Source organism: Lissotriton vulgaris, chromosome 11 (genome assembly GCF_964263255.1).
Source record: "Lissotriton vulgaris chromosome 11, aLisVul1.2, whole genome shotgun sequence".
NCBI classification, from domain to species: Eukaryota; Metazoa; Chordata; class Amphibia; order Caudata; family Salamandridae; genus Lissotriton; species Lissotriton vulgaris.
In genome coordinates, this window is record NC_141699.1 from 840822313 (window position 1) to 841658428 (window position 836116).

An 836116-nucleotide genomic window follows, 5' to 3' on the forward strand; every position below is an offset into this window, starting at 1 on the left:
CCGACGACACCCTGCTTCTTTCTAAAACTCGGAGCGGGTTGCAGTCAGCCCTGAACAGGTTTGCAGAGTTCTGTAAGATAAATGACTTGCAGATCAACGTAGACAAAACCAAATTTATGGTCTTTAGTAATAAAACCCCAATCAAAAGCTCAGTTAGTCTGAACGGTGTTTTAATCGAACAGGTCAAGGTTATGACGTATTTGGGTGTGACCCTTGATTACCAACTCAGCTGGAAACCCCAGTTGGAGGCACTAAATCTCAAATTTGTCCGCCTTACGTGTTGTCTATTGCATGAACAGAAGAAATCCTTGACTAAACGTATTACCACAGCATTAAAAATATATGAAGTCAAGGTCAATGCAGCTACCCTCTACGGAGCAGACATATGGGGCTACAAGGATTTGTCAGTTTTGACCACAGCCCAGAATAGGTTCCTGCGGAACTTGGTAGGGCTTCCCCAATCCACACCCATCAAACCATTGTTATTAGACCTAGGTTGCAGACCCTTAGATGAGATGGCACAGTTTCGATTAGTGGCACTTTGGCGACGGCTTTGGACGACTCCAGAGCTTAGCCTCTTTGCTCGCGAGTTGGATGAGGTTAAATCATTGTGGAGTGCCCATAGAATCCCCTGGCTCAGGGAAGTCAAACATGTTTTGTATGCAATGGGCCTTCCTGAGCTGTGGATAAATCCCAAGTGTTCCAGCTTCCCCCCAAAACAAGATTTTAAAAGATCTATTCTGGGCCTCGATAAAATCTATTGTGGTTACCCATTCTTCGGACACGAACCTAACGGGGCTTTTTTTAAGACACAAATTGACACCTTCCCTTGAGCCTTATTGGGACCTGATATGTAAAACCCTGGATCGGAAACTGTACCATTAGTTTCGCGTAGGTACACTCCCCATTAATTCTTTTACTTCAAAGTGGGCGAAGAATGTAAGCAATAAATGTCTCTGGTGACCGGATCATGTAGAAAGTATTGGCCATTTGTTCTTTGCCTGCCCAGCTTATCGAGCCCCACGACTCAAATGGCAGAAACCTTTATGCAGAAGTTTGGATTGTGGGGGATATCTTGTAGCCCTGCAGAAGTTTCGTAATATTAGATCTGAGCTTTTTGTGATCGGTGTGGCTAAATTCCTGGGTTGGGCGTGGCTGATCCGTATCAAGAAATTGAACACTTACCTAAATCAATTGTCATGATATGAAGTACATGCCGTATGCTCACAATTTTTTTAAATACTATGGGACATGTTTGCAGTTTTTTAACATATTTTATGTATTGTATGTTGTCTTTTATGAATTTTATTTCGAAATAAAGACATAATGAACTGAACTGAGTTGCACTGTGCTCTCAGGGTCAACCTCTGGCTACCTACAGCTGGAGGTTGGGTCCCTTTGGTTGGACTACTGGAGGGACAGGTCAGGTTTGGGGCCACTGGGTCCCAGGTTTGCTTGTGCCCACTAGATTCCATCTGGGGGAGGTTCCTACCCATGGGTAAGGGAGATCCCTCAGAGGTTTGAGGAATTTTCACCTGGCTAGGGCTATTAGAATGGGTGCCCCTAATCTGCTGATGGGGGGGGGTCCTCTGGACAGGGGGTCCTTTGGGGTCCACTGGACTCCCTGACCTCTACAGCCCTGGGCTGACTGAGGCAGGGTAGAGAGGGGCAGGTTACCTGCTCCAGACTGGGTTCCACCTTGGAGGGGTCCACTGACATCAGGGACTCTGTCAGGCCAGGCCTGGCTACCCCTGGGGCAGTTCATTCACAAGGGGTAGGGTCAGTTCCCTGAGGAGGCTGACCCTCACCTAATGTCTGGTGGGAGGGAGACTTTTCTTTCTCCCTAATGCTCTCTGTCTGTGTGGAGTGATCCATAGTTTCAGGCTACACAACACAAACATTTGTTTGGGTTTGGGCTGTGACCATCACAGCCCTACTAACTTTTTCGGGAAGGCATATTTTTTTGGAATGGGCCTGTTGCTCTACCTCAGCCCAGGCTGAGATCTCAGGCTCATTGCCCAGTAAACAATCTACAGGCAAGTTTGTAGACACTGCCACTCTCTTTGGGCCATTGACACCTCGCCAGCTGAGATTTACTACTGCCATGGCATGATATTTCTGCACTCGATCAATATTGGTCACCTGGTATGTGAAGGCAGGTAAAAGCTGTTCTGCGGGGACTAGTCTCTCAGTCAGCCATGAAGCGCATGCTTGGTGCACGAAGGAAAGAACTACTATTCCCATGAGGCAATGGTCAGAGGCGCGTGTGATGTCAGCGCGTCTCTGTTCAAGTCTGTTGCCGGAAATCAGCATGGTGCCGTTGATTCTGAGACCGCCGCTGTGTGAGGACTGGTAGGGGTGCTTGCACCACCATTTCTCTTTCCTTTTGGAGGGTAGATGCTTCCTGCATATCCCCATTGTGCTTTGGATATTAACTTTCGTTCTTTGATGTTGTAGTTGCAGTCCCGTTGCGGGATTGCTGTTTGTAATCGCATTCAACTGGCGTTCTCATGCTATATGCTGGGGGTGTTTGCTGCACTTACTAAATTAAAGACGCAGTCCCATTGATGGAACCGATTTTCAGGTTCTTGCTGGACTGCTTGATGTTATTAGAACTTACTACCTGTGGACAGCTTTGGGCTCAAAAGCTGCTATACAACCTTCTGAATTGTAAGAAGGTAACCCGATTTATTATGGGTGCGTATCCCAAGTGAGACATATTCTAGTAGTGCTTACGAGGTTACTTATCCATGAACCATTGATATTTACGCACTATTTACTTTTCATGACTGAAAAGGAAGTCAAACGTGGGGAAAGGAATTCCCAGCAATTTGTTTGCATCCTGTTATGATTGCACAGCATTTGGTTAGGAGCACAACTTGTGTTCTTTTATGATTGGATACTCCTATGGTGAAAAATAACTGGTAGATCTGGGTTATAATGCTGAAGCAATGATGGTATTATAACTATCCTTATTTATTTATATCATGCAGCAGGGGTTGGTTGAGCTTCCGCCTGGCCAGCTCCATACACCTTCCCCCCGTTAAAGAGATCTTTATCAAACCATATGGTATGTTTGGAGACAGCTACATGAATTCAGTGTTTATGGAACTGTAGGAAATTGGTACTAATATTGTGTTACTCTCATAGGTTACTATTGGCTGCATTCCTCTGGAATCCTAGCTGCCAAGCATTGTTCCGTTATTTTCCTTTACAGGTATTGCTATTTCCTAAACACTGCTAGATATTATGAAACTATGTAGATCGAAGAATGTCTATGATAGCTGTAGTGTATGTTTTTATCTCATAGTGCCTTGTTCTTGTTACAGGTCTCCCTCCCTGCTGTCCCCATACTTTCCTTCCCTCGCCTGATCACTCCATAGTGTCTGTTGTTCTACTCAGACCGTGGGGCTGCTGGGAGGTGGAACCCATTTAAGCATCGTACGATTCTGAGGATTCAAGGACCTGACACCTGTTGTAGATTTATCTTTTGATTTATCCCTACCTTTCTCTTGAGGTTTGGTAGGATCTTTCTTCTGGTCACCACTCTGATTTTTAGGCTTAACCCTGGTTCTGACCCATTTGTCTGCCTTCTTACCCAATTCTTGGGGAGAGGACAGATCAGAGTCCACCAGGTGCTGGCGTAGAAACTGGTTTTGACAATTATTATGGATCTGCTCCCTCATAATCAAATTATACAATCCTGCATAGTCATGTAATTTGCTGCCCAGTAACCATCCCTCCAGAGCCTTAGTAGCACAATCTACAAAATCAGTCCAGTCCTGAGTCTGTGTCTTCTGGGTCTCCCTGAACAGCAACCTGTACTGCTCAGTGGTTAAGCCAAACCCATCTATCAGAGCACTTTTCAGGATATTGTAGTTGTCAGCATCCTGTTCACTAACTGTCAGGAGCTTATCTGTGTCTTTGTCTGCAAAGGAGAGCCACACAATTGCTGCTCACTGCTCCTTGGGGACCTTCTGCACCTTGCAGGCCCTTTCCAAAGCAGTTATCCACTTGTGGATATCATCCCCACTCTTGTAGGGAGGGACAATTTTGCTCAGGTTTTTATGGTCATAAGACCTTTCCGTAACTCTAGGAATTGTGCTGCCAGCAGTGGGTTCTAACCAACACAATTTTTTCTCTCTTTCAAGAGCCAGGGTCTCTTTTGCAATGGCAACTTCTTGCCTCTTGATCCTAAGCTTGACTTCCTTCATCCTAGCTTTGTGGTCTCTTCTCTGAGGGGACGTCATTCTCCCTAGAGCTGAGGCACTGTACCCTACTGAGGAATCAAAATGCTCAGAACCACTCGAGAGTGATCTGTGCCTTCTGTTTCCTGGGTTAGGCCTACTGGGGTGAGTGGAGGGGGGCCTAACTTGGCCCTCTCCACCTCCAAATAGTCCTAGGTTGCCCAAGTGAGCTTCATCAGTTGCATCCTGGTCATCATCCTCATCAAATGCCACTGGATCATCTTCAGTGGTATTCTCCTCTGCTGAGAGATGCCCCCCTCTCTACTACCATGGTTACCTGGGTCTGATGCATTCTCTACATCATGAGCCACTAAAAGATCTACCAGGTAGTTAAAGGTTGGACTCTGTCCTTGTATTAACTTTCTGACTGCACACAAGCTTCTCAGCTCATTAAAAGTGAATGAGTCATACTTAGAAGGTGCCCTGGGAGGGTCAACTTCTGGCAGAGGCCCACTAGGCCCTGCATCCAAGGACAATTTCTAGTGAGGTATGGTGTGTGCACCTACCTACACTAAATGTTTTCCTACTAGAACCTTTCTAGGAGTTGTAGTCAGGGTGTGCTAAGCCCTTCTTACCTACTTCAAAAAGGGGGTGGGGTCGCACACCACTCACTCACCAGCGGGATCGCCCCTAAGGACTGTGGTCAGTGTAGTTAAGTATTCTGCGATGTATCCATCTTCGCCATCCCTGGACACGTGTTTCGGGGTATTAACCCCTCATCAGCAGGGAATAGGCCATCTTCTTATCTTCTGGGGTTGCCGGTGGCTGCCAAATATTGCCAGGTCTAGTACCACACGGGCGCGCGGGTGCGGGGTCCCAGGCTCGTCAGCCCTTCTTACCTACAACATGTAAGTTCAGTAGAACTTATGTATTATAAGAACTTGATTTATATGTACCTACAGGTACCTTAATGTGATCTTTCAAATGATATCTTAAGATCATATGGTAAAACAACAGCAAGCTCTTATCCCATCCGCTGCACACCAATGTGAGAAGTTAGCCTGGCATATGGGGTCCACTATTCTAGTCGGCACCTTGCACCAGTCTAATCGACCCTTATTGGTGGTGGTTGTAAAGTCAACCTTATAGACAAGCTATCCTAGTGGTAGCATGGACCAGCAGTCATAGGCTAAGATTTCAGAGAGCATCTAAAGCAAGCTGTTTTACAAATTATAATCCCTTGAATACCAAATGAAAGGACACCACACAAAGTATATATCAAATATATATGTATTTATTCCTAACACAACCCCTCTGCACTCTTTATGAGGTCAGAGGTAAAAGTACGTCACAAGTTACTTAATTAGCATATGATACGTTGCACAAATACAGTTTTGCCCTAGGGGCCTCACAAACCATATACTAAGAAAGTAGTATAAGAACCACAACTGAAACAGAGAATAGGCCTAGGGCCTAGGGAATCACTGGGGCTACACTAAACAACCCAGGGTTAGGAAATAGGAGTCCCACGGGAAGCGTGTGCAGTGTCTAAACTCAAACGTGGATTACCATTGATTTATAATGGCGAACGAATAAGTTACAAAGTTACTGTTTTAGGGCACTTCCGGATGGACTACGACAAAACCCCTTTAGACTAGGACACTTTGAGAGTAAAGACCCACGGGAGCACCGGAGTACTTGTGTTACCTCACCCAGGGAACCCGGGTGCATAGGTGCCTTTTGGTGTCGGGTTCCGTCGTCGTTTTCTATGGAGAGCTGCAAAGAAGTGCTGCAGGCGACCAGAGGAAAAGTGTCCGGGTGGATCCAAGGGTGGATCTAAGATGTGAAGAACCTGAAAGCAGAGGTCACAGAGTCTGGGTCACTAGCCAGTGACCAGGAAAGAACCTAGAAAGAACCAGGCGATGTTGGGCGATTTCAGGTATAGAAGTGAAGCTTGTCTCTGCAGCCACAAGGTCCAGGAGGTGTCAACGACAACCAGGAGCTGGATTCAAGCTGTACCACAAAGGATCTAGTTGACTGCGGTGTTGGTATCCGGATTGGACCCAACAAGCCTTGACAAACGCAACCCACGCAGGAAGTGAAGATTGGCTTTGGTGCAAACCAGCAAGGTCTGTGGCACTTCTCCTTTGCAAGGAAGCTGGAGCAAGCCTGGAGCAACCAGAAAAGCAATTTGGTTTCAAAGGAATGTCTTCAGGGGGCTCACTAGCCAATGGGCTAGCAACTGGGAAGACACATTGAGCTGAAATGCAAGAGCGGGCCCCACGCGGCACTCGTGGAGTGTGGAGAGCTGAGCTTCGGTGCAAATGGTGCTCGGTTCTGGGGCTTCTCGTACCGCAATACACAACTGCGAGTTACCTCAGGAGTCGATGCAGTTATGTCCAGGGTGTCCAGTCCCACGTCTCTCGTGTCCGCCACGGGTCTCAGCTTTGCTGTGGGTGTGGGTCGGAGTCAGAGAAGTCTCAAAGTCCAGTACCTGTGTCGCTAAGTTTTCGGGTTCCGGCGGGAGCATCAACGAACAAAGCAAACTGGCAAGTTACTGCTGGTGCCTGTTTGCACAGGGTGGTCACTCCTTGACCACAAGGGAGATGTCTTCAGTCTTCTAGTCAGAATAGAATGTCGAAGGTCCAAGAGTTCTGTATCAAAATTTCGTGCCAGTATAATCTAAAGTCCTGGGTACACAATTCCCATACTTATACTGGGCTAAGGGGCTGGATTACCTGCTAGGTCCCTCCTACGGGTGGATCTGGGAAGGGGGTGGTTACACCCCTTTCCCTTTGTCCAGTTTCATGCCAGAGCCGGGCTGGAGTGCCCCAGCAACTGGTTTGAACCGGGCTATGCATGGGGCACCTTGTGTGCCCCAGGCAGTGTCTCAAAAAGCATCTGCTAATGCAGCCCACTCTGTCCCAATACACATCTGCCTGTCTGGGGAGGTGCTGGCACATCCCTTCACAGGAAACCTATTGTCCAGGCCTCCAGTTTCGTCCAGCAGCAGGAGGTCAGACTTGTGTCTATGGCAGCAGCATCCATTTTGTGATGCTGGGGCTCTGTTTAACTTTAACTGGGTAAAGCAGTACTGACATGTCTTCTCCCTCTAGAAGGGTAGAATGCTAACCCCGCCACCGGAAATGGTGGGGTGGTAGGATTCCGAAGTGTTTGACACCTTACATGACATGTTTTGATAAAGCCAAACCAAAGTTAGCATTAACCACGAGGATAATAATGCACTTAAGAGTATATGGATTGCTTTATCATAGAACAGCTATAAGGAGATGGTTCCGAAAGCTGCAGATGGGCTCAGCTCATGCTAGGGCGCCCTCTCACATAAAACCAAGCACTCTGCCTCCAGGATTGTCGAGGCCTACCATAGGAGTGACTTATAGGTGTATATGTGTCTATATATATAGGTAGATATAGGTATACTATATCTGAGTAAGGGGTGATAACACCACCTTACCCAAGCTGAGTAATCAGCCCGTGGTGTCAGTTTAGAGGGCCAGCCAGGGGTGGGATAATACATGCTGCAGCCCCTGGTAGGCCTTGGGTGCACCTATGCCCTTGGTACCTATGGTACACTATACATGGGCTCACAGACAGAGGTGACCTAATATCCAATTTGGTATGTACCTAAAGTACATGGAGTCCATTTTATAGAGAGAGCAGATAGCCTGGGGCCCTGAATAGCAGGATCCCAAGCCCTCTAAGTAGAAAACCAGCAAAACACCAGGCAGAATGTTGGGGTAACCATATAGTCAGAAATCCACCTTCCTATCCTACAGAAGTCTGGAGGCCCATAGAAATGAATGGGGAACACCAGAGACTTGCCTGGACACTCGCCATCGGGCGAAGCCGTGAGGGGAACGGCGGAGGCAGACAGACAGACGCTGGACCGGACACTGGGGAACTACAATCCCCAGCAGCCTGTGGGGCGGAAGCGCGCTCGTGACGAGCCGAGAGCGCCCGGAGGCGCCTGCAAAAGGCTGACCCCCCTGGAGCCCAAGGGGGAACACCAGAGACTTGCCTGGACACTCGCCATCGGGCGAAGCCGTGAGGGGAACGGCGGAGGCAGACAGACAGACGCCGGACCGGACACCGGGGAACTACAATTCCCAGCAGCCTGTGGGGCGGAAGCGCGCTCGTGATGCGCCGAGAGTGCCCGGAGGCGCCTGCAAAAGGTTGACCCCCCGGGAGCCCAGGGGGGAACACCAGAGACTTGCCTGGACACTCGCCATCGGGCGAAGCCGTGAGGGGAACGGCGGAGGCAGACAGACAGACGCCGGACCGGACACCGGGGAACTACAATCCCCAGCAGCCTGTGGGGCGGAAGCGCGCTCGTGACGCGCCGAGAGTGCCCGGAGGCGCCTGCAAAAGGCTGACCCCCCCGGGAGCCCAGGGGGGAACACCAGAGACTTGCCTGGACACTCGCCATCAGGCGAAGCCGTGAGGGGAACGGCGGAGGCAGACAGACAGACGCCGGACCGGACACCGGGGAACTACAATCCCCAGCAGCCTGTGGGGCGGAAGCGCGCTCGTGATGCGCCGAGAGCGCCCGGAGGCGCCTGCAAAAGGCTGATCCCCCGGGAGCCCAGGGGGGAACACCAGAGACTTGCCTGGACACTCGCCATCGGGCGAAGCCGTGAGGGGAACGGCGGAGGCAGACAGACAGACGCTGGACCGGACACCGGGGAACTACAATCCCCAGCAGCCTGTGGGGCCGAAACACGCTTGTGACGCGCCGAGAGCGCCCGGAGGCACCTGCAAAAGGCTGACCCCCCGGGAGCCCAGGGGGGAACACCAGAGACTTGCCTGGACACTCGCCATCGGGCGAAGCCGTGAGGGGAACGGCGGAGGCAGACAGACAGATGCCAGACCGGACACCGGGGAACTACAATCCCCAGCAGCCTGTGGGGCGGAAGCGCGCTCCTGACGCGCCGAGAGCGCCCGGAGGCGCCTGCAAAAGGCTGACACCCCCTCTCGCCCCGCGAGTTGCGCGCGGGAGAAGCCCGGGACAAGGGCGGGACCGTCTGTGGCCGTCAGGGGCCAGAAGAGGACGGGCCGGGCCCCCCCTCCAACCACCAGGAGGAAGATGGGCAAAAGGAAAAAGGTAGGCTCTAAAGACGATGCAGGGTCAAAAGCCAAACACCCCAGACACTCTGAATCAATAATCTCTTATTTAACCTCAGCAGTGGGGGCCCTGTCTAAAGAAATTGCACTATTGAGAAAGAACTGGGCCTGAACACTGACGAGTTAGACCCAGCCCTGAGTTCCGACCCCAACAGGGAGATACCCTTGGTTCCAAATGTTATTATCGCCAACCGGGCTGTGACCCCACCACCCACCGCACAACCATCTCCTTCAGATACCTCGATTGCCCATTTACCTACATCCCCCACACCCACTGCGACCTCACAAAGAGCACACAAGAGGAAAAAAACACTAAGCTCGCTTTGAAGGCCTAATAGAGACTTGGCAAATACCATTAGACTGGACGCTCGCACGAAGGGCCAAATTGAGAAACTTATTGAGGACCTTTTTATTGAGCGCTTGGAACCTGCATTGGTATCTGTAGCTAAGGATATTGTGGACACACTCAACACGTGCGTAGCAGGGCTTCTCTCTAAATGTGAAAAAATTGACCAGCTATTGAGACAACATAGTGGGGATAAGGGAGGCCTGCACAAACCGGGTGTTACATCTACTAATCCGTCTACAGCTGACAATCCCAATCCAACTTCCAGTCAGGTCACCAGTGAGGGTGGGGCCACTAGCTTACTGGGGAAGCCAAGCGTACGGGACAAGCCTCTGAACCCCAGGACGGAGAAAATGCATGCCACAGCCGGGATAGGTTCAATATTAGACATCCCCATCACCCTGGTTACAGCCTGGAGTTGCCTCCTGATGCTGCTCCTTTGGTGGCCATCTTCACTGGAGTCCCCCCAGTAAAAGAGGGGGATAGGGAGTCCACTGCTGACTTGTTGAACTTAGCTAGTCAGTGGTGCAATGAGTTTAGCTCAGGTGATGCTAATATAGCTAGTGCAATTACTATGGTAAGGAGGGTACGATGGGTGGGGCGACGCCCAAAGAACATTCCCGGGGACTGTGTGGTGGTGAATTTTAAGAATAAGAATTGTGCGGAAAGATTATTCTGGGATGGTTCAGATCTAACTAATAAAGGCATCAGACCCCTTCCCCTGGGGTTTTTTTACCCCCCACCGGGTGTTTTGAGACAAGCACCCACACATTTCCAACATCACACAAGACCGAGCAATACAAGTAATTTAACATACCAGGCTAGAATGACTGCTCAGCGGTCTTTAGCGCAGAGCTCAACCAGGATGGGGGACATTGAATCAATGGACTTACTTTCAGCCTCCCCGATAAATGTGCAACCTAGGGGCGAGATACATCATAGTAACAGGTTTTCACCCTTTTTTGAGAAGAGGTGGATCTGCTTCTTACGCTTGATGTAGAAGCGTTATATACTAACATTCCCCAAGCAGCCACACTTGAAGCTGTGGAATCCGCCCTTATGCGGCAGGATTGGCCCTCGCCTACCCCCATATCCTTCATCATGGCCTGTGCAAGCATAGCTTTGACGGAAAACTTCTTCCAATATGGCTCTCAGCTGTACCACCAGATCAGAGGTACCTCTATGGGTTCGACTTTCGCTCCCAGTATAGCTTGCATTTACATGGCGGCCTTTGAGAACCAGTTCATCTATCCCGACTCCAACCCCTTCAGACAACATCTCACACTATGTCGTCGGTACATCGACGACATTCTAATACTATGGAGGGGTGACCGAGAAAGTTGCAACCAGTTTTGCACTTGGATTAACCTACAGAATCCCTACTTGAAATTCACTGGGACCATATCAGAGACAGCTTTGCCCTTCCTTGACCTCACGATACGGCTGGGACCAGCCGGACTGAGCACTACTCTGTTCCGGAAGGAGACTGACAGAAACAGCCTCCTCCTGTTTAATAGCCACCACCCTAGAGCACTACGTGAAAACCTCCCCTTCGGTCAATTCTTGAGGATACGTAGAAACTGCTCCTCAAGGGATGACTATAGACAGGAAGCCAACGCCCTACAAGGTAAACTCCTTGACAGAGGATACCCCACCCAATTGATACGAGACTCAAATAAGCGAGCCCTCAATAATCATAGGGAGGCACTTCTTGATGTACATCAAAAAGAACAGGACAACCTGATAACATGCGTGACCAGTTTCACTAGGAACTCTAATTTCATTAAGAAAACAGTGAATAAACACTGGGGCATCCTCAACTCAGGGGGGACTGATTTACCCAAGCCAAGGTTTGCATTTAAACGGACAACGAACCTTAAAGACTCCCTGATACACACACGCCCCAAGAAATCAGCTGGTACTGGACAACGGACACTATGGGATCTCCCACCCGTTGTTGGACACTACCCTTGTGGAGGCTGTGCTGTCTGTCCTCAATCTTTACAGTGCAAAGAAATTACGTTAACAGACTCTTTCACTTGGAAACTGAATAAGCATACCAACTGTAATAGCTCCAAGTGTGTCTATCTCCTTATCTGCCCTTGTGGAAAATTCTATGCAGGTATGACTATGAGACAGGTTAAATTGAGAATAACGGAGCATAAAAGTAACATACGGTGCTCCAAGACTCACACGAGACTCTATGAACACTACCAACAATATAATCACCCTGCTGACAGCATCCAATGGTTAGTGCTTGAGTCCCAACCAGCCATGTCCAGACAAGCTTTGTTCAGGCTTGAACAAAGATGGGTTCACCGTCTCCAGCTAGACACAATAGGGCTAAATGACGCTATTCCCTGGGCGAGTGTCTCTAGATAAAGACAACTCCACTACCCCTATACCCCACCTGCCCTAGTAACACACTCAAGGTACTTCTGTCATGTCATACACCCCTGACCAGTAGTTTAGTACAACTAGTAAACCAGCTTTGTACTGTCACTTTCATCTTAAAGCACTCTGGACCCTATCCACAGAGGACCTTCAGTTTAACACCCCATGGTCCCACAGGGGTTAGCCGCGTTGTCCTGGCGGCTCACAGTCAATAGAGGCACAGACTTACACGATGTGTATATTAACACACAAGATGCACCAATACCCGCACCTTTAGTTAATCTTGGTTACATTATGTCCATTAATCCACACACTCTTTCCCGTGTTGCCGTCCCGGGGCATATTACACCCACATGTCAGAGATATCCCTCCCCCAACAACCTTTGTTACACAGCGGACCCACGGGGATTTTGCTACATTGCCCCGGTGGTCCACAGTCGATGCAGGCACAGATTGACACCCTCCTTCTACCATCACGCAATTTACGTAAATAACCGCACCTTCTCATACCTTGGGCCAATTGAGTGCTGTATAGATGCACTCCTTTCTAAGCCGCCGGCTCGGTTTTGTTTGACACCTGACTGTCTATGTCATGACTCTCGGTGTATGCAAGAACCCCCCGACTGCCGATTTTTAGTGCCACTCCCAACATGGCCACAATTCAGCGCCGCTCTGTTCTACAATCCTTCCCACTTGTCTAGATAGGGTGCTGCGCATGCGCGTGACGTACAGCAGTCGCGCCACCGCCAGACCAGCACTGACGTCAGCGGCCAACTCCTTACAAGACGGCGGACTCTAGCAGAATACCTCCACCAGCTGCTCCGCACCCTGACCAGGTGCCGCGAGCGTGAGGGGTAGGTGTTCCGCCGTGCCAGTGTTCCCTTCGAGGTAAGCCCCGAACATGACCATCATGTCTTCGGTTTTTAGTTGTCAGGAGCGTAGCTGTCGCTCACATTATCGGGCGAAAGTTTCCTGTTTGTTGATTACCTTTTTGCACGGTAGCCTTCCATGAGGTTCCGCTTGTCATATTACACACACAATATTTTACCCTACTTGGCTACTCACTCGCCCTGTCCTCTGCACGCCTGGTCTTTCACTGCATGTAGACTGGGCAGCTCCTTGATAGACCCTTAGCCTGCCTGGGGCCCCGCTATTCGTATCTTTCATACGAGATATATGAATTTATGACCCACCGGGCCTTGTACTCACCTGGCTTACATCCCGCCCGACCTTTCTCTGAAGGTAACTAGGGCAGCACTCCGCCTTCCTGTGCGCCCCCTATGATATGAGATTGGACGATGATTAGACCTATCACTGGATTTATACCACATGAGGCCATATCTAGTGGGGAGCACCCCGCCCACAGTCTCTCCTTGCCTGCATTGATTGTGATTTGCTGCCGTGACAATACAACACTTGACGCTCCTCTTGGGGCCTATATTACAGCGGCTTAGGGCACCATTATTGGCGTGTACTTGACATGTTTGGGGTAATCAGTCATCAATTCCTTACATCCTATAGGTGAACTGTACCTTATAACGCTGGCCTCACGGGAGCATGCTGCGAGGCCCCATTTTAATCCATTTAGGGTAAGAACATGACTATTGTTGCGTGCTGCTTCTGTTCCCTAGGTATTGGGTGTGACCTTTTTAAGCTTCGGCACAATACCACAGTTTTGTCCTAGACACACAATGGCAACCCTCCAAGTGTGATATTCGGGTGGTGTGTGTCATAGAAGGGACGTTGCATCCACATTTCTGGTTCAATGATTTTTTCCCTTCCACACTACCCCCTGCACTCCTTACAGTGTGGAGTTTGTGTCACCAGAGTCACGCTGCACGAATTGAGCATTGAGTCACTATGTTGTAACTGACTTGAACTGTTCTTTCTGTTTTATTAATTTTTTCCTCCTACCTCTAGGTCGCCTAAATAGAGCAGGACCCCTTGGCCCTCTTCTCCTCCGACCCAGTGAGGTTGTATTCTCTTTCTTCATAGAGATTGAGTATTGAGTTCACATTTTGTTTTTGTTTTTGTTCTTGTGTAGTACTTCTTTTGAGGTCCTGACGAATCGCCTCTCGGCGAGAAACATGTTGACCATACTAGGGGGTTGAGTTATTGTTCTGTATATCTTTACGGTCTCTAAACTCCCCTCCCACCCCTTTTAACTAAGGAATCAGCCACGTTATTAAAGTTGAAAGTGGACTGCTTACCTTTTTTATTACTTTCACTCACTATTACACTGACTACACCCTTCTTCATCCTCACCTACACCAACCATCGGCAAGGAACAAAAGAACCCCGCCAAAAGAGTACCTTCGGGGACTCCGTCAGACATTGCAGCGCCGGTCTGACGAGGGGCAGTGAGTCGATGATGACACCGGACACCCTCTAGTAAGGGTGTGTTTCACGCCTATTACTTTGGGTGTGTGAGGCTCTCTAAGTTCCGACAAGGGAACCCTTTAGTGATATCCACGGTATTGCCAATACCTACTCCTTGCTCCACACTGTTACACGCTCCCTGGGGAACTTTGTACTCTGCTGTTAGGTTTTCACCCTTATCACAGATGGAATCCAACGACTGACTGGGCCAGGTAGCTGTAAGTGTGGGGAGGGAAAGAGGATGCCTTATAACTCCAACAGACCCATTCAAGTTTTTAAGTTGGAATGTGGCGGGCATTAGATCTAAAAGTGATGATCCCATCTGGCTCCAATTTATAAAAAGTTTTGACATCCTGGCATTTCAGGAAACTTGGGATGCAGACCCTAGCTTTAATTTGGATGGCTTCCAAAGCTCCTCTACCCCTGCGATTAGAGGGACCATGGGAAGATCTAAGGGTGGCTTACTTTTTCTTGTATCCTTAGACATTGCTGGGTCATTTAGAAAATGTCATATTGAGTCAAATAATTTTCTCATCCTGGAGTGGTCCTGGTCTAATAAGAAATATATGTTGATAAACTTGTATAATGCTATGGATGGTCTTGAACATTTTAACATTTTAGAACAATTTTTGTCAATATATAAAGTCAATCACTCTCATTCGTTAGAAATGTTTCTCATGGGGGATTTTAACATACACCCTTGCAAATGGGATTGTTATGGGGATGACCTAGACGGGCAACTTTACAGCAAGGTACCTCATTTTGAACATGGTAAGAGGGGAGAGGATCTGGAAGCTTTGCTCTCCAGTATGAATCAATGAGAATGCTCCTACCTTCATAGGTAGGGGGGTCAACTCTGTTATTGACTACATTTTTGTGTCACCCCCTTTGCTGACCATATTATTAGCCTATAGAGTAGTGATATCACCATTTAGTGATCACAACCCTCTTGTCTTAGAATTGGATATAAGCGCCAAGATTACCACCAGGGCACTGGGAAGGGAAGTACCACGAGCCATCTCCACAAAGGATCAAGGCAGACGGTTAAAATGGGACAAAATTATACCTGAGGCCTTCTTTGTAGATTTGACGGCCACAACTGAATCCCATATGGGCATCTGCCTAGATGATAATGTTGTGGGAGAGGGAACGATAACCTCCTTCTCAGCCATTTGTAAACAAATAGCAGCTAATCTAAACAAGGGGAGGGGGTCACACCAGAAGAAAGCCCATAGATGGTTCGACAGCGCCTGCTCTAAAGCACATGAGGCCCTCCTTGAGGCGCTTAAAAGCAGCCCGAGAGATAAAATTTTGGTTTCCACTCTCCGTAAGGAATACAAATTGGCAATTTCGCAGCGGAAACTGAAAATCAAAGAGGATGCATGGAATAGCCTACAGGAGGTTGATGTGTTAAGGGATAGCAGGAAGTTCTGGGCCATAATCAATCAGCCATTCTTTGCGGATAGCGACAGCCCAGACACTGATTGTGTAATTGCGGACGATGTTTGGCTTGGGCATTTTAAGAACATTTATGGTGACTTGGATATGCCTGATCTAACATGCGTACCCCCAATCATCAGCTGTCCCAGTTCTCCCATCAAATTCGAACCACAAGAAGTAGAAAGGGCAATCCGTGCTACTTCCAAAAATAAGGCACCAGGCCCGGATGGGGTGCCTGCAGATCTTTTTATTATGTATCCTCATTTCTGGGCTAAAATCCTAACTAATGTTTTTAATGCTGCAGCACTGGTGGGTTTCCCCCCATCCTGGGGCTCTTCAATTATCGTGCCCATTTTCAAAAAGGGAAGCCGTGGGGACCCCGCCTGCTATAGGCCAATCTCCCTGTTGGATTCTTCCGTTAAAATCATGGGAAGAGTTATTCTACAGAAACTGGGAGATTGGCTGGACGGTGGGGGGTTCCTCTCAAATCTCCAGTACGGTTTTAGGGAGCACAGGGGCACCATGGACCAGTGTCTTAATCTTTATCTTCTGATCAACAAGTACACAGTGGCAAAGGAAGGCTTCCTATATCTGGGGTTCATGGATTTATCATCAGCCTTTGATATGGCGAACCGATCAAAATTGTGGTGTATCATGTTAGATATGGGTCTAGACGCTCCCCTTGTCTATTTTCAAGCCTCACTCCATCAGGACCTAGTAGCGGCAGTCAGGGTCACACAGGACGGCAGGTGCACGGACCAGTTTAGATCTAGACGGGGAGTCAGACAAGGCTGCATTCTGGCTCCCCTTCTTTTCACGATCTATATAAATGGCCTGGAAAAATCTTTAGCTAAGGCTGGTGCGGACATCCCTAGTGCAGGTGGAACGGGTATCCCGGTCCTCCTGTACGCTGATGATGCCGTACTCATCGCCCGTACAGGTCTGGGTCTACAAAGGCTGTTGGACAGCTTTGGAAAATTTATGGAAGCCCTTGACCTCAAAATCAATAGTAAAAAATACCATGTCATGATTGCAGGGGCCGGCAGGAAGCCCAGGAATGTCAATACCTTTAGATGCCTGGGTGCGGAAGTTGCAAGGGTCCCAGTCTTTACGTACCTGGGGGTATTATTCGATGAGAAAGGTAATTGGGGTCCCCAGATGAAGCACAAAAGTAACATAGTGGCTAGATCCACCACAGGGCTTCTCAATTTTGCTAAAAGACTGGGAGCGAGACCCATGGAACCCATGCTCAAAATCTATAAGGCTAAGTGCTGGGCCATTGCGTCCTATGGGGCATCGATTTGGGGATATGCCAATGTGGATAAAATTCAATTGGTAGAAAATAAGTTTTTTAGATCACTGCTGGCGGTACCACATTCATCGTCAACCATGGCAGTACACTGTGAACTAGGAATGGGATATATCACAGACCATCTTAAGGCAGCGCCATTGATTTGCTGGGCTAAGACATGGCTGAATGAGGACATTACCCTTAATCATCTCATCCTTAAAGACTGTCTGGCTCTTGACAAGGCACTTAGCATCCCATGGCTGGCATACGTTAGAGCTGCGCGTGTCAGGCTGGGACGTCTGGACGTGTTTTCCACCCCAGAGGGTATCAAGAAAGAGGACTTGGGATGGATTAAGCAGAACTACCGAATCATGGCTGAGGCAGATAGGGAGGAGATAGAACTTAAAAAATCCGGAGTAAGATGTATTTATGCTCTGCAGTCCTCGCCCCACATAGAACCCTACCTCAGGATTGTAACAAAGCCATACCATCGCTTCTTGCTTACAAGGTTTAGATTTAACCTTATTCATCTTGTGTTGGGAGATCAACAACATTGGGGTAAGCCAGCTGATTCTCCACCATGTTCTTGCAACAACTTCTCGACACAAGACACTCTTCACCTTATTATGTTTTTTGACAAATTTGCGGTGGCACGAAATAAATTCTTGTTGCCCATATTACGAGAAGCGGGTTTCTTGCAGGTGAGGCCTGCACTACTGTATTTGCAACTATTGAACAGCGTGCGAGTTATCTTTAGCGTAGCTAGTTTTTTGGTGGCTGCTGCCAGAGTTAAAAACAAAAGAACCCTGCAGATAAATTGATCTAAACCACTTCCCCATAATCATGGAACAGAAATTTTTATAAATTTTATGCTGTTTTAATAGTGGTTTTTAATTACAATAGGAGATATTTTGTATTAATTATCACCCCATGAACGTTGTAATATATAATTTGTATATAATTGAATGTATGTACATAGATGCTTGTTTTTAAATGTATACATATATTTTTGCTCTGTATGTATGTATTGTTGCTTCTTTTATGATTTTAATTAATCGAATAAAGAGTTTTTGACTGACTGACTGACTGAATGGGAAGCCATTCAGTATTACCGATTCGGTAAATACCGAATCGGTAATAGTGGGAACATTTTCAAGAGTGGCAAGGTGGCACATTGACACCCTGTTGCACCCCTTAATAGTGCATGGGTGCACATGTGGCACACATACATGCCATTTGGGCATGCATGTTTGCCACATTGCACTGTTGTAAAAGCAAAATAATTGCTTTTTCTAAGGTTTTTGATATTTACCACCAACTTGTAGTTGGTGGTAAATAACTAATCCTTAACTCGGAAATGCACTAACTTGAGTGCTCCCTACATTACGGATTCGGTAATTTACCGAATCGGTATGTTAAGAATTCTGTAATTTACCAAATCCTTAAATTACGGATTCGGTAAAATACCGAATCCAGGAATCATGCCACCTACATCTCAAAAGCCAAATACCGGTCGGTAACGGCCGAAATTCGGTAATTTCGGCTGTTACCGACCGGTATTGGGCGACCTACATCTGGCCCTAAGTCCCTACTCAACCTACAGAACTATAAACTCATACTTTTCAGCTATATCTACGGGACATCTACCATTAGCTAATCATTGTATTTTGGACATCTTCTTATTGCTAAACGTTTAACAGGCATCAGAATCGCTTCTCCACTTGGTCCTAAATAGGCATACTCTTGGGATATGTATTTAGTATTACAATGCCATACATTTGAGCTGTTTAACAAATAATTATCTAGGAAACAGTTATCTGCAGAACTCTCTGTCTTACTTTATTTTCTTGTAAACAAGTTTCTGATATGAGTTTTAGATTTTAGAGGTGGGAGTTTTACCCCTTTTACATTTCAAAACCAACTAAATGTGCAACAAAAAAAATCAATTACCTTGCTTTTCCATGAGAGAAACATTATGTGTAGTTCATTGCTTAACATATGAATTTATCACTGAGGAGTTCAGAAACTCTTCTTCTGTTCAATTATTAATCTAATGTGTTCATCCTTGGGCTCCAGTTTCATCTTCCACATTCGCTACATGGTCAAAATGGATCCTTTTGAAACTTGGTATTGATACCTCTATTTTTGGAGATGATTCAGCCAGAAGAGCACATCTTTTATTAAAAAAGGATGTTTAGAAGATATCATTTGCATGTCTGATTGGTCTTCAAACTCTGGACCCGATTCATAGACATAAACTTAGATGTTTGGTCCAAGTTTAGATGAAATGTATAAGTTTATTCATTTGGGAATTCACAAAGGACAATTGAGACTACTATCTTTATGTCCGCACTCGGGGCAGAGATCCGGCCAGAGTGTGGATATAAAGATAGTTCTCGTAAATGCCCTATGTGAATTCCCAAAGTTGTAAACGTATACGTTTGGTTTAAGTTTAGACCAGACATCTAAGTTTACCTTTGTGAATCGGCCCTCAATGTTTTATTAATAAACCAGTAGGTAATCCCTTTCCTTGCGTGCTAATAAGCTTTAAACTTGTATAATCTGTAGCCTCCGGTCCTAACACAAAATAGAAACTTTTATAGCATTCATAAACAAGAATGTTCTATTAAGGACATGGAGGAGAAGACTATCCCAACTGTGTTGCATATTTGTGATATTCAATTTAATGAAATGTTGAAATGTGAATACCTGGTTTTACCCTTACTAACTTAAAAAATATATAATAATAATAAGTAATGTAATTTTTCCTAGTTTCAGAACAAAATCAAGAATAATTCTCAGATTTTTAACATTCAAATGACATTGTAACCCTGCACAAAGAAGAGGGAGATTCTGATTGGTCATGAGGATTTATAATGACTACTCAATGCTGATTGGTTATCCTAATTTGCTTTGTTGGGATTTATAGTTTCTTTAAAACTCATGGGTACTGTAGTGAAAGACCTGGCACCTTGGCGTGAGTCTCCCTTCCACTTTTTGCTGATGTGCCTCAGATGTTTTTGCTGGTGTTCGATGCTCAGGGCACTGCCAATCCGTGCCGCAGTGCAAGGGCTCCCAATGTAAAGTGTATGTACAATTGATTTCCACGATTGGATTATTTGGTTTACTATCAGTCCCCAGTAAAGTGCACGAGGCGTGTAGATACAAATGTCGCTAGTGGGCCTGCAGCGCTGGTTGCGCCACCCACAGAAGCGGCCTCGTAAGAAATGTCTCGGGTCCGCCATTGCTGACCCCGCGTACAGTCCCGCACTGTCACGCTGACTGTGCAAGTGCCCACACTTGCCAGTCCCAGATCCTTCCCTCACCTTCATATCAGTCACACCTATGGTAGGCCTACGGGCAGGGTGCATTGTAAGCGTAAGGTAGGACAGGCCTAGAGTGTGGCATGTCCTAGTAGTGAATTACCGCCTCTCTCGTTCTTCACTATTGAAGGGCTACCGGTTCTCTTAGGCCAGATGAGCTGTCGGAGCTATTAACACGCTATAGTCCCAGCAGGCTCAGGGAACACGGCAGCAGGTCGAGTTTAGTATGCCTGAACTCAGAATAATAAAATACTTCCTTTAGTAAGGTTTATTTTAATATCCTGTGTTTGCAAATGCTACTTTTAGAAAGTTAACCTTTGCTCGCCTAACTGTTCAGCCCGCCTCTGCCAGGATGTGTATCTGCTGTCTGGGTTTGTGTGAGTGACAGGGCTGAGAGATTCCCGGGGGATAGTCGGGTGCTCAGGAGGGTGAATGAGATGCATACACCAGGATGGGTGGGCGGAGTAGTCCTTGACTCTGAATAGGGTTGTGCTCCACCACCACAATGCTGGCTCCACCTCCTGTGGAGCGTCTGATGTCTCTGCCCTGCACCCTGAAAGAAGACGGCAGCGTCCTGTCAACAAAGTACTTCAGAACCAGGTTGAACCAGGCTCAGGCCCCCTGGCCTGCAAAGACAAAAGAAATGCAGTATAAATATAGGAGCTCCGCTCCTTACAAATCAGATCCAGTTTTGACCACGACGAACCTCTGCCTGACTAGAAGGACCAAGAGAAGCTGAAGGACGGAAACCCGTCTGTATCCTGTAAGACTGGCCTGCAGTGGTGCCTTGCTGAGAACGGAGAGGAAAGGACCAGATAGGACTTTGTAGACTTTTGCCTGAAACGATCTCCAAGGCTTGATCGAGAGCTTGCCCCCTAAACGGAACCCCAGGATCATTGGGTTCTATCTGCTTGTGCCCGTTTGCTGTTGGGCCTCAGTTCTTATTCCCTCACCAGAGTTGTGACTCTGGTGCCTTCGCCCTCTCCCAGGTCGTGACAGCTCGGAGCTTGGTCGCCCCGCCGTAGAGAGTCCCGCTCATTCCTGAGCCGCTCTCCGCTTCAGTGCCGGGCCGCCTGCTCTCCTGTCACCTCGCCGCAAACGGAGCAAGCTTCGCACCTCTCATCTTCTCCAGCCGGAATCTGCACGGAGAGCATCTCATAGCCTCAGACGGTCCGTACGTCATAACGTACCCAACTGTCTCGCTTTGCGCTCCTGCATACCAAGGCTTGTGCCGCACCTCAAGAAAGACCTCCCTGTACCGTGGTATCGGTAACCTGGTGCTGCACCCGTCTGCCCGAGAACTTGACGCCCCTCACAGATCCACGAGTCAGACCCAGCGTGCTAAGAAGTAGTATGCCCTGCAGGCCTGAACGGCGCCTCGCCCCGTGAGTTGTACCGATCCCGGATCGCCGCAACCCTCCACAGTCTAGCTCCTCCACCTCGCTCCTCGAGGGGGATTGGGCCGGAGAGATCCTCTGGAGAATCGTCGGCCTCGTTCGGGGTCCGCCCTCACAAGTAGCCACGCCTGAAACGCCTCGGACTTCCACCAGCAAGGTACACTTGAACTCCGTCTCAAGTTCATATCGGATCCAGGGTCCAGAACGTTCTTATGTCCCTGTCATCGTACCATGCTAACCAACGAACATTGAAAGACTAAGTTTGCCTATTGTAATCTGGTGACCTCGATTTACTAAACGTTATTATGGTCTTGTGATAATCCTGCTTGAATCTATCTTTTATATAGAGTATACGTATTTTTGATACAGCCATACGACTGGTGTCCATTTGTGGTGGGTCAGTGGGTTTACTGTGTGTAATCATGAATGCCTAACTTACTATCGCCCTGAGGATTAGCCTTGTCTGCTCGCGCCACACTACCTAGAGGGTGAGCAGGGGTTATTCAAAGGAGTAGTTCCCTTGCCCTGACGTGGAGCTGAGGGTCCTTGCTTGTCACAAGTGCATACCTGTGCCAACCAGAGACCTCCGATTCTAACATTGGTACCAGCTGGGAGGATTTCAGATTTGCATTCATGATTCATATACAGTGAATTACTGAGCACCACGTAGTGAGAGCTGACCAATAACGCGACCAGATTACAGTCTCGCTGAGAGATCTCCAATCTCCTAAACTATGCCTGGTTCACTTCCCTCAAGAGCACTCACTGTTATCTCTGGAATCGACGATGTTGACTGGGACGGGCTGGAAAAGTGCAAAGCCGAGCACTTGAGAGTCCTGTGCGAAAAGTTCTGAGTTTCGCAAGCCAACTGCAGAACCCGAGCCCAGCGCATCACGGCACTGAGAGCCTGGAAAGAGTCCAGAGAGCCAGAAAATCAGGTGGTAGTCGATCAACCCGATAGCCTCATCGAGGCCTGGGAGGCCCGTCGGCCGAAGAGCAGGCAGACAGGGCCGCAACCAGAGCGCATGAAGTGGAGATGGCCAGATTGAAAGGTCAGATGGCCATGGAGGAAAAAAGGCTCCAGCTGGAGCACGAGATATGCCTCAAAGAATTGGAGCTGAAAGCAAAGAGCTTGGACGTAGCTCCTGGTGGCAGCACAACGCCAGCCCAGGTAGAGTCAAGGGTCTACGTACCGAAGGATGTGGTGAAAGAGTATTTCAAAGGAGATGACATAGGGCAGTGGTTCCGAGCCTACGAGGTAGCCATGTCTTCCCACCGGGTCCCTGAGAAGGATTGGGGAGTGGGGTTGTGGGGACGGTTCCTGACCGAGGGGCGGGATACCCTGCTAGATCTTCCTCCTGAAGAGTCAGTCTGCTACCCACACAAGAAAGATGCCCTGATGAATCGGTTTGGGTTAACGCCTGTAATGTACCGGCAACGGTTTAGAAAGTGTGTGAAGATTCAAGGGGGTACGTATGTGGAGTATGTGACCTTTTTCTGCAGAGCGCTGGATGGTTGGGTGAAGGGCAGTAAGGTAAATGATTTTCAAGGGCTGTTTTCACCTGATCGATAGCAAGCTGTCCAACCCGAGGAAGCTTGCTGAGGAAGCGGACCGCTGGGTCAGCACCAGGGTCTACAAAGGTCTATTGGGAGCCTCAGCCAAATGTGGGCAGGGTCCCCAGCAGAAGAGTGGGGGGAACAAGGGAAAACAGAAAGGGTTCCACAAAGGCCCCCAAAGTAATCCCCAAGGGAACCAAGGGAAAGGTTCTCAGCCTCCTCCACCCCCGAAATAAACCGGGGCCCGACAGGTAAACCTGTTCCAAAGGGGCCCATCACCTGCTTTAGGTGTGGCGACCTGGGTCATGTTGCCTCTGACCCTAAATGTCGCTTGTTTTCAAAACCCACAGCCACTGGTGCTCCACCCCGGCAACTAGCTAATGTTAACTTTGGGGAGGAAGTAGCATTCCCAATGGGTGGGGATCCCGTCCAGATGACCCTAGTCTCGCTAGGAGACAGCGAGATGGTCCCAGAGAACTACCTACCTAGTAACACTAAGAAATATGGGCAGGCAGTGACCATCAATGGTAAGAAAGTGGAGGCTCTTCGAGATACAGGAGCCAGCGTGACTGCAGTGAGGCAGCACCTGGCGTCTCATGAGCAGGTAGTACTGCACGCCTACTGCAAAGTTGTTAATGCTGACAATTCTGAGAGCCAGTGTCCGATAGCTCAGGTTCCCTTTGAGTGAGGGGGTCTCAGGTACCCTTCAAGTTGTTGTGAGGACCTCCATGCCTGTAGATTGTCTGCTAGGGAACGATTTGGAGAACTCCCCTTGGGAAAAGGTGGATAAAATGACCCATCCGCGGATGGTGGGTCTACCCGACTGGGCGTGCGTGACCACGAGGTCCATGGCAGGCAGTAGGGGTGTCGAAGAGGTCCTGGAGCCTGAGGTAGAGGCCCAGGAACCGGCCTTAGAGAGGAGGCACCAGGGGCGCGGACAGCCGGTCCCCGAAGTTCCCATGGCCCAGGAAGAGGCAGACCTCGAGGGGGATGCCCTGGAACCTACCGGGGAACAGATCACCGAACTGGGAGACTTGCCTGAGCTGACCCATTGGCAGCAAGAAGGGGGTCCCTCCAGGGAAGAATTCTGTCAGGAGCAGAAAACGTGCCCTTCTCTCGCAGGTATGCGGCAGCAGGCTGCAGACCAGGCCAATGGTGTTCGGCCCGGAAAACACTTGGTCTACTGGGAGAATGATCTCCTGTACTCAGAGCCTAAGGCTGCTGAACCTGGGTCAGCCCATGTGTTGGTGGTACCCCAGAAGTTCAGGGCCTTCCTACTGGGTTTGGCTCACGATGTGCCCTTAGCAGGACATCTGGGGATGGACAAGACCTATGACAGGCTTGTCACCCACTTTTACTGGCCCCAGATGCACCGGAGCTCAGATGCTCACTGCAGAACTGGCCAGACTTGCCAGGCAAGTGGTAAGTGTGGGGGGAAGAACAAGGCTCCCCTCCAACCATTCCCCGTCGTCAGTACTCCATTCCAGCGAGTGGGAATTGACATTGTGGGGCCTCTGGACCCAAAGACAGCCATGGGCAACAGGTTTATCCTGGTCTTGGTGGACCATGCCACCCGGTACCCTGAAGCCATCCCTCTGAGGACAGTGACGGCCCCCGTGGTTTGACGAGCACTGATGGGAATTTTCTCTCGAGTAGGATTCCCTCTAGAGGTGGTGTCTGACAGGGGCACCAACTTCATATCAAAATATATGAAGTCCCTTTGGCAAGAGTGTGGTGTAACGTACAAGTTCACCACCCCTTACCACCCCCAAGGAAACGGGTTGGTTGAGAGATTCAACCGAACCCTGAAAGGCATGATTATGGGCCTAGAAGGACCAATGAGGCTTAAGTGGGATGTCCTCTTACCATGTCTGCTGTTTGCGTACCGAGAGGTGCCACAGAAGTCGCTCGGGTTCAGTCCCTTCGAGCTTCTGTACGGTCACCCGGTGCGAGGACCTCTGAGTCTGGTTAGGGAAGGCTGGGAGCAATCTCCCAGGAAACCTCCCCCGAATGTATATAGCTACATGCTGGACTTCCGAAACCAGACCAGGCGATTCAGGCAACTTGCTGAGGCAAACCTGGAAGCCAGCCAGGAGGAGATGAAGCGGTGGTACGACCAGAATGCCACTCTGGTAGAGCTTCAACCTGGACAAAAGGTGTGGGTCTTGGCCCCAGTGGAGCCCTGTGCACTTCAGGATAAGTGGACGGGTCCATTTGAGGTTGTGGAGCGCAAGAGTCCTGTCACCTACCTGGTGAACTTGCAAACTCCCAGGAACCCTTTGAGGGTCCTACATGTTAACCGCCTTAAGCCCCGCTTGGAGAGGTCCGAAGTGGGCATGCTGTTGGCAACCGATGATGGGATGGAGGAGGAGACCAAGCCTCTTCCGGACCTCTTGGTGGCCTCCGAGCGAGATGGGTCAGTGGATGGAGTTAATCTCTCACTCTCCCTGACCCCTGAGCAGCAGAGTGATTGCCGCCAGCTGCTGGGGCAATTCTCTGACTTGTTCTCCCTGGTTCCTGGTGTCACGGATTGGTGCTTCCATGATGTGGACACGGGAGACAGCTTACCGGTGAAGCATAAGGCTTACCGCGTGACTGGCAGGGTATGAGCTTGCATCAAGGAGGAAGTCTCAAAGATGTTTGCTCTTGGGGTGAATGAGTCCTCCAGCAGTCCTTAGGCCAGCCCAGTGGTCTTGGTCCCGAAGGCTGCGACGCCGGGAGCCACACCCGAACTCCGGTTCTGTGTGGACTATCGAGGACTCAATTCGGTCACGAAGACTGACGCGCACCCCATCCCCAGAGCTGATGAGCTCATTGATCGGTTGGGAGCTGCTCGGTACCTCAGTACGTATGATTTTACGTCTGGGTACTTGCATATTGCCTTAAGCGAAGGGGCCAAAGAGAGGTCAGCGTTTTCAAACCCATATGGGCACTACCAATTCCGGGTCATGCCCTTCAGGATGTAAAATGCCCCTGCCACCTTCCAGAGGTTGGTCAACCAGGTGTTGGCCGGACTGGACGCGTTCAGTGCCGCCTACCTGGACGACATCGCAGTGTTCAGCGGAACGTGGAAGGAACACTTGCGGCACCTTTGGGAAGTGTTGGTGGCTCTGCGCAAGGCAGGCCTCACGATCAAGGCAAGCAAGTGCCAGATCGGGCAGGGTTCAGTGGTGTATTTGGGACACCAAGTTGGGAGCGGCCAGGTGACGCCCCTTCATCCCAAAGTTCAGACCATCCTGGCTTGGGAAGCCCCCAAGACCCAAATGGAGGTGACGGCCTTCCTCGGACTCACCGGGTATTACAGGAGGTTCGTCAAGGGATATGGCACCATCGTTGCCCCCTTGACAGAGCTGACTTAAAAAAAACAGCCTCGGAAAGTGATCTGGACCGACGCCTGTCAGGAAGCATTCGACACCCTGAAGAAGGCCATGCGCACGGCGCCCGTTCTCCTGGCTCCTGATTTCTCCAAAGAGTTCTTAGTGCAAACAGACGCTTCAGAGCATGGGATAGGGGCTGTCCTTTCACAGATGACTGAGGAGGGTTGGGATCACCCTGTGGCCTTCATCAGTCGAAGGTTACTTCCACGGGAACAGAAGTGGAGTGCAATTGAGCGAGAAGCTTTTGCTGTGGTCTGGGCCCTAAAGAAGCTAAGACCCTACTTGTTTGGGTCTCACTTCTGGGTTCAGACGGACCACAGGCCCCTCAGATGGTTGATGCAAATGAGGGGTGAGAACCCGAAACTGTTGAGGTTGTCCATTTCTCTACAGAGTATGGACTTTACGGTGGAACACCACCCTGGTATAGACCACGCCAACGCTGACGGTCTGTCAAGGTTTTTCCGCCTTAGTGATGAGGAACTCCCTGGGGTAGGGTAGTTCTCCTCACCTTTCAGCTGGAGGGGACACGTGTTAGACCTGGCACCTTGGCGTGAGTCTCCCTTCCACTTTTTGCTGATGTGCCACAGATGTTTTTGCTGGTGTTCGATGCTCACGGCACTGCGCCATGGCCAATCCGTGCCGCAGTGCAAGTTCTCCCAATGTAAAATGTATGTACAATTGATTTACAATTGATTTCCATGATTGGATTATTTGGTTTACTATCAGTCCCCAGTAAAGTTCATGAGGCATGCCGGGCGTGTAGATACAAATGACGCTAGTGGGCCTGCAGCGCTGGTTGCGCCACCCACAGAAGCGGCCTTGTAAGATATGTCTTGGGTCCGCCATTGCTGACCCCGCGTCCCAGAACCTTCCCTCACCTTCATATTAGTCACCCCTATAGTAGGCCTACGGGCAGGGTGCATTGTAAGCGTAAGGTAGGACAGGCCTAGAGTGTGGCATGTCCTAGTAGTGAATTTCTGCCTCTCTCGTTCTTCACTATTGAAGGGCTACCGGTTCTCTTAGGCCAGATGAGCTGTCGGAGCTGTTACACGCTATAGTCCCGGCAGGCTCAGGGAACACGGTAGCAGGTCGAGTTTAGTATGCCTGAACTCAGAATAATAAAATACTTCCTTTATTAGGGTTTATTTTAATATCCTGTGTTTGCAAATGCTACTTTTAGAAAGTTAGCCTTTGCTCGCCTAACTGTTCAGGCCGCCTCTGCCAGGATGTGTATCTGCTGTCTGGGTTTGTGTGAGTGACAGGGCTGGGAGATTCCCAGGGGATAGCCGGGTGCTCAGGAGGGTGAATGAGATGCTTACACCAGGATGGGTGGGCGGAGTAGTCCTTGACTCTGAATAGGGTTGTGCTCCACCACCACAATGCTGGCTCCACCTCCTGCGGAGCGTCTGATGTCTCTGCCCTGCACCCTGAAAGAAGACGGCAGCGTCCTGTCAACAAAGTACTTCAGAACCGGGTTGAACCAGGCTCAGGCCCCCTGGCCTGCAAAGACAAAGGAAATGCAGTATATAGGAGCTCAGCTCCTTACAAATCAGATCCAGTTTTGACCACGAGATCCTCTGCCTGACTAGAAGGACCAAGAGAAGCTGAAGGATGGAAACCAGTCTGTATCCTGTAGGACTGGCCAGCAGTGGTGCCTTGCTGAGAACGGAGAGGAAAGGACCAGATAGGACTTTGTAGACTTGTGCCTGAAACAATCTCCAAGGGCTTGATCGAGAGCTTGCCCCCTGAACGGAACCCCAGGACAATTGGGTTCTATCTGCTTGTGCCCGTTTGCTGTTGGGCCTCAGTTCTTATTCCCTCGCCAGAGTTGTGACTCGGGTGCCTTCGCCCCCTCCCAGGTCGTGACAGCTAAGAGCTTGGTCGCCCCGCCTTAGAGAGTCCCGCTCATTCCTGAGCCACTCTCCGCTTCAGTGCCGGGCCGCCTGCTCTCCTGTCACCTCGCCGCTTACGGAGCGAGCTTCGCACCTCTCATCTTCTCCAGACGGAATCTGCACGGAGAGCATCTGATAGCCTCGGACGGTCCGTACGTCGTAACGTACCCGACTGTCTCGCTTTGCGCTCCTGCATACCAAGGCTCGTGCCGCACCTCAAGAAAGGCCTCCCTGTACCGTGGTACCGGAAGCCTGGTACTGCATCCGTCTGCCCGAGAACTTGACGCCCCTCACAGATCCACGAGTCAGACCCAGCGTGCTAAGAAGAAGTACACCCCGCAGGCCTGAACGGCGCCTCGCCCCGTGAGCTGTACCGATCCCAGATCGCCGCAACCCTCCACAGTCTAGCTCCTCCACCTCCATCCTCGAGGGGGATTGAGCCGCAGAGATCCTCTGGAGAACCGTCGACCTCGTTCGGGGTCCGCCCTCACAAGTAGCCACGCCTGAAACGCCTCGGACTTCCACCAGCAAGGTACACTTGAACTCCGTCTCGAGTTCATATCGGATCCAGGGTCCGCAACGTTCTTATGTCCCTGTCATCGTACCTTGCTAACCAACGAACATTGAAAGGCTAAGTTTGCCTATTGTAATCTGGTGACCATGATTTACTAAACATTATTCTGGTCTTGTAATAATCCTGCTTGAATCTATCTTTTATATAAAGTATACGTATTTATGATACAACCATACAACTGGTGTCCATTTGTGGTGGGTCAGTGGGTTTACTGTGTGTAATCATGAATGCTTAACTTACTATCGCCCTGAGGATTAGCCTTGTCTGCTCGCGCCACACTACCTAGAGGGTGAGCAGGGGTTATTCAAAGGAGTAGTTCCCTTGCCCTGACATGGAGCTAAGGGTCCTTGCTTGTCACAAGTGCATACCTGTGCCAACCAGAGACCTCCGGTTCTAACATGTAGTCTTTCCATGATTACAGTTGTATTTCCTATATGATTAATCTGGCTGCTGAGAATTAATAGAGCAGTGGAGACTGCATTATCTTTGCCTCTGTAGCCTTAATAGAATGTTTGGTATCTTGGTTGTGAGCTAGTTAACATGAAGATTGCATGACTGTAGGAAACTGTCTCTCTATAAACTATACCAAAGTAAGGTATTGTTATATTTCATATAGGTACCCCAATATAGGTTCAGGTAGCAACCTAACCTTTCACCTATATTCTTCCCTACCATTACACTACATAACGGTTCATGGGACTGACCATTTACTTAGTTACGGTACTGCTTACAGGATGTGGGATTTTCCCTGTAAATTAACCTCATCCATTATGCATGAGGATCCTTGGAAACTGTGCATGACTACCATCTCCTGCATAATAACTATGTATAAGGGTCATTCCTTCTGCCATCCTAAGTCGACATGACACAGCAAGGTAGAACCCTGGAGGGTACCACTTTGGGTATATAAACATCATATCTTTGCTGAAGCAGGAAGAGGAGAAAAGGACTTCCATGCTGACACACTGACGTGAGACACTGAGGTTCCTGCACGCAGACACTCCAGCTCGCAGTGGTCTAACATCCCTTGTGGGGTGTCCAGCTTGAGACCAAGACAGGGTCCCATAGTTTCTCACTTCAGGTAATGAGTTTGACTGTATCCTAGAGGGATTCTTGGCTCTACACGTACATACATGCTAGGTACACTGAGGTACATCTAGTTAGGGTCACATCGTAGGAGTGAACATTATTACTGTCATGTATTTAAATACCTGCCTGTATTAATTGTTTTGGCACTACCATCTTTTATTCTGTTGGTGCTTATAATCATTTATATCTGTTTCTGTCTTATGGTTGTTTCAGCACACCTATTTTACAATAGAATGACGCTGGTTAAAAAAAATGCTTATTTAAAACGTCCCCACCGTTTATTCTGTGTATCTCTCCGAGACAAAGTGACCATGAGTGACTGAGAGAAAAGTACTGCACTGTTTCCACGATCCCTGATGGGACAGAGTTGTAATGTTTGATAGTTGCCAAGAACTATTCTCTCCTTGGTAAGAGGAGTTTACAGTGGTGCTGTGAGCTAGCTGGGATACAGGGAAACATATTAAACACACAAAAGGGGAGAGGGCCAAATCGTTTATACTCCAATACCCCGAACCCCCTAAAAGGACTATGATCACATACGCAATGGGTATAAAGAGTTCACCAACATAAGCAAGGTAAATTCCCAATTTAGAAAAAACTGCCCTCACTCACATACCGAAGTATGTGACATGCTTCATCATAGGGCCTGCTACAAACGCCCTGGTGTAGCCACATCCAGGGCGGAGCATTAGGGAGGGGAAAAAAATAATAAATTTCCACGTTACAAGACGTACAACATAATACGTAAATACGTACAACGAGGGGGCGTGGCTTGGCCAGCGGACATGGCGGTCGTGTAGAGCCGGAGCTCCGACCAGCCGATAATCATCCTGCTTACTATATCCTGCCCCTGGTCAACACTCTATGTTCCCTGCAGTTGGGCCAGTCCCTAACATCCGGACACTTGAATTCTGCGGCCGGAGCCGCCCGCACCGTGTTTTCAGGCGGTGCGACGTCCCGGAGGGTGACTGCGGTGTGGTGCGGCCCTTGGAGCCGGGGCCTTGGTTTCTGGACCATCCCACCGGGTGAGAGGGGCCGCGCAGAGAGTCACTGGGGAGCCAGCTCCGAGTGCTGCCGGAGCTTCGTCCAAGAAAAACAGTGGCGGCCCCCGCCCCCCCCCCCCCGGGCCTGGGAGGAGCGGCCCCCGCAGGGTCGCGCTGCTGGTGGCGGGCCTGGCGGGGAGAGCTGATAGGCGTGGCTGCCATCTTGCCGCAAAGGGCACCTTCATCGGCGCTGGAGGGCGGTGCTGCCCGGACGGGGGCTGATCTGGGGCCCGGCGAGAGACTGCAGCAGATCAAGGTTAGAGTGGGACCCGGAGGGTGGACAGGGGGTAGTGGAGCCGCGCAGCCATTCGGGGGTCGTGTCGGGCCCCGAGCGCACCCCTGCCTCTGCCCTGCACGGCGGCTGCCGCGGTGCCAGTGAGACCCAGGCTCAGTTAGGAGGGGGGCGGGACCGGCGCCTACTGGCCGCGGCGGAGGGCTGCCGGGGTTGACAGGGCCCTGCTACATTTCGGGGGTCAGATCGGACCCCGGGGCCTGAGAGGACTGTGCAGTGGGACCCCCTCTCCCCTCCCCCCGGCAAGAGCCTAGGGACTTTGCATCGCTTCTTGGACATATTGGGGCGCTGGCTGGGGGGCGAAGCTACTGCTGAAAGACTCTAGTTAGTGCATCCTTCCTGGGACTGACGCCTTGTTGCAGGATATCTGGTCACAGGAGTTAGCGGCTGAGGGGTTTGGGCTGTGGCCGGCTGGTGCGGGCCCCTCTCCCCCACAACACCATGACACGGGCGGCAGTGGCAATCAGGGCAAACAGGGCCCCATCGATAAGTTCACCGAGGCCACGGGCGCCAAAGGGACGCAACCCCCGGTGCCGGATAATGCTGCCCTCTTGGCCGCGATCACGCAGTCCAGGGATGTCCTGGACGCCAAGATTGGGGCAGTGGGCTCTGACGTTATGCTCCTTCGGCAGGACCTGCGAAACGCCGTGGAACGCATAACTGGTGCGGAGACGTACATATCGGCCGTGGAAGACGACATGACTACCCTAAAGAAGAGGGTTGTGGCCCTCGAGAGGACACAAAACGGCCTGGTGGCGAGAGCGGAGGAGGCAGAGGGACGCGCCAGGCGCAGTAATCTTCGCTTCCTTGGGTTTCCAGAGGACTGCGAACAGGGCAATGCTGAGCGCTTCCTAACACAATGGCTGGAGGGGTGGATGCCGGCTGATGCCCTCTCGCGCTGCTTCGTCGTTAAAAGGGCCCATCGGGCTTTGACGCAGAAGCCCCCGGTGGGAGAACGTCCTCGTCCCATGATCGCTCAATTGCTGAACTACACCGACAGGGACGCTATCCTGAAACAGGCGAGATTGAAGGGTCAGCTCATGTTCGAGAACTCTCAGATCCTTATTTTCCCGGACTACACGAAATTGGTGCAGCAGCAGCGACAGTCCTTCACTGCGGCCAAGGCCCGTCTTCGGGGCCTGAAGTTACCCTATGCCTTACTATACCCGGCTCGGTTGCGGGTTATCTTCCAGTCCCGTACCTTCTTCTTCGACACCCCGGAGGCCGTGTTTCAGTGGACAGATGAGACAGTCAGGGTGCGGGTCAATACGGCAAAGGGCGGTGAGTCCGACTCCTCGACCCGGGGCCCCCCGAGTGGGGGTCCTGACGATCAGCGTAGGCGCCGGGCCGTTCCCGCTCGCACCGCAGCCCAAAACCAAGATCCAACACAAGCAATGACAAGAATTCGCAGGAAGCTACTGCTGAAGTGCCTTGACTGTGGGGGGGGTGAATGAGATACTTGCTCACTTGCTTGACAGTTCTTTTTGACCAGGGCGCTATAGCTTGGCTGGAGGCCACGCTTTCTCAGAGTTGGGAAGGGGTCACAGCCTAATTTGACATGGGTTGTGCTGAGGGGATCCATTGGAAGGGGTGCTCCCTGGCTCCCCGTTGGGGCCGGGACCACTCCCTGACCACGACAGGTGCTTCCACGTTTGGGAGGTGCGGGGTGGGGGTTAGGGGGTCGGGGGGGGGCTTTGTTGGGGATTGGGCCTGTTCTAGTTCAGGGGAGGGGTTTGTGTGTGCTGTGCTGCATCCGATCCGTGGTGAGTGCTGCTGTTGGTACCTGTGGAACGACATGCTTGAATTATAAGCCGCTGCCTAAATGTCTTCGAATGCTGGGGGCTCTCGGTTAGATCCCTGTGGGACACGCATACTGAGCTGGAATGTGCGGGGTATGCTAGATAAGGTGAAGAGAGGGGCTGTGTTTGCGTGGGCCAAAAGTAGGGGAACTGACATACTGCTCCTGCAGGAAACCCATCTGTTGGGTACAAAGGCGCTCTGACTCCAGCGTAATGGCTTTACGCAGATATTCCATGCAGGCTTCACGAGGGGGTCGCGGGGTGTGGCAGTTCTGATCCATCGGAAAGTTCCCTTCACACATAGACGCACATGGCTAGACGCGCAGGGCAGGTATGTGATTGTACAGGGCGAGATTGGTGGTGAGATGGTTGTTCTTGGTAGCGTGTATGCGCCTCCCCCACTGCAATGGGACCTAGTGGAGAAGCTGATGTCCCTATGGGTGGATATGCCAACAGTGTTATCGATTGTGGGGGGAGACTGGAACGACGTTATGGATGTCTCATGGGAAAGATGGCGGGGCGCTGCAGGCGAGGTGGCGGGGAGGGAGGGGCAAGTGTCTCGGTTGAGGGCAATGGTTACAGGGCTGGACTGGATTGACTCCTGGAGGTACAAGCGAGGGTCGCGTAGGGACTTCACATACTTCTCTGCTGCGCGAGACTCGTTTTCGCGCCTGGACTATTTCCTCCCGCGGGCGATGGCCGGTAGGCTCCTGTCGGCAGATATCTTGCCACGGGCGCTCTCTGATCATTCTCCGATCTCCGTACTGGTCAGCACTGGGCGCACTAGGCAGCCATTCAGGTGGCGCCTGTCGCCCTGGCAGTTAACACAGCCCTCCTATCGCGCCCACGTTACTTGTGAACTTGCGCACTTTCTGTCCGTCAACGTGGGCTCAGTGACATCCCCGGCGGTCCTGTGGGAGGCCATGAAACCCACCATGAGAGCAGTTGACATTTCATGGTGCTCGGCAGCGCGGAGGGAGAAGCGTAGGGAACTGGTGCGGCGGGAGGCGGACTTGGAGCGCAGGGGTCGGGGGGAAGATGACGAACGGATAAGACGTCAGCTGGTTTTGGCGCAACAACAGTATACTTCGGTATTGTTGAATGAGGCCCGCCAGGTTTGGCTGGCCACACAGAGCCGCATATACCAATGGGGCGATAAATCGTGTAAAATGCTCCACCGCCTGTGCCAGGGCATTATGCATGCACAGCCACTGCCCCAGATAGTCGCCCCCGAGGGGGAGCCGCTGTTGGAGCCCAAAGCGATAGCGGGTAGCTTTGCCTCCTACTACGAGACCCTGTATGCGTCTCGGGAGTGCCTGGATGCCGTCATGGTACAGCGCTTCATAGACGATCTTCCGCCTCTGGCCGTTTCGGATGAGGTCCGCGATGTACTTGACCGGCCTCTGACGGATGAAGAGCTGGGCACTGCCCTGGGTGAGCTTAACCCGGGCAAGGCACCGGGCCCGAATGGGTTCCCGTGTGAATTTTTTAGACACTACGCGACGCTGTTGACACCCCATTTCCGGCCGGTTATCGAGGAGGCACGTGAGAGGGGGGTGCTGCCCCCGGACTGGAGACATGCGGAGGTTGTAATTTTCCTGAAGCCGGGGCACCCCCCTGAGAGACACGAGTCCTACAGACCTATTTCGTTGCTCAATACCGAGGCCAAGATTTTGGCGAAAGCCCTCGCCAACAGGCTCAAGCCCTACATCACGGACTTGGTCCATCCGGACCAGGCCGGCTTTATGCCCCAGCGGGCCACTCGCCATAACATCAGGCGAGCTCAGGTTGCGATCTCGGCTTGGCGGGGTCTGGGAGAGCGGGCTGCGTTGCTGCTGGCGGACATGGATAGGGCGTTCGACTCTTTGAGCTGGACATATCTGTTTGCTCTCTTGGGTCGCCTGAATCTGGGTCCCCGATTCTTAGCATACATACGGCTCCTCTACACGGACCTGACGGCAGCGGTGCGTGTTGGCGGTGGCATTTCTCGTTCTTTCAGTATCCGGCGGGGAACCAGGCAGGGGTGTCCCCTCTCCCCGTACCTCTTTGCGCTCGCAATGGAACCCCTCGCGGCGTGGGTGCGGATCGATGCCCAGCTAAGGGGGCTTTCAGTGGTCATCTGGTGTGGCGGATAGAATAGCCCTATACGCCGACGACGTGTTATTCTTTCTCACTAACCTGGAACGCTCGGGGCCTCGCATTATGCGGATCCTGCAAATTTTTGGAGAAACGTCGGGGCTATATATGAACCCTGGGAAGTCCACACTCTGGACTCTAGGAGGTCCGCAGCCACTGGGTGAGTGGGCCGATGGGCTGCAGGTGACGGTAGACGGCGTGAAATACCTCGGGGTGTACCTCACAGAAGACGCTTCCGTAGCCCTGGAGCGCAATATCACCCCGGTCTGGGAACGAACACGTGAAGATCTTAAGGCATGGGCCAGGATGCCGCTTTCCATTCAGGGCAGATCGGCCATCTTTAAGATGGTCGCGCTCCCACGCCTACTGTATCAATTACAGAATCATCCGGTGTTGGTCCCACACGCCTGGTTCCGACACCTGAATGCGGCATTGAGTGGCTTTTTGTGGGAAGGTGGCATGATACGAGTCGCGTTGCGGACTTGCTTCCGTTCCACATATGAAGGGGGCCTGGCCACGTCTGACCTGTTGTCATACTATCAAGCATCCCACCTACTGGTACTCAATGATTGGTGGTACGTGGGCAGGGGCGATCCCGCTTATGCGGTGGAACGTTTCCTCATGGGTTCTGCTACCTACACACATTATTGTATTCGGCGGCGCTTCGGAGATCTCTGCCGTCTGCCACGCGGGTGGTCTTTCAGATCTGGCGGCAGGCCCTGCGCAGGGTGGGCTGGTGGAATGTCCTGACCCTAGAAACCCCATTGTGGCAGAATGGACGACTGCCTCAACTAGCGGCCCTGGTGGGCTTTCGACAGAGGGAGGCGATAGGCATCTCCACCCTGGGTGACGTCATGTCTGGGGGAGTGCTCAAGTCCTTTGCCATGTTGCGGGAGGAGTTTGAAATGCCACATGCCCAATTTTACAAGTACCTCCAATTCCGGCATGCTCTGACCCCGTATATCCAGGGAGTGGAGGATGTACCAGACTTTAGTCCCATTGAGGCCAAGGTCTTCATGGGGGAGCTGCCGGACAAAAAGATTTCCCGCATATACCAGACCCTTGTGCGCCACAGCGCCAGAGACCTTGCCCACCTCAGGACCCAGTGGGAGCGGGATGTTGGGGAGCTTGAAGAGGAAGATTGGGTGGAGGCCCTGGAAGGGCCCAGGGGAGCAGCCATTTCCACACGCTTGCGATTAATACAATTCAGGTACCTTCACCGTACATATTTTACTAGACAGCATCTGTGGAGAGCGGGACTGATTGCTTCCCCGAATTGTCTTAGGTGCAACACTGAGCTGGGGACGCTGATACATACAGTGTGGGGCTGTGGGTCGCTTCGGCGGTTTTGGGACAGAGTGTTTCAGTGTTTGAATGAAGTACTGGCTTGGGAGCTGCAGAGGACCCCAAATTGGCTCTTCTTCATGTTCTGGCAGGGGTTGGGGGCAACCGGTACAAGCGTCATCTACTACTGTTGGGACTGACATTGGCAAAAAGAGACATTGCGAGATCCTGGAAGGTGCCTCGTGCCCCTTCCTTCCTAGCATGGCAGAATGGAATGGACTTTTGTATGGGCCTGGAACAGCCAGTGTTTGTCGCACGGGGGTGCCCTCTCAAGCACTATAGAATTTGGAAGCGGTGGGCAGACTATCGGGGCTTGGACTTAGACCCGCCACCGGAGGAGGATGATGTACAATTAATCTGACAGTCTCATAACCTGTGTATTGGCGAACATTGCAACACGCATGGCACGACACGGTCGGAGTAGGCAGCAGCACGCATGGGAGGGAGGGAGGAGTTGGGGGGGCGGGAAAGGGCGGGGGGGCTTGTTTCTGCACAACTAGGCATTTTCTTTGTTTGATTATTTTACTGTTTGCTCGCCCGTACAAAATGTTTGCATGTTGCAGTCCTTGATCATTTGCCCTAGTAATTGTCTCTGGAGATCAGAGAATTACTTGATGTATTTTTACCATGCAACTAATAAAATCTGTTGTGAAAAAAAAAATACGTACAACGAGTAACATACATAAGTGATACCATGTGTGGAGGAACACCTCGTGGATCTGATGTGCGACAAAAATTAGTGCAGTAAGGACGTGTGTTAAAACTGATTAGGGGTGCCAAAAGAAAGAAATAATTATTAGAACCAATTATGGTACCCTTATACCCATTGTGTATGTGATCATACAGGGAAACATACCTGATGGGGGTGTCAGTGTGAAAAGTTGGCCTGGCATATGCTGTCCACTATTCTAGTTGGCACCTTGCACCAGTCCAAATGACCCTTATTGATGGTAGGTTTAAGACAACCTTTATAAAAAGCTATCCTAGTGGTAGCTGTGGAGAGCAGCCTTCAGGCTAAGTCTTGAAGGTATATAAAGCAGCTTGTTTTACCAGTCTATAATCCCTTGAATAATCAAATGAAAGGAAAACCACACCAGGTATTTATCAAATATATTTGTATTCTAAACACAACCCCTCTAGTCTCCTAATGAGGCTAGAAGTAAAAGTACAATACAAGAACTTAAATAGCACACAGTAAGTTAGCACAGTATACGTTTTGCCCTAGGGGCCTCACAAACCATATACTTAGAAAGTGGTATAAGTACCGCCCTAAGCCTAGAGACAAGGCCTAGGGCCTGTAGAACCGCTGGGGCAACTAGGACCCACCCAAGGTAGGAACCCAGGAGACCCACGGGGGATGCGTGCAGTGTCTAAACACAGCTGCAAATCACTATTGGCTTCTATGGGGGAAATTAAAGTTACAAGTTTAGAGTTTAAGGATACTTAGGAGTGGACTACGGTAAAACCCTTTCAGTACTGGACACTTCGAGAGTCAAGATCCACGGGAGCACCGAAGTACTCGTGTTACCTCACCCAGGGAAGCGGGTGCATAGGTGTCTTTTCGTGTCGGGTTTCGTCGTCGTTTCCAATGGAGAGCTGCGAAGAAGTGCTGCAGGCAACCAGAGGAAAAGTGTCTGGATGGATCCAAGGGTGGATCGGAGATCTGAAGAACCTGAAAGCAGAGCGGGCAGAGTCTGGGTCACTAGCCAGTGACCAGGATGGCGAGGAGAAGATGGCAGCCGATGTCAGGTGGTTTCAAGTAATGCAGGTGAAGCTTGACTCTTCAGCCACGAGGACCAGGAGACGTCGACAAAAACCAGGAGCTGGATTCACGCTGTCCCATGAAGGATGTTGAATGCTGCAGCATCGGTATCCGGATTGGACCCAACGAGCCTTGGCAACAGCAACCCACGCAATACAAGATTGGTTTCGGAGCAGACCAGCAAGGTCTGAGGGACTCACCCTTTGGAGGGGAGTCAGGACACATCTGGAGCAATCAGGGAAGCCCAAGAAACAATGTATTGTCCTTCGAGGGGACCCACCAGTCGACAGACTAGGGATCGCAGAGGAGCCTCGAGCTGAAATGCTGAAAACAGGCCCATGGAACACTCGTGGAGTGTAGGCTCACAATCTTCAATGCAAAATGTGCTCAGGGGTTGGACTACAAGTAGCCCAATGCACAAGTTCTGGACAGCTCGGGAAGTCAATGCACAAGCAAATGTGCAGGATGTCCAGGAGTTCCAGTCCCACGTCTCTCGTGATAGCTACAGGTCTCAGCTTCGCTGGGGACTCGTGTCAGCCTCGGAGATGTCTGGAAGTCCATGTCCTATGTCGTAGATTCTTTGGGATCCGGTGGGAGCCTCAAAAATGCAGACCAGCAAGATGCTTCTTTGGTGCCTGTTTGAACAGGGAAGTCACTCCTTGACCCCAAGGGAGATTTATTCCATCTTCCAGTCGATATGGAATGTCGAAGGTCCAAGATTTATGTTTCAGAGTTTCGTCCAGGGTAATCTAAAGTCCTAGAGACTGGGTTCCTATACTTATACCAAGTTTAGGTGTTGGACTAACTCTAGGGTCCCACCTATGGGAAGACCTGGGGAGGGGGTGGTTACACCCCTTCCCCTTTGTCCAGTTTCTCGCCAGAGCTGGGGCTGAGGGCCCCAGCAACTGGTTTGAATGGGGAAATGCACAGGGACACCTTTTGTGCCCCAGGCACTGTCCAAAAAGCATTCTCTGAATGCAACCCACCCTGCCCCATTACACTAAAGCCTGTCTGGGGGGGTGCTGGCACCTCCTTGGACAGGAAATATGTAGTATCCTGCATATTATACTGAAAGGTGTTTTACCAGCCCTGCTCTGCCAGTGCCTGTGCTCTGACCCATTAGAATGTTGGAGTCTGATGATGCCTCAGAATGTTGGGACTGAGTGAGGCAGTGACAGTTGGTCATGGGCTGAGCAGCTGACAGGCAGCTCTTGGTGGGGCTCTGATCTACCACTTATCAACATGAAGTCCTGTACCTTACAACCTGTTGTCTTTATAAATAAAGCATCCTGAATTACAACCTTCCTGAGTGGACCTCCTTCACTACATATTTTGGCGACGTGGTGACGAACCTACAGCTACAAGCGGATCTAAAGTACCTGGCGAACACAGGTGGACCTGGAGATGGCGCAAATAAAGAAACTAGAGTAGAAACAACCACAATTTACAGAAGAGGAGGTATCCACAAGAAGGTAAAATTGCTAAGAAGAAAATAGCGTTTTTTTTACACAGTAGAATGAAGGCAACTACATGGAAGAAACTAGAAGTACAAAGAAAAGACAAAGAAGACAACAAGAAACAAGTAAGCACAAAGCACTACGCCTTTAAGCCCCACCAGTGGCCTCACCATCGGCCGGCCTTAGCCAAGGCGTGCTGTGCATATCTACATTAAGTACTTTTTGACTTTGGCATTACCATCTTAGTCAGCTACACTGCCATGTGCTTTCTACAACTTACAGACATCTGGTTGTTTCATCTTGATTTTAAAAGAAGCGGTAAGATGTGGCTGCTGAACGATATGCCTTTTTACTAAATAAAGCTGTGTGCTCCTCAGCACTTGCTCCCTGCAATGTGTGATCTTGTGCACCTTTTGATGACTTTTGAATGGGGTTGCACTAGTGTGGCAGCTGTGATGTTTCACATCATATTTCTGTGGTGGCATCAACTACTGCGTAAAGGCTACAACCTTTGCCACATTCATCATGCCTTCATCTACAGTGTTCCTGATATCGCCAAGAGGCTTTTCTGCTTTAAATCAGCGTGGGACAACGTTGAAGGTAACTGATATATTAAACACTTTTCAAGTGTATTTTACTATAAAGGAATTCCCTCTACTGTTTCTACGGTGTTCAAAGAGTGGTTCGTGAAGATCAAATTAACACGATCTAGCCACAACCTAGAATCCACGCAGTAAGAAGCACTGCTTTCATTGATAAAAAAAAAGAGAGAAAAAAAAACAGATTGAAAGACTTCCTTGTCAAGATGACATTCCCTTGGAAGTAGAAACAGGCTTGTATATTTTCTTTTGAATACTATGAATTAGCGCTTGACCTTTTCTTCGTGAATTTGTAAACAGCTATCTGTGCTACCAACATTTATTTAACATAAATAGTCTTTGCGCTAATGAAGGCAAACAAACTGTGAATTATGAAGGGAATGCTGAACATTGCTTAGACGAGTATTGTCTCTGTTACATTCTTCCTTTACCGGAAAGGAATGTGGAACATTTTATTACTCAGAAAGTTGACATTTTGGCACAGAGACGCTACGCTGTTTGTTATTGGGCATACTGTTGCACTTATAACTTTGCCGGACTCGTGTTAAATTGGTTTCTTGTTGAACAACTCTGTCCTGCTATATTCATACTAGCGCGAGGCAGTAATTGACATCTTTGTCAAACTTCATATGTGTTTCCAAGAGTTCAGCTGTACGTGTGCTAAAGAGATTAAGTGGAAGACAGTAATTGGAGCTTGTGACGAGCAGCTGTACAACAAAGGAAAATCACCTCAGTCACGGAGTCTTTTACTGTTAAAACGTCGAACTGTGGCAGTTTACTGGTGCGCACATCTCACCTCAGAATGGATGCTTGGAAGCGCGCAAATTATCTCTTCTTCAACTGCCTTTCATCGCGCACGAGAACCCTCTGTGACGTTATAGAATGGGTGTCTGGCAGAGCGACATGGTTTAGCGCCCTAGCCTGCCCCGAGCCACCCAGCACTGCGTCATGGACGTCCTGCATGTCATCTCGTGATCCCGGTGTCCAGAAGCTTGCAGGCTCTGTAAATTTACTGTGCTTCCTTTAGGCCCTTCCCTTAACTGTCAAACATAGATTAAATGTGGGAGTGAAAACTGGGAAATTCCCGGGGGCGGTGCTTTACTTCTCATACTCTGCGGAGGATGGTCTGGACAAATGTGTTAGACAGGAGTTCGAGGTAAGAGAAGCATAAACAGAATTAATGGGACCCTCTATCAGCCGATATATGACTGTTTGGAATGCGTCACAATTGTAAAGTATTTGCGACCTGTGCTGGAAAAACGAGGAATACAACATTTTGTTTTCATGTTTATGTGAAAGTGCTCACATTTTCTCTCTACTGGCATGCATCTGCGCGTTAGTTTTGTGTTTAAGAGGTAGAACAGTAATTTATTTGAACCTTCGTGTGATTTTTGTACACTTATGGCAACTGTTACTTAGCAACATCCTTAACAACACTGCCACCTTGTGGATTTTTGAAACAATTTGTGTGGCTGATTTTTTTTTAAGTAACAATTCGACATCAAGATTTAGTTTTCATTTGCAATTCCCGATTAAGAAAAGGTTTGGAAACAAATGTGAGATGGGTCATGTTACAGCATATAGTTTAATGGTGATGTTCATCAGCACTTATAAGTAAATCTCAGAACAAGGAGCACAAAATCCGGTGTTGGCACAGACAAAATAAAAGACTAGTAGCGCAACTGGAAATATAGGAAGTGCCACAGAACAGGTAAAAGACAAGAAATACAACTGGAAATTTAAAAGTGTTTTTGACAATGACTTGGAAGAGTATGACAAGCGAGATGTATATATAATGGGACTCAAACCCAAATACACTGAAGTTAAAGGACTGGTCAGTACAGAGAGTGGCTAAGGCTAATCCAAGGTATTGCAGATCCAGGAGGGGACAAGTGTCCTGGAAGTGGTCACAAGTGGAAGTGGGCGTATGCTCCACTGCCACGACCGTATGTCTCGAGACCTAGACGGAGTCTCCCGTGGTCTAAGGAGACAAAAGTTCTTTAAAGCAGGAATAGTTCTCTGAGAGGAAAGAGAACAAAGGAGAAACGACAAAGCAAATTCCAGGACCGGCAGAACCAAGATGGAATGGAGTGGACAGAAAAATGTCCCAGGACTGGAATGGGACAAAGGTCCCAGAATTTAACCGGGAGAGGACAAAGAACGTCCCAGGACCGGTGGAGGACAACAGTTCCAGTACCACGACAGAAAGTTGTGACTAGGTGGTTCTTTGAACCGGGATAAGTGTTCTGTGTTTACAACCAGACTTTTAGCCCACAGTACTGAGACAGGTTGTCTAAAAGAGGAATGAAATTCAAAAAATGTTTTAAAAATTGTTTAGTGAAATATGATGGCACATTAGTTTACATTGAAAAATCATAGCTATGGGTTATAGCCCCATTAGCTTCCACAAAAATAAGAAAACTTGCTATGCATTCTTTGCATCTTTATGTATGTCTAAAGATATTTCCCTACATAGGGATGGGAATGGGTATTAGCCCCATTAGCCAACAAATATGTGCCTGTTCACATTATTTTACCCTACACAGGGATGGGAATGGGTTCTAGCCCCATCTGCCCATATACATACCTACACAGGCCATTCACGGTTTTCACCCACACTAAGGGCACAGGTACATACTGTCTTTACCCTCACACAGGGATGGGAATGGGTATTAGCCCCATTAGCCCACACATATGTGCCTGTTCACATTATTTTTACCCTATAAAGGGATGGGAATGGGTTATAGCCCCATTTGCCCATATACATTTGCCTACATAGGTTACAATGTTTACCCTACAAAGGGATGGGAATGGGTTATAGCCCCATTTGCCCATATACATTTGCCTACATAGGTTACAATTTTACCCTATAAAGGGATGGGAATGGGTTATAGCCCCATTTGCCCATATACATTTGCCTACATAGGTAACATACAAATTTTAGCCTTACAAGGGCACTGTAGCTAGGGTCACAGCCCTTCCTATTTTTACACGAGTATCCTCACACAGGGAACAGTGTTATGGGTTACAGTCCCATGTATATTTACATTTTACCCTCACATAGGGCTTATTATGGGTCACAGTCCCATTTTCATTTTACCCTCACACAGGGCTTATTATGGGTAACAGTGCCATTTACATTTTCACCCTCACACAGGGCTTATTATGGGTTACAGTCCCATTTACATTTACATTTTTACCCTTACACAGGGCGTATGATGGGTCATAGTCCCATTTGAATTTTCACTCTCACACAGGGTGTGTTATGGGTTACATTCCCATTTACATTTACATGGTCACCCTACATAGGGCTTCACATGGGTTTCAGTCCCATTTACAATGCTCCTCACATTCTTGCAGAGGAGTAGAGGACGGTCATGGTTGTAGTCCCTCTGACTGTTATTGTCTATTTACATTTTGTAATTTTGCTGTTTTAAATAACGCAATACTACATTTACGTCGTATTTATTATGTTTATTGGAAACAGAGGGAAGTTGTAGTCATACTGTATGTATCTACTTTGCCTTTTCTCTGTTTTTCTATTCGTCCAGCTTTCCTCGTGGTGTCATTCTCTTTGTCATCCCTGGTTTCTGGATCTACACTTCTTGTTGTCGTCTTTTATCTCCAGCCTTCTTTTGTTCCTCTTTTGATTATTTTCTTTCCTGTTCTGGAGGAAACCTGTTACCCCACTTTCATGTGTCTGTGTGTAGGCTGGTGTTCATTCTCCGTTGTGCCTTGTACTCTCTTCTCTTCCTCCTCCTCATTTTCTTCCACCCGTCTCTTCACGCTGCTTTGCTTACACCTATCTTTGTCGTTGTTTCTGTTTCCTCTGCTATTCTTCCTTGTTATCTCCTCCTTGGTTCTCTCTCGCCAGTTGTTATTCACGTAGTGGTTTAATGCTTCTGTTTGAACGAAAGGGGATATGTAGTATCCTGCATATTATACTGCAAGGTGTTTTACCAGCCCTGCTCTGCCAGTGCCTGTGCTCTGACTCATTAGAATGTTGGAGTCTGATGATGCCTCAGAATGTTGGGACTGAGTGAGGCAGTGACAGTTGGACATGGGCTGAGCAGCTGACAGGCAGCTCCTGGTGGGGCTCTGATCTACCACTTATCAACATGAAGTCCTGTACCTTACAACCTGTTGTCTTTATAAATAAAGCATCCTGAATTACAACCTTCCTGAGTGGACCTCCTTCCCTACAAAATCTATTGTCCAGGCCTCCCCTGCCGGAGTTTCGTCCAACAGCAGGAGGTCAGACTTGTGTTTGGCAGCAGCATCCATTTTGTGATGCTGGGGCTCTTTTAAACTATTACCGGGAAAGTAAGTGTGTACATGTCTTCTCCCTCTAGAAGGGTGGAGTGCTACCCCCGCTGCCAGAACTGGCGAGGGGGGGTAGTATTCGAAAGTGTTTGACACTAAACGCAAACATTTTTGATAAACCCAAACCAAAGTTAGCATTAACCACGAGGATTATAATGCACTTAAGAGTATATGGTATGGCTATATCACAGAACAGCTATAAGGAAGGATTCTGAAAGCTGCAGAGGGGCTCAGCCCATGCTAGGGCACCCTCTCACACAAAACCAAGCACTCTGCCTTCAGGATTGTCAAGGCCTGCCATAGGAGTGATGTATAGGTTCATATGTGTCTGTTTTAAAAGGTATATCTCAGTAAGGGATGCTTACACCACCTTACCCAGGCTGCAAGTGGAGACCAGTGGTGCCATTTTGGAAGGCTTCCCTTGGGTGGCATAATACTTGCTTCAGCCCATGCTAGGCCTCTGGGGTACCTATGCCCTTGGTACCTAACGTACCATATTCTAGGGACTCACAAGGGTAACCCACTAATCAATCTGGAGTGTACCTAAGGTACATGTAATCAGTTCAGTTCAGTTCATAAATCTTTATTCAAATTCCAAGGATTCATATAAGCACATACACAAATTAACAGTAGTATTATAAAATCCTTATTAAAATTTGAGATCAAGTAGGCATCAAAGGAATTTTACAAATTACTAGACAAATTACTAGCAGAGAAAAGTCAAGGACTATCCATCATTTTGCGTGCTCGGACAGCGATTCTCAGGAAAGTGCTAGTGCGAAAAATTATAAATTATTTCTTCATTGTCCAAAGAAAGCAGCAATTGATGGGATTCCCCCATAGTAATCAGTCTGTGTTTTTTAAAAAGGGGAGTTAAAAAACATTTTACATATTTTAAATAGTATATACAAGCAAAGAAAAAGTGCAAATCAGTTTGTGCGCCCACCCCATCGCAGGGGCATCTTATATTTTCAAGAGTGGGTCGATAGCCTAGAGGAAAACCTAACAAGAATCTTACGTTCCTGCCCTCAATCAAAATAAAAGGCTTCTTCCCCAATTTACCATTGGCAGGGTAAGATATAATAATAGGGGGTACCATTATAATTCCCTGCCCATGTAGGTAAGGACTGTAGTTTTCTTAGATTCTTCCCTGACCCTTTCTGTATTGTAAAGTGCGTAGAGTGCTTTCTTCAGGTCATTCTTGTGTACTAAATCGGCTCTGTTTGGGTCTAAAAAGAGGCTACCTTTATCAATACTGCACAAACTTTTATAGACCCCCGAGTGTCCATTCCTCTTTCGCACTTGAGACAGTCAGTTATGATTTCTTGAGTTAGAGTGGCACATTTATTCCTCCAAACTGAGTGCCAGAATAACGCGGGTCGGGCACTAATAAAATCACATATGAAATGTAAGTTTAATTCCTTATGGCAAATATACTGAGAAGTAGAAATTGGCGCACCTAGCACCCCTGTCTGACTCCCCTTCCTACCTTAATTGGGTCTGATAACTCCCCTCCCATACCTATCCTTACTTGCGCCTTAAGATCAGTATGTAAAAATGCTAAAAATAGACCAATGGTTGGTCCAAGTCATAATTCAACAGCATAGACCAAAGTTTGGACCTGTTAACTAAATCAAAAGCAGATGATAGGTCCATAAACGCTAAATAAATAGGACAAGAGCGGGCGGTATTGTATTTATTAATAACCAGATTAAGGTTCAAACACTGTTCTACTGTACCAACCCTGCTTCTAAAGCCCAGTTGACAAGGGGATAAAATGCCACTTTCCTCTGTCCAGTCTAAAATCCTATTGTAAATAACACGGCCCAAGATCTTTAGGGTGTTGTCAAGCAAGGAGATCGGTCTGTAGTTGATTGGTTCCGATCTATCCCACTTTTTGTATATTGGGACAATAACACTCGTCGCCCATGTATCAGGCATGGGTGCTTGGGGTAAATTGTTTAAAACATTTAAAAGGACTGGGGCCCATAATTCTGGTTTCCACTTTATAATGTCTATAGGCAACCCGTCAGGACCAGGAGCTTTGTTACCAAGGCTCTGTGCAATCGCCTCTTCTACCTCCACCAATGTTATCTGTAGGCCACATGGATGACCCTGCACACAGTGATCTAAGCCGTATGATGGCATGACGTAGATTTTAGAAAAGTGATTCTCCCATGAGCTACTGGTAATAGTACAGCTGACAGGTGTTAATTGTTGGCCCATGTTGCGTAGACCTCTGACTGCGGACCAAAATGAGTTGCCATTCTTCCCCCCAGCTGTTTCTGAAAGGGCTTCCCCGCGTTCGCTCAGGAGAGTGCCCTTCCGCTCATTTATTGCGGTTTTATAGACTTTCCTAGCTACGCTAATGTCTGCCCTGCATCTAGGTTTGGCGGTTAAAGTCATATGCAGTCTCCTGTTGGCCTCTGAGCAATTGTGGTCAAACCATCTTGGTTCTTTCCCACCCTGGCGAAGTGGCACTGACAAAAGGGATCTAATCACCGAACAGAGTTTGGTAAAGTCTTTGATTACACTGGAACGGGAGGCTCTGATTGATAAGCATGAGGTGATTGAATTTCCCCTCTGCTGCTTGAGGAAAAGAGCAAGTGTAAGCAGCTGGAACGCAAATGGAGACTGAACTATGATCCTTTAGCCAAATTGGCTTACAAAACTGCCCTGAATAAATTTCACAAACTTAAACGCTCTTCAATGAGAGTTTACTTTTCCAATCTTATTCAACAGGCGCAGAATTCCTCTAAAACTCTTTTCTCCATTGTGAAAGACTTCGTAAACCCCCCTGCTTCGAAATCCCTTTGTACCCCCACTCTAGATCTCTGCAATGGATTGTCTGATTACTTTCAGGAGAAGATAGTTAAACTCTACTCCTCCTTTGCAGAGACGACTCCTAATCACCCTGAAGATCGTTCCTGCTCCCTCTCCTGCTCTTTCAATTCCTTTAGTGAGCTAACTCCAGATCTTGCGTTAGTTTTGCTACGCAACGTTAAGTCTGGTTCCCCCCTGGACCCAGTCCCGGCCAAAGTCATGGGCATTCTTGCCCCGATTCTAGTGAACCTGTTTCTTTCCATCTGGAATGCCTCTCTGTCGCGCGGCCAGTTCCCCTCAGTGTGGAAACAGGACAGGCTTGTCCCCATACTGAAAAAACCTGGTGCCGACCCTTTATTATTTAGCAACTATCGGCCTATATCGCTTTTGCCCAAACCTGCCAAGATTCTGGAGAAAGTGGTACAGAAACAGTTGGCACTGTATCTAGAGTCAAACCAGCTGTTACACGACTCCCAGTCCGGCTTTAGAACCGGCTATAGTACTAAGACAGCGCTGCTTGAAGTCTCAGAAATCATCAGGGAATCAGTGGATAGGGGCGAGGAGGCCATGCTGGTCCTCCTCGACCTATCCGCTGCTTTTGATACTGTTTCCCATAAAATACTTACCTCCCGCTTACAACAGCTAGGGGTCGGTGGGACAGTGCTGGCCTGGATCACTTCTTTCCTGTCTAGTCGTTCTCAAAGGGTTACGATGCACCCATTTGAATCCGAGGACAAACCCCTCCTGTGCGGAGTGCCCCAGGGCTCTGCTTTGAGCCCTTTATTGTTTAATGCTTATGTGGCTCCTCTTGCCAAGGTAGTTGAGTCCTGGGGTGTCAGGGTGGTCTCCTATGCTGACGATACTCAGCTTATCTTTTCCTTTCGAGACCATTCTGACTCCCTCTTTTCCAACTTTAGAAACTGCCTTGGCAACATCTGCACCTGGATGTCAGCCAATCATCTTGCCCTCAACACCGACAAAACGGAGGTTCTTTTTTTCAGCAAGAAATCCCCCCCCCTGCAATCCTTTGGTGGCCTACCGTTTTGAATCCTCCACCCACTCCCGTTCAGGCAGCCCGCAACCTTGGCTTCACTTTTGATAACTCTTTGTCCGGAAGTGCCCAAGTCAACAAAGTGGTAGGGGCCTGTTTCTCCAAATTACGTATGATCAGGAAAATCTTCCCCTTCCTCCCTCAATCATCACGCAAAACTGTGGTCCAGGCACTCATCACCACCCATCTAGACTATGCTAACAGTCTATATGCAGGTGCCCCCTTATACCTTATCGACCGCCTGCAAATAGTTCATGCTATTCATGGAATTGGCCCGCTCTATCTGAGAAAGCGTCTCAAAATCTCTGCTTCAGTTAGACATCTGAGATCCAACAGCCTTCGTCTTCTGATGATACCAAGATTCAGGCTTCCTCGGAGTGGCGGCAGATCTTTCACCGTCACTGCCGCCAAGCTCTGGAACAGCCTCCCCCTTGATCTCAGGTTTTGCGAATCTGAGCCAGCCTTTCGACGCAAACTCAAGACCTGGTTGTTCACTAAGCGTTAGGGCTTGGTATTATCTGATTCTTACACTCTCCTAGTCCCTCTGTGGGATATGATTCTGGTTACTCTTTATGGAGACAATCATGTAATCCTAGCACCGGGACACCTCCGCCGGAGGTAGCTGTGCGCTCTACAAGCTTCATAAATAAATAAATAAATAAAGTCCAGTGCCCATCTAACAAAGTCTCGGTTATTAAGCTACTGTTCACCCCCCTCCACTTTAGTCTTAATTTATCTGTCGATGGGGTTATGTCCCTCGCCCCTTGAGAAATAGCATACACGGGGCGGGGTGCTAGTCTTAGTACCGCTGTAAGTGGGTTATGGTCCCCAAAATCTGTTACGGGAACCTCTGTGGCCAGAAGGCAATTTGCGAGGCAGGGGGAAACAAAAATAAAGTCAATAGTTGAAGCGCTATCCCTTCCTCTAAACGTCGGTGCCCGCTGATTTGTAGAAGATAAACCTAAGTCCATTACATTGGTAAGAATATGTTCACTAAGGAAAGTATCTAGTTCCAGCCCCCTCTGCACAGCTGGGTCTGCATGCCGTGTGCCTATACCTCGAAGATCTGTTGGAAGCTTAGCATTAAAATCCCCCCCCCCCAAAAAAAGAATCCCCATACCCTAGCCTGAGCCTTGAACTTTCTTTATTTTGAAATAATTTTAAAAAGTGCAATGAAATTCCTATTTGGGACAGAATAGAAATCATTGTTATAAAAATTTATTAAGTAAAATGGGACATGTTGTTTGTATTCTAATATTTGTATGTTGGGACTATTTGTAGGTATTATCTTAAAGCTCCCTCCTGAAACTATACTAATCCCAATGAATAGACCCCCAACTGCACGGCAAAAATTTGGCTGAGGTGCTACTAAACTGAAACAGTGGAAGCCTTCTATATGCAGATCGTGTGTGGCCCATGTTTCCTGGAACATTATTATGTCTTGAGAACTTGAGAAGATATTATGCATAGCCAATCTATGTCAGCTAGTCTTGATTCAAGGCCAGCAACATTCCAGCTCAAGATTCTAAGATCAGAGTCGTTTTTACTTCTATTACTATTATGAGCAGCCTTGATTATTCTCCCACCGCCGGTTAGCGCATGTCCAGTGCCACCGTCTACCTGTCCCTTATAATCAGCGGGGGTTGTTAGCTGCACATTACTCAAATCCAGGGCTTCCTGTTCCTTACATATAGTAATTGGTCGAATGGCTGATGTATCCCTCAATATATTAACATTTGCCAACCTGTCTGGCAGTCAGTCCTGTGCATCCAGGTTGGAAAAAGCCATATCAAACCGATTATAAATTGGCACATTGAACTCATACCTCATACCTCCCCTGATTATGTGCAATAGCTGGGGGTTCTCGTCTGTACACAGGCAACAACGAAGGGTTCCGATAAAAGAAACCCAGTGGTAGAATTGGTATCTCTTCCCTGCCCATATGCCTTGTCCCTGCTCTTTCTAAAATGATTTGTGCTAATTCTGGAGACCCAAAATTCAATACTATGCAGTCACCCCTGCTAATTTTGTTTGATGTCCCTATCCAGGGTACCCTTCTAACCATTTTGAAATCCTGAAACAGTCAGCTACCTAGCCCCTTCTTAGTGTCCAAGAAGTGGAGTGCCCTATTTCTTAGTGAACTCCAATGCTCCTCAGAATTAGGGGCTATTGGTGGCACATTTGAGAGCACGACGACATAGGGTGTACATTCCGGGGGTAAATTAAGATGTCCCTTACTATGAGCGGTTTGAGCAATAGTTGAACCGCCCTCATTCAAACCCCTGCGATTTCCCCCACTTATTTCTCCTCCTCTACCAATAGGATTACATGGAGCTGAATTTGTACTGGTAGTGTGTAGTGGGCGCGGCGTGCCCGGGATTCGCCCCGGCACGCCCGCACACGTCCCGCGCCACTGGAGGCGCCGCGATCTTTTAAGCGCCTCCGGGCGCTTAATGATGAGGTGTGGTATGCGCGACCCTCAGGAGCACTGGGAGCTGCATTCCGTGGCCGTCACTCTCGGTGGAACCGGTGGTGCTTCAATGAGGCTGGAGCAGGGCTTGAAGCAGTACAAAAGTCCCCAGTTCAGAGCCCCCAACAGTGGCAGCTATGGGCAGGCACAAAGTAGAAGAAAGTCCAGCGCCGCGGAGGCGCCGCAATCTTTTAAGCGCCTCCGGGCGCTTAATGATAACGTGTGGTATGCGCGACCCTCAGGCGCACTGAGAGCTGTAGTCCGTGGCCGTCACTCTCAGCGGAACCGGCGGTGCTTCAATGAGGCTGGAGCAGGGCTTGAAGCAGTACAAAAGTCCCCAGCACAGAGCCCCCAACAGTGGCAGGTAAGGGCAGGCACAAAGTGGAAGAAATTCCCGCGCCGCAGGAGGTGCCGCGATCTTTTAAGCGCCTCCGGGCGCTTAATGATGACGTGTGGTATGCGTGACCCTTAGGTGCACTGGGAGCTGTAGTCCGTGGCCGGCACTCTCGGCGGAACCGGCGGTGCTTCAATGAGGCTGGAGCAGGGCTTGAAGCAGTACAAAAGTCCCCAGCACAGAGCCCCCAACAGTAGCAGGTAAGGGCAGGCACAAAGTAGAAGAAAGTCCTGATTATCAGGGCCACAGCCAGGCTAAAGTCGATAAACCAGTGAAACACAGCAAAAAGTGGGGGAAACCATAGTAAGCAGATCCTACTCTCCTACAGTCTGGAATCAGTCTGGAAACCAATCCCAGAGTCTATATTGTCTAAACACGCAGATCTTATATAGGATTATAGGAACTACACAACATGGTACCACCAACGTTGGTTTTGTACTTATTTAACGGTCAAATCTGAGTAGTTCAGTCATGCTATTCTCAGAGACCCCTCCTCACATTTCCCCTGAGATGTATGGAGTGGAAAGGGAACAATCCGTAACTGCTGAGTAGGCATAGCCTATGTATTAGCTGTAGGTATATCAAGCTTGCAGGACAAACAGTTCCTATTGTGCATAAAACCTTATCTCAGTTTCCTTGAAACTTCTTCTTTTTCAAAATAATGGCTGACGAATAAGCATGGGCGGAAAATCCGTTTCGCTCGCGGATTTTGCGGATTTTCGGTAAATTCGCAATCCGCGAGATTCGCGAATCTCCCGCAAAATCCGCAAATCCGCGAGCAGCGGATTTTATGGCTTGCTCGCACTGTTCGCGTGAGTTCGCGGCTTCCCAGTACAACTTCGCGCCCCGCGAATAAGCGCAAAATTACAGAAATACGATCTTAGCAAAACTGAAACTACTTACCAGGTTCAAAAGTTCAGGCTCATCATTAGTAGCCATTTCCTGTAGTGCTTCCTGAGGGGCCCCTCCAGAGTTCAGTTGCCAGTTGCAACTATTATGTGACCCTGCTCTGAACCTCAGAATAGTTACACATATGCCACAAAGGTCCTGAATTACAGCTAAGGGAGACAAGCAGGAGCCAGGCTGGAAGTTCAAATCCATTAATCAGCCCCTAATTCATTATTGTCAGTTGGGGCAGGGCAGGTGTTGTAACTAATTTTGCAACAATGAAAGCACTTAGCAAGTGCAAAAGATCACTAATCAGGAAGCACTAAGGAAGCAGGTGCCAGCTAAAAAAATATTCTGTGACACATTAATCAGCCCCAAATTAATTCAGGTCACTTGAGGCAGTTGCCACAATAATGTACACTGACTGGACAACCAGAGGGTGCTGTGATGAAACAGAGGGTGGCATGAGTAGTCAGAGAGTGGCAGTGGTGACAGAGAGTGGCAGTGATGAAGAAGAGTGTCCCAAACAGGCTGGACACGTAGAAACAACAAGTTCGCGAAACTTGCGACCCGACAGGTAAGTTTGCGTTTTGCGAAATTGTACAAAACCCTCGCGAACTGGCAGAAACCCGCGCGAACACACAAAAAAAAAATCCGCAAATTCGCGAGAATTCGCGGATTTTGCGGATTGCGAGTTCGCAAATCCGCAAAATTCGCGAACGCGAGATTCGCAAAATTCGCCCATGCTTACTGACGAAGACGCCGCTGCGCCAGCACAATGTGCTGCAGCTAGGAAAGAAGAACAGAGAGGGTTCATCAACATTTGAGAAAATGTTAGTACTGCCTTTCTCTAAAACTACCAGACTATGGAGTCACAACTAGGGGATGGACAGTAACATTTGTGATTGAGGCACATGAATCATATAAAACAGAGGTATTCTATTCATGGGTTAAATTTTCACAAGCAGATGCTGATTTAAATCCATTTCATTCTTACTCTTAATATGAAACACCAGACAAATACTGTCTGTATGAGGACATTGAGATACCGCTAACCTACCATCAACACATATACCTATTTAAAGGCGCCCTCGCACACACAAAAGAAAAAGCGAGACTCGGTCCAAGCGAAGAGAGGGAGTGACTTGGCCTGTCCTAGCGGCCTACACACCACATCTAGACATTGACACAATTGTCAGTAGCAGACTTACGTCCACTTAATAAAGAAATAATAAAAGTTTACAGAAACCTGACACAGTTTATGATGAGAACACTCACACTTCAGCCAGCAAGGGCTGCACAAGCAGGACAAATCCAAGGATCTACAACTAAAATAACAGCACAATCGCTACACACCGTTATTAGTAAAATGCCCACTAAACCTGAACAAATGCCATTCTGGACAGCTAAAAAATAACACAGTTCGAGGCAGTATTTCCACACACTAGCCCTCAAGAAAAACACAGAATGCTAACAATCTGCTTGCCAATGGGGATAGCTCCCGAGATAGAGGATTGTACCTGTTTGGGTACAGTTTTCGCTGCCATATATACCAGAGCTCATGGTATCCCTTCATTAGCAATAATACCAGATATATTAAGACAAATATAGAATGAGTATGGAGCAGAACCTGCTCGGAACTTAGGGATGAAATATTGGGTAGTTTTGCCCATGTATCAGCTATTATATGACCAAATATAAAAGGGGAGGCAGCAGCAGTGGCAATACGTAAACTCCTGAGGGATTTCACTCATTTACAACAGGAGTGTAAATTACCTAAAATTATTGAAGACACCTCTGCTGAATTAGGTAGAGACAATTTGGAAGCTAGAGCAAGAAAACCTGAACTCATGGGTGGTCCTGAAAAGGAGAACACCAAGCAATCACCTGATTGTTCCAAGAATAAATGTGCCAATAAAAAAACAAAAGAATAGAGAGATTAGATCACAATCCAGGGGTTGGTCTCCTCAACAGGAACCCTCCAAAAAGAGGTACAACCTTAACCCTATCCATGCTGATGACGGAACCGCTCCGTCATCAGCCGCGGTGGTGCTGTGCTGATGACGGAGCGGTTCCGTCATGGCCTGGCCGCCGCGCCTGTGCGGCGCTGATTTCGTGCCTGCGCGGCGCGTTCTACTAAGCGGGCGGGGCCATGATGGAACCGCTCCGTCATGAGCACAGCTCAACCGCGGCTGGTAACGGAGCGGTTCCGTCACCAGCATGCGCCCGCCGCGCGGCCCCCCCCACCCCCTTAGCGCTGCGGAGGAATAGCCACAGCAGCGATATGGTTAAGAGTCTTGATAACATAAAACAAGCATTGGAAATGCAATAGGGCTCGCATTAGGAAAGTTTGAGCTATTGGTCTTATAAATGAATTTTTTTTATGTATGTGTTATTTTTTAAAATAGCTAAATTAATAGCTTTGTCATTTACAATGCCAATAGTTATAACTTATGCAAATGTGACACCTATAGCATTTGTAATGCAACATGTTTTGTATTTACATGACTTAGATGTATTGATATTACAAATAACAATGGCTTTTATTTTTTTTTAAATAATTAATACTTAAATAATTTATTTAATTTGTAATGGCAATAGCTTAAACTTTTGTAAATAACTTTTGTGAAGATTATGTTCAGTGTTTTTTATTGTGACGAAAATCCAAGAACAGAATTGATATATTAACATCTTTTTGTGATTTGTAATAAAGCGTGAAAGCTTGAAAACAGCTTGAAACATTGAAAGAACATATTTGAACCAGTGATGCTGTGGTTGCGCTGAGTGATGATGTGGTTGCACTGAGTGATGCTGTGGTTACGCTGAGTGATGCTGTGGTTACGCTGAGTGATGCTGTGGTTGCGCTGAGTGATGCTGTGGTTGCGCTGCGTGATGCTGTGGTTGCGCTAAGTGATGCTGTAGTTGCGCTGAGTGGTGCTGTGGTGCTGCTGAGTAGTGCTGTGGTGGTGCTGAGTGATGCTGTGGTGATGCTGTGGTGGTGCTGAGTGATACTGGGGTGGTGCTGAGTGATGCTGGGGTGGTGCTGAGTGATGCTGGGGTGGTGCTGCTGAGTGGTGCTGTGGTGGTCTGAGTGATGCTGTGGTGGTGCTGCGTGATGCTGCGGTGGTGCTGAATGATGCTGAGGTTGCGCTGAGTGATGCTGGGGTTGTGCTGAGTGATGCTGTGGTTGCGCTGAGTGCATGCTGTGGTTGCGCTGAGGGATGCTGTGGTGGTGCTGAGTGATAATGTGGTGTTGCTGAGTGGTGCTGTGGTGGTGCTGAGTGATGCTGTGGTGGTGCTGTGGTGGTGCTGAGTGATACTGGGGAGGTGCTGAGTGATGCTGGGGTGGTGCTGAGTGATGCTGGGGTGGTGCTGAGTGGTGCTGTGGTGGTGCTGAGTGATGCTGTGGTTGTGCTGAGTGATGCTTTGGTGGTGCTGAGTGATGCTGTGGTTGCGCTGAGTGATGCTGTGGTTGCGCTGAGTGATGCTGTGGTTGCGATGAGTGATGCTGTGGTGGCGCTGAGTGATGCTGGGGCGGTGCTGAGTGATAATGTGGTGGTGCTGAGTGATAATGTGGTGTTGCTGAGTGATGCTGGGGTAGCGCTGAGTGATGATGTGGTGATCATGAATGGTGCTGTGGTGGTGCTGAGTGATGCTGGGGTGAAGCTGAGTGATGATGTGGTGATGGTGAGTGGTGCTGAGTGATGCTGGGGTGGTGCTGAGTGATGCTGTGGTGGCGATGAGTAATGCTGTGGCATTCAGGGATGCTGTAGTGGCTCATAGTGATGTTGTGGTGCCCCTGAGTGATGCTGTGGTGGTGCTGAGGGGAGCGGGACGAGAGGAGAGAGGTAAGAGGGTAGAGAGTAGATAGGAGAAGAGAGGTGAGACAGAATAAGAGAGGGGAGAGAGGAGAGTAAGGAGAGGGGAGAGTGAGGAGAGGGGAGAGTAAGGAGAGGGTTAGAGGTCGAGCCCTAAAAAGCTTGCATTCTCCAGCACGGGCGTCATTGTTGCAAGTGAATGACGTAATGTTAAAATAAAAAAGCACCCCGTCTCATCCCACCGATCCATTGGCATGCATCGAAAGCCGGGGACGAGGAGGGCTCCGCTTACAGATATGACACGTTATGTTCTTTGCCACACTGAGAAAACGAGCTCGCTCTTCCCACTTTCAGTTGTATTCTGCGAAATAGAGGTGGAAAACGAGCTTGCGCAGCTGCCTCTTTGTGCGTCTCACATGGGCGATTCACTCTCTTACCGGGGGACTGTCTCTATTGCATTCAGGCTCACACAATAAAATGTTACGTGAAATCAATTTAACACAAAGGACTTAAGAAGTTTCTCCTCCACCAGCTAACAACTTGCTCCCCGCCCCAACACACATTACCAGTGAAAGAGCGAAGCTTGAAAATTTTCCTATAATGAAATTCACCGGAGCGTAAACCACAGTGAGCAGTGAAAAGTGAGACATGGCACAGAGATCAAATCAAAAAGCTAATTAAATTCATAAAGGTTTCTCAAAGTGCGACCTACCAGCATAGCCTCCCATGCTAATATTTCTCCCTCGAAGGGCGTAATAAACGGGCAGCCTTTCATGCACGTTGTTTTCACAAAAAGCTTATTAAATTCAGTAAGGCTTCTCAGAGGGCGACCTACCAGCATAGCCTCCCATGCTAATATTTCTCCCTCAAAGGGCGTAATAAACGGGCAGCCTTTCATGCGCGTTGTTTTCACAAAAAGCTAATTAAATTCAGTAAGGCTTCTCAAAGGGCGACCTACCAGCATAGCCTCCCATGCTAATATTTCTCCCTCGAAGGACGTAATAAACGGGCAGCCTTTCATGCGCGTTGTTTTCACAATGTGATCGTCCAGCAAAATCTGAGAGGGAAGACAATAGGGGACAGAGAGAGATCAGATGCGTGGATTACACTGCAGAATGGAAGGCAAGGTCGAGATAAAAAATAAGAGATTCGTTAAGACCACCGAGGGCCTAGATGAGAAGCCAAAGAGCAAAACGGATTGAACCTTATTACCTCTAGCCACAGAGAAATCCCCCCGAGAGTTGGATGTAATTTGAAAAGGGCAGGGAAGGAATTCCTGCGCACTATTAGCGCTCTGTGGTTTAAGGGTGCATGTCTGTGAGATGCCAGGTCTAATTAGTTTTATTGACTGTGTAATCCAGAGATAGATAGATAAGCAGGGAGCAAAGACAGGCCGATAAGACAGCGCTGCAAACTTGAATCCACGTTGAAAAGAAGAAAAACAAGTTAAAAAACAAAACAAGCATCAGATAGCATAAAAGGAGACACGGCCTGGCGGCCGTGAAACTGAAAGTATGGCCGGCCGGCCGTGAATAAATAGGGGATGAGAAATGCGCTGGGAGGAGAAATGCAGAGCGCACGCTGAGAAGCTTGTGGGAGGGAGGCTAGGCTGCCTTTGATGTGGTAATGCGAGGCAGGCAGGCATGCTGGTGGCATTGTGCACACGCTTATTAGGGCTTGCGCTTGCGCAATGACCTAAAAAGCGCACATGCACTGCATGGAATTGCCAGTGGTTAAACTCTGGATAAGCCACTATAGAGCTTCGCCAGCTATGCGCAAGCGCATCAGCAGGCGAGCCCTAAAAACCTGACCGGTATCAGGACATTGATACACGTTCCACTCGTTCCTTTCAGGGTTCATCAAAAAACTCAGAGAGGGGAGGACGGTCACAGAGTTCAGTGGATCCCCAGAGGCTTACAGAGGCCTAAATAGATAACACTAAAAGCTCTACGTGTGGTAGTGTGGTCAAGCAGTTAGGCTTATCAGAGGGCTGCATTAAGCATTTGTTGTTCACACTCAGGCAAGAAATGATTATACACACTCAAAGACTGAATCCAAGACCAATTGTTTCGTATAAAGAATATTACTTTCTTATTTTATTTTAGAACCAAGAGGAACTCAGTTGCAGGTAAGTAACAGTTTGCAGGATAATAATGATTTTCAATTGTAGGAAGAAATGGTTTGCGAAACAGTAAAGATGCTTTACAGTAATAGAAACACTTTTGTATGGTCAATCAGTAATAGTAGAACTTAGCAATTGTAAAAGATAGACTTTTAAATGCAGAAGGTGAAATGCAATATACTTATATGGGAGGAAATCAGTTATATGCATTAACAGGTAAGTACACAATGTACTCTTCCAGTCTTCGGCGGTTTTGAGCAACTCTGGGTAAGGTTCAATCTAAGGTAGGTACTGCACACCTGTGCCAATGTTAGTCAATAGAGATTAGGGGCACCCGCAGGAGGTGCTGGTTATAGGTAGGTACTCGTGGTTTCAGGGCACAAGCCCCGGGGGTTAAGGAAAGCACAGGGGGACCACATCTACACCATCAGCAGCACAGGAGTAGTCGGGTGCATGGTGCAAATCAGCATCGGGTGCGCAATGCGTTCCAAATGAGGAATCTCTGACACACAAAGAGGCTGCATACTCAGACTAGAAGGCTGGATGAAGCTGACCACCAGCTGGAGAAGTAAGTTGGGACAGCTGAGAAGACCTGGGCACTGTTGTGTGGGCTCCCCAAGGTTGGGGTCTGAGGATGAAAGAGTTTCCTTTTGGTGTCAATTTATTGACCGGAGATGGTCCTGGTCACCGGGACCCTTTAGAGGCTGCAGGTGATTTTGTGTGGTCCAGGTAAGGTGAGCCACTGATGGAATCATGGTCTGGATTGCTGGGGTGACGTCAAAAGATAGGTGAGCCACTCAGACTCAGTCCTTAGGCAACGGGTGCAGAGTGGGCAAGGGTCACGGATCTGCCTGGATCTACAGTTTCTGAAGTTGGAGTTTTCTGGATAGGGCTACTGTCCTCTGGAGATCTGGTCTTTGTTGAAGAGAGGCTGTCTATCTGGGGTTCTTGGGAGTTGCTGGCCACGGGACAGGCATCGTCTTCTTTGCAGGCTCTTCAGCTGGAGACAGGACGGCAGGGCTGGTGCCAAGGCCTTTGTCATTTTCAGCTTTTGTGCACGGCGTCTTCTTCATCCTTCTTCGTTGTAGGTTGCAGGAATGTGAGGATAAAGGTTCAGGGGTGCCCTAAATACTGAATTTTGAGGCATTACAGGTACTTGCAGACGGTAGCCAATGTGCTACTTGCCTTTGAGGGTGGCTATACCCTTTGTATGCCCCCTCCTTTTAGGGAGTGGGCATCCTCTAACCTGATTGGCTAAGATCCTTCCATTCAAGATGGATGTTTTTCTAATGAGTGGGGTGACTTTAGGGGTGGACCTGGCAGAGAGGGGACCCACCCATCTTCTGACTACTAATTTTCCTGCCGACCTTGCCACCAAAAGTAGGGCTTGGTCATTGAGGTAGTCATCTCAACTAGCTGGAGAGGCCCTACTTATAGAGCAGGAAGCCTTTGAAGCTCATCGTCCTGAATGCTGCTCCTGCTTGGTGTGAAGCACCTCCATGCCAAGCAGGCGTTTTTCCAGACTCACAATAGCAGAATGACTACCATCTCAGAGGGTCAGAAAAATGTTGGTGTGTGGCAGGCTGGTGCAGACCAGTCAGTTGGACACGTGGAAGTTGGTCTTTTTTCAGGAGGTATCTCAAAGATGCCCTCTGAGTTAATTTTGTAATAAATCCAACACTGGCCAATGTGGGTTTATTATACTTAGGAGCTTGATACCAAACTCCTTAGCATTCAGTAAAGCCTTTCTGTCGTGATGTCAGTAGCATAAAACCAAGAAAGCCACTAACCTCAGAGGTCTGCCAGTAGGGACGAAGGCGCGTACAGAGCTCCCCTCCTCCCCTGGGCGAAACCACAAGAAGAGGACTACAACCACTACTGCGCAAGGAAGCACTCTGGGGAAAAAGAGAAGTGGATAAAACAATAAAGGCTGCGGTCTCAGAGGGGTCTTCCAGACTACTTCAGGTATAGAGGTCTGCCCAACGTCAGATAAGATTCCTCATGGGAAACTATACACAAAGGGAACAGCAAGGAAACAGGGATTAGGGAGAAGGACTGGGAGAACCATTCATACCACATACATACTGTTACTAAAGAAGCCACCACTCACTTGACAATGCTGCAATAGCTTTGTGGTGCTTAGGGCCAAAGATATAGAGTTCTTCACAAGGAAGCACAAACGTATGAGACAGAAGGGACCACTTGTCCTTTTGTTTCTATAGGAAAGATGAAATGTTGTTAGCTTCACAGCACGTTTCAGGTGGCGTGTGGAGCCCAGGAGCGCTGTGATAGACACAGCGTAAGTCACAAAATTAAACTCAGCTCCCAACTCACTGTTGGAATTCACAGCGAGGGAGCGCCGATAAATATCACCAGGAAAACAGCCCAATGAATATGAAGGCTACGAGAAGCAAAGGAAAATGTCTCAGGCACGGGAGGGCACTCCTGCTCAGCACTCCCCGACGACAGCTCACCACAATACCTCAGAGAGAGAGCCGGAGTCCAAAATACCAGTGCAGGTCCCCAGGTAGCTGCTGGGAATGAAACAGAGTACTGGCTTCACAATAGGCTCTAACAGCGGGCGGGAAATAGCAAGGCTCCTTTTCCGACACTGCATAGCCTCGGAGAATAAGAACAAAGAGCGCCCGACCTCCAGCGGGGAACACCATCCGCTAGCGCTGTGATGGGAAATTCTAGGAAGTTTGTCAAGCCCCGTCCCGAGGAAGGGGAGGGGCTTTATAGCCATTGGTGAAGAGGCAGTGCCTGATCCAGTTATAAAGACAATGTCCCATGGCCTTCTGGGACATGTAGTTTCTTGTGCGCTTCTTGCCCCTTAGTGGCACCCTTTTCACTGCAGGCAGAAACATGCGCAAGCAATCAGAGGGGTTTGGAGGGAAGATAAACCATAACCCCCATACCCCTGTTCCTGGTCCAGGATCGCGGCACCATTGTGGAGCTGTGGAGTTCGTAATGACAGACTCCCAGCCCATGTACTCAATATGGTTTAACTGCACATAGAATGTCTAAGAATGGACTTTACACACTGTAGGGGAATAATGCTCATGCAGCTATGCCCTCACCTGTGGTACAGTGCACCCTGCCTTAGGGCTGTAAGGCTTTATTAGAGGGGTGACTTACCTGTGCCACAGGCAGTATTTGTGGGCATGGCACACAGGTATGTGTGCCATTTCGACTTAGGTTTTGTCTGCACCCAAACAAACAGTCTGCAATGGTAGAGTATTTGTGTTAGGTGAGGGGGTCTCTGACAGTGGCACAACACAGGCTGCATCCGTAAGAGGCCCTCTCTGGTCACAAGTTTCTTGGTACAATTGGTACCTTTTACAAGGGAGTTATATGTGGCCCAGCGGTGTGCCAATTGTGGAAATAAAGGTACAGTTTTGGGAAAGAACACAGGCCCTGGCAACCTGATTTGAAGGGACTCAGGGCACATTCAAAGTGCATCAGAAATCCAGCAAAAAGTGAGGGTTACTGCAACAGAATACCACTTTCCTACAATGACTTAAAGCATTCTGAGAATGAGTAACGTATTAGAATGGTAGAAGGGTTTGGTATGTGTTTGTGAGTACGTAAGTTGCTGGCTGTTCTGGTGGATGAAATGTCAAGTTGAGCGAGCATCTCCATTATGTTGGGAAGCGGATACTTATCTGCAACTAAAAGGAATTCCCCAACCCGGCTGCCATGGAAAACAACATCACACCCTGACAGGAGCTGTGCAACAAGCTTGCCCACTTCTTCCAGGACAAGATTGCAACTATATACAGAATCTTCAAACCCCAACCCACACCTCACCTACGGGCTTCCTTGACAGATACGCCACCACCTTAACCATCATAAACCACACACTGACCATCTAGAACATCCTCTCCACCCATGACACCACTTCCACCTGGAAATCAATCCGCTCAGGAGCTCCCACAGACCCAGGCCCACACCACATCTTCAACCTCGTAAACCAAAGGATCGGCCAGGAACTCACCACTTTACTCAATAGCTCTATCACCACCACACCATTTCCCGACACCTGGAAACAAGCTGGAGTCTGACCACTACTCATAAAACCCTCAGCCAACCCCAGCCTTTTCAAGAACTACCGCCAATTTCCCTGCTCCCATTCCCAGCAAAGGTACTGGAAAAGATTATTAACAATCAATTCATGACACACCTGGAGCAGAACCAGCTACTCGATGCCTTCTTATCCGGTTTCAGCAGCAATCACAGCACCAAAACTGCCCTGATCGAAGCCATCGATGACATCCGAATTCTCCTCAACCTAAGCCGAACTTCAGCTTTGATCCTCCTCGACCTCTCGGCAGCCTTCAACACTGTATCCCACCACACACTTATCAAACGATTCCAAGACATTGGCATTCAAGGTGAGACGCTCAGATGGATCACCTCCTTTCTCACCAGAAAACCCAGAAGATCCACCTCTCACTTTTCACCTCACAACCCAAAGACATTTCCTGCAGAAATGTCCTACACAGACAACACCCAACTCATCCTATCACTTATTGACAACCCCACCACCACCAAAACCAACTTCTACGGATGCATGACAAACGTCGACGACTGGATGAAGAACAACTGCCTGCAGCTGAACACAGAGAAGATGGAAGTACTGTTCTTTGGCAACACATGGAACGACTTCTGGTGGCCAACAGATCTAGGACCTGCACCCACAACCTTCAACCACGCCAGAAACATGGGAATCATCATTGAAACAAGCTCTCAATGAAATCACAGATCAACGCCATCTCCCCTGCCTGCTTCCTCAGTCTGCACATGCTACGTATGATCTTCAAGTGGCTTACCCTACACACAAGACACACCGTGACACAAGCCCTCATGACCAGCCAACTGGACTATGGCAATGCCCTCAACGTAGGAATCACCGCAATTTTCTGCAGAGACTTCAGACCATCAGGATGCCGCTTCTAGACTCATCCTCAGCCTTCCCTGATAAACCCAAATAAACCCAAATCACACCACACCTCACAAAACTCAACTGGCTCCCCGTACAGAAGAGATACTAATTCAATCTACTGACCCATGCACACAAGGCTCTACACAACCAAGGATTCAAAAATGGACCCCCATACATTAACCACCTCCTGAACTTCCACCAAGCATTTAGCAGACCCATCTTCACCTCCATTTCACCTGCCAATTCTCCCTGCATCTATGGAGCAGAAGTGGAGGACGCTCCTTTCCCCACATTGCAGTGTAGACCTGCAATAGCCTCCCCAAGCACCTCACTTCCATTAATTTAAGTGGCCTTCAAGACCTGGCTTTTTTAATAAGCCTCCAGGTCTGCAAGCACCTTGGATACCCTATCAGGTGATTGACTGTGCTGTATAAATCATTATTGATTGATTGATTTATTGATTGTTAGGTCTGACCCCAAAGCCCTGAAGGATGTCTTTTTCAAGAACCTGCAAATGGGCCGTCACCCTGCAGGACTACCATTTTAAGGTTGAGTACTTCCTGGGGATGAAAAACATTGTTGCTGACTTGCTTTGCATTTATTGTCGGTGCAGTTGAATACTGAAGCCAAAGTAGAAGATGACACGTGGGACTTGGAAGAATTTAGAGTGTGTGCAGTCACTTAATGTGTTTTCAGTGAAGAAGAATGGAAGGATCTGTTGTTGAAGGATGAGGTGCTACAGTAGGTGATCAAACTTGTCACCCAGGGCTGGTGTGCAAAAAGAAAAGTGGGTGAAGAAGTTCATAAATACTGGAATGTGAGAGAGGAGCTGTCTGTGAGTGATAGTTTACTCTGAAGAGGCATGAAACTGGTCCCCCCTGTTCTGATCAGGGAGATACATTCATTTAGGACATCAAAGTCACCAACAGATTTTAAAAACCAAACAAGGATTAGGCTATATTTTTGGTTGCCTGGTATTGATGTGCAGGTGTTAAGCATTGTGAGAGACTGTTTGGAGCATAGTACAACAATAAAATGTGCAAGACTAGGGTATAGCCTAAGGTTATGAGGGAAACTCCGGTGAGGGTTTGGCAAGAGGTGGCCATAGATATTTTGGGGCCCGTCACTAGCAATTCTGGTCATTCATATGTACTAGTTTTAATATATTCTAGGTTTTCATGATGGCCAGAGTAATACATTACTCAATGCAGGGAAACAAACAAAAGTCATCAGGTTTCTTGACAACACTTTTAGTGGAGAAGAACGTCCGGGTGCATTTTAACAGAAAATATAGATTTGTCTTCAGAACTCTGTTTTTGCATTTTATTGTAATGATTTCTACCTCAAAAAATATTTGAGTAAATTGTATTTGTTCTTTCATATTTGTATTGTTAAAATTTAGTTTGCCTATTGGTTTACAGAAATATCGGGGGTAGGATCTGTGGAATCTTGGTTGTGAGCCTGTTACCATGCAGATTGCATGACGTAAAGTATTGTAAGAATGAGAGCTGTATTAGAATGGTAAAGGGCTTTTGAATGTGTTAGCGAGTCAGATAGCTGCTGGCTGTCCTGGTACATGGGACGTTTCCTATGTACCGCAGTACAGCATTAAAACTTCTTTTTCGTACGCTATTTGTGTGGTGTCCGGCTTCTTTGAGGAACTAAAAATTCTTGCTTGCGAAGGATGTATGACGTTACAACGCATACTTTCACAATGCATACCATTACAACAAAACTTTTACAATGCAGGATCCATTACAACGCATTCCATTACAACGGAGCTGCTATTACAACGCATGCCATTGCAACGTAAGTATGGGTAAGTATCATTTTTTTTGTTTTAATTATTGGGAATGTAATAGTAGTGGAGGTTGCTACTCCCGTACCCATTCTCTGGTCCGATCATTTCCTGGTGCCCTTTTCAATCTATATCCCGGGAATCAGAACACCGGAACAGGTAGTACTACATCACCCCAGGCGGAGATGGGCTAACTTTTCCCAAGATAAATTCAATGAGGCACTCATGAGGGAAGGTGACCCAGGGGGCGAGGATGCAGAGACAGCCAATAAGAATCTGAACAAGTGCATCGTGGCTGCCTTAGATCAGGTTGCCCCGCTTGCCCCGGCTAGATCAGAGGGACGTGCCCTGAAATCGGCACCTTGGTACACAGACGAGGTGCGTATGGCTAAGAGCGCATGTAAGCGCGCAGAAAGACAGTGGAGACTAGATTATGCCGCTCAATCCAGGATGAACTATCTTGCAAGCAGGCGTAACTATCACAGACTGATTAGAAAGGCCAAAAAGCTGTATTTTAACACTAGGATTAAGGAGGCAGAAAATTCCTCGAAGGAACTGTTTTTAATTTATAAATCTCTTTCGCTCGGAAAGCCCGCAGCAGTCCCTGAGGAATTTTGCACGGTGGATAGCTGCAACCGAGTAGCAGAGTTCTTTGCCAATAAAGTGGCCACTATCTACTCGGCCTTTCCTAGTCAAACCATCATTCCCGCTAAGACTGCAGAGGACGGTGGGGTAAGGGTGGGACATAAGATGTTAACTGAATTTGTTACACCACCCACTGAAAATCCTATTCAGATCTGTGGCTCGATAAAATCAGGCTCCCCGAAAGATCCTACCACCCCTAGGCGGTTGCTGGGCAGTCTACCCACTTTAGAGCCATACATTCGACATCTTTTGAACACCTCTTTTAGGACTCGCTCTGTCCCTGAGGCCTGGAAGCAAGCGGTAGTCCTTCCGCTACAAAAGAAGCCCAATATTAGCTATGATAGGCTGGACAACCTTCGCCCTATTTCTCTTTTGCCATACATGGCAAAGGTTGCTGAGAAAATCGCAAACCTTCAACTAATGCGCTTTGTAGAGGAAGCCTCCTTGCTTCATGACTCGCAGTTTGGATTCCGTCCGCGGCATTCAACAGAGTCAGCATTGCTGATGGCAGTTGAATCTTTACGGCAAGGAGTGGATGAGGGCCAAACTATGGCTCTGATCCTCTTGGACCTAAGCGCAGCATTCGACACTGTAGCTCATTCCATCTTGCTACAGTGTCTGAGGGATGGTGGAGTATCAGGGGCTGCGCTTGGGTGGATCCAGTCTTTCCTGACAGGCAGATGCTTCCAGGTCCGCCAGGGAGAGTGTTACTCTAGGGAGATTGGGCTGGGACAGGGTGTGCCGCAAGGCTCGTCCCTGAGCCCGACCCTGTTCAATCTGTATGTCTCCCCGCTGGCGGCCATAGTGGAAAGCTATGGCCTGCGTCTGGTGTCCTACGCCGACGACACGCAGCTGGTCATCTCCCTTTCGCGCGCGCCCGGTTTGGGGGCGGACAATTTCAGAGCTTGCATGCAAGAACTGGCAGCCTGAATGTCCGCCAACTGCCTGAAACTTAATGGCAGTAAAACCGAGGTGCTCGTGGTGGGGGGATGTCCGTCTGTGTGGACGTCGGCGTGGTGGCCATCCTGCCTCGGAGAGACACCGGTTCCCTGCCAGGAAGCCAGGAATCTTGGGATGTGGCTAGATACCAACCGTGCCTTTGAATCCCAGATTGGTCGTGTGGTGGGGACATGCTTTGGAGTCCTAAGAACTCTGAGAAAGGTCTTGGATTTCCTGCCCACTTCCGCTCGTCGGACGCTGGTGCATGCCTTAGTCACCTCACGCCTAGATTACGGCAATTTGCTGTATCTGGGGGCCACGGGAAAGGCTCTCAATCGCCTATAGGTACTGCAAAATGCTGCCGCTCGCCTTATCTTGAGGCTCCCAAGAAGATCTTCCTCTAGGGCAGCACTTCAGGCTCTGCACTGGCTGCCTGTGAGGAGTAGGGTGGAATTCAAAGCCCTTGCCACGTGTCACCGGATTCTGGGTGGCAAAGCCCCTGCCCCGCTTCAGAGTCTGGTGACCAGGTATGAGCCCACAAGGACTCTGCGCTCCTCCTGTAGAGGCCTCCTGAAAATTCCTAGAATTAGGAAAGCGCGTATGGGGGGAAGGTCGTTCAGATTCCTGGCACCGAAGCACTGGAATGACCTTCCGTCTGAGATACGCCTGGAGTCATCAGAATCCGTGTTTAGAAGGAAACTTAAGACCTACCTACTCAGACGGTAGCCGGTTGCGCTTGCTGTTAACTGCTTACCCCACTTTTATAGCGCGGGGACACGCCTGTAGGCGTACACCAGGCGCTTTACAAATGCCCTTAATAATAATAATAATAATAATAGTGTAAGTGTTGGATAGTGTAGTGGTTAAAATTACTATTCTAACTCCAGGGGGCCTAATAGTAGGGTAAGTGTTGGATAGTGTAGGGGTTAAAATTACTATTCTAACTCCAGGGGGCGTAATTGTAGGGTAAGTGTTGGATGGTGTAGGGTTAAAATTTAATTAAATATGTACCCATACTTACGTTGTAATGGCATGCGTTGTAATAGCAGCAGCGTTGTAATTGTTTCTCTGTGTTTTTTCCTAAGGTAATGACAAATCAGTAAAATTATCATGACAACAAATCTGCAAAAAAATGAAAGACAAGCATTGAATTGATATTAAACTATCTTTCGGAGTAGATTAATTTGGAGTGAATGTGGTGAGTCATAAGCCTGAACGAGAAATCTAAGTCTGTGGAGAGCATTTTTGATTGTCAACTTCATTTGAAACAATATTGAACCCCTGGGGAGTCAGTTTATCATGATCTTTGTGCTTGTGAAATATTGGCTGAATTCGTCAGTCTCTATTTGTCATGCATTTTCTAAAAGGATTGCTGTTATTCATTTTAACTGCTGTTATTCATTTTGCATTCAGTCTGAAAGTGATTGTATATTCCTTATTTTCTAGTTCTTTAAAGTGGAAACTAATTTGATGTATCCTGAAATGTCGGTTTAATGGCACTTTGACGACTATGCAGTTGTGTTATGAAGGTTTTCACGTTCTAATCGTTGATTCAACTAGTTCTTAAAAACAAAAAATGAGCGGATAGGATTGAATAACATAGGTAACCCGCAATGATGCCACAAGATAATATGTCGGGCTATGTAGGCTCTAAACTGTCAATGCAAAGCAGTGAAAATGGTAGGTAATTTTTGAGTCTACATCTAAAGAATAATGCCCAGATAAAATCATATTTAATAATTTGCTAGAATAAAAATGAACCAAGGTACAAATCTGCTTTGCAATTAAACACATTAAGGAATGCACTTTTAGGTTTGCTATAATCTATAAAACAAACATATGAAGTTAATGTCATGGATGACATATGAAGTCGATGACTATTATTCGAAATACATTGAGAAAATGTAACATTGTACTTGAGGTCTGTGATCTTACTGTTTAAAGCACTCTGAGGTGCCTTGACTACACCAGTCCCACAAAAACAAATGATAAATATATTTCGAAGTAGAACATATGAAAATATTATTTTAGATGCCCTTTGTACTCTTTGTACAGTGCATTATGTTTTACATGGAAAGGGGTTGTCCAGCATATAAACAACTAGTTAAATAAACGAGGGATACATGGTAGTCAATGGTAAAAACTGACCTTGCCTGCTGGAAGTATGTTTTGTAAATAGATTTAAATCAATTTGCTTGTTTCGTGCTCGTGTAGTTTTTGAGGAGCCTGGAATCTCTGACTGTTTGGACCCTGCTGGGAAGTTGCCGCATGAGAGGTGAAGCTGAGCCAGGGGAAAAGCTGCTGATCTTGAGGACGGGACTGCGAGGCCCACCAGGCTGTGCGCGGAACACCTGGCACACCTGCTGCCTCTTCCCGTGACTCCTCCCCTCTGCCACCGCCCTTGATAACTCCTCGCGGCCCCCGCTTCGCGGGAGCCGCTCGTTGAGGAGCTTGGAATCTCTGATTGTTTGGACCCTGCTGGGAAGTTGCCGCATGAGAGGTGAAGCTGAGCCAGGGGAAAAGCTGCTGATCTTGAGGACGGGACTGCGAGGCCCACCAGGCTGTGCGCGGAACACCTGGCACACCTGCCGCCTCTTCCTGTGACTCCTCCCCTTATCCATCTTCCCGTATAAGACCTGGTGCTGCAACGCGTGAGCGGGACGCGTGTGCGGGACATATCCCGGGACAAAGCCCGGACTAAGGGCGGACCCTCTGAGACCCTCAGAGAACGGAAGAGACTGGACTGGGCACGTTCCTTTGACCTACAGGTACTGATCGCCTTTGAAATCGTCTATTAACAGGTCTAAATTGTTTGCTTTATTGGACTATCCTTTACAAATGTCTTCTATAAACACAGAACAGCCCGTGCCTGATAAACAGGGTGTACTGTTAAATAGAACTCTTGATAACTACTTTACAAAATCCTCCCCTGACATCACAAAGGAAACTGTCTTGGCGGAGCGGCAGGCGGAACGCCGCCGTTCCGTGGAAAGTATAAAGAACAGGTCAGTTTCACTGGCATCGCTTCCCGTTATTAGTACTACCGACACTGACACTGATTTAATAGCTAATGAGTCGGTATATATATTGGATAGCCAGCCTTTGGAAGTGAGTGAGACTACGCCCACATCAAATACCTCCCCAAAGACGGACACAAATGGTTTATCCGCAACTACTCACACAAGCATTCCAAGTATATTGAAGGAAAATGCTCTGCCTTCAGCGAAAATACCCCGCAATAGGGCAAAAAAAACGATACCCTTGTCAAAAAACTATGGACCACCGCCGAATAAAAAACGGCGGAAAAGGGGGGATTCGCTACAACCCAAGTTGAGTTGCTCTGATTTCGGGAAAAAGGTTAACACTACTGTTAAAAAAATGAGTACTTTACAAGCAGCCATAGAGGGGACCGAAACCTCATCTTCATCCTTACCAAATTTGCCCGCAGACAAAGAGGACAGTATGGACACTAGTGTGGTTGTTAACGTGCCCAATGAGGATAAGGGCCATGTCACATTACTTAACATAGAGGGTCTAATCAAATCTTACTCAGCATCTATTCTGGAGAGGTTGATGGAAGTAGAATGTAGACTGTGTAAAATTGAGTATGCATTGGGAAGTAAGGATGTTGTAACTAACACTAGCTTAAATAAGGCAACTAGCTTAGTACCAAATAATGCATCACAAAATACATTAATACCATCTCAACCACCCTTAACTGTCCCTATTTCTATTCCTTCTTCAAAAGCATTTACCTCTAAGCCCACGGGGAACACGGTGACAGTGATTGCCCAACACAATCCACCCCCTAAACCGACCCAACAAAAAACTCGAGACCAGCCATCGGCTAATGCTGCAAATAAAATCACTGATAACACGGCTAATACACTCTTGGGGAAACCGACAAGGGAGGTGGGGGACACCAGGCATACCTGGGTGAAACCTAGAAGGACTCCTTTGCCTGAACTCCCGCCAGAGGCAGTACCCTATGTGGTCGTCCTAATAGGGGTGCCTGTGCTGGAGCAAAACAAAAGGGAGGGGTTCGCCCAATTGAAGAACAAGATTATGCATTGGCTGAGTCTATACAGGCCAATTGCAAATCATATTAATGGTGAAATTGTCCATGTTCGACGTCTCCAATGGTTGGGGGGTAGACCCAAAGACATCGATGGCGACGTGGTGGTCGTGAACTTTAGGGACCCAAATGCTGTCCAATTTATACTAAACTGGCAGACAGGTAGCTCTAACCATACCATAATCCCTAGACCATTAACGTACTTTTACCCAAGGTCAGTGGTGTTTCTACCCCAGCACCACCCACCACAGTATATAACCCAAACCCAGTCAATTAACCATTCCATTGCCCAAAATGTTGGGAGCAGCCAATATGCTCTGTACCCTCCGACTTCACAGAATGCCAGGAATTTGCAATATGTTCTCTGCCCTGTGACAGCCCCAGATTCCATTGGATGGAACTATGCACCAGTTAGAACACATAACTCCCAGAACAGAAGGATGGATCACCTAAAACCCTTCACACCTCAGAGACTTCAAATAGATTCGATATTTTTAGCGGTCTAGATGACTGCGACTGATGTTTCTTGAGCTGGGGGGGTGAGGGAAGAGGATCAAGGAGTCCTACTGCTATGGGTGTTGTTAACGAACCTGATGTATTGGTGAACTCTGAGCCTTCTTTATTGGACAAAACTGTAACTTATGACATAAACACCCCAGGAGAGTGCAGTATTAAACAAAAAGAATTGGTAGTACCCACAAGCATTTTGAGCAAAATGCCATCTCTAGAGGAAATATCCTTGGTAACAAAATCTGTGGTTCCCATTAGTTATGAAGAGATACCAAGGGTTTTCCCCAAGATGCCATCTGCACTTGGGGTGCCGGTAAAATTGGTTTGCTGGAACATAGCTGGAATTGCAAAAAACCTGAGGGACCCGGAGTGGGCTAGCTTTATAGAATCTTTTGATTTCTGTTTGTTACAGGAAACCTGGGCAGCGGATACACCACACAGGGTAGGTTATAAGACCTATGGAATTGGTGCGATCCCCTCCAGAAGCGGAAGGCCGTCGGGGGACTTTTGATTTGGGTGAAAATAAAACTAAGGGTTAATATTGAGGTGGTAGATACAAACTCCGTAGATATACTAGCATTAAAAGTTACAACTTGCAATGGGAAGAAATTATTTTTAATAAACATCTACAATAGGCCTTCACCCTCTTCAAAAGAATCACCAACCCTCTCTAAACTAGATTGTTTCCTGAGTGGATTGGACCTCAGGGAGGATTTTGTTATCCTGGCTGGTGATCTAAATTGTAATTTTGAGCCAGTTTTGGGCCTTAGTGAAACTTTTGATGAGAAAGACCAGGCGAATAAAATCCCTATCTTGGAGAACATTAAATCGGTTAAATGTTCAACCTTTGTTCTCCAGTTGACTAAATTATGCACGGAGTATTTTCTTAGGGCTTGCAACGGACAGCTACCATCCGACAGCTCGAAGAAACCAACCTTCAGTAGGAACAACTACAAAAGCAACTTAGATTTTGTGATCGCCTCCATACCCCTTTGGTCGCATCTTTTGGACCTCGACGTAATGGAGAGGCTCGAAAGCGATCATTTTCCCTTAAACTTGACATTATATGCTTCACTGTTTAACGATTTAGTTCAACCATTCCCACTTGAGGAAAGCAGTGGTGATAATATCGAAATCCATATTAGTAACAATAGGAGATCACTCAAATGGCCTTTTATATTGGATCACAGTGACATCCTCAGTGAAATATATTCACTTTTTGCTGGGACACTTGGACCCTACTTAGGTCTAACACCCGAGGAGGAAACTAAAACCTCTTTTTTGACAATACATCAGAAATTTTTTGCTGACCTAAAATTACTAGTTACCAAAATGCCCAAAAAAACCAGCAAAAGATCCAGAATCTGTCCCATAGCAAGCCATGGTTTGATAGATCCTGTAGAGAGTCAAAAAGGGAACTATTAATGGCGATCAAGTCTAAGTCGCCCTTAGATATCCAAAAAGCAAGGAATAATTATAAGTCTGTTCACAGGGCCTCTAAAATAGCATGGGAGGAAGACAAATGGGCTGAACTGCTGCTAGCCGCCAGGTCGCGCGATAATGTGGCCTTCTGGAGGCTAGTAGCAAATGGGAACCATGTAGGTAGGGTGGTTAAGGATGTTTTTCTGGATGAGCAAACCTGGGTTACCCATTTCACAAATTTATATAAAAAATATGATGATCCCCATATGGATACGAATGCTGCAAGCTATGAAACACCAGCAGATTACCTTGTCTTTACTTTAGGGGAAACAGAGTTGGCAATAAGCCAAATAAAATCCGGCAAAGCACCAGGTCTTGACAAGATTCCGGGGGACTTATACAAGCACGATTTAAAAGTATGGGCACCATATATCAATTATTTGTGCAATAAACTATCCCGCACCTTAGAATTTCCTGAAAGTTGGAAGGGAGCTGAAATTGTTTTAATATTTAAAAAAGGAGATAGGATGGACCCCTGCAACTATCGGCCAATCAGCTTAATGGATATCCTCCAGAAAATCTACTCACGACACATTTTATTACGTGTGAGTGATTGGTTGGAGGAAAACACATTTTTAACCAAATTCCAAGCTGGGTTCAGATCAAAAGTCAGCACGATAGATCAGATTTTTAGATTTTGCTGCCTTTACTGGAAGTACGTAAAGATTAAAAGGGGCCATTTATATGTTGCTTTTGTTGATTTAAGGGCAGCATTTGATTTAGTGCCACGCAATCTTTTATGGAAAACCCTGAGTGCAGCAGGTCTGCCAAATAATCTAGTAGTTCAGATCAAAGAGTTACATGAAGGGAACTTTGTGAGAATTAGATGGGGTCCAAATGGCGAATTAACCCAAAAAATTCCAATCGAACGTGGAGTTCGCCAGGGTTGCGTTCTGGCCCCTACGCTCTTTTCCCTTTTTGTGAACGACATCCCCTCATACCTAGAGGGATGTAATAACGACTCCCCTAAACTGAACGGCGAAAGGGTAACATCCTTATTATTTGCCGACGACACTATCTTGATTTCCCAAACAAAAAATGGCCTACAGACACTATTGAACACTTTCAGTGATTATTGTAGTCAAAAGGGGCTGGAGATTAATGGGAAAAAGACAAAATGTATGGCCCTAAATCCGACTAAACCTGACAAGGGCTGCTTAGCATTGAAAGGAGTAAAGTTGGAATCGGTGCCCCATTTTTCATATCTAGGGGTGACATTAGATTCCAACTTCACTTGGAAAGCCCAAATGGAAAAAAGCAAACTGATATTTGCCCAGAATGTAAAACCAATTCTCAGGGAACAAAGCCTGAGCACTAGTAAAGCGGTGTCTCCAGTGATGGAATTATTTGAATTTAAAGTCCAACCATCAGTCCTTTATGGCGCAGAAATATGGGGGCCTGGGTCCAAGGATACCTTCAGTGTCCTAGATAATAATTTTATGCGAAGTCTGGTAAGGGTCCCGAGAGGCACCCCACTAGTACCTTTGCAATTGGACCTAAACTTTAAAAGAACTGATCATCAAGTCCTGATCCGACCTTTAATGCTATGGGTTAGATTATGGCATGTTCCAGAACTCCAAGACTATAGAGACGGGTTAAAAGAAATCATGGCGCTTGACAGTCTGAAAGCTATCCCATGGCTTAGGCACGTTAAAGATTGGTTCAGCAATATAGGTCTGAAACATTTTTGGGAGAACCCCGAGCAGTTACCCCCCAACCCCAAATTAATTTTAAAAAGGGCCTTTTGGACCTTTATAGCAAATAGGACTGCAAGTATCACAACTAGTGGGACTTTAGTTTCAAATTTCTTAAATTTTAAGGACGAACCACTTTATGAGACCTTTATGGATGAAATAGAGCCCCCACTTGGAGTGGAGAAGTGTGGCTCAGGGGTTAGAGGCGGCAGACCCGGACGCTGAGATCGGCCCTGGACCAGGGTTCAATTCCCCGCCTCGGCGGGTCTTGGACTCAATAATTCCACGGACTTGATAATTCTCGCTCCAGTGCCTTCTTGACTCACGGGTTCACGCTCTGTGACTCTGGGCAATAGCTTGCTTAATCTCCACAACGGCCCCTCGCGGCGGGATGCCTGGCTTTCACCTTGTGGATACCCTGCTGGGGTTATCTCACAGGGGAATACCAGGACGGGTTCCCTAAGCAAGCGCCGGGAAACCCACTGCGGGTAGCTGTGCGCTATATAAGCTCAAATACATTTATAAATACATTTACTTGTCAAAACATTATTTTTAAAACTTAGATATGGAAACCTTTTAATAAAAACAACCTTGGCACGTTGGGCTAGAAATTGCGACCCATCGTCCTCAACAATGGACGAAATTTGTTCTATGTGTGAACATAACCAGATAGAAAACGAGCAACATATCCTCCTTTTCTGCCCCTTGTACGCTCAGGCCAGAAAAAGATGGATTAAACCAATATGTCTATTGTTAGGTCTGAGTTCATGTTCACAGGCTTTGAGAATTCTAACAACAAATACATCCCAACAGATAACATTTAGTGTTAGCAGATTTTTACTTTCTATCTTCTTCCAAAGGAAAAAAACGGGGCATCAATTGTAATTGAGTTTTCTTTTTTGGGCTTGAATTGATTTGCTTACTGGAACTAGCGTGGTGGTCCATCCTAGGATTTTATGATTGTTTTGTTGTGCTCCAATTGTCTTCCAACATGAATTGCACTGTTCTAACTAATGATTTTAATATCTTAAGCAGAATGTTCATTTTTAATTCATTGAACTGTAATGTATGCATTGTTCTTTTATGGCATCAAGCCGAAATAAAGAATTTTGAAATGAAATTAAATGAAATGAAATAAACGAGGGATACATGGTAGTCAATGGTAAAAACTGACCTTGCCTGCTGGAAGTATGTTTTGTAAATAGATTTAAATCAATTTGCTTGTTTCGTGCTCGTGTAGTTTTTAACCAAATTCAAAGCAAAAGAGAGGCTACTTCAACCTACTAGCCCTCTTTACACCAGTAAAGAGGTGGCTGGAGAAGGGGGATGGGCAGTTCTTTCTGCATTCAAAGAGATCATAGATTCCCCCTTTCTGTATGTTTGTACAATGAATGCTGATGTTTTCAAGCACACTGTGAGGCCGCGCTGCAAGTGTATGCACTGGTGCAATGATTGCCTGGTGACTCACAGTCACAAGGTAATACAATGACTCAGCTAGCAATAAAGTTTTCACTTCACTTTAGGACCCTGATTATGGGCTAAGTCAGACCTTCGTTAATAATGGGGACAAACCCTTATCCACCATCTGGCTTAGGAGGAAACATGGGACTCAATGGTCCATTTCTAAAAATAGAAGAATGACACTATCCAGGTGTGTCCACCGAGACTTGTTGAATGCTGTAATGATTTATGTATGCAATAAAAAGGCGTGGTTTAGTATTTTCCAGTCTGGTGCAGATTGAGGGTAATGAATAAGAAGAGCTTGCTAATAACGAGTTTGATGATATTACCTGGCACCTTTTTCCATTGTTACTCAGGTATTGTGTTTTTTACGTGTTTTTGCCCAGACTTTTTGCTCTGAAGTACAATGGCAGCACGATATCTTCCTGCACGGACTGTGCTCTTTGAGAAGGAGCGCAATGGCGTCACGTATCGAGTTCCGGCCCTCCTGTACTTGCCTTGCTCTGCCACCTTTCTGGCCTTTGCTGAAGAGAGACTGAGTGCTGATGATGCCCATGCCAACCTACTGGTGATGCGCCAAGGGTCCTTCTACAAGACCTACGTAGAAGTAAGCAAAGCTTGAGATAGAGTCAGGAAAGAAGAAGAAATGAACTATTAGCAATGTGGAAAAGTAAAAAATTAGGGCGTACGTAGGATGGAAGTGTCTTGCCTCAATTATTGAGCTTTCCTGCAAACATGTTACTAGTGGGAAATGGAATATCTTTGGCATGGAACAAACTGTACTTATTTTGTACATAACTGTTAAAGGAAAAAAAAAAGTCTATATATATATATATTTTTTTTTATTTCTCTCTTTCTCTTATATATGTACATTGTCATGTCTTCCCTATTAATTGATGAATAAAATAATTTTAAAAAAAAAGGAAGTGTCTTGCCTCACACACTGAACATTTCCAATCCAATCCAATCCAAAAATTCTTTATTTCGGCCATTTAGGCCATAAAAGATGCATAAAAGACATACATACATTTAAAATTCAGACATATAAAATGCATACAGAGAACAAGTAGCAGCATTTGATAACATTTAAAGTGCATAAACGGAACAAGCAACAACATTTCATATCATTGGGAATGGAATAGACAAAATGTGATAGAAAACGTTGTCAGCGGGAGCCAGAGATTACAATGACACAGTGGTGTAGGCATACATCCTATGGTGGTTTTGCCTTAATCAACTTGGACCTAATGCGCCACATGGCCAAAAGATATTTTGCGACTGCGAAAACAATGTGGGGGGAGGAATCAGTTTTCAGTATTCTGAAAGATGTTACACAGTTCCTTATTGCCATATTCCTACATAGGGGCACAAGCCAATATTTCCTCGGTGACTTGTAGGAAGGGCAGAAAAACAGAACATGAATTTCCTCCTCATCTCAGGAATTACAGCCAGGGCATATTTTGTCCCCTCCATTGGTCCGTTTGCTAGTAAAGGATTTGATGGGTAGGGGGCCAAACCGCCACTGTATAAATAGCTTCCTTGCCATAATCGGGTAAATAAAATCCATAAAGGTTTCAAACTTATAAGAATTTTTGGATTCAGTAAAACGATGAGTTAGAGTGCCGGTGCGGGGTGCAATCACATGGGAGGCAAGATTTTGTTCCTTGTAATCTTCCACAAGTCTTTTCCGGGGGACCATATTACAGCCTGTTTCCGGGGCCTCCCACAGCTCGTTAAAGCCGAGCCGGAACAGTTCTTGCTTGACAAAGGATAGCCAAGGGATCTTATCACTGTGATTTAAATTCATAACATGCACAAGAGCTTGCCTATAGTGTCTGAGCTCATTTGTAGTAGTAGTAAAAGCTTTTATTCGACATTTTTTGTCATAAAGCCAACACACATATAATACACATACTTATCGTTAAAAAAAAAAAATTAGTTACAATGAATAAGACTTTACAAACATTCATATTATGCAAAAGAACGCTGATCGGTGCAAAATACAATTCTGGGCAAGTTCGTTAGTCGTGAGTTTTAAGGGGAATATACATACCAGGGTTTTTTTTCCTTTTTTACTAGACCAATTCAATTTTTAAGAACAGTTATATACAATTATAATTATAAATAGTTAAAAAGCCAGAAGATAAAATCAATTAATCCTACAATGACATTCCAAGCTTCTTTCTAATTATACAAACACCATGGAGAAACCTACTCAGACCAAATACTATTAGCCTACTGTTCGAGGATCTAAATATACGTTCTGCCTCTTTGTATGAACGTATCCCCAGATTTTTACACAGAGGTATGATCCATTTTTTTCGAGATGAAACATACAATGGACAAAAAAAGAGGATATGAGCCTCATCTTCTTTTAGTTTTAAGTCGCAAGAAGTACAATAAGGATCTTTACTTTCACCTCCCCACCCGCAAGAATTCGATTTAATCTGTAAAACCCCATACCTGAATTTGAGGAAGACAGATTTGGCCAGGGGTGGCTCGATTTCGTCCATAAAAGGTTCAAAGGAGGGGTGATCCTTAAATTGCAAAAATGTGGACGTTAATTGTCCGGTGGCACGTTCATATACGTGATTGTTCACATAATTCCAGTAGGCAGATTTTACTTGGTTCTTACAGCTATTAGGCGAAGTAATAGATACAGCTGGTGTTTCCCAGAAATGTGATAGACCTATTTCTATAAACCAGTAAGATACATGTCTCAGCCACTTGATTGTGTTAAAAGAATCCAACTCCCTGATTTCCAGTAAGCCTGCTCTATAGTTAGCTAGTTCCGGGGTAGACCATAATCGCACCCAGTAGAGCAATGGTCGCAACTGGCATAAAAATTCGGTGCGCTTTACATCAATATCTAGGTAGACCGACACTAATGGTGTTCTTAGGGGCAGTCTTAATAAGCGTCTAAAAAACTTATTTTCTTCGACGTCAAATGTTTTTTTGGAGTGAGGCCCCCAGATCTCGGCCCCATACAAGGCAGCGGATTGAGCTTTTGCTTTGAACACGTCAATCGCAGGAGTTATAGCTTTAGATGTACTCCCACCATGAATCTTTAAAATGGGGAGTGAATTCTGTGTAAGTGTTAACCTGCTTTTGTCGAGTTGGTTGGTCCAAGACATTCTACTATCCAGCCTAATGCCCAGATAGTCAAAAGAATCCACATACTCGAGTTTATTATTATTTAGGGCCAGATTCTTCCTAAAATATTTGGAGGGATTAATTGCCATATATTTCGTTTTGGATGAATTAATTTCTAACCCCTTCATTACACAATAGCTGTTAAATTTGTTTATTAAGTTTTGCAGGCCTTTGGGAGTTTGGGATATAAGGATGGTGTCATCCGCAAATAGTAGTGCTGTGACTGCCTCATTGCACAATTTGGGTGAATCATGGTTGCATTGAGCTAAGTAGTGGGGAATATCATTTACAAACAATGAAAAGAGGGTTGGGGCTAATACGCACCCTTGTCTCACCCCTCTTTTCACTGGAATGGATCGGGTAAGTTCTCCATTTCTACCCCACCTTACTTTAGCAAAGTTATCTGTATGCAGTTTTATGAGATTAACCAACAATTCATCTGGGACACCCATCTTCTTTAAACATTCCCATAATAAGTGGCGGGGAACAAGATCAAACGCTGAGCGTAGGTCCATAAATGCGACATATATGCTACTCTTCTTTATATTAACATATTTCCAGCATATACACATAAACCTATACACTTGATCCACAGTGCTAGTCTTGGATCTAAACCCCGCTTGATATTTGGAGAGGATTTCAGAATCATCAATCCATATTAAAAGCCGATTTAAAATGTGTCTGGCAAAGATTTTCTGTAAAATATCGATTAAACTAATCGGTCTATAATTACCCGGGTTGTAGCGATCCCCTTTTTTAAAGATAGTTATTATTTCTGCCCCTTTCCACGTTTCAGGGATCGGGGTACCTAGTAAAATTGAATTGCACAAATAATTTATATAAGGGCACCATACCTCAATATTATGGGTGAATAGATCACCAGGTAATTTGTCCGGACCTGGAGCTTTTCCTGCCTTTACTGCTTTTATTGCACAAAGAGTTTCATTGGTACTAAATTGCACTGGATTAATGCACTGGGTAAAAAACCCGGAGTCATTATATTCGCCGGGGGACCCTGCTTGATCATACAAACCCACAAAATGGTCAAACCAGACCTTTTCGTCCAGAAAGAAATCCCTATTGGAACAGCCTTTTTTGTTGTTTTTGGCTATTAAATTCCAGAAAGTACATTGATCATGTCTCCTGGCGGCACTCAAAAGGTCTTCCCAGATTCGATCATCCCATTCCCTTTTTGCATTATGCATAAGGATTTTGTAAGCTTTTCTACAATCTCTAACCCTCAACTGGTCTTTGGATTTCACGGCAATAATTAAGTTGGATTTGGCTAGATGACACTGTTTGTTGTACCAAGGCGTCTCTAGTTCCAGATGCCTGTTTACATTTACTTTTTTATTTGTACAACTTTTACTCAGGAGGGGAGTTAGTGATTCCACTAGGTGGTAATGCATTTTCAAAACCTCGTGGGATCCCAGCTTTAGATTTTCATACTGGGGGACGATATCTGAGAAAATGTTATAAATTCCCATGAGTGTCTCTTCTTTTAATAGGATGTGGGGCCATTTAATTGCCTTTCTATTGTTGGAAACAACAACCTCAGCTACCCCACTCTCACTTTCCATCCTGCAATCTTGGGCCATTTGTTGTCCAAAGTCTGTGCCAGAATCTTAAAGGTTTGGATTCAAGGTCCTCCCTAATGGACGGTAAACCCAAATCTAGGCGTAAGGGAAACAGAGGAGTTGCAGTTGGGAGGGCCAAAAGACGCCTCAGAAAGTTGTTTTCAACACGCACCAACTCATTTGCAGCTTGATGTCCCCATAGTTCACTACCGTAAAGTGCAGCTGATTTCGCTTGTGTTTTGTACATCTCAACTGCGGGAGCTATGGGTTTGTAGGTTGAGGTGTTCGTAACCCTTAAGATAGCCCCAGAGAGTTGAGAAAGCCTTATTCGCGAACTTGAGATCTGTGGTCCCCAGGTGTAGGGTTACGCCCAGGTACTGAAATGTTTAAACCCTCTCCAATACTGTGGAATTTAGGGATGGGTTAGGTCTGGTTGTGGGAGAGGGGTTAAAAATCATGAATTTGGTCTTGCCTGTGTTGATCTCAAGGCCATGCTGCCTGCAGAAAAGACCAAATCTGTCTAGGATTCGCTGAATTCCCATAGGGGATTTGGAGAGCAGGAGGGTGTCATCAGCAAACATAATTGTCGGCACCCTCCTGCCAGCCAAAACCGGGGCGTCATTGTCCCTAACGTTAACTAAGTGTGTGATAACACTATTCACGTAGAGACAAAAGAGAGTAGGGGCAAGGACGCATCCCTGCCTAACCCCCCTGGAAACAGGAAACCTTTTTGACAAAACTCCACCCCGCCCACATCGTACCTGGGCAAAATTGCCCTGATGGAGTCTTATTATGGCCTGTAGTAGGTTAGTGGGCACTCCCATCTCCTTCAGGACCTCCCAGAGTTTTTTTCGTGGTACCAAGTCAAATGCTGACTTCAGGTCTACGAACACCATGTACAATCTCCCTCCCTCAATGCTCACCGATTTCCAAAAAAGGAGGACGAGGCGGAAGATTTGATCCATGGTGGACATATTTTTCCTGAAGCCAGCCTGGAGGGGGCTTAAGATTTCATTTTCCTCCATCCAGTCCAGGAGTTGGTCCAGTAGAAGTCGGGAATAAAGCTTTTGGGGGACATCTATGAGGCTAATCGGCCTGTAGTTGGATGGGAGCAGAGAGCAGCCCTTCTTGAAGATTGGGACTATCTCTGCCCCCAACCAAGTACAGGGGATCGCCATTCCACAAGCAATTGAATTGAAAAGAATATGAAGGTAAGGCGCCCAGATCTCTGGTTGGGACCTAAAAAGGTCACCTGGTAATTTATCAAGGCCCGGGGCCTTTCCCAACGCAAGACCATCAATTGCACTGACCACTTCCCCTAGCATGAACTCCAAGGTGTCTCCAGGAAGGGATAGGAGTGCTGCAACAACGCCATCAGTATTCTCTAGGGTATCTGCATAAAGTTTGCTGAAGTGATCTTCCCATATATGTGCTGCAATATTGGGTTCAACTGCAACTTTGGGTTCCCCTGAGCCAGTAGTGACTAGTGACCAGAATCTTCTTAAGTCCTTGGTTGTTAGGGCTGCTGAAAGATCTTGCCATCTATCCCAGTCCCAGTCTGACCTCGCACGGGCCATTGTGGCCTTATACTGGCGCCGCAGGTCGGCCACCCTGGTCCGGGCGACACCATCTTTGACTGCGGTGATAAGGTCAGATTTGGCCTTTCTGCATTCGGAGTTGTACCAGGAGGAGGTTCTGGTCTTTTGCTTGGGCTTTGGCACCTCAGGGTAGAGAACCTCACCTAGAGCTCCCACTAGGTCTTCATGAATAAGAGCTAGAGTTTTATGAAAATCCTGGGGACTGGATTGACTAACTAGTTCACCCAGGGCCTCGAATTTAGGCAGCACCAGATCGTAGATTTTCCCAATATTTTCTTCTGACTTGGAAAATTTCTGCCATCTCACCCTACGCCTATTGGAGGTTAATACCAGATTACCCCGATCATCTCTATCCTCAAGTGGTAGTGATCCGGGATATGCTGGGAGATGGGCCAGGGAAAGTAGGAGAGCATTGTGGTCACTATCTGTGCGGGGGATTATTTTAAAATCCTCTACCTTTGGCCAGAGACTGGTATCTACAAAGATGTAGTCTAGTCGTGACTCATGATTTTTCCTATTAAATGTACATTTTGAGGGGGTGTCTGAGGGTGTACGTCCATTGCAAGCTCTTAGCACAAAATTAAGGGTCAGTGACATAATTTGGACCGCAAGTGGAGACCAGGATCTGGGGTGGGGCGATTGACACACTGGAATGCCCCAGAAGTCGTCTTCTGCCGTAAGGGCCCCTTCCCTCAAGCCCTCCAGGGGCTCGAAGTGGCAGTTAAAATCTCCACCCATTACCACCTTGTAGTCAGTCGGCAACTGACCCAGAAAGGACGCAAGATCTTCTAGTGTGGTGGACTCCGCCGTTGGGCCAACTGGGCGGGAATATACGTTTATGATTGCCAGTTTGGGGGTGCCCGGCCAATTCAGTACAACACACTGAATGTCTTGAGAGGACGTGGCTATGGTTTCCGCTGTGCAACCAATATGACACGCTATCCACACCGCCAGACCACCCGAGGGCCTCCCCTTGCCATTCCAGGTAGCCTGAATTTCAAATGTTGCGTAGCCAATTTTGAGCGCGGGTTCCCTCGCCCATGTCTCTTGAAAGAGACAGATATCACTATTTGTTATTAGGGAGTCCCAGTCTTCAGTGTGTATTTTATTGGCAATGCCTGCAACATTCCATGACAGTACCCTCAGGGCTCTAGAAGCAGTATGCAATGTAGGTCCCTGGATCCCTGTAATATCACTACCACTGCTTACATGCGAGATAGAAATCCCAGGTGGAGGAGATGGACTGTAGTTAGATGTGACTGAAAGGATTTGAGTCGTGCCGTGGGAATCACTTGGCATCTGAGGAGGGGAGTTTGCACCAGGTAAATAAGATTTGACAACTTGTACGCTTAACCCCCTCTCTAGAGCAGGAAGACTAGGGGAGGTACCCAGGCATCAATCACAGGAGTCCAAGCCGTAAAAAGCTTTGAATCTATTGCTAACTTCCAAGGGTGTGAAAGGAAGCAGATGATCCATCCCCCCTGTTTCAAGAGGATAGTCCGACCTCCTAGGGTTGGTACCATAGCCCCTTTGCGGGATGGATTCCCACCCATATGCATTCTTTGGGACCATGGGACCAGGCTGCGGGGGGAAGTAATGATTGTTTTGTTTTGGACCTAGGGTACCTGTCAGGGCCATAGGAGGCCAGGGGCATGACAGGGGAGCTACTAGGGCTCTGGGATAGAAGTAAGTAAGGTCGCACGGCATGATTGATTTGCCTAGGTTCCCTGGCATCCAGCTCAGAATGTGCCTAACAGCTTCTGGATCCCTGAAGTTGATCACAATCAAGTCGCCCTCAATGTCTTTCTCCCGCCCCCCCCCAGCCAGGGGAGTCGACGCACGTGCACAATGTCCCCATTCACATTACCTGGGAGAGGCCTATTCTTAGACAGCCAATACATGGTTTTATTTTTAAGCTGCTGTGGACCTTCTCGCTTGTCAGGGTCAAGGGTGGGGACACCCGTAAGCACCACTACATAGGGTAGTGCTTCCGGAGGAAGTTCAACCTGAGCAGTTCTACGTTTTGCTACTCTACTTAGGGAATCCCTCTCTCCAGCCGGCCGCGATGGTCTTGCAGCTGTACTGTTTCCACCCTTCGGGATGGCGCCATCCGTTTGCATGGCAAGTCGGGAGGGAATGGTAGAGGTTGTAATCCCTTGGGGATTACGGGTCACTATTTTAGTAGGAGCATTGGACTTAGGGAATAAGGCCGTTATGGTGGTAGTGGATGTTGTATGAGCCGCCTTGGCTGAGGTAGGTTTTAGGGTATTGGGTAAACCAACCGCAGCCAATGCTGGATTAGGAATGGGAGGGGCCTTCTGCTTGTCCAGCTTGTTGAGAATAGCCTGTTCCAAGTTCCCCAGCCGTTGTTCAATAGCCAATAATCTGTCTACAATAGGAGAAGTGAGCGTCCTGAGCATTTGCTCAAGAAGCTCCAGGGTGGGGGCGATCGGCTGAGTGTCCTCGGTGTTGGCACTTGTGGGGGTAGTGGCAATTGTAAGTGGTGGTGTTTCTTGTGTAGTCACTAAAGTGATTACGGGTCTTGTATCCACTGTTGGTTTAGGGGCAGAAGCTACACTCCCCCCTTTCCCCTTGCCGAATTCAGAGTGGCTAATTTTGCCCTTTTGAATAGAACCCCCCTTCCTCCTTCTCTTATTGGGCGGTGGACCATGAACTTTCGGGACCTCTATCTTCCTCGGTTGATTTTTGGCGGTGATTTTACCAGTATGGAGGGTAGCTGGTGTAACTTCCTGACCTACGTCAGAATTACAGGATAGAGAGGGAGCGATAGTAGGGGGGCTAACTAGGGCCCTAGGTGAGGGTGGTGTGGGAGAAGTGTCCCTTAAAAGTTCTGGAATTCCCTGGGTTGCGAAAGGGTCCTCAGTAATAGGGGCCACCCCTGAGCTAGATGTTATGATATGCGGGGATGATGTCAAGGAGAGTCCAGCCTTATAACCCTCGATGGAACGACGGCGCTCCACCCTTCTCTCCACTAGGGCTTCTTCCCTTTCGATTTCTGAAGTAGATTTCTTGAAGTAATTATCTAATGTGCCCTTGGGGAGGTTTCCCCCCGCGATCCCAGGTGAAGCAGTATCCATATTGGCAGGGGTTTACACAACTATGGGGCTTAAGCAAGAATATCTGTTCAGAACCAGAAGGTACTTCAGAGAGCTTTGGTCCTAGGAATTATAGAGAAAAGAGAAAGGAGAAAAAACGACCTAACCAAGCAATGGTAGTGAAACAATAACTAGCACAGAATGATAAAGTCAGCGACGCGGTGCAACGCTCAGGGAAAATGACAATACTGTTATATACGTAGGGAACTCAGGTCTAGGGGAAACACAATGGGAATGAAAGAGACGGGGCCCAGCCCAGCCTCTCCAGCCACCTAACGGCCACACAACAGCCCGCTCTTTGCCCGGTCTTCGCGCGCGATTCCGTCCGCGCGCGTCCCGAGTACGCGTCCGGAAGCTGGGCTAAGTAGGAGGAGGAGGGGGGCGGGAAGAGGCACCAGGTGCGCATGATTACCTGGCGCAAGCACCTCTGGGCCTCGCAGTCCCGCTCCCGCTGGCTGCCTCGACTCCCTCAGCAGATGGTAAAACCCTGGAGTGAAGCACACGGGCTCAGGCAGAGTTCCGTTATCCCCAGGCACAGTCAATCCAGCAACGGTGGAGCACACGGGCTCAGAGTTCAAGGGTCCCAGTGGGGAGATGGGTAGCGGTAGAAAGGGCTCACCTCCACGCTTCAGGCAACAAACAAGACTGCGAGCGGCTCCCGCGAAGCGGGGGCCGCGAGTCGTTAAATGCTTACAAGGAGGAGGGGGCGGGAAGAGGCACCAGGTGTGCGCAATTACCTAGCGCAAGCACCTCTGGGCCTCGCAGTCCCGCTCCCGCTGGCTGCCTCGACTCCCTCAACAGATGGTAAAACCCTGGAGTGGAGCACACAGGCTCAGGCAGAGTTCCGTTATCCCCAGGCACAGTCAATCCAGCAACGGTGGAGCACACGGGCTCAGAGTTCAAGGGTCCCAGTGGGGAGATGGGTAGCAGTAGAAAGGGCTCACCTCCACGCTTCAGGCAACAAACACGAATGCGAGCGGCTCCCGCGAAGCGGGAGCCGCGAGTCGTTAAATGCTTACAGGGAGGAGGGGGCGGGAAGAGGCACCAGGTGCGCGCGATTACCTGGCGCAAGCACCTCTTGGCCTCGCAGTCCCGCTCCCGCTGGCTGCCTCGACTCCCTCAGCAGATGGTAAAACCCTGGAGTGGAGCACACGGGCTCAGGCAGAGTTCCGTTATCCCCATGCACAGTCAATCCAGCAACGGTGGAGCACACGGGCTCAGAGTTCAAGGGTCCCAGTGGGGAGATGGGTAGCAGTAGAAAGGGCTCACCTCCACGCTTCAGGCAACAAACACGACTGCGAGCGACACTGAACATTTCACCCTCAGACACTACTTCAGCTACGCCCTTACATGTTTAAGCCCAGTGAAAGAACAAAGGCAACAAGTAATTTACTACAGAATTAGATACCTGGTAGTATTTGTGCTTCCAAAAATAAGCAGAATAGCTGTGAAAATGTAGCCATGGGTGGTTATCACTTGCTTGCACAAGCAGTAAATTGAAGCTCTGCTTTAGATAGTGCCAGGATTTGACTAACCTTGCGCACATGAATAAACGGAAGCAATGTTCTTTTCCATCCAGTAACTGCATTCTAGAACATGAGAGCCAGTGGTAGAAGCAGGGACAGGGGAATGGGCGAAGAGAGAAAACAGAGGCACTTTGCTTTTTCACTTCTGGGGTCAAGGTAGGCTCTAAGTTGTAGTGGATCTGTACATGGCAAAGGTACACCTCAAATAATTTGCCTTTGGAACACCCCACATAACAGTAAATATGAATAATATACCTTAGTCATATCACTTAATAATCAACTCTCAGGGCCGATTCACAAAGGTAAACTGAGACGAAAGTCCAGATTTATGACTTTCGGTATTCACAAAGGGCATTTACGAGTAGGAAAGTTAGACTTTTGTCTCAGTTTAACTTAATCCGAAAACTTAAGTTAAACTTAGACAAAAGTCTAACGTTACTACTCGTAAATACCCTTTGTGTGTACCGAAAGTTGTAAAGTTAGTCTTTCGTCTCAATTTACTGTTGTGAATCGGGCCCTCGGTGTTTTGACCAAGTACTGGAAAAACTGAAAACTAAACATAAAGGGAAATAAATATCTTGCTAGATATACTTAAGTACATTCTCCCTATGATGAAATAATAACCCCAGGCTGTGTCACTATATTCTGCTTTGTAAAGATGGATGTAGTTTAGCCTTCAATGCTGTTGACTGAACACATTAGCATCATTTGTTTCCCTACATTTAGCAATACATCTGCATACAGCAATTTTTAATGTATTTGTTTGATGTATTCTGACTTTTTTAATTCAATAATATGTAATGCTATATATATATATATATATATATATATATATATATATATATATATATATATATATATATATATATATATATATATATATTACCTACTGGCGGTCGCCAGTAGGTATATATAGTTAGGATTTTTTCTCTATGGGACTTTTGAAAATTCTATGTCTAATAACTTTGGCGTTTGTGGACGTAATCGGCTGAAATTTTCAGGAAAATGGCACATCTTGTTTCTGAGCAGCCCCTGAAAATTTGGGGGGGTTTCGTCAAGGGGGGGCCGAGAAAAAAGGGGGGTCCCAAAACGCATTTTTCCCATTCATTTTTCCATAGGGCGGTTGGCCTCACTTTTAGCTCGAACGGCTGAATGGATTTGCACGAAACTTGGCAAAATTGTAGGGACTGTTAACCAGATGTGCCTTTGCTAGGTCTCAATATATGTGCTCTAGTGGATTTTGAGAAATTAAGGTTTTAAAAAACAGATATATCTGTGACAGCGTCCCGGGTAGCGCTCCGGTTCGCGTACTTTTCGCGTAACGGAACTTTGCGAAGCGAAGCTGATTGGCACTCCGGTGTCTGTCAACATTCTAAACAGTCCGGAACGGCCGCCATCTTGTCTCTCGGTAGGATCGAGAGACAAGAGGAGGAGAAAAACGAAGGGGGAATTAAATGAAAGGGGGAAAGGTAGACCCCTCTTGACCCCCTAGGAATGATGTTGGGGTTATTAAAGGGTCCCGTGGGGCAAATTAAAAAAATTTGATTTTTCGCGGTAGAAGCGCTTCCCGGTTTGCGAACAGGTAGCGAAACGGGAATTCGCCATTTTGTGTTTCGTTTCAATTAAATTACAAGATGGAGGAAAAACAATGTGGGAAATGGGTATAAGGGGGTACGGGAGACGTATCCTGACCCCCTATGTTTTCTGAGGGTGGCTGAGGATGCTCATATATGTTGATACATGTCTTCCAGCGGCTGCGCGTGAGCGGATTATTTTTTTTTTGCTGCGTGACGTCTGTTAACGTTTGATTCGAAGGAAATCAGGAAGTGTTGACCGCCATTTTGTCACTGCAAGTAAATATATTGTTAAAAATAATTCTTATAAATTAATCCGTATTGATAAACATTGTCTGCGCCATCTTGCCTTTTTTCCAATGCCACACTTTTGTCGTGCACAGCAGCCATTTTAGATGCCTTGACCAGACCCACTCTCTGCACGCCGCCGATCCTCAGCACGGCTCCCCACCCTCGCAAGCATCTCCCCCACGCACTGGTCACCCACGCTCTCTCTCTCATGCATGGGCCATAAACCTCCCCCCATCTGCGCTGCTCTTCCCTGAGAATCACACCCCGTGCCCGCCCTTTCACCCTATTCACTACCGCACCCTCTGACACTCCTCTTCCTCTGTGTCCGATTGTCCAGGCCGGTCCCAGGCTACCACCTAGACCTGCGGATGTATTTTATGGTCCCAACTGTAAAGAATCATCACCCCTCTTCAAAGGAGTTACAGTAGATCAAGGCCCCGACTCCATGAGATCCGTCACACCACACGCGTTCCTACTATCTGATAACGATCCTGTATTGTGATTGGGGAGGGGATTCTCACTGTAAGGGTGTGTGGGACCGAGCCTGAAGGGATGCCTTTCTGTACATCTGAGATGCATTCCCTTGTGTTTCGGCAATGGTAGTCTGTTCATTACATAGATCGCCCGAGGGCGGTAGTACAGACCGCGCGTAGGAAAGGGTCAAAAGCCAGGGGTATAGGAGTATGTAACAAGCGAGCCATTTAATTGAAAAAACTAAACGGGACAAACGGCTGCAGGATCAGTGAAGGTTGATTTTTTAATTGAAAGTATAATAGGATCAGTTACAATAAAATCGTCCATACGCACACCATGGGCGAGTATCATGGGTAACATTATTTCGAAGCTTTATTAATACAATAATCAATAATGAAAAATCGACATTAATAGGGTTGTCCGTATTCCCAGTCAGTACCCTTCCCCACCCGCCATGTGCACAAAGACCGCATACATCCCCCATAACGTCAAGGCTAAGTAACTAGAACATCATAAGGAGTTGCAAGTAGCTCCCATACTGGCGCCATTTTGGTCGAGGCAAGGCAGGTCCAGAGTATAGTTCAATGTCTCAAATAAGTAGCGGCAGGACCAGAATCCCTTTCGGCAGTTCTGGCTTCGTCATTACGAGCACTAGAAAACAAGACATTCTGGGCAATACCACCATTGACGCAGCTCTTTATGCTACAAGATGGTGTCTTCCATTCAGAAAATATTGTTGGTAGCATTTTGAAAGGAAAGATAAACGGACGTTCTCCTAGTGAGTCTCACATTGTTACATTTATGAAGAATGTTTGAGAGTAGTATGTTGAAAATCTGAAGCCATTGTTCTACAAACTCTCAACCAGCCTTGGATGGAAAAATCCTGAAGAATGTACAAACTGAAAACTAGTTTTTGTCTGCATAGCATCAGCAGCAACACTTGAGTCAGCTTTGTGTGAAGCCGCCATCTTGATTCAATCATTAGCGTCCCCCTGCACACATTCAGGGACCTGGTCGTGTCTTCAGGTCAAACGGATTGTGGGACAAGATGCAGAAAGGAAAAGGAAAAAAGTTCCGCCGGACCCCGTGAGCCGGCCGCCTATGTCGGGGACGATCTTAGGCCACACCAGGGCAACAAGACTTGGGGAGGGGGCAGGAGCCAAGCACCCCCTCCCAGTCCGCGTCACCACACCGTATGTTGAAAATCTGAAGCCATCGTTCTACAAACTCTCAACCAGCCTTGGATGGAAAAATTCTGAAGAATGTACAAACTGAAAACCAGTTTTTGTCTGCATAGCATCAGCAGCAACACTTGAGTCAGCTTTGTGTGAAGCCGCCATCTTGCTTCAATCAATACCGTCCCCTTGCACACATTCAGGGACCAGGCCGCAGGACGTGTCTTCAGGTCAAACGGATTGTGGGACAAGGTCCAGAATGGAAGAGTCACCAAAAGGCAAAAAGTTCCGCCGGACCCCGGGAGCCGGCCGCCTATGTCGGGGGCGATCTCAGGCCACACTAGGGCAACGAGACTTGGGGAGGGGGCAGGAGACAAGCGCCCCCTCCCAGTCCGCGCCACCACACCGCCTCTCGGGGGCCTCTGTCAAGCTCTTCAGGGAGGCAACGCAGGCAGCGGGTCTTCAGATCAGTGGCTCTCACCGGCAAGGCTCCCCTCCGTCAGCAGCAATCGTTGGCGCTGTGGTTGCGGCCAGAGGCTCCGCCTAGTCAACGCCCCGGCCTCTCCATGTTGTAGGCCGCAAGAGTGGGCGCAACTCAGCTGGCCGAGCGAGACTTGGGGAGGGGGCAGGAGCCAAGCGCCCCCTCCCAGTCACTTTCTTTGCCATGGGACCTCCTTGGCTGTTCAGGTAAAAACCTCCCTGTCCCTTGCTCCTCTTCCTCTTCTTCCTCCTCTTGTTGTAGGATGATCTGAGGAGGTGGTCCTCTCTTCCTAGGAGGAGGTGGTGGTGGTGGGGATGCTCCAGTTGAAGCTACAACACTTGCTATTGCTAAGTGATGAAAAAAGGTCTTCCTCTCACAAAGATGAAAGTCAGAGTGATGAAATAAGGAGGGGTTTTCATCATTTGGGAAAAAAATAGTTCTAAACCAATGAAAAGTGTTATTTTTAGGTCACATGACCTAGCCTTACATAATTAGGAACCCAAAAGTGAAATGAACCAATGAAAAGTTTTATTAACAAGTCACATGACCTGTTATGCTTACGTTACGCGCTCCGCTCCGCGCCGCGCCCCGGATCACTTCCGGGTGTGCTAACGCGGCGCGTCATATGATGCATTACGCGACAACGTAGGTCCAGAATATAGTCAAAATGTCTTAACCAACCAGCGGTCGGAACACAACCCCTTTCAGCAGTCCAAAAAGTTCTGTTAAATGACAACAGAAGGGAAAGGCAACAAGAACCATCAGTCAAAGAGGGGAGGGCAAGTTCTTCTCTACCGGGTCACGTTGGGGCTCCACCGAAACTGATCGAACTGGTAGTCTACAGTGTTTCTGGATGTTTCAGACTGAAGCTGGCGTCATCATGAGAGCACCCCGTGGCTACGTCGTGGCCATTCCGCGAGCAATCATGGCAGTCGCTCCCCACCGGAAGTCTGCGGGAGTCAGGGGCCCCGGTGACTTTTGTAGAATCTTCAAGGCTGGGGGGACGCTTTTGGGAATGGGGCCCATGCCCTAGCAGTCAAGCGTCTGAGTTCCAGCGTTGCCCAGAGCCATCCTTGCAGGCCAGGCCCAAGTCTGTGGAGCCGACCGCCATTTCGTGAGCTCCGTGGCAGCCGCCTGTCGCTGTACCGCAAGATTGGGTGCAATTCCGTTGGATGGCGGGTGAGACGCTGTAATAGCAAGAGCAGGCGCAATTCAGATGGCCGAGCGAGGCACTGTGTCGCAAGAGCGGGCGCAAGTCAGCTGGTCGAGTGAAGCGCTGGGGTGTAGCTGAGAAACCTCCACCTGGGGAGGTGGGGGAGGCTCGTTCGCGCCGCCTCTCCCTTCTAGTGCACCCCACGCCGTCTCCTGGCGCAGGTATATGTGATGGTCGGATCACGGTACCGCAGGACGTGTCTTCAGGTTAAACGGATTGTGGGACAAGGTGTGGAGCAGGCGCAATTCAGCTGGCCGAGGGAGGCACTGTTCCGCAAGAGCGGGCGCAAGTCAGCTGATCGAGTGAAGCGCCCGGGTGTAGCTGAGAAACCTCCACCTGGGGAGGTGGGGGAGGCTCGTTCGCGCCGCCTCTCCCTTCTAGTGCACCCCACGCCATCTCCTGGCGCAGGAATATGTGATGGTCGGACTAGGGCACCACAGGACGTGTCTTCTGGTCGAACGGATTGTGGGACAAGGTCCAGAATGGAAGAGTCACCAAAAGGCAAAAAGTTCCGCTTCACCCAGGGAGCCGGCCGCCTATGTCGGGGGCAATCTTAGGCCACACCAGGGCAACAAGACTTGGGGAGGGGGCAGGAGCAAAGCGCCCCCCCCCCCAGTCTGCGTCACCACACCGTATGTTGAAAATCTGAAGCCATCGTAATAGTTATTTAATAAAACGTTTTACCCTGTTACTTGTTGATTTTGAGCCCCAAATACAAAGGCTTGTTTGGATCGATGTTGCAGCAGGCTGCCATGTAAATAGTTATTTAATAAAACGTTTTACCCTGTTACTTTGCTGGTGTGTTGTATATATTTATAATATTTGCATAGGGTTTGTCGTTATTTTGGGTGGTGTGGGCGGCGGAGTTGAGCTGTCTTGCAGCCATCATGGTCTCTAGCTCAGTTCCTCTCACGAGTTTCGTATTTCTCATGAGGGGTTGTTCATAATGTTTCTATTTTAGCGAGGTCAAAAAGAGATCCATTAGTGGCCTACTGATTTTGCTTGATTCCTTTTGTTGTTTCTAACGATTTTTCACTATCTGCAAAGACTAAACAGAGTATTGCGACTCTGTGCTTGTTTGTAAATAGAGAATGAACCAAAGAGAACCAATTCCAAAACAGTAAATGTTTGGATAACAATCAATCAAATGGAGAGGGAAGCAGGCACGACGGATTACAACGGGGGCAAAGGCCTGCGTTACCTACCCTTCACTATCTGCAAAGACAGAATACTCCTAAAAGAAAAGAGGGGGGGAGGGGGCAGCGTTCAAAGCACATCAGCGTGCATAGACACGCAAATGTTTTTACCTACCACGTACTTGACATTTTAAAGCTTTTGATATTTGCTATTAAAAAACCATTGAAATTCACTGAAAAAACCATAGGTTATAGACCATATATAGTTAGGAATTAGCATTTACAAAACCTTGAAAATTCACTGAAAAAACCATGGGTTATAGACCATATATAGTTAGGAATTAGCATTTACAAAACCTTATTTTACTCACACAAAACCATTGAAATTTGCATATATAGTTAGTTGCACTAACTATATATCGCACACCCGCAATCCACTGCTGATGATGTCACATATTACATCATTCATGACATGGTCAGTGACATCACTGATGACATCACTGATGGCATCTCAAATTACATCACTGCTGACATCACTGATTACATCATCCAGTGACTGTATGTTTCTGTAAAGTTAAAATATGTCTTACATATTGAAGAATGAGTGGATGTATAAGTGTCTGGATGAAGGATTTAGTAGGTGCATGACTGACTGTATGAGTGAGTGATTAAATGTGTCTCACTGAGTGCATGGGCTAGTGACTAAACTGTCTTAATTTGTGCATCATTATGTCTGTTGTTCTGTAAACTGCTGCATGTGTTGATCAGTAGCTATATGAGTAACTATATGGGTTATTGATTGGTTGCCCAAGTATTTGTATGGGAGACTGAGTGTGTGTGTGGGTGGCTGGGAGGTGTATGACTCTGTGCTTAGATGTGTGAGCAGTTGATTCACTAGATGTATGGGTTCAAAAGTGCATGCGGAAACAGCTGCATGGGCGGTTGACTGTGTGTATGAGTGTATTGGTGAGTGAATGGGCAAGTCATTTTCAGAAAAGTGAAATGCTCAGGGACTCACTGTAGTTCTTACTGATGGCACCACAAAGACCAACAGGCCACGCGGGTGGCCACGCCCACTCCGGGCGGGGGAAGGATATAATGAAGGTGGAGCTGTAATACCGCCGTAAGCATTGAGCTGATGGAAAGCCCTTATCCTAAGAAGCGCGTTGGATGGACTTTTGATTCACTGTGCGGCATCACACCGCTTTGCCTGTCTTCGCCCATCAAATAAAAGCTTCATGAACACTTACCTGTTGAGGGCCTCTCACTACAGGCAAACTTTGGTATTTGATGTGATGCAGCACCGCCTGAGCCGCGAGAAGAGACCCGCTGTGCCTCGGTGCAGTCCCGTCAAGGCGTCAACTGTCGTTTCGACATTGGGAAAGGGTAATAGCTGATGGAAGATGCTAACGGCTTGTAAAGCGACGGATTTGCTCTCACAACCCACTTGGGCAAGTCATTTTCAGAAAAGTGAAATGCTAGGCGACTCACTGTAGTTCTTACTGATGGCACCACAAAGACCAAAAGGACACGCGGGTGGCCACGCCCACTCCGGGCGGGGGAAGGATAAAATGAAGGTGGAGCTGTAATACCGCTGTAAGCATTGAGCTGATGGAAAGCCCTTATCCTAAGAAGCGCGTTGGATGGACTTTTGATTCACTGTGCGGCATCACACCGCTTTGCCTGTCTTCGCCCATCAAATAAAAGCTTCATGAACACTTACCTGTTAAGGGTCTCTCACTGCAGGCAAACTTTGGTTGTTTGATGTGATGCGGCACCGCCTGAGCCGCGAGAAGAGACCCGCTGTGCCTCGGTGCAGTCCGGTCAAGGCGTCAACTGTCGTTTCGACATTTGGAACGGGTAATAGCTGATGGAAGATGCTAACGGCTTGTAAAGCGACGGATTTGCTCTCACAACCCACTTGGGCAAGTCATTTTCAGAAAAGTGAAATGCTAGGCGACTCACTGTAGTTCTTACTGATGGCACCACAAAGACCAAAAGGACACGCGGGTGGCCACGCCCACTCCGGGCGGGGGAAGGATAAAATGAAGGTGGAGCTGTAATACCGCCGTAAGCATTGAGCTGATGGAAAGCCCTTATCCTAAGAAGAAGTGCCTTTCATGCACGAAACGCGTCGGATGGACTTTTAATTCACTGTGCGGCATCACTCCGCTTTGCATGTCTTGGCCCATCAAATAAAAGCTTCATGAACACTTACCTGTTGAGGGCCTCTCACTACAGGCAAACTTTGGTTGTTTGATGTGATGCAGCACCGCCTGAGCCGCGAGAAGAGCCCCATTGTGCATCGGTGCAGTCCCGTCAAGGCGCCAACTGGCGTTTCGACATTGGGAACGGGTACTAGCTGATGGAATATGCTAACGGCTTGTAAAGCGACGGATTTGCTCTCACAACCCACTTGGGCAAGTCATTTTCAGAAAAGTGAAATGCTCGGCGACTCACTGTAGTTCTTACTGATGGCACCACAAAGACCAACAGGCCACGCGGGTGGCCACGCCCACTCCGGGCGGGGGAAGGATATAATGAAGGTGGAGCTGTAATACCGCAGTAAGCATTGAACTGATGGAAAGCCCTTATCCTAAGAAGAAGTGCCTTTCAGGCACGAAAAGCGTCGGATGGACTTTTAATTCACTGTGCGGCATCACGCCGCTTTGCCTGTCTTCGCTCATCAAATAAAAGCTTCATGAACACTTACCTGTCGAGGGCCTCTCACTGCAGGCAAACTTTGGTTGTTTGATGTGATGCGGCACCGCCTGAGCCGCGAGAAGAGCCCCACTGTGCCTTGGTGCAGTCCCGTCAAGGCGTCAACTGGCGTTTCGACATTGGGAACGAATACTAGCTGATGGAAGATGCTAACGGCTTGTAAAGCGACGGGTTTGCTCTCACAACCCACTTGGGCAAGTCATTTTCAGAAAAGTGAAATGCTCGGCGACTCACTGTAGTTCTTACTGATGGCACCACATAGACCAACAGGCCACACGGGTGGCCACTCCCCCTCTGGGCGGGGGAAGGATGTAATGAAGGTGGAGCTGGTATACCGCCGTAAGCATTGAGCTGATGGAAAGCCCTTATCCTAAGAAGAAGTACCTTTCAGGCACGAAACGCGTCAGATGGACTTTTAATTCACTGTGCGGCATCACGCCGCTTTGCCTGTTTCGCCCATCAAATCAAAGCTTCATGAACACTTACCTGTCGAGGGCCTCTCACTGCAGGCAAACTTTGGTTGTTTGATTGATATATATATATATATATATATTACCTACTGGCGGTCGCCAGTAGGTATATATAGTTAGGATTTTTTCTCTATGGGACTTTTGAAAATTCTATGTCTAATAACTTTGGCGTTTGTGGACGGAATCGGCAGAAATTTTCAGGAAAATGGCACATTTTGTTTCTGAGCAGCCCCTTAAAAAATGTGGGGGGGTTTCGTCAAGGGGGGGCGAGAAAAAGGGGGGTCCCAAAACGCGTTTTTCCCATTCATTTTTCCATAGGGCGTTTGGCCTCACTTTTAGCTCGAACGGCTAAATGGATTTGCACGAAACTTGGCAAAATTGTAGGGACTGTTAGCCCGATGTGCCTTTGCTAGGTCTCAATATATGTGCTCCAGTGGATTTTGAGAAATTAACGTTTTAAAAAACAGATATATCTGTGACAGCGTCCCGGGTAGCGCTCCGGTTGGCGAACTTTTCGCGTAACGGAACTTTGCAAAGCGAAGCTGATTGGCTCTCCGGTGGCTGTCAACATTCTTAACAGTCCGGAACGGCCGCCATCTTGTCTCTCGGTAGGTTCGAGAGACAAGAGGAGGAGAAAAGCGAAGGGGGAATTTAATGAAAGGGGGCAAGGTAGACCCTTCTTGACCCCCTAGGAATGATGTTGGGGTTATTAAAAGGTCCCGTGGGGCAAATAAAAAAAATTTGATTTTTTGCGGCAGAAGCGCTTTCCGGTTCGCGAACCGGGTAGCGAACCGGGACGCGAAACGGTAATTTGCCATTTTGTGTTTCGTTTTAATTAAATTACAAGATGGAGGAAAAACAATGTGAGAAATGGGTATAAGGGGGTATGGGAGACGTATCCTGACCCCCTATGTTTTCTGAGGGTGGCTGAGGATGCTCATATATGTTGATACATGTCTTCCAGCGGCTGCGCGTGAGCGTTTTTGTTTTTTTTTTGCTGCGTGACGTCTGTTAACGTTCGATTCGAAGGAAATCAGGAAGTGTTGACCGCCATTTTGACACTGAGAGTAAATATATTGGTAAAAATAATTGTTATAAATTAATCCGTATTGATAAACATTGTCTGCGCCATCTTGCTTTTTTTCCAATGCCACACTTTTGTCGTGCACGGCAGACATTTTAGATGCCTTGACCAGACCCACTCTCTGCACGCCGCCGATCCTCAGCATGGCTCCCCACCCTCGCAAGCATCTCCCCCACGCACTGGTCACCCCCACTCTCTTTCTCATGCATGGGCCATAAACCTCCCCCCCATCTGCGCTGCTCTTCCCTGAGAATCACACCCTGTGCCCGCCCAACACCTCCCTTTCACCCTATTCACTACCGCACCCTCTGACACTCCTCTTCCTCTGTGTCTGATTGTGCAGGCCGGTCCCAGGCTATCACCTAGCCCTGTGGATATAGTTTATGGCCCCAACTGTAAAGAATCACCCCTCTTCAAAGGAGTTACAGTAGATCAAGGCCCCCACCCCATGAGATCCGTCACACCACACGCGTTCCTACTATCTGATAACGATCCTGTATTGTGATTGGGGAGGGGATTCTCACTGTGAGGGTGTGTGGGACCGAGCCTGAAGCGGAAGATTCCAGGGATGCCTTTTTGTTCATCAAAGTCTTCACAATTATGTGTCACATTAAAAATATATAGCACTCCAACAAAGTAGTAGGATTATAACACTTTAATTACTTATAAATATATACAACGCTCCAACAAAGTAAACACGTAAAAAAAAATTTTTTTAAACAAAGCAACAATGGGCTGCTGTGAGGTGGCGTCAGTAGCGGTCTGTTGTGCGAATAGTCCGAAGGCAGCACAACGCGCTGAGATCTGGACGGCACCCAGGTGATGTCCTTTACTTGCCGCACTGGTCTTGGCATTCTACAATGCTGCGCCAAAAAACGGCGTGGGGCGCCCCGGGGGGGGGGGGGGGGGGAGGCGGCGTGAACGGGCCTCCCCAGGTTGAGGCTCCTCTGCTGCAGTAGGGTGCCCCTTTACCGTTTCAGTTGACATTCAGCGGTTTTCCGCCCGCTTCTGCTGCACTCTGCCTCATCCGCCATTCAGCTGTTTACCACCCGCTCTTGCGGCTACAGCGTCTCGCCCACCATCCAGTTGAGTTGCGCCCGCTCTTGCGGCTACAGCGTCTCGCCCACCATCCAGTTGAATTGCGCCCACTCTTGCGGTGCAGCGATAGGTGGCTGCCACAGGACTCTTAAAATGGCGGCCGGCTCTTCGGATTTGGGCCTGGTCCACTAAAATGGCCCTGGGACACATTTGAACTCGGACATTTGCCTGCTAGGGCTTGGGCCCCATTCTCGAAAGCGTCCCCTCAGCCTTGAAGAGTCTACAAAAGTCATCGGGGCTCCCGACTCCCGCAGGCTTCCGGTGGGGAGCGGCTGCCATGATTGCTTGCGGAATGGCCATGACGGAGCTACGAGATGGTGGTGCTCTCATGCTGACGCCAGCTTCAGTCTGAAACATCCAGAAACACTGTAGACTATCAATTCGATGACTTCCGGTGGAGCCCCAACGTGACCCGGTAGGGAAGAACTTGCCCTCCCCTCTTTTGACTGATGGTTCTTGTTGCCTGTCCCCTCTGTTGTCATATAACGGAACCTTTTTGGACTGCCGAGTGAGAAAAAAAAAGGTGGGGCTTTCATCATTTGGGAAAAAAATGTTTCAATCCAATGAAAAGTGTTATTTTTAGGTCATATGATCAAGCCTTCCATCATTAGGAAACCAAAAGTAAAATGAACCAATAAAAAGTTTTATAAACAAGTCACATGACCTGTTATGCGGCTTTGGGCTATAAAAAGCCTACAAAATCCGTTGGCCTGTGAGGCGGCGTCAGTAGCGGACCGATGTGCGAATAGGCCGAATGCAGTGTGGCCATCCTACAATGCTGCGCCGAAAGATGGCGTGGGGTGCCCAGGGGGGGGGGGGAGGCAGCGCAAATGGGCCTCTCCTGCCTCCCCAGGTGGAGGCACCTCATCTGCAGTGGGGCGCCTCTTAGCGTTTCCCTCGCCGTCCAGCTGAGTTGCGCCCGCACTTGCTGCTACAGTAGGCCGAAGGCAGCACAACGCGCCGAGATCCGGATGGCACCGAGGTGGTGTCCAGCAAGTTTCACTGGTGTGGCCATCCTACGATGCTGCGCCGAAAGACGGCGTGGGGTGCCCGGGGTGGGGGGGAGGTGGCGCAAACGGGCCTCTCCCACCTCCCCAGGTGGAGGCACCTCATCTGCAGTGGGGCGCCACTTAGCGTTTCATTCGCCTTCCAGCTGAGTTCCGCCCGCTCTTGCGGCACAGTGCCTCACCCTCCATCCAGCTGAGTTCCGCCCGCTCTTGCGGTACAGCGTCTCGCCCGCCATCCAGCTGAGTTCCGCCCGCTCTTGCGGTACAGTGACTCGAACGCCCCAAGATCCGGATGGCACCGAGGTGGTGTCCAGCAAGTTTCACTGGTGTGGCCATCCTACAATGCTGCGCCGAAAGACGGCGTGGGGTGCCCAGGGGGGGGAGGCGGCGCAAACAGGTCTCTCCCGCCTCCCCAGGTGGAGGCACCTCATCTGCAGTGGGGCGCCTCCTAGCGTTTCACTCACCTTCCAGCTGAGTTCCGCCCGCTCTTGCGGCACAGTGCCTCACCCTCCATCCAGCTGAGTTCCGCCCGCTCTTGCGGTACAGTGACTCACCCGCTATCCAGCTGAATTGCGCCCACTCTTGCGGTGCAGCGATAGCCGGCTGCAACAGGACTCTCAAAATGGTGGCCAGCTCTTTGGATTTGGGCCTGGTCCACTAAAATAGCCCTGGGACACCTTGGAACTCGGACGCTTGCCTGCTAGGGCATGGGCCCCATTCACGAAAGCGTCCCCTCTTTTGACTGATTGTTCTTGTTGCCTATATCTTCTGTTGTCATTTAACGGAACCTTTTTGGACTGCCAAAAGGGGTTCTGGTCCGACCGCTGGTTGGTGGAGACATTTTGACTATATCCTGGACCTGCCCGGCCTTGCCCAAAATGGCGCCGGTATAAATGGGACTCGTAACTCCTTGTTGTGTACTGGTTGCCCAACCTTGATATCACGAGATACGTATGCAGTTTTGAAGCACATGGCGGGTGGGGACGAGTAATGATTGAACATTTGGACATCCCTATTGATATTAAGTTCTGATGTGTTATTGATTACTGTACTATTGAAAGTTCGAATTAACGTCACCCATGGTACTTGCCCGCAAATGTATATCTAGATAATTTTATTGTAACTGGCTCTGTCGTACTTTATTTATAAAATGTACGTCCACCGATTCCGCAACTGTTAGACACCTTAGTTCTTGCAACCTAATGGGTCGCCCATTACGTTCATCTACAGTGTAAATGTCCCCTCATCAGATACGATTCCAGTTTGCTCTGTGGCCGGCCCACGTGGTTATAGGCCCGTATTTGTATACTGACATTTTCACAATAAATGTTTTTAAAACAAAACATGGTAGTAGTTCCTAGATTGGTAAAGTTTTGAATAATAGCCACTGTTTTTGAATTAGTAAAAGGCAAGTGAAATAAAGCAGCCCGATTACATGACGGTTAAAAGGTATAATACGCAGGAACGCAGTAAAGATAAATGGTCAAGGGTTGTTGTGTTTTCCACTCCTGCAACATAAAGTGATCGATAAGAATCCGATATTCATGCCTATCAGCGACTAAGACAGCAGGCCGAGCCTCTTTTGTTCAACGGCTCCCTCATGGGACGAAGTAACGCCCTTTTTCTCGAAATAGGAATATTTTACTTGCAGGACAGTTGTAAATTTCCCGGGAAAATACATTACCCTGGAGCATTGTTAGTGATAAACTGTAAATGCATCTGGGTCCTTTGCTTTACAAGTCAGAGTGAGAAAAAAAAAGGTGGGGCTTTCATCATTTGGGAAAAAAAAATGTTCGAAAGCAATGAAAAGTGTTATTTTTAGGTCATATGACCAAGCCTTTCATCATTAGAATAACAAAAGTAAAATGAACCAATGAAAAGTTTTATTAACAAGTCACATGACCTGTTATACTTACGTTACGCGCTGCGCGCCGCGCTTTGGATTGTTTCCTGGAAGCTGCGCCTCGCGCACCGGAGCCCTTCCGGGTGCGCTAAAGCGGCGCGTCATATGCCGCATTACGCGACAACGCAGGTCCAGAATATAGTCAAAATGTCTCAACCAACCAGCGGTCGGAACACAACCCCTTTCAGCAGTCCAAAAAGTTCTGTTAAATGACAAGAGAAGGGACAGGCAACAAGAACGATCAGTCAAAGAGGGGAGGGCAAGTTCTTCTCTACCGGGTCACGTTGGGGCTCCACCGGAACTGATCGAATTGGTAGTCTACAGTGTTTCTGGATGTTTCAGACTGAAGCTGGCGTCAGCATGAGAGCACCACCATCTCGTGGCTACGTCATGGCCATTCCGCGAGCAATCATGGCAGTCGCTCCCCACCGGAAGTCTACGGGAGTCAGGGGTCCCGGTGACTGTTGTAGAATCTTCAAGGCTGAGGGGACTCTTTTGGGAATGGGGCCCATGCCCTAGCAGTCAAGCGTCCGAGTTCCACAGTTGCCCAGAGCCATCTTTGCAGGCCAGGCCCAAGTCTGTGGAGCCGACCGCCATTTCGTGAGCTCCGTAGCAGCCGCCTGTCACTGTACCGCAAGATTGGGTGCAATTCCGTTGGATGGCGGGTGAGACGCTGTAATAGCAAGAGCAGGGGCAAATCAGCTGGCCGAGCGAGGCACTGTGTCGCAAGAGCGGGCGCAAGTCAGCTGGTCGAGTGAAGGGCTGGGGTGTAGCTGAGAAACCTCCACCTATGGAGGTGGGGGAGGTTCGTTCCTGCCGCCTCTCCCTTCTACTGCACCCCACGCCGTCTCCTGGCGCAGGTATATGTGATGGTCGGACCAGGGCACCGCAGGACGTGTCTTCAGGTCAAACGGATTGTGGGACAAGGTGTGGAGCAGGCGCAATTATCTCGGGGGCCTCCGTCAAGTGGTTGAGGGAGGCACCGCATCACATTGTTTTCCAATGCACTCAGGTCCACAATCAGCCCCCATTTACTTTGAGAATAGTGAAGCTGCATCAGGTGCAAATAAGCTTCAGACAGTGTTACAAGCGCTGCTCGGAACCCTTAACTATGGCACCCAACATCCAGGACTTATGCCATTTGTGCAAGGCAGTGACATCGAAGCATCTCAGTGACCAAGCAACATACCATATCCAGAGTCCTTCCCACAACCTCTGCCTTCTTTCTTACCTAGTTATTGTTCTTTCCTCCCACTCCAGGCTTTTAGTCTGTGGATGGAAAACCATGAACCTACACTCACCTATGAAAATCTTACTATTGATGGTTTATTTTGAGCCCAAAATACAAAGGCTTGTTTGGATCGATGTTGCAGCAGGCTGCCATGTAAATAGTTATTTAATAAAACATTTTACCCTGTTACTTTGCGGGTGTGTTGTATATATTTATAATATTTGCATAGTGTTTGTCGTTATTTTGGGTGGGGTGGGCGGGGGAGCCGAGCTGTCTTGTAGCCATCATGGTGTTGTGCTCAGTTCCTCTCACTAGTTTCGTATTTGTCATCAGGGGTTGTTAATAATGTTTCTATTTTAGCGAGGTCAAAAAGAGATCCCATTAGTGGCCTACTGATTTTGCTTGATTCCTTTTGTTTTTTTAACGATTTTTCACTATCTGCAAAGACTAAACAGAGTATTGCGACTTTGTGCTTGTTTGTAAATAGAGAATGAACCAAAGAGAACCAATTCCAAAACAATAAATGCTAGGATAACAATCAATCAAATGGAGAGGGAAGCAGGCACGACGGATTACAACGGGGGCAAAGGCCTGTGTTACCTACCCTTCACTATCTGCAAAGAGAGAATACTCCTAAAAGAAAAGAGGAGGAGGGGGGGTAGGGGGGCAGCGTTCAAAGCACATCAGCGTGCATAAATACGAAAATGTTTTTACCTACCACGTACTTGACATTTTACAGCTTTTGATATTTGCTATTAAAAAGCCATTGAAATTCACTGAAAAAAACATAGGTTATAGACCATATATAGTTAGGAATTAGCATTTACAAAACCTTGAAAATTCACTGAAAAAACCATAGGTTATAGACCATATATAGTTAGGGATTAGCATTTACAAAACCTTAATTTACTCGCACAAAACCATTGAAATTCGCATATATAGTTAGTTGCACTAACTATATATCGCGCACCAGCAATCCACTGCTGATGATGTCACATATTACATCATTCATGACATGGTCAGTGACATCACTGATGACATCACTGATGACATCTCAAATGACATCACTGATGACATCACTGATGACAACACCCAGTGACTGTATGTTTCTGTAAAGTTAAAATATGTCTTACATATTGAAGAATGAGTGGATGTATAAGTGTCTGGATGAAGGATTTAGTAGGTGCATGACTGACTGTATGAATGAGTGATTTAATGTGTCTCACTGAGTGCATGGGTTAGTGACTAAACTGTCTTAATTTGTGCATCATTATGTCTGTTGTTCTGTAAACTGCTGCATGTGTTGATCAGTAGCTATATGAGTAACTATATGGGTTATTGATTGGTTGCCCAAGTATTTGTATGGGAGACTGAGTGTGTGTGTGGGTGGCTGGGAGGTGTGTGACTCTGTGCATAGATGTGTGAGTAGTTGATTCACTATATGTATGGGTTCAAAAGTGGATGTGGAAACAGCTGTATGGGCGGTTGACTGTCTGCATGAGTGTATTGGTGAGTGAATGGATTTCTCAGTGCTACATGTCAAAGTAAGTACATATGTAAAACACAGTACATGTGAGAGTTGACATATATAAATAACATAAGAGCCAGTGAATGTGTGAGTGGCTGTATGGATCATTGTGAACATGTATCAGGGATTGTATAAAAGAGTAAATATGTGTTAGTATATGTTTGAATAAGTAAGGTGTGTATAACTGTATAGTTGAGAAAATGGAGGTGTGATTGATTCTTTGCATGACTGACTAGGTGTCTGAGTAACTCCATGGATAAGTGACAGTCTGTGAGTGTCTGTTTACACTGATTGTATATAAGGTTATATTACAGACTGAAGATGTTCATTGTATTATCACATAAATGATATCATCAGTGATGTGATCAGTGATATCATTTGAGATGTCATCAGTGATGTCATCAGTGATGTCATTTGAGATGTCATCAGTGATGTCATCAGTGATGTCACTGACCATGTCATGAATGATGTAATATGTGACATCATCAGCAGTGGATTGCTGGTTCGCGATATATAGTTAGTGCAACTAACTATATATGCAAATTTCAATGGTTTTGTGCGAGTAAATTAAGGTTTTGTAAATGCTAATCCCTAACTATATATGGTCTATAACCTATGGTTTTTTCAGTGAATATATATATATATATTCACTGAAAAAACCATAGGTTTCACACCAGTTATAGTTAGCTGGAAATTTTACTGATATAAAACCATTGAAATTCCCACGTTATAGTTAGATGGACTCACTATAACTTGCGCGTGCAATGCACTGCTGATGATGTCTTATTAAGCCAGTTAACCAATCAATTTTTAAAAACCATCCATTTAGACACTTATTTAAACATTTATTCTTCCATCAACTTTTACATATACATATATAAAATATATTTATTTTTCAGAAAGACACACATTCACTGGATGGTGTCATCAGTGATGTCATGAGTGATGTCACTCACCATGTCATGAGTGATGTAATATGTGATGTCATCAGCAGTGCATTGCACGCGCAAGTTATAGTGAGTCCGTCTAACTATAACGTGGGAATTTCAATGGTTTTATATCAGTAAAATTTCCAGCTAACTATAACTGGTGTGAAACCTATGGTTTTTTCAGTGAATTTAATAGGTTTTTTAAATGCTAATTCCTAACTATAACTGGTGTGAAACCTATGGTTTTTTCAGTGAATTTCATAGGTTTTTTAAATGCTAATTCCTAACTATAACTGGTGTGAAACCTATGGTTTTTTCAGTGAATTTCATAGGTTTTTTAAATGCTAATTCCTTTGTATATCGAGTTTCTAACCTTTTTTTTTTTTACAATTTGCTGTTTTTTTGTAAGTATTCATTTTTTTTATATAATTTGTTTCTTTTGCGCTCTGGGTGCGCGCTCCGGGAAGCTTTCAGCTAAGCTCTCCTGTAAGCTTCTCCGAGAGCTCATCTGAAAGCGCACCCAGAGCGCAACTGTCGTTCGTGAAAAAAAAATATGAATGAAAAGTTAATAATAATGCAAAACATTTCGTACCATACAAATAAAATTTGTTTTTTTTAATATGGAAAATGATTATTCATTTCTATAAAAGATTGATGACGTCACTTCGGCGCGCAACGTAAGTGCCCTCGGAAGCGCCTACGTGCGCGGCGCCTAAACGCACGCAAAAGCGCCTACGATCGCGCCACGTTTGCGCCCCGGAAGCGCCTACGATCGCGCTGCGTAAACGCACCCGGAAGTGCACCGGAGCGCGCAGCGTAAACGCGTCGGGTCATGTGACCCTAAAATAACACTTTTCATTGGTTGCTAACAGTTTTTTTTTACAATGAATGAAATCCCCACCCATTTCCTTCACTTCTTCTTTCACTTTTGTGACTGAAAGACCTGCCTTTTTTGCTGCTCCATATTCCTGGATTCATCATGGCTGCCAGACCATCCAGCAGTGAAGATGACTCCAATGATTTCATTGATGAAGAGCCTCCTCAGCCGAAGGTCAAAGAACATTTCATCTGGAAATTTTTTAAGTTTCCAGCAGACCAGAAGAAGGTGAATGCACCAAAAGTAGAGTGCAGGATCTGCAAACAGGTCCTGTCACGGGGTAACCCCCAAAAAAAATACTCTTTTGGCAACTTCACCATGATTCGCCATGTGGAGAGGAGGCACCCCCAGAATTTTGCCCGGGAAAGTGTCAGGGCTCTGGCACAAGAGGTTCCCAGAGATGGGGCCTCTACATCAACAGGAGGAGCAACTTCTTCTGGAAGAGAACAATCACAGGGGCAGGTAGCAAACATTCAACCTGCATTTAACCATGGGGTCGTCAGATGCAGATACTGCAATCAACTCCTCACCTATGGGGAGCAAAGTGTCCTGCTCATGGTTCGGGCATTGGAGAACCATCACTGCCCTTCCCACCCCTAATTTTTTTCTTTTCTTTTTGCTCCTGTTGAGCAGTTTCTATTCCCTGTTTTTGTTCCTGTTCAGTTAAAAGAAGAAAACCAAAAGTTCTTTTCAGAACTACCTCCAATTCTCATCAAAGAGCTATAATCTTAAAAAATGAAGAGTAAGTGAAATATAGTGCATTGATAATTGAAAGGAGAATGAGTAAGAAAGAACAGAAAGGTATGAGAGGTGAAAGGAAGTGAAGTAGGAGGAATGAAAGAAGGTGAGTGTTAGAAAAGAAAGTTATGACACAGTGAATAAACTGGAGGCCTCATTTCTGAAAAGTGACGCATCGCTACGTGAAAACAGCGATGCGTCACTTTTCTGGACGCACTCCTTATGACATTCCAGATATGTCATATTTAATATATGACTAATCAATTCGCAAGGAGTTACAGATATGTCAGTATTTCTGACATATCTGTAAACACAAAAGTAACGCATTGCAGGAGTGCGTCACAAAAGTGACGCAACTCCAGTAATGTGTCCTTTCACATGGAAAAAGCACCATGTGAAAGGTTTGCTTTGAAGCAGGCGCAAGATTTTGGCGCAACTGCATCCTAAAAGTGACGCACTGCGTCATTATTACCAAGCTTTTTGCAAGGAACACCCCCTCTGCATGCATTATACCTGACACTATTTTTTAAAAAGTGACGCATCTAGGTACATGGGTCACTTTTTAAAACTCTGCGCCATATTGTATCTGCATCAGGTATAATGTATGCAGAGGGGGCAATCCCTCGCAAAAAGCTTGGTAATAACGACGTACTGAAATCTATGAGATTTCTCTGCGTCACTTTTAGGATGCTGTTGCGTCAAAATCTTGCGCCGGCCTCGCATCACTTTTATGTTTACAGATATGTCAGAAATACTGACGTATCTGTAACTCCTTGCAACATGATTCGTCATACATTAAATATGACACATCTGGAATGTCATAAGGACTGTGGACAGAAAAGTGACGCATCACACCAGCAGTGTAATAAAATGTGCCTCGTTGCACTATATTTAAAGGATGCAACAGCATCCTAAAAGTGACGCAGTGAAATCTCAAACATTTCACTGCGTCGCTATTACAAAGCTTTTAGTGGGGGAACACCCCCTCTGCATGCATTATACCTCACGCAGATATAATGTGGCGCTTGATTTTAAAAAGTGACCCATCTACCTAGATACCTCACTTTTTAAATATAACGCAACGAGGCACATTTTTTTACACCACTGGTGCGATGCGTCACTTTTCTGTGCGCACTCCTTATGACATTCCAAGTAACGCATTGCTGGAGTGCGTCACAAAAGTGACGCAACTCCAGTAATGTGTCCTTTCAAATGTGGAAAGCAGCATGTGAAAGGTCTTGCCTCAGTCTAACACCTGCTGTAAAGCAGGCACAAGATTTTGACGCAACAGCATCCTAAAACTGACGCAGTGAAATCTCAAAGATTTCACTGCGTCGCTATTACAAAGCTTTTTGCGGGAGAACACCCCCTCTGCATGCATTATACCTGACGCTATTTTTAAAAAGTGACGCATCTAGGTACATGGGTCACTTTTTAAAACTCTGCGCCACATTATATCTGCGTCAGGTATAATGTATGCAAAGGGGGCATTCCCCCGCAAAAAGCTTGGTAATAACGACGTACTGAAATCTATAAGATTTCTCTGCGTCACTTTTAGGATGCTGTTGCGTCAAAATCTTGCACCTGCCTCGCATCACTTTTATGTTTACAGATATGTCAGAAATACTGACGTATCTGTAACTCCTTGCAACATGATTCGTCATACATTAAATATGACACATCTGGAATGTCATAAGGAGTGCGCACAGAAAAGTGACGCATAACACCAGCAGTGTAATAAAATGTACCTCGTTGCACTATATTTAAAAAGTGACGCATCTAGATAGATGCGTCACTTTTTAAATATTGCATAACAATGCGCATTTTTTTACACCGCTGGTGCGTCACAAAAATTGACGCACAGGAAGCGCAAAACTAACAGCGCAAGGCCTTCATAAATATGGTCCTGGATTTTCCCCGTGCTTCGCCGGTGCGCGTACCATGCGCTTCCCCCGCGCAAAACGAAAAAAAATTTTTAATGCCCTGCAGGACCCTATTTTAGTCCCTACATCAAACCTAGGGGGTCAGAGGGGGTCTACTCTTCCCCCTTATGGTCATTTGCCCCTTTTTTTTTCAAACCCCTTGTGTCTCGATTTTACCGAGACACAAGATGGCGGCCGCTCCGCACTGTTTAGAATGTTTACAGACAACTGAGAGCCAATCAGCTTCCTGCGCGCAAGTCGCGTGTCGCGCCTGGAGCGCACTCCGGTGCGCGCACGGGAGAGCGCCTATAGATATATATATTTTTTTGAACCTAAATTACTCAAAATCCACTGGAGCACATATCTTGAGACATAGCAAAGGCACATCGGGCTACCAGTCCCTACAATTTTGCCAAGTTTCGTGGAAATCCATTCAGCCGTTCGGGCTAAAAGTGAAATCGACCGCCCTATGGAAATTAACATGGGGAAAACGCGTTTTGGGACCCCCCTTTTATCTCGGCCCCCGCTTAACGTATCCCCCCCAAACTTTCAGGGAAGGACCGGAACCCCGCGAGGCCATTTTCAGGAAATTTTCAGGCAGATTCGTCAACCGGCGCCAAAGTTATTCCAAATAGAATTTTGAGATTTAACATTGAAAAAAATCCTAACTATAACTACCTACTGGCGACCGCCAGTAGGTAATATATATATATATATATATATATATATATATATATATATATATATATATATATATATATATATATTACCTACTGACGGTCGCCAGTAGGTATATATATTTAGGATTTTTTCTCTATGTAACTTTTGAAAATTCTATGTCTAATAACTTTGGCGTTTGTGGACGGAATCAGCTGAAATATTCAGGGAAATGGCACATTTTGTTTCTGAGCAGCCCCTGAAAATTTGGGGGGGTTTCGTCAAGGGGGGGGGGAGAAAAAAGGGGGGTCCCAAAACGCGTTTTTAACATTGAGTTTTCCATAGGGCGTTTGGCCTCACTTTTAGCTCGAACGGCTGAATGGATTTGCACGAAACTTGGCAAAATTGTAGGGACTGTTAGCCCGATGTGCCTTTGCTGGGTCTCAATATATGTGCTCCAGTGGATTTTGTGAAATTAACGTTTAAAAAAACAGATATATCAGTGACAGCGTCCCGGATAGCACTCCAGATCGCGTACTTTTCGCGTAACGGAGCTTTGCGAAGCGAAGCTGATTGGCTCTCCGGTGTCTGTCAACATTCTAAACAGTCCGGTGCGGCCGCCATCTTGTCTCTCGGTAGGATCGAGAGACAAGAAGAGGAGAAAAACGAAGGGCGAATTTAATGAAAGGGGGCAAGGTAGACCCTTCTTGACCCCCTAGGAATGATGTTGGGGTTATTAAAGGGTCCCGTGGGGCAATCAAAAAAATTTGATTTTTTGCGGAAGAAGCGCTTTCCGGTTCGCGAATCGGGACGCGAAACGGGAATTCGCCATTTTGTGTTTCGTTTTAATTAAATTACAAGATGGAGGAAAAACAATGTGAGAAATGGGTATAAGGGGGTACGGGAGACGTATCCTGACCCCCTATGTTTTCTGAGGGTGGCTGAGGATGCTCATATATGTTGATACTTGTCTTCCAGCGGCTGCGCGTGAGCGTTTTTTTGTTTTTGCTGCGTGACGTCTGTTAATGTTTGATTCGAAGGAAATCAGGAAGTGTTGACCGCCATTTTGACACTGCGAGTAAATATATTGTTAAAAATAATTGTTATAAATTAATTCGTATTGATAAACATTGTCTGCGCCATCTTGCTTTTTTTCCAATGCCACACTTTTGTCGTGCACCGCAGCCATTTTAGATGCCTTGACCAGACCCACTCTCTGAATGCCGCCGATCCTCAGCATGGCTCCCCACCCTCGCAAGCATCTCCCCCACGCACTGGTCACCCCCGCTCTCTGTCTTATGCATGGGCCATAAACCTCCCCCCATCTGCGCTGCTCTTCCCTGAGAATCACACCATGTGCCCGCCCGACACCACCCTTTCACCCTATTCACTACCGCACCCTCTGACACTCCTCTTCCTCTGTGTCTGATTGTCCAGGCCGGTCCCAGGCTATCACCTAGCCCTGCGGATGTAGTTTATGGCCCCAACTGTAAAGAATCACCCCTCTTCAAAGGAGTTACAGTAGATCAAGGCCCCCACCCCATGAGATCCGTCACACCACACGCGTTCCTACTATCTGATAACGATCCTGTATTGTGATTGGGGAGGGGATTCTCACTGTAAGGGTGTGTGGGACCGAGCCTGAAGCGGAAGATTCCAGGGATGCCATTTTGTACATCAAAGTCTTCACAATTATGTGTCACATTAAAAATATATAGCACTCCAACAAAGTAGTAGGATTATAACACTTTAATAACTTATAAATATATAGATTGCAACAAAAACAGTAAACACCTTAAAATTTTTTTATTAAAACAGAAGCAACAATGGTCAGTAGCGGTCTGTTGTGCGAATAGTTCCAAGGCAGCACAACGTGCTGAGTTCTGGTCGGCACCCAGGTGAAGAACCATCCCTTCTTTAAACCTCATGGTGACCAACTATAGTTTATTCTCTATTTCGTTCCCTTGCCATAACAAAATAAAAGTCTTGGGTTATTTATGGAAGGGAAGACTTTTTCTTTCTTCAAATTTTTTTTTAAAAACAAAGGTTTAAGGATAGGCAACCCTTAATGTGCATGTTTTCCACAGAAATTTGTCTTTGAAAACTAGAGGCAATAAATAAGGCTGAAATCTGTATTTTGTTTTTGGATACACATGTTATTTGTGTCTGTGTATTCATTTTTATGCATGACTTTATATGGAATGGTTAAAATAACTTATGATGCAACTTAACAGGAAAGATCACAAACATTCCAATGAGTGCTATGTCCCAGGTTTTACATAAAGTAGTGTTTACCTAGAGTGGTGCTGTGTAGGACACTCTGAATGGAAATTAACCAAAACTATAACCATCTACTTCCAATATTATAACTTTTATGCCCAAATTACGCAAAGATTTAGATAATCTGCTAAAGGGGGGAGTCGCCATTTCTTTTGATAATTTATTCACCCATCCGTAGCCTCTCTAATCTCCATTACAATGTGTTTGTTGCTGTCGCTAGCTGATGAAAAAACTAAAGTGACAACTTCCTCATCCTTAATTTGTCTTTCTTTGTTCCTTAAGATGTCATCTGTGTCAACCTCTTCCGAGAATGTTGATGCGTTAGGGATTTCCTTGTGTTTCTTAATAGCATTGGTGTCTGCACACTTCTTTGTCAATTCTGTGAACATGACAGCTGCTTCATAGACAGACGATATCTTTGTTACATCATTAGTGTTAAGTGTGTCTGAAACTACAGTGCCCTTCTGTTTTACTTTCCTCAGACACTACAGAGTTTTGTGTGTTGTTCTTCTGAGCGACAATTATTCCAGAGGTTTCAGGTTCACTTGTTTTGTCCTGCAGTGAGTTAACAGCTTCAGAGACTTCATGTTTATTTGCTATTTCCTGCTGTGCATCAACTGCTTCAGAGACGTCAGCCTCATTTGTTATGTTTGACTATATCCTGGACGTGCCCGGCCGCGCCCAAAATGGCGCCGGTATAAATGGGACTCGTAACTCCTTGTTGTGCACTGGTTGCCCAACCCTGATATCACGAGATACGTATGCACCGTATGCGCCCCTGGGTGCCGCACTGGTTTTGGTATCCTACAATGCTGCTCCGAAAAACGGCGTGGGGCGCCCCGGGGGGGGGGGGGAGGTGGGGGTTGAGGCGGCGTGAACGGGCCTCCCCAGGTGGAGGCTCGTCTGTTGTAGTGGGGCGCCCCTTTAGCGTTTCACTTGCCATTCAGCGGTTTTCCGCCCGCTTTTGCTGCACTGTGCCTCGTCAGTAGCGGTCTGTTGTGCGAATAGTCCCAAGGCAGCAGAACGCGCTGAGATCTGGACGGCACCCAGGTGATGTCCAGTAAGTTGCCGCACTGGTTTTGGTATCCTACAATGCTGCTCCGAAAAACGGCGTGGGGCGCCCCGGGGGGGGGGGAGGCGGCGTGAATGGGCCTCCCAAGGTGGAGGCTCGTCTGCTGTAGTGGGGCGCCCCTTTACCGTTTCAGTTGCCATTCCGCCCGCTTTTGCTACACTGTGCCTCTTCCGCCATTCAGTTGTTTACCGCCCGCTCTTGCGGCTACAGCGTCTCGCTCACCAAGTAGTTGAGTTGCTCCCACTCTTGCGGTGCAGCGAGATGCGGCTGCCACAGGACTCTTAAAATGGCGGCCGGCTCTTCGGATTTAGGCCTGGTCCACTAAAATGGCCCTGGGACACCTTGGAACTCGGACGCTTGTCTGCTAGGGCTTGTGCTCCATTCTCGTAAGCGTCCCCTCAGCCTTGAAGATGCTACAAAAGTCTTGGGGGCCCCCGACTCCCGCAGGCTTCCGGTAGGGAGCGGCTGCCATGATTGCTTGCGGAATGGCCACGACGGAGCTACGAGATGGTGGTGCTCTCATGCTGACGCCAGCTTTAGTCTGAAACATCCAGAAACACTGTAGACTATCAATTCTATGAGTTCTGGTGGAGCCCCAACGTGACCTGGTAGGGAAGAACTTGCCCTCCCCTTTTTTGAGTGATGGTTCTTGTTGCCTGTCCCCTCTGTTGTCATCTAACGGAACCTTTTTTGATTGCTGAGTGAGAAAAAAAAAGGTGGGTCTTTCATCGTTTGGGAAAAAAAATGTTTTAATCTAATGAAAAGTGTTATAAACAAGTCACATGACCTGTTATGCGGCTTTGGGTTATAAAAAGCATACAAAACCCGTTGGCCCATGAGGCGGCATCAGTAGCGGACCGATGTGCGAATAGGCCGAAGGCAGCACAACGCGCCAAGATCCGGATGGCACCGAGGTGGTTCCCAGCAAGTTGCACTGGAGTGGCCATCCTACAATGCTGCGCCGAAAGACGGCGTGGGGTGCCCGGGGGGAGGCGGCGCAAACGGCCCTCTTCCGCCTCCCCAGGTGGAGGCACCTCATGTGCAGTGCGGCGCCCCTTAGCGTTTCACTCGCCTTCCAGCCGAGTTGCGCCCGCACTTGCTGCTACAGTAGGTCGAAGGCAGCACAACGCGCAGAAAAAAATAAATACATTAGCCTGGAACATTGTAAGTGATAAACTGTAAATGCATCTGGGTCCTTTGCTTTACAAGTCAGAGTGAGAAAAAAAAGGTGGGGCTTTCATCATTTGGGAAAAAGAAATGTTCGAAAGCAATGAAAAGCGTTATTTTTAGGTCATATAACCAAGCCTTTCATCATTAGAATAACAAAAGTAAAATGAACCAATGAAAAGTTTTATTAACAAGTCACATGACCTGTTATGCTTACGTTATGCACTGCGCTCCGCGCTCTGGATCGTTTCCGGGAAGCTGCGCCTTGCGCACCGGAGCACTTCCGGGTGCGCTAACGCGGCGCGTCATATGACGCATTTCGCGACAACGCAGGTCCAGAATATAGTCAAAATGTCTCCACCAACCAGCGGTCGGAACACAACCCCTTTTTACCTACCACGTACTTGACATTTTACAGCTTTTGATATTTGCTATTAAAAAAACATTGAAATTCACTGAAAAAACCATAGGTTATAGACCATATATAGTTAGGAATTAGCATTTACAAAACCTTGAAAATTCACTAAAAAAACCATAGGTTATAGACCATATATAGTTAGGGATTAGCATTTACAAAACCTTAATTTACTCGCACAAAACCATAGAAATTCGCATATATAGTTAGGTGCAATAACTATATATCGCGCACCCGCAATCCACTGCTGATGATGTCACATATTACATCATTCATGACATGGTCAGTGACATCACTGATGACATCACTGATGACATCTCATTTGACATTACTGATCACATCACTGATAATATCATTCATGTGATAATACGATGAACCTCTTCAGACTCTAATATAACCTTAGATACAATCAGTGTAAACAGACACTCACAGATTGTCACTCATCCATGGAGTTACTCACACATCTAGTCAGTCATGAAAAGAATCAATCACTCCTCCATTTCCTCAAGTATACAGTTATACACACCTTACTAATTCAAACATATTCTAACACATATTTACTCTCTTATACAATCTCTGCTCCTTGCCTGTGTGACTTCTTCTTGGGGGCAACCTTTGTGGAAAGAATTTAAGCGGCCGGTCCGGTCGCGAAGAGGTCCCGCCGCTTGTGAAGTGGTTCCTGAGTGCCAGAACACACTGACGCTCGTTGGAAGGCAGGGGGCCTTAATCGCAGGTACATATTGGCACGAATGCAGTTCTGTGAACAGGACTCTCACCTAACAAGGCTCGACATTTAACTGACATTTGGATTAGATTTCCACTGGGAGAAAACAAACACTGAGTCTGGGGGCATTAATTTGAGGACTACAAGTACCACAATGCCTGCGCCTATTTGGGCGGGACTCGTAATTTCAATAAAGCAGGTTCCGAAATCAATCCGCCTTGTGTCAGCATTGGCAGTGATCAAGAGCACATGAGATGCTCGAAACGCGTTTGGCTTTTGGGAAGCTTGCCACATGCTGCTACTCCTGCCGCCTGGGATCTTATGTGCGGTAAGCCTTGCCTGTGTGACTTCTTCTTGGGGGCAACCTTTGTGGAAAGAATTTAAGCGGCCGGCCCGGTCACGAAGAGGTCCCACCGCTTGTGAAGTGGTTCCTGAGTGCCAGAACACACTGATGCTCGTTGGAAGGCAGGGGGCCTTAATCGCAGGTACATATTGGCATGAATGCAGTTCTGTGAACAGGACTCTCACCTAACAAGGCTCGATATTTAACTGACATTTGGCTTGGATTTCCACTGGGAGAAAACGAACACTGAGTCTGGGGGCATTAATTTGAGGACTACAAGTGCCACAATGCCTGCGCCTATTTGGGCGGGACTCGTTATTTCAATAAAGCAGGTTCCGAAATCAATCCGCCTTGTGTCAGCATTGCCAGTGATCAAGAGCACATGAGATGCTCGAAACGCGTTTGGCTTTTGGGAAGCTTGCCACATGCTGCTACTCCTGCCGCCTGGGATCTTATGTGTGGTAACCCTTGCCTATGTGACTTCTTCTTGGGGGCAACCTTTGTGGAAAGAAATTAAGCGGCCAGCCCGGTCGCGAAGAGGTCCCGCCGCTTGTGAAGTGGTTCCTGAGTGCCAGAACACACTGACGCTCGTTGGAAGGCAGGGGGCCTTAATCGCACCGTACATATTGGCACGAATGCAGTTCTGTGAACAGGACTCTCACCTAACAAGGCTCGATATTTAACTGACATTTGGCTTGGATTTCCACTGGGAGAAAACGAACACTGAGTCTGGGGGCATTAATTTGAGGACTACAAGTACCACAATGCCTGCGCCTATTTGGGCGGGACTCGTTATTTCAATAAAGCAGGTTCCGAAATCAATCCGCCTTGTGTCAGCATTGCCAGTGATCAAGAGCACATGAGATGCTCGAAACGCGTTTGGCTTTTGGGAAGCTTGCCACATGCTGCTACTCCTGCCGCCTGGGATCTTATGTGCGGTAACCCTTGCCTGTGTGACTTCTTCTTGGGGGCAACCTTTGTGGAAAGAATTTAAGCGGCCGGCCCGGTCGCGAAGAGGTCCCGCCACTTGTGAAGTGGTTCCTGAGTGCCAGAACACACTGACGCTCGTTAGAAGGCAGGGGGCCTTAATCGCAGGTACATATTGGCACAAATGCAGTATTGTGAACAGGACTCTCACCTAACAAGGCTCGATATTTAACTGACATTTGGCTTGGATTTCCACTGGGAGAAAACAAACACTGAGTCTGGGGGCATTAATTTGAGGACTACAAGTACCACAATGCCTGCGCCTATTTGGGCGGGACTCGTTATTTCAATAAAGCAGGTTCCGAAATCAATCCGCCTTGTGTCAGCATTGCCAGTGATCAAGAGCACATGAGATGCTCGAAACGCGTTTAGCTTTTGGGAAGCTTGCTACATGCTGCTACTCCTGCCGCCTGGGATCTTATGTGCGGTAACCCTTGCCTGTGTGACTTCTTCTTGGGGGCAACCTTTGTGGAAAGAATTTAAGCTGCCGGCCCGGTCGCAAAGAGGTCCCGCCGCTTGCGAAGTGGTTCCTGAGTGCCAGAACACACTGACGCTCATTGGAAGGCAGGGGGCCTTAATCGCAGGTACATATTGGCACGAATGCTGTTCTGTGAACAGGACTCTCACCTAACAAGGCTCGATATTTAACTGACATTTGGCTTGGATTTCCACTGGGAGAAAACGAACACTGAGTCTGGGGGCGTTAATTTGAGGACTACGAATACCACAATGCCTGCGCCTATTTGGGCGGGCCTCGTTATTTCAATAAAGCAGGTTCCAAAATCAATCCGCCTTGTGTCAGCATTGCCAGTGATCAAGAGCACATGAGTTGCTCGAAACGCGTTTGGCTTTTGGGAAGCTTGCCACATGATGCTACTCCTGCCGCCTGGGATCTTATGTGCGGTAACCCTTGCCTGTGTGACTTCTTCTTGGGGGCAACCTTTGTGGAAAGAATTTAAGCGGCCGGCCCGGTCGCGACGAGGTCCCGCCGCTTGTGAAGTGGTTCCTGAGTGCCAGAACACACTGACGCTCGTTGGAAGGCAGGGGGCCTTAATCGCAGGTACATATTGGCACGAATGCAGTTCTGTGAACAGGACTCTCACCTAACAAGGCTCGATATTTAACTGACATTTGGCTTGGATTTCCAACTTTGATATTACTGATATCATACTAATATCGATATTAAGACTGTCGATATTACTTACCTTCGATATTTTGTCCCATCGATATTTAAACTTCGATATTTTTGTATATCGATATTTAAAAATCGATATTTTGTCTGTGTACCAAAATAAGGCATGACTGGATGCTCTGTAACTAAAAAGGCTGCTTCTTGCCGAGTGATCCACCCTTCTGTGAGTGCTTCTTCCACCATCTCAGTAATTGTTTTCTGCATGTCAGTAGTCGGATCTTCTCCTAGAGGGCAATACGCCTGTCTGTTGTTGAGTTGTCTCCGACACTCATTCCGATAGTCACTGGTATTCATCAGGACAATTGCTCCCCCCTTGTCTGCTGGTTTTATGGTAAGTTCTGTATTGGCAGACAGAGATTTCAAGGCATTTTGTTCAGCTTTTGAGAAGTTGAAAAAACTTTCTTCCTCTGTAGAGAATAGTGTTTCAATGTCCTTTTCTACAGCCTGTTCAAAAGTCAGAACTTGCACTGGTACCATATGTGGGCCAGGGTTAAAGGTGGACTTCTTCTTGAGACCAGTGTTGTTGTTTTCTGGGTCTGGTTCTTTCTGATCTGACTTAGAGAAGAAGAATTGCAAACGGACCTTGCGGAAGAATTTGGCCATTTCTACGTTTGTTTCAAAATGGTCATTTCTAACAGTGGGCACAAAGCCTAGCCCTCTGTTGAGGACCTTGTCCTCCATCGGGGTAGTAGTATATGAGCTCAAATTGTTGACGAGCTCGCCTCCACATTCACTTGGCCTGTTGTCTTGTTCTTCGTGTTATTGCTCCTCAGGTTCCTCGTTGAGGGTGTCGGGGGGCTTAAACGACGATATACCATGGTTTGCTCTTTAACCACTTTTTTCAGAGGATAGGAGTTACATATGAGTCACATTTTCTATGCATCTTTTTTATGTATCTTTTTGATGTACATATAGAGCAATGTGACCCTTTGTTTGGAATACCAGTCCTTTTTCACCTCAGAGTCTTTTTCTAATGCACCCCGATATACATCATCGATGAAATGATTCTGTTCAAATTAATTTTTACAGTCCAGTGATATGATTTTGTCATTCATCCTCACATTGCTCCTAAAATGACAAAAACAACAAATCTAAGGAGCGTTTGGTGGGCAGCACGGGCTAGGTCATCACCTCGCGCCCAATTATCAAAAATGCGCCGTGCAACACTTTGTAATTGTTATCTGATCAGACCCGAGCTACAGAGCGATAGCCCTTTATTTGGAGATATTTCATGGCTGTTCTGTTTACAAGAGTAGCCTAGTAACCACACAACAATACAAATGACGAATGAGCGGCTAGCGTCTCTTGACCACGTGATGGCAGAACCACCTATCAGGATTCAATATTAGTCTAAACACAACCGCTGAGTAACAGAAGCCCTGATTGGTCGACCCGGTCATGTGACCGCGGCCGACCAATCGTTTCTCAGGTTAAAAATACTTCCTCGTCTTTGCTCCGGCACCTCCCCAATCGGCTCAGATGGAGGTGTAGGAGTACCGACAGAGAGGTAAACCAAGCGCGAGCTTCCAGCCTTTCTCTTTTTCTAGATCATTTACGCGGGTAAATATCTTTCTAACACGAGCTGCTAGCCTTTTTCTTTTAAAAGCGAGATTACTTACGCTGGCATTTTTCTCGTTTATATAAACCGCTACTTTGACATCTATAACGCTGAGATTCTCATGTCTAAATGCCACGAGCAACACCTATGAGGGAGAATGGCGAAACTTGACGTGTTTACTATTAAGCAGGCAGATCCCCAAAAAGCCACACATCCCAGGATATATGAGACTATGCTGTAATCAAATCTTCAGTATAGCTCTATGATACATCTCTTAAAAGAACACCCATGATATATATAGCAGGGTCCACCATCTTCCCACCAGGGTCACCTTATAACACCAATGGACCCATACCACTGACATATGAGTAATTTCCTTGTAGGTGCCTTCCATGTGTTTTATTTTCCGTAGGACTGAGAGGCAATTACATACTTTGGTGTCTGTTTTTTGCTTCCATTACTAGAGCGGTGCTTCCCTCGTGTCCTGAGCGGTGGCCAGGCGGGGTGGAGACAGTTGCTCCAACTATAACGGTAAGATGGAGTGACTTAACAACATGAGAACATCATATTTATATGTCCACATGTGTAGTAAATGTGAGACCAATGTGTGATCAAATTATCAACAATGATTTATAGCTCAATGTGTAATACTTACATGATGCTAAGTCTATATGTATGTGGTCATTTTACATGTATCAGTCTGTGTTTTCCCTCTCTTTTTGTCTTGTTGTGACAAATATACCTTCTGCAAACAAAGGAATACACCTAAAACATCAGGTGATCTTTTTTCATGTTGCAGCAATGCGAACATTCAGTCACTGTTTTTATCTATCACTTCACTATTTGCAGTAGCATTAAAACATACACCGGTCCTGATGAAAGCAATGGACTCTATAGTCCCTAGTATATTGCTGAAACATGTTGACCATTTTGATATCAGAGTAGATATTTGTTAAATCTACCTATGCTGCTTTTTTAACATTGGCGGAGTGAGTATAGAACCTAATAAAGTTGTCTTATTTCTGCTCCCTCACCCAATTTTATATATTTTCACTCACTTTTTTCACACACCCTTTCTCACAGCACTGCAAATCAGTCACCCACTAACTAAATTGATGGGTAGTTTGTGACACTCTACCAACATTGCCCATCACCTGTCTCTTTTGAGGTTATACCAACTGACCCCCCTCTTTGAGCCAGTGGTGTACCAAGAAATTTTCGGTGGCCAACAGGAATGCCAAATGATGAAGGGCGGTTCCGTGTGGTGACTGATGGATATCCTGTGAGTGTTCACTGGTATCCACCAATATTCTTTATCACTGTTAGATGAGTTGACATTGTTCTGTTAGTTCAATGAACTACACATAGACCTTATAGACCCTCTGACACTTTTTGTTTTTCTGCACTTAGTTAGGGAATGTGTCTTTGTCTGGTCTTTAAAATCCCTCAGGCCCTCCTCCAACCTCTTTGTTCTTTCGTTTCAGAGCAGCTGCATAGCTGCGGGCATTTATAATAACTCTGCAAACATAATTTGCACAGTCTTACGCACGGTAGGACTTCGCAGCTCAGTAGTGTGTCTTATGGTATAAGACCTACGTAGGTACCTGTAGGTTTTTTGACAAACATGGCAGACAATCATGGTTTGGCGTTTGATGAAAATGATGTGCAGCGGGTTCTTAGTGAACAACCTAATCTTTTGGATTCCATACCAGCGGCTCCCAACAACAGTACAGATGATTGGGGCAAAATCCTAGGTCTAAAAAAATCACAGACTCGGACAGCTTTGCATGGGACTATCATGGCCCAATATCTCAGGAAGAACTGTGCACCTTCGGGTCTAATTGTGACAAATGCCCCGAGACTGTTCCTTAAGGATAAGGAATTCCTAAAAAACTGGTCCCTCATAGCCTGGAGATGTACCAGGGACTGGCTGATTTTAATTATACAGACATCACAGAGAATAGCGGACACTATCTTGATTGAGATTCAGGTCCTGGAATCCCAGATAAAAACAACTCTGACCAGTAAACTTTACAAACAAGGACAAGATGAAGCAAACAAGAGCAATCAGGACTTTAAAGATTTTACTCTATTTACCAAAATGGAGAAGTTCAAAAAGGACCTTGAGAAATTCAGTTTTGAGAAGGTGTACCCTTATACTAGTGACTCGTATGTACCGCCAGACTTTAATACAAAAAGTCGAAGGAATGAGTCATCTTACTGATCATCATCTTCCGAAGATAACTTGACGGACTCTGACTCCTCAAATCAAAGCAATCCCCAAAGGGGAGCTAGAGGCAAGAGGTACCAGAGGAACTGGAGAGGCAACCAAAATCAAAATCAATCATGGTGGCAACCAGGCCCATGGCAATTTGACAATCCTATGTTCCCACAACCTATGGGTCCCTTTCAACAACCAATGGGTCCCTTTCCACCACCGCATTTTGCTGGGAATTATGGTGGACAGCCGCCTTTTTTAGGGTTTGGCCATGGAAGACCCCGGGGACGCAGAAGAGGTCAACAACCCCAGGTGCACTTCAGCCCCCGACACCCTCAACGAGGAACTTGAGGAGCAATACATCGAAGAACAAGACAACAGGCCAAGTGAATGTGGAGGCGAGCTCGTCATCAATTTGAGCTCATATACTACTACCCCGTTGGAGGACAAGGTCCTCAACAGAGGGTTAGGCTTTGTGCCCACTGTTAGAAATGACCATTTTGAAACAAACGTAGAAATGGCCAAATTCTTCCGCAAGGTCCGTTTGCAATTCTTCTTCTCTGAATCAGATCAGAAAGAACCAGACCCAGAAAACAACAACACTGGTCTCAAGAAGAAGTCTACCTTTAACCCTGGCTCACATATGGTACCAGTGCAAGTTCTGACTTTTGAACAGGCTGTAGAAAAGGACATTGAAACACTATTCTCTACAGAGGAAGAAAGTTTTTTCAACTTCTCAAAAGCTGAACAAAATGCCTTGAAATCTCTGTCTGCCAATACAGAACTTACCATAAAACCGGCAGACAAGGGGGGAGCAATTGTCCTGATGAATACCAGTGACTATCGGAATGAGTGTCTGAGACAACTCAACAACAGACAGGTGTATTGCCCTCTAGGAGAAGATCCGACTACTGACATGCAGAAAACAATTACTGAGATGGTGGAAGAAGCACTCACAGAAGGGTGGATCACTCGGCAAGAAGCAGCCTTTTTGGTTACAGAGCATCCAGTCATGCCTTATTTTTATTGCCTTCCTAAGGTACATAAAACGCAGAGGCCACCACCAGGCCGCCCAATAATTTCAGGCATTGGGTCCATCTTGGAACCTCTTTCCACCTTTGTCGATCATTTCTTGCGCCCTATGGTGCAGGAAATGCCCACATATCTTAAGGACACAACAGACGTGCTACGCATTCTTCCGGATATACAGTTTGATGCAGACAATGACCATCTTGTATCGCTCGATGTAGAATCACTCTATACATCCATACCACAAGATGAGACTTTAGATGTCATCTCTCCTCTCTTGTCGGTTCGCGATCTAGATAGCATCACTCCTGTGAGCTTCATTATGGCCTGTGCCACTCTGGCCATGAAGAAGAATTTCTTCAAGTTTGAAGAGACTATCTACTTACAGACCTCCGGAACTAGCATGGGGAGCATTTTTGCTCCCAGCTTGGCAAACTTGTATGTACACCATTTTGAGCATGTCCTTATCGACACTAATCCATATGTTACCTGTATAAAGTTATGGAAACGGTATATCGATGATATACTGGTTGTGTGGCGAGGAACCCATGAGACACTTATGTCTTTTCTCAATTGGCTAAACAACAGGAACACTTTTCTTCGCTTCACAATAGAGGCAAGTAAAACTGAGATCGCTTTTTTAGACTTAAGGATCTTTTCTACATCTGAAGGCCTTCAGTCAGAATTATACAGAAAACCAATGGCGAAGAACTCCTTGCTATGTTTTGAAAGGCATCACCCTAAATCCCTCAGACAAAATTTACCCTATGGACAATTCCTGAGGGTACAGAGAAATTGCTCCACCAAAAAAAGCTTCTATAAACATGCAAAGGCTTTACAACACCAACTTCACAGTAGGAAATACCCTCCGAGACTGGTAAAACAATCTATGAAACGGGCAAGTAACAACAATAGACAAGCCCTGTTAGAACCTTCTGTGCCCAAAGCTGCATCAAACAGATTGACCTGTGTTACCACATTTGGGACACTATCCAACAAAATACAAAAGATAGTGAAAAAACATTGGTCCATATTAAACTCTGGACAAGGGAAAATCGAGCCACCTCTGTTTTCTTTCAAACGTGGCACTAACCTGAAAGATCGTATTGTTCACACCAGACCCCAGATGAAAATGCCAAGGGCTCTTGGTACCATCTGGGATCTTCCACCAGTAGTGGGGCATCATCCATGTGGATCATGTCAGGCTTGCCCACAAACCACCAGGTCTACTGAGATTGACATTGGCACAAATAGACCTTGGAGGCAAGTCAGATTCACCAACTGTAACAGCGAGAAATTGGTTTACCTGATTACCTGCCCATGTGGTCTACAGTATGTAGGAATGATAACTCGAAAAATAAAATTACGAATTTCAGAGCACAAAAGTACGATCCGTTGCAAGAGACAGGCAACCAAACTCACTACACACTTCCTTGAGAAACAACATGCTCCCACTGCTTTCTCATGGACTGTGCTCGAACAACCCTATATTCCTACCCATGTAACTGATCATACTAATTTCCTTCTCCGCAAAGAGCAGAAATGGGTGTTCAAATTGAAGACCAGTAAGAGTGGTTTAAACGACGATATACCATGGTCTGCTCTTTAACCACTTTTTTCAGAGGATAGGAGTTACATAATAGTCACATTTTCTATGCATCTTTTTTATGTATCTTTTTGATGTACATATAGAGCAATGTGACCCTTTGTTTGGAATACCAGTCCCTTTCCACCTCAGAGTCTCTTTCTAATGCACCCCGATATACATCATCGATGAAACGATTCTGTTCAAATTAATTTTTACAGTCCAGTGATATGATTTTGTCATTCATCCTCACGTTGCTCCTAAAATGACAAAAACAACAAATCTAAGGAGCGTTTGGTGGGCAGCACGCGCTAGGTCATCACCTCTCGCCCAATTATCAAAAATGCACAGTGCAACACTTTGTAATTGTTATCTGATCAGACCCGAGCTACAGAGCGATAGCCCTTTTTTTAGAGATATTTCATGGCTGTTCTGTTTACAAGAGTAGCCTTGTAACCACACAACAATACAAATGACGAATGAGCGGCTAGCGTCTCTTGACCACGTGATGGCAGAACCACCTATCAGGATTCAATATTAGCCTAAACACAACCGCTGAGTAACATTAGCCCTGATTGGACGACCGGGTCAGGTGACCGCGGCCAACCAATCGTTTCACAGGATAAAAATACTTCCTCGTCTTTGCTCCGGCCCCTCCCCAATTGGCTCAGATGGAGGTGTAGGAGTACGGACGGAGAGGTAAGCCAAACGCGAGCTTCCAGCCTTTCTCTTTTTCTAGATTATTTACGCGGGTAAATATCTTTCTAACGCGAGCTGCTAGCCTTTTTCTTTTAAAAGCGAGATTACTTATGCTGGCATTTTTCTCGGTTATATAAACCGCTACTTTGACATCTATAACACTGAGATTCTCATGTCTAAATGCCACGAGCAACACCTATGAGGGAGAATGGCGAAACTTGACGTGTTCACTATTAAGCAGGCAGATCCCCAAAAAGCCACACATCCCAGGATATATGAGACTATGCTGTAATCAAATCTTCCGTATAGCTCTATGATACATCTCTTAAAAGAACACCCATGATATATCTTGCAGGGTCCACCATCTTCCCACCAGGGTCACCTTATAACACCAATGGACCCATACCACTGACATATGAGTCATTTCCTTGTAGGTGCCTTCCATGTGTTTTATTTTCCGTAGGACTGAGAGGCAATTACATACTTTGGTGTCTGTTTTTTGCTTCCATTACTAGAGCGGTGCTTCCCTCGTGTCCTGAGCGGTGGCCAGGCGGGGTGGAGACAGTTGCTCCAACTATAACGGTAAGATGGAGTGACTTAACAACATGAGAACATCATATTTATATGTCCACATGTGTAGTAAATGTGAGACCAATGTGTGATCAAATTATCAACAATGATTTATAGCTCAATGTGTAATACTTACATGATGCTAAGTCTATATGTATGTGGTCATTTTACATGTATCAGTCTGTGTTTTCCCTCTCTTTTTGTCTTGTTGTGACAAATATACCTTCTGCAAACAAAGGAATACACCTAAAACATCAGGTGATCTTTTTTCATGTTGCAGCAATGCGAACATTCAGTCACTGTTTTTATCTATCACTTCACTATTTGCAGTAGCATTAAAACATACACCGGTCCTGATGAAAGCAATGGACTCTATAGTCCCTAGTATATTGCTGAAACATGTTGACCATTTTGATATCAGAGTAGATATTTGTTAAATCTACCTATGCTGCTTTTTTAACATTGGCGGAGTGAGTATAGAACCTAATAAAGTTGTCTTATTTCTGCTCCCTCACCCAATTTTATATATTTTCACTCACTTTTTTCACACACCCTTTCTCACAGCACTGCAAATCAGTCACCCACTAACTAAATTGATGGGTAGTTTGTGACACTCTACCAACATTGCCCATCACCTGTCTCTTTTGAGGTTATACCAACTGACCCCCCTCTTTGAGCCAGTGGTGTACCAAGAAATTTTCGGTGGCCAACAGGAATGCCAAATGATGAAGGGCGGTTCCGTGTGGTGACTGATGGATATCCTGTGAGTGTTCACTGGTATCCACCAATATTCTTTATCACTGTTAGATGAGTTGACATTGTTCTGTTAGTTCAATGAACTACACATAGACCTTATAGACCCTCTGACACTTTTTGTTTTTCTGCACTTAGTTAGGGAATGTGTCTTTGTCTGGTCTTTAAAATCCCTCAGGCCCTCCTCCAACCTCTTTGTTCTTTCGTTTCAGAGCAGCTGCATAGCTGCGGGCATTTATAATAACTCTGCAAACATAATTTGCACAGTCTTACGCACGGTAGGACTTCGCAGCTCAGTAGTGTGTCTTATGGTATAAGACCTACGTAGGTACCTGTAGGTTTTTTGACAAACATGGCAGACAATCATGGTTTGGCGTTTGATGAAAATGATGTGCAGCGGGTTCTTAGTGAACAACCTAATCTTTTGGATTCCATACCAGCGGCTCCCAACAACAGTACAGATGATTGGGGCAAAATCCTAGGTCTAAAAAAATCACAGACTCGGACAGCTTTGCATGGGACTATCATGGCCCAATATCTCAGGAAGAACTGTGCACCTTCGGGTCTAATTGTGACAAATGCCCCGAGACTGTTCCTTAAGGATAAGGAATTCCTAAAAAACTGGTCCCTCATAGCCTGGAGATGTACCAGGGACTGGCTGATTTTAATTATACAGACATCACAGAGAATAGCGGACACTATCTTGATTGAGATTCAGGTCCTGGAATCCCAGATAAAAACAACTCTGACCAGTAAACTTTACAAACAAGGACAAGATGAAGCAAACAAGAGCAATCAGGACTTTAAAGATTTTACTCTATTTACCAAAATGGAGAAGTTCAAAAAGGACCTTGAGAAATTCAGTTTTGAGAAGGTGTACCCTTATACTAGTGACTCGTATGTACCGCCAGACTTTAATACAAAAAGTCGAAGGAATGAGTCATCTTACTGATCATCATCTTCCGAAGATAACTTGACGGACTCTGACTCCTCAAATCAAAGCAATCCCCAAAGGGGAGCTAGAGGCAAGAGGTACCAGAGGAACTGGAGAGGCAACCAAAATCAAAATCAATCATGGTGGCAACCAGGCCCATGGCAATTTGACAATCCTATGTTCCCACAACCTATGGGTCCCTTTCAACAACCAATGGGTCCCTTTCCACCACCGCATTTTGCTGGGAATTATGGTGGACAGCCGCCTTTTTTAGGGTTTGGCCATGGAAGACCCCGGGGACGCAGAAGAGGTCAACAACCCCAGGTGCACTTCAGCCCCCGACACCCTCAACGAGGAACTTGAGGAGCAATACATCGAAGAACAAGACAACAGGCCAAGTGAATGTGGAGGCGAGCTCGTCATCAATTTGAGCTCATATACTACTACCCCGTTGGAGGACAAGGTCCTCAACAGAGGGTTAGGCTTTGTGCCCACTGTTAGAAATGACCATTTTGAAACAAACGTAGAAATGGCCAAATTCTTCCGCAAGGTCCGTTTGCAATTCTTCTTCTCTGAATCAGATCAGAAAGAACCAGACCCAGAAAACAACAACACTGGTCTCAAGAAGAAGTCTACCTTTAACCCTGGCTCACATATGGTACCAGTGCAAGTTCTGACTTTTGAACAGGCTGTAGAAAAGGACATTGAAACACTATTCTCTACAGAGGAAGAAAGTTTTTTCAACTTCTCAAAAGCTGAACAAAATGCCTTGAAATCTCTGTCTGCCAATACAGAACTTACCATAAAACCGGCAGACAAGGGGGGAGCAATTGTCCTGATGAATACCAGTGACTATCGGAATGAGTGTCTGAGACAACTCAACAACAGACAGGTGTATTGCCCTCTAGGAGAAGATCCGACTACTGACATGCAGAAAACAATTACTGAGATGGTGGAAGAAGCACTCACAGAAGGGTGGATCACTCGGCAAGAAGCAGCCTTTTTGGTTACAGAGCATCCAGTCATGCCTTATTTTTATTGCCTTCCTAAGGTACATAAAACGCAGAGGCCACCACCAGGCCGCCCAATAATTTCAGGCATTGGGTCCATCTTGGAACCTCTTTCCACCTTTGTCGATCATTTCTTGCGCCCTATGGTGCAGGAAATGCCCACATATCTTAAGGACACAACAGACGTGCTACGCATTCTTCCGGATATACAGTTTGATGCAGACAATGACCATCTTGTATCGCTCGATGTAGAATCACTCTATACATCCATACCACAAGATGAGACTTTAGATGTCATCTCTCCTCTCTTGTCGGTTCGCGATCTAGATAGCATCACTCCTGTGAGCTTCATTATGGCCTGTGCCACTCTGGCCATGAAGAAGAATTTCTTCAAGTTTGAAGAGACTATCTACTTACAGACCTCCGGAACTAGCATGGGGAGCATTTTTGCTCCCAGCTTGGCAAACTTGTATGTACACCATTTTGAGCATGTCCTTATCGACACTAATCCATATGTTACCTGTATAAAGTTATGGAAACGGTATATCGATGATATACTGGTTGTGTGGCGAGGAACCCATGAGACACTTATGTCTTTTCTCAATTGGCTAAACAACAGGAACACTTTTCTTCGCTTCACAATAGAGGCAAGTAAAACTGAGATCGCTTTTTTAGACTTAAGGATCTTTTCTACATCTGAAGGCCTTCAGTCAGAATTATACAGAAAACCAATGGCGAAGAACTCCTTGCTATGTTTTGAAAGGCATCACCCTAAATCCCTCAGACAAAATTTACCCTATGGACAATTCCTGAGGGTACAGAGAAATTGCTCCACCAAAAAAAGCTTCTATAAACATGCAAAGGCTTTACAACACCAACTTCACAGTAGGAAATACCCTCCGAGACTGGTAAAACAATCTATGAAACGGGCAAGTAACAACAATAGACAAGCCCTGTTAGAACCTTCTGTGCCCAAAGCTGCATCAAACAGATTGACCTGTGTTACCACATTTGGGACACTATCCAACAAAATACAAAAGATAGTGAAAAAACATTGGTCCATATTAAACTCTGGACAAGGGAAAATCGAGCCACCTCTGTTTTCTTTCAAACGTGGCACTAACCTGAAAGATCGTATTGTTCACACCAGACCCCAGATGAAAATGCCAAGGGCTCTTGGTACCATCTGGGATCTTCCACCAGTAGTGGGGCATCATCCATGTGGATCATGTCAGGCTTGCCCACAAACCACCAGGTCTACTGAGATTGACATTGGCACAAATAGACCTTGGAGGCAAGTCAGATTCACCAACTGTAACAGCGAGAAATTGGTTTACCTGATTACCTGCCCATGTGGTCTACAGTATGTAGGAATGATAACTCGAAAAATAAAATTACGAATTTCAGAGCACAAAAGTACGATCCGTTGCAAGAGACAGGCAACCAAACTCACTACACACTTCCTTGAGAAACAACATGCTCCCACTGCTTTCTCATGGACTGTGCTCGAACAACCCTATATTCCTACCCATGTAACTGATCATACTAATTTCCTTCTCCGCAAAGAGCAGAAATGGGTGTTCAAATTGAAGACCAGTAAGAGTGGTTTAAACGACGATATACCATGGTCTGCTCTTTAACCACTTTTTTCAGAGGATAGGAGTTACATAATAGTCACATTTTCTATGCATCTTTTTTATGTATCTTTTTGATGTACATATAGAGCAATGTGACCCTTTGTTTGGAATACCAGTCCCTTTCCACCTCAGAGTCTCTTTCTAATGCACCCCGATATACATCATCGATGAAACGATTCTGTTCAAATTAATTTTTACAGTCCAGTGATATGATTTTGTCATTCATCCTCACGTTGCTCCTAAAATGACAAAAACAACAAATCTAAGGAGCGTTTGGTGGGCAGCACGCGCTAGGTCATCACCTCTCGCCCAATTATCAAAAATGCACAGTGCAACACTTTGTAATTGTTATCTGATCAGACCCGAGCTACAGAGCGATAGCCCTTTTTTTAGAGATATTTCATGGCTGTTCTGTTTACAAGAGTAGCCTTGTAACCACACAACAATACAAATGACGAATGAGCGGCTAGCGTCTCTTGACCACGTGATGGCAGAACCACCTATCAGGATTCAATATTAGCCTAAACACAACCGCTGAGTAACATTAGCCCTGATTGGACGACCGGGTCAGGTGACCGCGGCCAACCAATCGTTTCACAGGATAAAAATACTTCCTCGTCTTTGCTCCGGCCCCTCCCCAATTGGCTCAGATGGAGGTGTAGGAGTACGGACGGAGAGGTAAGCCAAACGCGAGCTTCCAGCCTTTCTCTTTTTCTAGATTATTTACGCGGGTAAATATCTTTCTAACGCGAGCTGCTAGCCTTTTTCTTTTAAAAGCGAGATTACTTATGCTGGCATTTTTCTCGGTTATATAAACCGCTACTTTGACATCTATAACGCTGAGATTCTCATGTCTAAATGCCACGAGCAACACCTATGAGGGAGAATGGCGAAACTTGACGTGTTCACTATTAAGCAGGCAGATCCCCAAAAAGCCACACATCCCAGGATATATGAGACTATGCTGTAATCAAATCTTCCGTATAGCTCTATGATACATCTCTTAAAAGAACACCCATGATATATCTTGCAGGGTCCACCATCTTCCCACCAGGGTCACCTTATAACACCAATGGACCCATACCACTGACATATGAGTCATTTCCTTGTAGGTGCCTTCCATGTGTTTTATTTTCCATAGGACTGAGAGGCAATTACATACTTTGGTGTCTGTTTTTTGCTTCCATTACTAAAGCGGTGCTTCCCTTGTGTCCTGAGCCGTGGCCAGGCGGGGTGGAGCCAGTTGCTCCAACTATAACGGTAAGATGGAGTGACTTAACAACATGAGAATATCATATTTATATGTCCACATGTGTAGTAAATGTGAGACCAATGTGTGATCAAAATATCAACAATGATTTATAGCTCAATGTGTAATACTTACATGATGCTAAGTCTATATGTATGTGGTCATTTTACATGTATCAGTCTGTGTTTCCCTCTTTTTTTGTCTTGTAGTGACGAATATACCTTCTGCAAACAAAGGAGTACACCAAAAAAAAAGGTGATCTTTTTTCATGTTGCAGCAATGCGAACATTCAGTCACTGTTTTTATCTATCACTTCACTATTTGCAGTAGCATTAAAATATACACCGGTCCTGATGAAAGCAATGGACTCTATAGTCCCTAGTATATTGCTGAAACATGTTGACCATTTTGATATCAGAGTAGATATTTGTTAAATCTACCTATGCTGTTTTTTTAACATTGGCGGAGTGAGCATAGAACCTAATGAAGTTGTCTTATTTCTGCTCCCTCACCCAATTTTATATATTTTCACTCACTTTTTTCACACACCCTTTCTCACAGCACTGCAAATCAGTCACCCACTAACTAAATTGATGGGTAGTTTGTGACACTCTACCACCATTGGCCATCACCTGTCTCTTGGGAGGTTATACCAACTGACCCCCCTCTTTGAGCCAGTGGTGTACCAAGAAATTTTCGGTGGCCAACAGGAATGCCAAATGATGAGGGGCGGTTCCGTGTGGTGACTGGTGGATATCCTGTGAGTGTTCACTGGTATCCACCAATATTCTTTATCACTGTTAGATGAGTTGACACTGTTCTGTTATTTCAATGAACCACACATAGACCTTATAGACCCTCTGACACTTTTTGTTTTTCTGCACTTAGTTAGGGAATGTGTCTTTGTCTGGCCTTTAAAATCTCTCAGGCCCTCCTCCAACCTCTTTGTTCTTCTGATATAGAATTGACAATACCTTGAAACTTTGAAAGACAACCCCAAATCTGCAATCCCATAAAAACTCGTCTGACAATATACATGAGAAGTACACAAGCTATAACTCAGTATCCTGCGAAAGTCAAGAGAAATTGACATGTTCAATTATATGCAAGATACACAGTAGCAACTGTCAAGGGTTGTGTATGATAATAACGTGAACTGAGGAAGGAATTTCAATCAAAATGTCTTTATTAGTAAGCACTGCAAAACAGGCAGGCAAACAAGCCAGGCTGAGGAAGAAAACGGTTTGGATTCTTCAGAACACTGATGCAGATGTTTATTTCAATTTATCATTTCTGTAGTGTAAACAATGACAAAATACAAGATTTAAAGTGCACGTATTACAGACAAGTGCAAGCAACGCCATAAATAACACTGTATGTAGAATAAAAACAAACCATATCAGCAAGTACCTAATGATAATCTATACAAACTGTACTTGGTAAAGTAAAAGAAAAAGTGCAAGTACTTTCAAAGGGCAAAATTAAGCAATCACCAGGCCAGCAATATACATAAATCAAGCATGTTTTGCAAAACAATCCAACTTTCTTCTTGCATCAAGGTGAAAATACTTTCAAAGTGCATGGTAAAAAAAAAGTCCAGCAGTATGCAAAAATGAATCCAGGTTAGTCAAACAATTCCCCGCTTGGTGTGTGCATAAAGGCACATATATTTTCAAACCAACTGGTTAACAACAACTACAGCACATTCAATAATCAAACCAGTTTAAACTATCAATTCCCTTTTTGAAGGCTCAAATATGTCAAAGTGACTAGCATAACAGTAACAAGTACAGCAGATAGCAAAGCAGCATACATAAATCAAACCTATTTAGTCAGACTAATCCCCTTTGTTTGTGCATGAAGGCATAAATATTTCAAAGTGCCTGGTAAAGTAATAACAATTTAGCAGCATAAACATCAAACCCATCCAGTCAAACAATGCTCCTTTTATTTTTGTATTAAGGTGCAAATATTTAAACGTGAGTGATAAAAACAATAACAAGTTTAGCATCATAAACATTAAACAAGTTATGACAAAGTATGCCCCTTTAGTTTGGGCATAAAGATGGATAATATGTAAGGGACTGTCAAAACAATAACAAGTGAGTGCAGCAGCAAAATAAACAAAGCTGTTTACTCAAATAATGGCCCTTTTGTCTGTGCAAAAGAAAAGTGTCAAGGGGTGCATATATGTCAGGTTCAGTTAATCTGTATACATTTCTTCTTGCCTTCACAAACGCATGTTCAGAATACTGAGGTAGCCAAGCCTATATATAAGCGAACAATATTTAAAGTATGATATACTGGCAGAATACCATATTACTTAAGGCTTCCTCATGGGACTCCTCACAGGACAGATACATGAAGTAGGAACAGTTCTTGCTGGAGCCTGATGAAATGTATTGCAGAGTTTTAAGGGTGATACAGCAGAAAACAATAGTTAGAGTGAACACAAGGCTGAAGACTGCTGCTTACATCAGTAAGAGTGACTGGCAAATTAGACCGGTGGCTGAAGGCTACTACTGCTTGGTTCACTGAACTGGAGAGATGTACTTGACTGAAAGAATGTTTGCCTCTTGGCCTTTCTTTGTGCAAAGTCTTCTGCTAAAGCTTTCACATTTGTTTTTCTTGCTCGATTGCTCTCGATGCTTAAAGTTGCCAGCCCCGACAGCCTTTCCTGCGTCATTGTGCTTCGGAGATAGTTTTTGATTAATTTTAACTTTGAAAATGACCTTTCTGCACTGGCTACAGTAACTGGAATAGTTAGAAAAAGTTTCAGTGCTGTTGCAACATCCAAAACACTGGGCAGAATTGCATGGTTTCTCAAAAATAAAAGGTCAGCCAGATCCTTTATTGTGCCACCTGAGATAAGTTTTATTTGTTCTTTCAACACTGCCTTGAAAGCGATGAGTTGTTGTGGAAACTCTGGGGACAAGTCTTTTTCATAATCAGCTGCAAGGGTCATAGCTGCTTCAAACAACTCCTCCTCAGTAGCTCTGAGGATTTCTGAAGGCATCATGACATAGAAGCATTGGATTATGGTGTTCATACCAGCAAAACGACTTTTTATTTGATTTACAACAATGTCTATGTTAACATAAAACACAGATACCTTAAAATTTTCTTCAGGATTGCACAGCCTTTGGTCTTCACAGAGTTCATCGAAGTGCTTTTTTTTGCGCCGTGGTCGTTTTTGTGTAAAATGCAATTGAATTCCCCATGCAGTTGCAAGTAAACATGCTGAGCTTTTAACATTGTCAAACTGTTCTCTAAAATTGGAAAATGTATTCGCTGCACTACTTAACATATTTGATACTTGTAAAATGTCCAGATCTTTAGACTGAAGCAGTTTCGACACAATATTTATTGTCTCCAGCACTTTGGACTGTATTACAACCATTACCACAAACTCAAAAGTCTCCATGCACTTCCTAAGACCCTGAGCTTCTGCGCGCTCCTCAACCTTTTTAGACTGCAGTAAAATTGTAGTGAGTGCTTTCATGATGTCCATAAAATGATAGCGTAGAGCATGGAGAGCATCATGTCTGGATGCCCAACGTGTTGGACAGAGTCTCTTCAGTGTTGGCTTTGAATGAGTTGTGCTCTCTTTTGTAACCGTAAGAAGTTCCCACCGTTTGATGCTTTGGCTGAAAAATAAATACACTTTCTCTATAATATCATAAAATTCTTTAATTTCAGGAATGTACATGCATGCATCATTTAACACTAAATTGAGATTATGAGCAGCACAGTGTACATAGACAGCAGTGAGTTCTTTCTGCCATATTCTGGTTTGCACTCCACTATATATACCACTCATTGTGCTGGCACCATCATATCCCTGACCTCTACATTTATTAAGCATTAGGCTTTTGTCTTCTACAAGCTTTACAAGTTCTGTTGCTATCCCCTCAGCACTTTGGTCTGTAATTTTATAGAAACCAACAAAGCTTTCATTAATTTTGATTTCAGTTGGAATTTCCTCAGTGTTCAGGCACAGTGTCACATATCGGATGACCAGGCTTAATTGGTCTTCTTTTTTAATGTCCTGCGTTGTGTCGATTATAACGGAGTAAAATGGTGCATTTTTGATTTCACTTAATATCTCATTTTGCACTTTATTTGAAAGCATTTCAATCAGCTCATTTTGAATAGCAGGACTCAAGTATTTAACTCTACCCTCTTTTGTAATCAGATGGTTTAGAACAGGATCATATTTGGCCAAAAGTTCAATGACTGCCAGAAAGTTCCCACCATCTTTTTCTTTCAGTTTTTCTCTATGTCCTCTGAAAGGTAAATTGCAAGTTGACAACATAAGTGTAACATCAATGATCCTACTTAGAATTAGCGTCCAATAGTTCACCTGCTCTTTGTAGTCCGATTCCAGTTGTGTATCGATCGTCTCAAGCCGCTAAATGTGAGTGCGTCATTTCATGTTCTTTAATTTTTCGAGATATGCCTTGCCAATCTTTAATACCATTGCTTGCTGATAGGATAAAAGTTTTCTATCTCCAAAAAGCCAACAAGGTTCACAGTATGCACTGTCCATTTTTAAAGAGTAGCACAGCCACAGTCTTGGAGTCTTATCTCCACTCCTATTTTCCTTGTAGTAGTAGTTTGTGGAAAAGCACCTGTTTTTATTATCTCGTGAGAAGGGTCCTCTAGGCATGCATGGGCCACTTGCAAGGACAAACCTTCGTAACTCGGTATCATGCCAAGGTTTGTCTAAAAAGTTCCCTCTATCACTCGGGTACAAATCCGGGCAAAACTGGGTACTGCTTGATTCTACTTCTTCTAAGTCTAAATCCACATCCTTACTCATAAGGTCTTCAGTTTCTTCTTCAATGTTAGGCAATACTTCAGAAAGATGTAGCACATTTGAAGGTTCTTCACGTTCTTTTGATACATCTGGTGCACTTACAATTTCAGCACTTCCTTCACTTGTTTGTAATATTACACTCAGAGATTCGTCTGCTGATGGTGTATGCTCAGTCTCTGAGCTTCCTTCAGTCACTGGTAGCTGTGGCAATGCTGCTTTGTCTCCTGTTGATGAGGCAGCTGCATCGTCTTCCGGTAATGATGCACGAGATGATGATGCGTCATGATCACCTTGAGACCTAAACATAGAGTCAATTTTCATCAATTTGCCTTTAAACTCCTCTTGTTTTGATTTAATTTGCCGCTTTTGAGCACCGCTTAAATACTTTCTTGGCTGTTTGCTCATTTCTTTGATTAAAATGTAATTGTAGAAAGTCAATGTAGTAGTAGAGTCCACAAATATGAAGGTAGCAGTAAGAATATTTTGTGTACACCCCCAAGATTGCAATTGTAGGTTTGGTTCCACCAATACTGCCTAAAAGGAAGGGAAATACCAAGCATTATTATTAAACACTACGGTAGCTTAACCATAATAACTATTCATGTAGAGAGTTAAGTAAGGCCGGGATACTTGAAGGCAGGCACTGGCGGAATGAATGCAAGAAGGGGAGAGATACAAGAGAGGAGTTGGCCTAACGGCTGGGGTGGTCGACTCGACCTCGAATCTGGGGAACTGGGTCCGACTCTAGCCAATGATGCTGAACATCCTGTGCAAATCGCTTAATCTCCCTGTGCCTAACAAAAATGAATGTGTCCTCGTGTAACGCAACTGGTGCGATGTAAAGCGCTCTGATAGCAGATATCTTCGGGTCAAGTTCGTGCTATATAAAAAACTCAGTAAAATAGCAGAAAAAAAACAAGGAGGAAATAGCGGAAGGGATGGGATTGAGGAGGTAATCGCTCATCAGTTGGATGAGGATGGTGAGATCGAGCGAAGAATGCAGGAGTTGAAGGCAGATGCAAGAAGATATTAGCTGAATGGACGGCTGCAAGGTTTGTGTTTGTGTTTCTTCTGATGGCATGTTTATTTTTGACTTAAGCTTAGTGTGTGCCTTCACGGTGGGCTAGCCAGGGGCCGGGCAAATAAAATTATGGAAAATAAAGGAGGCGGCGCGGCCATCCAGTCAGGTGGGAACCCTTCACTCGTACTAGTCAGCACCATTCCCAAGGGCGGAGCATCTCCCACTCACCCACACAGGCAGCACCCGCCCCCAGTTAGGTAGCATCGGCTTCACTGCATAGATAGTACCACGCAAATGTGGACCTGCCAACAGCGCCCCCTCCAGCGACTGAGCCCCCCCTGGCCCCTGCAGACCGGGCAGCAGTATCCCATCGCCTAGGCAGCACCCTCCTCGGCTCACTCAGTCTGTGCTCGTCTCCCGGGGCTCCTTGTGTATACGGCTACTGCGCCGGAGCTGTCATTAATTGGCATCGCTCTATCTCCTCTCCTTGATGTCAGCACCACCCCTGCTGCTTGGCATCCTATACCTCAGCGCCCTTTGCCCAAGCCTTCCATTTTGCCCAAAAATGCCAAACTTATGGAGTCGGCTGTCCTATTTTTACACCTTGTTTCTGTGTTATGTGACTGCACCCCTTCCTCTCTTGCGGGGGTTCCTATGAGTAATAGAAGGCTGGTCCCTCACGCTCTGCGACTGGTATTTTGCTGTTTCTATCATTGCACCCGGATATATAATACAATACAAGAAGTAACATTAAACATACAACAGACCAGGACTGTTGGCTTTGAAAATGGTTGTTAGTTGCATAATATAAAAGTAGCATGAACTATGGGTTTGCCGTATACAGAATCGAAAACGCTTCCAATTTGAAATGATTAGACTGTGAAAGAACTAAAAGGAGTCTCTTTGAAGGGTGGTGCCACTGCCCGCTGCACAGATAATATTTTTTTCACCATGAGAGTGTACAAAAATAAAGAGCCCATTAGGGACAGTCTCAGCATCAGCTTTTTAGAACTACCGCCGGTGCTGAGCACAGGCAGGACTCGGCGACGGCCCACTTAAAACCCTGGCTATTTCCGAGTTCGCATTAAAGCTTAAGCAGAAATGATCTTTCCTCACCTCATCTCCTTGGAGTGTTAGTACGCGCTGCACTGCGCATTCAAGCTCATGTAATTAATACAGATCGATTAGAAGACTGAAGATTCTTTCTTTTAACGTCTATATCATGGAGTTCAATTCATCCGCAGTTCCAGACCACGTAGCCGTAGGTATGTACCGTAGTCTGCTCTCTGAGCGGTCCCTGCCCACAACATTCAGTAAACACCACAGGATTGCATTTGCCTGGGGTTTCTTTCATAGATCAGCCCAGGGAAACAGACCCAATGAGGTTAAGCAGGCACCGCAGTGACATGTGGCTAACATGAAAAACGCCCGCAACACATGCAGTGTGGCACCTGCAATAGCGTCCGTTGGGGTCAGAGATTTGTGATGGAGCTGCCGCCCCTAGTTACATGGGGAGGTGGTGCCAAGCATTGGAACTGTTGGAGAATGGCTGAGGACAATGAATTGCCGTAGCAGGAGGTGCTTGACCGTGAGGATCATGCCCAGGAGAGCACACAGCCAGAGGAGGCACCAAAAACAGGAGCAAAGTGCATCCTGAATGACAGGCTGAGCACCCGTACTCCTCACGCTGTGAGACCATTGCAACTAGGGATGCATTGCACCTGGGATCCTCTCATTGCGCAGGCTCAAAGGACATCACAATCCTGCTGAATGAGTGAGCACTAGTGCTTTAGTGCCGGCGGGCCCCAGAGAAGGACTGATGGATGCGGGCAGCGGTCTCCTGATTGCTGTGAAACACGGTGGCGGGGACTGGCTTTCTGACTGGAGACTCTCTCTTCCTAATTTGAGAGTGTTGCACAAGCTTTGGCACCTTTTCCTTAGCAACCTCCCTCGTTCCCCTACCTGGGCATTTGCATATAGCACTCACAAACAATATACGTGAGGGCAACCTCACAAGGCCACTGTCCTCCATTCGATCTCAAATGGGGTTCTGGAAGACATTATCAATATCTGTAATGGGTCAGATCGCCTTACTAAAAATGGAACGCGCTGACAGGGTAGATTTAATGCATGACCTCTTTCCTCAGCCAGGTTATTGTGCACGACCAGGATCGCAGTGCCGGGTTCCTGTACAGTGCAGCTCTTGGTTTGAAGAATGCATGGAAGCTGAAAGGTTAAACAGTTCACAGGCATGCAGCATGCTGCTTTTCCACCGAGAGCTCTCCGCCGCTGCCAGCACGGCAGTCCGAGGGCCGCTCGCTCTCCACTGACCCTTACTCGGGAGGTGTTCTTGGGAGGCCAACAATGAGTGATCCGCGTACCCCGGAGCCATTTGAAATGATCAGGACATCCACGTTAGGTACATTACATACAATAATTCTAAACGGGGATCATTTTCACAGTCAGTCCCCAAACTGAAAAGCTAGCATGGATAGCGCCATCTTAGGCCTTTATTGAGCACCACACTCCAAGGTGACACAGCGCAGTTTCCATCTCGCGGGTCCCTTCCTACCCTCTTAATATAACCAAAGCAAGGGTGAAAACGTAGCTGCAATTATGGACCACAACCAGTAAACGTCACTACTGTGCATTAGCGGGGCCTAAAGTAAAGGCTGCTATCCCAGGTGTGTTATCCTGCGTGTCTTTTTTATTCTCTGCATTGACTCCCTCGGGTAAAGGCTGTAAAGCAGCGTGGTGTCTGCATGTCATTCCTGTGTCCCTGGGGATCTGCGTGATGGTGCTGCTGATACGTTTTCAAATGATCCGTCCGTTCAGGTGTATTGGCCGGAAGTTAACAAGGAGGACACACCAAGAGAAAGCGTGCTTTTAAAGGTAGTGCCTCTCATTCGCGACTGACTTCCCAGAAAATAAAGAATTAAATTATAGCTGCCACATAATGCTTTGCGGTGTGGGCTCAAACTACCCAAAGTGCACCTGTGAGGTGCAGAGCGAATGACTGCTGCAAAAAGAAGCTGCAGAGAGTGTCTGAAAGCCATAAGCAAAGAGGCTTAAGTAGGGCAGTGGGGAGCACCTGCTGTCCAGCACATGGCACCCCTAGGTGAAGCAAGGGAGCCCTGGTCTCTAAGGCAAGCAGGGAGAATGACCACTCGACCGCCCACCCCACCCCACCCCCCATCCCCCACTTCACACTTCACTTGTTGCTCTCTCGGGGCCCTGCACACGGTGCACAGTCTCGACTCTCCCATATACTGCATCTGCATACACGCACGCACCCTAGTTTCCGGAGCCTCGGGGAAAACGGTTCCGTCCAGTCCCTGCCTACCTACAATACATTTGGCTAAAACATGTTTTCAAGTCAAGTACAAACATCTTATATTATTGCCTCATCATATCAAAAGTATGAATCATTTTCTTGACTTGTACAGTGTGTGCAAATGCAATTCGGAGGTGATGGCAAAAGAACCCCCCCTGGAGCCTGGAGGCAGCCAGCGCAGCAGCAGCCCCCGAGCCCCGGTGACGGACTTACTTCGGAGTTCGCCGGTTCGGACTGGAAAATCAGAGACTGGAGTAGTAGTCTGCACACACACACACTCGTCGAGTGAGCACTGAGTCCTGAGCGTGGGCGGGCGGGCCTGGCTTTCCCCTTTTTGTCTTCGACTTTGAATCGAAGTTCGTTGTTCAGTTCTCTGTCTTTCTTCTCTTCTTCACTTTCACTTATTCACACTATCTATGGCTGGCTATGCGACGTGCGTGCGTGCCCCGCCCTCCTGGGCCCTGGCCACACCTCAGTCACACCTGACCTTACTGCTTATTGGGCCGCCGACAGTGTTGTACCCCTGGGCCCGGGGCCCGATGCCTGGTATTGGTCATCACACACACCAGCAGCCCGCCCCCACACGGCACGCGCATACGCGGCGGCGGAACCAGGAATGGAAATGAAGGAAAGTCTACTCTGTCCCTCCCTGTCCACCTGCCGCCATTTCAGATTCAAATTCATTTGAGACCAGTGGCGGGTCAACGGCCAAGACTGTGGACAAGACAACAAGTAATAAATGCATTGGTCTGGTCAGATTGGTGCATTGCCACACTCCCCCCCCCCCACTTCACTTGTTGCTCTCTTGGGGGCCCTGCACACGGTGCACACAGTGACAGCACCATTTCAGACTACTCGGGACGGCCCGGCCCGCCCGCCGGCCGGGGCCCCGCCATTTTGAAGACTTCGCTCCAGTCCCATTGCAGTGTCCTGGCCGGGGCCCCGCCCGCACCATTTTCAAACACTCGCAGGGGCCCGCCGGGGGCCGCGGGCCCCGCCCCCCCCATTTCAAAAGTTGCACTGTGTCACTGTCGCAAGGGGCCCCCCCGGCTGGCCCGTGGCCCGCGACTTAGTGTATTCTATGACGTGAGTGAGGAGGGGGGCCCGGCCGGGGGCGCCCAGGAGCACGGGGCCCCCCCGCACTGCGGGGGTTGTGGGGGCCTGTGTTACGCCAGTGCACCAGTCTCGTGAAATATGCGGAATCTGCTCTTCAAAAGGTCAAATGTCCTCTCAATGCAATTTCTTGTGCGTATGTGCGCAGAATTGTAACGCCGTTGCTGTGGTGTTGCAGGGTTGAGGTATGGGGTCAGGAGGTACTCATGGAGAGCGTAGCCGCTGTCCCCTAAATGATAGGAGCAGAGGGTGAGTGCCTGTTCTACGCAGCTACATGATCTCATTGTACTATTTTGGGGCATGTGTACTTACCTAGTAGGTGTCCTTCCCCGAAGTCTCCCCTGGCCAGTCCTGTGTGGATGCCGCTGTGCCGGAATATGAAGGAGTCATGTGTGCTCCCCGGGTACTGTGCCACTATGTCCGTGATGAATGTCTTAGCATTGCACACTATCTGGATATTGAGGGAGTGGTAGGACTTGCGGTTGCGGTACATGTATTCCGTTTGTGCTGATGGGCAGATGTGGATGTGGGTACAGTCAATGCATCCTATTACATGTGGAAATTGTGCAACGATGTAAAATTGAAGCTTGGTCTCATTCAAGTCCTGTTGGCTGGTGGGGAATAAGATGTAGTGGTGTAGCCGGGTCAGCATAGCCTCCAGGAAACTCCTTAGGCAGCGGGACATGGTGGGCTGGGATATCCCCCCTGCAACAGCGACTATCCCCTGGAAGCTTCCGGAGGCCAGAAGGTGCAGGCTGCACAATACCTGGACATGTGTGGGCACGGCATTGGTCCTCCTTGTTGGGTGCTGCATCAGGGGGTCTAGGACCCGGATCAGCTTGATGATCATTGCCCCATTCAGGCGGTACTTAGCGTAAATTTGCTCCGCAGTTTGGCCCAGAAGGGTGACCCGCTGGCGGAATATCCGCTCCTGGATCCTACGTCCGTTCCATGCTGCTCGCTGTAGCCTTCGCCGCCTGACCACCATGTAGAGTCCTGGCATTGTGAGAGTCCTCATGCTCCAGCTGCATATCCGTAAGTGTGTTTGGTCAGGCCTGCACCTGTTGGTAGTTTGTTAAAGTTTTTCAAAAAAAAAAAAATGTCCTTACTGGTTCCCACCTGGTTTGGGTTCTCCTTAAATTGCGCGTCGCAAATAGCGATTTTTGGGTTTTTCGTATTTTGCGATTTTTCTTGAATAGCGATTGCGATTGTTTTGCGATGTCGCTAATAAATTCGCAGATTCCATGGTTTCTCGCAATTTCCGATTCGCTAATGGGCTTCTTCCAGGATTCTGCGAATTTATTTGCGAACTCGCAATTTTTCTTTAGCGAATTCGCTTTTTTTGAGATTTCACTATCATGAATTCCTTTTATTCAAATTGCGATCGCAATTGCTAATTCGCAGCTATTGCGATCACAATTTGGCTTCATGAATCATGTCCATTATGGTGCCTTTGGCATGTGTAGGTTTCTGGTACTGTTAGAGGATATTGCTATTGTTGGGAAGGGAATATACCCTGCAGGGTGTACATTAGTGATCCCCTGTCCTGAGTGCCTGATTGTGTAAGTCTAGTAACCTGTTGTGTTTAAATGTGGCTCAAGGATTACACTAATTTAGTGTGTGTGCAGAGGCATAGTCCTGCCTCTTGATAGGAGTGAAGTCCTGGATCTGCTCTGTGAGTTAGGCTGGTGTACCACGCATGCCCCCAATGTACTGACAGAGGGTGCCGCTCACTAGCCGCTTCGGTGTGTGGAAAAAGCTGTTGTTTCCTATCCTCAGCCCTGGGACACCCTTGAAAACATTACGGAAGGACTTCAACGGGAATGCCTACCTGTCTGTGCTTTGTGAGGACGGGCGCGGGACTGCGAGGTCCAGCATCCTCAGCGGCTTGAGATTCGCCGCAGCTGGAGCCTCTTCCCGCCCCGCCTCCCTGCTGCTCATTATGGCTCGCGGCCCCTGCTCCGTGGGAGCCGCTCGCTAGCCGCTTCGGTGTGTGGAAAAAGCTGTTGTTTCCTGCCCTCAGCCCTGGGACACCCTTGAAAACATTATGGAAGGACTTCAACTGGAATCCATACCTGTCTGCGCTTTGTGAGGACGGGCGCAGACTGCGAGGTCCAGCATCCCCAGCGGGTTGAGATTCGCCGCAGCTGGAGCCTCTTCCCGCCCCCGCCTCCTCCTACATAATCCCACCCATACCCGCGTATCGCGGGACGCGCGCGGGCTAAGCCCGGGCAAAGGGCGGGCCCTCTTAGGCCCTCAGAGGCCTGAGGAGCCCGGACCGGGCCCCCCTCTGAGTTGTCAACCCTTAGGGGAGGTAGGAAGGGCCTAGGGTCGGTGTAGCCATTCGTAGCTAGGTCACCGTTTTACATCAGCCAGCGTTGGTCCGTGTATCTTCTGTTAAGGCCTCATTAATTCACCTGGCATTGAGTAACTGTAATATAGAGCCCAAAGCTGATACAATGTCCTCACCAATACAAATTACATCATCTCCAGTAGGTGAGGGAGCTAAGCAAGGGACTCTAGACAATTACTTCATTAGAGCGGCAGTAAGAGCAGACAGAGTTAGTGCCCTAGCAGAACGACGGGCTGAGCAACGTTGATCGATTGAACTGATTAAGAACAAACGCTCTTCGCTAGGCCCGTCACAGCTTGCCCTGACTCCCCTCGCTAATACTAATAGTGTTAGAAATAACGTAGATGACCTCTCTGAAGTTGGCATTCCTCTACTGCTACAAGACATCATGTGGTGACGTGTCTTAGAGTGTCCTGCAATGTCATGGAATCTGCCCCCGTCAGATTCCATGACAGGCAGTTGCTCTCTGGCCACTTTGCCAATAATGAAAATGAACATGATCTTGCTTTGATTGATGTATTAGGGACCTTAGAGAAAAGAGGTGTGACTTTAAGGAAAGATAAATGCATCTTCAAGACAAAAGAAATCGAATATCTTGGGCATGTATTTTCTGAAGAAGGTATCAAGCCTAGACCAAGTCTTGTGAAAAGCATTGTAGATGCTCCTGCACCTCAGAATAGAGATCAGCTCTTGTCTTTCCTAGGGTTGTGTGAATTTTATGCCAAATTTATGCGTAATTTTGCAAGCATCCCAGAATGTTTTAAAGTTTTACTCAAGAAAGGAGAAAGATTTGTTTGGTCTGAGATATGTCAACAGACATTTGAACAAATTAAAAAAGATATCACTTCAGCACCAGCACTACAACCTTTTGTAGAGGGAAGGAAAACTTGTGTAACTGTTGATGCTTCTGAATACGGTTTAGGTGCTGTGTTAACTCAGTCTAAAGATAACCATGAAACCACTGTAGGTTTTGCTTCCAGAACATTGCGCCCTCCCGAACGGAAATATTCTGTTATAGAAAAAGAATTACTGGCATGTGTGTGGAGTGTGGAAAAATTTAGGGCTTATTTGTGGGGAAGACCATTTGTTCTAAGGACAGACCATCGCCCTTTAGTAGAAATTTTATCTGGGAAAAAGTTAAAACATACTACTGCACGTATAGCTAGGCTTTCAGCAAGACTTTTAGAGTTTTGTTTTTCTATAGAATACATACCAGGAGGGAAAAATTCGAGAGCTGATTGTCTCTCGAGACTACCCATTAGTGACTGTGACGAGTATGATTGGGAGTCAGAAATAGAGGAGTGCTTTATTGCTTTCATTGGTGATTCAAATATCTGCAGGGATGAGAGTGAATGGATTCAAGAGCTACAAAATGATTCTGTCTTGAAACAAGTCCTAAAAATGGTGGTCTCAGGTTGGCCAAAAGAAAAAAAACTTAGATGAGAAGTTACAAAGTTTTTGGAAAGTATCTGATGAATTATCATTAGAAGGCAATAAATGAATGCGTGGTGATAAGCTTATTCCACCCACCTGTTTCCATGAACAGATTATTAATTTAGCACATTCTGGCCATTTAGGTGCTACTTCTACTAAGAGGAAAATAAGAGACCATTTTTGGTGGCCTAAAATGGACCAAGAAATTGACCTGTATATACATGATTGTAGAAAATGCATGCTTAGTGACAAAGTATTAAAAACAGAAAAAGGTATTGATTGTCCCACTGTATGTCCTGAAAGAACTTGGCAGCGAGTTGGAGTAGATTTCCTGGGGCCATACCATATTTTACCTAATCACATGAGATATTTTATCGTTTTGATTGACCACCTTTCTAGATGGGTTGAAGTTAGAGGTGTAATGGAACCAACAACGAAAAATGTCATCAAATTCTTTAAGGATGTATTTGCAAGGGAAGGTATCCCAAGTGAAATACTCACTGACAATGGTGTACAGTTTATTTCTTGTGAGATGCAACTATTTTTAGAAAAATGCAACATCAAACACATCAAAACGCTGTTGTACAGTCCACAAAGCAATGGCAAAGTAGAACGTTTTAATAAGGTTTTAGTAGAATGTATTCAGTCTACTTTGAAATGTAACATGGATGTGGAATTGGCTCTTAAGGAGTTGATTTGGAGCTACAGAACAACACCCCACAGTGTCACAACCAAAACTCCGTTTGAGTTAATACGAAGAAGAAAAGCTAACACTGAATTATGTCCTTCTTGGATGTCTTCTGACTTTTACAAAAATGTGGACATCAGCAATGCATGGGAGGTAGCCAAATATAATTCAGATGTTTCCAGTGCAAAGAGAATTGTTCAAGATTCTAAAAAAACAAAACTTGAATTAGGAAATTGGGTACGGGTCAAAAATCCTTGTCTTGTTGGGAAAGGTTACTCTAAATTTAAAACACCATTGCAGATTGTAGATTTAAGAAGGAATGCTGCCAAGTTGTCTGATGGAAATTGGTGGAACATTTCTCGCTTAGCAATTGATCCTAGCTCCAGTTGCGTTAACTTCAAGCAATCTAATGACCACTTCAATATTAGTAATGGAAAAATTGAAGATGTAAGTGTGAGGAAAGGTTTGCGTACAAATTGTATGCCAAAAAAATTAGAAGATTTTGTTTGTGATTAATTGTTTTTTTTCCATTAGAAGAAAGGAAAAGCCAGTATTTGATCTATTGTTGAATTATTTGTAATATGGTTTTAGTTCTAGTACTTGTTATTGTCTTCCTGCTGTAATGTTGTTTATTCTTCTTTTCATTGAAAAAGGGGAGATGTGTGGTGACGTGTCTTAGAGTGTCCTGCGATGTCATGGAATCTGCCCCGTCAGATTCCATGACAGGCAGTTGGTCTCTGGCCCCATTTAGTCGAGACACAAAGCCGTGTCTCTTATCTCAATAAACTCGTGTATCCTCCTTCAAGTGTCTCCTGGTGTTATCTTCCACACATCACTCCTCCTCGTCCTGATACGATAAATGACTCGCCTATAAACCTCTTGTTAGTCTCAGGCACTAAGTCACCAGAGGCGGAAATCTTGGCAATTCTATCACCGCCACTGGTTGAGCCTATTAATAAACCCAATAAACCCCCGAAAAAAAGGCCCGATCGTATGGTCCTCCCCCTAAAAGAAGGAAAAGAGGGGCCAACTCTGCCCAGAAGAAATAATTAACCCAGTAGCTCGTGGTAATACTGCGACCCCTGTGTCAGTTACTCCAAATACCCCTGTACCACCTATAAAATCCCCTTCAGTTATACTGGATTCTACCGATACCGCCTTGTTGATTAGTATTGAGAAATTAGTAAGGTCTCTCATTTTACCTTTGGTCGAGAGATTACGACAAATAGGGCAACAACTAGGAAATTTAGAAAAAGTAATCACAGAATATAAAGAAGGAACTAACCCTGCTTTAGCTCCCGCAGCATTAACTAAAACCATCACGCTGCCCCCAAATCTTCCAGTCCAAAATTTAAAGAAAACCACTGATCAGACAACCCCCCAAAATTTAACACCATCATCTTCTAAAGTAGTGAGACCAAAGGGAAAAAATAGTGATAAGCTGGCACAGGAGGTCCTAAAGACAAATAACCTGGCAAATTCATCTAAACCCTCTAGTAAGGATATCCCTGTGAAGCCTACTGTCCCTTACAGGCCAAACATACAACTACCTCCAGAAGCAGTTCCACTAGTGGTAGTGCTCACCGGAGTGCCGGAACTGAGGGAAGGAAATGTTAACAAAAATGAAGACCAATTCCAACTAAAAATTAAAGTTATATTTTGGCTAAAGAAAAATCGCCCTCTTCCCCCTAATGTGAATGGTGAGATTCTTCAAGTCAGGCGCCTTTCTTGGTTAGGGCCTACCAAAAAGAACTTACGGGGGATGTCATCGTAATAAGCTTCAGAGACACAAAGGCAGTTAGTTACATCTAAGATTGGCCATCCCCCACTGATGGTAATTTGATTACCCCTCGCGATTTGACATATTTTTACCCCAGAAATTGGATAAGTCATCCAAACTCCAGGCCTCAGGAATATTATCACAACGATATTATTAGACCCCTATTACACTGTGACCATAATTATCCTGGGCCATATCTGGAGCCACGAGTACACCACTCCAGGCCTATTTTTCATCCTTACGATGCTCCCACTAGGTTTCAACCAAGGCAGCAAGTAGAACAGTATAGAAACATACCCAACTACCGGAACAATTTGACCCTACAGATAATCATTACTATCCTTTACAAATGAGAAATTTCTCTACTCAGGTGGGCAATTTTAGTTATCATCCACTACCCAGACCTTTATTTATTCCCATACAAAATCGCTTTAACATACTGTCAGGTTTAGATGACATTGAATGACCACTACTTATTCCAAATGTTGAGGATAATCCTGGTTTACCCCTGCCAGCTAACCCAGGAACACCCCAAAAGGTATGTCTAATGACTGAGAGTTGTGGTAGCCTTTCTTCTACTGGTGCTAGACCAATGAACAATATAGATACCATTCCACCTGTAGAATGTTTAAGGACCCTAATTCAGGACGATTCCTTACTAATACAGGAACATAATATGATAACACCAATCTCAACAAGTACTTTGACCCTTTCGATCCTTTTCTGGAATGTTGCGGGTCTTCGCACTAAAATTGACCAACCGACCTGGCTAGAATCAATCAGTCAACACAATATAGTATGCTGCCAGGAAACCTGGGCAGTCACTGCGAATTCATCTACAGGGTTCGTCCCTCACGTCCCTCACCTGCCGGTAGACCTAAGGGAGGGTTATCAATTTTTGTATCCAATACCCTTACATTTGAAAAAATGATAGAAATTTCCAACGATGAGAATTACCAGTTAATTAAATTCTCAGTAAACCGTGGGGATACATTCTTTTTATTAAACTTTTACAATAATCTTTTACCTCCTGATTTTGAGAAAGTTCTCAATAGGATATATTTGGTCTTAAATGAGCTAAGGATGAAATATTCTGCCCAGTTCTTTAAATTAATTTGTGGTGGCGATTTCAATATCGCTTTGTGTAATGATTATACCAATACAAATTGTGGAGTTGTAGATGAGGAGGGGGCTCCCATAACGCATTTTGCACACTCCAGTGTTGGGAGTATTTTAACTGAAAAACTATTTGCCCTAGGACTGGGGTTTGCGAACGAACTTGTTGAACCCCCAATTGATTTTTCCCCCACTTTTCATGGTAGGGGTTGTAACACTATAATTGATTTTATTTTGATATCCCTACCCATGAAGGAGGAAGTGATTACATTTAATACGGGTAATGACATTAGTAGTGATCATTTTTCTAATAGTGTTACCATCTCAGTTCCAACAGGGCGGCACCTGATAGGTAACCCAGGATTGTTAACCCAAAAAGCCTTGTCTATAGATAAAATCAATGGTTACTCTGTAAAGTGGGCTAGAGTTGACCCAGATGCCATTACATTGAATGTCGTTCACAAATCACTTCCCATGTTGGAAACATGTTTAAACCCTGACTCCTCTGCTGATGATATTCTAATTAATTTTATTAATATTACTAAAGTAATCAGTAAGGAGCTGCTCCGTAAACAAAAGCAGACTGGTTCTCAAGTTAACGGGTGGTTCAATTCGGAATGCCGCAGAGCCCTCTCTAAATTAAAGGAGGCACTGCACAAAACCGAGAGGAACCAGCAAGAAATCAGGAAGCTGAGACGGAATTATAACCTGGCAAAAAAAGAATGCAGAAAGGATAGGAAAAAAGATCTATGGGAAAAACTCCACGATAGTTGCAACAGAAAGGATGGTAAAATGTTCTGGAGAGTGGTTAACTCGCCCTTCTTAAAGGAAGGGAATAATGGACCGAGCTTAGAGGTAGCAAATAATGCAGACGGCTGGGTATCACATTTTTCAAAAATATTCTCAGCAATTGCTGGTGATTCAGTTCTAACCATAAATACCATCCCATATCCAATTGATTTATCTTTTAGCCTACAGGAAGCAATTGAGGCCTTGTCTTCGTCGAAATCAGGTAAAGCCCCGGGGCCTGATGGTGTACCGCTAGATATTTACACCCACACCCAGTAATTCTGGGCTCCGGTATTAACCAGGGTACTCGAAGCAGCCCTAAAAGGGGGTCTCGTAAAATCATGGTCAACCTCTATCCTGCTCCCCATTTTTAAGAAGGGCGATCGTAATAACCCGGCCTGCTACAGGCCCATTTCCCTCCTGGACTCTTTGGTAAAGTCGCGGGTCGGTTGATTCTAGACAGACTTCGGATCTGGTCAGAAGATAATCACATTCTGTCCGACCTGCAATATGGTTTCCGGGAGGGACTGGGAACAGTGGAGCAGGCCTTGAATCTCTCTCTCTTAATGGGGAAGTGTGTTCAGGCAAAGAAAGGCAACCTTCACCTGGTCTATGTGGATTTGACCGCAGCTTTTGACTGTGTTTCACACTCAAGGCTGTGGTTAATCCTAATAGAATTGGGTGTCGACCAGCCTATAATATGCTTTTTACGTGAGCTGTACAAGGGAGCAACGCCAGGGTCAGATTTGGAGTGAACGGGGAGCTTAGTCATCATTTCCCTGTTACAAAGGGGGTTAGACAGGGATGTGTACTGGCTCCCTTCTTATTTAATCTCTATACAAATGGGCTTGAGAAGGCCATGTTAGAAGGGAGCCAGGACTTACCTGCTATTGTCCGCCGCCCTATTCCCGCGTTACTCTATGCGGATGACGCGGTGATCATGGCGCGTACCCCAGTTCAACTCCAATTAAACTCTTACTGTAATTTTATGGCCTCATTGGATATTAAGGTTAATATCAAAAAAACTTTTGTTATGCACTTTGGGAAAAAGACATCCAAAAATAAACTGATATCTATTGAAGAATCTAGGTTGGAGTGCACTAAAACTACTTAGGCATACTATTTGATAGTGCTTCATCTTGGAAACCTGCAATTGCTAGCAGACATCTACTATTTTTCAGAGCTACTTCTGCCCTAATTACGTTTGCTCGAAAACTAGGGAAGCCCCCCCCAAAAAGAACTCCTTCAAATATACTATGCAAAGTGCCACAGCGTAGCTGTTTATGGCGCCGGGGTATGGGGCTATGTATCAGTTGATATTTTGCAGAGGGTGGAGAGCACTTTGATTTGTTATTTGTTGGACTACATAGCAGACTACATAAAACTTCAGCCTATTTTATTGTGGCACCGCATCTGGACAACAGAACAATGTTCTTTAACTCGTGCCTTAATCTTAGACTGTCTGGGCTTGCATAATTGGTCAAACATACTGTGGCTGTCTTTTGTACATGATACTTTCAGGGACTTGAATCTTTCTTTATATTTTAATGAGCCATTGCTTTTAACTGGAATCCCAAGAAAGTCTCTGAAACTAACGTGTCTGTCACATTTAAGAGACCTACGCTTAGCCCAAGAATTTAACAAAGCTTCGAATCGACACTTGTTAAGCATTCAATGTAACCAGGGTATCCAACCGTATCTAATGTATAGCTTGACCAACTATGAAAAATACATGTTGACACGGTTTAGATTTAACACTTTCTTCCGCCTGCTTACATTTCCGAAGAGACAAGATTGGTCTTCCTCTATCACTAGGTGTCCATGCGATGGTATCTCGGAACAATCTAATATTCATGTAGTACTGTTCTGCAAGCTCTATGACTTACCACACAAACGCTGGTTACTGCCAATTCTGTTGACCCAAGGCTTAAGGAGATGTCGACCGGCGTTCCTGGCTTTACAACACCTAGAAACTGTAACAACTGCCAAAAGTAATGCTATGTTTCTTAAAAATTGTTTTAAAATACGTTGTTCTTACGACCAACCTTAGTCCCAAAGTCGTATTATAAGATTTCGCTCTGGAGTTTTAAAAAATATATATATTCTTGCTTCTTGTACAGAAAATGTACCTTTAACCGACGGTACCCAATCCCTTATAATCTTCTTATTTTTCTCATCTGTAGATATAATAGTCTTTATCCAGCAATTGTGACGTAATTGTTTAATATTAATTTTAGCCTGTTTTATGTTAAGCACGATGAAACTGTATAATATGTTGATTGCTTTTATGATTTTATCTAGTTCTAAAATCGAATAAAGCTTTATACTACTACTGACAGAGGCCTACAGTCACTGTCATAGGTTTAGTACATAGAGTGGAGGTGGTAGTGTACCATGTATTGTGAATCCATAGCTGTGTCCAGACCTTTTCTTTTGTATCGCAGGATTGGAGGTCTGCAAGCCCACTTGCGTAATGTTCTACTTCTATGTGCTAACCCGGATCCTAGAGGTAACATCCACAGCATATGCTGTCCGTATTTGTACTATCCATATTAGTACATGTGCCCTGTGTGGTGCATCCACTGCATATATGAGTGAACCAGAGTAATTGAGATCTGTGGGATCTATTTTGGAGAACCCCTTTCCAGGTTTTGTTCACAAAATTACGGTGGGATTGTTCTCCCAGACAGGTGAAGTGTATTGCTGACATTCCCGAACCTGGAGGGTTCAGTTAGAAATTCAATTAGGCCTTTTGCTGAGAAGGGCCGCTCATTATTCTTCCTGTACCACTGCCATTTTAAGGCTTGTGAGGGAGCAGGGTGGGACTGCTATCTCTATTGCTCAAGGTGAAAGGGACCCAGTATGTGAGGTCAGGTTATAGTCTTTCCCTGGCTCACTCTTCAGTGTGGCTGATGATAGCTAAGTGCAGAAAGCTCACACCTCTTGTGTCTCTGTTGTGGGCACTCCATACTAGAGGTTACCCTGTGGTGAGGAGCATCACACGACACAAAGGTTGTGTGAAGGCAAAAGCCTAGAAAGGGCACTTGAAAGGAGAACAATCCTAAACTGGTTCTGAAAGTGAAGATAGTGGATCCACATGTTCTATCTGCTTTAACTATAAAAAAGTGGGATCCACTTGCTGTTCCAGTTCCAATTCTGTATGGCCAAGAAAGGAAATGCATTGTAGAGTACTCAGAGGGCTCCTGAGCAATCTGCCTGATAGCCAGCTTCCCAGAAGTAAGGGGCCATAGCGTCAGTCTAATACTCACTGGAAGAAGTCGTTCACCAGACATGAGATTGCAGGAACAGGCCTGCTAGCCCGCAAGGAAGAGTGACTATCCAGGAGAAGCCTGCCAGAGAAAAATAACAGGAGAGAAATATAATTGTATACCAGATGTCATCCAGTATCAGACTCTCTGTTCACGGTTCCCAGAGGGCAATGCATGAAGCGCCACTTGAACTGCACTGCTGTGACCAGAAAGAAGAACTGATTCACCTGTGCCATTGTGACCAGAATGAATCTCTGGCTTGACTTGCATCACAGTGACGAGAAGATGATTGCAGTTGAATTATACCACTGTGCCCAAAACAAAAGTGTTACCTTGTGTATGGGTATGGGGCGTGGTCTCACCATAAACATAGAACACCTGCACACCTGTTCTTAAGGTGATACAACATTTGCATGGACAGTGATCCTGCCTGCGAGCCCACTGCCTGCCAGCAACAACCTCACTGAAGATGTGATTGCAGTACTCATGCCCAGAATGAGCCTCATTCAAGTCACCAGTTTGTGCCTCTTTCCTGATGTTGGGCACTTGGTTGACAATGATGGAGACACTACGTGTTGAGCAGCCAAGCCCCACTCAGTGAAAACAAACACTTAACTGTAAGAGATTGAGCACACTTTCAATACAAAGGGGGTTAGTCTGCACATGAGCCTAATCACAATATACCTTTGTTCCTGAGGGTTGAGGGGGCAGAAACTCTTGGACCAGAAAGGGGGGGGAGTAACTAGGAGGAAGTAGTCGGTAAAGGCACAGCCAACATCAGTACAGAGGTCAGTAGGTTGCATCTTGCCAATTCTGTTCTTATAGTATTTAGCACTAGTGTATAATAAAGTATTTTTTCTAGTAAGTAAACCACAGTTTTGCAGACTCATAGTAAGAAAGACCCCAGGACATCACAGGCAAACAACCCTAAACCGCACAGTTGAGGCCCAGTAGCCCCCGTAATCCCATTGTCTCCTGAATAGGTACTGACATTTTAGCAAGACGAGAGACGGAGAGACAGTTAGAAGCTAGGTACCTTTAACATTGCATCAATGCAAGTAGAAATCTTTAAGGAAGCCATAGTCAGCTGGTTTGCAATATATTGCATGCATTCCTCAATCAATGTGTTACCACCTAAAGCAGCGGTTCCTAACCTTTTCACTTATGTGGACCCCCCACTGAATCACTTGTATAAGCCAGACACCACTGCCTAAACAATTTCAAGAATGTGAACCTCAAATAAAGTTCACAAAACTACAGAAACAAATATACGTCAAACCCTATGAAATATTTTCTTTAATGCATAAACAAAAATCTAAATTATCATTTTAATGGGAAGCGTGGAGCTTTTTAGAATTTGCGTTTATTTCTGAACCATACAGCTACATGCTATGTTCCACCATATTGCTTTCTCTTTTTTACCTTTAATGCATCCTCTCTTTGTGTGAAAGCATGTTAGTGCTTCAATTAAGGGAACTAACCATGTGTACTGCCGTTTGACATACCATAGTGCTTCTCTCCTGAATCAAACTAAGGATATCAACTTAACTTTTAGCCTCCAGTTTCAAATTTCTTAACATTTACAGAGCATTTTAAAGTGTTCAATGTAGCTTTCCTATATGTATACACTTTATCAATCCAAAGTCGAATTTAGTGCTGATGGTGCACCGTCTGGCAATCTTTGTTGACACCCCCACGATGCCCTTCTTTTCCATGGATTTTCCCACTACCACCCACCAATGGTGTCCCACATCTCTTAATAGCCCCTCTCTTGTACTCATTTTATAGAGCTACTTTTCCCAAAATAGGGTGTCTGAGTGTTTTATATCCAACACTCACACAGATCTTACAAAGACAATGATTCATACAAGTGTGAAATCAGTGTATAGGAAGTCAGGGCTACAGGGTGTATCATATCATCATATTGGTAGCCATTGAATGGTAAGAGTGCTTGGCCTAGGGGCACTAGAGAGCCTGCAGCAGGATGGCCACACATTATTGCTGCTTGACTGGGCGGGCCAAAATGTGTTCACCACTGAGAAAATAAGAAAATAGGACAAAGATGACCCTAAGAACATACTGACAGCAAGAAGGAAGCACGGTATAGCTGGACTCTCCTGTCTGCGAGAATAATTTCTGGACGTCGGCGAGGCTTAGACAAAATGATGGCCTCCATGAATCACTGGCAAATGTAAAGAAAGCAGTGGCAGACTGTTAAAGATTGCAGAGATCTGTTAGAATGAGCTGGAAGCCATTTTGTCCTTGGCAGCCATTTTAGTTAGCCCTGTGCTTGCCATGTGCTGTTTCCCTCTTCCAGAGCCTTGCACATGCTCAGAGGGGCACAGGTAGTAGAAGGCACCTGCTCTTATGTTATAACTGTCAGGCTATTCTTACTGATGGGCTCAGTTTGGTCTCTCCTTCCACTTTGTTGAGCAAGCAAATCTTGTATACCCATATTAGTCATTTTCCATGAAGGTACATGCCAGGACCTCCCCTTGGTTTTATGCTGACTAATGTAACCTAAGAATATATAAGGCCCCTATTTAATGTACTCCTTAGAATGCCTCCTACAGTTTCCTGGGGGTTCTGTGTGACATAGTCTCCCTCATCTGAGGTTAATAAATATGTTTTTTATATTACAGCTTATGAGTCAATCTCTTCTTTGTTGTTTTAAAAGGACTAGGTGTATCAGTGAGACCCCTGAGAAGGTTTCTATTTTCTTCAAGGCTGTGGTGGTGATAGACACTGCTTAGTGCAAATCTATGATAGGGGGGCTTAAGTATGGGACCGGACCCAGCATCGGACTGATGAGCCACATCTGTCAAAAAGAAGGCACTGATTCCAGTAGGTACGAGCAGGCGCAGCGGGACTTACCTGGGACTGACGAGTGGCCTGCAGACTGGGAGCTGCGTGCGAGCATCACTGTTTGTGAACATGGGTGGGCAGTGATCCAAAGCGGCCGCTTGCAGCGTGCTTCGCACATATTGCTGAAGGCCTTCTGCACAATCACTCCCAAGAGGTGAAGAATGTACTTGGGAGGTGCAAACATTGGTTTGTTATTTGTTCCCAGCACACAACCGGATATTTTAAAATTGAATAAAGATCTTTTTACGTTTTTCCGTAAAATCCGATTGAAAACGTTTATGTTTAATAATATTCCTTCAGAGCAAGACATAAACTACTCGGGCTGTAAGCCTCCATCCAGTTCCACACCATCTTTAGAGATGGTAGGGCCAGAAGTTGCAGTTTTTGAAAAAACGGTTATAAATGAAATTGAAAAAATTACTTAATATGTTCCGAAGGCAACCCCTAATCTGACAAACCCTGAAAGTCAAGCACTCAGAGATCTTCAGAGTAACAAATACATCACCATTAAGCAGTGTGATAAGCAGGTGGCATAGTGGTGATGGTTAGTGACAAATACTCTGAAAAAATTGATCTATGTTGTCAGTACCTGAACATTACCAGCATACACAGAGGACGGTTCTGACAGATCTAAAAACAAAAATAGAGATCAGCACAGCTAAAGCTTTCCAGAAGGCTACATCTACCAAAAGGAACTAGAATTCCCTAATAAAAACAACATAGTTATCCCTGTTCTATGTGGAGTCCCAAAAACGCATAAGAACACATTGGACCCACCCATGCAACCTATTGTTTCCTCTATTAACTCTTGTACTGAACCGCTCTCCCAATATGTGGACGCGTTCCTATGTCCCTTTACTAAACTCTATGACTCATACATAAAAGACACCGGACACATGATAGCCACCTTGGAACATAAACCCTTTAATTGCGAGACACTATGTATAGTAACACTGGACATAGAATCCTTATATACCGACACTGTCAGGTCGGCTCCCAGCAAATCCAATTTGGGCATTAGAAGGCAGACACAAGGTTTCTGTAATAAAGCTCGTCTGAAGTGCTTACCTTTGTCTTGGAGCGCTTTAGTGACTTTGCGTTCTTTAAACCAGCATTAAGATACAGTATTCGTCTAGCGGAAATTCAATATGGCCGCTGAGACGATTTTCGTTGGTTAGCGCTCTAGTGTTTTAACAATTGCACAGCTTCCCTGATTTGATGCGCAAGCGTTTTTCGCTCTGCGCACTTCAACCGGCATTTCAGAGTGAAAGGCAGCATCTTCCTTCAGCGCTGTCATATTAATTTCCACGAGGGATTTTTCCGCTCGTCAGTCTTCAGTTTTCCTGTTCCTGATTCCCCAGTACCGAGGTCTGTACTTAGAGAGAGTTATCTCGAAACGGAACTACAGGTATTTTGCGAAGAGACTATTTCGACTCGGCTGAGTCTTTCATGGTCTTGCAGAACTATTTTCTGACACAATTTGATTTTTCCTTGATGAAAAGCCTTGGCTCAGCGTTTCTCAGCACAGCAATAATATTGTACTTGGTATCAGGTGCAGTCATATGTTTATTTCTGATAGGCTATCTCGAGATGAACTGTCTAATATAGCATTCGAATTAGCCTTCAGCCCTTCTACAATTTTCCCTGGAGCTGTTGAGTTAGTTAGAATTTTCTTCCTCACAAACTACTTCGTACTTCAAGCAGTGGATACTTGGCGGCAACCTTCAAGTATGTAAAAATATATATATATATATATTTCGACTTACCTACTTATCCTGAGAAGCCAGCACAAGTTTCTTATCCATTCTGAGGAGAAGACTGACTAGACTTTAAAAGATTACATACCGAACTGTTGTGTAAAGAAAGTTCCTCATAGAGAGAAGCTAAAGCCTCATTAAACACAGGTAACCATACAGGTAACCATACATAGAGAGACATTGGGAGGGGTTGCCTGGAGAATTAGATCATAGTAGTAGTAAATAGGTGTATGCTATTGTCTTCAATCTTCAACAAAGCTTTATTCGAGGTTTATACTCATAAAAGCACAAACATACATTTAAAATACATCATTTTTAGAAAATTGTGTTTATCATTTCAGGTGTAGGAAGAATCCTCATTAGAAGATTCCAGAGAACAGAACACCGCTGAGGCAGTCTCTCTTTTCTTCCAATTCCCCTTTCCCCCTCCCCCCTCTTCGCTGCTAGTTGAATTTATTTCGACTGTAACGGAGTGGTGGAGCTGGGAAGATATTGTATGATCCCGTGGAAGCAAGGTTCAGGTACTCACCTGTTGACAGACATCCCCCAGGACCTAGCCATAGAGGCAGTGGCAACCCTATTGGCTAGAGTTCATGGGGAGAGACCTAACAATTTCATCTTGGAGTGTTTGGACATAGTGCTACAGAACATCTTTTTTGAATTTAAGGATAATCTTTACCAACAAATAAAAGTCACCAGTATAGGAGCTTTGTGTGCTCCTAGTGTAGCGAATGTCTATATGGGGAAATTCTAACTTAAACACATCTTCAACGAGGTAGCCCCATTCTTTGAGAATATAGATGTCTGGCATAGGTTTATTGATGATTTTTTTTATTTGGTCAGGAGAAGAGTCAGGCTGTACAGTTTATCGAGTGGCTCAACTGAAGTGACAGAAATCTTAAATTTACTGCGAAATATTCATCCGAAAAAGTAGAGTTTCTTGATATCTAGATCATGAGCGGAAAAGGCAGGATTGAGGTAAGCTTATATAGAAAACCTACATCAAAAAACAGTATTTTACAACACAGCAGCTTTCATCCCTCCTGTCAAAAAGACTCCTTTCCCTTTAGGACATTTTTGAAAATTAAATGTAACTGTACTAATATCCAAGACTTTATACCACAGGCAGAACAACTTCAAAAGAGACTACTCCTTAGAGCAGGGGTCTCCAAACCGGTCCTGGAGGGCCGGATCCATGCCAGATTTTTTGGATATCCCCATAGAGATACATGTAGGTATTTTAAAAATCTGGCATGGATCCGGCCCTCCAGGACCGGTTTGGAGACCCCTGCTTTAGAGGGTATCCCAAACGCCCGATCAGGCAATCAATGAAATGTCGATTTACAAAAGGGGGTGGTGATGAACAGAGTGTCTGAATTGAGCAGACCACTCTTACCCAGTCCAAAGATCAGGGCTTGATCCATCACCGTTATTTATCTCACTGCCCCATCCCAGCTCAGAACCTGGCTATATGCAAATCAGTCTGTCCCTGGCCCAGTGCATCATGGGAACAGGGCAGACTAAACTACCAAGCCAATTCTTTACCAGAAAGGAGACAAGCTACCGGGGACCGGTTTCTGGCATTTCAGCCTCTTCGGCCCGGCTTGCTTGAATCCTGATGGAGCAGTGAGAAAGGGACTCATGTCTGAGTATACCCTGCCACACCTATAGTGGCCAAAATCGATTTACAAAAGGGGGTGGTGATGAACAGAGTGTCTGAATTGAGCAGACCACTCTTACCCAGTCCAAAGATCAGGGCTTGATCCATCACCGTTATTTATCTCACTGCCCCATCCCAGCTCAGAACCTGGCTATATGCAAATCAGTCTGTCCCTGGCCCAGTGCATCATGGGAACAGGGCAGACTAAACTACCAAGCCAATTCTTTACCAGAAAGGAGACAAGCTACCGGGGACCGGTTTCTGGCATTTCAGCCTCTTCGGCCCGGCTTGCTTGAATCCTGATGGAGCAGTGAGAAAGGGACTCATGTCTGAGTATACCCTGCCACACCTATAGTGGCCAAAATCGATTTACAAAAGGGGGTGGTGATGAACAGAGTGTCTGAATTGAGCAGACCACTCTTACCCAGTCCAAAGATCAGGGCTTGATCCATCACCGTTATTTATCTCACTGCCCCATCCCAGCTCAGAACCTGGCTATATGCAAATCAGTCTGTCCCTGGCCCAGTGCATCATGGGAACAGGGCAGACTAAACTACCAAGCCAATTCTTTACCAGAAAGGAGACAAGCTACCGGGGACCGGTTTCTGGCATTTCAGCCTCTTCGGCCCGGCTTGCTTGAATCCTGATGGAGCAGTGAGAAAGGGACTCATGTCTGAGTATACCCTGCCACACCTATAGTGGCCAAAATCGGTAGCTTGTTTCCTTCCCAGTGTAAGAATTGGCTTTTGTAGTTTGGTTTGCCCTGTTCCCATCATGCACTGGGACAGGAACAGACTAATTTGCATACAGCCAGGTTCTGAAACTGGGATGGTGCAGTGAGCTAAAAAACGGTGTTGGATCTAGCCCTGATCTCTTGACTGGGTGAGAGCTTTCTGCTTAATTCAGAGACTCTGTCCCTCACCACCCCTTTTTGTAAATATTTTTGTCCACCCTAAGCGTGGAAGGGTATTCTCAGATGTGAGACCCTTGCTCATTGCACCATCAGGATTCAAGCAAACCGGGCCGAAGACGGCTGTAATGCCAGAAACCGGTCCCCGGGAGCTTGTTTCCTTCCCAGTGTAAGAATTGGCTTTTGTAGTTTGGTTTGCCCTGTTCCCATCATGCACTGGGACAGGAACAGACTAATTTGCATACAGCCAGGTTCTGAAACTGGGATGGTGCAGTGAGCTAAAAAACGGTGTTGGATCTAGCCCTGATCTCTTGACTGGGTGAGAGCTTTCTGCTTAATTCAGAGACTCTGTCCCTCACCACCCCTTTTTGTAAATATTTTTGTCCACCCTAAGCGTGGAAGGGTATTCTCAGATGTGAGACCCTTGCTCATTGCACCATCAGGATTCAAGCAAACCGGGCCGAAGACGGCTGTAATGCCAGAAACCGGTCCCCGGGAGCTTGTTTCCTTCCCAGTGTAAGAATTGGCTTTTGTAGTTTGGTTTGCCCTGTTCCCATCATGCACTGGGACAGGAACAGACTAATTTGCATACAGCCAGGTTCTGAAACTGGGATGGTGCAGTGAGCTAAAAAACGGTGTTGGATCTAGCCCTGATCTCTTGACTGGGTGAGAGCTTTCTGCTTAATTCAGAGACTCTGTCCCTCACCACCCCTTTTTGTAAATATTTTTGTCCACCCTAAGCGTGGAAGGGTATTCTCAGATGTGAGACCCTTGCTCATTGCACCATCAGGATTCAAGCAAACCGGGCCGAAGACGGCTGTAATGCCAGAAACCGGTCCCCGGGAGCTTGTTTCCTTCCCTGTGTAAGAATTGGCTTTTGTAGTTTGGTTTGCCCTGTTCCCATCATGCACTGGGACAGGAACAGACTAATTTGCATACAGCCAGGTTCTGAAACTGGGATGGTGCAGTGAGCTAAAAAACGGTGTTGGATCTAGCCCTGATCTCTTGACTGGGTGAGAGCTTTCTGCTTAATTCAGAGACTCTGTCCCTCACTACCCCTTTTTGTAAATCAATGAAATGTGCCAAATACTATAACAGAGACCGTTTGAACAGTTGTAGAGAAAAACAACAATTAGAAAGATTACTCTGTGTAGTTAATCCCTCCAGTCTCAATAACAAAATCCAACAAATTCTATATAGAAACTGGAAAATTGTCAACATTGATGAAGAAAATATGGCACTGAGGAAACCAATTGTGGCATACAGTAGGAACCCCAACTTGAGAGACAGGTTAGTACATAGCAGATCTAAACCAAAAAAGATGTGGGAGCAGAAAACAATTGATGGACTTCCTCCGATTCTAGGAAATCATAGGTGTGGGAATTGCCATGCCTGTCCAACAGCAATCACCACTCAAACATTGTCCTATGGTACCAAGTCAGGAAAACTAAAAAGCCACACCAACTGCAGGAGTAGTAACATAGTGTATCTGATTCTCTGCCCCTGTGGACTTGGATACATAGGAGAGACAAGGAGAGAATTCCATATAAGGTTGTCAGAACATAAGTCAGCCATTAGGATAAGATGCAAACCCGATGGTAAGACACTACATTGACAATAACCACAATGAGAGTGAGCTCAAATGGCTCATTCTGGAGAAAATTATCTTCAAACCAGGACATGACACTGAGAAAGTGAGGAAAGATAGGGAAACTTTTTGAATTTTTCACTGTGATACAGTGTGGAGAGGTCTGAATGTTATGTTATGTTATGTTATATGAATTTGTAGTTCGCGCAGATACTCAACAGAGTGTCCCGGCGCGAACCTGAAAAGGGGACCAGAACAGAGGCAAAGTTAAAAGAGAAAGGTTTTTAACTTTTTTTTAAAAGTCACAGGATCTTGAATGCCGCGCAGAGTTATCAGCAGGGCATTCCATGACAGAGCAGCTTTAAGGGCGAAGGAGCTCCCTCCTAGCCTTTGACGATTAAACCGAGAGATCTGAGCCAGGAGTTGCGGGAAAGAACGCAGCTGTCTCACAGGGACGTAAAAGTCGAACCTCTTCTGTAAGTATATAGGTACCAAGCCATGGAGAGCGCTGTGGGCAATATCAACATTTTGAATTTTATTTGCACCTCCACAGGCAACTAGTGCAGAGTTCGTAGATGAAAGCGCACACTGCTCCTGCTGGAAAGACCCAGCAGGAGTCTGGTAGCCGAGTTTTGAACTATCTGCAGTTTGTTCAAGAGGTAGCCTGGAATACCAGCGTATAGTGCATTGGTGTAATCTAGGCGGCAGAGGATCAGAGCGTGGACCATCATTTCCTTAGCAGATCTACAAAAGGAGAAACTTCCTCAGAGATTTCAGAATAACAAAGCAGGTTCCTGTTAGCCTCTTGACCTGGATCGAAAAGGTCAAGTTCTCCTAAAACCTCACCCCCAGATTCTTGGCATGGTTACCCTTGGAGCTAGGCAGGGGGAAACCCAGAGGCCACAGATTCTCTCTGAAGTTTTCAGGAAATTTGCCATACAGAAGGATCTCAGACTTCTCCTCATTGCACTTAAGCGGCACCTGAGCGAGCCAGTGAAAGACAGAGGACAGACAGTGTTGGACAGAGACAACAGTATCATCATCCCTGCCCAAGGAAAACGGAAGCTGGGTGTCATCAGCATAGGCTTTCACCTTAGCCCCTAATGTCTCTGCCAAGTAGACCAATGGGGTGACATAGATGTTAAAAAGAAGGGAGCTAAGGGACGACCCCTGCGGGACACCTGTAACCACTGGCTGGGGAGCAGAGCCACAGGGTGGCAGCTAGACCTGCTGCAACCGACCTTCCAAGAAGGACCTGATCCAGCCCCAGACAAACCCTGATATGCCAATCTCCAAGAGACGATCAAGAAGCAAGGAGTGGGGCACCCTATCGAATGCCGCCAACAGGTCCAGCATAACCAACGCCGCTCTACCGCCTGCATCCAGGCACACACAGATCATCTCTGACACCTCTAATAGTGCTGACTCCGTGCTATATGAAGCACAGAACTCAGATTGAGCTGGAAGGAGAAAACCTATAGCCTCGACATAATCGGTTAGTTGGTTAGTAACTACCTTCTCACACACCTTAGCCAGACTGGGCAGGAGCGAAATTGGTCGAGGGATCCAGGGAAGGCTTCTTTAGGATGGGGAGAAATGTAGCCAGTTTCCAGGTCGCCAAGACCAGAGCATCCTGCAGGGAGGTGTTAATGATCATATTGATTTCAGGGTTAATAATTTCCGCAGCTGAAGCCAGGAGTCTGGCAGTACAAGGGTCAGAAGGAGAACCCAAATTCAAACCTTTCAGTATTTTAAGGGTGCTGGGCAAATCTACTGGCAAGAAGTGTGACAAGGTATGAATAGGGCCAGCAAGAGAATGGGCAGAGGAGGGAACCGTGGGTGCAGTAACACAGGAGGAGAAAGCAGCTTGAATGGAGCTAATCTTGTCCTGAAAGAACTTTGCTAGAGTAGTACACCAAGGCACCGAGGCTGGTGCAGAACGTTCCTGAGCACTGGGGGACAAAAACTTTGCACAATGGTTAAAAATGTTGGGGAGTTATTATTAGCCTGGTCGATACGCGATGTCAAGTATAGGCCTTTGGCTGTGGCTATAGCAGCGTAGTAGCGCTTTTGTTTAGCTCTTAATGTGTATTTCACCAAGGTGCAGTAACTGCTAGAGCACCACGCCCTCTCAAATATCTTACACTCATGTTTCAGTATTTTAATCTCAGGTGAAAACCAAAGTTTAGAATGGGATTCCCTCATGAGCTTAGGCAAGCGCGGTGAGGAGATCATATGGATGGTTACATGAATGTTATCCTAGAATTAATGCCCTTTTTGAAAATGGGTCCTTGAAGTCTGTGAGACAGTGCATTATAGAAGAACTGTTTTATCATAGTGTAATATTTAGTAGCTCCACTCAGAACAGTAATACACATGATAGCTCCCCTATGTAACTCCTAGTCTGTGTAACTGCTAGGGATTAGAGAACAAGGGGTAACCCTGTGCCCCTCAGAGCCTGGGTATTATATGGTTAAACAAGAAAGTGGTTCTGTTGGGTAAAAACAAAATTACTTTTGGAACTGCTATAAAATGCACTCTAGGACGGATGCTCTCATATACACATTATTTTCAAAATAAATATTTTAACAAATAAAAGATAGGATTTTCTGATAGGCTGTGCTGTATCTATTTATCAGAATTAAGTCATTCAATGATGGTTATACAATACATGGGTCAATATAAGTGACAATGTGCAGTTTAGTGACAGTTGTGTTTTTTGTGCTCACAAGGTGAAAGATATATACAGTGTAGACAATATCATATTTACAAATATGTACAAGGGTTTCAGTGGCCAGCTAATTATTTTTGACCAAGGTTTCCTATTCTGCTTGTTGGAAGCCTGGCTGTGCTGGACCTCAAGATAAGCGTCGACGTTTCGGCCCTAAGGTGCCCCAGTCAGTAGTCACAAAGGGTCTTTTTCAAGACAGGGGTGAGAATGACAGTTCTGGAATCATGGCCGGAGCTTCTCAGCCTGATCCTGTAATGGCACAATGGCTCGTGTACCCGAAATCAATAATGAAGACGGTCCGGGACGGTGGTGCACTGACTCATCTGTCAATTCACAATGGAGTGCTCCCACTTACTTACAGGTCACTTTCTCTCCATGCAGCAAAAGAAAAGTGCGCAAACTCTCATGAAAAAATCTCAAACCCAATGAAGTAGAGAAGGGCAGTGAAACCCAAGTGTAAATGAACTGTCAGTGCATAATGTCTTTACAAGTGCCCGTTGAACCCCTGTGAGAATGTAACTTTATTAGGTGCTGTAAGCTTTCCCAATTAAAAATGGTTTTAATCAAACCATAATCAATTTTCTTAAGCCAACATGTTTTGTTGCAAAACAGTCATGCATCTTCTTCAGGGTTGTTTGGGTTCCAAATATAAACTTCATGCGAGATTCACATCAAACCAATTGGTTGCAGAGACTACTCATACCTGCAACCGTCTTTAGGTGAAACACGCATCATCCGATCATATGCCACAGGGTGATTGCCCAATGTCTAGTCCCATGGCGTCTGTAATAGGAGCATCACAGACGCCGACGAGACACATGCTGTAAATTATGGGTGAGATAGGAGACGTGTCTAACTTTAAGGATTGAACTAAAGTCCAACTACACATGATAAACAGAGTAAGCCAGTTTTGTTTTACCTATGTGTAAATAGACGATAATTTTTACATAGCTCTCACACTCAGCTATCCCTTAATATTCTTTACCTATAGGGTTGATTGCCAGCTGTCAGGTGTTCGTTGGTACTTGTGCTAAAAAACGGTTTCTTCAAGAAACAGGCTTTATTGTTGCAGGTACATTAGAGTCGCAATTGCCTGATCTCAATTCTTTCTTTATCTTTCCATTTCGGGGTTGAGGAACTTTTCTGTCACTCATTAATTTTCTTTCAAACCACTGTGCTATATTATCGCATGAATTTGCATGTAAGGGTATAGGTTCTTCTTCCTAATAACTTATATCCATTACCACTCCCACGGTCACTGCTTATTGTGCACTGTAAAAAATTACACATCCACATTTTCTGTTTCTAATCACGAATTGTGGTAGGAAAGAGGTATCTTGGCCCCACGGGTTGATCATGAAGCTCTAAATAGTTAAATGAAAGATTAACGCTTGCCGATACCTGCCAATCATATCCCGCAGATAACCTTTATGAGTTTGAGATTCTTTCATTACATCTTGGTCCTGAGAAAGGTGGCGTGGCCACTAAAACGCGTGTAGACCAATATTACCCCTGAGAAGTGGGCTGTGAGAGACAACTCTGTCAGAAGCTGTGTCTGTAGGCAACCACAAATATTGCTCTTTCAAATACAACATGGCACACCTCAGAGGGCTGAATCTCTAGTGATATGTATTTATAGTATGACTGTAGACAGAATGAGTGTGAGTGTGTGGTGAGAATGAACGAACTATAGGTTGCTGTGGGTTTAAGAATATTGATACCTAAAGTAATTAGGCTTGAGGAACTATTTGAAGAGATTATCACAGTATTGAATAAATGTATGTATTTTTGTACTTCCCCTATTTAAAATGTATACAAATAGACAAAAATAATGTAATATAAATTGGCAAAAAAAATTCTAACGCACAAAGCAAACATGTTAATAATGCAATAAAATATAGAACAAAACATTAGTTGTTCTAACCTTGGTGGTGTTGCATAATCTTGGTGGGCCTATTTGCATATTAGAACCTGTTCAGGTCTCACAGAAAGTAATATAGGTTAGTAAAGAGGTTTTTGTGCTAGCAAACAATGGTTGGGACACACAGGTGATATTGTGCAAGAGGGAACAGTTGTGGATCGAGTGCAGCAGACGTATGCCCGAAGCGCTGGGCGGATGCCGCTGATGTTGTTGAGGGCCATTTGACTCTTGTGCATGCAGAAACTTCACAACAGTATTATACAAGCTGAAATAAGAGTGAGACACAGCAGATAGAGAGCCTGGACCTGGTGGCCCTTGAAATATAATTGTGCTAGATGTGTGGGGGTGCGGCAGCAGATGAAAAGGGAGAACCAGCATTCAATTCTCCATCCCCATGTGAGTATAACACTGCCAGTAGTGAAAAACAGGCAAACCACTAAGCTAGGTGGGGGACTATTGCTTTCCATGTGCATCCTTTGTGGAAATACTGCTGCAGAGGTGCAGGGGAACCACCATAGAGAAGACAGAAAAGCAACAGTCAAAACTCACATTTGAGTCCCAGTGCGTAACGAAATCTCAATCTCAGACGGCATTGGACACCGAACAAGACCTGGAGACGGGGTGGTGCCAATCTGGAGAGCACCCTGCTGGCAATGCAGCACAGTTTGCAATCCATAGATAGTAATATAGATACCCTAAATCTGAGAATGTAACATATGACAGCAAAGCTGGATAAGCAGGCGACTTGAATTGCAGAAACAGAACAACGGATTGCTATAGCAGAGGTCAACTCGGGCACAGTACCCACCTTCTGATGGAATATGGAGAAGCTACTAGCTGTAATGCAAGCCAAGAATGAAGACCTGGAAGCCAGGTTTAGACGGAACAATCTCCGCATTACGGGGGTTCCCGAGTCCACCAATACAATCAGATTAGGGCTATATGTGGAATGCATTTTAAGAGACATGTTCCCCGCAGAACACTTCTTATCAGTGCTAGTTGTGGAACAGGCCTATAGATCATTGGCACCTAAACCAGAACCAGGGCCCCCGAGGCCCAGTATTGCTAAACTGCTGAATTATCAGGATCGGGACATGGCACTCAGTTGACACGAAAGAGGGGCGTCACGACTTATCAGGGTAGTGAAATTGCCCTATACCCGGATTTCATCATGGCTGTACAACAAGCACGGTGAGAATTCCAGCATGTCAAGAAGAAAATGCAGATTTTAAACATCCAATATGCCATGCTATATCCAGCTCACCTCAGTATCAAGCACAGAAGTAAAACGAAAATCTTCCTGTCACTCAAAGAAGCCATGGCGTTCATGAAGCAGTAAGAAAAAACAGACCTACTGCAGCGAACAGGCAATGATGTAGACAACAAGGGTTAAGCCTCCTGTTTGGAGGTTACCACTAATGAAGACATCATATGTAATAGCGGTGACTAGTTGGTGGGGAGGGAAAAAGACACAAAGTCCACATAGTGGAGAAGATACTGCTCTGTTAAGCAATACAAAAAATACTGATGGCTTGTTGCTAGACACACTGCCCATTAAGGAAAAGTATATTTCCTCTTGTAATAATACAGACATAGACATAAGTACAGGAACGCAGATGCAACAAATAGTGGCGGACTAAGACAATTGCATTACTGTACCATGAAACGGACTGTGAGATTTCCCAGACCCACACTTATTTCAAGGGGTGTGTTGGCTGCTATTGGCCCCCATAGACGTACCCCAAATGTTGGAAATTGTAATCAAGTATACCTGTGATCAGGTTGTAAGTTTGTTATGTAGTTCTATAATTGAAGTGTATTGTTCTAAAATGGGATTTTGTTGGCATGTTTGGGATGCTAAGATGAGAGGGACACAGGGTTCTTGTTTAGCCAGGGCAAAGTTACATTGTCGGACTATGCGGGGTCTTGTTAACGATGACGATCCCCACGCACACCCCACCACCATTTAAGTGGAGATTACAGCTATCCTCACTACTAGATCAAGTTTTCAGGGAAGGCGTGAGATTAGCAATTGTAGAATACTTTGATGTTCATATAGGGTTTGTGCAGAATATAGTAACTAAATGGGAAGCATTCAAAATTACAATACACAGGGCTTGTATAGGTTTCCAGGCTGGAGTTCTCAAATCCATACGTGGGTGACTCAAGAAGACTTGGAAAAGACATACAAGGCTACCCATAGGGAAGATATACTGGCAGAGATCAGAGGTAAGGTTACTGAGTATAGCGAAACAGCGGAGCAGGATGTGCAAAACATGTTGTGAAGATGGCAGGCCAGGGCTTTCGGGGGGGGGGGGAGGTGGGGCGAGCGTTGGGCACTAGAATAACTGGTCCGTGAGTAAGATCACAGATAGTGGAGGTGATATCTCAAAGTAGGCACTGTTAGTCATGATACACCAGGCATCCTAAACACGTTTGTAGAATATTACAAGTATAAATGCCTGGTAGTGATGGGCTGCCTGGAGAATTTTACAAAGAGCATGTTGACCTTTTAGAGCCCCATTAGCTTTGGATGTACTTGGAGGCCTATCAGCGAGGTTGTCTGGCTGACACCCTCTGGGAAGCCCTCATAATTACGTTATTGAAACCCGATAATCCATTGCAGGGATGCGACTTATATCGTTCACTGTCGCTCATAAATACAGACGCTAAGATTTTTGCTACGGCACTGGCCACTCGATTATGTCTGGTACTGCCCACTATGGTTCTACCAAACCGCTCTGAGGCCCCTGGACTTCACACTCTGGGAGATGTGTACAGGGATGGCAAATTCATAGACTCCACTGAGTTACAGGTAGACTGTACTATTTCCCTCATGCTCCTTTTCACATACAGTGGACTACGTGCAGCACTTCGCATGATATACCCACAATATTCAGGGGAGCTGAGGGCCCTGGGTGGGCTTCAATCGGCACTCATGACAACTAAGCAGTATTACTTACTCAAGCGCCTTTAAAATGCATCACAAATAGATACACAAACAATTGAAAAGGGCTCATGGCTAAGTGGAATGCTGACATTCCCATGCAAATAAACATGGACAAGTGGAAAATATGCTGTAACTTAACAGGGCAATTAATCGACAGCGAATGGTAACCTTAGAATTATACATTTCAAATACCTACACCAATTATATTACAAATCAGTACAGCTATATAGATTTGGATTTGGAGAGAAAGCAGAATACATTCAGTGTGGGGCACCAGAAGCAGACGTTATACATCTAGCGTGGTCATGCTATGTGATACAGGCTTATTGGGAGAAAATTACAAACACACTTACTGCAATGGTTAAGAAAAAAAAAATGCACTGCGCACACATGCCTGTTGGACTTGATCAAATCCATACAACTTGCCAACTGCAAGACAGTTGCTATAGGTGTATTACTGGCAAAAATGAGAATTTTTATCCCCTGGTGGGGGAAATTCACCTCAAGTTACGAACGCTGGAAACAGGATATGATATATTGTTGTGATCAACTAACATGTTATGCTGAAGAATTACCACAGGTTTCAAGACCCTGGGATGTGTGGACACCTTTTACTGAGTATTTGCTTGCCTGATCTGAGGAGTAATATGTACAGATGAAATTAATAATAAGAATTGAGGTATCAACTTGCTGTGCCCTCAATTTGTAGACAATTGAATTTATGAATTTATGCTTTGTACTTGTTTCCGGTCCAGTGAAGACATGGCTTGGCAGTTCGGGCTGGACTGTTCCCATGAGGCACAGGGTCAGACTGATTTGCATATGGCCATGTCTGAACTGGGGTGGCTGAGTGAGCTAAAGAATGGTGATGGATTAAACCCAGATCAGTTGACTGGGGGTGAGTGTTTGATTTGCTCAAAATCTCCGTCCATCATCCCCTTTTGTATCGCTTTGTTCGCCCTAAGTTGGCAGGGTATGCTCAGACGTGAGTCCCTTGCTCACTTGGCCACTGGATTCAAGATAGCCTTGCTGATGAGGATTATGAATCTGAAACCGATCCCAGGATGCTTGTTTCCGGTCCAGGGAAGACATGGCTTGGCAGTTCGGGCTGGACTGTTCCCATGAGGCACAGGGTCAGACTGATTTGCATATGGCCATGTCTGAACTGGGGTGGCTGAGTGAGCTAAAGAATGGTGATGGATTAAACCCAGATCAGTTGACTGGGGGTGAGTGTTTGATTTGCTCAAACGCTCCGTCCATCATCCCCTTTTGTATCTCTTTGTTCGCCCTAAATTGGCAGGGTATGCTCAGACGTGAGTCCCTTGCTCACTTGGCCGCTGGATTCAAGATAGCCTGGCTGATGAGGATTATGAATCCGAAACCGGTCCTAGGATGCTTGTTTCTGGTCCAGTGAAGACATGGCTTGGCAGTTCGGGCTGGACTGTTCCCATGAGGCACAGGGTCAGACTGATTTGCATATGGCCATGTCTGAACTGGTGTGGCTGAGTGAGCTAAAGAATGGTGATGCCCACGGGAGGCGGGTGCCCACGGGAGGTCCACGGGAGGCGGGTGAAGTGTCTAAACTCACACGTGGGTTACCATTGACTTATAATGGAGAATGAAGAAGTTACAAAGTTACTGTTTTAGGGCACTTTGAGAGTCAAGATCCACGATAGCACCGGAGTACTCGTGTTACCTCACCCAGGGAAGCTGGGTCCATAGGTGCCTTTTGGTGATGGGTTCTGTCGTCGTTTAGGGCACTTCCGGATGGACTACGACAAAACCCCTTTAGACTAGGACACATGACCTCCAGCAGTCCCCGGCTGACATCAATGGTGTCATGACGCAGAGGCATCAACAACTGTCCTCCAAAGTGGCACCAGTGAAGTTTCCAACTAGTTGGGGGCAATAGCAACCACCTTGGAGTCCATGGAGCAGAAGCAGGACTACCACTTTGACCTGCCACTGCAACATTGCTGCTGTGTTGCAAAACCACCAGAGCCTCCTCACTGCTGTGCTGCCTCATGTGTTGGCCTGGAAGAAGGCTGCTGCACCTGATGTATGTGTGCCTTCCTCTGCTGCTACATCTGCAACACCACCCTCATGGGAGACACTGCACACATAAGAGGAGGAAGATGTGGACGCTACCTCTTTCTGTTGTGTGATTTAGAGACCGTAAATAGGTTTTCCCGATTTATGCCCTTATGTAGGTACAATTCCCATTGACCTTATTTAGGCACAGAAATCCAGCCCTTATTTAGGCATTACCCTTGCAAACCAAATACAGGCATGGTCACCTACATCCGTCCATCCACGTCATAACGAGTTCTTGGAAAACCAGACTCTTAAGCCTTTAGGACTTCCCCTTGCTTGGATATTGATTTCTCTAAGAACTCTTTTATTATGCATGAGCATCTATTCCTTAGGGGTTCATTCATGATGTTCCTCTGCCCGACTTTTACGTTAATACTGGCATTCCTAAACACCTTCAAGGTATAAATATACCTTCACTTATCATGGCAAGCCACGGCACGGTACTGCTTGCTAGACTACGCGGCTCCGCACGGCAAGTTCGGAAGGAAGCAGAGTCCCCACCTGATGCACTGACCAGATGCTATCATCCTCCTCTCAGAGAATTCAGCTCCATTGTTTCTGACTCCCGTTGGGGGTGTTAGAGATTGAGACCCGAGAAAGAGATTCTAACCTCTCCAATTCTAAGGTATGGAGCAGACTAGAACCTAGAGGGACTTTTGGCAAATCTTGGCAACACCAACACTAAACCATAGCTAAACTGGACTATAGAAAACGCCACCTACTTCTTACCTCATACTACACTTAGGTTAGGTACACTGGGGTAGAACTAGCTAGAAGCACCAGATGAGTATTCATATTTTAGCTTGTGTTATTTATGTATGTATTTTTATGAATATATGTCATAGCTACAAACCATGCTATTGCATTATTATTTAATCTTCCTGCTAACGCTGTACGTATTATACTTTGCATTCTGTCTTACGATTGTAGCAGTTCATATCTCTTGCATGAGAAATAAGACTGTTCAATAAAACCTTATTTCTGTGCAACTCTGTAGAAACAAAGCATGCACGATTGACTGAGTGAAACTGTTCTCTATTGTTTCCACGATTCTGAGACTGTTCCGATTCTAAGGGAAACAAAGTTTTCATGTTTATGCGCTTGTCAGAAACAAATCCCTTCTCGTTTATTCGAGAAGTTTCTAGTGAACTCTGAGTTAGCTGGCACACACAAGTAATTAAGTTTAATGTACTCGATAGAGACATACTGACCTTAGTCCTATGTCAAATCTATAGTGTATATTATCCCAGTGCGCAGAGCCTATCGGGGATATAGGAACTACACTACATGGCGCCCAATGGTTTGGTAAGGCCCTAATTTAACGCTAGATACTGAAGTAAATCAGTCGTGCTTTTCTCAGAGACCCTCTAATCCTCTAATCATACTCCATAAGACGTCTGGAGTTTGTCAGAAGATTAAACTCCTCCTCCCTTTCTTCCAAAATACTCCAGTAATGTGCAGCAACCTCCTTTCCCTTGTATGGTTTTTCAAGTAAATTCCTCTCTAAGGAGCTATCTCCTCCAAATTAGATTTTTTTAATTATTTGAGAGCGCAGCCAGCTAGAAAGCTGACTATAAACAAACCAAGATAATGGTGAGGTTACCCTGTCTGAAAACTTTTCCCAATCAATGAGAGAGCCGTCTTCTACTAATTCTCCCCATCGTACGATTCCTGCTTCTTGTAGGACTGTTTTGACCGTCTGTGTGGAATGCGGTAAAAGCCCAGGAAAGTCCCAGATCGGTGCGTAATTAGAAAAGTATGCAATCCCTGACTTGGATTTAATTTGAGACCATTCTTTTATGGGGCAGTGTAATGTCTTCAGTCTGACTTTTAAAAAAAACTTCTGATGTCCAAATTTAAATAGGAATCCATCCGATGGAAGGTCTGAGCCCAGTAGCATGGCTTTGAACATATGGCCGTTAGAATTGTCTAGTGGGGACTTTAATAACATCCTGGAGTGGGTCAGGTGGAAGGCCCACGCATAGTATTCCAGGTCTGGCAAGGCAAGGCCTCCTTTTTCTCTTCTCCTTCTCAGTTTCTAGCCTAGATGATTTATAACACCAAACAAATGAGTTTATGATTTGTTGGGATTTTTTTAATTGGTTCGTGTCAAATAATAAAGGGATTGTGTTGAAGAGAAATGTATATTTCGGTAGAATGGACATTTTTACTAAACTGGTCCTTCCGTAGATGGTAAGAGGTAGAAAAGACCAAGACTTCATTAATGTTTTCGCTTCGCGTGAGATGCGATCTAGATTATTTTGGGCCAAAAGGTTGGGGTCCTTGGTAATTCTTATGCCCAGATAACGCATTGAAGTTTTTATTGGAAGCTGAATATTGGTGATGTTCCAAACCATTATCTCCATCTTACCTGGGTTTATTTCATAGCCTGAATGCTTTCCAAATTCCTCTGCGCCTTTGATTACGATAGGGAAGGCCTGTGTCGGGTCTGTAGTGTAAATAAGAATATCATCGGCATACATCCCGACGTTTTTATCCCACCCTGAAAATGAAAAGGGGGGAATATTGAGGTCTTCTCTTATGGAGTGAGCAAATGGCTCTAGATACATATCGAATAATAAGGGGGAGAGAGGGCACCCCTGTCTTGTTCCTCTTGAAATTTCAAAAGGGTTTGTGCGTGTACCGTTAATTAGCAAACTTGCCTTAGGGTTTTTATATAGTAAGCCTATCGTTCTGCGGAATTTAGGACCTATTTTAAACTTTGCCATTGCGGCGTTTAAGTAAGATCAATTTACTCTGTCGAATGCTTTTGTTGCATCGAGAGTCATGACTGCAAGAGGTAGAGCAAATGTTGAGGCAATGTCTATAGCTCCGACTAGGTCGTATGTTAAGTCGGCAAGTTGTCGGCCTCTTATGAACCCCTTTTGGTCCGAAATGTATGATATCTCCAATCTCGCTTCCCAAACGAGCAGCCAAAATTGACGAAAAGATCTTATAATCGTTGTTGAAAAGGGAGATTGGACGATATGAACCACAGTCCTTTGGGTCTTTATCTGGTTTTAGAATTAAGGCTATATTCGCTTCTCCCCAAGAACTAGGCGGTGTCTCTCCTTTTAATAATATGTCATTAAATAGCTTCGCTAGTGTTGGGGAAAGTGTGGAATTAAGGACCCCATATAATTCCCCTGGAATCCCGTCTGGTCCTGCGGCCTTCCCATGTTTTAGGCTCTTAATGACACTTTCAACTTCCCCCTGGGTTATATCCCTATCTAGGTTCTCGCTCTGATGCTCTTTTAGCTCAGGAAGGTTCATATTTTCCAGCCATTAATTTCTTTCCTCGATATTATTGATATTATCAGTTACTTCATCAGTGTAGATGTTATGAAAAAAGGTGCTGAAGGCTTCACCAATCTCTATATCGGTTTTCCTGCTATTTAATTCTCCATCTACTCTCACTTCTTTTATATGTTTCCTAACCTGGTCTGCTTTTATTTTCCAGGCTAGTAGCTTTCCTGCAGACTCACCATATTCGAAGTGGGAGAGTTTACTGGCCTGCCAACGTTTATTTAGTCTCTCCTGTAATAATGTTTCTAATTTGTCTTTTAGCTCTCTTTTCTCATCTAAGTTAGTGGAGGGTGCTTGATCTACTAAATCTAACCTTGCCAAGTCTTGCTCAATTGACTGTAGTTCTTCTCTATATTTCTTTTTCCTGTAAGAGGCCCTATTGGTGATACAACCCCTAATATACGCTTTCCACGTCTCCCACACACTACCCAAAGGGGAAGAGTCTAAATTCAGCTCTAAGAAAGCGGTGGTCTCAGATATAAGATATTCTCTTTCCGTTTCCTCTAATAATAGAGTACGGTCAAAAGACCATGAGACAAAGTTGTGTTTGCGATGTAAATGTAAATGTGTAAATGTATTGCGATTTATATAGCGCACGTATCACCCGAAGGCATCAAGGCGCTTGCCTTGGGAACCCGTCCTGGTATTCCCCTGTGAGATAACCCCAGCAGGGTATCCACAAGGTGAAAGCCAGGCATCCCGCCATGAGGGGCTGTAGTGGAGATTAAGCAAGCTATTGCCCAGAGTCGCAGAGTGTGAACCCATGAGTCGAGTAGGCACCGGAATGAGAATTATCGAGTCCATGGAATTTTTTAGCCCAAGACCCGCCGAGGCGGGGAATTGAACCCTGTTCCAGGACCGATCTCAGCTTCCGGGTCTGCCGCCTCTAACCCCTGAGCCACACTTCTCCACGATCTACTGTTAACGAAAAAATAATGGCAGAGTGGTCCGATAAGTGCGATGGTAAGTATGTAATGTTCCCTATCAAGTCTTTTAGAGAGAAACTGAATAAAGCATAATCGATTCGGGATTTATGCTTGTATTTATAGTTGTGGTAAGAGACCCCCAATGTATTCCCAGCTCTCTGTCTCCAGAAGTCTTTCAAACCCAAATTGGACATACAGCACAATAATGCATCTCTATATTTATTATGGATTATTGCCATAGAGCTAGGGGATTTATCCAGTTTAGGATCTACTACTAGATTAAAATCTCCCGACCATATTATTGAGTTGGTGATAGTTATCAGATGATTTTGTATTGTATTTATGTAAGAGGGGTCATCTTGGTTAGGTCCATAATAGACAAAGCTATGGGGTGGAGAGGGTGAACTCCAGGCAGAAGAGAAATGGATAGAGTCCTTTACGCTCCTCTATAAGATCATAAAGCCAGCCTGGCTGAGGCGCAATCAACTGTTCACATTGCATCGGGCGTATTATTCCCCTAAAAGACTTTCTAAGTTTCAACCGGGGAAATGTTGTAATAAATGTTTCCTGCCAGCTGCCTCAGATCTCCATATGTTCTGGGAATGCCCGAACATTACTAACTTTTGGCAGGAAGTAAAGACATCGCTTGAGTTAATCCTTAAAATCTCTATTCCCCTTTCTTGGTCCCTAGTAATATTTGGATGGTGTGTTAACATTAAAGGATTAGAAAGAGAGTTCCTATACTACGCCATACTATTAGCAAGAAGACAAATCTGTATAAATTGGATAAACATCAATCCACCCACTCATGCAGAGTGGTTGTCTTCACTTTACATGACATCAAAAGTAGATTTGGCAAGAACATGTAGTCCACGCACATTGAGATTTTGGAATTTCTTAATTGAGTGGAGACGGAACAGTTAGGATACCGGGGGTTTTTTTTTTCCCGGGTCCGATGATTAAGCCTCAGCCTCCATGTCCAACGGGAGGCACCCCAAGCCATGGCAGTATTGGACTTTCCACCCATATCGAGTTGGTACTGGAGCTAGATCGTGAGGGGCTCTATTTCTCAGCTTCGACACCAGACCAGCCTTCCAGGAAAACTTGATGGTACCTTAACAATGCTACTGGGTCCTGCTGTAGGAATGACCCTGGATCGGTAAAGTGGCTAAAAGAGGACAAAAAAAAAACGTCTGGAGTTGGTAAGGGATAATATCCGCCATAGCTGAGTAGTGCGAAAATCCTATGTATTAGCTGGTTGGTTTGTTCAACGTTGAAGGATACATTGTTCCAAAATATTGTGCACCTTATCTTTGTTCCCTTGAAACTTGCTCTGCAAATTTCATTAAACAATGTCGGATAGCGACAACAGCACCGGCAATGGTGGAGATGCGGCTGACCCAGTCGCACCAGCTTTTAATCTTACAGGTTTACTAGAAACTGACGAGGATGCTATAATCATCCCTCAAAATTTAAAGAGAGCCATTATTCTAAAACTTATAAAACATGGCCTAACACCAAGAGGTGGTAGAGCAGTTTTTGTGATAGAGGCACATGAATCTCACCAGATAGAAGTATACTACTCATGGATAGTATTCCCTGAATCAAAACTTGTGTTGGATAAGAGACAAGTAACAAAATGGCCACCTTTGATGACAACAGAGATGCCCTGTTTGATGATTTATTTAGTGAGAACCATGGAAAAAACCTAGGGAACCCTAAGCTGTTGACTAAGGAAGGTATGAGACAGAAGTTCATGAGATTAGAAAAAATAAAAAAATAGGAACTTTCCCGCTGGTGGGATGCGACTCTCTTGCACAAATACATTAGTAAAGAACAGGTACCAAGAGGATTGCGAGTTCTTATTTTCCCCTCGTTTGAGGATTTGGATAAAGGCCACCTCAAGGAGTGGGAACAACTGTTGTTACATTTCTCCGTGGGAATGATGGACATTCTTATAAGAGATGCTGAGTTAAAGCGGGAGAAGCTTCTCTGTGAAATTGCAGGTCTAGAGAAAGAAATACAGGAGATAAACTTACCTGATGTGGCAGAACAAAATTGGGCTATCTTAAAAGATGAGCTGCAGAAACATCAGATGTATCTGCGTGAAAAGAAATCCCAGAAAATTAAACGTGACGAACGGGATTTTAAAAATGGCAGGGTGTACACCTTTGCAAGAAAGTTTGATAACATCAAACCTTCCAATAATAGAGAAGGCTCAACCTGCACATCACAGTCAGCAGAGACAACAAGCATGTCTGACATATCCAGTATAAGTAGCACAACCAGTAACGAATTGGCCAAAACATCTAGTGGTGAGTCAGGTCTGGCCCCAGATCCCTTTTTTTTAGAATTACAAAGCTTCAGAAAGGGCAACAAGGCAGCTTTCAAAAAAGATATGAACCAAAAAGAACCAGAAGGGGCAAAAAAGAGCAGGAGCCAAAAGAAAAGGTGGGGGTCACAACAAGGTCAGGGACTCTCAATCAAAAGATGTGAAAGATGCTGTAATTATGGATACGTGTGACAAGATTAACATTGTCGATCTTTCTGATCATGTGTTGTCAAATGTGGAAATTAAAATACTAAGCAAGGACTCTTTTCTGTCTCAGTGCTACACCAGAATTTGCCTTATTTCATATCAGTTGTTTCAAATTTACTAGAAATGTAAACCGTTTAAATATTTTCAAGAGAAGCTACAAGAAACTGATAGGGGTATACGAATGAATGTAAATAATTGCAAGCCTTCTATTAAGGACATTAAAGATGTACACTTGATGTTGAGCTTGGATGATGGGGAGGAGGTGCCCAGCTTGGAATTGGTAGCTGTTGATTTAGATCTGAACACCTACACAGATGTAAACAGTGGATTTAGAGTAAAATCTAGATTTACACCACAGCTCTCAGGAGGAAACAACATTGATAGATTCCAACACAATGTTATGTTGGATCAATACAAATTGGAGGATAAATATCATATGAACCAGAGGTACAAAAGTCAAAACATCCCTATGGCAGAATGCAAGGCAGTGACAAATCTCAAGACTATGGACTCCCTTGTCATCTGAGAGGCTGACAAGGGAGGTAACATAGTATTGATGAATCATCGCGACTATGTCACAGAAATTGACAGACAACTTGGCGACACGAGTACTTATGCTAAGCTGAGTGGCAACCCTATTAATGATACCAAAGAGACAATACTCAACCATCTTAAATCTTGGAACGAACAATGTCTAATTTCAGACATGGAGATGAAATACCTATTTAACAATTTACCAACATATCCTTGCATTTATTGTTTACCTAAAGTGCACAACGGTGATCAATTTCCTCCAGGGAGACCCATTATAGCTGGCATTGGGTCCCCAACGGAAAAGATCTTAGAATACATTGATCTATTCCTCCAGCCTATGGTTACTAACTTGCCCTTGTTTATACAGGACACGGGGGACGTTCTCAATAAAATTGAGACGTGGAATGGGTACCTGGTCACTACTTGGTCACAATGGATGTATGCTCGTTATATATGAGCATGCCCTATGAAATGGGTTTAAAGGCAGTACATAATTTCTTAGATACGAGACCATTAGAAACCTATTAACAGTCGACAATGCTAATGTCAATGATCAAACTGGTTCTTAAAAATAAAATTTTCTTACACAATGGAGAGTTGTTCAGCCAAATAAGCGGTGTGGCCATGGGGGCGAAATTTTCTCCCTCAATGGCCAACCTATATATGGGATACTTTGAGCTGATACACATATGGTGCAAAGGACCGGTTCATCTATTGAATAACATACTATATCTCGGCAGATATATAGACAATATGTTAATGTTTTGGGCAGGATCCTTAGAGGAACTAAATCAGTTTTTTGAACATCTGAACGTCAATCCATTTAATTTAAGATTTACAAAAGAACAGAGCCTGTCTAGCATTAACTTTTTGGATATCACCATTGTGGTGAAGAATGATAAATTGCTTTCAGTAACTACAATAAACAAAAGAGTTGGAGAGAGGGTCCGAGGGAATTTTTAATGACCTAGGCACAGTTATAATCCCCCTTTAGACTATGGAAAACATAAAGAATAACTGTGGGTCTAGAAATGTAAAATGACTATGTGTGTGGAAATGGCTATGTGTAAGCTTAGAATATAAGCAAACTACTGGACAGATACCTATTGTGAGTAAGTGTCCATCAGTTACTTTTCCTGTACCACCCAATTCATCATATGGTCTACTTCACAGTAGGTAGTCCGGAACAACCAACTCCAAGATGTTATTGGGAGATGGTTGATATTGGTGAGGTAGTTTATAGCGTGGTTGCTAGATGTTGTTTGTAACTGAAAGCAGTGCAAACGTGATTAGTGAATGGTGATGAAAAAAAGGTGGTGTTTCTAGTAAAATTGGATTGTGAACGCAATATACCTTTATTCTGGAGCCGTGCACTTCCAACAATAAAAACAAATAGAGTACAAAGAAGTCAGATAGTTTTAACAAATAAATACTGACTGGGTTATCTGGTAGACATGTTTCTGCGGACGTTTAAAGGTCAACATTGGTACCTGCTGCTTCCTCAGGACCCATAATTAGTTGCTACTACTTATGTGATAGATAAAAAACAATTGTGAACAAAATGGTAAATGTCACCTGTTCACATCTACATTCCCTCCTGGTAGAGTAGAAGAATTCCAGATGTCGAGTTGCCATAACACACACACATAGACAGCAAGAACAAAAATAGGAAAACTTACCATCATTAATATGAATAACCACCATAATTCTTTTATTATTTTTTATCTATCACATAAGCAGTAGCAACTAATTATGGGTCCTGAGGAAGCGGCAGGTACCAATGTGGACCTTTAACCTCTTCGACGCTAATGACAAGGGTAACTAGTCATGAACTTTCCATTCATTTCAATGGAAAATGAATGTAAAATATTAATGGTGCTTAGCAGCGGAGGGGTTAAACGTCCGCAGAAACATGTCGACCAGATAACCCAGTCAGTATTTATTTCTTAAAACTATCTGACTTGTTTGCACTCTATTTGTTTTTATAGTTGGAAGTGCACGGCTCCAGAATAAAGGTATATTGTGTTCACTATCCAATTTTACTAGAAACACCACCTTTTTTTCATCACCATTCACTAATCACTTTTGCACTGCTTTCAGTCACAAACAAAATCTAGCTACCACGCTATAAACTACCTCACCAATATCAACCATCTCCCAATAACATCTTGGAGTTGGTTGTTCCGGACTACCTACTGTGAAGTAGACCATATGATGAATTGGGCGGTACAGGAAAAGTAACTGATGGACATTTACTCACAATAGGTATCTGTCCAGTAGGTTGCTTATATTCTAAGCTTACACACAGAAAGTGCCCACCCCATATCACAACTTAAGGCCATTCCTTATGGGGAGATGATACAAACCAAGAGGAACTGTAGTGATGAGGACAGATTGAATGACGAATTACTATTGGTAGAAAATAGATTTTTAGCAAGAGGCTATAAGAGGGATACTGTCTCCAAGGCCCGAAAACTGATTGAAAAGAAAAACAGGAATTCACTACTCAAACGAAAAAAGAAGAAAACCAGTTTGAATATAAATAAAATACGACTTATCACTCCATACAGCTCAGCAAGCACAGATCTGTATAGGATATTGAAAAAGCACTGGCACCTCCTAACCGAGGATACCAGTCTACATGACAAGATACGGGTAAAACCATCAATCACTTTTAGCGAAGGGAAGACACTGAGACAAGAACTATGCCCGAGTTACATTCCTCCCAAAAGACTAAACACATGGCTTTCAACAGCACCAAAGGGGTTCTACAAATGTGGAGGATGCAGTATCTGCTGTTTTGCAATGAATAAAACCGTCCAATTTCAGTACAACAGCTATAAAATACACAACATAAATCATTTTATTCATTGTAGTACCACTTTTACGATCTACTGCCTAAAATGTATATGTAACCAAATATATATAGACAGCACTATAAGGCCCCTAAAAGAGAGAATACAAGAACACATCCGAACCATACAAAACAACAACATGCAATATCCTTTTGCGGTACACTTTAATACAAAACATGCACATAAAGAACTGCATAGAATAGGATTTCATGGTATAGATGTCGCAGTGGAAGGTGCAAGAGTAGGCAATAGGATCGGAAAGTTGCGCCAAATGGATAGCAAATGGATTATCTCTCTTAGGGCGGTTGAACTGGGCGCCAATATAGACAAAGAGATTTTTGAATTCTTGTAAGTATATAGAAGGATTTGCCAAACAACATGTATATTCTCTGATGTCTGACATCATATACTAAGATTGCAAGATTCTGATAGGGAGATCATAAGATGCTTGTGATGATAACCAAGAGGGTAGATTCCTATCCAAATGAGTCGGTTGGTCAATATAATAAAATGATTGAATTTATCAAACAAATATGGAGAATGAGATTTCAAAGGACAATGATAGTTAAACAGTATGTCAAAGGGAGGGTTAGCTAGGCAACAGGGGGGGTAAGGGGGTATGCGCATAATATAAAATACAAGAATAAGCTGAAGATTTAGATGTGTACACACCTCGACATATAAAGGGTTAGAGCTATTATCAAGTAGGGTATAAAAGAATAGATTTTTGTCGTCGAAAAATTTGAAAAATCGTGAGCACATAATCATTCATGTCCACAACTACATAGACTATAATGTGTGTCATTAAGGTTGAGATGTTGTTTAAATATTGAATCATCAGATATGTTAATGCACCTGATATGCATACTTGCTTTTATTAACAGTGATGTATGGGTAGGTTAAATATAGATGTGAAATACGTAACAAATGGAAAGGGGTGACCACTCGGTCCCCCCGAACGTATGGTGGAGTACCCCGATCCCCCCGGGAAGCCATCTTGGGCGGGAGGCGAGTCTCGGCTGGTATGCCCGAAGCGGCGTAGCCGGGGCGCGCTTTGTTCCCGCCCTAGAGTGGGTTGTCCTAGACACTGAAGCCGCCAGCCATGCCCCCGGAGGCGGGCGGAGGCGGGTTTACGCCCGCCCGAAGAAGGATAAAAGGAGCAACAAGCCAGAGAAGCATCCTCTTGTTCCTGTGCTCTGAAGCTGCACCTCCCCGCTGCACGTGAGCTCGAGACGGAACGAAGAGCCAATTTTGAGCGTTGTAATTTTGTTCTTGTTCTTTCAGATATCTTCGTTGGAGAATGCCGGGCAAGAAGGTTGGAAAGCGGGTCGGTACCGATCAGATGCTCCGCATGCTCGTAAAGGACATGGCCGAGATGAAAAAGCAGATGGCGGCAATGAACGGGGTTGGAGGCCCGAAGAGAGTCGTAGGACCAGCATTGCCGGGAGTAGTCCCCAGCGGGAGAGGCAAGAGGTCCAAGAAGGGGACACCTGGGGGGGAGGCCCCGGTTCCCGATACTCCGGTAGAGGAGCCAATCCCGGTTCCGAAGGAGGGGCAACCGATCCCCGTTGTAGTCACCCCCGTGAACGGGGAAGATATGCCTCCTGAGTTGGCTGCACAACTGGCAGCGTGGTTGGGAAAAAATAGTGAGGGCACCACGGTGGACGACGCCAGGGCAGTAATGAGGCAATTGCGGGAATCTAGAGAGGCTGCGAAGGCACCATCTTCTGTTCCCCCACAGGTTCCGGTGGCTGAGACCGCAGCGGGCACGAGTTCGGCAGCGATTACAGCTCCTAGCTCAGGTAAGCGGCTACTGCCGATTGCGGGGAAGGGGTCTGTACCCTCACGAAGGGAGAAAGTGGCCCAGCATGTTCCACTCGAAGTTAAGGAAAAGATTTGGGCTGATATGTATGTGAACATGTTTTCTTTGCTTACCGACCATTACGAGATCGAACATGTGAAGGGCCAAAAAGAGCTTCTGCATCCGAGTGTTTGGCGCGCCAAAATGGCCGCCTTTAAGGTTGATGAGAACATAGGTAACTGGGGCAGGGCGTTTGGCATATTCACCTCAATTATGGGGGAGCGAAAGCCTGAGTTGTTGCCCGAGTTGCCCATATATCAGACACGTATCATGGAGTATTCTCAATCATACGAGGGCAATCAGTGGTTTTGCTATGACAATGTTTTTAGGAAGGCCAAAGAGCACGACCCAGCTCTGACCTGGGATTGTTATGACTCCATTTCTTGGCAAAAAAATGGAGAATTCAGGCATGTTAAAGGTACCATTGTCGGGGGGTAACGGGGGTGAGTCTTCCCGCCAATCCTCTGGGACACCCTTTCGGACGGGTGCAGGTAACGACCATCACTCGAAGTCGAGTGGCAGCGCAGGTAAAAAGGGGATTTGTTGGAATTTTAACAGGGGGAAATGTACAAGGCCCCAGGGGTCATGCAAGTTTAGACACGACTGTGGGGGGTGTGGACAGTCCTCCCATCCCGAGACCATGTGCAGAGCCAAAACGGGTGATAACGGTGGTAGGGGAAGCGCCAAACAGGTCTGAAATAGTCCGAGGGGCGTCTTTACCTACCCCGGTTGATACCATGGCAATGATTCCTTGGCTCAATGAATACCCGGATCATGTCTCCGCTGGGGTGTTGCGAGGCGGGTTTTCGTTTGGTTTCCGCATTCCAGTGGGGGATTTTCAGGGTAATACAAGTTGTAAGAACCAACTGTCGGTCCTGCAGCATATGGCGGTGGTACAGGTAAAGATTGGGAAAGAGGTGACTCGAGGGCGGGTTGCCGGTGCATTCGATTTACCACGGTTGCTAACTTTGTATGTTCCCCTTTAGGGGTGGTCCCTAAGAAGGACCCGGGGGAGTTTAGGCTAATACATAATTTGTCTGCCCCACGAGGTCTTTCCGTGAATGATGCGATAGACCCGGAAGTGTGTTCGGTGCGGTACGCATCTTTCGATGACGCCGTCGCCATGTTGAATCGCCTGGGGCCCGGGGCGCTGATGGCAAAATCAGACATCGAGTCAGCGTTCCGGTTGCTCCCGGTACACCCAGACGATCAGCGTCTCTTGGTTTCATGTTTCAGGGTCGCTATTATATGGATAAATGTATGCCGATGGGATGCTCCATATCTTGTGCTTATTTTGAAAAATTCAGTTGTTTCTGCAATGGGTATTCATGAGAAAGACGGGTTTTCAGCATGTTATGCATTATCTCGATGACTTTCTGTTCCTGGGGGCAGCCGGGGATCCAGAATGTGGACAGGCTTTAAAAGAATTTTGTGACTTAATGATTCATTTTGGTGTGCCACTGGCACCAGGTAAGACTGTGGGTCCCTCAACTTCACTCGAGTTTCTTGGGATAGAGCTGGATTCGGAGGAAGGTTGCTTTCGCTTACCCAAAGAAAAGGTGGTAAAATTCAGGGCCTCCCTTGAAACATGTATTCGAGAGACTAAGGTAAACTTGCATCAATTGCAGCAAACGGTGGGCCAGTTGAATTTTGCCCTTAGAGTAATCCCAATGGCCCGCCCCTTTTCCCGCTCGATAGCACAAGCCATGGTCGGTCTTAAGGAGGGACACCACCGCACGAGGCTCTCGGCAGAGATTCGCCAGGACATGCGCATTTGGTTGGCATTCCTGGCGGATTTCAATGGTCGAATTGTCTGGAACAAACCGGCGGTGTCCTCCGAGGAGCTGGGGCTGTGGACAGATTCGGCGGGGAGTATAGGTTTTGGCGCCATATTCGGTACGCAATGGTCGGCTCAAAAATGGCCGTCATGGTGGCACGAGTCCAGGCTGACGAGTAACATTGCTTTTCTCGAACTCTTCCCTATTTTGGTGGCCCTGAAAACATGGCCTGAGGGGTTTCGGGATCACTCTGTGGTGTTCTGGTCTGATAACATGACCGTGGTTGAGTGTATCAATAGTCAGGCAGCACGTTGCAAATGGATTCTGAGACTGTTCAAAGAAATTGTGTTATTGTGTATGCAGTTGAATGTGCTCTTTAGGGCAAGACATGTCCCGGGGGTACTGAACCAAGCGGCTGATGCGCTTTCTCGTTTCCGTATGCAGGCCTTCTGGGGTTTTCTGCCCGCAGCGGACGCGGTGGCGGCACCCTTTCCCGAAGCTCTCTGGTCTCTCGGTGCCCCGAACTACAAAACCTCGTGGGAGAGAGTTTAGCACCCAGGACAAGGAAGGCATACGAAGGGGCGTTCCGTTCCTATTGGTCCTTTTTGGGTTCTGCTAGGGGGGAACTTTGGGGCCAGGAAGAGCTTGTCGTAAAATTTTTGCTGTCTTTACATCAGGCAGGCAAGTCAGTAGCTACGGCCCAAAGGCATCGGGCCGCCATTTCCTTTATGGCGAGGGCTCATGGGATCCAGGACCCGACAGCGTCTTTTGTGGTGCAGAAAGCGCTACATGGGTGGCAACGCCTTGAGGGCCGCAGAGTAGATGAGAGGCACCCGATAGGTCTGGATAGGTTGGCCCTGTTATTATCCGTACTCCCTGCGACATGTTCATCTCAGTATGAGACAGTGTTATTCCGGGCCGCTTTTGCGTTAGCATTCCATGGGGCGATGCGGGTAAGCGAACTGGTGGCAAGGAACAGGCAGGATACGGTGGGGGGACTGTGCCGAGAGCACATTCAGGTTAAGGGGGAGACTATGATGGTCTCGTTTGTCAGGTCTAAGACCGATCAGGGTGCGAGCGGGGACTGCGTAGTCATACATCGGATTCCCGGATCTCCCATGTGCCCCGTTGTTTGCGTAGAGGAATATTTAGCGCAGAGGGCGGCATCATGGGGGGGGACCTTGTTGAGACACGCTGATGCCACCCCACTGACGAGGTTTCAGTTCCAGCGGGTGCTTGCAATGGCAATTTCGGCCGCGGGCTTGAACCCCGGCGAATTTGGGACCCATTCCTTTCGGATAGGGGCTGCTACAGAGGCTACAGCCAGGGGTCTGAGTGTGGAAAAAGTGAAACAATTGGGGCGTTGGTCCTCGAATTGTTACAAAAGGTATGTGCGGTTGCACATGTTGTGAAGCTGATAGCATGTACTCACGCTTCTTGTTTTTGTTTGGTTTACAGTTTCGCAAGCTTACGAGGCGGGGCGGACTGTGCAGTCGACCCGACACCTGGGAACCAGCGGTCAAAAATCACCGGCTGCGGAGAAAGTGGTGTGGGTCGTGGGCCACTCATACGTGAGGCGTGCCGCGGACGTATTCAAAGCAGGTGACATGATTCACGCAGCTGGGGAATACGGGTACAGGGTGACCTTCTACGGAAGGGGCGGGCTCTGTATTGACCAGTTTCAATCCTTTTTCGAGGGTTGGTTAGGGCGGACGAGGTCACCGCCATCTATAATCATAGTGCATCTTGGGGGCAATGATTTGGTGACCACTGGTAGACGACTTCTTCTCGAGGCGATCCTATCCACAGTAAGTTGGTTGGCGAGAAGGGTTCCAGGGTGCACAATTGCATGGTCCCATATGATTCCACGTAAGGTGTGGCGGGGGGCGAATTCGGTGTCTGCTATAAATCATTCGGTGAAGAAAGTGAACAACAAATTGGGTAGACTGTTCCATTCAAGTGCACTGCATTCCATTCCTCATGGTTGTATCAAGGGGGACAGTATGTACCTGGAGGATGGGGTTCATTTGTCCCGGGTGGGGAATGTGTTACTCATAGGAGACCTCGTAGCCTGGCTAAAGTGTTTACAGCATGACCTTTAGGTAGGAGTTTTGTGGGGGGTCCGGATAGCTGGTCAACTATCCGGCCTGTGGCGGTAAGGTCATGATCGGTGAGCAGTAATTGGAAGATCCCTATGGGGGGGGCGTCACCCATTACGGATGGGAGCGCCCGGGGGGAGGTGGCCATTGGCCCCTCAACGGGGAGGCGGTCCCTTCTAAGGATGGGACGCCGAAAGGAAAGGGAAGGCGGTCAAGGCCCCTCCCTGGATAGGAGGGGCTACGGGCCCCTCCTGGGAATTTCCCGGGGCCAGGACATCTGCGACGGCAGATGTGGTAAGTTGTGTGGGGTGGGGGGTCTACGCTACCTTCTAGACACCTCACACGAGTCCTCGGACGACCATAAATGGCGTCGAGTTAATTGGGGCCCCTGTCAAGACAAGGGAAATTGGTATGTGCACATGAGGTACAGCCCTCTGTGCGGTCGCCCCCTTCGCAAGTGAGGGGGTATTTCTGGTTTAGGGATCTGACACCGGTTACGACCTTGCCATTGGCCCTTAACGTTAGGATGTACAATTTCAAGTTAAGAATGTATTTGTAGGATGTTAGTTTTGGCTAGGAGAACCTTTGTATTAGAAATATGTTAAGGTTAGCCAAAACATCGTAATGTGGAAATGAAATTGTACATGATATGAAACTGTTAATTTAATGTTTTGATTTTGTTTCATATTTTAATAAATACGGCCGGGAGGGTAACTCCCTCCCGACTTCCAAAAGTTCAGAACTGTTTCCGGTTTCCTATCCTTGGGGATTGTGTTGAGAGGGGGTGGCGGGTATCTCAGCCATATGGAAAGGGGCGACCACTCGGTCCCCCCGAATGTATGGTGGAGTACCCCGATCCCCCCGGGAAGCCAACTTGGGCGGGAGGCGAGTCTCGGCTGGTATGCCTGAAGCGGCGTAGCCGGGGCGCGCTTTGTTCCCGCCCTAGAGTGGGTTGTCCTAGACACTGAAGCCGCCAGCCACGCCCCCGGAGGCGGGCGGAGGCGGGTTTACGCCCGCCCGAAGAAGGATAAAAGGAGCAACAAGCCAGAGAAGCATCCTCTTGTTCCTGTGCTCTGAAGCTGCACCTCCCCGCTGCACGTGAGCTCGAGACGGAACGAAGAGCCAATTTTGACCCACCCACCAGCCCCTGGAGACAGCAAGTGGTTTGAAATAAAGTTTTGGTGTGGTAACTCAATTTTTCTTACAGGTTGTTGTGATTAAAGTTTTTCAGTATGCAATAAAGTGGATAATTCCTTACAGTATATTTTTTCGAATAAAGTATTTGCACCAGTGTTGATCAGTGATGTTTCAGTAATCATACTTTGAGCATCTGTTGTCTTTTAGTTTTAGTCTTTCTAGTTTAATGTCGTATTTAATTTTCGGTCGGGCGGTAAGGTCATGATCGGTGAGCAGTAATTGGAAGATCCCTATGGGGGGGGGGCGTCACCCATTACGGATGGGAGCGCCCGGGGGGAGGTGGCCATTGGCCCCTCAACGGGGAGGCGGTCCCTTCTAAGGATGGGACGCCGAAAGGAAAGGGAAGGCGGTCAAGGCCCCTCCCTGGATAGGAGGGGCTACGGGCCCCTCCTGGGAATTTCCCGGGGCCAGGACATCTGCGACGGCAGATGTGGTAAGTTGTGTGGGGTGGGGAGGGGGGTCTACGCTACCTTCTAGACACCTCACACGAGTCCTCGGACGACCATAAATGGCGTCGAGTTAATTGGGGCCCCCGTCAAGACAAGGGAAATTGGTATGTGCACATGAGGTACAGCCCTCTGTGCGGTCGCCCCCTTCGCAAGTGAGGGGGTATTTCTGGTTTAGGGATCTGACACCGGTTACGACCTTGCCGTTGGCCCTTAACGTTAGGATGTACAATTTCAAGTTAAGAATGTATTTGTAGGATGTTAGTTTCGGCTAGGAGAACCTTTGTATTAGAAATATGTTAAGGTTAGCCAAAACATCGTAATGTGGAAATGAAATTGTACATGATATGAAACTGTTAATTTAATGTTTTGATTTTGTTTCATATTTTAATAAATACGTCCGGGAGGGTAACTCCCTCCCGACTTCCAAAAGTTCAGAACTGTTTCCGGTTTCCCATCCTTGGGGATTGTGTTGAGAGGGGGTGGCGGGTATCTCAGCCAAATGAATATATGAGGATAACCTCCTCAGTTCTGGTATAGAATATGTTGGGTAGATGGGACAGCCACCGGGTGTGGGTGCCGATATACTGTGCCATGCATCACCTGACTTTGAGGTGAAAGTGAATAACGCGCCACCATAGCCTTTGTCGACTGGTCCACAACCTTCTCTCCCGATCTGTTATGGTTTATGAACTCATGATAAATTAACGCTACCGTCATAATTTTAGATCTGGGCGAATCTGTAAGTATATGGGCGCACGGATACGGGAGGGAACAACAGATTACTCTGTACAAGGAGGATTTGTTGGTTTTAGAAGAAGGAGCAGTAACAAGGACATATATTACTTGTCCTGAGATGTGCAGTGAAGCTAGCGTAATATGGCCGCGGCATATTTGTCGTTTTCGGCATCTGGTGCAAGAATAGTCCTTCTTCACGCTCCACTGCAGGAAGTGATCGTGGATAAATATGCGCGAAGAAGAGGGGTAAGATGGAACCTGGGCACGCTTGCGTATCGGTCAGAGACACGCTTTGGGCTCTATGGTGAGTAAAACACAAGCGACAAAAGTTTTATGTTTGGTGGTGCTAAGGAGAACATGTGCTCCTAAGTTCTTAATAGCATAGTGTGCATATCGATTTAAACGCACAGTAGTGCAACTTGAAAAGCCTCACGTTTTAGTACATAGACCCTGAGGTTTGTAGCGACTAACATAGCATACAAACACGTGTGCAACTTAAAAAGCCTTGGTTTGTATTACATAGACCCAGAGGAGTGTAGCGATTATTTCAGTAGGTATCGGGTGTTAATAAATAATACACGAGAAATGAGAAGTATGAGAATTTCAAACAGTAACGCGTACTCTGGCATTAAATGAATCTAAACCAATATGTTATTAGGAGGGGTAATATAACCTCCGGTGGTTCACAAAAAGTAGTACTTGGGAGAATTTAGTGGAAAAGCGCATCGTGGACATAGAGGGAACGTATTGGACAATCTGGATAAACAGATATATATGGTGATGGCTTGCGATTGGATGTACATACACAGTTGAGAACCCTCATTAAATTTTTAGATATGTGAGGGTAGTAGAATTTTAAATATTCTATACACAAGGAAAAGTATATGAAAATTAGCGTCTCGGGGATGAACGTAGGATGTGTCACATACTGACTTCCGGGCTGATACAATGACTTTGCTTTTATCGCAGCTGGAACTTATCATGGCTCCATAATTGCAATGAATGAGGACGACTGTCACCTCTAATAGTTTGAAATCAGATTAAGAACTATACTGGATAGACTATTATCTAAGGTATGAGTTTGAGATGTGAGCGAACTATACTAGTTGTCTATGCGCTGTAAACGCTGCAAATAGAATTAAAATATTACTGCCTACTTTAGATAATATTACCATTTATCTCTATAGGGATTTCGAATGAAATTAGCGTCGGTAGATAGAGTGCTGTACATATTGGATTTCGTATGAGCTTTGTTTATAGATGTGATGTTTAGTGCACTGAGTTTCGTATTGAGCACTTGCACATGACGCTGTAGTTGTGGTTAATTTTCAAATCAGGGTCTATCCCATCACACCTTTGCTTCTTATAAAATGTTTTTCTCTGGACTCTCTCATTTATGTTTCGATGGAGCTAGGTCACTTGCATGGTCCATGTGTTGGCGGTCTCGCATGGTGGCTGTTCTTTCGGCATATTCGTGCGCCATGCGTTGCAACATAAATAAAGGCTGCTGCGCATGAGGCATGATAATAAGCATGATGATATCTATAGAGTAATCATTGGTGGATGTGTCACAGACGGTTTTACAAAGGATTGCATGAGGTGATTGTAACATCTAATAAGATGGATGGAATAATCATAATTAATTGTGCATTGGCAATAATATTATTGGAAAATAGACTGTAATTTATTCATTTATGTATGACTTACAGCCTTGAGAAAGCCCATAGGGGGCGAAACGTGCTTCGGCTGTGAAGAACTTTGTTTTAAAAGAAATAAAAACTGGAATCTGCCTACACTACGTGATTCCTTTGGATTAAGAAGTTTTGTTTGTGCGTGCGAATTGCACATGGATGAAAGAGACTATTTATGATGTGCAGTGACGTGATTCCTTTTGTTTATGGATGTGACACTCTGTAACACCTTTGGTGGGTGGATTGTCTTTGGTTAATGCTTAAGGAGGATAAGCATTTTCACATCAAAGTTGCACTCAAAAATTGGTATATGTTCATAACTATTGTTCTTGGATAACAAAGAGACAAGTGTTGATGTGCAGATCGAATATAGCAAATCCCTCCTTCTTTTTGTAAATGTGTATGTGAATATTTTGCTGATCTAGCACTCACTAATCTCAGTACTTAGAATATCAAATGGCTGTATAGAGATACAATTGCATTAGTGAATGTAAATTTGAAATTGCACTATTGGTTTGCAAATTGAAATTATTGAATTAACAAACCTTGTGTTGGATAAGAGACAAGTAACAAAATGGCCACCTTTGATGACAACAGAGATGCCCTGTTTGATGATTTATTTAGTGAGAACCCTGGAGAAAACCTAGCGAACCCTGTTATGTTATGTTATGTTAGGGATTGCTTGTATAGCGCCTATCACCGCCGGTCTCTAAGCGCTTAACCAGAAAGAACATAACACACTAATGACCCTAGAACCTCAGTTGTTTCACCTCCTATGATGTCATGAAGGCCTTTCTGAAAAGATAAGTTTTTAGTTTCTTTCTGAAAGGTAGAAGTTGCGATTCCGCTTTCAAGGTAGGTGGAAGCTCGTTCCACAGTTGTGGAAGGAGCACAGACAGGGCCCTGCCTCCTTTGGTCTTTAATTTGAACCTAGGTTGAAACAGGTTGGAGGTTGTTCCTGAGCGCAGTAGCCTCCCCGGAGTGAACCTCTTTAGACGTTGCTTAATGTACTCTGGGGCTTTCCCAAAGAGTGCCTTATGGGCCACACAGAGACATTTGAACTGCACTCGGAATTTCACTGGAAGCCAGTGCAGCTTCTGAAGCAGTGGGGTTACATGCGCGTTTCTAGGCAAAGAATGGATCAGCCTGACCGCATCGTTTTGTATTACCTGCAGCTTCCTCAACAGCTTCTGTGGTAGGCCTAGGTATAAGGCATTACCATAATCAAGTCTCGAAATGACTGTGGCGGATACGATCGATTGCAGGGTGGAGGCAGATAAGATGGGGACTAGCTTTCGCAATTGCCTCAACACACCTATGCAGGATCCTGCCACAGCAGAAACTTGAGGGGCCATTGAGAGGTCTGCATCGATCCTTAACCCCAAGCTTTTTACCACAGAGCCAGGAGACGGAGTGGTTCCTAGCTCGGGGGGGCCAGTACAGGTCACTCCAGGGATCCTCTTTGTTGCTAATCACCAGCACCTCCGTCTTATCAGCATTCACTTTCAACAGATTGTTAGTCATCCAGTTGACTGTGAATGAGAGCAGATTCCTCACTGAATCCTGGGCCTCTTTGGTGTTGTCCAGCCGGACTAAGAGCTGAGTATCATCTGCGTAATTAAAGATTTCGCAGTTCATACGCATAAGCTCCTCCACCAGTGGTTGTAGATAGATATTAAAAAGCAGGGGGGATAACGCCGACCCCTGGGGCACCCCCCAGGTCACGTCGCGGATCTCAGACAGTTGGTCTCCTAGCTGCACTCTCTGGGTTCGACCTGACAGGAAGGATTCTAGCCACTTTAGCACCTGGCCTGTGATCCCCAATTTTGCGACACGGTCCAGCAAGATGGTGTGGCTGACCGTGTCGAAAGCCGCCGATAAGTCTAATAGAATCAAGGCACAGGGCTGTTTGTTATCTGCCCTGACTCTCAACTCATCGGCGACCGAGGCCATGACCAATTCTGTGCTATGTTGGGGCCGGAACCCAGCCTGCCTGGTATGAAGGAGATGGTGTTCTTCCAGATGGCCGGCTAGAGTGCTGAGAACGTGCTTTTCTAGGATCTTGCTTAGAAAAGGCAGCTGCGAAATGGGCCTGTAATTTTTTAAGGCTGTCGTGTCTGTTCCTGCTTTCTTCAGAAGTGGGGAAACCCTGGCTTCTTTCATCTGAATCGGCAGATAGCCTGAGTTAAGTGAGTTATTCAGTAGACTCAGTACCTGAGGCTGAATACCTGGCAGAGCCATTTTAAAGATTCTGGGGGGACATGGATCTATGCTAGAGCCTGATTTAGTTTGAGCGACCAGTTGCGCTAAGCACTTGTCGTTAATGGGAGGGAAGCTATCCAAAGTCATGGATGGTACCTGAACATTCTGGCTAGGCAGCATGGTTGTGACTGTCCGTGCATTGATGTCAGTGATGATATCCTGTACCTTCTGAAGGAAGAAGGATTGAAAGGAGTCACCGTCAGGTTGGTCACCCACCCTAAGCTGTTGACTAAGGAAGGTATGAGACAGAAGTTCATGAGATTAGAAAAAGATAAAAAAACAGGAACTTTCCCAATGGTGGGATGCCACTGTCTTGCGCAAACACATTAGTAAAGAACAGGTACCAAGAGGATTGAGAGTTCTTATTTTCCCCTTGTTAGAACCGGAGGTCTCTGGTTGGCACAGGTATGCACTTGTGACAAGCAAGGACCCTCAGCTCCACGTCAGGGCAAGGGAACTACTCCTTTGAATAACCCATGCTCACCCTCTAGGTAGTGTGGCGCGAGCAAACAAGGCTAATCCTCAGGGCGATAGTAAGTTAAGCATTCATGATCACACACAGTAAACCCACTGACCCACCACAAATGGATACCAGTCATATGGTTGTATCAAAAATACGTATACTTTATATAAAAGATAGATTCAAGCAGGATTATCACAAGACCAGAATAACGTTTAGTAAATCAAGGTCACCAGATTACAATAGGCAACTTTAGTCTTTCAATATTCATTGGTTAGCAAGGTACGAGACAGGGAAAAAAGAACGTTGCGGACCCTGGATCCGATATGGACTCGAGACGGAGTTCAAGTGTACCTTGCTGGTGGAAGTCCGAGGCGAGTCAGGTGCGGCTACTTGTGAGGGCGGACCCCGAACGAGGCTGACGGTTCTCCAGAGGATCTCTCCGGCTCAATCCCCCTCGAGGAGCGAGGTGGAGGAGCTAGACTGTGGAAGGTTGCTGCGATCCGGGATCGGTACAGCTCACGGGGCGAGGTGCCGTTCAGGCCTGCGGGGCGTACTACTTCTTAGCACGCGGGGTCTGACTCGTGGATCTGTGAGGGGGGTCAAGTTCTCGGGCAGACGGGCGCAGCACCAGGCTTCCGGTACCACGGTACAGGGAGGCCTTTCTTGATGTACGGCACGAGCCTTGGTATGCAGGAGCGCAAAGCGAGACAGTCGGGTATGTTACGACGTACGGACCGTCCGAGGCTATGGAATGCTCTCTGTGCAGATTCCAGCCGGAGAAGATGAGAGGTGCGAAGCTCGCTCCGTAAGCGGCGAGGTGACAGGAGAGCAGGCGGCCCGGCACTGAAGCGGAGAGCGGCTCAGGGATGAGCGGGCTCTCTACGGCGGGGCGACCAGGCTCCGAGCTGTCACGACCTCGGAGAGGGCGAAGGCCCCCGAGTCACAACTCTGGTGAGGGAATAAGAACTGAGGCCCAACAGCAAACGGGCACAAGCAGATAGAACCCAATGGTCCTGGGGTTCCGTTCAGGGGCAAGCTCGCGATCAAGCCCTTGGAGATCGTTTCAGGCACAAGTCTACAAAGTCCTATCTGGTCCTTTCCTCTCCGTTCTCAGCAAGGCACCACTGCAGGCCAGTCTTACAGGATACAGACTGGTTTCCGTCCTTCAGCTTCTCTTGGTCCTTCTAGTCAGGCAGAGGTTCGTCGTGGTCAAAACTGGATCTGATTTGTAAGGAGTGGAGCTCCGATATTTATACTGCATTTCTTTTGTCTTTGCAGGCCAGGGGGCCTAAGCCTGGTTCAACCCGGTTCTGAAGTACTTTGTTGACAGGACCCTGCCGTCTTCTTTCAGGGTGCAGGGCAGAGACATCAGACGCTCCGCAGAAGGTGGAGCCAGCATTGTGGTGGTGGAGCACAACCCTATTCAGAGTCAAGGACTACTCCGCCCACCCATCCTGGTGTAAGCATCTCATTCACCCTCCTGAGCACCCGACTATCCCCCGGGAATCTCCCAGCCCTGTCACTCACACAAACCCAGACAGCAGATACACATACTGGCAGAGGCGGGCTGAACAGTTAGGCGAGCAAAGGCTAACTTTCTAAAAGTGCAAATACAACAGGTGATGGACCGAATGTGGATCAATGTCACACACTCACCCCAGTCCAAAGATCTGGGTCCAAATCCATCGTTTTTTTGCACTCCACACCACCCTGGGTTAGACAATGGTGATATGCAAATCAGCTCTGACCCTGTGCCCCATGGGAACAGTCCAGTCCGAACTACAAAAGCCATGTCCTTCCCAGAACGGAATCAAGCATCCGAGGACCGGACCGGTTTCGAGGTAACACCTCTCATCAGCCCGGCTAGCTTGACTCCAGTGGTGTGGAGTGCCTGGGACCCACGTCTGGGCATCCCCAGCGCACTTAGGGCGGAATATGCAAATACAACAGGTGATGGACCGAATGTGGATCAATGTCACACACTCACCCCAGTCCAAAGATCTGGGTCCAAATCCATCGTTTTTTTGCACTCCACACCACCCTGGGTTAGACAATGGCGATATGCAAATCAGCTCTGACCCTGTGCCCCATGGGAACAGTCCAGTCCGAACTACAAAAGCCATGTCCTTCCCAGAACGGAATCAAGCATCCGAGGACCGGACCGGTTTCGAGGTAACACCTCTCATCAGCCCGGCTAGCTTGACTCCAGTGGTGTGGAGTGCCTGGGACCCACGTCTGGGCATCCCCAGCGCACTTAGGGCGGAATATGCAAATACAACAGGTGATGGACCGAATGTGGATCAATGTCACACACTCACCCCAGTCCAAAGATCTGGGTCCAAATCCATCGTTTTTTTGCACTCCACACCACCCTGGGTTAGACAATGGCGATATGCAAATCAGCTCTGACCCTGTGCCCCATGGGAACAGTCCAGTCCGAACTACAAAAGCCATGTCCTTCCCAGAACGGAATCAAGCATCCGAGGACCGGACCGGTTTCGAGGTAACACCTCTCATCAGCCCGGCTAGCTTGACTCCAGTGGTGTGGAGTGCCTGGGACCCACGTCTGGGCATCCCCAGCGCACTTAGGGCGGAATATGCAAATACAACAGGTGATGGACCGAATGTGGATCAATGTCACACACTCACCCCAGTCCAAAGATCTGGGTCCAAATCCATCGTTTTTTTGCACTCCACACCACCCTGGGTTAGACAATGGCGATATGCAAATCAGCTCTGACCCTGTGCCCCATGGGAACAGTCCAGTCCGAACTACAAAAGCCATGTCCTTCCCAGAACGGAATCAAGCATCCGAGGACCGGACCGGTTTCGAGGTAACACCTCTCATCAGCCCGGCTAGCTTGACTCCAGTGGTGTGGAGTGCCTGGGACCCACGTCTGGGCATCCCCAGCGCACTTAGGGCGGAATATGCAAATACAACAGGTGATGGACCGAATGTGGATCAATGTCACACACTCACCCCAGTCCAAAGATCTGGGTCCAAATCCATCGTTTTTTTGCACTCCACACCACCCTGGATTAGACAATGGCGATATGCAAATCAGCTCTGACCCTGTGCCCCATGGGAACAGTCCAGTCCGAACTACAAAAGCCATGTCCTTCCCAGAACGGAATCAAGCATCCGAGGACCGGACCGGTTTCGAGGTAACACCTTCTGGGAAGGACATGGCTTTTGTAGTTCGGACTGGACTGTTCCCAAGGGGCAACAGGGTCAGAGCTGATTTGCATATCGCCATTGTCTAACCCAGGGTGGTGTGGAGTGCAAAAAAAACGATGGATTTGGGCCCAGATCTTTTGACTGGGGGAATGTGTGACATTGATCCACATTCGGTCCATCACTTGTTGTTTTTGCAACTTTCTAAAAGTAGCATTTGCAAACACAGGATATTAAAATAAACCTTACTAAAGGAAGTATTTTATTATTCTGAGTTCAGGCATACTAAACTCGACCTGCTACTGTGTTTCCTGAGCTTGCCGGGACTATAGTGTGTAATAGCTCTGACAGCTCATCTGGCCTAAGAGAACCGGTAGCCCTTCAATAGTGAAGAACGAGAGAGGCGGTAATTCACTACTAGGACATGCTACACTCTATGCCTGTCCTACCTTACGCTTACAATGCACCCTGCCCGTAGGCCTACCATAGGGGTGACTGATATGAAGGTAAGGGAAGGTTCTGGGACTGGCAAGTGTGGGCACTTGCACAGTCAGCGTGACAAGGCGGGACTGTACGCGGGGTCAGCAATGGCGGACCCGAGACATATCTTACGAGGCCGCTTCTGTGGGTGGCGCAACCAGCGCTGCAGGCCCACTAGCAGCATTTGTATCTACAAGCCCCAGCACGCCTCGTGCACTTTACTGGGGACTGATAATAAACCAAAAAAATCCAACCGTGGAAATCGATTGTACATACACTTTACATTGGGAGCACTTGCACAGCGGCATGGATTGGCCGTGGCGCAGTGCCCTGAGCATCGAACACCAGCAAAAACATCTGAGGCACATCAGCAAAAAGTGGAAGGGAGACTCAAGCCAAGGTGCCAGGTCTAACACGTGTCCCCTCCAGCTGAAAGGTGAGGAGAACTACCCTACCCCAGGGAGTTCCTCATCACTAAGGCGGAAAAACCTTGACAGACCGTCAGCGTTGGCGTGGTCTATGCCAGGGCGGTGTTCCACCGTAAAGTCCATACTCTGTAGAGAAATGGACCACCTCAACAGTTTCGGGTTCTCACCCCTCATTTGCATCAACCATCTGAGGGGCCTGTGGTCTGTCTGAACTCGGAAGTGAGACCCAAACCAGTAGGGTCTTGGCTTCTCAGGGCCCAGACCACAGCAAAAGCTTCTTGCTCAATCGCACTCCACTTCTGTTCCCGTGGAAGTAACATTCGACTGATGAAAGCCACAGGGTGATCCCAACCCTCCTCAGTCGTCTGTGAAAGGACAGCCCCTATCCCATGCTCTGAAGCGTCTGTCTGCACTAAGAACTCTTTGGAGAAAGCAGGAGCCAGGAGCACGGGCGCCGTGCACATGGCCTTCTTCAGGGTGTCGAATGCTTCCTGACAGGCGTCGGTCCAGATCACTTTCCGAGGCTGCTTCTTCAAAGTCAGCTCCATCAAGGGGGAAACGATGGTGCCGTATCCCTTGACGAACCTCCTGTAATACCCGGTGAGTCAGAGGAACGCCCTCACCTCCGTTTGGGTCTTGGGGGCTTCCCAAGCCAGGATGGTCTGAACTTTGGGCTGAAGAGGCACTACCTGGCCGCTCCCAACTTGGTGTCCCAAATACACCACTGAACCCTGCCCGATCTGGCACTTGCTTGCCTTGATCGTGAGGCCTGCCTTTTGCAGAGCCGCCAACACTTCCCAAAGGTGCCGCAAGTGTTCCTTCCACGTTCCGCTGAACACTGCGATGTCGTCCAGGTAGGCGGCACTGAACGCGTCCAGTCCGGCCAACACTTGGTTGACCAACCTCTGGAAGGTGGCAGGGCCATTTTACATCCCGAAGGGCATGACCCGGAATTGGTAGTGCCCATCTGGGGTTGAAAACGCTGACCTCTCTTTGGCTCCTTCGGTTAAGGCAATCTGCCAGTACCCAGATGTTAAATCAAACGTACTGAGGTACCGAGCAGCTCCCAACCGATCGATGAGCTCATCAGCTCTGGGGATGGGGTGCACGTCGGTCTTCGTGACCGAATTGAGACCTCGATAGTCCACACAGAACCGGATTTTGGGTGTGGCTCCCGGCGTCGCAGCCTTCGGGACCAAGACCACTGGGCTGGCCCAAGGACTGCTGGAGGACTCAATCACCCCAAGAGCAAACATCTTTGAGACTTCCTCCTTGATGCAAGCTCGTACCCTGTCAGTCACGCGGTAAGCCTTATGCTTCACCAGTAAGCTGTCTCCCGTGTCCACATCATGGACGCACCAATCTGTGACACCAGGAACCAGGGAGAACAAGTCAGAGAATTGCTCCAGCAGCTGGCGGCAATCACTCTGCTGCTCAGGGGTCAGGGAGGGTGAGAGGTTAACTCCATCCACTGACCCATCTCGCTCAGAGACCACCAAGAGATCCGGAAGAGGCTCGGTCTCCTCCTCCATCCCATCATCGGTTGCCAACAGCATGCCCACTTCGGACCTCTCCAAGTGGGGCTTAAGGCGGTTAACATGTAGGACCCTCAAAGGGTTCCTGGGAGTTTGCAAGTTCACCAGGTAGGTGACAGGACTCTTGCGCTCCACAACCTCAAAAGGACCCGTCCACTTATCCTGAAGTTCACAGGGCTCCACTGGGGCCAAGACCCACACCTTTTGTCCAGGTTGAAGCTCTACCAGAGTGGCATTCTGGTCGTACCACCACTTCATCTCCTCCTGGCTGGCTTCCAGGTTTGCCTCAGCAAGTTGCCTGAATCACCTGGTCTGGTTTCGGAAGGCCAGCATGTAGCTATATACATTCTGGGGAGGTTTCCTTGGAGATTGCTCCCAGCCTTCCCTAACCAGACTGAGAGGTCCTCGCACCGGGTGACCGTACAGAAGCTCGAAGGGACTGAACCCGAGCGACTACTGTGGCACTCTCGGTACGCAAACAGTAGACATGGTAAGAGGACTTCCCACGTACGCCTCATTGGTCCTTCTAGGCCCATAATCATGCCTTTCAGGGTTCGGTTGAATCTCTCAACCAACCCGTTTCCTTGGGGGTGGTAAGGGGTGGTGAACTTGTACGTTACACCACACTCTTGCCAAAGGGACTTCATATATTTCGATATGAAGTTGGTGCCCCTGTCAGACACCACCTCTAGAGGGAATCCTACTCGAGAGAAAATTCCCATCAGTGCTCGTCACACCACGGGGGCCGTCACTGTCCTCAGAGGGATGGCTTCAGGGTACCGGGTGGCATGGTCCACCAAGACCAGGATAAACCTGTTGCCCATGGCTGTCTTGGGGTCCAGAGGCCCCACAATGTCAATTCCCACTTACTGGAATGGGGTACTGATGACGGGGAATGGTTGGAGGGGAGCCTTGTTCTTCCCCCCAAACTTACCACTTGCCTGGCAAGTCTGGCAAGTTCTGCAGTGAGCATCTGAGCTCCGGTGCATCTGGGGCCAGTAAAAGTGGGTGACAAGCCTGTCATAGGTCTTGTCCATCCCCAGATATCCTGCTAAAGGCACATCATGAGCCAAACCCAGTAGGAAGGCCCTGAACTTCTGGGGTACCACCAGCACACGGGCTGACCCAGGTTCAGCAGCCTTAGGCTCTGAATACAGGAGAAACTTCTCCCAGTAGACCAAGTGTTTTCCGGGCCGAACGCCATCGGCCTGGTCTGCAGCCTGCTGCCGCATACCTGCGAGAGAAGAGCACGTTTTCTGCTCCTCACAGAATTCCTCCCTGGAGGGACCCCCTTCTTACTGCCAATGGGTCAGCTCAGGCAAGTCTCCCAGTTCGGCGATCTGTTCCCCGGTAGGCTCCAGGGCATCCCCCTCAAGGTCTGCATCCTCCTGGGCCGTGGGAACTTCGGTGACCGGCTGTCCGTGCCCCCGGTGCCTCCTCTCTAAGGCCGGTTCAGTGAATATATATATATATATATATATATATATATATATATATATATATATATATATATATATTACTATCAGGGCGATAGTAAGTTAAGCATTCATGATCACACACAGTAAACTCACTGACCCACCACAAATGGACACCAGTCGTATGGTTGTATCAAAAATACGTATACTTTATATAAAAGATAGATTCAAGAACGATTATCACAAGACCAGAATAATGTTTAGTAAATCGAGGTCACCAGATTACAATAGGCAACTTTAGTCTTTCAATGTTCGTTGGTTAACAAGGTACGATGACAGGGAAATAAGAAAGTTGCGGACCCTGGATCCGATATGGACTCGAGACGGAGTTCAAGTGTACCTTGCTGGTGGAAGTCCGAGGCGTGTCAGCTACTTGTGAGGGCGGACCCCGAACGAGGCTGACGGTTCTCCAGAGGATCTCTCCGGCTCAATCCCCCTCGAGGAGCGAGGTGGAGGAGCTAGACTGTGGAAGGTTGCTGCGATCCGGGATCGGTACAGCTCATGGGGCGAGGCGCCGTTCAGGCCTGCGGGCGTACTACTTCTTAGCACGCGGGGTCTGACTCGTGGATCTGTGAGGGGGGTCAAGTTCTCGGGCAGACGGGCGCAGCACCAGGCTTCCGGTACCACGGTACAGGGAGGCCTTTCTTGATGTACGGCACGAGCCTTGGTATGCAGGAGCGCAAAGCGAGACAGTCGGGTATGTTACGACGTACGGACCGTCCGAGGCTATGGAATGCTCTCCGTGCAGATTCCGGCTGGAGAAGATGAGAGGTGCGAAGCTCGCTCCGTAAGCGGCGAGGTGACAGGAGAGCAGGCGGCCCGGCACTGAAGCGGAGAGCGGCTCAGGGATGAGCGGGCTCTCTACGGCGGGGCGACCAGGCTCCGAGCTGTCATGACCTCGGAGAGGGCGAAGGCACCCGAGTCACAACACTGGCGAGGGAATAAGAACTGAGGCCCAACAGAAAACGGGCGCAAGCAGATAGAACCCAATGGTCCTGGGGTTCCGTTCAGGGGGCAAGCTCTCGATCAAGCCCTTGGAGCCCTTGGAGATCGTTTCAGGCACAAGTCTACAAAGTCCTATCTGGTCCTTTCCTCTCCGTTCTCAGCAAGGCACCACTGCAGGCCAGTCTTACAGGATACAGACTGGTTTCCGTTCTTCAGCTTCTCTTGGTCCTTCTAGTCAGGCAGAGGTCTGTCGTGGTCAAAACTGGATCAGATTTGTAAGGAGCGGAACTCCTATATTTATACTGCATTTCTTTTGTCTTTGCAGGCCAGGGGGCCTGAGCCTGGTTCAACCCGGTTCTGAAGTACTTTGTTGACAGGACGCTGCCGTCTTCTTTCAGGGTGCAGGGCAGAGACATCAGACGCTCCGCAGGAGGTGGAGCCAGCATTGTGGTGGTGGAGCACAATCCTATTCAGAGTCAAGGACTACTCCGCCCACCCATCCTGGTGTAAGCATCTCATTTACCCTCCTGAGCACCCGACTATCTCCTGGGAATCTCCCAGCCCTGTCACTCACACAAACCCAGACAGCAGATACACATCCTGGCAGAGGCGGGCTGAACAGTTAGGCGAGCAAAGGCTAACTTTCTAAAAGTAGCATTTGCAAACACAGGATATTAAAATAAACCTTACTAAAGGAAGTATTTTATTATTCTGAGTTCAGGCATACTAAACTCGACCTGCTACTGTGTTCCCTGAGCCTGCCAGGACTATAGCGTGTAATAGCTCGGACAGCTCATCTGGCCTAAGAGAACCGGTAGCCCTTCAATAGTGAAGCACGAGAGAGGCGGTAATTCACTACTAGGACATGCCACACTCTAGGCCTGTCCTACCTTACGCTTACAATGCACCCTGCCCGTAGGCCTACTTTAGGGGTGACTGATATGAAGGTGAGGGAAGGTTCTGGGACTGGCAAGTGTGGACAATTGCACAGTCAGCGTGACAGTGCGGGACTGTACGTGGGGTCAGCAATGGCGGACCCGAGACATATCTTACGAGGCCGCTTCTGTGGGTGACGCAACCAGCGCTGCAGGCCCACTAGCCGCATTTGTATCTACAAGCCCCGGCACGCCTCGTGCACTTTACTGGGGACTGATAGTAAACCAAATAATCCAATCGTGGAAATCAATTGTACATACACTTTACATTGAGAGCACTTACACTGCGGCACGGATTGGCCGTGGCGCAGTGCCCTGAGCATCGAACACCAGCAAAAACATCTGAGGCACATCAGAAAAAAGTGGAAGGGAGACTCACGCCAAGGTGCCAGGTCTAACACCCCTCATTTGAGGATTTGGATAAATGACACCTCAAGGAGTGGGAAAAACTGTTGTTACATTCCTCTATGAGAATGATGGACATTCTTCTAAGAGATGCTGAGTTAAAGCAGGAGAAGCCTCTCTGTGAAATTGCAAGTCTAGAGAAAGAAATACAGGAGATGAACTTACCTGATGTGGCAGAACGAAATTGGGCCTTCTTAAAAGATGAGCTGCAGAAACATCAGATGTGTCTGCGTGAAAAGAAATCCCAAAAAATTGAACGTGATGAACGGGATTATAAAAATAGCAGGGTGTACACCTTCGCAAGAAAGTTTGATAACATCAAATAATAGAGAAGGCTCAACTTGCACATCACAGTCAGCAGAGACAACAAGCATGTCTGACATATACAGTATAAGTAGCACAACCAGTAACGAATCAACCAAAACATCTAGTGGTGCGTCAGGTCTGGCCCCAGATCCCTTTTTTTTAGAATTACGACGCTTCAGAAAGGGCAACAAGGAAGCTTTCAAAAAAGATATGAACCAAAAAGAACGAGGAGGGGGAACAAAAGAGCAGGAGCCAAAAGAATAGGTGGGGGTCACAACAAGGTCAGGGACTCGCAATCAAAAGATGTGAAAGATGCTGTAATTATGGAAATGTGTGACAAGATTAACATTGTCAATCATTCTGATCATGTGTTGTCAAATGTGGAAATTAAAATACTAAGCAAAGGACTTGGTTTCTGTCCCAGTGCTACACTAGATTTTGCCTTATTTCATATCAGTTGTTTCAAATTTACTAGAAATTTAAAACTGTTTAAATACTTTCAAGACAATCTACAAGAAACTGATAGGGGTATACGAATGAATATCAATAATTGCAACCCTTCTATTAAGGACATTAAAGATGTACACTTGATGTTGAGCTTGGATGATGGGGAGGAGGTCCCCAGCTTCGAATCGGGAGCTGTTGATTTAGATCTGAACACCTACTCAGATATAAACAGTGGATTTAGAGTAAAATCTAGATTTACACCACAGCTCTCATGAGGAAACAACATTGATAGATTCCAACACAATGTTATGTTGTATCTATACAAATTGAAGGATAAATATCATATGAACCAGAGGTACAAAAGGCTAAACATCACTGTGGCAGAACGCAAGGCAGTGACAAATCTCAAGACTATGGACTCCCTTGTCATCCGAGAGGCTGACAAGGGAGGTAACATAGTATTGATGAATCATCGCGACTATGTCGCAGAAATTGACAGACAACTTGGCGACACGAGTACTTATGCTAAGCTGAGTGGCAACCCTAATAATGATACCAAAGGGACAATACTCAACCATCTTAAATCTTGGAACGAACAATGTCTAATTTCAGACATGGAGATGAAATACCTATTTAACAATTTGCCAACATATCCTTGCATTTATTATTTACCTAAAGTGCACAAAGGTGATCAATTTCCTCCAGGGAGACCCATTATAGCTGGCATTGGGTCTCCAACGGAAAAGATCTCAGAATACATTGATCTATTCCTCCAGCCTATGGTTACTAACTTGCCCTCGTTTATACAGGACACAGGGGCGTCCTCAATAAAATTGGCGACGTGGAATGGGTACCTGGTCACTACTTGGTCACAATGGATGTATGCTTGTTATATACGAGCATACCCTATGAAATGGGTCTAAAGGCAGTACATCATTTCTTAGATACGAGACCAATAGAAACCTATGAACACTCGACAATGCTAATGTCAATGATCGAACTGGTTCTTAAATGTGAAGTTTGCATGTGAAGTTTATAAGTGAATGAATGAATACATTACTAGTGTATGGTGAATGTGAAAGTGCAGAACTATAAGGAAGTGCTACAGAATAAATCTATAAGCAGTTTACCTATAGTATACTGTAGTACCTCCGAAACACTTGACTGTAACATATGCACATAAATATGATACAAGTCTCTGCTTCAATTTGCACTGCTGGTGAAACTGCCTGGATGAATTTGTATGTGTTAGGCGTGGATTTACAACTCCCTTGTGTCTCTTTTACAAAGATGTTGCGTCACTTTTGTGACGCATTGGTGGTGGAAAAGATGTGCCATGATATGTGGTATTTACCATGTGATGCATTTGGAAATTGCATCACATTATAAAGCCCTGCGCTACAAGGAGGTGATGTCACAGTATGCAATAAGTGGCATATCTCTGGGGATGTAGCACTTATTGTACATCTGCTGATTAGTGTTTTAAGTTTAAAAAAGCTTTATTGAAATAAATATACAATGTAAACAACAAATACCAAAGAAAAAAAAGTAGTAATAAGATTGAATGATATGTACAAAATATAACAATAAAGAGAAATGCCCCAAATGGAGCCCATATGCAGTACTAAGGGAAAAAGCTTTTTTGAAGATTTTCATTTTACAGGAGAGAAAAAAGAAGGGGAGAAGGAGAGAAGAAAGAATAGGAAAAAAAGAGGAGAAAGAAGAAGAGAAAAGAGGAAGGGAATAGTCAAGAAAATGGTTCATACATTTGGATAAAAATACATTAAGAAACATTATTAATATAAAAAAAGATGAAACAGAAGAGTAGGGTGCATAGGAAGGTATCTAAACTTGAGCAAATTGCCCCCTTTCCTTCCTACTCGTCTTACTCACCCGTCGATACGTTTCCTTGCCCCTACTCTTAAACACTCTAAGACACTCTCTTCATCTCTTTTCCGCTCTTTCCTATCGCAAGCTGAATTACATTCCCTTACTCCTACCTGGTATAATAAATCCCTTATACTTTCTAACAAAGCACTCTTTTGGAAGGAGTGGATTGATAAAGGTATTATGACTTATACACAAATATGCAAAGACAATGCACTTTTAAATTTTTCTCAGATTTGTGACACTTTCCATATTTCCAATGTACACTTTTCTCAATATCACGCTTTCCAACATCTTCTCACTGACTACATTTCACAACAATCTTCATTACCCATCTCTTCCCCAACTTTTTTTCTCCAATACTACTAGATCTAAAACTAAACTTGAACTGCTCTGGGAACAGGACCTAGCCCAGAAAGTTTCTTTTCAGTCATTGAATGCTATTTGGTCTAAAATACATACTGTTTCCCGTTCTGCTAGTACTACACAGACATGTTATTTTTTCTACAACAGACTTTTTTTTACACCTTCTGATTTATTGAAATTCAAATTACTTGAATCTTAAACATGTTGGTCCTGTTCTCATGATACTGCTGATTTCATGCACATGTTTTTTTTATTGTCCCCTTGTTAAATCTTTCTGGTTGAAAATTTGGTCACAGTTGAACAAAATTTTGAACACTTCATTTCCTTTTGAAATTGTACATATTTTCCTAGGTGGCTCTTCATCTATTTGGGAAGTTCATTGTAATTTTCGTGAATTTATAGACCTTGCTTTGGCGGTTTCTTTCCATGTTATTACCACTAACTGGAAAGACACTTCCAAATTATCTTATAATGCCTGGTGGAACTTGTTATGCCATCATCATAGACTTGATCGTGCCTTTGCCACCACGACCACTTTACTAATCAAAAGGGATTTAGTTTGGCTGCCGTTAACCGATTTTCTTTCTAGATCTGTTTAAAGTTTAGATACCTTCCTATGCTGATTAGTGTTTCAATGTAGTAAATGGATTCTTTTAGAACAGTTTATAGATAAACACATAGTGCTGTATGGTCACTACAATACTGAAACAGAAGTATGATAGTGTTTACTTGAAGGGTAAGAATACAGATTGGGGAATTGAAGGTATAAAAGAGAAGTTTGTCGGCGGATAGAACACTGGATGCATAGTGTGTAGGTGTTTGAAGCAGTTAATGCCCTAAGACACACTTTCACCATGAGTACTTGGGTAGTGGCTGAATGATTACAATTCTGCAAGGAGAGTGTAACGTCAAAGTGTATCCGTAATGTGTGCGCGCGTACGTGCAGAGGACGATTTACTGTACAATGGATGGTGCGATCCCTGTACGCGTACGGTACAAATACGGAAAAAAACAATGAAAAAGGAATTATATAGAATTTAATTTTAATATATTAAAAAAAATTATTAATAAAAAAATATTCTTGAATTTCGTTTTGTTATTATTTTACATTAAAAATATGAAATATTATTTGAGATGTCATCAGTGATGTCATCAGTGATGTCACTGACCATGTCATGAATGATGTAATATGTGACATCATCAGCAGTGGATTGCGGGTGCGCGATATATAGTTAGTGCAACTAACTATATATGGAATTTCAATGGTTTTGTGTGAGTAAAATAAGGTTTTGTAAATGCGAATTCCTAACTATATATGGTCTATAACCTATGGTTTTTTCAGTGAATATATATATATATATATATATATTCACTGAAAAAACCATATGTTTCACACACGGATTAGTTAGGAATTAGCACTTAAAAAACCATAGAAATTCACTGAAAAAACCATAGGTTTCACACGTTATAGTTAGCTGGACAGTTCACTCATACAAAACCATTGAAATTCCCCCGTTATAGTTAGTTCAGCTAACTATAACTCGCGCGCCTGCAATGCACTGCTGATGACGTCACATATTACATCACTCATGACATGGTCAGTGGCATCACTCATGACATCACTCATGACATTGACATCTCAAATGACATCGCTGATGACATCACTGATGACATCATCCTTGTGAAAGAGTGGCAGACCTCCTCTCAGCGTAATATAACCTTTGATACACACTCAAAAACAGAAACAAAATTTTTCAAAAAAATGGAGATACCAATACAGATACAAAAACCTATTTAACAATTCCACCATCTACACATCCACTCATTCACCAATAGTTCTATATAGTCACTCACACATGTACTCACTCATCATATGTACTCATACACCTATGCATCCTGTTACACACCAACACTCATCCATAGAGTTACTCACACACATACTCACACATGCAAATAAACTATTGAACATCCATTTATTTGCATACACAGCTGTACACACACCACTACACTTACTTTTATAGAAACGTAGACATACTTACTCTCTTAAACAATCACTTATAGAAACATATACTTATTTATTCAGGAATTCTTCCGATCTCTCACTCTCACATATAATCACTTATTTACATCAATACTCACATATAGTAGATTATAACATATGTAGTTACTCATAAGTACACTATTGAGACAGTCATTCACTCACTAACACACCCATACACACACTCATCCACCCATATAGTCCTGCACACATGCTTTCTTCAAAACACACACACACAGTGAGTCACTCATTCATGCATCTATGTGCTAAGTAATACCCTCCACCGAACCATACAGACACTCATACTGATACTCAAAAAACAACTAATAACCTATATAGACACTCATGTAGCTACTCACCAACCCATGCAGCCACTTATTCACAAAGTGTGAGACTGATACAGATATTTACATATTTAAACATTACTCCCTAACCCATGTAATCAGTCAGTTATACAATCAATTTTACAAAAAATCATCCATTTAGACACTTATATACCCATTTATTCTTCCATCGAAATTGAGATATACATATATAAAACAAATTTAAATTTCAGAAAGACACACATTCACTGGATTATGTCATTGCTGATGTCATGAGTGATGTCATTTGAGATGTCATCAGTGTTGTCATGAGTGATGTCACTGACCATGTCATGAGTGATGTAATATGTGACATCATCAGCAGTGCATTGCGGGCGCGCGAGTTATAGTTAGCTGAACTAACTATAACAGGGGAATTTCAATGGTTTTGTATGAGTGAAATGTCCAGCTAACTATAAAATGTGTGAAACCTATGGTTTTTTCAGTGAATTTCTATGGTTTTTTAAGTGCTAATTCCTAACTAATCCGTGTGTGAAACATATGGTTTTTTCAGTGAATATATATATATATATATATATATTCACTGAAAAAACCATAGGTTATAGACCATATATAGTTAGGAATTCGCATTTACAAAACCTTATTTTACTCACACAAAACCATTGAAATTCCATATATAGTTAGTTGCACTAACTATATATCGCGCACCCGCAATCCACTGCTGATGATGTCACATATTACATCATTCATGACATGGTCAGTGACATCACTGATGACATCACTGATGACATCTCAAATGACATCACTGATGACATCACTGATGACAACATCCAGTGACTGTATGTTTCTGTAAAGTTAAAATATGTCTTACATATTGAAGAATGAGTGGATGTATAAGTGTCTGGATGAAGGATTTAGTAGGTGCATAACTGACTGTATGAGTGAGTGATTAAATGTGTCTCACTGAGTGCATGGGTTAGTGACTAAACTGTCTTAATTTGTGCATCATTATGTCTGTTGTTCTGTAAACTGTTGCATGTGTTGATAAGTAGCTATATGAGTAACTATATGGGTTATTGATTGGTTGCCCAAGTATTTGTATGGGAGACTGAGTGTGTGTGTGGGTGGCTGGGAGGTGTATGACTCTGTGCATAGATGTGTGAGCAGTTGATTCACTAGATGTATGGTTTCAAAAGTGCATGTGGAAACAGCTGTATGGGCGGTTGACTGTGTGCATGAGTGTATTGGTGAGTGAATGGATATCTCAGTGCTACATGTCAAAGTAAGTACATATGTAAAACACAGTACATGTGAGAGTTGACATATATAAATAACTGTGCATAAGAGCCAGTGAATGTGTGAGTGGCTGTATGGATCATTGTGAACTTGTATCAGGGATTGTATAAGAGAGTAAATATGTGTTAGTATATGTTTGAATAAGTAAAGTTTGTATAACTGTATAGTTGAGGAAATGAAGGTGTGATTGATTATTTGCATGACTGACTAGGTGTGTGAGTAACTCCATGGATGAGTGACAGTGTGTGAGTGTCTGTTTACACTGATTGTATCTAAGGTTATATTAGAGTCTGAAGAGGTTCATCGTATTATCACATGCATGATATCATCAGTGATGTGATCAGTAATGTCAAATGAGATGTCATCAGTGATGTCATCAGTGATGTCATTTGAGATGTCATCAGTGATGTCATTTGAGATGTCATCAGTGATGTCATCAGTGATGTCACTGATCATGTCATGAATGATGTAATATGTGACATCATCAGCAGTGGATTGCGGGTGCGCGATATATAGTTAGTGCATCTAACTATATATGGAATTTCAATGGTTATGTGTGAGTAAAATAAGGTTTTGTAAATGCGAATTCCTAACTATATATGGTCTATAACCTATGGTTTTTTCAGTGAATTTTCAAGGTTTTGTAAATGCTAATTCCTAACTATATATGGTCTATAGCCTATGGTTTTTTCAGTGCATATATATATATACATACACATATAAACATATATCATCTGTATATCTATATAAATACAAACATAAATGCATGCGTACATATACTTATATGCATACAGATGCATGTTATTTACATGAAAGTTGAAAAAACACTAATAAAAGCAAAGCTAAAAAGCCACCTCATTACAAACAGAATGGCTTTAACTTAAACGAGGGCGAGATCTATTGCATTTTCAATGCTTGTTTACTTTGGTTCCATCAAGAAGGCATTCAGATGTGTCACACATTTGCCATAAATTCTGAATGTTAGCACTCTAGTTGCACATTAGATCACTGTAGTAAAGCTACTGCTCACCAGGGACGTCTGCTGCTGGTATTCAAAGTGCATGTTTCAGTCTGCATGTCAGAATTTTTTTAATGAAATAGAAGAGGATTTGAGAAGTCACTCAAAATGGTCCCTAATTTTTCTTTCTGAAGCACTAATCATACTTTCTATGGCAAAATTAACCCCCTCATGTTGTTCCTTTTTAAATTGAGTGTTTTCAGACTTACCACTTTATTCCAATCAAGATGGCTTCAGGTGTGCCATACCTTTGTAATAAGTAGGACTGTTAGCGCTCTAGTTGTTCTTTAGAACACTCTGGGACATTCTGTCATTGGGCTATACTTGGGCTACATCTGGGTGATATTTGGGCTACATTTGGGCTCTTTTGTCTCTGGTGGCCATTTTGGGAGACTGCATGTCAGAATTTTTTAATGAAATAGAAGAGGATTTGAAAAGTCACTCAAAATGTGCCCTAATTTTTCTTTCTGCAGCACTAATAATACCTTCTATTGCATAATATACCCCCTCATTTTGTTCCTTTTTAAATTAAATGTTTTAAGAGTTACCACTTTATTCCCAATACGATGGCTCCAGGTGTGCTATACCTTTGTAATAAGTAGGACTGTTAGCGCTCTAGTTGTTCTTTAGAACACTCTGGGACATTCTGTCATTGGGCTATACTTGGGCTACATCTGGGTGATATTTGGGCTACATTTGGGCTCTTTTGTCTCTGGTGGCCATTTTGGGAGACTGCATGTCAGAATGTTTTAATGAAATAGAAAAGGATTTGAGAAGTCACTCAAAATGTGCCCTAATTTTTCATTCTGCAGCACTAATCATACTTTCTATGGCAAAATATACCCCCTCATGTTGTTTCTTTTTAAATTAAATGTTTTAAGAGTTACCACTTTATTCCAATCAAGATGGCTTCAGGTGTGACATACTTTTGTCATAAGTAAGACTGTTAGCGCTCTAGTTGTTCTTTAGAACACTCTGGGACATTCTGTCATTGGGCTATACTTGGGGTACATCTGGGTGATATTTGGGCTACATTTAGGCTCTTTTGTCTCTGGTGGCCATCTTGGGAGACTGTATGTCAGAATTTTTTAATGAAATTGAAGAGGGTTTGAGAAGTCACTCAAAATGTGCCCTAATTTTTCTTTCTGCAGCACTAATCATAATTCATATGGCAAAATATACCCCCTCATTTTGTTCCTTTTTTAATTAAATGTTTTAAGAGTTACCACTTTATTCCCATCACGATGGCTCCAGGTTTGCTATACCTTTGTAATAAGTAGGACTGTTAGCGCTCTAGTTGTTCTTTAGAACACTCTGGGACATTCTGTCATTGGGCTATACTTGGGCTACATCTGGGTGATATTTGGGCTACATTTGGGCTCTTTTGTCTCTGGTGGCCATTTTGGGAGACTGCATGTCAGACTGTTTTAATGAAATAGAAAAGGATTTGAGAAGTCACTCAAAATGTGCCCTAATTTTTCATTCTGCAGCACTAATCATACTTTCTATGGCAAAATATACCCCCTCATGTTGTTTCTTTTTAAATTAAATGTTTTAAGAGTTACCACTTTATTCCTTTTTTTTTTAAAATCTTTTTATTCACAGAATTTTTTTTTTTAATTTTTTTCCCACCCTCTGGAGCACAGAGGGGGCATGGAGCAAATAATACAGAAAAGCAACATTGTCTACTCGTATGAGGTATACACCATATGTTTCAACTAAGGTAAAAAAGGAATCGTCTTCTTAACAACTAAATAAGACATCCCTCCATATTGGGGTGAGTTCCATCTACTTATACATGTAAATTACCTTCAATTACATACTTTACATATTATATTATAGACACAAACTCTACACACTAATACATGTTATATGCAGATTATATACATATACCATTCCTATACACACAAGTACATTTTATATACAAATTTTATACAGATCATTCTTCTTCCTTCCATTTCGTTATTATCCCCCATATTTCCAAGCCTATTTTCCTCAACCTTTTCCCTCTTCTGGAGTAGATCGCTTTTTCTAGATTGTATATACTCAACAGCCTGGCTAACCATTGTTGAAATGATGGAGCCATTTGGTCTAACCATGCAGTGGCAATACACAGTCTGTACACTGCCATAGCCACGAAAATGAAATATTTCCCTGTCTCAACACCATAATAAAGTGGAGTTACCACTTTATTCCAATCAAGATGGCTTCAGGTGTGCCATACCTTTGTAATAAGTAGGAGTGTTAGCGCTCTAGTTGTTCTTTAGAACACTCTGGGACATTCTGTCATTGGGCTATACTTGGGCTACATCTGGGTGATATTTGGGCTACATTTGGGCTCTTTTGTCTCTGGTGGACATTTTTGGGAGACTGCATGTCAGAATGTTTTAATGAAATAGAAAATGATTTGAGAAGTCACTCAAAATGTGCCCTAATTTTTCATTCTGCAGCACTAATCATACTTTCTATGGCAAAATATACCCCCTCATGTTGTTTCTTTTTAAATTAAATGTTTTAAGAGTTACCACTTTATTCCAATCAAGATGGCTTCAGGTGTGCCATACCTTTGTAATAAGTAGGACTGTTAGCGCTCTAGTTGTTCTTTAGAACACTCTGGGACATTCTGTCATTGGGCTATACTTGGGCTACATCTGGGTGATATTTGGGCTACATTTGGGCTCTTTTGTCTCTGGTGGCCATTTTGGGAGACTGCATGTCAGAATGTTTTAATGAAATAGAAAAGGATTTGAGAAGTCACTCAAAATGTGCCCTAATTTTTCATTCTGCAGCACTAATCATACTTTCTATGGCAAAATATACCCCCTCATGTTGTTTCTTTTTAAATTAAATGTTTTAAGAGTTACCACTTTATTCCAATCAAGATGGCTTCAGGTGTGCCATACCTTTGTAATAAGTAGGACTGTTAGCGCTCTAGTTGTTCTTTAGAACACTCTAGGAGGCTGCAGTAGAACACAAAGGAATCAACTGACAGTCTCTGTTCTTGTTGGATGTACATGTTTTACTGAGAATGTCAGACTTCATTTTCACATGACTGAGAAAGATAATGTGAATTTACAGAAAATATGCTTTCAGTTTAGCTTATAGATCCCCTTCCAAACCACTGTGGGAAAATCATGAGATATTAGTTTTCTTTCAAACAATATTCATGATATCACAGCAGAAGGTTTTTTCACATGGTAAAATCACCTTAGAACCCACCACAATTCCTAAAACGAGTATGGTACCATCAACAAATGATTTATAATGTAACTAAAGTCCTAAAACCCTCTATTAACTACAATGCTTTTTAATGAGGTGCTATCATGTATATTGGTCCCAAGATGGCTGCCAACACTTCTTGGATGAAGTGCTGACAGCCAATCAGATCAGATGTGTGGTTAGGCTCCGCCCAGATATATATCTTTTTTTTAACCTAAATTACTCAAAATCCACTGGAGCACATATATTGAGACCTATCAAAGGCACATCGGGCTAACAGTCCCTACAATTTTGCCAAGTTTCGTGCAAATCCATTCAGCCGTTCGAGCTAAAAGTGAGGCCAACCACCCTATGGAAATTAACATGGGAAAAAACGTGTTTTGGGACCCCCCTTTTTTCTCGGCCCCCCTTGATGAAACCCCCCCAAATTGTCAGGGGCTGCTCAGAAACAAAATGTTCCATTTTCCTGAAAATTTCAGCCAATTCCGTCCACAAACGCCAAAGTTATTAGACATAGAATTTTCAAAAATCCCATAGAGAAAAAATCCTAACTATATATACCTACTGGCGACCGCCAGTAGGTAAATATATATATATATATTACCTACTGGCGGTCGCCAGTAGGTATATATAGTTAGGATTTTTTCCCTATGGGATTTTTGATAATTCTATGTCTAATAACTTTGGCGTTTGTGGACGGAATTGGCTGAAATTTTCAGGAAAATTGAACATTTTGTTTCTGAGCAGCCCCTGGAAATTTGGGGGGGGGGGGTTTGTCAAGGGGGGGGCTGAGAAAAAAGGGGGGTCCCAAAACACGTTTTCCAATGTTAATTTCCATAGGGCGGTTGGCCTCACTTTTAGCCCGAACGGCTGAATGGATTTGCACGAAACTTGGCAAAATTGTAGGGACTGTTAGCCCGATGTGCCTTTGCTAGGTCTCAATATATGTGCTCCAGTGGATTTTGAGAAATTAACGTTCAAAAAAAGATATATATCTGTAAGCGCGGTCCGGGCAGCGCTCCGGTTCGCGTACTTGACGCGTAACGGAACTTCGCGAAGCGAAGCTGATTGGCTCTTCGGTGTCTGTCAACATTCTAAACAGTCCGGAGCGGCCGCAATCTTGTCTCTCGGTAGGATCGAGAGACAAGAGGGAGCCAAAACAAAGGGGGAAATGACCATAAGGGGGCATAGTAGATCCTCCCTGACCCCCTAGGTTTTATGTGGAGGTTTTAAAAGGGCCCCGCAGGGCAAAAAAAAAAAAAATGTTTTTTTTTTGCGTGGGAAGCGCCCGGTTCGCGAACCGGAAAGCGTTTTGGGGAGCGTACTATAAGGAAAAAAGAATGATAGAGTTTTTAAATACTGTATGTTAATTGATTGTTGGTTTTGTTGATTATTTTTTAATTTCTTTATTTTTTAAGCAATTATTTATTATTGTGATTCTATTTCAAAATTTAATAAACTTTCTAACATTTCACTGTCTGAAATGTCATTATTTTCATTGAACATAGTTTGTAATCTCTGAGGGTGTAAAATGTCCTCATTTTGAAGGAGGTCATCTACTGCTTGCACACATTGCAGTAGTTCTTGGTCCCAAGTTTCATCCATAAATTCTATATAATTTGGATCAATTATTTATTGGCTGCTCTCTTGCAGGTCAATTTGAAATGAAACTTTGTGTTCGCCTTCCATTTTGCCTGAAATTTGGATAAAAAAAATATATATTAGTAGAGATAGGGCACTGTTGGGATTAATTTTAGATAGGCAGTTTTTATCAGTGAATTTATCTTTGGGCAGTGTATAGTATCAGAGTGGAAGTAGGAATATAAAAAAGTGTATGTGATTTAACGTAAGTAAATTCATAATTATACAAGAGAAGCCTAACTCCATCCATAACTATAACAGAGAAGTCTATCTCAATCTATAACTACTACAGAGGGATAGTATATAACTATCAGAAAAAGTTTACCATATTAACTTATAGTGCACAATATACTTCAGTTAAAAAAAATAACAACTTACCTTTACAAAGAAGTTGAAGTGATTAGTGAAAATCCAATTGAAATGTACAACAAGAAGTAGTAGTCAAAATGGCTGTGTTTCCTTCTCTTCCTTTATATATATTCAGGTATATAACCAATCAAATGTCAGGTAATAAAAGTAGAAAATGAAAGTAACATTTTCATTGGTTGTCAATTCCAACACTTCAGATGTGTTTTGTGAAGTAATTTACCTCACGGTATTTAGAGAGGTCTACAGGCTAAATGGCTAAATGGAATTTCAATCAAATTTGTGAAAATGAAAGGGATTGGTATGTAGTATGAGCTAATCTATATTTGGTGAGAGTGTCTCCAGTCGTTTTTCTGTAAATTACTTTCCCACCTTTTTTGATGGACCGCTTCCCGGGGAGCGACCCAGTACGCGAACCTGAAGCGTTACGGGAGTCCACCATTTTGTGTTTCGGTCAAATTAAGATACAAGATGGAGGGCAAATAATGTTCAGAATGGGTAGAAGGGGGCACGGTAGACTTATCTTGACCCCCTAGGTTTTCTGAGGGTGGCTGAGGAGGCTTATATGTGCAAAAAAAACATTTTTTTATGAAATTCCGCGAGGTTAGCTTCCGGTTCGCGTACCGGGTAGCGCCCCGGGGAGTGTACTTTGTTGAAAATTAGTGAAAAAAGTTAGAAAAAAATAATAATTGTGAGTGATCAGATGTAGGGTAGCTCTGAGAAGAGCTTTTGGGATTATGGTACATTTAGGTACTTATAAGTAGGTACCAATGCACAGTCTTAAATTCAGAATGAAAATTCTGTTGCCCTCATCTGAGAAGTGAACTCCATCTCCTCTGTAGATATCTTGCATGTAGTAACGCAAGTTATTGTTGTACATGGAGCCCATTCCATGGTCTCTCATGTAAGCTGAAACAGATTTGTTTACATGCTTCCTCGACATTTTCAATTTGTGGGCAAAATTGGTTCGACCACCTCCATTTCTGTCTTTGGCATATATTTGAATATACCACGGCAGTTTGAGGAAAAAGTGCCATTAATTGCCCAAAGGTGTCCTTTAAAAGCATTTCCAGACCTACCCCAGTCAAAGTGCCCAAATCATTACCTCCACAGTGCACAATTAACAGGTCAGGTTTTGGCAAATGCATAAAGGTTTTCACCAATGGTATCAATTGGTGACATTTTAATCCTCTTTGGCCCAACCACTTAATTTCCACATCTTGTAAATTGAGGTTAGGTAAATTTCTGTTCTCAGCATACCTTTGAGCCCAGTAGATGTAACTATGTCCAACAATCCAGACATAAAACATGGTGAGACAAGGTTGTGCTGCAGTCAGATGAAGTGTGGTAATGAAAGGGCAGTTGAAACAGTAGGAGTTTGTAAAGAAAAAAAACTGTGGAGTTTCAGTGCTAATGATTCACTAGCAGTGATTGGTGGATTTCCATTTCTGAAAACAGAAAGTTAGGGTGCATGGATGTGTTCTTTGAAAGATGTAATTTGAATGGTCAAGGAAAAAACATTTAATGAAAGATTGCACTGGATACGCAGGTGCACTGAGAGTTCAGAGTTCAATTGAAACATTGTTGTGTGAACTTGCAAACATCAGAGGTCTTTCAGGAGGTAGTTGCTATGCAAAAAAGGCAGAGAGGGTTGAGGGGGGGAAGGGTTTTGATTTGAAAAAAGTGAGGGAAGAGTTTTGATTGGCTAACATGAGAGATATGTGTAATGAATATCAGCATTTCTGTGCTTTCTATAGCTGCAGCCTCTTGAGTGCATACTCTTTGTTCTGCTGAAGACAATTTGGTGTATTTCTGAGACTGTTTTGAAACTCAAAAAGTATTTGCCAAGGTGGGAAAAGATTTATTTAATTTAGATAGAGAATAGTATGATTTAAGGAGAAAATTATGAAGAAAGCTGTGTTTTTAAAATGTTGCTTTGTCTCAAGTGATATACAAATAGATTTTGTTTCTTTGAGAAATTGTAATTGCACATTCTGTGTAGATATCTTGCATGCAGTAACACAAGTTATTGTTGTACATGGAGCCCATTCCATGGTCTCTCATGTAAGCTGAAACAGATATGTTGTGTTTAAAAACGTTTTTTGAAATCAATTAAATTTCTGGATATGTACTGCTAGAGCTTCATAGGTTGTTTGGGCCATATTTATACGGCATGTGAGTGTCTATGATGTTATTTTTCCCATTTAAATTGAAGAGCTTTCTCCATGGGGCAAGTTTCTTGTAAATATGCTCCCACCTGTGCTTGGCAAATTTAGATTTTGATTCTGGGAGTTACATAGCCATGTTAAAAATGACGCAAAAATGGTGCAAGGGCAATCAAAAAACGCTTTCATGTGTCTTAAGGACATTTTAAGTCATTTCCTCTTGAATGTAGGTATACAATTGATTTATATGTTGTGTTTAAAAACGTTTTTTGAAATCAATTACATTTCTGGATATGTACTGCTAGAGCTTCATAGGTTGTTTGGGGCATATTTATAAGGCATTTGAGTGTGTATGATGTTATTTTTTCCGATTTAAATTAAAGAGCTTTCTCCGTGGGGCAAGTTTCTTGTAAATATGCTCCCACCTGTGCTTGGCAAATTTAGATTTAGATTTTTGGAGTTACATAGCCATGTTAATAGTGACCCAAAAATGGTGCAAGGGCAATCAAAAAACGCTTTCATGTGTCTTAAGGACATTTTAAGTCACTGAGGAAACACAGGTGAATTGAGGAAAAGAAACTCTACATTTTTCAATTACATCATCTGTGTTTCCTAAGTTTATGAATAACATTGTGCAGATGAAGTTTAGGTCTGTCCACGGACACAAAGAGATCTGGCCTTTGTTCAAGAGTGAAGTGGACATGACTTACTTCATTGGTAGGCCTTCACATGTATTATCTCCTCTGTATTCTTCAACAAGCGTAAATCTCATCTGCAATCGTGAGTAGGCCTCACCTCAAACAAACCTCTGGATAGGCCACACCTTATCGTCATCCTGAATCAATCATTTAAAATGTTAGGGACAGATTTATGATAGGTGTATGCCTGTTTTTTACCACTGTGCGTCACTTTTGTGACACAGTGGTGGTGCAAAAGATTTGCTATGTTAAATAATAAGTAGGGTGTTAAGTTTTTGATGACTGTTATTCATTTACTGTTTGGTAATAGTGGTTAATAACATTTTTTATTATATTTTACCACAGATTCAACTGCAGATCATTTCCAAATTTGAAAATGCCAACTAAGAATTGAATTAGAAAGGCTACAAAACGTCAAAGACAGCAGGTTCTTCTATTACTGCAGCAGTCCTCCACAAAAAAAACTTGTCAAGTCACCAAGAAAGCTCCGGGTAAGACCACGAAATCATTCATAAGAAATATTTGTAGTAAAAAAAGTATTTCTACAGAAAATGTTTCAGTCCAGAAAAAGAGAAGCAATTTAAACGGAGAGGAAAGACCAATCAAAAATGTTACTGCTAGAGCAAGAGATAACTCTGTGCATGATAGTAGAAGGAAACAACAGTTTAGGGACATTCGAAAACGAATGATCCGCAACAGGATAATAGTTAATTTGTTAAAAAATATTAAGAAAGGCCAACAGAAAGTGGCATTTTATAAAAAAAAGAAAAATGTAGAGAAAATTATTGATCAGGCTTTTGAAATTAAGCGAAAGTTATTTATTTTGGTAATCAATAGAATTAGGAAACTAAACAAGGTAATTTCTGATTTCAAATCAAATAGTAGATGGAAGAGAGTAGTTAATCGAAGTAATTTTTGTGAAGTTTTTTCCGGACAATGGATGCATAGTTCAAGTTGTGAGGCATTTTTTAATGAGGAGAGTTATTTCCAGGATAATGATTTGGTGCTTGCAGTTGACACCAGTGGTCGAGCTTATGAAGTGAAAGATGGTTGTCCAGTTGAAAAAGAAAAACTTGTGACAACAGAGACAGAAGAGGTGTTAGGTAATGAGGTTTTAGGGAGACGTCCTAAGGGACCAGTGTACACCTGGAAGTGTAGTTCTATTTGGAGTGTGCGACAGGATTCCATCAATTTGCTTTGTGATTTTGTACGGACATTTAATAAGAAAAGTTTGAAGCAGAAAATGAAGTTGTTGCAAGAATTAGATCCTTGCAGAGTGAGGGAAGCGACAGGTTTGCATGGTCATTCACTGGCTTGTCTTTCCAGGAGAGTATGCCAGAGTGTTTTTCATCATTTCAGGATGCTAGCAGTGCATCATAATAAAGTGAGGAAATTAGTGAGAATGTTGTATTATGCGAAGTCCAGCAATTATGCTTAAACAATTATGCGCTGCTCTTTTGCATGGTTCTGAAATAGATGTGAAGAATATTTGTGAAGAAATTGAGTTTTGTTACTTTGGAAGTAAAGATGAGAATGTTCAAATTGACCCAGAAGTAGAGGGTAATGTTGAAGATAATGTACAGGTTTCCAGTACAGATAATTTTCAAAAGGAAATTGACACGTTTCAGGTGAAATCAAGTGAGAGGCCTAATTTCACTTGTGTGTGTTGTTGACGCACTTATTATAAGAATCAGATTAAGTTAGTGGATTTATATGCAAAAAGTGAAAGGGAAAATAGTAGTGAATGGAAGGATTTCGCAACATACTTGATGGTAGAAAATTGTTTTGATTTGGGATCGGATCAACGTGTGTGTACTTATTGTTGTAACAAATTAAACCAAAACCAGATGCCTGCTGGGGCGGTTCATAATAATCTGGAATTGGTTGAGATTCCTTCTGAATTGAAGGATTTAAATACTTATGAATCTATTTTGATTCAAAGTATCCATCCCTTTCAGGCTATTGTAAGAATGGAGCCAAAGACAGGGAAGTTGCCTCCATCAGATTTACAGAGAGGATTAAAGGGAAGAGTTGTTTATTTGCCTCTAGATTTGAACAAAAACATTAACACAATTGGAGTAGAAAAAGTGGAAGAGGAACCTCTGGTTATCTTAGTTAATGGGGTTCTCACAAAGAATAAGAAAATATGGCAAGATTTAGTGGATGTTAGGAAAGTCAAAAAGGCAACATTGTATTTGAAAAAAAATAATAAGTACTATAAGAATGTATATGTTGCAGAAGAGGAAGTAAGTGATGAAGAGGATAGCGATTTGTGTGCTGGCAAAATTGAGAAAGTAGAAGCCTCTAAAAGTGAAGAAATATATGAACATTATAGTGTTCATCCTTTGCATTCCAAGGAAGTCATGGGGAATGCTATTGAATTGTTTCAAATGAAACAAGCCAAAGGGAGTCCCATTAGTGTTTGGGAGGAAAGTTTGGAAGCTCGGTGTTTCCCACAGCTATTTCCAACAGGTCAAGGAGGAAGATATGATGAGCGACCTCATCAAATTCCTGCTTCTTAATACCGGACTTTACGATTGTATGCAGAAGATCCTAGGTTTCGTCAATGCATTCCCTATTTGTTTCATCTCCTGTTTGAAAGCGATCTGTCTGGACTGTCATATGCAGTGAACCACATCTTGAAAAGTGGTATACAGATGCGAAACATCTCGGCAAGTGACTTTATGCATAAAGTCAATGTCCAAGACAGTATTTTGGATTCTCACCTAATTAATCTCATGGCGTGTCAGCGTGGTACTAATGAGTACTGGTACCGTCGTCATGGTGATTTAAAATGTATGCTGAGGAACTTAGGAACTCCGACATGGTTCCTCACTCTGAGCTGTGCCGAGTATAGCTGGGAAGACTTACTTGAATTTCTACGAGAGGCAAATGGAAACATTGAAAACATTGAATTCAAGACACCCGGAGAACTGTGTTCTTTGGATCCAGTGAATGTATGCAGGTACTTCAATCATAGATTTGAAGCTATGATGTCTTTCATCATGAATAAGAAGAATCCACCTCTTGGAGAGGTGTTGGATTTCTTCTGGAGAAAGGAGTACCAAGCAAGAGGTGCTCCTCATATACATATGCTGCTGTGGATCAAGGATGCACCTAAATTTGGAACAGATCCGGATGACTTAGTGATGAGTTTCATAGAACAGTATTCTACGTGTGCTGTTCCAAATGCAACGGAGAAGAAAAGCCTAAGAGAACAAGTTCTACGTTTCCAAAGCCATCGTTGTGGAAAGTACTGTCGTCGTAAATTCAGAAACAAGGACAAGTTCTACACCAAATGTCGTTTCAATTTTCCACGACCGGTGATTTCTAAAGGAAGAGGGAACAGTTTGATGTCTTCTCTGCGACATAATGTGACGAGGAAATCACCCAAAAATACATACAATTTGAAAAGGAACGAAGAGTCCAAGTACATAAACGACTACAACCCAGTGATTTTGTCCATGTGGAATGCTAACATGGATATACAGTTTGTGGCTGACAACTGTATGGCTGTGGCTCGGTATGTGACATCTTACATCACCAAAAAAGAAAAGACAGAATTGAAGGATATGTGGGAGGATATTTCCCATGAAAAGAGCCTCAGCAAGAAGTTGTACAGTTTCAGTCTGAAGATGTTGTCGCATCGAGAAATCGGAGCTTACGAATGTTCTGACCGGTTGTCTTCAGCAAGTCTTTATGCCAAATCGAGGAGTATTGTTTGGGCGAGTCTTGGTCTTGCTGCAACGCGTAATCGAGTTCTGAAACCTGTGCGGGAAATTGAGTATTTGGCGGAAAAGGAGCCAAACAGTACCGACATTTTGAAGACCAACATGTTGGATACATATTATCCAAATCGAAGCAGTCACCTTGAGAATGTTTGTTTGTATGAGGTTCTACAAAATTACATATTCAAGAGGAACATCAAAGAAGATATTGAGAAAGGAGTGTATGCTGTAATTGGAAGTGAGGGATGTCTGGTCAAGCAAAGAAAATGCCACTTGGTAAACCATCGAAAATTGAGTGGTGAATCTCCAGAAAAAAAGGAGTTTTTCTATTTAGCCCTTTTGCAACTTTTCAAGCCTTGGCGTGAAGAAGAGGAACTGCTTGGAGATTTCCTCTGTTACGAAGACTCTTTTACTGCCGCCAAGGAGACCATAGAATGTCCTGCTTTTCCCAAATATCAAGAAATGTTGACTTTGGAAATTGAGCAGGAAGCAACGATTGCAGCTGACATTGCCAGAGACATTTCTCAGGACAGTCAGAGTTCTGTTTCATTGAGTCAGGATCCACTAGGAGGACCTGTTATCGAAAATGAAGCTGCCACTGCTATGAATGAAGTGGAAAGAGCCATGGCACATGCTCAGGAGGATGCAGTTAACTTAGAAGACTTGGAAAAACAACTCAATGTTGAGCAGAGGAAAATATATGACGAAGTTACCAAGCAAATTGATCAAGGATTAAGTCATGACAAGAAAGAGTGCTCATGTACGTCGTTGAAGCCTGTCCGACTGTACGTGAGTGGAGAAGCGGGAACTGGAAAAAGTTTCCTCATTAAAGCAATTTCTTGTTATTTGCAGGAAAGGACTGAGTCATCGCTGTCTTGTGTTGTTACTGCTCCAACTGGACTGGCAGCACATAACATTAAAGATATTACTTTGCATCGTCTACTGATGCTGCCAGTGGAGCATGACAACAAATTACAATACCACAAGTTATCTGGAGATGCTTGTTGTGAAGTTTCAAGAGTCTTGAGGAAAATGAAACTTCTTATCATTGACGAAGTAAGCATGGTTTCCAATGTCATGCTTGCCTTTGTGCATTTGAGAATGCAAGAAGTTCTTAAAACTGAGTATGATGTGTTATTTGGTGGCAAACACATCATTGTTTTCGGAGATCTTCTGCAGCTGACACCAGTGAAAGGACAACCTGTGTTCAAAATGCTCACGCATGAAGATACCAGGAAGTGCCTAGGGAGCATTGGCAACGTCAATATATGGTTAAACTTCAATTATGCTGAACTGCATGAAAATATGCGTCAGGCGAAGGATGAAGATTACAAGAATATTCTACAAGATGTTAGAATTGGAAAAGTGACTGAGCATGGGAAAGAAGCTTTACATGCACGATTACTGTCAAATTTATATCCAGAGCAAGACGTTGTGCCTGAGAATATTTTTCAGAAAATTACTGAGAAGAAATCTGGAATATGTTTGATGCCAACTCTTGCAGAATGTGCCATCTTCAACAACAAAATGTTGCATTTAGAAAAGCAAGAGATTGTGACACTGGAAGCTATTGACAGAATAGAGCATATGGGATCAACAATTATTTTGTCTTTGAATTTGAAATCAAAATTGGATTCATTAGAGAAGACTATATCTAAAACTGCGGGTTTTGAAAAGACTTTGAATGTGTGTTTAAATTGCCGAATCATTTTGAGAAGGAATTTACATGTTGAAAGAGGTCTGGTAAATGGATCAATGGGTAATGTTGTTGATTTTGAGAAATACAGAAGTAGAGATGGAATAGAATTTTAAAAAATTAAATTTGATGGCATTGAAGAAGTACAGCTAATTGGTCTTTGTTCTGCTAGGTTTTTGCTTGTTAAAGACTTATATGTTCGCCGTAAGCAGTTTCCTGTTTGCTTGGCATATGCGGTGACAATCCATAAATCGCAAGGTTTAAGTGTAGATAGTGCATTGGTGAATATTGGCAGTTCTGTGTTCAAGGAGGGTATGGCATATGTGGCATTGTCACGAGTTAGAACTTTATCGGGATTGTACTTGATTGACTGTGATGTCACAAACATTTGTGCGGATCTAGATTGTGTTAAGGAATACAATAGGTTAAGAAGAGAGTATGCGCCACATTTGCCTCAATATCCTTTGTTTGAGAAACGTGTGGTAGGCCGGAAACGAAGAAATATCAGTAATAGTAGGGAGGTTGTAGCAAAAAGCCCAAAAGTCGATGAACCGAAAATTGTAAGCAGAAAGAAAATGGATTCTGTTGAAGATGTTGTTGGTTTTCAATTTGAAAACAGTTCTGGTGTCAACTGCTATGCTAATGTAGTTGTTAATGTTATCTTTTCACTAGAGACTTTAAAAGAACAGATTGTGATCAATTCGGAACAAAGTTTATGCTGTTTGTTGAATTCTGTGTTAGAGAAATGTAGCACTGATAGAACAAAAGTAGAAAGTGTGTCTGAAGTTCGTTATCTGTTAGACGAATGTTCAGGTCAAACAGAATTCTCTGAAAATATTCAGCAGGATTTTCAGGAGTTTTTAATGTATATGCTTGATGTATTGCAAGATGAGGGTGTAGATGTAGATCACCTGTTTGGGCTTTCTTATCAATGGCAGCATGACTGCGAGAACTGTAGTGTATCAAGTACTACTAGTGTAGACTCAGAAAGATTTATATATTTAACTTTGCCAGACAGTAAATCAGTGTCCTTTAATAAGCTAGTCAAATGAAGCTGATCACAACATGGAGTGTAGCCAATGTAAATCTGAAATGATGTCAACATTATTTATACGAAGATATGGCCAGTATGTCATTTTAATGTTCCAACGATGTAGGCCTGATGGAACAAAATTGACAACTTTAATAAAAAAATGTGTTGCTTCGCAGTTGTCAATATCAGGAAGGACTTTTGTAACTGCAGCAATTATCTATCATGACGGTCATTCAACAACATCAGGACATTACACAGCTTATTTAAAGTCTAGAAACGGCTGGTCATTCTGCAACGATTCTGTTATAACTTTAAAAAAAAAATTGCCGTATGTCCTTAAAAATTCTTACCTGGTGTTTTTAAAACCAAAATTTTAAGGAAAGAATCTCGGGATGTGCTCTGAGGAATTTCAAGAGGTTCATGGAGTAGAGGGAATGTAAGTCTGCAATGCTGTCTAGATTATTGGTGAAAACCTTTGGTTATAATGTCATTTTAAAAATCCAACTATATAAACCTGATGCAAGTAAGTCTGCTTCATAGTAAGCAGTATCAGTGTCATAGGAAAAGTAGAACATGAGTGAGCAAGAAGGGTAAGATATTAGTAGTCCAGGATTGTGAAAGTAATCTTAAATGTTTTCTTTCTGAAAGTTGCGAAAATAGAAAATGACGGGATTTGCTTACAAGAATTCCAAGAGTTGTAAATCGCTCTAACATGATTTGGCCATGTGGAAACATGTGGTAGAATATGAGAAGTCTTTTATCGTATGTAACATATTTTTCAAAACGATGGAGGTTTTCTTTCAGAAAGTGGCGGGCTGAAAATATTAATAGCACAACAGAGTGTAAGCTGTTCATAGGACATCCTTGGACGTCATGGAAAGTAAGTTAATTTTGAGGAGTTTTGAATTCAGATTTCTTATGTTGTATGGGTTTTTTAAACACAATCATTTTGATTGTGTTTTTTTTTCCCCGCTGTTACATGATGAATACCTTCAAGTCACTGATTTTAGTGAAATTTGATACATTCTGAGAACAGCAAAAATAAACCATTTAACATGTATAATTAATTTTCTACTTTTTGTACTTATGATATACATTTAGAAATGTGAGGTAGACATGGAGAAACTGAGACTTCTGTAAGTGTCAAAGTTAATGCATACACTGCTGCACTTCTGGGTACTGTTTCATATGCTGGACTACATCTGCACTATGAGATACCTAAGCAAAGGCAACACAGGTGATGTGATTGTGAAATGAGCAAAAGAAACTCCACGTTTTTCAATTACATCACCTGTGTTTCCTAAGTTTACGAATGACATTGTGCAGATGAAGTTTAGGTCTGTCCACGGACACAGAAGAGGTCTGGCCTTTGTTCAAGAGTGAAGTGGACATGATTTACTTCATTGGTAGGCCTTCACATGTATTATCTATTATTATTATGTATTATTTATTATTATAAATTTGATATGCAACCCTGAGTAGGCCTCACCTTAAACAAACCTTTGGAGAGGCCACACCTTATCGTCATCCTGAATCAATAATTTAACATGTTAGGGACAGATTTATGATAGGTGTATGCCTCTTTTGCGCCACTGTGCGTCACTTGTGTGACGCAGTCGCGGTGGAAAAGTTTAGCTATAAGGTGACAAAATTACAAATTGATGCATCTAGGCAGATGTGTCGTGCTGTAAAAAAACCATGTCACATGAAACCGATGCAGCAGTGATGCAAAAGATGCACCATGTTGCAAGATATGACTCACTTCATCTGCATCAAGATACTGTTAGTTTAAATTGTATATTTTTAGGACTGTGTAGGGGCATGGAGAAGCAGAGGCTTCTGTAAGTGTCAAAGTTGTTGAAAAACTGTTTGTCCTTCAATCTTTTCCCTTGTCTTTTCTAATTTTTAACAACATGTTTTAATATTTTTCAAATGTTTGTTCTCTCTTTCACAGATTGAAAGTATAAAAATGACAAATGACTAACTTAATGACAATTATAAGGTAAATGTTTTGTACTTTTTTTGTTATATTTCTATCACATTTAACTTCTATTAGTTCCACTGCTTCATTTCTTTAACCCTTACTTTCCTGCCTTTGCTACTTCCCTCATTCCTTTGTCTATTACTTAATTACTCTACTCCTTCCACTATTTTTCTCAGTCCCTCTCTACTCATACTTCTTCACTCTTGTTCACTCACTCTGTCTCTATTATTGTTACTGTTTCTGACTGATCAAAAAATTTGTTTTAAAAAAAGAACAGTAAGTATAAGGGAAGGAAACAGACAGTTATGTTAAAGAAAGACAGCTATAGGGAGTAAACTAGGAATACTGTTACCCGCAATCCACTGCTGATGATGTCACTGACCATGTCATGAATGATGTAATATGTGACATCATCAGCAGTGGATTGCGGGTAACAGTATCTCTAGTTTACTCCCTATAGCTGTCTTTCTTTTAACATAACTGTCTGTTTCCTTCCCTTATACTTACTGTTCTTTTTTTAAAAAAAAAATGTTTTGGTTCGCTCCCGGTTCGCGTACCGGAGAGCGAACCCGGAAGCGAACTAAGAGAAATAGAGGTTGGCAGAGTTCCAAATATTCTACCAATTTTTTTATAACGGGGAGGTAGTTCTGAAAAGAACTTTTTTTTTATTGTTTTTTTTTTGTTTGTTTTATTATTTTTCTGAACTTTTTTTTAGTTTTTTTGTATTTTCTGAACGTTTTTATATATTTTTTTGTTTTTTTTTGGGGGGGGGGACGAAAACGATTCATTGTAAAGGGCTCAACAGGAGCAACAAAAAAAAGATTTTATTCTCTGGGGCGTTTCTGGCAATCATGATTGTCAATCGCTCTGTTGATTAGAGTGATGCTACTTTCTCTGTAGCAAATAAACTGATTGCAACGCACGCACACTTGTTTGATTTCCCCGAACCTCATTTGTATATTTGGGACCATCTCCCTCGCCTCTGGTCCCGTCACTTCCTGTACTACTGATCTTCTGGCCATCGAAGGGGGATTATCTTGCTCGTCACGTAACTGCGCAGCACTGTAGTTGATAGGATGCCACCTACTCATGTGCCGATGCATTGTGTAGTTGCCGAAACTGTACTTCTTCTCGGTCCCTCTGGACAGTCTATCTTTACATATAAGGCAAGTTACGTACCGTGCATTGACTTTCTTTTGGCCCCGGGGAAATTAAAAAAATTGCCAAATATAGTTTTCTTTCCGATGATACCTCCTGGGCTCCTCATTCAAAAACTGACTCTCTTCCTGCTCTTCCTCCTCTTCCTGTTCTTCCTCTTCTTGCTGAATTATAACTTCAGCAGGTGGTCCTCTCTTCCTTGGATGTGGTGGAGGTGGTGGGGAAGAACCAGCTGAAGCTACTAATGAAGCCATTGGTCACTGATAACAAAGGGTCTTTCTCTCACCAAGATGAAAGTCAGAGTGAGGAAAGAAGGAGGGGTTTTCATCATTTGGGAAGAACAATAGTTCTAAACCAATGAAAAGTGTTAATTTTAGGTCACATGACCTAGTCTTACATCATTAGGAAACCAAAAGTGAAATGAACCAATGAAAAGTGTTATTACCAAGTCACATGACCTGCTGTGTTTACGTTACGCGCTTTGCGCCGCGTCCCGGTTCGCTTCCGGGTACGCTAACTTGGCGCGTCATATGACGTATCACGCGACAACGCGAAACGTCATGCTGACGCGACGCGTCACGATGTTGTTTTCTAACGCGACAGTTACGCAAACGGAACGTTTACCGGTTCGCGGACCGGGTCGCGGCTCCAAATTGAGCTAACGGGAAGCTAACCGGTTCGCGGACCGGGAGCGAAACAATAAAAATAATTTTAAAAAAATTGTATTAAAAACATGTAAAATATATTTTAAGATTTAAAGAAGAATACATTTTAAAGGTTTTGATCTTAGCTTTTAAAAAACCAATGAAATTCACTTAAAAAACCATAGGTTATAGAACATATATAGTTAGGAATTAGCATTTACAAAACCTTGAAAATTCACTGAAAAAACCATAGGTTATAGACCATATATAGTTAGGAATTAGCATTTACAAAACCTTATTTTACTCACACAAAACCATTGAAATTTCATATATAGTTAGTTGCACTAACTATATATCGCGCACCCGCAATCCACTGCTGATCATGTCACATATTACATCATTCATGACATGGTCAGTGACATCACTGATGACATCACTGATGACATCACTGATGACATCTCAAATGACATCACTGAAGACATCACTGATGACATCTCATTTGCCATTACTGATCACATCACTGATGACATCATTCATGTGATAATACGGTGAACCTCTTCAGACTCTAATATAATCTTAGAAAAACACTCAGAGTAAATAGACACTCACAGACTGTCACTCATCCATGGAGTTACTCACACACCTAGTCAGTCATGCAAAGAATCAATCACACTTCCATTTCCTCAACTATACAGTTATACACACTTTACTTATTCAAACATATACTAACACATATTTACTCTCTTATACAATCCCTGATACAAGTTCACAATGATCCATACAGCCACTCACACATTCACTGGCTCTTATGCACAGTTATTTATATATGTCAACTCTCACATGTACTGTGTTTTACATTTGTACTTACTTTGACATGTAGCACTGAGATATCATTCACTCACCAATACACTCATGCACACAGTTAACCACCTATACAGCTGTTTCCACGTGCAGTTTTGAACCCATACAACTAGTGAATCAACTGCTCACACATCTATGCACAGAGTCACACACCTCCCAGACACCCACACACACACACTCACTCTCCCATACAAATACTTGGGCAACCAATCAATAACCCATGTAGTTACTCATATAGCTACTGATCAACACATGCAGCAGTTTACAGAACAACAGATATAATGATGCACACATTAAGACAGTTTAGTCACTAACCCATGCACTCAGTGAGACACATTTAATCACTCACTCATACAGTCAGTCATGCACCTACTAAATCCTTCATCCAGACACTTATACATCCACTCATTCTTCAATATGTAAGACATATTTTAACTTTACAGAAACATACAAACACTGGATGATGTCATCAGTGATGTCATCAGTGATGTCACTGACCATGTCATGAATGATGTAATATGTGACATGATCAGCAGTGGATTGCGGGTGCGCGATATATAGTTAGTGCAACTAACTATATATGAAATTTCAATGGTTTTGTGTGAGTAAAATAAGGTTTTATAAATGCTAATTCCTAACTATATATGGTCTATAACCTATGGTTTTTTCAGTGAATATATATATATATATATATATATTCACTGAAAAAACCATAGGTTATAGACCATATATAGTTAGGAATTCGCATTTACAAAACCTTATTTTACTCACACAAAACCATTGAAATTCCATATATAGTTAGTTGCACTAACTATATATCGCGCACCCGCAATCTACTGCTGATGATGTCACATATTACATCATTCATGACATGGTCAGTGACATCACTGATGACATCACTGATGACATCTCAAATGACATCACTGATGACATCTCAAATGACATCACTGATGACATCACTGATGACATCTCATTTGACATTACTGATCACATCACTGATGATATCATTCATGTGATAATACGATGAACCTCTTCAGACTCTAATATAACCTTAGATACAATCAGTGTAAACAGACACTCACAGACTGTCACTCATCCATGGAGTTACTCACACACCTAGTCAGTCATGCAAAGAATCAATCACACCTCCATTTCCTCAACTATACAGTTATACAAACTTTACTTATTCAAACATATACTAACACATATTTACTCTCTTATACAATCCCTGATACAAGTTCACAATGATCCATACAGCCACTCACACATTCACTGGCTCTTATGCACAGTTATTTATATATGTCAACTCTCACATGTACTGTGTTTTACATATGTACTTACTTTGACATGTAGCACTGAGATATCCATTCACTCACCAATACACTCATGCACACAGTCAACCGCCCATACAGCTGTTTCCACATGCACTTTTGAAACCATACATCTAGTGAATCAACTGCTCACACATCTATGCACAGAGTCATACACCTCCCAGCCACCCACACACACACTCAGTCTCCCATACAAATACTTGGGCAACCAATCAATAACCCATATAGTTACTCATATAGCTACTTATCAACACATGCAACAGTTTACAGAACAACAGACATAATGATGCACAAATTAAGACAGTTTAGTCACTAGCCCATGCACTCAGTGAAACACATTTAATCACTCACTCATACAGTCAGTCATGCACCTACTAAATCCTTCATCCAGACACTTATACATCCACTCATTCTTCAATATGTAAGACATATTTTAACTTTACAGAAACATACAGTCACTGGATGTTGTCATCAGTGATGTCATCAGTGATGTCATTTGAGATGTCATCAGTGATGTCATCAGTGATGTCACTGACCATGTCATGAATGATGTAATATGTGACATCATCAGCAGTGGATTGCGGGTGCGCGATATATAGTTAGTGCAACTAACTATATATGGAATTTCAATGGTTTTGTGTGAGTAAAATAAGGTTTTGTAAATGCGAATTCCTAACTATATATGGTCTATAACCTATGGTTTTTTCAGTGAATTTTCAAGGTTTTGTAAATGCTAATTCCTAACTATATATGGTCTATAACCTATGGTTTTTTCAGTGAATTTTCAAGGTTTTGTAAATGCTAATTCCTAACTATGTATGGTCTATAGCCTATGGTTTTTTCAGTGAATATATATATATACATACATATATAAACATATATCATCTGTATATCTATATAAATACAAACATAAATGCATGCATACATATACTTATATGCATACAGATGCATGTTATTTACATGAAAGTTGAAAAAACACTAATAAAAGCAAAGCTAAAAAGCCACCTCATTACAAACAGAATGGCTTTAACTTAAACGAGGGCGAGATCTATTGCATTTTCAATGCTTGTTTACTTTGGTTCCATCAAGAAGGCATTAAGATGTGTCACACATTTGCCATAAATTCTGAATGTTAGCACTCTAGTTGCACATTAGATCACTGTGGTAAAGCTACTGCTCACCAGGGATGTCTGCTGCTGGTATTCAAAGTGCATGTTTCAGTCTGCATGTCAGAATTTTTTTAATGAAATAGAAGAGGATTTGAGAAGTCACTCAAAATGATCCCTAATTTTTCTTTCTGAAGCACTAATCATACTTTCTATTGCAAAATTAACCCCCTCATGTTGTTCCTTTTTAAATTGAGTGTTTTCAGACTTACCACTTCATTCCAATCAAGATGGCTTCTGGTGTGCCATACTTTTGTCATAAGTAAGACTGTTAGCGCTCTAGTTGTTCTTTAGAACACTCTGGGACATTCTGTCATTGGGCAATACTTGGGGTACATCTGGGTGATATTTGGGCTACATTTAGGCTCTTTTGTCTCTGGTGGCCATCTTGGGAGACTGTATGTCAGAATTTTTTAATGAAATTGAAGAGGGTTTGAGAAGTCACTCAAAATGTGCCCTAATTTTTCTTTCTGCAGCACTAATCATAATTCATATGGCAAAATATACGCCCTCATTTTGTCCCTTTTTAAATTAAATGTTTTAAGAGTTACCACTTTATTCCAATCAAGATGGCTTCAGGTGTGCCATACCTTTGTAATCAGTAGGACTGTTAGCGCTCTAGTTGTTCTTTAGAACACTCTGGGACATTCTGTCATTGGGCTATACTTGGGCTACATCTGGGTGATATTTGGGCTACATTTGGGCTCTTTTGTCTCTGGTGGCCATTTTGGGAGACTGCATGTCAGAATTTTTTAATGAAATAGAAGAGGATTTGAAAAGTCACTCAAAATGTGCCCTAATTTTTCTTTCTGCAGCACTAATAATACCTTCTATTGCATAATATACCCCCTCATTTTGTTCCTTTTTAAATTAAATGTTTTAAGAGTTACCACTTTATTCCCATCACAATGGCTCCAGGTGTGCTATACCTTTGTAATAAGTAGGACTGTTAGCGCTCTAGTTGTTCTTTAGAACACTCTGGGACATTCTGTCATTGGGCTATACTTGGGCTACATCTGGGTGATATTTGGGCTACATTTGGGCTCTTTTGTCTCTGGTGGCCATTTTGGGAGACTGCATGTCAGAATGTTTTAATGAAATAGAAAAGGATTTGAGAAGTCACTCAAAATGTGCCCTAATTTTTCATTCTGCAGCACTAATCATACTTTCTATGGCAAAATATACCCCATCATGTTGTTTCTTTTTAAATTAAATGTTTTAAGAGTTACCACTTTATTCCAATCAAGATGGCTTCAGGTGTGCCATACCTTTGTAATAAGTAGGACTGTTAGCGCTCTAGTTGTTCTTTAGAACACTCTAGGAGGCTGCAGTAGAACACAAAGGAATCAACTGACAGTCTCTGTCCTTGTTGGATGTACATGTTTTACTGAGAATGTCAGACTTCATTTTCACATGACTGAGAAAGATAATGTGAATTTACAGAAAATATGCTTTCAGTTTAGCTTATAGATCCCCTTCCAAACCACTGTGGGAAAATCAGGAGATATTAGTTTTCTTTCAAACAATATTCATGATATCACAGCAGAAGGTTTTTTCACATGGTAAAATCACCTTAGAACCCACCACAATTCCTAAAACGAGTATGGTACCATCAACAAATGATTTATAAAGTAACTAAAGTCCTAAAACCCTCTATTAACTACAATGCTTTTTAATGAGGTGCTATCATGTATATTGGTCCCAAGATGGCTGCCAACACTTCTTGGATGAAGTGCTGACAGCCAATCAGATCAGATGTGTGGTTAGGCTCCGCCCAGATATATATCTTTTTTTGAACCTAAATTACTCAAAATCCACTGGAGCACATATATTGAGACCTAGCAAAGGCACATCGGGCTAACAGTCCCTACAATTTTGCCAAGTTTCGTGCAAATCCATTCAGCCGTTCGAGCTAAAAGTGAGGCCAACTGCCCTATGGAAATTAACATGGGAAAAACGTGTTTTGGGACCCCCCTTTTTTCTCGGCCCCCCCTTAACAAAACCCCCCCAAATTGTCAGGGGCTGCTCAGAAACAAAATGTGCCATTTTCCTGAAAATTTCAGCCGATTCCGTCCACAAATGCCAAAGTTATTAGACATAGAATTTTCAAAAATCCCATAGAGAAAAAATCCTAACTATATATACCTACTGGCGACCGCCAGTAGGTAATATATATATATATATATATATATATATATATATATATATATATATATATATATATATTACCTACTGGCGATAGCCAGTAGGTATATATAGTTAGGATTTTTTCTCTATGGAACTTTTGAAAATTCTATGTCTAATAACTTTGGCGTTTGTGGACGGAATCGGCTGAAATTTTCAGGAAAATGGCACATTTTGTTTCTGAGCAGCCCCTGAAAATTTGGGGGGGGGGGTCGTAAAGGGGGGGCCGAGAAAAAAGGGGGGTCCCAAAACGCGTTTTTCCCATGTTAATTTCCATAGGGCGGTTGGCCTCACTTTTAGCCCGAACGGCTGAATGGATTTCCACCAAACTTGGCAAAATTGTAGGGACTGTTAGCCTGATGTGCCTTTGCTGGGTCTTAATATATGTGCTTCAGTGGATTTTGAGAAATTAACATTTAAAACAAGATATATATCTGTAACAGCGCTCCGGGCAGCGATCCGGTTAGCGAACTTTTCGCGTATCGGAACTTTGCGCGCAGAAAGCTGATTGGCTCTCCGGTGTCTGTCAACATTCTAAACAGTCCGGAGCGGCCGCCATCTTGTCTCTCGGTAGGAACGAGAGAGAAGAAGAGGTGAAAAACGAAAGGGGAATTTAATGAAAGGGGGCAAGGTATCCCCCTCTTGACCCCCTAGGAATGTTGTTGGGGTTATTAAAGGGTCCCGTGGGGAAAATAATAAAAAAAAATGATTTTTCACGGTAGAAGCGCTTCCCAGGCCGCGAACTGGGCCGCAAACTGGTAGCGAAACGGGAATTCGCCATTTTGTGCTTCGTTTTAATTGTTTAGAGACAAAAATTATCGCCGCACATCGGCCACAATGCATGAATATCGTTGAAAAGTCAGCGATATTCATGCATTATCCAGCAAATGCTCTTAGCCGTGTTATCCACCTTCCATTGGATAACATGGCTAAAAACTGCTCTGTGCGTGAGCTTTTTTTTTTTTTTTTTTTTTTTGCTGCGTGACGTTTGTTAACGTTCGATTCGATGGAAATCAGGAAGTGTTGACCACCATTTTGTCACTGCGAGTTAATATTTTGTTATAAATGAATCCTTATTGATAAACATTGTCTGCGTCATCTTGCGTTTTGTCCAATGCCACAATTTTGTCGTGCACAGCAGCCATTTTAGATGCCTTGACCAGGGCCACTTTCTGCACGCCGCCGATTCTCAGCATGGCTCCCCACCCTCGCACGCATCTCCCCCACGCAATGGTCACCCCCGCTCTCTCTCTCATGCATGGGCCATATACTTCCCCCCATCTGCGCTGCTCTTCTCTGAGAATCACACCCTGTGCCCGCCCGACACCTCCCTTTCACCCTATTCACTACCGCACCCTCTGACACTCCTCTTCCTCTGTGTCCGATTGTCCAGGCCGGACCTAGGCTATCACCTAGCCCTGCGAATGTAGTTTATGGCCCCAGCTGTAGAGTATCCAGACATGCCAACCCTCCCGATTCAGGCGTGAGACTACTGATTTCAGTGCTAGTCTTTCGCTTCTCGATTCCTGCAAGGAAAAACCCGGGGGCATATTACCAACAACTAGCGGTAATTTTTGTCTCTAACTTGTTTAGAGACAAAAATTATCGCCGCACATCGGCGAATTTTATCGCACATAAACCTTGCTATTAGCAAGGTTTATCGCAAATGCGATAAAAAACGGCCGCAATGCATGAATATCGTTGAAAAGTCAGCGATATTCATGCATTATCCAGCAAATGCTCTTAGCCATGTTATCCCACTTCCCATTGAACAAGCGCATGGTCTTTTAAAGATTTGTGAAGTACTCGGGGCGGCGGTGTGTGTGTGCCCTCTTTCAGGAGCGGGCGGGGGGGCACTGCCAGCAATTTGCAGGCCAGGCAGTGTTCAACACGTGCATCACCCTTTCTCTGCCTGCTATTGCGCTCCATGCTTCGGAAAGGTAAGAAAAAGACCGTGCATTTGAGTTTGAAATGTCCGATCTTGTAGCAGTACACTTGCAAAGCCCACACATGACAATAACCCGATTCAAGGCCCCATTCACCCGATTTTTAAAAAAAATATAGTACTCCAAGACAGTTACATTTTAAAACTTTATTAACATTTAAATATAACGAACGCAACAAAAACTGTAAATATATTTAACCATTTTTTGAAATTAACCAGAACTATAACGATAACAACAACAATAATATAACTTTTATGCCTAAATTACGCAAACATTTAGGTAATCTGCTAAAGGGGGGAGTCGCAATTTCTTTACAATAATCAATAATGAAAAATCCACATCAATAGGGTTGTCCGTTTTCTCGATGCAGCACTATAGTGCAATATACACAGCACCTGGGGTGTCAAGAGTGAACAGGTCTTTCTTTGTTCCTTAAGATGTTATCTCCGAGAATGCTGATGCATTGGTGTCTGTACACTTCTTTGTCAATTCTGTCAAGATGATAACCACTTGTGGGACACCCCCGCGCCGCACGGCCACCAGCTGCTGCGTGTGCCCCTTTGCCTGCCCTCTGCCTCGCTGCCGGCTGCCGGCTGACTCCGCTGTCGGTTGTTTTGGCCTTTTTTTGACCGTAATTTGTGCCTGTTTTTATTTTCTCTTTTTCTGTGCCCGTGTTAGCGTCTCATTTTGTATTGTATTTTTTATTGCTTTTCTGTTGCCGTGTCAGCGCTTTCCTTCCTGTTTGCCCGCCTACCTCGCCGTCCTCCGTCTTCGCTCCCCGCCACCACCGCAGACCCCGCCCCTTTTTTCCTTCTGTTCCCCCCCCCGCTCCCGCCTCCCAGCTGCTCCGCGCACTTCGCCTTATATGGCGACCGTGCGAACGCGCAGCCGCCACGCGCAGCGGGCGCACCGATTGTGCGCCGAAGGCGCGCCAACGGTAAGCCCGTCTGCGCCCGTCCGCGACCGGACCGCGCCCAGCGCCAGGACCCCTGGCCCCCGAAGACCCCGATCGACCCGCCTGACGTACTCCGCCGCCACCCTCATCGCACTCAACACCGGCCGACTCCCAGATTGCCACCAAGCCACACCACGACGCACCCACGGACCCTTCAGCTGCCACGCCTGCAAGTTCACCTGCATCCGGACCTGCCTCGCACCAGCACCCGCCAAATCGAACACCAGCAGCACCCACCTCAAGTGCATCCTGCTCAACACCCGCTCCGTCCACAGACACGCCATCGAACTCTGGAACCTCCTAGACGCCACAGCCCCTGACGTTGCCTTCCTCACGGAGACCTGGATGAACGCCTCTTCAGCTCCCGACATCGCCATCGCTATCCCAGAGGGCTACAAGATCGTCCGGAGGGACCGCAACGCCAACCAGATGGGAGGAGGCATCGCCATCATCCACAGGAACACCATCCGTCTCACGACCAGCACCGACAACACCCTGACCAGCGCCGAACACCTGCATTTCCAGATCCACACCAACCCGAACACCACCCTCAGAGGCACCCTGATCTACCGACCCCCTGGACCACGCACACAATTCAGCGAGGACATCGCCGACTTCGTCAGCCCGCATGCCCTCCCCTCCGCTGACTACATCCTCCTGGGAGACCTCAACTTCCATCTGGAGAACAACAACGACCGCAACACCAGCACCCTGCTCGACAACCTCGCCAATCTTGGACTCAAGCAGCTGGTGTCCACCCCCACCCACCTCGCCGGACACACACTCGACGCAGTCTTCTCTTCCAGCACAGACATCGACTTCAGCCACGCCACAGAGCTTCAATGGACGGACCACAGCTGCGTCCACTTCACCTTCAAGAGAACGACGACCCACCACCACCAGCAACAGGCCGCCGGCAGAAGCTGGAACAAGATCACAGCAGACCAGCTCGCCACCTCCCTGAGCCAGCACCCTCCTGCCAGCTCAGCGAACCCCAGCCAGGCCGCCGACAACCTCACGAAGTGGATCAGCATCTGCGCGGACGAGCTCGCCCCGCTGAGGACCCCGCCCAGCAGACCCGGCAGCAAGAGAGCCCCGTGGTTCACCGACGAACTCAAGAGCTCCAAGAAGAACTGCCGAGCCCTCGAGAAAGCCTGGAGAAGGGAACCTACACCGGACAACAGGACCTCCTTCAAGCTCGCCACCCGGAAGCACCACGAGCTGATCCGCGCCGCCAAGAAAACAGCATTCAAGGACCGGTTGGACAACAACGCACACAACTGCAAGGAACTCTTCAACATCGTTAAAGAGCTTTCCAACCCCAGCGCAGGAAACAACGACATCACCCCATCGCAAGACCTCTGCAACTCCCTCGCTTCATACTTCCACAACAAGATCGCGGACATACACAACAGTTTCAACAACCAACCAACGCACACCATGACCAATCAACCACCCCCCACCACCACCCTCCACGCCTGGACCCCGATCAGCACTGATGACACCATCCGCACGATGAACTCCATCCACTCCGGATCACCGACCGACCCCTGCCCTCACCACGTCTTCAACAAGGCCGACGCTGTCATCGCACCCCACCTGCGAGACATCATCAACACATCCTTCGACACCGCCACCTTCCCTGAGAGCTGGAAACACGCCGAACTCAGCGCTCTACTCAAGAAACCAACAGTGGACCCCACCGAACTCAAGAACTACCGCCCCATCTCGCTCCTCCCGTTTCCAGCCAAAGTCATCGAGAAGACCGTCAACAAGCAGATGGCCGCCTTCCTCGAGACGAACGGATCCCTCGACCCCTCACAGTCCGGCTTCCGAGCCAATCACAGCACCGAGACCGCCCTCATCGCCGCCACCGATGACATCCGAGCCCTGATGGACAATGGAGAAACAGCGGCCCTCATCCTCCTAGACCTCTCCGCGGCATTCGACACGGTCTGCCACCGCACCCTAGTACAGCGCCTCAGCAACATCGGAATCCAGGACAAGGCGCTGGAATGGATCATCTCCTTCCTTGACGGAAGAACACAGAGAGTCCGCCTACCACCGTACAAATCAGAGGCCTCCGAAGTCATCTGCGGCGTCCCTCAAGGATCATCTCTGAGCCCCACCCTCTTCAACGTCTACATGAGCCCCCTCGCGGCCATCGTACGCAAACACAACCTCAGCACAATCTCCTACGCCGACGACACCCAGCTGATCCTCTCCCTGACCAACGACCCCGCCTCCGCCAGAGCCAACCTGCACGAAGGGATGAAAGAGGTAGCCGAGTGGATGACGACCAGCCGCCTGAAACTGAACTCGGACAAGACGGAGGTCCTCATCCTGGGCTCCTCACCCTCTGCCTGGGACGACTCCTGGTGGCCTCCTGCCCTGGGCACCGCACCCAAACCGACAGACCATGCACGCAACCTGGGCTTCATCCTGGACTCCTCCCTCTCCATGACCAGGCAAGTCAACAACGTCTCCTCGGCGTGCTTCAACATCCTACGCATGCTACGGAAGATCTTCTGGTGGATCCCCACCGAGACCAGGAAGACCGTCACCCAGGCCCTCGTCACCAGCCGACTGGACTACGGCAACGCCCTCTACGCCGGTACCACCGCCAAGCTCCAGAAGAGACTCCAGCGGATCCAGAACGCCTCAGCCAGACTCATCCTCGACATCCCACGAACCAGCCACATCACCAGACATCTGAGAGACCTTCACTGGCTCCCCGTCAACAAAAGAATCACCTTCCGCCTCCTCACCCACGCACACAAAGCCCTACACGACCAAGGCCCGAGCTACCTCAACAGCCGGATCAACTTCTACGCTCCCAAACGCCACCTCCGATCAGCCAACCACGCCCTCGCCGCCGTCCCCCGCATCCGAAGAGCGACTACAGGAGGAAGGTCCTTCTCCTACCTGGCCGCCAAGACCTGGAACTCCCTCCCGACCGACCTGCGCCTGACCCAAGACCACCTCTCCTTCAGGAAGAAGCTGAAGACCTGGCTGTTCGAGCAGTAGCGGCACCCCCCCCCCAGCGCCTTGAGACCCTACGGGTATGTAGCGCGCTCTATAAGTGTCACTGATTGACTGATTGATTTATAAACAGACGATATCTTTGTTTAGTCATTAGTGTTAAGTGTGTCTGAAACTACAGTGCCCTTCTGTTTTTTTTTCTTCAGGCTCTACAGAGTTTTGTGTGTTGTTCTTTTGAGCGACAATTATTCCAGAGGTTTCAGGTTCACTTGTTTTGTCCTGCAGTGAGTTAACAGCTTTAGAGAGTTCATGTTTATTTGCTATGTCCTGCTGTTCGTCAACTGCTTCAGAGACGTCAGCCTCATTTTTTATGTTTCAGTAGATCCTGGACCTGGCCGGCCGCGCCCAAAATGGCGCCGGTGTAAATGGGACTCGTAACTGCTTGTTCTGTACTGGTTGCCCAACCTTGATATCACGAGATACATATGTAGTTTTGAAGCACATGGCGGAGGCTTGTCTGCTGTAGTGGGGCGCCCCTTTATCGTTTCAGTCGCCATTCCGCCCGCTTTTGCTACACTGTGCCTTTTCCGCCATTCAGCTGTTTAGCGCCCGCTCTTACGGCTACAGCGTCTCGCTCACCATGTAGTTGAGTTGCTCCCACTCTTGCGGTGCAGCGATAGGCGGCTGCCACAGGACTCTTAAAATGGCGGCCGGCTCTTCGGATTTGGGCCTGGTCCAGTAAAATGGCCCTGGGACACCTTGGAACTCGGACGCTTGTCTGCCAGGGCTTGGGTTCCATTCTCGAAAGCGTCCCCTCAGCCTTGAAGATTGTACAAAAGTCTTGGGGGCCCTCGACTCCCGCAGGCTTCCGGTGGGGAGCGGCTGCCATGATTGCTTGCGGAATGGCCACGACGGAGCTACGAGATGGTGGTGCTCTCATGGTGACGCCAGCTTCAGTCTGAAACATCCAGAAACAAGGTGGGGCTTTCATCGTTTGGGGAAAAAAAATGTTTTAATCCAATGAAAAGTGTTATTTTTAGGTCACATGACCTAGTCTTACATAATTAGGAAAAGAAAAGTAAAATGAACCAATGAAAAGTTTTATTAACAAGTCACATGACCTGTTATGCTTACGTTACGCGCTGCGCGGCGCGCTCTGGATCGTTTCCGGGAAGCTGCGCCTTGCGCACCGGAGCACTTCCGGGTGCGCTAACGCGTCGCGTCATATGACGCATTACGCGACAATGCAGGTGCAGAATATAGTCAAAATGTCTCCACCAGCCAGCGGTCGGAATACAACCGCTTTCAGTAGTCCAAAAAGTTCGGTCAAATCTTAAGAGCGGGAGCAACTCAACTACATGGTGAGCGAGACGTTGTAGTCGCAAGAGCGAGCGGTAAACAGCTGAATGGCGGAAGAGGCACAGAGTACCAAAAGCGGGCAGAATGGCAACTAAAACGGTAAAGGGGCGCCCCACGACAGCGTGTCTTCAGGTGAAACGGATTGTGGGACAAGGTCCAGAATGAAAGATTCTTCAAAAGGGAAAAAATTCCGCCGGACCCCGGGAGCCGGCCGCCTATGCCGGGGGCGATCTCAGGCCTCACCAGGGCAACACGACTTGGGGAGGGGGCAGGAGCCAAGCGCCCCCTCTCAGTCCGCGCCATCTCACCGCCCCTCGGGGGCCTCCGTCAAGCGGTTTAGGGAGGCACCGTATCACATTGTTTTCCAATGCAGTCAGGTCCACAAATGGACCCCACTTACTTTGAATAGTGAAGCTGCAGCAGGTGCAAATAAGGTTTAAACAGTGTTACAAGAGCTGCTTAGAACTGTGAAGTATGGCACTCTACAACCAGGACTTATGCCATGTATGTAAGGCAGTGACATGGAAGCAAGTCAGGGACAAAAAGCATGAACGAACATTCACGTATGAAAATCTTATTTGGAGAAGGGGTAGAATCCAAACGCCCCCTGCCAGTTCGCGCCACTACACCGTATGTGGAAAATCTGAAGCCATCATTCTACAAACTCTCAACGCTTGTTATCAGTGCATGAGTTTCATGCTCGATCGATTGAGCTAGCCGGATCGGGCAATAAAAAGTATAAAATAGTTATGTAAATAGTTATTTAATAAAATGTTTTACTCTGTTTCTTTGCTGGTGTGTTGTGTATATTTATAATATTTGCATAGGGTTTGCCGTTATTTTGGGCGGTGTGGGTGGCGGAGTCGAGCTGTTTTGCAGCCCTCATGGTGTGGAGCTCAGTTCATTTCACTATTTTCGTATTTCTCATGAAGGGTTATTCCTAATGTTTGTATTTTACCGAGGTCAAAAAGAGATCGAATTAGTGGTCTACTGATTTTGCTCGATTACTTTTATTTTTTTACACGATTTTTCACTATCTGCAAAGACTAAACAGAGTATTGCGACTTTGTGCTTGTTTGTAAATAGAGAATGATCCAAAGAGAACCAATTGTAAAACAGTAAATGCTTGGATAATAATCAATCAAATGGAGAGACAAGCAGGTACGACGGATTACAACAGGGGTAAAGGTCTGAGTTAACTACCGTTCACTATCTGCAAAGAGAGTACTACTAAGAGAAAAGAGGGGAGTGGGGGGGGGGCAGCGTTCAAAGCACATCAGCGTGCATAAACACGAAAACGTTTTTACCTATCACGTACTTGACATTTGACAGCTTTTGATATTTGCTATTAAAAAACCATTGAAATTCACAGAAAAAACCATAGGTTATACTCCATATATAGTTAGGAATTTGCATTTACAAAACCTTGAAAATTCAATGAAAAAACCATTGGTTGTAGGCCATATATAGTTAGGGATTTGCATTTAGAAAACCTTATTTTACTCGCATAAAACCATTGAAATTCCATATATAGTTATAAGCGCTAACTATATATCGTGCACCCGCAATCCACTGCTGATGATGTCACATATTACATCATTCATGACATGGTTAGTGACATCACTGATGACATCACTGATGACATCTCAAATGACATCACTGATGACATCACTGATAACATCTCATTTGACATGACTGATCACATCACTGATGATATTATTCATGTGATAATACCATGAACCTCTTCAGACTCTAATATAACCTTAGATACAATCAGTGTAAACAGACAGTTACTCATCCATGGAGTTACTCACACACCTAGTCAGTTATGCCAAAAATTAATCACACCTGCATTTTCTCAACTATACAGTTATACACACCTTACTTATTCAAACATATACTAACACATATTTACTTTACTCTCTTATACAATCTCTGATACATGTTCACAATGATCCATACAGCCACTCACACATTCACTAGCTCTTATGCACAGTTATTTATAGATGTCAACTCTCACATGTACTGTGTTTTACATATGTACTTAATTTGACATGTAGCACTGAGATATCCATTCACTCACTAATACACTCATGCACAGTCAACCGCCCATACAGCTGTTTCCACATGCAGTTTTGAATCTATACATATAGTGAATCAACTACTCACACATCTATGTACAGAGTCACACACCTCCCAGCCACCCATACACACACACTCAGTTTCCCATACAAATACTTGGACAACCAATCAATAACACATACAGTTACTCATATAGCTACTGATCAACATATGTAGCAGTTTGTAGAACAACAGATATAATGATGCACAAATTAAAACAGTTTAGTCACTAACCCATGCACTCAGTGAGACACATTTAATCACTCACTCAATCAGTCAGTCATGCACCTAGTAAATCCTTCATCCAGACACTTATACATGCACTCATTCTTCAATATGTAAAACATGTTTTAACTTTACAGTGATGTCATCAGTGATGTCATTTGAGATGTCATCAGTGATGTCATCAGTGATGTCACTAACCATGTCATGAATGATGTAATATGTGACATCATCAGCAGTGGATTGCGGGTGCGCGATATATAGTTAGCGCTTATAACTATATATGGAATTTCAATGGTTTTATGCGAGTAAAATAACGTTTTCTAAATGCAAATCCCTAACTATATATGGCCTACAACCAATGGTTTTTTCATTGAATATATATATATATATATATATATATATATATATATATATATATATATATATATATATATATATATATATATATATGTATATATATATATATATATATATATATATATATGTATATATATATATATATATATATATATATTTTCTCTCCCCAAATGCCGGTAAACAAGAACGGCTGTCACAGGGCGGTCCCGCCAGGCCACCGGCAGGCATGAAATGTGTATCCCAAGATTTTCTCCACGATTCAGGAAGAAATGCAGGACACCCAGAGCTTTTGTGAAGGTATTTTATTCACAGCAGACGGAAAAGGTCTCACGACGCGTTTCACCACTTAAGGCTTGATCACGCTCGCCTCAAATGTGCTGTCAGCCATATTTAAACCCACAACACCACGTGTAAGAGCATTCAATGCATCAAATGGACGGACATATTGTAATGGTGTGAACAAACAGAAATTGGTTCCAAAATTTCATTATAATGCATTTGAACAACCGTAAGTTTATTATTCATCGATGTTTATGATTAATAACCTATTTATATTGATTATTATACATTATAAAGTCCAAAAGAAAAAAATGGAAGATAAGTTAAAATCACCTTCATATTTCCTGATATAAATCTGTTCACATTGTTGGACAAGAATGACAACAAAAAACCAATCTTAACACAGAATAACGCAAAATAAGCGGCACTCCGCCGTTGAAATACAACACTTGCCGTGATTGGTCGCTTACATAAAAGCTGTATTACCATTGGTTACGTCGTTACCATGGCGCATGTAAACACCAAGAAGGATCTTACTATGCGGTAATATGACGTGGCGTTTCTGTCAAAAGTTGCATGTGTAGACATAAACGGGCTTAAACCAATATGTTGCTGGTCCGAGAAATAACACATGTTCAAAATTAGATATATAATATTTATGCATTACGCAGTACCGCCCAAGTGGGCATGCCAACATTAGTACCGCCCCAGTGGGCAAATGGGTGGAAGTCCAAGGACAGATGTGAGGTCAAGTCCCATAAGAATGTTAAAGCCATGTCCATCATAGTGTCACACAGTTCACAATGTCCTCAATCCGTCCGTTGTTATGCATTGAGTGAAATCTAAAACAATGGAAATTATAACATTAAAATAGAGTTGAAGACCTCTGACACATTCAATATTATCTAATACATTTATTCATGAAGATGTATTGCCAATTCTTCACTCGTGTTTAACCCTTTAGGACTGAGGCAATCGAAATCGACGATGTATTTTGATTCCAATTTTCTCAAAGACAGTTCTCTGTTACCTCCACGTATACCAAGATCTACTGTGTCAATGACCACCATGCGGACCAATTTCTCATTCTGCATGTGTTTCTCACAGAAATGTCTTGCTATGGGGTATTGCTTGTTGTTATTGTGGATTGCACGTAGATGTTCTAGAACCCTTTTCTTGGCTTCATGTTTGGTACTACCCACATACCACTTGTCACAAGGACAAATTAATACGTAGATGCTGTATGGTGTGTTACAGGTTAGATGTTTGCGTATAGTGAACTGTCTATTGGTGTTAGGTACCGTCAAAGACGTACAGTCGAAACTTTGTTTGCAAGCTTTACACTTACGACAACGCTTAAAGCCCCCTTCATGTCGATTATTGTCAGTAACCCTGGAAGTGACATAGTTGTGGCTTAACTCATTCTTCAGTGATCTCCCTTTCCGAAATGTAATCTGGGGATTATCACTCAAATGTTTTTTGAGATGCGTGTCGGTATGCAAGACATGCCAATGTTTTTTGAAGATGTTACGAATTTGGTTGGCTTGCCCTGAAAAGGTTGTGATGAATCTCACCTTTTGTTCATCTGATTCCACTACTCTGGGGTGCAACAATTCCTCTCTGTTTTTGTCCTCAACGCGTTCTTTGGCTCGAAGGATCATTTGTTTGGTATATCCTCGACAAAGAAATTGTTGGCACATGATCTTGCTCTCTTCTTCATAGGCTGCCTGAGTATTGCAATTCCTTTTCGCCCGGAGGAGTTCTCCGTAGGGAATACTGCAAACCAGATTTCTGGGGTGACAGCTGTTGGCATTTAATATGCTGTTACCCGCAGTTGGTTTGCGAAATAATCTGGTATTGAGTTGTCCATTGAGGACTTCTACCTTTATATCTAGAAATTCCACAGTTTCTTTACTGACGTTGCCCATGAGAGTTAGATTAAGAGTGTTACAGTTCAATTTGCCAATGAATTCGGACAGAGAAGTTTCGCTGCCACACCAAATGAAAAAAATGTCATCTATGTATCTAAGCCACAGGGCTACGTTGTCAAATTCCGCCATCTCCCGGACGACCTGCTCCTCCCACCATCCCATGTATAGATTAGCATAGGATGGCGCAAAGCAGGTCCCCATGGCTGTGCCCTGTGACTGTCGATACAAGATGTCGTTGAAAAAAAAGAAATTATTTTTTAGACAAAAGTCTATCATAGACATAATCATTTCCGAGTGTCTCAGATAGGATATTGATCGGGTTTTCAAAAAGTGTCTGACAGCCTCTAAGCCAGACTGATGTTGGATGCTGGTATATAGACTGTTGACATCTAGTGTGACCAGGATGTAATCTGCCTCCCAGTGTAGACCATTAATAGTTGTCAAAAAATGGGTTGTGTCCTTGATGTAAGACGGTAAGGCTAGCACATATGATCTTAGGTAATGATCGATGTATTTGGATGTATGCTCTAGGAGTGATCCAATTGAGGAGACAATGGGGCGACCAGGAGGTGTGGTGGGATTTTTGTGGAGCTTGGGAAGAAGGTACAATATAGGTGTCTTAGGATGGGCACAGTATAAATATTGAAATTCTTCTCTTTCTAACAGTCCCTTGTCCTGCCACTCAACCAATAATTCCCTGAAAGCTATATTAGATCTTGTCAGTTCATCACAATTAACTTTACAATAGCATTCAGTGTCACTCAATTGGCGTAATCCCTCTTTGAGGTATTCTTCCTTATCTAAAACCACCACATTTCCCCCCTTGTCACTCTGTCTGATAACAATGGTATCATCGTTTCTGAGGTTATCCAGAGCTATCGTTTGTTCCAATTTCAAATTTTTACTCTTCCAAGATGCCTTTTGGTAACGGATTTTCATCAGATCTTTTAAAACCCCTTTCTCAAAGATTTCAATGGCATCACATTGAATTGCTGGTAGAAAGATAGATTTAGGTTTAAATTTGGAACCAGGATTGACTCCAACATCCATCCCCCAAGTATCATAGTCCAAAATGTGGTTCCCAGCATCTGAGTTGGGGTCAATGATCTGTAACAATAAATATTATATATCTAATTTTGAACATGTGTTATTTCTCGGACCAGCAACATATTGGTTTAAGCCCGTTTACGTCTACACATGCAACTTTTGACAGAAACGCCACGTCATATTACCGCATAGTAAGATCCTTCTTGGTGTTTACATGCGCCATGGTAACGACGTAATCAATGGTAATACAGCTTTTATGTAAGCGACCAATCACGGCAAGTGTTGTATTTCAACGGCGGAGTGCCGCTTATTTTGCGTTATTCTGTGTTAAGATTGGTTTTTTGTTGTCATTCTTGTCCAACAATGTGAACAGATTTATATCAGGAAATATGAAGGTGATTTTAACTTATCTTCCATTTTTTTCTTTTGGACTTTATAATGTATAATAATCAATATAAATAGGTTATTAATCATAAACATCGATGAATAATGAACTTACGGTTGTTCAAATGCATTATAATGAAATTTTGGAACCAATTTCTGTTTGTTCACACCATTACAATATGTCCGTCCATTTGATGCATTGAATGCTCTTACACGTGGTGTTGTGGGTTTAAATATGGCTGACAGCACATTTGAGGCGAGCGTGATCAAGCCTTAAGTGGTGAAACGCGTCGTGAGACCTTTTCCGTCTGCTGTGAATAAAATACCTTCACAAAAGCTCTGGGTGTCCTGCATTTCTTCCTGAATCGTGGAGAAAATCTTGGGATACACATTTCATGCCTGCCGGTGGCCTGGCGGACCCGCCCTGTGACAGCCGTTCTTGTTTACCGGCATTTGGGGAGAGAAACTTTATGCAACAAGTTGGCTGACCCTGTTACCAGCGTGTGGATCGTGGAATTTGCGTATTTTTCGAAAGGCAATAAAATCCATTGAAGACACGAACACTGTACTACTATTGCCGATTGTTTGCCAACGCGTGGCGGGAAACGGAGAACGTGAGTAACACTCGTGATACGGGTGCAGCTCGCGGGTTCCAGATTACCAGAACGCGCTGCTTTCAATACTATACCGGCATAGTACGTTGGAACAGGCCGGGAGCATCTCTTTGTATCTACAGTGGGATTACCGACGCAAGGAGGTGCACAGAGCTTTTATTTGGATATTTTACCAAATCGAGCATGGCAGACGAATTGGATGCTCGTCGGAAGAAGACCGCTGACAAGCTATTCTTCACTGATTCCAAAACCAACAATGAGGAGAGACCTACCATTTCCAATATAGGGACCGAATTAAACCTACAATCGAAACTCAATAAACTGGAGAAGTTACATAAAAAAGAACTTGGCAAGTGGTGGGAAGCAGAGTCCCTACAACGATACATAGAGGTGAAACGGGTACCGAGGGGACTAAGAATATTTACTATCCCCACATACGAGGATCCAGATGCCGAAATGCTCCAGGAATGGTCGGACAATTCGGCATCCTGCTCAATGACGATGATGCGCATATTAGTGAAATATGCCTTAAAGGATAGAGCGAAAATCCTTGGGGAAATAGATGAACTAATGGTCGAAATTAGGGCGCTGATGTCAAAAGAGGCATTGGAGGAATTCCTCAACAAACTAACCACAAAAATGGGCAAACTTGAAGAGGAAATAACAGCTAAAAAGCAACGCAAGTTTATCCGTGATTATAAAGACTATGCATGTGGTCGGACTCTGACTTTCCAGAAAAAGTATGACCACCTATTTGACAAAAGCACTGGCTTAGCAATTCAAACAACGAGCCCAGCAAAAGAAGTGGTTGAGAGTGATGTCTCAGATGGGAACCTGTCGGATGCATCCAATACAGAGGGCAACCAAGATGTGACAATGGGGATAGCAAAAAACCCCAACTTTTTAATTCAGTTCCAGATGTTGAACAAAACTCGAGCAGAAACATATCAGGACACGACTCCGCAAAGGGGAAGAGGACGTGGCAACAGAGGCGGAATTACCGGAACAAGCAAGCCAAAAAGAGGAGGGCAAGGCGGAAACAAGGCTCCAATGGGAATGTCGACACGGAGCAAAAATCCGAAATGAATTTAACAGTCATCAACCTTTCCCAAAGAGTCCTGACACAGGTCGAAAAGAGCACCTTAGAGTTGGGACTCTCTTTTTGCCCTACTTCAAATATGAACTTTGCTGACACCCGGATAGACCTGTTCCTCTTCTCCAGAAAACTCAAGCTGAAGAAATGGTTTGAGACGAAACCCAGGACTGGGGAAACTGTGAGTACTGCAACCACTATAAGCAATCTTGATATGAGTGATTTAGAACTGTTACAGATCATTGACCCCAACTCAGATGCTGGGAACCACATTTTGGACTATGATACTTGGGGGATGGATGTTGGAGTCAATCCTGGTTCCAAATTTAAACCTAAATCTATCTTTCTACCAGCAATTCAATGTGATGCCATTGAAATCTTTGAGAAAGGGGTTTTAAAAGATCTGATGAAAATCCGTTACCAAAAGGCATCTTGGAAGAGTAAAAATTTGAAATTGGAACAAACGATAGCTCTGGATAACCTCAGAAACGATGATACCATTGTTATCAGACAGAGTGACAAGGGGGGAAATGTGGTGGTTTTAGATAAGGAAGAATACCTCAAAGAGGGATTACGCCAATTGAGTGACACTGAATGCTATTGTAAAGTTAATTGTGATGAACTGACAAGATCTAATATAGCTTTCAGGGAATTATTGGTTGAGTGGCAGGACAAGGGACTGTTAGAAAGAGAAGAATTTCAATATTTATACTGTGCCCATCCTAAGACACCTATATTGTACCTTCTTCCCAAGCTCCACAAAAATCCCACCACACCTCCTGGTCGCCCCATTGTCTCCTCAATTGGATCACTCCTAGAGCATACATCCAAATACATCGATCATTACCTAAGATCATATGTGCTAGCCTTACCGTCTTACATCAAGGACACAACCCATTTTTTGACAACTATTAATGGTCTACACTGGGAGGCAGATTACATCCTGGTCACACTAGATGTCAACATTCTATATACCAGCATCCAACATCAGTCTGGCTTAGAGGCTGTCAGACACTTTTTGAAAACCCGATCAATATCCTATCTGAGACACTCGGAAATGATTATGTCTATGATAGACTTTTGTCTAAAAAAGAATTTCTTTTTTTTCAACGACATCTTGTATCGACAGTCACAGGGCACAGCCATGGGGACCTGCTTTGCGCCATCCTATGCTAATCTATACATGGGATGGTGGGAGGAGCAGGTCGTCCGGGAGATGGCGGAATTTGACAACGTAGCCCTGTGGCTTAGATACATAGATGACATTTTTTTCATTTGGTGTGGCAGCGAAACTTCTCTGTCCGAATTCATTGGCAAATTGAACTGTAACACTCTTAATCTAACTCTCATGGGCAACTTCAGTAAAGAAACTGTGGAATTTCTAGATATAAAGGTAGAAGTCCTCAATGGACAACTCAATACCAGATTATTTCGCAAACCAACTGCGGGTAACAGCATATTAAATGCCAACAGCTGTCACCCCAGAAATCTGGTTTGCAGTATTCCCTACGGAGAACTCCTCCGGGCGAAAAGGAATTGCAATACTCAGGCAGCCTATGAAGAAGAGAGCAAGATCATGTGCCAACGTTTTCTTTGTCGAGGATATACCAAACAAATGATCCTTCGAGCCAAAGAACGCGTTGAGGACAAAAACAGAGAGGAATTGTTGCACCCCAGAGTAGTGGAATCAGATGAACAAAAGGTGAGATTCATCACAACCTTTTCAGGGCAAGCCAACCAAATTCGTAACATCTTCAAAAAACATTGGCATGTCTTGCATACCGACACGCATCTCAAAAAACATTTGAGTGATAATCCCCAGATTACATTTCGGAAAGGGAGATCACTGAAGAATGAGTTAAGCCACAACTATGTCACTTCCAGGGTTACTGACAATAATCGACATGAAGGGGGCTTTAAGCGTTGTCGTAAGTGTAAAGCTTGCAAACAAAGTTTCGACTGTACGTCTTTGACGGTACCTAACACCAATAGACAGTTCACTATACGCAAACATCTAACCTGTAACACACCATACAGCATCTACGTATTAATTTGTCCTTGTGACAAGTGGTATGTGGGTAGTACCAAACACGAAGCCAAGAAAAGGGTTCTAGAACATCTACGTGCAATCCACAATAACAACAAGCAATACCCCATAGCAAGACATTTCTGTGAGAAACACATGCAGAATGAGAAATTGGTCCGCATGGTGGTCATTGACACAGTAGATCTTGGTATACGTGGAGGTAACAGAGAACTGTCTTTGAGAAAATTGGAATCAAAATACATCGTCGATTTCGATTGCCTCAGTCCTAAAGGGTTAAACACGAGTGAAGAATTGGCAATACATCTTCATGAATAAATGTATTAGATAATATTGAATGTGTCAGAGGTCTTCAACTCTATTTTAATGTTATAATTTCCATTGTTTTAGATTTCACTCAATGCATAACAACGGACGGATTGAGGACATTGTGAACTGTGTGACACTATGATGGGCATGGCTTTAACATTCTTATGGGACTTGACCTCACATCTGTCCTTGGACTTCCACCCATTTGCCCACTGGGGCGGTACTAATGTTGGCATGCCCACTTGGGCGGTACTGCGTAATGCATAAATATTATATATCTAATTTTGAACATGTGTTATTTCTCGGACCAGCAACATATTGGTTTAAGCCCGTTTATGTCTACACATGCAACTTTTGACAGAAACGCCACGTCATATTACCGCATAGTAAGATCCTTCTTGGTGTTTACATGCGCCATGGTAACGACGTAACCAATGGTAATACAGCTTTTATGTAAGCGACCAATCACGGCAAGTGTTGTATTTCAACGGCGGAGTGCCGCTTATTTTGCGTTATTCTGTGTTAAGATTGGTTTTTTGTTGTCATTCTTGTCCAACAATGTGAACAGATTTATATCAGGAAATATGAAGGTGATTTTAACTTATCTTCCATTTTTTTCTTTTGGACTTTATAATGTATAATAATCAATATAAATAGGTTATTAATCATAAACATCGATGAATAATGAACTTACGGTTGTTCAAATGCATTATAATGAAATTTTGGAACCAATTTCTGTTTGTTCACACCATTACAATATGTCCGTCCATTTGATGCATTGAATGCTCTTACACGTGGTGTTGTGGGTTTAAATATGGCTGACAGCATATTTGAGGCGAGCGTGATCAAGCCTTAAGTGGTGAAACGCGTCGTGAGACCTTTTCCGTCTGCTGTGAATAAAATACCTTCACAAAAGCTCTGGGTGTCCTGCATTTCTTCCTGAATCGTGGAGAAAATCTTGGGATACATATATATATATATATATATTTATATTCACTGAAAAAACCATAGGTTATAGACCATATATAGTTAGGAATTTGCATTTACAAAACCTTATTTTACTCACACAAAACCATTGAAATTCCATATATAGTTAGTTGCACTAACTATATATCGCGCACCCGCAATCCACTGCTGATGATGTCACATATTACATCATTCATGACATGGTCAGTGACATAACTGATGACATCACTGATGACATCTCAAATGACATCACTGATGACATCACTGATGACAACATCCAGTGACTGTATGTTTCTGTAAAGTTAAAATATGTCTTACATATTGAAGAATGAGTGGATGTATAAGTGTCTGGGTGAAAGATTTAGTAGGTGCATGACTGACTGTATGAGTGAGTGATTAAATGCGTCTCACTGAGTGCATGGGTTAGTGACTAAACTGTCTTAATTTGTGCATCATTATGTCTGTTGTTCTGTAAACTGTTGCATGTGTTGATAAGTAGCTATATGAGTAACTATATGGGTTATTGATTGGTTGCCCAAGTATTTGTATGGGAGACTGAGTGTGTGTGTGGGTGGCTGGGAGGTGTATGACTCTGTGCATAGATGTGTGAGCAGTTGATTCACTAGATGTATGGTTTCAAAAGTGCATGTGGAAACAGCTGTATGGGCGGGTGACTGTGTGCATGAGTGTATTGGTGAGTGAATGGATATCTCAGTGCTACATGTCAAAGTAAGTACATATGTAAAACACAGTACATGTGAGAGTTGACATATATAAATAACTGTGCATAAGAGCCAGTGAATGTGTGAGTGGCTGTATGGATCATTGTGAACTTGTATCAGGGATTGTATAAGAGAGTAAATATGTGTTAGTATATGTTTGAATAAGTAAAGTTTGTATAACTGTATAATTGAGGAAATGGAGGTGTGATTGATTCTTTGCATGACTGACTAGGTGTGTGAGTAACTCCATGGATGAGTGACAGTCTGTGAGTGTCTGTTTACACTGATTGTATCTAAGGTTATATTAGAGTCCGAAGAGGTTCATCGTATTATCACATGAATGATATCATCAGTGATGTGATCAGTAATGTCAAATGAGATGTCATCAGTGATGTCATCAGTGATGTCATTTGAGATGTCATCAGTGATGTCATTTGAGATGTCATCAGTGATGTCATCAGTGATGTCACTAACCATGTCATGAATGATGTAATATGTGACATCATCAGCAGTGGATTGCGGGTGCGCGATATATAGTTAGTGCAACTAACTATATATGGAATTTCAATGGTTTTGTGTGAGTAAAATAAGGTTTTGTAAATGCGAATTCCTAACTATATATGGTCTATAACCTATGGTTTTTTCAGTGAATTTTCAAGGTTTTGTAAATGCTAATTCCTAACTATATATGGTCTATAACCTATGGTTTTTTCAGTGAATTTTCAAGGTTTTGTTAATGCTAATTCCTAACTATATATGGTCTATAGCCTATGGTTTTTTCAGTGAATATATATATATACATACATATATAAACATATATCATCTGTATATCTATATAAATACAAACATAAATGCATGCATACATATACTTATATGCATACAGATGCATGTTATTTACATGAAAGTTGAAAAAACACTAATAAAAGCAAAGCTAAAAAGCCACCTCATTACAAACAGAATGGCTTTAACTTAAACGAGGGCGAGATCTATTGCATTTTCAATGCTTGTTTACTTTGGTTCCATCAAGAAGGCATTCAGATGTGTCACACATTTGCCATAAATTCTGAATGTTAGCACTCTAGTTGCACATTAGATCACTGTAGTAAAGCTACTGCTCACCAGGGACGTCTGCTGCTGGTATTCAAAGTGCATGTTTCAGTCTGCATGTCAGAATTTTTTTAATGAAATAGAAGAGGATTTGAGAAGTCACTCAAAATGATCCCTAATTTTTCTTTCTGAAGCACTAATCATACTTTCTATGGCAAAATTAACCCCCTCGTGTTGTTCCTTTTTAAATTGAGTGTTTTCAGACTTACCACTTCATTCCAATCAAGATGGCTTCTGGTGTGCCATACTTTTGTCATAAGTAAGACTGTTAGCGCTCTAGTTCTTCTTTAGAACACTCTGGGACATTCTGTCATTGGGCTATACTTGGGGTACATCTGGGTGATATTTGGGCTACATTTAGGCTCTTTTGTCTCTGGTGGCCATCTTGGGAGACTGTATGTCAGAATTTTTTAATGAAATTGAAGAGGGTTTGAGAAGTCACTCAAAATGTGCCCTAATTTTTCTTTCTGCAGCACTAATCATAATTCATATGGCAAAATATACACCCTCATTTTGTTCCTTTTTAAATTAAATGTTTTAAGAGTTACCACTTTATTCCAATCAAGATGGCTTCAGGTGTGCCATACCTTTGTAATAAGTAGGACTGTTAGCGCTCTAGTTGTTCTTTAGAACACTCTGGGACATTCTGTCATTGGGCTATACTTGGGCTACATCTGGGTGATATTTGGGCTACATTTGGGCTCTTTTGTCTCTGGTGGCCATTTTGGGAGACTGCATGTCAGAATTTTTTAATGAAATAGAAGAGGATTTGAAAAGTCACTCAAAATGTGCCCTAATTTTTCTTTCTGCAGCACTAATAATACCTTCTATTGCATAATATACCCCCTCATTTTGTTCCTTTTTAAATTAAATGTTTTAAGAGTTACCACTTTATTCCCATCACAATGGCTCCAGGTGTGCTATACCTTTGTAATAAGTAGGACTGTTAGCGCTCTAGTTGTTCTTTAGAACACTCTGGGACATTCTGTCATTGGGCTATACTTGGGCTACATCTGGGTGATATTTGGGCTACATTTGGGCTCTTTTGTCTCTGGTGGCCATTTTGGGAGACTGCATGTCAGAATGTTTTAATGAAATAGAAAAGGATTTGAGAAGTCACTCAAAATGTGCCCTAATTTTTCATTCTGCAGCACTAATCATACTTTCTATGGCAAAATATACCCCCTCATGTTGTTTCTTTTTAAATTAAATGTTTTAAGAGTTACCACTTTATTCCAATCAAGATGGCTTCAGGTGTGCCATACCTTTGTAATAAGTAGGACTGTTAGCGCTCTAGTTGTTCTTTAGAACACTCGGGGACATTCTGTCATTGGGCTATACTTGGGCTACATCTGGGTGATATTTGGGCTACATTTGGGCTCTTTTGTGTCTGGCGGCCATTTTGGGAGACTGCATGTCAGAATGTTTTAATGAAATAGAAAAGGATTTGAGAAGTCACTCAAAATGTGCCCTAATTTTTCATTCTGCAGCACTAATCATACTTCTATAGCAAAATATACCCCCTCATGTTGTTTCTTTTTAAATTAAATGTTTTAAGAGTTACCACTTTATTCCAATCAAGATGGCTTCAGGTGTGCCATACCTTTGTAATAAGTAGGACTGTTAGCGCTCTAGTTGTTCTTTAGAACACTCTAGGAGGCTGCAGTAGAGCACAAAGGAATCAACTGACAGTCTCTGTCCTTGTTGGATGTACATGTTTTACTGAGAATGTCAGACTTCATTTTCACATGACTGAGAAAGATAATGTGAATTTACAGAAAATATGCTTTCAGTTTAGCTTATAGATCCCCTTCCAAACCACTGTGGGAAAATCATGAGATATTAGTTTTCTTTCAAACAATATTCATGATATCACAGCAGAAGGTTTTTTCACATGGTAAAATCACCTTAGAACCCACCACAATTCCTAAAACGAGTATGGTACCATCAACAAATGATTTATAATGTAACTAAAGTCCTAAAACCCTCTATTAACTACAATGCTTTTTAATGAGGTGCTATCATGTATATTGGTCCCAAGATGGCTGCCAACACTTCTTGGATGAAGTGCTGACAGCCAATCAGATCAGATGTGTGGTTAGGCTCCGCCCAGATATATATCTTTTTTTGAACCTAAATTACTCAAAATCCACTGGAGCACATATATTGAGACCTAGCAAAGGCACATCGGGCTAACAGTCCCTACAATTTTGCCAAGTTTCGTGCAAATCCATTCAGCCGTTCGAGCTAAAAGTGAGGCCAACCGCCCTATGGAAATTAACATGGGAAAAACGCGTTTGGGACCCCCATTTTTTCTCGGCCCCCCCTTGATGAAACCCCCCCAAATTGTCAGGTGCTGCTCAGAAACAAAATGTTCCATTTTCCTGAAAATTTCAGCCAATTCCGTCCACAAACGCCAAAGTTATTAGACATAGAATTTTCAAAAATCCCATAGAGAAAAAATCCTAACTATATATACCTACTGGCGACCGCCAGTAGGTAATATATATATATATATATATATATATATATATATATATATATATATATATATATATATATATATATATATATATATATATATATATATATATATACTACCTACTGGCGGTCGCCAGTAGGTATATATAGTTAGGATTTTTTCCCTATGGGATTTTTGAAAATTCTATGTCTAATACCTTTGGCGTTTGTGGACGGAATCAGCTGAAATTTTCAGGAAAATGGCACATTTTGTTTCTGAGCAGCCCCTGAAAATATGGGGGGGTTCGTCAAGGGGGGGCCGAGAAAAAAGGGGGGTCCCAAAACGCGTTTTTCCCATGTTAATTTCCATAGGGCGGTTGGCCTCACTTTTAGCCCGAACGGCTGAATGGATTAGCACGAAACTTGGCAAAATTGTAGGGACTGTTAGCCCGATGTGCCTTTGCTAGGTCTCAATATATGTGCTCCAGGGGATTTTGAGAAATTAACGTTCAAAAAAAGATATATATCTGTACCAGCGCTCCGGTTCGCGTACTTTTCGCGTAACGGAACTTTGCGATGCGAAGCTGATTGGCTCTCTGGTGTCTGTCAACATTCTAAACAGTCCGGTGCGGCCGCCATCTTGTCTCTCGGTAGGATCGAGAGACAAGAGGAGGCCAAAACAAAGGGGGAAATTACCATAAGGGGGCATAGTAGATCCTCGTTGACCCCCTAGGTTTTATGTGGAGGTTTTAAAAGGGCCCAGCAGGGCCAAAAAAAAAAAGTTTTTTTTTTTGCGTGGTGAGCGCCCAGTCCGCGAACCGGAAAGCGTTCTGGGCAGCGTACTATAAGGAAAAAAGAATGATAGACTTTTCAAATACTGTATGTTAATTGTTTGTTGTTTTTGTTGATTTTTTTTTATTTTCTTTATTTTTTAAGCATTTTTTTTTTATTTTGATTGTGTTTCATAATTTATTAAACTTTCTAACATTTCATTGTCAGAAATTTCATAATTGTCGTTGAATATATTTTGTAGTGTATGAGGGTGTAAAATGTCCTCATTTTTAAGCAGGTTATCCACTGCTTCCACACATTTTAGTAGTTCCTGGTCCCTACTTTCATCCATAAATTCATTTTGATTTTCATCAATGTTTCCTTGGCTGCTCTCTTGCAGTACAATTTTAAATTGAACTTGCTGCTCGCCTTCCATTTTGCCTGAAATTTGGATTAAAAAAATATATATTAGTAGAGATAGGGCACTGTTGGGATTAATTTTAGATAGGCAGTTTTTATCAGTGAATTTATCTTTTGGCAGTGTATAGTATCAGAGTGGAAGTAGGACTATAAAAAAGTGTATGTGATTTAACCAAGAGAAGCCTAACTCCATCCATAACTATAACAGAGAAGTCTATCTAAATCTATAACTACTACAGAGGGATAGTATATAACTATCAGAAAAAGTTTACCATATTAAGTTATAGTGCACAATATACTTCAGTTTTAAAAATAACAACTTTCCTTCACAAACAAGTTGAAGTGTTTAGTAACTATTCAAATGTAATGTACAACAAGAAGTAGCAGTCAAAATGGCTGTGTTTTCTTCTCTTCCTTTATATATATTCAGGTATATAACCAATCAAATATCAGGTAATAAAAGTAGAAAATGAAAGTAACATTTTCATCGGTTGTCAATTCCAACACTTCAGATGTGTTTTGTGAAGTAATTTACCTCACGGTATTTAGAGAGGTCTAAAGGCTTAATGGCCAAATGGAATTTCAATCAAATTTGTGAAAATGAAAGGGATTGGTATGTAGTATGAGCTAATCTATATTTGGTGAGAGTGTCTCCAGTCGTTTTTCTGTAAATTACTTTCCCACCTTTTTTGATGGACCGCTTCCCGGTATGCGTCCCGGTCCGCGAACCAGCAGCGTAACGGGAGTCCACCATTTTGTGTTTTGGTCGAATCAAGATACAAGATGGAGGGCAAATAATGTAAAGAATGGGTAGAAGGGGGCACGGTAGATGTATCTTGACCCCCTAGGTTTTCTGAGGGTGGCTGAGGAGGACCATATGTGCGGGAAAAAAACATTTTTTTTTGAAATTTTGCGCTGTTAGCTTCCAGTTCGCGTACCGGGTAGCGCTCTTTGAGCGTAGTTTGATGAAAATTAGAGAAAAAAGTTAGAGAAAAATAATAATTGTGAGTGATCAGATGTAGGGTAGCTCTGAGAAGAGCTTTTGGGTTTATGGTACATTTTGGTACTTATAAGTAGGTACCAATGCACAGTCTTAAATTCAAAATGAAAATTCTGTTGCCCTCATCTGAGAAGTGAACTCCATCTCCTCCGTAGATATCTTGCATGTAGTAACGCAAGTTATTGTTGTACATGGAGCCCATTCCATGGTCTCTCATGTAAGCTGAAACAGATTTGTTTACATGCTTCCTCGACTTCTCAATTTGTGGACAAAATTGGTTGGACCACATCCATTTCTGTCTTTGGCATATATTGGAATATACCAAGGCAGTTTGAGGGAAAAGTGCCATTAATTGCTCAAAGGTGTCCTTTAAAAGCATTTCCAGACCTACCCCAGTCAAAGTGCCCAAATCATTACCTCCACAGTGCACAATTAACATGTCAGGTTTTGGCAAATGCATAAAGGTTTTCACCAATGGTATCAATTGGTGACATTTTAATCCTCTTTGGCCCAACCACTTAATTTCCACATCTTGTAAATTGAGGTTAGGTAAATTTCTGTTCTCAGCATACCTTTGAGCCCAGTAGATGTAACTATGTCCAACAATCCAGACATTAAACATGGTGAGAGAAGGTTGGGCTGCAGTCAGATGAAGTGTGGTAATGAAAGGGCAGTTGAAACAGTAGGAGTTTGTAAAGAAAAAAAACTGTGGATTTCCAGTGCTAATGATTCATTAGCAGTGATTGGTGCATTTCCATTTCTGAAAACAGAAAGTTAGGGTGCATGGATGTGTTCTTTGAAAGATGTAATTTGAATGGTCAAGGAAAAAACATTTAATGAAAGATTGCACTGGATACGCAGGTGCACTGAGAGTTCAGAGTTCAATTGAAACATTGTTGTGTGAACTTGCAAACATGAGAGGTCTTTCAGGAGGTGGTTGCTAAGCAAAAAAAGGCAGAGAGGGCAGAGGGGGGAAGGGTTTTGATTTGAAAAAAATGAGGAAAGAGTTATGATTGGCTAATATGAGAGATATGTGTAATGAATATCTGCATTTCTGTGCTTTCTATAGCTGCAGCCTCTGGAGTGCATCCTCTTTGTTCTGCTGAAGACAATTTGGAGTATTTCTGAGACTGTTTTGAAACTCAAAAAGTATTTGCTAAGGTGAGAAAAGATTTATTTAATTTAGATAGAGAATAGTATGATTTAAGGAGAAAATGATGAAGAAAGCTGTGTTTTTAAAATGTGGCTTTGTCTCAAGTGATATACAAATAGATTTTGTTTCTTTGAGAAATTGTAATTGCATATTCGGTTTAGCATTCTGGCATGCAGTAACACAAGATATTGTTGTACATGGAGCCCATTCCATGGTCTCTCATGTAAGCTGAAACAGATATGTTGTGTTTAAAAACGATTTTTGAAAACAATTACATTTCTGGATATGTTCTGCTAGAGCTTCATAGGTTGTTTGGGCCATATTTATAAGGCATTTGAGTGTCTCTGATGTTATTGTTCCCATTTTAATTGAAGAGGTTTCTTTATGGGGCTAGTTTCTTGTAAATACGCTCCCACCTGTGCTTGGCAAATTTATATTTTGATTATGGGAGTTACATAGCCATGTTAAAAATGTCTCAAAAATGGTGCAAGCGCATTCAAAAAACGCTTTCATGTGTCTTAAGGACATTTTTAGTCATTTCCTCTTGAATGTAGGTATACAATTGATTTATATGCTGTGTTTAAAAACGATTTTTTGAAATCAATTATATTTCTGGATATGTACTGCTAGAGCTTCATAGGTTGTTTGGGTCATATTTATAAGGCATTTGAGTGTCTATGATGTTATTTTTCCCTTTTTAAATGGAAAGCGTTCTTCATGGGGCAAGTTTCTTGTAAATACGCTCCCACCTGTGCTTGGCAAATTTAGATTTTGATTATGGGAGTTACATAGCCATGTTAAAAATGTCCCAAAAATGGTGCAAGGGCATTCAAAAAAACGCTTTCATGTGTCTCAAGGACATTTTCAGTCATTTCATCTTGAATGTAGGTATACAATTAATTTATATGTTGTGTTCTAAAACTTTTTTTGAAATCAATTATATTTCTGGATATGTACTGCTAGAACTTCATAGGTTGTTTGGAGCATATTTAAAAGGCATTTGAGTGTCTATGATGTTATTTTTCCCATTTAAATTGAAGAGCTTTCTGCATGGGGCAAGTTTCTTGTAAATATGCTCCCACCTGTGCTTGGCAAATTTAGATTTTGATTATGGGAGTTACATAGCCATGTTAAAAATGACCCAAAAATGGTGCAAGGGCAATCAAAAAAACGCTTTCATGTGTATTAAGGACATTTTAAGTCAATGAGGAAACACAGGTGATGTAATTCTGAAATGAGGAAAAGAAACTCCACATTTTTCAATTACATCACTAGTGTTTCCTAAGTTTATGAATGACATTGTGTAGATGAAGTTTAGGTGTGACCACAGATTCAAAAGAGGTCTTCCCTTTGTTCAAGAGTGAAGTGGACATGGCTTACTTCATTGGTAGGCCTTCACATGTACTATCTCCTTTGTTTTCTTCAACAAGCAAAAATCTCATCTGCAACCGTGTGTTGGCCTCACCTCAAACAAACAAAACAGGTGATGGACCGAATGTGGATCAATGACACACATTCACCCCAGTCCAAAGATCTGGGCCCAAACAAACCTCTAGATAGGCCACACCTTGGGCCTCATTTAGGAAAAGTGACGCATCGCTGCGTGAAAACAGCGATGCATCACTTTTCACTGCGCACTCCTTGCGACACCAATTATGCGTCATATTTAATGTATGACGCATCATGTCGCAAGGACTTACAGATACGTCAGTATTTCTGACGCATCTGTAAGCGCAAAAGTGACGCATTGCTGGAGTGTGTCACAAAAGTGACGCATCTCCAGCAATGCGTCCTTTCACATGGGGAAAGCCCCATGTGAAAGGGCTTGCGTCAGCCTTACGCCTGCTGTGAGGCAGGCACAAGATTTTGACGCAACAGCATCCTAAAAGTGACGCAGTGAAATCTCATAGATTTCACTGCGTCACTATTACGAGGCTTTTTGCGGGGGAACGCCCCCTCTGCATACATTATACCTGACGCAGGTATAATGTGGCGCAGGGGTTTAAAAAGTGACGCATCTACCTAGATGCGTCACTTTTTAAATATGGCGCAACAAGGCGCATGTTTTACGCCCCAGATGCGTCACAAAAAGTGCTGCATCCGCAGCGCAAAACTGACGCAAGGCCTCATAAATGAGGCCCCTTATCGTCATCCTGAATCAATCATTTAAAATGTTAGGGAGAGATTTATGATAGGTGTATGCCTGTTTTGTACCACTGTGCGTCACTTTTGTGACGCAGTGGTGGTGCAAAAGATTTGCTATGTTAAATAATAAGTAGGGTGTTAAGTTTTTGATGACTGTTATTCATTTACTGTTTAGTAATAGTGGTTAGTAACATTTTTTATTATATTTTTCCACAGATTCAACTGCAGATCATTTCAAAATTTGAAAAATGCCAACTAAGAATCGAATTAGAAAGGCTAGAAAACGTCAAAGACAGCAGGATCATCTATTATTGCAGCAGTCCTCTCCCCAAAAAACTTGTGAAATCACAAAGAAAGCTCCGGGTAAGAGCACGAAATCAATCATAAGAAATATTTGTAGTAAAAAAAGTATTTCTACAAAAAATGTTTCAGTCCAGAAAAAGAGAAGCAATTTAAATGGAAAATAAAGACCAATCAAAAATGTTACTGTTAGAGCAAGAGATAACTTTGTGCATGATAGTAGAAGGAAACAACAGTTTAGGGACATTCGAAAACGAATGTTCTGCAACAGGATAATAGTTAATTTATTAAAAAATATTAAGAAAGGCCAACAGAAAGTGGCATTTTATAAGAAGAAGAAAAATGTAGAGAAAATTATTGATCATGCTTTCGAAATTAAGCGAAAGTTATTTATTTTGGTAATTAATAGAATTAGGAAACTAAACAAGGTAATTTCTGATTTCAAATCAAATAGTAGATGGAAGAGAGTAGTAAATCGTAGTAACTTTTGTGAAGTTTTTTCCGGAGAATGGATGCATAGTTCAAGTTGTGAGGCATTTTTTAATGAGGAGAGTTATTTTCAGGATAATGATTTGGTGTTTGCAGTTGACACCAGTGGTCGAGCTTATGAAGTGAAGGATGGTTGTCCAGTTGAAAAAGAAAAACTTGTGACAACAGAGACAGACGAGGTGTTAGGTAATGAGGTTTTAGGAAGACGTCCTAAGGGTCCTGTGTACATTTGGAAGTGTAGTTCTATTTGCAGTGTGCGACAGGATTCCATCAATTTGCTTTGTGATTTTGTACGGACATTTAATAAGAAAAGTTTGAAGCAGAAAATGAAGTTGTTGCAAGAATTAGATCCTTGCAGAGTGAGACAAATGACAGGTTTGCGTGGTCATTCACTGGCTTGTCTTTCCAGGAGAGTATGCCAGAGTGTTTTTCATCATTTCAGGATGCTAGCAGTGCATCATAATAAAGTCAGGAAAATAGTGAGAATGTTGTATCATGCTAAGAGTCCAGCAATTATGCTTAAACAATTATGTGCTGCTCTTTTGCATGGTTCTGAAATAGATGTCAAGAATATTTGTGAAGAAATTGAGTTTTGTTACTTTGGAAGTAAAGATGAGAATGTTCAAATTGACCCAGAAGTAGCGGGTAATGTTGAAGATAATGTACAGGTTTCCAGTACAGATAAATTTCAGAAGGAAATTGCCACGTTTCAGATGAAATCAAGTGAGAGGCCTAATTTCACTTGTGTGTTACAAGAATCAGATTAAGTTAGTGGATTTATATGCAAAAAGTGAAAGGGAAAATAATAGTGAATGGAAGGATTTTGCCACATACTTGATGGTAGAAAATTGTTTTGATTTGGGATCGGATCAACGTGTGTGTACTTATTGTTGTAACAAATTAAACCAAAACCAGATGCCTGCTAGGGCGGTTCATAATAATCTGGAATTGGTTGAGATTCCTTCTGAATTGAAGGATTTAAATACTTATGAATCTATTTTGATTCAAAGTATCCATCCCTTTCAGGCTATTGTAAGAATGGAGCCAAAGACAGGGAAGTTCCCTCCATCAGATTTACAGAGAGGATTAAAGGGAAGAGTTGTTTATTTGCCTCTAGATTTGAACAAAAACATTAACACAATTGGAGTAGAAAAAGTGGAAGAGGAACCTCTGGTTATCTTGGTTAATGGGGTTCCGACAAAGAATAAGAAAATATGGCAAGATTTAGTGGATGTTAGGAAAGTCAAAAAGGCAACATTGTATTTGAAGAAAAATAATAAGTACTATAAGAATGTATATGTTGCAGAAGAGGAAGTAAGTGACGAAGAGGATAGCGATTTGTGTGCTGGTCAAATTGAGAAAGTAGAGGCCTCTAAAAGTGAAGAAATATATGAACATTATAGTGTTCATCCTTTGCATTCCAAGGAAGACATGGGGAATGCTATTGAGTTGTTTCAAATGAAACAAGCCAAAGGGAGTCCCATTAGTGTTTGGGAGGAAAGTTTGGAAGCTCGGTGTTTCCCACAACTATTTCCAACAGGTCAAGGAGGAAGATATGATGAGCGACCTCATCAAAGTCCTGCGTCTGAATACCGGACTTTACGATTGTATGCAGAAGATCCTAGGTTTCGTCAATGCATTCCCTATTTGTTTCATCTCCTGTTTGAAAGCGATCTGTCTGGACTGTCATATGCAGTGAACCACATCTTAAAAAGTGGTATACAGATGCGAAACATCTCGGCAAGTGACTTTATGCATAAAGTCAATGTCCAAGACAGTATTTTGGATTCTCACCTAATTAATCTCATGGCGTGTCAGCGTGGTACTAATGAGTACTGGTACCGTCGTCATGGTGATTTAAAATGTATGCTGAGGAACTTAGGAACTCCAACATGGTTCCTGACTCTGAGCTGTGCCGAGTATGGCTGGGAAGACTTACTTGAATTTCTACGAGAGGCAAATGGAAATATTGAAAACATTGAATTCAAGACACCTGGAAAACTGTGTTCTTTGGATCCAGTGAATGTATGCAGGTACTTCAATCATAGATTTGAAGCTATGATGTCTTTCATCACAAATAAGAAGAATCCACCTCTTGGAGAGGTGTTGGATTTCTTCTGGAGAAAGGAGTACCAAGCAAGAGGTGCTCCTCATATACATATGTTGCTGTGGATCAAGGATGCACCTAAATTTGGAACAGATCCGGATGACTTAGTGATGAATTTCATAGAACAGTATTCTACGTGTGCTGTTCCAAACGCAATGGAGAAGAAAAGCCTAAGAGAACAAGTTCTACGTTTCCAAAGCCATCGTTGTGGAAAGTACTGTCGTCGTAAATTCAGAAACAAGGACAAGTTCTACACCAAATGTCGTTTCAACTTTCCACGACCGGTGATTTCTAGAGGAAGAGTGAACAGTTTGATGTCTTCTCTGCGACATAATGTGACGAGGAAATCACACAAAAATACATACAATTTGAAAAGGAACGAAGAGTCCAAGTACATCAACGACTACAACCCAGTGATTTTGTCCATGTGGAATGCTAACATGGATATACAGTTTGTGGCTGACAACTGTATGGCTGTGGCTCGGTATGTGACATCTTACATCACCAAAAAAGAAAAGACAGAATTGAAGGATATGTGGGAGGACATTTCCCATGAAAAGAGCCTCAGCAAGAAGTTGTACAGTTTCAGTCTGAAGATGTTGTCGCATCGAGAAATCGGAGCTTACGAATGTTCTGACCGGTTGTCTTCAGCAAGTCTCTATGCCAAATCCAGGAGTATCGTTTGGGCGAGTCTTGGTCTTGCTGCAACGCGAAATCGAGTTCTAAAACCTGTCCGGGAAATTGAGTATTTGGCGGAAAAGGAACCAAACAGTACCGACATTTTGAAGACTAACATGTTGGATACATATTATCCAAATCGAAGCAGTCACCTTGAGAATGTTTGTCTATATGAGGTTCTACAAAATTATATATTCAAGAGGAACATCAAAGAAGATATTGAGAAAGGAGTGTATGCTGTAATTGGAAGTGAGGGATGTCTGGTCAAGCAAAGAAAATGCCAATTAGTAAACCATCGAAAATTGAGTGGCGAATCTCCAGAAAAAAAGGAGTTTTTCTATTTAGCACTTTTGCAACTTTTCAAGCCTTGGCGTGCAGAAGAGGAACTGCTTGGAGATTTCCTCTGTTACGAAGACTCTTTCACTGCCGCTAAGGAGACCATAGAATGTCCTGCTTTTCCCAAATATCAAGAAATGTTGACTTTGGATATTGAGCAGGAAGCACCGATTGCAGCCGAGATTGCCAGAGACAGTTCTCAGGACAGTCAGAGTTCTGTTTCATTGAGTCAGGATCCACTAGGAGGGCCTATTATCGAAAATGAAGCTGCCACTGCTATGAATGAAGTGGAAAGAGCCATGGCACATGCTCAGGAGGATGCGGTTAACTTAGAAGACTTGGAAAAACAACTCAACGTTGAGCAGAGGAAAATATATGACGAAGTTACCAAGCAAATTGATCATGGATTAAGTCATGAGAAGAAAGAGTGCTCATGTACGTCGTTGAAGCCTGTCCGACTGTACGTGAGTGGAGAAGCGGGAACTGGAAAAAGTTTCCTTATTAAAGCAATTTCTTGTTATTTGCAGGAAAGGACTGAGTCATCGCTGTCTTGTGTTGTTACCGCTCCTACTGGACTGGCAGCACATAACATTAAAGGTATTACTTTGCATCGTCTACTGATGCTGCCAGTGGAGCATGACAACAAATTACAATACCACAAGTTATCTGGGGATGCTTGTTGTGAAGTTTCAAGAGTCTTGAGGAAAATGAAACTTCTTATCATTGATGAAGTAAGCATGGTTTCCAATGTCATGCTTGCCTTTGTGCATTTGAGAATGCAAGAAGTTCTTAAAAACTGAGTATGATGTGTTATTTGGTGGCAAACACATCATTGTTTTCGGAGATCTTCTGCAGCTGACACCAGTAAAAGGACAACCTGTGTTCAAAATACTCACGCATGAAGATACCAGGAAGTGCCTAGGGAGCATTGGCAACGTCAATATATGGTTAAACTTCAATTATGCTGAACTGCATGAAAATATGCGTCAGGCAAAGGATGAAGATTACAAGAATATTCTACAAGATATTAGAATTGGAAAAGTGACCGAGCATGGGAAAGAAGCTTTAAATGCACGATTACTGTCAAATTTATATCCAGAACAAGACGTTGTGCCTGAGAATATTTTTCAGAAAATTACTGAGAAGAAATCCGGAATATGTTTGATGCCAACTCTTGCAGAATGTGCCATTTTCAACAACAAAATGTTGAATTTAGAAAAGCAAGAGATTGTGAAACTTGAAGCTATTGACAGAATAGAGCATATGGGATCAACAATTATTTTGTCTGAGAATTTGAAATCAAAATTGGATTCATTAGAGAAGACTATATCTAAAACAGCGGGTTTTGAAAAGACTTTGAATGTGTGTTTAAATTGCCGAATCATTTTGAGAAGGAATTTACATGTTGAAAGAGGTCTGGTAAATGGATCAATGGGTAATGTTGTTGATTTTGAGAAATACAGAAGTAGAGATGGTATTGAATTTTTAAAAATTAAATTTGATGGCATTGAGGAAGTACAGCTAATTGGTCGTTGTTCTGCTAGGTTTTTGCTTGTTAAAGACTTATATGTTCGCCGTAAACAGTTTCCTGTTTGCTTGGCATATGCGGTGACAATCCATAAATCGCAAGGTTTAAGTGTAGATAGTGCATTGGTGAATATTGGCAGTTCTGTGTTCAAAGAGAGTATGGCATATGTGGCATTGTCACGAGTTAGAACTTTATCGGGATTGTACTTGATTGATTGTGATGTCACAAACATTTGTGCGGATCTAGATTGTGTTAAGGAATACAATAGGTAAAGAAGAGAGTATGCGCCACATTTGCCTCAATATCCTTTGTTTGAGAAACGTGTGGTAGGCCGTAAACGAAGAAATATCAGTAATAGTAGGGAGGTTGTAGCAAAAAGCCCAAAAGTCGATGAACCGAAAATTGTAAGCAGAAAGAAAACGGACTCTGTTGAAGATGTTGTCGGTTTTCAATTTGAAAACAGTTCTGGTGTCAACTGCTATGCAAATGTAGTGGTTAATGTTCTCTTTTCACTAGAGACTTTAAAAGAACAGATTGTGTTCAATTCGGAACAAAGTTTATGCTGTTTGTTGAATTCTGTGTTAGAGAAATGTAGCACTGATCGAACAAAAGTAGAAAGTGTGTCTGAAGTTCGTTATCTGTTAGATGAATGTTCAGGTCAAACAGACTTCTCTGAAAATAATCAGCAGGATTGTCAGGAGTTTTTAATGTATATGCTTGATGTATTGCAAGATGAGGGTGTAGATGTAGATCACCTGTTTGGGCTTTCTTATCAATGGCAGCATGACTGCGAGAACTGTATGGTATCAAGTACTACTAGTGTAGACTCAGAAAGATTTATATATTTAACTTTGCCAGACAGTAAATCAGTCTCCTTTAATAAGCTAGTAAAAGCAGCTGATCACAACATGGAGTGTAGCCAATCTAAATCTGAAATGATGTCAACATTATTTATACGAAGATATGGCCAGTATGTCATTTTAATGATCCAACGATGTAGGCCTGATGGATCAAAATTGACAACTTTAATAAAAAAAATGTGTTGCTTCGCAGTTGTCAATATCAGGAAGGACTTTTGTAACTGCAGCAATTATCTATCACAATGGTCCTTCAACAACATCAGGACATTACACAGCTTATTTAAAGTCTAGAAATGGCTGGTCATTCTGCAACGATTCTGTTGTAACTTTCAAAAAAAAATTGCCGTTTGACCTTAAAAATTCTTTCCTGGTGTTTTTAAAACCAACATTTTAAGGAAAGAATCTCGGGATTTGCTCTGAGGAATTGCAAAAGGTTCATGAAGTAGAGGGAATGTAAGTCTGCAATGCTGTCTAGATTATTGGTCCAAAACTTTAAATTATAATGTCATTTTAAAAATCCAACTATATAAACCTGATGCAAGTAAGTCTGCTTCATAGTAAGCAGTATCAGTGTCATAGGAAAAGTAGAACATGAGTGAGCAAGAAGGGTAAGATATTAGTAGTCCAGGATTGTGAAAGTAATCTTAAATGTTTTCTTTCTGAAAGTTGCGAAAATAGAAAATGACGGGATTTGATTACAAGAATTACAAGAGTTGTAAATCGCTCCAACATGATTTGGCCATGTGGAAACATGTGGTAGAATGTGAGAAATCTTTTATCGTATGTAACATATTTTTCAAAACGATGGAGGTTTTCTTTCAGAAAGTGGCGGGCTGAAAATATTAATAGCACAACAGAGTGTACGCTGTTCATAGGACATCCTTCGACGTTATGGAAAGTAAGTTAATTTTAAGGAGTTTTGAATTCAGATTTCTTATGTTGTATGGGTTTTTTAAACACAATCATTTTGATTGTGTTTTTTTTCCCCGCTGTTACATGATGAATACCTTCAAGTCACTGATTTAAGTGAAATTTGATACATTCTGAGAACAGCAAAAATAAACCATTTAACATGTATAAATAATGTTCTACTTTTTGTACTTATGATATACATTTAGAAATGTGAGGTAGATATAGAGAAACTGAGGCTTCTGTAAGTGTCAAAGTTAATGCTTACAGTGCTGCACTTCTGGGTACTGTTTTTTTTTTGAAAACTGAATAGGCCTCACCTCAAACAAACCTCTTGAAAGGACACATCTTATTTGCATCCTGAAACAATCATTTAAAATGTTAGACACAATTTTATGATGGCTTTACATCTCTTTTGCGCTGCTATTGCATCACTATTGTGAGACATCAGCAGTGCAAAAGATGCACCATGTTCCAAAATAGGCCTCACTTCATCAGCATCAATATACTGTTTGTTTAATATATATATCTTTAGGATTGTGTAGGGGACGTAGAGAAGCAGAGGCTTCTGTATATGTCAAAGTTGTTGAAAAACTGTTTGTTCTTGAACCTTTTCCCTTGTCTTTTCTAATTTTTAAATACATGTTTTAATATTTTTGAAATGTTTGTTCTCTCTTTCACAGATTGAAAGTATGAAAAAGAATTGAAAAAGTTAACAAGAATTATAAGGTAAATGTTTTCTACTCTTTTCGTTACATTTCAATCACATTCACCTACTTTAGGGCTTCAGACTATAGAGCTTTAAAAAAAGATTATTTAAATGTGCAAATTTGGAGCTGTGCCCGTGGGTTTTTGTTCAATACACAAGTGCATTGACGTAAAATGCGTGTGCACATTACCAAATCGCCGTCTGTTTCCTCAGGCGTACTCCTCCCACACCTTTGAAGTGAAGTTTAGCTTCACTATAAACGCCCCGGCTGCTTTACCTTCTCATTCTACTGTCCTCGCTTCGTCCCCTCTCCTGTCTGCCGTGTGCATTTCTCCTCTCCCCCCCCCTCACAGTAATGTCACTCACACACACAACGCCATTCACACACGCAACGCCATTCACACACGCAACGCCACTCACACACACAACGCTACTCACACACACAACGTCACTCACACACACTACGCCATTCACACATGCAATTCATCCACGCAATGCCACTAATCCACGCAATACCACTCATCCACGCAACACCAATAATCCACACAACGCCAATTATCCACGCAATGCCTCTCATCCACACAACGCCACTCATCCATTTGCAAAACCAAACGAACAAACTCTTCTATTGTGAAACCTATTGCATTTTCAATGCTTGATTCTTTCACTTCCTTATGTATTTTGTTTTCCACAATTATATCCTCTTCCTTCTTTTCTTAGGTAAATAAATCTATTAAACACCAATTCTGGTTTAGTCCCTATAGCTGTCTTTCTTTTTACATCACTCTCTGTTTTCTTCTCTTGTACTTACTCCTTTATTTTTTTTTTTTAAAAATTGGGGTTAGCTCCCGGTTCGCGTACCGGCGAGCGAACCGGAAAGCAAACTAAAAAAAAAACAGCTTGCCAGAGTGTTACACTTTCTAGCAATTTTTGTAAAAAGGGGAGGTAGTTCTGAAAAGAACTTTTTTTTTTTGTTTTATATTTTTTTTTTCTTTTTTGAACATTATTTGTTTTTTTTGTATTTTTTGAACACTTTTTTTTTTTTTTCAAAGGGAAAGAACAGAAAGAGGCATTGAAAATGGCTCAACAGGAGCAAAAAAAAAATTAAAACTTCTTGCGTTTGGAACATTGGTGTTTCTCGAAAGCCAGATTAATTAACTTCACACTCATGTTGGCGCATGAAATTAATGTTCCACAATATAAGCATGTCAGCTTCAGATGTACAATTTTTGTTTGTATATTTGGAACAGTTTCGTTTGCCTCTGCCACTGAGAGAGAGATATCAGAAGATGGTCGGGCCACCGAAGTTGGGGGGTTCTGTTGTAGTTCACGCATTTCTGCACGACTATAGTTGATTGGATGCCACCTCTGCATATGCCGGTGCATCGTGTGATTTCCAAAGCTGTATTTTTTATTAGTTCCCCTGGATAACTTCTCTTGGCAGATAAGGCACGTAGCATGGCGTGCATTGACTTTTTTTTCTCCTGGAGGAATGGAAAAAAATTGCCAGATAAAGCTTTCTTTCCGATGAGATACCCGGGGTAACTCTTGGACAAATCGTGGTCCCTCTTCTTCCTCTCCGTCTTCTTGTTCCTCTTCCTCCTCTATGTTTCCAATAAACTGTGCAGGTGGTCCTCTCTTCCTATTAGGAGATGGTGGTGGTGGTGGTGGGGGTGCAGAAGCTGAAGCTACTATTGAAGCCATCAGAGAAAATGATCAGGTCTTCCTTTCTCAAAGTTGAAAGTCAGAGTGAGAAAAAAGGTGGGGGCTTTCATCATTTGGGGAAAAAAATAGTTCTAAACCAATGAAAAGTGTTATTTTTAGGTCACATGACCTAGTCTTACATCATTAGGAAACCAAAAGTGAAATGAACCAATGAAAACTTTAATAAACAAGTCACATGACCTGTTCCGCTCACGTTACGCGGAGCGCGCCGCGCCTCGGATCGCTTCCGGTTCGCATTCCGGAGCACTTCCGGGAGCGCTAACGCGGCGCATCATAAGACGCATTACGCGACAACGTGATATGTCGCGTTTCCGCGACGCGTCACGATGTTGATTTCTGATGCGGTAGTTGCGTGAACGGAACGTTTACCGGTTAGCGGACCGGGTCGCGGCATCAAATTGAGCTAACGGAAAGCTTCCCGGTTCGCGAACAAGGAGCGAACCCCAAAAATATATTTTTTTTAAATAATCATAAACATATAAAATATAATTTGGGATATAAAGAAAAAGACATTTTACAGCTACAGATATTAGCTTTTTAAAAACCATTGAAATTCAATGAAAAAACCATAGGTTATAGACCATATATAGTTAGGAATTAGCATTTAGAAAACCATATTTTACTCACACAAAACCATTGAAATTTCATATATAGTTAGTTGCCCTAACTATATATCGCGCACCCGCAATCCACTGCTGATGATGTCACATATTACATCATTCATGACATGGTCAGTGACATCACTGATGACATCACTGATGACATCTCAAATGACATCACTGATGACATCACTGATGACAACACCCAGTGACTGTATGTTTCTGTAAAGTTAAAATATGTCTTACATATTGAAGAATGAGTGGATGTATAAGTGTCTGGATGAAGGATTTAGTAGGTGCATGACTGACTGTATGAGTGAGTGATTAAATGTGTCTCACTGAGTGCATGGGTTAGTGACTAAACTGTCTTAATTTGTTCATCATTATGTCTCCTGTTCTGTGAACTGCTGCATGTGTTGATCAGTAGCTATATGAGTAACTATATGGGTTATTGATTGGTTGCCCAAGTATTTGTATGGGAGACTGAGTGTGTGTGTGGGTGGCTGGGAGGTGTATGACTCTGTGCATAGATGTGTGAGCAGTTGATTCACTAGATGTGTGGGTTCAAAAGTGCATGTGGAATCAGCTGTATGGGCGGTTGACTGTGTGCATGAGTGTATTGGTGAGTGAATGGATATCCCAGTGCTACATGTCAAAGTAAGTACATATGTAAAACTCAGTACATGTGAGAGTTGACATATATAAATAACTGTGCATTAGAGCCAGTGAATGTGTGAGTGGCTGTATGGATCATTGTGAACTTTTATTAGGGATTATATAAGAGAGTAAATATGTGTTAGTATATGTTTGATTAAGTAAGGTGTGTATAACTGTATAGTTGAGGAAATGGAGGTGTGATTGATTCTTTGCATGACTGACTAGGTGTGTGAATAACTCCATGGATGAGTGACAGTCTGTGAGTGTCTGTTTACACTGAGTGTATCTAAGGTTATATTAGAGTCTGAAGAGGTTCATCGTATAATCACATGAATGATGTCATCAGTGATGTGATCAGTAATGTCAAATGAGATGTCATCAGTGATGTCATCAGTGATGTCATTTGAGATGTCATCAGTGATGTCATCAGTGATGTCACTGACCATGTCATGAATGATGTAATATGTGACATCATCAGCAGTGGATTGCGGGTGCGCGATATATAGTTAGGGCAACTAACTATATATGAAATTTCAATGGTTTTGTGTGAGTAAAATATGGTTTTCTAAATGCTAATTCCTAACTATATATGGTCTATAACCTATGGTTTTTTAATTGAATATATATATATATATATATATATATATATATATATATATATATATATATATATGTATATATATACACCTTAATTTACCCTTGTTGTTTTCACTTCCTGTGTGCTGCATTCTGAGGCACACATGACAGGAGCTACATGCAAGCAGTAAATGTTATTGGGCAGGAAAGTCTCCCTTCCTGCACAAGAACATCAATCATTCTATGTTGTCAATTTGCTACTTCTATGTGTACTACAGACAGCAGCACACATAGGAATGGTAAATCAGCATTATTGATTGTTTATGTGCAGGAAGGGACACCTTCGTGCACACAAAGTAATCATCCCTGCTATGCAGGCACAATTGCAAACTGATGCAACAGTGTCTGCGCTTGAGTTAAATGGCTACAGTTTGTGCCACTGCAAGGGTACACACAGTGGTGCATTGTATTATTGTGACTACGGCACATCCCTTCATGTTTTTTGATGACGCAACACAGTGCAGCAATATTACGGCAGTGCACACTGCACCATTTCATAGTAAATATGCCCTCCATGTTAACCATTATTGGTATGTCGATGTGTCACATAAGAAAAGTGACAGTATTGTACACTTACAAACTTGTCCGACAACTTCAAAGCCTATATAGTCCAGCAGATCTGACTCCCTACCAACCACATCCAATCAGCAATGTTTGAGTTGGGCCACGTTCCTGTCAACGTTAAATATGCGCAGCATTTGTTGCTGCACCCTCTCCCAACATTGCTTCCTCACAGCCAATGAGTAGCTGTGGAAAACACGACCCACACTGGCCACCCTCAGTGCTAGATAAAGGTTGTTGAGCCACAGGAATCCCCTAAATGCAACATCTGACATGCTACGCACCCTACCCATCCCAGGCATGATCTTAGATTAACAAATTTCAGCCAAAACTGAACCACTCTAAACACACAAAACTACGCCTAATATAAAATTCCCTAGTAGACACGCACCCGACAAGACACCCAACAAAACACGACAAATATGCAAAACAAGGCCTTTACAAACACATCAGGGACAGCGGATATGAACCAACACAACAGCTCAATATACACCAAAAATTCTCATGCACAATCCACACACAACCATTCAGCAGCACATACAGAAAAACTGTGACTTAAAGCAAAAATGAAAGTAACTCACCAGTTCTTGGTTTGCAGCATGCAGGACCAATTACATCACTTAATCCATTACTTCACTTCTGGGCGGATGCGTCGTGTTTTCAGCCTAAGTGTCATTCTTTTTGACACTAACAGTAAATACTTCAATTTCACACAAGGCCTAACAAGGCACAATGTGGTTTCTAGTATGCATGGACTGTGAAGTGTGATTTTTGGATGACGCTGTGGGTGGAAAAAAAATCACGCTTGATGGTCATGCGTCATATTTTTATGACGTAATTGGTCAAAAGTTTGGTTTTTGATGTATAGGAATGTGCAATGAATGTAATAATGTGCAGATATTGCAGTGTTAAATCTGTATAGTGGAGTGGACCTGTTTACAGGCTTTACATGTGTTTACTATCTGGATGGACAGTGAACATATGTGTGAGTTCATGCTGTTCAGGGATCATACTAAGCATAGTGCCCAAACACTGGGGCATATGTACAAGGAGATTGCACCGGATCCTCACTTTTACCGATGTTCCGTGGGGCAATGCCCTGCAGCATGTTTACAAAGTGGCGTTAAGCCAGTTTGCATTGCTTAACATCACTTAGTCAACATGGTTCCCAGGTATCTGCTTGAAAGGACCAAGCAATGGGTGTTGCTGTATGGGTTTCAATAATCTTGTACGCAACCCCAGATTTACAATGATGTGTAAATCTGAGGCAACGCAAAATAACTATTGCAATGCAAAAGCAGGCATTAGATTGGCGCAACGAGGAGACATAGTTAATATCTCCTTGTTTTTGCTATTTCTTTGTATGCTGCAATCTGCAGCACACACTGGAAGAGCAAGACACAATGACTGTTTTTATGCATGAAGGAACACCTTCCTGCACATAAACAATCATCCCTGCAATGCAGTCACCCATGCACTATGGAACAAGGGTGTCTGCTTTGGCACTCGGCATTGATTTTTTGCACCTGCGGTCGGTAAAACAGCGAGGTGTACTGTATTCTTGGAAACACTGTATATCCCTTAGTTCTGGACATAACGCAGCGCTGCATAATTTGCCACTGTCTTATTTCCTTATGCATATGCCCCATTGTGGTAGCACAAGGACACACCTTACCAGAGGTGTCCTGACTGACTGACTGACTGAAGGTATTTATAGAGCGCACTACTGCTGAGGCGTCTTGGCGCTGGGTGATGTAATTAAACATAATGGCCTACTTGTTCAGGTTTGGGAAAAGAGCCAAGTTTTGATTTCCTTACTGGAGACAGATCTGTTTCATAGAAGTCTCAGGTGTGTGGGCAGTGAGTTCCAGAGTTTGGATGCCAAGGAAGAAAAGCGTTTTCCTCCACACCTTACTCTCTTTATCTTTGAAAGTTGTACCAAGCCAAGGGAGGCAGACCTTATAGACTGTGATGGTACTTATCGGGAAAACAGACATTGCACAACCTTGGCCCCACCACCAAACAAGGCTTTATGCACCAGACATAACATCTTAAAATCAATACGTCGTCGCACTGGGAGCCAGTGAAGTTGTTTTATACTGGTCGATGTAGGGTGATGTTTGGCCAATTTGAGCAAGACTCTAGCTGCCGCGTTCTGAATTGACTAATGTTTAGCAAGTTGAGCAGTACCTGCTCCCAAATAAAGAGCATTACCATAGTCAATTGTGTCCTGTGTGCAAAATATGTCTTAGCAACCATTAACATTGTATTAGCTTCCCCAGGGGCACTGCACCCACATGTAGGGCAGCTTAGCCTACTGCCAAACAGCATAGTGTCCCACACTGAAGGCATCTGCCTGTGGGGATCTTTTGAAGTGTGCAGCAATTGGCAACACCCATCTGGGAGGAGACATATGGATAGGGCCATTAGAGTATTTTGAGTCTTTGCCATTTATAACTAAGGGCCATACCGCATAGGAAACACCATAACTACACTCTGCATCAAGGCGGTGTTGCTTGTGTATAGTAGTGGGTGTTCACATACAACATTCTTGCACTGGCAAAGTATAGTATGTAGGATTTGTATGTGTGATATGAGATCACCTAATAGATTTGACAAGTGTATACTGGTTTTGCTGTAGCATACTAGACTGTGGAGACACACACACACAGTCATTGCACACTATCTACGTTACCAAACCATGTTAATAATGACTGGCAATGGAGAACTATATGCTTCAGGTAGTTGGATGCAGACTATTTCATTTGTACCAGATGATGTTCAATGCTGTTTGTTACACATAGCTGCATACATTATCTGTGAGACAATTAGTAGCAGGACAAATATAAATATTTAGGTATTTACTGTGACTATGGAATCAAAATGCATGCACAGTGGCAGTGCTCAGACATTTATTTACAAATAGATTAACAAAAGTTGGTTTTTTATCATAGTTCTGAGAAGAAAATATTTATCATGTTGTCCCTCCGCCGTATTGCGTCAACTGGTGGTCCAGGTCGATGAGGCTCCTCGTCTTCCTCCTCCTCATTGCCTGCCATTTCCTGCTCCCCATTTTCATCAGCACATTGCACATTTTTCCTGACACATATATTGTCCAATATGCAGCACATCAATATAATTTACCTCACCATAGGTGAAATGTCCGCTCAAGGATGGACCTGGTGCTGCATGGGGCATGGTAGTAGATCCACTGGGCTCTATTTGTAGGTTCTTCAGAGGAGTCATGACCCACGGCAGCAGAGCATATCCTTGGTGCGCTGCAAAGAAAGAAGGTGTGGCATTAGTTAGGAGGAATATATGGCGTTACAATGCATGCAATTACAACACATGCTTTTACAACACAGTCTTTGTATCGCAACTACTATTACATTACATGACTTTACAATGCATGCCATTACACCGCAATTTTTAAAACTACCATTACAGAGCATTCCATTACAACGCATACCATTACAATGAATAATACTTTTAGGGTAACAGTAGGGTAAGTGTTGGACCGTGTAGGGGTAAAAATTATTAAGGTGCACATGCAACTGTGATTCTTTAATTGCAATTTTTAAAGAATCGCATTTAAAGATTCGCAAGTGTCTATGCATGTAGGAATCGCATAAGTATTTGCGATTCCAAAACATTCCCTAATTGTGACTCACAAATTGCGAGTTTGTGATTCCTTAAATGCAATCGCAGTTTAAGTAATCCAAATTTTGTGATTACTTAAATTTCTATTTTTGCACTTCGGAGGATGCATCCCAAAAGCAAAAATACCAGTCGCAAAGTGGCAGATTCTGAGAATCTGCCCGTTTGCAACCGTTTTTTTGTTGATGCATGGGGCCCTAAGTGTTGGATAGTGTAGGGGTAAAAATGACTATTCCCACTCCAGTGAGTGCAACAGTAGGGAAAGTGTTGGATAGTGCAGGTGTAAAAATTACTATTCCCATGTACCCCAAAACCCATACCCACCCAAATGCAAAAAAATATCTCCATTACTTACCTTATAATCCGTTGTAATGTAATGTAAATGTAAATGTAAATGTAAATGTAAAAAGGCTTTTATATAGCGCATACTATCACTCCAGGGAGCATCTTGGCGCTGTTGGTCACCCCAGAATAGAAAAGGGTGAGTAGGCTGGAACAACTCTAAGAGATCAAACATTACACCAAATCCTTACAGGCCGCGTCGGAGAGCGTAAAAACCCAGGTCTTTAGGGCTTTCCTAAACAGAGATTCTGTTGAAATTTGACGAAGTGCGGGAGGAAGTTTATTCCAGGCTCTAGAGCCTAAGACTGCAATGGATTTTCCACCTTTGGTCGCTAGTCTGAATTTTGGGACCACTACTAAGTTGAGGTGGGAAGATCTCAGGTTTCGGGATGGCAGATGTCGTTTAAAGTTGTTGGACAGATATCTAGGTCCTTTTGCATGATAGGCTCTAAAGGTGATAATCAAGATTTTAAACAACAAGCGCTTATGGATGGGGAGCCAGTGAAGGGCACAGAGTGCTGCAGAAGCCGATGATTTCCTGGGCCAGCCCAGGACAAGACGGGCGGCGGCATGCTGGACCATCTGCAACTTGTGGAGCACGGTCTTATTAGCTCCAGCATATAGACTGTTGCAGTAGTTCAGTCTTGATGTAATAAGTGCCACCGCCACCGTCTTTCTCGTGGACAAAGGAAGGAGATCGAAAAACTTCCTTAGCATTCGGATGGTACGTGTTGTAATGGCATGCGTTGTAGTGACATGCGTTGTAATGGCATGCATTGTAATGGCATGCATTGTAATGGCATGCGATGTAAAGCAGTTGAGTTGTAACAGTTGTGTTATAAAGGTAGGTCGTTGTAATGACTGTATTGTAATGGATGTTTCACGTTAAGAGTCATGACAAGGGTTGGCCCAGCATTAATTTTCAATCTGTTATATGTCCTGATTGACTCATACACCTGGATTACTGGAAAAGACGTGCTATGACATTGTCTGGCATACACACAAGTAGGAATTTGAAATGACTGACATTGTGCTGCACACACAGGTGTGCTGCCTGTGATTCAATTACTATAGTCATACTGGTGAGTGCCAATGCCATACAGGTGATGAGTTGTCACCAGTAAGGAGAGTCAGTTTGCCATTGAGTTGACATGTGTCTTGCATTAATCTGTTGTGTCTATTATTGGCTACTATTGCCACTCCTGAATGGATACCTTTCTGATTTGACAACATGTAACAGGAGCAGGTGATCTGGCATACTTCAGCCCCACATATTTTGCATTGAGAATTAGAGTACATTTTGTTCAATGTGTTCCGCCATGGGAAGTGTAGTGAGTGGATATCAATGTGGGACATGCTAGTTTACACATGGCAGTGCACAGTGTCCACTATGGTGACAGTAATCAAGGGGTTATAGATATGCTTCAATCTTTTGCTGTACAGTGCAACTGATAGACTAACTACACTACAGTGCCCCACTGCTTGTGGACAGTGTTGGCTATATCTTCCACAGGATTCAGTGTCCAAGGTTCTGTGGCTGGGCTATCAGATTCTGGTCAGCATTGCTCACAGACAGGCACATTATTTCTATGAGAACTGTATTGTTGACTGTCATGGGAGATGTAGTTTGTGCATGGGGCTGCATCTTGCTACACAGTCTGGCACCTTGGATGAATGTTGTGGTGGTTTGCCCCCAACAAATCGGTGTGCACATGATAGTGACTAGTGCCAACACCACCCCTTTGCAACATGGTGCACATTTGTCAGCTTAGTGTCCTCACATGACGTCATGCTTTAAGGGACACATTCCGGCACTAAAAACACACAATCAATGCAATTCCCTCCTTCCATATGTCATGCAGAATGCAGAACACATAGGAATTGGACATGACAAAGAGACGTGATTATGTATCGTCATTTCACCTCCCCTTGGGAGGCACTCCTTTGCACATTGACCCAGGGTCCCTGAACAGAGGTTGCGTGGAAATGTGTGAGATCTTCATTGGTGTTGGACAGGAAAGGCCACCACAAGGCCCATGGCAGACATCCTTAACTTAGGGTGCACAAATGCTGCAATTTGTTCCTGTTTGCTTTACTGCATAACAATGAGGCCATGCAATGTCATGCATACAGACTTTGCATGGCCATATTGACGGTATTTGGGGAGCTGCTCCACCAGAGCATCATGAATAGTGATAGCCCATCAGCACAGATCACTTATACATGTGGCCCACAGTGGTGTAGGCGGTCCCAAAATATGTGACTTGTAGGATTGTGCTGTGCAATGGGCTATGTAGTATGATGCAAGTATCTAGAACCACACAACTCCATATGCACGGTCGCATTCAACCCAAGAGTGATCTGTCACATATTCCTACATAATTGACTGCCATGTGGTCTGCCATGGGCTTGAGTTAACCAACCAGTAGGCCATCCCCATAGGTCCCATTCTGGAAGCGCTCATTGATGGCGGAATGCCGGAAGATAAATTAGTCATGAGCATTGCCAGGTTACTTCACCAGGATGCCCAGATGGCCCATGATTGCCAGCATGTTCATGGAATAGATGTGCCTCCTGTTGCCGAAGATGTGTTATGTTGCCACTGGAGGAATATGTTACACATATGTGCAGTCCATTGCGCCCAACACATGTGGGAATCCTGCAGTGGCATAAAAGCCTTGCTTGTTGTCCTGTTGTTACTGGGCTGTGTTGGGGAAGTAGAGGTAATGGGGCATGGGGCATACAGGATTGTGGGGAGGAACCTAGAGAAGGATGCCTGGGAATTCTCCTGCCACTCTGGCTGTGGTGGGTTGGAAAGTTCCAGACTCCAGCATGTGCAGGACAGTCAGTAGCAGGGCCTGTTAGTTGGGATGTTGGTGCAGCGCTGCGATGTTGACTGAAGCCTTGGCACAATCTGGTGCTGGAGGCCGACAATGGACTCTCTACTGACCATGTAATGGGGAATCACCTCCTCCTCCCTGAGGTCAATGAGTGTTATCCTCTGACAGTATGTCCACTCCCTATGCCTGCGCTGCCTCTCTGGCAGTGGTAGTGGTCTCCTTGGTGCTCTAAGCTGCAATAGTGGTAATTCCTTAGTGTAGTTGGGCTTGCCAAAGTGCTTTGGGTATGTTCTGTTTTTATACCAGTGTGCATGCGTTATTTTTAAGACCTGCTTTTTCTTTGCGGTAAATCTCTGACGCTAATGAGACTTAGATCCTTTTTTTAAAAAGTATCTCCATTTCCGAAAATCCTTGTACATATGTCAGCAACAGTTTTGTGATGGTTTTTCTGATTGAACACCTACCTTATCATTACCGAAAACTGCCTCAAAGCGCTGCGAGGCCCCAGGGCGGTTATGCGCTATACAAATGCAATTTTTCATTTCATTTCATCTGGTGTTTACAAAAATAGGTGCTAGCAGTGGAAAAGTGACCCTAAAGACTCAAGATACAGCTTCCCTGTCTATGCTCCCTGTTGCTTTGCTTGTGCCCGCCCACACACTGTTATTTCACATGCTAGAGTAGTCTCTCCCTGAGGGCTGCCACCGACGGAGCTGCTGCAATGGCTGCTGCACTGGCTGATTAGTTCCTCTGGGAGATGCACAGAGAGGGGGAGCTAGAGTTCTGAGATTTGATTGCAGATTCATGCCACCTGGGGGAAGAAGGCCGTGCTCTTTTTTATCCTCTCTGCTATTGCTATGCCATTACTTTGTTCTCTGATCTCTGCTCTGCTGTGCCCCGTTCTGGTGGGGAAATACTAAGAGAGCAAAACAGGGGGCTGCCAAATAATAGTTACCCTATTTTCCCTCTGTCTCCCCACTCCTGGCCTGTTTTTTTGTTGGGGGGGGGGGGTGTATGAAGGAGGAATCTGACTATATGGTTAGCCCCATTTTTTCCTGGTGGTTTGCTGGTTTTTGACTTAGGTGGACTGGGATCCTGCTATTCAGGGCCCCAGTCTATCTGCTTTCTCTCTAAAAGAGATTCCCTGTACATTAGGTACACTCCAGATGGGTTACTGGGTTACCCTTGTGAGTCCCTAGCATATGGCACCTTAGGTACCAACGGCATAGGTACCCCAGAGTTCAAGGGGCTGAAGCAGGTATTATGCCTTCCCTGGGAAGCCTTCCAAAATGGCACCACAGGTCTGCACTTGCAGCCTGGGTAAAGTGGTGTAAGCACCCCTTACTGAGATATAGTATACCTATATCTACCTTTTAAAACAGACACTTATAAACCTATAAGTCACTCCTTTGGCACCCTTGACAATCCTGAAGGCAGGGTGCTTGGTTTTGTGTGAGAGGGTGCCCTAGCATGAGCTGAGCCCCTCTGCAGCTTTCGGAATCCCTTCCTTATAGCTGTTCTGTGATATATCCATACCTTATACTCTTAAGTGCATTATAATCCTCGCGGTTAATGCTAACTTTTTAATGGCTTTATCTAAATATGTCTTGTTTGGTGTCAAATACTTTGGAATACTACCCTCCCCCCGCCAGTTCTGGCGGCGGGGGTAGCATTTCACCCTTCTAGAGGGAGAAGACATGTACACACTTACTTTCCTGGTAATAGTTTAAAAGAGCCCCAGCATCACAAAATGGATGCTGCTGCCACAGACACGAGTCTGACCTCCTGCTGCTGGACAAAACTCTGGCAGGGGAGGCCTGGACAATACGTTTCCTGTCCAGGGAGGTACCAGCACCTCCCCAGACAGGCTTTAGTGTTTTGGGGCAGGGTGGGTTGCATTCAGTGAATGCTTTTCAGACAGTGCCTGGGGCACACAAGGTGTCCCTGTGCATTTCCCAGTTCAAAACGGTTGCTGGGGCACTCAGCCCCAGCTCTGGCGTGAAACTGGACAAAGGGGAAGGGGTGTAACCACCCCCTCCCCAGGTCCTCCCATAGGTGGGACCCTAGAGGTAGTCCAATCCCTAAACTTAGTATAAGTATAGGAACCCAGTTCCTAGGACTTTAGATTACCCTGGACGAAATTCTGATACAGAAATCTTGGACCTTCAGCATGCCATATTGACTGGAAGACAGAAGAAATATCCCTTGGGTTCAAGGAGTGACTCCCCTGTTCAAACATGCACCAAAGAAGCATCTTGACGATCTTCATTTTCGAGCCTCCGGCCGCATCCAGAAGAATCTGCAACACAGGACATGGACTTCCAGACATCTCCGAGGCTGACACGATTCCCCAGCAAAGCTGAGACCTGTAGCTATCACGTGAGACGTGGAACCAGAACTCCTGGACATCCTGCACATTTGCTAGTGCATCAATTTCCTGAGCCTTTCCGAAGTTGTGCATTGGGCTACTTGTAGTCCAAGCCCAGAGCACCTTTTGCATCAAGGATTGTGGGCCTAGACTCCACGAGTGTTCCGTTGGCCCACTTTCAGCATTTCAGCTCGAGGCTCCTTCATGATCCCTAGTCTGTCGACTGGTGGATCCCCACAAAGGACAACCCTTTGTTTCTTGGGCTTCCCTGGTTGCTCCAGACGTGCCCTGACTCCTCTTCAAAGGGTGAGTCCCTCAGACCTTGCTGGTCTGCTCCGAAGCCAATCTTGTCATCTTATGTGGGTTGCTGTTGCCAAGACTTGTTGGGTCAAATCCGGATACCGACGCTGCAGCACTTGACATCCTTTATGGGACAGCTTGAATCCAGCTCCTGGTTGTCGTCGACACCTCCTGGTCCTCGTGGCTGAAGAGTCAAGGTTCACCTGCATCACTTGAAAGCACCCGATATCAGCTAGCATCTTCTCCTCGCCATCCTGGTCACTGGCTAGTGACCCAGACTCTGTCCCCTCTGCTTTCAGGTTCTTCATATCTCAGATCCACCCATGGATCCATCCGGACACTTTTTCCCTGGTCACCTGCAGCACTTCTTTGCAGCTCTCCATTGGAAACAACGACGAAACCCGACATGAAAAGACACCTATGCACCCGGCTTCCCTGGGTGAGGTAACACGAGTACTTCGGTGCTCCAGTGGGTCTTGACTCTCGAAGTGCCTAGTGCTAAAGGGGTTTTACGGTAGTCCACTCCTAAGTGTCCTTAAACTCTAAACTTGTAACTTTAATTTCCTCCATGGAAGTCAATGGTGATTCGCGGCTGTGTTTAGTCACTGCACGAGTCCCCCGTGGGTCTCCTGTGTCCCTACCTTGCGTGGTTCCTGGTTGCCCTAGCGGTTCTACAGGCCCTAGGCCTTGTCTCTATGCTTAGAGCGGTGCTTAAACCACTTTCTTAGTATATGGTTTGTGAGGCCCCTAGGGCAAAACGCATACTGTGCTTATTTACTGTGTGCTATTTAAGTTCTTGTAGTTTACTTTTACTTCTAGCCTCATAAAGAGACTAGAAGGGTGGTGTTTAGAATAAATACATATATATTTGATATATACCAGGTGTGGATCTCCTTTCATTGGATTATTCAAGGGATTATAGACTGGTAAAACAAGCTGCTTTACACTCCTTCAAGACTTAGCCTGAAGGCTGCTCTCCACAGCTACCACTAGGATAGCTTTCTATAAAGGTTGTCTTAAACCTCCCATCAATAAGGGTCATTTGGACTGGTGCAAGGTGCCCACTAGAATAGTGGACATCACATGCCAGGCCAACTTCTCACAGGGGGAGCTTTTTTGTTCTTTGGCATGTTACCTGTAGCTTTCCAGCCGCTCCCTTGTGCACAGGAGTTACTGACGTGGTCCAGTTCTACCAATCTACTAACCTTGCCATGTTGTGCCATATTCAAGGTTTACCTGAGCGTGTTGGCCGTCATTGTGTCTAACCCACTGTGGGCCTCAGGTGTACTACAGGACTGCTGGTGTCTTATGCAACGCTTGGCGAAAGAGTAACCCTGCTGAGCGACCCTGCTTCTTTATGATCCACCAGAGAGGGAGCGGAACTAAGGAGAAGCAAGGAGAAATTAGGCTTACTAGAAGGCCCAGGGGAGTCCTGGAGGTCTGGTCTCAAGCTGGGCCTGCTTAGTTGTTCGAACTATATAGTTTTCTCCTGAGATTTCTAGACTGTTTAAGCAGGCACCTGGAGGGACATCTGGACACAGGAACCCATAGTTACTGGACACCTGAACTTAGGATGCTGGTGGTGTATGGGTTTAGATGGCAGAGGGTCTCTGAGACCAGGGGAGGTAAGTGACTATCTTCGAACTGCAGTGCTTGAGTTACTTGGGTTGCTGTGATCAAAAATTTGGAGGAAGGAACTTCTTTTCATTTATTGACTTTCGCATCTGAGTCTGATGTACCCCAGCAAAGAGTGTTGAGTCCCTCCAGCATCCCTGTGTAGCAACTATGGGGAAAGACGAGGCCCTGGAGGTAGCATCAGGCCCTCCAACTGCAAAAAAGGGCCTCCGGTCAACAGGTGCAAACTAAGTTATGGACCGGATAGACAACATCTTGGAAGTGAATGGGATACTGGTCTCTCCAGTCGAGCAGAACTCTGAGCAGACTCCGGATGCCTCATTTAATCACCAGTCATATCAAGAAAACAAATCCCCCAAAAAGTGTTCCAGAGATGTTTTTAGAGGAAAAAGGCTGTTTCCTCGCTGCACAGTGATCCTATATTGGGCTCTCAACATTGGTCTAGTGTTTCTGGCCCACCACCTGAGGAGAATGCAGTGACTGTTGTAAACCCAGACATAATTTGCAAAAATAGGTATAATGTCCTGAACCCTCAGGTAGCAGCATAAATATTACAAATACGAGTGGAGGGAAGTAATTGATGCTGAATTGGTCGGGGTTTCACAGATTTAACAACGCTGATGGAGATGGTCGGAGGGCTTAGGGGCAAAGTTTTGGCTCTGAAACAGATAATAAAATCTGTAGAAGACAGAATAGCCAATTCAGAAGAGAGGGTCCAAACAATTGCTACATTTGCCTAGTCTCAGGGAGGTCTGGGTAGGCATGGGCGGAAAATCCGTTCCGCTCGCGGATTTTGCGGATTTTCGGGAAATCCGCAATCCGCGAGATTTGCGAATTTCCCGCAAAATCCGCAAATCCGCGAGCAGCGGATTTTGCTCGCACTGCTCGCAATGTTCGCGTGAGTTCGCGCCCCGCGAATAAGTGCAAAATTGCAGAAATACGATCTTAGCAAAACTGAAAGTAACTACTTACCAGGTTCAAAAGTTCAGGCACATCATTAGTAGCCATTTCCTGTAGTGCTTCCTGAGGGGCCCCTCCAGAGTTCAGTTGCCAGTTGAAACTATTATGTGACCCTGCTCTGAACCTCAGAATAGTTACACATATGCCACAAAGGTCCTGAATTACAGCTAAGGGAGACAAGCAGGAGCCAGGCTGGAAGTTAAAATCCATTAATCAGCCCCTAATTCATTATTGTCAGTTGGGGCAGGGCAGGTGTTGTAACTAATTTTGCAACAATGAAAGCACTTAGCAAGTGCAAAAGATCACTAATCAGGGCGCACTAAGGAAGCAGGTGCCAGCTAAAAAAATATTCTGTGACACATTAATCAGCCCCAAATTAATTCAGGTCACTTGAGGCAGGGAAGGTGTGCTTTGCTTTGCCGAAAATAATGTACACTGGACAACCAGAGGGTGTGGTGATGAAACAGAGGGTGGCATGGGTGGGCCAGAGGGTGGCATGAGTAGTCAGAGAGTGGCAGTGGTGACAGAGAGTGGCAGTGATGAAGAAGAGTGTCCCAAACAGGCTGGACACGTAGAAACAACAAGTTCGCAAAACTTGCGACCCGACAGGTAAGTTCGCAAATTGCGAAATTGTAAAAACCCTCGCGAACTGGCAGAAACACGGGCGAACACAAAAAAAAAAATCCGCAAATTCGCGGGAATTCGCGGATTTTGCGGATTGCGAATCCGCAAATCCGCAAAATTCGCGAACGCGAGATCCGCAAAATTCGCTCATGCTTAGGTCTGGGCCACCCAACCAGCTATGGTCCAAAACCCCCTCCCCTCCCCGCTCAACTCTCTTTCTAGGCACAGACTAGGCTCAGCCAGATCCCATAGCCCAGCATGCCTTTGCTCTCCACGGCCGCAAGATAAAACAGGCATCTGGCCCAGCTGTTAACTCTCTCTCACAAACTAGGATCCTCACGGGGCTGGATATGGTAGGGAGAGGATTGAGCAAGAAGAAGAAAATTGAGTAGTCCGGGGCCCTAGACCAGTACAAGGATGAAAGAGAGCCAAACAAGAGGAGGGAATAGGTACTTTTGGTTACCATGATAGATTCAATCATGCCCCCCCCCCGGGCCCTTTTACACAACAATGTTACAGAGCGGGCCCTGGGATCGCAAAACCGCATCGCCCTGTTTTTCATCAGCACAGGCCCAGTTCTTTCTAGACCATGTACCCAAGATAACCTCCAAGGAGCCAGGAGAGCGAGGATTTCCCGTCCAATAAAGTTACTCATTGGCTTAGATATGTGAAGGGATGCCTCTCTATTATCAGGAGTGACATCCTAAGAGGAGAGCACACTGAGACACATGAAAAGATTAATGATGTTGTAAGGGTAGTTCTGAAGGACTATGGGTTCATCGAAGGGTTACTATCTAAGGACGCCAAGAGGATTTGTAAAATTTCAACCCAATCCAGATCAGGTATAGGGATGTTCCTGGCATCCAGCAGGTCACTAGAAGTGAGTCACCCAACAATCTATTCCTTAGTGACTTGAGTGACATTGATTGACTGAATGTACCTTCTTCAGGGACTAACTCTGTATTTAGACATATTGCTAGTCATGAGGCTTGCAGTGAAGAAAATATGGGAAGCTCGAGTCTTGGGGCAAACCGCAAGGAGCATATTCAAGAGAAGTTAACAACCTGGTCCCCATGGTAAATGACAAAGGATAAGGACATGTTTTTACACACTAAACACTCAGGGGCCAACAAGTTGGAGGGGGGGCTTACCGAAAGTGGGATCATTTTAAAAGAGCTTGCTAAGAAACTAGAAAAGACTACATTCCATGGTCCTGCACAGATAGGCCCTGAGCAGAGGGAATTTTGATTAGGCCCAATCTACAAAAGACCACAATTCTTGCCATAATATTTTGACAAACAAACCTGCCAAATAAACACAAATGGTAGGCTTGCCAGGAATGTCCCCTGCTTTTGTTGTTAAATTTGTTTACCTAGACCACGCTATACGCCCAGGTGAGGCTGATGCCACCTCTGCTAGCAAATCTCTGCCCCTGATCATCATAGGATCACGGTATCCTAGCATTTCAACAAATATTGGCAGAAAAAAGGATTGTCATTAATCTCATGGAACCTGGCAGGGATTAGATCTAAACTTGCTGTTAATGACTGGCTGCTGTTTGTCGGGGGAAAGGATGTCTGTATTTTCCAAGAAACTTAAGCTGTAGAAAGGATATTTATAAATGGTTACGCCACTTCTAGAATGGAAGCGGCACCTCCAAATCAAACTGGGTGAGCAATGGGAGGATGAAACATTCTGGTGAAACATACCAGTACCTGTGCCCACTCACAGCTAAAGATTAACTCCCTAGATCTAATGGGAGTTCAGTTTAAGTTCCCCTCTGAGCTAACCATGGTACTGTTCAATGTGTATGTCAGGTCAGTTTTTGTTAGGGAAGATTCCCCTATTTTGTCCTTGCTGAACAATAGGATTGAGCTCTGTAAACAGCGAGCATAAATTGTGGTAGCAGGGGATTTCATTGTCTCTTTTGAACCTTCATCTTCTCTTAATGCATTGTTTGAAGAGGAGGCTGAGATATGGAATATACCAGGCTTGACTAGCAGACCTCAGCACTCTTTTTCTAGTGCTGCGATGCAAGTAACATGGATGATGGTTGGGCACAGAATCAGAGCTTGCAATGGACGGACCCAATCTGATCCTGATAGGATTTGGCCATTGATGAGTGAGATGGTAATCATGCCACCAACTTGACAGTGATCATAATCCATTACTTTTAACTCAAAGTGGAGACGCTCTCAACAGAGAGCTGGTTGGGTGTCCTACTGTAATGCCTGAACTAACACTAGCCAATATCTCAAGAAGGGTATTGTGGCCCTGAGTATTGCCTAATGATAAACTACACTTAGAAATGTATAAATAGCATGTGCACTTCTCTCCTTTCAAATGAAAGTTGGTAGCTTCTATTCCAATTTTAAATATTCAAAAACATTATTCTAGAGAATGATCTCACATTTTCCATAACGATTTGAAAAAACGAAGGCCCCTGCGTAGAAAGGTACACTAGTGGTACAATGCAGAATGCAGGGCTGCAAAATCACAGTTAATAGCAGCAATTAATGAATGAAATGGTTTTAATATTAGTGCGGCGCACTACAGCTACAATGGAACAAGATAAGGCTAAGAAGGAATGGGCATACAGGAATTGGGATGCCATGCTGCAGGCTGTTAGAATGTATGGCAACAAGGTGTTATGGCATATAATTTCCCATGGGAGCTAAGACACTGTCAATACAAATCTTTACTATATTGAACTTGAGAAATGGGTCCATCATTTTACAACATTATATTCAGAAGAAGCCATTCCATCCTTGCTACACTTCAAAAATCAGAATTGTGATGTCAGTGACAATACAAATACAATACCCGAATGATGCTGATCTAGCATTCAGTTTGGCTGACACATTAGCTGCCTAAAAGCAGCTAAAGCTTTGCGCCCGACCACATCCCAGGCGATTGGTACAAATCTGAACCCTCAATTTGGGAATTTTATGTCAATCCCCTATCCAACGCAATTGTGGCTGGGGGTAGGATCCCAGGCACATGGAGGGATACAAAGATAATTCCGGATTTTAGAAAAGGGGACACCTCCAGTCCATCCAACTATAGGCCAATCAGCCTGATTGATAATCTACAAAAAATATTTGCTAGGCAACTTCCTGAAGAGTTGCTATAATGGATGGACACTTATCAAATCCTGTCATTCTTCCAAGCAGGATTCCACACTAAAAAAAGCATGTCAGACCAAGTTTTTAGGTTCTCATTACTGTATTGGAAGTATGCTCTGATTTGTAATCAAAACTTTATATGGCTTTCATAGATCTGCATGTGGCCTTCAACTTAGAACCTCGAAGGCTTCTGTGGAAGGTGTTAATTGAAATGGGAACCCCGGTCAACCTGAATAATTTAATTTCAAGGCTGCACAAAAATAAATATGCTCAGGTATGATGGGGCAACCAAGGGGAATCAACAGAGCAAATTCTAATTTGTCTTGGGGGACGCAAAGGTTGCATTTTGGCTCCTACTCTGTTTACATTATATATAAATGATGTTGTTATGATTATTCCTTACTCATATCAAAAACCTGTATCTGTCTTCCAAATTTAATGAACAAGTTTCTGAACTTCTGAGTTTATAGGGGCCTGGTAATAAATGCATAAAAAACGAAATACATGATTTTTGGGAAAGGTCCCATTAGCAATAGTACTGTGACAGTGGCGGACGAACCTTTGGAAAGAGTTTACTGTTTCAGTTATCTGGGTGTCAAACTGACCGACAAGCTTAGTTGGGAACCGCAGCTTAGAAGAAACACCTTACTTCTGACACAGTCCTACCAAGTGTAACACATCAGGCGCGAGTCTAACGCATTTCAGTGTGGTGATCCACATCACCGCACTGAAATGCATTGTCACGCATAGCGCCTGGGCTGTCAAAGCCATTAGCGCTGCCAGCTAAATGCCTGCCTGCATAAATATTACTATGCTACACTATAGCTGCTGATGTGGCTGGCAGCGGGCCTTGGCGAGCATACGCTGCTTCCGCAGGTTTGCCGGCTACAGTTGCAGATTCATGGTATAAATAAGATAGATTCCCACCTTGCTGTCCCCAGTATTTCATAGGCAGCGCAGCGCCTCCTAATTTTCTGCGAGACTTCACTTTAAAATGATGTGCATAACAGCCCTCCTTCTAATTGCGTGAGTGTGAGTTTCATTCAGGACTTGATTCTGAGGAGGAGAAGGGCCTGGCGCCGCAGTAACCCTCGTGAGCGCAGGTAAAAATACAATCATACCTTTCTGTACAGTGAAAGCTCAAAGTACAGATGTGCACTGCCGGAGTCTCTGACTTTTGTTAGATCGCGCCGACCTAAAAACGTAAAATTATTGCTTCCCAATGATGCAGATTTTCTAGGGTACACATTTAGTTACTTCGGAGTACAGGGGCCCTGCGAGTGACGCGAGCCAGCAGCAGATGAATTTAGAAATGGGCCCCTGTCGTTCATGAGCTCCGCTCTCGCTGCTGGCACGATAATGAATCCTGCGGCTCGCTGCATTGCAAGTGACCAACTCTCAGCCGGTCTCACCATGGCCCGGCCGGCGGCGGAGTCACTTAGAACATCCGGACTGACTGCAGTTGCCGGAGGGGTTCCTTTGCGGCCCCAGAGCACTGGGGCCCCTGACTGTGAAGATGAGCCTGCCGCCGGCCCGTGCAAGCTTGATGCAGGCGGCCGGCCACCCCAGAAAGAGGGAAGCCAGGCAGCCGGCATCAAGTGAAATGCAGCTGCTCTCGAAACTGGCGCCACTGAATTTCAAGTAAGTGTGTGCCTAAACCTGCTCGGAGTCAGTGAGGGGCATAAAATAACAGTTGCTGCCAGTAATCAATTTGAAAATCTGTGTGCCCGACTTGCCTTCTGACCTCCTCCACCACGCACACACGAGTCACACCCACACTTGCAGTCACACACAAACTTGCACATAGCGGCCAGTCAGTGACACGCACACACAACATGCACAGCACCACACCTTTCTCAGGCGGTTGATGTAAGATGATCTAAACGTTCACTTGACACTGTTTGCTACTACCACTACACATGATCTATCATCTTCCACATAAGTGCCCTCTGGCTCGACGAGGGTGCCGGCCGTGCGTGCTGTGACTAAATGTGTGCTTCACAGGGCCTGAGGCTGCCTTGACCAAAATGCCCGAGGTGCGTGCTACTGCTCCAGTCTGCCCCCTTCCTTTTCACTTGACTTCACCCTGGCGAGCCTGGCCAACAGCTCAACTGTGCTTTACTTGGGTGATGATAGGAAATAAAATTCAGTGCTCCCAAGAGGATGGTAGGTGTCTCTCGAAGATAGTGCCCCTGTTTGTGAGGCAGCTGGTACGCGGATGTATACATGTGGTACATGAATGCTAGCTAAACTAAAGTGCGTAAAAAATACACCAGTTGGGGATGTGGCTTGGTGAGCCAGCATGGCAGACGTGCTGTAGACGAGCTCCGTCTGGCCCAACTATTATCCTTCGCATATCAATGTAAATGTAAATGTAGTATACTTGTAAAGCGCACAGCTGCCCCAGCAATGGGGCGTCCCAGAGCTGTATAACGCTGTGGAACCCTTCCTGGCTCTCCTTGTGAGATGCCCCTCCTGGGCACCCCCAAGGTGAAGCCAGGCATCCCAGTGTTGTTGGGGCCGTTGTGGAGATTAAGCAAGCTATTGCCCAGAGTTGCAGCGTGGGACCCATGATTAGAGTAGGCGCTGAGGCGAGAATTATCGAGTCCGCGGACATTGAGCCCAAGACCCTGCTGCGTCGGGACTTGAACCCTGGTCCTGGGCCTGATCTCTGCTTCAGAGTCTGCCACTCTAACCAGTGAGCCACACTTCTCCACTGCCTCCTGACTCCTGACTCCCGCAATACTTTGGCGTTCCCCGTTGCTTTCACATACCTTGTGCACTTGGCAGCACTGTCCCTGCGGTGTTTTGGGTGTCCGGAGGGCCTGGGACCGGAGCTCGGGGATCCCGGTGATGTGCGGCCCAGATGCAGCGTGCAGAGCAGGGGCCTACGGTTGAGAGACGGCACCGGACGGATGGATTCGCAGCGGCGGTTCTGCCGGGAGGGTCCCGGTGCTAGAGGGCCCAGCAAACGGCAGTCGGGGGGGGCGCATTGGCCCCCAGGAATTGCTAGAGCCAGCTCAGACAGAGCGCGGAGTGCCCTGGCGTGGATGCGGAAGCGGGACCGGTGATCGACGGAGGCCTAGGTGGCGGGAGCGGAGCGACGAGTCCGGGGGGGCAGACCCGACGGCCAGGAGTGGTGCGTGTCCCGGGACGCTGCGGGGGCCCCTGCAATGCCCTCCCCCCGCTCCAGATGATGACATGCCTGCGTGAGGGCCTTATTGTGTGAGCGACCACCCGGCCGGCCCGCTGCTCCGTGTATGAGGCCTGCTGTGTACCGGGAGACTGGGGGCCACAGTGGAGACACGTCCCACGCCGATGGGTGGCTGCTGCGGTTGGACTGTACACCCTCCTGGGGACTTGTTGGCGAGTGGCCTGATCTGGCTGGTTCCCTGGGGTCCCCGAGACGAGAGCAGAGTGGTGTGTGGGCTGGGGCACGGGCCTAATCCAGCGGCCTAGGTGGTTGGCCGGAGGCGGCCGACTTCATGGTCGAGGGCCCTGAGGAGAAGGAGGCCCCCCTGCTGAGCACTTCCTGTTGGCAGGGACTGGTGGCGCCGACTGTGGACTGGCTGGGCCTCTGGGGCGTTCGCGGAGCCTGTGGCAGCGACAGAGATCTGGAGATCACGGGGAGGCCTCCTTGGCGGAACCGGACCTGCTGTGGATCCGCAGAGATGAGCTTACACCCCACCGGTGAGGAGATTGCAGGGGGGCAGTCTGCTATTCGGAGGTCCCCCCCTGGTGTGGAAGGAACTCTTGCGGAGGGTCAGGCAAGGGGACTGCATCAGGTGGAGGTGTGGGGATTTTGGCCCGGCGGCGGAGGGACTGCGGACCCTGACTGGAGGAGCCTGCCGACCGATAACGGCCAGAGTTGACTTTGGGGGCTCTCTCCGTAACGTGAGCTTTAGTGGAGTAGGTTATTGGGACTTGGCCAGGTCTGGTGGGTACCAGGAGCCGTGACACAGGGCAGGGGTGGTGGTGGTACCACGACCCATGGGCCCATTGATAAATTTACTGGGCCTAGTGGAGCAGCTGGGGGACAGCAGGAACCCGGACCGGATAATGCAGCATTGATGGCGCCGATCATGCATTCCCGGGACATGTTACATGCTGAAATTGGCGCGGTGGGTGCGGACGTCACGCTCCTGCGGCAGGACTTGCGGAACGCTGTGTCTCGCATCACGGAGGCAGAGACTAGGATTTTGGGGGTGGAAGATGATGTCGCAGCCCTGAAGGGTCAAATAGCCAAGATGGAAAGCGTCCAAAAGGGTCTGGTGCTGCGGCGGAAGATGCAGAGGGACGAGCGCAACGCAATAACCTACGCTTTGTAGGCTTCCCGGAGCGGAGGGCTGCGAGAAGGGTGATATGGAGAAGTTCCTGCCTCAATGGCTGGAGAGCTGGCTCTCCCCCAACACTCTGTCCCGCGGCTTTGTGATAGAGCGGGTCCACCGGGCCCTGATCCAGGAACATCCTGTGGGGGCCCGGCCACGGCCAGTAATCGTGAAATTACTGAACTATCATGATCGCGACGTAATCCTGAAACAGGCCGGGGCTAAAGACCTCTGCTGTATGAGAACAGTGGCATTATGATTTTTCCAGATTACATACGCCTGGTGCAGCAGCAACGTCAATCGTTCCAGGCGGCCAAGGCCCGTCTCCGGGACCTCAAACTTCCATATGCCCTTCTGTTTCCTGCCCGGCTAAGGGTGGTGTTCCAGGCGCGCACACACTTTTTCGATACCCCGGAGGAGGTTTTTAAGTGGACCGATGAGACAGTGAGGGCGCAACCTCACACGCCGCCGGGGCTGGACTCTGACTCTTCTGTGAGTGAGGCCCAGTCAAAGTCTTCCAGGGGGTCTCGCCGGGAGGGGAACTGGTGATCCTGATCTCAACGGCGTTCTGCCTCCAGTGGGGCCGTGGCCCGTGGACCCCCGGCCTCTGGACACTAAGCAGCAGACCTATGACTTGTGCATTGGGTGTTTTTACTAATGTCTGCTGGCTCCTTCTAGAGGGCCTGTAGTTGTGTTTTGATTCCTTTTTGCGGGAGGGAAAGGTGATATGGGAGGTTCCCCCCTCTTCTTTGGTCTGGTACTGGGTGGGGGTGGGTTGTTGGGTGGGGATTCATTGGCAGGGGGACCTTGGGGCCCAAGTTGGGGGTCGAGAGCCCACCTGACCATGACAGGTACTTCAACTGTTTTGAGGTATTGTCGGGGGTGTGGGGGGTCAGTTGTCTGGGTGGATTTGTTCTGGTTGGGGTTGGATCGCACAGCCATGGGGGGTCCTATACATTCAGTCTATACATGCCCTTATGTCCTGGTATCCGTGAGATGAACGGAGCAGCTCCTGGATGACGCATTACACTGACAATGCCCTGGGTCCTCACAGTACCCTTCGCATACTTAGTTGAAATGTTCACGGGGTCTTAGACAAGATTAAGAGGGGAGCGATGCTGCGCCAAGTGAAACGAATTGGGCCAGACATACTCCTCCTACAGCAAACTCATTTACTGGGTACTAAAGCCCTGTGTTTGCAGCGATACGGATTCCAGCAGGTCTTTCATGCAGGCTTTGCGAGGGGGTCCAGGGGTGTGGCTATCCTCATACACAGTAGAATCCCCTTCACCCACACAAAACTATGGGTGGACACACAGGGAAGGTACCTGTTTGTTAGGGGTATGGTGGGGGGACCCCCTGGTCTTGAGTTGTGTTTATGTCCCGCCGCCATTGCAGTGGTCACTAATCGAGAAGCTGTACACGATCTGAGCGGAAATCCCAGATGTGCTTGCAGCGGTTGGGGGCGACTGGAATGATGTCCTGGATATTACCAAGGATAGGTTTAGGCCAGGGTTGGGGTATAAGTGTAGGTCATTCCACGAAACTGCGGGATATGGTGGTAGGTCTGGACTGGGTGGACGCGCGGAGGTATCTTCATGGGGAACAACGGGATTACACATTCCTTTCTGCTGTTTACAAATCCTTCTCCAGGCTGATTTATATTTTTGTAACTCGAACAGCGGCTGGATGAGTGGAGTCGGCAGCGATTCTCCCACAGGGCCTCTCTGATCACTCGCCGGTCTACGTGGAGATTTGGCTGGGCTGGGGGAGGCCACCATTCCGCTGGCGCTTATCGGTGTGGCACCTTCAGCAAGAGGACTATAGACGGCTGTAGGAGAGTAGGGTCTGCTATCCTATGGTCACCCCAAATTTTTGCTTTTTGCTTCACTGGTTTTCGACTTAATGTGGCTGTGGGCCTGCTAATCAGACCCACAGCCTGCTTTTCTCTCTCTAAATTCACATACATGTACTATAGGTACATAACCCAATTGGAGCTGGACACCTTGTCAGCCCCTGTACCATGCACTATAGGTGCTCAGGGCATAGGTGCCAACAAGGCCTACCAGGCGCTGCAGCATATCTTTTGCCACCCCTGGCTGGTACTTAAATCGACACAACTGGCTGATCACTCAGCTGGGGCAAGGTGGTGTAATCACCCCTAGCTTATATATAGTGCCTATGTCTAAACCTATATCTGGACACATATAAACCTATGAGTCACTCCTATGGCAGGCCTTATCAATCCTGGAGGCAGAGTGCATGGTTTTATGTGAGATGGTGCTCTAGCATGAGCTGAGCCTGTCTGCAGCTGTTGGGACCAATTCCCTAAGCTGTTCTGGGATAATGCCATACCATATACTCTTAAGTGCATTATAATCCATCGCGGTTATGTGCTAACTTTGGTTTGGCTTTATCAAAACATGTTGTGTAAGGTGTCATACGATTTGGAATACTATCCCCTCGACAGTCCTGTCGACGAGGATAGCATTCTACCCTTCTAGAGGGAAAATACATGTTACTTTACTAAAACGCGGTTAATCCTAACCAGAGCCTCAGCATCACAAAATGGATGCTGCTGCCACCGACACGAGTCTGACCTGCTGCTGACCGAAACTTGGCAGAGGAGGTCTGGACAAAGGGTTTCCTGTTGCAGGGAGGTGCTACACCTCCCCAGACAGGAGATAGTGTATTGGGGCAGGGAGGGCTGAAAGAAACTAGACAGTGCCTAGGGCGCACAAGGCTTCCCCTTGCATAATCCGGTCAAACCGGTTCTGGGGCACACCAGCCCCAGTCCCAGCACGACCCTGGACAAAGGGAAAGGGGTGTAACCACCCCCTTCCTGGGTCCCACCCATAGTAGGGACCTAGCAGGTAATCCAGCCCCCTAGATTGGTATAAGAATGGGAGCAGTGCCAACACACTCAGATTATCCTGACTGAAACTTATGAAATGAAACTCTGGACCCTTCGACATCCTACTCGACGTAGAAGACTGAAGAATCTCCCTTGTGGTCAAAGAGTGACCACCCTGTGCAAACAGGCACCATCCAGCACCTTGACGTTTGCTTTGTTGCAGTTCCCGCCGGAACTCGAGCAACAGAGATCAACAAGACCCAACGTGCCTGCCTTCTAACAGCCCGATCCACAGTCCCTGCAGAGCTGAGACCCGTGGAGGGGACCTGAAGCATGGGGCCCGCCATCTTGGAAAGACCACAAGGCACTGACCGTGCAGCTCCCGAGGCCCCCTCAGAGCTGTGTTTTGGGCTTTGAGAAGCCCCAGCCCTGAGCCACTCTTGCACCGAAGCTCACCCCTCTACACTCGACGAGTGCTGCGTGGGGCCCTTCTGCATCTTTTGGCTCAATGCATTGGTCCGGTCGCTTGCCCGTTGGCTAGCGGCCCCAGAACTGACGAACCTTGAAATCTAACTTGTGAGTCTGGTTGCTCCAGACTTGCCCTCACTCCCCTGAAAAGAAACACCCGCTCTGACCCTCCTGGTCCGAGTAAGAAGGGATCTTCAGAATGCTGCGTGGGTTGCGCTTGCCAAGGGTTGTTTGCTCCGATCAGGAAGCCGACACCGCCGACAGCGAGAGCCTTTGTGGGATAGCTCGTGATCCACTCCTGGACATCCTCGGTGCCCCAGAGTCCACGTGGCAGCGGAGACAAGCTTCATGACATCGACCTGATTGCGCCCGACATTGCCTGGTTCCTTCCTGGTTCCACCCTGGTCACTGCTGAGTGACCCAGACTTTGTCCCCTCTGCTTTCAAGTCATCTACTCAATCAATCAAAACCAACTTTATTCGGTTTTTCATAATTGTAGAAATACCATAAAAGTTCATAAAATACATTGTTTATACACTTTCTCAGTTAAAAATCAGTTACAATTTGATATTAGTTTTTACTGTACAATAAAAAACAGTTTACATAAAAATCACAATTCATAAAAAGTATGACCATGGCATGACGTACAGTTTTAACAATGATTTCATTTATTTATTTATTTATTTATTATTACATTTCTTAAGCGCTCAGCTACCCGTAGGTTTCCCGGCGCTGGGTATATAAAACAGTGTACCAGATGAGGAGGGAGTCAAATCAGTGAACTTACATATTAAAAAGCCAAGTCTTGATTCCCTTGCGGAAAGTAAGGAAGCACATTTCAGAACGCAAAGGGGGAGGTAAAGAGTTCCAAAGAGAGGGAGCCAGCAGAGAAAATGAGCGACCTCCCATTTTTGCTTTCTTGATGCGTGGTATCCTGAACTTATTCTGGGTGGAAGACCTAAGTGTGCGCGGTGGAAGATATTGCTGCACCAGAATAGATAAATAAGGAGGAGCTTTTCCGGTCAGGATTTTATGCATAAAACATAATGCTTTAAATTTGACCCTGCTCTCGATCCGCAGCCAGTGTAGATTACGCATGTGGGAAGAGGCTGAGGATCTGGCGGGTAGATTACAAATAAGGCGAACAGCCATATTTTGTACTACCTGGTACTTCTTAGTGACCTCCTTACAGGCACCCAGAAGTAGGATGTTACCATAGTCCAGGCGTGAGCTGACAAGAGCCTGGACCACAGATTTCAAGGTGTCAGCAGGCAGCATCCACGCGATTTTCCTAAGCCACCTGATGATGGTGGTACAGGTGGCAGAGACTTTCACGACGTGTTGCCTGAAAGACAATTGATTGTCCAGGAGGACCCCAAGGTTACGGGCAAAAGGAGTTGGAGTGGGAGAAGGGCCCATCTCCGGCGGCCAATGTTGTGGGCCCCAGAGCGAGATGTCAGAACCAAACAGAAGCAGTTCTGTTTTCTCCCCATTTAGTTTTAATTTGTGCTCCAACATCCATGCCGAAATCAGTTTAGTCCAGCTTGAAGAGAGGAGAAAGGGAGGTGCTTGTTGGTAGAGAGAGAGTAGATGACTTGAGTGTCATCAGCGTAGGAATAAATAGAGAGACCTGCCTGTTCCGCCAAAAAAGCAAGAGGTCTCACATATAAATTAAAAAAAAGAGGACTGAGAATAGAACCTTGTGGGACACCGTGATTAGAGGGAAAAGTAGAAGAGACAGAAGTAGAGGAAAAGACTTGAAACGTGCGATTAGATAAAAAATTAGAGATCCAGGCTAGGGCAGCACCATCGACACCCACCTCTCTCAGGGTGGACAACAAGATGGAATGGGAGACGGTATCGAATGCGGCACTCAGATCAAGCAAAATGAGTGCCACCGTCTCCCCGTTGTCCACTTTTTGCCTGATGGATTCTGACACACCAAGGAGAGTGGTTTCAGTCGAGAAGCCAGCCCTGAACCCGGATTGAGAGCCATGAAGAAAGCCCTCTAATGTGTAAAAAAGATGATTTTTCTTGTCAAAGGTTTAAGCGATGACGGATGCAAAATGTAAGGAAACACGCCATCGCTTTTGCTACTGTTTCATCTTCAAGGTACTGAAGCGCCAAATATTCTGGACGGCATTGGCGCAACCCCCAGTATCTCTATATGGGCAGTATCCAGCGCCTTTGTGGTATAGTGTAAAACTTGCAAAAATGAAATACATGTATGGTGGATTGTGCCGAAACAGAATCACAAGGGCATGGGAACGATTTTGATGTCCAATCATTTTGAGAGGGAAAATATACCATTCGATGAAACATATTGAGTCTGAAACGTGTCAACAACAATTTTTCAAACTGACTTAATCTGTACAACTAGTAAGGTTCAATAGAAAAAGCAGTCTGAACTAATAGACCCTGTTGCACAGAAGGTTTCCCTATCTCTTTTAGCAAGCGCACCTGCCCAGGTGTGCCAGGCATGCTTTCTTCAAATCTGCCTTTGAAATCTCTGCTATTGTTAATGGTTCAGCAAAAAAAAAATCATATCCTAGGTCTGTTAATAGAGCCTTAACATATGCTAGCCATTTTATCTTCCCACAGTGGTCGAGTGTCTTAATATCTTGCACAATTGATCTTGTTAGGTGACATTGTTCAGTTACCCAAATACAACGCCACAACATTACTGGTTGAGTTTTTATGGTATCTGATATGTGGTCTATCCCCAGCTCTAGGTGACACCCATATGTGGAGGAGCTCTTTGGTACTGCAAGTAGATATCTTATGAAGGAATTTTCAGTTTTTTGCAGTTCATCTACATTTGCAAGACCCCATAGCCCAGCCCCGTACGTGGCAGTACTGACACATTTTGCATTGTATATTTCAGTAATTCTAATGGAGGTCTCTTGCCCAATTTTTGTGCGAACGATTTTAGTGCTGAGGTTGCCCTTAAAAAAGCCAGCTTTCTTGCATTGATCGCTGCTTTCCACTTAAATTTTTCCTCAATTACAATTCCCAGATATGGATATGTTGCAGTCCTGTCTAGTACCTCCCCATTCACATGAATGCTTTTGATCTTTGCAGTTTTTTTCCCCACGAGCATTGTGTACATTTTTTTTACATTCAGGGTAAGGTTTAAACTTAACATAAAGGCACAGTATCTGTCTAGTGCTCGCAGCAACTCAACAGGAGTTCTTGCTAAGATAACCGCGTCGTCGGCATATAGCAGAGCTGGTATATGCCGACGACCGATTGTAGGGAGATCTTTGCTTCCCTCGGGCATAGCAATCTCTAGCCCATTTGTGTATAGAGTGAATAAGAAGGGGGCCAGCACACATCCCTGTCTGACCCCCTTTTCCACCCTGAAACTTTCTGTAAGTTGCCCCTTGGTCCCAAATCTTACTCTTCCCGTTGTTCCTGTGTATAATTCCCATAGGAAATCCACAATTGGGGGGTCCACACCCATATTTAAAATGATTTTCCACAGCTTCGAGTGTACTACACAGTCGAAGGCTGCGGGTAAATCAACAAACACCATATTCAGCGCACTCCCCTTGGCCTCCACGTATTTTCCTGCCAGCAGAGACAGGTTTAATGCTTGGTCTACTGTGCCTAGCCCCTCTCGAAACCCATATTGTATTGCAGAAATAAAGTTTTCACTAGTTGTCCACTCCTGGAGTCGGTCGAGAAGAATCCGACCTGCCATCTTCCCGAGCGAATCCAGGAGCGAAAAAGGTCGGTAGCAAGATGGGCTGTTTCGATCCCCTTTTTTAAATATAGGGACCAATATCGAGGTTGACCAAGATTCTATTAAACCCTCGTCTATAGTGGCGTTTAGAACGTTTGTCAATAGCGGAGACCAGAGATCAACGTCATATTTAAAAATATCCACTGGAACCCCGTCTGGGCCTGGAGCTTTACCTGATTTTGAGGATTTTATTGCGTTTACTACCGCGTCATGTGTAAATTGCAATGCTATTGGGTAGTTAACCTGGGTCAGGGGATCTAGATAATCCATACCCCGTAGGTTATCATTGCTAAAAACTTTGGAGAAATAGTTTACCCAATCTCTGTCACTGATCGCAACGTCTATGGATGGTAAATCTTCTCTGTCTATTAAAAAAGGAGATCTGACTATTTGCCAGAAGGCTGCGCTGTCTTTTAATTCTGAGCTTTTACTTAGTTGGTCCCATAAGTCAGCTTTTAGCTCCTTCTTTATTGTTTTTAGGGCTAGCGCGTATTCCTTTCTTAGTCTAACGACCTCCCCTCTATCTCTCTCTCCCCTTGTTAGAGCCTCCTTTAGCCGCGAATACGCTTTAGTGCAAGCCGGGCTGAACCAGCCCTTTTTTCCCTGACTTTTCCACTTCTGTGTTCTGGTGAGTTCTTTCTTTATGTTTTGACAAATGGTATTGTAACTAGCCAGACCCTTTTTGGGTTTTGTCCCGGGGTCAAGACAGTTTATTATATCTGTCTGGCTTTGCCTGACTATTTTTGCAGTAGTTATTCCCTGGTCGATTTTTCCCCATTTTAATGTGTAGCCATTGAAAGATCCTAGTTCCAGCTCTTGCTGGTCTAAAATGTTCATTACTTCGGGATCTTTATGAGCTTTTGATTCATATAAAGCGATGGTGTTTGGGAAATGATCGCTCAATGGGTTTGTTATTACTTCGAAGACTTCTATGTTTGGCCCCTTACATAATGATATCAGGACATAGTCTATCAGGCTTACTAGACCTCTGCCATTGAATGTTGGAACAAAGGCTACTGGGGGGGTCTTTATCTCGTTAGCAAAACCCAATTCCAATTCCATCATAGTTTCATTCATTTTTTCTCCCTCAATCGAATGGGAAAAATGTGTTATGCTATTACCATCATCCTCTTTAATCCCACAATTATCGGGGTTGTTTCTACATAGATGAAGGTTGAAATCACCACCCCATTATAATGTGCATGACTTCTTTATATACTTCGCTCAAAGATCTTGCAATACTGAGGAGATCTCTGACAAAAGATTGATTAAGTCACTTCCATTCGGATTGTTATAGAAATTTACTATTACATAGATCTCTTGTCTAGTTCTCTGTAGAACTATTAGCTGATAATTCTCTTCTAGTTTCAGAGGAAAGATATCCTCACAATGTAGAGTATTTGCAATGTACGTGATTAAACCACCCTTGCTTCATCCAGAAGCTGATTTCTTGGCTGCAGAAAAATAAGTCTTATACCCAGTTATGTGTATAGGATCAGTAGCCCAGGTCTCCTGGAGGCAGATAATGTTGCTCAGATTTATCTGAATCAGGTAGTTATTATTTGTCTGTTTTGCAGATAAACCTGCTATATTCCAGTATGTGAAATGTACTTGGGAGGTAGATGAATTAGGACTGGGCAGGGACGATGGAGCCATTAGGTTATTTATTGGCCTAGGTTTGATAGGGGCTATTGGTAATTTATCCGAATCGCCCGGCAGATGTTGCAAAGAAACAGTAGAAATATGTTTTCCAGGAGTAAGTATTATAATTTTATTCTCCGTAACTGGGTTTTTTCCTATTGGGAATTCTCCTATAGTTGATGTATGCACGTTTTCCCCTGTGGACAGGTCGTGATTCAGTCAATCATTATAGTCGAGCCCAGACAATGCACTGAATCTGTTGTGAGTGGGGATGCTGTAGGAGTTACCTGGTGCTGCAGCAACTTGACGTCAACGGACGTCTCTATGCTCATACTGAGGCGTTCTGGACAAGTAAGGATGAGGTATCGAATGTGGGTGGATTTGGCCCTGATGCCACTATGCTGGACCATTCGGGTAAGTAAATTGTGAGTTCTGATGAAGAAAAGGAGAATTAGTTTTAGTTGACAAGTATTGGTCCTGAAAAGGGATAATCTGATTGTTCTGATGAAGAAAAGGAGAATTAGTTTTAGTTGACAAGTATTGGTCATGGAAAGGAATAATCGGGTTGTTTATCATGATGGAATTGGAACTGATCAGGTGTCTATAAAAATAACCCAAAGGGAGAAGGGTGGTATTAAATTCCCAGGTAGAGGGGGAAGGAGCTCAAGCCAGAGTTTTTTCAGCCCATTGGGGATTTTTAAAAATTAACAGTTATACAATCCCCCTCGAACTTTTTCTTCAATGGGCCTATCCATCCAACTCTCTGGGTGTGTATACTCTCTCCAGACCCTCCCATTGGGAAATTGCAGTTAGCAATTAACCAATGTAGGATCTTGTTCTTTAATGAGGAAGTTGTTTCATCTTGATCGTTCCTAGGTTTGGGGACATTAACCAAAACCAACACATAGGCCCCGCATTCAGGCTGCAGACTGATGCGTGGAGGTATCTGCCTTGAGTTAGAAGGTACATCTTGGGTCAGCCGGGCCCTTTGAAAATTTGGAGCTGGGTCGCTAGTTTGGTTTAATGCCTTTCCTTTGCATTGGGAGATAGTTTGCGTCTTCCCTGGCTGTGTATTTGAGGTGTGACTATTCATGTCGCTGTTATGTGTAGAGCTGCTAGTTACTACTGGTTTGTTTGTAACAGTTTCTTTACATGAAGAAATAGTGGGTTTTGGTTTTGTAATAGTATCTGATGTTGGGGAAATCTTAGTTTTTGAGGACGTTGGTTTGCTAATACTTGTCTTGGAGCCTGGGTTAATTTGTAGGCCATCACTAGAAACTTTTTTATTGTGGGCAGTTAGTTCTTCTAACTGCTTTTCTATACGGACAAGCCTGGATTCTATCGGGGACAGAAAGATGCTATGGAGGTCGCCCATTCTTTCAAGCAGTCAGTCGTTTGCAATATTTGCATCGGGCTTGTCCACAGACGCGTGGGGGATCCCCTGAGAGTCTCCGCTTACTATCTCTATGGATGGACTTGTACATTTGCATTTAAGTGCATCATTGTGCCTTTCCTAGGTTGTCCTTGTTTTGCGATGCGTTTTCTAGCAGCAGGCGTGATAGAGTGAGCCGTGTGTTTAGTTTGCTTTCGGATTGCACCCTCTTGCCTGCCTCTTCGCTGTCTCTCGCTATATTAATAATAAAATAATAATAAAGGGGTTTATAAAGCGCCTGGTGACGCCATCCCGGCGTGTCCCCGCGCTGTGGAGAGAGCAGCAGGAGAAAGTGAAAGACCTATAGGGTATATAGGTGGGTTTTTAAAAGTTTCCTAAATATTTTCTCAGTCTCTGCTAGTCTGGTGTTCAGAGGGAGAGAGTTCCAATTTTTGGCCGCCAGCGCGCGAAAGGAGCGGCCTCCCATTCTGGCCTTATTTATCCGGGGGGCTTTAAGAAGACCAGTTCCCATAGAGCGAAGTGCTCTATTGGGCACGTAGGGGATGGCAAGATCCTTCAGGTATTCAGGGGCTTTCTGAGAGGTTATCCTGTAGCATATTAGGAGCGCTTTGAACAGGATCCTCTTATTTATAGGAAGCCAATGAAGAGCAGCCAAGGTGGGCTTGGAGGCTGCTCTTTTGGGTAGCCTGAGGACTAGCCGCGCTGCCGTGTTTTGGAGAACCTGCAGCCTTCTGATGTTCTTCTCTGTTGTCCCTAAAAGTAGCACATTACCGTAATCAATACGGGAGGTGACTAGAGCTTGGGTCATAGTGCGTCTGGCCTCTAAAGGAAGAAGGTCCAGAGTACGGTTTAAGGTCTTCTCACCCCAAAGCATTTCCCTACTACTTTATGGACGTGGCTGTCAAAGGAAAGCTTGGGATCAACCCAGACACCCAAGTTCTTTGCTTCCTTGCAAGGAGTAGGTAGAGGACCTAAACAAGGAGGCCACCAGTCCTGAGTCCAACTAGCCGTGTTTCCCCCTATCACAAGAACCTCTGTTTTAGAGCCATTGAGCTTCAGGCAGTGTTGGTTCATCCAGCCTGCAAGATCCTGCATGCAGGTTTTAAAGTTTGCGGCTGCTAAGGTGGGTGCCTGGGATAAGGAGATGAGGAGTTGGGTATCGTCGGCGTAAGATACTAATTTTATGCCGTACGATTGGACCACATCTGCCAGCGGGGCCATATAAAGGTTAAACAGGGTGGGGCTACCTTTTCTGGTGTGAGATCAATATGTAGTTCTGGGGTCCTTTCCAATTCCCTACTTGATTCTAGATCGGAGTCAATTAAGGGATTTGATGCTGATAGGTTAACCTCGTTAGGTATACTGTGGAGGTCAACTCAGATTTCGCGTATACAACCTGTGTGTGGATTTTTAGCGCTAACTGGGGTTCTTGCTGATGTAATGCTCCCAAGGGAGGATCGTTTAGCAATTGCTAGATCTTGCGAGACCCTGCGCTCAAGGAGCGAGATGCTATGTTCAATCGCCTCATTAGTCCTTGTTATGAAATTATCTATTGGTCCAATCACAGGTATCCCTCCAGCAGCTGTCTTACTTCGACTACCTCTGGTAGACATAATGGAGTAAGTAAAGTTGTCTAAGTTAAGACGAATGTTACAAGAACCCGGTAAGCAATGGGCGTTGTCGTACAGGTCCAACAACCTCCCGATATCCCCACAAAATGAAAGGAGTAACAAAACCTGAAAAATAGATCAACACAGTCGTTAAGGGTATGCACCCGACCCGATCTCTTCGACCTCGGAGGGCCTCAGAGGGCCCCCCTTTGCCCGGGCTTAGCCCCGGGCTCTCCCGTGCGCCTCCCGCGCTGCGGGAGAAGAGGATGAGTTTTAAGGGCGTGTAGCAGCCCGGAGGCGGAGCTAGCAGGGGGAGCAGGCCGGGTCACTCGGTCCACGCAGGGACTCCTGGATGAGTGAGTCCCTGCAACGCTTCACCCCCACAGCAACCGCTCTGCTCTGCGCAACAGGAACACCACGGCAATCCAAAGCGCCACGAAGCGGCACCCGGAAGCGGCACCCGGGAAGCAGGTGGGGCGAGGCGCAGGGACAACAAAAGTCAGCAGTAGTCTCGAACGCCCTTCGTCCTGAGGTAGGTGACCCTTTCCAAGCCTTCACGGTACTCCCAAGAGCGCCTGGTGGATGGGCGCTTTAAAGTGATTAGCTAATAACAAGAAAAATGCCCCCTCTCTCTATAGTTTTGGATGAAGACCAAATAAACAACTTAATTAAATCTGGTCTGGTACATTTATTTATACCTTTTACTTTTTTCTTTGTACAAAAGGACTTTCCAAAAAGATGGCAGGGAAAGGATACACAATACAAATGACAATTAACGTTATTCAACACTCTTAGACATGGCAATACTTTACAAACAATATTTCAACATTACATCCAACAAAAATCCACATCACAATACAACGGTGTCTGTAATACATAAATTAATTTAACAATCGAACTTATTGACACAAAAAAAGCCAATTGAATACAAGAGCAACACACGCATATATCAATTTTGCTTTAGATACAACTGGAGTGATTAGCAGCCCGGAGGCGGAGCTAGCAGGGGGAGCAGGCCGGGTCACTTGGGCCACGCAGGGACTCCTGGATGAGTGAGTCCCTGCAACGCTCCACCCCCACAGCAACCGCTCTGCTCTGCGCAACAGGAACCCCACTGCAATCCAAAGCGCCACAAAGCGGCACCTGCGAAGCGGCACCCGCGAAGCGGGTGCGGCGAGGCGCTGGGACAACAAAAGTCAGCAGTAATCTCGAACGCCCTTCGTCCTGAGGTAGGTGACCCTTTCCAAGCCTTCACGGTACTTTCAGGTCATCTACATCTTCGATCCACCCTTGGGTCACATCGGACACTTCTCTTCTCGACGCCTGCAGCATCTTCATCTCCAGGCATCGACCTGGGTGACGAAACCCGACACTACTTTGCACCCATGCACCCGCTTCCTGTGGGTGAGGTAACTCAGCAACGCCGGTGCTCCTGCACTGGTACACACCTCTAGTGTATGTGTCTAAAGTTTCGTCCTTCTAGGTCAGTCGGAAGGTTCCTTTAACAGTAACTTTGTAACTTTTACGCACCATTGACTTTGCATTGGTGCATGTGTGTGCTGTAAGCGCTGCACCCGATTCCCGCAGGCTTTTCCCGACTTTAGCATTGCTAGCTCCGACTGCTACCAGCGATTCCCTAGGCCCTAGGTCTAACCACTGTTCGAATAGTGATACTTATACCACTATTTTAGTGTATGGTTTGCGTGGCCCCTAGGCCTCATCCATAATTGTGCAACTTTTGTATGTTTAACTGTGCTTTTGTTTAAATGCTTGTGCTTCTATACTCATAAAGAGTATAGAGGATTATTCTAGTAATAAATACATATATGTTTATAATATATAACTTGTGTGGTGTCCTTTCATTTGATATTACAGGATTGTGATTGGTAAAACAGCTTGCTTAACACAACCTCTTGAGTTAAGCCTTTAAGGCTGCTTAGTCCATGCTACCCTTAGGATAGCTTGTCTATAAGGTTGACTTACAACCAGACACCATAATACCGATGCTGTCCCATCCCCTAAAGCCCTGCATCGCTGCAGGGCTTTAGGGGATGGGACAGCATCGGCATTTCGACTCTAGGGAATGTGATGCAGGGGACGCTTAAGTCCTTCCAGGATCTTAGGGAGGAGTTTGACTGATACAAGGTGCCCCCAGAATTGGAGACATCATATATCAGGCCAACTTCCCACAACGGCATATGCGTGAGGTGATTTCTGATTATCTTGCCGGGAATGTTGGTTCGGTCTCTAGTGCCGTGACGTTTTGGGAAGCCTTGAAACCTATGTTGCGGGGGGTGGATATTGCCTGGTGCGTAGCGGCGCGAAAAGGCGGCGGGCGGCTCGGGTGCACGCGGAAGCGGAGGTGGGAGAGTTGGAGCGCCAGGGACAATCGACCGGGGAGACTTGTGAGGTGAACCAGCTCCTACTGGCGCAACAGTCCTATGCGGCTCTCCGGCTCTCCTGAATGAGGCAAGGCAGGTGTGGTTAGCTACGCGCAGTAGAGTTTGCCAGTGGGGAGATAAGTCAAGCAAAATGCTACATCGGCTCTGTCAGGGGACCTTTCATGCGCAGAAGTTGCCGGGGATTCTGGATGGAGCAGGGGATCCGTTGACGGACACCGGGGAATTGGCGGAGAGCTTTGCCGCGTACTATGCGGATTTATACGCCCCACGGAAGTGCCTGCCGGACCATATGGTTGACAAATTCATAGCTGACTTGGCCCCCAGAGCAGTGTCGGATGAGGTGCGAGATAAGTTGGAACTCCCCCTGACAGATGAGGAACTAGGCACAGCCCTGGGTGAGCTGAACTCGGGGAAAGCCCCCGGTCCGAATGGTTTACCCTGCGAGTTTTTCAAGAAATACAACACGCAAATAGCCCCTCACTACCGGGCGGCGCTGGAGGAGTCCAGGGCCCGAGGCAGGCTCCCTCCGGATTGGAGGCATGCTGTGGTGGTAGTATTCCACAAGCCCAGAGCAGCACGCCTCCTATCGTCCGATTTCGCTCCTCAACGTGGAGGCCAAGGTTTTGGCCAAAGCGTTGGCCAATCGGCTTCTCCCCTATATTTCGGGGCTTATCCACCCGGACCAGGCCAGTTTCATGCCTCAAAGGGCGACCAGACTCAATATTGGATGGGCACATGTGGAGATGGAGGCTGTTAGGGGCACTGGGCAGCAGGCTGCATTTCTCTTTGCAGACATGGACAGAGCATTCGATTCATTAAGTTGGGTGTATCTGTTCTTGCTACTGCCGAGGCTTAATCTTGGACCTCACTTTCTGTCCTATCTGCGCCTTCTGTATATCGACCTAACGGCTTTGGTTCGAGTTGCGGGAGCAATCTCGTCTAAATTTCAGATTCAGCGTGGTACCCGGCAGGGGTGCCCCCTGTCGCCTTACTTATTTGCTTTGGCTATGGAGCCCTTGGCGGCGTGGGTGCGCATAGCTGCGCAGCTGAGTGGGTTTGAATGGGCGCAGGGCCCGTCAGACAGAATTGCGTTATACGCGGATGATGTCCTCTTCTTTCTTACAGACCTTAATAGATCAGGGCCACACCTTCTGCGGAACATGCAGATCTTTGGGGAGACATCGGGGCTCTATATGAACCCCCACGAGTCCACGTTGTGGGTACTGGGGGAGCGGACGCACGCAGTGGGTAATTGGGCCGCTCCGCTCCAGGTGGCGATAGGGGGCCTTAAATATTTGGGGGTCTTTCTGTCGGAGGTCCCACCGTGTCCTGGGAGCGGAATCTGTTGCCGGTCTGGGACCGTGTGTGAGCCGACCTCAAAACCTGGTTGCGTATGCCGCTTACCATAAATGGCAGGTGGGCGATTTTTAAAATGGTTGCGCTCCCCTGCCTGCTCTATCAACTGCAACATCACCCATATCCGATATCCCAGGGCTGGTTTAGTCAAGTGAACTCTACCTTGCCGCAGTTCCTATGGGGGGGAGGTGCGGTGCGCGTGGCACTGCGCGCATGTTTCCTTTCCACCTATTGTGGGGATCTAGCAACCTCGGATATCCTCTCCTACTATCAAGCCTCCCACCTATCAGTATTAAATGAGTGATGGTATGGTGACAGGAGTGACCCGGCATATGCCATGGAACGCTATTTGATGGGCTCTCATACGCTAAACACCATCCTTTACTCTGCATCACTGCCGAGTGCGCTGCCGGCGGCCACTCAGGTGGTGTTCCACATCTGGCAGAAGGCTTTGCGCTGGATGGGGTGGTGGAATACCCTGACGGCGGAGACCCCCCATGGCATAATGGGCGGTTTCCTGCCCTGGCATCGCTGCAGGGCTTTAGGGGATGGGACAGCATCGGCATTTCGACTCTAGGGAATGTGATGCAGGAGACGCTTAAGTCCTTCCAGGATCTTAGGGAGGAGTTTGAGATGCCCAGATCCCCACGCCCAGATCCCCATGCCAGCCTGGAGGGGTTGGAGACCCTCCCCGGGTTTAGCCCGCTGGAGGCGAAAGTGTTCATGGGGGATCTAGAGACTAAGAAAATATCCCGCATTTACCAGATGCTGGTTACACACAGTTCCCCTACGCTACAGAGGCTCAGGGAGCATTGGGAGGAAGACGTGGGCGAGCTGGAGGAGAAAGACTGGAGGGAGGCTCTGGCCGCTCCCCGGGGTGCTGCCATTGCTATGCGTCTTCGCCTTATCCAATTCAAATACTGCATAGAGTCTACTTTACGAGGGTTCGGCTCTGGCGGGCGGGACTGATTGCCTCACCTGACTGTCTCCATTGTAGCAGGGAGGACGGGACGTTCCTGCACACAGTCTGGAGCTGTGGAGCTCTTGGTCGTTTCTGGAGTGAGGTCCTGGCCTGTCTGTCTGAGGTGCTGGGGTGGGAGCTCCCTCATACACCACAGTTTGCCCTATTACATGTCATGGATGGGGTGGGGGGTAACCTATGTAAAAGACCCCTGATGTTGCTGGGCCTCACGACGGCCAAGAGAGACATAGCTAAGGGGTGGAAGGACCCACGAGCCCCGTCGCTGGCTGACTAAAAGAAGAGGGGACTAGATTTTTACATGGGGCTGGAGCAACCGATATTTGTGGCCAGGGGGTGCCCGCAGCTGCATTATAAAATTTGGAAGCGTTGGGCGGATTATAGGGGTGTGTGGCTGTAGCCCCTTATGGAGCAGGAGGATCTTCCCTGGGAGGGGTGAAGGGGCGAGTGCGTTGTTGCAGTGGGGCATGGAGCTAGGGAGACGGGTGGGCGTGCATATGTTTTATCTTTTGCACTGTATATTGCTTAATGTGACTGGGTTGGACCTGGAGCTGGTTGTGCGACTAAGGGGGTAGTGGTTGGGAAGGGGTATGGGGAGTTGGGGGGGATGGGGTCTGGGGTGGGAGGAATGGAGGAGGGGAGGTTGGTTAGGAGGGGTTGTTTATTTACTCGCAAATCTATACGTGTACAGTGAAAAGTCGATTGCCGTTGATGCTGTCATGTTTATGTTTGCAGCCGTCCCTGGGGTACAGAGCCCTGCATTACTTGTGCATTCTGATAATAAAATCTTTTTTTTTTTTTAAATACACCAGTTATTGGAGCATGTGGATGGAAAATAGAGCAGGTCGTTAATTTTGTATAATTACTAATTTGTGCTGATCGGCCTCAAATTGAACAGGCCATTCCATGAAGAACTTCGAAACAACTGTGTAAATGTTGAGAGAGACTGGTTTATAAAATTATAAACACTACAGCGCACTAGCTGTTGGATATGCATGAGACTTCTCTGTGCCTCAGCCTGAGGCCTAATGTGTTTCAGGAGCTTTACAGTAGTTTAAAGATTTTTTGGTTGGTCAAAGTTAATTTATTTGTATATGTTTTCCTTTCTTCATTGCTTGATTTTGCTCCCGAAAAAGTGTCACTCATTGTCGTTGAAATGTTACTCATAATCACACTGCAATTATGAAAATGTCACACATAGCAATATGAAACCTTGGCAGCTATGCTGACACAAAGATCCAAAGCAATACTCAGATTACATTAACAGACTGGGTCCAGAGCCAGATCCCCAGCTTTGGAGGTATATCAAGCCAAAGCACCGGGTGCTCCCCTCTTTGGTGTCGAAGTCTGGGGGATGCAGATACTCAGAAGTTAACAGTGGTGGAGAATACATTTATCAAATCACTTATCTGTGTTCCTTCAAGTACACCCCTTATTCCACTTTTCTTGGACTTTGGTAGGAAACATATTTCAGATATGGCAGCAGCTGCTTGCCCATAGAGGGCGCAAGAGCGTCGACCTACCAAGACTTCCCATCTCCAAGTAGCTGCTGACATGGTGTAACACTTTTTCATGAAAAAGATTTTTTGTTTCCACATTAAAGTGCAGCATCATGCCAGCAGCAAAGGGGGCTCCACTGTGTCTTTGAATTGCGCATGTGTCAGTCAGCAGCTTCTTCTGCCCACCTGACACATTTGCCATACATAGCCGACATAATGCACAAAATCAGGTGTTATGGGTAACTGGCGCTCATGTAATATATAACATACAAAAGTCTTATCTCTTCGAATTATGTGGCTGGTGCATCCAGGTGTAATAAGGGGTAACACCCACCCCCACTAATTTTCAACAGAAGTTGAAACGTCCAAGTAACAAAATGTCACCGGAGCACACAGATAATACAATGCAAAGTTGCAAAAGTAACAATTAAAATTCTTGACTCCTCAGTATTGTTGTGTAACAGAAAGGTCTTTTATTTCACAAAGTCCACTCCTTGCGCCAACGCGTTTCGCCTAAGTTCAAGACACCTACGGCTTCGTCAAGGCTGGAAATAATACAGAAAACTTATATTTGTAACCATTTCTTACAATTTAGGTTATTACAGCCAACCACCATATTTGACAGGCAGACCGTGTCAGGACTGTAAACCACCTAGGTGCCATATAATCATACATGCCACTGATCACAACTTAGACGTGAATCTGAACCTTAAAAATCAATTTATGAACAACACAGATTATAGTATTGAAACATTTATAAATCTAGGTGTCCGATGTTATTTCATAGACCCATGGTGTGACATCAAGTATTTTATTACGTACAACCCAAGTGCACGTGAAAGAAAACAAATGCATCAAATTGATGCCAATATCTTCACAACGTCAGGAATGTATCCTGAAATCCAAATGTTAAGAAATCTTAAGAATACCTGCCTGCATATTAAGGAGGCATATTGGGGTAGATAGAAATGAAGAAATGATTGGATAGTATAGCCTACCTTAACATGGGTCCCCTCCTATGTAAATATCGTAGTCTGTTCAGTGTCAAAAAATTGTATGATATCTTCTTGCTACTGTCTTCTGTTTGTAAATTATTCCTTCCCAAGAGTAAGTAAATCCGAATTAATGGCTCCATTCATAGTTATAGATGCCACACACAGAGTATGTATAGTCCGAGTGACTGTACTGGATATTACGGGGTTACAACCGCTTACCTCCAATCATAGAAGCTGGGTAAAGGAGGTCCAACAATTATAGTGGGTCCGATACCCTTAATGGCTTGTATCCCAAGGTCCGAAACGTAAGTCACCCTGCGAACCCAATTATGAACAAGAGTTAGCCAATCTCATCAGGGGTAAGAGGCTGATAGAGTTAATCTATATCTGCCAGTAGATCTTCTATCTAATTCTTACCGTGTTCGAATACGCTGCTCAATCCGCTGCGTCCTGCCCGTGTTCAGGCAAGCGTGCACGGCTTCCGTGTATGCGCCGCGTTATACAGAAAGAATAGAGGTAGAAACAGGACAAATCTCTCGTATCAGGATATATCCGCCATAATGGAATAACGCCATCAGCAAGGCTAGCGTTTATGCGTGAATCTCGATGAAGGACCGCATTAATGTACACCAGAGCGGTCGCCATATCATAGCGGAGCCGAGTATTGTATATAAACCGAATTTTCACGAATCAATTGGTAGAAATATGACCGTCTCAGTAAAGACAGGTCTTAGTGGTTTTGTACACAAGCTTATCTACGCATTGTTGTTAATTATCGGGGTTTGTAATGGAGCCACCAAAAATAGGAAAAATATACCCGGACATGCATTTGTGCTCGTACAATTCATGAACGACCATGTCCGTCGAAATTCATGGGGGGTGTCCTTAATAATCATACTGCAATACGTTTCATGGGAAATTATTTGAGAGTAAGGAAACCCGCGGATACAACAGACAGGGGTTGTAGTATTAAAGTAACCTCAGTCAATAAGATAATCTCGCAAGGCTTGGTATAGATATAAGCTATCCAAAGGGAGGCTGGGGACATGCATTATCAAATTAGTTGATTGTTGCATTTGGGTTGTACATAGCATCATAATACCAGTGTTGTTATATATTCACCTACAAGTATTATTTTCATGCAATTTATCTGTAAGAAAACAAGTGTATCATATATATGAACAGAATATCATTTCATAGTTCAGAGAAAATACATATCATCTTTGAAAGAGAGTCACCAGGTTGTGCATCATACCCTACTACAGATCCAATGACAACCTTACTGTGAATCGACGTAGAGCATTGTTCGATTATCTGTCCTCTGATTCCTATGTGAATGGGGATTTTTCTTCTCTTTACCCGTTATTGGTGTTTGTACTGGGGTATTATTTGATTGATTTAACGTGCCATTCGCCAAGTGTTGTTTCGCTGGCGCGTTATTGGCAGCCATTGGGCGTTTGACCTTTGGTATGTCTTTTGTGGGAGCTCTACTGACAGTGGTCGAAGTAGCAGCTGCTGATTTTGCCCCTGTTAGCGGTTTCTTATTATTATTAGCAGTTGATGTCCCTGGAGGGATTGTTGTGGTTATCCCCGCTCTTTGGTTAACACCCCCAGTGGAATTACAACCCCCATCCTGGTACCGGATGTTGTTAATTTTTGCAAAAGGCCCATGTTGATATTGACAGCTGATTCCAAAACGTCTATTTTAGCGGTCATTAACCTGGTTCTCTCTAGAACCGGGAGCAATAAGGTTTTAAACATTGCTTCCATCTTAGCCAACAGAACATCATCGCTGCTAAGACAGGTTGGGCAAGGGTTTGATGACCCAGAAGGGGCTAGTGAGGGACAATACACCATTGGGAGGTCTTGGTTGGTCTGGGAGTGGGAGGAACTCATCCTGTTGACAGGATCCATTTTGGGTTGTTTTTGTATCTTTTCCCCCTGTGGACTTGAGACATGTTTTCTTTTCCGGGAAATGGGGTTAGTGGTGTCTTGTTGTGGAATGGGCATAGTGGGTGAGGTGGGAACATTAGATTGTGAGGCGTCAGACGTGCTACATTCGTCATCCTCAATATTTTGGCTATCAGCTTCAAAGCTTGTCTGATTAGTATCGGAATTCAGTTCCCTATTTTCATTGGGCGTGGATATTGTAACTCCATCACCATCTACATGGACTATCGCTTCTGTCTCTGTGGTAGAAATACAGTTAAAAGCAGCGTTGGTTACAGGGCTTTTAACGCGTGCCAAGGCACCAATTGATGAGCGTTTCCCGGTAACTAAATCCAGGGACAATCTGTGTTCTACCATTTCTATCTCTTTTTCTAGTATTCCTGTAGCTCTGGTAATAAAAGCATCAAGAGGACCAGAGACAACACCCTTAGAAGTTTGTATATGCACTAGGCGCTGTTTACCAGATCTTAAAGCCATGTTTGGGGGATGATGTTAATGATACAAGATACGACTAAATGGGGTATAACAAAGTGTGGTTTTAACCAGAACTCTGGGCCCAACCCAACCTCGTCCGACCCCGGACGGCCACAGACGGTCCCGCCCTTGTCCCGGGCTTCTCCCGGCGCCCTCCAGCGCGCTCCCGCGCTGCGGAGGTGATGCCTCCTTTAAGTAGTCGTCCAATTACCTAGCGGATGGGCGGAGCCGGCAGGGAGAGCAGCCCAGCTGGTCCAAGGGCGCGCGGGGACTCCTGGTCCTCGGAGTCCCCGCAGTTGCTCGCAGCCCTGCCGGTTGGATGGAGATTGCCCCTTGTCAATGTCAGCAAACTTCTTCTGGCCGCGCTGCGGGACCCGCGAAGCGGGTCCGGCGAGGCGTAGCGGCGAGAGCGGGTCCTCTGAAGTGGCGGCAAAAGCAGGCTCCCTTGCAGGGGTTTAGCGGCGTCCTCTATCAGTGGAGCTAGGTGTGGAAGGAATCCACTGAATCCTCAATGCAAACCGCCTTTTCACTCTGAAGGCGGATGGGCGGAGCCGGCAGGGAGAGCAGCCCAGCTGGTCCAAGGGCGCGCGGGGACTCCTGGTCCTCGGAGTCCCCGCAGTTGCTCGCAGCCCTACCGGTTGGATGGAGATTGCCCCTTGTCAATGTCAGCAAACTTCTTCTGGCCGCGCTGCGGGACCCGCGAAGCGGGTCCGGCGAGGCGTAGCGGCGAGAGCGGGTCCTCTGAAGTGGCGGCAAAAGCAGGCTCCCTTGCAGGGGTTTAGCGACGTCCTCTATCAGTGGAGCTAGGTGTGGAAGGAATCAAATTAGCTGATTGTTGCATTTGGGTTGTACATAGCATCATAATATCAGTGTTGTTATATATTCACCTACAAGTATTATTTTCATGCAATATATCTGTAAGAAAACAAGTGTATCATATATATGAACAGAATATCATTTCATAGTTCAGAGAAAATACATATCATCTTTGAAAGAGAGTCACCAGGTTGTGCATCATACCCTACTACAGATCCAATGACAACCTTACTGTGAATCGACGTAGAGCATTGTTCAATTATGGTCTAATCCCCCAGAAACAATTGTAGCTCATGATCAAAATGTATGCCGTTATCCACGGCTTTTAAGCGCATGATCCATTTGGCTTCACATCTGCGTAATAGCAGTTCCCTATTCCCACCTCGTGGGTTAGGTTTGATTTGATCAATCCCAAAGAAAACAAAGCTTTTGCTTTCATTTTGTACTGGACAGTTATTGATGTGTTCCGCCGTGGGGTATCTTGCATCATTATGTTTTAATGCTCTCATATGTTCTCCCAAACGGTCTTTAAGCATTCTGATTGTGTTTCCTACATATATCTTAGAGCACTTACATTGAATGATATATACTACATATTTAGTGCTGCATGTAATATTTGTTAAAATATCATATTTTTTGCAGCCATCAATATGAAATTCTTTAGTTTTGTCCAATGCATATTTGCACATACCACAGTGGCCACATTTGTAAAAACCCTTGGAATATACATTTAACCACGTTTCTAGGGCTAAGGAGATTTCCTAAGGTTTGACCTCTGCGATATGTAATCTGGGGTTGCGAGCCAATGTGATCTTTCAGTGTCTTATCCATCATCACTACATGCCCGTGTTTATTCATGCTTGCTTTAAGTTTCATGCCCACAGGGTTATAATTGGTAATTAGCCTAATGGGTAGTATATTCTTGCCTGTTCCCTTCTTGGGTTTGAGGATTGATTCGCGTTTAGTATGCAAGGCTCTTTGTTTTGCTTTCTGTATATCTAACGGATGATAACCCCTACGTTGGAATCTACCCTCCATATCCTCTATACATTGTCTGAAACCTTGATCATCACTGCAGTTTCTTCTAGCACGGAGCATCTCCCCAGTGGGGATTGCTCTAATCTGATGTCGTGGGTGCACGCTCTTCGCATGTAGAATAGCATTACATGCTGTGGGTTTACGGTACATTCTACTCAAAATTCTATCTTCTTGTGTGTATAGTTCTACATCGAGAAACACTATATTAGATGTGCTATGATTAGTGGTGAATCTGATGTTCATTAGATTGCTGTTTAGGTACTCATAAAATTCAAGCAGAAGGGGTTCTGGGCCGGTCCAGATCATTAGGCAATCATCAATGCACCTGCCCCAATAGAGAATGTGTTCATTCCAGCGGCTTGCTTGTGTGCTCCAAATGAATGTTTCTTCCAGCCAGCCCATAAATATATTAGCGTAGGCTGGTGAAAATTTGGATTTCAGGGTACATTCCTGACGTTGTGAAGGTATTGGCATCAATTTGATGCATTTGTTTTCTTTCACGTGCACTTGGGTTGTACATAATAAAATACTTGATGGCACACCATGGGTCTATGAAATAACATCGGACACCGAGATTTATAAATGTTTCAATACTATAATCTGTATTGTTCATAAATTGATTTTTAAGGTTCAGATTCACGTCTAAGCTGTGATGAGTGGCATGTATGATTATATGGCACCTAGGTGGTTTACAGTCCTGACACGGTCTGCCTGTCAAATATGGTGGTTGGCTGTAATAACCAAAATTGTAAGAAATGGTTACAAATGTAAGTTTTCGGTATTTTTTCCAGCCTTGACGAAGCCGTAGGTGTCTTGAACCTAGGCGAAACGCGTTGGCGCAAGGAGTGGACTTTGTGAAATAAAAGACCTTTCTGTTACACAACAATACTGAGGAGTCAAGAATTTGAATTGTTACTTTTGCAACTTTGCATTGTATTATCTCTGTGCTCCGGTGACATTTTGTTACTTATACATAGCCGACATGAAGCACTTGCCTCGGGCAGTGCAGCATGTCTGCAAATGAGGCTACGGTGTGGCTTGTCACTCTTCATCCCCATATCCTATCAGAAGCTAGGATAAAGAAGGAGGGCCCTCCTCCAGCCCTATCCTTGCATCTGATAGAGCTACTGCACGTGTTCCAGGCCAGGACACGCTTCCTCTCGTAGATTTTGGCGTCGGTCTGTGGAAGACAGAAAGTCTGTTGGACAGAATCTCGGAGGAAAGATCGTGCGGAGGTCAACTGTCCAAAGGTAAAATCATATTAATAACATGTGTGTTTGTGTGCCTAATTCTGTGTTCATAGCTGTGTCAGTCTGTGTATCGCATCACTGTGAAAGCATGTGTGCAGTGCATGACTGTGTCTGTGAGTGGCAGTGTGCATGACTGTGACTGCCAGTGTGCATGATTGTGTGTGTGTAACCATAACTGCCAACGTCGGATCTGGGGATCGGTTTGAATCCGGCCGTCAGTTCAGCATCCTGTGATCTTGGGCAGATTACTCAATTCGCCCATTGCCTAAATGAATCCATCCAGTGCCTAAAAAAACAAACTTAGGGGTCGATTAGGATGGCGGACGGATTGCCTCCGCCGGCCTGGCGGGGGCAATCCGTCTGCCATTCTCCCTGAAATGACCCCCCGCCACATTAGGATGGCTGGGGGGTCTACGGCGGCTTATGGTTGCGGTGTCAGCGAGACACCGCCAACCATATTATGATGCCGGCGGTCCTATGCCTTTCCACAGCGGCATTGCCGCCGTGAAAAGGCATACAGTCTTTGCTTTGGGGGCCTGTTGCGGGCCCCCAGGGTGAAGAGGGGGGTGGGGGGTGCACATGCAGGTACCCCCCTGCGTTTCCAAGTACATCATGGCAGGCACCGCACGGTGCCTGTCATGTTGTGCTTTGAAACTCACAACATGCATTTTTAGCATTGCGGCGGCCGGTGCTTTCAGCACTGCCCGCCGCAATGTTAAAAATGCAGGATGCATATTAATTTGACGCACGGGACCTCTGCCCCTGTGGCGGATGATCCCTTCCTCCAACAGGATGGTGGATGGACAAAGTCTATCTGCCATCCTAATCGACCCCCAAGTCTTGTGTAAAGTCACTGGTGATCTCCTTTTCATCTCGAAAGGCAGAGTCCAAATTTGGGGGCCTCTGCTTTATAGCCACAGCTTGAGGATGATATAAAAATTTTAGATCTGGCTGGAACAGCACCTATTATATTTATACAATACAAAGGGTCGGACTTTGGCTCCACTAAGAGCTGTATATACCCTCACCTAGTGCAATTGGTGCTGTTGTAAGAATAAACACATGTGGGAAGTGGCCATTAAGTCACATATAAAAATGTGAGTGAAAGTGATTGTTCAGTTGCATAAGCGCTTCCAATCTCTGCAGATAAGGTAACTGAGGTACAGGATCACACAAAGAGCCTTTGGGCCATATGTAGGTAAGTTTTTTGCAATCGCAAACCCTGAGATTCGCAGAAAAGTGTGTGATGCGATGTAGATAAGTATTTTGCCACGCAAAATTGGTATTCGCAAAAATAGCTATTAGCAATTTTGCTTGTCATGGATTCTGCAAATAAAATTGCGAATTCGCAAGCTGCGTCCCAGTAATTGCGAAAATAGCAAAAGCGTCCTGCAAATTGCGAATTCGCAATTTGCTATGTAGGTAAAAATCGCAAATTGCGATTTTATGAGATTTGCTAATTTGCACTTCTCAAATACCACCAACTCAGAACAGGTGGTAACCAGCTGCAACCTATTTAAACAGGCCCACAATGCCAAAGTGGCTTCTCACAATGGCTGGCCTGTGTGTAATAGCCAGGAGGCTGCGTATCTGAGAGGCTGAAGAGAGAAGGAGACGCCAGGAGAGGATCTACCGAACACGCATCATCCTCATCCAGTGCACTGAGGAGGACATCCATATGAACTACAGGCTGCACCCAGAAAGTATCCTTGCATTGATAGAGGAGCTGACACCCATGCTGGAGCACCCCACATACTGGGCACACACCATTCCCACCCACATACAGGTGTTGTGCTCACTGCACCTCCTAGCGTCAGGGAGCTTTCAGGGGGTAATAGCCACAGCAGGAGAGGTCACCCAGAGTGCACTTTCGCACTTTTTTCATGCTTTCCTTAATGGTATGATGCAGAGGATGCATCACCACATCAAATTCCCAAACAGAGAGCAGGAACTTGACCTGACCAAACAAGACTTTTACCAAATAGCACAATTCCCCCCACGTGATTGGCTGCGTAGACGGAACACATGTCGCACTGTCCCCCCATCACACAATGAGTATGTGTTCAGAAACCGAAAATCATATCATTCTTTAAACATCCAGGTAGTCTGCAATGCTAAACATGTAATCACAGGTATAGTAGCAAAATTCCCAGGAAGCACTCATGATTCCTTCATTTTCCGACACTGTGGTTTACATCGCAGACTCACAAAAGGCGAGATTGGAGGGATACCTTCTAGGTAATTGCATGGCACACACAAACACTAGTATGAAATGTCTGAACTGGCAGTATATCACAAAACATCAACCTACTTTATCCCTGAAGGAGACAGTGCATATGCTGTGAGGGACTAAATCCTCAAACCCTACCTCAATCCAGCCACAGCAGCAGAGCGGAGGTACAACAGTGCCCACAGAGCCACAAGATCCACCATTGAGAGGACCTTCGGAATTCTCAAAAGCCATTTCCGGTGACTCCATAAGACTGGAGATACCCTACAGTACAGCCCGGAGACGTATTGCTAAATTGTGGTGGCCTGCGCAATACTACATAACAACGCTACCAAGAAAGGCAACCCAGTGGAGCTGACGGATGCAGACACATCAGATGAGGAGGATCCAGCTCCCCAACAGAGACGTGTAGGTGGAGCCGGGACAGCTGCCGGGTGCCTGAGACGTGATGACATCACACAGAACTACTTTTAGGTGAGAAATAAGAACACAATGCCAAATGATGATGTGAAGAAACTAGGTTTATTACCTTAACAGCAGGTTAACTAATGTCACACAGTGTGACTGTAAGTATGTTGATAGCCCATGTTATTGTCCTCACAGTGCCATCATAGTTGTGAGTCAATTAGTCCTTATGGCATGTGTTGCCTCACAAAATGCCATAGGTGCCTGCCACCCCTTCACCTCCGGTGTGCACGCCCTGTTGCTACTCCTTCTGGCTGCGCACTTACCTCACTGTTGTCTTCCCATGCTCTGGCCTGACGCCCACTCCGGCGCCTTTCAGCAGTGATTGTGGAGTCGGGGTGCTCCTGCTGGACTGGCCATCAGTGTCCAAGCTCCCTGGTGTTCCAATGCCACTGGTGACTACAGCACGCAGTTGATCTAGCGCATATGTAACCTGCACTAGGCCCCTAGAAACATCCTGGCAGCAGTGTGCCATCTCATGTTGCATTCTGATGCATCTCCGAGCTAGCATAGAGATTGCAGTAGATTGGCGGGTCACAGCCTTAGTGAAGTGGTCCAGGCGGGTGTGTAGGCAATGCTGTTCCCTGCGCCTGGCCAGCCTATCTCTTCTGTTCTCCCTCAAATTAGCCTCCGAAGCTTGTGCGATGGTAGTCACCCCAAGCCTCAGCTCTGACATGTGGCGGTTATGTTGTGCTAGTTGGCGCTGAATTGACATTATCCCTTTGCCTTGCAGGTGCTGTGCACGCAACATGCTGCCCTCCAGGCCTGTAAAGACCGAGTCTGTTCCCGAGGAGGCATTGCTAGTGGTGGCCCGTGCCCTGCGTCTTGCACCACTGCCGGTTGCAGTTGGTGCGTTGGATTGCTCTACCTTGGGACTGGGGTTGGAGCAGCCTGCGAGTCCTCATCAGCATCCGTTGACTCTGACTCCATTGGTTGTAGTGCTGGAACGAGTCTGCACCGTTTGGGTGCCGCTGATTTCTGTCCCTTGTTGCACCCTGCCCCTCCTGCCCTGCCCAGTCCTCATCTGTAGCTGTCTCCATCACTTCAGCCACTGTGTCCTGTGTTGTTGGTCCATCTGTAAAATAATAGCACACATGAGTTGTGTGTCAGGTTTTTTTTTTTAACATTAAAGTTCTTGATATTACTAATGACATGACTACTTGTCTATTCTGCACATTGCTAGTATGACTGTTCCCTATGTACCCTTTGTATGTGTCACAGGACCAAGTTTCAGTGCATGGGACTACATTTCCCATAATGCAATTCTGGGTGACCCAGAACACATGGACTGGATTTCTACTCATGCATGGGTGTTTGGGGCTGTGAGTGGGATGGGTATGTTTTGGGAATATTGGCATGCATCTTACCTTGTCTGGTGTCTCTATATTCTGAGCTGCCAAGATCAGCCACGCCCGTCACTGACTGAGGCATGTGTATGCCCTCCATCAACTCCTCCAGGGGCCTCGGTTCTGGTGCAGTTAAGGTCCCACCTCCAGTCGCCTTTGCCTCTGACAATCTGGTGGCCACCCTCTCCTTTGATCTCTGCCTCATGTCGTACCACCTCTTCCTTGAGTCCTCAGTGGAGCGGTGGGTTACGTCTATGGCATTGAATTTTTCTTGGATGTCACTCCAAATTTTCTTCTTCCTGTCTCAGGAACACGGAGTGAGCTTTTCCCAAACAGGAGGTCATGCTGCCTCACAACCTCCTCTGTCAACACCCCAAGCTCCCTCTCAGAGAACGTTTGCTTTCTCTTCCTGCTGTGTTCCTCTGCCTGCTTGTCCCCACCCTGGGAATACAATTCAGTTTCTATGTGATGCAGAGACAAAACCACACTCCCTTCTCACAGTCTCTCAGGCAGCAAATGAGTAAGGAACAGGTGCAGGCAATCAGGTGCAGCATGGGCAGTCACACTTCCTGGTTGTGATGTCATCATTCTGCACCTGAATTGCTTTTTTCCGTGTTTGCGATTCCTTAATAGCGAATTCGCTAATAAGGAATCGCTATTTGAATAATCACTCTTTACTTCTGCGATTTTTTTGGCAATCGCTTTTTTTTAGCAATTTTTTACCTACATCGCGTTTTGCATTTCCGAAAGTGCGATTCGCAGAAAATCGCATTTTCAGAATCGCAAAATGGAAATAACCTACATATGCCCCTTAGTGATTAACCTGGGATTCCTTACATGATATTTACCTTCTTGTTTTCTCAAATTTGCCCATAATACAGCATTTGCCAACACTTTATTTGAAATAAATTATCGGGTGTAGAATCCCCACAAACCCCTCCACAATGTTGGTCGGGCTTGCTCGCTTCACTCACCACATAAACACTCAGCCAAAATGTTACACCCTTCCTCTTTAAAATGTCACCACCAGCTGTATGGCACAATTAGGTACTTTAATGTTTTGGGAGCGCATTGAAGGATTTGATGAAGATCAATGGTGCCCTCAAGACCCTTTGGTTACAGTACATTTCAACATGGTGTAGGAGTATGGGACTAAGCAGAATCTGGGCTAGTCTGGAGAAAATCGGAAAGTCTGAAATTGCTGTACTCAAAAACAGGTATTGGGCCTTCCTGCGTGATCAACAACTAGCAATGGCCTCTTTAGGTCATCTGACTGATCAGTTCATTTAATTCAAACCTAGCACAAACTTTGAAGTTTTCTTTGATATAATTTCTCCCCCCCCCAGCCAAAAGTCTGCTTGTGAGAATTCGGTTGGGTAGCCTGCCACTAAGTTGGTTTTAAGCCAATGTTTGGGATACATGCTGTAAGATTGTACTCTAGCAAGAGGAAGAGTATATTACTCCCGTCTTAAAATTGAATTCCGATAGCTGGGGTTTGTGCAACTCTCTTTAATTATAATATAATGCTGTACGTCACTAAGCTAAGTAAGGATACATTAGTTCTCTGCCAGATTTTCACAGATGTAATATTAGAAGAATGCTGCTATACCTTTGGTAATACAACTGGTTTTTTTTATTAGATCTCTTAAACATGTGAGAATTGTTAATGGCCTTTTTTACCCACTTATATTTTATATTGTACACATTGTGTTTTAACTATAAACATGTTCTTGTATTTGCACGCTTGATGGTTTTTGGCAAACCAAATGAAGCTTATTCGATGACCCAGAGTTGCTCTAGCGTCACTTTGTAAATTTGGTACTAAAAAAGAAAAAATTGACGCTGTCACTGCCTTAGTTCCTTGTAAATATGCCCCTGTGTCTTGGACTCAGAAAGATAAGCCTATGCATTTGAGAGATCAGCGACTGGCAGTGTAACTCTATGTACTCAGATATGCGACAAATTGAAACTGACCTAAGGTTTTTCAACAAAACTGTTGCTTGCACAGCCTGCGTATGAGCGCAAACCTGTGCTAAATTCCTGCCTAAACCTCGTAATTGGCATGAAAACAGTAGAATTTGGCTAGAACCCTGTAGTTGTTTTTTTATTATAGAACCCTGTATCTGAACCACCATTGCTGTGTGTAGTATTTCATATTTCTGTGAGATAAAAGTGCTTCTCTTTTTACTAAAACTAACAATGGGTTATGGTGTCTGTTGTTTGAGTTCTGAATCTCTACCCACCTCACTATCTCCCTGAGAAGTCTTTGACTGCTTTCCCTCACTACCCTGATAATCAAGTGAGGAGGGATGTACCTGGCTCAGTTTGCAAAACAATATTAGGATGGACCTCAGGACACCAGAGGCAAAGGACCCCACTACCAGGGTTCAATGTGTTGATGGATGAAGGAATGAGACAGTGATTGACTACATAGATGAAATTATTGCATTACTAATTTTAATTAAATGGATTAATGTTTTTAGAAATGTATTTGTTTTTATGCTGGACGGCTTTTAATGTAATCATTTATTATATTGTGTTTTGGAACAAATTATTTTAATCCTGCTGCTATATTTTGTCATATATTGATTAATGATTTTTATATTTTATGTGCTTTATATGCTACAGATATAGAGCAAAATACAGAATTTTGACTGACTGACTACATGGATGGAAGAGTGAGTACATGGATGGATGACTAGATGAATTGGTAAATGCATGAGTGAATAAAGGCGTTAAGGGCAGTGTATGATGTCATAGCAGTGTGGGGGCAAGAGTAGGATGATGTGACGGGTGAAGTGAGGGTAGAAGTGTGGGAGATGGGGTTTTGTAAAATATCCATTTGAGTAGTGCAGATGGGCTGCAAGCAGCGCAGAGAAGCAGAGTTCCTGAACCATGGGGAAGCGCCCATGAACTTCCTAAAAGTTGGTGACTCAGGATGTTTGCATCTGACTAATAGCCTGGGGAGAGGATGAGCACAGACCTAGGTCTCAGGACACTTCCAAGCTCCCTGTCACTGTTCCTGCTATTCCACAGTGTGTGCTGCCAGCTCCTAAGAGGCGGAATAGTCAAGCTCCAGTGCCGATCAGCACCTTTAATGGCCTGCATTCAGCGCAGGAGGTACCCACTATCTGAACAGGAAATCTTGAAACCTTGCAAGGTGATGTGCTCTCGCATACGGATCGCACCAAAGCAAGGCACTAACATACCATAGACAAATCTAGAATGTCTAAAGCCTTTCTCCTGAATCAAAGACGTACAGTGCTGGTCACATGGGAAACAAAGCAAATTGGGAATACCGACAGAAAGATTGGTAAACGAATCTTCCTGTTTTCCCCATAAGTTTCTTTCCAATTTTATTTTTAAATTTAGTAAAAAAAATGCTAAAAAAGGAGAAAAGTGAAACATGATTCAAAAGGAAGCGATAAAGTCAAAGAATAAAGGGAACACATTCAAGATTAGTGAAGAGCTAAAGTAGGGAAAGGATAAAAAAACAAAAATCTATGAGTAAAATGTCACAACTTTGCAGGTATGACCATCTCACACTCATTGCAGTTTTTTTTTTACTTTCCACAGTGGGGAGACCTGAAGGCAATCGACACAGCCTTCCTGAAGAAACATCGCTCTATGAACCCATGTCCCCTTTACGATGAATTTACAGGCACTGTCTTCCTTTTTTTCATCGCTGTTCTGGGAAAGATTCCAGAGTCATACCAGATCGTCACCGGCCAAAATCTTGCACGATTGTGCTACGTAACCAGTAATGATCAGGGCAACAGTTGGAGTGCTGTCACAGACCTAACCAGGCAGGCCATTGGAGGCTCCATCAAAGGTACTATACGGGAAACCAGCAATAGGCATAAACAGGTTTGTCATGCACTCAGCAGGAGCTATTTTAGGCATGCAGCTGATAACATCTTTTTCTGTCATCACAGTAGTACCAGTCTGGCAGCGATGATAGGGCTACTGGTGTCACAATCCATATGCTCACAGTAGCTTTAAGAATCCCTTTATGACATATTATCACCAATCCCTTGGATTTTATAGGATGAGAAGCAGCACCACTGGTCCTAGACTGAGGACCTGAACATAGGAGTAAAGTAAATGTCATAGGATATGGTTAAGACAGTCCAGTTCCTCAAATGTAATACAATGTGGTCCAGGCTATGCCCACACCATCGGTGAAACTGGAGAATTAGGCTGCAGGATCTTATTCAGGGGTTCCTGAGGAGTTTCGGGTACTGAGCACATAGGGCCAGATGTAGGTAAATCTGAAATACAGATTTCTTAATAGCGAATTTTACCGACTCGCTATTAAGAAATCTGTATTTACTATGTAGGTAAAGATATGGTAAAAAATACTGAATTCTTAATATTCTTTATTACCGAATCGGTAATTGAGATTCGATAATAAGGAATACCTACCCATTCATTTCTATGGGCTTGGAGGCCATAGGAATGAATGTGAAGACATTCAGTATTAGCGATTCGGTATTACCGAATCGGTAATACCGGGAGGTATTTCAAGGGTGCCAGGGTGTCCAAAGGACACCCTGTTGCACCCCTGAAATGTGCATGTGTGCACATATGGTGCACATACATGCCCTAAGTGCATGGATATGTGCCACATGGCACAATTTACCGATTCCTTAAATGCAAGCACAATAAGGAATCGGTATTTACCGATTCCTTATTCAGCGATTCCTTACCTACATTAGGAATGGTTAAATACCGGTCGGTAATGCTGAAATTTACTGAATTTCGGCGTTACCGACCGGTATTTAGCCACCTACATCTGGCCCATATTGTATTAACCAGAGCCTTTTACACCACTGGCTAGGGGCTTAACCTTACTGTAAAACCCAAACCTGATCACCAAGTACACCCCATTAGCACTTGAACCTAAGAGTAGTGAAATTGAACAGTCCAAGGCATATTCAGGACAGACTCAGCACTCAACAGAAATCAGGTGACAATAATAACTCCAACCTGAACCTGACCTAAGCTCTGCAGCACATACTTTAGTTTTAGGCGATAAAAAGTACTTACATTTTACTGTACATAAGTGCACGAGTGGTTGCAGCGAAAGTGGTTGTGTGGAACTTACTGCTTGGATCTTGCTCACGACAATCTCAAACTTCCCTGCCAAACAAGCAGGTGCCCACCCTGCGTCGCAGTGGGCTGCTCCTCAGGCGTTCTTGGGCTTTTCTCAACACTTGGAGCTTTCTTGAAAATTCAACTGTCTTGACGGTCGCAGTTGTCACAGGGGTTTTGTTACTTCTTGGTGCTACACCACTGATGATATTTCTACTAGGGATGAATTCTCAGACATCTTCACCCACAGGTGAGAGAGATATATCTGGGCCTCTAGACCTCGCTGACATTCGTTTGGTCTAGGTCATGCCCTGTGTAATCATTTGAAGAAACAAAGGGAGTTAGGCCCCAGGGACGAAGTGCAGGCTTGGCCGTGTCATATAGTCAAGCAATAGGGGTAGGCCTGTACCTCAAATTCATTCAAAGCATTACAATTTTAGCTTTATATACAAGCACCTTACTTATTGTTTGTAACAGTATTTTATGTATACCTTTTCCTTTTTTATCATTAATTTGTATTCGTCATTAATTATTTCAGCATGAAAAAGACAAATATCAAAACATTTATATTGTACAATAAATAACTTTAAAACATATTACATTGACAAAAAAAATAAATTTCTGACATCATACATGACAATCCACATTTACATGAAAAGCAAAAAATGAGAACTACACCACTCAAATTGGTGGATGTACTAGGACTATGATCCTGAACTTCTTTACTGTCAAATCAGGTATCAGATAATACACAGGGAAAGTTTAAATTTGTAAGTTTTCAGGAAAGGGAATTTTTATCCTCAATTCACAAGATGGATTTTAATTTGTCAATCCTCTGTGTTTGAACGTATGCCGACGCGTTTCAAATCCTAGGCATTAAGTACTAGGATAATCATCAGGGCTTGTAAATTAAATCAGCTTTGGTGATTTCTGTAGTGGATAAATAACATGAAACAATTTAAGTTATTTATGGTGCCTTGCCTTCTCCTAGTTATTGTTCTCAGTATATTTACGTTCGTACCTGAGAAGAAATAATCATCATTTTATTTAGTTTATGAGCAGCCGCAACGGGCGATGTCTCTCTTATTTAACAGACTCGATCGTCTCTCACTTGCTGTTGCAGCAGGTTGTACCTATAGCATCCTACAAAAAATACAAACATCTCTGTGAAAAGTTGGCCTGGTATATGATGCTCACTAGTTCTAGTGATCACCTTGTACCATGCCAAGCAACCCTTATGATGATTGGTTGTAAGTCAACCTTATAGACCAGCTATCCTAGTAGCGTGGACAAAGCAGTCTTAGGCTAAACTCTGTAAAGGCATGTGAAGCAAGCTGTTTTACCATACACAATCCCCTTGAAAACCAAATGAAAGGACACCACACAGATATATATTGAAAATATATATATATTTATTTACTACAAAATCCCCTATACTCTTTATGAGCACAGAAGCAAATGCGTTAAAACAAAACACAGTTTACATATACAAAAGTTGCACAATATGGATGAGCCCTAGGGGCCACCTAAACCATACACTAAAATAGTGTTATAAGAACCACCTAGCTGAAAGGAAGTAGGCCTAGGGCCTGGGGAATCGCTGGAGCTGTTCGGGACTAACAGTGAAGAAGTCGGGAAAGGCCCGCGGTACTCGGGTGCAGTGCGGAAAGTGCACGCATATACCAAAGTGCGTAAAAGTTACAAAGTTAGTTATTAAGGAACCTTCAGAGTGACCTAGAAGAATGAAACTTTAGACACAGACACTAGAGGTGTGTACCAGTGTAGGAACACCGGCGTTGCTCAGTTACCTCACCCACAGGAAGCGGGTGCACAGGTGCGAAGTAGTGTTGGGTTTCGTCATGCAGGTCGATGGTGCTTGGAGCTGAAGATGCTGCAGGCGGCTCGATGTGAAGAGTTCCAGTGGACCCAAGGGTGGATCTGAAGTAGTGAAGACCTGAAAGCAGATGGGACAATGTTCAAAGTCACTAGCCAGTGACTACCGTGGAACCAGGATGGAACCAGGCGATGTCGGGTGCAAACAGGCGATTAATTGTAGCTTCTCTCTGCAGCCACGTGGACACGAAGAGGTCGAGGACGTCCAGGCGATGATCACAAGCTGTCCCACAAAGGCTCTAGCTGATGGCGGTGTCGGCAACTTGATCGAAGCAAACAGGCCTTGGCTAATGCAAGCCATGCAGGAAGTGGAAAAAGCTTATCACTCAGACCAGCAAGGCCAGAGCGGGTGCTCCTTTTTACAGGAGCGAGGGCAATTCTGGAGCAACCAGACCCGCAGTGTAGATTGTAGGTTTAATCGCCAAGATGGCCGCTGACCACGTGGCAAGTGGCCGGGATGGAGCATCAAGTGGCACGATGCAAAAGGGCCCCACGCAGATCATGGAGATGCTGGGGGGCTGATCTTCAGTGCAAGGGCTGCTCGGTTGTGGGGCTTCTCAAACCCCAAAGCACAGCATCGAGGGTGCCTTGGGTGCTGCGCATCTCAGGGGTCTTTCGAGATTTCCGGTCCCACGTCTCTCGGTGCCTCCACGGGTCCCATCTTTGCAGGGACTGTGGATCGGGCTGTGAGAAGTCTGGGAGTCTGGGTCTCGTCAGGCTCTGGGCTGGGGCTCCGGCAGGAGGCGGCGGCAAAGCAGACGTCGAGTTGCTGGATGGTGCCTGTGTTCACAGGGTGGCCACTCCTAGGCCACTAGGGAGATGCTCTTCAGTCTTCTGTGCAGCAGAATGTCTAAGTTCAGTCGTCTTCTTAGTTTCAAGTTGATTCAGGATGATCTGAGGTGCTATGGCACTGCTCCCACTCTTATTCCCAATCTGAGGGATGGATCACCTGCTAGGTCCCTCCTCTGGGTGGGACCGGGTAGGGGGGCGGTTACACCCCCTTTCCTTTGTCCAGCTCCTCACCAGGCCTGGGTCTGGAAAGTCCCAGGACCGGTTTGGACTAGCTTATGCACGAGGACACCTTGTTTGCCCCGGGCATGTCTGATTCTATTCAGCCCTGTCCTACCCAATACACAAAATCCTGTCTGGGGTGGTGCTCGCACCTCCCAGGGAAGGAAACCCTTTGTCCAAGCCTCCCTCGCTGGAAGGACTCCCAGCAGCAGGAGGTCAGACTTGTGTCTGTGGTGGCAGCATCCATTTTGTCATGCTGAGGCTCTTGTTAACTTTAACCGGAGTTAAGGCTATGTACATGTTGTGTCCCTCTAGAAGGGTGGAATGCTATCCCCGTCCACAAAACTGTTGAGGGGATAGTATTCCAAATCGTATGACACCTTACTCGACATGTTTTGATAAAGCCAAACCAAAGTTAGCATATAACCACGAGGATTATAATGCACTTAAAAGTATATGGTATGGCAATATCCCGGAAAAGCTAAGGGAGTTGTTCCCGACAGCTGCAGACAGGCTCAGCTCATGCTAGAGCACCATCTCACATGAAACCACGCACTCTGCCTCCAGGATTGCAGGGGCCTTCCATAGGAATGGCTTATAGGTTAGCATGTGTCCAGTTAAGGTTAGATATAGGGAAACTATATCTAAGTAAGAGGTGATTACACCAACTTACCCCAGCTGAGTGATCAGCCAGTTGTGTCAAATATTGAGGCCAGGCCAGGGGTGGCACAATACATGCTGCAGCCCCTGGTAGGCCTTGGCTACACCTATGCCCTGGGTACCTATGGTACACTGTTACAGGGGCCTATAAGGTGAACCAGTTCCAATTGTGTATGCACCTAAGGTACATGGAGTCCATTTTAAGGAGAGAGCAATTAGCCTGGGGCCCTGAATAGCAGGATCCCAGGCCAACTATGTCAAAAAACCAGCTAACCACCAGGCAAAACATTTGGGGGTAACCATAGTCAGATATCCACCTTCCTACACAACCCCCCCCCCCGCAAACGAAAGGAGATAAGGCTATCCTTGACCAGGTAAGCCTATATTGCCTAAGTGGCCATATAAGGAAGTACCAGCACTGGCTTGGTTACCCCCTGTCTCTTGGTCCACTGAGCAATCCCTCACCCTAAGGGTATCTGAGGGTCTCCACCATAGGGAATCTCTACCTGTGGTGTGTCTTTGCAAAGTTAAAGGCTGGTGTTGGGATGGAGTACTGAAGTGAGATTCCTCTGTAGGACTCAACTTCCTCCAATCACTCTCAACCATGTGTGCCTTTCTTTCTTTGACTGAGTTGCACTGTGGTCTCAGTTTCAACCTCTGGCTACCTAAAGCTGGAGGCTGGGTCCCTTTGTTTGGCTTACTGGAGGGACAGGTCAGGTTTGGGGTCTTGGGGTCCCAGGTTTGGCTGTGCCCAACAGAATCCATCTGTGGGAGGTCCCTAACTACTTTTAAAGGGGCTCCCTCAGGAGTTTTTAAAGTTTTCACCTCACTAGGGCTACTAGTTTCGGTGCCCCTAATCTGTTGATGGGGGTGCTTTATGTGACAGGGGGCCCTTTGGGGCGCACTGTCCTTCTTGTCCTCTTCAGCCCTGGGCTGACTAAAGCAAGGTAGAGAGGGACAGGTTACCTGCTCCAGACTGGGTCCCACCTGAGAAGGGTCCACTGACATCAGAGGCTCTGTCAGGCTAGGCCCAACCACCTCTGGGGCAGTTCCTTCATCAGGGCTAAGATCAGTTCCCTGAGGAGGCTGATCCTGTCCTAATGTCTGGTGAGGGGGAGATTTCTCTCCCTCCTCCATGCTCTCTGTTTGTGTGGAGTGATCCATCATTTCAGGCTTCACAACACAGGTATCAGTTTGAGTTGGGGCTGTGGCCATCACAGCCCCAACAACCTTTTCAGGAGGAGACTCAGTTTGGGTATGGGCTGTTACCATCACAGCCCTGCTAAACTTTTCAGGAGGGAAGTTAGCTAAATATGGGGCTGAGGTTTGTTCAGCCCAACCAACCTTTTCAGGAAGGACATCTTGGATTGGGGCTGTAGCCATTACAGCCCCACTAACCTTTCCATGGAGATTTACCATTCTAGAATGGGTTTGCTGTTCAACCTCAGCCCAGGCTGAGCTTTCCAAATCATTACCAAGTAGGCAATCTACAGGCAAGTTTGTTGACACTGCCACTCTCTTTGGGCCAGTGACACCTCCCCAGCTAAGATTGACTACTGCCATGGGATGTTTGGTTTCTATTCCATCAATGTTTGTCACCTGATATGTGGCATCAGGTAAAAGTTGCCTTGAGGGGACTAGACATTCAGCCATCATGGTGATGCTAGCCCCTGTGTCTCTGAAGGCCTCAACTTTCAAGCCATTGATGAGGGGCTCCTGTCTATACTTGCTCAAAGTGTTTGGGCAAGCAGTGAAATTGGCAAAGCCCATGCCAGTTTCATAGACAAGAGTATTTGAGGTAGGGGACCTGGTTAGGCCAGAATCCACCTGAGCTCCAAAAGTAAACCCACCCAAATTCTTGGGGGTGCTCCCACCAGCTGGGGGACCACCGCTAACAGTAACAGGAGGTGTTGGAGCTTTACCTGGAGGTATATTTTCCTTGTTACCATTCTTTGGACAACAGCTGTCTGTTTTCCAATGTCCAAGCTGTTTACAGGTATGGCAGTAAGGCTTTTTCTCTGTAGAGGAAGTGTTGGGGGGGCCACCCTTCCCATTGGAGTTTAGGGGCCCTGGGGAAGTCTTCTCTTTGGATTTTGCCCCCCCTTTCTCTTGAGGCTTGGTAGTCTCTTTTTTTTGGTCACCACCCTGGTTCTTAGGCCTGATCCTGGTTCTGACCCATTTGTCTGCCCTCTTACCCAATTCTTGTAGAGAGGTCAGATCAGAGTCAACCAGGGGCTGATGTAGAAGCTGATTTTGACAATTACTTAAGATTTGCTCTCTCATAATTAAATTATACAATGCTGTATAGTCAGTAACCTTACTTCCCCGCAACCAGCCCTCCAGAGCCTTAGTGGCACTTTCAACAAATTCAGACCAGTCCTGAGTCTGTGTCTTCTGGGTATCTCTGAACATTAACCTGTACTGTTCAGTGGTTAAGCCTAACCCATCAATCAGAGCACTCTTCAGGACCAGGTAGTTTCTAGAATCCCCATCACTAACTGTGAGGAGTCTGTCTCGGCCTCTACCTTCAAAAGAGAGCCACAAGATTGCTGCCCACTGCTCCTGAGGGATCTGCTGTATTCTGCAGGCTCTCTCAAGTGCAGTCATCCATTTGTGGATATCATCCCCAGCTTTGCACAATCTTACTCAGGTTTCTGGTCTCAAAAGACCTGTCTTTATCCTTAGGGATGGTGCTGCCACTAGTGGATCCTAATCCACTCTCTCTAGGCTGTCTTGCTCTAGCAAGTTTCTCTTGGGCCAGGGCAACTTCTAATTCTTGCTTCTGGATCCTAAGCTCAGCCTCTCTCATGTTGGCCTCATGTTCCCTTCTCTGAGGGCTAGTCATCCCCCTTCTGGAGTGACCACGAGAACCTCTAGAAGCCTGGGAGGTATTGGATTCACCTGAGTGATTCCTCCTCCTCCTATGCTTCTGGTTAAGTCCACTTGGGGGTCTGAGTGGGTTCCTCCCTGACTCAGTCCCAAATACACTTAAGTTAGCCTGGGTAAGCCTTCTGGCTGGCACCTGACTAAGTCTACCATCATCAGAGTCACTGCTCCCCCCTTCTGTCTCCTCTTCATCTTCTTCCTCATTAGGCTGAATATCTCCAGTGACTTGGTCATCCTCATCTACCTGGACTATAGGGACAGGGGTATCAGTATTTTCATCTTCAGTGGGAGAGCCTCCTTCAGCATTCCCTGTGGGGTCTGCTTTAGAGGTCTTTAGAGCTTCAGACTGGTCTAAAAGTTCTCTAAGGTGGTCTGTAGTAGGGGCTGGTCCTGTCTTGAGACCTCTTGAGGCACAAAGCTGCCTCAATTCCTTAAAATTAAGCGTAGCAAATTTGGATGGTGCCCTTAGAGGGTCACTCTCAACAGAGACATTCCCAGTGGATCAATCTGCTCCAGACATTGCTCTAGTGTGGGTGGATATGATGCAACCTACCTACACTGGTGTTTACCTACTAAACCTATCTAGTAGTTGTAGTCAGGGTGTGCTACTCCCTATCCATCTACAACAACTAAGTTCAGTAGAACTTAAGTATACTAGTCTTGTTTTATATGTACCTAGCAGGTACCTGTATGATCTTTCAAATGATACTCTCAAAGATTGTAATGGTAAAACAACAGCAAGCTCAAATCCCAACATTTGCTCACCAATGTGAGAGGTTGGCCTGGTATATGATGCTCACTAGTTCTAGTGATCACCTTGTACCATGCCAAGCAACCCTTATGATGATTGGTTGTAAATCAACCTTATAGACCAGCTATCCTAGTAGCGTGGACAAAGAAGTCTTAGGCTAAACTCTCTAAAGCCATGTGAAGCAAGCTGTTTTACCATACACAATCCCATTGAATACCAAATGAAAGGACAGCACACAGATATATATTGAAAATATATATATATTTATTTACTACAAAATCCCCTATACTCTTTATGAGCACAGAAGCAAAATGCGTTAAAACAAAACACAGTTTAAATATACAAAAGTTGCACAATATGGATGAGCCCTAGGGGCAACCTAAACCATATACTAAAATAGTGGTATAACCACCTAGCTGAAAGGAAGTAGGCCTAGGGCCTGGGGAATCGCTGGAGCTGTTTGGGACTAACAGTGAAGAAGTCGGGAAAGGCCCGCGGGACTCGGGTGCAGTGCGGAAAGTGCACGCATATACCAATGTAAGTCAATGGTGCGTAAAAGTTACAACGTTAGTTATTAAGGAACCTTCAGAGTGACCTAGAAGAATGAAACTTTAGACACAGACACTAGAGGTGTGTACCAGTGTAGGAACACCGGCGTTGCTGAGTTACCTCACCCACAGGAAGCGGGTGGACAGGTGCGAAGTAGTGTTGGGTTTCGTCACGCAGGTCGATGGTGCTTGGAGCTGAAGATGCTGCAGGCGGCTCGATGTGAAGAGTTCCGGTGGACCCAAGGGTGGATCTGAAGTGGTGAAGACCTGAAAGCAGAGGGGTCAATGTTCAAAGTCACTAGCCAGTGACTACCGTGGAACCAGGATGGAAGCAGGCGATGTTGGGTGCAAACAGGCGATGAGGTGTAGCTTCTCTCTGCAGCCACGTGGACAAGAAGAGGTTGAGGACGTCCAGAAGTCAATCACGAGCTTCCTTACAAAGGCTCTAGCTGATGCCGGTGTTGGCAACTTGATCGGAGCAAACAGGCCTTGGCTAATGCAAGCCACACAGGAAGTGGAAAAGGCTTATCACTCGGACCAGCAAGGTCAGAGCGGATGCTCCTTTTTACAGGAGCGAGGGCAAGTCTGGAGCAACCAGACCCGCAGTGTGGATTGTAAGTGTCATTGCCAAGATGGCCGCTGACCACGTGGCAAGTGGCCGGGATGGTGCGTCAAGTGGCATGATGCAAAAGGGCCCCACGCAGATCGTGGAGATGCTGGGGGGCTGATCTTTAGTGCAAGGGCTACTCAGTTGTGGGGCTTCTCAAACCCCAAAGCACAGCATCAAGGGTGCCTTGGGTGCTGCGCAGTCAGCGTCTCGGTGGTCTTTCAAGATGTCCGATACTACGTCTCTCGGTGCCTCCACGGGTCCCTTCTTTGCAGAGACTGTGGATCGGGCTGTGAGAAGTCTGGGAGTCTGGGTCTCGTCAGGCTCTGGGCTCGGGCTCCGGCAGGAGGCGGCGGCAAAGCAGACATCGAGTTGCTGGATGGTGCCCTTGTTCACAGGGTGGCCAATCTTAGGCCACAAGGGAGATGCTCTTCAGTCTTCTGTGCAGCAGAATGTCTCAGTCCACTCGTCTTCTTAGTTTCAAGTTGATTCAGGATGATCTGAGGTGCTATGGCACTGCTACCACTCTTATTCCCAATCTGAGGGGTGGATCACCTGCTAGGTCCCTCCTCTGGGTGGGACCAGGAAGGGGGGCGGTTACACCCCCTTTCCTTTGTCCAGCTCCTCGCCAGGCCTGGGTCTGGAAAGTCCCATGACCGGTTTGGACTGGCTTATGCACGAGGACACCTTGTGTGCCCCAGGCATGTCTGATTCTATTCAGCCCTGTCCTACCCAATACACAAAATCCTGTCTGGGGTGGTGCTCGCACCTCCCAAGGCAGGAAACCCTTTGTCCAAGCCTCCCTCGCTGGAAGGACTCCCAGCAGCAGGAGGTCAGACTTTTGTCTGTGGTGGCAGCATCCATTTTGTGATGCTGAGGCTCTGGTTAACTTTAACCGGGGTTAAGGCTATGTACATGCCGTGTCCCTCTAGAAGGGTGGAATGCTATCCCGTCGACAGAATTGTTGAGGGGATAGTATTCCAAATCATATGACACCTTACTCGACATGTTTTGATAAAGCCAAACCAAAGTTAGCATATAACCACAAGGATTATAATGCACTTAAGAGTATATGGTATGGCAATATCCCGGAACAGCTAAGGGAGTTGTTCCCAACAGCTGCAGACAGGCTCAGCTCATGCTAGATCACCATCTCACATGAATCCACGCACTCTGCCCCCAGGATTGCAGGGGCCTTCCATAGGAATGGCTTATAGGTTAACATGTGTCCAGTTAAGGTTAGATATAGGGATACTATATCCAAGTAAGAGGTGATTACACCAACTTACCCCAGCTGAGTGATCAGCCAGTTGTGTCAAATATGGAGACCAGGCCAGGGGTGGCACAATACATGCTGCAGCCCCTGGTAGGCCTTGGCTACACCTATGCCCTGGGTACCTATGGTACACTGTTATAGGGGCCTATAAGGTGAACCAGTTCCAATTGTGTATGCACCTAAGGTACATGGAGTCCATTTTAAGGAGAGAGCTATTAGCCTGGGGCCCTGAATAGCAGGATCCCAGGCCAACTATGTTAAAAAACCAGCTAAACACCAGGCAAAAAGTTTGGGGGTAACCATAGTCAGATATCCACCTTCCTACAATCTCAATTTCATGTTCTTATGAGGAGCGTACATAGCGTATTTCTACTTGGCTACAATGTTATTCTTCAATGTGTACCTGTTTAAGAAGGTATTTTCTTGCTCATAAAGTTGTACTGTTTTGTCCGTTTTTCTGTGGGGGATAACAAATGTAATCACTAAATGCATATTTTAACAAAAGATGATATATTCATCTTTATTTGGCAGTTTTATCGTATGTTGATCCTACCTCTAATTGAAGATGTCGTGTGAACGTCTCCTCGTCTTTAACCAGCATTCACAAACTTGCACTCGCATTTATCTGCAATACATCAAGAAGTGCGGTCAGTTTCAGAGCTTCGAACTTGTTTACATATCGTTCGTATTGTTCTACCAGCGTTTGCTCACCTATTTAGTGCGTACAATTTCCAATCCATTTACAAGTGTTTTCTTCTTAGTTGTGGTAGCACTCAGTTTGCCTTTCAATGGCGTCTCTATAGCAATGTGGCTCCTGCTAAGGTTAGCATGGGAAATGTAGTTACACGATTTTGGCCAATCAGCGATACGATCAGCATAGAACACATCAGTTGCATTGTGGGCAACATAGTTCTCAAGCTGTAGACAACTCAGACATGCTACTCAATCCTGTTATAGCACTGTGGTATTTTAATATTAAATGCGCTTCTTTTTGGAGCAACACGCTGTCTATGTCCAGTGTTCGTTTTAAGGGATTAATCACAGCTAGCTAGAACTGTCCATTTAAATTGATTCTCACCGTGGGACTTTTCAATAAAGTGTTCCACCATAGGGCCAGTTACAACTTTCTTTTTTATTCTAGATCTATGTTGTGTGATTCGAGTGTTAACTTGCTTATTGGTCTTGGCCATTTATATATTTTCATGCAAGAGCAAATGATCGCATAGATTATATTCTTTGTTTTACAGTTAGTAAATTCTTAGTGTTTCCATTTGATACCATTATTGACAAATTCTGTACCTTCTATGGTAGAATTACAGGCCACGCAATTCCTGCATTTGCGATGGCCTTCTATAGGTTTTAAATTCCATTGTGCTAGTAGGTCACTCTTTTGTTTGGGCAAGGTGATATCTGCACGTTCAATTTGCTGGCCAATACTTTGATTTTTTTCATAGCAAACAGTGGCCTAGGGAAAGGACCATCCAGGTTTTCAAAGAGGTGCCAATTTTTTAGTATAATTTGTCTATACTTGTTTGTGTCTGAACTAAATGTTGACACGCAAACTAGTCTTTCTAAGGGCTTTTTCTCCTTCACTTGCAGTAAGGTTTCTCGAGAAGTAAACTTAGCTTTTTCAGTAGAGTGTCTTAGCAGCTTTTTTGGGTAGCCCCTCTTAGTCATTTCGTTACAAAAAGTGGCTGCATGTTCCTCAAAGTCTGATTTCAGTGTACAGTTTCTTTTAATTCTCAATAAATGCCCATAGGGGAGATTCTCTTTCAAACTTCTAGGGTGCGCACTTTTGTGATGCAGGATGGTGTTTTTATCAGCTTCTTTTCTGAAGAGAGATGTTAATAAATGATTTTCAAAGGGAGTGACTTCAACATCTAAGAATGTCATCCTCTTATTGCTTGACTGAACTGAAAACTTAATGTCTTCATATCTGGAATTTAGCCATTCATGGAACGATTTTAACTCCTCCTGGCTCCCCTGCCACAGGAGCCAGATGTTGTCAATGTATCGTAGCCACTGCAGTATTTTCCCTCTCAAGGGGTTGTTATTTTCAATTAACCTCTTTTCATATTGGGCCATGTAGAGTACAGCCATTTCTGGGGCATATGGACAACCCATGGCAATACCTTTGACTTGAACAAAAAATTGTGCATCAAATCTAAAATAGTTCTTTTTTAATGCCACCTCTGCAAGTTGCGGGATAAACATGGTGGGAACCCTATGGGGATGTTCTCTGCCCTCCAGATATAATTCCATCACTTCCAACGCTTCATCTTGGGGTATCTGCGCATAAAGAGATGTGACGTCAAGTGTCACCTTCATCCGTGTCTGTTCATCAAATGAAGTTCCTTCGATCTTTGTGATAAAATCTGTGGTGTCCTTTAGATATGAGGGCACGTCTTTGAGAATCGGTTTAAGAAAAAAATTTACTTTTTTTTAGATTGGCTCCAAGATCGAATCACAACCCAAGATGATTGGCCTTCCGGGTGGTTCTTCTAGATTTTTATGAATCTTCGGCAAGAAGTATAGTATCAGGGGGCCCGATTCACAGAATGAACTTAAGACTCAATCCTAAACTTACTACTATTTTGGTATTCACAGAATGCACTTACTACTTTTGGCATTCACAGAATGAATTTAAGACTCAATCCTAACCTTACTACTATTTTGGTATTCACAAAATGCACTTACTACTTTTGGTATTCGCAGAAGTTAGGATTTTGTCTTAAGTTTGTCTTAATACAAACTTAAGAAAGACTTAAGACAGACTTAAGTTAGGATTTTGTCTTAAGTCTGTCTTAAGTCTGTCTTAAATTTGTCTTAAGACAAACTTAAGACAAAATCCTAACTTCTGTGAATACCAAAAGTAGTAAGTTCATTCTGTGAATGCCAAAAGTAGTAAATGCATTCTGTGAATACCAAAATAGTAGTAAGTTTAGGATTGAGTCTTAAGTCCATTCTGTGAATCGGGCCAAGGGTTCTCTGATATTTTTTCGTTAAGCTCATTCCACTTTAAGAAAAGCCTCAGTGTACAAGCATGATTGTTATATGTCTTGAGGCGGGGGCAAAACCACTAGGCCTGGGCGGTAAATTCCGTTCCGTTTGCGGAATTTGCGGAATTTGCAGAATTTGCGGAATTTGGGTAATTTTGTGTTCCGCGGAGAACGCGAAATTGGCCAAAATTCTGTGTTCCGCGATTTTGTGAAATTTTTTGCTTGTTCACGTTCTCAAAATGCGCGTTCGCAAGATATTTCCCCCAAGCATGCAAACATCGACTGCGAACAGTAAAAAAGCATCGCAAACAAGCAATTCCGCGTGTTCGCGGAATTTCTGCATGTTCGCAGAGATTTTTTACCGTTTAGCGGAGATTTGTGTAACACAATTACACAAATTATGCCCACCCCTAAAAAACACTAGCGCTTGGAATGGTAGATCAAGGCAGTGCCTTTGTAGCAGAAAACACTGCTCCTTATCTGGAATTTAGCTTGGTGTCCTAAGAAGGTCCTTCCTGCATGTCCTGAGGAGACCATCTAAATCTATTCTTAAGGCATCAACAGTTTCAGGGCTCAAACAGAACAAATGATACACAATCATGTACAAAAACTATAGTTCAAGGGGTTTCAGCAGAAAATTCATGGACTGCTTGAAAAACCTTCCATGCCACCACTTAGATCTTTGGCTTAAAGGATTCAGGGCTACATGTACGTATGTTCTTATTAGCACATTTTTGTAATTACTAAGTGGAAATCACAAACACCTAGGTACAAATGTGTCCTTTGACACATCTAGTGATTCCTAATGGTGTCGAAATTGACCTACCCGATTAATATTGATGAGGTAGGTCGCAATTTGCTACCGATTAGGAATCCGTAAAAACACGGGGATGGTGGCCTGCTGGGGACAGCAGACCACCATGGCTGTGCTTGCTTTTAGATAAAGCAACTTTTTTTAATGCTGCCTGTGTCCCTTAAAGAAAAATGGAATGTTTGTTAAAAAAAAAGAAAAGTTTCAGTTTTATTTTTTAGGAGTAGGCAGTGGTCCCTGAGACCACTGCCTACTCTTAGAAAACGTTCTTGCATGAATTCACAAAGCGGAAGGTGTCCCTTGGGGACCCCTGTCTGTTTACGGCTGGGTTACCACCTACATCTTGTAAGTTGCAGCCTACCTGTGCCCCAGACTGCAGTGAGCAGAGTCTAGGAAGTGGTAAGGAGACAGACTAGTGCTGTCTCTTCCTAAAACAAAAGTTGTTTAAAAAACGATTTTCCCTTTCTGTGATTACTGTCTTTGCCTGTGATTATTACAGTTTAAAATTGTAGTTTTAACCTGCCTGTGATTGCCTATTTTATCACTTGTTTTGTGTTTTTATCTTGTGGGTTTGGGGAGGAGCCGCTACAGCGACCAAGATGGCTGCTTGAACACCGGCTCCGGCCGACCCCTTCCGCCCGACTCGCCATCCAGCTCTCCATCCTGTCCCCCGACCGTCCTCTGTGAGGGGGAACTTGTCCGGCGCCTGTTGGGACAACTCCAGTCCTCCTGGGGGCTCCGGTGACCGCGCTTTTGTGATCGGCAGTCTGCGGCCTGTGGCGGTGGAAGCTGGGGCCTCGAGTTCCTGCGGCCCCCCGGCCGCGATTCAACAACGGCGGCCGCCGGGATAGTCCAGGGTCGGCTGGACGGAGGTCGCTGGGGCCGCAGGCTGCTTTGCCCACTGTGCCTGGCGCTTGATTGTGGGCCCCCCCTGAATGTTGGGGGTGCCGAAAACAGGGCTTGTGGGGTCTGGCCCTCTGCTTGGTGCCCTGTTGTGCCCACTGCTGAGAGTGACGACCGGCTGCCCGGCTGGATGCCTGATGCCTGGGCCTGGCGCTGCTCTGAGCGGGGGCCTGCCTTGGTGGCCCCCGGCGAGGCTCCGGCGTGGTGCCCCGCCCCGAATAAGCAGCGGCGGCACTGCGGGACGGTCGGTCCCCTGAAAGGAGCAGAGGGCCACTGCTGTGGACAGAGACTTTGTGTGGCGCCTCCTTGCTGCCTGGCTGGGGTCTGGTGCCGGTCTCAGTTTTGGCCGGATACCGTCTTGGGTAAACCCCGGTGAGGCCCCAACGCGGTGCCCGCCCGGATCTTGCGGCTTCAGCAATTGGAGACGGTCGGTCTCCCCATCTGTGCGTGGGGTCGCTGCGGAGGGCGAAGATCTTGGGGGCGCTTCCTGGCTTTTGTGGACCACGCTGGGCCTGGGTGCATGCGCCGGAACCCAGATTTGGCGCATCCTCCAGTTCTGCTTGACCCGGCCCTCTGGATGTTCCCTTCTTCCTTGGTGGATTGTGGCTGGAGTCGTGTGGAGTATTGTCCAGGCCTGAGGGGTTACCTGGACTGGTGGCTGTGGCGACGGTGAGACTGGGTCTCGACCTTTTGTGCGTTGGCCTGGGCGAGGGCGGCAGTCCAGTTGTTCAGTGGTTGGCCCCTGTGTGGTAGCGGATACCGCCCATTGACTATTCCTGTGTGCGGCGGTGGAGGCCCTTTGGGGGGGTATTATGGCGACGAAGATGGACTCAGAGAGGCAGGCGCCCAAGACCACCAGGCGTGCCAGGCAGGTGCAATCTAATAAGCTGGATTGGTACACAATGCCCAAGGGGTCGCCTCTCGAGTTTAAGAAGGGTCCGGGCGGAAGCACTGAAGACCACCCCACGGAAGAGGAACCGTCCTTACGAGACCTCATGGCGGCCATCATCGGGGTCCGGACGTCCCTGGGTCTGAATATGGAGACTCTCGACACCAAACTGGATACCGTCTCAATAGAAATGGGGCTGATTCGGGCGGACCTCTCAAAGGCAAACGAGAAAGTAAAATCGCTGGAAGTAAAAACAACAAGTCTCATTGATGACGTGAACCAGCTGCAGCAGGAGGTCCTCAAGGGAGTCTCCTGACCGTCATCTGGATGAGTATGAAGGGCGGGCCTGACGCAACAATGTTCGCATCCTGGGAGTCCCGGAGAAGGAGGAGGGGCAGTCAACGGATCTGTTCGTCGAGAACCTCATCCTTAACCATCTCAAACAAAAGGGCCTCACCAACTTCTTCACGGTGGAACGCGCTCACAGGGTGCCGGGTGGTAGGCCCCGGGTTTGGGCGAATCCTAGACCGATCATTGCGTGTTCTCAATTTCCGTGACCGGGACGCTATCCTGCAGTCGGCCCGAGCGGCGGACCCTTTGGAATTTGAGAATGCTACTCTTCTGTTCTTTCCAGACTTCACTCTGGCAGTCCAGAAACAAAGGCAGCGGTTTTTGTCGATTAAGAAGAAGCTGAGGGACAAGGGCATGAGGTACGCAATGATGTTTCCAGCCCGCCTATGCGTGGAATTGGATGGAAAGACATGGTTTTTCGATAATCCTGAAGTAGCGGCGGACTGGTTTGATACTATTCAACGGCCGGACCCGGAGTCCCGTGATCAAGGGGAAGCTGAGGAACAATGACTTGGTGGAACGTGAGGCCAACAGGGGGTTATTGATGATTGATTCTGGGGTTGTTTCAGTGGGTGCAGACATTAGGATGGCCAGCGGATTTGTGTTTATATGTTATTGAGTTATCATATGGCGCAGGTCTATCCATACAGAGTTTGGGGGGGGGAGCAAGTCCGTAGGTCCTCCTCTATTTTCTACTTTTAGATTTTTGTGGTCGTAGGGGGAGATAGGCACACTGCTAGTTGGGGATGATTGAAAGCTGTATGCAGGGGTGCAGGTAGGGGGGATGGTGGGGGGTGTTATGTTTTTTTGTATTTTTCCTTTTTTCACACTGGGTGCCGTTGATCGATTCTGTGTTCTTTTGGTGCAAGGATGTCCTCCGATAACAGGGCGGTTGGGATCTCCGCATTGAGTTGGAATGTGAACGGGCTTGTGGACAAGATCAAGAGGGGAATGGTTAGCCAACTGATTCGGAGACACTCCCCGGATGTGGTATTGCGGCAGGAGACTCACCTCATGGGAAAGCGATGCATGGCACTTCACAGAGGGGGATATAAACTGGTGGCTCATTCTGGTTTTACATCTGTGTCGAGAGGGGTTGGGATCTTGGTTAGGAACTCCTTCCTGCTGGCCATTCAGGCCACATGGTCCGACAACAGGGATAGATATGCTGGGATCTCGGGTCTGTGGGAGGGGCGGACTGTAACCTTTTTATATGTGTATGTTCCACTGGCCCTTCAGACGGATACTTTTCACGACCTCGGAAAAAAAAAATTGACATTGCCTGTTGGACTGTTGCTTGTTGAGGGTGACTTTAATGCAGTTATGAGTGGTGAGGTTGATAGGTGTTTGGCCCGGGCTCTGTTACCGTTCCGGAGATGGCTGACTGACTTTGTGGAGACGACTGGTCTGATTGATGGTTGGAGACTCAAGAATCCCAATGAAACTCAGTACACACATGCTTCGGCAGCACATAAGTCCCTTTCCCGGATAGACTATGTATTGGTACCAGCGGCGCAGTCGGCTTGGATCAGGGAGGTGAGGCACTTGGCGAGGGAAGTCTCGGATCACGCGCCGGTCTGGGTCTGCCTAGACCTGGGCGGGTACGATGTGGCTAGGGTGGCACCTATTAGTGCCTGGCGATTGCGATACCCTGCAGCAAAAAAGGAGATTATGCGCGTCGCGGACAGTTATTTTCAAGACAACGTAGGAACAGTAGACTCTAAGTGCTCCCTGTGGGAAGCTTACAAAATGGTTCTTAGAGGGAGTTGCTCTCGTTTATCACCGGGAAGAAGAGAATGAGCCGCGCGGAGATGGACAGAGTGGAATCGGATCTGCAGGGGTTGGAGCGGGAGGTGTCACCTGACTCAACCCTGGAGGAACTGCATCGCCTACGCCTCCTTAGGGACGAGTATAAGAGTTTGGCGCGCGACGGGGCGAGGGCACAACTGGCAGATACACTGAGAAGGGTGTACGAGCATGGAGATAAGGCTGGGAAGCTGATAGCCTGGTTGGAAAAGGGGGAGTGGACGTCGCGGTTGGTACCGGTCTTGCACTCCGCCGAATCGGGTAATATAACGGATCCACAGGAGATTGCAGATACGTTCGCTTGTTATTACAAGGCGGTGTATGCTGTCGAATGTCATTACTCGGAGTCTAACAATGCAGATATGATTCGGGATATTCCGATGCCCACCCTCTCAGATGAAGACAGGGACTTCCTAGACTCGCCATTTACTAATGACGAAGTGGCCCAGGCCATTAGGGGGGTTCGTTCAGGAAAAGCCTCTGGCCCCAATGGGCTCCCCATAGAGCTTTTTAACCCCTTGCATGTGGGCACGATTCTGCGCCTGTGAGGCAAAGCCGCAAGTGGGCAGGTTCATGACGGCCCCCAGCCATCATCAGCACATGAGCGCCGTAGTGCATGACGGCTGGGGGCCGTCATCAGTATGCAAGGGGTTAAAGTAATTGCATATAAATTGGCTCCCTTTGTCAAAGATATGTTTAGCGGAAGCAGGGAGAGGGGCCAGCTTCCCTACGAACAGCGGGTTGCGAATATTGTTGTCATATACAAGGAGGGTAAACCGAAAACGGAATGTTCTTCTTATCGGCCGATCTCCTTATTGAACGCTGAGCCGAAGGTCTTGGCGAAGCTGCTTGCAACTCGGTTGGTCATGGTCATCACTGTCATGAAACCACACTCACAGCCTCTTCAATCCCCATAGAAGTAAAAACCTGCAACACGCACGTTTAAAAGCAGGGCCAATACTCAGTTTAGGAAACCCACCCCTGTCCCGTGCATCCAGCACTCCTTGTGTATATGTTTGTGAAGATACGTTTATTATGATGTTTAATGTGAATTGAGAATGCATGCATCATTTTGTGTTAACACGTATTTCCTTTTGTGACTCTTGGCGGGGTAAGCTTGATATAATCTGTTTGCTAAGAAGTAACTTTTGGCGGTATGCATTGTCATGCTTAGACTTATAAAATATTGGTTTCTGCCTCACTTCAGCAGACAATCAGAAAAACGCGTGTGCTTCGCTTCAGCTGAAAGCGGAAAGACGCGTTTGTTTACCTTTTGGAAAGACGCGTGTGCTCCGCTTCAGCCGAAAGCGGAAAGACGCGTTTGTTTACATTTTTCTCTCTGCGCAAAGAGAGAAGCCCAGCGTCAGAAGGCACGCATGCGTCTCAGCGTTTGGGTGTGGTTCGGCTATAAAAACCACACCAGAGCTTCTGGAAGATGCTTAGCCTTCCAGCCTTGCTTGGGGAAACATCGCGCATTATCGGAAGACCTTCAGGAATCCTTCAAGGTTCGAGGGTTGCAGTAAATCGTTTGAAGGACCAATTCAGGACAATGCAGCAACAAGGTCCTGAAAGCTAAGTGCAAACTCTTTTCTTCATAGGCGCCCACCGCTAGCAACTCTTTTTTTTGGAAAGAACAATTTTTGGAACATTCCTTCTGAATTCACAAGAGGGGAATTATTGGAAGAAAGACATTTGAATTAATGTGTTCATGAGGACATTGTGAAATAGATTTTAGTTTTGGCTATATGTATATTTCTCTGTTGCTGTATATATATACTTTCTTAGTTCTTAAAGCAGGAAAATCAAAGTCATCTGAAAACGTGGAAGTGGTGAAAGAAATTACAGTTAGCAAAAAAGTAAGTGCAAGTGGAAAGGAAGTCGGTTTAGGATCTTTTTAGTAGAATTGGTATAATTGTGTATTTGTATCTTTGTAGTGAAACTGATGCCACGCTGCATTTAACTTCAAGAACTTCATCTCCTCATCATCTCATCTCTGCTAACCAGTTCTGACACCACACCACTTCCAGGACGCAATGCCTCTCTTAGTAGATCGCAGGTAGGATACTTAAACCTAGAAAGAGGTTAAAAGAATTATAGATTAAAAGTAAGAGAGTGTCAACCCATTTGTAGACAAGATACTAAGGTGAGCTTGTTGCTTTGCAGGTCGACTACAAGAACTCACATTAGCGTCAGATCCGGCCACTCTCCCTTTTAGCTATCCAGCATCTTGGCGCGTAAATCTACTAACCACCAGAGGTAGGATAGGTTTCAGGGAGTTTGGCTCATAGCGTCTCTGCAAAACCCGTCAAGCACCTTACAGTTAAGATTACACAGCCTTTAAGGTAAGAGTGACTTGATTCACCTGACAGAAGGCTAAGCCCACAGAAAAAGTTTTGCCCAGACGCTATGGACCAAACAGATCAGGTGTCTCTTCAAGACATAGCAGCTATGTTAGCTGAGATAAGACACGAGAATGCTGAACTACGTAGGGACGTTTCTGAACTACAAAATAATTTACAAACTTCTAGAACCTCTTGGACTTCTCCTATTAGGCCAGCAACCTTTCAACCTACAATGCAAACTTTGTATAGTGGTAACACATCTAGTTCCTCTTCTGCAACTACCCAAATTCAGGTGGTTACCCCTGTTCCTGTACCCTTAGCACCGCCAGAGAGATTCTATGGCGACTGCAACAAGTTTGCTATATTTTTAAATCAATGCCATCTGCATTTCATAGCCAAACCCACAGCATTCCCTGATGATTCGGCGAAGGTAGCTTTTATTCTTTCTTATTTGGGTGGTGAAGCAGCTCTTTGGTCTGTACCTTATGTAGAAAGGAATGATGTAATTCTATATGATCTAAGGCGATTTAAAAACACCATGAAAAAACTATTCGGCAAGCATGTCTTTGTGCAGTCGGCTGATTACGAACTGCTAAGTTTGAAGCAAGGGTCCTCAGATCTTTTACATTATATCTCCTCCTTTAATAGATTAGTAATAGAAGCTGAATGGCCAGAAGACAAACAAGTGTCTTTGTTCTATAGGGGGTTGAAGGACGATTTAAAAGACATGGTTACACAAATTCTTGATCCCCCCACTGACTGTGAGGAATTTATTGATCTGGTAGTTAAGCTAAATCATCGCATAATAGAAAGAAAGGGAGAAAAAGGAAAGACAGATTTCAAAATTTTCTTATCAAAAGACAAAACAAATCTAAAACATGAGTCCACGCCAAGACAAGATCCAATTGAACCAATGCAAATAGGGACAGTTAGAGGGCCTTTGTCTAAAGATGAAAGAGAGAAGAGAAGAAAATTGAATCAATGTATGTATTGTGGAAAATCTGGGCACTTTGTTAAGGAGTGCCCAACTCGACCCTCAAAACCTAAAGCAAAATCAGCCGATGTCAACGCGATATCACAGTCGGAAAACTTGTAAACTCGGTAGACCAGGAGGTCAGTTTATCGGGTAAGCAACTTAGTTTGGCCTCTAATGCTCCAACTATCTCACATAGTCATCTCTGTATGAGAGTTCTACTTCAATCACAATTAGACAACACTCGCTCATGGTCTGTGGATGCTTTGATAGATTCAGGAGCCACAGGCAATTTTATCGACACCCAATTATTTGAGAAATTAGGTTTGCAAAGAACTGAGAAAAAATCTCCAGAAATAGTCAGGGCCGTGGATGGAAAAGAATTGACTTCAGGTCCTATACAACATCACACCGAGATCTTGACTATGACATGTGCAACTAAACACAGTGAGGATATAACTTTTGATATAATTGATGCCCCTCAGTTTGGTCTAATCTTGGGTATTCCTTGGTTAGTGCTCCACAACCCTTACATTGATTGGGTTAATAGAACCATTCTCTTCAAATCTGATTACTGTCATGCAAAATGTTTTCGGCAATATCCAGGTGCAGACCTCATAGTTCAGGGCTATAATTTTCCTAAACAAATTCAGAGTGTACTAACTATTACAGGGGTTCCAGAAGACTATCATGATCTACTGGATGTATTTGACAAAACAAAAGCCAATACCTTACCACCGCACAGGGATTATGATTGTCAAATTGATCTTATTCCTGGAGCTACATTACCATGTAGTAGAATCTATGCCCTTACAGAGAAAGAAAATGAACATCTACGGGCATATTTAGATGAATATCTTGCTAACGGTTTTATCAGACACTCTAAGTCCCCAGTCTCCTCTCCTTTATTTTTTATACCAAAGAAAGGAGGAGAATTGCGCACTTGCATCGATTATCGCGCAATTAACAACATGACTGTCAAGAATAGGTATCCATTGCCCTTGATTCCAACTTTACTTGACCAAATTAAAGATGCAGCAATATATACTAAACTAGATTTACGAGGAGCATATCATCTAGTAAGAGTCCGAGAGGGTGATGAGTGGGAAACTGCTTTCCGCACAAAGTTTGGACTTTATGAGTATCAAGTCATGCCCTTCGGACTCTGCAACGCTCCAGCAGCGTTTCAATTCTTCATAAATGAGGTATTAAGGGAATTTCTTGATGTATGTTGTATCGTCTATATTGATGATATCCTCATTTACTCCAAAAATACTTCTGAGCATGTGAAGCAAGTACGAGCCATTTTGAAGCAGCTTTTGCAGAATTCTTTATTCGTTAAACTAGAGAAAAGTTTGTTTCATGTTACCACCGTGGATTTCCTGGGGTATATCCTCAGTCCTTCTGGCATAGAAATGGACCAAAAGAAAGTGCAAGCTATAATTGATTGGCCCATCCCAAACAGCGTTAAACAAATCCAGAGCTTTTTGGGATTCGCAAATTTCTATAGGCGATTCATTAAGGATTTCTCACAAATCATCACCCCGATTACTAAATTACTGAGAAAAAACGTGAAATTTGAATGGGACGCTGAAGCTGAAACTGCTTTTCAAAAATTGAAAACTCAATTTTCTACCGCTCCGATTCTAAAACACCCAGATCCTTCCCAACCATTTATTGTAGAGGCTGATGCATCTCAATTTGCTATTGGAGGTATTCTTTCCCAAAGAAGTACGAGTACTGGTCAAATGCATCCGGTTGCTTTTTTCTCTAGAAAACTAAATCCCACAGAACAAAACTATGCCATAGCAGATAGAGAATTGCTAGCCATAAAAGCTGTCTTCAAAGAATGGCGACACTACTTGCTAGGGGCCAGACATCCTGTGACAATTTACACAGATCATAGAAACCTTCAGTCACTTAAATCTGTAAAGGCTTTATCAGCTTGACAGTTAAGGTGGACTTTGTTTTTTAATGATTTTGATTTTATCATCACCTATCGTCCCGGAAAAGAAAACAATAAAGCGGATGCTTTATCAAGAATTGGAGGTAGTGATGATATGAACATAAGACAAGAGCCCGTACTTCCGATCATTCCTGCTGAACGTTTTCTTGTAGGTCTTGTAAACTCAGATGTAGTGTTAGATCTTAAAGAAGCCTTTCAATCACAATCAAAGGAGGAATGGAATAAGGCCTATCCTTTGTTACAGTGGAAAGAAAATGTTTTATACATGAATAATCAGGTGTTTGTACCTATTGAATCTCTTCAGAAAAGAGTTTTACAGTTATATCATGATGCTTCTCTGTCCATACATCCTGGAGTAACAAAAATGTACCAGTTGATCAAGAGAAAGTTTTGGTGGCCTTCATTGTATAAAGACATACAACATTACGTGGACACTTGTACTGTTTGTAGTCAGAACAAGCCGGTACATCACGCTCCTAGTGGTTTCCTATTACCATTAACTTTACCACCTCTACCCTGGCATACAGTGTCGTTAGATTTTATTGTTGAATTACCTCGCTCCAAGTCAGGCTACACTACGATACTCACGGTAGTAGATCATTTCACTCGCTATGCTCATTTCATACCTCTTTCTAAACTTCCCACAGCTTCTGAATTAACTCAAGTATTCATGAAAGAGGTAGTGAAATTACATGGAATACCATCAGTCTTAATTTCAGACAGAGGTCCACAGTTTATTTCCCATTTTTGGCGTAATTTGGGGAAGGCTTTGAATATGGAAGTTCGTACCTCTACGAGTTACCATCCACAAACTGATGGGTTAACAGAGCGCACAAATCAAACTGTTGAACAGCTGTTACGTTGCATGTTAGTCACTCATGATCAGGATTGGTCAGAAATTCTTTGGGCCGCAGAATTCGCATACAATAATGCTGACCACTCCTCTATTGGTATGTCCCCTTTCTTTTGCACTTTTGGTTATCATCCTAAGGAGATACTAGGATCAGATTTGGGTTCAACCTTAGTTCCAGCAGTTTCTGACTATGTAAAAGATCTAGTTGGTATTCAGCAAGAAGCACAACAACATCTGGCACAAGCAAAAGAAACCCAAAAATTGTATGCTGACAAACATCGTTCTAATTCACCACTGTATTCTGTAGGAGACAAGGTTTGGTTGGCAACTAAAAACCTTAGGTTAAAATGTCACAAAACTTTCCGCCCCAGGTTCATTGGTCCCTTTCCTATAGAAAGAGTGGTTAACTCTGTTTGTGTGAAATTAACGTTACCTGCTAGGTTTCGCATTCATCCTGTATTTCACATCTCTTTGATAAAACCATATAATCCAGGAACTAGAAGTCTCAAACACCCTCCAGCCATAGATATTGATGGAGTTCCAGAATTTGAAGTAAAAGCTGTTCTGGATTCCAAAAGGGTAAAAGGAAAATTACATTACCTAGTTGATTGGAAAGGTTACGGTCCTGAGGAAAGAACTTGGGAACCTTTGGTGAATCTGCAAAATGCTCCTAAAATTCTGAAAGTTTTTCATGCTAAATACCCTAACAAGCCCAAACCGGTTCCTACAGTGTTAGGAGGGATTCTACGAGGGGGGTACTGTCATGAAACCACACTCACAGCCTCTTCATTCCCCATAGAAGTAAAAACCTGCAACACGCACGTTTAAAAGCAGGGCCAATACTCAGTTTAGGAAACCCACCCCTGTCCCGTGCATCCAGCACTCCTTGTGTATATGTTTGTGAAGATACGTTTATTATGATGTTTAATGTGAATTGAGAATGCATGCATCATTTTGTGTTAACACGTATTTCCTTTTGTGACTCTTGGCGGGGTAAGCTTGATATAATCTGTTTGCTAAGAAGTAACTTTTGGCGGTATGCATTGTCATGCTTAGACTTATAAAATATTGGTTTCTGCCTCACTTCAGCAGACAATCAGAAAAACGCGTGTGCTTCGCTTCAGCTGAAAGCGGAAAGACGCGTTTGTTTACCTTTTGGAAAGACGCGTGTGCTCCGCTTCAGCCAAAAGCGGAAAGACTCGTTTGTTTACATTTTTCTCTCTGCGCAAAGAGAGAAGCCCAGCGTCAGAAGGCACGCATGCGTCTCGGCGTTTGGGTGTGGTTCGGCTATAAAAACCACACCCGAGCTTCTGGAAGATGCTTAGCCTTCCAGCCTTGCTTGGGGAAACATCGCGCATTATCGGAAGACCTTCAGGAATCCTTCAAGGTTCGAGGGTTGCAGTAAATCGTTTGAAGGACCAATTCAGGACAATGCAGCAACAAGATACTGAAAGCTAAGTGCAAACTCTTTTCTTCATAGGCGCCCACCGCTAGCAACTCTTTTTTTTGGAAAGAACAATTTTTGGAACATTCCTTCTGAATTCACAAGAGGGGAATTATTGGAAGAAAGACATTTGAATTAATGTGTTCATGAGGACATTGTGAAATAGATTTTAGTTTTGGCTATATGTATATTTCTCTGTTGCTGTATATATATACTTTCTTAGTTCTTAAAGCAGGAAAATCAAAGTCATCTGAAAACGTGGAAGTGGTGAAAGAAATTACAGTTAGCAAAAAAGTAAGTGCAAGTGGAAAGGAAGTCGGTTTAGGATCTTTTTAGTAGAATTGGTATAATTGTGTATTTGTATCTTTGTAGTGAAACTGATGCCACGCTGCATTTAACTTCAAGAACTTCATCTCCTCATCATCTCATCTCTGCTAACCAGTTCTGACACCACACCACTTCCAGGACGCGAAGCCTCTCTTAGTAGATCGCAGGTAGGATACTTAAACCTAGAAAGAGGTTAAAAGAATTATAGATTAAAAGTAAGAGAGTGTCAACCCATTTGTAGACAAGATACTAAGGTGAGCTTGTTGCTTTGCAGGTCGACTACAAGAACTCACATTAGCGTCAGATCCGGCCACTCTCCCTTTTAGCTATCCAGCATCTTGGCGCGCAAATCTACTAACCACCAGAGGTAGGATAGGGTTCAGGGAGTTTGGCTCATAGCGTCTCTGCAAAACCCGTCAAGCACCTTACAGGTAAGATTACACAGCCTTTCAGGTAAGAGTGACTTGATTCACCTGACAATCACAACGTTGATTCACCCGGATCAGTCCGGTTTCATACCTCGCCGTAATACAGCTCTTAACCTGCGCGGGCTACATGGGATTCTGGGCGGGGCTTCTCAAATACACGAGCAGACGGTCTTGCTGTCATTAGATGCCACCATGGCATTTGATAGGGTGAAATGGCCCTATCTTATTGCCATCCTGGATAAGTTAGGCTTTGGTCCGGAGTTCCCTTCCTGGATCCGACGCCTGTATTCCGACCCTCTAGCCCGGGTGGTCGTGAATAATCATAAATCAGCTGATTTTGCCTTAGGGAGGGGCACCCTGCAAGGGTGTCCCCTCTCCTCATTGCTCTTTGCTCTGGCGCTGGAACCACTCGCGGCTTGGGTACGTTGGGATAGATCGATCAGGGGCCTTAGGTGAACGTCCGAGTGGGAGGATAAGATATCGCTTGAAGCCGACGACATAATATTGTATTTGACTTTCCCCCGGACTTCACTTATAGCGTTTCTAGATGTCTTGGCGGCGTTCAGGAGGTATTCCGGATTTGCCATTAACTGGGCAAAATCGTTCCTTTTCGTCTTAAGTGGTGATCCTCCGACTGTTCCTGTGGGCTGCCCGGTCAGGGTGGAAGAGGGGGGATTCAAGTATCTTGGCATTTTTGTATCCCTGGATCCGCAGAGTAGGTATGTTAATAACTTGTTGCCGCCTTTGGACAGGCTCCGGAGGGATGTAGTGCGGTGGAAGTCTCTTCCACTGTCCATGCTGGGGCGTGCGGTGTTGTTTAATATGATGGCGCTTCCCCGCTTCCTGTACGCGCTCCAGAATTCCATGGATCCGGTCCCCATATCATACTTCAAGGAGATCGAATCTCTTCAGCGACAACTCCTATGGGAAGGCAGGCCCCGAATTGCGTTTGCTAAACTGACGTTGCCTTGGTATGACGGGGGGATTGGCCTACCGAATATCCAGAAGTATTATTGGGCGTCTAAGCTGGCGGCAGTTAACCACGCTATTTTTGGTTCGCCGCATGATCCCGGGTATGCTATGGACCGTGGCCAGATAACCAGTGTAGGAGAGTAGAGTCTGCTATCCTATGGACACCCAAATTTTTTGCTTTTTGATTCACTGGTTTATGACTTAATGTGGCTGTGGGCCTGCTAATCAGACCCACAGCCTGCTGTTCTCTCTCTAAATTATTGCCAATGCACTCTAGGTGCATTACGAATTGGAACTGGTTCACCTTATAGGCCCCTGTAACAGTGTACTCCAGGTACCCAGGGCATAGGTGTATCCAAGGCCTACCAGGGGCTGCAGCATGTACTGTGCCACCCCTGGCCTGGCCTCCATATTTGACACAAGTGGCTGATCAATCAGCTGGGGTAAGTTGGTGTAATCACCTCTTACTTAGATCTAGTATACCTATATCTAACCTTTCTGGACACATGTTAACCTATAAGCCACTCCTATGGAAGGCCTTGACAATCCTGGAGGCAGAGTGCTTGGTTTCATGTGAGATGGTGCTCTGGCACGAGCTAAGCCCGTCTGCAGCTGTCGGGAACAACTCCCTTAGCTGTTCCGGGATATTGCCATACCATATAATCTTAAGTGCATTATAATCCTCGCGGTTACTTGCTAACTTTGGTTTGGCTTTATCAAAACATGACGAGTTAGGTGTCATACGAATTGGGATACTACCCCCTCTCCAATTCTGGCGACGGGGGTAGCATTCCACCCTTCTAGAGGGACATGACATGTACATAACCTGAACCCATGGTTAAAGTTAAACTCGAGCCTCAGCATCACAATATGGATTCTGCCACCACAGACACAAGTCTGACCTCCTGCTGCTGGGAGTGCTTCCAGCGAGAGAGGCTTGGACAGAGGGTTTCCTGCCTTGGGAGGTGCGAGCACCACCCCAGACAGGATTTTGTGTATTGGGTAGGACAGGGCTGAATAGAATGAGACATGACTGGGGCACACAAGGTGTCCCCGTGCATAAGCCAGTCCAAACCGGTGCTGGGGCTTTCCAGCCCCAGTCCTGGCGCGGAGCTGGACAAAGGAAAGGGGGTGTAACCGCCCCCCTTCCTGGTCCTAGCAGGTGATCTGGCCCCCAGATTAAGAATAAGAGTAGGAGCTGTGTCCCAAGACTTCAGATCATCCTGAACTCGACTTGAAACTAAGAAGAAAACTGGACTTCGACATTCTGCTGCACAGAAGACTGAAGAGCATCTCCCTATTGGCCAAGGAGTGATCACCCTGTGAATGCAGGCACCATCCAGCAACTCGACATCTGTTTTGCCGCCGCCTCCCGCCGGAGCCCGAGCCTAGAGCCCGACAACACCCAGACTCCCAGACATCTCAAAGCCCAATCCACAGTCCCTGAAAAGAAGAGACCCGTGGTGGCACCGAGAGACGTGGTGTAGGAGAGTAGGGTCTGCTATCCTATGGTCACCCCAAATTTTTGCTTTTTGCTTCACTGGTTTATGACTTAATGTGGCTGTGGGCCTGCTAATCAAGCCCACAGCCTGCTGTTCTCTCTATAAAGTACTGCCAATGCACTCTAGGTGCAGTACGAATTGGAACTGGTTCACCTTATAGGCCCCTGTAACAGTGTACCATAGGTACCCAGGGCATAGGTGTAGCCAAGGCCTACCAGGGGCTGCAGCATGTATTGTGCCACCCCTGGCCTGGCTTCCATATTTTGACACAACTGGCTGATCACTCAGCTGGGGTAAGTTGGTGTAATCACCTCTTGCTTAGATATAGTATCCCTATATCTAACCTTAACTGGACACATGTTAACCTATAAGCCATTCCTATGGAAGGCCCCTGCAATCCTCGGGGCAGAGTGCGTGGTTTCATGTGAGATGGTGCTCTAGCATGAACTGAGCCTGTCTGCAGCTGTTGGGAACAACTCCGTTAGCTGTTCTGGGATACTGCCATACCATATACTCTTAAGTGCATTATAATCCTCGCGTTTATATGCTAACTTTGGTTTGGCTTTATCAAAACATTTCGAGTAAGGTGTCATACAATTTGGAATACTATCCCCTCGACAGTTCTGTCGTCGGGGATAGCATTCCACCCTTCTAGAGGGACACAATATGTACATAGCCTTAACCCCGGTTAAAGTTAACCAGAGCCTCAGAATCACAAAATGGATGCTGCCACCACAGACACAAGTCTGACCTCCTGCTGCTTGGAGTCCTTCCAGCGAGGGAGACTTGCACAAAGGGTTTCCTGCCTTGGGAGGTGCGAGCACCACCCCAGACAGGATTTTGTTTATTGGGTAGGACAGGGCTGAATAGAATCAGACATGCCCGGGGCACACAATGTGTCCCCGTGCATAAGCCAGTCCAAACCGGTCCAGGGACTTTCCAGACCCAGGCCTGGCGAGGAGCTGGACAAAGGAATGGGGGTGTAACCGCCCCCCTTCCGGGTCCAACCCAGAGGAGGGACCTAGTAGGTGATCCACCCCCCAGATTGGGAATAAGAGTGGGAGCAGTGCCATAGCACCTCAGATCATCCTGAAATCAACTTAAAACTAAGAAGACGCCGGACTTCGACATTCTGCTGCACAGAAGACTGAAGAGCATCTCCCTTGTGGCCTAGGAGTGGCCACCCTGTGAACACATGCACCATCTAGCAACTCGACGTCTGCTTTGCCGCCGCCTCCTGCCGGAGCCCAAGCCCAGAGCCCGACGAGACCCAGACTCCCAAACTTCTCACTGCCCGATCCACAATCCTTGTAAAGAAGGGACCCGTGGGGGGCACCGAGAGACGTGGGACCGGACATCTCGGAAGACCCCGAAAAGCTGACTGCGCAGCACCCGAGGCACCCTCAATGCTGTGCTTTAGGGATTGAAAAGCCCCACAACCGAGCAGCCCTTGCACTGAAGATCAGCCCCCCAGCATCTCCACGATCTGCATGGGGCTTTTTTGCATCGTGCCACTCGACACGCCATCCAGGCCACTTGCCACATAGTCAGCGGCCATCTTGGCGATGAAACCTACAATCTACATGGCGGGTCTGGTTGCTCCAGACTTGCCCTCGCTCCTGTAAAAAGGAGCACCCGCTCTGACCTTGCTGGTCTAAGTGATAAGCCTTTTTCACTTCCTGCGTGGCTTGCATTAGCCAAGGCCTGTTTGCTCCGATCAAGTTGCCGTCACCGCCATCAGCTAGAGCCTTTGTGGGACAGCTCGTGACCGACGCCTGGACATCCTCGACCTCTTTGTGTCCACGTGGCTGCAGAGAGAAGCTACACCTCATCGCCTGTTTGCACCCGACATCGCCTGGTTCCATCCTGGTTCCACGGTAGTCACTGGCTAGTGACTTTGAACATTGCCCCCTCTGCTTTAAGGTATTCACCACTTCAGATCCGCCCTTGGGTCCACCGGAACTCTTCACATCGAGCCACCTGCAGCATCTTCAGCACCAAGCACCATCGACCTGCGTGACGAAACCCGACACTACTTCGCACCTGTGCATCCGCTTCCTGTGGGTGAGGTAACTCAGCAACGCCGGTGTATCTACACTGGTACACACCTCTAGTGTCTGTGTCTAAAGTTTCATTCCTCTAGCTCACTCGGAAGGTTCCTTAATAACTAACTTTGTAACTTTTACGCACCTTTGACTTAACATTGGTATATGCGTGCATTTTCCGCACTGCACCCCAGTCCCGCAGGCCTTTCCCGACTTCATCACTGGTAGTCCCGAACAGCTCCAGAGATTCCCCAGGCCCTAGGTCTACTTTCTTTCAGCTAGGTGGTTCTTATACCACTATTTTAGTATATGGTTTAGGTAGCCCCTAGGGCTCATCCATATTGTGCAACTTTTGTGTATTTAAACTGTGTTTTGTTTTAACGCATTTGCTTCTGTGCTCATAAAGAGTATAGGGGATTTTGTAGTAAATAAATATATATATATGGTCAATATATATCTGTGTGGTGTCCTTTCGTTTGGTATTCAAGGGGATTGTGTATGGTAAAACAGCTTGCTTCAAATGCCTTTACAGAGTTTAGCCTAAGACTGCTTTGTCCACGCTACTAGGATAGCTGGTCTATAAGGTTGACTTACAACCAATCATTATAAGGGTTGCTTGGCATGGTACAAGGTGATCACTAGAACTAGTGAGCATCATGTACCAGGCCAACTTCTCACATTGGTGAGCAGCGGTTGGGATTTGAGCTTGCTGTTGTTTTGCCATTACAATCTTTGAGAGTATCATTTGAAAGATCATACAGGTACCTGCTAGGTACATATAAAACAAGACTAGTATACTTAAGTTCTACTGAACTTAGTTGTTGTAGAGGATAGGGAGTAGCACACCCTGACTACAACTACTAGATAGGTTTAGTAGGTAAACACCAGTGTAGGTAGATTGCAACATATCCACCCACACTAGAGCAATGTCTGGAGCAGAGGGTTCCACTGGGAATGTCTCTGTTGAGAGTGACCCTCCAAAGGCTCCATCTAAATTTGCTATATTCTCCTTTAAGGAACTAAGGCAGCTTTGTGCCTTAAGAGGTCTTAGGACAGGGCCAACCCCTACTACAGACCACCTTAGAGAGCTTTTAGACCAGTCTGAAGCTCTAAAGATCTCTAAAGCAGACCCCACAGGGAATGCTGAAGGAGGCTCTCCCACTGAAGATGACAATTCTGATACCCCTGTCCCCATAGTCCAGGTAGATGAGGATGACCAAGTCACTGGAGATAAACAGCCTGTTGAGAAGGAAGAAGAAGAGGAGACAGAAGGGGGGAGCAGTGATTAGGATGATGGCAGAAATAGTCAGGTGTTAGTCAGCAGACTTAACCAGGCTAACTTAAGCCTATTTGGGACTGAAAGTGGGTCCAACCCATTCAGACCCCCAAATGGACTTAACCAGGAGCAAAGGAGGAGGAGGAAACACTCAGGTGGATCCAACACCTCCCAAGCTTCTAGAGGCTCTCATGGTCACTCCAGAAGGGGGATGACTAGCCCTCACAGAAGGGAACATGAGGCCAAAATGAAAGAGGCTGAGCTTAGGATCCCGAAGCAAGAACTAGAAGTTGCCCTGGCCCAAGAGAAACTTGCTAGAGCAAGACAGCCTAGAGAGAGTGGATTAGGATCCACTGGTGGCAGCGTTATCCCTAAGTATAAAGACAGGTCTTTTGATAACAGAAACCTGAGTAAGATTGTGCCCCCCTACAAAGCTGGGGATGATATCCACAAATGGATGACTGCACTTGAGAGAGCCTGCAAGGTACAGCAGATCCCTCAGGAGCAGTGGGCAGCAATCTTGTGGCTCTCCTTTGAAGGTAGAGACCGAGACAGACTCCTCACAGTTAGTAATGGGGATTCTAGAAACTACCTGATCCTGAAGAGTGCTCTGATTGATGAGTAAGGCTTAACCACTGAACAGTACAGTTTAATGTTAAGAGGCACCCAGAAGAAACAGACTCAGGACTGGTCTGAATTTGTTGAATGTGCCACTAAGGCTCTGGAGGGATGGTTGCTGGGAAGTAAGGTTACAGATTATACAGGATTGTACAATTTGCTTATGAGAGAACAAATTTTAAATAATTGTCAGAACCAACAGTTGCATCAACATTTGGTTGACTCAGGTTTGTACTCTCCCCAAGAATTGGGAAAGAGGGCAGATAAATGGGTTAGAACCAGAGTTAAGCAAAAGAACCAGAACCAGAACAAGGGTGGTGAATAAAAGAAAACAGACTAGAAGGGTGGGGATAAGCATGGGCGAATTTTGCGAATCTGGCGTTCGCGAATTTAGCGAATTTGCGAACTCGCAATCCGCAAAATCCGCGAATTCCCGCGAATTTGCAGATTTTTTTTTTGTGTTCGCAAGTGTTTCTGCCAGTTCGCGAGGATTTGGTACTAGTTCGCAATTGCAAACTTACTTGTCGGCTCGCAACGGTCGCGACTATGTTGTTTCTATGTCTGGTTCATCATCACAGCCTCCCAGCACCCTCTGTTTCACCACTGCCACCCTCTCTTTGACCCATGCCACCCTCTGTTACATCAATGCCACCCTCTGGTTCATCATCACTGTAGAAGATGGGGGGGAAAAGCAGGCACACCTGCCCTGCTTCAACTGACATGAATTAATTTGGGGTTAGTTTATTAACAACACCTGCCCTGCCCCAACTGACAATAATGAATTAGGGGCTAATTAATGTGTCACTGAATTTGAAGTTCCAGCCTGGCACCTGCTTGTCTGCTCCCTTAGCTGTAAATCAGGACCTTTGTGGCATACAGTTAAGGTCAGAGCAGGGTCACACAACAATAGTTGCAAGCAGGCAACCGAATTCTGGAGGGCCCCCTCAGGAAGCACAACAGGGAATCGTTACAAATCATGAGATTGACCTTTTGCACCTGCTCATTTGTTTTGCTTTTGCAAAAATCGTTTTTTGGTAATTTCGCGCTATTTGCGAGGCTCGGCGTCGTGCGAAACCGACCGCGGAAGCCGCCAATTCGTGCGAATGAGCTTTATATTTTTTTTGCGGCGTGTTATTTCGCGAGTTTTTTTGCAGTATTCGCGAGCCGCTTGCAGCGCAACACGCGAATTTACCCCAAGGTCGAGTATGGGCGTGGACATTTTGTTTGCGTGACGTATTTCCGTTTCCGGCCGCTATGTATAATCTCGCGAAGTAAGCGCATTGCGAGTACAAGTTCGCACGAGATCGCGAGGAAAATTGCGTGCGAACTTACTTTTGCGCTCGTGAACGGGCGGCCATCTTGTTTTTCATTCATTTCCTGTGTCTGGGCATGGTGTTTATCCTCATGCTATCTTTGCCATCCTTTGCTTGTTTTCAGTTTTTTTCTAACGATTTTGCTTCTTATCTATCCCTCTCTTTTCCTAGCTGTATATTTTTGTCTTTTCTGCTATTTTTGTTTACTTTTAAACTACTTTTTTAAACTCTTTTCTTTTCTTCTTCCCTATCCTATTCTTTCTTAATTTTCTACTTCCTACCTTACCTGCCCAGACCATGGTGAAGCCAGGCGCCGTGAAGCTGCCCAGGCACTTGAGGGCCGCAGCGGAGGCGGGGAGCAGGACAGCATGCGGGCGATTGAGGGGGGAGCAGGTGACGCGACGGGAGATCTTCAGCCCGAGGAAGTGGGCGCGCTGGTCTACTTCGTCCAGCGCCACCTGCCCAGGACCATCGCGGGAGGCGGCAGGATCGCGGCCGGCGGCTACAACATCCGGGAGCGCCGGAAGCGGTAGCAGAAGGTGTGCTGGGCCATGTCCCAACTCTCCGGGGTCCAGCGCACCTACAGCCAGGTCACCCACCGCTGGACGGACCTCCTGGATCGGGAGCGCGACCTGCTGGACCAGCTCGGCTTGGAGATCCCCGGGCTTGGTGAGTAGTAGTAGCTATTTCATCACTCACTACTATGTTTTCTCCTGCTCTGTGTTGTTGTATTGCAAATATTTGTTTTTTACATGGAGCAAGCCAATAATGCTTCTGACGATTACATTGTAGTTAAATTATATTTCAAAATCTTCTGTGCATTTCAGGTGCACTGCTCTCCTTCTCAGTGGCGTTGCTACTATGCTTATTTGTTTTCTATTTTGTGGTCTCATTGGCCTGAGTAACTATTATGTATGAGTGTACTTTACAGAACTGCGTAATGCTAGACACTAGGGGGCAGATTACATTTACAAGCCCCTTGCGCCACGTTTACGTTGCCTTGCGTGACGCAACAGCGGCGTAAACGTGGCGCATCCCTGCGAGTCATTTACAGCGTGACGCATCTAGGGAGATGCGTCACGTTATAAAGCCATGGGCCTGCGCCACAATGGGTGCGTTCCTAGTACGCCGGGTGGGCGGTCCGGCCGCTGTGCGCCTCGCAAAAGTGCCTGCATGAAATCTACAAGATTTAACGCAGGCACTTCTGCGACGCTGCTACGTCAATTCAATTCCTTATGCCTGCTTGAAGCAGGCGTAAGGACTGACATAGCATGTTAAGTATTGGGTGGCCCTGAGCATTACTGGAGTTGCATTGCGTTGGCGACGTGACTCCAGCGATGCGCCGCTCTTACGTGATGAGATGCGTCACGCAAGTGCCTACCCTTGCACCAGGGCGCGCCGCATTGTAAATGAGGCACATCTGCCGTGTCGCAAGGGTAGTTTTGCGTGACGCATTTGATCTGGCGCATCTCTGGAGATGCGCCAGAACGCGTAAGTAAGTATGACCCTAAGGGGCAGAATTGCAATTATCGTCGCATCCCTGCAAAGTAGCAGGGATGCCCCAGTAATTGTGCGGCCCGCTACCACCACCAAACATGGTGCGCCGTATTTGCAATGCGGCGCACCATGGGCCCAAAACGTCACCGAAGCTTTACTGCTGGAGTTGCGTCGCAACGATGGCGCAGCTCCAGCAATGCTCTGGGGTACCCTATCTCCCCAATGCTGGGTCAAGCCGTACGTCTGCTTCAAGCAGGTGCAGGGTTTGTGTGACGCATCATTATCCTAAAGGTGACTGATTGAAATTTTATAGATTTCCCTCAGCCACTTTTAGGATGTGTTCCAGAGCAGGAATGCCCTCCCTTGCGCCGGAACGTCCCCTGATGGCGCAGGGCTTTATAACGGGATGCATCTCCCAAATGCGTCACGTTGTTATAATATTATACGCCGCACCATGGCGCCTCTTTTGTTTAGCTGCTGCGTCACAAAAGTCACGCAAGAACGGAGCAAAAGAGCCGCAAGGGGCTTAAATCTGCCCCTTCCTTTGTACCCCTGACAATAAGAAAAATAGTGGCGGTGGATTGATAGTTTGACTATTTAAATGACTGGTTATGTAGCAGGCAACTGTTAGTGTTGTCACTGATCTGACTGAAATCACAATGGAGTTTGTCTGTCACTTTGCGTCTTGCCTGCGGACTGCTGCCTGCCAGTCCTAGGTGAACCTTTCAGTACTTTGTTTAGTGGGTTACGTGACTTTCGAAGTCGCAGGTCCGCAAATCAATGAAAACTAACCCTAATCGATATAATTACGCGGAAATATTTTGTTATTGTTGTTTTGAAATGTTTGATTTGGTTGACATTGACAAGCAACAATCATCCATGTTTTCTGTTCTTTCTTTGATGTTGTACGTCAGCTCCCCCCATGGGCCAGGGGACACAGGAGCAGCAGGCGGCGGATGCTGTTGAACAGGGCCAGGATCGGGCAGGCGAGGGCTCCTTTGCTGGCCCCAGTAAGTTTTTATTTTAGACTAGTACCTATTTTTCCTAGCGTTCCTCATTTGATTTTTTCAAAATCGTCTTTGATCTTCTTGTAGACTGTATCTAAATTCTTATCCTGCCTCTACTATGACTCCCTGTGGTATTACTAGATTATTCGTATTAGTCTGTCTGTGTAGCTAACTAAGATTGCACGGTTGGCGAAACTCCCATTCTAGTCAGCAATAGCTCTATCAACTTAGTGCAGACCTCTGGGATTGTCCATAATGTCTTTTGAAGTTTTCTATCTGCTTTGGAATGGAAATTCCCAACTATAAAATGTGAATGACCACCAAGAAAGAATAAGATACTACCTTTTGGTTTGGATAGGAGGACAATCCATACCACTACTGTTGCGGGGACAATTCTTCTGCAGAAACAACTATGGACAATAAATAGTGCATTGCTTATCAATTATAATAGGCGCTGTTAGAGTTTCCACATACCTCTGTGATAACAGACTTTGAACCCCCAATGTCCTTACTGACTGACTACATAGTGTGGCACAGACATTTACCTCCCGAATTCATCGATGATTGATCCCCAATGATGATTATCCAATGTAGCTCAAGAGTACGGAGTCAGAGTCAAGAAGTGTCAGAGGCACGGACTCATGCTTGCAAAAATTGCAAAACCTTTCGCTCAGTCACTCTAGTCTGGACCAAAAAACACAGAGTCTATTTAAGTTTAAAAGCTTTATTAAAAGTAAACACATTTATTAAAATGAAGTCATAATAAAAAAAACTAAACGTTTAACTGAGAATGGAAAAGTGGTTAGTGCTGACGATTAATTGAAGACATTTCTTGTGGTCGAGCCGAGCTCTCACCTTGTTTCAACTTGATCTTGTTGTTAGAAGTCCATCTTCTGTCTGTGTGGAGAAAAATGGTGCGTGTTAAAACGCCAGCCTTCATCAGTTGTGCCAAAAAGTGCAGCAAGACAACACCCTTCCCTGGAAAAAGGGACATTTTTTTTTACTTTAGAGTACACAGTCACAAATTACATTGTTTTCACATGTCTTCATTCCTAGACCAAATACTAGTGAGTGGTTTATTCTAACATTCTTAAATGTACTTTGTAGGTGGAACATCTGGTGGCGGGGCCAACACGGAGGTGGTGGTGCTCGACACGGAGGCGGAGGGCAATTCTTCAGGGGAGGAGTCGGCGGTTCCAGTGCTGGCTGTGAGACTTGAGACGGTGGTGGTGGCGGGCAGAGGTAAGCTCTTATATATTCCTTACTTATTGAGATTGAAGACGTGGCTGGGAAGGAAAGAATATGAGATGCATGGCTGGGTGAATGATGAAGCAATGATTGGTGGAAGGACAACAGCCTGGGTGGGTGACACAGAAACTGTATGTGTCCATATACCTGGATCATGCTACTATCTGACTCTTAGATAGCATATGTGTATCTAGAGCAGGGGTACTCATAGTACGGCCCGCGGGCCGGTGGCGGCCCGGCAAGCCTTCCTTGGCGGTGCGCAGACCTTGCAGACAATCACTGCTCCCCCGGCCCCCACAGAGCAGAGTGGAGATGCAGGGCCACAAAGAGGTGAAATAGAACAAAGCCTCTGCTCTGTGGGGCCGGGCAAGCAGTGATTGTCAGGGTGGAGATGAAGGGGCGCTACAACAAACAAAGCCTCAATAATATGTTAATGGTCTTTTAAAGACCTGTTAAGTACTTTGGTGTGGCTGTCTGTGTGTGCGCGTTGAGGAAGCTGTCTCAGCCCGGGCTGAAGGCTGACACAGACAGACACACACACAGTGAGATGACAGAGGGGGAGGGAGCGGGAGGGCAGGAGGGAGAGAGAGATGGAGAGGAAGGGCAGGAGGGAGAGCAGGAGGGAGAGAGATGTATGTAAATGCTGGGTCTGGTGGCTCAGTGGATGAAGGCATCTGCTGCAGGGACCTGTGTGCAACCTCATGGTTACAAGTTTTTGTTTTGCTTTAGCCCCGCCCCCTCTGACTCCGCCCCCACCAATGCGGCCCTCGGCCACAAACTACACTGTAAATTTAGCCCCTGAGAGAAATTTGTGAGTACCCATGATCTAGAGAGAGTAGACGGTCAGTGGATGAACTAAGTGTAACTTTGAAGAGCATGTAACACTGCACCCGCACGTCCGTTCCAGTGTAGGAAAGGCAAAGAAAAGAAGTTGTAATTTTGTCCAAATACTACCATCAATAGTATGTTATGTTATGTTATGTTATGTTAACTATTTTTTATATAGCGCGCGGATGCCGCAGCCAAGAGGCGTCCCGGCGCTTTGGAGATCTGAATAACACAACACGAATAAGAAAGCTGGACAAGAAACAGACTAGTAGCAGTAGTTTGTATTGCAAGCACAGCATAGATCCGGTTATTACGGTGGCCACTCCCTACCTCTCTTAATAAGTTTAGTAGTACTCAGTCATTCATGTGTGGATGTATCACTGGTCACTCAATAAAAAGCAAAGCACCTAAAGTCATCCCATATGTAAGCAAAAACTTCCCATGTGAAGTGATAGATTCTAGTACTCATTTGCACTGTAGGGTGAAAGTTAAATTAATTAAGCAGTAGCCCTTGTAACAGAGTATTCTCAGTGCCACCCGTAATAGAAAAGTAAGAGCTTCACCACCTGCATGTACTAGACCGGAAAAGTAACGCAAGTCTAGGTCACTCATCATGGCATGCGTCTCTTTTTCTCGGGTGCAAGTTCACTGCGCTGGCATTATGCCGGCTTGCAGAAGATAACGTACCAATTTTCCTAAACAAGAGACAAGAAGAATAAGACTGGTGTACTTTCATAGTCGACTCCAATGGAAGTCCATAGTGCTCGTAGAATTTGTTCCTTAAACTCCCACTAATGTTAGAGCAAGGATGAAGAAGTGGGAGGTTAGATAGATACTGGCCTCAATAGTTATGTAATGCGCTTGCAAGTTGCTAGTTGTACTGCAACACAAATTTCTGCTGAATGATTGAGTTCATCTTAAAGAGCATTGGTTACAGACTATGTCTTTCTTTCTTCATATAGATGCTCCTTCCAAACCAACAAGGAGGAAGGAGCTGGCTAGAGCGGCCCGGCAACGGAGGATCGATGCCACTGTTGCAGAATATCGGCGGCTGGTGGCCCTGGAGGATGACGAAAGTGTGCAGTCGACCACGACAACAACGTCGTCTGCATCGGCCTCCGTGCCCCCACGGGCTGCCACCCAGCACAGTGCTCCAGCCAGACTCAGCCGGGCTGCCAAAGCCAACCGCTGACGCCGAGCAGCAAGGACAACAGCTGCCTCTCACAGCCATTGCAACTGCAAGGCACGCCTGCGCCGCAGTACCCTGAGGGTGTCCTGCCTTCAGCAGGAGCTCCACCACTTTACAAACGTGTTGGAGGGGCTCCGCGTAGAGCACGCCTTGCTCCACCAGGAGTATGATGCCCTGGCCCAAAAAGTAAACAGCATCCACCCATAGTGTCCCTTGCCCCTTTTTTAGAGACTTTTGGGGGGTGGGAATCGGGAGTTGGGTTTGGGACTTTTAAAGGACAACCGTTGGGGTTAGGGAGGGTCTTGCAGGAGATTATTTTGTTAGGGATATAAATATACTTTTTCAAACTTTATCTGAGCATACCTGTTTTTTACTGCTTGCCTGGTGGGTGGGGGTTTAACAGTAACTTTGTTTTCCTGAAAGTTTAGTTCCATTTTCTTCCTTTAAGTGTAAATGCCCAAATGTTTTCAACACTAGGTGCCTCTCACAGAGTAAGTGAAGTGAATTCAAGAGTCCTAGGACTTTAGTAGTACTACCGTCAGTCTCTCGTCTCTCCTAATACTCCATTATACTCCCTCCCACCAAACGCTTATCTTACCTGTAATTTGTGTTTGCAAGTAGGGCTAGACCCAGGGCTGGCTCCACGGGAAACAGCGAATAAGGTTGGCAATCCTGGGCAGATAAAATTTCCTCATAGCGGTGGTACTAGTGGTGTGACACAGTGGCAGTTGCATGCCTATGAAAAAAAAGAACATGAAATCTGGTTTGTCCTCCTGAGCAATACAACGGTACAATAGAGAATATAGCAGGTGACAGTACACTAGAACAGTGCCACATTGTAGCCTAACAAATGGTAAAGTATAACTACTAATTCGGTTGAAGTTCTTTGACATTAGCCATGGGTCTTTGTCAAGCAGAGTAAGAATATATCCTCGGATTTCTTCACCAGCCTGTTGCTATCACCTTATCCTCCCCAGCAAGTGTGTGGATTTATTGCTGTAATTTAGTCACACATCAATCAAAACCACACAGCCCGGGGGAAGAGGGTTAGGGTTTGAAAAATGGATGGGTACGGGGGTTTTTGGGAAAGGTTTTGGGAGACAAGAAAAAATAGCACAGCATGGACAAACAATTGTGAACATAAACAAATCTTTGGGTACAAACCTATCCATCAATCTTTGAAAGTGCATGCACTACTGCATGCATGTCAGTGAAAAGTAAGTAGTACTTTCGACAACTGTGGAAGAAAGAATGCGACAGTACAGGACGTGTGTGGAAATATTGATAACTATATTCAACATAAGATCTCTGTTGCCAGATACCTGAGAGCCTTGCTGGTCACTATAAATCCATTCACAACACTCAATGGGGTTGGTCTGGAAGGTATATTAGACAGAAAAGGAGAAATTGCTCTTTTTCTAGGTGTCCCCTCACTCACCAGGGTTGCCCCTTGGTGACATGCTTCATCATTGGGGCCATCCCAGTCCTCTACGGGCTGGGGCGTGCTGCGACTTGCGAATTACGTAGGAGCACTTACAAATGACTATGTGTGGTGCAGATGTGATAGTGGAGTGGACTAAGTGATGTGTTAAGGGATCAATTTAGAAGCAGAGAGAGATCCAAGAAATGCAGTCACAGTCATAGAAAAAAACAATGGATACTGTATCTGTATGCTGTTGTAGTTGTCCTGTTGAAATTGGTAAGTAAGTTGCATGCAGAAAAAAATTCCTCTTATTAGCGGCACTCCTCCATTGCAGCTGACGCTTCGTCCATCAATGTTGGTCACCAGAAGACACCCTGTAAAAAAAACACAGCATGGACAAACAATTGAACATAAACAAATCTTTGGGTACAAACCTATCCATCAATCTTTGAAAGTGCATGCACTACTGCATGCATGTCAGTGAAAAGTAAGTAGTACTTTCGACAACTGTGGAAGAAAGAATGCGACAGTACAGGGCGTGTGTGGAAATATTGGTAACTATATTCAACATAAGGTCTCTGTTGCCAGATACCTGAGAGCCTTGCTGGTCACTATAAATCCATTCACAACACTCAATGGGGTTGGTCTGGAAGGTATAGTAGATAGAAAAGGAGAAATTGCTCTTTTTCTAGGTGTCCCCTCATTCACCAGGGTTGCCCCTTGGTGACATGCTTCATCATTGGGGCCATCCCAGTCCTCTACGGGCTGGGGCATGCTGCGACTTGCGAATTACGTAGGAGCACTTACAAATGACTATGTGTGGTGCAGATGTGATAGTGGAGTGGACTAAGTGATGTGTTAAGGGATCAATTTAGAAGCAGAGAGAGATCCAAGAAATGCAGTCACAGTCATAGAAAAAAACAATGGATACTGTGTCTGTATGTTGTTGTAGTTGTCCTGTTGAATTTGGTAAGTAAGTTGCATGCAGAAAAAAATTCCTCTTATTAGCGGCACTCCTCCATTCCATCTGACGCTTCGTCCATCAATGTTGGTGACCAGAAGACCCCCTGTCCACTGCCTGCCTGGCGGATGCTGAATTGCGGCTCGCTAAGGTGAAGCCTGACTCCATCCTTTTTTCCCCATTGCACAGACTGAAACCCGGCCTGTAATTATTCAACGAAAAACAGGAAGTGATATAATATTACAACACCACTGATAAATAAATATAAGGTATGTAGGCTGTGGAGTGCAAAAAGTCACACTTTGATTTTCCTAGTAGACAGTACAATATTTTTGAAAGTGCGTACTCTGTCTGAGTCACCTTTTGAAGGATAACTAAGTATGGGCAAATTAATGTAGCGGATCTTTCCCCTCAAGCTAGGTGTACTTTAAACTGTGTTTTAGAACAAAATTAGATCTTCCCAGCAGTGCTCCTACCCAGACCCTTACTAAAGCCAGTCGCAAAAATGTAGAAGACCCCCAATCAAATCTCAAAAAACGAGGCCTAGCAGAAAACTGGTGACAAAACGTACTTTGAAAGTAAAAGTAGGCCCAAATACCCCCTTACCCACCGTGGATTGTATTCAAACCACTTGCAAGCAACCAAGCAAAAGTATCCATAGCCAGCATCGCTCCAAGACTCGAAACCCCCCCCCCACCCATACACATGCAATAGAAATACTGCTAACCCTAACGAGCCCTAAGTTAAGAATAGTGGAAAAGGCTTTCTTTAACTATGCCAAATCCCCCCTTTCCCACCATGGATTTTCTTCAAATGACTTGCAACCAAAATTACACATTCTCACGAGTGCTCTAAGACCCCAGAACTCAGTTGCAAAAATCTAGAACACCCCGAAACACATGCAATCCTGCTGCTAGGGCTAACCCTAACGAACCCTAAGTTACAAAAAGTGCCAAAAGGCTTTTCCGCGTGGATTTTGTCCCAACCACTTCTACCCGGTATTAGACCTTCCCAGAAATGCCCCAAGACCCGCAAACCCACCCGCCAAAAAGCATAACACCCTTAAACAGGCCAAAAGCAAAATCTCATACTTACAATATTTCTCGGCCTTCGGTCCAAACGCGCTGTGTAGCTAGGCCATAAGTCCGGTTTACCACCACAGATTTCCTGAAAAGCAAATGCAATCAAGATTAGAGTATCCCAGCAGTGCTCACAGACCCCAAAACTCACCCACAAACAGCCGGAACCCCCCCAAAGAGTACCTCAAAGGCAAGCAAGTCAGCAAAAACACCAAAAAATTTCCGACTCGGATTTGGTCCAAACCACTTTTATCCGGTATTAGAGCTTCCCAGCAATGGCCCCACAGCCGTCAACCCAGGAGAAAACGAGTAGAAGACCCCCAAACAGCCAAAGAGCAAAAGTACAAAAATGGGGACAGTCATTTTTTTGCAAATTTCCCAAATCACTCCGCGCGCGCTCTGCAGCTAGGCCCTAACTACCCTCTGCCACCATGGATTTGCTTCAAACCTCTTGCAAAGTAAAGTATCCATAGCCAGCAGTGCTCCCAGACCCCGAAACCCACCCACAAAACCCAGGAAGCCCCCCAAACAGGCCCCCGAAAACGCTACATTGAGCAAAATGTCAGAAATAGCAACAAAAAAATCGGCGTGGATTTTGTCCCAACCACTACTATCCGGTATTAGACCTTCCCAGGAATGCCCCAAGACCCGCCAACCCACCCCCCAAAAAGCATAACACCCCCAAACAGGCCAAAAGCAAAATCTCATACTTACAATATTTCTCTGCCTTCGGTCCAAACGCGCTGTGTAGCTAGGCCATAAGTCCGGTTTACCACCAGGGATTTCCTGAAAAGCAAATGCAATCAAGATTAGAGTGTCCCAGCAGTGCTCACAGACCCCGAAACTCACCCACAAACAGACGGAACCCCCCCTAAGAGCACCTCAAAGGCAAGCAAGTCAGCAAAAACACACAAAAAATTCTGCCTCGGATTTGGTCCAAACCACTTTTATCCAGTATTAGAGCTTCCCAGCAATGGCCCCAGAGCCGTCAACCAATGAGAAAACGAGTAGAAGACCCCCAAACAGCCAAAGAGCAAAAGTACAAAAATGGGGACTTAGTCATTCTTTTGCAAATTTCCCAAATCACTCCGCACGCGCTCTGCAGCTAGGCCCTAACTCCCCTCTGTCACCATGGATTTGCTTCAAACCTCTTGCAAAGTAAAGTATCCATAGCCAGCAGTGCTCCCAGACCCCAAAACCCACCCACAAACACCAGGAAGCCCCCCAAACAGGTCCCCGAAAACGCTACATTGAGCAAAATGTCAGAAATAGCAAAAAAAAAATTGGCGTGGATTTTGTCCCAACCACTTCTATCCGGTATTAGACCTTCCCAGGAATGCCCCAAGACCCGCCAACCCACCCACCAAAAAGCATAACACCCCCAAACAGGCCAAAAGCAAAATCTCACACTTACAATATTTCTCGGCCTTCGGTCCAAACGCGCTGTGTAGCTAGGCCATAAGTCCGGTTTACCACCACGGATTTCCTGAAAAGCAAATGCAATCAAGATTAGAGTGTCCCAGCAGTGCTCACAGACCCCAAAACTCACCCACAAACAGACAGAACCCCCCCTAAGAGCACCTCAAAGGCAAGAAAGTCAACAAAAACACACAAAAAATCTGCCTCGGATTTGGTCCAAACCACTTTTATCCGGTATTAGAGCTTCCCAGCAATGGCCCCAGAGCCGTCAACCAATGAGAAAACGAGTAGAAGACCCTCAAACAGCCAAAGAGCAAAAGTACAAAAATGGGGACTTAGTCATTCTTTTGCAAATTTCCTAAATCACTCCGCGCACGCTCTGCAGCTAGGCCCTAACTCCCCTCTGCCACCATGGATTTGCTTCAAACCTCTTGCAAAGTAAAGTATCCATAGCCAGCAGTGCTCCCAGACTCCGAAACCCACCCACAAACACCAGGAAGCCCCCCAAACAGGCCCCCGAAAACGCTACATTGAGCAAAATGTCAGAAATAGCCCAAAAAAAATCAGCGTGGATTTTGTCCCAACCACTTCTATTCGGTATTAGACCTTCCCAGGAATGCCCCAAGACCCGCCAACCCACCCACCAAAAAGCATAACACCCCAAAACAGGCCAAAAGCAAACTCTCATACTTACAATATTTCTCGGCCTTCGGTCCAAACGCGCTGTGTAGCTAGGCCATAAGTCCGGTTTACCACCACGGATTTCCTGAAAAGCACATGCAATCAAGATTAGAGTGTCCCAGCAGTGCTCCCAGACCCCGAAACCCACCCACAAACACCAGGAAGCCCCCCAAACAAGCCCCCGAAAACGCTACATTGAGCAAAATGTCAGAAATAGCCAAAAGAAAATCAGCGTGGATTTTGTCCCAACCACTTCTATCCGGTATTAGACCTTCCCAGGAATGCCCCAAGACCTGCCAACTCACCCGCCAAAAAGCATAACACCCCCAAACAGGCCAAAAGCAAACTCTCATACTTACAATATTTCTCGGCCTTCGGTCCAAACGCGCTGTGTAGCTAGGCCATAAGTCCGGTTTACCACCTCGGATTTCCTGAAAAGCAAATGCAATCAAGATTAGAGTGTCCCAGCAGTGCTCCCAGACCCTGAAACTCACCCACAAACAGCCAGACCTCCCCCTAAGAGCACCTCAAAGGCAAGCAAGTCAGCAAAAACACAAAAAAAATTCCGCCTCGGATTTGGTCCAAACCACTTTTATCCGGTATTAGAGCTTCCCAGCAATGGCCTCAGAGCCGTCAACTCACCCGCAAAGAGGTAGAACAACACCCCCACAAGTGCTGAGTCTTTCTTCATTGGGCGTAAATCAGCCCTCTGCTTTGATGGAAATAGGAGCCTGGAGGAGGAGGATAGAGGAGCATGTTCTTCTGAACTTGTGAACTTGAGGAATGCAGACTGCGGCACCTTCAAATCAATAAAGCAAACAAGTGAAGACAGTTCTGCTGATGGGCTTGTTTTTGTGATTAGGTGATTAAAGTTTGAATTATATTAACTGTGCACAACAAAGAAAGACAGACACACAGGAATAAAAGTGAATAAAGACGAAAAAGAAAGTTATTGATTCATTGTCTCATTTTCAGGGCTCGGTGTCACGGTCCACGAATAAGAATAAGGCTTCGTCATCATACTCTGCGAATTCAGGCAGGGTGAGCTCAGTGTCACCTGACAGAGAAGAAATTCCCTCATCTATGTTGCTGTCCACCTCGTCTTCATCCGGCGTGCTTTCTCGTACTCTGTAATCTGGTGGTATGAGGTGCTGATTCATCTTGATCATTGTTAACCTCTCCACATTTTTGGGCGAGAGGCGGCTCCGTTTGGAAGTTACAATGCCACCAGCAGCACTGAAAACACCTTCAGAAGACACGCTTGCAAGTGGGCAAGACAAGTAGTTTAAAGCCAGGTTGGAGAGCTGTGGCCACAATTCTTTTTTCCCATGCCAATACGCCAATGGGTCAGCATTAACATAGACCTCTGTTGAGTCATTCAGATAGTCCTTCACCATCGACTCAAGAACCTCATCCAAGGTTCCTCCACTTTGCTTAGCTGTTGCTGTGACCTTTTGAGAACCAAACCCAAGCCGAGCTAGCCAATCCTCTTCAGCCTCCAATGTTACTGTTGTGTCTGGTGGTGCAGATGATCCGGTTGCCGGTCTCTTTAACGGCTGAGAGGTCACTTGTGCCGCAGCCACAGGTGCAGAAGTGGATTGTTGTGACTGGGGATGGCCTGCTGATGCTGATGTACTGCCTTTTCCTTCAATTTGCTGCCGTTCTCATTCAAACCTCTTGGCTGAGGAGGCTAGCCACTGTTTGTACTTTGTAACATCTTCATCAGCAAAAGGAAAGAATGCTTGGCCTGCCAGTGCCTTTTTGTAGCGTGGATCCAGAATAGTAGCACAAATGTAATGCTGGTTTGAGTGGATCATTGTAAGACGTTCATCACCTTGTAGGTGCTCTAATAATTTCTCTGCCAGAACAAAAGGGTCTTGGTTTTCTTCATCTTTTTAAAACACAGAACACACCTCCTTCAGTTGGTGCTCCAGCATGTACAACAATGGGATAGCTTTTCCCAAATTACAGTCCTCCTTGCTGACTGCACGCGTGAAGAACTCAAAAGGACGAAGCATGCGTGTCAGGCTTTTAACTATGTCCCATTGCGCCGCACCCATCCTCAGGTCCTCCTTCTGAGCTGTACCCTGTGTTAAGAAATAGTGATCGAGTACCGTATACTGCTCATACAGACGCTCAAGCATGTAGAAGGTTGAGTTCCAACGTGTTGCCACCTCCTGGATGAGTGCTTTCACTGGCATTTGACGTTCATATAGCAGGCTCCTCAGATGCTTCTGGGCCATAAAAGAATGGCTGAAATGTTAGCACATTTTTCGGCAGGTGTCCACTACCCTGTACGCTGCACTGCCTTTATCACTCAAGAATTTTTTGACAACCAGCTTTATACAGTGCGCCAAACACGGCACTCTGAAATAGTCACCCAGCTGCATGGCCTTAACTACATTGGAGCCATTATCCGTGGAAACATAACCAACCTGGCGTTTTTTGGGGACAGCCAGTCAAGGACCTTTGTGTTAAACACATCCAAAATGTTTTCTGCTGTGTGACGTTTCTCCAAACCAAACATGCCTAGTGTTGCATGTTTCTGAGCAGCTTTAAAAACTTTGTCCGCGTCAACACCTGCGTTTAGCTTTGCTTTAACCCCTGAAAAAGAGACCCAGTGTGCAGTGATGCACATGTAATCAGCGCCTGCGCCACTGGTCCACATGTCTGTTGTCAGATGTATGGTGTGAACAGCACTCTTCTGCAAAGCTGCCCCAATCACCTCCAGAACATCTTCATGTAGTGCTGGAACCGCAACTCGGGCAAAATAGAACCGGCTAGGAACCTTCCATTTAGGGCAGAGCGCTGCCACTAATTCTAGAAAACCAACCCCTTCTACAAAAGAAAAAGGGAGAAGGTCCAGAGCTAGCATTTTAGCCAGCTTAGTGTTATACAGACACGTCAGTGGGTGGTTGCGTTCATATTGCGCTTCTGTAAACAACATCTTTTTAATGTTGCCCTGGACCAAGGATTTACGGGATGATGATGATATCTTCGACCCAGTTACGCTCGCTGATGAACTTTTTCGCATTGGTGTATCACTCTCTCCCACACTCTTAGTGTGGCTCATATGGGGTGTGCTGCTGACAGGGGTACTGGGTGTAAGTGAAGGGTTTGACACGTCTTCTTCCTCCTCGTCATCATCAGATGAAACAGCATTACGTGCAATTCGGGCTTCCTTGATCGCCTGTAGGTGCGCAAACCATTTGACAGCGTGCTTTCTTTCAAGATGACCTCTCTGGCCTCCGGTACCATAGTTGGAACTAAACTTACCATGACTAACTCGAAGCTTACACATGCTACAAATGGCTACGTTTTCATTTTTTGGGAAAACACTAAAGAAGTCCCAAACTGCAGACTTGAAATGTCTTTGGGGGCCGGAGGAGGCGGCGATACTGGTAGTGGTGGTCCTGCTGCTAATGCCAGATGAAGTGGAGGATGTGGATTGCCGAACTTCAGTACGTTTTGCACTTTCACCACGACTAATTGAGGTCGAGGTGGATGGAGGTCCCTTCTGGCGACTAAGAAATATGGAAGCGGTAGGTGTTGGTGTACTAGTTAACTCCAATGATTGTGGTGTTTCTTCCATTGCCTCCTCGTCGACATCATCATCACGCTCAGCAGCTTCTCGGGATAGGGTCAAAATGTCTCTTTACTGCATGCCCGCTGGGGCTGCAGTGACCTTCATGATGACTGGCTCGTTGTCGTGAGAGGCTTCATCAGCAGCAGTATCCGTCACTTCTTGTTGAGCCTCATCACACTCCATAGCTATGAGTTTTTCGACGACCTTCCTTTTACGCTTAGGTATCTTTGTCAGATAATGGTGTGCCTCACTCTCAGACGGCTGTGGTGGTTCCCAATCGTCATCCAGATCATCAGAAGGAGGTGGGCTTGAAGAAGATGTAGACACCCCCCTTGATCTTTTCCTTGCTAGGGATGTGGAAGACAATGAATGATCATCAGGAGGAGTGGCTTCCTCAAATGATACCTCGGTCTGATTGTCAATTTCCTGATGTGCCCCTACTTGGGGAGGAACAACTATTGTGGGCACTTGTGACCCTCCATGCACCTCTGCTTGCGCATCTCCTTGCGCTGCCTCTCCTTCCACATGTACTTGGGCTTGTACTTGCACATGTTGTTGTTGTTGCGGCTGTGGTTGTTCAACACTTGTCAGATGAGTTACAACAAACTGTGTTGATTCAGGGACATTGCTGCTACTTTCTTGCGATGAGCCAACATCACTGGTCGATGGTGATTGAAGAAGTACACTGACTGCCTCTGAAGCACTCAAGGGCTTTGACTTAAGTTGGCGTGGTGGTGGAGGCACTGAGCCCAATGGAGCGGGGGTGCTGCTCCCAGCTTGGTCCCCAGCAAATCCCGCTGCTGCTGCAGGTGTACTTTTTTTTTTACTCCCAAAAAACGCGGCGGCCGGCACACCAGCCTCCTTGGTAACTTGCTTCTTCTGCTCCTTACTAGCAACTTTCTTGCTAGAGGAGCTACGGAGACCTTTTTTTGGGGCCATCTTCTTCAGAGCAGGTCAGAACAGCAGGCCGCAGTTGCACAAGTTGCAGAGTTGTCTGAGGCCAGATGTGACGTCGCGTGACGTTATGCTGCACACACACCGCTGCAGGACTTCTTCCTGGCACTGGTGGTTCTCTTGAGTCTTGTGCACCTAAAAGCAATGGAAGACAGAGGAACATCAGTTCAGTTATACACCCCCAAAAAAATCGAAAAAAACCCCCAGAAAAATCAGCACAATCCCATGTCCTCCATGATGCTTACATTCAAGACACCCCACAGAAAGACTAGGCCCATGCAAGACTCACTACCCCTGGGCATAAAGGTTGAAAACTAGGCAAATTGGTTGCAGGCCTAACAACACTGCCTGCATTCAAAATGGCCACCTGCCTCCCAGCACATGGCCAGGGCCTGTAGCAGCACTCAAAATGGCCCCCAGCCACATGGCCTGTCCCTCCCCATGAACAACCCCAAAAATCGAAAATCACTGAAAAATCAGCACAATACCATTCCATCCATGCCCTCCGTGATGTTTAAATTCAAGACACCCCACAGAAAGACTAGGCCCATGCAAGACTCACTACCCCTGGGCATAAAGGTTGAAAACTAGGCAAAATGGTTGCAGGCCTAACAACACTGCCTGCATTCGAAATGGCCACTTGCCTCCCAGCACATGGCCAGGGCCTGGACAGCACTCAAAATGGCCCCCAGCCACATGGCCTGTCCCTCCCCATGAACACCCCCAAAATCGAAAAACACAGAAAAATCAGCACAATCCCATTCCATCCATGCCCTCCATGATGTTTAAGTATAAGACACCCCACAGAAAGACTAGGCCCATGCAAGACTCACTACCCCTGGTGAAAAGGCCACAAGTACAGCCCAAAAAAAAGAAAATCACTGAAAAAGCAGCACAATCCCATTCCATCCATGCCCTCCATGATGTTTAAGTTCAAGACACCCCACAGAAAGACTAGGCCCATGCAAGACTCACTACCCCTGGCGAAAAGGCCACAAGTACAGCCCAAAAAAACAAAAATCACTGAAAAATCAGCACAATCCCATTCCATCCATGCCCTCCATGATGTTTAAATTCAAGACACCCCACAGAAAGACTAGGCCCATGCAAGACTCACTACCCCTGGGCATAAAGGTTGAAAACTAGGCAAAATGGTTGCAGGCCTAACAACACTGCCTGCATTCAAAATGGCCACTTGCCTCCCAGCACATGGCCAGGGCCTGTAGCAGCACTCAAAATGGCCCCCAGCCACATGGCCTGTCCCTCCCCATGAACACCCCCATAAATCGAAAATCACTGAAAAATCAGCACAATCCCATTCCATCCATGCCCTCCATGATGTTTAAGTTCAGGACACCCCACAGAAAGACTAGGCCCATGCAAGACTCACTACCCCTGGTGAAAAGGCCACAAGTACAGCCCAAAAAAATTAAAATCACTGAAAAATCAGCACAATCCCATTCCATCCATGCCCTCCATGATGTTTAAATTCAAGACACCCCACAGAAAGACTAGGCCCATGCAAGACTCACTACCCCTGGGCATAAAGGTTGAAAACTAGGCAAATTGTTTGCAGGCCTAACAACACTGCTTGCATTCAAAAATGGCCACCTGCCTCCCAGCACATGGCCAGGGCCTGTAGCAGCACTCAAAATGGCCCCCAGCCACATGGCCTGTCCCTCCCCATGAACACCCCCAAAAATCGAAAATCACTAAAAATTCAGCACAATCCCATTCCATCCATGCCCTCCGTGATGTTTAAATTCAAGACACCCCACAGAAAGACTAGGCCCATGCAAGACTCACTACCCCTGGGCATAAAGGTTGAAAACTAGGCAAAATGGTTGCAGGCCTAACAACACTGCCTGCATTCGAAATGGCCACTTGCCTCCCAGCACATGGCCAGGGCCTGGACAGCACTCAAAATGGCCCCCAGCCACATGGCCTGTCCCTCCCCATGAACACCCCCAAAATCGAAAAACACAGAAAAATCAGCACAATCCCATTCCATCCATGCCCTCCATGATGTTTAAGTACAAGACACCCCACAGAAAGACTAGGCCCATGCAAGACTCACTACCCGTGGTGAAAAGGCCACAAGTACAGCCCAAAAAAAAGAAAATCACTGAAAAAGCAGCACAATCCCATTCCATCCATGCCCTCCATGATGTTTAAGTTCAAGACACCCCACAGAAAGACTAGGCCCATGCAAGACTCACTACCCCTGGCGAAAAGGCCACAAGTACAGCCCAAAAAAACAAAAATCACTGAAAAATCAGCACCATCCCATTCCATCCATGCCCTCCATGATGTTTAAATTCAAGACACCCCACAGAAAGACTAGGCCCATGCAAGACTCACTACCCCTGGGCATAAAGGTTGAAAACTAGGCAAAATGGTTGCAGGCCTAACAACTTTGCCTGCATTCAAAATGGCCACTTGCCTCCCAGCACATGGCCAGGGCCTGTAGCAGCACTCAAAATGGCCCCCAGCCACATGGCCTGTCCCTCCCCATGAACACCCCCATAAATCGAAAATCACTGAAAAATCAGCACAATCCCATTCCATCAATGCCCTCCATGATGTTTAAGTTCAGGACACCCCACAGAAAGACTAGGCCCATGCAAGACTCACTACCCCTGGTGAAAAGGCCACAAGTACAGCCCAAAAAAATTAAAATCACTGAAAAATCAGCACAATCCCATTCCATCCATGCCCTCCATGATGTTTAAATTCAAGACACCCCACAGAAAGACTAGGCCCATGCAAGACTCACTACCCCTGGGCATAAAGGTTGAAAACTAGGCAAAATGGTTGCAGGCCTAACAACACTGCTTGCAATCAAAAATGGCCACTTGCCTCCCAGCACATGGCTAGGGCCTGTAGCAGCACTCAAAATGGCCCCCAGCCACATGGCCTGTCCCTCCCCATGAACACCCCCAAAAATCGAAAATCACTGAAAATTCAGCACAATCCCATTCCATCCATGCCCTCCATGATGTTAAATTCAAGACACCCCACAGAAAGACTAGGCCCATGCAAGACTCACTACCCCTGGGCATAAAGGTTGAAAACTAGGCAAAATGGTTGCAGGCCTAACAACACTGCCTGCATTCAAAATGGCCACTTGCCTCCCAGCACATGGCCAGGGCCTGTAGCAGCACTCAAAATGGCCCCAGCCACATGGCCTGTCCCTCCCCATGAACACCCCCAAAAATCGAAAAACACAGAAAAATCAGCCCAATCCCATTCCATCCATGCCCTCCATGATGTTTAAGTTCAAGACACCCCACAGAAAGACTAGGCCCATGCAAGGCTTACTACCCCTGGTGAAAAGGCCACAAGTACAGCCCAAAAAAACGAAAATCACTGAAAAATCAGCACAATCCCATTCCATACATGCCCTCCATGATGTTGTTTAAATTCAAGACACCCCACAGAAAGACTAGGCCCATGCAAGACTCACTACCCCTGGGCATAAAGGTTGAAAACTAGGCAAAATGGTTGCAGGCCTAACAACACTGCCTGCATTCAAAATTGCCACTTGCCTCCCAGCACATGGCCAGGGCCTGTAGCAGCACTCAAAATGGCTCCCAGCCACATGGCCTGTCCCTCCCCATGAACACCCCCAAAAATCGAAAAACACAGAAAAATCAGCACAATCCCATTCCATCCATGCCCTCCATGATGTTTAAGTTCAAGACACCCCACAGAAAGACTAGGCCCATGCAAGACTCACTACCCCTGGCGAAAAGGCCACAAGTACAGCCCAAAAAAACGAAAATCACTGAAAAATCAGCACAATCCCATTCCATCCATGCTCTCCATGATGTTTAAATTCAAGACACCCCACAAAAAGACTCAGTCCACCCACCACTGAGTACCCCTGGGAAAAAGGCCCCAAAACAGCCCAAAAATCGAAAATTCCAAAATTGTAGTTGCAGCAACTGCAATGCCCCAAACAAACTTACTTGTGAAATTTCTAATCCAAAAGTGATCCAAAGAAATTCAAAAAGGCCTCAAATCCAAATATCCAGCAGCATCCACAAAAAGTAATCCTTCCAGCTCCAGATCCAAATGAAAAGTGACCAGGAGATGGACAAAGCACTGGGAGGAGCCTGCTGGACAGGAACAGGAAGTTGAAGACTGTGGGGCACTTCCTTCCTCCCACCCCCCCTCCCCAAAATGTACTCCTCGCAAAAAAAGTGCAGGCAAATGTCAACCTGAGGAGTTATTCCTATAAAAATCATCATTTCCAGAAGGTTTATGCTGCTTGCTGGTGGATTTCTTGTGCAGAATTGCAAATTTTGTATTTTCTCGAGTGCGAGATTATTGCTGCTCGCCGCATCTCCAAGCTCGCAATTGGGAAATACCGCGATACGTGATCACGGCGTACTCGCGTTGACAAACTCTCGCTGTACAGGTTGGCAAGCCGCGATTACGTAATCGCGCTTGCCAAATTCCCGAGATCCAAAATGGCGCAGCACTCGCAAAATATCAAGAAAAATAACTCGGCAAACGATGAATGACGGTAAGTAAACGCCGCGCGCCGCAAAATTGTATCACCAAGAAAAAAAAAATCCGCTGCGTGCGAATTTGCGGATTTTGCGGGAAATTCGCAAATCTCGCGGATTGCGAATTTACAGACAATCCGCACAATCCGCGAGCGGAACGGATTTTACGCCCATGCTTAGGTGGGGAGCAGAAAGCTAAAGACCAGAAGTCTTCAACAGGGCCCCAAACTAATACAGAGGGTGGGTCCCAAACTTCCAAGAAGAATAAGAAAGAAGGTCAAAGAAAACCCTGGTGTATCACATGTAAAAACACCTCTCACTGGACAAGTGAGTGTAAAAAGGGTGGAGCCCCCAACACCTCAGCCCCTAAGGCACCTGCACCCACTAGTACAGTTAGCAGTGTTGGTCCACAAACTAAGGGGGTAGTGGGTATCACCTTGGGAACTGAGGGAGATTCTGGCCTAGTCAGAACCCCTACACAGGCTGTTCTGATTTGTGAGGGGGACATAGATTTGGCCCCTACCATAAGTCCCAGTAATCTGGGCAAATACAGACAGACGCCTTTTTGATTAATGACAAAGTGGCTCAAGCATACAGGGACACATGTGCCAGTGTCAATATGGTGACACCTAGCTTTGTGGACCCTGGACAATACATGCCAGGTGATAATTACCTGGTGACCAATGCCAGAAATGTCACCACTACACATAGTGTGGCAATTGTTAACTTTTCCTGGGGAGGGGTAACTGGCCTAAAAAGAGTTGTGGTTAGTGCTGATCTCCCAGTTGAATGTTTGTTGGGCAATGACCTGGAGAGCTCTCTATGGTCAGAAGTTGAGTACAGGACTCATGCAGAGATGTTAGGGATATCATCACATGTCCTTGCTGTGACCAGGTCACTGCTGTTAGATTTGGGCTGCAAACCCTTCAGTGACCTGGCTCGTTTCCGTCTAGTGGCCTTATGGCGACGGCTCTGGACCACTCCAGAGCTTAGCCTATTTGCCAAGGAATTTGATGAAGTTAGATCATTGTGGGGGGCTTCCCAAATCCCCTGGCTAAGGGCAGTAAAATCAGTACTGGATGAGATGGGTCTCAACCACCTTTGGTCCAACCCGGGGGATTCTTTCTTTCCCTCTAAACAGGTTTTCAAGGATTTATACTGGGCCAACGTAAAACACCTAGCAGTGGTCCAGTCGGATGCTTCTAACCTAACTGGACATTTTCTGGTACACAAACTGACCCCTTCTTTAGAATCTTACTGGGATGTGATCACTAAAACCCTGGACCGGAAACTATACCACCAATTCCGTGTCGGATCACTCCCAGTCAACTCTTTTCCCGGGAAATGGTCTGCGAATACAAATCATACCTGTCCTTGGTGCCCTAATCACCCGGAAAGCATGGGTCATTTTTTCTTTGCATGCCCAGCCTACCGTGTACCGCGGTTAAAATGGCTTAAACCCATATGCAGTAATCTTGAAATCAAAGGGTTTTTAGAAGCCATGAGGATATTCCGCACTAACACTTCTGAAATGGTGGTGGTTGGTGTGGCCAAGTATCTAGGCTGGGCCTGGATTATTCGAACTAGGAACTCTAATATCTCTTAACGCCTGTTTTTTTACATATTTTATAAAGTTGATTGTTATTTAGAACTAGAAGTCTTTATTAAATTGTCTATTAAATTGTTTAATGTCTTTTTTAAATGAGGAACACTTTTAGATGATGATCGTTACTATGGTTTTACAAAATATTGGTATTTTTTATGTATTGTCTTTTATGAATTGATATTCGAAATAAAGACTTATGAACTGAAATCATTTAAATCAACATCGTCATTCAGTTTAGATAAATGCAATTTAACAGACGCCAAGGTAGAATGTTTGAGCCAATTCTGACATAACTTGCCTAATTAATAAGTGGTGACGGAATGGTCATTCTCAAAACGGGGATCGGCCCTGACCTGTGTATAGCCATCAGCCAAACCCAGAAAACAAAGTTGGAACAAGTTAGCACTTCTGTGCCACAGCAGCCAACCTTTGGGATCCAAATTGGATATGTTAAAGGACAAATTTAGCAATAGATTTTGCAACTCCCTGATCAAAATTTTCGTAGTATTACCCCAACCTGAATATTCCTCCAAATCAGGGAAGGAAGGAGTATTTAATTTTTTTGAAGTAGCCAATCTAAAGCATGTTGTCTGTGAAATGGTAGAATTCAAAAATAACATGGAAAGGGGCGACCACTCGGTCCCCCCGAACGTATGGCAGAGTGCCTCGATCCCCCCGGGAAGCCATTTTGGGCGGGAGGCGCGTCTCGGCTGGTATGCCCGAAGCGGCGTAGCCGGGGCGCGCTTTTTCCCGCCCTAGAGTGGGCTGGCCTAGACACTGATGCGGACGGCCACGCCCTCGGGGCAGGCAGGGGCGGGTTTACGCCCGCCCTGAAGATGGATAAAAAGGGACGCAAGACCAGAAGACATCCTCTTGTTCCTGTGCTCTGAAGCTGCACCTCCTCGCTGCACGTGAGCTCGAGACGGAACAAAGAGCTAATTTTGAGCGTTTTAATCGTTCTTGTTTGTTTTACAGTTACTTTGTTGGAGAATGCCGAAGAAGGTGGGAAAACGCATGACTACTGACCAGATGCTGCGTGTTCTCATGAAGGAGATGTCCGAGCTAAAGAAGCGGGTGGACAAGAACGAGGAAGGGGGACCAAAACGTTCTTTGGCGGGAGCAGCCCCGGGAGGGAAAAACAAGAGGCCCAGGAGGGGAGCAGCGGGTGAAGACATCCCGGGTCCCAGTGCCCCGCTCGAGGCACCAACTCCCGTGCCGGAGGAGGGGAATCCGATTCCCGTCGTGGTCACCCCCGTGTCCGAGGATGATATGCCGCCCGAGTTGGCAGCACAATTGGCAGCGTGGTTGGGTAAAGGTAACGAGGGCGCCACGGCTGTCGATGCGCAGGCACTGATAAAGCAATTGCGTGAGAAACGGGAAGCAGCCAAGGTGTCCGTGCCGGCTGCAGTAGGGGACAAGACACCAGGGACGATTGCGACCACAGAGGCAGCGTCAGGTGCAGGTAAGCGGCCATTGCCGATTGCGAGGGATGAGTCAACACCCTCTCGGAGAGAAAAGTTGGGGCAACATGTTCCTTTGGCAATTAAGGAAAAGATTTGGGCGGGGGAGTATGTGAACATTTTCTCATTGCTTGTTGATCATTATGAGGTAGAGCATGTAAAGAGTCAGAAGGATCTCATGCATCCGAGTGTTTGGCGCGCAAAAATGGCCGCCTTTAAAGTGAATGAGAATATCGGCAATTGGGGCAATGCTTGGGGCATCTTTACATCAATCTTGGGGGAACGTAGGCCTGAGTTGCTTTCCGAGTTTCCAATCTATCAATCACGAATCATGGGGTACTCGACATCGCACCAGGGTAATCATTGGTTCTGTTACGATAACCTTTTCAGAAAGGAAAAGGAGCATAATAAAAGTTTAACCTGGGATTGTTATGATGCCTTGACTTGGGATAAAATGAAGGAGTCAGGAATGTTGAAAATGCCGTTGGTGGGAAGTAATGTTGGTGAATCCTCCCGGCAATATGCGGGGACGCCCTTTCGATCAGGTACGGGTGCCGACGATTACTCGAAACCTGCCGGCAATACTGGAAAAAGGGGTTTCTGCTTTAATTTCAACAGAGGTAAATGTACTAGGCCCCAGGGATCGTGTAAATTCAAACATGAATGTAGTGGTTGCGGGTCGTCCCATCCTGAGTCCTCGTGCAGAGCCAGAACGGGTGATAATGGGGGGAGAGGAGGTGCCAAACAGGTCTAATATAGTCCGAGGGGCGCCTTTACCTACCCCGATTGATACCCTGGCGATGATTCCCTGGCTCAGTGAATACCCGGATCGTACTTCTGCTGGGGTGCTGCGGAACGGTTTTTCGTATGGTTTCCGCATCCCGGTAGGGGACTTTCAGGGTGTGGGGAAGTGCAAAAATCAGTTATCCGTCCTGCAGCATGCGCCCATAGTTCAGGATAAGATCCGTAAAGAGGTTGCACGAGGTCGGGTCGCCGGCCCGTTCAGTGTACCTCCGGTTCAGAATTTTGTTTGTTCTCCCTTAGGGGTAGTCCCCAAGAAAGACCCCGGTGAGTTCCGACTGATTCATAATTTATCAGCTCCACGAGGTCTTTCCGTAAATGATGCAATCGATCCAGAAGTGTGTTCGGTGCGGTACGCATCCTTCGATGAGGCCGTAGCCATTTTGAATCGCCTGGGGCCCGGGGCGCTGATGGCGAAGTCAGATATCGAGTCAGCGTTCCGATTGCTCCCGGTACACCCAGACGACCAGCGTCTCCTAGGATTCATGTTTCAGGGTTGTTTTTACATGGATAGGTGTATGCCAATGGGGTGCTCTATATCTTGTGCTTATTTCGAGAAGTTCAGTAGTTTTCTACAATGGGTCTTCACAAAGAAAACAGGTTTCCAATATGTGATGCACTACCTTGATGATTTTCTGTTTCTTGGGGCAGCCGGGGATCTTGAATGTGGCCGGGCATTGGCCGAATTTTGTGTGTTAATGAAACAGTTTGGTGTGCCATTGGCACCGGGTAAAACAGTGGGTCCTACGACTTGCCTCGAGTTTCTGGGGATCGAGTTGGACTCCATTGAGGGTTGTTTCCGTTTGCCAGCTGAGAAAGTGTTGAAGTTCAGGGCTGCGCTGCAAGTATGTATAAATGCATCGAAAGTTACGCTGCAACAATTACAGCAGTTGGTGGGACAGTTGAATTTTGCCCTGAGGGTAATACCAATGGCACGCCCCTTTTCCCGTTCAATAGCCCAAGCGATGGTCGGCCTTAAAGAGTGCCATCATCGCACGAGACTATCAGCCGAGATCCGCCAGGACATGCGTATTTGGTTAGCATTTCTGGCGGACTTCAATGGTAGAATCGTCTGGAATAAACCAGCCGTATCCTCAGAAGAACTGGGGCTATGGACAGATTCAGCAGGAAGCATAGGTTTTGGCGCCATCTTCGGCACAAAATGGTCGGCACAAAAATGGCCGACATGGTGGCATGAGAATGGTCTGACGAGTAATATTGCTTTCCTGGAACTGTTTCCCATCTTGGTGGCCTTGAGAACGTGGCCCGATGGGCTCAAAGATCACTCTGTCATATTTTGGTCTGACAATATGACCGTGGTCGAGTGTATCAATAGTCAGGCAGCACGTTGTAAACTGCTTTTAAGACTGCTTAAGGAAATTGTTTTACTGTGTATGCAATTGAACGTGCTATTCAGAGCAAAGCATGTTCCAGGGGTGATGAATCAGGCGGCTGACGCACTGTCTCGTTTTCAAATGCAGGCTTTCTCGGGTTTCCTCCCCTCAGCGGACCCAGAGCCGGCACCCTTTCCCGAAGCTCTCTGGTCTATCGGTGCCCCGAACTTCGTCACCTCGTGGGAGAGAGTCTAGCACCACGGACGAGGAAGGCATACGAAGGGGCGTTTCGGGCCTATTTAGCCTTTTTGGGGACTGATAGAGAGCGGCTTTGGGGTCACGAAGAATGGGTAGTGAATTTCCTGATGTCCTTACGTAGGGCTGGGAAATCGGTGGCTACGGCCCAAAGGCATCGTGCTGCCATTTCCTTTGTTGCCAGAGCACACGCTATCCAGGACCCGACAGCGTCTTTCGTCGTACAGAAAGCGCTACGTGGGTGGCAACGCCTTGAGGGTCGCAGAGTAGATGAAAGGCGCCCGATAGGTTTGGATAGATTGTCCCAGTTGTTGGCCACACTCCCGGCCACATGTTCATCTCAGTTTGAGGCGGTGCTGTTCCGAGCCGCTTTTACGCTAGCATTTCACGGGGCAATGCGGGTAAGCGAACTAGTTGCAAGGAACAAACTGGATGTGGCAGGGGGTTTGTGCCAAGAACATGTTCAGATCAGGGGAGAAACAATGACTGTCTCCTTTGTAAAGTCCAAGACTGATCAGGATGGGATGGGTGACTGCGTCATCATACGCAGGATTCCTGGGTCCTCCATGTGTCCGGTAAAGTGTTTAGAGGATTACCTAGCACGAAGGGTGGCATCATGGGGGGGGACTTTGTTGAGACACGCTGACGCCACCCCACTGACGAAATTTCAGTTTCAGCGGGTGCTTGCGATGTCAATTGCCGCTGCGGGCTTGAACCCGGGCGAATTTGGGACCCATTCCTTTCGGATAGGGGCTGCTACGGAAGCTACAGCCAGGGGTCTTAATATTGAGCAAGTGAAACGAGTGGGGCGCTGGTCCTCCAATTGTTATAAAAGATACGTGCGGTTGCACATGTTGTGAAGCTGTAATAATGTACTCACGCTTCTTGTTTTTGTTTGGTTTTCAGTTACGCAAGCCTACGAGGCGGGGCGGACTACGCAGTCGACCCTACACCGGGCCAGCGGTCAGACATCACCGGCTGTGAAAAAGGAGGTGTGGGTCGTGGGCCACTCATACGTGAGGCGTGCCGCAGACGTATTCAAAGCAGGTGACATGATTCACGTAGCTGGGGAATACGGGTACAGGATGTCCTTCTACGGAAAGGGCGGTCTCTGTATTGACCAGTTTCAAACATTTTTCGAGGGTTTGTTAGGGCGGACAAGGTCACCGCCGTCTATAGTTATAGTACATGTTGGGGGCAATGATTTGGTCACCACCGGTAGACGACTACTCCTGGAGGCAATGCTTTCCACTGTAAGTTGGTTGGCGAGGAGAGTTCCGGGGTGCACGATTGCATGGTCCCATTTGATTCCACGAAAGGTGTGGCGGGGGGCTATCTCTATTCCTGCTTTGAACCATTCTGTTAGAAAGCTTAACAATAAAGTGAGTAGGTTGTTCCGTTCCAGGACATTGCATTCTATTTCTCATAGCTGTATTACTGATGACAGTATGTATTTGGGGGATGGTGTGCATTTGTCTTGGGTGGGGAATGAGTTACTCTTAGGAGACTTCTTAGCATGGTTAAAATCGTTGAAACGTGACCTTTAGGTAGGAGTTTTGTGGGGGGTCCGGATAGCCGGTCAACTATCCGGCCTGTGGCGGTAAGGTCATGATCGGTGAGCACTAATTGGAAGATCCCTATGAGTGGGCGTCACCCAACACGGATGGGAGCGCTCGGGGGAGGTGGCCTTTGGCCCCTCAACGGGGAGGCGGTCCCTTCTAAGGATGGGTCGCCGAAAGAAGAGGAAAGGCGGTCAAGGCCCCTTCCTGTGTAGGAGGGGTTACAGCCCCCTCCTGGGGAATTTCCCGGGGCCAGTGACATCTGCGACGGCAGATGCGGTAAGTTGTGTGGGGTTGGGGGGAGGTCTACGATACCTTCTAGATACCTCACACGAGTCTTCGAACGACCTTTAACTGGCGTCGAGTTGATAGGTGCCCCCGTCAAGTCAAGGGAAATTGGTAGTAGTTGCATTTGAGTACGCCTCAGTGCTGTCGCCCCTCCCAAGTGGGGGGGGTATGTCTGGTTAGGGATCTTGACACTGGTTACGACCTTGCCGTTGGCCCTTAAACGTTAGGATGTACAATTTCAATATTTCAAGAAAATGTTTTGTAGGATGTTAGTTCGGCTAGGAGAACCTCTGTATTAGAGAATCTGTTAAGGTTAGCCAAACATCGCAATGTGGTATGAAATTGTACATTAATATGAAAATGTTTAATGTTTTAATTTTTGTTTTAATAAATACGGCCGGGAGGGTCACTCCCTCCCACTTCCAAAAAACTTCAAGAACTGTTTCCGGTTTCCCTCCTTTGGGGATTGTGTTGAGAGGGGGTGGCGGGTATCTCAGCCATATGGAAAGGGGCGACCACTCGGTCCCCCCGAACGTATGGCAGAGTGCCTCGATCCCCCCGGGAAGCCATTTTGGGCGGGAGGCGCGTCTCGGCTGGTATGCCCGAAGCGGCGTAGCCGGGGCGCGCTTTTTCCCGCCCTAGAGTGGGCTGGCCTAGACACTGACGCGGACGGCCACGCCCTCGGGGCAGGCAGGGGCGGGTTTACGCCCGCCCTGAAGATGGATAAAAAGGGACGCAAGACCAGAAGACATCCTCTTGTTCCTGTGCTCTGAAGCTGCACCTCCTCGCTGCACGTGAGCTCGAGACGGAACAAAGAGCCAATTTTGACCCACCCACCAGCCCCTGAAGACAGCCAGTTGTTTTAATAAAATCGATCGATAATTCTATTTCGTTTACAGGTTGTTTTAGTATTGTGTTGATGTTGAATGTGTAATAAAGATTGGTCTAATTTTACAAGTTTGGTGATTAAAGAAATTCGGATTTAAGGTCCATTTATAAAACAGGCTTTTTTCGGTCATAGTGGCCAATGTAGTTTCGTTTAGTTAGCATTTGTCGTATTTATTTTGGTCGGGCGGTAAGGTCATGATCGGTGAGCACTAATTGGAAGATCCCTATGAGTGGGCGTCACCCAACACGGATGGGAGCGCTCGGGGGAGGTGGCCTTTGGCCCCTCAACGGGGAGGCGGTCCCTTCTAAGGATGGGTCGCCGAAAGAAGAGGAAAGGCGGTCAAGGCCCCTTCCTGTGTAGGAGGGGTTACAGCCCCCTCCTGGGGAATTTCCCGGGGCCAGTGACATCTGCGACGGCAGATGCGGTAAGTTGTGTGGGGTTGGGGGGAGGTCTACGATACCTTCTAGATACCTCACACGAGTCTTCGAACGACCTTTAACTGGCGTCGAGTTGATAGGTGCCCCCGTCAAGTCAAGGGAAATTGGTAGTAGTTGCATTTGAGTACGCCTCAGTGCTGTCGCCCCTCCCAAGTGGGGGGGGTATGTCTGGTTAGGGATCTTGACACCGGTTACGACCTTGCCGTTGGCCCTTAAACGTTAGGATGTACAATTTCAATATTTCAAGAAAATGTTTTGTAGGATGTTAGTTCGGCTAGGAGAACCTCTGTATTAGAGAATCTGTTAAGGTTAGCCAAACATCGCAATGTGGTATGAAATTGTACATTAATATGAAAATGTTTAATGTTTTAATTTTTGTTTTAATAAATACGGCCGGGAGGGTCACTCCCTCCCACTTCCAAAAAACTTCAAGAACTGTTTCCGGTTTCCCTCCTTTGGGGATTGTGTTGAGAGGGGGTGGCGGGTATCTCAGCCATATAGGATTCGGGATGAGACGTGCACGGTGCAAAGCCTCAGTGCCTTGTACCTGCCAACTTTTAGAACCCCAAACAGATTTAAGGTCAACTGTTTCCTTCCACAACTCGTAGCCTCCAACAGTTAGCTGGTCTAGAAAGGACTTCGAGTACAATAACTTAGTATTGGTAAGTCTAACCTTGGACATGGACTTTTCTGTCATTTTAAAATAAAATGAAGCGGGATTGGACTGATTAAAGTCAGTAAAATAAGTGTACTTTTTCAGAAAGGTACTCAAACTGCCTCGTAAAGGAGCTGGACAATGCTCCCACTGTGTATAATTTACAGTACTCCTCCTGGAGTTAGTTTTATGTAAGTCATGGTTACCAAAAAGTTGGAAACAATATAAATCACCATAATTAGCAGATTCTAAATATAAATCTTCAGCATCAAAGTCAGCATAATATTTCAAATCAGAAAACAATGCCTCTACGGCCTGAACATCCTAATCATCAGATCGTATGTTTTGTTTAACTACATCCCCCATGTTAACTCCAAGCACATTAGGGACATTTATAACCTCAGTGGGGCCATAGATTTGAAATTTAACAGCATTCCATACAATCCCATCCAGGACAGGCCAAGCAGTGATGTTAACAAAATCCAAGTCTCTCTTTAATCTTTGGGCAGAATGTGACGATGAATGGGGTGCCAATGTTCCATTTAGATGTTGAATGCATGTTCTCTCTTCGACATAGTGTCCATTGACAATTCGGAAAAAATAAAACACAAAACCAATTGACATAAAAAGGTAAATCGAAAAAAGCACCAGCCAAATATATGTCCAAAGGCGAATCAAAAAATGTTTTTTAAATAAACTGGTATAGACTGCAATCTGGTATAGACTGCACCAGGGCTTTCCTGATGTGTGTGAGACAGTGTCAAATGAAAATCTGGATCCTGTGGCCAAACGAGTTTGTAAATCAGGCATCGATAAGTCAGTTGGGTAAGTGTAATCAATTTCATTAGGTTGAGTACCAGGCAATGTACTCAATAAAGGACTAGAAATTGTAGGCATCTCGATGGCCACCTCCGGTTCAGGATCAGAAGCAATGGCCAATACAGAATTTCTCACAATCGAAGGACAGGAGACTGTCGGTGTCATACTAAGAAGAATCGGCCACTCTGTGTATCTTGACATTGTCAATGGAGATATACGACCAGGAAGTGGTGGTAAAATGACTTTTCTTGTGCCCTTCACATAAAGCACAGGAACTGGAGCACGGTAAGATGGACCAAATTCTTTCTTGTTTTCGATCTTCTCCTGAACCAATTCTCCAACTTGGGGTAGCCACCAACTGCCAGGATCTGCAACGCATCATCCGAAGTGGAGGGCAAATGTTCCTTTGTAAGACTGTCTCTTGTCTTTTGTAGAGTCTGTAAAACATTGCAATGTTCATCTACGTCAAAGGAGGCAGCATCAGCCACCGAGTCTAGACCGTCAAAGTCCGGTACATACATCTTGATACCAAAGAGCATTTCGTATGGGGTCCGCCCACCCAGAAACCTTCTAGGGAGATTATTAAGAGCACGCTGCACGCCATTGAGGTGGGCCAGCCAGTTCCTGCCAGTGCCTATAACTCGAGCTGTCAATGATTGCTTTAAGTCACGGTTCATTCGTTCCACTACACTGTTGCCCTCAGGCCTGTATGGAGACGAAAACTTGACTTGGACCCCCAATGAAGCCATTGCATCCTTATAAGCTTTAGAGGAGAAAGCAGTAACCGGATCCGAATGGAAGGTACCACAGGCAAAAATCCATACAAAGACACGCAAATCCCTTATGACAGTCCGTGAATCAGCGCTGCGGTGCGGCCACACCCATACAAAGCGTGTGCATGAATCAACTGCGACTAAGACGTACTTATATGCAGGATCAGAAGAAAAAGGACTGCAGTGATCTAAATAAACAACCTAGTGGTTTATTAGAAATGAACAACTGTGTTTGGGGCGGACGCACAGCAGTTGAAGGCTTAATCTGCTGGCAAATGTCACATTGAAGGACATAATCGTGTGTCTGTTTGTACAGTCCCCGTCACCAAACCACTGTTGTAATTGAGACACAGAGGCAGAAACGCCCCCATGCATATGCGCAACACCTTCATGAGCCGCTGTGATCAATGTATTTCTGCGATCCGAGTTGGGAATCTATCTCTCCCCAATGTCAGGTATTTTCACATAAGGAACCTTATCGGGACTTAAGTGGTATGAGTACTTCGAAGGGAACCCCTTAGGATATTTACCTCCCTTCTCAGTGGCAGCAACAGCCGCCAAGATATCATCATCAATCTCACTTTTGGACTGTGTAACTGCTGTAGCTAAATATGCTTATACCGCTGATTAAGCGGCCTCATCAGCAAGCGAGTTGCCAAGAGCATGGACTCCAACGCGCTGATGACCAAGAGTATGAATTACAAACACGAGTGGTAACTGCTCTTTAAGTTTAGCCACTCGGACCCAGAACATTTTGTGTTTTATTGTGCTACCCTTGTAATCACGAAAATCATTCTGAATCCAAAAGAACAAATTGTCATTGTAAGACTAGACACAGTTGTAAGAATCACTTACAATAAGAGTCATCACACTAGGATCAGCGTACTCCAATGCAAGCATCAGAGTACGAAGCTCTGCCAATTGTGCGGTACAGTCCCCTAGAGTCTGCTTGTGCACGACTCTGGACTTGAACTCATCGTTCACCATGGTACCTACCACATTAGCGCATGCGGAAACGTAGGCGTGTTTAGAACCATGAGCAACCTGCGCCGAACCATCAGTGTATATGATGCAATGGAAATCCTCCAATGGCCGCATAGCCAAGGGTGCAGGATGAACAAATTCCTATTGCAAAATCTCCTGCTACCGTAAGGAGGCATCAAAAATAAATGTGACATCCGGAGATGTCAATGAAGCAGCCCATTGTATCCACCTAGGGTGCAAAGCTTTAGAATTAGGTACACTGGCTTTCGTAACTGCCTCCAAAGCAGGGCACGGGGTAACAACCAACAGGTGTTTTCCCTGGGACAGAGCACGTTCCTTAACACCTTGGCTGCTGTGGCTTTTCCCCTCCTGTGCTGTCATTTTATGACTACCATTGTTCATGACGAGCACAGCTCCACTGTGCCTCATGACGAGCTGAGCTCGTCATGAGCATCGAAGGGGTTAAAAATCGCCATCTGTACAGCCGTTAAAACTTTCTCCACAGTGGAAAATCGCATTTCAGCCTAAGTGTACAAGTGTGACTTGTAGGCAATAGGTACTGTGTCTCCTTTGTTAAAAGTAAGGTAAGTGAAACCCACCGCCCCAGGGACGATTCTTATCACCAGGTTGGTGTGGTTATCACGAGTCAGTAAGTATTTATAAGCAAGCAGATCAGCCTGAAAAGATTGCAGAATAGCTGAGTTTTCTGGCAGCCAGCATGATTTGGTAAAAGTAGGTTGTATCAAAGCATACAAAGGCTTGATAAGCTGGGCACATTCAGGAATGTACGTCCTCCCAAAATTCGAAAATCCCAGCAAAGACTAATTTTTTCAGAGTTGTCAGAGCGTGCAGCTGTGCGCATTTCTCCAAGAAGTGATGAGCAAATTCTCTACCTACATTGTTGAGCTCATAGCCCAGGAACAGCACTGTGTAGTCTGCAATGTGCGACTTTGCAAAGTTAAATTTGTAACCGAAGTCCGCAAAGCTACAAATTATGCGGTCAACTCGACACAGATGCTCCCAAAGTTCGTCGTCTGTGAGATAAGTGTCATCCACATATGAGCATGAATCAGGGTCAATTCTCTCTAAGAGAGACACTATGCGGACAGCAAATACTCCTGGACTATTCTTATAGCCCATTGGTTAACGTCAAAATTATTTTTGTATGCCGCCGCATGTAAAACTGGTCCATTGGGAACTTAGACCATCCAAATGGTGGGCAGAAAAACCATTGGAAATGTCAAGCGTGGTCTTAAACCGCTTACGCACAAGACTATCCACTAAGGCAGAGCCGTGAGTATTCTGTACTGCACAGGTACGACAATGCAAGTTTAAATGCTGGTAATCCAATACCAAACGATATGATCCGTCAAGCTTGGTGACACTAAAAAAGCAGGTTATTCATTGGTGAAACACATGTTTCAATCACTCCTTGATATTCCAATTGTTCAAGGATTTCCGCAACGGAAGCCTTAGCTTCACGTCTAATGGGATATTGAGGTTGAGGCTGTGGCTGCGACTGCAAAGGAATTTCGTGGTGTGGGGAAAATGTATCCCAACCACAATGTGTACGGTACAGAGATGGCGCAAGGGCTCTAGCCCACTCTTCTGCAAAATTCAGCGCATGCTCTTTTGAGACCGTGTGCGCGAAACTAGGGAGGATTACCTCCTCCCCTCCTGGAGCTGCGAGAACAAAAGGTGGGGGCCAGTCAGCCTCCGCTAACAAAATGTCATAGGTGGTAGTAAGATTTTCCCAAAATACCCCTTTTGTGGTACGTTGTATGTCACCTTCAATGAACAAGACTATTTCATAAAGTCTATCAGGGGGAGCTACTCTGGTGTCAGCTGTCTCCACAACAACATAACGATCAGTCGCTAACACCTTTAGTAGTGGACGCAGGGCCTCTCGCACTATGGTAATCTCCACCGCGCTGTCCAGCAAGGTCAGAGCCCATGTCTGATTCCAAAGCTGCATTCTCACTATCTGTGGCATATCTCGCTGATAAAGCGGCAACTTTCTTCTTTTGAAACTGGGGTCTTTCCGGTGTAGAATCGTCCTGCTTGCCTTTACCGTCTTTTGGGCGGGGCTGGTCACGTCCCTGCTGGCCACCCCGACCCCTGCCGCCTCCTCCTCCTCCACCGGTCGCCGAGGCCGATGACTCCTGGAAAGAACGGGGAGAGCGTTGATCAGAAACCTGAAACCGTTCAGGAGATTTTATCGTCACGCGATCTCACAAGTCATAAACACGTTCTGTGGGCGCAGGCAATGGAGATGCAGGACGAGACTCCTGTCTCTGTTGTTGTTTACCCTGATTTTGTTTTTTCGGCCAATTTTGTTTTTTGGACTTGGGCTGTTCGTCAGTTTCTGACTTCTGCCTTTGGGGTTGTTTTTTCTCTAGAGTAGAAAAAGGCTTTAGACCCCTACTATTGCGGCCCACGGTTTAATAAGCGGCCACAATAATTTGTGCTAACTGTCGGGGTTTCTCGACTTCAGGAATCGCCTGCAAAGCATTGGCTACCTGAAAGTTCACTGCATCCCCCTTGACATCAGCAAGTGTGAGATTGTAAACTACATCAAAGGAGCCACAAAGGCGCATACCCTATTTAACAGCAGCCTCAGGTCTGTGCTCATACTGAACACGCTTAGGGACCGTTGGCAAAACAGTCATAGACGGTGTGCCGTAACACCTCGCATAGACTGCCGCAAATGTTCTACCCCAGGTATCACAGTCACCAATTTCAGGGGTCAAGTCTCTTGGTAAGCTTATTGTCAGAATCCTGTTTTTTTCACCAGGAGTCATGTTAGGAAACACAGATTCCAGCTGGTCGAACTTTTCGGCAAGCCAGAAAGGAAAATCATCCTTATCCTGGGGACGCTTGCCCATCACAGCGTTGACCATCACGGGACTGAGCTTCATTCCGCCCTGTCCAGCAGGAAGCGCCGCACCACCCGGGGCCCCTCCCGGGGCCCCTCCCGGGAGATTACGGGTTATGTATTGCACTAACGACCTAATCACGTTTATTGCGACTACATGAAGTCGTCTTAATTCAACAACGGAACATGCGCCGTGTTGAGGATGAGGTGTAAATCCAGCCAAAACAGGCCAATTTGTGCCTGGAATGGACAAAGGACCAAACCTTGGAGCTGTCAAAGAGTGGAGTAGGGCGCCATCAAAACAAACACGGTGGAATTTCCTGTGCCCTATATGGAGTTTAATCCTGTGGCACAGCAGTGGGAGTGCATGTATCGTACACAGTAGTATTTGCGTTCACAGCTGGGAAGGTCACCCACGAGTAAAAGATTTTGTACGGGTAAGCCACCCCTGCTCTCACAACCATAATCACGGCCATGCCATCCACGGGAACATTATAATGTTGCAAATGATTACGCACCACAATTCGACTATGTTGCGGAATGTTCACCGCGGCCATAGTGACACAGAAAGCAAAGGTACAAAGTAAACTTTGTAGCACAACTGGGTAGTAATTCAAGGAAACCGTTTAGAAAGATTCAAGCTTGAAAGGACCTATATAAACATAGGTAGGTTTGTCCAACACCACCGTTATCCGGAAACAATAGTGAAGGGGTTAAGGACTGAATGTTGTCCTACTCAAGTGTCATGTAATAAGACCACCAACGATTGGGCGCAATGTCGCAGGGATTCCGTTCTCATAGAGAACTGTGCATAGAGACTTGGAACCTCAGTGAATTAGGGTGTACCAAAACTCACCTTAGTACCTAAAATCCCCTACCAGACTAGCTACAGTGTCTCATTGGTTATTACAAACTCCCAATGTTTAGACAAACCAGAACATGGACTTAGTACACCTCAGGTAACGTGGAACACATGAGCACTCTTTCGTTATACAATCATTTCAATCCAGAACAAGGAGTAAAAGAGGACGCATGCACATTTGAAATGTTTATTTACTAATGCAGTGTTCTCAAATGCAGTATCTTAGCTAATACAATCAAACATATTATAAGAAACAAAGTAATCAGCATAGTTACTAGTCCATAGAATACAAAAGGTGAAAGCATGTTAAAATGCAACAAATGAATAGGGTTAAACAACACCTAATTCTCACCCTCCCTAGCTAGTATATTATATTATATCTAAGAAGGTCTCTTTGGGTTTTAGCAGGGCGGGCCCATACCTCAGATCCTTGTGGTAAGGGATCACATCATCTTCCACCAGCTCTCTGCATGCGAAGCATGTGTGTGTGTATGCTCTGTGCAAAGCAATATAAAACGCACCTAAAGCCAGAATTTGGCCGCAGCTGCATGTATGTTATGTCAATTAAGGTACGAAGATCAGACCTCACAACAACCACTGTGTCGAGATATCCTTGAAGGCTTCAGCACTCACTGTACAGACACAGCTAACTAAGCAAAGCTGATATCAGAGTAACAACATATTATTTGTGTGTGAATCAAAACACTCTACTAGGCTCAAAGCTAAAATAACAGTTATGTGTTGTGTGCAGAAGCAGCAGAAAGGTAAAATGGTGTTTAAACTCCCAATAAGCTCATGCTAACTTAACACAGCATATAGGCAAAACATATCTATATGACAGCATGAAGGACAAACAGACAGACAGACATACATTCATTTTTATATATAAAGGACAAACAGACAGACAGACAGACATACATTAGTTTTTATATACATAGATAACATTGGGTTAGTTGCAAAGTGTTAAATAAAATGCTTATTTTTTTAGAAAGATGTCCAAAAACATTTGACAGGAGAATCAATCGCCGACAGTGAATTAAACGTCTATAGAATGAAAGCCTTGCACCACTTTACCAAAAAAATACACCCAGGAATGAAGGTATGCAAGAAAGCGTTATCTGAAATCAAGATCTTAGTGTAGTTTCCACTCTAATATTTTCAGATTGGAACTTCGCGTTGTTTTGTAAATTTGAATGGTTATTCATATTGCAAAAATGTTGAACAGATAGACAGCCAGTTAGCTCAGGTTGAGCCTTAATCGCCCCCAGGTCCAGTCTCAGCCCTCACTTCCCTGCACCAGACTCTGGGACAGGAGGGGCGGCGTCTCAACGTGTGTTAAGGCAAGGGAATATTATATGCACTCCTGAATGCTTTAGTACGGCCTCACCACGAACATGTAAGGTCTCTCGGCTCACTACTGACATTTCCCTCATTTATAACAAGGTTTAATGTTAGTGCAGCTATTCAAACAAATCTTTTAGACACATTAATGTCAAACACACAATAACTGTTCTTATTTGACTTATGTTAATAAGACTTTTCTCAAGATTGGTTAGAGTTCAGTTAACTCATAAATGATTTACTAAAAAAGTCAATCCACTTCTGTACTTAAGCAACCTTCAAACGTCAGAAGTGCAGGTGTGCTTGTCTATATTTGGATTATTGTCCGGTCAAACGTATAAAACCAATACATTTTCCTGCAAAGAAAAACAAATTTCTCTCTTATCTGGACGCATTTGTTAAACAGATTTTCGTAGTCATAACACAACTCAAGTCCTGCATGGTGTTTTGTAACCACTACGTGCTTTGTTATCACAGCGTTCATTTCGTGATTGCAACACAACTTTATAGTCTTTCAACACTTCCAGGGATATACGTATGATTAGCTTTTCGCTGTTCATGACTGTGGTTTTCTAAACGGGAAAGTATAGAAAACCGGACTTTAAAAATACTACGATGTCCCCAACTGGCTCCGAGTGATGCCAAATTAACGAACGCCTACCCGTATTGCCAATAATGCTCCCCAATAATCAGGCGCTCTGCTCAAACCGAGAACCTTGAAACGCCGAGTCCACAGAATGAAAGTAGCAGCCGGGCGGGAAGGCAAGCATTCAAAATGTATGTCATTGCGTCAGCGCTCCATAAGTAGATCAGGGAAAAAATACTACCCACAAAAGGGAGGCCACAAACCATCTAGCAAAGTATCCAAATGTGCAAAAAAACGGCAATGACTGTGGAAAGAATAAAATATGAAAAATACAGAAATCTAATTTTTTAAAAAGGTGAATGTGAAAAAATTATAAATAATCCAAGTAAAAAAACGAATAGAAACCCACCACCCAATGTGCATGGCAGCTAATAATCTCAAAATGACGGGAAGCTGAAGAGTCAAGGTATAGACACGCATCCAACGCCGATCAGCGCGCCAACAGATGCAACGGACTTGAGTTTAGCTGTGCCAAAATCTTTAGAAGTTTATTCTGTGCTTGTGCTGCCCATGACTCGTTTCGGCCAAACAATGGCCTTGCTCACATGATCATGCTGCATCTTGTTGTGCCTAATATTCTATTTGTCATCATTGCATGCTCCTCCTAGAGTGTTAGGGTTAATTCATTCTATGTTCTCTATTCTCATCCTGGCGGTTGCTGAGGCAGGTTAGACATAACTTGTGTTCCTGGACCTGTTCTCCCAATAAAACTCTCTGTACTCACAACTCTGCAGTATCTTCTTGACAACTTTTTGACGACGATCCAGTCTTCCTCGTTCTCCAACGATTGCAAGTTGTGCCGCTTCAAGCCTCGATTGCCTGATTCCTGTGCCACGGCCCGTGAGTTGAACATCCGAGAATCACCGCGGAGCTCCGTGAGTCGGACTAAGGAAAATCGGCTTCTCCTCTTCATTTCTTTTCATAAGGTACCTTTTGTTTAAGCCTACGTACCCCCTCACGCCAACAAAGCAGCAAGTCGCGTGAGCAACTACAACAGCGCGTGCAGTTAGTCTTTGTGTCCCCTCGCGCCTACTAAGAAGCGAGCCGCGAGATCAATCATAACAGCGCGCGCAACCATAAGTCGCGTCCTTCAATTTCTTGCCTCTTCGTCACGACGCTCCGTGCGCTCTGACGTCATTGCGCACAACGTCGAGTGGCCTTTTTAAATCTACATTCAAGGATACAATTTGCCAACCACGTTTCAACTAAAGCTACTGCATTTTGCCAACCACGTTTCTCTAACCGGCAAATCGTTTTTGGACATTACAATTCGATTACATGCAAACGAATTACTCATTATTAAGAGGCGCTTTTCACACTAAAGTGTTTTAAGGAATTTATAATTCGTTTTTTTTGGTGAATAGTAACACATTTTTAGTACATTTTCTTTCTTCCTGCCTCAGCCTAATTCCACGAAGTCATACTTCTTTCAAATTAAATATACTGATTTATCATTATGGCAACTACAGCCAACCATACTACTTCACCTCCACCTGCTTTTCTAATTGAGGGAGAGACTCCTACCACTGAATGGGAAGAGTGGTTGGGTTTCTTTGAAAACTATTTAGAAGCTATAGATGGTCTTAGATTTCCTGCAACAAGGAAAAAAACTATTTTATTGAATTCTTTAGGGAAATCTGGACAACATGTTTTCAAATTTTTTCCAGAACTTCGTAATGCGGATGGTTAACTTGTGGATAATCCTTATAATGAAGCTAAGGTGAGATTGGAAAAATACTTTGGAAAACAAGTGAATATTGTTATGCAAAGACATACATTTTACACCGCACCACAAAAAGGAAAAGAAACTGTTGATCATGTGGTTGCTCGTTTAAGGGAGCTATCTTTGAAATGTGACTTTGGTGTCATGGCTGATCAAATGATTAGAGACCAATTAATAGTACAGTGTAAAAATAAAAGGATGCAACAGAAATTGTGGGCAGCTAAGAATCCTACACTCTTGGAAGCTATTTCCATTGCTAAAGTTGTAGAGGAGTCTGACAAGTGTATGGAAGAAATGCGACTACTTGAGATGAAGAAAGAAGAGACAGTCAATGTCGTCAACAAGTCTGACAAGGATCCTGCTCCTAATGTGGACAAATTTGATTTTAAACCAAAAGTTTTTCCCTCCAAACATAAATAGTTTTTCAGTGCTTCTGGGGGGAGAGGAAAATTTGTGGGGTGTTTTCGTTGTGGCAGTATGTCTCATGCTGCTGATTTTCAAGGATGTTTTGCCAGGGATAAAACTTGTCGTAAGTGCGGTAAGCGTGGTCATATTAGCAAAGCATGTAAATCTCCATCTTTTAATAGAGTCAATTTTGTAGAAGATGATTTTATTCCTCAAGAAATGTCCTTGTGTGTCAAAAGTGATTCTGAAGATAATACTCATTTTATTTTACACAGCCCAAAATCTTCCTTTATTCTCAATGATGTTCCCGTTATACTTTTGGTTGATCCTGGTTCCATGTTTTCCATCATTCCTTATAGCATGTATAAAGAGTATTGGTCTTCTATTCCACTTTCACACAGTGACATTATGCCTAAAGGTTACACAGGGCAAGTCATCAAACTGAAGGGAGTCATGGATACTTCTTTTCAATTCAAGGGAAGGTCTGCGGTTGCAAAGGTTTATATTTCTGAAGATGGTCCAGCCATCCTGGGTTGGATACAACAATATGATTTGCATATCATCCTTGACCCGAGGTCTGATGATGTGGTACTAGTTATTGACGATTTCAATAATGTTGATACAGTTCTCTCTAAGTTTTCTGATGTTTTCCGCCCTAGTTTAGGTAAATTGAAAGGTTATCTGCATGAGATTAATGTAAAGGAAAATGCTACTCCAGTTAGGCATTCTCTCAGGAGAATTCCTATAGCGGTAAGGAAAGAAGTAAAAGAAATGCTTGATGACATGCAAAAGCAAGACATAATAGAACCTGTGGAAGCCTCAGAATGGCTTTCGCCATTTGTTGTTACACAAAAAAAAGATGGTAAGCTCCGTTTTTGTGTTGACCTTCGTTCATTAAATCAGACCATCATTGTTGATAAGTTTTCTTTGCCCAATATTTCTGAAATGGTTCTTTTGATGGATAAAGTTAAATTCTTCAGTAAATTGGACCTAAGGTCTGCTTATCATCAAGTAGGATTACACCCTGATTCGAAAAAGTTCACTGCCTTTGTAACTATTGAGGGAGTGTTTCAGTTGAAGAGGTTCTGCAGCCAGCGTGTTTCAACGAATGATGCATTCCTTGTTTAAAGATTTGAAGCATGTTCATTTTTTTCAAGATGACATTTTGATCACAGGTGTAGATGAACTTGAGCACAATTGTAATTTGTCTAAGGTTCTGCAAATTTTATCTAGTGCTGGTCTTACCCTGAGGAGGGACAAATGTCAATTTCTTTTGACTGAAATTGATTACTTGGGGTACACGATTTCACAAGATGGAGTTAAACCTAAAGAAGATTTGTTAAAAGCTATTAGGTGTGCTCCTGTTCCTTCTGATAAAGACCAGTTGAAATCTTTTCTTGCGTTAGTGGGGTATTACTCCAAATTTGTACCTAATTTTTCCCATAAAACAGAACCTTTACGAATGTTGCTCAGAAAGGGTGTGCATTTCGCTTGGGAGGCTCAACAATCACAAGCTTTTGACAAGATTAAAAGTGAGATTATAAATGCTGGTGTAACGCCCTGAACGTCTCAGGATCGTTTAACAGACACGATAATGAGGACGCAACCACTTGTGAAGGGTTAGTTATTTTAATGAAGGCAAAAATAATACAAAGAGTAAACAAAAGTTATAGTCACTGGAATCCTCCAGGCTAAGTACGTTACCAGCCCACAGCACGGATGGTCCTAACCGTCCTCTGCATATACGCCGATCCCGGCGTATGCCAACAGAGGGCAGAAATGAAATGGCCGACAATGCCAATCGGTAGGCTGTGAGGGGCACGAAGAGTGTTGGGGAGAATCGAGGAGTCAGGGAAACACCCAGCCGAGGTCTCTACCTGAAGGGAGCAGCCGCTCAACCTCTTCCTCAGACTGCACCGGGACGCGGAGTCACCTCCTGGTGATGCGTCACCGATACCCCAATCAAAAGCAAGAAGACTGAACCGAGAGCAGCCGCTCGATCGATCCTGTGGACTTCCGAGTCTGTAACGCGGCAAACACCTCCTGGTGTGCGTTACAGCTGGCAGTCCCTGTATCTCTGGTCGGGCTGGGAGTTACGACTCCAAACAGCAAAAGCGCCACTGCGCTTTGACTCAGCCGAGTCAAAAAGCGAAGCTCAATGGTTGACCGGTAGAGCTTCCGGGTCCTTCACAGGTGACGATGGGGCAAGACACGGCCCAGGGAGTAACGACTCGACCTACCTCCGTTCTTGCCTTACTGGAGCACCACTCTGGAACACTGCTCTTCACGAAGCAGGTACGTCGGTGTAAACACAATATCCGACAGCGTTGTACCTCCCGGTTCCTCCCTTTATAGGGCGTGTTTTCCTTGAGTTATGTAACAGCTCTCCTGTTTACATAAGGGCGTGTTTTCCTTGAGTTATGTAACAGCTCTCCTGTTTACATAAGGGCGTGTTTTCCTTGAGTTATGTAACAGCTCTCCTGTTTACATAAGGGCGTGTTTTCCTTGAGTTATGTAACAGCTCTCCTGTTTACATAACCTCTCAACCGCTAAGCATCCTGGGAGATGTAGTCCGTTTTCGCTGGTTACCGTTTTCCTCCCCTCGCATGACAGGAATTCTTGACAGCTGGCATTTTAACTACTTTTGAGCCAGGTAGAGACACGTACGTTACTGTTGATGCTAGTGCTTATGGAATTGGCGCAATCTTGTCTCAGAAAAGCGGTGTGATTGAGAAAACGGTAGCTTTTGCTTCACGTTGTCTCAATTCTTCTGAGCGTAATTATGCTGTCATTGAGCGAGAGGCATTGGCTGCTGTGTGGGGTGTGTCTCATTTTCGCACCTATTTATGGGGTATGCATTTTTGTTTGAGGACTGATCATAAGCCTCTTATTAAGATCTTGTCACCTGGTGGAGCTAATAATGGTTATCCTCGCTTGATGAAATTTGCAGCTAAGTTGCAAGAGTATACGTACAAGTTAGAGCACATTTCGGGTTGGAGGAATACTCAGGCTGACTGTTTGTCACGTTTACCTATTCCTTCTGAAACGGTAATTGAGGATTTTGAAGATGAAAGTGTGTGTGTGATAGCAGGTTTTGAAGATGTTTGTACTAGTGAGTTTTGTTCTATCTCCAAAGAGGAGTGGCATCAAGCAGTTTTAGAGGATTCTGATTTTAGTGAGCTTGTTAATGCCATCCGGTTGGGTTGGAAAGGAGAGGGTGATGTTAAACCTTCTTTGCGTTCTTTTGTAAAGTTTCAAGAGGAACTTAGTCTTGGTTCTTCAAATGATTTGGTGTTGCGGGGTGAGAGATTTGTCCCACCTACCTCTCTCAGAAGGAAACTCTTCTGTCTTGCTCATGAAGGTCATCTTGGGCAAAATATGACTCTCAAACGCCTTAAAAAATCTTTTTGGTGGCCTGGTATTGATGATGATGTTCGAAGATGGGTTGAGTCTTGTTTGTTGTGTAAGGAGAGTGAGAAAAGGTTAAAAATTATTTCTCCTTCTCAGGGTTCTATTGTTAGCTTGAGTGATTTACCTTGGGATAAAATTTGCTTGGATTTTATTGGTCCAATGGACTCTTTACCTTGTGATTGTAGATTTGCCTTAGTTGTGGTGGATGTTTGTTCTCGGTGGTTGTGTGTGGAGTTTATGAAAAATATTACCACTGATTCCGTAATTAGACAATTGAGATCAATATTTTTAAAGGAAAGTTTTCCAAAGGTCTTAATCACAGATAATGGGACTCAACTTACTTCTTTGGCCATGCATTCTTTTCTAGCCAATCATTGGATCAAACATGTGTGCACTTCATTGTACAACCCACAGGGTAATGGCATGGTTGAGCGGATGAATCGTTTAGTCAAAGGGACCATACAGATGTCTCTGCAAGGACAGGGTGATGTGCGTAGGGCTGTGGAGGAAATGGTTTGGTCGTATAATACTACAGCTCATGGTGTTACTGATCAAGATCCTTTTGAGCGTATGCGTGGTAGACTTCTTAAAACTAAGTTGGTTCCACAGTGGTTGTGGGAGAGTGCAGTTGTTTCTAAGGTTGTTCCAGGTAAGGTTGGAAGGGTTGAAGTGGGAGATTTGATTAAAGTTAAGTTGGGTCGCAGAGAGCTTGGTATGAATAAGTTTTCTGATCCTATGAAAGTTAAGGAGGTTCATAAGTGACATGTTGTTTTGGAGAATGGGCAGAGTTGGAATTTCCATAGGATTGCCTTGTATTCTAAAGGGAGTGTTGTGAATGATGGTTTGAATGAGCGGTTGGTGCGTAATGGAATCTCTTCTAAGGGAATGTCTTCTAAGGAGAGGTTCTCTTCCCAGGGGACTCTTATGTCACCGAATTCTTCTCTTATGACACCGAATTCTTCCGAAGAGTCTTCTATTACACCTGAGTCTACAAGAGGAAATGCTCAGATCTTGGGACGGGTAGCTTCTAGTAGGATTTCTCGTATTCCTAAGAAATACAATGATTTTGTTAGATATTAATGTTTATTTATCCAGCTTGTATTTTATGTTGCACATATGTTTTCTTATCTCTTCGATGTTGATTTAGTAGTCATTGTTATCGTTTGAACTTGTATTACATTCTGCTTGCTTTGTTTTTGTATTGTTTTCCTTTTATTTTCTTTTGTTTTAAGGAGAGGAGATATGTTGTGCCTAATATTCTATTTGACATCATTGCATGCTCCTCCTAGAGTGTTAGGGTGAATTCATTCTATGTTCTCTATTCTCATCCTGGCTGTTGCTGAGGCAGGTTAGACATAACTTGTGTTCCTGTACCTGTTCTCCCAATAAAACTCTATGTACTCACAACTCGGCAGTATCTTCTTCACAACACATCTCTTACAATTATTTAAAACCCACAGTTACCTCACATGATTGATGACATCATCATGGAGATGGAAGACATACTTAAGTTACGTAAGTAACAATTTAGGTACATAAATGTATAAGGTTTACAAAGAAAGCTGAGCTGTTCCTCTAATGCGGGGATGTACGTGTCACACTAATGTCTGGATACTGTTGGTCTCAGTGAGTCCTACAGTTGGGCATCCATTTTGTTGGATGTAATGCCCTCACACACCCTTTCAGGTGTCATGCTTCATCATCTGGGCTGCTGCTCGTTGGGTCAGTGGTGCAATACCCAACGGGCGACACCTCAAAGAGGAGCACTTTAGCGGAGATCTTTTATCCAACAGCCCTTTGGTGACGTGTGGGTGTGGGGCCAACAGAGCGTAGACGTGTAGGTGGGTTAAAATAAAGCTGGGAGTACCAGTGTCAAGTTTATTCTGGGGTCTCCTGCTCTAGTTAAAATGAGAAAACTAGCCGGTACTCGTTGGAATTCAATGTTTCCTACATGAGTCTCAGTTAGTGTGTGATCATAATGGTCGACATGTTTCTCGCGTAATTGTGCAGTGACTCGTGATTTTTCAGGACCTTAGGAAAAAAATATATCAGTTATAGGTGACTGTCTACGTTAGAGGATCTATATGAGCATCCGTTGTGCTACTTAAAATCTCACAAAAAGAAACCGTGCTTCATGTGATAATGTACCTGTGTTGCACTGGATCTGCCTGGAGGGGAGAAAAAAAGCATATCACAATAGGTATAGGTTACAGACAGTAGAAGTAGTGACCAAGTACATTCCATAAGTCACGCTAGGCAGTGTGCAGCTAGCGTTTGGGTTAAAAACCAATTAAAACCAGTGTGGATACAATTCCTCAGTGAGCAAGGTAGAAAACATGCCCCTGTGGATAAACAACAGCAATGCAGTGGATGATCAGATCAAAGGACTCACCTAATGTGTTAAGTCTCCAGGCATCAACTGTACCCGGCGGACTGCACAACAAGTTCAAACTTCCATAGAGTATGGCTGTATATGGAGGGAATGTTTTACTCATTAGATAAGTGTAAAGTACTTGGCACTAGCTTGTTGTATGGTACATGCGCTTCGTGGCCCTGTCTTAGTATATGATGGGTTCTATACTAAGGTGATGGCTATTCCATATTATCTCTTATAGTCTCATTGTTTTGCAATTAGCGCTACTGTTTGGCTGTGTAGTACCATAAGCATTCTGATTTGCAAGTGGCGTTAATGTCCAACTCGTAATGTCATGGGCATTCAGATGTCGAAACAAGACTGCTAGAGGTCAGTAAGGAAGAGTTAGTGGCTGTGTGGGTAGTATCCTCTTATTGTAAACCCATTGCGTTGAGCCCGCATGACTAAAACGTACTGACATACTTATAGGTAGAGGCCCAATGGGGGTGTGATATGCGTGGAACTACCCGGTGTTCGGCCGGTAGGTTTTGGTGTCATGTGTATAAGTGGACTCGCCATGTAAGACCATGTGTTTCGTAGCAATTACGTGGCGCTTAGCATAGAAAGTCTCACTGGCACAATGATATAGCGGTAAGCATGGGCGGAAAATCCGTTCCACTAGCGGATTTTGCGGATTTTCGGTAAATTTGCGATCCGCTAACGCTCGCGAATTTACCGAAAATCCGCAAATTCGCACGCAGCAGATTTTTTTATCTTGGTGATACAATTTTGCGGCGTGTGGCATAAGTTCGCAATTGCGAACATGTAGGTGCGGCGGGCAGCAACAATCTCGCACTCGCAAAATTACAAAATTTGCAATTCTGCACAAGAAATCCACTTGCAAGCAGCATAGACCTTCTGAAAATGATGATTTTTATCAGAATAACTACTCAGGTTGACATTTGCCTGCACTTTTTTGGATTTGAGGCCTTTTGACTTTCTTTGGATCACTTTTGGATTAGAAATCAACTTTCACAAGTAAGCTTGTTTGGGGCATTACAGTTGCTGTAATGCTGTTCTGCAGAAAAACGAGTTTTGCAAAAGTGAAAGCATTCAGCAGGTGCAAAAGTTCAAACTCATCATTAGTAACCATTCCCTGTAGTGCTTCCTGACTGGGGCCCCTCCAGAGTTCAGTTGCTAGTTGCAACAATTGTATGGCCCTGCTCTGACCCTCACAGCAGGCTCATAGAATAGCTACAAGTAGGCCACAAAGGTCCTGGAAAAAAAATTGCACTGCAACAGAAAGCAAATTACAGATAAGGAAGCAGGTGCCAGACTGGAATTTTAAAACAGTGACACATTAATAAATCAACCCCAAATTAATTCATGTCAGTTGAAGCAGGGCAGGTGTGCTTGCTTTTTCCCCCCATAATCTACAGTGATGATGAACCAGAGGGTGGCATGGGTGAAACAGAGGGTGGCAGTGGTGAAACAGAGGGTGCTGGGAACCTGTGATGATGAACCAGACGTAGAAACAACATAATTGCGACCGTTGCGAGCCAACATGTAAGTTCGCAATTGCGAACTGGTACAAAACCCTCGTGAACTGGCAGAAATCCTTGCGAACACAAAAAAAATTAAAAATCCACAAATTCGCGAGAATTCGCGGATTTTGCGGATTGCGAGTTCGCAAATCCGCAAATTTGCGTCGCCCATGCTTAATAGCGGGACCTCAAGTAATCAGCGGAAGGGGCCGGTGTCACAGATAGGTAGTGATCTCAGTGTTAGCGTCCGCTACCACGTATACTAAACATACAGTCGCCCCTCGGATTCCCTGTTTACGGATTCTAATAATATCCATGTCTGGTTAACCGTCGTATTCTGTGGTGCCCAGCTAAGAACCCCGTAATCACTACTTACAGTTAGGATGCTGTGTGTCCTTCTGCTTGACATACCCATGTCGCCGGGTCCGGGTGGTGCTGTTGCCCCGGGCGTCCATGGATTTAGAAGGTCGGCGGTGTCACGTGAATAGGGAGTAACTCGCTCTCGGGTCACGTGATATGTGTTGTGAAGGCGGCGGCCATATTAGAACGGAGTGTTAAGAGCGGTTTGATATGTCATTTTCAATTGTCTTGTGTCTAAAAAGGCGTTCACAAGCATATTTAGGCATCGATATTGAGAATCTGTTGAAAGAAAACCAGTCTTTCGGCACCCGTAGGCCAAGGGTGCTTGTCCTTAATTACACTTGTGTTCTTTTTGAATGATAACCATATTCATATGGTATTGGGAGTCATTAGATATTGGATATTTCTCAGTTGGGGTTAGTCAAAGTTGATTGTGACAGGTAATGTAGGTAGTAATGATGTGTAATCTACCCAAACAGAGCTCTAGGTACCTTAGTTTCAAGAACTTATCCTAAGGGCACTATGTGGGACCACTTAAGCCGTGTTATATCCTTGTATGATGGTTCTGCTTAGGTTGAGGAGCTTTGAATGTGTGTGCCTAGGTTAGAGCTAAATAGTGTTTACACATCTTCGTGTTACTTTTCTTGCAGCGGAAGTTGCTGCGATGTCCTTAATAGGGCGTGTGGTCATGGACTCATAGTATAACTCACATGGACAGATCAGGAGATAAATGCAATTTGCGCTATTGCAATTCGTATGTCCCCTCATCTCTCAAATGAAGGAGTCATTCAAGCTGATTGTTTTGTGTGTGGTCATGAAAGTACAGGCACTGCACATACCACAAGCGTAGTGTACCTTAACTGCGGGTAATTGCTATTAGGTGGTCTGTCTCTCTGGTGTCTTTTTCTTTGGCCTTGTGTGGATCAGGATGTCCTTAATGTTCTTTGATCATTTGAATGCTAACCGTGGTGGTTCCAATTCAAGGATTCCTGCGTTCAGAATTTGCCAATGTCGTTTGAGAATTTTATCAGTTCATTCTGTCAGGACACACTCTGCGGGTTCCAGAATGTAGCAAGAATGTCCACCTCCTGACCTCACCAACACCCTGACATAGCCATACACAGGGTGTTCGCGCGATCGAGTGAGGGACGGGAAAGGAAGGGAACAGCAGGGAAGTGAGGCTGAAAAAGAAAACACACGATTATAGATATGCACTCACATAAACAACTACTCTCATAAATTCTCACTAAGGCAAGACCTATTCACCTGAAGGCCTTTCTCTATGCTCCCAATCCAAACACAGAAGTCAAAAGAACTCATATGTCTCTTCTCCCTAAGGAATACAAACATACATGTCAATGATGGTGACAGAGAAAATAACAATTCCCAAATTTGAGATAAGAGCTCTGGGAACCTACCCGGTCTGTTCCCTTTCAAACAATAAAGATTGGGGTGCTCTCGTAGTATTTGATGATCCTCAATGATATCAGGCAGAGACCCAAGTAATAATGAAGTAAAAGATAACGTAAATTCGTCTCGTAGTATCCCCACAAAACCAAACAAACAATAGTACAGTTCCTTAGATCTGATCACACTCCAAACACGGCAGAACGTAGTTGACCTCACCACAGTTCTCCGCTTTGGCACCTATATGTTCCATAAAGCATAGACAGTTGTTATTCCATAATCCATGATCCAATAGTTAGTGTCCCCCAATTCAGCAAGACGTAGTAAAATTACCACCGTCCTCCGCCTTGGTATCTGTAATCCACAAATGAAAGTTTCTGGTCACCAGACTCATGGATACTATCACAGCAAGGCATAGCGGAATACTACAGCCTTCCGCGAAATCAATTCCCCCAAAGACTCTAGTTCATGACGGTAATGGGAGGAACTCACCTCCGCATTCCGCCCTCCTCACCGAACAAGAAAACGGCTCTCCCAACGAGAGATAGCACAATACGGAGAAGTCTCTCTACTTCAAAACAGAGGAGCTGATAGCAGAGCCCCACCAGCGCTCCGTGCGCAGAAAAGAAAACAAGCGTTCTCGGCAGAAAACGCTCACCCAGTACCTTACTCTGGGAAGTACAGAATTGGTAGAACCTGGATCGCCGACCAGCAAGACGCTCCCCGGGGGCCGGATCCGAACAACGTTGCAGGCAACGAAACAGAATCACGCACAACGTGCTAAGGCTCCGCCCACTATTTATCAAGTACACATGACTGAAGCCTTCTGGGATTTGTAGTTTAACCCCTTAAGCGCTGCGCCCGTCCAGCGGCCGACGGCACCACAACCTCGGGAGTGCTGCCCTTGGCCGTTGGACGTTCCAACTGCACCTGCGCAATGGAACGTTCAGCACTGGAGCTGGACGTTCCAAAGCAGCTAAGGTGTTAAAACGTTAGGCAGGCGCGGCTGAAACGATTCCTGACACATTCAAGGCCAGTGAGAATCACATGTCATCGGTTCGTTGTCCATGGGATTCTTAATCTTCCATTCTAAGAGGCTCTCCCTATGGTTGTTCCATGCTCTTTTGCTTGCTACAGCCACTTCCCTTCGTGGATAACCTCTGTCTGTCAGGTTTTTGGAGAGGATTGTAGATTGGGTTTTGTAACTCTCATTATTGCTGCAGTTTCTACTCACCCTTAAAAATTGCCTGAGCAGCAAATTGACTCTCAGAGCTTTTGGTTGATGGCTTGTGAAGTGTAAGAGACTGTTGCGATCATTATTTTTCCTGAACATTGTTGTGTTAACATGGCCCCCTTTAATCATGATTGTTAAGTCTAAAAAGGCTATTTGGGAAGGGGATGCCGTGATCGTGAATTTCAGGTACGGATTCAGCGTGTTAATCCATCCATAGAATTCATTGTATGATTCTCTGTTGCCAACCCAGAAGATCAAGATTTCGTCTATGAAACATTTCCATAATCTTATTTTGGTCTGGTATGGGTTGGTCTGATGGAAGATGTGTTTGCCCTCGAATTCAGCCATGTAGAGGCAGGCCACACTTGGGGAGAATGTGCTCTCCATTGAAGTGCCCTGCGTTTGATGGTAGAATTGGCCCTTGAATTCAAAGTAATTCCCAGTGAGAGCTAGTGTAGCGCATTACATGACAAATGCCGGTGATGTTGGTGATTACCAGGGGCAGGCCTTTAGTACCTCCTCAGTCACCCCTAGTGTGGCCCTCTGGGGGATGTTCGTGTAGAGGACCTCCACATCGAGGGTGATGAGGAAGTCAATTTGGTCAGAGTCCTCAAACTCGTCCAACAGACGTAACACGTCCGTTATGTCTTGGATGTAAGAGGGAATGTGCTCCACCAGGGGTTGTAAAAAGTGATCGCAGAGTTGCGATAATGGTTCCAGCACCGAGTCTATTCCTGACACTATTGGGCGGCCAGGCACGGGTTTGATCTCCTTGTGTATCTTTGGGAGTACATACAAATATGGCACCCTCTGGTCTTTTTCGACTAGGAAGTCTGCTTCCTTCTTGCTGATCCACCTCTGGCATTCTACTGACTGTGTGAGGGCATTACATCCAACAAAATGGTTGCCCAACTATAGGACTCACTGAGACCAACAGTATCCAGACATTAGTGCGACACGTACATCCCCCCATTTGAGGAACAGCTCAGCTTTCTTTGTAAACTTTACTCTGTTAGGGCACACGCTGTGGCTGGACCTAATGCTCCTGGTGAGTGGAAATTGCCCTTTCACCTCTCTCCCCCTTGCTGAAGACAACATAAATGTGTAAACCAAACATTTTTTTGTTTCAATAATAATGACTACTATTTACAAAAATTATTTCTAAAGGCAAACTATGAAGATACTAATGGAACTCCACATTCTGAGTGTATTTTGACATTATTGAGCACCTATTTAAAGCATTGTGCAAATCAAAAGCGCATCAATAATTAGTGGTAATATAATCCTGTTTAGCTTTTAAATGGACAAATACGCAGATTCTACAGTACCAAATTAGAGAGAATGTGCAAATCCGCTAGTATTACAGAATGTTGTTGCAACCTTAAGTATCATCCTGTACATGTACGCAGTTTAAACAGTACAATGATATATTTTAATGATGTGCAAAATTTTGCTATGAACAAAAAACCTGTGCAAATACTTAGATATTAAATGACACTATATTGCATAGTGAAATACTTAAGACAATAAAAGCTGTGCAAATACGCAAATATTACAGTACTCAAGATTTCAAAAGTGCAGAATTTGGTAAAAAATTGGATACTATGTATAAAACAATATGTTCCCTAGTAGTTTTGGTACATCGTATTAAAAAAGACCAAATGAACACAGGATACATCTAAATAAATTACAGCTCCACACTCAGATTAAAAAATTCAAGAGTAAAATATAATTGCCTAAGAATATAACCATATTCATAAGACGTTTGGTTGAAACCCTATATATGTGTAGTCTTCTGAAATCTTCATTCATGATTAGTATAAGATTATCAGTGAAAACTAATAAAGTGACAAATGTGAGATCTACCCAAATCCTACACCAAAGTGTGTAAATCAAATAATTAAATCAGTACCTGGAACCGTGAACAAAGCCGGTTTGTACCTAGATGGAATAAAAGCATCACAAGACTCTTTATATTGAAGCAGGTGACAGGCACCCAAGGGTCAATTAAAGACATCCTTTACTGAGGATAAACTCAATTTTCTGCTCCAACAAATGATAACTTTCTGTGACATTAAAGGTAATTATAAACATCCTCTCCCGTAATATGACCTGAAGGGGCCTTGGTGTCTAAAAGCATAATGTATTTGGACTCAAGTTTACGTAACTGTTTTTCCCGATATTGATAGATAGATAGATAGATAGATAGATAGATAGATAGATAGATAGATAGATAGATAGATAGATAGATAGATAGATAGATAGATAGATAGATAGATAGATAGATAGATAGATAGATAGACAGATAGACAGGTAGGTAGTAGATAGATAGACAGACAGATAGATGGAAATTGTAAATATAATCCTGAAAATTATTTAATTTGGAGCACTGAAATGATGAATTACACAATAATGAATTGCATACTATGATTTAGGATAAATAAATTATGTTCACATTTATTTGCACACTTCTATATGGCGTTTGAACTGTCTTGTATAGTCCTTCTTTTACTACTTCCATTTCCATATGTAAATATAAACTTCCGCTTCCTAGACGCAAGCCGACATTGACGAAAGCTACAGCTTAAACGCGTCTGTTTATATTAATTTTTGTGCACAAAATAAATCCCTAACGGGTTTGACAACTAACATGAGAGCTGGTAGTTTCTGCCTTGCAAAGCAGCGGAGTGTGATATATATATATCTATATTCACTGAAAAAACCATAGGTTTAACACTCGTTATAGTTAGGAATTAGCATTTAAACAACCTTTGAAATTCACTTACATTCAGTAAGACATATTTAATCACTCACTCATACAGTCAGTCACGCATCCTTCATCCAGACACTTATACAACCACTCATTCTTCAATATGTAAAACATATTTAAACTTTACAGAAACACACAGACACTGGATGATATCATCAGTGATGTCATCAGTGATGTAATTTGAGATGTCATCAGTGATGTCATCAGTGATGTCACTGACCATGTCATGAATGATGTAATATGTGACATCATCAGCAGTGGATTGCGGGCGCACGAGTTATAGTGAGTCCAACAAACTATAATGTGGGAATTTCAATGGTTTTGTTTGAGTAAAATGTTCAGCTAACTATAACTGGTGTGCAACCTATGGTTTATTTAGTGAATTTCAAAGGATTTTTAAATGCTAATTCCTAACTATAACGAGTGTTAAACCTATGGTTTTTTCAGTAAATTTCAAAGGTTTTTTAAAAGCTAATTCCTTACTATAACGAATTTGAAACCTACGGTTTTTTAAGTGCATTATTAAGTTTTTTTAATAGCTATTTTTTATAACTATTAATTATTATATTTTTTCTAAAATTATTTAAATAATGTATATTTTTCTAAAATGAATTTTTCAATGTATATTTCCAATGTTTTTTTTTTTAATCATTTTACCCCGGAGCGCTCAGGGTACGCGCACCCGTAAACGCACCCGTAAACGCAGCGTAAGCTCTATTCCCGCGAGCGGACAAAAATATAAGTATGTATTTAAAGTAAATAATAATGCAAGACATTCAGTGGCATACTCATAAAAGTAGTATTTTTGATTTTAAATAACCGTATTTTAACTTTAACGCATTTCTGAAAATCTAGCAAAACGTCATTAAGACGCGCCGCGTAAGCGCTCCCGGATGCGCCTACGTACGTGCTACGTAAGCGCCCCCGGAAGCGCTCCGGAGCGCGTAGCTTAAGCGAGTCAATTCATGTGACCTTAAAATAACACTTTTCATTGGTTCATAACAGTTTTTTCCACAAATATTGAAAGTCCCCACCCATATCCCTCACTACCTCTTTGCAATTGCTAAGAGAACACCTCTTGCCTGCTTCTGCATCTAATTTTTGAGAGATGGCTGATTTACAGAACACTTCCTCTGATTCTGATCAATTCCTGCCTGAGGATCCTCCTACCAGGAAAGTGAAAGAACACTTCATTTGGAAGTTTTTTACATTCCCCGAAGGGGAAAAAAAGGTGAATGCACCAAAGGTGTGCTGTAAAATTTGTGGCACCACCTTATCACGGGGCAATCCTAATAAAAAATATAGTTTTGGAAATGCCACTTTAATTAGGCATGTGCAGAGAAGACACCCAAACAACTTTTCCAGAGAGAGTGTCAGGGACCTGGCACGGAATGCACCGAGAGAAGGGGCCAGCACCTCGACTGCTGGTGCAACAGCTTCGGGAAGAGAAGGTGGAAGAATGATCCTGAACGTGCAACCGGTGTTTGCACGCATCAAAATTCTATGCATGGACTGCGATGAACTGCTCTGTTATGGGGAGCAGTGTATTGAACTGATTGCTTGGTGGAGACAGGATCACCGCTGCCCTCCCCATCCCTAATTTTTCCCCTTTTTCTTGCTCCTGTTGAGCCGTTTTGGAATCCCAGGTTTTATTTTTCCCCTGAAAAAAATACAAAAAAAATATCAAATCGTTATAAAAAAGTATAAAAAAAAAAAAAGAAGAAAAAAAAGTTCTTTTCAGAACTAACTCCAATTCTCCAAAAAGAGCTATATTCTTTACAGATTTTGCAATTCTTTTTTTCAGAGAATGTGTACTAAATAAATGAATGAATGAAATGAGTGAATGAAGGGGAGAAAGTGACAGAGCGAACAAGTGACAGAAGAGGAGTGAGAGAAGGTGAGTTGTAAACAAGAGTGAGTCGAAGTGGAGTGAACGAAGGAGAGTGACAGGGAGTGACGGAAAGAAATGAGTCAAGGTGAAAAAAGGGGATTGATATTGAGGGAAAGAGGGTGAGGGAGGATAAAGTAATGGGAGTGAGAGTAAGACAAGGGGAGTGAGGGAAAAGGAAAGTGGAGTGAGTGAGAGTAAGTTGATGACAGTGAGGGTTTGAAGATGAGTGAGGGTGATTGAAGGGAAGTGAGAGTGAGAGTGAGAGGACAGAGGGAGTGAGGGTAAGACAGACAGAGTGAGAGGAGAGCAGTGAAGAAGTGAGAGGACAGAGGGAGTGTGAGAAGGAGTGAGTGAAGTGGAGTTAGGTGAGTAAGGAAAGGGGAATGAGTGATTGAGCGAAGGAAGTGAGGAGAGGGGAAGGGAAGTAAACAAGGGGGACTGAAAGAAGGTGAGTGTGGGAGAGGAGGGAGGGGAAGAGGAGTGAACATGGGGAATGAGGATAAGTGAGGGAAGTGGAGTAAGGGAACGGGGTGAGGGAGGGTGAGAGAAGAGCAGTGAGGTTGAAGAAAGAGGAGTGATAGAGGGTGGATAAAGGCAAGTGAGTGTAAGAAAAGGGGAGTGAGGGAGTGAGGATATATATGTAGTAAAGGAAGGAGTGAGAGAAGAAGACTAAGTAAGGGAGCATAGAAAGATAAATAAGGGAGTGTTCGTGAGTTAAAGGGAGTGAGTGTGAAGGAAGGGGGAGTGACAAAGTGAGGGGATGGAGAGAGTGAGAGTAACAGTGAGAGAGTGAGGGAAGGGGAGTGATGATGTGAGAGGACAGAGGGAGTGAGAGAAGTAGTGAATGAAGTTGAGTAAGGTGACTGAGAGAAGGGGAATTACTGAGGGAGCAAAAGATAGAAAGAAGGGGAAGGGGACTGAAGTAGAGTGACTGAGTGGTGTAGGGGAGAGAGGGGAAGGAGAGTGAAGGAATGGGGAATGAGAGGTAGTGAGGGAAGTGGAGTAAGGAAACGGGGGTGAAAGAGAGTGAGAGAAGGGCAGTGAGGGTGAGTAAAGATGGGTGATAGAGGGTGGATAAAGGCAAGTGAGCATGAGACAAGGGGAGTGAGGGAGTGAGGAGACAGAGGGACTGAAGGAAAGAGTAAGAGAAGGGGACTGAGTGAGGGAGAATAGAAAGCTAAGTGAGGGAGTGTAGGTGAGTTATAGGGAGTGAGCGTGACGGAATAGGAGTGAGAGACTGAAGGGAGAGAGAGAGTAAGGCTAGGAGAAAGGGAGTGAGGGAAGGAGAATGAGGATGTGACAGGACAGAGGGAGTGAAAGAAAGAGTGAGTGAAGTGGAGTAAGGTGAGTGAGGGAAGGGGAATGAGTGAGTGAGCGAAGGAAGAGAATAGAGGGAAAAGGACTGAAGAATAGGTACTGAGAGAAGGTGAGTGGGGGATGAAAGTAAAGGGAAAGGGAGAGAAAGATAGGGAATGAGGGGTAGTAAGGGAACCAGACTAAGGGAACGGGGGTGAAGGAGGGTGAAAGAACGGCAGAGAGCATGAGTAAAGAGGGATAAAAGAGGGTGGATAAAAAGGAGTGAGGTAAGAAGGGAAGTGAGGGAGTGAGGGGATAGGGGGAATGATGAAAGAGTGACAGAAAGGGACTGAGTGAGGGAGCAAAGAAAGAAAAGTGAGGGAGTGTGGCTGAGTTATAGGGAGTGAGCGTGACAGAAGAGGAGTGAGAGACTAAGAGGGCGTAGAGAATGAGGCTAAGAGAGAGAGAGTGAGGGAAGGGGAGAGAGGAGTTAAGAGGACAGAGGGAGTGAGAGAAGGAGTTATTGAAGTGGAGTAAGGAGAGTAAGGGAAGGTAAAAGAGTGAAGGAGCAAAGGAAGGGAAGAGAGAGGAAGGAAAGTAAAGCAGGAGATCTGAAAGAAGATGAGTGTGGGAGGGGAGTGAGGGAAAGGGGAGTAAACATGGGGATTGAGAATAAGTGAGGGAAGCGCAGTAAGGGAACGGGGGTGTGGGTGGGTGAGAGAAGAGTAGTGAGGTTAAGGAAAAGAGTGATGAGAAAGTAAATTTTGTTTGTCAAACTTACCTTATAAGTAATGTACACTTAATTACATATTGTTACTAAATTTAATATCTGTGGAAGAGAAAAAAAAGTAAGTTATAATATTTACAATATATATTTCACAATACAAGAGACAAGGCAGGAGATTAAAAGTCATAAACGGGTAGTAAGATATTAAGTAGGAGTGAAGGACACAGAAAGGAAAACAAAGGAATGGTGAAGGTTAGAGAGAGTGAAAAAGAAATAGAGGGAGAGCAAATTACTAAGAGGATAATGAGATGGATACATTCAGTGACAGAGAGGAAGAGAAGGAAAGAGACATACTTTTTACCATAAAACATTTACCAGAGTGAGATGAGACACACACAAACAGACAAATGACATGCACAAAGAAAGAGAGATGGGGCAGGCACAGAGTGAGATGACACACAGGCACAGAGTGAGGTGAGACAGAGGCACAGAGTACCTTTTAAGCTTAGAGATGCAAACTGTGAGCAGACACAGGTGACATTATTGAAAAATGTGAAAATATAATTCCTTATTTCATACAGACACTCAGTGTGATCCTTGACCAAAATTTTAAAGCCAGACATTTTACCAGAAAACATTTACCAGAGTGACGTGAGACACAGGCACAGAGTACCCTTTAAGCTAAGAGAGGCAAACTGTCAGCAGACACAGGTGACATTATTGAAAAATGTGAAAATATAATTACTTATTTCACACAGACACTCAGTGTGATCCTTGACCAAAGTTTTAAAGCCAGACATTTTACCAGAAAACATTTACCAGAGTGCCATGAGACACAGGCACAGAGTATCCTTTAAGCTAAGAGAGGCAAACTGTCAGCAGACACAGGTGACATTATTGAAAAATGTGAAAATATAATTCCTTATTTCACACAGACACTCAGAGTGATCCTTGACCAAAATTTTAAAGCCAGACATTTTACCAGAAAACATTTACCAGAGTGACATGAGACACACGCAAACAGAGAAATGACACACACAAAGAGAGAGATGGGGCATGTACAAAGTGACATGAGACACAGGCACAGAGTACCCTTTAAGCTAAGAGAGGGAAACTGTCAGCAGACACAAGTGACATTATTGAAAAATGTGAAAATATAATTCCTTATTTCACACAGACACTCAGTGTGACCCTTGACCAAAATTTTAAAACCAGACATTTTACCAGAAAACATTTACCAGAGTGACATGAGACACACACAAAGAGAGAAATGACACATAGAAAGAGAGAGATTGGGCAGGTACAAAGTGACATGAGGCACAGGCACAGAGTATCCTTCAAGCTAAGAGAGGCAAACTGTCAGCAGACACAGGTGACATTATTGAAAAATGTGAAAATATAATTCCTTATTTCACACAGACACTCAGTGTGATCCTTGACCAAAATTTTAAAGCCAGATATTTTACCAGAAAACATTTACCAGAGTGACATGAGACACAGGCACAGAGTACCCTTTAAGCTAAGAGAGACAAACTGTCAGTAGAGACAGGTGACATTATTGAAAAATGTGAAAATATAATTCCTTATTTCACACAGACACTCAGTGTGATCCTTGACCAAAAATATAAAGCCAGACATTTTACCAGAAAAGATTTACCAGAGTGACATGAGACACACACAAAGAGAGAAATGACACACAGAAAGAGCCAGACATTTTACCCCAAAACATTTTCCATAGTAAATCGTTTTTGACACAGAGCACAGCCCATTTAAATGACCACTACATAACAAGGCAGAAACCTAACTCATTTCCAAAATACATTTCCAATATGCACCATTAAAATTTTTACCAGCATTACAAAAAAATGACACACAATGCAAGAATAAAGAAGCACAATGTTCTTCTTAATCTTCCCCATAGTGCATACAGCAGTCTATCTTTATTAAATTACTCACCTTTAAAAATGCTTTAGAAGATGTCAGTCACACACAACAGATTTTCTTAAGCAGAATCTCTGAAATGCACCTCAAACACTGCAACCACAAATGGCCCTTATTCCCTGTAATTCTTCACACATATCCCTGGACTTAACCAATAAAAATTCTTCCCACACTATTTCAAAACTAAACTGACATTTTAATTGGTTCTACATTTCAACACTTTCAAACTCACATGATATTCACCCATCCCCCCAGTCTCATTCACCCTGTTACCATGGTAACTCCCACCTAACTCAGCACACAGTTGAAAAGTTCATCATACTATGTTGCAAATGAATCCAGCAAGGGTGTTTGACCTCTCAATGTACTAGCTAATCATGTGCAATGTTTCTTTCAATGACTTTTTCTCAACCATTAGAATTAATTCTTTGAAAAAAACAAAAGCATGCACCCTAATTTTCAGTGGAGAATTTTAAAAATCACCAATCATTTCTTCTCTTTCAAGGGCACTGACTCTCAACCACTTTTTTTTACATAACTCCTACTTTCGAACTGCCATTTCAATTCCACAACTCATCTGAAAAACAACCACATCTACCTTGAAGATGCCAAAAGTCTGGATTGTGGGTCAAACCATTCTCTTGAGGCGGAAAGCCGGTAGTAGGCACTACTGCGATCCTTATTTTACTTGTGTTGTCATTTTTTAAAACTTACTTGATTGCATCTCACTCGGGCACCGAGCAGCGGAGCTAGCGCTGTCACAGGAACTGTGTCCTCCCAAATCTTCCCGCCGCCATCTCCGGCGAGGCCGCTGGCCACGCCCACTTTGAGGCCTTCGCCCCCGCCCCCTTGGTATTTAAAGCGCTGACTACGAGCGTTCTTTGTAAACCATTCTCCTGAAGCGGAAAGCCAGGAATAGGCACTACTGCGATCCTTATTTTACTTGTGCTGTCATTTTTTAAAACTTACTTGATTGCATCTCACTCGGGCACCGAGCAGCGGAGCTAGCGCTGTCATGGGACCTGTGTCCTCCCAAATCTTCCCGCCGCCATCTCCGGCGAGGCAGCTGGCCACGCCCACTTTGAGGCCACGCCCCCGCCCCCTTGGTATTTAAAGCGCTGACTACGAGCGCTCTTTGTAAACCATTCTCCTGAGGCGGAAAGCCGGGAGTAGGCACTACTGCGATCCTTATTTTACTTGTGTTGTCATTTTTTAAAACGTACTTGATTGCATCTCACTCGGACACCGAGCAGCGGAGCTAGCACTGTCACGGGACCTGTGTCCTCCCAAATCTTCCCGCCGCCATCTCCGGCGAGGCCGCTGGCCACGCCCACTTTGAGGCCACGCCCCCGCCCCCTTGGTATTTAAAGCGCTGACTATGAGCACTCTTTGTAAACCATTCTCCTGAGGCGGAAAGCCGGGAGTAGGCACTACTGCGATCCTTATTTTACTTGTGTTGTCATTTTTTAAAACTTACTTGATTGCATCTCACTCGGGCACCGAGCAGCGGAGCTAGCGCTGTCACGGGACCTGTGTCCTCCCAAATCTTCCCACCGCCATCTCCGGCGAGGCTGCTGGCCACGCCCACTTTGAGTCCACGCCCCCGCCCCCTTGGTATTTAAAGCGCTGACTACGAGCGCTCTATGTAAACCATTCTCCTGAGGCGGAAAGCCGGGAGTAGGCACTACTGCGATCCTTATTTTACTTGTGTTGTCATTTTTTAAAACTTACTTGATTGCATCTCACTCGAGCAGCGGAGCTAGCGCTGTCACGGGACCTGTGTCCTCCAAAATCTTCCCGCCGCCATCTCCGGCAAGGCCGCTGGCCACGCCCACTTTGAGGCCACGCCCCCAGCCCCCTTGGTATTTAAAGCGCTGACTCCGAGCGCTCTTTGTAAACCATTCTCCTGAGGCGGAAAGCCGGGAGTAGGCACTACTGCGATCCTTATTTTACTTGTGTTGTCATTTTTTAAAACTTACTTGATTGCATCTCACTCGGGCACCGAGCAGCGGAGCTAGCGCTGTCACAGGACCTGTGTCCTCCCAAATCTTCCCACCGCCATCTCCGGCGAGGCCGCTGGCCACGCCCACTTTGAGGCCACGCCCCTTCTAACTACCCTCCGGCACATATATTAATGTGCAACTTCAGGAAGCGCAGCGGACGAGCGCAGCGGGCGCGCCGTTTGCGCGCCGAAGGCACGCCTAAGGCAAGCCCGTCTGCGCCCGTCCGCGACGGGCTGGGACTAGGGGCTATGACCCCTGGCCCTCCACCCTCTGGTCCACCACGGACCTATACTAGGGAAGCTCTCCTCAGACTCAGGCCACCACAATGTGCACACTGCACTATCATGAATCCTCACCATGTCCCTTGCACTTGCCCAGCTTGCTATCTCCCCCTTACTTCCCTCCCCTCCACAACCAACATAGCTTCATATGACTTTCCTCTCTCACCCCCTAAACATATAGCTACAGACCTGTCTCAGACGCGGACACTGATTAGCTTGAATTGTAGATCTCTGGTCAAACATAAGAGGGAAATCTTTGATCTACTCATCTCTGAGGAACCAGCAGCTCTATTCCTTACCGAGACATGGGTAAAAGATCACTCTGGCCCGGATATTGCTGCTGCTCTCCCTGACAATTACACTTATGTTGGAAAAAACTGAGTCATGAAAGATGGTGGAGGGATAGCTATAGTTTACAACAGACGATACTCTTGCAAATTGGAAGACTTTGTATTACCTAACAGTGAGGCAGGTCTTTTTAAGCTTTCGCTGTCTCCCAACTTTACTCTTTCCAGGTTGCTCATTTATCCCCCCCCAGGCCCAGCGAGTTCATGGGCCGCCACTCTTCCTGAGTACTTAGCACCACTAATCCAGAATTCCACTAACTTCTCAATTATTGGTGATCTCAATCTACACCTGAATGATCCCTGCTGTTCCACCAGCAGCAACCTTTTACAGTACCTGGCTGCTCTTAACATTACTCTACATAATTCTGGTCCTACGCATAAAGCAGGGAACCTTCTGGACCACATTCTCTCTAATTTAGAAATCATCGACTGTGAGGCCTCCTTACCTATTATATGGTCTGACCACTTTATGGTGACTTTCACTAATACCATTGGTCGTCAACCTAACACCCCCTCTAACCCTACTGAATCTAGAATATCCAGAAACTGGAATAAATTAGACATTAATGAACTCAACTCCCACCTTGAGAACACTAGACCTCTTACGGAAGTCACTAGTACTGAAGCAACTGAGGCTATAAATGCCTGGCTAGCACAGGCTGCCGATGCATGTCTACCCCAAAGCATGCAAAAACACAATCTCCACCACCCACCTGCACCCTGGTTTACAGATGCCTTAAAAAAAGAAAAAAACACCTGCAAAAACCTTGTGCGCAAATGGCGCATGAAATATGACCTTTGCTCCAAGCAAATATACAAAGCTGCTTTAACCAAATACCATTCCTTATGTAAAATTGCTAAAGTTGAACATGTCAACACTACTATCCTTGAAACACAAAACCGTCCCAAAGCACTTTTTAAGGTAGTACAGAAGCTGTCAGGCGCACTGTGTCAGCCCAAACCACCATGTCTAGATACTGCACAATGCAATTCTTTGGCTGAATTTTTTATCGCCAAAATCAATACCATCTATTCCAATTTTGAGAAACTTCCCCCCCCCTTTTCTGCCACATCCCCCTGCCCCAATCCCACCTCCAGACCGTATGACCCCAGAGGATAAGTCCCATACTCCTGTCCAGCCGACCCCCCCCCCACATTATCCAAACTTACGATCTCCGGTGATTCCAGGTTTCCACGGGAAACCTGTTCTACTGCTTCACAGTTGATTGATACATGGGATCCATTCAACATCACGACTCTCTCTGATATTATCAGCAAAATTAAATCCGGTTCCCCATTGGACCCTCTGCCCCCCCAAATACTAAAAAGGTTGGACAATTCTTCCCTTGCACTCATTATGGATCTTCTCAATGCCTCCCTTAGAGAAGCTACAGTACCTTCTGCATGGAAACATGCAATGATAGTGCCTCTGCTAAAAAAGGCAAATGCTGACCCTAGCATCCCATCTAATTTTCGCCCTATTTCCCTTCTTCCGTTTTTTTCAAAAATCATGGAAAAGCACATCAATTCCCAACTGTCTACCCATGTTGAAGCGAGTGGAATCTTACATCCATCTCAATCCGGTTTTAGATCTGGTTTCTCAACAGAAACCACTCTATTAGGGGTCTCTGAAAACATCCGATCCCGAGTAGACAGGGGGGAGACCGTGGCACTCATTTTGCTTGATTTGAGTGCCGCATTTGATACGGTTTCCCACCCCATTCTCATCAACGCCCTTAGATCTTCTGGCATCACCGGCACAGCTCTCAACTGGTTTATTAGCTTTCTTTCAAATCACACCTTTCAGGTTTTCTCTTCTTCATCCGCCTCTCAAACCTTCACATCGGCGTACGGTGTTCCGCAGGGTTCCATCTTGAGCCCCTTGCTCTTCAATTTGTATGTCAGACCTTTGGCGACTATTGCGGAGCAAGCTGGGCTCACTATCTACTCGTACGCCGATGATACCCAGGTCATCTACTCTCTTTCCTCTGACTCTCACTCTCCTTCCTCTTCCCTCTGTACAGGACTGAGCAACATCGCAGCCTGGATGTTGGACAACAAATTGCAACTGAACGGGGGTAAAACAGAACTTCTTCTGTTTGGTCATAACACCACCCTATGGGGACCCCAACACTGGCTCTCTCAAATTAGCACCTTACCCACCCCGTCTAAAACAGCACGCAACCTCAGCGTCATTTTTGACGACCAACTATCCATGAAGAAACATGTGATCAAAACTTCCTCCACTTGCATCACTATCATTAAGTGGTTGCGTAAGATCATATGGATGCTTCCCCTGGACACTCAGAAAACCATGGTCCAGGCCTTAATCACCTCTAGACTGGACTACGGGAACATCCTTCTCCTGGGAGCCTGTAAAGAGGTGATCCGTAAACTGCAGACTGTCCAGAACATGGCAGCGCGACTACTCTGCAAATTACCCGCTACATCCCCTACCTCCAACTCCCTACGCACTTTGCATTGGCTTCGTATTGAAAACCGGACAAAATTCAAGGCCCTCTGTATTATGCACAGAATAAACACTGGCCTAGCTCCACCTTACCTTAATTTCTTGGTACAACAATACTGTCCCCCTCGCAATCTGCGATCATCTAGCCAACACTTATTTTCACTTCCCAGAATTAAAAAAGCCAGAATGGGTGGCCGCTCTTTCGCCTGACTTGCCCCCTCACTCTGGAATTCTCTTCCCCTCCAGTTACGAACTGAACCCAACTACCTTAGGTTTCGCAGACAGGTAAAAACTTGGTTATTTAACATCTAACAGTTTTCTTCTGCCTCTCCCCTCTCATCTTTTTGGTTTTAGCGCCGGGAAACCTACGGGTAGCTGAGCGCTTTACAAACTTAACTATAATAATAATAATAATAGCTTTGTTCACTGGAGTGAAAAATATGCAACTAACAGAGGTATTTCCAACCTTGATTTACCAAATGTGGATATTATGTGGATTGGCCAGAGAGGATTGAGATGTCACCAATTGATACCATTGGTAAAATTCTTTATGCATCTACCACACCCTGACCTCATAATTGTGCACTGTGGTGGAAATGACCTGGGCACTTTGACTGGGGTAGGTCTGGATGGAAATGCTTTTAAAGGACATCTTTGGACAATTGATGTCACTTTTCCAAAAACTGCCTTTGTATATTCTAATATATGCCAAAGGCAAAAATGGAGCTGGTCCAACCAATTTTGTCCGCAAATTGAGAAAGCAAGGAAACATGTGAATAAATCTGTTTCTGCTTTCCTCAGAGACTATGGTATGGGTTCCCTATACCACAACAACTTGCGTTACAACATGCAAGGCATCTATAGGAGAGATGGTGTACATTTTACAGATGAGGGGAATAGAGTCTTCCCCTTGAATTTTAGACTCTGCATCGGTACCTACTTGTAGGTACAAAAAACACCCACATAACACAACGGCTCTTTTCAGAGCTACCCTACCTCTAAGCAGTCTAAATTATTTTTTTGCTCTAATTTTATTACACTGTTTTTCCTCGTGGTGCGCTCAGGGTACGCGTACCAGGAAGCATACATGGGAACGCACCCAGCGCTTACCTCGCAAAAATGTCAAATTTTTTTAATCAGTTTTTTTTACCTTCAGGGTCCTTCTAGGCCCCCCTCAGAAAACCTAGGGGGTCAGGGGACGTCTACCCTGCTCCCTTTTAATCATTTCCCCCTTTCTTTTTACACCTCTTGTGTCTCTATTCTACCGAGACACAAGATGGCGGACTTTCCGGACTGTTTAGAATGTTGACAGACACCCGAGAGCCAATCAGCTTTCCACTCGCGCACTTCCGTGGCGCGCCGGGTACGCTTACCGGTACGCGTACCGGTGAGCGCTTGAATCGTGTATATAGATATATATGTGTTTTTGAAGTTAATTTTCGTAAAAACCACTGGAGCAATTTTCACCAAATATAGAAAGGGCACTTCTGCGTACCAGTCCCTACAATTTTGCAAAGTTTGGTGTAATTCCGTTCAGCGGTTCGGGCTGTAGTCTTGTCTATTCGTCCTATGGATATTAACATTGGGAAAACACGTTTTGGGACCAACCTTTTTTCTCGGCCCCCACCTCATGAATCCCCCGAAACTTTCAGGGAAGGAGCAGAGCGGAGCTGGCCTAAATTATGGAAAATTACACTCAAATTCCTCAACCGGCGCCAAAGTTATTCCCAATAGATTGTTGCGGATTTCCTATGGTAGCTAGGTCCTAACTATAACTACCAACTGGCGACCGCCAGTAGGTAATATATATATATATATATATACATGTATATATGCCAAACAGGATTCTCACCGAAGAAAGAACCGGAGGGACACAAAGGGGAATCCTGGTAAGTCGCTTCATTTTCAACAGAGCTTGGGCATGACGCGTTTCGTCTTAAATGCCTTTTTCAAAAGCCTACTCACAGTGATGCTTCCCACCTGCTCACTGTGAGAAGTTGGCCTGATACATGATGTTTCCAATTCTGGAACCATCTTGTATCAGTCCAAACAATCCCTTATGGTGTCTGGTTGTAAGTCAACCTTATAGACAAGCTATCTTAATGGTAGCATAGACTAAGCAGCCTTAAAGGCTAAACTCAAGAGGTCGTTTTACCAATCACAATCCTGTAAATGAAGATGCTGCAGGCGATATGAAGGAGAAGTGTCCGGTGTGATCCAAGGGTGGATCAGAGTCGTAAAGTACCTGAAAACAGAGGGGACAGAGTCTGGGTCACTCAGCAGTGACCAGGGTGGAACCAGGAAGGAACCAGGCAATGTTGGGCGCAATCAGGTGGTTGTCGAGGAGCTTCTCTCCGCTGCCACGTGGGCTCTGGGGCATCTGCGGTGTACAGGAGCGGGTCACGAGCTGTCCCACAAAAGCTCTCACCATTGGCGCTGTCGGCTTCAAGATTGGAGCAAACAACACTTGGCCAGAGCAATCCACGCAGGACTGGAAGATTGCTTCTAACTCGGATCAGGAGGGTCAGAGCGGGTGCTCCTTTTTAGAGGAGCGGGTGCAAGTCTGGAGCAACCAGAATCACAAGTGGTATTTCAAGTTTCGTTGGCACAGGGGCCACAAGCCAGCAGGCAAGTGACTGGGCAAACGTGTTGAGCCAAAAGAAGCAGAAGGGCCCCACTCAGCACTCGTCGAGTGTAGAGGGGTGAGCTTAGGTGCAAAAGTGGCTCAGGGCTGGGGCTTCTCAAACCCTGTTGTACAGCTTCGAGGGTCACTCGTGGGCTGCACGGTCAGTGTCTTGTGGTCTTTTCAAGACGGCGGGCCCCACGCTTCCGGTGGCCTCCACGGGTCTCAGCTCTGCAGGGACTGTGGATCCGTCTAGTAGAAGACAGGCAAGCTTGATCTTGTTGATCTCTGTCGCTCGAGTTCCGGTGGGAACTGCAACAAAGCAGATGTCAAGGTGCTGGATGGTGCCTGTTTGCACAGGGTGGTCACTCCTTGACCACAAGGGAGATTCTTCAGTCTTCTACGTCAAGTAGGATGTCGAAGGGTCCAGAGTTTCATTTCAAATGTTTCATCAGGATAATCTGAGTGCGTTGGCACTGCTCCCATTCTTATACCAATCTAGGGGGCTCTATTACCTGCTAGGTCCGCTCCTATGGGTGGGACCCAGGAAGGGGGTGGATACACCCCTTTCCCATTGTCCTGGCCACGCTGGGACTGGGGCTGGTCTGCCCCAGAACCGGTTTGGCCGGATTATGCAAGGGGAAGCCTTGTGCTCCCCAGGCAGTGTCTTGTTTCTTTCAAACCTCCCTGCTCCGATCCACTATCTCCTGTCTGGGGTGGTGTAACACCTCCCTGCGACAGGAAAGCCTTTGTCCAGGCCTCCTCTGCTGAGTTTCGGTCAGCAGCAGGAGGTCAGACTATTGTCTGTGGCAGAAGCATCCCTTTTGTGGATCTGAGGCTCTTTTAAAAATCAACCGCGTTTCAGTAAAGTAACATGTCTTCTCCCTCTAGAGGGGTGGAATGCTATCCCCATCGACAGGACTGTCGAGGGGATAGTATTCCAAATCGTATGATACCTTACACGACATGTTGTGATAAAGCCAAACCAAAGTTAACATATAACCGCGAGGATTATAATGCACTTAATAGTATATGGTATGGCATTATCCCGGAACAGCTTAGGGAGTTGTTCCCGACAGCTGCAGACAGGCTCAGCTCATGCTCGAGCTCCATCTCACATTAAACCACGCACTCTGCTTCTAGGATTGATAAGGCCTTCCATAGGAGTGGTTCACAGGTTTATATGTGTCCAGATATAGGTTTAGATATAGGTATACTATATCTAAGCAAGAGGTGATTACACCAACTGGCCCCAGCTGAGTGATCAGCTAGTTGTGTCAATTTAAGAACCAGCTAGGGGTGGCCAAAGCTGTGCTGCAGCCCCTGGTAGGCCTTGGTGGCTCCTATGCCCTGAGCACCTATAGTGCATGGTACAGAGGCTGACAAGGGGTCCAGTTCCAATTGGGTTATGTACCTATTGTACATGTATGTGAATTTAGAGAGAGAACAGCAGGCTGGGGGTCTGATTAGCAGGCCCACAGCCTCATTAAGTCTAAAACCAGTGAAGCAAAAAGCAAAAATTGGGGTGACTGTAGGATAGCAGACCCAACTCTCTTACACAACCCCACCCCCCCACCCCAACGCAGGGACATTAAACTTAACCTTGACCAGATAAGTCTTCATGTTCTAAGTGGAAGTACCTGGAGAGACCATCTTGGGTATGAGGTTTTGGCACCAGGACTACTGGGCTGGCCCATGGGCTCTCCGATGGCTCAAGCACTCCAAGCTCCAACATCTTTTGCACCTCAGCCTTTATACAATCCCTGACATGGTCAGGTTGCCTGTAGATTTTATTCTTCACAGGCAGACTGTCACCAGTGTCCACCTCATGGGTGCACCAGTTAGTTTGACTGGGTGTGAGTGAAAACAAGTGTCTGTGGGCCTGCAAAACCTGTCTGCAGTCCATCTGTTGCTGCTCAGTGAGGCTGCCTGCCAAGGCTACTCCATCAACTAAACCATCATCAGGGTTCTGGGAAAGCAGGTCTGGGAGAGGGTCACTCTCTTCTTCCTGTTCCCCATCTGTGGCCATGAGCAAGCTCATTTCCTCCCTGTCCACAAATGCTTTCAAACGATTCACATGGAGCACCCTGTGGGGGCTCCTAGGGGTTCCAAAGTCAATCACATAGGTGACTTCTCCCTTTTTCTCAACAATAGGGTAGGGTCCAGTCCATTTGTCCTGGAGTGCTGCTGGGGCCACTGGCTCCAACACCCACACCTTCTGCCCTGGCTGGAACTCAACCAGAACAGCCTTTTGGTCATGCCAAGCTGTCTGTAATTCTTGACTGGCCTCCAGGTTTTTGGATGCTCTCTCCATATACTCAGCCATCCTGGAGCGGAGACCAAGTACATAGTCCACAACATCTAGCTTAGGCTTTTTGAGAGGTAACTCCCATCCTTCCTTCACCAAACATAGTGGACCCCTCACAGGGTGGCCAAACAAAAGTTCAAAAGGGCTGTAGCCAACCCCCTTCTGTGGGACCTCTCTGTAAGCAAAGACAAAGCAGGGTAAAAGGGTGTCCCATTTCCGCCTAAGCTTCTCTGGTAATCCTTTTATCATTCCCTTGAGGGTCTTGTTGAATCTCTCCACAAGCCCATTGCACTGTGGGTGATAGGGTGTGGTAAACTTGTAGTTTACTCCACACTCCTTCCACATTGCTTTTAAGTATCCAGACATGAAGTTGGTACCTCTGTCTGAAAGAACCTCCTTTGGAAAGCCCACTCTTGAGAAAACTGCAATGAGGGCTTTGCCACAACAGGTGCTGTTGTGGTCCTCAGGGGAATTGCCTCTGGGTACCTGGTGGCATGATCCACTACCAACAGTATAAAGCTGTGCCCAGATGCTGTTTGAGGATCCATGGGACCCACAATGTCTATTCCAACTCTTTCAAAGGGTACCCCCACCACAGGTAGTGGTATCAGGGGGGCCTTTGTTGTGCCACCTGACTTACCACTGGCTTGGCAAGTGACACAGGAGCGAAAAAACTCCTTGACATTTTCTGACATATGAGGCCAGTGAAAGTGAGGGACAAGCCTGTCCCAAGTCTTGTTCTGGCCTAAGTGTCCTGCAAGGGGAATATCATGGGCCAAGGTAAGAAGGAAGCCCCTAAATTTCAAAGGTATGACCAACCTCCTGGTAGCACCAGGCTTGGGGTCTCTAGCCTCTGAATAAAGGAGCCCATCATCCCAATACACTTTATGGGTACCTTGAGCATTCCCTGCAGCCGCAGTAGCAGCTTGCTGTCTGAGGGGTGCAAGAGAAGGGCAATCTAATTGGACCTGCCCCAGGTCTGCCCTTGAGGGTCCCCCTGTCCCCAGAAACTCAACCTGATCAGGTTCAAGTTCTTCAGAGACAGTCTCCTCTTGGACTGCAGTATCAGCTCCCTGTGGAGGCTGATCCTCAACCTGGGGCAAGTGGGAAGGCACAGCCTTAACCCTCTTGCTCTTTCTCTTGGGTTGTGGTTGGTCTATTGTTCCAAGATCCACCACTGGTTCAGGAAGGCACTTCTTAGCCTGAGTCCTTGTCACTGCAAGGACATGTGCTGAAATCCCTAGCATTTCTGCATGAGTCCTGTACTCCACTTCTGACCAAACTGAGCTTTCCAGATCATTGCCTAACAGACAGTCTACTGGGAGGTCTGCACTCACAACAACTTTCTTTAGGCCAGTTACCCCTCCCCAGGAGAAGTTCACAGCAGCCACACTATGTGTAGTAGTGGCATTGCTTGCATTGGTCACTAGGTGTCACGATTCAGGCCCGATAGAGAGACTACAAGTCCCAGCATGCTTGTTTTAGTCCTTCTTCGCTCTTTACTCTTTCTGTCCGTTTTCTATATTATCCTCCCTAGTGCCTGCCGCGGTGCTTGTCACCTGTGAATAGTCGTACCTTTTGGACTCGGTCTTTCAGGACGTTATGTACGTTGTTGTGTGCTGGGAGCCGCGCTGACAGTGAGAGCCGCCGAGGAGCCGCGCTGTGAACGGGGGAGACATGCTGTGCTGGGAGCCGCGCTGACAGTGAGAGCCGCCGAGGAGCCGCGCTGTGAGCGGGGGAGACACGCTGTGCTGGGAGCCGCGCTGACAGTGAGAGCCGTCTTCTTTTCTTTTACTTTATTTTTCCTATTTTGCCTTCTTTTTTCAGTACGAGTGTGGAAGCCTTATTGAGTAAGTGTATGTCCTCTTATAACATACATAGAAGGGTAGAGTGTTATAGTACAAAGGGTAACTTTCCTGCTCTTGTGTCCCTGTGCAGGTACCTACCTACAACCTCTACGTTTGGCGTTTCTCCTGTTGTCAAGTCCTGTAGATGGTTTCTGGCTGCCACTTCTTTTTATTTTATTTATCCATTTTTCCCCTTCCCTGGGTGGGGTCCTCATAGGCGAGTGTTGGTCTTACGCTCGTCTGTGGTACCGTATCTAGGGAGGAGTGAATCTAGCTTCAGCATCGCTCCTGCTGTACCGGATTCCAAGGTTAGTCAATCTGGATGAACATGACAGAGTGACAAGCCACGTTCTACTACGGCCTGAGCGATGGAGACCGAAACTATCCTGTCATCTATTTTAGAAGCCCTTAATGCTTTACGGGTAGAGGTAGATGCAGTTAGAGGGGAAAATCATGAAATGAGGAAGGAGATGGGTACTCTTCGTCATGAAGTAGCGGGAATAGCACAAACCAGTCCCACTGGTTCAAGAGGAGCCCATTATATTAGAGAAGCCACATTGCCACCTCCGATGCAGACTCAGGTCCCCATCATTCAGGGAGGGCAAGGCCCTTCTACCATTCAAGTCGTGCAGCTGATTCAATTACCCCTGGCGCCTCCAGAAAGGTTTTTGGGGGATCCTTAGAAATTTGGTACTTTCCTGGGTCAGTGTAGATTACATTTCATGTGTAAGCCTACTGTATTCCCTGATGACCACTCCAAAACAGCCTTTATGTTGTCCTATTTGGGGGGTAATGCAGCTAGTTGGTCATTCCCACTCATTGAAAGGAAGGATCCTGTATTGGATGACTTTGAGGGATTTTGTGAGGAGATGCGTAAACTCTTCGATCGCAAGGCACATATGCTGTCTTTAGACAGGGAATTGATTACATTGAAACAAGGATCCCAAGACTTGTTGTCTTACATAACCAATTTTAACCGTCTTGTTGTCGAAACTGACTGGCCATCCAAAAAGAGAATCTCCTTGTTCTACCAAGGATTGCGAGGAGAGTTGAAGGATGTACTGGCACAGGTGGTTACCTTTCCCACCACCTGTGAAGAATTAATAGACCTCACTGTTCAGCTGGATCACAGACTACAAGAACGCAGAGGCGACAAACATCGGTATGACTCCCGATTTCCAACGTTAAAACCTAAAGCCGCTGCAGAAGGCGCTACTACCTCCGATACCACTGAACCTATGCAAATCGGAGGGATAAGAGGCCCCTTAACCGCGGAAGAGCGCACCCGCAGACGCAATCAAAAACTCTGCATGTATTGTGGTAAATCCGGACACTTCATTAGAGAGTGCAGAGCAAAAACCAAAGGCACACAAACTCTTTCTGTGGTGGAGTATCCTCTCAACACGTCGGGAAACGAGAATGCTCAAGTGAGTCCCAGACCCCTTGCTTGAGCTCAGAGACAGAAAAAGAGGTCTACCATGCTGTAGCCAATACAATGCAACCGGCTGTGCCCCACATGAATTTATGTGTTACCATACAATGGCCAGGTGGTCAACCTGTGATGGTACATGCAATGTTGGATAGTGGAGCAACGGGCTATTTCATCGACCTGCAATATGCCAAAAGACTAGGAATTCCTTGTATCCAGAAAGACACCCCCGAAGCAGTGAAGGCGGTGGATGCGTCTGATCTTACCTCTGGGCCCGTGTGCTACCATACAAGCCAGTTGGTGATGCGAGTGGGACAAAATCACCATGAATATATTGATTTCGATTTAATAGATGCCCCTCAGTTCAAATTAATATTGGGAATGCCTTGGTTAACTTTACATGATCCTGTAGTTAAATGGGCTGCTCGTAATATCACTTTGAGTTCCGATTACTGTGCTGACCAGTGCACCCTCCCCTGTATCCATGAGACGATAAAGGTGGAAATCCCAGCGAGCACTCTAGCAAGAGCAGGAACACATCTAGAAGTGAATGCCATCTCCTCTCTTCCTGAGGTGTATAGCCAGTATCGAGACGTCTTTGATGAGAAAGAAGCCAGCAAACTACCCCCTCATCGGGACTATGACTGTGTGATCGAGTTAGAACCCGGGGCCAACATTCCATGTAGCAGAATATAAGCTCTCACTGAGGCAGAAAATGTTTACCTTCAGGAGTACCTAAAGAAGCTCTTAGCCTCAGGATTCATACGTCCCTCTACGTCTCCAGCCTCATCTCCTCTGTTCTTTATCCCAAAAAAAGAAGGGGGTTTGCGAGCCTGTATCGATTACCGAGCCATCAATAGGGTAACCAGAAAGAACAGGTACCCTCTTCCATTGATACCAGTGCTTTTGGATCAGCTGAAAGATGCAACGATATTCACTAAACTTGATCTGCGGGGGGCATATCATTTGGTGCGGGTTCGTCGCGGAGACGAATGGAAGACCGCTTTCCGCACTAAATATGGGCTCTACCAATATCAGGTGATGCCCTTTGGCCTGTGTAATGCCCCGGCGGCATTTCAATTTTTCATGGATGAGGTGTTAAGGGGCTTATTGGATGTGTCATGCATAGTCTATATAGACGACATCCTCATCTACTCTGCCACGCAAGAAGACCACGTTAAGCATGTGATGGAAGTATTGGAACGGCTACAAAGGCACGAATTATACGCCAAATTAGAGAAATGTCTCTTCCATACCACTGAAGTGGAATTTCTTGGATACATCATCGGTCCGAAGGGATTACGAATGGATCACAAGAAGATCCAAGCCATTACACAATGGGAATCACCAGCTAGTGTAAAGGCGTTGCAGAGCTTCATCGGTTTTGCAAACTTTTATCGCCGATTCATACAAGGATTTTCGAGAATCATCCAGCCTTTAACATTTCTTTTGAAGAAAGGAGCTACTTTCAGGTGGACCGACGCTGCAGAGCAGGCATTTCAAACCATGAAAACCTGTTTCATTTCTGCACCCATCTTACGCCACCCAGATGCCAGTCAGCCATTCGTGTTAGAGACGGATGCCTCGCATTTTGCTATTGGAGGTATATTATCACAACGGAATCCAGACACAGGCCAACTACACCCGGTAGCCTACTTCTCCAGAAAACTGTCCTCTAGTGAGGTTAATTACAGCATAACCGACAAGGAGTTGTTGGCTATCAAGTGAGCTTGTGAAGAATGGAGACATCATCTTTTGGGGGCAAGACACACCGTTGAAATCTTTACCGATCATCGAAACCTCCTCTTCTTAAAGAGTGCAAAGGCATTAACACCTCGTCAGTTGCGATGGTTGTTGTTCTTCTCGGATTTTGACTTTGTAATTAAGTACCGTCCTGGCCCTCAAAATGGCAAGGCGGATGCCTCATCAAGACCAGAATCTGTGTTAAAAGAACAGTCTTCAGGGATGGAGGATCCCCCCCTTTCTTCTACACAGGGCGTCCTTTAATCAGTCCATATCAGTGATTGCCGGTCCTGTGGATTTCTTGAAACAAGTCGAGGAAAAAAGAAACCACTTAGATGTGCAAGCCTGGTTAGCTAAAGAACCACTGCAGAGACAGAAGAAAGGCAAATTACTCTTCAGAAATAATCAGTTGTACCTTCCAGACCATGAAGTTCAGAGCTTGGTTCTTCAATGGACCCATGATTCATCTTTGAGTGGACATCCAGGGATGCTCAAAACCTTACAGACTACCTCCAGGTACTTTTGGTGGGAAACGATGCGGAAAGACATTGAAGAATACGTTGCCAAGTGTCCCATATGTATTCAAGCTAAAACACAGCATCAAAGAAGTACTGGACTGTTGCGTCCCATACCAATTCCTCCCTGTCCATGGCATACAGTTTCAATGGACTTCATAGTGGAAATGCCTCTCAGTTTCGGCAACAACACCATTCTCGTGGTGGTAGACCATCTCACCAAAATGGGTCATTTTATTGCACTACCCAAGTTACCCACCTCAGGCGAACTAGCTATAGTCTTTTTACAGAATGTAGTACGGTTGCATGGAATTCCTTCTGTTCTTATAACAGATAGAGGAACTCAGTTTACTTCAAAATTCTGGAAGGCTTTATGTGAGGTGATGAGAATAGATGCTAGGTTATCAACAAGCTATCATCCGCAGACGGATGGTAAAACAGAAAGAGTCAATCAGACGTTAGAGCAGTATTTGAGGTGCTTTACACTTCAACATGAGGAGGAATGGAGAACGTTGTTGTGGATGGCAGAGTTTGCCTACAATAACACGACTCATTCTTCGTTAGGATGCTCACCTTTCTTTTGTCTTACTGGGTATCACCCCAACTCTTTGCCATTTGATCAGCTATGCCCCTCCTCTCATCCCACCATACAACAACATAATGCCCATCTTCAGACTGTTTTGCAGAATGCCAAAGAGCATTTGGAGTCAGCCAGAAACCGTGACAAAACACAGGCGGACAGAAAGAGAACCCCTGAACCATGCTATTCAGTGGGAGATAAAGTGGTTGAGTACCAAATACTTGCGGTTGAAGGGCAACACTCGATTGCAACCTAAGTTTGTGGGTCCTTATCCCATTGTGGCTGTGATTAATCCAGTAGCCATGAAACTGAAGCTTCCTTCTCCCTGGCACATTCATCCCGTTTTCCATGTGTCTTTGCTGAAACCATACATTCAAGGGACAAGAGTTGTAGCAAGACCCCAGCCCGTGAAAGTTGAAGGGGAGGCTGAGTACGAAGTAAAAGCGGTGCTGGATTCCAGGAGGGTGAGGGGGGCTTTGCAATATCTGATTGATTGGAAGGGGTATGGCCCTGAGGAGCGTTCCTGGGAACCTCTTGGTAACTTGCACTGTCCTGGGTTGTTGAGGCGTTTCCACTCTAGATTCCCTTTGAAGCCTGGTGGACCGCCGAGACGTCGGTCATTGAGAGGGGGTTCTGTCACGATTCAGGCCCGATAGAGAGACTACAAGTCCCAGCATGTTTGTTTTAGTCCTTCTTCGCTCTTTACTCTTTCTGTCCGTTTTCTATATTATCCTCCCTAGTGCCTGCCGCGGTGCTTGTTACCTGTGAATAGTCGTACCTTTTGGACTCGGTCTTTCAGGACGTTATGTATGTTGTTGTGTGCTGGGAGCCGCGCTGACAGTGAGAGCCGCCGAGGAGCCACGCTGTGAGCGGGGGAGACACGCTTTGCTGGGAGCCGCGCTGACAGTGAGAGCCGCCGAGGAGCCGTGCGGTGAGCGGGGGAGACACGTTGTGCTGGAAGCCTGGATAACGGTACTCAGAGCTTGCTGCTCTAGATATATATACTTTTCTCCCTCTAACTTGGTTTACCAGTACTGAAGTCTAGCGGGTTGCTAGCTAGAGAAGAGTGTTTTGAAACTCTTCCTGTTGTTTTGCAAGACTTGGTTTATGGATGTGATTTTTCTGGCATTGGTACACTGCCGAACATTTTGTTTTCCGGAGAGCTGTTGAGAGGCTCGGATTAGTACTCTACAACATAATTATTTTTTGAGTCAGGAACTACGGATGTCTAAAAGGAACATTGACCTTATTCTTTGAGCTGCAAGTCTATTGACTTTCAGTGGATTACTTGAGAAGCTACTTGTTTCTCTCTGGATATAGGGGTCTTGGGCAGATCCCTGTCTTCTTTTCTTTTACTTTATTTTTCCTATTTTGCCTTCTTTTTTCAGTACGAGTGTGGAAGCCTTATTGAGTAAGTGTATGTCCTCTTATAACATACATAGAAGGGTAGAGTGTTATAGTACAAAGGGTAACTTTCCTGCTCTTGTGTCCCTGTGCAGGTACCTACCTACAACCTCTACGTTTGGCGTTTCTCCTGTTGTCAAGTCCTGTAGATGGTTTCTGGCTGCCACTTCTTTTTATTTTATTTATCCATTTTTCCCCTTCCCTGGGTGGGGTCCTCATAGGCGAGTGTTGGTCTTACGCTCGTCTGTGGTACCGTATCTAGGGAGGAGTGAATCTAGCTTCAGCATCGCTCCTGCTGTACCGGATTCCAAGGTTAGTCAATCTGGATGAACATGACACTAGGTAATCCTCACCTAGTACAATCTGTCCAGGGTCCACAAAGTCAGGTGTCACCATAGTGACACTGGCACAAGTGTCCCTGTAGGCCTGAGCCTGTTTCTCATTTATCAAAGGCTTCTGCCTATACTTGCCCAGGTTACTGGGACTCACAGTACTGGACAAAGATAAGTCCACATCATATAGGAGAAGTGCCTGAGTAGGGACTCTGACTAGACCAGATTCCATCTCAGTACCCAAGGTTAACCCTACTAACCCCTTAGGTTGTGCACTACCACTGCTGACTGTACTAGGGGGTGCAGGTGCTTTAGGAGCTGCAGTGGTAGGAACTGGATTTTTCTTGTTGCATTCACCCCCCCCAGTGGGAAGTGGACTTACAAGTGTTACACCAAAGTTTCTTTGGGCCATCATCCTTCTTCTTTTTGTTACCATTTTGGGAACCACCCTCCTTATTAGAATTTTGTGGGCCTGAAGAAGACTTCTGGTCTTTTTCTTTATCTTTCTTATCCCCACCCTTCTGGTCTGTTGTCTTCTGGTCACCACCATGGTTCTGGGGTTTCTACTTAATCCTTGTTCTGACCCATTTGTCCGCCTTCTTTCTCAATTCTTGGGGAGAGGTCAGATCAGAGTCAATAAGGTATTGATGCAACAGCTGGTTCTGAGAGTTATTAAGGATCTGCTCTCTCATTATAAGATTGTACAATCCTGTATAGTCTGAGACTTTACTTCCCTGCAGCCAACCCTCCAGAGCCTTAGTGGCACAATCAACAAAATCAGTCCAGTCCTGAGTCTGTGCTTTTTGGGTGTCTCTGAAGAACAACCTGTATTGCTCAGTGGTTAGGCCAAACCCTTCAATAAGAGCACTCTTCAGGACAGAGTAGTTTTTGGCATCCTCAGGTCTAACTGTGAGGAGCCTATCCCTCCCTTTCCAGGAAATGGAGTACCATAAAATTGCAGCCCACTGATCCTGAGAGACCTGCTGTACCATGAAGGCTCTCTCAAGAGCAGTCATCCATTTGTGGATTTCATCCCCTTCCTTGTAGGGGGGCACCATTTTTGTCAGGTTTCTATTATCTTAGCCCCTGTCTTTCTCTCTAGGAATTATGCTGCCACCAGTGGCATCTAAGCCACACAACGTTTGTTCTCTTGCTAAAGCAAGTTTAGCTTGAGCCAAGGCTATCTCTTCCCTCTCTATCTGGAGTTGTACAGCCCTCATCCTGGCCCTATGCTCTTTTCTCTGGGGGGAAGTCATTCCCCTTTGAGATTCCCTGGAGACACTAGAAATATGACAGTCCCTTGAGGGAGACCTTACCCTTCTATTGTCTGAAGGTACTATGTTATAGGATCTGGAGAGGTGCTGGCCCTCTCCATTCTCATGTAGGTCTAAGTTGGCCTGGTTAAGTCTGGCAACTACAACCTGGTTACCCCTCTGATCCTGAACAGGCTCATCTACTTCTGATCCCTCCTCTTCCTCTTCTTCTTCCTCCTCAGGAGTGTTCTCGTTCACAGGGGTGTTCACTCCATCTCCTGTATCTAAGGGAACTGCACTCGCCTTATCTAAGTCATCCTTTTCCAGGATGGCTATCAGGGAAGGAATGGTGGGGTTGTGACCCCTTTTTAGCCCTCTTGCAATGCATAAGGCACTCAAGTCTTTATGGCTAAGTTTTTCATATCTGGAAGTTGCTTTGGTGAGGTCAACTGTCACAAGGGCAGAGCCTGAAGCTCCTCCTGTGCCAGACATGACCTCTAGTGAGGTGCAAGTGGTGCACTTACCTACACTAAGTGTTTTCCTACTGTACCTTGCTATTGAGTTGTAGTCAGGGCGTGCTGATCCCTTTTCTCTACAACTACTAAGTTCAGTAGAACTTAAATATGCTAAGCTTTTGTTTATATGTACCTAAGGTACTTTATGTGATCTTTCAATTTGATAAAAAGATTGCAATGGTAAAACAACAGCACCGCTGCACACCAATGTGAGAAGTTGGCCTGATGTATGATGTTTCCAATTCTGGAACCACCTTGTATCAGTCCATACAATCCCTTATGGTGTCTGGTTGTAAGTCAACCTTATAGACAAGCTATCTTAATGGTAGCATAGACTAAGCAGCCTTAAAGGCTAAACTCAAGAGGTCGTGTTAAGCGAGCTGTTTTACCAATCACAATCCTGTAATATCAAATGAAAGGACACCACACAAGTATATACTATAAAAACATATGTATTTATTACTATAATAATCCCCAGTACTCTTTATGAGCAAAGGGGCACAAGCGTTTAAACAAAAGCACAGTGTAACATATGAAAGTTGCATAATTATGGATGAGGGCGGGTGGCCACTCAATCCATATATTAAGAAAAAGGTATGAGAGATACAAATCGAACAGTGGTTAGGCCTAGGGCCTAGGGAATCGCTGGGAGCAGTCGGGACAAGCAATGCTGAAGTCGGGAAAAGCCCGCGGGATTCGGGTGCAGCACTTAAAGCACACGCATGCACCAATGCAAAGTCAATGGTGCGTAAAAGTTACACAATTAGAGTTTAAGGATACTTCCGCTCAACCTAGAAGGATAAAACTTTAGACACAGACCCTAGAGGTGTGTACCAGTGTGGGAACACCGGCGTTGCTGAGTTACCTCACCCACAGGAAGCGGGTGCATAGGGTCGAAGTGGCGTCGGGTTTCGTCACGCAGGTTGTTGGTGCTTGAAGCTGAAGATGCTGCAGGCGATGTGAAGGAGAAGTGTCCGGTGTGATCCAAGGGTGGATCAGAGTCGTAAAGTACCTGAAAGCAGAGGGGACAGAGTCTGGGTCACTCAGCAGTGACCAGGGTGGAACCAGGACGGAACCAGGCAATGTCGGGCGCAATCAGGTGGTTGTTGAGGAGCTTCTCTCTGCTGCCACGTGGGCTCTGGGGCATCTGCAGCGTCCAGGAGCGGGTCACGAGCTGTCCCACAGGCTCACACCGTCGGCGCTGTCGGCTTCAAGATTGGAGCAAACAACACTTGGCAAGAGCAATCCACGCAGGACTGGAAGATTGCTTCTCACTCGGACCAGGAGGGTCAGAGCGGGTGCTCCTTTTCAGAGGAGTGGGTGCAAGTCTGGAGCAACCAGAATCACAAGTCGTATTTCATGTTTCGTCGGCACAGGGGCCACAAGCCAGCGGGCAAGTGACCAGGCCAACGCGTTGAGTCAAAAGAAGCAGAAGTGCCCCACGCAGCACTCGTCGAGTGTAGAGGGGTGAGCTTCGGTGCAAAAGTGGCTCAGGGCTGGGGCTTCTCAAACCCTGTTGTACAGCTTTGAGGGTCACTCGTGGGCTGCACGGTCAGCGTCTTGTGGTCTTTTCAAGATGGCGGGCCTCACGCTTCCGGTCGCCTCCACGGGTCTCAGCTCTGCAGGGACTGTGGATCTGGCTGGTAGAAGGCAGGCAAACTTGATCTTGTTGGTTCTCTGTCGCTCGAGTTCTGGCGGGAACTGCAACAAAGCAGACGTCGAGGTGCTGGATGGTGCCTGTTTGCACAGGGTGGTCACTCCTTGACCACAAGGGAGATTCTTCAGTCTTCTACGTCGAGTAGGATGTCGAAGGGTCCAGAGTTTTGTTTCAAATGTTTCATCAGGATAATCTGAGTGCGTTGGCACTGCTCCCATTCTTATACCAAACTAGAGGACTGGTTTACCTGCTAGGTCCCCTCCTATGGGTGGGACCCAGGAAGTGGGTGGATACACCCCTTTCCCATTGTCCTGGCCACGCTGGGACTGGGGCTGGTCTGCCCCAGAACCGTTTTGGCCGGATTATGCAAGGGGAAGCCTTGTGCTTCCCAGGCAGTGTCTGGTTTCTTTCAAACCTCCCTGCTACAATCCACTATCTCCTGTCTGGGGTGGTGTAACACCTCCCTGCAACAGAAAAGCCTTTGTCCAGGCCTCCTCTGCTGAGTTTCGGTCAGCAGCAGGAGGTCAGACTTGTGTCTGTGGCAGAAGCATCCATTTTGTGGATCTGAGGCTCTTTTAAAAATCAACCGTGATTCAGTAAAGTAACATGTCTTCTCCCTCTAGAGGGGTGGAATGCTATCCCCGTCGACAGGACTGTCGAGGGGATAGTATTCCAAATCGTATGATACCTTACACAACATGTTTTGATAAAGCCAAACCAAAGTTAACATATTACCGCGAGGATTATAATGCACTTAATAGTATATGGTATGGCATTATCCCGGAACAGCTTAGGGAGTTGTTCCCGACAGCTGCAGACAGGCTAAGCTCATGCTCGAGCTCCATCTAACATTAAACCACGCACTCTGCCTCCAGGATTGATAGGGCTTTCCATAGGTGTGGCTCACAGGTTTATATGTGACCAGATATAGGTTTAGATATAGGTATACTATATCCAAGCAAGAGGTGATTACACCAACTTGCCCCAGCTGAATGATCAGCCAGTTGTGTCAATTTAAGAACCAGCCAGGGGTGGCAAAAGCTATGCTGTAGCCCCTGGTAGGCCTTGGTTGCTCCTATGCCCTGAGCACCTATAGTGCATGGTACAGGGGCTGACAAGGGATCCAGTTCCAATTTGGTTATGTACCTATAGTACATGTATGTGAATTTAGAAGGAGAACAGCATGCTGGGGGTCTGATTAGCAGGCCCACAGCCTCAATAAGTCGAAAACCAGTGAAGGAAAAAGCAAAAATTGGGGTGACCATAGGATAGCAGACCCTACTCTTCTACACTCACTATTTGAATTTCACCATCCGTTCTGCTATTGGTAGGTTGTTTCCAGGTGGGCAGAGTTAGAGTCCCGATTAACACTGCAGCTGCATCAGCAAACTGCAGGTCCCAGCATGCACCTCTCACGGCATGCCGGGTGTACTTCCTCTGCTTCCATGTATCCCTGGCTGGGTCCTGGTATGTATGTATATATATATTCACTGAAAAAACCATAGGTTTTAGGCCATTTATAGTTAGGGATTAGCATTTACAAAACCTTAATTTACTCGCACAAAACCATTGAAATTCGCATATATAGTTAGATGCAATAACTATATATCGCGCAACCGCAATCCACTGCTGATGATGTCACATATTACATCATTCATGACATGGTCAGTGACATCACTGATGACATCACTGATGACATCATCCAGTGACTGTATGTTTCTGTAAAGTTAAAATATGTCTTACATATTGAAGAATGAGTGGATGTATAAGTGTCTGGATGAAGGATTTAGTAGGTGCATGACTGACTGTATGAGAGAGTGATTAAATGTGTCTCACTGAGTGCATGGGTTAGTGACTTAACTGTCTTAATTTGTGCATCATTATATCTGTTGTTCTATGAACTGCTGCATGTGTTGATCAGTAGCTATATGAGTAACTATATGGGTTATTGATTGGTTGCACAAGTATTTGTATGGGAGAGTGAGTGTGTGTGTGGGGGTGGCTGGGAGGTGTGTGACTATGTGCATACATGTGTGAACAGTTGATTCACTAGATCTATGGGTTCAAAACTGCATGTGGAAACAGCTGTATGGGTGGTTGACTGTGTACGAGTGTATTGGTGAGTGAATGGATATCTCAGTGCTACATGTCAAAGTAAGTACATATGTAAAACACAGTACATGTGAGAGTTCACATATATAAATTACTGTGTATAAGAGCCAGTGAATGTGTGAGTGGCTGAATGGATCATTGAAAACTTGTATCAGGAATTGTATAAGAGAGTAAATATGTGTTAGTATATGTTTGAATAAGTAAGGTGTGTATAACTGTATAGTTGATGAAATGGAGGTGTGATTGATTCAGTGCATGACTGACTAGGTGTGTGAGTAACTCCATGGATGAGTGACAGTCTGTGAGTGTCTGTTTACTCTGAGTGTATCTAAGGTTATATTAGAGTCTGAAGAGGTTGATCGTATTATCACATGATTGATGTCATCAGTGATGTTGTCAGTGATGTCATTTGAGTTGTCATCAGTGATGTCATTTGAGTTGTCATCAGTGATGTCATCAGTGATGTCACTGACCATGTCATGAATGATGTAATATGTGACAACATCAGCAGTGGATTGCGGGTGCACGATATATAGTTATTGCATCTAACTATATATGCGAATTTCAATGGTTTTGTGCGAGTAAATTAAGGTTTTGTAAATGCTAATACCTAACTATATATGGCCTAAATCCTATGGTTTTTTCAGTGAATTTCAATGGTTTTTTAATAGCAAATATCTATAGCTGTAACATATATTCTTATTCTAATTCACAAATATATTTTATATATTTTTTTTAAGCAAAGGACCCAGATGCATTTACAGTTTATCACTAGCAATGTTCCAGGCTAATGTATTTTCACGGGAAATTAACAACTGTCCTGCAAGTAAAATATTCCTATTTCGTGAAAAAGGGCGTTTCTTCGTCCCATGAGGGAGCTGTTGAGCAAAAGAGACTCGGCCTGCTGTCGTAGTCGCTGATAGGCCTGATTATCGGATTTTTATCGATCACTTTATGTTGCAACAGTGGAAAACAAAACAGCCCTTGCCCATTTATTTCTACAGCATTCCTGCGTATTATACCCTACCCCCAAACAGTATTTTGCCGGTTACCATAGTAGTAGTTTATGGAACACTTACGTCAGCACATAGGTTAAAATTTCAAAACAATATGTTGCTAATGAGTGAGCTTCAGCATTATACTTCAAATTATAAATATCATTTCCATTGATGACTGCTACCCCCACAAAAAAACAGACGTATGTACTTTTCTAATTAACTTTTATTAAAACAATAACCGGAACTATAACTAAAAGATAACACTACAATAAATAACTAGAACTATAAGTAACAAAACAATATAATAAACAACATATAATATGGAGTCCAAAATAAGTATTGTAGTTAAGCTGCAAAACAAAAAGAAAATTAGTGTTTAAAATTAGATTGAAGTGACTAAATGAGATCAAACATCACAAGTCAAAGTAAAACTTGACAATATTTATATTTTTTAAAATCTTCGCAGTGTGCCTGAAACGCTTCCACTGGCATTCATCATGCAGACTTTGGTCCACCCTCTTTATCAATTTTTGCAGTTTAAGATATAACGTCCTACATGTGTTATTCATCTCCTACTTTCTCCTTTCAAATTCTCTTGTAAAGACCTTAACAACAAATAAAGGGAACATTTTCTGCATATTTTTAATAAAGCATTTGACACAATGCATAGTAACACTGTATTTATTGAATGTTTTGAAATTAATTTTCACAAGTCTTAAAAAAGGTGAATGCAAGAAAAGTTACTTGCCGCATATGCAAGACTGCTTTCAAGAGGAGACCCCAATAAAAAGGACTTGTGTGGAACTGCAAGTATGCTGAAGCAGTTGCAGACTAAGAATACGGTCAACTTTGCAAGGGAAGAGTTAAGGAAATTGAGAGCGGCTCCTTCTGCTTCATGAGAAGGCCCGAGTACCAGTGGAGCAACACCGTCAACCTCTAGAGCACAGCCTAATATTTGTACCCAATTTGAAACCCTTTAAGAGAAAAAGTAAGAAGGTTGGGAGCTTTGTATGCCATCCTAATATATAATTATCCATAGTTATACAGAGATCCGCCCTGTATCAGACTCATATGTACAAGTGTATATTGTAGATTATCTGCCACCGAAAACCTCTCAAGTACCTATATACGTTATTTTTTAACTTCGTTGAGTAGTCATATTGTGAGTATTTACCTTAAAGTTGTTAATTTTTTATTGATTATTGCTCTATGAGATATTCCCTGTCTACAAACAGAGAAGAATAGGAATATTCTGTCTCCCTTTGCAGATAGTGAAGGATAGGTAATGCGGACTTTTGTCCCCCGTTGTAATCCGTCATGCCTGTTTTTCTCCCCACTGATTGATTGATTGGCTGGACATTTATTGTTCAAGGAATAGTTCTAACGAGGTATTCTCTGTTTGCAAATAACGTGGAATAGAAATATTCTGTCTAGTCTTTGCAAGTAGTGAAGGGTGGGTAATGCGGACCTTTGTCCCCCGTTGTAATCTGTCATGCCCATCTACTCCCCACTGATTGAGAAACTAGTTCCACCGGACCATTTATTAGAGGTACATCATCTGGCTCAACCGGAGAGTACCCCTAATAAAAAAGACATATGTAAAATACGAAGTAAAAACTGTATCCTGTTAAACAGAAACTTTACAATGAAACACACTTGAAAAAGAAGGGAAAGAAATCGAACAAAATCAGTAGGCCACTGATGAGTTTTTGACTTCGCTAGAAATAAGAAACATGGAAGTGGTGAGAGAAGCCAAGCTTGACGTTACGTCAGCCACGAGGTAGCTAACCTCCGCCACCCCCCCACTGCTCCAAGCATGTCTGTCCTACCGCCCGCCACGCCCAATAACGGTAACATGAAATAGATACAAATCAGCAGATACCTACCCCCATTCCGGAAACTCCCGAAGTGCAACAGGTCCACGGTTACGCCTATCCGGAAGATGAGGCCTCGACACGTGCAGGGCTGGGCCCGACTAGCCGCCATCAGCCGGAGAAGTCGTGGGATGGTCGTCCCGGAATGTGCTAGTCCTCCCTTTCTCTTCTGGTGCCCTGCAGGCCACGGGGGGATGTCTTGCCTCTACCTCCGACCCCCCCCTCTTATCGCCTGGTCCGGACATCACGGATATCAACGCCTGACAAAATGGCGGCCAGCACCCTGTATCCTGGACTCGTTGACGGGGACACTGGCCTACCGCACGACGCGTCTGCTGAATACTGTAAAGGTTTTCCTACACTTGACGACGTGCTCGCTGCCTTGAATTCCTGGCGTGAGTCCATGAAGTTTCAGTCCGCCAGGCCGGAGGGTGTTCTTCTAGACGGGCTCGCTGAACTGCTTCCCACGTGTGCTTGATATGAGCTCCCCGTTCGGGCCTGAAGCGGCGCCCTGCAGGCCACGGGGGGATGTCTTGCCTCTGCCTCCGACCCCCCCGTCTTATCGCCTGGTCCGGACATCACGGATATCAACGTCAGGTGTCGGTGTGGGGTGCGCTGGGAGGGAGAGGCGGCGCGAACGAGCCTCTCCCACGCCCACAGGTGGGGGCCCCTCAGCTGCACCCCCAACGCTCCACTCACCCAACAAAAGGGTTCCTCCACTCTTGCGATGCAGCGGCGCTGCACTCACCCGACAAAAGGTCTCGTCCACTATTGCGAGGCAATGATGCTCCGCTCACCCAGCGGGGGTCTCGGTTACTTTTGCGGTACAACGACGCTTTTCAGTTCAGCCTGAAAATGAGTCCTGCGTCCAGAAACGTTCTCCTCAACTTTGAAGATTCTATAGGAGCCACGGGGGCCCCCGACCCCCGATGAGAAATGACTGCCATGATCACCCACGGAACGACCACGACGTATCCGAGGGACGTCGGCGCGCTCATGCCGGCGCCGGCCTCAGTCTTGAAATGATCAAAATCCTGCAAGACTACCAACTTGATCAGTTCCGGTGGGACACCAGTATGACCCGGTAGAAGAGATTGTTTCCTCCCACCCCACTTTCACTGATGGTTCATGTCACCAGTCCCCTTTGCTACCCTTCAACGAAAACTTTTGGACTGCCGATAGAGGTCCCGGTCCAACCACGAGTTGGTGGAGACATTTTGACTATACTTGGACCTTCCTGACCTCACCCAAAATGGCGCCGGTACAAATGAAACTCTCAACTCCTTGTTGTGCCCCGATTGCTCAGCCTTGATATCATGAGATATGTATGCAGTTTTTACCACATGAATTGATATGGGATAAGACTGATTACACGTTCGAACAATGAATTGATATTAAGTTCTAATGCATCATTGATTACTGTATTTATTATTGAAGGTTGGAATTTTCGACACTAATGGTACTTGCTCACAATGAATTATCGATATGATTTTGTTGCACTTGTCGCACTTTTTACTATGAAATCAACGACCACTGACTCTGTTATGTTTTCCACAAATAAATACCCCCCCCCATTTACAGTTCCAGCCTGCTCCGTGGCCGGCCCACGGGTTGTAGGCCCGTATGAAATGGCCACTGTTTCCGATTTTTTTTTTTTTAAAGCAGGTGAAATGAAGCAGCTCAATTAGTTAAGGGTTAAAAAGTATAGTACGCAGAAACATTGAAAATATGAATGGTCCAGGTTTGTTGTATGTGTTTTTCATTTTTGTACAGCATTAAGCAATCGATAAAGATCCTGGTATTTAGCCTCTACTTTATATGCTACCTGTATCAGGGAAGTTGTTTTAAATGCCCCTAAGCCACCCCGAAGGAATGTCACCTGGCCCCCCCTAGTACGAACGAAAACGACCCCGTACCACTGTAGGTTATCTCTCTTCCTCAAAAATGACAAAAATTACTTTCTAGGACGTTTTGGACATTGATGATTTTCATATGATCTATTTATTAAAGTAATACTCATCTCTCCGCATGAAATTAATTTTCCACATGCTAAACAAGTCAATCTCATCTGCCCAAAGTTCTTTTGCAGATTTGGGACCGTTTCCCTTGCCTCTGACTCACTTATTGCTAAGTCATTGAAGGATGTTTTTGCCGGTCGGGGGTTATCCACCAAATCTCGAAGTTGTGCTTTAGAATAATTAGGAAGGTGCCACCTCTCCATGTGCCGATGCATGGTATGATTACCATAGCTATATTTTTTTTCGGTCCCTCTCGAGAGTTTTTTTTTTTGCAGATGAAGCAGGTAACAAACCTGGCATTAACTTTCTTTTCATGAGAAGGAAAAGAAAAAAATTGCACTTTCACATGGGACGTTCTTGGCATTTCTTTCAGAAACTTTTACATCACTGTGTCATTTCTTTGTCTATCCTGGTTAAAGCAATGTCATATAAATAGTTGTTTAAAAAGTTTTTTTTAACATGTTTACTTTGTTGGAGCGTTGTATATATTTATAAGTTATTAAAGTGTTATAATCCTACAACTTTGTTGGAGTGCTATATATTTTTAATGTGACACATAATTGTGAAGTCTTTGATGTACAAAAAGGCATCCCTGGAATCTTCCGCTTCAGGCTCGGTCCCACACACCCTTACAGTGAGAATCCCCTCCCCAATCACAATACAGGATCGTTATCAGATAGTAGGAACGCGTGTGGTGTGACGGATCTCATGAGGTGGCGACCTTGATCTACTGTAACTCCTTTGAACAGGGGTGATTCTTTACAGTTGGGGCCATAAACTACATCCGCAGGGCTAGGTGATAGCCTGGGACCGGCCTGGACAATCAGACACAGAGGAAGAGGAGTGTCAGAGGGTGCGGTAGTGAATAGGGTGAAAGGGAGGTGTCGGGCGGGCACAGGGTGTGATACTCAGGGAAGAGCAGCGCAGATGGGGGAAGTTTATGGCCCATACATGAGAGAGAGAGCAGGGGTGACCAGTGCGTGGGGGAGATGCTTGCGAGGGTGGGGAGCCATGCTGAGGATCGGCGGCGTGCAGAGAGTAGGCATGGGCGGAAAATCCGTTCCGCTCGCGGATTTTGCGGATTTTCGGGAAATCCGCAATCCGCGAGATTTGCGAATTTCCTGAAAAATCCGCAAATCCGCGAGCAGCGGATTTTGCTCGCACTGCTCGCACTGTTCGCGTGAGTTCGCGCCCCGCGAATAAGTGCGAAATTGCAGAAATACGATTTTAGCAAAACTGAAAGTAACTACTTACCAGGTTCAAAAGTTCAGGCTCATCATTAGTAGCCATTTCCTGTAGTGCTTCCTGAGGGGCCCCTCCAGAGTTCAGTTGCCAGTTGCAACTATTATGTGACCCTGCTCTGAACCTCAGAATAGTTACACATATGCCACAAAGGTCCTGAATTACAGCTAAGGGAGACAAGCAGGAGCCAGGCTGGAAGTTAAAATCCATTAATCAGCCCCTAATTCATTATTGTCAGTTGGGGCAGGGCAGGTGTTGTAACTAATTTTGCAACAATGAAAGCACTTAGCAAGTGCAAAAGATCACTAATCAGGGCGCACTAAGGAAGCAGGTGCCAGCTAAAAAAATATTCTGTGACACATTAATCAGCCCCAAATTAATTCAGGTCACTTGAGGCAGGGAAGGTGTGCTTTGCTTTGCCAAAAATAATGTACACTGGACAACCAGAGGGTGTGGTGATGAAACAGAGGGTGGCATGGGTGGGCCAGAGGGTGGCATGAGTAGTCAGAGAGTGGCAGTGGTGACAGAGAGTGGCAGTGATGAAGAAGAGTGTCCCAAACAGGTTGGACACGTAGAAACAACAAGTTCGCAAAACTTGCGACCCGACAGGTAAGTTCGCAAATTGCGAAATTGTAAAAACCCTCGCGAACTGGCAGAAACACGGGCGAACACAAAAAAAAAAAAAATCCGCAAATTCGCGGGAATTCGCGGATTTTGCGGATTGCGAGTTTGCAAATCCGCAAATTCGCGGATTGCCAATCCGCAAAATCCGCTCATGCTTAGCAGAGAGTGGGTCTGGTCAAGGCATCTAAAATGGCTGCCGTGCACGACAAAAGTGTGGCATTGGAAAAAAGCAAGATGGCGCAGACAATGTTTATCAATACGGATTAATTTATAACAATTATTTTTAACAATATATTTACTCGCAGTGTCAAAATGGCGATCAACACTTCCTAATTTCCTTCGAATCGAACGTTAACAGAAGTCAAGCGGCAAAAAAAAAAAGAAAAAACGCTCACGCGCAACCGCTGGAAGACAAGTATCAACATATATGAGCCTCCTCAACCACCCTCAGAAAATATAGGGGGTCAGGATACGTCTCCCATACCCCCTTATACCCAATACTCACATTGCTTTTCCTCCATCAAAACACAAAATGGCGAATTCACGTTTCACTACCAGTTTGCGACCCGATTCGCGAACCGAGAAGCGCTTCTACCACGAAAAATCAAATTTTTTTTATTTGCCCCACGGGACCCTTTAATAACCCCAACATCATTCCTAGGGGGTCAAGAGGGGTCTACCTTGCCCCCTTTCATTAAATTCCCCCTTCGTTTTTCTCCTCCTCTTGTCTCTCGATCCTACCGAGAGACAAGATGGTGGCCGCACCGGACTGTTTAGAATGTTGACAGACACCGGAGAGCCAATCAGCTTCGCTTTGCAAAGCTCCGTTACGCGAAAAGTACGCGATCTGGAGCGCTACCCGGGACGCTGTCACAGATATATCTGTTTTTTTAAATGCTAATTTCTCGAAATCCACTGGAGCACATATATTGAGACCCAGCAAAGGCACATCGGGCTAACAGTCCCTACAATTTTGCCAAGTTTCGTGCAAATCCATTCAGCCGTTCGAGCTAAAAGTGAGGCCAAAGGCCCTATGGAAAAATGAATGGGAAAAACGCATTTTGGGACCCCCCTTTTTTCTCGGCCCCCCCTTGACGGAACCCCCCCAAATTTTCAGGGGCTGCTCAGAAACAAAATGTGCCATTTTCCTGAAAATTTCAGCCGATTCCGTCCACAAACGCCAAAAGTTATTAGACATAGAATTTTCAAAAGTTCCATAGAGAAAAAATCCTAACTATATATACCTACTGGCTATCGCCAGTAGGTAATATATATACATATATTACCTACTGGCGGTCGCCAGTAGGTAGTTATAGTTAGGATTTTTTTCAATGTTAAATCTCAAAATTCTATTTGGAATAACTTTGGCGCCGGTTGACGAATCTGCCTGAAAATTTCCAGAAAAATGGCCTCGCGGCACCCCGGTCCTTCCCTGAAAGTTTGGGGGGGGATTCGTCAAGCGGGGGTCGAGATAAAAGGGGGGTCCCAAAACACGTTTCCCCATGTTAATTTCCATAGGGCGGTCGATTTCACTTTTAGCCCGAACGGCTGAATGGATTTACACCAAACTTGGCAAAATTGTAGGGACTGGTAGCCCGTTGTGCCTTTGCTATGTCTCAAGATATGTGCTCCAGTGGATTTTTAGTAATTTAGGTTAAAAAAATATATATATCTAGAGCCGCGCCCCGGTACGCGTACCGGGGCGCGTACCGGACGCGCCACGCGACTTGCGCGCAGAAAGCTGATTGGCTCTCGGGTGTCTGTAAACATTCTAAACAGTCCGGAGCGGCTGCCATCTTGTGTCTCGGTAAAATCGAGACACACGAGGTGGCAAAAACAAAGGGGGGAATTGACTATAAGGGGGCAGGGTAGACCCCCCCTGACCCCCTAGGTTTGATGTGGGAGCCATTAAAGGGCCCCGCGGGGTTTTTTTTTCGATTTTCGCGGGGGTAGCGCCCGGTACGCGCACCGGAGAGCGCACCGGGGAGCCTACTATGGGGAAAAAAGAATCACTTTTAAAAACTGTATGTTTATTAATTGTTCTTTTTGTAGTTTTTTTATTTTTTTTATTTAAGTACCAACATGTAGGTATCAATGCAGAGTCTATAATTTAATATACACCGTTTCCTTTGTAGATATCTTGCATGTTGTTACAGAAGTTATTGTGGTATATGGAATTCATAACATGGTTTGTCAGGAAAGCAGAAACAACATTGTGGCAGGAGATGATAAAGAGATGTTAAATACACATTGGATATAATATAGTGGGAGGAAGGAAGTAACTATGAGCAAACTTTCTATGTAACACAATAAAGTTGGACAGTATACTATAAGTCTCACTTTATATTTTAAACATTTTTGATCTACTTGATGAATTACATATAAAAATGAATATTGGCTCGAACAATTTTTGATTATTAAATATAAATTTATTCTTCTGATTCTTTTTCATAATTTAATAAAACTTCTAATAAAATGTTGTCGGGAATCTCTTAATTTACATTTTGTGTTACCATTGATTCCACACACTCAAGTAATTCAAGGTCTAGAGACTCATCCATAAAGTCAATGTTATCATTTTCAGCATTTTTTCCATCATGGTTGTTGTCTAAAACAATTTCAAAAGAAATATTCTTTTCTCCTTCCATTTTGTTGCTGTAAATTGCATAAAAAATAATTATATCAGTAGAGATAGGGCACTGTTGGGTTTAAGTTCAGACATGTAGTTTGGATTTTTTAACAGTGAAGTTATCTTTGGGCAGTGTATGGTATCAGGCTGGAATTTGAAATATAACAAAGAGTATGTGATGAAGCCTAAGTAAATTTATAATAATACAAGGGAAGCCTAATTCAATCCATAACTATAACAGAGAAGCCTATCTCAATCTATAACTATTACAGAGGGATAGTATATAACTAACAGAATATTTTTTCTCAAATTAAATTAAAGTGCACAACATACTTCACTTTCCAAAATAACAACTTACCTTTGAGAAAGCAGTTGAAGTTGTCAGTGTTATTTCTTTTCAAATGTACTTCAGGAAGCAGTAGCCAAAATGGCTGTGTTTCCTTCTCTTTTTTTTATTTATTCATGTACATAACCAATCAAATGTCAGGAAATAATCGTAGAAAATGAAAGAAACTTTTTAATTGGTTGTCAATTCTAACACTTCATATGTGTTTTGATCATGTAATTTACCTCAGGATATTTAGACAGGTCTGCAGCCTAAATGTCTCAATGGAATTTCACCAAATTTGGGCAAATGGTAGGGACTGTTATGTAGTAGGGCCTATTCTATATTTGATGAAAGTATCTCCAGTGGTTTTTCTGTAAATTACTTTCCCACCTTTTTTTATGGAGCGCTTACCGGTGCGCGCTCCGGTACGCGTACCAGCAGCGTAACAGGAGTCCTCCATTTTGCGTTTCGGTACAATCGAGACACAAGATGGAGGGCAAACAATGTTCGGAATGGGTAGAAGGGGGCACCGTAGACACTTCTTGACCCTCTAGGTTTTCTGAGGGGGGCTTAGGAGGCACATAAAGGCTAAAAAAAAATAATAATCTTGAATTTTCCGCGGGGGAAGCGCCCGGTACGCGCACCGGTGCAGGTAACGGGAAGCGTACTTTGGTGAAAAATAGTGAAAAAAGTTAGAAAAAGATAAACGTTTTGAATGATCAGAGGTAGGGTATCTCTGAAAAGAGCTTTTGGGTTCTGTGGTTGATATAGGTACCTACATGTAGGTTCCAATGCACAGTCTTAAATTCAGGAGGAATATTCTATTCCCCTCATCTGAGAAGTGCACACCATCTCCTCTGTAGATGTCTTGCATGTTGTAACGCAAGTTATTATTGTATATTGAACCCATTCCACAGTCTCTCATGTAAGCAGAAACAGATTTATTCACATGTTTCCGTGCTTTCTCAAATTGTGGACAAAATTGGTTGGACCCGTTCCATTTCTGTCTTTGGCATATATTGGAATATACCAAGGCAGTTTGTGGAAAAAGTGTCATCAATTGATCAAAGGTGTCCTTTAAAAGCATTTCCAGACCAACCCCAGTCATAGTGCCCAAATCATTTCCACCACAGTGCACTATTAAGAGGTCAGGACTTGGCAGATGTAAAAAGGTTTTCAAAATGATATCAATTGATGGCATCTCAATCCTCTCTGGCCAATCCACTTGATTTCCAGATTTGATAAATCAAGGTTGTGATAATTTCTGCTTGCTGCATACCTTTGAGCCCAGTGGATGTAGCTATGTCCAATAATCCATACAGAATACATGATGTGGGAAGGTTCTGGTGCAGTCAGATGAAGTGTGGGAATGAAATGGCAGTTGGAACAGTAGGAGTTTACAAAAAAATAATTGTGGAGTTTCACTGATCTTGAATCACAAGCAATGATTGGTGGATTTAGACAGTTGAAAACTGAAAGTTAGGGTGCATGGTTGTGTTGTGTGAAAGAAGCAATTTGAATGGTTAAAAAAAGTCACTAAAAGCAATAATACCCTGGATTAGCTGGTGTATTGAGAGGTCAAGCATCCTTGCTGAGTTAATTCAAATTCAAAGTCAAAGTCAAAAAGCTTTATTTCGATAAAAGTCATTATCATAAAAGCAGCTCAGTGTGTAAAGAGTTACAGTTAAGAACAACAATAATAAATTTAAAAAGATTTTATATCTCTGTTCCAAACATTTAGAAAAGACAATAGTTTCATAAAGTGCTTATTCTGTTAAACTAGCCAACTAGTTGGTTAAGTTTTAGACGTTAATCAATTTTGACAGCATTTTTAGTTTAAGAAGTTTTTCTTTTTGTATTTTTTTTATTTTTTTTATTTAAGTACCAACATGTAGGTATCAATGCAGAGTCTATAATTTAATATACACCGTTTCCTTTGTAGATATCTTGCATGTTGTTACAGAAGTTATTGTGGTATATGGAATTCATAACATGGTCTGTCAGGAAAGCAGAAACAACATTGTGGCAGGAGATGATAAAGAGATGTTAAATACACATTGGAGATAATATAGTGGGAGGAAGGAAGTAACTATGAGCAAACTTTCTATGTAACACAATAAAGTTGGACAGTATACTATAAGTCTCACTTTATATTTTAAACATTTTTGATCTACTTGATGAATTACATATAAAAATGAATATTGGCTCGAACAATTTTTGATTATTAAATATAAATTTATTCTTCTGATTCTTTTTCATAATTTAATAAAACTTCTAATAAAATGTTGTCAGGAATCTCTTAATTTACATTTTGTGTTACCATTGATTCCACACACTCAAGTAATTCAAGGTCTAGAGACTCATCCATAAAGTCAATGTTATCATTTTCAGCATTTTTTCCATCATGGTTGTTGTCCAAAACAATTTCAAAAGAAATATTCTTTTCTCCTTCCATTTTGTTGCTGTAAATTGCATAAAAAATAATTATATCAGTAGAGATAGGGCACTGTTGGGTTTAAGTTCAGACATGTAGTTTGGATTTTTTAACAGTGAAGTTATCTTTGGGCAGTGTATGGTATCAGGCTGGAATTTGAAATATAACAAAGAGTATGTGATGAAGCCTAAGTAAATTTATAATAATACAAGGGAAGCCTAATTCAATCCATAACTATAACAGAGAAGCCTATCTCAATCTATAACTATTACAGAGGGATAGTATATAACTAACAGAATATTTTTTCTCAAATTAAATTAAAGTGCACAACATACTTCACTTTCCAAAATAACAACTTACCTTTGAGAAAGCAGTTGAAGTTGTCAGTGTTATTTCTTTTCAAATGTACTTCAGGAAGCAGTAGCCAAAATGGCTGTGTTTCCTTCTCTTTTTTTTATTTATTCATGTACATAACCAATCAAATGTCAGGAAATAATCGTAGAAAATGAAAGAAACTTTTTAATTGGTTGTCAATTCTAACACTTCATATGTGTTTTGATCATGTAATTTACCTCAGGATATTTAGACAGGTCTGCAGCCTAAATGTCTCAATGGAATTTCACCAAATTTGGGCAAATGGTAGGGACTGTTATGTAGTAGGGCCTATTCTATATTTGATGAAAGTATCTCCAGTGGTTTTTCTGTAAATTACTTTCCCACCTTTTTTTATGGAGCGCTTACCGGTGCGCGCTCCGGTACGCGTACCAGCAGCGTAACAGGAGTCCTCCATTTTGCGTTTCGGTACAATCGAGACACAAGATGGAGGGCAAACAATGTTTGGAATGGGTAGAAGGGGGCACCGTAGACACTTCTTGACCCTCTAGGTTTTCTGAGGGGGGCTTAGGAGGCACATAAAGGCTAAAAAAAAAAAATAATCTTGAATTTTCCGCGGGGGAAGCGCCCGGTACGCGCACCGGTGCAGGTAACGGGAAGCGTACTTTGGTGAAAAATAGTGAAAAAAGTTAGAAAAAGATAAACGTTTTGAATGATCAGAGGTAGGGTATCTCTGAAAAGAGCTTTTGGGTTCTGTGGTTGATTTAGGTACCTACATGTAGGTTCCAATGCACAGTCTTAAATTCAGGAGGAATATTCTATTCTCCTCATCTGAGAAGTGCACACCATCTCCTCTGTAGATGTCTTGCATGTTGTAACGCAAGTTATTATTGTATATTGAACCCATTCCACAGTCTCTCATGTAAGCAGAAACAGATTTATTCACATGTTTCCGTGCTTTCTCAAATTGTGGACAAAATTGGTTGGACCCGTTCCATTTCTGTCTTTGGCATATATTGGAATATACCAAGGCAGTTTGTGGAAAAAGTGTCATCAATTGGACAAAGGTGTCCTTTAAAAGCATTTCCAGACCAACCCCAGTCATAGTGCCCAAATCATTTCCACCACAGTGCACTATTAAGAGGTCAGGACTTGGCAGATGTAAAAAGGTTTTCAAAATGGTATCAATTGATGGCATCTCAATCCTCTCTGGCCAATCCACTTGATTTCCAGATTTGATAAATCAAGGTTGTGATAATTTCTGCTTGCTGCATACCTTTGAGCCTAGTGGATGTAGCTATGTCCAATAATCCATACAGAATACATGATGTGGGAAGGTTCTGGTGCAGTCAGATGAAGTGTGGGAATGAAATGGCAGTTGGAACAGTAGGAGTTTACAAAAAAATAATTGTGGAGTTTCACTGATCTTGAATCACAAGCAATGATTGGTGGATTTAGACAGTTGAAAACTGAAAGTTAGGGTGCATGGTTGTGTTGTGTGAAAGAAGCAATTTGAATGGTTCAAAAAAGTCACTAAAAGCAATAATACCCTGGATTAGCTGGTGTATTGAGAGGTCAAACATCCTTGCTGAGTTAATTCAAATTCAAAGTCAAAGTCAAAAAGCTTTATTTCGATAAAAGTCATTATCATAAAAGCAGCTCAGTGTGTAAAGAGTTACAGTTAAGAACAACAATAATAAATTTAAAAAGATTTTATATCTCTGTTCCAAACATTTAGAAAAGACAATAGTTTCATAAAGTGCCTATTCTGTTAAACTAGCCAACTAGTTGGTTAAGTTTTAGACGTTAATCAATTTTGACAGCATTTTTAGTTTAAGAAGTTTTTCTAGAAAAGAATTAAACAGATTGTTTTAGCTTTTTGGCTCGAATAGAGTAAAATAAGGTTTTGTAAATGCTAAACCCTAACTATATATGGTCTATAACCTATGGTTTTTTCAGTGAATTTTCAAGGTTTTGTAAATGCAAATTCCTAACTATATATGGTCTATAACCTATGGTTTTTTCTGTGAATTTCATTGGTTTTTTAAAAGCTAACATTTGTAGCTGTAAAATGTATTCTTCTTTAAATCCAAAAATATATTTTAGATGTTTATTGATAATTTTTTTTTTTATATTTTTTTTCTACGCTTCCGGTAAGCGAACCGGGAAGCTTTCCGTTAGCTCATCTTGATGCCGCGATCTAGTACGCGAACCGGTAAACGTTTCGTTAGCGCAACTGTGACGCGTCGCGGAAGCGCGACGTATCACGTTGTCGCGTAATGCGTCTTATGACGCGCCGCGTTAGCGCTCCCGGAAGTGCTCCGGACCGCGAACCGGAAGCAATTCGAGGCGCGGCGCGCTCCGCGTAACGTGAGCGGAACAGGTCATGTGACTTGTTTATTAAAGTTTTCATTGGTTCATTTCACTTTTGGTTTCCTAATGATGTAAGACTAGGTCATGTGACCTAAAAATAACACTTTTCATTGGTTTAGAACTATTTCTTTTCCCAAATGATGAAAGCCCCCACCTTTTTTCTCACTCTGACTTTCAACTTTGTGAAAGGAAGACCTGATTTTTTTCTGTGATGGCTTCAATAGTAGCTTCAGCTTCTGCACCCCCACCACCACCACCCCCATCTCCTAATAGGAAGAGAGGACCCCCTCCACAATTTATTGGAAACATAGAGGAGGAAGAGGAAGAAGAAGACGGAGAGGAAGAAGAGGGACCACAATTTGTCCAAGAGTTACCCCGGGTATCTCATCGGAAAGAAAGCTTTATATGGCAATTTTTTAGCATTCCTTCTGGAGAAAAAAAAGTCAATGCACGATATGCTAAGTGCCTTATCTGCAAAAAAAAATTATCCAGAGGAACAAATAAAAAATACAGCTTTGGAAATCACACAATGCACCGACATATGCAGAGGTGGCATCCAATGAACTACAGTCGTGGAGAGATGCGTGAACTGCAACAAAACCCCCCAACTTCGGTGCCTTCAACATCTTCTGATCTGTCTCTGTCAGTGGCCGAGGCGAACGAAACAGTGCCCAACATACAAAAAAATGTTGTGCATCTAAAGCTGACATGCTTGTATTGTGGAACACTAATTTCATGCGCTAACATGAGTGTGAAATTGATTAATCTGGCTTTCGAGAAACACCAATGTTCCAAACGCAAGAATTTTTTATTTTTATTTTTGCTCCTGTTGAGCCATTTTCAATGCCTCTTTCTGTTCATTCCCTTTAAAAAAACAACAAAAAAAACAAAAAAGTGTTCAAAAAATCCAAAAAAATGAAATAATGTTCAAAAAAGTAAAAAAAAAAATAAAAAAAAGTTCTTTTCAGAACTACCTCCCCTTTTTACAAAAATTGCTAGAAAGTGTAACACTCTGGCAAGCTGTTTTTTTTTAGTTCGCTTTCCGGTTAGCTCTCCGGTACGCGAACTGGGAGCTAACCCCAAATTAAAAAAAAAAAATAAAATAAAGGAGTAATTACAAGAGAAGAAAACACAGAGTGATGTAAAAAGAAAGACAGCTATAGGGTTTAAACCAGAAATGGTGTTTAATAGATTTATTTACCTAAGAAGAGAAGTAAAAGGATATAATTGTGGAAAACAAAATACATAAGAAAGTGAAAGAATCAAGGTGTGTCCTCTCTAAAAGTTTGCTTAAGGTGAACCGTACTCAGGGTTGCATATCAAATTTATGCTTGTTGAAGAATACAGAGGAGATAATAAAAGTGAAGACCTACCATTGTAGTAAAACATGCCCACTTATTACATCATTCATAACATAGTCAGTGACATCATCAGCAGTGGAATGCGGGTTAAAAAAGTAGAAAACATTTACCTTATAATTCTTGTTAACTTTTAAAGAAAATTTTTCATACTTTCAATCTGTAAAAGAGAGAACAAACATTTCCAAAAATATTAAAACATGTATTTAAAAATTAGAAAAAAGAAGGGAAAAGGTTCAAGAAGAAACAGTTTTTAAACAACTTTGACACTTACAGAAGCCTCTGCTTCTCTAAGACCCGTACACAATCCTAAAGATATTTATTTTAAACAAACAGTATCTTCATGCTGATGAAATGAGGCCTATTTTGGAACATGATGCTTCTTTTGCATTGCTGATGTCTCACAATAGTGATGCAATAGCAGCGCAAAAGAGATGTAAAGCCATCATAAAATTGTGTCTAACATTTTCAATGATTGTTTCAGGATGCAAATAAGATGTGTGCTTTGAAGAGCTTTCTTTGAGGTGAGGCCTATTTCTTTTTTTTAAAAAAACAGTACCCAGAAGTACAGCACTGTAAGCATTAAAATTGACACTTACAGAAGACTCAGTTTCTCCATATCTACCTCACATTTCTAAATGTATATCATAAGTACAAAAAGCAGAACATTAATTATACATGTTAAATGGTTTATTTTTGCTGTTCTCAGAATGTATCAAATTTCACTTAAATCAGTGACTTGAAGGTATTCATCATGTAACAGCGGGGAAAAAAAAACACAATCAAAATGATTGTGTTTAAAAAACCCATACGACCTAAGAAATCTGAATTCAAAAGTCCTTAAAATTAACTTACTTTCAATAACGTCGAAGGATCTCCTATGAACAGCGTCCACTCTGTTGTGCTATAAATATTTTCAGCCCGCCACTTTCTGAAAGAAAACCTCCATCGTTTCGAAAAATATGTTACATACAAGAAAAGACTTCTCACATTCTATCACATGTTTCCACTAGGCCAAATCATGTTGCAGCGATTCGCAACTCTTGTAATTCTTCCAATCAAATCCCGTCATTTTCTATTTTCGCAACTTTCAAAAAGAAAACATTTGAGATTATTTTCACAATCCTGGACTACTAATATCTTACTCTTCTTTGTCACTCATGTTCTCCTTTTCCTATGACACTGATACTGCTTACTATGAAGCAGACTTACTTGCATCAGGTTTATATAGTTGGATTTTAAAATTGACATTATAATTAAAAGTTTTGGACCAATAATCTAGACAGCATTGCAGACTTACATTCCCTCTACTTGATGAACAATTTCCAATTCCTCACAGGAAATCCCAAAATTCTTTCTTTAAAATTTTGGTTTTAAAAACACCAGGTAAGAATTTTTAAGGTCAAACGGCAATTTTTTTTTGAAAGTTACAACAGAATCATTGCAGAATGACCAGCCGTTTCGAGACTTTAAGTAAGCTGTATAATGTCCTGATGTTGTTGAAGGACCATCGTGATAGATAATTGCTACAGTTACAAAAGTCCTCCCTGATATTGACAGCTGAGAAGCCACAAATTTTTTTATTAAAGTTGACAATTTTGATCCATCAGGCCTACATCGTTGGATCATTAAAATGACATACTGGCCATATCTACGTATAAATAATGTTGACATCATATCACATTTACATTGGCTACACTCCATGTTGTGATCCGCTGCATTTACTAACTTATTAAAGGACACTGATTAACTGTCTGGCAAAGTTAAATATATAAATCTTTCTGAGTCTACACTAGTAGTACTTGATACCCTACAGTTCTCGCAGTCATGCTGCCATTGATAAGAAAGCCCAAACAGGTGATCTACATCTACACCCCCATCTTGCAATACATCAAGCATATACATTAAAAACTCCTGACAATCTTGCTGATTATTTTCAGAGAAGTCTGTTTGACCTGAACATTCATCTAACAGATAACGAACTTCAGACACACTTTCTACTTTTGTTCGATCAGTGCTACATTTCTCGAAAACAGAATTCAACAAACAGCATAAAATTTGTTCTGAATTCAACAGAATCTGTTCTTTTAAACTCTCTAGTGAAAAGAGAACATTAACCACTACATTTGCATAGCAGTTGACACCAGAACTGTTTTCAAATTGAAAACCGACAACATCTTCAACAGAATCCACTTTCTTTCTGCTAACAATTTTCGGTTCATTGACTTTTGGTCTTTTTGCTACAACCTCCCTACTATTACTGATATTTCTACGTTTCCGGCCTACCACACGTTTCTCAAACAAAGGATATTGAGGCAAATGTGGCGCATACTCTCTTCTTAACCTATTGTATTCCTTAACACAATCTAGATCCGCACAAATGTTTGTGACATCACAGTCAATCAAGTACAATCCCGATAAAGTTCTAACTCGTGACAATGCCACATATGCCATACCCTCCTTGAACACAGAACTGCCAATATTCACCAATGCACTGTCTACACTTAAACCTTGCGATTTATGGATTGTCACCGCATATGCCAAGCAAACAGGAAACTGTTTACGGCGAACATATAAGTCTTTAACAAGCAAAAACCTAGCAGAACAACGACCAATTAGCTGTACTTCCTCAATGCCATCAAATTTAATTTTTAAAAATTCTATTCCATCTCTATTTCTGTATTTCTCAAAATCAACAACATTACCCATTGATCCATTTACCAGACCTCTTTCTACATGTAAATTCCTTCTCAAAATGATTCGGCAATTTAAACACACATTCAGAGTCTTTTCAAAACCCGCTGTTTTAGATATAGTCTTCTCTAATGAATCCAATTTTGATTTCAAATTGTCTGACAAAATAATTGTTGATCCCATATGCTCTATTTTGTCGATAGCTTCAAGTTTCACAATCTCTTGCTTTTCTAAATTCAACATTTTGTTGTTGAAGATGGCACATTCTGCAAGAGTTGGCATCAAACATATCCCGGATTTCTTCTCAGTAATTTTCTGAAAAATATTCTCAGGCACAATCTCTTGTTCGGGATATAAATTTGACAGTAATCGTGCATTTAAAGCTTCTTTCCCATGCTCGGTCACTTTTCCAATTCTAATATCTTGTAGAATATTCTTGTAATCTTCATCCTTTGCCTGACGCATATTTTCATGCAGTTCAGCATAATTGAAGTTTAACCATATATTGACGTTGCCAATGCTCCCTAGGCACTTCCTGGTATCTTCATGCGTGAGTATTTTGAACACAGGTTGACCTTTTACAGGTGTCAGCTGCAGAAGATCTCCGAAAACAATGATGTGTTTGCCACCAAATAACACATCATATTCAGTTTTAAGTACTTCTTGCATTCTCAAATGCACAAAGGCAAGCATGACATTGGAAACCATGCTTACTTCGTCAATGATAAGTAGTTTCATTTTCCTCAAGACTCTTGAAAATTCACAGCAAGCATCCCCAGATAACTTGTGGTATTGTAATTTGTTGTCATGCTCCACTGGCAGCATCAGTAGACGATGCAAAGTAATACCTTTAATGTTATGTGCTGCCAGTCCAGTAGGAGCGGTGACAACACAAGACAGCGATGACTCAGTCCTTTCCTGCAAATAACAAGAAATTGCTTTAATGAGGAAACTTTTTCCAGTTCCCGCTTCTCCACTCATGTACAGTCGGACAGGCTTCAACGATGTACATGAGCACTCTTTCTTCTCATGACTTAATCCGTGCTCAATTTCCTTGGTAACTTCATCATATATTTTCCTCTGCTCAACGTTGAGTTGTTTTTCCAAGTCTTCTAAGTTAACTGAATCCTCCTGAGCATGTGCCATGGCTCTTTCCACTTCATTCATAGCAGTGGCAGCTTCATTTTCGATAATAGGTCCTCCAAGTGGATCTTGACTCAATGAAACAGAACTCTGACTGTCCTGAGAACTGTCTCTGGCAATCTCGGCTGCAATCGTTGCTTCCTGCTCAATTTCCAAAGTTAGCATTTCTTGATATTTAGGAAAAGCAGGACATTCTATGGACTCCTTGGCTGCATTGAAAGAGTCTTCGTAACAGAGGAAATCTCCAAGCAGTTCCTCTTCTGCACGCCAAGGCTTGAAAAGTTGCAAAAGTGCTAAATAGAAAAACTCCTTTTTTTCTGGAGATTCACCACTCAATTTTCGATGGTTTACTATTTTGGCATTTTCTTTGCTTGACCAGGCATCCCTCACTTCCAATTACAGCATACACTCCTTTCTCAATATCTTCTTTGATGTTCCTCTTGAATATATAATTTTGGAGAACCTCATATAGACAAACATTCTCAAGGTGACTGCTTCGATTTGGATAATATGTATCCAACATGTTGGTCTTCAAAATGTCGGTACTGTTTGGTTCCTTTTCTGCCAAATACTCAATTTCCCGGACAGGTTTTAGAACTCGATTTCGCGTTGCAGCAAGACCAAGACTCGCCCAAACGATACTCCTGGATTTGGCATAGAGACTTGCTGAAGACAATCGATCAGAACATTCGTAAGGTCCGATTTCTCGATGCGACAACATCTTCAAACTGAAACTGTACAACTTCTTGCTGAGGCTCTTTTCATGGGAAATGTCCTCCTACATATCCTTCAGTTCTGTCTTTTCTTTTTTGGTGATGTAAGATGTCACATACCGAGCCACAGCCATACAGTTGTCAGCCACAAACTGTATATCCATGTTTGCATTCCACATGGACAAAATCACTGGGTTGTAGTCATTGATGTACTTGGACTCTTCGTTCCTTTTCAAATTGTATGTATTCTTGGGTGATTTCCTCGTCACATTATGTCGCAGCGAAGACATCAAACTGTTCACTCTTCCTTTAGAAATCACCGGTCGTGGAAAGTTGAAACGACATTTGGTGTAGAACTTGTCCTTGTTTCTGAATTTACGACGACAGTACTTTCCACAACAATGGCTTTGGAAACGTAGAACTTGTTCTCTTAGGCTTTTCTTCTCCGTTGCGTTTGGAACAGCACACGTAGAATACTGTTCTATGAAATTCATCACTAATTCATCCGGATCTGTTCCAAATTTAGGTGCATCCTTGATCCACAACAACATATGTATATGAGGGGCACCTCTTGCTTGGTACTCCTTTCTCCAGAAGAAATCCAACACCTCTCCAAGAGGTGGATTCTTCTTATTTGTGATGAAAGACATCATAGCTTCAAATCTATGATTGAAGTACCTGCATACATTCACTGGATCCAAAGAACACAGTTCTCCAGGTGTCTTGAATTCAATGTTTTCAATATTTCCATTTGCCTCTCGTAGAAATTCAAGTAAGTCTTCCCAGCCATACTTGGCACAGCTCAGAGTGAGGAACCATGTTGGAGTTCCTAAGTTCCTCAGCATACATTTTAAATCACCATGACGACGGTACCAGTACTCATTAGTACCACGCTGACACGCCATGAGATTAATTAAGTGAGAATCCAAAATACTGTCTTGGACATTGACTTTATGCATAAAGTCACTTGCCGAGATGTTTCGCATCTGTATACCACTTTTTAAAATGTGGTTCACTGCATATGACAGTCCTGACAGATCGCTTTTAAACAGGAGATGAAACAAATAGGGAATGCATTGACGAAACCTAGGATCTTCTGCATACAATCGTAAAGTCCGGTATTCAGACGCAGGAATTTGATGAGGTCGCTCATCATATCTTCCTCCTTGGCCAGTGGGAAATAGCTGTGGGAAACACCGAGCTTCCAAACTTTCCTCCCAAACACTAATGGGACTCCCTTTGGCTTGTTTCATTTGAAACAACTCAATAGCATTCCCCATGACTTCCTTGGAATGCAAAGGATGAACACTATAATGTTCATATATTTCTTCACTATTAGACACCTCTACTTTCTCAATTTGGCCAGCACACAAAACACTATCCTCTTCATCACTTACTTCCTCTTCTGCAACATATACATTCTTATAGTACTTATTATTTTTCTTCAAATACAAAGTTGCATTTTTCACTTTCCTAACATCCACTAAATCTTGCCATATTTTCTTATTCTTTGTCGGAACCCCATTAACCAAGATAACCAGAGGTTCCTCTTCCACTTTCTCAACTCCAATTGTGTTAATGTTTTTGTTCAAATCTAGAGGCAAATAAACAACTCTTCCCTTTAATCCTCTCTGTAAATCTGCTGGAGGCAACTTCCCTGTCTTTGGCTCCATTCTTACAATAGCCTGAATGGGATGGATACTTTGAATCAAAATAGATTCATAAGTATTTAAATCCTTCAATTCTGAAGGAATCTCAACCAATTCCAGATTATTATGAACTGCCTTAGCAGGCATCTGGTTTTGATTTAATTTATTACAACAATAAGTACACACACGTTGGTCCACTCCCAAATCAAAACAATTTTCTACCATCAAGTATGTGGCAAAATCCTTCCATTCACTATTATTTTCCCTTTCAGTTTTTGCATATAAATCCACTAACTTAGTCTGATTCTTATAATAAGTGCGTCGACAACATACACAAGTGAAATTAGGCCTCTCACTTGATTTCATCTGAAACGTGGCAATTTCCTTCTGAAAATTATCTGAACTAAAAACCTGTATATTATCTTCAACATAACCCTCTACTTCTGGGTCAATTTGAACATTCTCATCTCTACTACCAAAGTAACAAAACTCAATTTCTTCACAAATATTCTTCACATCTATTTCAGAACCATGCAAAAGAGCAGCACATAATTGTTTAAGCATAATTGCTGGACTCTTAGCATAATACAACATTCTCACTAATCTTCTCACTTTATTATGATGCACTGCTAGCATCCTGAAATGATGAAAAACACTCTGGCATACTCTCCTGGAAAGACAAGCCAGTGAATGACCACGCAAACCTGTCATTTGTCTCACTCTGCAAGGATCTAAATCTTGCAACAACTTTATTTTCTGCTTCAAACTTTTCTTATTAAATGTCCGTATAAAATCACAAAGCAAATTGATGGAAACCTGTCGCACACTGCAAATAGAACTACACTTCCAAATGTACACAGGACCCTTAAGACATCTTCCTAAAACCTCATCACTTAGCGCCTCTTCTGTCTTTGTTGTCACAAGTTGTTCTTTTTCAACTGGACAACCATCCTTCACTTCATAAGCTCGACCACTGGTGTCAACTGCAAACACCAAATCATTATCCTGAAAATAACTCTCCTCATTAAAAAATGCCTCACAACTTGAACTATGCATCCATTTTCCGGAAAAAACTTCACAAAAGTTAGTACGATTTACTACTCTCTTCCATCTACTTTTTGTTTTGAAATCAGAAATTACCTTGCTTAGTTTCCTAATTCTATTGATTACCAAAATAAACAACTTTCGCTTAATTTCAAAAGCATGATCAATAATTTTCTTTACATTTTTCTTCTTCTTATAAAATGCCGCTTTCTGTTGGCCTTTTTTTTAAAATATTTTTCAATAAATTAACTATTATCCTGTTACGGATCATTCGATTTCGAATGTCCCTAAACTGTTGTTTCCTTCTACTATCATGCACAGAGTTATCTCTTCCTCTACCAGTAACATTTTTGATGGGTCTCTCCTTTCCATTTAAATTGCTTTTCTTTTTGTGGACTGAAACATTTTTTGGAGAAATACTTTTTTTAATACAAATATTTCTTAAGAATGATTTCGTGCTCTTACCCGGACCTTTCTTGGTGTTTTGACAAGTATTTGGGGAAGAGGACTGCTGCAATAAAACCTCATCCTGCTGTCTTTGACGTTTTCTAGCCTTTCTAATTCTATTTTTTGTAGGCATTTTCCAAACTATGAAAGAATCTGCAGTTGAATCTGTGGAAAAATATAATAAAAAATGTTATTAACCACTATTACCAAACAGTAAATGAATAACAGTCATCTAAAACTTAATGCCCTACTAATTATTTAACATAGCAAATCTTTTGCACCAGCACTGCATCACAAAATGACACTCAATGGTACAAAACAGGCATAGAACAATCATAAATCACTCCCTAATATTTTAAATGATTAATTCAGGATGACGATAAGATGTAGCCTATCTAAAAGTTTGTTTAGGCCCAGATCTTTGGACTGGGGTGAATGTGTGTCATTGATCCACATTCGGTCCATCACCTGTTTTGTTTATTTGAGGTGAGGCCAACACATGGTTGCAGATAAGATTTTCACTGAAAAAAACCAAGGAGAAAATACATGTGAAGGCCTACCAATGAAGTAAGTCATTATTTGAAAACCATTACATTTCTGGAACTATGCACTGCTAGTGCTTCATAAGTTGTTTTGGGTCATATTTATAAGGCATTTGAGTGTCTATTATGCTATTTTACGTTCTTCATGGTGCAAATTTCTTGTAAATACGCTCCCACCTGCGGTTGGCAAATTTAGATTTTGATTATGGGAGTTACATAGGCATGTTAATAATTTCCCAAAAATGGTGTATGACCCCAAACAACCTATGATGCTCTAATAGTACATATTCAGAAATTTTATTGATTTCAAAATTCGTTTTTAAACACAGCATATAAATCAATTGTATACCTGCATTCAAGAGGAAATGACTGAAAATGTCCTTGAGACACATGAAAGCGTTTTCTGGAATGCCCTAGCACCATTTTTTGGCCATTATTAACATGGCTATGTAACTCCCATAATCAAAATCTAAATTTGCCAAGCGCAGGTGGGAGCGTATTTACAAGACACTTGCCCCATGAGGAATGCTTGCCATTTAAAAAGGAAAAATAACATCAAAGAAACTCAAATGCCTTATAAATATGACCCAAAACAACCTATGAAGCTCTAGCAGTACATATCCAGAAAAGTAATTGATTTCAAAAATGGTTTTTAAAAACAACATATCTGTTTCAGCTTACATAAGAGACCATGGAATGGGCTTCATATACAACAATAACTTGTGTTACTGCATGCCAGAATGGTACACCGAATATGCAATTACAATTTCTCAAAGAAACAAAATCTATTTCTATATCACTACAGACAAAGCCACAGTTTAAAAACACAGCTTTCTTCATCATTTTCTCCTTAGCAAGATTTTTCGCAAATGCGATAAAAAACGGCCGCAATGCATGAATATCGCTGAAAAGTCAGCGATATTCATGCATTATCCAGCAAATGCTCTTAGCCATGTTATCCACCTCCCATTGGATAACATGGCTAAGAACTGCTCACAAATGCGAAAAAAAACGGCCACAATGCATGAATATCGCTGAAAAGTCAGCGATATTCATGCATTTTCCTGCAAATGCTCTTAGCCATGTTATCCACTTCCCATTAAATAACATGGCTAAGAACTGCTCAGGGCCCCATGAGGAACGCTTTCCATTTAAAAAGGAAAACATAACATCAAAGACACTAAAATGCCTTCTAAATATGACCCCAAACAACCTATGAAGCTCTAACAGTACATATCCAGAAATTTAATTGATTTCAAAATTCGTTTTTAAACACAGCATATAAATCAATTGTATACCTGCATTCATGAAGAAATGACTGAAAATGTCCTTGAGACACATGAAAGTGTTTTCTGGAATGCCCTAGCACCATTTTTGGGACACTATTAACATGGCTAGGTAACTCCCATAATCAAAATCTAAATTTGCCAAGCGCAAGTGGGAGCGTATTTACAAGACACTTGCCCCATGAGGAACACTTTCCATTTAAAAAGGGAAAAATAACATCAAAGACACTCAAATGCCTTATAAATATGGCCCAAAGCAACCTATGAAGCTCTAGCAGTACATATCCAGAAATGTAATTGATTTCTAAAATCGTTTTTAAAAACAACATATCTGTTTCAGCTTACATAAGAGACCATGGAATGGGCTCCATGTACCACAATAACTTGTGTTACTGCATGCCAGAATGCTACACCGAATATGCAATTACAATTTCTCAAAGAAAATAATTCTATTTGTATATCACTAGAGACAAAACCACATTTTAAAAACACAGCTTTCTTCATCATTTTCTCCTTAAATCATACTATTCTCTATCTAAATTAAATAAATCTTTTCTCACCTTAGCAAATATTTTTTGAGTTTTGAAAACAGTCTCAGAAATACACCAAATTGTCTTCAGCAGAAGAAAAAGGATGCACTCCAGAGGCTGCAGCTATTGAAAGCACAGAAATACAGATATTCATTTCACATATCTCTCATATTAGCCAATCATAACTCTTCCCTCACTTTTTTCAAATCAAAACCCTTCCCCCCTCTGCCCTCTCTGCCTTTTTTCCATAGCAACCACCTCCTGGAAGACCTCTCATGTTTGCAAATTCACACAGCAATGTTTCAATTGAACTCTGAACTCTCAGTGCACCTGCGTATCCAGTGCAATCTTTCATTAAATGTTTTTTCCTTGACCATTCAAATTACATCTTTCAAAGAACACATCCATGCACCCTAACTTTCTGTTTTCAGAAATGGAAATGCACCAATCACTGCTAATGATTCATTAGCATTGAAAACCACAGTTTTTTTTCTTTACAAACTCCTACTGTTTCAACTGCCCTTTCATTACCACACTTCATCTGACTGCAGAACAACCTTCTCCCACCATGTTTAAGGTCTGGATTGTTGGACATAGTTACATCCACTGGGCTCAAAGGTATGCTGAGAACAGAAATTTACCTAACCTCAATTTACAGGATGTGGAAATTAAGTGGTTGGGCCAAAGAGGATTAAAATGTCACCAATTGATACCATTGGTGAAAACCTTTATGCATTTGCCAAAGCCTGACCTGTTAATAGTGCACTGTGGAGGTAATGATTTGGGCACTTTGACAGGGGTAGGTCTGGAAATGCTTTTAAAGGACACCTTTGAGCAATTAATGGCACTTTTTCCTCAAACTGCCTTGGTATATTCCAATATATGCCAAAGACAGAAATGGAGGTGGTCCAACCAATTTTCTCCACAAATTGAGAAAGCGAGGAAGCATGTAAACAAATCTGTTTCAGCTTTCATGAGAGACCATGGAATGGGCTCTCTGTACAACAATAACTTGCGTTACTACATGCAAGATATCTACAGAGGAGATGGAGTTCACTTCTCAGATGAGGGCAACAGAATTTTCATTCTGAATTTAAGACTGTGCATTGGTACCTACTTATAAGTACCTAAATGTACCATAAACCCAAAAGCTCTTCTCAGAGCTACCCTTCATCTGATCACACACTTTTATTATTTTTTTCTAACATTTTTCTGTAATTTTCAACAAACTACGCTCAAAGAGCGCTATCCGGTACGCGAACTGGAAGCTAACCGCGCAAAATCTCAAAAAAAAAGTTTTTTCATCGCAAATATGGTCAATCAATCAATCAATCAGTGACACTTGTAAAGCGCGCTACATACCCGTAGGGTCTCAAGGCGCTTGGGGGGGGGGTGCCGCTACTGCTCGAACAGCCAGGTCTTCAGCTTCTTCCTGAAGGAGAGGTGGTCTTGGGTCAGGCGCAGGTCGGACGGGAGGGAGTTCCAGGTCTTGGCGGCCAGGTAGGAGAAGGACCTTCCTCCTGTAGTCGCTCTTCGGATGCGGGGGACGGCGGCGAGGGCGTGGTTGGCTGATCGGAGGTGGCGTTTGGGAGCGTAGAAGTTGACTCGGCTGTTGAGGTAGCTCGGGCCTTGGTCGTGTAGGGCTTTGTGTGCGTGGGTGAGGAGGCCACCCTCAGAAAACCTAGGGGGTCAAAATACTTGTACCATGCCCCCTTCTACCCATTCAGAACATTATTTACCCTCCATTTTATACCTTGATTCGACCGAAACACAAAATGGTGGACTCCCGTTACGCTCCTAGTTCGCGGACCGGACCGCTTTCCGGGAAGCGGTCCTAAAAAAAGGTGGGAAAGTAATTTACAGAAAAACGACTAGAGACACTCTCACCAAATATAGAATAGCTCATACTACATAACAATCCCTTTCATTCTCACAAATTTGATTGAAATTCCATTTAGCCATTTAAGCCTGTAGACCTCTCCAAGTACCGTGAGGTAAATTACTTCACAAAACACATTTGAAGTGTTGGAATTGACAACCAATGAAAATGTTACTTTCATTTTCTACTTTTATTACCTGACATTTGATTGGTTATATACCTGAATATATATAAAGGAAGAGAAGAAAACACAGCCATTTTGACTACTACTTCTTGTTGTACATCACATTTCAATAGCTTCCAAAAACTTCAACTTCTTTGTGAAGGTAAGTTATAATTTTTAAAAATGAAATATATTGTGCACTATAACTTAATATAGTAGACTTTTTCTGCTAGATATACACTATCCCTCTGTAGTAGTAATGTATTTAGATAGACTTCTCTGTTATAGTTATGAATGGAGTTAGGCTTGTCTTGGTTAAATCACATACACTTTTTTATAGTCCTATTTCCACTCTGATACTATACACTGCCAAAAGATAAATTCACTGATAAAAACTGCCTATCTAAAATTAATCCCAACAGTGCCCTATCTCTACTAATATATATTTTTTTAATCCAAATTTCAGGCAAAATGGAAGGCGAAAACCAAGTTTCTTTTGAAATGGACCTGCAAGAGAGCAGCCAAGAATTGATTGAACAAATTGACATGGAATTTATGGATGAAAGCTTGGATAATGAACTGCTGCAATGTGTCCAAGCAGTAGATGCCCTCCTTGAAAATGAGCACATTTTACAACCTCACAGATTGCAAACAATATTTCAAGAAAATAATGACATTTCAGACACTGAAATGTTAGAAAGTTTAATAAATTATGAAAAACAATCAAAATAAAAAAAAAACTTTAAAAATAAAGAAAAAAAAAAACAACAAACAATTAACATACAGTCTTTGAAAAGTGTATCATTCTATTATCCTTATAGTACGCTGCCCAGAACGCTTTCCGGTTCACGTACTAGGCGCTCACCGCGCAACAAAAAAAAAAAAAAAAAATTTTTTTTGACCCTGCTGGGCCCTTTTAAAACCTCCTCATAAAACCTAGGGGGTCAACGAGGATCTACTATGCCCCCTTATGGTAATTTCCCCCTTTGTTTTGGCCTCCTCTTGTCTCTCGATCCTACCGAGAGACAAGATGGCGGCCGCTCCGGACTGTTTAGAATGTTGACAGACACCGGAGAACCAATCAGCTTCGCATCGCAAAGTTCCGATACGCGATAAGTACGCGAACCGGATCGCTGCCCGGAGCGCTGTTACAGATATATATCTTACTTTGAACGTTAATTTCTCAAAATCCACTGAAGCACATATATTGAGACCTAGCAAAGGCACATCGGGCTAACAGTCCCTACAATTTTGCCAAGTTTCGTGTAAATCCATTCAGCCGTTCGAGCTAAAAGTGAGTCCAACCGCCCTATGGAAATTAACATGGGAAAAACGTGTTTTGGGACCCCCCTTTTATCTCAGCCCCCCCTTGCCGAACACCCCCCAAATTTTCAGGGGCTGCTCAGAAACAAAATGTGCCATTTTCCAGAAAATTTCAGCCGATTCCGTCCACAAACACCAAAGTTATTAGACATAGAATTTTCAGAAATCCCATAGGGAAAAAATCCTAACTATATATACCTACTGGCGACCGCCAGTAGGTAATATATATATATATATATATATATATATATATATATATATATATATATATATTCAATGAAAAAACCATAGGTTATAGGCCATATATAGTTAGGAATTAGCATTTACAAAACCTTATTTTACTCGCATAAAACCATTGAAATTCCATATATAGTTAGAAGCGCTAACTATATATCGCGCACCCGCAATCCACTGCTGATGATGTCACATATTACATCATTCATGACATGGTCAGTGACATCACTGATGACATCACTGATGACATCTCAAATGACATCACTGATGACATCACTGATCACAACATCCAGTGATTGTATGTGTCTGTAAAGTTTAAATATGTTTCACATATTGAAGAATGAGTGGATGTATAAGTGTCTGGATGAAGAATTTAGTAGGTGCATGACTGACTGTATGAGTGAGTGATTAAATGTGTCTCACTGAGTACATGGGTTAGTGACTAAACTGTCTTAATTCGTGCATCAGTATGTTTGTTGTTGTGTAAGCTGCTGCATGTGTTGATCAGTAGCTATAAGAGTGGCCATATGGGTTATTGATTGGTTGCCCAAGTATTTGCATGGGAGGCTGAGTGTGTGTGTGGGTGGCTGGGAGGTGCGTGACTCTGTGCATAGATGTGTAAGCAGTTGATTCACTAGGAGTATGAGTTCAAGAGTGCATGTGGAAACAGCAATATGGGCGGTTGACTGTGCATGGGTGTGTTGGTGAGTGAATGGATTTCTCATTGCTACATGTGCAAGTAAGTACGTATGTAAAACACAATACATGTGAGAGTTGAGATATATAAATAACTGAACATAAGAGCCAGTGAATGTGTGAGTGGCTGTATCGATCACTGTGAGCTTGTATCAGGGATTATATAAGAGAGTAAATATGTGTTATTATATGTTTGAATAAGTAAGATGTGTATAACTGTATAGTTGAGGAAATGGAGGTGTGATTGATTCTTTGCATGACTGACTAGGTGTGTGAGTAACTCCATGGATGAGTGACAGTCTGTGAGTGTCTGTTTATACTGAGTGTATGTAAGGTTATATTAGAGTCTGAAGAGGTTCATTGTATTATCACATGAGTGATGTGATCAGTGATGACAAATGAGATGTCATCAGTGATGTCATTTGAGTTGTCATCAGTGATGTCATCAGTGATGTCATTTGAGATGTCATCATTGATATCATTTGAGTTGTCATCAGTGATGTCATTTGAGATGTCATCAGTGATGTCATCAGTGATGTCACTGACCATGTCATGAATGATGTAATATGTGACATCATCAGCAGTGGATTGCGGGTGCGCGATATATAGTTAGCGCTTCTAACTATATATGGAATTTCAATGGTTTTATGCGAGTAAAATAAGGTTTTGTAAATGCTAATTCCTAACTATATATGGCCTATAACCTATGGTTTTTTCATTGAATTTTCAAGGTTTTGTAAATGCAAATTCCTAACTATATATCCACTATAACCTATGGTTTTTTCTGTGAATTTCATTGGTTTTTTAATAGCAAATATGAAAAGCTTTAAAATGTCAAGTACGTGATAGATAAAAACATTTTCGTATTTATGCACGCTGATGTGCTTTGAACGCTGCACCCCCCCCCTCCCCTCTTTTGCCTTAGTAGTACTCTCTCTTTGCAGATACTGAAGGGTAGTTAACGCAGGCCTTTACCCCCGTTGTAATCCGTCGTGCCTCCTTGTCTCTCCATTTGATTGATTGTTGTCCAAGCATTTACTGTTTTAGAATTGGTTCTCTTTGGATCATTCTCTATTTACAAACAAGCACAAAGTCGCAATACTCTGTTTAGTCTTTGCAGATAGTGAAAAATCGTGTAAAAAAATAAAAGTAATCGAGCAAAATCAGTAGGCCACTAATTGGATCTCTTTTTGACCTCGCTAAAATAGAAATATTAGGAACAACCCTTCTTGAGAAATACGAAAATAGTGAGATGAACTGAGCTCCACACCATGAGGGCTGCAAGACAGCTCGGCTCCATCACCCATCCCGCACAAAATAACGACAAACCCTATGCAAATATTAAAAATATAGACAACACACCAGCAAAGAAACAGGGTAAAACATTTTATTAAAAAACTATTTACATAACGTTGGTTTATAAGATGATGTCAGTAGTGGACCGATGTGTGAATAGATCGAAAACAGCACAAGGCTCCAAGATCCGGATAGCAAGCTCCTGGATGTTGGGTGCCATAGTTTAGAGTTCTGAATTTCAGCCTTTTTCAATGCCTGTGCTTTGTTGAATCAAAATGGCGGCTTGACACAAAGCTGACTCAAGCGTTGTTACTGATGCTATGCAGACCAAAACTGGTTTTCAGTTTGTACATTTTTCTAGATTTTTCAATCCAAGTTTGGTTGACTTTGTAGAACGATGGCTTCAGATTTTCAACATACGGTGTGGTGGCGCTGACTGGGAGGGGGCGCTTCGCTCCTGCCCCCTCCCCAAGTAAGATTTTCATACGTGAAAGTACGTTAATGGTTTTGGTCCCTGAGATGCTTCGATGTCACTACCATTCTCAAATAGCATAAGTTCTGAATGTTGGGTGCCATAGTTAAGAGTTCTGAGCAGTGCTTGTAACACTGTCTGAAGCTTATTTCCACCTACTGCAGCTTCACTATTCTCAAAGTAAGTGAGTGTCGTTTGTGGACCTGACTGCATTAGAAAACAATGTGATATGTTACCTTCCTAAACAGCTTGACGGAGGCCCCTGAGGGGCGGTGTGATGGCCATGGACTCGGAGAAGACGCTTGGCTCCGACACCCTCCCCAAGTCTTATAGCACTGGTGTAGCCTGAGATCGCCCCCGACATAGGCGGCCGGCTCCCGGGGTCCGGCGGAACTTTTTGCCTTTTGATGACTCTTCAATTCTGGACCTTGTCCCACAATCCGTTTGACCTGAAGACAAGCTGCAGTGGGGCGCCCCTTTATCGTTTTAGTTGCCATTCCGCCCGCTTTTGCTACACTGTGCCTCTTCCGCCATTCAGCTGTTTACCGCCCGCTCTTGCGACTACAGCGTCTCGCTCACCATGTAGTTGAGATGCGCCCGCTCTTGCGGTGCAGCGATAGGCGGCTGCCACAGGACTCTCAAAATGGCGGCCGGCTCTTCGGTTTTGGGCCTGGTCCACTAAAATGGCCCTGGGACACCTTGGAACTCGGACGCTTGTCTGCTAGGGCTTGGGTCCCATTCTCGAAAAGCGTCCCCTCAGCTGTGAAGATTCTACAAAAGTCTTGGGGGCCTCCGACTCCCGCAGGCTTCTGGTGGGGAGCGGCTGCCATGATTGCTCGTGGAATGGCCACGACGGAGCTACGAGATGGTAGTGGTCTCATGCTGACGCCAGCTTTAGTCTGAAACATCCAGAAACACTGTAGACTACCAATTCGATCAGTTCCGGTAGCGCCCCAACATGACCCGGAAGAGAAGAACTTGCCCTCCCCTCTTTGACTGATGGTTCTTGTTGCCTGTCCCCTCTGTTGTCATTTAACAGAACTTTTTGGACTGCTGAAAGGGGTTGTGTTCTGAACGCTGGTTGGTGGAGACATTTAGACTATATTCTTGACCTACATTGTCGCGTAATGCGTTTTATGACACGCCGCGTTAGCGCACCCGGAAGTGATCCGAAGCGCGGCGCGCAGCGCGTAACGTAAGCATAACAGGTCATGTGACTTGTTAATAAAACTTTTCATTGGTTCATTTTACTTTTGTTAATTTAATGATGAAAAGCTTGGTCATATGACCTAAAAATTACGCTTTTTATTATTTTCAAACAATATTTTTTTTTCAAACATATGTTATAATATTCCAGGCTAATGTACTTTCCCGGAAAATTTACAACTGTCTTGCAAGTAAAATATATTCCTTTTTCGAGAAAAAGGGCGTTTCTTCCTTCCATGACGGAGCCCTTGAGTAAAAGAGATTCGGCCTGCTGTCTTAGTCGCCGATACGCCTGATTATCAGATTCTTATCGATCACTTTATGTTGCAGACATGAAAAACACAACTGCCCTTGACCATTTATCTTTACTGCGTTCCTACATATTATACCTTTTATCCGTCATGTAATTGGACTGCTTTATTTCACTTGCCTTTTACTGATTCGAAAACAGTCACTAAAGGTAAAAACTTTACAAATGAAAATACTACTACCGTGTTTTGTTTTAAAAACCTTTATTGTGAAAATGTCAGTATACAAATATGGGCCTATAACCACGTGGGCCGGCCACGGAGCAAACTGAAATCGTATATGATGAGGAGACATTTACACTGTAGAAGAACGTAACGAGCGGGCCATTAGGTGACAAGAACAAAGGTGTCTAACAGTTGCGGAATCGGTGGACGTACATTTTGTAATTAAAATACGACAGGGCCACTTACAATAACATTTTCTAGATATACATTTGCGGGCAAAGAGTTACGAGTCCCATTTATACCGGCGCCATTTTGGGCGAGGCCGGGCAGGTCCAAGATATAGTCAAAATGTCTCCACCAACCATCGGCCAGACCAGAACCCCTTTCGGCCCTTTATGCTACAAGATGGTGTCTTCCATTCAGAAAATATTGGTGGCAGCATTTTGAAAGGAAACAGAAACAGCCGTTCTCCTAGTGAGTTTCACATTGTTACATTTAGGAAGAATGTTGAAGAGTAGTATGTGGAAAATCTGAAGCCATTTTTCTACAAACTCTCAATCAGACTTGGATGGAAAAAAAAAACCTGAAGAATGTACAAACTGAAAACCAATTTTTGTCTGTATAGCACCAACAGTAACGCTTGAGTCAGCTTTGTGTCAAGCCGCCATTTTCATTCAATCAATAGCGTCCCCCTGCACACATTCAGGGACCTGGTCGTGTCTTCAGATGAAACGCATTGTAGGAAAAGAAGCAGAAAGGAAAAGGAAAAAAGTTCCGCCGGACCTAGTGAAGCTGCAGCAGGTGCAAATAAGCTTCAGACAGTCTTACAAGCCCGGCTCAGAAATCTCAACTGAGGCACTCAACATCCAGGACTTGCCATTCGGATCTTGGCGCCTTGTATTTTTGTTTTGTTTTTGATGGAGGGGAAACAACAAAAAACAGGCATTGAAAAAGGCTCAACAGTGCAGGGCGCCTTGTGCTGGTTCCGACCTATTCACACATCGGTCCACTACTGACATCACCTCATAAACCAACGGGGCACCCCACGCCGACTTTCGGCGCAGCATTGTAGGATGGCCACACCAGTGCGGCAATTTGCTGGACACCACCTCGGTGCCATCCAGATCTCGGCGCGTTCATTCAATCAATAGCGTCCCCCTGCACACATTCAGGGACCTGGTCCTGTCTTCAGATGAAACGCATTGTAGGAAAAGAAGCAGAAAGGAAAAGGCAAAAAGTTCCGCCGGACCTAGTGAAGCTGCAGCAGGTGCAAATAAGCTTCAGACAGTCTTACAAGCACTGCTCAGAAATCTCAACTGAGGCACTCAACATCCAGGACTTGCCATTCGGATCTTGGTGCCTTGTGCTGGTTCCGACCTATTCACACATCGGTCCACTACTGACATCACCTCATAAGCCAACGGGGCACCCCACGCCGACTTTTGGCGCAGCATTGTAGGATGGCCACACCAGTGCGGCAACTTGCTGGACACAACATCGGGGCCATCCAGATCTCGGCGCGTTCGACTCACTGTACCGCAACAGTGACCGCAACTCAGCTGGACACGCCGTCTTTCGGCGCAGCATTGTAGGATGCCACACCAGTGCGGCAATTTGCTGGACACCACCTCGGTGCCATCCGGATCTCGGCGCGTTCGAGTCACTGTACCGCAACAGTGACCGCAATTCAGCTGGACACGCCGTCTTTCGGCGCAGCATTGTAGGATGGCCACACCAGTGCGGCAATTTGCTGGACACCACCTCGGTGCCATCCGGATCTCGGCGCGTTCGAGTCACTGTACCGCAACAGTGACCGCAATTCAGCTGGACACGCCGTCTTTCGGCGCAGCATTGTAGGATGGCCACACCAGTGCGGCAATTAGCTGGACACCACCTCGGTACCATCCGGATCTCGGCCCGTTGTGCTGCCTTCGGCCTATTCGCACATCGGTCCGCTACTGACGCCGCCTCACGTGCCAACGGATTTTCTACGCTTTTTGTAGCCCTATGCCGCATAACAGGTCATGTGACTTGTTTATAAAACTTTTCATTGGTTCATTTTACTTTTGGTTTCCTAAAGATGGAAGGCTTGGTCATATGACCTAAAAATAACACTTTTCATTGGTTTAGAACATTTTTTTTCCCCAAACGATGAAAGCCCCACCTTGTTTCTGGATCATTCAGACTGAAGCTGGCGTCAGCATGAGAGCACCACCATCTCGTGGCTCCGTCGTGGTCATTCCGCGAGCAATCATGGCAGCCGCTCCCCACCGGAAGCCTGCGGGAGTCGGGGGCCCCCAAGACTATTATACAATCTTCACGGCTGAGGGGACGCTTTTCGAGAATGGAGCCCAAGCCCTAGCAGGCAAGCGTCCGAGTTCCAAAGTGTCCCAGGACCATTTCAGTGGACCAGGCCTAAAACCGAGGAGCTGTCCGCCATTTTAAGAGCCATGTGGCAGCCGCCTATCGCTGCACTGCAAGAGTGGGAGCAACTCAACAACATGGTGAGCGAGACGCTGTGGCCGCAAGAGCGAGCGCAACTCAGCTAGATGGCCGCCACCTGGGGAGGCCCGTTCACGCCGGCTCCCCCATGCCCCCCCCCCGGGCCGCCGCACGCCAATTTTCGGAGCAGCATTGTAGGATACCAAAACCAGTGCGGCAGTTTACTGGACATCACCTGGGTGCCTGTCGTACATGTTGTGTCAGCCATGTGACACTGGACACAGACCGCTACTGACGAGGCCTCCCCCCGCACCACCCGGGACGCCCCACGCTGTTTTTCTGTGCTGCATTGTAGGATCCCTAAACCAGTGCGGCACCCAGGCGACATCACCTGGGTGCCGTCCAGAACTCTGCACGTTGTGCTGCCTTGGGACTATTCGCACAACAGACCGCTACTGACGAGGCCTCCCCCCGCCCCACCCGGGACGCCCCACGCCAATTTTCGGAGCAGCATTGTAGGATCCCTAAACCAGTGCGGCACCCAGGCGACATCACCTGGGTGCCGTCCAGAACTCTGCACGTTGTGCTGCCTTGGGACTATTCGCACAAAAGACAGCTTCTAACCATTGTTGCTTTTTGTATTGAGAAATGTTTAAATGTTTTTAGTTTTTGTTCCGTTCGTTAAAGTTAGTAGTTAATAAAGTTTTATAACCTTATTTTGTTGGAGTGTTATCTATTTTTTTTAAAACGGGTGAATGGGGCCTTGAATCGGGTTATTGTCATGTGTGGGCTTTGGAAGTGTGCTGCTGCAGGATCGGACATTTCAAACTCAAATGCACGTTCTTTTTCTTACCTTTCCGAAGCATGGAGCGCAATAGCAGGCAGAGAAAGGGTGATGCACGTGTTGAACACTACCTGACCTGGCAAGTTGCTGGCAGTGCCCCCCCGCCCGCTCCTGAAAGAGGGCACACACACACCGCCGCCCCGAGTACTTCACAAATCTTTAAAAGACCATGCGCTTGTTCATGAGGCTTAAATGGTTTATCACCTCTTCTAGAACCCCTGCATCGACCCTCTGACGTTTCATGGAAAAATTACCATGTAACACAATACCAAGCCCTGTCAGCTGAAACCCCCAAGGAATCGTGGGGCATATTATCAAGGGGGTTTATCTCCGCTTTTTTGGCTTTAAAAACCATGAAAGCGGAGATAAAATTATTTCCCTATTATCAAGCTGTCGCTAACACCAGTTAGTGACAGCTAAAAGGAGATAGCGACCATCTTGGGCCCCGCTTTGCATGTCAGTGATACTTATCACTAATGACATGCAAAGTGGCGTGCCAAGATGTTAGCGACTGGAAACAGTCCCTAACATCGCTACCTTCTATTACCAACTTTTGGAGATATTCGCGCTAAGCGCGAATATCTCCAAAATCTAACACCTGCCCTGAGCAGTTCTTAGCCATGTTATCCAATGGGAGGTGGATAACATGGCTAAGAGCATTAGGTCGATAATACATGAATATCGCTGACTTTTCTGCGATAATAGCAAGGTTTATCTGCGATAAAAATCGCCGATGTGCGGCGATAATTTTTGTCTCTAAACAAGTTAGAGACAAAAATTATCGCTAGTTGTTCGTAATATGCCCCCGGGTTTTTGCTTGCAGAAATCGGGAGGCGGGAGACTAGCACTGAAATCAGTACTCACACGCCTGAATCAGGAGGATTGGCATGTCTGAATTCTCTACAGCTGGGGCCATAAACTACATCCGCAGGGTTAGGTGATAGCCTGGGACCAGCCTGGCATCTAAAATGGCTGCCGTGCACGACAAAATTGTGGCATTCGAAAAAAGGCAAGATGGCGCAGCCGCTGGAAGAGATGTATCAACATATATCAGCCTCCTCAGCCACCCTCAGGAAACATAGGGGATTAGGATACGTCTCCCGCACCCCCTTATACCTAGTACTTTAATTAACGAAGCACAAAATGGCGAATTCCCGTTTCGCTACCAGTTTGTGGCCCAGTTCGCGGCCCGTGAAGCGCTTCTACCGTGAAAAATCATTTTTTTTTTATTTTCCCCACGGGACCCTTTAATAACCCCAACAACATTCCTAGGGGGTCAAGAGGGGGATACCTTGCCCCCTTTCATTAAATTCCCCCTTAGTTTTTCACCTTTTCTTCTCTCTCGATCCTACCGAGAGACAAGATGGCGGCCGCTCCGGACTGTCACGCAGCAAAAAAAAAAAAAAAGCTCACGCACAGCCGCTGGAAGAGATGTATCAACATATATCAGCCTCCTCACCCACCCTCAGGAAACATAGGGGATTAGGATACGTCTCCCGCACCCACTTATAACTAGTAATTTAATTTACGAAGCACAAAATGGCGAATTCCCGTTTCGCTACCAGTTCGCGGCCGCGCTTCTACCGTGAAAAATCATTTTTTTTTTATTTTCCCCACGGGACCCTTTAATAACCCCAACAACATTCCTAGGGGGTCAAGAGGGGTCTACCTTGCCCCCTTTCATTAAATTCCCCCTTCGTTTTCCACCTCTTCTTCTCTCTCGATCCTACCGAGAGACAAGATGGCGTCCGCTCCGGACTGTTTAGAATGTTGACAGACACCGGAGAGCCAATCAGCTTTCTGCGCGCAAAGTTCCGATAAGCGAAAAGTAAGCGGACCGGATCGCTGCCCAGAGCGCTGTTACAGATATATATCTTGGTTTGAACGTTAATTTCTCAAAAACTACTGGAGCACATATATTGAGACCTAGCAAAGGCACATCGGGCTAGCAGTCCCTACAATTTTGCCAAGTTTCGTGCAAATCCATTCAGCCGTTCGAGCTAAAAGTGAGTCCAACCGCCCTATGGAAAACTCAATGCAAAAAACGCGTTTTGGGACCCCCCTTTTTTCTCAGCCCCCCCTTGACGAAACCCCACCAGATTTTCAGGGGCTGCTCAGAAACAAAATGAGCCATTTTCCAGAAAATTTCAGCCGATTCCGTCCACAAACGCCAAAGTTATTAGACATAGAATTTTCAAAAGTCCCATAGAGAAAAAATCCTAACTATATATACCTACTGGCGACTGCCAGTAGGTAATATATATATATATATATATTCACTGAAAAAACCATAGGTTATAGACCATATATAGTTAGGAATTCGCATTTACAAAACCTTATTTTACTCACACAAAACCATTGAAATTCCATATATAGTTAGTTGCACTAACTATATATCGCGCACCCGCAATCCACTGCTGATGATGTCACATATTACATCATTCATGACATGGTCAGTGACATCACTGATGACATCACTGATGACATCTCATTTGACATTACTGATCACATCACTGATGATATCATTCATGTGATAATACGATGAACCTCTTCAGACTCTAATATAACCTTAGATACAATCAGTGTAAACAAACACTCACAGACTGTCACTCATCCATGGAGTTACTCACACACCTAGTCAGTCATGCAAAGAATCAATCACACCTCCATTTCCTCAACTATACAGTTATACAAACTTTACTTATTCAAACATATACTAACACATATTTACTCTCTTATACAATCCCTGATACAAGTTCACAATGATTCATACAGCCAATCACACATTCACTGGCTCTTATGCACAGTTATTTATATATGTCAACTCTCACATGTACTGTGTTTTACATATGTACTTACTTTGACATGTAGCACTGAGATATCCATTCACTCACCAATACACTCATGCACACAGTCAACCGCCCATACAGCTGTTTCCACATGCACTTTTGAAACCATACATCTAGTGAATCAACTGCTCACACTTCTATGCACAGAGTCATACACCTCCCAGCCACCCACACGCACACTCAGTCTCCCATACAAATACTTGGGCAACCAATCAATAACCCATATAGTTACTCATATAGCTACTTATCAACACATGCAACAGTTTACAGAACAACAGACATAATGATGCACAAATTAAGACAGTTTAGTCACTAACCCATGCACTCAGTGAGACACATTTAATCACTCACTCATACAGTCAGTCATGCACCTACTAAATCCTTCATCCAGACACTTATACATCCACTCATTCTTCAATATGTAAGACATATTTTAACTTTACAGAAACATACAGTCACTGGATGTTGTCATCAGTGATGTCATCAGTGATGTCATCAGTGATGTCATTTGAGATGTCATCAGTGATGTCATCAGTGATGTCACTGACCATGTCATGAATGATGTAATATGTGACATCATCAGCAGTGGATTGCGGGTGCGCGATATATAGTTAGTGCAACTAACTATATATGGAATTTCAATGGTTTTGTGTGAGTAAAATAAGGTTTTGTAAATGCGAATTCCTAACTATATATGGTCTATAACCTATGGTTTTTTCAGTGAATTTTCAAGGTTTTGTAAATGCTAATTCCTAACTATATATGGTCTATAACCTATGGTTTTTTCAGTGAATTTTCAAGGTTTTGTAAATGCTAATTCCTAACTATATATGGTCTATAGCCTATGGTTTTTTCAGTGAATATATATATATACATACATATATAAACATATATCATCTGTATATCTATATAAATACAAACATAAATGCATGCATACATATACTTATATGCATACAGATGCATGTTATTTACATGAAAGTTGAAAAAACACTAATAAAAGCAAAGCTAAAAAGCCACCTCATTACAAACAGAATGGCTTTAACTTAAACGAGGGCGAGATCTATTGCATTTTCAATGCTTGTTTACTTTGGTTCCATCAAGAAGGCATTCAGATGTGTCACACATTTGCCATAAATTCTGAATGTTAGCACTCTAGTTGCACATTAGATCACTGTAGTAAAGCTACTGCTCACCAGGGACGTCTGCTGCTGGTATTCAAAGTGCATGTTTCAGTCTGCATGTCAGAATTTTTTTAATGAAATAGAAGAGGATTTGAGAAGTCACTCATAATGATCCCTAATTTTTCTATCTGAAGCACCAATCATACTTTCTATGGCAAAATTAACCCCCTCATGTTGTTCCTTTTTAAATTGAGTGTTTTCAGACTTACCACTTCATTCCAATCAAGATGGCTTCTGGTGTGCCATACTTTTGTCATAAGTAAGACTGTTAGCGCTCTAGTTGTTCTTTAGAACACTCTGGGACATTCTGTCATTGGGCTATACTTGGGGTACATCTGGGTGATATTTGGGCTACATTTAGGCTCTTTTGTCTCTGGTGGCCATCTTGGGAGACTGTATGTCAGAATTTTTAATGAAATTGAAGAGGGTTTGAGAAGTCACTCAAAATGTGCCCTAATGTTTCTTTCTGCAGCACTAATCATAATTCATATGGCAAAATACACCCCCTCATTTTGTTCCTTTTTAAATTAAATGTTTTAAGAGTTACCACTTTATTCCAATCAAGATGGCTTCAGGTGTGCCATACCTTTGTAATAAGTAGGACTGTTAGCGCTCTAGTTGTTCTTTAGAACACTCTGGGACATTCTGTCATTGGGCTATACTTGGGCTACATCTGGGTGATATTTGGGCTACATTTGGGCTCTTTTGTCTCTGGTGGCCATTTTGGGAGACTGCATGTCAGAATTTTTTAATGAAATAGAAGAGGATTTGAAAAGTCACTCAAAATGTGCCCTACTTTTTCTTTCTGCAGCACTAATAATACCTTCTATTGCATAATATACCCCCTCATTTTGTTCCTTTTTAAATTAAATGTTTTAAGAGTTACCACTTTATTCCAATCAAGATGGCTTCAGGTGTGCAATACCTTTGTAATAAGTAGGACTGTTAGCGCTCTAGTTGTTCTTTAGAACACTCTGGGACATTCTGTCATTGGGCTATACTTGGGCTACATCTGGGTGATATTTGGGCTACATTTGGGCTCTTTTGTCTCTGGTGGCCATTTTGGGAGACTGCATGTCAGAATGTTTTAATGAAATAGAAAAGGATTTGAGAAGTCACTCAAAATGTGCCCTAATTTTTCATTCTGCAGCACTAATCATACTTTCTATGGCAAAATATACCCCCTCATGTTGTTTCTTTTTTAAATTAAATGTTTTAAGAGTTACCACTTTATTCCAATCAAGGTGGCTTCAGGTGTGCCATACCTTTGTAATAAGTAGGACTGTTAGCGCTCTAGTTGTTCTTTAGAACACTCTAGGAGGCTGCAGTAGAACACAAAGGAATCAACTGACAGTCTCTGTCCTTGTTGGATGTACATGTTTTACTGAGAATGTCAGACTTCATTTTCACATGACTGAGAAAGATAATGTGAATTTACAGAAAATATGCTTTCAGTTTAGCTTATAGATCCCCTTCCAAAGCACTGTGGGAAAATCATGAGATATTAGTTTTCTTTCAAACAATATTCATGATATCACAGCAGAAGGTTTTTTCACATGGTAAAATCACCTTAGAACCCACCACAATTCCTAAAACGAGTATGGTACCATCAACAAATGATTTATAATGTAACTAAAGTCCTAAAACCCTCTATTAACTACAATGCTTTTTAATGAGGTGCTATCATGTATATTGGTCCCAAGATGGCTGCCAACACTTCTTGGATGAAGTGCTGACAGCCAATCAGATCAGATGTGTGGTTAGGCTCCGCCCAGATATATATCTTTTTTTGAACCTAAATTACTCAAAATCCACTGGAGCACATATATTGAGACCTAGCAAAGGCACATCGGGCTAACAGTCCCTACAATTTTGCCAAGTTTCGTGCAAATCCATTCAGCCGTTCGAGCTAAAAGTGAGGCCAACCGCCTTATGGAAATTAACATGGGAAAAACGCGTTTTGGGACCCCCCTTTTTTCTCGGCCCCCCCTTGATGAAACCCCCTCAAATTGTCAGGGGCTGCTCAGAAACAAAATGTTCCATTTTCCTGAAAATTTCAGCCAATTCCGTCCACAAACGCCAAAGTTATTAGACATAGAATTTTCAAAAATCCCATAGAGAAAAAATCCTAACTATATATACCTACTGGCGACTGCCAGTAGGTAATATATATATATATATATATATATTACCTACTGGCGGTCGCCAGTAGGTATATATAGTTAGGATTTTTTCCCTATGGGATTTCTGAAAATTCTATGCCTAATAACTTTTGCGTTTGTGGACGGAATTGGCTGAAATTTTCAGGAAAATGGCACATTTTGTTTCTGAGCAGCCCTTGAAAATTTGGGGGGGTTTTGTGGAGGGGGGGCCGAGAAAAAAGGGGGGTCCCAAAACGCCTTTTTCCCATGTTAATTTCCATAGGGCGGTTGGACTCACTTTTAGCCCGAACGGCTGAATGGATTTTCACGAAACTTGGCAAAATTGTAGGGACTGTTAGCCCGATGTGCCTTTGCTAGGTCTCAATATATGTGCTTCAGTGGATTTTGAGAAATTAACATTTAAATCAAGATATATATCTGTAACAGCGCTCCGGGCAGCGATCCGGTTAGCGAACCTTTCGCGTATCGGAACTTTGCGATGCGAAGCTGATTGGCCCTCCGGTGTCTGTCAACATTCTAAACAGTCCGGAGCGGCCGCCATCTTGTCTCTCGGTAGGATCGAGAGACAAGAGGAGGCCAAAACAAAGGGGGAAATTACCATAAGGGGGCATAGTAGATCCTCGTTGACCCCCTAGGTTTTATGTGGAGGTTTTAAAAGGGCCTAGGAGGGTCCCAAAAAAAAAAAAAAAAAAATTTTTTTTTGCGTGGTAAGCGCCAAGTTCGCGAACCGGAAAGCGTTCTGGGCAGCGAACTTTATGGATAAAAGAATGAAAGACTTTTCTAATACTGTATGTTAATTGTTTGTTGTTTTTCTTGTTTTTTTTTGTTTTATTTTTTTTAAAGTGTTTTTTTTATTTTGATTCTTTTTCATAATTTATTAAACTTTCTAACATTTCAGTGTCTGAAATGTCATTATTTTCTTGAAATATTGTTTGCAATCTGTGAGGTTGCAAAATGTCCTCATTTGCAAGGAGGACATCTACTGCTTGGACACATTGCAGCAGTTCATTATCCAAGCTTTCATCCATAAATTCCATGTCAATTTGTTCAATTAATTCCTGGCTGCTCTCTTGCAGGTCCATCTCAAAAGAAACTTGCTGCTCGCCTTCCATTTTGCCTGAAATTTGGATTAAAAAAATATATATTAGTAGAGATAGGGCACTGTTGGGATTAATTTTAGATAGGCAGTTTTTATCAGTGAATTTATCTTTTGGCAGTGTATAGTATGAGAGTGGAAATAGGACTATAAAAAAGTGTATGTGATTTAACCAAGACAAGCCTTACTCCATTCATAACTATAACAGAGAAGTTTATCTAAATACATTACTACTACAGAGGGATAGTGTATATCTAGCAGAAAAAGCCTACTATATTAAGTTATAGTGCACAATATATTAAATTATAACTTACCTTCACAAAGAAGTTGAAGTTTTTTGAAGCTATTGAAATAGGAGGTACAACAAGAAGTAGTAGTCAAAATGGCTGTGTTTCCTTCTCTCCCTTTATATATATACAGGTATATAACCAATCAAATGTCAGGTAATAAAAGTAGAAAATGAAAGTAACATTTTCATTGGTTGTCAATTCCAACAATTCAGATGTGTTTTGTGAAGTAATTTACCTCACGGTACTTGGAGAGGTCTACAGGCTAAATGGCTAAATGAAATTTCAATGAAATTTGTGAGAATGGAAGGGATTGTTATGTAGTATGAGCTAATCTATATTTGGTGAGAGTGTCTCTAGTCGTTTTTCTGTAAATTACTTTCCCACCTTTTTTTTTGGACCGCTTTCCGGGAAGCGGCCCGGTTCGCGAACCTTAAGCGTCACGGGAGTCCACCATTTTGTGTTTCGGTCGCATTAAGATACAAGATGGAGGGCAAATAATGTTTAGAATGGGTAGAAGGGGTCATGGTAGACTTATCTTGACCCTCTAGGTTTTCTGAGGGTGGCTGAGGAGGCTTATATGTGCGGAAAAAAACATTTTTTTAAAAAATTCCGCGAGGTTAGCTTTCGGTTCGCGAACCGGGTAGCGCCCCGAGGAGCGAATTTTGTGGAAAATTAATGAAAAAAGTTAGAAAAAAATAATAATTGTGAGTGATCAGATGAAGGGTAGCTCTGAGAAGAGCTTTTGGGTTTATGGTACATTTAGGTACTTATAAGTAGGTACCAATGCAAGTCTTAAATTCAGAATGAAAATTCTGTTGCCCTCATCTGAGAAGTGAACTCCATCTCCTCTGTAGATATCTTGCATGTAGTAACGCAAGTTATTGTTGTACAGAGAGCCCATTCCATGGTCTCTCATGAAAGCTGAAACAGATTTGTTTACATGCTTCCTCGCTTTCTCAATTTGTGGACAAAATTGGTTGGACCACTTCCATTTCTGTCTTTGGCATATATTGGAATATACCAAGGCAGTTTGAGGAAAAAGTGCCATTAATTGCTCAAAGGTGTCCTTTAAAAGCATTTCCAGACCTACCCCTGTCAAAGTGCCCAAATCATTACCTCCACAGTGCACAATTAACAGGTCAGGTTTTGGCAAATGCATAAAGGTTTTCACCAATGGTATCAATTGGTGACATTTTAATCCTCTTTGGCCCAACCACTTAATTTCCACATCTTGTAAATTGAGGTTAGGTAAATTTCTGTTCTCAGCATACCTTTGAGCCCAGTGGATGTAACTATGTCCAACAATCCAGACCTTAAACATGGTGGGAGAAGGTTGTTCTGCAGTCAGATGAAGTGTGGTAATGAAAGGGCAGTTGAAACAGTAGGAGTTTCTAAAGAAAAAAAACTGTGGATTTACAATGCTAATGATTCATTAGCAGTGATTGGTGCATTTCCATTTCTGAAAACAGAAAGTTAGGGTGCATGGATGTGTTCTTTGAAACATGTAATTTGAATGGTCAAGGAAGAAACATTTAATGAAAGATTGCACTGGATACGCAGGTGCACTGAGAGTTCAGAGTTCAATTGAAACATTGTTGTGTGAATTTGCAAACATGAGAGGTCTTCCAGGAGGTGGTTGCTATGGAAACAAGGCAGACAGGGCAGAGGGGGGAAGGGTTTTGATTTGAAAAAAGTGAGGGAAGAGGTATGATTGGCTAATATGAGAGATATGTGAAATGAATATCTGTATTTCTGTGCTTTCAATAGCTGCAGCCTTTGGAGTGCATCCTTTTTCTTCTGCTGAAGACAATTTGGTGTATTTCTTAGACTGTTTTCAAAACTCAAAAAATATTTGCTAAGGTGAGAAAAGATTTATTTAATTTAGATAGAGAATAGTATGATTTAAGGTGAAAATGATGAAGAAAGCTGTGTTTTTAAAATGTGGTTTTGTCTCTAGTGATATAGTAATAGAATTAGTTTCATAGAGAAATTGTAATTGCATATTTGGTGTAACATTCTGGCATGCAGTAACACAAGTTATTGTGGTACATGGAGCCCATTCCATGGTCTGTTATGTAAGCTTTTAAGAAATCAATTACATTTCTGGATATGTACTGCTAGAGCTTCATAGGTTGTTTTGAGCCATATTTATAAGGTATTTGAGTGTCTAAGATGTTATGTTTTCCTTTTAAAATGTAAAGTGTTCCTCATGGGGCAAGTGTCTTGTAAATACGCTCCCACTTGTGCTTGGCAAATTTAGATTTTGATTATGGGAGTTACCTAGCCATGTAACGTAACGTTGACCGGTTCGCGGACTAGGTCGCGGCATCAAGATGAGCTAACGGAAAGCTTCCCGGTTCGCGAACTAGAAGCGAAGAAAAAAAATATAAAAAAAAAATTATTAATAAACATCTAAAATATATTTTAAGATTTAAAGAAGAATACATTTTACAGCTACAGATGTTAGCTTTTAAAAAACCAATGAAATTCACAGAAAAAACCATAGGTTATAGACGATATATAGTTAGGAATTTGCATTTACAAAACCTTGAAAATTCACTGAAAAAACCATAGGTTATAGACCATATATAGTTAGGGATTTGCATTTACAAAACCTTATTTTACTCGCATAAAACCATTGAAATTCCATATATAGTTAGTTGCACTAACTATATATCGCGCACCCGCAATCCACTGCTGATGATGTCACATATTACATCATTCATGACATGGTCAGTGACATCACTGATGACATCACTGATGACATCTCAAATGACGTCACTGATGACATCACTGATGACATCTCAAATGACATCACTGATGACATCTCAAATGACATCACTGATGACATCTCATTTGATATTACTGATCACATCACTGATGATAGCATTCATGTGATAATACGATGAACCTCTTCAGACTCTAATATAACCTTAGATACAATCAGTGTAAACAGACACTCACAGACTGTCACTCATCCATGGAGTTACTCACACACCTAGTCAGTCATGCAAAGAATCAATCACACCTCCATTTCCTCAACTATACAGTTATACAAACTTTACTTATTCAAACATATACTAACACATATTTACTCCCTTATACAATCCCTGATACAAGTTCACCATGATCCATACAGCCACTCACACATTCACTGGCTCTTATGCACAGTTATTTATATATGTCAACTCTCACATGTACTGTGTTTTACATATGTACTTACTTTGACATGTAGCACTGAGATATCCATTCACTCACCAATACACTCATGCACACAGTCAACTGCCCATGCAGCTGTTTCCACATGCACTTTTGAACCCATACATCTAGTGAATCAACTGCTCACACATCTATGCACAGAGTCATACACCTCCCAGCCACCCGCACACACACTCAGTCTCCCATACAAATACTTGGGCAACCAACCAATAACCCATATAGTTACTCATATAGCTCCTGATCAACACATGCAGTAGTTTACAGAACAACAGACATAATGATGCACACATTAAGACAGTTTAGTCACTAACACATGCACTCAGTGAGACACATTTAATCACTCACTCATACAGTCATGCACCTACTAAATCCTTCATCCAGACACTTATACATCCACTCATTCTTCAATATGTAAGATATATTTTAACTTTACAGAAACAGACAGCCACTAGATGATGTCATCAGTGATGTCATCAGTGATGTCACTGACCATGTCATGAATGATGTAATATGTGACATCATCAGCAGTGGATTGCGGGTGCGCGATATATAGTTAGTGCAACTAACTATATATGGAATTTCAATGGTTTTATGCGAGTAAAATAAGGTTTTGTAAATGCAAATCCCTAACTATATATGGTCTATAACCTATGGTTTTTTCAGTGCATTTTTAAGGTTTTGTAAATGCAAATTCCTAACTATATATGGTCTATAACCTATGGTTTTTTCTGTGAATATATATATATATATATATATATATATATATATATATTCACTGAAAAAAACCATAGGTTTCACACCAGTTATAGTTAGGAATTAGCATTTAAAAAACCTATTAAATTCACTGAAAAAAACATAGGTTTCACACCAGTTATAGTTAGCTGGAAATTTTACTGATATAAAACCATTGAAATTCCCACGTTATAGTTAGTCGGACTCACTATAACTTGCGCGTGCAATGCACTGCTGATGACATCACATATTACATCACTCATGACATGGTCAGTGACATCACTCATGACACCATCCTTGTGACATAGTGACAGACCTCCTTTCACTATAATGTAACCCTTGAGACTCATATTCAAAAATAGAAACTGAAATTTTTAAAAAAATGGAGATACCTATATCAGTTACAACAAGCAATTCAGTAATTCCACTATCTATATACACATCCACTCATTCACCAACAGTTCTATATAGTCACTCATACATATACTCACTCATCATATGAAGTGATACACCTATACATCCTGTTACACACCGACATTCATCCAAAAGTTACTCACACACATATTCACACGTGCAAATAAACTATTGGACATCCATTTATTTGAATATAGAGTTATACACACACTTCCACCTTACTTCTATTTAAAATTACACATATTTATTCTCTTAAACAATCACTTATAGAAACACATACTTATTTAAACAGGAACTCTTACAATCTCTTACTCTCACATATACTCACTTATATACATCAATATTCATATATACTAGATTAAAACATATGTAGTTACTGATAAAGACACTAGTGAGACAGTCATTCACTCACTAACAAACACATATAGACACTCATCCACCCATACAGTCCTGTACATATGTTGTCTTCAAAACACATACAAACAAAGAGTCAGTCACTCATGCATCTATGTGCTAAGTAATACCCCCACCAAACCATATAGACACTCATACTGATACTAATAAAAATATCTAATAACCCATATACATACACATGAGTGGATGTGTATTAGATGGTGGTATTACTGAATTGGTTGTTGTAACTGGTATGGGTATATCCACTTTTTTGAAAATATTAGTTTCTATTTTTGAATATGTGTTTCATGGGTTACATTACACTGAAAGGAGGTCTGTCACTGTGTCACAAGGATGGTGTCATCAGTGATGTCATGAGTGATGTCACTGACCATGTCATGAGTGATGTAATATGTGATGTCATCAGCAGTGCATTGCACGCGCAAGTTATAGTGAGTCCGACTAACTATAACGTGGGAATTTCAATGGTTTTATATCAGTAAAATTTCCAGCTAACTATAACTGGTGTGAAACCTATGTTTTTTTCAGTGAATTTAATAGGTTTTTTAAATGCTAATTCCTAACTATAACTGGTGTGAAACCTATGGTTTTTTTCAGTGAATTTCATAGGTTTTTTAAATGCTAATTCCTTACTATAAGTTTCACTTTATAAATAAGACTGTTAGCACTCTAGTTGTTCTTTTTAACACTCTGGTACATTCTGTCATTGGGCTACAGTTGTGCTACATCTAGTTGAATTTTGGGCTACATTTACAATTTTTGATCTCTGGTGGCCATCTTTGGGCTTCATTGGGCTACTTTGGGCTACATTTGGGCTACATTTTGGCTCTAACATATATTAAGCCCAATGTAGCACAATACATATTTTTATAAAGTTAATTTTTTTACAAACCACTTCAAAATAGGGCTACCTGTCTCTACAATTAACCCATTTTTTTTTTTTAATTTTTGGGGGGAGCGCTCCCAGAGCGCGCCCCGGAGTGCGCCCCGAAAAGCGTATTTCTGAAAAGCGCCCCCGGGCGCGCTCCGGGGAGCGTCTCGTGAGCGCCAATATCGCAAACGAAAACATGATCGTGACGTATCGCGTAGCCGCGACCGCGTGATACGCACGGCGTAAGCGCACCCGGAAGTACTCGAACGAATACGATCGCAAAACGTAAACTTCCGACGCGCTTACGCTGCGCGCCCCCGTGCGCGTAGCGTAAGCGCGTCGGGTCATGTGAGCAGAAAATAACACTTTTCATTGGTTCATAACAGTTTTAGTTTCATAATGATGAAGCCCCTGGTCTTGTGACCTGAAAATAACACTTCTCATTGGTTCAGGACAGTTTTGTTTTCCAAATGATGAAAGCCCCCACCTTTTTTCCTTATTCTGACTTTGTCCTTTGACTGAGGAAGATCTGTTTGGAACTCTCTGTACCTTTTTGTACTTTAAAATGGCTTCAGTAGCAGCAGCAGCAGGTGCATCTCAGCCACCACCACCACCACCACCACCAAGAGGACCAGCTCCAAATTATATTGGTGGTCAAGAACAGGAGGAGGAGGAAGAGGAAGAGGAGGAGGGGAGAAGAAGATGGCTGCCTGAAGAAAACACACCTTATAAACCCAAACCACACTTCATTTGGCAGTTTTTTTCAATCCCAGAGGGGCAAAAAAAGGTGAATGCGCCCAAAGTCACTTGCCTCATCTGCAATGATGAACTTTCACGGGGCAACCCAAATAAGAAATATTCTTTTGGTAACTATACCATGATTCGGCACATGACAAGAAAGCATCCAAACAACTACTCTCGCGCAGAGTTCCGGGAACTGGCCAGTAACCTCCCCCAGTCATCAAGGACCCCCTCCCAAAGAAAACAACCCTCTTCCTCGCAACCAGAAACATCTGAGGTGATGCCTTCCATTCAGCCAAGATTTGCTGATTTTAAAATTACTTGTAAGGCTTGTGGCAAGCTTATCTCCTATGGGGAACAAAGTGTTAAGCTCATCGTCCTTGCAGGTGATAATCACAAGTGCCCCAAAAAGAAATAATTTTTTGGGTTTTTTGTTTTTTTGCTCCAGTTGAGCCAGTTTCAATTCCCTTTTTTTGTTTCTCCCCCTAAAAAATACAAAAAAAATATAAAACTGTTTTGAAAAGCCAAAAAAAGTTTAAAAAGTTCCAAAAACACAAAAAAAATATAAAACAACAAAAAGAAGAAAAAAAAAAGTTCTTTTAAGAACTACCTCCAATTTCTAAATGAAAACTTCATTTTTTTAAAACTCTGTCATCTTTTTCCCTCATTTTACGCTCCCCGGTGCGCTACCTGGTGCGCGCACCGAGCGCTTCCCCCGCGCAAAAAGAAAAAAAAAAAAATATTTTAAATGCCCCGCGGGGCCCTTTTATAGCCCCCACATCAAACCTAGGGGGTCAAAGGGGTCTATCCCTGACGCCTTATGGTCAGTTCCCACTTTGTTTTAGCCACCTCTTATGTCTCGATTTTACCGAGACACAAGATGGCGACCGCTCTGGACTGTTTGGAATGTTTACAGACACCCGAGAGCCAATCAGCTTTCCATGCGCACCTCGCGTGTCGCGCCTGGAGCGCACTCCGGTGCGCGCACCTGTGCGCTGCTATAGATATATATATTTTTTTGGACCTAAATTACTCAAAATCCACTGGAGCACATATCTTGAGACATAGCAAAGGCACATCGGGCTACCAGTCCCTACAATTTTGCCAAGTTTGGTGGAAATCCATTCAGCCGTTCGAGCTAAAAGTGAAATCGACCGCCCTATGGAAATTAACATGGGGAAAACGCGTTTTGGGACCCCCCTTTTATCTCGGCCCCCGCTTGACGAATCCCCCCCAAACTTTCAGGGAAGGACCGGACCGCCATGAGACCATTTTCCTGAAAATTTCAGGCAGATTCGTCAACCGGCGCCAAAGTTATTCAAAATAGAATGTTGAGATTTAACATTGAAAATTATCCTAACTATAACTACCTACTGGCGACCGCCAGTAGGTAATATATATATATATATATATATATATATATATATTTATATATATATATTCACTGAAAAAACCATAGGTTATAAACCATATATAGTTAGGGATTAGCATTTACAAAACCTTATTTTACTCGCATAAAACCATTGAAATTCCATATATAGTTAGTTGCACTAACTATATATCGCGCACCCGCAATCCACTGCCGATGATGTCACACATTACATCATTCATGACATGGTCAGTGACATCACTGATGACATCACTGATGACATCTCAAATGACATCACTGATGACATCTCAAATGACATCACTGATGACATCACTGATGACATCTCATTTGACATTACTGATCACATCACTGATGATATCATTCATGTGATAATACGATGAACCTCTTCAGACTCTAATATAACCTTAGATACAATCAGTGTAAACAGACACTCACAGACTGTCACTCATCCATGGAGTTACTCACACACCTAGTCAGTCATGCAAATAATCAATCACACCTCCATTTCCTCAACTATACAGTTATAGAAACTTTACTTATTCAAACATATACTAACACATATTTACTCTCTTATACAATCCCTGATACAAGTTCACAATGATCCATACAGCCACTCACACATTCACTGGCTCTTATGCACAGTTATTTATATATGTCAACTCTCACATGTACTGTGTTTTACATATGTACTTACTTTGACATGTAGCACTGAGATATCCATTCCCTCACCAATACACTCATGCACACAGTCAACCGCCCATACAGCTATTTCCACATGCACTTTTGAAACCATACATCTAGTGAATCAACTGCTCACACATCTATGCACAGAGTCATACACCTCCCAGCCACCCACACACACACTCAGTCTCCCATACAAATACTTGGGCAACCAATCATTAACCCATATAGTTACTCATATAGCTACTTATCAACACATGCAAAAGTTTACAGAACAACAGACATAATGATGCACAAATTAAGACAGTTTAGTCACTAACCCATGCACTCAGTGAGACACATTTAATCACTCACTCATACAGTCAGTCATGCATCTACTAAATCCTTCATCCAGACACTTATACATCCACTCATTCTTCAATATGTAAGACATATTTTAACTTTACAGAAACATACAGTCACTGCATGTTGTCATCAGTGATGTCATTTGAGATGTCATTTGAGATGTCATCAGTGATGTCATTTGAGATGTCATCAGTGATGTCATCAGTGATGTCACTGACCATGTCATGAATGATGTAATGTGTGACATCATCGGCAGTGGATTGCGGGTGCGCGATATATAGTTAGTGCAACTAACTATATATGGAATTTCAATGGTTTTATGCGAGTAAAATAAGGTTTTGTAAATGCTAATCCCTAACTATATATGGTTTATAACCTATGGTTTTTTCAGTGAATTTTTAAGGTTTTGTAAATGCTAATTCCTAACTATATATTCTCTATAACCTATGGTTTTTTCATTGAATTTCAATGGTTTTTTGAAAGCTAATATCTGTATCTGTAAAATGAATTCTTCTTTAAATCTTAAAATATATTTTACATGTTTTTTATACATTTTTAAAAAAAAATTTTTTTGTTGCGCTCCTAGTCCGCGAACCGGTCAGCTTCCTGTTAGCTCAATTTAAAGCCGCGACTCGGTGCGCGAACCGAGTCCTTTAGCGTAACTGTTACGTTATCATGACGTTTTGCGTTGTCGCGTAATACGTCATCAGACGCGCCAAGTTAGCGGACCCGGAAGCGGACCGGAAAGCGGCGCAAAGCGCGAAACGTAAACACAGCAGGTCATGTGACTCGCTAATAACACTTTTCATTGGTTCATTTCACTTTTGGTTTCCTAATGATGTAATACTAGGTCATGTGATCTAAAATTAACACTTTTCATTGGTTTAGAACTTTTGCTTTTCCCAAATGATGAAAACCCCTCCTTCTTTCCTCACTCTGACTTTCATCTTGGTGAGAGAAAGACCCTTTTACATTCTAGAGAAATGGCTTCAGTTGTTGCTTCTAGTAGTGTTCCCCCACCACCACCTCCACCTCCTCATGGAAAGAAAGGACCACCTGCTCAACCAATCTTTGAAGAAGAGGAAGATCAGGAAGAGGAGGAAGAGCCTGAATTTTTGCCTGAGGAAGTACAACAGAAAGGAAAACTTCATCTGGCAATTTTTTAAATTTCCACCAGGGCAAAAGAAAGTCAATGCAAGATATGTCTTTTGCCGTATTTGCGATGATCGCCTTTCAAGGGGGACGGACAAAAAATATAGTTTTGGAAATTTTACAATGCACAGGCACATGAGTAGGTGGCATCCAAATAATTATAGTGCTGCTCAGCTTCGCAACGAACAGCAAAATCCACCGGCAATAGCCAGAAGATCTGTCGTGCCAGAAGTATCGGGACCAGAGGCAAGGGAGTTGATCCCGAATATTCAAATGGACATGGGGAAAGTGAAACAAGTGTGCGTGTGGTGCAATCAAATATTATGCTACCGAGAAAGTAGCATTACTCTTATAATAAGAGCAATCAAAAATCATGTATGTCCAAAACGCCCCAAAAAATAAATTCTTCTATTTTTTGTTGCTCCTGTTGAGCCCTCTTCAATGAATCATTTTTGTTTCCCCCCTCCCCCCCAAAAATAAAAAAAATTACAAAATGTTCAGAAAAAAACAAAAAAATATAAAAAATGTTCAGAAAAATAATAAAAAAAATTTAAAAGAACAAAAAGCAAAAAAAAAGTTCTTTTCAGAACTACCTCCCCATTATAAAAAAAAATTGGCAGAATTTTTGGAACTCTGCCAAGCTCTTTTTTTTTAGTTCGCTCCCAGTTCGCACTCCGGTACGCGAACCAGGAGCGAACGAAATTTTTTTTTTTTTTTTAAAAACAGTAAGTATAAGGAAAGGAAACAGACAGTTATGTTACAAGAAAGACAGCTATAGGGAGTAAAGAAAAGATACTATTACCCGCAATTCACTTCTGATCATGTCATATATTACATCATTTTTGACATGGTCAGTGACATCATCAGCAGTGGATTGCGAGTAACAGTATCTTTTGTTTACTTCCTATAGCTGTCTTTCTTGTAACATAAATGTCTGTTTCCTATCCTTATACTTACTGTTCTTGTTTTAAATTTTTTTTGAGATCATTCAGAAACAGTAACATTAATAGAGACAGAATGAGTGAATAATAATGAAGAAGTATGAGAAGAGAGGGAGTGAGAAAAATACTGGAAGGAGTAGAATAATTAAGTAATAGAGAAAGGAATGAGAGAAGTAGCAAACACAGGAAAGTAAAGTTTAAAGAAATGAAGCAGTAGAACTAATAGATGTTAAATGTGATAGAGTAAATGATTGATTGAGGGTGACGATATGGTGTGTCCTCTCTAAAAGTTTGTTTAAGGTGAAGAGTACTCAGGGTTGCATATCAAATTTATGCTTGTTGAAGAATAGAGAGGAGATAATACATGTGAAGACCTACCATTGTAGTAAAACATGCACACTTATTACATCATTCATGACATAGTCAGTGACATCATCAGCAGTGGAATGCGGGTTAAAAAAGTAGAAAACATTTACCTTATAATTCTTGTTAACTTTTAAAGAAAATTTTTCATACTTTCAATCTGTAAAAGAGAGAACAAACATTTCCAAAAATATTAAAACATGTATTTAAAAATTAGAAAAAAGAAGGGAAAAGGTTCAAGAAGAAACAGTTTTTAAACAACTTTGACACTTACAGAAGCCTCTGCTTCTCTACGACCCCTACACAATCCTAAAGATATTTATTTTAAACAAACAGTATCTTCATGCTGATGAAGTGAGGCCTATTTTGGAACATGGTGTTTCTTTTGCATTGCTGATGTCTCACAATAGTGATGCAATAGCAGCGCAAAAGAGATGTAAAGCCATCATAAAATTGTGTGTAACATTGTAAATGATTGTTTCAGGATGCAAATAAGATGTGTCCTTTCAAGAGGTTTCTTTAATGTGAGGTCTATTCAGTTATCAAAAAAAAAACAGTACCCAGAAGTACTACACTGTAAGCATTAAAATTGACACTTACAGAAGACTCAGTTTCTCCATATCTACCTCACATTTCTAAGGGGCATATTACCAACAACTAGCGATAATTTTTGTCTCTAACTTGTTTAGAGACAAAAATTATCGCCGCACATCGGCGATTTTTATCGCAGATAAACCTTGCTATTAGCAAGGTTTATCGCAAATGCGATAAAAAACGGCCGCAATGCATGAATATCGCTGAAAAGTCAGCGATATTCATGCATTATCGAGCAAATGCTCTTAGCCATGTTATCCACCTCCCATTGGATAACATGGCTAAGAACTGCTCAGGGCAGGTGTTAGCTTTTGGAGATATTCCCGCTTAGCGCGAATATCTCCAAAAGTTGGTAATAGGAGATAGCGATGTTAACGACTGTTTTCAGTCTCTAACATCTTGGCACGCCCACTTTGCATCTCATTAGTGATAAATATCACTGACATGCAAAGTGGGACCCAAGATGGTCGTTATCTCCTACTAGCTGTCGCTAACTGGTGTTAGCAGCAGCTAGGTAATAGGGAGATAATTTTATCTCCGCTTTCTTGGCTTTTAAAGCCAAAAAAGCGGAGATAAACCCCCTTGATAATATGCCCCTAAATGTATATCATAAGTACAAAAAGCAGAACATTAATTATACATGTTAAATGGTTTATTTTTGCTGTTCTCAGAATGTATCAAATTTCACTTAAATCAGTGACTTGAAGGTATTCATCATGTAACAGCGGGGAAAAAAAAACACAATCAAAATGATTGTGTTTAAAAAACCCATACAACCTAAGAAATCTGAATTCAAAACTCCTTAAAATTAACTTACTTTCAATGACGTCGAAGGATCTCCTATGAACAGCGTCCACTCTGTTGTGCTATAAATATTTTCAGCCCGCCACTTTCTGAAAGAAAACCTCCATCGTTTTGAAAAATATGTTACATACAAGAAAAGACTTCTCACATTCTACCACATGTTTCCACTAGGCCAAATCATGTTGCAGCGATTCGCAACTCTTGTAATTCTTCCAATCAAATCCCGTCATTTTCTATTTTCGCAACTTACAAAAAGAAAACATTTAAGATTATTTTCACAATCCTGGACTACTAATATCTTACCCTTCTTTGTCACTCATGTTCTCCTTTTCCTATGACACTGATTCTGCTTACTATGAAGCAGACTTCTTTGCATCAGGTTTATATAGTTGGATATTTAAATTGAGATTATAATTAAAGGTTTTGGACCAATAATCTAGACAGCATTGCAGACTTACATTTCCTCTACTTGATGAACCTTTTGCAATTCCTCACAGGAAATCCCGAGATTCTTTCTTTAAAATTTTGGTTTTAAAAACACCAGGTAAGAATTTTTAAGGTCAAACGGCAATTTTTTTTTGAAAGTTACAACAGAATCATTGCAGAATGACCAGCCGTTTCGAGACTTTAAATAAGCTGTATAATGTCCTGATGTTGTTGAAGGACCATCGTGATAGATAATTGCTACAGTTACAAAAGTCCTTCCTGATATTGACAGCTGAGAAGCCACAAATTTTTTATTAAAGTTGATAATTTTGATCCATCAGGCCTACATCGTTGGATCATTAAAATGACATACTGGCCATATCTACGTATAAATAATGTTGACATCATTTCAGATTTACATTGGCTACACTCCATGTTGTGATCCGCTGCATTTACTAACTTATTAAAGGACACTGATTTACTGTCTGGCAAAGTTAAATATATAAATCTTTCTGAGTCTACACTAGTAGTACTTGATACCATACAGTTCTCGCAGTCATGCTGCCATTGATAAGAAAGCCCAAACAGGAGATCTACATCTACACCCTCATCTTGCAATACATCAAGCATATACATTAAAAACTCCTGACAATCTTGCTGATTATTTTCAGAGAAGTCTGTTTGACCTGAACATTCATCTAACAGATAACGAACTTCAGACACACTTTCTACTTTTGTTCGATCAGTGCTACATTTCTCAAAAACAGAATTCAACAAACAGCATAAAATTTGTTCTGAATTCAACAGAATCTGTTCTTTTAAACTCTCTAGTGAAAAGAGAACATTAACCACTACATTTGCATAGCAGTTGACACCAGAACTGTTTTCAAATTGAAAACCAACAACATCTTCAACAGAATCCACTTTCTTTCTGCTAACAATTTTCGGTTCATTGACTTTTGGTATTTTTGCTACAATCTCCCTACTATTACTGATATTTCTACGTTTCCGGCCTACCACACGTTTCTCAAACAAAGGATATTGAGGCAAATGTGGCGCATACTCTCTTCTTTACCTATTGTATTCCTTAACACAATCTAGATCCGCACAAATGTTTGTGACATCACAGTCAATCAAGTACAATCCCGATAAAGTTCTAACTCGTGACAATGCCACATATGCCATACCCTCCTTGAACACAGAACTGCCAATATTCACCAATGCACTGTCTACACTTAAACCTTGCGATTTATGGATTGTCACCGCATATGCCAAGCAAACAGGAAACTGTTTACGGCGAACATATAAGTCTTTAACAAGCAAAAACCTAGCAGAACAACGACCAATTAGCTGTACTTCCTCAATGCCATCAAATTTAATTTTTAAAAATTCTATTCCATCTCTATTTCTGTATTTCTCAAAATCAACAACATTACCCATTGATCCATTTACCAGACCTCTTTCAACATGTAAATTCCTTCTCAAAATAATTCGGCAATTTAAACACACATTCAAAGTCTTTTCAAAACCCGTTGTTTTAGATATAGTCTTCTCTAATGAATCCAATTTTGATTTCAAATTCTCTGACAAAATAATTGTTGATCCCATATGCTCTATTTTGTCAATAGCTTCAAGTTTCACAATCTCTTGCTTTTCTAATTCAACATTTTGTTGTTGAAGATGGCACATTCTGCAAGAGTTGGCATCAAACATATTCCGGATTTCTTCTCAGTAATTTTCTGAAAAATATTCTCAGCCACAATCTCTTGTTCGGGATATAAATTTGAAAGAAATCGTGCATTTAAAGCTTCTATTCCATGCTCGGTCACTTTTCCAATTCTAATATCTTGTAGAATATTCTTGTAATCTACATCTTTTGCCTGACGCATATTTTCATGCAGTTCAGCATAATTGAAGTAACCATATATTGACGTTGCCAATGCTCCATAGGCACTTCCAGGTATCTTCATGCGTGAGTATTTTGAACACAGGTTGTCCTTTTACTGGTGTCAGCTGCAGAAGATCTCCGAAAACAATGATGTGTTTGCCACCAAATAACACATCATATTCAGTTTTGAGTACTTCTTGCATTCTCAAATGCACAAAGGCAAGCATGACATTGGAAACCATGCTTACTTCGTCAATGATAAGTAGTTTCATTTTCCTCAAGACTCTTGAAACTTCACAGCAAGCATCCCCAGATAACTTGTGGTATTGTAATTTGTTGTCATGCTCCACCGGCAGCATCAGTAGACGATGCAAAGTAATACCTTCAATGTTATGTGCTGCCAGTCCAGTAGGAGCGGTGACAACACAAGACAGCGATGATTCAGTCCTTTCCTGCAGATAGCATGAAATTGCTTTAATGAGGAAACTTTTTCCAGTTCCCGCTTCTCCACTCACGTACAGTCGGACAGGCTTCAACGATGTACATGAGCACTCTTTCTTCTCATGACTTAATCCATGCTCAATTTGCTTGGTAACTTCATCATATATTTTCCTCTGCTCAACGTTGAGTTGTTTTTCCAAGTCTTCTAAGTTAACTGAATCCTCCTGAGCATGTGCCATGGCTCTTTCCACTTCATTCATAGCAGTGGCAGCTTCATTTTCGATAATAGGTCCTCCAAGTGGATCTTGACTCAATAAAACAGAACTCTGACTGTCCTGAGAACTGTCTCTGGCAATCTCGGCTGCAATCGTTGCTTCCTGCTCAATTTCCAAAGTTAGCATTTCTTGATATTTGGGAAAAGCAGGACATTCTATGGTCTCCTTAGCAGCAGTGAAAGAGTCTTCGTAACAGAGGAAATCTCCAAGCAGTTCCTCTTCTGCACGCCAAGGCTTGAAAAGTTGCAAAAGTGCTAAATAGAAAAACTCCTTTTTTTCTGGAGATTCGCCACTCAATTTTCGATGGTTTACTAATTGGCATTTTCTTTGCTTGACCAGGCATCACTCACTTCCAATTACAGCATACACTCCTTTCTCAATATCTTCTTTGATGTTCCTCTTGAATATATAATTTTGTAGAACCTCATATAGACAAACATTCTCAAGGTCGACTGCTTCGATTTGGATAATATGTATCCAACATGTTGGTCTTCAAAATGTCGGTACTGTTTGGTTCCTTTTCTGCCAAATATTCAATTTCCCGGACAGGTTTTAGAACTCGATTTCGCGTTGCAGCAAGACCAAGACTCGCCCAAACAATACTCCTGGATTTGGCATAGAGACTTGCTGAAGACAATCGATCCGAACATTCGTAAGCTCCGATTTCTCGATGCGACAACATCTTCAGACTGAAACTGTACAACTTCTTGCTGAGGCTCTTTTCATGGGAAATATCCTCCCACATATCCTTCAGTTCTGTCTTTTCTTTTTTGGTGATGTAAGATGTCACATACCGAGCCACAGCCATACAGTTGTCAGCCACAAACTGTATATCCATGTTAGCATTCCACATGGACAAAATCACTGGGTTGTAGTCGTTGATGTACTTGGACTCTTCGTTCCTTTTCAAATTGTATGTATTTTTGGGTGATTTCCTCGTCACATTATGTCGCAGTGAAGACATCAAACTGTTCACTCTTCCTTTAGAAATCACCGGTCGTGGAAAGTTGAAACGACATTTGGTGTAGAACTTGTCCTTGTTTCTGAATTTACGATGACAGTACTTTCCACAACGATGGCTTTGGAAACGTAGAACTTGTTCTCTTAGGCTTTTCTTCTCCGTTGCGTTTGGAACAGCACACGTAGAATACTGTTCTATGAAATTCATCACTAAGTCATCCGGATCTGTTCCAAATTTAGGTGCATCCTTGATCCACAACAACATATGTATATGAGGAGCACCTCTTGCTTGGTACTCCTTTCTCCAGAAGAAATCCAACACCTCTCCAAGAGGTGGATTCTTCTTATTTGTGATGAAAGACATCATAGCTTCAAATCTATGATTGAAGTACCTGCATACATTCACAGGATCCAAAGAACACAGTTCTCCAGGTGTCTTGAATTCAATGTTTTCAATATTTCCATTTGCCTCTCGTAGAAATTCAAGTAAGTCTTCCCAGCCATACTCGGCACAGCTCAGAGTGAGGAACCATGTCGGAGTTCCTAAGTTCCTCAGCATACATTTTAAATCACCATGACAACGGTACCAGTACTCATTAGTACCACGCTGACACGCCATGAGATTAATTAAGTGAGAATCCAAAATACTGTCTTGGACATTGACTTTATGCATAAAGTCCCTTGCCGAGATATTTCGCATCTGTATACCACTTTTTAAGATGTGGTTCACTGCATATGACAGTCCAGACAGATCGCTTTCAAACAGGAGATGAAACAAATAGGGAATGCATTGACGAAACCTAGGATCTTCTGCATACAATCGTAAAGTCCGGTATTCAGACGCAGGAATTTGATGGGATCGCTCATCATATCTTCCTCCTCGACCTGTGGGAAATAGCTGTGGGAAACACCGAGCTTCCAAACTTTCCTCCCAAACACTAATGGGACTCCCTTTGGCTTGTTTCATTTGAAACAACTCAATAGCATTCCCCATGACTTCCTTGGAATGCAAAGGATGAACACTATAATGTTCATATATTTCTTCACTTTTAGAGGCCTCTACTTTCTCAATTTGGCCAGCACACAAATCGCTATCCTCTTCATCACTTACTTCCTCTTCTGCAACATATACATTCTTATAGTACTTATTATTTTTCTTCAAATACACTGTTGCCTTTTTGACTTTCCTAACATCCACTAAATCTTGCCATATTTTCTTATTCTTTGTCGGAACCCCATTAACCAAGATAACCAGAGGTTCCTCTTCCACTTTTTCTACTCCAATTGTGTTAATGTTTTTGTTCAAATCTAGAGGCAAATAAACAACTCTTCCCTTTAATCCTCTCTGTAAATCTGCTGGAGGCAACTTCCCTGTCTTTGGCTCCATTCTTACAATAGCCTGAAAGGGATGGATACTTTGAATCAAAATAGATTCATAAGTATTTAAATCCTTCAATTCAGAAGGAATCTCAACCAATTCCAGATTATTATGAACTGCCCTAGCAGGCATCTGGTTTTGGTTTAATTTATTACAACAATAAGTACACACACGTTGATCCGATCCCAAATCAAAATAATTTTCTACCATCAAGTATGTGGCAAAATCCTTCCATTCACTATTATTTTCCCTTTCACTTTTTGCATATAAATCCACTACCTTAGTCTGATTCTTATAATAAGTGCGTCGACAACATACACAAGTGAAATTAGGCCTCTCACTTGATTTCATCTGAAACGTGGCAATTTCCTTCTGAAAATTATCTGTACTGGAAACCTGTACATTATCTTCAACATTACCCTCTACTTCAGGGTCAATTTGAACATTCTCATCTTTACTACCAAAGTAACAAAACTCAATTTCTTCACAAATATTCTTCACATCTATTTCAGAACCATGTAAAAGAGCAGCACATAATTGTTTAAGCATAATTGCTGGACTCTTAGCATAATACAACATTCTCACTATGTTTCTCACTTTATTATGATGCACTGCTAGCATCCTGAAATGATGAAAAACACTCTGGCATACTCTCCTGGAAAGACAAGCCAGTGAATGACCACGCAAACCTGTCATTTGTCTCACTCTGCAAGGATCTAAATCTTGCAACAACTTCATTTTCTGCTTCAAACTTTTCTTATTAAATGTCCGTATAAAATCACAAAGCAAATTGATGGAAACCTGTCGCACACTGCAAATAGAACTACACTTCCAAATGTACACAGGACCCTTAGGACGTCTTCCTAAAACCTTATCACTTAGCGCCTCTTCTGCCTCTGTTGTCACAAGTTTTTCTTTTTCAACTGGACAACCATGCTTCACTTCATAAGCTCGACCACTGGTGTCAACTGCAAACACCAAATCATTATCCCGAAAATAACTCTCCTCATTAAAAAATGCCTCACAACTTGAACTATGCATCCATTCTCCGGAAAAAACTTCACAAAAGTTACTTCGATTTACTACTCTCTTCCATCGACTTTTTGTTTTGAAATCAGAAATTACCTTGCTTAGTTTCCTAATTCTATTGATTACCAAAATAAACAACTTTCGCTTAATTTCAAAAGCATGATCAATAATTTTCTCTACATTTTTCTTCTTCTTATAAAATGCCGCTTTCTGTTGGCCTTTCTTAATATTTTTTAATAAATTAACTATTATCCTGTTACGGAACATTCGTTTTCGAATGTCCCTAAACTGTTGTTTCCTTCTACTATCATGCACAGAGTTATCTCTTCCTCTACCAGTAACATTTTTGATGGGTCTTTCCTTTCCATTTAAATTGCTTTTCTTTTTCTGAACTGAAACATTTTTGCGATAAATACTTTTTTTACTAAAAATATTTCTTAAGAATGATTTTGTGCTCTTACCCGGAGCTTTCTTGGTGTTTTGATAAGTATTTGGGGAAGAGGACTGCTGCAATAAAAGATCATCCTGCTGTCTTTGACGTTTTCTAGCCTTTCTAATTCTATTTTTCGTAGGCATTTTTCAAAATATGAAAAGATCTGCAGTTGAATCTGTGGAAAAATATAATAAAAAATGTTATTAACCACTATTACCAAACAGTAAATGAATAACAGTCATCAAAAACGTAATGCCCTACTTATTATTTAACATAGCAAATCTTTTGCACCATCACTGCATCACAAAAATGACACACAGTGGTACAAAACAGGCATACAACAATCATAAATCTCTCCCTAATATTTTAAATGATTAATTCAGGATGACGATAAGGTGTGGCCTATCTAAAGGTATGTTTAGGCCCAGATCATTGGACTGGGGTGAATGTGTGTCATTGATCCTCATTCGGTCCATCGCCTGTTTTGTTTATTTGAGGTGAGGCCAACACATGGTTGCAGATAAGATTTTCACTGAAGAAAACAAAGGAGATAATACATGTGAAGGCCTACAAATCAATTACATTTCTGGATATGTACTGCTAAAGCTTCATAGGTTGTTTTGGGTCATATTTATAAGGCATATGAGTGTGTATGATGTTATTTTTCCTTTTTAAATGGAAAGCGTTCCTCATGGGGCAAGTGTCTTGTAAATACGCTCCCACTTGCGCTTGGCAAATTTAGATTTTGATTATGGGAGTTACATAGCCATGTTAATAATGTCAAAAAAATGGTGCTAGGGCATTCCAAAAATATACCAGCGCTCCGGGCTTAAATTACTAGGTATAAGGGGGTGCGGGAGACCATTTTGTGCTTCGTTTTAATTAAATTACTAGGTATAAGGGGGTGCGGGAGACGTATCCTAATCCCTTATGTTTTCTGAGGGTGGCTGAGGAGGCTCATATATGTTGATACATGTCTTCCAGCGGCTGTGCGTGAGCTTTTTTTTTTTTTTTGCTGCGTGACGTCTGTTAACGTTCGATTCGAAGGAAATCAGGAAGTGTTGACCACCAATTTGTCAGTGCGATAAAATATTTTGTTATAAATGAATCCTTATTGATAAACATTGTCTGCGCCATCTTGCCTTTTTTCCAATGCCACAATTTTGTCGTGCACGGCAGCCATTTTAGATGCCAGGCCGGTCCCAGGCTATCACCTAGCCCTGCGGATGTAGTTTATGGCCCTAGCTGTAGAGAATCCAGACATGCCAACCCTCCCGATTCAGGCGTGAGACTACTGATTTCAGTGCTAGTCTCCCGCCTCCCGATTCCTGCAAGCAAAAACCCGGGGGCATATTACCAACGACTAGCGATAATTTATGTCTCTAACTTGTTTAGAGACAAAAATTATCGCCGCACATCGGCGATTTTTATCGCAGATAAACCTTGCTATTAGCAAGGTTTATCGCAAATGCGATAAAAAACGGCCGCAATGCATGAATATCGCTGAAAAGTCAGCGATATTCATGCATTATCCAGCAAATGCTCTTAGCCATGTTATCCACCTCCAATTGGATAACATGGCTAAGAACTGCTCGCAAATGCGATAAAAAACGGCCGCAATGCATGAATATCGCTGAAAAGTCAGCGATATTCATGCATTATCCAGCAAATGCTCTTAGCTATGTTATCTACCTCCCATTGGATAACATGGCTAAGAACTGCCCGCAAATGCGATAAAAAACGGCCGCAATGCATGAATATCGCTGAAAGTCAGCGATATTCATGCATTATCCAGCAAATGCTCTTAGCCATGTTATCCACCTCCAATCGGATAACATGGCTAAGAACTGCTCAGGGCAGGTGTTAGCTTGTGGAGATATTCGCGCTTAGCGCGAATATCTCCAAAATTTGGTAATAGGAGATAGCGATGTAGGATCGAGAGAAAAGAAGAGGTGAAAAACGAAGGGGGAATTTAATGAAAGGGGGCAAGGTATATTTAGATTTTGATTATGCCCTTACACCATTTTTGGAACATTATTAACATGCCTATGTAACTCCCATAATCAAAATCTAAATTTGCCAAGCACAGGTGGGAGCGTATTTACAAGAAACTTGCACCATGAAGAACGCTTTCCATTTAAAAAGGAAAAATAACATCATAGACACTCATATGCCTTATAAATATGACCCAAAACAACCTATGAAGCTCTAGCAGTACATATCCAGAAATGTAATTGATTTCAAATAATCGTTTTTAAACACAGCATATAAATCAATTGTATACCTACATTCAAGAGGAAATGACTAAAAATGTCCTTGAGACACATGAAAGCGTTTTTTGGAATGCCCTAGCACCATTTTTTGGACATTATTAACATGGCTATGTAACTCCCATAATCAAAATCTAAATTTGCCAAGCGCAGGTGGGAGCGTATTTACAAGACACTTGCCCCATGAGGAATGCTTTCCATTTAAAAAGAAAAAAACAGCGACGGCTCGTGGAGGGAGTTACGGTGGGGCAGGAGGGTGGGGAAGGGGAGAGGCAGGGTGGAGGTTCCTAAAAACCGGCATATGGATAATTGGAGATAAGTAAACAATTTAATTAATAAAACGAATTTCGTAGTGCGCCTTGCATCGCAAATTGCAATGCAGTGCGAGCTACGAAATTCGTTTTATTAATTAAATTGTTTACTTACCTGCAATTATCCATATGCCGGTTTTTAGGAACCTCCACCCTGCCCCTCCCCCTCCCCACACTCCTGCCCCACCGTAACTCCCTCCAAGAGCCGTCGCAGGAAAAAATAACATCAAAGACACTCAAATGCCTTATAAATATGACCCAAAACAACCTATGAAGCTCTAGCAGTACATATCCAGAAATGTAATTGATTTCAAAAATCGTTTTTAAAAACAACATATCTGTTTCAGCTTACATAAGAGACCATGGAATGGGCTTCATGTACAACAATAACTTGTGTTACTGCATGCCAGAATGCTACACCGAATATGCAATTACAATTTCTCAAAGTAACAAAATCTATTTCTATATCACTAGAGACAAAGCCACATTTTAAAAACACAGCTTTCTTCATCATTTTCTCCTTAAATCATACTATTCTCTATCTAAAATAAATAAATCTTTTCTCACCTTAGCAAATACTTTTTGAGTTTTGAAAACAGTCTCAGAAATACACCAAATTGTCTTCAGCAGAAGAAAAAGGATGCACTCCAGAGGCTGCAGCTATTGAAAGCACAGAAATACAGATATTCATTTCACATATCTCTCATATTAGCCAATCATAACTCTTCCCTCACTTTTTCAAATCAAAACACTTCCCCCCTCTGCCCTCTCTGCCTTTTTTCCATAGCAACCACCTCCTGGAAGACCTCTCATGTTTGCAAATTCACACAACAATGTTTCAATTGAACTCTGAACTCTCAGTGCACCTGCGTATCCAGTGCAATCTTTCATTAAATGTTTCTTCCTTGACCATTCAAATTACATCTTTCAAAGAACACATCCATGCACCCTAACTTTCTGTTTTCAGAAATGGAAATGCACCAATCACTGCTAATGAATCATTAGCATTGGAAATCCACAGTTTTTTTTCTTTACAAACTCCTACTGTTTCAACTGCCCTTTCATTACCACACTTCATCTGACTGCAGCCCAACCTTCTCCCACCATGTTTAAAGTCTGGATTGTTGGACATAGTTACATCCACTGGGCTCAAAGGTATGCTGAGAACAGAAATTTACACAACCTCAATTTACAAGATGTGGAAATTAAGTGGTTGGGCCAAAGAGGATTAAAATGTCACCAATTGATACCATTGGTGAAAACCTTTATGCATTTGCCAAAACCTGACCTGTTAATAGTGCACTGTGGAGGTAATGATTTGGGCACTTTGACTGGGGTAGGTCTGGAAATGCTTTTAAAGGACACCTTTGAGCAATTAATGGCACTTTTTCCTCAAACTGCCTTGGTATATTCCAATATATGCCAAAGACAGAAATTGAGGTGGTCCAACCAATTTTGTCCACAAATTGAGAAAGCGAGGAAGCATGTAAACAAATCTGTTTCAGCTTACATGAGAGACCATGGAATGGGCTCCTTGTACAACAATAACTTGCGTTACTACATGCAAGATATCTACAGAGGAGATGGAGTTCACTTCTCAGATGAGGGCAACAGAATTTTCATTTTGAATTTAAGAATGTGCATTGGTACCTACTTATAAGTACCTAAATGTACCATAAACCCAAAAGCTCTTCTCAGAGCTACCCTTCATCTGATCGCTCACAATTATTATTTTTCTCTAACTTATTTCTGTAATTTTCAACAAACTACGCTCAAAGAGCGCTATCCGGTACGCGAACTGGAAGCTAACCGCGCAAAATTTAAAAAAAAATGTTTTTTCTCCGCACATATGGTCCTCCTCAGCCACCATCAGAAAACCTAGGGGGTCAAAATACTTGTACCGTGTCCCCTTCTACCCTTTCTGAACATTATTTACCCTCCATTTTATATCTTAATTCAACCGAAACACAAAATGGTGGACTCCCGTTACGCTCCTAGTTCGCGGACCGGACCGCTTCCCGGGAAGCGGTCCAAAAAAAAGGTGGGAAAGTAATTCACAGAAAAACGACTGCAGACACTCTCACCAAATATACATTAGCTCATACTACATAACAATCCCTTTCATTTTCACAAATTTGATTGAAATTCCATTTAGCCATTACGCCTGTAGACCTCTCTAAATACCTTGAGGTAAATTACTTCACAAAACACATCTGAAGTGTTAGAATTGACAACCAATGAAAATGTAACTTTCATTTTCTACTTTTATTACCTGATATTTGATTGGTTATATACCTGAATATATATAAAGAAAGAGAAGAAAACACAGCCATTTTGACTACTACTTCTTGTTGTACATCACATTTCAATAGTTACCTAACACTTCAACTTGTTTCTGAAGGTAAGTTGTTATTTTTAAAACTGAAGTATATTGTGCACTATAACTTGATATGGTACACTTTTTCTGATAGATATACACTATCCCTCTGTAGTAGTTATGGATTTAGATAGACTTCTCTGTTATAGTTATGAATGGAATTAGGCTTGTCTTGGTTAAATCACATACACTTTTTTATAGTCCTATTTCCACTCTGATACTATACACTGCCAAAAGAAAAATTCACTGATAAAAACTGCCTATCTAAAATTAATCCCAACAGTGCCCTATCTCTACTAATATATATTTTTTTAATCATAATTTCAGACAAAATGGAAGGCGAACAACAAGTAAAATTTACAATTGTACTGGAGGAGAGCAGCCAAGAAAAAATTGATGATTTTATGGATCAAAGTAGAGACCAGGAACTACTACAATGTGTTGAAGCAGTGGATAACCTGCTTCAAAATGAGGACATGTTACACCCTATATTCAATTTTGAAATATCTGACACTGAAATGTTAGAAAGTTCAATCAATTATGAAACACAATCAAAATAAAAAAAAACTTTAAAAATAAAGAAAACAAAAAAAACAACAAAAACAACAAACAATTAACATACAGTATTAAAAAAATCTATCATTCTATTATCCTCATAGTACACTGCCCAGAACGCTTTCCGGTTCGCGTACTAGGCGCTCACCACGCAAAAAAAAAATATATTTTTTTTTTTGCCCTGCTGGGACCTTTTACAACCTCCACATAAAACCTAGGGGGTCAGCGAGGATCTACTATGCCCCCTTAAGGTAATTTCCCCCTTTGTTTTGGCCACCTCTTGTCACTCGATCCTACCGAGAGACAAGTTGGCGGCCGCACCGGACTGTTTAGAATGTTGACAGACACCAGGGAGCCAATCAGCTTCGCATCGCAAAGTTCCGTTTTGCGAAAAGTAAGCGGACCGGAGCGCAGCCCGGAGCGCTGTTACAGATATATATCTTGTTTTAAACGTTAATTTCTCAAAATCCACTGGAGCACATATATTGAGACCTAGCAAAGGCACATCGGGCTACCAGTCCCTACAATTTTGCCAAGTTTCGTGGAAATCCATTCAGCCGTTCGGGCTAAAAGTGAGGCCAACCGCCCTATGGAAATTAACATGGGAAAAACGCGTTTTGGGACCCCCCTTTTTTCTCGGCCCCCCCTTGATGAAACCCCCCCAAATTTTCAGGGGCTGCTCTGAAACAAAATGTGCCATTTTCCTGAAAATTCCAGCCAATTCCGTCCACAAACGCCAAAGTTATTAGGCATAGAATTTTCAAAAATCCCATAGGGAAAAAATCCTAACTATATATACCTACTGGCGACCGCCAGTTGGTAATATATATATATATATATATATTCAATGAAAAAACCATTGGTTTTAGGCCATATATAGTTAGGGATTTGCATTTACAAAACCTTATTTTACTCGCATAAAACCATTGAAATTCCATATATAGTTATAAGCGCTAACTATATATCGCGCACCCGCAATCCACTGCTGATGATGTCACATATTACATCATTCATGACATGGTTAGTGACATTTCTGATGACATCACTGATGACATCTCAAATGACATCACTGATGACATCACTGATGACAACATCCAGTGACTGTATGTTTCTGTAAAGTTAAAATATCTCTTACATATTGAAGAATGAGTGGATATATAAGTGTCTGGATGAAGGATTTAGTAGGTGCATGACTGACTGTATGAGTGAGTGATTAAATGTGTCTCACTGAGTGCATGGGTTAGTGACTAAACTGTCTTAATTTGTGCATCATTATGTCTGTTGTTCTGTAAACTGTTGCATGTGTTGATAAGTAGCTATATGAGTAACTATATGGGTTATTGATTGGTTGCCCAAGTATTTGTATGGGATACTGAGTGTGTGTGTGGGTGGCTGGGAGGTGTGTGACTCTGTGCATAGATGTGTGAGCAGTTGATTCACTAGATGTATGGTTTCAAAAGTGCATGTGGAAACAGCTGTATGGGCGGTTGACTGTGTGCATGAGTGTATTGGTGAGTGAATGGATATCTCAGTGCTACATGTCAAAGTAAGTACATATGTAAAACACAGTACATGTGAGAGTTGACATATATAAATAACTGTGCATAAGAGCCAGTGAATGTGTGAGTGGCTATATGGATCATTGTGAACTTGTATCAGGGATTGTATAATAGAGTAAATATGGGTTAGTATATGTTTGAATAAGTAAAGTTTGTATAACTGTATAGTTGAGGAAATGGAGGTGTGATTGATTCTTTGCATGACTGACTAGGTGTGTGAGTAACTCCATGGATGAGTGACAGTCTGTGAGTGTCTGTTTACACTGATTGTATCTAAGGTTATATTAGAGTCTGAAGAGGTTCATCGTATTATCACATGAATGATATCATCAGTGATGTTATCAGTCATGTCAAATGAGATGTTTTCAGTGATGTCATCAGTGATGTCATTTGAGATGTCATCAGTGATGTCATCAGTGATGTCACTAACCATGTCATGAATGATGTAATATGTGACATCATCAGCAGTGGATTGCGGGTGCGCGATATATAGTTAGCGCTTATAACTATATATGGAATTTCAATGGTTTTATGCGAGTAAAATAAGGTTTTGTAAATGCAAATCCCTAACTATATATGGCCTAAAACCAATGGTTTTTTCATTGAATTTTCAAGGTTTTGTAAATGCAAATTCCTAACTATATATCCACTATAACCTATGGTTTTTTCTGTGAATTTCATTGGTTTTTTAATAGCAAATATGAAAAGCTTTAAAATGTCAAGTACGTGATAGATAAAAACATTTTCGTATTTATGCACGCTGATGTGCTTTGAACGCTGCACCCCCCCCCCTCCCCTCTTTTGTCTTAGTAGTACTCTCTCTTTGCAGATACTGAAGGGTAGTTAACGCAGGCCTTTACCCCCGTTGTAATCCGTCGTGCCTGCTTGTCTCTCCATTTGATTGATTGTTGTACAAGCATTTTCTGTTTTAGAATTGGTTCTCTTTGGATCATTCTCTATTTACAAACAAGCACAAAGTCGCAATACTCTGTTTAGTCTTTGCAGATAGTGAAAAATCGTGTAAAAAAATAAAAGTAATCGAGCAAAATCAGTAGGCCACTAATTGGATCTCTTTTTGACCTCGCTAAAATAGAAATATTAGGAACAACCCTTCATGAGAAATACGAAAATAGTGAGATGAACTGAGCTCCACACCATGAGGGCTGCAAGACAGCTCGGCTCCATCACCCATCCCGCACAAAATAACGACAAACCCTATGCAAATATTAAAAATATAGACAACACACCAGCAAAGAAACAGGGTAAAACATTTTATTAAAAAACTATTTACATAACGTTGGTTTATAAGATGATGTCAGTAGTGGACCGATGTGTGAATAGGTCGAAAGCAGCACAAGGCTCCAAGATCCGGATGGCAACCTCCTGGATGTTGGGTGCCATAGTTCAGAGTTCTGAGTTTGAGCCTTTTTCAATGCCTGTGCTTTGTTGAATCAAAATGGCGGCTTGACACAAAGCTGACTCAAGCGTTGCTACTGATGCTATGCAGACCAAAACTGGTTTTCAGTTTGTACATTTTTCTAGATTTTTCAATCCAAGTTTGGTTGACTTTGTAGAACGATGGCTTCAAATTTTCAACATACGGTGTGGTGGCGCTGACTGGGAGGGGGCGCTTCGCTCCTGCCCCCTCCCCAAGTAAGATTTTCATACGTGAAAGTACGTTAATGGTTTTGGTCCCTGAGTTGCTTCGATGTCACTGCCATTCTCAAATGGCATAAGTTCTGGATGTTGGGTGCCATAGTTAAGAGTTCTGAGCAGTGCTTGTAACACTGTCTGAAGCTTATTTCCACCTACTGCAGCTTCACTATTCTCAAAGTAAGTGAGTGTTGTTTGTGGACCTGACTGCATTAGAAAACAATGTGATATGTTACCTTCCTAAACAGCTTGACGGAGGCCCCTGAGGGGCGGTGTGATGGCCATGGACTCGGAGAAGACGCTTGGCTCCGACACCCTCCCCAAGTCTTATAGCACTGGTGTAGCCTGAGATCGCCCCCGACATAGGCGGCCGGCTCCCGGGGTCCGGCAGAACTTTTTGCCTTTTGATGACTCTTCAATTCTGAACCTTGTCCCACAATCCGTTTGACCTGAAGACACGCTGTAGTGGGGCGCCCCTTTACCGTTTCAGTTGCCATTCCGCCCGCTTTTGCTACACTGTGCCTCTTCCGCCATTCAGCTGTTTACCGCCCGCTCTTGCGACTACAGCGTCTCGCTCATCATGTAGTTGAGTTGCTCCCGCTCTTGCGGTGCAGCGATAGGCGGCTGCCACAGGACTCTCAAAATGGCGGCCGGCTCTTCGGTTTTGGGCCTGGTCCACTAAAATGGCCCTGGGACACCTTTGAACTCGGACGCTTCCCTGATAGGGCTTGGGTCCCATTCTCGAAAAGCGTCCCCTCAGCCGTGAAGATTCTACAAAAGTCTTGGGGGCCTCCGACTCCCGCAGGCTTCTGGTGGGGAGCGGCTGCCATGATTGCTCATGGAATGGCCACGACGGAGCTACGAGATGGTAGTGGTCTCATGCTGACGCCAGCTTTAGTCTGAAACATCCAGAAACACTGTAGACTACCAATTCGATCAGTTCCGGTAGCGCCCCAACATGATCCGGAAGAGAAGAACTTGCCCTCCCCTCTTTGACTGATTGTTCTTGTTGCCTGTCCCCTCTGTTGTCATTTAACAGAACTTTTTGGACTGCTGAAAGGGGTTGTGTTCCGAACGCTGGTTGGTGGAGACATTTTGACTATATTCTTGACCTACGTTGTCGCGTAATGCGTTATATGACACGCCGCGTTAGCGCACCCGGAAGTGATCCGAGGCGCGGCGCGCAGCGCGTAACGTAAGCATAACAGGTCATGTGACTTGTTAATAAAACTTTTCATTGGTTCATTTTACTTTTGTTAATTTAATGATGAAAAGCTTGATCATATGACCTAAAAATTACGCTTTTTATTGTTTTCGAACAATATTTTTTTTTCAAACATATGTTATAATATTCCAGGCTAATGTACTTTCCCGGAAAATTTACAACTGTCTTGCAAGTAAAATATATTCCTTTTTCGAGAAAAAGGGCGTTTCTTCCTTCCATGACGGAGCCGTTGAGTAAAAGAGATTCGGCCTGCTGTCTTAGTCGCCGATACGCCTGATTATCAGATTCTTATCGATCACTTTATGTTGCAGACATGAAAAACACAACTGCCCTTGACCATTTATCTTTACTGCGTTCCTACATATTATACCTTTTATCCGTCATGTAATTGGACTGCTTTATTTCACTTGCCTTTTACTGATTTGAAAACAGTGACTAAAAGTAAAAACTTTACCAATGTAAATACTACTACCGTGTTTTGTTTTAAAAACCTTTATTGTGAAAATGTCAGTATACAAATACAGGCCTATAACCACGTGGGCCGGCCACGGAGCAAACTGAAATCGTATATGATGAGGAGACATTTACACTGTAGAAGAACGTAACGAGCGGGCCATTAGGTTGCAAGAACAAAGGTGTCTAACAGTTGCGGAATCGGTGGACGTACATTTTGTAATTAAAATACGACAGGGCCACTTACAATAACATTTTCTAGATATACATTTGCGGGCAAGGAGTTACGAGTCCCATTTATACCGGCGCCATTTTGGGCGAGGCCGGGCAGGTCCAAGATATAGTCAAAATGTCTCCACCAACCATCGGCCAGACCAGAACCCCTTTCGGCCCTTTATGCTACAAGATGGTGTCTTCCATTCAGAAAATATTGTTGGCAGCATTTTGAAAGGAAACAGAAACAGCCGTTCTCCTAGTGAGTTTCACATTGTTACATTTAGGAAGAATGTTGAAGAGTAGTATGTGGAAAATCTGAAGCCATTTTTCTACAAACTCTCAATCAGACTTGGATGGAAAAAAAAAACCTGAAGAATGTACAAACTGAAAACCAATTTTTGTCTGTATAGCATCAACAGTAACGCTTGAGTCAGCTTTGTGTCAAGCCGCCATTTTCATTCAATCAATAGCGTCCCCCTGCACACATTCAGGGACCTGGTCGTGTCTTCAGATGAAACGGATTGTAGGAAAAGAAGCAGAAAGGAAAAGGCAAAAAGTTCCGTCGGACCTCGGGAGCCGGCCGCCTATGTCATGTGCGACCTTTGGCCACACCAGGGGAATAGTGAAGCTGCAGCAGGTGCAAATAAGCTTCAGACAGTCTTACAAGCACTGCTCAGAACTCTCAACTGGCACTCAACATCCAGGACTTGCGATTCGGATCTTGGCGCCTTGTGCTGGTTCCGACCTATTCACACATCGGTCCACTACTGACATCACCTCATAAGCCAACGGGGCACCCCACGCCGACTTTCGGCGCAGCATTGTAGGATGGCCACACCAGTGCGGCAACTTGCTGGACACAACATCGGGGCCATCCAGATCTCGGCGCGTTCGACTCACTGTACCGCAAGAGTGACCGCAACTCAGCTGGACACGCCGTCTTTCGGCGCAGCATTGTAGGATGGCCACACCAGTGCGGCAATTTGCTGGACACCACCTCGGTGCCATCCGGATCTCGGCGCGTTCGAGTCACTGTACCGCAACAGTGACCGCAACTCAGCTGGACACGCCGTCTTTCGGCGCAGCATTGTAGGATGGCCACACCAGTGCGGCAATTTGCTGGACACCACCTCGGTGCCATCCGGATCTCGGCGCGTTCGAGTCACTGTACCGCAACAGTGACCGCAACTCAGCTGGACACGCCGTCTTTCGGCGCAGCATTGTAGGATGGCCACACCAGTGCGGCAATTTGCTGGACACCACCTCGGTGCCATCCGGATCTCGGCGCGTTGTGCTGCCTTCGGCCTATTCGCACATCGGTCCGCTACGGACGCCGCCTCACGTGCCAACAGATTTTCTACGCTTTTTGTAGCCCTATGCCGCATAACAGGTCATGTGACTTGTTTATAAAACTTTTCATTGGTTCATTTTACTTTTGGTTTCCTAAAGATGGAAGTCTTGGTCATATAACCTAAAAATAACACTTTTCATTGGTTTAGAACATTTTTTTTCCCAAACGATGAAAGCCCCACCTTGTTTCTGGATCATTCAGACTGAAGCTGGCGTCAGCATGAGAGCACCACCATCTCGTGGCTCCGTCGTGGTCATTCCGCGAGCAATCATGGCAGCCGCTCCCCACCGGAAGCCTGCGGGAGTCGGGGGCCCCCAAGACTTTTGTAGAATCTTCACGGCTGAGGGGACGCTTTTCGAGAATGGAGCCCAAGCCCTAGCAGGCAAGCGTCCGAGTTCCAAGGTGTCCCAGGGCCATTTCAGTGGACCAGGCCCAAAACCGAGGAGCCGTCCGCCATTTTAAGAGCCATGTGGCAGCCGCCTATCGCTGCACTGCAAGAGTGGGAGCAACTCAACAACATGGTGAGCGAGACGCTGTAGCCGCAAGAGCGGGCGCAACTCAGCTAGATGGCCGCCACCTGGGGAGGCCCGTTCACGCCGCCTCCCCCACGCCCCCCCCCCCGGGCCGCCGCACGCCAATTTTCGGAGCAGCATTGTAGGATACCAAAACCAGTGCGGCAGTTTACTGGACATCACCTGGGTGCCTGTCGTACATGTTGTGTCAGCCATGGGACACTGGACACAGTGCCATCAACATCTCAACGCGTTCTGCTGCCTTGGGACTATTCGCACAACAGACCGCTACTGACGAGGCCTCCCCCCGCACCACCCGGGACGCCCCACGCTGTTTTTCTGTGCTGCATTGTAGGATCCCAAAACCAGTGCGGCACCCAGGCGACATCACCTGGGTGCCGTCCAGAACTCTGCACGTTGTGCTGCCTTGGGACTATTCGCACAAAAGACAGCTTCTAACCATTGTTGCTTTTTGAGTTGAAAAATGTTTAAATGTTTTTAGTTTTTGTTCCGTTCGTTATATTTAAAAGTTAATAAAGTTTTATAATCTTACTTTGTTGGAGTGTTATCTATTTTTTTTAAAACGGGTGAATGGGGCCTTGAATCGGGTTACTGTCATGTGTGGGCTTTGGAAGTGTGCTGCTGCAGGATCGGACATTTCAAACTCAAATGCACGTTCTTTTTCTTACCTTTCCGAAGCATGGAGCGCAATAGCAGGCAGAGAAAGGGTGATGCACGTGTTGAACACTACCTGACCTGGCAAGTTGCTGGCAGTGCCCCCCCGCCCGCTCCTGAAAGAGGGCACACACACACACCGCCGCCCCGAGTACTTCACAAATCTTTAAAAGACCATGCGCTTGTTCATGAGGCTTAAATGGTTTATCACCTCTTCTAGAACCCCTGCATCGACCCTCTGACGTTTCCTGGAAAAATTACCATGTAACACAATACCAAGCCCTGTCAGCTGAAACCCCCAAGGAATCGTGGGGCATATTATCAAGGGGGTTTATCTCCGCTTTTTTGGCTTTAAAAGCCATGAAAGCGGAGATATAATTATCTCCCTATTACCAAGCTGTCGCTAACACCAGTTAGTGACAGCTAAAAGGAGATAGCGACCATCTTGGGCCCCGCTTTGCATGTCAGTGATACTTATCACTAATAACATGCAAAGTGGCGTGCCAAGATGTTAGCGACTGGAAACAGTCCCTAACATCGCTTTCTCCTATTACCAACTTTTGGAGATATTCGCGCTAAGCGCGAATATCTCCAAAATCTAACACCTGCCCTGAGCAGTTCTTAGCCATGTTATCCAATGGGAGGTGGATAACATGGCTAAGAGCATTTGCTCGATAATACATGAATATCGCTGACTTTTCTGCGATAATAGCAAGGTTTATCTCCGATAAAAATCGCCGATGTGCGGCGATAATTTTTGTCTCTAAACAAGTTAGAGACAAAAATTATCGCTAGTTGTTCGTAATATGCCCCCGGGTTTTTGCTTGCAGAAATCGGGAGGCGGGAGACTAGCACTGAAATCAGTAGTCACACGCCTGAATCGGGAGGGTTGGCATGTCTGAATTCTCTACAGCTGGGGCCATAAACTACATCCGCAGGGGTAGGTGATAGCCTGGGACCAGCCTGGCATCTAAAATGGCTGCCGTGCACGACAAAATTGTGGCATTGGAAAAAAGGCAAGATGGCGCAGCCGCTGGAAGAGATGTATCAACATATATCAGCCTCCTCAGCCACCCTCAGGAAACATAGGGGATTAGGATACGTCTCCCGCACCCCCTTATACCTAGTAATTTAATTAACGAAGCACAAAATGGCGAATTCCCGTTTCGCTACCAGTTTGCGGCCCAGTTCGCGGCCCGTGAAGCGCTTCTACCGTGAAAAATCATTTTTTTTTCTTTTCCCCACGGGACCCATTAATAACCCCAACAACATTCCTAGGGGGTCAAGAGGGGGATACCTTGCCCCCTTTCATTAAATTCCCCCTTCGTTTTTCACCTCTTCTTCTCTCTCGATCCTACCGAGAGACAAGATGGCGGCCGCTCCGGACTGTTTAGAATGTTGACAGACACCGGAGAGCCAATCAGCTTTCTGCGCGCAAAGTTCCGAAACGCGAAAAGTAAGCGGACCGGATCGCTGCCCGGAGCGCTGTTACAGATATATATCTTGATTTAAACGTTAATTTCTCAAAATCCACTGAAGCACATATATTGAGACCTAGCAAAGGCACATCGGGCTAACAGTCCCTACAATTTTGCCAAGTTTCGTGCAAATCCATTCAGCCGTTCGAGCTAAAAGTGAGTCCAACCGCCCTATGGAAAACTCAATGTAAAAAACGCGTTTGGGACCCCCCTTTTTTCTCAGCCCCCCCTTGACGAAACCCCACCGAATTTTCAGAGGCTGCTCAGAAACATAGAATTTTCAAAAATCCCATAGGGAATTAATCCTAACTATATATACCTACTGGCGATAGCCAGTAGGTAATATATATATATATATATATATATATATATATATATATATATTACCTACTGGCGGTCGCCAGTAGGTATATATAGTTAGGATTTTTTCCCCATGGGATTTTTGAAAATTCTATGTCTAATAACTTTGGCGTTTGTGTACGGAATCGGCTGAAATTTTCAGGACAATGGCACATTTTGTTCCGAGCAGCTCCTGGAAATTTGGGGGGGGGTCGTCAAGGGGGGGCCGAGAAAAAAGGGGGGTCCCAAAACGCGTTTTTCCTATGTTAATTTCCATAGGGCGGTTGGCCTCACTTTTAGCCCGAACGGCTGAATGGATTTCCACGAAACTTGGCAAAATTGTAGGGACTGTTAGCCCGATGTGCCTTTGCTAGGTCTCAATATATGTGCTTCAGTGGATTATGAGAAATTAACGTTTAAAACAAGATATATATCTGTAACAGCGCTCCGGGCAGCGCTCCGGTTCGCGAACTTTTCGCGTATCGGAACTTTGCGAAGCGAAGCAGATTGGCTCTCTGGTGTCTGTCAACATTCTAAACAGTCCGGAGCGGCCACCATCTTGTCTCTCGGTAGGATCGAGAGACAAGAGGAGGCCAAAACAAAGGGGGAAATTACCATAAGGGGGCATAGTAGATCCTCGTTGACCCCCTAGGTTTTATGTGGAGGTTTTAAAAGGGCCCAGGAGGGTCAAAAAAAAAATCTTTTTTTTTTTTTGCGTGGTGAGCGCCAAGTTCGCGAACCGGGAAGCGTTCTGGGCAGCGTACTATAAGGATAAAAGAATGATAGACTTTTCTAATACTGTATGTTAATTGTTTGTTGTTTTTGTTGTTTTTTTTTGTTTTCTTTATTTTTAAAGTATTTTTTTTTATTTTGATTGTGTTTCATAATTCATTAAATTTTTTAACATTTCAGTGTCAGAAATTTCAAAATTGAATATAGGGTGTAAATTGTCCTCATTTTGAAGCAGGTTATCCACTGCTTCAACACATTGTAGTAGTTCCTGGTCTCTACTTTGATCCATAAAATCATCAATTTTTTCTTGGCTGCTCTCCTCCAGTACAATTGTAAATTTAACTTGTTGCTCGCCTTCCATTTTGCCTGAAATTTTGATTAAAAAAAAATATATTAGTAGAGATAGGGCATTGTTGGGATTAATTTTAGATAGGCAGTTTTTATCAGTGAATTTATCTTTTGGCAGTGTATAGTATCAGAGTGGAAATAGGACTATGAAAAAGTGTATGTGATTTAACCAAGACAAGCCTAACTCCATTCATAACTATAACAGAGAAGTCTATCTAAATCTATAACTACTATAGAGGGATAGTATATATCTATCAGAAAAAGTCTACCATATTAAGTTATAGTGCACAATATACTTCAGTTTTAAAAATAACAAATTACCTTCACAAACAAGTTGAAGTGTTTGATAGCTATTCAAATGTGATGTACAAGTACAACAAGAAGTAGCAGTCAAAATGGCTGTGTTTTCTTCTCCTCCTTTATATATATACAGGTATATAACCAATCAAATGTCAGGTAATAAAAGTAGAAAATGAAAGTAACATTTTCCTTGGTTGTCAATTCCAACACTTCAGATGTGTTTTGTGAAGTACTTTACCTCACGGTACTTAGAGAGGTCTACAGGCTTAATGGCTAAATGGAATTTCAATCAAATTTGTGAAAATGAAAGGGATTGTTATGTAGTATGAGCTAATCTATATTTGGTGAGAGTGTCTCTAGTCGTTTTTCTGTAAATTACTTTCCCACCTTTTTTTTGGACCGCTTCCCGGGAAGCGGCTCGGTTCGCAACTTTAAGCGTTACGGGAGTCCACCATTTTGTGTTTCGGTCGCATTAAGATACAAGATGGAGGACAAATAATGTTTAGAATGGGTAGAAGGGGTCATGGTAGACTTATCTTGACCCCCTAGGTTTTCTGAGGGTGGCTGAGGAGGCTTATATGTGCGGAAAAAAACATTTTTTTTAAAAATTCCGCGAGGTTATCTTTTGGTTCGCGAACCGGGTAGCGCCCCGGGGAGCGTAATTTGTGGAAAATTTGTGAAAAAAGTTAGAAAAAAATAAGAATTGTGAGTGATCAGATGAAGGGTAGCTCTGAGAAGAGCTTTTGGGTTTATGGTACATTTAGGTACTTATAAGTAGGTACCAATGCACAGTCTTAAATTCAGAATGAAAATTCTGTTGCCCTCATCTGAGAAGTGAACTCCATCTCCTCTGTAGATATCTTGCATGTAGTAACGCAAGTTATTGTTGTACAAGGACCCCATTCCATGGTCTCTCATGTAAGCTGAAACAGATTTGTTTACATGCTTCCTCGCTTTCTCAATTTGTGGACAAAATTGGTTGGACCACCTCCATTTCTGTCTTTGGCATATATTGGAATATACCAAGGCAGTTTGAGGTAAAAGTGCCATTAATTGCTCAAAGGTGTCCTTTAAAAGCATTTCCAGACCTACTCCAGTCAAAGTGCCCAAATCATTACCTCCACAGTGCACAATTAACAGGTCAGGTTTTGGCAAATGCATAAAGGTTTTCACCAATGGTATCAATTGGTGACATTTTAATCCTCTTTGGCCCAACCACTTAATTTCCACATCTTGTAAATTGAGGTTAGGTAAATTTCTGTTCTCAGCATACCTTTGAGCCCAGTGGATGTAACTATGTCCAACAATCCAGACTTTAAACATGGTGAGAGAAGGTTGTGCTGCAGTCAGATGAAGTGTGGTAATGAAAGGGCAGTTGAAACAGTAGGAGTTTGTAAAGAAAAAAAACTGTGGAGTTTCAGTGCTAATGATTCATTAGCAGTGATTGGTGGATTTCCATTTCTGAAAACAGAAGGTTAGGGTGCATGGATGTGTTCTTTGAAAGATGCAATTTGAATGGTCAAGGAAAAAACATTTAATGAAAGATTGCACTGGATACGCAGGTGCACTGAGAGTTCAGAGTTCAATTGAAACATTGTTGTGTGAATTTGAAAACATGAGAGGTCTTCCAGGAGGTGGTTGCTATGGAAAAAAGGCAGAGAGGGCAGAGGGGGGAAGGGTTTTGATTTGAAAAAAGTGAGGGAAGAGTTATGATTGGCTAATATGAGAGATATGTGTAATGAATATCTGTATTTCTGTGCTTTCAATAGCTGCAGCCTCTGGAGTGCATCCTGTTTGATCTGCTCAAGACAATTTGGTGTATTTCTGAGACTGTTTTGAAACTCAAAAAGTATTTGCTAAGGTGAGAAAAGATTTATTTAATTTAGATAGAGAATAGTATGATTTAAGGAGAAAATGATGAAGAAAGCTGTGTTTTTAAAATGTGGCTTTGTCTCAAGTGAAATACAAATAGATTTTGTTTCTTTGAGAAATTTTAATTGCATATTTTGTGTAGCAATCTGGCATGCAGTAACACAAGTTATTGTTGTACATGGAGCCCATTACATGGTCTCTCATGTAAGCTGAAACAGATATGTTGTGTTTAAAAACGATTTTTGAAAAGAATTACATTTTTGGATATGTTCTGCTAGAGCTTCATAGGTTGTTTGGGTCATATTTATAAGGCATTTGAGTGTCTAGGATGTTATTTTTCCCTTTTTAAATGGAAAGCGTTCTTCATGGGGCAAGTTTGTTGTAAATACGCTCCCACCTGTGCTTTGCAAATTTAGATTTTGATTATGGGAGTTACATAGCCATGTTAATAATGTCCCAAAAATGGTGCAAGGGCATTCAATAAAACGCTTTCATGTGTCTCAAGGACATTTTCAGTCATTTCTTCTTGAATGCAGGTATACAATTGATTTATATGCTGTGTTTAAAAACGATTTTTTCAAATCAATTACATTTCTGGATATGTACTGCTAGAGCTTCATAGGTTGTTTTGGGTCATATTTATAAGGCATTTGAGTGTCTATGATGTTATTTTTCCCTTTTTCAATGGAAAGCGTTCCTCATGGGGCAAGTTTGTTGTAAATACGCTCCCACCTGTGCTTTGCAAATTTAGATTTTGATTATGGGAGTTACATAGCCATGTTAATAATGTCCCAAAAATGGTGCAAGGGCATTCAATAAAACGCTTTCATGTGTCTCAAGGACATTTTCAGTCATTTCGTCTTGAATGCAGGTATACAATTGATTTGTATGCTGTGTTTAAAAACGATTTTTTCAAATCAATTACATTTCTGGATATGTACTGCTAGAGCTTCATAGGTTGTTTTGGGTCATATTTATAAGGCATTTGAGTGTCTATGATGTTATTTTTCCCTTTTTCAATGGAAAGCGTTCCTCATGGGGCAAGTTTGTTGTAAATACGCTCCCACCTGTGCTTGGCAAATTTAGATTTTGATTATGGGAGTTACATAGCCATGTTAATAATGTCCCAAAAATGGTGCAAGGGCATTCAATAAAACGCTTTCATGTGTCTCAAGGACATTTTCAGTCATTTCCTCTTGAATGCAGGTATACAATTGATTTATATGCTGTGTTTCAAAACGTTTTTTTGAAATCAATTACATTTCTGAATATGTACTGGTAGAGCTTCATAGGTTGTTTGGGTCATATTTATAAGGCATTTGAGTGTCTATGATGTTATGTTTCCCTTTTTAAATGGAAAGCGTTCTTCATGGGGCAAGTTTGTTGTAAATACGCTCCCACCTGTGCTTGGCAAATTTAGATTTTGATTATGGGAGTTACATAGCCATGTTAATAATGTCCCAAAAATGGTGCAAGGGCATTCAATAAAATGCTTTCATGTGTCTCAAGGACATTTTCAGTCATTTCCTCTTGAATGCAGCTATACAATTGATTTATATGCTGTGTTTAAAAACGATTTTTTGAAATCAATTACATTTCTAGATATGTACTGCTAGAGCTTCTTAGGTTGTTTTGGGTCATATTTATAAGGCATTTGAGTGTCTATGATGTTATTTTTCCCTTTTTAAATGGAAAGCGTTTCTCATGGGTCAAGTTTCTTGTAAATTCGCTCCCACCTGTGGTTGGCAAATTTAGATTTTGATTATGGGAGTAACATAGCCATGTTCAAAATGACCCTAAAATGGTGCAAGGGCAATCTAAAAAACGGTTTCATGTGCATTAAGGACATTTTAAGTCAATAAGGAAACACAGGTGATGTAATTCTGAAATGAGGAAAAGAAACTTCAGATTTTTCAATTACATCACTAGTGTTTCCTAAGTTTATGAATGACATTGTGCAGATGAAGTTTAGGTGTGACCACAGATTCAAAAGATGTCTGCCCTTTGTTCAAGAGTGAAGAGGACATGACTTACTTCATTGCTAGGCCTTCACATGTATTATCTCCTTTGTTTTCTTCAACAAGTGAAAATCTCATCTGCAACCGTGTGTTGGCCTCACCTTAAACAAACAAAACAGGTGATGGACCGAATGTGGATCAATGACACCCATTTACCCCAGTCCAAAGATCTGGGCCCAAACAAACCTCTAGATAGGCCACACTTTATCGTCAACCTGAATAAATCATTTAAAATGTTAGGGAGAGATTTATGATTGTTGTATGCCTGTTTTACACCACTGTGTGTCATTTTTGTGGCGCAGTGGTGGTGCCAAAGATTTGCTATGTTATATAATAAGTAGGGTGTTAAGTTTATGATGACTGTTATTCATTTACTGTTTGGTAATAGTGGTTAATAACAGTTTTTTAATATATTTTTCCACAGATTCAACTGCACATCATTTCTAAATTGAAAAACTGCCAACTAAAAATCGTATTACAAAGGCGAGAAAACGTCAAAGACAGCAAGATCATGTATTATTGCAGCAGTCCTCTACCCAAAATACTCGTGAAATCACCAAGAAAGCTCCGGGTAAGAGCACGAAATCATTCATAAGAAATATTTGTAGTAAAAAAAGTATTTCTCCCAAAAATGTTTCAGTCCAGAAAAAGAAAAGCAATTTAAATGGAAAGGAAAGACCCATCAAAAATGTTACTGGTAGAGGAAGAGATAACTCTGTGCATGATAGTAGAAGGAAACAACAGTTTAGGGACATTCGAAAACGAATGTTCCGCAACAGGATAATAGTTAATTTATTAAAAAATATTAAGAAAGGCCAACAGAAAGTGGCATTTTATAAGAAGAAGAAAAATGTAGAGAAAATTATTGATCATGCTTTTGAAGTTAAGCGAAAGTTGTTTATTTTGATAATCAATAGAATTAGGAAACTAAACAAGGTAATTTCTGATTTCAAATCAAATAGTAGATGGAAGAGAGTAGTAAATCGTAGTAACTTTTGTGAAGTTTTTTCCGAAGAATGGATGCATAGTTCAAGTTGTGAGGCATTTTTTAATGAGGAGAGTTATTTTCAGGATAATGATTTGGTGTTTGCAGTTGACACCAGTGGTCGAGCTTATGAAGTGAAGGATGGTTGTCCAGTTGAAAAAGAAAAACTTGTGACAACAGAGACAGACGAGGTGTTAGGTAATGAGGTTTTAGGAAGACGTCCTAAGCGTCCTGTGTACACCTGGAAGTGTAGTTCTATTTGCAGTGTGCGACAGGATTCCATCAATTTGCTTTGTGATTTTGTACGGACATTTAATAAGAAAAGTTTGAAGCAGAAAATGAAGTTGTTGCAAGAATTAGATCCTTGCAGAGTGAGAGAAGCGACAGGTTTGCATGGTCATTCACTGGCTTGTCTTTCCAGGAGAGTATGCCAGAGTGTTTTTCATCATTTCAGGATGCTAGCAGTGCATCATAATAAAGTCAGGAAAATAGTGAGAATGTTGTATCATGCTAAGAGTCCAGCAATTATGCTTAAACAATTACGTGCTGCTCTTTTGCATGGTTCTGAAATAGATGTCAAGAATATTTGTGAAGAAATTGAGTTTTGTTACTTTGGAAATAAAGATGAGAATGTTCAAATTGACCCAGAAGTAGAGGGTAATGTTGAAGATAATGTACAGGTTTCTAGTACAGATAAATTTCAGAAGGAAATTGCCACGTTTCAGATGAAATCAAGTGAGAGGCCTAATTTCACTTGTGTGTGTTGTCGACGCACTTATTATAAGAATCAAACTAAGTTAGTGGATTTATATGCAAAAAGTGAAAGGGAAATTAATAGTGAATGGAAGGATTTTGCCACATACTTGATGGTAGAAAATTGTTTTGATTTGGGATCGGATCAACGTGTGTGTACTTATTGTTGTAACAAATTAAACCAAAACCAGATGCCTGCTAGGGCGGTTCATAATAATCTGGAATTGGTTGTGGTTCCTTCTGAATTGAAGGATTTAAATACTTATGAATCTATTTTGATTCAAAGTATCCATCCCTTTCAGGCAATTGTAAGAATGGAGCCAAAGACAGGGAAGTTGCCTCCATCAGATTTACAGAGAGGATTAAAGGGAAGAGTTGTTTATTTGCCTCTAGATTTGAACAAAAACATTAACACAATTGGAGTAGAAAAAGTGGAAGAGGAACCTCTGGTTATCTTGGTTAATGGGGTTCCGACAAAGAATAAGAAAATATGGCAAGATTTAGTGGATGTTAGGAAAGTCAAAAATGCAACATTGTATTTGAAGAAAAATAATAAGTACTATATAAATGTATATGTTGCAGAAGAGGAAGTAAGTGATGAAGAGGATAGCGATTTGTGTGCTGGCCAAATTGAGAAAGTAGAGGCCTCTAAAAGTGAAGAAATATATGAACATTATAGTGTTCATCCTTTGCATTCCAAGGAAGTCATGGGGAATGCAATTGAGTTGTTTCAAATGAAACAAGCCAAAGGGAGTCCCATTAGTGTTTGGGAGGAAAGTTTGGAAGCTCGGTGTTTCCCACAGCTATTTCCAACAGGTCAAGGAGGAAGATATGATGAACGGCCTCATCAAATTCCTGCGTCTGAATACCGGACTTTACGATTATATGCAGAAGATCCTAGGTTTCGTCAATGCATTCCCTATTTGTTTCATCTCTTGTTTGAAAGCGATCTGTCTGGACTGTCATATGCAGTGAACCACATCTTAAAAAGTGGTATACAGATGCGAAACATCTCGGCAAGTGACTTTATGCATAAAGTCAATGTCCAAGACAGTATTTTGGATTCTCACCTAATTAATCTCATGGCGTGTCAGCGTGGTACTAATGAGTACTGGTATCGTCGTCATGGTGATTTAAAATGTATGCTGAGGAACTTAGGAACTCCAACATGGTTCCTTACTCTGAGCTGTGCCGAGTATGGCTGGGAAGACTTACTTGAATTTCTACGAGAGGCAAATGGAAATATTGAAAACATTGAATTCAAGACACCTGGAGAACTGTGTTCTTTGGATCCAGTGAATGTATGCAGGTACTTCAATCATATATTTGAAGCTATGATGTCTTTCATCACAAATAAGAAGAATCCACCTCTTGGAGAGGTGTTGGATTTCTTCTGGAGAAAGGAGTACCAAGCAAGAGGTGCTCCTCATATACATATGTTGCTGTGGATCAAGGATGCACCTAAATTTGGAACAGATCCGGATGACTTAGTGATGAACTTCATAGAACAGTATTCTACGTGTGCTGTTCCAAACGCAACGGAGAAGAAAAGCCTAAGAGAACAAGTTCTACGTTTCCAAAGCCATCGTTGTGGAAAGTACTGTCGTCGTAAATTCAGAAACAAGGACAAGTTCTACACCAAATGTCGTTTCAACTTTCCACGACCGATGATTTCTAAAGGAAGAGTGAACAGTTTGATGTCTTCGCTGCGACATAATGTCACGAGGAAATCACCCAAAAATACATACAGTTTGAAAAGGAACGAAGAGTCCATGTACATCAACGACTACAACCCAGTGATTTTGTCCATGTGGAATGCTAACATGGATATACAGTTTGTGGCTGACAACTGTATGGCTGTGGCTCGGTATGTGACATCTTACATCACCAAAAAAGAAAAGACAGAACTGAAGGATATGTGGGAGGGCATTTCCCATGAAAAGAGCCTCAGCAAGAAGTTGTACAGTTTCAGTCTGAAGATGTTGTCGCATCGAGAAATTGGAGCTTATGAATGTTCTGACCGGTTGTCTTCAGCAAGTCTCTATGCCAAATCCAGGAGTATCGTTTGGGCGAGTCTTGGTCTTGCTGCAACGCGAAATCGAGTTCTAAAACCTGTCCGGGAAATTGAGTATTTGGCAGAAAAGGAACCAAACAGTACCGACATTTTGAAGACCAACATGTTGGATACATATTATCCAAATCGAAGCAGTCACCTTGAGAATGTTTGTCTATATGAGGTTCTACAAAATTATATATTCAAGAGGAACATCAAAGAAGATATTGAGAAAGGAGTGTATGCTGTAATTGGAAGTGAGGGATGTCTGGTCAAGCAAAGAAAATGCCAATTAGTAAACCATCGAAAATTGAGTGGCGAATCTCCAGAAAAAAGGGAGTTTTTCTATTTAGCACTTTTGCAACTTTTCAAGCCTTGGCGTGCAGAAGAGGAACTGCTTGGAGATTTCCTCTGTTACGAAGACTCTTTCACTGCTGCTAAGGAGACCATAGAATGTCCTGCTTTTCCCAAATATCAAGAAATGCTAACTTTGGAAATTGAGCAGGAAGCAACGATTGCAGCCGAGATTGCCAGAGACAGTTCTCAGGACAGTCAGAGTTCTGTTTCATTGAGTCAAGATCCACTTGGAGAGACCTATTATCGAAAATGAAGCTGCCACTGCTATGAATGAAGTGGAAAGAGCCATGGCACATGCTCAGGAGGATTCAGTTAACTTAGAAGACTTGGAAAAACAACTCAACGTTGAGCAGAGGAAAATATATGATGAAGTTACCAAGCAAATTGAGCATGGATTAAGTCATGAGAAGAAAGAGTGCTCATGTACATCGTTGAAGCCTGTCCGACTGTACGTGAGTGGAGAAGCGGGAACTGGAAAAAGTTTCCTCATTAAAGCAATTTCTTGTTATTTGCAGGAAAGGACTGAGTCATCGCTGTCTTGTGTTGTCACTGCTCCTACTGGACTTGCAGCACATAACATTAAAGGTATTACTTTGCATCGTCTACTGATGCTGCCAGTGGAGCATGACAACAAATTACAATACCACAAGTTATCTGGGGATGCTTGTTGTGAAGTTTCAAGAGTCTTGAGGAAAATGAAACTTCTTATCATTGACGAAGTAAGCATGGTTTCCAATGTCATGCTTGCCTTTGTGCATTTGAGAATGCAAGAAGTTCTTAAAACTGAGTATGATGTGTTATTTGGTGGCAAACACATCATTGTTTTCGGAGATCTTCTGCAGCTGACACCAGTAAAAGGTCAACCTGTGTTCAAAATACTCACGCATGAAGATACCAGGAAGTGCCTAGGGAGCATTGGCAACGTCAATATATGGTTAAACTTCAATTATGCTGAACTGCATGAAAATATGCGTCAGGCGAAGGATGAAGATTACAAGAATATTCTACAAGATATTAGAATTGGAAAAGTGACCGAGCATGGAAAAGAAGCTTTAAATGCACGATTACTTTCAAATTTATATCCCGAACAAGACATTGTGCCTGAGATTATTTTTCAGAAAATTACTGAGAAGAAATCCGGAATATGTTTGATGCCAACTCTTGCAGAATGTACCATCTTCAACAACAAAATGTTGAATTTAGAAAAGCAAGAGATTGTGAAACTTGAAGCTATTGACAAAATAGAGCATATGGGATCAACAATTATTTTGTCAGAGAATTTGAAATCAAAATTGGATTCATTAGAGAAGACTATATCTAAAACAGCGGGTTTTGAAAAGACTTTAAATGTGTGTTTAAATTGCCGAATCATTTTGAGAAGGAATTTACATGTTGAAAGAGGTCTGGTAAATGGATCAATGGGTAATGTTGTTGATTTTGAGAAATACAGAAATAGAGATGGAATAGAATTTTTAAAAATTAAATTTTATGGCATTGAGGAAGTACAGCTAATTGGTCGTTGTTCTGCTAGGTTTTTGCTTGTTAAAGACTTATATGTTCGCCGTAAACAGTTTCCTGTTTGCTTGGCATATGCGGTGACAATCCATAAATCGCAAGGTTTAAGTGTAGATAGTGCATTGGTGAATATTGGCAGTTCTGTGTTCAAGGAGGGTATGGCATATGTGGCATTGTCACGAGTTAGAACTTTATCGGGATTGTACTTGATTGACTGTGATGTCACAAACATTTGTGCGGATCTAGATTGTGTTAAGGAATACAATAGGTTAAGAAGAGAGTATGCGCCACATTTGCCTCAATATCCTTTGTTTGAGAAACGTGTGGTAGGCCGGAAACGAAGAAATATCAGTAATAGTAGGGAGGTTGAAGCAAAAAGACCAAAAGTCAATTAACCGAAAATTGTTAGCAGAAAGAAAGTGGATTCTGTTGAAGATGTTGTCGGTTTTCAATTTGAAAACAGTTCTGGTGTCAACTGCTATGCAAATGTAGTGGTTAATGTTCTCTTTTCACTAGAGAGTTTAAAAGAACAGATTCTGTTGAATTCAGAACAAATTTTATGCTGTTTGTTGAATTCTGTTTTCGAGAAATGTAGCACTGATCGAAGAAAAGTAGAAAGTGTGTCTGAAGTTCGTTATCTGTTAGATGAATGTTCAGGTCAAACAGACTTCTCCGAAAATAATCAGCAAGATTGTCAGGAGTTTTTAATGTATATGCTTGATGTATTGCAAGATGAGGGTGTAGATGTAGATCACCTGTTTGGGCTTTCTTATCAATGGCAGCATGACTGCGAGAACTGTATGGTATCAAGTACTACTAGTGTAGACTCAGAAAGATTTATATATTTACCTTTGCCAGACAGTAAATCAGTCTCCTTTAATAAGCTAGTAAATGCAGCGGATCACAACATGGAGTGTAGCCAATGTAAATCTGAAATGATGTCAACATTATTTATACGTAGATATGGCCAGTATGTCATTTTAATGATCCAACGATGTAGGCCTGATGGATCAAAATTGTCAACTTTAATAAAAAAATTTGTGGCTTCTCAGCTGTCAATATCAGGAAGGACTTTTGTAACTGTAGCAATTATCTATCACGATGGTCCTTCAACAACATCAGGACATTACACAGCTTATTTAAAGTCTCGAAACGGCTGGTCATTCTGCAATGATTCTGTTGTAACTTTAAAAAAAAACTGCCGTTTGACCTTAAAAATTCTTACCTGGTGTTTTTAAAACCAAAATTTTAAAGAAGGAATCTCGGGATTTCCTCTGAGGAATTGCAAAAGGTTCATCAAGTAGAGGGAATGTAAGTCTGCAATGCTGTCTAGATTATTGGTCCAAAACTTTTAATTATAATGTCAATTTAAAAATCCAACTATATAAACCTGATGCAAGTAAGTCTGCTTCATAGTAAGCAGTATCAGTGTCATAGGAAAAGGAGAACATGAGTGAGAAAGAAGGGTAAGATATTAGTAGTCCAGGATTGTGAAAATAATCTTAAATGTTTTCTTTTTGAAAGTTGCGAAAATAGAAAATGACGGGATTTGATTGGAAGAATTACAAGAGTTGTGAATCGCTGCAACATGATTTGGCCAAGTAGAAACATGTGGTAGAATGTGAGAAGTCTTTTCTTGTATGTCACATATTTTTCAAAACGATGGAGGTTTTCTTTCAGAAAGTGGCGGGCTGAAAATATTTATAGCACAACAGAGTGGACGCTGTTCATAGGACATCCTTCGACGTCATTGAAAGTAAGTTAATTTTAAGGAGTTTTGAATTTAGTTTTCTTAGGTTGTATGGGTTTTTTAAACACAATCATTTTGATTGTGTTTTTTTTTCCCGCTGTTACATGATGAATACCTTCAAGTCACTGATTTAAGTGAAATTTGATACATTCTGAGAACAGCAAAAATAAACCATTTAACATGTATAATTAATGTTCTGCTTTTTGTACTTATGATATACATTTAGAAATGTGAGGTAGATATGGAGAAACTGAGTCTTCTGTAAGTGTCAAAGTTAATGCTTACAGTGCAGTACTTCTGGGTACTGTTTTCTTAAAAAAAACTGAATATGCCTCACCTCAAAGAAACCTCTTGAAAGGACACATCTTATTTGCACCCTGAAACAATCATTTACAATGTTAGACACAATTTTATGATGGCTTTACATCTCTTTTGCGCTGCTATTGCATCACTATTGTGAGACATCAGCAATGCAAAAGAAGCACCATGTTCAAAAATAGGCCTCACTTCATCAGCATGAAGATACTGTTTGTTTAAAATAAATATCTTTAGGATTGTGTAGGGGACATAGAGAAGCAGAGGCTTCTGTAAATGTCAAAGTTGTTGAAAAACTGTTTCTTCTTGAACCTTTTCCCTTCTTTTTTCTAATTTTTAAATACATGTTTTAATATTTTTGGAAATGTTTGTTCTCTCTTTTACAGATTGAAAGTATGAAAAAATATTTTTAAAAGTTAACAAGAATCATAAGGTAAATGTTTTCTACTGTTTTTACCCGCAATGCACTGCTGATGATGTCACTGACCATGTCATGAATGATGTAATAAGAGGACATGACTTACTTCATTGGTAGGCCTTCACATGTATTATCTCCTCTGTATTCTTCAACAAGCGTAAAATTGATATGCAACTCTGAGTAGGCCTCACCTTTTACAAACCTCAGGAGAGACCACACCTTATCGTCATCCTGAATTAATTATTTAAAATGTTAGGGACAGATTTATGATATATGTATGCCTCTTTTGCGCCACTGTGCGTCAGTTTTGTGACACAGTGGCGGTGCAAAAGATATGTTATGAGGCGTCGAAATTACAAATTGATGCATTTAGGCAAATGTGTCATGCTGTTTTAAAACCGTGCCACATGAAACCGATGCAGCACTGATGAAAAAGATGCACTATGTTGCAAGACAGGCCTCACAAGGAGTCATATGTATCAAGCTAATTAGAATGCTTTGGCGACATATTTCTGCTGATAAAAAAAGCAAAACTTTTATTGCCTATGTTGATGATATGGCTCTATGTTATTTACATTTCTTTGCTGTTTCAATTAATCTTTTTCAGTTATTTCTTCTTTTCTGTTTTCTATTTTTTCTCTCTGTTATTCCACATGTTTTAATCTTATTTTGAACATTCACTCACATTCTCCAAGAAACTCTTCTTTGTTATTGTTCTACTCTCTTTTTTTTCTTTCACTTCCTTATCCATTTTGTTTTTCGCAATTATACCCTCTTCCATCTTTTCTTCGTTAAATAGATCTATTAAACAGTATCTCTGGTTTACTCCCTATAGCTGTCTTTCTTTTAACCTTACTCTCTGTTTACTTCCCTTATACTAACTCTTCTTTTTTTTAAAAAAAAAAAATTTTGGTTCGCTTCTAGTTCGCGAACCGGGCAGCTAACTGGAAAGCGAACCAAAAGAAATAGAGCTTGCCAGAGTGCTAAACATTCTAGCAATTTTATTTGAAAGGGGAGGTAGTTCTGAAAAGAACTTTTTTTTAATGTTTTTGTTGTTTTATTTATTTATTTTTTTTCTAAACATTTTTTGATTTTTTTGTATTTTTGCACAGTTTTATATTTTTTTTTTGTTTTTGATGGAGGGGAAACAACAAAAAACAGGCATTGAAAAAGGCTCAACAGGAGCAAAAAAAAAATTACTGTTTGGGTGGGTTAGGGCAATTGTGATTCTCGTAAGCAATGTTCATTAAGTTTACGCTCATGTTCCCACATGAAAGCAATGCCCCACAATACAAGCAGGTTAGTTTCATGTGTTTAAAGTTCTTTTGAATGTTTGGCACGGTTTCCTGTGCCTCTCCTCCAGTCAAAGAGATATGCAAGGTTGACCTGGCCACAGGAGTTGTTGGGGGATTATCCTGCAGGTCACGCAACTCTGCACGGCTGTAGTTGAGTGGATGCCACCTGGTCATATGGCGATGCATGGTATAGTTTCCCATGCTATACTTTTTTTCAGTGCCTCTTGATAGCCTTTTTTTACAGATAAGGCAGGTGGCATATTTTGCATTGACTTTCTTCTCCCCTCGAGGGATTGAAAAAAACTGCCAGATAAAACTAGTTTTCCGACGGGAAACACGGGGCAACTCCCGTAAGAACTCTTGTTCTTCTCTCTCCTCTTCTTCAAGTTCATCCTCTTCCTCCTCCTCTGTGTTGGTGATGAACCGAGATGATGGTCCTCTCTTCTCATGAGGAGGTGGAGGTGGTGGTGGGGGTGCACCAGCTGAAGCAAGTACAGAAGCCATTGCTCAATTATAGGTAAATGGTCTTTCTCTCACCAAGATGAAAGTCAGAGTGAGAAAAGAAGGAGGGGTTTTCATCATTTGGGAAAAGCAAAAGTTCTAAACCAATGAAAAGTGTTAATTTTAGATCACATGACCTAGTATTACATCATTAGGAAACCAAAAGTGAAATGAAACAATGAAAAGTTTTATAAACAAGTCACATGACCTGTTCCGCTCACGTTACGCGGTGCGCGCCGCGTCCCGGATCGCTTCCGGTTCGCGGTCCGGAGCACTTCCGGGAGCGCTAACGCGGCGCGTCATAAGACGCATTACGCGACAAAGTGATACGTTGCGCTTCCGCAAAGCGTGACAGTTGCGCAAACGAAACGTTTACCGGTTCGCGGACTAGGTCGCGGCATCAAGATGAGCTAACGGAAAGCTTCCCGGTTCGCGAACCGAAAGCGAAGCAAAAAAATATTTTAAAAAAAATTATTAATAAACATCTAAAATATATTTTTGGATTTAAAGAAGAATACATTTTACAGCTTCAGATGTTAATTTTTAAAAAAACAATGAAATTCACTGAAAAAACCATATGTTATAGACCATATATAGTTAGGAATTAGCATTTACAAAACCTTGAAAATTCACTGAAAAAACCATAGGTTATAGACCATATATAGTTAGGAATTAGCATTTACAAAACCTTATTTTACTCGCACAAAACCATTGAAATTCCATATATAGTTAGTTGCACTAACTATATATCGCGCACCCGCAATCCACTGCTGATGATGTCACATATTACATCATTCATGACATGGTCAGTGACATCACTGATGACATCACTGATGACATCTCAAATGACATCACTGATGACATCTCAAATGACATCACTGATGACATCACTGATGACATCTCATTTGACATTACTGATCACATCACTGATGATATCATTCATGTGATAATACGATGAACCTCTTCAGACTCTAATATAACCTTAGATACAATCAGTGTAAACAGACACTCACAGACTGTCACTCATCCATGGAGTTACAATAACACCTAGTCAGTCATGCAAATAATCAATCACACCTCCATTTCCTCAACTATACAGTTATACAAACTTTACTTATTCAAACATATACTAACACATATTTACTCTCTTATACAATCCCTGATACAAGTTCACAATGATCCATACAGCCACTCACACATTCACTGGCTCTTATGCACAGTTATTTATATATGTCAACTCTCACATGTACTGTGTTTTACATATGTACTTACTTTGACATGTAGCACTGAGATATCCATTCACTCATCAATACACTCATGCACACAGTCAACCGCCCATACAGCTGTTTCCACATGCACTTTTGAAACCATACATCTAGTGAATCAACTGCTCACACATCTATGCACAGAGTCATACACCTCCCAGCCACCCACACACACACTCAGTCTCCCATACAAATACTTGGGCAACCAATCAATAACCCATATAGTTACTCATATAGCTACTTATCAACACATGCAACAGTTTACAGAACAACAGACATAATGATGCACAAATTAAGACAGTTTAGTCACTAACCCATGCACTCAGTGAGACACATTTAATCACTCACTCATACAGTCAGTCATGCACCTACTAAATCCTTCATCCAGACACTTATACAACCACTCATTCTTCAATATGTAAGACATATTTTAACTTTACAGAAACATACAGTCACTGGATGTTGTCATCAGTGATGTCATCAGTGATGTCATTTGAGATGTCATCAGTGATGTCATCAGTGATGTCACTGACCATGTCATGAATGATGTAATATGTGACATCATCAGCAGTGGATTGCGGGTGCGCGATATATAGTTAGTGCAACTAACTATATATGGAATTTCAATGGTTTTGTGCGAGTAAAATAAGGTTTTGTAAATGCTAATTCCTAACTATATATGGTCTATAACCTATGGTTTTTTCAGTGAATTTTCAAGGTTTTGTAAATGCTAATTCCTAACTATATATAGTCTATAACCTATGGTTTTTTCAGTGAATATATATATATATATATATTCAATGAAAAAACCATAGGTTATAGAGAATATATAGTTAGGAATTAGCATTTACAAAACCTTGAAAATTCACTGAAAAAACCAAAGGTTATAGACCATATATAGTTAGGGATTAGCATTTACAAAACCTTATTTTATTTGCACAAAACCATTGAAATTCCATATATAGTTAGTTGCACTAACTATATATCTCGCACCCGCAATCCACTGCTGATGATGTCACATATTACATCATTCATGACATGGTCAGTGACATCACTGATGACATCACTGATGACATCTCAAATGACATCACTGATGACATCACTGATGACAACATCCAGTGACTGTATGTTTCTGTAAAGTTAAAATATGTCTTACATATTGAAGAATGAGTGGATGTATAAGTGTCTGGATGAAGGATTTAGTAGGTGCATGACTGACTGTATGAGTGAGTGATTAAATGTGTCTCACTGAGTGCATGGGTTAGTGACTAAACTGTCTTAATTTGTGCATCATTATGCCTGTCGTTCTGTAAACTGCTGCATGTGTTGATCAGTAGCTATATGAGTAACTATATGGGTTATTGATTGGTTGCCCAAGTATTTGTATGGGAGACTGAGTGTGTGTGTAGGTGGCTGGGAGGTGTATGACTCTGTGCATAGATGTGTGAGCAGTGGATTCACTAGATGTATGGGTTCAAAAGTGCATGTGGAAACAGCTGTATGGGCGGTTGACTGTGTGCATGAGTGTATTGGTGAGTGAATGGATATCTCAGTGCTACATGTCAAAGTAAGTACATATGTAAAACACAGTCCATGTGAGACTTGGCATATATAAATAACTGAACATAAGAGCCAGTGAATGTGTGAGTGGCTGTATGGATCATTGTGAACTTGTATCAGGGATTGTATAAGAGAGTAAATATGTGTTAGTATATGTTTGAATAAGTAAGGTGTGTATAACTGTATAGTTGAGGAAATGGAGGTGTGATTGATTCTTTGCATGACTGACTAGGTGTGTGAGTAACTCCATGGATGTGTGACAGTCTGTGAGTGTCTGTTTACACTGAGTGTATCTAAGGTTATATTACAGTGTGAAGATGTTCATTGTATTATCACATAAATGATATCATCAGTGATATCATCAATAATGTCGAATGAGATGTCAGTGATATCATCAGTGATGTCATTTGAGATGTCATCAGTGATGTCATCAGTGATGTCACTGACCATGTCATGAATGATGTAATATGTGACATCATCAGCAGTGGATTGCGGGTGCGCGATATATAGTTAGTGCAACTAACTATATATGGAATTTCAATGGTTTTGTGCAAATAAAAAAAGGTTTTGTAAATGCTAATCCCTAACTATATATGGTCTATAACCTATGGTTTTTTCAGTGAATTTTCAAGGTTTTGTAAATGCTAATTCCTAACTATATATTCTCTATAACCTATGGTTTTTTCATTGAATTTCAATGGTTTTTTGAAAGCTAATATCTGTAGCTGTAAAATGTATTCTTCTTTAAATCTTAAAATATATTTTACATGTTTTTTATACATTTTTAAAAAAAAAAATTTTTGTTTCGCTCCCAGTCCGCGAACCGGTCAGCTTCCCGTTAGCTCAATTTAAAGCCGCGGCTCGGTCCGCGAACCGGTAAACGTTCCTTTAGCGTAACTGTTACGTTAGCATGACGTTTTGCGTTGTCGCGTAATACGTCATTGGACGCGCCAAGTTAGCGGACCCGGAAGCGGACCGGAAAGCGGAGCAAAGCGTGAAACGTAAACACAGCAGGTCATGTGACTTGGTAATAACACTTTTCATTGGTTCATTTCACTTTTGGTTTCCTAATGATGTAATACTAGGTCATGTGATCTAAAATTAACACTTTTCATTGGTTTAGAACTTTTGCTTTTCCCAAATGATGAAAACCCCTCCTTCTTTCCTCACTCTGACTTTCATCTTGGTGAGAGAAAGACACTTTTACATTCTAGAGAAATGGCTTCAATTGTTGCTTCAGCTAGTGTTCCCCCACCACCACCTCCACCTCCTCAAGGGAAGAAAGGACCACCTGCTCAACCAATCTTTGAAGAAGAGGAAGATCAAGAAGAGGAGGAAGAGGAGGAAGAGCCTCAGTTTTTGCCAGAGGAGCCCAGGAGTTACAACAGAAAGGAAAACTTCATCTGGCAATTTTTTTAATTTCCAGCAGGGCAAAAGAAAGTCAATGCCAGATATGTCTTTTGCCGTATTTGCGATGATCGACTTTCAAGGGGGACGGACAAAAAATATAGTTTTGGAAATTATACGATGCACAGGCACATGAGTAGGTGGCACCCAAATAATTATAGTGCTGCCCAGCTTCGCGATGAACAGCAAAATCCCCCGGCAATGGCGAGAAGATCTGTCGTCCCAGAAGTATCGGGACCAGAGGCGAGGGAGGTGATCCCGAACATTCAAATGGACATGGGGGAAGTAAAACAAGTGTGCGTGTGGTGCAACCAATTAATATGCTACCGAGAAAGTAGCATTACTCTTATAATAAAAGCTATCAAAAATCATGTTTGCCCGAAACGCCCCAAAAAATAAATTCTTCTTTTTTTCGTTGCTCCTGTTGAGCCCTCTTCAATGAATCATTTTTGTTTCCCCCCTCCCCCCCAAAAAAACAAAAAAATTACAAAATGTTCAGAAAAAACAAAAAAAATATAAAAAATGTTCAGAAAAATAATAAAAAAAATTTAAAACAACAAAAACCAAAAAAAAAGTTCTTTTCAGAACTACCTCCCCATTATAAAAAAAATTGGTAGAATTTTTGAAACTCTGCCAACCTCTATTTCTTTTAGTTCGCTCCCAGTTCGCACTCCGGTACGCGAACCAGGAGCGAACCAAAACATTTTTTTTTTAAAAAAGAACAGTAAGTATAAGGAAAGGAAACAGACAGTTATGTTACAAGAAAGACAGCTATAGGGAGTAAAGAAAAGATACTGTTACCCGCAATTCACTTCTGATCATGTCACATATTACATCATTCTTGACATGGTCAGTGACATCATCAGCAGTGGATTGCGAGTAACAGTATCTTTTGTTTACTTCCTATAGCTGTCTTTCTTGTAACATAAATGTCTGTTTCCTATCCTTATACTTACTGTTCTTGTTTTAATTTTTTTTTGAGATCATTCAGAAACAGTAACATTAATAGAGACAGAATGAGTGAATAATAATGAAGAAGTATAAGAAGAGAGGGACTGAGAAAAATACTGGAAGGAGTAGAATAATTAAGTAATAGAGAAAGGAATGAGAGAAGTAGCAAACGCAGGAAAGTAAGGATTAAAGAAATGAAGCAGTAGAACTAATAGATGTTAAATGTGATAGATTAAATTATTGATTCAGGATGACGATAAGGTGTGTCCTCTCCAAAAGTTTTTTTAAGGTGAGGCCTACTCAGGGTTGCATATCAAATTTATGCTTGTTGAAGAATACAGAGGAGATAATACATGTGAAGGCCTACCATTGAAGTAAAACATGTCCACTTCACTCTTGAACAACGGCCAGACCTCTTCTGTGTCCATAGACAGACCTAAAGTTCATCTGCACAATGTCATTCGTAAACTTAGAAAACACAAGTAATGTAATTTGAAAAACGTGGAGTTTCTTTTGCTCATTTCACAATCACATCACCTGTGTTGCCTTTGCTTAGGTATCTCATAGTGCAGATGTAGTTCAGCATATGAAACAGTACGCAGAAGTGCAGCAGTGTATGCATTAATACATGTGAAGGCCTACCAATGAAGTAAGTCATGTCCACTTATTACATCATTCATGACATAGTCAGTGACATCATCAGCAGTGGATTGCGGGTTAAAAGAGTAGAAAACATTTACCTTATAATTCTTGTTAACTTTTTCAAATATTTTTTCATACTTTCAATCTGTAAAAGAGAGATGAAACATTTCAAAAATATTAAAACATGTATTTAAAAATGTGAAAAGACAAGGGAAAAGGTTCAAGAAGAAACAGTTTTTCAATAACTTTGACATTTACAGAAGCCTCTGCTGCTATACGTCCCCTACACAATCCTAAAGATATATATTTTAAACAAACAGTATCTTGATGCTGATGAAGTGAGGCCTATTTTGGAACATGGTGCATCTTTTGCACTGCTGATGTCTCACAATAGTGATGCAATAGCAGCGCAAAAAAGATGTAAAGCCATCATAAAATTGTGTCTAACATTTTGAATGATTCTTTCAGGATACAAATAAGATATGTCCTTTCAAGAGGTTTCTTTAAGGTGAGGTCTATTCAGTTTTCAAAAAAAAAACAGTACCGAGAAATGCAGCACTGTAAGCATTAACTTTGACACTTATAGAAGCCTCAGTTTCTCCATATCTACCTCACATTTCTAAATGTATATCATAAGTACAAAAAGTAGAACATTAATTATACATGTTAAATGGTTTATTTTTGCTGTTCTCAGAATGTATCAAATTTCACTTAAATTAGTGACTTGAAGGTATTCATCATGTAACAGCGGGGAAAAAAAACACAATCAAAATGATTGTGTTTAAAAAACCCATACAACCTAAGAAATCTGAATTCAAAACTCCTTAAAATTAACTTACTTTCCATAACGTCGAAGGATGTCCTATGAACAGCATCCACTCTGTTGTGCTATAAATATTTTCTTCCCGCCACTTTCTGAAAGAAAACCTCCATCGTTTTGAAAAATATGTTACATACAATAAAATACTTCTCACATTCTACCACATGTTTCCACTTGGCCAAATCATGTTGCAGCGTTTTTCAACTCTTGTAATTCTTTTAATGAAATCCCGTCATTTTCTATTTTCGCAACTTTCAAAAAGAAAACATTTAAGATTACTTTCACAATCCTGGACTACTAATATCTTACCCTTCTTGCTCACTCACGTTCTACTTTTCCTATGACACTGATACTGCTTACTATGAAGCAGACTTACTTGCATCAGGTTTATATAGTTGAATTTTTAAAATGACATAATAATTAAAAGTTTTGGACCAATAATCTAGACAGCATTGCAGACTTACATTCCCTCTACTTCATGAACCTTTTGCAATTCCTCAAAGGAAATTCCGAGATTCTTCCCTTAAAATTTTGGTTTTAAAAACACCAGGTAAGAATTTTTAAGGTCAAACGGCAATTTTTTTTTTAAACTTACAACAGAATCGTTGCAGAATGACCAGCCGTTTCAAGACTTTAAATAAGCTGTGTAATGTCCTGATGTTGTTGAAGGACCATCGTGATAGATAATTGCTACAGTTACAAAAGTCCTTCCTGATATTGACAGCTGAGAAGCAACAACATTTTTTATTAAAGTTGACAATTTTGATCCATCAGGCCTACATCGTTGGATCATTAAAATGACATACTGGCCATATCTTCGAATAAATAATGTTGACATCATTTCAGATTTACATTGGCTACACTCCATGTTGTGATCCGCTGCATTTACTAGCTTATTAAAGGAGACTGATTTACTATCTGGCAAAGTTAAATATATAAATCTTTCTGAGTCTACACTAGTAGTACTTGATACCATACAGTTCTCGCAGTCATGCTGCCATTGATAAGAAAGCCCAAACAGGTGATCTACATCTACACCCTCATCTTGCAATACATCAAGCATATACATTAAAAACTCCTGACAATCCTGCTGATTATTTTCAGAGAAGTCTGTTTGACCTGAACATTCATCTAACAGATAACGAACTTCAGACACACTTTCTAGTTTTGTTCGATCAGTGCTACATTTCTCTAATACAGAATTCAACAAGCAGCATAAACTTTGTTCCGAATTGAACACAATCTGTTCTTTTAAAGTCTCTAGTGAAAAGAGAACATTAACCACTACATTTGCATAGCAGTTGACACCAGAACTGTTTTCAAATTGAAAACCGACAACATCTTGAACAGAATTCTTTCTGCATACAATTTTCGGTTCATCGACTTTTGGGCTTTTTGTTACAACCTCCCTACTGTTACTGATATTTCTTCGTTTATATCCTACCACACGTTTCTCAAACAAAGGATATTGAGGCAAATGTGGCGCATACTCTTTTCTTAACCTATTGTATTCCTTAACACAATCTAGATCCGCACAAATGTTTGTGACATCACATTCAATCAGGTACAATCCTGATAAAGTTCTAACTCGTGACAATGCCACATATGCCATACCCTCCTTGAACACAGAACTGCCAATATTCACCAATGCACTATCTACACTTAAACCTTGCGATTTATGGATTGTCACCGCATATGCCAAACAAACAGGAAACTGTTTACGGCGAACATATAAGTCTTTAACAAGCAAAAACCTAGCAGAACAACGACCAATTAGCTGTACTTCCTCAATGCCATCAAATTTAATTTTTAAAAATTCTATTCCATCTCTATTTCTGTATTTCTCAAAATCAACAATAATCATCAAAATCTAAATTTGCCAACCACAGGTGGGAGCGTATTTACAAGAAACTTGCACCATGAGGAACGCTTTCCATTTAAAAAGGAAAAATAACATCATAGACACTCATATGCCTTATAAATATGACCCAAAACAACCTATGAAGCTCTAGCAGTACATATCCAGAAATGTAATTGATTTCAAAAAATCGTTTTTAAACACAGCATATAAATCAATTGTATACCTGCATTCAAGAGGAAATGACTGAAAATGTCCTTGAGACACATGAAAGCGTTTTTTGGAATGCCCTAACACCATTTTTTGGACATTATTAACATGGCTATGTAACTCCCATAATCAAAATCTAAATTTGCCAACCGCAAGTGGGAGAGTATTTACAAGATACTTGCACCATGAAGAACGCTTTCCATTTAAAAAGGAAAAATAACATCATAGACACTCATATGCCTTATAAATATGACCCAAAACAACCTATGAAGCTCTAGCAGTACATATCCAGAAATGTAATTGATTTCAAAAAATCGTTTTTAAACACAGCATATTAATCAATTGTATACCTGCATTCAAGAGGAAATGACTGAAAATGTCCTTGAGACACATGAAAGCGTTTTTTGGAATGCCCTAGCACCATTTTTTGGACATTATTAACATGGCTATGTAACTCCCATAATCAAAATCTAAATTTGCCAAGCACAGGTGGGAGCGTATTTACAAGAAACTTGCCCCATGAGGAACGCTTTCCATTTAAAAAGAGAAAAAAACATCATAGACATTCAAATGCCTTATAAATATGACCCAAAACAACCTATGAAGCTCTAGCAGTACATATCCAGAAATGTAATTGATTTCAAAAATCGTTTTTAAAAACAACATATCTGTTTCAGCTTACATAAGAGACCATGGAATGGGCTCCATGTACAACAATAACTTGTGTTACTGCATGCCAGAATGCTACACCGAATATGCAATTAAAATTTAAAACCAAAATCTATTTGTATATCACTAGAGACAAAGCCACATTTTAAAAACACAGCTTTCTTCATCATTTTCTCCTTAAATCATACTATTCTCTATCTAAATTAAATAAATCTTTTCTCACCTTAGCAAATACTTTTTGAGTTTTGAAAACAGTCTCAGAAATACACCAAATTGTCTTCAGCAGAAGAAAAAGGATGCATTCCAGAGGCTGCAGCTATTGAAAGCACAGAAATACAGATATTCATTTCACATATCTCTCATATTAGCCAATCATAACTCTTCCCTCACTTTTTTCAAATCAAAACCCTTCCCCCCTCTGCCCTCTCTGCCTTTTTTCCATAGCAACCACCTCCTGGAAGACCTCTCATGTTTGCAAATTCACACAACAATGTTTCAATTGAACTCTGAACTCTCAGTGCACCTGCGTATCCAGTGCAATCTTTCATTAAATGTTTCTTTCTTGACCATTCAAATTACATCTTTCAAAGAACACATCCATGCACCCTAACTTTCTGTTTTCAGAAATGGAAATGCACCAATCACTGCTAATGAATCATTAACATTGGAAATCCACAGTTTTTTTTCTTTACAAACTCCTACAGTTTCAACTGCCCTTTCATTACCACACTTCATCTGACTGCAGCCCAACCTTCTCCCACCATGTTTAAGGTCTGGATTGTTGGACATAGTTACATCCACTGGGCTCAAAGTTTATGCTGAGAACAGAAATTTACACAACCTCAATTTACAAGATGTGGAAATTAAGTGGTTGGGCCAAAGAGGATTAAAATGTCACCAATTGATACCATTGGTGAAAACCTTTATGCATTTGCCAAAACCTGACCTGTTAATAGTGCACTGTGGAGGTAATGATTTGGGCACTTTGACTGGGGTAGGTCTGGAAATGCTTTTAAAGGACACCTTTGAGCAATTAATGGCACTTTTTCCTCAAACTGCCTTGGTATATTCCAATATATGCCAAAGACAGAAATGGAGGTGGTCCAACCAATTTTGTCCACAAATTGAGAAAGCGAGGAAGCATGTAAACACATCTGTTTCAGCTTACATGAGAGACCATGGAATGGGCTCCTTGTACAACAATAACTTGCATTACTTCATGCAAGATATCTACAGAGGAGATGGAGTTCACTTCTCAGATGAGGGCAACAGAATTTTCATTCTGAATTTAAGACTGTGCATTGGTACCTACTTATAAGTACCTAAATGTACCATAAACCCAAAAGCTCTTCTCAGAGCTACCCTTCATCTGATCACTCACAATTATTATTTTTCTCTAACTTTTTTCTGTAATTTTCAACAAACTACGCTCAAAGAGCGCTACCCAGTACGCGAACTGGAAGCTAACCGCGCAAAATTTCAAAAAAAATGTTTTTTCTCCGCACATATGGTCCTCCTCAGCCACCCTCAGAAAACCTAGGGGGTCAAAATACTTGTACCGTGCCCCCTTCTACCCATTCTGAACATCATTTACCCTCCATTTTATATCTTAATTCGACCGGAACACAAAATGGTGGTCTCCCGTTACGCTCCTAGTTCGCGGACCGGACCGCTTCCCGGGAAGCGGTCCAAAAAAAAAGGTGGGAAAGTAATTCACAGAAAAACGACTGGAGACACTCTCACCAAATATAGATTAGCTTCTACTACATAACAATCCCTTTCATTTTCACAAATTTGATTGAAATTCCATTTAGCCATTAAGCCTGTAGACCTCTCTAAATACCGTGAGGTAAATTACTTCACAAAACACATCTGAAGTGTTGGAATTGACAACCAATGAAAATATTACTTTCATTTTCTACTTATATTACCTGACATTTGATTGGTTATATACCTGAATATATATAAAGGAAGAGAAGAAAACACAGCCATTTTGACTACTACTTCTTATTGTACATCACATTTGAATAGCTACCAAACACTTCAACTTGTTTGTGAAGGTAAGTTGTTATTTTTAAAACTGAAGTATATTGTGCACTATAACTTAATATGGTAGACTTTTTCTGATAGATATACACTATCCCTCTGTAGTAGTTATGGATTTAGATAGACTTCTCTGTTATAGTTATGAATGGAGTTAGGCTTCTCTTGGTTAAATTACATACACTTTTTTATAGTCATATTTCCACTCTGATACTATACACTGCCAAAAGAAAAATTCACTGATAAAAACTGCCTATCTAAAATTAATCCCAACAGTGCCCTATCTCTACTAATATATATTTTTTTAATCATAATTTCAGGCAAAATGGAAGGCGAGCAACAAGTTAAATTTACAATTGTACTGGAGGAGAGCAGCCAAGAAAAAATTGATGATTTTATGGATCAAAGTAGAGACCAGGAACTACTACAATGTGTTGAAGCAGTGGATAATCTGCTTCAAAATGAGGACGTTACACCCTATATTCAATTTTGAAATTTCTGACACTGAAATGTTAGAAAGTTTAATGAATTATGAAACACAATCAAAATAAAAAAAAATACTTTAAAAATAAAGAAAACAAAAAAAACCAACAAAAACAACAAACAATTAACATACAGTATTAGAAAAGTCTATCATTCTATTATCCTTATAGTACGCTGCCCAGAACGCTTTCCGGTTCGCGTACTAGGCGCTCACCACGCAAAAAAAAAAAAAAATGGTTTTTTTTTTTGCCCTGCTGGGACCTTTTACAACCTCCACATAAAACCTAGGGGGTCAACGAGGATCTACTATGCCCCCTTATGGTAATTTCCCCCTTTGTTTTGGCCTCCTCTTGTCTCTCGATCCTACCGAGAGACAAGATGGCGGCCGCACCGGACTGTTTAGAATATTGACAGACACCGAAGAGCCAATCAGCTTCGCATCGCAAAGTTCCGTTACGCGAAAAGTACGCGAACCGGAACGCTACCCGGAGCGCTGTTACAGATATATATCTTATTTTAAACGTAAATTTCTCAAAATCCACTGGAGCACATATATTGAGACCTAGCAAAGGCACATCGGGCTACCAGTCCCTACAATTTTGCCAAGTTTCGTGCAAATCCATTCAGCCGTTCGGGCTAAAAGTGAGGCCAACCGCCCTATGGAAATTAACATGGGAAAAACGTGTTTTGGGACCCCCCTTTTTTCTCGGCCCCCCCTTGCCAAACCCCCCCCCCCCAAATTTTCAGGGGCTGCTCAGAAACAAAATGTACCATTTTCCTGAAAATTTCAGCCGATTCCGTCCACAAACGCCAAAGTTATTAGACATAGAATTTTCAAAAATCCCATAGGGAAAAAATCCTAACTTCATATACCTACTGGCGACCGCCAGTAGGTAATATATATATATATATATATATATATATATATATATATATATATATATATTCAATGAAAAAACCATAGGTTATAGTCCATATATAGTTAGGAATTTGGATTTACAAAACCTTATTTTACTCGCATAAAACCATTGAAATTCCATATATAGTTAGATGCGCTAACTATATATCGCGCACCCGCAATCCACTGCTGATGATGTCACATATTACATCATTCATGACATAGTCAGTGACATCACTGATGACATCACTGATGACAACTCAAATGACATCACTGATGACATCACTGATGACAACACCCAGTGACTGTATGTTTCTGTAAAGTTAAAATATGTCTTACATATTGGAGAATGAGTGGATGTATAAGTGTCTGGATGAAGGATTTAGTAGGTGCATGACTGACTGTATGAGAGAATGATTAAATGTGTCTCACTGAGTGCATGGGTTAGTGACTAAACTGTCTTAATTTGTGCATCACTATGTTTGTTGTTGTGTAAGCTGCTGCATGTGTTGATCAGTAGCTATAAGAGTGGCTATATGGGTTATTGATTGGTTGCCCAAGTATTTGAATGGGAGGCTGAGTGTGTGTGTGGGTGGCTGGGAGGTGTGTGACTCTGTGCATAGATGTGTAAGCAGTTGATTCACTAGGTGTATGAGTTCAAGAGTGCATGTGGAAACAGCTATATGGGCGGTTGACTATGCATGGGTGTGTTGGTGAGTGAATGGATATCTCAGTGCTACATGTGCAAGTAAGTACGTATGTAAAACACAATACATGTGAGAGTTGACATATATAAATAACTGTGGATAAGAGCCAGTGAATGTGTGAGTGGCTGTATGGATCACTGTGAGCTTGTATCAGGGATTGTATAAGAGAGTAAATATGTGTTAGAATATGTTTGAATAAGTAAGGTGTGTATAACTGTATAGTTGAAGAAATGGAGGTGTGATTGATTCTTTGCATGACTGACTAGGTGTGTGAGTAACTCCATGGATGAGTGACAGTCTGTGAGTGTCTGTTTATACTGAGTGTATGTAAGGTTATATTAGAGTCTGAAGAGGTTCATTGTATTATCACATGAGTGATGTCATCAGTGATGTGATCTGTGATGTCAAATGAGATGTCATCAGTGATGTCATTTGAGTTGTCATCAGTGATGTCATCAGTGATGTCATTTGAGATGTCATCAGTGATGTCATTTCAGTTGTCATCAGTGATGTCATCAGTGATGTCATTTGAGTTGTCATCAGTGATGTCATCAGTGATGTCACTGACCATGTCATGAATGATGTAATATGTGACATCATCAGCAGTGGATTGCGGGTGCGCGATATATAGTTAGCGCATCTAACTATATATGGAATTTCAATGGTTTTATGCGAGTAAAATAAGGTTTTGTAAATGCAAATTCCTAACTATATATGGACTATAACCTATGGTTTTTTCATTGAATTTTCAAGGTTTTGTAAATGCAAATTCCTAACTATATATCGACTATAACCTATGGTTTTTTCTGTGAATTTCAATGGTTTTTTAATAGCAAATATCAAAAGCTGTCAAATGTCAAGTACGTGATAGTTAAAAACGTTTTCGTGTTTATGCACGCTGATGTGCTTTGAACGAAGCCCCCCCCCACTCCCCTCTTTTCTCTTAGTAGTACTCTCTCTTTGCAGATAGTGAAGGGTAGTTAACGCAGACCTTTACCCCCGTTGTAATCCGTCGTACCTGGTTGTCTCTCCATTTGATTGATTGTTATCCAAGCATTTACTGTTTTAGAATTGGTTCTCTTTGGATCATTCTCTATTTACAAACAAGCACAAAGTCGCAATACTCTGTTTAGTCTTTGCAGATAGTGAAAAATCGTGTAAAAAAATAAAAGTAATCGAGCAAAATCAGTGGACCACTAATTCGATCTCTTTTTGACCTCAGTAAAATACAAACATTAGGAACAACCCTTCATGAGAAATACGAAAATAGTGAAATGAACTGAGCTCCACACCATGAGGGCTGCAAGACAGCTCGACTCCGCCACCCACCCCGCCCAAAATAACGACAAACCCTATGCAAATATTATAAATATAGACAACACACCAGCAAAGAAACAGGGTAAAACATTTTATTAAATAACTATTTACATAACTATTTTATACTTTTTATTGCCCGATCCGGCTAGCTCAATCGATCGAGCATGAAACTCGTGCACTGATACCAAGCGTTGAGAGTTTGTAGAACGATGGCTTCAAATTTTCCACATACGGTGTAGTGGCGCGAACTGGGAGGGGGCGTTTGGATTCTACCCCTTCCCCAAATAAGATTTTCATACGTGAATGTTCGTTCATGCTTTCTGTCCCTGAGTTGCTTCGATGTCACTGCCTTACACAAATGGCATAAGTCCTGGATGTTGAGTGCCATACTTCAGAGTTCTAAGCAGCGCTTGTAACACTGTTTAAACCTTATTTCCACCTGCTGCAGCTTCACTATTCAAAGTAAGTGGGGTCCGTTTGTGGACCTGACTGCATTGGAAAACAATGTGATACGGTACCTCCCTAAACCGCTTGACGGAGGCCCCCGAGGGGCGGTGAGATGGCGCGGACTGAGAGGGGGCGCTTGGCTCCTGCCCCCTCCCCAAGTTGTGTTGCCCTGGTGTGGCCTGAGATCGCCCCCGGCATAGGCGGCCGGCTCCCGGGGTCCGGCGAAATTTTTCCCTTTTGATGACTCTTCCATTCTGGACCTTGTCCCACAATCCGTTTGACCTGAAGACACGCTGTCGTGGGGCGCCCCTTTACCGTTTTAGTTGCCATTCCGCCCGCTTTTGGTACTCTGTGCCTCTTCCGCCATTCAGCTGTTTACCGCCCGCTCTTGCGACTACAGCGTCTCGCTCACCATGTAGTTGAGTTGCTCACGCTCTTAAGATTTAACCGAACTTTTTTGACTGCTGAAAGCGGTTGTATTCCGACCGCTGGTTGGTGGAGACCTTTTGACTATATTCTGGACCTGCATTGTCGCGTAATGCGTCATATGACGCGACGCGTTAGCGCACCCGGAAGTGCTCCAGTGCGCAAGGCGCAGCTTCCCGGAAACGATCCAGAGCGTGCCGCGCACCGCGTAACGTAAGCATAACAGGTCATGTGACTTGTTAATAAAACTTTTCATTGGTTCATTTTACTTTTGTTTTCCTAATGATGTAAGACTAGGTCATGTGACCTAAAAATAACACTTTTCATTGGATTAAAACATTTTTTTTCCCAAACGATGAAAGCCCCACCTTGTTTCTGGATGTTTCAGACTGAAGCTGGCGTCACCATGAGAGCACCACCATCTCGTAGCTCCGTCGTGGCCATTCCGCAAGCAATCATGGCAGCCGCTCCCCACCGGAAGCCTGCGGGAGTCGACGGCCCCCAAGACTTTTGTACAATCTTCAAGGCTGAGGGGACGCTTTCGAGAATGGAACCCAAGCCCTGGCAGACAAGCGTCCGAGTTCCAAGGTGTCCCAGGGCCATTTTACTGGACCAGGCCCAAATCCGAAGAGCCGGCCGCCATTTTAAGAGTCCTGTGGCAGCCGCCTATCGCTGCACCGCAAGAGTGGGAGCAACTCAACTACATGGTGAGCGAGACGCTGTAGCCGTAAGAGCGGGCGGTAAACAGCTGAATGGCGGAAAATGCACAGTGTAGCAAAAGCGGGCGGAATGGCGACTGAAACGATAAAGGGGCGCCCCACTACAGCAGACGAGCCTCCGCCATGTGCTTCAAAACTGCATATGTATCTCGTGATATCAAGGTTGGGCAACCAGTACACAACAAGCAGTTACGAGTCCCATTTACACCGGCGCCATTTTGGGCGCGGCCGGGCAGGTCCAGGATCTAGTCAAACATAACAAATGAGGCTGACGTCTCTGAAGCAGTTGACGAACAGCAGGACATAGCAAATAAACCTGAAGTCTCTAAAGCTGTTAACTCACTGCAGGACAAAACAAGTGAACCTGAAACCTCTGGAATAATTGTCGCTCAAAAGAACAACACACAAAACTCTGTAGAGCCTGAAGAAAGAAAAACAGAAGGGCACTGTAGTTTCAGACACACTTAACACTAATGACTAAACAAAGATATTGTCTATTTATGAAGCAGTTATCATGTTCACAGAATTGACAAAGAAGTGTGCAGACACCAATGCTATTAAGAAACACAAGGAATTACCTAACGCATCAGCATTCTCGGAAGAGGTTGACACAGATAACATCTTAAGGGACAAAGAAAGACAAAATAAGGATGAGGAAGTTATCACTTTAGTTTTTTCATCAGCTAGCGACAGCAAGAAACATATTGTAATGGAGATTAGAGAGGCTACGGATGAATTATCAAAAATATCAAAAGAAATGGCTACTCCCCCCTTTAGCAGATTAGCTAAATGTTTGCGTAATTTAGGCATAAAAGTTATATTATTGTTGTTGTTGTTGTTGTTATCGTTATAGTTCTGGTTAATTTCAAAAAATGTTTAAATATATTTACAGTTTTTGTTGCGTTCGTTATATTTAAAAGTTAATAAAGTTATATTATTGTTGTTGTTATCGTTATAGTAATAATTTTTTTTGTAGATGTTTTTCCATCACCCGCCCAGGATATCACCACTGTTCCCCATGTCATAAAACCTTAGGATGTTCAATAACTGAAACAGCTAATATGGGTTTACTTACAGGGGACATCTTTTGTTCTGTTTTATAAAGTAAAACTATTGTGAACGCAAGTATTATACATAGTAAGTGTTTAATATAGCATTTGTCAGTCATTGGTTAAGCAGGTAGGACCTGTTCACTCTTGACACCCCAGGTGCTGTGTATGTTGCACTATAGTGCTGCATTGAGAAAACGGACAACCCTATTGATGTTGATTTTTCATTATTGATTATTGTAAAGAAATGGCGACTCCCCCCTTTAGCAGATTAGCTAAATGTTTGCGTAATTTAGGCATAAAAGTTATATTATTGTTGTTGTTGTTATCGTTATAGTTCTGGTTAATTTAAAAAAATGTTTAAATATATTTACAGTTTTTGTTGCGTTCCTTATATTTAAAAGTTAATAAAGTTTTAAAATCCAACTTTGTTGAAGTGCTATATATTTTTAAAAAATCGGGTGAATGGGGCCTTGAATCGGGTTATTGTCATGTGTGGGCTTTGCAAGTGTACTGCTACAGGATCGGACATTTCAAACTCAAATGCACGTTCTTTTTCTTACCTTTCAGAAGCATGGAGCGCAATAGCAGGCAGAGAAAGGGTGATGCGCGTGTTGAACACTACCTGGCCTGGCAAGTTGCTGGCAGTGCCCCCCCGCCCGCTCCTGAAAGAGGGCACACACACACCGCCGCCCCGAGTACTTCACAAATCTTTAAATGACCATGCGCTTGTTCATGAGGCTTAAATGGTTTATCACCCCTTCTAGAACCCCTGCATCGACCCTCTGACGTTTCCTGGAAGAATTAGCACGTAACACAATACCAAGCCCTGTCAGCTGAAACCCCCGAGGAATCGTGGGGCATATTATCAAGGGGGTTTATTTCCGCTTTTTTGGCTTTAAAAGCCAAAAAAAAGGAGATAAAATTATATCCCTATTACCAAGCTGTCGCTAACACCAGTTAGTGACAGCTAAAAGTAGATAACGACCATCTTGGGCCCCGCTTTGCATGTCAGTGATATTTATCACTAATGACATGCAAAGTGGGCGTGCCAAGATGTTAGCGACTGGAAACAGTCCCTAACATCGCTATCTCCTATTACCAACTTTTGGAGATATTCGCGCTAAGCGCGAATATCTCCAAAAGCTAACACCTGCCCTGAGCAGTTTTTACGAAAAGGGGAAACAAGGGAACCCTACTCACAGCGGAACCAGGGCAAAGTGTATATCCAAAGAACAATGGTTCCTGTGGCATACGAATTTATAGAATATACAATACTCAACAGCTTAAATAAGCAATATTCACTTGTAGCAGAGAAGGGTTTGGCAGAAAAAGAAACACACATATGCAAAATTTATAAGAAAGACTTCTTATATTTAAACTCATGAAAAGTGTCCATATTTACAACAGCAACACATATACAAAAGGTTGTATGTACAGTGTAAAGTGCAGTGCGTCCCAAGTGATTTTGTGAACAAAAACAAAACAAACACCAATAATAAATGGTCTATACAGTTTTGCGTTATGGGTATTTACACAGGGAAATGACCAAGCAATATGATACAATAATTGCTAGCAGTGACTATATGAAATCACAAATCACTGTGCTAAATGGGTTCCTTCCCTATAGCGTCGACGGCGTTTCGACCTGCTTGATGGAGGTCTCGTCAGGACTAAGCAGTGAGGGACATCTAGGGAAAAGGTGAGAGTGATTGTTAATATGTGTGGTTGCTGTACTCTACAGTATTGTGTGGACTTAAAAATGGGGATTATAATACCTCGTAGTGTCTCGACTTAACGCAACCCATGCGTGATAAAATAAAATAAATCGGACTTACAGTGTACCCAGCCGGGCACTGTTGAGAAAAAGGATAGAACATTTGTTAAGACTCACGAACGCTGTGGGGCAACGTTACCATTGGGCCAGTCATGGTATAGTAAAGCCACTTACCACTGTGGTTGCTTGTGGTAATTGAGTCTGGTGGCACTCAGGTTGCAGTTGGAGAAGCAGGGTAATACCTGGTGAAAAAGGGCCATGTGGTAAGAATGTTGTATAATCACGGGAGAGGGTGGTGTGGAATGGGGTGTCTCAGAGCTTACCTGCTCTCCGGACGCGGAATCGCTCGATCGCACTTTCCCGGTCGGCTGTTTGGTAAACAGTGGAGTTCCGGGTTTAGTGCGTCAGCGCGTCTATAACGTGACATGTGCGCGCGCATCTAGGAGGGCGGGAGTAGTGCTAGCGCGTCATTGTTGTAAACTAGCGCTTTTGCATGGGAGGCGGGTGCGCAAGATCGTGTGCTGTGTACCAATGCCCAAGGCAGCTCGCCACGCACTGATAATGCAGTGTGCCTTTGTATGGGTATTAAGATGTTGTATCGTAAATGCACAAATTATGTCAACCTAGCAATCATAGATTAACACTCCATTTATCTTCTCTGTAAACAAATTTAAACCAGTACTTGTCGCTTTTTAGTAAAATTAAGCTGCACATAACAGTTATAACAGTAATATTTGCTACCACATTTACAAGCTATTTTAAGCATGATTACGTCAGCGCACTATGTAAAGTTCACAATTATACCAATCATATTCATGTACTCGTCCCAGAACAATGATTCTCCCATGCATACAGTAAACCACCCTACAATACATAGTTCTACCTCATGTTGGTACAGGGAAGGTTAGCTAGAAAGTTTGTCACAGTTAGTTTGTCAAACTGGAGACAAATCCTCTCCATTCATCAGCAGAATTAAGCCCCTTGTTGATGGAATTGACTCTGTCAATCCAATGACATTCACAGCGTTGTAATATTTGTGAAATGTCACCACCTCTCTCAGGTACAGTAGCAATATCTATGACTTGCCATTTCAACTGGTCTGCAGAGTGATTTTTTTCTTGAAAGTGGCATACCAATGGAGCTGTCAGAACTGCCTTTCGTATGCGACTGCGATGCTGTCCTATTCTCGCCTTAACCGATTGTTGCGTCTGTCCAATGTAGGGCAGACCACAGGGGCACCAAATGCAGTATACCACATTGCGTGTATTACAATTGGAAAAGAACTTGAGTGTATGTTCAAAGTTTCCAAATTTGAAGATGTTTGTCTTTTCTGTCAATGGACAGATCACACAATTTCCACAGGGATGGTGGCCTAGAATTGGTGGAAGATTCCAAAGTGTTTCTAATGTGCTCCCTGTCTTAGTGGTCTTTTCATTGGAAGATCTGACTAGGTGATCTTTCAAATTTTTTCCTCTTTTGTACGCAAACAAGGGCACCTCAATTGAGGGATCAATGCTTTGTATAATATCCCAATTTATATATAGTTAGTGCAACTAACTATATATGGAATTTCAATGGTTTTGTGTGAGTAAAATATGGTTTTGTAAATGCGAATTCCTAACTATATATGGTCTATAACCTATGGTTTTTTCAGTGAATTTTCAAGGTTTTGTAAATGCTAATTCCTAACTATATATGGTCTATAACCTATGGTTTTTTCAGTGAATTTTCAAGGTTTTGTAAATGCTAATTCCTAACTATATATGGTCTATAGCCTATGGTTTTTTCAGTGAATATATATATATACATACATATATAAACATATATCATCTGTATATCTATATAAATACAAACATAAATGCATGCATACATATACTTATATGCATACAGATGCATGTTATTTACATGAAAGTTGAAAAAACACTAATAAAAGCAAAGCTAAAAAGCCACCTCATTACAAACAGAATGGCTTTAACTTAAACGAGGGCGAGATCTATTGCATTTTCAATGCTTGTTTACTTTGGTTCCATCAAGAAGGCATTCAGATGTGTCACACATTTGCCATAAATTCTGAATGTTAGCACTCTAGTTGCACATTAGATCACTGTAGTAAAGCTACTGCTCACCAGGGACGTCTGCTGCTGGTATTCAAAGTGCATGTTTCAGTCTGCATGTCAGAATTTTTTTAATGAAATAGAAGAGGATTTGAGAAGTTACTCAAAATGATCCCTAATTTTTCTTTCTGAAGCACTAATCATACTTTCTATGGCAAAATTAACCCCCTCATGTTGTTCCTTTTTAAATTGAGTGTTTTCAGACTTACCACTTCATTCCAATCAAGATGGCTTCTGGTGTGCCATACATTTGTCATAAGTAAGACTGTTAGCGCTCTAGTTGTTCTTTAGAACACTCTGGGACATTCTGTCATTGGGCTATACTTGGGGTACATCTGGGTGATATTTGGGCTACATTTAGGCTCTTTTGTCTCTGGTGGCCATCTTGGGAGATTGTATGTCCGAATTTTTTAATGAAATTGAAGAGGGTTTGAGAAGTCACTCAAAATGTGCCCTAATGTTTCTTTCTGCAGCACTAATCATAATTCATATGGCAAAATATACCCCCTCATTTTGTTCCTTTTTAAATTAAATGTTTTAAGAGTTACCACTTTATTCCAATCAAGATGGCTTCAGGTGTGCCATACCTTTGTAATAAGTAGGACTGTTAGCGCTCTAGTTGTTCTTTAGAACACTCTGGGACATTCTGTCATTGGGCTATACTTGGGCTACATCTGGGTGATATTTGGGCTACATTTGGGCTCTTTTGTCTCTGGTGGCCATTTTGGGAGACTGCATGTCAGAATTTTTTAATGAAATAGAAGAGGATTTGAAAAGTCACTCAAAATGTGCCCTAATTTTTCTTTATGCAGCACTAATAATACCTTCTATTGCATAATATACCCCCTCATTTTGTTCCTTTTTAAATTAAATGTTTTAAGAGTTACCACTTTATTCCCATCACGATGGCTCCAGGTGTGCTATACCTTTGTAATAAGTAGGACTGTTAGCGCTCTAGTTGTTCTTTAGAACACTCTGGGACATTCTGTCATTGGGCTATACTTGGGCTACATCTGGGTGATATTTCGGGTACATTTGGGCTCTTTTGTCTCTGGTGGCCATTTTGGGAGACTGCATGTCAGAATGTTTTAATGAAATAGAAAAGGATTTGAGAAGTCACTCAAAATGTGCCCTAATTTTTCATTCTGCAGCACTAATCATACTTTCTATGGCAAAATATACCCCCTCATGTTGTTTCTTTTTAAATTAAATGTTTTAAGAGTTACCACTTTATTCCAATCAAGATGGCTTCAGGTGTGCCATACCTTTGTAATAAGTAGGACTGTTAGCGCTCTAGTTGTTCTTTAGAACACTCTAGGAGGCTGCAGTAGAACACAAAGGAATCAACTGACAGTCTCTGTCCTTGTTGGATGTACATGTTTTACTGAGAATGTCAGACTTCATTTTCACATGACTGAGAAAGATAATGTGAATTTACAGGAAATATGCTTTCAGTTTAGCTTATAGATCCCCTTCCAAACCACTGTGGGAAAATCATGAGATATTAGTTTTCTTTCAAACAATATTCATGATATCACAGCAGAAGGTTTTTTCACATGGTAAAATCACCTTAGAACCCACCACAATTCCTAAAACGAGTATGGTACCATCAACAAATGATTTATAATGTAACTAAAGTCCTAAAACCCTCTATTAACTACAATGCTTTTTAATGAGGTGCTATCATGTATATTGGTCCCAAGATGGCTGCCAACACTTCTTGGATGAAGTGCTGACAGCCAATCAGATCAGATGTGTGGTTAGGCTCCGCCCAGATATATATCTTTTTTTGAACCTAAATTACTCAAAATCCACTGGAGCACATATATTGAGACCTAGCAAAGGCACATCGGGCTAACAGTCCCTACAATTTTGCCAAGTTTCGTGCAAATCCATTCAGCCGTTCGAGCTAAAAGTGAGGCCAACCGCCCTATGGAAATTAACATGGGAAAAACGCGTTTTGGGACCCCCCTTTTTTCTCGGCCCCCCCTTGATGAAACCCCACCAAATTGTCAGGGGCTGCTCAGAAACAAAATGTTCCCTTTTACTGAAAATTTCAGCCAATTCCGTCCACAAACGCCAAAGTTATTAGACATAGAATTTTCAAAAATCCCATAGAGAAAAAATCCTAACTATATATACCTACTGGCGACCGCCAGTAGGTAATATATTCACAGAAAAAACCATAGGTTATAGACCATATATAGTTAGGAATTTGCATTTACAAAACCTTGAAAATTCATTGAAAAAACCATAGGTTATAGACCATATATAGTTAGGGATTAGCATTTAAAAAACCTTATTTTATTTGCACAAAACCATTGAAATTCCATATATAGTTAGTTGCACTAACTATATATCGCGGACCCGCAATCCACTGCTAATGATGTCACATATTACATCATTCATGACATGGTCAGTGACATCACTGATGACATCACTGATGACATCTCAAATGACATCACTGATGACATCACTGATGACAACACCCAGTGACTGTATGTTTCTGTAAAGTTAAAATATGTCTTACATATTGAAGAATGAGTGGATGTATAAGTGTCTGGATGAAGGATTTAGTAGGTGCATGACTGACTGTATGAGAGAATGATTAAATGTGTCTCACTGAGTGCATGGGTTAGTGATTAAAGTGTCTTAATTTGGCAATCATTATTTATGTTCTTCTGTAAACTGCTGCATGTTTAAATCAGTAGCTATATCAGTAACTATATGGGTTATTGAATGGTTGCCCAAGTATTTGTATGGGAGACTGAGTATGTGTGTGGGTGGCTGGGAGGTGTATAACTCTGTGCAGAGATGTGTGAGCAGTTGATTCCCTAGGTGTATGGCTTCAAAAGTGCATGTAGAAACAGCTGTATGGACAGTTGACTGTGTGCATGAGTATATTGGTGAGTGAATGGATATCTCAGTTCTACATGTCAAAGTAAGTACATATGTAAAACACACTCCATGTGAGAGTTGACATATATAAATAACTGAACATAAGAGGCAGTGAATGTGAGAGTGGCTGAATGAATCATTGTGAACTTGTATCAAGGATTGTATAAGAGAGTAAATATGTGTTAGTATATGTTTGAATAAGTAAGGTGTGTATAACTGTATAGTTGAGGAAATGGAGGTGTGATTGATTCTTTGCATGACTGACTAGGTGTGTGAGTAACTCCATGGATGTGTGACAGTCTGTGAGTGCCTGTTTACACTGAGTGTATCTAAGGTTATATTAGAGTCTGAAGATGTATTATCACATAAATGATATCATCAGTGATGTAATCAGTAATGTCAAATGAGATGTCAGTGATGTCATCAGTGATGTCATCAGTGATGTCATTTGAGATGTCATCAGTGATGTCATCAGTGATGTCACTGACCATGTCATGAATGATGTAATATGTGACATCATTAGCAGTGGATTGCGGGTCCGCGATATATAGTTAGTGCAACTAACTATATATGGAATTTCAATGGTTTTGTGCAAATAAAATAAGGTTTTTTAAATGCTAATCCCTAACTATATATGGTCTATAACCTATGGTTTTTTCAGTGAATTTTCAAGGTTTTGTAAATGCAAATTCCTAACTATATATGGTCTATAACCTATGGTTTTTTCTGTGAATTTCATTGGTTTTTTAAAAGCTAATATCTATAGCTGTAAAATATATTCTTTATTAAGTGACGTATCACGTAGCCCGTGAGACGCCTCATGATGCATCGCATAACCGTGACGTATCGTCTCTGCAGCGCAAACCAAACCCAAAACGTAAGCGCCAAAACACTCTTAAAGATATATATATATATTTTTTTAACCTTAATTAGACTAAATCCACACGTGCACATATCACAAACGTTCAAAAAACACAATATGTCGGACTCCCGTTACGCTGCCTGTTAGCTGCCCGGTTAACGTACCAGGAAGCACCTTTACCGCGAAAAATCGCATTTTTTTTTTCACCCCCCAGGGAACTTTAATAGCCCCCTCATCAATCCTAGGGGTTCAGGAGGGGTCTGCCTTACCCCTTTCATTCATTTACACCTTTTTTTTTTCCACCTCTTGTCTCTCGATCCCACAGAGAGACAAGATGGCGGCCGCTCCAGACTGTTTACAATGATAACAGCCAATCAGCTTCTCCTCAGACTCCCGTTACACTGCCGGTTAGCTGCCCGGTTCGCGTACCAAGCTGCGTCTCTACGGCGAAAAAATCGGAATTTTTTTTTTGAGCCCAGCGTGGCTCTATAATATCCCCTCATCAATCCTAGGGGGTCAGAAGGGGTCTACCTTGCCCCTTTCCTTCATTTCCCCCTTTGTTTTGGCCTCCTCTTGTCTCTCGATCCTACCGAGAGACAAGATGGCGGCCGCTCCGAACTGTTTACAATGTTGACAGCCAATCAGCTACTCGTCAGACTCCCGTTACACTGCCGGTTAGCTTCCCGGTTAGCTGCCCGGTTCGCGTACCAAGATGCGTCTCTACGGCGAAAAAAACGGATTTTTTTTTTTTTTTTGGGCCCAGCGTGGCTCTATAATATCCCCTCATCAATCCTAGGGGGTCAGAAGGGGTCTACCTTGCCCCCTTTCCTTCATTTCCTCCTTTGTTTTAGCCTCCTCTTGTCTCTCGATCCTACCGAGAGACAAGATGGCAGCCGCACCGGACTGTTTAGAATGTTGACAGACACCGGAGAGCCAATCAGCTTCGCTTCGCAAAGTTCCGATAAGCGAAAAGTAAGCGAACCGGATCGCTGCCCGGAGCGCTGTTACAGATATATATCTTGATTTAAACGTTAATTTCTCAAAATCCACTGAAGCACATATATTGAGACCTAGCAAAGGCACATCGGGCTAACAGTCCCTACAATTTTGCCAAGTTTCGTGCAAATCCATTCAGCCGTTCGAGCTAAAAGTGAGTCCAACCGCCCTATGGAAAACTCAATGTTAAAAACGCGTTTTGGGACCCCCCTTTTTTCTCAGCCCCCCCTTGACGAAACCCCCCCAAATTTCCAGGAGCTGCTCAGAAACAAAATGTGCCATTTTCCTGAAAATTTCAGCCGATTCCGTCCACAAACGCCAAAGTTATTAGACATAGAATTTTCAGAAATCCCATAGGGAAAAAATCCTAACTATATATACCTACTGGCGACCGCCAGTAGGTAATATATATATATATATATTTATATATATTTATATATATATATATATATTACCTACTGGCGATAGCCAGTAGGTATATATAGTTAGGACCTAGTTACCATAGGAAATTCCGAACATTCTATTGGGAATAACTTTGGCGCCGATTGAGGGACCTGCCTGTAATTTTCCTACTGGTATGCAGTAGTGCCTTTTCTATATTTGGTGAAAATCCCTCCAGTAGTTGTTGAGATATTGAATTTGAGAAATTTGAGAACATTATATATCTATATGCGCTCAACATTCTATTGGGAATAACTTTAGCGCCGATTGAGGAATCTGTGTTTAATTTTCCAGAATTTTGTCCAGCTCTGCTCTGCTCCTTCCCTGAAAGTTTCGGGGGGGATTCGTCAAGCGGGGGTCGAAAGGGGGGTCCCAAAACGTGTTTTCCCCTTGTTAATTTCCATAGGGACCTTTAGACACGGCTACAGCCCGAACGGCTGATTGGAATTACAGCAAACTTGGCAAAATGGTAGGGCCGTAGTATGCAGATGTGCCTTTGCTACGTTTGGTGAAAATCCCTCCAGTAGTTCTTGAGAAAATTGAATTTGAAATTTTTCAAATGGCATTTTCTATAGGACCTTCAGACACGGCTACAGCCCGAACGGCTGAACAGAATTACACCAAACTTGGCAAAATGGTAGGGACAGGTATACAGTAGTGCCTTTTCTATATTTGGTGAAAATCCCTACAGTAGTTGTTGAGAAAATCGAATTTGAGCAAATTATATATCTATATGCGCTCACCGTACGTGCACCGTACACGTACGGTACGCGTACCGTACGCGTACGTGCGCGTACCCTTTCGTGCGCAAGCGAGTTTCTGATTGGATGGCAGTCGACTGTCAACATTCCAAACTGTCCAAACCAGGAAGTGTTGGCCACCATCTTGTTTTTCAGGAGAACTGAGGCACAAGAGAGCCCAAAACAAGAGTGGAAAACATGAAAAGGGGGCAGGGTAGAGACCCCCCAACCGTCTAGCCCGTCTCAGGGGGTCCCAAAAGGAGCCCCAAGGGCAAAAAAAAAAATTGCAGGGTACGCGCACCGTACGCGTACGGTATGCGTACCGTGCGCGTACCCCGCGATTTAAAAAAATATATATATTTTTGCACTTGGTGGTCCTTCTAGGACCCCCTGAGAAGGACTAGGTGGTCAGGGGGTCTCAACCCTGCCCCCTTTTCACGTTTACCACTCTTTGTGCTCTCTTGTGCCTCACTTCTCCTGAGAAACAAGATGGCTGCTCAGGTGGTCCTAGAGGGATAATAACATATATAAACGTTATCCGCTAATAGAATTAGCATTTACAAAACCTTTGAAATTTATTTAAAAAAAATATAGGTTTCACGCCTGATATAGTTAGGAATTAGCATTTAAAAAAACCTTGCAAATTCACTGAAAAAACCATAGGTTTCAAGCCTTATACAGTTAGGAATTAGCATTTAAAAAACCTTGCAAATTCACTTAAAAAACCATAGGTTTCAGGCCATATATAGTTAGGAATTATAATTTTAAAAACCTTGCAAATTCACTTAAAAAACCATAGGTTTCAGGCCTTATATAGTTAGGAATTAGCATTTTAAAAACCTTGCAAATTCACTTAAAAAACCATAGGTTTCAGGCCCTATATAGTTAGGAATTAGCATTTAAAAAAATATTGAAATTGCTCCTATATAGTTAGTTATACTAACTATATTTCGCACACCCGCAATCCACTGCTGATGATGTCACATATTACATCATTCATGACATGGTCAGTGACATCACTGATGACATCACTGATGACATCTCAAATGACATCACTGATGACATCACTGATGACATCTCATTTGACATCACTGATCACATCACTGATGATATCATTCATGTGATAACACGATGAAACTCCTCACACTCTAATATAACCTTTGATACACCCACTGTTAAATACAGACTACCATTCTTGAAACCATTGAAACACCAATACCAGTTACTACATACGCACTCACTGATTCCTAGGTCTGCACACACATTCACTCATTCACCCATAGAATCACTCATACATACAGTCACTCATCAATACAACACTATCATATGCACTCCTACACCTATACAGACACTCACACACTGCCACTCATCCATGGAGTTACTCACACACCTAGTCAGTCATGCAAAGAATCAATCACACTTCCATTTCCTCAGTTATACACACAACACCTTACTTATTCAAACATATACTAACTGTTAGAACTGGGGGTCTCTAGTTGGCAGAGGTAGGTACCAATGTCCAAATAGGGACCCTTGCTTCTAGTCAGGACAAGGAGATAACCCTCTCAGATAACCCCTGCTCGCCCTCAAGGTAGCTTGGCCTGAGCAGTCTAGGCTAACCAGAGGCAATGCGTTAAGTATTTGTACCAACACTCACAGTAACACAGTGAAAACACCACAAACTGATTCCACAACAGTTTAGGAAAATAAAGATATTTATTCTAAACTACACAAGACCAAAACGGCAAAAATCCAACATACACAGTTCAAGGTTACGGTTTCAAATGAGTTCTTCAGGTTGTAATCAAAGTTCTTTAAGTTGGGATCAAATGATCCACAGATGCGTGAAAAGTTCACAGTTGCGTCACGTTTACTCACAGTACCTTTTAGATGCAACAAAGTTCCACAAGCAGGAAGCTGGTGCGATTGAAACAAGCGGTGCGTTACTCCTGAGACCCTGGGGAGGCGATGCGACAGCCCCGCTGCAGCAGCGGGCGTGCGGCGACGAATCCGGTCTGTAAGGGGAGGAAGGCAGCTTGCGTAGGTTCCGGTGCGTAGGTTCTGTGGGAAGTCTGTTCTCGTAAAGGCACGATGCGATGATCTCGTAGGGGCTGCGACGATCTCCGGGGCGACGATGCGCAGACCAGCGGTGACCCTCTCTCTCGCAGCTCCTCGATGTGATGTTCTCTGCGACGATGTTCGCAGCGACGTGATGCGGTCCGCAAGCAAGCGGTGCAGCGATCTCACCCAGACGACAGGCTCTGCGACGGCACTCGCAGCGATGTTCGATTCTCCCGCACCGGTCTGGTGCGTCCCGCAAACGAAGGGTGCAACGGCCTCGGCAGCGATGTCAGGTGCTGCGCCGATCTCGACCTTCGTAGCGGCGGGAAACTTCTCGCACTGTCGGGGATGCGCTCCGCAAGCGAGCGATGCGACACTTCTCAAGCTTCACAAGTTTCTCAGCTTAGTCTCAAGCTTCCCAGCTCAGGTTCAACTTCTAGAGGCCCCACAACTGGATCAAGCGCTCTACGAAGGACAGAACTCTCTCAGCAGAGTTCAGGGAGACTGGGGGTGAAGTCCTTTTGTTCCTGGGACTTCGGAAACAGGGAGCCAGCTCTTCTCGGGCCCTTGGAGATTCCTTACAAGACAGGGGACACAGCTCACAGCAAAGTCCTTCCCCTCTCCTTGGCAGCAAAGCAACAGCAGGTCAGTCCAGCAGAGCAACAGCGGGACAATCTTCCTTCTTCCACGTCAGCTTTCTCCTTGGCAGAGGTTCCTTCTTGCTTTCCAGGATGATCTAATTTTCTGTTGTCAGGGGTCCTGTACTTATACCCCTAAAGTCTTTGTTCTCTCTGTGCATGTGGGCCCTGAGCCCGGTCTGAACCAGTTCTGGGTGGATCCTGAGCACCTTAATGTGTTGGCTGCGTCTTTCCTTTCAGAGTGAGGGGCAGAGTCCTCCGCCGCCCCGCAGGAGGTGGAGCCAGAATTGTGGCAGGCAGGCACAGCCCTATTCAGCCCAGGTGCCAACTCCTCCCACCACTCGGGTCGCAATCGTTCCATTCAACCTGGTGCTGACTCATCCAGCCTCGGGGCTTTCCCCGGCTCCTGTCACTCGCAACCCAGACAGCCAATACACAAACAGTCTCAGGCACACAGAAGGGTCAGACAAGAGAACAGCAACTTTCTAAAAGTGCTGTCCTCAAACACAGGATCTAAAAACCACCTTTCCTAAAAGATGCGTTATTAAATTCTGAGTTCAGGGATACTAAATACTTATGTCCTATCTTGCTCCTATGGGAAGAAATGCCGTTAACCACTGTAGCCGGCATCCCCCATGTTAACCTATGGAGCGAGATAGCCTTACAATAGTGAATAACGAAAGTGGCGGTAATTCACTACCAGAGCATGGCACCTGCACCAGTACATGCTCTACCTTTTACATACACGGCACCCTGCCCAGGGGGGTACCTTGGGCCTTCCATAGGGGTGACTGATGTGCACGACAAGGGAAGGGTTAGGCCTGGTCAGCGGGGACGCGGACCAGGAGGACATGGCAGTTCTAAACTGCCCGTAGGCGCTGCAGTGGCAGGCCCGAGACACCATTTTAGAGCTACTCCGGTGGGTGGCACAATCAGTGCTGCAGGCCCACTAGTAGCATTCGTCATCACCGGCCCTGGCACACCCTGTGCACTTTACAAGGGACTTCGTGGTGATACAAATATGCCAAACATGGATATCCAATCATGATAACAATTTACATAGGGAGCACTTACACTCTGGCACTGATCAGCAGCGGCAGAGTGTCCAAAGCATCTAAACCAGCAAAACGAATCCAGCACAGCATCAAAAATACAGGAGGCAGAGGCAAAAAGATAGGGGTATTCACGCCAAAAGATGTCAGGTCTAACACGTGTCCCCTCCAGCTGAAAGTGGGGAGAACTACCCACCCTCTTGGGAGTTCTCTTCACTAAGGCGGAAAAACCTGGACAGACCATCAGCGTTGGCGTGTTCTGTACCAGGGCGGTGTTCCACCGTAAAGTCCATTCCCTGTAGGGAGATGGACCACCTCAACAGTTTTGGATTTTCACCCCTCATGTGCATTAACCACCTGAGGGGCCTGTGGTCGGTCTGAACACGAAAGTGAGTCCCAAACAGGTAGGGCCTCAACTTTTTCAGAGCCCAGACCACAGCAAAAGCCTCCCTTTCAATCGCACTCCACTTCTGTTCCCTGGGGAGTAGCCTCCGACTAATGAAAGCTACTGGCTGGTCTCCATTCTCCTCAGTGGCTTGTGAGAGTACTGCTCCCACACCATGCTCTGAAGCGTCCGTCTGAACTATGAACTCACTGGAAAAGTCAGGTGCCTTGAGCACCGGTGCTGTGCACATCGCAGTCTTCAGGGCCTCAAAAGCAGTTTGGCAGGCGTCAGTCCAGTCAACTCTTTTGGGCAACTTCTTAGAAGTGAGTTCTGTCAAGGGGGCGACAATGGTGCCATATCCCTTGACAAACCGTCTGTAATACCCGGTGAGTCCTAAAAAGGCTCTCACCTCTGTCTGGGTCTTGGGGGGCTCCCAAGCCAGAATGGTATCGATCTTAGCCTGTAGGGGCGCCACCTGGCCGCTCCCCACCTGGTGTCCCAAATACACCACCGATCCCTGCCCTATCTGGCACTTGCTGGCCTTGATAGTGAGGCCTGCCTTCTGCAGAGCCTTCAACACTTCGCAGAGGTGTTGCAAGTGTTCTTCCCACGTGGAGCTGAACACAGCAATGTCATCCAGGTATGCGGCGCTGAATTCCTCCAGCCCGGACAGTACCTGGTTAACCAGTCTCTGGAACGTGGCAGGGGCATTCTTCAACCCAAAGGGCATGACACGGAACTGGAAGTGCCCCTCTGGCGTTGAAAATGCCGACCTCTCTTTGGCCCCGTCAGTTAAGGCAATCTGCCAATACCCCGAAGTCAAATCGAACGTACTGAGGTACTTGGCAGCTCCTAACCGATCCACAAGCTCATCAGCTCTGGGGATAGGGTGTGCGTCAGTCTTCGTGACCGCATTGAGCCCACGGTAGTCCACGCAAAACCGGAGTTCTGGCGGGCCACCGGGGGTAGCAGCTTTCTTGGGGACCAAGACCACTGGGCTAGCCCAGGGGCTGCTGGAGGGCTCAATCACCCCTAGCGCCAACATCTTGGAAACCTCTTCCTTGATGCTGGCCCTGACCTTGTCAGCTACCCTGTAAAATTTCTGTTTTACCGGCAGACTGTCTCCAGTGTCCACATCATGGACGCACCAATTGGTGACTCCTGGGGTCAGGGAGAACAGAGAGGAGAACTGACCCAACACTTGGCGACAGTCATTCTGCTGTTCTGGGGTCAGGGTGGGCGAGAGGACCACACCATCCACTGACCCGTCGTGCTCCTTAACTGCCAGGAGGTCAGGGAGAGGATCGCTATCCTCTTCCATTCCTGCATCTGTAGCCATGAGCATGGTTACTTCAGACCTCTCAAAGTGGGGCTTGAGGCGGTTCACGTGTAAAACTCTCAGGGGCTGCCTGGGAGTCTCCAGGTTAACCAGGTAGGTTACCTCACTCTTTCTTTCCACCACCTCGTATGGCCCAGACCACTTGTCTTGGAGCGCGCAAGGCTCCACTGGCGCCATCACCCACACTTTCTGCCCAGGTTGAAATTCGACCAGAGTGGTATTCTGGTCGTACCATCTTTTCATTTCTTCCTGGCTTGCTTCTAGGTTCGCCTGAGCGAGCTTCCTGAAGCGTTGTGTCTGGTTGCGGATGGCCAGCACATAGCTGAACACATCCTGGGGGGTTTTTCCACGGGACTTTTCCCAACCCTCCTTCACCAGCGAGAGAGGTCCTCTGACAGGGTGGCCATACAGGAGTTCGAAGGGACTGAACCCTAAGGACTTCTGAGGCACCTCCCTGTAGGCAAACAACAGGCATGGTAACAAGACGTCCCACTTCCGTCTCATGGGCTCCGCGAGGCCCATAATCATACCTTTCAGGGTCCGGTTGAACCTTTCAACCAACCCATTTCCTTGAGGGTGGTAAGGAGTGGTGAACTTATAAGTTACCCCGCACTCCTCCCACAGAGACTTCATGTACCTAGAGATGAAGTTGGTACCTCGGTCGGAGACCACCTCTCTGGGGAACCCCACACGGGAAAAGATCCCCATCAATGCACGGCCCACCACGGGTGCTGTGATTGTCCTGAGAGGGACTGCTTCCGGGTACCGGGTGGCATGGTCCACCAAGACCAGGATGAACCTGTTGCCTAAGGCTGTCTTGGGGTCCAGGGGCCCTACGATATCTATGCCCACCCGCTCGAAAGGGGTGCTCACCACTGGGAAGGGTTGAAGGGGGGCCTTCAACTTCATTCCAGTCTTGCCACTAGCTTGACAGGTTTGGCAAGATCTGCAAAAGGAACCGACGTGCTTCCTCATCTGGGGCCAGTGGAAGTGGGTGACAAGCCGGTGTAGGGTCTTGTCTTGCCCCAGATGTCCTGCGAGAGGCACGTCATGAGCCAGACCCATTAGGAAGTTTCTGAAGCGCTCGGGTACCACCAGCACACGGGCTGCACCGGGCTCAGCAAACTTAGGCTCGCTATAGAGTAGGTCACCTTCCCAGTAGACATAGTGATCTTTGACTGCTCCGCCTGCTGCCTGATCTACAGCCTGTTGCCGCAGACCAATGAGGGAAGGGCATTCCTTCTGCGCCTGGCAGAACTCCTCCCTGGAGGGACCACCTTCTTGCTGCCAATGGGTCAGCTCAGGTAGATCTCCCAGTTCGGCCACCTGTTCCCCTGTAGGTTCCAGGGCATCCCCCTCAGGTTCTGCTTCCTCCTGGACCGTGGGAACGGCTGGGGCTGGTTTCCCGCACCCTCTGCCTCTTCCTCTCTTGGCAGGTCTCTGGGCCACTGTTTCAGGCTCCAGTTCTGCTGATTCACCCTTACTGGCTGCCATAGCACGCGTGGTCACGCAGATCCACGCAGGCAGACCCAACATCTCCAAGTGAGTTCGGTGTTCTATGTCCTTCCATGGAGAACTCTCCAGGTCGTTACCTAACAGACAATCCACAGGCAAGGCATCACTGACAACTACCTCCAAAAGACCAGAGACTCCTCCCCATTCAAAGGAAACCTTCGCTAACTTGCAGAGGCGCACTGAACTGTCAGCGGCCACTACAGGGCGGAGTACGCCAGGGATGATCTGCTCGTCCGACACCCACTGACACCTCACGGATGTCACACTGGCTCCGGTGTCTCTCAGAGCTTCAACCTCCCTCCCATTGATGGTCACCTTCTGCCCATATTTCTTAGTGTTAGAGGGCAGTAAGGTTTCCGGGACCATCTCTCGGTCTCCTAGCGAGACAAGGGTCATGACTGCTAGCTCTCCCCAATCACTAGAAACCAAATCCCCACCCAAAGCTACACTAGCTAACGCTGGGGCGGGAGCACCAGTGGGTGCGGGCTTCTTTTTGGGACATTTCGGAGCAATATGGCCCACCTCGTTGCAGTGATAGCAGGTAGGAGGACCCTGGTTATTTCTCTTGTCCCGCCTACCCTTAGAGGGCCATGGCTGTTTAGGCTTGGGGGGTGGGGAATCCTTTTCCTGGGAACTATTTTGGGGCCCTTGTGAGAACTCCTTTTGGTTACCCTTGTCCCCCCCACTCTTCTGCTGGGGACCCTGCCCACCTTTGGCTGTGGTACCCACAATTCCTTCGTGGACCCTGGTACTGGTCCAGCGGTCCGCCTCCTTAGCAAGCTCGATGGGGTCGGTCAGCTTACTGTCTAAAAGATGCTGGCGCAGCTCTGGAACACAAAGACTACTCAAGTGCTCCCAACTGATTAAATGCAACAACCCCTTCAAATCAGTTACTTTACTGCCCTTCATCCAACCTTCCAGTGCACGCGAGTACCCATTCACACACTCCATCCAAGTCTCAGACTCTTTCTTCTTGGAGTTTCTAAACTGCAGTCTGTACTGCTCTGGAGTAAGGCCATACCTGAGACATAAGGCCTCCTTCATATTGGGGTAGGTCATGGCACCTGTCAACTCTAAAGGCTCTAGAGCACTCCTCCCAGACGCCTCAAAATGTTTCCACAGGCCCGCCCCCCAATACTTGTCAGGCACATCATTCATCTTCAACGCAATTTCATACGAAGTGAACCAGGCATAAATATCCTCGCTCCTATGGTAATTCTGTACCAGGTCTTTGGGAATATATACTTTACCCCCATGCACTGGCTGTGCGCTGCCACCATTAGAACTGGCATCCACCTCCTTGTTTTTCAGATCCAGCTCTTTTATTCTCAATTCATGAGCCAGAAGCAATTTCTTCTCTTCCAAGGCGCGGGCATCCTTGCTCTCTTCCGCCGCCTTCTCGACTTCCAATTGCCTCATTTTCATTTTCATGACCTCCAAGTCATATTCTCTTATTCTTTGATTTTCCTGTAACTCTTCTGGGGTGAGGTCCCTACTGGAGTGGTTGCTGCCAGCTCCTGAGCCTACTCTGCCCACTGGCAGATCTGTGCCTTGAAAAGCATTCTCTACATCCACATCGTCATCTCCCTCTTGCGCCTCCCAATGGGCTTTCAAGATTTTCTGCAGCTCCTCTTTCCTGTAGGCGCTCTTTATGGGGCACTCAAACTGCTGGCAGAAGTACCTAAGATGCTTTACCGGGTAGGAGTACAGATCTCCAATCGAGAATTCCAAATCTATCTCTGCCTCCTCACTGGGCGCCTTCCCATTCTGAGACATGATGCTTTTTGAAGAGTTACTCAACAACAGAATTCAAAAACTCAAAAGAACCAGTAGTATGCGGTGGCGTAATGGTCTGCACTCACTAGTGATGTACACCAATTACTGTGGGTCAAGTACAAATACAAGTTCAAATCCCACCGCCTGACCACCAATGTTAGAACTGGGGGTCTCTAGTTGGCAGAGGTAGGTACCAATGTCCAAATAGGGACCCTTGCTTCTAGTCAGGACAAGGAGATAACCCTCTCAGATAACCCCTGCTCGCCCTCAAGGTAGCTTGGCCTGAGCAGTCTAGGCTAACCAGAGGCAATGCGTTAAGTATTTGTACCAACACTCACAGTAACACAGTGAAAACACCACAAACTGATTCCACAACAGTTTAGGAAAATAAAGATATTTATTCTAAACTACACAAGACCAAAACGGCAAAAATCCAACATACACAGTTCAAGGTTACGGTTTCAAATGAGTTCTTCAGGTTGTAATCAAAGTTCTTTAAGTTGGGATCAAATGATCCACAGATGCGTGAAAAGTTCACAGTTGCGTCACGTTTACTCACAGTACCTTTTAGATGCAACAAAGTTCCACAAGCAGGAAGCTGGTGCGGTGGAAACAAGCGGTGCGTTACTCCTGAGACCCTGGGGAGGCGATGCGACAGCCCCGCTGCAGCAGCGGGCGTGCGGCGACGAATCCGGTCTGTAAGGGGAGGAAGGCAGCTTGCGTAGGTTCCGGTGCGTAGGTTCCGTGGGAAGTCTGTTCTCGTAAAGGCACGATGCGATGATCTCGTAGGGGCTGCGACGATCTCCGGGGCGACGATGCGCAGACCAGCGGTGACCCTCTCTCTCGCAGCTCCTCGATGTGATGTTCTCTGCGACGATGTTCGCAGCGACGTGATGCGGTCCGCAAGCAAGCGGTGCGGCGATCTCACCCAGACGACAGGCTCTGCGACGGCACTCGCAGCGATGTTCGATTCTCCCGCACCGGTCTGGTGCGTCCCGCAAACGAAGGGTGCAACGGCCTCAGCAGCGATGTCAGGTGCTGCGCCGATCTCGACCTTCGTAGCGGCGGGAAACTTCTCGCACTGTCGGGGATGCGCTCCGCAAGCGAGCGATGCGACACTTCTCAAGCTTCACAAGTTTCTCAGCTTAGTCTCAAGCTTCCCAGCTCAGGTTCAACTTCTAGAGGCCCCACAACTGGATCAAGCGCTCTACGAAGGACAGAACTCTCTCAGCAGAGTTCAGGGAGACTGGGGGTGAAGTCCTTTTGTTCCTGGGACTTCGGAAACAGGGAGCCAGCTCTTCTCGGGCCCTTGGAGATTCCTTACAAGACAGGGGACACAGCTCACAGCAAAGTCCTTCCCCTCTCCTTGGCAGCAAAGCAACAGCAGGTCAGTCCAGCAGAGCAACAGCGGGACAATCTTCCTTCTTCCACGTCAGCTTTCTCCTTGGCAGAGGTTCCTTCTTGCTTTCCAGGATGATCTAATTTTCTGTTGTCAGGGGTCCTGTACTTATACCCCTAAAGTCTTTGTTCTCTCTGTGCATGTGGGCCCTGAGCCCGGTCTGAACCAGTTCTGGGTGGATCCTGAGCACCTTAATGTGTTGGCTGCGTCTTTCCTTTCAGAGTGAGGGGCAGAGTCCTCCGCCGCCCCGCAGGAGGTGGAGCCAGCATTGTGGCAGGCAGGCACAGCCCTATTCAGCCCAGGTGCCAACTCCTCCCACCACTCGGGTCGCAATCGTTCCATTCAACCTGGTGCTGACTCATCCAGCCTCGGGGCTTTCCCCGGCTCCTGTTACTCGCAACCCAGACAGCCAATACACAAACAGTCTCAGGCACACAGAAGGGTCAGACAAGAGAACAGCAACTTTCTAAAAGTGCTGTCCTCAAACACAGGATCTAAAAACCACCTTTCCTAAAAGATGCGTTATTAAATTCTGAGTTCAGGGATACTAAATACTTATGTCCTATCTTGCTCCTATGGGAAGAAATGCCGTTAACCACTGTAGCCGGCATCCCCCATGTTAACCTATGGAGCGAGATAGCCTTACAATAGTGAATAACGAAAGTGGCGGTAATTCACTACCAGAGCATGGCACCTGCACCAGTACATGCTCTACCTTTTACATACACGGCACCCTGCCCAGGGGGTACCTTGGGCCTTCCATAGGGGTGACTGATGTGCACGACAAGGGAAGGGTTAGGCCTGGTCAGCGGGGACGCGGACCAGGAGGACATGGCAGTTCTAAACTGCCCGTAGGCGCTGCAGTGGCAGGCCCGAGACACCATTTTAGAGCTACTCCGGTGGGTGGCACAATCAGTGCTGCAGGCCCACTAGTAGCATTCGTCATCACCGGCCCTGGCACACCCTGTGCACTTTACAAGGGACTTCGTGGTGATACAAATATGCCAAACATGGATATCCAATCATGATAACAATTTACATAGGGAGCACTTACACTCTGGCACTGATCAGCAGCGGCAGAGTGTCCAAAGCATCTAAACCAGCAAAACGAATCCAGCACAGCATCAAAAATACAGGAGGCAGAGGCAAAAAGATAGGGGTAATCACGCCAAAAGATGTCAGGTCTAACACTAACACATACTTACTCAATTATACAATCACTGATACAAGTTGACAATGATCAATACAGCTACTCGCACATTCACTGGCTCTCATGTATAGTCATTTATATATGCCAACTCTCGCATGCACTGTGTTTTATATATGTACTTACTTGGACATGTAGCACTGAGATATCCATTCAATCACCAACACACCCATGCACACAGTCAACCGCCCATATAGCTGTTTCAACATGCACTCTTGAACTCATACACCTAGTGAATCAACTGCTCACACATCTATGCACAGAGTCACACACCTCCCAGCCACCCACACACACACTCAGTCTCCCATTCAAATACTTGGGCAACCAATCAATAACCCATATAGCCACTCATATTGCTACTGATCAACAAATGCAGCAGCTTACACAACAACAGACATACTTATGTACACATTCAGACAGTTTAGTCACTAACCCATGCATTTAGTAAGGCACATTTAATCACTTACACATACAGTCAGTCACGCACCTACTAAATCCTTCATCCAGACACTTATACATCCACTCATTCTTCAATAAGTAAAACATATTTAAACTTTACAGAAACACACAGTCACTGGATGATGTCACCAGTGATGTCATCAGTGATGTCATCAATGATGTCAAATGAGATGTCATCAGTGATGTCATAAGTGATGTCATTTGAGATGTCATCAGTGATGTCATCAGTGATGTCACTGACCATATCATGAATGATGTAATATGTGACATCATCAGCAGTGGATTGCGGGTGCGCGAAATATAGTTAGTACAACTAACTATATAGGAGCAATTTCAATGGTTTTTTAAATGCTAATTCCTAACCATATAAGGCCTGAAACCTATGGTTTTTTAAGTGAATATAAAGATAGATATAAATATTAATTTTGGGGGGGAGTTATATAGGGAGAACTAGACCCCAAGGAATCAGAGCCCTTTACTTGAGCACAATATGTGTTACAGACAGACACAATAATTTTTTGTTAGGCTCCGGGAGATGAAGTGATTTGCCCAGAATCACAGCATGTTCAGCGTCCCTGCTGAGGCTCGAACCAGGTACCAATCTACTAGGTCAACCACTCTAGCCGTTAGACCCTCCCAGCACTACCCTAAAACACTACCTTACACTGCACAAACACCACAACACTACCCTAAACCCTAAAACACTACTCTTAGAAGGGAAATCTGAGGGTCGGCCGAGCAAGGGGGAGAGGCCTCCAGGCGAGGGCCCTCTCCTAAGATCGTACAGCTGAGCAACCACCCCCCTACAGATGGACGCCACACAAGGATAGGTTCTTAACACTTTTATCAGTACTTTTAGGCAGGTTATCGTAACGATACAGAAGGAACAGGATTCCGGGATCCTCTTAAACTTAGTCTATTGTGGGAAGGGGTAGCGGGACAGTCTTGGTACCCGTCTGGTACAGGGATATCTTGTGCACAGCTCTCAATCCTGGAGCTGGAGGGTTCTTCGGAATGGGCCACGGCAGCGCCAGCAGGACCCTAGGGCTGGTCTCACGAAGATGGTTCGCGGCAGCGCCAGCAGGGCTCCAAGGATGGTTTCACGAAGATGGGCCGCGGCAGCGCCAGCAGGACTCCACAGATGGTTTCATGAAGATGGGCCGCGGCAACGCCAGCAGGACTCCAAGGATGGTTTCACGAAGGTGGGCCGCGGCAGCGCCAGCAGGACTCCAAGGATGGTTTCACGAAGGTGGGCCGCGGCAGCGCCATCAGGACTCCAAGGATGGTTTCACGAAGATGGCCCGCGGCAGCGCCAGCAGGACTCCAAGGATGGTTTCACGAAGATGGGCCGCGGCAGGGCCAGCAGGCCTCCAAGGACAGCTTCACGAGGATGAGTTTGTCTCGGTGTCTCTCGACTCCAGGATACAACTGCCGACCTGCTCTGGAGCTGCCCCAGTTATAGGTCTGGTGCCCTTTGATGTCCGGACCCTCGCACTTGGAGGTCAGAGGGTCCGGGATGTGCGAGTCCAGACACCCAGCAGGGGGGTGGAGCCAGCGCCCAGGGAGGCTGGGGGCGATCGAAACCAGGCGGATAGGGGACCATCGAAACTCCTTCCCCCATTGACTCGTCAAGTGGTCTCTTTACCCCCTGGTTGGATCGTGGTGCCTCGATGTCGGGGCTTTGCTGGGTCTGTGGCTGGGGTTGGGCCGAGGCCATGAGGCCTGGTCATGGAGGGTCCAAGATGGCGGCTGGGCCGGAGACGGTGGTCCGGGAAAGGGTCCGGGCCAGCCAAGGGGGTTGAGGAGAGGAGGTCGAGTTCCACCGGGGAAGAGCTGGGGGCGGCCCTCGTGGAGGGTGGATGGTGCTGCTCTTGGCCGGGGAACTGGGGTCGAGGTAGTCCGGGACCCGTCATGCGGGAGGAGTGGGGCCACGCCATGAGGCCAGGTCCAACACGCGTCCCCCCCCAGCTGAAGGGAGGGAGAGTCACCCATCTCCTTGGGTATTCTGCTCGCCGAGGCGGAAGAAGCGGGACAGGCCGTCTGCGTTGGCGTGGTCGTTGCCTGGGCGATGCTCCACAGTGAAGTCCATCCCTTGCAGGGAGATGGACCAACGCAACAGCTTCGGATTCTCCCCTCGCATCTGCATCAGCCATTGCAGAGGTCGGTGGTCAGTTTGTACCCGGAAGTGGGTGCCGAAGAGATAGGGCCGGAGCTTCTTGAGAGCCCACACCACGGCGAAGGCCTCCCGCTCGATGGTGCTCCAGCTCTGTTCTCAGGCCAGCAGACGTTGGCTAATGAAGGCTACCGGCTGGTCAGTTCCCTCGGTATTGATTTGGGAGAGAACTGCCCCGACGCCATGATCGGAAGCATCTGTTTGCACTATAAATTCCCGACTGTAGTCGGGGGCTTGGAGCACGGGGGCGGTGCACATAGCTGTCTTGAGGGTCTCAAAGGCGGCCTGACACTCGGGTGTCCAGTGTACCTTCGGTGGGTGTTTCTTTGACGTGAGTTCTGTGAGGGGGCCCACAATACTGCCGTAGTCTTTTACGAAGCTCCGGTAATATCCTGTGAGCCCCAGAAAGGCTCGGACCTCTGTTTGGGTGACCGGGGGTTCCCAGGCCATCATGGCGGTGATCTTGGGTTGGAGGGGGGCCACCTGGCCACTTCCCACCTGGTGCCCCAGGTAGGTCACGGACCCTTGGCCGATTTGGCACTTACTGGCTTTGATTGTTAGTCCTGCCCATCGGAGGGCGGCCAAGACCTCCCGGAGGTGTTGGAGGTGTTCGGCCCAGTGGAGACTGTACACCGCAATATCGTCCAGGTAGGCGGCGCTGAACTCCTCGAGCCCCGCCAACACCTTACTCACTAGTCTCTGGAACGTGGCGGGGGCGTTTTTCATCCCGAAGGGCATCACCCTGAAGTGGTAGTGGCCATCAGGGGTGGAGAAGGCAGATCGCTCCTGGGCGCCCGGGGTGAGGCCGATCTGCCAGTAGCCCGCGGTTAGGTCGAAGGTGCTCAGGTAGCGGGCTGCCCCCAGGCGGTTGATCAGTTCATCAGCCCGAGGGATGGGGTGAGCGTCTGTTCGGGTGATGGCGTTCAGGCCCCGGTAGTCCACACAAAACCTGAGTTCGGGGGCGACGCCAGGGGTGGTGGCCTTGGGGACCAGCACGACCGGGCTGGCCCATGTGCTGTCGGAGGGTTCGATCACCCCTAGAGCCAGCATCTTGGACACTTCCGACTGGATGCAGGCGCGTCCCCGATCGGGGACTCGGTAGGCCCGGTGCCGTATAGGTGGGCTATCCCCAGTGTCGACATCGTGGAGGCACCATGGGGTGACCCCGGGGGTGAGAGAGAATAGATCGGCAAATTGTCGTAATAAGTCTTGGCAACTTTGGCGTTGCGCTGGGGTCAGGGTGGAAGAGAGGTTGACTCCTTCCACAGAGCCGTCTTTTTCGAGGGTCTTCAGGAGGTCGGGTAGTGGCTCAGAGTCCTCTTCAGCCCCACTGTCGGTAGCCATCAGGAGGCTAAGTTCTGAGCGGAAAAGTGAGGCTTAAGTTGGTTGGCATGGAGGACCCGGAGGGGGTTCCTGGGGGACTCCATGTCCACCAGGTATGTGACAGGGCCCTTGCGCTCCACCACCTTGAAGGGCCCCGTCCCTTTGTCCTGGAGGGCGCATGGTTCGACCGGGGACATGACCCAGACCTGTTGTCCCGGCTCAAACTCAATGGATGAGGCGTTTTGATCATACCACCATTTCATGTCTTCTTGGCTTGCTTCGAGGTTGGCCTTGGCAAGTTTCCGGAACCGCCGGGTCTTGTTCCGGAGGGTCAGGAGGTATCGGTGCACGTCGGGAGGGGCATTCTGGCTGGTCACCTCCCATCCTTCTTTAACCAGACTTAGGGGACCCCGGACGGGGTGCCCATACAATAGTTCGAAGGGGCTGAATCCCAGGGACTTCTGTGGGACCTCTCGGTAGGCAAATAGGAGGCAGGGCAGCAACACGTCCCATTGGCGTCGTAAGGGCTCCGCCAGGCCCATGATCATACCCTTGAGGGTGCGATTGAAGCGTTCCACCAGTTCGTTCCCTTGAGGGTGGTAGGGGGTCGTGAATTTGTACGTGACCCCGTACTGTTGCCATAGGGACTTCATGTATCGGGAGATGAAGTTCGTTCCTCGATCACTGACAACTTCTCGGGGGAAGCCCACCCGTGAGAAGATTCCCATCAGGGCCCGGCCCACCACGGGCGCCGTCACGGTCCGGAGAGGTATGGCTTCGGGATAGCGGGTGGCATGGTCCACCAGGACGAGTATGAACCGGTGACCTTGTGATGTGCGGGGCTCCAGGGGCCCCACAATGTCAATCCCTACCCGCTCAAAGGAAGTGTTGACAACTGGAAAGGGTTGCAGGGGGAATTTTAGTTTTCTGCCGCTCTTCCCACTGGCTGGCAGGTGGGGCAGGCTCGGCAGTGGTTGATCACATCGTTCCTCATCTTGGGCCAGTAGAAGTGGGTCACCAGGCGGCTGTAAGTTTTGTCCTGCTCCAGGTGCCCGGCGAGAGGTACATCATGAGCCAGGTTCAGGAGGAAGTCTCTGAATCGGAGGGGGACTACCAGTACCCGGCTGGCCCCTAGCTCGGCAATCTTCTGTTCGCTGTAGAGGAGCTCATTGTCCCAATAGACCCAGTGAACCCCCGAGGCCTCCCCTGCGCTCTGGGCTGCAGCTTGCTGTCGGATCCCCTCGAGGGAGGGACACGTGTTTTGCTCTTGGCGGAACTATTCTTGAGTGGGGCCACCTTCCTGGCGCCACTGGCCCAGCTCTGGGAGGTGGCGGAGTGGGCCAGTTTCTTCATCGTTGGGCCCCGGTGGACCGGGTTCAGGGGTGGTGTCTTCAGGGATGACCGGCGGTGGAGGCTCGGGCCAGTCGGGTTCTTCAGTGGAGGGGATGGAGCGGGCGGCCATGGATCGGGTCGTCGCACAGACCCATTCAGGGAGGCCAAGCATCCCCAGGTGCTCCCTCCGCTCAATGGCAGCCCAGGAGTAGCTCTCGAGGTCGTTTCCAAGGAGGCAGTCTATGGGGGCATCGTCTCGGACAGTCACTTTCAGCATGCCTGACACTCCCCCCCATTCAAAGGGGACGCAGACCATCCGGCATAGGCTTTCAGAGTTATCCGCGGACTGTACTGGGCATAGTACATTGGGCAGGATTTGATCCGGGGTCACCAGATGGCAACGGACGGCCGTTACGCTGGCTCCCGTGTCGCGGAGGGCTTCGGCCCGGTGTCCATTAATGGTGACCCATTGGCTGTACTTCTGTGTGTTGGCCGGGATGGGGGCCCGGGGGTCCATGTCTCTTTCGCCTAGACATACCAGGGACATGGCTGTGGGTTCCCACTCAGTCTGGTATTGTTCACAGTCTTCGGCTTCTTCTTCGCCTTGTTCCTCCCCCAGGGAGACGGCAGCGATCTGGCGGTTTTGCGGACCCGTGGGGTTGGATGGTTGGTTTCTCGGACAGTTGGGGTCATTGGCGTAATGACCGGGTCGCTGGCATTTGTGGCAGATAACGTTGGAGCGGGATCCTGGTCGTGCAGGAGGGCTTCCTCTCCCGGCCAGGGACGGGGGAGTGCTGGTGGGGGGCACCATGGGGGTGTCCCAGGCCCGGCCCTGGCCTCCTCCTCCTCCTCCTCCTCCTCGCGGACGGTGGGATCCCTGGGAGGCTCGGCCTTGGTCTCCCGCCCAGTTCCGGGGGACCCGGGTGCTCTCCCATTGATCCGCTTCAATGGCGAGTTTCCGGGGCTCGGTCAGTTTGCTGTCGAGGAGATGCTGCCTTAGTTCGTCGAAACAGTTATTTGAGAGGTGTTCCCATACGATGAGATCGAACAATTGTTCGTAGGTGGTAACCCGGCTGCCCTTGATCCACCTCTCCAATGCTCTGCTGTAGAAGTTTACATATTCTACCCAGGTGGTACCGGGGATCCTTTTACAGTCTCGGAATCGCTGCCGGTACATCTCGGGGGTGAGCCCATAGCGAGTGAGGAGGGCGGCTTTCATATGCTCGTAGGAGGTCATCTCAGCGTCGGGGAGCTGTAGCAGGGCGTCTCTCCCTTCGTTGACGAATCTCCCCCACAACCCGGCCCCCCAGTCTTTTTGCGTAACACGGTGGGAGGTCATGGCTACCTCGTAGGCCTTAAACCATTGCTGGATGTCGTTGTTTTTATGGTACTCTCGGATGACATCTTTAGGGATGTGGACCTTGGTGTCCGTAGAGGGAGTGGAGCTCTGTTTCACGGAGACGCCGGTGTCCCCGTTTTGTTTCCTAATCTCTAGTTCTTTCAAACCGCGCTTGTGCTCCTACGCGAGCTTCTTCTCCTCCAGCTCCCTCTGGCTTCTTTTCTCTTCCAGGTCTCCCTGTAATCGTAGTTGCTCAAGGGCTATCTTCTTTTCCGCTAGTTGCAGTTCCCCATCTAAGCGGAGTCTAGCCAGTTCCAACTCGTGGAGCCGGCTCCTCTCTCGTTCTCGGGCATCCTCGTGAGAGAGGCCCGTGTTTCTCTCCTCCTCGGGGGGTTGCAATGTTCTCTGTGATTGCGATGTTTTCGTTTTGGGGTGGCGACGCTCCCGTCTCCACCCAAGTCTGCAGGGCCTGCTTGAGATCGTCTTTGGTGCTTAGTCCCGTGATAGCAATACCCAAGTCTATGCAAGATTGCTTCAATTCCTTGTGACTGTAATCTTCCAGCCGTTCCATCTGGAACTTTGTGGTTGCTCCGGTTTCTTTAGTCGTCATGGTCGCTGCGTGTTTTTTGTTTGTAGTGGGGCGAGTTCCTCTCTGTACGATTTGCGTTGGCTCGAATCGCGCCGCTGGCCACCAATGTTAGAAGGGAAATCTGAGGGTCGGCCGAGCAAGTGGGAGAGGCCTCCAGGCGAGGGCCCTCTGCTAATATTGTACAGCCAAGCAACCACCCCCCCTACAGATGGACGCCACACAAGGATAGGTTCTTAACACTTTTATCAGTACTTTTAGGCAGGTTATCGTAACGATACAGAAGGAACAGGATTCCGGGATCCTCTAAAACTTAGTCTCTTGTGCTAATGGGGTAGCGGGACAGTCTTGGTACCCGTCTGGTACAGGGATATCTTGCGCACAGCTCTCAATCCTCGAGCTGGAGGGTTCTTCGGAATGGGCCGCAGCAGCGCCAGCAGGACCTTAGGGCTGGTCTCACGAAGATGGGCCGCGGCAACGCCAGCAGGGCTCCAAGGATGGTTTCACAAAGATGGGCCGCGGCAGCGCCAGCAGGACTCCACAGATGGTTTCACGAAGATGGGCCGCGGCAGCGCCAGCAGGACTCCAAGGATGGTTTCACGAAGGTGGGCCGCTGCAGCGCCAGCAGGACTCCAAGGATTGGTTTCATGAAGGTGGGCCCCGGCAGCGCCAACAGGACTCCAAGGATGGTTTCACGAAGATGGGCCACAGCAGCGCCAGCAGGACTCCAAGGATGGTTTCACGAAGATGGGCCGCAGCAGCGCCAGCAGGCCTCCAAGGATAGCTTCACGAGGATGAGTTTGTCTCGGTGTCTCTCAACTCCAGGATACAACTGCCGACCTGCTCTGGAGCTGCCCCAGTTCTAGGTCTGGTGCCCTTTGATGTCCGGACCCTCGCACTTGGAGGTCGGAGGGTCGGGGATGTGCGAGTCCAGACACCAAGCAGGGGGGTGGAGCCAGCACCCAGGGAGGCTGGGGGCGATCGAAACCAGGCGGATGGGAAACCAGGCGGATGGGGAACCATCGAAACTCCTTCCCCCATTGACTCGTCAAGTGGTCTCTTTACCCCCTGGTTGGATCGTGGTGCCTTGATGTCGGGGCTTTGCTGGGTCTGTGGCTGGGGTCGGGCCGAGGCCACGAGGCCTGGTCGTAGAGGGTCCAAGATGGCGGCTGGGCCGGAGACGGTGGTCCGGGAAAGAGTCCGGGCCAGCCGAGGGGGTTGAGGAGAGGAGGTCGAGTTCCACCGGGGAAGAGCTGGGGGCGGCCCTCGTGGAGGGTGGATGGTGCTGCTCTTGGCCGGAGAACAGGGGTCGAGGTAGTCCGGGACCCGTCATGCGGGAGGAGTGGGGCCACGCCACGAGGCCAGGTCCAACAAATACCCGCAGCAAGACCCTCCCTCGACCCCTAGTCCGGTCCCGACACTCAAACACTACCCTGCACGACCCCCCAGCACTATTCTAAACCCTAAAACACTACCCCATACTAAACGAACACCACAACACTACCCTAAAACACCCTCACAACCCCACACCCTCACCCTCACACACCCTCACCCTCACACCCCCACACACACCCTCACCCTCACACCCCCTCACCCTCTAACCCCCTCACCCTCACACCCCCTCACTTTCACACCCCCTCACCCTCACACACCCTCACCCTCACACACCCTCTCACCCTCACACCCCCTCGCCCTCATGCCCCCTCACCCTCACACCCTCACCCTCACCACCCCTTCACCCTCACACACCGTCACACACCCTCACACACCCTCACCTTCACTCACCCTCACCCTCACTCACCCTCACTCACCCTTACACACCCTCACACACCCTAACCAGCAAAGCATAACAAAACACAGCATAGCATAACATAACACAGCATAGCATAAAAAAACACAGCATATCATAACAAAAAAAGCATAGGATAGCAAAACATAGCATAACAAAACAAAGCATAGGATAGCAAAACAAAACATAGCATAACAAAGCAAAATATAGCATAGCAAAACACAACAAAGCATAGCATAGCATAACAAAACACAACAAAACAGAGCATAGCATAACAAAACACAGCATAACAAAACAAAACATAGCATAGTATAACAAAACATAGCTTAGCACCTTAGATGCGGCGCAAATATCCCTCCCCAGTGCTGCGCTGTCCATTGGAACTAGTGCTGAATGGACGTCCAATGGTCGTGCGCAGCACTGGGGAGGTAGTGCTGCCATCGGCCAAAGCCCTGACACATCACTTAAGACGATAGCATAACAAAACACAACAAAACATAGCAGAACAAAACATAGCATAAGATAACAAAACATAGCATAACATAACAAAACAAAGCATAGCATAACAGAACATAGGAAAATACAACAAAACATAGCGTAGTGTAACAAAACACCAGAAAACATAGCCTACATATTATCACTCCCCTCACCCTCACACCCCCACACCCTCACACACCCCCTCTCCTTCACACCCCCTCACACACATTCTCTCACCCTCACACACCTTCTCACCCTCACACCCCCTCACCCTCACACCCTCTCATCCTCACACCCTCACCCTCAGACCCCCTAACCCTCACACACCCTCTCCCTCACCCCCTCACACCCCCTCACCCTCACACCCCCTTACTCTCACACCCTCTCACCCTCATACCCCCTCATCTTCACACATCCTCACTCACCCTCTCACCCTCACACACCCTCACACCCCCTCACCCTCACACCCCCTCACCCTCACACCCCCTCACACCCTCACCCTCACACACCCCCTCAAACAACCTCACACACCCTCACCCTCACACCCAATCACCCTCACACCCCCTCACCCCACACCCTCACCCTCACACACCCTCACCCTCACACCCCCTCACACCCCCTTACCCTTGCACCCCCTCATCCTCACACCCTCACACTCACCCCCCCTACCCTCACAACCCCACACCCTCACAATCCCTCAACTTCACACCCCCTCACCCTCACACCCACTCACCCTCAGACACACCCTCACCCTCACACCCCCTCACCCTCACACCCTCACCTTCATACCCCCTCACACTCACACCCCCTCCCGCTCACACCCACTCGCACCCTCACCTTCACACACACCCTCGCACTCTCACACACCCTCACCCTCACACCTCCTCACCCTCACACCCCCTCACCCCCTCACGCACCCTCACCCTCGCATCCCCTCACCTTCACACCCCACACCCTCACACTCCCTCACACTCCCTCACCCTCACACACCCTCACCCTCACACACCCTCACCCTCACACCCCCTCACCCCCCACCCTCACACACCCTCACCCTCACACACCCTCACACCTGTCACCTTAACCCTCACACCCCTAACACACCCTCACCCTTGCACCCCCTCATCCTCACAACCTCACCCTCACACCCTCACAACCCCACACCCTCACACCCCTTCACCTTCACACCCCCTCACCCTCACACTCCCTCACATACACCCTCACCCTCACACCCCTCACCCTCACACCCCCTCACACCCTCACCTTCACACACACCCTCACACACCCTCTCACCCTCACACTCCCTCACCCTCACACCCCTCACATTCACACCCTCACACCCTCCCACTCCCTCACACTCCGTCACCCTCACAACCCACACACTTACCCTCACACACCCTCACCCTCACACCCCCTCACCTTCACACCCCCTTACCCTCACAACCCCTCACCCTCACACCCCCACACCCCCCACACCCTCATACCCCCTCACCCTCTAACCCCCTCACCCTCACCCTCACCCTCACTCCCCCTCCCCCCTCACCCCCTCACCCTCACCCTCACACCCCTTAACCCTCACACCGCCCCTCACCCTCACACACCCTCACCTTCTCACCCTCACACCCCCTCATCTCACACAACCACTCACACCCCCACCCCCTCACACCCATTCACCCTCACACCCCCTCTCCCTCACTCCCCTCACCCTCACTCCCCTCACCCTCATACTCACCCTCACACCCCCTCACTCTCACCCTCACCCTCACCTTCACACACCCTCACCCTCACACACCCTCTCACACCCTCTCACCCACCCTCACCCAAACTCCCCCTCACCCTCACCCACTCACCCCCTCACCCTCACACCTCCTCACTCCCACACACCCTCACACTCACACACCCTCACACTCACACTCCCTTACTCACCCTCTCATCCTCACACCCCATCACCCTCACACCCTCACCCTCACACACCCCCACACACCCTCACACACCCTCACCCTCACACACCCTCACCCTCACACCCTCACACACCCTCACCCTCACGCCCCCTCACCCTCACACCCCCTCACTTTCACACACCCTCACCCTCACCCACCCTCACCCTCACCCACCCTCACCATCACTCACCCTCTCACCCTCACACACCCTCACCCTCACACCCCTTCACCCTCACACCCCCTCACCCGCACACACAGTCACACACCCTCACACACCCTCACCCTTACTCACCCTCACCCTCACTCACCCTCACTCACCCTCACACACCCTAACCAGCAAAGCATAACAAAACATAGCATAGCATAGCAAAACACAGCATAGCATAACAAAAAAAGCATAGGAGAGCAAAACATAGCTTAACAAAACAAAGCATAAGATAGCAAAACATAGCATAAGAAAACAAAACATAGCATAGCAAAAAACAACAAAGCATAGCATAGCATAACAAAACACAACAAAACATAGCATAGCATAACAAAACATAGCATAACAAAACAAAGCATAGCATAGCATAACAAAGCATAGCAAAACAAAACATAGCATCAAATAACAAACCATAGCATAGCATAACAAAACACAACAAAACATAGCAGAACAAAACATAGCATAAGATAACAAAACATAGCATACCATAATAAAACAAAGCATAGCATAACACAGCATAGCATAACAGAACATAGAAACTCACAACAAAACATACCATAACAAAACACCAGAAAACACAGCATACATATTAAAACATAGCATAGCATAACAAAACACAACAAAACATAGCATAGCCTAACAAAACACAACATAGTATAGCATAACAAAACAAAGCTTAGCATAGCATATCATAACACAGCAAAACATAGCATAGCACAACAAAACATAGCATAGCATAACAAAGCATAGCATAGCAAAACACAACAAAACATAGCATAGCGTAACAAAACACAACAAAACATAGCATAGCATAACAAAACAAAGCATAGGATAGCAAAACTAAACATAGCATAACAAAACAAAGTATAGTATAGAAAAACAAAACATAGCATAACATAAAAAAACAGCATAACAAAACACAACAAAACATGGCGTAACAAAACATCGCAAAACACAACAAAACATGGGGGAAGATGGCGGCTGGGTAGGAAGCTCAGTCGGTGAGCTCCCGGACTACCCGTGATTCTGAAGAAAGCGTAGTGATTGAAAGCACCTACAGAAGGAAAAGCTTATGGGCGAAACGGACTTATAAACATACGAGCTTATGGGCGTTATGATAGCGGAAGATAGAGTTTGGGGACCCTCTTACCTGGAGTACGGACCCCTCTGAAATGGTGTCTTCCCCTCGTCTGGTTTTTTCCCCACCTGTCCGTGGAGAACTGAGGGAAGTCCTGTGCCACTTCCTGTCGCATGGTGAGTTGCAGAAAGCTGGAGTGACTCCCGGTGGTGAACGCCATCCGAGGCTCACGGTAACACTCACAAGCACCGGTGAGAGCGGCAAATCTGAACGGCGCTCGGAGCGTGGTATCAAGGCGGGGGAGCAGTCTGACCTCTGGAGCACCGCAGCGGAGGCAAAGACGTGCTGCTGCCGTGCCTCCGGAAGACTAAGCATCCAGTTCCGGGGCACGAGCGGGAGAGTCGCGCTTAAGGCAAGCTCGTCTGCGCTCGTCCGCGCTAGGCAGAGCGCAGAGCCAGACACTACCGACCAACCGCGCAACTACGCAAGAGACACCCTGCTCCACCTGAACAAAGAGGTACATGCCCTATGCCGACACTCTGTTCCGGGAGACCACCCCCTCAACAGATGTGCGCACTGCCAGTATACTCTCAGTTCCACCGGCCTCGACAACCTTCCTCATTTAAACATGCACATGGCCCTCATTAACTGTAGATCCCTCCCCAAGCACTCTCTGGAGATATATCACCTACTGGAAGACCATGATCTTGATATTCTCTTCCTTACGGAAACTTGGCTAGGACCGAATTCAGACCCCGATATTGTCAACTCTCTCCCACAGGGCTTCCTCATCCACCATCTGGACCGTCCCAAGGGAATAGGCGGAGGTATCGCCATTATTTACAAAAACCACCTTTCTTGCCGTCTACTAGGCAGCCCCCTTCTAGATTGCGAAAACGCCATGTTCTCTATTCAGGTCTCACCTTGTAAAGCCTTCTCAGGCTTTCTCATCTACCGCCCTCCGGGGCCCTTGGGTCAATTCTGTGAATCCCTCGCGGAACATACATTCACTCTAACCACTACCTACCCCGAATGTCTGATCCTAGGAGACCTGAATATCCACTTTGACAAAAAAGAATCCAAACCTGCCACCGACCTAATAGCAGACCTCGAATCTCTCCAGCTCAATCTATCTAGCCATCTCCCTACTCACTCACAGGGATATCTACTAGATCCTATTTTTTCCAACATTAATGACCTCACCACCTCAGAGCCCATCCCAATGCCCTGGACCGATCACTTTCTAGTGCCAATAAATTGGCAGCTACCCCCCACCCCTCGCCCCACCGCAAAACCTAGCATACCCACGCGATCCTGGTCCAAACTGGATGTAGATAAGTGGAAACACCAGCTTGAATGCTCTCTTCCTAAACTTGGTACAAACCCAATTCTTGCCGACGCAGAGTTCGCAAAATGGGTAAGAGACACGCTGGACAAAGTACTCCCTAAAAAAAATTCCAGTAACCCTCGGGGCAAACCCTCCTCCCCTTGGTTCACTAGCGAAATGCGGCTTCTAAAAAAAGCCTGTAAAAAATCAGAAAGAGATTGGAGGAGAAATTTCGACGACGAGAAAAAAATTGAATATAAAAAAACCCTCCTCAAATACAAAAAAGCACTTAAAACTGCTCAAACTAACTACTTTGAGGAGAAAATAAGATCCTCCACTAACTCCTCGCGGGAGACATTCCTAATAGCGAAAAAACTTCTTAAAGTACCGGAGCCCCCTCCCTTGATCGAACCTTCAACCGCTCGCTGCAATGAACTCGCAGAATTTTTCAATCAAAAAATCAACAAAATCATCACCTCCCTTCCTCCGCTCACTCCGGACACCCTCCCCATCGTCCCTACTGCTGCAGCAGCTGTGGACCAACTATCAGACTTCACCCCCCTAACGACCGACACCATCCTTCCAATACTGAACTCTATCAAAAGTGGTTCCCCCACAGACCCGGCACCTCTCCACATCCTAAAATTAGTTACATCCACCATTCTTCGCCACCTGGTTAATCTAATCAACAGTTCACTCACCAGCGGCACTGTTCCCCCAAGTTGGAAAAAAGCAATGGTGAAGGCACTGATTAAAAAACCGCACTTGGATCCTCTAGAACTGGGCAACTACAGACCGATCTCCTTGCTTCCAGGTATTAGTAAAATAGCGGAGAAATACGTCAATTACAGCCTCTCCTCCCACCTTGAAACTAAAGGTCTGCTTGAACCCTCCCAAACAGGATTTAGACCAGGCCAGAGTACTGAAACTGCAATTTTGGCGGTAGTCGAGGAAGCAAGGAAAATCGTGGACACAGGAGGATCAGTGGCAGTGATCCTCCTGGACCTAAGCGCTGCCTTCGACACCGTCAACCACTCTACTCTGGTCCACAGGCTCGCGGACCTTGGAATTGCAGGAACGGTCCTGACCTGGCTCAAATCCTTCCTAGAGAACAGGTCTTTCCGGGTGGCAGACGGAAAATTCACGTCCAAGCCTACGGCCGTCGGATGTGGGGTCCCTCAGGGCTCCTCCCTGAGCCCGACCCTTTTTAATGTTTACATGTCCCCCCTTGAGAAAGTCGTCGCCCCTTATGGGATCAAACTCCTAACATACGCCGACGACACTCAACTCGTGGTATCCCTCAGCCAGCAAGATCACTCTCTTCCCAACCTTCAAACCTGCCTCACCGAAATAACCAAGTGGATGAACCTTTCCCACCTCAAACTGAACAATGACAAAACGGAAATAATGATTCTAGGAAATAAATCTCTCTACAACCCCTCCTCCCTATGGCCACCCACCATGGGACCTCCCCCCGCCCCGAAACATGAAATTAAAAGCCTGGGCATATGGCTAGATGAAGGCCTCAACTTCTCTGCTCAAGCAAGGAAAACAGCGGGAACTTGCCATGGCCTCCTAAGATCAGCCAGAAAGGTCCTACCTCTTCTCCCTGCACACTCCCACAAACTCCTAGTCCATGGCCTGGTGCTGTCCCGCCTGGACTACGGTAATGCACTGTACCTGGGGGCTCCCAAAAAAGTACTGTCTAAACTTCAGACAGTACAAAACGCGGCAGCGCGCATTCTCACAGGAACCAACCGCCGCTGCTCAGCCAAGCCAGCTCTTGCTGCTCTACATTGGCTCCCCGTACACGAACGTATAAAGTTCAAGGCTCTCTGTACCACCTACAAAATTCTCCACGGCAAGGCCCCTCCAATATTACAAAACTTGATTTCACCCCATACTACCTCAAGAACTCTCCGCTCCTCTAACTGTAACCTTGCCTCCATACCCAGAATCAAAAAAGCACGTTCAGGTGGGCGACTGTTCTCATACAATTCATTCAAACTCTGGAACACTCTTCCCCCTAACATCAGAGCCAAACCCAACCTGCTCTCATTCCGTAGAGCGCTCAAAACATGGCTATTCCCGTGAGACCCCGCTACAGTAGGTTCTTGTCACTTAGCGCTGGGACGCTCACGGGCAGCCATGCGCTCTAGAAATCTGTTAAATAAAATAAGAGTCAGAGTCGATCTCCGTCAGTATACTGAGGCGCACAGCAGCAGAGCTGTGTCAGTTTCAAACCAAGTGAATTCAAAGAGGAGCATTAAGAACAGGGAGACGAACACCAAGACACGAGGGTGCTGGGTCATTGAAAGACTCAAAGTTGGTACACTCTGCAACCAAAATGGCAATGGCATGGACATCGGAAAAAACACGCTAATAGAGAGGATTCAGACACCGGATGAGGCAAACAACATAATGTTAGAGAGCATCATAAACATCAAAAACAGCCTGAACGTTACTCAAAACTGCCAAACTCAGAATTCGAAAAGCAAAATACTTACAATCTACCAACCTATGAGTAAGTTTATAAAATCAACAAAGGAGGGCAAAGAGGAGGCACATCAGAACTTAGGGGAGAGCCTCATCAAACCAAATCTAGTGGGGACTAAGGAATTTTCAGAGTCCCAGCGAGCACAAAGTCAGGACAGACAAGTAGTATCTTCCTACAGCTTGCGCAACAGAAACTTCCTAAGGCAAGAGCAATACCCTAAAGGTATTTCACCAAGGGAGAGCAAAAAAAGCAGAAAACTCTAGCAAAAGAATACACCAAGATTATTTTAGAGAATGGTAAGCTGGCCTCCTCACTGAGATCTAAAATAAAAGTAACTCCCTCATTAAAAACATACTTCAAAGTACAGCAGCAGGGGCTACAAACAGAGGTTCAAGCTCTCGTGCAGGAACAGTCCCCTCCGGAAACTCTGAGGGAAGAAAGAGAGGAGATCATCAAGCACACGAACACCTCTTCCCCGCAAAAAGCGAATCCTCGGACGCCCATCCTAATTGATAAAATAGGCTCGGGCAGCGCAAAGAAAGGGAGAAAAAACAAAAATAAGAAAAATACTTAATTGGAAACAAAGTGTTTGGAAGACATCTGGAAAACTAACAAGGGAAGCGGAGCAGTAGAAGGAGCTGAGGTCCAGAAGGTACATATGGCGGAGGGGGGCACCGAGCCCTCTGTAGAAGCAGCGCACAAGCCTACAGAGGACGAGAATGATGCAAAATCGTTAGGGAGTCATAAAGAAACCTCGAAAAATCATACAGATGAGCTCCTTGAGAAGATATGGGCGGAAATGAAAGAGAAATTCTCCATATCAGAAGCGAAACAAGATAAAATCCAGGAAGTGTGCGAAAAACTCGACAATAAGTTGAACGCTCTGGGAGACAGAGTTACGGCAGTAGAGAGTGAAGTTGTTGCCCTGGATAAAAGGGTAGAAAAGAACAGGAAGGAAATAAACTCTCTAAGGTTAGAAAACAAAATCATGAATGAAAAGATGGAATCCTTAAAAAACCAGGCGAGAAAGAATAATATCAGGATCTTGAATTTTCCTGAGAACCAAGAGGGCCAAGACATTAAAATGTTTGTAGTGACATTATTGGCAGAAAATTTCCCATGGGCGGATAAAACAATTCTGGAAGAAGACATACAGAGAGCACATAGGGACCCCTTTGGAAAGAACAAGGAAAGGAAAACCCCAAGGAAGATTTTAGTTAACTTCAAAACGTATGTGCTGAAAGACAGGATTTTGGGAGAAGCATTGAAAAAGGGAACCTATAATAAAGACAGTTGAACTTTTAGAATAAGGTCCGACATGTCAAAGGCCTCCCAGACCAGGCAGTGGGAATTGGGAAATCTAATGTCAGAACTGCAACAACTAGGCGCCACGGTGCAGATGAAATTTCCACCATCGCTTCGCATAATGTGGAGGAATAAAATGCGAAACATGAAAGAGCCAGAAGAGGTGAAAGCCTTCATAGACCTAATGAGAGATCAAATGCGGTCGGAGGAACCTCAGAAATAAGTGAACCCACGTAAAAGTCATAGTTCACAAAATAAACCCCAATGGAAAAAAATATATATATAAGCTAAATACAATCAAGTTTAAAGTATAAAACCTGAAGGTGCATGGCAATCAAAAAACTCTTTTTTTAATCGTATAATAAAACAAATAACATGGGATGCTTTTAAAGCTGTTTTAAGAGGTAAACTGCTGAGTCTAGGGGCTCGTAAAAATAAGCAATTAAAACAAGAGATCTCAGATCTGGAAAATAACATTCACTCCTTAGACATCGCTATCTCAAACGAACGAGAAGAAGGCAGGAAACAAGAACTTCTCCAACAAAAGCAGCAGCAGAAAGATGAGATTAAAGAGGTCTTGGAAGAAAGACTAAGAAAGAAATGGGACTCTAACAAATTAGCAAAGCATGAATATGGCGAGGGCTGTGGAAAGTGGTTGGCGTGGAAACTCAAAACTGATTTAGTCAGAAACAAAGTGAGAAGTATAACTCAGGATGATCAAACAGGGCAAAACTCTGACGAAAATATCATCAGACTAGAATTCTGGAAATTCTTTAAAGAACTCTATACGGAAGATACGAACCCGCAAGACCAGTTGATTAATTCCTACTTGGAAGATGTTCCACTCCTAAAACTTACGGAGGAAGAAAAGGAAGATCTGAACAAAGAAGTCCAAGAAGGCGAAGTGGCTGACGCCATCAAGAGTCTGAAAAAAGGAAAGGCAGCAGGGCCTGACGCTTTACCGAACGAACTCTATCTGGTATTAAGAGATACTCTACTTCCGCATATTACTGAATTAATTAATATAATTCTTAAACAGCACGAAGCCATACCAGATTCCTGGAATGATGCCATAATTACAATCATCCTAAAACCAGGAAAGGACCCTGCCAGATGCGAGTCATACCGCCCGATTTCACTGCTGAATGCAGATTATAAAATCTTTACTAAAATCATGGCAGCGCGACTAGGGAAAGTACTGCCGAAACTGCTGTACCAGGACCAAAAAGGTTTCGTCAAAGGGAGGCAATTGCACGAAGTTACACAACAACTTTTAATTGCAATAGACATCGCAATTAACGAAAAAACTCCTCTCACTATACTCACTGTTGATGCCGCAAAGGCTTTCGACAGGGTCAATTGGGCCTTCCTAGAGAAAGTTATGGCCAAGAATAACATTGGACTAACCTTTATAAATATGGTAAAGCAAATATACAAAGCTCCAAGATCCAAGGTTTTAATAAATGGAAATCTCACGGAAAATATAAAGATAAGCAGAGGAACAAGGCAGGGTTGCCCCCTTTCACCTTTGCTCTTCAATTTATATATTGAACCACTAGCGAATAAATTAAGAAACAGTAGAGAAATTACTCCATTTAAGCATCACACATGGGAGAAGAAAATCGCATTATATGTGGATGACTTAATGATTTTTACGGACGATTACCTGAGAGCGAAGGATACAATCGAAGAAACAATAGGAGCATTTGGGAAAGTCTCAGGATACCTGGTGAATCAAACAAAAACAGAGATCATGACTTGGAATACCCGATTTAAAAGTCACAATATAAAAAACGAAATTAGATACCTAGGAATCCTAGTGAATCATGATATAGGAAAGATTCTGCAACGCAACCTGACCAAGGTAGCCGGAGACGTAAGGAAATTGCTCAAGACATGGACCTCCTTACCATTAAGTCTGATTGGGAGATCAAACATAGTCAAGATGACCATCATACCAAAGTTTACATTCTTATTTAATGCAATACCGTTAGAGTTTGGGAAAATGGCACTAATCCAGGCACAGAGAGAGATCACAAGTTTTATATGGGCTGCGAAAAGCACGAGGATTGCTTGGAAAAAAATAAGGAGGGAGAAGAAAGATGGAGGACTGGCTAGCCCGGACCTGGTGGAGTATCACAGAGCCTTTCAATTTAAGAACATTAGAGTACTTCTAATGAGTCACGAAAACTACCCGAGGTATTTACAAGCGATCACGGAATCAGATGATCATGTCTTGTTTAAGTTCGGACATCCCAAGTACTTTAAAAAAATAAAACTAAAGATCCTAAGGGATGCAGCAAAGATGTGGGCACAAATCAGAGGAATCCTGAAAATTTCGTACTATAGCAAATTGGCTCCTATTTGGAATTCACCAGGAACCCCTGAATGCTTTAAAGACACATTAGTACTCCCTCTAAAAAAAGCCAACGTAAAGTATTGGGGGCAAATACTAAACGGATCTAACCTGAAATCATGGTCAGAGCTTCAAGAATGGACAAACAACACATTATCCAAATTTAAATTTTACCAAATCTTAAGTTGGTCTAAGACATTACCAACCGACAACAAAGGAAATGAAAAAATGGAAAAAGAAATGGTTAAAACAACACCAATACCAAAAGAAGTGGCTAAATGGTATTGGGCTCTGATAAATGCCAATGATATAAACTTCAACATAGAAGTACAAACTTGGGGGAAAGACCTACTAATAGCGGACCTAGACCTAATCTGGGAAAAATCTGTGGGAAAATGCTGGTCCACTCTGAAATCCGCGGCTCTTAAAAGGAACCATCTGTATACAATTCGCCGGGCTTACTGGACACCAAGAAAGCTTTCCAAGTTCAAGAACGCAGGAATAAAGAAATGCCCAAAATGTGGAGAAGAAAAAGCAGACGATATCCACATGTTCAAAAATTGCCCCCTATTAAAAGAATTCTGGGACGAAGTTGGTAAGACCCTGAGCACTATCCTGACCAAGCAACTAACTGTAAGTACCACCCTTACCCTGTTTGGGATTGAAGACACAGCAAATGAAGGGGGGCTCACAAAAGGGCAAGAAAATCTTCTTTTTGTATTGATAGTACTTGCAAGGAGGGAAATTTGCATTAAATGGATAGGGTCTACCAGCCCAACGCATGCAGATTGGTTGAACTCGGCCATAAGAATTAATAAACTCGATAGGAAGGGAAATGCATGTAAGAGATTTAAGTTCTGGGAAAGTTTTGAAAATTTCTTAAACCCCAAGTAAGATCAAAATACTAGTCCTATGATTAAAGCGATACATCCTCTGGTAGACAAGTATGGTACTTGTTGAGTAGTCAAAGTGACTAGCTCCCCTCGCTCCAAAATCAGAGGCAATGGTATGTAACGGGCAAAGGAAACTCCTCTAAAGATCATCAGGAGGATGATAAAACTCCCCAGACAAGAGAGATCTAGGGGCAGTGTCGGAAAGAAACCAGAGGCAGATACCTGATACTCCGAAATCACACCGCTATCGCAATATGAGGATAAAAAAAAAAACACAACAAAACATAGCATAGCTTAACAAAACACAACAAAACATAGCATAGCAAAACAAACCATATAATAGCATAGCAAAATTAGCATAGCATACCAGACACAACAAAACATAGTTCAAGTTCAAAACCACTTTATTTCGATTAGTAAAAAATCATAAAAAGCACACAGTAGACACAAGTACATATTTAGGGAAATACATTTACGATCAATTAATAGCACTATTAAAAATGAACAATTAAAATATTTACATTTTTTTAAAAGATAAATGGGTATTTCAGAGATTTCATAAGTTATCGCCAGTGCTGTTAAGTTGTCTAATCCTGGTGCAGTTTTTGATGCGAGAAGCAGCCACCAGAAAATTTGCAACACCAAACATTATTAGAGGGGAGTCTAGCTGTTTTAAATAAAAGAGAGCTGGTTTGGCTTGGACAAACCCCTTGTTTTTAAGCAGCGGAATGATATATTTTTTCCTAGGCAGAGAGTAAAAGTTGCATAAAAACATAAAATGTAAAGTATCCTGTAATGAATAGCTATCACAGTTACAAACAGCCAAATCCTCGGGCTTAGCCCACACCTTAGAATCGTTTAACAGAAAATGAATCTGGTTAAATCTTAATTTAGTTAGTAACCAGCGGTGAAAAGGGATTGATACTACCGTAAGATACGGTTCGATAGATAAAGTTGAATTGGAGATATAATGTTCCCTCACTGTAGGTTTCACAAGCTCTCCGCACTCCCGCTCAGATTCTCTGTATTTAATGAAAGTCAGTTTAAACCATTCAATGTCAGCTTTACAAAACATAGCATATCATAACAAAACATAGCATAGCATAACAAAGCATAGCATAGCAAAACATAGCATAGCATAATAAAACATAGCATAGCATAACAAAACACAGCATAGTAAAGCATAACAAATCAACGCATAAGATAGCAAAACATAGCATAGCATAGCATAACAAAACAAATCATAGGATAGCAAAACAAAACATAGCATAGCATACAGCATCACTTAGCACCACCACAGCATCACTCAGGGGCACCACAACATCACTATGCGCTACCACAGCATCACTGAAAGCCACAGCAACACTCGCTCACCATCACAACATCACTCAGCGCCACCACAGCGTCAATCTGTGCAACCATTCAACAACAACTGGTTCAAATATGTTCTCTCAATGTTTCAAGCTTTATTACAAATGTAACAAAAAATGTTAATATTTCACTTCTGTTCTTGGATTTTCGTCGCAATAAAATACACTGAACATAATCTTCACAAAGGTTATTTACTAAAGTTTAAGCTATTGCCATTATAAATTACAATAACTTTTATTTAAGTATTCATTATTAAAAAAATTTAAAAGCCATTGTTATTTGTTTTTTTTTTTTTTTTTTTTTTTTTTATTATTTTATTTTCCTTCATTACAACATATTGTTATGAGCATTACATATATCACAATTTTATACATTGGTTTATAATATAAAACTTTAGACACCAACATTAATTAGTAAGATCAAACCACTTATATACTACATCTACCTAAAGAAAACTTACGTATACAAATATTCATCTAAAATAATCAATCAATCACAAAAAATATCACAGAAAAATAAAGAAGATGAAAGCCATAGACAATGATGGTAACGATACCTTCAACATTCTCCTTCCCCCTCCCCTAGTTGCTCCTTCTTTGCCTCTCTTTCCAATTACATATTGGCTCCCAAATTCTACTCCCCAGTCTTCTTCCATTTCTCCCCTTTCGAGCGTACATTTTTTCCTCTATATTATATGCATACAGAGTGTTTGCTAGCCAGCATTGCAAGCTCGGAGGGCTTTTATCCAGCCAGGCCCTTGCTATTGTGAGCCTATAGACCGCCATTATTAGAAACATAAACTCAACATAATGAACCTGCTCCTCATTATTCACACCTAACATGATCCACGTCGGCGTAAGGGATACCTCAATACCCAGTGAATTTGCCAGAAATCCCTCGATTCCACTAATCAATGATCGCAGCTTAGGGCATGTTGCAAAAATATGTACGCTATCTGCTTCCAGCTCGTTACATCTAGGGCAGTTGATGCCTTGATTCCCCCCCCATTTTGCAATCTTTGCAGGCGTAAAATACAAGAAATACAATGTTTTATAATGCTGCGATTGCAGCGGGGCAGCGCAGATTATCGTACAGCCCAGATTTAGAGAATCATAAAACAAGCTGCCATCAATTCCCAGTTTATCCTCCCATTTCTTACTAAATTTATCTAAATCATCTTGCTTCTCTTCCACCAATGCTGCATAAAAAGTTTTAATAGAGCAATCCCCCATCAGTTTAATTTTCTCCATAATCCCTATTTTATTAAAGCCCGCTGGACCTCCGACTTTGTTGTTAAGAAAGCTTCTGACCTGCAGATATTTAAAAAATCCCCTATTATCTAGGCCGTATGTATCTCTCAACTCTGAGAATTGCTTAAAACCATCCTGTGAGAGTAAATCACCAATTTGCATGACCCCCCTTGTAGCCCAATCTGCCATAACGTGATCAGCAAAAATTTCCTTAGGGAGTGAACTATTATTAAATAATTGGACATACCTATTATATCTTCCCATCTTTACTTTCTTTAAAAATGCATTCCAAACCGTCACTGCCGCCCTTATGGTTTTAAATTTAGTCCGTTTGAAATAACTATAGTCAATGCATTTTAAAAAGCAATTCTCAGCGTTTACCCCTAACGCGACAGCATAAACCTCTGTCGACATCTGCTGCAAACTTACATCATCAGAATTTCCGCCAATAAGGCCTTGAATGTATTGGAGCACCGTAGCCATGTAATATAAACGAAAATCTGGTGCCCCCCACCCTCCTTTTTCTCTAGGAAGCGTCATATACCTATAGGCCCTCCTGGTCTTACCTTGGGCCCAAATAAATCTGTTGCATATTGCCTCTATAGTGTTAAACCAACTGGCTTCGATCAATAAGGGTACAGCCCTGAACACATACAAAAATTTCGGTAAAATCATCATTTTGATTATATTTGTACATCCAACTAGCGAGAGGTGTAAATTATTCATTCTTTCCAAATCATTTTTTGTTTGAGCAATCAAAGGATCCATATTTTTTTCCACAATTCTATTTACTTCCGCTGTCATTTGTACCCCTAAATAGGTTGCTATGTTCGTTACTCTATCATCGTTGCAGATAGCCCACTGATTTTTAACTATCTGTGTTTTTGTAGTATTCAAGCTGTAACCTGAGAACTGACCAAACCTCTTAGCTTCTTCTTCAATTACCCTAATGGCGTCTGAGGGTTCTGGAGTTAGGATAGCGACGTCATCCGCATAGGCTAACGTTTTAATCCTACGACCATTTAGTACTAATGGTACTATCTCTTGATTGAATTCCAGTTTCCTTATATAAGGGTCCAGATATAAAGCAAAAAGCAGAGGAGAAGAGGGACAACCCTGCCTTGTACCCCTTTGAATGCTAACTGCGGCCGAGTGACCTCTGTTGACTCTTATCCTGGCTGTCGGGTTAATATATAGTGTCTGTAAAGCCTTTATAAATCCTGGACCTATACCGTGCCACCTCAAAACCTCCCAAAGATATCTCCATGAGACCCTGTCAAAGGCTTTTTCGGCATCGAGAAACACCGCTGCCATTGGATCTTCTAAGGTATCTGCAACGTCAAATGCCGTAATTGCTAACCTCGTATGATGAGTTGTTCCCTTGCCAGGGATAAACCCATGCTGAGAGGGAATGACTAGAGATTCAATTTTTCTGGACAGTCTTTTTGCTAGCATCTTGGAGAACACCTTGACATCGGCATTCATTAACGTGATAGGTCTATAAGCGCCCGGGGCATCCGCCGGCTTTCCTTTCTTCGGGATAACAATGATGTCTGCAGCTCCCCAAGACTGCGGAACCGACTCACCTACTTGTGCTAACAGCATCATGCTAAACATATCTGGTAACAGAGAGGATTGAAAGGTTTTATAAAATTCAACTGGGATCTGGTCCGGACCAGCGGCCTTCCCAGATGGCAGCTCTCTCAGGGCCTCAGTTAGTTCCTCCACTTTGAATTTCTCTTCCAACTCTTTCCTATCTGCCTCATCCAGTTTTGTCGACTCTATCTCCCTTAAGTATGCCCTTATGTCCTCTTCTCCTCCATCTCCTTCTAGTTGGTATAATGCCATATAAAACTGCCTAAAGGCCTCTCTAATCTGTTCTGGACCCTTAACTTTAACTCCTTGTTCATTTTTAATCTCTTTAATATCTGCAACCCCACCTCTTTGTCTAGCTCTTACCGCAAGTATATGACCAACTCTCTCACTGAGTTCATAAGCCTTCTCTTTATTAGCCATGTACTTCTCCACTGTTTTTTTTGCCATCCCGTCCATAACTTCCGCTCTAAGTGCAACTAGTCTCAGTAAAATCTGTTCGAGTGGTAAATGCATATTTATAGCAATCATAAGCTCCTCTTCTACCTCTCTTATTAGTTCATTGTCTCTCACCATTTTTTCCCTCTCCCTTTTCTGTGCAGAAATACCATAACTCAGGGTCATTCCTCTTATCCCAGCTTTGCAAGCATCCCACTCCATCCCTGGTGTTGAGGTACCTCTGTTAATTTCCCAGTATTCCTTAATCCATTCAGACATTTTTTCCCTATATGTTTGGTCCTGGAGCAGCATTCTATCAAATGTCCATTGTGGCGGCTCCTTATTTCTCTTTTGCCCCAGATTTACACTTAACACTAGTGGGCTGTGGTCAGAGATAATCCTGGGTTCTCTTTCTATCTTTACCCCATCTATTACGTCACGTGTAATCAAAAAATAATCCAGCCTGACTAAGGTCTGATGGGGAGCTGAAAAAAAAGTACTCCCATCCAGATTCGGGTGACACTTTATCCATGGATCCTCTAAGGAATTATTTCTTACCATATCTGCCAGAGCCCTGTAGGTTCTCTTTTTCCTCCCTACGTATTTCCTATTGGAGTCTAGAAAACTACTATCTGCATCATGCAGATTCAAATCTCCACATAAAATAATAGGCTCTGGCCACTGTGCAAGTTCTGCATCCAAAAATTGAAAAAGATCGGGATCATCACCAGTGGATCCATACACTGAGACAAGGGTAAAAGTTTCTCCCAGAAATGTTAATTCTGCTATCACCCATCTTCCCCATTGATCCTCCAACTTTCTCTTGACTAGTGTATCCTGCCTTTTGCCCAGGATTACCACCCCTCGTGTCTTAGTATTCAGGTTGGTTTTTGCTAAGACATTAAAACCCAATTGATCTAATAAGTAAGCCTTAGTGCCCTCGATATGAGTTTCCTGAAGACACACCAGGTCTGGCTTTAATGACTTTAACAAAGCAGCAGCTTTTAATCTCTTATTCAACTCATTAAGACCACATATATTTAGTGAAACTATTCTACAGGTCATTATGTTTCAAAGATTTTCCTAATCCAGATTTCCATTTGCCCCAGCAAGCATTGAAGAATATCCTTAACATTTCCCCCAGATTTTCCTCCTTAAGTATGTTTATATATTTTAGTCCATGCATCTTTTGGTGTATTTTGCGTACCATCCTACTACTTATTCCATCACCGTGTTTGTGCTCAAAACCAACCTGTTTGTCTCCCCCCCTTGCCACCCACCCCTCTCCCCCCCTTACCCCCCACCCCTTAGGAGCCCCCCCCCCTTACTACAGGCAAATAGGCCAATCCTGGCCTATGTGTAGCCTCCTGTAGTCTGCAGAGTCGCTACTCTCTCCCATCCTGATTCCTTACTATTAAAACTTATCTACTGCTGCTTGCGGGGACTCGTGGGAGACCTTGGTGGGGTTCTTGATCTGGTTCTACTCTCCATACCACTACCACCTTCTGAAATTTCTGCTAGGTATTCTGCTGCTTTTACTTCTGAAGTAAACATTCTGGTGTAACCTTTCCTAATCACTTTCAGCCTTGACGGAAACAAAAGGTATGCTTCTGCCCCTTGCTTTTGGAAGGGCCCTATCAGCTGCCTTAGCCTCCACCTCCTTTCCACTGTGACGTGGCAGAAGTCCGGCCTGGAGAAAAAAGTGTTCCCGTCGGCTATCTTCCTTGCATCAGGCCTGGCTTTATCTATTATTTCCTGCCTCGCTAGGAAGTTGCCTAAAAAAACCAACATAGCTCTTGGGAACCCCTTTTCACCCCCTCCCCTATCCTTCTTAAAAAGTGGGTACCTATGTGCTCTCTGCACTTCCACATCCCAATGCCATTTTGACTCGGGGAAGGCCTCTTCCAAAATCTTAATCACATACCCCCTGGGGTCTTGTCCCTCCTTTCCCTCCTCAAGGCCCAACAGTCTCACATTGTTTCTCCTTTGGCGGTTCTCAAAACTTTCCAGCTTCCATTGGAGATCTTCAACCACCTTCACTTGCTCTTTTTGGAAAGATTGCCAGTCTGTCACTTCATCTTCAACCCTACTTGTCCTCTCCTCGACTTGCGAAACTCTTCCTTCAACCTCCTCCTGCTTTCTGCTTACTTTCCTTAATGACGCCTGAAGCTTTTTAGTGTCTCTTTTTGCCCTTCTGCTCTCAGTCCTTGCCTCCTTCTGCATTTGTTTTAACGTTCCAAACAGCATTTCAAGTGTTACATTCTGCGTGTTCTGTCCCCCTTCTTCTTTTGCTCCATCCTGCTCGCTTTCATTGTAAGTCTCTGAAGTAGCGGCATAATCCCACGACAGTTTCTTCGCCATACTACTCCTTGATCCTCTACCACTTCTTCTTTTGCCACTGCCAAGACCTTTTTTCTTTTTCGTTGCAGGATCATTAGGGCCCTTACTAGTATCTGAGTCAAAAGTGTGCCCAGTGCTTTCCTCGTTCTCAGATTCCACTGACTCCTGCTCACTGGTAGTAGCACTAGCACTTACACTTGATGTATCTGTCTCCTCATATACTGAAAAAAACTCAGGGGAGCCTCCTCTTGCACTTCTGTCCATATTATCCGTATTCCTGCCAACGACTTTACTCCTAGACAGCCCTCTCTGCTCCGTTAAGCTCTGGGTGCTCCCCCAGCTTGGTCCTGCATCCTGTATAGAACTACTACGTGATTCTAGCTCCACAGCCATCAGAGCGTCAAGCATCAGTTTATTATTTTGAGCCTCTATCGAGTTTGACACAGTATCGTCAGGGCTGCTGATCTTACCCGACTCCTTGCTCGCTTTTCCGCCTCCTGCTACGGCTTCTGTGTTCGCCTCCGCGTTAACCTCTGCTCGTAGACTGCCGGCTTCTGCAGCCCTCGCTAGTTGCCCAGCAACCAAGCCGCCTCTGACGCTTGCGTCCTCGCGGAGTGCCGAACCTGCTCCTACGGCTGCTTCCGCATTCTCCTCCGATGCAGCTCCATGGACGCCGTCAACTAATACTGGCAGCACCACCTCAACCGGCGGTTTCTCCTGACAAGGATCAGCTTCCTGGATCTCGATCCGTGGTACCGCTAAGGAGATTCTCGGCGTGAAAGACTCAGGTAGAGTCGCTTGCCGCTTCTGGTCTTTCATAAAAGCTGATTGTCCTGTTTGCGCTCGCTGCGCTTTCGCTTCCAATGCAATCTCCCTCGCCGATTTTGTTACTCCCGAGCGGGTCTCCGGGCCAGCCTCGGATTTCTTTTCTAGTTTCTCATTCTTCTTTGCTGCTGTGCTTTTGGAGGAACGGCTGGGGTTTTCTGCAGCTTTCTTCAGTGAGCTAACCTTCGGGATCGCTCCCTCTCTCGCTGCTGCAGTGGCTGAGGCTTTAATCAGTCCTACATTAGGCTTCTCTCTATCTGCCTTGACTCTGTGAGACATGTTGGCAGCGAACTTCACAGAGCTTAGTGCCCTCTTCCACCAAGTCAACCACTTCAATACCTTCTTTGGCACTTTCTTTGGTGTGAGGCTCCACCACCACTCCGAGTTGAATGCGTCTAGCGAAGTATGGTTAACCAAATCCCACATCCCTGGTTCAGCAGTACTACAGCATCTTTCGGATGGGAGAGAGTGAGAGTGCGACTACTCTCTACAGAACTGCAGCGGCCATCTTGCCTCTCGTGACAATACAACTTTCAATGAAGTCAAGCCATTGTTATTTGTAATATCAATACATGTAAGTCATGTAAATACAACACATATTGCATTACAAATGCTATAGGTGTCACATTTGCGAAAGTTAAAACTATTAGCATTGTAAATGACAAAGCTATTAATTTCTCTATTTTCAAAAACAAAACATAATTTAAAAAAAATTGTCATTTAAAATACCAATAGCTCAAACTTTCCTAATGTGAGACCTATTGCATTGCAAATGCTTGTTTTAACTATTGTTAGGTTACACTATTTATTTTGCACAGGTTTAACTAGGGACTAGGGTCACATCCTTTAGAAAATAGCCCCAGAGAGAAGAGAGAATGAGTGAAGCGTAAATGGAGCCGGTACAGGATATTTGTGTACCAGCATCCAATTCAACACTGTACACAAGCAGCATGCTTTGTTGCCTTTCTGCTTTGTGGGGCAATGAAATTTGGACCTGTGCAGAGCAACTATATATACGAAAATCTGTTATCTATTATCTATTCAAACTAATATTCTGGGGGCACACTGTACATCCAGATGATCTGCTATAAACACTGACCTTTTTTAATACTTATTTATGAACATTTACTTCCTGTTTAAAGTAGCACAAGGCTGCGTACAATGAATTGTCAGTATCTGTCTTGAGAGAATGAGGCAGTCTTTGTTAAATGCTCAAAAAGTACTTTTGCTGTGTTTATAAACAGGCTATGCAAAAACATTTTTTCAAAATTATTGTGCGTCATCACTATGAGGGTTTTCAACGGTGGCAGATTAGGAGAGAAAACCCGTGATAATATGAGAAACCCAGGGACAGGAAAAGGGGTCTGCATATTTGCACACTCAAAATCGTGCTGACACAATCAGAACGTTCTGATGACTGAATGTCTGGTTTGTGAGAGGAAAGAAATAGTAAGCAACGCATGCCTAAAAGTCTTGTCCAGATAAAAACTGTTTAATATTCATTTACTCTAATACTGTGGGGTATAAGCACCTCTGAAAGGAGGCTGAATAATGGGCAGCATTCATAATCACAAAGTTATCTTGCACTTGGTTGTCGCTTTGTACTACTTTTTAACACCAGGTTGATGTCTGCTTGATTGCCCTTGCAATCACAGCATTATCACTCCGTACTATGTATAACTCTATGTTGGGTAGGGGCACGGTTTGTATGGCCTGACCAACAGGTTATCGACCAATGACATGTAGATTCTCTGTAAATGCTTTCGACCTCAACCGCTTCACAGTAGCTGCAACCATGCTTTGACTCCACAGCTCTACGGAGATCCCCGGGAGTCAAAAGGGTTCTATCACTGTCAACTGGCAAGACAGTACACCTGCGACTACCTGTTACATTTTGATAAAATATAAATGGCATATTTCTTAAGTATTTCAGTTGCTTTAGCATAATGGTACCATGTAGTAGCGCAGTAGTTATTTTCTAAAGCTCAGTACGTATTTTAACTGTTTTATAATGGCTTTTCTGTGATTTCCCATGTTAAAGTACTTCATTTGACTAACAAATTCATCATGTTAAGAACGATTCAGCAGAAATTGTAACTTTGCTCTCGTACTGAGTTTTCGCCATTTTAAACTGTGTTGTGTTTTTTTCTGCAGAGTGGGCTACTTTTGCTTTAGGTCCTGGACATGGTATTCAGTTAAAATCTGGGCGATTGGTAGTCCCTGCCTACACCTACCACATTGACTGCACACAGTGCTTCGGAACATTGTGCAAGACAACACCACATTCCTTCACCTTCTACAGTGATGATCACGGCAGGAACTGGAGGTTCGGTGACTTCATACCCAATCTGGAGACAGTAGAATGCCAAGTGGTATCAGTGGATGAGGAAGATGGGACTAATGTTTTGTACTGCAATGCCCGCAGCCCCCTGGGCTTCAGAGTGCAGGCCCTCAGCACAGATGGTGGGGTGGGATTCCACTCAGGACAGCTGGTACAGAAGCTCATTGAGTCGCAAAATGGATGTCATGGCAGTATTATTGGATTTCCAGCACCTTTTGCCTTCAATAAAACACATTCTCACAATGTTTGGCCTTCCAGTGATCAGAAAACCTTGGCTCTCTATACAGAACTGGAAAGATTGTACAATTTTTGCTATGATGGCCAAACGAAGTACCCAGAGTGTCAGTCAACTAAAATATTGTGCAACCGGCTTTTTGGAAAAACGGAAAAGAAGCAGACAAGTGCTGTGGAAGAATGTCCATGCAGTCTCTGTGTTAAATCGTTTCAAGATGCTACCTGTATAGATGTTGAAGATTCAGAGAATTCTGGTGAGAATATTGTTGGTGACAGTACCACTCGGGTTACAGCTCATAAAGACATTGTCTGTGAAAATTTTCCTGTCACAGACCGTCTTCCTGACACCACTTTTTTCAGATTTCCTTGTAAATTTCAGAGTAATAAAAAAGTAATACCAAGCACCGGGGTCAATACATTGTTTCAAAATCCAACGTGGGTGCTATATTGTCACCCAACTAGTCCCACATCACGTGTAAACTTGGGGGTCTATCTCAGTACATTTCCCAGAGATGCAGATAGCTGGACTGAGCCCTGGATTATTTATGAAGGTCCCAGTGCCTATTCTGATTTGGCATACATTGAGTTACCATCTAGTTTATCATCATCCATTATGACCCCTACCATAGCCTTTGCTTGTCTGTTTGAAAACGGTACCAGGTCCCCCTATGAGCAAATCTCCTTCAGCATCTTCACACTATATGACGTAATGCAGAATATTCCAAGGAAATCTACTTTTGTGATGCCTGGAACCCAACCTGTGGACTCCAAAAACCGAGTGGCCCAGGATATCCACAAAAAAGCCACCCCTGAGGTGATCCATGATGTCTCCTTAAAGTCCCCTTCTCAGAGGTCTCAGAGCATGTGTCTTAAATCTACAACCCGGAAGATCATGAATGAAGTTATGGAATCCAGCCAGGAAGAATGTTTGGATATTCCTGTGAACTATACCTCAGGGGCATTCCAGAACAACCATGCAAAATCTACAAATGCAATGAGTCAGACCACTCCTTTGAGAGTGACTCCTTACATAATTCAGAACATCTCTTACATGCTTCATAAAATTCCTAAAGAAAACAACTGTGAAATAATCCAGGCTGTCCCCATGAAAGTCTCTGGTGAGAAGAAAAATTACATCAAGAGCAGCTGTAATACTAAACTGAGTAAGAGCATCACCCAGTCAACAACCCCATCGCTCAAAAAAACACATATATGGAATGCAACAAGTGAGTGCCTCTTGTTCTAAATTGCTAAGTAAGGACTCATTTCTTCAGCTGATATAAAAATTAAGAACATGGACAGCTACAGTAGAAGAGATGGATGGGTGATTTCAGTGCACATCTGCATCTCCTTCTAAAGCTATTGGCACATATTCAATACTTCATCCTACCATTCAAACTAAGGCCCTCATTGTGTGTGGCCTATTAGTACAGTTTTATGCAGAAATGCCTGTTTTTGCACAAAATGGCATTATCATTACCACAGGTGCTAAACCCACACCTTTTTCCTAGAACAAATTCTCTAGGTGAACCCTAGAGGACTTTTTCCATTGAAAAAGGGCCAGTATTATGGGTCCACATTTAGAAATGGGATCAATAGAAATGATTTCATGCTATCCCCCATTCCATACATATGTATAGAGGTTCAATCAATCAACGGGTGGCTAGACAATTAAGGCGCACTCCTCCATGTACCCAAAGTTGTAAATAACAGACAAGTAACTCATAAAATTGGTACTCAAAGGGAGAAAAAAGAGGCTACATAACTCTTTTAACAAATCCACACAGATTCCATTAATAAACACTCCATAGCACCCAAAGTCATAGAAAAGGAAATAATCAAGCGCTATATTAAGTTTGAGTTCTTTATTGTAATCCTCAGAGCAGATCCATAGACTCACTTCACTTCATATCCACGTAAAGCCAAAACGTGTTTTGTCATGACAGGAAATCCGCCTTTGACTTTATCAGGGCTGCAATTAAACATATAGCTCTTTTACATAATATGAACAATCAGTTAGATAATTACCACCATCAACAAAAATAGTACAGTAAGCCATGTAGCCTTTAAATTGTGCAAAACAGATAGCATCCAAGGAAACCAAGGCTACATGTGTATTTTAAAGAAATACTTAATAGACCACATTACAGTTATAATGTGAAAGCCACAATTTTTTTGAAAACCTCAACTCTTATTCCCATCCACTGATGCTTAAATCTTAATTAATAAATTATCACCCAGGTGTAGTATGTGCATGCCTCAGACATAATTGCCTATTTCAAAATGTGAAATTGATCCATTTAAGTAAGTCATTTATTTTATTGGTACATGATTAATTAAAATCTTTACAAAACAGTAAAACATTGCTAAGAATTGTTAAAAGTTCATTATGCACGGTTTCCTCAGTTTTACAAGTTTGATTAATATCAGTTCATAATTGTCAATAAAATATTTCGACAGTCATCAAACGCTCTTGTGTCTTTTTTCTGCTTAATCAAAAAACGTTACGACCCGACAGTTTAATTTTGTTTTGGTGGGTGTAGGAAGGTGGAATCCAACTGCATGGTTACCCCCACTTTTTTGCCTGGTGTCTTGATGGTATTTGACTAGCTTGGCTGGGATCCTTCTATTCAGGGCCCCAGCCTATCTGCTTTCCTCTCTAAATTCATACCATGTACTTTAGGTACATACCAAATTGGTTACTGGGTTACCGTTGTGAGTCCCTGTATATAGTACTTTAGGTACTAAGGACATAGGTACCCCAGAGGCATACCAGGGGCTGAAGCATGTATTATGCCACCCCTGGGAAGCCTTCCAAACTGACACCACAGGTCTGCAATGGCAGTCTGGGTAAGGTGGTGTAATCACCTCTTACTCAGATATAGTATCCCTATATCTATATTTATATATAGACACATATGAAACTATAAGTCACTCCTATGGCAGCCCTTGACAATCCTGGATGCAGAGTGCTTGGTTTTGTGTGAGAGGGTGCCCTAGCATGAGCTGAGACCTTCTGCAGCTTTCGGAACCATCTCCTTATAGCTGTTATATGATATAGCCATGCCATAGACTCTTAAGTGCATTATAATCCTCGCAGTTAATGCTAACTTTGGTTTGGCTTTATCAGAACATGTCGTGTAAGGTGGCAACACTTTGGAATAGAACGTCTGGTGGCGGGGGTAGCAATTCCACCCTTCTAGAGGGAAAAGACATGTAGTTACTGGTAAACCCGGTTAAAGTTAATCAGAGCCTCAGCATCACAAAATGGATGCTGCTGCCACAGACACAAGTCTGCCCTCCTGCTGCTAGACGAAACTCTGGTAGGGGAGGCCTGGACAATAGGTTTCCTGTCCAGGGAGGTGCTGGCACCTCCCCAGACAGGCTTTAATGTATTGGGGCAGGGTGGGTTGAATTCAGTGAATGCTTGTCAGACACTGCCTGGGACACACAAGGTGCTCCATGCATTTCCTAGTTCAAACCGGTTGCTGGGACACTCTGCCCAGCTCTAGCGTGAAACTGGACAAAGGGGAAGGGGTGTAACCACCCCCTACCCTGACCCTCCCATAGGTGAACCCAATGTGGGTATCATCCTAGATAGTCAGAAATGTTATACGTCTATGATTAAGTTGTCATTTAAAATCAACAGAAAATGCAATGTGAATCAAGTAGAAATTAGATCAAATAGATTCTATTTTATTGAACATGAAAGGTTAAAAGCACAGTAGATTCAACAGTTGATTATAAACACAAAATATACAATATAAAAATCACAACATTAAAAAAGGGAGACTGTCTTTATATAGTTCAACAAATGATGATGTGGCAAGAATGGAATAAGTTCCGACGCACGTTTCGGCGCTATAACAGCGCCTTCTGCTGGGAATTGAGCCACAGATTCCTAAAGATGATGAAGACATGGTCTTATTTAAAATATCAATACAAGCTTGACAAATGCAACAATTTATTAAACTGAAGCAATGTTAATAGTGCTCAAAAAGTGAATGACAATAAAAACAATGTGGTTATATGCCGTGCCTTCTAAGAAGATAGTGGTTACATATGACGATCCTGGCAAGAGGTGATAGAAGAGAGAAAGGTGTGATATATCTTAGATTCTAAAAAAGAAAAGTAACAGCCACTGTATAGAGTAGAATAGAAACAGATGATCAACTGGTAATGCCCAACCACTTTATGTCTATAGATAACGATATACGGTGTGATTTTAATCAGAGGGATATAATTCATGATACCTGTATATTTGAGCACCAATGATTTACAAAAAGTGGGGCTGATGCTTTTATCTGTATAGAGTTTGTGTTCAGTACTAAAATAGAAAGAGATATCTTAAGGAGTATTACCTTCATTCTAGGTAAGGCTAACTATTTATGAGGAAATATAATATTGCTAACCTTGTTATTTTATGGTCATCTGAGACTCTATGTGTTGATCTAAGCATGTGGAATTACAGCTTGCTTTGTTTTACCAGATAATCTTGAGAATATCATTTTGAAAATTCACTAAAAGTACAAGTAGGTTCATATAAATCAAGCTTAAAATGCATAAGTTCTACTGAACTTAGACGTTGTAGGTGTTAAGGGCATAGCACACCCTGACTACAACTCCTAGAGAGGTTTAGTAGGAAACCAAATAGTGTAGGTAGGTGCACACACCACACCACACTAGTCATGGCTTTAAAAGCAGGACCTAGAGGGTCCCTGCCAGATGTCAACCAAGGGCAGACATCTAAATATGGCACTTACACCTTTCAAGAGTTATGGGGTCTGTGTGCCATAAGAAAATTGAAGCAAGGACAAAGTCCCACCACCCAACACCTGATAGACCTATTAGTGTACGATTAATTGAAAAGAGTATCAGATCCTGATAGGCTAGGTAGTGGGGGTACGGTGCAACCATCAACAGAAGAGGATCATAGTGGGGAGCCCCACCAGAGCTCTGATGATGATGAAGAAACAGAGAAGCCAGTCATACATGGAGACAAAGAAGGCCAAGATGGCCCACTCTTTGTACCCACAGGTAGGGTTGGTGGTGAACCTAGAAGAGATAGATCCCCATCCAGGGAATCCCATCATTCTGGTTCATCTATGGGGTCTACTGCCTCTTCTCACAGGGTGGGAAATACCTCTCCTGAGAAGAGGGAGCATGAAGCTAGGATGGTAGAATCCAAGCTTAGGATAAGGAGACAAGAAGTAGCCTTAGAAAAAGAGACCCTAGCTCTTGAAAGAGAGAAAAAAAAGTTGGGACTAGAGTCCAATGGTGGCAGCAATATCCCTAGTGGGAGGGATAGGTCTTTTGACCATAGAAACCTAAGTAAGATTGTCCCTCTCTACAAGAGTGGGGATGACATCCACAAATTGATTACTGCCCTGGAGAGGGCCTGCAAAGTACGGAAGGTACATCAGGAGCAGTGGGCATCAATGTTATGGCTTTCCTTTGCAGACAAAGGAAGTGTCAAGCTCCTCACTGTCAGAGAAGAGGAGGCTGATAATTACAAAGTCCTGAAGAGTGTCCTGATAGATGGGTTTGGCTTAACCACTGAACAGTATAGGTTGCAGTTCAGAGATACCCAGAAGGCACAGGCTCAGGACTGGGTTGACTTTGTAGGTTGTGCTACTAAGGCTCTGGAGGGATGGTTACTGGGCAGCAAAGTGCAATACTTTACATAATTGTATAATTTGATTATGAGGAAGCAGATCCTTAATAATTATCAAAACCAGCTTCTACACCAACACCTGGTGGACTCTTATCTGACCTCTCCCCAAGAATTGGGAAAGAAGGCAGACAAATGGGTCAGAACCAGGGTGAGGCCTAAAAATCACGGTGGTGACCAAAATAAAGATTCTACCAAGCCACAAGAGAAAGGTGGGGATAACTCAAAAGATAAGTCCCCAACAGGGCCCCAAAAATCCTCTGAAGGGGGTGGGTCCCAAACTCCTTCTTCTCTTGTCAAGAAACCTTATTGCCAAGTGTGCAAGAAACCTGGCCACTGGAAAACTGACAGCAGTTGCCCAAAAGCCAGCAATAAGGAAAATACTCCTCCAAGTAAAAAATTTGGTTGGGTTTTCTTGGGGAACTCAGGTGGACTCTGGTCTAACCAGGTCCCCTACTGTAGCAACTCTAGTCTGTGATGGTGGTATGGGGTTTGCCAAATTTCACTGCTTATCCCAATACCTTGGGCAAGTACAGACAAGAACCCCACATCAATGATCAGACAGTTGTGGCCTATAGGGACACAGGGGCTAGTATCACCATGGTGACCGAGAAACTTGTACCCTAAGAACAACTGTTACCTGGGTTTAGCTACCAGGTGGTCAATATTGATGGAGTGAGGACAGATCATGCCATAGCAGTAGTAAATCTCAGCTGGGGAGGAGTCACTGGCCCAATGAGAGTGGCAGTGACCCCATACTTACCTGTAGATTGTTTACTGGTCAATTATCTAGAGATCTCAGCCTGGGTTGAGGTAGAACAGGAGGCCCATTCCAAGATGGCAGGCCATCCTGATAAAGTTAGTAGGGCTGTGAGGGCCACAGCCCGAACCCAGACAGATTTTTGTGTAGTGAAGCCTGAAACTATGGATCACTCCACTCAGAGAGAATTGGGGGGGAAGAAAAGTCTCCCTCCCACCAGACTTTAGGTAAGGGTCAGCCTCCTCAGGGAACTGACCCTACCCCTTGTGAAGAAACTGCCCCAGAGGTAGTCAGACCTAGCCTGAAAGAACCCCTGATGACAGTGGACCCTTCCAAGGTGGAACCCAGTCTGGAGCGGGTAACCTGCCCCTCTCTACCCTGCCTCAGTCTGCCCAGGGCTGTAGAGATCAGGGAGGACAGTGGACCCCACAGGGCTCCTTGTCCAGAGGAACCCCCCATCAGCAGATTAGGCGCACCCAGTCTAGTAGCCCTAGCCAGGTGATCATTCCTCAACCATGTGAGGGATCTCCTTACCCTTGTGTAAGAACCTCCCGCAGATGGACTCAGTTGGGCAAAGGCAAAGCTGGGACCCAGTGGTTCCAAACCTGCCCTGTCCCTCCAGTGTTCCAACCAAAGCGATCCAACCCCCAGATGTAGGCTGCCAAAGGTTGACCCTGAGAGCACAGTGCAACTCAGTCATGGAAAGAAAGGCCTTTATGGTGGATAGTGATTGGAAGAAGCTGAGCCCAACCTTAGTAGGGTCTCACTTCAGTACTCCATCCCAACACCAGCCTTTTACTTTACCAAAACACTCCACAGGTAGTAATTCCCACTGGTGGAGACCCTCAGATACCCTTAGGGTGAGGGATTGCTTAGTGGACCATAAGATAGGGGGTAACCTTGCTAGTGCAGTTACTTCCTTATATGGCCACTTAGTCAAGATAGGCTCAACTGGGCAAGGTTAGCCTTATCTCCTATTGTTGGGGGGGGGTTGTGTAGGAAGGTGGAATCCGACTGCATGGTTACCCCCACTTTTTTGCCTGGTGTTTTGATGGTTTTTGACTAATTTGGCTGGGATCCTGCAATTCAGGGCACCAGCCTATCTTCTTTCCTCTCTAAATTCATACCATGTACTTTAGGTACATACCAAATTGGTTACTGGGTTACCCTTGTGAGTCCCTATATAGAGTACTTTAGGTAGTAAGGGCATAGGTACCCCAGAGGCCTACCAGGGGATGAAGCACCCCTGGGAAGCCTTCCAAACTGACACCACAGGTCTGCAATGGCAACCTGGGTAAGATGGTGTAATCACCCCTTACTTAGATTTAGTATCTATATATATATATATATATTCACTGAAAAAACCATAGGTTATAGACCATATATAGTTAGGGATTAGCATTTACAAAACCTTAATTTACTTGCACAAAACCATTGAAATTCGCATATATAGTTAGTTGCACTAACTATATATCGCGCACCCGCAATCCACTGCTGATGATGTCACATATTACATCATTCATGACATGGTCAGTGACATCACTGATGACATCACTGATGACATCTCAAATGACATTACTGATGACATCACTGATGACAACATCCAGTGACTGTATGTTTCTGTAAAGTTAAAATATGTCTTACATATTGAAGAATGAGTGGATGTATAAGTGTCTGGATGAAGGATTTAGTAGGTGCATGACTGACTGTATGAGTGAGTGATTTAATGTGTCTCACTGAGTGCATGGGTTAGTGACTAAACTGTCTTAATTTGTGCATCATTATGTCTGTTGTTCTGTAAACTGCTGCATGTGTTGATCAGTAGCTATATGAGTAACTATATGGGTTATTGATTGGTTGCCCAAGTATTTGTATGGGAGACTGAGTGTGTGTGTGGGTGGCTGGGAGGTGTGTGACTCTGTGCATAGATGTGTGAGTGGTTGATTCACTATATGTATGGGTTCAAAAGTGCATGTGGAAACAGCTGTATGGGCGGTTGACTGTCTGCATGAGTGTATTGGTGAGTGAATGGATTTCTCAGTGCTACATGTCAAAGTAAGTACATATGTAAAACACAGTACATGTGAGAGTTGACATATATAAATAACTGTGCATAAGAGCCAGTGAATGTGTGAGTGGCTGTATGGATCAATGTGAACATGTATCAGGGATTGTATAAGAGAGTAAATATGTGTTAGTATATGTTTGAATAAGTAAGGTGTGTATAACTGTATAGTTGAGAAAATGGAGGTGTGATTGATTCTTTGCATGACTGACTAGGTGTGTGAGTAACTCCATGGATAAGTGACAGTCTGTAAGTGTCTGTTTATACTGATTGTATCTAAGGTTATATTAGAGTCTGAAGATGTTCATTGTATTATCACATAAATGATATCATCAGTGATATGAATAGTAACGTCAAATGAGATGTCATCAGTGATGTCATCAGTGATGTCATTTGAGATGTCATCAGTGATGTCATCAGTGATGTCATTTGAGATGTCATCAGTGATGTCATCAGTGATGTCACTGACCATGTCATGAATGATGTAATATGTGACATCATCAGCAGTGGATTGCGGGTGCGCGATATATAGTTAGTGCAACTAACTATATATGCGAATTTCAATGGTTTTGTGCGAGTAAATTAAGGTTTTTTAAATGCTAATCCCTAACTATATATGGTCTATTACCTATGTTTTTTTCAGTGAATTTTCAAGGTTTTGTAAATGCTAATCCCTAACTATATATGGTCTATAACCTATGGTTTTTTCAGTGAATTTCAATGGTTTTTTAATAGCAAATATCAAAACCTGTAAAATGTCAAGTACGTGGTAGGTAAAAACATTTTCGTATTTATGCACGCTGATGTGCTTTTAACGTTGCCCCCCCCCCTCCTCTTTTCTTTTAGGAGTATTCTCTCTTTGCAGATAGTGAAGAGTAGGTAACACAGGCCTTTGCCCCCGTTGTAATCCGTCGTGCCTGCTTCCCTCTCCATTTGATTGATTGTTATCCAAGCATTTATTGTTTTGGAATTGGTTCTCTTTGGTTCATTCTCTATTTACAAACAAGCACAGAGTCGCAATACTCTGTTTAGTCTTTGCAGATAGTGAAAAATCGTTAAAAAAACAAAAGGAATCAAGCAAAATCAGTAGGCCACTAATGAGATCTCTTTTTAACCTCGCTAAAATAGAAACATTATGAACAACCCCTCATGACAAATACGAAACTAGTCAGAGGAACTGAGCTCGACACCATGATGGCTGCAAGACAGCTCGGCTCCGCCGCCCACCCCTCCCAAAATAACGACAAACACTATGCAAATATTATAAATATATACAACACACCAGCAAAGTAACAGGGTAAAACGTTTTATTAAATAACTATTTACATGGCAGCCTGCTGCAACATCGATCCAAACAAGCCTTTGTATTTTGGGCTCAAAATAAACCATCAATAGTAAGATTTTCATAGGTGAGTGTAGGTTCATGGTTTTCCATCCACAGACTAAAAGCCTAGAGTGGGAGTGAAAGAACAATAACTAGGTAAGAAGGAAGGCAGAGGTTGTGGGAAGGACTCTGGATATGGTATGTTGCTTGGTCCCTGAGATGCTTCGATGTCACTGCCTTGCACAAATGGCATAAGTCCTGGATGTTGGGTGCCATAGTTGAGGGTTCGGAGCAGCGCTTGTAACACTGTCTGAAGCTTATTTGCACCTGCTGCAGCGTCACTATTCTCAAAGTAAGTGGGGGCTGTTTGTGGACCTGACTGCATTCGAAAACAATGTGATGCGGTGCCTCCCTGAACCGCTTGACGGAGGCCCCCGAGATAATTGCGCCTGCTCCACACCTTGTCCCACAATCCGTTTGACCTGAAGACACGTCCTGCGGTGCCCTGGTCCGACCATCACATATACCTGCGCCAGGAGACGGTGTGGGGTGCAGTAGAAGGGAGAGGCGGCGCCAACGAGCCTCCCCCACCTCCCCAGGTGGAGGTTTCTCAGCTACACCCCAGCGCTTCACTCGACCAGCTGACTTGCGCCCGCTCTTCCGACACAGTGCCTCGCTCGGCCAGCTGAATTGCGCCTGCTCTTCCTATTACAACGTCTCACCCGCCATCCAACGGAATTGCACCCAATCTTGCGGTACAGTGACAGGCGGCTGCTACGGAGCTCACGAAATGGCGGTCGGCTCCACAGACTTGGGCCTGGCCTGCAAAGATGGCTCTGGGCAACCGTGGAACTCGGACGCTTGACTGCTAGGGCATGGGCCCCATTCCCAAAAGAGTCCCCTCAGCCTTGAAGATTCTACAACAGTCACCGAGACCCCCGACTCCCGTAGACTTCCGGTGGGGAGCGACTGCCATGATTGCTCGCGGAATGGCCACGACGTAATGAATATAGAAGGGCAACTGCACTCTTTGGGATCAGTTTAAGAGCGTTAGTTCGGTATGTGTGCTGTGTTGGTATATAGCCTGCAAACTATGACATATGAAGTATATTAGGCCTGGTCAAGAACCAGGACACCAACACGCACTACGCAATTTACGATTTGATCGTTAATGCATTTATTGCAAATTCCATCAGTGAGTTAACTTAAATCAGCATAACATTTGTGTCCATGTTACATTTGTTTAAAGTGCATATAAATTAGTCAACATATAGATATCTGTCATTTACTATGCATTTATACATCACAGTGATGATACATTTAATTCCACCCAATGCATTTCGGGGCACGAGCCCCTTCGTCAGGGGTCTGTAAATGTAAAAAAAGAAGAAAAGAGAAGAAAATAAAGGAATCTTGTTACTAATGATGCACTATCATCAATGAGGGTAGGTAATTGAATTGTTTATGTTTCTTACCGCAAACTAGATGGAGGAGTGATGCAAATTACATTTCTGAATGGGGATTAAAAAGATCTGTGGATAAGGGAGAGCTGCGTGTAAAAATGATGATTTATTATGAACAATATAGAGCTTTCATAAACACTGAATAGGAGGTAATAATTACCTGTGCACTTGGGTTGAGAGAGTCTACGAAAATAACCAAGTGGTGAGAGGCAAGGTTAGGGGTGAAAAAACGGGCTATTTACATACCAACATGAAGTAGAATTGATCATAAGGTTAATGAATGTATAAAACACCTCACCTTATGTATGCTGACTTTACCATGAGGAGCCTATGTGGAAATGAGCAAAATTGTAATCAAAAGTCGGCACATATAAATTGGTAACAGAAAACGAAACTCCAAATAATGGTGGAGTTTACCTGTGAGTCCTAAGAGTGTCGTTTCAGACTCAGCTGGTGCTCTACAAAGTGAAGAGACCTGCCAAGAAGGATATAAAAAGTATATCTTGAGATCACGGCCAGCGTGCAGACGGGTGGAATCACATAGCGATTAACGAGCTAAGCGCGAGGTTTTAAAACGAGCCTTACCGATATAGGATGCTAGGGAATCCCGTCTCGGCGTCTTGACTAGCGTGCGCGTAATGACGAATAGTCCTTCTTTTAGTAGGAAGTTGGACTACCAATGAAAATGAAAGACGGACTATATCACGTAAGGGCGAACTCTAGGGAGTGGAGTGCCTAAAATGCGATGATCGCGTATATGCAATGAATACGTTTTAAGAAACTGACGACTGGTTAAAAAACGTATGATGATGAATTCCGTCGAATGGCATGTGTGGCATATGTATTCAAATGGACTAGCACTCTGGCGCTTGCGAGGAGCGCCATCTTGGAATGGTGTCTAGTGGAGCCACGTAATTTGTGTAAATACATGAAATTTAGTCGAGAGAATAAATGACAACTTAGGTGTTGTGGATATTGAGAACAGAAGTGGAGGGAAACGAAAGGAAACCAGTGTATGATGCGAATACAGGGATTCCGACTAGTCAGTACTTACTAGTTAAGCGTAACATTATCATTTGTATCATAGTAAACAATAGCTGTTGTCAATTAAAGATAGTGTATAACCAGTATTTCCTGCCTATTTCCATTCTAAGACAAAGAATCATGCTTCATCCAGTTAAACTGTCTTCCTGTATTAAATGAAGGGAATGATATTGTGGGAACATAAAAAGTGACCAAAAGAAGCGGAGATAGGTTAGTGGTTAAGAGAAAAGCCATGTTAAGGGTGTGTGTTACTATGTATGGTAGATCAATGTTCTGGGGTATTGTTTGGTAATGTGAGGGTTTGCGGTCGAGAAAGATGAGGTACTTATAAGAAACATAACAGATCCAGTTTATCATTCAAACCCTTCGGGGTAAGGGTTTGCAATCGTCGAATCCAGAAAGTTTCTCTTTGAATGAGAATTTTAGCATTGTCTATGCCCAGTCTTTGAGGAACAATTTCAATGATTTGAAATCTCAATTGGGCAATGGAGTGCCCTGCTTCAATCCAATGTTTTGCAAGAGGTGCAGTCAAGTTCTTGTTGCGAATGCGACTTTTGTGTTCTGTCAGCCTGAGCTTCAGTTTTCGATCTGTTTTGCAGACATATAATAATCCACAAGGACATTTTATGGAGTAGACCACATGCTCCGAGTTACAATTTGTTGTGTGCCTTAACTGTATTTTTTCACCCGTACGTGGGTGTAGTAGGGTATCTCCTAGAATGACGTTATTACAATTTTTACAATTGTAGCACTTTTGGGTTCCCTTGTGAGTCTTTTTGGATGTTGTCTCGTCAGTGTTGGGTTTATTCAGTAGTTCTTTAAGGTTTTGCGACCTTTTATATGCAAACAATGGTTTGTCTTGAAAAAGTGTTTCGAAGTCTTTTTCGGCTGTTATGATTTCCCATCTTTTGCAGATTATCCTTTGAATATCTTTTGAAGCAGATGAGTACTTAGACACAAACACCATTCTTTTGTCATCGGTTTTCATCTTCTTTTGTAGCAAGTTTTGCCTTGGTGTGCTTTTCACTTTTTCAAGATGAGTCTCAAGCAATTTATCAGGGTAACCCCTATCTAGGTATCTTTGTCTTTGTTGTTCCAAGCTTCTCGTGCAATCGATTTCGTTGGATGATATTCTTTTAATTCTCATAAATTGAGAAATTGGAAGGTTGTTTATGAGGTGAGTGGGATGAAAGCTCTCATAAAGTAGTGCTGTATTTCTATCTGTTTCTTTTTTGAACAATTTCGTTTGAATTGACCCATTTTGGAGTTCCACAAGGACGTCCAAGAACGGAAGTGCTGTGTCACTGATGTTATGAGTGAATTGTATCCGTGGGTTGGCTAAATTCAGACTCGCAATGTTCTGTAGTAATTCTGCAGTCGAGCGTCTCCATACAATGAATATGTCATCAATGTAGCGCTTATAGTAGACTATCCCTGCTTGCCATGTGGGGTCTTCTAGTATGTAGTCTAGCTCAAATTTCGCCATAAAGATGTTGGCATAGACGCAGGCTCCTGGAAATCCCATAGCCGTACCCGTTTGTTGAATGTAGAAGTTTTCTTTCCAAACAAAATAATTGTTCAGAAGGCAGAATTCAAGTAGTTGCAATATGAGGTATTTTAATTCCTCAGGAATTTCTGATCTCAATAATGCCCATTCCATCGCTTCTATCCCTTGTTTGTGGGGAATGGATGTGTAAAGCGAAGTAACATCAATGGAGCACAGTGTCCAGTCTTCAGTGTCAACCTTTTGAATGCTTGTTAAACTCCTCAGGAAATCAGATGTGTCTTCTATATAGGTGATCCATTTTTGCATAAATGGTTGCATGTGTGCATCTATAAAAATTCCTGGATTTTCAAAGATCGAGGAGCAGCCTGACACAATTGGTCTGAATGGAGGATTTTCTAGGTTTTTATGGACTTTCGGTAGAAAGTATATTTTAGGTCTTCGTGGATGAGGTTGTTGAAGGTAACGTCTAGTCGAGTTATCGATCCAATTGTGGTCCTCCGCTTTATCCAAAATGTTGTCAAGGCTTTTGGATATGACCATGGTTGGATCTTGTTCTAAATTGGTGTACGTTTTGATGTTACTTCGCTTTACACATCCATTCCCCACAAACAAGGGATAGAAGCGATGGAATGGGCATTATTGAGATCAGAAATTCCTGAGGAATTAAAATACCTCATATTGCAACTACTTGAATTCTGCCTTCTGAACAATTATTTTGTTTGGAAAGAAAACTTCTACATTCAACAAACGGGTACGGCTATGGGATTTCCAGGAGCCTGCGTCTATGCCAACATCTTTATGGCGAAATTTGAGCTAGACTACATACTAGAAGACCCCACATGGCAAGCAGGGATAGTCTACTATAAGCGCTACATTGATGACATATTCATTGTATGGAGACGCTCGACTGCAGAATTACTACAGAACATTGCGAGTCTGAATTTAGCCAACCCACGGATACAATTCACTCATAACATCAGTGACACAGCACTTCCGTTCTTGGACGTCCTTGTGGAACTCCAAAATGGGTCAATTCAAACGAAATTGTTCAAAAAAGAAACAGATAGAAATACAGCACTACTTTATGAGAGCTTTCATCCCACTCACCTCATAAACAACCTTCCAATTTCTCAATTTATGAGAATTAAAAGAATATCATCCAACGAAATCGATTGCACGAGAAGCTTGGAACAACAAAGACAAAGATACCTAGATAGGGGTTACCCTGATAAATTGCTTGAGACTCATCTTGAAAAAGTGAAAAGCACACCAAGGCAAAACTTGCTACAAAAGAAGATGAAAACCGATGACAAAAGAATGGTGTTTGTGTCTAAGTACTCATCTGCTTCAAAAGATATTCAAAGGATAATCTGCAAAAGATGGGAAATCATAACAGCCGAAAAAGACTTCGAAACACTTTTTCAAGACAAACCATTGTTTGCATATAAAAGGTCGCAAAACCTTAAAGAACTACTGAATAAACCCAACACTGACGAGACAACATCCAAAAAGACTCACAAGGGAACCCAAAAGTGCTACAATTGTAAAAATTGTAATAACGTCATTCTAGGAGATACCCTACTACACCCACGTACGGGTGAAAAAATACAGTTAAGGCACACAACAAATTGTAACTCGGAGCATGTGGTCTACTCCATAAAATGTCCTTGTGGATTATTATATGTCGGCAAAACAGATCGAAAACTGAAGCTCAGGCTGACAGAACACAAAAGTCGCATTCGCAACAAGAACTTGACTGCACCTCTTGCAAAACATTGGATTGAAGCAGGGCACTCCATTGCCCAATTGAGATTTCAAATCATTGAAATTGTTCCTCAAAGACTGGGCATAGACAATGCTAAAATTCTCATTCAAAGAGAAACTTTCTGGATTCGACGATTGCAAACCCTTACCCCGAAGGGTTTGAATGATAAACTGGATCTGTTATGTTTCTTATAAGTACCTCATCTTTCTCGACCGCAAACCCTCACATTACCAAACAATACCCCAGAACATTGATCTACCATACATAGTAACACACACCCTTAACATGGCTTTTCTCTTAACCACTAACCTATCTCCGCTTCTTTTGGTCACTTTTTATGTTCCCACAATATCATTCCCTTCATTTAATACAGGAAGACAGTTTAACTGGATGAAGCATGATTCTTTGTCTTAGAATGGAAATAGGCAGGAAATACTGGTTATACACTATCTTTAATTGACAACAGCTATTGTTTACTATGATACAAATGATAATGTTACGCTTAACTAGTAAGTACTGACTAGTCGGAATCCCTGTATTCGCATCATACACTGGTTTCCTTTCGTTTCCCTCCACTTCTGTTCTCAATATCCACAACACCTAAGTTGTCATTTATTCTCTCGACTAAATTTCATGTATTTACACAAATTACGTGGCTCCACTAGACACCATTCCAAGATGGCGCTCCTCGCAAGCGCCAGAGTGCTAGTCCATTTGAATACATATGCCACACATGCCATTCGACGGAATTCATCATCATACGTTTTTTAACCAGTCGTCAGTTTCTTAAAACGTATTCATTGCATATACGCGATCATCGCATTTTAGGCACTCCACTCCCTAGAGTTCGCCCTTACGTGATATAGTCCGTCTTTCATTTTCATTGGTAGTCCAACTTCCTACTAAAAGAAGGACTATTCGTCATTACGCGCACGCTAGTCAAGACGCCGAGACGGGATTCCCTAGCATCCTATATCGGTAAGGCTCGTTTTAAAACCTCGCGCTTAGCTCGTTAATCGCTATGTGATTCCACCCGTCTGCACGCTGGCCGTGATCTCAAGATATACTTTTTATATCCTTCTTGGCAGGTCTCTTCACTTTGTAGAGCACCAGCTGAGTCTGAAACGACACTCTTAGGACTCACAGGTAAACTCCACCATTATTTGGAGTTTCGTTTTCTGTTACCAATTTATATGTGCCGACTTTTGATTACAATTTTGCTCATTTCCACATAGGCTCCTCATGGTAAAGTCAGAATACATAAGGTGAGGTGTTTTATACATTCATTAACCTTATGATCAATTCTACTTCATGTTGGTATGTAAATAGCCCGTTTTTTCACCCCTAACCTTGCCTCTCACCACTTGGTTATTTTCGTAGACTCTCTCAACCCAAGTGCACAGGTAATTATTACCTCCTATTCAGTGTTTATGAAAGCTCTATATTGTTCATAATAAATCATCATTTTTACACGCAGCTCTCCCTTATCCACAGATCTTTTTAATCCCCATTCAGAAATGTAATTTGCATCACTCCTCCATCTAGTTTGCGGTAAGAAACATAAACAATTCAATTACCTACCCTCATTGATGATAGTGCATCATTAGTAACAAGATTCCTTTATTTTCTTCTCTTTTCTTCTTTTTTTACATTTACAGACCCCTGACGAAGGGGCTCGTGCCCCGAAATGCATTGGGTGGAATTAAATGTATCATCACTGTGATGTATAAATGCATAGTAAATGACAGATATCTATATGTTGACTAATTTATATGCACTTTAAACAAATGTAACATGGACACAAATGTTATGCTGATTTAAGTTAACTCACTGATGGAATTTGCAATAAATGCATTAACGATCAAATCGTAAATTGCGTAGTGCGTGTTGGTGTCCTGGTTCTTGACCAGGCCTAATATACTTCATATGGCCACGACGTAGCCACGAGATGGTGGTGCTCTCATGCTGACGCCAGCTTCAGTCTGAAACATCCAGAAACACTGTAGACTACCAATTCGATCAGTTCCGGTGGAGCCCCAACGTAACCCGGTGGAGAAGAACTTGCCCTCCCCTCTTTGACTGATGGTTCTTGTTGCCTGTCCCTTCTCTTGTCATTTAACAGAACTTTTTGGACTGCTGCAAGGGGTTGTGTTCCGACCGCTGGTTGGTGGAGACATTTTGACTATATTCTGGACCTGCATTGTCGCGTAATGCGTCATATGACGCGCCGCGTTAGCGCACCCGGAAGTGCTCCGGTGCGCGAGGCGCAGCTTCCCGGAAACGATCCAGAGCGCGGCGCGCAGCGACTAACAGTAAGCATAACAGATCATGTGACTTGTTAATAAAACTTTTCATTGGTTCATTTTACTTTTGTTATTCTAATGATGAAAGGCTTGGACATATGACCTAAAAATAACACTTTTCATTGCTTTCGAACATTTTTTTTGCCCAAATGATGAAAGCCCCACCTTTTTTTTTCTCGCTCTGACTTGTAAAGCAAAGGACCCAGATGCATTTACAGTTTATCACTAACAATGTTCCAGGCTAATGTATTTTCCCGGGAAATTTACAACTGTCCTGCAAGTAAAATATTCCTATTTCGAGAAAAAGGGCGTTTCTTCGTCCCATGAGGGAGCCGTTGAGCAAAAGAGGCTCGGCCTGCTGTCTTAATCGCTGATAGGCATGAATATCAGATTCTTATCGATCACTTTATGTTGCAGGAGTGGAAAACACAACAGCCCTTGACCATTTATCTTTACTGCGTTCCTGCGTATTATACCTTTTAACCGTCATGTAATCGGGCTGCTTTATTTCACTTGCCTTTTACTCATTCGAAGACAGTGGCTATTATTCAAAACTATACCAAAAAAGGTACTACTACCATGTTTTGTTTTAAAAACCTTTATTGTGAAAATGTCAGTATACAAATACGGGACTATAACCACGTTGGCCGGCCACGGAGCAAACTGGAATCGTATATGATGAGGGGACATTTACACTGTAGAAGAACGTAACGAGCGGGCCATTAGGTTGCAAGAACTAAAGTGTCTAACAGTTGCGGAATCGGTGGACGTACATTTTATAATTAAAGTACGACAGGGCCAGTTACAATAAAATTGTCTAGATATACATTTGCGGGCAAGTATCATGGGTGACGTTAATTCGAACTTTCAATAGTACAGTAATCAATAACACATCAGAACTTAATATCAATAGGGATGTCCAAATGTTCAATCAATTCTCGTCCCTGCCCGCTATGTGCTTCAAAACTGCATACGTATCTCGTGATATCAAGGTTGGGCAACCAGTACACAACAAGGAGTTACGAGTCCCATTTATACCGGCGCCATTTTGTGCGAGGCCGGGCAGGTCCAGGATATAGTCAAAATGTCTCCACCAACCAGCGGTCGGACCGAACACCTTTCGGCAGTCCAAAACGGTTCCGTTAAATGACAACAGAAGAAATAGGCAACAAGAACAATCAGTCAAAAGAGGGGACTCTTTCGTGAATGGGGCCCATGCCCTAGCAGGCAAGCGTCCGAGTTCCAAGGTGTCCCAGGGCCATTTTAGTGGACCAGGCCCAAATCCAAAGAGCTGGCCACCATTTTGAGAGTCCTGTTGCAGTCGGCTATCGCTGCACCACAAGAGTAACCGCAATTCAGCTAGATGGCGGGTGAGTCACTGTACCGCAAGAGCGGGCGGAACTCAGCTGGAAGGCGAGTGAAACGCTAAGAGGCGCCCCACTGCAGATGAGGTGCCTCCACCTGGGGAGGCGAGAGAGGCCCGTTTGCGCCGCCTCCCCCCCTCCCCCGGCACCCCACGCCGTCTTTCGGCGCAGCATTGTAGGATGGCCACACCAGTGAAACTTGCTGGACACCACCTCGGTGCCATCCGGATCTCGGCGCGTTCGAGTCACTGTACCGCAAGAGTGGGCGAAATTCAGCTGGTTGGCGGGTGAGTCACTGTACCGCAAGAGCGGGCGAAACTCAGCTGGATGGAGGGTGAGGCACTGTGCCGCAAGAGCGGGCGCAACTCTGCTGAACGGCGAGTGAAACGGTAAGGGGCGCCACACTGCAGATGAGGTGCCTCCACCTGGGGAGGCGGGAGAGGGCCGTTTGCGCCGCCTCCCCCCCCCCCCGGGCACCCCACGCCGTCTTTCGGCGCAGCATTGTAGGATAGCCACAACAGTGCGGCAACTTGCTGGACACCACCTCGGTGCCATCCGGATCTCGACGCGTTGTGCTTGCCTTCGGCCTATTCGCACATCGGTCCGCTACTGACGCCGCTTCACAGGCCAACGGATTTTGTAGGCTTTTTATAGCCCAAAGCCGCATAACAGGTCATGTGACTTGTTTATAAAACTTTTCATTGGTTCATTTTGCTTTTGGTTTCCTAATGATGAAATGCTCGATCATATGACCTAAAAATAACACTTTTCATTGGATTGAAACATTTTTTTTTCCCAAACGATGAAAGTTCCACATTTTTTTTTTCTCACTCGGCAATCCAAAAAGGTTCTGTTACATGACAACAGAGGGGACAGGCAACAAGAACCATCAGTCAAAAAAGGGGAGGGCAAGTTCTTCCCTACCGGGTCACGTTGGAGCTCCACCGGAAGTCATCGAATTGATAGTCTACAGTGTTTCTGGATGTTTCAGACTGAAGCTGGCGTCAGCATGAGAGCACCACTATCTCGTAGCTCCGTCGTGGCCATTCCGCAAGCAATCATGGCAGCCACTCCCCACCGGAAGCCTGCGGAAGTCGGGGGCCCCAATGACTTTTGTAGAATCTTAAAGGCTGAGGGGACGCTTTCGAGAATGGGGCCCAAGCCCTAGCAGGCAAATGTCCGAGTTCAAATGTGTCCCAGGGACATTTTAGTGGACCAGGCCCAAATCCGAAGAGCCAGCCGCCATTTTAAGAGTCCTGTGGCAGCCGCCTATCGCTGCGTCGCAAGAGTGGGCGCAATTCAACTGGATGGTGGGCGAGACGCTGTAGCCGCAAGAGCGAGCGCAACTCAACTGGATGGTGGACGAGACGCTGTAGCCGCAAGAGCGGGCGGTAAACAGCTGAATGGCGGATGAGGCATAGTGCAGCAAAAGCGGGCGGAAAACCGCTGAATGGCAAGTGAAACGGTAAAGGGGCGCCCCACTACAGCAGACGAGCCTCCACCTGGGGAGGCCCGTTCATGCCGCCTCCCCCCCCCCCCCCGGGGGCGCCCCACGCCGTCTTTCGGCACAGCATTGTAGGATGCCAAGACAAGTGCAGCAAGTAAAGGACATCACCTGGGTGCCGTCCAGATCTCAGCGCGTTGTGCTGCCTTCGGACTATTCGCACAACAGACCGCTACTGACGATTGTTGCTTTGTTTAAATTTTTTTTTTTTTTAACGTGTTTACTGTTTTTGGTGCGTTATATATATTTATAAGTTACTAAAGTGTTATAATCCTTCTACTTTGTTGGAGTGCTATATATTTTTAATGTGACACATAATTGTGAAGACTTTGATGTACAAAAAGGCATCCCTGGAATCTTCCGCTTCAGGCTCGGTCCCAAACACCCTCACAGTGAGAATCCCCTCCCCAATCACAATACAGGATCGTTATCAGATAGTAGGAACGCGTGTGGTGTGACGGATCTCATGGGGTGGGGGCCTTGATCTACTGTAACTCCTTTGAAGAGGGGTGATTCTTTACAGTTGAGGCCATAAACTACATCCGCAGGGCTAGGTGATAGCCTGGGACCGCTCTGGACAATCAGACACAAAGGAAGAGGAGTGTCAGAGGGTGCGGTAGTGAATAGGGTGAAAGGGAGGTGTCGGGCGGGCACAGGGTGTGATTCTCAGGGAAGAGCAGCGCAGATGGGGGGAGGTTTATAGCCCATGCATAAGAGAGAGAGCGGGGGTGACCAGTGCGTGGGGGAGATGCTTGCGAGGGTGGGGAGCCATGCTGAGGATCGGCGGCGTGCTGAGAGTGGGTCTGGTCAAGGCATCTAAAATGGCTGCCGTGCACGACAAAAGTGTGGCATTGGAAAAGAAGCAAGATGGCTCAGACAATGTTTATCAATACGGATTAATTTATAACAATTATTTTTAACAATATATTTACTTGCAGTGTCAAAATGGCGGTCAACACTTCCTGATTTCCTTCGAATCGAACGTTAACAGACGTCACGCAGCAAAAAAAAAAAACGCTCACGCGCAGCCGCTGGAAGACAAGTTTTAACATATATGAGCATCCTCAGCCACCCTCAGAAAACATAGGGGGTCAGGATACGTCTCCCGTACCCCCTTATACCCATTTCTCACATTGTTTTTCCTCCATCTTGTAATTTATTTAAAACGAAACACAAAATGGCGAATTCTCGTTTCGCGTCCCGGTTCGCTACCCGGTTCGCGAACCGGAAAGCGCTTCTACCGCAAAAAATCAATTTTTTTTTATTTGCCCCACGGGACCCTTTAATAACCCCAACATCATTCCTAGGGGGTCAAGAAGGGTCTACCTTGCCCCCTTTCATTAAATTCCCCCTTCGTTTGTCTCCTCTTCTTGTCTCTTGTTCCTACCGAGAGACAAGATGGCGGCCGTTCCGGACTGTTTAGAATGTTGACAGACACCGGAGAGCCAATCAGCTTCGCTTCGCAAAGTTCCGTTTCGCGAAAAGTTCGCGAACCGGAGCACTATCCGGGACGCTGTCACAGATATATCTGTTTTTTAAAACGTTAATTTCTCAAAATCCACTGTAACACATATATTGAGACCCAGCAAAGGCACATCGGGCTAACAGTCCCTACAATTTTGCCAAGTTTCGTGCAAATCCATTCAGCCGTTCGAGCTAAAAGTGAGGCCAAACGCCCTATGGAAAAATGAATGGGAAAAACGCGTTTTGGGACCCTGCTTTTTTCTCGGCCCCCCCTTGACGAAACCCCCCCAAATTCTCAGGGGCTGCTCAGAAACAAAATGTGCCATTTTCCAGAAAATGTCAGCCAATTCCGTCCTCAAACGCCATAGTTATTAGACATAGAATTTTCAAAAGTCCCATAGAGAAAAAATCCTAACTATATATACTTACTGGCGATCGCCAGTAGGTAATATATAGATAGATATATATATATATATATATATATATATATATATATATATATATATATATATATATATATATATATATATATTCACTGAAAAAACCATAGGTTTGACACATGTTATAGTTAGCTGGAAATTTTACTGACATAAAACCAATGAAATTCCACGTTATAGTTAGTTGGACTCACTATAACTTGCGCGTGCAATGCACTGCTGATGACGTCACATATTACATCACTCATGACATGGTCAGTGACATCACTCATGACATCACTGATGACACCATCCTTGTGACATAGTGACAGACCTCCTTTCACTGTAATGTAACCCTTGAAACACATATTCAAAAATAGAAACTGAAATTTAAAAAAAAATACAGATACCCATATCAGTTACAACAAGTAATTCAGTAATTCCACCATCTATATACACATCCACTCATACATATACTCACTCATCATATGAAGTGATACACCTATACATCCTGTTACACACCGACAATCATCGAAAAGTTACTCACACACATACTCACACGTGCAAATAAACTATTGAACATCCATTTATTTGAATATAGAGTTATACACACACTTCCACCTTACTTCTATTGAAAATTACACATATTTATTCTCTTAAACAATCACTTATAGAAACACATACTTATTTAAACAGGAACTCTTTCAATCTCTTACTCTCACATATACTCACTTATATACATCAATATTCACATATACTAGATTAAAACATATGTCGTTACTGATAAAGACACTAGTGAGACAGTCATTCACTCACTAACAAACACATATATACACTCAACCACCCATACAGTCCTGCACATATGCTGTCTTCAAAACACATACAAACAGAGAGTCAGTCACTCATGCATCTATGTGCTAAGTAATACCCCCACCAAACCATATAGACACTCATACTGATACTAAGAGAAACATCTAATAACCCATATACATACGCATGTAGCTACTTACCAACACATGTAGCCACTTATACACTAAGTGAAACACTAATATATATATTTAAATATTTAAACATTACTCACTAATATTTATTTTTCAGAAAGACACATATTCACTGGATGGTGTCATCAGTGATGTCATGAGTGATGTCACTGACCATGTCATGAGTGATGTAATATGTGACGTCATCAGCAGTGCATTGCACGCGCAAGTTATAGTGAGTCCAACTAACTATAACGTGGAATTTCATTGGTTTTATGTCAGTAAAATTTCCAGCTAACTATAACATGTGTCAAACCTATGGTTTTTTCAGTGAATTTCATAGGTTTTTTAAATGCTACTTCCTAACTATAACGTGTGTAAAACCTATGGTTTTTTCTGTGAATTTCATTGGTTTTTAAAATGCTAATTCAGAAAAATGTTGTGTATGCAACCTATACTTTTGGCAATAAAGTTCTGGCAATATTTTTTTCGAAAACAAGCCGTTTTGTTCACTGTTCAAGTTGCATAGAGACTCCTTGTAAAGCAATACAGAATTCGAAAGTCTGTACCTTGCCTTTTTTTAAACACATTAAAATTTGTCTGTAAATAAAAATAGCCTTACTAAACTTTCGTGCGCGACCCGGTGTGCGCACTCTCGGCAACAGTTGTCAATAAAATGGATATCGCATTTCCAGGCTTTCGTGCGCGACCGAGTGCGCGCACCGGCCTATATATTTCGTAAAAACCTTGCGATTTGAACTTATTGAATTTCTACATACACCCCTCAAAGAACTTATAGTACGTCAAAGAGACTGTACCTAGACTTCTTTTTTATTCTTTTGAAACTTTTCAGTAAATGGAGCTGAATGTCTTTTTAAACTTTCGTGCGTTACCGGATGTACAAACCTTGGTATTTTTTTTAGAAATATAAAACATTTCATACTTTAACAATTGTGTGCTTAAATCCAGCTCAGAAGATATACAAAATCAGGATGGTAGTTGGTTCAACCCGGACCGTTTATTAGAGGTAGATCGTCCGACTCCACCGGAGGACACCCCTAATAAAAAGGACATATATATAAAATGCGGACTAGCCGCTGTATCGTGCTAGCAAACTATAACATATAAATCGTTAGAAAAAACAAAAGGAATCGAGCAAAATCAGTAGGCCACTGATGAGATCTTTTTTTGACCTCGCTAAAATAGAAAAATTAGGAACAACCCCTCATGAGAAATATGAAACTAGTGAGAGAAACCAAGCTCGACGCCATGATGGCTGCAAGACAGCTCGGCTCCGCCGCCCACCCCACCCAAAATAACGACAAATATTATAAAGATACACAACACACCAGCAAAGTAACAGGGTAAAACGTTTTATTAAATAACTATTTACATGGCAGCCTACTGCAACATGAAAACAACACTTTCAATTTATTTATTTATTTATTTATTTTGAAAGTTTTATATAGCGCGAACAAGATCTTTGCAGATATCAGAGCGCTTTACAAAGAGAGGGTACATGAGGGAGCATAGTCAAACAGGTAGGTTAATAAAGCTAGCAGTACAAATTGGTGGGGTCAAAGCTAATCATGTAAGACAATAATACAAGTAATACAAATAAGCAACGGGGTCGAACAAGTAGTACAGATCTGTGCAGAGTCTTTAAGAGTCCGAAATAATAGTTCAGGTGTATTTAGCCATGAGGATAGCTTTTACTTCTTTCTTAAAAAGTATAGTGGAGGAGATGAGCCTGATTTCAGGGGGGAGTGAGTTCCAGATCCTGGGTGCCATTCCTGAGAAGCAGCGTTTATAGGTTTTTTCCTTCCGAAATCTTCGAGGCTTCAGCAGAAGATTGTTTGTGCCTCTAGTGCTTCTTGAGCCGCCAGAGATTGTCAACTTCTGAGTGAGGTAGCCGGGTGAGTTAAAGTGTACCGCCTTGTGTGTCATGCAGGCAATTTTCAGGTGTATTCTGTCTTCAAAAGGCAGCCAGTTCAAAGATTTCAGGTCAGGGGAAATATTAGAGTGCTTTTTGGAACCCGTGATGAGTCTCGCTGCAGCGTTTAGGGAAGCTCTTAGGGGTGCATGTGGAGTATATTTATGTTACATTGAGTAGTGTAATTATGTGCAGTGTACAAATAGGCCTAGGCCTCAGAATGCGTAGTAGATTAGCATGCTCCCTTCACCATGAATAAGGGAACCTCTGCAGGCACAGATCGAGCTTGTATGAACATTTCCAGCCCATCACGTTGGGAGGAATCACGTCTGGCGATCTGGTCCATCAAATCAGGCTCTCCTTTCAACCCCTGCCCCCCTACTTTACTACACGCCCTAGTTGATATTGTAAACCCCATTTTTAATAATATAATGGGCTCTTCGCTTCTCACAGCCAAGATCCCAACAGAATGGAAACTTGCAGCAGTTAAACCTCTCAAAAAAAAAAAAAAAACTGGTTGATCCTCCCACCCTCTATGACCTACGACCCATCTCGCTCTTACCTACCCTGTGTAAGCTAACTGAAAAATGTGTTAATAGCCAACTCACTACTTTTCTAGAGGAAACAAATGTATGGCACTCTAATCAATCAGGTTTTAGAGCCCAACACTCGACAGAATCCGCCCTACTGTATACAACAGAAACCCTAAGAGCAGCCCTGGATCAGGTAAAGAAAGCAGTCCTGGTGCTATTAGATCTGTCCCCGGCCTTCGACACGGTCGCACATGCCATTCTTTTAGACCGTCTCGCATCATCTGGCATATCTGGTAATTTCCTAGAGTGGATTAAGAACTTTCTGCAAGATCGACACCAAGTGGTCACGCTAGGACAATATAACTCAGAAGAAAAAGAACTCATATCAGGGCTACCTCAGGGATCGAGCCTGAGCCAGACCCTTTCCAATGCATATACGTCCCCTCTGATCAAGCTAATATCATCCTTCAAAATCAATATCATCTCATATGCGGACGATGCGCAGCTTATCTTGGTCCTGGATAATGACACGACTGAAGCGGAAGAAAATCTCAGAAAATGCCTCACAGCAACCTTCAAATGGATGAACAACCACCATCTGAGGTGCAACTCGGAAAAAAAAAGAGATCCTGCCATTTGGCCAACAAAACCCCTTTGTGCCTAAACTTTGGTGGCCAGAAAATGCCACTCTCCCCCCCCCCCGACCCCCACTCCTAATACAATAAATGCAGCTCAGAACATAGGAACAAAATTTGACACCACCTTATCCTTTAAACAACAATCCCTGGCAGTTGGGGGCACATGTTTCCATATCATAGAACGTCTAAAGAAATTCTCCGACTTGCTCCCCTACTCAGCCAGGCAAACTGTTGCCCTTATCACATCTAGGCTGGATTATTGTAACAGCCTCTATGCAGGAACCAACAGAGCAGTTATGCACAAGCTCCAGATGGTCCAGCATGCAGCTGCACGGCTGGTACTGAAGTGGCCCAGGAGATCCCCTGCCTCGGCGGCATTGGACATCTTGCACTGGCTAACAATTCACAAACGTGTTTTGTTTAAGGTCCTTATCATTACTTTCAGGGCCTTTCACTCACGAGGCCCCCAATACCTTCAAACTGGCTTTAAGCGATACGTTCCCTCCTGTAGCTTAAGATCATCCAACACAAATCTGCTGATCAATCCAACTTTCAGATTGGTGTCAAAGAGAGGAAAATCACTTGCGGTCATAGGCTCCAAGGCATGGAATAAACTTCCACCTCAACTTTGCCAGATTGCATCTGAGGCTGTGTGTAGGAAGGCACTTAAAATCTGGATTTATAGTGCACCAAACGTACTTTGTAAAACTCTTATTTGAATGCCCATTTTTTTCTGTTATTAGCAGAAAAACAGCTCCGTCTCCATCTCTGGTTTTCCATATCAGCCCCAAGATGCTCCTTGGAGTAATAGTTACGCTATACAAGTACGCTTTTACTACATTTACATTACATGCTAACTGGACCAAAGAACACTTGAAAATCAGTTTCACATGCAATCAGGTCACTATGGACATGCGAGTCATTAAGAGGGTCACAGTTCAGAAGTTTATTGATGGTGCTACTGGAGGAATAGAGAAGAGTAGGTGAGAAAAAGGGGAAGATGTGTGAAAAACGGTTGATAATATCCTGGGTTTATAGAAGAGCTCTGTCTCTCCTTATGGTGGGTGGTAGAAACAGGCCAAACCTTCATGGATGCCAGTAGCCCAGTGAGTGCATTGGGAGAGTACTGAAGGACAACAGCAGAGTTCAGGCACATTGAAACTCATGTACTCTGGGATTCAGGAAATACATAATTCAGTCACGAGTAGAAAAAGAATCCTGTTTTAATAACCTGGGATATAAAATGGTTAAACGTGGGCTATATTTGCAGGTATTTTATTGTATCGAGAAGGGGACACCTCTCAACGTTTCTTGCAGACACTGGCAAGTCTTCCCGTCTCCTGATGGGCATGGTCTTGCTAAAAGCCTGTTGAATATTAATAGCCGTCTCTGGGCTTCTCTAGGACAGCTGCTGTTTGTTCTTTGATGTCTGAGGCACTCTAGCCTCGGGTTGGTAATCGTTCGCTGGACAACCAGGCACTAACGCAGTTCTGACATGACACATCTGTCTCCTTTGCTTTTATCTGCAGCAGTAAACGTCGGGGAGAAGTTTCAGCGGCTGTAGTGAGGGCGCAGCTGATGTGAGAAGCATGGCCGTTGTAGGGTAATAAGCGCCGCCAGCGAAGGGGGTAGTGCCTCTGCATGTAGCGCCATGCCCCATTGTCTGGTGAAGGGCGAGACAAAGTGTCACTTGTATAGGGTGCCATGGTATGTCATTTGTGTGTTTTGGTAGCCAAACATCACAATAAACGCTGTGGGATAACCGTAAGTAGATTGACCTTGAATTGACAGTTTCTGTTGCGCATTGCATGTGCTCGAAGTGAGCCTGCCCCCAGTGCACTGCAGTGAGCCCGCTCACCGTCACCAACTCCCCAATGCTCCATGCTGAGCCTGTGTTTTGACACCAAAGGCATGGAGTTGCCGGCTGTCTGTGTGTAAAATGAAGGCTGCTTGATGTAGATTGTTGTTTGTTTCCTTTAACAAGCATAAAACAAGCGCGGCCGCAAAAGTGATAGCGACGTTATATAAATTAGTAAACTAATCCACGACCAGCTGCCAGCCTGCACGCCCCTGCTTGCTCCCGAGACCCAAATGCAATGGGAGTGAACGATTAGAGGAAAGGCGGGACATGCACCCGTCTTTGGCCATTTGCGTGCATTGATTATTGAAAGCCACATACAAAGGACAATGGAATGTGTGGGAGCAGTCCAACCCACACTGAAAAGTCTCTGGGAAGTCTGGAGTGATTCCAAGAGGCCCTTTCCTAGAGCAGCGCATACGCGATGCGCTAGGCCCGACTTAAAAAGGGCTGAGGTACAGAGATGGACTGTTATCCTTAGTGGCCTCAGAGATGCGGTGTACACAGCAACTGCATGAAAGTCAGCAGGCTATGCATGACAGGGCACTGTGTTGCTTTCAATCCTTGCACTGTGGAGCAAGGTCTAAGAATGCGCAGGCTCTGCAAACAAGACCACTCAAGGCACCCATGAACAGCTCCCAACACTGGTTTCCTGCAGTACATAGACTCTAGATCAGGGCATTTGCACTCATTCCCTCTGCCCAGAAAACATCCTCCAATGAATGCTGCCCCCTATCCCAGGCAAATCACTTAGATTTATAACCTTGGCATTGGAGACCTTTTGCGGGCCATGACTTAAGGATCGCAGGGATGTGGTATTCCTATAGACCGACGCCCAGTACATATTGTTTAACCCGTTCCATGAACCGGACAGCCCCCCGGCCATCCGACATCACAGTGGGCGTAAATAGGTGTTAAGGTCAAGGGCAACAAGTTTTCATTTGTATTTTGTCCTTGGGACAAGTAGGTTTAACCACCTGCAGCACAAACCCTTTGGCTGCCAGTTTGCAGTACCACATTATGGATCATGGAAGGGCACTGTCTGCAGTTACTGTAATATTTGTGTCCATATGTTAATGCTGCTAAAACTTACATTTATTGTTCATTAATTTAAATCCTTTATTATTAGGGTGAGCGCTCTAAGTACATGTTGTAATCTCTGACTGCACTACTGACAGTGGTTCTAGTTTAAAAATGTGTACAAACATTTTCAAAGTTTAGCAATGTGAGGCTATATATAAAGCTCCCAGAATGCTCTCTGATTTTATGCAAATATTTGCAGAAGCTTGAAAGCAAGATTGACAATTCCATTCTTTCAAAATAAAATGTTCATTAAAAAAATGAAAGCAGAAAAAAACTTTGCCAAACTACTGTAAAATTTCAGGTACCATTTTTTGCAGCATCATTTAGTAACGTGTTGATGCATGCTAGTATTTCCCAAAAATGTTCATAATGGGAAATCAGTGTAACCAGTTGCAAAAAGATCGTGGTAAACAAAAATAAACAAGCATTGGCAAAGCCAGTAGGTCTGAAAATGGTGGTCAGCTTTTTAGTTTTGTCAATGTGTGACTTGTTTTCGCATGGTTTTTGTAAAATCTTATTGGTGTGGGAGCTGCCAGGCTCACACCATTATAACAAACATTGGAAAAACCAAAAATAGCTTTTTTACTCTAAAAAAGCACACACTGACAGTAGCTACTGGCACTGAACAAAACTACTTTGTGTGGCGATATGCTCCTTGTGAAACAGCAGAATGCTGTCACTCACAGTGAAGCCAGCCGATACATAGAGAGAGAGACAGAATTTTAACAAACACCAAAGGTCACGGTCAACGCCAGACCAAATTAGGGGCCCAATTATTAAAGAAAGTCTCAAAAGTGCACCCATGGTATAGGTCTCTGCATTGGGTGCAGCGATACAGCTTTCGTGAATTCCCTAGAATTACAGAAGTAGGTCAATAAATAGTACTCCTAGAAAATATTTGTAAACTGCATTTTACCATGGGCAAATATGCATGTGTAGATTTGCTCATGCAAAAATCTGAGTGTTTGCAAGTACATTTTCCCTCCAACCACTTTTTTCTCCAAGAAGGTTTAGGTCTGCCATTTCAGGAGTAAATTTCCAACATTTCTCAGTATGGGAAAAATTAGGGAAGAGTTGTTGAAAACCCTTAAAACATTCAAATTAGTAGGTTTGCACAGACTCATAAGTGCATTCTAACCCTGGAACTATTGGTTCCTAGTACCGTCAAGCCCAGTATGTAGATCTGCGGAAACGTGGCAACATGAGGGTATTGCAAGTATTCAAACACTACTATGGTATGAGCCCTGGCATAATCAGAGAGGCTATATCAGAGCTCTTGCAGAATGGGCTTGCTGCCATAATTTGTTGCTGCACTACACGGTACCAAAGGAGCAAGTGGATTTTGTTACAGGACACGTAGATTTATGAAGCAACCTGCCCCATGGACAAGTAGATATTTTATTAAATTCAACACCCCTGGAACCGGCAAAGAGAGCACACTGCATTCCAGTGCACACCCAATGATGTACAATAGTCAGTCTACTCACGGTGAATAGATACCACTCTTTGACAGTTCAGTATGCTTACATAGTCTCAGGGTAATTGGAATTGACACCAAGATTAGATATTAACTATGCATAAAAGACCTAAAGAAATGCAGCAGAGCTTGCCTTATGCTTAGTCCCTTGAAATGACAGAAGTTTTTTTTAATTCCATTACCTAAGACAGACTGTCACCGCTTGTGTCCTGGTAGCACCATAATAGTTTTAAGTAAAAAATAAAAAAAAATGTTTAAAGAAAAAATAAAACGCCAACAGCTATCTTTTAAAACAAACAGGAGACTGGGGCATCAATCACTGCACAACAACTGGTTCTTAATAGTTTCAATTCTGGAATTTACACGCAGCACTCCACCCACTTCCCTCACTATCTTTTCTACTCTCAAGAGAGAACAACGTCCTACATCTTTCGGAAGACTTTGGTGAAATGGCTACCGTATCTCATTCATCTTCCGAATCTGACCAAAATGATCGACTACCTTTAATAAGAAAAAATAAATCTTTCATCTGGCAATTTTTCACTTATCCTGAAGATCAAAAGAAAGTGAATGCACCAAAAGTAACCTGCAAGATATGTGACTTGGTTCTCTCAAGAACAAATCCAGCAAAAAAATATTCCTTTTCCATACATACCATGGTGCGGCATGTCAAACAAGTGCACCCTCTGCAATTTGCAGAGGCAACGACAAGAGCCCTGGCCACGCTATTACCATTAGAGGTGGCCAGCACATCTTCTGATCGACGACCTGTATCTCCATCGAGTGCAGAGATGGACTTCAGATATTTAACTATATATGGTCTATTACCTATGGTTTTTTCAGTGATTTTCTTTGGTTTTTTAATAGCAAATATCAAAAGCTTTTTTGTGGAAAATGACTAAAATTAGGTATACATAAGCGGCGTTCATTTATGTTCACCACAGCCATTGTTAAAAGTAAAGTGAAAGTCGCGAAACAGTGGCCACGCCATCTAGTCCCTTTTAGGCCCTATCATGCACGTAAGTAACAGCCATTTTCTGTGTCATGGCCTCTCTGCCCACTGCCAATAGCCTATGATTGTTCGAAATTGGTTCTCTTTGGGTCATTCTCTGTTCACAAATAAGCATAAAGTCGCAATACTCTGTTAAGTTTTTGCAGATAGTGAAGGATAGGTAGTGCACACTTTTGTCCCCTTTGTAACCCGTCATGCCTATCTCTGCCCCGTTTGTTGGTAGTTGGTTCAACCCGGACCGTTTATTAGAGGTACATCGTCCGACTCCACCGGAGGACCCCCCTAATAAAAAGGACATATATATAAAATGCGGACTATTCGCTGTATCGTGCTAGCAAACTATAACATATAAATCGTTAGAAAAAACATGAAACTAGAGAGAGGAACCGAGCTCGACGCCATGATGGCTGCAAGACAGCTCGGCTCCGCCGCCCACCCCGCCCAAAATAACGACAAACACTATGCAAATATTATAAATATATACAACACACCAGCAAAGTAACAGGATAAAACGTTTTATTAAATAACTATTTACATGGCAGCCTACTGCAACATGAAAACAACACTTCTAATTGCTTCTTAGTAGTTTCAATTCTGAAATTGAACACCCAGTACATCCAGAGGTCATGTCCGACAAGTTGTGTGGGGGGATGCCTTGCTAATGCCGCCACCCCCACCACCTTCTGTAGGAAGGACTCTGGATATCCTTGGTCCCTGAGAGGCTTCGATGTCCCTGCCTTGCACAAATGTCATAAGTTCTGGATGTTGAGAGCCATACTTCAGGGTCCGACAAGTTGTGTGGGGGGATGCCTTGCTAATGCCGCCACCCCCACCACCTTCTGTAGGAAGGACTCTGGATATACTTGGTCCCTGAGAGGCTTCGATGTCCCTGCCTTGCACAAATGTCATAAGTTCTGAATGTTGAGTGCCATACTTCAGGGTCCAAGAAACGCGGACTCGGAGGGGGCGCTTGGCTCCTGCCCCCTCCCCAAGTCTTGTTCCCCTGGTATGGCCTGAGATCGCCCCCGACATAGGCGGCCGGCTCCCGGGGTCAGGCGGAACTTCTTGCCTTTTGATGCCTCTTCCATTCTGGACCTTGTCCCACAATCCGTTTGACCTGAAGACACGTCCTGCGGTGCCCTGGTCCGACCATCACATATACCTGCGCCAGGAGACGGCGTGGAGTGCACTAGAAAGGGGAAGAGGCGGCGCGAACGAGCCTCTCCCACTTTACCAGGTGGAGGTTTCTTAGCTACACCCCAGCGCTTCACTCGGCCAGCTGAGTTCCGCCTGCTCCTGCGGCACAGTGCCTCGCTCGGCCAGCTGAATTACGCCTGCTCTTGCTATTACACCGTCTCACCCGCCATCCGGCTGAATTGCACCCACTCTTCCGATACAGCGACAGGCGGCTGCCACGGAGCTCAGGAAATGGCGGTCGGCTCCACAGACTTGGGCCTGGCCTGCAAGGATGGCTCTGGGCAACCCTGGAACTCGGACGCTTGACTGCTAGGGCATGAGCCCCATTCCCAAAAGCGTCCCCTCAGCCTTGAAGATTCTACAAGAGTCACCGAGGCCCCCGACTCCTGCAGACTTCCGGTGGGGAGCGACTGGCATGATTGCTCGCGGAATGGCCACGACGTAGCCACGGGGTGCTCTTATGCTGACGCCAGCTTCAGTCTGAAACATCCAGAAACACTGTAGACTACCAATTCGATCAGTTCCGGTGGAGCCCCAACGACGTATCGAGTTGTTGCGTAATCCGTCATATGACGCGCCGCGTTAGCGCACCCGGAAGTGCTCCGGTGCGCGAGGCGCGAAGCGCAGCTTCCAGGAAGCAATGCGGAGCGCGTAACGTAAGCATTTACATTTCAGTTGGTTCTCCCTCACAACATTTTCAATGTCACATAAAAGTCACCCATCACCCACTGCCATCTCTGGCTGTTTCCATGGTAACACCTCATTCTGCACCTGGCTGAAGGCACAGGTCAAAAGTTCATATCTCAACGTTCTACAGCAAAGTAACAACACTGTTTTCCCTCCAGAAACACCTGCCAATCCACAGCTCTGTTACATGTCACCCAATAGTACTTTTCGTTTAACATAAACATTAACATGCAACATACTGTTCAATCTCCACTTCTTACAATCAACCAATCATTTTTATTTTTTAAACCACACCCAGCCTCTTCCTTTTTCTTTATTTAGAATTTCAACTTCTAACTACCATTCCACTTCCAGAACCGATCGGAGGACGACTACAAATCCCTTGAAAATGAAGGTCTGGCTAATAGGACACAGTTATATTCACTGGAGTGAAAAATATGCAGTAAGCAGACGAATTTGCAACCTCAGCTTACCAAATGTACACATAACATGGATTTCCAAAAGAGGATTGAAATGTCACCAATTGATTCCATTGGTGAAAACTTTTATGCATCTCCCAGAACCAGACCTTATAATTGTGCACTGTGGAGGGAACGATCTAGGCACAATCACTGGGGTAGGTCTGGAAATGCTTCTAAAAGACACCTTTCGACAATTGATGACACTTTTTCCTCGATCTGCCTTGGTATATTCCAATATATGCCAAAGACAGAAATGGAATTGGTCCAATCACCATTGTGCACAATTTGAGAAAGCAAGGAGACATGTAAATAAATCTGTTTCTGCTTTCCTCAGAGATTATAGCATGGGTTCTATTTACCACAACAACTTGCGATACCACATGCAAGACGTCTATAGGAGAGACAGTGTTCATTTCACGAATGAGGGAAACAGAATCTTCCTCTGCAACATCAGGCTCTGCATCGGTACTTACTTATAAATGCAGAAAACACTCAATTAACACAATGGCTCTTTTCAGAGCCACCTTATATCTAAGCACTCAAACTTCTGATTTATCTCCATTTTCACACTCTTGTAAAAAGGTGTGCGCGACCGAGTGCGCGCACCACGCAACTTTAAAAAAAAATATATATATATTTTCGTCTTTAAGGGCCTTACTGCACACCCTGAGAAAACCTACGCAGCAAAACAATCTCTACCTTCTCCCCTTTCCATATTCCAACGCTTTGAAATCAACAATATATTTACTCGCAATGACAAAATGGCGGTCAACACTTCCTGATTTCCTTCGAATCGAACGTTAACAGACGTCACGCAGCAAAATTCCGCTCGCGCACGCAGCCGTTTGGGTGCGCGCACGTGTGCGCGCGTATAGATATATAATTGACTTTAACTTTAATTTCCTCAGCAACTACTGAACGGATTTACACTATTCCAAAAAAAGCGTAATCTGCGAGCCGGACTGTACAGTTTTGCCAAATTTCTTATAAATCCATTCACCCGTTCGACCTGTAGCCGAGTCTAAAGGTCCTATGGAAAATAACATGGAAAAAACACGTTTTGGGACCCCCCATTTATCTCAGCCCCCACTTGACCAATCCCCCCCAAACTTTAAGGGAAGGAGCGCAGCGGACCGAGCCATCTTCTTTGAGAAATTCGCTAAGATTCTTCAACCAGGGCCAAAGTTATTCCAAATAGAATGTTGAGGATTTCCTATGGAAACTAGGTCCTAACTATAACTACCTACTGGCGACCGCCAGTAGGTAATATATATATATATATATATATATATATATATATATATATATATATATATATATATATATATATATATATTACCTACTGGCGGTCGCCAGTAGGTATATATAGTTAGGATTTTTTCTCTATGGGATTTTTGAAAATTCTATGTCTAATAACTTTGGCGTTTGTGGACGGAATTGGCTGAAATTTTCAGGAAAATGGAACATTTTGTTTCTGAGCAGCCCCTGACAATTTGGGGGGGTTTCATCAAGGGGGGGCCGAGAAAAAAGGGGGGTCCCAAAACGCGTTTTTCCCATGTTAATTTCCATAGGGCGGTTGGCCTCACATTTAGCTCGAACGGCTGAATGGATTTGCACGAAACTTGGCAAAATTGTAGGGACTGTTAGCCCGATGTGCCTTTGCTAGGTCTCAATATATGTGCTCTAGTGGATTTTGAGTAATTTAGGTTCAAAAAAAGATATATATCTGGGCGGAGCCTAACCACACATCTGATCTGATTGGCTGTCAGCACTTCATCCAAGAAGTGTTGGCAGCCATCTTGGGACCAATATACATGATAGCACCTCATTAAAAAGCATTGTAGTTAATAGAGGGTTTTAGGACTTTAGTTACATTATAAATCATTTGTTGATGGTACCATACTCGTTTTAGGAATTGTGGTGGGTTCTAAGGTGATTTTACCATGTGAAAAAACCTTCTGCTGTGATATCATGAATATTGTTTGAAAGAAAACTAATATCTCATGATTTTCCCACAGTGGTTTGGAAGGGGATCTATAAGCTAAACTGAAAGCATATTTTCTGTAAATTCACATTATCTTTCTCAGTCATGTGAAAATGAAGTCTGACATTCTCAGTAAAACATGTACATCCAACAAGGACAGAGACTGTCAGTTGATTCCTTTGTGTTTTACTGCAGCCTCCTAGAGTGTTCTAAAGAACAACTAGAGCGCTAACAGTCCTACTTATTACAAAGGTATGGCACACCTGAAGCCATCTTGATTGGAATAAAGTGGTAACTCTTAAAACATTTAATTTAAAAAGAAACAACATGAGGGGGTATATTTTGCCATAGAAAGTATGATTAGTGCTGCAGAATGAAAAATTAGGGCACATTTTGAGTGACTTCTCAAATCCTTTTCTATTTCATTAAAACATTCTGACATGCAGTCTCCCAAAATGGCCACCAGAGACAAAAGAGCCCAAATGTAGCCCAAATATCACCCAGATGTAGCCCAAGTATAGCCCAATGACAGAATGTCCCAGAGTGTTCTAAAGAACAACTAGAGTGCTAACAGTCCTACTTATTACAAAGGTATAGCACGCCTGGAGCCATCGTGATGGGAATAAAGTGGTAACTCTTAAAACATTTAATTTAAAAAGGAACAAAATGAGGGGGTATATTATGCAATAGAAGGTATTATTAGTGCTGCGGAAAGAAAAATTAGGGCACATTTTGAGTGACTTTTCAAATCCTCTTCTATTTCATCAAAAAATTCTGACATGCAGTCTCCCAAAATGGCCACCAGAGACAAAAGAACCCAAATGTAGCCCAAATATCACCCAGATGTAGCCCAAGTATAGCCCAATGACAGAATGTCCCAGAGTGTTCTAAAGAACAACTAGAGCGCTAACAGTCCTACTTATTACAAAGGTATGGCACACCTGAAGCCATCTTGATTGGAATAAAGTGGTAACTCTTAAAACATTTAATTTAAAAAGGAACAAAATGAGGGGGTATATTATGCAATAGAAGGTATTATTAGTGCTGCGGAAAGAAAAATTAGGGCACATTTTGAGTGACTTTTCAAATCCTCTTCTATTTCATTAAAAAATTCTGACATGCAGTCTCCCAAAATGGCCACCAGAGACAAAAGAGCCCAAATGTAGCCCAAATATCACCCAGATGTAGCCCAAGTATAGCCCAATGACAGAATGTACCAGAGTGTTCTAAAGAACAACTAGAGCGCTAACAGTCCTACTTATTACAAAGATATGGCACACCTGAAGCCATCTTGATTGGAATAAAGTGGTAACTCTTAAAACATTTAATTTAAAAAGGAACAAAATGAGGGGGTATATTTTGCCATATGAATTATGATTAGTGCTGCAGAAAGAAAAATTAGGGCACATTTTGAGTGACTTCTCAAACCCTCTTCAATTTCATTAAAAAATTTCTGACATACAGTCTCCCAAGATGGCCACCAGAGACAAAAGAGCCTAAATGTAGCCCAAATATCACCCAGATGTACCCCAAGTATAGCCCAATGACAGAATGTCCCAGAGTGTTCTAAAGAACAACTAGAGCGCTAACAGTCTTACTTATGACAAAAGTATGGCACACCAGAAGCCATCTTGATTGGAATGAAGTGGTAAGTCTGAAAACACTCAATTTAAAAAGGAACAACATGAGGGGGTTAATTTTGCCATAGAAAGTATGATTAGTGCTTCAGAAAGAAAAATTAGGGATCATTTTGAGTGACTTCTCAAATCCTCTTCTATTTCATTAAAAAAATTCTGACATGCAGACTGAAACATGCACTTTGAATACCAGCAGCAGACGTCCCTGGTGGGCAGTAGCGTTACTACAGTGATCTAATGTGCAACTAGAATGCTAACATTCAGAATTTATGGCAAATGTGTGACACATCTAAATGCCTTCTTGATGGAACCAAAGTAAACAAGCATTGAAAATGCAATAGATCTCGCCCTCGTTTAAGTTAAAGCCATTCTGTTTGTAATGAGGTGGCTTTTTAGCTTTGCTTTTATTAGTGTTTTTTCAACTTTCATGTAAATAACATGCATCTGTATGCATATAAGTATATGTATGCATGCATTTATGTTTGTATTTATATAGATATACAGATGATATATGTTTATATATGTATGTATATATATATATATTCACTGAAAAAACCATAGGCTATAGACCATATATAGTTAGGAATTAGCATTTACAAAACCTTGAAAATTCACTGAAAAAACCATAGGTTATAGACCATATGTAGTTAGGAATTAGCATTTACAAAACCTTGAAAATTCACTGAAAAAACCATAGGTTATAGACCATATATAGTTAGGAATTCGCATTTACAAAACCTTATTTTACTCACACAAAACCATTGAGATTCCATATATAGTTAGTTGCACTAACTATATATCGCGCACCCGCAATCCACTGCTGATGATGTCACATATTACATCATTCATTACATGGTCAGTGACATCACTGCTGACATCACTGATGACATCTCGAATGACATCACTGATGACATCTCAAATGACATCACTGATGACATCACTGATGACATCTCATTTGACATTACTGATCACATCACTGATGATATCATTCATGTGATAATACGATGAACCTCTTCAGACTCTAATATAACCTTAGATACAATCAGTGTAAACAGACACTCACAGACTGTCACTCATCCATGGAGTTACTCACACACCTAGTCAGTCATGCAAAGAATCAATCACACCTCCATTTCCTCAACTATACAGTTATACAAACTTTACTTATTCAAACATATACTAACACATATTTACTCTCTTATACAATCCCTGATACAAGTTCACAATGATCCATACAGCCACTCACACATTCACTGGCTCTTATGCACAGTTATTTATATATGTCAACTCTCATATGTACTGTGTTTTACATATGTACTTACTTTGACATGTAGCACTGAGATATCCATTCACTCACCAACACACTCATGCACACAGTCAACCGCCCATACAGCTGTTTCCACATGCACTTTTGAAACCATACATCTAGTGAATCAACTGCTCACACATCTATGCACAGAGTCATACACCTTTGAGATGTCATCAGTGATGTCATCAGTGATGTCACTGACCATGTCATGAATGATGTAATATGTGACATCATCAGCAGTGGATTGCGGGTGCGCGATATATAGTTAGTGCAACTAACTATATATGGAATCTCAATGGTTTTGTGTGAGTAAAATAAGGTTTTGTAAATGCGAATTCCTAACTATATATGGTCTATAACCTATGGTTTTTTCAGTGAATATATATATATATATATATATATATATATATATATATATATATATATATATATATATATTCACTGAAAAAACCATAGGTTTCACACCGGTTATAGTTAGGAATTAGCATTTAAAAAACCTATTAAATTCACTGAAAAAACCATAGGTTTCACACCAGTTATAGTCAGCTGGAAATTTTACTGACATAAAACCATTGAAATTCCCACGTTATAGTTAGTCGGACTCACTATAACTTGCGCGTGCAATCCACTGCTGATGACATCACATATTACATCACTCATGACATGGTCAGTGACATCACTCATGACACCATCCTTGTGACATAGTGACAGACCTCCTTTCACTATAATGTAACCCTTGAGACACATATTCAAAAATAGAAACTGAAATTTAAAAAAAAATGGAGATACCTATATCAGTTACAACAAGCAATTCAGTAATTCCACTATCTATATACACATCCACTCATTCACCAACAGTTCTATATAGTCACTCATACATATACTCACTCATCATATGAAGTGATACACCTATACATCCTGTTACACACCGACATTCATCCAAAAGTTACTCACACACATATTCACATGTGCAAATAAACTATTGAACATCCATTTATTTGAATATAGAGTTATACACACACTTCCACCTTACTTCTATTTAAAATTACACATATTTATTCTCTTAAACAATCACTTATAGAAACACATACTTATTTAAACAGGAACTCTTACAATCTCTTACTCTCACATATACTCACTTATATACATCAATATTCATATATACTAGATTAAAACATATGTAGTTACTGATAAAGACACTAGTGAGACAGTCATTCACTCACTAACAAACACATATAGACACTCATCCACCCATACAGTCCTGTACATATGCTGTCTTCAAAACACATACAAACAAAGAGTCAGTCACTCATGCATCTATGTGCTAAGTAATACCCCCACCAAACCATATAGACACTCATACTGATACTAATAAAAATATCTAATAACCCATATCATAGCATGTAGCTACTTACCAACACATGTAGCCACTTATACACAAAGTGAAACACTAATATATATATATATTTAAATATTTAAACATAACTCACTAATATTTATTTTTCAGAAAGACACATATTCACTGGATGGTGTCATGAGTGATGTCACTGACCATGTCATGAGTGATGTAATATGTGATGTCATCAGCAGTGCATTGCACGCGCAAGTTATAGTGAGTCCGACTAACTATAACGTGGGAATTTCAATGGTTTTATGTCAGTAAAATTTCCAGCTAACTATAACTGGTGTGAAACCTATGGTTTTTTCAGTGAATTTAATAGGTTTTTTAAATGCTAATTCCTAACTATAACCGGTGTGAAACCTATGGTTTTTTCAGTGAATTTCATAGGTTTTTTAAATGCTAATTCCTAACTATAACTGGTGTGAAACCTATGGTTTTTTCAGTGAATTTCATAGGTTTTTTTAATGCTAATTCCTAACTATAAGTTTCACTTTATAAATAAGACTGTTAGCACTCTAGTTGTTCTTTAGAACACTCTGGTACATTCTGTCATAGGGCTACAGTTGGGCTACATCTAGTTGAAATTTGGGCTACATTTACATTTTTTGGTCTCTGGTGGCCATCTTTGGGCTACATTGGGCTACTTTGGGCTACATTTGGGCTACATTTTGGCTCTAACATATATTAAGCCCAATGTAGCACAATACATATTTTTCTAAAGTTAATTTTTTTACAAACCACTTCAGAATAGGGCTACCTGTCCCTACAATTATCCCATTTTTATTTTTTTTATTTTTTTGGGGAGCGCTCCCGGAGCGCGCCCCGGGGAGCGCCCCGAAAAGCGTACTTCTGAAAAGCGCCCCGGGGCGCGCTCCGGGGAGCGTCCCGTGAGCGCCAATATCGCAAATGAAAACATGATCGTGACGTATCGCGTAGCCGCGTCCGCGTGATACGCACGGCGTAAGCGCACCCGGAAGTACTCGAGCGAATACGATCGCGCAACGTAAACATCCGACGCGCTTACGCAGCGCGACCCGGGGCGCGACCCGGGGCGCGCCCCCGGCCGCGCCCCGGGGCGCGTAGCGTAAGCGCGTCGGGTCATGTGACCAGAAAATAACACTTTTCATTGGTTCATAACAGTTTTAGTTTCATAATGATGAAGCCCCTGGTCTTGTGACCTGAAAATAACACTTCTCATTGGTTCAGGACAGTTTTTTTTTCTAAATGATGAAAGACCCCACCTTTTTTCCTTATTCTGACTTTGTCCTTTGACTGAGGAAGACCTGTTTGTAGCTCTCTCTACTTTTTTGCTCCAAATAATGGCTTCAGTAGTAGCATCAGCTGGTGCATCTGCCCCACCACCACCACCACAACCACCAAGAGGACCAGCTCCAAATTATATTGCTGGTCAAGAACAGGAGGAGGAGGAAGAGGAAGAGGAGGAGGGGAGGAGAAGATGGCTGCCAGAAGAAAATACCCCATACAAACCCAAACCACACATTATATGGGAGTTTTTTTCAATCCCAGAGGGGAAAAAAAAGGTGAATGCGGCCAAGGTGACTTGCCTAATCTGCAATGATGAACTTTCACGGGGCAACCCAAACAAAAAATATTCATTTGGTAACTATACCATGATTCGGCACATGACCAGAAAGCACCCAATCAACTACTCTCGTGCAGAGTTCAGGGAACTGGCCAGTAACCTCCCCCAGTCATCAAGGACCCCCTCCCAAAGAAACCAACCCACTTCATCGGAACCAACAACATCCGAGGTGATGCCTTGCATTCAGCCGAGATTTGCTGATTTTAAAATCACTTGTTCTGCATGTGGCAAGCTTATCGCCTATGGCGAAAAAAGCGTTAAGCTCATCGTCCTTGCAGGTGATAATCACAAGTGCCCCAAAAAGAAGTAATTTTTTGGGTTTTTTGTTTTTTTGCTCCAGTTGAGCCAGTTTCAATTCCCTTTTTTTGTTTCTCCCCCTAAAAAAATACAAAAAAATATATAAAACTGTTTTGAAAAGCCAAAAAAAGTTCAAAAAGTTCAAAAAACACAAAAAAAATATAAAACAACAAAAAGAAGAAAAAAAAAAGTTCTTTTTAGAACTACCTCCAATTTCTAAATCAAAACTTCATTTTTTAAAAACTCTGTCACCTTTTTTCATCATAGTACGCTCCCCGGGCCGCTCCCCGGTGCGCGCACCGGGCGCTTCCCCCGCGCAAAACGAAAAAAAATATATATTTTAAATGCCCCGTGGGGCCCTTTTATAGCCCCCACATCATACCTAGGGGGTCAAAGGGGTCTATCCCTGATGCCTTATGGTCATTTCCCCCTTTGTTTTAGCCACCTCTTATGTCTCGATTTTACCGAGACACAAGATGGCGGCCGCTCTGGACTGTTTCGAATGTTTACAGACACCCAAGAGCCAATCAGCTTTCCATGCGCACCTCGCGTCACGCGCCCGGAGCGCTCCCCGGTGCGCGCACCGGAGCGCTGCTATAGATATATATATTTTTTTGAACCTAAATTACTCAAAATCCACTGGAGCACATATCTTGAGACATAGCAAAGGCACATCGGGCTACCAGTCCCTACAATTTTGCCAAATTTGGTGGAAATCCATTCAGCCGTTCGGGTTAAAAGTGAAATCGACCGCCCTATGGAAATTAACATGGGGAAAACGCGTTTTGGGACCCCTCTTTTATCTCGGACCCCGCTTGACGAATCCCCCCCAAACTTTCAGAGAAGGACGGGAACGCCGCGAGGCCATTTTGAGGAAATTTTCAGTCAGATTCGTCAACCGGCGCCAAAGTTATTCCAAATAGAATTTTGAGATTTAACATTGAAAAAAATCCTAACTATAACTACCTACTGGCGACCGCCAGTAGGTAATATATATATATATATATATATATATATATTGACACATATGAACCTATAAGTCACTCCTATGGCAGGCCCTGACCATCCTGGAGGCAGAGTGCTTGGTTTTGTGTGAGAGGGTGCCCTAGCATGAGCTGAGACCCTCTGCAGCTTTCGGAACCATCTCCTTATAGCTGTTCTATGATATAGCCATATCATATACTCTTAAGTGCATTATAATCCTCACGGTTAATGCTAACTTTGGTTTGGCTTTATCAAAACATGTCGTGTAAGGTGTCAAACACTTTGGAATACTACCCCCCGCCAGTTCTGGTGGAGGGGGTAGCATTCCACCTTTCTAGAGGGAGAAGACATGTAGTTACTGGTAAACCCGGTTAAAGTTAAACAGAGCCTCAGCATCACAAAATGGAAGCTGCTGCCACAGACACGAGTCTGTCCTCCTGCTGCTGGACGAAACTCCGGCAGGGGAGGCCTGGACAATAGGTTTCCTGTCCAGGGAGGTGCTGGCACCTCCCCAGACAGGCTTTAATGTATTGGGGCAGGGTGGGTTGAATTCAGTGTATGCTTTTCAGACACTGCCTGGGGCACACAAGGTGCTCCATGCATTTCCCAGTTCAAACCGGTTGCTGGGACACTCTGCCCCAGCTCTAGCATGAAACTGGACAAAGGGGTAGGGGTGTAACCACCCCCTCCCCTGGCCCTCCCATAGATGGGGCCATAGAGTTAGTCCATCCCCTATTTTTACTATGAAGATAGAATCCCAGTCCCTAGGCCTTTAGATTACCCTGGACAAAACTCTGCAACATATATCCTGGACCTTTGACATTCCATATCGACTGGAAGACGGAAGAATCTCCCTTGTGGTCAAGGAGTGGCCATCCTGTTCAAACAGGCACCAAGAAGCAGCTTTGCTGGTCTGCATTTTCGAAGCTCCTGCCGGATCTTGGAGAATCTGCGACACAGGACATGGAATTCCAGACATCTCTGAAGCTGACCTGAGCTCCCAGCAAAGCTAAGACCCGTAGCTGACACGAGAGACGTGGGACTGGAACTCCTGGACATCCTGCATCTTTGCAACTGCACCTACTTCCCAAAGATTCCCGAAGTTGTGCATTGGGGTATTTGAAGCCCCTGCCCCGAGCATCTTTTGCACCGAAGCTCAGAGGCCTACACTCCACGAGTGTTCCATGGGCCTGTGTTGTGGTTTTCGGCTCGTGGCTCCTTTGCAGTTCATAGTCCATTGACTAGTGAGCCCCCACAAAGGGCCATCTTTGATTTCTTGAGCTTTCCCAGTTGCTCCAGACGTGCTCTCCCTTCTCACCAAAGGAGAAGTTCCTCAGTCCTTGCTGGTCTGCACCGCAGCCAAACTCAACATCCTGCATGGATTGCATTGCGTTTGGCAAGGCTTGTTGGGTCCAATCCGGATTCTGACACCGCAGTCAACTAGATCCTTTGTGGGACAGCTCGAATCCAGCTCCTGGTCATCGTCAACACCTCCTGGGTCACGTGGCTGAAGAGACAAGCTTCATCTCTTTCACTTGCAAGCACCCCACATTGCCTGATATCTTCCTATCGCCATCCTGGTCACTGGAAAGTGACCCAGACTCTATCCCTTCTGCTTTCAGGTTCTTCAGATCTTTTACAGAAATAATTAACAAGAGATGTCTGGTCATAGAAATAGTGTGCTGTTCTGTAACTAAGTACAAACAAAGATCGTAGACCTGAAACATGAAATTACACTAGGCTGAAAAAACTCCCATCAGCCCACCATTGTGGCGGAATTTCATCACGTGGGATACGGATGGTGGATCCAAATCTCGCCCAACCCATCTGTTGATGGTGCAGAAATGGATTAACGAGGTAACCTTCTAGCCACAGTGTATTTCAAGTGGTACTGATGATGTGCAGTGCTAAGTGAAAGTGAGTGAAAAAAATGAAAATAAAAATAACTACTAGAACAGAAAATATGTTTAATAGGCACTGTTCTAGTGTCTTCAGATCTTTTATCCACCCTTGGATCCACCTGGACACTTTTCCTCTGGTCGCCTGCAGCATTTCGTTGCAGCTCTCCATTGGAATCGACGACGAAACCCGACACCAAAAGGCACCTATGCACCCGGCTTCCCTGGGTAAGGTAACACGAGTACTCCGGTGCTCCATGGGTCTTGACTCTCGAAGTGCCTAAGTCCAAAAGGGTTCCATCGTAGTTAACCTAAAAGCGTCCTTAATCTTTAAAATTGTAGCTTGTTTGTTCTCCATAGAAAGTCAATGGTAACCCTCGGCTGTGTTTAGACACTGCACACGTCTCCTGTGGGCCTCCTGCATCCTAACCTTTGGTTGTTCTTTGTAGCCTCAGAGATTCCACAGGCCCTAGGCCTGCTTTCTATTCCACTTGTCGTTCTTGTACCACTATTTTAGTATATGGTTTGTGAGGCCCCTAGGGCATAACGTGTACTGTGCAACTTATTGTATGCTAATTAAGTTCCTTGGGCCTTATTTATGAGGCCTTGCGTCAGTTTTGTGTTTCTGATGCGACGCATCGGCAGCGTAAAACTTGCCTCCTTTTGCGCACTATTTACAAAGTGACGCATCTAAGCAGATTTGTCACTTTGAAAACCCCTGCGCTACATTATACTTGCGTCAGGTGTAATGTATGCAGGGGGGGGCGTTCTCCCACAAAAAGCCTCGAAGAAGTGACGCAGGGAAATCTATGAGATTTCACTGCGTCACTTCTAGGACGCTGTTGCGTCAAAATCTTGCGCCTGCCTCACAGCAGACATAAGACTGACGCAGGCCCTTTCACATGGGGCTTGCCCCATGTGAAAGGACGCCTTGCTGGAGTTGCGTCACTTTTGTGACACACTCCAGCAATGCGTCACTTTTGTGCTTACAGATACGTCAGAAATACTGACGTATCTGTAACTCCTTGCGGCATGATGCGTCATACATTAAATATGACGCATCAGTTATGTTGCAAGCTCAGTGCCGCATCGCTGCTTTCACGTAGCGATGCGTCATTTCTCATAAAAGAGGCCCCTTGTATTGTACTTTTAAGTCTGATCTCATAAAGAGATCAGGGGGGTTGTGTTTAGAATATATACATATATATTTGATATATACCTTGTGTAATGGGATTTCATTTGATCATTCAAGAGATTATAATTGGTAAAACAACTTGCTTAACTCGCCTCTAAGTCTGCTCTCCACAGCTACCACTGGTATAGCTTTCTATAAGGTTGACTTGTGGTACTGAGCCGATACCTCAGACTTTACAACCTACCATCAATAAGGGTTGTTTGGACTGGTGCAAGGACATCCTATGCCAGGCCAACTTCTCACAGTGGGGTTAAAGCACAGTTTAACAGCCTGCCTGCATGTCCGGATGCCATGTAATTTGACAAATGAACATCACATGGACGATGTCTTCAGGGTCAGCTTTATACAGGCGGCACTGCTGCGAGAAGTTTTTTCTTACCCAGGGTGGTAAATGCAGGATTACCGGAATTACACCGAGGCGTAATTTTAAAAACTTTTCTTTCATTTTGAGATGCATTCCAATGTTGAGATATGCTTGTGGCTGCATTCTTCCATAGGCACTGAGCATGATCCAAACGTGCGATTCTTTTCTTAATGCCTCCTCGTCCTCAATAGAAGATGATTCGTGCTGATTTCTTCGCAACTTTTTTGAAAGACAAGAGATCTGTTGGAGTGCCCCAAAGGTCGGACAGACCCAGGACTTGAAGTGAGTCAAATAGATAATCTCTAGCTGAGAATTTACGATGTCAGAGCAGCTCTTCCCATACGTTGGAGTTTAAAAAGCCGACCTCAGCGCTGCAAATCTTGTGCCTGCTGGTAACATACGCACTCCGCCTTTCTAGTAATTGTTTCAGAATACCGAATTCTAACCGGATTTGTGCTGGCGAGACGTATCTTAGCAGGTTAAAGATAGCCCTGTGTTAGTTAGCTATTACTATGTCCAGTAATGCGGCGTCCTTCCCATGAAGGGATTCACTCCCATATGTGAGAGTCGGCTGTAACTTTGTGCACAGAACCTGAAGATGAGGGTGTAGCATTAGGTCGGGGAGTTTGGCTTTTAAAGATTTTATCGCCAGGTAAGTCACGGTTCCTTTTCCTTGTATGGAGTCCAATTGAGGTTTAAACGAGTTCTTGGAGTCCAGAATTACTCCCACATATTTGTAGGTGGTTACCAGGTCCAGCCCTTGTCTGTTTACGTGCCTATTGATTTTCCTTTTGTTTTGTAATTCACGCCATAACCTTAGATTTGTTGAAGTTTATTTGCAGGGAATTCCTTTCTGAATAGGAGTGGGCTACATTTAGAAGTTGCTGGAGGTCTATTGGTGTCCGGCTTACCAGCACCAAATCGTCCGCGTACAGCAGATTGGACAGTGGAATTTTCCCTAGTTTTGGTGCGTGACAGAGGCATTTATCGCGTTCCCCTGGTAGGTCAGCAAGAAAAATGTTAAATAAGATCGGTGCTAGCACACAACCCTGTTTTAACCATTTTGTTGTCGGAATGGGTTTGGAGAGGTGTGTACCCGCTCGTAGTTTAACCTTAATCCAGGTGTTTGAGTGGAGTAATATCAGCACGTCTAGGAGATGTTTAGGTATTCCCAATTTGTCCAATTTCTGCCAGAGTTTGTTGCGATCCACCTGGTCGAATGCAGCAGTGCAATCAATAAAGGAGAGGAATTGGGGATTTTTGGTCTCTTTTGCTGCTTCCATCAGCAGGGTCAGTGCAATGATTGTGGTTATGGTCCCTTGACCCCTGCAGAACTCTGTTTGGTTGATAGGAATTACTGAGTTTTCAGATGCCCATAACGTTAGCTCCTCCAGTATGGTTCCTGTAAAATACTTAGCCTCCACGTCTATGAGGGCAATAAGCCAATAATTATTTGGATGTTTCTTATTGCCATGTTTGACGATTGGGCTGATTACTGACCCATGCCAGGACTCCAGAAGAGTCTGGGTATTCTTGATGTTGTTGAATATAGGTGTTAGTGCTATGCTCCAAAATTCAGCGTCTAATTTGTACAGCATTGGTGGAATACTGTTTGGTCCAGGGGCTCCTGTCGGTCGGCCCCAGGCTATTTGCCATTTGACGTCCGCTGGTATGGTGGCCAGATGTCCAGACTCTGTGTGGAAAGAAGAACTTGGATCAGGCATTGATTTATCGATTTGAGATGATGGCATGGCTCCATTCGTGCATATTTCTAGGGTCATGGCCATTTTGTAGTAATTGTCTATTTTTTCCCTCTGAGCTTCTTTGCTGAGCTTTTTTGTCACCACCTCTTCAAGGCTGTCCTCATTGTTAAAGTGCTTGAATAGGTATTTTGTCCATGCTTCCTCCGTTATGTTTGAGTTTAGGCCGAGATGGTCTGGGTTCTTTAATCTATTGATCATTTGCCAGAACCTTGAGCTATTTTTCCGTTTTACTTCATAGAGAAGTTTCGCCCATAGCTCGTCATTTTTTTGTTTCTGTTTTTCCCATTTCTTCAGTTTTAACAGTTTTTTCGCTTTCCGTAGGATTGTTTGCAAGTCGTGATTTATTGGATCCTTTCACATCTGTCTCAGTGTTTGTTTTATTAACCGTTTTTGCGTTTCCATTTCTGGGGTGAATTGTAATTTGGTTGATGTTCCCTTTCCTTGGCATAACCTGCTGGGCGGTCCTTTTATCAATTTCTCACTGATGTCTAGGATGAAATGTTTCCATACTTCTGACAACTTTGTTGCGGAGCTTGCCGTTCGAGTGAAAAGAGTTTTAGCTGCAAGGCGTATGGAGTCGATGTTGGAGGGATTGCACCGAAGCAAGCTTAAATTTGAAGTCACTTCAATGTCAATACCTGTGTGGTTCAGTACCTAGAAGTGAGTTGACTTTTATTGTGGCTTCTTGGGGCAGGTGGTCGCTAAGGTCGTTCGTCCCTATCTTGAACGCTGTTGCCCTAACAAGCATATTTAGAGATGTAAATGTGTAGTCCAGGTGGGAGGATTGCTTTTAGGAATGAAAAATTGCGACCGGTGGATCGTCTTTGGCGTAGCGTCCGTTCAAGGCTCTTAAATTGAGATGCTCTAATTGTCAAAGTTGATTTTTTGAGCAATTTGTAGGTTTGTTCATTTTTGCGGAGCCCTGTCTTGGCACTCCCCATGCAGCGCTAAGTTCTTGGTTCAGGTCATCAACTGAATCTGAACTTATGAGAACCATGTTAAAGTCTCCTGCCAGGATGATTAAATCAGAATCCTCTTCTTCCATTAATTTTACCAAGGTTTTTATCAGTTCGTTGGCAGCTTGGCATTCCTGTTTGGGGTGGATGTAAGTCTTGATTATTATAACATCATGAGGTTGGTTATTTAACGGGAGTGAGATCTTTGCCACTGGTTTTGCGCTTGGAGGAGCTATTTGAGATTCTATTGCCGTAATCTCGCCTATCGTTGCCATTGAGTCAAAAATCATTAGACCCCTGATCTGCCACCGAAGGTAGAGCTTTTGTTTGCTGGAAGACAACAAGATGTGAAACCTTGCAGCTCAAATGCCTTTTCTTCCCAGGTTTCTTGGAACAGTAGCAGGTCAAATGAGTTTAAATATCTTAGAAACTCAGGGTCATTGCTTTTGCTAGCTAGGCCATTGAAATTTCAAGCGCATGAGCAGATTTGCCTGATCTTTTCCGAGGGATGATCAGAGTTCTTTCCCCTTTGCCAATTTGTGTAGTTGACTGTGTTGATGGTACGTTGGATTGACTTCCAGTTCGGGAAGAAGACCGGAGAAGCATGACCACGGTGCCTTGGTTCTTGTCCAGAGAAGAATGTTTTTGTATCTTGAAGGTGCACTCTTGGAGAGGTGCTCCTTGCTCCTTTTAATATTGAGTTGGTATTTTTTCGCGTTGATGATCTGGTAGGGGGTAAAAAAGGTGTCGGATAGGGAGGTTGCTATTCGAATCTCAGATTAATCCCCCATTGTTTGAACGTTGCTTCTTCCTCCAAATTTTCTTACCTGTCTCGGTGGAGTTCCAGGTTGCTTTAGTTGTTTCTGAGCGTTGTGAATCATTGCTTAACAGAAACTCTACTTGGAGAAGGTCAGTGGAGCTGATGTTTCCTAGGCTTGTAATTGAATGTAAAAGTCTTGGTATGTTTCCCCTGCTCAGTATATCGTCTCTGCCTCGGGGCGTGTATTCTGGAGTGAAGAGGATGATGGTCGGACTGTCCTGGTAATGCACTATTGTTGGTTTTGTTGGTGGTCCCTTACGGCCAGGATGACAGACTTGGAGGAACGGCTTGGGCTGCCAATGACTGGGCAGGTTGGTTGCGCACTTTGATGGCTATCTCTCCCGGGTTCTCTTGTGTTGTTAGTTGATCCTCGTATTGGTTGCTGGGGTAGCTCTGTGTTACTGGTCTTGGCATTGTCCTGGATTTCTATTGTTAGAATGTGTTCAGGCATTGTTAGGTGAATGTTATGTGCAGGTTGGGTAGTTTTTGCTTGGGAAAGTCTCCTCTTGCTTTTGCTAGGTAGAGGTTTCCGGGTGACATCACCAAATGGTTTTATCAGAGCTGTTGGGGGGACGACAGCGGGCGATGCTGAAGGACTCTCTAGATTCTCTTGTAAGGATAAGAGTTGAAGTTGTTCCATGTCTGTGGCTTTTCGGCAGTGGGTGGTTACTACTAAAGATGGATTTAATTGCATTTCTGTGTGATATCTTGCATCAGTTAGAAGCCTGTTTCTTCCTTTCCTTTTTTATCTTTCTGCGAGTCTTGCAGGAGGCCTGGGCGTTGACTAATACCGGATAAACTGTGATTGCAGTGTGTCACTAACATTGCTGACGTTGCAGGCAGTTCTGTGCTAGTCTGAGGTTTGTGGAACTGCTGATTTATGTCGCAGATCAGGTCCCTTAACGTGGATGGTAGGGTTGATGATTTGTCTATGATCAATTTGCAGGGGCATGGTGGTGGTATTGTTTGGACCGCATATGTCGCTTCTTTGCCCCTCTTGATGAGACCGTTTAGTTCTGAAATCTTCCAGCCAATTCCTGAAATAGAGTCGGCCATTGTCTGTAGGACAGAGAGCTGCAAGTCCATTTTATGTGATTGAAATTCTAGGGCTGTGGCTGAGTCTTGCAAGGTATTTAAGATTGTTGTCCATACAGATTCCGGGAACGGATTTTCGGTGTTGTTACGTTTCTCCAATCTTGGGAGATTATTTACTTCATTGGGTGAATTGACGTGGGCTGGTTTAAAATTGTAAGAAGCAACTAGTTCATCCCATTCCTGCGTGGCTATAAAGGTCATGTCATTGTTCATGGAATGGGAATCATTGTATGATAGTAAAGTGCGACGCACTGAGGCCGTATGTGCTGCTGGTCTGCTATGTGTTGCTATTTGTTCCCAGGTCTCTGCTTGGGTTGTTTGAGGTGTCTTAGTTTGAGTAGGAATACTGTTGGTTGGCGGAATTCATTTTGCGTTTTTTCTTCCCTACGTTCCTGTTCTTTAGTCGTTGTTGGTTGTTCTGTCTGTATTATTCGGGTAGTCTTTGTTTGAATTGGGGAACTGCTATACAGGTGAAGAGGAAGTGAATCTTGTGCTTTTCCACCATTGTGAATCTGAACCTTGGTTTTGGCTGGTGAGTCTAGGTTTTCTGGATGCGGTATGCTAGCTTGGCTTGGATGTGTCTCGACCCGACTGGCTGAATTCAAGTAGATCGCTCTCTCGGCAAACTTAACCGTCTTTGGTGGGCTCCGTAAGTTGTCGTTAGCGGTCCTTTTTCTGGAGCATGGCATGTCCAAGTTGTCCCTGCTTTGGCTGTTATGGCTGTTAACTCCTTTACATGCTGCGTAGGTGGATTCAGCCACTCCTCTGGTTCTAGATGATGTTGGTGTTACAGATGTTGCTTTAGCGATGGAATGGTTATGATCCCCCGGTGAACCATGATGGATCGGCTAGTTTGCTGTGGGTACGGCTGCAATTGGATTTGCTTGATAGAAGTGGTGTTTGCTGTCCTTTTATGTTCCCCGTCTTGGAATAAATAGCTGTTACAGGGTCTTTTAGGAAGGAAAACATTGTATATATGTTTGGTTGGTGGGTACATGTCTTTTTCCTCACTGGCATTCCATCTATGGGTATAAGGTTGTTTAGGTCCTTTGATGATGCCTTTGGTGTAGAGGACGATAATAGCTGTGGGAATGGCTGTGGTATCTTAGGTGAAGTCAGTAGTCTCGGTGATAGCGGATGAGCCAGAGTTGGACTTGAGGTGGAGGCATTTGCCATTGGTGGTACGATGTCCTTATTATTTTCATTTTCATTTGAGGTTACAATTGAAATTAAAGTTGAAGTTAGAGTTTAGGTTGCCGTGATCATTGGTCCTTTAATATTGGTCCTTAAGTATTAGCAGTGTAATTGATATTAGTATTGGCAATGTAATTGCTGTTGGAGCCTCAGTGCTTTACTCAGTGCTTCATTTGGAGTTCATTGAGGTCTTGATCTCATCCTGATAAACCCTCTTAGAGAGGTCACTTAGACGAAAGACAAAGATTGGAGAGGTTAACAGACTGAGGATATAGGAATTCTGACTGGCCACCCCAGTCTGGCATGGCAGAAACAGTCTCAGCCTCAATCTCAGTCCGGGCGTGCTGATCCATTTATTGCATTTGATAACAGTAAAAATAATTAAAATGTAATATTCACCTAATTATTCACCCAGTAATTACCCCAACTGTATACTTGGTAAATATCCAATAATACCTTAACCTATTATCAAATTCCATCTGAATGTTTCACAAAAAGTTAAGCAGAAATTGCCACATTAAGTCCTAAAATTGAATAATCCATTGGTTCACCGCAAGAGTGCCAAGTAAAGACTGATTCATCTAAAGTCACATGTAAAAACAGCCTGTTATCATATGTTACGTTACAGTACCACTGTGCGTGCATACTAATAATAAAATAAAATTCATCAACAATGTACTCTGGCAAGGAGACGCAAGTGTTCCCAATATATAAAAAAGCCAAATCCCTGAGTTCAGAAAAAACAAGTACTCTGTGGCGTCAAAATAACACATCATACTAATTCAACAAGGAGCCATTTAAAAACAGTAAACAGACAGTGGCTAAGTGTAAAAACGGTGTGTAAATCAGTAGCATTATTATTAAACAGGTACATCACCTACAATAAACATGTACTTTTGTAAAGCGCACGTAGCACCAGAAAGTCTGTAGGCGCTGAATAACAGATGTATATTGTTACCCAACTCAATGGTAATCATTTTATCAACATCAGATGGATGAAAGGTTGAGTGGACCCGCCAGGATTAGAACCTGTGACCATGAGGTCGAACACAGGCCCCTGCAGTGGATGCATTTGTCCACTGCACCATCATGTGAATGTTTAGGACCCCCTGTTTGGTTCTAGAACTCCTAGGACAGGGCAATACTCCAATGAAAAAATAATTCCTAGGCAGTAAATACAGTTCTCATTACATTAATCTAATTTTGGCATAATGTGGGTTATCCCCCACATTATGTTAAAATTAGATTAATGTAATGAGAACTGTATTTACTGCCTTGGAATTTTTTCTTCATTGGAGATTTGTCCACTGCGCCACCAAAACCAGCTCTTTCATACATTGAAAGAGCTCAGCTATTCCACTTATACTCAGTAAACCTATTTCTAAATTCAGCAAAAAAGTACTCACTAATAACAAAAATAGCATATCAAAGTAGCACGCCAAATGTAACAGTGTGCAGAGTACTCTATCTATGGCCTCACTAGTACACAGTGTGTAAGTTAAGCGCCATATTGGAATAACGCTTTATATCCGCGTTCATAGTAGATAGAAGACCACACTCATAATGGAAAGAGGCACTACGCATATTCTAATGTGGGGCATATTTTAACCACAACTCAATGAACACCATTCTTTAAACTATAATCCAGTAATCTCTGTGCAATTGAATTCTTATAACAATACATAAAATATGACGTCATAGTAACACACCAAAGTGTCGTAGTAAGAATAGTATTCCATCTTTGACCATGTAAAAATGGCGTATAAGTTTGACTCCATATTGAAATAATGCTTTGTATCCATATACACAGGTGAAAGGTGAGCACAATCATAATGGAAAAGGTGGCAGTGCATGGGTAGAACTCCATCTAGGGCACTCATAACGCATCCCTGAGAAGCACGCCGCCGTCAAAGCTGCTGCCGTTGCATCATGGATTCAGAAAAGGGGATGGTGATGGACAGAGTCTCTGAATTAAGCAGAACACTCCTACCCAGTCAACAGGTCAGGGCTTGATCCATCACCGTTTTTTAGCTCACTGCACCATCCCAGCTCAGAACCTGGCTACATGCAAATTAGTCTGTCCCTGGCCCAGTGCATCATGGGAACAGGGCAGACCAAACTACCAAGCCAATTCTTTTACTTTAAAGGAAACAAGCTTCCGGGGACCGGTTTCTGGCATTACAGCCGTCTTCGGCCCGGCTTGCTTGAATCCTGATGGTGCAGTGAGCAAGGGACTCACATCTGAGCATACCCTTCCACGCTTATGGTGGACAAAACGATTCAGAAAAGGGGGTGGTGACGGACATAGTCTCTGAATTAAGCAGAACACTCCTACCCAGTCAACAGATATGGGCTTGATCCATCATCGTTTTTTAGCTCACTGCACCATCCCAGTTCAGAACCTGGCTACATGCAAATTAGTCTGTCCCTGGCCCAGTGCATCATGGGAACAGGGCAGACCAAACTACCAAGCCAATTCTTTTACTGGAAAGGAAACAAGCTTCCGGGGACCGGTTTCTGGCATTACAGCCGTCTTCGGCCCGGCTTGCTTGAATCCTGATGGTGCAGTGAGCAAGGGACTCACATCTGAGCATACCCTTCCACGCTTATGGTGGACAAAATGATTCAGAAAAGGGGGTGGTGATGGACAGAGTCTCTGAATTAAGCAGAACACTCCTACCCAGTCAACAGATCAGGGCTTGATCCATCACCGTTTTTTAGCTCACTGCACCATCCCAGCTCAGAACCGGGCTACATGCAAATTAGTCTGTCCCTGGCCCGGGTGCATCATGGGAACAGTGCAGACCAAACTACCAAGCCAATTCTTTTACTGGAAAGGAAACAAGCTTCCGGGGACTGGTTTCTGGCAAAACAGCCGTCTTCGGCCCGGCTTGCTTGAATCCTGATGGTGCAGTGAGCAAGGGACTCACATCTGAGCATACCCTTCCACACTTATGGTGGACAAAACGATTCAGAAAAGGGGGTGGTGATGGACAGAGTCTCTGAATTAAGCAGAAAACTCCTACCCAGTCAACAGATCAGGGCTTGATCCATCACCGTTTTTTAGCTCACTGCACCATCCCAGCTCAGAACCTGGCTACATGCAAATTAGTCTGTCCCTGGCCCAGTGCATCATGGGAACAGGGCAGACCAAACTACCAAGCCAATTCTTTTACTGGAAAGGAAACAAGCTTCCGGGGACCGGTTTCTGGCATTACAGCCGTCTTCGGCCCGGCTTGCTTGAATCCTGATGGTGCACTGAGCAAGGGACTCACATCTGAGCATACCCTTCCACGCTTATGGTGGGCAAAACGATTCAGAAAAGGGGGTGGTGATGGACAGAGTCTCTGAATTCAGCAGAACACTCCTACCCAGTCAACAGATCAGGGCTTGATCCATCACCGTTTTTTAGCTAACTGCACCATCCCAGCTCAGAACCTGGCTACATGCAAATTAGTCTGTGCCTGGCCCAGTGCATCATGGGAACAGGACAGACCAAACTAAAAAGCCAATTCTTTTACTGGAAAGGAAACAAGCTTCCGGGGACGGGTTTCTGGCAATACAGCCGTCTTCGGCCCAGCTTGCTTGAATCCTGATGGTGCAGTGAGCAAGGGACTCACATCTGAGCATACCCTTCCAAGCTTATGGTGGACAAAACAATTCAGAAAAGGGGGTGGTGATGGATAGAGCCTCTGAATTAAGCAGAACACTCCTACCCAGTCAACAGATCAGGGCTTGATCCATCACAGTTTTTTAGCTCACTGCACCATCCCAGCTCAGAACCTGGCTACATGCAAATTAGTCTGTCCCTGGCCCAGTGCATCATGGGAACAGGGCAGACCAAACTACCAAGCCAATTCTTTTACTGGAAAGGAAACAAGCTTCCGGGGACCGGTTTCTGGCATTACAGCCATCTTCGGCCCGGCTTGCTTGAATCCTGATGGTGCAGTGAGCAAGGGACTCACATCTGAGCATACCCTTCCACGCTTATGGTGGACAAAACGATTCAGAAAAGAGGGTGGTGATGGACAGAGTCTCTGAATTAAGCAGAACACTCCTACCCAGTCAACAGATCAGGGCTTGATCCATCACCGTTTTTTAGCTCACTGCACCATCCCAGCTCAGAACCTGGCTACTTGCAAATTAGTCTGTGCCTGGCGCAGTGCGTCATGGGAACAGGGCAGACAAAACTACCAAGCCAATTCTTTTACTGGAAAGGAAACAAGCTTCCGGGGACCGGTTTCTGGCATTACAGCCATCTTCGGCCCGGCTTGCTTGAATCCTGATGGTGCAGTGAGCAAGGGACTCACATCTGAGCATACCCTTTCACGCTTATGGTGGAAAAAACGATTCAGAAAAGGGGGTGGTGATGGACAGAGTCTCTGAATTAAGCAGAACACTCCTACCCAGTCAACAGATCAGGGCTTGATCCATCACCGTTTTTTAGCTCACTGCACCATCCCAGCTCCGAACCTGGCTACGTGCAAATTAGTCTGTCCCTGGCCCAGTGCATCATGGGAACAGGGCAGACCAAACTACCAAGCCAATTATTTTACTGGAAAGGAAACAAGCTTCCGGGGACCGGTTTCTGGTATTACAGCCGTCTTCGGCCCGGCTTGCTTGAATCCTGATGGTGCAGTGAGCAAGGGACTCACATCTGAGCATACCCTTCCACGCTTATGGTGGTCAAAACGATTCAGAAAAGGGGGTGGTGATGGACAGAGTCTCTGAATTAAGCAGAACACTCCTACCCAGTCAACAGATCAGGGCTTGATCCATCACAGTTTTTTAGCTCACTGCACCATCCCAGCTCAGAACCTGGCTACATGCAAATTAGTCTGTCCCTGGCCCAGTGCATCATGGGAACAGGGCAGACCAAGCTAATTCTTTTACTGGAAAGGAAACAAGCTTCCGGGGACCCGTTTCTGGCATTAAAGCCGTCTTCGGCCCGGCTTGCTTGAATCCTGATGGTGCAGTGAGCAAGGGACTCACATCTGAGCATACCCTTTCACGCTTATGGTGGAAAAAATGATTCAGAAAAGGGGGTGGTGATGGACAGAGTCTCTGAATTAAGCAGAACACTCCTACCCAGTCAACAGATCAGGGCTTGATCCATCACCGTTTTTTAGCTCACTGCACCATCCTAGCTCCGAACCTGGCTACATGCAAATTAGTCTGTCCCTGGCCCAGTGCATCATGGGAACAGGGCAGACCAAACTACCAAGCCAATTCTTTTACTGGAAAGGAAACAAGCTTCCGGGGACCGGTTTCTGGCATTATAGCCGTCTTCGGCCCGGCTTGCTTGAATCCTGATGGTGCAGTGAGCAAGGGACTCACATCTGAGCATACCCTTCCACGCTTATGGTGGACAAAACGATTCAGAAAAGAGGGTGGTGATGGACAGAGTCTCTGAATTAAGCAGAACACTCCTACCCAGTCAACAGATCAGGGCTTGATCCATTACCGTTTTTTAGCTCACTGCACCATCCCAGCTCAGAACCTGGCTACTTGCAAATTAGTCTGTGCCTGGCCCAGTGCATCATGGGAACAGCGCAGACCAAACTACCAAGCCAATTCTTTTACTGGAAAGGAAACAAGCTTCCGGGGACCGGTTTCTGGCATTACAGCCATCTTCGGCCCGGCTTGCTTGAATCCTGATGGTGCAGTGAGCAAGGGACTCACATCTGAGCATACCCTTCCACGCTTATGGTGGTCAAAACGATTCAGAAAAGGGGTGGTGATGGACAGAGTCTCTGAATTAAACAGAACACTCCTACCCAGTCAACAGATCAGGGCTTGATCCATCACAGTTTTTTAGCTCACTGCACCATCCCAGCTCAGAACCTGGCTACATGCAAATTAGTCTGTCCCTGGCCCAGTGCATCATGGGAACAGGGCAGACCAAGCTACCAAGCTAATTCTTTTACTGGAAAGGAAACAAGCTTCCGGGGACCCGTTTTTGGCATTAAAGCCGTCTTCGGCCCGGCTTGCTTGAATACTGATGGTGCAGTGAGCAAGGGACTCACATCTGAGCATACCCTTCCACGCTTATGGTGGACAAAACGATTCAGAAAAGGGGGTGGTGATGGACAGAGTCTCTGAATTAAGCAGAACACTCCTACCCAGTCAACAGATCAGGGCTTGATCCTTCACCGTGTTTTAGCTCACTGCACAATCCCAGCTCAGAACCTGGCTACATGCAAATTAGTCTGTCCCTGGCCCAGTGCATCATGGGAACAGGGCAGACCAAACTACCAAGCCAATTCTTTTACTGGAAAGGAAACAAGCTTCCGGGGACCCGTTTTTGGCATTAAAGCCGTCTTCGGCCCGGCTTGCTTGAATCCTGATGATGCAGTCAGCAAGGGACTCACATCTGAGCATACCCTTCCACGCTTATGGTGGACAAAACGATTCAGATAAGAGGGTGGTGATGGACAGAGTCTCTGAATTAAGCAGAACACTCCTACCCAGTCAACAGATCAGGGCTTGATCCATCACCGTTTTTTAGCTCACTGCACCATCCCAGCTCAGAACCTGGCTACTTGCAAATTAGTCTGTGCCTGGCCCAGTGCATCATGGGAACAGGGCAGACAAAACTACCAAGCCAATTCTTTTACTGGAAAGGAAACAAGCTTCCGGGGACCGGTTTCTGGCATTACAGCCGTCTTCGGCCCGGCTTGCTTGAATCCTGATGGTGCAGTGAGCAAGGGACTCACATCTGAGCATACCCTTTCACGCTTATGGTGGAAAAAATGATTCAGAAAAGGGGGTGGTGATGGACAGAGTCTCTGAATTAAGCAGAACACTCCTACCCAGTCAACAGATCAGGGCTTGATCCATCACCGTTTTTTAGCTCACTGCACCATCCCAGCTCCGAACCTGGCTACATGCAAATTAGTCTGTCCCTGGCCCAGTGCATCATGGGAACAGGGCAGACCAAACTACCAAGCCAATTCTTTTACTGGAAAGGAAACAAGCTTCCGGGGACCGGTTTCTGGCATTACAGCCGTCTTCGGCCCGGCTTGCTTGAATCCTGATGGTGCAGTGAGCAAGGGACTCACATTAAGCATGAGCGAATTTTGCGGATCTCGCGTTCGCGAATTTTGCGGATTTGCGGATTCGCAATCCGCAAAATCCGCGAATTCCCGCGAATTTGCGGATTTTTTTTTTTTGTGTTCGCCCGTGTTTCTGCCAGTTCGCGAGGGTTTTGTACACTTTCGCAAATTGCGAACTTACCTGTCGGGTCGCAAGTTTCGCGAACTTGTTGTTTCTACGTGTCCAGCCTGTTTGGGACACTCTTCTTCATCACTGCCACTCTCTGTCACCACTGCCACTCTCTGACTACTCATGCCACCCTCTGGCCCACCCATGCCACCCTCTGTTTCATCACCACACCCTCTGGTTGTCCAGTGTACATTATTTTCGGCAAAGCAAAGCACACCTTCCCTGCCTCAAGTGACCTGAATTAATTTGGGGCTGATTCATGTGTCACAGAATATTTTTTTAGCTGGCACCTGCTTCCTTAGTGCGCCCTGATTAGTGATCTTTTGCACTTGCTAAGTGCTTTCATTGTTGCAAAATTAGTTACAACACCTGCCCTGCCCCAACTGACAATAATGAATTAGGGGCTGATTAATGGATTTTAACTTCCAGCCTGGCTCCTGCTTGTCTCCCTTAGCTGTAATTCAGGACCTTTGTGGCATATGTGTAACTATTCTGAGGTTCAGAGCAGGGTCACATAATAGTTTCAACTGGCAACTGAACTCTGGAGGGGCCCCTCAGGAAGCACTCCAGGAAATGGCTACTAATGATGAGCCTGAACTTTTGAACCTGGTAAGTAGTTACTTTCAGTTTTGTAAGATCGTATTTCTGCAATTTTGCACTTATTCGCGGGGCGCGAACTCACGCGAACAGTGCGAGCAGTGCGAGCAAAATCCGCTGCTCGCGGATTTGCGGATTTTGCGGGAAATTCGCAAATCTCGCGGATTGCGGATTTCCCGAAAATCCGCAAAATCCGCGAGCGGAACGGATTTTCCGCCCACGCCTAACTCACATCTGAGCATACCCGTCCACGCTTATGGTGGACAAAACGATTCAGAAAAGAGGGTGGTGATGGACAGAGTCTCTGAATTCAGCAGAACACTCCTACCCAGTCAACAGATCAGGGCTTGATCCATCACCGTTTTTTAGCTCACTGCACCATCCCAGCTCAGAACCTGGCTACTTGCAAATTAGTCTGTGCCTGGCCCAGTGCATCATGGGAACAGGGCAGACAAAACTACCAAGCCAATTCTTTTACTGGAAAGGAAACAAGCTTCCGGGGACCGGTTTCTGGCATTACAGCCGTCTTCGGCCCGGCTTGCTTGAATCCTGATGGTGCAGTGAGCAAGGGACTCACATCTGAGCATACCCTTTCACGCTTATGGTGGACAAAATGATTCAGAAAAGGGGGTGGTGATGGACAGAGTCTCTGAATTAAGCAGAACACTCCTACCCAGTCAACTGATCAGGGCTTGATCCATCACCGTTTTTTAGCTCACTGCACCATCCGAGCTCAGAACCTGGCTACATGCAAATTAGTCTGTCCCTGGCCCAGTGCATCATGGGAACAGGGCAGACCAAACTACCAAGCCAATTCTTTTACTGGAAAGGAAACAAGCTTCCGGGGACCGGTTTCTGGCATTACAGCCATCTTCGGCCTGGCTTGCTTGAATCCTGATGGTGCAGTGAGCAAGGGACTCACATCTGAGCATACCCTTCCACGCTTATGGTGGACAAAACGATTCAGAAAAGGGGGTGGTGATGGACAGACTCTCTGAATTAAGCAGAACACTCCTACCCAGTCAACAGATCAGGGCTTGATCCATCACCGTTTTTTAGCTCACTGCACCATGTCAGCTCAGAACCTGGCTACATGCAAATTAGTCTGTCCCTGGCCCAGTGCATCATGAGAACAGGGCAGACCAAATTACCAAGCCAATTCTTTTACTGGAAAGGAAACAAGCTTCCGGGGACCGGTTTCTGGCATTACAGACATCTTCGGCACGGCTTGCTTGAATCCTGATGGTGCAGTGAGCAAGGGACTCACATCTGAGCATACCCTTCCACGCTTATGGTGGTCAAAACGATTCAGAAAAGGGGGTGGTGATGGACAGAGTCTTTGAATTAAGCAGAACACTCCTACCCAGTCAACAGATCAGGGCTTGATCCATCACAGTTTTTACCTCACTGCACCATCCCAGCTCAGAACCTGGCTACATGCAAATTAGTCTGTCCCTGGCCCAGTGCATCATGGGAACAGGGCAGACCAAGCTACCAAGCTAATTCTTTTACTGGAAAGGAAACAAGCTTCCGGGGACCGGTTTCTGGCATTACAGCCGTCTTCGGCCCGGCTTGCTTGAATCCTGATGGTGCAGTGAGCAAGGGACTCACATCTGAGCATACCCTTCCACGCTTATGGTGGACAAAACGATTCAGAAAAGGGGGTGGTGATGGACAGAGTCTCTGAATTAAGCAGAACACTCCTACCCAGTCAACAGATCAGGGCTTGATCTAATCACCATTTTTTAGCTCACTGCACCATCCCAGCTCAGAACCTGGCTACATGCAAATGAGTCTGTTCCTGGCCAGTGCATCATGGGAACAGGGCAGACCAAACTACCAAGCCAATTCTTTTACTGGAAAGGAAACAAGCTTCCGGGGACCGGTTTCTGGCATTACAGCCGTCTTCGGCCCAGCTTGCTTGAATCATAATGGTGCAGTGAGCAAGGGACTCACATCTGAGCATACCCTTCCGCGCTTATGGTGGACAAAATGATTCAGAAAAGGGGGTGGTGATGGACAGAGTCTCTGAATTAAGCAGAACACTCCTACCCAGTCAACAGATCAGGGCTTGATCCATCACTGTTTTTTTGCTCACTGCACCATCCCAGCTCAGAACCTGGCTACATGCAAATTAGTCTGTCCCTGGCCCAGTGCATCATGGGAATAGGGCAGACCAAACTACCAAGCCAATTCTTTTACTGGAAAGGAAACAAGCTTCCGGGGACCGGTTTCTGGCATTACAGCCGTCTTCGGCCCGGCTTGCTTGAATCCTGATGGTGCAGTGACCAGGTTCTGAGCTGGGATGATGCAGTGAGCTAAAAAACGGTGATGGATCAAGCCCTGATCTGTTGACTGGGTATGAGTGTTCTGCTTAATTCAGATACTCTGTCCATCACCACCCCCTTTTCTGAATCGTTTTGTCCACCATAAGCGTGGAAGGGTATGCTCAGACATGAGTCCCTTGCTCATTGTACCATCAGGATTCAAGCAAGCCGGGCCGAAGACGGCTGTAATGCCAGAAAACGGTCCCCGGAAGCTTGTTTCCTTCCCAGTAAAAGAATTGGCTTGGTAGTTTGGTCTGTCCTGTTCCCATGATGCACTGGGCCAGGCACAGACTAATTTGCATGGAGCCAGGTTCTGAGCTGGGATGGTGCAGTGAGATAAAAAACGGTGATGGATCAAGCCCTGATCTGTTGACTGGGTATGAGTGTTCTGCTTAATTCAGATACTCTGTCCATCACCACCCCCTTTTCTGAATCGTTTTGTCCACCATAAGCGTGGAAGGCTATGCTCAGACATGAGTCCCTTACTCATTGCACCATCAGGATTCAAGCAAGCCGGGCCGAAGACGACTGTAATGCCAGAAACCGGTCCCTGGAAGCTTGTTTCCTTCCCAGTAAAAGAATTGGCTTGGTAGTTTGGTCTGTCCTGTTCCCATGATGCACTGGGCCAGGCACAGACGAATTTGCTTGTAGCTAGGTTCTGAGCTGGGATAGTGCAGTGAGCTAAAAGCGGTGATGGATCAAGCCCTGATCTGTTGACTGGGTATGAGTGTTCTGCTTAATTCAGATACTCTGTCCATCACCACCCCCTTTTCTGAATCGTTTTGTCCACCATAAGCGTGGAAGGGTATACTCAGATGTGAGTCCCTAGCTCATTGCACCATCAGGATTCAAGCAAGCCGGGCTGAAGACGGCTGAAATGCCAGAAACCGGTCCCCGATAGCTTGTTTCCTTCCCAGTATAAGATAAATGGTGATGGATTAAGCTCTGATCTTTGGACTGGGTAAGAGTGGTCTGCTTAATTCAGACACTCTGTTCATCACCACCCCCTTTTCTGAATCGTTTTTGGCCACTATAGGTGTGGCAGGGTATACTCAGACATGAGTCCCTTTCTCACTGCACCATCAGGATTCAGGCAAGCCGGGCCGAAGACGGCTGAAATGCCAGAAACCGGTCCCCGGTAGCTTGTCTCCTTTCTGGTGAAGAATTGGCTTGGTAGTTTAGTCTGCCCTTCTCCCATGATGCACTGGGCCAGGGACAGACTGATTTGCATATAGCCAGGTTCTGAGCTGGGATGGTGCAGCAAGATAAATAACGGTGATGGATCAAGCCCTGATCTTTGGATGGGTAAGAGTGGTCTGCTTAATTCAGATACTCTGTCCATCACCACCCCCTTTTCTGAATCGTTTTTGGCCACTATAGGTGTGGCAGGGTATACTCAGACATGAGTCCCTTTCTCACTGCACCATCAGGATTCAAGCAAGCCGGGCCGAAGACGGCTGAAATGCCAGAAACCGGTCCCCGGTAGCTTGTCTCCTTTCTGGTGAATAATTGGCTTGGTAGTTTAGTCTGCCCTGTTCCCATGATGCACTGGGCCAGGGACAGACTAATTTGCATGTAGCCAGGTTCTGAGCTGGGATGGTGCGGTGAGCTAAAAAATGGTGATGGATCAAGCCCTGATCTGTTGACTGGGTATGAGTGTTCTGCTTAATTCAGATACTCTGTCCATCACCACCCCCTTTTCTGAATCGTTTTTGGCCACTATAGGTGTGGCAGGGTATACTCAGACATGAGTCCCTTTCTCACTGCACCATCAGGATTCAAGCAAGCCGGGCCGAAGACGGCTGAAATGCCAGAAACCGGTCCCCGGTAGCTTGTCTCCTTTCTGGTGAAGAATTGGCTTGGTAGTTTAGTCTGCCCTGTTCCCATGATGCACTGGGCCAGGGACAGACTGATTTGCATATAGCCAGGTTCTGAGCTGGGATGGTGCAGTGAGATAAATAACGGTGATGGATCAAGCCCTGATCTTTGGACTGGGTAAGAGTGGTCTGCTTAATTCAGACACTCTGTTCATCACCACCCCCTTTTCTGAATCGTTTTTGGCCACTATAGGTGTGGCAGGGTATTCTCAGACATGAGTCCCTTTCTCACTGCACCATCAGGATTCAAGCAAGCCGGGCCGAAGACGGCTGAAATGCCAGAAACCGGTCCCCGGTAGCTTGTCTCCTTTCTGGTGAAGAATTGGCTTGGTAGTTTAGTCTGCCCTGCTCCCATGATGCACTGGGCCAGGGACAGACTGATTTGCATATAGCCAAGTTCTGAGCTGGGATGGTGCAGTGAGATAAATAACGGTGATGGATCAAGCCCTGATCTTTGGACTGGGTAAGAGTGGTCTGCTTAATTCAGACACTCTGTTCATCACCACCCCCTTTTCTGAATCGTTTTTGGCCACTATAGGTGAGGCAGGGTATTTTCAGACATGAGTCTCTTTCTCACTGCACCATCAGGATTCAAGCAAGCCGGGCCAAAGACGGCTGAAATGCCTGAATCCGGTCCCCGGTAGCTTGTCTCCTTTCTGGTGAAGAATGGGCTTTGTAGTTTAGTCTGCCCTGTTCCCATGATGCACTGGGCCAGGGACAGACTGATTTGCATATAGCCAGGTTCTGAGCTGGGATGGTGCAGTGAGATAAATAACGGTGATGGATCCAGCCCAGATCTTTGGACTGGGTAAGAGTGGTCTGCCTAATTCAGACACTCTGTTCATCACCACCCCCTTTTCTGAATCGTTTTCGGCCACTATAGGTGTGGCAGGGTATACTCAGACATGAGTCCCTTTCTCACTGCACCATCAGGATTCAAGCAAGCCGGGCCGAAGACGGCTGAAATGCCAGAAACCGGTCCCCGGTAGCTTGTCTCCTTTCTGGTGAAGAATTGGCTGGGTAGTTTAGTCTGCCCTGTTCCCATTATGCACTGGGCCAAGGACAGACTGATTTGCATATAGCCAGGTTCTGAGGTGGGATGGTGCAGTGAGATACATAACGGTGATGGATCAAGCCCTGATGTTTGGACTGGGTAAGAGTGGTCTGCTTAATTCAGACACTCTGTTCATCACCACCCCCTTTTCTGAATCATTGGTAGTTTGGTCTGTCCTGTTCCCATGATGCACTGGGCCAGGCACAGACTAATTTGCATGTAGCCAGGTTCTGAGCTGGGATTGTGCAGAGAGCTAAAAAACGATGATGGATCAATCCCCTATCTGTTGACTGGGTATGAGTGTTCTGCTTAATTCAGATACTCTGTCCATCACCACCCCCTTTTCTGAATCGTTTTGTCCACCATAAGCGTGGAAGGGTATGCTCAGACATGAGTCCCTTGCTCATTGCACCATCAGGATTCAAGCAAGCCGGGCCGAAGACGGCTGTAATGCCAGAAACCGGTCCCCGGAAGCTTGTTGCCTTCCCAGTAAAAGAATTGGCTTGGTAGTTTGGTCTGTCCTGTTCCCATGATGCACTGGGCCAAGCACAGACTAATTTGCATGTAGCCAGGTTCTGAGCTGGGATGGTGCAGTGAGCTAAACAACGGTGATGGATCAATCCCTGATCTGTAGACTGGGTATGAGTGTTCTGCTTAATTCCGATACTCTGTCCATCACCACCCCCTTTTCTGAATCGTTTTGTCCACCATAAGCGTCGAAGGGTATGCTCAGACATGAGTCCCTTGCTCATTGCACCATCAGGATTCAAGCAAGCCGGGCCGAAGACGGCTGTAATGCCAGAAACCGGTCCCCGGAAGCTTGTTTCCTTCCCAGTAAAAGAATTGGCTTGGTAGTTTGGTCTGTCCTGTTCCCATGATGCACTGGGCCAGGCACAGACTAATTTGCATGTAGCCAGGTTCCGAGCTGGGATGGTGCAGTGAGCTAAAAAACGGTGATGGATCAAGCCCTGGTCTGTTGACTGGGTATGAGTGTTCTGCTTAATTCAGATACTCTGTCCATCACCACCCCCTTTTCTGAATCGTTTTGTCCACCATAAGCGTGGAAGGGTCTGCTCAGACATGAGTCCCTTACTCATTGCACCATCAGGATTCAAGCAAGCCGGGCCGAAGAGGGCTGTAATGCCAGAAACCGGTCCCCGGAAGCTTGTTTCCTTCCCAGTAAAAGAATTGGCTTGGTAGTTTGGTCTGTCCTGTTCCCATGATGCACTGGGCCAGGCACAGACTAATTTGCATGTAGCCAGGTTCCGAGCTGGGATGGTGCAGTGAGCTAAAAAACGGTGATGGATCAAGCCCTGGTCTGTTGACTGGGTATGAGTGTTCTGCTTAATTCAGATACTCTGTCCATCACCACCCCCTTTTCTGAATCGTTTTGTCCACCATAAGCGTGGAAGGGTCTGCTCAGACATGAGTCCCTTACTCATTGCACCATCAGGATTCAAGCAAGCCGGGCCGAAGAGGGCTGTAATGCCAGAAACCGGTCCCCGGAAGCTTGTTTACTTCCCAGTAAAAGAATTGGCTTGGTAGTTTGGTCTGTCCTGTTCCCATGATGCACTGGGCCAGGCACAGACTAATTTGCATGTAGCCAGGTTCTGAGCTGGGATGGTGCAGTGAGCTAAAAAACGGTGATGGATCAAGCCCTGATCTGTTGACTGGGTATGAGTGTTCTGCTTAATTCAGATACTCTGTCCATCACCACCCCCTTTTCTGAATCGTTTTGTCCACCATAAGCGTGGAAGGTATGCTCAGACATGAGTCCCTTACTCATTGCACCATCAGGATTCAAGCAAGCCGGGCCGAAGAGGGCTGTAATGCCAGAAACCGGTCCCCGGAAGCTTGTTTACTTCCCAGTAAAAGAATTGGCTTGGTAGTTTGGTCTGTCCTGTTCCCATGATGCACTGGGCCAGGCACAGACTAATTTGCATGTAGCCAGGTTCTGAGCTGGGATGGTGCAGTGAGCTAAAAAACGGTGATGGATCAAGCCCTGATCTGTTGACTGGGTATGAGTGTTCTGCTTAATTCAGATACTCTGTCCATCACCACCCCCTTTTCTGAATCGTTTTGTCCACCATAAGCGTGGAAGGTATGCTCAGACATGAGTCCCTTGCTCATTGCACCATCAGGATTCAAGCAAGCCGGGCCGAAGATGGCTGTAATGCCAGAAACCGGTCCCCGGAAGCTTGTTTCCTTCCCAGTAAAAGAATTGGCTTGGTAGTTTGGTCTGTCCTGTTCCCATGATGCACTGGGCCAGGCACAGACTAATTTGCATGTAGCCAGGTTCTGAGCTAGGATGGTGCAGTGAGCTAAAAAACGGTGATGGATCAAGCCCTGATCTGTTGACTGGGTATGAGTGTTCTGCTTAATTCAGATACTCTGTCCATCACCACCCCCTTTTCTGAATCGTTTTGTCCACCATAAGCGTGGAAGGGTATGCTCAGACATGAGTCCCTTGCTCATTGCACCATCAGGATTCAAGCAAGCCGGGCCGAAGACGGCTGTAATGCCCGAAACCGGTCCCCGGAAGCTTGTTTCCTTCCCAGTAAAAGAATTGGCTTGGTAGTTTGGTCTGTCCTGTTCCCATGATGCACTGGGCCAGGTTCAGACTAATTTGCATGTAGCCAGGTTCTGAGCTGGGATGGTGCAGTGAGCTAAGAAACGTTGATGGATCAATCCCTGATCTGTTGACCAGGTATGAGTGTTCTGCTGAATTCAGATACTCTGTCTGTAGGAGAGTACCAGCCTCCTGGTCATGCCAGGCTTGGGGTCTCTTGACTCAGTGTACAGGAGTCCATCTTCCCAGTATACCTTGTGGGTACATGTGGCGTTCCCAGCAGCCTCAGCAGCAGCCTGCTGTCTGAGGGGTTCAAGAGAAGGGCAGTCTAACTGGTCCTTCCCCAGGTCCTCCCTTGAGGGTCCCCCTGAACCCAAGAATTCAACTTGATCAAGTTCGAACTCCCTAGGCTCAGTTTCCCTCAATTCCTGTAGGTCAGCCTCCTCTGAGACTTGATCCACGACCTGGGGCAAGGGGGAAGGCGCAGCCTTAACCCTACCGCTCTTTTTCTTGGGAGGTGCTGGATCCTGGAACAACGGACCAGACACCTCCCAAGAAAAAGAGCGGTAGGGTTAAGGCTGCGCCTTCCCCCTTGCCCCAGGTCGTGGATCAAGTCTCAGAGGAGGCTGACCTACAGGAATTGAGGGAAACTGAGCCAAGGGAGTTCGAACTTGATCAAGTTGAATTCTTGGGTTCAGGGGGACCCTCAAGGGAGGACCTGGGGAAGGACCAGTTAGACTGCCCTTCTCTTGAAGACTCACCTGGTCAAGGTTAGCTTATTGTTCCGACGTTTGGGGGGGGGGTCATGTAGGAGAGTAGGGTCTGCAATCCTATGATCACCCAGATTTTTTGCTTTTGTTTCACTGGTTTACGACTTTCTCTGGCTGTGGGCCTGCCAATCAGACCCACAGCCTGGCTGTTCTCTTCCTAAATTACGATATGTACCCTAGGTGCATTTACCAATTGGTACTGGGCCACCTTATCAGACCCCGTAACGCAGGGCATAGGTGTACCCAGGGCCGCCAGGGGCTGCAGCATGTATTATGCCACCCCTGGCTGGCCTCCTAAATTTGACACAACTGGCTGCACGACAGCTGGGGCGAAGTCGTGTAATCACCCTTCGCTTTAGGTATAGTAGCTCTATATCTAACCATACAATGGACACCCGAGTCCCTATCAGTCACTCCTATGGCAGGCCTTAACAATCCTGAAGGCAGAGTGCGTGGGCTCGTGTGAGCTAGGTTCAGGCCCGAGCCGAGCCGGTTGCAGCTTGCGGAATCAAGACCCAATGGCTGTTCCATGATAACGCGTACCACATCGGTAACTTCGGTGTCGCGTTATCAAGACATGTCGAGTAAGGTGTCATACGAATCGGGATGCGGCCCCCTCACCAATTCTGGCGACGAGGTTAGCATTCCGCCCTTCTAGAGGGACACGACATGTACGTAACTGTGAACCCCGGTTAAAGTTAACTAAAGCCTCAGCTCCACAAAATGGATGCTGCCACCACAGACACGAGTCTGACCTCCTGCTGCTGGGAGTCCTTCCAGCGAGGAGAGCTTGGACAAAGGGTTTCCTGTCAAGGGCGGTGTTCGCACCGTCCCAGACAGGGTTTGTGTATTCTGGGTAGGTAGGGCTTTTGCGAGAAGGTGACTGCGGAGTGGCACCCCGGTGCTCACTACGCATCTGCCGGCCAGAACCAGTTCCAGGGGCGCCAGCCCTGGCCTGGGGAAGGTCCGGCAGGGGAGAGGGGTGTAACTACCCCCCTTCCTGGTCCCACCCTTAGGGCAGGACCTAGTCATGTACCCACCCCTTTCTTTAGAATAAAGGCCGGAGCGGGGACCCTTCCAAATTAGATCATCTTTGAATCAAGAATACTTTCTACGAAAGGACTTCAAAACTCTTCTCAAGATTTCTCCCTTGTGACTAAGGAGTAGTCACCCTGCATCAGCAGGCACCATCTAAGAACTCTGCGGTTTGCTGTAAGTCCTTCCTCAAGGAATCCGACGGCCCAGCTCGACGAGAACCGGCTTCCCTGGCACCTCTGACCTCTACCCACGTCATCAGCTCAGCTGTGATCTGTGGGTGCGACGAGACCTCGAGGGACCGGCCATCATCAGAACCTGCACGCTCTTAACCCAGCACGACCATCGAGGTAACTCTCTGGTGAGTGCTCCGGGGTCCGAGAAGCCCCGACCCTGAGCCGCTCCAGCACCGAAGTGCAGTCTCCCAGCATCTCCACGATCTGCGTGGGGCCCTTCTGCTCGCTGCTCAGCCCGTTGTCTGGTCACTAGCCGCTGGCTTGTGCCCTTCCTTGACGACGACCGACAAACAACTCTGCTGGTCTGGTTGCTCCAGACTGGCCCTTGCTTCCATCTTTGCGAGAAGCACCCCGGACCCTCCTGGTCCACTCAAGACGCCATCTTAGGCCCACCACGTGGCCCTGAGATTTGCCAAGGCTTGTTGCCCCATCCTGGGCCCAGCGACGCCGACAGCACCATCCTTCGTGGGACAGCTCGCACCTCCACCGTGGTCGCCGACAACGCCTCCTGGTCCGTGAGACTGCAGAGCCTAGCGTCGCCCACTCACCTAGTCGAGGTGACGGCCAACCGGTGCCCTCCTGGTACCCTCTGACTACTGGCTAGTAGTACGAACTTGGTACCCTCTGCTTTCAGGTGTCATCGATCTCTGATCCAGGCTTGGATCTCTACGAACTATTCATCACTGGTCGCCGGCCAGCAACTCCTTTTCTTCCGGCTCCTGGCTCGTCAGCGAAGACCCCGACGCCTGTAAGACTTGTGCAGCCGCAGCCCTCGTGGCTAGGTAACTCGGCATTTCGGTGCCTGCATAGCCTCTTTACTCTTATGTCCTGAGTCCCTCGCTTCCGACTTGCCTTATCGGGTCCGCCCGAGACCTTAAACTTTCCGTGTCCTCGGACACTTGTTGTTAATTGTGCACTTGAAGTATTTTCCTAAGAGATTTGGTTTGTGCTTAGTACCCTGTCCTCATAAAGAGTACAGGGCTGTTGTGATTCTTAATAAATATCCTGTTTATTTTCATAACACTTGTGTGGTGTCCTTTCACTTGGTGTTCAAGGGGTACATGTGTGGTAAACAGCTGGCTTAACACGCCCTCTCGAGTCTTTAGCCTTAGACTGCTCGTATCCACGCTACTAGGATAGCTGGTCTATAGGTTGACTTACAACCAAACACCATAAGGGTCGTTGGAACGATACATAGCGGTCGCTAGAATAGCGAACGTTGCATATCGGGCCAACTTCTCACACTGTCCATCACCACCCCCTTTTCTGAATCGTTTTGTCCACCATAAGCGTGGAAGGGTATGCTCAGACATAAGTCCCTTGCTCATTGCACCATCAGGATTCAAGCAAGCCGGCCCAAGACGACTGCAATGCCAGAAACCGGTCCCCGGAAGCTTGTTTCCTTCCCAGTAAAAGAATTGGTTTGGTAGTTTGGTCTGTCCTGTTCCCAAGATGCACAGGGCCAGGCACAGACTAATTTGCATGTAGCCAGGTTCTGAGCTGGGATGGTGCAGTGAGCTAAAAAATGGTGATGGATCAAGCCCTGATCTGTTGACTGGGTATGAGTGTTCTGCTTAATTCAGATACTCTGTCCATCACCATCCCCTTTTCTGAATCGTTTTTGGCCACTATAGGTGTGGCAGGGTATACTCAGACATGAGTCCCTTTCTCACTGCACCATCAGGATTCAAGCAAGCCGGGCCGAAGACGGCTGAAATGCCAGAAACCGGTCCCCGGTAGCTTGTTTCCTTCCCAGTAAAAGAATTGGCTTGGTAGTTTGGTCTGTCCTGTTCCCATGATGCACTGGGCCAAGCACAGACTAATTTGCATGTAGCCAGGTTCTGAGCTGGGATGGTGCAGTGAGCTAAACAACGGTGATGGATCAATCCCTGATCTGTAGACTGGGTATGAGTGTTCTGCTTAATTCAGACACTCTGTCCATCACCACCCCCTTTTCTGAATCGTTTTGTCCACCATAAGCGTCGAAGGGTATGCTCAGACATGAGTCCCTTGCTCATTGCACCATCAGGATTCAAGCAAGCCGGGCCGAAGACGGCTGTAATGCCAGAAACCGGTCCCCGGAAGCTTGTTTCATTCCCAGTAAAAGAATTGGCTTGGTAGTTTGGTCTGTCCTGTTCCCATGATGCACTGGGCCAGGCACAGACTAATTTGCATGTAGCCAGGTTCCGAGCTGGGATGGTGCAGTGAGCTAAAAAACGGTGATGGATCAAGCCCTGGTCTGTTGACTGGGTATGAGTGTTCTGCTTAATTCAGATACTCTGTCTATAACCACCCCCTTTTCTGAATCGTTTTGTCCACCATAAGCGTGGAAGGGTATGCTCAGACATGAGTCCCTTACTCATTGCACCATCAGGATTCAAGCAAGCCGGGCCGAAGAGGGCTGTAATGCCTGAAACCGGTCCCCGGAAGCTTGTTTACTTCCCAGTAAAAGAATTGGCTTGGTAGTTTGGTCTGTCCTGTTCCCATGATGCACTGGGCCAGGCACAGACTAATTTGCATGTAGCCAGGTTCTGAGCTGGGATGGTGCAGTGAGCTAAAAAACGGTGATGGATCAAGCCCTGATCTGTTGACTGGGTATGAGTGTTCTGCTTAATTCAGATACTCTGTCCATCACCACCCCCTTTTCTGAATCGTTTTGTCCACCATAAGCGTGGAAGGGTATGCTCAGACATGAGTCCCTTGCTCATTGCACCATCAGGATTCAAGCAAGCCGGGCCGAAGATGGCTGTAATGCCAGAAACCGGTCCCCGGAAGCTTGTTTCCTTCCCAGTAAAAGAATTGGCTTGGTAGTTTGGTCTGTCCTGTTCCCATGATGCACTGGGCCAGGCACAGACTAATTTGCATGTAGCCAGGTTCTGAGCTGGGATGGTGCAGTGAGCTAAAAAACGGTGATGGGTCAAGCCCTGATCTGTTAACTGGGTATGAGTGTTCTGCTTAATTCAGATACTCTGTCCATCACCACCCCCTTTTCTGAATCGTTTTGTCCACCATAAGCGTGGAAGGGTATGCTCAGACATGAGTCCCTTGCTCATTGCACCATCAGGATTCAAGCAAGCCGGGCCGAAAATGGCTGTAATGCCCGAAACCGGTCCCCGGAAGCTTGTTTCCTTCCCAGTAAAAGAATTGGTTTGGTAGTTTGGTCTGTCCTGTTCCCAAGATGCACTGGGCCAGGCACAGACTAATTTGCATGTAGCCAGGTTCTGAGCTGGGATGGTGCAGTGAGTTAAAAAATGGTGATGGATCAAGCCCTGATCTGTTGACTGGGTAGGAGTGTTCTGCTTAATTCAGAGACTCTGTCCATCACCACCCCCTTTTCTGAATCGTTTTTGGCCACTATAGGTGTGGCAGGGTATACTCAGACATGAGTCCCTTTCTCACTGCACCATCAGGATTCAAGCAAGCCGGGCCGAAGACGGCTGAAATGCCAGAAACCGGTCCCCGGTAGCTTGCCTCCTTTCTGGTGAAGAATTGGCTTGGTAGTTTAGTCTGCCCTGCTCCCATGATGCACTGGGCCAGGGACAGACTGATTTGCATATAGCCAGGTTCTGAGCTGGGATGGTGCAGCGAGATAAATAACGGTGATGGATCAAGCCCTGATCTTTGGACTGGGTAAGAGTGGTCTGCTTAATTCAGACACTCTGTTCATCACCACCCCCTTTTCTGAATAGTTTTTGGCCACTATAGGTGTGGCAGGGTATACTCAGACATGAGTCCCTTTCTCACTGCACCATCAGGATTCAAGCAAGCCGGGCCGAAGACGGCTGAAATGCCAGAAAGCGGTCCCCTGTAGCTTGTCTCCTTTCTGGTGAAGAATTGGCTTGGTAGTTTAGTCTGCCCTGTTCCCATGATGCACTGGGCCAGGGACAGACTGATTTGCATATAGCCAGGTTCTGAGCTGGGATGGTGCAGTGAGATAAATAACAGTGATGGATCAAGCCCTGGTCTTTGGACTGGGTAAGAGTGGTCTGCTTAATTCAGACACTCTGTTCATCACCACCCCCTTTTCTGAATCGTTTTTGGCCACTATAGGTGTGGCAGGGTATGCTCAGACATGAGACCCTTTCTCACTGCACCATCAGGATTCAAGCAAGCCGGGCCGAAGACGGCTGAAATGCCAGAAAGCGGTCCCCTGTAGCTTGTCTCCTTTCTGGTGAAGAATTGGCTTGGTAGTTTAGTCTGCCCTGTTCCCATGATGCACTGGGCCAGGGACAGACTGATTTGCATATAGCCAGGTTCTGAGCTGGGATGGTGCAGTGAGATAAATAACAGTGATGGATCAAGCCCTGGTCTTTGGACTGGGTAAGAGTGGTCTGCTTAATTCAGACACTCTGTTCATCACCACCCCCTTTTCTGAATCGTTTTTGGCCACTATAGGTGTGGCAGGGTATGCTCAGACATGAGTCCCTTACTCATTGCACCATCAGGATTCAAGCAAGCCGGGCCGAAGAGGGCTGTAATGCCAGAAACCGGTCCCCGGAAGCTTGTTTACTTCCCAGTAAAAGAATTGGCTTGGTAGTTTGGTCTGTCCTGTTCCCATGATGCACTGGGCCAGGCACAGACTAATTTGCATGTAGCCAGGTTCTGAGCTGGGATGGTGCAGTGAGCTAAAAAAACGGTGATGGATCTAGCCCTGATCTGTTGACTGGGTATGAGTGTTCTGCTTAATTCAGATACTCTGTCCATCACCACCCCCTTTTCTGAATCGTTTTGTCCACCATAAGCGTGGAAGTGTATGCTCAGACATGAGTCCCTTGCTCATTGCACCATCAGGATTCAAGCAAGCCGGGCCGAAGATGGCTGTAATGCCAGAAACCGGTCCCCGGAAGCTTGTTTCCTTCCCAGTAAAAGAATTGGCTTGGTAGTTTGGTCTGTCCTGTTCCCATGATGCACTGGGCCAGGCACAGACTAATTTGCATGTAGCCAGGTTCTGAGCTGGGATGGTGCAGTGAGCTAAAAAACGGTGATGGATCAAGCCCTGATCTGTTGACTGGGTATGAGTGTTCTGCTTAATTCAGATACTCTGTCCATCACCACCCCCTTTTCTGAATCGTTTTGTCCACCATAAGCGTGGAAGGGTATGCTCAGACATGAGTCCCTTGCTCATTGCACCATCAGGATTCAAGCAAGCCGGGCCGAAGACGGCTGTAATGCCAGAAACCGGTCCCCGGAAGCTTGTTTCCTTCCCAGTAAAAGAATTGGCTTGGTAGTTTGGTCTGTTCTGTTCCCATGATGCACTGGGCCAGGCACAGACTAATTTGCATGTAGCCAGGTTCTGAGCTGGGATGGTGCAGTGAGCTAAGAAACGTTGATGGATCAATCCCTGATCTGTTGACCGGGTATGAGTGTTCTGCTTAATTCAGATACTCTGTCCATCACCACCCCCTTTTCTGAATCGTTTTGTCCACCATAAGCGTGGAAGGGTATGCTCAGACATAAGTCCCTTGCTCATTGCACCATCAGGATTCAAGCAAGCCGGCCCAAGACGGCTGAAATGCCAGAAACCGGTCCCCGGTAGCTTGTCTCCTTTCTGGTGAAGAATTGGCTTGGTAGTTTAGTCTGCCCTGCTCCCATGATGCACTGGGCCAGGGACAGACTGATTTGCATATAGCCAGGTTCTGAGCTGGGATGGTGCAGCGAGATAAATAACGGTGATGGATCAAGCCCTGATCTTTGGACTGGGCAAGAGTGGTCTGCTTAATTCAGACACTCTGTTCATCACCACCCCCTTTTCTGAATAGTTTTTGGCCACTATAGGTGTGGCAGGGTATACTCAGACATAAGTCCCTTTCTCACTGCACCATCAGGATTGAAGCAAGCCGGGCCGAAGACGGCTGAAGTGCCAGAAAGCGGTCCCCTGTAGCTTGTCTCCTTTCTGGTGAAGAATTGGCTTGGTAGTTTAGTCTGCCCTGTTCCCATGATGCACTAGGCCAGGGACAGACTGATTTGCATATAGCCAGGTTCTGAGCTGGGATGGTGCAGTGAGATAAATAACGGTGATGGATCAAGCCCTGGTTTTTGGACTGGGTAAGAGTGGTCTGCTTAATTCAGACACTCTGTTCATCACCACCCCCTTTTCTGAATTGTTTTTGGCCACTATAGGTGCGGCAGGGTATACTCAGACATGAGTCCCTTTCTCACTGCACCATCAGGATTCAAGCAAGCCGGGCCGAAGACGGCTGAAATGCCAGAAACCGGTCCCCGGTAGCTTGTCTCCTTTCTGGTGAAGAATTGGCTTGGTAGTTTAGTCTGCCCTGTTCCCATGATGCACTGGGCCAGGGACAGACTGATTTGCATATAGCCAGGTTCTGAGCTGGGATGGTGCAGTGAGATAAATAACGGTGATGGATCGAGCCCTGATCTTTGGACTGGGTAAGAGTGGTCTGCTTAATTCAGACACTCTGTTCATCACCACCCCCTTTTCTGAATCGTTTTTGGCCACTATAGGTGTGGCAGGGTATACTCAGACATGAGTCCCTTTCTCACTGCACCATCAGGATTCAAGCAAGCCGGGCCGAAGACGGCTGAAATGCCAGACACCGGTCCCCGGTAGCTTGTCTCCTTTCTGGTGAAGAATTGGCTTGGTAGTTTAGTCTGCCCTGTTCCCATGATAAACTGGGCCAGGGACAGACTGATTTGCATATAGCCAGGTTCTGAGATGGGATGGTGCAGTGAGATAAATAACGGTGATGGATCAAGCCCTGATATTTGGACTGGGTAAGAGTGGTCTGCTTAATTCAGACACTCTGTTCATCACCACCCCCTTTTCTGAATCGTTTTTGGCCACTATAGGTGTGGCAGGGTATACTCAGACATGAGTCCCTTTCTCACTGCACCATCAGGATTCAAGCAAGCCGGGCCGAAGACGGCTGAAATGCCAGAAACCGGTCCCCGGTAGCCTGTCTCCTTTCTGGTGAATAATTGGCTTGGTAGTTTAGTCTGCCCTGTTCCCATGATGCACTGGGCCAGGGACAGACTGATTTGCATATAGCCAAGTTCTGAGCTGGGATGGTGCAGTGAGATAAATAACGGTTGTAGGAGAGTAGGGTCTGCTATCCTATGGTCACCCCAAATTTTTGCTTTTTGCTTCACTGGTTTCTGACTTAATGTGGCTGTGGGCCTGCTAATCAGACCCACAGCCTGCTGTTCTCTCTCTAAATTACTGCCAATGCACTCTAGGTGCATTACGAATTGGAACTGGTTCACCTTATGAGCCCCTGTAGTAGTGTACCTTAGGTACCCAGGGCATAGGTGTATCCAAGGCCTACCAGGGGCTGCAGCATGTATTATGCCACCCCTGGCCTGGCCTCCATATTTGACACAACTGGCTGATCACTCAGCTGGGGTAAGTCGGTGTAACCACCTCTTACTTAGGTACAGTATGTCTGTGCCTAACCCTAAACTGGACACATATGTTCCTATCAGCCACTCCTATGGAAGGCCTCATCAATCCTGGAGGCAGAGTGCTTGGAAATATGTGAGATGGTGCTCTAGCATGAGCTGAGCCTGTCTGCAGCTGTCGGGAACCACTCCCTAAGCTGTTCCGGGATATTGCCATACCATATACTCTTAAGTGCATTATAATCCTCGCGGTTAAATGCTATCTTTGGTTTGGCTTTATCAAAACATGTCGAGTAAGGTGTCATACGAATTGGAATACTATCCCCTCGCCAATTCTGGCGACGGGGATAGCATTCCACCCTTCTAGAGGGACACGACATGTGTGTAGCCTTAACCCCGGTTAAATTTAAACAGAGCCTCAGCATCACAAAATGGATGCTGCCACCACAGACACGAGTCTGGCCTCCTGCTGCTGACCGAAACTCGGCAGATGGTGGCCTGGACAAAGGGTTTCCTGCCTGGGGAGGTGCGAGCACCACCCCAGACAGGGTTTTGTGTATTGGGTAGGACAGGGCTGAATAGAATCAGACATGCCCGGGGCACACAAGGTGTCCCCGTGCATAGGCCAGTCCAAACCGGTCCTGGGACTTTCCAGACCCAGGACTGGCGCGGAACTGGACAAAGGAAAGGGGGTGTAACCGCCCCCCTTCCTGGTTCCTCCCAGAGGAGGGACCTAGTAGGTGATCCACCCCTCAGATTGGGAATAAGAGTGGGAGCAGTGCCATTGCACAGCAGATCATCCTGAATCAACTTAAAACTAAGAAGAAGACTGGACTTCGACATTCTGCTGCACAGAAGACTGAAGAGAATCTCCCTTGTGGCTTAGGAGTGGCCACCCTGTGAACACAGGCACCAACCTGCAACTCGACATCTGCTTTGCCGCCGCCTCCCGCCGGAGCCCGAGCCCAGAGCCCGACAAGAACCAGACTCCCAGACCTCTCAGAGCCCGATCCACAGTCCCTGCAAAGAAGGGACCCGTGGAGGCACCGAGTGACGTGGGACCGGACCTCTTGGGAGACACTCGAAAAGCTGACTGCGCAGCTTCTGAGGTATCCTCGACAATGTGCTTTGGGGACTGAGAACCCCCACCACCGAGCAGCCCTTGCACCGAAGATCAGCCCTCCAGCATCTCCACGATCTGCGTGGGGCCCTTTTGCATTGTGCCACTCGACGCGCCATCCCGGCCACTAGCCACGTGGTCAGCGGCCATCTTGGTGACGAATCCGACAATTTACACAGCAGGTCTGGTTGCTCCAGACCTACCCAAGCTCCTGTAAAAAGGAGCACCCGCTCTGACCTTGCTGGTCCGAGTGAACAGCATCTTTCAACTTCTGCGTGGTTTGCATTTGCCAAGGCCTGTTTGCTCCGATCAGGTCGCCGACACCGCCAACAGCGAGAAGCCTACGTGGGACAGCTTGTGACCGACTCCTGGACGTCCTCAACCCCGGGTATCCACGTGGCTGCAGAAAGAAGCTACCCAACAACGCCTGTTTGCACCCGACATCGCCTGGTTCCAATCTGGTTCCACGGTGGTCACTGGCTAGTGACTTTGAACACTGTCCCCTCTGCTTTCAGGTCTTCACATCTTCAGATCCACCCTTGGATCCACCGGAACTCTTCACATCGAGCCGCCTGCAGCATCTTCAGCTCCAAGCACCATCGACCAGCGTGACGAAACCCGACACTACTTCGACCCTGTGCACCCGCTTCCTGTGGGTGAGGTAACTCAGCTCCGCCGGTGCTCCTGCACTGGTACACATCTCAAGGGCCTGTGTCTCAAGTTTTAACTCCGTAGGTCATTCGGAAGGTTCCGAACTTTCTACCTTTGTACTTTTTACGCACCATAGACTTTACATTGGAAAGTGCGTGCACTTTGAACCCTGCACCCGAGTCCCGTGGGCCTCTCCCGACTTAGTCACTGCTAGTCTCGAATAGCTCCAGCGATTCCCAAGGCCCTAGGCCTCTTCACTTTCCCATTGGTATCTCTTATACCACTTTCTTAGTATATGGTTTAGGTGGCCCCTAGGGCTCATCCATATTGTGCAACTTTTGTGTATTTTAAACTGTCTTGTGATTTAACGCTTGTGCTTCTGTGCTCATAAAGAGTCCAGGGGATTTTATAGTTAATAAATCAATATATATTTTCAATATATATCTGTGTGGTGCCCCTTTCATTTGGTATTCAAGGGGGTTGTGTATGGTATAACAGCTGGCTTCACATGCCTTTCAGAGTTTAGCCTAAGACTGCTTTGTCCACGTTACCACTAGGATAACTGGTCTACAAGGTTGAATTACAACCATCATCATAAGGGTTGCTTGGCATGGTACAAAGTGATCACTAAGAATTAGTGAGCATTATATACCAGGCCAACTTCTCACATTGGTGAGCAGCGGATTGGGATCTGAGCTTGCTGTTGTTTTACCATTACAATCTTTGAGATTATCATTTGAAAGATCATACAGGTACCTGCTAGGTACATATAAAACAAGACTAGTATACTTAAGTTCTACTGAACCTAGTTGTTGTAGAGCAAAGGGAGTAGCACACCCTGACTACAACTACTAGATAGGTTTAGTAGGTAAACACCAGTGTAGGTAGATTGCAACACATCCACCCACACTAGAGCAATGTCTGGAGCAGAGGGTTCCACTGGGAATGTCTCTGTTGAGAGTGACCCTCCAAGGGCACCATCCAAATTTGCTATTTTTTCCTTTAAGGAATTAAGACAGCTTTGTGTCTTAAGGGGTCTGAAGACAGGGCCTTCCCCTACTACAGACCACCTAAGAGAGCTCTTAGACCAGTCTGAGACTCTAAAGCCCTCTAAAGCAAACCCCACAGGGAATGCTGAAGGAGGCCATCCTTCAGAGGATGACACTGTAGACACCCCTGCCCCTATCATCCTGGTAGATGAGGAAGCCTCCACCACTGGAGCTCCTCAAGTAGATGAGGAGGAAGAGGAAGAGGAAGAAGAGGAGGAGGTGGAAAGCAGTGAGTCAGATGATGACAGAAATAGTCAGGTGCTGGTCAGTAGACTGAACCAGGCTAACTTAAGCCAACTTGGGAATGAATCTGGTAACAACCCATTCAGACCCCCAGGTGGACTTAACCAGAAGCACAGGAGGAGGAGGAATCACTCAGGTGAATCCAATACCTCCCATGTCTCTAGAGGTTCTCATGGTCACTCCAGAAGGGAGATGACTAGCCCTCAGAGAAGGGAACATGAGACCAAATTGAGAGAAACTCAAATTAGAGAGGCTGAATTGAGAGTCCAGAGACAAGAGTTAGAAATTGCCCTGGCCCAAGAGAAACTTGCTAGAGCAAGACAGCCTAGAGAGAGTGGGCTAATAGAACCCACTGGTGGCAGCAATATCCACAAGGATAAAGACAGGTCTTTTGATAACAGAAACCTGAGTAAGATTGTGCCCCCCTACAAAGCTGGGGATGATATCCATAAATGGATCACTGCAATGGAGAGAGCCTGCAGAGTACAGCAGATCCCTCAGGAGCAGTGGGCAGCAATCTTGTGGCTCTCCTTTGAAGGTAGAGGCCGAGACAGACTCCTCACAGTTAGTGATGGGGATTCTAGAAACTACCTGGTCCTGAAGAGTGCTCTGATTGATGGGTTAGGCTTAACCACTGAACAGTACAGGTTAATGTTCAGAGATACCCAGAAGACACAGACTCAGGACTGGTCTGAATTTGTTGAGTGTGCCACTAAGGCTCTGGAGGGATGGTTGCTGGGAAGCAAGGTTACAGACTATGAAGGATTGTATAATTTGCTGATGAGAGAACAAATTTTAAATAATTGTCAGAACCAGCAGTTGCATCAACATTTGGTTGACTCAGATTTGACCTCTCCCCAAGAATTGGGAAGGAGGGCAGATAAATGGGTAAGAACCAGAGTTAAGCAAAAGAACCAGAACCAGGGTGGTGACCAGAAGAAAACAGACCAGAAGGGTGGGGAGCAGAAAGCTAAAGACCAGAAGTCTTCAACAGGGCCCCAAACTGAGACAGAGGGTGGGTCCCAAACTTCCAAGAAGAAGAAGAAAGAAGGTCAGAAGAAACCCTGGTGTAAAACTTGTAAGAACACCTCTCACTGGACAAGTGAGTGTAAAAAGGGTGGAGCCCCCAGCACTGCAGCCCCTAAGGCACCTGCACCCACTAGTACAGTTAGCAGTGCTGGTCCTCAAACCAAGGGATTAGTGGGTATCACTTTGGGAACTGAAGGAGATTCTGACCTAGTCAGAACCCTTACACAGGCTGTTCTGGTTTGTGAAGGGGACATAGAGTTGACCCCTGACATAAGTCCCAGTAACCTGGGCAAATACAGACAGACACCTTTGATCAACAATAAAGTGGCTCAAGCTTACAGGGACACATGTGCCAGTGTCACTATGGTGACACCTAACTTTGTGGACCCTGGACAATACATGCCAGGCGATGATTACCTGGTGACCAATGCCAGCAATGTCACTACTACACATAGTGTGGCACTTGTTAACTTTTCCTGGGGAGGGGTAACTGGCCTAAAAAGAGTTGTGGTTAGTGCTGATCTCCCAGTAGAATGTTTGTTGGGCAATGACCTGGAGAACTCTCTATGGTCAGAAGTTGAGTACAGGACTCATGCAGAGATGTTAGGGATATCATCACATGTCCTTGCTGTGACCTGGTCACAGGCCAAAAAGTGCCTCTCTGAACCTCAGGTCTTGGATCCTGGAACAATGGACCAAGCACCTTCCAAGAGAAAGAACAGGAGGGTTAAGGCTATGCCTTCCCAACTGCCTACAAGTGAGGATCAGGCTTCACAGGAAACTGATCTTGAGACCCCTGAAGGAACTGTCTCTGAAGAACTTGAACCTGATCAGGTTGAGTTTCTGGGGACAGGGGGACCTTCTAGGGCAGACTTGGGGCAGGCTCAGTTAACCTGTCCTTCTCTTGAACCCCTCAGACAGCAGGCTGCTGCTGAGGCTGCTGGGAATGCTGAAGGTGCCCATAAAGTTTATTGGGATGAAGGACTCCTTTACACAGAGGGTAGAGACCCCAAGCCTGGTGCGACCAGGAGGTTGGTTATACCTCTGCAATTTAGGGGTTTCCTTCTCACCTTAGCCCATGATATTCCTCTAGCAGGACACTTAGGCCAGAACAAGACCTGGGACAGGCTTGTCCCTCACTTTCACTGGCCTCACATGTCTGAAGACACCAAGGAGTTTTGTCGCTCCTGTGAAACCTGCCAAGCCAGTGGTAAAGCAGGTGGAACAACAAAGGCCCCCCTGATACCACTACCTGTGGTGGGGGTTCCCTTTGAAAGAGTGGGGATTGATATTGTTGGTCCAATGGATCCCCCTACAGCATCTGGGCACAGATTCATACTGGTGGTAGTGGATCATGCCACCAGGTACCCAGAGGCAATTCCACTTAGGACCACAACAGCTCCTGTTGTGGCCAGGGCCTTACTTGGAGTTTTCTCCAGAGTGGGGTTTCCTAAGGAGGTAATATCAGATAGAGGTGCCAACTTCATGTCTGGATATTTGACAGCTATGTGGAAGGAATGTGGTGTTCACTACAAGTTCACCACTCCTTATCATCCACAATGTAATGGGCTTGTTGAGAGATTTAGCAAGACCCTAAAGGGCATGATTAAAGGATTACCTGAAAAGCTCAGGCGAAGATGGGACATCCTACTGCCCTGCCTTTTGTTTGCTTACAGAGAGGTCCCTCAAAAGGGGGTTGGCTTCAGCCCCTTTGAATTGTTGTTTGGGCACCCTGTAAGAGGACCCCTATGTCTGGTGAAGGAAGGATGGGAGTTACCTCTCAAAAAGCCTAAGCAAGACATAGTGGACTATGTACTTGGTCTCCGCTCCAGGATGGCAGAGTACATGGAAAAGGCATCCAAAAACCTTGAGGCTAGCCAAGAATTACAGAAAGCTTGGCATGACCAAAAGGCTGTCTTTGTTGAATTTCAACCTGGGCAGAAGGTATGGGTGTTGGAGCCAGTGGCCCCAGCAGCACTCCAAGACAAATGGTCTGGACCCCATACAATTCTGGAGAAGAAGGGAGAGGTTACCTACTTGGTGGACCTAGGAACTCCCAGGAGCCCCCACAGGGTACTCCATGTAAACAGATTGAAGGCATATGTCAGCAGGGCAGACATGGGTGTGCTCATGGCTACAGATGAGGGACAGGAGGAAGAGAGTGACCCTCTCCCAGACCTGCTCACTCAGAACCCTGAGGATGGTTCAGTTGATGGTGTGGCCTTAGGTGGCAGCCTCACTGAACGTCAGCAACATGACTGCAGACAAGTTCTACAGGCATACAGGCATATGTTCTCCTTGACACCCAGTCAGACTAACTGGTGTACACATGTGGTGGACACTGGTGACAGTCTTCCTGTAAAGAGCAAGATTTACAGGCAACCTGACCACGTCAGGGACTGTATAAAGACTGAGGTGCAAAAGATGCTGGAATTAGGTGTCATTGAGCCTTCAGAGAGCCCCTGGGCTAGCCCAGTGGTTCTGGTCCCCAAACCTCACACCAAAGATGGCAAGAGAGAGATGAGGTTCTGTGTGGATTACAGAGGACTCAATGCTGTCACCAGGACAGATGCACACCCTATTCCAAGGGCAGATGAGCTCATTGACAAGTTGGCTTCTGCCAAATATTTGAGCACATTTGACTTGACAGCTGGCTACTGGCAAATCAGGTTAGCTGAGGAGTCTAAAGCCAAAACAGCATTTTCTACCCCTAGTGGGCATTATCAGTTTGTGGTGATGCCCTTTGGTTTGAAACATGCACCTGCCACCTTCCAAAGGTTGGTGAATCAAGTCCTCACTGGGTTGGATGACTTTTGTGCAGCTTATCTGGACGATATTGCTGTATTTAGCTCCACCTGGGAGGATCACCTGGTCCACCTGAAGGAAGTGCTTGAGGCTCTGCAGAAGGCAGGCCTCACTATCAAGGCAACAAAGTGCCAGATAGGGCAGAGCAAGGTTGTGTACCTGGGCCACCTTGTAGGTGGAGGCCAAGTTCCACCACTGGAGAGTAAGATCCAGACCATCAAGGACTGGTCCCCTCCAACTACCCAGACTCAGGTCAGAGCTTTCTTGGGCCTGACTGGGTACTACAGGAAGTTTGTTAAGAACTATGGGTCTATTGTGACTCCTCTTAATGATCTGACATCCAAGAAGATGCCCAAAAAGGTTCAGTGGACAGAAATCTGTCAAAAGGCATTTGAAGACCTGAAGAAGGCCATGTGCTCTGCACCTATCCTGAAGAGTCCTGACTACTCAAGAGAGTTCATTGTCCAAACAGATGCTTCTGAGTTGGGAGTGGGAGCAGTGCTTTCACAGCTTAATGTAGATGGCCAGGACCAGCCCATTGCTTTCATTAGCAGAAGGCTGACCCCCAGAGAGAAACGTTGGTCAGCTATAGAGAGGGAGGCCTTTGCTGTGGTATGGGCCCTGAAGAAGTTGAGACCATACTCGTTTGGCACTCACTTCAAGATTCAGACCGACCATAAGCCCCTCTTATGGCTTAATCAGATGAAGGGTGAAAACCCCAAACTACTCAGGTGGTCCATTTCCCTACAGGGGATGGACTTTACAGTGGAGCACCGCCCAGGGACTGACCATGGCAACGCAGATGGTCTCTCCAGGTACTTCCACTTAGAACATGAAGACACAACTGGTCAAGGTTAGTCTAATGTCCCTGCGTTTGGGGGGGGGGGTTATGTAGGAGAGTAGGGTCTGCTATCCTATGGTCACCCCAAATTTTTGCTTTTTGCTTCACTGGTTTCTGACTTAATGTGGCTGTGGGCCTGCTAATCAGACCCACAGCCTGCTGTTCTCTCTCTAAATTACTGCCAATGCACTCTAGGTGCATTACGAATTGGAACTGGTTCACCTTATGAGCCCCTGTAGTAGTGTACCTTAGGTACCCAGGGCATAGGTGTATCCAAGGCCTACCAGGGGCTGCAGCATGTATTATGCCACCCCTGGCCTGGCCTCCATATTTGACACAACTGGCTGATCACTCAGCTGGGGTAAGTCGGTGTAACCACCTCTTACTTAGGTACAGTATGTCTGTGCCTAACCCTAAACTGGACACATATGTTCCTATCAGCCACTCCTATGGAAGGCCTCATCAATCCTGGAGGCAGAGTGCTTGGAAATATGTGAGATGGTGCTCTAGCATGAGCTGAGCCTGTCTGCAGCTGTCGGGAACCACTCCCTAAGCTGTTCCGGGATATTGCCATACCATATACTCTTAAGTGCATTATAATCCTCGCGGTTAAATGCTATCTTTGGTTTGGCTTTATCAAAACATGTCGAGTAAGGTGTCATACGAATTGGAATACTATCCCCTCGCCAATTCTGGCGACGGGGATAGCATTCCACCCTTCTAGAGGGACACGACATGTGTGTAGCCTTAACCCCGGTTAAAGTTAAACAGAGCCTCAGCATCACAAAATGGATGCTGCCACCACAGACACGAGTCTGGCCTCCTGCTGCTGACCGAAACTCGGCAGATGGTGGCCTGGACAAAGGGTTTCCTGCCTGGGGAGGTGCGAGCACCACCCCAGACAGGGTTTTGTGTATTGGGTAGGACAGGGCTGAATAGAATCAGACATGCCCGGGGCACACAAGGTGTCCCCGTGCATAGGCCAGTCCAAACCGGTCCTGGGACTTTCCAAACCCAGGCCTGGCGCGGAACTGGACAAAGGAAAGGGGGTGTAACCGCCCCCCTTCCTGGTTCCTCCCAGAGGAGGGACCTAGTAGGTGATCCACCCCTCAGATTGGGAATAAGAGTGGGAGCAGTGCCATTGCACAGCAGATCATCCTGAATCAACTTAAAACTAAGAAGAAGACTGGACTTCGACATTCTGCTGCACAGAAGACTGAAGAGAATCTCCCTTGTGGCTTAGGAGTGGCCACCCTGTGAACACAGGCACCAACCAGCAACTCGACATCTGATTTGCCGCCGCCTCCCGCCAGAGCCCGAGCCCAGAGCCCGACAAGAACCAGACTCCCAGACCTCTCAGAGCCCGATTCACAGTCCCTGCAAAGAAGGGACCCGTGGAGGCACCGAGTGACGTGGGACCGGACCTCTTGGAAGACACTCGAAAAGCTGACTGTGCAGCTTCTGAGGTATCCTCGACGTTGTGCTTTGGGGACTGAGAACCCCCACCACCGAGCAGCCCTTGCACCGAAGATCAGCCCTCCAGCATTTCCACGATCTGCGTGGGGCCCTTTTGCATTGTGCCACTCGATGCGCCATCCCGGCCACTAGCCACGTGGTCAGCGGCCATCTTGGTGACGAATCCGACAATTTACACAGCAGGTCTGGTTGCTCCAGACCTACCCAAGCTCCTGTAAAAAGGAGCACCCACTCTGACCTTGCTGGTCTGAGTGAACAGCATCTTTCAACTTCTGCGTGGCTTGCATTTGCCAAGGCCTGTTTGCTCCGATCAGGTCGCCGACACCGCCAACAGCGAGAAGCCTACGTGGGACAGCTCGTGACCGACTCCTGGACGTCCTCGACCCCGGGTATCCACGTGGCTGCAGAAAGAAGCTACCCAACAACGCCTGTTTGCACCAGACATCGCCTGGTTCCAATCTGGTTCCACGGTAGTCACTGGCTAGTGACTTTGAACACTGTCCCCTCTGCTTTCAGGTCTTCACATCTTCAGATCCACCCTTGGATCCACCGGAACTCTTCACATCGAGCCGCCTGCAGCATCTTCAGCTCCAAGCACCATCGACCAGCGTGACGAAACCCGACACTACTTCGACCCTGTGCACCCGCTTCCTGTGGGTGAGGTAACTCAGCTCCACCGGTGCTCCTGCACTGGTACACATCTCAAGGGCCTGTGTCTCAAGTTTTAACTCCGTAGGTCATTCGGAAGGTTCCGAACTTTCTAACTTTGTACTTTTTACGCACCATAGACTTTACATTGGAAAGTGCGTGCACTTTGAACCCTGCACCCGAGTCCCGTGGGCCTCTCCCGACTTAGTCACTGCTAGTCTCGAATAGCTCCAGCGATTCCCAAGGCCCTAGGCCTCTTCACTTTCCCATTGGTATCTCTTATACCACTTTCTTAGTATATGGTTTAGGTGGCCCCTAGGGCTCATCCATATTGTGCAACTTTTGTGTATTTTAAACTGTCTTGTGATTTAACGCTTGTGCTTCTGTGCTCATAAAGAGTCCAGGGGATTTTATAGTTAATAAATCAATATATATTTTCAATATATATCTGTGTGGTGCCCCTTTCATTTGGTATTCAAGGGGGTTGTGTATGGTATAACAGCTGGCTTCACATGCCTTTCAGAGTTTAGCCTAAGACTGCTTTGTCCACGTTACCACTAGGATAACTGGTCTACAAGGTTGAATTACAACCATCATCATAAGGGTTGCTTGGCATGGTACAAAGTGATCACTAAGAATTAGTGAGCATTATATACCAGGCCAACTTCTCACATTGGTGAGCAGCGGATTGGGATCTGAGCTTGCTGTTGTTTTACCATTACAATCTTTGAGATTATCATTTGAAAGATCATACAGGTACCTGCTAGGTACATATAAAACAAGACTAGTATACTTAAGTTCTACTGAACTTAGTTGTTGTAGAGCAAAGGGAGTAGCACACCCTGACTACAACTACTAGATAGGTTTAGTAGGTAAACACCAGTGTAGGTAGATTGCAACACATCCACCCACACTAGAGCAATGTCTGGAGCAGAGGGTTCCACTGGGAATGTCTCTGTTGAGAGTGACCCTCCAAGGGCACCATCTAAATTTGCTATTTTTTCCTTTAAGGAATTAAGACAGCTTTGTGTCTTAAGGGGTCTGAAGACAGGGCCTTCCCCTACTACAGACCACCTAAGAGAGCTCTTAGACCAGTCTGAGACTCTAAAGCCCTCTAAAGCACACCCCACAGGGAATGCTGAAGGAGGCCATCCTTCAGAGGATGACACTGTAGACACCCCTGCCCCTATCATCCTGGTAGATGAGGAAGCCTCCACCACTGGAGCTCCTCAAGTAGATGAGGAGGAAGAGGAAGAGGAAGAAGAGGAGGAGGTGGAAAGCAGTGAGTCAGATGATGACAGAAATAGTCAGGTGCTGGTCAGTAGACTGAACCAGGCTAACTTAAGCCAACTTGGGAATGAATCTGGTACCAACCCATTCAGACCCCCAGGTGGACTTAACCAGAAGCACAGGAGGAGGAGGAATCACTCAGGTGAATCCAATACCTCCCATGTCTCTAGAGGTTCTCATGGTCACTCCAGAAGGGAGATGACTAGCCCTCAGAGAAGGGAACATGAGACCAAATTGAGAGAAACTCAAATTAGAGAGGCTGAATTGAGAGTCCAGAGACAAGAGTTAGAAATTGCCCTGGCCCAAGAGAAACTTGCTAGAGCAAGACAGCCTAGAGAGAGTGGGCTAATAGAACCCACTGGTGGCAGCAATATCCACAAGGATAAAGACAGGTCTTTTGATAACAGAAACCTGAGTAAGATTGTGCCCCCCTACAAAGCTGGGGATGATATCCATAAATGGATCACTGCAATGGAGAGAGCCTGCAGAGTACAGCAGATCCCTCAGGAGCAGTGGGCAGCAATCTTGTGGCTCTCCTTTGAAGGTAGAGGCCGAGACAGACTCCTCACAGTTAGTGATGGGGATTCTAGAAACTACCTGGTCCTGAAGAGTGCTCTGATTGATGGGTTAGGCTTAACCACTGAACAGTACAGGTTAATGTTCAGAGATACCCAGAAGACACAGACTCAGGACTGGTCTGAATTTGTTGAGTGTGCCACTAAGGCTCTGGAGGGATGGTTGCTGGGAAGCAAGGTTACAGACTATGAAGGATTGTATAATTTGCTGATGAGAGAACAAATTTTAAATAATTGTCAGAACCAGCAGTTGCATCAACATTTGGTTGACTCAGATTTGACCTCTCCCCAAGAATTGGGAAGGAGGGCAGATAAATGGGTAAGAACCAGAGTTAAGCAAAAGAACCAGAACCAGGGTGGTGACCAGAAGAAAACAGACCAGAAGGGTGGGGAGCAGAAAGCTAAAGACCAGAAGTCTTCAACAGGGCCCCAAACTGAGACAGAGGGTGGGTCCCAAACTTCCAAGAAGAAGAAGAAAGAAGGTCAGAAGAAACCCTGGTGTAAAACTTGTAAGAACACCTCTCACTGGACAAGTGAGTGTAAAAAGGGTGGAGCCCCCAGCACTGCAGCCCCTAAGGCACCTGCACCCACTAGTACAGTTAGCAGTGCTGGTCCTCAAACCAAGGGATTAGTGGGTATCACTTTGGGAACTGAAGGAGATTCTGACCTAGTCAGAACCCTTACACAGGCTGTTCTGGTTTGTGAAGGGGACATAGAGTTGACCCCTGACATAAGTCCCAGTAACCTGGGCAAATACAGACAGACACCTTTGATCAACAATAAAGTGGCTCAAGCTTACAGGGACACATGTGCCAGTGTCACTATGGTGACACCTAACTTTGTGGACCCTGGACAATACATGCCAGGCGATGATTACCTGGTGACCAATGCCAGCAATGTCACTACTACACATAGTGTGGCACTTGTTAACTTTTCCTGGGGAGGGGTAACTGGCCTAAAAAGAGTTGTGGTTAGTGCTGATCTCCCAGTAGAATGTTTGTTGGGCAATGACCTGGAGAACTCTCTATGGTCAGAAGTTGAGTACAGGACTCATGCAGAGATGTTAGGGATATCATCACATGTCCTTGCTGTGACCTGGTCACAGGCCAAAAAGTGCCTCTCTGAACCTCAGGTCTTGGATCCTGGAACAATGGACCAAGCACCTTCCAAGAGAAAGAACAGGAGGGTTAAGGCTATGCCTTCCCAACTGCCTACAAGTGAGGATCAGGCTTCACAGGAAACTGATCTTGAGACCCCTGAAGGAACTGTCTCTGAAGAACTTGAACCTGATCAGGTTGAGTTTCTGGGGACAGGGGGACCTTCTAGGGCAGACTTGGGGCAGGCTCAGTTAACCTGTCCTTCTCTTGAACCCCTCAGACAGCAGGCTGCTGCTGAGGCTGCTGGGAATGCTGAAGGTGCCCATAAAGTTTATTGGGATGAAGGACTCCTTTACACAGAGGGTAGAGACCCCAAGCCTGGTGCGACCAGGAGGTTGGTTATACCTCTGCAATTTAGGGGTTTCCTTCTCACCTTAGCCCATGATATTCCTCTAGCAGGACACTTAGGCCAGAACAAGACCTGGGACAGGCTTGTCCCTCACTTTCACTGGCCTCACATGTCTGAAGACACCAAGGAGTTTTGTCGCTCCTGTGAAACCTGCCAAGCCAGTGGTAAAGCAGGTGGAACAACAAAGGCCCCCCTGATACCACTACCTGTGGTGGGGGTTCCCTTTGAAAGAGTGGGGATTGATATTGTTGGTCCAATGGATCCCCCTACAGCATCTGGGCACAGATTCATACTGGTGGTAGTGGATCATGCCACCAGGTACCCAGAGGCAATTCCACTTAGGACCACAACAGCTCCTGTTGTGGCCAGGGCCTTACTTGGAGTTTTCTCCAGAGTGGGGTTTCCTAAGGAGGTAATATCAGATAGAGGTGCCAACTTCATGTCTGGATATTTGACAGCTATGTGGAAGGAATGTGGTGTTAACTACAAGTTCACCACTCCTTATCATCCACAATGTAATGGGCTTGTTGAGAGATTTAGCAAGACCCTAAAGGGCATGATTAAAGGATTACCTGAAAAGCTCAGGTGAAGATGGGACATCCTACTGCCCTGCCTTTTGTTTGCTTACAGAGAGGTCCCTCAAAAGGGGGTTGGCTTCAGCCCCTTTGAATTGTTGTTTGGGCACCCTGTAAGAGGACCCCTATGTCTGGTGAAGGAAGGATGGGAGTTACCTCTCAAAAAGCCTAAGCAAGACATAGTGGACTATGTACTTGGTCTCCGCTCCAGGATGGCAGAGTACATGGAAAAGGCATCCAAAAACCTTGAGGCTAGCCAAGAATTACAGAAAGCTTGGCATGACCAAAAGGCTGTCTTTGTTGAATTTCAACCTGGGCAGAAGGTATGGGTGTTGGAGCCAGTGGCCCCAGCAGCACTCCAAGACAAATGGTCTGGACCCCATACAATTCTGGAGAAGAAGGGAGAGGTTACCTACTTGGTGGACCTAGGAACTCCCAGGAGCCCCCACAGGGTACTCCATGTAAACAGATTGAAGGCATATGTCAGCAGGGCAGACATGGGTGTGCTCATGGCTACAGATGAGGGACAGGAGGAAGAGAGTGACCCTCTCCCAGACCTGCTCACTCAGAACCCTGAGGATGGTTCAGTTGATGGTGTGGCCTTAGGTGGCAGCCTCACTGAACGTCAGCAACATGACTGCAGACAAGTTCTACAGGCATACAGGCATATGTTCTCCTTGACACCCAGTCAGACTAACTGGTGTACACATGTGGTGGACACTGGTGACAGTCTTCCTGTAAAGAGCAAGATTTACAGGCAACCTGACCACGTCAGGGACTGTATAAAGACTGAGGTGCAAAAGATGCTGGAATTAGGTGTCATTGAGCCTTCAGAGAGCCCCTGGGCTAGCCCAGTGGTTCTGGTCCCCAAACCTCACACCAAAGATGGCAAGAGAGAGATGAGGTTCTGTGTGGATTACAGAGGACTCAATGCTGTCACCAGGACAGATGCACACCCTATTCCAAGGGCAGATGAGCTCATTGACAAGTTGGCTTCTGCCAAATATTTGAGCACATTTGACTTGACAGCTGGCTACTGGCAAATCAGGTTAGCTGAGGAGTCTAAAGCCAAAACAGCATTTTCTACCCCTAGTGGGCATTATCAGTTTGTGGTGATGCCCTTTGGTTTGAAAAATGCACCTGCCACCTTCCAAAGGTTGGTGAATCAAGTCCTCACTGGGTTGGATGACTTTTGTGCAGCTTATCTGGACGATATTGCTGTCTTTAGCTCCACCTGGGAGGATCACCTGGTCCACCTGAAGGAAGTGCTTGAGGCTCTGCAGAAGGCAGGCCTCACTATCAAGGCAACAAAGTGCCAGATAGGGCAGAGCAAGGTTGTGTACCTGGGCCACCTTGTAGGTGGAGGCCAAGTTCCACCACTGGAGAGTAAGATCCAGACCATCAAGGACTGGTCCCCTCCAACTACCCAGACTCAGGTCAGAGCTTTCTTGGGCCTGACTGGGTACTACAGGAAGTTTGTTAAGAACTATGGGTCTATTGTGACTCCTCTTAATGATCTGACATCCAAGAAGATGCCCAAAAAGGTTCAGTGGACAGAAATCTGTCAAAAGGCATTTGAAGACCTGAAGAAGGCCATGTGCTCTGCACCTATCCTGAAGAGTCCTGACTACTCAAGAGAGTTCATTGTCCAAACAGATGCTTCTGAGTTGGGAGTGGGAGCAGTGCTTTCACAGCTTAATGTAGATGGCCAGGACCAGCCCATTGCTTTCATTAGCAGAAGGCTGACCCCCAGAGAGAAACGTTGGTCAGCTATAGAGAGGGAGGCCTTTGCTGTGGTATGGGCCCTGAAGAAGTTGAGACCATACTCGTTTGGCACTCACTTCAAGATTCAGACCGACCATAAGCCCCTCTTATGGCTTAATCAGATGAAGGGTGAAAACCCCAAACTACTCAGGTGGTCCATTTCCCTACAGGGGATGGACTTTACAGTGGAGCACCGCCCAGGGACTGACCATGGCAACGCAGATGGTCTCTCCAGGTACTTCCACTTAGAACATGAAGACACAACTGGTCAAGGTTAGTCTAATGTCCCTGCGTTTGGGGGGGGTTATGTAGGAGAGTAGGGTCTGCTATCCTATGGTCACCCCAAATTTTTGCTTTTTGCTTCACTGGTTTCTGACTTAATGTGGCTGTGGGCCTGCTAATCAGACCCACAGCCTGCTGTTCTCTCTCTAAATTACTGCCAATGCACTCTATGTGCATTACGAATTGGAACTGGTTCACCTTATGAGCCCCTGTAGTAGTGTACCTTAGGTACCCAGGGCATAGGTGTATCCAAGGCCTACCAGGGGCTGCAGCATGTATTATGCCACCCCTGGCCTGGCCTCCATATTTGACACAACTGGCTGATCACTCAGCTGGGGTAAGTCGGTGTAACCACCTCTTACTTAGGTACAGTATGTCTGTGCCTAACCCTAAACTGGACACATATGTTCCTATCAGCCACTCCTATGGAAGGCCTCATCAATCCTGGAGGCAGAGTGCTTGGAAATATGTGAGATGGTGCTCTAGCATGAGCTGAGCCTGTCTGCAGCTGTCGGGAACCACTCCCTAAGCTGTTCCGGGATATTGCCATACCATATACTCTTAAGTGCATTATAATCCTCGCGGTTAAATGCTATCTTTGGTTTGGCTTTATCAAAACATGTCGAGTAAGGTGTCATACGAATTGGAATACTATCCCCTCGCCAATTCTGGCGACGGGGATAGCATTCCACCCTTCTAGAGGGACACGACATGTGTGTAGCCTTAACCCCGGTTAAATTTAAACAGAGCCTCAGCATCACAAAATGGATGCTGCCACCACAGACACGAGTCTGGCCTCCTGCTGCTGACCGAAACTCGGCAGATGGTGGCCTGGACAAAGGGTTTCCTGCCTGGGGAGGTGCGAGCACCACCCCAGACAGGGTTTTGTGTATTGGGTAGGACAGGGCTGAATAGAATCAGACATGCCCGGGGCACACAAGGTGTCCCCGTGCATAGGCCAGTCCAAACCGGTCCTGGGACTTTCCAGACCCAGGCCTGGCGCGGAACTGGACAAAGGAAAGGGGGTGTAACCGCCCCCCTTCCTGGTTCCTCCCAGAGGAGGGACCTAGTAGGTGATCCACCCCTCAGATTGGGAATAAGAGTGGGAGCAGTGCCATTGCACAGCAGATCATCCTGAATCAACTTAAAACTAAGAAGAAGACTGGACTTCGACATTCTGCTGCACAGAAGACTGAAGAGAATCTCCCTTGTGGCTTAGGAGTGGCCACCCTGTGAACACAGGCACCAACCAGCAACTCGACATCTGATTTGCCGCCGCCTCCCGCCAGAGCCCGAGCCCAGAGCCCGACAAGAACCAGACTCCCAGACCTCTCAGAGCCCGATTCACAGTCCCTGCAAAGAAGGGACCCGTGGAGGCACCGAGTGACGTGGGACCGGACCTCTTGGAAGACACTCGAAAAGCTGACTGTGCAGCTTCTGAGGTATCCTCGACGTTGTGCTTTGGGGACTGAGAACCCCCACCACCGAGCAGCCCTTGCACCGAAGATCAGCCCTCCAGCATCTCCACGATCTGCGTGGGGCCCTTTTGCATTGTGCCACTCGATGCGCCATCCCGGCCACTAGCCACGTGGTCAGCGGCCATCTTGGTGACGAATCCGACAATTTACACAGCAGGTCTGGTTGCTCCAGACCTACCCAAGCTCCTGTAAAAAGGAGCACCCACTCTGACCTTGCTGGTCTGAGTGAACAGCATCTTTCAACTTCTGCGTGGCTTGCATTTTCCAAGGCCTGTTTGCTCCGATCAGGTTGCCGACACCGCCAACAGTGAGAAGCCTACGTGGGACAGCTCGTGACCGACTCCTGGACGTCCTCGACCCCGGGTATCTACGTGGCTGCAGAAAGAAGCTACCCGACAACGCCTGTTTGCATCCGACATCGCCTGGTTCCAATCTGGTTCCACGGTAGTCACTGGCTAGTGACTTTGAACACTGTCCCCTCTGCTTTCAGGTCTTCACATCTTCAGATCCACCCTTGGATCCACCGGAACTCTTCACATCGAGCCGCCTGCAGCATCTTCAGCTCCAAGCACCATCGACCAGCGTGACGAAACCCGACACTACTTCGACCCTGTGCACCCGCTTCCTGTGGGTGAGGTAACTCAGCCCCGCCGGTGCTCCTGCACTGGTACACATCTCAAGGGCCTGTGTCTCAAGTTTTAACTCCGTAGGTCATTCGGAAGGTTCGGAACTTTCTAACTTTGTACTTTTTACGCACCATAGACTTTACATTGGAAAGTGCGTGCACTTTGAACCCTGCACCCGAGTCCCGTGGGCCTCTCCCGACTTAGTCACTGCTAGTCTCGAATAGCTCCAGCGATTCCCAAGGCCCTAGGCCTCTTCACTTTCCCATTGGTATCTCTTATACCACTTTCTTAGTATATGGTTTAGGTGGCCCCTAGGGCTCATCCATATTGTGCAACATTTGTGTATTTTAAACTGTCTTGTGATTTAACGCTTGTGCTTCTGTGCTCATAAAGAGTCCAGGGGATTTTATAGTTAATAAATCAATATATATTTTCAATATATATCTGTGTGGTGCCCCTTTCATTTGGTATTCAAGGGGGTTGTGTATGGTATGACAGATGGCTTCACATGCCTTTCAGAGTTTAGCCTAAGACTGCTTTGTCCACGTTACCACTAGGATAACTGGTCTACAAGGTTGAATTACAACCATCATCATAAGGGTTGCTTGGCATGGTACAAAGTGATCACTAAGAATTAGTGAGCATTATATACCAGGCCAACTTCTCACAACGGTGATGGATCAAGCCCTGATCTTTGGACTGGGTAAGAGTGGTCTGCTTAATTCAGACACTCTGTTCATCACCACCCCCTTTTCTGAATCGTTTTTGGCCACTATAGCTGTGGCAGGGTATACTCAGACATGAGTCCCTTTCTCACTGCACCATCAGGATTCAAGCAAGCCGGGCCGAAGACGGCTGAAATGCCAGAAACCGGTCCCCGGTAGCTTGTCTCCTTTCTGATGAAGAATTGGCTTGGTAGTTTAGTCAGCCCTGTTCCCATGATGCACTGGGCCAGGGACAGACTGATTTGCATATAGCCAGGTTCTGAGCTGGGATGGTGCAGTGAGATAAATAACGGTGATGGATCAAGCCCTGATCTTTGGACTGGGTAAGAGTGGTCTGCCTAATTCAGACACTCTGTTCATAACCACCCCCTTTTCTGAATCGTTTTTGGCCACTATAGGTGTGGCAGGGTATACTCAGACATGAGTCCCTTTCTCACTGCACCATCAGGATTCAAGCAAGCCGGGCCGAAGACGGCTGAAATGCCAGAAACTGGTCCCCGGTAGCTTGTCTCCTTTCTGGTGAAGAATTGGATTGGTAGTTTAGTCTGCCCTGTTCCCATGATGCACTGGGCCAAGGACAGACTGATTTGCATATAGCCAGGTTCTGAGGTGGGATGGTGCAGTGAGATACATAACGGTGATGGATCAAGCCCTGATCTTTGGACTGGGTAAGAGTGGTCTGCTTAATTCAGACACTCTGTTCATCACCACCCCCTTTTCTGAATCGTTGGTAGTTTGGTCTGTCCTGTTCCCATGATGCACTGGGCCAGGCACAGACTAATTTGCATGTAGCCAGGTTCTGAGCTGGGTTGGTGCAGTGAGCTAAAAAAAGGTGATGGATCAATCCCCTATCTGTTGACTGGGTATGAGTGTTCTGCTTAATTGAGATACTCTGTCCATCACCACCCCCTTTTCTGAATCGTTTTGTCCACCATAAGCGTGGAAGGGCATGCTCAGACATGAGTCCCTTGCTCATTGCACCATCAGGATTCAAGCTAGCCGGGCCAAAGACGGCTGTAATGCCAGAAACCGGTCCCCGGAAGCTTGTTGCCTTCCCAGTAAAAGAATTGGCTTGGTAGTTTGGTCTGTCCTGTTCCCATGATGCACTGCGCCAAGCACAGACTAATTTGCATGTAGCCAGGTTCTGAGCTGGGATGGTGCAGTGAGCTAAAAAACGGTGATGGATCAATCCCTGATCTGTAGACTGGGTATGAGTGTTCTGCTTAATTCAGACACTCTGTCCATCACCACCCCCTTTTCTGAATCGTTTTGTCCACCATAAGAGTCAAAGGGTATGCTCAGACATGAGTCCCTTGCTCATTGCACCATCAGGATTCAAGCAAGCCGGGCCGAAGACGGCTGTAATGCCAGAAACCGGTCCCCGGAAGCTTGTTTCCTTCCCAGTATAAGAATTGGCTTGGTAGTTTGGTCTGTCCTGTTCCCATGATGCACTGGGCCAGGCACAGACTAATTTGCATGTAGCCAGATTCCGAGCAGGGATCGTGCAGTGAGCTAAAAAACGGTGATGGATCAAGCCCTGATCTGTTGACTGGGTATGAGTGTTCTGCTTAATTCAGATAATCTGTCCATCACCACCCCCTTTTCTGAATCGTTTTGTCCACCATAAGCGTGGAAGGGTATGTTCAGACCTGAGTCCCTTACTCATTGCACCATCAGGATTCAAGCAAGTCGGGCCGAAGAGGGCTGTAATGCCAGAAACCGGTCCCCGGAAGCTTGTTTACTCCCCAGTAAAAGAATTGGCTTGGTAGTTTGGTCTGTCCTGTTCCCATGATGCACTGGGCCAGACACAGACTAATTTGCATGTAGCCAGGTTCTGAGCTGGGATGGTGCAGTGAGCTAAAAAACGGTGATGGATCAAGCCCTGATCTGTTGACTGGGAATGAGTGTTCTGCTTAATTCAGATACTCTGTCCATCACCACCCCCTTTTCTGAATCGTTTTGTCCACCATAAGCATGGGAGGGTATGCTCAGACATGAGTCCCTTGCTCATTGCACCATCAGGATTCAAGCAAGCCGGGCGGAAGATGGCTGTAATGCCAGAAACCGGTCCCCGGAAGCTTGTTCCCTTCCCAGTAAAAGAATTGGCTTGGTAGTTTGGTCTGTCCTGTTCCCATGATGCACTGGGCCAGGCACAGACTAATTTGCATTTAGCCAGGTTCTGAGCTGGGATGGTGCAGTGATCTAAAAAACGGTGATGGATCAAGCCCTGATCTGTTGACTGGGTATGAGTGTTCTGCTTAATTCAGATACTCTGTCCATCACCACCCCCTTTTCTGAATCGTTTTGTCCACCATAAGCGTGGAAGGGTATGCTCAGACATGAGTCCCTTGCTCATTGCACCATCAGGATTCAAGCAAGCCGGGCCGAAGACGGCTGTAATGCCAGAAACCGGTCCCTGGAAGCTTGTTTCCTTCCCAGTAAAAGAATTGGCTTGGTAGTTTGGTCTGTTCTGTTCCCATGATGCATTGGGCCAGGCACAGACTAATTTGCATCTAGCCAGGTTCTGAGCTGGGATGGTGCAGTGAGCTAAAAAACGTTGATGGATCAATTCCTGATCTGTTGACTGGGTATGAGTGTTCTGCTTAATTCAGATACTCTGTCCATCACCACCCCCTTTTCTGAATCGTTTTGTCCACCATAAGCGTGGAAGGGTATGCTCAGACATAAGTCCCTTGCTCATTGCACCATCAGGATTCAAGCAAGCCGGCCCAAGATGACTGTAATACCAGAAACCGGTCCCTGGAAGCTTGTTTCCTTCCCAGTAAAAGAATTGGCTTGGTAGTTTGGTCTGTCCTGTTCCCATGATGCACTGGGCCAGGCACAGACTAATTTGCATGTAGCCAGGTTCTGAGCTGGGATGGTGCAGTGAGCTAAAAAACGCTGATGGATCAATCCCTGATCTGTTGACCGGGTATGAGTGTTCTGCTTAATTCAGATACTCTGTCCATCACCACCCCCTTTTCTGAATCGTTTTGTCCACCATAAGCGTGGAAGGGTATGCTCAGACATGAGTCCCTTGCTCATTGCACCATCAGGATTCAAGCAAGCCGGGCCGAAGACGGCTGTAATGCCAGAAACCGGTCCCCGGAAGCTTGTTTCCTTCCCAGTAAAAGAATTGGCTTGGTAGTTTGATCTGTCCTGTTCCCATGATGCACTGGGCCAGGCACAGACTAATTTGCTTGTAGCCAGGATCTGAGCTGGGATGGTGCAGTAAGCTAAAAAACGGTGATGGATCAAGCCCTGATCTGTTGACTGGGTATGAGTGTTCTGCTTAATTCAGATACTCTGTCCATCACCACCCCCTTTTCTGAATCGTTTTGTCCACCATAAGCGTGGAAGGGTATGCTCAGACATGAGTCCCTTGCTCATTGCACCATCAGGATTCAAGCAAGCCGGCCCAATACGCTGTAATGCCAGAAACCGGTCCCCGGAAGCTTGTTTCCTTCCCAGTAAAAGAATTGGCTTGGCAGTTTGGTCTGTCCTGTTCCCATGATGCACTGGGCCAGGCACAGACTAATTTGCATGTAGCCAGGTTCTGAGCTGGGATGGTGCGGTGAGCTAAAAAACGGTGATGGATCAAGCCCTGATCTGTTGACTGGGTATGAGTGTTCTGGGTAATTCATATACTCTGTCCATCCCCACAACCTTTTCTGAATCGTTTTGTCCACCATAAGCGTGGAAGGGTATGCTCAGACATGAGTCCCTTGCTCATTGCACCATCAAGATTCAAGCAAGCCGGGTCGAAGACGGCTGTATTGCCAGAAACCGGTCCCCGGAAGCTTGTTTCCTCCCTAGTAAAAGAATTGGCTTGGTAGTTTGGTCTGTCCTGTTCCCATGATGCACTGGGCCAGGCACAGACTAATTTGCATGTAGCCAGGTTCTGAGCTGGGATGGTGCAGTGAGCTAAAAAATGGTGATGGATCAAGCCCTGATCTGTTGACTGGGTATGAGTGTTCTGCTTAATTCAGATACTCTGTCCATGACCACCCCCTTTTTCTGAATCATTTTGTCCACCATAAGCGTGGAAGGGTATGCTCAGACATGAGTCCCTTGCTCATTGCACCATCAGGATTCAAGCAAGCCGGGCCGAAGACGGCTGTAATGCCAGAAACCGGTCCCCGGAAGCTTGTTTCCTTCCCAGTAAAAGAATTGGCTTGGTAGTTTGGTCTGTCCTGTTCCCATGAAGCACTGGGCCAGGAACAGACTAATTTGCATGTAGCCAGGTTCTGAGCTGGGATGGTGCAGTGAGCTAAAAAACGGTGATGGATCAAGCCCTGATTTGTTGACTGGGTATGAGTGTTCTGCTTAATTCAGATACTCTGTCCATCACCACCCCCTTTTCTGAATCGGTTTGTCCACCATAAGCGTGGAAGGGTATGCTCAGACATGAGTCCCTTGCTCATTGCACCATCAGGATTCAAGCAAGCCGGGCCGAAGACGGCTGTAATGCCAGAAACCGGTCCCCGGAAGCTTGTTTCCTTCCCAGTAAAAGAATTGGCTTGGTAGTTTGGTCTGTCCTGTTCCCATGATGCACTGGGCTAGGAACAGACTAATTTGCATGTAGCCAGGTTCTGAGCTGGGATGGTGAAGTGAGCTAAAAAACGGTGATTGATCAAGCCCTGATCTGTTGACTGGGTATGAGTGTTCTGCTTAATTCAGATACTCGGTCCATCACCACCCCCTTTTCTGAATCTTTTTGTCCACCTTAAGCGTGGAAGGGATTGCTCAGACATGAGTCCCTTGCTCATTGCACCATCAGGATTCAAGCAAGCCGGCCCAATACGGCTGTAATGCCAGAAACCGGTCCCCGGAAGCTTGTTTCCTTCCCAGTAAAAGAATTGGCTTGGCAGTTTGGTCTGTCCTGTTCCCATGATGCACTGGGCCAGGCACAGACTAATTTGCATGTAGCCAGGTTCTGAGCTGGGATGGTGCAGTGAGCTAAAAAACGGTGATAGGTCAAGCCCTGATCTGTTGACTGGGTATTAGTGTTCTGGGTAATTCAGATACTCTGTCCATCACCACCCCCTTTTCTGAATCGTTTTGTCCACCATAAGCGTGGAAGGGTATGCTCAGACATGAGTCCCTTGCTCATTGCACCATCAGGATTCAAGCAAGCCGGGCCGAAGACGGCTGTATTGTCAGAAACCGGTCCCCGGAAGCTTGTTTCCTTCCCAGTAAAAGAATTGGCTTGGTAGTTCGGTCTGTCCTGTTCCCATGATGCACGGGGCCAGGCACAGACTAATTTGCATGTAGCCAGGTTCTGAGCTGGGATGGTGCAGTGAGCTAAAAAACGGTGATGGATCAAGCCCTGATCTGTTGACTGGGTATGAGTGTTCTGCTTAATTCAGATACTCTGTCCATCACCACCCCCTTTTCTGAATCGTTTTGTCCACCATAAGCGTGGAAGGGTATGCTCAGACATGAGTCCCTTGCTCATTGCACCATCAGGATTCAAGCAAGCCAGGCCAAAGACGGCTGTAATGCCAGAAACCGGTCCCCGGAAGCTTGTTTCCTTCCCAGTAAAAGAATTGGCTTGGTAGTTTGGTCTGTCCTGTTCCCATGATGCACTGGGCCAGGCACAGACTAATTTGCATGTAGCCAGGTTCTGAGCTGGGATAGTGCAGTGAACTAAAAAACGGTGATGGATCTAGCCCTAATCTGTTGACTGGGTATGAGTGTTCTGCTTAATTCAGATACTCTGTCCATCACCACCCCCTTTTCTGAATCGTTTTGTCCACCATAAGCGTGGAGGGTATGCTCAGACATGAGTCCCTTGCTCATTGTACCATCAGGATTCAAGCAAGCCGGGCGGAAGATGGCTGTAATCCCAGAAACCGGTCCCCAGAAGCTTGTTTCCTTCCCAGTAGAAGAATTGGCTTGGTAGTTTGGTCTGTCCTGTTCCCATGATGCACTGGGCCAGGCACAGACTAATTTGCATGTAGCCAGGTTCTGAGCTGGGATGGTGCAGTGAGCTAAAAAACGGTGATGGATCAAGCCCTGATCTGTTGACTGGGTATGAGTGTTCTGCTTAATTCAGATACTCTGTCCATCACCACCCCCTTTTCTGAATCGTTTTTTCCACCATAAGCGTGGAACGGTATGCTCAGACATGAGTCTCTTGCTCATTGCACCATCAGGATTCAAGCAAGCCGGGCCGAAGACCGCTGTAATGCCAGAAACCGGTCCCCGGCAGATTTTTTTCCTTCCCAGTAGAAGAATTGGCTTGGTAGTTTGGTCTGTCCTGTTCCCATGATGCACTGGGCCAGGCACAGACTAATTTGCATGTAGCCAGGTTCTGAGCTGGGATGGTGCAGTGAGCTAAAAAACGGTGATGGATCAAGCCCTGATCTGTTGACTGGGTATGAGTGTTCTGCTTAATTCAGATACTCGGTCCATCACCACCCCCTTTTCTGAATCTTTTTGTCAACCTTAAGCGTGGAAGGGATTGCTCAGACATGAGTCCCTTGCTCATTGCACCATCAGGATTCAAGCAAGCCGGCCCAATACGGCTGTAATGCCAGAAACCGGTCCCCGGAAGCTTGTTTCCTTCCCAGTAAAAGAATTGGCTTGGCAGTTTGGTCTGTCCTGTTCCCATGATGCACTGGGCCAGGCACAGACTAATTTGCATGTAGCCAGGTTCTGAGCTGGGATGGTGCAGTGAGCTAAAAACCGGTGATAGGTCAAGCCCTGATCTGTTGACTGGGTATTAGTGTTCTGGGTAATTCAGATACTCTGTCCATCACCACCCCCTTTTCTGAATCGTTTTGTCCACCATAAGCGTGGAAGGGTATGCTCAGACATGAGTCCCTTGCTCATTGCACCATCAGGATTCAAGCAAGCCGGGCCGAAGACGGCTGTATTGTCAGAAACCGGTCCCCGGAAGCTTGTTTCCTTCCCAGTAAAAGAATTGGCTTGGTAGTTTGGTCTGTCCTGTTCCCATGATGCACGGGGCCAGGCACAGACTAATTTGCATGTAGCCAGGTTCTGAGCTGGGATGGTGCAGTGAGCTAAAAAACGGTGATGGATCAAGCCCTGATCTGTTGACTGAGTATGAGTGTTCTGCTTAATTCAGATACTCTGTCCATCACCACCCCCTTTTCTGAATCGTTTTGTCCACCATAAGCGTGGAAGGGTATGCTCAGACATGAGTCCCTTGCTCATTGCACCATCAGGATTCAAGCAAGCCAGGCCAAAGACGGCTGTAATGCCAGAAACCGGTCCCCGGAAGCTTGTTTCCTTCCCAGTAAAAGAATTGGCTTGGTAGTTTGGTCTGTCCTGTTCCCATGATGCACTGGGCCAGGCACAGACTAATTTGCATGTAGCCAGGTTCTGAGCTGGGATAGTGCAGTGAACTAAAAAACGGTGATGGATCTAGCCCTAATCTGTTGACTGGGTATGAGTGTTCTGCTTAATTCAGATACTCTGTCCATCACCACCCCCTTTTCTGAATCGTTTTGTCCACCATAAGCGTGGAGGGTATGCTCAGACATGAGTCCCTTGCTCATTGTACCATCAGGATTCAAGCAAGCCAGGCCGAAGACGGCTGTAATGCCAGAAACTGATCCCCGGAAGCTTGTTTCCTTCCCAGTAAAAAAATTGGCTTGGTAGTTTGGTTTGTCCTGTTCCCATGATGCACTGGGCCAGGCACAGACTAATTTGCATGTAGCCAGGTTCTGAGCTGGGATGGTGCAGTGAGCTAAAAAACAGTGATGGATCAAGCCCTGATCTGTTGACTGGGTATGAGTGTTCTGCTTAATTCAGATACTCTGTCCATCACCACCTCCTTTTCTGAATCGTTTTGTCCACCATAAGCGTGAAAGGGTATGCTCAGTCATGAGTCCCTTGCTCATTGCACCATCAGGATTCAAGCAAGCCGGGCGGAAGATGGCTGTAATCCCAGAAACCGGTCCCCAGAAGCTTGTTTCCTTCCCAGTAAAAGAATTTGCTTGGTAGTTTGGTCTGTCCTGTTCCCATGATGCACTGGGCCAGGCACAGACTAATTTGCATGTAGCCAGGTTCTGAGCTGGGATGGTGCAGTGAGCTAAAAAACGGTGATGGATCAAGCCCTGATCTGTTGACTGGGTATGAGTGTTCTGCTTAATTCAGATACTCTGTCCATCACCACCCCCTTTTCTGAATCGTTTTTTCCACCATAAGCGTGGAACGGTATGCTCAGACATGAGTCCCTTGCTCATTGCACCATCAGGATTCAAGCAAGCCGGGCCGAAGACCACTGTAATGCCAGAAACCGGTCCCCGTAAGATTGTTTCCTTCCCAGTAGAAGAATTGGCTTGGTAGTTTGGTCTGTCCTGTTCCCATGATGCACTGGGCCAGGCACAGACTAATTTGCATGTAGCCAGGTTCTGAGCTGGGATGGTGCAGTGAGCTAAAAAACGGTGATGGATCAAGCCCTGATCTGTTGACTGGGTATGAGTGTTCTGCTTAATTCAGATACTCTGTCCATCACCACCCCCTTTTCTGAATCGTTTTTTCCACCATAAGCGTGGAACGGTATGCTCAGACATGAGTCTCTTGCTCATTGCACCATCAGGATTCAAGCAAGCCGGGCCGAAGACCGCTGTAATGCCAGAAACCGGTCCCCGGCAGATTTTTTTCCTTCCCAGTAGAAGAATTGGCTTGGTAGTTTGGTCTGTCCTGTTCCCATGATGCACTGGGCCAGGCACAGACTAATTTGCATGTAGCCAGGTTCTGAGCTGGGATGGTGCAGTGAGCTAAAAAACGGTGATGGATCAAGCCCTGATCTGTTGACTGGGTATGAGTGTTCTGCTTAATTCAGATACTCGGTCCATCACCACCCCCTTTTCTGAATCGTTTTTTCCACCATAAGCGTGGAACGGTATGCTCAGACATGAGTCCCTTGCTCATTGCACCATCAGGATTCAAGCAAGCCGGGCCAAAGACGGCTGTATTGTCAGAAACCGGTCCCCGGAAGCTTGTTTCCTTCCCAGTAAAAGAATTGGCTTGGTAGTTTGGTCTGTCCTGTTCCCATGATGCACGGGGCCAGGCACAGACTAATTTGCATGTAGCCAGGTTCTGAGCTGGGATGGTGCAGTGAGCTAAAAAACGGTGATGGATCAAGCCCTGATCTGTTGACTGGGTATGAGTGTTCTGCTTAATTCAGATACTCTGTCCATCACCACCCCCTTTTCTGAATCGTTTTGTCCACCATAAGCGTGGAAGGGTATGCTCAGACATGAGTCCCTTGCTCATTGCACCATCAGGATTCAAGCAAGCCAGGCCGAAGACGGCTGTAATGCCAGAAACCGGTCCCCGGAAGCTTGTTTCCTTCCCAGTAAAAGAATTGGCTTGGTAGTTTGGTCTTTCCTGTTCCCATGATGCACAGGGCTAGGCACAGACTAATTTGCATGTAGCCAGGTTCTGAGCTGGGAGAGTGCAGTGAACTAAAAAACGGTGATGGATCTAGCCCTAATCTGTTGACTGGGTATGAGTGTTCTGCTTAATTCAGATACTCTGTCCATCACCACCCCCTTTTCTGAATCGTTTTGTCCACCATAAGCGTGGAGGGTATGCTCAGACATGAGTCCCTTGCTCATTGTACCATCAGGATTCAAGCAAGCCAGGCCGAAGACGGCTGTAATGCCAGAAACTGATCCCCGGAAGCTTGTTTCCTTCCCAGTAAAAGAAATGGCTTGGTAGTTTGGTTTGTCCTGTTCCCATGATGCACTGGGCCAGGCACAGACTAATTTGCATGTAGCCAGGTTCTGAGCTGGGATGGTGCAGTGAGCTAAAAAACAGTGATGGATCAAGCCCTGATCTGTTGACTGGGTATGAGTGTTCTGCTTAATTCAGATACTCTGTCCATCACCACCTCCTTTTCTGAATCGTTTTGTCCACCATAAGCGTGAAAGGGTATGCTCAGTCATGAGTCCCTTGCTCATTGCACCATCAGGATTCAAGCAAGCCGGGCGGAAGATGGCTGTAATCCCAGAAACCGGTCCCCAGAAGCTTGTTTCCTTCCCAGTAAAAGAATTGGCTTGGTAGTTTGGTCTGTCCTGTTCCCATGATGCACTGGGCCAGGCACAGACTAATTTGCATGTAGCCAGGTTCTGAGCTGGGATGGTGCACTGAGCTAAAAAACGGTGATGGATCAAGCCCTGATCTGTTGACTGGGTATGAGTGTTCTGCTTAATTCAGATACTCTGTCCATCACCACCCCCTTTTCTGAATCGTTTTTTCCACCATAAGCGTGGAAGGGTATGCTCAGACATGAGTCCCTTGCTCATTGCACCATCAGGATTCAAGCAAGCCGGGCCGAAGACCGCTGTAATGCCAGAAACCGGTCCCCGGAAGATTGTTTCCTTCCCAGTAGAAGAATTGGCTTGGTAGTTTGGTCTGTCCTGTTCCCATGATGCACTGGGCCAGGCACAGACTAATTTGCATGTAGCCAGGTTCTGAGCTGGGATGGTGCAGTGAGCTAAAAAACGGTGATGGATCAAGCCCTGATCTGTTGACTGGGTATGAGTGTTCTGCTTAATTCAGATACTCTGTCCATCACCACCCCCTTTTCTGAATCGTTTTTTCCACCATAAGCGTGGAACGGTATGCTCAGACATGAGTCCCTTGCTCATTGCACCATCAGGATTCAAGCAAGCCGGGCCGAAGACCGCTGTAATGCCAGAAACCGGTCCCCGGAAGATTGTTTCCTTCCCAGTAGAAGAATTGGCTTGGTAGTTTGGTCTGTCCTGTTCCCATGATGCACTGGGCCAGGCACAGACTAATTTGTATGTAGCCAGGTTCTGAGCTGGTATGGTGCAGTGAGCTAAAAAACGGTGATGGATCAAGCCCTGATCTGTTGACTGGGTATGAGTGTTCTGCTTAATTCAGATACTCTGTCCATCACCACCCCCTTTTCTGAATCGTTTTTTCCACCATAAGCGTGGAACGGTATGCTCAGACATGAGTCTCTTGCTCATTGCACCATCAGGATTCAAGCAAGCCGGGCCGAAGACCGCTGTAATGCCAGAAACCGGTCCCCGGCAGATTTTTTTCCTTCCCAGTAGAAGAATTGGCTTGGTAGTTTGGTCTGTCCTGTTCCCATGATGCACTGGGCCAGGCACAGACTAATTTGCATGTAGCCAGGTTCTGAGCTGGGATGGTGCAGTGAGCTAAAAAACGGTGATGGATCATCCCTGATCTGTTGACTGGGTATGAGTGTTCTGCTTAATTCAGATACTCTGTCCATCACCACCCCCTTTTCTGAATCGTTTTTTCCACCATAAGCGTGGAACGGTATGCTCAGACATGAGTCCCTTGCTCATTGCACCATCAGGATTCAAGCAAGCCGGGCCGAAGACCGCTGTAATGCCAGAAACCGGTCCCCGGAAGATTGTTTCCTTCCCAGTAGAAGAATTGGCTTGGTAGTTTGGTCTGTCCTGTTCCCATGATGCACTGGGCCAGGCACAGACTAATTTGCATGTAGCCAGGTTCTGAACTGGGATGGTGCAGTGAGCTAAAAAACGGTGATGGATCAAGCCCTGATCTGTTGACTGGGTATGAGTGTTCTGCTTAATTCAGATACTCTGTCCATCACCACCCCCTTTTCTGAATCGTTTTGTCCACCATAAGCGTGGAAGGGTATGCTCAGACATGAGTCCCTTGCTCATTGCACCATCAGGATTCAAGCAAGCTGGGCCGAAGATGGCTGTAATGCCAGAAACCAGTCCCCGGAAGCTTGTTTATTTCCCAGTAAAAGAATTGGCTTGGTAGTTTGGTCTGTCCTGTTCCCATGATGCACTGGGCCAGGCACAGACTAATTTGCATGTAGCTAGGTTCTGAGCTGGGATGGTGCAGTGAGCTAAAAAACGGTGATGGATCAAGCTCTGATCTGTTGACTGGGTATGAGTGTTCTGCTTAATTTCGATACTCTGTCCATCACCACCCCCTTTTCTGAATCGTCGCATCATAGATGTCACAGCTGTGGTTGTCGCATCGTGCTGAAGCTTCACGCATCGTGGGAGAAGAGTGTCGCAGGTGGAGCTGTTGCAGTCGCATCGCTGAACAAGGTGTCGTCACTGCAGTCCACGCATTGAACCGAGAACTTCTCGCATCCCCGGAGAAGCGTACTGCATCTGGAAGATCTTCACGTCTTTATTTGTTTGCACCTGAACTTTGCCGTATTTCCCTTGCTGCAACATTGCTTGTCGTGGAAGCGCAAGGCAACCTAAGGTACATTGACGCAAAGTGTTGCATCTTAAGAACTGAACTGAACTAAGCTAAAACTACCATCTAAAGTAACAGTATTGTGTATTTTTGTTGTTTATGGTCTTTTAGTAAATCTATATAAAGTATACTTATTTTTTATATAAAAACCTTGTGTGATGTCCATCTGTAGTGTTGTCACTAGGTTACTGTATGTTGTCACAAATTCTTTACACACTGCCTCTGAGATAAGCCTGTCTGCTCATGCCAAGCTACCAAGGGGGTGAGCAGGCGTTATTAAGGAGTGTAATCCCCTTACCCTGACTAGAAGAGAGGGTCCCTATTTGTCACAAGTATCTACCTGTGCCAACTAGAGACCCCCAAATCTAACATTGGTGGGCAGCGGAAAGGATTCTGGACTTGCATTTGTGACTCATGTACAGTGATTGGTGAACACTACTTAGTGAGTGCAGACCATAACGCAACCACACACTTTTTGGTAGATTCCTTCTTTGGATTTCCTATTTTTGAAAGATGCCTAATTCAGTGGAGAGAGCAGAATCCATAGTCTCTATTGATTGTGAATGGGAAGAAGAGAGGCTGGAAAGCTACAAAGTAAAACACCTGAAGTACTTCTGCAAGAAATTCAATGTTTCCACTTCTGGATTTAGAGTGAAGGAAGAGTTCTACAAGGCGCTGAGGGCCTGGGTAGAAGCAAGGAAAACCCCTGAAATTGAGGAAGGGGATGATCATGCAGATGGGCAACAGGAAGGGCCAGTGGGCTCAGGAGGAAGGAAGGTACCTTCCCCCACATGTAGTATTGGTTCTGGCAAAGGTCTATCTCCAGAGGAGTTGGAGCACAGAGAGAGAAATAGAAGGCATGAAATGGAGCTAACAAAACAGAAATTAAGTGGGCAGTTAGAATTTGAAATGCAAACCAGGAGGTTAGCCCTGGAAGAAAAGAAAATGCAAAATGACCATGAGAAGGTTTTGAGGGAGTTGGATTTAAAAGCTTAAAGTTTAGAAAGTACTTCTCTGGTGGCAGCATACCCTCAGTGCATGTAGAAAGTAGAGTGTATATTCCCAAAAATATGGTGAAAGAGTTTTACAAAAGTTATGATATTGGGTAGTGGTTCAGAGCCTATGAGGTAGCCATGTCTTCCCACGGGTCCCTGAGAGAGATTAGGGAGCGGGGTTGTGGGGAAGGTTCCTTAGTGAAGGGCGGGACACGCTGTTAGACTTGCCTTTTGAAGTCCACAATTCATACAGCCACATGAAAGATACATTGATATCTGGATATGGTTTGACACCTGAACTCTATAGACAGAGGTTCAGAAAATGCAAGAAGTTAGAAAACAGTACCTGGGTTGAATATGTCACTTTCTTTTGCAGAGCGTTGGATGGTTGGGTGAAGGGCAGCAAGGTTAATGATTTTCACGGTCTCTTTGACTTAATTGCATGGGAGCACTTGTCTGATAATTGTTTTCCAGAGCTGCTCTAGCATCTAATAGATAGCAAGCTGACTAACTCTTGGAAGCTTGCTGAGCAGGCGGACCGCTGGGTGAGCACCTGGGTCCACAAGGGTCACATTGGAGACTCAGCCAAAGGTGGGTAGGGTCCCCAGCAGAAGAGTGGGGGGGACAAGGGTAAACAGAAGGAGTTCCGCAAAGGACACCAAAGTAGTCCCCAAGGGAACCAAGGGAAAGGTTCCCAGCCTCCCCCTGAGAGAAAGCACGGGGTCCCAACAGGTAGTCCTGTTCCACAGGAACTCCTGAAATGTTACAAGTGTGGCGACCTGGGTCATAAGGCAAATAATACCAGGTGCTGCATGTTTGGTGAACCAGCACCCACTGGTGCTCCGCCCTGGCAGATGGCTAATGTAGCCTTGGGGGAGGAGATTGATGTCCAAGGTGGGTGGGGTCCCGCACAGATGACCCTTGTCTATTTAGGAGACTGTGAGATGGTGTCAGAAGCTCAGCTGCCCAGGAACACTACGAAATATGGGCAGTGGGTGACCATCAATGGCCAAAGGTGTAGGCTCTTAGAGATACAGGAGCCAGTGTGACAGCTGTCAGGTGTCGCCTGGTGTCTCAATAGCAGATTATCCCTCATGCATTCTGCCGAGTTGTTGCAGCCAACAACACAGAGAGTCATTGTCCAATGGCTCAGGCTCCCTTTGAGTGGGAGGGGCCTCTGGTACTCTTCAGGTAGCTGTGAGGCGCGCCAGGCCTATTGACTGTCTGTTGGGGAACGATTTGGAAAGCTCCCCTTCGGAAAAGGTGGAGAAGAGTACTCCCTTGAGGATGGTGGGTCTGCCTGACTGGGCGTGCGTGACCACCCGGTCAATGGCAGCCAGTAGGGGTGCTCAAGCGGACCTGGAGCCTGAGAGGGAGGCCCAGGAACCTGCCTTAGAGAGAAGTGGCAGGGGGCGCTGAAAACAAGCCCTCGAAGTTCCCACGGCCCAGGAGGAGGTAGACCCTGAGGGGGACAGATAGCTGAACTGGGGGGCCTGACTGAGCTGACCCATTGGCAGCAAGAAGTAGGCCCCTCCAGGGAAGAATTCTGCCAGGAGCAGAAAGAATGCCCTTCTCTTGAGGGCTTGTGGTAACAGGCTGTAAGCCAGGCAGCAGGTGATCAGTTAGGATCACATTGGATTTACTGGGAGAATGGTCTCCTGTATAGTGATCCTAAGGTTGCTGAACCTGGGTCATCCCGTGTGCTGGTGGTACCCCAGAAGTTCAGAGCCTTCCTACTGAGGCTGGCTCATGATGTGCCATAGGCAGGACATTTGGGGCAGAACAAGACCTTTGAAAGGCTTGTCACCCACTTTCATTGGCCCCAAATGTGCAAGAGTTCAGACATTTATTGCAGGACCTGTCAGACTTGCCAGGCAAGTGGGAAGAGTGGGAGGAAGCACAAGGCTCCTCTCCAACCATTCCCTTTGGCCAGTACCCCCCCTGAGCGGGTGGGAATTGACATTGTGGGGCCACTGGACCCCAAGACAGCCATGGGCAACAGGTTCATCCTGGTCTTGGTGGACCATGCCACCCGGTCCCCGGAAGCCGTACCTCTGAGGACAGTGACGGCCCCCGTGGTGGGACAAGCACTGATGGGAATTTTCTCACCAGTAGGATTCCCTCGCGAGGTAGAGTGTGACCGGGGAACAAACTTAATTTCTAAGTATATGAAGTCCCTGTGGCAGTGTGGCGTGTGACTTACAAGTTCATCACTCCTTACCACCCCCAAGAAAACAGGTTGGTTGAAAGGTTCAACTGTGCCCTGAAGGGCATGATAATGGGTATTGAAGAACCCATGAGGTGTAAGTGGGACGTCCTCTTGCCATGCCTACTGTTTGCATACCGGGAGGTGCCACAGAAATCTCTAGGGTTCAGTCCCTTTGAGCTTCTCTATGGGCACCAGGTCAGAGGACCTCTGAGTCTGGTTAAAGAAGGCTGGGAGCAATCTCCCAGGAATCCTCCCCAGGATGTATATAGCTCATGCTGGCCTTCAGGAACCAGACCAGGAGCTTCAGTCAACTCGCTCAGGTGAATCTGGAGGCCAGCCAGGAGGAGATGAAGCGCTGGTATGACCAGCATGCCACTCTGAAAGAGATTCACCCTAGACAGAAAGTATGGGTCATGGCCCCAATGGAGCCCTGTGTGCTCCAAGATAAGTGGACCGGACCTTTTGAGTTTGTGGAGTGTAAGAGTCCAGTTACCTACTTGGTGGACTTGCGGTCTCCCAGGAACCCCTTGAGGGTCCTGCATGTCAACCGCCTTAAGTCCCACTTAGAGAGGTCTGTAGTGGGCATGCTCTTGGCAACAGATGCTGGTATGGAGGAGGAGACCAAGCCTCTTCCAGACCTCCTCTCTGCAACAGAGCAAGATGGGTCAGTTGGATGGTGTTAACCTCTCTTCCACACTGACCCCTGAGCAACAGACTGACTGCCACCAGTTGCTGGGAGAGTTTTCTGACCTGTTCACCCTGGTTCCTGGTGTCACAGATTGATGCGTCCATGATGTGGACACAGGAGACAGCTTACCTGTGAAGCACAAGTCTTACAGCGTAACTGACAGGGTGAGGGCTTGCATCAAAGAGGAGGTCTCAAAGATGCTTGCGCTAGGGGTGATTGAGTCCTCAAGCAGTCTATGGACCAGCCCAGTGGTCTTGGTCCCAAAGGCTGCAGCGCCGGATGCCACACCCGAACTCTGGTTCTGTGTGGACTACAGAGGGCTCAATTTAGTCACGAAGACTGACACGCAACCAATCCGCAGTGCTGATGTGCTCATTGATCGGCTAGGGGCTGCCCGGGACCTCAGCCCGTTTGACTTGACGTCTGGGTACTGGCAGATCACCTTGACTGATGGGGCCAAGGAGAGGTCAGCATTCTCCACACCAGAGGGGCATTTCCAGTTCCGTGTTATGCCCTTTGGGATGAAGAATGCCCCTGCTACCTTTCAGAGGTTGGTCAACCAGGTGTTGATTGGACTGGATGAGTTCAGTGCCGCCTACCTGGATGACACCGCAGTGTTCAGTGCCAGTTGGGAGGAACATCTGCACCACCTCTGGGAAGTGTTGTTGGCACTGCGGAAGGCAGGCCTCACGATCAAGGCGAGTAAGTGCCAGATCAAGCAGGGTTCTGTGGTGTACTTGGGAGACCAAGTTGGGAGTGGCCAGGAGGCGCCCCTACAACCCAAGATTGAAACCATCCTGACTTGGGAGCCACTCAAAACCCAGACAGAGGAGAGAGCCTTTTTAGGACTCACAGGGTATTACAGGAGGTTTTTCAAGGGCTATGGCAGTCCTGTTGCACCCTTGACAGAGCTGACTTCCAAGAAGAAGCCCAAGAAAGTGATTTGGACTGACAACTGTCAGAAAGCCTTTGAGGCCCTTAAAGCTGCCATGTGCAAGGCACCCGTGCTCCTGGCACCCAACTTCTCAAGAGAGTTCATCGTTCAGACAGAGGCTTCTGAGCATGTCATGGGGGCTGTTTTGTCACAGATGAATAAGGAGGGCCTAGATCAACCTGTAGCCTTTATCAGTAGAAGGTTACTTCCACGGGAACAGAGGTGGAGTGCTATTGAGCGTGAGGCATTTGCTGTGGTGTGGGCACTGAAGAAGCTGAGACCATACCTATTTGGGACTCACTTCCGGGTTCAGACAAACCACAGGCCCCTCAGATGGTTTATGCAAATGAGGGGTGAGAATCCATAGCTGTTGAGGTGGTCCATTTCCCTACAGGTATGGACTTTACGGTGGAACACCGCCCTGGTACAGAACACGCCAACGCTGATGGTCTGTCCAGATTTTTTCGCCTTAGTGATGAGAACTGCCAGTTAGGGTAGTTCCCCACATTTTGGCTGAAGGGGACATGTGTTAGATCTGGCACCATTGGCGTGGGTCTCCCTTCCATTTTGGCTGTTGCCTCATGTATTTTTGCTGGTGTTAAATGCTTTGGGCACTGTGCCACTGCTGTCCAGTGCCACAGTGCAAGTGCTCCCTATTGTAAATTGATATATTAAACAGTGGTTCCATGTTTGGATATTTGGTTTATGTCAGACCCTAGTCTAGTGCACTGAGTGTGCCCAGGGTGTGTGAATCCAAATGCTGCTGGTGGGCCTGCAGCACTGGTTGCGCCACCCACAGAAGCAGCCTTGTAAAATGTGTCTAAGGTCTGCTCTGCTATTGAAGAGCCTGTGTGCAGTCTGGTACTGTCATGCTGACTGAGCAAGTCCACCCACTTGCCAGTCCCTAAACCTTACCTTTTCTTCATATCAGTCACCCCTATAGTAGGCCCAAGGGCAGGGTGCATTGTAAGTATAAGGTAGGCCATGTCCTGATGTGTGTGGCATGTCCTAATGGTGAATTACAGCCATTTTTGTTTTTCACTATTGCAAGGCTACCTGTTCTCCATAGGCCAGAATGGGCTGTTAGAATTGTTACATGTTATAATCCTAACAGACTCAGAGAACATGGTAGAAATTCGAGTTTAGTATGCCTGAACTCCGAATAATAAAATACATCTTTTAGTGAAGTTGGGTTAAATAATCTGTGTTTGCAAATATCACTTTTAGAAAGTAGGTATTTGCTTGCCTAACCTTTCAAGCCTGCCTCTGCTAGGATGTGTATTCCTTTGTCTGGTTCTTGTGAGTGACAGGGCAGGGGAATTCCAAAAGACAGGATGAGTCAGCCCAGTGGTGAATAGAGAGATCTGCATCTAGATGGGAGGCAGGAGCTGCACCTGAACCTGAATAGGGCTGTGCCTGCCTTCCTCAATGCTGGCTCCACCTCCTTGGGAGCGGCTAATGTCTCTTCCCTGCACACTGAAGGAAGAGAAGGAGTCCTGTCAACAAAGTGCTCCAGGACTGTACTTGCTTTCCACAATGCTGGCTCCACCTCCTGTGGGGCATCTGATGTTTCTGCCCTGCACTGTGAAAGGAAAGGAGAAGTCTGGTAAACAAAGTGCTCAGGACCTGGTTTGGACTAGGCACATGCCCCTCTCCCCTCAGAGAACAAAGGATTTTGGGGTACAAAATATTGGGACTCTGATCCCATGAAATTAGGTCACTTTTGGACTACAAGAAGAAACCTTTACTGAGGAGAGGAACCTGAAGTAACTCAGGAGAGACTATTCCCAAGCTGAAGTGCTGCTTGGGGGATTGGCCTGCAGTGGTTGCCCTATTGCCAAAGGAAGGAGAAAGGAACTTTCTGTACTTTGCTTTCAACTTGTGAAGGAACTCCAAGGGCTTGGAAAAGAGCTTGCCTCCTGCTGAAGTCTCAGGGAAAACAGACTCCAACCCCCAGCTCCCCAGAGTTCTTGTGGAAGTGCCTGCTACTGTTTTGGGCCTTCTGAGGAACTGCGTGTCGCAAGGAGCTGGAAGGGCGACTCATCGAAGAAGAAGCGTGTCACCGTCGCTGCTGCTGCCGTCGCATTGTGGATGTCGACGCTGTAGTTGTCACAGTGTATTTCAAGTGGTACTGATGATGTGCAGTGAAAATATGTTTAATAGGCACTGTTCTAGTGTCTTCAGATCTTTTATCCACCCTTGGATCCACCTGGACACTTTTCCTCTGGTTGCCTGCAGCATTTCTTTGCAGCTCTCCATTGGAATCGACAACGAAACCCGACACCAAAAGGCACCTATGCACCCGGCTTCCCTGGGTGAGGTAACACGAGTACTCCGGTGCTCCCATGGGTCTTGACTCTCGAAATGCCTAAGTCCAAAAGGGTTCCATCGTAGTTAACCTAGAAGTGTCCTTAATCTTTAAAATTGTAACTTGTTTGTTCTCCATAGAAAGTCAATGGTAACCCTCGGCTGTGTTTAGACACTGCACACGTCTCCTGTGGGCCTCCTGCATTCTAACCTTTGGTTGTTCTTTGTAGCCTAAGAGATTCCACAGGCCCTAGGCCTGCTTTCTATTCCACTTGTGGTTCTTATACCACTATTTTAGTATATGGTTTGTGAGGCCCCTAGGGCATAACGTATACTGTGCAACTCATCGTATGCTAATTAAGTTCCTTGGGCCTCATGTATGAGGCCTTGCGTAAGTTTTGCGTTTCTGATGTGTCACTTTTTGTGTTGATGCATCGGCAGCGTGAAACTTGCCTCCTATTGCACACTATTTACAAAGTGACGCATCTAAGCAGATTTGTCACTTTGTAAACCCCTGTGCTACATTATACTTGCGTCAGGTATAATGTATGCAGGGGGGGGCGTTCTCCCGCAAAAAGCCTCGTAGAAGTGACGCAGGGAAATCTATGAGATTTCACTGTGTCACTTCTAGGACGCTGTTGCGTCAAAATCTTGCGCCTGCCTCACAGCAGGCGTAAGACTGACGCAGGCCCTTTCACATGGGGCTTGCCCCATGTGAAAGGACGCATTGCTGGAGTTGCGTCACTTTTATGACACACTCCAGCAATGCGTCACTTTTGCGCTTACAGATACGTCAGAAATACTGACGTATCTGGAACTCCTTGCGGCATGATGCGTCATACATTAAATATGACGCATCAGGTATGTCGCAAGGAGGGCGCACTGAGAAGTGACGCATCGCTGCTTTCACGCAGCGATGCGTCATTTCTCATAAAAGAGGCCCCTTGTATTGTACTTTTAAGTCTGATCTCATAAAGAGATCAGGGGGGTTGTGTTTAGAATATATACATATATATTTGATATATACCTTTTGTAATGGGCTTTCATTTGATCATTCAAGAGATTATAATTGGTAAAACAACTTGCTTAACTCGCCTCTAAGTCTGTTCTCCACAGCTACCACTAGTATAGCTTTCTATAAGGTTGACTTTACAACCTACCATCAATAAGGGTTGTTTGGACTGGTGCAAGTTGCCCACTAGAATAGTGGACATCATATGCCAGGCCAACTTCTCACAGTGAGTTTAAAGCACAGTTTAACAGCCTGCCTGCATGTCCGGATGCCATGTAATTTGACAAATGAATATCACATGGACGATGTCTTCAGGGTCAGCTTTACACAGGCAGAAAATTTAAAAAAACAATTGGATGGACAGAATGTAGATCAATGTCTTACATTCACCCCAGTACAAGGATCTGGGCCTAAATCCATAGTTTTTTGCACTCCACACCACCCTGGGTTAGATAATGGCTTTATGCAAATCAGCTCTGACCCTGTGCCCCATGGGAACAGTCCAGTCCGAACTACACAGCCATATCTTTCCCAGACCGGAATCAAGCATCCGAGGACCGGACCGGTTTCGAGGTAACACCTCTCATCAGCCCGGCTAGCTTGACTCCAGTGGTGTGGAGGCTCTGGGACCCACGTCTGGGCTACCCCAGTACACTCAGGGAGAAAATTACAAAAAACAATTTGATGGACAGAATGTAGATCAATGTCTTACATTCACCCCAGTACAAGGATCTGGGCCTAAATCCATTGTTTTTTGCACTCCTCACCACCCTGGGTTAGATAATGGCTTTATGCAAATCAGCTCTGACCCTGTGCCCCATGGGAACAGTCCAGTACGAACTACAAAAGCCATGTCCTTCCCAGAACGGAATCAAGCATCCGAGGACCGGACCGGTTTCGAGGTAACACCTCTCATCAGCCCGGCTAGCTTGACTCCAGTGGTGTGGAGGCTCTGGGACCCACGTCTGAGCATCCCCAGCGCACTTATGGCGGCAATTGCAAACAAAACAGGTGATGGACAGAATGTGGATCAATGTCACACATTCACCCCAGTCCAAAGATCTGGGCCCAAATCCATTGTTTTTTGCACTCCACACCACCCTGGGTTAGACAATGGCGATATGCAAATCAGCTCTGACCCTGTGCCCCATGGGAACAGTCCAGTCCAAACTACAAAAGCTATGTCCTTCCCAGAACGGAATCAAGCATCCGAGGACCGGACCGGTTTCGAGGTAACACCTCTCATCAGCCCCAGCACTGCTGCGAGAAGTTTTTTCTTACCCAGGGTGGTAAATGCAGGATTACCGGAATTACACTAAGGCGTAATTTTAAAAACTTTTCTTTCATTTGGAGATTCATTCCAATGTTGAGATATGCTTGTGGCTGCATTCTTCCATAGGCACTGAGCGTGATCCAAACGTGAGCTTCTTTTCTTAATGCCTCCTCGTCCTCAATAGAAGAGATGATTCGTGCTGATTTTTTCGCAACTTTTTTGAAAGACAAGAGATCTGTTGGAGTGCCCCAAAGGTCGGACAGACCCAGGACTTGAAGTGAGTCAAATAGATAATCTCTAGCTGAGGATTTACGATGTCAGAGCAGCTCTTCCCATATGTTGGAGTTTAAAGAGCCAACCTCAGCGCTGCGAATCTTGTGCCAGCTGGTAACATACGCACTCCGCCTTTCTAGTGTTTGTTTCAGAATACCGAATTCTAACCGGATTTGTGCAGGCGAGACGTATCTTGGCAGGTTAAAGATAGCCCTGTGTTAGTTAGCTATTACTATGTCCAGTAATGCGGCGTCCTTCCCTTGAAGGGATTCACTCCCATATGTGAGAGTCAGCTGTAACTTTGTGCACAGAACCTGAAGATGAGGGTTGAGCATTAGGTCGGGGAGTTTGGCTTTTAAAGATTTTATCGCCAGGTATGTCACGGTTCCCTTTCCTCGTATGGAGTCCAATTGAGGTTTAAACGAGTTCTTGGAGTCAAGAATTACTCCCAAATATTTGTAGGTGGTTACCAGGTCCAGCCCTTGTCTGTTTACGTGACAATTGATTTTCCTTTTGTTTTGTAATTCACTGCCATAACCTTAGATTTGTTGAAGTTTATTTGCAGGGAATTCCTTTCTGAAAAGGAGTGGGCTACATTTAGAAGATGCTGGAGGTCTATTGGTGTCCGGCTTATCAGCACCAAATCGTCCGCGTACAGCAGATTGGACAGTGAATTTTCCCTAGTTTTGGTGCATAACAGAGGCATTTATCGAGTTCCCCTGGTAGGTCAGCAAGAAAAAAGTTAAATAAGATCGGTGCTAGCACACAACCCTGTTTTAACCGTTTTGTTGTCGGAATGGGTTTGGAGAGGTGTGTACCCGCTTGTAGTTTAACCTTAATCCAGGTGTTTGAGTGGAGTAATATCAGCACGTCTAGGAGATGATTAGGTATTCCCAATTTGTCCAATTTCTGCCAGAGTTTGTTGCGATCTACCTGGTCGAATGCAGCAGTGTAATTAATAAAGGAGAGGGATTGGGGATTTTTGGTCTCTTTTGCTGCTTCCATCAGCAGGGTCAGTGCAATGATTGTGGTTATGGTCCCTTGACCCCTGCAAAACTCTGTTTGATTGATCGGAATTACTGAGTTTTCAGATGCCCATAACGTTAGCTCCTCCAGTATGGTTCCTGCAAAATACTTAGCCTCCACGTCTATGAGGGCAATAAGCCAATAATATTTGGATGTTTCTTATTGCCATGTTTGACGATTGGGCTGATTACTGACCCATGCCAGGACTCCAGAAGAGTCTGGGTGTTCTTGATGTTGTTGAATATCGGTGTTAGTGCTATGCTCCAAAATTCAGTGTCTAATTTGTACAGCATTGGTGGAATACTGTTTGGTCCAGGGGCTCCTGTCGGTCGGCCCCAGGCTATTTGCCATTTGACGTCAGCTGGTATGGTGGCCAGATGTCCAGACTCTGTGTGGAAAGAAGAACTTGGATCAGGCATTGATTTATCGATTCGAGATGATGGCATGGCTCCATTTGTGCATATTTCTTGGGTCATGGCCGTTGTGTAGTAATTGTCTATTTTTTCCCTCCGAGCTTCTTTGCTGAGCTTTTTTGTCACCACCTCTTCAAGGCTGTCCTCATTGTTAAAGTGCTTGAATAGGTATTTTGTCCATGCTTCCTCCGTTATGTTTGAGTTTAGGCCAAGATGGTCTGGGTTCTTTATTCTTTTCATCATTTGCCAGAACCTTCAGCTATTTTTCCGTTTTACTTCATAGAGAAGTTTCGCCCATAGCTCGTCATTTTTTTGTTTCTGTTTTTCCCATTTCTTCAGTTTTAACAGTTTTTTCGCTTTCCGTAGGATTGTTTGCAAGCCGTGATTTGTTGGATCCTTTCGCATCTGTCTCAGTGTTTGTTTTATTAACCGTTTTTGCGTTTTCATTTCTGGGTGAATTGTAATTTGGTTGATGTTCCCTTTCCTTGGCATAACCTGCTGGGCGGTCCTTTTATCAATTTCTCACTGATGTCTAGGATGAAATTTTGCCATACTTCTGACAATTTTGTTGCGGAGCTTGCCGTTCAAGTGAAAAGAGTTTTAGCTGCAAGGCATATGGAGTCGATGTTGGAGAGATTGCACCGAAGCAACCTTAAATTTGAAGTCACTTCAATGTCAATACCTGTGTGTGGTTCAGTATCTAGAAGTGAGTTGACTTTTATTGTGGCTTCTTGGGGCAGGTGGTCGCTAAGGTCGTTCGTCCCTATCTTGAACGCCGTTGCCCTACCAAGCATATTTAGAGATGTAAATGTGTAGTCCAGGTGGGAGGATTGCTTTTCGGAATGAAAAATTGCGACTGGTGGATCCTCTTTGGCGTAGCGTCCGTTCAAGGCTCTTAAATTGAGATGTTCTAATTGTCAAAGTTGATTTTTTGAGCAATTTGTAGGTTTGTTCATTTTTGCGGAGCCCTCTCTTGGCACTCCCCATGCAGCGCTAAGTTCTTGGTTAAGGTCATCAACTGAATCTGAACTTATGAGAACCATGTTAAAGTCTCCTGCCAGGATGATTAAATCAGAATCCTCTTCTTCCATTAATTTTACCAAGGTTTTTATCAGTTCGTTGGCAGCTTGTCATTCCTGTTTGGGGTGGATGTAAGTCTTGATTATTATAACATCATGAGGTTGGTTATTTAACGGGAGTGAGATCTTTGCCACTTGTTTTGCGCTTGGAGGAGCTATTTGAGATTCTATTGCCGTAATCTCGCCTATCGTTGCCATTGAGTCAAAAATCATTAGACCCCTGATCTGCCACCGAAGGTAGAGCTTTTGTTTGCAGGAAGACAACAAGATGTGAACCCTTGCAGCTCAAATGCCTTTTCTTCCCAGGTTTCTTGGAGCAGTAGCAGGTCAAATGAGTTTAAATATCGTAGAGACTCAGGGTCGTTGCTTTTGCTAGCTAGGCCATTGAAATTCCAAGCGCATGCGCAGATTTGCCTGGTCTTTTCCAAGGGATGATCAGAGTTCTTTCCCCTTTGCCAATTTGTGTAGTTGACTGTGTTGATGGTACGTTGGATCGACTTCCAGTTCGGGAAGGTGACCGGAGAAGCATGACCACGGTGCCTTGGTTCTTGTCCAGAGAAGAATGTTTTTGTGTCTTGGGGGTACACTCTTGGAGAGGTGCTCCTTGCTCCTTTTAATATTGAGTTGGTATTTTTTCGCGTTGGTGATCTGGTAGGGGGTAAAAAAGGTGTCGGATAGGGAGGTTGCTATTCCAATCTCAGATTAATCCCCGATTGTTTGAACGTTGCTTCTTCCTCCAAATTTTCTTAGCTGTCTCTGTGGAGTTCCAGGTTGCTTTAGTTGTTTCTGAGCGTTGTGAATCGTTGCTTAACAGAAACTCTACTTGGAGAAGGTCAGTGGAGCTGATGTTTCCTAGGCTTGTAATTGAATGTAAAAGTCTTGGTATGTTTCCCCTGCTCAGTATATCGTCTTTGCCTCGGGACGTGTATTCTGGAGTGAAGAGGATGATGGTCGGACTGTCCTGGTAATGCACTATTGTTGGTTTTGTTGGTGGTCCCTTACGGCCAGGATGACAGACTGGGAGGAACGGCTTGGGCTGCCAATGACTGGGCAGGTTGGTTGCGCACTTTGATGGCTATCTCTCCCGGGTTCTCTTGTGTTGTTAGTTGATCCTCGTATTGGTTGCTGGGGTAGCTCTGTGTTACTGGTCTTGGCATTGTCCTGGATTTCTATTGTTAGAATGTGTTCAGGCATTGTTAGGTGAATGTTATGTGCAGGTTGGGTAGTTTTTGCTTGGGAAAGTCTCCTCTTGCTTTTGCTAGGTAGAGGTTTCTGGGTGACATCACGAAATGGTTTTATCAGAGCTGCTGGGGGGACGACAGTGGGCGATGCTGAAGGACTCTCTAGATCCTCTTGTAAGGATAAGAGTTGAAGTTGTTCCATGTCTGTGGCTTTTCGGCAGTGGGTGGTTACTACTAAAGATGGATTTAATTGCATTTCTGTGTGATATCTTGCATCAGTTAGAAGCCTGTTTCTTCCTTTCCTTTTTTATCTTTCTGCGAGTCTTGCAGGAGGCCTGGGCGTTGACTAATACCGGATAAACTGTGATTGCAGTGTGTCACTAACGTTGCTGACGTTGCAGGCAGTTCTGTGCTAGTCTGAGGTTTGTGGAACTGCTGATTTTAGGTCGCATATCAGGTCCCTTAACATGGATGGTAGGGTTGATAATTTGTCTATGATCAATTTGCAGGGGCATGGTGGTGGTATTGTTTGGACCGCATATGCCGCTTCTTGGCCCCTCTTTATGAGACCGTTTAGTTCTGAAATCTTCCAGCCAATTCCTGAAATAGAGTCGGCCATTGTCTGTAGGACAGAGAGCTGCAAGTCCATTTTATGTGATTGAAATTCTAGGGCTGTGGCTGAGTCTTGCAAGGTATTTAGGATTGTTGTCCATACAGATTCCGGGAACGGATTTTCGGTGTTGTTACGTTTCTCCAATCTTGGGAGATTATTTACTTCATTGGGTGAATTGACGTGGGCTGGTTTAAAATTGTAAGAAGCAACTAGTTCATCCCATTCTTGCGTGGCTATAAAGGTCAGGTAATTGTTTATGGAATGGGAATCATTGTATGATAGTAAAGTGTGACGCACTGAGGTCGTATGTGCTGCTGGTCTGCTATGTGTTGCTATTTGTTCCCAGGTCTCTGCTTGGGTTGTTTGAGGTGTCTTAGATTGAGTAGGAATACTTTTGGTTGGGGGAATTCTTTTTGCGTTTTTTCTTCTTTACGTTCCTGTTCTTTAGTCGTTGTTGGTTGTTCTGTCTGTATTACTTGGGTAGTCTTTGTTTGAATTGGGGAACTGAGTGAGTGAGGTCGGCTCCCACTCAGTTCATAGAACGGGATTTAAGTGCGGAACCACAGCTTTCGAGGCGAGGCAAGCCCAAACACAGCTCAGAAAGACCGCGCCGTGAGGGGAACGGCTGTACACCCTTGCGCAGCTAACCACCGCTGTGAGGGAAACGGCCGAGTAAAACACCGCAGCTGTTCCGACATCGCCGTGAGGGCAACGGCAAAGGACTACAAAACCCAGGTGCCTCAGGGATCACCGGCGCACCGGTGACACCACTGCCTCCGCCCGGGGGATGCTAATAAACATCGGAGCGCCGAGCGTTCTGTGGGGGGCGAGGCAAGCCCAAACACAGCTCAGAAAGACCGCGCCGTGAGGGGAACGGCTGTACACTCTTGCGCAGCTAACCACCGCCGTGAGGGAAATGGCCGAGTAAAACACCGCAGCTGTTCCGACATCGCCGTGAGGGCAACGGCAAAGGACTACAATACCCAGGTGCCCCGGAGATCACAGGCGCACTGGTGACACCACTGCCTGCGCCAGGGGGACGCTAATAAACATCGGAGCGCCGAGCGTTCTGTGCGGGGCGAGGCAAGCCCAAACACAGCTCAGAAAGACCGCGCCGTGAGGGGAATGGCTGTACACTCTTGCGCAGCTAACCACCGCCGTGAGGGAAACGGCCGAGTAAAACACCGCAGCTGTTCCAACATTGCCGTGAGGGCAACGGCAAAGGACAACAATACCCAGGTGCCCCGGGGATCACCGGCGCACCGGTGACACCACTGCCTGCGCCCGGGGGACGCTAATAAACATCGGAACGCCTCTCGTCCCGCGAGGACGCGCGCGGGACGAGCCGGGCTGAGCCCTGGCAGAGGGCGGGCCGTCTGTGGCCGTCAGGGGCCGGCTGGGGTCGGGTCGGGCCCCCCCTAAGCATCTCTACAAAATGGGTAAGCGTAAGCAACCAAGTAATGGTGAGTCAGAGGGTAAAAAAGCGAAAGTATCCAGACAATCGGAAAGTATAATTTCATACTTAACTTCTGCTGTTGGTGTGCTATCCAAAGAAATTGCTCACGCTGAAATAGAACTGGGCCTGACTCCACCTGCAAATGACCATGCTCATGTGAGTAGTAGTAGCAGTATTACCCCAGTGTCCACTGTACCCTTGGAACCAACTATAGTAATTGAAAACTCTGTGAGAGGGCCTGAACTAGGACGGGGGCCAACGGAGAACGGGACTGTAACAGATCCGTTGGGGGTTGAAGGTGATCCCCTAAGGACTCCTGAATCCCAGAAGTCAAGGAAAACAAGGACCTCTAGGAAAGGCTCAAAAGCTTCAAAGCCTATATCTGGTTTCGAAAGGAGTGACTTACAACTTATGCACAACCTTGAAGTCCTTGTGGAGAAAATGTTCACAACCCGGCTGGAACCACTATTAGTGGGTATAGCTAAAGATATTGTAGACACCCTAAATATCTGTGTAGATGGCTTGCGGAAAAAATGTGATCAAATTGGGAAATTTATTACTGAATACAAGGACCAGCAGGCTGCTCCTGAGTCCAAGAAGGAGGGCAGGTCCAAGAAAAGGGGTTCTAACCTCCCTACGGATATCCCTAGCCCACCTGGGGGCCCGGAATCTCTAGGTGACTCATTGATGATATGTAATGATGGCCCTATTAACGTCAATACTGTGCCCTCCATTTCAGGGGATAATGACCCTCTGACCAGTACTGCTGGGGGAAATACTGGAATTGTAAGATTGGAGGTTGCAGGGGGAAGACCTGAGGAACTAAAACCGAAATATGGTTTATATGCGAGGAAAAAGCTGGAATTACCCCCTGATGCTGCACCTTTAGTAGCAGTATTCACAGGGGTCCCAGCATTCACTGAAAGTAGGTCTGAATCTCCTCAAGAGCTACTAACACTTGCAAAAAAACTGTGTGCGTGTTATAGCAGTGGGGGTCCTGATATAGCCTCAAATGTTATCATGGCCAGAAGAGTGAGATGGGTGGGGCATGTTCCCAAAAATATTTCTGGAGACTGTGTGGTGGTGAATTTTCATAGACCAAACATAGCCCACAGACTATTCTGGGATGCCTCTGAGCTTGGCTCCCCTGGCATTAGACCACTACCACTGGGTTTTTTTTATCCCCCCAAAAACAGACAAAACAGAAACTTTGCCTTACCTGCACATATACCATCAGACCATAGTGATCTTATGACACCCACTGTACTCCCTAATGGCTTAACTATTAACCCTAAACCCAAGACAGGAGAAGTTACTACCGACTTTCTAATCAACACATTAAATCCACTCCCACTTAAACCTACCACCAGAATCATAGAGAGGGCAGACATAACACTGTATAATCAATTTGCTCCCTTGTCAGATCTGGAGGAAATTGACTGACTAACGGATGGTAGTCAACTACCTTTAGAACCCTCAGACACATTGCCACAAGTTAATAATGAGACAATGTGCCGATTTGTGAGTTGGAATATTGCAGGAATTAGGGCTAAATGGAATGACGCTATTTGGCTGGATTTTATAAATGGTTTTGATGTTATTGCTCTGCAGGAAACCTGGGATCCCGCAGACCATTGTTATCTGAATGGATATATTAGTTTTGTTGTGCCTGCCACCACGGGGAGAGCGGGTAGAGCTAAGGGTGGGTTAGTTCTTCTCACTTCACTAAGACTGAAGGGTTCTTTCACAAATGTGGAGACAAATTCAAAACATTTTCTGATTGTGGAGTGGGTGCTGCTCAACCAGACAAAAATATTGTTAATACATTTTTATAATGCTAAAGAGGGTGCGCTATTGCACATTTCTACTTTAGACAACTTTTTGTCAGATTATAAAGCAAAACACAATTCGATTTTAGAAATTATTTTAATGGGAGACTTCAATACACATTTATGTGACTTACACTGTCAGATAGAGGACGATTTTGGGCCTCCGGGGGTGGTACTTTCACACTTTGAGCATAGCATCCATGGCAATGCCCTAGAGGAACTTTTAGCCTCTATGAACCTCAGCGAGCCTGAGGTAAATGAAAAAGGAGTTAGGACTATAACCTTTAAGGGTTCAGAGTTGGGTTGTGTGATCGATTATATATTTTTATCACATTGGGTATTATCATGCACCCTGTCATATAAAGCACTACCATCTGCTTTTAGTGACCACAACCCTGTTACCTTGGAGGTGCAGCTAGAGTTAGATGGAGGAACGGGTTCACAAGATCTATTGACGAGGGAACTCGGGCCCCTGTTAGTTAAGGACCAGGGCAGGAGGCTGAGGTGGTCAAGGGTGGTTCCTGAAGAATTCTATGATGACTTTTTTAGGAAAACCAATGATCATCTGGCTACCTGCCTTGATTCTTCTGCCCATAGTACCGCAGTAATTGAGGCCTATACTGCCATTTGTCAGCAGGTTGCTAAAGACTTGAGGGTAAAAAAAGGGAAACCATCGGCTAGGGTGTTAAGATGGTTTGATAAAAATTGTTCACAAGCCCATAGCTCTCTACTTGAGGAGCTGAAGCGTAAACCCAGGAATAAAGATGCAGTCAGGGCCTTAAGGAAGGAGTATAAAAGGGGGATTATGGCACGAAAAAAAGAAATCAAGGAAGAGGCATGGGAAAAACTCCTCTCTGTGGAGGTGCTACGTGACAGTAGCAAATTTTGGTCTACTGTTAATCATCCTTTTTTCTCCGAGGATAGCAACTCAGCACTTGACTGTGTTATCCCTGATGATAAATGGCTGATACATTTCAAGGGGATCTATGAGCAGGACTATTGCTCACTGGGTCAGGAACGCATTTTTAACCCATCAGGAATCCCTATTATTTTTGAAAAGACTGAGATTGAAAAGGCTATATGGGACATGTCTAAAAATAAAGCCCCAGGCCCTGACGGGGTCCCGGCTGATTTTTATGGCCACTTCCCTCAATTCTGGGCAGGAATCCTAATGAATGTATTCAATGCTATAACTGTAAGCAGGGTTCCTGTTTCCTGGTTGACGTCAGTCATTGTCCTGGTGTTTAAAAAGGGGGATAGAGGGGACCCCGCCTGTTACCGTCCCATCTCCCTGATAGACTCATCTGTTAAGATTCTGGGGAGGGTCGTGTTAGGGAGACTTAGGGAGTGGCTAGATGGCAGGGGGGTCCTGTCTGACTTCCAATATGGATTCAGGGAAAAAAGAAGTACTCTGGACCAGTGTTTAAATCTTCAGCTCCTGATAGGCAAGTATACAGTAGCCAAGGAGGGGTCCCTATACCTAGGGTTTATGGACCTCTCCTCTGCATTTGACTTAGTCAATCGATAGAAACTGTGGACTATATTAAAAGAACTTGGTGTTGACCCTGCATTAGTCAATTTTCTGGCGGTTTTACATACCGATTTGTCTGCAACAGTAAGAGTAAACCAGGAAGGAAGATGTACAAGCCATTTTAGTTCTAGGAGGGGCGTGAGACAGGGCTGTATTTTGGCCCCTCTATTATTCACCCTGTATATTAATGCCCTGGGGGGGGTGCCTTAAGCAAGTGACAAGGGACGTACCACATATAGGGGACTCCTTGATACTGGTTCTCCTATATGCGGACGACGCGGTCCTTCTTGCAAGGACTGGAAATGGGCTCCAGAAGTTATTGGACTCATTTGGAGAGTTCATGGAGTCCTTAGATTTAAAAGTTAATACCAAAAAGTCACATGTCATGGTGGTGGGCAAACATTGTGGATCCCGAACAAAGAAAACTTTTCATTGTAATAACATAGCTATTTCTAGGGTCCCAATGTTTACATACTTAGGGGTCTTATTTGACCAAAGGGGGACATGGAGACCTCAGCAGCTCCACAAAAGTAATGCTCTGACTAGATCAGCCTCGGCTGTTTTGGGGTTCGCAAAAAAACTAGGGGCAAAACCAATTAAGGCTCTTCTCAATATTTATAAATCCAAATGTCTTGCCATAGCGTCCTATGGTTCTTGTATCTGGGGCTATACCCCCCATGATAAAATGCAAATCTGTGAAAATAAGTTCCTAAGATCATTGTTGGGTCTTCCACAATCCTCACCAACTTACTCAGTTCACACTGAGTTAGGAGTAGGATATGTGACGGACCAGCTTAGACTGGCACCTCTCATCTGCTGGGCTAAGACCTAGCTTAATCAGGAAATAACATTAAACCACCAAATTCTGATGGATTGTATTGTGTTAGATAGGGCGAATATGATCCCCTGGCTTTTGTATCTTAAAACAATGTTTACACAATTAGGTCGCCCCGAGATCTATACTACCCCTAATTGTATTAGAAGAGAGGATGTTGGGTGGATAAAGGTACATTTCCTGAACATGCTTAGCATGGAACAAGAGGAGCAGGAACTTAAGAAAGTTTCTGTGAGGGCAAACTTCTTATTATTAACATCCCCCTCAATTGAACCTTACTTGACCACAGTTAATTGACCTTTTCACAGACAGCTCTTATCGAGGTTCCGTTTTAATTTGATACACCTAACTTTGGGTGTATTCCCAACCTGGGGCAAACCAGAAAACTGTAACCCTTGTAAATGCGATAACTTCTCAGCCCAGGATACGATGCATTTCGTTATGTTTTGTGATTTTTATCAGGAAATGCGAGGTAAATATCTGTTACCGCTGCTGAAAGAGGCTGGTTTTATACAAGTTAGACCAGCTCTCTTGTATTTACAAATGTTAAGTTGTCCTCGGGTTATGTTCTGTGTCGCTAGTTTTCTGGTGGCTACGGTCCTGGAAAAAGAATACATCAGATAGACTCATTAATGCGATGTAGGATCATTTTTTATTGATTTGTTTTTCTCTAATTGCTTTGCACTTTGCACTTTGTATACATGAGGAGAACGGACTGTTAGACGCATTAGGCGATAAAATATGTACTATGTCCATATTGATCTTCCTCTATTGTAAATCATATTTTTAGCCTGATATTTTATGAAATCGTTAGTCTCTCTATTTTATGAAATTAGACATCTGAATGTATTGTGACTACATACATCTTTTATTACTTTCTACCACATTGTACATAAAACCAATGACTGATTTGTGTAAATATTGATGTGTATATGTATATATGTTCATGATTGTCTTTTTATGATTTAGAATAATCGAAATAAAGTGTTTTGACTGACACAGCTTTCTCCCACAGCTATACAGTTGAAGAGGAAGTGAATCTTGTCCTTTTCCGCCATTGTGAATCTGAACCTTGGTTTTGGCTGGTGAGTCTAGGTTTTCTGGATGCGGTATGCTAGCTTGGCTTGGATGTGTCTCGACCCGACTGGCTGAATTCGAGTAGATCGCTCTCTCGGCAAACTTAACCGTCTTTGGTGGGCTCCGTACGTTGTCGTTAGCGGTCCTTTTTCTGGAGCATGGCATGTCCAAGTTGTCCCTGCTTTGGCTGTTATGGCTGTTAACTCCTTTACATGCTGAATAGGTGGATTCAGCCACTCCTCTTGTTCTAGATGATGTTGGTGTTACAGATGTTGCTTTAGCGATGGAATGGTTATGAACCCCCGGTGAACCATGATGGATCGGCTAGTTTGCTGTGGGTACGGCTGCAATTGGATTTGCTTGATAGAAGTGGTGTTTGCTGTCCTTTTATGTTCCCCGTCTTGGAATAAATAGCTGTTCCAGGGTCTTTTAGGAAGAAAAACTTTGTATATATCTTTGGTGGGTGGGTACATGTCTTTTTCCTCACTGGCATTCCATCTTGAGGTGGAGGCATTTGCCATTGCTGGTACGATGTCCTTATTATTTTAATTTTCATTTGAGGTTACAATTGAAATTAAAGTTGAAGTTGGAGTTGAGGTTTCCGTGATCATTGGTCATTTAATATTTGTCCTTAAGTATTGGCAATGTAATTGCTGTTGGAGCCTCAGTGCTTCATTTGGAGTTCATTGAGGTCTTGATCTCATCCTGATAAACCCTCTTAGAGAGGTCACTTAGACGAAAGACAAAGATAGGAGAGGTTAACAGACTGAGGATATAGGAATTCTGACTGGCCACCCCAGTCTGGCATGGCAGGTACAGTCTCAGCCTCAATCTCAGTCCGGGCGTGCTGATCCATTTATTGCATTTGATAACAGTAAAAATAATTAAAATGTAATATTCACCTAATCATTCACCCAGTAATTACCCCAACTGTATACTTGGTAAATATCCAATAATACCTTAACCTATTATCGGAGTGTTTCACAAAAAGTTAAGCAGAAATTGCCACATTAAGTCCTAAAATTAAATAATCCATTGGTTCACCACAAGAGTGACAAGTAAAGACTGCTTCATCTAAAGTCACATGTAAAAACAGCCTGTTATCATATGTTACGTTACAGTACCACTATGCGTCCCTACTAATAATAAAATAAAATTCATCAACAATGTACTCTGGCAAGGAGACGCAAGTGTTCCCAATACATAAAAAAGCCAAATCCCTGAGTTCAGAAAAAACAAGTACTCTGTGGCGTCAAAATAACACATCATACTAATTCAACAAGGGGCCATTTAAAAAAAGTTAAACAGACAGTGGCTAAGTGTAAAAACGGTGTGTAAATCAGTAGCATTAATATTAAACAGGTACATCACCTACAATAAACATGTACTTTTGTAAAGCGCACGTAGCACCCGAAAGTCTGAAGGCGCTGAATAACAGATGTATATTGTTACCCAACTCAATGGTAATCATTTTATCGACATCAGATGGATGAAAGGCTGAGTGGACCCACCAGGATTAGAACCTGTGACCATGAGGTCAAACACAGGCCCCTGCAGTGGATGCATTTGTCCACTGCACCATCATGTGAATATCTAGGCCCCCCTGTTTGGTTCTAGAACTCCTAGGACAGGGCAATACTCCAATGAAAAAATAATTTCTAGGCAGTAAATACAGTTCTCATTACAATATTCTAATTTTGGCATAATGTGGGTTATCCCCCATATTATGTCAAAATTAGATTAATGTAATGAGAACTGTATTTACTGCCTTGGAATTTTTTCTTCATTGGAGATTTCTCCACTGTGCCACCAAAACCAGCTCTTTCATACATTGAAAGAGCTCAGCTATTCCACTTATACTCAGTAAACCTATTTCTAAATTCAGCAAAAAAGTACTCACTAATAACAAAAATAGCATATCAAAGTAGCACGCCAAATGTAATAGTGTGCAGAGTACTCTATCTATGGCCTCACTAGTACACAGTGTGTAAGTTAAGCGCCATATTGGAATAACGCTTTATATCCGCGTTCATAGTAGATAGAAGACTACACTTAGAATGGAAAGAGGCACTACGCATATTCCAATGTGGGGCATATTTTAACCACAGCTCAATGAACACCATTCTTTAAATTATAATCCAGTAATCTCTGTGCAATTGAATTCTTATAACAATACATAAAATATGACGTCATAGTAACTCACCAAAGTGCCGCAGTAAGAATAGTATTCCATCTTTGACCATGTAAAAATGGCGTATAAGTTTGACTCCATATTGAAATAATGCTTTGTATCCATATACACAGGTGAAAGGTGACCACAATCATAATGGAAAAGGTGGCAGTGCATGGAGAGAACTCAGTTGGAGCTGCTGCCGTCGCATCATGGATGTCACAGCTGTGGTTTCGCATCGTGCTGACGCTTCACGCATCGTGGGAGAAGAGTGTCGCAGGTGGAGCTGTTGCAGTTGCATCGCTGAACAAGGTGTCGTCACTGCAGTCCACGCATTGAACCGAGAACTTCTCGCATCCCCGGAGAAGCGTGCTGCATCTGGAAGATCTTCACGTCTTTATTTGTTTGCACCTGAACTTTGCCGCATTTCCCTTGCTGCAACATTGCTTGTCGTGGAAGCGCAACGCAACCTAAGGTACATTGACGCAAAGTGTTGCATCTTAAGAACTGAACTGAACTAAGCTAAAACTACCATCTAAAGTAACAGTATTGTGTATTTTTGTTGTTTATGGTCTTGTAGTAAATCTATATAAAGTATACTTATTTTTTATGTAAAAACCTTGTGTGGTGTCCATCTGTAGTGTTGTCACTAGGTTACTGTATGTTGTCACAAATGCTTTACACACTGCCTCTGAGATAAGCCTGTCTGCTCATGCTGCTCATGCCAAGCTACCAAGGGGGTGAGCAGGCGTTAATAAGGAGTGTAATCCCCTTACCCTGACTAGAGGAGAGGGTCCCTATTTGTCACAAGTATCTACCTGTGCCAACTAGAGACCCCCAAATCTAACATTGGTGGGCAGCGGAAAGGATTCTGGACTTGCATTTGTAACTCATGTACAGTGATTGGTGAACACTACTTAGTGAGTGCAGACCATAACACAACCACACACTTTTTGGTAGATTCCTTCTTTGGATTTCCTATTTTTGAAAGATGCCTAATTCAGTGGAGAGAGCAGAATCCATAGTCTCTAATGATTGTGAATGGGAAGAAGAGAGGCTGGAAAGCTACAAAGTAAAACACCTGAAGTACTTCTGCAAGAAATTCAATGTTTATACTTCTGGATTTAGAGTGAAAGAAGAGTTCTACAAGGAGCTGAGGGCCTGGGTAGAAGCAAGGAAAACCCCTGAAATTGAGGAAGGGGATGATCATGCAGATGGGCAACAGGAAGGGCCAGTGGGCTCAGGAGGAAGGAAGGTACCTTCCCCCACATGTAGTATTGGTTCTGGCAAAGGTCTGTCTCCAGAGGAGTTGGAGCACAGAGAGGGAAATAGAAGGCATGAAATGGAGCTGACAAAACTGAAATTAAGTGGGCAGTTAGAATTTGAAATGCAAACCAGGAGGTTAGCCCTGGAAGAAAAGAAAATGCAAAATGCAAAATGACCTTGAGAAGGTTTTGAGGGAGTTGGATTTAAAAGCTTAAAGTTTAAAAAGTACTCCCTCTGGTGGCAGCATACCCTCAGTGCATGTAGAAAGTAGAGTGTATATTCCCAAAGATATGGTGAAAGAGTTTTACAAAAGTTATGATATTGGGTAGTGGTTCAGAGCCTATGAGGTAACCATGTCTTCCCACGGGTCCCTGAGAGAGATTAGGGAGCGGGGTTGTGGGAAAGGTTCCTTAGTGAAGGGCGGGACACACTGTTAGACTTGCCTTTTGAAGTCCACAATTCATACAGCCACATGAAAGATACATTGATGTCTGGATATGGTTTGACACCTGAACTCTATAGACAGAGGTTCAGGAAATGCAAGAAGTTAGAAAACAGTACCTGGGTTGAATATGTCATTTTCTTTTGCAGAGCGTTGGATGGTTGGGTTAAGGGCAGCTAGGTTAATGATTTTCAAGGTCTCTTTGACTTAATTGCATGGGAGCACTTGTCTGATAATTGTTATCCAGAGCTGCTCCAGCATCTGATAGATAGCAAGCTGACTAACTCTTGGAAGCTTGCTGAGCAGGCGGACCGCTGGGTGAGCACCTGGGTCCACAAGGGTCACATTGGAGACTCAGCCAAAGGTGGGTACGGTCCCCAGCAGAAGAGTGGGGGGACAAGGGTAAACAAAAGGAGTTCCGCAAAGGACACCAAAGTAGTCCCCAAGGGAACCAAGGGAAAGGTTCCCAGCCTCCCCCTGAGAGAAAGCAAGGGGTCTCAACAGGTAGTCCTGTTCCACAAGGACTCCTGAAATGTTACAAGTGTGGCGACCTGGGTCATAAGGCGAATGATACCAGGTGCTGCATGTTTGGTGAACCAGCACCCACTGGTGCTCCGCCCCGGCAGATGGCTAGTGTAGCCTTGGGGGAGGAGATTGATGTCCAAGGTGGGTGGGGTCCCGCACAGATGACTCTTGTCTCTTTAGGAGACTGTGAGATGGTGTCAGAAACTCAGCTGCCCAGGAACACTATGAAATATGGGCAGTGGGTGACCATCAATGGCCAGAAGGTGTAGGCTCTTAGAGATACAGGAGCCAGTGTGACAGCTGTCAGGTGTCGCCTGGTGTCTCAATAGCAGATTATCCCTCATGCATTCTGCCGAGTTGTTGCAGCCAACAACACAGAGAGTCATTGTCCAATGGCTCAGGCTCCCTTTGAGTGGGAGGGGGCCTCTGGTATTCTTCAGGTAGCTGTGAGGCCCACCATGACTGTTGACTGTCTGTTGGGGAACGATTTGGAGAGCTCCCCTTCGGAAAAGGTGGAGAAGAGTACTCCCTTGAGGATGGTGGATCTGCCTGACTGGGCGTGCGTGACCACCCGGTCAATGGCAGCCAGTAGGGGTGCTTAAGCGGACCTGGAGCCTGAGAGGGAGGCCCAGGAACCTGCCTTAGAGAGAAGTGGCAGGGGGCGTGGAAAATAAGCCCCCGAAGTTCCCACGGCCCAGGAGGAGGTAGACCCTGAGGGGGACAGAGAGCTGAACTGGGGGGCCTGCCTGAGCTGACCCATTGGCAGCAAGAAGGAGGCCCCTCCAGGGAGGAATTCTGCCAGGAGCGGAAAGAATGCCCTTCTCTTGAGGGCTTGTTGTAACAGGCTGTAAGCCGGGCAGCAGGTGATCAGTTAGGATCACATTGGATTTACTGGGAGAATGGTCTCCTGTATAGTGATCCTAAGGTTGCTGAACCTGGGTCATCCCGTGTGCTGGTGGTACCCCAGAAGTTCAGAGCCTTCCTACTGAGGCTGGCTCATGATGTGCCATAGGCAGGACATTTGGGGCAGAACAAGACCTTTGAAAGGCTTGTCACCCACTTTCATCGGCCCCAAATGTGAAAGAGTTCAGACACTCATTGCAGGACCTGTCAGACTTGCCAGGCAAGTGGGAAGAGTGGGAGGAAGCACAAGGCTCCTCTCCAACCATTCCCTGTGGCCAGTACCCCCTTTGAGCGGGTAGGAATTGACATTGTGGGGCCTCTGGACCCCAAGACAGCCATGGGCAACAGGTTCATCCTGGTCTTGGTGGACCATGCCACCCAGTCCCCGGAAGCCGTAGCTCTGAGGACAGTGACGGCCCCCGTGGTGGGACAAGCACTGATGGGACATTTCTCACCAGTAGGATTCCCTCGTGAGGTAGAGTCTGACCGTGGAGCAAACTTAATTTCTAAGTATATGAAGTCCCTGTGGCAGGTGTGGCGTGTGACTTACAAGTTCATCACTCCTTACCACCCCCAAGGAAACAGGTTGGTTGAAAGGTTCAACCGTACCCTGAAGGGCATGATAATGGGTATTGAAGAACCCATGAGGTGTAAGTGGGACGTCCTCTTGCCATGCCTACTGTTTGCATACCGGGAGATGCCACAGAAATCTCTAGGGTTCAGTCCCTTTGAGCTTCTCTATGGGCACCCGGTCAGAGGATCTCTGAGTCTGGTTAAAGAAGGCTGGGAGCAATCTCCCAGGAATCCTCCCCAGGATGTATATAGCTCATGCTGACCTTCAGGAACCAGACCAGGAGCTTCAGTGAACTCGCCCTGGTGAATCTGGAGGCCAGCCAGGAGGAGATTAAGAATGCCCCTGCCACCTTTCAAAGGTTGGTCAACCAGGTGTTGATTGGACTGGATGAGTTCAGTGCCGCCTACCTGGATGACACTGCAGTGTTCAGTGCCAGTTGGGAGGAACATCTGCGCCACCTCTGGGAAGTGTTGTTGGCGCTGCGTAAGGCAGGCCTCACGATCAAGGCGAGTAAGTGCCAGATCAGGCAGGGTTCTGTGGTGTACTTGGGACACCAAGTTGGGAGCGGCCAGGAGGCGCCCCTACAACCCAAGATTGAAACCATCCTGACTTGAGAGCCACTCAAAACCCAAACAGAGGAGAGAGCCTTTTTAGGACTCACAGGGTATTACAGGAGGTTTTTCAAGGGGTATGGCAGTCCTGTTGCACCCTTGACAGAGTTGACTTCCAGGAAGAAGCCCAAGAAAGTGATTTGGACTGACAACTGTCAGAAAGCCTTTGAGGCCCTGACAGCTGCCATGTGCATCCTGGCACCCAACTTCTCAAGAGAGTTCATCGTTCAGACAGAGGCTTCAGAGCATGTCATGGGGGCTGTTTTGTCACAGATGAATAAGGATGGCCTAGATCAACCTGTAGCCTTTATCAGTAGAAGGTTACTTCCACGGTAACAGAGGTGGAGTGCTATTGAGCGTGAGGCATTTGCTGTGGTGTGGGCACTGAAGAAACTGAGACCATACCTGTTTGGGACTCACTTCCGGGTTCAGACAGACCACAGGCCCCTCAGATGGTTTATGCAAATGAGGGGTGAGAATCCATAGCTGTTGAGGTGGTCCATTTCCCTACAGGTATGGACTTTACGGTGGAACACCACCCTGGTACAGAACACGCCAACGCTGATGGTCTGTCCAGATTTTTCCGCCTTAGTGATGAGAACTCCCAGTTAGGGTAGTTCTCCCCACATTTCGGCTGAAGGGGACAAGTGTTAGACCTGGCACCATTGGCGTGGGTCTCCCTTCCATTTTGGCTGTTGCCTCATGTATTTTTGCTGGTGTTAGATGCTTTGGGCACTGTGCCACTGCTGTCCAGTGCCACAGTGCAAGTGCTCCCTATTGTAAATTGATGAATTAAACAGTGGTTCCATGTTTGGCTATTTGGTTTACTTGTCAGACCCTAGTCTAGTGCACTGAGTGTGCCCAGGATGTGTGAATCCAAATGCTGCTGGTGGGCCTGCAGCACTGGTTGCGCCACCCACAGAAGCAGCCTTGTAAAATGTGTCTAAGGTCTGCTATTGAAGAGCCTGTGTGCAGTCTGGTACCGTCATGCTGACTGGGCAAGTCCAACCACTTGCCAGTCCCTAAACCTTACCTTTTCTTCATATCAGTCACCCCTATAGTAGGCCCAAGGGCAGGATGCATTGTATGTATAAGGTAGGACATGCCCTGATGTGTGTGGCATGTCCTAATGGTGAATTACAGCCATTTTCGTTTTTCACTATTGCAAGGCTACCTGTTCTCCATAGGCCAGAATGGGCTGTTAGAATTGTTACATGTTATAATCCTAACAGACTCAGAGAACATGGTAGAAATTTGAGTTTAGTATGCCTGAACTCAGAATAATAAAATACATCTTTTAGTGAAGTTTGGTTAAATATTCTGTGTTTGCAAATATCACTTTTAGAAAGTAGGTATTTGCTTGCCTAACCTTTCAAGCCTGCCTCTGCTAGGATGTGTATTCCTTTGTCTGGTTCTTGTGAGTGACAGGGCAGGGGAATTCTAAGAGACAGGATGAGTCAGCCCAGTGGTGAATAGAGAGATCTGCATCTAGATGGGAGGCAGGAGCTGCACCTGAACCTGAATAGGGCTGTGCCTGCCTTCCTCAATGCTGGCTCCACCTCCTGGGGAGCGGATGACGTCTCTTCCCTGCACACTGAAGGAAGAGAAGGAGTCCTGTCAACAAAGTGCTCCAGGACTGTACTTGCTTTCCACAATGCTGGCTCCACCTCCTGTGGGGCGTCTGATGTTTCTGCCCTGCACTGTGAAAGGAAAGGAGAAGTCTGGTAAACAAAGTGCTCAGGAACTGGTTTGGACTAGGCACATGCCTCTCTCCCCCCAGAGAACAAAGGATTTGGGGGTATAAATATTGGGACTCTGATCCCATGAAATTAGGTCACTTTTGGACTACAAGAAGAAACCTTTACTGAGGAGAGGAACCTGAAGAAACTGAGGAGAGACTATTCCCAAGCTGAAGTGCTGCTTGGGGGATTGGCCTGCAGTGGTTGCCCTATTGCCAAAGGAAGGAGAAAGGAACTTTCTGTACTTTGCTTTCAACTTGTGAAGGAACTCCAAGGGCTTGGAAAAGAGCTTGCCTCCTGCTGAAGTCTCAGGGAAAACAGACTCCAACCCCCAGCTCCCAAGAGTTCTTGTGGAAGTGCCTGCTGCTGTTTTGGGCCTTCTGAGGAACTGCGTGTCGCAAGGAGCTGGAAGGGCGACTCATCGAAGAAGAAGCGTGTCACTGTCGCTGCTGCTGCCTTTGCATCGTGGATGTTGGCGCTGTAGTTGCCGCACTGCACCGCATCGAAAGAAGCGCGCCGCAATGAAGAGGAAGCGTGTCGCCTTCGCTGCTGCTGCCGTCACAACTCCGAAGGAGGGTGTCGCCGCTGTAGCTGTCGTATTGCACCACATCGAGAGAAGAGTCTCGCAACGAGGTTGGAGCGTGTCGCCATCACTGTGCCTGCCGTAACAACTCCGAAGGAGGGTGTTGCCGCTGGAACCGTCGCACTGCACCGCATCGAAGAAAAGCGCCTTGCATCCCCGAGAAGCGCGCCGCCGTCGGAGCTGCTGCTGTCGCATCGTGGATGTCGCCGCTGTAGTTGTCGCATCGCGTGGAAGCTTCAAACATCGTGAGAGAAGAGTGTTGCAGGTGGAGCTGTTGCCGTCGCATCGCTGAACAAGGGTGTCGTCGCTGCAGTCCACGCATAGAACCGAGAACTTCTCGCATCCCCGGAGATCTGTAAGATCTTCACGTCTTTATTTCTTTTCACTTGAACTTTCCCACATTTCCCTCGCTGCAAAATTGCTTGTCATGGAAGAGCAACGCAGCCTAAGGTACATTGATGCAAAGTGTTGCATCTCAAGAACTGAACTGAACCATGCTAAAACTATTATCTAAAGTAACAGTATTGTGTATTTTTGTTGTTTATGGTCTTGTGGTAAACCTATGTAAAGTATATTTTTTTTATATAAACACCTTTGTGGTGTCCATCTGTAGTGTTGTCAACGGGTTACTGTATGAGGTCGCAAATGCTTTACACACTGCCTCTGAGATAAGACAGTCTCCTCGTGCCAAGCCACCAAGGGGGTGAGCAGGGGTTATTAAGGAGTGTAATCCCCTTACCCTGACTAGAGGAAGTGGTCCCTATTTGTCACAAGTACCTACCTGTGCCAACTAGAGACCCCCAAATCTAACACTATGTCACATGTTACTAGTCACCACATTTAAATGAAACATATATCAATTAAACCACTTTCTAACAAAGTCCACGTAAAAATATCAAGACTTATGTCTGTGGCATAATGACTGTATGCAGACCTACCAAATTTAGATAACACCCAAAGGTAAAACCTATGAATAGTAAGTATATGAAGTGGATGGGAGAACCAGTTGAAAATTATCCAATTACAAACGTGAACAGGTGCCAAGAAAATATTGCAATTCATGGTCCATATTTAAACCCATGCCAACTGATTTCAATCGCCTAATCTATCTAGCCTCACATTGTCTCAGTTTTAATTCTCGGTTACCATCTCTGATATCACTCTCAATGTGGTCAACACCATGAAATCTGAAACTGGTATGTACATTCTGGACCTCACATTTCCAGAAATCTACTTTCAATATCACACAATGTTTTTAAGAATTCAGATTCTTCACTGCACTAAAAAACTCAGGATTATTATTGGACTTCATTATTGAATGTTCCATGTCTTTGGGTACTCAGAGGTGTTTTTGTTCATATCTATTGGGGATTCGCTTTTGATCACCTAGTAATAAGACAACCACGTATTACAGATGCCCACATTATCAGTAATTAGAGGAGAGTGCATAACAGCAAGAACAAAGCTACTTGTAATAAGAGTGTAAATTGACTTATTAATAGCTGTGCTTCAACACAACCACTATGAGTTTCAAATTGGGTATAGAAATCATTTACCCCTCTGAAACGAAAAGTTATGCAAATTGAGTTTAGTACTCTGGATAGTTCTGTAGTGTTCCCTGTATGTCAGTCACCCTCTCACACGTGAGCAGACCCAGAATATCCCTGAAATTGTCCTACTGAATAGTAGTCTGTCACTTCTTAGCACTCTACTTGCAGAAGTTTTAAGTTTACTAGCAGAAGGATCAAAAAATAACAAATAGGGGAGGGTAGAGGTTTCAAGAGAATAGAATCTACCTCCTGACAGACTTTGAATAAACAATGAGATTCTATCCTAAGTGTCTAATATTTTTATAGATTTTTAATTTCTTATTGTGATCAGTGAAGGGGAGTGTCTCTAAAGATGTTTAGAGAAAAGCACTAGGTGTTTTTAAAATACCCCTCACGCACCTAGAAGATTTGTCCGACAAAGGAGCAATGGAGTTCCGTCTAGAAATTCAGACCCTACAGTTAGAGCTAAAGGGGCAGCTTCCAGCACACCAACATGGACACTTGTTAGATCCAATATTCGCCAACTGGGAGGAAGTCTTGGTTGCTTCCCCGGTGCCCCTGTCCTGGACCGATCATTTCCTTGTACCATTTTCAATCTTCCTTCCTAAACATAAAGCCACGGACCCCACCCCCCTCAACTACCCCAGGCGTAAATGGGCTAGGTTCTCCCTGCCAGAATTTAATAAGGCTCTCACCGCAGAGGGGCCCCCGGGAGGTGACAATGCGGATACGGCAAACAAACTGCTCAATGACCGTATCACGGCTGCCCTGAATTGCACGGCCCCATTAGGCCGGTCAAAGGAGGGGGCCCGTAGACAAAGAACTGCACCTTGGTTCAACGAGGCTTTGCGCTGTGCCAAGAGGGACTGTAAACGTGCAGAAAGACAGTGGAGAGTGGCCTACAATAACCAGTTGAAAGAGAGATATCTCGTCAATAGACTGGTTTATCATAATAAGATCCGGATAGAGAAAGCCGCATATTATGCTGACAAAATCCTGGGTGCAGAGAACTCAGCTAAGGAACTGTTCAGCGTATACAAATCCCTGTCCATCCCTAAAGCCTCGACAGGCGGGGAAGAGTACTCGGTAGCCACATGCAATCGTATTGCTAACTATTTTGGGGATAAAGTGTCCAAGATCTACTCTGCCTTCCCTGTCCCACCCTCAGTTGTGGAAGTATCAGCAGTACCAGCAGGAGAGGAAGCTGGACAAAACCTGCTTCTCAACTTTATTACCCCCTCATCAGAAGATCTAATTAAAATATGCAGATCAGTGAAGTCAGGTTCCCCTCGGAACCCAGCCTCTCCTAAGCGGTTGGGTGGCAGCCTGATGACACTCGAACCCTACATCAGGCATCTGCTGGATGTCTCCTTCCGGTCCAGTTCTGTGCCAGAGGACTGGAAACAGGCTGTGGTGCTCCCACTCCGCAAGAAGCCCAACATAAGCCCTGAGAAGCTGGACAATCTGCGTCCCATTTCCCTGCTACCTTATTTTTCCAAAGTGGCGGAAAAGTTGGCCAATATGCAGTTAATGCACTTTGTGGAGAAGACCAATCTTCTTCATCCCACCCAATTTGGGTTTCGGCAACGTCACTCCACGGAGTCAGCTCTCCTTATGGCAACTGAAACCATCAGGCAGGGTGCAGACGAGGGTCAAACTATGGCCTTGATACTTTTGGATCTTAGCGCTGCGTTCGACACTGTGGCACACTCCATCTTGCTACAGTGCCTGAGTAAAGGAGGGGTGAGAGGCGCAGCGCTGAAATGGATCCAATCATTCCTATCTGGCCGAGGCTTTCAAGTCAGGCAGGGTGACTTCTATTCGGAGCGTGTAGCTTTGGACCAGGGGGTGCCGCAGGGCTCATCCCTGAGTCCAACTCTCTTCAATCTCTACGTTGCTCCGGTAGCCACTATAGTGGAGAGTCACGGCCTGCGCATGGTGTCTTATGCCGACGACACACAGCTGGTCATCTCCCTGTCACGTGCACCCAGTCTCACGGCGGACATCTTCAGATCGTGCATGCAAGATCTTGCAGTCTGGATGTCCGCCAACTGCCTCAAGCTCAACGGAGGCAAGACTGAGGTGCTGGTCGTAGGGGGTGGCCAGGCGGCGTGGACGTCGGCATGGTGGCCGCCATGCCTGGGACCAACACCTACCCCCTGCCAGGAGGCGAGGAATTTGGGCATCTGGTTTGATTCCAACCTGACCTTTGGCCCCCAGATCAATCGGGTGGTTGGATCCTGCTTCGGGACTCTCAAGAGCCTTAGGAAGGTGCTGAAATTCCAACCCATCAAAGCACGCCAAACGCTAGTGCATGCACTAGTCACATCTAAGATGGACTGTGGCAACCTTCTCTATTTAGGGACCTTAGAGAAGAATCTGAGCCGCCTGCAGGTCTTGCAGAACGCTGCTGCCCGATTGGTGCTCAGACTACCCAGAAGGGCTGCCTCTAAAGCGGCTCTTCAGACCCTGCACTTGCTCCCGGTAAGAAGCAGGGTGGAATTTAAAGCACTCTGCACTTGCCATCGAATCGTCAATGGTAGGGCACCCCTTCCATTGCAGGGACTGCTGACACAATACGAGCCTTCCCGTTCCCTTAGATCTTCCGGCTCGGGGCGTCTGTCCATACCCAAGGTGTCTAAAGCAAGGATGGGCGGAAGATCTTTCAGGCATCTGGCTGCGTTAAGCTGGAATAAACTTCCTGCGGCGTTGCGTCTTGAGCCATCCGAACCAATCTTTAGAGCCAAGTTAAAAACAATACTATTCACCCGATAACAGGTTCTGCCCCCCTGCAGTTTCCCGGCAAGCACTCGCTCCACAGCACGGGGACACGCCGCTGTGCGTCACCAAGCGCTTTACAAAACCCCCTATTATTATTATTATTACTATGAATCCCATAGTGTCATGCTTCATCATAGGGGTCTTCCCGTCCCTCTACGGGGAGGGGCGTGCTACGACCTACGACTACGCGGGAGCACTCTGTTGGTGAAAAGACTATGTGTGTGGTAGGGATAATGAAATTGGTGCAGAATATTAAAAAAAATTAAAAATTCCCTGACTAGTGGAAAAAATACACTTTATTCTGCTCCCTAGCTGGAAACATTTAAAAAGGGGAAGAATAGTAACGAGAAAAAAGTTTTTTAACCCCTACTCGGTCAACATGTTTCGAACGCAGTCCCCACTGCGTTTCTCATCAGGACCCAAATATGATCCCTATTACACTCTACACAAATCTGGTGGATATATAGTATGCCTATTATCGCACTGAACTGACCGCAAAAATAGGCAGGCCAGTGTAGTCCTAAAAATTACCAAATTGGTATCTGTAAAAGAAGAAGAAGGATACAAAAAACACATAAATATACAACCTACTGGCTGGCTGCTAAATAACACATCATCATAGTGTGGATATGTTTCATGCCATTCCAAAGGAATTTTCACATTATTTTGTGATATATATTTCAGTTTTGTTATATGGTTGTAAATACTTCCATATTACCGCTTTTTAGAAGCACTTTCTATAGTGAAAACAGACTGCTCCACACACATACACACCATAATTGCACTGGTTGATATTCATTCATACCTGCATTCCCAAAGTTTTTTTACATAATCAGTATCGAGATAAATGTATTAGTTACGGTCGTAATCCATACATACACGTTGTCTCTGGATAGTGGGCCACATGAGCAAGTTACGGGGAAGATTTCCTAATTGGAATCAATGTTTTTTCATTCTAGAACAGGAAAAAAAACAATGCGTCTTAGGTTGGGAAATGTTACCAACAGCTACGAGATAATCTGTAGGCTTTTTTGGCCAGGGGATTTAAAGACTCGGCCAAAGTCTCACTCATGTGTACACAGGAAATCTCTCGCCTGCATCATACCTCCGTACTGCTCCGTGGTTTGTGTTCGGCAGTCCGGGTATCTGCTATTTAACCCATAATACATTGCGTTGCCCGCCTCATTGATTGCTCAAAAATGTGCCCACCTGTGTGACCGGCTTCTCCCAGAAGTATTTTTACTCCCTGTCACTTGCAGAAAAACGGCTTTTCCTGACTGATGATTGGTTTATTTTCTTCGTCCTATCAGCGAGGGCCCTGTATTGTCCTTTGACAACTATGACGCAAACAATCATGACTCCGTTGTGGTGGAACTAATATTAGTTTAAAAAAACCTTCGCATCCTGTATTTTATTCTTTCAACTTTTCTTGCATGTTGATTGGTTATTATCATCATCCTATCGGTGCGAGCCCAAGATTGTGATTATAAACTGAAACGCCAACAAGTATGGCCGCCTCATAATGGGACTAATGTTGGTTTTAAAACAGACTCACTTCCTGTTTCATTGTTGCCATCATTTTTGTGCGTTTTATGTTTCTAAAGGCGTGTTATTCTTTTCCGCACATATTATTCTTTCTTAGTCATCGTCTCTTTTACTCATATATCTGTTCTGTTCACAGATTTTTTTCGATTGTTATAAACTGCGAAATACGGTAGGGGTCTACGTTGTGGTAATGCGGGGCTTCTATTTATATTATGCTTCCAAAATGGCTGCAGACTTCTTGGAGAAAGGGCATAATCCAACTGATATCTACTGGACAGAAATTGAACAGGTGGCTAATGAAAAAAACCTTTTTGAAAAAGAACAACGGTGGGTCCAGCGCCTAAGGACCAATTAGACAGGTCTTAACGACGAGATTCCGTGGAGTCAGTTGTGAGAATAGCTGAACATACAGAGGAAGGCACTCATGCTTCAATAACCCTTTTCTGAATCTAGACCACTTCTTGATCTTATCCTGCTAATATTCCAACAAATAAAGGAGGCTGACCTAGGAACATATACATCAACCTCACTATGGTAGATAAGCAATGATACTACCAGCAGTGCGAACAACGGGTAAGGCGAGAAACAAAACAAACACAGGACTAGGGATCCTTGTTAAATGCCCATGATCGCGTATATTAAAGACCCCAATGGAATAGTGCAGAAGCGCAAACTGTATATAAATAAACAGCTCCAGGAAGCATAATATAAATAGAAGCCCCGCATTAACACAACGTAGACCCCTACCGTATTTTGCAGGTTATAACAATCGAAAAAATCTGTGAACACAACAGATATATGAGTAAAAGAGACGATGACTAAGAAAGTATAATATGTGCGAAAAAGAATAATACACCTTTAGAAACATATAACGCATAAAAATTATGGCAACAATGAAACAGGAAGTGAGTCTGTTTTAAAACCAACATTAGTCCCATTATGAGGCGGCCATACTTGATGGCGTGTCAGTTTATAATCACAATATTGGGCTCGCACCTATAGGATGATCACAATAACCAATCAACATGCAAGAAAAGTTGAAAGAACAAAATACAGGATGCAAAGGTTTTTTTAAACTAATATTAGTTCCATCACAAGGGAGCCATGATTGTTTGCATCATAGTTGTCAAAGGACAATAAAGGGCCCTCGCTGATAGGACGAAGAAAATAAACCAATCATAAGTTAGGAAAAGCCGTTTTTCCGCAAGTCACAGGGAGTAAAAATACTTCCGGGAGAAGCCGAGCACACAGGTGTGCACATTTATGAGTAATCGATGAGGCGGGAAACGCAATGAATTATGGGTTAAATAGCAGATAACGGGACTGCCAAACATAAACCACAGAGCAGTACGGAGGTATGATGCAGGCGAGAGCTTTCCTATGTACACGTGAGTCAGACTTTGGCCGAGTCTTTAAATCCCCTGGCCAAAAAAGACCACAGAATATCTCGTAGCTGTTGGTAACATTTGCCAACCTAAGACGCATTGTTTTTTCCCTGTTCTAGAATGAAAACCATTGATTCAAATTAGGAAATCTTCCCCGTAATTGCTCATGTGGCCCACTATCCAGAGACAACGTGTATGTATGGATTACGACCGTAACTAATACATTTATCGCAACACTGATTATGTACAAAAACTTTGGGAATGCATGTATGACTGAATATTGCCGGTGGAATTATGGTGTGTGTGTTTGGAGCAGTCTTTTTTCACTATAGAAAGTGCTTCTAACAAGCGGTAATATGGAAGTATTTACAACCATATAACTAAACTGAAAAATATATCACAAAATAATGTGAAAATTCCTTTGGAATGGCATGAAACATATCCACACTATGATGATATATTATTTAGCAGCCAGCCAGTAGGTTGTATGTTTATGTGTATTTTGTTTTTTGTATCCTTCTTCTTCTTTTACAGATACAAATTTGGTAACTTTTGAGGGGCGATTCCACCCTTTAGGACTACACTAGCCTGCCTATTTTTGCGGTCAGTTCAGTGCGAAAATAGGTATACTATATATCCACTAGATTCGTGGTGAGTGTAATAGGGATCATATTTGGGTCCTGATGAGAAACACAGTGGGGACTGCGTTCGAAACATGTTGACCGAGTAGGGGTTAAAAAACTTTTTTCCCGTTACTATTCTTCCCCTTTTTTAATGTTTCCAGTTAGGGAGCAGAATAAAGTGTATTTTTTCCACTAGCCAGGGAATTTTTAATTTTCTTTTATATTCTGCACCAAATTCACTTTCCCTATCACTCTCACAATTCATCACACACATAGCCTTTTCACCAACAAAGTGCTCCCGCTTAGTCGTAGGTCCTAGCACGCCCCGCCCCGTAGAGGGACGGGAAGACCCCTATGATGATGCACGACACTATGGGATTCATAGCGTGTGAGGGTTATTTTAAAAACACATAGTGCTTTTCTCTAAACATCTTTAGAGACACTCTCCTTCACTGATCACAATAAGAAATTAAAAATCTATAAAAATATTAGACACTTAGGATAGAATCTCATTGTTTATTCAAAGTCTACTAGCAGAAGGAACCAGAGGGCTGCATCTCAGACACCGTATCCCTCACTTCAATCTGTTTCACTATTAATTCTCCTTAAGAAAATGTTATATGGTAGGGCATCTTTGAAGGGATAAACAAAAGTACTAAGATGGTAAAGTACTATCGTCTTGAAACAAACACAGGTCAAATCTTGACCTAAAAAAGAACCTCTTTGGTTCTAATGGATAACATGTTATATCACCTATATATGGTACAGACCTTGACCTTCATAGGGCTGTGATGAATAGCTTCCTTCATTGCAGCACACTGTAATTAGATTTATAATCAATGATTACGAATGTTTACCAATCTGTAGTCTTTTTGCACATAATATGTGCAATAAAGTGCACCCTACTGTACTTTAGAAAGATATTTTGAATCAACAAGGTATTTGGCGCTTATATAGAGTAACATGGCTGGATGCTGAGTTCTTTGATAAGGCCATGGAATCCTGAGATCATTTGCAATGCCCTTTTAACATAAGGTAGAAGAGTTTTTTTTCTTATCATACATGGCCATAGCTCACCCTTCCCACAAGCCACTTAAATGCATAGTACCTTGTTCTTTCATGTGAAAACGATAGTATTGTTGCAGGAAATCAAGAATGAAAGCAAAATCTAAAATGTAAAATTAAAAACACCAAAAAGCAGATGGTAATTTGTTGCAAAAAGTTGTTAGAATCACACTAATGTATGTCAGTTTAAAAATCTGTGGGTCAGAATGAGTAGTAAGATGCAGATAGATGCATTTGTTGCTGCAATGAAAAATATGGTCAAAAATAAACATGCTGCCATAAATATTTCCTTATTCTAATCACTGTTCCTTTTAGAAAAAGCAATCATAAGAATAAAAAGCCAATTACCATTTTTGTTGTTTAAATTGCAGCTGTATTTATTCTCCATTACCTACATATCACTATGGTTAAAAGCTCTGGCCACAGAAATGACTACATAGACAATGTTAGTTTGAGACTGCAGATCTCACAGTAGCTGCTGGAGGAAAAATATTCAGTTCATGGCAGCCAATTAAATGGCCAGCTCAGATTCATCATCATCATTGTTATCTTAAAGGTTTATTTTGGCCAAAGACATAAAACCATTTACATGAATATAAAACTTTTAGATTAAGTTGTTAAGCACAATTCCCATTTTGTAATATATACAAAAAAACAATACTCTTGCAAAGTGCTGTTTCTGGTTCCAAAGGACTTTTGACGATATGACAGTCAATTCTTTAACTGTATCGCCACTGCAAAGCAGACATACGGGCCAGATAAGGTTAGTAAATGTACAGAAACAATATTCTCAATAGGGGCATAGCTTAGTCAATACTGTTGAGTCTGAGATTTCCAAACACGCAATGAGGTGTAACCCACTAAAGAGAATAGGGCGTGCTCGCCCCTCTGGACTGCAGTAATTGAGAGGGTTAGGGGCCTTAGGGCCAGATGTACTAAGAATACATTTGGTGAAAGGGGTCGCATTTTGTGCTTCCTCTTTTACTGAATGCATTTGTATTTTGCTAATCAACCTATGTACGAATAGGTCGGTTCACAACATATAACATCATATTGGGTTACAATTCAACCCACCTCATTATAATAAATAAGGTAGCTCACATAGTGTGATCCACTACAATTTGTTGCCTACACATGGATGGTGGCAAGCTTGGATCAGCAGACCACCATGTCTGTGACTGGTTTTAGATAAAGCAATCTTTTTGTTTAAATGCTGCCCATTTTCCTTAGAGAAAAATGAGATGTGTTTAAAAAGAAATAATGAAAAACGTTATAAACTTTTTTCAAGAGTAGGCAGCGGTCCATAGGACCAGTGCTTCCTCCTAAAAACTTTTTTTTTAATAACATTCAAAAAGGGGAAAGTGCCCCTTGGGGGGCCCTTCCCGGTTGCAAATGGGTTACCGCCTCCTTTGAGGTGTCAGTAAAATATGAATGTTTTGTGAGCAGATGTCTGTCACAAAACAATAATACATATCGTAAGTAATCCATAACTCCCCTTCCAAATACCAATTTGGTATGGTTTCCTAAACCCATTTAACAATCCAAAAAATATTTCTGAATCGATAAATGGGCTTATTACATTTGATAAAGGATTTTTTTCCCAAAAACTCTCTGATTTACCGCAGCAAAGAAAAACCCTTTGTACATCTAGCCCCTAGTTTTCAGGTATTTGGAAAAGTAAAACCAGCTAGATTAGGGTCTCTGTGGATAGTTTGAATATACTATGCTGTCCACTCTAGTCCAGTTCCTCTACAGAGCAATGTAGGACAGAGGCCCAGGAAAGCAGGCTAGCTTAACCCCTACCTAATATAGGAAGACCAGGCTTGGGAAGTGCAGTGAAATCGTGCCTTTTAGTAGCCCAGGCCTAGCAGCTGACCACTCTTGAAAATAGAGAGGACTCAGGGAGAGCAGGCTATGTGAAAGCAGCAAAATAGTAAAAAAAAAAGCTGCAGAAAACCTAGCAGTGTATAATGACATAAGGTGTCTAAAACTAAAACTTCAGGAAAGTAACGTTTGGAACTACCTAGACCATAAAACCCTTCTACGCTGTGGTGAGCTACACATCAAGGAACCAGTGATCCATCATTCGTTCTCTCTTTAACAGAAAATATAGAAATAGTATCACACATTTAAAATATGAAGATTATGTCAGTGAATTAGTATGCTGAAGGACATTGCAATTTGTTTCGTTCTACCTGGGTGTGCAATTGTCTATAGCTCAGCTTCAAGTGTTTGTTAAGTTATGAGCTACTTTCCCAATTATAGTGGCTTTGATGTCATTCTAGGTGTTTGTGGATGTAGTAGGTTTAATCTAACTATTTCACAATGAATGTGTTGATTAATGATAGGATATTAGTTGTCAGTATAACCTGAAAGGATGTACCTGTGAGAGAGCCAAACACTGAGGCTACTGTCAGACTTAGAGCTGTATTGTTCATATGATTGTGACAGAAATTGTGTCAATTTGTACTATTGGTGCAGCATGAAGTCCTATTGTGCTTTTAGCTGGATGCAATACTGATCTATCAAACAGTTAAACATCTGAATAGTTTATTACTGATAGATTGCCAAAGGATTTGTCTCCTCACTCACTAGCATGTGAGAAGACAGTATATATGTGATGACTTAAAGAGAGCAATTATAGAAAAAGTAGATGAACTAGCCTGAGGCTAGAAAGGACACACGCTGGGTGCTCAAATTCATACTTAGAACCTAGAGCCAGATGCACCCCCATGGCACACATACAGGTACACAAAAATGCTTTCCTAACCTCAACGAGTATAGGTGCAGTGCCCCCATCAACAATGCAAGTGTCATTCACAGAACAGTCAGAGCTGGGCATTAGCAGCGGAAGTTTTCCAGGCTTCACAAGATATGAGAAGAAGTACACCACAGCATCACTATCACCACATGTACAGCTGGTCATTAGTAGTGCAGGCTTCTATTGCTCCTGAAACAGCAGTGGAAGCTTCCCTTTCTAAAACTACTGTAGAAATTCAAGTATCCTCCTGTCACAGAACAGGAAAAACCCAGAAAGTATCACTAAAGCTCACACATAACAGATGCAGCACAGTCTGCAGTGGCTGTGCAAACACTGTTGCCTATTTGAAGTATATGTTTCAGTATGGTTGTATGCAAGTGAATGGGAATTTGTGCACGTAAAAGAGATAAATATGGATGGTTGAGTATGAACATCTGTTATTTCAGTGCTAAGATGCCCTAAGCATGGCTGGACTGGCCATAGCGGGTACTCAGCATTTTCCCGGTGGGGCGGAAGGGTGAGGAGCAATTTTGGAGTGGTAGGGGCCGGTTTTGTTACTGGGGGCCAGTTTTGCAGCAGTGCTACAACATCGGCATCCCTGTAAAAAAAGCTGCAGCAGTAGTGTGCGGCCGGCAGCAGTGCTAAAGCGGCAGCAATGCTTCTCAGTGGCACCGTACCTTCTCCAGGGCCGGTCCAGCTGAATTGCCAGGGCTGGTTTATATTCCTAGTACGGCCCTGGCACCTTGGCCCCAAGGGGTGAACGTGTTCTAATCAACTAGATGGCTCATGAATTTATGTTCTGATGAATACTGAATTTTTGTGGACAGATGGATGAGTCGATGAAAGGTTAAATGTATATTAAAAAAGGGACCCCCTGTAACTAGTAGCAGTTCCTAGGACAGGGCAACAATATTTCAAATATTAAAAGTTCCTAGGCAACTATGACTCTGCAGAATGGCAGATCCAACAACATAAAAGATAGTAACGGAGACTACAGTGTACTAAACTAATAACGACAAAATGTATAAAAAACCAGCAAATCTTTCACTTCGTTTTATCAATTCAAGTGTTTATGCGCAATGGTATTGGTCCCGTCACGCATCTCGATATGAGTTTGCCAGCATGTGATTATTCTCGGTACACGTGCATGTTGGCGCCTTCGCATGCCATTTATAGCGAGTCCTTCTTTCCTTTTGACGCATTCTAGCTTATGTGATACCCAAGTGTATTCCTACCACGCTTTCTATTTTGACGTCTGTAGCATTCAATCGTTTCCGGCACGCCATTGTTCGCTACGTTTAAAGCTTTGGTTTTGTTCCCTACTGTATTTGAAAGTCGGGAAGCGACAGATGCGTATCCTCAACACCAGGCTGCCGGTGAGTGCTACATATGTTTAGGCGGTTGGATTTCATCTCCTGTACTCTGTTGCGTTTATTCTCGCTCCTATAGGACAGGCTTAATGTCTGCCTTCCCAATACGCGCAACATGTTACTGGGATTACATAGACTTGAATCTTAAATACGAGATTGCCCGTAGTGCCTCCCTATAAGTTTGGCTTCCCAGAGGTCGCATACTTCTGGATATTTAAAATGCGTGCCCCTGATGTTGCCATATTTTCTAGAGTTTTTCGGAGTTTTGTATCATTTTTTGATCTCGATATTTATATAATGGTTGTTGGGCCTTTCATTTCAGCACATCCAAAATCGGTGCCTGTGGCAATCTGCTTTCTACTGAAATACATGGATTATTTTCATGCTGTTTTTTATCAACTATCTATTTAGGTAATTATAATGGGATCCTGGTTGCTAGGTTTAGCTAAGGATCATTTTTCTCATGCCATTAACATTCATGCATTATTTGTTGTTTTGCAGGTCTTATTTACTTGGTACCTATATTCACAAGAACTAGTTCCTCATTTTAAAGTTGTGATTTACCGTATTTTAATATAAGCTTCATACTCGATTGATTTCCAGGTAGTTATATCCATTTTTTTAGCTGATCTTATTTTAATTTTGGTTTAGTTATCAGCCTGGGGGTCTCATGATACTGTTCGAATTTATCTAGAATCTCTATCGGAATCCGGGTTGTCATTTGATGTTGCCATATTTTACCGGTCTCAATATCATGCGGACCGAATTTGGTAATTATAAGATTTGCTCAGCTACATGACATAATTTATTATCTAAGCTACTCTTATCTATTGTAATATATGTACTCACCATATTGAAGAACCGGACCTTATGGGCCCGGCGGCGCAGGGCACGCCTGAAATCTCCGGGTTCACCTGCCTTGTCGGACAGAGACACAAGACACTCTGTTGGGCGTAGAAAACCAGGTTTATTAGCTGCAGCTAAGCACAGTTGTCCCAGAAGTACAGAGTAGGTTCTCAGGAGACTGCCACTTTACTTCGTGGGGCACAATCTTTTATAGCACACATTTTTATGACATATACTCCCAATACATACAATGCTAACCAATAGGAAAAGTTGGAAAACAAGCTATCAAGTGTCTCAAATACGCCCTTCTTTCAGACCCCGTGTGTTGCCCCTCCCCACAAGTCAATCAGTGCTAGTGCCTACAATCCGCTTTGCAGGTGGCAGGACGTATTTGTGTGCCTCAAAGGATAGTTGTGTAACAAGAGAATACACAAAGAGAATGGCGAAGGCCAGTCGGATAAGATAAAGTAAAGAATTTGGAAAGCACTACTGTCAGTCGAGACAGGGATCAATCAGCCTAGACATGGATTAGTAGACTCGGCCAGACCCTGACATTTGTTTTGTAAACAAGGGCAGGGGATTACTTTTTAACAGAAAAGACACGCAGCAGCTGGAGAAGGCAAAAACACTACGTTCGGCGTTGCTGCCTGAGTGAGGGCAACACAAAATGGGGACGGGACACAAAATGGCGGCCGCATGAAGCGAAGTCGAAAAACGAAGAACCTCAGACCCTCCTTTTGCCATTACTCAGGCAAAACACACCAGACTCAAGTTAATCTGAGTCGATGTCAACGGCCATGAGCTGTTGCTGCAACATCATTTTAATGTTCTCTGTTTTCTGTGACACAGGCCTTGGGACAAACATCGTGGCACAAAGACCGCAAATGGCAGGGCCAGACTGTAAACAAAGACAACAAGAGAAAACGAAGGCCAAAACCATTCCAAGGAAGTTTAGTACCTTCCATCCCCATGTGGACAGTAGTCCCCAGAACCATCCCATGATAGACTAATCTCCTGTGTCCTGGTGAATTGACTCAGAAATTACGTGCAATTTAGAGATGGCTTGGTATACTGTAGAGGCGTTATCAGGAATATAAATGCAGCAACTAGACCTGATCAATTTACAGACGCCTCCACGATCTGCAAGAACAATATCTAGAACCATCCGGTTCTGTAAAGTCATAGGGCGGTCCGCCTGAAGTTCGGCTGTTAGATTACTCAAGGCTCCAGAAGTCACATTTATGGTAGCCTCAACAACACAAACCAACTGTGTAATGTTTCAGCTGTTGGCCATTGGGCCCCAAAAGGAAAGGAACCCTTTAAGAAAGTCCCCTCCCTCCTGTCCTGCTGTGTCTTTAGAATCAATAATCCCTCTGCCATATCTATTTCTGTGATGACCTGAAGGAGCAGTGTATGTCGGAGGGAGAAGAAAAGCCACATAACATGTTCCTGAAAAGTTGGTGGGGAGCCATGTGTAGGCTCTGTCATGGCAGACAAAGTATGTGCCCTGAGATGGCACTAACAGTGAAGAAATCTGGGATGAATAGATGTATGTACGAGAACAAACACTCTTTTCCTGTTTATTTTTAACATTTTGACCATTTATCTGTAAACACAGATTGCCTCGATGGGGTATTGTCCAAATTGGTGAGGATCTCCCTTGTCTAGTCTTATCTGTAAGGCTAGTAACGTAACGAGTCACATTCCAACCATCATATGCTCGTTTCTCATCAATGGGGATCTTACCAATTTCAGCAATTCTAGCCATAGTCACTATTTCCTTTATCACAGAGCTATGACTAAAATCTGCTCCACTACCATATGAATCAACAAGAGGATGTCGAAGTTGGTTCTGGTATGCATTGGAAAACATGGCCAAAAAATCGCAAGCGGAACCTTCGTAAGAAAACGGAAGGACTAAATATGGCATCCCTTTCTCTGTGTTTTGGGGCATGAGTCCACAAACCCAACAGTCAGTAGTATTGACTTCCAGTTGGTGCTGATGCAACAGCTGGATGAATGAATTGTTAAAATATTCTGTTCTCCTAATTTGTTTGTGCTCTGGGAGTGTGTGGAACTGATGCGGGGAGGCAGTAGTGGAAAAAGACAAAGAAACATAAGTAGGGACAGGTGCTCGCTGCGTGGTGTGGACAACCCAGCCCACACCAGCCAATAGAATACATGAACATATTAGGATACACAAGGTTACGCCACATCGACTAAACAATCATTTCTTATATTTACTTTTCATCTCTTGCTTTTTAATATTATTTTCCATTTTAATATCCATCCTCTAAGGCGTTGCTCACTGTAATCTTCCTAGATCACTTAGTTGTGGTTGTTAGCTGTCCTATGACAATGCAAGTCGTGCAGACCTACTGTCACTACTCAGGTCACAGCCTAAGACTCCTACCGTGACCCTAAACTTGATGGATTGCAAAAGAAATGTCTCTTAAGAGTGCAACCAGAGACAAGAAAAAGTTTTAGTTGTTCTTGATCAATTTGGGTCTTAGATTATACCGAGTCTTGTCAGGCACCGTTTGATCTTGAAACAAAGTCTCTGGATTTGCTGTGTTCAATCGCAGATGTGATGGTACAGCTTCTTGCAACACGTCGTCGTCTTCTTTTTCAGATCTCATCCGATCCAGACGTGTACTACTAAAAGGTACAAACTGAGGGACCCTTTCGCCTTCACTATCATTTACACCCCGGCGAACCCACTGGTCGAAAGGCAAAGTCAAGGGTACCCTTTTACAGTGCACGCCGTGGATCCAGTTCTTCTTTCCGGCGACTTTCACTGCTGTACGTGTGACCAGAAGAACTTGCCGTGGCGGCTCCCAACGAGGTTCCAGGTTCTTTTTTCGCTGAAAATTCTTCAGACAGACCCAGTCCCCGGGTTGGATAGAGTGACCTGGGTCTGTGGAGGCCTCCGGCAAAGCATCTTGAACCTGCTGATGAAGAACACGCAATTTAGTGGTGAGGTCATGCAAGTAGTCAATCAACATAGGATATGGAATGTCGGAGTACTTTTTAGGTCTAGGGACTCCTCAAACATTAGCTGGGCGCCCAAAAACAACCTCGTATGGTCTGAGTCCCCGGCGGGAGTGTACAGCTGTTCTTGTAGATAGGAATGCCAAAGGTAAAGCATCGGACCAAGCAAGACCCGTGCTGGCCTGAATCTTCGCCAATTTAAGCTTGAGAGTGCTATGTAGCACTCTACCAAGCCTGCTGACTGAGGGTGGTTTGCCGCATGGAATTTCTGCCTAATACCACAAGACCCGCACACACCTTCTGCATAATTTGGCCTACAAATTCACTTCCATTGTCACTCCAGACAGTTCGCGGCAAACCAAACCTTGGGTAGAATTCCTTCAAGAGGGCTTTGGCAGTTGACAAAACAGTATTATCCTTTAGGGGGTAGGCCTCTATCCATCTGGAAAAGGCACATACCACTACCAGGACGTACTTTAAGTTATTACAATGTTCCATATGAATGTAATCGATTTGTAATACCTCAAAAGGATGTGTTGGGGAGCAAAATGACCTGCTGGAGTTGGGGTTACCTTTCCTGGATTATGCATCAAACAAACGATACAATGTTTCACCACATTTTCCGCACATTTAGGGATTCCTTCATTCTGCCATACTGGAGCCAGAAGTTTGCATATCCCTTTCGCACTGATGTGAGCTGGACCATGCGCCATAGTAACTACAGGCAGTACATAGGCATCTGGTAACAATCAACGCTGGTGTTCTGACAATTCCGTCCAACACCCTGTCGCATCCAACATTCCCGCACTTTCTCTCCACTTACTCAATTCCTCAATTCCTTCTCCGTAGCCTCTTTTTGAATCATTCTCACACTTTCTATTGTGTCCTCACACATTCCTCCTTCTTTGACCCATCTTGAAGGGCCTGCAACATATATTCAACTTGTAGCATCTCTCGCTGTTTCTTTCGCTACTTCATCTGCAAAAGCATCCCCGCGACCCACATCATCAGTGATCCTTTTATGTACACTACACTTCACAATTGCTATCTGGGTAGGCAAAGCAAGTGATTCGAGAAGGTCAGTTACCAACTGACCATGCTGTATCTTAGCCCCATGGGAAGTAAAGAATCCTCTTTCCTTCCACAAACGACCGAAACTATGGGCCACCCCAAATGCATACTGGATATCGGTGTACACATTCACTCTCTTTCCTTCAGCCAATACACAAGCTCTAGTCAGAGCAATCAATTCAGCTGCTTGGGCTGAATTCTGCCTAATGCGTGCTGTTTCTACAACTGTATGCAAAGTGGTAACAGCATAGGCTGCAGTCGTTTCACCATTGGGAAGTTTGAAACAAGACCCATCCACCCATAGGATCCCACGAGGTCCGCGAGTGGTGTATCTTTCAAGTCTATTCTGCCTTTTGTTTCCTCCTCTGTACGGAGAAAACAATCATGTTGTTCTTGGGTGTCTTTCTCTTCTGGAATTGGTAACAGTGTTGCTGGGTTCAGAGTATTACATCGCTTGATGTGTATGTGACTAGCCAAGAGCATCAGCTCATATCCAGACAAGCGGGCACTCGTGAGATTTTGTGTTTTCGTTCTGTCCAGCAGATTGGCGAATGGAGATCGCCGCTGCTGCTGTAGCTTTGAGACAACTAGGCAATGCCTTAGCTACTGGGTCCAGTGTAGCCAAAAAATAGGCACATGGCCGTTGTTTGTCTCCAAATTGTTGTGTTAATACTGACAGCGCACAACCTTCTCTTTCATGAACGTAGAGTGGGATAAACTAACTGAAATCAAACGAGATAGGATACGAACTATCCTCCATGGCACAATACTGAAACAATATCTCCTTAAAAACATAGCACCACGGGGACTATTTGTTACGAATGCCCCGCAAATCTTTCTAACTGATGCTACATTTAGAAAGGAATGGGCCATGATCGCGTGGCATTGCACCCGGGGATGGCTCGCCCTAATTATAAAGACAGCCTTAAGACTCTCAGACGCTCTACAGATAGAAATTCAAGAAACTGAGTCTAAATTTAAAACTACAATAACTGGTTACAAGAAGAAACTTGACGAGATAAATAAAGAGTTAAATGAATATAAAGACAATCTGACACAAGCCAAAGCCAATAAATTCCAGAAAGATCTGAAAAAATTAGAGTATGAGAAGGTATATCCATACTCAGCTGCAGCATATACTCCACCTTCCCATAATTCAACTAATGATGATCAGTCTGATGACAACAGATCCAACAGCAGTGGATGCAGCACAGGGTCATTTAAACAGGGAAGAAGACGAGGGAACAGGGGTAACCGATACAATCGCGGCCAACAGAGTTTTCACAACCAACCACCAAGATGGCAAGCGCCACCCCAAATGCACACAATGGGTCATCAATTCCCTTTCCACCAACCACCATACCCCATGATGGGCTGGAATCCAGGATTTTTTCCACCTCCCAACTTCCAACCCAATTATCGCCGACCTTTTTTAGACCAGGGCAGGAGAGGAAGGGGAAAGAGAAGAGGCACAGGTCAAGCAGTGAACTATGTGTCATGGGAGGACAACGATGCAGTGAGCAATCACACCCGCAACAGGGAACAACAACCAGGGTCGAGCGGAATTTGAGTCTTATAAATAATCTGTTGGACAAAACCCTGTCCCCAATCGAAACCGCAGTCTTAGAAAGAGGCCTGGGTTTTCGTACCTACCGCTCGCCCTGACAAATTTAAACTACATTGTGAGCTTTCAGCATTCTTCCGGAAATTAAAACTCAAAGCCTTCTTCGAGGGAAAGGAAGACCCGAATGAAGCAATACGAAAAGGAGACACTGGATTAAGACTGAACTCCACTTTTTACCCTCCGATCCAGACAGTACCAGCAGCCATAACTGCGTTTGAACAAGCGGTATTCTCGGATCTAGAAACCTACCAGGATACTCCAACCTACAGCAATTTCAGCACAGAGGAATACCAAGCATTAAGATCCTTGCAAAATGACCCTAAGATCACGATAAAACCAGCAGACAAGGGCGGTGGACTGGTAATTCAAAATACTACTGATTACGAAAAGGCTTGCGAAGTTCTCCTGGCAGATAGGAAGAACTATACCCCCCTAACACAGGACCCCTCTCATGATTTGAGAACTCAGATCACCAATTTGGTCAAGAGAGCTGAAGAGAATGGGGAAATTTCCAAGAACGAGGCCGATTTCCTGAGCACGAGTGAGAATGTAATACCCTACTTCTACACTCTACCAAAGACACATAAAAACCGGCTACCACCACCAGGAAGACCGATCGTGTCTGGAATCGGGTCACTGCTAGAGCCCCTTTCAAGGTTCTGTGATCACTATCTCAAACTGATAGTGCAAAACACGCCGTCCTACTTAAAGGACACGAAAAGTTTACTTCAGCTGCTACAAAACCTTGAATTCCCAGAAGACACGGTGACCCTGGTGACATTAGACATTGAGAGTCTGTACACCAGCATCCCCCAGGACGACACCATCAGGGTCCTGGGGACGGCTTTAGACTCCATAAATTGGGAGTACCAGGCATCCAAGACCTTCATACTAGACTGTGCTACTATAGCACTAAAAGAGAACTTCTTTGCCTACAAAAACAACCTCTACCTGCAAACAACTGGGACATCTATGGGCAGTACATTTGCCCCCAGCGTAGCAGGTCTGTACGTCGCCGATTTTGAGGCAAGGCATATCATACAACCCAATGGCCCCTACACGTCTTCCATTAAAATATGGAGACGTTACATTGATGATGTCCTGGTAATATGGACAGGCAATGATGAACAACTACAGGCCTTCCTAGGTTGGATTAACACACTAGACACCAACCTTAAATTCACTTCGGAACTGAGCAAAACAAAAGTCACCTTTCTGGATGTGAGGATCCTAGTCTCATGAACCAGATTGACTACCAAGACATATCAAAAACCGACTGCTCGCAACAACCTACTTGAATTATGAGAAGGTATATCCATACTCAGCTGCAGCATATACTCCACCTTCCCATAATTCAACTAATGATGATCAGTCTGATGACAACACATCCAACAGCAGTGGATGCAGCACAGGGTCATTTAAACAGAGAAGAAGACGAGGGAACAGGGGTAACCGATACAATCGCGGCCAACAGAGTTTTCACAACCAACCACCAAGATGGCAAGCGCCACCCCAAATGCACACAATGGGTCATCAATTCCCTTTCCACCAACCACCATACCCCATGATGGGCTGGAATCCAGGATTTTTTCCACCTCCCAACTTCCAACCCAATTATCGCCGACCTTTTTTAGACCAGGGCAGATAGGAAGAACTATACCCCCCTAACACAGGACCCCTCTCATGATTTGAGAACTCAGATCACCAATTTGGTCAAGAGAGCTGAAGAGAATGGGGAAATTTCCAAGAACGGGGCCGATTTCCTGAGCATGAGTGAGAATGTAATACCCTACTTCTACACTCTACCAAAGACACATAAAAACCGGCTACCACCACCAGGAAGACGATCGTGTCTGGAATCGGGTCACTGCTAGAGCCCCTTTCAAGGTTCTGTGATCACTATCTCAAACTGATAGTGCAAAACACGCCGTCCTACTTAAAGGACACGAAAAGTTTACTTCAGCTGCTACAAAACCTTGAATTCCCAGAAGACACGGTGACCCTGGTGACATTAGACATTGAGAGTCTGTACACCAGCATCCCCCAGGACGACACCATCAGGGTCCTGGGGACGGCTTTAGACTCCATAAATTGGGAGTACCAGGCATCCAAGACCTTCATACTAGACTGTGCTACTATAGCACTAAAAGAGAACTTCTTTGCCTACAAAAACAACCTCTACCTGCAAACAACTGGGACATCTATGGGCAGTACATTTGCCCCCAGCGTAGCAGGTCTGTACGTCGCCGATTTTGAGGCAAGGCATATCATACAACCCAATGGCCCCTACACGTCTTCCATTAAAATATGGAGACGTTACATTGATGATGTCCTGGTAATATGGACAGGCAATGATGAACAACTACAGGCCTTCCTAGGTTGGATTAACACACTAGACACCAACCTTAAATTCACTTCGGAACTGAGCAAAACAGAAGTCACCTTTCTGGATGTGAGGATCCTAGTCTCAGGAACCAGATTGACTACCAAGACATATCAAAAACCGACTGCTCGCAACAACCTACTTGAATTCACAAGTTTTCATCCCAGGCCATTAAAAGAAAACCTCCCTTACGACCAATATTTGCGAATAAGACGCAATTGTTCTGATCTCCAAGATTATAAGACCCAGTCTGCAGAACTAACGGATAAACTTAAAGCACAAGGCTATCCGCCGCAGATCTTGAATAAAGGTTACAAGAGGGCCCGTAACCAACCTCGTGAGTCTCTCCTTGAAGACAGGGTCACAGACAATGAAACCATACCACTAACCTGCGTAACAACATACAGCACAATGTCCAACTACATGAAGAAATCAATCAATAAAAATTGGCGCATTGTGTCCAGTATAAAAACAGATTGGGATAAACCAATATTTTCTTTCAAGAAAGGACGCAGCCTGAGGGACTCCCTCGTACATACTCGTCCCAGAATGGAAACACCTACCACAGAGAGATCAATCACAGACACTTGGGGTTTACCGAGAATCACTGGACACTTTCCCTGTGCAAACTGTAGTGTGTGTCATCTTACGACACACACCAAAACTCTGGAGCTTGAGCCAGGAAAAATATGGACACAGAAAGGTCACACGAATTGTAACACCCAAAACGTCATTTACCTGATCACGTGTTCGTGTGACCTGCGTTATGTAGGCATGACGACGCGCAAAGTAAAGCAGAGGATAGGTGAACACCGCTCTAACATCAGGTGTAAGAAACTGACCACGAAAATGAGCCGCCATTTCTTGGAACAGAACCACACTCCTAATGACATGCGATGGACTGTCATCGAGCATGTGACTGGCCCAACAAATATCCCTAACCTACTTTTTGAAAAAGAACAAAGGTGGGTATACAGGCTGGGTACCCACCTTAGAGGTCTTAACGATGATATTCCCTGGAATACTGTGATAAAGTGAACCAGAATCAAGTCTTACAATTTCTGACATACTAATAATAAGTATGAACCCCTTACAACGTCAGCCCCTGACACAGTACTGACGGTGGTTTGGGTTTTTCATTCATAGTAGTTTCCCATACAGCAATAGGGATGCCTTGATTCCCCTACTTGAATTCACCATCTAGCTGAAGGCACTAACAAGCGTGATTTTATTTTTCACTCGCTAGTTTTTAAACACTTCCGCGTTCTGCGCGAAGACTGTTTACTCCAAATCACTAAGCAACTACTCCCATGTGATCCATACGTCAGTGCTTCCACGGCGGTTCTATTGGTAACCCGCATCTGACGACGTGCCTTGTCACTTAGCCACGCCCACCCGGAAGCAATCACCGCCTTGGTATTTTGCTTTTAAACGGCAAACCGAGCCCGTTCCAACATCGTCGGGGTCCGGTTCGAGGGCGACGTAGGCATACTGAGGGTGCTAAGCCTCGAGGGCGTAAGTGGAGACCATCTACCAATTCCGAGCTAAGTACAGATCGCGCTCCGCTTTACCGAAAGGCATTATACTGATTCTGTGCCTATTTCTTTTTCCCTATGTTTTGCCATGTTACAGGGTGTGCCGAATACGCTTTCACCCCCCTCCTGAGACCCATGGTGTTTATCCCCAACACCTACAAAGTGAGACATTTTTAATCTGATTGCGATCTCATTATGATATTCACATTGATCGCTTAGCTGACGATCTTCTATGAAGATTTTCACCTTTTTAACCCATAGCCACTGCTAGTCTTTACCACGAGTAGCACACCACACTTCTCCCAGTTTATCCGATCCCGGGGCTAATAGGTGGTGTTAACCATAGCGCTATTCATCCACAGCCAGTATGACTACCACGTTTGGAGCACGATATTTACAGTAACAACCAGTAACAACCAGGATTAATACTGAATGTTTGTTCTGTCTTACTTGTGTGTCTCTGTCCTTTTATTTTCAGGTGCAGAAACGATAAGTAGAAGCCTCCTAAACCAGGAGTAATTAGGAATATTTTATTCATTCCTAATTTTTTTGCACTTTTTTCACCTTTTAATTTTTTCACTCTCACGCCCCTAGGTACGGGTGGGCCTTAGCGTGACCATACCGCCAGGGTTTACCACACACAGTCCTGATGAATTGCCGGGTAAATTAACACTGTTTCGATGGCAAGAAACATGTCGACTAACTGATAGGAACCCACCACTCAATTAAAGTGGACTGTTTCCTCACATATTTTAACTCCTAAGTCTTTAGTGATCATTTAATAAAGTCAATTTTGATACACTACTGACTATTTTAATACCCCCACCACTCACTAGTCCAAATTGCACTCAACACGCCCTAAACTCACTATCCCGCTCCGCAGTAATCCTAGCGTTGCAGCACACCAAAGAGACACTAGGTCTCTTTGGTGGGTCCCGATGATGAAGCATGTCATCACTAGGTGGTGAGTGAGGGCTTTCTTCAACATCCCAGTGTGGTTGTGTTTGTGCTCCCTAGAATGGCTTAGCCTGTCCTATAGACACTCTTTTTTTGATTATTTATTACATCGCTTGATGTGTATGTGACTAGCCAAGAGCGTCAGCTCATATCCAGACAAGCGGGCACTCGTGAGATTTTGTGTTTTCATTCTGTCCAGCAGATTGGCGAATGGAGATCGCCGCTGCTGCTGTAGCTTTGAGACAACTAGGCAATGCCTTAGCTACTGGGTCCAGTGTAGCCGAAAAATAGGCACATGGCCGTTGTTTGTCTCCAAATTGTTGTGTTAATACTGACAGCGCACAACCTTCTCTTTCATGAACGTAGAGTGTAAAAGGCTTACTGTAATCCGGAGTACCTAACAAAGGAGCAGAACACAAGGCCGTGCGTAAGCTAGAAAATCTCTTCTGACATTCGTCAGTCAAAGGAAGAGGTTGGGGTGTGTCTTTCAGAGTAAGTGCCAGCAGAGGTTTAGCTAACAAAGAAAAATTTGAAATCCACTGTCTACAGTAAGAGGTAATGCCCAGAAAGGCACGCACCTCCCTTTGTGTGGATGGTACAGACATTTGTGCAATTGCTTGACTACGTTCTGGGGTCAATCACCTTCCCTCCTTCGACAAGAGATGACCTAATTAGGTAACCTCTTGGCGGCAATATTGCAGTTTAGAGGGACACCTTGTGGTGCAGGTCAGACAAATGACGCAACAGTGAAACAGTCACATTCTTACAAACATCCTCTGAATCAGCAGCAACCAGCAAATCATCCACATATTGAATAAGAGTGGCACCTGGAGGTAAAGTGAAAGCATCAAGCTGACTTTTTAAAGCCTGACTATAAATGGAGGGACTCTCACAATAGCCTTGAGGTGCAGGTTTGAATCTGAAACTATGGCCTCCTAGAGAGAAGCCAAAAATATCCCTACTCTCCTCAGCAATTGCAATACTGAAGCAAGCCTTTTTGAGGTCTATGACCGAAAACCAGGCACCTGAAGCAGGTATCATCGTCAGTAAAGCAGTGATATCTGGGACGACAGGGTACTGGGGTACGACTATCTTGTTAACCTCCCGAATATCGATCACAAAACGATATACAGGAGGCTGAGAAGAATCAGTTAGTTTAAGGATAGGTAGAACAGGACTATTGCAAACATTTCCTCTAGTTTCTTCAACCACACCCTTCTGAACTAAGTCATGGATGATAGCCAACAGAGCTCTTCCACCATCACTGGAAATTTTGTACTGAGGAATGCGCAGTAATTTAACATTCGGTTTGATAGTAACCACGTAAGGTGGGATCTGGAGCAGACCGACATCATTCGGACTTGTAGCCCAAAGCGTAGCAGGAAGGGAATGCAATTTGGGTGGAAATTGGTCTTTAGACAAATACCAGTTTTTCACCTAAAGTAAGATGTACACCAGTGGAGGAACAATACAATGTCGCATGAAGACGTTTCAATAAGTCCAAACCCAGCAAATTCTCACCGCAACCATTCGTTAAAATGAGCAAGCCTCCAAATGATAAGGACCAATCGAGATCGGCAAAGGGCAAGAAACCTGGTTACGAACTGGGGTGCCAGAGAATCCTACAAAAACGTTTGTTAAGCCAGACAAAGGTGCCCCAGGGAGTTTGGAGTGAATGATAGAACTACTCATTGTACCAGTATCCAAGAGAAATGGTTCTGCAACACCCGATGCAACAACTTCAACATTTTGATCCACTGGAACTGATACAACTCCCTCTCTTTGTCCACGGCTGTCCTAGCTGTCGTGAAAATCCTGACTCTCATCTTTCACACAATAATCGTCATTGTATTATTGTGCAGATTGAGTATTCTGCTGATCAAAATAATGAATAGAATTTTGAGGGAGAAAGGAACGCTGACCTTGAGACAACGCACCTAGCCCTCTACCCCTGGGTGCTGATTGGAAACCACCTCGGCCTCGCGGCCCTTGCAATCCACCATTACGCTGCAATAAAACCGGGCAGCTATTCTTAAAATTACCTTCCTCCTTACAATAGGCACATTGATAATGAACCTAGCAAAGGTCGTGGAACAAAAGGTTCAGGTTTTTGTAACAACCTCTGAAACTGGGGAGGCTGTCGAAATTGACGCTGAACAGAACAAGAGGGATAAGCCTGTTGCAAAAGAACCTTCATTTTTAATTCTTTAGTCTTTTTGTCGAGTTTATCCCTTTCCTCCTTATCCCTGTTCTCATAATACTGAGCAGTGGCTAATATCTGGGCAGACGAAGAAACAGTCCAAGAACTCTCAGAATCTTTTAATTTATGCGATAATTCTGGAAGTAAATTAAATACAAATTTATCCACGAATAATCGGTGTCCACCCTCAGTACTCATATCTTGACCACTGTAGTCGATGAAAGTTTCCTCGAAACGGGTAAAGAAATAGGAGACACTCTCATCCTTCTTCTGTTTACGCGCAGCTAACTTATCCCAATTGACGCGTAATGCAGGCATCATCGTTTGCATTAAAGTTATTATCCTACCAGGCAATTCTCTAATCAAATCATTGGGTTTAGCACCACCTATTTGTGCTGCATCCGCGGCAGTTATAGCAGCCCAATTACCACCTAAAGCTTGATCGGGTCCTCCCTACGAATACGAGCCCATAACGCTTGCTGGACTACATTTCCCATCAGCATATCAATATCGGCCAAATTCATGATACACGCGTCAACAGTCTGGGACAGCTCTTTATAATATCCAGCGGGATTTTTAAGAGGATCCGGCAAAGACTGTTTAAGAGCCAAAACTTCCGATTGTTTCCAGGGAACATTTACCCATATACGCTGGAAATGAGCAGGGAGGGCCTGAATAGCGCCTGCCTGTGGAACTGCATCTCTCCATATTGGAGGAACTTCTCTCATAGGATAATGTTTCACTTTCTCACTAACTGCGGGATCAGGGTCAAGAAAAGCCTGAGAAAAAAATAAAGACCTGAAAGTGTAGAGTGTCCTTACGGCGTCCTCAACCTCAGAACCCACAATAAGTCCTTTATCAAATGTAGCCTGTACGTCTAACAGACCCTGGGGAGCTACAACCAAATCCATATCCTCCCATCCTTTGACAAGAGTGTCACACATAACATTAAAAATATATCTCTGTCTAGGCGCATTCCCATTGATAGAAGGTGTTCATGATATCATACACACTATACTGTGGACCACTCATGACCCATTTGCGAGCAAGATTGTTCAACACAATTCGCTCATCAGGACCTGGGAGCTGACTACGGAATTGTCTTCGAGAAAGAGTAGGCGTCAAGTTAAAAGACCCAAAAAGAGGAGAGAGAAGGCCAGAAACAGTATTGAGCAATCGTTTGCGAGCTGTGGGAGATCAGACGGTAGAACGGGAGAAATAGCACTAAGCAAAGCGGTAGAGGGACTAACAGTTATAGGAAGAACCGGCGTTAAAGGAAACTGAGGTACAGGAGTTTGAGAAACAGGAGTCGGTGGCAAAGGAGGCGGGGGTGGAAATACTGGAAGGGGCAATTGTGGAACGGAACCAATGCCGGAACAACAGGTGGGTGGACAAGTGGTAATAATGGGGCTGCATTAGCACCTTGTACATAGGGAGGAGGCAATTTCAACAAGTGGGAGCCAAGGCAGGGCGGCAGCCAGGGCAGCAGTCGTCAGCAGCCGTCGGAAAGGAGTAGCCGCGTTGTAAAAGACCTTTGGTCCACTTCGACATACAGGGGTCGCTTGACATGGTTCACGAATCCTCCGGAATTTTCTTGCGAGGCTCCTCACGACCCTTGGGCTGAACCGCTACCACTGAAGCCGCCCCACGTTGGGACGCCAGTTTAAGAACCGGACCTTATGGGCCCGGCAGCGCAGGGCACGCCTGAAATCTCCGGCTTCACCTGCCTTGTCGGACAGAGACACGAGACACTCTGTTGGGCGTAGAAAACCAGGTTTATTAGCTGCAGCTAAGCACAGTTGTCCCAGAAGTACAGAGTAGGTTCTCATGAGACTGCCACTTTACTTCGTGGTGCACAATCTTTTATAGCACACATATTTACAACATATACTCCCAATACATACAATGCTAACCAATAGGAAAAGTTGGAAAACAAGCTATCAAGTGTCTCAAATACGCCCGTCTTTCAGACCCCGTGTGTTGCCCCTCCCCACAAGTCAATCAGTGCTAGTGCCTACAATCCGCTTTGCAGGTGGCAGGGCGTATTTGTGTGCCTCAAAGGATAGTTGTGTAACAAGAGAATACACAAAGAGAATAGCGAAGGCCAGTCGGATAAGATAAAGTAAGGGAAGAATTGGGAAAGCCAAACAGTCATTCGAGACAGGGATCAATCAGCCTAGACATGGATTAGTAGACTCGGCCAGACCCTGACATCGGTTTCGTAAACAAGGGCAGGAGATTACTTTTTAACAGAAAATACACGTAGCAGCTGGAGAAGGCAAAAAAACTACGTTCGCCGTGCCGCCTGAGTGAGGGCAACACAAAATGGCGACAGGACACAAAATGGCGGCTGCATAAGGCAAAGTCGAAAATCGAAGAACCTCATTATATACATATATTTTACCCTTATCCGTATATACAGATTCTTACTGTTCTTGAGACATATAGCTATCAGCCAACTCAGCATTTTCTGGGTGTTACCTATTTTAGGTAAGTTTAAATAGCTGTTTAGGATACCATCTAGCATGCCTATCACCAGCCAATGCACAACCAGGCTTTTTCTTAGTGTACCCAGTCACAATCTCCATATGCACAAACTTTGGTTGGGTGGTCCCTGTTCCATGTTATTTCTAGGTATCTTCACCTGGGTGTAGTTAAAGGTCTCCTCATTTTTCATTACATTGTTTTCTTTCTTCTAGCACCAGCCATCTTTTAGTAATCTATACCATGCACCACTATTTGTCATGTAACAGTCTCAGTGTACTACAGTATATGTTTTATTATGATTAGCCATTTGTTCATGTTTTTATATTAGATTCTTGAAGTGGTTCTCCAGAAGAAGGCGTGTCATATGCCGAAACGCGCGTAGAGATCAACATCCTACCCACTTTGATGCTTTCAATTTTTTGTATTGTATTTTATTACTGAATGTATATTTAACCCTTATATATTGTTTTGTATTATCTTTTGCCCTACATTTTGTCATATGTTGTGATTACTTTAATGTTTGATAACTAAATTGTTTTTTTTACTTGTTTCTTTTAAAAACATATTTTTAAACAATAATAAATGAACAATACTTTTTTATGCATTTTGTCATTATTAGTTTAGTACACTGTAGTCTCTGTTACTATCTTTTATGTTGTTGTATCTGCCATTCTGCAGAGCCATAGTTGCCTAGGAAGTTTTAATATTTGAAATGAGTCAATGAAAGGAGAATGTGGATTGAGAATGCAAAAAAAAAGAAAATGTTTGTGGGTTGATGTTCATTTATGCAAGGATGTTTGATGATTAGGATGTGTGTATGGGTTGATTAAAGATCACCTTGTGAATATGACATATGTGTATGCATGTAACGTGTGTATGTATGTATGGGTCTGGTGTGTCATAACCCAACACCTCTGTGACCTCCACTAGCTCCCCGTCGACAGAAGAATAACATTCATGCCTTCATCACGTCCGCATACAAGGCCCTCCACAACATGGAACCAGCATACCTGAACAACCTTCTCGCCTTCCACGTACCAAAGCGAAACCTCCGATCAGCCGACCCATCTATGGCCTCCATGTCACGCATCTACAAGACCAGAACAGGTGGAAAGTCCTTCTCCTACCTCACAGCCAAGGTCTGGAACGACCTCCCCCATCACCTCCGGGAAAGCCCTACACTGCTTCAATTTAGGAAGGACCTCAAGACCTGTCTCTTCAGATGTACCCAGCACCCTGTGGAGCCCCCCCCCCCCCCCCAGCGCCTTGAGACCCTCACAGGTGAGAAGCTGCACGTTACAAAACCCGGATTGATTGTGTGTGAGCGTGCGTGTGTGCCCAGATGGATTTATATGTGACTAGATGTATGTAAACGACCCTGATTCTGCTTCATTTGGAGCTAATTTCCCTTTGCATATGCTGAGATACAAAAAGTAACTTTGAAGAGCATGTGCATCTATCTGCTGGGCAGTAAGGAATTATAAATCTCCGTCAGGGGGACGCACCATTACTGAATCACCTCAAGAATCCCGACACTGCACCATGACTTGGAGTTTGAATGTGCACTTAGGTGTAATGCCCCATTAACAGAGGATTCTGTGCAGCCATTCATGATGTCTTTGATATGACACTGTGAAGTGACCACTGCTGGCTGTAAGAGAAGATCAAAACCGAAAGAATACCAGTGAACCATCTCAGAATGATGTATAAAATGTTGTTGAAATGTGTGCTCCAATGATCTTAAGGTTACACATGCAACTGGGACTCCATCAACGGTGTAAACCATGAGATTTATCATAACATTGATTATTTTTCAGATGTTCAGACTGTGAGAGCAGGAACTTTTCCTATAAATTAATCACTACTAATGACAATCTGCCTTGGGTTTTAAACTTGGACAATGCATTTTCAAACATGACATGTAGATATTTGGTCCTGAAAACAGTCGTTTTTTTAATATTCAATGCCAGGCCCTTAACCGGACGCTTTTCCTTAATTATGTCTTGAAGAAATGCAGCTTGCTTGAATAGCTGGCCTTAGCCTAGCCTTGTCCTTTCAGCTGGGAGATTTACTGTAACTCTTGTGTTATGGTTGCTTACACAGAGCCCCATTCATAACTGGCTTAAAGACTTGCCATAGAGAACGGAAAAGACAGGTATTTAAAAAATGCATCTTTTATCAATTTATGTTTCTAATAATTTCATGGTTAATACGTTTTTCTTGCAGCTAATTTAATGGGTTTGGTTAAAATCACAGTTGCTCAACTAGAAGGTTAGGAAATTAAGCCATTTTAAATAAAACGTGAGCTGTAGAAAAATGTGCTGTGATAGAAATGTATTATTGCAACAAAGAAGATAGTCTAGTTTAGGAGTTTCAGAAGTTCTGCTAAAGAGATGAGATGAGACAGAGATTCAGCGGAGCAGTGTGAAACTCAGCTACTGATGACAGGAGAGCAGAGTCGAGAGAGGGGAGGCAGATCTGCTGGGACGAGGGCAGATCAGATTCACAAGTACTGCAGAATGAGAGAGACTTCAGATGAGCTACAGATGAGGGGGGATTCAGGACAGACCAGGAGTGATTTAATGCTAGAGGAGGCATATCAGCTGAGATTCAGCTAGAGAGAACTGCTGTCCTTTTGACATTTATTAAAAACCAAAGCTTCATGCTTTAACTAATTAGCTTTACCAAGGCTTATTTGTTCTATGCTTTAATACTCTTAATGGGAAATTCTGCAATTATTAATTTTTGAATTTTAGCTTCATGCTAATTTCATTCTTGCCTATATTTTTTTAGCTGTTCATGGATTCCGACTGACATAATTTGTGCCCATTTCTTAGAATAGGGATTTTTTCTTTAAGGAACGCACTGTATGAACATTATAATATGATCTGCACTAACTATATTTTTCTCTTATCATTTTTGTAACCTAATTAGTATTTGACTAATGAATAGAGAATCAGAAAAATCTAAAACTTTAATTAGAAAAAAACGCATAAAACTACTCACAAACTCTCATCATTGACTGAACATTAACATAAAAAATTGATGATTATATTTCAATGAAAGATTGCAATACAGCTCCATTCAGACACAGTGGCCAAGACCTATTGGCCTGAGGAGGAGGAGCACCAACATAGGAGGCCTTTGCTGTAAGTGCTTTGGGTTTACACTGGTTATCAATTGGCCACCCACATTTTAGACTCTAACAAGACTGACAAAATGTGAAGAAATCTTCGGGATGGCAATGAACAGTCAGTAAAGTGTACCTGTTTTTGCAGCTATACTTAGAGCAGATATGGAATCGCCACAAATACTGGCCCCGTGAACCACTGCACAATGCAGAGACAGATGGGTGAAAGTTCAGGTAGAATCTAAGGGAAATGGGTGGTGCAATACTAGGGGCCTTGAAGATCCAACTTAAACCTGGTGACAGTGAATACATCTTAATTGTTTTAGGACTTGACAGGACATGCAGATCCTATATCTGATACTTAAATTACCAAAGAAGTGTGTCTCAAGTGTGCAAGCACCACACATAAGGCCTAAGAGAGGAATAAAGCTTCAACGCTGTGTGTTGAATGGATCACTGTGGTCATAATCACAGGCATTCAATACTTTAAGTGCAATGGAAAAAGTGGGGAGTCTCTGAAAGAAGAATTGGCAAAACAGTGTATCTAGGAAACATTTTTGAGAGGCTTGGCTTATGTAATTTGGATTGTGGCTTAATACATGAAAACTAAAATCCTGAGCTGTACAAAGCCTGCCATCTGGTCAGTATCTGGGTGTCTCTCTTAGAGTTTAAAATATTGTGTCCAGAAATATAACACTCCAGACATCTACCTAAAACAATCCAGGCCTATTGGCTTTGCCAATGCTTGCTAGCAGTATCAAATAAATGAGTAATACCAATGACGTTGTTGTGGATAATAAGAATTGAAAATGCTTCAATTCTAAATATTTGCAACAGAATTAAATATTCCTAAGATCTGTGGAAAGGGACATGGTCTTCAGAGTGTCTCAATCACTACTGTTCTACTTTCTTATGTAATCTCTCAATTTGTTAGACACTTACTCCCTTATTCTCCCCACATCTTTCTGAAACCTTCCATCTGCATAACTCAGACTTAATCATTTTTCTCTTCACACTGTCATGCCACTCTCTTCTTCTGCAGGTAAATCTGTCCATTTCCTCACTTCACCCCCTCACCAGACACACACTCAACCCACCAACTTGGCTTAAAGAACTGCATTTTATTTTACTTTTGCACTGACAGTTTTTTGACTGCTGTGTTCCTCCTTCACATACTTTGCTATATATGACTATTGCAGAGGGACCTCTTCAGAGGGACCATGGATTGCATGTGCTTGAGATCTGAACACCTTTATGACACACTGACAGCCACCGTGAAAAATTCACACTGCCTTCAGACCATTCTTCACAGCTGTCACTCGTTCCCTGTCATGAACTCCAGTGGCAGCTGGTTAGAAGCGGGGATGGCAGGGCAGGGGGAGAAGGAGGGATGAACAACATTTTTTTTTTTAACTCGCCTACCTTTAAAACGACCGCCGTCTTTCTGTATAGTTGCCACTCTTCACCAGGAAGCATCCAGGCTTCTCATAGCCAATCACAACGCTGCAATGCAGCAATGTGATTAGCTCCCCATAGCCAATCACAACGCGGCAATGCAGTATTGTGATTGGTCTGAGCACCATGGTATTGAGCTCAGATGGAGACAGGGAGCCTGTGCACGTTCCTCCCCAGGCTGTGTAATGTAGCCTGGTGGGGAACTTGCAAAGTGTGCATGACTGTTGACCAGCCCAAGACGGCCGGCCAAGCAGTCATGAACACTTGGAGTGTTCAAACCCTCCTTCCTCTGTGATCCCAGCCCGCCTGCCCCAAACCAGCCCTGTAGAAAAGGAAAATAAAATAATAATAACAAGGTTATTATCATTTTTTTTCTGCTCTGCGGACAATGCTCCTTCGCCTTAGCGAAGGAACCACCCCTGATGAACACACCCACAACCGGAACTCATCCTGATACTTGAAGATCTGAATGTCCAGTAGATGCAACTCCATTCCCATAAGAGACTTACATGTTGAATGAAAAAAACTACAAAATACTGTTCGGGAATGCATGATGAAGTGAACATCTAATGTAGACAGGGACTGCATTGCTGTTATGAATTACCTTAACAATTTCTACAGTTAGTGTTGGGCATTCAAGCATTATTTTTGCCTGTAAAGGACATGACTTTAGGACCCGATAGCCTCAAATCCCTTCTGCAATAAGAACTGGGTGCACATATTTACAGCAAAAGGCTGAAAATAATTTACAGAAAAAATTAAATTGCAAACAAGATTGCTTGTAAGTGCAGACATTGAGATGATGTGGGACATGTGTCTGTAGATCTATAGTCCTAGGAAAACAATGCCACTTAGCCACCATCTGCATGTTAAAAGAGATTTGTAGAGCTCAGTCATAAGAATTTATTACAAAGTACATATATGGTCCATGCCATTACAAGAATTGGACACGATTTAAGCCTTCACTGATAGCAGGAGCATCTCCATATTTTCCTATCCATGAGATTGCATGTGCCCTATACTTACCAGCAATCCGTTTAATAATCTTAATAGAGCACTTAAAGGGGGCTTTAATGATATACGAAGAATGCCTTGTGGAGTTTCTGTACTCATGATGTAACCCAACTATGAAACGAAGTAGGTTTTGGGATGCTTCAACACATCCCAAATAATTTTCTCCTGAAGGAAGGGCAAGCGTTCAGCCACATAGGCAGACATAAAGAGATTGATGGCTATATGGTATTATCACAAATATTCTGCAGCCCAGTCACTTCATGCCAAGCATATCAACAGATTTAAGGCCTTGAATCTTTCTCAAGGAACCTTTCTCTAGAGTCTCTAATGGCTGTGAACTGGTATAATCCCATATGCTGCAACATTTGTTATGACATCTACACTCTTGGTCTACTGGACATGAAATAGAGAAAGAATTTGCCTACCACCATGCCTACTTGCAAAAGAGAGAAACCCCCTTTGACTTTGATGATCTTAAGGGTCAAACATACCATAAGGGGACACCAATTCAATTTAGTATCACATATGATCCCTTGGTAATAAATATGCTAGTTGCTGTGAATGTTTTGCTATTATTTACAAGAACATTTTAGATTCATATGGAGATGATTTACTTTGTAGATTCTCAGTGAAAGTGGATCTTAATAAATTAATCTTTAGCCAAATAATGTATATTATATTTAGGCTGTCCGGTTCTAGGTTTAAACCCACAATAACTGATAAAACCCCACTGAAAGAGAAATAACCCTCACCAGTGAAAACATATATACACTGAAAAAACACCAGCACAACCACAACCTAAATGCCATTCAAAATGTAGGAAAAACACTAAAATATTGTTTCTTCTTCCATTTGTTTTTTTCAGTTTTGTGGTCTTTGGTCTAAAGATGCAGGGTTTAGAAGCATGTTTTAGGTCTTGTTTAATTATTTTATAAAATGTAGCGAATCAGGAAATTTCAAAATCATATTTGATATTTTAGCTGCAGTTGATTCTTTCACAGATATGTAAAATAAAATGGCTGGTTTCATAAGAATTGTTCCTAATATGTGTCATCACATTTACCCACAGGGAATGGGTAAAAACCCTTAATACATCATCCCTCAGTTTCTATTGAGTCAGTATTGATTTTAGGCGAATTGCCTACACCTCAGGCTTTAAACATTCAATGCAAGGTATAGTGACAAGTATATGTGAAAAGAGCGCTATCACCAGCATCTGGGATAGTGATTAAAACATGACATTGATTTAAAAAAATCAAAAATGGGTAGAACACTGTATCTGCACAGCCCAAACATTCACAATAAAAGGGGTTGCTCTTGTATTTAAAAAAAACTATTCAAGCTATACTGGGGGATTGTACAGTCGATCCTTTAGGGAGGTGGGCAATCGCCAGGGCCAAAATTAACGGCTCCTGGCTGACATTTGTGGGGTATTATGGATCAAACTTAGATGATCCTGCTCCATTATATACCTTACTTCTTCAATTAATCAATATAAATGACCCTATTATATTTGGTGGTGATTTCAATCTGGTTTTCGACCGCAGTCAAGATTCGACTTCAAGTACAGCAGTGGCAACAACACTAAATATGAGAGCAGCCCTAAAACAGTTAATGTCAGATATGGGGCTTTTAGATATTTGGAGAGAGATGGGATATAAGACAAGGACAGCCGGAGGGCATTTTACCTTCCACAATAAGAAGTGCGGCCATCGGTCTAGGATCGACTTTTTCCTGGTCGACGCTACTACATGTAAAAACACCATTAAGGTCAGTCATGTCCTGGAACATCTGTCTGACCACTCTGCGGTGGTCCTAGAAATTGGCATTACAAAAAGACCGTCCTCCCGTAGATGGACTCTGAACTGCTAACTATTGTTGGAAACTACAGTAATTGATAAATTAAAAACAGCAACCAAAGAGTTTTTTTGATTTAATCTCAAATCAGCTTCCCTCAACATGGTATGGGAATTGTATAAGGCATATTTTAGAGGTATCTTGACAACTCTCTCCATTGCCGATACCAAGAGAACGAGGGATGAAATCAAAACTTTAGAAGCTGAAGTACATACCTATACGGAGGAGCTAGAAAAAACTCCTGGTAATTTGAATACTGTATGAAATTTAACAGCAGCGAAACATAAACTTGCGGACTGCTTAGAAGTCATAGGGCTTGAACTGGAGAAGGGTTTAATTAGTTAAGTAGGAAAAGGGCGCCTTCCCAATGTCAAACGCGCATTATTTTTCCCTGAGTATTGTGGATGGTGCACACAGGAAGGGGTTAACCATAAACCCCTTAAAGACCAAAGGTCTATAGACTATGAGGATGAACCTGTGCACACGTCTTGAATGTCTTGTAATGTTGTAAGTACTCTATCAATAGGTCATTCAGAAAACCACTGAACGCCAGGATCGCGCATGAGAGCCAGCGTACTCGCTGTGGAAGTCCTCAACTTGAGATTGCACGAAGTTTATGACGCCTACACGAGATGTTTCGGTGATTGTTTGTACTTTGACAATTTTCCGTGGGTCAATGAGCTTTACCATAGTGATTTTTATTGTTGATCTTTGGAAATCCGTATCCAGTTTATTGCATCTTATTCTCCCAGCTAGCGGGGACGGAAGTACAACCGGCAAATAGTGATTTTACCTGTTGACCTTTGGGATACCATTTCGGTCATCTATCACACCTCATTTTCGCAGCCAGCAGGGACGGAAATATTACCGGCAGATAGTTCTCGGACCTGCATCAGTTGCGGCAAGCCCTGAGGAAGTCCAGGGTAACTCACCCGGACAAAACATGTGTTGGCTGGGCAAACTGCAAGAATAAAAGAAGAACAAAATGCATATGATGATTGTTTATTGCATGAAAAAAGTTATATACATGTGAAGTCTAAGTGGTTTTCTGAATGACCTATTGATAGAGTACTTACTTCATTACAAGACATTCAAGATGTGTGCACATGCTCATCCTCATACTTAGAAGTCATAATTAAAAGAAAATGGGAAGCCAGCAGACTAGCTTACCACAAATATGAGGAGGAGTGTGGCAAACTCCTCGCGTGGAAAATAAAAGCTGATCAGTCTAGAAATTGGATAAGGGATTTTTGATGTTCATACACTGGTAATGTCATTGCTGATAATTCGGGGATTGAAGATGCCTTTGTTCATTTTTTTCAAAATTTTATACAGAATAGTCGGTATTGAACGAAGATTATATGGATGATTTTTTTTTAATCTAGATCTTCCATTCCTCCAGAGCGATGAAAAAATCAATTTGAACCGCCCCATAACTTTGAAGGAAGTCGGTCAATCCGTTAGCGCTCTAATAAAAGGGAAAGCCGCCGGTCCTGACTAAATTCCAAATGAGATTTGTCATTTTAAAGGAAGAGCTTGCCCCATTTCTTCTTCAGTTGCTTAATTCGGCTTTCATAGACAGCCAAGACCTCCCCCTGTCATGGGAAGAAGCCACTATAACTATTTTACTGAAGTCAATCAAGAACCCGAGATCCTGTGAATCTTACAGGTCCATTTCACTCTTAAATAGTGATCATAAACTATACACCCAGATCATAACTAAACGCCTGGACAAGGTAATAGAACCACTAATACACCCAGATCAGAAAGGGTTTATGAAAGGGAGGCAGATTTTTGAATTAACACATGACTTAATCGGACCAAAAGATATGGCACAAATATTTAAGATCCCACTAGCAGTATTGACTTTCAACGCCGCAAAAGCATTCAATTGAGTTAGTTGGCCTTTCTTATTTACAAAGTTTCAGCATCTTAACTTGGGGGAAACATTTTTAACAACAGTTAAAGTCATTTATAAAAACCCATCTGATAAAATCCTTGTTAATGGTAATCTTACTAGATCAATAAAAATAGGCAGGGTGACTTGACAGGGCTGTCCCCTTTCCCATCTTCTTTTCAATATATACATTGAACCCCTTGCATGTAAATTAAGAGCTTGCCGGAACATCATACCTTTTTAGTTGCAATAGTGGGAAAAGCAAATCGGATTATATGCCAATGATCTTATGATCCTAACAGGTGACCTAGAGCAATCATTTCCTGTGATAAGGGACCAGCTGGAGAGTTTTGGGAGGGCGTCTGGTTACTTGATTTATCAACAAAAAACAGAGTTGATGAAATGGAATATCCAATACAGGAGTCACTTCACAAAGAGGGAAATCAGATATCTCGGCGTTCAAATAGTTCACAACATCGACAAGATAGCTCGGGTCAATTTCGAAAAAGTTATTAAGACTGTTAAATTACAGTTGCAATCATGGGGTGTTCTACTACTTTCTTTTCTGTGTAAATCGAATATCCTAAAAATGTCAATCCTCCCGAAATTCACTTTTCTGTTTAATACTATCCCATTAGAATTCCCGAAGATTTGGTTTAAGAAGGTACAAGGGGCCTTCTCTAGTTTTATTTGGGGAAACAAAAGTCCAAGAATAGCTCTAAAGAAATTTAGAAGAAAGAAAGCTCACAGAGGTATCGCCTCCCCAGATTTATATCTGTATTATTGTGCCTTCCACTTAAAGAACTTTCGGCAACTACTGATGGACAGCCCGATTTTTTCTCTGCTTTTTAAGGCCCTTACAGTTAGCGTCTCCCACCAGGCAAGATTTTTCCTCTTAAAATTTGTCCATCCAAAATTCTTTCAGAAGGTGAGACTGAAGATCCTGTGGCAGCAGTCAAGCTCGGGTTTCAGGTGGGATGACTTTTAAAAATTCCTTATTATAGTGAGCCGCACCTATCTGGGAGTCTCCAGGTATGCCCGCTTGTTTGGAGGATACCCTCACGCTTCCACTTCAATCTTGTAGTATTCGTACATGAGGGCAAATTATTGTGGACTCTGAATTGATTTCACGATTTGGGAACATACAATCTCGATATTAAAATATTATCAACTGTTAAGCTGGGTAAAATCTCTAGGAAAGGAGCTAGAAGGGAAAGCAGACTTGGTGTTAAAGATCTGTACACATCACACAACGCGGAAATAGTTTGCAGAGTGGTATTGGCTTCTAGTTCAATGTGGAGAAGTCACGCAAGCCTCATTTACAGAGATTTGGAAGAGGGACTTTCTGGATGAAGACCTTGAAAAATGAGGGCAAGTATCTATGTCTCTTTTATGGTCACGTGTGAAATCTTCACCTTTAAAAAAGAATCATCTTTTCGCAGTACATCATTGTAGGAAGGTGGCTACATGACTATGGTTACCCCAGATTTTTTGCCTTGTGTTTAGCTGGTTTTCGACTTAGTTGGCCTGGTTCCCTGCTAATCAGGGCCCCAGGCTATCTGCTCTCTCTGTAAAATGGATTCCATGTACCCTAGGTGCATAACTAGATTGGCTTGGGTAACCTTATCAGCCCCTGTACAGAGCACTATAGGTGCCCAGGGCATAGGTGCATCCATGGCCTACCAGGGACTGCTTTTTAAGTAAACAAGGGGGACCCACTTAATGGCTTTGGACCATGGGTAATAGCTATTTATAAGAACAAAGGTCCTAAGCTCAAAACAATTTTTGGAAAAAAGAGTAACAAATGGACCACAATCGGAAACCATGTACAGTTCTTCTACTACCCAGCCGGGCATAGAATTTATTTTAAGAATGTTAGACACAAGGTCAGTTTGAATCTTTCAATCACATAACAAACATAATATTGTTTGAAGTAAGGCACAAGCCTGTACCGAACTCATCAGAATATAGAGAAAGATTGTGAAAAAGGGTGCAAAGGAAAGAGTTTTTAACATCAGGCAAAAGAAGAGTTGAGCAAAAGAGTGGTACTGCTTCAGAATTAAAAATTGGCAGTATTCCCTATCGTAGAACATACACCAATAATCCACAATAAATAACAATGTATGTCTACATAGCAGTGTCGACGGCGTTTCGATCCTATGCTCTATAATAAAAGGATCATCATCAGGACTTAATATATGCCTGGAATTAAACAATCAAGCCTATAACTTGATTGAGCTGGTACAACTACCCAATTCAGGCTACCTCGTGGCGAGGAGATAAATAGAGGAACAATCTTCACATGGGAAATTTATATCCCGTAGCAGCGCCAATCGGCTGGGTAAGGTCGAATGAGCGCCAAGCTTGGCGTTCTCATTCGAGTTCCAGGGGCTCTGTGACGGCGGTCGGGTGGATACACCAATCCGCTCGTTTGTTGTCTAGACGTCGGTGCATCTGTAACTCGAATGAGAACGCCAAGCTTGGCGCTCATTCGACCTTACCCAGCCGATTGGCGCTGCTACGGGATATAAATTTCCCATGTGAAGATTGTTCCTCTATTTATCTCCTCGCCACGAGGTAGCCTGAATTGGGTAGTTGTACCAGCTCAATCAAGTTATAGGCTTGATTGTTTAATTCCAGGCATATATTAAGTCCTGATGATGATCCTTTTATTATAGAGCATAGGATCGAAACGCCGTCGACACTGCTATGTAGACATACATTGTTATTTATTGTGGATTATTGGTGTATGTTCTACGATAGGGAATACTGCCAATTGTTAATTCTGAAGCAGTACCACTCTTTTGCTCAACTCTTCTTTTGCCTGATGTTAAAAACTCTTTCCTTTGCACCCTTTTTCACAATCTTTCTCTATATTCTGATGAGTTCGGTACAGGCTTGTGCCTTACTTCAAACAATATTATGTTTGTTATGTGATTGAAAGATTCAAACTGACCTTGTGTCTAACATTCTTAAAATAAATTCTATGCCCGGCTGGGTAGTAGAAGAACTGTACATGGTTTCCGATTGTGGTCCATTTGTTACTCTTTTTTCCAAAAATTGTTTTGAGCTTAGGACCTTTGTTCTTATAAATAACTACCAGGGACTGCAGCATATCTTTTGCCACCCCTGGCTGGCTATGTAAAATTGACACAACTGGCTGATCACTCAGCTGGGGCATGGTGGTGTAATCACCCCTTGCTTAGAAATAGTATGCCTATATCTAAACCTAACTGGACACATATATACCTATCAGTCACTCCTATGGCAGGCCTTAACAATCCTGGAGGCAGAGTGCTTGGTTTTATGTGATATGGTGCTCTAGCATGAGCTGAGCCTGTCTGCAGCTGTCGGGACAAATTCCCTAAGCTGTTCCAGGATAATGCCATACCATATACTATTAAGTGCATTATAATCCTCGCGGTTATATGTTAACTTTGGTTTGGCTTTATCAAAACATGTCGTGTAAAGTGTCATACGAATTGGAATACTACCCCCTCACCCATCCTGGTGACGGGGGTAGCATTCCACCCCTCTGGAGGGAGACGACATGTTACTTTGCTAAAACGCGGTTGATTTTAAAAAGAGCCTCAGATCCACAAAATGGATGCGTCTGCCACAGACACGAGTCTGACCTCCTGCTGCTGACCGAAACTCAGCAAAGGAGGCCTGTACAAAGGCTTTCCTGTTGCAGGGAGGTGTTACACCACCCCAGACAGGAGATAGTGGATTGTAGCAGGGAGGTTTGAAAGAAACCAGACACTGCCTGGGGCGCACAAGGCTGCCCCTTGCATAATCCGGCCAAACCGGTTCTGGGGCACACCAGCCCGTGTCCCAGCGCGGCCTGGATCAAAGGGAAAGGGGTGTCTCCACCCCCTTCCTGGGTCCCACCCATAGGAGGGGACCTAGATTGGTAGAAGAATGGGAGCAGTGCCTACGCACTCAGATTATCCTGATGAAACATTTGAAACGAAACTCTGGACCCTTCGCCATCCTACTCAACGTAGAAGACTGAAGAATCTCCCTTGTGGTCAAGGAGTGACCACCCTGTGCAAACAGGCACCATCCAGCACCTCGACATCTGTTTTGTTGCAGTTCCTGCCGGAACTCGAGCAACAGAGATCGACGAGATCAAGCTTACCTGCCTTCTTACAGCCCGATCCACAGTCCCTGCAGAGCTGAGACCCGTGGAGGCGACCAGAAGCGTGGGGCACGCCATCCTGAAAAGACCACGAGACGCTGACTGTGCAGCCCACGATTGACCTTTGAAGCTGTACACCGGGGTTTGAGAAACCCCAACGCTGATCCACTGTTGCACCGAAGCTCACCCCTCTACACACTGCTGCGTAGGGCCCTTCGTAGGGCCCTTCTGCTTTCTTTGGCTCGACGCGTTGGCCCGGTCACTTGCCAGCTGGCTTGTGGCCCCTGTGCCAGTGAAAACCTAAATACAACTTGTGATTCTGGTTGCTCCAGACTTGCACCCGCTCCTCTGAAAATGAGCACCCGCTCTGACCCTCCTGGTCCGAGTGAGAAGCAATCTCCCGATCCCGCGTGGATTGCTCTTGTCAAGTGTTGCTTGCTCCGATCTTGAAGCCGACAGCGCCGACGGTGAGAGCATGCGTGGGACAGCTCGTGACCCGCTCCTGGATGTCGCAGATGCCCCAGAGCCCACGTGGCAGCAGAAAGAAGCTCTTTGACAATCACCTGATTGCGCCCGACATTGCCTGGTTCCGTCCTGGTTCCACCCTGGTCACTGCTGAGTGACCCAGACTCTGTCCCCTCTGCTTTCAGGTACTTTTCTACTCTGATCCACCCTTGGATCACACCGGACACTTTTCCTTCACATCGCCTGCAGCATCTCCAGCTTCAAGCACCAAGAACCTGCGTGATGAAACCAGACGCCACTTCGACCCTATGCACCCGTTTCCTGTGGGTGAGGTAACACAGCACGCCGGTGTTCCCACACTGGTACACACCTCTAGGGCCTGTGTCTAAAGTTTTGTCGTTCTAGGTTCAGCGGATGTATCCTTAAACTCTATTTGTGTAACTTTTACGCACCATTGACTTAACATTGGTGCATGCGTGTGCTTTAAGCGCTGCACCCGAATCCCGCTGGCTTTTCCCGACTTCAGCATTGCTTGTCCCTACTGCTCCCAGTGATTCCATAGGCCCTAGGCCTAACCACTGTTCGATTGGTATCTCTTATACCACTTTCTTAATATATGGTTTGAGTGGCCACCCGCCCTCATCCATAATTGTGCAACTTTCATATGTTATACTGTGCTTTTGATTTAACGCTTGTGCCCCTTTGCTCATAAAGAGTACTGGGGGTTATTTTAGAAATAAACACATATATTTTTATAATATATACTTGTGTGGGTTCCTTTCATTTGATATTACAGGATTGTGATTGGTAAACCAGCTCGCTTAACACGACCTCTTGAGTTTAGCCTTTAAGGCTGCTTAGTCTATGCTACCATTAAGATAGCTTGTCTATAAGGTTGACTTACAACCAGACACCATACAAGTTATGAATGTTATATTATTCAGGTGGCAACTGTTTACAGAATTTTTCCTGAGTGATGGTGCCGGCCCGAAGGCAAGAAATGTGAGGATCTTTGGTCACATATTGATAGTGATGTGAAAAAAGTACACTATACTGCATTCTTTGATTTTTATAGGAAAACATAACTGCTGTAGTGGACATAATAAAAAAACTAGAGTATGAAAACACCCTTGTCTGCCACATGTTCAGCATAATTGGTGCAGATGTGAAACATCTCCTTGAGAGTAGTCTGGGAGACACCTTTAGTGACTTTAGGACCGCGACATGTTCCATGTTAGAGTGCGCTTGCCACTTGGTAAGCAAAGCAATGGTGAAGAGCAATTTAGGAACTTTTATTTTACAATGTATGAGAAATAACTTGCAATGATGCATAGAAATGTCCCTTCACCACCAATGGCATTTGAAGTCAATGAAACCTCACTGTGGTATTCTGTTCTAGATCCCTTCCGTAAAGGGAAATTTCCTCTGTGGTTTCAAAAGTGCTGCTTCATTTTTGACCGCTTCAATAAGTCTGAGGGCATAACCGCCCAGATCAGCACAAATGCTGCAAAACCTGCCCTTTGAATCGCAATCTTCAAGTGAACCAGTATTGGCACGGAAAGCTATGTCAGTGGCCAGAGTTAACAAATTGTGTACTGGCTGTTTTGGTGTTGCCCATTTCAAGTGCAAATGTTGGGAGGGTCATTTCACAGAACTTTATATGGGAAGGAAAGAGCGAGTGCACATGACCTAAGACTCACTGATGAAGTATTGTATGGAGTACTACAATAAGTTTAATTTGCAAAAATCTATTTCGACCTCATATGCACTACACTTACACTGTCTACATACTATGTGCTATCAGTGCAGAAAGCAAGCAATAATAAAAGCTAAATATTCCATAAACACCGGAAAAACAGTTTCTGTTGGTTTTGTTTGTGTGAAAATGTGTAACCACTGATAACCATTGTTTTTAAGGTATTGAAATCACTTGAAAACACTGAAAAAACCCCACCAGAATTTACCAAAAATAGAAACTGAAAACAGGAAAGCCTAATTACATTGTACTTCATATTTTTAATTTTCAGAACTACTGAGTGGATACTACTTGATTGAAATGGATGTGTACATATTTTATTGATGTGTTGGTGTTTGTGTGCTTTTAATGATATACAGCGGAATACAAATTCTTACATAGATTTCTGGGTATGGAAAGCAGAAAATTCTTACTAATTGATGGTTGTTGATGCAAATAGGCTTAAATATGCTTGTCGCACATCCAATTTACTTCACCTTGGATTTATTTAGGTTGGTAACAGGAATATTGATTTAATAAGACACATATCAGGAGACTTTGGGGCACATTAGGATCCGCCTGCCATCCTGTCGTAAAAAGGGACCACCCACCATAAGGGCCCGTATGTGCCATTAGGATGCGCCCACCACAGTGGCAGGCGCATCCTGCATCCCTAACATTGTGGTGGGCTGTGCACTCAGAACCGCCCGTCACGATGCCAGGGAGGCATGTTGTGCACTTCCATGCACAACATGACAGGCACCGCGCGGTGCCTGCCATGTTGTGCATGGAACTGCAGGGGGGTACCATAGCTACCCCCCCCATGTGCACCCGCCACCCTCTCGGAGTCCCTGGGGGCCTGCAACGGGCCCCCCAAGCAAACTCGGCATGCATTTCAGTGGCGGCAATGCTGCCACAGAAAAGCATCTTGTAGGAAGGTGGACACCGGGACTGGATGAACCACAATCACCTGAAACTCAACCCCGATAAGACCGAGCTGGTGTTGACGGGTGGTTCATCCAGCCCCTGGTCTTCTCTTTTCTGGCCCCCTTCACTTGGCCCCTCTCCTGCACCCACTACCTCTGTCAAAACCCTCGGCATAAAACTCAATTCTCAACTCACCCTTCACTCCCAGGTTAGCTCTGTGGTATCTTCCTCTTTCCTTTCATTGCGCACTATTCGCAGGGTGTCCCGTTTCTTTACTTTCTCTGCCCTCAAACTTATCATCTTGGCCATGGTGGTGTCCCGCCTGGATTACGGCAACGCCCTATATGCAGGTATTCCTGCATATAGTCTACGGCGTTTGCAGCAGATAAAAAACCAGGCGGCCCGCCTGGTCTTCAATCTTCCGAAATTTCACCACTCCTCCCCCCTCTTGAAATCCTTACACTGGCTCCCTGTGCGAGCTCGGGTCCAATTCAAGCTCGCCTCCATCACCTTCTTGGCTCGATTGGGCTTGGCACCCGCATTCATCTCTTCTGAGATCACCCCCTACGTTCCCACCAGGGAACTACCCTCATCCTCCCAGTCCCTCCTCACCATCCCTCGCTTTCGGAGAAAGAAGTGGGGAGGCTCGAAATTTGCCACCCTTGCCCCGATCCTGTGGAACTCCCTCCCCCTTGAACTTCACACCATCACTCTGTACCCACAATTCCGTAAACACCTCAAGGCCCACCTGTTCACTAAATCCTTTGACTAAATCCCCAGCAGCTTCCCCTGTCTTCTAGCCCCGGATCTTGTCAGCTGTAGCGCCAAGAAACCGCTGGTGTATGCGCGCTTTACAAGTAATTTTAAACTCCAACTCAAACACACCTGACTATTGTTGCCCCAGATTTTTTGCCTTGTGTTTAGCTGGTTTTCGACTTAGTTGGCCTGGTTCCCTGCTAATCAGGGCCCCAGGCTATCTGCTCTCTCCTTAAAATGGACTCCATGCACCCTAGGTGCATAACCTAATTGGTTCTGGACACCTTGTCAGCCCCTATACAGCGTACCATAGGTGCCATGGGCATAGGTGCATCCAAGGCCTATCAGGGGCTGCTGCATAGCTTTTGCCACCCCGGGCTGGTTCTTAAATTGACACAACTGGCTGATCACTCAGCTGGGGAAAGTTGGTGTAATCACCTCTTGCTTAGATATAGTATACCTATATCTAAACCTATATCTGGACACATATAAACCTATAAGTCACTCCTTTGGCAGGCCTTATCAATCCTGGAGGCAGAGTGCATGAGCTGAGCCTGTCTGCAGCTGTCGGGAACAACTCCCTTAGCTGTTCCGGGATATTGCCATACCATATACTCTTAAGTGCATTATAATCCATCGCGGTTATGTGCTATCTTTGGTTTGGCTTTACCAAAACATGTCGTGTAAGGTGTCATACGATTTGGAATACTATCCCCTCAACAGTCTTGTCGACGGGGATGGCATTCCACCCTTCTAGAGGGAGAAGACATGTTACTTTACTAAAACGCAGTTGATTTCAATAAGAGCCTCAGCATCACAAAATGGATGCTGCTGCAACCGACACAAGTCTGACCTCCTGCTGCTGACCGAAACTTGGCAGAGGAGGCCCGGACAAAGGGTTTCCTGTCGCAGGGAGGTGCTACACCTCCCCAGACAGGAGATAGTGTATTGGGGAAGGGTGGGTTGAATGAAACCAGACACTGCCTGGGGCGCACAAGGCTTCCCCTTGCATAATCCGGTCAAACCGGTTCTGGGGCACACCAGCCCCAGTCCCAGCGTGACCCTGGACAAAGGGAAAGGGGTGTAACCACCCCCTTCCTGGGTCCCACCCATAGGAGGGACCTAGCAGGTAATTGTAGAAATAAAGAAGTCCAGTAGACAGCTCTTGTACTTGTAGTTTATTCCTTAAGTTACAGCTTAGTAAGTTCCAATGTAAGTCTTAATGTAAGTTCCTAATATAAGCCCCACCAGGAGCGGCCTCCTGGCTGCTCAGCCCATTTTCTTTAACTGTTCTCACTTCAAGCACCAACCTCCTCAACATTCTAAATGACATCACATAGCAAGAGCATCAAAGCCAGGGACATTCATTACATAAGAAGGAGATTACTACACATCTTCCCCTTTATAATATTTAACAAAACGAAATAGTAGAACATAGGAAGAGAAGATAAACATTCCAGAAGTACATATAAAAGAACACCATAATAATATAACCAAATCTTATGTAATAATAATAATAATGTAAAAGTAAAGCAATAATGAGAAATGTAAGTAATAAAAATGATCCTTGCCTATGTACTAATAATAAATACAATGCAATAGTAATAATAATGTAAGTAATAAACAGTAAAACATCTTTCTCCATGTAATAATAATGACAATAATGGCATAGTAAATATAATAATAGTACTGTAAGTAATAAAGTAGTAATATAAAAGTCGTAAACTTAAACAAATGGCAGGACCAGGGAATACCATACACCCTCTACTGCACACACAAATAATATACTATCCACACTATAATATTCTGTCCACTTAACAGGAACACCCTATAATACACATATTATAATGTTCCATCTGCATACTAATGCAGGACCACACACGCATTAAAGCACAGTAACCTCCCGATAAGAAAACACAAAACCTCCTAGTAAAAAAGAATCAAACCACTTCTCTATATACCACACACAATATCCCAAGGGGGAATCCACCTCCCAATAAACCGCACATAATAACCCAAGGGGGAATCCACCTCCCTAAAAACCACAACACTCGCAGTAACCTTCCGAATAACTGTAAAGGGGGAATCCACCTCCATATAAACTATACACTAGCAGTAAACTCCCAATTAACCTCTGACCACGAGAAATACCTTCACAATGTGTGAAGCTTAGTGGCAGCAGTTCAGCACACACATGCAAAAAATAGAAAACAAAATGTGAATGTGCTTACTTACTTATACTTTCAGCATGAATCTTGGAACGCAGCACATTCTTACCTAAGAAAGCTAAAAAATTGCATCTAGGGACGTGCGCTGTCTCAATAAAATGACAACAAAATCAAGAGTGAATAAAACCCTTGGTCTTCGCTCTTTCATTTCGCACCACACACACGAGGAATTGCTTTTAAGCTTAAATTCCTATAACACAAATCTATCTCATTGCATTGTGCTCTCGTAGCACAGTTGCCATGGAAATAAAAGCACACGACAAATAGACATTTACATCTGACACCATGGTAAACACATGTCTCAAATTGAGCAGTTTTAATTAAGTTAAGACTCTCTTCAGACACGACAACATTAAAAACCTCAAAAAGAACGAATAGTCTAGGATGCAATCAATAAGCAATCCTAGCACTGGTAAAGTGCAGAATATTAACATTAGGAAAAGCATGGCAATTCCATACATGCAACACCTTACAAAAGTAGCATGGTATGAGCATTTATAGACAGGCAGCAACCAAACATAAACCATACTTGATTGCATTTTTTAAAATTCGGCTTGGTAAAATAACAAAATTAATAAACTATCTAAGAAAAATATGAAAAATTACACCTATACCCGAGTATTCTATTGCGAGTTGCCAACTTCCTCAAAGCACAACCATAACATTTCACAGATAGCCAAGCCATTGAAAAGTTTTTCATGAAATTCCCACAGGCTTGCGCTGGGTGTACGCTTGAGTCTCAAAGTCCTCTGTGGACATCAGAGTGTGAAGGTTCAATTGTCTACCGACACTGCGCACTTTCAACACACCCTTTAACAATATTCAGAAGGTCCTTAACAGCTCCGATCCACAACCGCTGGACATAGAAATGGCAATCACCTGAACTTGTGCTCTCATCAAGGAGGGTGGTTTGCGTAAAAAATGTGCTGAACGTCGTGCTCACCATTGAAACATGCACAACTTTACCCAATCAATTAAAATGGCCTCCAGTGCGCCGTAGTACGTGATTTTCTGCAGGAGATAGATAGAATGAGGAGTGCTCGAGCTCAGAGATTCACCTTAACTTCAAATCTCGCATTAAGGTCAGTTCTCACTGGAAATGATAGCAGTGAAACGCGTCTTGAAACGCTTCATTTCCTATAAGCAGGCTTCAGATAGACTCTATCAAAAGTACACTTATGGTCTCTTCTTCTCTTTTGTAGTAATAATGACTCCTCTTTTAATTTCAGTAATGTCCTTTTGTCCCAAGTGAGTCCTTTTCCGCTCATCAAGGGTTGATCTGGCACCTAGATTTATTTAGGGCGACCATTGTCAGGGTCACTGTTGGGGCAGGTGCCAGATAGTTTAAATAGTTCAATGTCTTTAGTAGTAGTACCTTCAGCTCCAGTTCCAGTAGCTGCCAAATATTCTTTTCTCCACGCGTAAGTTCTTTTCCTTAAATTGTCGCCAATGTAGAAATAAAGAAGTCCAGTAGACAGCTCTTGTACTTGTAGTTTATTCCTTAAGTTACAGCTTAGTAAGTTCCAATGTAAGTCTTAATGTAAGTTCCTAACATAAGCCCCACCAGGAGCGGCCTTCTGGCTGCTCAGCCCATCTTCTCTAACTGCTCTCACTTCAAGCACAAACCTCCTAAACATTCTAAATGACATCACATAGCAAGAGCATCAAAGCCAGGGACATTCATTACATAAGAAGGAGATTACTACAGTAATCCAGCCCACCAGATTGGTATAAGAGTGGGAGCAATGCCCAAGCATACAGATTATCCTGACTGAAACTTATGAAACAAAACTCTGGACCCTTCAACATCCTACTCGATGTAGAAGACTGAAGAATCTCCCTTGTGGTCAAGGAGTGACCACCCTGTGCAAACAGGCATCATCCATCACCTCGACGTTTGCTTTGTTGCAGTTCCCGTCGGAACTCGAGCAACAGAGTTTGACAAGACCCAGCGTGCCTGCCTTCTAACAGCCTGATCCACAGTCCCTGCAGAGCTGAGACCCGTGGAGACGACCTGAAGCGTGGGGCCCGCCATCTTGGAAAGACCACGAGACACTGACCGTGCAGCCCACGAGTGACCCTCAAAGCTGTGCATTGGGGTTTGAGAAGCCCCTGCCCTGAGCCTCTTTTGCACCAAAGCTCACCCCTCTACACTCACTGAGTGCTGCGTGGGGCCCTTCTGCATCTTTTGGCTCAACGCGTTGGCCTGGTCACTTGCCCGCTGGCTTGTGGCTCCTGTGCTGATGAACCTTGAAACCTGTCTTGTGAGTCTGGTTGCTCCAGACTTGCACTCGCTCCCCTGAAACGGAGCACCCGCTCTGACCCTCCTGGTCCGAGTGTTAAGCCATCTTCGAATCCTGCATGGGTTGCGCTTGCCAAGGGTTGTTTGCACCTATCCGGAAGCCGACACCTCCGACAGCGAGAGCCTGCGTGGGACAGCTCGTGATCCACTCCTGGACATCCTCGGTGCCCCAGAGTCCACGTGGCAGCGGAGAGAAGCTACTTGTCAACGACCTGATTGCGCCCGACATTGCCTGGTTCCTTCCTGGTTCCACCTTGGTCACTGCTGAGTGACCCAGACTCTGTCCCCTCTGCTTTCAGATCATCTTTATCTTCTATCCACCCTTGGATCACATGTTTAACTGTGCTTTTGTTTAAACGCTTGTGCCTCTGCACTCATAAAGAGTATAAAGGATTATTCTAGTAATAAATACATATATTTTTATAATATATAACTTGTGTGGTGTCCTTTCATTTGGTATTACAGGATTGTGATTGGTAAAACAGCTTGCTTAACACGACCTCTTGAGTTAAGCCTTTAAGGCTGCTTAGTCCATGCTACCCGTAGGATAGCTTGTCTATAAGGTTGACTTACAACCATCACCATAAGGGATTGTTTGGACTGATACAAGGTGCCCCCAGAATTGGAGACATCATATATCAGGCGAACTTCTCACACATCTGTTAAGACAGATTCTAATATGGCTGGCGGTGTCTGTTAGACACCGCCACCATATAGAACCTTTTTCAGACCGGTCAACATGTCGACCGGGTGGAAAAACGGCGGATGGTCTTTCCATCCGCCGCGGACCCCCCAGCCATTATAATATGGCGGGGTCATTTCAGCAGGGATGGCAGGTGGATTCGCCCGCCGGGCCGGCAGTGGCTACCGCCGGCTCGGCGGGGGCGATCCGCCCGCCATCCTAATGGGGCCCTAAGTTTTATAAACAGACAGGTACAGTGACTAATAGGTAGCCTCGGTTATAACAAAAGGGACGGGCCCTAACAAAGTCAACTGTAACCAAATGCAATTGTATTCAGAAAACCATTAGGTTTTTTAGAAGAATGCTCTCCCACCAACCTAGTTTGTGCAAGCTTTATCATCCGGTTCCCACATAGGGTGCTGAGTGCATCCTCGGTGTGTTTCGACTCCTGATTTCAGCAGAGTGGGTATTGTTGTTTTCATTTTGTTAGGGCAACGCAGGGATCCCACTTCCGAACAGCACAGCAGGCTTCCCACCAGGCAGGCTCCTGTGACTGGTGGTGAGGGCATCTAGCTTCTCTCCTGCCCGCTGGATACAGGCAGGGATCTCCATGGTGTAGCTGCTGCTGTTAAGGGCAGTTCACCTGAATTCTGAGCTATTCCACTGGGACAATGCTTGTCATCCCACTCCCCTAAAGAACAACTCTCAGTTCAAGTCCAGCACAAACTTGTTCTGGGAGTTGCCCCCGAAGAGAAGGTGTTGGAAAATGGCCATCACTGAATGGTCACCCCAAACTTTTTGTCTTCCCCCTCCTCTTTTTCTGACCTTCTTTTTGAAAGCTTTAGGACTCTGAATACTTTACCAGTGGTAAAGTGCATGTGCTTTTCCCCTAGGCATGATAACATTAGTGTATACACAATTGACATATTTAGTTTACTTGTAAGTCCCTTGTAAATTGATATACCATATACCCAGGGCCTGCAACCTAAATGCTAATAGTGGGCCTGCAGCACTGTTTTTGCCACCCACAGAAGTAGACATTCAAACCTGTCTCAGGACTGCCGTTTCAGGGCCTGTGTGTGCAGTTTACTGCCACTTTGACTTGGCAATTAAATTCACTTGCCAAGCCTTAAACTTCCCTTTTCTTACACGTAATATACCCCTAAGGTAGGCCCTAGTAGCCCTAACGGCAGTGTGCTGTTTAACTAATAGGTATGGCATGTACTAGTAAGTTTTTGAATGTCCTAGTAGTGACGAACAGCTGAATTAGTTTTTCACTTCTTACAGGGTAGCTTTGGGAATTCCTTAAAACCCTTTGAAGCTGTAAATCCTGATCAGAGCAAAGTATGTGCATCATGTTTTATATCTTTGTAATCGTAATAATGAATCATTTTTCTTGGCACAGTTGGATTTAATATTACTATTTTAGAAATGCCACATTTAGAAAGTTGCCATTTCCCAGCTCTCACTGCTTTTTGAGCCTCACAGCCTTTCTCCAGTACACTTTTGGGGTGGATGACAGCTACACTTTGTGCATTCCTTCTAGACATCCACACACACAGGAAGAGGTAGTGTGACAGAGCGCTCACCTGCATTCATCGGCATTCATCTATTCATCTGTATTCTGGGCAGGAAGAAAGAGGGAGAACTGACGCATACACCTGAATAGGAAGTGCCCTGTTTCTTACAACAAGAGCTGATTACCCCTTACTGATAGTCAGGAGCCAGTGCTGGGACTAAAGGGGGACCTGTGCACTTCAAGTGCCTTCTTTGAAGTCACTCCCACTTCAAAGGCACACCTGAGTATATGTACTGGAGCCCTTATCCTACCAAGACAGTACAGTACTGGATCTGTGAAACACTCTGCCAAGAGTTAAGACTGCTGTGCTACAAGGATTGTTTATTTTTTTAAATTTAAGTTTATTCATGTTCGATGAACTAAACTCATTACATGTTTAAAACTGTGCATAACATAAGTGTAGAATTATGAGAAGTTTAAAATCAGATGCAAACAGATTTGTTTGAAAGATATAAAAGGTAAAAACATGGCAAAAAGTCTGGCCGAATAAATGTAACATTTTGGGACTTTAGAAGTCAGTGTCCATGTTTGAGAGGGCGAGGGAGTAAAGTGTATTGTACCAGGTGCAAACGTATTAGTCCTCCTAGTGTTTAGGCTCAAGCATCTTACGAACAGTCACCTCTGGGTGTTTTGTACTTAGGTAGTAGAGGTTCCCTACCCTCAGTGGGGGAGGATCACCTGAAAAGGATGTAATTCTAGGTTGGCGATCACCAGAGCATGGGCTGCTTGGCCATGTGGAGTGCAGCGCATATCCCTTAAGGTTATCAGTGCTAATTGGTGGCTCTCCTGAAGTCTTACTGCTGAGTGTCAGACCTGTGGTGTGTGACCAGTCGCTCTTGTCATCACTTCACTAAGTGTGAGACAATTAAGGCTTGTAAATGTCCCTAGTCTAGGTAGCGACCTTTGCGTTTCAGTGAAGCACAGGTCCGAGGCCTCCCTTTTGCGCTTGATACCTTTCAACCGAAACAAAGGTAGTAGTAGGCTGTGCCATTCCCTATCCAGTTTAGGGGCACAGCAAATGGAGTCAAGATTCTTTACGATAATTGCATAGCCTACATGAGTTTTCCTTTTCTAGGGAGGCCCAGGCAGAATTAGAATCTGAGAATGGCAAAGCAATAAGCCTCACATAGAGAATTTTCGTGCAAGACTGGGCTACAAGGATTGCCACTCTTCTTGACTGACTTTTGTAAAGGAACTACTTCTCTACTTTGCTGAGCTGTTCTGCTGCCTACAGATCTCTGCCCTGTTGAGGACATGGAGTGGACTCATCTTACTTGAACCTAGAATGACTACAAGGGCTTGCTGGCTTGGTCAGAAGTCTCAGGGCAATCAAAGACTTCCTAAAATCCGTCTGTGAGTCCTACCTTGCCTGAGGTGTCAATCCAGTCCAGGGTCCCAGAAGTGGGTCCTGCAGCTGTTTTTGTTTCAGAATCGATGCAGTAATGACTTTGCACCAATTGGAACCAACACATTGCTCTTAGATGCAGATGCAGGATCCAATAAACAACATCTCTTTGATGGACTGCATCATAAAGATTTCGATGCGGTCACCTACCTTGTGCACCTTGGTACTCCCAGGAGCACCCACAGGGAGCTCCATGTGAACAGGCTCAACCCTTTTGCAGACAGAGCTGACATGGGCTTGCTCATGGCAACTGATGAGGGACAGGAGGAAGATAGTGACCTACTCCGTGATCTCCTCTCACAAAACCCTGATGATGGGTCAGTTGATGGTGTAGTCTTGGCAGGCACCTTCACTGGCCAAAAGCAGATTGATTGTATGAAGGTCCTCAATCATTATAGGCACATGTTTTCTTTGACACCCAGTCAAACCACCTCTTGTACCAATGAAGTGGACACAGTTGAGAGTCTACCTGCCAAGAACAAATTCTACAGGCATCCTGACCATGTCAGAGATTGCATCAGGACAGAGGTCCAAAATATGCTAGAGTTAGGAGTGATTGAGCCCTTAGATAGCCCTTGGGCTTGTCCAGAGGTTTTGGTACCAAACCCTCACACCCAGGGTGATAAGAGAGAGATGGGGTTTTGTGTTGACTACAGGAGACTCAATGCACTTACTAAGACTGATGTTCATCCAATTCCTAGGGCAGATGAGCTTATTGTCACTTCGGCCTCAGCCAAGTTCTTGACCAAATTTTACCTAACTACTGGTTATTTATTTATTTATTTATTTGTTAATTTAACCTTTATTCATAATCAAAATCTGTTACAGGGTTCGCCACCTGCAGCCCGGGGGCTGACAGCTGATAGCAAGCAATCATATCGTGCACACCTCCAGATCCCGACACAGCCTGAAAGCCGACATCCCGGAGGCTCAGCGGCGTACATTGATAACACATTGCACTATAGATCTAGAAGTGAACAGATTAGTATTACCGTGATGTCTTTACAAGATGTGTGTCATCATACCGTTGACTGCGTACAGAGCTTTGACACGGCAATCCCAGAGACTTGCAGGCTTTACTCACCCTAGTTTAATAGAAAAAGGTCCATCTAAATTCTACCCCAACTATCCCCCCACCCGCAATTCGCCAGCAGTTCTCTTGCCCAATTTGCAACACAGTAAAAACGTGTCGGATCACCCTTCTACCAGAAATGGAAGGGGGAGACGTGTGCTCCACTCAACGTCCTGCTCTCCACTCTTGACAGGCAGTTCCCCCCAGTATGGCCCACGAGCAACGCACCCCTCCTACCCCCCCATGTAGCCTGCTCCCCAGCGCCCCACTACCCTCCAGGTCCCTACAGCTCTACCCTAGGATCCCCTACTATGTACCAACCTCAGACCCCTGTGAAGGCCCCTACCCGTGTTCCTCAGGTGTGATCAGCTCGTCAGTGTTTCCACCCGCTCTGTCTCCTCCTCCTCCCCGTTACCGCTGATGTATGTCTGATACAATGTCCAGAAGTTCTTGGGCCGACTCATGGGAGGGAGCAGTTCGCTATATGCCTCAGACTGTGTGCAGCAGTACAGCATGTCCTTTGCCCATCTTTTCTTTGTGGGTAGTGGGCCCCTCATCCAGCAAGCGGCCACGACTCTCCTCGCTATCAACAAGGCTATATCCACCAATCGTCTCAATGCAACTGGCAAGGCCTTCGAGTATCCCAGCAGTGCCAGCGCCGGGTCAGCTGCAATCTCCACATCTAATATCAAGGCCAGTTCCGAAAATACTTCCCCCCAGAATTTGCTGATGCCAGGACAGCGCCAAGCCATGTGGAGGAAATCAGCTGTTGGCGCATGGCAGCGTTCACACTCCGGGGATTGCCGCAAACCGTATCTATGCAGCCTCTCCGGGTTGTAATAGACACGCTGTAGAAATTTGAAATGGACCAGTCTGTGTCTCCCATTCAAGGACAACCTTTTAGTGCTGAGGCAACAGTACCTCCACATGTCGTCCTCTATCTGTATTTGAAGGTTGCGCTGCCATTCTGTTCTAGCTTTGGAAGACTGGGGCTGCTTGTGACGAGCTCCCAGTTTGTTTAGGTTAATCACTAACTTACGTGAAGACACTGTTTTAATCACGTAAGAGACTTCCAGTACCTCAGCTGGTTCCTGCAGATCCGGTCTCAGAAGTTCCCGCAATGCTCCCCGGACCCTATGATACTGAAAACGTGATAGGAGAGAGATGTCCGTCTGCGGGGGGGATAATTGTTCCCACGTCCTCACCACTCTGTCCGTGAACAGGTCCTCAAGTTTAGATATTCCCAACTTCTGCAATGTTCTTGTGACTCCCCTCTCCCTCAGCAGGGGGATCCATACCTCCCACTCAATTCTCAGTTGCGGGGAGTACAGCAGGTCGCAGTTCTGCGCCCGCACCAGCTCATGCCAAGCGTGGTTCGTGGCTTTTATGGAGTCCAGTCTACCTATGCCTCGGTCCACCGGTAGGCAGACCGTGGCAGGCAGCGGCAGTGGTTCCGCGTAGAGGCACTCAAGTATGACATGTGGGATCTGCGGGTTTCCATGTATCCAGGAATGCAGATGCGCTGCCTGCCCCACCCTGTAATATCTCTCCATGTCAGGAGCGCCCAGGCCTCCAATTTCATATGGTAAAGTCAAGGTCTGCCACTGTATCCTGGGGTGTTTCCCCCCCACGCTAGACGAATGAGGGCCTGTGTTAGTTGTTTGAAAAAGGCCTTCGAGAGGACAACTGGCATGTTTGTGAACAGGAACAGAAACCTAGGTAGAACTATCATTTTCATGATAGAGATCCTGCCCATCAGTGACAGGGGGAGTTTGCACCACCTCTCAATGTCATCTACTAGTTTGGGAAAAGCAGTTCCATAATTCTCCCGAATCAGAGTTTCAGGATCCATATGTAACTGTATCCCCAAGTACCGAACCGGATCAGAGGACCACTGCAGGGGATATTCCATTCCAAAAGGTTTGGTGACTGGGGTTAACGGGAACGCTACCGATTTGGTCCAATTGACTTTTAGCCCCGATAATGCCCCAAACCGCACCACCTCTCGGAGGACTGACTGGAGATTCGTCTCCGGGTCTCGAACATACAGCAGAGTGTCATCCGCATATGTAGAGATGCCAATCTTGTACGTTGGGAAATTGATGCCCTCGGCCGCATGGTATTCCCTAATCGCACAGGCCAGGGGTTCAGCTACTAACGCGTATAATAGGGGAGAAAGAGGGCATCCCTGTCTTGTTCCTCTGCTGATTTCAAAAGGGTCAGTGACAGTGTTCCCGATCCGCAGTCTGGCCGTGGGTTTATAATACAGCGCTCCCAGCATTTGCAGGAAGGGTTCACCCAGGCCTAGTTTCCGCAGTACTCTCAGCATGAAGGGCCATTCCACTGAATGGAATGCCTTCTTCATATCTAGAAATATAGCAAGCGCCTTGTTCTCTTGCCGAACATGCTGCAATGTGCCCAACACCGTCCTAATGTTATACGTCAGATTCCGTTCTGGGACAAAGCAGGCCTGCTCCGGCGCCACGAGGTCAGGGACGAGGAGCGCCAGTCTAGTGGCTAACACTTTGGCATACAGCTTGGTATCCACATTCAATAGTGACAGAGGACGATAGGAAATGCAAACGTCAGGAAGCTTTCCGGGCTTCAATATCGTTATCAGTAGGGCCTCACTCATGGTGGGGGACATGAACCCGTCCGCGCAGATCTCATCAAAGAGGGTGATCAGGTGCGCCATAAGTTTATCTATAAAGGCCTTGTAGAAGCCCACAGTGAGGCCATCCGCTCCAGGAGCACTACCCGCTCTCATCCCCCCCCAGCGCCTCCCGAATCTCGTCCTCTTGTACCGGAGTCGCCAGGAATTCCCTCATCGCGTCCGGCAAGAAAGGCATCCTAATGTAGCTGAGGTAATCCTCTATCTCCTCTTCAATATGAGAGGATTTGGACTTATAGAGATCAGCATAATACTTTTTAAGCTCAGCAATAATCTCTGTTTCATCCGTAGGGGCCTCCCCAGTGGGTGAAAGCAGTTCGTCTATCACCAAAGGCTTCCTTTCCTGTCGCATTATTCGGGCCAGGACTGAGCTAGGCCTATCCCCCTCCCCGTACACTCTTGCCGTGGCGTACTTGCCCATATGTCGAACCTCTCTGTCAGCCTCCTCATGATAGTCAGCTATCATTGCTTTGAGCTGTTCCGAGGTTTCCGCATCAGGGCAACGTCCTTCCCTCTCCTCAAGGTCCCTCAGTTGGGTTTCGAGGTTTTGCAACCGTTGTCTGATGGCTTTGAGTACACTGGAGTGTTTGGCCATGGCCATCCCTCTAATGTATGCCTTGAACGCATCCCACAGGGTAAGGAAACTCTCAACGGTTCCCAGATTCGCCTCAAAGAAAGTGTGAATTTCTTCCGCTAGTTCACCTTTGAACACCTCATCTAGAAGTGAGTAAGGCGGAAATCTCCAGGTGAATGGGGGTATTCTTTTCACAGGGGCCACCAGTGTCAGCAGCAAGGGGGAATGGTCTGAAAGAGTACGGGGCAGCACCGCAGAGCTACGGACACCAGGGAGTACCGACTGTGAGGCCAGGAAGTAATCGATTCGCGTGTGGATATCATGGAATGCCGAGTAGTGTGTAAACCCTCCCCGCGTGGGGTGTCTGTCACGCCAGACGTCAGTTAGGTCTAGTTTCACCATTTCAGCCTGCATAAGGAGGGCCGCAGCCACCGGTCTACATGTCGGCCCCTTAGATCTGTCCGTAGCAGGGTAAAAGACAAAGTTTAAGTCACCCCCATAGCATTTTGGAAGTCTCATAGGGCCGACAGCGCGCTGATAAACCTGCATAGAACTCAGGGTAGTCGTAATTGGGCCTATAAACATTAACCACAACCAGGTCCAGTCCTTTACCTATACATCGTGCAATCAAATAACGCCCTTCTGGGTCCGCTTCCATTAGTGTCAATTTCAATTGGGAGCCCGGGTTGACCCATGTAAGCACCCCCCTAGAGTGTGTGGTGAATCCCGCTGTAAGACTGTTACCTCTTATGCCTGTGGTATTAAGCATCTTGCTCTGGGGAGGGAGGTGAGTCTCCTGTATAAGTGCGAGATCAATGTGGTGTCTGTGTAGGTAGTTCAACACCTTCCTGAGCTTGCGGTGATCATTTAGCCCCCTTACATTCCAGGTTAATGCATGCAGTGAATCAGGACCGCTATCAGCGGTCATTCTGCCTATGTCAGCCATACCAGGAGAGAAATCAGTGTTGCAGCAAATAACATTACCCCTCTGCTGTCAAATAGGCTATGCAAATCCACAATAACAGCAACATTTCCTGCGGGATAGAAATCGAGCAATACTCTGCATGGCTTACCCTGTAGCACCCCCCAATTGCAACAGAAACATCCCGCAACTTGCGCCAACCCCACCCACTGCTGACCCCCCCCAACCTGGCCTGACAGGACTCGATCCCACCCTTCAACTCCGAACTCACATAACCATCCTGGGTTTCCCCAGATATAGCCCACCTAGAGGCCTCTCGAGCTATACGCGCTAGGGCAAAGGTCGCCATAAAAAGCACACAGTGAAACCACATTTGTGTGGCGTACAGCCGCTGCCCCGCTAGCCATCACCCAAGTCCATGTCCAACAACGGGTGGAAAAAACAGGGCGCTGCAGAAAATCACCCAAGGCGGCTCCCAAGGAGCCACCTACATTGTCCCATCCCACAGGTCTTCATTCAATGTTCTGGTACAGTGAGGACATATAAAAAAAAAAGCGATCTCACCCAGCCACCAGTCGTCAGGAGTTCTCAGGATGCCTCCGCCTCTTCGTACCTGGAAGTCCGCTCAACAAAGAGTCTCAGCCGAGCAGTGGTGCAGCGACACCGCACCGCACAGCGCCAGGCATCTGCGAAGGTTGTTCGCGAAACAGATGACTTGGGCATCACTCTTGTTCATCCAGCATGCTGCTTTCCGCTTGTTCGTCGGACGATCTGTGAGGGCTGTTCCTCTGCTCCTTGGTCGACTCCTTTAGCGATTTCTGAAGTTCCTTAGGATTGGTAAAGAAGTGTGAATACCCCTGTCTGTTTATCCGCAATTTCGCAGGGTACAGCATTGCGTAATCAAGGCCCAGCTCACGCAATTGTCTTTTGTATGGGGCAAAGCGTCTCCGTTCCTCCTGGACTTTTGCCGTGAAGTCAGGGTACAGGGATATCTCCATGCCTTCAAACTGCAGCTTCCCTTTTTCCCTGGCAACCCGCAGTGCCGCATCGCAATCTCTGTAATTCAGCAGTTTCGCTATTATCGGCCTTGGTGCTGCACCCGTGGGCGGTCGCTGGCCCAGCGTGCGATGTGCTCTTTCGACTACAAACATCGGTGAGAAGACATCTTCTCCCAGCAGGGTGACCAGCAGCTTCTCCACAAACAGTTACATCCTCCCCGTGTGCGTCGTCTCCGATATCCCTGTGATGCGAATGTTCGAGCGCCTCGAGCGGGCCTCCAAATCCTCCGACTTCTCCTGAATGACTTGTAGGAGTCTGGAGAACTGCTTGCGATCTTTGTCCCACTCAGTCTGCGCCTCCTCCACCTCTGTGATGCGTCTCTCTGACATATCGAGTCTTTCCGCATGTTTGTCAACCCTCTCCGCCATGCGATCCATGCGGTAGGTGAGCGCGTCAATCTTCGTACCAATGGATGCCATGCTTTCTTGTAGCCCCCTTTCCATGGACACCAGCATGTCCTTGATGTCTGCAAAAAGCGTGTTTTCGGGGCCAGCACTCTTTGCGGGAAGGTCAGGCTGCTGCTCTTCAGGGGCTTTTGACCTACGCTGGTCAAACGGCAGTTTGGTTTGGGTCTTGTCATTTTTGCCCATAGCTGGAGAGCAGAGGTGGCCTGCGCCGCACTTCTCGGTGCTGGTAGGCGCCCTATACATGAAGCAGCCAAAGGTATCAGGGTCACAGCGTCTTTGCCGCCAGGCCACTCGCTCGCCTTTCCGCCACCCACACAGCACCTCCACCGTATCTGTCAACAATGCTGCGCCTCTCAGTCTTGGTCCTCCACTCCACGCCGCGGATCCGTAGTCTATGTGCTCGTGACGCAGTTAGTGCTACAGCAGTCCGACCTCTCCTCCCAGAGGGCACATGCACCTGGTTCCGGAAGGTATGTGGGGGTCCCCAGCACCGTACTCAACAGCCACCACTGTTGAGCCGTTACTGGGGTACAAGAGTGTCTATACACGTCGCTTGTCCTCCAGCTGTGTGTTCGCGCCAGTCTCACCGGGCCTCACAGCAGTTATGGTGACCCGTCCACCACGCACAGCATAATACAGCCCTCTCTGGCGATTCTCAAGGATAGGGGGGGGCAGGGGGGGCAAGTCCTTAGCTCAAAATGTGATGCCCGTGATCGGGGGGGAAAATTGCAAAAAACACAGTTGATGGACAGAATGTAGAACAATGTCATACATTCACCCGAGTACAAGGATCTGGGCCTAAACCATTGTTTTTTTGCACTCCACACCACCCTGGGTTAGACACTGGCTATATGCAAATCAGCTCTGACCCTGTGCCCCATGGGAACAGTCCAGTCCGAACTGCCAAACCATGTCTTTCCCAGACCGGAATCAAGCATCCAAGGACCGGTTTCTGGCTATCAGCCTTCATTCAGCCTGGATAGCTTGACTCCAGTGGTGTGGAGAGCCTGGGACTCACGTCTGAGTATACCCAGAAACACTCGGGGTGAAAATTGCAAAAAACACAGTTGATGGACAGACTGTAGAACAATGTCATACATTCACCCCAGAACAAGGATCTGGGCCTAAACCATCGTTTTTTTGCACTCCACACCACCCTGGGTTAGACACTGGCTATATGCAAATCAGCTCTGACCCTGTGCCCCATGGGAACAGTCCAGTCCGAACTACCAAGCCATGTCTTTACCAGACCGGAATCAAGCATCCAAGGACCGGTTTCTGGCTATCAGCCTTCATTCAGCCTGGATAGCTTGACTCCAGTGGTGTGGAGAGCCTGGGACTCACGTCTGAGTATACCCAGCACACTCGGGGTGAAAATTGCAAAAAACACAGTTGATGGACAGAATGTAGAACAATGTCATACATTCACCCCAGTACAAGGATCTGGGCCTAAACCATCGTTTTTTTGCACTCCACACCACCCTGGGTTAGACACTGGCTATATGCAAATCAGCTCTGACCCTGTGCCCCATGGGAACAGTCCAGTCCGAACTACCAAGCCATGTCTTTCCCAGACCGGAATCAAGCATCCAAGAACCGGTTTCTGGCTATCAGCCTTCATCAGCCTGGATAGCTTGACTCCAGTGGTGTGGAGAGCCTGGGACTCACGTCTGAGTATACCCAGCACACTCCGGGTGAAAATTGCAAAAAACACAGTTGATGGACAGAATGTAGAACAATGTCATACATTCACCCCAATACAAGGATCTGGGCCTAAACCATGATAGGGGGATCCAGGCTCCTGCTGTAGGGCCGGCAGACAGCAGAGCCGCAGACCAGGTCCGTCCCTGCCGAACCGCTACAAGCGTACTCCTCTGTCTTCACCCTGCTGGGCCCCCGGCGTCTGAGCGCTCGATCGGGGGCGGGGGGCCGCTGCAGTGTTACCCAGAGCTCCGCAGCACTAAGCAGTGGGGGGGCAATGCAAAGGGTCCAGTCGCGCCGCCCACATGGCTTCAGGCAGGCCGCCGCCACAGTTCCTAGCAGTCCAATGCAGATCCCCACTGCCCCCCTCACTGCCGGCGCAGGTGTCCGCTCCAGTCCCCGTACCTGTGTGTCACACAGCAGGACGACTAGGACCGCCCTCGACCTCCAGGGGCCGCGACAGAAGCCGTCCGCCGCCCTACGAGGCCGCGCTCCTCCACTGGCCGCACGTAGGTGCACGTACGCCGGCCAGGTTGCTAGGCTAGTCCGCTGCTTTCGGGCCTTGAGCCGCCGGAGCACAAGTGTCTCGTAATGCCGCCAATGTCCGGCAAATCCACAGCGAAAGTGTAGCCTAGTGTGCCCACCGGTCCTCCTCTGCAGCGGCACGCACTTTTAGGATCAAAGTCCCTTTGTCTGAGGATAATTTAATGGATTTTGCTGGCGATGTCGCAGCGCTCAGCGCTCACACGTCCGGCATCGACGCTGGCAAGCTCCGCCCCCTAACTAACTGCTGGTTATTGACAAGTCAGACTAGCTGAGGATGCCAAACCAAAAACAGCATTCTCGCCCACTAGTGGGCATTATCAATTTATTGTGATGCCTTTTGGTTTGAAGGATGCACCTGTCATATTCCAAAGGCTGGTGAACAAAGTTCTCACATGTCTGGAAGACTATAGTGCAGTATATCTTGATGATATAGCTGTCTTTAGTTCCACCTGGGAGGATCACCTGGTCCAGCTGAAGAATTTTTTGGAGGCTCTGCAGAAAGCAGACCTCACTATCAAGGCTACTAAGTGCCAGATAGGGCAGAGCAATGTTTTGTACTTGGGCCACATTGTGGGTGGAGGCCAAGTTCACACCCTTCAGAGCAAAATCCAAACCATAATGGACTTGGTTGCTCCCACTACCCAGACTTTGGTCAGAGCTTTCTTGGGCCTGACTGGGTATTACAGGAGATTTGTAAAAGGATGTGGGCCCATAGTGACTTCCCTGAATGATCTCACCTCTAAGAAAATGACCAAGAAGGTTCAGTGGACAGTTAGCTGTTAGAAGGCATTTGATGATCTCAAGCAGGCCATGTGCACTGCTCCCATTCTGCAGAGTCCTGACTACTCAAAACAACTTTCTGTCAACAACAAGAAACCGATGCATCTAAGTTAGGGCCCGGGGTAGGGGCTGTGTTGTCACAACTTAATGCAGAAGGCCAGGATCAACCAGTTTCTTTTCTTAGCAGAAATTGATCAACAGAGATAAACGTAGGCCAGCTATACAGAGGAAAGCCCTTGCAGTGGTCTGGGCCCTGAAGCAGTTGAGGCCATTCTTTTTTGGCACTCACATTGTTTTATTGTTCAGACAGACCCTAAGCCTCTCTTATTGCTAAAACAGATATTTGATATTTGATATTTATGGGTATTTATAGAGCGCAGACAGTCGCTCCGGAAGGAGCATCTTGGCGCTAAGATAGCGTGCTACGAGTACAAGAAAGTGGAAAAGGATAAAAAGAAAAAAATAAAGAAAATGGACCTAAATGGCTGCCAGTACTGAGGCGTCAGATTGTTGGTACACCCAAGTCTTTAGGAGTTTTCTGAAGATGCTCTCCTTGTCCGTCAGTCTAAGATTGACCAGTAATGTGTTCCATGCTCTGGCTGCTAGGACGGTAAAGGTCTTCCCACCCCTGGTTTTGTACTTAAATCTTGGAATGGTGATAGGATTTTTGCCAGAGGATCTCAGACATCTCGAGGGATGGTAGCGTGTAAAACGCTTTGCAAGGTAAAGAGGCCCTGAGTTTTTCATAACTCCAAAGACGGTAAGAAGGAGTTTAAAGAGGATCCTTTTGTGTAAAGGTAGCCAGTGGAGGGTGTTTAGTGCCATTGAAGCTGATGACATTCTAGGAAGTCCCAGCACTAATCGAGCAGCTGCGTGTTGTATGCTCTGCAGCTTTTTGAGGGTGGACTTTTTCACTCCCGCCATTAGACCATTACAGTAATCAAGTCTGGAGAGTATCAAAGCTACCGCGACTGATTTTCGGGCTGCCATGGGGAGGAGGTCGAAAAATTTCTTTAGGGACTTAATAAGTCCAAAACAGCGACCAGCCGTGATCCTGACATGTTCGTCAAAAGAAAGGGATGAGTCGAATTGCACACCCAGGTTCCGTGCTGAAGAGACGGCGCTGGGAGGGGCCTCAGATCCTATGGGCCACCAGTCCTTCGGGCAGAAGGATAGATCTTTACTCAGCGGTATGATTTCGGTTTTGGTGCTATTACATCTTAAATGATTTTTGTTTAGCCACTGAAAAACATCAGAAAGACAATTTTGGAAACGCAGCTTTGCGTTCGTACACTTTTTGTCAATCGTGACGACAAGTTGTGTGTCGTCAGCGTATGACGTGACAAGGATCCCATGAGATTCTATCACAGCGAGGAGGGGTGCCATATAGATGTTGAAAAAGAGAGGACTTAATATGGACCCCTGGGGGACTCCAGATGTTATGGGTTTCTCGCTGGATAGATAGGGGCCCAGGGACACAGTTTGGGACCTATTAGATAGGAAAGATGTAACCCAAGCTAGAACTGTGTCTGTCACGCCAATCTCTCGCAGTCTGTTGATAAGGATGACGTGCGAGATGGTGTCGAACGCTGCTGTTAGGTCAAGCAGGATGAGGACGGCCTGCCTGCCCTCATCCTGTAGGAACTTGATGGAATCAGCTAGTTCTATAAGGGCTGTTTCGGTTGAATGGCCGGAACGAAAACCCGACTGCTGCGGATGTAAGATGTTACCAATCTGAACGAAAGTTTTTAGCTCTTCATATACTAGTTGTGCCGTGATCTTACCAAGGAAGGGAAGTAAGGAAATGGGGCGCATATTGGTCAGGTCGGTGGGGGATTTATTCGGCTTCTTCATCAGAGGCTTCACTATGGCCTTCTTCCAGTCGTTAGGCACTATCCCGGACTCAAGAGATTCATTGATGATGATGTTGATATAAGGGTTAACAGTATCAATCAAATGGTGCAAGATGCTGGGAGGGCAGGGATCAGTAGGGGCTCCTGATTTGCATGCCAGGATAGCCTTGCGGGTTTGTTGAAAGGAGACAGGCTTGAAGTTAGAGAGAGGGGGATAATTGTCTGTTTCCACGTGAGGTGTGGTTCGAGGAGAAGGAAAGTCTTTCTGAATGCTAACAATTTTCTCGACGAAAAAGTCTGCGATTTGATTGCACAGGCTTGCAGAGGGGGGGATTTCGAGCGTGAGAGTTTTAGGGTGGGTAAAGGACTTAACTATCTTAAAGATAGTTTTTTGTTTTTGATGGGCCTCATTTATGGCTTTAGTAAAATGTGCCTTTTTAGCCATTTTTATGTTAGAAAAATATAGTTTCCTTTGTTGGACATAAAGAGCCCTTGTGGCATCATCGTACGTTTTTCTCCACTTTCTTTCTAGTCTTCTACATAGAAGATGACTGTCGGAGAGGGCCTGGGTAAACCAGGGAGCATTGGGTTTTCTTTTATGGTGTTTCACATGTTGGTTTTTAGGTACGGAGTACGCCGAGACAATTTGATCCACCCATGTATGGAAATTACGAGAGTCGGCTATTACATCTCCAGTAGGTTTCGGTGATTTGGGTAAGGGTTGAGAGTCCAGCTTAATGTGTTCCAACACTTTCCTCCAGTTGACTGTGAAGAGGGAGGGGGGTGTATCTTGCTGGACAGAGTGTGAACTTGTGTCATAATGTCAAACCGAATAAAGAAATGATCCGTCCAAATTTGTGGTATTGGAGGGGACGTGGTAAGGGACGTAAGATTAGAGCAAATACCGTCAAGGGTATGACCTGCGAGATGGGTGGGCGCAGTGACATGTTGGGTTAGTCCGAAGATGTTTAATGAGTGTTGGAAGGAGATGGCGTGGGGGTCCACACAAGACTCCAAGTGCAAATTCATATCTCCCAATAAGGTGAAATGGGGATAGCGCAAAATAAGTGTTCCCAGGGCCTCATCTAATGAATCAAGAAAAGGGGTGGCATTCCCAGGAGGACGGTATAGAAGTCCCCCCGAAAAGGAAGTAACAGCATTAATTTTGATAGAGAAGCCTAAACCCTCACTTTCTTTGAGATGTTCTAGGTCAAATATGTGGCAGGGGAAAGTTTTTTTTATTGCAAATGCTATCCCACCGCCTCGTCCAAGCGGTCTGTCCCGTCTAAAAAGAGCAAAATCAGGAGGGAGGGCAGTAGCCAAGTCAGGATTGGATGAGTCGTTGAGCCATGTTTCGGTGATAAAGAGGGCATCTAAATTGTGGTCGGATATTAAGTCGAATATGTCTTGACTGTGGCATGCGAGAGATCTAGCATTGATGAGACCTCCCTTGAAGTAAGTGGGAGAGGTATTAAGGGTGGAGGGTGGGTGAGATACTTCAGAGGTTAAAACAGGGGGTGTCCATTTACAATGTGAACATGAGACAGGACAGGATAGGGGGTCGATAGGGGGGCAATCGGCGTAGTGAATAACTGTATGTGAACGAAGGGCAAGTAAATCTTTTCTATTGCACCTGAATGTAGGGGGAAGCTGGGCAGCATGCCCTGCGCCCGGCACAGTCCGGTCGCGGACGGGCGCAGACGGGCTTGGCTTAGGCGCGGCTTCGGCGCGCATCCGGCGCGCCCGCTGCGCCAGCCCGCTGCGCCGTCTGGCCGGTTTGCACATGTTATAGACGGAGAAGAAGGCGGGAGGACGGCGCGACTAGAGCGCTGTCCCCGCCTGCCTCAAAGATGGCGCCCACCGCGGCCGAGTCTCGGCAAAAGCGGTTGTGCCGGCAGAGGGATTGAAGGAGGTGTTCAGGTCTCAGTGTGCCTACATAAAATATTCCCCTTAGCTATTCAGGCCCCCCAAAACAAAAGCGGGACAGTAAGGTAGGAGGTGCACAATTTTACAAATTTTATATTTTTACAAACGCTCCAAAAGCGGAATGAATAAATCACAGAGGCAGAATAAAAAAGCACAAGAGGAAAATACTCGCAGCTCGCAGCCCCAGTTCTCTCACTGGGGAGAGCTCCTAAAGGGCTAAAATGAAGGTGAAGGTGAAGATGAAGGTGAAGATGAAGGGCGAAAACCCATAACTTTTGAGGTGGTCCATTTCCCTACAGCATATGGACTATATAGTGGACCATAGACCTGGGATAACCATGCCAATGCAGATGGACTCTCCAGATATTCCTACTTAGAAAATGAAGACTCTACTGGGCAAGGTTAGTCTCATCTGCTTACATTAGGGGGGTTGAGTAGGAAAGAAGGATCTGCTTCTGATAGTTACCCCCACTTTTTCTTTGATGTATGCTGTTTTTGACTAATCTGACTGGGATCCTGCTAATCAGGACCCCAGTCTATTTTCTTTCTCCTTAAACTGCTGTGTTCAGTACTTAGGTACATCCCAGATTGGATATTAGGATACCCTTGTCAGTCCCTACTATGGTACCCATGTACCTAAGGCATAGGTACCCCAGAGGTCTCCCATGGGCTGAAGCATGCATTATGCCACCCATGAGAGACCATTTAAATGGACCTACAGGCCTGCCATTGTATACTGTGTAAGTTGGTGCATGCACCACTTACTAAAGCTATAGGCTTACTAAATCTAAGGGTCACTGCACTTAAAACCTATTAGTCACCCAATACCAGGCCTTCACAATCCTGAAGGCAGGTGCTTGGTTCTAAGTGTGAGGGTGCCCCTGCATGAGCAGGACTCCCCTGCAGCCTACAGAGTCCATTCTCCCGGGTTGTCAGTGAAGCAGCCATTTACTATATGGAGGGGCACTGCCTAATCGTGCGATGACCATCGCGAAAACGGCTGCAATTAATCCTATTATGTTTGGTATCAAACATGTTGGAATCATACCCCCACACCATAAATGGTGTGGGAGGTGTGATTCAAAGCACTGGATGCACAAAATGGTTGCTGCCTATCAGAGACACATTTCTGCCCTCCTGCTGCTGAGCGAAGCTTGAGCAGAGGAAGGCAGCACAATAGACATTCCGTCACAGGGAGGTGTGATCACCTCCTAGACAGGATTTAGTGTATTGGAGCTGGGTGGGTGCACTTCCAAAGTGACTGAAAGTCTGCACGAGGGGCACATTTGGTGTCCCTGTGCATAGCCAAGTTCAAACCAGTCATGAGAGCCATTGGCTCCCGGTCTGGTGCGAAACTGGACAAAGGACATGCGGTATCCTCCCCCTGTACAGACACTCACATGGAAGGCTCACCTGAATCTTCCTAACTCTTTCTCTATGGTTACTTAAGGGCTTACCTGTGTGTAGGTCCCTAGATTCGTCGTCGGATAAGATTTAGAACTGAAACCACTGCACTTCTACCGTCTGGGCACTCTGGACTTTGCTGGACTTCGTTTGGGCCTGACTTCATCTCCCTTCCAGTCTGCTGCATTGTCTGTGCCTATGCATTATACAGGAACCTTCCAAGTCCTGTGAAGCATCAAGGACAACCATAGTAATCTTTCTCGGAGTGAAGGAGTCTCTCCCCTACATTCGAAGGCACCACACCTAAGTCAACCGGTCTGCACAGGTCATGATTTTCCTCAGCTCCCAAGGCCTGCTCTACTCTTTTTTGAGGCCAGTAGTTCTTCTGGGGGTTTCTCTAACAAAATCCCTGGGTACCTCGTCCCCTTTGCAGTTGGAAAGGCTTGTTGACATATTTGCAAGAAGATCTTCGAGCTCCAAGTAGCCTCAAAATCGAGCACCACCAGTGTCCAGAATTTTCGGCCACAATACAACGTGTGCATTGTGGGCTGCTTATTTTGGTGAGCTGCTTGTGGTCCTCTCGCGACTCCTGTTCCCCCGGCCTGTGAGTCCATTTGAGGGTCACCTTTGCTTTCCTTGGGATCCCCTGATTGCCCGGGGACTGCTCTGACTCCCCTGCTTGCGGTTCGTTTCCTGGACCTTGCTGTTCCCAACCGTTCACCTTCTTGCCTTCCTGCGTGGGTGGCATTTGCCAAGGCTTGTTGGTGCTCTCACCAGACACCGACCCTTCAGCACTTCACATCCTTTATGGGACAGATGGTATCTGTGTCCTGGTTGTCCTCAGTGACACATGGTCCTCGCAGCTGCAGAGTCAAGTTCACTGCCATCTTTCCTGAAGCACCCGACATTGGAGGGCTCACCTTTTTGCTCAATGATAGTATAGGGTCCACTCCATTTACCTTGGAGGGCTGCTAGGTACACAGGTTCCAACACCCACACCTTCTGGCCTGGCTGGAAACAGTCAGAACAGCCTTTTGGTCATGTCAAGCTTTTTGAAATTTTTGACTGCCCTCCAGGTTCTTGCTAGCTTTCCTCGTGTATTCAGCCATCCTCAAGCAAAGACCAAGTACATAGTCCACTATGTCTTGTTTGGGAGGTTTAAGAGGTAACTCCCATCCCTCCGCCACCAAACATAAGGAACCCCTGACTGAATGCCCAAACAGAAGTCCAAAAGGGTTGTGGACAACCCTCTTCTGAGAAACCTCTCTGTAAGGAAAGAGAAGGCAGGGCATGAGGACATCTCATTTTTGCCTAAGGTTTCTGGGAGGCCCATGATCATGCCCTTCAGGGTTTTGTTGAATCTCTCAACTAACCCATTGTATTGAGGATGATAGGGTGTGGTGAATTTGTTATTGATTCCACACTCCTTACACGTTGCAATGGTGTAACTTGGCATGAAGTTTGTACCTCTGTCAGTTAAAACCTCCGTAGGGAAGACCACTCTTTAAAAAATGTATAAGAGGGCCCTGGCAACTACAGGATCTGTGGTGGTTCCAAGGGGAATGTCTTCTAGGCACCTAGTGGCATGGTGCACCACCACTAGTATATAGCTGTGCCCAGATGCTGTAGGAGGGTTCGTGGGACCAATAATGTCAATCCCATTCCTCTCAAAGGGAGCTCCCAGCACTGGAAGTAGTATCAGGGGGGCCTTTGCGGTGCCACCTGACTTACCACTGGCTTGGCAAGTGGCACAGGAGCAGCACAACTCTTTGGTGTCCTCAGACATGTGAGGCCATTTAAAGTGAGGGAAACCCCTGTCCCAAGTTTTACTTTGGCCTAAGTGTCTTGCCAGGGGAATGTCATGTTCCAGGGTGAGTAGGAAGCCCCTAAACTTCAGAGGGATAACCAACCTCCTGGTAGCACCAGGCTTGGGGTCTCTACCCTCTGAATAAAGGAGTCCCTCATTCCAGTAGATCCTGTGGGACCCACTGACATTCCCAGTAGCCTCAGCAGTAGCTTGCAGTCTGAGGGGTTCAAGAGAGGGGCAGGTTTGCTGCTCCAAACTCAAGTCTGCCCTGGAAGGGGACCCTGTCCCCAGGAACTCAACCTGATCAGGCTCAAGCTCATTTGGGACAGTTCCTACACAGGGACTGGTAGAAATAGGATCTCTGGTTGGCTAAGGCTTGCGCCAAAGCCAGGCAGAGACCACCACTCTAGTCAGGGCTGGGGAGTTACATGCCAAAGATAACCCCTGCTCACCCCCTTGGTAGCTTGGCACGAGCAGTCAGGCTTATCCCGGAGGCAATGTGTAAAGCATTTGCGCAACATACACACACACAACAGCAACACACTAAGCACACCACAAAAGGAACTCCACACAAGGTTATATATAAAAATAGCCTTTGTATTACCATAAACACATTAGATCATAATCACACAATTTACACTGTGCCAACTGGCACCGGGCAGTATCTACAGGGGATTATTTATGCATGACAGGGCCAATGGGGCCACTGTCAGAACAATCACAAAGGGGAATTAGCAAATGTAGAACATATACTAACTTTAGCACAACATAATAATTGTAGAGCACAACCAGTAACTACTGGTAAAAGTGAGGAACATACTACGCAATAATAATCACATTAGGATTAGGCCTAAAACAAAGTATGCAATTACTGTAGGCATAAATCACGCAGTAAAACATAAACTCACTAGCATAAACCATAACATGCAATACAACCTCCTAATCATCAAACACATTTAGAGATCTACAACAGGGTGCATAAATACCGTATGCATATATCACATTAGGCAACAGGTAATTACCATCATAAAACACAGTTATACAACCACCTTGCGCAAGAATCACATTAGGTACTGACACCAGGACAACTGGCCTTCCAGGTGGCTCAAATGCCCTTTGTCCAATAACAGTCAGGGTGCGCTCCCTAGGCAGCGAAAGCAAAGGTGCGCAAGAGTTTAGGCCTAAACGTGGCAGCTGCCCACTACTTGCTGGGCAGCTGTGCAGGTAGAAATGTAGGCACTGGCACTCCTGCGCCCTTAGTCCCTTACTTAACAAACTGCGCACACTTTGCAGCTGCCCACTGCCAACTGGGGTAGCTGGAGAAAAATGTGTGAGCCCCCCTGGTGTCCTTAGAGCAACCACAGGGGGGGGGACGGCCACCGACAATGTTCCCAAACACACCCCCTAACCCAAAAGTAAAATGCTGGGCCTGGTGGATACTCAAAATGCACCCAGTCTCTAAAACAATTATGCCCCCACAAGAACAGAACCTGCCCTACAGAACTGTGGAGCACTCAAGAAACTGTTCAACAGCGTTAAAGCGGCCCGCTGCCAGACGGGGCCGCTGTGACTCTGCCTCCCCCAACACGGACTACGTCGAGCTCCACTCACCGGCTCTCCTTGGCAGCACTTCTCCACTTTCTCCCCTGCCTGCAGAGCTTCAGTCGCGTCGCGGGGCTCGGGCAGACACGGTGCCACTGCCTTCTCTCCTGGTTGCGCTGAGACTGCCCACGGGACTCCCTCTGCACTAAGGGGGTCCCGCCTCGAAGATCTGGTGGTCGCGCTGAGGCGGGCATCCTTTGCCAGACTTAACTCACTTCACCCGGGCCCCTACTGGGACCCGGGACTTTTGCAATGGTCGCTTGCGTCGAGTCCCGCCCACTTTCCGGCAAAGATTGCCTGACTTCCTTTAATACCTATCCAAGATGGTGGGCACCCGCTCTCTCTGTCTAAACTCCCATAAAGTGGGGTAGGCTCCTGCTCATTTTAAAAGTGTCCATATGCGGGCTGGGCACCCGCAGTAGAATATGAACGGGCACCAGTGGCGCCATAAAAAAATACTGCATTGCGGGGTGAGCACCCGCCTCCAAGGTACCGATGTGGGGTAGGCTCCCGCTCGGATTTCATAGAGCACAGATGCAGGGTGGGCACCTGCTGGATAAAAGGCACTTGCAGGGGAATCCCAATGTCAGGATTCCCTCGGTAAAGGAGGTAGCTCAGCGCTGCGGAGCCCAAGCGCTCCTGTGACAAGAAAAGCGTTCTGCACCAAAAATGCAGCGCTTTCAAGGCGCTAGGATTGAAAGTCCCCCAAAGTCCAGGGAAACGTTCCTTAACAAATGCAGGGGGGGCCAAAGGCTGGACCCAGGCAGGCCAGCTCACAGGGCCCTCCAGCAGGGAGGCAGTCACTAGTGGCGGTTCCTCCTGTCACCCAGCAGCAGCAGCAGGCCCCCCTCAAGTCAGGAACACAGAACAACTTTCATGGGGTCACAGCCCCTTCTTATATACATATTTTATTTGTCTACAACTGTAGGGCCAGGGGAGAACCAGATACAACTGGTTCAGGAGCACTTTGTTTTGCTCAGCTCCCTTCTCTATTCACAGGACAGGCCTGGGACATCTGACGCACCACAGGAGGTGGAGCCAGCATTGTGGAGGGAAGGCACAGCCCTATTCAGGTCCAGGTGCAACTCCCCCCTCCCATCTATATGCAGATCTCCCTATTCACCACCGGCAGACCCATCCTGGCATCTGGAGCCAAGCACAGCAGCCAGCTCCTGTCAATCATAAGCCAGACATGCACTCCACATCAGGCAGGCAGACACACAGAACACAGAAGTGCCAACTTCTAGAAGTGGCACTTCTCCACCAGTCACAATAAATCTGTGCACACCATTGCGCAGCATTTATTCTCACGAATTCACACATACCAAACTCGCCCCTGCACTCCTCTCACACCAGGAATTACCATGGACACATATGCAATGCATTCCTATGGGAGGTCAGGCCAATCTGACCACATGCACTCAGAGTGCGCACACACTTTACACTGGGCCGCAGTGCTAAAGTATGCAGAAGCCAAAAATCACTACCATCATGTCACATTAAAGGGCAAAAAGTTTAGGGGTGAACCTGCCAAAAGGGCCAAGTCCAACAGTCCAAGTTGCCAAGGGCCAAGTCCCCTTCCATGTCCGTCCCCATGTGGCCGTCATTTCTAGGCCTTGCTCCATCTCCAAAGCCCCACATAAAGAGCCTAGGCGTATGGCTAGATAACTCCCTCAACTTCGGACACCAGGTTATGGTGCTTTCATCTACCTGCTACGGGCTGCTAAGAATGCTCCGCAAAATTATTCCCCTCCTCTTGTTTGAAGCGCGTAGAATAATGGTCCAGGCCTTGATACTGTCTCGGCTGGACTATGGTAACGTGCTGTATTTAGGAACCCCGCTGGCCACAGTAAACAAACTGCAAGTAGTCCAGAATAGCGCAGCAAGGATGCTCATGCAGATCCCCAGGAGACAAGCAGCAAGGCCTGCCCTCCGACAGCTTCACTGGCTACCTGTGGTTGCCAGGATACAATTTAAGGCTATGTGCATGGCTCATAAAGCCATGTGGAAAACGGGCCCGGCCATCCTCCATTCTTTGCTAACGCCTTACCTGCCGCCGAGATCCCTTCGCTCCAGCACCTTACACCTTGCCACCACTAAGAAAATCAGTAAATCAAGATGGGGAGGACTTTTGTTCTCTTGCATTGCAGCCAAATTGTGGAACTCTCTTCCTCAAGCTATGTGAGAGAACCGTAATTTGATGTCCTTCCGTAAGCTTCTGAAAACGCACCTATTTGGAATGTCCTTTTAAGATGAGAACTTGTCTGCGCTCTGCTTTCCTTCCTGTTAAGCGCTACGAGGCCTCTGGGTAGTTAGGCGCTATAGAAATATTCTTTCAATTCAATTCAATTTCAATTCAACAGGGAATTAGATCATCTCCCTCAGGAGACGGATCCTCACTATGAGTCTGGGTGGAAGACACCTCCTTACCCCTCCTGCTCCTTGTCTTGTAAGGCACCTGGTCCATTGTTCCAGGATCCAGGGCCTGTTCAATGGATGTCGGTTGGCTTGTGAGTCACAGCAAACACATCTGCCGAGATGCCCAACATTGCTGCATGAGTCCTAAATGCAACCTCAGCCCAGGCTGGAGTTTCCAAATCATTGACTAACAAACAATCTACTGGTAGGTCTGAACTTACCACAACCGTTTATTCCCAGTTAACCCTCCTCCAGCTGAAATTAACAACTGCCAAGCAATGGTCAGTCCTGACACTGTTTTCATTGCTCACTTGGTACATTTCACCAAGTATGATCTGTCCAGGAGACACAAGTTTCTCTGTCACCATGGTGACATTGGCCCCTGTGTTCCTGTAGGCCATTGCATCTGTTCCACTAATCAAAGGTTGTTGTCTGTACGTGCTAAGCATGAGCGAATTTTGCGGATCTCGCGTTCGCGAATTTTGCGGATTTGCGGATTCGCAATCCGCAAAATCCGCGAATTCCCGCGAATTTGCGGATTTTTTTTTTTTTGTGTTCGCCCGTGTTTCTGCCAGTTCGCGAGGGTTTTGTACACTTTCGCAAATTGCGAACTTACCTGTCGGGTCGCAAGTTTCGCGAACTTGTTGTTTCTACGTGTCCAGCCTGTTTGGGACACTCTTCTTCATCACTGCCACTCTCTGTCACCACTGCCACTCTCTGACTACTCATGCCACCCTCTGGCCCACCCATGCCACCCTCTGTTTCATCACCACACCCTCTGGTTGTCCAGTGTACATTATTTTCGGCAAAGCAAAGCACACCTTCCCTGCCTCAAGTGACCTGAATTAATTTGGGGCTGATTCATGTGTCACAGAATATTTTTTTAGCTGGCACCTGCTTCCTTAGTGCGCCCTGATTAGTGATCTTTTGCACTTGCTAAGTGCTTTCATTGTTGCAAAATTAGTTACAACACCTGCCCTGCCCCAACTGACAATAATGAATTAGGGGCTGATTAATGGATTTTAACTTCCAGCCTGGCTCCTGCTTGTCTCCCTTAGCTGTAATTCAGGACCTTTGTGGCATATGTGTAACTATTTTGAGGTTCAGAGCAGGGTCACATAATAGTTTCAACTGGCAACTGAACTCTGGAGGGGCCCCTCAGGAAGCACTCCAGGAAATGGCTACTAATGATGAGCCTGAACTTTTGAACCTGGTAAGTAGTTACTTTCAGTTTTGCTAAGATCGTATTTCTGCAATTTTGCACTTATTCGCGGGGCGCGAACTCACGCGAACAGTGCGAGCAGTGCGAGCAAAATCCGCTGCTCGCGGATTTGCGGATTTTGCGGGAAATTCGCAAATCTCGCGGATTGCGGATTTCCCGAAAATCCGCAAAATCCGCGAGCGGAACGGATTTTCCGCCCACGCCTAGTACGTGCCCAGATTACTTGAACTTACAAGTAAGGTGGCAATATCCATGCCACCATCAGAGACTAGAACAGCCTGAACTGGAGTTCTGACTAAGCCAGAACCTACCACAGATCCCAAGGTTCACCCCACTAAAACCTTGTTCCCGGTACCACCACTTGCACTTGTGCTATGGGGATAAGTTGCCCTAGGGGCAGTGGTGGTAGGTGTAGTATTCTTGGCCTTTGGACAGTCGGCATCTCTTGCCCAATGAGTCTTCTGTTTACAGAGATAGCACCAATGTTTCGTTTTGCCTTTTCACTTGCTTGAATTTTGACCCCCCCCAGATACAGGTTTTTGGGACCCTGATGTAGACTCTTTGTCTTTACCCTTGTCCCCACCCTTATCTTGAGTTTTTGTAGAATTGTGCTGCTTCTGGTCACCACTATTGTTCTGGTTCTTCTGCTTCACCCTGGTCCTCACCCACTTATCTGCCTTATTTCCCAATTCTTGGGGAGGAGTCAGATCTGAGTCTACCAGGTATTGATGTGATAGCTGATGTTGGCAATTATTAAGAATCTGCTCCCTCATAATCAAATTGTACAATCCTTCAAATTCATGCACTTTGCTGTCAAGCAGCAAACCATCCAGAGCCTTAATAGCACTATCCACAAAGTCTGCCCAGTCCTGATTCTGTGTCTTCTGTGTGTCTCTGAACTTAATCCTGTATTGTTCAGTGGTTAAGCCAAAACCCATCAATGAGAGCACTCTTCAAAACGTAGTAATTGTCAGCATCCTCTTCTCTAACAGTGAGGTGCTTATCTCTACCTTTGTCAGCACAGGAGAGTCACAAGATGACTGCCCACTGCTCCTGAGGGACCCTCTGTATAGGAAAGTAGGATCTACCTCGTATAGTTACCCCACTTTTTGCTTGATGTTACACTGTTTTTGACTAGCCTGACTGGGATCCTGACACCCAGGACCCAGTCAATCTGCTTTCTCTCTAAAATGTATTGACATGTTCTTAGGGGCACCCAGATTAGATACTGGGGTACCCTTTTAGGTCCCTAGTATATGGGACACATGCACCCAGGGCATAGGTACCCCAGAGGCTTCCCAGGGGCGGAAACATGTATTATGCCACAAATGAGAGGCCATGTAAAATGGAACTACATGTCTGCCACTGCAGCCTGTGTAAGATGGTACATGCACCACTTACTTTAGATGTAGGGTAACTATATCTATAGGTCACTACACTTAAAACCTATAAGTCACCCCTATAGAAGGTCTTAACAATCCTGAAGGCAAGGTGCTGGGTTTTACTTGAGAGGGTGCCCCTGCATGAACAGAGCACCCCTGCAGCCTTCGGAGACCATTTTCCGGGGTTGTCGGTGATACACCCAGACATTTAGGTAGAGGTGCATTATATGCTCGTGTAAAATGCAATCTCGAAAATGGCTGCAACTAAAGATGCTGGGTTTGGTATCAAACACCTTGGAATTATACCTCCACACCGGTAACCGGTGTGGGAGGTATGATTCCACCCTTCAGAAGCAAGCTTCATAGGTCCCATGTCTTCCCGGTACCCGCCTCCTTGACCTGGACAGCTTAAAAATGTTGCGGCTGACCAGAAACACATTTTTGCCCTCCTGCTGCTGAGCCAAGCTTGAGCAGGGGAAGGCAGCACAATAGGCATCCTGTCACAGGGAGTAGTGACCACCTCCCCAACAGAATTCGACGGCTTAGAATGAGAGGGAGTAGTACTCCAAGGGCTAGGGACATTTGTTGCCCGCACCGTAACGGAATCTAAACTCGGGTGCCAGCTCGTCAGAACCTACCAGTACCGCACATCGGCCCGGGTGAGGGCGACTTTACCCTCTGTGTGTATATATATTAGTTTTGTTATATTTTTTCTGCTTTGTGCATCACCTTCTACCACGTGCACCTCACCACACTTAACACACGCCTGGTCCTGAAGAAGCGCCGCAAATCCTACAGGACCTCAGAGGTGTGAAACATGTTGACCTTTTGAGTTACCCAGCCACATGTGCTTTGAGGGTAACACTTGACCTACTGTTTTTTTACTTTGATAAGGGTACCGCCATATTAAAACATATATCTTTGGTAACCCTTAGTCAATTTTAACCACTGCACGCACTTTGCACACTTCCTACTTAGGACTCCCCCTGAACACATGCATGCACCAAGCGGCAGTTCTCAGAAGATCTCCGACAAAGTGACTCTTCGGGGGACCCATAGGGCATTGCAGCGCCAGCCTGACAAGGAGCAACTGCCCGATGATGAAGCATGATATCCTTCGGGGTCTGTGAGGGCAACAAGGAACAAGACTTGTTCTTCCCTTTCACTATTGAGTCTAAGGCCTAGTACACCTAGTACCTCTATCCCTTTTTCTCTGTCTTTCTTTATCTTTAGGAGTGAGCAATACCTTGCACACCTCCCTAGGAACAGTGTCCTCACCCTTGTACATTCATACTGACTTCCAGCCATTTGGACTCTACTTGGAAATGGCCATACATTCCTAATCCATACCGGGTTTTGTGGAAGCCAGCCTGCTCATGCTTGAAGCCAGCTTGCTCATGCCTGAAACACCATTATCTACAATTCCCTGCTCACTGCTCCATCTCCACCCCTGCAGGCCAAAGAAGGGTGGAGAAATCCAGTTCACCTGTGGCTGGCTGCTGTTAGCCTGCTCACACCTGATGCATATGATTACTATGGGCTCTTTTAAGCCCCAGGTCCCTTCAGTCCAGCGTTGGTCATTGTAGCTGTGTACCAGTGAGTACGACCCTTGTTGCCAGTGTTTCCTGAGCTTTTGATATCCTTGTTTCAAGTGTTTCCTGTAGTGCTACCTTGACTCCTGAGCCTTAGCATTCCTTGTTCCTGAGCAGCAGCAGTTTCTCTTGGTCCTGAACTAGCACTGCCTGCAGTGCTGCCTCTCTCTTGAGCTTTTGCTCAATTCTTGTTCTTGCTTCAGCACAGCCTTCAGTGCTACTTTGTTTTCTCGACTCCTGACCCAGCACTATTCTAGTATACCCTTGTAGCCTTCCCTTCGGTAGGTGCCCAAGGCATAGCTGCACCAAGGCCTACCAGGGGCTGCAGCATATCTTTTGCCACCCCTGGCTGGCTATCTAAAATTGACACAACTGGCTGATCACTCAGCTGGGGCAAAGTGGTGTAATCACCCCTTGCTTAGATATAGTATGCCTATATCTAAACCTAACTGGCACACATATACCTATCAGTCACTCCTATGGCAGGCCTTAACAATCCTGGAGGCAGAGTGCTTGGTTTTATGTGAGATGGTGCTCTAGCATGAGCTGAGCCTGTCTGCAGCTGTCGGGACCAATTCCCTAAGCTGTTCCAGGATAATGCCATACCATATACTATTAAGTGCATTATAATCCTCGCGGTTATATGTTAACTTTGGTTTGGCTTTATCAAAACATGTTGTGTAAGGTGTCATACGATTTGGAATACTACCCCCTCGCCAGTCCTGGCGACGGGGGTAGCATTCCACCCCTCTAGAGGGAGACGACATGTTACTTTGCTAAAACGCGGTTGATTTTAAAAGGAGCCTCAGCACCACAAAATGGTTCTGCCACAGACACAAGTCTGACCTCCTGCAGCTGACCGACAATCAGCACAGGAGGCCTGGGCAAAGGCTTCTGTCGCAGGGAGGTGTTACACCACCCCAGACAGGAGATATTGGGTTGTAGCAGGGAGGTTTGAAAGAAACCAGACACTGCCTGGGGCGCACAAGGCTGCCCCTTGCATAATCCGGCCAAACCGGTTCTAGGGCACACCAGCCCCTGTCCCAGCGCAGCCTGGATCAAAGGGAAAGGGGTGTATCCACCCCCTTCCTGGGTCCTACCCATAGGAGGGGACCTAGCAGGTAATCCAGCCCCCTAGATTGGTATAAGAATGGGAGCAGTGCCAACGCACTCAGATTATCCTGATGAAACATTTGAAACAAAACTCTGGACCCTTCGACATCCTACTCAACGTAGAAGACTGAATAATCTCCCTTGTGGTCAAGGAGTGACCACCCTGTGCAAACAGGCACCATCCAGCACCTCGACATCTGCTTTGTTGCAGTTCCCGCCAGAACTCGAGTGACAGAGATCGACGAGATCAAGCTTGCCTGCCGTCTTACAACCCGATCCACAGTCCCTGCAGAGCTAAGACCCGTGGAGGCGACAGGAAGCGTGGGGCACGCCATCTTGAAAAGACCACGAGACGCTGACTGTGCAGCCCACGAGTGAACCTCGAAGCTGTACACTAGGGTTTGAGAAGCCCCAACCCTGAGCCACTTTTGCACCGAAGCTCACCCCTCTACACTTGACGAGTGCTGCGTGGGGCCCTTCTGCTTTCTTTGGCTCAACGCAATGGCCCGGTCCCTTGCCAGCTAGCTTGTGGCCCCTCTGCCGGCTAAAACCTAAATACAATTTATGATTCTGATTGCTCCAGACTTGCACCCGCTCCTCTGAAAAGGAGCACCCGCTCTGACCCTCCTGGTCCGAGTGAGAAGCAATCTTCCAATCCCTCATGGATTGCTCTTGCCAAGTGTTGTTTGCTCCGATCTTGAGGCGGACAGTGCCGACGGTGAGAACCTGCGTGGGACAGCTTGTGACCCGCTCCTGGACGTGGCAGATGCCCCAGAGCCCAAGTGGCAGTGGAGAGAAGCTCCTCGACAACCACCTGAATGCGCCCGACATTGCCTAGTTCTGTCCTGGTTCCACCCTGGTCACTGCTGAGTGACCCAGACTCTGTTCCCTCTGCTTTCAGGTACTTTTCTACTCTGATCCACCCTTGGATCACACCGGACACTTCTCCTTCACATCGCCTGCAGCATCTTCAGCTTCAAGCACCAACAACTTGCGTGATGAAACCCGACGCCACTTCGACCCTATGCACCTGCTTCCTGTGGGTGAGGTAACTCAGCAACGTCAGTGTTCCCACACTGGTACGCACCTCTAGGGTCTGTGTCTAAAGTTTTGTCCTTCTAGGTTCAGCGGAAGTATCCTTAAACTCTATTTGTGTAACTTTTATGCACCATTGACTTAACATTGGTGCATGCGTGTGCTTTAAGCGCTGCACCCGAATCCCGCGGGCTTTTCCCGACTTTTGCATTGCTTGTCTTGACTGCTCCCAGCGATTCCCTAGGCCCTAGGCCTAACCACTGTTCGATTGGTATCTCTTATACCACTTTCTTAATATATGGTTTGAGTGGCCACCCGCCCTCATCCATAATTGTGCAACTTTCATGTTATGCTGTGCTTTGATTTAACGCTTGTGCCCCTTTGCTCATAAAGAGTACTGGGGATTATTTTAGAAATAAACACATATATATTTTTTAATATATACTTGTGTGGTGTCCTTTCATTTGATATTACATGATTGTGATTGGCAAAACAGCTCGCTTAACACGACCTCTTGAGTTTAGCCTTTAAGGCTGCTTAGTCTATGCTACCATTAAGATAGCTTGTCTATAAGGTTGACTTACAACCAGACACCATAAGGGATTGTTTGGACTGATACAAGGTGGTTCCAGAATTGGAAACATCATATATCAGGCCAACTTCTCACACCTTCGGTATATCCTTTTCCAGTCTCTGCCTTTTTCCCATTTCCTTGGTTTCAGTTCCTAGTTTGATGTCTTTCTATTCCTGCTGTCTTGCTTCTAATTACCTTGTACCTTTGTTAATTGCTTTCTGCCAAGTGTGCCCTGTGATTTCCTTGCTTTCCTGTTAGGCACTCCTCCTTGCTAGCTACTTGTCTATTGTGCTTGTGTTTAGTTCTACCCCCTTGCTTTTACTGCCTTGCGCGTTCCTGTTCGATCGCCAGGATCCGTGGGCACAGCTTACAACCTAGGTTGTGTTTCTTGTTCACTGTGAGTATTGTCTTTGAGTTACATTTATAACATAACCATAGGTTTCAGCTCCACAGACCCTGCCTTTTGCATGCATATATGTGGGTATTCGCAGTTAGTGTCTGTAACAGCAATTGTGGGTGAGGACTAGGGTTGGACACCTTACAGAGCTTCAGACTTACCATGTGGAGCTCCCGAGTGTTTTACCCCACATTCCCTTTCTTGTTAATGTTGTTTCATGTATATGTCTTGCACATTCGTCCTGGTTGTAGTTATTGTGAATGCTAAACCCCTCATGAGTGCCTGTTCTTTCTGAGTCCTAGCCATCTTGTTCCTTTGTGCAGGCTTCCCCTTTGGGACTTTTTCTTCTCTGACTTCCTGTGTGATCCTGGGCAGCGCTGTACTCCATGTTCTGCTTACGTTTTCTTACTAGGCACCAGTCTTTGCTTAAGTCCCTGACTGTGTTCCAGACATAGTCTCTGACAGTCCCTGACACTTCCACCCAGATCCCAGAACAGCAGAGAGATTGTTACCAGTTGCTGGGACAATTCGCCTCACTGTTCTGACTCACCCCTGGATCCACATATCTGTGTGGCCATGATATTGACACTGAAGATAGTCCACCTGTGAAGAACATAGCTTACAGTCAGACAGGGTGAGCGCCAGCATCGAGGAGGAAGTCTCCAAGATGTTGGCTTAGGGGTGATTGAGCCTTCTAATGGTCCCTGGTCCAGCCCTGTGGTGTTGTTACCAAGGCTTCCCCATTGGCTACCACACCAGAACTCCCATTCTGCATGGAATACCGAAGACACAACTCAGTCAACATGACTGATGCACATCCCATCACCTGAGCTGATGAGCTCATTGAAAGGCTGGGTGCCGCCAAATTAATCAGTAGCTTTGATTTGACCTCAGGATACTGGCAAATTGCTTTGACTGAGGGGGACAATGAAAGGTCTTGATTCTTAACCCCAGAGGGCCACTTCCATTTTTGGGTGATGCCCTTTGGCTTGAAAATGCCCCTGCTACCTTCCAACAGTTGGTCAATGGGTTCCTGGCTGGTAAGGAGGTCTTGTGTGTCGCATATTTAGACAACATTGCTGTCTACAGTTCCAGATGGGAGGAACATCTGCATCACCTCCACAGGTGCTTCAGGCCCTGTAACAGGCAGGCTTGACCATCAAGGGCAGCAAGAGCCAGATTGGGCAGGGTTCCATGGTAAATCTGGGACACCTCTCAGGTGATAGCAAGGTGCAGCCCTTCAAGGCCAAGATTTAGACTATCATGACCTGGCAATCACCGAAAATCCAAACAGAAGGTAGAGCCTTCCAAGGCCTCACACGCTACTATAGAAGATTTGTTAAGGATTATAGTACCATTGTTGCCCCCTTAACTGAGCTGATTTCTAAGAACCAGCCCGGATTGGTGATCTGGAAAGAGGCTTGTGAGAAAGCCTTTGATTTCCTAAAAGAAAAGTGATGTGTACAGCACCCGTACTCAAGGCACCTGATTTCTCCAAGCAATTCATAATGCAAATACAGCTACATGAGGAGAGCCTAGACCAACCAGTAGCCTTCAATAGTAGTTGAACTAACAGTAACCATAGTGTGTGGCAGTGAGGTGTAGAGCACCGTTTAACTAACAGGAACTATAGAGAGTGGGAGTGAGCTGTAGAGTATTGTGTACTACTGGTGAGTGAGAGGGCGCCTCAGGAGATGTTTATACAGTCTCCACCACGCTGGCACTCATACCAACAACAGGCTGAAGCTGGCTGGAGATGCATTGAACAGGGTAAGAAGAATTAGTGGGTGAGGGCGGTAAAATCCACCAAGTAGCTGCGTTTACAGCGTTTTTTTCCTAAACTCCATGTGGAATTCAGAGTAAGCAGAACTCACTGCCCACCGCTATAAAAAACACTTAAGTTCATTTTTCACTGCTGCAAGGCATATCTAGCCCATAGGATAACATTGGGAATATCTTATTACATCTTATAAGTATAATTTCCAATTATGAATCGATTGAAAACCTACGTTTGGTGTCTTTAGAATCACAATTTAAAAACACAACTTATGGTGAAGTCAGAGTTTAAATTGTAATTCTAATAATACCACTTTTAGAAAGGAGCGATTTTCTTATTTGGGCCATTTGGGGCCAGATGGACGACTCTTTTTTGCACTCACAAACAGGAGATCGGCCTGTTACGACTACAAAAAAGGGTAATGGCATTTACAAACCAAATGTAGCGAGTCACTGACTCCCAAAATAGCATTTGCGACTCTAGCTATTAGGAAGTGGCGTCCCCTTCTAACAGCGAGACTCACTGCCATGTACTATTGTTTTGCGACAGCAAAACACTCACAGTTTATCACCTACTTCAAGTAGATGATAAACCACTCACAAACAGGAAGGTGTCCCCAGGAGACCCTTTCCCCTTTGTGAGTGTGTGAGAAAATATTTTTTAAGAGCAGGCTGTGGTCGCAGGGACCACTGCCTGTCCTTAAAAAATTAAACTGAACAGTTTCATTTTTCTTTTTACATGCATCCTGTTTCCTTTAAGGAAAACGGGCTGCATTGAAAAAAAACTTGCTTTATTTAAAAGCAGTCCCAGACATGGTGGTCTGCTGACCCCATCAGGTCACCATCCCTGGGAGTGCTAGCCATTCCCAATGGGGTCACATATTGCGCTTGCCTCATGAATATTGATGAGGCATGCAATTTGCGACCCCCATTGGGAATCACTACCAGTGTCTGTGACACTGTTGTACATTGCATTTTGCGTACATCTGGCCCTTGGTGCTCTCTGCCGGTCTCTTAATACACATCCGGTGTAGGTGACATTTGGGCATTGTGCATTCCCTCTAGACAGCCACAAACAAAGGGAGCTTAGGTATGACTGATGGGCCACCCATCCTACCACCCTGTAGTGAGTCTGAAGACAGGGCAGGAAGGTCAGACACTCTGTGGATTTCAAAGGCATCACTTTGAAGTCTACCGCACTTCAAAGGCCCAAATGTGAATAAGTTCAGGACCTCAAATATCACCACTCCAGTACACTTCTGGTCCTGTGGATACTATGCAAGGAAAAAGAACTCCTGTGCTGCTGAAAGACTTGCTACTCTGCTGGACTCTTGCTCTGCTGTGCTGGCCTGCTGACCTGCTGCCCTCTTGCCTGGGTTTGAAAAGGAATAGACCTGCATCTCCCCACCCCAGAACCAAAGTGACTCCAAGGGCTTGCTGGCTTGCCTCCTGATTGAAGTCCCCGGGACATAAAATATTTCCAGCTCACCTTGCTACTGCAGCGGTACTCAGCCATCTCGAGTCTTACCCTAACAAGTGGAGCCAATTCAGTCCTGGACTTTTGGAAGTGGGTATTATGTGCTGTTCCAGCTAAAATCCACGCATTGTCACAACGACCTCCACCACCACACTCCGCTCCTGGACCACGGTGACCACCGAAGACACAGCCCGCACGATGAACACCATCCACTCCGGATCTCCTACCGACCCCTGCCCCCACCACGTCTTCAACAAGGCCGACTCCATCATCGCACCCCACCTACGAGACATCATCAACGCCTCCTTCAACACCGCCACCTTCCCGGAGAGCTTGAAGCACGCCAAGCTCAGCGCCCTACTGAAGAAATCAACAGCAGACCCCACCGACCTCAAGAACATTCGCCCCATCTCGCTCCTCCCCTTCCCTGCCAAAGTCATTGAGAAGACCGTCAACAGACAGCTGGCAGCCTTCCTCGAGACGAACGGATCCCTCGACCCCTCGCAGTCTGGTTTTTGAGCCAACCACAGCACCAAGACCGCCCTTATCGCAGCCACCGACGACATCAGAACCCTGCTCGACAACAGGGAAACAGCGGCCCTCATCCTCCTGGACCTCTCTGCAGCGTTCAACACCGTCTCCCACCGCACCCTAGTTCAACGCCTCAGCAACATCGGTATCCAAGAGAAGGCACTGGAGTGGATCATCTCATTCCTCACCAGAAGAACACAGAGAGTCCGCCTCCCCCCGTTTCGATCCGAGGCCACCGAAGTCATCTGTGGCGTCCCGCAAGGATCATCACTCAGCCCCACCCTCTTCAACATCTACATGAGACCTCTTGCAGCCATCACACGCCAGCACAACCTCAACATCATCTCCTACGCCGACGACACCCAACTGATCCTCTCCCTCACCAGAGACCCCGCCACCGCCAGAACGAACCTACACGAAGGGATGAAAGACGTCGCCAAATGGATGAAGAACAGCCGCCTGAAACTGAACTCAGACAAGACGGAAGTCCTCGTCTTGGGACCATGGCCCTCCGCCTGGGACGACTCCTGGTGGCCCCCGGCCCTGGGCACCACCCCCAAGCCAACAGACCACGCACACAACCTGGGCTTCATCCTGGACTCCTCCCTCTTGATGACCAGACAAGTCAACGCCGTCTCCTCATCATGTTCAACACCCTACGCATGCTCCGCAAGATCTTCCGATGGATCCCGACCGAAACCAGGAAGACGGTCACCCAAGCACTCGTCACCAGCCGACTGGATTACGGAAAATCCCTCTACGCCGGAACCAGAGCCAAGCTACAGAAAAGACTCCAACGCATTCAGAACGCCTCCGCCCGACTCATCCTGAACATCCCCCAACGCAGCCACATCTCCGGCCACCTGAAGGACCTGGACTGGCTCCCCGTCAGCAAGAGGATCACATTCAGGCTCCTCACCAACGCACACAAATCTCTCCACGACCTGGGCCCCAAGTACCTCAACAACTGCCTGACCTTCTACACGCCCACCCGCCAGTTACGATCAACAAGCCTCGCCCTCGCCGCCGTACCACGCATCCGAAGAGCCACCGCTGGTGGCAGATCCTTCTCCTACCTGGCGGCCAAGACATGGAACTCTCTCCCCATCCATCTTCGGCTGACCCAGGACCATCTCGCCTTCAGGAGACAACTCAAGACCTGGCTGTTCGAGCAATAGCAGTCCCTTTCCCC

General features: G+C 44.9%; 1 protein-coding gene across 1 annotated transcript; it reads left to right on the forward strand.

Moving 5' to 3' along the window:
• Positions 1–76664: 76664 nt before the first annotated feature.
• On the forward strand, positions 76665–610213 carry LOC147683574 (sialidase-4-like). The gene is made up of 4 exons (XM_086942549.1): positions 76665–76865; positions 327730–327985; positions 609409–610104; positions 610209–610213. The coding sequence occupies exons 1-4, from the start codon at positions 76665–76667 to the stop codon at positions 610211–610213; spliced, it is 1158 nt and encodes a 385-aa protein (XP_086798675.1).
• Positions 610214–836116: the final 225903 nt, after the last annotated feature.

Excerpts from the sequence above, each read along its gene's own strand:
- LOC147683574 (XM_086942549.1), top strand. The coding sequence starts at position 76,665 with ATGGCAGCACGATATCTTCCTGCACGGACTGTGCTCTTTGAGAAGGAG. Across the intron at positions 76,866-327,729 it reads TCTACAAGACCTACGTAGAA|TGGGGAGACCTGAAGGCAAT; the intron begins GTAAGCAAAGCT and ends TACTTTCCACAG. Across the intron at positions 327,986-609,408 it reads CATTGGAGGCTCCATCAAAG|AGTGGGCTACTTTTGCTTTA; the intron begins GTACTATACGGG and ends TTTTTTCTGCAG.